At 41.8% G+C, this 1,085,255-nt stretch overlaps 16 protein-coding genes, 2 long non-coding RNA genes and 3 pseudogenes across 55 annotated transcripts; 8 read left to right on the top strand and 13 right to left on the bottom strand.

Moving 5' to 3' along the window:
• Positions 1–971: 971 nt before the first annotated feature.
• On the bottom strand, positions 972–87,109 carry EHD4 (EH domain containing 4). The gene is made up of 6 exons (XM_069596097.1): positions 86,789–87,109; positions 64,114–64,290; positions 54,191–54,288; positions 20,417–20,829; positions 11,773–11,937; positions 972–4,871 (listed from the first exon to the last, which is right to left on the bottom strand). The coding sequence occupies exons 1-6, from the start codon at positions 87,019–87,021 to the stop codon at positions 4,335–4,337; spliced, it is 1,623 nt and encodes a 540-aa protein (XP_069452198.1). The 5' UTR covers positions 87,022–87,109; the 3' UTR covers positions 972–4,334.
• Positions 87,110–91,731: 4,622 nt separating this feature from the next.
• Positions 91,732–174,066, bottom strand: PLA2G4E (phospholipase A2 group IVE). Of its 2 annotated transcripts, XM_069596082.2 has the most exons (20): positions 173,570–174,066; positions 130,127–130,199; positions 123,863–123,999; positions 121,761–121,892; positions 120,415–120,455; positions 115,294–115,336; positions 114,719–114,779; positions 113,677–113,837; positions 112,839–112,922; positions 112,448–112,485; positions 110,249–110,384; positions 108,834–108,970; positions 106,072–106,294; positions 103,404–103,518; positions 102,744–102,881; positions 101,239–101,346; positions 100,492–100,695; positions 99,000–99,166; positions 97,700–97,883; positions 91,732–97,286 (listed from the first exon to the last, which is right to left on the bottom strand). In XM_069596082.2, the coding sequence occupies exons 1-20, from the start codon at positions 173,879–173,881 to the stop codon at positions 97,069–97,071; spliced, it is 2,712 nt and encodes a 903-aa protein (XP_069452183.1). In that variant the 5' UTR covers positions 173,882–174,066; the 3' UTR covers positions 91,732–97,068. The 2 variants fall into 2 exon arrangements, with proteins under 2 accessions (XP_069452183.1, XP_069452184.1); XM_069596083.2 differs by lacking the exon at positions 91,732–97,286 and having other exon boundaries at positions 97,821–97,883; positions 99,000–99,078.
• A 16,757-nt stretch (positions 174,067–190,823) lies between these two features.
• Positions 190,824–213,870, bottom strand: PLA2G4D (phospholipase A2 group IVD). Its single transcript, XM_069597513.1, has 20 exons — positions 213,774–213,870; positions 212,855–212,956; positions 212,523–212,659; positions 211,406–211,537; positions 210,714–210,754; positions 210,284–210,326; positions 208,934–208,988; positions 208,469–208,599; positions 207,435–207,545; positions 207,268–207,305; positions 206,960–207,095; positions 206,491–206,627; positions 204,666–204,888; positions 196,851–196,968; positions 196,394–196,531; positions 196,054–196,161; positions 195,731–195,922; positions 195,293–195,459; positions 194,396–194,582; positions 190,824–192,841 (listed from the first exon to the last, which is right to left on the bottom strand). Exons 1-20 carry the CDS (start codon positions 213,868–213,870, stop codon positions 192,615–192,617), a joined length of 2,520 nt encoding a protein of 839 aa, XP_069453614.1. The 3' UTR covers positions 190,824–192,614.
• A 27,178-nt stretch (positions 213,871–241,048) lies between these two features.
• On the bottom strand, positions 241,049–255,468 carry PLA2G4F (phospholipase A2 group IVF). Its single transcript, XM_069596113.1, has 20 exons — positions 255,349–255,468; positions 254,293–254,365; positions 253,559–253,695; positions 253,341–253,469; positions 252,885–252,925; positions 252,627–252,669; positions 252,097–252,163; positions 249,709–249,875; positions 249,509–249,613; positions 249,281–249,318; positions 248,956–249,091; positions 247,213–247,349; positions 246,766–246,988; positions 245,931–246,045; positions 245,568–245,705; positions 245,369–245,476; positions 244,203–244,397; positions 243,765–243,931; positions 243,059–243,245; positions 241,049–242,765 (listed from the first exon to the last, which is right to left on the bottom strand). Exons 1-20 carry the CDS (start codon positions 255,457–255,459, stop codon positions 242,545–242,547), a joined length of 2,538 nt encoding a protein of 845 aa, XP_069452214.1. The 5' UTR covers positions 255,460–255,468; the 3' UTR covers positions 241,049–242,544.
• A 4,724-nt stretch (positions 255,469–260,192) lies between these two features.
• Positions 260,193–306,581, bottom strand: VPS39 (VPS39 subunit of HOPS complex). Of its 4 annotated transcripts, none has more exons than XR_011258190.1 (25): positions 306,344–306,581; positions 298,668–298,733; positions 290,159–290,223; positions 289,825–289,867; positions 288,298–288,392; positions 287,251–287,349; positions 286,713–286,805; positions 284,133–284,316; positions 278,946–279,066; positions 278,709–278,829; positions 274,103–274,232; positions 272,698–272,840; positions 270,083–270,226; positions 269,484–269,625; positions 268,724–268,810; positions 268,321–268,394; positions 267,901–267,999; positions 267,181–267,298; positions 266,539–266,667; positions 265,828–265,930; positions 265,571–265,616; positions 264,072–264,221; positions 263,654–263,905; positions 263,427–263,518; positions 260,193–262,216 (listed from the first exon to the last, which is right to left on the bottom strand). XR_011258190.1 is itself a non-coding variant. In XM_069596084.1 (25 exons), the coding sequence occupies exons 1-25, from the start codon at positions 306,414–306,416 to the stop codon at positions 262,138–262,140; spliced, it is 2,631 nt and encodes an 876-aa protein (XP_069452185.1). In that variant the 5' UTR covers positions 306,417–306,581; the 3' UTR covers positions 260,193–262,137. The 4 variants fall into 4 exon arrangements, 1 of the variants encoding a protein (XP_069452185.1); XR_011258191.1 differs by having other exon boundaries at positions 263,771–263,905; positions 264,072–264,225; XR_011258192.1 differs by having other exon boundaries at positions 264,072–264,225.
• A 1,683-nt stretch (positions 306,582–308,264) lies between these two features.
• On the bottom strand, positions 308,265–349,743 carry TMEM87A (transmembrane protein 87A). 4 transcript variants are annotated; one of them, XM_069596095.1, is made up of 20 exons: positions 348,495–349,743; positions 347,146–347,206; positions 344,566–344,651; positions 342,295–342,408; positions 339,908–339,961; positions 339,779–339,823; positions 336,266–336,383; positions 332,596–332,657; positions 331,647–331,830; positions 329,898–329,997; positions 325,805–325,898; positions 324,267–324,335; positions 322,412–322,520; positions 321,440–321,498; positions 320,611–320,714; positions 314,757–314,830; positions 314,269–314,330; positions 312,143–312,198; positions 311,614–311,644; positions 308,265–309,522 (listed from the first exon to the last, which is right to left on the bottom strand). In XM_069596095.1, the coding sequence occupies exons 1-20, from the start codon at positions 348,639–348,641 to the stop codon at positions 309,481–309,483; spliced, it is 1,671 nt and encodes a 556-aa protein (XP_069452196.1). In that variant the 5' UTR covers positions 348,642–349,743; the 3' UTR covers positions 308,265–309,480. The 4 variants fall into 4 exon arrangements, with proteins under 4 accessions (XP_069452196.1, XP_069452197.1, XP_069452194.1 ...); XM_069596096.1 differs by having other exon boundaries at positions 322,412–322,516; positions 324,263–324,335; XM_069596093.1 differs by lacking the exon at positions 324,267–324,335 and adding an exon at positions 324,961–325,032.
• On the top strand, positions 348,784–430,518 carry GANC (glucosidase alpha, neutral C). Of its 9 annotated transcripts, none has more exons than XM_069596073.1 (27): positions 348,827–349,052; positions 349,671–349,979; positions 350,291–350,419; positions 351,251–351,313; positions 353,546–353,654; positions 363,910–364,037; positions 368,503–368,685; positions 374,776–374,824; positions 376,855–376,921; positions 378,374–378,470; positions 379,763–379,943; positions 380,170–380,323; positions 383,857–384,092; positions 387,186–387,312; positions 388,191–388,270; positions 390,475–390,618; positions 392,074–392,170; positions 396,906–397,007; positions 398,132–398,375; positions 403,895–403,959; positions 405,946–406,022; positions 408,571–408,645; positions 412,186–412,299; positions 413,522–413,634; positions 418,796–418,899; positions 419,507–419,601; positions 428,908–430,518. In XM_069596073.1, exons 3-27 carry the CDS (start codon positions 350,379–350,381, stop codon positions 429,229–429,231), a joined length of 3,069 nt encoding a protein of 1,022 aa, XP_069452174.1. In that variant the 5' UTR covers positions 348,827–349,052; positions 349,671–349,979; positions 350,291–350,378; the 3' UTR covers positions 429,232–430,518. The 9 variants fall into 9 exon arrangements, with proteins under 9 accessions (XP_069452176.1, XP_069452178.1, XP_069452179.1 ...); XM_069596074.1 differs by having other exon boundaries at positions 374,779–374,824; XM_069596075.1 differs by lacking the exon at positions 350,291–350,419 and having other exon boundaries at positions 348,784–349,052.
• On the top strand, positions 430,059–486,061 carry CAPN3 (calpain 3). 3 transcript variants are annotated; one of them, XM_069596111.1, is made up of 24 exons: positions 430,215–430,837; positions 457,883–457,952; positions 459,703–459,821; positions 461,271–461,404; positions 462,099–462,267; positions 463,523–463,669; positions 465,620–465,703; positions 466,606–466,691; positions 468,926–469,003; positions 472,764–472,924; positions 474,299–474,468; positions 474,761–474,772; positions 475,421–475,629; positions 476,394–476,430; positions 478,664–478,681; positions 481,907–482,020; positions 482,987–483,064; positions 483,434–483,491; positions 483,587–483,651; positions 484,117–484,185; positions 484,291–484,369; positions 484,576–484,692; positions 485,009–485,067; positions 485,403–486,061. In XM_069596111.1, the coding sequence occupies exons 1-24, from the start codon at positions 430,529–430,531 to the stop codon at positions 485,427–485,429; spliced, it is 2,469 nt and encodes an 822-aa protein (XP_069452212.1). In that variant the 5' UTR covers positions 430,215–430,528; the 3' UTR covers positions 485,430–486,061. The 3 variants fall into 3 exon arrangements, with proteins under 3 accessions (XP_069452213.1, XP_069452212.1, XP_069452211.1); XM_069596112.1 differs by lacking the exons at positions 463,523–463,669; positions 478,664–478,681; positions 481,907–482,020 and having other exon boundaries at positions 430,059–430,837; XM_069596110.1 differs by lacking the exons at positions 430,215–430,837; positions 457,883–457,952; positions 459,703–459,821; ... (7 more) ...; positions 474,299–474,468; positions 474,761–474,772 and having other exon boundaries at positions 474,778–475,629; positions 478,664–478,695.
• Positions 486,062–487,978: 1,917 nt separating this feature from the next.
• ZNF106 (zinc finger protein 106) lies at positions 487,979–545,024 on the bottom strand. Of its 3 annotated transcripts, XM_069596067.1 has the most exons (22): positions 544,781–545,024; positions 526,867–526,952; positions 523,179–523,240; positions 517,104–517,301; positions 511,677–513,857; positions 509,997–510,627; positions 508,750–508,819; positions 507,220–507,374; positions 507,076–507,136; positions 506,257–506,595; positions 504,115–504,895; positions 503,716–503,771; positions 502,466–502,611; positions 500,297–500,431; positions 497,978–498,094; positions 495,554–495,745; positions 495,048–495,110; positions 494,246–494,365; positions 493,651–493,722; positions 492,779–492,850; positions 490,859–491,005; positions 487,979–490,419 (listed from the first exon to the last, which is right to left on the bottom strand). In XM_069596067.1, exons 2-22 carry the CDS (start codon positions 526,918–526,920, stop codon positions 490,363–490,365), a joined length of 5,709 nt encoding a protein of 1,902 aa, XP_069452168.1. In that variant the 5' UTR covers positions 526,921–526,952; positions 544,781–545,024; the 3' UTR covers positions 487,979–490,362. The 3 variants fall into 3 exon arrangements, with proteins under 3 accessions (XP_069452168.1, XP_069452169.1, XP_069452170.1); XM_069596068.1 differs by lacking the exons at positions 511,677–513,857; positions 517,104–517,301 and having other exon boundaries at positions 544,781–545,020; XM_069596069.1 differs by lacking the exons at positions 511,677–513,857; positions 517,104–517,301; positions 523,179–523,240; positions 526,867–526,952; positions 544,781–545,024 and adding an exon at positions 517,360–517,690.
• Positions 545,025–548,070: 3,046 nt separating this feature from the next.
• Positions 548,071–588,468, top strand: SNAP23 (synaptosome associated protein 23). Of its 4 annotated transcripts, XM_069596106.1 has the most exons (10): positions 548,223–548,302; positions 565,828–565,893; positions 572,682–572,785; positions 573,350–573,391; positions 573,793–573,841; positions 574,553–574,670; positions 578,781–578,813; positions 584,412–584,570; positions 585,566–585,710; positions 587,053–588,468. In XM_069596106.1, the coding sequence occupies exons 3-10, from the start codon at positions 572,729–572,731 to the stop codon at positions 587,116–587,118; spliced, it is 669 nt and encodes a 222-aa protein (XP_069452207.1). In that variant the 5' UTR covers positions 548,223–548,302; positions 565,828–565,893; positions 572,682–572,728; the 3' UTR covers positions 587,119–588,468. The 4 variants fall into 4 exon arrangements, with proteins under 4 accessions (XP_069452208.1, XP_069452210.1, XP_069452206.1 ...); XM_069596109.1 differs by lacking the exon at positions 578,781–578,813 and having other exon boundaries at positions 548,150–548,302; XM_069596105.1 differs by lacking the exon at positions 565,828–565,893 and having other exon boundaries at positions 548,150–548,302.
• Positions 588,469–590,756: 2,288 nt separating this feature from the next.
• On the bottom strand, positions 590,757–596,999 carry LRRC57 (leucine rich repeat containing 57). 4 transcript variants are annotated; one of them, XM_069596101.1, is made up of 6 exons: positions 596,631–596,999; positions 596,430–596,535; positions 596,186–596,324; positions 595,250–595,518; positions 592,863–593,048; positions 590,757–592,408 (listed from the first exon to the last, which is right to left on the bottom strand). In XM_069596101.1, exons 2-6 carry the CDS (start codon positions 596,511–596,513, stop codon positions 592,367–592,369), a joined length of 720 nt encoding a protein of 239 aa, XP_069452202.1. In that variant the 5' UTR covers positions 596,514–596,535; positions 596,631–596,999; the 3' UTR covers positions 590,757–592,366. The 4 variants fall into 4 exon arrangements, with proteins under 4 accessions (XP_069452202.1, XP_069452203.1, XP_069452201.1 ...); XM_069596102.1 differs by having other exon boundaries at positions 596,782–596,885; XM_069596100.1 differs by having other exon boundaries at positions 596,775–596,877.
• Positions 596,466–609,112, top strand: HAUS2 (HAUS augmin like complex subunit 2). The gene is made up of 6 exons (XM_069596104.1): positions 596,466–597,036; positions 602,031–602,123; positions 602,452–602,521; positions 603,588–603,720; positions 605,411–605,519; positions 607,079–609,112. The coding sequence occupies exons 1-6, from the start codon at positions 596,944–596,946 to the stop codon at positions 607,283–607,285; spliced, it is 705 nt and encodes a 234-aa protein (XP_069452205.1). The 5' UTR covers positions 596,466–596,943; the 3' UTR covers positions 607,286–609,112.
• Positions 609,113–610,209: 1,097 nt separating this feature from the next.
• On the bottom strand, positions 610,210–623,331 carry LOC138443538 (uncharacterized). 2 transcript variants are annotated; one of them, XR_011258194.1, is made up of 4 exons: positions 622,728–623,325; positions 622,036–622,159; positions 611,876–611,982; positions 610,210–611,464 (listed from the first exon to the last, which is right to left on the bottom strand). It is a non-coding gene; the product is annotated as an uncharacterized lncRNA (long non-coding RNA). The 2 variants fall into 2 exon arrangements; XR_011258195.1 differs by having other exon boundaries at positions 610,444–611,464; positions 623,274–623,331.
• Positions 623,332–623,483: 152 nt separating this feature from the next.
• STARD9 (StAR related lipid transfer domain containing 9) lies at positions 623,484–737,894 on the top strand. Of its 11 annotated transcripts, none has more exons than XR_011258187.1 (35): positions 623,484–623,672; positions 628,841–628,910; positions 630,746–630,862; positions 677,369–677,485; positions 678,700–678,732; positions 678,822–678,883; positions 680,445–680,557; positions 687,074–687,143; positions 689,017–689,089; positions 693,235–693,302; positions 694,438–694,535; positions 694,940–695,149; positions 695,328–695,425; positions 696,373–696,450; positions 698,413–698,484; positions 701,352–701,531; positions 704,556–704,594; positions 705,114–705,165; positions 705,510–705,647; positions 706,353–706,435; positions 706,558–706,661; positions 711,735–711,931; positions 712,402–712,849; positions 714,945–715,204; positions 715,712–724,964; positions 725,126–725,302; positions 725,761–725,897; positions 726,239–726,376; positions 734,307–734,424; positions 734,558–734,679; positions 734,880–734,944; positions 735,115–735,317; positions 735,449–735,546; positions 735,760–735,918; positions 736,375–737,894. XR_011258187.1 is itself a non-coding variant. In XM_069596059.1 (35 exons), exons 1-35 carry the CDS (start codon positions 623,626–623,628, stop codon positions 736,474–736,476), a joined length of 13,446 nt encoding a protein of 4,481 aa, XP_069452160.1. In that variant the 5' UTR covers positions 623,484–623,625; the 3' UTR covers positions 736,477–737,894. The 11 variants fall into 11 exon arrangements, 8 of the variants coding, with proteins under 8 accessions (XP_069452160.1, XP_069452161.1, XP_069452164.1 ...); XR_011258188.1 differs by having other exon boundaries at positions 735,449–735,528; XR_011258186.1 differs by having other exon boundaries at positions 725,714–725,897; positions 726,239–727,399; positions 735,449–735,528; positions 736,375–736,994.
• LOC138444015 (importin subunit alpha-1 pseudogene) lies at positions 640,370–666,711 on the top strand (annotated as a pseudogene).
• Positions 737,895–739,683: 1,789 nt separating the features above from the next.
• On the bottom strand, positions 739,684–752,411 carry CDAN1 (codanin 1). Of its 2 annotated transcripts, none has more exons than XR_011258189.1 (28): positions 752,285–752,411; positions 751,563–752,050; positions 751,146–751,349; positions 750,780–750,949; positions 750,550–750,663; positions 750,389–750,467; positions 749,849–749,969; positions 749,561–749,670; positions 749,007–749,096; positions 748,012–748,087; positions 747,340–747,545; positions 746,917–747,037; positions 746,643–746,789; positions 746,378–746,544; positions 745,901–745,988; positions 745,566–745,655; positions 745,323–745,377; positions 744,978–745,111; positions 744,791–744,894; positions 744,372–744,530; positions 743,961–744,024; positions 743,715–743,793; positions 743,430–743,531; positions 742,109–742,216; positions 741,917–741,980; positions 741,575–741,756; positions 741,215–741,322; positions 739,684–740,482 (listed from the first exon to the last, which is right to left on the bottom strand). XR_011258189.1 is itself a non-coding variant. In XM_069596072.1 (28 exons), the coding sequence occupies exons 1-28, from the start codon at positions 752,372–752,374 to the stop codon at positions 740,357–740,359; spliced, it is 3,693 nt and encodes a 1,230-aa protein (XP_069452173.1). In that variant the 5' UTR covers positions 752,375–752,409; the 3' UTR covers positions 739,684–740,356. The 2 variants fall into 2 exon arrangements, 1 of the variants encoding a protein (XP_069452173.1); XM_069596072.1 differs by having other exon boundaries at positions 743,383–743,531; positions 752,285–752,409.
• A 6,803-nt stretch (positions 752,412–759,214) lies between these two features.
• On the bottom strand, positions 759,215–882,564 carry TTBK2 (tau tubulin kinase 2). The gene is made up of 15 exons (XM_069596071.1): positions 882,151–882,564; positions 849,032–849,167; positions 840,446–840,593; positions 815,234–815,307; positions 809,162–809,302; positions 807,350–807,454; positions 803,814–803,879; positions 800,167–800,259; positions 799,501–799,626; positions 784,258–784,415; positions 779,565–779,781; positions 776,917–777,128; positions 774,572–775,160; positions 763,050–764,323; positions 759,215–760,514 (listed from the first exon to the last, which is right to left on the bottom strand). The coding sequence occupies exons 2-15, from the start codon at positions 849,098–849,100 to the stop codon at positions 760,052–760,054; spliced, it is 3,735 nt and encodes a 1,244-aa protein (XP_069452172.1). The 5' UTR covers positions 849,101–849,167; positions 882,151–882,564; the 3' UTR covers positions 759,215–760,051.
• LOC138443535 (large ribosomal subunit protein eL27-like) lies at positions 846,580–846,994 on the top strand (annotated as a pseudogene).
• A 13,947-nt stretch (positions 882,565–896,511) lies between the features above and the next one.
• Positions 896,512–1,063,137, bottom strand: UBR1 (ubiquitin protein ligase E3 component n-recognin 1). The gene is made up of 47 exons (XM_069596070.1): positions 1,062,220–1,063,137; positions 1,038,648–1,038,904; positions 1,036,430–1,036,508; positions 1,023,455–1,023,565; positions 1,019,443–1,019,573; positions 1,016,640–1,016,778; positions 1,015,600–1,015,662; positions 1,015,239–1,015,362; positions 1,014,849–1,014,956; positions 1,014,118–1,014,206; positions 996,978–997,076; positions 995,952–996,109; positions 990,591–990,690; positions 989,939–990,067; positions 986,831–987,011; positions 981,561–981,622; positions 981,179–981,289; positions 980,172–980,237; positions 979,785–979,886; positions 977,816–977,879; positions 975,043–975,167; positions 972,461–972,513; positions 971,290–971,392; positions 970,149–970,197; positions 969,610–969,764; positions 967,749–967,848; positions 965,953–966,062; positions 962,915–963,001; positions 961,875–962,056; positions 957,933–958,138; positions 956,453–956,546; positions 955,537–955,686; positions 952,356–952,453; positions 949,682–949,775; positions 948,532–948,680; positions 946,009–946,064; positions 944,618–944,714; positions 939,482–939,549; positions 938,358–938,508; positions 932,157–932,244; positions 930,591–930,724; positions 929,090–929,198; positions 925,665–925,721; positions 923,785–923,862; positions 903,430–903,600; positions 900,751–900,852; positions 896,512–898,883 (listed from the first exon to the last, which is right to left on the bottom strand). Exons 1-47 carry the CDS (start codon positions 1,062,298–1,062,300, stop codon positions 898,742–898,744), a joined length of 5,262 nt encoding a protein of 1,753 aa, XP_069452171.1. The 5' UTR covers positions 1,062,301–1,063,137; the 3' UTR covers positions 896,512–898,741.
• Positions 963,575–964,007, bottom strand: LOC138444016 (large ribosomal subunit protein eL32-like; annotated as a pseudogene).
• On the top strand, positions 1,061,856–1,064,043 carry LOC138443537 (uncharacterized). Its single transcript, XR_011258193.1, has 2 exons — positions 1,061,856–1,062,044; positions 1,062,285–1,064,043. It is a non-coding gene; the product is annotated as an uncharacterized lncRNA (long non-coding RNA).
• Positions 1,064,044–1,085,255: the final 21,212 nt, after the last annotated feature.

Below are 1,085,255 nucleotides of genomic sequence, written 5' to 3' on the forward strand. Positions count from 1 at the left end.
AAGTCTGGCAGGAGGAGGACTTTAGGTGAAGTTTGATCCAGCAGCTCAAATGATGCCACCAGAGATTTGGATTTCCTTTGCCTTTCTCAATGCCCCCTTCATCTTCATGCTCCATGGGGTAGTTGCTGCCAGCCTAAATCCTCCAGCACCACTGGGCTCTTCTCTCAAAGCTATTTATGTTGTTGTACCAATAGGCTCACTTCTTTGAACTGCACGGTTCAGAAGAGAGAGAACATCTTCCTGAGAGTTGGAATAGAAGTCTGAGGGACCTCTCATAATCACATGTCAATTTCTGAACCATTTCTGTGACCAGGTGGATGAAATACTCTAATTGGCTCAGTCAACCAGGATCCATCCTGGAAAGAAGTAGGATCTATCTCCCCAAACTTCACTGTTCAGTTTGACGGTGGGGAAGTAGAGTGGCCTGCAAAAGGAAATCCAGTCTGGATCACTAAAAGGGTAGGTGGAAGCCAGTGTGAAAGCTGCAGAAGTCTACTATGGGTGCTCGGCACCTGCTAGGCATGGCAAGAGGCAGGAGCAGTGCCAGCCAGCCAGGGGTTGTACCCTAGCACTACGGCACCCTCAGGTGCCCGGCCAGCCTCAGTGCTAGAGAAGCCATCTCCTGAGTGCTCAGTGATGCCCCGTCCCCAGCCTCAGAAGAGTCTCCTCGACGGTCCCTTCCAGTCTTGGCTTCCAGTCACTCTTGGTCGGTGCATAAACCCCCTTCAGTGCCTGCTTCCAGACTTGGCCTCTGCCCACATCAGATGGAGCTGCTTTCCTGCTGAAGAAGCCCCCATCTCCCACCTAGAGAACATGCAGGAAGAGACAAGGGTCACAGGGATGGTGTGCCAAGGGGCACGCCCATCCCTTAACTCCTCTGCTGTGTTTCAGAATGGTTCCAAGGGATGCCTGCTTTATTCCCAAGACAACTGGCACACAGTCACTGAAAAACCAGAGCCAATGGGGAAAAGTGACTTTTTTCAGAAGTTTATTGATAAGTAGACTGTCTTTTTTTGACATTTTGAAACAAGATTACAAAAAAAAAAAATAGAAGCATTGTGTATTAATAGCATTTTTTGGCTAATTAACATGTCGCCTGGTACACTCAAATTCGGCCCATGTTTATCTGGAAAAAAACTCAGTGGTTGTCTGTCCTAAGAAAGTTACTCTTCTGCCACATTCCATGGAGGAAATAAACAGTGCCTCTTTAAACGCTTTGCTTATCTCCAAGGCAATCTGTCCATGGCATTGCTCTGGGCATCAGGAAAGGGCAGAGCTGCAAAGTGGAAAGGTCCCGGTGGTGGCTGTTAAGCCATGACTCTGGTGGTTAAACCCCATCCTACCTGGTGGACTCCAGTACAAGACATTCCCAGTGTTTTACAGGGGCGGCTACTGAGACCCAGTGGACACAGTGAAGGGCCACGGTTGGAGCAGTCAGGCCAGGCTCTGCTGAGGCCTTTCCTGTGGGTCTGTAAGTGGGGTGGGGGTTGGAGGAGAGTGCAAGGCATTTGGCTTCTTCTCACATGCGGACCCACCTGGACACCAGTCCCATGATATGGAATAAGAATCCAACTCCTTAAGGCCCACCGCTCTATGGGAGGAGCCACAGCCCCCAATCCAGGTGTTACTGTTGCACGATGACAAGTGTTCCAGAGAAGCCAGTTCAGCCCCAGCAAAGCAAAAGCCAACTGAATGCACGGCCCTCCCCACGAAGAGTGGCCCCACCCCAGGCCATCCAAGCATGCAGTGAGGACGCAGGACGCCAAGCAGGCTGGACATCAGCATGTGGCCACAGAGCTGTACTCTGTGATCATGAGCTGTACACAAAACAGACTTGAGATTCTTAGGTTTTCTTCTGTGGAGTCATGGACAGCATGGAGAGTCTGAGAGTTCTAGAGTTCAGTTGCTTCCAACCCCCAGCCATCCATAAGTGCTCTAGGGAGGGCGTTCTTAGACAGCCAGGTGGTACTGGGAGGACAACACAGTCGGCCAAGGTGTCCAGATCCTGAGGGCTCTGTGCTACCAGCCCTGCTGCACACGGTCAGGGGGTAACAGGTGTTTTGGATCCAGACTCAAGGAACTCTGTGCAGGTCCTGAGGAGATAAGGGTCCTCACTTGGCTGCCATTCCTAATAGTTTCCAGTGTTTTTCTTTCCAATCAACTTTTCACGATGGGTGACTTCAGGTTTTAAAAGAAGATATTAACAAAAATGGACATGCAAATTCCTTTTTCTTCATTTTTTTTCTCAGCATTTAGCTGACAGATGATCTGCCAAGGTCATGGGGTGGTGGGGTGGGGATCACCCATGAGATGTTTCTATCCTCATAGCATCAGAAACCTCCTCTCCAGCTCCTCTAAAACAATATTCCTCTATGTCAGTATATAGACAAAATCTACATATACACACATTAATAAGTGTTAAAAATATATACTCACGGGACATATGTGTATATATTTATCTTTACATGACAGCTGAACATAGCAAGATCAATCTGAGTGGAAATCAGCTAACTCTGGCATCTCCAAACCTCTGGACAAATGAACTCTCTCTCCTTCTCTCTCAATCTTGTCCTTTGCTGGAATCAACTATGCTTACATGCCTGGGTGGTCCTCAGGTGTTTGCAGAACCATCCACTCAGATTACAGTACTGGAATTACAAATGTCTCTTTTCTATGTGTCTAATTAGTTTAAAAGTGCTCATTAAGACTAAATCCATGTTATGTATTTACTTCTCTTAAAGCTAAATTATTTAGAAAGTAAGCTAGGGAGCATGAGGGCTGGCAACTGGGTTAATGTTTCTCTAAAATAAATGTCTTTAAATCTGCAGTTCTGCCCTTGATAACATCAGGGGAGAAAAAAATGTGGTTTTGGGAAGGTGGGACTGTTTGGATTTCCTTCATTTTTGGTTCCAGGCTATGTGGCCATCACAATAGTGATGAAATACCATCTCTCTTTTACTGCATAAGTAATGGTGATGGAAAGCCACCTGCATCCCGCATCTGGAGCCCACATAGAGGCTGATCTCCATTGGTCACAGGCGTTTGGGTGAGTGGTCCAGAGAGATTCACACAGGGGCCCTGGGAGAGAGAACACTCAGGAGCTGATGTATAGCTAAGTGCCCAAACCCTGCCTCATGGGGCATCCGTGGTATGAACCACACAGATTCTGAAGAAAAGGCTTTATATGAGAGATTCCCTCTTGTTTCTGCATAAAGGCCTTTATCTTTTATACAGAAACTATATTTAAAAAACTGGACATGATAAAAATGCCCATTTTCTTGTTATAAAAATAGTTTCTAACACTAGTAGACCGACCTCTTCCACCTGATAGCCCGTGAGGGTGGGCAGGCCCCTCATTCCCTTTGCGTCCGCAGGGCCAGGACAGTGCATGCACCAAGCCATGTTTTTGCTGAATTTAAATCCTGCCATCAACCAAGAGCCTTGGAGACATGGGACCACGCTAACTGAGGACTGGGGAAAGCCACCTCTTTTCTTCCTCTAGTTTAAATGATAATCTTTGCTACAAACTATTGGACAGACAAGTAAAGCTCATCTTCAGATTTCAACGTGACTAGAATACTAGAAATCTCGCCAGTGGTTAGTAAAGGTTGTGAGTTCCAAATTCCTAACCAAATACAACTTTGCTGGGAAGGCTTTGGGTTTGGGGGAGCCCTGGGAAGGCCGGCCAGTGGATGCTGTGGGGGACACTCCCTGTGGCCTGGCTGCCTGTGCCGTGGGCCAGCAGAGGGACGGGAACATGCAGACAAGGTGTGTCCTCCCCTCTAAGCCGGAGCAGCCCTCTTCTCTTTGGTAGATAGTTTGGAGAGAACAGAAACCTCTGCTATTGTTTTTTTGTTGTTGTTTTTTTTTTCCACTCTAAATAAAGCAGGGAACAAAATAAATAAGCTGGTCTTTGCTGCCTCCCGTTGTTCTCTGAGGGAGAGCTGGGCTCATAACAACGAACAGTCCAGTGGAGCTTAGCAGTGCCCCTGGCTCACTCCCTGTGGTTCCTGGGATTCCATATCCGAGTTTCTCCAGGCTTCCAAGGACTTCCTGGAAGCCTTCCTGGAATCTCCCTTTGTTCTCAACCCTTCAAACTTCATATCCATCCCCTCTCCCCAATATTTTAATAGAAACTCAGGGAATTTTAAGGTAAAAGGACCTGATCTAGGGTCCAATGTCTGCTCTTCCCATTCTACAGATGGGGAAACTGAGGCACAGGGCAGGTAGTGAATCACCCAGGGTCACTCAGTGAGCTGGTGACAGGGTGGGCCTCAGGCCCAGGCTGCCCTGATTCCCGCCCCACACTGCCTTCCCTGTGTGTGGTCTGCCCCTTAGTCGGCCTTGGACAAGGACTTCCTGTGGGAGGGCGGCACGAGATGGGGGGGCAGGCTGCTGGGCAGCTCGTAGCCACTGAGCTTGATCTTTATGAGGTGCTTGGCCAGCGCGAACTCCTCCTCGTCCAGCATGCCATCACCGTCACAGTCGGCCAGCTTCCAGATCTTGCCTAGGACGCTGTTGGGCAGCTTGGAAGTCACCATCTCCTTCTTGGCGTTGATGCCTGATATCTTTCCGTTGATGGGTGACAGGGTGTAGAAGAGCTCGTCGTAGACGGGCTTGTCTTTGGCCACGACCCACTCCTCCTCATCGGCACCCTCCTTGGCGCCCTCCCCGTAGCCCTGGTTGAAGGGGCTCTCGGCCGTGCCGTCGAAGGCGCCACCCTGCACGAGCGGCGGGGGCATGCTCATCTCCTCCTGGCTAATGAGGTTCATCAGTGACGAGATCTTGTTGGTCAGCATGTTGTCCACGGCCTCAATCAGCTTGGGCTTCAGCGAGTGGAACTTGGTGAAGTCGTAGTTCTCAAGCTTTTCCTGGAAAAGGAGAAACCACAGACTTGGTTAAAGCCCTCCTGCAGGAAGCAAACAAGGAGAGGGGTGGCTGGAGGGGACAAATGATCCCTTAAACCCGGAAGCCCATACACGGGGCTGTCCAGAGCTCTCTCTTTGGTATCGTTCCCATATCTGAACTCACCAGGTGTGGCTTTTGGAACAAGAGGCAAGATACACGGGATGCAATGTTTTCCTGGAGTAGCTGACCGAGGTTAGTAACAGCATGAGGGACAGTGAACCCCTAGGACTTTGAGACAAAATCCCTTCACCTTGCCTTTTTTATTTTTAAGCACTCTGGAGATCTAGTAGTTTAGCTTTTAAAGAATTTTACGTACCTTACATACTTCAGCTGATCTTTACAACAATGCTGAGAGTTAGGAAGGGCAGGTATTAGTAAGCTACAGAGAGCACAAAGGGTGTACTGGCAGAGTCAAGACCAGAGCCCAGGCCTCCTGCCACTCGGCTAGCTTCTTAGTGCTGTAATGTGAAGCTGTGATAGAGCTGTCCGTAGAACCTATTTAAGTAAAAGTGATTACTGAAAGATTATGGTGACCAGTTAAAAAATAGTTTACAGTACAAATACGTAAAAGTTGAAACTGCTAAGAGAGAGAGGAGGAGGGATGACAGGTGTTAGTCACCTTTTAGTCATGTCCAGCGCTTTGCGACCCCATGGACTGTATAGCCTGCCAGGATCCTCTATCCATGAAATTCTCCAGGCACGAATATTGGAGTGGGTTTCCATTCCCTTCTCCAGGGGATCTTCCTGACCCAGGGATTGAACCTGGGTCTCCTGCATTGCAGGCAGGTTCTTTACCATCTGAGCCACCAGGGATGGGAAGGGCAAGTACAAATGCAGCCAACAGAGCTGAGAGGTATTAGTGGGATGAGGGTTAGTCTCAGCTCCATCTCCTGGGAGAGCTGGGTGGAGCAGATAGAGCACAGCGTCTGGAGATGGCCCTAGCGGACGTGGCAGTTACCTGGCCAGGATGGGAACCGACTATAGATGCCACAGAGGTTCTGTGGATGGCTTTGTAGAAATAGTCCTTCCTGCTTTGGTTCTCCTTGCTTACTCACCTTCCTTCCATCCATCCATCCATCCATTCATCCATCTAATTCAACATTTACTGACCATCTGTTACATGCCAGGCCCTGTTCAGGAATGTAAATATGAAAAGCCACAGGCTCTGCCTTCAGGGAACTCATATTTCAAAAAGGGCTTGACTTAGTTTACAGTGAAACAATGATAAGATAAAATAGAATAAAGTCATTAACAAAGGGAAAAGACAAGAAAGTGAAAGAGGGAAGGAACCATCACATCAGACAATGAAGGCTGTGAAAGGCTATGTTCCTCAGCTGCCCTGGCTGGGGCCCAGGGATCATACCCCTTTGCTGTCGGTGGGGAAAAACCACCTGGTTATCACAAGAGATAAATCCTCTCTGGTCCTGAACTGTGAGAGTCACTCAGGGGATTTTTAAAAGGGGCCTGAAAAATCTAGTGAAAATGTCTTCTACAGCAGTTCTGCCAAATAAATGCAAAGAATTCCAGACATGGTGGTTTTTATTTGGGCTCTATGTGAAGTATTTCTGTTTGGACAATCCCAGAGGGCCAGGGAGGGGCCATCCAGGGGTGTGGTTTTCTGGACGTGAGGCAGGGAGACTCCCGAGGGCAAGAGCTTTCACATACATACCCCTCGGACCTGACTGTTCTGGACAGAAGTCATGGGACAGGTAGTTAGAAAAAAAATGCAACTCTGTGTCACCATAAATACCACACTTTCATTGTAAATAACTGGGGAAAAACTAGTAAGCAAAAAATATCTTAAATCACTTATAATACCATCACCCAGCAATCACCTTTGCTAACATTTTGGGTGGGACACATTTATAGCCATTTTAATAAACACACATACACACACACTTTTTAGCTGAAATAAGACAAAACTATTTAACAACCTGCAGTTTAAAGAAATAATGTATCATAGCTTTTTATGATATCAATTTTACACAACCTTTTTAAAAATTTAAAATTTTATCTGATTTAATTTTTAAAACTGCCAACTATGGTTGACTTACAATATTGTGTTAGTGTCCAAAAAAGTGATTCAGTTTTATATATACATAACCTTTTTCAGATTCTTTTCCATTATAGGTTGTTATAAGATATTGAATGTAGCTCCCTGTGCTCTACAGCAAAAACTTGTTATTACTCAGCCACAAAAAAGAATGAAATATTGCTATTAGTGGCAACAAGGATGGACCTAGAAATTATCATACTAAATGAACTAAAAGAAATATAAATATCATATGATATCACTTATATGTGAAATCCAAAAAATAATACAAGTGAACTTATTTGCAAAACAGAAACACACTCAAGATATAGAAAACAAACTTATGGTTACTGAGGGGGAAGAGGGGAGAGGGATAAATTAGGAGAATGGGAATACCACCACTATATATAAAATAAACAACCTTATTCTTAATAGCAACATGGTAATGAACTGTATAGCTGGGTCCTTCCTCCTTTACCCTGCCCCACGTAGCTGGACATTTAGGTTGTTTTCAGTGGAGAATCAAAATTGGGGTCTCAAGGGTATGCTGGCAGGGCAGACATTCTGTGCTGTTATTCAAAAGTGGAGTCCTGAGCTTCAGATGGTGGAGAGGACAGAGCTGGCAGATCTCAGGAGAGGAGCTTCCAACACTCTTCTCAGCAGCACGCTCTGTGGCTGTCAGAGCAGGCTGGGCTGGGCCGACACCCGGCCAGCGGCCTGCACTCAGCTCAGAGCAGTGGGTCAGCACAGGTCTGGTTTCTAAGTTACCTTCCAGTTTTCATGTCCTCCATCCTCACTGACAGACCACAGTCACCTGCATGTCACCCTAACATCAGCAGCAAATGATGCTGCCAACACTTTGGGCTCCTGCTGCTGGCATCTCAGTTGGTCAGCCAAGGGGACTGAGAAGAGCAAGCAGGCAGCCTACACAAAAATCCCAGTGCTGCTGGGGTAGACAAGTCTGGATTCCCCTGAGTGCACGAACACCTACCCTGTTTCCTCATGAATGAGCCTGAGCTCTGGGCACACACAGAGCCTCTGTGTCTGGCCAAGCGGACGAACGAGGGTGGTGCCCGCCCAAACTTTCCACTCGCCTGCAGGGGACGTGGATTCAGACTGCAAATCTCTGGAAAACATGCCAGGGGAAATAGCCACATATTTGCAGAGGTGGACAGGAAGCAGCAGCAGCAGCCATTCCCGCCCTGGAGGGCACACAGGAAGTAAGTTCTATGCTCATGTGTGCGGTACCCGCCTGCTCAGTCCTGACCAGGGGTGGGGTGGGGTCCAAGTTAAACCACGCCATCCCTGCCCTCCCCAGGGTAGCTCCAAGACTTGTTATTGGGATGAACATACACTGGGGAATTTATAAAGATTTACCCATCAACAACTGTATCCATCCAAGCCACCAAGCCTGGGATCCTGGAACTCCCTCCCAAGAGACAAAGATCAGTCCCAGCCCAGCCTTCGCTAGGCTCTCGCCTGCCCACCCACTTCCAGCATGTACCAGAAGCATTCTGGAAACCCCTGGGAGGGTTGGGGTGGATAGCGATGGCTCTGCTGCCCTCTGCTGTTGAAATGCCGCCAACTCATCAGCTGTGGGGGCCCAGTTCTCCAAGGAGTGGGACACAACCCGGCAGCTAAACAGCATCAGCTGTGAGGCCCTGTTCTCCAAGGATAACTGTGCCACCCATCACGGTGGCCTTGCCACTGGTCCCTTCATTTTGCAGCATGGGTGGACATGCTGGTGCAGCAAATCAGATCCCCTCCCCAGGCAGGCAGTGCACTGCGGGTCACTGGCCTCCCCCGCCAGCGGGCAAAAGCCTGCAAAATACAACTGGCTCTTGGCTTCGGAGAAGAATTACCCTGTCTAGCTTGGTCCATGAGAGCACAGGAAGAGCAGAGACTTAGAGCTGGCCCCGCTGAGCTCTCTGTGAGATCCTGGGATGTGCCAGAACCATAATCATCTCCAACCTTCTGCCCCTGCACTGTCCCATACACGGGAAGGCTCACTGTCTGTGACTGGAAAGATAGATGCTCAGAGGCCCTGACCCACACCCAGACCCTCAGAGCTTCCTGGCTGACAGCAAACTAGCTTGTGTAGTAAGCATGCCCTTGGGGCTTCAGGCCTGCCTTGTTCCTTGGGGATTCCCTGAAGGACTGGGGTGATGTGATCAAGGCCTGGCTGGCTTCCCAACGAAGAATCCTTGGCCACCTTCCAGGAGTTTGCTCCAGAAACCACTGGTCTATAAGCCCTGTGAGCGTCACGTCTAGATTAGGGTCTGAGAAACTCACTACCCTAGAGCCTGCTACAATATAAACAAACATACACTAACTTATGAACTCACTCAACACATATTCACTGAGTGCCTGCGACACCCCAGAAGCTGGGGATATAGCCAAGAAAAGGACATGGGTCACTGGCTTCATGGAGTAACAGCCTTCTATGGGAGGCACTAAATAAGACACTGAATAAATTAATTATACCAAAGCTCAATGACACGTATATTGTATCAAGGAGCATACTGCCCAACAAAGGGCTTTGCTGCCAAAATGTCACTGCCAGTCACAGCCACAGCAGCACAGACTGTAACCCAGACTGGACCTCTGTAGGGGGGACAAGGATTTTTATTTTTTTGCTGTTTACTCACTGGTTTATTCCAAGGGCCTAGAAGAGTGATTGGCCACAGTAGACTTAGTTACTTAGATGAATGAATAAAAGAACACAGGTGACGGGGCACCCAGGTGTCCAGTGATGGTGCTAAAGCGCCTGGGGTGGAGCCTGACCACAGCGCAGGGAAGGTTCAGGTCCTTCCTGTATCACCCAGCTACATGGGCTGTGGCTGAGGTGAGGGACTGCCCCTGGTGACCAGCTCAGAGAGGCCTGGGGGCCCTCTGACTGGCCAGCCCCAGGCGAGCATGCTCAGGAGCAGCTCTGGTCATAGAGTTCACTTGCTCTGTACAGAGGTTCCCCGGGGACAGGCAGGGGGGCCTGTCAGGAAGACTTCAGGTCTCGGGAGCAGCGCTTTGTGGGTGGGGCATCGCAGGAGCCTCAGGAGACGGCGAAACACGGATGCCCCATTAGGCCATTGTGCGCACAGTATATTTACCCACAGCTACTGTTTTAGTCAAGAAACTGATTTCCCTTCCAAAATATCTGAAGGATTCAAGGGCACAGTTGTCCTTCAGTTTGGTCATGGGGTGCAGGGCATAACCCAGTTAAAGCAGAACCTACTCAGGAAGAGGCCCCAGGCACCCTCAAATTAGCCATCTTGTGACGAGAAAAAAAAAAAAATCCAATCCATCGTCTCAGTACAGGAGTATCAATTTCACTTAAAAAAATATATACATTTCTATATATTTTTTAAGCTGACTAAACCATTTTTGACCAGATCTTATCTACCAGATGCATTCACCTTGATCCCAGGTATTGCAATAGTAAGTGTAACCCACTCCAAATTTAGCATGTACTTTATATAGAGAGAGTTAACATTAACAAAGCCCTCAGGATTGACGCTGCCCCTCCTGAGGCCTGATCTTGCCTCCACTACTGATTCTTCCTCCTCCCATCCTTCCTCCTCCCTGCAGGCTGGCCCGAGGCTCACAGGCCCAGAGTCTCCAGGGTACGGCCAGTGTGCTGTAAGCTCTCTTTGGCTCAGGTAGTGTTCTTTGAAATTCAGAGCCAAAATCTGAAAACCAGGGGACTTTCCGTGAAAATCCAGATCTCCAGCTTCTCATGAACCATCCAGGTCTGCACTCTCATAGAGCAGTGACCACCGGGAGGACAGGGCCTCCCCACTGAGGAGGGAGTAGGTATTCCCCAGTCTGTTCCTGCCGTGGGCCCCACAGTTCTCATCACACTTGCAGAACTCTCTTCCTCTCAGTAGAGACATATTCCTCAGAACCCACATTTCTACCAAATGTGAGAAAATAAGAGGTGGATGGCCCGGTTTCCTTTCGCTTGGCCAGCCTGCCTCACTTGTTCCAGTTACTACTGGCTGGTGGCTGCAGGAATCTGAACTGTGTTGCCTGCTTTCCAGAAAGGACTGTGACCTCCAGTGCAGATGGGTCATTGTACTGGACAAGGAGATGGTCTGGCTCTCTGAGGAGCCAGATGGGGCAGTCTCACTGGCCTCCCTCCTCGCAGGTGGGGAGGATAAGGTCAGTGTTGAAACCAGAGGTTGCCTAACACCACTGCCAGAAGGTGGACATGTTGGTCAGGCCAGGGTGGTAGTATCTGCTTGGAGTCATCTGGGTCTGCCCAGACACAATGCAGTGACTCTGAAATTAGGACAAAGGCTGCCTGAAGCTGACCTTTCAGGGAAACCTTCAGTGAGCCCAGCTCGCTGTCCCCAGTGGACTCCAGCCACAGCCACAGCCCACCATGGCTTCTCACCGGGCTCCTGACCCTGCAGTGGCAATACTGCCCAAGCACATAACCGCGTGGGGCAGTGCTGGGGAGGGCCGGTTTGAGAAGGCCCCCTGAAACTGACCTCCAAGGTCACTCTCAGCGGCTCTGGGATTCTAATAAAACAGGTATCACCTCAGTGTTAAAACAACCTTGAACACAGCCTAAGGAAACTATTCAGAGGATTTTTTCAGGCAAGCTTAATTTACTTCTTGAAATGTTTCCCCTTTTTGTTTAAATGTTTCAGGAGGCAGGCAATTTCCGCTTTATTCACAGGGACCTATAATCATGGATTACTAGGAAAACAAAAACACTGCGTTCTCCTCCATTCTAAACCATGAAACCCGCATGTGTACCCAGCAGCCAGCGGGACCAGGTGGCAGTGCCCCTCCAACCCCACTGGTGGTGCTGTGATGGGCCTCCATACCTGCATGGCCTTGACCTTGGGGAAGTCCCCTGCAGAGATGTGGTATTCTCGCTGCAGCTGAATGTAGATTTCTGGCAACCTGCTGATAAGTTCTCTCTTCTTGTTCTCTTTTCCAAACATACTTGGCATCTCCTTCTTCAGGAAGCTGATGATGTAGGCATGTACCTGAAGGGGTATATGTCAGTGAGGACGTGCCATTTAGAAGAGATGCAAACAAGATGGCAGCTTCATGCACCGTAACACGTAACAGGCACCCCAAGGGCCATGGTCCTTGGGACCGGAGGAGGGTGAGGACCTGGTGGAAAGGGATGCGGGTGCTGGGTGGGAAAGAGCCTGGTTCTGGCGAGTAACCTAAGAAGACCCAAGAGAAAGGTCCACCAGGGCTGGTATACAGGAGCACCAGGAAATGATGCTGAGGCTGATGGGCATGGAAATCTGTGAACAGTGAGATGAGGCCTCGCATTAACTTCCCTTTAGACAGTTTAGATCTCAAGACCAGTGAGGTCATTTCTGCACAAGACCAGCTGCCTAAGACCAGGCCGGAAAACAGAAGTGCCCTGTGGGAGAGGGAGACCTGGTACACGAGGGGGGAGCCCCAGAAACCTTGGTCACTTAGGGTTAGCTGGCCTGGCACTGTTACCCGAGAAGTGGTGAATTCCGATAGGAGGGCTCTGCTTGGCCCGTGTCACCTCCTTCCCTAAAATCTCCACCCTTCTACTGATTTCCAAATTTAGGATGTTAAGAAACGCTCATAACAAAGGTTCTCTTTGTATATCTAGAATTCTACAGAGTAATTTAGAAGCCAAGAAAATAAATAAGAAAAGATGAGAAGGCAGTGATTACAGAAAGAAAATGACTATGTAGCTATGGAAAATTCTATTAAAGAAAACAGATGCCTACTATAATCTTGTGGAAGAATGGAAATTGGATAGAGTGGGTAAGCAGATACATTCCATGGCTCAGTTGAGGGCCTCTGTGTATGGATATACACCAGGCACAGCCAAACACATTTTGCTAAGATTTGAACACTAAAGTAAGTGCACAGTGCAAATGCTGACATGCTTGGACCAGACAATGCTAACTTCTCCTCCTGTATGAAGGTCACTTTAACATAAGCACACCCTGTGCTGCCTGGCTATTTCTGCAAGTATGACTGGGACAGATGGTTGGATAGCATCACTGACTCAATGGACATGAAGCTGAACAAACGCTGGGAGACAGTGGAAGACAGGGAAGCCTGATGTGCTGTAGTCCATGGGGTCATAAAGAGTTGGACACAACTTAGCAACTGAACAACAACAGCAACCATAGATTGGGAGAGATGCTTTTAAACCTTCCTGTCACTGGTAAACTTACTTTTCAAATTAAAACAACTTAAAATATTTGCACAGTTCTTCAAGATAACTAGAGAAATCCAAGGTTTGGGAATCCTTTTATTTAGAATGATGGGCTTTAACTGCATTCCTGAAGATATGATGAATAAGTATTAAAACTTGTAAGACAAGTAATTTCCTTGGCTGGATTAGTTACCTGGCTTGGTTTGGATGGGGTCGGGGAGGGCCATGTGTAGCTCCAAAGGACTCGGAGGGGTTGCCACATTCCACTGGGAAGAATGAACTGTCACCAGCTGTCCTTGCATTATTTCCTTGGCCTTGGCCCTCCTGGAACCTCTGGACCTGTGGACCCCTCTCTCCACCTGCCCTGCTTTGGAGGTTCCTCCCAGCTGAAGGAGCAAGTACCCCCACCGGCTTAGCCTCCTATCCACAAGGGTATCTTTCCAAGACCCCTTCCCAGAGCCCACATCTGGGGTAGCTGCCAGGGCCCTGTCCAGGGAAGGCCGACTCTCCACCCAGTCTGTGGGAATGGCACCTTGTTCTTGAACACCGCCTGATCCCCAGGGGCCTGTGTGCCCTGGGCTGGGCTGCAGGCGATATGCCCACAGCTCTCCCCGCCCCCCCACCTGCTCCCTATCCCTGCCCTCGCGGTGCTCACTGCTGATGACTAGGCTGCTGGATAATGGGCCACCCTTGGACGCCAGGCCTCAGGGCCCGCCTCCTCCCACCTGTCTGGCATTACCTGAGTCGTGACCCGCAGGTGACCTGCTCGTGCTACACGCTGCTGTCAGCCTCAACCTCCACTTCCAGGAAGCTCTACTGGCCTGATCTGGGGAAGGTTCCTGTTGTCCTGCCTCTGCATGGTCGCCCCCTCCTGCCTTTCCCTGGGCATCCTAAGACAATAACCCGGGGTCAGACTCGATGCATGGGCCCTGCCTTTAAGAAGATCATCATGTTACGAGGTAAATTACAGTCCTTAGAATCACAGAGTATTAAATCTAGAAGGGGTTCCTTTAAAATGATTGAATTCCTGGTTCCAGGGAATTCATATGACCCAAGGTCACACAGCTAGTTAGGAGATGCCAAGCTGGCACTAGCATTCACCTGCCTCATTCTGTACTTTACAGAATCAACTTTTGTTAATTACTTTTTGTGGGTGTGAATGAAAAATTGTACTGATGCTGCTGAAATCTGGAATTCACACCGAACTGTGTCCAATGGAACAACTTTGAGGTTTGGCTTCTGATTGTTTCTAACTCACAGGGAAGCTTTGGAAAGATCACGTACTCTTCTCTTCCCAGACTCAAAGAAATGGATGCATTATGGCACATGATGTGAGTAAAAACTGCAGTCTTCTAGGAGGACTGAGTCTTGTGAGTTTCTAAGAGCCCATCATAAACAAGCAGCAGTCAGGGTGGCTGAAATCCTCACTCAACTTGAAAAGCTCCCTCCTGCCCTAATGCGTCCAAAGGTGTGTCCCCAGATAACGGAGGGCCAAGGGCCAGACCTGGCGAGGGTCCTCAGAAGGAGGTAGAGACAGTCTGACTCTTTGTTGTTTATAATCAGAGAAAATTAATCAAGAGGAAGAGGAATAGGATAAAGCAGAGGTGGGCAGGATGGGACCTCGTTTTGGGAGTCTGGGTCAGGCCCTGCTATGGCTGCCCACTCGCTCACTGGACAACTCTGGGTGAGCTGTCCCCTCCCTGGCATCAGCTCGCTCACCCACAAACTGGAGCTGACAACCCTTACCTCACAGGTTTGTGGTTATGAGAATCAAGAGAGGGCACGTATTTGAAAGCACTTTGTCCACTAGAGAGAGGAGTAAAAATGTTAATTGACCAATGACCAGACACTTGTAGCTGGAGGGGTAGTAACACCAGAGGCAGCTTATGGCTGATTAGTCCTTACTGAACAATGAATAAACTCTCCACATTTAAATAGTAACATGATTAATCTGGGTTCCAAGTTCTTCATTCACAAGCAAATGGCACTGAGCCCTGTTGAACTTCTGAATGTTTCTATCTTGTCCAGTTCACTCTTTCCCTTGTATAAAACTGGAAAAGTCCCTACTCATAACCAAAGGTATGCCAAATGGCTTAAAATGTCAGGTTTTTTTTTTTTTCCCCTGGGCTAATAATGAGCAGAGAAAGATGGATTAAATGAACATGGATTTATAGTTCACATCTATACTCTGCCACAATCTCATGAACTATGTTCAGTGACAAGTGTTTATATATCCAATGCTGAGAAGCATGTACACAGAGAGATATTGGCTATATCTACCGTGGGCTTGGAGGGCAATCGCAGCAGTGAGTGTGGGAAGCTTGCAACACGCATGGACAGTAGGAATGGAAAGGCCTATGGAATCTGGATACTGGCGAGTGACGTGGAGCCAGTCAGGGTGGGAAACATGGTTCTGCATGGAAAACTTCAGGGTTGCCCAGGTTTAATATGACCTGATAGAGATCTGCACCTTTGCAAGCCCAGCTGGAAACCTGCATAGAACAGGGGATCAGCACATTTTAAAAGTGGATTTATTATGACATAAAAACTTCAGTTCATAACCTGAAGACCCAGACGGTGAACCCGTGAGGTAGTAAGTGTGAGGCTTCAAGATGCAGCTGATTGGCTCCCACTTGGGTTCCTTATTCTGTCGAAATCAAAGCCGGGACCAATAGCGGATGTGATTCTGAAGAGCCTTAAAGGGGATGCGAGGGGCCCACCCAGTCATCCGAGTCAGCCTTCAAAGAGATAGCACCCCCGTGTATGCGGACTCAAGCTACTGACACACCCGCTTTGCAGCCTGAGGCTGCTGACTGGGCTACTTTTAAACACTGCCTGGAAGACTAAGCATCAAAGGGACAGCTACCAGCCCTTGTAGAATGATTCTTACATAACTTAGCTTGGGTCCATGTGGTGAATTTCCAAATGTCTAATTTCTCCCCCAGAAGGAATGGGCGGTACAGACAGACTGGAAAGCTCGTTCCTCCAAGCCACATATGATGAAGAGGAGAACACACTTTGAAGACGAAACTAAATTACACAGAACTATACTAAATGCCCCAAACCACTGACCTCTCCTTTCCTTTCTCACTTTTAGTTTGTTCCTTCCTCAAATGTTGACTCATTTTTTAACTGAACAAAGATCTCCAAGTGGGTGGGAACCTTTCCTATTCATGAGCAGTGTATTTATAAAAGGTGGGGTCCTAGAGTAAACTTGCCTTGCTTTTTACCTTTGTGCATTTATCCCACAAACTACTATGATTTAGAGTTTGAGTCTTATTTCATTCAAAGAATTTTTTTTACGTTGACCAATTTTTTCAAGTCTTTATTGAATTTGTTATGATATTGCTTCTCTTTTATGCTTTGGTTTTTGGTTGCCAGGCATGTGGGATCTTACCTCCCCAGCCAGGGATCAAATCTGCACCCCCTCCATTGGAAGGCAGTCTAACTACTGGATCACCAGGAAAGCCCCTGAATTTTAACTTGGCTATTTTAATGATACTGAATAAAAGTAAACTCTTATTTTCTAAACCTTTGGTGGGGGCTTTCCCCAAACAGATTACTCTAAAAAACCATGAAATGAAACTTGACTGGCATCTGAGATTACGAACAGTCTTCAAAGAAAGATGTCTACTGATATCATAAGATATATACTCTTTGAGGCTAACCAAAAAACTCACTCTAAAGATTTCCTGTTCCTTTAAATAAAGGACTGGGATAAAAAATGTAAGTAGAAAAAGTAGAGAAATCATTAAGTTTCAAGAGATCTTTAGTAAGAGTGCCATTTTTCATATTATGGGAAATGTCATAGTTATGATACTTTGATTACTGCAGAACTCAGCAGGACATTAACAATGCCATTTCTGGCTTTTATTTCTGGATGGGCCACAGATTCTACCTAATTATGGTGGTCTATAAATAGACACACTCCACCCACCAACTCAGAGCTTCCCTGGTGGCTCAGTGGTAAAGAATCTGCCTGTAATGCAGGAGAGGCAGGTTCAATCCCTGAGAAGATCCCCTGGAGAAGGAAATGGCAACCCACTCCAGTATTCTTGCCTTGGAAACCCCACGGACAGAGGAGACTGGCAGGCTACAGTCCATGGGGTCACAAAAGAGTCAGATACAACTTAGCAACTAAACAACATACCTACGCAGATCTGACACCTGCCAGGTGATATCTGGAATCTTATCCTTTGTATACTTTCAAAATCACAGCTCGACAAACTTCTAAACTTTGTAGGGTTTATGTGGATGGAGAATATTACAGAATAATCAGAATGACAGATTAATGCAGAAAGCAAGGGCATAGTAAAGACCAACAGATGCTGTCCACGCTGCATTTCAGGTGAATGCTTTCCAGACCAGGGGGTCAGGCCCTGGTTTGAATCTATAACTTCAGGCTGGGAAGTTTTGGGTAAGTAAGGTCCCTTTCTGAGCTTCATTTCCCTTGTATGAGAAATGAATGTCCAACTTTGCGTACTGTGGGCAGGATCAGATAAAATAACATATGCAATGCAAATCGTGGGGCTTCTAGAACATTATAGACCCTTAGTCAAGGTTGGCCTGCCAAAGGAAAACTGGATCAGGAGAAAGAAAGATGAATATATCAAAACCCAAGAGCATTTTTATGAAACAGGAACACTTCAAAGAGCAAAGCTCAGGTGACCCCTTGTCCATTTCAGCAACAAGTTCACAAATGGAACATAAAACTGCGGACGGTGTAGGAAGTGGATGGCACTGGTTAGTGGTCAAGGCTATTGTGCTGAGTTCAGCTTCTTCTCTGCCTGAGACTGTTTCCTGCCCCCCTGCCAGCCTTGTGCCGCCCCAGGAACACACTGGCACAGCTCAGGCTGGAAACATCCGTACTTCAAACATTTTCCTTTATGAAAAGGAACAAGCCAGATACTATTCTTAGGGAGAAGAAAAAAATGAAGACCAGCTTTTTTCCTAGAAGTAAGCTCAGCAATTTGACTGCCCCCTGCCCCACCCCCCGCCTCTACACAAGGGCTTTCATTATTCCCGTGTCAGTACACACAGCAGCATTCTGTGCCTCTAAACCCAGGCCACGCCAGCCCCTTCACAGGGCCCAAGGTGCCAGGATGGCAGCAAAATCCCATGCTCCTGGCACCCCCAGTGAGCCTTTTGCCTTTTACTTATTTATATGATCAAACATAGCTGCATCTTGAGTTACCAGGCCCTCAGTGATGCCTCGTAAATTTAAAAAAAAATTCCATGGATATTAAAAAATAGTTAAAAGATCTTGAAATCTGCAAAGGCTATGACGTCATTTACCAGCCTTGGTTATACAATCATTTTGGGTATTACGTACCCTGAAGGTGAATTTCAGTTATATCAGCCAGAGAAGAGAAAGACCACATACCAGGGGTCACTAACTCGGCAAAAACAGACTTCCTGCCACTGAGCCAGGGAGGGAAACCATCTCAGGAGAGCTGCAAATTAGTGGATTTACAAGCCTTGCAGAACTGGAACAAAAGTGGCTGTTCCGGGAAGGAAGCAGCCTGTACAAGAAGAAAAGATAAAGAGCTATGACTCAGGAGCACAGGTGACTGCAGATCAGCGGAACCACACGGGTGGAGGGTGTGAAAAAGCCTTAGGGGGAGCAAGAGGAAAGAGCAGATCCAGGGATGATGGGCGGGGTAGCAGCCAGGGGGGTGTCAGGTCGCAGCCAGGAGGGATGCTGCCCTGAGCACACGGGCATGCAGGCAGTGAGGAGGGGCTGGATAGCTGGTCACCTGCACGTCGGTCACCCTCAGTGGAGCCCTCCCTGCTCCCTGCCCCAGCCAGGTCCCTTCTCAGAGCACAGTGTCTACACCTGGGCACTCACAGCTCACCATTCTCAAGAGGGGAGTTTGGCGCCCCCTCCTTCACCTGACTAGGCTGCCCAGCCCTGGCGTAGGGTGCTGTTGACTGAAGTAGGCAAAGTAATGGTCGACTCTAGACGGCTGGCCTGTGGGCCCCCAGGCCAGAGCAGAAGCCACTCGTGGTGCAGCAAGAGGAAGTAGGGAGATGCAGGTTCTCTGCCATCAGAAGCTGAAGGAAAAATGAGGCCTCCTGACCAGGCATCTGGAGAGGCAGGCCCGGGACTGCTTCTAGCAGAAGGGACAAGGTCAAAGCAGAAGGCTAGACTGGAAGCCAGGAGGGCTGTCTTTAGTCCTTTGTCACTAAAGACCTCTGGTTCCCAAACTCAACTGATCATCAGAATCACTCGGGGAGCTTTACACACACACAGACAGACAGACAACACACACAGACAGACAGACAACACAGACAGACAGACAGACAACACACACAGACAGACAGACAACACAGACAGACAGACAGACACACAGACACACACACACACACTCTCTCTCTCTCTCTCTCTCTCCCTCTTTCTCTCTCTCTCTCTCTCTCTCTACCCCCAATCAGAGGCTCTGGGGCAGGGCTTGGGAACTTACATTGCTTAAAGCTCCTGGACGCTTCTGATGATCACTGGGACTAGATAAACTCTGGAGGCACTTGTGGTGTTAGAGGACTATCATTTTATGAAATGTATACATAGCTTTTAAAGAACTTTTTTTTTTCCTGTACTTTTTCTTAGAGGAGTCACATGTTCCCCTCTCTTCAGAGGCACAGCAAAATAGACTATGCTGTTAACACGAGGGTGGTTAGATCACTGCCCACCACCTGGAGGCACAGACTCCTGGGGCTGCTAAAAGGCTCAGCCGTGAGGCTGGAGAGTGGGAACCACAGCCCAGAATGGGGATATGGTGTACCCCTTCCCGAAATGGCATAGTTGGTGGGCTGGGCTGAGCCAACCTCCTGTGGCCTCTCTGTGCCCTCGTGTGACACAGGGCTCCACGCCTTAGGCACAGGGTGATGAGTGCTGGTCCCTCGGCACCCCACTGGTCCCACCACCACCACCTCTCTCTGGTTCGGTGGGTTATCTTCCTGCCATCCTAACATAGCAGCAGCATCCAGGTGGTAAGTGCATGCATTTCCCCAAGTCCCGGGTGCTACGTCAAGCACTCTGCAAGCCAGGTCACACAACCCTCCCAAGCACCCTGTGCTCTTACTAGTTCCATTTTATAGGTTGAGTCAGGCTTGGAAAGGAGTCATTTGCCCAAGATCACAGAGGTAGGAGCCAGAATCTAAAGAAGATACTGATGGTCAGGCTTGCTTCATAACCCTTCCATGTCCTGTTCCCTGAGGCTCCTGGGGTAGAACCTCCGCCTATTTTCCCTTACAGAGGTGCATGTGGGAAGAGTCCCTGCCCAGGCTGCTGCTGGGGGTCTCCAGCTTACCTTGGCCAGCCGCGCTCGCTTGATGAGGTCGTTGAGTTTGCGCACTGCCGCCTTCTGGGGAAGGCTCTGGATGTCTCTGAACAGGTCCTGGGCCTCGGCCTCGAAGAGCCGTCGGTTGTCAGTGTTCTGCAGGGGCTGCGTCCAGAAGGAGCCGATGTAGACGCGTAGCACCTCAGGCGTGTTGATGACCTTGCCCAGGGACCACATGAGGGCTCCATAGACTCGCATCAGCTGTTGCGTGTCCACTTGGTCGGCCTTGTTCAGCACGACACGGATCTTGTCATCCTGGCCCCGGAAAGCCTTGATGGCCTCTGAGAACTCGTCTGAGATGTCCAGTTTGTGTGCATCGAAGAGCAGGATAATCCTGTCCACCCGCTCAGCGAACCACTGAAGGACCTGGCAGAAGTCATACCCTGTAGGGAGGGAAGGGGCAGGTCAGTGCGGATGACTGCTGCAGGGAATGTGCTGGCAGGGGGCTCAGAACCACGTGGGTCTCCGGCAGCTGCCAGGGAGAGTGCCCGGTCTTCAAGCTGGAGGAAGGGGAGGACTCATGATATGAAAACTGTTTCAAATGGGGCCCTCTGGGCTGGATGCATAGAGTTAACACTGGGGATGCTGGGAGTCCTTTCGTGGGCAGTACCAGGGGATACTGTGGTCACTCTGACTAGGCAATGCTTGCTTCCATATCTGTAATTTCTTTTAGCCCCCAGGAGTCTCTTGTTTCACCTAGTACAGTCTTTCAGTTTAATGGCAAAATTGAGTAATGGCCCTGAAAAAATACAGGCCATGGTTCAAAAGCTCTCAATTTCTACCAAAGTCTCACTTTTCTGAAAGTAGCAGAGCTGGAGAAGGAAGAAACCTAGTGGCCACTCGAAGTCTTGTGGAGTGTACAGGAAGTACCACAGAAGGGAAATTTCCATCTATCTAAATTTTTAAGAGTGTTGAGATCAGAGGTTGACCTGGCCCAAACCGTGACCTGTATTTATCATTTGGACTATTTATATCTTAAGCCTGTTGTAAATATTTTTAAAATTGTGTTTCACAGCCATTCCATGAAATGGTCTCTTGCCAATTTCTTTCTAAAAATGACCAGACCCATGACAATTCTGTTTATTTTACTTTGGCTGTGTACCAACACACTCCAAACCACGCACCCAAATCAACACTCCTCTCGGCTTGTGGTCAAGGCTTTTGAGCATTTCTCAGGGAGGCAAGTCCCATGAGAAGCAAACAGAAGGGGCCAGTCTCCCGGGCTTATTTTTATTCTCAAGGCTGATTAGCTCTAGAATCAAGCCTCAAAGCAGTGCAGTCAGAACCCAAAAGGGATATTTCCTGACCCTACTTTTCATGCTCTTGCCTCTATATTTAGATCTGGAAAATTTCCAAACACATATAACAGTCTAGAGAATAATGTGATGAATGTTGACGTGCCCACCTTGTACCTTTAAGAAATTTTCACTTGACCTTCTTTGCTTCAAATATTTAAAAAAAATTGAAGTGTAGTTTATTTAAATAAAATACCACATAGCAGCGAGGATGAACTAGATTTTCACTTGTCAACACAGGCAAATCTCACACACACAAAAATCAGTTTCAAAAGCACATGTATAGCATGATAACATTCACTTACATTGGTAAAAAACAAAGCACCACTCAGTAACCTATGGATATGTACTGCAGCTCGAATACAAACAGGTTACATGGGTTTGCGGATGCTGGTTGATTCTGGGGATGGAGGAAGCGAGGCATCTAAAGTAGATGAGTGCCTAAAGGAGAATGAGCTATTAGAAATGAAGGGGGTCCATGAACTAAAGTTTCCACGAATTGAAGAACAGGTGTAAGAGGAATAACTGGGCAAGCAAACTGGATTCAGATACATTTAAACAGGGACTTCCCTGGTAGTCCAGTGGTTGGGAATCCGCCTTCTAATGCAAGGGAGGGGGGTTTGATCCCTGGTCGGGGAACTAAGATCCTATACACCACAGGGCAATTAAGCCCAGGGGCCACAACTAGAGAACCTCACGGGCTGCAACTACGGAGCCCACGCACCACAGCCAGAGAAAGCCCATGTGCCACAATGAAGACCCAGCACGGCCAAAACTTGAAAAATAAAAAGATACATTTAAGTAAGGAGAACATTCACGAAAGTGCTGAAGCCCCCATGACCCCCTCCCCAAGCCCTGTCCTCAACCTCCTCCCCAGAGGAAACCACAGACCCTGGATGCAGGGCTTTATGTCACTGCGCATGTGCGTGTACGCTGCCAGCTCAGGCCTTTCACTTCTCTTTCTGTCTCAATGAGGGACTCCCTGATTCCTTGGGTGGGGGAAAGGAGACCAAAGGCAGTTTCCAGAATGTGGGCTAGAGTTTTTCATTGCTGTCAGCAGCCAGTTTAGATCAGAGGAAAGGCAAAGACCTATGGAACAGGTCATAGCGTAGGATATGAAGATTCTGAGTTAACATTTCACTTGGTTCTGTCCCTGTGAGGCCAGAGCAAACCTCCTAAGGTAATGTGGGTTCTGTCATTTGAGACTGACCTGTGCACCAGAAAGCCTAGATCCTGGGTAGGAGATGCTCAGCGGATGAAAGATGGTGCTGATCCCTGGGGGCCGGGATGATGTTTTGAAGCCACCCACTGAAGGCCCTGTGTGTGGATTTACTTTTCCAATAGGGAGGATGGACTTGTCTCTCTGACCCAATGCCTCTCTCATTTGGTAACTGAAGGTTCATAAACAGATTGAAGAAAAGGTTGTGTCCGGCATGCACACTGGGGGAGGATACCAGTTGTACTTTGCTGATTGCTCTTCCTGTTGGATGGGGGTTAGCATGGGTTCCTTGGGGACCACAGACGCTGAAGGTGTGGTGGACAGTCTCTTGTGCCACTCGTTAGCAGGCTGGGGTACAGATAGGTGATTTAGAATCAGACAATCATCTCCTGGGCTTCCCAGGTGGTCTAGTGATAAAGAACCCGCTTGCCAATGCAGGAGATGCAAGAGACACGGGCTCAATCCCTGGGTAGAGAAGATCCCCTGGAGGAGGGCACGGCAACCCACTCCAGTATTCTTGCCTGGAGAATCCCCATGGACAGAGGAGCCTGGTGGGCTACAGTCTATGGGGTCGCAAAGAGTTGGACACGAGTAAGGTGAAATAGGAAAAGGAGTACGTCAAGGCTGTATATTGTCACCTTGCTTATTTAACTTCTATGCAGAGTACATCATGAGAAATGCTGGACTGGAAGAAGCACAAGCTGGAATCAAGATTGCCGGGAGAAATATCAATAACCTCAGATATGCAGATGACACCACCCTTATGGCAGAAAGTGAAGAGGAACTAAAAAGCCTCTTGATGAAAGTGAAAGAGGAGAGTGAAAAAGTTGGCTTAAAGCTCAACATTCAGAAAACGAAGATCATGGCATCTGGTCCCATCACTTCATGGGAAATAGATGGGGAAACAGTGTCAGACTTTATTTTTTTGGGCTCCAAAATCACTGCAGATGATGACTGCAGCCATGAAATTAAAAGACGCTTACTCCTTGGAAGAAAATTATGACCAACCTAGATAGAATATTGAAAAGCAGAGACATTACTTTGCCAACAAATGTCCATCTAGTCAAGGCTATGGCTTTTCCAGTGGTCATGTATGGATGTGAGAGTTGGACTGTGAAGAAAGCTGAGTGCTGAAGAATTGATGCTTTTGAACTGTGGTGTTGGGGAAGACTCTTGAGAGTCCCTTGGACTGCAAGGAGATCCAACCAGTCCATTCTGAAGGAGGACAGCCCTGGGATTTCTTTGGGGGGAATGATGCTGAAGCTGAAACTGCAGTACTTTGGCCACCTCATGCGAAGAGTTGACTCATTGGAAAAGACTCTGATGCTGGGAGGGATTAGGGGCAGGAGGAGAAGGGGACGACAGAGGATGAGATGGCTGGATGGCATCACTGACTCGGACGTGAGTCTGAGTGAACTCCGGGAGCTGGTGATGGACAGGGAGGCCTGGCGTGCTGCACTTCATGGGGTTGCAAAGAGTTGGACACGACTGAGCGACTGAACTGACTGAACTGAAGGTGACTTAGCATGCATGCAATTCTCTCCTACCAGAGGATGGTGTTGAATCTTAAGGGAATGATGCAAAGACACAGGGAAAATGAGAATTTATTTATGGCAGAGATGGCTGAATTTAGATGGTGATAGTGGCTTCCTAACCTAGTTTTTGAGCCCAGCTCTCTAGTCTTCCTATCCATTCTGTGAACAGCCTGATTTTCTGAAAACTCCTTTTCTGAAACTCCTTTTTCAGCTTCTTTGGTTTGCTACCAAGGACCATGATTGGTAAATAATCTATCCCCACATTTGAATATTTCCAAACTATGGATGCTTTTACAACCAGTGCCAAAAGCAACTTGCCACTCCAATAGCTGTCACCTCCTCTGTATGTGAGCACCATGTAAATTCAGCCATGCAGACATGTCTCTCTTCCTCCATGGGCCACCTGGGTTGACTGGTTGGCCTCTACGGTAACATGTGTGTTTCAACTTTAATTTGGGTTCCTAAAAGTTATTTTAAAAAACACTTCGTTCCAATACCTCAGTGAAATAAAAAGTTACTGGGAACAGAGCTGCCAGATCTAAGTGTGCTAAAGTGAAGCCAGTACTCACCTCGGGAGGAAGAGCTGTATGTCTGTACTCTTTTGTTTTAAAGTCATGATGAAAGCTTGGTAAGGATTAAGCAGTATGGGTAGGTAGAAGTGCTTTGTTTGCCAGTAAGAGGTGTAAAAGAATGGCTTGTCACATGTTAGGCAACACAATCAAAGGTGAAAAAAAAATCACTAAGTGTCTCAGAAGAAAGCAAAGAACTGTCAAAGCTGGGAGAGGTTGGTCTGCTCAATTTTTGCCTCACATGCACTTGTTGTAATCATTATTTTACCATTTTTAAGTGTACAGTTCAGTGGCATTAAGCTCATTCATATTATTGTGAACCATCACAACCATCCCTCTCCAGAACTCTTTTTTCACCTTCCCAAACTTCAACCGTGCCCACTAAACAATAACTGTTGATCCCTTCCTCTGTCTTCTGGCCTCCCAGAGCCCTTTGCTTGTTCTCCTATCAAATGACTTTACACAGTGGATTATAACCCAATGGATGTACAGGGTTCTCTCATTAGATAATAAATTCTTTAACCATAGGGACCACATCTTCCTCACAGTGGCACAAGTCAGTGATTATCAAAAGTGTGGGCGTTGGACTCAGGCTGCCTGGGATTCTAATCCTACCTCTGTCACTCACTAATTTTGTGACCCGGGGCATGCTGCTTTATCTCTCTGTGTCTCATTTTCTCATCTGTAAAATAGGGCTAATAATGGTATCCATATACTTCACAGGGCTGTGGAGTATATGGGTGAAGCATTTAGAATCATCTTGTTAGCTAAGTTCTCTAAAATGTTATGACCTGGTTATTTGAAAAATCCTTGCCTCCAATTCCCAGTGCCTGGTGGGGGCAAAATAAAGATTTGCTGAAAGATGCCTGGCTGGGGTGAAGTACAGCCTGCAGCCATGGAGAAAATAAAATTTCCCTAATTAAACTGGGTAAAGCTGACAATGCAGTGATGCTTGAGCCATGTGAGAGAATCAGTGCTCAGAAGATAGCTGATAGAATATACTGACTGAGCAGAGACTGCTCGTATTTTATGAATAGAGCCAGTGGCCTTTCTTCCCTTGCTTGTGAAACAGAGGGAGTTCTACCAGTTGGTCCTAAAGACCCCACGTGCAAATATTCACTTCTGTCAATCCAACTCTTTGCAGCCCTATGGACTGGAGCAGGTTGCCATCCATTCCTCCAGGGGATCTTCCCAACCCAGGGGCTGAACCTGTGTCCTCTTATGTCTCCTCCACTGGCAGGTGGGTTTTTACCACTAGTGCTACATGAGAAGCCCCTCAAAGACCCTGGGTTACTCCGATCGCAGGATCCTCCTTGGCTTAGCAAAGTCCTGTGCACACCTGTGCTGGCCAGGACAGCTCAGGGCAAACCTTGGTGCCCAGCAGGGGAGAGCAATGAACTCCCCCAGAGGTTCTGTCACAGAGGGCCGTCAGGGGCCTGTCACCCCTACAGTGAGCCACGCTATGCTAAGCAGGTCAGTGACGTTACCCCTTAAAACAACATTGAATACCAGTGGCCCTCAGACTGAACGTGCCCTCAGCTGCTGTTTTGTTTGGCCTACAGGGTGTCCTTATGTTCTGAGCTCACTGCCTTTGGTCTGGACAGCACTGTCCACCTGGTGCCTACTTCTGAGTGGAAACACTACAGCTCAGACTCTGCCTTAGAGACCCATCTGTGCCCTCCAGCCCTCCTGGGCTCCTGAGGGGCACTCCTAGCTGCCATCCCCCCTCCCCAAAGAACTGCATGGTGTTACTTCCCAGGGGCCTCCCACCTGGGCTGGGAATGTCTGAGGGCGGGGGCCTCCCTATCCGGCTTCTCCAGCCCAGAAGGGTGCTTGCCAACACAGCCCTCAGGAGTGCTTCCTGATGGACTCAATGTACTCTGCGGGAAAACGTTCAACACTCCCTTTTTATTTTCGGCCACGCCGCATGGCTTGTAGGATCTTAGTTCCCTGACCAGGGATCAAACCTAGGCCCTGTGCAGTCAAAGTGCAGAATCCTAACCACTGGATTGCCAGGGAGTTCCCCTAAACTTCCCTGCCTTAAACAAGTTCTTAAACATGTCTCTCTGGAAATCAAAAGTACACTAAACATCCTGGAGTTTAATAAGACACTTCAAACACAAAAATTTTTTTAATGGATTAATTAATAATTATCAAGTTCCTAGGATGTGCTTGGAATTGCTGCTGAGGGACATGCTGCCATAAAACCGAGGCTGCTAGCTTTACCCAGAATAGCCCCAAACTGGAAATAATCCACATGTCCTTTGGTGGGTGAATGGCTAAATTGCGGTGCGTCTATCAGTGGAATACTACTCAGCAATAAATGGGTGGGGCTACTGACGCATGCAACACACAGGTGAAGCTCAGAAACACGCCAAGCGGGAGAAGCCAGGCATTAGAGAACACATAACTGTACAATTCCATTTGCACTAAATTCTAGAACAGACAAAGCTCAGCTCCAGTGACAGAGAGCAGATGAGGGGTTGCCTGGGACTGAAGACGGGACTGGGACTGACCACAAAGTGCCAAAATCCAAGAAGGAACTTCTCAGGGTGATGTACAGTTTCTGTTTCTAGAAGATGGTGGTGGTTACGCAAGAAACATGAGTACAGGAGTGAATCTGCAAATTCATCAAAACTCAGCACGCTGTACAACTAGAGCGAGTGCGCTGTAATGTACTGTACTCCAGTGTTCTTGCCTGGAGAGCCCCAAGGAGGGGGATGCCTGGTGGGCTGCCGTCTCTGGGGTCACACAGAGTCGGACACGACTAAAGCAACTTAGCAGCAGTAGTACTTCAATAAAACTGACTTAAAAAGTAAAAATAAGAAAGAAAAAGAAAGGATGGACAGAAGGCTGGAAAGAAGAAAGAAAAGGAGAAAGAGAGGGAGAAGGGAAAAAAGGAAAAAAATCCAAGGTTGATGAACTTGTTTGAAGATATACATCTCAACACACTGCTGAGTGGACCAGGAAGTTGAAATCTGTTCAAGGGAACTATGTCACGAATCTGGCCATGTATGGAGTTGGATTTAGCAATAGTTCCAACAGTCTTAAGCACAAAAGTTCTGGCTTGTTCACTGAAACTTTGAGAGTCGTGAATTTCACAGTGTCTTGCCTCATGGCCAAAGTGCTTAAAGTCTTTCATCGAGACAGACCAGGGACGAGAATGCTCTGAGTTTATGAGATTCAGTTCCAGCTGCACAGAATGCAATAAGGCCCAGGGCACACAGATCTGGGCGTGTGAGTGCATACCCCCAAGTGAGCATGCCTGTAGGTGTAGGGTATATACATGCACATGTATGAGTGTGTGTGGAGAGCATAAAATTCAATAGAACAATAGAACTGTCTTCATGGTACTCAATATATTTTAAATATGTTATCAGTCCTCCCCAGGTGGTGCAAGTTAGAAAAGAATTGCCTGCCAATGAAGGAGGTGCAAGAGACGGGGGTTTGATCCCTGGGTCAGGAGGAGCCCCTTGAGGATGAAATGGCAACCCACTCCAGTATTCTTGCCTGATAAATTCCATGCACAGAGGATCCTAGAGGGCTATAGGCTATGGGGACTATAGAGTTGCAAGAGTCAGACATGACTGAGCACGTCCACAGATGTAGAAACCGAGGCTTAATGATTTAAGACACCTGGCCAAGGTTACACAGCTAGCAGGTAGTGGAACCTGAACTAAAACCAGGCCCCTAGAGGAGATGTGCGATGACAGACATTTCAATTCTGTAAGATGTTCCAGTGGAACTTATAATAGTCTGGAACAAAACAGAGGTGTAATCAGTTCAATTGTTTAAAAGTACAGCTTCTCTTTTTGCAAAAGGACCCCACAGCTATATGGCTTTTGGAGCTGGGAAAGAGACTTTGTCCTGTGGAAGATCCCAGCTTGGCATTCCTGGTTCCACATTCTGGGAACAAGGAGGAGGCAGGAAGGAAGGGGCCCTTTCCACCCAATCAGGGGGCTTCCGTCACAGCCCTGTGGAGACCACAGTCTCCGTCCTTGCTGAAAAGCCTCACCAGGAAATGGCATCTGAGGTCAGGACAGTGGCCCCAGGCTCAGGTAAACACAGGGAGGGGACCCCAAGGAAGCAAATTTGACTGACTATTTTTAATAGCACAACAGAAAAAAGTGTTTCAGTTACTTCCCAAAGCCAAGTTTCCTATTACGTGAGTTTTAATCAAGATGGGTGTCAATGAAAGAATGCAAGATAATGGTTCTCTCTGCCCTTGCTGCTAGTGCCATTCTTGGGGTGGACAAGGCTCCCCGACCAGCAGGCCAAGCCCAGGACTCTGCCCAGAACTTCCCTTCTGCCTGGAGTGCCTTCCCTCTCTCCCATCTCCAACCACCCACACCCCCAGGAGGCCTCCCCCACCCAAGCAGAGCAGCACGTGCCCGCCTCCCGAGAGGGTCTGTTCTCTGCCACAGCCTGGGCTCTAGATGAGACTGTCATCACGTCTGGAGTCCAAAAGCCCACTGCAGCACACCTGACACTACCTGAATCTGTTCCCCTGTGATCTGTTCTTCCAGCACCAGTGACTTTTCTTGTAGAGCACTTACTCTCTATGATGATATATTTGGTGATTATGTGACAGAAACGCCAAAGGGAAACTTCACCCCTCATCTGTTCACCACTGTATACCCAGGATCCACCACTGAACAGAGCAGGTGCTCAGGAAATCTAAATCTAGTTTGTGTTAAGTTGCTTCAGTTGGATCTCACTCTTTGGGACCCCATGGACTGTGGCCCACCAGGGTCCTCTGTCCATGGGGTTCTCTAGACAAGAATACTGGAGTGGGTCACCATGCCCTTCTCCAGGGGATCCATTTATTTCCCCCCCAAATTAAAAACAAAACTACTGTATGATCCTGCAATCCTACTCCTGGGTATCTATCCAAAAGAATTTTAAACTGGGATCTTAAAGAGATGTTAGCACGCTCATGTTACTGCAGCATAATCCACAGTAGCTGAGATGAGGAAACAGCCTAAAAGCCCATTGGCAGATGAATGAAGAAAGCAAATGCGGTGTATATATACACTGGAATAACGCGTGACAAGGGTGAGCCCTGAGAACATTATACCAAGTGAGACAGGCCAGTCACAGAAGGACAAATACTGCATTATTTCCCTTATATGAGGTGTCTAAAACAGACTTGGAATCATAGCTTGGACTGCTGACAGCCAGGGGCTGGGGTGAGGGGAAACTGCTAAGCAAAGGGCAAAAACCTTCAAAAGTGAAAGCTGCTCAGTCGTGTCCGACTCTATGTAACCCCATGGACATATACAGTCCATGGAATTCTCCAGGCCAGAATACTGTAGCCTTTCCCTTCTCCAGAGGATCTTCCCAACCTAGGGATCAAACCCAGGTCTCCTGCACTGCAGGCGGATTCTTTGCCAGCTGAGCCACAAGGAAAGATGAGTACGTTCTAGAGAACTGCTCTACAACCCTGTCTGTAGTTAACAATACTGTACTCCTAAAAATTTAAGAGGGTAGATCACATGGTTAGTGTTCTTACCACAATAAAATAAATTTGGTTTAATGAAGCGAATTGCTTTAAATATGAAGCATAACAATTTTTAGCAAGTCCAAGGGTTTAGTTGCTTAAATAGTGCTGTGAGTGTCTTAAAAAAGGGCTGTTACTAATTATAGGGAGTACAAATCATCTCAAAATAAACATCAGTTGTCTAAGGGGTCACTCAAGCATTAAATGTATATTTTCAAAAATAGTCACTTCGGTTAACAATAACAGCTACTTCAATTAAACATGTGCAAGGAGTCTTTGTATTGTTTCCAGGATGAGTTTACTTTGCAACTGGAAAAGGCTGTTTCTGAAAATGTTGCTGGGGCTGGATGCAGAGTGACTGCTATAAATAAAGAATTGCAATAAATATTTACTGAGCTCTCTCAACATTCCTGCACTGTCAGGAGAGCTTCACATGAAGATCATCCCCTGTAATCCTCACAACCACCCCGTGAAGCGTGTACTATTATTATCCCCCTTTTATAGGAGCTTCTCTGGTAGCTCACGTGGTAAAGAATCTGCCTACAATGCAGGAGACCATGGTTTGATTCTTGGGTTGGGAAGATCCCCGGAGTAGGGAATGGCAACCCACTGCAGTATTCTTACCTGAAAAATCCCATGGACAGAGGAGCCTGGCAGGCTATAGTCCATGGGGTCACAAAGACTCGGACACGACTGAGTGACCAACATGTTCACGTTTACAGGTGAGGATATAGAGAGTCAGAGAGGTTAAACAACTTACCCGGGGTCATACAGCTATTTCCCAGGGGTGCCAGAATTCAAACCCAGGGATGCCGATCCCAAAGCCTGCAATTTTACCCACTGCACCGTGCATACACCAGGATGGTGGGATTACAGGTGACTTTTATTTTCTTCTTTTTGGTCTTCTAAAAAGTAGTTTTTAAGGGTTTTGTGATGAAAATATATTTTTGTAATAAGAAAAAAATAAGCATGGACAAAATCACTGGTCCATGTATGACTGGGCTAGCAATATCATTTAGGAGGGCGTTCCCTTCCTTCTGCACTGGTGTTTACAAAATTAAGGTCTGGATTTCTAGCACTTTCTAGCATATCACCATCTCAGGAAACGCAGGGAGTGAAGTGATGCCTTTGTAAATACACAACTCACTGTGAGCAGAGGCCGCCTTGCTTCACTGGGGTGAAGCAGCGGGGAACACACTGGGGTGGGGTGAGTAGAGACACTGCTGCTGCTGCCCTCCCCGCCTCGCTTCTCTTCTCTAGAGGGCTTCCCCCTCCTCCCAGCTGACCAGACACACAGGCTGGGTGGGGTGGGGGTGAAGGGGTGGGGGGCGTCCAGGCTCCTGCTGGGTATTGGGGGGAGCTGATATTAAACCCCTCCCTGGATCCAACAAGCCTCTCCGAGAAGACGAACTGCAGCACCTACACCTGCATGCTTGTGCTGTGCTGTCGTGTCCAACTCTCTGCAGCCCCATGGACTGCAGCCCGCCAGGCTCCTCTGTCCACGGGATTCTCCAGGCAAGAATACTGGAGTGGATAGCCATTCCCTGCTCCAGGGGAACTTCCCAACCCAGGGGCTGAACCCGAGGCTCCTGCGTCTTCTGCACTGGCAGGCGGGTTCTTTACCACCGAGCCATCAGTGGAGCCCCTACATCTGCATACAGCAGTCACCTTTTTGAGGAGGTGTATCCCCTTCAGTTTTCAGACGTTAATGGTCACCTCTTGGAGAATGTAACTGGCTACAAGAACAGCCCCACAGTTACAGAGTTCTCCACCGCCCTGTGCCTGGTCTGGCCACTAAACACACCACTATTTAAATTAAACCAAGGACCGAGCATGTCCTGGGATAAGCTTGGTGGTGTTTATCCCCCAGCTCCTCTCCCCACTCCTCTCCCTTTGGGATTTAATCCAATACCTTGTGAATTTATTTTTTGTGCCTGTTTCCTCCTAAAATAAACAAGCTAGCCCCACAGCCTGTCTCTCCTTCCTATGGGGATGTTGTAAAGATAACGACGAGGCAGACAGTGCTGTATGACCCTAAAGACCCCAGACATCACGGAATCACAGCACACGGGCGGACAGGAAACAAAGAAATGCTCCACTTGAACAGATAGCTCAACGAACGAGGCTTCTCCTGGTCACGTGGCCAAGTCAAAGGGAAAATTGGGTTTCATATTTCACTTTCCATTCCAGGTGAAAAATTAGGTTAAGAAGCAGATCTGAGCCCTAGGAAAAGACAGCAGTAGTACATGCCGTTGGAGGCTCTTTGCTGGAGAGAGATCTTGGTGAAAATCTGTTAAGAAAAATCTACGCATCTTGGAGCTTGGTTCAGCTGCTTCAGTGCCTGCTCTCACTTTCTACATCTATCAGAGGGCTTATATGATCAATATAGATTCCTTCACATCGTAAAGATATATATGATGGTTCTGAACATTAAGCTTTTCTGAAACAAGAAGTCAGATTCTCAGGAAAATCAATTTAGTGCCTGTATAGAAGGCAGCATCAAGTTCTAGTATCAGCATTAGAATGTAAAACCATCTGGATGGTTACAGGAATATTCGGTGACTAACTCTAGGGCATAAGATGAACAAGTAACATGTTTCATGTTATTATGTTCATTTCACTGGACTCATGTGCTGTGGCATTTTGGGGCTGAATTGAAGGTCCTTGCATGTTTCCATAGGGGCAGTTAATTGCCCTTCAAGAGTAATTTCCTTGTCATTTAATTCCAAACACCTCTATGCTGAAATAAATTAACAGAAGAAAAGTCACAGAATTTGAGACTTTCAAGGATACTGAAGAAGTCATCAGATTCAACCTTCTAATACTATAATTAATAGAGTTCAGGAACTGAGTGTCATCCACGTGGAAGTCGTCCCGTCCTCATTCTCAAGTGGGCTTTGTGTACCTCAGGTGAGAGGGTCTCGTACAATATGTCTATAAATCAGGCAGAGGCAGTTTGTACTTGTATTGGGTTTTCTTGAGGCAAAATGCCAATGGTACACAGGCTCCACCCAAGGATGATGAGGCCAAATACTTACAAGATGTCCACCTTGACAATGCATCTTGTCATTTTGTGGTTCAGAAGGACAAAGAGACAATGTTTCTTCACGTCATAATTTTCCACAGAGAGATGTTAAACCCGGAGGGTGACAACTTTGGATCAACAAATGACTTGCAAAGTGACCTCCGCCCTCAACCCCTGCCCTGCCCTGTTCCGTTTAAACATTCCCAGCGTTGAATGAGTGTTCTGTGAACATTTGGATGACAGCCAGTCATGAAGATCAGCTCCAGCAACTAAGCTATCAGATAACCCACTCTGAAAGCCAAACCATTATTCGGAGATAGTTATTTCTGGATTTATGTCACAGATAGAAAGACAGATCAAGCCAGTGGGAACCGTGTGAATCCATATTAGCAGTAGTGTTAGTCGCTCAGTCGTGTCTGACTCTCTGTGACCCCATGGACTGCAGCCCGCCAGGCTCCTCTGTCCGTGGAATTCTCCAGGCAAGAATACTGGAGTGGGCTGCCTTTTCCTTATCCAAGGGATTTTCCCAGCCCAGGGATCTAACCTGGGTCTCCTACACTGCAGGCAGATTCTTTACCATCTGAGCCACCAGGAAGATACACTTATTTTATTAAATCAGAGTTTATGTATTTAATAGTTACCAACAGTATTTCAAAATGGCCAAATATTTCCAGAAAGGAACTTCTTTGAGAAGATTTGTAAACATAAAATATGCCATCTACCTAGCAGACAATGCAAAGATAAGAACAAAAATTGGTATTGCCCTAAATTGGGGAGGATGTGTGGAAGTAGGCACTTTTGTAATTGTTGGCCAGAATATGAACAGGCACACCTTCTAGAGAGGCATTTGGGCATCAGTTAACACAGTAAAAAGAACACAGTTCCTTTTGATTCAGCAATGCCACTGCTAAGAGTGTATCTTACAGTTCCATGATTGCACAGACTGCATATACTTGCACTGTATATGCAAAGCTGTCTGTATTCTGTGGCACTGTCTGTAACACTGAAAGATTAGAAACAGCCCCAATGCCATCAATCCAAAGGACACCAGCTATTAATTCTGGCATAGCTCTATGATGGAATATGAAGGACATAGCTCTAAGGTTCCAACATGGATGTGTTCCAAGATTCACCAAGTGGAAAACTCTTAATGTGGAGCAGTGAGCAGAGGACCCTCCCACTCAGTGGAAGAGGCTGTAGCTCCTCTCTCTAGGAAAGGACCTGGGGATGTGGCTGTGATAGATGTTCTTCACCATGTAACTTTTTGTATCTTGACTTTTTCATCCCAACACGTACACGCATCCACACAGAATGGTGGTACTTCTGAAGAGTGCTTCAGAAAGGTGACATATGGAATAAATGGTCTGACTTGCGCTTTCAATCATGATTTGGATTCAAACAGGATGGTTTTGAGAAAGAGACAAAAAAGAATCCAGGTGAACTGGCAGTTTCCACAGGAAACTGTATCATGGCACATGTGGGAAATATCCCCAGATACCAGGAAGGGGATTATGGCAAAAAGAATTGGAAGAGTGGCAAGAGCAGGGGCCCTCACCACGAGAGAACACCCCTTCCGGTCACTCTCTGCAGCAGGTTCCCCAACATCATGCACGTCTGCATTCTCCTTGTACTCCTTCCATAGCTCTCCTGTCAAGTCCAAATATTTCCTTTACCCTTCCTCTCCTTTTTCAGGTCCCTGGAAGCGCAAGGTACTTGTCTGCCTAAGTCCCAGGACTCAGCCACCACCCAGCTGACCAGGGATCCTGGTGGGTCTTTTGGGGACCACTCCAGTTCCATGAAATGAACAAGACCACCAGTTCTTCAACACCACTCTATGTCAAACGGCTTGTACATGTTATTTCACTTTATCTTCAAACAACTGGAGTGGGGGGTTTCTTCACTTTATATTAAGTATAAACTGAGGCTCAGAGGGCCCCACAGTGAGGTGGGGTGCTGGGATGTGAGCCCAAGTCAGTCTCATCCAGAGCCCACAGCAATGGAAAACAAAGACTCCCTGAAAGCACCACTATTTTCAGTGTGTTTCCACTACACGCTTCAGAGCTAATGCCTATGGAGCACTTGGGTATTTGCACGATTATTCAGTTCTAACCCTGTGAGGAAAAGCACTTCTTCTCCCATTTTATAGAGCAGGAAACTAAGTCTCACAAAGACAGAATAACTTGCCCAGGTCACCCAGATGGTCAGTGCCAGAGCCAGGGAAATGGAAAAAGTTCCTGGCCAGTGTTTACTGCTTTTCCGCTCAGAATCCTGCATTTACAATCTATCTCTCCTACTCTCCAGCCCCCATAGGGACACAGTGACAGGGGAGAGACCTTTTGCACATATAACATTAGGGATGAAGCCTGTATAACAAGAATGTCCCCATTATAGCAGTGATGTTACTGAATATTTGAAAATACAAATGACAGTCTTTAAAAAATCTGTTTTTTTCTAGATAGGCAGATGACACCACCCTAATGGCAGAAACTGAAAATCAGCTAAAGAGCCTCTTGATGAAGATGAAAGAGGGGAGTGAAAAAGCTGACTTAAAACTCAACATTCAAAAAACTAAGATCATGGCATCTGACCCCATCACTTCATGGCAAATAAATGGGGAAAAAATGGCAACAGTGAGAGACTTTATTTTCTTGGGCTCCAAAATCACTGTAGACAGTAACTGCAGCCATGAAATTAAAAGATGCTTGCTCCTTGGAAGAAAACCTATGACAAACCTAGCTAGCATATTAAAAAGCAGAGACATCACTTTGCTGACAAAAGTCTGTCTAGTCAAAGCTATGGTTTTTCCAGTAGTCATGTACAGATGCTGAGAGTTGGACCATAAAGAAGGCTGAGTGCTGAAGAATTGATGCTTTTGAACTGTTGGAGAAGACTCTTGAGAGTCCCTTGGATAGCAAGGAGATCAAACCAGTCAGTCATAGAGGAAATCAATGCTGAATGTTCACTGGAAGGACTGATGCTAAAGCTGCAGCTCCAATACTTTGGCCACCTGATGTGAAGAGCTGACTCACTGGAAAAGATCCTGATGCTGGGAAAGATTGAGGGCAGGAGGAGATGGGGGTGACAGAGGATGAAATGGTTGATGGCATCATTGATTCAACAGACATGAGTTTGAGCAAACTCTGGGAGACGGTGAAGGACAGGGAAGCCTGGTGTGCTGCAGTCTGTGGGGTAGCAAAGAGTCAGACATGACTGAGTGACTGAACAACAACAAATTTTTCTCGGAGGTTCCTAAAGATCTTAACTTCCACAGAAGTCTAGAATAGTTTGGGGGTGCTCCTACGTGGAGTAAAGGAATAGGCAGAGGACAGCAGCGTTAGGCCAAGAGTCCCTATCAGATGCTCATGAGCCCAGAGTCACCCAGTTACCTGGTGATCATTGTGAAGTGAAGCTGCCTCTGCTCCCTGTCTAAGTCCTCACCTGGGAGGGTGCTGGTTGGTCACAGAGCCTGGCCCAGTGCTATGCCGCCTCTTACCCACCTAGAGGCCGCCCCGCACCATTTACATCCTCTGCCCTGTTCTTTCACACTGGCAACAGATGTGGAACAGAGCTCAGGTCCATGTTGGTAGGTTTTCCAAGGTTGTGACTATTCACTTGGTTTGGGGGTGGCAAAGCACATAGGAGGGGCTTCCCGGGTGGCTCAGTGGTACAGAGTCTGCCTTCAAGGCAGTAGACTCACGGATTTGATCCTTGGGTCAGGAGGATTCCCTGGAGAAGGAAATGGCAACTCACTCCAATATTCTTGCCTGGGATATCCCATGGACAGAGGAGCCTGGCGGGCTACAGTCCAAGGGGTTGCAGTCAGACATGACTAATTGATCAGCAAAGCATATAGGAGGGGGCAGGCTCAGTGATATCCCAGATTCCTCAAAATGGGGACCTCCTATACCAGAAGGCCTGAACATGCAGGTTTTTGGGGTCCCACATCAGATGCCCCCAATTGTAGTTGAGGCTGGGAAATAGTCTTTTAACCAGTTCCCTGGAGCCTGAGAATCACAGCTCTAGGCTTCAGTGCATCATTTACAGGGCAGAAGGGGAGCAGAGGACAGAGGGCACCTGGGAACGGGTATGACAGAAGACACGAAAGGGCCAGCCTGGCATCGAGAGAAGAGAAAACCAACCAAACAAAGCCACAGAAACTGAGTGGCAGAGCCAGGCTGGACGGCGAGCACCGCTGGCTGGTCACAGATTCTTCTGGGCACTCAAGAGAAGGCTGAGAAAGTTCTTCTCAAAATAAAATCTACATGCTTCCCTAAGGCCAGCAGCTTCTACCAGCAGGCACTGCTTATCGCCTCCAGGCCCCTCCCTAGCCTCCAGCCTTCCCCGACCTGCCGGCTCCGTTTGGCCTTTGCCTGCAATGCCCTTTTCCCAACTCTCTGCCGGGCTAGTCCTTCCATTCTGTAGGCCTGAGCCAAAAGGCTCCCTCCTCAGACCTCCCTTCACCTCCCATCTAAAGTAGGACCACCGCTGTGGGACTCTGCGATTGTTTCCTTCAAGTCTTCATGTCACCTCCATTTGCTCCGCATTTTATCTGCCATCCATCTACGCCAACCCCCCTCTACCCTCTATGCTTCAGGAAGCAGCGGCAGGTTCTACCTTGGTGCTGATAAGACTAAGTCACCTGACACGTGGTATGTGGGGACACGGTGGAGCAAGAGGACCTAGCAGAGCATGGTGCAGGGCAGACATTCCACATAAGGAAGCCTCTTCCCCTTCCCACTGTCCCTTGGATGAGAACGCAGGGCAGTGTGTACTATATTTCCTAACGGCCATGATCAAAAACCACTAAAGGGAAAAAACCCAGGAGATTTGCTGTGTGCAGGGGAAAGTGCGAATTATATGGAAACATACTCAACGTGGTAACCTCCCCCAGTGCTGTCTTCTCACTGTGTGTGAGACAGACAGACAGACAGACTGGCAGGGATGTTTCCCAATTTCTGTTATTGCCCTCTATTGTTAACAGCCCATCTGAGGGTTGACTGGGCTTGGCTGGGTGGGTCTCGATTGGGGTTTGTCATGAGGTGAAAGTCAGACGGCACCTGGGGCTGAAGATCAGAAGGCTCAGCTGGGCTGGTCGTTCATGACGGCTTTGCTCCCAACTCAGCTGGGCCAGTTGGAGGCAGTCTGAGACTCTTGGCCACCCCATGTGACAAGTTTGGGCTTCCCATACAGTCTGGTGGTCTCAAGGCAGTTGGATTTCTTAGGTAGTGGTTAGCTTCTCCAGAACACACAAGCCAAGAGCTCTAGGTGGGAACTTCAGGGCTTCTTATGACTCGGGAGGTCATAAAGCATCACTTCCACTGAATTCTACTAATCACAAAGTGAGCCAGAGGCCATTCCAGATTCAAGGGCATGAATACTGGAAGGCATGGGTGTGAAGGCATTGGTTGGCAGCGGTGGGAGCAAAAGGCATCTTTTGAGGCCAGTTACCACATTTGCTGTAAAACTGTGGTCTTAACCTCTGTGTGCCTCAGTCTTCTCTCTTATGGAAGGGGATAACAGTTCCTATCTCACAGAACTTCTGTGAGGAGCAAATGAGTTAAAAAATATGGAAAACACTTAACAATGCACCATGTGTCAGCTATTATCACTACTCAGAAGAGTAAGGAGGAAATCTTTTCTCTGATTAATCTCTGTGTCCCAAGGTCTATGAAATATTTTATGATCATGGGTTGCTCTCTGTGTGAAGAGAAGTACACAATCTCTACTGAAAAAAAAAAAGTTGTTTTTCATTTAAACATCTAGGTAGGTTTAAAGTTTGGATAGAAGTAACCCTTTCTCATGATCAAGTATGCATTTAAAATATCGACAAAAAGTAAAAATATCTTGCCAGGCTTGGTGAATGCCATTATGAATCACGGTGATGACGTGCTCACTTTAGGGGCAGAGGCAGCCACATGCGTAGTGTGGAATTTCCCGTGGCACCGGCGGAAACGGAGCCCTGAATGTGTTTGTCAGCAAACTTCCCCAAAACAAAAAGAAATCAGGATTTCCTGCTGGAGGCCCAAGAAGCAAGTGATGTCCAGGACCTCACAACCCAACCTCAGACTGGCCTCAGCTCTGGCCAGAAAACAGGATCTGCCAACAAATCATTAGCGGTCAGCCCCAGGCCCTGGGGATGCATACTTTTCAATTGTTGTCAAGTTCCAACAAAGCTCAGAGACAAGTCATTGAGCTCAAGCTCTAAATATGAAAATGGCTTCATGATCTGAGCCTGTGGGCATACATTCTACTCTACAGAATTCTCTTTCATGTCATCCTCTACCACATACCCTTCAGTGTTCCCATTCAGCCTCTGGGATAAACCCAGTCACCAGACAGACACACTCCACCATATGCACAGCTCACGTTACTTTAAAGGGCCCTGAGCTCAGACATCTTCCATTCTTACAACCTCTTCCCGCTGTCCGGAAGGGAATAACAATAGTAAGGGCAGACAGGTTATCTGTCCATAGACTGTGTACCAGACAGGTACTGTGGTAAGAGTGCCACACCACCTCACCTTATCCTCACCTCATCCTGAAAGGCCCTGATTTTGCTGGCTGGTGAACTCACCTGGAGGCCACATGATTAAGAAGAGCTACTTCGTAAGGTCAGACATACGGATCAAGGAAATAGAATTGAGAGTCCAGAAATAAACCTCCACATTTATAGCCAACAGATTTTCAATAAGGATGCCAAGACAATTCAATGGGGGAAAGTATTGTCTTTCCAACAAATGGTGCCAGGACAACTAGATATGTACATGCAAGAAAATCAAGCTTGATCCCAACCTCACACCATATACAAAAGTTAACTTAAAATGGAACAGTGACTTATTGTAAGTGCTAAAATTATAAACCTCTTAGAAAAATACAGGAGTAAGTTTTCATGAGTTTGGGTTAGGGCAAAAGCACAAGCAGTAAAAATTTACGTAGGTAAATCAGACTTCATTAGCATTACAAACTTGAATTTCTCAGACTATACCATAAACAAAGTGAAAAGCCAATCCAGAAAATGAGACAAAGTGTTTGCAAATCATACGTTTGACTAGTACATAGGCTATACAGTAGTGTTAGTCACTCAGTGGTGTCCAACTCTGCGACCCCATGGACTATAGCCTGCCAGGCTCCTCTGTCCATGGAATTCTCCAGGCAAGAATACTGGAGTGGGTTGCCATTCCCTCCTCCAGGGCATCTTTCCTACCCAGGGATCGAACCTGGGTCTCCCACATTGCAGGCAGATTCTTTACCACTGTGCCACCTAAAACTGAGCAATTAAAAGACAAATAATCCAGTTAAAAAATGGGCAATGGCTCTGTACATACATTTCTCCAGAGAAGATACAGAAGTGGCTAACAAAGTACATGAAAAGATGCTCAACATAATTAACCATTAGAGAAATGCAAATTGAAACACAGTGAAATACCACTTCATACCTACAAGGAGGGCTCTAAGCAAAACGATAATGTTGATAAGGATGTGGAGAAATTGGAACCTTCATACACTACTGGTGGAAACAGAAAATGACTCAGTCACTTTGGAAAACATTCTGGCAGTTTTTCAAAACATTAACTACTGAGTTACCATATGATTAGGCGATTCTGCTTCTAGGTTTATACCCAAGAGAATGAGGGTGCTCGGGGCTGGTGTACTGGGATGACCCAAAGGGATGGGATGGGGAGGCAGGTGGGTTCAGGATGGGGAACACATGTACACCTGTGGCAGATTCATGCCAATGTATGGCAAACCAATACAATATTGTAAAGTAATTAGCCTCCAACTAAAATAAATAAATTTATATTAAAAAAAGATATAAGAACATAAAAAAAAGAATGTATGTTTTCACAAACACTGATACATGAATGATCATAGCAGCATTTTTAAAAATAGCCCCAAATGTGGGAAAAAACCCAAATGTCCATCAACTCCTGAATGATAAACTGTGGTACAGCCATACAGTGGAACACTGTTTAACCATAAAAAGGAATGAGGCACTGTTCAACACAGATGAACCTTGAAAACATTATGCTATGTGAACAAAGCCAGACACAAAGGCCATATGCTGTATGATTCCATTTATATGAAACGTTCAGAGGATGCAGATCCGGAGACAGAAAGTAGACTAGTGGTTACCAGGGTCTCGGGGAGAAAAATGGACAATGATTGCTAACAAAGTCAAGGTTTCTTTTTGGGATGATGAAAATGTCCTAGAATTCACTGTAGTGATAGTTGTACAACTCAGTAAATGTACCACACACACAGACACATAAAACCCACTGAACTGTTTAAAGAGAGAGAATGCAAAACTTTTTTTAAATGGGGAAGAGCCTTTTCCCTTCGCAGCTTCGCTGACAGCTACTTCCCATTCTTGATCAGAATTCCTGTAATGCACAGGAATGTACACAAGCTTGTACACAAGTCCATTTATTGCAGCCAAGTGTGAGTACACGGACTGGAGCCTGTGCCTCATTCATTTTGAATCTTGGCACCCAGGACAGTGCTTGGCACTCAGTAGGAATCAATATAAATGTGTGTTGAATGAATAGTCTGTGTGTACTGTGTGTGAACTCAGTTGGTCAGTTGTGTCTGATTCTTTGTGACTGTAGCCCACCAGGCTCCTCTGTCCACGGCATTTTCCAGGCAAGAATACTGGAGTGGGTTGCTATTTCCTTCTCCAGGGGATCATCCCTGACCCAGGAATAGAACCCATGTCTCTTGCATCTCCTGTACTGGCAGGCAGATTCTTCATCATTGCACCATCAGATCTCTAGCATGCCCCTTATATTATTCATTCGTTTTTATACCATCACTTCTAAAATAAAGGAGTGCCAAAAAGATCACACATACAGTATCTGTTCATTATTTAAAAATTCTTTTTCCACTAAATTTTTTTTTAAACCAGATGATCAATTAATGTTGTCCCTTTTCTACTTTCAGAGAGATATGATTTCAAATTTTAAAAGCTAATTATCAATAAAATGATTGAGATACATGGGGAAAAGGTAGAAACAATAAAAAATGGTACATTCAGTCCCTGAACAAACTCTGCATTTCAAATAACTTGACAAAAATTACCCCTACTGTGAGACAAAAGACTTTAAGAGGCAAGAAACCAATATCAACCAACAGAAAAGGCTGATTAAATGCAGCCTTTGAAAACTTTTCAGCCTTCAACGACAATACATTGAGATGATGAAAGTAATAATAACAGCTAGCATTTATTATAGAGAAGGCAATGGCACCCCCACTCCAGTAATCTTGCCTGGAAAATCCCATGGGTGGAGGAGCCTGGTGGGCTGCAGTCCATGGGGTCGTTAAGAGTCAGACACGACTGAGCGTCTTCACTTTCACTTTTCGCTTTCATGCATTGGAGAAGGACATGGCAACCCACTCCAGTGTTCTTGCCTAGGAATCCCAGGGATGGCGGAGCCTGGTGGGCTGCCGTCTATGGGGTCGCACAGAGTCGGACACGACTGAAGTAACTTAGCAGCAGCAGCATTTATTAAGGAGAAGGCAATGGCACCCCACTCCAGTACTCTTGCCTGGAAAATTCCATGGACGGAGGAGCCTGGTAGGCTGCAGTCCATGGGGTCGCGAAGGGTCGACACGACTGAGCAACTTCCCTTTCACTTTCATGCATTGGAGAAGGCAATGGCAACCCGCTCCAGTGTTCTGGCCTGGAGAATCCTAGTGACGGGAGCCTGATGGGCTGCCATCTATGGGGTTGCACAGAGTTGGACACGATTGAAGTGACTTAGCAGCAGCAGCATTTATTAAGCACTTACTATGTACTAGGCTGGGTATTATTTTTTGCTTTCTAGGTTTTAACTCAGTTACACCAGCATAGCACAATAGTAGGTACTATTATTACCCTCATTTCCCAGAGTGACTCACAACTTTCCCATGGCTGCATGGCTGGTAAATGGCTGAGCTAAACTGGAACCCAGAAGTCTCCTGCCCATGCGCTTCCTGCTAAAGGACACGGGGCAGCCTACAGGGACTTCAATCCTTTGAGTGGACCTAGGAAAGCAATTTGTTTGATTCTGGGTTTACAGACTGAGTAATGTAGGTTATAAACAAAGCTTCAGGAAAAAACATGAATATGCAGGAATTGAAATACATGTGTGAGTATCTGATGCTTGAAAGTCTAGTTTTTTCCTGTTTTATATCTCCTTTATACAACAGGTGGAAAACACCTGAATGGACAATACGGTCAGCCAAAACCTGCGAAACCTTGACCTGCCCCACTGTGCAAGGCTGGCACCTTCTGAACTTTCAGCCACTGGGCCTCCCAACCTTCTGAGACTGTAGCCCTCCCACCTCATCCCATTCCATTGAGCTCAATGCCTTATCTGTTTCCTTCCGGGCCTCACCGCTATTTATAATGACTTTGTTTACCTGCTGTTCTTGTCTTACTCTCCCATCAGAATGTAAATTCCATAAGAGCAGACACCATGACCATCTTCAGTGGGGTTTTTGTTTGCCAGTAGTTTGTTGAACGAATAATAACTGTCTATGTAGGTGACACCTTTCTTTTAGAACAATTCAGGAACATCAACGACCGGCTGGATGACCACACTAGGCTGAAGCAACTCCAGGACAGGGGTGGTACCTGGTACCTTGTTCCTCTTTATGCTCCCAGTTCCCAGCTCAGTACCAGGCACAGAGGAGCTCATTGCATCTTGACTGAACTTGTTCATTAATGAAACACTGTCAATGTAGAGGGTGGTCTCTCTTTGGAGTACCTCAAGGCTCCACCTTGAGTCCTAACCACTCAACTTCTGGATGCAAGGGTGAAGGTATAAGAGCATGCTGATGAAGCCTGCGGATGCCCTAAAGCTGGGAGGAGCCCAGGGAACAGGGAGAGGAGCTAACAGAGTTTGAATAGTCATAAAGCCAAACCCCAGAAACACAACAAAAAAATCAAGAAACCCTATACCAGGGTGGGAGGAGAGGGAATTAGATAAAGGCAGTGAAAAGGTGAAAACTTCCAGTCAGTTCAGTCGCTCAGTCGTGTCTAATTCTTTGCGACCCCATGGACTCCAGCACGCCAGGCCTCCCTGTCCATCACCAACTCCTGGAGTCTACTCAGACTCATGTCCATTGAGTTGGTGATGTCATCCAACCATTTCATCCTCTGTCATCCCCTTCTCCCCCCACCTTCAATCTTTCCCAGTGTCAGGGTCTTTTCAAGTGAGTCTGTTCTTCGCATCAGGTGGCTAAAGGAGTTTTAGCTTCAGCATCAGTCCTTCCAATGAATATTCAGGACTGATTTCCTTTAGGATGGACTGGTTGGATCTCCTTGCAGTCCAAGGGACTCTCAAGAGTCTTCTCCAACACCACAGTTCAAAAGCATCAATTCTGCACTCAGGTTTCTTTATAGTCCAATTCTCACATCCATACATGACTACTGGAAAAACTTCCAAGTGTAAGATAAATAACTACTAGGGAGGGATTAATGTACAACACAGTAGAGATAATTAACTTTGCTATATGCTATAAATGAAAGTTAAGAGTTATCACAGGAAAAAAATTTTCTATTTCTTTAATGTATCTATATAAGATGATGCATGCTCAATAAATCTATCGTGGTAAGCACTTCATAACATATGTAAGTAAAATCATTATGTGGTACTCTTCAAGCTTATATAATGACATATGCCAATTCTATCTCAACAAAACTGGGGTAAAAAAAAAAATCTTGTAAGAACTACAGGACGGGAAGGTGGGGACACAAGCTGCACCTATAATGATGGTCACATGGCCAGTGAGCTCAGGTGGCCACGTCTGAGATGCTGGGACGGTCCTGAGCTGTGTCCGTATTGTGTGGCGAATAGAACAAAGGAGAAGGGTACTCCCTTGCCTCCCCCTTTACTGAATTATTATTTCTTCTGTTATTTATAACATTATACAAGTAAGGCCTGAACTTCTTCTCCTAGGGGGTATTTGGCAGGCATTAGCAGGCCCCCTCAGAAACTCCCCATGAAGTTCGGCCTCGGGTTGTGCAGTCTACTTGAAGGACAGGCTGCACCTGCTGCCTCTGTCCCACCCTGGGAGCCGCTGGCCTCTTCGGCCTCCAGCTCTCAGCTCTCCAGGTGCTTCTTAGAAGGACCTTTGCTCGGGCAGACCTGGCTAACATCTGGCTCCAGGTCTCGTCGCTCTTTTAAGGGAAAAGACTCATTCCTCTGTGTACGGGTGTGTTTTCTGCTCTCATGCTCCCTGTTCCCAAAGCAGAGAGAGCAGAAGTCATTCTTATCAGGACATCTCCAAATGTTCTCTCTTCTGTTTTGGGCAGCCTTCAGAATCTGGTCTTTTGTCTTTCAAGTCCAAAAAATGTGTCAAGTAGGTGTGTTTGCACTTCCCTGATCACAGTTTGTTTTCATCATCACTATTTTTTTAGCACCTTTAATAATTACCAGTTGGATTTCCATGCCCTGTTTCACATTCTGTCAATTCTTTTGTGCTATTATGTTTGGGTACCTCTGCTGTGTTGGCAGCCTGCTCACGTGTACCCGTTAGTATTCAGAGGCCCTTTTTTAATTCTTGAAGGCTTTCCTTACTATACTGCCAAAATCAGGAAGACATAGGATGTCTATATGTAAATATTAAGACATTAATCAACGATTGTGAAGCTAATGTTGTTCCCTGTTATGTTATTTGAAGTGTGGTTAGATCTCTTCTGTTTCATGCATCATCACTGTTGATTGCTTTTACTAGCAGGACATTTTCCGCCCTTCTAATTTTCACTGTCTTCTGAGTTCTATTCATTGACTTATAAAGAGAAAGGCTTGTAGAGAGAAGATTAAACATTAGAAGAAGAGGCACTCGGACTTTCATTTGACAAGCCACTGGTTCTACGTCCTAGGTCCGACCGGATAGTAGATCTGTTTTCTGCTAGAAAATTCAGATCCAGAGTTTTTTTCTTTTTCTAGAGTTATTTACATTTTTTATAAAGGGAAAATTGTACTATTTTTGTTATCAAAGTCAAAATCTGTTGAAGGCTATACAAAACCTCACACTCTCAGAAACCACAATTACTTGCTATTGACATAGCACCTTCCAAATACTTAGGTGTAAATAGATGAACAAGCATACCAGCTGCCACTTTAGAATTTTCCCAGTCTTCTCCTCATCAGACAGGGACATCATGATTAGAGCCAGAACCCAGAGGTCTGTACCATACAGTTGGGAACACATTTGTGTCCACGCTGGGTCCAAAAATAAATCCTAGATGATTTTTAGGTTTGGCACGACATAGGCAGTACTTTAGGAAGCAAACAGTTCAGGAGCTAGAATAGCAAGAGATTGGGAATGAAAATAAGGATATGTGGATAAATGCTCTTTTCTCATCACATAGAATCAAAAATCTGGATGCCATCTTCAGGGCAATGGATATTCTCAGGAGTGAACCTGGTCAGATTTCACCCACCTGCTTCAAGTAAAGAACTTAGAAAAATTAAGAATTTTAGAAAAACTGTAGAAATTTTAGGTAGCTTTTATTTCTGTAGAATAAAATTATTATTAGATACACATCAGAATATTTTTAAAATTTATTTTTTTATTGAAGGATAATTGCTTTACAGAATTTTATTGTTTTCTGTCAACCTCAACATGAATCAGCCATACGTATACATTTATCCCCTCCATTCTGAAACTCCCTCCCATCTCCCGCCCCATCCCACCCTGCTAGATGGGGCACAGAGCACATGTTGCAGTTTCCTGAGTCACACAGCAAATTCCCGTTGGCTATCTATTTTACTTATGGTAGTGTAAGTTTCCATGTTACTCTTTCCATACATTTCACCCTCTCCTCCCCTTCCCATGTCTGTAAGTCTATTTTCTATGTCTGTTTCTCCATTCAGTTCAGTTCAGTCACTTAAGTCATGTCTGACTCTCTGCGACCCCATGGACTGTAGCACGCCAGGCCTCCCTGTCCATCACCAACTCCCAGAGTTTATCAAACTCATGTCCATTGAGTTGGCAATGCCATCCCACCATCTGATCTTCTGTTGTCCCCTTCTCATCCTGCCCTCAATCTTTGCCCGCATCAGGGTCTTTTCAAATGAGTCAGTTCTTCACATTAGGTGGCCAAAATATTGGACTGATTTCCTTTAGGATGGACTACTTGGATCTCTCCATTGCTGTCCTGTAAATAAATTCTTCAGTACCATTTTTCTAGATTCCACATATATACACTAGAATACGATATTTATCTTTCTCTTTCTGACTCACTTCACTCTGTATAATAGGCTCTAGGTTCATCCATCTCATCAGAACTGACTCAAATGCGTTCCTTTTTATGACTGACTAATAGTCCACTGTATATATGTACCACAACTTCTTTATCCATTCATCTGTTGATGGACATCTAGGTTGCTTCCATGTTCTAGCTATTGTAAATAGTACTGAAATGAACAATGGGATACATGTGTCTTTTTCAGTTTTGCTTTCCTCAGGGTATATACCTAGGAGTGGGATTGCTGGATAATATGGCGGTTTAATTCCTAGTTTTTTAAGGAATCTCCATACTGTCTACCGTGGTTGTATCAATTTACATTCCTACCAAGAGTGCAAGAACATTCCCTTTTCTCCACACCCTCTCCAGCATTTATTATTTGTAGAGTTTTTGATGAGGGCCATTCTGACCAGTGTGAGGTGATATCTCCTGTAGTTTTGATTTGCATTTCTCTGATAATGAGTGATGTTGAGCATCTTTTTATGTGTTTGTTAGCCATCTGTATGTCTTCTTTGGAGAAATGTCTGTTTAGGTCTTTTCCCCACTTTTTGATTGGGTTGTTTTTCTGGTATTGAGTTGTGTGAGCTGCTTGTATATTTTGGAAATTAATCCTTTGTCAGTTGTTTCATTTGCTATTATTTTCTCCCATTCTGAGAGTTGTCATTTCACCTTGCTTATAGTTTCCTTTGCTGTGCAAAAGCTTTTAAGTTTAATCAGGTCTCACTTGTTTACTTTTGTTTTTATTTCCATTACTCTAGGAGGTGGGTCATGGAGGATCTTGCTTTGATTTATATCATAGAGTTTTTCTCTAAGAGTTTTATAGTTTCTGGTCTTACATTTAGGTCTTTAATCCATTTTGAGTTTATCTTTGTGTATGGTGTCAGGAAGTGTTCTGATTTCATTCTTTTACATGTAGCTGTCCAGTTTTCCCAGCACCATTTATTGAAGAGGCTGTCTTTGCCCCATTGTATATTCTTGCCTCCTTTGTAAAAAATAAGATACCCATAGGTGCATGGGTTTATTTCTGGGCTTTTTATCTTGTTCCATTGGTCTATATTTCTGTTTTTGTGCCAGTACCACACTGTCTTGATGACTGTAGCTTTGTAGTATAATCTGAAGTCAGGAAGGTTGATTCCTTCATCTCCATTCTTCTTTCTCAGGACTGCTTTGGCTATTTGGGGTCTTTTGTGTTTCCATATGAATTGTGAATTTTTTTGTTCTAGTTTTGTGAAAAATGCTGTTGGTAATTTGATAGGGATCGCAGTGAATCTGTAGATTGCATTTGGTAGTATAGTCATTTTCACAATATTGATTCTTCCTACCCAGGAACATGGAATATCTCTCCATCTGCTTATGTCATCTTTGATTTCTTCCATTAGTGTCTTATAATTTTCTGTGTACAGTTCTTTTGTCTACTTAGGTAAGTTTATTCCTAGATATTTAATTCTTTTTGTTGCAATGGTGAATGGGATTGATTCCTTAATTTCTCTTCCTGATTTTTCATTGTTAGTATATAGAAATGCAAGTGATTTCTGTGTATTGCTTTTGTATCCTACAACTTTGCCAAATTCACTGATTAGCTCTAGTAATTTTCTGATACTGTCTTTAGGGTTTTCTACGTACAGTATCATGTCATCTCCAGTGAGAGTTTTACTTCTTTTCCGATCTGGATTCCTTTTATTTCTTTTTCTTCTCTGATTGCTGTATCTAGGACTTTAAGAACTATGTTGAATAATAGTGCTGAAAGTGGACACCCTTGTCTTGTTCCTGATCTTAGGGGGAATGCTTTCAGTTCTTCACCATTGACAATAATGTTTGCTGTAGGCTCATCATATATGGCCTTTACTATGTTGAGGTAGGTTCCTTCTATGCCAATTTTTTGAAGAGTTTTAATCATAAATGGGTGCTGAATTTTGTCAAAGGCTTTTTCTGCATCTATTGAAATGACTGGAGAAGGCAATGGCAACCCACCCCAGTACTCTTGCCTGGAAAATTCTATGGATGGAGGAGCCTGGTAGGCTGCAGTCCATGGGGTCGCTAGGAGTCAGACACAACTGAGTGACTTCACTTTCATGCATTGGAGAAGGAAATGGCAACCCACTCCAGTGTTCTTGCCTGGAGAATCCCAGGGACAGAGGAGCCTGGTGGGCTGCTGTCTCTGGGGTCACACAGAGTTGGACATGACTGAAGTGACTTAGCAGCAGTAGCAGCAGCAGCATTGAGATGATCATATGGTTTTTAATCTTTCAATTTGTTAATATAGTGTATCACATTGATTGCAGAGTATTTTAATTCCTGCTTGATGAGAATTCTCTATGTCAGCCAAGAAAGCTACAAGTTAGTATCTAAGGTCACCCCTTTTTTTCCTTAAGATTTTCTGTTAACTATAATCAAGCTGAGAAACATCACAATTGTAAGTAATATGTTAAAAATTGCTCCCAAATCAATGACTCTAATGGGTTTTATTTATAGAGCTACCAAGGCAGAGATCTAGATATTTATTTCCCCCAACACAGATCTTGCATTCTTGTTTTACTCTGGGTCATACAGCAGGACCTGACTTCTGGGGTCCATGTTAATATTCTGCTGATGAGAAAATGCTGTGCTAGGACACATTCCAATTGGTAAAGATCACTTCTAGCATAAGAGTGAGTTTGCCATGTTTTGCCTCAAACCAAACACCCCAAAATATGAATCATCATGCAGCAGTGTCAACTGTTTTCCTGGTCACCTCTGACTCTGGCCAAGAGAAGAGCAATGGGAATAAAATGCCATGTCCTCCAGGGAATCACACTTGCTCTCTCTACTCGACAGAGTAGAAAGGATGTAGGCTTATGATGGCACAAGAGAGAAGAATGAACAAGGAAGAAGGGAGCCACAGGGGAGGGGAGGCACATGACTAAACCCCAGGTTCAGGACTCCTTCCTGGAAATATACTCCCACTGGGCCATCTGGTTCCCAGAACTCTGGGTACCTGGGCAATGCCCTGGGGGTACCCGAGGACCATCAATGATGATGAGGTCAGCTCCCTAGCTTAGGTCACTCCTTCCCTGCTTGACCACCAGCAAAGCAACACTATGTTCCACTGCCCCACCAACCATCTGCCTCATTCCATGCTGATGGGAGAATTCTGAGTGTGATGTAGTCAGTAGGTCTTCGTGGGGGTGCTCTGCCTTCTCCCCATGCTCATCACCTCCTGCAGCTGCATGGGCTGCCCAGCATGTGCCCATCTGGGGCTGCACAGCCTGCAGGCTAGAGGGTGGATGGGGTCCACACAGCAGTGTCAGCCTGCAGCCACTGCTTGAAGCATGCACACCCCCAGCCTGTTCTCCAAAAGTGGTGCCTTAATAGCTTTTGCTTTGTCCACTCCCCAGCTGTCAAGCCTGGTCGCCCACCTGCCCAGCCACTGGGGAAGGAATTCTTACATACTCTGTTAGGCTGAGCATCCCCAGAGAAGTGAGGGTGAGTGGTTCCCTGGGCTGGGCTCCCGTCTGTGCATGACCGTATGCAGGTTTAGCTTAGCAAATCCTCACTGAAGAACACCGTGCAGACACACAGCAAGGGTTCAACCTCTGGTGGCTGTTCTCATACTGCTGTTATGAATATACCCTTTGAGGATATACATGTGTAAGAGGGACCTGCTTGATGAGACTCTGCCTGCCAAAGGTTAATCCATCAACCACACCAAGGGACAGGGAGGAGGCGCGACAGCCACCCCTTTCTCTTTCATAGATGAAACATCCGTCAGGGAGGCAAAGTCCCATTAGTAAGGTCAATGGTGGATGTTTCAAATGTTCTGCGGGGTCACAGTTTGTCTCTGATGCTCATCCAATGTTGACATCGAGGACTGGCAAAGGTGGGGTTATGATTTACGAGCTGGCGGGACGACAGCAGCAGATAGGAACATGTGCGAGAATGCAGCACTATTTGCAATAATTAAAGCTGAAGCAGCTTTAAAACAGCACACATTCTTTGGGGTAAACATGTTGAAACTGTCAACTAGGTGACCCCAACCAGCAACGATGCCACAGCATGGTATGGTACCAGCTGCTGTTTGTCAGGGTGGCAGGGACTGGCCGACTGGCTGGAACCATATGTGCTATTTCTGGGCATAGGATGTGAGTAAGGGCTTGTCACAGTAAGTCAGACTAGGATATGAGTCAGTTATTATCAGTTATTATCAAGTGCTGAAAAGAACTGTCTTCAAGGCATCCTGGGTGTATCACATGCTAACTTTTCTAAAGGAGCTACAGGTTGAAAGACACTTAGAATCACTAAGCCAGGGAGAAACCCTGAAGAATATGGACAATTAACATTGGTCAGAGGCCTATCAATAACAAAGAATGGATGAGGCTGACGCTAAAATCCAGAGGTCCTAAAATTTAGGACCAACAACCAAAAATCAAGATGTATGGGATGTCCCTGATGGTCCAGTGATTAAGAATCCGCTTTCCAATGTATGGGATGTCCCTGATGGTCCAGTGATTAAGAATCCGCTTTCCAATGCAGGGACGTAGGTTTGATCCCTGGCAGGGAAACTAAGATCCCACAGGCTGTGGGGCAACTAAGCAAGAGCACCAGAGCCCACATGCTGTGGAGCCCATGCTCTACAACTAGAGAGGAGCCCACACCTTGCAATGACAAGTCCCACATGATGCAAATAAGGTATGATGCAGGCAAATAAATATTTTTTTAAAAAGTCAAGTTGTAGGAAATGTGCATGGTAATCACATTTCTGTTAAAACTGTATGTTTGTACATGCACAGAAAAAAGTCTCTAAGGAGCTGGAAAAAAAACATTAATAATGGTTATTTGTGGCCTTTTCTATACGTGCAATGTTCCTGGAGGCCTTGGGAAAGCCTAATGGCCCACCAAGTCCCTGAACACATGGATGAAGGCTCAGCAAGGCAGTCAGAGACTGCAAGATCAGCATTTCTCAAACGCCATGAGAAGGGAGGGCTGACAGACATGGGAAGCTCTTTCTTGGCCCCTGTCACAGGACCCTTGCTTTCTGGCTCCCGGTGTGTCCCAGGGCTGGTGTACTGTGCTTCTGCTCCAGGAACGCTGTGGGAGTGCACTGTCTGGCCACAATGCTGTGAGTCTGTTCAGGGGGCTGTGAAGAGTTACCAGTGAGGAGTGACAGCGGGAACTAACCTACTGTGGCTTCTCCCTCCCAGCAAAGCCTCCGGGAACTGCCCTTAGTTTCAGAGGCCAGGGCAAGGGGAACTGGACCTGCCTCTGGGACCACAGGAGTCTCTTCTAGTGCCCTCCCTGTCAGGAATTTCCTCTCTGTAGGTAAATGGTCTTCTGATCTGCTCCTGATAGCCCCTTCACCAGGGGGGTGGGGGAAATCACAGGCCCATCGGTTGAACCACAGTGCATGGGTCTGGAAATAGTATTGCTTAGCCTTGCACTGTGAAGGTTGAAGAAGCCCAGATGTCACTATTCTTTACAAGCGTTTTCTGTCTTTCACAGATTTCCTTTGAACACCTCATCGTCTCTCCTTTCCCATCAATGTACACGCCAAGTCACTTTAGTTGTGTCTGACTCTGTGTGACCCTATGGACTGTAGTGCACCAGGCTCCTCTGTCCACAGGATTCTCCAGGCAAGAATACTGGAGTAGGTTGCCATGCCCTCCTCCAGGGGATCTTTCCAACCCACAGATCGAACCCATGTCTCTTATGTCTCCTGCACTGGCAGGCAGGTTTACCACTAGCACCGCCTGGGAAGCCCAGAGCTTCCCTTAGGTAATTTCAATTCATCCTCTGGGTTCCAGCTCCAATGTCACCTCCTCTGGAGAGCCTTTCCCAACAACCCAAGGCCAGATATCCCCCTTATACCCTGACAGACAGTTCCCATCATAGAATGATGATCCCAGCTCTTGTTTTCTATTTATTTCTGTGATAAAATAAATAATATCCATCTTCCTCATTAGAAGACAAGATTCTCCAGGCCAGAAACTGCATCTGTTTTTTCCACATCCCCAGTGTGCATTACAGCATCTGGCACCAAATACATACTAATACCAATAAAACCTCCTTCAATGGAAGGCTGCTGCAGAGGCAACTGGGGTAGAATATGTGCCAGTATCCTGGGGAAGAAGAGCAGCAGGGAGGGCTCTCCCCCTTGTGGTGACTGGTTGGCCACCTTTATTTCTTGTCATATGTCCAAGTGAGTGGTCAGCAAGTGACAGGCCCCCTCTTAAAGTCTGAAGATTTATGTGAGGCAGGTACTAACAGCAGACGACAATATTTAAAGGAATTAAACAGGGGCAAAAATCCTCTGTTGACATCACAGAGAGACTCAGCCAGCCCTGGGGGCGGGGGTGGGGTGGGGGGACTTGGATGGGCGGGGAAGGCACTGACCTCGGCTGATGCGCTGTTTCTCTCCAGACAGGATGCCGGGGCTGTCGATTATGCTGATGCTCTTCAGGACCTCATTGGGCAGCTGGGAGCACATAAATCTGGAAGAAAGGGATCAAAGTTGGGATCAGAGCCTGTTCATTGCAGATTGCTCTCATCTCATAGCTCCTTGGCCTCTCCTGGCTACGGACATCTTTGGAGTCAGTGTGATGGCAAAGTCCCTCAGCCCCACCTGTCTCTCTTCTATGCTGCACTTCAGACAAGCGTCCTGGGCTTCTCCTCCCAGGGAATCCCATGCTTCCTTCAGGGGTACTGATGTACTGGGCTGGAGTATCCTGAGCCCTGTCCAGCCTGTGCCCATTCCCCAATGTGCCAGCAGAGATACAAGGGCCTGTTTTCACTGGTGCCCCAGGGACCATGCTATGGCTCCAGGATCAGGGTGTGGCAAGCTCCTATGGGCAACATCCCAAATCCTCCAGGTGCTTTGGTGTCCTAAGAGTAGACAAAAGGGCAGGTGTGAGCAGGGCCCTGGCCAAGCATCTCCAAGTTGTCTTCATTGTCCATCACCTCCCTGATACCAGTTCTTCCTTCTCATCCCAATCCCTCTGCCATGCTTCCAAGTCAGCTGCCCTGGTGTTGACCTTGGAAACAGAGTGAAGTGGCAGGAAAACCACAGCCTGAGGGTCAGCAGACCTGGGTTCAGGCCAATAACCTGCCTGGACCCTGGACAAGGGCTTCCCCAAGGAACTGGGCCTCAGTTTCATCATGTGTAAATGGAGACACTTGCCAGGGGCTGGAGAGGCTCTTAGCTTTGACACTGTGTAACTCCAGAGCACCAGAGGGACACGCTCTGTTACTTCTACCCCAGGAAACCCAGGAGGATCTCTGTTAGGAATTGTGTATGTTTTAAGCCAGAAACTGTGGAGTGTCTCTCCTTTTCCTGTATTGTAAATGGCTAACTTCAGTGTCTGTGTAGGCAGAAGGCTTGAAAATCCTCGGGGAAAACTCAATTCTTCCATTCAGTGGAACTGGTGGGATTACTCAGCATGTAAACATGCTGGGAATGCACAAGAGGGGGGCCTGCCCAGCCTCCCCAGCGCAAGTGTGGACAGCACAGCCCCCTCACAGCTCAGGGTCAGGAGCCCTGAGCATGAGATGGGATCACTGACACAGCAAGCGAACTTTTGCTGAAGGTGCTCAGGACAAGTTTCTCAGACATTCTTTTCCACTTTTTCAAGTCAGCCCAGGAAGATGTCAGAATGATGACTATGATCATTTTATAACTGGAAAAGTCGAAGCACGGTGCAGTTATGACATGAGAGGCCACGCCTCTAATGAGTGGCTGGCTGAGGGCTGCAGCCTAATATTTCGGACGTCAGTTGAGTTGAACTCAACCCCTAAAATAAAAACTTCATAACATTAAAAAAATAAGGGGTCAAGTTCACTTATGAGAAGCCCCTCATTTCTGATTTTCTCCTGTCCCTCCACTTTTATAAACCCTACTGTCCAACACCCAGACAGATCTGTGAGAGTAAAGTGCACCAGGATCACTAACTTCTCTGTAAGTTCACAGAGAAAAAAATGCCATATTTGTGTCTCTAGAACTCGGGTAGAAACATTCTGAGCATATCTGCGGTAGACCGAATTTCTTGCGGGTAATCTGGTCTCTTATCATAGTCCCAGCCTGTTTACCAGATGGCTTAAGATACCCGGTGATGCTGTGAACACTGCACATATGTAAAACTCTTTCGCATAAAGTACTTCTGTGAGAGGCTAACCTTTTTCCCAGACCATAAGCTCACACTAAATATCAATTTTTCCAAAACACAAAAGCCCTGGATTCTCGTGTGAAATTAACAGAGGGATTCAAAATTTATAAACCACCACTCCCTCTGTGCAGTGCAAAGAGACAAAGCTTCAGCAACTCCCATGCCTCCTGATGCAACAGCAGAGCCAAAATGTGTGATCCACAAAACACGACAGTCAGGTGTGGCGACATCACCACACAACGTATAAGAAAGCAGACCCGGGGCCAGGGATGATGACTGCAGATGAAAGGGGGTGGAAAGGAAGAGGAAGAGGAAGAGGAGGGTGCTTTCCAGGGGCATCCCAAACAGGGTGATGAGGGTTGAATGTGCAAAGCTGAACTTTGCACAGCCCTGCCCAGTATGCACTGAGGGGGCAGCTTGGGGAGGTAGGCAAAGGAGCACAGAGCACAAATTAGCTTCAAGACCCTCAGTGTGGGAGCATGGCCCACACTCTAAGGGTCAGAACCACACTCATGTTTTCTTAAATAGTTATCCTATAATCAGAAAAAACAAGCCCTAATGCAATGCTACTAGAGCAATCTGGTCTTAAAGGAAGGTGAAACGTGGGTTATTTATCAGGTATAATACAGTCAGCCTTGGGTCAGGCCTTTCCCACTGATATGTGTCTCCTGAAATGTTTCTAAGCACAGATTTGCTGTCCCGGGATGGATTTCCTTCTTCGGGATGGATTTCCTACTTCTTCGGGACTTGCCTTGCCTTGTACATTTCACGTGAAAAATGCAGACATGTGCCTGTTAAGCCCAGGAGCCTCACATAAGCTTTATCAAGTATGTCCCTCATCCAGGGCTGGTCTATTTTATTTTCTGATAAAAGGAGAGAAGGAAGGGATCAAACCTACACAGGACCCCCATTCCCTGTCACCCGTTCAACCAAGGAAGGCTGAGTGGTAGTAGAGACGGGGTGCGTAAAGGAATGGCCCAGCTCTAAAGTTTCAGGCCAGGGGCTAAGAGTCTGGCCACACAGTAAGACAGCACAGAAAGGGGATTCTGGTTCTTAAAAGCTGCCTCCAAACACTAACATTCCAATCCAGCGATCAACATTTTAAAAGAGCCAGGCAGTAGCTTAATGGCGATTCCATTTCCAGTGCAGCAATACCCAGTAGTCGCAGCAGTCATCAAATGGCACAAACATCACTGACCACTTACTGTGTGCCAGGCACTGTCCTGAGTACTTTCCATGAACTCACATTAACTCATTCAATCCTGGTCACAACCTCAGCAGTGGGGCTGTACATCTCCATTTTACAAAGGACAAGGCTAGGGTAAAAGGGGGCAAATGTGGCCACCCCAAAAATGTGTCTCACTGGCATGAAGAATAATTTGGACTAATTCTTTTTAAGCTCCCCACCCCAAACTCAGGAAGCATCTTTGACCTCCCTTCTAACTGCCTAGGGAAAGCAGACAGAGGATCTGTTCCAGGAAGGGAGCTGTCACCAGAGATAAATATAGTATCAACGAGGTGAGGCGATAGGAACCCTGCACAGTTTCATTTATTAAAACTCCTCACTGTGTCCCATTGTCTCTGCACAGGCCAGCAAACATTTGTTTACCAAACATTTGTTTTTCCAGTTCCATGTCAATTGCCTTCCTCTTCCCTTGAGATTCCAAACCACTGCCTCCAACATCCTCCTGTCTTTAACTGGAGATGGTATTTAGAAAGGGAAGGGCTTCAGCCATTTGGGGGAGTTACTCCATTTTCCTGGGTCTCTCTCATGTATGCACATAATTAAAGTTTTGTTTGAGTTTCTCCTGTTAACCTGTCTTAAGTCAACTTAATTCTTAGACCAGCCAGATGAACTTAGAAGGGTAGAAGAAAATTTCTTCCTCCCCAGCAGGGGCACAGAGGGGTCACATGCCATAACTTGCCAAGTCACATAGCTGGAAGCTGACAGAGCTAGGATGTAGACCTGGCAGTTAGGCTGCTATTGCCATTTCGTGCATTTGAGTCACCACTGTGTATCTTTTATCACGCAGAGGGCAACATCCTAGAACAGAGAAGCGATGTGCCACCGCCCTGGAACTCCACCAAAGAGGCCCCTTTTGTGGGACTTGCCCTCACTTTACTAGTGGAGGGTGCAGCAGTGACTGGGAGGCAGAAGACCCAGTTCTTAACCTCTTCTTTCTCACTCACCCTGTGACCTCAGTCAGGTCTGAGCAACTGTTGGCCTGAGGACTCCCAGGCAGTCCTTTAGGTTCACCTAAGTTTACCATGGAAGAGAGTATGACACTGTTCCTGCCCAGGCTCACTTTACTGATTAGGGGAAAATCAGAGAGATGAAATACTTCCTAAACTGTCACACTGAATAGCACCCAGTGTGCAAGAAGACTTTGACAACTAACCTGCAGAAATTACTATTATACAGTCCTACCACAAAGGCCTGATCTAAACTTCCACTGCCTGGGAGGAATTTCATTTCAGACCCAGACTGTGAAAAGCCTGTGGTTACCCCTTTGATCGAGTCTTATGGAATTACCACTTTTGCAAGTGAAAGATGGTTGAACATTGGCAATCCCATGCAGCTCAACCTCCACATGACCTTTTCTAAATCAGGTCTCCCTCTCCCAACCACCACAGGGGGAAAAACTGGTTTTCTGGGATGACAGGACCAGGGCTGTGTGGGCAGCTGCTGATAAAGAACAATGGCTTAATGACGCAGGAGCCATGGCAAATCCTGAAGATAAAGGCTAATAGGATGGGCTTCAGGGAGTTTATTAGGGAAAAGCACACCACCCAAAACAAAACAAAATAACCCCACCCCCCAAACCAGTTACTCTTTCAGCTTAAAAAAAACAACACAGTTTTGCCAGTGAATCAAGAGTGATTCTTGGCAAGAGCCTATTTTCCTTAATCTCTGCAGCTAAATTATCTGGTGGAGTCAGCATGTATCTGGACCAATGCTGTTTACTTGTATTAAGTCAGCTTTTTAAAAAAATTCCCAGCAGTACTAAGTGACTGTGCAATATTCAGTTCAGTTCAGTCGCTCAGTCATGTCCGACTCTTTGCGACCCCATGAATTGTAACACGCCAGCCCTCCTTGTCCATCACTCAGACTCACGTCCATCGAGTCCGTGATGCCATCCAGCCATCTCATCCTCTGTCGTCCCCTTCTCCTCCTGCCCCCAATCCCTCCCAGCATCAGAGTCTTTTCCAATGAGTCAACTCTTCGCATGAGGTGGCCAAAGTACTGGAGTTTCAGCTTTAGCATCAGTCCTTCCAAAGAACACCCAGGACTGGTCTCCTTTAGAATGGACTGGTTGGATCTCCTTGCAGTCCAAGGGACTCTCAGGAGTCTTCTCCAACACCACAGTTCAGAAGCATCAGTTCTTCAGCACTCAGCTTTCTTCACAGTCCAACTCTCACATCCATACATGCAATATTCATAGCCTTTAAAAAGTCCATTTAATGAAGTCTCACTTAATCACAAGCATAGAGGTAACAAACAGAATATAAGTACAAAAATACACATGTGTGTTCTATTATTGCTAAACCATTTTGCAAATTCAAGACAGTGGCTGTCTTTTGTGTTTTGATCACACCGTCACCCATATCAGGCCTGGCTAAAAAAACAGGAGCACTGGAAGTACTGTTCAGATTCCTTCAACTTAGAAGGAAGTTTCAAAATTTCAATCCCTAGGGCCAGTGATGAGTTATTTTAGAAAGAGAAACAGGAGAAGTAAATGAGATTAAGAACTTCTTCTGTGGAAGGTGACAGTTTAAAAGTACACTAGCTCCTAAACAGAAAATGATCCCTGTAGCTATCTGGATTAAAAAAAAAAAAAACAACCAAAGGTGAAAAGTAGAATTGAAGGAAAATAAAATAACTAATCCAAATGTGGGAAGGAAGGCCAGAGGCCAACCTGCCAACTCCTGCGCTTTCTCAACTAACCGAAATGTGCCAGTGTCTCCCGGGACTCGTGCCCTCAGTGTGCTGCTGGGGCGTCCCTCTCCTCTGTGATGTGGAACTACCCCAACAACAGACTCTGAAACCTAAAGAACCACGCTCCCTTGGAACAACTCCAAGACATGCTTGCCTGCGGAATTTTCTTCTAAAGTAAAGCAGAATGGTGAAGTCTCAGGATGTCTCACTAAGGTATTTTAGAATTCTCTGTTCTAGTTGCAGCTTCTCTTTATTGTTCAAGTATGTGTGCTTGTGCTCAGCTGCGTCCGACTCTTGGCGACCCCATGGCCTGTAGCCCACCGGGCTCCTCTGTGGGATTCTCCAGGCAAGAATACTAGAGTGGGTTGCCATCTCCTCTTCCAAGGGATCTTCCTGACCCAGGGACAGAACCCTCGACTCCTGCGTCTCCTGCATTGCAAGTGGACTCTTTACCACTGTACCACCTGGGAATCCATTCAAGTATGAAATTTCTATAATTCAAAACTGTCTTTGGGGGAATTTGTCTTCATTTCTCAGGAGTCCACTGAAAACTTTCCTAGAAACCACCATTAGAGATTGAGGCTCAGCTCCACTGGTTTGCTTAATGCTTCCAGGCTGGTACCATCTCACAAAGAATCAAACTCTTTTAAAGATGCCCCAAGGGGCAGATGCCCAAGCCCTGTAATGGGAGGGCCAGAATAATGAGACCTATCCTGTGGGGGTGGAGGAATCAGTGGTTGCTCAATGAAGTAGGGGGTGAAAGTTCTTCATAGCAGACAATCCATTCTATTTCCTGTGAAGTCTGGTTTTTGACCTAGTTCTCATAAAGTATGCTAAATAAAAATAAGTTTGCCTGCCTTTAGAGCTAAGCCTGCTGCTGTTCCCAAAGGGATGCTATAACTATGTATACAATCTGAGTACACCATACTAAGTGACTCTCTTCTTTGTGCCAGTCCTGGGAGAAATAGTAGCACTGTCATGTATACACACAACTTAATCAGGCTACCTACTCTTAAATACACTGTTAATTTCCAGGTGGTACATCCATGATAGCATGAATCTGTCATCCATGACAGTAAAGAATCTGCCTGCCAATGCAAGAGATGCAGGAGACTCGGGTTCGATCCCTGGTTCAGGAAGAGCCCCTGGAGGAAATGGCAATCCACTCCAATATTCTTGCTGGGACAATCCCATGAACAGAAGTGCCTGGTGGGTTACAGTCCAGAGCTGGACACAACTGAGTGGCTGAGCATACACACACATCCCTGACATGTGAGCCTCACGTATACATGGCAACCAGGAGGCTGGAAGGACAGAAACTCTTCTTTGCTGGTGTTTTGTGAGCTGCAGGGTGGTAGATAAAAGGGAACAGGGAACCTGAGTTCTAGCCCTGTCTCTGCCTTTTCTTGAGCAAGTCATTTTACTTCTTTACTCTCAGTTTTCTCATCTGTAAAATGGCCCTAGTATCATCCATTTTATTAGCCATGTAAAGAAGGTGTATGTGAAATTATTAATCAGTGATTTAGGTCCCTGAATATTCACTGGAAGGACTGATGCTGAAGCTCCAATACTTTGGCCACCTGATGCAAAGAACCAACTGACTGGAAAAGACCTCAGTACTGGGAAAGATTGAGGGCAGGAGGAGAAGGGGGCAACAAAGGATGAGATGGTTGGATAGCATCACCGACTCAATGGACATGAGTCTGAGCAAACTCTGAGCGATAGTGAAGGACAGGAAAGCCTGGTGTGTTGCAGTCCAGGGGGTCGCAAAGAGTCGGACACAACTTGGTGACTGAACAACAAATTTGGGACATAATTATTATAATCTTTATCATTGCTGGTGGGCTACATAAAGGACAGCCTTGAATGTTAGACAGAGAGAAGAGAGTGATTCTCAGATCAAAGTCCTCCCATTTGGCTGCTGAGCACAGTGGTCACTAGCAGGCCTCGGCCAGACGACCTGGGTTCCAATCCCCAGAACTGCCACTTATCAGTTGAGTAGCCCGGTGGAAGCTAAATGGGCCTCTGTCTCAATTCCTTCTCTTTACATTGGGGAAAACAGTCGCACCTATGTCACAGGGTTTTTGTGAGAATTTAGAGCTAATTCACCAGTAAAGTTTAGACAGATAGTAAATGCCATATAACTATTTGCTATTCCTTTTCTGTGTATTCCGAATTCAATTAACACTTGATGGGTGGATTATTTTCAGTAAATTTTAAATTCTGAGATAAAGGATCTTGCCATTCAGAATCTTTCCTGGAAGCTTCTTTTCCACACTCATCTGTTGTACGCTTGTGATTTGAGAAAAAAATAAATGTTAGGGAAGTAAGTCATCTGCCAAAATAAAGCCGACAGCCATTCTCCCTTGTTTTTCCCCTGGTGAACAGAGACTTTATAAAATGGGAATTTGAAAAAGGTGGCAGCTTATTTCTTTCTTAAGCCTTTGACAGGCAAAAAGAGAGTAAGACTAAGGACAGTAGTAATGGAAGCAAGGGACTCCAGGTAGACTTTCATGGAGAAGGATCCTGTGCCCTGCACTTGCCAGGGCCTCTGGAATCTTCCAGGGCCAGTTCTGGGACAGGAAGGCTGGCTGTTGCCTGCCTTGTGACCTCGGCCCCTGGGAGGCCCTGCTGGGGGAGCTTCTTGTCCCACTCTCCCACAGCTGTGGTCCACTCATCCCGAGAGACCCCTGGGGTTCACCCTCCAGGGCTCAAGCCCTACTTCTCCTACAAGGAGACACGGTGGTGCAAGCAAGGTTGCTCTGGAGTTGAGAAGCGTGCTTCTTCTAGAGGAGAAACTCTGAAGCTGGAAAAAGTCATCTGGACAGTGTCAGACGGACACTGGACCGTCAGACGGAATTTCTCTGTGACTCCAGCTACATCATCTGTATATTTCTATTCATCCTGCTGCGGAGTTCTCTTGCTGCCACTTGGACGCCTTCTTTGATTTGCTCTGGGAGCATAAATTAGCTCTTAGGGGAGAGTACCGATCCCTAGAGAGCTGAGTTTTCACAGAGGGCACCTGTGGAGGTTGCCTGGGCCGCTCTCGGCAGAGCTACTGCACAGCACTCCAGCACGTCCTTCATCTCATGGTCCTTGTGAACGGCACTCCCTGGAGTTGTGCAATCAGGCGCAACTCTCAGCCTCTGGGAGAACAGCTGTCAGCTGGGAGGATCTGTTCCTTTTTTGTTTTTTTTTAATCTAAAAAGCAGAAATGTAGTTTCAAGTCTTTCATCTGTCATCTCTACTTCCATGTCTCCCTAAAGGCGTTTGGAAGACCACTCCCTGGTTCTGAACCTCCCATAGCTCACTCCCTGCAACCAAAGAGACTCACGTGGTAGACTCATAAAAGAGGAAAACGGGGGAGTGAGGGGAACTCAAAGAAGAAAGAGAAACGGGTTTTTTAAAAAATAGGCTAGGAGTGACAAAAAGGAAGAAGGAGGGGGAGGTAGGAGCAGGGGGTGCCTCAAAGTGCAGAGCCGTGTCCAAGAGAACCCGCGGGCTTGTCCTCTGTCCTGGACCTCACTGCGTCTTGGGAACTCTGGAGAAAGGCAGTACAAATACAACTCTGCTGCAGTCCAGGCAGGGCCTCAGCTATCCTACGACCTCACCTCTGTGAAATAGCGACCATGCAACAGATGTAAAGTTTGGCTATCCTGCCTCTGTTTCTCCCGCCTGGCTCTAATGAATGAGGATGCAGCTCAAAGCACGGGACTGAGAAGCCAAAGGGACACCCAGCGAGATGCGGTGACTGGTCCTGGAATAACCAAGATTAAATCTGGGTGTCGGGAGAACTTCGGTGGCCCTCTGGGCTTAGTTCTCTGTGTAGGAGGTCCTGGCACACAATGCCTGAGAGTTAGCCATCCAGCCACCATGTAATGTGGCCATCACGAGGAGCTCACTACCTCACAAGGCAACCTGATCCTTTCCCATGAGGTTCAGATTATTAGAAATTTGTTCCTTATACTGTGTGGCCCTGTAATGTCCAATTCTGGGCCTTAGCTCTGTCCTCTGAAGCCACCTAGAGTAGGTATAAATGATCACTTCCTAAGAGAATCTCCCCAATATTTATATGTGATAAGCGTATTTTCTTATAACTTCTTTTTTTCAGAACACACATACTCTGTTTTTCTGGTTTTGAACTTTTACACATAATTGGCAAAGATTCAAAGAACAGCTTTAAACAATGGGTCCAGAGATGGCGGTCTGCTGGTCCTTACCGATTGAGGAAAGCATTTCCAAAGCGACTAAGCTTTCGAAAGGGCTTTTTGGGGTCCACGACTAAAGCATTCCCTGGGGTGTTCCCCTCGGTTTCCCCATACATCACAGCGATGAAGGAGTCGGTGGTAGGCTCTGGCCCGATCCTCATGCCTGGGAAGTCTTGTTCCAGTAAGTATCTGAGAGAGGGGGAAGAAAAAAGAAAATAAACTTAGCATGGTGTCACAAAGCAGGGGGCTAAAAAGCTTGCTGGGGCCACTAACTTGGAACATAATCATTTAAAAACCTGGAATATAACCCTCAAGGAAAAAGAGAATGATTGGCATTGTACTCTTTTGCAAATAACGAATTTTCCGTTTAAAATCTGCAAACCTACTTTCTCTCCAGTGTAAGGAGCCTAGTGAAAGAGGCAGACATGCTACAGACTTGCTGGGCTTCTCCAAGTGGACCTCAGCTCAGCACAGCAATTCCGGTCATGGTTTCATTGGCACAATAGCTACTACTCCAGAGAGGAGGACGCAGTCAGCGCCTAGGCACCCTGGAAGACCCTGCTCAGGTCCACCTCCTTTAGGGAAGTGTCCCTGTCCCTCAAGCATGTCGGATGCTGCACTTCTCTGTTCGTGGGTCTTGAAGGCAGGCCTATGTCTATGGCCAGATGTATTAATAGTAGTACATTCCCAGCACCCAGCACCATGCCTGTCCACAGAGGGCACCCAGTGCAGCGAATGAAATAAGGAACCACCTCCTTCCTGGTCCCTGGCAATCAATGTGGCCCCACATCCTTTCTTGAGCATTTTACAGCTCCCTGGAAATCCTGGAGGTGGTAATCATGGAAGACAAACTCTAAAGAATTCAGAATTCAATTCTTATCAACCCAGAGGCTGATAAGAGGAGGGCTCGGATTAGGTATCACCAGGGCCAGCCCTAGCACTCTATGCAAATTGGAAAAAGATGTCCCTTCCTTTAGGCAGACCCAGCCCTGCACCACAGCTCACAGCTTAGTGAGCAGAACTCTAAGCTGGATTTTACCCTCACATATCCCATTGCCCAGGCGCCCGCATGCAGTTAACCTGTATACAGCGGTCTTGGCAGGTGCCATTGAGGGGCCTCGTTCAGGGGCCGAGGAGACAAATTGCTGCGCTACAGCAGCAGTCTCCTACCTTTTTGGCACCAGGAAGCAATTTCGTGGAAGACAATTTTTCCATGGAAGGTGGTGGGGAGGGGGGATGGTTTGGGGATGATTCAAGTGCATTACATTTATTGTACATTTTATTTCTATTATTAGTACATTAGCTCCACCTCAGATCATGAGGCATTAGATATGGGAGGTTGGGGATCCCTGTGCTAGACTGACATGGCTGGGGTGGGGCAAGGGAGCCAGAGGTAGAGTGGTGGGGAAAGCGCTCTGTGGGAAATGGCTGTGTCCCAGCATGGTTCCTCACCACCCCCACAGGCATAACATTCAGCGGCAGCCACACAGAGCCCCCTCCCTTCCTCCCCACCAAGACTTCCCTTCCATGATGGAGGAACACACTTAGGTGTGTTTATCATATATGGAATGGCAGGGGCTGGGTGGGGGGTGAGGGGGGGACCACTCCCTCCTTCCTTTGCAACCAGGGAGAACATAAAGGAGGGAGGTTTTGGAATACTTTTTACTCATTATCAAGCAACAAATAGAAACACAACACCTTCAGAGGACACTTGGCAGGGACAGTGAATGGGGACCAGGGATGGGGACAGTGGAAGAGAATCCTTGCTTGAGGTGACAGAGCTGTGTCCCTACCCTGCCAGGGAGATGACCCTTCACCCTGGGAGGAGGCTTAAGGGCAGAAACCTGTACAACATTTTCCAGCTCTCCATTCCTACAGCCCACAGTCTACTTGGTCCTAAATCATTTCATTTCTAAAATGTCTTGACTGATCAAATTGAGGTCCAGAACCTATGATTTTATCCCCAGGGATAGAGGGAAAGAAGGGAACTACCAAACATCCAACATCATCCTGCCATTTTTCTAAGAATAAGAAATTAAGTCACTCTTTAGACTCATGTTTTCTTTGTAAACAAAACTGAAATTGTTTAGTATTCTCAGCAGGTGGTACTTGAAATGTTTCATTGATCAATTTTTTTTAACATCATTCAAAGCTTCAACATTTCTGTGAACTTGCGGAGCACCAGAATAGACACATCCTTTAAAGACATCCCATAAATTTAGAATAAACGCAAAAAAAAAAAAATCAGATAATAGCATCCAGCATTTATGAAGTACAGTCAACCCTTGAATAACATGGGTTTGAACTGCACAGGTCCACTTACACATTGCTTTTTTTCAGTAGTAAATACTATAGTACATGAATAAAGCGAGAATGAAGAGATGAGGTTCAAACCCAGCAGCACTGAAAGGAAAAATTTGAGCAGATCCTGAGGTGTGATGCACCGAAACAGGTTACCCATCCAGCCACACGCACGAGGCTGGAAAACTGTGACACTTCTTTTCTTTGGACACCTCAGAGGCATTCCTAAGCTACAAGTTTCAGGGGCTTTGTGGTGTTTTCTGCCATAGCAAGAATTCAAAGGAACAAGAGGCCACAGGAAGACTACAGAAAAGACTCTACCGCAGCCCCCTGCATGGGCATCCTGTGTGCTGGGCTGGGTTTTGTCCCCATTTCCACCTCGCTCTCCTTTTCCTGTGTTCTCAAAGAGAGCTGCCAGCTCTAGCAGTAACTGCTCCAAGACTCTCTAGCCAAGTCATCAACGAAAAACAAGACAGACATTTGGATTCCAAGCAGCTGATAGAAGGGGTGGCGGGGAAGACAGGCAGGGGACCTGACATCACTTTGTCCGTCTGCTGAGGGCCATGGTTCAGCCTCATCCAACTGGCTCCTGGCACCCTGCTCAGCCTATGTCAAGGAGTAGCTTTCATGCAAGGATATAGGTAGACAGCGTCTTTCTTTTTCCATTGCTGAGGTTTGACAATTTCTCTTTGACTTTATAGAAAAAATTGTCATTTGTGACACGGGGAAGAAAAACATCTTCAAAACAATAAAAAGTCCTTCAACATCCCCAAGCACCATCTTCTCAAAGATGGGCTTAAGAATAACTAAAAAATAAGCAAATAAACTAGAAAAGGCACATTATTCAATGACAGATACCCAAAATTCAAACCACAAACTCCATCTCCCCTGAGTACTCACCCATGCATTCTGTCTGGGTTTTGCCCGAAACACTTGGGCTTGGAATAGTGGAAAAGGCATTCATTATTTTAGTAATAACACCTCATGTTTGAGAGCTTGTTATGTACTAAAGTCTTTATATGAATGTAACCTATTTCACTGTAAGTTCTTTATGGGGTAGATACTATTTTTATGTCCACCCCCATTTCACAGATGAGAAAACAAAGGCTCAAATAGATTAAATAATTGATTAGAACCTAGGATTTCTTCTTGGTCCTATGAGAGCACTACCTGTCCTAAATCAGACTTGAGAGGCTAGCAGTATCCAACAGGCACATTTGTAGGAAAGGGTTCTGTGAATCATAACAAATATACAAATCTAAGACTTTTTAGTTGGTATTTAATCATTGAGTAAGTAAAAGCAACAAGGCACATATATTTGGGGTGTTTTATGAACATTATTATTGATATTATTTACTTGTTTATTTGGCTACATTGGGTCTGAGTTGCAGCACATAGGATCTAGTTCTCTGATCAGGGATTGAACCTGGGTCCCCTGAATTGGGAGCTTAGAGTCTTGGCCACTGGACCACCAAGGAAGTCCCATGAGCATTATATTTTCATTCTCAAGCCAAATTCTAGAGAAATGGCCTGTGTCATGCTAAACAAGATTTTAAAATATTTGTGCATACATTGGCATCTGTGCAGAGAGTTTTGAGGTTCAATTCATTGCTGTATCTGGGACATTTTTCAAAAGTGCATTTAACTCCAACAATTGTTTCTTTCAGTATTACTAAGGTTTTAAACCATATATGAAGTACAGCTTTTGAGTTCAGCAGAGAAAGTTTTATTTCCTGATTTTTAAATCCAGGTCTGTTAAGTTAAAATGCATAACGATTTTTAACATGTTGGAGGGTTTTACACAGTGTATTTTCTATTGATAATACCTGATCCACCATTTCACTAGGAGAGAGACTGAAAAGAAAAAGTTTGTCTTTCAACTCTGATTTGTCCTGAATCTGGAAATGATGCTTTTAAAGCAATTTCCTTTGTCTATCTTCATATTTAATACCAAGAAATGGAAATGGGAAAAGAATCAAACATTTACTATCATAAAACTCTTATTAAAATGGTAAAGAATATATAATTATTTCCTAGCAATGAGTTCTACCACCACCACTGCTTACAGATACCATCAAACAATGGATGAAATTATGTCATACAGTTTATAAGGCAATTTACACATAGGCTTTATCACTTCAGCCTCATTGTTGCTGGAGGAGGTATTTTTAACCCTAGCTTATAGAAGAATAAAACTGTGTTTATGACAAGCTAAGCAGCTTGCAGAGAACATTAATATAGGATGATCAATTCTTAACATGTTGATATATTTCCATCCCATAATTTTATGCAAGTATTATTTTTTCATTATAAAATTGAGATCAAAGCATTTAAACAACTTTGCATCTAGACTTTTCACCATGAGTTATTCCTCATGCCATTAAAAATTGGAAGAAAAAAATTTTTAATGGCTGCATACTATTCTGAAGTGAGTATGTATCAATTTAGTTTGCCATTTCCTTATAGTTGCATAATGAAACAACTTCCCATTTCTTGCTATTAGAAATAATGTTGATAGAAAACAAACTTACGGTTACCAAAAGGGAAAGGGTAGGGGGGAGGGTAAATTAGGAGCTTGGGATTAACAGATACATATTGCTATATATAAATACATAAACTACAAGTGCTATAGTATAGCACAGATAACTATAGTCAATGGCCTATAAAAACATATAATGGAAAAGAATCTTAAAAAGAATTTGCATGTGCACATGTGCGCTCACACACACACACACACACACACACACACACACACACAAGGTCTTCCCAGGAGGCTCAGTGGTAAAGAAACCTCCTGCCAATGCAAGAGATGCAGGTTTGATCCTTTGGTTGAGAAGACGCCCTAGAGAAGGAAATGGCAACCCACTTCAGTATTCTTGCCTGGAAATTTCCACGGACAGAGAAGCCTTGAGGGCTGCAGACTATGGGGTCACAAAGAGTCAGATGCAACTGAACATGTATACATACACATATATATATTGGAATCATTTTGCTATACACTAGAAAGTAACAAAACTGTAAATTAACTATACTTCAAATAAATAAAGCTGAGATAAATATCTCTGGGCAAATATCCACTTAAAAAATTTTTGTTGTTGTTCAGTTTCTAAGTCATGTCCAACTCTCTGCAACCTCATGGACTACAGCATGTTAGGCTTCCCAGTCCTTCACTACCTCCGGGAGTTTGCTCAAATTCAGGTCCATTGTATCAATGATGCCATCCAACTATCTCATCCTCTGTCGCCACCTTCTTCTCCTGCCCTCAATCTTTCCCAACATTAGGGTCTTTTCCAAAAACAATTTTAGCCTATTTATTTATTTTTATTGAAGTATAGCTGATTTATAACATTATATTAGTTTCATGTGTACAGCATAGTCATTTAGTATTTTTACATATTATACTGGGCTTCCCTGGTGGCTCAGAGGTTAAAGCATCTGCCTGCAATGCAGGAGACCTGGGTTTGATCCCTGGGTCAGGAAGATCCCCTGGAGAAGGAAATGGCAACCCACTCCAGTATTCTTGCCCAGAGAATTCCATGGATGGAGGAGCCTGGTGGGCTACAGTCCATGGGGTCGCAAAGAGTCAGACACAACTGAGCGACTTCACTTTCATACTTCATTAAGCTCAGTTCAGAGTCACTCAGTTGTGTCTGACTCTTTGCAACCCCATTGACTGCAGCACGCCAGGCTTCCCTGTCCATCACCAACTCTGAGAGCTTGCTCAAACTCATCGAGTTGGTGATACCATCCAACCATTTCATCCTCTGTAATCCACTTTTCCTCCTGCCTTCAATCTTTCCCAGCATCAGGGTTTTTTCCAGTGAGCCAGTTCTTCACATCAGGTGGCCAGAGTATTGGAGCTTCAGCTTCAGCATTAGCCCTTCCAACAAATATCCAGGACTAATTTCCTTCAGGATGGACTGGTTGGGTCTCCTTGCAGTCCAAGGGACTCTCAAGAGTCTTCTCCAACACCACAGTTCAAAAGCATCAATTCTTCAGCACTCAACTTTTTTTTATGGCACTTAATCCTTCAGGAAAGGTTATTACAAGATAACTTTAAATATTTAATTTTTTTTGAGTTACTGAAAAACTAAGCCAGGCCAGACTTACTTCCATTTTAAAACCCTATGTCTTCCTTAAGTCTGAAACCTAAGTTTTTGTTTCATTTTTGTCTTTCCCTTAATTAAAGCATTGACATATCATTACCAAGACTGCTTGTTCAGATGACATCATCCTTGTAACCAATCTACCTACTAAGAGTGTGGAGCAAGAAACTGGAATGGCCTGTTGGACCAAGAATCTGGAATTTGCTGGGTAAAGCCTTTCACAACTCTATTTTTCCAGCTGTGAGTGGAATTTGAATTCCTTGGGGTTGGGATGTGCTGAAGGCACGCTGATGTCTAGTCCATGCCATAATCTGGAGCTATTCCTCTCCACCTTCCATCCTGCTCTGGAAGGAGGGCGGAAGAAAGGGAAAGGAGAAAAAAGGGAAAGGAAGTCTACTGGAAGCAAACATGCTTCCATGAGGAGGGCCTGCATCTGCATCTACACACCTATCAAGGGGATAATAGCCAGCACATGCCGAGGAAAAGCAAGGCAAGCATCCAAACCAAAAACAGTCCTCACACCAAAAATATATTAAAACCCACACAAGTTATGCAGGGATACTCCCTCATATAAATAGCCCTCCAAGACTACAGAAGATAACTGTTTCTCCTAAACTCATGGAGTAAGAGAAATATAAGCACAATGAAGAGGCAGAGGAACCACTTCCAGTTAATACATTACTGACCAGAGGATCTTCCCAAAAACTAATGCCTGTGGCCAGTGATTTGTTATGTAAGTGAACGCTGAAACATCTCTGGTCAATGATGTTCGGGTAACAAAAGACATAGTAGAATGTCTCTGGTCAATAAGTTTTTAAAGACCAGGAGAACTCCCCTGTAGGAACACACAATAAAGCAGACTTCTTCAGTCTAATAAACACTGGGTTCAAAAAAGAAGTAACGAAAATACTGAAGGAATTAAGCTATCCTTAAATTTCTTAAGGAATTAAGAAATGACGATTGCCGTAAAAAGGACCTAGAAACTATAAGGAGATGACAAGAACAATTAGATAAGTAATTTTCTGAGACAAAAGCTGAGCTAAAGGCCCTGAACAGTGGAATGAATAATGCAGAAGATCAAATAAGTGATCTGGAAGATAGAATAACGGAAATTAATCAAAACAGCAGACAGAAAGCCAAATGGAAAAAAAAAATGAAAGCACTATAAGAGACCTATGGGATAACATAAAGTGGGCTATTCTGCACATAATAGGAATTTAGAAGGAGAAGAAAGAGAAAGGGGGATTGAAAATGTATTTGAAGAAATCATGGCTGAAAACTTCCCAAACCTAAAGAAGGAAACAGATGTCCAGCTACAGAAAGCACAGAGGTCCCAAATAAGACAAACCCAAACAGACCTAGGCTAAAACATATTATATTAACAATGGCAAAAATTAAAGATAGAGGATTCTAAAGGCAGCAAGAGAGAAAAAAAGGTTAATTACAAGGGAACCCCCATAAGGCTATCAGCTGATTTCTCTACAGAAACACTGCAGGCCAGAAAGTGGAAAAATATATTCAAAGTCTTGAAAGGGAAAAACCTGCAACCTAGAATACTCTACCCAGCAAGATTATAATTTAGAATAGGAGAAATAAAGAATTTCCCAGACAAGCAAAAACTAAAAGAATACAGCAATACTAAAACTGTCCTAAAAGAAATATTGGAAGGTCTTTAGAGAAGAAAAGCAGAAAGATACAGGAAGGGGGAAATCACAATTGGAAAGTAAATCACTTAAATTAGCCAGTATTCAGATCAAAAAGAAAAAAAAAAAACCTATTTGTAGAAGCAATGATAAACACAAGTAATAGCAAAAAGATAGACATGAAGATGTAAAAAAGGGGATCAACATCATAAAATGTGTGGGAGGAGAAAAAGAGAAAACAGATTTTCTTTTCAGAATGTGTTTGAGCTTATATGACTATCAATCTAAAACAAGCAGATAAAGGAAAGGGTTAATATACTTGATAAACAGGACAACCACAAATCAAAAATATAAAATAGATTCACAAAAATTAAAGAGAACAGAAGCATAAAAGGAAATCAAACCACAAAAAGAAAAAAAAAAGGAACAAAGAAGAAACAAAAATCAACTGGGAAACAATGTTTAAAAATGAGAATAAATACGTATGCATCAATAATTACCTTAAATGCCAATGAACCGAATGCTCCAATCAAAAGACACAGAATGGTAGACTAAATAAAAAAAACAAGGGCCTACAAATGCTGCCTACAAGAGACCCACCTTCGGACAAAGGACACACAGGTTTAAAGTGACAGGATGGAAAAAGATATTTCATGCAAACAGAAATGACAAGAAAGCAGGAGTTACAATACTATTATCAGACAAAATAGACTTTAAAGCTAAGACTATAAATAAAGATAAAGAAAGACTATATAATGATAACAGGATCAATACAAGAAGAGGATTTTACTCTTATTAACATATATGCACTTAATATAGGAGGACTCAAATATGTAAAACAAATACTAACAGACACAAAGGGAGAAATTGAGAAGAATACAATAATAGTAGACTTTAACACCCCACTCACATCAATGGACAGATCTTCTAGACAGAAAATCAATAAAGCAAGAGATTCTAAATGATACAGTAGAAGTTAGACTAAACATATTTTTAGGACATTATATCTCCCCACAAACACAATACACATTCTTTTCAAGTGCACATGGAACATTCTCTAGGACTGACCACATACTAAGGCACAAAACTAACCACAAATAATTAAGAGTACAGAAATTATTTCAAGCATCTTCTTTGACCACAACAACATGAACTAGAAACCAACCAAGGGAAAATAAGAAAAAAACAATTACATGGAGACTAAACAACATGCTACTAAGAAAACAAGGGGTCAACAAAGAAATCAAAAAGGAAATTAAAAAATATCTTGAGACAAATGACAAAACACAGCTACACAAAATCGATGGAATGCTGCAAAAGCAGTTCTTAGAGGGAAGTTCATAGCAATATAGGCTTTCTTCAAAAATCTCAATTAAACAACTTAACAAGAACCAGACAAAAAAGAACAAACAAAACCTAAAGTTAGCAGAAGGAGGAAATAATAAACAATGGGGAGGAAAAAATAAAATAGAAATTTAAAAAAGAACAGAAAAAAAAATCAATAAATCAAAAAGGGTAAACAAAATTGACAAGTCTCTGGCCAGACTCACCAAGAAGAGAGAGAGAACCCAAATAAAATAAAAAATGAAAAAGGAGAAATCTCAACCAATACCACAGAAATACAAAAAACATAAGAGAATATTATGAACAATTATATACCAACAAATTTGATAACCCAGAAGAAATGGACAATTTTATAGAAACATACAGCCCACCAAAACCCAATCAAGAAGAAACAGATAATTTAAATAGACCAAATAGACTCTAAAACAAACTCGCTACAAAAGTCCAAGACCAGACAGCTTCACAAGCGAGCTCTACCAAATAAAGAACTTACAGTGATTCTTCTCAAGCTCTTCCCAAACACTGAAGACTAGAGAACACTCACAAAGACATTCTATGTAGCCATAACACCCATAAAATCAGGCAAAGATACCACCAAAAAAGAAAATTACAGGCCAAGGTCTTTGATGAACATAGATGAAAAAATTCTCAACAAAATACTAGCAAACTGAATCCAACAATACCAACATGGTCCAACATGACCAAGTAGGATTGATCCCAAGTTCACAAGAATGGTTCAACATACACAAATCAATCAATGTAATACATCACATTATAAAAGTAAAAAACCACATGATCATCTCAATATAGGCAGAAAAAGCATTTGACAAATTGTTTTTCACAAATTCAACATCAATTCATGATAAAAACTCTCACCAAAGTGGGTAAAGAAGGACTACACCTCAACATAATAAAAGCCATTTATGATAAACTTACAACCAATATGATACTCAATGGTAATAAGCTAAGAACCTTTCCAATAAAATCTGGAACAAGACAAGTATGCCCACTTTCATGTCTATTCAACATAGTATTGGCAGTCCTAGCCACAGCAATCAGACAAGAAAAAGAAATAAAACGTATCCAAATTGGAAGAGAAGAGGTAAAATTGTCACTATATGCAGATGACATGATATTATATACAGAAAGTCCTAAGGACTCCACACAAAAATTACTGCTCTAATAAATGAATTCAGCAAAGTAGCAGGATAAAAGATTAGCATTCAGAAATTGATGCATTTCTTTACACTAACAATGACATATCAGAAAAGAAGTATGCATATATATATATATATATACACACATACACACACACACACACACCCCTAGGAATAAACCTGACTAAATAGGTGAAAGAATTATATGTTGAGAACTATAAAATATTAATACAAGAAATTAAAGAGGATTCAAAGAAATGGAAAGATAGTATCATGCTCTTAGAAGAATTAGCATTGTTAAAATGGCCATACTACCCAAAGCAATCTACAGATTTAATACAATCCATATCAAATTACCCATGAGATTTTTCATAGAACTAGAACAAATAATCCCCAAATGTATTTGTTGTTCTTGTTGTTTAGTTGCAAAGTTGTGTCTGACTCTTTTGTGACCCCACGGACCTGAGCCCACCAGGCTCCCCTGTCCATGGGATTTCCCAGGCAAGAATACTAGAGTGGGTTGCCATTTCTTTCTCCAGGGGACCTTCCTGACCCAGGGATTGAACCTGTGTCTCCTGCTTGGCAGGCAGATTCTTTACCACTGAGCCACCTGGGAAGCCCCCCATGGCACCATAAAAGGCCCAGACAATACTACAAAGCTACAGTAATCAAAACACTGTGGTTTGGTACAAAAACAGCCATATGGATCAATGGGACAGATCAGAGAGCACAAAAATAAACCCACACACCTACAGGCAATTAATCTTTCACAAAAGAGGTAAGAATATAAAACGGGGAAAAGTCTCTTCAGGAAGTGGTGCTGGGAAAGTTGGACAGATGCATGTAAATCAATGAAGCTGATTTTCAACATGCACAGAAATAAACTAAAAATGGCTTAAAGATCTAAACATAAGACATGATGTCATAGAACTCCTAGAAGTGAGTATAAGCAAACCAGTTTCTGACATAATTCAGACCAATGTTTTCTTAGGCAATAGAAATAATAACAAAAATAAACAAGTGGGACCTAATCAAACTTACGAGATTTGCAGAGCAAAGGAAACCATTAAAAACAAAAACAGACAAATGAACAAAAAATATGTAAAGACAACCTATGGAACGGGAAAAAATATTTGCAAATACTGTGACTGACAAGGGTTTAATCTCCAAAATATACAAACAGCTCATACAACTCAACAACGACAAAATACCCAACCGAATTAAAAACTAGATATTTCTCCTAAGAAAACAAACAAATGGCCAGTGGGCACATGAAAATATGCTCAACATCGCTAACCCTTAGAGAAAAGGAAATTAAAACCGCAACGAGGTACCACCTCACACCAGTTAAAATGTCCATCATTAAAAATAAATGCTGTCTACAAATAAATGCTGGAGGGAATATAAATACTATTAGTGGGATAGCTATGAAAAGAAGAGAAGAGAAAAGCAAAGGAGAAAAGGAAAGATATACCTTTTTGAATGTAGAGTTCAAAGTACAGCAAGGAGAGATAAGAAAGCCTTCCTCAGTGATCAGTGCAAAGAAATAGAGGAAAACAATAGAATGGGAAAGACTAGACATCTCTTCAAGAAAATTAGAGATACCAAGGGAACATTTCATGCAAAGATGGGTTTGATAAAGGACAGAAATGGTATGGACCTAACAGAAGCAGAAGATATTAAGAAGAGGTGGCAAAAATACACAGAAGACCTATACAAAAAAGATCTTTATGACCCAGATAACCATGATGGTGTGATCACTCACCTAGAGCCAGACATCCTGGAATGTGAAGTCAAGTGGGCCTTAGAAAGCATCACTACAAACAAAGCTAGTGGAGGTGATGGAATTCCAGTTGAGCTCTTTCAAATCCTGAAAGATGATGCTGTGAAAGTACTGCACTCAGTATGTCAGCAAATTTGGAAAACTCAGCAGTGGCTACAGGACTGGAAAAGGTCAGTTTTCATTCCAATCCTAAAGAAAGGCAATGCCAAAGAATGCTCAAACTATTGCACAATTGCACTCATCTCATAAGCTAGTATGAGATTCTCCAAGCCAGGCTTCAGCAATACGTGAACAGTGAACTTCCAGATGTTCAAACTGGTTTTAGAAAAGGCAGTGGAACCAGAGGTCAAATTGCCAACAACTGCTGGATCATCAAAAAAGCAAGAGAGTTCTAGAAACACATCTATTTCTGCTTTATTAACTATGCCAAAGCCTTTGACTGTGTGGATCACAATAAACTGTGGAAAATTCTGAAAGAGATGGGAATACCAGACCACCTGACCTGCCTCTTGAGAAATCTGTATGCAGGTCAGGAAGCAACAGTTAGAACTGGACATGGAACAACAGACTGGTTCCAAATAGGAAAAGGAGTACATCAAGGCTGTATATTGTCGCCCTGCTTATTTAACTTATATGCAGAGTACATCATGAGAAATGCTGGGCTGGATGAAGTACAAGCTGGAATCAAGATTGCAAAGAGTCTCTTGATGAAAGTGAAAGAGGAGAGTGAAAAAGTTGACTTAAAGCTCAATATTCAGAAAACGAAGATCATGGCATCTGGTCCCATCACTTCATGGCAAATAGATGGGGAAACAGCAGCTGACTTTATTTTTCTGGGCTCCAAAATCACTTCAGATGGTGACTGCAGCCATGAAATTAAAAGACGCTTACTCCTTGGCAGGAAAGTTATGACCAACCTAGACAGCATATTAAAAAGCAGAGACATTACTTTGCCAACAAAAGTCCATCTAGTCAAGGCTATGGTTTTTCCAGTAGTCATGTATGGATGTGAGAGTTGGACTATAAAGAAAGCTGAGGGTCGAAGAATTGATGCTTTTGAGAAGACTCTTGAGAGTCTTTTGGACTGCAAGGAGATCCAACCAGTCCATCCTAAGGGAGATCAGTCCTGGGTGTTCATTGGAAGGACTGATGTTGAAGATGAAAGTTCAATACTTTGGCCACCTGATGCGAACAGCTGACTCATCTGAAAAGACCCTGAGGCTGGGAAAGATTGAGGGCAGGAGGCGAAGGGGACGACAGAGGATGAGATGGTTGGATGGCATCACTGACTCAATGCACATGAGTTTGGGTAAACTCCAGGAGTTGGTGATGGCTAGGGAGGCCTGGCGTGCTACTGTTCATGGGGTCACAGAGTCGGACATGACTGAGCAACTGAACTGAAACTGAAGTTCATATAGCCACTTTGGAAAACAGTATGAAGGTTCCTCAGAAAACTAAAAATAGAATTATCATATGATCCAGCAATTCCAACCGTGGGCATATACCTGGACAAAACCATTAATTCAAAGAGATACACATATCCCTATGCTCATAGCAGTATTATCCATAATAGCCAAGATATGTTAACAACCTAAATGTCCATCGATAGATGAACGGAGGAGAGGATGTGGTCTGTATATAGAATGGAACACTACTCAGCCATAAAAATGAAATCATGCCATTTGCAGCAACATGGATGTAGCTAGAGATGGTCATATGAAGTCAAAGAAAGAAAAATACCATATGATATCATATGCGGAATCTAAAATACAACACACATGAATCTATGTACAAAACACAAACAGACTCACAGACATAGAGAAGAGACTTGTGGTTGCCAAGGGGGAAGGGGCTGGAGAAGGAATGGAGCGGGAGGCTGGGGTTAGCAGATGTAAGCTATTACACAGAAATGGATAGACAACAAGGTCCTACTGTATAGCACGAAGAACTATATTCAGTATCCTATGATAAACCATAATGGAAAGGAATATAAAAAGAATGTGTGTTATAACTGAATCACTTTGCTCTACAGCAGAAATTAACACAACACTGTAAACAAATTCTACTTCAATTAAAAAAGTGGGAAAAAATTAAAAACAATGTTCCAAGCTGTACAATAGAATATGATGCAGACATTAGCTATTTTTGAAGATGACTTAATAACACAAGAAACAGTTCATTATGTCATCTTAAGTGAAAAAGGCTGTTTATTAAATTGTATTTATTGCATAATCCCCAGTTTTGTAATCATGACTTCTATGTCTTCATCTATGTCATCTGTTAAAAATGTGAACAGAGTTTGGACCACATGCCATGGAAGGTCCACCACAGTGAGCCTCAGGCTTGACGGTTCCAGTGTCAAAGATTTCACCAACTGAACATTCATGTAGCAATAGTTCCCAAACATTTCTTGGGAGAGGCTGCCTAAAAATCACCATGAGAGGTAGTTTATAATAACAAAAACAGAATTTTCAGTCTGATCCACAGAGGTTCCACTTCACAAGGTCTGGGATGAGCCCCTGGAATCTGTTTCAGAAGGTCTCCTGGTGACTGTGACCCCCAGACAGATTCAGGAACCACAGCTTTCTAGTTCAGAATTCTCCAAGGTTTTGAAAACCGTGTTTTGAATGTCTTTTGGAAGTAAGCATCTACATGTCACTTCTAATCCTCAGGGACTGCTGCCCTTTGTCAGGTAGATGATGTAATCAGTGGACAAGAGGCCAACAGACAGCATCGCCCCAAGCAGGGACTGCTGCCACCAATGCCACACTCAACCTGTCCTGCACCACCCCCGTCCCTCAGAACCCTTGCTCCAAGTCCTGCCTCCTCCTGGGCTTCTGAACCACCAGCTGCTCCCCCTCCACACACCCCTTCTATCAACTTCTAACTCTGCAGGATCATGATCATCAACCAAACCTCCGGAATGCCTGTGACCAGGGCATGGTTCCTCGCCCTCAGTGCCCAGCTGCTGAGAATTTTCTATATTTGGTGCTTCACCTCCCACTCATTCTTCAACCCACTGTTACCTGGCTTCCGTCAGCACCACTTACTGACTCTTGCCAAGGTCACCCTGGCTTCTGACGGCTAATCCACTGGTTCTGCTTCCCCGAGGCAGCTGACACTGCTGACCACCCCCTCTCTTTCCCTGGCTTTTGTGGGGACTGCCTGCTGTTTCACCTGTCTAGCATCCATTTCCCCTTTTTGATAGCTGTACTCTGAGGAGCCACCTCTCCCCACCATCAGGCCATGAGGCTTAGGGGCTGACCACCCCACTCCAGACATGGATACTCATTCCCCCCAGCTTGAGGGACTGGCTCAAGGATGGGCAGATGGCCAAAGTCGACCCAATGAAACTCAAACTTGAGACTTCTTGCTCAAACTATGGGTGGAGGGGTTCTCTTCTTTCCCACTGGGGTTGCTGAGCTGGCAGAACGTGAGTCTGGAATTGGAGAGGGTCTGCCCACCCCATGAGCAAGTGCCTGAGAAGGAAGCCAATGTGAGAAGACAGCAGAGCTGAGAGACCAAGTCCTGATGGCACATGGGGTCCCAGGCTGGGTCTGAAGCCAGCACACTCTGGTCCAATCAGTTTCGTGAGAAAAAGTGTATCTTTTTACTTAAGGCTTTTTAAGTTGAGTTGCTGTCACTTGCAACCAAAAGAGTCCTAAGATGGCTCGGAACCACCATCCTTCCCTGGCATCACCTCCACCTCCATGGTGATATTTTCCCTAGCACCTCCACAAGGTCCCCTTCCTTTCATTCCAGACCCACATGTCCGACCCTTCTTGGACTCTACACCTGGGTGTCCACTTATGCACAGGCTTAAACCTAAACTCATAAGTATGCCCCATTCTTCCTCGCCTCAGTGGACAGCTCAATCACCCAACTGGTTAACAAAACTTGGGCCTCACCACGGATACTTTCTCACTTTCACTTCCCTATCCCCTTGTGGCTGCGAATTTTTGCTCATTCCGCTGGGTTCAGCTTCCAAGTTGTATCCCCGGATGCCTTTTCCAATCTCCAAACCTGCATGAAGGGTCCCTCCTATGCTCCCACCCCAGCCTGTGCTTTGTCACAGCTCTCGTCACCCAGAGCCCTGAGGGCTTGATCCTCTTCCATAGTCTGGGATAGCTGAGCCCATCCCTGACATCAATACTATTTGAGGAAAGGAATACTAGGCTGTGTAGGTATGAGCTTACATTGTATACTGTAAATACAGTCTATATAGTGAAAATTAAATACTTCAGTATTTCAGAAAGATCTGCAAAAGGCATGGTATTTGGCACACAAGACTATGATTTTTGGGGTCTAGCACTTGAATGAGGGTAAGAACCACCCAACTGGGCCCCCAGTGTTTCCCTAGAGGAATTTTTCTTTTTCAGTGGATGAACCAGCCTGCCTTCTATTGAGTAGCTTCACTTCTCTTTAACAGCTGAATCTAGAGCTTATCAAAGGAAGAGAGTAGAGCTTTGTCCTTAAAATCTATTTCTTCCCTTTTTTGAAAACCGAACACTTGCCTGCTTCCAACTTTCTGATACTTTTCATATTCTTCATTATTTCTTACAAATCACAGAACATAGTTTTCTTTGGGCACAACTGCAAGCTCTTCCTACAAGGACCTGCCATTCATCTATCCACCTGGGTATTTCCTGGGTCTTGCCTGTGGCAGGCCCGAGAGAGCTCCTCGTCTGGTTTGAGTTCCTCTCAAACAGGCCTGGGCTCCCTTCTACCATCTCTGGAGCACTTTCTTTGAGAGAAAAGGAGGAAGCAAAATAATAGCTGAGTAGTTCTGCTTTTTGTTAACGTTCCAACAAGAGTCCCAGGCTTCAGTCTATTGCTTCCTGATTCTTTTTCTTGTTCTGATCATACCTAAAAAGGCTTTTTTTTTTTTTCTGTCTGAGGGGGCATATTGTCTCGGCCCCCTCACTTCAGCTTCTTAATGCTTCGTATTATCCACCAACCTTGTTTTCATCCTTGTCCATGGAACCCCTCCTGCCTTTTCCCTATTAATGCTATATTTAATATTCAAAGTTTTAAAACATAACTGCTTATCAAGCGTTTTATAGGAAAACATCACACCGTGATTTTACTCACCTGAGCATTATGAAGAATGAACGTTTATACACTGACAAGGACACACAAAGAAAAAAACAAATATAAAAAAAAAAAAAAGAAAAAAACAAATAGGGATTGTAGTGGTGGCTATCGTACACTGCTTCTTCTCAGATCTACTCCTTAGTTCCTTTTGTCCTTGGTTTTCTTTTAGCTTATTTCCACTTTTTTGTGTTTTCTTTCAGGCATCCATTTTCATTTTAAATTACTGCACAGATGCAGAAATTACTTGATGGGCACTAACTGTAGAATTTATGGAAATTAAATCATAGGATGCTTAATACTGAAAGACTGAATTGTTTCATAATTTTATTGAGATATTCATATACCATAAAATTCACCCTTTTAAAGGGCACAATTCTGTGGTTTTTAGTGTCCTCACAAAGTTGTACAACTACCTACCTCTATCTAACTTCAGAACATTTTTATCACTCAAAAGGGAAACCCTGTACCCATTAGAAGTCACTTTCTATTCTTCTTGCAATGTGGATATCCCATTGTCCCACTATCACTTGTTGAAAGGTATATTTCCCCCCACTGAAGTGTCTTAAAACCCTTGTAAAAACAAATGTCTCAAGCATGTATTGGCTAATTTCTGAATTTTCAATTCTGTTCAACTGACCGATAGGTCTCTCCATGTGCTGGTGTCATGCTCTCCTGCTTACTGCAGCTTTGCGGTGAGTTTTGAAATCAGAAGTATAAGAAATTGATTATTGTTGTTTTTTCTCCCAAGATTCTTTCGGCTATTCTGGACCCCTCACAATTCCATGTGACTTGTTAGGATCAGCTTGTCAGTTTCGACAAAGAAGGCAGTTGGGATTTTGCTAGGGATTGCAGTGACTCTGAAGATCACTTGGAGTATTATTGCCATTCTAAAAATATTGTTGGGACTCCCCTAGTGGTCCAGTGGTTAAGAATCTGCCTGCCTATGCAGGGGACACAGGTTTGATTTCTGGCGCTGGAAGATTCCACATGGTGTGGGGCCACTAGGCCCATACACCACAAATACTGAAGCTCGTGAGCTCTAGAGCCCATGCTTCCAGACGAGAGGCCACTGCAGTGAGAAGCCCTCAAACCACAACGAGAGAAAGCCCTCGCACAATATCAAAGACCCAGCACAGCCAATAAATAAATAAGTAAAAAATAAAAACACTGTCATTCAACCCATGAACATGGAATGTCTTTCCTTTTTTTTTTTAGGTTTTCTTTAGTTTCTTTCAACAAAGTTTTACAGTTTTGCATTACTTCTGTTAAATTTATTCCTAAAGTATTTTATTTTTAAGGTACTATTATAAATGGAATTGTTTTCCTAATTTTCAGCTTGTTCATTGCTAGTGCATAGAAATATAACTGATCCTGTATATTAATCTTGTATCCTGACAACTTACTGCCCTTGTTTTAATAGTTCTTGAAGGCTTTTCCTAATCCTTAGGATTTTTCTACATACAAGATCATGTTCTCTGTGAATAGAGATGTTTTTACTTCTTTCCAATCTACATGCCTTCCATCCCTTTTTCTTGCCTTATTGTCTTATTCTCGACCCTTTAAAAACCTATAGTGACTTCCTTCTTTTTTCCTCATTAGAATAAATTTTTTTGAGAGAACAGGACAAGAGTATAGGAAGAAGAGAGAAAGTGGAGCTCTTAAAAATCAGAAGTTGCAATTGTGTGGCTTGAACTGATTTTTGGTGAACCTCACATCATGGCAATCCACTCCAGCACTCTTGCCTGGAAAATCCCATGGATGGAGGAGCCTGATAGGCTACAGTCCATGGGATCACAAAGAGTAGGACACGACTGAGCGACTTCACTTCACATCTCAGGGAAATGTCTTCCCTCATAGCATCTGGGCCCAGGGATTTTCTGGGGGAATCTCTGAAATCTGTTTTCCTCAGGTTTTGGACCCAAGTCTGCTGAGGGCAATATTCAGCTTTCATTGGCTGCTAAACAGTCTACCATGACTTGGCTACTTTTCCCATGACCATCTCTTCTCCTCCTCTGGCCAATTCTTTCTTGCTGCCCAGAGGCAGAGCAGCACCAGTTCCTCCCATTGCATCCTCAAGTCTTCTAAGAAATAAAACTGTCAGTGAGACAATAGACTGTTCTGCTTCTACCCCAAAAGGACTTTGACAAACATCTCCTGAAGTTCTGGGCCAGCTTTGTGACCCATGTGAGGAGAGTCCATCAAAACTCTATCTATCCTCTCCCTTGCATTTGGGCCCCTCATGGTCGTCTTCCATAGTGAGCATAGCTTCTTGACACTCAAGCTCTCCATCCACTCTATTTAGGAGAGTTTTGGTTTTTTTGGCCACTCTGCATGGCATGCAGGATCTTCGTTCCCTGACCAGAGATGGAACCCACGGCCCCTGCAGTGGAAGCGCACAGTCTTAACCACTGGACCACTAGGGAAGTTCCTAGGAGACCTTTTAATTACAGCACACACTTAAAACACCACCCTCTTGGTCAAAGTCCTGGCTCACCATGTTTCAATGGGGCTCTCAATTCTTCCCGGTTATGCGACCAAAGGAAGGAAGAGTAAGGTTTCGTCAAAGGTGGGATGTATATCAAAGGCTTTGCTGAGTGACTTCATAAGGAGAGAAGTTTCCCTCTATATTAGTGCAGGCTCTGTGTAACCAGTGACCTCTGGGGATGTGCAGGAAGCCAGGTGGATAAGAACCTCCGACTATGCAGACAGGTGCATCCTATAGCCAGTTATGAGCATCCAGTGCTTACCGGCTAGAAACAAAACACCCAGGCACTGACCAGCCTCAGAGAAAAGCAAGCCACAGATGCAGGCAGGTTCCAGGATGGTCAGCACCTGGGTCAACACTTCCAGCCCCCAGTACCAGTGTAGGACTCTAGACAGCAGCTACCCTTTTGTTTGAGTTTTTCCTTCCAGAAGCTGAATCTTTTCCTCCTAGTCCCACTCTCAAATCAAACTCAGGTCTCTGGTGCCTCACCAACCTTCTGGTATACCCTGAGTTTCTTCCGCCCTCACAGGTCCACTTTTGTGTTTGGTGCCTAACAACCAAGTCACTTAGGCCAGGGAAGGTCTCAAGAGCAAGTGACTTCCTGATAGGGTGACTCCTTTCTCACTGTAGCGTTGCACGTGGGGGCTCCAGAGCCTCCTGAGAAGTGGTTCAATTGGATGGAGTCATTGTTTGGTCGCTAAGTCGTGTCTGACTCTGTGACCCTATGGACTGTAACTTACCATGCTCCTCTGTCCACGGGATTTCCCAGGTAAGAATGCTGGAGTGACCCAGGGATTGAACCCGTGTCTTCGGCTTGGCAGGTGAGTTCTTTACCACTGAGCCACCTGGGAAGTCCTTGGATAGTCTCACCAAATTCCCAATCCTTCTTCAAACTATGCTTAGCTATTCCACAAAGTTCCCCCAAATGATGAGACAGAAAAACAGTAAGATGAAAAAAAGATGGATACATGTTTCCGTGAGTTTGTTTTCCTGTCTTAGATTTGCTTATTATCCAGGCTATGGGAGCAGAGAGAGGAACAAATAATATCCAGGTTGACACAGCATTAACAGTGGCTCCCTAATCACACAATCTCATGCCAAGGACAGGTGGGAGGAACTACTCAGGGTGCTCTGAACAGGCCATTACCAATGCTGAGACTATTTTAATTATAACAATGCTTACCTTCTTATCCTTTATCTGTATATTTCAAAAGGTCTACCTGCCACTCTTGTGCTACATAATGCTTTATAGGCCTATATACTTAAATTGGCTAGTATTACTGAGCCCTTAAGTGTATTTTATAACATCTTTCAAGGTATCAGTTTATGTAATATTTCTAGGTTCATTTTGAGTGTCTTAGGTGACATATTTAATACTATTTTCAGCTTACTAAAAAGCACCAAATAGAGCAATTTAGAAGTATTTTCTTCCGTCTTCCTTTACATTCAACTTACTTTCAAGAAGTATATTTCAATATAGTCTATTTGCTTTGCTGAATTAACTCATCGTGCAGCTGCAGCTTGGATTGAACATATTTTCTGTAGTGACAACTATATTTGTAGGAACTATAGGTCACTGGAACCCAGAAAAAGAGGCCGCTACTTAATAGAAATGGCATGTATCCAAATATAGATGCAGTTTTCTGAACACCTGTTGATCATCAATGATGAAAAAACTTAATTTCCAAAGCCCTTGCCCCAAACCTAAAATGATCACTTTGTTTCAATGAACACACAGTTTAACCCAGGAAAACAAGTCTCCTAACCAAAGAGAGTCTTAATATGCCAGCTGCTTTAAAAGTAAAATAGCCTCTTCAAAAAGCAATCTGTTACAATGTAAATTATTTCCCATTAAAAACCACTTCCGAGGGACCTATATCATTTGGATGTCAAGGCACCCACAGTAATTGTTTGCTTTTGGAGACATGGCAAGCATGACAAATATTTTCAGTTGTCAAGGGTGACGGAGAAGGGAATGACCCACCTAAGAAACGGAAACTAACCAGTAGTAATATGACACTCCCCCTGAGCTCCACTGGGCGCTGGCTGGTTCGGCGGCTACACACAGCTAACTTCCTATGGCAGGATAGAGAGGCTGTGCACGAGCTGAACGAAGGCGGCCTCTCTACTCGGTCTCCCTGAACACAGTGTTGGGGGCGGGATGCAGGGCCGCAATGGAAGGGGGCGTGGGCAATACCCTCTACTGTTGCCATTCTTTCATTCAGTAAATAGTTATACCCCGGGCACTGTGCTAGGGCTTAACTTTCCAACTTGACTCAATAATCCATTCTGACACCCCACACTTTTGTCCCCATTTCCAGCCCTTGGTCTCACTTGCTCGTCAAGAAGGTGCTTATTATAGCCTTGCTTTTCCTCCCATCCCGGGGCTCCCAGGCTGGGGTGACAAGATAAAGCCAGTCAGAGGAGTGCCTTTCCAAACGCAAGGAAGGAGGGCTCGTAGTAAGCAGAGACGGGGCGGGAGGGCGGTTCTGAGGACCCTCTCGGCCGCGTAGGGAGAGCCTGCCCTCACTTCGGCGGCGGGTCCCGGGGCAGGGCTTCAGACAGCGGGGAACCGCGCTCGGACGGGGAACCTGAGGCCGCGCCAATGCTGGAGAAAGCGGCAGAGAGGGGATTCCTCGAAGGAGAAGGGGGCGCTGCAGGAAGCCGGCAGGAGGCTGGTAACAACAGGCGCGCACGTGGGGAGGAGGACGTCTCCACCTAGGTGACGAGGACAGGTGTGCAGGCAGGAGGGCGGAGGGGGCGGGGAGGATTACCTGATGAAGGTGGTCTTGCCGGTGCTGTACTGGCCCACCAGCAGGATCATGGGCTTGTTCTCAAAGTCGGCGTCCTCCAGCGCCGGCGAGTGGAACTCGTGGAAGCGATACGCCTCCTCCAGCGGCAGCACCTTGCGCTGGTAGAGCGAGCGCAGGCCACCCGTCACGGTCTGCACCGGGTCCGCGCCCGTACCTCCGCGCCCGCCCGCCTGCCGCCCTAACCAGCTGAACATCTTGCCGCCGGCCCGCTCGTCTGTGCCCCGCGCTCACCCTCTCAGTGCCGGTCCCGGGCTCTGACCCCACTCCGGGCTCGACCCTCCCCAGCTGGCACTGAGCAGCCCCAACAGCCCTCGCCGCCGCCGGAGCTGGCCCCGCCTCGCGCCAGCTCAGCCAGTCTCCGGTCGCTACGTCACGGGCGTGTGTTCATTATTCAGAAGGATCTTTCAAGTGCTTTCTCATTGGACCGCTGCCGGCCCGAGTGGAGGCGCCAGCCAATGGAGACGAGTGTTTTAATGAATTATTGATGACCGAGTCTTTCTGGAGGACTGGGCGAGGAAGACGGTGTTTCTCTAACTTGCCAGCGCAGACCGGCAAACCGAGGGGCTGGGTGTGGTTGGTTGCCCGCGCCCCACCTCTAGCCAGGTGGCGTAGATTTCCGGGCAAATCTGAGCTGGCAAAGAAACACACACACTCACACAAGCTGGCAAAGAAACACACACGCGCGCCCGCGCGCCTCTGGAGGCTGCTTAGTTTCCTGGGACGTTTTTTCATCCCAGCCCTACGACGCTGGGGACAAAAGTTTAAAAAGTTAACAGGTGGGTTCTTTCTACCTACTGGCAGCTTATTATTACTCTGACTTTACCTGTGAGGAAACCCTGACTCAAGGACGTAACTGACCAAATTTGAAGTTGGGATAGTAGATTTCAATCTACTTGGGTAAATGTTTCTCCATGCTGCCTCCACAAACTTCTGGATCGAGTGAAGGCTTTTGCCCTTAGTTTTCTTTATGTGATTTTCTGTAAATTTGAAGGTAAGTTATCCTTATTATTACAACCTCATTGCCACATATTGCCATAAAAAGAGTTACTGTTAGCCTGTAGCAGTCTCTTTTTCAGGTGATAAGGATACATCGGTGGAGAAGACTAGTGTCCCTTGGACTGCAAGGAGATCAAACCAGTTAATCCCAAAGGAAATCAGTCCTGAGTATTCATTGGAAGGACTGATGCTGAAGCTCCAATGCTTTGGCCACCTGATGTGAAGAACTGCCTCATTGGAAAACAGCCTGATGCTGGGAAAGATTGAAGGGAGGAGGAGAAGGGGAGGACAGGATGAGATGGTTGGATGGCATCACCGACTCAGTGGACATGAGTTTGAGCAAGGTCGGGGAGCTGGATGGACAGGGAAGCCTGGCATGCTGCAGCCCATAGGGTTGCAAAGAGTCGGTAACGACTGAAGGACTGAAATGAACTGAACTGAACTGAAGGATACATCTAAACTGAGATAGGGAGAAATAATCAGCCATCACTTGTGGTGTCCTACGTTACAGTTTTAGAATGTCTCCATTGTTTCAGTGCATTTCTCAAGTGTGGTGCTGGTGGTGGTGGGGAAGGGGGTACCTGCATAAGAAAACTTGAGATGGTTGTTAAAATGCAGATGTCTGGTCATCACCCCTGTCCTCCTGAGTTAAAATATTGGAGAAGGATGAAGCTCAACAACTATTCCCAGCTGATGCTGATGTATTCTAATCTGGGGGAAATAGTATCACAACAGACTTCTCACATTTGATATTAATGCAGATTCTGATTCAGTGGATATGGGATGTTACCTAAGACTGTGTTTCTAACAAGCTCCCAGGTAGGTGTTGCCCAATGGTGCTTGTTCATGGATCATTATTTGAGTACCAGGGCTGTGGTGGAAAGAACAGGATTTGGCATAAAAAGACCTAGGTTTGAATTCTGACTGTATAAATTAATGGCTATATGATTGTAGGGGCTTCCCTACGATGGTAAAGAATTTGCCTGCCATGCCGGAGACCCAGGTTCAATCCCTGGTTCGGGATGATCCCCTGGAGAAGGAAATGGCAACCCATTTTAGTATTCTTGCCTGGAGAATCCCATGGGCAGAGGAGCCTGGTGAGCTACAGTTCATGAGATTGCAAAGAGTCAGACACGACTGAGTGACTAACACACTTATGTGATCTTAAATGCAATGAGTTGTCTCTTTGCCTCAGTTTTCTTGTTTGTAAAATGGGAACTTTTTTGGAATTGTGGATAAAATATTTAGAGGGAGCTATATGTGACTAAGAAAGTGATGAGAAATCCAAGAAAAAAAATCTAGTTAGATATCTGCCTCATCAAAATAAAACAAAGCTTGAAATGTAAAAATAAAAAAAAACCATAGATCTACTAGAACTACTACTACTTTAGAAGTTACTGAAGATTTGTAAAATTTTGGAAGGGAAAAGCCTTTCTAATCAAAACCAAAGATAGAAATTATGAAAAAAGGTTGATAGCTTTGTCAGCAAAAAACTAAAGGCTTCAATGTGGGTTTTTTTTAAATAAATAAAAACCACTTAAAAACATACTCTTGCCATATAATTCAGAATTTTCTCTCCTTGGTATTTACCCAAATGAGTTGAAAACTTATGTCCATATAAGAACTGCATGTAAATATTTACAGTTGGTTTATTCATAGTTGCCCAAACTTGGAAGCAACTAAGATATCCTTATCTAGGTGAATGGATAAATAAACTGTGGTACAGTTAGACAATAAAATATTATTCAGCTAAAAATAAATGAGCTACCAAGCCAAGAAAAGATGTAAAGGAAGCTTAAATCTATATTACTAAGTGAAAGAAGCCAGTGTAAAAAGGCTACATACTGTATCATTGAAACAGTATGACATTATGGAAAAAGGCAAAACTATGGAGACTATAAAAATATCAGTGGTTTCCAGGGGTTAGAGAGGAGGGGAGGATGAGTAGGAAGAGGTTAGAAGGTTTGTAGGGCAGTGGAACTATTCTGTATGATGATGTAATTGTGGATATATATCATTACACATTTGTCCAAACCCATAGAATCTATAACACCAAGAGTGAATCCTAATGTAAACTATGGATTTGGGGTGACAGTGATGTGTCGGTATAGGTTAGGTTCATCAATGGTAACATATGTACCACTCTGGTGCAGGATGTTGGTTGTGTGGGATGTCGATAGTGGGAAGGCTGTATTGCAGGGATAAAGGATACATGGGAACTCTCTTTACTTTATACTTCATTTTGCTGTGAATCTAAAACCACTCTAAAAAATTCTATTAAATGTAGTATATAAATAAAAAACCAAACAGGGACTTCCCTGGCGGTCCAGTGGTTAAGACTGCACCTTCCAACGCCTGGAGTGCAGTTCCGTCCCTGGTCAGAGAGCTAGGATCCCACATGCCTTGGGGCAAAAAAACCCCAAACAAACTTAAAAGAGAAGGAATATTGTAACAAAGTCAATAAGATTTTTGAAACAGTCCACATTTTAAAAAAAAATCCATAAGCCAAAGTAAAGGTCAAAAGACAAATAGGGCAAAATATTACAGACATATTATATCATATGTATTTAATTAAGGAATTAAAACTTTAAAAATCTATATGAAATTATTAAGAAAGAAAATACTCAATTAGACCAATGAGCAAAGGACATAGACAACTAGAAAAACTAATATAGTTGACCAGTAAACTAAATGATGCTGATCTCCATTAACAATCAGATACACAAATTTAAAATGAACAGGTAACATTTAAGAATTACAGACTTTTATTTTTCTAAGATGATGTCTAATGTTAGCCAGGTGTAGGAAGAGGTACCTTCTCATACACTGCTGGAGATGGGATAAATTGGCTCTTTTCTGGAGTCCATACTTACCAAAAATCTTGAAAATGCATATTCAAGACTTCTGCTTCTCAACGTAAAACTTAAGATGAAATGACTGAGAGCTTTCCTTCTGAGATCAGAAACGGCAAAGATGTATGCTTTTACCACTTCTATTTAACATGCTGTGCTGTGCCTGTGTTTAATCGCTCTGTCTTGTCTGACTCTGCAACACTATGGACTGCAGCCCTCCAGGCTCCTCTGTGCATGCGGCTTCTCCAGGCAAGAATACTGTAATGGATTCTCATGCCCTCTCCTCCAAGGGATCTTCCCAACCGAGGGATTGAACCCAAGTCTCCTGCATTGCAGGCAGATTCTTTACCAGCTGAGCTACCAGGGAAGCCCATTTAGCATCCTACTAAGATTCTAGTCAGTACAATAAGGCAAGTAAAAGAAAAGCTATCTAGATTGGATAGAAAAAAGTAAAACCATCTTTATTTGCAGAAAATATAACCATCTATGTAGAAAATTCTAAGGAATCTACCAAAAGAGCTGGGGCTTCCCTTGTGACTCAGCTAGTAAAGAATCCACCAGCAATGCAGGAGACCTGGGTTCAGTTCCTGGGTTGGGAAAATCCCCTGGAGAAGGGAAAGGATACCTACTCCAGTGTTCTGGCCTGGAGAATTCCACGGACTGTATAGTCCATGGGGTCACAAACAGTTGGACACAACAGAGACTTTCACACACTTACTTCACCAAAAAAGCTGGTAGAACTAATGAGTTTAGCAGGATTGCTAGGTATAAGACAAAACCCTCTATTTTTATACACTAGCAATGAATAATTGGACAGTGCAGTAAAAAATCAATATAATTTGCAATGCATTAAATATATCAAATACTTAGGGGTAAATCTGATTAAAATGTATAAGGTCTGTACACTGATAGCTACAGAGCATTTCTGGGAGAAATAAAGAAGGTCTAAATAAATGGAAATATATACTTGTGGGTATGTATATATGCTTGTGGATCAGAAGACTCAATATTGTTAAGATGTCAATTTTCTTCAAACTTATAAACCTATTCAGTGCAATCCTAGAATGTTTTTATTTTTGTTAATTGACAAGTTGATTCTAAATTCACATGTAAATACAAAGAATCTAAACTAGCCAGAACAACTTTGAAAAAGAAACAAAGTTAGAAGACTTACACTACCTAGCTTCAAAACTCATCGTAAAGATACAGAAATCAAGGCAGCATGATATTGGTATAAAGATAGACTAATATATCAAAAGAACAAATAGAGTCTAAAAACAGACCCACACATACTGGTTAATTGACTTTTGACACAGTGCAAATGCAATTCAATGGATAAGGAAAGTCTTTTCAGCTAATAATGCTAGTTGTACATCCATATGTGAAAAGATGAACTTTGATCTATACCTTCCACTATATGTAAAAGTGATCTCAAAATGATTAAAAATGTAGATGTAAAGAACGAAACAAAGCAGAAAAGCTTTGTGAACTTGCGTAGGGAAAGGTTTCTTAGATGATACTAAAAGCATGCTCCATAAAAGAAAAAAATTGATAAATTAGATGATCAAAATTACAAACTCCTGACCTTTGATAGATACTGTAAACAAAATGAAAAGAAATCAAGACTAGGAGACTATATTTTCAGATATCTGATAAAGGACTTGCATCCAAAACATAAAGGCTTCTTAAAGCTCAATATTAAGAAAACAGGGAGTTCCCTGGCAGTCCAGTGGTTAGGACTTGAGCGTTCACTGCCATGGCCTGGGTTCAATCCCTGGTTGGAGAACTAAGATCTCGCAATCTGTATGACATGGCCAAAAAAAAAAAAAAAAAGGGAATTAAAAAACAAACACACACACCAAGGTACCCTTATACACCTATTAGAATGTCTGAATCATACCAGTTGTTGGGAAGGATGTGGAGCAACTAGAACTCTCACGCACTGCCAGTGGAATGGAAGCTAGTAACAATCACTTTGGAAACAGTTCGGCAGTTTCTTAAAAAGTGAAGCATGCACCTACCACATGACCCAGCAGGGGAGGAGCAGAGGGAAGGATACAAAGGGCATGAGAAGGCTTGTTGGGGTGAAGGGTTTACTCATTACCTTGACTGTTGTGATGGTTCACAGTTGTACACCTCTGCCGAAACTCATCAAATTGTGTACTTTAATTATGCACAGTCTATGATATGTCAATTGTACCTTTCCTAATTGTTAGAAATGCTCACACTTCTCAGGAATTTTATCCTGAAGGAATAATGAATATAAAGCTTTATCTAAGGAATGTCTAACAGCATATCATTATAACAGTAAAAAGCTGTGACTAGTTGTTCTCCCATGAAAAGACTAGTTAAGCAGATGATGGATTCCTATGTAGTCTCTGAAAATCGTGTTATATGAGAAGAGTATTAAACACCTGAGAAAATGCTCAGAATATATTTTTAAGTGGAAAAAAGCAGATGACAGAAGTGAATCCATGCAATTGCTATGGAACACAGGATGGCAGTTCTTCCAATAAAGATAGAACTACCATAGTATCCCATCCTATTTCTGGGTATATATCCAAAAGAATTGAAGGTAGGGTTTCTAGGAGATATTTGCACATTCACGTTTATAGCAGTTCCACTCACAATAGTCAAGAGGTTAAAGCAACCTAAGTGTCGATTGATGGATGAATGGATAAACATTTAAACAAAATGTGTATATATACATACAATGAAATGTTATTCAGCTTTAAAAAAGGAAAGAAATCCTGTCACAAGCCACAATCTGGATGAAACCTGAAAACATTATGCGACATGATATATGCTCTGACCCCTTTATCCTTTCTGCTGCCTAGAATGTGGGTAGAGGTGCAACAGCCATATTGGAAACTACCATATGGAAGGAAAACTTGAGGAAGGCAGAAGCAACAGCTGAAAGGAGCCTGGGTCCCTGATTAGAAATAGAGATCTTTTAGATCTTTAGATCTTTAAGCCTCCTTAGATCTTTTCGGTTATGTAGCAAAAGCTATGCTAACTGATACAGAATTTGAATACATGAATCAAGAACTCAGGACATTACCTTGGCTAGAAATAAAGGTTTGAGAGTTTTCAAAATAGACGCAGTAGTAGAAATTCTGGGTGTGGATGAGATTGCTTTAAGGAGGGTACAGTGATAAGGGGGCAGAACTGAGGAGAGAGCCTCAAGTAATATCAGCACTTAAAGGAGAGAAAGGAGGGGATGCCAGGGAAGGGGTTTGAAATGGGAACAAGTCCAGGGCAGAAGGTGTCCAGCACATTAGGCCCCTCTCCTCGAGGGCTGGGTTGGCAGCCCCTGATGTGTGCCCCTTGTGTACACGGCTCACATGGAACTTCCTCTGCGCACTGCAAGCCCCTGTTTCCGTGTAGGCCTCCTGCGTAGGACCAGAGGGAAGCTCCTTGAAGTGCAGGGTCAATTGTTCATCCTTTTTATTGTCCCCCAGTGCCTACAGCAGTGACTGGCACGTTGTTGTGAAGGCAATAAATATTTGCAAGCGGAACTGAACTGAACTGCTGTTGGCAAGGAAGTCTCGGGAAGGGAGGGTTTCAGGAAGGAGGGAGTGGTCTGCAGGGCCAAATGTGGAGAACAATCGAGTAAGATAAGGCCTGTAAAGAGCCGGTGCCTTTTGGCTCAGTATATCTGGCAATTATCTGACGACATTGGTGACCTTGGGGAGAAGTGTTTTCATGGGGACATAGGGGCAGAAAACATCTGTGGGGCAGGGCGCCTGGGCTGCATGGCAGTGTGGAGTGATGGCTGCTCTTGGGAAGACTGGGGGAGAGAGGAGTTTTATTTAATTTTTCTATTAAATCGAGTTGCGACTACTAAGACCATGTGACTAGAGCCCGTGCTCCACAACAAGAGAAGCCACCACAGTGAGAAAAGCCGAGCACAGCAATGAAGACCCAGCGCACCCAAAAATAAAATAAAAATTTTAAAAAATTGTTATAGGTGGAGAGCAGGGAGCCTGAGGAGGGAGCCTCCTTGTCCTCCCCAGGACCCTATGCCCTCACCCCTCTCGGAACTGTCCTTATCCCTTGTGTGGTCCTTACTTATCTCCAGCTCCGTGACATCACCAGCATCGTTTTAGAAGCTAAGTCACTATTTAACTTCTCACATCTGTTGACAACATAAACAAATCATAAACTATGTTTTCACATTTTCCCCTGAACCCAAATCTAACTTTGGAAGCAGAAGCTGTTCACAGACTGCGGTGTATCAGGTAGGTGCTCGGCTGATGCCGGCTGCCCTTCTTTCCTCTCCATCAGTGCCTCATGAAAACCATCTGAGCTTCAAACAGCACATATCAGCAAGGGCTGGTTCTCCGCTGGCCACGGACACGGCTTCATAACAGCAGAGGGACACCCCACCACGAGAAAGGAGGGACCCCGGAAGGCAGGAAGGCCGGCATGGCTTTCTCATGCCTCTGGCAGCACATGTGCGAAGCCCAGGAAGGGATGAGGGCAGGAGTTATGCACAGATTGCAGCATCATAAATGAAAGCCAGTGAGTTGACTGCATTCACCCACATGGCCAGTTTATTCCAGGTTCAAATAATACAATGATTTTATAAACCTTGTTTTACATACTTTGATGAATCCAAGGCAGGGCTGCCTTCACCTTACAGTAAACACAGGTATTTTGATAAACACAGGTCTTCTGGCTCACTCTGATAATTTGAAGAGAATCTGTCTTGGCAGATGGAAAGAAAAGATGGCAGAGTAGAGGCAGCTGGCTGCTCTGATGGAGGAGACGGTGGGGTCCTAAGTCAGCATTTTCTGGAGGGGACCAGGTCCAGTTTATCAAGGGCTCAGGGGAGGTGATGGACTCATGCTTTCTGGCTTATGGGAGAGTACAGCTAAATTCACTCCTCGCAGACTTCAATATGCCTAAGTATCACCTGGAGGCAGGGAAGAAGAGGTGAAAAATCTTAAAATGTAGATTCTGAGTCAGTATGGCTGGGGTGTGGGCTGAGACTCTGCATTTCTAATCAGTTCCCCTTGAGTAGCAAGGATATCAATCAGAGGACGATTTTGGTAAACTTTTGGCACCTGTCACCACGCATCTCCTAACATCCAAAGGACTGCTTAGGGAGCACAGTGGCTGTGTCTTCCAGATGTGCTGGGCTTCATGAGGGCCACAAGCCTTTCTGGTCACATCTCCCATTGCCCCGGCTTCTCAGTGGCTCAGGTTACACATTTCTTCAGTTAAGTTCCTGGCCTGATTGGAGACCTGGATACTTTTGAGCTTCTGTGTCCCGGGGCTTTGCCAGTGATTCATCTGGAAACCAACTCCAAGGAGGAGAGTTTTCCTCAGGGTTAACCTGGTCCTTTCTGGGTTGATCCTTTCTAGTGTTGTTATCTCAGAGTGTCTCTTCAAGAGCTGGAACGCACTGGCCCTGGTGCTTACAGAATAAAGAAGAGGAATGCAGCTCAGAAATAAACGATCCCATCTGGGAACCAGACAGGAGGTGGTAAGAGGAAGGGGACATGCTCAGGGGCAGGCTGGTCAGCGAGTGGCGGCTGCACTCACCTGATGCTTGAGGCACCTGCCCAGACCTCGCTGAGCTGTATCCCAGATCCTTGTTCCATGGACCTGAGTTACAGACATGGGCTTTGCGTGGCATAACACCGGAGCTGGTTGCTCAGCAAGGCTGCCCAGTCCAGATCACAGGGTGACTCATCAGTCCTGGGGCTCTGAGTAGCTGCAGAGGGGTTGCTGAAACCCCATCAGTTTTTCGTGTTTGTTGCCAAACAGACCAGAATGTCTCTAGTGCTCTATCTAGATCTTCAAGCGTTACACTTCCCATTAATACGAGGCTTCATAAAAATAAGTCACAAAATACAATTGTCTATGAAAATCACAAGAATACAATTGCCTTCACTTAAAAAAAATTTTTTTTTTCCAGAGAACTCAGAATGCTTCTCAAGTCCTCTGGTGCATTCCCCAAGCAGAGTGGTGTAGTGAGGGGAGGGTTTTGAGTTCCTGCTGTGAGCTCGAGATTACTGGGGAACCAGCCTCTTATATAAAGTCAGGTCATGCTATTATTGGGGCTTCCCTGGTGGTGCAGAGGTTAGACTATGCTATTATTATCCATTCTTTAGGCGTATGTGGGTGCCTGTGGCTTTTGGAACCCCTTCCCTGCAGGGAAGGTTTTAAAAAATTCCAGTGGATATAAGGCCCCCATACATCCCTTTATTATGTTCCTTTATCTCTGTCTCTCTCAACTCTCCTTTCTAATGTTAATTCTTTTGATAGAAAGCCCAGGCCAGCCAGGCTAGACAGCAGAGCTGGCTGTGTGGCTGGTCAGCCCTGGTGGGTTCTACACCTTTGATGCTAGAAGCAGACACAGGATCGGTGAGGTGCCCTGGGACTTTAGAGGGGACACGGGCTCTTCTGGCGTTTCCTCTCTACTGCCAGTCGCAAGGCCTGAAGGAGCTTGTCCTTGTTATTCAGGATGTTATACTCGGAAAGCTTCACCAGCTTGTCGAAGGCGGCCTCAGTGTATGTCAGCTCCTTGGTGGCGTAGGGAGTTTTGGGACCGTAGATGTCAACCTGGCCCTGCTCCAGCTCCTCAGGGCTTCGTTCCACACCTGGAGGAGCAGAAGGGCTCACTGTAACCCGTTATGTGGGAACTTGTAACAGCTTGTTTCTGGCCCTCTCTGCGAGGCCCACCCCGGCACATTCGCAGGAATACAGGCACGTGTTGCACACTCGCACACGCACATGCACACACATCTCCCAGTCCCCCAGGGCAGGGACAGCTTGCGTATCTCAGGATCGCCATGGTACTAGCACATTCCAGGCTGTGAATGACTGAAAGAGCGGAACTGGACATCGCTGGGGCCTGGGGCCTGGGGGGTTGTCCTTTCTCGCCAAAGCCAAGGTTGGCTCAGACTGGAGCTAAGCCAAGCTCCATCTGTTAGTGCTCTTGGAAGACCGCACACATCTAAGAACTTGTGTCCAAGGTCGGGGGCGGGTGGGACCTGAGCTCACCGCAGCTTACCTGGGGCCTTGTAATTTTGGAAGGTGTCGCAGATGAGTGGGAAAAAGGTCACGATGGGGGTGTCGGGCTCCTGGGCGTTCTCCAGCAGGTAGCACTCCTTGAGGTTATCCTCCTCCTTTTGCAGCTCGTATTTGAGGAAGGGGATGTTCTGCACGGCGCAGTACTCGCAGGTTTGCTTCATGGGCTAGAACAGCACAGGAGGACCTCGTGTGAGTATCAGGAGGGGTGAGGGTGGACCAGAAACACAGAGTTCTTAGCTCCAGCTTCCTGATTTGCCTATCTGTGCTATTTTTAGGACAAAGCTGGGTCAGGATGAAGAGCCTGAGGCAGTAGGTTGGGGTGTGTCCAGCCACAGGCTCCTGCCCCAGGTAAAATGGGCAGAAGCCCGTTGATGATGCTTCACTCAAACCCAGACCTGGAGCTGTGGGTGCCCCCGGAGAGGGTGACAGCCGTGCCTGGCCAGGCTCCTGCAGGACATGCATGGGATTTGAAACTGACAAAGTGCCACAGGGCCAGAGAGAACTCAGAAAGGGCATCTTTGTAAACATGATGTAACAAGAACGGCAGAGTACCCCTTTCATTCTACTCCCTGTTCTGTGCTCACCAGCTGTACGATCTTAAGCAAGCCACTGGCCCTCTCTGTGTGTCACCTCCCTCTCCTATAACATGGGAAGAACAGCAGTTACCATCTACCTCCAAGAGCTGGCACAAGGATCAAGTAAGCTTTGTTTACAAACTTCAGTCATTATCACGGGTGTCATCCTTGTCGTCTGTCTTCATGCCCTTTCCCTGGCCCCAGGATAGGACTGTATTAAGACAGACCAAAAACCAGTGTCTTTCCCTTGAAAACCCAGAAATTTTCAAAAGGAAATAAATTTTTAAAAAGTTTCTGGTCCTAACTCTTTGGTGTAATTACATGGAGGCTCATACTCTGGGGTTGGAGGAATCGTGTGATCATTTTGAAACTAGGACATTACAAACTCCTCGGATGGTACAATACTTTAGAATTGACTGGGCTCTATTAAGGTATTTTTTAAAACTCTTTTTTTCTTTTTATAGCTGGAAGAATTTCCAAATATGGGAAATGCTTTAATGTAAGAATAAAATTGGAATTAGCTCGGGATATCTAGTAAACCTCGGTCCCATCACATGAGGGCCAGTGGGCTGCCCCCTGAGGTTTGGATGTCTAGCCTGCATCATAACCTCCACCTAACCCCCTGCATAGTGGCTTGAGCAACTCTGATGCTAAGTGTAGGAGCCTGTGGGGAGTGGGGTGGGAGCCTTTCTCTGCGGCACTCACCTTTGTCTGGGAGCCAGCACAGTAATTAAGGTGGATGATGAGGTCAGCTTTTCTCTCGGGCCTGAGGAGGGGCGCGTAGCTGGAGTTGACAAAGAATGCGGTGTCCAACAGGCACAAGTGTTTCACAGATCCTGTCAGCTGGTTTGGGAAGCCGTCCAGCACCGTGTCTGAAAGTCAGGCTTCCAGTTATCCTCACTCCTGACCTCCTGATCTCAGCCGGTGGTCAAAGGCACCTGGTGCCCTGCCCGGAGCTCCTCTACTTCAGCCTGGCCTCCCACCCTCCCCTCCACCAGGGTGCCCGGTGAGTCCCAGTGCTCCTGCTGGGTGGCCTGAGGAAGAACAGCCTTATCTATGGGGTTTTAGGAAAAAAAAAAAAGCTATGGTTTTTCCAGTAGTCATGTATGGATGTGAGAGTTGGACCATAAAGAAAGCTGAGCGCGGAAGAATTGATGCTTTTGAACTGTGGTGTTGGAGAAAACTCTTGAGAGGCCCTTGGACTGCAAGGATATCAAACCAGTCAATCCTAAAGGAAATCAACCCTGAATATTCATCAGAAAGACTGATGCTGAAGCTGAAGCTCCAATACTTTGGCCACCTGATGCGAAGAACTGACTCATTGGAAAAGACCCTGATGCTGGGAAAGACCGAAGGCAGGAGAAGGGGGTAACAGAGGATGAGATGGTTGAATGGCATCACCAATTAAATGGACATGAGTTTGAGCAGGCTCTGGGAGTTGGTGATGGACAAGAAAGCCTGGCATGCTGTAATCCATGGGGTTGCAAAGAGTTGGACATAACTGAGTGAACTGAACTGAACTGAAAGGGTTTAGCAAGTCTTTTATGGAATATGCACAGAAAGCCCACAAAGCCTCAGCCACAGAGCTTGTGGGGAGCAGGGGCTTAAGAGGATCCTATAAATGAGTGCAGACTGTGGACCAGGAGCCATCTGCCCTTCTTGCCCCAGATAGGACAAAAATGGCTGCAGGCTCAAGCAGCCATATGCAGACCATGGCCAAGTAAAATACCAAAGATAGTGGAACATCAACCTTAGAGCCTTGGCAGGGTGGGAGGGGGCCTGGAGTGGAAGCTGCCAGAACACAATTTAAGATCCAGCTCTGCACTCACCGTTAGGAGGATCTTTCACTGGGCCATCCCTGCCCAACTCTGGGGACCACACCCACATAAAATGGGCCCCCAGAACACAGCTGTAGAAAGTCAGAACCCACACACTCCCCACCTGTAAAATGGGGCCAATTTCTACCTGCTGGGGTTCTTATACAGATGCTATATAGAGATATAGCATAGATTCAGTTAATTAAATAGACCACTACTCCACCCACTGTTCAAAGCTTCACCAAATTCAGAATACACCATGGGGAGAGCCTGCCACTTGGCCAGATGAACATGGGCAGAAGTGTTTTCTCATCCTTTCTCCCTGGCAGCCTCTACACCCACTTCTCCTTCCTCCAAACAGAGGCAGCAGGTAGGGATACCTTTCCACATGGAGAACTGGCTGTTCTGGAGGTAGTCAGTGTGCAGCTGCAGCCCCAGCAGGAAATTGTGGAACTTGGAGACAAAGGCCCTGTGGGTGAGGATGTCGCGGAAAGTGTTGGACAGCCAGGATGCTGGTGTCACCACTGTGGTGTCCAGGACGTTGGCATCACATTTGGGGATTTCAGGCAGGAGTGGCTCGTCTTCTGCAGGTGGAGGGGGGTGGGATGGAGGTCACAGGGCTGGGGTCCCCAGGCTGCTCAGGTGAAGCACTGCCTGGGCGCCCCGCACCCAGAGGTCCACTGTAAGTGCAGTGCACACCTCTCTTGCCTGGTTCTCAAGGCTTTCGCATCAGAGCTAGGAGGACCCAGGGGAGAGACATGCAACAGGAGTAAGGTAGCGGAGAGGGAGCCAGGGTGATTGGTGAGGAGGCGTTTCCAAGAGGACAGAGTCCGGAAGGGCAGCCTTTAGCAGCATTCATACATCCCCACCCTCTTCAGCTTTCCCGGGTGCCGTGCAGCTCTGCCAAGCCTACTGGAGGGTGCATCCCCCTACCCCCCACCCCAGCCAGGCCAGAGCTGGCACAAGTGTGTCCATCTAGAGTCACCTGCCTCTCCAGGCAGGGAAGACTCTCTAGCCCTAGCTGCCTGATGATGAAACATGAGGCAGGTGGTCTGGTCCTCAGTTTGTGACCCACTTCCCCACCCCTATGTCTCCCAACCAAGAGAGGAGGCCAATAGGTCACCCACCAATATCATGCACTCTATCCCTTGTCCACTGGTGGAAAAACTCCTCCGAGGTGTGGGATAGGTTCCAGGCGTCAAGCAGGTTCAGGGAGAAGATGCTACTCCACAAACCTAGGGGCAGGACCAACCATGAGCAGCTCTGTCCAGGAACCTCCAGGCCCACCCAAACACTGGCCTTGATGACTCTCCAAGTCAGGATGCTCAGGGAGCGGGACAGGCTTTGACTTCCCTCTCCTTGTGGAGCAGCTCGACATAAATGACTCAGCTCTTTTCCACTCTCCTCTTGGAACTGGGAGAGGGCAGTTGGGGCTTCCCAGGTGGTCCAGTGGGTAAAGAATCCACCTGCCAATTCAGGAGGTATGGACTAGATCCCTGGGTTGGAAAGATCCCCTGGAGGAGGGCATAGCAACCCACTCCAGTATTCTTGCCTGGAGAATCCCCATGGACAGAGGAGCCTGGCGGGCTACAGTCCATGGGGTTGCAAAGAGTCAGCCACGACTGAACAACTGAACTGAACTGATAAGGTTAGTTTTACTCTTAAGCTCAATTTACAGATGAGAAAACTGAAGCTCAGGAAGGTTAGGTAAATTGGCCAACTTTGAGCAGCTAATAACAGAGTCCATGCCCCAGCGTCTTACCTACAGACCTCTGAGCCACATACCAGATAGCAAAGGTGTTCAGAGAAAGGAGAGGCTGCTGAGGGCTGTGGGCTTCAGGGCGGACTTCCCTTAAGAAACAGGGCTTAAGTGGGACTTTCCAAGAGGGCTGGATTTGGGGTAGATAGAAGGTAGAGGAAGGCAGACGACCAGCCTAAGTAAGGGTGTAACTGATTGTTGAGGCTGTAGAGAGGGGTCTGTTTTCTGCAGTCTCCCTTTGATGGGTATAGTTAGGGCTCTGAAGGGGATGACTCTCTGAGTGGATGTCACAGTCAGGCTCCTGCACTCAATGGGCCAGCCTTCTGGAGGACCTGGGAGCATAGTGAAACTGGGCCAGGCTTCCCTAGAGACTGTCTTCACCCTAATGTCCCCTCTGGCCTCTTAGATTCCAGGAGCAGAGTCAACCCCTGGAAATAGGCATGTTGCTGCCTGGAGCTGGAGATGGAGGAAAGGGGCAGAAGTTCCAGAAACTTCCATCTCAGCCTGCCACTCCCAGTCTGGTTCTGAACAGACACCAGGGAGACAACGGAGACAATGATATTGGGAGAGTCCCCTTTGGTCCCCAGTGACCCCGGGGACCCTGTTAGGTCCTTCTGGGCCCAAAGGGTCACAGGCAGATCAGGGCAGTCTGGGAGGCTAGCCTCAGGTTAGGTCAGGAGCCTCTCCTGGGATGAGGGATGCTGACAGATGCCAGGAGGGTCACATGCCCAAGGAAAAACCCACGCTAGCGCCTGCACCTGGAACAAGATCCTGGGGGGAACAGAGAGTGTTTCTTTGTCAGTCCTCTAATCAAGGCACGGCCTGTTCAGCATGGGGTGGGGTTCCCAGGGGCCTCCCCCAGCCAGGGGTCACCTAGCATGTAGCACATCCGCGACTCTGGGATTCTCTTCCTCAGCCTCCCCATGAAGAACTCGGAGCCGAAGAGCTCTGTGGGGATGAAGGCTCCATACTTCTGCATGCCCACCTCGTAGGGGGAGAACTCGAACCACTCTGCACACGAAGAAAGGCAGATGTCAGCCTCCCGCCGCCGAAACGGCCTCGCCCACCGTGCCTCAAGCCTGGGACCGGGAGGCCGCAGTCCTCTTGCAGGACACAAGGGGGCGCCCGTGGCCGGCTTCTGAGGGCCCACGAGACAGTTTGGCAACCTGTACAGGCTTATTTGCTCTTCAAAATGGGATAAACCAGGACCAAAAACGGACCCGGAAGTAGGGCAGGTCTCTAGAGTCCTTCCATCCGGCAGCTTAAGAAATATCTAGGATTCTTTCTCTTGACGACTTTTATTTCCTCTGTCCCATCAAAGCTCTGCTCAGGGAAACCCCAGGACTCTGCAACCCATCCCCTACATGCATCTGAGCAGAAGCAGGGAGTAGAGTGGACTTCTTCAGCTGTCAGCGCAGTATTTTGGTGCGGAGGTTGGCAAAGGTGCGGTGGAGAGGTGTGTGCTGGGGGTACTGAGTGCCTTTGCCTGCTGAGAAGGAACCCCTTCATAAAATTGCTAGTCACCAGTGTTACCTCTGAAATCCTGGTTGCTTACATCATCCTTGACATTGATGGTGAGGTAGATGGGCAGGGGGTTCTGGCCCTGGCACAAAGCAGCACGCTGATCTGACAGTTTGCATTCATTTCTCTGTGGGGAAAAATAATGGTTAAGGGGAAGAAGCAGACAAGCTGCCTGGAAGCAGTGCAAAATAGAGAACAGTCTGGACCTCTGGCAGCCCATTTCCTGGCTCCTGAGCCCACCAGGCTTCTGTGGAGGTCTCAGCTGACACCAGCCAAACCTGCTCTGAAAATGCACCCAGAAAATGCTCACTTCTCCTTGGGCTGTTCACCACCCCAGACACACAGACCTGGTGGGACTGGGTCTGCAGTTTAGGGCTGACCCTCAGAGTCCCAGGGTTCTCCTCATGTCTCAGGGACCACAGAATGAGAACGTAGGGGTAGAGGAGGCCGCCACTGCCCCCCGTCATCCTCATCATTTTCCACCTCACTCAAACTAGACCAGCTCCATTAAAAACAAGAAATCTGCTTTGCATGCTGGGATCTCAAATTTGTTTGAGAAGAAAAAAGACTTTTCCTTTTTAAAAACAAAAGGCTTGGAAACTGGGCATCAGATGGCAATCAAGTTCTAAGTCCCCAAAGCACAGTGCAGTCTAATCAGAGTGAGTGTCCTGCAGATCCTCCTAGACCATAGGCCACCCCCCAGGGTGAATCAGCCTGTGTAGACAAGGCCAGGCTCTAACCCCAGACCAAGCAACTGCCTGGTGGCTGACATCCATGGCTGTCCAAGTGTGTGAAGACCATGGAACCTGTATGGGATGGTACACACATGTGTGGGTCAAACAACTGTTGTTAAATCATTCAGATCCCATGGACTGCAGCATGCAAGGCTTCCCTGTCCTTCACTATCTCCCAGAGTTTGTTCAAACTCATGTCCATTGAGTCGGTAATGCCATCCAACCATCTCATCCTCTGTCACCCCTTTCTACTCCTGCCTTCAATTTTTCCTAGCATCGGGGTCTTTTCCAATGAGTCAGCTCTTTGCATCAAGTGGCCAAAGTATTGGAACTTCAGCTTCAGCCTCAGTCCTTCCAGTGAATATTCAGGGTTGATTGGAAGGACTGATGAAAGCCTCCTTTGAAAGACCAGCAGGATGCCTATCACAGCTGGGCCCAGAGATGCAGGTACCATGGAGCTGATCATCCTGGAAGAAGAAGACACTGCAGACCCAGGGAAGAGCCCAGCCCACACTCACTATCGAGGGGTCCTGAGGGAAAGAGGCCCCTGCCTTGGCCAGAGTGGAAGAGCAGAGGCCTCCTTCCTGCAGCCCTAGACTTGCTTTCCTGGAAACCTCGGCTCCCTTCCACACCAAACCCTGGATGATGCCCAGACTTCTAATGTCAAAGGCCTTGGCACATTCCTGCTCATCACATGGGACAGTAACCACTGTTAGAAATACTAGCTACCACTTAGTGACGAAATCCCCATTCAAGGAATAGCACAGAGCAGAGCCAGAATTCAAACCCTGTCCTGCTGGAAACCAAAAGCCAACACCCTCAGCCTCTGCCTGCCCTTTTCCATCATGGGGACAGAGTAGATGGTGGGTTATCAAAAAGGGCCAGGGATCCACTGAAAGCTGTGAGGGCCGCAGTCTGAATCCCCACTGCCTAGCATAGTTCCTGGCATGCAGGAGGTTCTTAATTTTGTTGAATGAATGAATGAGGGAATGAATGAATGTTGAAGATAAGATTTGGGCCATCCTTGGTTGCTCAAATTTTCTGTGTTTTATGGAAGAGAGGGTCTACTAGAAAATAATTTGCTGTCCCTCTTCCTTCTGGCAAGTTCTTATTTGAATTCAGAACTCTTCAGACACATTCGGGAATGGGGCAGACAGTCCTAGGCCTGGATAGAAATTAGGTGGGAAGCCCTATTTTGGCGTCAAGCAACAGCCAAAGTTGGTTCCTCCCTGGGTCCCATGCCGTCAGGTGTCTAGGTGTTAGCTGAGCTCACTGCAATGTCTGGGTCCACAGCATCCCACGGGCATCCCACTGCCCCCCCATGGCAGACATGGGTCTCACAGCAACCGGGGCCCAGTCCAAGTAGGTTCTCTTCATGAGCACACATTGCTCAGATCATCGGACAGCAAAGCCGGAAGGAACCTCCCTGAGCTCCTCCTCTGTGTGGTGGCCATGAGAAGGGGCCCAGGCCATGACAGGGGGGTCTTGAGTCAGGCCCACTCTGTCGGGGGCGGGTTGCCAGACTCCTCTGACAGCCAGCTTGGCTGGAGGACTCTCCAAGAGACCACACAGTGGACTAGGATGCTTCCACCCAGCCTTTCTTCCCTCTCTCTTCCACTTGGTGTCAGGCTTGTATCACAGTCTGACAGCTCCCTCCCCATTTTCTCTCACAGGTTCTCAGAGGAAAAGCTGCCTCTCTACAGGGATGCACCAAAGCCACCCCCAGGGGAGGGCCTCCGTCATATTTAAAAGGATGTGGGAAGACAATCCCACCGTCTGGCTCCATCAGGCGTTCTGAGGCCTCAAGCTTCTTGCAGCCCAAGGATGCACCCACACGCAGGTCTAACTCCCTCACGCTGTGACGTACCTCCCGATGCCCTCATGAAGGCAGAAGGCTGGGCATCAGCCCCGGGCAGGTTGGGCCCCAAGGGCAGCTGAGCACCTACCTCATCCCCCAGACAGGCCTCAATCAGCAGGCCCCAGAAGTCTGTGAAGGTGACCTTGTAGCCTTCCTGCCTGCGCTGCTGGAGCTCCTCCTGGAATTTGAGGAGCTGGTCGGGAAACAGGGCAGGCATCTTGTCCTTGACCACATGCCTCCGTGCCTCGAGGATGGCGCGCTCCAGGCTTTTGGAGGACCAGTCAGGGTCACGGTACAAGGTGGCCATGGTCCTGGAGAGAGAGGCGTGGCTGATAGAGCTGAGCCAGGCCTGGTCTGATGGGCCCTGGACTCTGGCAGGAAAGAAGGTGGGCAGGTCATGGGAAATGCTCTCCTGCCAGGAGAGGAGCCTGAAGGAAAGGGGATGAGGCCTGGCAGTGAAGGGGAGAACAGTCTTACTCAGCGTCACAACTGCTGCTATTTCTTGACTGTCTGTCATGTGCCAGGTGAAGTACATTGTTTAACAGTGAGGATTCTGGGCCCAGGTCTGCCCGAGTTCAAAACTAGACTCTGCCACTCACCAGCTGTGTGATCTGGGCAAGTCACCTACTTGCTCCTCACCTCAGTTTCCCCATCTGTGGACTGGGGAGAATGATGGTAATTGTACCTACCTCACAGCATTACTATGAAGATGACATGAATTAATATAAAATGGTGAGGACAGTATCTGGTCCGAAGTAAGTGGTGGGCCATACAGTGGTGGGGCCAACATTTGGCCCTGGGTTTGTGTTTGCTAAGTCGCTTCAGTCGTGTCTGACTCTTTGTGGCCTCATGAACTGTAGCCCACCAGGCTCCTCTGTCCATGGGATTCTCCAGGCAAGAATACTGGAGTGGGTTGCCAAGCCCTCCTCCAGGGGATCTTCCCAACCCAGGATCAAACCCGCGTCTCGTACATCTCCTGCATTGACAGACAAGTTCTTTACCACTAGCACAACTGACCCCAGGCTTGGCAGATTCCACGTTCTAGACTTTCTACTCTGTCACATTAATTTCTATAATTATGACACTAGCTAAAGATTCATTTCCCCTTTTTCTTCTTAACTTCCATGTGGGCAGTGAGGAGGAGGAGAGCAAAGATGGAGATCCCCAGCCCTGGGTCTTTGCCTCTGTCTGCCTTTGCTTGGCCCGGACACAGCTGTCTTCAGTCCAGGTCAGGACAGCACCCAGGGATCCCCCTCCCCACGGGGACTGGCCTACAGCTGCTCAACTGTCTGAGCCACGGCCTCTGCCTTGCAGGAGAGTTCTTCAACAAAAAAGCACCCTGCTCTCCATTAGTTTCACGCGGTTACTTTTATACTTTAAAAAAGCTTTCAAAGATGTTACAAAGGATTGATTTTGATTTTTAAAAAATCCTTCCCAGTGCTTTCCCAGGCCAGGAGACACCCTACCCCGACCCCAGCACGGCCTGGGTTCCTCCCGGTATCCTGCCTGATCCAGAGATAGGCCAGGAGGAGGCAGACACCCCTCTACCCCGATGCAAGCAGGTCTGTCTCCTTAGCCCACTTCCCATGGGCAGCAGTTTATCAGTGAGGATTGGGAATGTAGGCCCTGGACTCAACCTGGGTTGAAATCCCAGCTCAGCCACTCATTAGCTGAGTGACCTTGAGCCGATTCCTTCCTTTCTCCAGCTGTAAAATGAGCATAATGACAACATCTTCCTCATAGTCTTGTTAGGAAGAAATGAGAGGGTCCATGGGAAACAGTCTCCCCGGGACTTGGTGCGGAGGCAATGCCAGTAATTGTCAGCTATACTCTGTCCCCTCTGGGCTGAAGCCTCAGGGCCTCTGGTGTATCAGCAACCCTTGGCTTTCCTCACATCTGTCCACTCAAATGAAAGCTACCCAGAGTCCTCCAGGATGAGGGGCACAGGTTGGGGCCTGGAAGGTTCTGGGGCTTACTAGTTCCCACAGAATAGGACTCAGCTCTGGCTGAGAGGCTCTGGGCAGTCACGAGGCCTGGGTCATCCCAGAGCAGGGCTGCCTCATGACTTCGGTGGGCCCCTTCCACCATAAAAAATAGTAAAAAAAATTATCTTTTATGACTGTTGTGTAAAGACAAATATAGTAATATTATTTATTAAAACATTTTCTTCAACCTAGAAGTTCATTTTTCCTGATCTTAAAAGAAATTCAAACATTTCTGTGGGCCCCCCCACAGGCATCCATGAAGAAGCTGTCCTCACACTGGCCTCTCCTGCGGCAGAGCTGAGGGCTCACACTCCCCGCTCACCGGCAAGAGTGAGGAGCCGGGAGCCCAAGGCAGCCCACAGGGCAGAGGGGGCACACGGGGCGGGCTGGGCTGCTCTGTGGGCAGCCAGGGCAGCGGGGCCAGCTCCCCCCACCCCAGGAGACTTGGCACGGTCAGCCTGAGAGAGGACAGCTGCCTCTCCCCGGCAGGATGGGGTCGTGGCAGCAGTGGTTCACTCATGGTTGGCCACCGCACTCCTGGGCCCCTGCCGTAGTAAATGGAAGTCATGGCCAACACATGTCCTTTGTGTACCCAGTCCTGGGGGAGCTTCTTGCAACAATCCCACGAGGTCAGTGCTGTTACTATCCCCACTTTACAGCTACAGAAAATGAGACTTGGAGAAGTTAAGCTGTATGCCCAAGGCCACACAGCTATGAGTGATGACAGTTGTCATGAGTCACTCTATCTTGGGGCGGAGGAGCTTCACCAGAAACCCCCTCCTGGCCAACCTGTTGGAAACCCCCTCCTGGCCAACCTGTTGGCTGCTTGCTCTGGGCTTCACCAGACACTGGTCCCCGCTCTTACCAGGTGGCCCCAGACAGGCCGGTGATATAGCTGGCACAGTTCAGGATGTTCAGCTTCTGCAGTGCCAGCAGGTGGCCATACATGGCGGTCATAGATCTTGTTCCACCTCCAGTGGCCATAATGGCTATCAGCGGGACCTGGGGGCACATGGAGGCAGGCTGATGAGGTGAGGCTGGACAGGAGAAGACTTGGAGTGACAGGAGCTTAGAAAGAACAGTGGAGGAGGAAAAGCAGGCTACAGAGAGCAGGGGCGGGGGGAATTGAGCAACCTGAAAACTGCTTTTCACACAGTGTCAGGCCACTTGGTAGGTTTAGAGCTGGACCTTAACTCTCTACCCAATGGCTGGTGTCAGGCTTGGTAAATCAGAAAGTCACATAGGAGCTCTTAGCACTGTGAATCTAGCCCTCAGTTAAGAGGACGAACTGGGGCCAGAGGGCTGGGTGACTTGCTCAAAAATCCAACCAGTGTGATTCTTTAATGGCTGTAAATCAGTATCTGCTATAAGGGGATCTGATGTTAGAGCACCAAGGCCAGGCTCGGCACATGGTATGTGCTCAAAATAAACCGTATGTGTCGGAGCAGGAACAGATGGATTTTTGACATGGGAAGGAGCAAGGTTGTCACCTGTGGGCTTACATAGCTTTAAGATGCCCTTGGTATGTTTCCTTACAGATGGGAGAGGGAGGTGTGGGGTCTTTACCAAGACTTGCTTTGTTTTCATCTGAGTGGGGACTGTGAGAACTACTGTCAGCCGAAGCCCCGTCACAGCCTTCCTAAGCGACAAGGCCTCTGTCCGCACCGTGTTCAGCCTCAGAAGGGGGACTCTTGGAGGGCCGACTGCTGCTCAGGGGAGTGCGGGCCTCAGGCCCACACCAGGGAGATGACAGAGGGCACAGAGGCTCTGTCGTCTGCCCTGTGCACAGAAGCTGGCCCTGCACGTGGAAGCTGCTTGTCTTTAGTCCCGGACTGTGGTTCATTCTCTGTGTGTGTGTGCCTATGCACACACATTTGGGGGAAGAGAGAATTAAAGAATGAAGGGCCTACGGCTTACGGAGGCGGTGTGTGGCATGTGTGAGCTAGGGGAGCTCTCAAGCTTTCCCCGGCTGGGAAAAGGAGGCCATGTGGTCCCGTGTAGCTAGAACATCACTCATTGTCTCAGGATGTCAGTTCAGGGGAGGAGCTGCTGGGCTCCTTCCTTTCCTTCTCCTCTACCCTCCCTGCCCCTGTGAATACACAACTGAATCATATCCTACAGTGACGAAGCACAGCCCTCAGCTGGGAGCCTGGAACCTTGGCACTAAGGACCACGGGAAAGGCAGTGCCACCCTGGGGCACGGGAGGGACTGCAGGGCGCAGCTGGCAGGCACAGTTTGGAAGGACAGGTTTGACTTGGAGTGGACCTCTGCTCACCCACCTCATCTGCCCGCAGGTCTTCCTCCAGCTGCAGCACCTCCTTCAGCGCCTGGGCCACCACCACCCTCCGTTTCTGCAGGAACTCCAGTTCTGCCTGGCACAGGCTGAAGCCCAGCCGCACGTCCAACACCTGGGAACTATGGGGACAGAGGACCTTGGCTGAGCGGGCCTGTAGATTCCATCTTCATGGAGAAGACATGGCTTTAGGGTCAGGTGGACCTAGGCTTGAGACTTGGTTCTGCCAGGTGTCACCTCTGTGACCTTGGGCCTCTGCTTTCTCATCTGTAAAATGGGGCTAATCGTGCTTGACTCCCAACACTTAATGAGCCACCAAATGTAAAGCCCTCAAAGCCTTAGCTGGTGCACTGTGAGCAGGTACTTAACACTATTAGGTATTCATTGAACCCTATGCTTTCTCAATAAGTTCTGGAAAGTCCTGGAAGGCGTCCCCCAGGCACCTGCTAGAGCCTGAGGCCAGACATGGTGACAAGGGTCCCTGAGACCCTATTAGCCAATACCTCTGAATAAGGCAAGGGCTTCCCAGGTGGTCAGTGGTAAAGAACCTGCCAATGAAGGAAATCCAAGAGATGTGGGTTCAATCCCTGGATCGGGAAGATCCCCTGGAGGAGGAAATGGCCATCCACTCCAGTATTCTTGCCTGGAAAATCCCATGGACAGAGGAGCCTGGAGGACTGCAGTCCTCGGGGTTTCAAAGAGTCAGACATGACTGAGCACACACACTTCTGAATAAGGCTGTACCATAAGGGCTCTCCTGAGCTGGATAAACGAGGCCTTGTTCTCATGTTACTCATATTCCTTTCTGCTCCCAGAGTAAGACTCCTCCTTCACATTCTTGCTGTAATCCTGTCACCCCTACAGGTCTACAAGGCGGGTGGGGCAGAAGCATGTCCAACCCTTGTCCTCTTTTTATCATATCCCTGACCTGAGCAAGTCTAGGCTTATGGCCTAGCATCCAAGCCCCACCTGATCTGTCCAGCCTCACCTCCTGCTACTTTCTAGAAGGGTCCGTTGGCTCCCAGAGCCCAGGAGCAATATGGGTCCTGAGCCTCCTTCCTCTGCCCACCAACATCCCTTGCATCCTCCAAGGCCCTGCTCCCCAGGCAAATGAACCTCGACAATTTCTGACCCGAGTCTTAGTGACCTGCGTAATTAACAAGGTCATATCTCCTTGAAGGCAGAATCTGGGGACTGTCCCATCCATTCCCTCTGTGTCTAGTACAGGCCTGCAGACACAGCTGTCAGGAAATTTTCCCTTGGTCTCAACAAGGAATGAATAATCCAACAGCAATAATAATAACAACATTAGTTGATATTTTCAGTCTGTCCCACTTCTTAGATCACTGATTTCCTCACATGGGTTATCTCACTGGATCCTCAAAAGCAACCCAACCATGGACCATGCCCTTGGTATTGCTGTAATTCACAGATGAAAAAAAAATGAGACTTAGAGGGGCTTAATAACTTGACCGAGCACAAAATAGCTGTCAGACTGTAAATGGAAGCAACAGTCACTTGATCTTCAACAAGGGTGCCAAGACAGTTCAAGAGGGAAAGAATCATCTTGTCACCAAATGATGCTGGGACAATGGATATCCACATGCCAAGAGTCCAAGAGTGAAGTTGGACCCCTATTTCATAATATATACATATATATTCACATAAATACAAATTAACTCAAAATCAATCATAGACTCACATGTGAGAGCTAAGACTATAAAACTCTTAAAAGAAAACATGGGAATAAATCTTCATGACCTTGGATTAGGCAATGGTGTTTTAAATATGACACCAAAAGCACAAGTGACAAAGGAAAAATATACATACACTGAAATTCACCAAAACTGAAAATTTCTGTGCTTCAAAGAACACTATTAAGAATGTGAAAGACAATCTTCAGAATAGGAAAAAATATTTAGAAGTCATATATCTGACAAGGGGTTTGTATCTAGAATATACAAAGAAATTTTACAAGTCAACAATAAAAGGCAAATCACCCACTTTAAAATGGGCAAAAGATTTGAATAAATATTTCTCTGAAGAAGATGCACAAATGGCCTGTAAGCCTATGAAAAGATGCTCAACATCACTGGCCATCACTGAAATGCAAATCAAAACCACAAGATACCATATCCTTAAAGAGAAATGAGTCAGAGGGCCAGACAGAAAGAGGGTACTTTACCAGGGTGTAGACTTCATGTGTAATTCACAGTTCTCATTCTGGGAAGTGAAAGATGAAATGTTTGTCAGGGATGACAAGTTTAGAGCCAAGAGATCCCAACCAAAGAAGTGGAGACTCACCACACTGTCCACCCCGACCTGACTCCGGACACACGCGTGTGCGTGTGGGCACACACACATGTTCTCTTCTGGATGTGACCCTCCCCACCATCCTGGACTCAGCCACTGTCTTTGGCTCCACACCACAGCCCAGAAGCCTCCTACCCCACAAGACTCTCTACCCTACCAGGAATCCTCCTCCTCCACGGCCCCCCAGGCTCTCCCCATCTCCTTGTCACAGGAGCTCCAGGCTAAGCTGCTCAGGGGCCCCTTCCCAGACCCCAGACCCTCACCACAGGCAAGGTCACCGCCTGGCCGTCGGGGAGGCAATGGAGGGACTGGCACACAGGGCCCTTCTGGCCCGCACAGCAGCAAAGCTGGAAGGAGGGCAGGTGTGTGAGGGGGAGGGGCTCCTTCTGCTGCCCACCACTCCTAGTCCCCCACTCCCCCCACCTCTCCCAGTCCCCTACCCCCCCACCACCTCTCCCAGTCCCCTACCTCCCACCACCTCTCCCAGTCCCCTATAACCCCCCTCCCAGTCACCTACCCCCCACCACCTCTCCCAGTCCCCTATACCCCCCTCTCCCAGTCCCCTATACCCCCCACCTCTCCCAGTCACCTACCCCCCCCCACCTCTCCGAGTCCCCTATCCCCCCCACCTCTCCCAGTCCCCTACCCTCCCACCACCTCTCCCAGTCCCCTACCCCCCCACCACCTCTCCCAGTCCTCTATACCCCCCCACCACCTCTCCCAGTCCCTATCCCCCCCACCTCTCCCAGTCCCCTATACCCCCTCCTACTCTCCCAGTCCCCTATATGCCCCCACCACCTCTCCCAGTCCTCTACCCCCACCCCCCACCACCTCTCCCAGTCCCCTATACCCCCCACCTCTCCCAGTCCCCTATAACCCCCCACCACCTCTCCCAGTCCCCTACCCCCCCCCCACCTCTCCCAGTCCCCTATAACCCCCCACCACCTCTCCCAGTCCCCTATCCCCCCCCCACCTCTCCCAGTCCCCTATAACCCCCCACCACCTCTCCCAGTCCCCTACCCCCCCCACCTCTCCCAGTCCCCTATACCCCCAATCACCTCTCCCAGTCCCCTACCCCCAGCATACTTCGGCAGCCCCTACCTCACAGATCCACGGGCTCTTGGGCAACTCCACGTGCACCTCGGGCTGGAAGTATTTGGGGTATTGGAAGCAGGCAGGGTTTGAGCAGCAGGACTCCAGGCAGGGTGAGACGCGCTGGGTGTGCTCGAAGGACTCCGTCACTGTCACCAGGAGGTCCTTCTCTGGAAGAGAGGATGCGAGGGCTGAGACCCCCAGGAAGCCTCTTGCTTCCCACCTTCACATGGCCCACTAAAAGGCCTAGCTGGAGGTGCCCGGGATAGGGGTTTAGAATGACCAAGGCACTGGATAAAATGCCCCAGAGCCTTGTTCTGAAGGGCAGGGCAGGGCCCTGGAACTTGCACTTCAACAGGCTTGTGCATGACATCTGAGATGCTGAGTTCTCTGGACTAATCCTCCTTCTTCTCTGCAAGGTACCCCCAAATCACCCTCCCACTGCACTGGAAGCAGCCCCCTTTCTGCCAGTTTAGGGGTAGAGCCTCTTCCTTCCCCCTCCCTCCGCCTGTGGGGGCTCTGAGGCTCTCCTCTTTCCAGGCAGGGCTTGAGTGGGGGGATGGGATGGAGCGCTGAACTGGAGGGTCTCGTAGCTGTGGATCCGTTAGGTCCCTGTCAGCTATAAAATGCTAGAACTCTATGAACTGGAGTCTGATTAGAGGAAGCGGTGCATCTAGAGGGGCCCTACCTGCCTTGGGTGCTGACCACTGCGCTAGACCCAGGGAATCCCTGGTCTGACAGGCTGCAGCGCAGATCAGTATGGACAAATAGGCAGTGCTGTGCCCTTGATCCCGGCCCAGGGCGCTGGCCAGGCTGGGAAGCTCTGAGGGTCACCTGGGGGCCTGGAAGAGCAGCCTCCTTTTAGGGCAGTGAGAAGGACAGGGGTTCATGACCCCTGAGGGTAAGAAGATCCCGAGGACTCAGCCAAGCTTTGGGTTCCCCGTCGAGCCGCGGGCGACCATGGAGCGGCCACGCTGATGCTGACAGAGTCAGGAAACAGCACCGGCCTCCCTCCCACCCGCCAGCAGGCAGAAGCGGTCCCAGGGCTCACTTTTCCTCTTCTTTGGCCTCCTGGATTCTGCACAAACCTCCAGGCAGGACATTTGTCGAGACTGAAACAGAGGAAGGGGGGTCATTTTGAGCCCATGCTGCTTGGGATGCTCTACCAGGCCACACATTCCCAGAGACTGATCTTGCGGGGAGAGAGCTCCTTGAATCCTGAGGCTTTAGCTGCATCGAATTAAAATGGCTATACTAACAGCCTAATTATGGGAAACTTTTAACTTCTGAACTTCATGCTTTTAGGGATTGGAGTTGGGGAAAATTGGGATGAGACTGATTCTGGGAGGAGGCTGTAGACTAGTGGGTGCTTTTATTGAGGGGTTCCTAGGACATGGTTGTGGGAGATGGGGTGATGGCCCAGATATTTTCTCCCCAGGAGCAGGAGCCCAGCTGCTGCCCCCACCACGCCCTGGCTCCCTTTGTCTGGCTTCAGTTAGCCTGCCTCCTAGCGGGCTCTGGGGCAAGGGTCCAAGTTGGGCCTGGTTTTCCTTCCCACAGTTCTGTTCTCTGAGAGGAGCAGCCACAGGTGGCCCTAGAGCCACAGGAGACTGGAAGGACAGTTACCACCAGCACGCCGTTCGTGATGAGGTTCTCAGGTGGAGAGGGGCTGAAAAACAGAATGAGAACCCCTGGTCAGTCTTGTCATTCTTTTTTTTTTTTTTAACTTATTTTATTGAAGTATATCTGAGTCACAACATTGTGTTAATTTCCACTGTATAGCAAAGTAATTAAGTTATGCACACACATATGTACATAGTCTTTTTCATGTCAGTTCAGTTCAGTAGTTCAGTCATGTCCAATTCTTTGCCACCCCATGGACTGCAGCATGCCAGGCTTCCCTGTCCATCACCAACTCCTAGAGCTTGCTCAAACTCATGTCTATTGAGTCGGTGATGCCATCCAGCCATCTCATCCTGTCATCCCCTTCTCCTCCCACCTTCAATCTTTCATAGCATCAGGGTCTTTTCCAATAAGTCAGTTTTTCACAATAGGTGGCCAAAGGATTGGAGTTTCAGCTTCAGCATCAGTCAGTCCTTCCAGTGAATATTCAGGACTGATTTCTTTGAAGATTGACTGGTTGGATCTCTTTGCAGTCCAAGGGGACTCTCAAGAGTCTTCTCCAACAGCACAATTCAAAGGCATCAATTCTTTGGCACTCAGCTTTCTTCATAGTCCAACTCTCATATCCATACATGACCAATGGAAAAACCATAGCTCTGACTAGATGGACCTTTGTTGGCAAAGTAATGTCGCTGCTTTCTAATATGCTGTCTAGGTTGGTCATAGCTTTTCTTCCAAGAAGCAAGTGTCTTTTAATTTCATGGCTGCAGTCACCATCTGCAGTGATTTTGTAGCCCCCCAAAATAAAGTCTGTCACTGTTTCTACTGTTTCCCCATCTATTTGCAATAAAGTGATGGGACTGGATGCCATGATGTTAGTTTTCTGAATGTTGAGCTTTAAGCCAACTTTTTCACTCTCCTCTTTCACTTTCATCAAGAGGCTTTTTAGTTCCTCTTCACTTTCTGCCATAGGGAAGTATCATCTGCATATCTGAGGTTATTGATATTTCTCCCAGCAATCTTGATTCCAGCTTGTACTTCCTCCAGCTCAGCATTTCTCATGATGTACTCTGTGTATAAGTTAAATAAGCAGAGTGACAATATACAGCCTTGATGTACTCCTTTCCCAATTTGTTACCAGCCCCTTGTTCCATGTACGGTTCTAGCTGTTGCTTCCTGACCTGCATACAGACCTCTCAAGAGGCAGGTTAGGTGGTCTGGTATTCTCATCTCTTTCAGAATTTTCCACAGTTGATTGTGATCCACACAGTCAAAGGCTTTGGCATAGTCAATAAAACAGAAATAGATGTTTTTCTGGAACTCTCTTGTTTTCTTGATGATCCAACAGATGTTGGCAATTTGATCTCTGGTTCCTCTGCCTTTTCTAAATCCAGCTTGAACATCTGGAAGTTCTTGGTTTCTGTACTGTTGAAGCCTGGCTTCGAGATTTTGAGCAGTACTTTGCCAGTGTGTGGAATAACTACGATTGTGCGGTAGTCTGAGCATTCTTTGGCACTGCCTTTCTTTGGGATGGGAATGAAAACTGACCTTTCCCAGTACCGTGGTCACTGCCAAGGTTTCCAAATTTGCTGCCATACTGAGTGCAGCACTTTCACAGCATCATCTTTTAGGATTTAAAAAAGTTCAGCTGGAATTCTATCACCTCCACTAGCTTTGTTCGTAGCAATGCTTTCCAAGGCCCACTTGACTTCACATTCCAGGATGTCTGGGTCTAGGTAAGTGATCACACCATCGTGATTATCTGGGTCATGAAGATCTTTTCTGTACAATTCTTCTGTGTATTCTTGCCACCTCTTCTTAATATCTTCTGCTTCTGTTAGGTCCATACCATTTCTGTCCTTTATCCAGCCCATCTTTGCATGAAATGTTCCCTTGTTATCTCTAATTTTCTTAAAGAGATCTCTAGTCTTTCCCATTCTATTGTTTTCCTCTATTTCTTTGCATTGATCACTGAGGAAGGCTTTCTTATCTCTCCTTGCTATTCTTTGAAACTCCGCATTCAGATGGGTATATCTTTCCTTTTCTCCTTTGCCTTTTGCTTCTCTTTTCTCAGGTACTTGTAAGCTTCCTCAGACAACCATTTCGCTTTTTTGCATTTCTTTTTCTTAATTCCTGTCTCCTGTACAATGTCATGAACCTCCGTCCATAGTTCATCAGGCACTCTATCTATCAGATCTAGGCCCTTAAATCTATTTCTCACTTCCACTGTATAATCATAAGGGATTTGATTTAGGTCATACCTGAATGGTCTAGTGGTTTTCCGTACTTTTTTCAATTTAAGTCTGAATTTGGCAATAAGAAGTTCATGATCTGAGCCAGTCAGCTACCAGTCTTGTTTTTGTTGACTGTATACAGCTTCTCATCTTTGGCTGCAAAGAATATAATCAATCTGATTTCGGTGTTGACCATCTGGTGATGTCATTTAGAGTCATTTACTGTGTTGTTGGAAGAGGGTATTTACTATGACCAGTGCATTCTCTTGGCAAAACTCTGTTAGACTTTGCCCTGCTTCATTTTGTACTCCAACGCCAAACTTGCCTGTTACTCCAGTTATCTCTTGACTTGCTACTTTCGCATTTTAATCCCCCATGATGAAAAGGACATCTTTTTTGGGTGTTAGTTCTAGAAAGTCTTGTAGGTCTTCATAGACCTGTTCAATTTCAGCTTCTTCAGTGTTACTGGTTGGGACATAGACTTGGATTATCGTGATATTGAACAGCTTGCCTTGGAAACGAACAGAGATCATTCTATCGTTTTTGAGATTGCACCCAAGTACTGCATTTCAGACTCTTGTTGACTATGAGGTCTACTCCATTTCTTTTAAGTGATTTTTGCCCACAGTAGTAGATATAATAGTCATCTGAATTAAATTCTCCCATTCCAGTCCACTTTAGTTCACTGATTCCTAAAATGTTGATGTTCAGTCTTACCATCTCCTGTTTGACCACTTCCAATTTACCTTGATTCATGGACCTAACATTCCAGATTCCTATGCAATATTGTTCTTTACAGCATCGGACTTGACTTCTATCACCAGTCACATCCACAACTGGGTGTTGTTTTCGCTTTGGCTCCATCTCTTCATTCTTTCTGGAGTGATTTCTCATTCTTCTCCAGGAGCATAATAGGCACCTGCTGACCTGGGGAGTTCATCTTTCAGTGTCATATCTTTTTACCTTTTCATACTGTTTATGAGGTTCTCAAGGCAAGAATATTGAAGTATGTGCTATTCTTTTTCATATACGTTTCCATTATGGTTTATCATAGGATATTTAATTCCCTAAGCTATACAGTAGGACTTTGTTGATTATCCATTCTATACATACTAGTTTTCATCGACAAATCCCAAATTTCCAATCCAACCCTCCCCCACTCTCCCACCCACCCTTGGCAACCACAAGTCTGTTTTCTAAATCATATCATTCTTGACTGATTTCTCATAGAGGGGACAAAGAGCCTATATAGAGTCAATAAGGAGATAGCAGAACCTTCTTAGTGCTTGTGAAAAACACTGGCTTAAGAAGCTTTCGGAATTGACAAGGAGAAAACTGGCATACATTTAAAATAAAATATCTAGAAATAAAGATTTATAGGATAGAGCGAGTAGAAGAGTTTCCTTTTTTTCTTGCTTAAAGGATTACTGTTCCTTATAACCAACCAGATGCAACTGCATGGAGTTATAAGGATAAACAAGTTGCAAGAAAAGGCTGGAGGCCCACCGCCTAGAACAGATGTGAACAGTTCTGGTAGAAAAACGGACCCCTTCTCCCTTCTGTGCTTTAATGTATGCATTAACAAATAGTTCTGACCCAGCCAGAGAGGGGCCTTGTGAGTATGAAACTTCTGTGTGTTACAAACCTGAGAGAGCCTCTCTGGTTACAGTTAGTCTAGGGAAGTCCACAGCCTCCCTTGTCAACCTAAGCCCAAGAGGATTGTGTCTCCAGGTCAAGCCTTACTCTGACATAGTTCCTCCACTTTCTAATTCACCCAAGGAACACTTTTCCCCCTAAAAGTCCTGTCAAACCAAGAACCAAAGGAGAGAGCTCAGATTTTCTTTAATGTGAAACAAATGAAATTGATTTTAACTTGCCAAATTAAATTTTAATTTTAATTTAAGTTGATTTTAATGAGGCCCTTCAGTCCCAAGACCCCCCTACACATAGGATTCTCTGGTTGGAGCTTGACAAGCCTTCGGTTCTAGTTTCTGCCTCTCGTTGTTCCCCTGTTGCTGGGCTGATTGTAAGTCCAGGGGACTCAGTCCTGCCAAGGCTAAGAAGCCAGCCATCCAATCAATCACAAGGCACCCTGCTGTCCCTGGGCAGGCTTGTCCCCTCCAGGAAGGGGCCCTCCCTCACTGCCCCTTCCCTTCCTTCCTCTCTCTTCCTCCCCTTCTTCCCATACTTCCAACTCTGTGACCCAGGTCCATGTGAGTCCACAGCACAGTCATACCCCTAGGAGCCTGGATCTTTTTCTTAGTTGGAAATGATGAGAAATAATCCCACACCTTGGCCCCGAGCTTCCCCCTGACTTGGTTCCAGAGTTGGAGGTGGCTGCAGAGGGGCACGGCAGCCCACCTCAGTGTTCTTGCCTGGAGAATCCCAGGGACGGGGGAGCCTGGTGGGCTGCCGTCTATGGGGTTGCACAGAGTTGGACATGACTGAAGCGACTTAGCAGCAGAGAGGCACAGCCTCTGCTTCAGCCCCGGGTTTAGGGGGAGTTTGTTCTAACAGTTCTGGGTCCAAGAGGAAACACCTTAGTCCCGATGTCTTTCTTAGCCTGACCTCGGGAAAGTCCCATCCCCATGGTGGCAGGAAGTCTTCCCAGGAGCCACTCTTAGAAATGCTGGGGATCTGAGGCAGATGAATTGGCCAGAGTACTAGATCTTTAAAGTAGCACTGATGTCAGCAGACCTGGATGAGAAGGGGTGGAGCCCAGGCACCTACACTATTTAGGAATTCCCAAGTGATTCCGATGCATTTGAGGGGTGTCAGGGGTGGGAGTGGAAGAGGGGGTACTGCAGAAAGAAAGTGCAATGCCTGTGCGCAGAAGCTGCTTTGGAGTCTGGACCTTAGTGGAAGCCTGGGGGGGCTGGGTCCTACTCACCTCTCCTCCAGCAGGAACTCCACTTCCAGCTCCTCCATGCCCTGCAGGGGGAGGAAGAGACTACAGTTGTGAGCTGTGTCTCCACTTCTCTCCAGACCAGGATTCTTGCCACCCCAGGAGACCCTGCGGACATGTCCGTGTCCGTCCCACTTGGTGGTCCTGCTGTCTTAGCCTGGGGACAGCTGCTCTTGGCTCTTTTTGTCCTCCTTGTCTCTCTCTGTATCCAAGTCTTTTTATCAGGAACATCACTAACCATCCAGAGGAGATCAGGGTATGAAGTGGACCCTCAGCCCCAGCAGGTAAATCCCTTTGCCCCAGAACATGTGTCGTTCATCTTCTCCCTCCAGCTTCCATCGTTCTCCTGCCTTCCCAACAGGCTCACTGTTTGGAGCAAGGGAGAGCTGAGATGCTGCCCCCGGCAAGCCCAACTCTGAAGGCTAGGGGCCCGTGCTTTCATCTTCTGCTTTGCATCTCTTGCTGTATAACTTCAGGAAGTCATGACCTCATGGGACCTTAATTTCCTCCATGGAGCATGAGCCAGGTGAGCACAGGGATGCTCGTCCCCTGAGGTGTCCAAGTACCTGGAACAGTGCTTGCCCTGTGTGTGTGTTTGTGTGTGTGTTAGTCACTTAGTCATGTCCGACTATCTGTGACCCCAAGGACTGCAGCCCACCAGGCTCCCCTCTCCCATAGGGCACTCAAATGCTTGTTGGGTGAATCAATAACATCCTGGGCCTTTCCGGCAGATTTGCCCTCATTTGCCTTGTCTGTCCTCTGTCCCCTGGGGCCATCCCAGCAGCAGGGCTCTGAGTGAAGAAAGGGAACCAACATTTACTCCATCTCCATTTAGTACTCTGAACTGGGCTTGTTGTCCTTTTAGTTGCTCAGTCACGTCTGACCCTTTGTGATGCACTGTAGCCTACCAGGCTCCTCAGTCCATGGGATTTTTCAGACAAGAATACTGGAGTGGGTTGCCATTTCCTTCTCCAGGGGATCTTCCCAACCCAGGGATTGAACCTGTATGTCCTGCATTGACAGGTGGATTCTTTACCACTGAGCCACCTAGCCACTGAACAGTGCTAGGTGCCTTAATTATTTATTCCCGTTTAAGCCTCACAGTGACCCTGTATGGTAGATATTATTATCAGAGAAGACAAGGAAATAGAACTCAGGGGAATTAAATCTATAGGTTGCACAGCCAGCAGGCCAAAACGCTGGGATTTGCACAGCAGCACTATCTTCTCTCCACTTGGCTACAGAGAGAGGATGCTGTAAAACAGCATCTTAGGAATAACCAGCTTCCCCTCATGAGGCAGGAGGCTGAGGGCCAGGGCAGCCACACCCACCTCTGTGTTGAGCGGGAACTTCACGTGGGTTTTCTTTCGGAAGCAGAGCTTGGCGAGGTCATAGAGAACTGTCAAGAGATGGTCATCAGGTGTCACTGTGTCTTCATCACAGACGCTCAGCTCCAGAACATTCTAGGGGAAAAGGGGTGGGTGTGAGTCTGGTCACTGAGGCTGCATCCACCCATTCCCAGGATGAGGGGCCTGACCTCAGTCCTAGTGAGTAGGTGGGTCTGAGGGATGGGGGCGAGCATAGCTCAGGTGTGAAGGACATATGTGGGGACATGAATAAAGGGAAAAGTGAAAGTGTTAGTTGTGTCTGACTCTGCTACCCCATGGACTGTAGCCCACCAGGTTCTTCTATCCATGTGATTTCCCAGGCAAGAATACTGGAGTGGGTTTCCATTCCCTTCTCTAGGGGATCTTCCCGACCCAGGGACCGAACCCAGGTCTCCCGCATTGCAAGCAGATTCTTTACCATCTGAGCCACCAAGGAAGCCCTGGATTAAGGGAGAAAAGTGTCTATTCCCTCCTTTGCAACTCTCTGAGGCCTTCCTGCCCTTCTTCTCTAGTTCTCCTACTGGGGAATTTTGCTCTTTTATAAGCTTGGCAGGGGCCTGTGAAGTGTGAGGTATTTCATTTCACATAGGGGAAGGATGGAAGGACACAGCAAGCAAGACATTTGCCAAGATACAGCACGTATCCAGTGCTGGGACCCAGGAGCTGAAGACAGTTCCTTTGGTACAGAAAACACAGTTCAAGGGTGCCACTACATTTCATACTCCAGGTGGAGAGGTGTGGCAAAGATTACAGAGGCTTTGATTGGGTTGGGGTGAAGTGTTGGAGCTCTATCCTTTGGCTCATCAGCCCCTAAGTGAGGTTTCATGGATGGTCCCAAAGCAGCAGGTCAAGGGTGGAGCAGCTACCCTACCATCCAGCAGAACTCTGAGATGACTTAGGTGACTAAGATTAGCCTCTGAGGCTTCTTGTTCCAAGGATCCTGGGAGATGTAGGTTGGGGCTGGATTTGCCTCTTTGTTCCCTATCTAGTGGACCTGAGATGGTCCCGGGGCTTCCCAGTGAGTGGATCTGTTGACTTTGTAATTGCTAGATACCAGATGTGGGACTTCACTGGTGGTCCAATGGTTAAGACTTAGCGCTCCCAATGCAGGGGGCGTGAGTTCAATTCGTGGTCAGGGAGCTAAGATGCTACATGCCGCACGGTGTGGCCAAAAAAGAAACCAGGTATGTCCTAGAACCAACCCAGCAACCCCAGAGATCTACAGAAAAAAGAAACACAAATTCTGGTTTCAAGATGGCATAGCTCATACTGAAACTCCCCCTTTCTCACCAAAAATCTCATATATGATAGAAAAGACATTTTTAAAACAATAAATACAAAACTCTACTTGAAAACAAACGGATATGTCATGAACTGAAAAAGGAGATGCATTCCTAAAATGTGAAAGTGGTAAGCTAGATGGAGCTGTCAAGCCTCAGATGCCTCAGGACTGGCTCTGATGCCTTCATGATGAAGGTAAATTTATCTGAAGGGCACCCTGGGGCAGCTGTCATAACTCAGGATGTTCAGGACAGGATTCTCCCACAGGAGATATGAACTCCATGTAGAGTCAGTCACATATATCTGAAGAAGGCCTATGCCATGAATCAGCAACTCCACAAATGAAAGAGCACGCATCCAAGGAATTAGAAGTAAATTAGCCATCCGAAAAGGATTTACAGCCGTGAAAGCCCTCTGTTTGGGATTAGACTGGCCTCGGACCTCTAGAGTAGACTGGCTCTTCTCTCTGTATCCTTCCGGTCGGTGTATGTTCTGGAAACACACTCAATTTGGGGGCAGGAGACAGTTCCAGGGGCAATTTAGGGAAAAGGACAGAGAAGCAGGAAAGATGGTAGAAGGATAACTATGCCCAGAGGGACAAATATGAGACAGGCAGAAGAAAGGAGTGGGTGAGTGGGAGACATAGGACAAGAAGTGGGTAGAAAGAAGGACAAATAGGCATGAGAAGGACACGTGAACAAAGAGAAGGACAAGCAGGCCAGGAGGGAACAGACCTGCAGGCAGGTGCTGTCCCCATGTCTCACCTTCACTTGGCTCTGGATCTGGAAGCTGAAGGTTTCATTCCATTCTGGGTTTCGGCAGTTGGAGATGGTCCTAGTCCTCAGCCTCTTTTGACTGGCAGTGGGCAGCCAGAGGCTCACAAAGCAGTCTGTTAGGCTCACTGTCCGAGGAAGACAAGGGTGAGTGGGTGAGGAGCCAACCCAAGTCTGAAGAGGAGAGAGTGTGGAGGCAGAAGCCAGAGTGAGGCCTCGTCTCAGCTTCAGGTCCCCTCTTGACTCACGGCCCTGACTCTCCAGAGACCTTTGTCCCAGAACCCTGATAAGGTCATGGACTTCAGGCTGCAGGTTTCAGAGGGGACGCAGGCCCCCCTGCCTGGTCTTAAGAACGGAGATGGCCTCTGGCTCTTCTCAGAAGCATCCTGGCTCTTGCTGGTTTGGGACAAGGTATGGCTGTGACTATGTAGTTTTTTTAGCTTCCATGGTGGCTCAGACAGTAAAAAATCTGCTTGCAATGCAGGAGACGTGGGTTCAGTCTCTGGGTCAGGAGGATCCCCTGGAGAAAGAAATAGCTACCCACTCCAGTATTTTGCCTAGAGAATCCCATGGACAGAGGAGCCTGGCGGGCTATAGTCAATGTGGTCACAAAGAGTCAGACATGACTGAGCAAACAACATACACACACACGGCTGGGCAGTTTTCTCTCTGCCAGGGGACGATCCGAAGGACTAGCCACTCAGAGGTCAAGTTTATCTCTTGCTTTGACCCAGGGCACCAGGGAAGCCAAAGTAAGGCTCAGCTCTGGGCTGCAGAGAAGCAAGGATTAGAAGGGACACTGTTAGGGAGGAGGGATTCAGCCCCAAGGCCCAGTGGGGACAGCCTGGAGAAGAACAGGCTATTCACCAGGATCTAGGGACAGGGAATGCAAACCTCATGTCACTGAACATCTCAGATGTACCCATCTGGGCTCTTTGTATCTATACTGGTCTCCCCACATGGCCCAAGAAACCCTCATATCTAAGACCACATAATTTATTTTTCATTCAAAAGAACAACATGAATGTGATGATGCTGTGTGTGCTCAAAGGACAAAGCTGTGACCCCAACAGGCTCTCCTAAAGTTAAAGAAGGCCTCCTGGGTTTTCTCTTTGGAGCAGTGGCAGGCACAGGGATAGGAATAGGGTGAAAACCCAGTGTCCTGACACCATTCCACCTGAGAGGAGGGAGGAAGCGGTGCCACGATGGCGCTTGTCACTCCTCTGGCAATCTGCTGGGGGTAATTCCCAGGACATGCACCAAATACATGGAGAATGGGAAAAGTCAATACAGTTTCCAGGGTCAGAGAAGCTTCTTCTAGATGATAAAGCAGGGCAGGGATGGGAGTTCTGTACTGATAGGACTGATCCAAACTAGTTCCTAATTATAATTAATAATGTCTTGTGAGAATGGAACCAGAGGTGACCCCTCCCCACAAGACTGACTTAGTCCTGTATTGTTACTACACTGAGAACTTCCCCAGACTTAATAACCATGGCTTGCATCATGAGCATCCCTGGTTTCATTTCATCCCCTCTGTCTGGTTAATCTTTCAGGCTAATCTTTCACCATTCAATGAACTGGAATTCATGGCCTTCCGCCCATCAAACAGAGATGAGATAACACTGTCTTTAAATGTCATAATCATCATTAATCTAAACACAACAGAATCAAAAGAAAATGGTGACATCATCCTACCATTCCTTCCATGCCCAACCTGTTCCTCCTCACTATGAACTCAGGTGTCCTGACCAGACTCTCACACTGAGTTGATTTAACACCTTGGTGCCCTCCAGCCTGTCAACTTCTCCCTACTTGCGTGGCCACTGCCTTGGTGCAGGCCATCTTCATCTCTGCCATCTCTTCACCACTACGCCACTGGGAACCCTGTCTTCTGTCCTGCCCCACCCTCATCTTCTCTCTCTAGAGAAACCAAAGGGCTCTTTTCCCATCGGTCACTCCCCAGTTAAAGATCCTTCGGTGGCTCCCTGCCCACTCGTGCTGAGTCCCGCCCACTCATGCTGAGTCCCGCCCACTCATGCTGAGTCCCGCCCACTCATGCTGAGTCCCGCCCACTCATGCTGAGTCCCGCCCACTCAGCATGGCCACCCCTCCCACTTTCCCAGCCTCACATCATTCCTTCTCCCTATCATCCCAGCCCCGCCCTGTTCCCAACCACACACACACGCAGGCATTCACACATGCATGCACACACACACTGTTACATGTATGTAACAGCCAAACCCAGGGCCCTGTAGGTCTCAGAGGCCGTGTCATCTTGCCATGAACACCCTCCTCTTCCTCTTTCACACTACCCTTCTTCCACCCTTTCAGGTTGCAGAAGGGACCTCCCTCTGGAGGCCTTGCCTAAGCCCCCAAGTCTGGGCCAGGTGCCCCTCGTAGCCCAAAGCCTGCTGCTCTTCTCCTGAGGGAGCACTGCTGACAAGTTGGTGCATGTGGCTCCACCACCCCCTGAACCCTGGGAAGCCCAGGAGACCCAGTATTGGCACCGCTGGATATTTGTGACTAAACGAATGATAGAAAACCCCAACTTCCTGCTATTGGGATATATCAGTACCCCAGAAATTCTGGGCTGAGTTATCACAGATATAGACAGGTAAGTTGGCATGTCTAATGGCTGTGTTCAGAGGGAGACTCCCTGGGGACCTGCTCAGTCCTCCTGGGCCCTCCTTTGGCTTTTCCTGGACTCCAAGTCCCCTCCTCTTGGCCTGCCTCCTGTGCAGGGGGGGCCTGAAGGCAGGGACCCCACAACCCTACACCCACTTGCTTAGCACGATTTCACAGACCCTGGAAAGGCCCCTTTTCCTCTAAGATTCCTTTTCTATCATCAGTCAATGCCTAAAATTGTCCCGTTAAATCCACTGGGCTTTCCCTGGTGGCTCAGATGGTAAAAAATCTGCCTGCAACCCAGGAAACCCAGCTTTGATCCCTGGGTCGTGAAGATGCTCTGGAGAAGGAAATGGCAACCCACTCTGGTACTCTTGTCTAGAGAATCCCTTGGACAGAGGAGCCTGGTAGCTTATAGTCCATGGGGTTGCAGAGTTGGACTCGACTGAACGGCTAACAAACACAAATCCACTGAAGTCTCAGAATTTTTTACCTAAGGCTTAACTCTCCAATTAAGATTAAAAACAAAACTCCTGGAAGAGCCAACATTGGTCAGACACCTACACGTCAAGCATAAATTTTTTTTTCCAGTCCTTTTGCAGATAGCCATTCTGCCTGTCCTCCTAAGGTTGGGAAAGAGAGTGCAGCCCAAGAGAGGATAATCCTGGGGAGGGATGATGGTGGAGGGAGGCTGCCAAGCCCAGATGACAAGCTGTGGCATCATGAGCTGACTGTAAGGTAGTGACTGTTGTGTTGGCAATTAAGAGTGCTTAAGAAATGATGACCCAATTCTAAGAACTTTGGGGAATTTCCTAAGCACAGATTGGTTCTAATCCTTGTACCTCATGAAGTGAAAAAGGGCTTGGTCATAGGAATGACATATCTCTTTTTCTAGAATGTGGGTGGCCAAGATGACTTAACCATCTCTACTGATATCAAGAACATTATCTTCATCTCTACTGATATCAAGAACATTATCTTCCTTAGAGACACCCACCTCACAGCTCTTGGGGTGATGGTTTGAATTTTAATTTATTGTCCCAAGGGGAATAAAAACTCTGGACAGCTGCAAGATTTCCAGGCCAATTCTCTTGCAGCCCTGACCTAGCTCCTTGATGAGGGAGCCACCCCTGAATCTCATCCCTTTGGGGCTCCTAGAAATCTTAGAAACTCAGGCACCCCTTACAGGACTGAACCAGAGGGGAGATCATTTTTGATCTAAGCCAGGAGGAATGATTTAGGGCAAAGGTGACCCAGGACCTGCAAGATGTCAGCATAGTCTCAACCCAGGTGAGGCAGAAACAGAGCCCAGTCCGTGACAACTGTGGAACCAGATACAATGTGACCTGGGCTGACACCCCCAGACACCATGACTGCCCCCAACTCTGTTCCTCAGGGAAATGAGGAAAACACAGACATGTTCCAGAGGGGACCAGGTACCCTCGAAGGGCAGCCTGTGTGCCAGAGGCACGTGTGGGGAAGAGAGAATAGGTGGTGGGCCAGTCCTTAGCCTGTTTCTCTGGCTGCCTGCTCTCCACCTCACCTCCACCTCTGGGGCCCTCAGGTGACGGGTGTAGCAGGAAGTGCCCTGGCTGGTGGGAGGGTCTGACAGCACAGGTGCAGGACTACCCTAGAGTGTGAGGCCCGCAGGACACGCAGGGCGGGGACAGAGCCACCTCTAGAGGAGCCAAGGCAGGCGAGGCCACCACAGGCATGAGACAGCTGTGACCTGTCCCCGAGGGGGGTGGGGGAGGTGTCTGGTGACCCACCCTGGCGTGGAAATGAAGGCAAAAGAGGCAACCAGGCTCCGGATCCAGGGGACACTTCCAGGCTCCTCACATCACTTACTGGTGGCCTGGGAGGCCCCGAGAAGCCCAAGAAGTCCATGGCCCCCTGGCCGACCTGGGAACAGAGCCATGCTGGCTGCAACTGATGGCATGGGCTCTGGACGCTCACCGTCCTGGGGAAGGGGTCTCAATCCTGCCTGGTCCCTTTGTTCTCTCCTGGGATGTAGGGCCCTCCCTTCCCCACCTCCACACTCATCCTTGCGTTGGGGTGTTGCGGCGATAGCTTTGCAGCAGGCTGTCAGCCTCTTCCCCAGGGCTCCTGCTCCATCCGCACAGAAGCCCTCGAGGTCATGCAGTCCCTGCCTCAGGACTAGGGTGCCACCTAGATTCCCATCCATCCTCTGAATAGCCCAGGCTCCCTCTCCTGGCTTGTCCTTCCCACCCCTCAGCAGGCCAGACCTGGGATCAAACACTGATTCTGCTTTAGGCAGCTAATGCTCATGTGCAAATGGGTCCCACGGCACTGCCCTCAGGTTGGGGAGGACGAGTGCTGTCTGCCCCGGGCAGGCCCCCAGCAGGTGCTGGAGGCGGGGAATGCAGGAGGAGCCCTCCCCCCGATGGGGCTCCCAGACCTCTGGATGCTCATATCTTGTCCCCTCAGACCTCAGGCTCTCAAAGCAGCCTTCCTTCACTACTCCCAGTTTTCAGTGTCCTTTAAATCCCATGGTGACAAGATCAGAATGCCATCCTCCATTAAAGAGAGTGAGAGTGTTAGCTGCTCAGTCCTGTTCCACTTTTGCAGCCCCATGGACTGGTAGTCTGCCAGGCTCCTCTGTCCGTGGAATTTTACAGTCAAGAACACTGGAATGGGTAGCCATTCCCTTCTCGAGGGGATCTTCCTGACCCAGGGATCAAACCCAGGTCTCTTGCACTGCAGGCAGATTCTTTACCATCTGAGCCACCAGGGAAGCCCGCCATCCTCTATTACCATTCCATGATTGCTTTGCAGATAGACGCCTCCCCTTGCGTCAGGCTCTCCCAGCATAGTTGAATCCCAGGGTGAAGGCAATATAAGGAAGCTTCGGAGAACTTGGAGCCCTTGGGCCATTTCTGTGTGGTTGCCAGTAAGTGGGGACCCCCTCAGTCATGGGCCCTGACACAGAGCTTTGTCCTCCTTGAGGGCCAGACTTCCTCCCTGGATGGTGAGGAGGTGAGGGCAGCATAGGGAGGGGCTTCTGTCCTACCCACCCAGATGTCTTCATTTCTTCCTGAGACCAGAGACTTCCCTGGGCCCCCATGTCCTGGGAATGCAGCAGAGGCCGGGATGAAAGGGAAATTAAAGCAGCAAGAAGACCCGGAACAAAAAGCCCTGGTGAGTCAACCATATCCATGGGCTGAATGCAGAACTGGGGCCCCTGGCATGCACTCTCAGGCCCGTCTGGGATCCAGGTCCTGAGAAGAGCACTGGAGCTGACTGGCTTCATGGTCCCCAAAGGCCTCCCCTTCTCTTCCATCCCAACAGCCCCTAAACTCATGCCCAGGGTGAGGGAAGCTGCCTCCTGGAAGGGGTCCCAGGGAGGGGAGGGCGGTGAGGAGAGCGCAAGGTGGACAGCCAGGTGAGGACTGCAGGGGCTGCTTGTGCCAAGGCTGCAGCTACAGGGAGGGGCCTGGAAAATGATACAAACCTCAAAGTCTGAAATACAACTTGAATACAGAACACACCCAGACACACATATGCACACACACACAGAGTGACCCCTGACCATTTCCCCTCTAGACCTGTCTCCATCCTGGCCCCAGAAGTAGAGAGGAGGGAGGGAAGAAGGAGGGGGAGACTCACCCACGTCAGCCTGTCGGACGTTCTTCATGCGGATGACCCTCACTGTCAGCAGGTGGCATGGAGACAGCCCCTCCTGTGGATGGAGAGGACACTGGACTCACTCTTCACGCAGCAGTGGCAGGTGGCCTTGACAGAGAGAGCGGCTCAACCTGGACAGGCTCCCACTGCCCAGACTCCAGTGACCTGCCCCTGGGACCATCTGCAGTCTGGAGATTGCTTCTGGTCCCCAGGGGGTCCAAGGCTGTGGAGGTGAGGGGCTTTGTCCTCTATCCTCTCTGAGCCAACACACCCCAGAGGAAGGACAGTTTCATACCTCTTCTGCCCATGTCTTTCCTATTTGGATCTTGGAGTTGGAATCTCTTTTCCTGAGCATTTTACCCAGGCTTAGAGGAGTCTTTTTTTTTTTTTTAATTTGAGGATAATTACAATTTTGAGATGATTTTTGCCATATATCAACATGAACCACTCCTAGGTATACATAAGTCCCCTCCCTCTTAAACCTCCTTCTCCATCCCATCCCTCTGGGTTGTCACGAAGTACCGCCTTTGGGTTCCTTGTGTCATACAGCAAATTCCTACCGGCTATCTATTTTTATATATAGTAATGTATATGTTTCAATGCTACTCTCTCAAATCATCCCACTCTCTCCTTCCCTCACTGTGTCCAAAAGTCTGTCCTTTATGTCTGCGTTGCATGAGTCTTTTTACTATCCACTTCCAGCCTGTGCCCAAGGCAGGCACCATTGGATTCCTCCAACCCACCCAATGATGTTTATAGAGGCCTCTGAACTGGAACCCTTTACACTCTGAGTCATCTACTCCATGTTACAAGAGTCACCTTCTACCCTTTTGAGAAAATGCAATTCTTCTCTATTTAAAATAATATTAGAGTTTAGGGGAAACCATGAGAGTGTGAAGAAAAAAGAGTCCCCAAAATGCCAGTACTCAGAGAAGACCACTATGTATAAATCCTTTTATTATTTTCAACTCAGACTGTCCACAGATAGTTCATCTGGCTTGGCTATTGTCAGATAATATTTGTAATATAATTTACTGAACATTTACTCTAATAGGGGCAGGGTGGGCACAGCAGGAGACCTTGATCTTGGCCAGTGAGAGGTCCCGCTCAGTTGGCCTTGCAGGGGTCCTGGGGCAGAGTGCAGTGCAGGCTGATCATGGCCTTCTCCCCAGGGCCCTCCAGCCTCAGGCCAGTGGGTGATCTGGGGGCCGGGGACAGACTGAGGGCTGTGTCCCACAGAGCTCCAGAGCCCTCACCACAGCTTGTCCATTGGTTGGGCTCAGTCCTTGAAGCAGCAGCCAACCTCTCCCTGATCCCCACCTCCAAGCCCTAATGGTGGTAGCTCTCTCCATGGGTCACAGTCCAGGGGACCTGCCCTCATTTGGGTGTACTGAGGAGCCAGAGGCCCAACTGGGTCTTGGGTGCCTGGCTCCCTGAGTGATGTCACGTGGACAGTGTCTGGGGACCTGGCCCTGAGGGTGCCACCAGCTGAGATCTGCTTCCTCAGTTGAGCCTCGGCACTGTGGGAGGACCTAGACTGGATGCTGGACAAATGCTCCTGAGCAGGGTAACTGGCCTGCAGAGGGAGCTTCCACCTCTTAGCAGAGCCCGGACCTCAGAGGGGAAGAGATGAGCCTTGAGACCTTGCCCTTTCTCGTCAGAATGGAGGATAATATTTGTTTTTAACACCAAAAACATTTTGTACTGAGGTATAGCTAATAGGATAATATTTGGTTTGGTGGAGATTTACAGGAGCACTGTGACTTGACCATGACCTGACATCAAGAATGTATATACAATGGAATATTACTAGGCCATAAAAAGGAATGAAGTTGTGCCATCTGCAGAGATGTGGATGGACCTAGAAACTGTCATACAGAGTGAAGTTAAGTCAGAAAGAGAAAACAAATATCATATATTTATGCAAGTATATAGAATCTAGAAAAAATGGTACAGATATTTGCAAAGCAGAAATAGAGACACAGATGTAGAGAACAAATGTATGGACACCAAGGAGGGCAGGGGGGTGGGATGAATTTGGAAACTGGAGTTGACATATATACCCTACTGTGTTTAAAATAGAGAACTAATGAGAACCTATTGTATAGCACGGGGAACTCTACTCGGTGCTCTGTGGTGACCTAAATGGGAAGGAAATCCAGAAAAGAGGGGATGTATACGAACAGCTGATTCACTTTTCTGCACAGCAGAAACTAACACATTGAAACACAAGTAAACCCCAATTTAAAAAAAAGGATCTGACACTAAAATGTTTGCAACAACTAACCACTCTCCTTTCTCGTCTTTCCTAGAAAAGGGCTTTGCTGAAAGCTTTTGGGGAGTTCATGAGTTTTTAAGGCATGACCCATCTCCTTGCGTGGCCCTACAACAAACCTTTCTCTGTTCCAAACTCCAGCATTTTGGTTTTGCTTGGCCCCATATCAGGTGCACATTCGTGCATCAGGTACATAGATTTGCATTTGGTAACATTACTATTTTCCAGATACTTCTCTTATAGTTTCTAATTTCATAAAACCTTTATAATAAAAGTATTGCTGTCTTTTTAAAAATTAAATAATTGACATATAACATTGCATGAGTTTGAAGTATACAACATAATGATTTGATGATATATGTGTTTTGTATTGTCATATGGTTACCCTAAGAAGTTTAGTTATCCATCATCACATGTAATTAAAATTTTTTTCTTGTCATGAGAATTGTTATTTTGATGTCTGTCTTTCTAGGCTCTACTGGGGCTTAATTTGTTTCTTTGTTTCTTTTTATTTTTTAATTGAAGAATAATTGCTTTACAGAATTGTGTTGGTTTCTGCCAAATATCAACATGAATCAGCCATAGATATACATATGTCCCTGCCCTCTCTCTCTCTTTTTTTGATGTGGACCATTTTTAAAGACTTTTACTGAATTTGTTACAATATTATTTCTGTTTTATGTTTTGGTTTTTTTGACCAGGAGGCACGGGGCATTTTTGCTCCCTGACCAGGGACCGAACCTGCACCGCTTGCACTGGAAGGCAAAATCTTAATCACTGGACCACCAGGGAATTTCTTGGGCTTAATTCTAACCAAGAACAATAGGACAATGGCTGGGAAGGTTGTTGCTTGGTCCCTGAGATCCATATATAAGTCAGCTTTAGGGCTTTTTCCTCCTCTTTTCCCAACAGCTGCCTCAAAGTTGGAACAAAGCCATACTGTCACATACAGGTCTGAGGATTCTTTTTGTGAGAGTAACTCTGAAACACTGAATATTTTCATTATCAGTCACTTGCTCTAATGGGATTGCCTTTTGAGCCTTGTCACTTGGACCAAAGGCTGCGCATTGCACTTCTCTTCTGGTTCTGGAAATACAGCTGTGCCTTTGGGCAGACCCCCTCTGTATGTGATGTGGGCCACTGCTGTTTTATATTTTGGCTTTTTGGCTATGAGGCATGTGGGATCTGAGCTTCCCAACCAGAGACTGAACCCATGCCCCATGCATTGGAAGGTGAAGTCTCAACCCCTGGACCACCAGGGAAGTCCCCTAGCTCTAATTCTTAAGCCTGTGTTCATGACTACGATTCTATTGTCACTTTAAACTTGAAAGTGACCCTCGGCAAACATGAAGACAGATGTGGCTTGCCCCAGTCTTCTCTGAAAGTCTATTTTCCTGGCAGATTTTTTGTTTCACCCTGAATTATCCCAAAGCCCCCAAACAACCGCCACACTCTGGCAGTCCTCCTTTCAGTACTCCTCTGACACATTCCATCATTTCTCCCTTAATCAAACCACCAGAGCATGTCAGGACTGTAAGAGCTTTTAAGAGAAGTTCCCACTTTCTAGCAGCCACAGAGGGCTGCTTTGTGGTCTGGAGCCTCAGCTTACACCTTTAGCCCAGGAATTTTCAGGAGACACCCAGTTGCATAGTATTCTGCAAAGCACTCATCCACCTGCCAGCAGGGAGACAGAGCCTTGAGGGTGTGAGAGAGAGCCCAGAGGGGCCATGCTGGGAGTAAGGCAGCGGGAACACAGGACTCAGGTCTTGGGGCCAGATGATTCCAGGAATTAAGTCTATGAAAAATGACCTTCTGGGATTAAAGTGAGTGTACATATTTTGCTCCTGATATAATTAGCTCAATTGGAGTGATGCTGCTGCTGCTAAGTCGCTTCAGTCGTGTCTGACTCTGTGCGACCCCATAAGCAAAACTTCATGGTCCCAGCGCTAATGAACACACAATAGAAAGATGTACTAGATCAAAGGATAGTGTTTGTGACTATAGGAACTAGAAACTGGTGGGTTTAGGGAACCCAAGTGTATGGGGTGGCTTATGGGATCCGGGTAAGAACTTAGGGGCTTGGACAAGCTCGTCCCTCTGACAGGATTGCTAGCTGGGTATCAGAGTGAACGTTTAACAGCAGATATGGCCAGGCACCAGCTAGTCTGCAGCCCTGGATCAGGGGTGGGTGGTAATCCTCCAGTTCATGAGGGCACTGGATGGTCCAGGGACAAGGACCACAGAGCACTCAGGAGGCTGGAGCTCAAGGCAGGGACTATTTGGCAACCAGTGGCGAAGTGTATTTAGACACTTTAACAACCAGGACTGCTGTGTAGGGACGGGGGAGCTGGATGGCAGGTTTCTGGGAAGCCATGGCTCAGGCTGTAGGCACAACTGGCTCCAGGCTCCTCCCAGCCTTGGTCCTTGGGGTTGGTTTTGCCAGGACTCTATTTCCCCTGAAACCTCCTTAGGACAGGGGCATCTTACCAGCTCATGTGGAAAAAAGCTTGACTCTCAGGATTGATTATTTTGCAATCCAGTATTACCCCTTTCCAGCCCCTTACTTTATAGACAGGGCTCTGGTGGGGAGGTTGGGAACACAATTCATTACCCTCCTCTCATATGCCAGGCTCTGCTCTACCTGGGGGCACTGTATCTGTTCTCAACTAGCCTCCCTGCCCTAACGAGACTCTGAGGAAGGCACTACTATTCCTCTTTGCAGAGAAGAAGACCAAGGTTAAAGAGCTTGCATCTCAAAAGGGGTCACACAGCCCAGAAGGGGCAGGGCTGCAGGGTAGATATACTTGGCTGCAGGGCAGTGCCCATTCCATCCACTTGGAGGCTGGCCCTCACTGCGAATTAACCAACTCAGTTAATAGCTTGCTCTGGGTCATGCACTAGAGTAGTTAACAGCAGAGGCAGAAGCAAAACCCTCAGCTCCCACGTGGGGGCTATCCTAACACCCTAGAAAACTAGCTGTCACCACACATTAGAAGAATATTTAGTTACAGGTGGCTCCCAGGGTCTGGCTCCTGGTGGGAGTGGGAGCTGGAAGGAGGGTATGACAACCATATTTCAGAAGTAGTAAGGGTCAAGGCTACCCTAACCAATCAGCCCATGAGGTCTGGGTGCTGATGAGGGAAGACAGCTCCCTGGAAGCCTGTGGGAACTCCCCTCTGCAGGGTTTCTCAGGGCAGGGCTGGCTGGTGATGCCACCTCCTTGCTGGAGAGCTGGATGTATCCATCAGTTTCCTGCAATACTGTGTCAGAGCTCAGGACAGCCTGGCAGTAGCTTCCAGGAGACAAGGACCCTCCCTAAAAGGAGAGCATGCGGATGGGGACTCTGTGGGCCCCTAGAGTGCTTCCCTGCTAATTTGAGCAGCTCCCCAGACCACGTCCCTTTTTATCACTCAAACTAGGTGAGGGGTTTGGGCAAGAAGTCCCAGCTCTGAGTTATGGAGGCCCTAGGACCTGAGAGGGAAGAGTGCAGCTCTCAATTGCTTCATTCCTCACTTCATGGTAAGCTCTGTCCTTTCTGTGGAGCTTTCTCCTCACTCAAGCTCTTGGAGGCTCAATGAGACAAGGGAGACAGGAACACGTGTGGACCAGAGGCTCTTTCAGCGCCCCGGGGGCTGTACAGAAACAGCCCAGAAGGTGACATCTATCCTGGACCAGTCAGCGGGGCACTGGGCGCCACCCAGCCTGGAACTTCCCTCTTGGGATCCTTGGAGACTGAGCAGGGTCTCCACCTCCCATCCCAAGACAAAACACTTCCGGGGCATCGTTGATCTCATTCCATGATCTAGTGTGGGCTGGGGGAAGGTCAACAGGAAGACGTCACTGCTGACAGTGCTTGCCATGGCATGCCGGCAGCAAACTGGAAGACTGAGATGAGGCGGGAAAGCCCAGACAGAACTGGTCCAGAGCCCTGGCGGTTTGACCCATGAACCTGGGCTCTCCCTGGGAGCAGTTGTATGGACTCAGGGGTCTCAACCGCAAAACTAGGAGGAGCGCTTCGTGGCCAATGGGGACATGTCGGCACTGGCACTGGTCTTCACCTGACACCACACCACACACTCTCACAGCAGGCAGTTCGGCAGGTCCGCAGGGTGAAAGCCTGCTCGCTGCTAGGAGTGGCCAAATGTGGCCCGTCCCCGGCAGTGCTGAGCACTTCCTGGGTGCTGCTGGTCCCACAGTGGCCCTGAGCACTCCCATGCATCTTGTCAAGCTTGTGGGTATCTGAAGCTGGGCCACCCACCCAGAGGCCTGGCACCAACTGGGCCAGACTGTGTCTCCCAGTGCCAAGCAGGGGCTGCCCTAGCCAAGGTGCTCCATGACTCTGGAGTCTGCGGTGACCCCATCCCTCCCTGAGCGTGTCTCCTGCCCTCAGCTTCTGTCCCACCCACCCAGCCCTGTTCCCTCACCTCCAATGCACAGGTGGCCGCGGGCCTGTCCCCATCCTCTTGGCATGAGTCTGGCGGGTAGTGGGAGACCCACACAGGCATCTGCTTCTGGAGCATCATGTGGCTCTGTAGCTGGCTGGTGAGATGGGGAACTTATACTCTGACTCAGAGCTCCGCCCTCCAGAGGATTCTCGGCAGTGGCTGGATTGTTCTGGGAGGGGCTCAAATGGATAGCCAGGTAGAGTCCTGGACACAGGCCTCTCGTATCAAGGGACCCTCAGGGCTTCAGATCCTGAAAATGCAGGGACAGGCAGGGTCAGCAGTCTGCTGCCCCCAGGAGAACAATCAGGCTGTCCACTGGACCAGGAAGTGGCAGGAAGAGGCTGATGGACCCTCCTGACTCTAGGATTAGCCCAGCCATGATTGGGGGAAGTGGCAGGAAGAGGCTGATGGACCCTCCTGACTCTAGGATTAGCCCAGCCGTGATTGGGGGAAGCCCTGTCTCTGCAGCTTGTCAGGGTCCTGGCTCAGAGTTGCCCCTCTGGGGGATGTGTCCTCCCTCTGAACTCTACTTAGCCCAGTGGCTCAGCACCCCAGAAGCTGTGGGCAGGGGCCTCAGGAGAGGCAGAGACCGTGACCAGGACTCCAAAGTTAGAAGATGAGGGAAAGAAAGTAACTGCTCGAATCCTTGGTGATGAGGAGTCAAGGGCAAGTGCTCCCTGCCCTCCCTCACGGGAGGCCAACGGAGGGCGGGGCCCAGCCCCTGTCTGGGCTCAGGGCAGCTTCGAGGATGCTCCCACCCCACCCCGCTGATTCTTATCTCTGTCCTGGTGGTTGGCTTACTTGGGGGACCTATGAGGTGGCTTGATTGCTCGGCTACCCAGCTGGGTGCACTGGGAGTTTCCTGCCTGAGCTATTGCCTGGGGCCCTACAACCGGCTTTTCTGGCTCATGGATTAAAGTGATTGTATGAAACTCAGGGTGAATCTGAATGCAGGGCTGACTCGAATGCAGATATGGAACCTGGTTGGTGGTATCCGTGGAGCCTCCTCCTGTGCAGGAGGAAGACGTCCCCACCCTGCTCCTCTCTGCCTGCCAGGCCCTCAAGAGGGGGGATGGGGCCTTAGCTTAGACCTCTCTCAGCTTGCATCCTTTTCTGTTTTTGCCATCCCCCTCTGCCAAGGACACAAACTCAGCATCCACACCCCTTGGTGAAGTCTTGTTTTTTAGTCCTTAAGTCATGTCCAACTCTTTTGTGACCCTATGGACTGTTCCCTATCAGGTTCCTCTGCCCATGGGATTCTCCAGGCAAGAATACTGGAGTGGGTTGCCATGCCCTTCTCCAGGGATATCTTTCCTACCCAGGGATCGAACCTGCAGCTCCTGCATTGGCAGGTGGGTTCTTTACCACCGAGCCATCAGACAGGTCCTTGGTGGATTCTACTATATTGGATTTAGTTCACAACACTTACTGAGCACCTACTGCATACACACTACTAAGAGAGGAAATCCCAGGCTTGAAGCTGCTGACAGTCCAGCCAGGGAGTCCAATGCTTTCAACCCCTAAGAAGCTCAGAACACTGAGTCTGCTATGCTAACGGGGGTATCCTAGAAGGAGCAGTATAAACTCTTTCCATTTGTAAACATCTGTGGTTTACAGAGCTAATAAACTGTGGTTTAGAGAACACAGAAGTTGGAAAATGAGTGTCAGCTGGAAAGGGAAGGACTGGGTATGAGATGGCTTCATGGAGGAGATGGCACCTGTTGAGTCTCGGAGGATGGACAGGATTGCAATAGCTAATGATGGGTGAGAAAGGCATGCTGGGAGGAGGCACAGCGTGAGTAGGAGTAGGGAGGCCAGAAAGCAGGGTATGCTCAAGAATGCAAGTGGTCTGGTATCAGAGTAGTGAGCTGTGTGGGAGGAGGTAGAGGGGGTGAGTGGGATATGGAGGGTGGTGGGAGCTGGGCAGAGACAAGGGAGGCTCTGTGATGGAACAATCTGGAAAGATACATTAGGGTCCCATAGCTGTGACCTTTAAAATCTGTGCTTTAAGTTTGGATTTATTCTCCAGGCAATGGGGAGCCATTTTGAGCAGGAGAGTGACATGATCAGAGCTGAACTTTGGGAAAGCAATGCTGATTGATGTCATGGGCTAGCCAGCCCACAGCATTGCAGTGTCCTGAACTTGATAAGGTGAGGGTTGTGGTGAGGGAAGGGTGACCTTCCTCTTGACGAGCCCATGTGCTGCCCATTCCCTCCACCCCCTCCTTCACCATCAAACAGGTCCAGGGCAAGCCCCAGGCTCCTAAGCACTCCTCAATGTCCAGAACTTGAAGGAGCCTAGCCATAACCCCCCTTGCCCTCCCCTCACTCCATCCAGCCTAGGCAGTATATGCAAAATCTGGCTCTCCGATCCTTGTATTTCTTCATTTGTCCATTAACTCCTCAAGAGCAGGGCCTCACTTGGGTTGAGTGAGATAAAATTGAATAGGAGGCGAACAGGAGAGAGGGGGGACGTTTCTTCCTCTGCACTCTCTACACAGTCTCTGACCCAGGTGGGAGCTGTTAAAACAGCAAACAGAGTAGACCCGCCCTCCAGCATGTGCTGTCCAGCTCTGTGCTGATGGGGTGTGGTCGGGAAGGAAACAGTGAAGAATCTGTGATTTACTAAGGGGACAAGAGAGGGCTGAGTTAAGCAGGAAATCGACCATGTGGACTCTCAGTAGAGCAGGAGGGGACAGAGGACTGGGTGGGAATGGTGGGAGTGGGCTGGAAAGGCACGGTGCCGGGCACAAGGCAATGTCCACACTATGGGTGAAGGGTGCCTAACTACCTTCTCCAATCCAGGCTGTCTCTGAATGAATATAAAATTTAAGCTATGACAGTGTTCTTGGTACACTGCTGATGCTCCAGATCAATGCCCCTGTGCCCAGAGTTCCTTCTTGTGGAAAGTCTGAAGCCATCTCCGCACAAAGTGGAGGGGACTCAGTTTTTTTCTACCCACTGCCCTTTCTTCCCTGATGAGCAGAGAGCCTGAGATCTCCCCAGAGACCCCCAAGCTGCTCCTCCGAACCCTTACCTCTGTCTATATCTGGGGTTCTTGTTAATTGACTCTCATTGATTGAGGTGACCAGGATCTGTTTTCACCAGCAGCCTCTTAGCCTCAGGTAACCCAGCATTGAAAAGTACATTCCTCCCCAGTGGCTCAACTAACATCTCTCTCAGGAGAACCGGCAAGGATGAATTCTTCACCTTCCCTCTTTCAAGATACCTGGGAGCCTGTCCCTTCCCTCCCATCCCATCTGCAGCATCTGATTCTCAGCCTCCAGCCTCTCATGGGTTCCTCCCCCACACAGCTGGCTGACCAGTGACCTTTATAACCACCCCCCTCAACCTGTCATTTTAACAGGTTAACTTACTGCTTAACTCATCTAATGCTCTTGCATTCTTGTCAAAAATTCTGGATTCCAGCACTTTCCATAAGCCAAGTAGAGCCCAGAAACAACCCTATGTATGTATGAAATTTCATTATATGATGGAGGAAGTATTTTAAATCAGTGAGAAAAGGACAGACTGACTATTCATTATTAGAAAAGTTAGCTGACCATTTGGAATAAAATAAAGTTAGTTATAAACTTTATAACCACACAAAAATAAATTCCAGACAGATTAAATAGTCACACATTAAAACAACACTATAGAGGACTTAAAATAAAATATTAATATTAAAGAATGAGGAAGATGAAGATGATTTTTCTAAGCAAGGTATGAAAACTAGAAACCAATAGGGAAATGTGGTCAAATTTAAATAAAGAGAAATGTAAAACTGGGGTAAAGGAAAAGATGCCATAAGCACAGTTCTACCTCCAAAATGAATCCCAAATGTCTTCCTCTTAAGAAATATCTGTGGGTAACAAACTCACTTCTAAAAAATAATAGTCAAGAGGGGTCTCACCCTGCCTGATACTAAAACAAACTACGAAGTCACACTATCACAAGCAGTAGGTTGTTGGTGTAAGAATAGAACCAATGAAACAAAATAGAGGAGTCAGAGATAGACCCTGGTGTTTAAGGGAACTTAACATAGGAGAAAATTGGCACCACAAGTCAGCAGAAAAAGAGCAGTTTAAGAGATGACATGGTCATGAATGGCTCTGCTAAGTCACTTCAGTCGTGTCCGACTCTGTGCGACCCCATAGACGGCAGCCCATCAGGATCCCCCATCCCTGGGATTCTCCAGGCAAGAACACTGGAGTGGGTTGCCATTTCCTTCTCCAATGCATGAAAGTGAAAAGGGAAAGTGAAGTCGCTCAGTCGTGTCTGACTCTTAGCGACCCCATGGACGGCAGCCTCCCAGGCTCCTCCGTCCATGGGATTTTCCAGGCAAGAGTACTGGAGTGGGGTGCCATTGCCTTCTCCCATGAATGGCTCAGTGTGTAATATAAAACAAAACAGCATCACCACCCAGCCCCATATAAAAAGATGGGCTGTGAATAGGTATGTTCTTATAACATAAGAAATGGAAAACTATGAAGTTAGCAGAAGACAACATAGGAGAATCTATCTGTGGTCCTGGGATGAAGATTTCTTAAACATCATTTCGAATCCACAAACCACAAAAACATTTCTAAGTTGGATTACATAAGAAGTAAGGGTTTCTCTCAACTAAGAACACAGAAAAATAGTTAATAGATAGCTGATAGAATAACAGAAGATATTTTCAGTGCAGTTGCAAATCACAAAAGGATTCGTGTCTAGTATATACAAAGAATTCTTATATACTCCACAAGAAAAAGATGGCCATGCCAACACAAAAAGGGAGTCAGAAACTTTCCTGATGGTCCAGTAACTAAGACTCCATGCTCCCGGTACATGGGGCTAGGCTGAATCCCTGGTCAGGGAACTAGATCCCACATGCCCAACTAGGCCCCAGCATAGCCAACTAAATAAATAAATATATTTTTAAAAAGTGAACCAGATTTGAACCTGCACAGCCAACTAAATAAATAAATATACTTTTAAAAAGTGAACCAGATTTGAACTTGCAATTTATAGGAGGGGAAAACCCAGAAACCTAACAAGCATTTGAGGAGATGTTCAAAATCATTGGTAACCAGAGAAATTAAAACAACAATGAAATTTCACTGTAGCAATTATTCAACACTGAGAACGCTGAATAAAGATTGCCTTTCTTTGGAGAGAGAGGATGGGAAAGGATTTGTGGGCTCAGGGACGTAACAATCAAAAATACAAACTTGGGGGACTTCCCTGGTGGTTCAGTGGCTAAGACCCTGTGCTCCCAGTGTGGGGGGCCTGGGTTCAATCCCTGGTGGAGGAACTATATCCCACATACCCCAACTAAGACTTGGTATAGTCAAGTAAATAAATTTTTTTTAAAAAGACAAACTCAGGGCTCACAGGCACCAAGGGTGATAGTAGGCCGTGTCCTCAGCCCTCTGCACTCAGGTAAAATTTTTTTCCCTCCAGCTTTTCCCCAGAGTCACTATCACTGCTCTAGCCTGACTCATTTTCTCCCTCATCTCAACTACAGCTTCAGTCTAACTGGTCTTCCCGCTTGCACTTTTGCCTTGCTATAAGCCGTTCTCTGCAGAATCTCCCCAAAACATAAACTAGATTATTTGACAGCCCTGACTAGAACCCTCCCATAGCTTCTGGTGGCATAGAGAACTGGTTCCAAATAGGAAAAGGAGTACATCAAGGCTGTATATTGTCACCCTGCTTATTTAACTTATATGCAGAGTACATCATGAGAAACACTGGGCTGGAAGAAACACAAGCTGGAATCAAGATTGCCAGGAGAAATATCAATAACCTCAGATATGCAGATGACACCACCCTTATGGCAGAAAGTGAAGAGGAGCTAAAAAGCCTCTTGATGAAAGTGAAAGAGGAGAGTGAAAAAGTTGGCTTAAAGCTCAACATTCAGAAAACTAACATCATGGCATCTGGTCCCATCACTTCACAGGAAATAGATGGGGAAACAGTGGAAACAGTGTCAGACTTCATTTTTGGGGGCTCCAAAATCACTGCAGATGGTGACTGCAGCCATGAAATTAAAAGATGCTTACTCCTTGGAAGAAAAGCTATGACCAACCTAGATAGTATATTCAAAAGCAGAGACATTACTTCGCTGACTAAGGTCTGTCTAGTCAAGGCTATGGTTTTTCCTGTGGTCATATATGGATGTGAGAGTTGGACTGTGAAGAAGGCTGAGCGCTGAAGAATTGATGCTTTTGAACTGTGGTGTTGGAGAAGACTCTTGAGAGTCCCTTGGACTGCAAGGAGATCCAAACAGTCCATTCTGAAGGAGATCAACCCTGGGATTTCTTTGGAAGGAATGATGCTAAAGCTGAAGCTCCAGTAATTTGGCCACCTCATGCAAAGAGCTGACTCATTGGAAAAGACTCTGATGCTGGGAGGGATTGGGGGCAGGAGGAGAAGGGGATGACCGAGGATGAGATGGCTGGATGGCGTCATGGACTCGATGGAGGTGAGTCTGAGTGAACTCCGGGAGTTGGTGATGGACAGGGAGGCCTGGAGTGCTGCGATTCATGGGGTCACAAAGAGTCGGACATGACTGAGCGACTGAACTGAACTGAACTGATACAGACCTTTGTTGGCAAATTGATGTCTCTGCTTTTTAATATGCTGTCTATATTTGTCATAACTTTCCTTCCAAGGAGCAACTGTTTTTTAATTTCACAGCTGTCATCACTGTCCACAGTGATTTTGTACCCCAAGAGAATAAAATCTGTCACTGCTTCCACTTTTCCCCCTTCTATTTGCCATGAAGTGATGAGACCAGATACCATGATCTTAGTTTTTATCATATATTAAGCTTCTTTAAATATCGGGGTCTGTCTCATGGCCCTCTATGCCCTGAACATGCTAAATTCTTTCCCACCTCAGGGACTTTGCACTTGCCATTCCCTTGCCTGAAGTCCTTGACTTCCACACTGTGCATAGCTGGCTCTTTCTCCTCGGTCATGGCTCTGCTCAAATGTCCTTTTCTCCAGGAGCCCTGTCCTATCCACCCTTCATAACTCATGTGCCTTCACTTATCTACTTGCTTCTGTGTTGCTCTAGCTATTAATTAAGTTAAATTAAATCAAATTCAATAAAGCATATCTTGATTATCTTGTTCATCTATTCTTTTTGCCTCATTCCACCAGACCATTAACCTTTTCAGGGTAGGAACATTGCTTATCTTGTTCATCAGCTGGAAACACCGAATGCCCATCGGTTTCTTACTGGTGGCTAGTTATGGCAAGTTAACCACTGGACCATCACACAGATGTCGACAGGAACAAAGTGGTTACCATCTATTGAATGCTTACAAAGTGACAGGGACTACTTTCCATATCTTGTATTACCTGAGATGTAGACACTATTATAATCTCATTTTAAAGAACTGAGACATGGAGAAGATAAGCCAGTTGTTCAGACTCACCATGGTAAGTGACAGGTATTAATTGCTCAGTTGTGTCTGAGCCTTTGGACCCCATAGACTGTAGCCCAGGAGGCTCCTCTGTCCATGGAATTCACCAGGCAAGAATATTGGAGTGGGTAGCCATTCCCTTATCCAGGGGATCTTCCTGACAGAGGGATTGAACTCTGGTATCCCGCAATGCAGGCAGATTCTTTTCAGCCTGAGTCACCAGTGATGGGGCTGTGATGCAAATCAGTCTGTCCCAGAACTTCTGGCTTTAACCATCATACACTCAGCCTTTCAGGAGATGCTACTGGCCTTGAAAATTGAGATTCCCCATTGTTTGTAAAAGGCCTCTTTATGTCCTATGTTCATTGAGAAAGCTCAGTTTCCTAAAACAAACGTGTAATGAGTAACACAGACCTAGAGACAAATTTATGGTTACCAAACAGGGAGAGGGGGTGGAGAAGGGGTAAATTAAGAGTTTGGGGTTATCAGACACAAACTATTCTATATAAAACAGATAAACAACAAGGTCCTATTGTATAGCACAGGGCACTATACTCAATATACTATAACAGACCATGATGGAAAAGAATATGAAAAAGAATTATGTATAACTGAATCAGTGGGCTGTTCAGCAGAAGCTAACACAACATACAATGAGTAAATAAATTTTGGGCAACATAGTGGAAAGCAAATATTATATCCTTCAAGTAACGGGAGGTAAAAAAAATTATCAGCCATTGAAGTTAATACATTAAGATGTCTCAGAACTTCTGGCCAACAGATAAGACATGACTATTTCATGATGACAAGATATAAAATAAGGATAAATATGACAAGAAAATAGCTTCATTCTAACATGGGTACTAATTATGTTCCTAGTGTTGTCAACAGATCCTGCCCTTCTTTATTCTAATAAGAAGATGTTAAGGTCCAACTTAGTGCTTTGCATTCTCGAAGCACCTGTATCCATAGCTCAACGTTTGTCAGCCTTGTGACATTCCTGCTACTAAACCTTGTGTCTCTGGTTTCAACTGGATGATAGGTTTTATCTTCCTGTTCCTGACTCTCTCTCACACATAGTAAGACTGTCTAGAGCCTTCTGTACACTGAATTTGCTCTTTGTCAACTGTCACCTCTGTGAGGGTGACACCGTCATTGTCTCAAACTTGACTGAACATAGTTCAATTAGTTCATGGTCTAGACACTGAAGTTTCATAGACTTGGATTTGAACCACTGGTTCTGTCACATGTTAGCTGCATAAACTTGGATAAATTTATCCCTCTACACCTGAGTTTCTCCATCTGTAAAATGGGAAGCATAATAATTCCTACCTCTAGGGTGGCTATGAAGACTAGATGAACCAAATCTTAGCACACGGCTTGCTGTTACTTAGCAATGGAGTCAGTACAAGTGCTGTGATCCATCGGACAACAACCTCAGACACTAAGACGTCATCTGCCCAAGGAGCTCACAGCCTGCACTGGATGAGACAGGAAGGTCACACAAATGATCTCAGGATGACTGGGTCACATATGAGGAAAAATATGCTGCTCAGGGATCAGAGCCACCCAGGACTGGGAAAGTCAGAGGAGGCTGCCTGGAACAGGAAAAACTTGTACTTGTCTTTGAAAGAAAGAGAAGGATCCAGGAAAGAGCATTTCTCGGTCGGGTGAAACAGCATGAAGAAAGGTAGGAAGACTCAGAAAGGAAATTAAATAAGATCCCAGATGCCAAGTAGAAGAATCATGATGATTCTTTTGTTGGCAGTGGTGACTCATGAGCAGCAAATGTTTAAGAAAGAGAGCAAAGCCCACTCCTACAGGCAGAACAGGTGGCCATCAGCACTGTGTTTGGGTGAGCCAGAAGGCAGGTGTGCCTCCTTCATCAGCCCAGGGTGGCTGCTTGGGGCAAGCCGTGGCCTGCAAAAGGTCCCTGATAAAGAAGTACCACTCCCTCTTCACCAGCCAGGAGTGGCCATGGGTCTCATCCTACCCAAATGCCCTGCAGGCTGCCGGTGCCCCCAGTTCCAGGCAGACTCTGTCTCAGCTTCTCAAGCTGTCATTCTGGGCCTGAGAAGACAGTGCCAAGGAAAGGTAAACCTGCAGGTCATGGAAGGAAGAGAAATCCAGAGCAGGCCTGCGAGTGTCAGAGAAAGGCGATGGGAGGTGAGGTTACAGGCTCCATTCATTCTTCACCGTCTCTGGTCTCTTGGCCTGGCCACAGCAGATTCTTTACCATCTGCATTTAGGTCAGGCTAGGTCTACATAGGCAGACACTTCCTTCCTGTCGAGTCAGTTTACAGAGATGGAAGGGCCTTCTCTTCTGCTGGCCATGAGGCCAGATGTTGGCAGAGGCCAAGTAGGGCAGGAGTCCCTTGACTATGGAGCCCACATGGTGCCAGGTGTCAGAAGCAGGTGACTTTGCTAAATAGAGTTAGCTGCTGTGACATCGGTGGAGAACATTCGCTGGGCAGGCAGGAGGTGGCCCTAATTCTGGAGAAACCAATTCCAAACACAGGCTTCCTGTAAGTAAGGAACTCATTGTTGAGCCCCTCCTGGGAATCAGAGATTTACCAAAGAGTTTTTTTAAAAACGGATGAAAGTGAATATTTTAACCTGTGTGGTTTTGTTTTTTGTTTTTGTCATTGCGATCCCTACGGTCCTTTCTTCCCTCAAACGGGCCTTGGGCCTCTGCTGTCCTGAGGTAGGAGACTGTCTTCAAAATACAAAGAGAATCAGAAGTTAAATCTTGGTTTCTGAATTTCTCTAGGACTCAGCTTTCCTATAGATAAGAGACATGGAGAAATACATAGGCGGTCATTTCTGGTACTGTTTGCCCCCGCCTCCACCACCTGGCAGCTGGTATAGTGGTGAGAAAGTCTCAGGGGCTGAGCTGAGAGCACGTCTGATCTCTGGGAGATGCAGCCTCACAGATGTGTCCACCTGGAGAGTAGATGGAAGAGGCTGGAGAAGGTTCACGGAAACTCTGCAAGGCTGCCTGCGGGGGCCTGGAAGTTGTGAGAGCTGTGGGCCCTAACAGTGAGAACTGCTTGCCTGGGGTTGCTGGATCCTGAGCACCCAGCTCGGTGAACACCACGCGAGGGGGGCCTTTGTTGAGGGGCTCCCACTGGGCAGATGGGAGCAGGGAGCCGAGCTCCTGGCTCCTCCCACAGAAGGGTAGTTGTAACAAGAAGCCCTCACTTTTCTTGGTCCAAAGCCAGCTGGCCAAACATGCCCACCACCCTGCAGGTCTCCTGATGACCTAGTAGAAAGATTTTACTTTTGTTAAACTCACCATTTGGTGAGTTGACCTTTTTTTTTTTTTTTTTTAACTTTAGAAATAAACTCTATTGAGGTACAATTTAACCCAATAAAGTGTATTCATTTGATAGATTTTGACAAACACATACAAATGTATAACCACCACCACACTCAAATCAGAGATCACTTTCATTGCTCCCTGAAGCTGCCTCACAGTCTTTTGTGGTCAATGACTCCCCTTCCCTCTGGGCCTCAGGGAAACACTGATAGGCTCTTTGCTGCTATTGACTAGATGGGTCACTTCTGGAGCTTAATATAAGTGGAATCATAGTATTGTCTTTTGTTTGGCCAAAGTTTGAGATTTATCCATGCCATTGTATGAGTCCTGCCTTTTTCATTTCTATGTAGTATTCCATGGTAAAAATTAAATTTGTTTATTCATTTATCAGTTGAAGGACAAAGGTGTTTCCCATTTTCAGCAATTATGAATAAAGCTGCTCTAAACACAGGCACAGGTGTTTGTGTATATATGAGTCTTCATTTCTCTTGAGAAAATAACTATGACTGGAATGACTGGGTCTGATTGATTTCTACCTAGTGACCTAGAGGGAGCGTGATGTCACATCTGGGCTCATTTGACAATCCTAGCCTCCTGTCCTGGCACTTCTCCACTCTCCCTCCTTTCTCTCATTTTCTTCTCTTCCTTTCCCTTTCCCTTCTTTTCTTCTTTATTCGGTTGGCTTCCCTTTTGTTCCCCACCCAACTAAGATTGAGGGAGCCCACTGGGCAGATGGGAGCAGGGAGCCGAGCTCCTGGCTCCTCCCACAGAGGGGTAGTTGTAACTAGCAGCCCTCACTTTTCTTGGTCCAAAGCCAGCTGGCCAAACATGCCCACCCCCCTGCAGGTCTCCTGATGTCAGCTCCTCAGTCAGGGAACATGGCGGGGGGCAGCGGAGGGAACTCCCAGATTCCACAGGAAGAGGGCTAAGGGGGTCTTCCAGCATTTTCAGCCTGGGGCCGACCTGACAGGGCCAGGTTTTCCTGGCACTGTTGTTTTAAGAACTGTATCTGACGGTTCTTGTCTACCCCATTCACTGGTGCTGTGTCTTTAGACTGAATTTGGCTCCAGCCAGGTTCTAGCCCAGGAACAGAATTCCCCACTGATTCCATCTGGTTCAAGGCCCTGAGCCAAAGTCTTGCAGTCATTTCCTGAGAGCTCTTCCCCACTATCTCTCAGGACAGGGGAGATGCGGGCTGGGCAATCGGCACGAGAGGCCCTCACATCAAGTCATGGGTTTGACAGATACCAGCAGAGCCAAGGAATGTTTTGGCTCCCTTTGTTTCAAGGTCAGGGTCCATCGTGTTTGGGAAGACACCATGGTGTGGGGCAGAGCACTGCCCTGGAAGCCAGGAGTCGTGGGCTCCAGTTACAGCTCTGCTGTGCGATACGAAACAAATGGCTCCCTCTCTCTGGGCCTCACTTTCCTCTTCTGTAAAATGGGAGCTTGGACTAAGTCAGTCCAAAACCCCAGGAGTGGGGCCTGGCATCCGTATGCTTCCATCATCTCAGGTGAGTCTGAGACACGACAATGGTAAGACCACAGAACCAGGCAGCCTCAGGGCCCTTTCCTGTTTCTGACTTTTGCTGCCCACTGAGGCCACGCCTTGCTCGGACATCAGCTCAGTATAAGAATAAACAGGAGATTCACAGCGTCCTTCTGAGTACAATATGATGGACACCACACTGTTGAAGCAGTGTGTTGAGTGCTAGAAAGGAAGTACAGCCAAGTTAATGGTCAGGAAAGAGCAAAAATGACTAACGCAGGCTGATATTTGGTGAGAGGGATGGGAGACCCTGTGAGGAGGGCACTGGGGGTGGGGGCTGAAAACAGAGCTCGTATCCTGTCCTCAGCAGGATCCAGGGCTGCCAGCCCCTCTCCCCACCCCCACACCACACGTGTGAGAGTGTGTCTGTGTGTGTGTGTACTTGGAAGCGGGATGCACATGTGCTCTTTTTTGTCGGGGGAAGAAGGACCATGATCCCTCACTGGAGAAGGACGTCACTTTGTACCAAACTGGTTTAGCATCATGAGCCCCTGGGGCTCCTACAACAGGACCCTAAAGACTCATTTCCAACTGTCCCCACAAGCTTCAGCCCTGCTTGTCCTGCCTTTTTTTTTTTTTTTTTTAGTGATATTTGGTTGATCTTAAGGTAGAGATGAGAACTGGAGTTAGAGAATGTGCACCCAGGAAGTAGAGAGTGATGACCCGGCTGTTTGACACAGCATGACCTCTGGGAGGCTCACTCCTGCCTGGTTGCCTGCCTCCCTCCTACTGGCTGTGTCTGGTTGGCAGCAGGTGGGCTCCAGGGCCTGGGAAAGCCGAGCATCAGGAAGGAGGCACTGGGGCAGAGGGCATGCATGGTGGCGGGGTGGGTGGGGCCACCTTTGGGCTGACTCTGCAGTCCTGCTGCTGCAATCCAGACAGCCTGGGTGAGGCTTAGGGTGCAGGTGAGCCAAGCGCAGCTGGCAGATGGGGTCAGGAGCAGAGAGGGGCAGGAGCCTCAAACAATTCAGGAAAACTGGATTCTCCAGCTCCTTCCTGAGAGGACCTGGTGGGATAGGGAGGAAACTGGGCTCAGGCCCCGTGTCACGTGTGTAGGAGCATTGCAGCTATCTCCTGCGAGGTAGAAACGACACCGCCCTCCTCCCACTGTGCATGTGTCTTAGGGGTGAGGTGGGGTGAAAATGTGGAACCTGTCCGCTTTCTGGTGATGCAGAGCTTCATCACTACACCATGGGGGAGGACTCCGGATTCCAAGAGTGCAGAGCTGACCCTTATTGCCCCTGGCCTGGAGCTGTGAGCTCTTGTTTGCTTCAAACGATAACTGAAACTGAAGCCTCATTTGAGAGTGATCAACCAATGTGGTTGGCCCAAGACTGTAGATTTTCTGGGATAAGGCACTTTCAGTGCTGAAAGCAAAGTCCTGGACAAACTAGCATGACTGGCTACCCTATTTCTAACTACCCTTGGAAGTATTTTCTGAAGCAGAGTCATACCTGGTATGCCAGACATGGAGTTTATAATTACCTATATTTATAATTATTCCTAGGCTTTATAATTGAGGCAAAATAATTTGAATATTTTCTGACTTTATTATGGAGTATATGAACAAGATCTATACGGGACAATTCCAAGTTTTCAGGCTAATTCTGAGTTTAAGGCATGATTGAGTCTGTCTGTCATGGGACTCCAATACCATGCACATAATGACCTCCAGCATCCCTTTCCACTTCCACCAAAAAGAGAAAATCCTGTTCCTTCGGGATTTTATGAAACTGTCATTTGTGGGGAATCTACCTACCCTTTCAAATGTGGGCCCCTGACTAGTGTGGCCAGTTGGCATTCCCATCCCTTAGACTTGGTGATTTGTTAAGGACCTATTAGACCTCCTCTTCATTCTTATTTTTCTTTTTAGGATTATATGGGGGAAGAGAGTGTGAGAATAGAGAGTAAGGGGAGAGGGAGAGGGAGTGGGAACTTCTTTTCTCTGGATTATGAACTCTAAGGAAGATGTAACCTTCGAGGTACTTTTGGTCATCTTTGCCACCATATGGAAGGACTTAGCCTTAGAAATGAAGCTGACATGGAAAAAAGCAAAGCTGAGATGGGGAGATAAAGTTCTGAGGACAGAGTCTGGACCACTAGATTCAGCTGTGCCTGAAGCCTACTTGCTGCAAAGCCCACGAGCCATGACTTTCTAGTTACAGGAGACGATAAAGGCACTTTTCCCCCTCAAGTGTCTTTGAACTCACTTTAGTTACTCTGCCACTTTTGACTGAAAGAGCTCTAAGATGCCCGGCCACTATATCTGCAGGTCTCCACTTGGGGGTCTCCAGCAGGAAGAGGGGAGGATTAGTTGGGGTTATGTCCTCTTCCATCTCCTGAACCAAGTCCTTGATGCTTTTGTAAAAATGAAAGTGTTAGTTGCTCAGTCATGTTCGACTCTTTGCAACCCCATGGACTATAGCCTGCCAGGCTCCTCTGTCCATGGGATTCTCCAGGCAAGAATACTAGAGTGGGTTGCCACTCCCTTCTCTAGGAGGTCTGTTGCAGGAAGTGGGCTTTTGTCTAAAACTTGGAAATGAATTGTTTGAGGAGACACATATGCTGACAAAGCAAGAGATTTTTTTGGGAAGGGGAATGTTTTAAACTTTAAATGTAATGTCATATAAAGGATATGTATTCTGCAGTAAACATTTTTCTTTCATTTGGTATTATATTTATAACATTTGCCTACATTAATAGGTATATATCTGGCTCATTAATTTTCATAGCTGTAAACTATACCACAATTTATTTATCCATTTTTTGTGCCATGGACACTTAAGTTGCCTTTAAGTTTTTGCTCTTACCATATTTTATCAGTGTTTTTTTTTCCCATTTTGAAATATTTGAGTTATGGGATACTTATTAAAAATGATTATATGTAATACTGGATGATATTTTCCTTTAGTGAATGACGTGTCTTAGATTTAATGAAGAATGGTATTAAATAATACTACTGTGAGTTTTCTTGTACATGTTGTGTTTCTTTAATGTATATACCCCAAGAGTAAAAACTGCTGGCTTAAATTGGCTAGATATTGCCAAATTGTTTTCTAAAGTAATTTTTACTAATATCTCTTCCACTGCTATGTAAGAAAACTCCCACTGGGGGAATACCAAGGGGGCATCATCTAACTTTTTTACTTTTGCCAATCCAACATGCATGAAATTGTCTCTTATTCTGCGTTCTTAAAAATTTATTTTTTTATGACTGTGCTGGTTCTTTTCTGCTGAGCATGGGCTTTCTCTAGTTGTGGCAAGTGGGGGCTACTCTGTAGTTGGGGGGCACAGGCTTCTCGCTGCGGATGCCTCTCTCTCTCGCTGCGGAGGCCTCTCTCTCTCTCTCTCCCTCTCTCTCTCTCTCTCTCTCTCTCTCTCTCTCTCTCTCTCTCTCTCTCTCTCTCTCTCTCTCGCTGCGGAGGCCTGCAGGCTTCCGTAGTTGGGGCACACAGGCTTAGTTGCCTGGCGGCATGTGGGATCTTCCCAGACCAGGGATCAAACCTGCGTGCCTTGCATTGGCAGGTGGATTCTTAACTACTGGACCACCAAGGAAGTCCCTCTCATTGTAGTTTTAATATGCATTTCCCTGATTATTAGTAGTTTTGGGTATCTTTTCAAGATTGCTCATTTCTCTAATCCATATATTTGAGACTCTTCATCAACTCCCCACATTCAAGCCTCTGAAACCTCCTTTACCATAGACAAATCCAACTGCCTTCAATACTTATCAACGTATAGCAGTAGTTACCAAAAAAAAACTATAAAGCTATTTATACCCAAGTAATTTCCACGCTTGGGAACTTATCCTGAAGGAAAAACTGCTACATGCTTAAAAACATTAATTGCATCTAAATTTTTATGCTAAAGAATTGAAAATCACCCAAATGCTCAATACTAGTAATGCATATGTGCGTGCAAAGTCACTTCAGTCATGTCTAACTCTTTGCAACCCTATGGACTGTAGCCCACCAGCCTCATCTGTCCATGCGATTCTCCAGGCAAGAATACGGGAGTAGGTTGGTGCCCTCCTCCTGGGGGTCTTCCTGACCCAGGGATGGAAACTGAGCCTCCTGCAGCTCCTGCATTGCAGGCAGATTCTTTATTGCTGAGCGACCAGAAAGCCCCAATACCAGTAGATATAACATTAAACTATGGCATATTCCTATGACTGAATTCTATGCAATCATTAAAAGGAAAGCTATAAAGAGAATGTATCAGTATAAAAATATATATGGATATGTATACTTGAATTTAGGGTATAATAAAAAAGGCTTATAATGAAAATAAATATGCAAGTTATACATTTTCCTATAAAGACCATAACCACAAGGGAAAGCAAGATCATATTCACAATAGCAATGAAAAATAAAACAAACCTGGGGAAAATACACAAGAAATTTCCACGTGAAAAAGACGTCATTACAAATTAATAGGGAAAAGTGGGTTATTTCATATTATATTGGAGAAGTAACCATTTTATGAAAAAATAACCATTTTGCCACCTGGAGAAAAAAATAAGCTGATTCCTTACCTATCTCTTTATGTTAAAATAAATTGCAGATGCTAATATAATCTAGCCAGTTATTGTTTTTACATCATTAGTGAGGAAGTAAAACACAAGATGCAATGAAGGAAAACAAGTGGATAATTTTGACTATATACGTATTAAATTTCTCTATGTCAAAACAATCACAGATAATAATAAAAGACAAATTTGTAATAATATTTGCCAAATTTAGGAAGGGCTAAATTCCTGATAAAACTCTTTCAAATAGATACTAAAGTATAAACAAGTCAATAGAAAAATTGACAAAAGCTACAAAGAGGTAATTCATGGTGGGACTATTTATGTTGAGTGAGTGAAGTTGCTCAGTCGTGTCCGACTCTTTGCAACCCCATGGACTGTAGCCTACCAGGCTCCTCTGTCCATGGGATTTTCGAGGCAATAGTACTGGAGTGGATTGCCATGTTTATGTTAGTGGTTCCCCAATTTTGCTGAACATTGGAAACACCTGGAGATCCTTCAACAAATATTGATGCCTGGCTCTCAGATATTCTGATGTAATTCATATGGTATGTGACTTGGGCACTGGTATTTTTAGAAGCTCCTCTGATGATTTGAGCATTCAACAAAGTTTGGAAATCATTGGAATATGCAATAAGCCTGTAAAGGATTATCACTAATAATAAGAATATAAATTAAACAATGAAATGCCATTTTCATCTATCAGATTGGCAAGGATAAAAAGCTGGTAAGACTCAGTGTTGGGCAGGGGGTGGGAAAGAGTTAACAAGGTTTTGTTGTGAAGAGGTAAACTGGCACAGACTTTTTGGAGGGTAATTTGGTAATACCTGTGAACATGTAAAACTTGTAGGATTTTTGGCCAGGGATTGTGTTTTTAGAAATTAATTGTGCATAAACTCTTGCACAAATACCAAGAGATGTTCGATTTCACACTGTTCCTGTAACTGCTTTTTGTTGCTGTTGCTGCTTGTTTGTTTGGCTTAAAGAGGGCTATGCCTTAGTGTTACTGAAAGAGGAGGGGTCCAGCTGCTTGCTGCTCAAAAGCCAGTAGGCCAGGTTGGTGGAAAGTTTGCTTTATTTCAGATGCTGGCAGCTGGGAGGGGAGGGAGGACATCTGTCCAAAGGCCAACTCCCCCTCCTCCCCACCCCACACTGGCAACCAGTGGGGCAAGCACTGTTATAGACAGAGAGAAGGGGCTACATGCAGAAACAGCAGTCAGTTCTGGCAGTCATCTTCAAACTGGTCATCGGTGCTCTGACCAGCATCATCTTGGTTGTTTTAGATACACAAAATCACTGCAGATGGTGACTGCAGTCATGAAGTTAAAAGATGCTTACTCCTTGGAAGAAAAGCTATGACCAACCTAGAGGGCATATTCAAAAGCAGAGACATTACTTTGCCAACAAAAGTCCATCTAGTCAAGGCTATGGTTTTTCCAGTAGTCATGTATGGATGTGAGAGTTGGACTGTGAAGAAGGCTGAGCACTGAAGAATTGATGCTTTTGAACTGTGGTGTTGGAGAAGACTCTTGAGAGTCCCTTGGACTGCAAGGAGATCCAACCAGTCCATTCTGAAGGAGATCAGCCCTGGGATTTCTTTGGAGGGAATGATGCTGAAGCTGAAACTCCAGTACTTTGGCCAGCTCATGCAAAGAGTTGATTCACTTGAAAAGACTCTGATGCTGGGAGGGATTGAGGGCAGGAGGAGGAGCGGATGACAGAGGATGAGATGGCTGGATGGCATCACCAACTCGATGGACATGAGTCTGAGTGAACTCCAGGAGTTGGTGATGGACAGGGAGGCCTGGCGTGCTGTGATTCATGGGGTCGCAAAGAGTCGGACACAACTGAGCGACTGAACTGAACTGATGTTGTGGGTACCGTCTGGCCACCATGTAGTTAACTTCTTTACCCTGGTGCTTTAGTATCTATAAGACACATCACAGGATGTGGTTCAGAATGTTATCTACAGCCCTCGAGAAAGAGTGAAAGGTCCTTCACTACACTTAATGACTATATTATTATTGGTCTCCTTTGACTGTTTTCCTTTGTTTCTGCATTTCTCATTTCTCTGAGTAAATGTATTCTTTGACCAAAGGATTTCACAGACAAAAGGCATGCAGAGGACATGGTGGGGTAGAGGGGCAAGGACAATGGGGTCCTGCTCCATTTCATTAGGAATCACTGATGGACTGGGGTAGATATCATCCCCTCTCCTCACATATCATGGTATTTGGGTCTGGGATGTTGCTGACTGGTGCTAGATAGCACTCTCCATAGATTTATGTAGAAGTAGAGAAGCCTCTTGGGGGAGAAAAAGAAGTTGAGGCCTTGACTTCTTCCCAGTGGGGGATTCAAGTTATCAAAATGTATACAATGATGGGTACCCAATAGTTCCCAGAGACGGTATGGTGGTTGTACTCTGTGTTGTGAAATATTTATGATGAACTGAAGGATCCTTTGAGGTCAGATGGCCAGGAAGGACAACGGGACAGGGGCAAGGCACAAGAAGGATGAGGGAAAGTTGGACCAGTATCTTGGACTCGGTATGAGGAATTAGCTTATTGGAAACTAAGGCACAGGGCTAATGCTGAAACTCCTTTGTACTTATTCACCTTGCTACCATAGGTCTATTTGCAGGGAACTGGCTTCCTGTGTGGACTGAGCCTTATCACACCAAATGATACTTGGTAACCAAGGAATTTTGCTAGGGGAACTCTCCTCATTGATCCTGACAGGGCAGGTGCATCCCTTAACCTGGGCACATCAGCAGAGCTGCTTTTGTAGAGAAGTCTAGTCCCAACAGATGAATGATGGGGGAATGCTTTATGGACAAAGATAATAGTCTGGGAGTTCTCTGGACTAATTGGAGGGAAATCTTGGGGAAATACTGAATTCTCTGCCAACTTGGCAAGGAGGAGAATGGAACCATTGTAATTTGCATATTAACAACATATTTTCTGGGCAATATTCGTGGCATCAAAAATTGGAAATGGGCTTCCCTGGTGGCACAGTGGATGAGAGTCTGTCTGCCAATGCAAGGGATATGGGTTCAATCTTGGGTCCAGGCAGATCCCACATGCTGTGTGGGAACTAAGCCTGTGTGCCACAACTACTGAGCTTGTGCTCTAGAGTCTGGAAGCTGCAACTGCTGAAGCCCACGCACCTAGAGCCCCTGCTCCATAACAAGAGAAGCCCCTGCTTGCCACAAGTAGAGGAAGCCCATGCAGCAGTGAAGACCCAGCATAGCCAAAAATAAATAAATAAATCCTTTAAAAAAAAATTGGGATTTGGGACAGAGGAGAACAAGATGGCAGAGGAGTAGGTGGACATGGAGTACCTCTCTCTCCGCGGATACATCAGGAATACACCTTCAGACAGAAGTGCATGCAGAACACCAGCTGAGAGCGGACAGGAATACCTGACCAGCGGAAAAGAATATACAGACCCACAAAAAACTTGGTAGGATGAAGGAACTAGGGGGAAAGACAGGACTATACTAGGACTGGACCCACCCTACCCTCGGACCGGTCTGATCTCCACAGCGAGGCAATTGTCTGAGTCAGAGGAGAAACATTTAAGGCTGAGAGTGAAACAGCTGATCTGTGGCAGCCTAAACGGAATGAGAATCAGACAGTCTTTGCTGCAGCCATACATATGCCGGGCAGGAACATGGGTCTCCCGGAAGGTGCAGCAGCTGGGAGCTGGAGTTTAGGGATTGTGGAGAAATCCCAGTGTGAGGGCTACTGCTGACTGTGGAGAGACGGATGGAGGGGCTGTGAGGAAGGAGATCCTGGTGGGAAATGCCTGTGAAGAAAAGCCAGGCAGCCATGAAAGCAAGGTGATATTGCTGAGTCACGCGTAGGGGGTGGAGCCATCACCATAACCTCTCTCTCCCCACATGCCAGAATCAGCAGCTGATCAATAGAGCTGAACATCAAACGCCTGACGCACTGAACTACAGAGTAGGACCCCAGTCAGGGGGCCCTTCTATGTGCCTGACCCGCCGAACAACAGAGAAGGACCCCAGACAAGGGATCCCTCTAAGTGCCTGAATGGGCGGAGCTATGGAGAAAGAATGGCCAAAGAGGCCTTCTGATCGCCAGCTACAAGAGGCTTGAAAAAAGACTGATAGGGGCATAACTCCTGCCGTGGAGGCAGTTTGTGTCCCTGAACACTTGGTGCCACCAGGGTCCCCACAAGCCAAGCAGCTGTACCACCTTCACGCTCAGCTCTCACTGGGGGAAGAGCTGCCACAGGCCAACAAAAAAAAAGGTCTTGTGTTTCTGTGTGCAGGATCACTTTGGTCCTGTCTGACTCTTTGCAACCCTGTAGGCTGTGGCCTGCCAGGCTTCTCTGTCAGAGAGGGGGTTCTCCAGGCAAAAATACTGGAGCGTATTGGCCAATATTTGTTGCCATCTCCTTCTTGAGCACTATATTTCCTGCTGCCCTAGTTGCCACCCCCTGAGTACCCGGTGCTGCCAGAACCCCTGCAACCCAAGTGGCTGCACCACTTCCACACCTGGCCCTCACGGGGGCAAACCCAAGCCCTCCAGGGCAGCCTCAGGAGCTAAACCCCAGCAGATGACCCACATGTAGAGGTGGAAATGAAACCCAGGGGCGGTGTGGCTAAGGAAGAAGACCCAAAACCTTCCCACCAGCTGTACAAGCTGCAGATTAAATCCACACAATCAACTAGGCAGACTCTGTGTCTATGGAATATATAAAAGGCCATTGAGAGCTCCGACAAAAGAAAACACACTAGCTATGATAGTTGTGGACATTGGAGGCAAGAATACACAGGAGTAGGACCAGATTAGAATCTGAGCAGCCTCCACAGCAGTTCCAGAGATCAGCACAGTGTTGGAGGGCATCTTAGGGAGGTAAGGTGGACTGTGATTCCCAGTGTGGGAAAGGACTCTGACAGCAGAGACTCAAAAAAGACATTTATTATTCTTATTTTTTTACTTGTTCTGTAGGTTCTTTTGAATTTTTCTTTTCTTCCCCCCACCCCGACCCCTCGCCACCCCTGTTGTAGTTGATTTTATTGGCACTGAGAAATCCAATTAAGCTTTTGAGCTTTTTTTCCTTTTTCCTCAGTCACATTTTTTATTGTTGTCACAAAACTCTGCCTCTACATTGGACTTTTGCAATTCTGTGGAGTTTTCCTCTTTTTATTTCTTTTATCTTTTTAAAATTTTAAAACCTATTATTGTTTTTTCTACATTTATTCCTTTGTTTGCTTTTCCTACTGTTCTTTTCCCTTGTAGTTAATCTTTAACATATACAAATCTTCTTTATCTACCTCTATTTAACTTTGCACGTCTGTTCATCTTTTCTTTCTCTCCTTTCCTCAACATATTTGTTAGTTTTATCTTCATTGCTTTATTCCCCAGTTGGCAACTTGCTTTATTTTTGTTTTTCAGTTTGTGCTTTAATTAGTTCTGTTCTGGTAGACATAATTTTTGGTTTCCTTTATTCACCGGGTCAATCTAATTGTACTTAATTTGTGTTGGACTGTTTTGATTTTGCTTATGGGAGTATATATATGTGTGTACACTCAGTCACACTTTCTATTGTAGTTATAAACCTCTGCCTTTACACTGGGCTTTTGTAGTTCTGCGGAGTTTTCCTATTTTTCTTTCTTCTTCCATTTTTTTCTTTCCTCTTTTTTTATAATTTTAATTATTAATTTTTTTAACCTATCATATTTTTTCTACGTTTATTCCTTTGTTTGCCTTTCCTACTGTTCTTTTCCCCTTGCAGTTAATCTTTAATGTATATAAATCTTTTTCATCTAACTCTATTTAACTTTGCATATCTATTCTTTCTTTCTTTTCTTTCTTTCCTTTCCTCTCAACATATTTGTTAGTTTTGTTTTCATTGCTTTATTCCCCACTTGGCACCTTGCTTTAGTTTTGTTTTCCAGTTTGTGCTTAAGTTAGTTTTGTTCTTAACTGGTAAATACAATTTTTGATTTCCTTTGTTTGTTGGATCAATCTACTGTACTTTATTTTTGTTGGACTGTTTTCCCTTTCCTCATGGGTTTATAAATGTGTGTATATGCCATTATTTTAATTATTATTTGCCTGATTTTGTAACTGCCATTTATCTGAGATTCATCTTTGGTTTCTTGTTTTTGGACATTTGTTTTACTCTCCCTTAATGCTATAACAAACCACTTGTGGAAACTTTGTTCCTGACCAGAGATCAAACCCTGAGTCTTGAGCACTGACTCCAAGACCTTAGACTACCAGAGAACTAACCCTAGGGAGTATCAAATAATGAGAATGCACACAAAGGAAACCACTTGAATACAAGACCCAGCATCACCCAACCACCAAGCACCCTGTGCAGGACACCTCATCTAAACAACAAACAAAACAAAAATACAAACTCAATCATCAGCAGACAGGTGTACCACCTCACTCAGCCTTGTCCATCAGAGGAAAAACAAACAAACAAAAACTCACCGCAAATCTCACCCTATATGAAGCTCACACAAACCACTGGACCAACCTTAGGTGGGCAGAAACCAAAAGGAAGAAAAAATTCAACTTTCCTTGAAGCCTGGGAAAAGGAGACCTCAAACACAATAACTTTTTTAAAAGAATGAAAAGGCAGAGAAATACTGCACAAATGAAGGAACAAACTAGAAACACAGACGTCCAAATAAATGAAAAGGAAATAGGAAAATTATCTGAAAAATAATGATAGTAAAGATGATCAAAAACCTTGAAAGCAAAATGAAGAAAATGTAAGAATCAATTAACAAAGACCTAGAAGAATTAAATAATAAGCATACAAAGACAAACAACACAATTACTGAAATTAAAAATACTCTAGAAGGAATCAATAGCAGAATATCTGAAGTAGAAGAATGAATCAGTGAGCTGGGGGATAAAATGGTGGAAATAACTTCTGAAGAGCAGAACAAAGTAAAAAGAATGAAAAGAGCTGAGGACAGTCTCAAAGACCTCTGGGACCATATCAAACACACCAACATTTGAATTATAGGGGTCCCAGAAGCAGAAGAGAAAAGAAAGGATATGAGAAAATTTTGCAAGAGATTATAGTTGAAAATTTCCCAAACATGCAAAAGGAAATAGCCAATCAAGTCAAAGAAGCACAAAGAGTCCCAAAAAGGATAAACTCAAGGAGAAAGATGCCAAGACATATACTTATCAAACTAACAAAGACTAAACACAAAGAAAGAATATTAAAAAGCAGCAAGGGAGAAGCAATAAGTAACATGCAAGGGAAACCCCATACGCTTAACAGCTGATCTTTCAGTAGAAACTCTGCAGGCCAGAAGGGAATGGCAGGATATATTTAAAGTACTGAAAGGGAAAAATTTACAACCAAGATTACTGTACCCAGCAAGGATCTCATTCAAAATTGATGGAGAAATAAAAAGCTTTCAGACAAGCAAAAGTTAAGAGAATTCAATACCACCAAGCCAGCTTCACAACAAATGTTAAACAGACTTATATAGTCAAGAAATACAACATAAGAAAAAAGATCTATAAAATCAACCCCAAACAATTTGAAAATGGCAATAGGAATATATATATATATATATCAACAATTACTTTAAACGTAAATGGATTAAATGCTCCAACTAAAAGACACAGACTGGCTGAATCGGATACCAAAACAAGACCCATATATATGTTGTCTACAAGAAACCCACTTCAGACCTAAAGACACATATAGATTGAAAGAGGGAGGATGGAAAAATACATTCCATGCAAATGGGAAGCAAAAGAAAGCTGGAGCAGCAATTCTCATATCAGACAAAATAGACCTTAAAATAAAGAAGATTACAAGAAATAAGGAAGGACACTACATAGTGATCAAGGGATCAACCAAGAGGAAGACAAAACAATTGTAAATATCTATGCACCCAACACAGAAGCACCTCAATACATAAGGCAAACACTAACAGACATAAAAGGAAACTGACAGTAACGCAATAATAGCAGGAGACTTTAACTCTCCACTCTCACCAATGAACAGATCATCAAAACAGAAAATTAATAAGGAAACACAAGCCTTAAATGATACATTAGATGAGATGGATCTCATTGATATCTTTAGGACATTCCATCCAAATGCAGAAGAATACACCTTCTCAAGTGCACATGGAACATTCTCCAGGATAGACCACATCTTGGGTCACAAATCAAACCTCAGTTTAAGAAACTTGAAACTGTATCAAGCATCTTCTCCAACCACAATGCTATGAGACTAGATGTCAATTACAAGGGAAAAAACTGTAAGAAACTCAAACACATGGAGATAAAACAACACATTTCTAAACAACCAACAGGTTACTGAAGAAATCAAAAGGGAAATCAAAAAATTTCTAGAAACAAATGACAATGAAAACACGACAACTCAAAACCTATGGAATGCAACAAAAGCAGTTCTGAGAGGGAAGTTTATAGCAATGCAATCCTACCTCAAGAAACAAGAAAAACATCAGTTAGACAACCTAACTTTACACCTAAAGCAACTGGAAAAAAAAAAGAAGAAAAAACCCCAAAAATTAGTAGAAGGAAAGAATCATAAAGATCCAACAGAAATAAATGAAAAAGAAATAATAGAAACAATAGTAAAGATTAATAAAACTAAAAGCTGGTTCTTTGAGAGGATAAACAAAACTGACAAACCCTTAGTCCCTGACTCACCAATAAAAAAAGAAGAATCAAATCAACAAAGTTAGAAATGAAAAAGGAGAAGTTACAACAGACAAGGCAGAAATACAAAGGATTATAAGAGACTACTATAAACAACTATATGGCAATAAAATAGATAACCTGAAAGAAATGGACAGATTCTTAGAAAAGTTCAATCCTCCAAGACTGAACCAGGACGAAACAGAAATTATGAACAACCCAATTACAAGCACTGAAGTTGAAGCTGTGATCAAAAATTTCCCAAAAAACAAAAGCTTGGGACCAGATGGCTTCCCAGGAGAATTCTATCAAACATTTAGAGAAGAGCTAATGCTTATTCTTCTAAAACTCTTTCAAAAAATTGCAGAGGAAGGAACACTTCCAAACTCATTCTACGAGGCCACTATCACCCTGATACAAAAACCAGACAAAGACAACACACAAAAATAAAACTACAGGCCAATATCACTGATGAACATAGATGCAAAAATCCTCAACAAAATTTTAGCGAACAGAATTCAGCAACACATCAAAAAGCTCAGTTAAGTTCAGTTCAGTCGCTCAGTCATGTCCGACTCTTTGCAACCCCACGAAGAAGGCAGGGAGGCACACCAGGCCTCCCTATCTATCACCAACTCCTGGAGTTCACCCAAACCCATGTCCACTGAGTCAGTGATGCCATCCAAACATCTCATCCTCTGTCATCTTCTTCTCCTCCTGCTCTCAATCTTTCCCAGCATCAGGATCTTTTCAAATGAGTCAGCTCTTAACATCAGGTTGCCAAAGTATTGGAGTTTCAGCTTCAACATCAGTCCTTCCAATGAACACTCAGGACTAATCTCCTTTAGGATGGACTGGTTGGATCTCCTTGCAGTCCAAGGGACTCTCAAGAGTCTTCTCCAATACCATAGTTCAAAAGTATCAATTCTTTGGTGCTCAGCTTTCTTTATACTCCAACTCTCATATGCATACATGACTACTGGAAAAACCGTAGCCTTGATTAGACAGACCTTAGTCGGCAAAGTAATGTCTCTGCTTTTGAATATACTATCTAGGTTGATCATAACTTTCCTTCCAAGGAGTAAGCATCTTTTAATGTCATGGCTGCAATCACCATCTGCAGTGATTTTGGAGCCCAAAAAAATAAAGTCTGACACTGTTTCCCCATCTATTTCCCATGAAGTGATGGGACCGGATGCCATGATGTTAGTTTTCTGAATGTTGAGCTTTAAGCCAACTTTTTCACTCTCCTCTTTCATGTTCATCAAGAGGCTTTTTAGTTCCTCTTCACTTTCTGCCATAAGGGTGGTGTCATCTGCATATCTGAGGTTATTGAGATTTCTCCTGGCAATCTTGATTCCAGCTTGTGTTTCTTCCAGTCCAGCATTTCTCATAATGTACTCTGCATATAAGTTAAATAAGCAGGGTGACAATATACAGCCTTGATGTACTCCTTTTCCTATTTGGAACCAGTCTGTTGTTCCATGTCCAGTTCTAACTGTTGCTTCCTGACTTGCATACAGATTTCTCAAGAGGCAGGTTAGGTGGTCTGGTATTCCCATCTCTTTCAGAATTTTCCACAGTTTATTGTGATCCACACAATCAAAGGCTTCCTTTAAAAGATTCCTTTAAAAACTAGGAATAAAACCACCATATGACCCAGCAATCCCACTCCTAGTCATACACCCTAAGGAAACCAAAATTGAAGGAGACACATGTATCCCATTGTTCATTTCAGCACTATTTACAATAACTAGAACATGGAAGCAACCTAGATGTCCACTGGCAGATGAATGGATAAAGAAGCTGTGGTATACATATATATATATATATACATGATGGACTATTACTCAGCCATAAAAAGGAACACATTTGAGTCAGTTCTAATGAGGTGGATGAACATAGAAGCTGTTATACAGAGTGAAGTGAGTCAGAAAGAGAAAGATAAACACCATATTCTAACACATATATATGGAATCTAGAAAAATGGTACTGAAGAATTCATTTATAGGGCAACAAGTGGAGAAACAGACATAGAGAATAGACTTATGGACATGGGGAGAGGGGAGGAGAGGGTGAGATGTATGGAAAGAGTAACATGGAGACTTACATTACCATATGTAAAACAGATAGCCAACAGGAATTTGCCATATGGCTCAGGAAACTCAAACAGGGACTCTGTATCAGCCTAGAGGGGTGGGATGGGGGGGAGATGGGAGGGAGCTTCAAAAGGGAGGGGAGTTATATATACCTATGGCTGATTCATGTTGAGGTTTGACAGAAAACAGCAGAATTTCTGTAGAGCAATTATCTTTCAACAAAAAATAAATTAATTAAAAAAACTGGAAACAAACTAGATGATATGATGGTATATTATAGCCATTTTAAAAAATCTTTTTTTCTAATGGCAGAGGAAAATAATCACTAATTGCTGTTAGGTGGAAAGGATACAGTTTTAAATATGAGCTCAATTCTGCATGTACAAATATATGTCTATATAAATAAAACTGATTTCCATGTATATTTGTGTCTAGAAAGAAGACTGAAAGGAAATATGTTAAGGGTTTGAGAGCTTATCTCTGGATGATGATATTGGTTGGGAATGTTTGTTTTCTTGAGTAAACTTTTCAAATTTTCTCTTGTCTTTACTGAACATATATGTTTGTTTTAGTTGGAACTATTAAAATAGAAGATCACTACATGTTCAATAAATGGATTATTATTGTTATATGTTAAATAAATAGAATATTATATGATAAATAAATAAAGAGGGAAAATAAACAAAGAAAACTAACATTTCTTTTGTGCCTCCATGTGCCAGGCCATCATGCCAGATATTGATATTTACTACATCAATTCTGTAAAAAGTACATGGGCATATTCTCTCTTGCCCATGCTCTAGGGGAGCAGAAAGCCTTGAGAGAGGACAGGGTCAGACAGTCCACCGAGGGGAGAAAATCTTTCTTAGGTGCTGGGAGGCCCTTTCCTCCTCCCACGAGCAGCTGGCCCAGTGCTCACCATTTGGATCCTCTTCTTTGCCCATCTGAAACATCCACAAGGGGGGCCTGAAAGGGGGCAAAGTAATAGGTCATCTAATGTGCCCACTGAAGACGATTGCAGAGGCCAGGACACCAGGGCCTTGAAATGCTGACCGTGGAAGCTAGCTTTGGGAACAAGAAGTGCTATCAAGCACAGAGAAAGGTTAGACCCATGTTGTGTCACACCTGTTGGTAGAAATGGGGCCTTTGTAGGTGGATAGTCTTGACTTCAGTTAAGAAAGAACTTGGCCATTTGATGGGTAATAAGCTTCAGTAACCTCAGATATGCAGATGACAGCACACTTATGGCAGAAAACGAAGAGGAACTAAAAAGCCTCTTGATGAAAGTGAAAGTGGAGAGTGAAAAAGTTGGCTTAAAGCTCAACATTCAGAAAACTAACATCATGGCATCCGGTCCCATCACTTCATGGGAAATAGATGGGGAAACAGAGGAAACAGTGTCAGACTTTATTTTTTTGGGCTCCAAAATCACTGCAGATGGTGATTGCAGCCATGAAATTAAAAGACGCTTACTCCTTGGAAGAAAAGTTATGACCAACCTAGATAGCATATTCAAAAGGAGAGACATTACTTTGCCGACTAAGGTCCGTCTAGTCAAGGCTATGGTTTTTCCTGTGGTCATGTATGGATGTGAGAGTTGGACTGTGAAGAAGGCTGAGTGTCGAAGAATTGATGCTTTTGAACTGTGGTGTTGGGGAAGACTCTTGAGAGTCCCTTGGACTGCAAGGAGATCCAACCAGTCCATTCTGAAGGAGATCAGCCCTGGGATTTCTTTGGAAGGAATGATGCTAAAGCTGAAACTCCAGTACTTTGGCCACCTCATGCGAAGAGTTGACTCATTGGAAAAGACTCTAATCCTGGGAGGGATTGTGGGCAGGAGGAGAAGGGGATGACAGAGGATGAGATGGCTGGATGGCATCACTGACTCGACGGATGTGAGTCTGAGTGAATTCCAGGAGTTGGTGATGGACAGGGAGGCCTGGTGTGCTGCGATTCATGGGGTTGCAAAGAGTCGGACAAGACTGAGTGACTGAACTGAACTGAACTGAAGCTTCTATTGGGGTTTCTCAGGTATGTTAGCAGAAAACAGCCCAGTTGCCAGTGGGGGAGACATAAGAGACAAGGGTTCAATCTCTGGGTCAGGAAGATCCCCTGGAGGAGGGCATGGAAAGCTACTCCAGTATTCTTGCCTGGAGAATCCCATGGACAGAGGAGCCTGATGAGCTACAGTCCATAGAGTCCCAAAAAGTTGGACATGACTGAAGTGACTTAGCATGCACACACACAAGCTTCTATTGCTGGAGTTACGCAGCAGTTCCTGCCTGGCAGATTCCTCTCCTGGGCAGGAGGCCGCTCTAGAATCCAGATGATCTGTTTCAGCTTCAATACTCTGTTACTTTCCATCTGGTCATGCCCCTGATCCCAAGGACAGTTTGCTAATACCAACAGCTTCTTGAAGCACCTGTGGGATAGGCTTACTGCAGGCCTCTGTTGCTTAATATGTAAGTGACACCAATGGTAGGAAATCCACTGGGCAGGGAGGAGAGGACAGGGCAGGATTAACCTGGCCTGAGGGAGATATTTGGGAAAATGGGCTTTTGGGCCCCTAGAATGTATCCACTCTACCTTCTTATATTCAGCCTGGGACCTTACAGGGCAACTTTGACAGATACATGGAATGTTTTGTTCCATATGACTCTCATCTGCATGCTGACACAACTCACAAAGGGTAGGCGATTAAGGAGCACCTGCTGTATACAGACGATCAAACAACTTCCCACTCCAAACCAAAGAGGCCATCAACACAGTGCTTACAAACAACAACAAAATGTCACAGGCCAGTTGAGACAACACCCATACAGAAAAATATAGAGAAAGAAATAAGAGCTTTGGAGTCAGAGAGGCCTGCATTCCTAATTTGGCTGAGGCACTGACTAGCTAGGCAGCATTAAGCAATTACGGTATCTCTTACTTTATCTCTCTGAGACTTATTTTCCTAATATGCAAAATTGGGTTAATGGTTTCTATTTCACAAGATTAGTATAAAGATTAAAGAAAAAATATATAAGAGCATATATAATATAGAATGTGGGCTTTGCTGGTGGCTCAGATGGTAAAGAATCTGTGTGCACTAATGGATAAGAAAGCTGTGGTACATATACACAATGGAATATTACTCATCTATTAAAAAAGAACACATTTGAATCAGTTCTAATGAGGTGTTTGAAACTGGAGCCTATTATACAGAGTGAAGTAAGTCAGAAAGAAAAACACCAATACAGTATATTAACACGTATATTTGGAATATATAAAGATGGTAACAATGACCCTATACGTGAGACAGCAAAAGAGACATAAAGAACAGACTTTTGGACCCTCTGGGAGAGGGAGACAGTGGGATGATTTGAGAGAATAGCACTGAAACATGTTTATTACCATATGTGAAACAGATGACCAGTCCAAGTCCGATGCATGAAACAGGGCACTCAAAGCCGGTGCACTGGGACAACCCAGAGGGATGAGATGGGGAGGGAGGCGGGAGTGGGTTTGGGATGGGGGACACAAGTACAGCTGCGGCTGATTCATGTCTATGTATGGCAAAAACCACCACAATATTGTAAAATAATTAGGCTCCAATTAAAATAAATAAATAAATTTTTTAAAAAGAATCTGTCTGCAATGCAGGAGACCTGAGTTCGATCCCTGGGTTGGGAAGATCCCCTGGAGATGGGAATAGCTACCCGCCTCAGTACTCTTGTCTGGAGAATTCCATGGACAGAGGAGTCTGGAGCCTGGTCCTCATATGGACCCTCCAGTCCATAGGGTCACAAAGAGTCAGACATGACTGAAGTGACTGAGCAGTAGCACATAAATAAACACATATGTGAATATGTCACTGGCCCATAGAATCTGGCGTATAATAGACCTTAAGAAATCGTAGCTATTTCTGTTTCTATTATTTTTGCTATAGGACAAATAAATTGAGAACTAAGTGGCCGGCAAAGAATCTAAAGGCCAGTATGGGCTCGAGAAGTGAGGGAAAGCTTCATTCATTGATGACAGTGATCTTTGAGCACCTACTAAGTACCAGGCACAAGGTTATGGTTCTGGGTGTCCTTCACTTTTGGAGGTAGGAATGAGCTTGCCTCACACCATGTAGGCGACACAGCATAGGATGAGTCCATAGCCCCAGCCCACAGGGTGTGTGGCAGAAGTCAAGAAAGAGCTGGGGGTGGAGTCCGATTTCACCAAGTCTCTGGAGCCAGGCAGAGGTATCAGCCTTGATGCCAGAGATAATGGGAAACTTAATGGGTCCTGGAGCCCACAGCCAGACACTCGTCACTCAACGTTCCAGGTCTGCACCAGTGGCTGCAAAGACACTAACAAGCAGTCACAAAGTTTATGCTTCCTTCTGTTTACTGACAACCTACTCTGATAAAAGTATGGGATGTTTAAAGACAAAGTCTCTTGGCTTCCTTGGTTTCTTCCCACCTCTTTGGCTATTCTGCCTCAGTCTCCTTGACGGCTCTTCTGTTTCCACCAGGCAGCTAGGAAGTGAGGAGCAGAAGGCACGGTCTTCTGCCTCTTCCCTTTTGTCTCCTCCTCCCAGTTTTGGGAGACTCATCCAGCTTCATGGCTTGAAAATCTGTCTATATTCTGCTTCATGTAGTCAACCCAATTACCTCCCCGACCTATCACCCTAATTTCAGACTTGTATTTGCAACTGTACACACGACATCTCTGCTTGGATAAATGTATATAAAACACCTCAAATATAAAATGTCCAATACAGGGGATTTTCCTGGTGGTCCAGTGGTTGAGAATCTGCCTTCCAATGCAGGAAATGGGATTTGATTCCTGGTCAGGGAATTAAAATTCCAATATGACCTAGGGTAACTTAGCCCGTGTGTCCCAGCTAGACAAAGCTCGCATGCCACACAATGAAGAGACTTTGCGCCACAACGAAGACCAAGTGCAGCTGAAAAATTTTAAAAATAATAAAATTGCCAGCACAGAAACCCCCGGTCTCCTCCATCACAACACATTTGGGTTTGGGAAACCCTACCCTGGGGCTCACAGTACTTCCCTGTTATTAAGGCAAAAACCTAGGAAGCATCTTTGAGTTCACATTCCGGATCTGATCTGTCAGCAAGTCCTGGAAGTTCTACCTCCAGAAAAATCCAAAATCTGTCCGCTTGTATTTAAGCCGTGGCTGTTTCCTCCTGGACCATAGCAAGAACCTCCTCACTTGTCTCTTTGTTTCCTCTCAGGCAGTCCATTCCCCAGACCAGCCACAGTGATCGGTGTAAAACATAAAGTCTGTGCTCATATTGGAACCCTCTAGTGGCTCCCTCTGATGCTTCAGAACAACCCCAGCACTGCCACCTGCAGCACTGGCCAGCCTAAGTCTCTGACTCTTTCCTCTCTTCACCTGCTCTTTGCTCTCCAGACACACTGGTCTTCTCTTTGTTTCTACAAGAGACCAACATTTACCCACCTGAGGGCCTTTGCACTTAGAATTTGCTCTCTGTGTAACATTTTTCCATGAGTCTTCTCATTGTTCTTGGTTCAAATGTCACCATCCACATCATATCCCCTCCTTGCTGACAGTCACCCTCTAGCATGTTTTGTTCCAAAATCTTTGACATAGAAAGAGTCATGTATTTATCTATTGTAGGTCTCCCTCATTAGACTGTAAGTTTCGAGAGAACTGGATCCTGTCTGACCTGCTCTGTGCTCACTCTCCCTCTCCTAGAACAACACTGGCTGAACAGCGGGAACTTGGTAAATATTTGTTCAGTGAATGAATCCATGCTTCAGATGTGGCACCTGGTCTTCTTGAGATGGAAGATGTGTAACAAGCCACAGAAAGGGTTGCCTAAGAATAATAGTGCAGGAAACGGTAACCCTGAAAACAAATCTGATAAACTAATTTTCACTAGAGTATTGCTGGTTGACAATATGCTATCCAGTAATGCCAGCCTCTAAGGGGTTCTAGAAAGACAAAGGCATCATCTACAGGGTGGCCCTGGAAGGAAACCATTCAAAAACCAAAATGGAGAGCAGATGAGGAACTACTTGAAGATTGATGGGTTCTTGTGGTTCCCTTAAAATTTTCCATCTTGAGAATTCCTCTGTCACCAAATGTACACACATTCTCCCCAATCATATACGCCCCCCACCCACATTCCCCTCCGTAACATTACTCCTCCTTTTTAAAGCTGACTCTGGTTCTTCTTGTCTTGTTCCAATATTTTATTCAGGTCTTAGGGAAGAACCAACTGACAAGTTTCTGAGAAATCCCATGGAAATTTGCAAAAAATAAAGCACCTCTTACTTCTGACATTTCACCTTAAATCTTAACAAACTGTATAGTACAGACAAATAGTACAGACATACAATGGAATATTATTCTGCCACTAAGGTGACAATTATAAAGTTTAAGTACCAACCAAGAAAACATTCTTGGCTATAATTTTAGGCTAAGATCAGAACAAACAAACTGGGCTTAGATCTGCTGGGATTTACAGCAGGTTTTTCCTTTATGTTTCCAGACATTGTTTGAAGTTACTTTTATATACATAAAATGAAAATATTAAGATTAAGCATAGTGGGACTTCCCTGGTGGTTCAGTGGTTGGAAGTTAGCCAGCCAACATGGGGGAAACAGGTTTGATTCCTCTTTCAGGAAGATTCCACATGCTGCAAGGCAACTGAGCCTGCGAGCCACAACTACTGAGCCCGCATGCTCCAACTACAGAAGCCCCTGCACTAGAGCCTGTGCTCGGCAAAGAGAAGCCACCTCAACATGAAAGCCAGGCACCATAAGGAAAAGTAGCCCCCACTCACAGCAACTAGAGAAAGCCTGCACACAGCAACGAAGACCCAGTGCAGCCAAAAATAAAAATCTCTCTGTGGTTGCCTCTGTCCAGACCTGTGTCACTTCTGCTGTTTCCCCAAACAGCTGAAACAAGGCAAGGGACACAGCCTCATTCCTGAGTCATGTCCAGAGAGGGGGCGATGGGTGGAAGGGGAGAGGTCATTGGAAAGTCACAACAGCTACAACAGCGGTCAACATGGTTCCAGCTTCGTGTGCTCCAGAGACTCCACTGTCTATTCCTGACAGGGTCTTTCCCCAGAGGTGAAAACACTGGGAGGTGAAGGAGCTGGTCTGAGGTCCCAGGGATGGCAGCTGGCAGAGAAAGTTAGAGAAGCTGGTCTGATCTCACAGGCCCTGCTCTCAACCCCTCTAATGAGGACGGTGCTCTTCCACATACTGAGCACTTGTGTTTCAAGGGCTCTTGCAGCCTTTGCGGGGGTCACCTCTGAGTCAGGAGGCTCCTGATGCCAGGGCAGGGGGTTGGTCAGGGGCCAGAGGTCAGTCTCCTGACACCCCAGCAGGGCTGCAGCTGGTACCTTTCCCCCTGCAGCACATTAGCTGCAGGCCTGGCCTACTGGACCATAGGGACTTCTGGAAGGAGGCAGAGCAGGAAAGGAAGGGGAGGAAAGCCTGCCCCTCAGGGGGCAGGGCATAGCAGGAAGAGTGGGAAGGGGTGGGGCAGACAGGGGGAGGGGAACTCTTCACTTGTGACTCTGAGAAGCGTCGCTGGCAGGACCCTGGCACTTCCTTGGGGCAGTCAGCCTGGTCTGTGGATGGTCTTGGGGGACTGGTCATCCATCCAGCTGCCCTCAGGTATCTTGAGGGGGATGGACGCTGGGTTGACAGTGCAGCTGTGAAGTAGGACCTACTGGGGCCAGACAAGATGACCCCACCCACAGTGGAGGCCCAGATGGACTCACAGAGCCAGGGTCCAGACAGAGAGTGCAGTGGAAGCAGAGGAGTCCACAGGAGGTGAAGGGGCCATGGCCCAGTGCTTCTTGGGAGCAAGGCCCATACAGTGAAATAAGGCTGCCCCTCAGCCAAGCTTCCCCGGTACTGCTGCTGAGACCAGAGCAGCCAGAGGGGCACAAGAGCACTGCCCCCTCCCTGTTGTTGGGAGCCTGCAGGAAGCCCGGAGGAGAAGCTGGGGAGGCAGGTCTAGATCGTGGATCATTATCCAAAGCCACTGTTCAGTTTTTGCAGCCCACTCAGTTTACCAGGTAGGACTTAGTCATGATTTTCTCTTCACTGGCCCACAGGTGGGATCTGTAAGGAAGGTCAAATCAGTCCCAGACACCCAGAGGTGCGTGTGGTTACAGCTGTGACCCTGCCCTGCCACCAGGCCAGATGGCACAGGGTTAGAATCTATTATGTGCCAGGAGGTCTGCCAGACCCTTCACCTACCCTGACCAAACCCTTCCCAAACCCTCTTCTCAATATTATATCAATAGAAACACCCTCCATGTCCGCTCTCCCATCCACTAGCTGTGTGACTTTAACCCCTCTGTGAGGGGTTGGATACCATCACCGATTCAATGGACATGAACTTGGGTGAACTCCGGGAGATGGTGAGGGACAGGGAGGCCTGGCATGCTGCAGTCCATGGGGTCACAAAGAGTTGGACATAACCTAGCGACTGAACACCACCACCGACAACTCCTCTGAGCTTGTTTCTTCATCAACACTATTAATAATCCCTCCCACGCACACAGACTGAACGCAGGAAAAGGACAGCACTGTCAGGGTAACAGCTCTTAGGGTAACAGCTCTTAGGGGCTTCCCTGATGGCTCAGTTGGTAAAGAGCACGCCTGTAATGCAGGAGACCCCAGTTCGATTCCTGGGTGGGGAAGAACCGCTGGAGAAGGGATAGGCTACCCACTCCAATATTCTTGGGCTTCCCTTGTGGCTCAGCTGGTAAAGAATCTGCCTGCAATGCGGGAGACCTGGGTTCGATCCCTGGGTTGTGAAGATCCCCTGGAGAAGGGAAAGACTACCCACTCCAGTATTCTAGCCTGGCGAATTCCATGGACTGTATAGTCCACGGGGTCGCAAAGAGCCAGACACAGCTGAGCACTGTGTCACTTTTGGGGCACAGAAACAGATAAGGACAGGTAGGTGATGGGATGGGGTGGAAAGGACTCATCCTGGAAAGCAAAATGAATAAAAACACAACTTCTTAACTCTGCAGCGATGCAGGTGATCTTATTCAGAGTCAGGACAATGAGGGTAAAATTTAAGGGGCCAGGGACCCTCTCCCCAAGAATACAGACATACCTGAGAGCCATCAGGGGCCACGGGAAGTAGAGATGTGAGATGAGGAGTTTCCAGGACCTGTATCTGCTCTGACTCACAGACACTCCTTCCTGCCATGCTGCCTTCTTCATCCCACTGTAGGCTCTGAGGGACAAACACATCCGTTCCCAAGCCAGGATGGCCTTCCGAGGTCTGGAGAGTCATTCCAGCCATGTCTACCTCTCTGGGGCTCCGAACAGGCTGAGTGGTGCTGGAGCTAGTCCTTAATGGCAAATGGCGAATATCCTTGGGAAATTTCAAGGGAGTTTTGCACAAAAACACAAGCAACGTCATCCGATTTCTCCTGAAGCTACATGAGCCTGATGAATAATTAAGGAGATGAAGGCAGTCAGGGCTTAGCTAAGCGAGTCCCACATTTCTGTGAACACTTCACACAGTCTGGTGGAGAGAGTGTTCTTGTGCTGCACAGAAAGTCTACAGGAAGCTGCAATTACTTTCAACTGGAGCAGCTCTCCTTAGGGGAGGCCTGCATTGCAGAGCTGGAATCCAGGCTTGGAGATAGTGCCTCACTGCTCAGGGATATTTTTAGAAGTGTGACACTCAATATGTCCGTGGGGAGGAGAGAGGGAACCGGGGTGGGTGGAGGTGCTGAGGGTCAGGTAGACTCCCTGGCTCTTGGCTGACACCCCCATCTCTCTCTTTGGAGCCCTGAAAATGAATCCCCCACCTGCTGTTCAGCACTGAGGGAGGGGCCACAGGCCAGAAGGGAGTTTAATCATTTGCTCTGTGTCTCATTCTCAGGCCTTTCTTTGATGTGATAGCTGCTGTGTCTGGCAGCTTCAGGACAATGTGTCATAGCTCCACGGTAAAAACAAAAAGCAAACCCTCTTCATGTTTGTTTATAAGCATTTGAAAATATACATTCAAAACGTGCATTTTTCTATCTCTCGGCTCTGAGTGATCCCGCATCCTCTCTAGTTGGGGACACCCCATAATCCCCTTGCCCCCCTTTCAAGACTCTCTTTTCTGAGGCTGTGGTTTTTCAGTGGGGACTGCCTCTGGCCGCAACAGAAACCAAGCAGCAGCCAGACTTCCATTCTGACTGACCAGAGTCATGTATTTGGGACAGAGATGGAGGGGGGATACGTGTATAAAGTTGCAACCGAAAGTGGGGTCCAGCTGCTCACCACTCAAAAGCCAGTAAAGAGGCTGAATTGGTGGAAAGGAAAGCTTGCTTTATTTTGGATGCCAGCAACCCAGGGTATGGGGATGGTGGACACCTGTCCAGAGGCCGTCTCTCCCCCCATCCATGACAATCAGTGGGCAAGAGCTTTTACAGCCGGATGGAGGAGGCTTCATGTAGAAACACACAGTCAGCTCTGATAGTCATCTTGAAATTGGTCATCTGACCATTGCCATCTTGATTGTTTTAAGCAGAGTTAATCTTCAGTTCCAGGATCGGTTTGTTCCCATTTCTTGAGCCCAGATCTCAGAACTGTGGCAGCTTCTGTCATGGATACAATCCAGTCATCATGGAGTTAACTTCTTACACCTGGTGGTGGTTTCAGTATAAGACAGTTCATGGGACATGGCGCAGCATATTATCTGCAGCCCTCGAGAAGCAACTGAATGTCCTTGACTATGTTTGATGCTCAGCCACTTCAGTTGTGTCCAACTCTTTGTGACCCCATGTACCAGAGCCTGCCAGGCTCCTCTGTCCGTGGGATTTTCCCAGCAAGAACACTGGAGGGGGTTGCTATGCCTTCCTCCAGCAGATGCTTGATGACTTTATTATTTGGTCTTCGTTGACTGTTTTCCTTTGTTTCTGCATTTTCTCACTTCTCTGGTTAAACTTCTTCTTTGGCTAAAGTTTTTTCACAAACAAAATGCACGTGGGGGACACAGTGGTGGGCAAGGACCACAGGGTCCTGCTTCATTTCAAAGTGTCATTTTTCTGTTTGTGCTGAGACAGCAGAATTTGCAACCTCTACTCCCAGTTATGGCACTGAGCAGTAGGACTATTTTCAGCTGAAAGCAATTAAGAAGCAGCAGCAAGGAAACCTTTCTGCTCTCCCGCTATTTGCCTAAAAGCAGGACATACGTTTTCTCCCCTCTTCACCATGAAGAACAGAACATAATCAGCAAAGACCGTTCCAGGCCTGTATTAGCCCTGAGAAGCATCAGAGCTAGGTATCTCAGGTATGGAAAAGTAACAGGACACGACTTAGCAACTGAACAGTCAATAGGAAGCTAAGAGTTAGGTTCACCCAGTCTGTGAGTGCCTCAATTCCTCATCTTTAGTGATAAGAATGTTTCTTTCCTCCTGGTATAGCTTCCACATGGGAGTTTAATGTCCAGCTTTTAGGAAGAAAAAGAAAGGTCAGAGTACCCACGACTATTTAAGTGCCGTTAGCTCAAAATTATCAATATACAGAGCACCATATTTGAGGGCAAATCTGTTTTCCTTCAATAACTTCACTTTTGTGAATTCTTCTTTTGTGGCCAGTATTTCTTGACAAGTCTAATTTTTGCTAGGTCATTTCTTTTAATCCCCAAAGACATAATTCTTTAAAAGCTTACCATTGAAAATTTAGCTATTCCTGGTTTTATTTCTCACTGATTAGTCCTAGAAGTAATGCTCACTGGAAATTGGATGAAAGACTGATTTTTAAAGGTCTAATTATATATATTTTTTTCTGCCTAGCTCTACTGAGATAGAATTGACAAACAGCAGTGTATAAGTTTGAAGGTGCACTGGTTTTCTTTTTTACTGTAAGAAGCATCAATAAAAGGCACTTCCATGGTATGGCTAAAATGTCAAGGTGCCTCGTTAGGTTAAATAATCAGGTAGTTGTGCCACAACTATTGAACCTCTGCTCTAGAGCCCCTGAACTGCAACCACTGAAGCCTGCTCACCCTAGAGCCTGTGCTCTGCATGAGAGGCCACCACAATGGGAAGCTGTGCACCACACTTAGAGGGTAACCCCCACTCGCCGCAACTAGAGAAAAGCCCACGCAGCAAGGAAAACCCAGCACAGCCAAAACTAAATTTAAATATATCTATATTTTAAATTGTGTAGAATGTGGTAAGTCCTATAGGTTAAAAAAAAAAAAAAGTCACCTACAGTTTCCAGGGGCTGGTTCTTTAAGGAAGTTTTCCAACAAGAAACCCACCTACCTGCCCCCCCCTTACTGAGAAACAGAGGGAGAAAATCATGCAGACAAAGGGGCTGTCAAATAGGCCAGCAATACCAAGCCACTCCATACTAACTGTCCCATAGGTGTTAACAGTAAATTACATTTCAGGGACTTCCCTGGTGGTCCAGTGGCTAAGACACCACATTTCCAATGCAGAGGACCCAGGTTTGATCCCTGGTCAGGGAACTAGATCCCACATGCTCCAACTAAGAGTTCACAAGCAGCAGGTTAAACCTGGAGCAACCAAATAAATGAATGAATAAATAAATATTAAAAACTAAAGTACATTACATTCTAGAACTGGCTCCTGGCACAGTGAACTAGGAGAAAGCAATGGCACCCCACTCCAGTACTCTTGCCTGGAAAATTCCATGGGTGGAGGAGCCTGGTGGGCTGCAGTCCATAGGGTCGCGAAGAGTTGGAAGTGACTGAGTGACTTCACTTTCACGCATTGGAGAAGGAAATGGCAACCCACTCCAGTGTTCTTGCCTGGAGAATCCCAGGGGAGCCTGGTGGGCTGCTGTCTATGGGGTCGCACAGAGTCGGACACGACCGAAGCGACTTAGCAGCACGATGAACAATTAACTGTGTAGGGCAACATTGTGTCTTGAGGTTTTGGAAGCTAAGGGCTTAGTAAGTATTCCATGCACCTACAAGCCTTCAATTTTAGGAAATGAAGAAGAAAAAATTTACAAACGTAAACATGAGTCCAAATGTGTGTTTAAATAAATGGTGGTTCTGGTCTCATTGTTAGGAACACTATCTTTTCTCAAATATCTGTATCTACAGGAAAGGAAGACTTGACAGAGTAGAGCTGGGGAGAGTTATTTACTGGAAAAAATAACATTGTTCCATATTTATCTCAGGAACGGGGTCCAGTGGCGCCTGGCAAGCCCCCAGGGCACAGCGGTCGTCACCAGCCAGCTGTGGGCAGGCTCTTCTGAAGTCACTTTGGTTTCAGGTAACAAAAACCCACTTCATTTTGCTCCAAAGAAAGGGAGGTGGGCGTTATCAAAAGGAGCTGAATACAGGGAGGTAATAATCAGTTAGAATATCTCCTTACAGGCCTGGGGAGAAAGTATCAGGTGACATAGTGAGACACACAAAGGCCAGGGCTCTCCTGCAGCCTGGACCCCACTCTGGATGCAGCAAGCCCACCAAGGACCCAGCTTGAGCTTGTGAGGTGGGAAGGGGTTCCCCCAGCTCCAGGGCAAATTAGCGACAAGTTACTCAACCTTTCTAAGCCTTGGTTTCTTCATTTGTAAAATAGGGATAATGATGATGATGCTGACCTCGAATAAGTGTGAGATTTAACACCCAGCAAACAGCGGGCTGCAGTCAATGTTAGTTCCTTTCCTGCTCAATCCCCATAACAGAAAGTGTGGCTTCAAATACCCAGCTTAATATCAAGACTGATTTAAGCATAGATCTGTTGGGACTCCTAAAATGATCACAATATAACAACAATAACAATGATTTTTTTTTTTTTTACAGAAAAAAACTTTTTTTTTTTTTGGTCTTATTCCACGAAGGGGAGGATGAACATTTTCCTAATTTTTCCTTCAAATACTAGATTTAAGGGGCTGGGGGCCATGCCCTGGCAGTCTAGCCAGTTAAGACTCCATGCTTCCAATGCAGGGGGCACAGGTTCAACTCCTGGTCAGGGAACTACGACCAACATGCTGCATGGCACAGCCAGATAAATAAATACTTTTAAAGAAGGGTGCACATAGCATCCCCGCCCCCATCTCCATCCTCTCCACCCCCTCCCCTCAGGAATTCTTTATCACTGAGCAGGAAATGGGACAGGGCTCGGCTTGAGTTAAAATCTCCCTCATTCCAGGGGCCAGAATGCAGAAATAGGGAAGGGATGGTAGCTGACAGCCAGTGAGGGACTGAAGCTGCAGCGTAGAAACCCTTTCAGAATCTGCCACCCTGGCACATCAGGCCCTGGGGAAAGTGGCTGTGAGATGGTGCAGGCCTCGTGAGCTGAGAAACCCAGGGTGGGGCTGAGCTAGGAAAATGGCAGATAAGCCAAACCCACTTGCCCCAGGTGGGGGTGGTGCATAGAGCCTGTGGGTGTGTGCCCTGCAAAGCCATCTCACCTTCACTCTCCGAGAGAAGTGCAGGGGCAAACCAGGCCGCAGACCTGGTGGGGTCCCTTGTCAGCCTGGCCGGCTTGTCCAGTGGTGAGCAAAGAGGACAAACGCAGAGTAACTGGGGCTCCTGTCTTTCATCATCAATGCTTCCTGACAAGAGCAGGGCAGGGGCAGGTGCCAGCACTGCCTGCGCTTCAACAGGCACCCAAGTGGCACTGATATATATAAAATAAAGAACAAGGACCTACTGCAGAACACAGGAAACTATATTCAATATCTTGTAACAACCCTAATGGAAAAGAATCTGTGAGGAGAGAGAAATTAGGAGGTTGGGATTAACACATATACACTTCTGTGCGTAACAGATAACCAACAGGGACCTACTGTATGGCATAGTGAACTCTACTCAATATTTTGTAAAAACCTATAAGGGGAAAGAATTTGAAAAACTGTACGTATAACTGAGTCACTGTGCTGACCACCTGAAACTAACACAATATTGTGAATCAACCATATTTCAGTAAAAAAAGAAATAGCTGAAAATCTTGGCTGCAGGAAGGCTTCCCAGTTTCCTCTCCTCAGGATTTTAATGGCCTGGACCACCTCTCTGGACTAGTAAGCAATCCCTGGGTGTTTTGTGGCTATCACTGACAGGAGAAATCCAGAAAGGAAAAACATATTTCTAAGCTCAACTAGTTGGAGGCTCGAAGTCAATTAGATTGATAATTTAAAAGAAAATAATCTCAATCGGAACCCCCAGCTAGAGGTGTGATTACATATTGTTATCTTGGGGGCTAATCATCACACCTTGAGTAGACAAAGATCACATAAAACACCATGATCAGCTTGTGAGACTTCCGGACATCCGGGAGGTCCTCACCCCCTTCCAGGATGAGGTGGACTCACAGTGCTCACATTTGCTTCAGAAGAGGATTCTCTTCCTCTTCCTGTTGCTTACATCAGTAGGTGGCCCTCCAACCACTCAGTTGCTCAGCAAATTACTCAAGACTTTCAGATGTAGGTTTCAGGAGCAAGCTTAACCATCATCAGCAATCTGTTGCCTCATCTTGCTGGGAAAGATGAAGATCTTGGGAAGCTGAGAAAGAAGAGAACCTGGGCTTTAAAGCAGCAGGACTCTTTCTCGGTCCTGCTCCCATCCCCTCTTCCTCTGCTTCTCTTTGCCCGGAACCTCCATCTCTCCTAATGTAGACAGTCCCTCTCCACCTGCAGGGGATATAGTCATTAGCAGCCCAAGCTTCTCCAGCCCATCAAGAGTGTTTCCTCACCAGGCGCTTTTTTTTTTTTCCTGGCCGAGTGGCATGTGGGGTCTTAGTTCTCCAATCAGGGCTCAAACGCTCTCCCCCTGTAGTGGAAGTGCACTGGACAGCCAGGGACGCCCCTTTACCAGGCACCTTTATCCTAGGGAAGGGCTCTGACTGGCCTGTTTGAAGTCAGTTTCCACCCCTGGGCCACCCCCAGTGCCAAGGAGACAACATATTGTGATAAACCAGTACTGGTCACACCCTCTCACCTGAGTCCACCGGGCAGAGAAGAATGATGGGAAATTTCAGTTGCTGGAAACAAATTGAAGACTTTTACAGTCCACCCTGCAGATGCTGGTGTCCCCAGAATTTTAAAATCAACTCCCAATTGGACCTTAACTTACATTCAGAAAGTGCATGAATTGTAAGTGTGCAGTTCAATGAATTTTCACAATTGAACACACCCATAGAACGAATGCCTTGATCAGGAGCCAGAACACTGCCAGCACCCTAGAAATCTACCTATGCTTCCTTCCAATCACCACTCTCCTGACCACCCCCACCCTGAAAAGGTAAAACTGTCTTGATTTCTAATACAATTCATTTGATCAATTTGGGAACTCAATATAAATGCTGTCATTCATTATCATTCCTTTATGCCTAGTTTCTTATACTCAGTATTATGCTTATGAAATCGATCCACATTGCTGCATGTAGACACAAAGCGTTCATTTCATAGCTGTGTAGCATTCCATCACATGAATATACCAAAATTTGTTTATCCACCTTAGAGGCTTTACATAGGCATTTATATCTTTGAATTTTTCCCTGAATTGTCTTTCTTTGAATATGTGTAAACGTTGGCTACTAATTAATATTCAAGGTTGAACTTAAAAGCACATTTTGTGGAAAGGTTTATACAAAAATAAGGATGCCCTGTGCACTTCAGTTCAGTCGCTCAGTCGTGTCCAACTCTTTGTGACCCCATGAATCGCAGCACGCCAGGCCTCCCTGTCCATCACCAACTCCCGGAGTTCACTCAAACTCACGTCCATAGAGTCAGTGATGCCATCCAGCCATCTCATCCTCTGTCGTCCCCTTTTCCTCCGGCCCCCAATCCTTCCCAGCATCAGTCTTTTCCAATGGGGTCCACCTTTCCTCGCCTCTCTATGTCCTGGCAATAATCATTTGGCAACACCGTCCTCTGGTGGCGGCTTTCTGAACTGCAACCATGGCTCATAGACGTTAAATACTGAATAGGCTTTTCAAAGCATTACATAAAGTAACCAATGATCATTTGTGTAAATAAAAGGGTTCCATTTCCATCTCACAATCAGGATACAGGTCCATATTCAACATAATGAAAATTTAAAATATCAACTACCATTTCTCAAGTACCTTCTATGTGTCAGATAATATGTCAACCTCAACACATACAGTATTCTGTGTAATCCTTATAGTAAGGCTGTGAAGTGATTACTGTTGTCTCCTTTCTGCAGTGAGAGACCAGACTTCAGTTCAGTTCAGTTCAGTCACTCAGTCGTGTCCAACTCTTTGCGACCCCATGGATCGCAGCACGCCAGGCCTCCCTGTCCATCACCAACTCCCGGAGTTCACTCAGACTCACATCCATTGAGTCAGTGATGCCATCCAGCCATCTCATCCTCTGTCACCCCCTTCTCCTCCTGCCCTCAATCCCTCCCAGCATCAGAGTCTTTTCCAATGAGTCAACTCTTCGCATGAGGTGGCCAAAGTACTGGAGTTTCAGCTTTAGCATCATTCCTTCCAAAGAAATCCCAGGGTTGATCTCCTTCAGAATGGACTGGTTGGATCTCCTTGCAGTCCAAGGGACTCTCAAGAGTCTTCTCCAACACCACAGTTCAAAAGCATCGATTCTTTGGTGCTCAGCCTTCTTCACAGTCCAACTCTCACATCCATACATGACCACAGGAAAAACCATAGCCTTGACTAGACAGACCTTAGTCGGCAAAGTAATGTCTCTGCTTTTGAATATACTATCTAGGTTGGTCATAACTTATCTTCCAAGGAGTAAGCATCTTTTAATTTCATGGCTGCAATCACCATCTGCAGTGATTTTGGAGCCCAAAAAACTAAAGTCTGACACTGTTTCCACTGTTTCCCCATCTATTTCCCATGAAGTGATGGGACCAGATGCCATGATGTTAGTTTTCTGAATGTTGAGCTTTAAGCCAACTTTTTCACTCTCCTCTTTCACTTTCATCAAGAGGCTTTTTAGTTCCTCTTCACTTTCTGCCATAAGGGTGGTGTCATCTGCATATCTGAGCTTATTGATATTTCTCCTGGCAATCTTGATTCCAGCTTGTGCTTCTTCCAGCCCAGGATTTCTCATGATGTACTCTGCATAGAAGTTAAATAAGCAGGGTGACAATATACAGCCTTGACGCACTCCTTTTCCTGTTTGGAACCAGTCTGTTGTTCCATGTCCAGTTCTAACTGTTGCTTCCTGACCTGCATACAGATTTCTCAAGAGGCAGGTCAGGTGGTCTGGTTTAAGCAAGTTCAATAATCATCTCAAGGTATGCTTGCGGTGTGAGCCTCACTGTTCAGTATTCCACTCAAGGTCCACTCCACCAGACACCTTCCTGAGGAGGACTGGGGCTGGAGAAGAGCGTGGGCCCCTCCTGGGGCTCTCTGCTGGGAAGGCAGTGCCTCTAGCTCCTCTTCTCATGTCTCCCTCTCTGTCCAAGAGGAAGGGACATGCACTCCTGCTGCCCCTCACGCCCATGTTCCTGTAAGGGGACCCGTTGTTTTTTCGATCGGCAGAAGCCTGAGATGTTGACTGGGTCAAGCTGAACTCGAGGATGGCTTAATACTCCTAAAGGTTAAGAGTTCATGTGGGTGTTACTACATCATTCTGCACCTGTATAGCATCAGGTCAGCCTCTCTTCTGTCCTTGCTAACTGCTGCAGACGAGGTGTCAGGGAAGATGACAAGCCTTTCCTGGTTTGCTAGGGACTCTGCCTTTTCACACTGAAATTCCTGAGTCACAGGAACTATGTCAGTCCCCAAGTTGACTTCCCTTCTCAATCGTGGGCAGATTGGGCCCAAGTTGCACCACAGACACAGCTGTTCTAGATTCACTAAGAGAATGAGACATTCTTTAGGCTTCCTAGTTGGAGACACAGGAGCTAATCAGCAATCAGTAACCACCATTAGGGACTTCCCGGGTGGCTCAGTGGTAACGAATCCGCATTCAGTGCAGAAGATGCAGGCTTTGATCCCCAAGTTGGAAAGATCACCTGGAGAAGGAAATGGCAACCCACTCCAGTGTTCTTGCTGGGAAATCACATGGACAGAGGAGCCTGGCAGGCTCAGTCCTTGGGGTCACAAAAGAGTCTGACAACTTAGGGACTGAACAACAACAACATCAATCTGCAAAAACCCGGCAGTTTATCATTTTCTTTGCTGAATAGTATTTCACTGTTTGAATGTTCTATAATCAGTTTACCCATTCTCCTATTGATGCACATTTGGATTGAGCTTTTTGGTAACACAAACTGTGCTGCCACAAACAGTCTCATATGTGGTTCCTGATGTGCCTGTGTGCAAGTTACTCTCAGGTATACACTTGATCCTGAAAGTCTTTACTGATGGCCCAGTGGCTAAGTGCTGTTCCCTGGTCTGATTCTCATTCCACCTCAAAGTCCTGAGTTCAACACTCTCCACTAAACCCTCTTTCCCTGTGTATTGGTTAGGATTTACAAGTAAAAAAACCCAGAAGTCAAGTGAAAAGTGTGAAAGTGTTAGTCACTTAGTAATGTCCAATTCTTTGCAACCCTGCCAGGCTCCTCGGTCCATGGAATTCTCCAGGCAAGAATACTGGAGTGAGTTGCCGTTCCCTTCTCCAAGGGATCTTCCTGTCCCAGGGATCAAACATGGGTCTCCCACATTGCAAGCAGATTCTCTACCATCTGAGCCACCAGGGAAGTCAAGTGAGATTAAGCAAAAAAGTGGGTGCAGGGGGCAGGGTGCAGGAGAAATGTGTTGGAATGATGAATGACTGAGTGCTCTGACTGGGGGACTGATTTAAACTTGCATCACCTCTGCAGCCTAAGAATGTCTCCGTGTCCCTCATTGCTGAGCCAGTCTCTGAGGCCAGTGGATTCAGTGTTCTACTCTGATCGGTGAGGATGAGCTACAAGCCCAGCCCTGGAAGGGGGATGTTGTGTTAGAGCCCTAAGCTTGTGGGCTGAGAGTAAAGAAGGGAATTCCTTACCTGGACAAGGTATGTTCCATCCTTGGTGTCTGTTTCTTTATATGTGAGTGAGAGCGATGTGCTAAAGGTCCTGGCGATCTTGTCTAGCTCTGAACTCTGTGGGCTCTGGTTGCCTCGTCGTCCTCCTCCTTGGGCCTGAACTCTGTGGCGCTGAGTGGTCCTTCTCCAGTTTTCCAGAGCACTCCCTATGTAAACTCTTAGAAATGTCAAACATCGTTTCTGAACTCACCTCCACGGGCACATTCCTCTGACTGCATGATGTGACTTCTCAGAGACGGCTCACCGACCACAGGACGACTTCTCAAACTGATCCGCCACAAAGGCCGGAAGTCTTTCTAAAGCACCTTGTCTTTCTCGCCACCACTGTTCCTTCGGGGTGCATGGTCTTTCACGGACCTTCGTCTCCCACACCACTGAGTCCGAGCTGCCACACGATTTTGTCATTTCCTTTCTCTATGATGTCCCTCAGGCCACCTCTCTGCGTCCTGCTTTGCTCACTTTTTTTGGTTGTTGTTTTAATTTTTCGGCTGCGTCATGCAGCATGCGGGGCCTTAGCTCCCTGACCGGGGTTTGAACTTACACCCCCTGCATTGGAAGTGTGGAATCTTCACCACTGGACTGCCAGGAAAGTCCCTTGCTTTGCTCACTTTGATGAAGGCCACTGCCATGCTGTGACTTGCCCTGTGGACCAGCCTGGTGATGGGGACCTGGAGACAGCCTCAGGCCAACAGCCTATGGGGACCTGAGTCCTGCGAGCAGCCACTTGCATCAGCTTGGAGGTGATCCTTCCCCAGGGGAACTGGTCACAGTCCCAGCCACCACTCTGACTGCAGAGAACCAGCTACGTCATGCCTGGATTCCTGGCCCACAGAAACCAAAAGAGATGCAGGCAATTGCTGGCAGGACATGGAGGCAGCAGAGATTGTGATCTTGTGCCTGAACTTCAAGGAAATGAATCTAAGATTTCACCATCAGGGGTGACAGGGATGTTTCTTTCTTCTAATGGACACTGTGTTCCTCAGGGGTTCTTTCGAGAAACGAGAGAGACAGTGAATCCAAAATCTTCAGGGAAGGCTAGGAAGCCAGAGACTCAGAGAAGAGCTGCAGCGTGAGTCCAGAGGCCCTCTGCCCACAAAATTCCCTGTTGCTTAGGGAGGAGGGCAGTTCTTTGCTCTACTAAGGCCTTCAGGTCTTCTTTATTCCTAAAGGTAATCGACCCTGAATATTCATTGGAAGGACTGATGCTAAAGCTGAAGCTCCAATACTTTGGCCACCTGATGCGAGGAACTGACTCATTGGAAAAGACCCTGATGCTGGGAAAGACTGAAGGCAGGAGGAGAAGGGGACGACAGAGGATGAGATGGTTGGATGGCATCACCGACTCAGAGGAGATGAGTTTGAGTAAGCTCTGGGAGATGGTGAAGGACAGGGAATCCTGGCATGCTGCCGTCCATGGGGTCACAGAGAATCAGACACCCCTGAGGGACTGAACTGAACTGAAGGCCTTCAGCTGTGGATGGAACGTATTTAGATTATGGAGGGTAATCTTCTTTACTCCAAGTCCACCTGATTTCAGTGTTAGTCTCACTCTCAAAACACTTCATGGAATATATCCAGAATAGCGTTTGACCAAATTTCTGGGCCTTGTGGCCCAGACAAGTTGACACAAAATTAATCATTTCAGTTACCCTACTTCAGTTAAATAAATGCCCTTCTATTTCTAATTAAGGGATTTTCATAAATCCTGAGTTTGTGTTGAATTTTATCAAGAAATTTCTTTTATATTATTATTCTCAATTGATCTATACATTGTTAAATAAATTGTATAAGATTCCTAAAACTCTTCTTGCAGCATTGAGATAAATCCAACTTGATTGGGAAAAAGAAATGTTTCTCAGTTCACCCTTTTCTCACCATTTCCAACGTCACCCCTGTGCTAGACAGAAAGCAGAGTGCGATTTCATGGCTGAGACGGGTAATGAGACCTGGTACAGGGCCTTCCTGTCACCCGCTCCCACTGGGTCACTTCTGGGCCTAGCCCTGGAGGGCCCCACAGGCTGCAGGAAGAGCTTTGCACAATCCACACAGAGTCTACATGTGGGATCTGACAGCTGGTCAAGTCATAGTCCTTACCAAGATAGAGTGGGGCTGATGGGGTGTCTGGGTAGTCAAGGGGTCTGGAGTTATAGTTTCACCTCTCCCACCCTGACTAGCTGCTGGGGGAGGTGAAACAGACAAATACACCCACATGTACACTCTCCTGCACCAGGTAAGGTCTTGAGCCTCAGCCCAGTCCATTCTAAGGACAGTGGTACTTCTTGGCTTTCTCTGTGTTTGTTGAAAGCAACTTTAAAAAGATGCACAATGTGAGAGTTGTGAGTTAAGTTTTATCTGGGGCAAAATGAGTACGGTAGCCAGGGAGACAGCACCTCAGATAGCTCTGAGAGACTGCTTCAGAGAAGCTGTGGGGGAAGGTCACTATGAATGATTCTGGTGAAGGAGTGTGTGTGTGCTGTGCTAAGTCACTTCAATCGCATCAAACTCTTCAAGACACTATGGACTGCAGCCCGCCAGGTTCCTCTGTCCTTGGGTTTTTCCAGACAAGAATACTGAAGTGGGTTGCCATTTCATACTCCGGGGGATCTTCCCAACCCAGGGATCGAACCTGTGTCTGTTACACGGGCAGGTGGGTTCTTTACCACTAGAACCACCTGAAGGGGTAGTTTATGAAAGCAAGCATGTATCTTACAAAAGGCTTTCTGCTAGTCATGAGGAGCTGATGTCACCATGAAGGGATTTAGTGCTTTCCTAGCTATGAAGAAATACAAGGATTGGCATCAGGAAATCCATTCCTGAAAATATCTAGCCATCTAAAGGCTTGTTCCACCAGTTTCCCTGGAGCACAGAGTGCCTCATTCTCCACCCTGGACTCCCTCCAGGGCATGGTGAAGGTCAGTAACTGCAGCAGCACAGGATTCCACCTTCGCAGAGGCGGATGGCAGATGCCCTTCACTGTTGTTCAGTCGCTAAGTCATGTCTGACTCTTTTGCAACTCCATGGAATGCAGCACGCCAGGCTTCCCTGTCCTGCATTATCTCCTGGAGTTTGCTCAAACTCATGTATATTGGGTCAGTGATGCCATCCAAACATCTCATCCTCTGTCACCCCTTTCTCCTCCTGCCCTCAATCTTTCCCAGCATCAGGGTCTTTTCCAATGAATCAGCTCTTCGCATCAGGTGGCCAAAGTTTTGGAGCTTCAGCTTTAGCATCAGTCCTTCCAATGAATATTCAGAGCTGATTTCCTTTAGGATGGACTGGTTGGATCCCCTTGTTGCCCAAGGGAGTTTCAAGAGTCTTCTCCAGCACCACAATTCGAAAGCATCACTTCTTCAATGCTCAGTCTTCTTTATGGTCCAACTCTCACATTCGTACATGACTTTGGAAAAAGCACAGCTTTGACTACAGGGACCTTTGTTGGTAAAGTAATGTCTCTGTTTTTTAATACTCTATCTAGGTTTATTGTAGCTTTCCTTTCAAGAAGCCAGCATCTTTTAATTTCGTGACTGCAGTCACAGTCTGCAGTGATTTTGGAGCCCAAGAAAATAAAATCTGCCACTGTTTCCACTTTTTACCAATCCATTTGCCATGAAGTGATGGGACCAGATGCCATGATCTTAGTTTTTTGAATGTTGAGTTTTAAGCCAGCTTTTTCACTCTCCATCTTTCACCCTCATCAAGAAGCTCTTTAGTTCCTCTTTGCTTTCCGCCATCATCTGCATATCTGAGGTTGTTATTTCTCCCAGCAATCTTGATTCCATCCTGTGATTCACCCAGCCCAGAATTTTGCATGATGTACTCTTCGTAGCAGTTAAACAAGCTAGGTGACAACATACAGCCTTGACGTTCTCCTTTCCCAATTTTGAACCAGTCCGTTGTTCCATGTCTGGTTCTAACTGTTGCTTCTTGACCTGCATACAGGTTTCACAGGAGGGAAGTAAGGTCATCAGGTACTCCCATCTCTTTCAGAATTTTCCACAGTTTGTTGTGACCCACACAAAGACTTTAGCACAGTCAATAAAGCAGTAGATGTTTTCCTGGAATTCCCTTGCTTTTTCTATAATCCAACAGATATCAGTTCGATCTCTGGTACCTCTGCCTTTTCTAATCCAGTTTGTACATCTGGAAGTTCTTGGTTTGCGTACTGTTGAAGCCTAGCTTGAAGGATTTTGAGCATTACCTTGCTAGCATGTGAAATGAGCACAAATGCCCTTGCATGCATATGTGCTAAGTTGCTTCAGTCGTGTCTGACTCTGTGTGACTCTATGGACTGTAGCCTGTCAGGCTCCTTTGTCCTTGGGTTTCTCCAGGTGAAGACTAGAGCAGATTACTCTGCCCTCCTCCAGGGCATCTTCCCAACCAAGGGATTGAACCCACATCTCTTAGGTGGGTTCTTTACCGCTAGCGACACCTGGGAAACCCGCAAATGCCCTTGGCAAGTGCCAATTTGTAGTAGAGTGTCAACATTTTTTCTTTCTTTGTGTCCCTTCTCACTCTCCAGAGCATAGGTCCTGAATCAGCCAGACCGCAAGGTTGGGAACACAGTCCTCCAGACCGCCAGGCCTTCCGACCCTACTTGGAGAGGAGCTTATCCCACTATGTAGTCTCAGGGAGCAGCCCCACACGACTGCCCTTACTTTAGACACCAGTGGCAAATTCAGGGGTCCCCAGAGCCACCCTCACTTTAGACCAGCTGGCTACAAATTTGGGGGTGCCCAGGACCACCCTCAGGTTTGATCATTTGCTGAGACAACTCACATAACCCAGGAAAGCTCTACACTTTGTATGTTTATTTTCTATAGTAAAAGGATACACATTGAAACCAGCCAGAGAGAAAGACCAGGGCAGAGACTGAGGGGCTAAACAGGAACTTCCAAGTGTCCCCTCTTCATGGAGACACAAATAGCTTTAGCTCCTCCTGGGCACTGTGTAACAATATGCCCAGAGTACTCCCAGCCAGGGCACTTGAGGCTTTGGTGTCCAGTGTTTACTGGGGCTCCACCACTTACTGACCACATGGCTGACCTTTAGTCCCCAAGCCCTCCGGGAGCTTTAGCTTCACTTCCTCTGGAGGTGGGAACTCATATCAGCCTGTTCCAGAGACCTCATCACAAATCATACTTCAAGGTTGTCTAGTGGCTGAAGTGCCCAGACAAAGCCTCCCATCAGGCAGGCCACTCCAGGGGCCAAACCCTTCTTCTGTTGTTCAGTCACTCAGTCGTGTCCGACTCTTTGCAATCCCATGGACTGCAGCACGCCAGGCCTCCCTGTCCTTCACCATCTCCCAGAGTTTGCTCAAACTCATGTCCATTGGAGTTGGTGATGCCATCCAACCATCTCATTCTCTGTTGCCCCCTTCTTCTCCTGCCTTCAGTCTTTCCCAGCATCAGGGTCTTTTCCAAGGAGTCGGCTCTTCTTAGCAGGTAGCCAAAGTATTGGAGCTTCAGCTTCAGCATCAGTCCTTCCAATGAATATTCAGGGTTGATTTCCTTTAGGATTGATTTGTTTGATTTCCTTGCAGTCCAAGGGACTCTCAAAAGTCTTCTCTAGCACCAAAGTTTGAAAGCATTAATCCTTTGGTGCTCAGCCTTCTTTATGGCCCAACTCTCACATCCATTAGGCCAAGTTAAAATTTCACAATACAATAGAGCAAGTTCCAAAGTAAGTGCCTAAAGATGCAGGGTGGTGTGGCTATTAGGAGCCTGGCATTGATTTTTAAAGCCCAGAGTTTCAGCTCTGGCTTTGCCACTTCTGAGTTTAGTGATCTGAGCAAGTTGCTTAATTCTGGTTGATGCCCACCAACCAAAGACCCCCAGGAACGTCACTGTAATTGAACCCATTTGAGTTTATTGGTACTTGTCGCAACCAATGAGATCATACTCTATGGGGAACCGTGGAGTGTCTCGATAAGTGGGAAGTAGGAGGGCTTTATTGGAGGATTTGGGCTTGTGTGAGGTGATTTACAGTGTGAAATATTGATAAACAGAAACCTCAGAGTCAGGAGGCCAGACGAGGGAGCTCTCAGGCTTTCTCTCCAGTAATAGCAGAGCCCAACAGGAAGAAGAAAGACTCTTTCTTTCCTGGAAAAGACTTAGTCAATGAAAAGTCATGGACTATGTTTACTCAAGCCCTCCCAACTTCCTTTTCCTCTCTGTAAAAGCAGTCTCCTTCCCTTCCATTAAAATCTCAGCTATTTGCTTTACACAAATTGACAGGCTAATCCTAATATTCATATGGAAATTCAAGGGACCCTGAATAACCAGTACAATCTTGAAAAGGAAGAACAAAGTTACAGGACTCACAGAAGACTTGCTACAAAGCTACAGTAATCAAGGCAGTATGATATCAGCATAAAGATAGACAAACAGATCCATAAAATGAAATCAGAATCCAGAAATAAACCTTCACATTTGTAGCTAATTTATTTTCAACAAAGGTGTCAAGACAATACAATGGGAAAAGAACAGCGTTTTCAACAAATGGTTTGGAAGAATTGGATATCCACTGGATATGCAAAGGAATGGAAATTGAACTTCACACATATACAAATGTTAACTAAAAATGGATCAGAGACCTAAATGTAAGAGCAAAAACTATAAAACCATTAGAAGAAAACATAGGTGTAAATCTCCATGACCTTGGATTAGGCAATGGCTTTTTAAATATGACACCAAAAGCACAAGCAGTAAGAGAAAATAAACTGGAAATTACCAAAATCCAAAACTTCTGTGCTTCAGAGGATATCTTCAAGAAAGTGAAAAGACAACCCATGGACTAGGAGAAAAACCTTGCAAATCCTACATCAAATGAGAGAACACATAAAGAATTTTTCCAATTCAACAGAGACAAATAATCCAATTAAAATGGGAAAAAGATCCAAGTAGATATTTCTCTAAAGAAGATATACAAAAGGCCAAAAAGTACGTTAAAAAATTCTTAACGTTGACACTACAAAAATGCGTACAAGACACTACTTCACACTCACTAGGATAGTTATAATAATAAATAAAAGACAGACAATGACAAGATTTGGCAAAGGTGTAGAGGAAGCAGAATCCTCATACAATGCCGACAGGATTGCAAAATGGTGCAGCCGCTTTGGAAAATGGTCTGGCGCTTCCTCAAAAGATTAAACAGAAAATTACCGTAAGACCAAACTTCACTCCTAGGTATATATGCAGGAGAATCAAAAACACTGTCCACACAAAAAGACTGTACATGAATGTTCATAGCAGCATTATTTATAATAACCAAAAAAGCAGAAACAGGCCAAATGTCCCTCAACCCATGAATAGAGTGTGGTATTTCTACACAATGGAGTATTATACAACTGTAAAAGGGATGAAGTTCTGACATCTGCTACAACATGGACAAATCTTGAAAATATTTTGCTGAAAGCAAACAGACATGAGAGGCCACATATGTATGACTGTATGATTCATATTGTAGCATTCCATTTATATGAAGTGTTTAAGCAAATCTAAAAGAAACGGAAAACAGATTAGGGGTCGCCTAGGGCTACAGTAGGGGTGGTTTTAGGTTGACAGTTAAGAGGTAATGGGTTTCTTTGGGGTTAATGAAAATGTTCTTAAATTGATGGCAGTTTCTTAATATTGGGGTGGCCAAAATGTTTGTTTGGGGTTTTCCATAAGATGTTATAGGAAAATTTGAATGCACTTTTTGACCAGGCCAGTATATAGTAAAAGCCACTGGATGCGTACTTTAGACGGATGAGTTATATGGTGTGGGAATCATATCTCAGTAATGGTGCTTTGAAATAGTATACACTGAGGAGGAGAAGGAGGAACGAAGGCAGTAACAGAAGCCTGTCAGGATGGACTGTGATTCCTGATACCCAGAGCCACCCCTCAGGCGGGCCCATGCCCTGCCCATCCCCACTCCTGGTCTGGCACCTCCACCTTGCACTTCAAATCCGTGGTGTTCAGGCATGAGAAGGACTGCCTGTGAATGTCTGGTTGGACCAGCTGTTCCTCGCAGTGGCCTGGTGGGGAGTTTGCTTTCAGCTCCTCTCAAACCAGCTCTGAAGGTAAGGAGAGCTCTGGGTGGGATGCAGGCCTGAGAGAATCCGGGGACTTCAGCCCCACAAGGGCTGTGTGCACTGCAGGTGGGCTGAGCCCTCGGCCCCTGGAGGGGTCAGTGAGGCCCTCAAAACCCGGGGCCCCTGAGAAGTCTCAAGTCTGCACCCTCGGGGGCCTGGCCTCTGGGGCCCGGCGCTTCAGAACGGTCCTCAAGGCCTGCAGGATGGTGTCCTGGCTGCTCCGTACGTTGTAGTCACTGAGCTGCACCAGGCGGTCGAAGTCTTCCTCTTTGTAGGTCATGTTGAACATGGAATAGGGCGAGGTGACCCCAGTGAGATCTATCTGGCCAGCCGAGAGTTCTGCAGGGCCACGCTGGACACCTGCCCAGGGGTGGGAGGGGGTTAAGGACAGGGACCGGGGCCTCCACAGCTGGCAGGACTGTTCCTGGAGGCTGGGCACAGGGCTGAGCTGCTCCCCACTGAAGGGGCTCCATGCTTTCCTCCCAGCCCTGTGTCCTCTGCCCAGAACTCTGTGAGTGGCAGGATGCCATTTTGAGATATGAAGCGTGCCCTGCTTCCCACACTTCCTCCCAGCATTGCATGTCTTCCACCCCCTGATACCCACCTCAGCCTCAGGGATAAGGTGAAAGCAGCAGAAAAACAAAGTCCATTAGGTTAGTGAATGGTTTCTTAGAATTCATGATGGAAACAAACATCTGAAAACCAAAGGGTGTTTGCTTTGCAAGAAACAGTCTTTGCTGAGAAAGAAAGAGAATTCCAAGATATGGACTGAGCACATTAAGAGTAAAGCTGGAGCTTCCCTCCTGGCTCAGTGGAAAAGAATCTGCCTGCTAATGCAGTGGACATGGGTTCGATTCCTGGTCAGGGAAGATTCCACATGCTTTTGAGTAACTAAGCCCATGCACCACAACCACTGAAAGGCCCATGCTTCAGAACAAAAGACACCACTGCAATGAGAGGCCCAAGCACTGCAGCTAGAGAGTGGCAGCCCCTGTTGGCCACAGCCAGAGAAAAGCCTGTGCGGCATCAAAGACCCAGCACAGTCAAAAGTAGATAAAAACTATAAAAAACAAAATGAAAAGAGTAAAGCTGGGGGATTTCCTGGGCTTCCAGTGGCTAAGATTCCTTGCTCCTAATGCTGGGGGCATGGGTTTGATCCCTGGCCAGAGAACTAGATTCCACAACCCACAGCTAAGACCTGGCACAGCCAAATAAATAAAAAACATTTTTTAAAAAGAGTAAAGCTGGAAGCTTCAGAATTATGGCGGGAACTGTTAATAGAAAGCCAAAAACATGTACAAATGCAGAATTTGACTTTCACATCAAAAGGTCATAAAACTCTGACCATTTGGTGGGAGGCAAGGGTTGGAGGGAATGTGATTAGAGTTCAGATTTCAGGCACCCTGGAGTAGAGGCTCAGTTCCCTCAGAAAGGACCCCAGAAAGGGCTGCAGTAGAATGATAGAGAGGCCAGCTGTGATCCTAGACAGGCTTAGGGGAATCTAAGAGAGAAGGGACTGGGGTCTCTCTTTCCTAGCTGTCCAACCTGGGGGGCCATTAGAAAATCCTTCAACTGGTAGCAGTTGGGGAGGTGACAGTGTGGGGATTCCCACATTCTGCTCCCACCCCTCCCACCCGGCCCACAGACTAGGGAGCAGAGCCCAGGTATAGGGAGTGGCATCAGGGTAGCGGAGGCTAACTGAGCCTGGGGTCATGACAAAGGAAGCGCAGCCCAGTGACTCTGCAGGGATCTGGGCATGCGCCACAGGCCAGGGTTCTGCCATGTCCCACACTGGGTTGGACAAGCTTAAGACTCTCCTCCCTCTGCTGGCCACAGGGGCACAGGGGAGCCCAGGTCAGTGCCTGTGAGGAGCAGATTGCCAGGCTGTTAGTAAGCGGGGTGGGGCTGCCTCACCGGGGGCTGAGTGGTCCTTGAAGGAGGCATTGACCAGTGGGAAGTGCAGCAGGACAGGGGCGTCGGGGCAGGTGGGGTCTGAGAAGAGATGGCACTCCCGGGGCTGGCGTCGGTCCTCGGGGCTGGGCTCCACGCGGGGGAACGGCAGCCCCCGGGCCCGGAAGTCCAGCTCTGTCTGCTGCAGCACCTGGTGGGGCAGCGGGACCCAGAGACAGCACCGACTACTTCCAGGTCATCCTATGTCAGCACTCTAGAAACTGCTAGTACAGCTCCAGCCCAAACAGACTGCTTAGGGCAACCTGGTTTTGTCCTCCTCATGGCCCAGTCAAGCTAAGTGGTGCCTCAGAGGGAGGCGAAGGAGCCAGGCGGTCTGCAGTATTGTTTGGCTAGAATATTTAGGTGGGATACAGTCCGAGCACCCCCATCCCCATTTGGGATTGCTGTTCTGGCTTATTCACTCTCAGAGCCTCAAGTAAGCCTCTGTAAGACTTCTGTCTCTCAGCCCTACCCGCCCCTGTCCCCTCCTCCCTGCTCTTCCTGCCCCCTGCCCTTCCCCCCGCCGACCCCACCCCCACCCCCCGCTGCCTTCCGCAGAGTCCCGGGGAGGACCCAGGGGGATGGATGTGGACAGGCCAGGCTTTCCTCTCACCTCTGTCTAGCGCTTCCTATTGGGGGCGGGCATGATGAGCTTCCTCCCACCCCCACCCTCTGTCTACCATTCCTGGGAGCCCAGGGCCCCAAGCCCTTTCCCACCCTGGCAGGAGCCTGGGAGTCAGAGCCTGTCACCCCTCCCCTCTCCTTGGCAACATAGAGAGTCTGGGTCAGTGGCCCTCTGCTTTCCCCTGGAGTGTGGCCTGGCTGGGCAGAGGGTCTGGGGTCCCCATTAACCAGCAGTACCTCAAAGGGCGAGGATAGAGAGTAGTCGAAGGAGATTATGAGGTCCAGCCTGCGGCCTGGCCGGAACATGGCGGGACAGCTGGTGTTGATGAAGTAGCCGGCATCCACCAGGCAGAGCTGGGGCTCCTGCGGGGTCAGCTGGTTGGGAGAGGAGTCTGGCCGGCAGTCTGAGGGGGGAGGCAGCAATAGTCAGGAGCAGCCACTCCGACACAGACCAACCACTCCCCTGCTTCATCCTGCATTTGCCTCCACATCCCCTTCTTACCTCTGTGTCAGTCCCTGAACGCATGTCATCTGAGCCTTTGGCAAGACCTTTTCCAAGCCATGCCCCAGAAGTGGATGCTGGGACCCCCAAGAACCCTGGTAGCCCCAGCCATGGTCCATCTCCACCTGGGAGCCAAATCTTGTTACCTGGAGACACATGGCACTGGCCCTTACCTGCCCAGGTGGTGAAGTCTTTCTGGGCACAGTAGTCCTTATGCATCTGGAGGCCCCGGAGGAAGTTGGAGCTGTGCTGGTAGAGTGGTCGGCTCGTCAAGAAGCCTTTAAACGTCTGGGCCAGTGCTGTTCCGGGCTGCATCCACAAGGCCTCTGGCCATGAGGAGGTCCCCGAGGAGGCAGGGGGCACCTCTGAGCCCAGAGAAATAGATGTTGGTCCAGTGACAGGCTTAGAAATGCCTGGCCCTGCCTGATCCTGATTGTGCTCCCATCCCGACCCTGCAGCATCAGAAGGGGAAGCAGCCTCACTCCAGGCTCCTTACCCAGGTCCCTGATCTTGTCCCGGATGTGCTGCCTCCAGGTGTCACCTGAGCTGGTGAGGTCGTACCAGGCGTCCAGCAAGTTCAGGGAGAAAATGTTGCTCCAGATACCTGCAGGCCAAACCCCTAAGAGAGTCAGCCTCAGCACTCTGAACCCTCAGCAGTCCCCGCCCCTTGGGTATGGTTGGAGAAGGAGTGGGGAGCAGGCTGCCCCCACAAGGCCCTTCCCCACAACCCAATATCCGCCCTCACTAGGGGCTCTTCCCAGAACTGGGTACAGGGGTTACGATCAGACAGGCCTGGCCAAGGGACGTCCAGGGCCTTCAGAGTGACAACCCCTCACCTTCCAGAAAGCAGATCCGGGACTCAGGGAGCCTCTTCATCAGCCGCCCCATGAAGAACTCAGAGCCGAAGAGCTCAGGAGGGACAAAGGCTCCATACTTCAGGAACCCGACCTCGTAGGGGGAGAACTCGACCCACTCTGAGGGGGCAGGAGCAAGAGGCAGGAATGAGAGGACAGTGGGCTTGGGAGGAGGGGGAGATCTGACAAGGGCCAAAGACACAGCCCCCCAGCAGGCCTCAGCCTCCTGCCGGCCCGACTGACTCTTGCGCTGACCCCTCCCCCACTCAGCCTTTGTCTACATCCTCAGCCACCACAGCCCTTGCCCCATACAGAAAGCCCTGCCGCCTGGCCCATCAGCCCATCCGCACCACCGTCCTTCCAGGCGGTGGACCATCTGTGCATCATGAGCGTGTGTGCGTGTGTTGGAGGACGCAATGGACAGGACTGAGAACGGTACCCTTGAAGTCCAGGGTCTGCAGATTGTTCTCTTTGACACTGAGGCTCAAGTAGAGGGGCAGAGGGTTCTGGCCCCGCTCCAGCGCAGCTCTCTGTCCTGACAGCTTCTGATCCACCACCTGGGATGCAGGCATGAAGGCCAAAGTGAGGTTGGGAGCACCCTGGTGACAGGGTGGGGGTACAGGCTGAGGGGAAGAGCCTGGGGGTTTGGGTGACATGAGTGGGCACATGATGCAATTCCCACTCCTGCCCCTGTGTTTGAGCAGCCCCACATGCAGGGTTGCCATGTAGGGCCTTGCAGGTTGTGAGCTGCATATCTGCAGAGTGCCAATCACAGGGACCACAGTGTCAACAGTGACAGCCATCCCTGCATCCTATGGTGCCAGTGGCCCATCCTTATGAGTTAGAGGGTGGAGGGGCCATGGATCCTCTGTCTCTCTCTCTCACACACACACACCCACCCACCCACACACACAGAGCTTTCTGCAAAGGACTCAGGAATCCCCCTTCAGTGTGCATTGTTAGCTTTGCCAGGGGCTGTCCCTTCTAGGTAAACCTGGACCCAGTTCAACTTTTAGCCCCTCCCAAACACACCCCTGACATCCTCACCTCCCCTCATCTCCTCTGTCCCTGTTTTGCACAGTATAAGCTGTACCCCACTCCTTATCCTTGCCTTCTGCTTCTACTTTTCTCTCCAACAGAACTCTGGCAAGGATTGTGGCTTGCCTGTTGGGGAGGCCTCCAATGAGCCTCACTGAATTCTAGCGGAACAGAAGGGTCTCCTTCTATCCCAGACCGAGATGCAAATATGACTCATCTCAAGCCTCAGCAAGGGTATTGGTGGTGGCTGCCTGGAGCCCCACCTGGGGAAGGATCCTGCCACCACAAGCCCTGGGCTGTTTCTTATGGATTGGTACATGCACCACGAACACACCATCTCTCAGGCTCTCAGAGCTGTAGGGCTGAAGGTTGTCCTGAGCAGCTACACCTAAGAGGTTCCTGCCCCGCTGTATCTACCTCTATCATCAGATTTACCAGAATGTGTGAGACATACAGATTGCTGGGTCTCTTCTGAGAATCAGCAGAAGCCACTTAGGAATTTGGCTTTTGTAAACCTTCCCAGGTGATTCTGATGATCAGACAGGTGTGTATCTAGCCCAGTCCAGTCAACAAGGAGTCCTGCTCTTGCACTGATGACAAAGCCTCAGCACACCCCACATGCTTCCCTATCTTCACAGCCCTCTGACGGAAGCCCATGAGCTCTAGGGCTGCAGTTACTGAACCTGTGTACCCCAACTACTGAAGCCCGCACACCTGGAGCATGCGCTCTGCAACAAGAGAAGCCACTGCAATGAGAAGCCCGTGCACTGCAATGAAAAGAAGCCCCCCTCGCCACACCTGGAGAAAGCCTGCACAAAGCACTGAAGACCCAGCGCAGTCACAAATAAAAATAAATACAAATAAAATCATTAAAAAATTATTTTAAAAAGCACACAATCAAGGTGAGCTTTAAGAGACAAAGCATGATGACTAAGGAAAAAAAAATATTCGAAAAGCATTCATATTGGGACAAAATTTTTAAAACTGCACAGGTGCTCATTCAAAGGGATGCACTGTCATTCAATAATACCACAAGGATTTTTATTCTTGTGAGCAATAATAAAAAGACTAATTTGTAGGGAACAAGGTATAAGGAAGGTTGAGAAGTGTTTGCAAACGAGACTCTCAACCAGGGCTGAACATTCTTGCAAACGAGATGTTCTGCCCAGTGTAGGGAATAAGGTATAAGGAAGGTTGAGAAGTGCTTGCAAACGAGACTCTCAACCAAGGCTGAACATTCTTGCAAATGAGATGTTCAGCTAAGAATCCTGTTTGTTCCCGTGGGAAAAGAACATTTCTTGCACACAAGGATGTTTCTCTGATTCCTCAAAAGGAACAGACCCAGGGACAAAACGGATTCTAAGTAGATAAGGAAGTTCCCCAAAACAAAGTCTTAGCTGCAGTAAATAAGTTAAGGTAAAGGTTATCTCGCCCTGCGCCTGCACACTGTACAGTCGCTGAATCATAGTGCTTGGCAACTTGCCCTGTAGATTGTTGTGCAAGGGATATAAAATAAAGCAGCTGTAAGAAGCAAGTGTTAAAATATAAAGACTCAAACCACTCTGCAGTGTTGGTGTTTCATTCCATCACCAGCACTAATTACGTTTGTCTTTTAAAAAATTACTACAAACTACATAAAACCATGCATTAAGTCATTTCTGGAGGATCAAATGGTAATTAAATATGTCTTCTTAACAGCCTAGAATCAAACTTCACTTTCTAATACCTCAAAAAGTAAGCTGTTAAAACAAGCTTTCCCTACCTATAGTAATTAATTGTTGACACCAGGCAGAAAAGTCAGTTAATAAAACACTGTACCCTCAAAACCAAACATGAACTTAAACAGTAGAGCCAAAGAATACATAGGATATAGTAATAAAATAAAAATGTTTCAAGTAACTATGTTAATTTTATAAATTCCATGCCATTTCAACAAAAATCCCAACAATATAAATTATGAGACTGGGCTGGCTGATTCTATTATGTATGTAGAAAGGCAAGGCACCAAAAGTAGCCAAGATAATTCTGAGATCCAAGGTGGGGATAAATTTGCCCAATCAGAAAGTGAGATTTATCACAAAGATAGTTACTAAACCAGTGCAGGATTAGCACCGGGATCAAGACTGAGTCCCATTAGAATGGAATAATGTGCTCAGGAAAAGCCCCACAGATGTATGAGCTACTGTAGATTCATGCTGACACAGGACAGAAGTAGGATGTAGATCAGTGGGGATAATAAGTGATATTGGGGGAGTCTGCTATCCATGTGGAAAAAAAGAAAATTGAATTCCTACTCACATAATACCTGAAGATAAATTCTGGGTAGATTAAAGCCCTAACTGTGAAAAAGAAAGATGCAAAACTCATGTAAGAATATACAGAAAGATATTTCATAACTTTAGGGGAGGAAAAGATTTCTCAAGAAAGCTCTAAAAGTACAAACCATAAAGGAAAAGAATGATAAATTGGACTATATTGAAACTATGCATCAAAGTCTATTAGAACGGATAATGATTAATATCCTGGATTTATAAGGAATTCCTATAATATAATATTTAAAATAAAATATTATTGGAAGTGGTCAAACAAGAGATGGCAAGGGTGAACATCAACATTCTAGGAATCAGCGAACTAAAATGGACTGGAATGGGTGAATTTCACTCAGATGACCATTATATCTACTACTGCGGGCAGGAATCCCTCAGAAGAAATGGAGTAGCCATCATGGTCAACAAGAGTCCAAAATACAGTACTTGGATGCAATCTCAAAAATGACAGAATGATCTCTGTTAGTCTCCAAGGCAAACCATTCAATATCGCAGTTATCCAAGTCTATCCCCCAACCAGTAACGCTGAAGAAACAGAAGTTGAACAGTTTTATGAAGACCTACAAGACCTTTTAGAACTAACACCCCAAAAAGAAGTCCTTTTATTATAGGGGACTGGAATGCAAAAGTAGGAAGTCAAGAAACACCTGGCGTAACAGGTAAATTTGGCCTTGGAATGCGGAATGAAGCAGAGCAAAGACTAATAGCGTTTTGCCAAGAAAATGCACTGGTTATAGCAAACACCCTCTTCCAACAACACAAGAGAAGACTCTACACATGGACATCACCAGATGGTCAACACTGAAATCAGATTGATTATATATTCTTTGCAGCCAAAGATGGAGAAGCTCTATACAGTCAACAAAAACAAGACCAGGAGCTGACTGTGGCTCAGATCATGAACTCCTTATTACCAAATTCAGACTCAAATTGAAGAAAATAGGGAAAACCGCTAGACCATTCAGGTACGACCTAAATCAAATCCCTTATAATTATACAGTGGAAGTGAGAAATAGATTTAAGGGACTAGATCTGATAGATAGAGTGCCTGATGAACTATGGAATGAGGTTCGTGACATTGTACAGGAGATAGGAATCAAGACCATCCCCATGGAAAAGAAATGCAAAAAAGCAAAATGGCTGTCTGGGGAGGCCTTACAAATAACTGTGAAAAGAAGAGAGGCGAAAAGCAAAGGAGAAAAGGAAAGATATAAGCATCTGAATGCAGAGTTCAAAGAATAGCAAGAAGAGATAAGAAAGCCTTCTTCAGGGATCAATGCAAAGAAATGGAGGAAAACAACGGAATGGGAAAGACTGGAGATCTCTTCAAGAAAATTAGAGATACCAAGGGAACATTTCATGCAAAGATGGGCTCAATAAAGGACAGAAATGATATGGACCTAACAGAAGCAGAAGATATTAAGAAGAGGTGGCAAGAATACATGGAAGAACTGTACAAAAAAGATCTTCACGACCCAGATAATCATGATGATGTGATCACTAATCTAGAGCCAGACATCTTGGAATGTGAAGTCAAGTGGGCCTTAGAAAGCATCACTACGAACAATGCTAGTGGAGGTGATGGAATTTCAGTTGAGCTCTTTCAAATCCTGAAAGATGATGCTGTGAAAGTGCTGCACTCAATATGCCAGCAAATTTGGAAAACTCAGCAGTGGCCACAGGACTGGAAAAGGTCAGTTTTCATTCCAATCCCAAAGAAAGGGAATGCAAAAGAATGCTCAAACTACTGCACAATTGCACTCATCTCACATGCTAGTAAAGTAATGCTCAAAATTCTCCAAGCCAGGCTTCAGCAATACGTGAACCGTGAACTTCCAGATGTTCAAGCTGGTTTTAGAAAAGGCAGAGGAACCAGAGATCAAATTGCCAACATCCGCTGGATCATGGAAAAAGCAAGAGAGTTCCAGAAACACATCTATTTCTGCTTTATTGACTCTGTCAAAGCCTTTGACTGTGTGGATCACAATAAACTGTGGAAAATTCTGAAAGGGATGGGAATACCTGACCACCTAACCTGCCTCTTGAGAAACCTGTATGCAGGTCAGGAAGTAACAGTTAGAACCAGACATGGAACAACAGACTGGTTCCAAATAGGAAAAGGAGTACATCAAGGCTGTATATTGTCACCCTGCTTATTTAACTTATATGCAGAGTACGTCATGAGAAATACTGGACTGGAAGAAACACAAACTGGAATCAAGATTGCCGGGAGAAATATCAATAACCTTAGAGATGCAGATGACACCACCCTTATGGCAGAAAGTGAAGAGGAACTAAAAAGCCTCTTGATGAAAGTGAAAGAGGAGAGTGAAAAAACTAGCTTAAAGCTCAACATTCAGAAAACTAACATCATGGCATCTGGTCCCATCACTTCATGGGAAATAGATGGGGAAACAGTAGAAACAGTGTCAGACTTCATTTTTTTTGGGCTCCAAAATCACTGCAGATGGTGACTGCAGCCATGAAATTAAAAGACACTTACTCCTTGGAAGAAAAGTTATGACCAACCTAGATAGTATATTCAAAAGCAGAGACATTACTTTGCCGACTAAGGTCTGTCTAGTCAAGGCTATGGTTTTTCCTGTGGTCATGTATGGATGTGAGAGTTGGACTGTGAAGAAGGCTGAGCACCAAAGAATCGATGCATTTGAACTGTGGTGTTGGAGAAGACTCTTGAGAGTCCCTTGGACTGCAAGGAGATCCAACCAGTCCATTCTAAAGGAGATCAGCCCTGGGATTTCTTTGAAAGGAATGATGCTAAAGCTGAAACTCCAGTACTTTGGCCACCTCATGCGAAGAGTTGACTCATTGGAAAAGACTCTGATGCTGGGAGGGATTGGGGGCAGGAGGAGAAGGGGACGACAGAAGATGAGATAGCTGGATGGCATCACCGACTCGATGGATGTGAGTCTGAGTGAACTCCGGGAGATGGTGATGGACAGGGAGGCCTGGCGTGCTGCGATTCATGGGGTCGCAAAGAGTCGGACACGACTGAGCGACTGAACTGAACTGAATATTTAAAAGGTGCATTAAATAGAAAAGGATTTGAGTAGATAATCAATGCAAGAGCAAGCTCCAATGACAAATATACTTGAAAATGTTGCCTCATTAAAAATCAAAGAAATGGAAAGCTACAATAAAATATCCTTTCATGCCCATAAAATGGACAAACATTTAAAAGTGTGAGGATCACGTAGAGAAAAAGAAACTATAATACACTGGTAGTGAGAGTGTGAATTAACACAACCCTTTTGGAGAACAATTTGGCAATAGCTTAGGAAAGTTGAAGATACACTACCCAGTGGCCTAACACTTCCACTACTGGGTATGTATTTTCAAGGCTTAGAGAATTTTGAACACATGGGTACAAGGAGACTTGTATAAAACCATTGTGCAATTAATATTGCATTTTCCTTAAGGATGTATATATTTTAATAAAAGTATATGTAATAAAGGTAGATCTAAGAAAATACAAAGGTTTGTGAGATACATGTTATGTATAATATAAAGCATATAGGTTACAGGTATGTATGTGATAATAAATTCAGGATGGTGGTTAAATCTGGGGGTGGGAGGGAAATGGGGCTGGAGCGGGGTCCACAGGGAGCTTTGGCTTTTTCTGTAACATTTCATGTCTTAGGCTGATTAGCGAGATCCTGCATATTCCTTATATTATTCTTTATGGTTTATGTATTTTCTTAGGTCTGAAAATTATTGTAAAAAACACTTATTAGGATTTTATAATAAATATTTTTAACTAATAAAAAATAAGAATGGTTGGTAATTTCCAAATAGCATTTTGCTTGCCAACAAGAACAAAATTTAAAGAAAAAATTGAAAACAAATTCACTTTTTGGTCATTTACATGATAATCATTTTTGGTCAAATGCTTGATATCCAAAGATAAGAAAGGTAAGAATCTTTCCTCTGCTAATATATTTGATAGTACTTTTTTGTTACACATAGTAAAATACTTTTTGTGTTTAGTCACTTCAAAAGCTTTAAGAGAAACTATAAGGGGTAAAACAACAAAAAACAACTTCACAATTTTTTTGTGAATAAAGAAAAAAAAAGAATCCTGATTTTAATCATTGTATCAGTTAATGTAAGATCCAGAAGTTGACTTACTAAGCTTTTTTTTTTTTCTTTTTTTAAAGAAGCAAGGTATAAAAAATTTTTATATGCTCAGTTTTGTCTTACTGGTGTTAGGATCACAGTAAAGAAATAGATTTGCTGACACTTAATTCTCACGGCCTGGCATGCTACAATTCATGGGGTCACAAGGAGTCGGACACGACTGAGTGACTGAACTGAACTGAACTGAATGCTTACCCTATGCCAAGGCACCAACAGTGCTCAGAGCCACCCTGCGAGGTAAGTACTGTTCTCATTGTACATATGAGAAAACTGAGGCACAGAGAGGACAACTTGCCTCAGAACACATAGCTAGTAAGAGGCCCTAGAACTAGAATCCAGGAAATCTGGCCCCACAGTGAGTGCTTTTAACACTATCCTGAAGTGAAGAAGAACACATTTCATGTTACAGTATAAATAAACAGCTGTTCCAAAAATCTCACTGACTCAATCACAATGGTTAACTGACTTTGGCACTAACTGGTCTCGAGCTCTTGGGAGATCCAGAAATTTCTGTTTAATGGTAATTAATTGAAGACTAACCTGACTCAAAAAGTCAGCATTCCAGAGTTGGCAGACACTGAGGTACAGAGGTCTGGCTGTTCCCATATCCTTTAACAATGTACTGGCCTTTCTTTCCCAACAGGAAAGGCACATGGGCCTCAGCTAGCTGCAGGGCTGCCCCCACCCCACCAGTGCACACACCCTCCACCTCACATGCACAGGTGCCCTACCTGACCGTGCAGCATGAACTCCAGCACCAGACCCCACAGGTCCACAAAAGTCGTGATGTGGCCCTGCTCAGCCCGCTGCTCCAGCTCCCGGTGGTAGCTGGCCAGGCACTCAGGAGAGAAGGCCTCCAGCTTACTCTTGGCCAGGTGCTCCCGGACATGACTGATGGGTCCCTTGAGGTCCTTCTGTGACCACTCAGGGTCCCCATACAGATGGGCCATTGTCCTGAGAAAACAAAGGAATATTACAGTAGGAGACCAAGGCTCAGCATGGTTGCTGCAACTCCAATTTCCATTCTCTGACTTCTCCCAACATGTGGTTCCTGCCACCAAACCCTGCCTGTCTGGGAGCTATCTCAGGGTTTTCTCTCCTTGGTTGGCACTGTCCAATATAGAGTGTGAGCCACATATGTAATTTACATTTTCCTAGTGACTACATTTTTTAAAAGTAAAAAGAGACCTGAAAAAATTAATTTTAACAGTATATTTCATTTAATTCAGTATCTAAACATTATCATTACAGCATGTAATCAATATTTAAATTAATATAAATTTATATTTTTTTAACTGGTTTTCAAAACTCACTGCACATTTTATAACACATCTCAATTTGGACTAGCCACATTTCATGTGATCAGCAACCACATGTAGCTACTGTATTGTACAACACAGCTATAGGCCCTACTCCTTTCTTTATATGTCTGTCCTGAAGCCCTTTAAGACACTGCTTGTCAACAGCTGTCACCTAAACTCCTCTGAGGAGTTTACTCATCTTTTACTCCTTAAAATCACATTTCAATAAGACTCAAAGGAATGAATCTCCAACAGTGAGAAGTCTCACTTCATCATAGGCAGAGTGGGGTATCAGGAGGCAATGCTACCTTTAGGTAAAAGAACATCTTGTGACCTACATTTTATCCTCTATACTATAGAGTTGTGAGAGCTGGATGATAAAAAATGGCTGAGTGCTGAAGAATTGATGCCTTTGAAATGTGGTGCTTGAATAGACTCTTGAGAGTCCCTTGGACAGCAAGGAGATCAAACCAGTCAGTCCTAAAGGAAATCAACCCTGAATATTCATTGGAAGGACTGATGCTGAAGATGAAGTTCCAATACTCTGGCCACCTGATTCGAAGAGTTGACTCATTAGAAAAGACCCTGATGTTGGGAACGATTGAAGGCAGGAGGAGGAGGAGACGACAGAGGATGGGATGGTTGGATGGCATCACGGACTCAATGGACATGAGTCTGAGCAAACTCTGGGAAATGGTGAAGGACAGGGAGCCTGGCGTGCTGCAGTCCATGGGGTCCAAATAGTCGGACATGACTGACCCACTGAACAACAATAGGGACAATAAGGGAGACTACCACAGAGAGTGTTGTGAGGATAAAATGAAGTAACAACCAGTAAAGAAAAAAGAGCTACCAATGTGGAGTTCCTGATATGTGTCAGATACTTGGGCTGTCCCACTCTAATCCTATGGTGTTTGTGCTATTATTATCCCCATTTTGGATGTGAGTCAACTAAGAATCAGAGGAAATAAGTTGCTCAGAGTCACTTAGTCAGTAAGTAGTGTTGCAGAAACTCAAAGCCAGCTCTTTCCAGATCAGCCAACCTACGCCTATTCAGTAGCATGGAACGGATGTCCTCCCATGCCTTACTCATGGCAGGACCTCTGATTGTCTATTTCCTCCTTTTCGAGAAAGCCATTTGGCACCCATCAGCCCATACCACTTGGCTTCCCTGCAAAAGGGCCCCATTGATGTCCTCTTCATTTCCCCCTGGAGCCTGATCATCTCTGCTCTTCCAAGTCCCCAGGGCCCTCACCATGTAGAGCCTGAGATGCCACTGAAGTAGGTCACACAGTCCAGAAGGCCTAGCTTCTGCAGGGCCAACAGGTGGCCGTAGAGAGAGGTCATGGCCCGGGCACCTCCTCCTGTGGCCATGATGCCTACAACAGGGACCTGGGTTGTACACAGACACAGGTTGGCTTAACAAGAACAGGGGTGGAGTGGCCCCCTGCCCCCAGGGATGGGACCTAGTGGGCAGGGCCTAAAGGGTTCAGGATTAGAGCCAGCACCTGCTTCTTTCTCTCCAGCAAGTAATAGCTCTCAGCCCTGGACAGGTCCCCAAAGAGAATGTCCCCAAACAGAGCTTCCCCATGCCCAATATCTCTCCCCCACATGCCCATCCCCCAGTCTCTGTGACTCAAGTATCTGGAGAGGGCACAGCAGTCAGGAAGTCCCTTAGGGCCAGTACAAGGTGTCTGCACCCACGTCCCTCTACCCCCACAGACCTCATCTTCCTGCAGCTCTCCATCCAGCTGCAGGGCCTGCTTCAGGGCCTTGGCCACCACCTGCTTCCTCCTGCTCAGGAAGGCTCTTTCCTCCACACACAGATCGAAGCCCAGGTGTACAGCCAGCTCCTCAGGGCTGGGGTGGTATAGGAGTCAAGGGTCAGGGGGCACCTGCATAGCTCAGCCACTGGTTGGTGAAGCCCACAATGACTGCCGAATAAACTCCCTGCTCCCAAGACTATTCTTTATACCACTCTCCCCGACTCCTGTGACTACCCCGGTCTTCCATGTATATGAATGGCCCTTACCGGCTCTCAGCCTTGAGATGCAGCTTCACTCCTGAGGCCTGAAATCAGAGCAAGAGGCCCTACTCAGATTGTCCTAGACCCTGAGGGGAGTGTGGGTATCTCCTGGGGGATTTGGCTCCCCCATCTTTGTTCTTACTGACACTTCCCATCTAGCCGAGGCCACTTACGTTTGTAGCAGGCACGTCAATGGTCACCTCCTTCCCCATGGCCAAGGACCTCAGGGGCACAGTGAGGTGCCCAGCTGAGCTGCCTGAGTTCCAGCCACTGCTTATAGAGCTCTGGAAGAAAACTTTGTTCATTCATTCATTTACTCAACAAATCCTTACTGTGTATCTAGACAGTGATCCAGACAGATATAAGCCCCCCTCCGATAATAAAAAGATAATTACAATATTTATAATTATTGTAATTGTAATAATTACACAAATAACAGCTAACTGAATTATTTTGCTATATACCTGAAACTAGCACAATATTGTAAACCAACCATACTTCAATTATTATTCAATTAATAATAATTACAATAGCTTATCTTTTTTAGTATATCAATGGCTAAGAGTTATTTATTATTCTAACTGAATCATACGCACGAATCTACCAAGGAACAGGTAACAAACTTATGTTGCTAAGTATCGTAAAGGAAGTAAGCACTGTGCTGTGACAGAGAAACCAGAGGGCTGTGTGAAGTCCACTTAAGATGGGAGGATCAAGGAGGGCCTCCGGAGAGGTGCCATTTGAGCTGAGATCTAAAAGAGCAGGAGGAGGGGGAAGCAGACGAGGGAGAAGAGGAGTGGGCAGCCTTGAAAAGAGACACGGGGGGACAGGGAAAGCACTTGGGGTGCTGGAAAAGCAAGAAGAGACAAACATGGCTGGAGCATCATGAATGAGGGACACGTGGAAGAAAACGAGTCTGCAGAGGTGTGTAGGGGCCAGGTTATGCCAGGCCTGTGGACACAGACGTGGGATTTTATTCTAAGAGCATTGTCGGAGGAGCCGTTAAAGACTTTAAACAAAGATTGACCTGGCATAGCCCCCATGCCCAACCGAGGTCCTTGGCCATCCTCCTTGTGTGCCTAACTAGGGGAGGCTGATAAGGCCACAGGGGCCTGACCTTGTCAGGGGGATGGCCAGAAACAGGCCTGCAGCAGCTGGAGCTGGCCCAAGGCTGGGGTTGGCAGGTAGCTCCAGAGCCAAGACCTACCCTCAGGCACCCACTCAGCTCGGCCTCTTGGGCTGCCATGTAGTGGAAGCAGAAGGCAGAGGCTGTGCCCAGGGCAGATGTCTGCGTGTCCTCATACGAGCCCTTCAGCACCAGCTCCAGCTCATCCTGATCTAGGGAGAGAGAGGACAGACAAGCACAAGGAAACAAAAACCCAGAACCCCAGCTAGGATCCAGGAAACCAGCAGTACTGCCCCAGACATGGGGAGGCTGAGTGGCTGCACCATGGCAAGCAGCATTCTGGAAAGAGCTCTGCCCACAATCCCCATGGGACTCCCACCTCCTGTGACATGCCTTCCCCTAGTTCAGGGGGGACTCTAACGCCCAGAGGAGCTCCGTTGCCCTTGTGCTGTGTGTGCAACCTCCTGCTGTGCAGGTTCCCCAGCCACCCCCATCCACCCCCCACATTCCAGGCGGAGGCCAGACCTTGTCCTGAGCAGATCTCACCTGCAGCCACAGCCGTGCTGACGACATGGACATCCAGGCGTGACAGCTCTCGGGCCTGGGGCAGACCACATTGTGGACAGGGGACTCTGCAGGGGAAGCTGAGGTCCCCTCAACCTCACCCCCTGAGCCCCACTATCCCAAATCCACTGCATCCAGAACCAGAAGTGGAACCGGATGCAGAGACCTCTCACCCTACCTCTGGTCCCAGAGCAGCCAGGAAAGCCCCATCTCCACCGAGCCTCCTACATTTGCCAGACTTCTGACATCTCTGAAAGCCCCCCTAGCCCTCAGGCCCAGTTCTTTCTTCTCTTTCTCTGCAGACTCAACCTGGAGGAGGCATTCTATTATAACTGCTCCCAAATAGTATTATGCAACCTGCCAGTCTGCAGGATGATGGAGTGGGTCAGAGAAACAAAGCTTTAACATTTTAGCCCCTGAAACATCTCCTGACTGTCCTCCAGTTGACTGCCTTGCCAAGGGAGTCTGCTGCATTCTCTCTGTTACGCCTGCCAGCTGGAGCCCACAGCCCACTGGCCTCTCTTGTAGAACTGCTACGTTGACAGTGTGTCACTGGGCTCCATCACCTCAGATGAAGGACAGCTGCCTCAGGTGTGGCTCTTTACAGGGCATTTGAAAAAGTAATACCAGCCCATCAAACAGACACTCGCAGGACCCTGAGGGTGGGTGCCCACTTCAGTTCTGAACTCCAGTGGCCTGACTCACCACAGGCAGGGCCTGGCCTGGCTCCCAGGTCAGGGATGTATTGCCTGTTGGGAGCTTTGCTTTGAGTAGAAAGTTTCTAATCATCGCTCACCACCCATTCCTGTCCACTGCAGCTCTGTGAGTTTACGTGTTTTAGGAGAGCTGACTAGGACCCTCCACTGTCCTGGAGAGGAGCTGGTTGACCCCTGACTCTATTTCACGGCTCCCAGTTTGGAAGCACGCCACCCTGGAAAAGCCCTCTGAGGCTTGTTACCTGAATTTTCACAGCCTGAGTCCCTGGCCTGGCCTGCCAGTCTTCCTCGCCACCTTCAGGGCTAACTATGAACTCATTACACATGACTAAACACCATCAGCCTAAAATTCCCCGAAAGCTCCCTCAGAACTCCTCTCAGCAGAGCCTCGGCCTCCCCTCTCTCCAACTGCCCTTTAGGCCCCTCCGAGCCCTGCAGCCCCAGGTGACCACCTAGCAGGAAGGCCAGGCAGTCTTACTGCAAAGTCCTGTCCTCCCCTCCCCCCTCTGGCCACCCCCAACCCCTACCCTACACCTCTACCCTGGTGTCTGTTCTGGGGTCCCTCCCTCAGCCTCCTTGCTTCCTGTTCCCACACAGGTGTGGGGAAGGTGGTTACCACAAGCACATTGTTGGTGATGAGGTTTTCCGGGCGGTCTGACCTGGAAAAATCAAACCATCTGGAGTGCGGCCTTGCAAAGGCCAATGCTTCCTGCACTGACATTCCCCTCCCATCTCGGGCTGCACCCAGATGGGGCCTCCTTGAGTGACAAGGAGGGTTCTCTGCGTCCTGGATATGATTCTTCGGGGTGTGGGGAGATGCTTCTGAAGAGCAAAAGGCGGGGAGGGAGGAGGAGAGTGGGGCAGAGAAAATACCGCCTTCCTCATTTCATTTCTCTAATAAGGTCCCCCCACCCTGACTGGCAGGGTGGGAGATGAGGACCAGCACATCCAGACTGGAAAGACCAGTGGGAAGATCTGGATCAAGGGCATTATCCTCAGGAGAGCCTTGTCCTGAGACACTCCCTGGGCTGGGTGGTAGCACTCACATTTTCTCAATCAGGAACTCCACGTCCAGCTCCTCCGGTCCCTGGAATTAAAGATGAACCAGTTGCCAACATGATCACGTGTCTTTAGAGTTGGCACAGCTCCTTTTCGTGTGTCGTCTCATTTCAAGCTGCCTCTAAGGGAGGCATGGTGTTACAACAGCTCCCATTTAACAGATGAGGAAATCAAGTCTTAGGGAAAAATGGGCTACCTGCCCAGGCTACCCACAGCTGGCAAGGCTGAAGGGGAAGACAAGGGACACAAGCCTAAAGAGGCTTGAAGATGCCAAGGGTTCATTTCATCTTCCTCTCAAGGGGGACCAACCCCAGAACTCTGGCTTTGCCTGCTGGCTTTGCCTGCTGCAAAAAGAGCACAGACCATCACGCAGGCCTTGGGAGGGTCAGAGCAGTGAGCAGGAGTGATGAGCCCACACCTCCTGAAGAGCTGGGCACACCCAGCTGTGTTTGTGGCACATGAGGAAATTTTCACATCATCCCAAACCTTCCTTCCCTGTAGAAGATTAGAATCCTTGATTAAGTGATTCAGCTGATAATAGTCAAGTTAAGCCTCTCCTTTCCTATTAAAATGAGAAAATCTCTGGGAAGGGCCTGGCAGCATCTCAATAGACAGGAGAAACTACGCAAACTCCTCAGCCTGGAGCTGAGAGGTGGGGCCGGTAGGGACCCCCACCCACCTGGGCGCACAGGGAGAAGGTCTTCCGGAGCAACCTGCCAGGGAGGACTTCAGAGACATCATAGAGAACCTTGAACCAGGCGTCATCCTGCGTGACTGTGTCCTCATCATAGAGGGTCAGCTCCAGAATGTTCTAGGGACCCGAGAACAGCAGCTTAGCACAGTATTAACTCATAGTGTGGCTCACAACTGCTGAGCCCTTACTTGACACTGAGGGCAAGAAAAGATTATTATGCCTCCATGCTTTTTACTTCAAAATAAAAATAAAGGTAAAGCCTGAAAGTGGTTAAAGGAAATCAGCAAAGTTCTTAACTTACCCCTGTTAATTTTTGTTTTTATAAGAAATTAAATTCTTTCAAAGAGTTTCCCCCATCCCAGTTCCATGCCTGCTTTGCTGGTTCCCAAGGCAATGGCACCCCACTCCAGTACTCTTGCCTGGAAAATCCCATGGACGGGGGAGCCTGGTAGGCTGCAGTCCATGGGGTCGCTAAGAGTCGGACACGACTGAGTGACTTCACTTTCACTTTTCACTTTCACGCATTGGAGAGGGAAATGGCAACCCACTCCAGTGTTCTTGCCTGGAGAATCCCAGGGACAGGGGAGCCTGGTGGGCTGCCATCTATGGGGTTGCACAGAGTCAGACACAACTGAAGCAACTTAGCAGTAGCAGCAAGGCATGGTAGGTCCCAGGCACTTACTGGGAGTCTTCCATACGTGATCTCATTTAACCTCAAACAACCCAGTCAGGAGGGCTCTTATGCCTCCACTCCATAGACTGGCTTTGGGAGGACCATCACCTTGCTGTTCACATATCCTCTCGCATACAGTACATCCTGGCTGGAGCACACAGACACCCCATTCCCCAGGTCTCTGCCTAAGCCCCACAGAAAGGTGTAAAAGTGAAAGTGAAAGTGAAGCCGCTCAGTCGTGTCCGACTCTTTGCGACCCCATGGACTGTAGCCCACCAGGCTCCTCTGTCCATGGGATTTTCCGGGCAAGAGTACTGGAGAGGATTGCCATTTCCTTCTCCAACAGAAAGGTGTGCTCCACCCCAAAACATTTGTGTGTGTGGTACAACCTGTCCTCAGATGGGTGGCCAGGGATACTCTGACCTTCACCTTGACCTCCCCCTGGATCAGGAAAGTGAAGGTCTCGTTGCACACAGGATGACTGGAGTTGGTAACTGTTTTGGTCTTAAACTTCGTTCCAGGTGCGGTTGGCAGCTGTAGGATCACATAGGGGTCTGCCTCGCTCACTGCCAACATCAAGGTAGACATTGTGAGAGAGAATTCCTCACATCACTCTCCAGGAGCCTCACCAGGTTCCTCCCAAGATCCCTGCAGCCACTCTGGGCAGCCCAGCCCAGCCCAGCCCCTAGGCACTTGCCTGGGCCTTTCTCTTAGGACCCGGTCAACCCCACCTCCCTAGAGCCCAGTTCACAGTTACTCACACAGGTCAGCCCAGCCCAGGCCCCGTGCCTCCAGGACCTTCACGGTGAGCCGCCAGCAGGTAGAGGCCTCCCTCTGGAGAGAAACAGACCACCGAGTCCCTCCTGCTCAGGCACGAGCCCCACTGATCAGTACCTGAGATGCTTACTGATGCTGCCAGGCATTGCGGGGCCAAACAGCCTTTGCCTACCACTGCCCTTGGGGCTGTGGCTGTCAGAGAATGGCAGACCTCAAAGCGGGTAGAATTTGTGGGAACCCTTCCCTTCAGGGCAGGATTGAACAGTATACGGAAGAATGCAGGAAACAAAGGGCCAGGGGATGCCCACCTTACTAGACATGTCAGTTTGGGGTCAGCCACCCCCAGAGCTCCCAGGAGGGCAGCCCCTTGGTGAAGCATGTGACCCGGCTGCCCAGTGTCCCCCCAGCCCTCTGGAAAGGAAGTGGGCATGTGACTCCAGGAGGCTGAGCCCCAGGGGCCCAGTGCTCCCTCACGGCCTCAGGTACAAACCCTTTCTTGGGTGTGAATTGGGGAATTCCAGGAGCATCAGGCTGTTACCGTGTGCAGGGGGCAAAATGTATTAAGACGACGTATGTTAGTCGCTCAGTCGTGTCTGACTGTTTGTGACCCCGTGGACCTTAGCCCGCCAGGCTCCTCTGTTCATGAAATTCTCCAGACAAGAATACTGGAGTGGGTTGCCAGTTCCTGTTCCAGTTAAGATGATGGTGAGGCCATATCAGCCCACATACAAGCCCAATGAGATCAGAAAAGAAACTGAAAGGGCAGAAGCTCCGAGGGGCCAAGAAGATGAGCAGAAGTAGGTGGCAGGAAGAAAAGCAAAGGGCCGGTGGGGTGTGGCTGAGTCCTGCCCAGGGACAGGGCCCTTTCGGAGGGGTGGGGGGCGGGTATCCTCAAACCCCTACCGCTGAGGTCCTTGGCACTGCTGGCATCTAGGGGGCCACTGGGTTTCTGCTCTTCCCGAGGCCCCACTGGGTAGGTTTTCCTGGGCACCCTGCACATGTTTCTTATGATAAGACCCTGCCATCTGAGGCAGAGGTGACCCTGTGCTTGCAGGGTCAGGAGACATCGCTGTGATGAAACTAAAGCTCTTTCCTGTGCTGCCTCCTCCCGCCGCCAGTCCCTCTTCTGCGCATGTGATCCGAAAGTCTTGGCTCCTGCCGGGAGTCGTCTCTGCCCTGTGTGGGTGCTCCCAGCCCAGGGCTGGCTCAGTGTCCACGGGACAGGCTTTCCATGCCCCACAGAGAGGCTTAAAGGACAATTGGCCACAGCAAAGTCAATCAGGCTTGTGCCCCTGGGTCCTCAGTTCTCCCTGTCCTGTGGCTTCTGGCTGAATGTGTTTGTCACCCTAGTCAGCTCTCTGGCAGAATACACATGACCCTCCCAGCAAGGTAGACTGGTTTCTCCCTCCTTGGGGATTAGTGGCAGCAGTGACATCCACAGGCCATAAGCCAGAGGTTGTAATTGACAGGGATTTAGTGACTTTTTAGACACCTGGCTCCGCTTCCTCCGCACACCAATTCCATCACCATCCACTGCAGAGAAGGTGCAGGCTGAGACCTTGGTTCCTGTGAGGAGTTGTGCTCCAATGCCCACTCCATGCTGGGGAGAGGCAGAGGCAGCCCCAGGCCCCCCGATTCTCAGGGCCACAGCCTGTGGGCTGCTCTAAAGCCACTTGGGGCTACTAAGAAGCATCCCAATTGCTTGCTTTCCAGCCAGCCACCCTGCCCAATTTGGATGTTGCTGCCCATTTTCCCCTCTGGTCACTGAGAGCCTCTCAACCTCAGAAAGCCCACCATTCCCCAGAGGATCTCTTTTCTAGGGTGAAACTCCATTCTCTTCGCCTCTGAGTGTCACTAATACAGCATCTGGAGGATGGGCTGAAACAGTCACTACAGTGACTGGTCATTGCTAGGGTAGGAGAACAGAGTGATCAAGGCAGGTGTTCAGCTCGATTGTCTGAATCTAAACTGCTTACTTGCTGTGTGACCCAGGACGAGTCGCTAAACGTCCCGGTGCCTCTGTTTCCTCATTGTAGTAGGACTAATAACAGTATCAACCTGACACAGTGCTTTCAGGCTGAATGTGTTAATGCCTGTAGAATGCTTAGCAAAAAAGTAAGCAGTTTCTAGACAATTGTTATTACTATTAATATTTATTAAGTACTTGTTATGTTTATGTTTCTAGGTGCTATACTAAGCATACTACATATTCAAACTCAGTTTATTCTCCTGACAGTTTGTAAGATAGCTCTCTCATTTCACAGATGAGAGTACTGAGACTCAGCAAGGTTGACTTGCCCTAGGTCACAGAGATAGTAAGTGACATGGTGATTTTGTCACAAAGTTGTGTCTGAGTCTTGCGACCCCATGGACTGTAAGTAGCCTACCAGGCTCCTCTGTCCATGGGGTTCTCTAGGCAAGAATACTGGAGTGGGTTGCCATTTCCTTCTCCAGGGGACCTTCATGACCCAGGGCTTGAACCTGGGTCTCCTGCACTGCAGGCAGTTTCTTTACTGACCAAGCTACCAGGGAAGCCCCTGGTAAGCAAGTGACATAGTTAGGAGTCAAACCCAGGCCTTCAAGGCCAGAGCTCACAATCCGTAAGAAGGTTCTTAGGACTTTACATTTTTGTAAAACCATGCAGATTTCCCCCTCTGCCCTGTGGATATCTAAACATTAGAATTTCATAGATTTGTTTTAGACAAATAGGGTTATTGAGCCAACTAACACGTTAACTAATAGAAGTCTTTTCTCCCAAGTGTTCTGGGGCTTCACCTTCCCTGTTGAAAGACCCTCCCTCCTGGACTACTTTGTTCACTAAAGACTGACAATGGACCTTTCTGGAGGGTCTCCTGTAGGGCCGTGGCCCAGCTTCCTGTAACATCCTGGGAGTGCCTCCTTATTGAGAGTCCTAGACACCCTCTCTCCCCCTGCACCATGACCCCAGGGCCTCCTCCACGGCTCAGTGCTGGCCCTGATCAAGGGAGATTGAGGGGCGCTGGAGTTCCCAGACCAGGGTCCAGAGGACCTATGACAATGAGGTCTTCAGCTGGGAGAGACAAATGAGCAGGCTGCCTTTTCTCCCTGCCAGCAGCCAGTAACCTGCCTATGGGAGGCTGGAGAGACCGGGAGTGGGAGCTGCAGGCACAGGTTCCTTAACCTTCTGAAGCAGGCTGAGATGATGCTCCTGAACCATACAATTGGCCCATCCCAGAGCAAGTCCTGGATGCTCCGGCCTGCCCCACCAGCCACACTCCTGCTGCCAAGGCAGGCTCCAGTTTCCCCTTCCACCAGGTAAGAGGTGGGGTGGGGCAGCCGCTGAGGCTTGCCTGCCCCTGGAGCCAACTTGAAGGCCTTGGGGATTCAGCCAGTCCCAGGACCGTCAAATAAGACGCTTCCTAGGTGTGTTGGTAGAATCAGGCTCCCAAGGCCTCTGAGCCAGTTTTGCCCCCTGGGCTGTGCCCAGAGAATGCAAGGGTGGAAGAGAAGGATGTTCAGCCTTCTTCAGGGAGATGAGGAGGAAAAGGGGATGCTTCAGACACCTCCACTGCTGGGCCTGGGGCTCAGGGTCCTATTGGAGCCCAGCCCCTCCACCTTCCTGCTCCTGCAGCATGAGTCCCCCTTAGCCCACATTAGGGCATTTCCACTAATGTCTGCCTTGGGAAGGGTCCTCCAGATCTCAGGCTGACATGGGCTGGGATAGCAGGTGTCCTGCGATGAAAGGGTCCCCCTCTGTCTTTTCCAGGAGTCCCTGGTGCCTGGCCTGCTCCAAACAAATCTTCAGGAGCATCAGGCTAGAGCTGCTTACCTAGCTGTAACTCAGGCCTGGATCTCAGGGCCAAGCTCCAGAAGCCTGGCCAGCTCTTGAATGAGATAATGCCCCTGGACAGTGAGCTTGGCATCCTTCATGGCCACTTTCTGGGGCAGCAAGGGACACCTGAGGAGCTAGTCCTTCTGGCCTGGGTCTGTAGCAAAGATCGAGGAATCTGGGCTGAGGGAAAGCACCTAGTGGGGTGAGAGCAAGCAGTTTGTAGGCCTCTTTGGCCTTGTTGCAGCCTCATAGCTCTCGGGCCTGGCAAATAATTTGAGGGTAGGGATTTGAGTCAGCATATCTCGTGAGATGCACAGGTGGTTCCTGGGTTCTGGCCGGATCCAGGAAGCCCACTGCCTGCAGAAGTAGGCTGCGGACCTGGTGGGGTCTTCTGTGACACACAGCCAAGGTGTTCTCTGATGTGGTGTGTGAGCCTTCGGAGGAAGGAAGGGGTGGGGCTCTAAGGGGCTGCTGCCTGGTCCTTCATCCCACCCACCTATTATCCCTAAACACAGATTCCCTCACCTTCTGCCTTCCTCCTCCAGTCTCTGCCTAGGCAGAGATGCCAGGTCTGGGACCCAGCCCCTCCCCAGAGACCAGAATCAGCTTGGTTTCAGCTGTGTCAAACTCTTTAGATGCACCCTGGCTCCAAGCCCTGCCCTGAGTAATGCCAATAGGCTCGGTGGCATTATTACCTGGTGAGGATGGCCAGGTGGTCCCCTTGGTGTCAGTCTCTCCATGCTGACCCTTTGGCTCCACTCCAGGCCCAGCCAAGATGCCAGCTCCCTGGCTGGCTGGCAGCAACTGCTCCAGTGGGATGGGACTGACTGTGAACCTGCCAGCCTTGAGGAGCAATGATTCTATAGGGAGCCCGGGCCCCACCTCCAGGTCACTCCCTCAGCCCAGCGTCTTCTCCTCTTCCTCTGGAGGCTGAGTCAACTCTCTTCTCCAGAAACTTCTGGCAGGGCTCCTGAACCTGCAGGTGAAGCATCCCTTCCAGACCTGGGGTGTCAGGATACCAAAGAAAGGGCAGGCTAGCAGCCAGGAGCCTAGGAGTAACAAGAGGGCAGCCCCAGAGGCAGGCGCTGAGCAGACTCTGGCAACCTAGCTGCATGGGGCTCTGGACTCTGGTCCTTGACCTCTTACCCCTTCCATGCAGCTGGTTCTAGTGACAGTTCACTCCTCTAGGGGACTGTAAGTAGAAAAAATATGGGAGACCCCTGTAAATTAAATATTACTCAAAAAAGCAGGTTTGCTTAACCACAAAACCAAGCAGGCTTGCTTAGCAACGAAACCAGGAGGCAGAAGCACAAGGCAGGCCCCCAAACAATAAAACAATGGTGGAATGAGACCTACATCCTGCCCAGTGAGCTCAGTAAGTTAATGACCCCTGGGACATGCTTTCTGTTCTGCACGCATAAAAATAATAACTTGTGGACCTAGCTAGGAACAGGAAAGGGAGGGACAAGAAAACTCCCCTGCTCAACCTGGAGGAGCAGCTGATGATGAAAGCATGACATCTATTTAAGAATGAGGAATAAAATGGTGTTTCCTCCCTTCCCACTTTTCCTTTGAATGTGAAACTGTAGCCCACTAAGTTCTCCAGGGCATCATCTCTCATCTGCTTGCTTGTAAGCCTTGTAAGTGTCCTGTTCTAACATGTGCATGCTTGCTCAGTCACGTCTGACTCTTTGTGACCCCGTGGACTGTAGCCCACCAGGCTCCTCTGTCCATGGGAGTTCCCAGGCAAGAATGCTGGAGTGGGTCATCATTTCCTTCTCCAGGAGATGTTCCCGACCCAGGGATTGAAGCCGCGTCTCTTATGTCTCCTGCATTGGCAAGCAGATTCTTTAACCACTGAGCCACCTGGGAAGCCCCTCTTGTAATAAATTGTTCTTATCTATTCCTTTGTCTCTCACTGAATTCTTCTCTACTCTGAGACATAAAGGACTATGGTACTAGAGTTCTTGGGAGCCCCCTAAAGGGCACCAAATGGTTTCACCAGGAGTTTAGAGGAATTTTGGTTAAAATTCAATGACAAGATTTGTAGTGACCAATCAGAAAACTCTTAGATTATGAATATTACAGAAAAAAAGCTTTGTGAAGTACCTGTTAAACTATTCATTATATACATGCTGACTTAAAAAATAGGCACAACATGGGAATTTTGAGTTAAGTTTTATTGGGAGCAAAATGAGGACTAGAGTCCAGGAGACAGCATTCCAGACAGCTCTGAGAAATTGCTCTGAGGCGGCAAAGGGGGAGCTGGGACATACAGGAGTTTTGCAACAAAATGCAGGTGGCTAGGAACATCAAATGATTACTGTTAATTAAAGAAACCAGATATATCAAGTTAAATTTAGTGCTTTTCTATGTATGGGAAGATACAAGAGCCTGGGCTCACCAAAATCATCTTTTGATATGCACCTCAGCTATCTGGGGCCAGTATCCTGTTTTTTCACATCCTGAGTTTCCTCAGGGTTCACGATACAGAGGGGCTGCAGTCTTATGACTGCTAGGTGGCAGGTTTTCTTTTCTTCCTAAGTTCCTTCAGGACTCACCAGCTCACCATCCACGGTGGTTGCAATCCTTAATGACTGTGACATCCTTTTATAACGATATGGCAGGAAATATTGCATTTGTCGCATGACATGATGTGTTCTCCTGAAATATGAACTTAGTCCCTCCTAAAGGAGACCAGTCCTGGGTGTTCATGGGAAGGACTGATGTTGAAGCTGAAACTCCAATCCTTTGGCCACCTGATACGAAGAGCTGACTCATTTGAAAAGATCCTGATGCTGGGAAAGATTGAGGGCAGGAGGAGAAGGGGACGACAGAGGATGAGATGGTTGGATGGCATCACTGACTCAATGGACGTGAGTTTCGGTTGGCTCCGGGAGTTGGGGATGGACAGGGAGGCCTGGCATGCTGCAGTCCATGGGGTGACAAAGAGTTGGACATGACTGAGCTACTGAACTGAACTGACTGCGTCATTTTACTGTCAATTCATTATATAACTGAACAATAATGATGTGTTTTTTCAAGGCAAGTGAAACTGAATTAATGTTAACATACTGAAAGTAGATTGAAAATGTATTATTACAGAATCAGCCAGAAAAGAAAATTAATAATTGTTCCATGAAAAAGCAAAACATAATTTGAATGAGAAATAATTCTAGATTTGCAGGAACCAGGTATAAACTCTAATGAGAAAGTAAAGGTAAAATGTTGAAAACTACAAAGAACAACTTATTTATTCAAATTTGGTCACAGATGAAGCAATATACAACGTCACCAGCGGGTGACTGGCAGAGTTTAAGATTATACTCTCTAGACTGAAAGCCCTGCCTCTACCCCAGACTGGGCTCAGACCACCCTCGAGGGTCATTGGTGCCCTCCATGGGCAGGGCCAGTCCCACAGCAATCCCGAGACCACAGGAGTCCTGAGGAAGTACATCCCTCTGGAGAGTGAATTTGCATCTACCTGAGCTGATGCAGGCCTCATCTGGAACAACTTGTGGACATTTCAGAGGCAATAGGTTCTTGTGACCATTCATATGTGTTAGTAAAATCTACAAAAGTAAACTACATTAACTACAACTGTGAAGAACACTGTCTTCCCACTCTTTTATCTCCTCTGTCAGCATTGATGCAACAGTGGTATTTTTAGGATCTGACTAAGGAGAGTTTAGGTTAGAGACACGTACATACATTTCAGTTCAGTGGGACATAGCTATGTGGTTTCATGTATAGTGATGTTACTGTCAGCCATTCTGGTTTAGAAATAGTTGCCAAAATACTCCTACCACATACTGTACCAGCTTGTCTGGCATTGTGACACAGGTACAAGGCAGATATTGTTCTGCAATACAAGGAAAATAAGATGGAGGGAAAGAAACAAGGTCTGAAACATACAGACCAAAACTAGTCTGTGGAGAATTCATCCACTCAGAAATAGGAAGCCCTAAATGGGAGATATAGGTTTTGTTGAAACATGGTCAAAACAGAAGTTCTCTCCTGAAAGAGATGTTTTCAATCATGTATTAAATGCATTTTTCCCCTTTATTTGATGGGGGTTTCAGGAAACAGGCATTACCCTACTCCTGTACCATAAGTAGCTAGCACATCTACAATAGTTCAGATATGGGAGAAATTTGATAGAGGCTGTAGCAGATTTTATTTTTCTAAAGATGGCTGCGGCAATGTCTCCTGTCCTCACGGTCTTCTGGAACCTTATTTCTCCCTTATCAAGAGGTGAAGGCAGGACTTCTCTGGTGGTGCAGTGGTTAAGAATCCACCCTCAAAGGCAGGGGACACGGGTTCAATCCCTGGTCTGGGAAGATTCCACGTGCTGTGGAGCCACTGCTGAGCCCACCTGCCCATGCTCTATAACAAGAGAAGCCACCACAATGAGACATCCTTGCACCACAACCAGAGAAAGCCTGGGAAACCAGAGAAAGCAGCAAGGAAGAGCAAGCACAGTCAAAATAAAAAGAAAAGAAGTGGAGGCAGATTCCCCTTCTCCTGAATCTTTTGGGCTGGAGGCACTAACTAACACATTTTGAGGAACTTGACACTGCTTTATTCCGTGGTTAGATCATAAAAGACCATGCAGCTTCTCCTTGACAGCTGGCACGCTCCCGCTGAGAGCCACCAGGACAGATGTCTGAGTCTCCGAGCTTCTGTGCTGTGAGGAAGCTGGGGCATGTGGAGAATCCAGGTGTCCTTGTCCCCAGGTCCTCCCAGCCCAGGTCCAGGCATGGGGATGCATGAGCCTTCAGATGATTCCAGCTCAGCTATTAAGTCATCCCCAGCCTGTGCTCTTTCTGAATTTTTGACTCATGAAATCTATGAACCTAATAAAGTGGTTGCTGTGTTATGCCACTGAGTTTGGGATGGTCTGTTCCTTAGCTGTAGTAACTAAAGGAGAGCTTTTCTCAAATTTGCTAAAAATCCTCAAGTTTTACATGGCATTGTCAATGAGCTGTGAACCAGAAAGAAAGTGAATAATTAACTATTGCTATCAATAATTTAAAAACGGAATTTTGTTCTACCAGGCTAGGGGAAGATTACTTTCTATTTGCTCTAAAGAAAATGATTTTACAAAATTGTGGTTGAATAAAGAGGCTACCAAGGAGTATGAAACCAAACGATGAAGGAAAAGGTATAGAGGTTAATTAATGAAAACGTTATGTTGGCTTCCAAATTTTTGTGATGTTTTGGCATTTGTCAACCTTACAATTTGTATTTTTTAAATAACTTTACTTATTTATTCACTTTTGGCTGCACTGGGTCTTTGTTGCTGCCCAGGCTTTCTCTAGTTGTGGTGAGTGGGAGCTGCTCTCTAGTTGGAGTACATGAGCTTCTCATTCCAGTGGCTTCTCTTATTGCAGAGCACAAGCCCTAGGGTCCACGGGCTTCAGTAGTCGCGACACCTGGGCTCAGTAGCTGCAGCTCTGAGGCTACAGATGGCGGGCTCAATAGCTGTGATGCCCAGGACTTGTTGCTCCACGGCGTGCGGTGTCTTCCCAGATCAGGGATTGAACCCATGTCTCCTGCATTGGCGGGTTAAATTCTTTACCACTGAGCCACAGGGAAGCCCTACAATTTGTATTTTGTGTGCTCTTACTTTATCTAATTTTGTATCAACTTGTATAAACTTTAGGCTCCATAAAACATGGATCTAATCTGTGTGTCACATTGTTCAAAGCACTTCCTTTATATATCGTATTTATTGATTCCTCAAATCCTATGAGGCAGGCATTATTATTATTATCCTCACATTACACATGGGAAAACTGTGGCAGGAATTAGTGGAGGAACTGCCCCAGGTCAACCCAAGTATCTAGCCCAGAAATAGTGTTGTTAACCACCACCTGCAAAATGGTCCCAGTCCCTGGATCCAACCTTGCCTGAAGGAGTGAATGTAGTTCTGGGCTTCTCACTGGGTCTCATCCCTTCCCCATCTACCTCAACTCCAGGAAGGAAGGTTCAGTCCCTCCCCCTTCCTTTACCTTTTCCCAGAATAGCACTCAATGACAATGTCGCAGAGGAAAGCAAGTACCTGACAGGGTGGAGGAGGAGATAGAATTGATGCCCAGCTGACTCTCAGTCCGGGAAAAGCCCTGAAGCAGGTGGTGGGATAGGCAGCGAGATGTTGAGTAGGATAAGGATGACACACACTTCAGGGTTCAGCGCTGATTACCATACCAAGATCAAGACACAGGCAGGTCTGTGCTCTTGCTTCACAACTGCTTATTCACTCCGCTGGCAAGAGAGAAAGGACAATTTCCTGTCCATGACTGCTGAAGACCAAGCAGGAGAGGAGACCTGGCCCCTGTTTTCATTGCAGGATTATTGGAAAGGCTGAGCCTCTCTCCACTGAGGCAGTCCATTCATTCATCCAACAGATATTCACTGAGTGTCTTCCATGTCTCAGAGGGCCAGGTGAGGAAAACAGGCTTAATTGCCATCTGAGGAAGCTCTGTCCAGTACAATCTGCTTTCCTCTCCGTATCTCTCAGCCAACAGAGCACATGACTTATAACGCCGGATGTTACCCTGAAGTCCTGGAGTGCTAGAGTAGGTATCTAATCCAGGAAAGAGCCTCTGGAATTTCAAGATAAAGCGCCAATGTCATCATAAACACATATTTTCTGGCTAATGAATTTTGTCTAGGGGCAGTGGAGGCAGGCACATGAGTTTCAGGTAAGTTAAGAAACAGGAGCATGTCTCAAGAACTGTTGATGCACCTGGACCAACCTCCCTTCAGGAGACCTCTGCCTCCCCCAACCTGGCTTTCTCCAACTCTAGGGCTCTCCCTGGCCTCCACTCTGCCCTCTTGGTCCTTTTCTCTCTGATTCCTTTTGTTCATAAAACTTCTACACATTGGAGATGTGTATGAACATTTAAAATTTATTGTGTTTATAACTTTTATACTCTATCTCATCATTTTAAAAAAATTAAGCCTTTTATACAATTTCAAAACAGAAACCCCAACTAAACTGTTTTAAGCATGAATAAGACTTTTTAATGATTTTTATTTCTGTGGGTTAACTTATCTCAAAAAAAATCTTTCTTTAAACTCCAGTGGTGACCTCCTCCTTCACCACCAGATTTCACAGGAGAACCGGATTGGGACCCTGTGTCCAGAGTTTCAGGGATCCTGCTCTGTTGCCAGGAGTCTGTGTGAAATCTACACTTTTCTTTCCACACAGTATTGACTCATCTGAAATGTGAGTTTCCTATAAATGTATGTTTCTGTTTCCTATAAACACCCAACAACTCACACTCCCCTCCCCAGGAAAGGACCAGGAGGCAATGATCTGCCTTCTGGGGTTAGGAGGGGTATGGGTTTTACCTTTGTCAAACTGCCCCTTCCTGCAGCTGAGAAAGCAGCACCCAAGGCTCTCCCCGAAGAGCCAAGGAGACTTCCCTCCTTCTGGGCGCCACAGAAGGGCTACATGAGTGACTTGAGCTGGAGATGGGCACTGGGCGGCCAGGCCAGGCCCTCATCACACTCCTCAGCAACAGCTGGGGTAGATTTCTTATCTCAGGAAACAGGGATTAAAATACATATAAATGTGCTTCTACTGTTTGGATAATAAAGGCTGGAGAAAGTGTGGGCAAAAGGGAACTCTCCTACTCTGTTGGTGGCAATCTAGATTGGTGTAACCACTTTGGAGAATAATATGGAGGCTAAAAAACTAGAAAGAGTTACCATATGATCCAGCAACCCTACCCCTGGCATATATCCAGAGAAAAGCCTAATTTGAAAAGATAATGCACCCCAGTATTCCTTGTAGCTCTGTTTGTGATAGCTAAGACATGGAAGCAACCTAAATGTCCATCGACAGATTAATGAAGAAGATTTGGTACATATATATAATGGAATATTACTCGGCCATAATGACAGTTGCTCTTGGCTTATTCTCATTCCTGCAATCCTGCAGCCCTTAAGAATTTTTTTTATGAAACTTAGATCAAAACTCTAAATTGAAAAGATTCATGGCTCCAATGTTCATTTACAATTAGCCAAGACATGGAAGCAACCTAAGTGTCCATTGAGAGATGAATGGAGAAAGAAGGTATGATATATATACACAGTGAAATACTACTCCGGCATAAAAGAGAGTTAAATAATACCATTTGCAGTAACATGGGTGTAACTAGAGATTATCGGAGTAAGTGAAGTCAGACAAAGAAAAACAAATATAATTTGATATTACTTATACGAGGAATCTAAGAAAATAATACAAAGGAGTTTATTTACAAAATAGAAGCAGACTCACAGACTTAGGAAAAAACTCAAGGTTACCAAAGGGGAATGGTAGGAGGGAGGGATAAATCAGGAAGTTGGGATTAACATATATACACTTCTATTATAAAATAGATAACCAACAAGGAGCTACAGTATAGCACAAGGAACTCTTCTCAATACTTGGTAATAACCTATAGGGGAAAAGAATCTGAAAACTAATAGATACATGTATATGTAAAACTGAATCACTTTGCTGTATACCTGAAACTTACACAAAATTATAAATCAATGGTACTCCAATATAAAATTTTAAAAAACATTTTTTAAAGCATTTCCCAAAGGAACATGAGTTTACCCCAAACTGAACCTAGACTTAGTTTACAGTAGCTGGTGATTTTCATTTCCTCTAGCCCTTGGCAACCTTCCCCTTACACAACACTCCAGAGGCTTGAAGACTGGAAAATAAGATATGAGCTATAAGATGAAAAGAAATCTAAAAGGCATTCCTGGGGAAAGATTCACAGAAAAGACACTCCTTACTTGGAAACTTGGAACATGGGTTGGTATTTATGATTATTGCAACACCAATTTATGGTATTTTGTGCTATTTAAAAGTGGCACAAAAACACATTTATTGGTAAAGATGTTTTTTCAGAGGTCATCCAGCAGCTGTGCTCAGCATTTTGGGCTGTCTGCAACCCCTCCCCATTTCCCTGCCTACCTCCTCTCAGACCCTCTCACCACAGTCCCTCCTGAGTCCTCTTTAGGAGGCTCACTCAGATCAAAGGAAGCACCTATGAAGGAGCTGAGAATTCAGACCAGGCTCTCTCACATACATACCCAGACACACTCTTTCACATACACCATTTGTTAATAGCTTCCAGAACAAGGAGCCCATGTTTGAATGGGGTGGCAGCTGTACACTGGCCCAAGTTCAGAGAGCCAACTGTGGGTATTAGGGAGCAAACTGTGCACACCCACCAGCAGGCAGCCTTGCCAGCATGGATCCATCACCCCGCAGCCTTCAGCAGGCTGAGCAGAGAAAGGAGCTGAGCTGTGGGGAGGGACAGAAGAGGCTGAAGAGTGAGGAGGAAGAGGAGACAAAACGATGATGAATCAGAAAGTACTGCTACAGACATAATGTTGGATGAAAGAAGCCAGACACAGAAGAGTACTGTGCATGATTCCTGTGTGCATGCCAGGGTCTGGAAAACGAAAAGCTGGTTTATGGTGATGGAAGTTAACGTGTGGTTACCTTTGACTTGGTTATTTTCTGGAAGGGAAGCATAACAGACTTCAGAAGTCATGAAAATGTTCTATACCTAGATCCAGGTAGTAGTTACTCCAGATATACACTTATGTAGATATTCACCCAGTGGTACATCTATGATCATGCAACTTACTATATAAGTTATACTCAATTAAAAGTTTTTAAAAACAGCTAGGACTTGACAACTGGGGGTGAGGGCAGAGAGCTAAAAAGTACATTGATTGATAGTTCAAACCCCTACAAAAGCTGTGTTACCTCTAAGGATAAAAGTGATTGGTTTGAAGTTGGCAGAAGAATCCTAGTTCCACAGATAATCTGCTCAATCCCAGCAAAAGATTACAGATTTACTCTATAGAGACGAGAAAGATTACAGGACAACAGGCACATCTGGGGACAGGTAAATGGAGTGGGAGTCCATGTACTGAAATGTGAGTCACCAGTCCTAGACTTCTTTCCCTACTCCGCCCTAAGAATGCTGGCAGCCAGCCGTACAGCAGCCCCTGTCAGCAGCATTGCCACCACTACCAGGCAAGAGAACAAAGATTCCATTCCAGGGAAATGATCCAATAAAAGAGAAAAAAAACTACAAATGCTACAGATAAGGGCTGCACTATACACTCTACCTGATCAACCTGTAGTGAAGCTACCGCTCAACTAGGTCAGACTATACACATAAGGCTTCCAGAGCTCTCTTTATTGCTTCACTCCTACATGTGAACAAACAGCTAGGAATCACCAATATTTGAAGAAATTCTCCAACTTGTAACTAAAGATCACCAACTACAAGCCAAAGAAAGAGATTCAGAGGAAACAGGTAATGCAGATAGCAGGAAAAAAGTTTTTAAAAAACCTATTATTAATAAAGCTGATGCATCTATATAAGAAAAAATGGGATGCCAAAAAATGGAACACTCAGAAAATATAAAGAATTCCTGCCTGTTAAAAACTTGATGGCAGAAATAACTGAAGTTAACAAAACAATGAGTCAATAAAGTTGAAGAAATCCCATTAGATGCAAAACGAAGCTAATGAAAATGGCAACTATTAACTCTAAAGAAAACTAGAACTTGAGAATAAAAGAACTGTAATCATATACTATATAATCACAATAATGTAAATAATAAATATTGACTAAAAATTGTAACAATATTGGGAAATTGAGGGAAGGTAGGATGAAAGAACTGGGCCCTCATCTACCATTTATTTGTGGGTGCACAGTCATTCCCCACTCTTTGTGACCCCATGGACTGTAGCCCACTAGGCTCCTCTATCCATGGAATTTTCCAGGCAAGAATACTGGAGTGGGTTGCCATTTCCTTCTCCAGGGGATCTTCCTGGTCTTTCTTATGACCCAGGAAGTCATAAAAAAAAATCAAGAAATAATAGTATAAGCATGTTGCTTAGGAATATGGAGGTGAATACCTTAAGAAACAACTAAAAGAGTTCAAAGCAGTTGCCTGCTGAGTAGGTAGGAGTGGGGTAGGGAATTAATACTTTTTCATTATAAGTTCTTTAAAACTGTTGTTTTTTAAAACTAGGTACATTGATGACTTTGATCAAAATAAAAAAGTTATTTGAAAACATGGATACCTTGTCATTAATAATAAACCACTTAAAATACACATCACAGCTTACTGCCATCCCCAGTGCTTCAGGACCCACTGCTACGAACCACAGCTCAGAAGCAGTCATTCCTTTTAGATGTTCAGTTCCAGGAGAGGCCACATGGGCAGGAGATTTTTGTAGGTATAATAATATGTGGTTTTGAAACTTCCTGTCATCCAGGAGTATGCCCAACAGGTTTCTCAATAAAACAACACTATGCTGGGCCCACTTTCCCCCCAAAAGAAACTTTTACCTCTTGGATTTCTTATTTCAGTAAGTAGCCACAATGTCCACTGAGTTGTCCAATGAATTAATCAGGACTTTTTTTCAGTTGCTAGTATGAGAAACCATACTTAAACTCATTTAAGCAGGAGAGTAATTCATGGAGTCCCAGGAAGCCCATAGGAAGCCCTGGAAAAGGCTGGCTTCCAATTTGGCCTTCAACATTCATCATTGTGCAATTTGGACAAGATAGTTAACTCACTTATAAAACAGGGATAATAACAGTACTGTTTTGAATATGAAATGAGTAAACATTTTAAGTACTTTGCATACTACCTGGTGCACAGCTAAGGCACAGTAGATACTCACTATGACTATTTTAAGCTCTTATGCAGGAATCACAACAAACCTGGGGGACAAATAAAAATATTCATCCTGGACATATTGTAATGTAATTGCAGAACACCAAAAATAAAGAACCAAAAATAAAAGCCCTCAGGGAAGAGAGATCAGTCGTCTACAAAGGACTGGCAATTAGGGGCTTTCCTGGTGGCTCAACGGTAAAGAATCTGCCAGCCAGTGCAGGAGATCCCTGATGTGGGATGATCCCACATGCTGCAGAGCAACTAAGCCTGTGCGCCACAACTTACTGGGCCCGTACTCTAGAGCCTGGGACCTGCAACGACTGAGCCCACTCAGCACAGCTACCGAAGCCCGCAGGCTCTAGAGCCTATGCCCTGCAATAGGGGAGGCCACCACAGTGAGAAGCCTTGCACCGCAGCTGGAGAGTAGGCACCAGTCACCACAACTGGAGGAAAGTCCCAGCAGCAACAAAGACCCAGCACAGCCAGAAATGAAATAGATAAATGTTTAACTTTTAAAAATTGGCAATTAGGCAGAGCGGGCTTTTCAATAGCAGTAATAGAAGTCAGAAGAAAATAAAATATCTTCAAACTGCTGAGAGAAACAAACTGCCAAATGAGAATTTTAACTCTGCCAAACTATTATTTGAGACTCAGTATTAAATGAAGAACTTATCAGATCAAAAACAACTGAACCACCAGCAACAAAGCCCTTCTAAATATTTACTCCAGGAAGAAGGAAACAGAAAAAGGATGAAATGCAAGAAGCATTGATGAGAAAATCGGTCAGTAAACATATGATAAACAAAAATATTGACTATACAAATAATAATAATGATGATGACTAATGTAGGGAATAAAAAATAAACCACAGCATATTGACAAGTGAAATAGGAAGATGTGACTGGAAGTAAAACATTCTGAGGAGAATAAAGAAATTAACTTTAAACTTTGTGAATTTAAGTAAGCAGGTTGAAATTTGGGGGTACCTACGAAAAGAATTCTTGGCTCAGATGGTAAAGAATTCATCTGCAATGTGGGAGAGCTGAGTTCAATCCCCTGGGTTGGGAAGATCCCCTGGAGGAGAGCAGGCAACCCACTCCAGTATTCTTGTCTGGAGAATCCCCGTGAACAGAGGAGCCTGGTAGGCTGCAATCCATGGCATTGCAAGGAGTTGGACATGACTGAGCAACTAAGAACAGCATAGCACAAAATAATAGACATAGAGATGTCAATTCTTTCCAAAAATAATCTATACATTTAATGCCATTCCAAATGAAATCCCAGAAGAGGTTTCAATGAAATTTGACAAGCTGAATCTAAAATACATAGAGAAGGTAAAAAAACAATAACAGTCAAAATGATTCTAAAGAAGATCAGGAATGAGGTTTGCTATACCATAAATTAATTATAGCCAAGTGTTAGCGCAGGAGTAGACAAATACAAAGAATATGGAGCCCAGAAGCAGATCCGCACTGCTTTGGATAATATTTGGAAAATTATTAGGTGAGGAAAGTGGCAGTGTAGATCAGAGGGTAGAGAACTGTTCCCTAAATGGTGCTGGGGAAAACATAATTTAGACCTTATATTTAAAATTAAAGAGCTTGATATTTACAATATCAGAATAAAGAACATTTGTTAAACAAGAACAAAAAACACAAACCATAAAGGAAAACAATCATATACTCAATTATGCGTGTGTGCTAAGTTGCTTCAGTTGTGTCCGACTCTTTGGGTCCCTGAGGACTATAGCCCACCAGGCTCCTCTGTCCATAGGATTCTCCAGGCAAGAATACTGGAGTGGGTTGCTATGCTCTCCTCCAGCAGATCTTCCCAGCCCAGGGATCGAATCTGTATCTTTTATGTCTCCTCCATTGGCAGGTGGGTTCTTTGCTACTCACACCACCTGGGAAGCCCATATTCAATTATATTAAAATGAAATTAAAATACAAAACTTTTTAATAAAAGACACTTTCCAAAGTTGAAAACCAAGCCCTACACTGAGGGAAGGTATTTGCAACACATTTATCAAAAAAAAAGTATTAGAATCAAAAATATCTTCATGCATTTACAAATCAGTCACAAAACAATAAAGAACTGAATAGAAAAAATGTTCAAATTTATAATCAGGCAAACCAGGATAGCAAGAAACACACAAATAATATGTTCAACCTCACTAGTATTCAAGGAAATGCAAATTAAAATCACAGTAAGATATGATTTCATGCACATCAAATTTGTAAACACTCAAATATTCTACAAGATTTTTAAATGATGAAGCAAATTAAGCATTTTTCCTTCTCTTAGAAGTTCTCCAAAAGCAACATTGGAAAATAATAGTAGAAACACAAACTCCACCTTCGATGAAACTAAAAGATATTTGAATCCCAACCCACAAAATATGTGGAAAGACTGCCAAAAGCAGCAAAGATCAAGCCATAGAGGCAGGAAGAGGAGCAAGGATGCAGGCGATGCCTGAGCTCAGAAAGAGTTCAGAGTGTACATAACAGGGTGTGGAATACACCCTGAATTGCAAAGCCAAAATAAGGAATGGCGTGCGTGGACTTATGGCAGGAACTTCCCAGGAAGTGGTCTCGTTATGAGAAATATAGGAGGTAGTGCTGATTAATATCCCAGAGACAAGCCCTTTGAACATGAAGCTGAGTATTCCAACACATGAGATTGACTGAGAAATGGAACTTTTATATCTTTCCTAAGACATAAAGATGGTTCCTGCTGGGGTACTAGATACACAGGCCTCTCCTTAGCCTTGAGATGCACTTTCTGTAACAGTTTGCACCTGTATTAGGGTTCCCCAGGAAACAGAACTAATAGGTTGTATACATATAAAGAGAATTATTATAAGGAATTGGCTCATGCAATTATGGAGGCTGGCAAGTCCACGTTTGGAGAGTGGAGACCCAAGAGAGCCAGTGATGCTCGTGAAGTCTGAGGCAGCCATCTGGAGAATATCCTCTCACTTGTGGAAGCCAGTCTTTTTTGTTCTAGTCAGACCTTCAACCGATTGGATGAGGCCCACCCACACTGTGAAGGGTAGGACACCAATAGCATTCACTACAGTCCACATTCCGTACCGCTCAGATCCACTTGCTTCCCATATTCAATTCACTCTATTCAGGAACATCTTTTCCAGGATTCTGGTTGGACACAGTTTCTGGGGACACATACAAGAGAAGAAATAACAGAATGAACTACAGCTTGTGCTGCTACCACTAGCCCCAAACCTGTAACTGATACTGTCCCCTGCCCCCTACACCACCACCCCAGCCCCCGTCCTAGGTTCTCCTCCCCTTGAATCACCGCTTCCACTGGTCCAAGTGGCTCCCATGGTGGGGTGTCCCAGACCCTCATTTCGGAGAGATCTGGAGTTCAGGTTCCCATACTGTTAACAGACCATGGTTGCTCTATTTTCCCATCTTACAGTTGAAACTTTGTGTGAGAAAATCAAGGATCATCTGATGCCAAATATATTCCTCCCTGCTCTCATTTTAGAGCAGCTGCTCTAGCTGCTGATGATCAGAATCATCAGGATGGCAAGTAATTCCTTCCTTTGCCTGCTGGTCTACCAGCATAAGGAGCCCAAAGCGACAAAGCAGTAGCCGTGGTTTTATTGTGCCTCCAAACAGAAGCTCCCAGGCCTGGGAGGGCAGCCCAGGGAGTGGTGTGGCTGCGCCCAGCACAGATTGGGTTTAATCTCCAGCCCTTGGGAGGACAGAGTGTGGCGCCCAAACTCTTTGGTGGTCTCCTTCACCCTTAACCCCCACTGTATCAGGGAGAATGTGCAGTCTGCAGCATGGTGCTGTGACCTCATGGTACAAGCGCTCCAAGTCTTTACTGCCTTGGACACCAGCCTTGGGGCAGGGGGCAGGTGAGGGGAAAGGAGAGGAGGTTAGGAGCAGGTCACAGAAGCCCCCATGAGGCCTCCAGGTTGGGCAGAGTCTGGCTTTCATGTTTGGAACTGGAAATACCCAGAGGCTAGTCTCCACGTGAGAATCCAAGGGGTTCAATGCTGTTTATCTTCCTTTCCCAGGAATGAGAAAAAAGTCACCAGTTCTATGTTCTGTCATTATAATCGTGCACTGACACCCATTCTTAACCCATTTGCCCATCTCTTGCTTCATTACACTCCCTGGGTAACACTCAGTCCTAGTGGAATCCAACTCTTGGACCACTTGGCACCTGCACTCACTTTGTGGCCAGGAACCTCAGGTGGGTACTTGTGTTGCCCAGCCGGCCTCATCTATGTCCCTAGTCCATTTCCTCTGCCACTCCAATAACTCAGTCATCCTTTCTCCACTATCCATAAACCTCTAAAACCTCTTCCAGACTCTCAGCTGAGAACCTCAATTCCTATTTCACTGAGAAATAGAAGTAATTAGAAATAAATTTACAAGTTCTACCAGCAACTTACAACCACACCATGTCCCCAGCCTTCCCTTCTGCAGCTAGAAGCCAGTTGTCCCTCGCTGATCTAAGGCCAAACCACTGACTCGTCCACTAGGTCCCATCCTCTTTCCCCTATTCAAGGACATTGGTCTAAAATTTTTCTTTCTCCCTCCTGCATCCTCTACTCTTCCTCTCTTGGATCATACCCGTGAATGACTACACATGCAATAATTCTTCACTCTCCAAGAAAAACTCTTTTGCTCCCCCCATATCACATCCCTTCGGCTACTTACCCATTTCTCTGTTCTTCTACACTGCTTAGACCTCCAAGAGCTTCACCGACGCTGTATCCAATTTTTCTCCTCCAATTTCCTTGGACCAGTCGGGTTTCTCTCCCGCTGCTCTACCAAACTGCTCTTGTCTAGGCCCCCAGTCACCACCCATGGCCAGTCCTGTGATGAGTTCTCAGTCCTCACCTCACTTGCCCTCTCAACAGCATATGACACCGGTGATAGAGCTCTTCTTGAAATGCTTTTATCCCTGGCTTCCTGGACACCACACTAACCTGGTATTTCTCTTACCGCACCAGCCTGCTCCCTCTCAGTCACCCTTGCTGCTTCTTTCCACCTTCCTGACCTCTCAAAACCTGCATCAGTTCACACAGCCAACAGGTTCCAAAGGAGTCCTGGACACCCAGCCTGCTCTCCAGCTACTGTTTCTCCCCACCTCCCCCATTCCTGCAGCCTTGGGCTCTCCCAGCCTACAGTAGAGTACTTCTAGCTGCTAATGGGTGATGTTCTCTGTGGCAGCTGGAAACACCAGGACTTTATGCTAGTGCAGGCTTGGCAGCAGGTCCCTGGCCACACTGTCGCTAGCTAAAGGGGATCTTAGGTCTTGGACCCCCACGTTGCCTCTCATTCCTGGATTTCCTAGGGTCAGCCTGACCCCACAGCAAGCCTTCTCTGATGGGAAGCTGTTTGTCCAGACACAGCTCAGGACTATAATCCCGAAGCTGGGCCTAGTCTGGGAATGAGAGACCCCTATCTGTGTCCAGATAGGGACCCCGTCACATGCAGATACCCTCGGTAGCTGGCACATGGGACGTCAGGAGGGACCTGAGAAAGCAGACTACATGTAGTGTTTTGCTCAGAAGAAGGCACAGGTGAAGAAAGGGGGGTGATGAGAGAGGCATCTAGGCTAATGCCCATCAGGGGCTTTCTCTGGGCATGAAACTGCAGGTACACCTGGGAGCCACATGCCAGTCTTGCAAAAGCAAGGAAAGGGGCTTGTGTGAAGGCTCTGTCCTCAGTGTTAATTCCAGCAGGTAACGCAAGACTGTCATGGCTGAGGAAGGCCAGGTGTTCCCTTAAGCCTGTACTTCCCACCCCTTCACGTTACAATACTCCTTTACAGTGATGTCACTTGCCTGGCCCAGAAGGGTAAATTGACTGGTCTTCAGAGAGCTGAAGGAGGTGGCTAAGAGGGCTGCAAACTCCCCAGGCCCTGATAGCCACCTTGAGGACTGAGGAACTTGATGTCTCATTCAGGAATCCCAGAGAACAGCAGCCACTGGCTGAGACGCCCTGCCCTTGGCTACTGGCTGCCTCTGCTCTTCCCCTCCAACCCCTCCACCCTGGCTCCAGCTCCACTCCAAGCCAAGCTCTAGACAGAGAGACCTGCTCCCTGGGTGGTGGCAGAAGCAACCCCACAGGGATGGGGCCTTGAATCTGCCCAGCTCAGCAAGGCAAGGATCTGTGAGGACATCAGGGTTCCACCCTTGGGTGGCTTCCACGCTGAGGGCTTTTTCTTCACCTCTTGGATGTCAGCCAGCACCACCAGGAACTTCTGGTACAGCTGATAAAACAAAGAGAGAGCACGCGTGTGTGCATACAGGAACAACTGGACCTGGGAGGAGATGGACCACCTTCTCCCAGGCCAGGAAGGAAGAAGAACAGGAAGATTCATGGAGCAAAGACAAGGGATGAGTCCTGTCAAATGTCCCCAGGTGGCTAGATCCGCCCCACCAGCCTAGGGGAGGTTTGGGGCTGGGGACAGGTCACTCTGGTCAGCATCACCAGCCTACCCCCAGCCATGTGGCGACAGCAAGTCCAGGTCTGAACTAGGTTTCTCTGAATGTACCTGGCAGGGTATGGGGAGCAATGAGCACCAAGTCATTTAGGACCAACCAAAAGACCACTTATCTGCAGCTCAGAGTGATTCAGTTCAGTTCAGTCACTCAGTTGTGTCCGACTCTTTGCGACCCATGAACCACAGCACACCAGGCCTCCCTGTCCATCACCAACTCCTGGAGTCCACACAAACTCTTGTCCATTAAGTCGGTGATGCCATCCAGCCATCTCATACTCTGTCGTCCCCTTCTCCCTCTGCCCTCAAATCTTTCCCAGCATCAAGGTCTTTTCAAGAATCAGCTGTTCGCATTAGGTAGCCAAAGTATTGGAGTTTCAGCTTCAACATCAGTCCTTCCAATGAACACCGGGGACTGATCTCCTTTAGGATGGACTAGTTAGATCTTGCAGTCCAAGGGACTCTCAGGAGTCTTCTCCAACACCACACTTCAAAAGCATCAATTCTTCAGTGCTCAGCTTTCTTTATAGTCCAACTCTCACATCCATGCATGACCACTGGAAAAACCATAGTCTTGACTAGACAGACCTTTGTTGGCAAAGAAATGTCTCTGCTTTTTAATATGCTGTCTAGGTTGGTCTTAATTTCCTTCCAAGGAGTAAGCATCTTTTGATTTCATGGCTGCAGTCACCATCTGCAGTGATTTTGGAGCCCAAAAAAATAAAGTCTGACACTGTTTCCACTGTTTCCCTATCTATTTGCCATGAAGTGATGGGACCGGATGCCATGATCTTCGTTTTCTGAATGTTGAGCTTTAAGCCAACTTTTTCACTCTCCACTTTCACTTTCATCAAGAGGCTTTTTAGTTCTTCTTCACTTTCTGCCATAAGGGTGGTGTCATCTCCATATCTGAGGTTATCAATATTTCTCCCAGCAATCCTGATTCCAGCTTGTGCTTCTTCAAGCCCAGGGTTTCTCATGATGTACTCCGCATATAAGTTAAATAAGCAGGGTGACAATATACAGCCTTGACGTACTCCTTTTCCTATTTGGAACCAGTCTGTTGTTCCATGTCCAGTTCTAACTGTTGCTTCCTGACCTGCATACAGATTTCTCAAGAGGCAGGTCAGGTGGTCTGGTATTCCCATCTCTCTCAGAATTTTCCACACCTTATTGTGATCCACACAGTCAAAGGCTTTGGCATAGTCAATATAGGAGAAATAGATGTTTTTCTGGAACTCTCTTGCTTTTTCCATGATCCAGCGGATGTTTGCAATTTGATCTCTGGTTCCTCTGCCTTTTCTAAAACCAGCTTGAACATCTGGAAGTTCACGGTTCACATATTGCTGAAGCCTGGCTTGGGGAATTTTGAGCATTACTTTACTAGCATGTGAGATGAGTGCAATCGTGCGATAGTTTGAGCATTCTTTGGCATTGCCTTTCTTTGGGATTAGAATGAAAACTGACCTTTTCCAGTACTGTGGCCACTGCTGAGTTTTCCAAATTTGCTGACATATTGAGTGCAGCGCTTTCAAAGCATCATTTTTCAGAATTTGAAATAGCTCAACTGGAATTCCATCATCTCCACTAGATTTTTTCATAGTGATGCTTTCTAAGGCCCACTTGACTTCACATTCCAGGATGTCTGGCTCTAGGTGAGTGTGAGTGATCACACCATCATGATTATCTAGGTCATGAAGATCTTTTTTGTACATTTCTTCTGTATATTCTTGCCACCTCTCCTTAATATCTTCTGCTTCTGTTAGGTCCATACCATTTCTGTCCTTTATTGAGCCCATCTTTGCAAGAAATATTCCCTTGGTATCTCTAATTTTCTTGAAGAGATCTCTAGTCTTTCCCATTCTATTGTTTTCCTCTGTTTCTTTGCATTGATTGCTGAGGAAGGCTTTCTTATCTCTTCTTGCTATTGTTTGGAACTCTGCATTCAGATGCTTATATCTTTCCTTTTCTTCTTTGCTTTTTGCTTCTCTTCTTTTCACAGCTATTTGTAAGGCCTCCCCAGACAGCCATTTTGCTTTTTTGCATTTCTTTTTCTTGAGGATGGTCTTGATCCCCGTCTCCTGTACAATGTCATGAACCTCCGTCCATAGTTCATCCAGCACTCTATCAGATCTAGTCCCTTAAATCTATTTCTCACTTCCACTGTATAGTCATAAGGAATATGATTTAGGTTATACCTGAATGGTCTAGTGGTTTTCCCCACTTTCTTCAATTTAAGTCTGAATTTGGCAATAAGGTGTTCATGATCTTAGCCACAGTCTGCTCCTGGTCTTGTTTTTGCTTAGCACCTCTTAGAAAAGAGCAACCAGCCAGTGCTGAAAGCAGACAGCCTGCCAGCTGCTGTGCTCAGCATATCAACCACCTTGTCTCATTTCACCCTCATGGCTCCTTGTATGTGGCCCTTGAGAACCTTAGTGAGGCTGGCAGCTCTCAGACCAAGAGGTTCTTTATGTTTTGTGTGTCAGAGTTGACTGGTCCTATGGAAGTGAATGGACGTCACCTCAGATTGATGGTGCATTGGGGGACTAAAAAGTACCCTGGAGATCCAAAAAGAAACTCAGGTATTATTCATAGAATAGAACTTTATGCAACAATAATACTTAACTTTAAAATTTTTATTTATTTTTAATTGGAGGATAACTGCTTTACAATGTACTGGTTTCTGCCATACAGCAACGTGAATCAGCTTTAACTGTACACATGTCCCCCTCCTGAACCTCCCTCCCGTCTCCCCCCTCCCACCCCTCTAGGTTGTAACAGAGCACTGGCTCGCGCCCCCTGCGTCATGCGGCAAATTCCTACCGCCCGTCCGTTTTACACGTGGCAGTGTACATGTAAGTTTCAGTGCTGCTGTCTCGATTCGTCTCTCCCTTTCCTTCCCACACTGTGCCCACAAGTCTCTTCTCTATGTCAACATCTCCATTGCTTCCCTGCAAATAGAACATCTAACTTTTTATTATTTAGAATGTACAATTTTTGATTTAACCTAAGTTTTTTCTTAAAAAACAAATTCAGAAAATTTACTGGGTAACTGAAAATTGTTAATTTTTTAAAAAATCCTGGGGAGTGATCTCAGCCTGTCCTCTGTCTTACATCTTGAAACTGGAATTCTCCTTTGTAATATTTTACATGCCCCTTGCAACACCAAACCCATCAGATACAAACACAGGTTAATAAATTCATAACGTCTCTTCAAGGCTCTGCGGGTCAGTCTCTAGAACTGTGTCCTTTGCACCGCCTCCCTGAGTCCCACACTGCCACCCGAAGGCCACCATTGCCATTGCATGGCCAGTGACCCGACCAGGAGCCATCACCGCTGGGAGCTTGGGTATAACCCTCTTAGCGATGAAATGACAACCAAGAATTACCAAATATCTAACGAAGGCAAAGCCCATGAAGGGTAGGCAACAGAGAATCTGCCCCGAGGAAACTGTTCACATAACAATCAGAAAGTTTCCATCAAATGTGCATATTAACACCATCTGAGATAAGTGGTCAACCATTTCCAAGCAATGAAAACGGGTAGTTTCATAAGATCTTATTTGGGAATTTAAGCAGGGAAATGTGACAGTCAAAAGTTAAACCCATCCCCCAGAAGATGGATAGAGGAGCAGACTGCCCACAGGTGGAGAATGTATTTATGAACCAAAAAATCATGCAAGGAAAAGTTCTAGAATGCCACACAAATGAAAAAATTGAGTATGTAAAAGGAAGTTTAGGGATACAGAGGATCCATTCATACATTTCAGTATCCATTTAATAGGAATCCAGAGAGAATGAAGAGGAGTAGTGTTTTGATAAAATTGGTAGATAATTTCTTAGAGCTTCAAAAAGACATGAATCTCAAAATCAAAAGAGCTTACTCATTTTTTCAAGTTGTAACTTTGGAAAAATCATAGTGAAACTTTTGAAAATCAAAGACAAAGAGAAAACCCTAAAAGTTAGATAAAGATAAATTACCTACAATGGGATGAGAATGTATCTGACATTAGGCTGCCCAGCAGCAATACCCAACACAAGGAAAATAAAAATCTGAGTAAATGGAAGTCTGAACCAAGAATTCTTCCCTCCTCTAGACTGTTATGTCAGGGCAAGAAAAGCCAAGTCTAGACGTATCAGGACTCAGAAGATTTATATTCCACAGTTCCTCCACTATCAGTTCAGTTCAGTTCAGTTGCTCAGTAGTGTCCAACTCTTTGCAACCCCATGGACTGCAGCATGCCAGGCCTCTCTGTCCATCACCACTCCCGGAGTTTACCCAGACTCATGTCCACTGAGTTGGTGATGCCATCCAACCATCTCATCCTCTGTCATCCCCTTCTCTTCCCACCTTCAATCTTTCCCAGCATCAGAGTCTTTTCAAATGAGTCAGTTCTTTGCATCAGGTGGCCAAAGTATTGGAGTTTCAGCTTCAACATCAGTCCTTCCAATGAATATTCAGGGCTGATTTCCTTTAGGATGGACTGGTTGGATATCCTTGCAGTTCAAGAGACCCTCAAGAGTCTTCTCCAACACCACAGTTCAAAAGTATCAATTCTTCAGCACTCAGCTTTCTTTACAGTCCAACTCTCACATCCATACATGACCACTGGAAACACCATAACTTTGACTAGATGGACCTTTGTTGGCAAAGTAATGTCTCTGCTTTTTAATAAGTGGTCTAGGTTGGTCATAGCTTTTCTTCCAAGGAGTAAGCATCTTTCAATTTCATGGCTGCAGTCACCATCTGCAGTGATTTTGGAGCCCCCCAAAATAAAGTCTGTCACTGTTTCCACTGTTTCCCTATCTATTTGCCATGAAATGATGGGACCAGATGCCATGATCTTAGTTTTCTGAATGTTGAGCTTTAAGCCAACTTTTTACTCTCCTCTTTTACCTTCATCAAGAGGCTCTTTAGTTCTTGTTCACTTTCTGCCATAAGGGTGGTGTCATCTGCGTATCTGAGGTTATTGATATTTCTTCTCACAATCTTTATTCTAGCTTGTGCTTCATCCAGTCCAGCATTTCTCTTGATGTACTCTGCATATAAGTTAAATAAGCAGGGTGACAATATACAGCCTTGATGTACTCCTTTCTCAATTTGGAACCAGTCAGAACAAGACCCAGTTTCCCCCTTAGTCAGTCTCTCCCATTCAGAAGCTTCCATAAGCCTTTTATTCTTCTCCATCAGAAGGGCAGACAGACTGAAAACTGCACTCACAGAAAACTAACCAATCTGATCACATGGACCACAGCCTTGTCTAACTCAGTGAAACTATGAGCCATGCCATGTAGGGCCACCCGGGACAGACGGGTCATGGGGGAGAGATCTGACAAAACGTGGTCCACTGGAGAAGGGAGTGGCAAACCACTCCAGTATGCTTGCCTTGAGAACCCCACGAACAGTATGAAAAGGCAAAAAGATACGACACGAAAGATTAACTCCTCCACTATAGAACTATTCAATTTTGTACTCCGACAAAAAGAAAGATAAAGGAAGACAGGAGGTCAAAGGAGAAAGTCATTAAAGGTGTGCAAACACCAGCTAAGCAGATGGCCTATCTGAGGGGCAATGGGCCCTGCGGAGGAGGCAGGAGAGACCCAAGGAGCCCCACCCCACACCAGCAAAAAGCACTGGCCCTTTGGAGGCCCAGCTCCCTCAGCCCTCCTGGTTCCTATCCAGCTAGAGGCTCAGATCCCAGGCCAGGCTAGGGCCACCCACTGGGATCTAGACACCTTCCTCCCAGTTGGAAACCAGAATTACGGTCTTCTTCCCAGAGTCAGGACAGGTGAGGCTTTGTCACATAGATCCCCTGATTAAAAGAGGAATAGTGACTTGGGCCCTGGACAGCATGCCTACGTGTTGCATGTGTGATTGAGGGAGAGAGAGAAGGGGGAAGAGAGAGACAGATCTAGGCAGAGGCAACAGCCAAAGTGAGCAGCCCTGGCAGCAGGGGATTGTTGAATGAGCAGTGAGTACAGTAAGTCCCCAACGTACGAACAAGTTCCACTCCAAGAGCATGTTTCTAAGTCCAATTTGTATGTTAAATCCAACAGAGTTAGCCCAAGATATCCACCTAACACAATTGGCTGTATAATACTGTACTATAATAGGTTTATAATACTTTTCACACAAATAATGCATAATAAACAAACATAAAGAAAACCTTTTTAATCTTACAGTACAGTATCTTAAAAGGTACACGACAAAAGCTGGCATACAGGGGTGGGCATTGAGTGAACAGGCAAAAAGAGTTACTGCCTGGATGAAGAAAAGGAGGTGGGAGATAGTTGAGCAGAAGGATGGTCAGCACGAGGAGATGGAAGGCAAGCTGCAGTTTCACTAGGGCCTGATGCTGATGGAACACACATTCGTATCTTTGAAAGTTCATAACTTGAAAGTTCGTGTGTCAGGGACTTACTGTATAGCAGCTGGGCCATGGAAGGGCCCCAGGTGGCTCAGCGCTGGATGGGGCAGTGGGAGGAGAAAGAGGCCACAGAGGCCTGGCCAGGGGCAGAGGGCCTGAAGACCCCCACACCAGGCCCAGTCACTGTGGATCTCCTCTGCACAGACCGGAACTCTGCCGATGCTGGAGAGGCTTCGGATGTTTAGAGGGTTCCTTGTGGGTCAGAAGAAATGATAAGCAGAGGGAGAGGGAAGTAGATGGCCCAGATGGCAGGACACACCTGTGAAAAAGGTGGGAACCCAGGCTCTGAGTTCCCAGCTGGGTTCTCTACCCCTGCCCATCCCTGGCACCTGACAGGTGCTCACAGGCCAGAGCCACTGGGAAAACACACACACGCAGGTTCGTGTTTGCTCTGCCCCAATAAATGGATATGCCCTCTAGACATACTCATTTAACTTCTGGGAATGGTGAGACTATTTGCTCAAGGTAGCAGCTGTACACCTGATAAGAGGATGTGACCCAAGTTTAAAGAGCAAAGATGGGGAATTAGCATGGGTGACCTCCAACTGGAGCCCAGCCAGGAGGGGAGATCACCCCACAGCCTTCAGGAGGCTGAGCACAGAAGGGTGGGGAGCCATGAGGCAGGCAGAGGAGGCCAGAGGTGAAGAGGAATTAACAGGCAGGACCCTGGGGTGAGTGACCCAGATGGGCAACCGATGTGGTCCCCCTTTATTCTGGATGCCTTTAGCATCCAGATGCAGTGGGGCATGGAGGGATGGATGGTCAGGGCTGGGGCTGTTTGCAGGAAGTGTGGATTGGATGGACGCATCTTTGCTTCTGGTGTCAGTTTAGGGCAGTAACCTGCACTCGGCTCTCTCAGCACCCCTACCTTTGAGGGCCTGAAGACCTTTTCCCTCTGAAGTCCTTCTGTGTTTGGCATGGGCCCTGGGCTACGATGGTTTCCTGAGTCCCTCCACACACTCCAGTGTCAGATGAGAACTGTTCATGTCTGCCATACATCCCCTCCCCGACATACTACCTCCTCCCAGAAACACAGGGGAGAAGGGACCCTCAAAAGTCCAGGCTTCACCCTGGAGGAACATCCCCAGAGCCTGGGGACCTCAATGCAGGTTCCAAAGAGATGAGAAGCAGAAGCCCTGGAGGGTCCGCTGCTCCTCCCCCTACCAAGCCCTGGTCTGGAGCCCAGGGTCCCTCCTCTGTCCCAGTCCCCCAACTCCAGCCTGGGTCAGCCTCCAGTCCTGTCCCCAGTCTGTCGCCGGTCTAGAGCCAGCTGGAGGGCCTTCCGCACAGTCTCCACATTGTTCAGGACATTGTATCGACTCAGGGCCACCAGCTGCTCAAACTCTTGGGGCTCGTAGGTGAAGTTCATCATGCCATAGGGAGTGTCTGGCCCGTTGATGACAAAGTCCCCACCAGCCTTCTCCTCAGCCGTTTTTCGCTCCACACCTGTGATGGGACATGGAGAGAGGCCGGGCTAGGGTACTCTGTGACTAGGAGTTGCCAGTCCAAAAGCCCACCTCCCCAGGACATCCAGCTGGTTCCATGGGTTCTGCTTGGGCCCCCATCTCAGCTCTCTCACTCACTGGGAGGAGCCGGGCCAATGTGTATGCTGAGTCCAGGAAGCAGAGGCCAGCTCGGGGCCTCCAAGAGGAAGGCTTTCATACATTGTCCTGGGGACAGCAACCTCCTCACCAGCCCAGGGCTCTGTGTACCAGACCCAGACCCCAGGCTCCCCTCACCTGGGGCCAGGTGTGTGCGGAAGGTACGGTTGACCAGGGGGAAGTGCAGTATGATGGGTGAGCTTGGGTCCTCAGCCTTGGCAAACAGGTAGCACTCGTGGGGTTCCTTTATGTCCTCCGGGGACACCTCAATCCTAGGGAAGGAGATGCCTCGGTCCAGGCAGTACTTCTCTGTCATCTGTAAGACCTGAGTAGGGATGCTCACTTATGCACTTCTGACCCTACCTGAGGCCCCCCTGGACTCACACAGGCCCAGGCTTCAACGCCAGCTCTGCCCCCAACCAGCCAAGTGACTTCAGGCAACACAGACAGATCCCACCTCCAAAACCCCACACAGCTGGAGGGAGCCGCTGCCCGAGACTCCCTGGGGGGGCCCTGCTGGCTCTGTGGTTACCACTGTAACCAAGGGACAGCAGATCTAGACCCAGGCCCAGACAGGAGCAAGGAATCCATCAGAAACAGCATGGGCCAGAACAGTAGTCTCCTCTTCACCCGGATAAAGCCTCCTGAGGACTCTCTTTGGCCGCCTCTCCTGACTCTCACTCTCCCCCATCACCTTTCAGATGGGGAGACAAGAACTGCTAACAGTGTTCACAAAGGTGCTCACCCACAGCTCAGAACCCAAGCCCTCCATAAAGGGCGATCCCTCAATGCGCAGCCAGGATGCTGTAGCAAAGACCCATGCCCCACCCGCCCTGCACTTTACCTCAAAAGGCGCATCCAGGGAATAGTCGAAGGACAGAATGAGGTCCACAGCTCTTTGTGGCTGCAGGCTCAGCGGGAATGGGGAGTTGATGGCAAAGCCTCCGTCCACCAAGTATAGACAGTCCCTCATGGGAGTGAGCTGGTTGGGGAAGGCGTCTGGATGCAAATCTGCACAAAGACAAATGCTTGCGCTTTGCAGCACCCCTCTTCTCTTCACCCTCTCTATCGAGAGCTCTCCTCCTGTCTCTGACAGCCACAAGGTCTCCCATCTCAGCTCCCAGCCCTGCCTCCCAGCACAGTCATCACAGTCCTTCCCCTGCCAGCCCCCTGGGGCAGCTGGAGCTCCACACTAACCCCCATCATGGTCAAAAGGCAGAACTGGCCTCAGAGAGCCAGAGGCACAGGCAGTAGGTGGGACCCTGCCCAGAGCAGCACCCACCTTTCCAGGCCACAAACTCCCTGCCAGACGCATAGTCCTCGTGCAGGTAGAGGCCCCAGGTGAAGTTGGAGTTCTTGGCTGAGGTCAACCGGGAGGTGCATATGTCCAGCAAAGCCTGATACAAGGGTCCCTGAGGGGTGAAGAGCCTGGTTCTCAGCCGCCCTGGTTTGTGAAGCTGGAGGTCTTGGCAGTCATCTAGGTGGATGTGGGAGGGTGAAATACAGTGAGAAGTGGCGCCCTCCTTCGCCCAGTGGTCCTTGTGCTTCATAGAAGCCCGCTTCATCTCCCCATACCCCCTCCTCTTCTCCAACCCCAACTCCCACACCTCTGACCACTGCTTCCCAAACTTAAATGACTTTTTTTCCATGGTCCCCACATTTTGAAAGTTGCCTATGACATAGCATGTATTAAATACCACCTACCCTTGAAGCTGCATATGCAACTTCCAGTTAGAATTTCACCCTGCTGAGCAATTATCACATGTCATGCTGGCCACTGTGCTGGGCATGGATTAGCAGAGATGGACGGGCCCTGCCCTGGCAGTCCAGGGCTCACAGCATACCAGGGAAGAGTCACATAAAGAGGTCATAATGGTGACAATGCCCTGAGGTCAGGACCACATGGGATGCGCGTGCGGTTCTACGGGACCCTGGCAGTCAGACCCTTGATCAACCTGGGGGGACGGAGTGGAACAGAGATGCCTCCTGACAAAATGATGTCTGAGCTGAACTTTTAGAACAGGGCAACAGTTACCCAGGGAAGAAAGGTGGGAAAGGTATTCTACGTAGCAGGAAGCTCATGGGCCATTTAAGGAGTGGGCTGAAGGGGAACCCTGAGGTGGGTGAGCAGAGGATCAGCCAGCTGCCCAGTAGCCTCAAATTGATCTAACTGAAGCTCAAATGGAAACTTTTAAAGGCATAGGCTTATCACAGAGCACTCACAGCTCCCACTCCATTTTCTGACATGGGCCCCCCATCCTCCAGCCTCTTTATAGACCTCTGGGCATCCAGAGATCCTAAACCAGAAGATATCTTCTCAGTACTTCTCTGAACCAAATGGGACATCCAAGTCCTTCTCCCTCATTTCTTAGGCCTCTGCAGGGTACTGTTGCTGGAAAGAGGTATTGAGGGCTGGGGTGGGTTTGGTTGGGGGATCTCTGCTCTCACCTGTGATGTTCACACTGTCTTTGAGCCAGTCTAGGAAGCTGAGGCCCTGGCCAGAGGTCTTCAGGAAGATCTCATCCAGGCTGGCTGCAAAGGCGCTGCCCCACATACCTAGGGAGAAAGGCAAGGCCCCAGGCCCTTACAACCCCTCCACCCACTTCACAGAGCCTGCCCTGTCCTCAGCCCTCCCACCTAGACGTACCCTGCAGGTAGCAGATCCGGGACTCGGGCCGGAGCTGCAGCAGGCGCCCCATGAAGAAGTCTGAGCCAAAGAGCTCGGTGGGCACATATGCGCCATACTTGGGGAAGCCGACCTCATGGGGGGTGAACTCGCACCACTCTGGGAGCCAAAGTGAAGGGAATGTCACCAGGGGCTTCTGACTAGGAGCCCATGGTTCCCCACCACCCTTGTGCCTGAGCAGGAATCTTTGCCTTGTCCAGAGCAGGGTGCAGCAGGCCCACTGTGCTGCTCCAAGGCACCCACCTGTACACTGAGAACCCTGGCCTCTTGCACCCGCCCCCACCATTGCCTCTACCTGCTCCCTAGGTCCCCACACCCCGGCACCTGCAAAGTCCTCCCCACTGACGTTGCTGCGGACGTTGACGCTGGCGTAGATGGGGTAAGGGTTCTGGCCCTGGCTGACTGCCTCCTTCTGGTCAGACAGCTTGGCAGGATTTTCCTGGTCAAGAAAGAAGGGAGACCACTTGGCCTTTTGGGAGTTCCCTTCCCACAGCCCCATGCCACCCTGCGCAGTATGGTGTGCCTCCAAGACTAAGGGCTGTAAGATAGAGACAACTCTGGAAAGGACAAGCTTTGGGCTGCAGCAGAGCGGAGGCCACTGTGGGCTTTGTGCAGTTCCAGGGCCTTTGGGAACATCCTCCCCCTTCTTCCCATTCAAGAAAGCATATCAGAACCCAAGGGGTTCAAGCGACATTTTTAAAGGAACAACTGAAAATCCACTCTATTTTCTTTTAAAAAGTAAATCACTAGAAAACATGTATTCTTTTCTTAGAAACAAGATATCACTTTCACGACTAACAGCCACACAGCAGTGGGCCAGGACCCATAGGTCCCCAGGGTCCTAAGAACTTCACTCAGCTCTCATCTCATTTCCTAGTGTCTGTGGGGCCTGTAGTTCCAGGAGAAATCACCAGGTGATGTGCACCATGCCTGTTTGGCCAGTGGGCTGGAGTGGCATTCTTCCTCAACAGCAGGTTGGAATCATTTGGGACACTTTCAAAGCAGATCTGAATTAGGGCTTGACAACTCACCAACCAAAACCAGCATCTCTGGAAGTGGGGCCTAGGCACTAACTTTTTGGAAAGCTTTAGTGGAACCAAGCGCTGATGGGGTAAGGTGGACAGGAGCCACGTTTGTTTATTACCTACTCATCTCTTACCTCCTGGTACAAGAAATATTCAATAAGAAGGCCCCAGAGGTCAATGAGGGAAGTGCTGTGGCCACTGCTTTCCCGGATTCCCAGTTCCTGGGCGTAGTAATGCAGGCGCTCCGTGGACATTGCCCCCATCTTACTGCTGCACACCCGAGCCTGGGCACGCTCAATAGGGCCCTGCAAGGCCACCTGGGACCAGGCTGGGTCCTTGTAGAGTGTGGAGATGCACCTGGGTATGGAGGGAATTAGGGACAGGGAGGCAGAGCAAGGGGATAGAGAGATGCAGGTGTCTGTGAGTCACCCTCCTCCCCCATCCCTTGCACTGACCTGCACCACCCACTCAGAGGGCCCTATGGACTCTGTCCCTTTCTGCTCCTCCTCACCAGATCACCAGGTCACGCCCCTGCCCCTTCAGAGCTCTCCTTTATTTTGTCCTGCCCCTACCTCACTTACCAGGTGGACCCGGAGACCCCGCTCAGGTAGGTCACAGTATCCAAGAGGCCGAGCTCCTGTAGCCCAGCCAGGCTGCCATACAAAGACGACATGGCTCGGGTCCCACCTCCTGAACCCAGCACAGCCACCACCGGCACCTGGGCACAATGATAGTCGTGATTCCATCTATTCCCACTATTGCTCATCTGTTACTGCTTAAAATATTAGACACTGGTCTAAAAGTCTTGTGTTACCTCACCGAATCTTCAAAGCAACCCAATGGCATCCCCACTTTACAGATGAGGAAACTGAGGCTCAGGATGTTTAGATACTGTGTCCACAATCATACCAATAGTAAGTACTAGGCTATCAAACTGAGGCAGTAGAGCCTCAGAGATGGCTCTTAACATTATACCAGGAAAGTATGTACTTGGGAGGTATATTGGATTTGCTCAAAACAGCAAAATCAAGGTTTCTCAACCTTGGCACTGTTGGTGATTTTGGACCAGATCATTCTTTGTTGTAAGGAACTTATTCTCTGTGTTATAGGACGTTGAGCAACATTTCTGGCTGTTACCCAGCAGACGCCAGTAGCACGCCCCTCCCCTCCCCCAGTGGTGATGACAAATGTCCCCTAGATGGGTGGGACATGAAGTTACCCCCAGCTGAAAACAAGAACTGAAGTGACAAAGGCCAGCATGCAGCTTGGACCTGCCCCAGACACAAGAGGTGCCCAAATGTCTTTTTAGGATCAGAGGGGCCTGGTGGGATCAGACTAGAAACTTTTTGGCTCCTCAAATTTTCCAGGAAGGTCTGGTTCATTCCACCCCAGGCTTCTGGTTCCTTTCCCTGTTTTTCCTTTCTTCTCCTGTCTTGAAAGAAATGCTCTGGGGCCACATCCCAACAAGGTCACTGTGCCTTCAGAGGGCTGGAGGAGGCAGAGGGCCTATTGGCAGGCCTGTGCACTTTCTACCCTCTGCCCACAGAATGGAGGCCAGGTGCAGGGCAGGCATTACCAAACCAGAAGTCTAGGCTTGCTCAGCTTGTCAGCGCCGGGCACAGGAGGAAGCCACTGCTCGTTCCCGATTTTCCCCAGGTCTCCCCCTCAGCACTGCCTTTCCCCCTGCCTCCCAAACACAGGCTCCCATGGAGCCTCCACTTCCAAATCTCTTTGTCTGCTGTTATAGACTGCATCATGTCCTTGCCCTTGCAGCCTCCTGCAGAGATGGGCGGGAGGCCCAATAAGGAGGTGATATAGATTATGTGAGGTGCTAAGGGTACCTTCATCCCATAGGACTGGTGTCCTTGTAAGAAGAGGAAGAGAAAGAGACTCCCCTAAACCCTTGCACATGCGCAGAGGAAAGGCCATGTGAGGTCCCAGCCAGAAGGTGGCCGTCTACAGTCAGCAAGAGCAGCCTCATCAGATGCCAACCCTGATGGGTCCTTGATCTGGAACTTCCACCCTCCAGGCTAGATAATAAATGTCCATTTTTTGAGCCACCAGTCTGGGGTGTTCTGTTATAGCAGCTGGAGCAGACTAATAGAGCCCCCTCAGCTGAGGCTGCTCAGCCCCCATTATGTATGGGGTCCTGACTCTCCCGAGCATGCCCATCAGCTCAGGCAAACAGGCTGGCTGCCTTCCTCCAGTGGTCCTCACGCTTCCTCAACGCTTCCTGTCACCTCCTAGCCACACAGTCAGTCCTCTCAAGGAAGAAGTTGGAATTGGTCCCAGCCACTCTGGGGCCCAGCTCCTTCATTCCATACCTGGCTACTATCAGGAGCGTGGCTCAACCCCAAAGCTTGCTGAAAGGCCTTGGACACTAGCCGCTTCCTCTTCTCCAGAAACTCCTTCTCCCCATCACAGAGGTCGAAGCCAAGACGCAGGTCAAGGTCCCCAGAGCTGCCTCAGATGAGGTCGGGGGTGGGGTACTGGGTGACGGTTCAGTGGAGGAGAGCCTCCAGCAAACCCATTTTCACAGGAGCAGACAGATGCACACTCCAGGGAACCCCCCAGGAAGATCCCCCGGGAACCAGATACCCCCAACCCCCAGCTGCGCTGAGTCAGCAGAATAGCCCCCCATTGCCTCACCTCATCTCTGCCTTCACACTCATGGCCACCTCCTGGCCCTGGAAGAGACAACAGCCATCACCGGAGCACTGAGTGGGACTCACAGCACTGGTTGTTCTGGTAATTGTGCCTGGATGTGGACACTATGACTGAGCCCCAGGCTGGCTTTATCTTGACCTCCTCCCCCTGACCCTTTTTGGTGGTGACAGAGCAGGCAGGGATCCCTCAGGCACCTGGACAGGGCCTTACCTTCCCCAGGGCCACGACACACTGCTGCTCCTGGCCTAGGGCCAGAGATGAGAGCAGGATGCCAGGCTTGCTGGTCTGGGTCTCCTCCTTGACCCTCAGGTCGCCCTGCAGAGAAGAAAACACTCAGAGTGGAGGGAAAGGGGCCTCATCCAGACTGGACTGACTTTGTCATTTGCTCCTTCCCAGGCCACGTCACTCACCTGGACCATGAGCTTCTTTCCTAGGCCCACCTCCAGCCTGGAGCTGAGTACTGGATTCACGTGGAAGGTGAACATGGCTGGGACGCCCGTCTCCGTGGGAGGCTGCAAGGGCAAGAGCTGGGGCTTCTCGTAGGCTCCGGGCACTGCCAGCTGAATCTGCCTAGGACCTGAGAGCAGAGGGCCCAGGGGAGTGCCAGGCGAGGGGGTGAGGGTGGGGTGTGTGTGGCTCACGATGACGGCATCCCAGCAGCAACTCCCCTTTTCTTCCCCTTGGAAATGTCAGCTCGTCACCTTGCTCAGTCTCTGACACCGTGTCCCACAGACAAGGTATCACAAAAGATACTCAGGGTCCTATAACCTGTCCTGGTCAGAACTGGGGGCTGTTGCTGAGCGAAGAGCTCCTGCTCAGGGCTTATGGGGCTGATGATTTTGAGATTATTGTATTAAATATACAACATGAGTGCATGCTAAGTTACTTCAGTTGTGTCCGACTCTTTTGCAACCTCATGGACTATAGCCCACCAGACTCCTCTCTCCACGGAATTCTCCAGGAAAGAATACTGGAGTGGGTTGCCAATTCCTCCTCCGAGGAATCTTCCTGACCCAGGGATGGAGCCCAGGTCTCTTTGTGTCCTGCATCGGCAGATGAGTTCTTTCCAGTGCCACCTCGGAAGCCTGGTATAAAACGTATATTTTTTAAATATATATATGGGATCATATTATAACGCTGCTGCTAAGTCGCTTCAGTCGTATCTGACTCTGTGCGACCCCATAGACGACAGCCCACCAGGCTCTACCGTCCCTGGGATTCTCCAGGCAAGAATACTGGAGTGGGTTGCCATTGCCTTCTCCTCATATTATAATGATCCTATATTAATTATTACATTAATTACCAGTTTTCAACAGGTACTTTCCCCTCTGTTGCCCTATTCAAGCCCTATGCTGAGGGCCTTGGGGCAGGTTTGTGGCCAGAGAAAAAGCAAATAAGCTGCACATTGTTTCCGAAGCATAAGACCTTGTGAGAACAGAGAGGGTTTGCAGGGGAGGTAGAAGGAGGACGTGGTTTCATGGCACAAAGCAGACAGGATTGGGGAAGCAGAGGAGAGCTGGCCCTGCTTGGGTGAGGCCAGCCTGGGAGGAGGCAGGGAGAGGCCTGGGGGCCCAGGAGCAGCAGGGCCTGCCCTTGACTCTGCAGCTTTCTGGAGAGCAAGCAAGACCCCAGACATAAAGAGCTACAAATGACACCCATGAAGAGGGGACCAGACAGACCCACAAAAGAGCCCCAGATCCAAACACTCAGGAGCAGAGGTCCAGATGGAATCCCTTTCCCTATATGCCTTCTTTGGCACCAAATGAGGCCTGAGACTTGGCATGAGCAGGGCTGGAAGGAAATTTAAAAATAAGTGATATTTCTATTCACACCACAGCTTTCAGGCTGAGACTAATATGGACTATTCACAGAAAGAAACAATAAAAGCTGTGGTGGGGGTAGCAAACAGGTCCTGGGCCCGGGTCTGCTCCATCACTTATTGACTGTGTGACTTTAAGGAAGCTTCTTTGAGCCTCTGTCTCCTGAGTTAAAAGACAGGAATGACTGTATCTATTTTACAAGGTTGTTCTGAGGATTCAAAAATAAAACACTATAAAATGCTTAGCCTAGTGCCTGACTCATAGAAAGTGCCCATGTTACCTGGGCAGCACTTGGCCCAGAGGCCCAGACTCCCAGTGTGGGAGTGACCTCAGCTGCCACACAGCCTCCGCTCCACTCCCACACCTGGGCCCCCTCCTGAGTGCCTGCCTTCCGTGACAGACCGCAATGGCCCCAGTTCTTCACTTCTGGAGGGCTCACTTTTTGCCACGTGACCTCAATTCCTCCCACTAAAGAAGCCTCTGTATTCCTCGCCCTCCAACTTAGAGTCAGCCTTGTGCTTGTTTTGGCTAACAAAATGTTGGTGAGTGGCTGTGATGTAACCAAAGTCTCGAAAAGCTCTTGCTCATCTGGACTTGCTCTCTTGCACCTCTGCAGATGTCTTCAGGACATGCCCGGGCTTGTCCACTGGTCACAGAAGGTAGACGAGGGACATGGGAGCCGAGCCAGGTCACCCCACCAAGCCCAGCCTAGATCAGCCCTGCCCCAGCTGACCTCCAGATACGTCTGCCACTGGATTTTGTGGGTATTTTTTGTACATCAGTAGTTGAACTGATACAGCCACTGTGCTTGAATATTTCCAGAGATTCACGACTTTCAGAGGCAATCCATTTCATCCTTGGTCAGCTTTAAGCAATGAAAGATTAAGGATTTTCTGCCTAAGACCCATCTTCCTGAAACCAGCAGCCTCCAACCTCCAAGGAGAGAAGGCAAGACCCCAGGCCCCTGGCCAGACTCACCGTGCTCTAGATGTGGGGCTGTCCCATCACCCCTGAGGGTGCCCTGGATTCTCATACATGGCTGAGCCTGAGGAAAGCAGAGGGCTGTGGGAGCCAGAGCATCCATGGGGCCCTGAACAGGGCCTGAACCAGGAGAGAGGGAGAGAGGGCTCTCTGGGGAAAGGTTGAGCTGACATCCTTCCCAGGGCCTGTGCCTTATGAGCAGGGGTCTTCTGTCACAGCCCCTTCCCAGGACTCAGAGGCAGTGGCCCCTGGAAGGAAAGCGGGAGGAGAGGAGGGGCCCCGGCCAGTGGCTCCTTGGCAGTCTCAGAAGCCAGCGGCCTGAGTGAGCAGAGTGCTGTGCCCAGGAGGGAAGGCTGGCTTCTGGGCTATTCCCTCAGGTGGAGGCAAGGTGCCCTCTTGTCCCTGGAGATGCCTCCCCCACATGTCTCCCCTTGAGTGCCCTTCAGGCAAGTGGGCTCAGTTGCGGACTCCTCAAAGCACCTCCCCCCCAAGCCCTGAAGATCCCCCAACTGGTTTCCCCTACTCACCACCAGGACCCCATTAGTGATGACTTCAGGTGCGGGCACCTGGCTGCAAGGGACACATAAATCCCTCAAGATGGCTGTTATTATAATAATGTAACCAAAGCAGTTGAAGCACTTGGGGAACAGGGCAGGTTTGGGGGGTAGGGGTGGGTGTCAGGATCAGGACCTCCCCTCTCAGGCCAGGTCAGCTCAGGACCTAGTGATTGGGAGCTGGGAGGGTCTCAGCGTAAATGGGAGGGTATGGGCTCCACTGGAACTCACCTCTTCTCCAAAACAAATTCTACCTGCAGCTCGTGTGACTCCTACATGGAGGGAGCAAGGGAGCACCAGCTTTTCAAGTACTCCTAGAGTTTCAGGACCTTCCCCCTACCCCCGATCCTACTCAGCTCCAGGGACTAGAAGGGAGACCGCTGTCGTGGCTGCTTATGGGCCCAGGACGGGGTGGTGGCATCACCACCAGGAGCTCCTTCCATTCAAGGCTGTGGGCAGGTATGTTCTAGACACTGAGGATTAATGAATGACAGAGACACACAGAGTCTGTGCCCTCGAGGAGCCCATGTGCTGGCTTCACTCAGGGAAGGAGTGTTTGCACTCCTTCCAGGGTTGCAGGAGGGAGGAGGTTTGTCTTGGAGGCCTGGCCCATGCTGACCTGGAGACCCCTGTGCCCAGCGCCTCGTCTCCTCGGGCTGAGCCCACTGCCCAGGTGGGGTGGCTCACCTGCTGGCTGATGGGGAAGGTGTGTCTGTGTGGTAGGCCTGGCTTGAGGCTCCTCAGATCAAAAAGCAGCAGAGCGAGCTGGTCATTGTCCAGGATGTCCTTGTCATAGAGGGTGAGCTCCAGGACATTCTGGAGACAGTGTCGAAAGGGGGGACCTGAGACCAGGCAGAGGGCAAGCATCTGGGAGTAGACTTCCCCCTCCGCAGCCCAGCCCTCACCTTCACGGCACCATGGATCCGGTAGTGGAAGGTCTCGTTCCACTCGGGGTCACTGCAGTTGGCCACCACCCTGGTCCGGGCGGGGCTGGGGGATGCTGAGGGCAGCCACAGTTGCACATAGCAGTCAGCTTTGGACACTGTAGGTAGGATGGACAGGGGTCCTCAGCCTCTAGCTCATGGCTGGAAAGGTTGCCTGGAGGAAGCTGGGGCTGGGTAGGAAGGGCAGAGAGGGGAGGGGAGGCTGCCCATGGAGCAGGCTGGGGTGGGGAGAAGGCGAGAGACCATGTCTTCGACTTTGAGTCCATCTCCACCAGGGAGACTCCTCCCATTCAACAGGATGGAGGTTCTGTGGTGACCAGTTGAAGAGATTATGTGACAGCACAGCCCACTGGGTAATTTCCAGAAAGGGCCTGATCCAGAGAACGAGCTCCAAGCTCCTGCCCAGTGTGAGCCTTGCAATGGAAACCCCTAGAGAGCAGACAGTGACGTCTGGCAGCAGCGGGCCTCACACGCTCACCCAGGCTGGCACTGCTCCATGTGCCAAACTCAGCGAGGAGTCAGTGGTCTGCGTATTCCCCTCCCCTCCAGCTCCTGCCTGCCTGGCCCTTGGGCTCCCTCACCAGACAGACCTCCATCCACTAGACTCTAAATACACATGTGTACTTCTGAGCAGCCCCTATTGGGGAGGCCCCAGGGAGGGGAAGGGAGAAAGCGTGGCATTAGGGGTCACTCACGCAGGTCTGTGCCCTGGATATTTTTGGCCCTCAGCACCTTCACCTGGAGGTCATAGAAGGGGTGGGTCTCTCGCTGAAAGGACAGAAAGACTCAGTTCCAGGAAGCCAGCTGTGGGGCCCATCTTGGGTTTCCCTCATCCCATCACAGAGCATCAGGCAGCCTGGCCCAGGGTCACTGATGTCCCTGCGCCAGGAACCCAAGAGGCCCTAGCAGGTGAAGTACTGGGGGCTGAGCACATTGGTGATGAATGTGACCTTGAAATCAGTCGGGCCAGGATCAAATAGAAGCTGCACCTTGGAATAGCTAAATGACCTTGGGCAAGTCACTTCATTTCCCTGTGCTTTAGTTTCCCTGTCTCTAAAGTGAGTGTTAAGATGATAATCTCACAGGGTTATAATGAGTTTTAAATGAGAAGTCATACAAAGTGCCCAGCATAAGTGCTTAATCCATTAACTAATTATGTTTAGTAATTATGTTTATTGTGCACCACAGCGTGCAGCTCCCCTGACTATAGTACCGCTGCTATAGCTGAACAGCTGCAGTGAAACCTCGAGTAAGGTGTTTAGGAGATCATCAAAAGAGAAAACTGTTATGAGCTGCACCCGCCAGCTCCTGACAAAGGCTAAAAGATGGCCCAAGACAGGGTGGGCAGGTGAAGGGAAACCTAGAGTCATGTAGCGGGTCACTAAGGAGACTTGGGCAGCTTGGGCTCAGGAGAGCAGACTGCAGCCTCCCAGGAGTGAGACTGTCCCTCCAGACCCCAGCGAGCCCCTCACTCTCACCACCCCCTCAACCACCAGCCCCCCAACTCTACAGCCAGGCTGACCCAACCAGCTGCACATGTCACATCCCCTTGCCCTCCACTTCCTAACCAGGTGGGATTATTTTCAAGATTATTGTTTGGCCAGGTTCTCTAAGCTCTGCCAGGTAATCTGAAGCAAATTGGTCCTGGCCCAAATCCAAATACATTCCCGGGGTTGGCCCCAGTCCCCACAGCGGACTGGGCTCCCAGAACTTCTCCTGTCCACACCCCCAAGGAAGATCAGGTACTTTACCCGCCACTGCTTCCACTGAGGTCCCCTCTTCTCTCGCTTCTGTAGCTGCACCGCACCCAGGAGGGGCAGCCCCTTGCTTGTCAGCCACCTGGGCCAGAGCGCCCAGAGCATGGCCAGGCAGCCCAATTCCTGGCAGGAAATCCTGCCTGCACTCTGGCCACACTGGCTGCTGGCTCAGGTCTGACAGGTAGCTGGGGTGGGGAGGGTGGAGCTGGCCGTTCCACTGAGCACTCTCAACTGGGGCTGGAGGTGGGGTTTGACATGCTTCAGGAAGTGCCTGGAGCCCAGGTTCCTCTGTCAGGAGGGACTTCAGAGCCTTTCCAAGAGGATGCAGAACGGGCACTCTAGTTCCCAGTCCCAGCCCCTGGTTATCAGGGGGCTGCTTATGGAAAATAGACACTTGAGCCCTAGCCCCAGATGATTTGATTTAGTGGGTATGGATAGAACCCAAGTGTTTGTATTTCCAACAAGCCTTTGAGATGATGCCAACACAGGTGGTCCAGGGAAGAGCAGCCAGAAAGTGCTGCATTAGGGGCCTAGTCTCTCCCAAGCTACCAGAAAACTCTAAAACCAACACCTTTCAAGTCCCACCTTCCCCACAGCTCTTAAGCAGAAACTTAAGAAATCTCTGGTGTCGTGTTTCATCTGAACTCAAAGGTATTTCTAATCTCTCAAGGTCTCCCTCGCTTGTTCTTCAAACCCTGAGGAGCACTGCATTAAGCCCTGGTCCAAATGTGAAGAGGGCTCAACGTCATCCTGGAGAAATTCAGACTCCTGACTCCCTGTGGCTTCTGCCCAGGTGCCCTTCCTGAATCAGTGGAAATGCCTGGGTGGTCCAGGGACGGAAGTAGGCATATGGCCATGTGGTATGGATAAGCGCAGGCCAAAACCGGTCCGCTTGTCCTTAAGCTACTGGAGATAAAGGCTTCAGAGTCCCCTCTGACCATCGTGAGGCTGAGGCTGCAGATGGTGTGTGATGTCCCTCTTTCTGTGGACCACAACCACCAAGGTGTCCAAGATAGGCACTGTTTCTGGAAGAAAGGATCTCTAGGGCAGTGAGTTGTTGGGAGATACATTTTCCTCAACCAAGACCCAGTCATCTCCACTCTTTCCCGTGGCCCACCTTGGAGACTGAAAAAATGACATTCCAAATGAAGTGATTCAACTCCAAAATGAAACCCACAGGCAAGCACAGACCAGAAACTCCCTGAATGGCTGTTGGCCAGGTCCCAAAGGGGAGTGCCTGTTTCTGCTCAACTGGAGCATGAGGTCAAGAACCTATGCTGGGATCTCAGAAATGGTGTCCCACCCTCTTGGTGATCTGTACATAGCAGGGGAGACCGAAGGGGTCAAGGGGCATGGAGCTAGCTGGGGGCAGAGTCAGCCAGGCCTGGCATCCAGGGCCCCTGACATTGTTTTCTAGGCTGTACCACACCCTCTCCTGGAAGCCATCAGCCCCATGCCTCAAGAAAGTCAAACCTCCTAGTCCCAGATGTTTTTCATTTCCAGAGAGAACTCAGGGTGGCCAGAGATGGCTCTTGAGGACACAGAAAGAACAGACTGCTGTTTTGGAGCTGGCCGAAGTGGACCCACACTTCTCCACTTCTCAAACACCCCTCAGTCCCTTCATCCCACCAATTCCACACCCACCATGCATCTCCCAGTCATTCTCAGCTGCAGGAAGAGGCGCAAGGCCCTAACGTGAAGTGAAGGGGAAACAGTTTGGATCAGCTAGAGCTGCAGTGTCTACTGACACCTTGTGGTGAGATGTTCTCCATGCGTCCTGTCAATACAGCAGCTACACACTAGCTGAACTGGACAACACAGATCAAGACAGTGTTACACCGATTTTTTTTTCCTTAGTCACTAATTCGATTAGTCTTTTCAATTCTTTTTAAAATAATTTCTTTTAAGCTATAGTTTTTTTTTTAATTTAAAAAATTATTTATTGATGGCTGCACTGGGTCTTCACTGCTACTCTCTAGTGGTGTGAGGGCTTCTTGTTGTGACGCTCAGGCTTCAGTAGTTGCAGCGCGTGGGCTCAGCAGTTTTGGCACATGGGCTGTTTCATGCTCCACAGCATGTGGGATCTTCCTGGACCAGAGATCAAACCCATGTTCCCTGTATTGGCAGGCAGGTTTTTAACTAATGGACCACCAAGATCTTGATTTTTTTTTTCTTTATTTTACTTTACAATACTGTATTGGTTTTGCCATACATTGACATGAATCCACCACGGGTGTACATGCGTTCCCAAACATGAACCCCCCTTCCACCTCCCTCCCCACAACATCTCTCTGGGTCATCCCCATGCACCAGCCCCAAGCATGCTGTATCCTGCATCGGACATAGACTGGTGATTCGTTTCTTACATGATAGTATACATGTTTCAATGCCATTCTCCAAATCATCCCACCCTCTCCCTCTGAGTCCAAAAGTCCACTCTACACATCTGTGTCTCTTTTGCTGTCTTGCATACAGGGTCATCATTGCCATCTTTCTAAATTCCATACATATGTGTTAGTATACTGTATTGGTGTTTTTCTTTCTTACTTCACTCTGTATAATCGGCTCCAGTTTCATCCATCTCATTAGAACTGATTCAAATGTATTCTTTTTAATGGCTAATATTCCATTGTGTATATGTACCACAGCTTTCTTATCCATTCATCTGCTGATGGACATCTAGGTTGTTTCCATGTCCTGGCTATTATAAACAGTGCTGCGATGAACATTGGGGTACATGTGTCTCTTTCAATTCTGGTTTCCTCAGTGTGTTTGCCCAGCAGTGGGATTGCTGGGTCGTAGGGCAATTCTATTTGCAATTTTTTAATGAATCTCCACACTGTTCTCCATAGTGGCTGTACTAGTTTGCATTCCCACCAACAGTGTAGGAGGGTCCCCTTTTCTCCACACCCTCTCCAGCATTTATTGCTTGTAGACTTTTGGATTGCAGCCATTCTGACTGGTGTGAAGTGGTACCTCATTGTGGTTTTGATTTGCATTTCTCTAATAATGAGTGATGTTGAGCATCTTTTCATGTGTTTGTTAGCCATCCATATGTCTTCTTTGGAGAAATGTCTATTTAGTTCTTTGGCCCATTTTTTGATTGGGTCGTTTATTTTTCTGGAATTGAGCTGCATAAGTTGCTTATATATTTTTGAGATTAGTTGTTTGTCAGTTGCTTCATTTGCTATTATTTTCTCCCATTTAGAAGGCTGTCTTTTCACTTTGCTTATATTTTCCTTTGTTGTGCAGAAGCTTTTAATTAGATCCCATTTGTTTATTTTTGCTTTTATTTCCAGAATTCTGGGGGGTGGTTCATAGAGGATCCTGCTGTGATTTATGTCTGAGAGTGTTTTGCCTATGTTCTCCTCTAGGAGTTTTATAGTTTCTGGTCTTACATTTAGATCTTTAATCCATTTTGAGTTTATTTGTGTGTGTGGTGTTAGAAAGTGATCTAGTTTCATTCTTTTACAAGTGGTTGACCAGTTTTCCCAGCACCACTTGTTAAGAGATTGTCTTTACTCCATTGCATATTCTTGCCTCCTTTGTCAAAGATAAGGTGTCCATATGTGTGTGGATTTATCGCTGGGCTTTCTATTTTGTGCCATTGATCTATATTTCTGTCTTTGTGTCAGTACCATACTGTCTTGATGACTGTGGCTTTGTAGTAGAGCCTGAAGTCAGTCAAGTTGATTCCTCCAGTTCCATTCTTCTTTCTCAAGATTGCTTTGGCTATTCGAGGTTTTTCGTATTTCCATACAAATCTTGAAATTATTTGTTGTAGTTCTGTGAAAAATATCGCTGGTAGCTTGATAGAGATTGCATTGAATTTGTAGATTGCTTTGGGTAGTATGTAGGGAACAAGGTATAAGGAAGGTTGAGAAGTGCTTGCAAACGAGACTCTCAACCAGGGCTGCACATTCTTGCAAACGAGATGTTCAGCTAAGAATCCTGTTTGTTCCTGTGGGAAAAGAACATTTCTTGCACACAAGGATGTTTCTTTGATTCCTCAAAAGGAACAGACCCAGGGACAAAACAGATTCTAAGTTGATAAGGAAGTTCCCCAAAACAAAGTCTTAGCTGCAGTAAATAAGTCAAGGTAAAGGTTATCTCGCCCTGTGCCTGCGCACTGTATAGTCTCTGAATCATAGTGCTTGGCAACTTGCCCTGTAGGTTGTTGTGCAAGGGATATAAAATGAAGCAGCTGTAAGAAGGAAAGAGTTACAGTAAAAAGATTCAAACCACTCTGCAGTGTTGGTGTTTCATTCCGTCACCAGCAGTATACTCATTTTCACTATATTGATTCTTCCAATCCATGAACATGGTATATTTCTCCATCTATTAGTGTCCTCTTTGATTTCTTTCATCAGCGTTTTATAGTTTTCTATATATAGGTCTTTAGTTTCTTCAGGTAGATATATTCCTAAGTATTTTATTCTTTTCGTTGCAATGGTGAATGGAACTGTTTCCTTAATTTTTCTACTTTCTCATTATTAGTGTATAGGAATGCAAGGGATTTCTGTGTGTTGATTTTATATCCTACAACTTTACTATATTTATTGATTAGCTCTAGTAATTTTCTGGTGGAGTCTTTAGGGTTTTCTATGTAGAGGATCATGTCATCTGTAAACAGTGAGTTTTACTTCTTTTCCAATTTGGATTCCTTTTCTTTCTTTTTCTGCTCTGATTGCTGTGGCCAAAACTTCCAGAACTATGTTGAATAGTAGCGGTGAAAGTGGGCACCCTTGCAAGATCCTGATTTTTAAATTGGCATTTCATTGTTATTTTCATAAAATCCCACAGGTAAGGGGGAAAAAAGAAAAGAGACCCAGACAGGCTTGGTTTCTTACTTCATAATGTTTATTATGAGAGCTTTGCCAGTCCTCACCATAGTGTGTTCATCTCCAGCCTTCGCCACACCTCTGTGGAGGGCAGAGTGTCTAGGGCAGGAGAATGGAGTTCGGGAAAACTGGGTCGTTTATATATTCCAGCAGGGAAGGAAACACACACTTTTTATTCTATTGCTTCAAACATGTGTGCCACACAGGTGGTGGGAACAGGAGGCACACACATGGAGGCCAGGAAGGCAGGGTGTGTGGGCTGGGGCCAGTTTCAGTTGCTGCTCCAGAGGAAACTCAGCCTGGTGCTCAGAACTGGTGCAAATGGGGCCCAAGGCAGCCCTGCTTCTTAGCAGGAACATGGCCAGTGGGACGTGGATCTTGTGCAGTTCGGCCTCCCAAACCTGAGCAGGGTCCCCCATCTCCATGAACAATGTTGATGGCTCTTACTCTTGTCCCTTCAGACCCTCCATGGAGGGTGGGCCTGGGAGGAGCCTCTACACCACCAGCAAGTCAGGCTACAACACAGGCCCCAAACAGCACGATGCTGCGGTTTAAAAAGGATCTCGGCATGTCAAGGACAGGCCACCAGAGCAGTGTCAGCATGGGGCGCTGTCATCTACCCTCAAAGCTGTTGGACTCTGGGGTCACGGTGAGTCTATAGGCCCCCAGCAAGGACAGGATACAGGGTGTGCTCCCAGTGCTGGGGACTCTGCCTGTGGGCTCTGGGGCCTTATGGGAGGCGGGGTCTCCCCTGAACAAGGGCTCCCCCAAGTTTGGCGGTGAGTTTTCAGGAGCTCCTGCACTCCAGGAGCATTCTTGGCTCTCCCCGAGCCCTGCACAAGTACACCCAACATCGTCATTGTCAGTTTCTGATCAGATCGTTTCCTGTGTGCAGCAAGGATCCCCCTACTGTCCATGTCCCAGTGCAATCCTCCAACCCTTGCAAAACAAAGCTGGAGAACAATGGCCAGGCCAAAGTGGGTGGATGACATGGGCTGGAAAGAGAAAGGCGCCCAAAGTATGCAGCACTCTGCTCAGCAAGCCTAAACCAACCTGCACTGTGGGGGCTGGAGGATGAACCTGGAGCAGGAGCCTCTGCAGACATCTGCCAAGAGGTCACATATCCAGGGTAGCCCACCCTGAGTACTGTCACACTTGGCCCTGAGAGAGATGCTCTTCTAAGCTTCTGGGCATGGAATGTATAGTCCAGGGAGGTTCTATTTACAACACACGTGACAGTCAGTAACCAATGTATTCCTAGAAATCAGGAATTCCTCTTGCTTCTCATTTTACCTTGTTCAAAATTCCTGGTATCAGGAAAATGGGAGAGAAAGCCTGGGTGGAGCAGTGAGGGAGAGATAAAGGAAGAAAATAAATAGAAGGAGGAGACTGAAAAATCAAGAGCTGATTGGGGACACTGGTGAGGGGATCCAGGGTCAGCAACTACGAAGTGACCAGCATTACCTAGAGGGCGGACCCGTCCGGCCTCTGCAGTCAGAGGGACTCTGGGGCTTCCCTGCTCAGGGGACTCCAGGCAGCCAAGCTGAAGGCTCCTGTGAAGTCCTATGTGCATCCTAATACAAAAGTGAATAAACAACCCCCAGGAGGGTTACAGACACTTGACACAGTTTCCATATTTGGGTGACTGGATGCAAAGGCAGGATGGTGCCCTTCCTATCTCTTCCCGTCCAAGCAGGTATCCAATTGTCTGAAACTGCCTGCAACATATTGGTATAAAAGGTGTAACTAATTTCTTTTTCTATCAAAAATCTGGCAACGTCAGAACACAAGTCTGAATAATTCAGAAATGTTCCAGGGCTCAAGGTAGCCAGTGTCCAAATGGGGAGACACTGGTGGTGGCAGCAGTCCCGAGTCCCAAGGCCGGGTCTCTCCCCTCTGGGGTAGCCGAGCTGTCCGCTGCTCAGTCCTTGGCCTGCTGGGCTCAGGTGTCAGCAGCCGGGTTGACCTCTTTGGAGCAGAAGTAATGCACGACCACCCCATTGGGGTATCTTGCAAATGCGCTGCAGGGAAGGAAAATGACCTGGGAGTGAGGACTGCCTCTAAGAGAATACAAGTTCTTACCGGAAAACGCACCTTACCAGGAGCCACCCCAGAAGCTACCTACTCTAACCATAAAGAGCAGTGTGGCCACCATCTCGGTCACATATCCAAACAGAAGATGAGGTCCATGCCATTCAATTGCATGGGGAATTTTTTTTTTAATTTATTAAATTTAAAAAAATTACTGAAATATAGTTGATTTATAATGTACCCATCTCTGCTGTATAGCAAAGTGACTGAGCTATGCACATATACACCTTCTTCTTTTATATTCTTTTCCATTATGGTTTATGCCAGGAAACTGGATATAGCTCACTGTGCCATACACTATGACCTTGTTTATCCATTCTAAATTTAATAGTTTGCATTTACCAACCCTAAACTCCCAGTCCATCTCACTCCCTCCCCCACGGCCCTCTGGTAACCACAAGCCTGATCTCTATGTCTGTAGGTCTATTTCTGTCTTGTGGATAAGTTCATTTGTGCCAGATTTTAGATTCCACATTTAAGTGGTACTTGTCTTTCTTTGACTTACTCCACTTGGTATGATACTCTAGTAGCAGGGGATATTTCCTACTGTCATCAGTGTGCAATACATAGCCAAACAAGGCAATGCACCAGCCTGGCTCAGCAGCAGTTTACTGAGCGCTAACTGCCCATCAGTACAAATTTTGGGCTAACTCTAACAAAGGGCAGTGGGTCTTTCTGAAGGGAAGCATTCTTCCAGCCATAGAAGTAAAAGGACAAATCACTCTTCCTTGGAGGAAGGGGCACTAACTAGAGTATATGCCTTAAAACAGAATGATGCTGCTTCAGGATTTTACTCAGGTCATGAGGCAGCAGGCTGAAAGCCCTTTTTCTTCTTTCAGAGGTGTATCCTTAGACGATAAGGACCTCCTGCCCACATACAGCTCTCAAACACCCCGTGGTACATGTCAATGTTAAGCAGCCAGAGGGAAAGGGCTTTATGACCAAGAAATCAAGAGCCCCATGCTACACATTTCAGGCCTTTAATTCTCAAAGAACCCCACCCCACAGACACACCAGAAAAACATGGCCTGCCCTCTGGAGGCTCAAGCACTAAAAGCAGCCCAGATAGCTCTCAGCTGCTCTTTCCTCTTGGGTTAAGGGGCTGAAATCTACCCTGAGCAAGCTATGGGTGAGGCTCACCTGTTTCCAATCTTCTTCTTACACACCATGCACACCTTCTCCTCTGTGATGATGCACTTCACCTGCTGGTGTAGAATGCGCTCTTCCTGGACCTGGGAGCAGAGAGATTGGGGGGAGGTCCCACTGTCTGGCAGGCAGGACAGGAGGAAGGGCCGGCACTGTCTCACCTCCCAGCCCACAGGGGCTCCCTAACGGAAACACCCATAGCTACATGCCCAGCTGGTTACCGATCAGTTTGAGCCACAGAGTTAAAAAGCACCAAGCTCTGCCTCTGTCTCAGGGGACGTAGTAACGGCCTCACACTGAAAAGTACAAGCCTTCACTGGCATCTGGAAGGCTCATACCCTCAGGAACTCTGCATGGAGAAGGTTCTTGAGCACTTGGTTGAACCGTTTCTTCTGTGCATTCTCTTCTAAGACCTTTTCCAGAAAGATGCGTATGTCGTTAATCTGAGTGTTCGCGGGCAGCAGGTTGATGGCCTGGGGACGGGAAGACAGACGGGAACAGGGAGAGGTGGGACAAGAGCGAGACTGAGGAAACGCCTGACGTCGCGGAGCCCTCAAACCCCCGTCCTTCCTGCCAGCCCCTCCTGTGGTTTCATGATCCCCACATGCACCCTCCATCTCCGCGAGGAGACCTGCTGACCTTGGTGGTGTCCAGCTTGCTGTGGTGCAGCTCTAGGACCTGCAGGGCGGCCTGGAGGTTGGCTTGTGGCTCCAGCAGTTCCAGCTTGATTGGCCCCAGGCAGTGCATGCTGGGGGGCGACAGGTACATCCGGAGCAGGGACAGATACACCTGTCTCATACACAACAAGCCATGCCCGCGTCAGGCCGGCAGCAACCCTCCCCGAACCCTCAGCGTGACCACACCTAAAGGCAAGAGGGTTGGTCTGCAGGAACTTTAAAATGCAGCATTTTTCACCTTTTAATAAATTTTGTAAAGTCCGTTGACTGAAGATATCAAAAAAGACTGTGTGGGACTTCCTGGGTGGTCCAGTGGCTAAGACGCCACACTCCCAATGCAAAGGGCCCAAGTTTGATCCCTGGTCAGGGAACTAGATCACACATGCTTCAGCTAAGAGTTCATAAGCAACAACAAAAGATCCTGCATGCTGCAGCGAAGACCAAAGATCCCAAGTGCAGCAACTAAGACCCGGTGCAGTCAAGTAAATAGAAATAAAATATTAAAAAATTAAAGATCATGTTCTTTCTGAGAGAAAAAAAAATCAAATGCCTTGTATTGTTTAGCATTATACTATTAATAGTAAGAAGTAATAGAAGCCCAGGGCTTCCGTGGTGGCTCAGATGGTAAAGCGTCTGCCTGCCAGCTGGGAGACCTGGGTTCGATTCCTGGGTCAGGAAGATCCCCTGGAGAAGGAAATGGCAATCCACTCCAGCACTCTTGCCTGGAAAATCCCATGGACAGAGGAGCCTGACAGGCTCCATGGGGTCGCAAAGAGTTGGACACGACTGAGCAACTTCACTTCTTCTTCTTCATACTATTAACAAAATGATTCCAAGAGACCCCCCCCATTTCCTTTGGTGTTGAAGGCTGAGACCATGCCACATATAAGCCGATGAGCCCAAGATGAGACGCTGTATCTCCTATTGGACCCACACCAGTGTTTCTCAGCCTCTCACTCAACATTCTGGGCTGTGCTGTGCATCGATAAGCAGCAACTCTGGCCTCCACCTCCTAGATTCAAGTAGCAAACTCCACCCCGCCCCCCACCACTGCCACCAATGGCCATTAAAAATATCTCTACACATTGACAGATCCATATGGAATTTATGCAAAGCACACATGGGCACGTTGTAAGAACCATCAGATGTTCCTTCTCAACAGGCTGACCAGGAAATTTATTGCACAAGTTGAGACTGTTTTAAGAGTAAAGTGGCAGGGGCACTACAAATAATCACACGGATGACAACAGACTAAGCCAGAACCACCCCAAGCAAACCAAGACTGCAGGCACCTTGCCGCTCCCTCAGCACGTGTGCCCAAAATCAATCAGTGCCCTAACCCATGCCTTGTCTTATGTCAGCAATTCCTGCCAGTGTCGCCGGCGGCCCAAACCAGAGGGCGCCTGCTATGCTAAGAGGGGCAGTGCAATGCCTATGCGCGCCCTGGGGCTGACTACTTACATCTTTGTTGCCATCTTTGTTTTGGTCATAATGCTTGTGGCAGTACCTGGAAGGGAGAGAGTGATCAGCCAAGGTCACATGTACAGAGAGGGCATGGATGCTGCCTGAGTGAGCAGCCTAATGACAGTACAATCAGGGGCCAGCACACGAGGTGACCTCGCTTCAGCTGCAGGTGCGGGGACGGCTTTCTCAGCCTCTCATCTCTCTGCAGCGCCTCTTTTACACCCTTGGGAGGTGGCACGGCAGGGTCAACGTACTCTTCGGCCATCCTCGTGTCTTTCAGGATGTGGACGTAGATGAAGAGAGCTTGTTCATGTTTCCCCATGCGTCCCAGCAGAAGAGCACGTTCTTCCAAGAGGCCTGTGGGGGGAAAGAGTGTAAGAAACCATCACCATGACCAGGCAAGCCCAAGGCCAGGGGCTAAGCTATTAGAGGAATGAACAGGGATTTTTTTCAAGGAGAAAATTACTAAAATTTTTTAAAGGGAGGAGGAAGGGGACTATTTTAAGTGGTACTTTATCTCATCTTTTCCTGTGATCATTTATAAATGGGAGAACAATACTTGATGATCAGCTAAATGCATAATAAGCACCTACAATGTGCCAGGCCCTTCAGCTAAGGGAAGCAGACACCTCTGCTCTCATGGAACTTATACATCAGCCAGACATATGTCTTTTTCAGACAAATTATTCCAGATTACAGAAACTGCTAAACAAGGAACTTGGCCAAGAACATGTACTGAAGCAACAAACAGGTTTCAACCTGGCTAATTAGCATGCGGTTCACACCCAAAAGAGACTTCTCGTAATCATGGTTCAAAAGTGAGTCTTCAGAGAGGACAGAATAGGAGCACAGGCCTGAAACGCATGGTTTTTCCCAGCCCCAACTTTTGGGAGGGCTGGGGAACTGGTATAAGGGAAGGATCCATTTTTGCATTATCTTCTGTTAAAGTGGCTAAAGACACCCACCATCAAAAGGAAAATCACAGATGAGCCGGCCTGGGTCATAGTAGCTGGAAATTTCCAGGAACATAAGGAGCTTCCCTCGGTATTCTCCCAGCTCTCCTTCCTCCTCACCAGCAGGGACTGGAGCTTTACCTTTAAAAGAAACCATGCTCAACATGAAAGGATGCTGTTGGGCAGCAATGTGTGGTGTCATCAAGAAAAAATGAAGGGGCTGGGGTTCAATGATGTCACCACCATGATTAGAAAGGGCCTTTGTGATGCTTTCCAGTTGGCCTTCTCTTAGTTTATGGTCTCTGTATGGCCCCAAAACATCAGCTTGAGATTAGGAAAAAAAAAACCACCAAGCTGCTTAGAGAAGCACTCTGATAGACAAATCTGTTCCTTATCAGCACAGCTGTCACTCTGCAAACAGATCTACTCCCCCTCCTCCATAGGTGATGCCCAGGGAGGCTCAGAGATGCCCAGATCCAGACACCAGCCCCCAAGTCTCACCTGTGGGGTCACTTAGCTGCCTTGGTGCCTCCGAGGCTCTTCCTGCCCACCTGGGCCTGCAGAGAAAGTCTGCTTCTCTACCCCACCCATGGCCCCCTCAGGTCCCAGCTCACCTCTAAGGCCTGGGCCACCCTGCGTGCTGAGAACTGGTACCTGCAGGGAAGGACAGGAGATACTCCTTCATCAGACCTTGCACCTTCTCGCAGTACAACTGGATCAGGCAGTTGTGGAACTGAGAGCCAGTCTCCTCCCAAACGTGGATGATGTGTTCCTGGGGTGAGATACAGGTCTGCCTGGTACCCTCTGTGCTGTGGTATGGAGCGGCCCAGCCCATTCGCCCAGGCTCCCTCACATTTTTAAGGCCCTAAAGGTCCTATCCAGATTGTCCCCTAATTAAGATTACCATGGGATAGTTCTCCCACAACCCAGCAATATCAGGAATTAGCATCTCAATTTCCAATCTAACTAAGCTCCTTTATTAATTCTGTCTCATAATCATCCAAATCAGTCTGTGTAATTAAGGTTAAATATTTACATTTTGGTACTTAGGACTGATTTGGTCATCCTGTGGTCACAGTCAAGTCTGGCTGTACAAATGTGGCTCTGATATGGTTTTCTCCAACATTTTCTCTCCTTCTCTTTTATCTCTCTATACGTCACCTAGGTTTAGAAGGTAGCATCAAAAAGTGCCATCTCCAGCTTGGTCTACTGGGAGACCTCTTTCAGAGGAGACTAAAAGAACCCTCTTCTTTACAGTCCTTCCAATCCCCAAGGGACACAAACCCTAATCTGAACTGGCTAATCACTGTTTCTTGTAGTCACAGATCCTGGGTTTGACTGAAACTTTTTAGTTCAGATCAAAAAATATCTTACCAGATAAGGAATAGCCAGACCCTTAAAATTCTCCACTAAGAAGCCCAGCACTCGGTCTCGTGGCAGAGACTCCACCTCTGGGAGGTCCTCAGTAAATATCTGTTGGAATAAAACCTGAGTTCCAGCAGCAGAACCACCTGATGGCAATCCTTCCAAACACACATGCACACAAGCGTAGGGTCACATGGACAGACACTGAGGCGGGAAGGGCATCTGTGGCCAGTCGGTGTGGGGCAGACTAGGTCTCCTGGCGTCTGCACCAGGCTCTTTCTACTGCATTCCACTGCTGTCCCATGTGTCCCAGTCTTGGAAACACCAGAGAACTGCACAAACCCTTCCTAGCCCTCTACCCACAACTGTCTAAAATAAAACCAGAACCAACCGTGGTACCCAATAAACCCAAGGGATGCCGTGATCTACCTTCAGACCATCCTCTGGAAAGTCTCTCAGGACCCACACTGAGTAGGAAAAAATTAAATGCAGATTTTCTGTGCCTAGAGGGAAAAGGAAGACTTGTCAGCAGGTGAAGTCCACCCACTCTGCCCACAGGACCAGAAGGCAGGTGCCCAGGTTGCCCAGGATTTATCATCCAGAGAAGTTAGCTCTGTCCAGTCACTCAGAGATGCTTGGACCTACCAGACTGGCTACACACCAAGGGGCTGTTGTGGTTCCACCACTGGGGGGACTTTCACCCCCGGAGGAACCTGGCTGGGTGAACACAAGGAAGGGAGGGGACTGACCAGCCAGAATCAGGAAGGGAGAGAGGTCAGGTTCCCTTGAACACAATCCCCTCCCCCTTGCCCCTTCCACGAGCTGGACTCACCCAGATGTTGCAGGTACTGCACTGTCCGCTCATGGCCTTTCAGAGGGGAATTTGCTTTCTTGGACTGGTCCACCAGCACCTGCAGAGCTGGCCATGAAGCCCAAGAATAAGGTCATGAGCCCCTTCTAGAAGGCATATCTCCCTGGAGAGTCATCACAGTGCACGCAGCTTTCAGCAGGAAAGGTCTTTGCAGCAGGCCCCTTTGTCTTGTCACTAATGTTAAACCAGGCACCTATACGCTTACTCATCTCCAGCCCTCACCCACCTTTTAAATCTTGTGATCACAAAGTACTTTGCCTAACTTGTTTCTTTCAAAGAAGTAGAAATGAAGACTAAGTAAAAACAGATGACCAGATCTCCTCCCTAGCTTCCCCTTTAGTAATCCTGTGAACAAGATGGTAGCTAAAGAAAAATCACAAGAAGTCGACAAGCCCGCACACAGTGGGGGATGGGGGGACTCTGACTCCCTATCCTAATGAGTAACCGATTACATCCTTTTTTCCTTTTAAAAGCTTTCATGGCTGAGCTTTGAAAATCTTCACATGTGGTTTTTGGGGCACTCTGGGTCCACCATCTCCCCAGATTGCCAGCATTCTCATTAGAAGCAACTTTCCTTTGTAATATTTGCCTCTCTCTCGTGTACTGATTTTCAAGCAGTGAGCAGCTGGATGTGATTCGGTAACAACAAACACCTCAGGAGGCTTCCCCCAGACAAAACACAAGAGACCCTCTAATCACAGGTGAGCCCTGCCCCGGTCACCTTTCTCGTGGAGCCCCTTCTTCTCGTACAGGATGATCAGCTCGCTGTACTTGTGAGCCTTCTTCAGCACGTGCTCGCTCTCTTCGATGTGGCAGTGATTGTTCTCCAGACGCAGCAAGGGGGCCACCAGGGCCACGTTCGTCTGCAGGAGAGGCAGGACTTCAGCAGCAACTACTTCCTGGGGGGGCCCATCCTCCCTCAGCCCAGGCCTGCTTCAGGCTGAAACACCAGGCATGTTACACAAGCAAGAGAGAGCAAACAACCCTTTGCAGGACTGCAGGGAGGAGCTTTCACAGCATTTATGCTCTCTCACACAAGAGGGTGGGGGTGGGAAGGGGGGAGTGGGTAAAGAAGGGAAATTTTCTTTGGGGAACTGTCCCTATTCACCTTGTAGCACCAACCCCAGTCTTGGCAGAGAAGACCAGCCCACTCTAAGATTCTGGGTCAACATCTCATCTTAACCCCTCAATTCTAAGAAGCTCACAGATGTCAGGTCAAGAGTAGGTGGTTCCTAGGAATAAATACTTCACTCTTACTAGCGGCAGGGACCCCGGGCTAGGGAAAAGGATGGCAGGAAGCCGAGTGCTGGGAAAACTCACATGAAGGTAGCACTTGAGCAGGGTGGTGTCAATGATCTGCAGCAGCTTTTTCTTGGATTTGATGGTAGGAGTCCCTTCCATGAGAGGGGAGGTGCTAGACTGGTGATCAGAGTCATTCAGCTTCTTTACCAACTGGCTGCGTTTCTGCCAAGGGCAAAAATGCAGGGTCAAGGCCAGGCTTAAAACTTCCTTTATCATCTGAGCTACCAGGCAATTCCAAATACCTTCAAATCAGCTCACACCTATCCACCCTGATCCCACATTGGCATTTATCAGGGATCAAAAGTAAGATGTCTACCAAATCACCAGATATAGTAACAATGATCTACTGAGTATTTACTACACACCAGGTACTGTGTCATGCAGTTTATAGATTTATCCTATTTTAAGTCTAAAACAAATACAGGTATTATTAGCCCCATTTTATAAGTGAAGAACCCAAGGCACAGATGTTAGCTACCTCATTAGTAACAGAGGCTGACTTCAAATTAGGGTCAGATTCCAAAGGGCATGTTTTTTTTTTAATCAACTTTATTGATTAAAATAAACTTTATTGAGTTACATACAATAAAATGTACCCCTGAAAAGTATACTATCAGATGCACTTTGACAGATATATACATGCATGTAGCTGCCACCCCAATCAAGGAACAAAACGTTTCTACTACCCTTTAAAGTTCCCTTGTGCTCCTCCCAAAGAATCTCACCCACTCCCTATATAACTGATCTGATTTTTATCACTAATGATTACTCTTTCCCTATTTTAGAACTTCAAATGGGCTTTCCAGGTGGCTCAGTGGTAAAGAATCCACCTGTCAATGCAGGAGACACAGGTTTGATCCCTGGGTTGGGAAGATCCCCTGGAGGAGGGCCCACTCCAGTATTCTTGCCTGGAAAATTCCATGAGCAGAGGAACCTAGTGAGCTATAGTCCATGGGGTGACAAAGAGTCAGACTGACTTAGTGACTGAGAATGCATGCTTTCTAGAACTGCATATAAATGGAATCATTCAATTTGTACTATTTTGTATCTGGAATGCCCATGGTCTTATTTGTTCTACCATCTCTCTGGCGCAAGGCTGGGGTCAGTTACCTCCACACATTCCAAACTCAGTGGAGAAGGTCGGGGAAGACTGTGCTTGGGGTCCTAAAGCTAAGATATTGGAAATAGAGGGTCTTCTGTGATGCCACATGCTTGGGACACTTTCTGCCCCAGGAACCTTTTCCACTTGCCTCATGGACTGTGCAGAATGTAGACAGAGGCGAGCTGGCGTGCTCTTTGCAGGCTGCCAGCCAACCATGGAGCCCAATGTCAAGCAAGTGCCAAGACGACAGATGCCTGAGTGGACCTGTGGGACACCCACTGACCCAGAAGCAGGTGGTGGGTAGCTGGCTTACAATTTTCCTAGCAATACTTATGCCTCTCCAGGACACCTCTTACAAGTCTGCAGAACACTTATGGGAAAAAATTTTAATAAGTTCTCTGAGTCAGAAAGGATGACATGGTTAGACAGCATCACCAACTCAATGGACATGAATTTGAGCAAACTTCAGGAGATACTGAAGGACAGAGAAGCCTGGCATGCTGCAGTCCACACGGTTGCAAAGAGTAGGACATGACTTAGCAACTGAACAACTGACTCTGAATGGGTGCACAGGAAAAAAATAATAGCCTTAAGCATGGATATTTAGGGTTCAGAGACTTCAATGGAGATATTAGTTTTAGCGCTGATCTGAAAATTTCACTTATCTGCCTGTAATAGTAAACTGAAAATAATTTAAGTCTAAATACTCCCTCTAAAAAACATGTTATAGAAGAATACTTAATGACAGGGAAGGACTTTCCTAATATATTGCTAAATGCTTTAAAAGTAAGCTATAAAACAGTATATATCTTGATATCCATTTGCAATTTAAAAATCTGATAAATAAATAAAAATTATTCACAAGTACATATAAAACTCTGGAAGGACAACACTTAAAATGTTAGCTACTTTTTTCTGGGTGGTAGAGCAATAAACGATTTTTTATTTTTATTTTATACTTTTCTGTGTTTTCGAAGTTTTCTGCATAGAGTAGGTATTTTTTTCCCAAAAGTATAACTGTTCCCCAAGAGTTTCTTTAAAACGCTTATTCTTTTCTATCAATTAAACTTTTCTCTTTTTAGTTCCTATAAGAGCTTAGTGTGAATCTACCAGGAACTGAGTCTGCTTCCTGGTACCAGGATTTGGCAAAAAAGAGCTCTATTCTATTGTTATAACCCAACAGTCAATACAGGAGACCTAAGAGACACGGGTTCAATCCCTGGGTTGAAAAGATCTGTGGAGGAAGAAATGGCAACCCAGTCCAGTATTCTTGCCTGGAGTATTCCATGGACAGAGGAGCCTGGTGGGCTACAGTCCTTGGGGCTGCAAAGACTGAAGTGACTCAGCAAAATGTGCATTCTACAGTTAAGCAAGGAGGTGAAACAGAAAAAATGTGCCCCCCTCAGACTTCCACAGTGTTCACTTCTGGAACATCAGTGGCATTGCAGAAGCCTCCCCTTTCCCTGCCATAGAGAAGCAGGTACTGAGACTTCCAGGTGAACTCCTCCATATGCTGGGGGATCGCACCCACCTGTGTCAGGTAGTCAATCAGAGCCAAGTGAGCCTTCTCCAGCTCAGCCCCCGACAGCACGGGCAGTGGGTTAGGGTACTGCAGCTGCTTTCTGTAGTCTGTGGGCAGCAGGTCTGGGTACAGGCCCATCACATGGGTAGGATCTACACGGAAGGCGAACATGATTCCCAGACAGAAGCACAGCAATTTAAAGATAAACTAAAATGAGACTATCACTACAGCAAAGTAAGTTCCAGATTGACTTTATTTTAAAAAAATGACTCAAGTTCATAAAAACTCAAGCTATACACATATATTTTGAACACTAAAACATTATAATGATTGCATGACTCTATTCTAAGACATATATAGAATCAAAAATGAAAACTCATTAACTCACTGAAAGTAAAGAAGAAAAAGGAAAACCTGGTAAGACAGTGAAGTTAAAAAGATCACTAGACTTAAAAAATAAAAAGTGTGTGTGTGTGTATGTTTAAAGGAATATTAGTAAAACAAAAACACCAGGCAATAGGCTATGGAATACATTGGTCGCATATATGGCAGAAGATAATAGGTTGATTATATAAAATTAATTCACACAGATTGGTTTAAAAAAACATAGGATTTCATTTGATTAATGGGCAACGGACATGAATATCTGACAAGAAAATAATTCAAGTAAGGGGGAAAATCTAATCCTGCCAATCAGATTCCTTTGATCTTGAGAAACAGATTTAAGGATGATAAGCAGTATGGCACACACCAACATATACCCAACCTGACATGCTTCTTTTACGTAATGTTGATATTCCTCCACCATGAGGTGGGCTGTGTGCTCCCTTGCCCTAACTTGGAAAGCCCTTGTAAATCAACAGAACATGGGGAGAAGTGATCACCCTAAAAGGCACTAAGGCTAGGTCTCTTGGATCACCAACTCCAGGCAAAGCCAGTTACTCTGCATAAGGACATCCAAGCAACCCTCGAGAAGCCTGTGTGCTGCAACTAGAAGGAGCCTGCACACCACAACAAAGACCCCGCGTAGCCAAAAGCAAAACGCAACAACCTACGGCTGCATCCTTCTGAGCTCAGGCCAGTGACTAGTCTAGAACCGCAGCCAGTAATCTGATTACTAGGTGACAAAACACATGTCTGCTGTCTTCAATGACTTTCTGTTACCTTCCTCTAGTGGCAAGGGCAAAGCATCCTGGAAAACTGGAAGTCTGTGTGTGTGAATGAAACCAGAGTCATAAGATCAGGGCTGTAAATATACAGTCACATGGCTACCCACAGGATCCTGTTAAGTACAAGGATCAATCTAGATGATTGATCTTCCATTCTCGGAAGTCTGAGATCATTTCTCCCCATTTTTTCCAGCTTCCCCTCCCTCAGTGTAGTTCCTCATCCCGAGGCCATACCCGCTTGTTACCTGTGCCAAGTTTAGCAAAGACCTGCATGGACTCATCGAAACGCTTCTGGCAGAAGAGGTTGAAGGCATACAAGTTCTTGATGTGATGGATCTGTTGCTGCTTTTCACTGTCGGAATCATCTTTCATTTCCTGAAAAAAGAGTAGAATAGGTAGGCGTTCACTCACTCAACCAATATTTGTTTAGTATCTACCAGGTAGCAGATGATATGCTGGAAATTGTATATGCCAGAGGGTACAAAGCAGTCACGTGCCTCTGACCTCAAAGACTGCCCTTAGAGTCTAATCATAAGTAACCATGCAATTAAAACACAATAGGACTTCTATAAAATACCTGACCAGTACTCCTGAAAACCGTCAGGATCATGAAAAACAAGGGAAGACTAAGAAATTTCCACAGATCAGAGGACACTAAGAATGTGTGATACCTAAATACCTGCGATTTCTGGATTTGAACCTGGAACAGAAAAAGGGACAATTAATGGGAAAACTTAGTGAAATCTGAATAAAGTTTAGGGTTTAAAGAAAAAAAATCAAAACAAAGCAGAGTGAGTGATGATAGAACCACATGGGTGGGGTGTTCGGTCAGCCCAGTGTGAACAGTGGGTCTAGGAAGGTTCCCAGGAGGAATGTAAGCTGAGACACAAAGGATGAGCTGGAGCTGGCCAGGTGAGGTTGCCAGGTGCCAGATGGGGGAGGGGAGGGCATCTGAGGCCAAGAGGACAGCACGTGTGCAAGACCCTAAAATGACAGAGAGCATGGTGTGCTCAAGGGATGGAAGATGTTTAACATAGCTGGCATGACCGGGAAAGGTCCTGTTCACAGTATAAGCCAAATAGCTGTTTCTTCCTTTAGCCTTCCCCCTCCTATATCCTTCTTGGCCTCTTCTATCCTTCTTAGCCAATCTTTACCACCTTCACCTTCTTCCTTCAAAATGCCTCTCACGTTTTCCCTTCCTTTCTTTTCCTCTTCTGTTGCTGTCACCCTAATCCAAGCCATCAGCAGCACGTGGCTGTGCTTGGGCTAAGCTCTCCTGTTGGTGCTTTAAAGGCTCTCAAAGCCTGGCACAGGCTCCTTACCTAGGTTATTCCCACACATTCAAGCCACACCCTCCATGCCAGTCAGAATGGGCTCCAAGTGTCCTGGAAATACTCGTTTCCACACTTGTTTTCACTTCTAACTTCCCCAGGCTCTGTAACTCTCCCCGTTTCAAGCTCCTGGTCTGACCTATCTTTAAAGAGTCCAACCTTAGGATTCTTTTTCTGGCCTAAATGCAAAGTTCAGTATGTAACTGCCCTCTGAAAGTTTCATGTATATCCTCTGATTAATTAAAATGAAAGACAGGTTCCTCAAGAGCCAAGATGATATCAAGCAACCTTCTTTTGTCATAGAGCCAGAACACCGAGTAAGTACAGGCCTAGAGAAGAGAAGGGAAAGAAGGAAACCCACTTTCCTCTTCTCTGTTTCATCCAAAGATGAAACAGACAACCAGCAGCAGAAAGAACACCGAGAAGACATTCCTGTTAAGAAAAACGGATGCTAAAAAAGCCATGTGCTGCATAATACCCTTTTCATAAAGCTCAAAAACTAGACACATACTCAAACACACAAATATATGTAAAATACTATTAAAAAATGTAAGGGCATGATAAACACAAAGGTTCACTTAAGAAGACTTTCTTCTCTCTCCTTGCTATTCTCTGGAACTCTGCATTCTGTTGGGTATGTCTTTCCCTTTCTCTTTGCCTTTTGCTTCTCTTCTTTTCTCAGCTACTCGTAAGGCTTCCTGAGACAACCACTTTGCCTTCTTGCATTTCTTTTTCTTGGGAACGGTTTTGGTCACCACCTCCTGTACAATGTTACGAACCCCTATCCATAGTTCTTCAGGCACTCTGTCTACCAGATCTAGTCCCTTAAATCTATTCATCACCTCCACTGTATAATCATAAGGAACTTGATTTAGGTCATACCTAAATGGCCTAGTAGTTTTCCCTACTTTCTTCAATTTGAGCCTGAATTTTGCAATAAGGAGCTGATGATCTGAGCCACAGTCAGCCCCAGGTCTTGTTTTTGCTGACTGTATGGCGCTTCTCCATCTTTGGCTGCAAAGCATATAATCAATCTGATTTTGGTTATGGACCATCTGGTGATGTCCATGTGTAGAGTTGTCGCTTGTGTTGTTGAAAGAGGATGTTTCATATGACCATTTTGCATTCTCTTGGCAAAATTCTGTTAGCCTTTGCCCTGCTTCACTTTATACTCCAAGGCCAAACTGGTCTGTTACTCCAGGTATCTCTTGACTTCCTACCTTTGCATTCCAGTCCCCTATGATAAAAAGGACATCTTTTTTGATGTTAGTTCTAGCAGGTCTTATAGGTCTTCACAGAACCGTTCAATTTCATCTTCTTTGGCATTAGTGGTTGGGGCATAGACTTGGATTACTGTGATGTTGAATGGTTTGCTTTGGAAACGAACCAAGATCATTCTGTCATTTTGGGGACTGCAATCTAGTACCGTATTTTGGATTCTTTTGTTGACTATGAGGGCTACTCCATTCCTTCTAAGGGATTCTTGCCCACAGTAGTAGATATAATGGTCATCTGAATTAAATTCACCCATTCCCATTGTCGGACACAACTGAGTGACTAACATTCCTGTACATTTTACAGTTCACTGATTCCTAACTCTTGCCATCTCCTGTTTGACCACATCCAATTTACTTTGATTCACGGACCTAACATTCCAGGTTCCTATGCAATACTGTTCTTTATAGGACTGGACTTTACTTTCACCGTGAGATATAACCACAACTGGGCATCATTTCCGCTTTGGCTCAGTCTCTTCATTCTTTCTGGAGCAATTTCTCTGCTCTTCCTCAGTAGTATATTGGACATCTACTGACCTGGGGGGTTCATCTTTCAGTGTCAAACCTTTTTGCCTTTTCATACTGTTCATGGGGTTTGCAAGGCAAGAATACTGAAGCAGTCTGCCATTCCCTTCCTCCATTAACCATGTATGGATGTGAGAGTTGGACCATAAAGAAGGCTGAGCACCCAAGAACTGATGCTTTCGAACTGTGGTGCTGGAGAAGATTCTTGAGGGTTCCTTGGACAGCAAGGAGATCAGTCAATCCTAAAGGAAATCAACACTGAATATTCATTGGAAGGACTGGTGTTGAAGCTGAAGCTCCAATACGCCGGCCACCTGATGTGAAGAGCCAACTCACTGGAAAAGACCCTGATGCTGGGAAAGACTGAGGGCAGGAGGAGAAGGGGCAGACAGGATGAGATGGTTGGATGGCATCACTGACTCAATGGACATGAATTTGAGCCAACTCAGGGAGATGGTGAAGGACAGGGAAGTCTGGCGTGCTACAATTCATGAGGTCTCAAAGAGTCGGACATGACTTAGCAATAGAACATCAACAAAACACAAAAATTAGGATAATGGCTGTGTCTGGAGCCTAGGCAGAGGGATGGGATGGGGAGGGATGTACTGGTTATAGAAGTTATTTTCGGAGGGAGTTAGGTGGTGGGTTTACGGGTATTCATTATTTTAAAAATGAAAATAAAATAATTTAGGGCAATAAATGAGTGAGGAAAAAAACACTAAGATGCTAAAATTAAATGGTGCAAGAAAGAAACAATCTACGGGGTAGTAAATGTGTCTAACTAATTAAGACTGGATTTTTGTTTTCAGTCTAGAACTTATACACCCAAAATAAAAGTTCCTCTTCAAAAGTATCCACCACATACGATTATAATCATTTGTATTCCAAAATTTATGATCACTGTTTCCCTTTCAGAAATAATTTATAAGATACTCTAAAAACTGAGTTTTCCTACTATTACCTTCATAACAATTGCTTCTCTTAGTAAATTAGCACTGTCTGGTTTTAATGACTAAGTGAGGCTCGGGATGACTTTCAGTTGTCTCAAATAAATTCAAATCTACTCTTTTGAGATGACAATAACCACCACTAGGGATGTTTAAAAGAATAAGGCAAGACTTGAAAGTCAATCTTCAAGAAGCACGTTGGCAATAAGAGCATCACTGAAACAAGGGCACGGTCACTACTCAGCCAAGAGCGTGAGCAGCGTCCCATGTGAACATTCAAGCAGAGTGACAGTCTGAAGACCAGGGTCCTGCCGAAGGCAGCAACCTGAGGTGGGTTCAAAGTACCTAAAGAAGGCCGGCTTATCCAAGCCCAGGAGCCTACTTGTGAAAGAGACTCTGAGAGGCTCTGGAGCTGTTGCATTCAACCAAACTGTAACCTTGACAGTTACGATTGTTATTTTTGCTGTTCGTCTTTAATTTTTCAAGGCCATACCATATCTATTCAATTATTTTACTGTCCTATTAATTCTATGAAATACTATTAGTATAATTGGCATTCATTCTGCATTTGATAGAGACAGTGAGATTACTTAGAGTTACATAGATACTTTTATGGCAGGGTCTGATCCTGAATCCAAGCCCTTTGACTTTCAGCTCTGTGCTTATTCCGCCAGTCCAAGCAAAACATGAACATCTAAACCAAAATCACCTGCCTTGAAGAAGTGACGAGGAAGGCAAACTCACACCCAAATCTCAGAAACAAAGACTTACTGCGAGCTGCAAAGCCAATTCAAACTGCTTGTCCTGGAGAAGCTGTTGGATTTGGGTCGCCATGGGGACTGGAATGAGTCTCCAGACAAAGTGATTACTGGCCACATAGATAATGTTTGATCTGGAGACAGGGGTAAGAGGATTAGCAAGAGAGGGCCAGCTTTATGATGACCCAGATGACTTTAAAATTTTGGTTGGAACAAGATGGCAGCTAGAGTAAAGAAAGGAACTCCTTACCCGCCCGAGGTAATGAAACGGGGTCTTTGCAGTTCAATGCTCTGGACCAGAAGCCTCGGCTCAAATGTTCGGATTTCCACATATCGAGGCAACACTGCAATGATGTAGGGAGGCTGGTGCTCTGCGCGAGAGAGAACATGTTGAGTTGAGGTTCTCTCTAAGGCTTTAGGTTTATAGACGTTTCAGCTTCTCATTTCTAAGCTGCACTTGGATCTCCAAATGGTCCACTAGTCAAATACCAAGCCAGGATCCTATACTGTGATATACCAAAAAAAAAAAAAAAAATTGCTTGTCTCAGTGACACTAAGAGAAATCTCCTGCACAAAAAGGATGCATCTTAGCTTTGCTCAGAGTGACCGGCCTCCATTCCTACTGTTTCCCTGAGAGGACTGGGTGAAAGTCAGCGGCTCCTTTCTCATCAGTCACGAAGCCAGGCCAAACCAAGGCCAGCGGCAGCTCCCCTAACGAGTCAGTCGGAGAACAAGGTGACATAATTTCTTTCTTCCTCTTAGGAAAGGCAAGAGGAGGGCAACTCCTTTTTATTTTTTCCTGAAAATTATTCTAAAGAGAGAAATCCACGTTTCTGGTCTATGCTATCTCTGCTTGAGATCATCACATTGAAAAGATGCAAAATTCCACATGATGCTCAATGGTTCACAGAGAAGGCAGCTGGATGGCATTCTCAGTGTAACCATTTTCTTACAGGAGGTAATGAGTGTGTCAAATTCACAGGAACAGAAAGTAGTATGGTGCCAGGGCAGGGGGAGGGGAAATGGGTTGTTGTTTAATAGGTATAGAGTTTTACTTTCACAAGAGGAAAAGGTTTTGAAATCTGAATGACAATGTAAAGTAAAGTGAAGTCGCTCAGTGGTGTCCAGCTCTTTGCAACCCCATGGACTGTAGCCTACCAGGCTTCTCTGTCCATGGGATTTTCCAGGCAAGAGTACAGAGTGGGTTGCCATTTCCTTCTCCAGGGGATCTTCCCACCCCAGGGATTGAACCCAGGTCTTCCGCATCGCAAGCAGACGTTTACCGTCTGAGCCATCAGGGAAGCTCAGCACGACAATGTAAATATACATAATTCTACTGAACTGTGCACTTAAAAATGGTTATGGTGATAGATTTTATGCTATGTGCTTTTTTTAGCCACAATTAAAAATAATTTTAAATTAGTAAAAAAAAATGAACCTCTAGATGGCATAATTATTATATAAAAATTTAACTTCAAAGAATGTATCTATAAGAATAGTTTCTTGGTGTGATTAACTTGCTATAAATTTATTTGCTTGTCATTTACTTTCAGATAAAAGGCTTTTCATATTACACAAGCTATTCATACGCTAAATGAATGGTACAATAAAAGTTCAAAACCAGAAAGGAACTTAGAAATGAGGAAACTGGGGCCTTAGTAATTCCTTCATCAGTTGAAATGCTGCTGCTGCTAAGTTGCTTCAGTCATGTTCGACTCTGTGCGACCCCATAGATGGCAGCCCACCAGGCTCCCCCGTCCCTGGGATTCTCCAGGCAAGAACACTGGAGTGGGTTGCCATTTTCTTCTCCAATGCATGAAAGTGAAAAGTGAAAGTGAAGTCGCTCAGTCATGTCTGACGCTTTGCGACCCCATGGACTGCAGCCCACCAGGCTCCTCCGTCCATGGGAGTTTCCAGGCAAGAGTACTGGAGTGGTTAAAATGCTACTGTTGTTATTATGTTGATATCTTTCATCTCACCAAAAAAACAAAATTAAATAACATATTTTCCTTTTTTAATGATGGCCTCATTTTAAAAAGCTACTATAATTTTCAGCAATTATCCTTCAAATAAAAAATAAATAAAAATTTTTAAAAAGCTATTATAATTTTTTTCATGTTAATTTATATAACTATGTAAAACTTCTGTCCTTTTAAAATCTGGCCTACTTTAGAAGACAAAGGTCTGCTTTTCTGGTTGCCTGATGTCCTCTGCCAGCCTACAGAATTTGTTTTGTGAAGTTTGCTCAGCGTTGAAATGTTCTTTTGAGGAATTTGTGAAGGAGAAAGTGATCTTCCCGTCCTATTCCTCCGCCATCTTTCCCTCCCTCTCAAAATCTGGCCTACTTTAATAGGGTCTAATTTAACAAAAGAAGCAATCTACCATGGAAACCTTTTTGGCTGTCACATTTTATCATTCATTCAGAGATGGTCTGAATCTGAGTCATCAAACATGGCAGACTGGTTGGCATCCAGAAGGCATGTAATGAAGGGTAGACAACAACAGTGATTCTTCTAACAGCAAGCATCTACTAAGAGGCTAGGATGTTTCAGGCACTGCTCAGAGGGAACCAAGACATGAGTGCAGAGCTCACAGAACTCCCACACGAACGGAGGAGACAGACAACTCATTGCATCCAGTGGGACATGCAGCTCGCATGACAGAGAAACCCGAAGGGTTCCCGGGGGAAGTGACTAATTCCGTCTGCGGGTCAGAGAAGACCTCTGAGAGGAAGTGCCACTGAACAGGGGACTTGTCATACGAGCAGGATGCTGCTGGGCAAAGAAAGGAAAAGGCAACAACCAGACGAAAGCACAGGAATGGGGAGTCTTTTCCAAATGATTGGAACAATTGGGAAGGAAATCCAAAAAGCAGAGGATGTATGTATACATCTGTGATTTGAGTTGGGAAAGAATCTGCCTACAATGCAGGAGACCTGGGTTCGATTCCAGGGTTGGGAAGATCCCCTGGAGAAGGAAATGGGAACCCACTCCAGTACTCTCGCTTCTTGCCTGGAGAATCTCATGAACAGAGGAGCCTGGCAGGCTACAGTCCAGGGGGTCAAGAGTCGGCGACTATACCACCATCACGGCTGATTCACTTTACTGTGCAGCAGAAACTAACACGACACTGTACTGCAACTAAATGACAATAAAAATAAAAATTAATTAATAAGACAGTACAATAAAAAAGAATGACTGGAGCCTGGGTACAGTAGTGAAGAGGAGAGCAGAAATATAATCCAAGTTTAAAATGGACCCCATTCAGGATGAATGGAGAAATATATACATTAACATGTATACACTATCAGGTGTAAGATGGATGATAGCTGGTGAGAAGCTGCTGTGTAGCACAGGGAACCCAGTGTGGCACTCTGTGATGACCTGGAGGGAAGGGATGAGGGGAAGAGAGGGAGAGAACATATGTATAATTATGGCTGATTTGCCTTGTGTATGGCACAAATCAATACAAAAATTAAAAAGAAACAAAAAAACATGTACTCTATTCAGGAAGCTAAGTCTTCTTCCTGTTGAAGGGTATTCTCTCACCCTACCTAGGAAGAATATCCCCTCCCTGCTCATGTTAAGCCCCTAAACTTGTGAATATACATAACCTTTTTGTTGTTCGGTCACTAAGTCGTGTCTGACTCTTTGTGACTCCATGAACTATAGCATACCAAGCTTCCCTGTCCGTCACCTATCCCAGAGTTTGCTCTAACTCATATCAGTGATGCTATCCAACCATCTCATCCTCTGTCTTCCCCTTCTCTTCTTGCCCTTGATCTTTACTAGCATCAGGGTCTTTTCAAATGAGTTGGCTCTTTGCATCAGGTGGCCAAAGTGTTGAAGCTTCAGCATCAGTCCTTTCAGTGTGTCCCATACAATACTGACCTTTTGCTTTATCTTCCTTCTGGTCTGTTCATCTCTAGTCAGCACCAGAAAAACCAGACACTTTTATGAATTCTACCATTTAGAAATCTACTGGCCTCTTGGACCTGCGCGTGGACCCCTAACAACTTGCCCCCTCCTCATCCCTCCATAATCTACACCACCTGTTCAATCAGGTCAGTTTCTGGATGCCTGCTCACAAACTAGCATGTCTTCTGCATTTCTGCTCATTTTTTTCTGCTTAAAATGAAAGAAAATTTCCTTCAAGCTAGATCTTAAACTCCCTGCCCGGTCTAGTCCAATTTTAACAAAACTTCTTACTGACCAATTGAACAGTGAACTTCCCCTTTCTCAACTACCAAATCTCAACTCATCCAATTTAATACCTGAAGCAGGGTCTCATTTTGTCTCTTTTCCCAAGATGTAATTCTTGCCTCCCGAGCTAGGGCCCTTAAAGACAGCAGGCTGGTATGCCCCTCCACAGCAGTAACTAAAATATTTAATATCCACTCTCTCAACTAAAAATGAATTGCTGCGAGGGCGGTCATGGGCTTCTAGGCAATATCATTGCATAGAGCTGGGAGCCTGAGGCAGACGTAGGGGCAGAAACACCTAATGTGTGGGGCAGACATACTTTGAATACAATCTGTAGCCTCTAAGCTACAAAAACAAAAGCAGCAATAACCACCACATCAAAAACCTTTTAATGCTGTTATACATACCATAGGACTAAATAATTTCCAATAATGTACAAGCTTAGTCTATTTGGCAGGGGACAAAATAAAACCATTAAAAAAGAAGGCAGGGTTCCCTGGGGGCTCAGCGGTAAAGAATTTGCTTGCCAATGCAGGAGACGTGAGTTTAATCCCTGGTCCAGGAAGATCCGACATGCTGTGAAGCAAATACACCCATATGTCACAACTGCTGACCCTGTGCTCTAGAGCCTGGGAACCACAACTACTGAAGCCTCTGTACCTAGAGACCCTGCTCTGCCACAAGAGAAGCCATGGAAATGAGAAGTCCACGCACAACTAGAGAATAGCTCCTGCTTGCTGCAACTAGAGGAAAAAAAAAAACCTGCATAGCAGAGAAGCCCCAGCACAGCCAAAAATAAAAATAAATTAAAAAAAAATTTTTAATGAATGTAAAAGAAAAGGAAGTAAAAAATAAAAATAGCAGTAGACAATCTCTCCCTAAAATGTGCAATTCTGTTTACATTTTCCCCCCTTTAGTCAGAAGTTGGCAAAACCCAACTTCCTACAAAAGCCAAAATAGTCCCCCTTTTTGGCGGGGGGGCCGCACCGTGTATAGCATGTGGGATCTTAGCTCTCCGATCGGAGATCAAACCTGTGTCCCCTGCAGCAGAAGCATGGAAGTCCCCAGAATATCCCATTTTAAAGAACCCAGAAACACTTTTCTACTTACAAGAAGGGGAACTGAGAGCAAGTGACGCTAGAAACCAGTCTGCTAAAGCTCTGAGTGGAGCCCCAGTCTGCAAGAGTGGCATGGCCTCAGCCCAAAGTGGGAAACAGCAGCTATGCAGGTCTTACCCATGGCCACTGGGATGTCTGTCCAGTTCAGGGCACACTTCTGTGTGCAGATTCCCTCCTCATTGAGCACCACGGTGAGATCATCCTGACCCACAGCTACTTTTCCATCCGCCAGAGGTGCAACTAAGGGCTCCAGCTGTTTTCCTGTTGGGAAGAGCTCTTTGTTGGCCCCCTTTCCATCCACCTACAGGAAGACACAAGTGAGTCACCCAGCATTCTCCAGCCAGAGGCATGAACAGAGGGACAGCCTAGAAAAATTAAGTTAAAACCCCAAACCTACAGAGACCAATAATAGTCCTTATTTGGCATAAAGAAATATTATAGTCTGTTATGACAATTTTTGAACCAATTCTTTTTTTCTCTAACATGGAGACAAGCATCTAGCTCGGCAGCTAACAGTGTCAAGTGCTAAAGTAATTGGAACTCTCATACGATGCTGGTGAGAACACAAAATGGTATAGTAGCTTTGGCTGTTGGCTTCTTATAAAATTAAATATACACTTACCATGGGACCCGACAATCCCATTCCTAGCCATTTGCTCAGGAGAAATGAAAAACCCGTGTTTACATAAAAATCTGTGTGCAAATGTTTATAGTGGCTTTCTTTATAATGGCTAAAAATTGCAAACAACTTTGTCCTTCCATACAATGGAAGTCATAAGAATATACTGACCCACACACAACACAGATGGATGTCAACTTCATTATGCTAAGTGAAAGAAGCCAGGCTCAAAAGGCTACATACTGTATGATGCTATTTATAAGACATTCTGGAAGAGGCAAACTGTAAGAGAAGAATAGATCAGTGGTGACTAGAGGTGGGGGTGTGGGAGGAAAGCTGGCGTCAGAGAGAGAGCATGAGGGAATTTCTTGGGGTGATGGAACTGTTCTGAATCTTTTTTTGGCCTCAAGGTATGCAGGATCTTGGTCACTCCCTCGATCAGGGATTGAACCTGAACCCCCTGCAGTGGAAGCGTGAAGCCCTAACCACTGGGCCACCAGGGAAGTCCCCAGTTCTGAACCTTGATTGTGGTGGTAGTTACCCAACTCTAGGCATCTGCCAAAACTCAGAACCACATATCCAAGAGAATGTGACTGTATGTAAATAAAGGAAGTAGTTTTGAATGAACTGGTCCTAAAGCAAGACTCCTCACCCTCAAAACACTCCACTCTCAAGAAGGAGACAGGACACCTAAGGCAGTCAGAGGAATGAGAGCCCTTCTCCAACCGCGGCTCTGTTCCCCCAGCCCTCAGACTCCTCTCAGGAGCCTGTCTGCCCAGGTGCTACATAGTGAGTTACAAAGCAGTAACTCACCTGGCGGTGGCGGTTCACTCACTAAGTCCTGTCCGACTCTTGCAGCCCCGTGGACTGTAGCCTGACAGGCTCCTCTGTCCATGGGATTTCCCAGGCAAGAATACTGGAGTAGGTGGTCATTCCCCTCTCCAGGGGATCTTCCCAACACAGGGATGGAATCCACATATCCTGTATTGCAGGCAGATTCTTTACCATCTGAGCCACCAGAGAAGCCTAGTAACCACCTAGGAGCTTGCAGTTCTGATGCTGATAAAATGAGGCCAGCCCAAGAACATAAGTATGGAATGAATATATTCACTAGATAAACAATGAAGAGCAAACACAGCAGCAAGTAGGGAGGCAGGAGGTGGGGAGAACCTAGGATTGAATGCCAAGTCTAGATTACGAGAGGGGTACGAAGATAAGGAATTTATATTATTCTATAAAATGAATGGTACACCAACCTGGTCTACATACATATGCACACTAGAGGGGAAAAAAACAATGTTGTGGATATTTACCACTTAGGTTAAGAGAAAAAGCAAGTTATAAAACAATGTGTATAACATGATATTTTTTTGTAAATAGGGAAGATGCCCATTACTAAAAAGTTAACAGTGAGTGGGAGAATTATAGATGACTTGCACTTCCTTTATTCTTATCTATATTTTCTTATTTTCTATAATAAAAACAAAAGGCTTTTGAAATTTTAAAAAAATGAAAACAATTTTTACAACAAATATACTATAAGATTTGGGGAGGCAAGAAACTCAAAGTCTCAAAAATACTTAAGTTACTACTAAAATCAGGGCATTTCCTGGTGGTCTAGTTGTTAGGATTCAGTGCTTCCTCTGCCGTGGTTGTGGTTCAATCACTGGTTGGGGAACTGAGATCCTGCAAAGCAGGAAATGCAGCCAAAATTAAAAAAAAAAAAAAAATTAGTATATAATTCCTAACACTGAAGCCTCAAGATAGCAGCCCATGATAATGCTACTGGACAGAGCCAAGCAGTCCTAATTATCTAGATACAGCATGTGGATAATTCATTATGTAGAGAACTGAGAGTTGATGCTGTCTGGCTTAAGATACACAGACATCTTATTTGCAAAAGATGTTTAGAGCATGAAAAAGAACCAAACATACAAACACAAACCGTTACACCAAAACTCTACTTAACTCAGTCTCTCTACCTGCAGTTCAGAAGCATATAATCATTTCCCCCAGGGAAATTCTCAGTCAACTTCCCCAAAGTAAACTGATGATATTTGCAAAATGGTAACATTTACCCTTATTAGGTAGTAGTCTCTCTTGAAGCCCACACAGATAGAATTTTCGCACCATGCCATGGATTTGGGCACATCTGGTACACTAAAGTCCCCCTGGAGAAAAAGAGCAAATATTCAACTGGAAAGATGTTAAAGGGGTAAAAAAAAATAGGTGACCTTCCTGTTATTCTACTCCCATTCTGAAAAATCACCCTCACCCTCCTCTGAATACAATTCTATTAGCACAAGACCAGAAAAGCCCCCATAATAAAATACGAAACCCATGAAATGGACAAGGTGCATTCAAAAAAGGTGAAAACCCATTTTGATATAAATCAATCTGTAGAGATGTAGGGCTGTGCTTCCCTTGCCTCTGAAGGCCAGGAGACTCTGACAAATGTGCACGAGTATCTCTTAGGTATTCAGAGCAGAGCATTCATCTGGGGAGAACACTGGGTTCCTGGGCTTCAGAGGAACTGAACAGCCAATCTTTCAAGCTGTGGGTCAACTTAGCAGCAGCTCCAACCCAACCCGCAGACCAGGTAACCATGGACTTTACCTGCAACTCATGAAATTCCCTGTCTTTCCAGAAATAGAGCTGCAGCTTCTTTTTCACGGCCACACACATCCGCAACACCTCCTCCCCAGTCTCTCTGTGCTGGGAAGAGACACCCAGAGCAAATGAGGATGTGTACACTGATGACTCCAGTCAGAGATTTTCTACCTTGAAATGGCTACTCATCTGAATATTCCTGTCACACAAAGTCACGCTGCCAGAGAAGCTAAGCACAACGCACACCATTCTCTCAGGATGGACTCACACCCAATGTGCTGAGGAGCATGTCCTCTCCATGGGCTGCTAGTCTGAGACACTGGCCCCAGCAAACCTTACAGACAGAAGTAGTTTAGAGAAGAAAATCTACACAACTGCTTCCTCCTTTTTTCCTTAAATGTTTCTTGCTCATGGCTCTCAGTACCTGCAGGGGCAGGGATCAGCCTGTGTCAGTGACAGCAGGCCTGCTTTCAATCCTTTAAAGGAGATGGGGTGGGCGGGGCGGGGGATAGAAAATGCCTAAGCATAAAACAAACAATGCAGTGTCAATGTAGACCATAAGTGCTAATATGTGATCAAAGCTGAGTTAGAGGGGTGAGGCAGATTGTGAAGAAGCTAAGAATGAAGAGCTGGCAAAAATCAGGAGAAATGTCTTTTCTAAACTGCGAAAACTCCCTAATGACGAAGACTACAATGATACATTTAAAACATGAGTCAATTAATGTCACAGAGCTATGTTCATGTACTATCACAGTCCTGATTCCTCACTAATGGTTTGCCCATGGCAAGTGTTTTCGTTTTTGGCTAGCTGCCTCCTGAAATACAGCAGTCCGTTGCTAATTAGCACACAACCAGGGAATGCAAATATTCTAGCTTCAGGTCACATACTAAGGGGGAGGTTTCTCTAATACGATCCAAAATCAAGTAGTCTCTTTGGAGCCTCTGCTGAGTTTGGATATCAATATTACATTCTTCCCATCTACTGGGAGGGATGGTGAGGAAAGGCTGTATTGATCAAAGCACAAAGTCAAATTTTATCTTCCTTGCACTTACCTGGAGGTCACATGTGAACAATGATGCTCCCTTTGCCTTGGAAACCGTAGTGATTTGTTGAAATGTCAACAGGTCATGGACGTAAATATTATTTTCTGTTTGGTAGGAGATAAAAACACCACTATAAATTATCATCATTCCCTAGGAGAGAACTTCAAGACAAAAAAAAAAAAAAGAACTAAATGGCAAATGTTGGTTCAAGACATTATCTTCAGTTTCACTAACAATAACTTATTCTGGTCCATGAACCAGGGGAAAAAAAACAGGTAAGAGGTCACTTAGTCTTCTAAACTTGGATATTGTGTTTCTTTCACTTTGGGCTAGCTTGAGTAAAAGAACTCTTTAATTTCCAAACAGCACTCTTACACTTGGTCTTTCTCACATCTGGAAACTCCTGATGTAATATTTGTACAAGAAATTCCTTTTAAAACTACTCATGTTAGGATGCTCCAATAAGAGAAAGGAAACACCCTATGGATTCTGTAAAAACACATGGCGAGAATTTTTTTTCCTAGCAAAGCAAGCACAATAATTTCACTTGGGCCTTCTAGCTAGTTTTAGGTATTTTAAATGTTTCTCTCTTGACTAAGAAACTAAGTTTAAAAGGATTCTATTATTCTATTATTCTATTAAAGGATTCTACTATTCAGGCCCTGGGCTGAACAAACAGAGCATGAGGCAAGTTTCTTCTGCTTGTCAAGAAAAGGCCTTACTGGCCACCTCCCATCAAACTGTGGCTTTGCAAACAAGGCCTTGAATAGTCCGGCCCTGATCTCTCACCTGTTTCTAGCCACTCTCCACCATATACCTGAAGTTTGGCCACATCTCAGGGCCTTTGCTGAAGCTGTCTCCTCTGCCTTTAATGCTCTGCCAACCTGTCTTCCTGCTGAAAGTCTAATCACTCACTAGACACTGCTGTCCCTCCTGTTATTAAGACCCTGCACTTTTTATAAATTTTCATTGGAACTTGTGTGCCTGCATGCTCAGTTGCTTAGTCGTGTCCGACTCTTTGCAACCCTATGGACTGTAGCATGCCAGACTCCTCTGTCCATGGGATTCTCCAGGCAAGAATACTGGAGTGGGTTGCCATGCCCTCCTCCAGGGGATCTTCCCAACTCAGAGATCAAACCTAGGTATTCTGCATTGCAGGTAGATTCCTTCCACTAAGCCACTGGGGAAGCTCCATTGTAACTTATCACACTGTAATATGAGTACTTTCTGTCATTTTGGTCTTCAGAATCAGAACCTAAGTTTTAAAGATGGAAACCATGTCTCATTCAACTTGGTATCTCCAATGTCTACAGTAAGGCACAATATATCTTGAATGAATGAAATGACACTTCATGGAGAACAGAGTTCAAGATATGGGGGATGTACCTTTATTACCTGTGTACCCTGCTGTATCTGGTGAGGAATGTGTCAGTTTCACTGTTAAATAACAACTATCAAATTAACCATTAAAAGGTTAATCAGATCACAGTTTCTATTTCTTGATACATGAAATACAAATGCAACCCCTTTTCTTACCTAACAAGCTGACCAGAATCTTAAACTGGGAGACCACATGGATCTGGAAAAGAGCAAATCATTAGATCCAGTTAAACATTTCTGACAAGGTTCAGCAAATGTTCATTTTAACTAAAACTAAAAAGGGACTAAAAAGCCAACATCAATGGCAAGGATCTGACTTATATGCAACCACAATTTCTGCTCATGAAAGAGGATTTCAGGTATGTGATGGATGGACAGATATCCCTGCAGAAACAGGAGGACAGACAGCAGAGGATTCAAAGACGAGTCAATAATTTTACCAAAGTTCTAGCTTTGATTAGGTCTCTTAGATGTCAATGTCATGGCTTACCTGCTGAATCTTTTTGGAGAAGTTCTTATTGGATTTCTCTAATGTCACTTCAAACCTGTTGCAACCTATGGAAAAGAAACAAACACATTTCCAAACACAGGAATACTTATAAAAAGAACCATGACAAAAAAGTGCTGCTCCATACTGCTCTCCTACATGAATCATAAAAAAAAAAAAAAAAAAAAATTTCCTGAAAGAACAGAAGTTGGAGATCTAAAAGAGACAGCTGTCTTTACTGAGGATAGTAAGTTGCTTTCAGCTTCAATTTTAGAACAAAGGGTTTCATGCACCTCTTCCTGGCATTAGCAGAAAGGACCACACCATAGTTTACTGAAGCTGCAAGGTACTTATGAGGATTTTATCCCACATAATAGTACCTTGGCAAAGTATTTCATCAAAAGAGTATAAAAAGTAACAGTCAAATATGGGAGCCCAAGCAATGAATCCCAGCCCAAAGCGTTCTTAGATCTAACTAACTCCCAGCAGCTACTATATGTCCTGCATCACAGGACAGAGCAAACACCACCCCCGGAGCTAAAGCAACTTAATGCATCTACACTTACTGCCACTCTCGGGTGATGCTACACCTGCTGACACTGTTGCAAAAAAAGGGGGGAAAAAGTTATAGGCCTTAAAAACACATGAAGCCCATCTTGCTGGGGTGACCAAAGTATTTAGCATCAAAACCCACCAAAGGGTCAAAAAGAATAACTACCACAGCAATAATAGTAGCTATGATTAACTAAGCAACAACTAAGTGCCAGGCTCTGGATTTTTAAATTTATGTGTATTCTCTGTGACCTCATGACCACCCCCAAGAAGGAGGTATTATTATTCCAATTTCATCTCAGAGAGACCTGACAGGTCAAGCAGTTAGAGAGCAGCCGGAGAGAGACAGCCCAGAGGCAAACTCAGGGCTGACTTTCCATGGAGCCTGAGTAAAGCCTGCACCCTGCTACCTGCCTCCCAGCTAGAGGAGAGACTATGTACATTGCTGACCATGCAAGTCAAGTGGGTGGAGATTCTCTGAGCAGCCACAAAGGCCCACGCCACCAAAGCTGGTCTTACTTCCTCCACATGTCCCTAAGAAGAGGAGATGAAAACGGGGCCCTGAAGTTGTGGGCGATTCAGAAACCTACTCTGTATTATGTCATTACATTTCACAAGGGAAAAAAAAATCAGCCATTACTGCTTGATAAAGAGTTCTGTATTTGAAAAGGACATTATTACCTCTAACAATTTTCTTTCTAGGCAGAATTATCTAGGACAGAGATTCTCACACTTTTTGATCTCAGGACCCATTCATCTTAAAAATTACTGAGGATCAAACTTCTACATGGATTACAGCTATCAATGTTTACCATATCAGAAATTAAAACTGAGAAATTTTAAAAACATGTATTTTGGTGGGGAGGGTTGCTATCCTGCATCTTCGTGGATGCACAGGTTTTTCTCTAGTTGCGGTGAGTAGGGGCTATTCTCTAGTTGCGGCGTGCCGGCTTCTCATTGTGGTGGCTTCTCTTGCTGAGCACAGGCTCTAGGTAGGTGGGCTTCAGTACTCGCAATTTCCAGGCTCTAGAGCACAGGCTCAATAGTTGTGTTGCAAGGGCTTAGTTACTCCTCAGCATGTGGGATCTTCCCAGATCAGGGATTGAATCTGTGTCTCCCGCACTGACAGGCGGATTCTTTACCACTGAAACACCGAGGGAAGCCCCTTAAAAACATGCATTAACTGACTTATCACAGTAATAAGCTCACTACATGTTAGCATAAATAATATATTTTTATGAATAATAACTATTTTTCCAAATTTAAAAGAAAAGCATTGTTTTACACTTTTGTAAATCTCTTTAAGGTCTGGCAGGAGACCCCGGTTTAATTCCTGGGTTGGGAAGATTTGCTGGAGAAGGGATAGGCTACCCACTCCAGTATTCTTGGGCTTCCCTGGTGGCTCAGCTGGTAAAGAATCCACCTGCAATGTGGGAGACCTGGGTTCGATCCCTGGGTTGGGAAGACCCCCTGGAGAAGGGAAAGGCTACCCACTCCAGTATTCTGGCCTGGAGAATTCCATGGACTGTATAGTCCATGGAGTCGCAAAGAGTTGGACACGACTGAGTGACTTTCACTCCACTAACAGAAGATAGCTGGCTCTCACATTTGTTTCTGCATTTTATCTGTTTTGATACACTGTATGGTTGAGGTATATGACAAACATCTGTCCTCATGTGGACATGTAGTTGAAAAAGGAAGGAATAGCTTTTTAATAGCTTTTTCAGATAATTGCGGATCTTCGATGCGAGACCGAAACTTGACAAATGAAGATTCTTGCAATCTGGAATCTGAAACCTATTAACGAACTTTTCTGTTACAGTCCATCGGTGTATCTCACATTTTGAATGCCTCTTTTATTCGTGCTTTGTTTAGAAAATATTGGTTCACATAGTTATGCAGATTTTCCAAATGTTGACACATTTTGTTACAAGATTGAGAAAAAAAAATCATGCTCATTATCACCGCAGTCTCATCAGAAAAAGCTTTCAGTACTGAGAAACTGTCAAGTTCATGGGGTTGGATACAATTTTTCCACAATTCTGATTTTCCCCTGAAAGCCCTAACTTTATCATCAGTAACACTACTGCCAGTTGTTTTCTTTGAAGTGAGAGACTCTGTTCATTTTTGAGAAAACATCTACCGAACACCCAAATGCTCTGAAAAACCACAACCTATCTGTTAGTCATTCTCTCAAGCAGAAATGATGCTCCATTAAATAAATGGTCAGCTCAGCTCATTACTCCCAACAATGACATGAGAACATTTCCCTGAGATGGTCCCTGGGCTGCATACCTTGCACACAGCAGAAGTGCTTACGTGTACTTCCCATTATACCACAGAGATTACTGAAGAGGTGTTCTCAAAGGTCAAGATATAATAAAACAAATACTTTTTACTGCCCCACAAAGAACAAGTATGCTTAGTTGCTCAGTCATGTTCAACTCTTTGCAACCCCATGGACTGCAGCCTGCCAGGCTCCTCTGTCCATGGGGATTCTCTAAGCAAGAATACTGGAGTGGGTTGCCATGCCCTCCTGCGGGGGATCTTCCCAACCCAGGGATCAAACCCAGGTCTGCCACATTGCAGGCGGATTCTTAACCATCTGAGTCACCAGAGGTGAAACTGGCAAAAGAAAAAAACCACTGTGAGCATACATGGGGGAAAAATACAACTGCTAGGTCAGTGCAGTGCCAAAGTTTTTTTGACACACTGTCATGAACTTGTTTTAAGGGGCAGCAGTTTTACCTGCCACTATTTTTAGACCATCAGTGCAAATGTCGATAAATGTCGATGAAAACATGATAATGTTTTAGTGTTACAGTGTGAACTTAAGTTTTGACATTGTGGATCCTCTGAAAAGATTGTGAGAAACCTCCTGGGGTCTAGAAACTGTCAACTAAAAAAAAAAAGCACAATCTAAAAGTTGAGAATTATATTTTATTCTGTAGACTTCTGAGGACCTCAGGAAGAGCCAGGATATATAGGAGTTCAGACCAAAAGCAAAACAAAACCAGGTGGTCAAACATCAAAAGATAACTGCTATTTAAGAAAACCAGACTTCTCAAGTTTAGTGCTTTTCTATGTATGGGAAGATACAAGAGTCTTGACTCACTGAAATCATTCCTCTGATACACACCTTAACCGTTTAGGGCCAGTATACTGCTTTTCAGGCTCCCCAAGTGGTGCTAGCGGTAAGAACTCACCTGCTGATGCAGGAGACATAAGAGACGTGGGTTCAATCCCTGGGTTGGGAGGTTCCCCTGGAAGAGGGCATGGCAACCCACTCCAGTATTCTTGCCTGGAGAATCCCATGGACAGGGGAGCCTGGCAGGCTACAGTCCACGGGGTTGCAAAGAGTCAGGAACGACACAACTGAAGTGATTGAGCATGCAAACACATATACTGTTTTTGTCTCTTCAGAATCCCCCCAGGGTGCACAGTTTGAGGCTGCAGTGGCTGATGGCTTAAGGGTCACACATCCTTTGTTCACTGATATGACATGTAACATTTTTCTTCCACAAGATCAAACTTTGCAAACCACTGCTCTAGGGTGAAGCATCACTGAAGTAAACATAAAATTGTTAAGACTTTAGATGAGAAGTAATCTAAAGCCTCTGTTTATGATACCAGCAGACTGAAGTTTCTGAGTAGACTGAAGCCGAGAGATGTTTGTGAACTCACAGGAGGGGGGTGGCTCAGATCAGATTGGAGTCCAGGTCCCGTTCATCCCAGTCTTTCCAGGAAATCTTACTACCCACTCTGTCCCTTTCCTCAGAAAGAGTCAAGTCGAAAATGTATCAAGGTTTTGATAGGGAGAGAGTAAAGGGACAAACTAGGTAATTCAATAGTTAATCCAGTAGGGGATTATCAGTAAAGAAAAAAGTATGGGAGACCCCCATGTAAATTAAAGACCATGCAAGAAAGCAGGTTTGTTTAAGCACACGTGTGTTAAGCCGCCTCAGTCACATCCAACTCTTTGCAACCCCATGACTATAGCCTGCCAGGCTCCTCCGTCCAGCGGATTTTCCAGGCAAGAATACTGGAGTGAGTTGCAATGGCCTCCTCCAGGGGATCTTCCTGACCCAGGGACTGAACCATGGTCTCTTATGTCTCCTGCATCTGCAGGCAGGTTTTTTTTTTTTTTTTTTTACCACTAGCACCACCTGGGAACCATAAAATCACTCAAGAGAAACAGTGAGACATGCCTCCAAACAATAAAACAACGGTGCATGAGACACACATCTCGCCCAGTGAGCTCAATGAATGAATGATTCCCAGGTCACACTTCTCTGCACACAGTAGAAACAAAAATATGAGGAAAAAGTGACATTATATTGAAACCTCAGATAATTTGCCATTTTTAGCATATGTTACTGCCCATTTTGTTCACTTCTATCGTGCCATGAAAGTCCCAGTTTGACCCCGTAGGCAAGAAAACACCCCCACCTGGCGTGGAGGAAGAGCTGAAGTGTGAGATCTGCTCAATGAGGAAGAAGGCGGCTTTTTCCCCTCTCCCCACTGTTCCTTTGATTAGAAAACTGCAGCCCACTAAGTTCTCGAGGCATAGCACCCTCTTGCCCACCCGCTTGTAAGTCTCACAGGCATCCTATTCTAATAAATCACTTCCTATCTATCACCATGCTTCTCGCTGAATTCTTTCTGTGCTGAGACATAAAGGACCAGAACTCTCAAAACATGCTAACTAGTGGTTTCAGTTTGGAATATCTCAGATGTAGAAACGCAGCTAGTTCCATGGCTGATTCATAGAGGCCCAGGTCTATTTCTGGCTGATAAACAGAACAGAAGTGGCTTAGAACTGAACTGTTCTCTAAAGGTATACGGAGAAGTGAGGCTTCTAATTAGAGTTTTGATTTCCTAACTAAGATAAGTTAATATTGCTATCCCAGTGACCTGTGGGGAAACTGAGGAAAAGTAACTAACCTGTCAAGGGTTACATGATGAACTGGGAAAGGAACAATCACCAGCAGGGTTGCAAGTCAGATTAACATTAACATTACCAGTCTGAGCCTATACTATGTTGAAAAGTTTACTTTTAGAGTAGAGTTCAATTCCTCATCACTTATATAGAAATGATATATTAAACAAGTTACTTTATCAGAGTATTCAATATTTGATGGCACAAAGAAGTGATTATCTTTTGGGATAAGAATATTAGATTCTCTTATCTCCCTGCCTTGTACATCATCTGAGCCCACAGTAAAGGGTAAAAATAGAGTTGCTTAATGTTGAATAAAATCAAAGGCAGGTTTAATTTTTAAATTATAGACTGGGTTGATATCACAGAATACAAATATTCTGGCTTTGAAAAATTTAAAGCAAGGGCCAACAAAGTACTGTCTGGGGGTCAAACCCAGTCCTCCATGTTTCTATAAATAAAGCTTTGCTGGCACACAGCCACATCCATGCTCTTTTGATACAGTAGCAGAATAATCATGACAGAGCTTATGACCTGAAAAGCCCCAAATATTTACTATTTCCATAAGTAGATAAAATAGGGGCTCCCCAGAGAAAGAGAATCAGTCATGGTTTTCTTGACATAAAAGAAGCCATTTTTCTTCCCCTAAGCCATTCTGTAATCTAAACCTGACCACAGTGCTTGTCCCTGCCAGGTCTCAGCAATAATGATCTTAAGGGAACAAAAGAACAGACCTTTATCAGGCAAGAGAAGTCACAACAGCAAAGATAACAAAGCAGGTATCAAGACTCCCAGTTCTGTTTCAGTGGTAAAGATTAGCCTACTTTCTTGAGACTTTGCAGAATTTAACACCTGCAGCCCCCTCCAAAGGGATAATGATGTTGATCTTTTCAGACCCTCCTGACTTCACTCAACTAAAGCTTCAACACTCAACTACCCAAATCTCTTAATTTAAAAACTCCCAATTTTGCTGCTTGGGGACACCCTGCTTTGGGAAAGATCTCCAGTGTTCTCCTTAGTTGCAACAAGTAACAAATCCTTCCTTCTTCCACTCTCTTTCTTGCTTGTGTCTTTTTGCTCAACACCCACCAAGAGGTGAACCCTGTTTTGGGGTAACATTTAGTCCTTTTTTGGGGAACAAATTGGCAGACTATTGATTTAAAGTTAAAAAACTTTGAAATATAGTAAATCTCCTACATACATTCAAGTTGCGAACTTTCAAAGATGCAAACATGCGTTCCATCAACGTCAGGTTGTGTTGAAATTGCAGCCTGTGCCCTCCGATTGTGTTAGTTGGGTACCCAGGCTAACTTTGTTGGTCTTACAAACAAACAGGACTTACGAACGTGTTCTTGGAAGAGAATTCGTTCACGTGTAGGGGACTTTCTGTAAAGCCTATTTCGATCTTCTGGTTTCCTTTCCTACCCCACCACTGAACTTGACTAAGTACCATCCTCCTTCCCTATTACACCAGTGAAGGGAAGCAGAATATACCACCCTCACATATGCTCCTCTGACACAAAGATTATTTCGAGCTGAAGGTAACTGAGACACAGCAGATAACAAGAAAAGCTCTCTACCCTCCCCCATCTGCCAAAGAGCAAGACATAAATTTACAAAGGTACCTTCTCTCCCCTCTCTACCAAAGACAACATTTAATTAAGTCTAGACCCTTATCATCCCAGAGACTACACCAGAGCAATCTATATAACAAATTTATCTCCAGCTAGTTTCCCCATATATTTGCCTTCCCATAATCTGCCACTCTAGAAACTCAAGGTCCTCCTGCTTTGTCTTGGTGTTTCTCTGATTTACAGCTCCTCATCTAGTCAACCTAAGATGGGTTAAGAGTAAAAAAGAATTCTTTCCTCCCTTACACCTGGTAAGATGCTCTTTTTTCCCAATATGTTACCCTTGTTACAAGCTCCAAAGAGAATGCTCTATTTCCACTCTTACAGTAAGTTATTTACTATGGAAAGTTATATACCAGGTTGAAAGCCATGAAATTCTGTTTTTTCTAATATAGTCAAATAATGACAATTTTATATGGTTCAACCTACTCTGGCATTAACAGCTTATTCGTGTAGTATGTATCTCCAGGGTATAATATACAAACACATCAATTTTCTACAAAGAGAACAGAAATAGAATTAGGAAAAGGGAGTGAGGTACATTTTCCCCACTAGAGGGCACTCTAACAGAATAAACTTCAAATACTTTTAGAGGCTTCCCTGATAGCTCAGTTGGTAAAAGATTCCACCTTCCCTTGTGGCTCAGCTGGTAAAGAATCTACCTGGAATGTGGGAGACATGGGTTCGATCCCTGGGTTGAGAAGATCCCCTGGAGAAGGGAAAGGCTACCCATTCCAGTATTCTGGCCTGGAAAATTCCGTGGACTACATGTATAGTCCATGGGATCGCAAAGAGCTGGACACAACTGAGTGACTTTCATTTTCTACATTTTTACTGACAGAAATATTCGATTAAAGTTTTAGTTTTCCAAGTCCTTGCATCTGACCCCAACAATCTTGTGACATACGTTATAGAAGAGGAAGCTGACGCTGGAAAAGACCTACTCAGAGTCACATGTCAGAGAAGTAAAGCCTGACTCAAACCCAGGTCCTCTCTGCCCTAGCCCACCCTGCAGAAGTTTAACAGGATCTTTAAAATCAAGAGCTCCTAACTTTTCTTCCCCTTCTATCACACCATTTACACAAGAATTTTATTCCTGTGATATTTCTTATTTCTGGCCTGAGTCTCCAAGAAGCAAGAAGGGAAAACACATCTAGCCCCACCTCCCAGAAGGTGATATGGGAGCATAGTCTGAAAAAGAGAAAACCCTTGAGAGTCTCACAAGTTTCTCCCCACTCCCCATTCTTCCACTGTGCTACCACCAACCCCCACTCACCTTTTTAATGGTCCAGTAATCACTGATTTCACAGCTGTATACTAGTTGACTACCAATTTTTTTAACTTGAGTAGTAAGCCACTTTTTAGTTGGTTCTGAAAAGCTGCCACTTACCAACATCTTTCCGAATCCTGTAGAGAAGAAGATGACCTTGTTTTGTTCCAACAAGCAGCCATTCCTCTGAAAAAGAAAAGGACCATCAGCTTTAGTAAGACCCTGTTTCTTTAGTTGGGGCTTATAATCAGAAATCAAAGGGTTGAGAAAATGAGTTGGCTTTGATAATATGTGTTTTGCAAAACTAATAAATGTTTATAGTCAAGAAATGTTTGAGAATCAAATAATTGAAAGCAATATTTATTGAACTAGGTGAGACATACCAGAGAATGAAAAATGCCCCCAGCTTCATTGTTTCAAAATGAAACCAACTAAAAATATGACAGAAGTTTATAAAACCATAAAATGGGTAGCATAAACATAAGACTAGGTATTTTTCCATGTGCCATAGCACATGAAGCTTACAGGACTAACTATCTCAAAAGATGGTCTAACGGATAGTATCAAGTGTGACAAAGATGTGAAGAAACTAGAATGCTCATACATTGTTTGCAGGAAAATAAAATTGCAGGCCTATGAAAAAGAATCTCACAGTTTCATAAGAGACTAAACACAGAATTACTGTATGACCCAGCAATTCCAAAACCCATGGGTATACACATAATAGAAATGAAAACATATGTTCCCACAAAAAATTGTACATAAATGTTCACAGCAGTGTTATTCACAATAGCCAAAAGGTGGAAACAGCCTAAGCATCCACCAACGGATGGGTGGATAAACAAAATGTGCCACATCCATTGAATGGAATATTCCAGTCATTAAAAGAAACGAAGTGGTGACATAGGCTACAATGCGGATGGATCTGACAATATTATACTAAATGAAAGAAGCTAGACAGAAAGGGATACATATTGCATGCTTCTATTATATTACATGAAATGTCCAGGATAGGCAAATCGAGAGACAGTAAGATTAGTGGTGCCTAGAGCTGGTGGGCTTAAGGAGAATGGGGCTAGTGGGCTTGGGGAAAAAGAAATGGGATTTCTTTTCAGGGTTATGAAAATGTTTTGAAACTGACTGTGGTGATATTTTCACAACTCTGTGAATGTACTGACAACCACCAAACTGTACACTTTAAATGGGTGAGTTGTATGGCATATGAATTATATCTCAATAAAGTTCTTATTAAAAAAAAAAGATGGTTACTGGTTCTTAAATTTTTATGTGCATCAGAATTATTTGAGAATTTATTAAAATAGATAGGCCTTGCCCTCAGTTTCTGATTCAGTAGGTCTGGAAGTGGGCCTGGGAATGTGCATTTCTAATAAGTTCCCAGGCAATGCTTATGATGTTTGTCTAGGGGGAGCATTTTGGGAGACACTGGTCTTGGCTAAAAGTCAAAAGGTTCTGAAAGGACTTAAATAATTACCCTGATAGATTTATATTAAATAATTAAGCTAAATTAAGCATGTACAGATATTTCCTTTGCTTTCTGATGTTGTAACATAAAGGTCACTCATTTCCTTCATAAACTTCTAGGTCCTTTGTAAAAGAAAATATTGGATACTGGCATAGACAAACTTTACTGAGGATGCATTGTATTCCTGGAAATGCTAAGCACTTATCACATGCTATAACAACTATCGTTTGAAGTATGCCTTTTTCTTTTTTAAAAGAACGTTTGGCCTTACCACATGTGGGATCTTAGTTCCTACTGTCCCCTGCAGTAGAAGCACGGAGTCTTAACCACTGGACACCCAGGGAAATTCCAGTATGTCCTTAACTTAAATCTCTATTTTATAAATGAGGAAGCTGAGGCCTAGGGAATAAGTAACTTGTCCAGAGTCACACATTTAGTAAGACATGTGTAGCAGAGACAGGATCCCAACCCCAGTTTGTCTTACCCTTAGCAACATGCTGAAAGTGAAAGTTGCTCAGTTGTGTCCAACTCTTTGCGACCCCATGGACTGTCCATGGAATTTTCCAGGCCAGAATACTGGAGTGGGTAGCCTTTCCCTTCTCCTGGGGATCTTCCCAACCCAGGGATCAAACTCAGGTCTCCTACATTGCAGGCAGATTCTTTACCAGCTGAGCCACAAGGAAAGTCCAAGAACACTGGAGTGGGTAGCTATCCCTTCTCCAAGGGATCTTCCCTACCCAGGAATCAAACCAGGGTCTCCCGCATTGCAGGCGGATTTTTTACCAACTGACCTATCAGTGAAGCCCTGCTATGAAGCACATGTTATGATGCACGGGTTAAGGCATCTCATCTCAAAACAATGGGTGTTAGCCACAGGCTATCTGAAAGGTACGGTTATGTTTATAAAACAGGTCTGGAGCCACTCCAGGTCCTTAGTCTTCCAGAAAAAGATAATGACTCTGTCCTCTTTTAGGTTTTAAAGTAAAGGCAGGACACAGAAAGTAAGACAGTGTGCTCTCAATGACATAAGTGGAAACGAGAAATAACACTAGCTCCAGTGGAACACTGGTGATTTATGTCAGAGCAGAACATGGGGAAAAAAGAATGCCGTTCACAAGGCTTGCTTTGAAAAATACATCATGTTTAGAACTCTACTTATATTAATAGATATCACTGTACTGAGCAATTGATAATATTAAAGTTGATTTTCAGGAGACACCCACTAATATTTCAAATACAAATAAAACAAAATTTTTTAAAAATTCACTTACACATAAAAACCTACAGCAAAAAGGCCAACATAATGTTCACCATCTTCGCCATCCTCTCCACTGTGACCCCCAAACACCTGCCAGTTGCTGTTTTTCTTTACCTCTTTCAACAGGTTCATCAACTACCCAGGTCTGCAAGGCCTATCAACTTTACCTCTACAGGGTCCCTGGCAATGGCCCTCTCCCAGAGTCCCCGGGGACCCCTCGGCTACGCGTCCTTCCATGTTTGCCATCTGTTACCTTAAAGCACATCTCCAGTGCTGTCAGACTGGGGTTTAAAAAGTCCTCACGAAACTGGACTACCAAAATATGAAGCCAAACTCCTAAGCATGATTTTCAAGGGTGTGCTTTCCATTTGCATTGCAATGTTTATTTGCCAATAGACATTTCTATCAAATGTCTACTTTACTGGTGATAAAATGGAATCAAATAAATTTATTAAAAAATTAAAAAAACAATTTAATTGAGGGACTTCCTTGGTGGTCCAGTGGTTAAGAATCCGCTTTGCAAGGCAGAGGACAAGGGTTTGATCCCTGGATGAGGAACTAGGACACCACATGCCTTGGAGCCTGAGAGCTGCATCGGGAATCCCACATGCGGCAACTAAGACCCAATGCAGCCAAATAAAATAAACAAATATTAAAAGAAAAAGCTTCTTAAAAAATTTTTTAATTGAAACTTAATTTGACCCTTCTCAATTATTCCTCTGGAGATGCTGACGAAAATGCATTTATCATACATGCAACGTATTAAAACAGCTTTCTTTTAACTAGTAAAAGCACCACACACATATTCATTTCTAACACTCAAAGTCAAGGAAAACGACTGTATCATCCAGACATAACAACGGCATAGAGCTCTGACGAGGCCTGATTTGGTTACCGAAGTCAACGGCGGTTCAGGTGGCCAGAGAACCAGCCCACGGCCAGAGGACCAACCCAGGCTCAGGTGACCAGAGGACCAACCCATGCATGCTCTATGTCACCAGACAACATAGCCATGCGTGCAAAACATTGAACATGAAAAGCGTGCAGGGCAGGCAGAGCATGGGGTAGGTGGACAGTCTCTTCTGGGACTCAACACTGCACGTCAGAAAGTGGAACACACTACACAAACGGGCAACACAGGCAAAAACAAAGCAGAGTCAGCCCTAGAAAACTCCCAATGGCCTAATCCTGAGCCACAGGATCACAGACACGATTCCTCCTGGGAAGGAAGGCGGAGCCCTCTAGCTCACAGTTACCCTAGTGAAGCTCCATCCAACAGTGCAGCTCAGTCCAAATGCATGTGATAAACCCTCACTGCTGAACATGGCAGGGAGTACAGAGATGAACAGGGTAGTGCTCACTTCCCTTGTTTGAGTCACAGGGCAAAGAACAGTGTTTCTCAAAGCAGCAGCCCCTGATTCGCTGTGTCAGAATCACTTGGACTTATTAAAAATGCCCAGTCCTGAGCCCAGCTCCCAGAGATTCTGATGCAGTGATTCTGCAGAGGTGCCCTGAAATTTGCATTAAAAAATTTTTTCATTATATGAGAAATTTACCTAATTCCAAAGCTAAAACTATGAGAAGTCAGTCCATCCTGTCCACTTCACCTTGTTCTCTTCCTTCTGCTGTAAGTAACCATTTTAATCATTCTTATTTTTCCATTGTTTCTTTGGAAAACAAATAAAAATGATTCGGTATACACACATACAGACACACACACACATTTTTTTATAGGCTCTGAATATACATTAAAGTTTGAGAACCAAGCTCTAGAATCAGATATGATTTACTGGATTTACCTTGAAAAAACTACTTAAATTTTCAGGTTCTTCCTCTGAAAAAGGGAGTTGTTATTATTGCATAAATGCTTACTACATCTAAGTACTCAACAATGAAAGCCCTTACTATTAGTCAATTAAACAAATATTTAATAAGTATCCATTATGAGTCAGGAACTCCTCTAGGCACAGTAAATAAACCTATGTACAAAACACACTTGTTGCTCTGAAGGAACCTATACTCTAATATGGAATGACAGAGACAATAATAACATATAAAATAGCAGTAAGAGGCTTCTATGGTAAGAAGATAAGGCTGAGTAAAAGAGTAGCACATTGGTGGATGTGGCATTTTCTTCTATACACAATAGCTCAGTAAAGGCCTTGCTGATTTATGTGATATTTCAGCAAACAAAATGAGGAATGAGCTGTATATCTAGGACAAGAGACTGTCAAGCAGAGGAAACAGCAAGTGCAAAGGCCCTGAGATAGTTACATGCTTTGTGTGTTCATGGAACAAGAACGACCATGTAACTAGCAGCAGAGGTGCAAGGGCTAAGACCATAGGGAAAAACAAGGAACATAACTAGAGGCCTGATCATGACAGGTGTTGCCAGTCATGTAAAGGACTTTGGAACTTATTCCAGTTGTGATGTGAAGCTATGGAGGGTTTTGAGCAGAGGAGAGATGCAAATAGATGACATTTTCAAAGGATCTCTCTACCTCTATGTGGATAAAAGATGGCAAATGGCATAATAGCAAACCCAAGGTGATGAGTCAGAAGACTATTATAGTCATTCAGATGACAGAGACTGGTGCCTTCATCAACAGCAGTGAACAGCAGAGATGGAGGGAAGCGACTGGGTTGTAGAATTTTTCAGGAGGTGGAACAGATATTTGCTGATGGATTGGATGTGGTGTATAAGAGAATAAGAGATGTCAAGGATAATTCCAAGGCTTTGGGGTTTAGCCAAATGGGTAAACAGAAATGCCATTTCTGTTTGCAGAGATAATGGGATACAGGGGGATGGGCACGTTTGAAATCAGGAACTCTTTTGGCCATACAACCAGATATCCAAATGAAGATGCTGAAGAGGCAGCTGGATTCTACAACTCTGGAGTTTGGGGAGAAGTCCTCCTCCTCCTCATCACCATCAGTATCTTTCTCACTTCCATGTCCCAGAAGATGGGATTATGGTGGCTCTATGACATTATCCAGCTCAGATACTGTCTGGCCCTCCAGAAGCCTGGAGGTTCCTGGATGAACTAAGGTCACAATGTAGACAGAAGGGGTAAAACTAGAAACAGCAATATTTACTGCTGCTAAAGCCTGAAAATAAAGTAGTTTTGAGGCACAAGGCAGTAAATGGCCTCTCATAGCCCAATACCTAGCACAGCAATCTCGTAGGCAACAGGTGTTACTCCTGTTTTGCTGGAGTTTAGACAGGCCAAAAGCTACCTACCATTTCAAAAGCTGTTTCTGGAAAGCACAGGTACAGAAAATCTTTATGGTAACAAACTGCAGTTGGTGAAAGAACCTGAAATATGTGGACTACTAGTCCCACAGGGTATCAGGGTCAAGGACTCTGACAAGCTAAGTGGGGTGTGGCAAGCGGCTGCATCCATCATTTTCAGAAACATATGTCCGAGGCTGAGTGGATTAGCCTTCCCTCCATAATCACATATTAGGCAGCATAAGTCTCTGTTATCATTTATCTTGTATTGTAATCTGTTCACATTTCTTTGTCTGCCACTGTGTGTCCCAGGAGCACAGGCACTGTTTCTTACTCATCTTTGGGTTCCTGTTTCTAGCAGAGACTGGCCCATGCAGCCACTTAATACACACTTGACAAAGAAACAGGGGAGTGATCCCCTTTGTGCTGAGTGTCAGGTCTTTCATTTTTTCAATTTCTTTTTTTTTTTTTCCTCCCCTATTTATTTTACATTTTTACTGAGAGCATTTAATGACAGAAAAGTGCAAGTTTTCTTGAGATACCTGGAGGAAGTAGGATTCTCTCCTTAACCCTAGGACAGACTGCTGTGGAGGTGTGACTTTAAAAAGTCCCAGAGCTAAACAACCACACTGTTACTCTATAGCACAGGGGCCTATATTCAGTATCTTGTGACAACTACAATGGAAAAGAAGATGAAAAATAATGTATAATATATGTAAAACTGAATCATTTGCTATACAGCGGGAATTAACACAACAGTGTAAATCAACCATATTTCAACTAAATAAAACTTAAAAAAGAGGTCCTTGGCAGCTGGGGGAGGGTAGGGGGTGCACACATTAGAGAGATATGTAATGAAGGCACCTTACTGAAAAGGATGTGAAGAACTCTGACTGAGTGGCACTGTCCACGACAATGAACAGAATGCCAGCCACCACCAAGACTCCACCAGGCCCATCATGATACTCAGCTCAGTATAAGATCTGATTAAGGTTCTGAGCCACCTTGATTTCTAGGACCTGGACATTAACAGGAAAGACTGAAAGTACTTCTGTTTGGTCTTTGGTTATCAGACACACAAACACTCGTGGATAGGAGCATAATGTTCACAGGAGTCAAGGTTTATTTCTGAAATCATTTGTATTCTAGAACAGAGACACCTGATCTTGCTTTCTGTACTGGCCAATCCCAAGTGGATCATGCAATGTTTTATGGGTTAGGTTTCCTGAAAGCCTGAAATGACCCTCTTCTACTTATAGGAGTTAGGTAACTTGGGCATTTTGACTATGAGACAATCAACCACTTGGCTAGATTAAAAGTGGAGAGTAACAAGTTAGCTACAGTAATTAGAAGTAAGTGATGAGTGACGATTAAGGGGGAAAAGACATAGCTGCTAACTTGTTCAATGCATAACAAGCAAACAAAAAGCAAAACAGTGTTGTCTTTCACCTGGAAAACAACACAGTCTGGACATGTTCAAGCCCCTAGCCGTCTGAGAACTTCTGTGGAACTTTGTTACCCAAACTAAAGACTTATTGGGAACAGAAATGAGCCAAAACAGAGTAGTTAATAAGGAAAGTTCCACGCCCAACTCCCTACCGAGAGCAAGGGCAGGTGAACATCCCTAAAATGCCTGGATCCCCGGAAATCGCCCAAACAGCTCCACCGCCCTCGCTGTCAACAGAGCTCTGGCTCCCCTCATCCTAGGCCCCTCTTGGAGGACGCCCGACCAGAGTCCACACCGCCAGAGGCCGTCCACTTCCCTAGCCTCGTGAAAGGTCTCAGCCGCTCCCGCGCTGACCCCACCTGGCCCCTCGTCTCACCCCAGGCAGCCAGACAGTCGATCTGCAGAGGCAGCTTTTCTAGGATCGGCACTGGCTCGAAGGCGTCGTGCATGACGGCAGGCGCAGTCGCCGCCACAGCCTCAACCGGATTGTGCCGGGTCGGGTGTGGGGCCGGAATCAGGACCAGGGAAGAGTGGGGACCTCGGCTACTGGCCCTTGGGCAATAGAGCCATCAACAACACCGGACTTCCTGCAGAGTTAAGCCCGCCCCTTCCGCAGCTGAAGTTCCGCCCCTTCCGCCCCGGTTCCTAGCGCAATCTCCAGGGGTGATCTGGTACCTGGGTTCGTGTTTTTCGCTGAACCATCGTGGAGCCCGAGTGATCATGGGTTTAACAAGTGGAAAAGGGATCTTAATCTTTGAACTGTTTTGGGCATCAGAGCATGAAGAATTCAGGCTTTGGCGTTAGACTTGGGATGGAGACCTGTCATTTAGGAAATGAGCTCAGGAGCTGTGGCGTTTAAGAAACAATCTCTAGAAGCCTTAGTTCTGTATCTGCAAAGTGATGGTAGTGTTGTGTACCTAACCTTGTGAGCTGTTAGCAACAGCTGACATCCTAAGCACTCAATCAGTGGTAGTTTTAGTATTACCATTATAAACCCAACTAATTCGCAGTAACTTTCCCTTTTATTTTAGGGGCTTATCGAGGCCAGGGCTTCTCCAAGTATCGTCCCTAGGTCAGCATCACCTGGGAACTTGTTAGAAAGGCAGTCCCAGACTTCATCCAGCCCTGCTGATTCAAACACTGAAGGCGGGGAGGGGTGGGTGGTGGTCCAATTGTGTTTTACTAAGCCCCCAAGGTGAGTCCATGAACTTTTATTTAAAGTTTAACGAATGCAAGAATGATCTGTATCTGGCAGTTTACCTCCAAGAAAACAGCTAGTATACCATGAAGTGAAGCATTTGGTTTAAAGCAAAATGTAAAAGAAAAAAGGAGCGAGTCTGTGATATAACCATATTAAAAAACAAAAACAAAAAACCTACAGCCCTGGTCACTTTTAGTTTCTTCATCTGTAAATGAGGAATACTGTCCCATCTTTATCAAATACTGTTTCTGATAATCAAATGAAGTATTTTCAAGTAGTAAGAAACACAAAAATTGCTGAAGAAATCTTGGGGCTAATTTTCCCCATAGAAACTGAACACCTTGAAAATTTAGAATTACCAGCTCTTCTGCTAGAAGGCCTGCTACCTTGTAGTTCCAGTTCAAGACCAAAATAAACAATGTAGACTCTTAAGTTGGTTACAGGTCAATGTGATAATATAAATTCCTTCTGAACCTAGTCTAAGAACTGCTACATTACAGCCAATCACACTAACACATCCTGAGAAAACAGAATTAACAGGCTATAGAATTTGTGCTATACACCCCCGCTTGTAACAGTAGGTTTCTGGTAATTTCCAGGCAGTCTGGTGCTTAGGACTTGGCACTTTCACTGTTGGTGGGGGAACTAAGGTCCTGCAAGCCATGTGGTGTTTCAAAAAAAAAATAGGGGTTTTTGCCTACTTTCAAATTAATATCTAACCAGTCTCAAAAACATGACCAATTATCCTGCTGCATTATGACCACTATTCACTTGCTGAGTTTTGGTGTGGAAGAACAGAAGCACACAAAGTTAACACCAGCCCTTTGCAAATGGGTTAACCTGAGAATAGGCAGTTCGTATTGTTTCTTAAGAAATACTATCTAGGTGATGTTTGTTGTTGTCGTTGTTAATCACCATACCAAACAGCTAGAGAAATGTTATATAAATACTTTAGTGAAGACTGTAGTCATGTGGTCACTGATTTTAACAGAAAATAAGACAATACAGAATAAAATCCATGGAAGGAAAAGTCAATGAGAGTGTGGAGAAAGGGTCTTCAGAGAAAGTCTTGGGAAAAAAGTGACAAAAACATGAATTTTGTTAAAACTTTTTAATATTAAAAAGTGGCATGAACTTTCTATGTAGAACAAAAATCTTGGGAAGGCAAAATTGGACAAACTCATTCGAACAAATAATAGTGCTTCAAATGAATCCCATCACCTTGTGATGTTTCTTATAAACCATCCCTAAGCCAACACCAGATACAAGTACAATCCTAAAAAATGAGCAGCAGTCCAGGGCCTCCACATTATTTCATGCAGAAAAAACTGTTTACCAAAGAAGGACCTGTTTCCTTTATATTAGCTCCTGCTTCTGAAGCATTATAATCCCTTTAGCAGGGTGCTCACTCACATGCACTTATGATGGAGTGCCTTTCTGTATCTATGCAACACCCAGTGAAAGGCATGGAGGCAAACAAAGCACTGCCCAGGACTCCACACTGCTGCCCTTGAAGGCTTACAAAACAGTAGTTAAAAGTTCTGGAGTGTGCACCACATTGCCAGCAATGGGATGTGTCACCATAGCAGATGTCAAAAGAGTTAGGCTAATATTTCTCTCTAAAGTACATCTGAAATAGAAAAATCTTTAATATACACCATTTGTAAACAAAATTGCACTTGATTTTGCTTCTTCAAATGATCTAAAATCACACTGTAACAGTCTCTCTCTCCCTCTGTTGTTTGTTGTTGCTCTTTTAATCACTGATAGAACTGTGGCTCCTTAATGCAGGACTTTTTTTTTTTTTCCTCTAAACTACCTCTGCAAGATTTAACCTTGTCTTCCCAGGAAATGCAACGATAATTAACAATTTCACCCATCACCTATGTAATTCCCTAAATAAATAAAAATTACAGGCAGTTGCTCCTGGATATTACATATTATGGCGTGATGTCACAGTTCTTCAGAGGATGTTAAATTTTTTAGTTTGACAGATTAAACAATTTAAACATTATAGAAGGTTTAGGAACAACATACACAAGTTGCATAAACATCCATGTCAGGGTGTGGGAGGGAAAGGGGCACCAATGCTGCAAATAAAAAACTTGTAGATTCTTTTCATCCTATGAACTTGTTTTCAAGAGAATGTTCTCCTTGTTCCAACACCTCTCGCCAGCTCCAATGCACAAAGATCAAGGAACAGATCAAGATGTCATTGCCTCCTTTAATCCCATGGAGCAGTGCAGTGACTAACATAGAAGCTGATCTCTTTCCAGGTCCTAGCCATCCTCAGTTGCAAATCTTCCCATTCTTTACTCCATTTTGGACCTTTCAAAGTGCGTGATCATTCGTTCCTAGGGAGGAAAAAGTTATTTTAGGTATATTAATTTTAAATGGTCTACATTCCAAATATCTTTTACAAAAATGATCACAGGTTTTCTTAAGTACTTGCTTATGTTCACTGGTTATTTACAGCAATGCTTCCTAAGCATCTATGAAGATTTTGAAACATACAGATGTCCAGGTCCAAAGATTAACTGAGGCAAAATCTCTAGGGTTCTGGACACCATAAATCAACAAGCCATAAATCAAAAGGAACTGTGTATTTTAGAGTCACTTAAGCTTTAACAAAAATGTGTACCTCCTGTGATTCAGGAATTTAACTTAATGAAAGAGTCAAGGATATGGGCAAAGATTTAGCTTCTACCATCTCTACTACTGTAACAATACTTGAAAGAATTGTGTCCAAAAATATAAGACTGTATAGACAAACTACGGTATATCCTGATTAAAATTACATTTGATGAAGAAGTTCTAGACACCTGTTGCACAACAATGCACATATAAATTAACACTTTGCACTTGAGAAAGGTTAGAATGGTAGATTTTATGTGTTTTCCATTATAATTTTTTTAAATCATGTAAAGAATTACATTTGATTATAAAACAGTATTTATAATATGCTGTTTTAATTGAAAAAATTAATGTAATACTATTAAATTTCACAGTAACTATACAGGAATTTTACTTTAGAATATTCTTCCTTTTCCCCAAACTCTGACAGAACTGTAAATCCCTTTGCAATATGATCAATTACATCAGAAAATCTATCCTTTTCACATTTTTTTCTTAGAAATACCCCTCCCTGAAGCTTTCTGTTCTCCTGTTCCATTCTGGACTAACTGCTCTCCAAACCTGTTGCTCAGCTGTCACTGAGAATTTCTTACATCATCATCCTAGGAATTTATCCCTGCCTCTGTGTCAGATCCTTGATTTCCTGGATCCAAAGTCTTTCTCTTCATAGCTCCCTCATATTCATATATTTTATGAATAAACATCTACATAGTAATTTTACTTTAGAATACTTTCTAATTTTATTTTAGAATATATTTCCTGAGAAAGCACACATAGGATGTCAATTATTTTATCTTTTGCATGACTGAAAACATCTTTTTTTACCCCCAGTTGATAATTGAGTATAGAATTCTAGTTTGAAAATAATTTTTCTCAGAATTCAAATACATTGTTCTATTATCCTCTAGCTTCCACTGTTGTTGAAGAGTCTGATGTTGTTGAAGAGTCAGACTCTTCAACTCTAGTCCTTTATCTGTTTCTCTTGTAATTCATTTAAGCTCTTGAACCATTTTTTCATACAGGAAAATATAAAACCATGAAGTCTGCCACCAAAAGTACTACAATAAACACATATTCCCTGAACAGCACAGCTGGGTTTCACATCCTCGGCCCTCTCTCGTTGAAATATGGGTGTTGGAAAGAGGAAGCCAAAAGGGAAATCCTGAAGGCCAACCCATTATAAGCAGAAGGTGGCGCCCAAGAGAAAGAACTGAGAAAACAGCACAAAAAGCCAAGTGTTCTGTAAGCAGGCTTGTCTGGTAGAGTTCTCAGTTAATTCAATGCATAGAACAGCTAAGGAATCTGACACTGTGCTGTACTACACAGCCAGTGAGTGGGAAGTAAGGAAACCATTTTTTTAACAGTCAATCCAATATAGTAAGTCACAACTGGGCAAAGGCTTTTAAAAGACTTTCTGAAATCAAGATAACCTAAACATTCAGAACATGTCTAGAAGAGGTTTCCATGAACTCAGACTGCAAGTCTTATATAAGACTTCATGAGAAACCTTCTAGGTGAAGTGTATGGAACCATATTAAAAGAATAAAAATCAACATAAACATTTTGGTGTTGTTCAGTCTTGGAGTTGTGTCCAACTCTTTGTGACCCCATGGACTACAACAACATAAACATCAGAAGTATACTAATTATCCTTATTATCTGTAAGATAGTGACACAGATAGTACTGATAGTAGGTAAAAAAACCAGGCCATTACTGAGTCAAATAAATCAGTGTTCTTGAACAAAAGACTGATGACTGCCTATTAAGCCACCAGACACAAAGTTTATGTGTATATTATTTGATTACTAACCTCATCTGAATCCAGAAGGGCTGGAAGTGCTCTAAAGAGAGAAAAACAAACTGATAAATGTAAAATAAAGCCATAAATGGTTCATAAAGGATAGTGGAATAATGACTACAATTTAATGACATTTCAGGAAAAGACAAAAAAACCCACAAGAATCAGTTACTAAAATTGTATGGACTTTAATAGGACCAATGTTTAATTAACATTATAGACATCGAAAGGAACTCAAAAATTCCAAAAGGATTACCCCACTGATTTTAGGAAGACCTATAGCTACATCTTTCTGAGCAGAAATGTTATCTGAATGAATAATCTGGATTACTTTCATTTGTATTAATACATCATTCCTAGTTTTTAGTTTCTAACATCTTTTAATGTTTTTAATACTTTAAATTATTTCCAATAATTTAATCTTTTACTTTCAGAGTTAACTACAAGCATTCTCATTACTATGTTCTTCAGCTCAATTCATTTAAAATAATAAAATACTACTTTGAAAAAGTATTCTTGTGGTAATGATTCAAAAACTTACACATCTGTCACAGAAGAAGGAACATTTTCTTCTACCCACTTTAAATCATCTTCCTGCTGAGAACGCATAAATGCCAGATGTTACTAAAATGCACCAAAATATACATCTCAAGTAAGGATCTAAAGAGGTCTCAATTTAATCTTTTGTCACTCTAAATTAGTATATTCACATAACAGGGCTGAAAACATAGAAGTCAAATAATTTAATTTGAAAAAGTAAACTATATATATGAAATACAAAATGGTATCTTTTTTTTTTAATTTTTATTTTTCCTTTATTTTACTTTACAGTACTGTATTGGTTTTGCCATACATTGACATGAATCCACCACGGCTGTACATGGCTTCCCAAACATGAACCCCCCTCCCACCTCTCTCCCCATAACATCTCTCTGGGTCATTCCCGTGCACCAGCCCCAAGCATGCTGTATCCTGCATCGGACATAGACTGGCGATTCGTTTCTTACATGATAGTATACATGTTTCAATGCCATTCTCCCAAATCATCCCACCCTCTCCCTCTCCCTCTGAGTCCAAAAGTCCACTCTACACATCTGTGTCTTTTTTCCTGTCTTGCATACAGGGTCGTCATTGCCATCTTTCTAAATTCCATATATATGTTAGTATACTGTATTGGTGTTTTTCTTTCTGGCTTACTTCACTCTGTATAATCGGCTCCAGTTTCATCCATCTCATTAGAACTGATTCAAATGTATTCTTTTTAATATCCCTAAATCCTTTCAATAGTGTAATACCTAGAAGTTTTTACTTCATGTAAGCTTTGAGCCTTAAAAATAAATTCTAAAGCCCTTTTAAATGTAGAGTGAATGCACAGTTCTGAAGGAAAAAAAAGCTGACTGAAAAAATTTTGATCTTTTTTTCTATGAAAAAAAAAATCAAAGTATAGTTGATTTACAATGCTATGTAAATTTCTGCTATATGGCAAAGTGTTCAGTTATATAAATATATATATATATACTTTTTCATATTCTCTCCATTATGGTTTATCAGAGGATTTTTTAAAAAAGTTATATTGGAGTATAGTTTAATTTCAATGTTGTGTTAGTTTCAGATGTACAGCAAAGTGAATCAGTGATACATATACCCACTTGCTTTTAGATTCTTTTCCCTTATAGGCCACTGAAGACTAGTAAGTCAAGTTCCCTGTGCTGTACAGTAGGTCCTTGCTGTTTATCCATCCTATATATAATAGCTTGCATTTGCTAATCCCAAACTCCCAATCCTTCCCTTCCCCACCCCTCCCCCCGTCCAACCATAAGTCTGTTCTCTATGAGTCTTTTTCTGTTTCATAGATAGGTTCACTTGTATCATATTTTAGATTCCACATTTAAGTGACATAATATGTTATTTGTCCTTCCCTTTCTGACTTACTTAGTATGGTAATCTGTTCATCCATGTTGCTACAAACGCCATTATTTCATTCTTTTTTATGGCTGAGTAGTATTCAGTTGTGTGTATGTACCACACCATCTATAGTCATTCATCTGTTGATGAGTATTTAGGTTGTTTCTATGTCTTGGCTATTGTGAATAGTGCTGCTATAGACATGGCGGTGAGGGGGCGGGGAGTGCCTCTATCTTTCTGAATTATGTTTTGTCTGGAAACATGCCCAAGGATAAGATCCCTGGATCATATGGCAACTCTTTCAGGAGCCTCCATACTGTTCTCCATAGTGGCTGTACCAATTTACATTTTCAACAACAATGTAGGAGGGGTCACTTTTCTCCACACCCTTTCCAGCATTTATTTGCACACTTTTTTATGATGGCCATTCTGACCGGTATGAGGTAATATTTCATTGTAGTTCTGAAAAAATCTTCATCTTTACTATAAAAAAGACCACCTTAGGTTATTAATGAGGCTATGATTACATTGATGAAAAACCATTACACAGAAACATCAGTATGGTCTGGAACTTTTTTAGGACATAGCAGCAAACCATCTAGTTAAAGATTACTAGGTCCCAGATAGAATCCCTTGCTTTCTGTTTTTAAAAATGTTAATTATACAATAGGTTAAAAAGAAAAATCACTAAGACCTGTACATAACTGCTGAGGTCCACCAAGAGCTAGAGGACAGGGCAAAAAGAAAAGATATCATACTTACTGCTTTATTTACTTTACTATTTCCATTTGGTTCTTGTTTGGTACTTCTCATTTTCATCCCTTCTGTAGAAGGAAAAAAAAAAGTAGATACGGTTAACTATGTCAATGACCACACTGACAGCAAAAATAGATCAAGACCTTCATTTTAAGCTTACTGACACTAAATTATACTACAGGTAAGTTTCTTCAACTTTACATTTGTGCTGGAAAGTTCAAAGTAAAACTTTCAGCTCATCGATAGCAAGTAAACTGCACATTTAATGTGCCATTATTCACTGAACATGGTTTCATCTTAAGACTGATACCCTTACTTTTGCTTTCCTCTGACTTTACCACATACCCAACTGAAGAACAGCATGCTGTAAAAGAATAAATGTACTTATATCAAAGTCTCTTGATTTTGATACTCACAATGTTACACTTCATTTACTCTATTTCTAAAAACCAGAAAAGAATCAAGCACAAATAAAAGGTGAATTTTATCACTACCAAAGCTTTCTTTCAGCATAGGTTCCTTTTGTTCATCCTCTTCCTCTTCCTCAGACAATGGTGAAAAGGCAAACCTGACAGAACAAAGGTAGAACAGAATGAAAAAATCAGAAAAGGAAAAACACTATTCCATTATCTGGATTTTACAGGACTAATTATGGAAACCTCAATTACAGTCATTCATAATGTCAGTTTCATGAATGACACAACAGTTCCTTCCCTTCAGAAAGCTCTCAACTGCTGCTCTGAACAAGAGAGAAGCAGGATGGTATCATATTCATGAGTGCAGGCTCAGCCACAGACTACTTGTGACCTTAGACAAGTTCCCTATTCTTCTCTGTGCCCCAGGTTCCTCATCTGTAGATGGGGATAATAATAGAACATTACTGTAATAAAGCAGGGAAGTTATTTCAAATAAAGGGCTTAGAATAATACTTCACAGTAAGCACTCAATTAAATGTTCATTTAATATGTACCACACAAGGGTAAGCATGTAATTCAAAATTTCAGCCTTCAAATTGGTAGTTATGATTTGCAAAGTCTGATCGTGTTGTGTTCCAAGTAATTTAGCTCTCCTTTGCAACTTGCAAGAGGTTCAGCAAAGCTGCTACTGGACAGGTAATTCTCAGAATGCTCAGCTGTGAACTCATTCTGCACATTTCATTTTACTGTTGCTTATTATTTTTATTTTCTTGTTTTAAAGTCTCCCTTACATTCCTATAAGCTAGGAATAGTATAGGTGTTCAAGGGTAACTAACAAAAATTCACAATCCCAGCAACCCCAAGGCACTCACTAGTACTGAGTATATGCTGTGTGTCAGTGTGTTCTTAAAAGTTCACCTTGTACCCACAGAGAGATCTAGTCTTTGCCCCTGACTGATGGGAGGTGATCTTTATGTCCCTGGCATGTCCTGCCTGATACGAGTGTCACTGGTTACCCACTCTGGCTCTGGCCACAGGAAAGTCTAATAATGTGATTTGTGTTAAGCTCTCTGATGGTCAAGAATCCACCTGCAATGCAGGAGACCTGGGTTCGATCCCTGGGTTGGGAAGATACCCTAGAGGAGGGCATGGCAACCCACTCCAGTATTCTTGTCTGGAGAATCCCCACAAACAGAGGAGCCTGGTGGGCTATAGTCCATGGGGTTGCAAAGAGGCGGACACAACTGAGCGACTAAACACAGCACATACTCTGGGCACAAAATATCACTTCCAGTCTCCAGAGGAACTAGCAACTAAAGATTACAAGCCTGACCTCCAGGCCCTCCTTGGAGACTGAAGGTCACCCATACAGGCAGCAGGTAATCAAACTCCAATAGTGGCCCACAGGCTCGGGTGAGTTTCCCTCAGCTGGCAATACTCAGTATGTGCCGTCACTGTCATATGCAACCAGGAGGAAGGGACACCGGCTGTGACTCCATGGGGAGCAGACAATTGGGAGAGATGCATTTGGACCCCTCCTGGACTCTGTATTGTAAGTCTCTCCTCCAAGCTGTTTACCCCTTTGCTGTAATAAACTATAGCCATGAATGCAACGCTTTCAGTGAGTTCTGAGTCCTTTTAGTGAATTATCAAATCTGAACTGGTTCTGCAAACCCCTGAACTTGCAACTTTTGTCAAAAGTGAAGACAGTCTTATAGGGACCATTCCCTCAGATTTTGTAGCTTGGCTAACTCCATGTAGCCAGGAACATTTCTTGGTCTTTGTGGAATGTACTTCTGGTTTGAGGGGTGGGGGGATGGAAAGAGAAGGTAGATAGTTCACAATAAATAAAGTATATACATTTTAGAAGATAATAGGTGCACTGAAAGAAAAAATGGGGCAGAGGGGTATTGAAGGATATAAAAATAAATGCACGTAACTGAGCAGGACCCTCTACGATCTTCCTGGGATAATTCCTCCCCCCACTGCCCCCTCCTCCCTGGCTCCAAACCCTCTGCTGGCCTTTTGTTTGTAGAAAAACTTTAGCTTCCTTGGCCTTCCCCGAGTTCCAAAGAAAAAATTCAATCAGTGAAATGAGAAAATGCAGAAGCAAAGGAAAACAGTCAAGCAAGACAAAACAATAATATTTTAGCCATTTAACAAAGTCAAAGACACTTAACTTCCTCCTTACGGGGTCTAAGCCATATCCTTTGAGCTGTTTTTCAGATACTGAAACCCCCACCAGGTGGAACTATGTGCTGCCGAAAGTCGATAGATCCCAGACTGGTTGGAACCAGAAGGTTGATGGGTACCAACTCCTCATTACCTCACCTCTAACCAATCAGAAGAATGTTCATGTGCTGATCATGCAGCCATACCCATACTCCCTATCTTTAAAAACCTTTCTCTGCTCTGGAGTAGGAAATGGCAACCCATTCTAGTATTCTTAGCTAGAAAATCCCATAGACAGAGGAGCCTGGTGAGCTAAAAAAAAAAAAAAAAAAAAACCTTTATCTAAAAACCACTGGGGAGTTTGGGTCTTTTAAGCCTGGCTGCCCGGACTCGCTTGTGTTCTGCAATAAACACTGTACTTTGCTTCACCACAACCCAGGGTCAACAGATGGGCCTTATTGTGCACAGGCAAGCAAGCCCAAGTTTGGGTTGGTAAAATGTACAAGGGTATTTAAAACATTCTTATAGCTTATTCCTATATTTAATGTTCCTGTGCATAAAAGGTATTTATTTACAGTAATATTTACTACTACAGTAATACAGTAATATTTACTGTTTATTTACAGGCCATTATTTAGACTAAAGCTGGGTTTTTTTAAAAGTATCCGTAATTTTTATTTTTCTTTTATCAAGAATAGATTACAATGTTGTGTTAATTTCTTCTGTAAAGAAAAGTGATACAGTTATACATACATATACATTCTTTTTTATATCCTTTTCCATTATAGTTTATTACAGAATATAAAATACAGTACCTTGTGCTATACAATAGGACCTTGCTTATCCATTCTTTTTATAACAGTTTGCATCCACAGCAGGCCTTTAGAAGGACCTACTTACAATGATGCTCCATGGCTGATGTCCAGTAACTTGGTACTCAAACTGTTCCCTAGCTGGTTAAGGGTGGACCATTGCACCTAGGCTGTCTGTACAATGCAATCTATAATAAAATTTGCTTTGCTTCTGGGCTTTCAGAATTTTGGTACATACTAGGTACAGAGTGGGGCTTCCCAGGTGGCACTAGTGGCAAAGAAACCACCTGTCAAGGCAGGAGACATAAAAGACACAGGTTCGACTCATGGGTTGGAAAGATCTCCTGGAGGAGAGCATAACAACCCACTCCAGTATTCTTGCCTGGAGAATCTTATGGACAGAGGAGCCTGACAGGCTACAGTCCATAGGGTTGCACAGAGTTGGATATGACTGAAGAAACTTGGCAGGCAGGAAGGTACAAGGTGCTTATGTGGCCAGGGCCCGATAATAACCTGAGTGCTGAGTCTCTAATGGTATTCCATGGGCAGAAACATTACTGTATTTTTTGTGTTGGGAAAAGAAGCATGCACAATGTATAAATACTTCCTTAGAGGAGGAGAAGAACATCAGCAAACAAGGATTTTTCTATACTCTACCTGTATCTTTTTCTCTTGCTGATCTCACCATTTTGCTGTAATAAACTCTGCTCTGGGACTTCCCTAGTGGTCCAGTTGTTAAGAATACCCCTGCAAATGCAGGGAACATGGGTTCCAAACACTGTTCTGGGAGGATTCCACAAGCTGCAAGGCAACTAAGCCTGTGCTCCACAACTACTGAACTCACTAGAGCCCACGAGATGCAACTACTGAGCCTGCACACTCTAGAACCTGTGCTCTTCAACAAAAGAAGCCACCGCAATGAGAAGTCCATGCACCACAACTAGAGAAAGTCCTTGTGTAGCAGTGAAGACCCAGTGCAGCCAAAAATAAAGAACAATTAATCAATTTTTTAAAAAAAAGTACAACTGTACACTGAGTCTCATGAGTCCTTTTAAACATATGTGGCCTTGGGAACCCTGAAACACCCAAAGTGGAAATAGTCCAAATGCCTATCAACATGAAACAAGTTAATTAATTGTAGCACATCTGTACCATGTAATATATATAATGCCATCCATGAAAATAGATGGTTTAATTTAAACCAGTTGTCTTGTGTACTCCACAGTGCACTGCTGAGTGAGTAAAACAAGATTCCACATGTGAACAAGGAATATAATCTGGAAGACTACATCACATTAACACGGCAATTACAGGGAGTGTGCACAATATACTTTTAAAAAAGGAGAAAGGAAAAGAGGTAAAGCAAACATTTTTTTTAAAAGACTGAAGAAAGGGAAAATTCTTGTGTATGGATATAGCCAGCAAATGAGCAGAAGATCAATAGATCAATTTGTAGAGGAAGGTGGCAGCAAAAGCTGAGAAGCTGCCAGAAATGATAGAGCAGTGGCCCCGCGCAGTGCACTGGAAGACAAAGCTTCTAAGGTAGTGGCCTGCAGAGTCTGACCCAGAGTACGAGGAGGCAGTCGGCAGGAGGCCCTGGTCTCTGGGCAGCCTCATTAGGAAAGGCGGCAGAGCCACATGGAAGCTTAACACTTCCTGAGCACAGGTCCCTTTAGCTCAGTGCAGCCACGAATGCTAAGATAAACGTGCCAAGGGAGGATGAAAAGCAATTTCTGCTCCTGGCCAAGTCAGTCAAGAGGGCAGCACTGGCCACACTGATCCACCAGGTGCTGATGTCTACATATTTGGGGAATTGCTGGGGATGCCTAACATTAGAGAGCTGGTTAAGGGGAACTTTGCTTCCACACTGCAGCTGCTGATGGCGTTTCCTTGCAGGACATATGCTGACCACTGAGCTGAAGCTCAGAATCTTCCCCTACTCACTGAGGCTCAGAAGGATAAGTTTTGACACCTATCAATCATCAGCCTGGCTGCCAAAGGCAAGTATATCCTATATGCAATACTGTGGCAGCCTGCATCCTGCAGAACATGTGGCATCTGGAAGGCCCTGTTTGCAGACACGCTTCACCTTCCAGCACAACCAGAGGCTGAAGGCTGATATCCAGGCACCAGGACCTCATTATCCAAATATAACCACCTTATTCTGAATTCAAATAAATTGCTATGTTGACAATAAAGAGTATATATACATATATCAATATATAGCATGACACAGAAATAAATCTATGAGACGTCTAGCTATTAAAAAAAAATTAATGTAAAGCAGGGTCACGAGACCCTTGGTTATACCATCTCAACTTTTCCCTCTTTGGTGGTACAGTTGTATAATATAAACTCATAACTGTCTAAAGCACAAGAAGAGAAGAGAAAAACAAGGAAAACAAAGATATGGCTAATAACAAAATAAAGACAACTAACTCCTAAATAATTGAGATTTGCCTACAGTTAAATAAAGCAAATTCACATATCAATTTTTATTCCACAGTCACTTAAGTTCTCATTTTATCCTTTCTGTTGTTACAGTAAGCTGAGCTAACAACTATAGAAATTGTTCTTTTCTCCTGGAAAGTAGATAGGTGATACTCCCATTAAAATTGTCACAATCTATTTTCCTTTTATTTACCTGTACAAATATTAACAGAAGATGTCAGAACTGACAAGGACCATATCAATAGGTATCAATTTCTTCCCTCATTATACGAAGAGGAAACTAAAGGCTCAGAGAGATGAAGAGAGGCAGCATGTCGAAAATCACAACTCAAACTAATAGGAGAGCTAAGACATGAGCCTAATTTCCTAAATATGGACCCACAAAGTATCATTTCCATTATATGACACAGCCCTAACAGTGTCACTCACTGAACTACGCCTCATTGACAACACATCCATCTAGTGGTTATCAGCTTGAATAAGAAGTGTCCCCAAACCTTTGGTTATTCGCGGATGGTCGCCAGAGAACCATGATGACAAAGAGGATCATGGAGAATAACAACCGCCAGATGGCATCATCCACCCACAGCTCCCGCCAATCCTACCAAAAGGGGAGAAAAAATTTATATATTAATATATCATCTTAACCAGCTGTTTGCAAACCCTTTGCATAGAACAAGAACCATTGATTTATTCATTCAACTTATATTTACTAAGGGCCGGTTATGTGCTAATAAGCACTGTGCTATGTGCTTAGGATACAAAGTAAATGAACCTAATTTCTTTCCTTGAAGTGTTTACTAAAGAAAAGGCACTAAGCAGACAGAGTACCTACCTGTCAATGCTTCATTATAGCTGAGAATCTTTAGGGAAGGGTTTTAATATAAGGTCAGAGAAAATAATATCAGGTTGTTATTTTTTAATAATTTTTATTTCGATTTATTTAATTTTTGTAAATAGAGAAGAAAGAAATGTTACTGGCCATATTCTTTGTGCTCAGATCTTAAGGATATGGTTTTTACTCAGATAAGCATTATTCACACAAACTTAATGTTTAAGACTCTGGATTTCTTGTCTGAGAATCTTAAGTCAAGATTGGGTTATGACAGTCTCTGGTTATCATTTATAAAATTCTCTTGAACTACTGGTATATATCATATATGGTATATATAAAATACTCAGGAGGAGAGAAGCATTCTAACTCCCAGAATGAAGACCTAACCCTAATTTTTTTTAAAATGCAAACCTTACCACTGTCATCAACATAATTGTCTGTGTACAACAAACGGTACACTATACCTAAATGTATGTTGTTTGTTAACTCACCGACTGACAAGTTACTATCCTGAACTTCATGGTTGTCCAGATGATAAACACAATAGATGCTAAAAGGAAATAGAAAAAACAAACCTGGTCAATGTGAATGCTGGTTTACATCCCCCATTACAACCTTCAATTCTGGTGAAGTGGAATCTCACACATCCCTAACCCCCAAACATGATCACCACACTTTGTTATTTTAACATACTTATTCAATACAAAACTACTTAACTACTTGATATAAGGCCCACGATACGTACTCTTGTCAAACATTTCTGTACTTAAAAGAGTAGTTTTGTTTAGTATCTGACTACTTCAGTAACCCTGAGAACTGGAAAAGACAGTATTGAAAATATGGCTTTTCCCAGCATCAGTAATTTTTTTCCCTTCATATTGTAAATGTTAATTTTTTTGTTAGCCAGTCAAATGGAGGGAAAGGGTTGATAAAATGACTGTAAAACAAACACAACTGTTGGTTCCAGTCATAGGCCAGACCTCACTATACTGGTTACAAGAGCCAAAAGGCAAAAAATAAGCCTACTTTGGCTATGGTCTATCTAATAATGCCTATATTCTACGCATGCTTAGCAACAGACGTGGAAAGAATATAAAGGCAACATATCCTGGCCTAAAATTCTATACAAGGAAGTATTAATTAATGTCTTCTAAAATAAATATGAATGCTATATGGCACTGAAACTAACTTGCCTCAAGAAAAAAGAATGAACACAGGATAGAGACATACAGAACTATATAAGAAAGTAAATGCAATTATTCTTCATCTATTATGCTTAAACTAAGTGATTCTCAGTCTCTTCTGAACCACAGACCCCTTGGAGAATAACAAAAGCTAAAGACCCCTTTCCCAAGTAAAATGCACAAAACTTTTCTATGTAATTTTAAAGAGCCCACCTATGACCTCTCGGGTTAAGAATCTCTACTCTAAAAGGATCCCATTTAAACATCAGGACGACTTACCTGCCACTGCCAAGATAAGTGTGTTGGTGAAATGTCGATACAAAGAGAGTTTTACGATGTTCCTCCTAAGTTTTAGTAGCTTCATTGTTTGAGTCAGGCTAATAAATATGTGTTTGAAGGTCAAGGAAATCAACATTCAGAAAAAAACAATAAGCTAGTAAATTAATTCTTAAGTTTCTCTGAGGATCTTATCTTAATGATAAGAGGCCTTACAGCTTGCTTATTCTTAATCTCACAAACACTCCCAGGCCTCACCATGATTAATAAGAAAGTCTTCATTTTCAATGAGATACTGAAGAGAAAATAGAACCAGGATAAAATGAGAATGGAAAGAAGAGAAAAATTATTAAAAATTGAGAAATTAAGACAGGAAGCAGCTTTCTAGAGAAACAAAAATGAAAAAGAAAATGAAGACAAATGGAAGAAAATGAAAATAAGTAACAGGCAAGGGAATAGGAGTCACCATTATTTTCTCTCTTCCTCTAAGGTTAAGTATCTCTGTTCTCACTGTCCCAGCTAATCAGGCCTAGGGTCATAAATACTTATGCCTACAACCTTCTACAGTTCTACACTTAGATCCCTTGTGTAATAATAAGAAAACTACCATCCGCTGCTAGATTGATCCTGAATTAAAAGGATGGTACAATTACAATTGGCTGAGTATTCCAGGCAGTTAGCCTCTGAAAGTAATGACTCTCCATTTTTAGAACATTATCCCCAAGGAGAAGTTGCCACAGAAGACAGAAGGGGAACTGATGACTACTAAAGAGGATAGCTGCCCTCACGCCCAACTTTCAGAATGAGCAGACACAAAAATGAGTGAGCTGGAGCTTGGTTTGTGCTTTGACAAATATCTAGCTGGAACCTAAACACTGCACTATCTCACTGTTTGGTCTTGTCCCACTGTCCTCTTCATTCCTCCCAATATTTATAGAGGTTCACAAAGCACACTTGAAAGATACTGATGTAGGAAAGCTTAATCATTTGAACCAAAAACATTTTAATTTCAAAGATCTTTGATAAATGACAATCTACTCAAATTCATAAACTTATTATTTTGTTTACATTCAGCCTTTTATACCATTAGTTTATCATGACAATAATATTGCACAATTATACCTAGAAGCATATACATAAAAACCGAAAAAATAAAAAGGACAGAAATCCCAAAACTCAAATCCTTCATTCAACAGCCAAATCTCTAATAAATAGTATTTGATTTTAAGAAGCAGGAGAAAAAGAAATTTGTCTGTTGTGTGCTGGTTGACTTCACCTGTAAATGAATCAATATTTACTTCAAAGAGTAAAAGCCTTCAGACAATTCCAAGTCACCTTCTGAACAGGGGTTCAAAACATTTGACCTGTTAAGGACTTAAATCTGCTACACTCATACAGAATTTTAAGAGTCAAATAACCTTATGGAGTCTCAAAACCATATTTTAAGAAACAAAATTTAGTTTTCAAAGCATTTAATAATTCCTAGAGGCTGAAAGAAATGGCAGAGCAGCCAGTTACTCTAACACTAAGTGGGATGCACAAATAAGTCCAAAATCAAAGTTCATTTTTTAAAAAAGGAGGAGAGGTAGGTGTAAAAAGTAAATAAATAAAAGGAAAGCCAGAAGTTTGTATTTTGTGCTCAGACACAGTCACTAATTTCTGATGCAATTTGAAAAATTAAAAACAAACAAGAAAACTGCTTACCTCAAGCCTCAGGTTGTTAGACTGAAAATTCCCTAATCCCAGACTAAGGAGTAATCAACAAAACTGGTTTTTTAAAAAAAATCCTTTACAGAAAGATCATTTTCTCCAAAAGGAGAAAATGGATGGCCATCAAACTAGCCATTGAGAAGGATATCCACCAGCAAAGGGCAGTGTCTAGGAAAGCCAAGGGGATAAAGGCCAAGGAAGCAAGATCAGTCTGGGCCTGCAGACAAAGAAAAAGAGATGGTGAAAAAAGAGATGTCCAGAGAGGCATAGAGAAGAAATCAGCATGTGATTCTGCATTTATATAATCAGCTGGAGTGATTTTTGCATTTGAACTGAAAGAAAACAAAGTGGAGTAACTAACATGTGGCACCTACGCCATTCTTCCCTTCTGATAAACCATCATGCAGAATATACAGCTGCTAGCATTTCACACAACTTGTTGACTACAATCTCAACACAGTGAAATATGCTGCTAACTAATAAGGGACAATCACTATAGAGGTCTTAGCACATTAAGATCCACATTAAGAAGTGACTACACCAAAAACGTTATGACATTATACGCTCCCATCCCAACCTATCGTTTCCCATCATTTTGATTTTGGCTCTAAGTCAAAGACCCTTTTCACATTCAAAATTTTCTGCATCATTTATATACCAAGAATTATTGATTCCTAGAATTGTATACAATGTATTTTATGAAAAAAGATCATCTCAAAATAAGATGTAAGGCAAGTAAGTATCTGTCCCCAAAATTATGCTGCTTGCTTTCCTAAGTTTAAGATACTATTTATTTATTCAATCCTAATTACTCAATCACCAGGGCATTATTGAAAGGATATCCATAAAATAATACAGGCATCAATTGCTGAGAGGGCCAGGTTTACTATCAAAGTCAAGGGATAAGAAAAATACTACAGTAGTAGGAGAAAGAAAACGAAATTGACAGAGGGTTAAAGTTGCTGAAAGTCTAAGAAAATTACATACAGAGCACAGCGCAACTTGAAAACCAAATGTGCATCCATAAAGTGTTTCATTTAAGGGGCAATTTGTTGCAAAACTTACTGAGCTCAGTTTAACTGAGAGAAAAGTTTACAGCATTTACCATCTTTAATCTGACAATTTATAACAGAGAGTAATGAGCTAGGGAGGCCCACTTCTTCAAATTAAGCCAGCTCTAACATAAATTTCTGTATCATATATCTCAGTGCTTTGGTTTTCATCCCTGATAAAGGCATAATTATGTAATTCTCAATAATTATATAAAACATAATCAGTTCAATTTTAAGAAACCTCTGAAATTCAAGTCCTCGTTAAGCAAAGAGCACTGTCACTTTAAAACAAAAATTAGATTAACCAGAAAATGCGTGATTACAATGCTTGTCACTTATGCAAGAATGGAGCCCACTGCTCCATTGCTGCTTCCCATTAAGGAACTAGTAAATAAGCAGTAAATTTGGGGACAGGTGGGAAAGCATTCACTCCTCATCACACATTAAATTTATAAAGCTCTAAGAGATTAAAAAGAAAAATAAATTATACATACATTTGGAAACCAGAGCCCAAAGGTGACTTAGAGGAAAACAGTAAAGAAGCCCACAGACAATTCTAATTAACTTCAAGACAAAAACAAAATGATCACAAAATGGAGAATGACCACAAAAACTCAGATTGAGCAGTACTGACCCCAGTAACTCTGAGGACCCCTTCCATGCCAGAGAACAAAAGATAAAGGGCCCCTGCTACCACAACCTTGTGAAGAGTGACTCCAAGGCGAGGCCTAAAGAGGAAGAAAAGAGATAGCTGAGTACAAATGCAACAAACCCTAAGACAAGCTAAGTAACAGAAACTCATGTTGATTAACACAGGCTAACAACTTAACAGAGATAAGCCAGACATACTTGACCTACCTGAAAAAAAACTCAAATAGATGTATGGTTTTAAATCAAGACAGTAAACACTAGAACTTGAGATCCAGTCCCTTATTACTAAATTTTTCAAAACCTTTTTATTACAGAGAATCCCAAAATATATTCAATAGTATAATGAACCCCTATAAACCCATTATTCAGTCCCAAAAGCCATCAACCTACAACTAATCCTGCCTCATGCACATCTCATCCACTTTCCATCCCCCATATTATCCTGATACAAATCCTAGAAATCTTACCTTTTATATATATGTATTTGCATATACTTTAAACAGATATGGACTTTGAGAAAACATAACCACAATATCATTATCAAATCTAAAAATTTTAACAGTTCTTTAATAAAGTCAAAATCTTATTAAAACTCATTAAATAGCCTGTTATTATGCTCAAAATTCAACAAAATATGAAAAGTGCGAGTAGCTTCAGTGTTATCCGAGGAAAAATCTTAGACCCTTGAAATTCAAAATACCTTTTAATCGAAATATACATTTTAAGAAGACCCCAAGATGATTCATTAGAGCATTATAGTGTGAGATGCATTACCTTAAATCATGTCTACCTAAGCCTTACCAATGCCTATTCCTACATTTTGTTACATGATAGAAAAACTGCAAATGGACAGGAATTTATCTCCGCACTGTTATTATCTTAGAACCCAGAATGTTTCCTGGCCTACAGGAAGCAACCACACACATTAAATGAATAAATAAATTGCAAAAGTGAGAACCCCAATCCCATTTAAAGCAAAACTCTTAAATAAATGAATAAATTAAGGTCTCCCATTTCTTTAATTCCACTTAAAGCAAAACTCCTTGAAAATAACTGCCTATAAAGGAACGTTATGACCAACCTAGATAGCATATTAAAAAGCAGAGACATTACTTGGCCAACAAAGGTCTGTCTAGTCAAGGCTATGGTTTTTCCAGTGGTCATGTATGGATGTGAAAGTTGGACTGTGAAGAAAGCTGAGCGCCGAAGAATTGATGCTTTTGAACTGTGGTGTTGGAGAAGACTCTTGAGAGTCCCTTGGACTACAAGAAGATCCAACCAGTCCATTCTTAAGGAGATCAGTCCTGGGTGTTCTTTGGAAGGACTGATGCTGAAGCTGAAACTCCAATACTTTGGCCACTTCATGCGAAGAGTTGACTCATTGGAAGAGTCTCTGATGCTGGGAGGGATTGGGGTAGGAGGAGAAGGGGACGACAGAGGATGAGATGGCTGGATGGCATCACTGACTCGATGGACAGGAGTTTGGGTGAACTCTGGGAGTTGGTGCTGGACAGGGAGGCCTGGCGTGCTGCGATTCATGGGGTCGCAAAGAGTCGGACACGACTAGGCGACTGAACTGAACTGAACCGATACCTAATCCCTAATTCCTCTCCCCTATTTAACAGAATTCCTCCTATTTTCTCTTAAACTCACTCCAATCAAGCTTTTTGTTCTGCCCCTCATCAAAACCATTCTTATTTAAGGTCACTAATATCATTCATGTAGTTAAAGCCCATGTTCACATCTCAATCCTCTTACTTGACACAATTTACTCCCTTCTTGAAACAGTCTTCAGCTTTGTCTCCCACTTCACTGGTTACTTCTCAATTTCCTCTGCCCTAAAAAGACCCTGAAGCTGGGGAAGATTGAAAGCAGGAGGAGGAGAAGACGAAAGAGGATGAGATGGTTGGATGGCACCATTGACTCAATGGACGTGAGTCTGAGCAAACTCTGGGAGATGGTGAAGGACAAGAGAAGCCTGCTGTGCTGCAGTCCATGCAGTTGCAAAAAGCTGAACGTGACTGAGCAACTGAACTACAACAACTCTACTTCACTTCGTTGACTTCTAAATAATAATAGTTAAAGGGATCAATCCTTTGACCTCTTCTTTATATACACTCACTTCCTTGATGGTCACATCCTATCTCAAGGCTTTAAATAACATCATCTGACCTGTCTCTTGAGAAACCTGTATGCAGGTCAGGAAGCAACAGTTAGAACTGGAAATGGAACAACAGATTGGTTCCAAATAGGAAAAGGAGTACATCAAGGCTGTATATTGTCACCCTGCTTATTTAACTTCTATGTAGAGTACATCATGAGAAATGCTGGGCTGGAAGAACCACAAGCTGGAATCAAGATTGCCGGGAGAAATATCAATAACCTCAGATATGCAGATGACACCACCCTTATGGCAGAAAGTGAAGAGGAACTAAAAAGCCTCTCGATGAAAATGGAGGAGGAGAGTGAAAAAGTTGGCTTAAAGCTCAACATTCAGAAAACGAAGATCATGGCATCTGGTCCCATCACTTCATGGGAAACAGATGGGGAAACAGTGGAAATAGTGTCAGACTTAGTATTTTGGGGCTCCAAAATCACTGCCGATGGTGATTGCAGACATGAAATCAAAAGACGCTTACTCCTTGGAAGGAAAGTTATGACCGACCTAGATAGCATATTTAAAAGCAGAGACATTACTTGGCCAACAAAGGTCTGTCAAGGCTATGGTTTTTCCAGTGGTCATGTATGGATGTGAGAGTTGGACTATAAAGCAAGCTGACTGCCGAAGAATTGATGCTTTTGAACTGTGGTGTTCGAGGAGACTCTTGAGAGTCCCTTGGAATGCAAGAAGATCAAACCAATTAATCCTAAAGAAAATCAGTCCTGGGTGTTCACCGGAAGCAATGATGTTGAAGCTGAAACTCCAGTACTTTGGCCACCTCATGAGAAGAGTTGATTCATTGGAAAAGACCCTAATGCTGGGAAGGATTAGGGGCAGGAGGAGAAGGGGACGACAGAGGATGAGATGGCTGCATGGCATCACCGACTCGATGGACCTGAGTTTGAGTGAACTCTAGGAATTGGTGATGGACAGGGAGGCATGGCGTGCTGTGATTCATGGGGTTGCAAAGAGTTGGACATGACTGAGCTACTGAAGTGAACTGAACTGATGCCCTGATGACTGCCAAGTTTATTCTCTGCCCTAATTTCTTCCTCCTACTTTCCTCGTTCAGATATCTGAACTCTTAATCCTGGCTCTTCTTCAAATTATTACACCTAAAATCTTCCTGAACTCAGTTAATGTCACTTCCATCCTTCTACTTGCTTAGGTCAAAACATTAATCGTTGGCATCATCCCTGATTCGTTTCTTTCTTTCATATCATATATTTGCTCTATCAGCGAAATCCATTGTCTCCATCTTCAAAATATAAAAGAATGTGACCACATCTCAGCATCTCTTCCCCTGGGGGTGTATATAGTTCTTTCACTAACTTGGATTTTTTCTTAAATGTCACTAAGTGAAGCCTTCCTTGACCACCATAATTATAATTTCAAGTTCCCCCTCCTGGTTAGAACTCTCTATACCCTTTCCCTGCTTTATCTGCTCACTGACACATATCATTTTTCACTCACATATCTTTGTCTGTGCACCAGCCCCCCCATAAATGTAAACTTCAAGTCTTTTGTTTTTTTGCTGTATCCCTAGGACCTAGAACCACATCTAATATACAGAAGGCACACAAGAACGCTCTTCTTATTTAAAAAATCTGATTTGCAAGAATATTTTGGAAGAGTAAAGACATCAAGTTTACTCTAAAAGTTTGATGTTTCAATGTCATTTGCTACATTGCAGGTTTCCTGTAGATGCTCCTTGAATTCTAACCAGTGAAATCAAACCCTAACGTTTTTCCAACTTCTGCAAATCTCCAAAATTTCAGATGTTTTTGATTTCATAACTATCTCTTATATAAACTCTTTCAGAACCACCTTGGGAACCTGAAACACTGCTTCAGTTTAGTCAGCATTTTAATTTGCTCTTCCATATAGGAAGGCAATACTTAAGGGCAATACTTACTTGACTATGCCATATCCCAGACTGACTATGATGACCAGGGTTCGAGCCAGTGAGCGTTTAACTGCAGAAAGCAGCTCTGCAAGGATTAGGGCACCCTGGACTGTGAGAAAGAAAAAAACGGAAAAATAGTGCAGCGTGTAATCCAAGTTTGGGAAAAGGTGCAATTGCAGACCCAAAATGGAGATTTCTAACATTCTTCAAAACAAACACTGATATCAGTCCTACTTGAAAAGAATACCGATTCTGCCAATGTTTACAAGTAGAAGCTGATATTATTTAGGATCTTCCTCATGTGGATAGTAATCTGGGTGTGTCAATTTACTTTCCCCCTCCACCTCTCACTTCACTAAAACCTCAGAATACCTTACCTTATTTGAATAATTTACAGCATCTAAGGAGAATTTCTCCTATTTTAAAAAAACTGTGAAATATAGCACAGAAAAGCACAAAACACAAACACAGAATTTTCAACTCTTTTTTACATCTATTATTTTCAAGCCATTTCAAAGACTAGGGAAAGATCTAATTAGTATATCTTACAATAACAGTTACTAATAATTAAATGAAAAAATAATTATATGTATGGTCAGATGAGAGAACTGAAGCTATCAAAAAACACTTCAGTACAAAATAATTTCTATCATTATCTATTCACCTTACTAAACCACAAATACTCTTCTATTTTCATGATATTACTATATTTTACCAAATAGACTTCCCTGGTGGTTCAGACGGTAAAGCGTCTGTCTACAATGCGGGAGACCTGGGTTCGATCCCTGGGTTGGGAAGATTCGCTGGAGAAGGAAATGGCAATCCACTCCAGTGCTATTGCCTGGAAAATCCCATGGACAGAGGAGCCTGATAAGTTACAGTCCATGGGGTCACAAAGAGTCGAACACGACTGAGTGACTTTACTTTACTTTACTTACCAAATACACGCCCCACACCTCCTCAGTCGTGTCCGACTCTTTGTGATCCCGTAGACTCTAGCCTACCAGGCTCCCCTGTCCATGGGATTTTCCAGGCAATAGTACTGGAGTGGATTGCCATTTCCTTCTCCAGGGGATCTTCCCAACCCAGGGCTCGAACCCGGGTCTCCTGCGTTGTAGACCGACACTTTACCATCTGAGCCACCAGGGAAGTCAGCTCTAAGGTAGCTTTGAAATCAAGGTGTGTCTTACGATCAATGGCATCTTACAATTAAATTAGTAGTACTTTCTTTCTTATTTCTTAGATGCGTGTAATAATGGTACCTTAAAAATCAACAGCAACTAAGATTCAATGATGGTGAAAATATTCCCAAAATGGCCACTACTGCTGCAACTTTTGTGAGTATATTTCAAAAAAATTATTCTTAAATCTTCCCTGGTGGCTCACATGGTGAAGCGTCTGCCTACAATACAGGAGACCTAGGTCAGGAAGATCCTCTGGAGAAGGAAATGGCAACGTTCTCCAGTACTCTTGCCTGGAAAATCCCACAGACGGAGGAGCCTGGTAGGCTATAGTCCACAGGGTCACAAAGAGTTGGATACGACTGACGACTTCAGTACCATACCTTACTCTTAAATCACTGACACCACAAGTTAAGAGATTAAAAACAATGTCACAATCACAGTGATTCTGCTTAAGTTATCATAATCAAGTAACTAAAAAGCCACATCTACTTAATGACTGCTGACCGTGGGAAAATTATTCTTAAGTCTCACCTACCAATCACTCACAAATTGGCAAACATTTTTTGGTACATACCAGATTCTCCTTTGTATCGGATGTTTTGAAATTCTGCATAGAAGACAGCTTTCTCAAGCATTCCCAGAAAGATGACAGCACCAATCCAAAACTGAATTCTCAGGAGATCTCTCCAATAGCAAGCAGACCATGCCAGCCACAGAACACCAAACAGGACATATACAATACACATCACCATGAAAAACTGTCATCCAAGTGGGTAAAAGAGAAACAGGAGGGTCAGGGCCAAGAGCCAATTCAGAATCTATACATAGTCCTAACATATTATTAAAAATATACCTATTACACCTTCTATTTAAAAAATTATTCTTTATTTCTGTGAAGTTCAATACTGAGATGAAAAAATTGTCTCCTTTTGGACAGAGGGAGACTGCTTAAGGACCTGTCATCAAGAGTGACCACTCTTCTGTATTAAAAGGTTTTTTTCAGCTCACAATCAAAAATTATTTAAATGAAGACAACATGGAGAGGAAAAAAGGCAAGGCAGGGTTAGGATACAGCTGAAGGCTATGAAACACCACAGAGTGGGAAAACTATAAAAGTACAAGGAAAAAACAACAATCATGAACAAAAAGAAACCTGAAAATAGATTAAGGATGCTTTCCGACAGACACAGACTGAAAAGGAGAAAGCATCATCATTTAGTCGTACTAAGTGGGATCAGAAACTACAGAGTTTTAGGACTCCATTTCGGATTCAAGAGATGTCAAAAGTGAATCAGGTATTCTCCAACTCTAAAATTCTACAAGTCACTGACTTCTTCCTTTTATAAATGAGAAAATGAGGTATGGAGGGGTTCACTGACACTCTCAAGATCACAGTCTAGTAAGAAGTAAGTACAGAACTACACGCAGTATTTTCTGAACTGTTCAGGAACAAGTCTTCAATACTGCCTCAAAACAAGTTAAACACATTTAATGTTGAGGTTAAAGAATTTAAGTTCACTTACAATCATCAGTGGGTATTCTTCAAGCGTGAGGTATTCATAGGGACCCTTCACTTCAACAGTCACTGCCAAAACACAGTCCTCAGAATTAATGTAAAGGATGAAAAAATTAAACAGAAACATCATCTGATATTTGTTTGATGAAATTAATGAAAATTCCATTGGGTAATTTAGTTTTAACCATTTCAATCATGAAGTGTTCTGATGGACCATGCTCTGTCCTGCACAGGTCTCTGGCTCCATCACCATTTTTGGTACAGAAGTCCTCTGTTTCCATACTCACGTCCTTTAAAGACCAAGCTGAATGTATTTCGTCCATAAAGCCTGGTGAGCTGCCCAACTGGAGCTATTCCTCATCTGCTCTAAACTCCAAACATCCTTCACATATGCTTTTTCTTACATCACTAACATGCTTTGCAAACAGGGCTTCATTTCTTCATTCTGTCACCCTCTTCTCTCTCCTGACCTGTTATTTTCCTATTGCTTTATTTCTTTTTTTACCTACTTCAATTTTACTTAACTTTTCTACCATTAACATAACATTTTCAGAAAGTGCTTAATAGTAACAAAGTGTTTAATGAAGCAAAACAAATGACAGTAACAAGAATGTGAAAGACAGATCTGCCTTACTGAGGTAAACCTATGACTATTTTTAAATTGTAACTGATAAAAACTACTTGGATAAATTTTAGGTGTGATTAATAAAATAATAAAAATAAACTGCTTTATCTGAGAAGTGACATCTATCTCCACATACAGACTATGCAACAAATACTTCTTACTAATTTTTATCAAGCAAGAAGGACATACCACTATTAAAAGTAAGACCCAATACTTTTATGAAGAAAAGGAGCATCCCATATTAGCAATCACAAAAATTTCATAGCCAAATTATTTAGTAATCTAAACCTTCTTAATTTAATGAAAGAATAAATATAAATACTTCATAAATATCTATCACATTCTCTGTTTACACTAGAGCAGAAGTCAGCAAAATACAGCGCATGGACCAAATTTGGCCAACCATTCCAAAGTTTTATTGGAAAACAGTCACATCCACTTACTTACATACTGTCAATGGCTATATTTACACCACAGGGCAGAGCTGGGTAGTTGTAGCAGAGAGAACATTTACTATCTGGCACTCTAAAGCTAATCCCTGCCCTATGCTAAAATATAACACACATTTTCTGAGCACTTACCATGTGACACACATTTTAGAAAATATAGGAGATGGAAAGATGCATGTTTTCTGCCATCAAGTGGATTACCATCCCCAGGTGAGAGTGAGTTGGAAAGCAACAGAAAACTGTCCCCCGAACCAGCCCCAGAAGGATGTATATTTTCTATGACAAAGTAAAAAGCCATCCAGGCAGAGGACATTACATGATCAAAGAAAATGATCATGGTTGTGAAAATGCAGGATACATTTAAAGGACATGTAGTTCTGAGACTGCACATGGTACTATATAGTAACATTTTGATACAAGGCAGAAGAAGGTAAACTGGAATAATCTGTGAAGTTTTCTAAGTCTTGCTGCAGAATTGGACATTTGGTAACAGAAGATACCAAAGATTTTAATGAAGGGAAGAAAGAAGATAAAACTATCTTAAGAGAATTTTAGGGCTTCCACAAGGTGTAGTTAAGTTTTGAGTATCACCTTCTTAGTTTCAAATGACAGATGGATAAAGCAAAAGCAAAAAAAGAGAGAGGAAACAAAAAGGACATGAGCTTGAAAAGATAAACAGTTCCACATATCAAAACAGAATAAAAACGCAGAACAGTGCCTGAGACTGAACCCATGGTCAAGGTGGACTCTGGGTCCCAAAGCTGCAGTAATTGAGCATGCAGCTTCTACTAGATCACTGAAAATAGCAGGTGTTCAAGATAAAGGGGGAACAGAGCTATTTGATGAATGAAGAGGCTGAACTGGAGGGAGTAGGGTTTCTTCTCCATCCTTTTCAAAGAAAGAAGGTTCAAAGTAAACACTAGCAACTGTTCAATGAGGCTACTGCCCATTAGAAAGCCATGGGTCTGGAGGATATACATATGCCTTGGGTCCAAAAACTACCAGGTCACCTCTGGTTTGCCTAGATCTGCTATATTCCATATTATTATGGAGAATAAGACCCATCTCTGGTCTTGGGAATTAAACATTCAATACAAGAATCCATAAAACAAAAGTTTAAAATTAAGTCAAATGAAATAAAAATAAGAATAAAAATTAATGAAAAAGACAATGAAATAGGAAAATTAACAAAGTGGAAAAACTGGTTAATTGGGATAAAAATATAGTAAAACAAAATTCTAGAAAGATTTTGCAAGTTAAAAAGAGAAGGCATAGAAGCAATACTAAGAATTAAAAAAAATTTTTTTTGGTAAAAGAAATATCATTACTAACTTTATGCCAACAAATTTAAAATGTTGAATGAAATGGAAAATTTCTCAGGGGGAAGAAAAAAAGAAAAACCCCAATTCAAGGAAAAATAGAAAAACTAAAATATTTATTTCTATTAAAGAAAAAAAAAAATCACTTATTTAAAATCTTCATGGGGGAAAAAAAGAACATCAGGCCAAAATACTATCATAAGTGATTTCTATCAAACATTTAAGGAATGGATAATTCTATCCTTACCAAAACTGTTCAGTAGAATATAAAAACAGGGGACATTCTTTGATTCATTGCATGAGATTAGCAATAACCTGAACATCAAAACCCATAGAAGACACACAAGAAATGAAAATATTAGGCCAATTTTACTTTGAACATAGACAAAAAACTCTAAATAAAATTCTGGAAAATAGAATCCAGCTAAGTGTGTGTGTGTGTGTGTGTGTGTGTGTGTGTGTATCAAGGCCAAAAATGGCATCTCAGAAATTCAAGAACAGTTTAACACTAAAAAATCAGTTAATATAATGCATCACAATAACAGATTAAATGAGCAATCTATATGATCAATTTAATAAACTCAATTAAAACATTCCATAAAACTGAGTATTCATTCTTAAAAAAAACAATCTTGAAACAGAGAATATTTTGAAAAATCTATAGTAAATATCATACTCAATGGTGAAATGCGCCAGTACTGCCAATAAAGTCAAGGGTAAGATAAAGATGTCCACCATCATTGCTTCTATTCAATATTCTACTTAAAAAGGCAGGGGAGGGAAGAAAACTGCAAAGAAGGAAGAAACAAAAAAAAAAGAAACTATAGAAAACAAGACTAATTAATAAGTTATTGTAAAATTCCAGGTGATGATTCCCTGAACTGGGTGGCAAAAGTAGAAAGGAGAATAGTAAGAAAAACTGAGACATTAAAAAATAATACAAGTCAATTAATTTTAAAATGTCCAAGTCTTGACTTAGTAACTAAATTTTAACTAGTCTGTTGAGAACATGATACTAACTGAAAAAGTTTAAAGCAGGAGTATCAAATGAAGGGAAATGAAATCTAATATCTATAATACATAGTAATAAAATACAAGTGGAGTACCTAAGACTGTATCTTGTTCACAATGGATGCAGAAAAATGTTAAATTTCTCTCCCTCAATTTTTCTACTTGACAACATTCTTCATTTGTTCCCTCTTTAAAGCAATTTGACACTACCCACCATACAACACAACCAGACAGTAGTAATACCAATGATTTTTTTTTTTTAAATGTACTTACTGGTAAAAAGATTACTTCGTGAATTTTCTTTTGATGATTCCTTGGAGGATGATATGCCAACATGTACAATAAAAATGTATGGTGCATCTTGCCAAGTTTTCAATGGATCATGCATTACCTACAGTGGAAAGAAGACATCAAATCTTCCAATCTTAAGAGCTGGGGACACAGGTTAATTACAAAACATAAAATTTCATTCCCGAGTGTGCCTAGAAACATGGTTGATTCCTTCACTTTTACTCATTAACCCAGTAGGCAAAACAAACAGGCTTACAGTGCATATAATAAAGTAGATTAGATAATAAATTACTCACATACAACTTTTTTTAATGAGGGAAACCTCAGCTTATATCACGAAGTTGAGTCTCTGTTGTAGCTCAGCTGGTAAAGAATCTGCCTGCAATGTGGGAGACCTGGGTTCGATTCCTGGGTTGGGAAGATGCCTTGGGGAAGGTAAAGGCTACCCAGACCAGTATTCTGGCCTGGAGAATTCCATGGACTGTGTAGTCCTTGAGGTCACAAAGAGTTGGACACGACTGAACAACTTTCACTTCACTTCACTTTTAACCAAGTCATGAGAGGATGCCAGGTATTTTACAGAGATATCCCAAACAAACTAAAGAAATTTAGTTTAAATCACCTGGAAAAAACCACCAATGGTGACATCAGTAACTTATAAACACCAATTCCTGAATCTAATTCCCTTCATTCAATGCCCTTTTCAGGACCACCACAGTTTCTGCTAACAAGGTCTTACATTTATATAAAATATTTGATTTTAGCTAGGCTATATGAAAAGCCAAGAGTCACTGTCCCCCAAAGTCAAGGAAGTAAAATTAATAGCCACCATGCTTGTGGAACTGGTTATCTGTTCCAAGGCCAGTTAGTCTGTGCACAGCCTTAGCAAAAAGCCACCAAAGGATTTGTTGCTTTATATACCAGAGAGACTATGGACCTTCAGAAAAGCAAGACTATAACAAAAAGACAAGATAAACACAGAAAATGCTTGGCTGCTTCTTCCTCATGTCTGAAAGGAGGCACAACTACTTAGACTTGCAATTTATTATTTTCTGGTCTTAAAAGGAAAATTAAGATTTTTACTATTAAGTTATTGAAGAAAATGTTCACCAACACAGAATTATTCTGAAACCAGAAAAAAAGATCTAAAAACAAATACATCTACAAGAATATTCACTACAGCACTGTTTCCAACTGCAGGATAATGAAACATAAAACAGATAATCTAACAAATTGTAATATATTCTTATAATAAAACTCTATGCAGTCAATAAAATAACAATGCCATACAATATTTACTGAACTGGAAAGCTGTCCATCTTATATTGCTAAAATTTTTAAAAAGCTGCAATACAGTACATAAGGTTCTCATTTTTAATTAAATATAAATATGCAAGCAGACACAATACTAGAAGATAAATGTTTATAATCTATCAGTGTGTGGCAGTATTATAGAAAATTATTTTCTTCTTTTCACTGATGTGTATTTTCTAAATATCTGACAGTGAACAAGAAAAAGCACAATGGATGCTGTTTAAAAAAAAAACAAAAACAAAAACAATTCAATGAAGCTTGCCATGCCAAACTTATTTTTAGGTTAAAATTCTATACAACTATAATCAGGGTAGGGAGAGTGGGGGCAATTCCAGAATGGTAGAATAAAGACCCCTGAAAATACACTCACCAGTAAAAACAATAAGAATATGGGCAAAAATTATCAAAATCAACTGAAGACTTACAACTCATCTGAGATCTGTTTCCTCAAGAAAAGCACCTGAATTTCAGCAAGAAAAGCAAGCCGGTAGTGTTTCTGTTCACCGTAACTTCTTGACCTTTTTTCTAAGCTCCTCAAAACCAAAGTTCTCACAATTTTAACAGCTGTGAAAAACAGCAGTTTGGCAGCCAGTGGAAGAGTCTGGTGGTCCCCTAAAGCCCATTCACCAGAGCTGTCTGGTAGGTGATGAAAAGCTCCAATCTCTGGGTGTATCTTTTACATGATCTGATTTCAGAGCTCATTCAGTGGGAAGGACCCTGTACTCAGGGAGTTTTCAAAATACTCAGCAGCAACTGTAAAAGATCACAGCTACCTGAAGTGACATTACCAGGTAAGGCTATAAAGAGGCTGACTAAAAACTTAAAAGAAAAATTTAGAAATAAGATGTCCATGAAAGTGAAAATGAAGTTGCTCAGTCATGTCCGACTCTTTGCGACCCCGTGGACTGTGGCCTACCAGGCTCCTCCATCCATGGGATTCTCCAGGTAAGAATACTGGAGTGAGTTGCCATTTCCTTCCCCAGGGGATCTTCTCAACTCAAGTCTCCTGCATTGGAGGCAGACACTTTAACCTCTGAGCAACCAGGGAAGATGTCCATAGGGGTTTTGAAAAGCTTCAAGATATTCTTAGAAATCTAGAAGGCTCCAAGTACACTCAGGGCTGGGCACATATGTGCCAGACGGTGCACACGTACCCAATCAAGACCTCAGTAGGCCCTAATTACTCACCCCTGCTGATCTCAAGCCTCTATACAAGAAGAAAGTAAAAGTTAAGACAGAGTTTTAAATTGTGAAAGAAGCCAGACATAGGTCACAAATTGCGAGAGAGAGAACAGTGTTTGCCTAGAGCTGGGGGAAAAGAGGAATGAGGAGTAACCGCTAATGACTACAGGGTTACTTTTTGGGGTGTTGATGTTAAGAATTAAATAGTGATTGGTGGTCACATAACTAAAAACTTCTTAACTGTGCATTTTTAAAGGGTACATTTTGAGATATACTCTTCCAATTATATTCTATAACAAGATAATTTTAGATGGAGTTCTGGAGTTCAAGGTTCTTTCTTAAAAGTTTCTTACTATTCACAAATAATATTTATAGGGTGGTAATTATAAAGCAATATAGACTGATTGTAGCAAATATGGAAAATATAGAAAACACAAAGAAAATAAAAATCACTCACAATATCATCCAGAGATAACCATTATTAACATTTTGATATATAGCTTCCATTCTTAAGTTTCTTTTTAAATGTAAGCATAAGAATTTAAAGTAAACAAACAATTTAGAACGATGGTAACGATAATCCTGTATGCAAGACAGCGAAAGAGACACAGATGTATAGAACAGTCTTTTGGACTCTGTGGGAGAGGGTGAGGGTAGGATGATCTGGGAGAATGGCATTCAAACATGTATAATATCATATGTGAAACAAATTGCCAGTCCAGGTTCGATGCATGATACAGGGTGCTCAGGGCTGGTGCACTGAGATGGCCCAGAGGGATGTTATGGGGAGGGAGGCGGGAGGGAGGTTCAGAATGGGAAACACGTGTATGCCAATGGTGGATTCATGTTGATGTATGGCAAAACCAATACAATATTGTAAAGTAATTAGCCTCCAATTAAAATAAATAAATTTATATAAAAAATAAATACATAAATAAAGTAAAGAAACATAAGAACACTAAAATGTGTTCGATGCCCTAAATTCCCTACCACACTTACAGTTTTGTCTCCAGTAAAGGTAAGATTTGTTCCATTCTCCTTAGCCTGAAACAGGAAAAAAGAAAATTAGTAAATTAATTCAGAATTTCTACTTTACTTCCAGAAATACATAACAATAAAAACAATTACCTCCTGTCTTTCTCCTAAAAGAGGCAATCGATGCACAAAATCTCCAGAAAAGCTCTATGAAAGATAAATAAAACTAAAATTAAACGTATAATAGCAAAACAAAAGCACAGCTCAAAAACCCACAGAAACAGTTAAAGCAAAACACAGTATAAAAGTAAACAAAATAGTATGACATTAACAGACAAAATATTTCCAATTAACCACAAACAAGCGAATAAAACTTTGCTGGGAACTAAAAAATAACAGCAAACCAAACTGGCCACTCAGTTTTTCTATAAGATTATAGATACTGTCATTCTTGATAAAACCTTAGATGGAAGATACATAAATAGGATAAATGGATGTCATAGTTCCCCTCTGTTTCCAAGGGTGGGGAAACTGTGACTCAAAGCTATAAAGCTTTAGATACAGAAATGGGATCTGAACCTAAGACTCTCAACCCTAGGGTCCATTGCTTGTTCCATCACAACACACGCCATGCCTGTTTAAAACCTCCACTAATTACCTTTCTTTCCAGTTATCAGCAGAGGAAGCATTATCTTTCCTGAGTAATTAGGTCATGTTACATTAGACTGGAGGAAGAAACCTTATGAACAGGGATTTATGCCAAAATTCTGGAAAGCTTATAGAAGATATAAAGTAGTGAACCTTGGGAAACAGTATATAATAGGTAACTTTTCACAATCAAATCCAAGAAAGGCCAACCAATCCTCCTAGCCTAAAGGATAAATTTGGAAAACCAAAAGAAAACCCCCTACTCAACATCATATTGTGACTAGCTTTCTTTTTCTACCTTACTTCCACTGCTGCTGCTGCTAAGTAGCTTCAGTCGTGTCTGACTCTGTGCAGCCCCACAGACGGCAGCCCACCAGGCTCCCCCATCCCTGGGATTCTCCAGGCAAGAACACTGGAGTGGGTTGCCACTTCCTTCTTCAATGCGTGAAAGTGAAGTCACTCAGTCGTGTCCAACTCTTAGCGACTCCATGGACTGCAGCCTACCAGGCTCCTCCATCCATGAGATTTTCCAGGCAAGAGTACTGGAGCAGGTTCCCATTGCCTTCTCCCACTATTCTAAAGCTATTTTCTTTTTCCTTCAAGTCTGTAAAATCTATACTATGGCAAGAATGCAACCCAGGTATTGACAGTTTAAATTATCAATTACTTAATTTGCTCATCAATTATTAAGTAAAAGAGTTCTTATCAATAATCTTTATTTGCAGTAGCTAGAGAAAAAGCCTAACTTTCCATAACTCCTTTCTTCTTCAAGGCAAGCTGCTAAATAATTTGAAGCAGTATTTAAATGCAGTAAGAACAAAGCAAAGGCTATAGCTAAAATAACTATTCTCAAACCTATAAAATGTATAATTTTATCTATCAAAAAACTGGGGTCAGATCCTACTTCTAAGAAAAGAGAATTTTATAATAAACTCCATTTATATGATCACATACATGTAAGCATTAAAATATGCGACACTGGCAATTCCCTGGTGCTCCAATGATTAGGACTAAGTGGTTTCAAAAGCAGCAGTCAGGTTCAATCCCTGCTCAAGGAATTAAGATCCCACAATCACAAGGTAAGGTGAAAAAATAAAATAATAAATAGAATAAAATATACAGTATAATTCACCTCTTCCCCTTTATATGAAAAAGGTGTAAAATTCAATCCTTTGATTTCAGGTCTATAGTAGTAAAATCTAAAAATGCTGATTTTCTGAGGATATATCAACTAGATGAGATAACAAGAGAATTAAAAAAAAAGAAAGTTTCAAAAGTCCATCAATGGATGACTGGATAATGCAGTATAAATGTACAATGCAATATTATTCAGCCTTTAAAAAGAAATGAAATTCTGATAATTGCTATATGGATGAACCCTGAAAACATTTTAAGTTAAAAAAGCCAAAAAACAGTGTATGATTTTACTTCTCTGAGATATCTAGAACAATCAGATTCATGGAAAAAGAAAACTGAATAGCTATTACCAGGGAAGTGGGAGTAGGGGCTGGTGTTATTATTAACTGTTACAAAGTAACCACTTAAGATGATTAAAAAAAGTTCTGGAATTGGCTAGTGGTGACAGTTGTACAATAATGTGAATGTATTTATGTAACTGAAAGGCACACTTACAAATGGTTAAACTGGTAAATTTTATATTATGTATATTTTACTGCATTTTAAAGAAAGTGGGGCATTGCTTTTCACACACAAAGGAAAGCACATCCTCTCTTTGATGAGAATATTTAAGTAGCTGACTATGTACCAATCAGAACATACTTCTAACCTATTCCTGTCAGAAGAAAGAACTGAGGAGAAATGGACATCACCAAAAATACCAGTATCATATTTTGCACCTCTTCTATTTTCCTTGAACAACTATCAAATATTACCTGTGCTTTAAAGAGTTCACTGCAGTTCTGGAACAATTTTGATGATGTTTCATATTTCCCAGACAAGCCTTTTTTTTCCTTAAGGTTTTCTAAGTATGTATCCACTTCTTCCAACTGGAAAATAGATAAAATACCAAGTATTTAACTTAGTTTTTACATGAAATATTTAAAAGATAACAGATTGTCTTCGGTACAAATATAGTTTTGGATTCGCTATTTTTAAAATTAATATCAGATAAAGACTATATATTAGTATTCAAGAATCTAACAGTACTCAAGTACAGAATTCCAGTCTATGACTCAAGAAGGGTAGGTCCTCAGAAAATTCCAGGAAGATTTGGGAAACTGTCACAGTCCAGAGGGTTTTGTTATAAGAAAATATATTTACAAGAGTTCCTTGACTCAATTAACAGCAACACCAACAACAAAACTTGTGCTTATAAGTTAGATAAGCCAGAGTATAAAACTGCTGCAGCCATTCACAGCCCACTATTAATACTCTGAAAAAGTTCATTTCTGTGGCGTCATCAGTTCTGTGATTCTTCTCCCATACCAAGATCTCTAACCTCACCCTCTTTTCTCCTAAGCTGCAATTTCACACTTCCAACTATTCTGCTTACTATTTCCATAATTCTGTCTTGTGGCAATTCAAAATAATTTTTACATTCTTAACTCTACTACCCATGAGGACTGAATCTGCTAAGCTCTTGACCAGTTTTTATCACAAGCTTCAACTGTATGAAGTTTTTAACTATAAATTTAACTAGTGATCAATTGATTAGGAGAAAAGGATCAATGATATTTCAAACCATACTCTAGAAATACTTCTCTCTAAATTTTTCAATCCTTTCGGTCCTCATCATGGGGATTCCCAGGTGGTGCTAGTGGTAAAGAACGTGCCTGCCAATGCAGGAGATGCAGAAGACCCAGGTTTGATCCCTGGGTGGGAAGATCCCCTGGAGAAGGGAATGGCAAACCACTCCAATATTCCTGCCTGGGGAATTCCAAAGACAGAGCAATGTGGCTGGCTAAATTCATGGGGTCGCAAAGAGTCAGACATGACTAAACGACTAACACACACAGTCCTCATCATAGCAACCTTACCCAGTGTTCTACAACAAAAACAAAACAGTCACCAACAAAACCCTAATACTGGGTAGAAATTCAAAATGCTTAAGGTTTAAAAAACCAACTGGATGGTAGATATTTTTTAAAGACTAGTACTTTATTTTTCAAAAGAAACCTCAAGAATGTAGGGGAAATGTAAAAAATGAAATGATACAAATAGCTGGATGAAAACAGAGTGAAAAATCTATCCAGGAGCTGTATATCTTCAATGATCATGTACACTGTACTATAGCAATTCTGAAAGTGTGGTCCATGGACACTTCCATGCATCTAAGAGGGCAAAACTATTTTCATTGTTGTCATTTGATATTTGCCTTGTGCTGATAGTGCAAAAGTAATCATCCAATTACCTGAAAATTCTATTAAAACACCATTCCTTTTCCAACTACATATCTGTGCGAGGCCACATTTTGTGCATACACCACAACCAAAATAACACATCACAACAGACTGAGTGGAGAAGAGATAAGAATCTAGCTATCTTCTATTACACTAGACATTAAATAAGAAGTGAAGAAGTGAAGTCGCTCAGTCGTGTCCGACTCTGCGATCCCATGGACTACAGCCTACCACGTTCCTCCATCTATCGGATTTTCCAGGCAAGAATACTGGAGTGGGTTGCCATTTCCTTCTCCAGGAGATCTTCCCAACCCTGGGATTGAACCCAGGTCTCCCACATTGTAGGCAAACACTTTACCATCTAAGCCACCAGGGAAGTTCAGACATTAAATAAAGAGATCTGTAAAAATACAAAATAACACCACTGTACCCAGTTTTTGAAAATTAATTATTTTTCATTAAAAAATGTGCTTTTTATATTAACATGCAATGAGTCTATCACTGCTATTTTAAAATAAACTAATATATATTTATGCATTTTTGTTTTACTTTCTAATATAGTAACCCACATGAATAAAGGCTTTTTGAGTTATCTACAGCAATTTTTAGGAATGCAGCAAAGTTCTGAGACCAAAAGTTTGAGAACTGATAGTACAAGTACACCTGCAAATTGGAAAGTATAATTCCAGTTCTTCTCCTCCATAGCTACATGACACTCTCTCCACGACCAGGTGGATGATCTCTAAATAACCCAATGATCTCTAAATAAACTCAAAGAAAAGTCTGTAATTTTATGTTCCATACCTTGAAGTTGTAGATTTCATTGTAACAGTCAGCACTTTTCAGATACCACGTTATATTCAAAGATGCATCACAAGGTTCTCCATCAACTATAAAAGAAGAAATCTCTACGAATAAAAGATGATTTGATTGCCAAACAAAGTATGTTTCCTAAATTATTACCCCATATCCCATTTCCTGCTAAACCAGGATACTTAACGACCATCCTTTCTCCAAACAGAAGGTAATGAAGTAATAAATTTCAGTTGTCTATTATCATATAAATATTTACTAAGCAAAGCACTTAAGTACACAAAGATACATGGCACTGTGTTAGGCCAAAGAGGGGAACAGAAGGGAGCAAATTACTGAAGACTCTTAAAAAAGTCTTAAACAAGATTCTAGCTGAAGACTCAAGGAATAACAACACTGGAAATGTCACAAGACAATAATCGAAATAATTTCACTGAGGGAAAACTTCAAAGTGTAAACCTAGAGAGACCTTAAATGGATAAAAAGAACTATCAATAAAAAGCAAACCTGGCTGAGGAAGGCAAGAACTGCAAAAGCAAAGATAAAAGAATATTAGACCCTTTTTAAAATCCACCTTAAGAGACGCCTTAAGGAACCTCATGAAATCACATAAGTCTCATGTAACTTATTAAACATTATTTGGAGAACAATATCCTAATGAACCAAAGCGTAAGTCTGAAGACTTGGGAGTCTATTAGACGGTCAACCTGGGGGAAGTCAGTATTCCCTTTTATCTTTGTTCCAGCAGAAAATGAAGAAACATACTAACCATACCTACTTTGTGCAAACGTGACAAAGGTAAATACAACTACATCTAGGAACCTACTTTTGTTAAGAAGCACACCTAAAATTACTAACTTTTCCTTTTCTCTGTTTGAAGTGGTTTTCTCAAACTAATTTTTAAGTGGCACAGTTTTATAAGGCTTAACTAAAATACACAAAAAATTTGATGTGTTGAATGGAATTTATGGAAATGCTAAAAAGGATACTGCAATCTTGTTATGAACTACACAGAAGAATCAAGAGAAGGAATTAATTTAATAAAAACCAGTAAGAAAAATCCCCTAAAAAGGAGATTTGCAGGGAAATGTGCCTGCAGAAATACTACTAGTTATGTTAAAAGACATAGAATTTTAGAGGGACTATGCCACAAGGCTTGTGGGAATCTTAGTTTCCCAAGGGATTCAACCCTGGCCCTCGGCAATGAAAGCTCAGAGTCCTAAACACTAGACCACCAGGGAATTCCCAAGACATAGAACTTTAAATGAATGGCTTTAAGAGACAATGAAAATGGTCCTGCCAATTTCAAGGAAATCTATAGTATACCATAACCACAAAAGCATAAAATCAGAGACAAGATTAAGTATAAGAAAACACAGAAGTAATCAAGTGAAAGACAATTATAAGCCTCAACTCCTCTAAAAACAAAGAAACATCGACATTTCAAAATATGCAGCTTGGCTAAAAACCACTACAAAAACCACTAGAACAGAACACAGGTAAAAAGAAACCATACATAATAAAAGGACAGACTAGCATACAGGCTGTCAGGCTATTACAAAAGACAAAATACTGCTATCCCTAAAAGCTCTTCTTTTCTAGTAAGAAAACCTCACAAGAAAGACCAGCGTGTCACAGTAGATTTGATTTAAATTAAACTTAAGTCATTAGCCAAGAGATCATATTTTCATGAAAACAGTATATTCTTCACAGAAATTCTACCTGACTCCCCCATCCCACTAGACTGTAAGCTCACTAAAAGAAAAAGTCTTTTCTATCACTTCCTTTCTAAAACAGTGCCTGGCACATAATATGTGTTCAATAACTACTTACTAAATGATTAAAAGAATAAAATCATCCAACTATGACATAACTTTGCACTTTCACAAGGAGAAATATGCATAGGAACACACATGGACGATCTGGATTTTTAGTCCTGATCTTGAAATGGAGCTGCCCATGATCATGCATTCTCTAAAAATAAAGCCAGTTTCAGGAATAAAAGGAAGCTTTTCTATAATAAACAATGGGGTATTCTGGATTCAGATACAGTGGCTTTCCCACTGGACAGACTGGTTTTGTTCTACATAATCCCTATTTCCTGGTAATTATCGTTGAGCTTCCTCTTCCAAAGATTCAAGTGGTAAAATACTCCTTCTGCAAACAAAAGCTTTACTGAACATATTTGTGCAGACCCAACGGTCTGACAAACCTAGGTCATGTGTCCAATAAACTTCTAACAAGCACACAAAAGCAAAATCAGCAGTTACCTCTATGACTCAGAACAGATTAAAACCCATGCAGTTGACCAAAACAACTTATCTACTATATACTGCAAACACCAGAAAAACAAGAAAAGAAAATAAAGTTCACAGAAGTTAAATATTCTGAAGATTATTCAGTGAAGGACCTTAGTCACACTATATAAGTTTATACCTAGATAGTGCTGAACTATTAAATTTCAGAATTTATGTTGAGTGTCAATTATCAGAGGTAGAAAATAGGTAATTAAAAAGTTTAAAAGATCTTTCAAAAATTCGAATAAAAACTTCATGAAATGCAAAAACTCACATTTCAGGAAGATAGTGGTATTTTTGAAGAGGATCTTTCCAAAACTAAAATAATTTTTTGCCTGCAAAGATAAAGGAGAGATAATTAGCATAAGAATCACTTTAATTCCGAAGGCAGAATATAACTGATAAAAAACACAAATTTATAAAATGTTGAAGTTAGTTTTCTTCACACACACACACACACACAAGGCATCAATATCCTTCCGTTTAGTAAAATCCAGTCATAACAAAACTGCAGGATTTTGCTGCTTGGTGCAGAGGCATGATTTTTTTCCCCATAGGCCATGAAGCAAGGACTCTAGAAGGAAGGCTGCTAGAAATCCTAACCTAACTTCAATCTTTCTGGAAGGTATTTCTTAATCAGTTAATTCCCTTTACTCACTAATCACCATCCAGAATAACCCTTCAGTGCTTCAAATAAACTATTCTATGAGCAGACAGCCAGATTTAACTATCAACCATTTTACAAATAACATGTAAATACCTAAAACTGAGAGCCTGAAGATCTTCACAAAATGACCAAAAGCTGTAATTCATGCCATATCAAAAGCTCAAAAAAGATTTACGTATTATGACCAGTGAGCAGAGCAGAACAAAAAGGCCACTGTGGTTTTAATAAGACTAATGTTTTTTGGCATTTCCAACCAGTACCTGATCTGTCGGCTCACAGGACTACAGTTCTAACTCAAATGGGGTTTCGAAAGGGTGATAAAAGGCAGAAAGGATCAACCAATCTAGTCAATTGTCCTTAAGAAAGACTAACTTACCATAAGAAATTTCAGCATACTGTTTATTCCGTTTTGAACATTCTCATGTTAGAATACATCATTTTAAATGCCTGGGCTACCCAATTACATGGCAGAGCTTAGACTAACCATTTCAAAGTCCAAACGAAATCAACCAACTTCCTAAGTAGAACTATCCATTAACAAAAAACTGCAGAGGAAAAAAACAGAAAGATGTCTATTTACATATACCTCTCATCCAACCCGAGGTCACAAGATTCTGCAAAACTTCAGCTGAAAGAGAAACCATTCTCCACCTATACACCAAGTTTACACGTCTCCAGTCTGTCAATTAAAAGTTCTCTGACTCTGCTAATAAGAAGCCGATCCACAGCCACTCTCAGCTCCAGAAATGACCCTTACATTCCTGCTAATCTACCCACAGAAGCGCACGGCTTCCCGCTCCAGGGAGGTGAGTCCCCGTTAGGCAGCTACACCGACGCTACCGGCAATCCCACCCCTTTGGAAGCGGACTTTTGTGGAACCTTCATGGACCCCTTAGGCCGCCGTAGCCCCACCCCTCGTTCCTCCAGTCTCAGTTGCTCCTGAAGTGAACACTCACCGACGGTATCGGAATGTGCCACTTGGACCTCTCGGCAGCAGCGACAGGTGCCGGCCCTACACTGAAAAGCGACAGTGGGGCCGTTCGAGCGCCTAGGAGGAGAAGAAGAATGACAGGCACCACCTGCAGCCACGCAGCCACCGCCATCTTCACACCCGTGGAGTGCCTACCGAAAGCATTTCACCTTCTTCCGGTTCGTCCCGCCCTCTTCCGGCTCCGCTCTGGGGGCGGGATCATCCGGGTCCTCACTACCTCTGGGGGCTTGTTTGTTTTGCGACTCAGCGGCCCCGCCCTCAGGCCGTCGTAGCGGCTTAGTGTGCCGCTTTAGCCCCAGTGCGCATGTGTCGTCCTGTCATACCCTAGTCATCTTGGATTGTTAGGATGATCGCCAAAAGCTACCACTGAGTCTGTCGGCCCTTCTCTCTCCTAGCCCTTAAAGGGTTTGGGAACCAGGGAAGAACCCAGTGCGGCGTTTGGCTTTCTCCTCCTTCCTTTCGCCCCAGTCCTCGTCCCTTCTGAGTCGAAATCAGACGCTGGGGCCAGAAGTCTGGGAAAGCCGTAAGTCTGGCTGCTTATTTGGCGTGTAGCAGTACTCTTGCCTGGCAAATCCCATGGACGGAGGAGCCTGGTAGGCTGCAGTCCATGGGGTCGCTAGGAGTCGGACACGACTGAGCGACTTCACTTTTACTTTTCACTTTCATGCATTGGAGAAGGAAATGGCAACCCACTCCAGTGTTCTTGCCTGGAGAATCCCAGGGACTGGGGAGCCTGGTGGGCTGCCGTCTCTGGGGGTCGCACAGAGTCGGACACGACTGAAGCGACTTAGGAGCAGCAGCAGCAGTGAGTTCTTAGTTTTCCAGGAGTATTTAAGCAAACACTGGAGTTTGGCAGTAGTGGGGTATAATCGATTCCTAAAATAGATGGTGTAGTCGATAACCCCTTTTAAAAGCCCCTTCTAGTCCAGAAGAATGTGATGTAGCGTTTGGCAGGAAAACATCAACCTCCAACACCAACCGGCCGGCACTTCCTACTCAAAACTGAAAGCCAGGAGAGGGCAGGTCCGTTTTCAGTGTTTGCGTCGTGGCCCTCTCCGAGGTGGACGTGCAGAAGCCTCGCTACAATCCCGCAGGCCATCTCCGTTTCCCGGTTCTCACGCTCCTGATTTTCGTCCTCTAGGGCTCTTTGAGTACACGCCTCCTCCGCTGCAAAAACCTTTTTCGGTTCCTAAGGAAGGGAGCTCGTCATCAACCTCTCAAAACCAAGAAGAAAATTGCCAAATAAATCTCTGTAGAAACGCTAGCTGGAGTCTAGAAATCCCAGGAGAAAGTGACGATTTGTCACTCCTTAAGGAGCTGCAAGTCCCAGAAACTTGGTGGTGAGGCGCTGGTTATTTAGAAAGACTGACAGCCTAAAAGACCGCCTGAAACCTGCGACCCTGTGAAGTGACTGGGAAGCCATGGAATCAGCTGAGAAAGAGGAAATCAGGTAAAGGTCCAGTGGTCCAGCAGGAACTGACTCCAGGGTCTGCGGAGGCAGGGGATAGACAGTAGCTGAAAACAGCATTCTGGATTTGAAGACTTTATTGAGTGATTAATTGCACATCTTATTTGCGTGTTTTATGTTTGTGTACGTAATTTCTATCCTCAATTCCCCAGGGAATTAATTGATATAAATAGCCCCTTATGAAATATTTGCCAGATGGTTAACAAAACTGTGATCGGAACTCTTAATACATGAATTTCAAACATGCTGCTTTCCAAGTTCAGCTAAATACACCTCTTCCTATATCATTGCAGAGTTCGTTCTTCAAAACTGAAAAAGGATTGCAAATTTCTCTAATCTTTACACACTTGATTAAAAGAAACGGAGACAAAGATTGAGTCAATGAAGGATTTGATTACTTCTGTGATAAACCATGGCCAAGGGTATTGTCTAGGCTCATTTTCATATTTTGAAATTGGTGTTCAGTCATAGCTTTCTACACAATCATGGACATGCTTATTACAGATGTGTTCATTATGTGTCTCCATGAAAATCAATGTGGTTTTATTTCTTTACTTAGAGCTGGTAGTTGTTTTAATTGGTGTATGTTAAATACATATCCTGAAGTATATATACATCTTGATCATGTTCTCTTCCAGAAACAGCTTTTTTGGAAACTCAGTTTTAAAAAACATTGCCCCTAAATTGTCAGCATCATCTTAAAAAGCAAAGGATTTTCCTTCTTCATCTATTTATATGCTTATTCTAGCACCTTACGCATGCCTCTGTTATAGTGTTTGTCAGATTGACATATGATGTTTGTTAGGATCTCAAAGAAAGCTTGAAGACCGTCTTTCATATGTTCCTCACAGCCCAACACTAAGAAAGAATATTCTGAAAGTACTTTGTTGAATAAACAGGTGGGTGGGTTGTTTTTATTGGTTTGGTTTGAAGTTTTTTTGTTTTTACTTCTTCAAATTTTATTGTTTTAACCAAGCCTTCAGTCATTATTTTTAAAGAACCCTTTCTCATAAGTGACAGTGCTCTTTTTCTTTTGTTTTCAGAGAAATCCCAGAACTTCATGTTTTGTTGTCTACCTTGGGTGGTTTACTAAACAATATTACAAATACATTATCGTATTATGTTATGGCCTTGACACAATTTGGTATCACAGTGATTTATGTCCCATGTTTATATTATTGTTAGAGAAGGTACAAAAATTGGATTCACACACCCAGTGTAAAACAAATTTCTTAAAATGTCTTTTTATTTAGTGTTGAAGATGAAGCTGTGGATAAAAACATTTTCAAAGACTGCAGCAAGATTGCTTTCTACAGGTAAGGAGAGGAAGTATATGACCTAGGCAAAACAGTTCTGAAAATATTTCAAAATTTATGTTTATTAAATTTTTGAGAACTGATAGACTTTCTGAGGAAAGAGTCAATTAGGAAATTCAGTGATCCAAGGGTTTATTGACAGGAGACATTTTTACTACTTTAACTTATCATTGTATTATTTTATAATTAATATGTTACTATTAATTATAATTAATTATATTGTATAGCTATATATTATAATTAATATTACTATGTTAATAAATCCACTGTTTTATTTTTAAAATCAGTGTTTTTAAACTAATATTAAATTTTTGAATCTTTGAAGAACTAATACTTTTACATGGTTCAAAAATCAAATACTATGAAAAGAAACACATTGAAGAGTTACTTTCATTCCTGTCCCCTTTCACAATGCTCCACACCTTCCCTGTGAGTAACCAGGTTTATTCATTTCTTATTTCTCTTTCCAGTATTTGTTTTAGTGAATGCATATGTTCTTATATTACAACTGTTCTTACACCATATAGCTTTCTATCTATGCATGTATGATCAGTCACTCAGTTGTGTCTGACTCTTTGAGACCCCATGAACTGTACTGTAGCCCATAAACTGTAATATTGTTTAGTATTACCAGGCTTTTCTGTCTGTGGAATTTTCCAGGCAAGAATACTGGAATGGGTTGCCATTTCATACTCCAGGGGATCTTCCTGACCCAGGGATCGAACCTATGTCTCCTACCTCTTTTTTTCCCCTGCTTAATAATTTATTCTGAAGGGTTCTGCAAGAATACATGGAGGTTGTATTTTCACAGATGTATAGTATTCCACTGGGTAAATTATATTATAATTTATTCAGTCTCTTTCCTCTTGCTAGACTTTGGGTTGTTTTCAGTCTTTTGCTATAATGTCACTGCCACAGTGAAAAGCTATACATATATCAGGACTTCCCTGGTGGTCCAACGGTTAAGACTCTATGCTCCCAACGCAGGGGGCATGGATTCAATCCCTGCTCAGGTGATCTCACATGCCACATGGTATGGTGTGACCGAAAAAAAAAAGAAAGCTATGCGTATGTCATTTCCTCACATGCAGGTCTATTTATAGGATGAATTTCCAGAAGTGGGATTACTAGGTCAAAGAATACATGTATTTGAAATTTTAACTATTACGAGGTATCCCTCCATAGAGATTGTGTCATTTTGTACTCCCATCACCAGTATATGATTGCCTGTTTCCCCAGAGCCTCAACAAATATTTCTTTAAAATCTGTTCTTTTTTTTTTTTGAGTGTCTACCCCTATGTGGTCCTAAAACTGAAGTCACCAAACATTATATCATACAACTTTCCAATTTATTCACACTGCTCTAGAGGTAGAAAGATCATATCATTTTAGTTCTGAACAAGTACCTTAGAAGGAATTCTATAGTGAACTCCTGGTCACCTTGTCAAACCACTAGATTATATTGGATTTCCCAAGTTTCTATTAAAGTGTACATTTCATGGAAAGAGGGAGAGAAATCAACAAGCTAACAAATGTCACCTATGACAACTGCCCCTTGGGATTTCCCTGGTAGGCCAATGGTTAATACTTCATGTTCCCAAAGCAAGGAACACTGGTTCAGTCCCTGGCTGGGGAACTAAGATCCCCCCCAGAAAAAACCTGCCCCACCTTCTCAATAAAGGGGACAAAATACCATCCTTGAGCAGTGTTATGGTGAACAATTTTACTAGTACTCTTATTTTGTTAATTGTATTGCTGCTTCTGCTGCTAAGTCGCTTCAGTTGTGTCCGACTCTGTGCAACCCCATAGATGGCAGCCCACCAGGCTCCCCCGTCCCTGGGATTCTCTAGGCAAGAACACTGGAGTGGGTTGCCATTTCCTTCTGCAATGCATGAAAGTGAAAAGTGAAAGTGAAGTCACTCAGTCATGTCCGATTCCTAGCTACTCCATGGACTGTAGCCTACCAGGCCCCTCTGTCCATGGGATTTGCCAGGCAATAGTACTGGAGTGGGGTGCCATTGCCTTCTCCAGAGTTAATTGTATTAGCACTCATTAATTTTATTAGCTTTCTAAAGTACTTCTGTTAGTGCTTTATTGAAGTACTAATATACTGCCTGTGCCCAGTTCACTTATTATTGAAGTGAAATCTTAATAACTTCCACATGGTAATATAGTCTTTTGGAGGCTGAGTCACAAATCATTCTCAGGCATCTGTATACTTCCTATCTGCAGGCGTCAGAAACAGCTGCTCTCCAAGAAGTCTACCTATCGGGCATTATTGGACTCAGTCACAACAGGCAAAGACAGTGCCAGCTTTCAAATCATCAATGAACCAGCAAAGGTAAGAAAAAATATTTTCTACAGAGAATTCTTTGTTTCTATATTTATTTGGGTTGAATGAAGTGAATTTCTACAAAGCCTAGTTAAACTATGTTTGCTTCAAAAATAAACTTTGTGAGAGAAGTCATGCTATCTCTTTACTATCTACACAATGTTACTTTAAAAGTAATATGACTGTCAACATATAGATTGCCTTGTATCAGATGCTTTCTTAGATGTTTTACAAATATTATTTCCTTTTAATTAATCTTTAGAAAATATCTAAGAGGTACACTGCATTGCCCCCAATTTTTAGATAAGGAAATTGAAGTCTAAAAGACCACCTGCCCAGAGTCATAGCTAGTAACCAGAATTTTCACCTGTGACTGTAGACTCTGTCAAGTACCTGTGCTCTTTCTATCACTGTTAACACAGTTTATACTTAAGCAAGGTCCAGATTCAGTGAACGTCCAAACCTCATGTGAGTGAACAAGAGGAACGATGGTCTCTGCTGTTGAATAAGTCTCAAATGTTCCCCTACCGAAGCTGCTTCACTCACAGATCACCACAGTTCTTACATACTGAAACATTAGAACAGTGTCCTAAGTGCTTTTTCTCGCCTGTCGGATTTTCACACTACTTCCCGTGGGCCAGTCACAGAGGAAGTGCTGTGGGCTGAGCTCAGAAGTGTGGCTGAGCTCACAAATAGCTGATGCGTCCAACTTGACCCTCACTTCAGATCTTTTCCCATCTTCTAAAGGTGTCCGAAGCTAAAGCCTCCCAGACCAATCTGGTTTAATTGGTAATTCACTGAAGAACGTAGGTAAAGACATGCAGTCTCGGTGCCATGACAGCTTAGATAGGAACATCAGCTCACTAACAAATCCCAGATCTGTGGAGCATACTGAGAAGACATCCCCACTTTCACTGCAGCATTGTGAGCAAGCTCCCTGTGGTGCTGTGTCACGCGCTGTATAGCATTACACCAAGGAATCCCCTCAGAGAAGACAGAACCAAAACTGCCCCACAACATTAGAACATTCTCTGTAACATTTGTAAGGCCTTTAACTTACCCTTCCCTTGTAGCTCAGTTGGTAAATAATCTGCCTTCAGTACAGGAGACCTGGGTTCGATCCCTGGATTGGGAAGATCCCCTGGAGAAGGAAATGGCAACCCGCGCCAGTATCCTTGCCTGGAAAATCTCATGGACACAGGAACCTGGTGGGCTGCAGTCCATGGGGTCGCGAAGAGTCAGGCACGAATGAGCAACTAACACTTACTTACTTACACTTAACTTAGCCAGTGAAGTGAAGTGGAAGTGTTAGTCACTCAGTCGTGCCCAACTCTTTGTGACCCCATGGACTATAGCCTGCCAGACTCCTCTGTGCATGGGATTCTACAGGCAAGAATACTGGAGTGGGTTGCCATTCCCTTCTCCAGGGGATTTTCCTGACCCAGGAATTGAACCCAGGTCTCCTACATCGCAGGCGGATTCTTTGCTGTCTGAGCCGCCAGGGGCAGGAGGAGCAGTGGCACAGTGAGGAAGACTACTTTCCATAAGAAGTTATAGAGATTTTAGTCATTTCAAAGATGTAGAATCTTCTGACATAACTTTCTTGCCTGAATGCAAAACAGGGGCTAGAGTCATATCAGCAGTTCTGGGTTCTCTGTCACTACCCCCGTTCTCAACTTCCAGTTATGTAAGGATGCGTTTGTGGCAGCAGCACACTTTGTTCATTTCTCCTAACTACACTGATGGGATGGTTAGCCTTTCTTCAAAACCTAGAGCTGCTTCTTATACCACTCATCTCCTTCTAGAGGAATTTTCCTCCCACCCAACTTGGCATCTGTGAGACCTTTGAGTTCATAGCTCACTGTACCCTCAAAGTCATAGTTCCTTGACTACTGATCCAAGTCTCCCAAACTTGGCATCCTTTTGTAGCCAAGTTTGAAAGCTTTTCATGGGAAAATATGGGATAGCATTAATTTATTTCCTAGAGAACCAATCACTCTTTGCATGTGGTTTAATAGCCAGTACCCAGCCAGCATCCTGTATTCAGCATCAGCAGAAGTAGGTGGATCCAGGAAATCCAAGGAGTACACAAGAGACCCTCCAGGAGTCAGTAGCCCTAATATCAGCAGCCAGGTCGCTTCCTTTAGCATTTTTCCTGTCACTTGCTCTTTTTCCTACTTGTCTCTAATACGTCTGGCCCCAGAGAGCTGCAGCTGTCCTGTGGTCAAGGCAGGAATTCCTTTCCATTCTTGGGGAGGTTCAGTCTGCTGAGTGAGTGAGTGAAGTCACTCAGTCGTGTCCGACTCTTTGCGACCCCATGGACTGTAGCCTACCAGGCTTCTCCATCCATTGGATTTTCCAGGCAAGGGTACTGGAATGGGTTGCCATTTCCTTCTCCAGGAGATCTTCCTGACCCAGGGATTGAACCCGGGTCTCCCACATTGTAGGCAGACGCTTTTACCGTCTCAGCCACCAAGGAAGATTCTCAGTCTGCTGAGCACCTTAACAATCCACTGTCTAGATGACACATGCCGAGGCAGAGTACCTTAAGACACTCAGAATACCAATATGGGCCAAAGTGCAGCTTCTCAGTGCAGCTCCATACCAATGGAGTGAGTGGTGGACCCTCTCACACGGCTTCTTAGAAGACTATTGGTGAGTTTTTTTGTACACACCTCTCTTTGGATCCTGAACATGAGGGACAGTGCCGTTCAGGTCAGGTGCTAGAACCAGAGCCCACCAGATCTGTATGCCTTCAAAGAAAAAGAAGCCGTAATCCAGGGAGACCCACGGGAGCTTAGCACAAGACAGCACGTGACTCAGAAAGGAGCTGAGGAGTCAGACAAGCAAGGGCAAGTGATCTGGGATGTCAGCAGCACGGCTCCCAAGACCAAGAACTTTGAGGACCTTGTGGAACAAACTCGACGTTCAGTTATTGGAATTAACAGGGCTGTGCAGGAAATCCACATACTCTGATCTCAGGCAAATGCATGCACGTGTATGTTTGGGGAGATCACCCTCAAATTCTGAGCTGAACTTCATTTTAATGTATTTTTAATGTCCTCCTTGTCACTTAGAATTGAGATGACTAATAGAAACTTAAGGTTTTGTACCCTCTCTGTTTGTTAGAGACAACAGAGATTCATATAGTAATTCTTAAAGTTGCCTGAACCTTGTATCCTGCTCACTGCATAGTCAGGGAGCCACCACTAGTGGTTGTTTCTGGGATGAGATGGGTGTTTCATGGGAGATTTCAATAAGGATATGGTATGGGTATAGTCTGGAGGTTTTTTAAAAAGCTGCATACATCCACTTGTTCAAAATGATAACTTTTAATTTCAAGTTCAGAGAGACAGAGCCCCAAGTCTAGGAGGATCACATTCAGCTCACAACTGCAGTTTTCAGATTCCACTGATGAGGCAAACACAGCCCTCTTAGTGCCTGCCTACCCCATCCCATTAAAACTCTTAAAGCAATAGCTTTGTTGTCAATGTCTGTTGTTAATTTTTCTTCCCAATTCCCTTCCCCCAACCTGCCCTTTTATAAGCAACTAGGAGACAGAACCAAGGTTCATTTAACTTTTTTCAGCTGATACTGTCATAACACTGGGTGTCTCAACAGACATTTCTTTCTCACAGTTCTGGAGTCTGGGAAGCCCAAGATCAAGGTTCCACTCCTGGGTGCTGCCTCCTTTCTGTACAGTTGACCCTTGAACATATAGGGCTTGGTGGTGCTGACATCCCCATGCAGTGGAAAATCCAAGTATAATTTCACAGTTGGCCCTTAGTACACATAATTTTGCATCTGCAGGTTCAACCAACCAACGACCATGTGGTACTATAGTTTTGTTGTTGTTGGCTGCCCCACTCAGCATGTGGGCTCTGGGGTCTTAGTTACCTGACCAGGGATTGAACCTGCACCCCCTGCAGTGGTAGCATGAAGTTTTAACCACTGGACTGCCAGGGAAGTCCCTATAGTATTTATTATTGAAAAAAAAATCCATGTATATGCAGACTCACACAGTTCAAATCTCTGTTGCAGAGTCAACTGTATATTCACATGGTGGTGGTGGTTGTCATTCAGTTGCTTAATCATGTCTGACTCTTTGCACCTCCACGAACTGCAGCACGCCGAGCTTCCCTGTCCTTCTCTATCTCCCAGAGTTTGTTCAAACTCATGTCCATCACTATGCCATTCAACCATCTCATCCTCTGTCGCCTCCTCCTCCTGCCCTCAATCTTTCCCAGAATCAGGATCTTTTCCAATGAGTCAGCTCTTCCCATTAGGTGGCCAAAGTATTGGAGTTTCAGCTTCAATATCAGTCCTTCCAATGAATATTCAGGGATGATTTCCTTTAGGATTGGCTGGTTTGATCTCCTTGCCATCCAAGGGATTCTCACTTCAGCACCACAGTTAGAAAGCATCAATTCTTCGGCTCTCAGCCTTCTTTATGGTCCAACTCTCACATCCGTACATGACTACTGGAAAAGCCATAGCTTTGACTATACAGACCTTTGTCGGAAAAGTGATGTCTCTGCTTTTTCATATGCTGTCTAGGTTTGTCAAAGCTTTTCTTCTAAGGAGCAAGCATCTTTTAATTCCATGGCTGGTAGAAAGAGAGCTTATTCTCTCTCTTCCTATAAAGGCAGTAATCCCATCATGACTTCACCCTCGTGACCTCATCAAAACCTAGTCACCTCCCAAGGCTTCATCTCCAAATGCCATCACATTGAGGATTAAGGTTGGCTCAGAAGTTAAAGCGTCTGCCTCCAATGCAGGAGACCCGGGTTCGATCCCTGGGTTGGGAAGATTCCCTGGAGAAGGAAATGGCAACCCACTCCAGTATTCTTGCCTGGAGAATCCCATGGACGGAGAAGCCTAGTAGATTACAGTCCACGGGGTTGCAAAGGGTCGAACACGACTGAGCAACTTCACCTTATATGAATTGGAGGGCTGGATGAGGCAGGGGTGGGTTGGGAGAAGGGAGAAGATGACACAGTTCAGTCCTTAGCAAACATTAAGTTCCTGGGACACCATAATGTTTCAAAGCGAACTGAAGTGTCGCCTGTGTGTTGATGCTAAGTCAAGACACCTAGGTCTTTAAGAAAAGCTGGTTGCAGGTTCAAATGCCTAAGTTTTCACATAGGATCTTATTTCTTATGATATAATAATCAGATATTTGACAAAGAAGCTTCCAGAAGAAAACATTAAAGGTGTTATCAGTAAAGTGTTGACTGTTTTTTTAGAACTCCTTTTTCCCTACTATTATTGATTTTTTACTTTCAGTCAAAATTTGACCTGGATTGAGAAACAGAGAATATATACTCTTGTGACATCAGAGAAGGGAAATTTATGTTGTCTTCTGAAAGTGAAAGTGAAGTCACTCAGTTGTGTCTGACTCTGTGACCCGTGGACTATAGCCTACCAGGCTTCTCCATCCATGGGATTTTTCAGGCAAGAGTACTGGAGTGGGTTGTCTTCTGAGTATACCTAAAAAGCACTGCTGCTGCTGCTGCTGCTACTGCTAAGTCGCTTCAGTCGTGTTCGACTCTGTGCAACCCCATAGACAGCAGCCCACTAGGCTGCCCCATCCCTGGGATTCTCCAGACAAGAACACTGGAGTGGGTTGCCATTTCCTTCTCCAATGCATGAAAGTGAAAAGTGAAAGTGAAGTTGCTCAGTCGTGTCTGACTCTTAGCGACCTCATGGACTGCCGCCTACCAGGCTCCTCCATCCTTGGGATTTTCCAGGCAAGAGTACTGGAGTGGGTTGCCATTGCCTTCTCTGAAAAAGCACTGCTAGTGAGGCTATTTGGAACCGACCTATGTCTTTTACCTACTTTCTGTTGCTAATTTTTGCTCTTTTATGACATAAATGACCATTTGGCAAAATATTTGCTTTGTAGTCTATTTGCAAATTTTCACCAGAGACAACACTTCTAGCATCTTTTTCAAGAATGCAAGGAAATCTCTGAGCACCTCCATGAAATTACCCCTTGCATCTTCATCTAAGCCTCATGTAAATGAGACTTTGCCCAACCAGCCACCTCCTCAGCTGATGAGGAACAACTGCCACTTGTTATCCAGGATTATTTCTGCAGAAATGGCCAGGAACAGGCAAAATAGTTTAGAATCTATCTAAGCAATCAGAAACATACCTGGACAGGCTAATTGTCCTTGGAGACAGGCTAATATCCAGTTTAACTTGCCAGTGTTCTGCATAGACGATCAGTGCTTAGAATAAACCAACCAGGTGCCACTGAGGAAGGAGCAATAAGTCCCCTACAGCTATTTTAATGAACTCTTAAACCATTGTCTGAATCCTGGGAGGTCTTGACCAATAGCTGGGAAAGGTCCTTGCTCACTCTTCTAGGCCTTTACGTTAGCTTTCCTTACAGTGTAGTAGAGAGACCTAGTGCCAGAGGAAAAGCGAGATCTACCCATCAAGGAGAAGTTAATGAGGTCATAATTTCCCTTGTTAATACCCACCACCATTTAAATATGTGTTCTAGGGCTCTTCTGTTAACTCAGTCACAGTCTCTACTAGTACTGGGTGAAATTTTATTTTTTTAATTTAATATAATTGTGATAAATCTGCTGCTTGAATATACAAACAAGGGTGTTTTTACCAGTGATTTTTTTTATAATTTGTCTATTTTTTTTCTTCTAACCAAAGAAATAAAAACTAGACTTATGGATTGTAAACTACCAGGTTTTATTTTTATTGAGTATGGGAGAAATAAGATAGGAAATGGGAATTTATACTCTCCAGACTACAGAGGTGAGCCTCAGTGAAAAACCAAGTAGAGACTTGTAGTACTAAAATGAACTTCCAAAATGTATTCCTTTCTCTGATAATTTATTTCACTTTCTCTGGTAGGAGAGATTTACATATCTTAAATGTTTCTAAGGGAGCAAAACCCATGCTTTCTCACCTTATTTAAAATGTTTAAAAGTTTTATGTTTCTTATTTTCCATAAATCCATCTTGCTGCAATTTTTATTGCTCTTATCTATGTTCAATTCAGTTCAGTTCAGTCGCTCAGTCATGTACGACTCTGCGACCCCATGAATCACAGCACACCAGGCCTCCCTGTCCATCACCATCTCCTGGAGCTCACTCAAACTCACGTCCATCGAGTTCATGATGCCATCCAGCCATCTCATCCTCTGTCGTCCCCTTCTCCTCCTGCCCCCAATCCCTCCCAGCATCAGAGTCTTTTCCAATGAGTCAACTCTTCACATGAGGTGGCCAAAGTACTGGAGTTTCAGCTTTAGCATCATTCCTTCCTAAGAAATCCCAGGGCTGATCTCCTTCAGAATGGACTGGTTGGATCTCCTTGCAGTCCAAGGGACTCTCAAGAGTCTTCTCCAACACCACAGTTCAAAAGCATCAATTCTTCAGTGCTCAGCCTTCTTCACAGTCCAACTCTCACATCCATACATGACCACAGGAAAAACCATAGCCTTGACTAGAATCTAACTTCTGTAACAATGTATTTTTCATCATTTTAAATCATTAATAGAGATTCAATAATTTATTTGGATATTATTTTAAAATAAATGTCCAAACAAGTCTCTAGAGAGCAGGAATATTTAGAAATTCTCAATGTTTTAGATAGAAGGATATAACACTCATGTCCAGACTTTTTGATGGCCAAGTTTTGGTGGAAGAATTGGGCAATAACTGGCAGTTAAGAAGCCCAAGAAAGTGGTTTATGAACTGTCACCCACAGAGCCCTGAGGTTTCCGTGGAGGTGTCTCAGGACTCAATGCAGGGAGGAGAGGGGGCTCAAAGGTAGAAGCTCTGAGCTTCTTTCTGCTGTCTTCAACCCAAGTAGCTTTACTTATTGGACTTCTGAGAGTCCACTACTGTTAATTTTTTTAAGCCAGTAAACACAGATTTAAGGTCTAAGGAAATGAAGCTATGTTGATGATAATATGGAATATGTTGATAATAAGAGATAAGAATGAACCTGGATATTAACTTTGAAAAGAGTTACCTATTGGCAAAATTGGTTTGCTTAAGTTAAAATGAAAACAAAATGGGGCTTTGACACTGATATATGTGTTTGCTTGCATAAGATCATATGGGAAAAGCAGAGTTATTGCTACTTTTTCTCATATAATTAGGATTCTTTCCTAGGTTGTAGCCTCAAGAACAGAACATTCCAGAAGAGTCTCTGGTTTAAAACATAAATTTTAAAAGAAAGTTATTTTACTAAAAATTGGAGGATCTCTGCGTGCATAAACTGGATTCAATATTTGTTAATCACACATAGGCAGACAACCTGTGTGCCCTCTGCTTAGGATGTTCTTGCCCCATTTTTGCCTATCCAGAGTCCTGCTAATTCCTGAAGGCCCTGGTCAAGTCCTTCTTCCTCCAGAGAGAGGCCCGAGACCCCTCTCCTTACAGTCATCAATATTCCTGGCACAGCACTGTCCTTGTCCTGTCTCAGTTCAGTTGAGTCGCTCAGTCGTGTCCAACTCTTTGCGACCCCATGAATTGCAGCATGTCAGGCCTCCCTGTCCATCACCAACTCCCAGAGTTCACCCAAACTCAAGTCCATTGAGTCGGTGATGCCATCCAGCCATCTCATCCTCTGTCGTCCCCTTCTCCTCCTGCCTCCAATCCCTCCCAGCATCAGGGTCTTTTCCAATGAGTCAGCTCTTTGCATGAGGTGGCCAAAGTACTGGAGTTTCAGCTTTAGCATCATTCCTTCCAAAGAACACCCAGGACTGATCTCCTTTAGAATGGACTGGTTGGATCTCCTTGCAGTCCAAGGGACTCTCAAGCGTCTTCTCCAACACCAGAGTTCAAAAGCATCAATTCTTCAGCGCTCAGCTTTCTTCACAGTCCAACTCTCACATCCATACATGACCACTGAACTTATCATAAAATACTTTATAGTTACTACATACGTCTTCCATCTCCTCTAAATTGCACTCTCCCTGAGTTTAGCCATCCTTTTCACAGCAATCAGCACATTGCAATATTAGATTCCAAATAAATGTTAGCTGAATTAAATTTGAGAGACTAGTGGAAATATATGTCTAATTTGGGAAAGAATACATACTCTAATAGGATTTCAGTCTTACATTTGGACACATTTTCAAATCTTAGAATCCTGATGGCATACTTCAAGTAAATCAGATATGCAAAAGAACAGTAAGCATATAAGCAGTTTTACGTATGATTGGGGGTGGAAGAAAGGGGGAGGTATTGGTCAAAGTGTACAAACTTCCGACTATAATATGATGCATAACTTCTGGAGATTTAATGTACAGCCTAGTGATTGTAGCTAATAGTACTCTATTATATACTTGAAAGTTGCTAAGAGAGTGGATCTTAAATGTTTTCACCACAAAAAGGAAATGGTAATTATGTGACTTGATGCAGATGTTAGCTAATGCTATGGTGGTGATCAGTTTTGCAGTTTATAAGTAACAAATCAAGGAGTTGAACAACAAACTTATACATGTCAATTGTTTCTCAATAAAGCTGGGGAAAATAATTACTGATGACTACTGCATCATAACCCTATTTTATAATAAGAATGTCTCTAAAAGGACTCACAGCCTATTTACCGCTTATACTTGGTCACTCATCAGTGTCCTATCACTGCTTAAGTTCCCTGACTATTTCCTATACTCTCAAGAATCAAGGTTCCAGTAACATCATTTGAGGGATTTTATTTTGCTTTGTTTTTTGTTTTTGATGCTGATTTAATATTCTTCCAGCTTCCTATATCTTACTCGCATCACATCATACCTGTTCTGCATTACCTCACACCACCTACCCTTCTTAGCTTTTCATTTAACAGACATTATAGTAACAATACATGGGGCTTCCCAGGTGGCTCAGTGGTGAAGGATCCACCTGCCAATGCAGGAGATGAGAGTTTAATCCCTGGGTCAGGAAAATCCCCTGGAGGAGGGCATGGCAACCCATTCCAGTATTCTTCCCTGGGAAATCCCATGGACAGAAGAGTCTGGCGGACTACAGTCCATGGGGTGGCAAATAGTTGGACGTGACTGAACCGGCATGCACGCGCACAGCCCTAGAACACGTGGGAGGTGTTTGTTTCTACTATAGGTAGAGCCAGGCAAGTACATTTATAGACTAGAAAGCCTTTTCCTTCATGATTGCCATTGTTCACCAATTAGCTTGCCCTGTAATAATGTAAACATAGTTTTCTAATTATTGTAATTTGTAGAACTGACCTAGGTAAGCTGTTGGAACTAATCTCATGTATGTGTTTCCAGGTTCCACTCCTGGCTGAAGTTTTTGGCATAGAGGGAAATATTTTCAGACTTAAAATCAATGAAGAAATACCCTTGAAACCCAGGTATGAAGTTACTGATGTCCTCACAAGCAAGCTAACCACTGTAAGGTAAGCCAAGAAACATGCTACCTGGAATATACCCTCAATATGTTCTTCTGTCATACCTTGAGTAGCAGCTTTTGTATGAGTCTCATATTTTGTGTTTCAAAGATACGACCATTTGCAAAGTTAGTTTTCAGTTATTTGGGAATAAATTTATCCATTTTAACGTTATCCATTCTGTATTCTCTTCCTCTGCCATTTGACTCATCAGTACTTATTAATGAAGAGAAGCAGAGCTTCTGATCTCTTCTCTCCTCCCCACAAAGTAAAAAATTTGTCAGCCAGACTCTGGGAACAAGCAGGAAAGCTATTTAATTGACTCACTCAGATGAGCAGCAGGGCTCCAGGGATTGAAGGTACTAGCTGAACTCGCAATGCTTACAGTCATTTATACAGTTAGACTGGCTCACTTTTAATTAACAGCAGTCTCAGAAGTCTAACATGTAACTTCACTTAGAGTCAGAGATAAATTAATAATAAGTTTCTAGGTGGAAAAAAAGTCTTTGGGGATTAAAGGATTTTTCATGTACCTGCGGAATCTGCCTCAGTTCTTAGCACATTTTCCTGTGATATTTTAACTTGGTTCTGTCTGTGGGTTTGTTATTTTCTCTGTATCATTACTCTAAGGGAGTATGACATTATGCCAGATGCTTTAATTTTCACTACATCATTATCATAGTTTTATGTGGATTATTTTTCCATGAAAATCTAATAAGTAGCTAATAAATTATAAGGGTAAATTAATCCAGCTATGGTAAACTATCATAAACTTAAAATATATCACTGAGCCACTACTATATGCCAAGAACTTAGGAGACACATGAGCACCCATGGCTGATTCATGTAGATGAATGGCAAAAAGCACCACAATATTGTAAAGTAATTATCCTCCAATTAGAATAAATAAATTTTTAAAAAAAAGACTCTTCTCAAGGCTTTGCAGTTTAGCAAATGAGAGTGTGTGTGTATATGTGTGTTTCTTCTTAGTCACATTAGTTTTTACTCTCCTGGATGGTTCATTTTACTAGTAGATCTTTAACATTTTTATATCTGTGTTCATAAGTAAAACTGGTCTGTAGTTGTTTTTTTTTTTTCCTGTGGTATGTTTGCCCAGGTTTTGGAGTCAGGGTGATATTAGTTTTGCGTAGTAAATATGTTATATTAATTTTAGTTTTGCTTCTATTTCAACCTCTTTCTAGAGGGCTTTTGTCTACTGTAGTAACCAGAAAGCTAAAAACTGCATTTCTCCATTTCCCAGACTCACATGTAGCTAGTTTCTGGTGTATTTTAGGTTCCATCGAGTTATCTGATTTCAGAACCGAGTTTCCCATTTTGCTGGTATACATTGGCAGCTATAGAATGACTCTAGAGCCACTAGTTAGGGCAGTGGTTTCTTAATCTCTGGATTGCATCTAAGATGGCATGATCCTGGAGTCCAGCCATTGCCACACTGACTTCTGTTTACCCAACTTCCTGCTTCCAGCTGAGAGAGAAGTTCTGTTAGTCTACAGTTATGTGGTATTGTCCTAGGGGTCATTACTGGGCACTCAGCCAGGAACCAGCTACTTCAAAACTTCCATGATATTGTAAGCTCATAATTCCCCCATATTAAGTCATTTCCTTTCTGCTTAAAATGGCCAGAATTGTTTCCATTATCTACAGCTGAATCTTAATTGACATAATTGTTGGTATCAGAAATGAATATAAGTAACAGATCCTCAGGGATTGAAACATGAGCTTAATTGGCTGATCTAGTTGGATCTGAAGGTAGTGAGGTTTTCTGAAGGTAGTGAGGTTTTCATTAGACAATGCAACATTAGTGTTTGGGGCTGAATGCTTCCCTCCCCCCCATATGTTGATATGTTGAAACCCTAAGTCTTTATACCTCACAATGTGACTGTTCAGAGATAGGGCCTTTGAACAGGTAATTAAGTAACAGTAGGGTCATTAGGGTGGGCTCTGATCCAATGTGACTGATGTTCTATAAAGAGGAGATGATTAGGATACAGATAACACAGAAGGATGGCCTTGTGAAGACACAGCAAGAGGATAGCCCTCTGCAAGCCAAGAAGAAAGGCCTCAGAAGAAACCAAACCTGCTGACACTTTGATCTAGGACTTCCAGCCTACAGAATTGTGAGAAAATAAGTTTCTTGTGTTTAAGCCACCTAGTCTGCGGTAGCAGCTCTAGCAAACTAGTATAACTAGCAATAAACCACAGCATTCTCTGGCAAAGTCACTTAAATTACTACTTGTGGTCACCTGAAGTCGTGCCTATTGAAAGTGTGGCTCTGGCAGACCAATCGGCATAGCCCGATTATCATACGAAATTCAAAATGCTGAGGTGGCCCAGTTGTTACTAATTTCACTGAAGAACTTAAAGAAAACAGTAGTTTCAGGCTTTTAAATTCTTAGCTCAAGATATTGTCAGAAACCTAATAGGTTTCTATGACCATCTTACACCATCTCTTATAGAGTCCTTGTAACTATAGAGTCCTTATAGCTGAAAGTTAGATGCAAGGTTAGATTCTATGGTTTGCTGAATTGAAGTGTAAGTTGAATTCAGAGCTTTATCAGCTCTATGAATTTAGGGCATCGACTGTGAAAAGATAGGACTCCTCAAAATTGAATAGCAACATCTGGGAACATTTGGATAACTCTGAGTACCTAAACCTCAGAATTCCACTGAGCCTCCCAGTTCAGCTAAAGACTCACCCTCTCCTCTGATGAGGCTGGCATCACCTTGCTGAGACACTCCATGTTGACCTCACCTGAAATATACTATGCCAGGGGATTCCAGTGCTCCCTGTGCTTCTCTCCTACCCACTTTCACTGCCTCCAGATCCACTGTCAGAGTCAGACCCCAACATTCCCGGGGAGCCAATTACAGTCAAACCCAGGAGGTACCTAAAGAATTAGAAGATGTTATATTGGCAAAAACCTCTGAAATAGGCATGGCAATGGTTTCTAAAGGACTCCTAGACTGGAAAGAAGCAACATAATTTTAGGATCATGCTAAATTTACTGACATAAATTAGAGAATTCAGATTTGATATGCTATCTAGGACAGCTGAAAGAGCTTCTAATTATTTGCTTGACTGGCTAAGTATAATCTGTAGAGTCAGCTATGGACTCTGCTGAATGAAGCTGAGATACCAGAAATTCCTTGGCACGGTGTAGAAGAAATGATTCATAGACTTAGGGAAATAGAAATGTTGAAGTGGGTATGTCATATACAGCTACCTCATCTAGCCCCTAATTCTGTTCTCCAAAGAACCCAAAAAAAAACTGCCTTCACTGAGAAATATATTGGTGAGGGAACACTTGGAAAACATTATAGTGAGTGAATGTCTTTTCTGAGCTACAGACGATGGTGGAAACGGTACCATTAAAAGAGGCTCCCTGGTTTCCGTGGAGATGATGAGACTCTAAGTAGCAAAGTCAAAGTAGCAGCATTTAGTTGTTGGAGACAAGGAGAACATGTTTCCTTAACGTGCAGCAGGGTCTGTGTGGTACTCAGAATGGCTCAACCCTCAGGGCAGTGAACAATATGTCAAAGAGTCCATTAAACTGAAGTAGATGGGCTAAAGTCCTACTTGATAGACTAATCAAAAGAATTCTATTTAGATTTGATAAACAGTGAGACACAATCTCTCAATCAATGGAATTAGTTTCTAGAACCCAAGCATCTTTCTTGAGGAGAAGGCCTAGAATCCATGGAGGAAGATTTTGCAAGGATATAATAAGATTATAACCTGTCCCTTCTAATCCTCCCTAAAGAAGCCTGTGACCATTTACCAGGGTCACTAGAAAAAGAAATATCTAGACCTAGGGTTTTAAGTGCTGCCTCTGAGCTTACATAACTCCTGGGGGATCTAAAACATCCTAAAAGTCTACCTGTCAATTGGGGGCTGATGGAAGTAGGTGATAAAGAGATAAAAGTTTGACCTTTCCATCTCACTGTGGACTGAGTGGATAATAACCCAATCTGTGTTATTTCCTCAGTTTCTCTATGTATGGTTAGAATGAGAGAAGGAAAGGAAAAATGTTTAGTCTATGCATCAAACTTTTTTCCTAGACTGTCCAGACCAAGGTAATAATAATGGTGAGGATAGCCAACATTTACTGAGCACTTACTATGTGCCAGGCACTGTGTGATCTCATTTACGTGTGTGGTCTCATTGAATCCTCAAAAAGCTATGTTTGTTCTCGCTTTTATCATTTCCACTTCACAGATGAGGAAACCACGAACTGGAAAAGATTAACCTGTCCAAAGTTACACACCTAGTGTATGTTAGAGCTATGTTCAATCCAGCGTTTCTGACACCACAGCTCACACTCTGAATTACAGCTTTCCACTGCCTTGGCATGCTATGTCACATGAATATTGATTTACTGATTTGAACTGAGATTTTCACTGAGCCACATAAACTTAGAACAATTTATTTTTCTCTCCCTGCCTTGTTTTCCAGGCTGACTTCTTGCCCAGGGGATACAGGCAGTCTGGTGCTGGCAAGTGGGAAAGGAGATCTGAAGTGTCACGTCACGGCAAACCCATTCAAGGTCGACTTGGTATCTGAAGAAGAGGTTGTAATGAGCATAAACTCCCTGGGCCAATTGTACTTTGAGCAGCTGCAGATTCCTCCCAAGCAAAGGTATTTTTGCACGTTACTTAATACATACAGAACTTAAAATCTAATTGTGACTATATCTCCATAGAAAATTGGTTTGCTTTATTTGTTGGAATATTCTGAGAAATTTCATCTTGTCACCTGGACAGACTAATGCAGGCTTGATGACAAAAGTTATTCCCAGACATTTGCAAAGGTGATACTCTTAACATATCCTATATTTTTGACTGATGACTTTCTCTACCCTACCCCTTCTAAAAAAGGATCCTGTTAACTTGATAGATGTTAATGTGAACTAACAGAATTTCACTTTATCCCCGTTACAATAACATGAGTTACCTTAGACTTGAATAGTTGTCTAGGAATTTTCTGGAACCAACCACTTGATCAAAGCTGTTTGTGTGTGGGTCACGTGAGTTGGAAGATAGTTGTAGAAGGAGATTTTTCATCCATTTTTACCAATATTGTTTTTAAATCCTCCAGTCTGTAGTTCTATTTTTATTCAAATAATGAACATCTTACATGAATTTCAGAAAGCATTTAACACAGTGATTTTTTCCTGAGTCTCAGCTAATTTCTATTTTTAAAGTTTATTGTTAAAGTTTTTATTTTATCACAGAAATGTGTTCATTATAGGGTAAATAGAAAATATTGAAAAGAAGAAAAAATTAAAATACCCATAATCCTGCCACCCCTACTGTTAGTACCTTATGAATTTAATTCAGTTTACTTTTTCTTGACTGAAAACACCATCAGCATAACAAATCCCTGTGTGCCTGTTATTTATATTTTGTTATTTATTTATATTAAAAATATTAATTTTAAAAGCATTTTTCCTTTTAATAAACTCCTATTATTTTGTTTTAAGGGTGATTTCTAAGTTGGGCTTTTTAATAAAGCCCAGTAAAGTCTGCCTCACCATTTGTCCTTTGAGCTACCTAGTTTCATGTTTTAAAGTAATCAATGTTTCCAGTTTTCTATGTATCTTTCTAATTTATGCCTATTCAGTAAAGCTAATGTATTCTTTGTTTTTTCCTTTCCTGACACAAATGATACACATTATTCTGTACCTCCCTTTTTTTCTTTAGCAATGTGGCAGTTTCTTTTTTTTTTTTTCTTAATATTTATTTATTTATGGCTGTGTTGGGTCTCAGTTGCAGCATTCTGGCTTCTGTCTAGTTGTGCATGTAACACACGAGCTGCTCTGCAGCATATGGGATCTTAGTTTCCATACCAGGGATCGAACCCATATCCCCTGAATTGGGAGGTGGATTCTTAACCACTGGACCACCAGGGACATCCCAAGCAATGTGGCAGTTTCTAACTTCTTTAAAGCTGCTACACCATTTCTATTATATGGTTACACTATGATTCATTTAGTAAATCCCTACTGGTGGACTTTAAAACCATTTCTGATGTTGTTTTACAACTACTTCATGAATAACCTTGTATGTGTGTTATTTTGCATACATGCAAATATATCCATAGACCAGAGTCATAGAAGTATAATTTTTGATCAAATGGTTTGTACGTCTGTTGATAGATGTTTCCAAATTGCCTTCCATAGAGGTTGCGTACTAGTTTATATTTCTATCGTTTTAATTTATATTTGTGTTAGGAAAATCAGATTATCCACCTAGGGGAAAAAATATAAGTTAGGGCTTAACCTCAGACCATTTAGCAAAAATGAATTCCAGGACTTTCCTGGTGGTACAATGAATAAGAGTCCACCTGCCAATACAGGGGACACAGGTTTGATCCCTGGTCCAGGAAGATTCCACATGCCGTGGAGCAACTAAGCCCATACACCGCAACTACTGAACCCGTGCTCTAGAACCCATGAGCCACAGCTACTAAGCCGGTGAGCCATAACAACAGAAACCCATGCCCCTAGAGCCTGTGCTCCACAAGAGGAGAAGCCACCACAGTGAGAAGCTCACACACCACAGCAAAGAGCAGCCCCGGCTTGCTGCAGCTAGAGAAAGCCCAGGCACAGCAATGAAGATCAATTGCAGCCAAAAATTAAAAACAAATGATTTAAAAAATTAATTCCAGGTAAATAAAAATTAAACACACACACAAAAAAAATAAAAATAAGAGAAAGTATAGAATATTTTTAATTGTATTAGTGTGATAGAAACTGAAGAGCTGTAAGGAAAAAGATGGATTTGATTACTTAGAAATTTTAAACTTTATTATAGCCACAAAAACAAAATACAAACAACAACAAGAAAAAAACTTGAACAAAATGAAAAGGCAAGAATCTGTAATTTCCAGTTTGGCATGTGAGGAGCTCAGAAGTTGCCACAAACAAGAATGAAAAATCAAAAAATAAAATTACTCAAAATATAATATAGTCCTAAATGTAAAATCTAAGACCATAAAACTTCTAGACAAGAACATCAGAAAATCTTGATGACCTTGGATTAGGCAGAGGTCTTAGATATTACACCAAAAGCATGATCCACAAAAGAAGAAATATGGTAAAATGAACATAAACAAAAGTAAAGTGCCTGCACATTCAAAGACCATATGAAGAGATATGCAAAGATAAGTCATAGACTAAGAAAAAATATTTGTAAACATATATATGATCAAGAAGTTGTATGTATAATATAGAAAGAACTCTCAAAATTTAACATGAAAATAATAGATTTAAACAGATATTTCACCCAAGATGTACAAGTGACCGATAAGCACTTGAAAAATATGTCCAGTGCCATTAGGTTTTAGAGAATTGCAAATTAAACAACAGGGACATACTACCACACATCTATTAAAATGGCTAAAGTTTAACAGGACAACTGTATTGTTAGAAACATGACTGGAGAGCGAGAGGCTTTGATAGACATTGACTCTTGAGCAGAGGTATTTATTTGGTACTCTGTGACTTAGTGGAACCCTGCAGAAGGGAATTCCTGCCATTTAATTATTTATATTGCTTCTCCCTGGTGGCTCAGATGGTAAGGAATCTGCCTGTAATGCAGGAGATCCGGGTTCAGTCCCAGGGTCGGGAAGTTCCCCTGGACAAGGAAATGGCAATCCACTCCAGTATTCTTGCCTGGAGAATCCCATGGACAGAGGAGCCTGGCAAGGCTACAGTCCATGGGGTTGCAAAGAGTCGGACACAACTGAGCGATTAACACTATACTATATTGTTAATGTCAATTGACCAAATAAAATTATGTCCTTCATAGGCAGGAGCTGAGAAACTGATACTGGGCTTGGATATGTTAAAAAAGCAGTTTTTGTTTTTTTTTTTCTATAGACAGGATGAGCTGAAACCAGGGAACAGTGAGTTTACTAGACAGGAGGAACATGGCTATTTGAAGTAAAAAATTAATCTGCAGCATCATAATAAACAATTACTACTGATCTATATATTCACAACAAAATAATGTCACAACATTTAATGAACAGCACCTAAAAATAGACATAGATGGACAAAAGTTCCTTGATATAAATGGTAGCCTAGACTTAATATCCTGTGCATCCTTGGGAGTCATTATTGGAGACCAGATTGAAATTGGTCTCTGGCAGAATGTTGTCCCCTGTCTATTGAACTTTCATGCTGCAAGAAGAGGTAAAAGCCTTATTCTAAGTACAGACAAACTTTGTCCTTGGGTAATATCCTAAAGGGGAACCATAATTTACATGCAATCTAGTGATCTTCTGCTGTGAAACATGTTTAATTTGCCTTTTTCAATGTATTTGCCTGTCTTAGACACTTTGAACAAGGAAAGGAAAAATAAACAACCTCTGAACTCTGATCTTCCATTGCTTTTGTACATTCCGATTGTGAAATTGAGGGTAAGGATGTTCAAAAGCCCATGGGAAATTTATATGTCTTCAGAATATTGTGCCTGTTCTAATATGATGAGCTTTTAAAACACTTTTCTTAGAACAAGAATCAATTTTTGTAATTGTATAGATACTTAGCTAATTTTGAATGCTGCTGATGGCATAACTATGTTTTTAAATCCAAAAATATATTCTTGTATGCCACATTAAGATGCTCTTTCATATAATAAAGATTTTCTTTTTTACTAACTCATTTCAAAGAGAAAGAATTTTACTTGTAAGTAAGCTGTTTTTCACCTAAATATCACAAAACAATTCTTTTTTCCTCCAATAAAGGAGAGCATTATGAGCTTTTAAAAAAGAAAAAAAATAGAAGTAGTTTTATTAATTTCAGAAAGAGCTTACTTCAAAACAGGGGAAGTTATTAGGCATAAAGAATGTCATTCCATGATGATAAAGGGGTCAATTCCCTGAGAAAACAACAGTCCTTAATGTGTATGTACCTAACAACAGAGTATCAAATACTTAAGGCAAGAATATAGAACTGCAAAGAGAAATAGATGAATCCACTATTATACCTGGGCTTTCCTGGTGGCTCAGCTGGTAAAGAATCTGCCTGCAATGAGGGAGACCTGGGTTTGATCCCTGGGTTCAGAAGATCTCCTGGAGAAGTGAATGGCTACCCACTCCAGTATTCTGGCCTGGAGAATTCCGTGGACTGTATAGTCCATGGGGTCGCAAAGAGTCAGACATGATTGAGTGACTTTCACTCACTGTTATAATTAGAGACCTTAACACTCTTCTATCAGGAATGGACAGAGCCATCAGAGAGAAAATCGACAAGGACATGCTGGTGCTAAGTCACATCAGTCGTGTCTGTCCCTGTGCGACCCCATAGACGTCAGCCCACCAGGCTACCCCATCCCTGGGACCCAGGCAAGAACACTGGAGTGGGTTACCATTTCCTTCTCCAGTGCATGAAAGTGAAAAGTGAAAGTGAAGTCGCTCAGTCATGTCCGACTCTTCGCGACCCCATGGACTGCAGCCTACCAGGTTGCTCCATCCATGGGATTTTCCAGGCAAGAGTACTGGAGTGGGGTGCCATTACCTTCTCTGCAATAAGGACATATCTAATTCAAAAGCACCATCAATCAACTGGATATAATTGACATCTATAGTCTCCTTCATACAACAACAGTAGAATACACATTCTTCTTAAACTCACATGGAACATTCACCAAGACCATATTTTGTGTCATAAAACATACCTTAAGAAATTTAAACAAATAGAAATCATACTGTGTCAGCATGATTTGCATTAATTTAACGCAATTAAACTAGAATTCAACAACAGAAAGCTGGAAAATTCCAAAATACTTGAAGATTAAACAACATGCTTCTTAGTAACACAAAGAAGAAATCTAAAAAGAAAGAAGAATATTTCAAACTAAATGAAAATTAAAATACAACTTATCAAAATTTGTGGGATGCAGCAAAAGCAGTACTTAAAGTGAAATCTGTAGCATTGAATGCAAATATTAGAGAGACAGATGCGTTTGAAGAGAGGCACAGAGGAACTCCAAAGGAACAAGTACTTTCTGTTGTTTATGCTCACTAGTGGGTTCACAGTTATTCACTTTAGTGTTAGTCTTTAAACTCTGCACATACATTACATACCTTCTATATGCATGCTGCATTTTACACTAAAGAAAAGATTATTGTATAATGAGTATAAATAGATAATTTACAGAATTATAAATAACCATTTAATGTATAAAAAGGTAGTCTGCATCACTTATGGTATAAATTCAATTTGAAATGCATTATCTTTTCTAAAATTTTAGATTGGCAAAGAGTTAAAAAAAATTCATAAAATCCAGTATTGTTAAGAATGGGAAGAAATGAGCCCTCAAATAAAACTAATAGAAGTTATAATAAGTTGTCACAATCATCTGGGAAGATGATGCATCATCTTGCTCCATACTAGGGTAATACTGCATGAGAGGAACTGTGTTTTGTCTTGCTTATGTTAGTATTATGAGCGTGTATTACAATAAAAAACTGATTAATCTATTTTTAAGAGTTAACAAGAAAATTCAAATCTGTCTACATTTTTATAAGATATCAAGCTCTTGGTAATGTTCACCATTAATATTTAATTTTGTAAACTTATTTTTATAATGATGTTATTTTTAGTAAGTTAAAGGATATAACGTATGGGGGTCTCAAAAGTTCAAAATGAAAATCTTTTATCATTGAGCAAATAACCTGGGTCAGTCGTGCCATGAGTGAAACAACTTTTTTACATTACAGCAGAGCTACCAAGAAAAATGAGGAGGATGCATCCGTTGACACCACTCAGGTAATCTACAGAGAGCAATTTATCTTTTTAAAACCTTTTCCACTATTATCATCATTATACAAGTATAATGGGTCTGTTCTCCCCTTGTACAGATGGGTAGTTGGTCAATGCTCTACTGTATATAAATGGGACCTCCTGTAGGCCAGGCACTGTTCAAGGAGTTGGTGGTATATCATCAAACTAATCTAATTCCCTCATTATCATGGAGCTTACGTTCTTCTAAGCCACATTAACCTTTTTAGACTTTAAGAACAAAGAAAAACTGTGGAAAGGTCTTCAGCAGAGATGCATGGTCTGATATCTGTGTCTAAAAGATTATTTTGTCTTAATTCTGGAGATTGGATGTTCCGGAAACCTCTTACTCCAAAGCCACATGCATCTTCAAAGGGTCTCTGACAGTAGCTATGGTCATCAGGAAGGTGGAAAACATTTCCAGTTTAATAATACAAATGCTTCTTCCTCTTGAGAACTGACTGAAACTGACCCTTAAGAAAAACTAACATGGTTATTGTGCCTTCACATCTTTGCACTAATACATTAGACCAGCTTTGGGGAGACCTCTAATCAGACAGCTTAGGCAGTGGTTTTGAGTCAAACACCCCCTTACAAGAATCTGATGAAAGCTATGAACCATCTCTGTAGAAAAAAAATTTTTTTGTCATACTATTTCAGGGAGTTCACAAACTTTAAAACCTGTCTAGACCTCAGAATGATAATCCCTGCATCAAGAATTCAGGCGTAATTTTAAAGAACCAAACACACAACACACAGACTCACTTTACAGAGGCTTTCATTATAAAGAAATAACCTAGAAACAGGAAAATAGCTCATTTTTTAAAAAGAAATGTGCTTTTTATATACACACACAATTCTTTTAAAACTTTTCATTTTACCAGAGAAAAAGAGACTTCTGTAAAGCTAGGACATTCATCGCTCTAGGTCAGAAGATTGCAAACCTGAGCAATCACCATCCCAGTTGACCTCTCTACCCAGCATAGGAACACAATCAGTAGTCTGGCTAATTGGAGCTGGTGAGAGAAAGTGCTCATCTCAGCCAAAATCTTTGCTTAGAGTCTCTCAAAAGAGACCCAGGTTATTTGACTCTAAATATTTTGCTTTACCTATATAAAAACTACATTTTTCAAAGTACTTTCCCATTATTTTAGCTCTTGTAAAGATATTCATGTCAAATGGTGTGGCAGTTCCTAAACAATTAAACATAGAATTACAACATGATCCAGCAATTACATTTATGGATATATATCCAAAAGTAAAAATGGGACTCAAACAAATATTTGTATACCTATGTTCATAGCAGAATAGTATTCATAGTAGCCCAAAGGTAGAAACAATCCAGCAACCCAAGAGTCATTGACTGATGAACGCACACACAAAATGAGGTATGTACATACAAAATGAGGTATGTACACACAAAATGAGGTATGTACACACAGTGGAATATTATCCAGCCTTAAAAAGGAAGGCAATTCTGACACATGCTACAAAATGGATGAATCTTGAAGACATTATACTAAGTGAAATAAGCCAGTCACAAAAGGACAAATACAGTATGATTCTATTTATACAAGTTATCTAGAATTGTCAAATTCATAAAGACAGGAGCTAGAAAAGTGGTTGTCAGGAGCTGAGGGGAGGGGAGGTGGGGTGTTACTGTTAATGGTTGCAGTGCTTCAGTTTGGAAGGTTGTAAAAGTTCTGGAGACAGATTGTGATGTTGGTTGCACAATAATGTGAATGTACTTAACGCCACTTAAAAATGGTTAAAATGGTAAGTTTTAAGTTATATATATTTTACCACAATAAAAAATATATTCATGTTAGCTGTAGATCACAAGGATTATTAATGGCATTTATATAGAACACAGATCTAATTTAATATATTGATATCACAAATTGGTCTTTTAAAAGATGAACTCATTTCCTAATCAAATAAATGTGCTATTGTGGTAACCACATGTGTTACAATATATAGCCTTAGTTTGCTACCTTTTTTCTTTTTTGTACCAACAGGAAAATCAAGAGGAACTGGGCCTGTGGGAGGAGAAATTTGAAAATTTTGTGGATGTCAAAGTTAATGGTACAATTAAAATTGATGTAGTGTTCTTTCCAAACAGTTCTTTCCAAAACAGTTCTTTGCAAAATAGCCAAAAGTTTCTATCTAAAAGTCCCTTGAGCTTTGACACCTAAACACGTGACTTTTGTAAGGTGAACAGAAATCTCATATTTGGGACCACTATTCTTCAGTAATGCATTGCAATAGAGAAATAGTGAGTGTATGACTTGTGGGGAGTGTAAGAGAAGTATAGGCCTCATGAAGCTTCTGGTTTCATAGAGAGACCTAGGTCAGCATATTGCTTGCACTCTTCAGTGAATCAATTGCAAATTCTACATTCTGTTTTTGTGAGAGTCAAGTGATGAGAAACCCAGCTCATTAGGTCCAACATTTCAAGCCAGTGGTTCTCAACCTTTTCCAGGCCTCCCTACTGTTCACGTGAGTATCGAGTGACCCTCTATGACATTTCTCACTACGCTTAGTGATGAGGGGAGACTTAGGGAATGTAGGTGGCAGGGAGGGAATTTGTCTCTTTAGGAGATAACTTTTCAAATACTTGGGGCTTGTTTAGTTGGAAAAAATACTCACTTTTCTCCTTCTTCCTCCCTACCCTGTAGAATAACAGACCTTCTCTTAACTCCTTGAGAATCTCTGATCTAGCATCTATTTCTATAGCCTAGTATAATGATCAGGACTGACAGTGTAGCCCAAAGTTATAAATAGGGGAGCCCTAAGGCTCTCCTTTATGTAACATTATAATCCTTTCTGTATCTTATCTATAGCAACCCCTTTCCCTAAACTCCTCCAAATAAGGACCATTTGATGTCAAATACTTTTACCCAAGAGTAAATTTAAATCAATGTTCTCTCTCCTAGTTACTTTCATTTTTCCCATATCTCTAAAATAATTGTTAAATAAAGGACTTTATCTTTGGTTAAAGGAAATTTTTGTATCTACAGTTACAGGGAAGGGGGTGTATATTGAGGAGCTAGGGGAGGTACTCCTGGTGCCCTTGACCTCACAGTTCTTGTATGCAGTAAGAATGAACGACCAGGCAGAAGACACGCAGCCTTTCAGCTGGCAAGCTTTAAAAGTGCTCACTACCCTCTTCTTCCTAAAGCAAGCAACTATGCAATATAGTTCAGGAAAATGTAGGGGGAAAATCTAAAACTTTGTAATCATATTTTACAGATAGAAAAGAAATATACTGTAAATGTGGGAACACAGAGAACTGTAGCACACAGCTAAGAAAACATGACTAATAAGTGACCAGAACTTAGCCTTGTGCATTTTTTGTATCCCCACATCACCTGAATACAACAAAGTACAGAGAGTCAGCATATGTGATTGATCAGGGCGCGCTCAGGTCTCTTGATCCATAGTCTAGTCATCTTGCTAGTCCTGTAGTTAACTGAATCTCATTAATTGATTGTCCCATTGAGAAGCAAAAGTCAGTCACTCTCCTGGTCCCTGTAGGTCCTGCCTCCATTGGTTTGGATTTCTCTTTGCATGGTTTTGAGCATCTCTACGGAATCCCGCAACATGCTGACTCACACCAACTTAAAAACACAAGGTAAAGTGAAAAGAATTCTTACAGGAGGCCCTGGTTTCTGGACTGGAAAAGTCTGAAAATAAAGCATGTGCGATACCTGGGTCAGTGCTAATATGTGCCTGGCCTTTCCCTCTTTGATACTGCTTGTAGAGCTTTAAGAATTTCCCTTTAATGATCACTCAGAGCGATGGTTTTCAATTTTTATTTTGTTTTGCAGCAAAAATTAGACAATTATAAAAACTGTAATGCTGAACTTAAAAGTATAGAAGACATAAAAACATGGAACTGAGCAACTGAGCATGCACACACTCATGGTTGAAGTAGCAGGAAGACCTTCGTTACATCACCTTCCTGGGTTTTGCTTTTGTCTCTCAAGTCCTTTCTGGGGAACCCTGGGAAATATACAGTAACCTAGAAAAAGGCTTTTACTAAAAAAGGACAGTGATCCAGAGTGGAAAAGTGTGGCATCTCATATCACCTTGGATTCCCTTGGGGAGATTATTTCCAACTAACACCATTGACCAAAAAAATGCCAGAGGTATCAGACGAAGAAGAAGCAGAACTGAAGGAGTCTGGTCAAATTTGCCTGGTTCAGATGCTGTTTAGATGATAGGTAGACATGGTGACAAGTGAATCAGAAACTGTGTTGCTCTCACACCAACCTGAGCTCCGTGCTTCCTACCTCAATTCAGTTCCTAATCTTTCCTTACTCAGCACTGTGGAGGCACGTTAGGACACTATCGTTTTGTTTTAGTGACAGAGAAATACTCACCAAATCTGTCAATTTAGTTTTTACATGCTACTGTGGAAGATTCATAGGAAACGGTCCTCACCTCAGAAGAGATACTCAGAAAAGATATCTAAGATATGAGATACGCATGCCAATAGTAGCATGAAGAAATGCCAAAGGAATCAAAGGAGGAGGATCATATTCAGCCAGATTGAGTCAGGAAACCTTTAAAAAAGTGGTCAAGAGTTGAGCTTTGAAAGATGTAGAGGACCCAAGTCTTTGCAGGGGAAGTAAGTAAGTGTTAGTCACTCAGTCGTGCCCGAGTCTTTGCAACCCCATGAACTGCAGCCCAGCAGGCTCCTCTGTCCATGAGATTTTCCAGGCAAGAATACTGGAGTGGGTCGCCATTTCCTTTTCCAGGGGATCTTCCCAACCCAGGGATCAAAGCTGGGTCTCCTGCACTGCAGGCAGGTTCTTTACCAACTGAGCTATAAGGGAAGCTTTGCAGGGGAGAATGGAGCTATAATATTCACTAATAATAAATACATGATGGTCATTTGTAATCCTTCTTTGTATGTTTCAGTGATGGTGATGCTTACCGTCTTTATAACCTAGATGTCTATGGATATAAAATACATGACAAAATGGGCATTTATGGTTCAGTGCCTTATCTCCTGGCCCACAAACTGGGCAGAACTCTAGGCATTTTTTGGCTAAATGCCTCAGAAACACTAGTAGAGATCAAAACAGAACCTGCTGTAAAGGTGAGCTACGGATCATGACTGCATACCATACTTATAGAAGAGACAAAACTAGTGAAATGTAATCATAGTTCAGGGGTTTCTAGTGGCAGTCTTCTGCCACTAGAGTCTACAGTATAACTAGGGAAGGCTATTGGTGTGTACAAAGGAACAGAATATTACACACATAAGGGTGGGTCTTGTGGGTTAGAGGGACATTTTTCAGACTTTCATTCCATTCCTTTTTCAGTACACACTGACCCAGATGGGCCCAGTTGCTGCTAAACAAAAGGTCGGGTTTCGAACTGATGTGCACTGGATGTCAGAGAGTGGAATCATTGATGTTTTTCTGTTGACAGGACCTACTCCTTCTGACGTCTTCAAGCAGTATTCATACCTTACAGGTACTTGCATGTGGAAATGCCAGTTTCTTGTTCCATTGTATTTCCTCTAAACCGTGTAGAATCACTGTAAATGAACATTTGTTGCACATGATATAGCATTTATAAACAACTTACGCAAGCTTTTTAAGAAGCAAGCATTTATCCTTCTACTCTCATCACATTCAGCATCTCATCCCATTCCCTTTAACCAGTGGAATGGTTAAACATTCCACTGGGGCTGGTAATCTCCATTCTCTAGTCACTAATGTTCACCCATCTGCCTTTCTTGGAGCCTTAAAGGCTCCTGGACTTTCTTTACCTTTAACCCCTTTAATCCCTGGGCTTTCTCTACCTTTATCTCAGGTAACCAGTATCCCAATGTGAACTTTTATATGTTGTCTTCTCCATTAAAATATACCACTGGGATTAGCACTAAAGCATTTTTATCTTTAAAAGATATGTGAGATCATTTTGACTAATGCAGAAAAAGCATTTGACAAAATCTAACACTATTTCATGATAAAAACATTCAGAAGACTAGGAATAACAAGAAGCGTCCTCCACATAATAAAAGGCATTTATGGAAGATTCACAGCTATCCTCATACTCAATTCTGAAAGACTGCAAGGTTTCCCCTAAGATCAGAAACAAGATGAGGTTTCCCACTTTCACCACTGCTACTGAACATTGTAGTTGAAGTTCCAGCCAAAGAAATTAGGCAAGAAAAAGAAATAAAAACCATCCAACTTTGAAAGGAAAATATAAGATTATCTCTATTCACAGACAGTGTGATACTATATGATATAAAATCCCAAAGAATACACATACACACACACACACAATTAACCTACGTTGTACAGCACATGATCAACACACAAAATTGGTTGTGTTTCTACACACCAGGAATGAACAATCTAAAAATGAAATTGAGAAGACGATTCCATTTACAGTAACATCCAATAGAATAAAATACCCAGGAATAAACTTAACCAAGGAGGTAAAAGACTTGTATGCCAAAAACTACAAAAAAAAAACAAAACACAAAACCCTGAACTAAAGAAGGCCAAGATACATAAGAAGAAATTCCATGTTCGTGGATGGGAAGATTTAATATTATTAAGATGGCAATCCTACTAAAAGCAATCTATTTTTACTACAATCTCTGTCAAAATCCAATGTCATTTTTAAGTAATAGAAAAGATGATCTTCAAATTCATATGGAATTTCAAAGAGCCTGAGTAGCCCAAAAATCCTGAAATAAAATGTTGAAAGACTCACACTTTCTAATTTCAAAGCTTATTACAATGTTAAAGTAATCCAAACAGTGTAGTACTGGCATAAGGATAGACGTATAAGCCAATGGAATAAAATTGAGAGTCTAAAAATAAACCCATAGATCTTTGGCCTATTTATTTTCAATAAATGTTCAAGACCTTTCAATGGAGAAATAATTATGTCTTAACCACATGGTACTGGGACAACTGGATATCCACATGCGAAAGAATGAAGGTGGACCCTTATCTCATACCATATACAAAAAATTAACTCAAAATCGATTGATGGAATAAATATAAGAACTAAAATCGTAGAACTCTTATAAGAAAACAGGTCAATCATGACCTTGGATTTGGCAACAGATTCTTAGCTATGACACCAAAATCATGAGCAACAGAAGAAAAAAACAGATAAATTGGACCTTTTTTTTTCCCCAGCTGTGCCACTTGACATGTGGGGTCTTCGTTCTTCAACCAGGGATCTAACCCACACCCTCTGCAGTGAAAGTAGGGAGTCTCAACTACCAGACCACCAGGGAAGTTGCAAGTTGCACTTCTTTAAAACTAAAAACTTTTGTGAGTCAAAGAACATTATCAAGAAAGTGAAAAGCCAACCTATAGAATGGGAGAAAATATTTGCAAATCATATATATGATAAGGGTCTAGTATCCTGAATATATAAAGAACTCTTACAACTCAACAGCAAAAAGAAACAGTCTAATTCTAAGATGAACCAAGGGCTTAAATAGACATTTCTCAAAAGAAGATGTACAGATGGATTAACGAGTACCTGAAAAGAAGCGCAACAGCATTAGGTAAATTAAAACCACAATTAAATACTGCTTCAAAACCACTGGGATGGCTAAATCATAAAGAAAAGTGACAGAGAGAGAAAAAAATAGTAACTGTTGGTGAGGATGTGGAGAAATTAGAAACTCATACATTAGTGGTTGGAACATAATATGGTTCAGCTGCTGTGGAAACAGTTTGGCAGTTCCTCAAAAAGCTAAACATAGAATTACCATATGACCCAGCACGATGATTAATTTTGTGTGTCATGGTGCCCAGATATTTGGTTAAACACTAGTGTAGATGTCACTATGAAGTTATTTTTTCAGATGAGATTAATAATTAAATCAGTAAACTATGAGTAAAGCAGACTCATACTCTGTGATGTGAGTGGGTTTCATCCAATCAGTTGAAAACCTTGAGAAAAAAGGACTCTGGTGTCCCCCTAAAGAGGGGCTTCTCCGGTGACTCGGCAGTGGAAGAATTTGTCTGCAGTGCAAGAAACACAGGAGACACAGGTTCGATTCCTGAGTTGGGAAGCTACCCTGTAGGAGAAAATAGCAATGCACTCCAATATTCTTGCCTGGCGAGTCCCATGGATAGAGGAGCCTTGCAGGCTACAGTCCATGGGGTCACAAAGATGTGGGCGCAACCCAGCGACTGAGCACACACATCCCCTAAAGTAAAAGTAATCTGTCTCGAGACTGTCTTTTTTCTCAAGCTGCAACGTCAACCTGTCCTTGGGTCTCCAGGCTGGCCTACCTGCAGAATCCAAAACTACGAGCCCCTACAATCACATGAACCAGTTCCTTAAGATCAGTCAGTCATTTTCTTTCTCTGTATATGTATAAATACATATACACATATCCTTTTGATTCTGTTTCTCTACAGAACCCTACCTCACTCATCCAGCAGTTCTACTCCTAGATATATACTTGAACTGAATGGAAACTGAACAGATACTTGTATGCCAACAATCACTACAGCATTGTTTACCAGAGCCCAAAAGTGGAAACATGCCAAGTGCTCATCAGAAATGAATGGATAAACATGGTCTTCCCCAGTAGTACAGTGGATAAGAATTCACCTCCCAATGCAACAGACACGGATTCAGTCTCTGGTCCAGGAAGACTCCACATGCTGCAGAGCAACTAAAGCCTGCATGCCACAGCAACTGAAACCTATGCATCTAGAGTCTGTGCTCAGCAACAAGGGAAGCCACTGCAACGAGAAGCCCGTGCACTGCAACGAAGAGAAGCCTCCACTCACCACAACTAGAGAAAGTCCTGGTGCAGCAACGAAGACCCAGCACAGTCAAAAATAAGCTAATTAATTGTTAAAAAGGATGAATGCATAAACAAAATGCTTTCTTGTTGATGCCCTAAGTGTGAGACTCAGTGCTTAGACCTTGTAGATATTCAGGAAACACTTATCAAATGTACAATTAACATTGTGGTGGTACCTGGCTCAGTTGTCATCTCCCCCTTTTAGGCACACAAGCCATGCCCCCTCTCTTTGCTCTGGGGTACCATCAATGCCGCTGGAACTATGAAGATGAGCAGGATGTAAAGGCAGTGGATGCAGGATTTGATGAACATAACATTCCTTATGATGTCATGTGGCTGGACATAGAGCACACAGAGGGCAAGAGGTACTTCACCTGGGACAAGAAAAGATTCCCAAACCCCAAAAGGATGCAAGATCTGCTCAGGAGCAAAAAACGTAAGGTAAAATAAGCCAGTGGGCTTCCTAGGTGGCACAAGTGGTAAAGAATCTGCCTGCCAATGTAGGGGATGTAAGAGATGCAGGTTTGATCCCTGGGTTAGGAAGATCCCCTGGAGGAAGGCATGGCAATCCACTTCAGTATTCTTGCCTGGAGAATCCCATGGACAGAGGAGCCTAGCAGGCAACAGTCCATGGGGTCGCAAAAAACTGCACACAACTGATGTGACTTAGCATGCATGCATGCACAAGACAGCATTCTGAACCTTTTCATTGCAGAGCATTTAAAAATGTTCAAGTTGCCTTGGCACATTAGTGAACAAAGAACCATCTTGTAAAAAAAATGGCCGGAAAATAGTACTTTCAAGTGTAACTGTAATTGTGATCATAGAAAAGCTCTGGTGAAAAAGTGATAACGCTATCTACGGCTACCTTAGTGGGCCTAGGTTCCCATAAGGATGAAGGGGCCTACCATTCGGTTCCATTCATCGTGACCAGCGTGTACTAATGTGATGGGTGCACCTCATGCAAAATTTGATTTGATGTCAAGATTGATGATATCACACTGGCACCAAAAGGGTATGAACAGGTTAATTAGTCCCATAGTGAGGCATTTTAGGGGTGCAGAGCTGCTCCCAAGCTCCTCTGAAAATGGCCTAAGAGAGCTGGGAAAGGAGACAGGCTCAGGTTTTAAGGTGGTTACCTTAAAGTAAGTGTTGAACTGGGGTTGAGGGTTCCTGTGCATGCGCTAGGGCTTGTGTGGTTTGAACTTCTTGTTGGCCCCAAAGAAGGAAGCATCAGGGCTTTGTCAGTATGCACAGGTGTGGGCAGAAGGGTAAAGGGCCTGAAGATATGGTGGGGCTTGAAGCTCTTAACAGTTGGTCAGAAATGAAGTCAGATTCTTTAGTACACTATTTTTCCTGCATGCTTCCCTGATGGACTCAACCTGTTCATATGGCCAAGGAAGGAACTAAAATAGAAAACGAGGACGGGGAGACGGCACTGGAAAGTATATAATGCAGGTGTGGTGGTGGTGGTGGTCATGGCAACAATGAAAAGAGTGAAGGAGAAAAAAAAAGGGGGGGGGAAGAATCCCGTATGTATCTCATGAACGGATCCCTCAGTCCCTATCCATGAGATTCAAGTTGCCTTTTCAACCCATTCTGTTGATCCCCAGGCCTTTTACAGTGTTCTGAGGCAATGCTGTTAACTCTTAATATTCCAATTAATAAACATTTTTTGGTGTTTATTATTGAAGCAGCCCAAAAGCTTGGAGAAGGCGATAGCACCCTACTCCAGTACTCTTCCCTGGAAAATTCCATGGACAGAGGAGCCTGGTAGGCTGCAGTCCATGGGGTCGCTAAGAGTCGGACACGACTGAGTGACTTCACTTCCACTTTTCACTTTCATGCACTGGAGAAGGAAATGGCAACCCACTCCAGTGTTCTTGCCTGGAGAATCCCAGGGACGGGGGAGCCTGGTGGGCTGCCGTGTATGGGGTCGCATAGAGTCAGACACGACTGAAGCGACTTAGCAGCAGCAGCGGCAGCCCAAAAGCTAACTGACAGATGAATGGATAAAGGAAATGTGGTATATACATATGATACAAAATACCCAGTCTTTAAAAGGGAGGCCATTTGGATACATGCTACTACAAGGTGAATGAACCTTGAGGACGTTATGCTGAGTGAAATAAGCCCATCACAAAAAGACAAATACTATATGATTTCACTAATCTGTAATATCTAAAGGAGTCAAAATCCTAGAGACAGAAAGGGGAAGGGTGGCTGCCAAGGGCTAGAGAGGAGGCAATGGGAAGTTGTTTTTAATGGGTATAGAGTTTCAGTTTTACAAGATGGAAAGAGTTGTAGACATTGACTGTACAACATTGTGAAAGCACTGTTGAACTGCAAGGTCTCCTACGTCTCCTGCATTGCAGGTGGATTCCTTATCTGCACACTTAAAACTGGTTAAGATAGTGAATTTTATGTTATGTATATCTTACCACATTTTAATATTTTTAAAGCTTTTTAGCAATGGAGGATTAAACTTCAGTGTGTAGAGTAGATTTTAACACACATGAAGGATGATTATTAGAAGCTTATTCTAGCCAAATAGATGGTTTTGACGCCCTCAAGTAGGTGAAAGTGATGGTATTAAAAGGGCAAGGAGAGATGCTAAAGATGCTAAAGACATGGGGCTCTGATCATAGCTCTTTTCAAACCTCCTTTCTAAATGCTTCCCTGGTGGCTCAGATGGTAAAGAATCTGCCTGCAATGCAGGAAACCTGGATTTGATCCCTGGGTCAGGAAGATGCCCTGGAGAAGGGAATGACAACCATTCTGGTATTCTTGTCTGAAATATCCCATGGACAGAGGAGCCTGGTGGGCTACAGACCATGGGGTCGCAAAGAGTTGAACATGACTGAGCAATTAACACTTCACTCCTTCCTAAATATGGCTGTACCATTGGATTTGGGGTTTTTTTTTTTTTGTTTATTTTTAATAATTCTCTTTTCTTTAATGTTTGCTTTTGTGTTATCTTAGCCTCTTAGGTATCCAGGGAGCAGAGGCCTGCCTACTTAATCCTTATGTAAAGCACTCAGCACCACAAAGAGATAGAATCTTAATAAATATGATCATTAGAACATGTATTGGAGGGACAGAAATCACTGTGAAAAATAATAGACCTGGTTTTGATATCAATTTATATTCCCATGAGCACATGAAAGGTGATAGGGTTTTACTGGTGTCTGAAATATCTCAGTAATAGTAGTTGTTATGGGCTTCCCCGATGGCTCAGCAGATAAAGAATCCGCCTGAATGCAGGAGACACAGGTTCAATCCCCAGGTAGGGAAGATCCCCTGGAGAAGGGAACAGCAACCACTCCACTATTCTTGCCTGAAAATTCGCATGGACAGAGGAGCCTGGTGGGCTACAGTCTAATGGGTTGCAAAGAGTCAGACATGACTGAGTGACTAAGCACAACACAATTGTTTTGAGTAAAATGTGAACTCCAAAACTATGATGAAAACATATAAATGAACATATGACTTATGTGAAACTGATGAGATCTTTAAACTTTTATGTCCTGACAGCTTGTGGTCATTAGTGACCCCCACATCAAGGTTGATCCCAACTACTCAGTGTATGCTAAGGCCAAAGAACAGGGCTTTTTTGTGAGGAATCATGACGGAGGAGACTTTGAAGGTGTATGCTGGCCTGGTAAGATGTCATTTTTTTCACCTGATATCCACTGTTTAGCCCCAATTAATGAAGGCTGCATTAATTTCTTATAGATGTCACATGCTATATTTTAGGTGCCTTTCCTTAAAGGTATTATCATCTTTTATATCTTTCATCTAACACCTGGTATGGTGTTCTTTGTATACATTTAAAAGTCAGTGAATGATTGAAAAATAAATAAGCAAACCTCAGTAACATGCTGTTTCCCTTAGCAAATAAAAATTAAAAGCCAGAGAACTGGAACAGAAGAAGAGGAAAAGAGAAGAGTCCTGCATGTCTCTCCCTGCGCTTTTTTTCTTTTTTGCCTCAACAGCCCATAGGTTTGACTTTCCAGCCTTTCATGAGTGATCTCAGCTGCCCCTGACAACTCTGAAGCCTTCATTTCAGAAATCATTAATTTAAAGCCTTGGTAGAAACTCCTCACAGACAAAAGGGAAGTACCAGTCTATCATCTGATGGCACTCTATCATAAATTCACACACAATGGAGAAAGCCCATGCATTCCTCTTCTCCCTGTACCACTTACAAACACGTCTCTGCCCTCCTTAAGAACAAAGGGTTCACTCCAGGATATCTGCCATAATCCTTACTGGGGCTGTCTGAGGCCATCAGTGAATGATAGGGTCCATCCTGGTGCTTGTTCATTGGCATTCCCCTGCCCTCTGGGTCTGAGAGGACTAGTGATTGTCACTGGAGTTCAGCATTGCCTTCATCAGCTTCTCACCAGACTATGCCTCTGTATCGGCTATCTTTTGTGTTTGATGCAAGGCACTCATTCATTACCCAGCTTTCACATCTTGCATCTTACCATGAGGACCACTGTTCCTAACAGGCTGTCTACTCTTCTGCCTCTGCAGGTCTCTCCTCTTACCTGGACTTCACCAACCCCAAAGTCAGAGAGTGGTATTCTAGTCTCTTCGCTTTCTCTGTTTATCAGGTTTGTTTTTATTCCTTTGCTCTTTCCTAGTTACCTGGAAGGATGAAGTAAGGAAAGAAGTGACTAAATAGAAGTACTCTGCTTCACTGAGTAGTTCCTGATAAATAATACTTATATGAAGAGGCAGGGATGCCAACCACATATCAGATTTTGGCGGTGCCATATGAATGACATATGAAGAGAGGCACCATATGAATTACCAAATGCACAAAAGCTGTGATTTTGACTTTCATTATGATAGACTGTATGGTATATCAAATTACTTAATAATAGATATTTATTATATTTTCAAATTGTAGAAATTTTTACTTCATATGGTATTATTAAAAATGATAATGATATATGTGAAAGTAGCTTGCAGAGTATAACATGACATTAAAAGTAAGGTATAATAATAATTCTTAAAATCTTATAAAAATCACAGAGAAAACTGGAGAGGCCACATCTAGACAACTACATGGTGGTAGTGATAAGAATGATAACTAATATAAATTGAGTACATGCTATGTTCCAAGCACTATGCTAATCACTTTGTGTGCATTATACCATTTCATCTTCACAATAACTCTTTGATGTTGGAATTGTAATTAACTCTAATCCCACAGATAAGAAAATCAAGGCATGGACAAGTATAAAATCTGCTAAATTCACCCATCTAATAAGGGGTAAATCCAAGATTTTAACTTAGGTCGACTGTCTCCCAAGCCTGGCTCTTAACCACTAAACTCTAGTTTCTGAGCATCCTGTATTAGAAATAGGAGCTTCCCTGAGGTTAAGAATCTGCCTTGCAATGTAGGAGATGTGGGTTCTGTCCCTGGTTGTGAAACTAAGACCCACATGTTGTAAACTGTTACACCACAGCAAAAGATCTCACGTGAGGCAGTGCAGATCCTGTGTGCCACAACCAACCTGATGCAGCAAACTAAATAAGTAAATGTTTGTTTTTTTAAAAAAAGAAGAGAACTTAGAGCAGGGTTAAATAATAATCGGGCCAATCCAGTCATACACACTTGTTCCCCTGTTGTCTATGGCTGCTGGCATATAACTATACCTGGACTGGGTTATAGAAAAAAGAGGCCTTATGGCCTGCAAAGTTGAAAATATTTACTATCTGGCCCTTCCAGAAAAAGTTTGCCAGGTGCTGCCTTAGAGAGTGTTAAACAACAACAGTCAAAGCAGCTAAATACTTGGAACCTATACAGCCTTCATTGAAGTATACATGATTAGAAAGAATTTGAAGTAAAGAGTCAGAAAAAAACATGTAAGCCTCCTCCAGGCATTTGAAAGACTACCGTGTGGGGAAGGCAGCAGATGTATTTTCTGGTATCCCAGAAGACAGCCTGGTCCCTGTGAGAGAATGTTACATGGAACAAGACTTTCAGAAAACTTGGAATGAGCTGCCTGAGAGACTCCTGGTCATTGTAACTATTGAATCAAATGCTGAGAGACCAGGAATTTTTATAAAGGGACTCCAGCCTGGTAGGCTCCAGTCCATGCGGTTGCTAAGAGTCGGGCGCAACTGAGCAACTTCACTTTCACTTTTCACTTTCATGCATTGGAGAAGGAAATGGCAACCCACTCCATTCTCCAGGGACTATGGGGTCGCACAGAGTCGGACACAACTGAAGCGACTTAGCAGCAGCAGCAGCAGGAGCAGCACCGTGTTAACTGGATAACTCAACAGCCCCTTCCCACTCTAAGTCAAACAATTCTCTGTAGGATACACACTGTAGGTCCTGCTGACAAATGGTGTCTTAGCTGTCAAACCCTTCACAGTACTAGAGGGAAGGCAGAATCTCTTCACGGACCGTTCTAACTGCCCCTGGTAACAGTTGGAGCAGGTGAGGGATGATGGAGAACCTGATTGTGAACGTTCACAACCTGTCCTGTAGGGGTTCTCCGGGCGGTCTCAGAATGGACATATGGGTGACATGGGACTACAGCACATCGCTCTTTCATTCGTCAGCAAGAACTTATTGAGAACCCTCTGCCATTCAGGTTGTTCTAGGTATTTGGGATTTACCAGTGAATAAAACAGACAAAATTCCTTGCCCTGTGGAACTTTTATTCTAGCAGATGACAGAGCATACATAATAAACAGAATAAATAATAAGGTAAATGGAGTAGGAAAGAGGATTAGGGTCGGCTGTCATATTATCCTTATCACTGTAGGAGTTTTCTCATGATCAAGATTGACTTCCTAGGGATCTACTGACATCCTCTACGTATGGAACGACATGAATGAGCCCTCTGTCTTTAAAGGCCCGGAGCAAACCATGCAGAAGAATGCCATTCATCACGGCAACTGGGAGCACCGGGAACTTCACAACATCTATGGCTTTTATCAGGTAAGACCTGGATCCACAGGCCCTACGTTTGGGGCTGAAAGTCATTTGCTTTGTAACAACCATACTATACTGTTCATTTCTCCTTGTGTGTCTTTTCTGTCAACTGTAATAGGTCTTATCAGGTTGTAGCCAATATAAAACATTATTTCTCCCTTTGCGTCTTTTCCTTCTATAATGAACCTGATCAGCTGATTAACTTATAGATATTGTGGGATTAATGATAACATGGAAACATCTTCCTTGACAGGAGCCATTAGTAAGGAGCATTAGATAATCCCTCAAACCTTTTACTGAAGTAGGCTGTGCATAAATACATCAAAGACAAAACAAATTTTTAAAAATTTCACAAATGTCTAAATACAGCAAGTCTTATGTTCATACCAGGGAAGTAAGATTTAGAACACAGAGGCACAATTTCAGTATGTATACTTTCTAAATGTAGAAGGTCTTCCTTAAGTACTTAGCCCTCTCAATGGAAGGTGGTAGAATTGTCTTCCATTTGCCAGTCACATTCAAAAATCTTTGCAGTCACTTGCCCTAATTTTTATTTGTGGTTGGTTCTTTGTTATCTTCAGAATGTAACAGGGTTCCTGTGACCCTCCCACCAATTGCTGTTTTCCAGTGGGAGCTGCTGGCTACATATGGCATGGTTTCCAGAAAGTATCCGTTTACTTCTCTATGCAGGCTCTTGCTATATCTGTAAACTACTTTATGGTTGGAGAATTTTCTTATGTAGGCCAGAGCCAGGCACTTAACCTCTCTGAAGCTCAGTTTTTTCCATTAACAAAAACTATCTCAGAGGTTGTTGTGTAAGTTATAAGAAAAAAAATCTTATAAAAGTGCCTACAATAATAAGCACCAAATAAATTCTCTTTTATTATTTACCATTATTTCATTGCTATTTTTAAGTTTTTATTTATTTACTTTTTTGACTGTGCTGAGTCTTAGTTGCTGCTCAGGCTTTTCTCTAGTTGCGGCATGCAAGAGCTACTCTCTAGTTACAGTGTGCAGGCTTCTCGCTGAAGTTGCTTCTCTTGTTGTGGAACACGGGCTCTAGGGCACGTGAGCTCAGTGGCTGTGGCTCCCAGGCTCTAGAGTATAGGCTCAGTAGTTGTGGTGCACAGGCTTAGTTGCTCCGCAGCATGTGGGATCTTCCCAGACCAGAGGTTGAACTTGTATCTCCTGCATTGGCAGGTAGAGTCATTACCTCTGAGCCACCAGGGAAGCCCCTGTTTCATTGCTATTTTAATCAAAGAAATTGTTTCACTCTTTTAATAGGGAAATTTAGAGCAGTTTCATTATATTATGAAAATTATTTGGAAGATTTTTTAATATTTTCCATTTCATGTTCCCACCTATTATTTACTCTTTGCACATGAAATAGCTTATTGGGGATGTCTGCACAATGCCATAATTCAGTCGTCTATTTGAAATTTTTCTTCTTTGACATCATAGCAAATGGCCACTACAGAAGGACTGATCCAGCGATCTAAAGGAAAGGAGAGACCCTTTGTTCTTACACGTTCATTCTTTGCTGGATCACAGAAATATGGTAAGGACTGGCTCATATGATCATACTTAAAAACACAAGCTAGCAGCCTGTCTCTTTTGACCATATATGGTATATGGTGCAACTCTGTTGATACTTTCCTTTTCAGTAGATCACCCCTTAGATTGTAGAGAGTGATGCGCCCTGAAATATTTATTTTCTCCTGAGACAGAGTAAACCAATTTTAATAAAGTTTAGTTACTTGTTTCCCATGGAAGAACTTCCCTTGTGGCTCAGCTGGTAAAGAATCTGCCTGCAATCAGGGAGACCTGGGTTCGATCCTGGGGTTGGGAAGATCCTCTGGAGAAGGGAGAGACTACCCACTCCAGTATTCTGGTCTGGAGAATTCCATGGACTGTATAGTCCATGGGGTCACAAAGTCAGACATGACTGAGCAACTTTCACTTTCACTTTCATGGAAGCACTGGCCACTTAGTTGGGAGAATGTCTTTAGAGAATCTATTTCCTGGGATGGCCTGTCTCTTTGATTTATCAAGACCAGAGAAAATATACTTCTAACATTCCTTCAACCACCTGTTCCACTAAGCAGTGTGGTTTAAAATAGACCTAGCTTTTTTGCTGTGGTCAGTGTCATCTATAGCTGGATCCAGTGTACTGGCTAATGCAGATCTAGTTCAACCTAATCACCCCATGGCAGGAAGGCTATTTGACATCCCCTGGCCTTGCATAAATAACCTGAAGCTTAAGTCCCAGTTTGAGGAATCCAGCCTTTATTTTACCAGAGACATTATTAGGCCTCCTACTCCACCCCTGAAAACCAGCCCCAATGGTACTCTGGAAAGGGCCAAAACATTATCAGCAGGCAAAGATATACAGAGATGCTCATCACAGCATTAGTCCTTAAAATAAAAAGAAATAAAGAAAATCCAGATATCTAACAGTAAGGGAATAGTTATTAAGTAATGGTGTATTCGTATGATAGACTATCATAAGGATATTTAATATATGCCTTAATTGCATGGTAGATGAGGGAAGGAAAATCAGGATACCTAAATGTTTATATATTATCTTGATTTTGTTAAAAAAAAAAATATATATATATATATGTATAGGTATATGTAGGTAGTAATCTAAATGGGGCTTCCCAGATGGCGCTAGTGGTAAAGAACCCACCTCTCAGTTCAGGAGACCTAGGAGACTTGGGTTCGATCCCTAAGTTGGGAAGATCGCCTGGAGGAGGGCATGGCAACCCACTCCAGTATTCTTGCCTGGAGAATCCCATGGACAGAAAAGCCTGGTCAGCTCAAGTCCATGGGGTTGCAAAGAGTCTGACATGAAAGAGGCGACTTAGCAAGCACACATGCAGTAATCTAAATGAATATAATACCATGGTGATTATGAGTTATTTTAATTTTCTTCTTTTTTATCTCTATTTTCCAAATTCTCTATAAGTATCCTTTTTAATCACTAAAACAAGTAAGGTCTTTGAACGAAAACATTTCTAAGGAGAAGTTTAAAAAAGATATAACCGGAGGTAGTGGAGGGGTGGGCTGGGGGTTTCCGGTTAGTAGATGCAACTATTACATATAGAATGGATAAACAACATGATCCTGCTGTGTAGCACGGGGAACTATAGTCAATATCATGAGACAAACCATAATGAAAAGAATATGAAAAATGTATATATGTATAACTGGATCACTGCTGTGCAGCAGAAATTAGCACAAAATTGTAAATCAGTTCTGTTCAGTCACTTAGTCGTGTCCGACTCTTTGCAACCCCATGAATTGCAGCATTCCAGGCCTCCCTCTCCATCACCAACTCCCAGAGTTCACTCAGACTCACATCCATCGAGTCTGTGATGCCATCCAGCCATCTCATCCTCTGTCATCCCCTTCTCCTCCTGCCCCCAATCCCTCCCAGCATCAGAGTCTTTTCCAATGAGTCAACTCTTCACATGAGGTGGCCAAAGTACTGGAGTTTCAGCTTCAGCATCGTTCCTTCCAATGAACACCCAGGACTGATCTTTAGAATGGACTGGTTGGATCTCCTTGCAGTCCAAGGGACTCTCAAGAGTCTTCTCCAACACCACAGTTCAAAAGCATCAATTCTTCGGTGCTCAGCTTTCTTCACAGTCCAATTCTCACATCCATACATGACTACTGGAAAAACCATAGCCTTGACTAGACGGACCTTTGTTGGCAAAGTAATGTCTCTGCTTTTGAATATGCCATCTAGGTTGGTCATAACTTTCCTTCCAAGGAGTAAGTGTCTTTTAATTTCATGGCTGCAATCACCATCTGCAGTGATTTTGGAGCCCCCCAAAATAGTCTGATGCTGTTTCTACTTTTTCCCCATCTATTTCCCATGAAGTGATGGGACCAGATGCCATCATCTTCGTTTTCTGAATGTTGAGCTTTAGGCCAACTTTTTCACTCTCCTCTTTCACTTTCATCAAGAGGCTTTTTAGTTCCTCTTCACTTTCTGCCATAAGGGTGGTGTCATCTGCATATCTGAGGTTATTGATATTTCTCCCGGAAATCTTGATTCCAGCTTGTGCTTCTTCCAGCCCAGCGTTTCTCATGATGTACTCTGCATATAAGTTAAATAAGCAGGGTGACAATATACAGCCTTGATGTACTCCTTTTCCTATTTAGAACCAGTCTGTTGTTCCATGTCCAGTTCTAACTGTTGCATTCTGACCTGCATATAAGTTTCTCAAGAGGCAGGTCAGGTGGTCTGGTATTCCCATCTCTTTCAGAATTTTCCACAGTTTATTGTGTTCCACACAGTCAAAGGCTTTGGCATAGTTAATAAAGAAGAAATAGATGTTTTTCTAGAACTCTCTTGCTTTTTTGATGATCCAGCAGATGTTGGCAATTTGATCTCTGGTTCCTCTGCCTTTTCTAAAACCGGCTTGAACATCAGGGAGTTCACGGTTCACATATTGCTGAAGCCTGGCTTGGAGAATTTTGAGCATTACTTTACTAGTGTGTGAGATGAGTGTAACTGTGCGGTAGTTTGAGCATTTATTGGCATTGCCTTTCTTTGGGATTGGAATGAAAACTGACCTTTTCCAGTCTTGTATAATTGTAAATCAGCTATACTTTAAAAAATAACAGAAGATATGCATATAAGTAATTTTCTATCTCTTAAATATATTGGCCCATTGCCTAGTCTTTAATACTCTGTGTGAAGCTATTGACTTACCCCCAAAGCATACCAAGTGAGGCATTACAAAGAACACTGTTGTATCAAGTCCTGTGCTGAAACCAACAGCCAGAGAGAACTTCCAACTAAACAGCCATTTGAGACCTGAAAACATCTGCATATTTACATGAACTTTGTTACTTTATAAGAACGTTATGGGTTTTAAAGTCATTATGTAGATATATACATACCTCATTTGAAGTTCAGAAGGAATTATGAAGGTACTGTTTTAAAAGAAAAATCCCTTGAAAATATTTTCCTTTGCAGACCATAGGACAGCCTAAAATTTCTACAAAATATTAAAACAAAAATAGCCACCAAAACTATTTTAGTAAAAGAGAGACAAAATGTTTCAGGAGTAATATAGACTTAATAAAATAAGGTTATTTTCTTTTATGAATATCTTGAGTGTTATATATCTTTACAAGTTCTTACCAACTATTCAGTGCTCAAGAGCACTGGCTTTAGAGTCAGACTGCCTGAGCTGAAATCCTACCAGATCCACTTTTGCCATATTTCCATCTGCTGTAAAATAAAGTTAGTGTTTACCTGATAGAGTTGCTGTGATGATTAAATGGAATGATACAAGCAAAGTAGCATACCTCCTGGCTCAGTGAGGGCTCTGTAAATGTTAACCATTGATATTACTACTTTATTTTGTCTCCCTCATGTGGTTGTTTTTTTTTTTTTTTTCCTCATGTGGTCTTAAAACCTCTTACAGAGGATTTTGCAGAAAGCAGGGTGGCACATAGGCATATAGATCAATGAAACAGAATAGAGAATCCAGAAAGAGTCCAACACATATATGATCAAATATTTAGCAGCAAAGTTGCCAAGGCAATTTAATGGAGAAAGGAGTTTTTTCAATAAATAGTATTGAAACATGGGGTATCCATATGGGGGAGGGGGAAAGAATCTTAACCCTTACCTCACACCATACACACAAAATAACTCAAAATGGAATATAGACTTATACTATTAAAGTTAAAACAAACAAAAGGCTTCTAGAGAAAAAATGTAGAAAACCTTCGTGACTTTGAGATGGCAAAATTTCTTAGAACACAAAAAGCACAAAACATAAAAAATGATAAATTGGATTTCATCAAAATTTTAAAAAGATATTGTTAAGAAAATGAAAGTGAAAGTCACTCAGTCACATCCGATTCTTTGTGACCCCATGGACTATACAGTCCATGGAATTCTCCAGGCCAGAATACTAGAGTGGGTAGCCTTTCCCTTCTCCAGGGGAACTTCCCAACCCAGGGATCAAACCCAGGTCTCCTGCATTGCAGGTGGATTCTTTACCAGCTGAGCCACCAGGGAAGCCTATTGTTAAGAAAATGAAAGTCAAGTCACAGACTGAGAGAAGACATTTGCAATATACATATATATTTATCAAAGAACTTGTATCCAGACTATATGAAGAACTTTCATAATTAAATAATTACAAGAAAGAAATGTGTTCCTTTATATTAGTTTGTCTATTACAAATATGGAATCTAAATATGAAATTGAGTACACATGGATTTTTTTTTTTCTTCTAATACCTTCTTACTGATGACCAAAGGTGCTGTGTGGACAGGTGATAACACAGCAGAGTGGAGTTACCTGAAAATTTCTATCCCTATGTTGCTTACCCTCAGCGTGACTGGGATCTCTTTTTGTGGAGGTAAGGATAGCCCTCAGGGCTGAAGTGAGAGAAAAATCAAAGCGGTGGGAAGTGCGGGGGGTGGGGGGTGTTTTCATTAAAGCTGGTCAGAAATCCCTTCTTGTGAGTTGTTTTCAACAGAATAAATGTGGGAAAGAGAAAATGAGGAGAATGGAGTACAGACTAGAGAGGAGAATGAAGGGGATGCTTCAGCACTGCGAGCGTCTCGTCTGAACTGAGGACATGAAGTAAAGTCATCAGAAAGCGAGCCGCAGTATTCTTTTCCTCATTCTCTTACTGCTCTGTTCCCTCCTTAGACACTCTTGATAACTGAGGTTCTCGTCTTGAAATGCTCCTTTTCTATCTGAGAGTGAGAAAAATGGAGAGAACTACAAAGGATTTAGCAAATCAGAAATCAGCTATATAGAAATCCTGCGCCATTTTATATATATACACACACACTTGGAAAAGATAAAATTTAGTTAAAATAAGATTCTCTGATGGGTTGCCTTCCCCTAATCCTAGTAACTCCCTGCAGATGAGAGATCTCAGTATAGAGATGCTCAACCTGGCTACAGGTCCAGCTGCTCCTTGTTTTCTGTGGGACTGGAAGCACTTAATATCACATTTTGATAGATGTGTTTTTTAATAGTGCTAGTTCACATTGAACACAAAGAATTTGTATCCTGCTTAAGGGCTATGCCTGAAATTTTCTCCCTACACCTCTAATTCTGATTATGTCTCTCTCTTTGGTTCTTTCTATAGTTTTTATCTTGCTTCAAACAAAATCAATTGCCAACCACCACCACCGCCCCCCCCCCCATCACTAAATACAGACTTACTGAATCAGGCAGATATTATGCAGTGTCTGAGTTACCAGGGTTCAGGACAAACAGAAATGCTGATCTTGCAATAAAGCCTTTTGACAGGAAAAGAACATATTCAAAGAGCATATTGTCAGATCCCCAGAACAGCCTAAGGTTTTCAGTATGTGCTTCCTAATTTGAGGCCACAGTTTGATGCTGCCATTTTGAGTGCACACACATACCTTTGCTCTATTGGTCTGCAAGGCCTTTTCTTACCTGTGGGCATCATCTGTTAGACGCCCGGATATCTTACTCAGCTCTTCTTTACTGACAAATCAGCGGATGTAGGTGGCTTCATCGGGGATCCAGAGGCAGAGCTGCTAGTGCGGTGGTACCAGGCAGGAGCCTACCAGCCCTTCTTCCGTGGCCATGCCACCAGGAACACCAAGCGACGGGAACCCTGGCTCTTTGGGGAGGAGCACACCCGGCTCATCCGAGAAGCCATCAGAGAGCGCTACACCCTCCTGCCCTACTGGTATTCTCTGTTCTACTCTGCACACGTGGCTTCTCAACCTGTCATGAGGTAAACAGGCTTCACCACCACCCCAGTAACCAGTCTCTACCAGAAGATCCCCTCAGCCACTGGCAATGGAGTAATCACAGTGATTGCAAAAGAAAAGCCAGGAGTTCAACCAAGTGTCATTCAGGTTATTGAGCACCAACTGTGAGCAAGGTCAGGCAGTGGAGGTCACAGAAGATAAAAACTAGATCTCCTGCTATTTGGTGATTCAAGCATTAATATTTGGTTAGCGTTAGTTGCTCAGTCATGTCCAACTCTTTGTAACCTTTGAATAGTAGCCTCTGTCCATGGAATTTTCCAGGCAAGAATACTGGAGTGGGGTAGCCATTCCGTTCGCCAGGGGATCTTCCCGACCCAGGGATTGAACCTGGGTCTCCTGCACTGCAGGCAGATTCTTTACCATCCAAGCCACCAGGGAAGCCCATAATATTTAGTAGGGGATAGAAACAGAAGGAAGGAAGAGAAAGAAAAGATAAAGTGACTTTGTACTTCAGTTCATCTAGTATTTAACCTATGTAGGCAAACAAAACATGCCACCCCAAAATGTGTCTTTTTGGCTTGAGGATTCTTAGGAGCTGACTGTTTTTAAACATACAAAAGGCTCAGGAAGTCTTCTTAACCTCCTCCTTAAATGCCTACAAGAATTTACTTAAAGAGCTTGGTCCAGGAAGTACATTATCGCCAGAGATACCTACAAGGACTATGCACTAAGCATAATAGGGGGAAGCTGGGAACTAAGTCCTCTCTGTGTCCCATTGTCTTTGCATGGCCCAGCAAATGTTTGTTTATCAAACATTTGTTTTTCCATCTCCAAGTGAATATCTTGCCTCACTTTTGGTCTTTTATCCTTTTTTTTTTTTGGCTGCACCATGAGGCATGTGGGATCTTAGTTCCCAGATCAGGGACAGAACCCATGCTCCCTGCAGGGGAAGCACAGAGTCTTAACCACTGGACTGCCAGGGGAAGTTTCCTTCCTCCCCTTTGAAGTCCCAAAACTCACTCACTTCTCCTTCTCTCAGGTGTTACCTCAGCCTCAATTGCCTATCTTGTCTTTAGGCAGTATATTTTTATGGAGCTACTGTTTATACATCATTAAATTTGATTTTCTACTGTTAAACTCTGTCTTGTCAACTTAATTCTTAGACCAGTCAGAAAAACCTAGAAGGATAAAGGAAAGTAGGTTTTTCATCCCCCACACCCATTAGCCTTCTCTCATGAAGATCAACTTATTCTGCCAGTCTTAGCTCTCTATTACCCTTAGGGCTTTTCCTGGTGTATAAATTATATTCCTAGTCTATTTTGAAGGCAAGGTGTGAATGGGTTAGAGAACAGTACACACAGAGACACACATAGTACATCAAGACCTCTAGATCAGCAGTTCCTCAGCCTGACTCAGATCAGAATCACCTGGGGAGCTTTTTTTAAAATACAGATTCCCAGGCCAGACCTCCAAACCTATTATGAGTCCATTGGTTAAGTTGCAGAGATCTATGTTTGTTGGAAGTTTTCCTGGTGATTTTAGACATCAGCCAAGTTTACATGCTTTGTTACTATTTAATAACAAAGGAATCAGTTCAGTTCAGTTCAGTCGCTCAGTCGTGTCCGACTCTTTGCGACCCCATGAATCGCAGCACACCAGGCCTCCCTGTTCATCACCATCTCCCGGAGTTCACTCAGACTCACGTCCATCGAGTCCGTGATGCCATCCAGCCATCTCATCCTCGGTCATCCCCTTCTCCTCCTGCCCCCAACCCTCCCAGCATCAGAGTTTTTTCCAATCAGTCAACTCTTCTCATAAGGTGGCCAAACTATTCTAGTTTCAGCTTTAGCATCATTCCTTCCAAAGAAATACCAGGGTTGATCTCCTTCAGAATGGACTGGTTGAATCTCCTTGCAGTCCAAGAGTCAAAAGCATCAATTCTTCGGCATTCAGCCTTCTTCACAGTCCAACTCTCACATCCATACATGACCACAGGAAAACCCATAGCCTTGACTAGACGGACCTTAGTCGGCAAAGTAATGTCTCTGCTTTTGAATATGCTATCTAGGTTGGTCATAACTTTTCTTCCAAGGAGTAAGCGTCTTTTAATTTCATGGCTGCAGTCACCATCTGCAGTAATTCTGGAGCCAAAAAAAAATAAAGTCTGACACTGTTTCCACTGTTTCCCCATCTATTTGCCATGAAGTGATGGGACCAGATGCCATCATCTTCGTTTTCTGGATGTTGAGCTTTAGGCCAACTTTTTCACTCTCCTCTTTCACTTTTATCAAGAGGCTTTTTAGTTCCTCTTCACTTTCTGCCATAAGGGTGGTATCATCTGCATATCTGAGGTTATTGATATTTCTCCCGGAAATCTTGATTCCAGCTTGTGCTTCTTCCAGTCCAGCATTTCTCATGATGTACTCTGCATAGAAGTTAAATAAGCAGGGTGACAATATACAGCCTTGACGCACTCCTTTTCCTATTTGGAACCAGTCTGTTGTTCTATGTCCAGTTCTAACTGTTGCTTCCTGACCTGCATACAGATTTCTCAAGAGGCAGGTCAGGTGGTCTGGTATTCCCATCTCTTTCAGAATTTTCCACAGTTTATTGTGATCCACACAGTCAAAGGCTTTGGCATAGTCAATAAAGCAGAAATAGATGTTTTTCTAGAACTCTCTTGCTTTTTTGATGATCCAGCGGATGTTGGCAATTTGATCTCTGGTTCCTCTGCCTTTTCTAAAACCGGCTTGAACATCAGGGAGTTCACGGTTCACATATTGCTGAAGCCTGGCTTAGAGAATTTTGAGCATTACTTTACTAGCATGTGAGATGAGTGCAATTGTGCAGTAGTTTGAGCATTTATTGGCATTGCCTTTCTTTGGGATTGGAATGAAAACTGACCTTTTCCAGTCCTGTGGCCACTGCTGAGTTTTCCAAATTTGCTGGCATATTGAGTGCAGCACTTTCACAGCATCATCTTTCAGGATTTGAAATAGCTCAATTGGAATTCCATCCCCTCCACTAGCTTTGTTCGTAGTGATGCTTTCTAAGGCCCACTTGACTTCATGTTCCAGGATGTCTGGTTCTAGATGAGTGATCACATCATCATGACTATCTGGGTCATGAAGATCTTTTTTGTACAATTCTTCTGTGTATTCTTGCCACCTCTTCTTAATGTCTTCTGCTTCTGTTAGGTCCATACCATTTCTGTCCTTTATCGAGCCCATCTTTGCATGAAATGTTCCCTTGGTATCTCTAATTTTCTTGAAGAGATCTCTAGTCTTTCCCATTCTGTTGTTTTCCTCTATTTCTTTGCATTGATTGCTGAGGAAGGCTTTCTTATCTCTTCTTGCTCTTCTTTGGAACTCTGCATTTAGATGCCTATATCTTTCCTTTTCTCCTTTGCTTTTCACCTCTCTTCTCTTCACAGCTATTTGTAAGGCCTCCCCAGACAGCCAATTTGCTTTTTTGCATTTCTTTTCCATGGGGATTGTCTTGATCTCTGTCTCCTGTACGATGTCACGAACCTCAGTCCATAGTTCATCAGGCACTCTATCTATCAGATCTAGTCCCTTAAATCTATTTCTCACTTCCACTGTATAATCATAAGGGATTTGATTTAGGTCATACGTGAATGGTCTAGCGGTTTTCCCTACTTTCTTCAATTTAAGTCTGAATTTGGTAATAAGGAGTTCATGATCTGAGCCACAGTCAGCTCCCGGTCTTGTTTTTGTCGACTGTATAGAGCTTCTCCATCTTTGGCTGCATAGAATATAATCAATCTGATTTCGGTGTTGACAAAGGAATAGATCATTACAAAGGCTAGTGAATATAATGAAAATGTTTCTCTTATTAAAAAGTATCTTTCCCTCCTGAAATTGAAAGCAACATTAGAACCATGAAGTTAATATCCAGAGATATTGAAAGTTTTGTGATTTTAATAAGCCCAAGTGCCTCCTACTTAGTTGTGTACATCAGTAACAATAAAACAAAACCCAAACACCACAAAAGTTTCTGAAACCTCCAAAAATGTTGCCAACTTGAAAACAAGAAAAACCAATTCCTTTCACTTAGCTAATGATTAAGGATACATGAAAAGCAGTGACAGTTTAAAAATGGCACAGATTCTACATTATAAAATTCAGTTTTACCAACATTTAAGTTTGGTAGAAACCAACACAGTACAGAAAGTGAAGAACCAAAGAGCCTCTTGATGAAAGTGAAAGAGGAGAGTGAAAAAGTTGGCTTAAAGCTCAACATTCAGAAAACAAATATCATAGCATCTGGTCCCATCACTTCATGGGAAATAGATGGGGAAACAGTGGCTGACTTTATTTTTTTGGGCTCCAAAGTCACTGCAGATGGTGATTGCAGCCATGAAATTAAAAGACGCTTACTCCTTGGAAGGAAAGTTATGACCAACCTAGACAGCATATTACAAAGCAAAGACATTACTTTGCCAACAAAGGTCCATCTAGTCAAGGCTGTGGTTTTCCAGTGGTCATGTATGGATGTGAGAGTTGGACTATAAAGAAAGCAGAGCGCCAAAGAATTGATGCTTTTGAACTGTGGTGTTGGAGAAGACTCTTGAGAGTCCCTTGGACTGCAAGGATATCCAACCTGTCCATCCTAAAGGAAATCAATCCTGAGTGTTCATTGGAAGGACTGATGTTGGAACTCCGATACTTTGGCCACATGATGTGAAGAGCTGACTCATCTGAAAAGACCCTGATGCTGGGAAAGATTGAAGGCGGGAAGAGAAGGGGACGACAGAGGATGAGATGATTGGATGGCATCACTGACTCAATGGAGATGAGTTTAAGTAAACTCCAGGAGTTGATGATGGACAGGGAGGCCTAGCGTGCTGTGGTCCATGGGGTTGTGAAGACTCGGACACAACTGAGTGACTGAACTGAACTGAACATAATACAGTTAAGTAATTATCCTTCAATTAAATCAATTTTAAAAAAACATTTAGTTTGTTTTACACCAAAAACATTTGGACTCGGGCAAAGTTCTGATTATGCCTGTCATAGTAATTCAGTGCTCAACAATGAGAACAAGAAGTTTCGGGTACTAGAATTCTCAAGCTTTAATTGGACCATTTAAGCTAACAGACAGCTCTTTCACACAAGAGAAATATATAGTAATCATAACAAGGGGATCCCAGTTGGTGCTAGTGATAAAGAACCGACCTGCCAATGCAGGAGATGTAAGAGACTGGGTTCGATCCCTGGGTCTAGGAGATCCCCTGAGGAAGGGAATGCCACCCATCCAGTATTCTTGCCTGAGAAATCCCATGGACAGAGAAGCCTGATGGGCTATAGTCCATGGAGCTGCAAAGAGCTGAACAAGACTTAGCAGCTAATAACAACAACAACAATCATAACCAGGGCTCATAAAATCTTGACTCGTATGAAAAGAGTCTTGACTTTTTCAATTTCCTTTGTATAGTTATAAAACTGAAAATATGAGAGATTGAATTATTAAAAAAACCTGATGATGTTGAAGTAAGAAATTTCTTTTTTCTTTTCCCCAGGCCTCTGTGGGTAGAGTTCCCTAATGAATTAGAGACTTTTAGTGTGGAAGATGAATACATGCTGGGTGAGCATTTCTGGATTAATTTTACTTATGAGAAATACTATAATTATGTTTTTCTTATTATATTTTCTAGTATAGGAACACTAAAAAATCCCTAGTCTCAAGAAAGCCAAAAAGAAAAGAAATTTCATCACCAAGATTTTTCGTGTGTTGGTGGGATCCCAACTCTATTCTTTTGTCATGTAGTGCTTCTCATAACATGTTAACGTCATATAAACCCATCCCGTTTGTGAATGCCATTTGGAATTCTTGTTCAGGGTCTACCTCTAAGCCTTAAGACACCACCACAGGGAAGGGAAGTAGAAAAAAGTAAACCAGATAGTTATCTTTGTAAAGACCCAGAAGAGCTTATTTCATATGCAAAACAGGACTGGGGTTGTTAGCTTGTTTTTAGTTGGCCTCTTTAATAGGGGTTAATCAAATCTGGAGAAGGCAATGGCACCCCACTCCAGTACTCTTGCCTGGAAAATCCCATGGACGGAGGAGCCTGGTAGGTTGCAGTCTATGGGGTCGCTGAGAGTTGGACACGACTGAGTGACTTCACTTTCACTTTTCACTTTCATGCATTGGAGAAGGAAATGGCAACCCACTCCAGTGTTCATGCCTGGAGACTCCCAGGGACGGGGGAGCCTGGTGGGCTGCCGTCTATGGGGTCGCACAGAGTCGGACACAACTGAAGCGACTTAGCAGTAGCAGCAGCAATCAAATTTGGAACAGGGAAGTTTATCATTTGGGTAATGTGTTCAAGAGGCCAGGCTTGGCAGAGAGTTGCCCAAAAGGTGAATTCTGTTTCTAAAGAGTAGAACCCCCAAAATGTAAAAAACCTATCTCTTTAGGTCTCCACTCATCCTTAGATCTCAAGTTAAAAAGCTACTACTTCCATAGAGAAAATTTTCCTGACCAAAATTGCTTCCTAATATCTAATTCCACCTGCCTTAGTCAAAGTCAGTTCCTCTTAATACATAATTTTCATTCCATTTTGTACTTTTACCGGTTTACTATTTGTCTTAGCTCTAATTAATTTGTAATTACTTGTTTAATATCTGGTTTTGACTGTAAACTTGATGAGGGCAGGGACCATGTCTGTCTAATTTGAAGCTACATTCCTCAAGCCCAGCACAATCCTGAGCAGAATTCAATGAATATTTGTTGAATTAAATAGTGAATTTGTAATTGGATGAATTTTACATATGCTAGTACCAAGATCAAAACAAAATTAATAATCTAGATTTCCTTTAAGAGAATTATAATTTTCCTGATGATACCTGCCCAAGAAAGAGGGCCTGAATATCTATGCAGACCACACTTCTGGGTCACAGTTGTAGACTCACTACATTTAAAGTCACATATAGCAAACAATGAAGCACTTGGAGAAGTGAAATGGTGCTTTCATACTACAGCTGTGCACAAAGTGAGACTATGCTGGACTATGTCAGGGTCCCTCCCTTTAATCCTAATACACCAGAGGTGGATTAATGATACGCAATGATACAGTCACCTCTGCAATGATACAGTCACCTCCGATCACCTGTCCTCTTTCTAACTAACAATAGATCTCCCTGAGGAATCATTGGTTCAACTCACCAGGATCTCTGCCTTTAAGAAGTTCAGTTGTGTGGTCTTTGAAACCACAAAAGCACCCAATTAAGAGAGCAGCGTTGAAACATATACATTACCATATGTAAAATACATAGCCAGTGGAAGTTTGCTGTATGACACAGGAAGCTCAAATCCGGTGCTCTGTGACAACCTAGAGGGATGGGATGGGGTGGAAGGTAGGAGGTGGGAGAGAGGTTCTAAAAGGAAGGGACATATGTTTACCCAAGGTTGATACATGTTGATATGTGGCAGAGACCATAATAACGTAAAGCAATTACCCTCCAATTACAAATAAATAAATTTAAATTTTAAAAAATTTTTTAAAAAGAGAAGGGATGTTTTCAGACCTCTCTTAATGATATTCAACTTTATTTCTTCTCCACATTTCAGGAAGTGCTTTATTGGTTCATCCAGTCACAGAACCAAAGGCTTCTGTGGTTGATGTGTTTCTGCCAGGGTCAAGTGAGGTAACAGTAAACAACAAACATCTGCATACTTTACGTGTGTATGTCTTCCTTTCGAACTTGGTGGCTTAAGACGGCAAAAACTTATGCTCTCATAGTACTGGAGGCTTGAAGTCCAAAATCACGGCATGGGCGGAGTTGGTTCTTCCTGGAGGTTCTGAGGGAGAGTCTGTGCCACGCCACTCTACGCTCCCCGCTTCCCGAGGTTGCCTGCACTCTTGGCATTCCTTGGCTTGTGCCCGCCTCACTTCAGCCTATGCCTCCATCCTCACTGTGTGTGTCTGTGTCTCCTCTCCCATCTGTCTCTTACAAGACACTTGTGATGATATTTAGGGCCTATCTAAAGAATTCCAGATAATCTCCTTACCTTAAGATCCTCAATTTAGTCAAATCTGTTCCTGTAATATTCACTCCTTCCCAGGGATTAGGAAGCAAATACATCTTTTTGAAGGGCCACCATTCAGCCCACTATACCTGTCATCACTGATATGATGATACAGAAAGCCCATGAATGATGTTCTTTCTGCTTGGTTTCTCTAGGAATTTGTAGTTCTGCAGGTGGGGGCTCTTTACAAAGGTTCCCCTGCGAAGCAGAAACCTGAGAAAAGGGTTAAATATTATAACAGCTAAATGAAATGGCTTGCCAAGCATTTCTGCTAAGAGTTTCTTAAATTAATTCTAAGTGCAGGCTCCCATTAAGAGGAACCAGCTCCCTGTCTGACTTTGCCACAGTTTCTATTAATGACCTATTATCATTTCAGGCACACTGTTATGACTATGTAGCCTATTCTTTCAACACTCCTGTTTCCAGGAGTGTTCTGTGATTGTTTCTCTTGCTACATCTTCCCAAAGCCTGGGTAGGAGAGCCAAGCTGCTTCTTGCTGGTTAGCTAGTAAAGTACCACAATGGGCAGAGAGCTGTCTAATAGCCTGGCGGTCAACTTCCCGTGTTTCTGTACAGCACATTCCCTCTCCTGCAAGCCTTTTTCTTGGGGAGGCCTTCTCTGATGCCCTCTTTAAGATCACAGACCACTCCCACTGCCCCTGGTTCTGTCCTCATCTCCTGCATCCTTTATTTGTCTCTGTAGAACATGACGTCTTAAACATCCTAATATTTACTTTTCCCTGGAGAAGGAAATGGTAAAATATTTACTTTTATGTTTTATTATTTATCTCTCCCATTAGAATGTTAGCTTTTTGAAGGCCATGATTTTTATCTATTAATGGCCTCGAATTAATGGCCTATCTGTTAATGTATCCCTCGCATCTAGACAGTCATGTGGCACATAGTAGGCCATCTGTAAGTACTTTCTGGGTGAGGAGCTCAGTAACTAAGCTCTGGATCTAATCTACATGGTGTTTTGTACCAGTTGTACCCTTCTTAGGCCGGGAATCTTTGATTATGGTACCACACACCCTATGCCTCTCATTTCAATCAGACTGGAAATGGTTGATGGGTAATCCCAAATCTTGTTTGAATCCTTTTTTTTTTTTTAACCTATCATTCCCACCAACTTTTTATCTTGAGCTACTAGAATTCACCAAAGAAAGACATTACAAGGAAAGATAGCTAAAGGATTATCCCTTATAAACACAGACACAAAAATCCTTGACAATACATTAGGAAACTGAATCCAGCCAAAGATAATACTTCATGACAAGGTAGGACTAATCCAGTTGAATTGAGAGTTCACTGCAGCTGACAATTGTCAGGGCACAGCCCTCTCACAGTCATGGGAGGACAGTGACAGATTCAACATCCCAGCTTTATACAACCTCTGGTAATCCCAGGAGGTGAACTGTGGCTGCCAGAAATTATATTGGACTAGAAGAGAGAAAAAGGTTTTCTTTTCATCGTTAAGATAGTATCTTAAGGATTTATCCCATCAAATTACTTTGGCAGAAGTTTTTTGACACTTTAGCAAGTAAACCCCCTTGATGGGCATCTCAGATAAGTGTGAACCTCATCCCTGAATTGTACTCTGTTTTTAAAAAATGACACTGTATTAGCAATCCAAATTTCCATTTGTTTTTCTCTAAAGGCTGTTTCCCTGTCAGACGCTTCCTTTTCTCCTGCCTCATTTGTCATTTATTTGCTTGCTGTGTGCTTTTCTGTTTTGTTGTTTTCTCTCTTCTGTCATCTTTTTCACTATAAGATCATTATGTTTTTACAAGCCAATTGAACTATAAAATCCATGAGGGCAGGTTCTATGTCTTTCTGTTCACTCCTGTGTACCCAGCAATGCTGGGCACATGGTAGGTTGTTCAGTAAATAACTTTTGGATGGATGGATGGAAAAATGAATGGCCTTTTACTCAGCTTAATCCATCACAGTACTAGGTTAGTTAGTCCTTTGGGATTTTCTTAAAAGCATATGTTCTCTCTAACTTCTATTCAAGATTTTTAAAATTACACTTAAAATTTTTTTAATCATACTTATTTTGGCTTTCTGGTTATTTGATATCCAAATAAATGGATGTTTTATTAAATAATGAAATCATGCACAAAATGTGCTTATACACATTTTTTCACGAGGGTCTGTTTCTTTTCAGATTTGGTATGACTCTAAGACATTTGCTCACTGGAAAGGAGCGTGTACAGTAAAAATCCCAGTAACCCTGGATGCTGTAAGCTATTTTCAGACTGTTATTTTTACCTGCTGTGCTGGCTAGTTTACTCAGGCTGCCATGACAAAACTCCATAGACTGACTGGCTTCAACAATAGAAAGTTAATTTCTCACGGTTCTGGAGGCTGGAAGCCCCAGATCAAGGGGCCAACCACTTCAGGTCCTGGTGAGGGATTTCTTCCTGGCATGGAGACAGACACCTTCCTGATGCATCCTCTTATGGTAGAGGGAGTGTGTGCTCTTCTTGTGTCTCTTATGACACTAATCGTTTGGATCAGGGCCCCACTCCTATGACTTCATTTAATCCTAATTACCTCTTTTAAGGTCTCCAAATATAGTCACACAGGGGCTTGGGACTTCACTATGTGAAGTCATTCAGTTCATAACATGTGCCTTCATAGAAAGAACCAAGGACGTCAGTGTATAGTAACATATACACGTGGAGACTGAATGTAGATTAGTAGAGGGGCTCCCTGGTGGTTCAGACAGTAAAGAATCCGCCTGCAAATTGGGAGACCTGGGTCAATTCCTGGGTTGGGAAGATCCCCTGGAGGAGAGCATGGCAACCCACTCCAGTGTTCTTGCCTGGAGAATCCCCAAGGACAGAGGAGCCTGGCGGGCTACAGTCCATAGGGTCACAAAAAGTTGGACACAACTGAGCAACTAAGCATAGCATATAGCACAGAACTGAAGGCAGGGAGAGGGTTTGGGGAGCAATGGCGAGTGACCATTAATGGGTACAGGGTTTCTTTTGGAGGGTGATTTTTAATTGATTATGCTGATGGTTGTATGACTGAATATACTAAAAACTACTTAACTGTACACTGTAAATGGATGAATTGTATGACGTGAATTTTCACAGTTTGAAACACTGAAGACACAGTTCTTCCCCATTTATTTACCTTTGTATGTCTAAGAAAAATAATCACAGTGACAACAGGGAGTAAACACAGTGATCGCACAGATACCATACAGAATGGCCTTCTACAGCACCAAATCAGGAGACGTGAGTTTCTACTTGGACCTCTAGGCCCAAGGGGAGGCTACGAGTTATGATGTTAGACCCAGAGCAGCCCATCCAGGCTGCATTTCCTTTTGTTAAAATTAATTCATTTGTTATTTATTTGGGTGCAGCAGGTCTTAGTTGCAGCACTCGGGGTCTTCGTTGTGTCAAGCGGGATCTTTAGTTGCAGTGCACGGACTGTCTAGTTGTAGTGTGCAGACTTACTTGTCCTGTGAGATGTGGGATCTTAGTTCCCTGATCAGGGATGGAACCTGAGTCCCCTGTATTGCAAGGTGGATGTTTAACCACTGGACCACCAGGGAAGTCCCCCAGGCTGCATTTCTGAAGGGAAGTTTGCTCCTGCAACTGAATCACAGCCACTACCAGAGACCTGAAGTAGTGTGAAAATTTTTAAATAGATATATGTTATTTTTTAAAATTCTCAGCAGCAATATGAACTCCGTTATAGAGAAAATAGAGCTTCCCTGGTAGCTCACATGGTAAAGAATCCACCCAGGAGACCTGGGTTCAATTCCTGGGTCAGGAATGTCCCTTGGAGAAGGGAATGGCAACCCACTCCAGTATTCTTGCCTGGAAAATCCCATGAACTAAGTGGCCTGGCAGGCTATAGTCCGTGGGGTCAAAAGAGTCAGACGTGACTGAGCGACTAACACGTTCACGTTCACACAGAGAAAATGATTTCAGATGCCAATTTTCAGATCTAGAATAGACCTTAACATTCATCTACTTGAATCCCTCATGCTTACAGGTGAAGACAGGGAGGTTCAGAGAAGTTAAATTACTTGTCCAGGGTTTCAGCTAAATTGTGGTAGAACTGAGATAAGACCCCAGGTCAATTGGACTTCCACTCCAGGGCCCATCCATATTAACTTACTGCCTCATTCTTTGAAGGAAAATAAAAGAAGAAGAAATTGACTGATGCGGGTGGGGAAGTAAATGTGCTTTTACTTCTTGCTGCGAGTCAAGCAGACGGTGGACATCTTGCCTACTCCACCCTCACTGCTGACTTCATGTATACAGCAGTGCCCCTTATCCGAGGCTTCATGTTCCTCAGTTTCAGTTACCTTCAGTCAACTGCAGCCCCAAAGTATTAACTGTGGTCCAGAAACACTAAATGGAAAATTCCAGAAATAATTCATAAGTTTTAAACTGCATGCTACCCTGAGGAGCATGATGAAATCTTGTGTCATCCTGCTTCATCCTGCCCAGGACATGAATCATTCCCTCGGTCCAGCAGATCCAAGCTGTATATGCTACCCACCCATTAGTATAGGGGAAGGTATCATTATATAGGGTTCAGTACTCTCCTCAGTCTCAGGCATCCACTGGGGGTCTGGGAACGTATCCCCCGGGAAGGAAGGGGGTGCCTACTGTATTCTAGCTCTTCTCCCCACTTGCAGCTTACTCAGAGCAATGTACAAGACTTCACGTGATCCAGGGAGCTTCCTAAGAGAGGACTACACTGGGAGGCACGGAATCTACTGGGCTGTCCTTGCCGTGAGTGCTATTCCAGAAGACCCATGCCTACAGCTCTGTTGTCAGAGTCACATCAAGTGCCCTTGGCAGCTTCTAATAACAGAGATTTCACAGATTCACCATCAGAATTGAGCCAGTCATCCTCGTGATGCAGGGAAGCAGGGACCAAGAAGTGTATAGGCTAAAGTAGGGACAACAGTCGTCTATCCCAAACCACGAAACCACCATCATTTATAAACATATACACAGGTAAATCTGGGCCTGCTTGCATAGACATAAAAATCCCCTCTTTAGCAGGGTCCTAAAAATAAACTTGTTTGTTATATTGACAGAAAAATTAAAAATACAAAGCAGGAAAGGCTACCTATAGGATATTCAGAATAGATAAAATTTGATGGAGGGTGAGAAGTTTTCCCTAATAATTTTTTAAATGAACCATTTTTAATATTTGAACTCTTCCTTTTAATGCCAGGGCCTGTGGTAAGCTACAAGCTGGGAGAAAAGTAAGAATACAGTAGACCCCCTTCCCCATGAGGGATATGTTCCAAGACCCCAAATGGATGCCTGAACCCGAGGAGAGTACAGAACCCTATATAAAGATATTTTCCCCTATACTAATGAATTTGTGTTCACAAATGTATTTTGCTTTTGAGTCTACATTTATAAAGAATGTATAATGGGACTTTCCTGACAGTCCAGTGGTTAAGAATCCACCTGCCAGTTCAGGAGACATGGGTTCCATCCCTGCTCATGTCACAGCGTGACTAAGCCTATGCACCACAGCTATTGAACCCGCGCACTCTGGAGCCCGTGCTCCACAACAAGAGAAGCCACCGCAATGAGAAGTGTGCGCACCACAGCTAGAGAGTGGTCTGTGTTCAGTGCAACTAGAGAGAGCCCAAGCGCAGCAACAAAGACCCAGCACAGCCAAAGCTAACTAAATAAAAAAATGTTTAAAGAATGTATAATGAAATATTTTAAAAGCCTTCTTTCAGATTGCCTTATATGAATCCTCCTCTGAGAGTATTCTTCTATTATAGATACCAGTGTTTCAACGTGGTGGAAGTGTGGTACCAATAAAGACCACTATAGGGAGATCCACAGGCTTCATGACTGATTCCCCATATGGACTCCGAGTGGCTCTAAGCACTAAGGTACTTGGAAAGTATTACTTTTGCACCTCTTGTTTGTTATGACTCTGTCTCTTTACAGTGGTAGCTCTGAGTGTATAAGAGTGGTGAAGCCCATCTATGGGATAGGTGCTCCTGATGTTTGTCTAGAAATCAAATTTTGAGTCATTTCTGCATCATTGTCCAACTTATCTAACTTTCCTGGAATTGCTCTTCAGGGAACTCTGAGAACTAGAAATGATAGAAGTTTCCTCTAGGGTACTGTGACCCTTGGTGCTCTGCAGCTTGGCATTGATTACCACTGGACTGAAAGCTCACTGGGCCATAGGCAGCCTGCCAGTGTGGATTAGCCCTGTCAGTCTCCGGTAAAAGGGTCCTGTGTCTAGGCAACATTCCAGGGACGCAGCCCCACACACAACTTTCATTCTCATTGGATGGCTCAAACAACTACAGTCTCCTAGGGCAAGGTCTAGAAGGATCCAGAATTGATCTGTTCTTTTGAGGAGATCTTTTGAGCTGAATGAGGCCTATAGCAGATTCCTCTCCTAACCGTTTGCCAAAATATAGTGCCAAACACAAATCCTCACTCTTAAGCAAATGTTATAATTCACTTTCTTTTTCTTACATCTTTCTTTTCCATCCATTTCTTTTAAGCATGTCTTCTTGGGTCAAACTATGGGCCTTGGGCCTATGGGAGGGCTATGGAATAAATTACAAGAGACTTGATGTCCATAGCTCATGAAGCATTGTCAGTAACAGGGAACTGCCATATGGAGTGCTGTGACATTGTCTGACATGCAAAAGGGATCCTCCTACCAAAAGACAGTAGGAACTAGGCACCATTCTCCAAATGGAGGTTCTTCTAAAGATAGCTGATCTCATCCATTATATACTTTTTCCTTTTAACTTCAGTTTCACTGGGTGAATGTTTCTTGACCTGTTGTCACATTTTAGGGTAGTATTTTTGAAGTCACCTATGCCGCTGACCATACTTAACAGTTTAAATCTCTTTCAACAAAGCCTAACTCTCTGTGCCTCCTGTTGTGTGACTTCCTTATTCATATTATTTCACAAATGGGTATTGAGTGTTTATATATTTTATGATGACTTTGTACAGCTTTAATATTAAGCAATTGTTCAACATAATTTTTCACAGATTTTGTAATCAGTTATTTCCTTTAGGGAGGGACAGTCTTTTCCAAGAAAACTATTACATGAGCATACTCTCTGTGATTCCACTCTCCAGGGTTCTGCCATGGGTGAATTCTATCTTGATGATGGGCATTCTTTCCAGTACCTCCACCGGAAGCAATTCTTGCACAGGAAGTTTTCATTTTCCTCAGGTGTTTTGACCAACAGGTAATGGCAGCTAAAAGAGCCATGTGCTTTCATAAATAAATTATGCTATCCATTTGCTATCCTTAAATGCACACTGATATTTTAAGGTACTGTTTTTAAAAAGTAATGATGAAGGCCATTTGTATTTTTCTTCTTTTCTTCCAGATTCATTAATGTATGATTTAGAAATAAAATTTTAATATAAATATACAAGTAGAGTATACAAATACAATTGTAGTATATTTAAAGTGTATGGTGTAATGACTTGATATAGTATACATTGTGGAAGTATTCCCCTCATCAAGTTAATTAACATGTCCATCACCTCACATGTTTAACCTTTTTTTCTGCCTTTTGATGAGAACACAAGTTCTACTACTCTCTTAGCAAATTTCAATTATGCAATACAGGATTATCAACTGTATTTGCTGTGTTAGATATTTGATTCTCAAACCTTCTTCATCTTATAACTGAAAGTCTGTACTCTTCTACCAGCCTCTCCCTACTTCTCCCACCCCTCTCCTAGCAACCACCATTTTACTCTGTTTCTATGAGTTCAACTCTTTTTTCCTTTTTTTTTTTTTTGCATTCCATATATAAGTGATGCCATTCATCATTTTGTTGAATATTTCAGTCCACTTCTTGTACTGTTCAGGTCTGTGTTTGGTTAGGTACTTTTTAATATTTTCCATATGTATTGAAATTCTCATTTTGTTCATGCATTGCTCTTTGAACTTGGTGAGCATCCTATGACCGTTGGTTTGAACTATCTATCAGGTAAACAATTTATTTCATTAAGGTCAGTTTCTGTAGATTAATCATGTTCTCTTGTTAGGAACATATTCTCCTGTTTCATCTCCCTGGACTCCTGGTGTTGTTTCTCACATTAGATAAGACAGCCATGTCCTCCAGTCTTTACAGACTGGCCTCATGTAGGAGATGATCCTCATTGATCAGCCTGTCCTGAGCTCCTTATAGCTTCCAGACCTTTGTGATTATCCACACTGCCATGTTCGTTCTTAGTGACTGCCAGTAGTTAAGGATATGCTGAGACCCATCTGTATCCCAAAGGGGCATATTTTAGTCATCACCTAGATACAGGCTGATTAGAACCTTCAGGCAGTACCTGGGAAAGTATGCAGTTAGATCCTTTCCAGGAAGAACCTGGGAGATGGATATTTTTGCCTGCTCCCTCTGCACTGAGCCCTAGGGGGATAGCCACGCTGCCTATTAACAACTGCTTCTTTATTTGCTGTAATTAACTCTGTTGCCTCTTAGAGCAAGGTGATTTGAAGGCCTGTCTCTCCAGGTGGGAGCCTTGAAAGGATGGACACTGAAAGTGTGATCCAAACCTTTTACTTTTTCTGGAGAAGCTGCTGCTGCTAAGTCGCTTCAGTCGTGTCCGACTCTGTGCAGCCCCATAGACCCAGACTACTAGGCTCCCCCATCCCTGGGATTCTCCAGGCAAGAACACTGGAGTGGGTTGCCATTTCCTTCTCTGGAGAAGCTAGGAGTTGCAAATTCCTTCCCAACTTTATGGGACTATGCCAGAGGTGGCGCTTCCCTGGTAGCTCAGCGGTAAAGAATCCACCTGCAATGCAGGAGTCACAGCAGACACAGATTCATTCCCTGGGTTGAAAAGATTCCCTGGAGGAGGGCATGGAAACTCACTCCAGTTTTCTTGCCTGGAGAATCCCCATGGACAGAGGAGCCTGGAGACTACAGTCCATAGGGTCACAAAGAGTTAGATACAACTGAAGTGACTTAGCACACAAACATGCCAGGGGTGGGAGTTAAATGGAAAGTGTGTTTCAGCCTTTCCTGCTTGTTCTGATGTGGGTATTTTCTCAATCATCCAATGTGCAGGAGTCACTCAGCTAGTTTTCTGGTTTCTCTCAAAGAGAATTGTTCCATGTGTAGCTTTATATTCAGTGCATCTGTAGGAAAAGGAAAATTCAGGAGCCTCTTACATTGCCACTCTGGTCTGGAGCCCCCTGGGAGTATTTTTCAATCACTCTATGAACATCCCAGTCTATGCCCCAACCAGTTTCTTCAGCTGAAGAAACTGAAGTTGAACGGTGCTATGAAGACCTACAAGACCTTTTAGAACTAACACCCAAAAAAGATGTGCTTTTCATTATAGGGGGCTGGAATGCAAAAGTAGGAAGTCAAGAAACACCTGGAGTAATAGGCAAATTTGGCCTTGGCATACGGAATGAAGCAGGGCAAAGACTAATAGAGTTTTGCCAAGAGAATGCACTGGTCATAGCAAACACCCTCTTCGAACAACACAAGAGAAGACTCTACACATGGACATCACCAGATGGTCAACACTGAAATCAGATTGATTATATTCTTTGCAGCCTAAGATGGAGAAGCTCTATACAGTCAACAAAAACAAGACCAGGAGCTGACTGTGGCTCACATCATGAACTCCTTATTGCCAAATTCAGACTTAAATTGAAGAAAGTAGGGAAAACAGCTAGACCATTCAGGTATGACCTAAATCAAATCCCTTATGATTATACAGTGGAAGTGAGAAATAGATTTAAGGGACTAGATCTGATAGAGTGCCTGATGAACTATGGACTGAGGTTCGTGACATTGTACAGGAGACAGGGATTAAGACCATCCTCAAGAAAAAGAAATGCAAAAAAGCAAAATGGCTGTCTGGGGAGGCCTTACAAATAGCTGTGAAAGAAGAGAAGCGAAAAGCAAGGGAGAAAAGGAAAGATATAAGCATCTGAATGCAGAGTTCCAAAGAATAGCAAGAAGAAATAAGAAAGCCTTCCTTGGCGATCAATGCAAAGAAATAGAGGAAAACAACAGAATGGGAAAGACTAGAGATCTCTTCAAGAACATTAGAGATACCAAGGAAACATTTCATGTAAAGACGGGCTCGATAAAGGACAGAAATGGCATGGACCTAACAGAAGCAGAAGATATTAGAAGAGGTGGCAAGAATACACAGAAGAACTGTACAAAAAAGATCTTCATGACCCAGATAATCACAATGGTGTGATCACTCACCTAGAGCCAGACATCCAGGAATGTGAAGTCAAGTGAACCTTAGAAAGCATCACTAAGAACAAAGCTAGTGGAGATGATGGAATTCCAATTGAGCTATTTCAAATCCTGAAAGATGATGCTATGAAAGTGCTGCACTCAATATGCCAGCAAATTTGGAAAACTCAGCAGTGGCCACAGGACTGGAAAAGGTCAGTTTTCATTCCAATTCCAAAGAAAGGCAATGCCAAAGAATGCTCAAACTACTGCACAATTGCACTCATCTCACATGCTAGTAAAGTAATGCTCAAAATTCTCCAAGCCAGGCTTCAGCAGTAAGTGAACCGTGAACTTCCAGATGTTCAAGCTGGTTTTATAAAAGGCAGAGGAACCAGAGATCAAATTGCCAACATCCGCTGGATCATCAAAAAAGCAAGAGAGTTCCAGCAAAACAACTATTTCTCCTATATTGACTATGCCAAAGCCTTTGACTATGTGGATCACAATAAACTGTGGAAAATTCTGAAAGAGATGGGAATACCAGACCACCTGACCTGCTCTTGAGAAACTTATATGCAGGTCAGGAAGCAACAGTTAGAACCAGACATGGAACAACAGACTGGTTCCAAATAGGAAAAGGAGTACGTCAAAGCTGTATATTGTCACCCTGCTTATTTAACTTCTATGCAGAGTACATCATGAGAAACGCTGGGCTGGAAGAAGCACAAGCTGGAATCAAGATTTCCGGGAGAAATATCAATAACCTCAGATATGCAGATGATACCACCCTTATGGCAGAAAGTGAAGAGGAACTAAAAAGCCTCTTGATGAAAATGAAAGAGGAGAGTGAAAAAGTTGGCTTAAGCTCAACATTCAGAAAATGAAGATGATGGCATCTGGTCCCATCCTTCATGGGAAATAGATGGGGAAACAGTGGAAATAGTGTCAGACTTTATTTTTTTGGGCTCCAAAATCACTGCAGATGGTGACCGCAGCCATGAAATTAAAAGACGCTTACTCCTTGGAAGAAAAGTTATGACCAACCTAGATAGCATATTCAAAAGCAGAGACATTCCTTTGCTGACTAAGGTCCGTCTAGTCAAGGCTGTGGTTTTTCCAGTGGTCATTTATGGATGTGAGAGTTGGACTGTGAAGAAAGCTGAGTGCCGAAGAATTGATGCTTTTGAACTGTGGTGTTGGAGAAGACTCTTGAGAGTCCCTTGGACTGCAAGGAGATCCAACCAGTCCATCCTAAAGGAGATCAGTCCTGGGTGTTCATTGGAAAGACTGATGCTAAAGCTGAAACTCCAGTACTTTGGCCACCTCATGTGAAGAATAGACTCATTGGAAAAGACTGATGCTGGGAGGGATTGGGGGCAATAGGAGAAGGGGACAACAGAGGATGAGATGGCTGGGTGGCATCACCAACTCGATGGACATGAGTCTGAGTGAACTCTGGGAGTTGGTGATGGACAGGGAGGCCTGGCATGCTGCAACTCATGGGGTTGCAAAGAGTCAGACACGACTAAGCGACTGAATTGAACTGAACTGATGAACGTCCCTTCCTTATTGTCTTCATCTTCCTTTCCTTCCTTCTCTGAAAAATGAAAAAGAATTCAGTATAAATTCCTATTAATCCCATTTATTCATCTATTCAAACATTCATTAAGGATCTGATATCTTGCAATTTGATTGCAGCATCCAAGTCACATTTGGGACTTCAGTGTCCTTAAGTGATGTCCCTCCAAGTGGCTTGTTAGAGGAAGACTACTGGTTAGCTTGGGCTTCCCAGATGACTCAGTGCTAAACAATCTGCCTGCCATAACAGGAGACACAGGAGATGCGGGTTTGATCCCTGGGTCAGGAAAATCTCCTGAAGTAGGAAATGGCAACCTGTTTCTGTATTCTTGCCTGGAAAATTCCATGGACAGAGGAGCCTGGTGAGCTACGGTTCATGGAGTTGCAAAGAGTTGGACATGGCTGAGCACGTGTGCACTGGTTGGCTTATCTTTGCATATAGAGTCATCTTTTTCCATCTCTTCATCCTAGTAAATGTGACAGCTATATGTTTCATGCCTCCATAGGCATGAAAGATGGGAGGGGATGGTGATCCGGTAGCTAGTCCAAACCCCTGTTCCTCTCCTTTTCCTAATGTCATTTGTTGTATCTATTCCAGTTGTGCTGACGAGACCAGTCATTATTCCAGCAAGTGTGTGGTGGAGCAGATCTTGGTCCTAGGCCTCAAGAAGCAGCCATCTTCTGTGACTGCCCACTTAGCTGGTGAGGAAACAGGCCACTTGGTTCTATAAGCATAGAAGTATTTGCCATGAGGAGATGGTTAGTCTAAAGCAGATGTAATGTGCTTAGCCAAGTGGACTCTGCTTTTTCTGGCAAGAGTCAAATATACTAGTATCTAGAGGAGATGAGGCCATCCTGCTTTTCTCTTCATCAACTGTCTTTCTGCTCATTGTAAGCTGTTAATATTTTCCTGAGGGAAATCATTTGGGGGCTTGAAATAATACTGTAGCTTCTCTGAATATTTGTTTTAAACTGTAGGTATCTGAAGTCGTAGGGAATCCTACTGATATTTGTTGAGTTTCTTAAAGGACCTGGGACAGGATATATCTTTTTTTAACCTACTGAATTTGCTGGACAAGTCACTTTGCTCCTTACAGTTTCTTTTCATTCAGTCTTTTACTCAAAACACTGGAGTGCTTCATGTTTTAAAAATTCATGGATGTCCAGGAGTATAAGTGGTATTAATTTGGATTCTCCTATATGGAATATAAGATTTTATGATAGAGACAGAAACTTTTTAAATTCAAAGAAAAGACATTTCTTTTCTGGATAGTCAACGGACTTTCCCTTTTACTGTTTGGATCTCTAGATGGCACCGCTCGGCCTGTGGCTTTTACATACCATGCCACAACATCCACCCTGAACCTGGAGACGCTCTCGCTGAACGTTGGTGCTGACTGGAAGGTACACATCCAGTGACAGAGCAGTGCGCCTGGTGGCAAGAGCCAGGAGCAGCTGTGCCTCTCTGCCCTCCCTGGGGCCTTTTATGCAATTCGTGCCATGTGCTAATTGACTTCTCTGGCTTAAAGTCATCTTTCATTAGTCACAGTTTATTAGTGAACAGTAGATTTCAGATTTTTCAGATGTTACATTCTGAGATGTGCTGGGAATCATACTCTTGGCATCACACACCACTTCTAGATGCAAGTGGCCCAGAGACATTTATAGCATTCACAGCCCTCGCGTTGCTCCTTGGGCCATGGCCTGGGGTTTGTGCTGTGGCCCAGTGGGGAGCTTCTCTTTGAGCACAGCTGGGTGAGTTTGTTCCAAGTGACAAAGTGTTTGTGTGGCCCATTTGTGGAAGCTTGTCTCAGTCCATGTGGCCGAGCCACTCCAGCTCCAGCAGCTGAGCTGCTCAAGGTCTCTCTCGAAGTGGACAGTGGCCTCTGGTAACCGCCCCCCACCACAGACCTCTTTTACCCACTTAGACATGGGCAGGGAAACCCTTTTCTACTTTTCTACTTTCTATATGTACTGCAGCAACAAGGAGTTACTCTGCTTTACAGACTGAAAAGCTGGCTTAAAACTCAATGTTCAGAAAACTAAGATCATGGCATCTGGTCCCATCATTTCATGGCAAATAGATGGGAAAACAATGGAAACGGTCATAGACTTTATCTTCTTGGGCTCCAAAATCACTGCAGATGGTGACTGCAGCCATGCAATTAAAAGATGCTTGTTTCTTGAAAGAAAAGTTATGACCAATCTAGACAGCATATTAAAAAGTAAAGACATTACTTTGCCAACAAAGGTCTGTCTAGTCAAAGCTATCGTTTTTCCAGTAGTCATGTATGGATGACTTGGATCACAAATGGGGAGAGTTGGACCACAGAGAAAGCTGAGCACTGAAGAATTGATGCTTCTGAACTATGCTGTTGAAGACAACTCTTGAGAGTCCCTTGGACTGCAAGAAGATCAAACCAGTCAATCCTAAAGGAAATCAGTCCTGAATATCCATTGGAAGGACTGATGCTGAAGCTCCAATACTTTGGCCACCTAATGCGAAGAACTGATTCACTGAAAAAGACCCTGATGCTGGGAAACATTGAAGGCAGGAAGAGAAGGGGACATCAGAGGATGAGATGGTTGGATGGCATCACTCATGATGGACATGAGTGTGAGCAAGCTCCAGAAACTGGCGATGGACAGGGAAGCCTGGCGTGCTGCAGTCCATGGGGTCGCAAAGAGTCAGACACGACTGAGTAACTGAACTAAAGTGAGAGACTGAATCAAGAACACAAAGGGATCCTTTTACTTGTCATGTTTTTGGGGTCTCCAAAGTTCCAAATTAATCGCTTAAAATTCTAATCTGTTAATATTGGTTTTATTAAATTCTGTCTACTACCCAAAGATTATTTGTAACATGAGTAAACTATAATTTAAATTAATAACGTAAATACCCACCATCAAACTTCAGAACAAGAACATAGGACTAGACTGAGGGTGAGGTAAGTGAGACACTTGCCTGGGACCGAAAATATACGGGGATGCCCAAATTCACAGTAATCAAAATAAATAATACTTTAATGTAATATTTTAAAAATCAACACTAAAAGAAAAAGATCCATGATGAACAAATATCACAATTTTAAATAAGGATAGGATCAATATACCACATTTTACGTTTGACTCAGATCCCAGCACAGCTCGGCATGGGCTGGAGCACTACACCACAACAGCCCCTTGGGAGGTCCTTAGGGACTCCCTGCGGCCACAGCATCTGCTAGGGCAGCCTTGTATCCTCAGCCCTCCTCAACATACACACTTGCTTATCAGGCATCCTCCACTTAGTAACTTGCCAACCGCCACCCCAGTGCCTTCTGTTCCCTGGACCCAATATCTACTGCCTGCCCTCTATGTATGCAGATCCTACCATCTGTCCAGGCACAACTGAAATCCCACTTCCCCATGGAGCCTTTCTAACTCCCTACCACCCACAACTCCCCTTTACTACAGCAGTGACTTTACCCTTCTCTGACAGGCAGCCCCACTTCTACATAACATGCAGTCGGATGAACATTCTCTTGGATGGCCCCTCGGTGTTTCAGGTTCGTCTGTCTTGTTCCCCTATTAGATGGCATGTTCTCCAAGATCATGTTATATTTCTCTTATATCTGCCAGAGCACCATTATACTTGACTTTTAGTAATGATTGGCTGACTGATGGATTGATTAAAAATTGAGAATTGAATATACTTGTTTCTGCTTGACTTTTATGACATAGGACTCTTCCCTCCAGATATAGTAAATGTTGTACATTTTCCAGTGGACACATTTCATTGTTATCAGTTGAGCTTTGCACTATATGTAAGTACATATAGACATATGCAGATTCTTTGTTCGTATTTCTGCAAGTTTTACAATTAAAGAGAAAGGAAGAAATCTCCATTGGCTGAAGTTTTATTTCCCAACTTCAGATTTCCCTGCCAACCTAATTGGAAAAGGCCCTGATTCTGGGCAAAATTGAAGGCAGAAGGAGAAGGCGATGACAGAGGATGAGATGGTTGGATGGCGTCACTGACTCTATGGACATGAATTTGAGCAAGTTCCAGGAGTTGGTAATGGACAGGGAAGCCTAGTGTGCTGCAGTCCATGGGATAGTAAAGAGTTAGACACGACTGAGCGACTGAACTGAACTGAACCTGAAAGCTGAATATTCTTATCTAATATAAATGATGGTTTTTAATAGCATTTAATGGGAAATAGATGGGGAAACAGTGTCAGACTTTATTTTTTTAGGCTCCAAAATCACTGCAAATGATGACTGCAGCCATGAAATTAAAACACACTTACTCCTTGGAAGGAAAGTTATGACCAACCTAGACAGCATATTCAAAAGCAGAGACATTACTTTGCCAGCAAAGGTCCATCTAGTCAAGGCTATGGTTTTTCCAGTGGTCATTTATGGATGTGAAAGTTGGACTGTGAAGAAAGCTGAGTGCCGAAGAATTGATGCTTTTGAACTGTGGTGTTGGAGAAGACTCTTGAGAGCCCCTTGGACTGCAAGGAGATCCAACCAGTCCATTCTAAAGGAGATCAGTCCTAAGTGTTCATTGGAAGGACTGATGCTAAAGCTGAAACTCCAGTACTTTGGCCACCTCATGCGAAGAGCTGACTCATTGGAAAAGACTCTGATGCTGGGAGGGATTGGAGGCAGGAGGAGAAGGGGACGACAGAGGATGAGATGGCTGGATGGCATCACCGACTCAATGGACATGAGTTTAGGTGAACTCTGGGAGTTGGGATGGACAGGGAGGCCTGGTGTGCTGCAATTCATGGGGTCACAAAGAGTCAGACATGACTGAGCGACTGAACTGAACTGAAAGCTGAATAATTAAGACCTATCTTCAGATCAATATATATTGCATGTCTATTCATTTAAAATATTTTGGAAACAAGGAATGTAACAAGAACTGTAGAGTAAGTTAGTGAGGAACTTCTCTGTCTTGACCCAGAACAATACTGAAAGGTTTAACTAGACACATTGAATGGAGAAAAAATACAGCCTGGGTGTTCTCGAATGTTCTGTGGTCTTAATCGTTTGTCACGCTTTCCCCATCTCCTTTTCTGATGCTAAGGTCCAGAGAGCTTTGACCAACTTGTTGTGGCTAATTCTGGATATGCTTTCTCAGGAAACTGGATTTAACGTAATAAAGTAGAATCATTTCAGGAGTGATTCAAACAAAACTCTAAAGTGAGTGTGTAATATGTCTTTCCTTTAAGACTTAAATGCCCTGAAATGAGCTGGCAAATCAGCTTAAAAACAGAAACTGCTCAAAAGCAATATGGGCAAAGGTAATTCACAGAAGAAATTGAAACAGGCAAAATAAGTATAAAATATGCTCAGCCCTATTAATATTTAAAGAAATTCAACAAGGGGTGCCTGATTGGCCAAGATTAAGATGAAAATGTCTAGTACTGATATTGGCATAGGAGCTAGGCATTCTGATGCATCATTGGAAGAATTAGAATAAGTATAATCTTTCAGGATGGATCTGGCAATAGCATCAAAATTTTGAATTTACATACTTTAACCCAACAATTCCACTTCAGATAAATCAGATAAATTGCTCAGAGCTACTGATTGCAATGTGGTTTATACGGTTGAAAACCAGAAATAAACTGAATGTCCTTTAACAGGAGATTGGTTAAATATAACCCTTTCATACAGTGGAGTGTTACGCAACCATTAAAATAACAACCTATATATATCAACATAGAAGTATGTTTTGGATAAAATGTCTACTGAGTGACTTCCTTTAAGTAAATAATAAACCAACATTTGAGGTACCATCCTATACTGTGCACAATGAGAAGGACATAAAAAACAGGTCTCTCAGAACTGTTTCAGATTGAAGGAGGGAATAAAGAGACATGACACCAAATGTGTTCTCTCCTGGAACTATAAGGGACATTACTAGGACAGTTGGAAAAATTTGAATGGGATATTTTGATTACATGGTAATTTTCCTAATTTTGAGAATTGCACTATGATTATATGAAAAAATTTCCTTGTTTTAGGAAACACATAGCTCTAACTTACTCTAAAATGGCTCAGAATATAATTTATGTATGTATGAGGAAAACAGAGACAGAGAAAATCAGCAAAATGTGTTAAAAATGTTACAATTGAAGAATCTGGATGAACCATGTACAGGAACTTCTTATACTATATTTTCAACATGCCTGTAAGTTTTAAACTTTCAAAGCAAAATTTTAAAAACGTGCTGAGCCATATCTCCATAGTATGAAGTAGCTGTAAAAAGTTTGGTTTCTATTATTGTAAAGGGTTATAAGGTGTGGAATGTAAAATAGGATGAAATATGAGGTTAAGAATGAACTCCAAGGATTTCCCTGGTGGTCCAGTGGTGAAGAATCTGCCAGCCAGTGTGGGGGACACAGGTTCTATCCTTGGTCTGGGAAGATTCCACATGCCACAGGGCAACTAAGCCCGTGCACCACATCCACTGAGCCTAGAGCTTGTGCTCCTCAGCGAGAGAAGCCACCACAATGAGACGCCCTTGCGCTGCCACTAGAGAGTAACCCCTGCTCACTGCAGCTGGAGAAAGCCTGTGCACAGCAACGAAGACCCAGCACAGCCAAAAGTAAACAAAGAAGAAGGAACTGCAGACAACTACAGAGAACAGTATGGAGGTTCCTTAAAACACGAAAAATGGAATCACCATCAGATCCAGTAATCCAGCTTCTGAGCATGTATCCATAAAGGATGAAAACATAATTAGAAAACATACATGCACCCCAGTGCTCATAGCAGCACTGTTTACAATAGCCGAGACATGGAAGCAACCTGAGTGTCCATCAGCAGAGGAATGGATAAAGAAGATGTGGTACAGTTATACAGTGGAATATTACTCAGCCATAAAAAAGAAGTAAATAATGCCATTTGCAACAACATGGACAGACCTAGAGATTATCAAACTCTAAGGGAAGTAGCTCAGAAAGACAAGTATCATATGATATCATTTATATGTGGAATTTTAAAATATGAAACAAATTAGTTTATTTACAAAACAGAAGTAGGCCCATAGACTTAGAAAACAAACTGATAGTTACCAAAGGGAAAAGGGGGGTGAGGGGTAAATTAGGAGTATGAAATTAACAAATGCCCATTATTATATATGAAATAAACAACAAGCACCTACTGTATAGCACAGAGAACCATATTCCATATCTTGTTAAAAACCTGTAACAGGAAAGAATCTGAGAAAGAATATATATATATATATATACACACACACATATGTATGTATGTACGTGTATATATATATTTGTCTGAATCACCTTGTGTATACCCAAAACTAACACAACATTGTAATCAACTATTTACTTCAATTTAAAAAATTAAAAAGAATGAACTCTAGTACAAGAAAATGCGTTTATTTCTAATGCAGCAGACCTCTTCAGATCATCAGATGAGCTGTTCCTCACTTGAGAAATGCCAGCCAAGCCAAGTCCTCTACTTTAGGGAACACAAATACCACACTCAGAGCACCAGGCCAGGAGACCCTGACCACCACCCCCACCCCCCAACCCCCTGCCAATGCTGTGGCAGCACTCTCGGTGCTTTTATATGTGTCTCCCCACAGAGGTCTTGTCTGAGTGCAAGGGCTGACCAAGGAGCCGTACATCTGGTTAACTGAGATCGGCCTATCAGATATATAGGGAATAGCCACAGGGAATTCTGGAGTTTGGTCTGTGTGCAGAATTCTTCAGTTTTTCGCATCCCTTTTAGTATCAATGTATCATAATGATAGACAGCAGAAACACAGTCAAAACACTTAAACATGTGGAGTTTAATGGCTTTTAGCTCAAAATTGACCATCACACCTAAAAGCCTTCTCAGTAATGGAACTCCTATGGCAATATCAAGCATTCCACTCTGCTTTTAAGATTTCCATCTATCAAATCCTCTGAATGCCCAGCATAATTCCAGGGGTGGGAGGGAGGTGGCACTCTAGACTAAAATAACTTCTCAGCCTAGGGGATAGAAAGCCGTCAGCAACTCTCCTGGAAACATTACAGTCTTAACCATAGACAATGGAGGCCGTATAACTGGCATTCTAGCAGAAATAAAGGAGACATTGGCATCTGATATCAGATCTGCCTGTCTTATGACCAGTCTTGCTAAAGACTGCAGTGTCACAGCAAGGCCAGACAGAGTCAGACAGCTGCTTCTCGACAGTTGTTTTCAGCACGGCTGATGGTGTTAGATTCCACTCCCATCAGAGCTAGGAGAAGGAAAGCCCTGACTATTTATATACAGGAATCCAGAGGTCTTATGCCTAATGTGGTTATTGGAGTCTTAGTTTTGCATTTACTCTTTCACTGATTATCAGGAGACCCAGGATCTAGCTTGGTTCTGTAGCGAACAGGCAGGGTGATTTTGGCCATGTCATTTAATCTCTCTAGGCCTGGGTTTTCTCTTTTTTCAAGAAGAGAGATAATCTCTAAAATTCTGTGACTTTCCCATGACTTAATAAAAATATAGTAGATAGCACAAGTTTTCTCACCTCTACAATGGGGTTAATCAAACCTGCAGGGTTGTGTACCGACTCAAAGTATTCCGTGTGTATGAAAGGAAAAAAATAGTAACTTTGGAGAAACCTAGTAGATACCACCTTTGCCAAGTAATCAAAGTTGATATCACCGGTAATAAAACACATCAATATTAAGTACCCCCACATCTGATTTGATGAGAAGGGCATATAACCTCTGTGATATTCTTCCCCCAAAACCGTAACCTCAGTCTAATCACGTGAAAATCAGACAAACTCAAGTTAGGGACATTCTGCAACATACCTGATAAGTACACTTCAAAAGTGCCAAGTTCAGGAGAGATTGGAGGGATTGGAGGACACCAAGGAGATGTGACAATTAAATGCAGTGCAGATCAGATTCTGCAAAAGAAGAGGAAAAAAAAAACTACATAGTGGGAACACTGAGAAAAATCTAAGCATATCTTGTAGTTCAATTAGTAGTACCTTACCAACATTCATTTCTGAGTTTTGATCATTGTACCATGGTTATATAAGGTATAAACATTAAGGGAGGCTATTGAAGGGTATTTGGGAACTCTGTGCTGTCTTTGCAATCCTTTTGTATGTCTAAAATTAATTTAAAAGTTTTAAAAACTATGTGAAGTAGCCAGCTCACAGTAGGCATGTAATGAGTGGCAGGTGTTCCAATTATAAACGAATTCATTAATTCCAACAGTGTTGAGTTAAATGTTGGTGGGAGACAGTGATACACAATCATTAACTGCCTTGTTGGTGTAACAGGAGTCATTCCAGCCACAGATACTGCATAACTTAGGCTGAAACGTGTTATAAAAATTAGTCCTTCATTCTTTTTTTTTTCTTCATTCTTGAAGAGCCTTCCAGGAATTGAGATGTGCAGCTGTTTACATGCTCATTATCTGCCTTTGTTTGTGGGCTCAGATTGGATTTCTTACTGAGAGCATGAGTTTCTACAGCTGTGTAGATAAATAAACCTTGAGTCTGGACCTGCTCATCTGATAGGAGTTTTATCCACAACTATTGGTAAAGCAAACTGAACACCACCTTGCACTCTGTGCGTTTGATATTCCCATCCTGCTATGACAGGAGGCTGATCTCCATCACACACCTGTCTTCATTACCCACAGATGGAGCTGACTTAAACAGTTGAAGAAAGAAAGATCAGCTGTGTGTGGCCTGGAGACAGCTCCTCCCCCAGGGGCAAATCAGCCAAGATACTTTCATTGCATTGGCAAAGCAATAAGAAGCAGAAGAAATTTCTTCTCACACAGAGAAGTTTCATTCAACAGCTATGCAACATATGTTTATTAAGAGCCTTCTATAGGCTTAACCTGAGGGTGCAGTCAGTCTTTTTGGAGGCTCTTTTAGTGCAGGCAGGTAGGCACACCACACATCTAATTGGAGACTGTGACCACACGGTCCTGGGCACATGCACTCACTGTACACATGGAAGATGTTCAGTAGATGCTCATAAAGTGAAAGCTGCTTTGTACCAATGTCATTCAACCTGGTTTAACCCCAAAATAGTATTAACTTTGGTTCATCTCTAACAATTGTCGACTACAAACTGGCACTTGCCACGGACACTTGCCATCTACAAGGATTAAACCATGTGCTGTTGCAGCTGCTGACGTTCAACGCGCCATGAAAGGAGTTCAGGGTGGAGAGCAGAAATAAAGCGCTGTGCTCCAGTGGGGGAGGAGGGAAACTAGCAGAGCAGGTCTTCAGATAGCTAGATATTTTCAGGAGCCAATTTTATGAGCCCAATTCTCGTATCTCTTCATATCTAGAAAAGCACTAAAATCTTTCATGGTAACGCCTGTTCCTCATGACTAGCAAAAGCTTTATGAGTCTAGCATAAACCTTCTAGAAAAATATGTGCTTGATTGCATGTATTCCCCCTTCCAAAATCACATATATACTGACCCTCCCTGCCTCTTTGGAGCAGTGTCTCAGAGCTATCTGAGGTGCTGTCTCCCCAGCTGCAGTCCTCATTTTGCCCAAATAAAAACTTAACTTGCAACTCTCATGTTGTGCTTTTTTTTTAAGTTGACACAATAACAACATTTATTATGTGCTTAAGACAATCCTGGCACTATTTTAAATGTTTTATACAATTTGCTTAATTTTTACAACTCAATAACAGAATGACTACCATTATACCCATATTATAGGCAAGAAGACTGAGACATCAGATGAAAGGAGGAAGTAACCTACTTAATCATGGAGATGGGAATGACAGCCAACCCCAGTATTCTTCCCTGGAAAATCCCATGGACAGAGGAGCCTGGCGGGCTACAGTCCATAGGGTCACAGAGTCGGACACGACTGAGCGACTAACACACACACTCCCCCTACAGCTGCACAGGCTCAGCAAGGGAGCCACAAGCCTAGACTGTGAACCTAGACATCAGCTTCAGATGCTCCCTCCTCTGTTCTGCTCTGCAAGAGCAGCAGTAAAGACCCTTGGGCTTTTCCTTGGAGGGATGGGAGAATAAGCTTATGGTTCCTACAAGCTGCAACTCCAGACCTAGGGCTCTTCAAAACTGCAACCCTGGTGGATCATGACCCTGTAATTCTCCCTATTCCATCTGTCACTTCCCCACTTCTCTCATAGCCTCTAGCCTTGGGCTGATGAGGTGGTCACATGGGAACAGGCGGGACTGCAGTCTGGGACTAATTTCCACTCAGCCACACTTGGAAATCTCCTTACAGCCTGGGTAGCAGCTACCATGAGCAGAAGACAAGGTGGAGGCCAGGCAGGCAATTCCCCAGAGCCACTTGTGCCCAAAGCCACCTTTTTAGGTATCACATGCCAGGACTTGACAGCCAACCTGGCTCAGTATCCAATTCCAACTTCTGACTCAGATGCCTAATGTGGCACACCTGCATATGCTGTGTTCAGGTACACTTCTGTAGAGGATCTGGTCCCAGTGTTGATTTGGGGAGGTGGGGAGAGACAAGCGATGCCTAAGTCAAGAAGAGACAGGGATTTTCTCAGCTGAGAACTTTGATGAGTGGCATTTTCCACCCAGACGCTTTCACTGAACGCTGACATCAGAACATTCTAGAAGAGATGCCAAATCAAGTCGAATAAGGTTCTGATATCCTAGAATTTTTAAAAGTAAAAACCCATGTTCTCAAAAATGCCTAGAATATTCTCCTAGAATTCAGTATCTCACATCCCACTTGCTAGCTTTTCTCAGTGTTGTTCTCCATTAATCTGGTGGTCGATAGTTTGGTAGTCTGCTGATTCAATACTGTATCTGCCATTCTTTGCTAATTTTCAGTTTCAACTTTCTCACATATTCCCCTTTCATTTCCTGATAACGTCAGCACTTCATGGCAACACAGGGACACCACTGACCAGGTCCTTCTCTCTCTACCACCCAGTCTAGCTGCACCACTACCCTCTCTCTTGCTCTCATACTCATGATCTTTCTTCATGTCTATTTTTGGTCTTCCTGGCTCAAGCTTCTTTGGGCCACGGAAACACAACCCTCACTCTCTTTCTCTCCCTCTGGTATGTATGCTGCTGGTTGGAGCCCCCCAGGTAGAAACTGCTGCAGAAATCCTTTAGTGCTCCTTCCTCAGGAAAACTGATGGCTTCCGGACCACAGCTCAGTTTTTAAGCTGGATGACCTTCTGATGGGTTTTAAACTTCGAATTGGATGTGGACATTTTTCTTTCCGATGACAGAATCACTGGAACTTCCCCTTTGCAGTTGCTTCCTTTCCTTAAAGGTAGCTGAATCTTGCTGTCTTTAAAAACCTTTTCTTTCCAAATTTGCCTGCCATGCCGACTGTCATTAGCGCCTCTGTGGCCCCACGGACAGGGGCTGAGCCCAGGTCCCCAGGGCCCATCGCTCAGGCAGCCCAGGGCAAGGGCACTGAGGCAGGGGGTGGAAACCCAAGTGGCATCTACTCAGCCATCATCAGCCGCAATTTTCCCATTATTGGGGTGAAAGAGAAGACTTTCGAGCAGCTCCACAGGAAATGTCTGGAAAAGAAGGTTCTTTTTGTGGATCCTGAGTTCCCACCGGACGAGACCTCCCTGTTTTACAGCCAGAAGTTCCCCATCCAGTTCATCTGGAAGAGACCTCCGGTGAGTAGCTGACTGCTCGCTGCTTGGGTTTTTTTCCTCAAGGAAAACCTCCTACTCAGCACTTCTCCACAGCACAGCTCATGGGGGCACAGGGCACTGGGTGGAGGATCCTGGAACAGCTCCATGGGGCTCTGTCCTCAAGGGAGGAGGGCTCATTCTCACTCCTTGCTCTCTTTCTGAAAAAAATCTTGTTATTTTATGAAAGCAATTGGAACTCAATTTAATTCACCCTATAAAAAGGAAATATTCCTTTCCCAGAACAAATTCCAAACTGGAATAGCCAAACAACTTCCAAAATTCTGACCTGGAGAGGAGTCCAGATCTACTCTCTGTTGGGTGTCCTGCATCTTATTAGGATTGTTTTCACTCTCTCACTGGAGGGTGAAAATTGTGATGTTCATTTTAGTTTGCCAGTGGCCATGTGGTTCTGAAATACAGAGTCCTAAAAAGAGGAGAGTGGCAGCAAAGACTACTTTTTCAAGCACAAAATGTTAGGATTAGAAGGAGAAGCCCCAGCCATCATTTGTCCTAATCTCCTGAATGAGGAAATAAAGACACACCACAGCAAAGCCTATTCAAGACACGCATGACAGCCTGGATGAAAACCCTTTCTCTCTTAAGGGCTCTTCCAGCCTTTGGCTTCCATGTACAGTAATCTACCGGAAGGCAAGTTACATTTTCCAGGCTTCCTTCTCTGATCACACCTCTGACATGACCCTTTCTTTAATTCAATAAGTATTTTTGAACGTCTTCTAAGCCAGAAACCAGGCAAGCAACTGAGGAGTCAGCGTAAATAAGAAAAACAAAAATTCCTGCCCACCTTCAGCCAAGAGTCCTGAGGGCAAGACATGCTTTGAATAAGATGGATAAATTGCAGGAGACAACGCTCAGGGTGCTATGGGATCAGAAGGCAAGGAGAGTTAACCTCTGCCAGAGAGAGAGAGCCCCTCCTGAGGAACCCATGTTATCTGAGTGCTGTTTTTTAGCTTCATGGGGTTAAACTGGATAAGCCTCGCTGTGGTGTGTCTTTATTTCCTCATTCAGGAGGTGAGGACAAATGACGGCTGGGGCTTCTCCTTCTAATCCTAACATTTTGTGCTTGAAAAAGTAGTCTTCGCTGCCACTCTCCTCTTTCCAGGGCTCTGTATTTCAGAACCACATGGCCACGGCAAAGTGAAAAGAAGCACTGGGGCCCGGTGCTGTTCATGAGCCATGTGTCTGTTTTTAACCTGAGATGAAGTAGCCAGCAACCCTGTCTTCACACTGTGTTCCCCGAGGGCCCCACCCCGCACCTGCCGGTTCTGCGGCCAGGCCCATGACTGTCCTGAGGGCCCTCGGTTTAGAAGAGAGGATTGGAAAGAACTTCATTCCCCAAGCCAGTCACTGCCTTGCTGCCAGGGCACTGGGACACATCACATCCCTGCTGAAATACCTTCAACCACACCGCTCTCCCTGCCCCCGCCCGCAGGCCTTGAGATCAAACTCCCTACCTGGGGGATTGCCTCTCCTCCAGCCAGCCCGGCCTCCCTGTCCATCTCTCCTTCACCCTCTCCCCTGGACCCTGTCACACGCAGCTGCTCTGTTGTCCCAAGTCTTATATCTCTCAGCCTTTGCTCCTGCTGTCTGCCTGCCATGCCCTTGTTTTTATCTGCTTTGTTCTGCCTTACCCTCGCTGTGAAACCCTGCTCAGGTATCACTTCCTTCCAGCTTTCTCATGGCCATTCCCATCAGCTGAGAGGGGGGGAGCATTCTCATTCCTCTTGGGAGCCCCTCACTCAGCAAAGCACCTAGCCCGCAGGAGGCACTCAGCTGCTGGTGGTAAATGAAAGCCCACATCACAGAGTATTGACCTCTGAGAGGGGACAGTCCTGTGCTCCAACCTGATAGTTCCTGAAAGCCTTTTCTAACAGTTCTGCAGAGACAAAAACCCAAAAAACTTACAAATACTGCTTTTAGTGAAATTGTTGGTGGATTTTAGCCTTAAAACTTAGACCTACACATTAATAAACATGCTTTAAATGGGTCTGTTATGCTCTAGGCCCTAGATGGGTCCTGAAACAAACTGCCATTGTCAATGTGAAAGGAAGGCCATGAGAAGCCTTGTCCTAAATTGTGCTCCCACCACCACCACCCCCCCAAGTCCGGAACTTTGTACTGTCTCTAAAGGGCCAGATAGCAAAGCCCAATCTCTGTTAAAATGTCCCTATTTACTCTGAGGTTAAGTTTTGCCTCTTGGGTTCATTGGTATAAGCTAGAATACAGAATTAGAGATGGTCAGCCTTGGATTATCTTGGAGATGTGGTCCAGCTCCTTCACCTACAGGTGATGTGATTAAGATCCAGAAAGGGCATGTGACTTATCTACAGTCACACAGCAATGAGTTTGAGACTGAACTACTGCGTTGACTAGAACTTTCTGAAATGTAAAGCACTTCTTGGAGGCATAAGTTTTCATAAGATGTAGTGACCTTTGTCAGGCTCAGACAGTCTGAAAAGGGGACTATATCCTATGAGAGGCCCTTCCTGCTTTTACTATCAAAAGCGCAGTCAACACCAATCTGAATTTTTATTCACAATCAAGTATTGCTTATTACAATCAGGTGGTGATAATGATGATAAAGGGAGAATTCCTCATGACGAACTATGATTCTAGTTAAGATAAACGGCTGGACGTCAACCTTTTCCTCTTAAAAGAAGAGAGACGTAGGCCCCCACACCCTCCTGCAATCTCTCCTCACCCTCGCACCGGGCACAACCTCACTGTCTTTCCCCCTCTAATAGAGAGCATCACACATTGAGTCTCCAAACCAAACAATCTGATTCCTCTAAGCTTTACTTACAGCATCTATTTCTAGGATCAGAAAGCAACCAAACCTTACACCACTTCCCAATGGTTAAGCCAAATTTTCTTGATGACAAACCCCTGGACAGAGAAGATTGGCTCTAGAAAGTGCTTCTGGGGGACTGAAGACTCTTGCCCAGTATCACTGGGGACAGGTGTGGGGTGACACCCATGTTCCATTCCATGCGGTGGAGGCTGCGGTCACACAACATTCCTGGCCTCTCTCCTCTCTCCTTCCCTGAGGGTGGGGCGAGGGGGAGGGTGGGTTCGTAAAGAGAACATGACCTGTGAAGCCCAACACTTTCCTTTCTTTTTCCTCCTGGGAACAAGCTACCTGCTGTTCCTTGTGGCAAGTTCCCAAAGGCAGGTCCCTGAGGGGAGTCCTTAGCCTCCCTGAGACTCATACTGGCGAATAGTATGATCACAATTGACCCTAAGAACTCAACACAACGATAACTATTCTAAGTGCTTCCACATGTTAACTCATTTCATCTTCACAACAACCCTGAGAGGTGAGTGCTATTATTGTCCCCAGGCATTCTGGCTATAGAAACTTAACTCTTAGCAACAAAATCTATCTAATTGTGGGCTTTAGAAGCCAAGATCAGACTTATGAACAATATATGTAGCATTTTTGACTCCCACCTGCCTTACACATTTGTCTCATTTATCCATTGGTTCAAAACTCAGGCACAGAAGTGGGGTGTCATTTACTGGGTTCTCCATAAGCCACAAAAGGAACTGGGCAGTGTCTTAGGGGTTTGGGGCCCTGGAAGCAGCGGCCCCTTTGAACTTAGAGGTAGAATGGCAGAGTGGCTAATAGCCCAGTCCTGACCCGAGGTCAAATTCTGACCCTGATACATAACACTTGAGTAATCTTATCACTTACTCTTCTCTTTGCCTGTCCCAAATTTCCCCACCAGAAAAATGAGGAATAATCCTAATAAAAAGACCCATCTCACAACATTCTTGTGAAGGTTGAATTAATCCACACCAAAGACTTACAGCTGCCTGGGACGTGGGGGAGTGCCCATGAATTTAAAATGCTCCCAATATGACTAGATGTGCAGCCTCTAAAAAGGGCAATGTCAGAAATATCTTTCCAGTTTCATTTGTGTCTAGACCAAGATACTAGTCACAGTACTGTATTTGAGTACTTTGTGCCTGATCTAAATGAAGCGGTCTACCTACTGTGAGGATTTATGTGTGAACCATCCCCTGTGGGCAGGCAACTGCTTGTCCTTTTGGGCAATTCCAATCACCCCCCATCAAATACAAAAGTGTGTTTGATTGTGAAATGTGAGTGCATCATGGGAGTGTGAAGGTGACCACATAATGGGGGATCACAATGCCCTGGGGAACATGGGTGCTCACTCAGCAACTGGCTCGAACAACCTTGGGACTAAGGAGGCGAGCAAATGCTCCCATTTCCCCATCTGCTTTTGCCTCGTGCATTCCAGGTTATTTCTCCATACTCTCCTGAAATCACTGTTAAAATCAGGGACAACTTAGCCCCTTTTGCTTTTGGAGGGGAGAGGCATGAGGGGCCAGCTGCAAGACCTTGTGCATCTGGTGCCCTCCTTACCCTTGGGAATGTGGGATCCCCAAGTCATTCCACAGTGACCCAGAGGCCCATGAGGGAATTCTCCCTTGGGAAGCAGCATCTCCCTTCCTGGTGCCTCTGCCCTTCCCTCCGTAGGCAAGTTGACTCACATCCTCTTGTGGCACCAGGGTTCTGTGTGGTGCAGACCCTCCAGTCAGCTCAGCTCACTAAGCCCTCCAGCAACAGGGACTGGCAACATGTTCCTGAGCCTCCCTTGTCTCTGACCCTAGACAGAGTTTCCTTTCAGTAAATTCCATCTCATTCCAGCCCCACCCTAACCTGGATCCCAGAGAAGGAGGGGTCAACTCTATTTGGGAGCCAGGTTAAGTCAGACTTCAGGTTAAACTGCACTTGATGGATTCAGCCTCAGTGTCTCTTGGCTCTGCCAGGAGAGGTTATAGCCTATTTGGGCCTCCCATTCACAGCTGAGGTCAAAACAGCATCATTGAGATACTGCTATTGCTCTTCAGTTGCTCTTCAAGTCTGACTGAGACCCCATGGACTGAAGCCCACCAGGCTCCTCTATCCATGGGATTTCCCAGGCAAGGATATTGGAGTGGGTTGCCATTTCCTTTTCCAGGGCATCTCCCCAACCCAGAGATCAAATCTATGTCTCCTGCTTGGCAGGCAGATTCTTTACCGTCTGAGCCACCAGGGAACCCCTCATTGATATACAGCCACGTCTAATTTATCCCTTCAGCTCTTCCCCCAGGAAATCTGTTTTCCCTTCCTCCTCTGCCCTCTAAGCTCCTAGGGCTGACAGCTGGGACTCTGCATTTTCCCTGAGCCACTTTCTGCTCAGCTTTCTTTGTTTTCACTGGCTCTTGGGAGTTGGGGAAATTAACCATCTTTCCCTGATCTCCAGATCTAGTGCTCTGTAATTTGCTGGCAGTAGCTGGGCCTCTAGCCATAGGTTGCCCAATTACCTTTTCCTCTCAAGTCCTGTTCCCATGCCATCTATTCGGGGCCCGACCCTTTGCCAGTTCAGAGCTGGGTCTCAGCTTCACCCACCTGTCTCTAGTGTATGCCTTCCCTCTAAAAACCTGTTATTATTATTACAGCCCCATATCCAGTTGTGCTTTGCACTGTTATTCTAACCTGGCTCTCAGCCTTGCTCTTCTGCTTCCTTGGGTCAGCTAGTTCCCTCTGCCTAGACCTGAGGAAACCTCTTTCCCAGACAGACAGAAGTCCCTTGGTACTCTGAACAGACAACTTCGTTTCCTTATAGTTCCAAACTTGGAAATTTCTTGAATTACACTCTTTTTAAGGATAGAGTTTAGATAAGTTTTCCAAGCTGTAATTTATCATGAACTGTCTTTCACCAAGTCTAGAAGATTCTGATGCTGGTACTTTCTTGATCTTATCAGAGGGTATCCCTGGAAGGTCACAACCACCACCCAGCTGAATGCAATTGAAGGAAGTTTCTAATGTAAGATGAGTGACAATTTCAGGAATATTAAAATATGAGGGGTTAAAAAGTGCCTTTAGGATGGAGAAATAAGACAAATAAGACCCCTTTTCTCCTAAACTCAGAGTTCTGCCAACCCCTTCATACTCCTTTTTCCCAAACCATTTCTTTCTCCTGGGCTCCTATCAGCCTGAATCCAACTCCTGAAGCTGGACTTTGCTGCTGTCTATCTGACCTGGTCTCCTGCCCCTTCCCAAGTCCTCAGGCAGAACTAACTTCTCCCTGTCCCAAGCTGTTACACCAGACAAAATTTTAAAATAAAATAGGACTTCCCAGGTGGTCTAATGGGCTTCCCTGGTAGTTTAGCTGGTAAAGAATCCTACTGCAATGCGGGAGACATGGGTTTGATCCCTGGGCTGGGAAGATACCCTGGAGAAGGGAAAGGCTACCCACTCTAGTATTCTGGCCTAGAGAATTCCATGAAATGTGGTCCAGTAGTTAGGGATCCATGCTTCCAATGCAGGGGGCACGGGTTCAATCCCTGGTTGGGGAACTAAAATCCCACATGCTGCATGCCACAGTCAAAAACTAAACGAAAATAACTCATTACATTCTTCAGGTTAGGTCTTGTTACCACCACAAAATTATCTTTGATATTTTATACATGTTTATCCAAATGTGCTTTTATATGTGAATCCTCAGCATGGCCGAATCTTCAGCTTCTCTCTTCAAGAGGAAAACGCCCAAGGAAAATGTAGGAAGATTCTTGTAATCATAGGAAGGGGGCTGGAAATGGTTGTTTTCTGGGGGAGGAAAAAGAAAAAAAAAAATGCTGATTTAGTTACAAGAGAAAGGAGAGCTAGAACAGAAGCCAAGGTGGGGTGTGAGAAGCAACAAGGTAGGAGGCTTCACCTGCCAGGGTCAGCCCCCCCTTGACCTGAACCTCAAAGATCCCTTTATTGATAAGCTTGTGAAATGCTGGAGGCAAGTATGTAACTTTTCTTGGTAAAGGACGGAAGTTAGTGTTTAGATTTTCACAAGCTGGATTGGGCTAGCACACCCACAAATCAGAATGTGGAAAGCACAGGAATGGGGAAAGGAGAGAAGCATAAAGAAGCAAGTGGGGGCAAGGAGGGCCTGACCTCTCAGAGGCTGTGAAAGGGGGTTCAAGATCTCCAAGGAACCATGAAGCCTCAGCTCACACCTGGGAAGCATTCTACTTTTTTTAAAAAGCTGACACTTCTTTACCATTTTCATCCAAACTTCAGATTTAAATAATCACGGTAGAACTTTTAGAAGTGTATTGTATACCCCCAGAGCACCAGGAATATATAGTATATATTATACAGGAGTATAAAAACTGCTATAAAAAACTCATTATAAATCATAGAATTGAAAATGTTTGGAAACTACTGCTTTCCACCACTCCAGGTAGAGGGGCTCCTTTCCTGATGTTAAGGTTTTGAAGGCAAAACGAAGTCCCCATCTCCTTTCCTGCATTAACCTTTCACAGTCTGAAAGTTCATCCTTATTTCTAGCCAGAACTTTTCCGGCCACAATTTTAGCACATTATATACGCCTCTGACCCAGCAGACAGTGAAACAGAGTCATCTGATTTCCTCTATATTGTGATTCTCCCTATTTGTGAATAATGCCATCCTTCCTTCAGTTGCTTCAGATCAAATAGCCATAAAATTCCTCTGACTCTAAAGGAATGTGGTTTTTCCCTCCCTGGAGATGTCGATGCTGTGATCCATGAATAGTTGACCCTTAGAACTTCTTTGCCTTTTGGCTGAGATCGCAGACGGTAAAGCGTCTGTCTACAATGTGGGAGACGCAGGTTTGATTCTTGGGTTGGGAAGATTCATTGGAGAAGGAAATGGCAATCCACTCCAGTACTATTGCCTGGAAAATCCCATGGACAGAGGAGCCTGGTAGGCTACAGTCCATAGGGTCGCGAAGAGCCAGACACGACTGAGTGACTTCACGTTCACGTTAGAACTTCTTTATTTGTGAATTCACCTACTCACTGAAATTTATTTGTAACCCCTAAGTCAATATCCATAGGGCTCCTTCAGTCATTTGCTGACATGTATAGGGCAGTGAAAAATTTGCCTCCCTCCATACATGTTCCTAGCTGAAGTCAGACAAGGTGACCCTCTGCCTGCTGGTTTCAGCTCTCAGACTGTAAACAAGAGTCCTTCTCATAGTCTGTTTGGTGTTACATTTTGTCACATTTCTGTACTTTTTATTGATGATTTCTCTTTTAAAATGCCCCCCAACGTGCTGTGCTGAAGTACCATTTAGTGTTCTAAAGTGCAAGAAGGCTGTGATGTGCCTTAAGGAGAAAATACATGTATTAGATAAGCTTCATTCAGGCATGAGCTATGGTGCTGTCAGTTCAATGTTAATGAATTAATAACACATATTAAATAAGGTGTCTTTAAACAGAAATACACATAAAATAAGGTTGTATATTGATGGGTTGATGAAAATCTTGTGATCAGAGCCTCCCGGGAATCTCATACTGTATTTCCACCAGGTGTGATGGCTCAAAATATTCACTAACTGAACATTCACAGTGAATTTATAGAACGTAACTACCATGAATAATAATGAGAATCAACTCTCTTCCTATGTTCTCCCTGTTCCTGGGGATCACAGCTTGAAATAATACCCTATGAACAGTGTGATCAATAGGAAACACTGCAACACATTTTAATCCATTGCAGTCATTACTCTTTTTGATGTTAAAATTGTCCCATCTTCAGACAGTGTTGCCTGTTATCACTTGACATGACACCATTCATCTCCAACTGCTTCCTTGTTTTCTGGCCACAACAAAAATTCCCAGGCTCGTCTTGTACATTTCTTGCTCTAGAACCTGGAATGAATCATTTCTTTAAAGAGCCTGGTTCCTTTTAGTCTAAACTGGAGTTGAAGAAAAGGAGTGAAATGTAGAACACAGCTGACCGTTGACTTCCTAGGACCCAGGGCTTGCCCTTTACATCAGCACCCTGGATTTGGAAGCTTTCTGACAACCTGTGGGGACACTGGGCGTTTCTTGCTCTAATGACTGCTGCCATTGCCCATCACTGCTAAAATTAACACTCTACCCTTTGTGACTTCCCTGCCGGGAGGGTCACATGACCTGAGTTACTCAATTCTGAAAGGAAGAAATCCTAGTTTGGCACAAAATAAATTTACTCCATTCCAGTGTGAGAAGAGAAGGAAGATGCAGAGTCAGAGGGACGCTGAGGCTGTGTGCAGTGAGCACTCTGTCCCTGGGTCTAGGACCCAGTCACTGTGCAGCTGCTGCTCTCAGGATTAGCATCTTTCCAGTGAACCTGGCTGGGAGGAGGTCTTCTTGTAATCTGTTTTAGTGTCATCACCTGTCAGACAGTTTAGAAGCTGCATCACTGGACTAGCCACAAAGAGGAAGAATTGGGGACATGCTGCAGAGTGGTTAAGTCAGACGGATTTCAAAGCAAACAGACCTGGTCTGAACCCTGACTCTGCCCCTAGAAAGTTACATAAAGTTTCCAAGCTTTTAGTTTCTTTTCTATAGTGCAGATAGTGATACTCTTAATCAGATGGCTGTTCTGAGCCAGTATCCATAAAAGTCCAAGTAGGTGCTCAAGGTAAGCCAGCAATTAGTATCGGAATAGGCAGCAAAGGGAGTGCACATGCTTTCAAGTCAAAGAAACTGCATTCATATCCCAGCTCCGCCTCTTACCAGTGTGACCTCAGGCAAGTAAGGTACTAACCTTTCCCAGGGCTTGATTTCCTCACCTGTGAAAAGAAAATCACAGTTCCTACTTTCTTAGAGTTGTGGTAAGGATTAAATGAGATACTGTATATGACTTGCTTAGCATAATGAACCAAGAAGTACTGATGATGGTAATTGAAAGTCAAAATGAGGTACCCAATTGAGAGTCAGCCCTCTCTCTAAGCAGAAAATCAGTCATCACAGTGCCATCCTGGAGTGCAGATGGGGGCCATGAGTTTCAGTGAAAGTGACAATCCTATAAATAACTTTTAGGACTGCTTCCCATCATATCCCATAAGACAGCAGCTTTCCCCAGAAGTCATAACGCCAACAGGACTCTAGACATCATAGGAGGAATAAGCTGAAATAACTCAGCAGTATTATGCTGCAAATGGGAGGGACAGAGACAGAAATAGCCAAGAAATGTATGAGAAGGTACCTTTTGTTGATATGAACAAGGAAGAGAATCGTTCATAACTCATGTAGCTCTTGAGCATTTGTTATCTGTATTGTTTTTGTTTAGTTGCTCAGTCATGCCCAATTTTGGGGGACAACATGGACTGCAGCACACCAGGTTTCCCTGTCCAGCACCAATTCCTGGAGCTTGCTCAAACTCATGTCCATTGAGTCAGTGATGCCATCCAACCATCTGATCCTCTGTCGTCCCCTTCTCCTCCTGCCTTCAATCTTACCCAGCATCAGGGTCTTTTCTAAGGAGTCAGTTCTTCACATCAGGTAACCCAAGTATTGGAGCTTCAACTTCAGCATCAGTCCTTCCAATGACTATTCAGGGCTGATTTCCTTTAGGACTGACTGGTTTGACCTCCTTGCAGTCCAAGGGACTCTCAAGAGTCTTCTCCAACACTACATTTCAGAAGCATCAGTTTTTGGTGCTCAGCTTTCTTTATGGTCCAAGTCTCACATCCACACATGACTACTGGAAAAACCATAGCTTTGAATAGACAAACCTTTGTTAGCAAAGTAGTGTCTGCTTTTTAATATGCTGTCTAGGTTGGTCATAGCTTTTCTTCCAAGGAGCAAGGATCTTTTAATTTGAGGTTACATCCACTATGGACACCTTTGTCTGTAGTGATGCTTCTAAGGCCCACATGACTTTGCATTCCAGGATGTCTGGCTCTAGGCGAGTGATCACACCACCGTGGTTATCTGAGTCATGAAGATCTTTTTTGTATAGTTCTTCTGTGTATTCTTTCCACCTGTTCTTAATATCTTCTGCTTCTGTTAGGTCCATGCCATTTCTGTCCTTTATTGTGCCTATCTTTGCATGAAATGTTCCCTTGGTATCTCTAATTTTCTTGAAGAGATCTCTAGTCTTTCCCATCCTATCGTTTCCCTCTATTTCTTTGTATTGTTTACTGAAGAAGGCTTTTTTTCTCTCTCCCTGCTATTCTTTGAAACTTTGCATTCAGATGGTTATATCTCTCCTGTTCTCTTTTGCCTTTCACTTCTCTTTTCTTCTCAGCTATTTGTTCTCTCTTCTCAGAAGACCATTTTGCCTTTTGCATTTCTTTTCCTTTGGGATGGTTTTGATCACCACCTTCTGTACAATGTTAGGAACCTGCGTTCATAGTTCTTCAGACACTCTGTCTATCAGAGCTAATCCTATGCGTCTATTTGTCACTTCCACTGTATAATCCTAAGGGATTTGATTTATATCATACCTGAATGGTCTAGTTGTTTTCCCTGCTTTCTTCAATTTAAATCTGAATTTTGAAATTACCTAAATGGACAATATTTACCCAATTTTACTAAAGTAAATACTGATTTTTAATTTCTCTAAAATTTATAATGTTATTTTGGGAAGACAATGCGCAGAGCATAATGTGAGAAACTTAAACTTCATTCCCCCAAGTAGGAACTCTATTGATACTTTCTAAAGATAGTAAATAAAAAGTAATAGTACAAGCATATTATTTAAAAACACAGAGGTAAATACCAGAAAAAGTAGTTAAAAGAATTAAAACTGGCTGCCTCTGAGGTGAGGGATTTGCGGGTCAAGAGACTGCTCTTCCTCTAGATAACTTTTGTTTGATTTTTTAAAAACTTTATTCATTTGCACATATACCCCAATGTTCATCACAGCACTGTTTATAATAGCCAGGACATGGAAGCAACCTAGATGTCCATCAGCAGATGAATGGATAAGAAAGCTGTGGTACATATACACAATGGAGTATTACTCAGCCGTTAAAAAGAATTCATTTGAATCAGTTCTGATGAGATGGATGAAACTGGAGCCGATTATACAGAGTGAAGTAAGCCAGAAAGAAAAACACCAATACAGTATACTAATGCATATATATGGAATTTAGAAAGATGGTAATGATAACCCTGTATGCGAGAGAGCAAAAGAGACACAGATGTATAGAATAGTCTTTTGGATTCTGTGGGAGAGAGAGAGGGTGGGATAATTTGGGAGAATGGCATTGAAACATGTATAATATCATATAAGAAATGAATCGCCAGTCTAGGTTTGATGCAGGATACAGGATGCTTGGGGGTGCACTGGGATGACCCAGAGGCATGGTACAGGGAGGGAGGTGGGAGAGGGGTTCAGGATTGAGAACACGTGTACACTCGTGGCGGATTCATGTTAATGTATGGCAAAATCAATACAATATTGTAAAGTAATTAGCCTCCAATTAAATAAATTTAAATTTAAAAAACTTTATTCATGTATAAAACAAATAAAAATAAAATTATTTCTTAAAAAAAATACTGACCTCAAAAAGTATTTTGAGGAAATTCCCAGGCAGTTCAGGGTTAGGTCTTCAGGCTTCCACACTGCAGGAGGCACAGTTTTGATCCGTGGTCAGGGAATTAAGATTCCCACATGCTGCTGAGCATGGGCAAAAATAAAAAGTAATAACAATAAACTTAAAAAAATAATAAATTTTAAAAATTATTTTGAGCTATTATAGTATCCTGTAAAACTAGTGCCATAGTTTCAAACACTAGTGAACATAGAATCTCCGTGACCCCTTCCAAGAGGATCTGAATCCTTAGGTCTGGGGTAAGCCCTGGGAATCTGCATTTTTAACTGGCATCCCAGGTGATTCTGATGTAGGTAGTCCAAAGACCACACACTGAGAAACACGTAGTAGACGAAGATGATGAGCCTGCACAAATGGACAGGGAGATGCATCCTCCTGATGGGCAGGCTGCTAGAATGGAGTTTCTACCCGGGCCAGCTCCTTGTACTCACACTCGAACTGCCCATTTGAGCATGATGAAATTTGGAAAAAGCTGAGATTTCTTGTGAATATAATTCTGATACACATTAATCCTCCTTCTGGGTCCACCACATTCTCTGCCTCAAAGGTCTTGAACTCAGAACAGAGTGTGTCAGTTCACAGCCACTGGAACCCACTTTCAGAGGGACTTTCATTCGAGGTCAAGCTACCTACCTTCTAGGTTCCTCTCATAGATTAGAGTCCTGAAATGGTCAGTCAAGGTCTTTGGGGGGATGGGGCAGGGACATCAGGAGAATGAAGGCTTCATTAACCTCATACAATGGCCCGGAGCAGATTCCTCCTATGCATTCAGCAGCCTGTATAGGATTAGTGTATACAGCATGTTTCGAAGGCCCCATGCTATATCCCATTGGCCGCCAGTGTTAAAGGCCTGAATGCCTTTTGCTGAGGCAGAGTAAGCCTCTCTGTAACTATATTTTCTCTTTTTAAAGAAAGAATCCCAGCAAGGCTGATGGAGGTGGCCTGAAGGTCTGTAGGCCTTGTGGCCTGTCCTGGGGCTGTCCCTGGCTCTCTTGCTCCCCTTGCCGGCTCCCTGTCTGACTGGCATGGTGTTGCCCCTTGACCGTGGGCTCAGGGGCCTCCAGCCAAAGCTGCTGACTCTGACCACAGCCTTTCTCTGGGCTGTGTTCATTTGCATTGCGCTGCTGAGGGTGGAGGAGCTATATAGGCTCCGGCCCATTCACGGGAGGATTAGGCCTGGACCGAGGGCGCAGCAGGAAAGAGGCCACAGCAAAGGCCCAGCTCCACTCCCTGAGTGGTCACCATGCCCTACCTGCTGCCAGGATTCTTCTGTGACCGTGTGATCCGTGAGAGGGACAGGAGAAACGGAGAGGGCACTGCCACACAGCCCATCAAGTATGAGGGGCAGGATTTTGTTGTTCTCAGACAACGGTGCCTGGCTCAGAAGTGCCTCTTTGAAGACTGTGTGTTCCCAGCAGGCATCCAATCCCTGGGCTCCCATGAGCTGAGCCAGAAAACCAAGATGAAGGCCATCACGTGGAAAAGGCCAAAGGTAGGGATAGGAGGGACAGGGTAGCTGTCCTGGTAAGGACAGCTCCTGGGGACAGGAGACCAAGTGGTCCAGAGCCTGAGACCAAAGATCCTGGATCTGACCAAGTGGCTTATTAATGTACTCCTGCTCCTAAATACTTTCATGCTTCCTCCTGAAACTGGAGCTGTTGTTTTCTGTTCCTGAACTAAAGACTATTTAATACTTTATAAATGCCTGAGACTGTAAATATTTTTGAGAGAGCTAATGCACTGACTTAACGTCATAGTAAAACAGTAAGGAATCATTGTCATATCTCTTCTTGAGAGCAGGTGTTCTTGGGTGGGAAAGTGGAGTGGTGAACAGAATTAGGGCTCACAGTTACAAAAGCAGTTCCATGGAAGGTGGTGAAAAGTTATGGAATAGGAGGCTGCAGGAGGCTGGAGACTTGTCTTCTTAACTGTTTGCCTAAGGCTGGTTCATTAGTGATATGTCACTTCTGTTTAAATAAAAAGGTCCGTGCTGACCTGCCACACTCCTTACCGGGAAAAGCAGTTTGCTCTGCTGCTGCTGCTGCTAAGTTGCTTCAGTCGTGTCCAACTCTGTGCAACCCCATAGACAGCAGCCCACCAGGCTCCCCCGTCCCTGGGATTCTCCAGGCAAGAACACTGGAGTGGGTAGCCATTTCCTTCTCCAATGCAGGAAAGTGAAAAGTGAAAGTGAAGTCGCTCAGTCATGTCCGACTCTTCACTACCCTATGGACTGCAGCCTACCAGGCTCCTCTGTCCATGGGATTTTCCAGGCAAGAGTACTGGAGTGGGGCGCCACTGCCTTCTCTGCAGTTTGCTCAAGGATGCCTTACAGCCCAGCAACTGAAGAGCCTGTTTGTTTCCATTGTATTCAGCTACTCTGTGCTTCTCGAACTGTGGTCTTTGGACTACCTGCATCAGAATCACCTGGGATGCCAGTTTAAAATGCAGAGTCCTAGGGCTCATCCCAGGCGTATCTGTATTTCTGTATTTAACTGACTGTATTCATAATAAGTGAAACATGAGTTCATGGTGACTCATACCAAAATATTTCTCTTTGTGTGTGTATGACTTTTATATACTAACTTTTTATCCTTCAACTGTGCTATATTTCCTTATTAGTTTCAGAAATGTGTTTTTCTTTTTGTTATTTGTTCAGGATTTTCTCCATAGACAATTACATCATCTGTGAATGAGGAGTTTATTTCTTCCTTTCCAATCTTTATAAATTTCCTTCTCTTGTTTTATTGTATTAGCTAGGATTTTCAATATGATGTTGAGTAAGAGTGGTAAGAGGACTATGGCTGATTCATATTTGGCAGAAAACAAAATTCTGTAAAGCAACTATCCTTGAATCAAAAAAATAATTTTTTTTAAAAAGAAACAAAAAGAGTGGTAAGAGGAGAGTCTTGTCCCTAATCTGAAGGAGAAAGCATCTCATTTCTCAACATTAAATATGATGATAATTGTAGGTCTCTAAAAAAAAGTACATTTTCTTTACCAACTTGAGGACATTGCCCTCTGTTCCTGAGTTTTTATCATGAATGGGTATTGAATTTTGTCAAATGGTTTTTGTGTATCAATTGATATGATCATTGATTTTTCTTCTTAGCCTGTTGTGATGATTGATTTTCAAATGTTGAAAATCTTGCATACCTGGAATAAATCCCACTTATCTGTAGTGTATAATTTCATTTATAATTTGTCATTTTTGAGTTACTAATTTTTTTGAGGATTTGGTTTTATTTTCATAAGAGATATTGATTGGTCTGTAGTTTTACTTTGCAATGTCATTTTCTGATTTGAGTATTAGGGTAATATTGGCCTCATAGAACGAGTTATGAAGTGCTCTCTCTGCTTCTATTTTTCTGGGGGGTATTATAGAGAATTGGTGTCATTTCTTCCTTGAATGTTTGATAGAATTCACCAAGAAAATTATCTGGATCTGGCGCTTTCTTTTTTGGAGGGTTATTAATCATTGAACAAAACTTTTTAACAGGTATAGCCATATTCAGATAATCTATTTGTCCTTGCGCATGTTTTGGTAGTTTGTGTCTTCCATGAAATTAGTATGTTTTATCTAAGTTACCAGTTCCTGTGGTCATAGAGTTATCTGTAGTATTCCTTTATTATCCTTTTAATGTCCATGGGATCAGTAGTAGTGACCTGTTCATTTTTGATGTTGGTAATTTGTGTCTTCCCTTTTTTTCCCTTGGTTAGCATGGCTAGAGGTTTATTAATATTATTGACCTTTTCAAGAACCAGTTTTTAGCTCTATTGATTCTTTCTATTGTTTTGCTATTTTCAGTTTCATTGATTCTGCTCTTATTATTTCTTTTTTTTCTACTTGCTTTGTGCTTAAATTTTTTCCTTTCTCTAGTGTTCTAAGGTAAAATATTGGTATTGATATCAGATCTTTCTTCTTTTCTAATATATACATTTAATATTGTAGCTTTCCCTCTGAGCCCTGGTTTCACTGCATTCCACAAATTTTGATGTTATATTTTTATTTAGTTCAAAATAATTTGTAACTTCTCCTGGAACTTCTTCTTTGACTTGTGTGTTATTTAGAAGTGTGTCATTTAATTTCCAAATAATTTGGGGTTTTTCAGTTATTTTATTATTGTGTTCTATTTTCATTCCACTGTCATCTGAAAACGTACTTTGTATGTTTCATATTCTTTGAAATTTGTCAAAGTGTGTTTTATAACCCAGAATGTGGTCTTAGTGACTCTTCCATGTGATATTGAGAGCAGAAATGTGTATTCTCCTTGCGACCTCATAGACTGTAGCCCACCAGGCTCCCCCGTCCATGGAATTCTCCAGCAGGCTCCCCTGTCCATGGAATTCTCCCCTGTCTATGGAATTCTCCAGAATAGCTACTGGAGTGGGTAGCTATTCTCTTCTCTAGGAGATCTTCCTGACACAGGATTGAGCCTGGGTCTCCTGTATGGCAGGCTGGTTCTTTACCATCTGAGCCACTGGGGAAGTCCATATATTCAGTCTGCTGCTGCTGCTGCTGCTAAGTCACTTCAGTTGCGTTCAACTCTGTGCGACCCCATAGACAGCAGCCCCCCAGGCTCCCCCATCCCTGGGATTCTCCAGGCAAGAGTACTGGAGTGGGGTGCCATTGCCTTCTCCGATATATGCAATCTAGTACCTTATAATAGAAAATACCCAATTTCTCCCTTCCTTCCCTCGAGACATTACTATCACGGATTTCACTTACCATATGCTATAAGTACTCCACATGTTGTTGTTTGAATTACTTTAAATAAAGTTATTTTTAGATTAAGAATAAGAAAAATAAAAGCTATATTTTACCTTCATTTATGCCTTCTCTGCAGAGACGGCAACAGCACTCCACTCCAGTACTCTTGCCTGGAAAATCCCATGGACAGAGGAGCCTGGTAGGCTGCAGTCCATGGGGTTGCAAAGAGTCAGACATGACTGAGCGACTTCACTTTCACGTTTCACTTTCATGCATTGGAGAAGGAAATGGCAACCCACTCCAGTGTTCTTGCCTGGAGAATCCCAGGGACGGTGGAGCCTGGTGAGCTGCCATCTATGGGGTCGCACAGAGTCGGACACGACTGAAGCGACTTAGCAGCAGCAGCAGCATGCCTTCTCTGATGCTTTTCCTTTTTTTATATAGGTCCAGGTTTCTGTTCTAAATAATTTTCCTTCTCCTGAAGGAGCTTTTTTAACCTTCCTTGCAAGGCAAGTCTTCTGGAAATGAATTCCCTATGGTTTTGTCTGAAAAGCCTTTATTTCTCCTTCAGTTTTTAAAAAATTCACTTATTTTGGGCTGCATCAGGTTTAATGGAATCTTTGTTGTGGTGCACAGGTTTCCCTCTAGCTATGGAACACAGGTTTAGTTTCCCCGTGGAATGTGATCTTAGTTTCACAGCCAAGTATCAAACCCACATCCCCTGCACTGTAAGGCAAATTTTTAACCGCTGGACCACCAGGGAAGTCCCTGTCCTTCAGTTTTGAAAGATTAATGCTCTGCATATAGAATGCTAGGTGGATGGTTTTTTCTATCAATTTAAATATTTCAATCCGATCTTTCTTGCTTGCATGGTTTCTGAAGACAAGTCTGCTATAATTCTTGCCTCTTTTCCTCTAGAGTATTTCCCCACTCTTGGCTTCTTTCAAGATCTTTTCTTTATCTTTGGTTATCTGCAGTTTGAATATGATATGCCTAAGTGTAGTTATGTTTTATCTTGCCAGTATTTATGTTGCTTGATGTTCCTTGAGCTTCCTGGATTTGTGATTTGGTTGTCTGTCATTAATTTTGGAAAGTTCTTGGACATTATTACTTCAAATATTTCTTCTGCTCTGCTCTTTTTTCCCTCCAGTATTCCAATTATGCATATGTTGCACATTTTGAATGTCTCACCATTCTTGGATATCCTTCTCTGTTTTTTGTTATTGTTATATTCTTCTCTTTGCATTTCACTTTAGGAAATTCCTATTGTCTTATCTTCAATCTCGCTGATTTTTTTCTTTGTCTTTGTCTAATTTACTGATGGATCCATCAAATATATGTTGTAATATTATTTATTTCTATTGTTTCCTTTTGAATCTTTCTTGATTTCCATCGCTTTGCTTATATTACCAACCTTTTCTTGAATGCTATCTACTTCTTCCATTAGACCTTTTGACACACTAGTCATAATTACTTTAAATCCCCTACTTGGTAATTCCAACATCTATGTCATATCTGAATCTAGTTCTGATGTTTGCTTTACCTTTTCAGACTGCTTTTACCTGCCTGTTGACATCTCTTGTAGTTTTTGGCTGAAAGCAGATGTTGTTTTGGGTAATAAGAACTGAGATAAATAATCCTTTGGCATGAGGTGGATTTTTTTTGGCTGCACCATAGCGGTGTGCAGAAATTCCCTGGCCAGGGATCAAACCCATCCTCCGAGCATTGGGAATGCAGTCTTAATCACTGGACCACTGGAAAAGCCCTGGCATGAGGATTTATGTTAGGCTGGCTAGAAACTGGTTGTGCTATGGTTGTTTCTTATAGCTGTAGATGTCAGATGCTTCAGATTCCTTTAATATCCTTGGTTTGTTTCCTCTCTTGACTTTGGGCTTTCCTAAGTACGTATCAGAGCTTACATCTTGCAGCTCTTTCAGCTGTAAGCCACTGTTATTTCACTGGAGCCCTGTTGATGTGGTAATACAGTGGGGGAGGGGAAGTGTTCTATAATCTAATGATTTAAGCTCTGCCTTTTAATGGGCCTGTCTCTCTGGGCTGTGATCTTCACACGTTTTTCCACTGGTATAGCTTTTTTCCCTTCTTTGGTGAGAAAGACTAGAGGGATCTAGAGTGGGAGTAATATACTTCCCCCAACATAGGTAAGACAGGAAAAGCCTTTTCCCCAGTAGGAGGATCTTTCTTGAATTTTCACAAGAAATTAGTGGAATTTTTGGAGGTAGAAACCATGAAAGTATGGGGGAGGCGGGTTCTTCTAAAGACTGTGGCCTCCAGAAGTTTCTCACTCTGTGCTAGTCCTCACTCAGCTTCCAGAAATTCATCAAGGTTACCATTTCAGTGTTTCTCCCAGTTTGTTGCTGAGGCAGCTTCTGCCTCAGATAAACAGATCTTGGCTATAACTCTCTGGTTTCACTTGCATCTTTATTTCAATATAGTTGACCTGTAACCTCAATTCTCTGATGGGTCCAAGCAAAGTCACTGGTTTTCAGGTGTTGGCATTTTCCTGTGGTAAGGAAGGGAGGGATGACTTCCAAGCTCTTTACATGTTGGAGCTGAAACCAGAAGTCTCCTATTAGCCCACCCTTTTAAATGTATGTTTTTATTTTTCTTATAATGCACATTATATGTTAGGATAATACACACAGATAATTTAAAACTAATAAAAATACTTTTGTAGAGTTGTGTGTTCAGAACATTTTAATGATGGAAAGAAAGTGAAAGTGTTAGTCGCTCAGTTGTGTCTGACTCTTTGCAACCCCATGGACCGTAGCCCGCCAGGCTCTTCTGTCCACAAGATTCTCCAGGCAAGAATACTGGAGTGAGTAGCCATGCCCTTCTCCAGGGGATCTACCTAACCCAGGGATCCAACCTGGGTCTCCTGCATTGCAGGCAGATTCTTTACCATCCAAGCCACCAGGAAAGTGCTCTTATGATGGAGGTATACAATAAAAAATGTTTGGAGACAGTGTGCAAACCACAGTACTCAAAAATGGAGGAAATGGTTACCTGCTGCTAATTGCTGTGGCTCCATCACTGACAGATCCAGTCTCATGCCAAATTATAGCCAAAGGAGTGACCAGAAGCCTTAGGTCCCCAAGCTAAAGTGACAGAGCCAGCATGATTTACCCTTTGTTTATATTAACCAACAAAAACAGGTCTCAGACACTCCAGAAAAGTAGGCAGTGAGGAGGGTATCTAGGCAAATCTAGCTAGTCTATGAATTAATCCTCAACAAGCTTGCTAACTGACCCTCACCAAACAGACATCTCTCATGAGGACACACAGTTGAGGGTCTCTAGGCTGGGGGTTTCCCAGAGGGCAGGCAGGGATGATTTCCTCTTTTTATTATATCCTTCAATCTCCCAGCCCTGTATATACTCAGAAGTCCAATTAGTGTCTGGTGAATTTAGCTGAGGTAGTATTGAAGGTAAATGTAGCATATTGGGGAATCTCTACCATTGCAAAAAATGTAACTCCATTCAAATACCTGAAGCAGACGGGAGAGAAAGCAGTGCAGCTGCTTCTGCCTTTCCAAGTTGTCAGCCCTGGAATTGGTGGCAGATGGGTGGACAAGGCTTCTGAACCTGTAGACCCAAGGAGAGAAAGCTACCCCTGTGACAGCTAAAAAATGTAGCCACAATTCCATTATTTGAGTCACTCTATAATATATTCCCTTATAAGAGGGGCAGGACACTCAGTAGTCAAGTGTCTCAGTTGGCAAGTAACAGAGGCCCAACTCTAACTTAAACCAAAAATGTTCTGTAACTGAATTTTCAAAGGTGATGATTGGGTTTAGACACACTGAATCCAGGCCTCAAACCACATCAAGACACACTTCCTAATATTATCTGTCTGTCTGTTTATCACCTCTGCCCTCTCCACCCACTCCTCCATCTGCTTCTTCTGAGTTGTCGTTACTCTCAAGCAGGTTACCTTCACAAAGGGGCAGAAATGGCCACAAGCAGCTTCAGGCTGACATTCTCCCGCTTAGTAACTCCTGGAGGAGAATGTGTTTCTTTCTCAATAGTTACAACGAAAGACTTGGCCCATATCTCTTGGCCTAGACTTGGTCATCTGCCCATTCCTGGTGGTCATCCAACCGCCTTCACTCTAGTTGCCCTAACAGCTGTGTGGAGCTGGGGGAAGGGGGAAGCCCACCAGTACAAGTGCTGACAATAGGGTTGCTCTCCAGCTGAAAACTGAGGAATAATATCAGGAGAAGGGGGAACATATTGCAAGGATGCAAAATACTGGGGAGACAAAAATAACATGTTCACTATACCTTAATTGCTTTGCTTTTTAAGAGGAAAGAGTCTTATTAGAAATAATGAGAGTTTTCTATTTTATTAGGGAAAAATGGTTTTTAAAGACCACATTCTGGTAGTTGATGTTCTCTTTACTACATTTTTACTGCTTCTAGTTTTTACGTTTTGTTTTGTTTTAGTGCTGGGAGATAGAAAATTTTTTTAGAGAGACAGAAATGAATCATGAGTTATACTTAAATATCCAACTCAACTTTAACATTGCTGGGTTTTTCCTGAAGTTATTCACTTTTCTAATTTTACATATTTTCTTTTTAAGTGAAATCTCTCTTTGAAGCTTACTTGCTTTTGGCTGTGCTGGGTCTCCGTTGCTATGAGGGCCTTTCTCTACTTGCGGCAAGCAGAGGCTACTCCCTAGTTGTGCACGGGCTTCTCATTGCAGCAGCTTCTCTTGTTGTGGAACACTGGCTCCAGAGCGAGGGTTCAATAGTTGTGTCTCAAGGTCTTAGTTACACTGAGAACATGTGGGATCTTCCCAGACCAGGGTTCAAACCCATGTCTCCTGCATTGGCAGGTGGATTCTTTACCACTGAGCCAGCAGGGAGGCCCCCTGCATATTCTCTTTTACACTAAAAATATCCTAGTTCCTAATGACATTGATGTACATTATTTACTTTATCCTACATGTGAATGTTTTGAAGTAGTAACAATATTATTTTTATTTATTATGGTTCACATTTCATTATGGTTTGGGGTTTGACCTTAATATGTAAGGTTTAGCCTTTGATTATATGGATCACAAAAAAACTGTGGAACATTCTTAAAGACATGAGATACCAGAACACCTTACCTCCCTCCTGAGAAATCTTTGTGCAGGTCAAAAAGCAACAGTTAGAACTGGACATGGAACAATGGACTGGTTCCAAATTGGAAAAGGAGTACATCAAGGCAATATATTGTCACCCTGCTTATTCAACTTATATGCAGAGTATATTATACAAAATGCCAGGCTGGATGAAGCACAAGCTGGAATCAAGATTGCTGGAAGAAATATCAATAACCTCAGATATACAGATGATACCACCCTTATGGCAGAAAGCAAAGAGGAACTAAAGAGCCACTTGATGAAGGTAAAGGAGAAGAGTGAAAAAACTGGCTTAAAACTCAAGATTCAAAAACCTAAGGTCATAGCATCTGGTCTGATCACTTTATGGCAAATAGATGGGGAAACAATGGAAACAGTGACAGAAGTTATTTTCTTGGGCTCCAAAATCACTGCAGATGGTGACTGCAGCCATACAATTAAGAGATGCTTGCTTCTTGGGAGAAAAACTATGACCAACCTAGACAGCATATTAAAAAGCAGAGTCATTACTTTGCTGACAAAGGTCCATCTAGTCAAAGCTATGATTTTTCCAGTAGTCATGTATGGATGTGGGAGTTGGACTATAAAGAAAGCTGAGCACCAAAGAATTGATGCTTTTGAACTGTGGTGTTGGAGAAGACTCTTGAGAGTCCCTTGGGCTGCAAGGAGATCCAACCTGTCCACCCTAAAGGAAATCAGTCCTGAATATTCATTGGAAGGACTGATGCTGAAACTCCGATACTTTGGCCACCTGATGCAAAGAGCTGACTCATTTGAAAAGACTCCGATGCTGGGAAAGATTGAAGGCAGGAGGAGGGAACAACAGAGGATGAGATGGTTGGATGGCATCACTGACTCAATGGACGAGTTTGAGCAAGCTCTGGGAGTTGGTGATGGACAGGGAAGCCCAGTGTGCTGCAGTCCATGGGATCACAAAGTTCAGTTCAGTTCAATCATTCAGTTGTGTCCAACTCTTGGCGACCCCATGGACTGCAGCATGCTGGGCCTCCCTGTCCATCACTGGCTCCTGGAGTTTACTCAAACTCATGTCCATTGAGTCGGTGATGCCATCCAACCATCTCATCCTCTGTCGTCCCCTTCTCCTACTGCCCTCAATCTTTCCCAGCATCAGGGTCTTTTCAAAAGAGTCAGCTCTTTGCATGAGGTGGCCAAAGTATTGGAGTTTCAGCTTCAGCATCAGTCCTTCCAATGAATACTCAGGACTGATTTCCATTAGGATGGACTGGTTGGATCTCCTTGCAGTCCAAGGGACTCTCAAGAGTCTTCTCCAACACCACAGTTCAAAAGCATCAATTCTTCTGCCCTCAGCTTTCTTTATAGTCCAACTCTCACATCCATACATGACTACTGGAAAAATCATAGCTTTGACTAGATGGACTTTTGTCAGCAAAGTAATGACTCTGCTTTTTAATATGCTGTCTAGGTTGGTCATAGCTTTCTTCCAAGGAGCAAGTATCTTTTAATTTCATGGCTGTAGTCACCACCTGCAGTGATTTTGGAGTCCAAGAAAATAACTTCTGTCACTGTTTCCATTGTTTCCCCATCTATTTGCTATGAAGTGATGGGACCAGATGAGAAAAGGCAATGGAGAAGGCAATGGCACCCCACTCCAGTACTCTTGCCTGGAAAATCCCATGGATGGAGGAGCCTGGTAGGCTGCAGTCCATGGGGTCGCTAGGAGTCGGACATGACTGAGCGACTTCACTTTCACTTTTCACTTTCATGCACTGGAGAAGGAAATGGCAACCCAGTCCAATGTTCTTGCCTGGAGAATCGCAGGGACGGCGGAGCCTGGTGGGCTGCCATCTATGGGGTCGCATAGAGTCAGACACGACTGAAGTGACTTAGCAGCAGCAGCAGCAGATGGGAGCAGATGCCATGATCTTAGTTTTCTGAATGTTGAGTTTTAAGCCAACTTTTTCACTCTCCTCTTTCACTTTCACCAAGAGGCTCTTTAGTTCTTTGTATTCTGCCATAAGGGTGGTGTCATCTGCATATCTGAGATTATTGATATTTCTCCCAGCAATCTTGATTCCAGTTTGTGCTTCATCCAACCTAGCATTTCTCATGATGTACTTTGCATATAAGTTAAAAAGCAGGGTGACAATATACAGGTTTGATGTACTCCTTTCCCAATTTGGAACTCCTTATTGCCAAATTCAGACTTGAAAAAAGTAGGGAAAACCACTATACCATTCAGGTATGACCTAAATCAAATCTCTTACGATTATAGAGTGGAAGTGAGAAATAGATTCAAGGGATTAGATCTGATAGACAGAGTGCCTGAAGAACTATGGATGGAGGTTCGTGACATTGTACAGGAGGCAGGGATCAAGACCATCTCCAAGAAAAGAAATGCAAAAAGGCACAATGGTTGCCTGAGGAGGCCTTACAAACAGCTGTGAAAAGAAGAGAAGCAAAAGGCAAACAAGAAAAGGAAAGATATACCCATTTGAATGCAGAGTTCCAAAGAATAGCGAGAGAAGAAAGCCTTCCTCAGCGATCAATGCAGAGGAATAGAGGAAAACAATAGAATGGGGAAGACTAGACATCTCTTCCAGAAAATTAGAAATACCAAGGAACATTTCATGCAAATATGGGCACAATAAAGGACAGAAATGGTATGGACCTAACAGAAGCAGAAGATGCTAAGAAGAGGTGGCAAGAATACACAGAACATACAAAAAAGATCTTTACATCCCGGATAATCACAATGGTGTGATCACTCACCTAGAGCCAGACATCCTGGAATGCAAAGTCAAGTGGGCCTTAGGAAGCATCACTATGAACAAAGCTAGTGGAGGTGATGGAATTCCAGTTGAGCTATTTCAAATCTTAAAAGATGATGCTGTGAAAGTGCTGCACTCAATATGCCAGCAAATTTGGAAAATTCAGCACTGGCCACAGGACTGGAAAAGGTCAGTTTTCATTCCGTTCCCAAAGAAAGGCAGTGCCAAAGAATGCTCAAACTACCACACAATTGCACTCATCTCACATGCTAGTAAAGTAATGCTCAAAATTCTCCAAGCCAGGCTTTAACAGTACCTGAACCGTGAACTTCTAGATGTTCAAGCTGGATTTAGAAAAGGCAGAGGAACCAAAGATCAAATTGTCAGCATCTGTTGGATCATTGAAAAAGCAAGAGAATTCCAGAAAAACATCTGCTTTATTGACTATGCCAAAGCCTTTGACTGTGTGGATCACAAAAAACTGTGATCACAAAGCGTTGGACACAACTGAGTGACTAAACTGAACTGAACTTAGGATATATCCCCAAAGGAATAAACAGCCAACATTTTACATTGCAAGTCACTTGAAAGAATTCATTTTATGTATGTGATCATGCCATCAATTTGATAAGCAGTTAGGTTCCTTTTCTTCAATTTGCTTTTAGCTTTTACAGATTGCTTTTTTTCCCCACTAAAATTAGTATACCAGTTTATTACTGTTTTATGTATTAACCATTCTGTTTGGTGTGTAGTAGTATCACATTGTAGTGTTTCCTGTATGATTAATGATGTTGAGCATTTTCCCATGTATTTTTTGCCATTTGTATGAGGCTCCTATGGCTGCTATAATATATTACCATAAACTTGGTAGCTTAAAATAAGAATTTTATTCTTTCACAGTTACAGATTGCTTTTTAAAATTGCATTTTCTTCAATTTGGTTTTAATTCTATAAAATGTACATTGTTCCTAAGTCAAAATTATTTTAAAACAGATATATTCAGAGTTTTACTTCCATCCCTATATTCGCCACTTAATCCTTTCCTCCCCTATAGGTAACCTTTTAAAAAATTATTATTTGGGGTTTGCCCTTCCATTGATAAGAGCTTCAAGGGGGTGGTGTGTGTGCTGTGATCTATGCACGAGTTTCCATCTAGTAGGTGAGATAGATCCTTGAGCTCAGGGAGATTCATTCACTGAGCTCACTCACCCGGATTGTTGTATTAGGGAAGACAGAAAAACAGAGAGGGCTATATCACCAAGATAGCAAGGCTTCTTGAAGCGGTGAAGGACAAAGTTAAAACCAAAACACAGAATCTATAATTATTTCAAAAGTTAAAATACAAAGCATGACACATCCAAACAAACACAAGAGCACCCCCTGTTGGCCTCTGTTGGGATGCATATAACTGGTAGTGCCTGGATTTGAAAACTGCTCGGACCAGGGTGTCACGTTGGGTTAGCTTTATTAAAGAAGCATACCTGCCAACAGACTGGGAGGCCTTCGAGGCTCATGTCAAATTTATTCTTGGCTCTCCCCAGCTCTCAAGTCCTGTGGCCCTTGGGACACATGCTGATACTAAATATCTATGTTACCACATCTTGGGGAAAAAGATCCTTACTTTCCCTCCTGCACCTCTTTTCCTGGCTTAGAAAACAAACAAACAAGAGCTGTGTTTTGTACTGTCCCTTGGTCAAAGCTGAGACAATAGTGACACTGTCCTAACTCTCAAGGTGCTCCCTTACTCAGACAGTATATCACTGTGAGGGATCAATGTGGGACAGTGAGAAAAGGAGCCACGCACCTGGCTTCTCCTGCCTGCTAGCTGTGTGTCCTTGGGCAAATTCTTAACCTCTCTGAGTCTTGGTGTTCTCATCTGAAAAATAAGAATGATAGTATCCAGTTTATGGGCGTTTCTGAGGTTTAAGTGAGTGGTGTGTGTAAAACTCCTGATATGGGATGCCAGTACTGCATATGAACCTCAGTAAATAATAGCTACTATTATTATTTCCTTTTTGCTTCACAGGAAATTTGTGAGAATCCCCGATTTATCATTGGTGGAGCCAATAGAACTGACATCTGCCAAGGAGATCTAGGTAGGAAAGTTCCTCTGGTCCTATTTAGCCAAACAATCAAGGTGTGATTAAGAGGTATGATCCTTTTATAGTAAGTAAAGGGACAGTGATCTGGTTTTGCTTGTAATGAATTTGGGGGAGGTAGTTTTGATAACATTATTTAAACTCATTCAGCTCTGTGTTGGTGATTACTTCATTTAATTTCTGTCCCTCCTACCTTTCTCACCAGCTCTTTACCTTGTGTCACAACAGGAGGTCGCCTCCTCTCCAGAGTCTCCAGGACACTCACACACCCCACTCAGCAAGACAAAAGCCCTGTTTCTAGCAGGACCCACCTTCCTTAAAGGGCTTCCCTGGTGACTCAGTGGTTAAGAATTAGCCTGCTAATGCAGGAGACAGGAGTTTGATCCCTGGGTCAGAAAGACTCCCTGGAGAAGGAAATCCCTTCTCCAGGAGTCCCCACAGTGGAGCAGTGGGGTCCCCACTCCAGTGTTCTTGCCTGGTAAAATCCCATGGACAGAGGAGCCTGGCAGGCTAAGTCCATGGGGTCACAAGGAGTCAGACATGACTTAGAGACTAAACAACAACAACCTTTCTTAGAAAGCAGCTCTGAAATTGTGTGCCGTGCATGTCCCTTGGGCATGCAGAATCGATATGCTCACAAAAAGTGCTTTCATAACTCGAACTCTTGTTTAAACTGCCCCAGAATAGCTCCGTTTTAAACAAGCTTTTCAACAAAGGCAACGCCTGCCATGTGGATGAGCATCCAATTTTGTCTGGTTAATTAGCTTGGCTGCTTCCTTTATTTCAGCCTCTTATTTGGAAGGTATTGTCTTTAGTGTGAACTGCAGAAAAGTGCTGTGAAGTAACGTTGGAGGAAACAAATATCAACAGACACAATTTAGAACTTGAGGGAAAAGGGGTAGTCAAGGCCAAATTGCTCAAGGCCAAATGAAAGGAATTTAGCTAATTTGGTCCTGGAAGGAGAGGCTGAAGAGGGTTTGAATATCTGACTTCCTGCACTTGAAGGAAGGCTGCCTGCAGAGCCCTGGCCAGCTAATAACCTGGGCCTTCCAACCGACATGCTGTTTCAGAAAGGCTGGCTGCTTGGGAGGTGGGAAGTGGGGAGGGTGGTAGTGGTGGTGGGAGGAGGCCTGTGGAGGCTCTCAGCCTCCCCTCTGCAGACTCAGAAATGCCTTGACATCTCACACAGCACAACAAAGGCCTTGCATAACCTAGCCTGTGTTCTGTTAGTGTTCCTGGCCTGCCACTTGGGCATTCACACACACACATGTACACACTAACAGGGCAAAGTGCCACCTCCAAATACTAACCAGCTTTCCTTACAGTACTAATGGGATGGTCTGATGGCTCTCAGATGCTCAGATCCTGCAGTCACATTGCAAAGGTGCAGGGCAGGCAGCTTCCTTACAGGTGTTAGAAAGAATGACCCAATTATGACCCCCACTGCTCAGTTTCCACTGAGGTCCAGATAGAGATCTGAGCTTATACTGCAGACAGAGGAATTGCCTATAGCCTTCAGGAAAGCAGTCACGAGGGAGTAAGTTACCCTGTTGATGGCATAGTCCAGGGACTGCGGTCACACTCCTTTCCTTGGCTGATACCTCCGTAAGGTCAGATCTGGAAGCAGGACAGTGAGAGTCAAGTGTACGCCCTTCTCCAGAAAGCAGAGCAGCTGATGGGGATGGGGTCTCCTTCTTCCCTGGAGGTGTGGGCCCTCCTGTGACCTGTGCCACGTGTTTGCCTGCAGGGGACTGCTGGTTTCTTGCAGCCATCGCTTGCCTGACCTTGAACGAGCGTCTGCTTTTCCGGGTCATACCCCATGATCAGAGTTTCACCGAAAACTACGCGGGGATTTTTCACTTCCAGGTGAGGTCAAGGGACTGTAGTTAAGAGGGCCAGTGGGCCGTCCACCTACCAAGTATCCTGGGCTTGACTTCCCAGTGGCTCCAGGAAAGATTCCCACCCACCCAGCCAGCTATGGCTGTGGGCAGTGACCCCCTTCAGGCCTCAAGCCTGTGAGGAAGTAGTTGTTTATTTCTTCCTACCCTCAAACCCCTACACCTTCCGTTAGGCCCCAGAAATGTTAGAGGATATCCTGTTTGCTGGCCTGTTGGTCTATTTTTACCCTTCCAGCTGTCAGGCTTCTGTGTGATAACCAGAAGCCCTTCTCAAGTAAATCCCTAAGACACTGGCACTGGGAATCCAGAGGGCCCTTGAGGCTGCAAAATAAATGCCAACACAAGTCTATACCCCCACTATCATTCACCCCTTCCGGGCTCTGGAAGAAAAGTCTGGTTAATCTGGGGACCAGGCTTCTGGCTTGGCCCAGCAGAGTCTTTTGGTTTCAGAATAAGTTCAGACACTGGAAACTTTCTGGATTCAAATTGTCCTAGCAAAGAGCCAAACCTCATGCTGACCCAGAACTGAAATGAGGTTCTTATGTGGGCACCTGCATCTATGGGTGTTCTGAGGCTTCTGAACAGCACTGAAGGCTCCCAATGTCCTGGACTGACCCAGATCATCAGTTGATCTTGTATCCCAGGATGGAAGGCCTCAGAAAGGGTCTTCTCTGCAGGTTTAGGATCAGACTCCTGCTGCTATCCCAATGTGGACAGGGCCGCGGGGTCCCGAGTCTTGTTTTTTCCCTATGCCATCAAGCTGCTCACTCCCCTTGGGTATTTAAAAGGTCTGAAACCAAAAGGATCAGAAACACAAAGACCACACAGATTTTTGCCTTCTTGTTCATAGGAGAGTAAATGTCATTAGAAGGAAATTAAACTACTTTTGGCTTTCTTGGGTTAAAACCAATTTGTTCAAGAAAGAACATCATCTAGAATTGGGATTACTGGACAGTGTTCCTGGTTTAACCAGAGTATATTCTGGGTCACCTTCCATTTCCATGTCAATCCTTCTTCTTCAACAACAATTCCTACCTTATTTGTCATCAAGAAGTACATAAATTATACGTCACCTTCTCCTAGACCAGTGCTTCTCAGCCCTGACTGCATATGAGGATCAGCTGAGATAACTAAAAGTACTGATACCTAGGCTGTCCCCAGACCTACAGAGCAGAAGGAAAATCTCAAGCCCTCAGATACACATGGAGTACCTACCATCCCCTGTACTGAGCTGGACTGTGTGGAAGAAGCATAATGGTTTGTAACATACTTCCTGCCCTCAAAGAGGTCACAGTCTGCTTAAAGAAAGATTCACCCTCTCTAAACCCAGAATAGTGTGAACAAGAGGAATGTGGGGTAGGGACGCATTTCCTGCTGGTAATCTGAGGATGGCACTGTGCTTGATGCTTCTGTGCAGTTCTGGCGCTATGGAGACTGGGTGGACGTGGTTATTGATGACTGCCTGCCAACTTACAACAATCAACTGGTTTTCACCAAATCCAACCATCGCAATGAGTTCTGGAGTGCTCTGCTGGAGAAGGCTTATGCTAAGTAAGACGGGGATAAGAAATCTCTAGTTTCCATAGTGAGCTCTTTAATCCTCCCTTCTTGGTGGCACTACAGATCCTGGATCCCAGTATTATTTCTCTGGAACTCAAATCCCAGAGCCTTGGTTGGCTCAAACTCATGAGCTCACTATATATACATATTTGTATGTATGTATATATATATAACTTTTTATTTTGTATTGGGGTATAGCTGATTAACAATGTTGTGATAGTTTCAGGTGAACAGTGAAGGGACTCAGCCATATGTATACATGTATCCATTCCCCCCAAACTCCCCTCCCATCCAGGCCGCTGCGTAACACTGGAGCTCAGAATATATGAATAAAAGCCATGTTGCCTCTCAGAAGTTCCACTCCAGCTACTAATGGCTTTAATGGAGCCCTACTTCAGATTTCGAGTATAGTGGAAAGAGAACTATCAGGAAGTGGGAATAGCAGGTTCCAGTCCCAGTGTTTCTCCTCTCTGTGGCCTCAGCTGGTCACACAGCCTCTGGGGCTCAGTCTCTCCATTGTGAAGAAAGGGAATCATAGTATCTGTTCAAAAGCTTACAGAGTTGTTGGAGAATTTGGATAAGGCAGCATCACAGGACCCAAGAGTAAAGTCCTGGAGCCAGGGGTACTAGGGTCATGTTTCCTGGAACCCTGTGACCCCAGACTAGTCTTCATCCTATCTCTCAGGCTCCATGGTTCGTATGAAGCCCTGAAAGGCGGGAACACTACAGAGGCCATGGAGGACTTCACGGGAGGAGTGACAGAGTTTTTTGAAATCAAGGATGCTCCCAGAGACATGTACAAGATCATGAAGAAAGCCATCGAGAGGGGTTCCCTCATGGGCTGCTCCATTGATGTAAGTCTGGGGTGTGGGGTGCAGGACAGGGTGCTGCCAGCTACTGGGAAGACTTACCCAGTGAACAGCAGCACAGGGCTTTCCTCTGGGATGGGGTGAACTTTCTGTTTTAGGAAGCAGAAAAGTAGCTCTCAACTTTGAAAACTGGGAATTTCTCAAGGGAGAAGTTTCTGGAGGTTTTCAATAAAGATCCTAGAATTTAGGTGGAAATAGGCCTCCAGGGTTTCTCTTACCTTAAGATGGTAGGTGTTGCAGGAGGGCAGACACACTGAAACCATAATCACAGAAAACTAGTCAATCTAATCACACTAGGACTACAGCCTTGTCTAACTCACTGAAACTAAGCCATGCCCTGTGGGGCCATCCAAGACGGGCGGGCATGGTGGAGAGGTCTGACACAATGTGGTCCACTGGAGAAGGGAATGGCAAACCACTTCAGTATTCTTGCCTTGAGAACCCCGTGAACTATATGAAAAGACAAAATGATAGGATACTGAAAGAGGAACTCCCCAGGTCAGTAGGTACCCAATATGCTACTGGAGCACTGACTCGATGGACGTGAGTCTGAGTGAACTCTAGGAGTTGGTGATGGACAGGGAGGCCTGGTGTGCTGCGATTCATGGGGTTGCAAAGAGTCAGACATGACTGAGCGACTGAACTGAACTGAACTGAACTGGCCTCCAGGGCTGGTGTTTCTCAGTTCCAGCATGCCCCTAGTAAGCTGGCCACACACTGGGCTATGGACCTGAACCTACCAGTTCCCTAAGAAAGCCTCCCAGTCACTGAACTTTGATCATATCTCGCACGTGGGACACAGGCTTTGTGTTGTAATCTGGGAGAAGCTCAGCCTGCAGTCCACCTCTCAACAAAGTGGTATGAACTGAGACCAGAGCCAAGGGTAAGGGGATGGCAGACTGGCCAGGAGATGCACCTTCCCTGGGGGTTAGTCAGTGTATTCTAACAGTCTTGGTTATCTCTCTTTGTGAGGAAGGGGCCCAAGCTGAATTCCTGTTCCCTCCTCTCCTAGTATACCCAGTAGATGGGAAAGCTTGGGAAGATGAAGCACCCATGGACAAACGTTTTCTTTCTGCATCACTGTTCTCCATCTTTTCTCCATTCATGCTCTACTTATCTCTCCTCTGTTTCTTTGTCTATCCCCTCCCTTCTTTCTCTCTCCTTCCCTTTCTATCACCCTCCTTTGTTTACTCTCTCTCCCTCTCCTGGACTGTCCCCTGCCCTCCCTGTTGGGCCTCAGGATGGCACAAACATGACCTATGGAACCTCTCCTTCTGGGCTGAAAATGGGGGAGTTGATTGAACGGATGGTGAGGAATATGGATAACTCGCGGCTCAGGGACTCAGACCTCATCCCTGAGGGATGCTCAGATGACAGACCAACTCGGGTGTGTACTCCTCCCACCTGTATGGCCCGGTGTGTTGTGTGGTGTCAGACCTTCCTCAGCAGCCGGCACCGCCCACGTGGGCTCCTCCTGGGGCCTTCCAGGGGTCTGGGTTGGAATCTCTTGCTTGCTCCAAGGCTCCTGAGGAATGGAGGGGGAAGACAGCTTTTGGAGGGAATCTCTGGTGGGGGAGGGGATGGGGTTCCTTCATACTCCATGGTCAAGGCAGTTTCTCTGATATTGAATTAACAGGCATAAATATTTATGAGAGAGATTTCATTTATTTGTAAAGTGTTTCTCTCCTTCTAGTTCATTCATTTATGTATTTGACACTTATTTACTGAGCTCCTACTAGGCTCTCTTCTAACAAAGAAAATTCTCTCCCATTTGTTTAGAATTCTAAGGAACGAGCAGTCTCCACACACTCCCCCTACCCCCTGCCCAGAGCTTATATTCTAGTAGTTTTGGAAGTAATACATACTATACAGTAAATCAGAGGAAAAATGAACCTATTTTTTCCCTATCTGAGGATAATAACATTTGGCATATGTCCTACTAGGATTTTTCTGTGCATACACCTAATCTAAATTTTTATTTTAAAAATGCAGTCATACTGTATGTACCTCTTTGCAGCAAGCTACTTTTTCAGCTAGCTTTATATACCTAATGTGTCAACAAGAATCACATTCTTAGTGTGTCTTCTATAACATTTTTTGTGGCTGTTCAATAGTCCAACATTGTAGTTGGACTCCAAATAAATTGTAGTTTTTTTACCCCATAACTTATTATTGGGAATTTAAATACTTTCTTTTTCTGTTTTGGCTGTAGTTTTTAAATGTTACAGCTAACATCCTATTAGATACATCTTTGTGTCCATCCAGGACACTTTTCTTTGGACAGATGGCCAGTAGTGGAATAGCTGGGAATGCATATGTAATGCCACAGAGTCACTTCAAGTGGTTTCCCTGGTCCAAAACTGAGAGATTTATGAACCTCCTGCCCCCCTCCCTTTCTATTCACATGGTCTGGGTCCTCTAAAGACTGAAATCTGGAAGAGTTTGAGATGCCCAAAGCCTTGGCTCCTCATATACCCCTCACTTTGAAAAGGGCTCCAGGCTACCTCTTAAAGCTGTCATGTCACTAGGCAGAGTGAAGCCACAGAGATCCATCTAGGGCTCACTGGGTTTTGGCCCTCCTACCCTTCTGCCAAGGATCTCTTGTGGCTGCAAATCTCAGATGGAAGAGACTTCCCTGCTCCTTGAGGCTCAGTCATGTCTGAGCAGGACTCTCCTCTGGCTGCCTTGGAATTCTCTGCCTGGGTGCAGGAACTTTTAATTTCTTTCTTTTTTAAAATTTTTGGCCACATCACATGGCACGTGGGATCTTCGTTCCCCAATCAAGGATCAAACCCGCACTCCCTGCATTGCAGGTATGGAGTCCTAACCACTGGACCACTAAGGAAGTCTACTTTTAATTTCTTGAATATGTTCTAGGGTGGGTGGAGAAGGTGAGGGGATATAAAGATAAAAGGTTAGACCTCCATGTTTCATCTAACCCCTCTTCTCAATCCCTTTCTCTTCCAGGAATAGTCAACCCTGGGTGGGCTCAGGGAAGGGGAGCCTGACCCAAAGCAGCCTCTATCCACCCCCACTTCTTCCTTTGAAAGACCCAAGAGATCCAGAAAGGAGGGCCAGGCACGCTCACACTCACCTCGCGGCCCCAGCCTCCACATTGTTCTCCAAGCTGGTCAAGGGACCAGCTTGACGGAAACACCTTGTCTGGGCTGCATATTCTTGGCTCTCTTAAAGGGCTAGTGAGGGTCTTCTCATGGCTAGGAGGCATGCTTCCAGGGCATGGAGGAGTGCTTGTCTTCACTGAACCCAGGATGTGAACCACTGTGAACTTTGTCTCAGGAAACAAGCCCTGACAGGCTGTCTGGTTTTCACTCCACAGACGATTGTTCCAGTTCAGTATGAGACAAGAATGGCCTGTGGGCTGGTCAAAGGCCATGCCTACTCAGTCACTGGGCTGGAGGAGGTGAGCCTGGCGGGGTATGAAGGGTTAGGACTTGAGGGGCTACTTGGGGGAACCTCCTGAAGTCAGGACTTGGCTTTCTGTGCCCTTTCGCATCTGCAGAATTTGCCTCCCATCAGGTACTCAGGCTGAGTGCCTGGGGTTAGAGGAGACTACTGGGACTTGTAGGTGGATCTTGCCACAAGACAGTGCTCAGTTTATGTTTATTTTTAGTGCTAAAGATAGCAATTGCCCCAACATTTCCAAAGAACAAATAGAAATCACTTTGGTTTTATGAAATTAATTTCATGGGCTCTTGTGTTTCTTGTTTTTCATGGTCAGTAATGATGTTTTGCTCCCACTGACACATCTGGCCTTAACTGGGTCACAGCAGAGACAGGGAGTTTGTCAGGCCCCTTGTGCACAGTGGGCAGTTGTGCCCTGGTCATAGGGATGGGCAGAGAGGGGCAGTTGTCCACAGCAGCCCATGCTGCAGACAGGAGGAAGGGGCCCCTTTTTCTGATTGATCTACTTACAGGGGACATTTTCTGTCATTCTTCAGCCAGCAGGGACGTTTTTTTTCTATTAATAATTCACGAAGAGACACCTAACTGCCAGCAGAGCCCTACATTGTATGCCTTGCCTCCTCCACCCACTCCACCCAAATTTCTAAATGGCCAGTTGTTCACTGTGAAAATCACTTCTTAGAAGATGGCAAGGTGATGGTCAAGCCTAACTCCTGTGAGCTCGTGCTAAGGTTCTGCCATTTCACAGCAAACTTGTGATTAGTCTCCTTGACCAAGCAGGACAGCTCCCTGTATGGGATCCTCTCCCCACTCCCACCCCAACCCTCAGGGCAAGACAGAAGACCCCTCACCCCCTTCAGAAAGGTTCCAGAGCAAGAGAGCTTTTCCTCTTTGCCCAAGGCCCTGTACAAGGGTGAGAAAGTGAAGCTGGTGCGGCTGCGGAACCCCTGGGGCCAGGTGGAGTGGAATGGCTCCTGGAGTGACAGGTGGGTGAGGGGACCCCATGAGTAGGGGACAACAGGACCTGGGACAAGATTGGGTTGGGGACCAAACCATAACAGTACTTACAAATGCTTGGTCTAAAATCACCCTTAAAACCAATGATCCATAGAGGAGAAAAGGGGGTGTGGCTCTAGGGAAGGACTGGGAACAGAAGGGGTGTAGCTCCAGGGTAGTGCTGGGAGCAGAGCTTCGGGAACCTGGGACCCCAAGAGCTTGCTGATGGCCATTGAGGGGAAAGGAAAGATCCTAGAGAGCATGGGCCATGTCCAGGCAGGAGGGGAGTCTGGATGCAGTGGTCTGACTGGACAAGTAATTTTCTTTCTCGTAATTATCTATAAAATGGGGAAAATGTTAGCACCTACCTGGTGGGCTGTTATGAGGAGAAAATGTGATGGTGTTGCAGAGAGCTTAGCCAGTGCTAAGATTTCCTCTCCCTCACTGGCCCTAGGAAGAGACGAATAGGTCCTTTGAAAGAACTGTACTACTTATTACTGGGAGCAAGTGACTGGAAGCAGCTAAAACAGCACACAGAGGGAGGAAGCTATTGTGAAGGCTCCAGAACCTTCACAAAGCTTTTTTTGTTCCACCCCAGTCGCTGGGTCCTGACTGCCTCTCTGCAGGGAGAGTGGGCCCTGGAGCTCCTTTATTCCCAAGGGGGCAGAGCAGGACTCCTTAGCTGAGAAGGACCTCAACCAGGCTGTGTGTACCCTCAGCCCCTGTGCTAATTTTAACATACCTCTCATCTCAGGGCACCATAATTACTGGCTTGTTTGGACATTCATTCACTTAGCAAGTATGTGTTGAGCACTTACTGAATCCCAGGCACAATCCGAAGCACTGGAGGTATGCTGTGAATAGGCAACTTTGCTGGGTAGACCAATAAGTTGCTGATCCTGGTCTCCTCACTGTTCCCTTCCTTTATCCGTGTGACAAATCCCAGACACCTCATTGTGCAGTATGTGTTAGGCCCCATGCTTCTGTCTGGGGACTTAGAAATTAACACAGAGATTCAGACCCTGCCCTATAGGCCTTAAGGTCTAGTGGGAAGGACAGAAAAACACTAATCATTGAGATAAATGCTATAGTTAGGGTCACAAAGCAGGAGCCCTTCTCATAGTATGAGGGGACAGGAAGGTAGCAAAAGGTTGCCTGGAGGGATGGCATTTGAACTGGGTTCTCTGTTCTGGAAGGGTCCCTGGTGCCCCATAAGTCTACCAGCCCACTGGTCCCAGTCACCCACAGGGACCCTCGCTATGTTCTCCAGTCTCAGATCTTGGGGTCCACTTTCTGCCAACTCCTCCACTTCAGGGACTGCTTACAAGTGGAACTCAGCTTCAGTCACTCAAGGAGAGTTCCCTCCCCGACCCACTGCGTCCCTCAGGAATCTCCATGTCCCCTTCAGTATTCCTTGATTCCAAGCACTTCTTCAATCCCTAACCTCTCCAGAGACAATCCAGTTTAGCTTCATTCTTCTCACAAAGGTACTTTAGTTCCTCCTTCTTTGGGAGAGAGTGTGTAAAACTGCCCAGCCTTTAAAAAATACAAAACTGGGATGTTTCGTGGGGTGGCAGGAGGAAGGAGAAGTTGACCTGTTTAGTCTTTCTCTCAGTAAATCAGACAGTTACTTATTAGATGACAGGCCTGTTCTAAAAGTTTTACATGCAATATTTCATCTCTTGCTCATCACAGCACTGCGAGTAGGTGACACAATCATTTCCCTTTTGCAGTCGAGAAAACAGAAACTGCGATAGGTGAAGTGACTTGCCCAGGGTTACAGCTAGTACTGGTATAATTAAATTGAAATCCCAAGTTACCTGTTTCCAGGGCCCAAATCCTAACTTGAAAGGGTGAGGAATGGTTAAAGTTTTAATCAGAGAAAAGTCTGCTGCTGCTGATGCTAAGTCGCTTCAGTCGTGTCCGACTCTGTGTGACCCCATAGACGGCAGACCACCAGGCTCCCCTGTCCCTGGGATTCTCCAGGCAAGAACACTGGAGAAAAGTCAGGCCCTCAAAAACCATTTTAAAAGATTGGTCTTAATCCTGAGGATGGTGGGAAGCGATTATGGGGTATCAGGTCAGATTTGCATTTTGGTGGTTCACACTGGCTGCAGTTGGGAGAGAAGCTATTTTGTTCATATTTCTCTGACACCTCCTGGCCCAGCTCATATCGGGCCTTCCCTTTCTTTTCCCTTTCATCACACCTCCATCATCCCTCCAGCTGGAAGGACTGGAGCTATGTGGACAAGGACGAGAAGGCCCGTTTGCAGCACCAGGTCACTGAGGATGGAGAGTTCTGGTGAGTCCAGGATCCAAGAAGACACTGAAGGGTAAGGGATGGGGTGGGCACTGAAGTCTCAAACCTCCAACCCCAGAAAGTGACCATCAGATTCCAGCCCTTGGGATATCTGAGCCCTATTCTCCAAATCCAGCCAGAGACCTGGCAAGACTGAGGGTTTTGAGAGCAGTCTGAAAGTTATGGTGATGACCGGGCCCCAGACCAAGCCAGTGCGCTATAGCTCCCGCGGTGTTGTAACACTCCACCATACACACTGCTCCAGCCACTTGCTCCTGGCCTTGGTGGAGCTGTTTTCTGAGTGGAGGAAGCCCTCGTTACTCAACTCACTCGATGCCACTCTCATCATCACTCTGATCATTTCTCCTGAGCCTTCAAGTCTCAGATTAAAGGGAACTTTCTTCTGGACCCACTTGTTTTCCTCAAGATTGGGATTAATTTGTGATACTCATCACCTTTATTTTTTTAATTAATTAATTTTACTTTACAATATTGTATTGGTTTTGCCATACATTGACTTGAATACACCATGGGTCTACATGTGTTCCCCATCCTGAACCCCCCTCACACTTCCCTCCCCATCCCTTCCTTCTGGGTCATCCCAGTGCACCAGCCTCGAGCACCCTGTATTATGCATTGAACCTGGACTGGCAATTCATTTCACATATGATAATTTACATGTTTCAATGACATTCTCCCATATCATCCTGCCCCCACCCTCTCCCACAGAGTCCAAAAGACTGTTCAATACATCTGTGTCTCTTTTGCTATCTTGCATACAGGGTTATTGTTACCATCTTTCTAAATTCCATATATATGCATCAGTATACTGTATTGGTGTTTTTCTTTCTGGCTTACTTCACTCTGTATAATCGGCTCCAGTTTCATCCACCTCATTAGAACTGATTCAAATGTATTCTTTTCAATGGCTGAGTAATACTCCATTGTGTATATGTACCACAGCTTTCTTATCCATTCATCTGCTGATGGACATCTAGGTTGCTTCCATGTCCTGGCTATTATAAACAGTGCTGTGATGAACATTGGGGTACACGTATCTCTTTCAATTCTGGTTTCCTCAGTGTGTATGCCCAGCAGTGGGATTGATGGGTCATATGGAAGTTCTATTTCCAGTTTTTTAAGGAATCTCCACACTGTTCTCCATAGTGGCTGTACTAGTTTGCATTCCCACCAACAGTGTAAGAGGGTTCCCTTTTCTCCACACTCTCTCCAGCATTTATTGCTTGTAGATTTTTGGATTGCAGCCATTCTGACTGGTGTGAAATGGTGCCTCATTGTGGTTTTGATTTGCATTTCTCTGATAATAAGTGTTGAGCAACTTTTCATGTGTTTGTTAGCCATCTGTATGTCTTCTATAGAAAACTATAAAACACTGGTGAAAGAAATCAAAGAGGGTACAAATAGAAGGGAAAATATACTGTGTTCATGGATTGGAAGAATCAATATAGTGAAAATGAGTATACTACCCAAAGCAATCTATAGATTCAATGCAATCCCTATCAAGCTACCAACAGTATTTTTCAGAGAACTAGAACAAATAATTTCACAATGTGTATGGAAATACAGAAAACCTCAAATAGCCAAAGCAATCTTGAGAAAGAAGAATGGAACTGGAGGAATCGACCTGCCTGACTTCAGTCCCTACTACAAAGCCACAGTCATCAAGACAGTATGGTACTGGCACAAAGATAGAAATATAGATCAATGGAACAAAATAGAAAGCCCAGAGATAAATCCACGCAGCTGTGGACACCTTTGACAAAGGAGGCAAGAATATACAATGGAGAAAAGACAATCTCTTTAACAAGTGGTGCTGGGAAAACTGGTCAACCGCTTGTAACAGAATGAAACTAGAACACTTTCTAACACCGCACACAAAAATAAACTCAAAATGGATTAAAGATCTGAATGTAAGACCAGAAACTATAAAACTCCTAGAGGAAAACATAGGCAAAACACTCTCTGACATAAACCACAGCAGGATTCTCTACGACCCACCTGCCAGAATATTGGAAATAAAAGCAAAAATAAACAAATGGGACCTAATTAAAATTAAAAGCTTCTGCACAACAAAGGAAGCTATAAACAAGGTGAAAAGACAGCCTTCTGAATGGGAGAAAATAATAGCAAATGAAGCAACTGACAATCAACTAATCTCAAAAATATACAAGCAACTCCTGCAGCTCAATTCCAGAAAAATAAACGACCCAATCAAAAAATGGGCCAAAGAACTAAATAGACATTTCTCCAAAGAAGACATACAGATGGCTAACAAACACATGAAAAGATGCTCAACATCACTCATTATCAGAGAAATGCAAATCAAGACCACAGTGAGAGGTACCATTTCATGCCAGTCAGAATGGCTGCTATCCAAAAGTCTACAAGCAATAAATGCTGGAGAGAGTGTGGAGAAAAGGGAACCCTCTTACACTGTTGGTGGGAATGCAAACTAGTACAGCCACTATGGAGAACAGTGTGGAGATTCCTTAAAAAACTGGAAATAAAACTGCCTTATGACCCAGCAATCCCACTGCTGGGCATACACACCAAGGAAACCAGAATTGAAAGAGACACGTGTACCCCAATGTTCATCACAGCGCTGTTTATAATAGCCAGGACATGGAAGCAACCTAGATGTCCATCAGCAGATGAATGGATAAGAAAGCTGTGGTACATATACACAATGGAGTATTACTCAGCCATTGAAAAGAATACATCTGAATCAATTCTAATGAGGTGGATGAAACTGGAGCCGATTATACAGAGTGAAGTAAGCCAGAAAGAAAAACATCAATACAGTATACTAACACATATATATGGAATTTAGAAAGATGGTAATGATAACCCTGTATGCGAGACACCAAAAGAGACACAGATGTATAAAACAGACTTTCGGACTCTGTGGGAGAGAGAGAGGGTGGGATGATTTGGGAAAGTGGCATTGAAACATGTATAATATCATGTAAGAAACAAATCACCAGTCTAACTTCGATGCAGGATACAGGATGCTTGGGGCTGGTGCACTGGGGTGACCCAGAGAGATGGTATGGGGAGGGAGGTGGGAGGGGGCTTCAGGATTGGAAACTCATGTACACCCGTGGTGGATTCATGTTGATGTATGGCAAAACCAATACAGCATTGTAAAGTAAAATAAAGTAAAAAAAAATAAAATGTGGTCCAAAGAACTAAACAGACATTTCTCCAAAGAAGACATACAGATGGCTAACAAACACATGAAAAGATGCTCAACATCACTCATCACCTTTAAAATTGCTTGCTTTATTGTCTGTGCTTCCCCAACTACCTGTGCCTGGTAGTACTTGGGCCCAGTGGAGAGGCACACAGGACCACTGTGGAGAACTGAATTGCTGCCAAGCTCTTCCAGCAAGAATGCATGAGTTTGAGTTGTTAATGCAAGAGATACATCAGAACTGACAGTGTTGGGACTTCCCTGGCAGTCCAGTGCTTAGGACTCTGTACTTCTGCTGCAGAGGACATAGGTTCGATCCCTGGTCAGGAACTATCTGAAAGCCACATGGCAAGGCCAAATTTTAAAAAATAAATAAATAAAAATTTTAAAAAAGAACTGACACAATGTTGACCCTAAGAAAGGAAGGACAAGGTCCTCTCTAGGACCATGACAAAGCTGCTCTGGACTATTTCATTGTGCTGTGTTAGCCCTGCGTTCTTACCTTTCCCAGCCTCCCAAATAGTTCTCTTTCTTCTTCCAACCTCTCAGGATGTCCTACGATGATTTTATCTACCATTTCACAAAGCTGGAGATCTGCAACCTCACAGCTGATGCCCTGGAGTCCGACAAGCTTCAGACGTGGACAGTGTCCGTGAACGAGGGCCGCTGGGTGAGGGGCTGCTCTGCCGGAGGCTGCCGCAACTTCCCAGGTGGGAGATGCTCTGGATGGGGGAAGGGTCCAAGCAGAACAGGTTCCAGGCAGAATAATATTAACTAGTATCTGCTGAGTCTTTACTAACTTCCAGACATACAATGTCTTATTAAACTGTCCCCATTTTACTAAAAGGTGACTTCCCTGGTGGCTCTGTGGTAAAGAATCTGCCTGCCAGTGCAGGAATTGCAGGTTTGATCCCTGGGTCAGGAAGATCCCCTTGAGAAGGAAATGGCAACCCACTCCAGTATTCTTACCTGGGAAAATTCGGACAGAGGAGCCTGGTGGGCTATAGTCCATGACGTCACAAAGAGTCAGACAGGACAGTGACCAAACAACAATAACAACATTACTGAGAAGGAAATCTCCAGTCTGAGTAGCTTACATTAAGGAGCTGGTAACAACTTTTAGGCAGGTTATTATGTCAGAACTGGACTGTGTTCATTATGCTGAGGATTGAACTGGAGAACTGAGTTAGCAGCAGCTGCAAGAGTTTAAGCCAGAGATGATGAAAGTGAAGACCAAGTCAGGAGCAGCAGAGCTGGGGGAAGGGGCAGGTTGAGGGAAGGAAATATTGGGTGATCTGGAGAAGGAAGAATGACTTCAAGATTCTCTCATTGGGAGCCTGAGTAGATGATGTCAATAACATAACATGAAACACACAGGAGAAAAAAAATGTTTTTTTTGTTTGTTTGTTTTTGACGGAGTTGGTTGTGGGCTTCTGCAGAGGAGTTTACTTTGGGACATGGGAAGTCTGAGGCACGTGTAGAATATCCTGGTGAAGATGCATGAAAGAGAACTGGATGCACAGATAAAAATGGCACTTGGCTCTATGATAGGGGCTCAATATGTATTTGTGGAAGAAAAGAAGGATGGAAAGAAGAGAGGAAGGAAAAGAGGGAAGGAAGAAAGAAGGGATGATGGGAAGGAGTCAAAAGAGAGATTGAAGCTGGGATCTACAGCTCAGGAGTCAAGAGCATGTAGGGAGCAGTTAGAAAGTAGGAGTGGATAAGACAGCCTAGGTAGATGAGAGAAGAGGCCCAGGACCAAATCCCAGAGACTAGTAACACTGAAGGAGCAGGTGAGAAAAGTGAAGCCATCAGCAAAGACAGAGAATGAAAATTCACAGAGGAAGGAGGAGCCACATAGCCAATCAGCGCAGCTCCATCTGTATAAAGGTATAAAGGCTACCCGCCCCCACCAACACACACACCAAATTAAACAAATGCCTGGATCTTTCTTATTTTTCATACATATTTGAGTATGTAGATGAGGAGGCTAGAGATGAATAGGTTCCCTCCGTCTCATCTCCTGTCCTTTCCTTTCTCTGAGAGGCAGATCTGAAAGTGCAATTCCTTTTGGGGGGGCACAGACACTTTCTGGACCAACCCACAGTACCGTCTGAAGCTCCTAGAGGAGGACGACGACCCCGATGATTCCGAGGTGATCTGTAGTTTCCTCGTGGCTCTGATGCAGAAGAACCGGAGGAAGGACCGGAAGCTGGGGGCTAACCTCTTCACCATCGGTTTCGCCATCTACGAGGTGTGCCGTCCCTGACGAGCTTCAGACCACCTCTTCAGGGAAGAGGCTTTCAGAGGGCTTCCTGAGGGGTTCCCCAGCTTCCCCAACATCCAGTGCCCCCCAAAACTCCTGATATCTGGCCCACTTGTGTCAGAACGGGGATGGGGCTGGGGCTGTCCCGGTAGGTACATGGGGCATTGGAGCCCCTCATTCACTCTATGATTGCTAGCATGCCCTTTGGCAAGTTTCCATCCCCATTAAGACCTGAAATCCACAAAAATCTGAGCACCTTCCTTTTCTGTTTCTCCCCCAGGTTCCCAAAGAGGTATAGAAGTGGAGCAGCCAGCAGTGTGTGCAGCGTTACCAGGGTCCTGTGTCTGCCTGAGGCACATGAGGACACCTCCCTTGGGGTTTGGGGGCAGGACTGTGATAGGAGAGGGCCTGGCCCACCTTACCTAACTCCAGAGCAGGTCCTCGGGCATGGCCTCCTGACCCCCACCCCCAAAACGTGCCCTTCCCCTTGCCCACCAGAGACCATCACACGCTTACATGCCATCTCACACTCACACACAGAATCACACAGACACATTGTGAGGCTGATCGCCTTCTTTGGGGGTGGAGAAATCACCTCCCTCAGACCCCGCCCACAACCTCCCCTGCTTCCTTGGGGTCTTTCCCCAGTCCAGAGGTGTTCTGGAGCTGAGCAGCAGCAATTCTGGTAAGTGACCCTGAGTGTGGGATGCCAGACTTGGCCTTCACTTCTGGATCACAGCAGAAAAGGAAGAGGATATGGGGTAGGGAGCTGCAGGGATGTTGAGCTATTGGAGGCCTTGGGCATCAGAAGCTGGTAGGTTGTGACTATGAAATGAGTGACCAGGGAGTTGGGAAGGAGGACCCCCTGGAGGAGGACTGTGAGGAGGACCGGGTGTCCCTCCCGAGGCGCTGAGGCACCTTGGGCTCTTCCCTCCCTCAGATGCATGGCAACAAGCAGCACCTGCAGAAGGACTTCTTCCTGTACAACGCCTCCAAGGCTAGGAGCAGAACCTATATCAACATGCGCGAGGTGTCTGAGCGCTTCCGCCTGCCTCCCAGCGAGTACGTCATTGTGCCCTCCACTTACGAGCCCCACCAGGAGGGCGAGTTCATCCTCCGGGTCTTCTCAGAAAAGAGGAACCTCTCTGAGTGAGTCCCAGCCTGGCTTTCCCCGCCTGTCCCTAAGAGCCCACGTCACCCATCCCAGAGACTAGAGGTGTGAAACAGCCAGACAGGTCTCCTCCAGGAGTCCTGTTGACCAGGACCTCTTTCCCTATTCCTGAGCCACTGGGAGCATCTCCCCTACATCCATCCACCCACCCATTCAACCCGCAGAGCGCTACTGAGCACCTGCTATGTCCCCGGCACTCTTCTAGGCACTGAGGACAGAGCGATGAATTAAACAGAGAGAAATCCCCGCCTTCGTGGAATTTAACATTCTAGCATGAGATGACAATGTAATAGGAAAAAGTATAGAGAGTATATTAGATTTACGTAAGTGATAAGGGGAAAAAATAAAGTGGGAAGAGGGATAGGAGCAGTTAGGGGGGTGACTGAACTTTTATGTATGGTGACCAGGGAAGCCAGCAAGGGCACATCCTGCCCTCTTTGTCACTGGAGATGAGTTCATAGGCCCTTGCCACTTTGACCTCTGTCCCTAAACAAAACATAAGGTCCATGAATAGGTAGCTGGGTCATACATCTGGGGAAACCTAGACAAAGCCAAAAAGAAGCCCTGTGTCTGCATTTGGCTTCAGGGAATGGCACCTGTGGTAGGGAATGTCAGTCCCTGAGGTTCTCTTGAGGTCAGTCCAGACTTGGCTCTGAGAAGCCAGGTGGCCTGAGCAAAAGCCCTCTGCTTCCTTCTTGCACTTGGTGACACTGAGACCCCCTCATGTTTGTGTTCCTCACAGGGAAGTTGAGAATACAATCTCCGTGGATCGGCCAGTGGTGAGTGGTTTGGCTCTCACATGTGAAAAGGGCCAGGGAACAGGCGGGTGATGGAGGGGTAGCCGTGGGACACGGGAGTCTGGGGTGTGCAGAGCCATTACTCTGCATTACTGCAACTTCCGTGTGGCATGGCCTGAAGTCATGGGGCCACTTGTGTCCCGGTGGCATTTAGTCAGTCTAGGGGCTGGAAGGACAGAGAGTCCTAGAAGGAAAAGCAGTTTGAACAAAGAGGGAGGGACCAAGGCCACAGGAAGGGGTGACAACAGCTGCAGCCAGCACTGGATTTATGTTAGAATCTCACACAGAAAAAAAGCAGCACTACACCAGCTCTGGAGTCTGTGTCAAAACCCAGGTGCTCCACCTGCCAGCTCGGTGACAAGTTATGTAACCCTTCTAACTCAGTTTCCTACTCTGTAAAATAGGGGTGATATTAACAATACATGCTGCTCAGGGCTTTTGTGAGGTTTGAATCGATGAGATCATGTACATGAAGGGTCTGGAATAGCACAGGCCCTTAAATGGCGATTGTTCATATGTTTTACATCTTCAAGGTACTTCTCACATGGGTCATCTCTCTGATCCTTGAAAGATTTCTGACATGTAATAAGGTTATTATCCCTAGTTTTCAAGTAAGGAAGCAGAGGCTCAGTGGGTTAAGTGGGTTAAGCAGAAGTTAAGTGGTTTCTTTGAGTTCACAGAGCTTGTAAGTGGCAAGGCTGGAACTCACAACCAGATTCTCTGAGTGGAGTCAGGTTCTCTCCCCCACCCCATACTGAGGCCTGTCCCTGGGGGTAGGAGGCCCAGGGTTAGAAGCACAGTGCTGGTGTCTGCTGAAGTCTCCATGTAGAGGAGTTTTATGACTGCCTTGGACTTTGGGTTTTGGTGAATAAATAGTCCCTTGTGCTCTGTGGGTGTGTCCTGGGCCAATAAGAGGAAGCATAAATACCCCCACTGAATTGTCTTCTGGGTAGTGATGCTCATGGTTCTAATCCCGACCCTGTGCTAGTGGCAGATCCCCAAGGGCCTTTTGAATTATCACAGATGTTGGTTTTAGTATTAAGTGCTGCTGCTGCCGCTGCTAAGTCACTTCGGTCATGTCCGACTCTGTGTGATCCCATAGATGGCAGCCCACCAGGCTCCCCTGTCCCTGGGATTCTCCAGGCAAGAACACTGGAGTGGGTTGCCATTTCCTTCCCCAATGCATGAAAGTGAAAAGTGAAAGTGAAGTCTCTCAGTCGTATCCGACTCTTAGCGACCCCAGGGACTGCAGCCTACCAGGGTCCTCCATCCATGGCATTTTCCAGGCAAGAGTACTGGAGTGGGCTGCCATTGCCTTCTCCTAGTATTAAGTGCATTTGGTGCTATTCTTATCTTTTGGATGTCGGTAATCAGTGTAGCGTATTTATCAGGTGCAGCAAACTCAAAAGCTTACCTGAATTCGTATGTCACCTAACGGAGCAGAGCAGGCACGTGTGACGGTTTTGGTGTCCCTGTGTGGGTACAGTTGCCTGTGGTCCTCTTGGTTTCAGACAGCTGGAGTGATGGTGACTGTGGCAATCCGGGGATGTAGAGCTGCTGCTTTCAGCTCCTCAGATTGCTGTCACAGGGGGTCACAGATCCGTGCAGGCTGCCAGTGAAAGTGAAAGTGTTAGTCACTCAGTCGTGTCTGACTGTGTGCAACTCCATAGACTGTAGCCCACCAGGCTCCTCTGTCCATGGAATTCTCTAGGCAAGAATACTGGAGTGAGTCACCATTTCCTTCCTCAGGGGATCTTCCCGATCCAGGGATCAAACCTGAGTATCCTGCATCGCAGGTGGACTCTATCGTCTGAGCCACCAGAGAAGCCCTGACCTTCTAATTTTAACGAAAAACCAAAAACTATAAATCAAATAAAATTCATTTTCAGGCCAGTTTAGGTGAGCCAACTTTTGGGGTGATTTAGTAACCAACTTCATTAAAAAATACAAAACATCTGCCAGAAGCTCCCCTTCCTTGGCCACGACCAATGGCAGAATGGACTATAAAAGCAAAGCCTTATCAGCTGCCAGTGTCTGGGCCTGGAAAATTCTCTTCTCCCTATACCCTCCAGGCCCGTTTGGCTCCACATGACCCAGATTTCTGAACCTCACCCGACACTGAGGACCAGGTTCACAGGGAAGCCAAAAGCCACTGGGTTTTCTGGGAACTTGCTTTTCACTTATCTTGCATTTATTATTTTCTTTTCTTGTGCAGAAAAAGAAAAAACCCAAGGTGGGTGTAACAGGGTGAGTGGGCAGACAGCACGCAGTGTGAGTGTGTAAGAGTGAGCATGTGTGTACTGGGCCTGCCTCCTCTCCCCAGCCCTCCACCTCCTTCCCTGAGCTCCTCTGGCAGCTAAGGGTACAGAGCATTGATAGCTTACACTTGCCGAGTGGAGGCTATGAGCCAGCCACTCTTGTAGGTGCTTTCTGTGGATTCTCTGCATCCTCACAATAACTCTATGAGATTGGTACACACAGACCTCAGAGATATTATGTGTTCAGTTCCAGAACACTGCAAAAAAGCGAGTATCAGAATAAACCAAGTCACAGGAAGTTTTTGGTTTTCCAGTGCATATGATAGTTATGTCTGCACTATACTGTAGTCTATTAAGTGTGCAGTAGCATTAATACTAAAAAAAGTACGTACCTTAATTAAAAAGACTTTATTGCTACAAAATGCTGATCATCATCTGAGCCTTCAGCAAGTTGTAGTAGTAACATCAAAGAATACTGACTGCAGATCACCATAAGATAGTAATGAAAAAGTGAAGTATCGTAAGAATTGCCAAAATGTGACACAGAGACACAAAGCGCACAATGCTGTTCAGAAAATGGCACCGATTAGACTTAAGATGGAATTGCCACAAACCTTCAGTTTGTAAAAAATGCAGTATCTGCGAAGCATGATAAAGCAAGGGACGCCTCTACTATGATTACCTTCATTTTCAGAGGAAGGAAAGGTACAGACAGATTGACCAACATGCCCAAGACCACACAGCCAGTGGCAGAGTCACCCTGGAACCAGGAGGTCTGGCTCCGTAGTCTGTGCTCTGAACCACCACACTGTATCGCCCACTTAGAAGAGAAAGGGAGGATGGCCAACCAGTGAAAATGGGCCTGACATGGGGGTCCTGCAAAAACCCCCAGGAGAACCTCTTCTTTCTCAGAAGTGGGTGTGACTAAGCTAAGCTCAGACTTGATTCTTGCAGGAATGGCAATGGGCCCTGGTCCTCAGGAAGCAATTACAGAGTTGTGTGAGGATTTCCATGGCAGGGGGGAGGGCCTTGTCTTCCGACACCAGTGCCTGCTCTGCAGGCAGGACAGCTCCTTCTTCCTCCTGTTTTCCCTGCCTGCTCCCCACTCCTTTTTCCTTAGCCTTCTGGGGAAGGGGGTGGCAGAGGACACCCAGAGGGGCTGTCACTGCCAGGGCTCTCATTCCAGGTGAAGCCAGTTGCCAACTCCCTCCTAGATAGTGACCTCTCTCTCTGATGGACTCTGCTTGCTGTGCATGTCCAGACAGGAAAGGGGAGAGGGGAAGAGAAGCTTCACATGCACGGCCCCAGAGGAGCTGCTCAACTTGACTGGTTTCAGGGGGAAAGATGAGGAGAGCTACCTGGGGAGCTTGCCCTCCTGGGTGTCCTGGTTAAGACCACTCTGCTGCAGGGACATCATCACTAAAGCTAACCATGCATGCTAAGAGCATCTCAGGGGCCTCAGAGGAAAGCTTTCATGTGTAATTTTGGAACTCGAGATTACAATCAACCTCATCCTTGCTCCTTTCACCTGATAACTTCCCCTGTGGTCTCCAGGGCAGTAATGCCTACAATAATGTTACCCCTTTTACAACTTTGGTTTGACCACCCAGAGTGCCATCCAGAAATGACTGACCTTTGGGCATCCTCACACCAATGGAGCAATAGCCATAGGCCATCAGACAAGGTTTGGTGTTAGTGTTCATGACAGCATCTGGAAGGATCCATCATAGGGATCCTCCAAGCTAGTACAGACCAGAGCTGACATTCACCAAGCACCAACTGCATATTAAGGCAGGTAAAATATACATTGTATTCAGTTACAACAGTGTCTACAAGGTAGGTGCTATCAGGATCCCTCTTTTATAGATGAGGATAAAGATTCAGAAGTCCTTGTCTGAGGACACACTGCTAATGAGTGGGGAAACTTGAACTGGAAGCCATATTTGCTCTGAACCCATGTTTCTTGCCCTCAGCTCTCTGGTGCCGGGCCTTTACACTCCATGGCCTGTGTGGCCCAGACCCACACTTGGGCCCCAAGTTGTGTGCCTGGTAGGGGCGCCCCATGGCCACACTTCCCCCCTCAGACTGCTAGCCACACTTGCTCTGAGATTCCCTACAGGTATCAGTCACTTGAACAAGACCTCTTGCTTGGAAAGCAGAGCAAGCCAAGGTATTTGGGGCCTGCTGGGAGCCAAAGCTGGGGAAGCTCTCTCCATGGTCTGTCCATTCGTGCTGCCCTAGAGGAACAATATGGAAAGGCAAACGGGAACTCAAGAGTGCTCAGGAACTCTTATGCACTGAGAGACTTTGACTGTCCCCTTGTTCTCTGCACTGCTGACAGGGGCCTTGTCTTCCTCCTCTGGCTTTCTCTATGGGATGTATACCCCAGCCAGTGCCGCCACAGCATGGCAGCCGCTCTCCACCCTTCACACTCTCCTCACTTGCATGAGCATGTCTGACAAATACCCCTTATATTTGGGCATCATCTTAAACGTTTTTCCAGTACATTTATTCATTCAGTATCTTGTGTGATCCCCATAAGAGCCCCATGAAAAGGGCAAAGCAGGTTTTATCATCCCCATTAATGGACGAGTAAACTCAAGCCAGAGGATATTTTTCATATGTGAGGGGCATGGCTGGGACTCCAGTCAAGTATTCTGACCCCACTCAGTGAGCATATAGATAGTCAGTTCTTTTCTCAATGTGTCCTCTGCCAAGTCCTAGAGGTTCCTTGGAGAAACCTCAGTAGCTGCCATGGTGATGTGGGGGTGTCAAGGGAAAAGAGCTCTGCCCTCTTCATTAAGCAGAGAAGCTCTGTTTTTAGAGCTTCTGGGGAAATTTAATTTGAACAAGGTTTCCATTTGAAAAAAAAAAATCTACGAAATACTTGAAAATCACTGCACTATACCATGCTGCTTTTAGGATTCTTAGCATTTTCACATGTACTAACTACCATGTTTAATCCTCATAACTCTACAAGGAGATAAGAAACTTAGGTCCAGAGAGATTGAGCATCTTTCCTCAAGTCACACAGCTTGTTAGTGGCAGAGATGGAGCTTGAACAGAGGTTCAAGAAGTCCCAGCTCTGCTCTTTACTCCTCACTAAACAAAGCTGCTCCAAGAGAGAGGTTGCTTCATGTGCCCACTCAGCCAGTAATCCTTGTTTCCTTCCTGCCCCCTCACTCCCCTTTTCTCTCCAGCCCATCATCTTTGTTTCAGACAGAGCAAACAGCAACAAGGAGCTGGGTGTGGACCAGGAATCAGAGGAGGGCAAAGACAACACAAGCCCTGATAAGCAAGCGAAATCCCCACAGGTTTCTGAGCATGTGCATGAGTGGGGTGGCCTGCACACAACCAAGGCCTGTGCTCTTGGAGTGCATGGGGGTTGGAGGAGCCATAGGGGTGGGGTGTCCCTTTAACATCTAGAGGTTTAATTTTGTCCCACTGATATTTTCCCTCATCAAATTCGAAAATTTGGGGGTGCTGCTTGGATGAATGTCTTGGGATTAGCTGCCACACCAAGCTGGTCCTGGGAAGGACAGGCTGAGCTTCCCTGCTGGAGCCCATCCAGCCAGGATGATGAGAGAAGAGGGATGCAAAGCCTGTGACAGACACTGGGACAGAACAGCTCGTTTCCTGGTGTCATTAACAACAGGGAAGATAAAGAACAGTAGTGGGAGCGGGGTGACACCAGAAGTGGAGCCCTCCAGAGCTCAAGGGACAGTGTTAGATTGGAGTGAGGACGGGGTCATATAAAGTATACAGGAGGCAAAGTATACTAACAGGCAAGATTCCGGATAAACCCATGGACATCTCTGTCCTGTGGTGCCCATGCAACGGCATGGGGAGGGGAGGAGGGTCCTCTGAGGAATTGGCCTTGATGACAGAAACAGCTGGAGGTATCAGATTGGTCTGGTCTGCTTCATTCTGCTGGGGCTGGTTTGGTTGGGATGGTCAGGCTGTAAAAGGAGGAGAGGGCTCTAATTGGTGCGGATGGGGGAAGAGGACCAAGGGGGCTGTCTACATGTCTGTACAGCTGAAATACCTCCTCTGGCTAGGCTAGGGAGGTACAGAGTGAAGGGTTGTTGGGGCCCAGATGATTCTCACTCCAGATCAGTAGGTTCAACCAAGAAAGAAGAGCACTGACTCTGTACCCAGCTCCTGCTGCCACCTATGGCTGGTTTAGTCACCCTGGCTCCTTCAGCCCAGAAGGAACTTTCCTCTTGGGTTTGTCCATCTCCCTGGTCCCTGCCAACCAGTTTTCCTTTGTGCCTCCACAGCTAGAGCCTGGCAACACTGACCAGGAAAGTGAGGAACAGCGGCAATTCCGGAATATTTTCAGGCAGATAGCAGGCGATGTGAGTACCTCCAACTCTGACTCACTCAGACACTCCTCTCCTTGATGAATTGCTCAATTTGCCAGTTATTTCATTATTGTTCAGTGGAGGTCATTTGGGTTTTCGGTGGAAACGGGGTATATGAGTGTAGCACAGAAATCCACAAGTGAAGTCCTTTGAGTTCTAGACCGACACACCCACTGGGTGGGCCCACTGCTTTCTAGACAGCTGAAGGTACAGTGTCTTCCTCAGAAAAGCCCCAGCTTCCCCGACAGAACAGCCCTGTCATGGACTATACAAGCATGGACGGCCAGGATTTGATTTGCAAAGCCTATGCTCCATCAGCTGCTGCACTCTTGAACCATGACTCTCTTCCCCTTTCCTCCTCAGGACATGGAGATCTGTGCAGATGAGCTCAAGAATGTCCTTAACAGAGTTGTGAACAAACGTGAGCAGCTTAATTCTGCAGGGGCAGGTGGGCAGTCGGGTAGTGTGTGTCCAGCTATCTGAAGGCAGCTCCTCACTCTTCTCCATACCTCTCAGATAAGGACCTGAAGACACAAGGCTTCACGCTGGAGTCCTGCCGTAGCATGATCGCTCTCATGGATGTATCCTTCCTGCCACCCTTTCCCAGCCATGTCAGCAGCCCCTATGTAGTCTCCTGGGACTAGGGCAACAATGAGGGGGACCCAGTCGAGCAGAGGGGCCCAAATTCATGCTCAAGGAAAGATTTAAGGAGGCCCTGTGCTAAACTTCCTGGCTGCTGGTCTTAAAGGAGCTGTTGGAGGAAGCACAGTTGGGAGAACACTGGCCCCTGCTCTCAACCTCAGGCCTGGGATTCTGAGGCCCTACCCTTTAGTGGTCTTTAGAAAAAGGTTCCCTGGGTTCTAGAGCAGGCACTGATTCTGACTAGGGAAGCATGGAGGGGGGTGTTAAACACTAGGTCAGGGCAAGGGTGGATATCCTGGGCAAAGCCCTTCTGTAGAGGACGTCCCTTGCACAGCCCCCACAGAAGGTCTGCTCCCAAGCCAGATTTTGCTATGTGCCCTGTAGCCCTGACCTCCTTCCTCCAGACAGATGGCTCTGGGAGACTGAACCTGCAAGAGTTTCATCACCTCTGGAAGAAGATTAAGACGTGGCAGGTGGGAGGAGAGAACAAGGGTGGAAGTAAAGTGAAAGTGAAGTAAGGAAGGGACTAATTCAGAGGATGAGTGTGTGACCTCTGTCCTCAAATTTTCTATTGCCAGAAAATTTTCAAACACTACGACACAGACCAATCCGGCACCATAAATAGCTACGAGATGCGCAATGCAGTCAATGATGCAGGTATGGGGTGGCCAGGATGCGGATAGGAGGTGGTAGGAGCGGGGATGAGAGGGGAGGACTGGGCCACTGGGGCCTACCAAAGGGATGAGAAAGGGCTTCTTGTTCTCCTCTTCTAGGCCATAGCATGACCAGGAGGTTCTAAGGAGAAAGCAAGCAGGCCTGAGGACTCAACCCTATCTCATCCTCTCCTGTGCTCTCCCCCACAGGCTTCCACCTCAACAACCAGCTCTACGATATCATTACCATGCGCTATGCAGACAAGTACATGAACATCGACTTCGACAGTTTCATCTGCTGCTTTGTCAGGCTGGAGGGCATGTTCAGTAAGTGGACAGCTACCCTTCTGCTCTCTTGTGCCCTTCCTGCTCCCTCTCCTGTAGTGGAGGGAATCTCCACTAACTGACCTTACTATATGACCCTGGACAAATCCCAATCTACTGTTCAGGCTGAACAAAGGTGAAGGCCCTTTTTAGGCTCAGAATGGGATGGCAAGGGGCAGTTATTGGTGATACTTTGGCCTATTTTGGTGCTGAAGGGCATCACCAGGCACATGGTCCTCTTAAGAAAAAAGGTGGAGTGGCGGGGGATTGGGGGGGAGCACCTGTAACTGGCCTCTGGTCTGTGCATTCTTCCGAGCAGGGGCTTTCAATGCATTTGACAAGGATGGGGACGGTATCATCAAACTCAACGTTCTCGAGGTAAAGCCTAAAAGAAACAGTACACTCCCCCTGCACTTTAAAATCTGAGGTGGAGGGATGGGATGGGATGGGATGGGAACATAAAGGGAACCTCAGAGCTCAGCAGGATGTGGTCATGGGGAATGCATACTGGGGGAAGGCTCTAAGGAAGCCTGTTATGGCTTTATGCTGGAAAATCTGTACTTTCTAGGGGAGATCTGTGGGAAGGATGCTTCTCAGGAAATCTTCCCAGTGTCTGGCATGCTGAGACTGGCCTTTTCTTCTACCCTTTAGATCTCTAGGGCTTGGCTCTTTTTGTCTCACGTGCATTCTGATCTTGGGCCTTCCTCTTGCAGTGGCTGCAGCTTACCATGTATGCCTGAACCAAGCTGGCCACATCCAAGGCATGGAGGATCACTCAGGATTTCAATTTCACCAACAGAGCTAAAGTCACTTACCTCAAAGGACACAGTTGCTGCATCCCCAGGAAGCCTCCAGGCACCTCATCAGTCTAGTTCCTCCTCTACTTACTTCCCGCCTAGCCTTAGGGCATCTGTCCATTTGTCAGGCCCAGCCTGACCCTTCAGTTAAGGAATGGGGAAGGGAGAGCTGTGTTGTCCCTGGGCCACATGGAGCCAAGTGCCTGTCTGCTTCGGCTATCCACAGGCCAGTGAGAGCTTTGCTTGGAGTCTGATGGCCTCAGCTCTGAAGACAGGTACTCTCCTTAGATGCTCGCAGCTGTCTGCAGAAGCATTTGCCAATGGCACTCAGTACTTCCTGGTGCTAGACCCCTCCCCCCCGCATCCACCCCCCTCCCCTTCATCTCTGTGTTCTCCCACCCATGGGACAGCAACCCAATGAGCACTTGGTTCTGCCTGATTGTTTCAGGACAGGGCTGCTCTGGAGTAAACTAGTTCAGTGAAAAGAGGTTTGGACATTTTGGGTTATCTGACTCATAAGTTAGGTTGCATTCTGAAAAAAGTTCATCTAAATAAAGGCATATGTTTTGCTGGTTTGATTGTGTTTTGTTTTCTCACACTGAGAGCTACAGCAAGACTGAGTAGCTCCAATCTCACCCATTGGATATAGAGCTATAGTTTCAGAATACAGCAATGGAAAATATACACACACACACACAAATCCCAAACCCCACTTTAACCATGCCTTTTTGCTATTTCTTGAGCACAGGAATCACTCAAATACTTTCCAAGATACACCAGGAAAGGAATAGGTGTTGGTGTCTAGATCAAGACAAAATGGGTCACCTATTAACTGGAGGGGCAAGTTAGCTGACTGTAATGACGCAGAGCTCCTCTACTAACACTGACCTACTGTATGACCTTGGACAAACCCTTAAATGAAGGTGTTTGCCGTGCTTATCTGGACCATGATCTATAACCATCTTGCATTTTCCACCCAATTTCCTTCTTGATCTCTATATCAACATGGAAAAGGGTCGGCCGTAAATATGTAGATAAGGTAACAAAAATAAACAATTAGTAAAAGTACTTTATTTTCCTCTTATATTTGCTTTATATGTTGCTTTACAAAGTTAGGAAGTTCACAGCTTTATACCAAAATGTAAGAAGGCTAAGCTATTTGCTTATAAACATTTTGTAGTCAAATGTCATCTGATTTCAGTCTTCTAACCCATATTCAATTAAAAAAAAAATCAAGACACCAAGGGCACTGGCGCAGCTCAAGGGCATGTACTTCTCTGAAACAGGAGAAAAGATCCTCAACAGCCTTTCCTCCTTGCTTCCTTCTCCCCTAATTCAACTGGGCTACTACTGTGAATTCAGAGGAAATCTGGGAAATGTTAGTCATCATGTGACCCAGCAAGGCCACATAGTTGGGGGTTGGAAGTGAGGTTAACGGTTACTGTCTGATAAGTAGTAGGTTTGGTTTAATCAAGATTTCACATCTACTGATGTAGGGAACTCAGTATAACCCAAACCACCTATACCACAGCTTGTTTCTGACCATCAGACAGCATCTCTGAAATTCTCATGGATCCTGAGGATTTGCTGGGATAAAATCACTGTTGTAACAATGTGGCAGGCTGTAACAATGTGGCAGGCATGGCCTTAACAGTTTTTAGGAGCTCTCCTTTTGGTAACAGTTACAAAATTTATAAGTCAGCCTATATAAACTGCAAACCAGAGGGGACGTGCTATTTAAATCCCACTTCACAATATAGTTTAACCTCCCCTCAAATGGAACTCTTCCATAAAATATACCATTACCATTCCGCTAAGTGTTATACACCTACTCCCACCAAATCATCCACATTCCTAGTCACTAAAGTTGTCCACTGTATAATCTACCAAAAAGAGAAAAACAAAAAACCCTTTGTTAGGCAAATAATCACTTAAATAGCAATAATGTTGCCTACAAATTATAGGTAGTTCAGAAGCTAAACACTCAACTTTTGAGGCAGGAAAAAAAAATTCTCCATGAAAGCAGGAGTGTAGTAACAATGACGTTCTCTCAAATTCGAGTAACATCAGGTCAAGAAAACCCTTTGTTTGCATTGTGTCTAACTGCTTTATACGGAATAGAGTAGCATGCCAAATTTTTGAACCTGATTAAAAATTTCATGATAAAACTTGAAGTCACTGATATTCCATCAGAACAAACTGCCATTAAAACACTAGCATATATACACAAAAGGACTTATGCTATGGTTTTCTTGGCTTCTGCTGTCAGAAGTAAACACAAGTAATTAAAAATAACATTTGATTCCTTAGAAGAAATGAGCTGTGTTTTGTCACATCACGTAACAATTTCCTTCCTCCACTAAGTGTGAAATATCAGAGCCAACACAAATCCCTGAACCACTGCCCTAATCTGAGAGGGAAGAGAAGGCCAGAATCAGCCAAGACATTATAGAAGACTTCAAAAAAAGACTTCTGCATAACTTTGAAGACACTTAAAAGTAATAACACACAACCATAAGCAGCCAAGATGCTTATGGTGCCTTTATTTCTAAACAGATGGCTACAACAGTGCATTTAGGGCAATACACTAACCTGGTGTTAAGTGAGTTTTACACATTCTTGCAACAAAGACATTATTGCTACGGCTTCAAAGAAAATTCCTGTGAAATGGGGAGAAGTATTATTAAGTATAGGTGCCCACATGCATACAACACGTACAAGAAACATCCATAACTGCACACATAAAGGCAGATAGACTGTGCATGATTCTATCAAAGTTAAGCTCAAATCAGTTTTTACTGATTCTATCAATCTGTTCATACCTACAACAGTTCCCCACGACTGCCCAACACCTCACATATCCCTTTCCTGCTGTACAAAGGCTCCACCACTCTCATCTTTTCAGACATGTCCTCAGGCAGAACAAAAGGGCACCTATGTAACAGAGCATGCAAGACTTTCTCAGCACACTGCTCAGCCAATGTGGGAATGTGGGTTCACTACAGTCCAAAGGAAAATGCCAGGTTTAGCAATAAATCTAAATGTACTTTCCTAGGAATCACCATTCCCAAACCCACAGAACAGCTTGGGTTCTCTGGTCACATGTACAGGAAATGGGGTAAGAGAAGGGAATGCTTGTTCTCAGACAGAAACAGCACACATCAACTTTATACAACAAGATCTTCTCTGCTCTCTCAAATATCATGCAAATCTCAGTAATGTGGTCAACACAAGAGTCCTGCCTTCATAAGGACAGAAGTAAATAATTCATGGGGCCATTCATTATCTAGATGTATCTCCCAGCTTAGTTCTTTTTTTTTTTTTGATCCAGTAAGAACCACCACAGGCTTTCCTGGAAAAAAAAGAACAGCTACTTAGTCTTATACTCAATTCCAGGGGTTCTGGATACCCTCATGAAACCTATCCCTGAACCCCAGGTGAAGTTCCCCTACCCTAGAGTCTGAGTGAAGACATGGGAGAAGTGTGTACACTAGGGTGGGTGGAGATAAACCTGGCTGCTCTCCTCTAGTAAAGAGTGGGCATCACATCTGGAGCTCAGTATGTGGCACTTGGCTCCCCTCTCCTCTCCTCCCTCTCTCTGTAGAATCTTTTAGAGTTTTGACGATCACAGAAACAAAAAGCTAAAGTAACACCTCTATGGCTTCACTGAAGAGTCCAGAGAGAATTTAAAAACAAAGCAGTGACAAGGCGGCTTTGTTCATTTGGCTGCTCTTGAAGGACAGGGAGGGTCTTTTCCCTTCACCCCACTCCACCCTTCCTTCTCAGCTTAGTGGGGGAGGTGAAGGCAATACACTGGTCTTTAAGAAGTTTGCTTGAGGCCTTAAATACTATATTCAGATGCTTTATCCTGATTCCCCCTATTTGTGTACTGCGGGTGGGTGAAAAGTACCTCATGAGCCCAGAGGAACTATATGATGGCTGCTGTCAGTCTAGGCACAACCAGAGAATGGGAGAGGGGTTGGCAATGAAGCAAACTAAAAGGTTTCAAACCTGCCCGCTTGGAGAGTCAGAACCTGGAAAGACAAAGGCACACCTCCAGTTTGAACAGCCTGCCAATACTTGTTAGACCCAGGTCTAACAGGGGGATCTCCAAGTACCTTGAACCAAGTCCTTGAACCGAGGACTTTTATCAAAATCTGCAGAGGTTCAATAGGAATTATTGTCTGCAAAGATTTGTCATTATGTGATCTGTTGCCTGAGCTCCTAAAATATAATCAGCAGAGCAGCTACTCCAGCTGTTAAAAATCTACTGTGTGTCCCCTTAGTATTTAAAGCCAGCTCTGTCCATCTAAGACGAGAATATTGAAACACATTGTACATAATTGTTAAGAAAGGAAAATAGTTGCTTCCAATTAAAATACCCAGTGGTTAGAATTAACTGATTGCAATAATTGAGGAGAAATTAAGACTGATCCTAAAAACCTAACATTTGAACAAATTTGTACTTAAACACGTGACTATTGGTGTAAACCATCATAAGAACAGAAACTAAATATCACAAACTGAAATCAATAAAATACATGTGTGATTTGGGTCAAACTGGGTAACCAATTAAGATCTGTGTCTTTAATAAACATCTGGAGAACACCAGTAGCATTAATTACTATATGCCATGCTGTCCCAGAAGAGTATGGTTCCTTAAAAATCTGTTTAAATCTGACAAACCTCCAGCAAAAACTTAGAAGTGTAACCTGTCATCCCATAGAGCTGCCCAGACTTATGCTAGTAGTAAGCCTGGCTAGTAACCACTTTCTCCTTCCCTGATTCACTGGGGAAAGGAGGACATTGGCCTGTGTAAGGGGCTGATGTGAGATTAGTTCAACTAAAGTCTTCCCAACATGGGAGGCAAAAAACTTCATGAATCAATTTTGCTGTCATCCTCAGCATGGTGTTCAATGTGTCCTGCAGCATCCTAGAAATAAAGGGAAAAGGACCCATGAGAAATAGGTTGGTAGTAGGTCAAAAGAAAGTCAAAGCCACGGAGAGCTTCCCAGGTCTAATCTGTGATCCATGAAAGGCAGTTAAGACCCATCACTCTTAATTCACATGGAACTGTGCACTTGAGTTCTTAACACAAGAATGCTATAATAAACCTCTAGGTTCAGTTACTGGATTGGAACAAGTGAAAACATTCTCTTTAGGCTCTTTCTCAAAAACTACCTAATTCTTCACTTGAAACCTCATTAAGCTATCTCTCAAATCTATGAATAATATTAATAATAAAAAGAAAAATCCTAACACTCTCCCTGTTTACTGCAAGTCTGAACATTCTAATAAGGCAAAAAAGGTTTCCTGAACCCTGCTCTGAGCAGTCAATGACCCTGGGTTGACCTCAAATCCCACTGATATACCTGTTTGGATCCTTTCTTAGCAGTAAAAAAAGCATCACAGTTCTTCCAGCGACATTTCAGAGTTTGAAAGTTTGGATTTGTATGGTCAGTCAGCAAATGTTGTTTTAAATGATCTACAACACCAAATATCAGAGAGCAGCCATGCCACTGGAGAGAGAATTGAAAGAGTTAAGTTATAAAGAATACGGGAAACATGCAATGAGAACATTCTTCATTGTAGCCTATGAGTAAGCCCCTATTCTTTAATTTATCCTTGGCTGGCAAATTCAGCAAAGCCAGAGGCAACCAAATTAATCATGAATTTATTCAGAAACTTTGAAAAGCCTGGGAAGTCTTTTGACAGTTCAGTATTCTGAAAAGGCAAAGCACTAATGTAGCCATTACGTCTTTAAATAATGAAGCTGTTAGCAAATACAGGCAAATTAAATAAAATTCAATTCAAACTATACTTATTCTTTTTTTAAAAATTTATTTTTAATGGAAGGATAGTTGCTTTACAATATTATGTTGGTTTCTGCCATACATCGATATCAATCAGCCATAGGTATACTCCTCCTGAACCTCCCTCCCACCTCCCACTCCATCCCACCCGTCTAGGTTGTTATAGAGCGTGGTAAACCATAATAATTCTTTATCTTGCCATCATAAAAAGAGTTTCTCAGTCCATTTATTTAAAAAGACAAAGAGCTTTCCTGTAATACTTGAGTAATTTTTAACAATTCTAAGAATTGTTGGCTTATAAACTTGAAAACACAAATGTATGATAAAGAAAACTACATTTGTGGAAATACTGGCAGAAAACTGCCAAGGAAGTCTGTCTTTACTTACAATTTTTATCACTTGAATCACAGTCTTGTGATCTTTCTGTTTTTTTTTACTGTATTATAAATGTGGCTGTATTTCAATTGTTAGTCAGAAAGCATAAAGACTCTTTCGTTTTGGCTTTCTTTCCTTATAGGCTTTTAAGAAATGATTCTAACATGTTCATTTCTAAAAAGTAATGAAATTTTGAATTTTCCCTCTGTAAACACTATTTCATACCCCCAGCTTTAATACCAGAAGGTATTTTCCTCATTTCTCTAGATAAGTCTATTTTGGATACTGCTTTGGATTAAGTATGTTTTGGATTAAAACATTAAGTATGTTTTGGATACGTTATACTAGATTTTGCCTGTCTTCACTGAGAACACTAAAAATCAAAGATAGTGATGTATAAAAAGCTGAAAAGAATTAGGCCAGAGACAAATCTAAACTCAAATTTTAAAATGTGAGCATCCAGTTCATCAATGCTGAAAAGGGGATTAGGGTTTAGGGGAAAAAAATTCAGTGCCAGCTACTTTTCTCTGGTCAGTACTATTAGAACTGATGAATTAAATTAAGGTTTATAAGAAACAGTGAGAAAGTTTTGAGGTTTAATCACCATCCTCCACTCTAAAATAAAAACCATGAAATTTAGACTAGTGAACTGAGGTTTAGAACTTCAAGAGGGCAAATTTTTATTTGTCTATTTCTCAAAAACCAATGAACAAACCAAACTACTAATACATGGAAATGCCTGAGGAATGGGTAAAATGTTGTAGGCAGGTTATGAAAATAAGCACTTCCACTTTTCTTTCACACACTTCTGTACTATTGATGTTTTTGTAGGCATGTATTAATATAGTAATAAAGCAAAATAATAAACACAAAGGAAATAACCTCTGAATGGACACTTAAACATAGTTCGTATCTAACCTTAAGATTGAACTTTCACTATAGAATTATAGAAGCATTTTATGTACTTAAAAAAAAATAAGCTTATTTGTCCTATGGTGGAAGACTCAATGTGAAAATGTTAAACCAATGATAATGAAGATCTATAAATTGGCCTGGGGTTGGGCAACATCTAAGTCTGGTGACAAGAACAGTTTCAGTCCTTACCCAGCAGCGGTAATTCTGCATCAGATTTAGCCTCACAGCCTGAATACTGCCATCATAACAGCCAGTATAAATCTAGAGAAAAATGTTCATCATTATCAGACTAAAACAACACACAATAAAACTACTATGAACATCCTCAAAATAAGAGTCAAAAGCTGGTAGCACTACAACAGGAAACTATAAACCTAAACCCAAACCAGCCCCAGAGTACCATAATAGGAAAGTATCTTATACATCTTCCAGTCTGGATACTTGGAAGCTATGCTCCTTAGAAAGCCATTCTTGGGACTGTCATTGAGAGCAGAAGTGGTAGGGCTCAGAGGCACTGCTTATACTTTAACTGGTGTAGCCCTGGCTTCTGCTGGGCATTACATATCAGGCTTCTGAATTTCACTGGGACAAAGGCTCTACAGCTTAAAGTTAGAAAAATATCCATTCTGGTTCAACTCAAAATTTAAAAATAAAATCAAAGATGAGTAGGGTTACATGAGTTAGCTTCTACTTTTAGGTCTGCTATGCCACAATGACCAAATCTCCTGACTCTATTCCAATGTATTGTCCAGATCATAATGTCTCTGAAAAAAACACCACTCACCTGTTTTTTTGGCAACATCTTAAATTTACCTTCTATTTAATGGTGGTATTGTATTTTTTTATTGTAACTATTTTAGTTCTTAATAAAAATGGAATATTCAAGAGCACTACTGGGTTACTTCTCAATATTATAATACCAAGAAATAGAAAACATTCAATAATGAGGCATATCAAAACAGATGTCATTTTTGGAAGTGACAGTAACATTACTAAGAGTCTGTAGAATTTTTAGTAAACACATTCAAAAGCGAACATGTGACATGGCAAATTAAACTCACCATACTTTTATGGATGGTCATACACATAATCATGTCTTTGTGTCCTCCATAAACCTGCAATCGATCATGCGACTTAAGTGGAGGCAGGGAGGAGGGGAAAAAAAGAAAGAGAATCAAGGTTATTTATACCTTGTGTTTAATAAGCATAGTCCCTGAAGGCTTTTGCAAGTTTAAAACTGTACCTCAGGTATCAAGCTGAAGCACCAGTCACTCGTTAACAGAAGCATAATAGAATAGCAATCTTTTTAATAAGTCCTCCTCCTCAAGGGAAGAGCTGGTAATTGCGGGGAAAAACTCCCCACCAATTTCTGTGTAGTGTCAAAGTCTCAAACCTGAAATTGTACACAGAGAACCACACAGATTTGACAGGCTACAGCTGCCCTCCAGAAACTATAAATTTTGACACCTGTGAACCTGACCAGGTATCTCAGGGCAGTATTTCTGAAAGTGCTGTCCAAGGACCAAACTACTTCATAACTCTGAGTTCCACCCCAGCCTTTCCATATTTAAAAAAACAAAACAAAAAAACCCACACCAAATCCAAACAGACCATCTCTCCAAATCATTCAAACAAAATAGTGAATCTAAATTCTACCTGTAACTCATAGACACGAACAAATTTATCCAAGCAAGCAGTCACCATCACTTTCCCTAGGATATTCACCACAGTCACGGCATGATTGTGACCTTTATAGATCCGGACAAGCTCACCAGTCTGCACCAGAAGAGAGACAAGAGTCACTAGACTGATTTCTAAGAGTCTTGACTTTTGAGATTTATAACTCTGTAATTCTAAAAGAGGTAATGATGAGACTACTTGTACACACATGTAGCTGTACTAATTTTAGACAGGTGAAGTATTCTCACAAGCATTTGTTACTTATATAAAATATATGCACTGTATCCTGATGAAGAGAACCCAGTGTTACAGAGAGATAAGGGTCACAGCTCTGTGAGTATGTATTTTATAGTGTTTGAAGTATATTCACTTTTATCATTCCATTGGATCTGGACAAAAAGTTCCTGAGGCTGAATAACCTCAGAAGTTCAGACTAGGAACTAAACTTCAAAAGTGGCCTCTATGACCCAAGCAGAGTCTCACGGCTGTTTCTATTTGTGCTATTTTAAACAATATATCATATCTACTTTCTTAGAGCCTCAGATGCTCAATATGTCTCACATTTAAATGAGACATTCAAACTAAACCTGATGTAAACTTATGAGTCTGTCCCCCACGAAGAATTTTGATTTCTACAGTGCTTAACAGTATCCAAGAGCTTATGGACAAGGATTATTATTAAGTCTTTCCACTAGAAAGGAGGCTTAATTTAAATTGCAAGAGGAATCCCTTCAAGCTTTATCCACCATTTTATTAAAGATATACCAACAAGGCTTACATGAATGTTGTGAGCATGGACTGACTGATCACTGGAGCCACTGAATACAAGGTCATTCACCACCTTAAAGAAAAAAAATTCAGTGAGATTCAGTATAAAGTTCTGAGGTTTCCTTTAACTTGTAATACACATTGGCAAACTCTACTTTCTACCCTGTTTTGAGATGAGCATGAATGAGGTATAAAATACGCTTCTCAGACAAATTTTTTGAACTGAAATTTATGTGCTGCCACTAAGTACTCTGATAAACTGACAACATATTATTGGTTTTGTTGCTTCTTTGGAATGATTACAAAGTAGAACAGCATTTGAGTATATCTACATTCTATAATTAGATATTTGTCTCTCAATTAATATGCTAAAAATCAGTACATCCTGTGGTGATTGCAGGCCTAAGGAAAAGGACCGTAACCTCCTGTATTCTAAATAAGGCGTCAGAAAACATGGGAAATTTCATTTGAACTCTTCTGTTTGCACCAGACAATGAACTCCTGTTTCATACTTGCCTTCATGCAGAGGATGGTTTTGCTGTGGCCCTCCAGAGTTCTAAGGAGCAATCCATTCCGTGCATCGCGTACGCTAATGGTACAGTCGTAAGAACCCACAACCAGCAACTTTCGGGCACCTTCCTGAGCTGTGGCAAGACAGCTGACAGCCCGAGGGCCATGGCATTCAAAGATTTCAAGTCGTTTGTTGTTCTGAAAAATAAGCCACCATTATATGAAGTAAAAACCACTTAGTTGGAAAAACTCAGCATCAACTAATCCAAATCACTACCCTGATATAAACTCTAAATTCTAACACCTATCTGTAAGTTTTTATATCCACTGTGTATCCCTAACTCCCCAACCTCTGCCATTCCCATTCCAACACTCTCTGTATTCATGACACCTTCTTCCTCCATTCTAGTGGGGACAGTCTTACATTATAAACTCATTTCTATCTTTGACCCATGCTATCCTGATCACAATTAGAATCTGGTTCTCTTTATGTCCTCTCTCACTTCCCTTAAGTCAGTGACATGAAAGAGAAACCTTTTTTCCATATTTGAATACATTTTCCATGCCAAAGACCCAATAAGTCTGATTTTTGTCATCCAAAATGTATGTACTCTGTTTGTCATGGTTGCTTCCAAAATTCTCTTTGAGAACTACTTTCTTAGACAACCAGTTTCTCATTCATCAACTTTTATGTTATTCTGACCTTTTTCTGACCTCTGGTTCTGTTTTTCTCTCATAACATTAAGTTAAACTATAGGAGCCTTTATGTCAGGCAGCACGGCATGGTCACATCCTGAATGTGGATGTGGATAAACATTCCTTTACTTCAGATTTTAGACTTGCTTTCCTTACTCCCAAACCAATCTTGTTCATAGTTTCCTACTTTCCCCAAACTCTAAAAAGGTATTTTAGGTGCAAGTATAAGACAAAACTCCCCGAGACTAGGCAAGAGCAGCAGCTGGAAACCTCTATCTCAGCCATCTTAAAATGCTGGGGAGATAGATGAAAGGCATTCAGGGCCCAAAGGTAGACAGGCCAAGGTCAACAGCCCTGGCTTTTTGATGAGCCCCATCATCAAAGCACTGCATTCCATGAGTGTGGGCAAAACAGAATAAAGGCCCAGCCCTAACAAGGATTCAAAATTCACACCTCTGTAAAAACTCTCAAATCTCTGTCTCAAAGTCCACTTTGCTGGGGCTTTTCAACGATTTAAAGACCGTTTCAAAAAAACAAAAATAAAGATCATTCCCGTTTGAATTTGTCATCATTTTGCCCCAAAAGTCTGGCTCCTAACGTCATTTACCTTTGATTACATTAATCTCGCAAAATAGAACTGGGTAATTATCACGTTTTAGCCTTTAAAACATTTAAAATCTATCTTGTCTTCTGCGACCTATTCATATCAAGTGAACCAAATAATGTGATATTTGATTATATATGGGCTAGTTTCTTCTAACTTGATTCTAAGCTTTTTAAAGGCAGAAACCATAGCATATTTTATTGCATTTCTTGTACGTAGTTCCAGATAGCTGGTAGGAGAGACGGTAAGTACTAACTAAACATATGATATTCTAATTAGGTACAATACAGCAAACTTCTAATACACTGTTAAAAGATGACCAGATGGCCTTGGGATAGAATGCCACAACTAATTAGTAACCAAACCTGTAACTTCTACCTCTGATTACATTTTTTATGCATTCTCTTCACTTTAGTCTACATGTCAGCTGCTGTAACAAAGCCTCCTAAATGGTCTCCAAGCTTCAACTACTATCAGTATTTTCCAATCTGTTCAACACCAAAGTGACTTTTTCTAAAATACCAACTGGATCATGTCTCTCATGCTTTAAAGCTTACAAGTTCAACTACATTAACAAAGCACACAGAGCCATCAAGAATTGGCCTGTGTTCGTTTCCTAAGCCTTATCCTGAGACCTACCACATAACAGTACTCAATAAAGGCTTGCTCAACAAATAGATTCATATTTGGGTCAGGAAAGAATGAGGCCCAAGGGCATGAAGGCAAACCTTGACTTAGTTCAGCTTACAGAACAGGCTACTTTCATGTTACCCTAAATCAGTTCTAAACAACATCACTGTCATACTCAAAGGAATTTAAGCTCACTTTTCATGGTGTCATTCTTAAAATGAGACAAACTAGTTTAACCCATGACTCATTATTTGGCCCCAAATCATTAGGCTTGATTTAATTTAGTAGAGTTACACTTTGGACCTGGCACACTTGGGCCTGAGCAGACAGAATGCATCTTGTTTCACTTACAACAGAAGGTACGTTTTTGAGCAGTAATTTTGCTGCTTTCTCTTACACACACAAAAACAGGAAAATGGCCTTGTCTTCGTATTTTCTTCCCTCACACACACCACTTCTAAGTGGCATGGGAGTTCAGCCTTCTCTCCCCTACCACTAACCTTTATGTTGAAGGTGACCACAGTGCCATTAGCCAGTCCTGCATAGAGAATTCGCCACCTACTGTGGAGGCAGAGAACCCGGTCTTCCAGCTGTAATTGCTCCACACACTCTCGAGTCTGATAAAAACACACAACACCTGATCAGTAGAGGTTAAAAGCAAATAAGGTATGAAAACAATCCTCTGTGAAACAAGAGTGTGAAATTATTTCTTATGAGGAAGAAAATGTTGCCTCCTCCATTTTGTAGAAAAGTATCTTAGACTGTTTTCTGCTTTGAAATTTGTGGCCAAAGAACCTCAAGCTGTAGGTAACATAGTAAACAAATGTAACTTCTAATAATGTTACCTATGTTTCTAACTTGGAATGTAGAAATTCTTCAAAAGGCACTATGAACTGGGTTTTAGCCTCTTAAATGAAGTAGCCAAAAAGCTGCACTTGTCTAAAAAGGAAAATAAAGATTATAGTTGTATTATCTGATAATTGCATTAATCAAGCACTATGTGCTTTCCTGCTACTGATTCTCTATTTCAACAGTTCCCAAATGCCTCCTATAAACCAGTATCAGGTTAGCTGGTTTATAATTACCCAAAAAGTTTTCAAAATATATAGAACACCAAGCTTCATCCCTAAACCCTGAGATTCTAACTCAGTAGGCCCTGGAATATGTTTTTTAAAAATTTTCCTTCATAATTCTGATGCATATACAGGTTATACAAACACAGTTTGCGCTGATGTTCATAAAATGATTTCCATGAATTCCCAGAACTGTGTTTTATCAATAAAATCTAATTACCTAGAATAGGGCCAATTACATAGTAAGTACTCAAGATTGAATGCTGTTGAATGATACTAAGTGACTAAAATAATAAAAAAAGAACTGTTAATGTGGATTTGTCTATTTCTCCCTGTAATCCCATCAATATTTTCTTTACATATTTTGATGCTCTGTTATTCTCTGATAAGATAGATCACTATTCTATCTTGAATGTCTTCTATATTGACCCTTTTATCATTAATAAAAAGCTACCCTTGTTTCAGTAGTATTCTGTCTTAAAGTCTATTTGCCTGATAGTAATATAACTACTCTAGCTCTTTTTGTTACTATTTGCAAAAAAAGGTACATTTCCCCCCCCAATCTTTTATTTCAGCCTACCTGTGTCTTTGAATTTAAAAGTGTCTTGTAGACAGCATAGATTTTGATGTTTGTTCTTTATCTAGTCAATCTCCTTTTCAATTTGAGTGTTAATTCACATTTAATATGATTATTAAATATGTTTAGATTCAGACTCCAATTTGCTTTCTATTTGTCTCATTTTTATTTGTTTCCCCATTTCTGCCTTGTTTTGTATTAAACAGTTTTTTTAGTATGCCATTTTAATTCTCCTCTATTAAATTTTTAAGCTATCTTTCTTTGCATTATTCTTTTAGTGACTGCTTTAGGGCAGCCGTTCTCAGAGTGCGACCCCTAGACCAGGAGCATCAGTATCACATGTTTGAAAAATAAATTCTTGGGCTCTATCCCAACCCTACTGAATCAGAAACTCTGGGAAAGGGATCTAGTAACATGTGTTTTAACAAGCTCTCTAGGTCCATCTGATGCACACTGAAGTTTTGAATCAGCCTTCTAGAGATTACTTCTTTAAACTGTAACAATCTAGTTCAAGTTAATATTGACTTATCCTCAATAAAATATAGGAACCTTGTACCAGCATAGTTCTAGCCTCTCCCTTTCTTGTGTTCGTTATCTCACATATACCATCTATATACATTAAAAACCTAATTATGTGGTATTATAAATTTTGTCTTAAATAATTAAGTCCTTTAAAGTAAAGAATTATGTATTTTTTTCCTGCTCACTTATTTTTATATTTTAAATATTATGCAACTGTGTATATATATGTATATTTTAATGCAAACAATTTTCTGTCATTTCTTATAATTCATTTAGAAAATTCTTTCTCAGAGGAGAGATCTATTTCTAAGTCTTTAAGTTTAAAAACTTCTTTTAACATTTCTTTTTCTACCTAGTATTAATTTTGGCATATGACATGAAAATAAAAATCAAGAGCAATATTTGTTGGAAAGATCAAAAGAGGTATATTATTAACAGTAGCAAGTGAAAAGATATGCAGAGAGAGACAGAAAACATGGTTTAGACCTAAGCCTCATTTCTACCAAAGGTTATAAGTGTACTGAAACAGATTTAAAACCAAGAAGATGAACAGAATGAAGCATCTGTCTCAGTGTCTCCACTCTACACAGTAAATATAGTCAAAGTGCTTCAGTATCATCACTTTTGATTTCTCTGGACCCACTTACCTTAACATTATAGCAGCGAATGGTATGATCACTGGAACCAGTGTAAAGGGCAGCATTCTTCCCAGAGGTCTGAGTAACCAGGAGGCAGTTCACTTTGGAGGTATGGCCCTCAAAGACACCAATGCACTTTCGACTCTGAAGTCAAGCACAGTTTAGATAATTACTTGTGGATATAGATGGATAAGATAATGTATTTCCTTAAAAAAAAAAAAAGCTAAAACATACAGTTCATGTTTGTGTCCCCAGAGTCTAGAATAGTACCTAGTATACGGTATCAAAAGGTGTTCAGTAAGTACCTGTTCACTGAATGCCCAGTGAACAGAGGTACCCGCAACTTATATGTTAACTGAGCCATACCAAAAATTGCTTAGGGCAATTTGCTATAAGATAGATCAGAATTTTAATTAATGTTAGGCCAAGTCACTCTAGCATATGGACTAAAGTGCAAGCAAATTCAAACTATAGCTAATTACCCAGATAAGTTGCTGCATTTGATTAGTACGTAGAGAAAGCTTCACAATATTCAAAGACATGCCATCACAGGTCCTAGTGTCCCAGGGGCGGTTTCATAATGGAACACCCTGTTATCTCTGTGCACATACTGTTATATATATTTGCAATGCACATACATACCTATACCAGTCTTACAATTTAGAGTTAGAGCCAATTGCCCAAATCTTACATTCATACCTCCTGGTACCATTGCTTTCTTCCTTCAGTCATCTCTGTTGCCCTTCATACATTATTAGGCTAAAGGACCCTATATACCTATTGCCTACAGTAAACACATTTTCTCAGTCCATCGTCTAATCTTTTGACTTTCAAAGACTTCATCAATTTCATATACTTTCACTGTATTTGTTCAGACAACGTAGTGTTCCTAAAGTTTCTTGGCTATCATTATTGATAAACAGAATTAGTTTGACATATGTTTTCCTAGTACTCAAGTATGGACATGAGAGGTAGACCATAAAGAAAGATGAGTACTGAAGAACTGATGCTTTTGAACTGTGGTTTTGGAGAACTCTTGAGAGTCCCTTGGACAGCAAGGAGATCCAATCAATCCATCCTAAAGGAAATCAGTCCTGAATATTCATTAGAAGGACTGATGCTGAAGCTGAAACTCCAATCCTTTGGCTGCCTGAAGCAAAGAACTGACTCATTTGAAAAGCCACTGATGCAGGGAAAGATTGAAGGCAGGAGGAGAAGGGGACAACAGAGGATGAGATGGTTGGATGGCATCACCAACTCGATGGACATGAGTTTGAGCAAGCTCCAGGAGTTGGTGACGGACAGGGAAGCCTGGCGTGCTGCAGTCCATGGGGTCGCAAAGAACTGGACACAACTGAGTGACTGAACTGAACTGATACCCTGTGTGTGCTCAGTTGTGCCCAGCTCTTTTGCAACCCCATGGACGGTAGCCCACCAGGCTCCTCTGTCCAAAGAATTTTCCAGGCAAGAATATTGGAGTGGGTTGTCATTTCCTACTCCAGGAGATCTTCCCGACCCAGGGATCAAATCTATGTCTCTTGTATCTCTTGCATTGGTAGGCGAATTCTTTACCACATGCCACCAGGGAAGCACAAATGACTTAAAACTCAAAAGTCCACTATAAGAAAATTAAGAGTTATGAGCATAAGATTAAGTGTGGGGTAATGAAAGACTGCTGCTCTTATTAATAACTTGCACAATTCATCAACTCTCAGGGAAAATACCTCCTCTGACACTTTCCCAATGTTCATTCTATCCCTTCTCTATTATGTAGCAACTAGGTGACAGATCTCAGCATCCACTCCAGGGCTGGGACCTGACTGTCTCTAGCCTATTGTTATAATTTCATCTCCTTTTGCCAAGTGACTATTTAGGGAGGAAAGCACAGGACCCTTTTTTGGCGGTGGGGGGGAAAAGAAACTCTTGTGCCTATTGACATCTGTGAGCAGGAGGACCTGCTTTAGGAAGAGCTGATACCAGAGAAAATAGAAAGGAGAGAAAGAAAGAATTTAAGTCTTTGGTGACCCCACTGACTCACTAGATCAACTGTATCTAAAGTTAGTCTAAAGCCTACTCCATCTCTGGAAAGCAAACAGACGTGTGTTTAAAAGAGAGCAAGTTGGGAGTTTCTAAAACCTGTAAAGAAGCAAAAACATTCAAACTGATGTATCAACTTACCACTAGATTATAAGCTCGGACAGTTTTATCTGCTGAACAGGTATACAGTAAATTCCCAAATATCTGAATTGCATTCACTGCAGCTTGGTGCCCCTCAAAGCTCCCTTCTGTGGGCTCATCGTCATCTCCTGGCTCTGAAGATATTTCTAGAAAACAATGTTTCAGAAATGTGTCGGCTTGTATCTCAAAAAATACTAAGAAATTTAAAACATTATGAAAAAGTGGTCCCTGGATTCTCCTAAAAACCTGGTTTGCCTAGCAAAACACCACATTCTCATTACTGACCTTCATTATGAAGATTTCATATTAAGAAAAGGTAGGGAAGGCCTTTCTCTTAGGGAAAAAATACTTACATAGTGAGTCTTTGAATGATACCCTTTAAAGCACTAAATATCTTTCCACATCCAGTCTCCTCTGCTGCCAGTTATTTTATTAAGGCATTATTTTTAAAGTAATTCCTTCTCAAAACAAAGTCCCCCACCCCTCACGCCAACAAAACCTTAATACAGTTGTCCCCTGGTAACCAAGGGGGATTGGTTTCAGGATTCCTCCACCCAACATGTACCAAAATCCACAGATGCTCAAGTCGCTTATATAAAATGGCACAGTATTTACATATAGCCTATACACATCCTCCTGTTTACAGCAGACTCTTGAACAACATGCTTTGAAATGTGCAGGTCCACTTACACACAATTTTTTTTTTTTTTTAAAAGCCCATTACACGATCTGTGATTAGTTGAATCCATAGATGCAGAACTGAAGACACAGAGGCCAACTATTCTAATTAGCTGAACACACGAGAGATCCAGATTAGAGATGTGAGTAAGAAACTGAAATACCAGGATTTGAGGATTCAGGGATACCAGTAACTGCTGGTCAAAGCATTCCATCCTCTTGGTAATAAGCCCAGTCCCCATTCCCTATTCTATAAGCATATTTAAGTAGATTTAAAGCCTGGCTTTAATACTTACAAAGCTTTTTTCCTGTGATCAATTTATCAATTCACTCATTTTTAAAAAAAATATGTAAGATTTATTTATTTACTTATGTATTCCAGAGTGTATGGACTCTATAGTGATTAATAGCTGTGGCTCATGGGCTTAGTTGCCCCAAGATGTGTGGGATCCAAGTCCCCAGACCAGAGATCCAACCCGTATCCCCTGTATTGGAAGGCCGACTCTCAACCACTGGCCCACCAGGGAAGTCCCTCCTGTAATTCATTTAATTAAAGCTGAACAACCAAATACCTGAAGAGTTCTTTGATCCTTTTATGGAGGAGATCACAGTCTGAGTTTCTGCCACACTACAAAATAATAGCAAAAGTCTTCTTAGCATCTGTGTGAACAGGACAGGTAGGAAAACTTGTATTTTCCTGACTCAAAAAATTATTCTAAACAATGGAAAAAATAGCAATGATACAAGATCAGTTTCTTCATGTGAAATTTTATATGAAAGGAAAAAACAATAAATATTTACAACACAAGTGAGAAAGCAGAAACTCTCCATTGCTAAGGAGATATCCATATCATCCCTACTGATTTTCTATAAATGTGACTCTAAAAAATTCTGATTTGGAACAAAAAGTTCCGTTTTCTAACGAAAGAATAGTGAAAGCTGCTCTGATAGGACCAACACAGTATCCTTACCTTACAGGGATGCCATCTTTATTGCGAGTGCCAATCTCACTGGTAGAGCTAACTTCATCACAACCAGAGCGAGAAGTTTCTAATGAATTTTGCTCTGTGGAGTTCCAAATATCCTTTTTAGATGGGCTATCTGGTTTCTCTTCTCCAGATTCAGAAGAATCAATGGCTACCACTTCTAACTGAGGATTAGGAAGTTCTAGGACTTCAATAGACGAGTCACTATCTGGTTCATCTCTGACACTTTCTTGTTCTGGGCCAGTTCTGCTATCTTCCCAGGTGGAGGTTGTCACTTTCCCCCCTTTAGCAGACTTTCCAGTTTTTACTTTCCTTACAGGTTTAGAAGTAAATACATCCTGTTCAGTGTCACTGTTCTCAGGAACATGAGCAGCCCGCAGAGTTTTCTTCTTCCTAAGTTTCTTCTTTTTCTTGTTCCCCCTAGCTTCAGCTGATGTCAGAGTGGACTCTGCCTGTTGTTCTGGCTGGTCAGCTGGAGAGTGGGGCTCTTTTTCTAAAGGGGTTTCTGAAGCAAAGGATAATCTTGGAAAAGAACTGGTACAGGCTTCAGACCCACTGTTGCCTTTGTTTGGCTCTTCACTTTCTTTATCTATGCTAGGAAGACCAGCTGATTGGGAAGAGGGACTGTTCCCTCTGTTTCTGGTAATTCCTTGCTCCACAGAAAACTTCAGTTCTTGGCTAGGCTCATGGAATCTCTCTGTTAGCTCTGATAAGGACAATGCTGCAGTGGTAACTGGATAAACTGGACAATTGTCACTGATCTCTCCTGAATTGAGAAGGAAAAAAAAAGTTATTCCATTGTCTTTGTGCCTGCTATGTGTAGTCATAAACTACAATTATCACTGACTGAATTTCTATCAAATATGACACTTTGATGATATGTTAACAACTTTAACAGTCATGGTTTAGTTATCTCACTCCTCAGCTTCCCATAACCTACATGTATTTCTAGCACAGTATGTATACATTTTGCCTTGCATTAATCTCAAATAATGTACACGTCTTATATCCTAGAAAAGCTCCTTTTATGGGCAGAGATTGTTTCTACTGATCTTTTCTCTTTCTTGTTTGAAACAATGAATGTGAATTACTTTTGCAGTCAGAAAAGGAAATCTAATAAAAGCTATTTTTGAAAAAAGTGTCACCACATTAAAAAACATACTAAATATTATCCATATAAAAGAAACAAAATTCAATATGAAAGATAACATATATTTGATGTACATATCAATGGTTAGTGATGCAACAGACAGCAAAATTTAGAATGATTCTTCAGACTTTTTGTTCAAAAAAAAACCCAAGAATACCACACAATATCAATTTGTTTCTTAATTTTCAATATAGCACCATTGTAGTTATACAAACTTCAGATAAGATTTTAAGCAACTTAGAAGTTATTCTCAAACGGTGACCAGATAAGCATTATTTTATAAAGACAGTAAAATCCCTGGCTATTTGTCAAAACCCCCAAGTTCCTGTTAGATGATCCCAACCCCAGAGCCCCCTGCCTTTCATCATGGCCGCCAGCTCTTTTCAGGTCTGTATTAACCTTAGTGTTTACTTGAAATGATAAAAACAGTTAAGTAGTGAGAAATCCAGAAGAGGAATATTATCTAGAAAACTGACTGAACAACTTCAATGCCATTTATCTCATGAAAAATAGACAATTCTGCGCCAGTCCTAATAAATGGAACCTGTTACATGCTAATCCAAAGTCAATTTAGCAATCCTGTATTAGAGAAAGTTAGGAAGAGTTACCAATATTTAAATAATCCTCCTAAATAAGAAGACTTAAAGAAAAACTATAGTAACTTTAAAAAGATATATTTATTTATTTATTCATTTATTCGGCTGTGTGGGGTCTTAGTTGCGGCACACAGGATCTTCTATCTTCATTGCGGCATGCAAGATTCTTTTAGTTGCGGATGCAGAATCTTTACTTGTAGCATGTGAGATCTAGTTCCTGAGGCCCCCTGTATGGGAGTGTGAAGTCTTAGCCACTGGATCACCAGGGAAGTCCTGTGATAACTTTAGATTTAATGGACAAGAATGACGTCACATCACTAATATAAAATTGCCCTAGACCCACTACAGGGTTGCCCTTAACACAGAGAAAAGTTTACATACTATTAGCTTGCAGTAATTCCTTGGACACACTGCAAGCAGAGCCTTGTGATATGGCATTCACAGTCTCTTCTTGTTCAGGAGACATGGGTTCTTGTTTAATATGAACTGATGAGTCGGGAGCAGGAACACTGCCATGAGCTTGGAAAGAAGATGTGATTGCTTGGAGAGGGGTTCCAGTGGATGATGGAGACACGTGGGAAGATAGAGGTTCCAGGAAATTCGGGAAAAAAGCACTAGGCAGAAGTGTGCCATCAGTAGATGTTTGAGATCTAACATTCTTCTGTTCTTGTGTAAGGCTAGAGGGAACCTGGTCTGGATGTTCAGAAGGTTCATATGTTTCTAGAACGGGAAACGTACACACATACAAATGTAAAAATGTTATCTGAAAAGCCACTCATTACTGAGCCAACTTGTATTTTTAAACATTACAAGAGAATTTTTAAAGATGCTCATAATTCTTTAAAATAGATTATTATGTAAGCTATATGTACAACCAATGAGGATACAGACAAGCAGGCATTAATATTCTAATTTTTCAGATTTTAACTGACTTCTCCAAAGTAATATTGATACTAATAGAAGAGCCAAATTGGTACCCCAGTCTTGGGATGCCTAACCCAAGACTCTTTCTATAACATTATTTCTATTGCTAAGCATTTTGGGGACATACAATCTTACAGGCCTTTCTACAGAAGCATGAAATCAAGGAGACATGAGAATAATCATATTAACTTTTTCATAACTACTTTAATTCCCCTCTAGAGAAAATAAAAAAGTAACAAGTTACAGACAGTCTAGTCCATCAAATTCTCTGAATACCTTGTAATCCCTGTAGAATCTGTATTCTATGGGTCCTCAGGGCACTCATTTCCATAGTTATCTAAAAATAAAGTATTTTGTTAAGCATTTTAAAATTCAACTTTAAGATGATCCTTTTTCATTAACCATTCCATCTGCTGTTACCTGCTGCTTCAGCATAAGTAGCCTTTGAACTTCAACATAAGCTGTCTGAAGTGCTGCCCGAGCTTGCAGAAGATTGTTATCCATGCACTGCAACGATTTGCTTAGTTCTTCTTCTCGTAAAGAAATACTCAGCAGCTGGTCAACCTGAGAACGTTCTGTCAAAAGAAACCATAAGGCTTAGTTTAATATTGGAGACTCCTCTTTAATAATCCAGGGAACTGCATCAATTATCTAGGATAGGCCTTTATTTTCTCCCCACTAGGTCACTGGAAGGAGACTCATCAAATTTTTTACAAATCACATAGTCAAGTCATGCTATCAGAGCTAGAGACCAAGCATCATGGTTTCAAGTATACCACCACATGGTACCATCTTACCAAATCACCATCTTCCACAGTGATGCTTCCAAGCAAAACCTCTGGGGAAATGAACTCCTGTAGGTTTCACTTTCCATCTTCCTTTATCTACTACCCTCTTCAATCAAGGCTTTGGCTTAGATTGGGCCCCAAACCTAAACTGTTTGCACTCTCTTCTGGATTCCTATTTTTCTAGTCTGTTAGTTAATTTAAAATAGTTCTCTTTAATATAAAATTAAAACCTTGATATATTAAGGTTCTTTAATATAAAATAACTTTAATATAAAATTTTAAAATACAAATATTTATATTTAATATAAAATAATATATATTTTCCTGAAGAAAATACAGCGTTGAAATAAAATGTCCTACTACATGTATTTGTTTGTCATCTTTGTATCTGTCTCTTTCCCATGCAATATGCCAAGACCGCTCCCCTAAATTCCAGACCCACATATCTAACTACCAACCGGATACTTCTACTAAGGTGTCTCTAAAGTCCTTTAACTCAAGGGATCCAAAAGGGAACTCCTATCTTCTTCTACCCTCAACCTGTAACTCTCATAAAGTTTTCTATCTCTATAAATAAAACCATCAACTGCTCCAGCTAGAAACTGGTATCATCTTTGACTCCTACCTTATCACATCCAGCCACCCAAAGTTCATCCAGCCACTTCCTGCACTAGATCTTATACTGAAATGGTATGAGAATCAGTGAAAGGCAAGAGTCATAGAAGCCTATCAGTCAGGGAGCCCCACAAATAACTTCTTGCCTTAATTCACATGAGAAAAGCAACCACGATTCCTCAGAAAGTGAGTGAAATGGCTATAAATGACCAAGAGGGATTAAAAACTTCTACTAAATGTCTTGTTTCTCTTCACTCCACTGAAAAGGCCCAGTGAGACTTTCTGGTTTTATACTGAACTCAATTTGTCCATGATATATATTAATTTCAGCTTTCTGGTTTAGGTGGTATCACATATTTCTTCTATAGCTCCAATTGGATATAGTAGAAAATCGAACTTTTTCTATGCCCTTAAGCAAGGCAACAAAAATATCATAAATTAATAAATGGGTGTTCTCTGTTTGATAAGCTACACTTGTATATCAAGTTGTAAAAGGCTGAAGTGATACAAGAACAGTTTCTTTTTGCCAGAATATTCTATACTATACCTTTCTTTCCTTTAATTTTCCTTCTTTTATTTTTTCTCTCAAGACTTGGCAGTTCAGGAGAAGATCCATCCTAAGGAGATTAAAAAAAAAAAAAAGAAGAATATTAAATATGCAATGGCCATTATCCAGCAGGGGGAAAAAGAATCAATTCTAAGTCAGTCATACATTATTATTCATGATTGCTACCATCAGGATAGTTAGGAGTTTCATATATATAATATGAGCTCAAATATTAGTTGACTGAATGTATCTGACCAAAAAAAAAAAAGAAATACAACCAAGGTTAAGTACCTACCTAGCATCCTAAAGGTAGTAAAGCCTAAGGGCTTGGGCAAAGCACTTCACCCTGGTAAAAGCTAGTAAAATATCTGATTTCATAGTTTCTACTTTAGAATTCAGCAAGAAAATCTTTACAACAAAAAGTTTAACAGTCTGTGAGATAAGACCCAAGACATCAGCTATGCCATAAGACAATCTCTCATCCAATACTATCTGCTACAACATCTAGTTCAACAGGGCAAAGATGGAATTTAAACCCAGGTCTACAACCCGAGCCTTTAACTAGTTTGTTATATTCTCTCAATATTAAAGGAAACAGTCCATTTTCTGAGTGTCAGATTCAAGTCTATACTACTATCAGCAACTCTTTCTTTTCAGAAAGGGTTCCTGAAAGGGTTAAGCAATATTAGCCATCAGAGGTGCCAAAAGAGAAGTGTCAGTGAAGTAATGGATTCTAAAAAGACCAGGCTAGGCAACTTAAGTATAAAAGACAAAGTAAGAGAGACTAAGACTATGCTCATATAGATACACTCTCATAGTATTAAAACTACCCTATTAAGCCTAATAGTTCTGGGTCCAACAAACATACATGCCCTACAAATACAACACTAGAGTACCTTTCTTCAATAGCAGTACAGAATGCATCATGAAAACAGATAAAGTTACAGCTGAAGATGTGGCTCATTCCTTGGTCAGGTGATTCAAAGAATCATTGGCTTAGAGACTAGTTTTAGAGATGACTTCATATTTTCCCAGTACTGTACATTCATATTCAATTACAGCTAACTTAGTAGAGCTACTCAGTGAGAGAAGCCAGTAAGACAAAAATACAAAGAGCCTCAGAAATCTTCTATTCCAGAGTAGGGCAAAACACACGCCCAAGTACCCAAGAAAAACATTACGTTTTTCTTATCATAGCCAAGTCACTACATGAAATGTTCTACAAAACATACAGGAGTCATACTCACTCCAGTGGCTCTTCGTTTCTTTCTAACATTCTGGCCATCATTCTGTTCAGCACCAGAGGTACAGCTGCTGTCTGTGGCTGCATCTGCCAAACTGGAGTTTGCAAGGGCTGAGGATGCATTTGATGATAAAGAGTTTCCTTCTCCATTACTTTCCTGGGCATTATGATTCTCTGATAGTGTAGAACTCTCCTGGCTGTGCAGCTCTTTTGTCAAATCCATCAAAGGTATTGTAAGGTCAGGAGATAATTGCGTGCTATGTCGCCTTCGAGTAGCAACATTTTCAGTTCTTTCATCTGTTCTTAGGGAGGCAGCCAGAGGTGTCACTTCCTGCTTAAGGCTCATGGTTGGTTTTTGACTCTGTGAAGATCTGAATGAATTACTAGGTGAAAAAATCTGCTGGGGCTCATTTTCTTTGCCTGTGCCTTCCTCACTGAAGAAGCTATACACAGACGGAGCCCTGTCTATGATCACACTGCTCTCTGAAAGGCTTCGCTTCCTTGCCAACCCAGGGGATGAAGAAATGGAAACACCTTCCCACTGGAATCCTTCTAGATCAGACAGATCAGGCTCACCATCCAGATCCAAGACCTCTTGCTCATTTTGAACCAGAGGCACCATTTCTATGCCAAACCTCAAGAAAGAAAGGAAAAGAAAAAAAAAAATTCATAAATCAGACACAGCTGGGAGAGCGGGCACCACTTAATGTGCCAAACTCTACTAGGCACAGAGATTGCAAATGTAAATGGACAGCTTCTGCCCTCAAGGAGCTTATAGTCTAGTAATTCTAAACATAAAGTAAGTTAACTCTATTATAAGTATTGTAATGTAACAAGTAGTAAATTAGATATTTGTATATAGCTATATACAAAGGGAAGGAATAAAAACTGAAGGTTTTATTTAATATGGAGCTCTAAGTCAACAGTAAGTATGTAATTTTTAATAGCAAACAAACAAAAAAAGTGTTCATCAAGCATTTACAAGCAACAGACACCATGCTAAGAACTTCATAATTTCAATGATACTCACAAGTTATGGGAAAAGAAGGGACAATAAATATGTTATTTCAGCAAGGATGGAAATTTAAGCCTGGAGGGCTATATAATTAAAACACAGCAGGATGATTTGCAAGTAGCAAACCTATGTTGAACACTGCTTTCCCATTCAGAAAAGTTTAGTGCCTTAACGTAAGGTGAACAGCCAAACTATTATTACACAAGTACTCAGGAGAATGTATTTTGTGATCACAAATACAATGTCCACAGCAGATACAGAAAGATAACCATCTATACGTTCTAAGGAAAAGGTAATGAGAAGTTATATCTAAAAGTTGCATCACTCATTGAGATCTACAGTTAAATACAGGGCTACAGATAGACATCTTTGTAATGCTGTCACTTTATGGTTTCTATCACCAAAGTGATGGATTTCTAATGGTATTTTCCCCACTTCATTTCTCAGAAGTAGGTGTGTTTCTTTGTAACCTGAATTCCCTGCTAGGAAACACTTTATTCCACTTGTTATAGAGTAGCAGTCACTCTTGGATATTTAAACCAGACATCTACAACAGATATTTTTTTTGCAAACATTTAATTAAACTCAACAAGTAGAATTTGACTACAGCCAAAGGGTAAGTTTAAAAGAAAAAAAAAAAAGAAATGGATACTGAAAAGAGGCACACACCTGGGTAAGCCTTTGCCTAGCTCTTGCTTTTTCTTGGTTACTTGCTGAATGACCTGTTCCCAGTTGACATTTCTTCGAGATGCATTTAGAATCTGTCGAAGGGTTGGCTTGAGTCCAGATTCCTTCTCTGTCTCACTCTTTCGATGACCACTGATATTGCGGATGCGGCGAGCACTATTGAGGTTTGGCTCAGGAAGGTGTGCTCCAGTTTTGCTCTTCAAGCTAATGTGCCGGGTTAGATCTCTCTGGAGTGAGGCAGGAAAGCCAAGCTTGCTTAGTTCAGGCAGGAGGGGGCCTGAGGGTTGACCTATATCACTTTTTTGAAGCTCGGCATCCAAGCTAGTACTCTCAAAGCCTTCAGTTTCATAAGATTCATGAGATTTAACAGGGTCATCAACCTGTGCATCTTCTAGAGAGGTTTTCAAACCTAGCAGTAAACCAGACTGTGGGCTGGCTACAGATGTCATTTGTAACTCAGTTTCTTTTTGGTGAACTGCTGAGTTACACGGGGAAGTGGATGGTTTTCTAGATGTTTCCAGGTTTTGGTCATCCCCCCTTTTCTCATCAGCAGCAGGAGTACTGCAGGATAAAACTTCTGTAGTTGTAGAACCCAGGGTTTCAATTTTTGTCCCATGCTTTTCTGTGTCATATATCTCTCCATCACTTTCATCTTCTAATGCCTGTACTTGAAATTCAATCTTCAAAGATCCTTTTTCAGACTCTTCTACATTTCTACTTGCTTTTGCATAATTCCTGGTCCTTTTAGAAGCGCTAAGTGGATTTTGCAATGTCTCATGACACTGCAGCACATCTTTGGCTTTCTGTAATGTATCACTTAAATTTTCATCAGAATCCCTTTGAGTTCTAAGTGAACTTTTATTATTTCCTTTTAAAACATGAGGACCTGAACTTCGCATTCTGGATATGCAAGAACTCTGATTATCTTCCACAGTGTGTTTAGCCAAAGGATTTGAGTGTTCCCCAGAGAAAAAAGAATTAATTTTGGTGTTTTTTGAGGGATTCTTTGAATCTTGCTTTTGAGGAACTGATTTACTGTCTGGAGTTGGAAGGAGTGGGGATTTTAATGATGCCCTCTTATTTAAATTAGGCTCTTGTTCAGGTTTTTCCGTAATGGGGCATTCTCTCACCACCTCATAGGAAGCAGTGCAGTCAGATGAGGTTTTGTGTTTAAGAGAGCCAATCTGTTTTTCTTTTCCTGTTTTCGGTTTTTGAGAATTATTTGTTTTATCATTTGGGGGCTCTTTTATTCCCATGGTTATCAAGCTATAATCAAAGAGAGGCTTATCTACCATTTCTGACTTGTTACCAGTGACTTCTTTCATTCCTGATTGTAAATCCAGAGTCTTCTGTGAAGGGTAAGGAGTCCAGCGACGGAGCTTTTCCCTTGCTACACTGCCACTCTTCCCACCAATTTTGGAAGTGAAGGTGTCTGTTTGTTTAGTGGTTTGGCTTTCTAGCTGCTCAAAATTGAAGTCAAGCAAGCCTTCTGAATGAAACTTACCACTTGCAAATCCTTCAGAAGGACTTCTGTATGTGGCAACTGCACCAACTTTGTCATTCTCTTGCCACTGCCACTTATACCTGTCTTGATTGTATTTGTTTGAGTTAGATTTCGTATTCCATAGCATATTCATGTCTTCCATTTGACAGTTAGAATTTCTGTTTCTGCCCGGTTGAAATTTGTCTCCGGGGCCACTGTAATTCCAACTGTTGGTACCACATGCACTGGATTTCCAATTTCCGTTACTGCTGTTCGTATGCCAACTGGAAAAGCCACCTGTTCCTTCAGAATGCCAACTGGAATTCCTTCCTGTACCATTATGATTCCAATCTACTGTCCCACTATTTGAATGCCAACCACCTCCAGAATTACTATGGTTGTGAAACCAAGGTGAGGAACCTCCTGCACCACCCTTATGCCACCCAGAACATCCTCTTGATCCACCATTATTTCTTGAAGAATGTGTGAAGCTGTTTTTCCTACTGTTACTATAGCCATCTTTCTCCCACTTCCTGTCCCACTGAGGAGGTCCACGATGATGCCATGCTGGCTGGCTGTAGCTCTCTCTGTCTTGGTAAGGGATTCGGTCTTCTCGTCTCCATTGGGGTCGCCTGTCATCAGAGTTTATTTCTTGGCTGCTATTGGAAGGTTTATCTTGTCTAGAAGAAAAACAGTCTTTTATTAGTGATTTAAAGGAGTTCTCAGAATTCCTTTAAAGGCATAACCCACCAAACATGCCCTCTGCCTTCTTCCTCTGTCACTTAGAATATGTAACTTAAGAGTATGTAATAGTCTTATTTTTATTTCAAATAGTGATTGTTTTCATATCTTTACATGATATAAACATATTTCACAATTTATTGATTTAAAATTAATATATTTATCAACCCCAAAATATTAAAAACTTGACACATTTATACTATCTTTCCTCTCCTGCTCTTTTTCTTAGCATATTTGAGGATTGTGTTCCTATCACCCGATTATTTTTATATTACACAACTTTTAGAAAAGAGGAGCAAGTACACTTTGTAGCTATGGTTAATTATCATAGTTAACACAATTTAAATCCAGCTGATCTTAATACCATGATTTCTTCAATAGTTGGTTCTTTCTGAAAACCCAGTTTCTTAACCTATTTTAAATGGTAAGATTTTACTCTGCATAATAGCTTTCATTAATAAACACTTTATCAAGTACACATTCAATGACTATTAGTAGTGAAAGAACACTTTTATGCATAGTTCCTGTTTCTGAAGGGCTTATAACCTAGCTGAGGAAATAAGTAAGGTCACAAACAGGAATAAAATAGTACATAACAAGCAAGTAGCATCCACGATAAATGCCATTAGGAGTTTCATGAGCCAGAGGTTTTTAAAAGAAGCTACAGCTGTTTCAACTATTCATGCTAGACAAGAAGCCCACAGAAATGTGAATAAATTTAAGCAAACATAATGGGAATCTGCATAAAACCATTTTCCTTCAAAAAGTACCTATGTTTTCCCTAACTCACATGTGCTTCACATGTGGTAAGGTGCTCAAAAAACTGAATAATATTAACTAAAACTACTGAATAACTACTAATCATAAGGCATTTATTGCTAAACACTACAAAGATTACCTCATTTAATTTTCACAACTCTGCAGCAAGCATTATTATTTCTACTTTTTAGATATGGAAACTGAGGATTGAGAGGTTAAATAACTTGCCTAGAGTAAGATACCTAGTTAGTGTTATGGCAGAAATTTGAACTTTGGCAGTCTAACTCTAGAGCCCATGTTCAAACTGAAGTATAGTTGATTTATAATGTTATTTTCTACTATAAAGCAAAATGACTCAGTTATATATGTATACATACATATATATATTCTTTTTCATATTTTTTTCCATTATGGTTTAACACAGGAGACTGCATAGTTTCCTATGCTTTAGAGTAGGACCTTGTTTTTTATCTGTTCTATATGTAATAGTTTGTATCTGCTAATCCCAAACTCCCAATCCATCTCTCCCTATCCCCCTCCCCACTGGCAACCACAAGTCTATTTTGAGCCTATACTCTTGACCACTAGACCTTGATAGAATGAGAATCTCAAAAACTGAAGTTTGATAGAATGAAAATCTCCAAGTTTCTGCAAGTGGGTTCCAACCTCTGAATCTGAACCTGACATAAATTTTAAACTCAGTACTGACTTTAATAGCTTTTAATGTCTCTAAGATTTTGGATACAAATTGGAATTTTTCTGTTTTTCACCTTTAGGATAAAAGCTAATTCACCTTAAAGTTCAAACATCCACTTACATTATGGATTACAACTACTGCTAAACAGGAGATCCTAAGTCCCCAAGTGTTCCTATAGACACTTGGAAGATTTTTATACCACCATTAACCAATTTGCTTTTTTACTTTCTAAGCTGAATGCAACTTCTGACATTCAAGGAGATCACTGCCTAGTTCTACTAATATCATCCAGAAATGAGAATTTGGCAATAAGTCAGTCACAAAGTAAAATTCCTAGATTATCATGAATTGGCTAGGTCAGGGGGACAATAGCATGTAGCTAAACCCACAGCTCAAAAAGAATAATCTAAATTAAAAACCTCATGAAGGAAAAAAGAAAAAACCTCATGAAGACGTAAGTAGATGACTTTATAAATATGTCACCAAAGAGGCTTATTAAAATAATCAAAGACTAGTAACTGCAATATGAATGTCTAATTTACTGAGAAGCTTTTACTCTCTGACTTAATGTTAAATCATTTACACAGATAAGCTAATAATGGCACAAGAATGTTAGAACAAAAATAGAAGTTAGTCTTCTAGAGGCTCCAACATCCTAAAACAAGAGTAAACTGCAGCTATATAAAAGTAGTGAGAATGTCATTTGAAGGATAACAACTAAACAATTTAAGAATCATGCTGCTATGGACATTTTAAAACTAAGAAAGTCCCTTTCAAAGACCTGTTCAAAAAGGTTTTAGCATATAGAATAGCAACTACTACTTTTTAATATTCAAACTGCATTCTAACTGAAAATGAAATACAGATCAGGTATAACTAGTATTCAAAAAGGATCTTTAAAATTTTTAGAATCTGAAATGCTTTTTATCATGTTCTAGAACTTAAATCACCTCACTTCATAACTGGTTCTATATCTTTTACTCATATCTGAAATTTTCTGCTTCATTAAACTTTTCAGATCACTAATCAGTAAGGTTCAAAATACAAAAGGCTAATACCTAAATTATAGCTGTAGGTATGAAACTATCTAGTACAAGCTATAAAACTTATATTGTTGAAGTGATTCTGACACTGTCCAATATACAGCATAAATTTATTCAAGAAATACTTACTGAAGAAATTAATAATAAAAGGATAAATCAAACTTAGTAGAAGCACCTTCACATGGTGCTTCACAAAACAATTCACAAAACAATTTTTTCCTAAGGAATGAAATAAGAAATGCTATATAATATATTCAAATGAAACTTATTTACTAATATCTTTCCACTAGAAAAATTCATGAACATGAATTTATTGGTACCCCCTCCCCAAACTGGAACTAATACAAACAATTCTAAACATAGTTATCAGCATGGTAAAAATTCCAGATATGTAACAGCTATGGCTAGTTTTTAGATAGGGTCAATACTGAGGCTTGTTTTTTTTTTAAGGAGTTAATACAGTAGTTCAAGCAAGCATTCCATTGCCTTTTAAGATTAAGATGGCAACTTCAAGGTAAACTTTAAGGTAAAATCTGTGGCACAACACTGCAAATCAATTAAAAATTAAATTAAATTTTAAAAAAGATAAATCTGAATGCTCCAGGATGAAAAGAATGGAAATGGAAAATGTATTCTCTCCTACACTGTTTCACATAGGCTTTAAAAAATATCAAATTATTACTCACCGACTTTGTTCTTTCCTTTGTTTTATTAACTGAATGAGTTCCTTGTCAAAATAATCTTCCTCTTCTTCTTCCTTTCCATCATCTTCTCTTTCCTGGGCATCAACATTATCTTTGTGCAACTGGCCAGAAATGTGCTTTGCATATGCAGAAAGACCCACTTCTGTAACCCCGCACACTCGGCACTCATGACTACTGTCCCTAGGGAAAGAGGGAGATGAGGGACATTCAATGCTCCCCACCGGCATGGCACACTCACCAGATCTGTTATAGTTTCCTCTGAAAGACACTGCACACTTTGGCACAGTGAAAAATTAGTACTAATCAATCTCAATGCTCCTTTCATCACTTGTAATAAGTTTGTTCATAAGTTACTTTTGAAATGAATTAAAGATTCTTTTCCAGCAATCAAGAGGCAATACACTTCAGAATAATATAGTTTAGGAGAAATCTTCTTGAATTGCTGTACTTAAAACCTTGCCAGAGGAAACGTGGTGAAAGGGGAGGCAGGGAAGGGGGCTCAGAGCAAACAGAAGTTGCTCTGGAGCACACCCATGATGCCAACTGCACTCAGAAATCCTAGTGACAGCGCTCACATTTAATCTCTGGCTCAAAACCTTTCTCCCAGTGAAAAGTAAGGGGTGGGGAAAAGAGCAGGAGGCAGAGCCAATCACAGCCTAGTAACTAAATCGGAACAGCTGGAGCTCTGCCTGGAATGTGAAGATTCCGGACTCCAGGACAAATGATAGTAGTCTCAGCAAACTTTTTTTGGTCTCAATGATACATGTGATCTACATTCTGCTTCAGAAGGGTTTATTTTAAAGGGAATGGAAAGCATTTCAGTTGTAGGAAGTTAACAGCTGTGCTAGGCAAATGGTTTTTCTCAGGTTTCAGAAAAGAACACCATTTAGAGAGACGTAAAATCAGGTTCTCAGTTAAGAAAGATAATTGAGCAGGGTTTTTCTTCTTTTACTTTACATACTTTATAATGTATCTCATATGTGGCCAGTTTAAGAAGCCAAAGTCTTGAATAAATGACCAGAGCTGTAGTAGATGAATAATTTAACTGCATTTTTCGCTTCTTGAGTCCCTCAATCAGCCCAGCTATCCATGCAGTCACTATGATAAACATCAGAACACCATGGGTACATGTGTAATGAATAGACAGTAATGTCTACTCAATAATCCAAATTGGCTTATCTCTGTATCATTTGTCTTGGGTTAATACTAGTGATATTTTTGCACTTCCTATGCCATTCTATAAAAATACACAAACACATACACAAAAAGACGTGCTGTCTTTAATAAGATAGACATAGACACACACATGACTCTGCTTCATCTTTCCCCTCATATCCATCCATACATGGGCAGAATTCACTTCAGCTAACCAGAAGAGACCCTCAAAATAAAGCCCCTCATTTACTAGACGATGGTTTCTGTTACTGATCATCTGAATATTCATTTAAAAAAAAAAGAAAAAACAACTTATCGAGCAACTACTAAATTCCAGGCAACAAACTAAGTATATAGTTAATGGTGACAAATTATAAACAAACAATGCCAAATACGTTACAACAAACAAACAAAAAAAACACTGTTTTTTCACTCTGTACCTATCATGAAAAACACCTCAGAAAAATGGAGAAAATTCGTAAGCTTCCATTTTATTTTTTTGACTTTGTAACTTAAATGCTCTGGATGTAAAATAGTCTAGAACGCTAACATTCATTTTAATGAGTTCTGACCAGATTCCTCAAGTTACCCTGAATATCTATATACTAATTCCTTCTAATTCTTCAGGAACTTAAACATACTATTTTCAGAGAGTTTTCCACTGTACTTACTACAATTATATACTTTAAAAAAAGAAAAATAATCCTCAACTTTCTTCAGTTTACCACAGTCATCTCTCAAGCAACTAAAATTATGGTAGTTCATGAATGTTAACTTGTAACAGAAAGCAAGCCTTTTCTCACAGCAACAAAGAATGAACTTTAAAATGAATATATAAATAGAAATCTATCCCCAAAGGGCAGTATCAGAATAAACAGAAGACTGTAACAAATTTAGAATACATAATTTCCCCTATAATAACAACTCAGATCAACTCAATTTTCTGGTTAGAAAATCTTTTGGGCTTTAATCTCTCTACAACTGCAATAGGTTTTCAGTCCACTTTTCCACCTAAAAATTTATACAATGCTAAACTGTATATTGCAGTACCAGGGACTTCATTCTAAAAGGTATTCTTAAACAAAACCCCTGATTTTCCCCCCTTACTTCTAAAATGCAGAGTTTAAAAAAAAGAAAATGCAGAGGGTCTTTTTTTGGGGGGGGTCGGCCAGTGTGGGGAGCTGTGCCTCACAGCTTGCAAGAGCTTAGCTCCCTGACCAGGGATGGAACCTGTGCTCCCTAGAGTGGAAGCCCTGGGTCCTAACCACTGCACTGCCCAAGAATTCCCTCAGAGAATTTTTCATATGTCCAAACCATCAAAATCCTTCTTCAAAAGAGATAATTGGAAGACCACACTGACTTTTTAACATATTAAGGAATGCAGACAGTAATTAACTCTTAAAAATAAATATCCATAACCACAGACCTAATTTGCAATTTCCAAAGCACAATTATATGTTAGATATGCATCAAATACTTAAACACAGATATTTAAAACATTTTTGCTTTCATTGCCAGAAAGTGTATTAACCATAATTCTGAAGCTACTTGATAGAAAAATACCTCAAGATCCTACCCAGATGGGTACAGCAGTAAGAGCAAGATAAAGTTAACACTAAAAATGGTTTATCAGAACACAGAAATCTCTAACATTTTTCTTACAAATGAAATCAAGTTTCTGGGGATTTTTTCCTTTTTTAAGATAAACTTTACAAGAAACTTCATAAAGAGAAAAGAAAGAATTTACATTTATACAGGGAAAGAATAGGACAGATTGACCACATCTTGTGAAAATTCCAATGTGTCTATATCTGAGGTTAAGCATATTAATTACAATATGTATTCATGCTTCCAAATAGGGTGTTTGGGAAACCACATGTTCTTTAAAGTTAATAGCAAATTAAATAACATTTTAACAATGCTATTTTCTAATTCTTTATCAATAAACAGTTAAAATACTACTTCATATAATATATAAAGTAATCGTTGGGAAAAAACTACTGCTGTACTTCCTGACTGCTGCTACTGCTAAGTCGCTTCAATCGTGTCCGACTCTGTGCGACCCCATAGACAGAAGCACACCAGGCTCCCCTGTCCCTGGGATTCTCCAGGCAAGGACACTGGAGTGGGTTGCCACTTCCTTCGCCAATGTATCAAAGTAAAAAGTGAAAGTGAAGTCACTCAGTCATGTCCGACTCTTAGTGACCCCATGGACTGCAGCCTACCAGGCTCCTCTGTCCATGGGATTTTCCAGGCAAGAGTACTAGAGTGGGGTGCCATTGCTTTCTCCGTACTTCCTGACTAATAAAGGCAATAATTTTCCTCAGAGTGTTTAACAGAGGGCCCAAATTAGCTACATCCTGTTACCACACAATTTCCTCTCATATGTGAAAGGTAAAGCCTTCAGATATTCTATCCATAAGCTCCTCTTTATTAAGCTTGCTCTATCTATACCACAACAGCTGGTTGATAAATTAAGGTTTGTGCCCTTTTAATAGTATCTATCTGTAGAAACTACTTACAGGCCATATATCTGAACAAGTACATTAGGAAAAAACAGGGAAATGTTCCAGATGTCTCCAATTATGAACCAAATAAGGTACTCACTTCTCAGCAAGCCAGCATTCAAAATACAAATAATATGCTCTTTACATCTCTGTGTGTGGCTCTTTACATTTTCGTGTACGGCTCAGCTGGTAAAGAATCCGCCTGCAATCCAGGAGACCTAGGTTTGATCCCTGGTTTGGGAAGATCCCCTGGAGAAGAGAAAGACTACCCACTCCAGTATTCTGACCTGGAGAATTCTGTGGACTGTATAGTCCATGGGGTCACAAAGAGTCAGACACGATTGAGCAACTTTTACTTTACATTCTTAGCCAGATCACAACCAAAAATTAAGTGATACTTAACATCAGAAAGCCAATTTTTAAACATGAAATCCAGAGGAAATAATCACAAACTGAGGACAGAAAGAAAAAAGATGACTGATTACTATTTGTCCCTTTTGTACAAAATAGTGATGACTATTCGTCATGATAATAAATGTTCCAAGTCAGTAAATGATGTTTGAGATTTTGTTGTTTTTTTATAGCTTTGCCAGCTGTTTTTCCTGGCTACCTCCTTGCCTTCTCCCTTGTAATTTGTTACTGGCCAGAAAACCATACCAAACATGTTTCCAAACCTGAAACCACTGTATCTAAAATATGAGTAAATTAAGTACCAAAGTGTCCTCCTCTAAATGAATTTGGGTGCTAATGCTGACGTTAATATTGTCAGTTCAGAGGCTTCAAATGCTAATTTCTTTAATATTTGACTATGCTCCAAATAACTGTAAACAGTAGACAAAATCTCCATGGCACAACTAAATTGACAAGTGGGGGGAGAGGGGAACAAGTTACAGAACAATATGTATATGGCATGTAGTTCAGTTCTGCTAATAAGACAAAACAAAATCAAAACATATGTACAAGAGTGTGAACATATGGATATAAATCTGTCTACACGCAGAAGAGAGGTTTGGATAGGGTATATACTACACTGTTGACTTTCCTCTAAGATTGGAGTAGGAGGATGGGGAGATGATTCTGTATTGACTATGAACATGAATCTTAAGCTATCAAAAAGTTTTAAATGTTTTAATTAGCTGATTGGTGATTTTTGAATAAAACAAGGCATTCCTCTTAGAAAAAAATGGGCTTCTCTCCTAACAACTAGACTTACTGGCCTCATTTGTTTTGTTTCATTTCATAACACAATTCAGTCACTGAGTAGCCTAGAAAAAAGTGAATTTCTGAAGGAAGTCTATAGGAAATGGGATCAAATAATTAAGACAACCCACAAAAAGGTAATCAAAGGTTGACTGCATTTCATAGGTTCCTATGATAATGAGTTAAAGATCATATATGTTCAAGATATTATAAGGGTTCTCCACACTAAATTTGAGTGAACTTTTTTTTTTTTTTGGTAGGTAAGGAGCAGGTTTGTTTAGAGGGAAACATACTCCACAGACAGAGTGTGGCCATCTCAGAGGGCAAGAAGCCTGAACACTCTTCTACACTGCTGTGAAGACCTCAACTTCACACAGTAAGGGACTGAGACCACAGAAAAATTCCTCTTACATGCTAAACAGATGCTGAAAGTTCAGTAACATATTAATTTGCCGATACAACCTAAAACTGTATTACTTAAAATACAGATAATTCCAAATGACCTAGGTTGGCATCCTGATCAGTCTGTAACCATTATTTGTGGACTAAGGTATAATTCATATTTCTGTTTTCCAAAGTTCCTCTGTTCCATACTGTCTCCAAAGTTTAAATTCACATACAATTCAAAACATCAAAAAAAGGAAACTTAGTTGGGAAAAAAGACATGGAATATATATACATGCTACCTTTAATGTCTTAATTTCCTTAAACATCTCAAGTTTTAATTCACAAAACAGCATTCTTAAATACAGGTTTATACATAGATTTTATTTATACTAGTGAGATTCAGTGCTATTTAGCAGACTTTGGACTTCTCAGACTATTCCAACAACCAGTAAAGGTTTATGGCATGTGATAATTTGCAAGCTGCTTAGGCAATAATATGAAATGTCCTGGTTGCAAAGCTGGTGTGCAGGAATGAGAAAGCTTACTAATGACAGAACTAGCTCATCCCCATCCACCTCTGCCAAATCTATTTGCCGAAGTTCCTATGAATTCTACACATTTGAGATGTACCACAGTTTATCCTTTTTGAATGGAAAAAAAAAAAAAGCTATTGTACCTGTTGTTAATTCCAAAAGATGGTTCAAGTCCATAAGACAATATTCATTTTTGAAGCATTACTATAAAATAAGCGAATAGGCCCTCAGATTCCCCCATATCCACAAGTTTATGGAAGACAAAGGTTCCATACCTGCCCTTCAGGTTCTCAAGTTCCCTGTGATGCAACATGCTCCGCATGTGTTCATCCATCTCCTTCAAAATTAAAGAAAAGCAGATTAAAGGAGAAAAACTTTCTCTGTCTTATTCAATCAACAATCAGGGCTCAAGCTCCTTGTGTTAACGTGGTGTTTGTGGTTTCTATTCACAATTCAATACTGAAAACAGTTCCTTATTAAGTAACTCTTTAGCCTGTTTTTGACATATTTTATTTTTAAATAAAGCAATAATTTTAAAAGACCTATTTAAGTGGCTTTCCAAAAAGGTTAGAAAGATTATTGTATTTAGGAGGCAAAAGACTAAATAATAAACAAATAGGTAAAATTCTAGCCCTTACAAAGTATTTACTTAAGTTTCTTAAAAAACAACAACAAAAATGCCTGAAATCACATAACTTCTCAACTACGTGGCTACTTTTCTTCATACTCTTTCCCCACTCAACAGACAGTTTCTCAAGAGTATGGTACAACTTTTATCCATGTCTTGGCCAGGGCCTGACATACACTTATTAATATCTGCTGAATGAACAGATGGATACATCAATTCTAGACAGAAGTTACAGACATCAGGGAATTTTCCTATGGTAGATCAAGATTTTAAAAATGCCTTGAACACAGCAGTTCTATCATGGCTTCATTTTCACTACCCACTCCCTTGCCTACAACAACTGATGTGTTTGGTTCCAATGAAAAGTTTGAGAATGTACTAGATTCCTCCCCCCATCCCCATCCCACTGGGACGGAAACAAAATCTATGGCAAGAGTTTCTATTTAAATGTGCAAGTGTGACACACACACTCACACACCTCAAAAAACTCAAAAGTTGTAAACGTCGGTCTCTCTGTCACACTAAGTATATATATAGCCAGTATGTCATCATTAGAGAATGGCTGTTTACAAATATAAAACTGGCTCAGATGATAAAGAATCCTCCTGCAGTGTTCAAGACCTGGGTTTGATCCCTAGGTCACAACATTAGGATACTCAGGGATGTAACATACAGTAACCCTAGATTCTTTTCTCCTCCTGAGTGTATTTGGAGCAGTCATATGTGTGTAGGTGCTAAATCTGACTCTTTTGCGACCCCATGGACTGTAGCCAACCAGGCTCCTCTGTCTGGGATTTTCCAGGTAGAATACTGGAGTGGGTTGCCATTTCTTCCTCCAGGGGATCTTCCCAACCCAGGGATTGAACCTGAGTCTCCGGCATTGGCAGGCGTCTTCTTATCACTGAGCCACCTGGAGCAACCACGGTAATACTATAACAGTTTGAGAAACTAGAGGAAAGTACATCAACATAAGTTGTTTTTAGTCTATCTGAGTTTATCCCTTTCAGTTAACCCATTAATTTCTTAGACCGTATCTTAACATTTAAATCATGCCATTCCCTTGCTTAAAAAAAAAACTACTGTTGGCTTTCCCTAAGGCAGGAGTAGATTTAACTACTCAGCTCTTATTTATTATGATCCATGGAAAAATATGAAGAGACAAAACATGTTTTAATCCAGAGTAGAAGAAATGCCAAAAAACTTAAAATAGAAAAGTTGTGAGATATAACAAGACAGGCCACAGACTCCACAGAAGTCTGACACCTCTGAGTAGCTCCCTATCCATCTCACATCTTCTCATCTTCCCTTCTCCCTCTAATCTAAAAGTAGGCATCAGTCAGTCAGTTCAGTCACTCGGTCGTGTCCGACTCTTTGCGACCCCATGAACCGTAGCACGCCAGGCCTCCCTGGCCATCACCAACTGCTGGAGTCCACCAAAACCCATGTCCATTGAGTCGGTGATGCCATCCAACCATCTTATTCTCTGTTGTTCCCTTCTCCTCCTACCCTCAATCTTTCCCAGCATCAGGGGCTTTTCAAATGAGTCAGCTCTTCGTATCAGGTGGCCAAAGTATTGGATGGAGTTGCAGCTTCAACATCAGTCCCTCCAATGAACACCCAGGACTGATCTCCTTTAGGATGGACTGCTTGGATCTCCTTGCAGTCCAAGGGACTCTCAGGAGTCTTCTCCAACACCACAGTTCAGAAGCATCAATTCTTCAGCGCTCAGCTTTCTTTATAGCCCAACTCTCACATCCATACATGACCGCTGGAAAAACCATAGCCTTGACTAGATGGACCTCTGTTGACAAATGTTTCTGCTTTCTAATATGCTGTCCAGGTTGGTCATAACTTTCCTTCCAAGGAGTAAGCGTCTTTTAATTTCATGGCTGCAATCACCATCTGCAGTGGTTTTGGAGCCCAGAAAAATAAAGTCAGCCAGTTTCCAGTGTTTCCCCATCTATTTGCCATGAAGTGAAAGTAGGCATAAAAAAGTTTTATTCATTGAAAATTTGAGTAAACCTGGTCTAAATTTTTAAAATTAGAACAGCAGTTCTTTTACATTTGTAAAGGCAGCAAGTATATTACTAAACATGATTTTAAAATTTCAGCTGATTTTCCCAACACTAATTGAAATTCTAAAAAAAAAGAAAAAAATTCTTCACCCAGCCTACTAAATGGATCACAATCAAACTCCTCAGTGGGGCAATCAATATTATCAACTATCTTCACTTGACTTACAAATTAAATTGTGGTACTATTATTTCCAGGATGAAACTGTTCTAGTCAGATAAGCCTTTTTACCTATTCCTAGATGGCACCCCACTCCAGTACTCTTGCCTGGAAAATCCCATGGACGGAGGAGCCTGGTGGGCTGCAGTCTGTGGGGTCGCCAAGAGTTGGACACGACTGAGCGACTTGACTTTAACTTTTCACTTTCATGCATTGGAGAAGGAAATGGCAACCCACTCCAGTGTTCTTGCCTGGAGAATCCCAGGGACGGGGGAGCCTGGTGGGCTTCCATCTATGGGGTTGCACAGAGTCGGACGCGACTGAAGCGACTTAGCAGCAGCAGAACTGTTATACTCCCTTCTACCGCTGAATCTTTGTATTTTTCTTCCACCTAAAATGCCTCTTCTCCATTTCTTGTAAGCCATTTCACTCCCAAACATCTTTCAAGGATCACTCAGACTTGCCTGGCTAACCTCACTCATGGTAACTTTCCTAGTTCTCTGTATATCCAATGGCAATCAAGAACATCTTAAAAGCACAGAGGGAAAGTTCCTCAGTATTTAAGCTAGATGAATTCTTAGAAAGCAAATATAAGAGGCAGGGGGTGGCAGGGGGTGGTGGGTGGCAAAATATGAGACAAATTGCAGATAATTTCCTTAAAGCACAGGTAAATTCTTTTAGTTTTTAAAACAGTGTTTTTCTTTGAGCAACATCCCCACCTTGTGGATGTCTGAGGATATAGTTAGAACCACTGCTGCTATGCTGTGACAGGCTACAAATCAATGCCATTCCCTTAGCTAATCAGAAAGCTGTTACAATCTCAGCCTGAATTTTAATGTATTTTCTCTATAACTGGTTACTAGATGAATTTCTCTTTATCATACTGTTAAGTATCTTCAAATTCCACGTACAGGTTTAATAATATAGTTACTGTCTTCATAAGGCAGTAATGAGAAAGAAACCAGTGGAATAAGACTAAGGTTTAGGAAAGAAGCATAAATGAGATGTTGTTAAAAGCTTTTACCCATCTATACATTCCACATGGTGTCTCTGAAAAAATGGTCAGTCATAAAAGCCTCAGATTCTCTCTCTTCTATTATTACCTTTTTTGAGCTGTACACAATGTGGCACAATATGCATTTTCGTTCTCGTACCATATTGACCAGATCTGAAGCACTCAACGTCACACCTGTAATGAGGAAGTAACATTTAGTAACATTTTCTTCCCAGATGTCCTGAGTTTCATCTTAACATAGCCCAAAATACAAGTCCTGCATCTCCCTAACCTCCACCCTGCTCCTACCCCAGTCTACCCATCTTGGTAAATGAAAATTCCAATTTTGCAGGACCCTAGGGCAAAAACTTTGGGAGCCATCCTTAATCCCACCCACCTTCTCATCCCATATTCACCCTCATCAGCAAATCCTGCCGGTCCCACCTTGAAGCACATCCAAAATCTAGCTACTCCTCACAGCTCAGCACATTCATCCTCCCATGGCACCAGTCTACTGACCTGACTCCCTGTTTCCACTCTTGTCTATACTCTCATGAAAGTGAAAGTGAAGTTGCTCAGTCATGTAGCCCACCAAGCTCCCCCATCCATGGGATTCTCCAGGCAAGAATACTGGAGTGAGTTGCCATTTCCTTCTCCAGGGGATCTTCCCGACCCAGGGATCAAACCCAGGTCTCCAACATTGCAGACAGACGCTTTAACCTCTGCGCCACCAGGGAAGCCCTTTCTCATGATCCATCCTCAAACCAGGAATCAAAGATTCTCAGAATGGAATTCTTTTAAAATTTAACTTAGATCACTTAGAGCTTCCCTGGTAGCTCAGCTGGTAAAGAAACTGCCTGCAATGCAGGAGACCCCTGTTCAGCTCCTGGGTTGGGAAGTTCCCCTGGAGAAAGGACAGGGTACCCACTCCAGTGTTCTTGGGCTCCCCTGGGGGCTCAGATGGTAAAGTATCTGCCTGCAATGCGGGAGACCTGGGTTTCATCCCTGGATTGGGAAGATTCCCTGGAGGACAGCATGGATGACCTGACTCCCTATTTTCCCTATCCTCACAATGATCTATTCTCAAATCAGCAACCAAAGATTCTCAGTTCAGTTCAGTCGCTCACTCGTGTCTGACTCTTTGTGACCCCATGGACTGCAGACCAGGCCTCCCTGTCCATCATCAACTCCCAGAGTTTGCTCAAACTCATGTCCATCGAGTTGGTGATGCCATCCAACCATCTCATCCTCTGTCCTCCCCTTCGCCTCCTGCCTTCAATCCTTCCCAGCATCAGGGGCTTTTCCAATGAGTCAGTTCTTTGCATTATGTGGCCAAAGGATTGGAGTTTCAGCTTTAGGATCAGACCTTCCAATGAACAGTCAGGACTCATTTTCTTTAGGATTAACTGGTTTGATCTCCTTGCAGTCCAAGGGACTCTCAGGAGTCTTCTCCAACACCACAATTCAAAAGCATCAATTCTTCGGTGCTCAGCTTTCTTAATGGTCCAACTCTCACATCCATACATGACTACTGGAAAAACCATAGCTTTGACTAGATGGACCTTTGTAGGCAAAGTAATGTTTCTGCTTTTTAACATACTGTCTAGGTTGGTCATAGCTTTTCTTCCAAGGAGCAAGCATCTTTTAATTTCATGGCTGCAGTCACCATCTGCAGTGATTTTGGAGCCCCCCCAAAATAAAGTCTATGTTATTTATAAAGAAACTGTTTCCAGTGTTTCCCCATCTATTTGCCACGAAGTTATGTGGAACTCTTTTAAAATCTGAGTCAGGTCATTTAACTCCTCTGCTCAGAATCTTCCAGCAGATGTCCATCTCACTTACAGAAAATACAAAGTCCTTTGTCACGGGATACAAAATCCGTTTCTCTCTCATGCTCTGACTCCATATCCTATCACTCTCCCTATAGTGCTCCATTCAAGTTACACTGCCCTCCTTCCTTCTGTTACTTGATCACACTAGGGATTTTCCCACCTGTTGCTTTCTATATGTCCTGTTTCCTCTGCTTGGAATAGTCTTCTTCAGATATACTTATGGTTCTCATGGATCACTCCCTCACAGTTGCCTTGTCGGGGAGGCCTTCCCTGTCCTCCTATAGAATTGTACTTCCTGCCCCCCATTTCTTCTATCCCCCTAACAACCTTCTTAATTTTTTACTTTTTAGTAGTTCAGTTGGAGAAGGCAATGGCAACCTACTCCACGACTCTTGCCTGGAAAATCCCACAGATGGAGGAGCCTGGTAGGCTGCAGTCCATGGGGTCACGAAGAGTCGGCCACGACTGAAGTGACTTCATTTTGACTTTTCACTTTCCTGCATTGGAGAAGGAAATGGCAACCCACTCCAGTGTTCTTGCCTGGAGAATCCCAGGGACAGAGGAGCCTGATGGGCTGCCGTCTATGGGGTCGCACAGAGTCGGACACAACTGAAGTGACTTAGCAGCAGCAGCAGCAGCAGTAGTACAATGGTAGACAGCTTCCAAAGATGGCCACAACATTATTCCCCACCCCATGTTCTCTTTTGCGATGTGACTTTGTCACCACTGCCCATCAAAAGGTAGAGTCCCTCTCTGTGACCTGTTTTGACCAATAAAATACAATGGAAGTGACAATGCAATTTCTGAGGTCAGGCCTTAAAAAATCTGCAGCTTTGGCCTTTGCACACTGGGAACACTTCCTCTTAGAACCCAGACACATGGAGAGGCCGAAAGGGAAAAAACTGAGGGCACAGCTGAGCACCCAAACAACAATCAGCGCCATTTGACAGTCATATTGGGCTCTCCAGGTCCAGCTGCCAATGAGGTATCCCAAGTGAGACCAGTTAAAGAACCAGGCAAATGAGCCCTTTTCAACCCAAAGAATTTTAAGAGTCAATAAAATAACTGTTTTAAGAATTTCACAACAGCTTGTTAAACAGCAAGAAATATCTGAAACAAGCATCTTTTACTACCTAACATAGTATATATTGTATTTCTCTGTATCCCCAATTATAAATTCCACAAGAACAAAGGCTGTATACTTAATTCACTAATACAGGTCTAACACTGAAAAGTGTCTGGCATACTGTTGGCATTCTGTAAGTATTTACTGAATTGTTCCAAATAGGATTATCCTGGGTATTAAATATGAGTCAGAGATAACTGGATAAATACTGAGGTTTGGATTAAGACCAGAAGGGTCTCTACAACCCTCCAGCACTACCATACTTTCTTCCTGCATCTCTGCAAGGATGCCCTACCTGAGAATTTAATTCCACTCCCTATGCAAACTTATTTTTCTCTCCACACATACAATACCAGACTCTATTTAATAGAGTTATTTGCATCCTCATCTGGGCTTTAAGTTCCTTATGGGACTTAAAACTGTGAGGTAATGAAGTTATGCTGCTGCTGCTGCTAAGTCGGTTTAGACATGTCTGACTCTGTGAGACCCCATAGATGGCAGCCCACCAGGCTCTGCCATCCCTGGGATTCTCCAGGCAAGAACACTGGAGTGGGTTGCCATTTCCTTCTCCAATGCATGAAAGTGAAAAAGTGAAAATGAAGTCACTCAGTCGTGTCCAACTCTTCGAGACCCCATGGACTGCAGCCTACCAGGCTCTTCCATCCATGGGATTTTCGAGGCAAGAGTACTGGAGTGGGGTGCCACGGCCTTCTCCAAATGAAGTTATAAACTACCCTAATTTAATTTGTAACGCCCTAGACAATATAGTGAAAGAACCAATGAAAAAGAAGGCTAAAAAAATAAGAAAAAGAAGCCTAAAGGTCCTTTACTTCTCTTGACACACATTTCAGTTCAGTTCAGTTCAGTCGGGTCCAACTCTTTATGACCCCGTGAATCGCAGCACGCCAGGCCTCCCTGTCCATCACCAACTCCTGCAGTTCACTCAGACTTGAGTCCATCGAGTCAGTAGTTTCCTTCTATTGAAACCCACTCCATACCACTACTGAATGTCTGAAATAATTATACTCAGTAACAAAGTATCAAAACAAAAATGTAGGACAAAATTGTGAACATTTGAGAAAGCTGAATGTCAGTTAGCTACTAAAACAAAGAAATATACCATCATGGATAGATATAGTACTATTTATGCCTTCAATATTACTAATTTATCCTAAATCTCAAATTAACACAAACCACTCTAGTGCTAAGTGTCAAAGCATAATTCAGTTCAGTTCAGTTGCTCAATCGTGTCCGACTTTTTGTGACCCCATGAATTGCAGCACGCCAGGCCTCCCTGTCCATCACCATCTCCTGGAGTTCACTCAAATTCACATCCATTGAGTCGATGATGCCATCCAGCCATCTCATCCTCTGTCATCCCCTTCTCCTCCTGCCCCCAATCCCTCCCAGCATCAGAGTCTTTTCCAATGAGTCAACTCTTCACATGAGGTGGCCAAAGTACTGGAGTTTCAGCTTTAGAATCATTCTTTCCAAAGAACACCCATGACTGATCTCTTCAGAATGGACTGGTTGGATCTCCTTGCAGTCCAAGGGACTCTCAAGAGTCTTCTCCAACACCACAGTTCAGAAGCATCAATTCTTGGGCGCTTAGCTTTCTTCACAGTCCAACTCTCACATCCATACAAGACCACAGGAAAAACCATAGCCTTGACTAGATGGACCTTTGTTGGCAAAGTAATGCCTCTGCTTTTGAATATGCTATCTAGGTTGGTTATAACTTTTCTTCCAAGGAGTAAGCATCTTTTAATTTCATGGCTGCAATCACCATCTGCAGTGATTTTGGAGCCCAAAAAAATAAAGTCTGATGCTGTTTCCACTGTTTCTCCATCTATTTCCCATGAAGTGATGGGACCAGATGCCATGATCTTTGTTTTCTCAATGTTGAGCATTAAGCCAACTTTTTCACTCTCCTCTTTCATTTTCATCAAGAGGCTTTGAAGTTCCTCTTCACTTTCTGCCATAAGCGTGGTGTCATCTGCATATCTGGGGTTATTGATATTTCTCCCGGCAATCTTGATTCCAGCTTGTGCTTCTTCCAGCCCAGCGTTTCTCATGATGTACTCCGCATAGAAGTTAAATAAGCAGGGTGACAATATACAGCCTTGACGTACTCCTCTTCCTATCTGGAACCAGTCTGTTGTTCCATGTCCAGTTCTAACTGTTGCTTCCTGACCTGCATATAGGTTTCTCAAGAGCATAATTATTCTTCTAATTCTGTCTTAACATTTACTTTAACTTTAATTAGTATTTACAAGTACTATTTTGTTATTTCGTTCAGCAAGCATTGTTCTAGGAGTTGCATAAACAGTGATAAAGACGATATAGCCAGAAATGTTTTTAATAGTGCTTCAAATTATTACCCATTAAAGCAAAACAGAAACTTGGAAGCAATAAAATCAAGGAAAAAGTGAGATTTTCTGGCACAAGCAGCAGTTCATTTTCCTTTTCAAGAGCTTTACGTTTCTAACTTGCATAGATTAAGTTTCATTTTTGTAAAAGTTTCAACTTTCATAAAGAAGCAAAAAGTGTAAACTGCTAACAATGCATTTAATTATTAAGAAGGACCTCGTATTTGAAAACACTGAGTTGATGTGCTGCTGCTGCTGCTAAGTTGCTTCAGTCGTGTCCGACTCTGTGTGACCCCATAGACGGCAGCCCACCAGGCTCCCCCATCCCTGGGATTCTCCAGGCAAGAACACTGGAGTGGGTTGCCATTTCCTTCTCCAATGCAGGAAAGTGAAAAGTCAAAGTGAAGTCACTCAGTCGTGGCCAACTCTTCGCGACCCCATGGACTGCAGCCTACCAGGCTCCTCCGTCCATGGGATTTTCTAGGCGAGAGTCCTGGAGTGGGCTGCCATTGCCTTCTCCAGAGTTGATATGATTCCAGCTAAAAAGACAAAAGCGTTTTAACTTGCACATCCCTAAACTGGGTAAAAATATAATTTCCATTACAGTTTCTAAAATACTGAAATTAACTCACAGTCTTCCATTTGGGAATCACTGCAGAGAAGGCAATGGTACCCCACTCCAGTACTCTTGCCTGGAGAATCCCAGGGACGGGGGAGCCTGGTAGGCTGCAGTCCATGGGGTCGCGAAGAGTCGGACACAACTGAGCGACTTCACTTTCTCTTTTCACTTTCCTGCATTGGAGAAGGAAATGGCAACCCACTCCAGTGTTCTTGCCTGGAGAATCCCAGGGATGGCGGAGCCTGGTGGGCGGCCATCTATGGGGTCGCACAAAGTCGGACACAACTGAAGCGACTTAGCAGCAGCAGCAGCAGCAGCAGCTCTCTTTAAAGGGCTTAACAAGGATTAGAAGTCAAGGAAATAGAAACTATCCAACTCTGCAATCTCAAAATGCTTGAGAGGTTACATCATATAGGTCAAGTAAGTGTGAATAAACAACTGCTGTCCTCACTTGGACCACCTTATATTTCTGCCATATCACTTAAATATACTTATTATATAATCTTTCAAATTTTCTCCAATGAATTATGAGAATTACCTGCAAATTTCTTAGTCATAAGTCTAAAAAAAAAATCCTATAGTAAGTACCTTTTCTCAATATCTTGATTACTATCCTAATACAATTATCATTCCCATAGGCAAAAACAGATTCTTTCCTTTCAGTTTCTCATATTTAGTCAACAAATCCTGACAGATTTCAATTTTTAAATTTTTGTTATATACTCTTCAATGTGATAAACCTGCATGAACTTATTTCTCCCTTCCCCCAACTGCTATACTCACTAACATTTCCTGCCCTAACTCCTGCTCCCAATATATGAACTAGTTTTAAATCCAAGCAGTTCATTAGAATCACCTACATAGCTTATAAATAAAAAGAAATACAGCTGTTAAGGCAGAGCAGAACTATTATTGCATTAGTCTCCAGACATTCCATTCTGCACTTCACCATGCTCTCCCCATCCTTCTACTAGTCACTCAGAAGTGACTTAAACTGGTCAGTAAGTCAGCCTTTAAGTAATCACTATCTTCATGTAAGAAACAAATCACCAGTCCAGGTTCGATACAGAATCCTTGGGGTGGGTGCACTGGGATGACCCAGAGGGATAGTATGGGGAGGGAGGTGGTAGGGGAGTTCAGGATGGGGAACACGTGTACACCTGTGGTGGATTCATGTTGATGTGTGGCAGAACCAATACAATATTGTAAAGTAATTAGCCTCCAATTGAAATAAATAAATTTTTAAAAAAAAGTGTTGCCTGTATGTAAAAAGTTATTGGTTTTTGTATATTGTTCTAATAAAGGCTAGCTACCTTGCTAAACTCTCAAAAAAAAAAAAAGTAATCACTATCTCATAACACTGTAGTCCATCTCAAACATCAGTATCAGATTATTCCTCTAAATATTTATGAAACTCAAGGCTGGAAAACAGCCTTTAGTGTCAAAGAACTTTATCTGATATATTTTCACATTATCCCATTTAACTGTCAAACAACCTGCTACGTAAGTAATAACAGGTTGTTCGATGGTGGGTATGTCTGATCTCCCTGACCTTACCATGAGGAAGGAATCTGACAAGAAAGGTCTGGAAGTATTTTGGGGCACAGGAACCTATAACCACAACTTTCAAAAGCTGTCCTATTTACTAGGTCTGAGTTCTGGCTGGCTCTTGTTTCCCAAGGTAAGTGACTGGTGATTTCCTGAATCCAGTATATTTGATGGAGCATAAGCTCATAAGCATTTACTTACTAGCATTCTTATATTATCTGCCCTAACACAACACTCAGCAGGAATATATATATACCAACCACTCTTTATTAGAAAACACAGGGTTAAAACAAAAACAGGAAGTTAAGGCTGTGACCCAGGAAAAGTGATTCAAAGTCAAGCATCCAATTAATGAAGTTGTTCAGATTGCCCATCACCAGGCAAGAAAATGGACAGGGCAGACCACAATCTGATTCTTTATCTTGGAATCAGAACTATGATCAGATTCCAATACTTGTCAATTCTGGAACTTGGAAGCATTATGTCCTAGAAGGAAAAATAACCGAGAAAGAAAAGGGGGAAACATCAACTCTAACAAAGTAATAAAAATGCTATCTAAAGTTACCATCACGTAACAGAGTAGGTCATAAGATAACTTATACAAACACTGTTTTAAAAGTTTAACTGGGTGGCTTGTTGCATTTATTTAATAGTTTTAAAAGTTTTCTTTCCAGCCTACTTGGGCTTCCCAGGTGGTACATTGGTAAAGAATCCACCTGCCAACACAGGCAACATGGGTTTGACCCCCAGGTGGGGAAGATCCCCTGGAGGAGGAAATGGCAACCACTCCAGTATTCTTGCCTGGAAAATTCCATGGACACAGGAGGTTGATGGGCTATAGTCCATGGGATTACAAAGAGTTGGACACGACTGAGCGACTAACATTTTAACAGTTTACATTCCTGTATTCATCATTTATATATATCTCAAAGCAACCCCAAAGATCCACATAGCAATTTAAAGTTCTATAACATAAATTATAATCACTGCAAGCTGAAGGAGCCCTGATAATTGTTTACCATTCTTCTCAAAAAGCTTTGTTGTTCTCCATGCATCTTACTGCTAACGGTTCATTCAATAATTTTCATCTACTTTATACAAGTATGATTATAACAGCAATTCTTTTCATAATTCTTCTTACAAAATCTTTTAAGTTAATGGGTGATGATACCACAATATTGGTGTAATGTGTAATGTACTAAAGCATTTACTTTAGTAGTTTTAATTGATGCTAATAGCTTTCTAAATGCCTTTGTCTTGTATTTTAAAAAACCATTAAGTCTCTAAAAAGGTTACCATATATTTTAGTGTATTTTAAGAAGGCTTCCCTGGTGGCTCAGAGGTTAAAGTGTCTGCCTGCAATGTGGGACACCCAGGTTTGATCCCTGGGTTGGGAAGATCCCCTGGAGAAGGAAATGGCAACCCACTCCAGTATTCTTGCCTGGAGAAACCCATGGACGGAGGAGCCTGGAGGGCTACAGTCCATGGGGTCACAAAGAGTCGGACAGGACTGAGTGACTTCACTTTCAAAGTCGTGGTTTAAAGGGTTTCCCAAGTGGTGCTAGTTGTGAAGAATCCACCTGCCAATGTAGGAGATGTAAGAGGTGCAGGATTGATTCCTGGGTTAGGAAGATTCCCTGGAGAAGGGAATGGCTACCCACCCTAGTTTTCTTGCCTAGAGAATCCCAGGGACAGAGAAGCCTGATGGGCTCTAGTCCAAAGGATCGCACAGTCGGATACCACTGAAGCGACTTAGCGGGAACGCACAAAGTAGCAGTATCTGCAAAGTAAGTTTACTAAAAGTTCACATGCATTCTGGAATGAGGCAATGACATATCCAAAATCTCAGCAATATAGTAAAAAAAAATATGTTTAGACAGAATTAGCTCCTGTTCAAAAGTACAGTATTCCAAGAGCTTGAAAAATTTCCCAGGCTCAAACTTAGCTTAAAAGTATCAGCCTAAAAAGAATACCTGTATAATATATCCTCCTCAGTGGTCTGACTGGTTCCAAATAGGAAAAGGAGTACATCAAGGCTGTATATTGTCACCCTCCTTATTTAATTTATATGCAGAGTACATCATGAGAAACGCTGGGCTGGAAGAAGCACAAGCTGGAGTCAAGATTGCCAGGAGAAATATCAATAACCCCAGATATGCAGATGACACCACCCTTATGGCAGAAAGTGAAGAGGAACTAAAAAGCCTCTTGATGAAAGTGAGGGAGGAAAGCGAAGAAGTTGGCTTAAAGCTCAACATTCAGAAAACAAAGATCATGGCATCTGGTCTCATCACTTCATGGGAAATAGATGGAGAAACAGTGGAAACAGCATCAGACTTTATTTTTTTGGGCTCCAAAATCACTGCAGATGGTGATTGCAGCCATGAAATTAAAAGATGCTTACTCCTTGGAAGAAACATTATGACCAACCTAGACAGCATATTCAAAAGCAGAGGCATTACTTTGCCAACAAAGGTCCGTCTAGTCAAGGCTATGGTTTTTCCTGTGGTCTTGTATGGATGTGAGAGTTGGACTGTGAAGAAAGCTAAGCGCCCAAGAATTGATGCTTTTGAACTGTGGTATTGGAGAAGACTCTTGAGAGTCCCTTGGACTGCAAGGAGATCCAACCAGTCCATTCTAAAGGAGATCAGTCGTGGGTGTTCTTTGGAAGGAATGATACTAAAGCTGAAACTCCAATAGTCTGGCCCCCTCATGCGAAAAGTTGGCTCACTGGAAAAGACTCTGATGCTGGGAGGGATTGGGGGCAGGAGGAAAAGGGGATGACAGAGGATGAGATGGCTGGATGGCATCACTAACTCGATGGATGTGAGTCCTAGTGAACTCCGGGAGCTGGTGATGGACAGGGAGGCCTGGTGTGCTGCAATTCATGGGGTCGCAAAGAGTCGGACACGACTGAGCAACTGAACTGAACTGAAGTGGTCTCAGCATCAAACTGTTGCCAAAAGCTTGGCCTCTGTACACCAGTGCCAAATCAAACCCTGGAGACAAGAGTTTGGGGTGAAGCTGAAAAGGATAGCTTTACTGCTTTGCCAAGCAAAGGCACACCCTGGCATTTGGCTCAACTTGATGAGGGTTTTCATAACAGTGGCTCAAAGGTGGGGTCTCTGACAAGACTAGGGTGTGAATGCCCTTAATCTCATCTCAGGTGGTCTCAGTCTCCTAATCCTGATGAGCTTCTCTGGTCCTTTTAATCTTGCCTCAGGTGGTTTCTTGGCTGCTTCTTCCTTGACTAGCAAGTGTTTGAATCTGCCCTTTAGAACTCTAGGAAGATCACAGAAACTAGTCTTTACTGCAAGAAATGGAGGACAGAAAGGCCTCTGTGCCTGGGAGCCCCACAAGGCCCTGCTAAGTTTCAAAACTACTTGAGAAAAAAAATAAATACTTGAGAGTGAATCCTATACTTTTCCTAATTCCTTACACCCACAGCAAAAGTAATCTCTTTAAAATGCAAACCTGATCATAATAGTCCCTTGATTTTTGTCCCCATATTGTATTTTGGAAAATTTCAAAGGCAGAAATGTTAAAAGAATTGTATAGTGAATATCCTACATTCAGTTTATCGTATATCCATGTTGTTGTTCAGCTGCTAGGTCGTGTCCAACTCTTTGCAACCTCATGGACTGGAGAACACCAGGTTTCCCTGTCCTTCACTATCTCCCAGAGTTTGTTCAAACTCCACTCCACTGAGTTGGTGATGCCATCCAACCATCTCATCTTCTGTCGCCCCCTTCTCCTTTTACCTTCAATCTTTCCCAGAATCAGGGTCTTTTTCAACGAGTTGGCTGTTTGTATCAGGTGGCCACAATATTGAAGCTTCAGCATCAGTCTTTCCAATGAATATTCAGGACTGATTTCCTTTAGGATTGACTGGTTTGATTTCCTTGCAGTCTAAGGGACTCTCAAGAGTCTTCTCCAACACCACACTTCAAAAGCATCAATTCTTTGGCCCTCAGCCTTCTTTATGGTCCAACTCACATGCACACATGACTACTGGAGCAACCATGGCTTTGACTACAGAGACCTTTGTTGGGAAAGTAATGTCTCTGCTTTTTAATATGCTGTCTGGCATCTGTCATAACTTTCCTTCCAAGGAGCAAACATCTTTTAATTTCATGGCTGCAATCACCATCCGCAGTGATTTTGGAGCATCTGAAAATAAAATCTGTCACTGGTGTCCATATATCCACCACACAGATTCTATGGTTACCATTTTACTGCACTTGCTTTATCGGCATCTATCCACCTATCTTTGAACACTTTATCATGAGGTATTATGATGTTAACATTTTTCCTGAACTTTGGGGGTCTATGTTCATAAGACAACTGTTGTTAATTTTCTTTTAAATCTGCAACATCTTTATCGAGTTTCAGCCTCATGAGTGTTTCTCTTTTGTCTATTTTCTGAAAGTTTATAAAAGATTGATGTTATTTCTTCTTTAAATACTTGATAACATTCACCAGTGAAATCACTGTGGGAATCTTATTTTTTTAAAGTAATTCCATTTAATATAAACTAATTTAGATTTTATTTCAACTTGTGACAGTTTTAGCACATTGATACTTTCAAGAAACTGTCCATTTTTAGCTCAAATTTGTTCAAATAAAGTTGTTTGTAATATCCCCTTATTATCCTACAGGATCTGTAGTGATGCCTTTCATTCCTGATACTAGATATCTGTCATGTGCTTTTCAGTATCAGTGTACCAAGGGGTTCATGAATATTGTTGATTTTTTTCAATGAACCAACTTCTTGCTTTGTAATTCTATTGGTTGTTTTTCTATTTCATTATTTCTTCTATTGTCTTTATCTCCTTCCTTCTATCTACTTTGAGTTCAGCTTCTTGCTTCCTAAGGTAGAACTTTAGCTCCTTCATTACCTTTAAACTTTACTAAAGCAGGTGTTTAAGTTATAAGCTTCCGTCTAAGAACGGCATTACCTCTATCCTACGAAACATTTTTTAGCACTTTTAAATAAACTATTTATTTTAGGATAGCTTTAGATCTACAGAAATACTTTATTTCCATACTTTATTTCCTTTCTTTTCCCCTAGTATCCTTTTTTTTTCTCCAGAATTTCACCGAGTATAACTTTTTTTTTTAACTGGACTTATACAAGTACTTTCTTCAAATTTTTTCACATAATAACTGGTTAGCTATACATTCTTTCATTCTTTTAATGGTCTTGACACGAGAGATTATAACAGGCATCCTTGTCAACCAGGATACGACATACATTTAATCATCATGTCTCCTTAGGCTCCTGGCTATGACAGTTATCCCACAAATTTAGGTGTTAAATTTTCATCATCTAGTTCAAAATATTCATTGATTTCTCTTATGATTTATTCCTAGATTCATTGATTTAGAAGTTTCACTGAACTTCCAAATATTTGCAGAATTTTGTTTTTTGTTTGACATCTTGATTTCTACATATTTTAACCCCGTTAGGATCAAAGAACGTATTTTGTAGTATTTCGACCCTTTTAAATATATTAAGACTTGATGTGCAGGAAGCACCTGGTCTATATCTACCGCTGGGGGAAAAAGTGTATTCTGTAGTTATCAGGTAGAAATCATCTGTAACGATTTTCTGCTTGTTCATAAATGTCTATCAATTGCTGAGAGAAGTGTTAAAATTACTGTGATTGTCGTCTCTTCCTTTAACTGTATCCATTTTTGCCTGTTATATTTTGAAGCTTTGATATTAGATGCATACATACTTATGTCTGTCTTCCTGATGAACTGATCCTTTTATTATTATGAAATAACCCTCTTAATTCTGGCAATACACTTTATCTTGAAATCTACTTTATCTGATATGAAAACAGCCACTCCAGCTTTCTTATGTTTACTGTTGGAAAGACCTATCTTTTGGCATTTAGCCAATCTGTCTTTATGCACTGAAATCAGTGTTTATTCCACTGAAGTAAACAACGTTATTCATATGGGTGGATTAGGACTAACATATTTTTAACCTCCTGTTTTTTTGTTTGGCTATACCTGTTTCCATCTTCTTATGCATTATTCACTTCAATTTTTCTACTAGCTTTTTAGTAACACTTCTTTGCAATATTTTTTCCCATAGGGTTGCTCTAGGATATAGAGTATATATCCTTTTCATTTTTACCCTGAACCACTTTACGTAATATGTAGAAACCTTGTAACAATACATGTTCATTTACCCTTACTTTCCATTCTGTGATCTATGGTATATGTTTTATATCCATAACACATGATGAACTCCACAAGATGATTTTAAGTCATAGATAGTATTAAGATATTAAAAGGAAAAAATAGTTTATATTTATCCAGATTTTTTTTTTACCATTTCTGATGCTCTTCATTCCCTGTACAAAGAATCAAGTTTCCATCTGGTATCATTTCCCTTCAGCCTGAAGAACTTCTTTTAGCAATTCTTGTAATGCAGATTTTCTAGAAACAAATTCCCTTGGTTTTATCTGACAATATTTTTATCTTGTTCTCACTTTTGAAGGCTATTCTACTTACTCTGGAATTATGGATTGTCAGATTTTTCTTTCAGCATTTTAAACATCCTCTATTCACTCTGCTCCATTTTAATTTTCTATGCTTCAGTTTCCATATTTATAGAATAAAAATAATATCAGTACCAATGTCAGAGGGCTGCTATGAGGAGTCCTCTATAAATTAGAAAATCCATATTGTTTTATACAAAGCAGGTACTAAGTCTTTGCTATATTTAGTTACTAGTATAATTAACTGCTTAATGAATGCCTCTTCCAATAGAGTGCAAGCTCCATGACAGCAAGCAGGAATGTCTGTCTGGTTCACCATTTTATCCCCATTACCTGGCACATCATCTGGTATAGAATAGGTATTTAATATCTGTCGAATGAACAAGCAGAAATCAGCAAAGATATTTGGACTAGATACATAATAAACACTGGAGTATAACCTTCAAGAGTACTGCAGAAATCAGCAATGATATTTCGACTAGAAACATAATAAAAACTGGAGTATAACCTTCAAGAGTATTACTGTTTTAGGTTATACTACTAAGATAGTTCTTTACATGAATGTCAGAATTTACCCTGATGACATATACACATGTAGAATATCCCTACTGGGATACTCAAGAAACTATTAAGTCACTGCCTCTGGGAAAAGGAACTGAGGACCTGGGGGTCAAGGATTTACTTTTCACTATAAGCCCTTTTGTACTTTCCTCCCTATACACAAATTCAACCAACCACGATGGTACAATACTGTAGTATTTTTTTTTAAAACTCTGCACATAAGTGGACCCACGCAGTTCAAACTCAGGTTGTTAAACAGTTAACTGTATTCTCATTTTTTAAATAAAAACATTTTTTAACTCATAATATCAAGAAGTTTGACTTTTACATATTTTGAACTTTCAGAGTGGTTCTAATCTGGTTATCACACCACATAGATCAATTCCAATTTACTGATACTCCAAAAAGTGTAATTTCATTAGATACTGATTACCCGTCTAAGAAGATACAAGGGGACAAATAGTATAACTATCAAGAGTAATAACAATTTTACATTCATATACTAGTTTATAGTTTACAAAATATGGTGGTAAACTGCATGACCTTGGAATTAAACAAAAATACCTAATACGTTTATCACCTTGAGTAAATTTTGATTTCTCCAAACTTCAATTCTTTGAGAACAATGCCATCTAGTTATCAGAGCTTCAGTCTTAAAAAAAAAAAAAAAAAAGACAATTTCTTGCAGTGACTTTTGTCTTTTTAAAGGTAATTATTTGTGTTTCGAATAGTTAACACTATAGTTTTAAAGTTATAAAGGTACAAAAGGGATTACAGCTGGTTTTAAGGGGGTGAAATGCAGTTTTATAAAGAAGGACCCAGACTTAACTACCATAACCCACTAAGCAATCTCAGCATCACTACTGGGGGGGAAACTAGAGTACCCAGTCTGATCTTTGACATAGTCCCCAAGTGTTTACCTAAACAAATCAAGTATTACCTCTACCTTCAACTTTATAGTAACATGTTAAATGATAGAAGAAAGCTGAGCACCAAAGAATTGATGCTTTTGAACTGCAGTGTTGGAGAAGACTCTTGAGAGTCCCTTGGACTGCAAGGAGATCCAACCAGTCCATTCTAAAGGAGATCAGTCGTGGGTGTTCTTTGGAAGGACTGATGCTGAAGCTGAAACTCCAGTACTTTGGCCACCTCATGCGAAAAGTTGGCTCACTGGAAAAGACCCTGATGGTGTGAGGGATTGGGGGCAGGAGTAGGGGACGACAGAGGATGAGATGGGTGGATGGCATCACTGACTCGATGGACATGAGTTTGGGTAAACTCCGGGAATTGGTGATAGACAGGGAGGCCTGGTGTGCTGCAATTCATGGGGTCGCAAAGAATCGGACACGACTGAGCGACTGAACTGAACTGAAGAATCAAACAGAGATCTGGATAACTGTATTACTCTCTTTGAGTCATGAAGAAAAAAGAGAAAAAAAGTAACTTCTAGATTTAAAAAGACTTCAAGAGATGTAACAGTCAAACTCAATGCATAGATGAATCAAAAACTGTAAGAACAAGAAAATGGGATAATTTGTGGAAATTTTAAAAAAGGATCGCGTATAACATAAACTGTTGTTCAGTGTGATTATTATACAGGGCTACATAGAAAAAATTTTCTTTTCATTAGAGACTCATATTAAAGTATTTAGGGTGAAATATCAGGAATAAAAATAACAAATACAGCAAACTATTAAGGAATTTTTAAACCTGAGTGATCAATTTACAGGGGGTTCAAAATAGTATCTTCCCTACTTTTCTGGATGCTTAAAAGTCTTCACAATAAAAAAATAAAACAAAACAGCTTACAGAGAAAACTATTGTTCTCCCACTCCTGTTTCCTAGCCACCTCCACTTCATCAGTTTCTTATATATTCTAACAGATATTCTATGCATATCAGTTCAGTTCAGTGGCTCAGTCATGTCCGACTCTTTGCGACCCCATGAATCCCGGCACGCCAAGCTTCCGTGTCCATCAGCAACTCTCTCGGAGTTCACTCAGACTCACGTCCATCGAGTCAGTGATGCCATCCAGCCATCTCATCCTCTGTCCTCCCCTTCTCCTCCTGCTCCCAACCCCTCCCAGCATCAAAGTCTTTTCCAATGAGTCAACTCTTCACATGAGGTGGCCAAAGTACTGGAGTTTCAGCTTTAGCATCATTCCTTCCAAAGATATATACCTACAATAATCACCATTCACAGTTCTCCCTTTTTAAATATCTTCCTTTTAATCAAAGCAATTGGTTTTGAACTAACCTGATCAGACTCTACACCTCCTAACTCCTTCCAAGCCACTTTAAAACCATCTAGTATCTTTAATTAAGGCTATCATTTTCTAGACTAAATAGTTAACTCTAGAAACTGTAACTGCAGTATAGCTGCTTCTCAACGGAAGTGCTTAACAATATCTAACTTGATGTAACATGGCGAAAATTACCTTTCCATCCTATTTGAATTCACCACTTCCCTAGCTAAGTTAGGCAAATTACCATCAAACTTTCAGTGACGTCACCTGAAATGTGCGCCAAAAAAAATAACTTCCATTATAATAATTCATTATTTTTTGTGACAGACCTGAGTGTATCTGGCACATGTGTAGCAGGTGCTAGATAAATGCTAACTGAACCTAATTATTATCTTTTATTGTTTCACTAACTTGAGACCAGGGCTCAAAACAAATTTTAAGATTTTCCAAGGGGCTTAGAATAGTATTAGGCTCTTAGTAAGTGTTCAAAAGTTATTTTGCCTTGAGTAAATCTGATATAAAACATTATGGTGGATAAACACATTTGCTAGATTAAGAGAACTTTCCTTAACTACCATGCAGTTCCAAATTGTTAAAAGCCACGGAAATAAACTTCCAACAAGACGGCTTAATCTGATTCTCAAAGATGATTAAATTGAGCAGACTGAAGGGGGAGTGGTGTGCAAAGCATTTCCTCTCCATAATTATGCACTGAGATTCGGACTAAATGTTAAATTGACATATAGTAAGCTCTTCTTAATTAGTAGCTATTAAGACGCATCCCACCAGGAGAGAAGTCCGAAGGAGGAAAAAGAACAGAAGCTGTCTGTCACAAGAGGTTGAAAGGTGTCCGCGGCCTGAGGCCCGCAGGCCTTTAAGGGGTACCTGGGTCTATGGGCTCCCTGCTGCCCTAGGGGGAGAAAGTCAGCGACCTCCTCGAAAGGTCAAGCCTCTGGAGCCACGTTTCCCGCCGGAGCTGGGAGGAGGGCCGGAACGCCCCCGCGAGACACTGTATCCCGAGGCCAGAAGCACCGCCTGCCCGTAATCCCGCGCGACCCCTTCAAGAACGACCCGCAGCCCCCGCGCCGCAGCCCTCAGGCGCAGAGACTGGCCGCTTCCTGCACCCCCACAGCCTCCTTACAGTGGCAGACCACCAGGTCCCTGGGGTTCCGATACGCCTCGGCGCCGCCCGGCCCTTTGATACTCACACTCACAGCCGACCCCTCTTACTCCATCAGGCCGCCGAGGCGCCGGCGAGGGAGCCCATTGACGCCCCAGCCACCCCCCCTCAGCTTTGGGTCCGGCGACCCGCTCCGGACCCGGTCCCCACCGGGAACCTCCACCGCCGCCGCCGCCACCAGAGCGCAGGCGCACAACGCTTCCGTCGCGCTCACTTCCCCCCACCCCCTCCGCCGCGGTCCGCCTTTCTCAACAACCTAGCTTTATTTGAACACACGAGAGTGAACAACGGACACAGAGGAACGAGACTTTACTTCAAAAGAATGGAAGATCACAAGGCAGCCCAGCTGGCAGACTTATCCCGCTGCACCGGACTCTGCTGTAACGCTGTAACCAGCCTCCCTCCTTTCTTTTCCATTCTTTTTGCCTTTTTTTAGGCTTCCCTCTTACTCCTACTCTCTTCCTAAGTCCCCACCGTTCCCCTAAGCAGTGGCAACTGTTGTGGCTAAATTTCCAATCACTCTTTCCTTGTAAAATTTACTGAAGCTTATTGACAGGTGCAAGAGCTTCAGAACAGACAGTCCCGAGTTCAAATCTTGACTTGCTGCTGCTGCTGCTAAGTCGCTTCAGTCGTGTCCGACTCTGTGTGACCCCATAGACGGCAGCCCACCAGGCTCCCCTGTCCCTGGGATTCTCCAGGCAAGAACGCTGGAGTGGGTTGCCATTTCCTTCTCCAGTGCATGAAAAGTGAAAGTGAAGTCGCTCAGCCGCGTCCGACTTTTAGCGACCTCATGGACTGCAGCCCACCAGGCTCCTCGGTCCATGGGATTTTCCAGGCAAGAGTACTGGAGTGGGGTGCCATTGCCTTCAGTTCAGTTCAGTTCAGTCGCTCAGTCGTGTCCGACTCTTTGCGACCCCATGAATTGCAGCACGTCAGGCCTCCCTGTCCAGCACCAACTCCCCGAGTTCACTCAAACTAATGTCCTCGAGTCGGTGAAGCCATCCAGCCATCTCATCCTCTGTTGTCCCCTTCTCCTCCTGCCCCCAATCCCTCCCAGCATCAGAGTCTTTTCCAAGGAGTCAACTCTTCTAATGAGGTGGCCAAAGTACTGGAGTTTCAGCTTCAGCATCATTCCTTCCAAAGAACACCCAGGACTGATCTCCTTCAGAATGGACTGGTTGGATCTCCTTGCAGTCTAAGGGACTCTCAAGAGTCTTCTCCAACACCACACTTCAAAAGCATCAATTCTTTGGCGCTCAGCCTTCTTTACAGTCCAACTCTCACATCCATACATGAATACTGGAAAAACTATAGCCTTGACTAGACGGACCTTAGTCGGCAAAGTAATGTCTCTGCTTTTGAATATGCCATCTAGGTTGGTCATAACTTTCCTTCCAAGGAGTAAGCGTCTTAATTTCATGGCTGCAATCACCATCTGCAGTGATTTTGGAGCCCAAAAAAATAAAGTCTGACACTGTTTCCACTGTTTCTCCATCTATTTCCCATGAAGTGATGGGACCAGATGCCATGATCTTTGTTTTCTCAATGTTGAGCTCTAAGCCAACTTCTTCACTCTCCTCCCTCACTTTCATCAAGAGGCTTTTTAGTTCCTCCTCACTTTCTGCCATAAAAGTGGTGTCATCTGCATATCTGAGGTTATTGATATTTCTCCCGGCAATCTTGATTCCAGCTTATGTTTCTTCCAGTCCAGCGTTTCTCATGATGTACTCCGCATAGAAGTTAAATAAGCAGGGTGACAATATACAGCCTTGACATACTCCTTTTCCTATTTGGAACCAGTCTGTTGTTCCATGTCCAGTTCTAACTGTTGCTTCCTGGCCTGCATACAGATTTCTCAAGAGGCAGGTTAGGTGGTCTGGTATTTCCATCTAACTCCTCTCTATCAGTAGATGACTTTGTCTCCTACTTCACAGAGAAAATAAGAGGCCAACAGATGAGAACTTCTTTAACTTCCTGTTACTAAACATACAGATTTACAAATACTTCCTGTCATTAAAATTGAGGAGATATCTTCTCTATTTTGATTCCAAGACCTTTCCTTCCATCAGTACTTTGGACTGCCTCTACTCCTACCCACTCAAGATCTACTGACTAGTGCTTCTCTTTAAAACTATTTATTTTCTCAGTTGTATCTTACCTAGCATGCTTAAGTTTTTCCTGTCTTAATTTTAATAGCAACCAAAAAAGCAGAAACAAAAAACTTGAACACTTGTCCTCTTTCCCATTCCCTTCAAGACCATACTTTCCAAAAGCATTCTATAATGTGTCCTCATTTCTGCATCTCCTCTCTCCAAACTACTGCAATCTATCTTTAACTCTTGTCATTTCATCACATAGCTAAGATCACCAATGACCTCTGTGGTGGTATTTCTCAGATTTCATCTTCCTTGACTCCTTAGGAATAGACAACTCCTTTGAAACTTTTTATTTCCAGCACTGTGCTGTATTCTCAGGGGAGCCTGGAGCAATTTCCTGATCTACTTTTAAACCTTTCAATATTCTCAGTGATCATGGTAAACTGTAGGCTCACTTTCAAAAGTACAAGATTTTCCAAGACTTGGCCATTGCCAACTTTTAAGAACTCATTTCCCGCTTCACTGGAAGATATACGAGGAGCTTAGATGAACTACAAGGAAACTTCCAGAAGGCACTATGGTCTTCTTGGACTCTCCGATGCCCGCAGTCTGGAGACCTCTATTCCCCCCCCCCCCAACCCCTACTTCCCACCCCCCCCGCCCCCATCCCTACTTCCCATCCCCCCCACCCCGCCCCCGTACCTCCGGTGCAACTCCTACTTATCCTTCATGACTTCAAAACTCACTTCCTCCGGGAACCCTTTCAGATACCCTAAGAATAAAGCTCTTAGTCCCTTGTGCGCCAGTGGCGCCTCGGATGTTCTGTATGCCAAGCACTATATTCTGTCCACTATAATGTGTTTCCCACTTCCCTGGTGGCTCAGACGGTAAAGCGTCTGTCTACAATGCGGGAGACCCAGGTTCGATCCCTGGTTTGGGATCCACTCCAGTACCATTGCCTGGAAAATCCCATGGACAGAGGAGCCTGGTAGGCTACAGTCCATGGGGTCGCAAACAGTCGGACACGACTGAGCGACTTCATTCATTCATTCATTCATAATATGTTTACAAATCTATCTCCCAGTCTAGACAGAGGTCAGGGAAGGCATTCTATTCGCCGCCTTTTCCTCAGCATTCATCCCGCACAAGGCCAGGCACATGGGTTGCCCTCAGTGAAAGTTTGTTGCCTGAACACTGCCCACCTTTGGGCGGTACTCGAATTATCCGGTAAACGGGTGAGTCCCAGGGCTCTCCGCCTGCGTGGCAAGGAGATTTAAAGCCCTCGCACGGTGATTGGCTCCAGCTACAGGGGTGTGTCCGGGCTCGCCGCGCCGGGGAAGTGCGCAGGCGCGCAGTGCTGGCGAGCGCAGGCGCAAGAAGGTCGCAGCTGGGAGTCCGGCCTGCGGGTGTCCAGAGCTGTAGCGGCCGGAGAGTAGTGGCTGGAACTCTGCTTGGTGAGTCTCCAGGAGTGGGGAAGAGTGAGCTGGCCGGGGAGAAGATTGGGATCATAATCTCAAGGAGAAAGAGTGTATCGTGACGGTTGAGAAGTTGGTGAGGTCGGGCTTAAGGGGAGGAGGTGGCGCTCTGACCGGGACTTGGCAGGTCCGGCCCTGATCGAGGACGCTAGACGCCGGGAGACTTATCAAGCGGCCAGAGGAGGAAGGGTGGAGGGTGGTGGTTCTCTGGACTCTTCCTAGAAACCTAGCAGAGGTAAACTCCCACTCTCTAACTTCCCGCCCTCACGGTGTTGCTGCGGTCGGGATTAATAGACTGTATGGTGGCCGCAGTGATCAGAGAAACTCTGAACTAGTTGTTTGAAGGAGGGTACTGCGGTTCATAGCATTGGAGAGTCCATTCTGTCCAGGGAAGTCCAGTTTTAAAACGCGGCTTTACGGAAGACACACGAAGGAAAGGGTCGGTAAAGGATCGAATTCCACAGGGTAAGCGGGGCGGGGGAAAGTCCCGGAAAGTGTTTCACATGGGACTTTTTCTCATCGTTAGTGACCACAATGCAAGGAAAGGCAGATGGGAGTTAGAGGAAACCGAAATTCGTCAAAGTTGGGAAAAGAAGATGAGAAAGGAGTATTAACTTACATCTCTCGGGGAAGGGTGGGAGCAATAGGGAGAGGAGAGTATGGAAATTGGCAGCTTCTGACAGTGATCCCTCAGCAGTGTGAAAATACTGTAGCGTCTTTGTAGCAGATCGGAGAAGGCAATGGCACCGCACTCCAGTACTCTTGCCTGGAAAATCCCATGGGCGGAGGAGCCTGGTAGGCTACAGTCCATGGGGTCGCTAAGAGTTGGATACGACTGAGTGACTTCACTTAAACTTTTCACTTTCATGCACTGGAGAAGGAAATGGCAACCCACTCCAGCGTTCTTGCCTGGAGAATCCCAGGGACAGGGGAGCCTGGTGGGCTGCCGTCTATGGGGTCACACAGAGTCGGACACGACTGAAGTGACTTAGCAGCAGCAGCAGCAGCAGCAGATACTTTAAGAATTGAGAGTGATATTACTCTATCTGCCGTGGTGCCCTTAAGATCGGTTTTCAGATGTCCCAGTGAGATACTGCAAGTATGGCTAGATAGAAATGGTTCTTCCACTTTCTTGTCTTGCATGGAAATTCTTGAGGCATCATTAGCAAGAATACTTTGGCATCTCATCTTGAAACATTTCATAGCAAAATTTTTAAATATTACTGTTTCCGCTGCCAGCAAAGTTGATGCCAAGGCATGCAGTGATCACCTGTCATTCATTCCTTTGGCAAGAGGTAATGAGAAAAAACACATTCATGTAAATAATTAGGAGAAAAACCTTTTATATGACTCTGCTCCTTTGACAGGTCATGTGAAAGTAAATAAAATGATCATATAATTTAACCTACAACTTAAATGTTTATCAGTGTTGCTGGAGTTCTTTTTTTAGATGCTTATGGTATGTGAATATGCACTAGAAAATTGCTTTTGTCTTAGTTCCAGAGAAGGAATGATTTATTTGTGCCATTATTTTTTTTAACAATATTACACTCTTTCCTATAAACAGTAAAATTTCTGTATGCATCTTAGTGTTTGTCTCGTTTACTCTAAATCAACTTTAGTAACAAGCTCACTGAACTACAGGTCACACCTTTTCTAATCATTGGGAACAATACCTTGAGCCAAGAAGAAAGCAAACAAATAGGCCCTGTTGCTCATGGGACACTTATGGTACTTCACTTGCTTTGAACCATTTGTTTTTTGTTGTTATAGTCGTTAAGTCATGTTGAACTCTTTGCGACCCCATGGATTGTAACCTGCCAGGTTCCCCTGTCCATAGAATTTCCCAGGCAAAAATACTAGAGTGGTTGCCATTTTCTTCTCCAGGGGATCTTCCCAGGCTAGGGATCGAACTCACATCTCTTTTGTTTGCAGGCAGATTGTTTACCACTGAGCCACCAGGGAAGCCCGTGAACTATAACAAAATCATTTCTTTTCAGCTTTAGTGTATTTTTAAAAAAATGTTTTTTAGTTGAAGGATAATTGCTTTTTACAAAATTTTGTGTTTTTCTGTCATTCATCAACAAGAATTAGCCATAGGTACACCCATATCCCCTGCCTCCCGAACCTCCCATCTCCCCCTTGGCAAAATTGTTTCTTGTTCTTGCTCTGCACTTTGGAAAATGCAGCTTTGGGCCTAATCTACTCATTTTTAAAATAAAGTGGAAATTGAACTACCTAAACTCTAATGTTGATGGACTCCAAAATTCTCTCAGCCTTGTGATGGCATTCATTATTGTGACACAATTCTAACAAACTTATCTGGTGAAACCAGATAAAAGTAGAATAGCAAAAGGGAAAAAGAGGATTTTGCTCTTTGACGTTTTTGTGAAATCAGCTGAATTAAGGTACTTTGTTTCCCTCCTGTGGTTCCTATGTCTTAAACATTCTGAAATCTGTTTTTTTAACTCTTTGTACTTTGCATTCTATATATGTTAGCATTTATAATATATGACATTGCTTGCATCCAAGAGTGCTGAACCTTTTATTCCAGTGCTGTATTTTGTTTTCAGGTCTGTAGATTGACAGGAAAATAAATGACGGGGACTGGTCTTTTCTTTGTCTTGGGAGTGGTGGTGGTAGGGGCTTGGAACAGATGGATTCAGTGCCTCTAACAATTGGAGGAAGTGGATTGTGGAGCCAGGAAACAGCATCTACTGTTCTTTTGTAATATTGGTGGGGGTGGAGATGGGATTCCATTTTACTCATTTAAGTTCACTGACATTTTGGTTTTAATTTCAGTTTAGATTGAATTACTACTAAAATATTTAAGTCACTATTCACTATATTTTTCTGAAATTCCTTCATCTTCTTGATTTTTGTGAGTTCTTGTATATAAAACTTGTTTAAAATTTATTTTAACAATGTTTTGACAGTTGAGATTACCGTTAGACTGCCTCTTGATGCTTTTGGCTGCAAAGAATATAATCAGTCTGATTTCGGTGTTGACCATCTGGTGATGTCCATGTATGGTCTTCTCTTGTGTTGGAGAGGGTGTTTGCTATGACCAGTGTGTTCTCTTGGCAGAACCCTATTAGCCTTTGCCTTGCTTCATTCTGTACTCCAAGGCCAAATTTGCCTGTTACTCCAGGTGTTTCTTGACTTCCTACTTTTGCATTCCATTCCCCTATAATGAAAAGGACATCTTTTGGGGGTGTTAGTTCTGGACGGTCCCAACACTTCATGGCAAATAGATGGGGAAACAGTGGAAACAGTGGCTGACTTTATTTTTGGGGGCTCCAAAATCACTGCAGATGGTGATTGCAGCCATGAAATTAAGACGCTTACTCCTTGGAAGGAAAGTTATGACCAACCTAGACAGCATATTAAAAAACAGACATTACTTTGTCAACAAAGGTCCATCTAGTCAAGGCAATGGTTTTTCCAGTGGTCATGTATGGATGTGAGAGTTGGACTGTGAAGAAAGCTGAGCGCCCCAAAATTGATGCTTTTGAACTGTGGTGTTGGAGAAGACTCTTGAGAGTTCCTTGGACTGCAAGGAGATCCAGCCAGTCTATCCTAAAGGAGATCAGTCCTGGGTGTTCATTAGAGGGACTGAAGTTGAAGCTGAAACTCCAGTACTTTGGGCACCTGATGCGAAGAGTTGACTAATTTATAAAGATCCTGATGCTGGGAAAGATTGAGGGCAGAAGGAGAAGGGGACAACAGAGGATGAGATGGTTGGATGGCATCACTGACTCAATGGACATGGGTTTGGGTAGACTCTGGGAGTTGGTGATGGACAGGGAGGCCTGGCATGCTGAGGTTCATGGGGTCGCAAAGAGTCGGACACGACTGAGTGACTGAACTGAACTTGATGCTTTTAAAATAAAATTCAGGGACTTCCCTGGTGGTCCAGTGGCTGATACTCCATGTTTTCAATGCAGGGGGCCCATGTTTGATCCCTGATCAGGGAACAAGATCCCACATGCTGCAACTGAGTTTGAATGCTGCAACTGAAAGACCCTGCATGCCACAACGAAGACCCAGAGCAGCCAAATAAATATTTTTAAAAGAAATAGAAATGTTTTTAAAAGAAAAAGAAAATCCAAATTTCTTGGTATAGTAGATAAGCCCTTCACAAACTATGTCCTGTCTGCCTGTTAAAGCCACCTTCACTACTCTGTACACATGCACACGCATACATACACGTTTTATTCCTGCATGTCTGTATTGTGGCACTTTTTTTTTTTTTTTTTGACCATGCTATGCAGCTTGTGGAATTTTAGTTCCCTGACCAGGGATTGAACCCAGGCCCTGGCAGTGAAAGCACCGAGTCCTTACTACTGGACTGCCAGGGAATTCCCTGTGGCACTTCTTTAATAGTCTAAGATCACAACTTTTGTTTTAGAGTTGATTGTGCTTTAATTCCCAGATCACAATCCTGAGATGTTTCATAATTACTATGAAAAATTATTATACTTTTACTGAGCACTACATTCTAGCAAGGTTTTAAATTCTTCGTGTAAGTTAACTTAGTCCTTACCACAGGACTTGAAGTATCAGTGAGAAAACAAGCACAGAGAAGTTGAGTAAGCCATAGTCACCATTTGAAACCATTGTGCCTCCAAATACTGGGTACTTAATCACTATACTGTATTGCTTTTTGTGTAAACAAGAATGCCATTCAGTCTGCTGTGGGGGAGTATTCCTTTCTGGGGATTTGAATGCTTATGTTTTCTACCTGTGGCATCTGACTCTTCATATCAGAATATTTGAGAAGCTTACCCAAAAGCATCTAAGTGAACCTTGGAATCAGGGCCAAAGTACTTGGATGGCCTAGGTGAATATTTCACTCAAGCAGGATAAAGCCTTGCCAGTCATCCCCTCCTCACACTTGGTATTTCCCTGGCAGATACCATAGATATGTCTGCCAGAGTGTGTCTTTCTGTTCCCCAGGAGTGAATGCTGCATTCTTGAGCCTCCTTATCTTTCTTATAAATCATCCCGTTTCTGTTCTCACAGCCTTTCTTTTAGACATAGTCAGTGTAATTAATTACAGTCACATCTAGATCTTCCTTCCCAGGATTATATCCTGGTTACTTAGAGTATAATTGTGGGAATCCCAAGGTTGAGCAAGACTTGAAAACTTGGTGTTGGACATCAAGCAGTTAAGTTATAATAGATGTTTCTGTAAAACTGAAGTGTAATTTTGATCATTTTGATTAGTTGTTTTAGTGGTACTTTCTCCGTCAGCAGTATTATTTCTGTCTTGAATCATGTGCTTCAGTGGTCTTTGAAACCAAGATATTTAATAGATATGATTCAGAGGTGTACTTCTTATATTTGCGTAGTGGTTTTTTTTGGTGGTGGGGAGTGGGGAGGGCTTGGTATAAGAATACAGTTGCTCCTGTAGGAGGAAGTAGAAAGGAGACTTGAGAGAGGAAGTGAAAGTAGGAACCTAACACTAAATAAGACTCTCGTCTCATCTAAGTGCTCTCAGGAAGAATTAAATTTCCTAATCAGAGCATGGATTCTTTTTATCTTACTCTAGAATGTTTAGAGTATTTTGGAATACCATGTGCCTATTACATACATTCCAATGTACACACTGGAATACCATGTGAGTATACATGTGAACATTTTTTCTTATTTTCTTCCTTCCTTGTGTGTCAGCACTTCTAATGTTCCATGTTAAAAAAAGGAATTTAAGAATGAAATCTAAAGAAAAACTAAATTCTTTTATGCAGTAAGTGATGGTTCATATCCGAACTTCTGCTTCATTCTCTATAATCCTTTTTTCCTATTTTTTCTATTTATCCTCCATTTTTCATCTTTAGGAGTCTTCAAAAAAAAAAGAGCTGCTTAAGTGTATTGTGTGTGTGTGTGTGTGTGTGTGCATGCTCCATCATGTCCAACTCTTTTGCAACCCATGGACTGCAGCCCACCAGACTCCTCTGTCCATGGAATTCTCCAAGCAAGAATGCTGGAGTGGGTTGCCAGTTCCTCTTCCAGGGGATCTTGCCCACCCAGGGATCGAACCCACGTCTCCTGCATCTCCTGCATCTGCAGGAGGATTCTTTATCACTGTGCCACCTAGGAAGCCTGTATTGTGCATATACTTGTACTTTGTTAGGTGCCATCCCAGACACCTAATAATTCATGACATGAGATACCACATGTGAGGTAGGGATGATTGGCAAGGCTTCCAACAGCCTGAATGAAATATTCACCACAGCCATCGAAGTATTGTGGCTGTGATGCTAAGTTTGCCTGGAAGCTTTCTGATTAGCTTCTCAGACATTCTGATACCAGGAGTCAGATGCCATGGAGGATGTAACAAATAACATGAGTGAAAATGGGTAGTTCATTAATAATCGTTATTTCATGAGTCTTTACTCTGTGCTAAGCATGTTATGTAGCTTAACTATTAATAACTTTATTTCTGAAACAACCCTCTTGGTAGAACTGTTATCCTAATGAATGAGGAAGCTGAGACTTGAATAGGTTAAATAAATTGCTTGGGTACCAGAGCTAGAATGAATTCAGGGTCTATCTGACATCAGAGTCTGTGTTACGAACCACTACATTATGCTCATTCAACACAGTGTTTTAAAGTGTCTCACGTTATCTGGAAGTAGCAGGTTTAGTCACTGGAGAATTATAGCTGAAACTATATTCAACCCAACTAGGACTTGACAACATTTCAGATGGTCTTCGCCTCAGTCTAGGAAGGCTATAATCCTATAGAGAGGTAGAATTTATGTGCATAAAACAATTAGAAAACTGAAGTGAAATGGAAAACTGTATATATTTGGAGGCAATAGAGAAGAATGCTTTATTTTCCATATCCTAACTAAAGTTTAGCATGAAATACACATTTGCAAAAGAAACAAAGGTAATTTTCTTAACATCAGATATGTTCCTTTACTTGACAACAGATGCTTGAAAAATGCTTGTGGTATGTATTGAGAGAGACATGTTCTAGGACCAGGGTTCCTTTCTGCTGTGCTTTCAGACTAGGTAGGCTGCTGACTCCTCCTTGCTCTCCATCTTGCTCTCAAAGAGTTTTCAGTTCTCTTGGTGAGGTCACCATAGCTACATGGTACTTTTTACCCATTCCCTCTGACAGCCCTGGCCTACAGTTTCCCTCTTCAGTTGGACTCTGTTCCCTCTTGCCATTTTATGACCACACTCCTCTGCCTTTTCTTTCTCAGCTGCCATCAAGTCAATTCCCAAAAGTATACCCCCACCCCTGCCACTTCTCCAGTAAGGATTGTGTAGTATATTGAGAGCCTAAGAATTATACTTTATTCTCATAGCATAAAAAAGTTAGACTAGGTGATCTCTGAGGTTTATTTCCCTTTAGAGATAGTTCTCTCAGATGAGAATTAAAAAGAAATTTTATTCACACATAATTGGTTAATTAAGCAGAAAATTTCTGTAGGCTTATATTTTCCAGTTGGTGTTCCGTGGAACTGTGGATTCTTTGGGATTAATAAAAAGCATTATTGGAAGGAAAGGTTTTATGGTCATCTATGTGTGAGTGGGAGTGAGAAATAGATTTAAGGGACTAGATCTGATAGAGTGCCTGATGAGTTATGGATGGAGGTTCGTGACATTGTACAGGAGACAGGGATCAAGACCATCCCCAAGAAAAAGAAATGCAAAAAAGCAAAATCGCTGTCTGAGGAGGCCTTACAAATAGCTGTCAAAAGAAGAGAAGCGAAAAGCAAAGGAGAAAAGGAAAGATATACCCATTTGAATGCAGAGTTCCAAAGAACAGCAAGGAGAGATAAGAAAGCCTTCCTTAGCGATCAATGCAAAGAAATAGAGGAAAACAATAGAATGGGAAAGACTAGAGATCTCTTCAAGAAAATTAGAGATACCAAGGCAACATTTCATGCAAAGATGGGCTCAATAAAGGACAGAAATGGTAGGGACCTAACAGAAGCAGAAGATATTAAGAAGAGGTGACAAGAATACACAGAAGAACTGTACAAAAAAGATCTTCAAGACCCAGATAATCAAGAAGGTGTGATCACTCACACTCACCTAGAGCCAGACATCCTGGAATGTGAAGTCAGGTGGGCCTTAGCAAGCATCACTATGAACAAAGCTAGTGGAGGTGATAGAATTCCAGTTGAGCTATTTCAAACCCTAAAAGATGATGCTGTGAAAGTGCTGCACTCAATATGCCAGCAAATTTGGAAAACTCAGCAGTGGACACAGGACTGGAAAAGGTCAGTCTTCGTTCCAATCCCAAAGAAAGGCAATGCCAAAGAATGCTCAAACTACCGCACAATTGCACTCATCTCATACACTAGTAAAGTAATGCTCAAAATTCTCCAAGCCAGGCTTCAGCAATATATGAACAATGATGTTCAAGCTGGTTTTAGAAAAGGCAGAGGAACCAGACATCAAATTGCCAGCATTTTCTGGATCATTGAAAAAGCAAGAGTGTTCTAGAAAAACATCTACTTCTGCTTTATTGACTATGCCAAAGCCTTTGACTGTGTGGATCACAAGAAACTGTGGAAAATTCTGAAAGAGATGGGAATACCAGACCACCTGACCTGCCTCTTGAGAAATCTGTATGCAGGTCAGGAAGCAACAGTTAGGAAAGGAGTACATCAAGGCTGTATATTGTCACCCTGCTTATTTAACTTCTATGCAGAGTACATCATGAGAAACGCTGGACTGGAAGAAACAAGCTGGAATCAAGATTGCTGGGAGAAATATCAGTAACCTCAGATATGCAGATGACACCACCCTTATGGCAGAAAGTGAAGAGGAACTAAAAAGCCTCTTGATGAAAGTGAAAGAGGAGAGTGAAAAAGTTGGCTTAAAGCTCAACATTCAGAAAACGAAGATCATGGTATTCAGTCCCATCATTTCATGGCAAATAGACGGGGAAGCAGTGGAAACAGTGTCAGACTTAATTTTTTTTGGCTCCAAAATCACTGCAGATGGTGATGGCAGCCATGAAATTAAAAGACGCTTACTCCTTGGAAGGAAAGTTATGACCAGCCTAGACAGCATATTAAAAAGCAGAGACATTACTTTGCCAACAAAGGTCTGTCTGGTCAAGGCTATGGTTTTTCTGGTAGTCGTGTATGGATGTGAGAGTTGAACTATAAAGAAAGCTGAGTGGCAAAGAATTGATGCTTTTGAACTGTGGTATTGGAGAAGACTCTTGAGAGTCCCTTGGACTGCAAGGATATCCAACCAGTCCATCCTAAAGGAGATCAGTCCTGGGTGTTCATTGGAGGGACTGATGTTGAAACTGAAACTCCAGTACTTTGGCCACCTGATACGAAGAGCTGACTAATTTGAAAAGACCCTGATGCTGGGAAAGATTGAGGGCAGGAGGAGAAGGGCACGACAGAGGATGAGATGGTTGGATGGCAACACCAACACAGTGGACGTGGGTCTGAGTGATCTCCGGGAGTTGGTGATGGACAGGGAGGCCTGGCATGCTGCGATTCATGGGGTTGCAAAGAGTCGGACACAACTGAGTGACTGAACTGAACTGAATGTGTGAGTGGGACAAAGTTGAACAGATTTCTTCACTGCTTAAGACTTGATTTCCAGTCAAGAATTTAATGAGCCAGCCAGTCTATAATGTGAGGATAAACATGAACACTGGGAGGAGTTGGGAAGATATAAGAGTTAAATATCTTCATCGTAGAAAGTCAGTGGGTGATACCCAAAATTGACAAATATCAAGAAACAACACCATAAGCACGATTTAGAGATTGGGAGTTAAATACTAAAACAACTAATACTGTTGAAAATTTTTCTCTGGAGTCCTGGGAGCAGGAATTGGTTTGGAGGAAGAGGGAGGTCAGGGGAACTGCTATTTATTACTGCAGTAGAGCTATTTGATATCTCAAACCGTGTGTATATACTTCATTAAAATTAAACATGGAAGAATATTACTTCTTCAAAATAATTTTTAATAGCTGAATGACATTCCATCATGTAGTTATACCATACTTTTTCAATGAGATCTCTTATCATTGGTTATATAGACCTCTTTGAATTTTTTAACATTATAAATAATATTGGCACTAAGGTATTTTTGTCTTTATCTGTGATTTTCTTCTAAATTGATAAAAATGAGAAAAGGCCAGAGAAGAGGGATATTTTAATTTTTCTTGTATATATTTCATTATCTTTTGAGAGTTTTGATTTTCTTAATCAACATTTTATCTTCTTAAATAGTGTTCAAGTTAAACTTTAATTGTATAGGAGTAAGAATTGAAATGGCCAGATAATCTGGATGCAGAATCCATCACTGCTTCCACTTTTCTGCCTTGTATTTTCCATGAAGTGATGAGAGGAGATGTCATGATCCTGGCTTTTTTTTTTTTTTCCAAACTCCACAACTATGTATTAAACTATATGTTAGGCTCTTGACTCTTATCCACATGGTCTGGCTTATCAAATAGATGAGTTCTATTGAGCGCCCCCTCTTGGAAGCCTGTGGTACGTACATCCTGAATTCCACAACGGGCTTCTGGAACTGGGTTTTTAGAGATGAGTGTGTTTGTGTGCTTAATTGCTCAGCCATGTCCGACACTTGCGACCCCATAGGCTGTAGCCTGCCAGGCTCTTCTGTCCATGGGATTTTCCAGGCCAAGAATATTGGAGTGGGTTGCCATTTCCTTCTCCTGATCTTGGCTTTTTAATGTTGAGTTTTAAGCCAGCTTTTTGACTCTCCTCTTCCACTTTCATCTAGAGTCTCTTTAGTTCCTTTTCACTTTCTGCCAGTAGAGTGGTTCATCTGCATATCTGAGGTTGTTGATATTAAACTATACGTATTTTTAATGTAGCATTAAGACTTATTGATAGAAATAATAGTGTTTAACCTTTTGTAATGACCATTTTAAGTCTTTCCAGAAAATCAGCGTTTTAAAATATACTAGCATGTAAATACGGAGAAGGCAATGGCACCCCGCTCCAGTACTCTTGCCTGGAAAATCCCATGGGCGGAGGAGCCTGGTGGGCTGCAGTCCATGGGGTAGCTAAGAGTCGGACACGACTGAGCGACTTCCCTTTCACTTTTCACTTTCCTGCACTGGAGAAGGAAATGGCAACCCACTCCAGTGTTCTTGCCTGGAGAATCCCAGGGACAGGGGAGCCTGGTGGGCTTCTGTCTATGGGGTCGCACAGAGTCGGACACGACTGAGGAGCCTTAGCAGCAGCAGCAGCATGTAAATAATGCATTGGTTGTTGTCTTATTTAGGTTTCGCTTCCTATTGCACAGTTATTAATAATAGCCAGGAATACCAGTTTTAAAGTAATTTTCTCTCATTACAAGAAGTAAAACTTGAAGTTTTTTTCCTTTTAAAAATACAGAAATACAAGTTTTCAGAATTTTAAGAAATTGGAAGGAAGAAGTTAATGAAGAAGGCTATAAGATGTATTCTTAACATGGTTGTTCTGTCATTTTCCAACCATTTTTCTTACTGGAAAAGAAAGGTGATCCATTTAATGTAAAATATACTTTTTATTTCAGTGGTGCCTACTCTCTAGCTGCTGTCATATATTATTTTAACTACATCTCTAACTTAGATTTTACACTGTGGCAGAGACTAGTTTGTTTAGTATAGGAAAAGCTACAAAATTAATGTTTTCCTTCCTGTCTTCCTTTTAATTCCTACTCAAACTTTTTTCTTTCATTAGTCTATTCTTTCTCATGGTCTTTCTCTACTCTTAAGACTTTCTCAGTTTTTTTTTTAAATTTGAGATATTATTCATATAAGTTAAAATTCACCATTTTAAAGTATACCATTTAGTGGCTTTTAGCATATTCGTATGACTGGAGCCATCACCACTAATTCCAGAACATTTCCATTACCCCCAAACAGCCCCATACCTGTTGATAGTCGGTCCCACCTCTCCCTACCCTGGCAACAGCCAATCTACTTTCTGCCTTTATGGATTTATCTATTTTAGACATTTTATATAAATGGCATTATACAATATATGGGGCCTTTTGTATCTGGCTTTGTTCAGTAAGAATTAGGCTTTTGAGGCTCATACATGTTATAGCCTTTTTATATAGTTCACAGAGTTCTCATGGCAAGTATGCTGGAGTGGTTTGCCATTCCCTCCTCCAGTGGATCACATTTTCTCAGAACTCTACACTATGACCCATCAGTCTTGAGTGGCCCTGTACAAGTATGGCTCCTAGCTTCATTGAGCTCCTTTGCCATGACAAGGCAGTGATGTGGAAACTTTGAAAGAGATGGGAATACCAGACCATCTTAACCTGTGTCCTGAGAAACCTGTATGCGAGTCAAGAACAACAGTTAGAACCTTGTATGGAACAACTGACTGGTTTAAGATCGAGAAAGGAGTACGACAAGTCTGTTTATTGTCATCCTGTTGATTTAACTTATACTCAGAACACGTAATGCAAAATGCTGGACTGGATGAATTACAAACTGGAATCAATCAAGATTGCTGGGAGAAATATCAACAACCTCAGATATGTGGATGATACCACTTTAATGGCAGAAAGTGAAGAGGAACTAAAGAGCCTCTTGATGAGGGTGAAAGAAGAGAGTGAAAAAGCCAGTTAAAACTCAGTATTAAAAAAACTAAGATCATGGCATCCAGTCCCATCACTTCATGTCAGGTGGAAGAGGAAAAGATGGAAGCAGTGACAGGTTTCCTCTTCTTGAGCTTTGAAATCACTGCAGATGGTGACTGCAGTCACGAAATTAGAAGATGATTGCTTCTTGGCAGGAAGCTATAACAAACCTAGACAGTGACAAAAGCAGTGACATCACTTTTGCTGACAAAGGTCCATATAGTCAAAGCTGTGGTCTTTCCAGGAGTCATGTATGGATGTGAGAGCTGGGCTATAAAAGAAGGCAGAACGCTGAAGAATTGATGCTTTTGAACTGTGGTGCTGGAGAAGACTCTTCAGCACCCATGGACTGAAGACTCCCATGGGCTGCAAGGAGATACTTTGGCCACCTGATGCAAAGAGCTGACTCGTTGGAAAAGACCCTAATGCTGGGAAAGATTGAAAACAGAAGGAGAAGAGGGTGACAGGGGATGAAATGGTTGGATGTCATCACTGATTCAATGGACATGAACTTGGGCAAGCTCTAGAAGATGGTGGGGAACAAGGAAGCTTGGCATGCTGTAGTCCATAGGATCACAAAGAGTCAGACGCTACTTGGCAACTGAACAATGACAACATGTTATAGCATGTAACGTTCCTTTCTATGGCTGAATGATACTCCATTGTATGGACATTTGAGTTTTTCCCTGCCTTTTTTTAAAAAATGGAAGTATGTGTGTAGTTGCTAAGTCGTGTCCAACTCTTTGTGACCCTTTATAGCCTGCCATGCTCCCCTGTCCATGGAATTCTTCAGGCAAGAATACTGGAGTGGGTTGCCATTTCCTCCTCCAGGAATTGAAGTATACTTGATTTATAATATTTGCATTAGTTTTGGGTGTACAGCATAGTGATTCAGTTATTTCTTTTTTAGATTATATCCCACTATAGGTTATTGCAAGATTATAACTATAATTCCCTATGCTATACAGTAAATCCTGGTTCTTTTATCTAGTTCATGTATAGTAGTTTGTACCTGTTAATCCCTTACTCCTAATTGTCCCTCCCCCCTCCCTCCCCTTTGGTAACCATAAGTTTGTTTTCTGTGTCTGTGAGTCTGTTTCTATTTTGTATATAAATTCATTTGTATAATTTTTTAGATTCCACATATAAGCAATATCATATAGTATTTGTCTTGCTCACTTTGTCATTTCATTAAGCATGATCTCTAGGTCCACCCATGTTGCTGCAAATAGCAATATTTCATTCTTTTTTATTGCTGAGTAATATTGCATGATATATGTACATACCACATCTTCTTGAAGTATTCATCTGTTAGTGGACACTTGGGTTGTTTCCATGTCTTGGCTATTGTAAATAATGCTGCTGTGAAATTGGGGTGCATATATCTTTTTGAATTAGTTTTCAATTTTTCCAGATACATACCTAGGAACTGGGATTGCTGGATCATATGGTAGCATTATTTTTTTCAGGACCCTGCAGACTGTTTTCCATGGTGGCTGCACCAATTTACTTTCCCACCAACAGTGTAGGGAGGGTTCCCTTTTCTCCACACTTTTCTCTCACATTTATTATTTATAAACTTTTTGATGATGGCCATTCTGACTGGTGTGAGGTGACACCTCATTGTGATTTTGATTTACATTTCTCTAATAATTAGGGATATTGTTTTGGCCACACCCTGCAGCATGTGGGAACTTGGTTCCCCAAACAGAGGTTGAACCCAGGCCCTTGGCAGTGAGAGCACAGAGTCCTAACCACTGGACCACCAGGGGAATTCCCTTTTGATATGATTTTAAATGGAAATTTTTTTATTGCTTTCTCTTTCTGATATTTCATTATTAGTGTAAAGAAATGCAACAGATCTCTCTACTAATCTTCTATCCTGCTGCCTTCCTGAATTCATTTATTAGTTCCGGTACATAACTAGTTTTGTGTAGACTTAAGTTTTCTCTTGGAGAAGGAAATGGCAACCCACTCCAGTTTCTTGCTTAGAAAATTCCATGAACAGAGGATCCTGGCAGGTCACAGCCCATGGGGTTGCAGAGTTGGTCATGACAGCACACACAAGGAGTAAGGGTTCTCTGTATAGATATCCGTCATTGTTCAGCTGCTAAGTCGTGTCCAAATCTTTGTGACCCCATGGACTGTGGCACGCCAGCCTTCTCTATCTTCTGGAGCTTGCTCAAACTCATGTCCACTGAGTCGGTGATGCCATCCAACCATCTCATCCTCTGTCACACCGTCTCCTCCTGGCCTCAGTCTTTCCCAACATCAGGGTCTTTTCCAGTGAGTCAGCTCTTTGCATCATGTGGCCAAATTATTGAGTCTTTAACATTAGTCCTTCCAATGAATATTCAAGGTTGATTTCCTTTAGGATTGACTGGTTTGATCTCCTTGCTGTACAGAGGACTCTCAAGTCTTCTCCAGCCCCACAGTTTGAAAGCACCAATTCTTTGTCACTCATATCATCTGGCAGTAGTGATAGTTTTATCTTTTCCCTTCTTTGAGGGCAAGTTTGGTATTGCTGAATCCTTTTAATTTTTGCTTGTCTGAGAAATTCTTTAACTCTCCTTTCTACATGATAATCTTACTAGGTAGAGTATTCTAGGTTGCAGATTTTTCCCTTTCAGCACTTTGAAATATATCATGCCACTCCCTTTTGGCCTGCAGAGTTTCTGCAGAGAAATCAACTGATAGCCTTATGGGACTTTCCTTATAACTGATACTTTGTTTTTTTCTTTCTCCTTTAAAATTCTCTTTTACTTTTGCCATTTTAATTATGATATATCTTGGTGTGGGTCTGTTTGGATTCATCTTGTTTGAAACCCTGTGCTTCTGTTCCTGAATGTCTGTTTCCTTTGGGAAGATTTTAGCCATAACTTCTTTAAACATTTTTGGTCTACTTCTCTCTTCCTTTTGAATCCTCTGTTATTTCATAGGTTGGCACATTTTTCTATTTTCCATAGATCTTGTATGTTGCTTTCTTTTTTTCTTGTCATTTGCCTTTTTGTTGCTCTTACTGGATGATTTCCATTATTTTATCTTCCAGATCACTTGTTTGTTTTTGTGTCCTTTAGTCAGCTATTCATTGCTTCTAGATTGCTTATATCTCAGCAGTTGAATTATCTATTTTGACTGGTTCATCTTTATATTTTCTAGATCTTTGTAGCAGTGACCTGTGTTTCCGTTGATTGGTTGTTGTTCGTTGTTGTTGTTGTGTAGTTGCAAGTCATGTCCAACTCTTGTGCAACCCCATGGACTGTATCCTGCCAGGCTCCTCTGTCTATGCGATTTCCCAAGCAAGAATGCTGGAGTGGGTTGACATTTCCTTCTCCAGGGGATCTTCCAGATGATCTGTGAGCCTCCTAAACCCTATATTTCTACTGATAATCTTTCTTAATTCATTAGCATTTTTATTGCTGCCTATTGAACTCAGGATCTGAAGTTACTTAGCAGCAGCAGCAGCAGCCACCATGCAAGACTCTTCACCCTGACTGCTGGCAAGCCAGTACACGTCCATTCCTCTGAGTAGAGTCTAGGCTTCTCCAGCTCTTCATTCTGTTCTGTTGGTTCTCTCTGCAGCCAGTAGAGCTTGTCTCCTTTGTGCACAGGTCTGAGATACCCACATTGTTTCTTGACCCTCCCATTTCCCATGGCGAGAGTCTGCCCCTGCAGACCTTCTCTCTCTTCTGGATCCTTCCCAGGATGTAGATTCCAACCTGATGCCTTTTTCCATCCTTCCCTGTTAAATGGAGATCTCTCTTGTAGCTTTCGTTGCATAGGGATTTCCAGCAATTTTCCTTGAGAATTGTAGATGTATTTTGGGGTGGGGGGAGGTGAGCTCAGTGTCCTCCTACTCTGACGTCTTTATCCCCCTCTTGTTTTTTTCCCTACTTTTTGGCTATTATGAATGATGATGCTTTGAACATTGCTGTACCAGTTTTTGTGTGGCCACAAAATTTCTTTCTAACATATATAGGAATAAAATTGCTGTATCATACGGTAATTCTGTGTTCAACTTTTTGTCTTGGGTCGTTAAGTGCTGGCTATGATTTTCCTCCATTAGGTACCAGAATTGTAACAGGGTAGAATATCATCCATTAGTACTTATTTGTATATTAAAAAGCAAAACTTTTATTTGAAACAGTGATTTTCAACCCTAGCTACACATTGGAATCACCTGGGGAACTTTAAAACCTACTATACCTGGCTCCCACCCCCCAGAGATTCTGATTTAATTCACGTGAGCAGCAGCTTTGGTCTCCAAATTTATAAAGGCCCATTAGATGATTATAATGTGTAGCCAATGCTGGAAAACATTGCTCTAAAATGTACTCTAAGGCTGAAGTTAGGTTTGGCAACTTGAAAAGCAGATGGCAGGTATTGCAGGAAAGAAAGTGGGGCATGAGAGGATTTTCACATCCCAGGTCTTAGGCAAGTTCCTAGATGGCCACCTATTGTGGGGGTTCTTGACCTCACACTGGAAAGAATTCAAGGGCAAGCCATGGTAAAGTGAAAAAAGGTTTATTCAGGGAAATACACACTCCGTAGACAGAATGTGGGCCATCCATATACAGAATGAGAGGCCCCTGGGCACAGGGGAGTTGTCAGTTTTTATAGAGGTTTGCAGTTTTATAGGCTGAGTGGGAGGATTATTCCAACTCTTTTAGAAAAGGGTTGGGAATTTCCAGGAATTGGGTCACCATCTACTTTTTGGCCATTATGGCCAGCCTTGGAACTGTTATGGTGCCTATGGGTGTGTCATTTAATTTGCAGATGTATTGATATTGTAGGAGTGTATACTGAGGCTCAAGGCCTAGAAGTTAGTTATCCACCATCTTGAACCTGGTTGGTTCTCACCAGGTCTTCAATGTCTTCAATGGCTATCATTCTTTTAAAGGTTGTGCCCTGGCCCTTTCCTGTCTCACAGGGATTTCATGTATATACTGGTTGCTCCTTGAACAAGGTGAGTTTAAACTGGGTGTGTACGGTTATACTTAGATTTTTTTTTTTCCCCAGTGACTACCTACTACAGTACTAACCTAGTCCCTGCCTTGTTAAAGGGTCAACTGTACTTTTCTTCGGGCAAAGATTCTTCGTGGCTACAGAGTTGATTGACTTAATAATATGGCTCTCTATTCTCCATGTAATATGCTTAATAGTAATTGAAAACACATGCTCTGAAGCAGTCTTGCCTAGGTTTCATCCTTGCTCTACTGTGTGACCTTGCAAAAGTTGCTTAACCTCACTGTTCCTTAGTTTGTACATATGTAAAATGTGGGATTAAATAGTGTTTGCTGTGGTCTTAATGTTTGTGTGTCCTCCCCTCCAAAATTTGTATGTTTAAAATCCAAATAGCAGGATGTCATGGTGTTAGTAGATAGGGCATTTGGTTGGTGCTTAAACTATGAGAGCGGAACTCTCATTAGTAGGATTAGTGTCTTATAAAAATGACTCCCAGTTGCTAACTCCTCCCACCATGTGAGGATGCTCCAGCTTTAAATCATAAAGAGGGTCCTACAAGAACTTGTAAAATACCCAGTCTGGTATTTTGTTATTGCAGCCTTAATAGACTAAGTGTTGTAAGGATTAAATGAATGTGTGTATGTGTATTTATATATATTTTTGTTTCTAGAATAATGTATGTATAATGCTTTACCCACTATCTAGACTTTCAAAATGATGAATAAAGATTATTAAAAAGTTAGCTGTCATTTACAAGTTTTTTTGTATATTTAAAATTTTTTTCCTAATAAAAAGTTAAGAAAGTAACATAATGACCCTCCATGTATTATTCACCCAGCTTCAGTGATCATGGCCATTCTTACATCTTCTATAAATTCCCACTCATCTCCTTACTTTCAAATTATTTTAAGGAAAATCCTGCAGACATTTATTTAAATAGCTTCTTTCTTTAATTTATTTGGCTGTGTCAGGTCTTAATTGCAGCACCCAGACTTCTCTAATTATGGCCGAGGGCTCCAGAGTGCTTGGACTCAGTAGCTGCTCCGTGGCATGTGGGGTTTTAGTTCCCCAAACAGGGATCAAACCCATGTCTCCTACATTGCAAGGTGGAATCTTAACCGCTGGAGCACCAGGGAAGTCCCTGGATCATTTTCTTTAATCTTTACCAAAAAAGCCTTACATCTGTTCGATAGGTCTGATAGATCTGTTACCTATCTTATAAATGCCGAAACTGAGCTTTAGTGGGGACAGGTAGCTTGCCCAAGGTCACACAGCAAATATATTTTGGGATCAGAAATTGGCTGCTGGAGCTCCTGCTACTCACCACTATGCTAACATGCTCTGAACGGAAGTTTCTACTTGTAAATACATTGGTTACCATGAAAGTTTAATCAAAATATGCCAAAGAGAATTGCAAATTTTATCAAACTGTTAAGAGTACAGTAATGACTGTATAACTCATAGAGAAATTTACATTGTGATTAACTTTAAGAGAAGGAATAAAGTAGGAAACTAACTTGGTAGAATATCTTAATGCAAACTCCTTGCTTTCTGGTATAAACTGAGTTAATACCTTATAAAATCATTCTTATATTGGTCTTGTCAGGAATCGATTTAAGGTGCTATTTCTTCATTACTTCCTGTCTCTCCATTTTTATCAATGAAGACCTAGATCTCCTGTTAAGTTCTAAGTCCTTTGTTCTTTGTATTCCTTCTTCCCAGTAGTAGTATTTTCTTTTTCTAAATTAGTATAGATATTTTTTAGGTTCAAAATTATTATAAAACAGCCGAAAACCATGATTACTCTGGTCTTTCTAGTTCTTCCTTCCGTTTAACCATCGTTGAGTCTGGAAGATTTCATGGTATTACTATAGAAAGTATCTGAAATTTTGAAATGAGTCATCAGGTAGAGTGCTTAGCTTATTTTCTTATATTCAACAGTTCTCATATCTTATTAAGGGACCGTGCATTCAGCAGTAAGACCGTTTACTAGACCATGAACTAACCTTGATTTCAGAGTTGATTCGGCCTTGAATAATCAGTCTGGTCTTTATTGACTCAGTCACCTTAGGCAAATTATGTAAACTCAGCCTTAGTTTCCCTACCTATAAAATAGTATAACAGAGATAATATGAATATGAACATATATGAATAACTTAGATGAGTATAGACACATAGTACATGATCTGTGGGCATTTCTTCCCTCTCCCCCAAGGTTTTATAATAGAAAAGAAGTTAAGAAAGGTAAATTAGGAGTATACTAGTAAACCCGAATGAACCATAATAAGGAAAATAGGGTGTAAAAGCACCATGAAAAAGCTTACATTTTCATATCAAAGGCACACAAACAGCGTAAGATCCCAGGAGCATTGGGAAAACGACACAGATATTTAACCTATTAGCTTATACCTAAGAAAAGTAAGTTTAATGGGATCTTTGTGTCAAGTGGTGTTTCATTTTCCTTCCCTTCCCTCTTCTCTAATTCTCCTTAACCTTCTGGATAGCCTTTCCTGATTCCATGAGGAAAACTTCTGGAGATAATAAATATGAGTAAAGCTGTATAGCGCATTCTAGCTCACACCCTGCCTGACACTTCTGAGCAGTTTAGTAAAGGCTAAAAAAGCCTGGGGAGCATTATTCTTTGTCTCTCTTGGGCCTTCCCCTTAACAATTCTGCTTTGTCTCTCTCACTCCCGTTTACTATAAATCATGTGCTCAACACCCTCAAAACTCCAGAGTAGAGCAGTCTTAGGCAGCTCTGTCCTGATACCAGCATGCCAAACATGTGAGAACTTCACAGAAGTCTGTTTCTTGTCTTGTGTGTCATCTGCTCAGGGAGGAACCAAAGAGTACTAGGCAGCACTTTGAGTTCAGTTAAAGGGTGTGTCCTACAAGATGACACCATTGCTGTGCCAGCAGTGACTCTTCGCATCTGCTTCCCAGCTATGTTTGCCTTTTTTTTTTTCAATCTGCCTTTTTGATAATTAAAGGCAAGACAATGGAATCTTCAAATTTGACAGAGGTCAGTTTTGCATTCAAGCCTCTGTTTGAACCTACATGGAGTTTTGCTCATATTTACTAGGAGAGTAACAAATACTGACTTGTAATTAGCAAGAGTCACCTCTAGGAGTGGAATTAAAAATTACGCAATTGGAGAGATCTGAGCTTCCTTACTCCCCAAATATTTTTCTACCCATAGGATACTACATGGGAAAATCTCATAGGGATATCATTTCCAGGTACTAATTGATTAGTGTGTACTGTTTTTCTTATCACTTTCTGCATTGTGGGGCATTTAGGAGTTTTATATGACAGGGACAGATAATTTTGGAGCATCCTGCCTAGGAAGGACAGGCTATAAAGGTAGCTTGTAGGGGCTCTAGGAAGTAATGGGGAAGCACGAGGCTGCCTGGGAAGGCAGATGGGGGTATTCTAGAAAGGAAAAATGTACAAAAAAGATGAGAGGGTACAAAGCAGCTTCCTTTGAAATTGTGTGTAACATGAACATATGTGATTAAGGCTAAAGTTTCATGAACAGTGAGCAAAGTAATAAAGCATGTGGTTCTGTTTATACTTATATCTAATGAATGATCAGTTCTTAATTTAAGAAACACCTTTATATCTTTCTTTAAATTTTGTATTTATTTTAATTTTTTGGCTGTGCTGGGACACTGTTGCTTGCAGACTTTTCTCTAGTTGTGACAAGCGGGGGGTTGCTCGCTAGGTTGCCATGTGTGGTATGTGGACTTTTCATTGCAGTAATTTCTCCTGTTGCAGAACACAGGCTCTAGGGATCAGGGGCTTTAGTAGTGGCGGCTCCTGGGCTCTAGAGCACAGGCTCGAAAGCTGTGACGCATAGGCTTAGTTGCTTCTTGGCATGTGGGATCTTCATGGATCAGGGATCTAACCCATGTCTCCTGCATTAGCAGGCAGATTGTTTACCACTGAGCCATCTGGGAAGCCCCTATGTCTTGATTCTGTATCTTAGTATATGAACCTTTTGCTAGAGCCACAAGTCGTACTGTGGCACATAAGATGTGAGGTTAAATTTGCAACTGTGGCGGTTTAATAATTTTAATAGCAATAATTTTATGAGCATTAATGTCTTTAATCAAGGCTCAAAATCTAAATTAAATCCTGAAATGGTTAGAAAGGACAGTAGAATTATAAACAAAACTCTAAATGCAATGCCTTCCTGTCCTGGGAATGGGATATTATCACTTTTTTTAAGATGGTTCTAATAAAAGTTTTGGTTAGCTATGGATGTGACTAAAAAGATCAATATGTGACCAGCAGGCTATTCTAGATCATACGCATGTTATGGCAGTTTTTGATTTGTGGTTCTGTTGTTTATTTGAAGGCTTTATGCTACTATTATATGTTGCTTTGTTTCTAAGATCCACTTAAACATTTTTGAGAGTACATCTTGTTTTTCTACTTATTTGTTCATTCAGCACACATTTACTGGAGTACCAACTGTCAGATCCTGTTAGGTGTTAGAGGTACAAAGACATAACAAAGTCCTTTCCAAGAGTTCAGTATAATATATTCGCAGTTAACAAGCCTCTCTGCTCGTCAATGAGTGTACTGCGCGGCAGGATTTCTCAACCTCAGTGCTTTGACATTTGGGGCCAGACAATTCTTTGTTGTAGGAGGTTTGTGCCAAGGAGCATTATAGGATGTTTAGCAAGCATCCTTGACTTCTACCAACTAGATTCCAGTAACACTGCTCCTCCCTACCCCCCAACTCTTGACAATCAAAAAATTCTCCAGATATTGCCAGATGTCCCCTGATGATAAATCCAGAATGTGAACCACACTTTTATGTGTCGTTGACAAAAGGCTTTTATATAATTGGTTTTCAACATTTCACTACAAAGCTATCAAAAGTAATAAAAAGAACACAACCTAGATAAGTCACACAGTGCTTATTATTACAGGTGAGGACTCAAAGAGGAATACTATACACAGTGTATCCCTGCTAATAATTAGAAGGCAGGACTCTTGGAATCTTCACCTATTAAAAGTTTTATGTTTCAATTTGGATGTCTATGAGATCACTTCCTGAGTTACTATGAGTTACTAAGTTAAGTTACTAAGTCTTAGGGACTTCACTAGAATAACAAACCATATAGTAATTGGAAAGGGAGAGTCTACTATTAATAAAAACTAGTTATTTTCTGAGCTCTTTGTATCAGCATTATCATTTTCTTGTTAATAATGAAAGTATTTCATTTTCTCTGATGAAAAGCTGGAAGACCGGCACGTGGTCTTTAGAACGGTCCTTGTGTTCTGTAGGCATATGACTTTGAATATTATTACTTTACTAACGGAATACTACCTGGCTTGGACTTCTTCACCTTATTGCTTTTCCATATTCAAACAATGTACAAAGAACATTCTACAACCAGGAATCTATTTTAATAGCTTCTTTTTTTTTTTTTCTGTTCTTGGCTTTTATTTTTTGTATTTGTCATAAAATATAATTGATTAACAATATTAGTTCCAGGTATACAGCATAGTGAGTCAGTACTTTTACAGATTGTACTCAATGGAAAGTTGTTACAAGATAATGGTTATAATTCCCTGTGCTATACAGTATATCCATATTATTATTATTTTTTAATTGATTTTTTTAATTTAAATTTTATTTTTTACTTTACTATATTGGTTTTGCCATACATTGACATGAATCCACCACGGGTGTACATGAGTTCCCAACCCTAAACCCCCCTCCCACCACCCTCCCCCTGTCATCTCTCTGGGTCATCCCAGTGCACCAGCCCCAAGCATCCTGTATCCTGTATCGAACCTAGACTAGCAATTTGTTTCTTACATGATAGTATACATGTTTCAATGCCATTCTCCCAAATCATCCCACCCTCTCCCTCTCCCACAGAGTCCAAAAGTCTGTTCTTTACATCTGTGTCTCTTTTGCTGTCTGGCATATAGGGTTATCATTACCATCTTTCTAAATTCCATATATGTGTATTAGTATACTGTATTGGTGTTTTTCTTTCTGGCTTACTTCACTCTGTATAATCGGCTCCAGTTTCATCCACCTCATTAGAACTGATTCAAATGTGTTCTTTTCAATGGCTGAGTAATACTCCATTGTGTATATGTACCACAGCTTTCTTATCCATTCATCTGCTGATTGACATCTAGGTTGCTTCCATGTCCTGGCTATTATAAACAGTGCTGCAATGAACATTGGGGTACACGTGTCTCTTTCAGTTCTGGTTTCCTCAGTGTCTATGCCCAGCAGTGGGATTGCTGGGTCATAGGGCAGTTCTATTTGTAGTTTTTTAAGGAATCTCCACACTGTTCTCCATAGTGGCTGTACTAGTTTGCATTCCCACCAACAGTGTAAGAGGGTTGGTTCCCTTTTCTCCACACCTTCTCCAGCATTTATTGCTTGTGGACTTTTGGATCGCAGCCATTCTGACTGGTGTGAAATGGTACCTCTCATTGTGGTCTTGATTTGCATTTCTCTGATATTTAATAGCTTCTTGAAGCTTGTGTTTTAATAATGCCTTCCTTCTCAAAGTAGAGGGACCACTTTCCTATTAGAAATAATGCTTCCCTGAAAGTCCTGAAACCTGAATTTTAGATTCAGCTCTAGTACTAGCTAACATTTGTTTACCATCTCTCAGTCTTAATTTCTTCACCTGTAAGATGTAGATAGATAGATAAAGTTAGGTTTATTTTATCGTGTTTTCTAGATAAGTATCCTAAATTCCACATTCTTTGCTCAAATAAGCTTGTTTTTGTGTTCTTATTCTTACAGAATATCCACATTTCAGTTTCTGCACCTATCAAGAATTTTAATTGACCATGGATAATCTGTCAGCAGAAGAAATTCAGCTGAGGGCTAACCAGGTTACTGATGAGGTAAAAGTTTTACTTGGAATAGGTCATTAATTCTCTTTCAATTTTCACAGTGGAAGCATGAGAGGACCTTCTTAGAAGACCATTTCGGCCTCTCCCTAGTCTGTTTATATCAAAGAATGCATTTGCCCTTGAGTGCCATTACTGCTAGTTTCTTATTTTGTCAGCTCATCAAAAAACTAAATAAGTGCAAACAATCTGTATGATTTTTTTTAAATAGTCATTACTGAATAGTAACTTAGAACAAAGATAGATATGAAGAATTCTGTTTGTTTAATTTTAACAAAATTTTCTAATATCTGTGTGATATCCCTGGATTTCTGCTACATTACATTTTTATAAATCCCATTAACTATACTCTTTCAAATTTTCTCTTAAGCATCTGGTAGAAATAAAATAATGAAAATTAAATTAGTAAACTTTATTTTTTGTTTTAAAGAAGGGAGGAATGGATGTGCTAGCAATCTTTAAAAATAAAGTAGCATCATGAATATGGCCTGTGATCAGATTTGGAGGGCGGGGGTGTGCTACATATTTTAGAATGCTAAAACTCTTTTTTTCTCCTAGTCTCTGGAAAGTACAAGGAGAATCCTGGGTTTAGCCATTGAGGTAAGAAAGTGTTTAATCATTAAGTTAAGTATAGAAACTATATAGAAGGAATTCTGATAACACAGACTGGAATTAATATTGTATCAATAAGCTTTATTATTTGAAATCGGCAATTGTTGAAATTGTCAAACCATGCACTAATGGGCCTTTTTGGCTTTTCTAATTGATAGTATTGGAATATAACAGGGAAAACAATTCACCATGAGTTTGTGACTTAATTATTTGGCCGGGGTGGGGGGGTTAATATGTTAAGGTGTGTTGGTTTGGGGAGGTTAGTTTTTTTCTAATCCTCTGAGAACTTAAGTTTCTAATGTTTCTTCCTTGCTGTTTTTCAGACCTTGTACTTTTGTTTCTGTTGGTTTGGTTTGGTTGTGCTATCAGCTTTTTTCCCCTTCTTTTAGTCGCAGGATGCAGGAATCAAGACTATCACTATGCTGGATGAACAAGGGGGTGAGTTGCAGTCATTGGCAGGAACTCTTGATTTGATTTAGAATGCCAGAAAGCCTTTTCAAATCAGCCACAGTTAAAATTAATTAAGCCTTTGGGAGTACCTTTCCTTTGTAAGATAAGAGTGATATTTTGCTTCTTTTCTTCTGATTTAATTTATATCATGTTTTGATGCCTATTTGGGGTGAGAGTCACAATATCCCATTGTCCACCAAGTATTTATTTATTAGGTAGCAGGGCTTATTGTGTGCACTGGTCATTTGTGTCCTGGACATTATGATATTCTTTCATAATTTTCAGAAATCAAGTTACATCCTTGTGGAATTAGAAACTTTGCATTTGATTTGGCCCTGAGCAATCTGATCTAGTTTTTATTCATCTTAGGACAGTCTTTAGGTTTTGAGCCTATTCAGTAATAGAAATGCTAGGAATCTGGTCTAGTGAGGCCTACGCCAATCCTCACATGCTCCTGTTATACACATTTCTTTAGAACAAATCTTTCCACATTCAGAGGCCAGATACCCTAGGATCAGTATGTGAAAGAGTTTTAAATTCTGGACAGCATATAGTACCATCTGGCCCTGATATAGTCACTGTGATGAATTGTTTGTGGATTCGAGGTTAAAGTTTGCTCTTCCGTTATACTAATAATAGCACTTTCTGATTGGCAACATGAATGTAACATAAAATTTAACTTCCACAACTTATTCTTAGAACAACTAAAACGCATAGAAGAAGGCATGGACCAAATAAACAAAGACATGAGAGAAGCAGAGAAGACTTTAACAGAACTCAACAAGTGCTGTGGCCTTTGTGTATGCCCATGTAGTAGGTGAGTTGATAAATCAAAATCTTTTTCAAATAAATTTAAAATGAGAGTATCACCTTCAGAACCCCCCTCTCATCCCCCAGGAAGTGTTCCAGGGCCTAAATAAAGAACTTGGTTAGATCAACTTAATCTCTTTCTCCTTCAGGCATATCAAACTTTTTATGTAAATAGGCACACTCACTGAAAATCATCACTTAAATTTGATCAATCTTTCAATCAAGTCCCAATTACATTTTAAATAATACATGAAAAGGTTGGGAAATATCCATCTGGATAATACATAGCAGGATGAAATTAGTGTGTTTTTCCTTTCAAATAAGGAGAATTAATAAAACATATATTCTGTGGTAGGCACATGAGGGATGGCCAAGGAAATAAAGGACTTGGATCTTGGCATCAAAGGACTTAGCATGTGGTTGGATAAATGAGACAGAATAGCAGAAAGTAGAAGCTATAGAAATCTGGTGCTAGATCTATGATATCAGTGGAGGCCAAGGGTACAGAACTACTAAAAGTTAGTTTGGAGTTCATCTTATAGGAGAGAGTGGACTTGAGTTGGGCTCTGAATGATTAGAAAGATCTGGATGGGCCTGGCAAAAGTGGGAAGACATTTCCTGTGGAAGATTTAATGTAAATAAAGACTACAGAGGAGCCTGACTCAACTGTACTACATGATTCACATTGAGAAGAAGTGAAAAATAAGACATAAGTAGGCAGTAAAGGAACTTGAATGCCAGCCTAGGGGGTTGATTGATTGGAGTGGAGGATATAACTGCACACGAGGAGACCAGTTAGGAACGTTTTGTAAACTAGGCCTGTGAGCTGTAACCTTATCATTAAGATTAGAGAGAAAAGTATAAGTCGGATTCTCTTTAAATCAACTAAAAGAAAGAAAGTCAAGTCAAGTCTCTCAGTCATATCCAACTCTTTATGGCCCCATGGACTGTAGCCTACCAAGTTCCTCTGTCCATGGAATTTTCCAGGCAAGAGTACTGGAGTGGGTGGGATCGAACCTGGGTCTCCTGCATTGCAGGCAGACCTTTACCAGCTGAGCCACCAGGGAAGCCAACTGATTATGTGTCAAATGTGAAGAAAGAAACATCAAAGAAGGCTGAGGATTTGAAGCCTCTAGTAAACTAGGAAATGAGAAGTCTTCAAATATTTGTGTATAGTGTATGAGATAATACTTGACAAAAAAAGAATTCATTCATTTTAGTGACTTTATTATTAATATTTCAATTCTCTCTTTAATCTTGAATAAAACAACCTCCATGTGTTGACAAATAATATGTGTATTCAGACAAAGATGAGAAGTCATCCCTCAACTTTGAACTTCACCTTTGGCCAAAATGACATTGTCTGGAGATTAAATGACTATCTGTTCTGCTAAGCATATTCAGTTTTAAAAGAGCTTTGTAACTATCCAGTTGTCTCAGCCACTGTGATAAAGCAAGACCAAGATACAAAGGTTTACAGACTCAGCATTTTTTACTCCTCTAAAGGAATTAGGAATGGAGGAGCTTTTGTTTTGTCATACTTTCAGTTAAGTGTTTCCATGTGACAATATTCTCTGTACTATTTCTACCTGAGCAAATATAGTTAAATTATTTATTGGTCAGCTTTAGTGTTTGGGCATAAGAAACTAAGAAAGACAAGTCTGTTGACCTGTTTAGACCTTGGTTGACTCTCCAAAAGGGTATATTTTAATAGCAATCACCTATAAATCAGAGTTTAATATATTAAGCAAACAAGTTAGAAACACACAGACTTTTTGATCTAAACTCTTAACTATGGTTTTCACACTCACTTATGCTTTTCTCCTATGTTCTGTGTATGCTCTTGGAAGAGTTCAGGGGGAAAAAATAGTACATGAACTTCCTTGAGATAGGTATTAAGAGAAAAGCAAAGAAGAAGAAGTTCCCTCTAGAACCTAGAGCAAATTATTTCTGAATAAATCCTGAGATGGTCTGATATCATAGAAAGTGGGAAATGGAGCTATAGAAGTATTATTTTTATTTTTCTTTGTGTACCCAGCCAAACATGGGCAGGATTTTCTTGGACAGTAGGTAGAGTATGTTCTTAAAGCAGTCCATTCTCAGCCTCTAACATCAGCAGAGCCCTTTCCTAATGGGTCAGGAGAAGAAAGCTCTTCATAACATATGGAATCAACAGGCTTCTATAACAGAACAGTTGTTCCTTGAAGAGAAGAGAGTAGAATTTCAATTTAAAGACTGATTTTAATTGCCTTCCTTTCACCCATTTCTCCTTTATACTGTTGACACCTTGCCCTCTATGGTATCTCTTTCACTCTTGCCAGGGGCATGATCTTTCTAAGCTTATCTGCTAATCTGTATTTCAGTTAGACTTATCATATAAATAGCCATAACATGAGCTTCTCAAGGCAGAGACAGGATCTTAGTTTTCTGTATAAAGCTAGTACTAATTGTGGTACTAGTTATAACAGTTCAGGTCCATAATCTCTTATCTGCCATTTAGAAATCTAAAAATTTCTGAAAGCCAAAGGTTTGTTTTTAATTAGGCTACAAGATGTAACCTGAACTGAAGCTGTTTAATAATCTATCCCACTTAATGTAATGTTAATCTCTTTCACTGCAGAAATATTGATATATGTGATTATGTGGTACTGCTCAAGATGTCTCTCATCCAGAGGTTTGGATGAGATTTGTGATCCTATATATTAATTTAGGTTCTTACTGTCCTGAACACTTGAAATGTAATCCTCACAGTAACCTTAATATGAGATAGTTTCTCTTATTATCACCATTTTACATATGGGGAAACAGAGGCACCAGAATGCTACACTAGCAAGTGGAAGAGCTGAGATTCAAAACCAGGCGGAGCCCTAGTTTTTAACTGTATGATGCTACATTGCTTGACTGGCAAGAAAAGAATGAAGCTTTTTGTTGCTACTATTGTTAGATGTATTGCTATCTAGAAAATGTCTTCAGTAGATTTGTTCTTTGAGATTTCTTTTGTTCACTGGTATTCATTGAAGCCATGTCAACAGATCTTTTTCTAATAAAACGTGGAAATAGCTTCCCTTAACAGAACCTTGTATTATAAGAGAAGGAAATTTTAATTTTAGCTCATTCTTTTTAAAGGACTACTAGAATTTAAAAACAGACTACCAGGATTAAACTTTAAAACTGTGAATAAATGCCATTCTTTTAGCTTGCTGCTATTTGAATCCTAAAAGCAAAAAGCACAGATCCTTATTAAAAATGTTATGTGTTTGTCAATAACTTGTTTTTTTGTTTTGGCCTCACCTTGTGGCTTGCAGAATCTTAGTTCCCTGAGCAGGGATTGAACTGTGGTTTCTAGCAGTGAAAGTGCTGAGTCTCCTGGACCACTGGGAAATTCCCTTTGTCAGTAACTGATAAGTCAAAATCCTAACTAACAAGAGTTTAAAAAGAGGCAGGTTTAAAATGGGACTTCCCTGGTGGCTCAGACGGTAAAGCATCTGTCTACAATGCGGTAGACCTGGGTTCGATCCCTGGGTTGGGAAGATCCGCTGGAGAAGGAAATGGCAATCCACTCCAGTGCTATTGCCTGGAAAATCCCATGGACAGAGGAGCCTGATAGGTTACAGTCCATGGGGTCACAAAGAGTCGAAAACGACAGAGCGACTTTACTTTCACTTTTCACTTTCTCAGAATTGTAAACTGCCTAATGTCCTAGTTTAACCATTGTCAGACAAAGTAGTCTTTTGTCTTAACTTGCCTCTTTGCATTCTGTGCTTATATTGCCAAACATAATGGCACATAGTTTCAAGACAGGTTGGTATTTCTGGGCAACCTTACTAGAGAAGTTGAAAGTTGGTACTACAGGTTTTATACTATTGAATCTTAAGTCATATTATGGTATAAAGATTCAGCTCTGATTTATTAAAATAAATATTGAATTACTGTATTTTAGTCAACGTATGAATGACTCCTTCATCCTACTCACTGGAGATACAAAATGTTGAATATTTTGCCTTCTTTTCATGTTAATTCTCATAATTTTAGGGCAGAATATCATTATTCAGACATTCTTAGGAATAATGAAGTATACATTGGTTTAAATAGTTTTCTTGTTTTTCTTTTTATCTAGATTCTCAGATGTTGGTTGTTTCTATGAAATCAGGCAGGAATTTAAATGCATTATGTTTTGAAAACTCTAAACCTGCTTCTGTTCTGTTTGAATGGCATTCACTACTTCCTGTATTTCATTCTCTCACTTAATCTCTTCCTTTCTAATCTGCTTACTAAAAATGAAGATTTAACATCAGAAGCTGAGCTCAGTAACTCATCAAAGGGAACTGTAAGATGCAGTCTTGTGGCGCAGTTTGGGCTGTTAACCTGCTGTCTAAAGGTGATGCTTCAGATGACTTTTCTGTGCATGTGCATGGATTTTGTGAATGGTGGAGACTCTAAAAGCTGTGCAGTGCTGTGTAATGTAAAGTGAATTTGTTCTTGATGAGTGCGGTTTGCCAGAAGATTGGATTGACAAGATCTTAATTTATAATAACATCCTTTGACTAATGGTTCTGATACCAAGTTTTTGCTAAAAAAAAAATTTAAGATTATAAAACTAAAAACACCCCTAAAATTTCCTAAGAAGTTTTAAATAAGTTGATCTTTTTAGAGAATTGCTGCATTCTAGTTCTGATCAAAGGTAAGGGGATTCAGTCTAAATACATGGACTTTGATTTCAGCTTCGTATCTTGTGTTAGGTTTTCCTATTTTCTGGCTCCAGAATCAAGATTTCCTCAGTTAAAGTATTGCTTCTAATGATTTTGGATTCCCCATGATTTAGGTCACTACCAAATTGGGAATTAATTGACAAAGTAAGTCATCTTAAATACCATTTGGAACAAGGGGGGTATAAATTTAAAATGTTACCATATCTAGTATCTCCTTTTAAAAAATAAAGGTATGCCTTCTTTATATGTTATCACCTGTTCCATGATGCCTTTTATGTCATATGTTAGCTTGCTCTGGTTTCATATTGAATTAATGCAGAGCTAACCAATCTTAACTTTTTATGGAAGTTAACCCTCTAGTTAGCCTACTGCTTACTGTAATATTTGACTCCTTAATTTTGGATCTTTATGGTAACTTTGAAGACCATAGTTAAATGTTAGAAAATTGTTTGATTTCTACCCTTTGTTTCTTGCTCTTCTTTTTCTTTTTTCTTGTAATCTGATCACTCCCCACACATGCACACCCTTGTAATCATTACAATTGGTATTTTAAAAAAATATTTATTTATTTGGCTGCATCAGGTCTTAGTTGCAGCACATGGGGTCTTTGTTGAGTCATGTGAGATCTTTCATTGTGGCACATGGAGTCTCTACCTGTGTCTTGCAGGCTCCATGGGCTTCAGTAGTTGGCATGTGGGATTCCATGTCCTCTGCATTGCCAATCAGATTCTTAACCACTGGACCACCAGGGAAGTCCCACAACTGATATTTGTTTGATCCCTTTTCTCTTTGGTATGAAAGAATTATAGCTAATATTGCACTTTCTTTTTGCTGTTTTTGTTAGTACTAATGTTGACAATCAAAGCTCAAAAAAGAAATTATTAAAGTTATTGCGTTCAGATTTATAGCATCTTCCTAAATTAGGGACTATTTCAAATTCTTATTTTAATCATGCCCTTTTTGAATGTGATATTTATCTGAAAAAAATGTGGTACTTAAAGATTATTAATTGGGCTTCCCTGGTAGCTCAGACAGTAAAGAATCTGCTTGCAATGCAGGAGACCTAGGTTTGATTCCTGGGTCAGGAAGATCCCCTGAAAAGGGAAATGGCAACCCACTCCAGTATTCTTAGAGAATTCTGGAGAATTCCATGGACAGAGGAGCCTGACAGGCTACAGTCCATGAGGTTGCAAAGAATCAGACATAACTGAGTGAGTAACACAACAAAGATTATTAAAGTCTTCAAAACTGATAGTCGAGGTAAATCTAACTTTCTAGATGGGAGTTCTTACTTACATTAAAATCTACCACAAATTTGCTTAAGCATTTTATTATGAAATCTAATTTTTTTCCCGGAGGGGCTGTTAATTTTGTTATGCAGAAGAGTTTTGTTGCAAATCAGAACAATTTCTTTCTTACTGTAGACCAGAAACAACCCTGGCCCCATTATCTTTTTATATAGCTATATTCCAGTTACTTTCAGCTGGTTGTAGATCTCAAAGCTCAGGAATAGTAATGGGTGAGAAGAATAAACATGCCAGTTGGTAATTTGTGCACTTAAAGCAATGAACTTTTAAACTAAGGATCAGATTGAGGTTGAAATGAAAGAACAAAAATATGTCTAAAATATATACATATATTTTTCTAATGCTTACAGAATAATTTTACATCAATTATCAATAGCTCTGTGAATTAATAAATATTGTTATTAGTTTTATATATAAGAAAAAGATGCTCAGAGATGGAAGTTTGCATGAGACTCTATAGCTACTGAATGACAGGTCTGGGATTAGAATTCAAGTCAGTTCAGTTCAGTTCAGTTGCTCAGTCGTGTCCAGCTCTTTGTGACCCCATTAATTGCAGCACGCCAGGCCTCCCTGTCCATCACCAACTCCCGGAGTTCACCCAAACTCAAGTCCATCGAGTTGGTGATGCCATCCAGCCATCTCATCCTCTGTCATCCCCTTCTCCTCCTGCCCCCAATCCCTCCCAGCATCAGAGTCTTTTCTAGTGAGTCAACTGTTCGCATGAGGTGGCCAAAGTATTGGAGTTTCAGCTTTAGCATCAGTCCTTCCAAAGAACACCCAGGACTGATCTCCTTTAGGATGGACTGGTTGGATCTCCTTGCAGTCCAAGGGACTCTCAAGAGTCTTCTCCAACACCACAGTTCAGAAGCATCAGTTCTTCGGCACTCAGCTTTCTTCACAGTCCAACTCTCACATCCATACATGACCACTGGAAAAACCATAGCCTTGACTAGACAGACCTTTGTTGGCAAAGTAATGTCTCTGCTTTTGAATATGCTATCTAGGTTGGTCATAACTTTCCTTCCAAGGAGCAAGCGTCTTTTAATTTCATGGCTGCAGTCACCATCTGTGGTGATTTTGGAGGCCCCCCCGCCAAATAAAATCTGACTGTTTCCGCTGTTTCCCCATCTATTTCCCATGAAGTGATGGGACCAGATGCCATGATCTTAGTTGTCTGAATGTTGAGCTTAAGCCAACTTTTTCACTCTCCTCTTTCACTTTCATCAAGAGGCTTTTTAGTTCCTCCAATTTACTATAAATCTTGTGGCTTAGAAAAATCCTTGTGTATACATTTGCTTCCTCCAGATTAATTCCTCAGTGTCCCAGTACATAGAAATACTAAGGTAGACTACCAGAGTAATTTAAAATATTCCTTCTGCAACAGATTGGAAGTCTCTTAGTGTTTCTCTTCCCTGGTTGGGCAGCTAAGTGACCTATTGAATTTAAATAAATCCATAGTGACAATAGAAGATTCCTTGGCTCCACCCCATACAAACTGAAATAGAATCTTCAGAATGTAGCCTATTTACCTGTGTTTTCAAAATCATCCAGTTCACTTTGGTGCTCAGTCAAGTTTGGGAAATAGTACCTTTTAAGGCACTTAAGACCTTTTGAAGGAAGGCAAATTAATTAAATCATTATTGTTTTTATTAGATACACAGCTGCCTGACAGTGCCCTCAAAAACAGGTATCTTTTAGGGTTTTACAAATCAGTGGGAGAAACTCCATGGTAACAGCATGTGGCAGGATCTTAAGCAAGCCTTATTACCTGGAATACAGGTGCTGAAAAGGGATGATGATATGCCATCAACAACATATAAAGATCACTGCTTTGTAAACATACAGAACATGTCATAAATGCTTAAAGAAAGCAGTATAGCTTTTTTTCCCAATCCATTTGAAAATAAATATGAAAATTCAGTTGAAGTCAGCTTTTTGCACCTTTTCCCTTTGATATTTGAAGAATATCTTCAAAGATCCAGTCCTCTTAAGAAGGAAGAGTTTGATAACCAGTCTGATTTTGTTTTAAATTATGCTTTTATTGAACCTTTCATAATATTATATTAAAACAATCTGTTTGTACTTTATGCCCCTTATATCTAATTGAAAGAAGAACTCTCAGAAGTTGAAGGAATTTCAAATATCATTTTTTTTAAGGTTGAGGAGGTTGGAACTCATGCATATCTTTTGTTAGACCAAGAGCCCACAAATCCTGTCCCAGTCCAGTGCTTATGTGCTAAGACTCTCCGAAGCACAGTGTCTTATTCTTTAGTGACAGTTTGAATTCCAGCCCTCATTATTTAACCTGTTTTACAATATGATATCCTAGTAAGAGTCCCATTTATATTATTTCTATTAATGTTTCTGGTTAACTTTCTGATAAACCTATATCCTGTTTATTTTGCTTAGTTACTATTACACTGCTTTAGAATTTTGCCTGAGAATTTAGATAACATGTATCTTGTTAACAAAGAATACATGTAAATGGGTTTTATACTGAACAGAAATTATATATAAATATTCATTTAAATAATTTGTATCCCCCCCTTGTTCCAGGAAGGATTTAACATGGCTTATTACTAACCAAATAGATTGATTAATTAAACATACAGTACCCTTTCTTTAGCACTAATGATTAAGGTCTAAGATCCAGTTCTTGGTTTGCCAAAAATGAATTCTCACATGATCCTATTAAGGAAGGACCCACTACTTTCCTAAAATCTTTCTGTTTTTGCAATTTCAAAACTTCCTCATTAATGTATCATGGAATAAATCAGAAACCAACATATCCATATACTGCTTTTTGTTTATAGAAAAGAAGAATCTAAAATTGTGTGAGTGGAAACTTTACATAGCCAAATAATCAGTAAAAAAAGTTTTGTGTTTTTTGTAATAGCCACTTAAAAGTCATTTTACCGGGTTCCTTTTCTTGCCATTTATACCAATTTAAGTAGCAAATTCCATGGTAAAATTCTGACTTTGGCTAATTTTTGGTTATATCAGTTAATCTAAAGCATATACTTTTACTTTTAAGAGGTTTGGATCTAGGATCAATTTTTATTAAGGTGGATAAGTAAACGCTTAAATGAAAAAGCCCTAAACCAAAGGAGACAACTGTGACTGGTAACAGTGTGGCCAAGTTACTCATTCATTATCTGTTCAATTTGGAAATAATTCGTGCCTTTCTTCATGATGTTTGTTAAGAAAACTTTTTTTTTTTTAAGAATTTAATGTTAACAATTCTAAATTTAAAAAATGGGTCAGGTGGAACTATTACAGTCTAAGTAAGTGGGCAGCTGAGGTCTAAGTACTGCCCATTCTCTCTCTTTCATCCCTCATCAACCTCTGAGATGCTTCTAAGAAACCCTTAAGGCATCCCAGAACATCTTTCCTAATTTATTTCTAGTGTCCTTTAACCTTTTTTCTGGAGAGTGTCAGAGGCTAGGGGAACCTGAAGAATCAAATAATTACATTTTGCTACTTAATAACTCCTCAGTGAAGAGTTGGTAAAAGTATTTTAACCTTCAAAAATTTATTTTTAATGTTGGTGGGCTTACACAGTTCATCTTTTTTCTCCCCTAGATTGTGATGGAGCATGGTATAGATAATCTAGATCTAGCTGCATGTAACTTTTATGCTAAGGGTGCTACGACATCCCCAAGGTAACAAGCACTTATGATGATATTTCTCCCTCTCCTTTTTCGTATCTCTACACTCCTGACTCTTACATAGGACAAAGAACTTTGAGTCTAGTAAAGCCTATAAAGCAACATGGGGTGATGGTGGAGACAACTCTCCTAGCAATATAGTATCTAAGCAGCCAGGCCGAGTGACAAATGGTCAGCCTCAACAAGCGACTGCAGGAGCAGCCAGCGGGGGATACATTAAACGGTATGCTAGCTCTTCCCAATATTTTTACCCTTTTCCTGAAGGAATGTCTCTCTCTGGAGGTTGGGTGTATTTATCTATGAACTGTAACTTATCAGTTAGAAATAGCATTTATTCTTTTTTGGAGGGGGGGTGATAGTTGGTTTTTTCATGGTCTTTTTTTTTTTGGCTGCAAAGCATGTGGGGTCTTAGTTCCCCAACCAGGGATTGAACCTGGGCCCCCTGCAGTGGAATCTCTGAGCTCTAACCACTGGACCATCAGGGAATTCCCTTATTCCATTTTAAAATTTGCCTTCTGACAAAATGGTGACTGGGATTATTGACCTTAAATGATGGATTAACTTTTCTTTATAAAGTACTTTACAAATTATTCAGGTAGTCATGTTTTATTTCTGTAAATAAGATGTGATTAAAATGTATCATTTAGAGTAGGAGTTGGCCAGATCCCTGTAAGGATATCCCTGTAAAGGGTCAGATAGTAAATATTTCAGGTTTTCCAAGCCATAGAGTCTGAGTCATAACTACTCAATTCTGTTGTAGGATAAAATCAGGTAATGGGCCACATTTGACTTTGAGCCAGAATTTTACAACCCTATTTTTAGAGCAGTGGTTCTTTAGACTTAAGTGTGTAACAGAATCATCTGGGAGGTTTAGTGAAACAGACTGCTGGGGTCCCTTCGGGAGATCTGGAGTAGTCTAAGAATTGGCATATTTTCATATCTAACAAGTTCCCAGGTTATGCTGGGAATTACACTTTGAAAAACCTCTATTCTTAAGTCATTTCTTCATCTTCTGTTAAATGGCTTTAAGACATTGTTATCTCTTGGATCAGCCTTTCCATTTTCACTATAGAATGTTTCCCAAGAATGGTAACCTGCATCTGTTTGGGTCTAACAGGTTGCTGCTGTCAATTTGTTTATTTTTACAAAAACTAAATCCAGACTCAGTCCATGTATAATTCACCCAAAAGTACTGAATTAAGTGTCTTTTTGTAATAGTATAACAAATGATGCCAGGGAAGATGAAATGGAAGAGAACCTGACTCAAGTGGGCAGTATCCTAGGAAACCTAAAAAACATGGCTCTGGACATGGGCAATGAGATTGAAGCTCAAAACCGACAAATAGATCGCATCACAGAAAAGGTAAGAGCTTCTTACTGCCACAGGAAAATGGCAGTATGTACAGTGCCTTTGTGCCAAACGACATCGAGTACAGTGTTCAGTAATAGACATCTGTGCTATGTACTCTCAGGGAGAACAACAAGGATAAGATTCTGTCCCCACCGGCCTTACAGTTTTGATGAATTTCTAACATGTTGAAAAACAACAGTCAGGTCCTCCTGTCTCTTACTTAGTTGGTTCATTTTATTTTCTGTTAAAATTTTTATTTTGCCTGAGCTAAGTAGTTCTGTTGAACTACTAAGCAACTAAAATAACTTTATTGTTGGTTCATTTTGAAACCAAGACCTTGGGATCAACTGGTTTTATTTAAAATTCATGAAAATTAAATTTATTAAGAATAATAAAATTTCACCCATGAAACTCACAATCTCTTCTAACTTCTCTGTGAGCTGTCAGGGTGTTTTGTTTGCTGTCTTTCCCCTGAATGAGCGAGTTAGCTTTTGGAATTTTATTGTGTTAGCTAATAACAAATTAGTAAATTCCCGAATCCTCATCTCATGAGTCAGTAGGTAATCAGTTCTGCGGAATGGTTCTTGTAGGGTGGACACACAAAAACAAGAGAGAGTCCTGTGAACAGCAAAAAAAGTGTGGTTGCTATTTTTTACTCCATATGAGCTAAAAGATGCTGAAATTAAACCATGTTCAGTGTTTGGTAGTGTCACAACTTCTTGTTACTTCATTAAAATCTCAGTATACTTTAAAGACTGGGGTTTCTCTGTGGAATAATTTATGATGGATTTCACTCAGGCAAAGAGTGGTTCATCAGATATTTTCAATGCTGTTACGTGGGTGTAGGCTACATATTACCCATCGTTTTCATTTACAGATTGATGTGGATGGCAGTACATTTGTTCCAGAGATCTTGGGGTATATTATTTCAGTCTCTGGGTTAGATCTAGGGTAACGCCAGATGAGATTTCTATGGTTTGGCTCAGGGGACTCCCACAGGATCCAGACCTATAGCAGAGAAGAGTATTCTTATATTTTCATTGCATCTAAATGCAATTGACTGTAAGATGCATCTTAGTTTCAGACACGTTAAACTGTGAAGAAAGATGTTACAGAACTCACGAAATATTAACACGTTCTTCTGTTATATCTTTGTCGTGTTTATACACCCACGTTTTTTCAGATGCATTTGATATTCTGTCACTTCTTGCCCAAAATGAGTTTTGTAATGTGACTTTGACTATTTCCTGAATTTTCTCAGTATGTCAGTTACTCTCAGTATATGAAATTTAATGCTTATTAGAGCAACTTAACCTTGTCAAATAATACTGGTATCTTTTTCTTTTTTTTCTAGGCTGATACCAACAAAGATCGTATTGACAATGCCAATGCCAGAGCAAAGAAACTCATTGACAGCTAAAGCTACTGCTGTACTTCTTTATCATTTATTTACTTCCTTAGCTCCTCCTTCAAAGTCATCACCTTTCAAGAGTTTGAAATTTTGGTTCCACACTCTTCTAATCAGGAGGTGTGGAAGAAGATCTAGGAGTAACAGTCCCCAATTTAAAAAAAAATTTTCTCATTTTCCCTTGAGGGTATTCTTAGTCTTCCTTCTAGCATTTTCTTTTTCAGTCCATACAGTTAGGTTGATTTTCATACATCGTTTATAGTTTTATTTTTCATCCTCTCTGTTTACTTTAGCAGGTTCTTCTGCTTTCAAAATTTGGAAGCATTGCCAAAGACAGCCACGTGAAAGGAAGCTGGAGGCAGTAGGGGCAAGCACAGGAGGGGAGGCAAGAGATAAGAGGTTGTTACCTCAGTAAAACCTACAGACCCTAAAGCCAAAAGTGGCATAACCACAGTGAATATCTAGTAGGGTTTAATTTTTATTTTAAGTTGCAGTTATTGCCAGTTTAGGCCAGTGTTTGGTTTTGGAGCCCGGGTACACAATGTTTTTGTTATGCATCACAACTTTGCAACCTCTGCTCCAAAAAAGAACAGAATGAGCTTTTTTAAAGTAAGCTTAATTTCTGAACTCTTGGTGATTCACCTTTGTACATAGATTCTACGATCCATTTCATATTGCACATATAGGAACACATGGTATAAATGAGTAGCTTTATTTTCATATTATTAATAGTATCATGGTCCCATTACAGGCCTATTAACCTCATAAATTTGTCATTAGTCTTTGAGGAAAAAATGTGTAAATATGAATGTATAACATGAGAATTTCTCTCTACAGCAGGGCTTAAAATTTTTTGGAAAAGTTTGACAAAGTGTATCACATGAATTCAGATTTACCTCAATGCCACAAATTATGTTTAGATAGGAAAAAAAACTTATTTTGATCTCAGGTAGAAAACAGTTAGATTGCTTTGAGTTTTATGTAGTTTTAAACTTTTTTTAAACTAGAATTTATTCTGTTTAAATAATTTAGAAGATTATGCCTTTCGTTTACTTATTGATGATTGCACTATCATTCTCTTGTACTCAACTTCCAGAATCACATTTGTTTATGTGTTATAAGAATCTTACTGGTATTTGTCACTTTTATTTAAAAACTAGCTTCTGCACACTTCAAGGCTATTAATGTCGATTGGTTTGACAAATAACTACTGTTTGATCCTTACAATTAAATTTTGTAACTAATGGAATTGTTTTTTCAAATAGGTAATATGCTTCTGTGACTGCTTTGGGGGGATGGGAAGCCGTAATTTTGTCAGCTTTAATTTGACAAACTGAATAAAGCAAAGGTCCATAAATCAAATGGCACTGCCACAAAGAGCTGACTTTAGCACCCTTCCCACACTTACTGGCAATATAGGACTTCCGCATCTGTGATTTGTCTTGAGGTTCATTTTAATCATTACTAGTCTTTTATTCATTTGATCTTAAATATACAAGCGACTGAAAGTGTTGTGGGTGAATACCACAGCCTACTTCTTGGAGGAGATAGTTAACATGGGAAACTTTCAAAGGCTGAAAGGAAAATATTTAAAGCAAGATTTTAATTAGGCCTTCAGAAATGCCACATGCTGAAAAGAATAGTTTGGCAAGTGGTAGTAAATGTGTAAAGTAAGAAGGTATAAAACACTGTAGGCTGTTCTTTACATAAATGCCCTTCCTAAAAGCATTAAAAAATTTTTTTTTAATGCTATTACAGCCAAAGGAAATTGTTCTGAAGATACCAATATGCTGTTCCAACAGTATATAATTGGTTAGAAGTGTAAGCTAAGGCTCCAGATTGCCTGAATTTATGCTGTAGCTCTGCCACTTGCTGGCTGAGTGACTGTAAAACCATTTCTGTGCCTCCATCTCCTTGTATATAAGGAGGGATTAATGATTTCTACCTCAGAGCATTGCTGGGAAGACTCAGTGTGTAATGCATGTAAAGCACTTAGAGCATTGCCCAACAAATGTAGGAGCTTATTTCATTAGACTGCTGATAGCTGCTGTTCTGTCTAGAGTGGAGCTCTTTTTGGGTCAAGGACCTCTTTGTGAATTTGATGAAAGATAACACAGCCTGTCTCTCCAGAGGAATAGACACACAAGCATACACATGTGAATCAGGAATAAATGGGTCTTGAAAGCCTATCTGTGGATCCAAGATGACATACATTTCCAAAGCTTCTGCTACTGAGAAGAAAGGAATGAGAACCTAGAAATCAGGCTCATAATACACTAGGAATAGAAGCTGTTGACCTGACGTTTTCTCCTGTAATAGTCTGGAAACTTGTTTCTATTACTTTTGAAAGGTAGTAACTGAGATGGTTAGCACAAGCTCTGGAGTCTGACCATCTGGGTTCAAGTTTTGGTTCATTTACTAGTTTTGTGACCTTGAGCATAAGACTGACCCATAATGAAGGAGTTAAACGGTATCCTCCAGTGAACTTAATTTTTTGTTTAATGGTTAGCCTCCTCTTCAGGTTTCTAGTCTTCTAATGACAGTGATCTTTATCCCCTATAGTTGTGCCGGTTTTTTTCCTTCCTTCACACTTTTAATTCACTCTTCATTACCACATTTCAACTCTTTGTATGTATTATGAATCTCCCTATAATTTTAACTTCAGCTTCCCAGACATCTGCTACTCAACTGCACTCAGAATTATTTTCATTAAATGCTATTCTTTAGCATTTAAAGGGAATAACCTCTTACTAAAATTCTAAGTTATTTCAATTACATTTCTAATCATATTTATAGTTCTCAGACTGATAATCAGGTTCCTTATTCTCTATTCATTTGTTTTTCATTCTAACATAGTTTGCTCCAAGCCTTCTGTTTCTGTTTTACACTTGAAATAAAAAGTACCAGTCATTGAGTGCTTACTCTGTCAATAGACACTATGCTAAATGCTTTTATGTATCTTTTCACCAAGTCCTTATAACACACTTGAGAGGTAGGAGGTATTTCCCATATTACAAATAAGAGTAAATTGCTCAAATTCATAAAGCATGTAAATGATGGACTTTGGATTCAAAGCAGGATCTTTCTGACTCTGAGGCTCATGTTCTTACTCAATATACTACACTGACTTCTAACTGAGCTCTAAAAGAACTTGGGTGACTTAGAACTGTTGGCCACTAGAATCCCAGCCTCCAGACCATAAGTCAGCCTACTTTATTAACTTATATTTAAGTCTAAATACTTGTGTACTATATCTTTGGGCATATTACCTTTAGTCCTTGCCCTCAAGTAGCCCAATCTAGCAAGAGACAGATGAATATAGAATCTGAGAAGTGCTACCATGACAGATGGAGCGGTTAATTCGGCTTAGACTTCTAAGGAGGGGGCTTAGACTTCTAAGGAGGGGGCTTAGACTTCTAAGGAGGAGGCTTAGACATAGAGAAGGAACATGTTAGTAAGAGAGGGCATTCCTGACTGAGCAAACAAGTAAAGACAAAGGAGAGAGACACTGCACTGTGGGTTTAATGAGAATAACCTGGGAAGACTGGGCAGGCAAATGAGAGCGAAGAGAGAATATCTGGCTGGGTCCAGGTAGTGAAAGCAGTCACAAGAGGACCCCATTAATAATTAAATGTTTGGAGACATTTAAGTTGTTTAATTTATAAGTTCTGATTTATTAGATAAGTACTGATAAAATATTTAGAGAAATGTTCAGTAGATCAGTAAGATTAAGCGTTAAAGTTTATTAAAAAAATTAATGATGATAAACGGGCACCCCCATCCCTCCCCTAGTTGAGAAACAGAATGACATGGGGAAAAGAGAACCCCTAGACCAGATTTAAGGTCACAGAGACTTTCCTCATATAAACACTAGGTTCTTGTGATCTCATGACTTAATGGTTAAACTAGGTTTGTAAAATGAGAACTAACTATACATGGTAAATAACAGCCCCTTGGCTAAGACAAAACTTCAGAAAACAGTGGAAGCTTTCTAAATGTTCATGTCAATAGCAGTCTGACATTATTTACTTTTATACCTTTAGTTTCTCTAAATAAGCATGGTTCCAGTACCACAAAAATATTTATCAGTCACATGAAAGCATTTCAGTACTCTTGCAACCTGAACAAGAAGATGAAATATTTCTCCCTAATCAGTTTCCTTTTTTGCTTTTAATTTTTGGCTGCATTGTGTGGCATGTGGGTTCCTAGTTCCCTGCCCAGTATCAAACCCATGCTTCCTGCAGTGGAAGCACGGAATCTTTAACCATTGGACTCCCAGGAAAGTCCCATTAATTAGTTATTTTCAAAAGGCCATTTACAGGTTAAAGTTCCCCTGTCTTCTCCCTTTAAAGGATTAACCTTTCTTCCAGCCATAGTTATTTAAAAAATCTTTATTTAGTATATTCTCTTCTTCAGAGAATAAATTTGATAAACATAAGTTGTAAAATATTGTAGCAGTAGTTTTTTGATAGGTAATTTGATTATTAATAGTTATAAATACAAAAAGATTACCAGAAATAAGACATTATTTCTCATAAAACTTCAGGAAAAACTTGATTATTAAAACCCTTGTATCTTACAAGTTTTGCATATACAGTTTCAGCTCTTCTCAATAAGGCACCTGCAATAGTTAAAAAAAAAAATTGCTACTGCAGCCTTGCGGAACACCTCTTAGTGTTGTGTTGTTTCTCTGGCAAAGTACATTGTTAATCAAGAGTCATATATTTACAAACATCCTAAATTCTAAGAATAAATATTTGGAGGGACTGGAATAAAATCATAAATCCTCAGATTAACCATAGTGGCCTCTCATGAATTACCTGAATTTCATAAAAACATGAAGTGTTAACACAGAGGTGGAATGGCAACTGATTTTATGAAAGCTCACACATTGAAACACATGAAATTTCAAGCTGTTGTGTGGAGCTATTCTGGTACCAGGCAGCATCCCCTCACTGTATACATAGCAACTAGCTACTGGGTTTCTTAAAGCCAAAGTAGTGATGGTTTTGAAAATCAATCAATTGTCCTTTGCCCTATCCATGACTCAAAATGGAGGATGCTTCCTGTCTCTTGATTCCTTTTAGCTTATTTAAGATGAGCCCTGGAAAGGAAAACAATCACTGCGTGAAATGTGGCCTCCTGGAGTATCATCTTCTTACAGCAGATACCCTTGACGACAACAGGAGCCTTTCAGTCAGCCAGATTGCAACAGGTTCCAAGTCAGTGTACTCTGTAGTTCCCATGCTCCTGGAGGACATCATGCAAATTTCTTCTTGGTAGCTGTGAACCTCTCCATGTACTAAAAATCATGAAAGAATTATGCATTACTATGCCTGAGACGGTAATTATTGGTTATTTAGGATTTTTTTTTTAATGGTTATTTAGGACTTGATGATTCTTTTTTCTTTAGGTTTTTATAGTTCTTCATTTCCTACAAAATCTACTTATTTTAGATGGAGATTTAAAGCACATGGTTTTATGGAGTTTTTTCCTCCTTATATCCTAGTAGGAAACCTATCAAAAGGTAAAGATGCTTTACAATAAGCTGTTTAGAGAAGAAAAAAAAAATCACCTTGGAACAATACCATTTGGCTGATTCTCAGAACCCACCTCCATATTGGGAACAAATCCTACTGACATAAACAAGATTATACTGTACATACATCCTGCATCTGTAAACATTTATGTGGGTTACTTCACCTTTCTATTCTCTGGAACAGGAACTAGAAATGCAGAAGTACAATAATACATACCTTATCATAGCCTTCCAGTTCTCGAAGTTTCTTAATTTCAAAAAGGTTGCCTTCCACAGCAAGCAGACAGATCTGCGAATCACTGAGGATGCTCTGTGGAAGCATACTGAGCTCAAGACAGTTCTCCTCCAGACGAAGAACTTTAAGACGAGGACAAGAAGATATCTTCACTGAGATCTGAGATATCTATTGAACAACAGTTTTTTAAAAAGGATAATAAGAAAAAGTACAAGCACTATAGTGATTATTTTTTACTAAATTAAAAATCTTTACTTGACTATTTGTCCTAGTTCTTTCTTTTACCACCCCCATTTTCTCACTACCCACTCATTCCAGAAGCCTCTTGTGTTACCCAGCTTCTGTTACTACTCCTCCAGTTTTTTTTTGGGAAAAACTTTTGAAGGTCACCAGTGGCTTTTTTTTTTGGAGAAGGAAATGGCAGCCCATTCCTGTATTCTTGCCTGGAAAATCCCATAGACAGAGAAGCCTGGTGGGCCCCAGTCCATGGGGTCACAAAGAGTTGGACATGACTTAGTGACTAACACAACACACAAGTGGTTTTTTGGAAACAAAACTGATAATAAAAGCACTGTTCATTATAGAAAATTTGAGAATCACGAGTTTAAAGAAAACAGCTACCTATAATCCATCACTGTAAACATTTTGGTAAATTTACTGCCAATCTTTTATGTGTACATAGATGCCAACCACTTTTCTGCCAAAGTCAAGGATTCACTGACCTCATTCCCTGTTGCAGTTGACTGTGCTGTCTATCCTTTCCTTGAAACTCCCTCTTATACATACTAAGTGCTGTGGGGTTTGGTTTTTTTTTTCCTATTTTTTGAATTATTCCGGATTTTTGGCTTCCCTTCTTGTTTCTATGGGCATTTTCCAAGCAGCAGTCCCTAGTACTTAATATTTGATTTTTCTAAACTTTATCCTAGGAAAGCCTGTTCATCCTTAAAGCTATCCCTTCTGTTAAACTATGTATCAACATTCATTTCTGCTCACCTGTATTTCCTTTCCTGTGTCTCTGATTTTCAATAAAATAACTTCGGATGCTTCACCATCGTGCCCATTCCCAAGAGCACCACTCTTCTTTTAACTCTTGAGTGCAATACCAAGCAGTTATCCTTGACTTACTCACCTCTTCTGCCCTTTAAATGTGCCAAGTCACCTAGTTATAGTTACTTAGCCCAGTAATCATCTCAGACCTCCACTGGGACCTAGTTAAAACTCAAATTCTCAGGCCCTACCCCAGAACTACAAAATCAGAAACAATGAGTATGGGGGCCCCATGATCTCTTAACTAGCTGTCCAGGTTATTCTAATGCACACTAAAACCTGAGAACCATTGATTTAACGGAGCATAGGAATGTAGAGCAGGTGTTCAACTTGCTTAGCCAATTTTTTCTCCAAATATTCAGAATGTTTTCCCTAAAAGCTCAAGAACATAAAATAACTACTTTAAGGAAAAGATAAGACCAGGCCCCTCAAAGACTGAATATCATCCTAAAGGTCAATACAATCTAGAATAGTTTTGAAGAATAAAACTTAACTGCAATCTTTGGAATGTCCTACATCTCTATGCTGTCCAATACAGTAGCCACTAGTCACATATGGTTACTGAGCTATTGAAATATGGCTAGTGCAGCTGAAGAAATGAATTTTTTTTAAGTTTAAATGAATTTTAATGGCTATGTAGCTACTGGCTACTGCAATGGACTATGCAGATTTAGAAGCACAGACTAGAAAACCAAAGACGACCTGGTCTCACCGTGATTATTTCATCATTTGTGCTTTATTTCTAGATCAGATATTGTTTCTCCAGTCAGATACATGTTAACCAAAGAGCTTCTGAAGTTAAACAACTTTCAAATACTACAATTAAAGCTATCCAACAAAGAAATGAGTGATCTACAGAAATCTATCACTGATGGTTTTTCAGCAAAAGCAGGATACACTTGACATGCCAAAGAAAAATGAATGACCCCTGATGTCCAACTCTGAGAACTTAGGAGTTTAAGCCTCTTTTCTACTCTATCTTCCTGACATAGTTCCTAGATAGTTCCCTGACATAGTTGCTAGATAATCAGAGGTATTTGAGGACTACCTGAAGAACTCGTTTCCTGAGACAGGTTTCAGTTTGGATATTACCTCCCATTATCTATCTCACCCTCCAAAGAACACCTACACAACAAACACATCCAGTGTCTCAACTAACTGCATGGTATGTTGGGCTTTGAAATTAGTCCAGTCCATAGAATGTATCTCTCTTCTAACCTCTGATACCCCCTCCATGAATATAGTGTAGAGAACAATTGGTTATTCAGGAGACTGCAAACCAACATAACACACTGTAGAAAAAAAATTGTTAAGCTCTAGACCTGGTTCTGGTTGAGGTTGAGTTCAATGACTTGCAGCTCCCCGACTATATCAGGTATGCTCCGAATCTGGTTCTTGGAGAGATCCACTACATCCAGGTGCCGTAGGCTACACAGCTGCGATGGCAGAGCTCTCAGCTGGTTCCCAGAGAGGCTCAGGGTCTTAAGGGCAGATAGTTGCCCAAAAGTAGATGGCAGCTCTCTCAATTGATTGTTGTTTAGGCTTAGTGTCTCCAGTTTCTTCAGATTGCATAACTCGTCAGGAAGAGCAGCTAGCAAAGAAAAATGTAAAACCTGAATCTGATACAGCTGAAAAACACCTTTGATGAAGTTTTAAAAAAAAACTATATGGCAGTCTGTTATGCCTCTTGTTAAATATACATAGGCTTTTCACATGTTGCCCCATTTTTAAGTATTGCATCTTTACCAACATAGTCTGCAGAAGGTGAGGGTGCCATCAAAATGCAGGAAAACATTATGTTTATAATGGGCTCCTTTTGTGAAGAAGCCACTGCACAATCCCACAGCAGTTTTGTGGGATTGGAAGGCCCTCTCCTTCCCATACCATCTGTCTTTCCAAATTAGCAGCAAAATTAACTGTTTACAGTACACGCCAAAGGTAGTCCCTTTCAAGTCCAAATTAACTTCCTATCAATCATTACCCCACCAGAGGAGGCTTATAGGTGTAATTCTAAGAGACAGAACGCCTCGAGGATTCTGCCATTCTCCAGCCTCTGTAGTTCCCTGAAGCTTGTAAGAAACCCCCCCCCCAAAAACAAACAAAAAACCCCACCTTTTTTTGTTGTTGTTAGATTCTGATACATTTACTTGAATACCAGTTTAATAACATTATAATTATACTCCAAATTCTATTCCAAGAGAAAAACCACCCTTCTTAAAGCCGATCACTAGCAAAACTCCCAGGAGCAAAGGCCATACTTAATTTGTTATTGTTCAAGGAGAGGCTCTTCAGCAGAGTAAACTTCCCTATGATCACAGGCGGCAGATTCTCGATCTTGTTGTTGGACAAGTCGATGGTCCTGAGATTGCTTGTCAGCTTCTGCAACTCTGAGGGGAACTGAAGAAAGAGATTCTCAGAGCAGAGAAGCGCTTATCTATTAACCTCACCGCCCGCGATCCCTCTCCCTTTACACTCCTTGGTCGGATCCCTCCCAGGTCTCACCTCGGTCAACCCACGGTCCTTAAGTTGAAAGACACCAGTCTTCTGCGCGGTTTCCACATGAGCGCGGAGGGCACTATTTCCCATCCTAACTCCAAGGCTCAGGTCCCTGCGGGAAGGAAGCGCAGCTGTTACCACTAGGTTCTAGCCGGCACCCAGCTACCGCGTCGGCCTCCCGGCTGCGTCTCAATCCCCAGCTGTCACCTCCTGCCGATCCCGGGATCTTGGAGGCCAGCTTAAGAGTGGCAAGAAAGAAAGAGAAGAACGCCAGGCCCTGTCGATTTTGCAGCTGATCCGAGGCGAGACGCTGCTAGGAGTTGAGGGAAGATCAGGGATCCCCGAACTCGCCTCGTACCGCTCAGCTCACGGCAGGTTCGGCAGGGGAAGACCCGGGATCGGCGCTCACTGGGATGCGCTGCCCAGGCTTCCGCACGGGCGGAAACGCCCTGTGACGTCATCGAGGCGCGCGGTGCGTTCCACTCACTCTGCGCGCCACCCGGGAAGGTGGCTCACAGCCATGGCCGCGGCGAACCCCTGGGACCCGGCTACCGCGCCAAACGCTGCTGGGCTACTGCTGGGCCATCTCATTACATCGGAGTTGGTTACTGAGGTGCGTGGCGACGATGGCGTCATTAAGGAGGTGTACCCGGTGGCGACAGAAGCTGGCTGTGAGGTGGTGGTGCCGGAGTGGGTGTTGAGAGTGCTGGCTGGAGGCCGATAGGGCTACTTGCTGGCAGAAGTGACTGGGCCGCAGTGGGTTATGCAAAAGTGGGGCTCTGAGTAGATGGTGTTTCAAGTGTCCGGCAGGCGAGATATCTCAGGTCAGTTCGTGGGCGATAATAAAAACTACTGTTTACCCGCCTTTTTTTCAATCCAGTGATAACCGCCTCTAGATTGTATGGATGGCGGGGTTGGGAAATAATGGGTAGATAGTTAAAACGGACGTTCCCAAAAGATGCTCATTGTGTAAAATATTGAAGTCTTACGAAGCGCTGGGTCCGGGAGGGCGCGAAGGGAAGCACGCATCTTTACAAGCTAGGGAGTCGCGGGGCTGGGGGGTGGGGAGGGGGTTATTGGCGAGAAAGATCCCGAAAGGCCTGGATATGAATGGCAAAACATAACCACAGCACTCCCCAATTCTCATCTTCCTCACTTCTCTCCTGTGTTTTCTTCCTACCAACTTGTCTAGGGCTCTGGGAGATAGTGAAGGACAGGGAAGCCTGTCATGCTGCAGTTCTTGGGGTCACAGAGTCAGACAATTTGTATAGTACAGTTCTGTAACAAAGTAATTTGATAAATTCATACTATAAGACATTTGGGATTTGTCAGTCTAGAATGTATTGGTAGAAGATAAACCAAGGGAATAAGTCTCTGGTGAGTTAGGCTGCTGATTGCTTTGGGGAGGATCTACCTTGTGTCCTTCAAGTAAGGCTAATTAGACATACTTGTTTTGCCTACAGGTAAACTGCTAATCCATAGCTCCTTAAAACCATCTTATAATCTTACTACATAGCTAGATCCAATGAGGAAACTTCTCAGATTTGTAGCATGATTCTACTTTAAGTAAACTGTACATATAAAAACCTATTTTTATTATAAGGATTTATCATTCTTTCAGAATGATGTATTATATGATCACTTTAAACAGTCTATCCATTAAGTACACATCATCCCATGTGTGTTAAAAATTAAGAGTAATGCTTAAAACTGTGTGATATGATATGATACAACACTTCTAGAAAATATAGCTTATTGAAGCTTTGTTCTGTTTTGATCTGTCCATTGGAGAATGGTTTAGTGAAAGAAAGGTAGGGTTAATTGTCTATAGGATAATACGGGATACTGCTTTGGCTTATGCCCTGTTGTTGTTCTTATTCTGTGACCCCAGGAACTGCAGCCTGCCAGTCTTCCCTGTTCTTCACCATCTCCCAGAGTTTGCTCAAATTCATGTCCATTGAATTGGTGATGCTATCTAACCATCTCATCCTCTTCTTTGTCTGCCTTCAGCCTTTCCCAGCATCAGGGTCTTTTCCAGTGAGTCGGCTCTTTGCCTCAGGTGGCCAAAGTATTGGAGCTTCAGCTCAGCATCAGTCCTTCCAATGAGTATTTAGGATTGATTTCCTTTAGGATTGACTGGTTTGATCTCCTTGCAGTCCAAAGGACTCTCAGGAGTCTTCTCTAGCACCGTAATTCAAAAGCATGGATTCTTTGGTGCTCAGCCAGCTCTAACATCCATACATGACTCCTGGAAAAACCATAACTTTGACTATATGGACCTTTGTCGGCAAAGTGATGTCTCTGCTTTTTCATACTCTGTCTAGGTTTGTTGTAGCTTTCCTTCCAAGGAGCTTCATGGCTACAGTCACCGTCCACACTGATTTTGGAGCCCAAGAAAATCTGTCACTGTTTCCAATTTTTCCCCATTTGCCATGAAGTGATGGGACTGGATGCCATGATCTTAGTTTTTTGAGTGTTGAGTTTTAAGCCAGTTTTTTCAGTGTCCTCTTCCACCCTCATCAAGAGGCTCTTTGATTCCTCTTCACTTTCTGCCATTAGAGTGGTATCTGCACATCTGAGGTTGTTGATATTTCTCTTAGTGGCTTTGTGAAAGTGTTAATCACTCAGTTGTGTCCCACTCTTTCATGGACTGCAACACCATGGACTGTAACCCTCGAGGCTCCTTTGTCCATGGCAATCTCCAGGCAAGAACACTGGAGTGGGTAGCCTTTCCCTTCTCCAGAGGATCTTCGTGACTCAGGGATCAAACCCAGTCTCCCACATTGCAGGCAGATTCTTTACTATCAGCCACCACAGATGTAAGAAGTCCTTACATCCTAGATATTCCTTACATCCTAGATATTCTGGCAAACTTTTGAGTCACAGTGCCTTGATCTGAGCTCCCTCTACTGGCAATACATGAGATAAGGATCCGGACCTAAAAAAACCCCTCAGAATCTATTTTCTAATAGAAAGGAAGAGTACTACACATGCATACACACATAGTCTATTTTCTGTGTACTGCTCTCTTCCGCACTTTGCTACCATTTTAGAGCGTCTCTGTTAATGCTGCCTCCCTTTTAATGTCCCTAGCTAGAATTCAGTATGAAGAAGAAAGGACAGAGAAAAAAAGAAAGGATGCTCACAGATACAAGCATAAACAGATATGTAGATATAGATACCACAGTGTTATCAGGATTTTTACGTGAATGTCTAGACATGAATGTCCTGGATTTCAACTTCTTGTACCTAGCAGCAGAGTAAACAGAAATACCCTAAACAGATGCCCAGTGGCATGTAAAGTTCATATAATATATAACGGTAGTTGTCAATAGTAAAGACTTTCGAATTTTCCAATCCCTGCTTTTTTTTTTTAAGGTGTTCCCTAAGTCACAGTCCTCAAAACAGAATTTCCATTTACTAGAGGAATTTGACTGTTCTTTCTCTCCTCTCTCCTTTTCTTGAAGATTCTTGTTTTCCCTCTGGTTTCTCTTGCATGTTTTTGGATAAGCTCCATTACCCTGTTGTTGAACCCAAGAGTTTACTAGTTTGCAAACATGCAACCAAGATTAGTGTACAAACATGGAAGGATGAAGAGGTACCAGAGAAGGAGGAAGTTACATTGAGAAATAGGAGATGTTTTACTTTAATTTACCTTCTTACCTTTAATTTACTTCTGAGAGCAGAAAGAGTCAGGCCAATATAATGGAAATGCAAATTGAACGTATTCTCATTTCAGCCCTGTTACACATTGGCAGTATAAAGTTGAACTAATACTTAACCTCCCCAGTCCTCAGGTTTGCCATCAGTAAAATATCCTGTGTTGTCTACCTCGGTGAATGACATAACTATCTGTCCAATCACCTGAAGCCGAATCCTTGGGAGTCATTACTGACTTGACTTTATTCCTCATTCCCTGTATCAACTAGGACTTGTAAATTCCATCTTCTTAGGAACTAATATCTCTCCCTCCCTTTCCTTTTTAACTGCTACTGACCTAATCCAGTCTTATCTTCTCACTGGGTATGCTGTGGCAGCCACTTGTCTAAATATCCAACCTCCAGTCCAGCTCTACTAATTTTTTGTCTGTTTGATATTGTTGGCTCATTACCAGAGTAGGTTGGGGTTTTTACCCCACAATGTTGTGAAACTATTTTCAAACTTTTCTTTATTATCCCCAATGGAATCCCTATACTCATTAAGCAGACACTTCCCACTCCTTCCTCCCCCATCTCCATTAATTTTATTTTCCATACTATCTCCATTTACATTTCTAAAATAGGTATTATATATGATTATGTCACTTCATCAGAAAACTTTAAATTGCCCTCATTTTCTGCCTTATGATTGCTTATTATAGCTATCAAGATCTCCCATGATTATGTAGGAAACTATGTTTCCAAATTGATCTTTCCCTTTTCACATATATGTTAGTATTAACTCACAGTTACTGAGTATTTGTAATGTCTAGAATACCTTTTCCTTACCATCCATCATGAGCTTGTTAAGGGCAGAGAGCTTGTTTCATTCATCTTTGAATCTTCCATTGTCTAACTCAATGTTTATAAAATTGATTATCATTATTCAGCCAACTTTTGCCATGAAGAGCCATAGAGTAAGTACTTGAGGCTTTTAGGTCCATAGGGTCAACTAAGCTATTTTAGTATGAGAACAACATGAGATAAGTAAATGAATGAACAAAGTTGAGTTTCAGCGAAACTTTATTTCTGGACCCTAAAATTTGAATTTCATTTAATTTCCATGTGTCACAAAATATTTTTCTTTTGATTTTTTTCTCCAACAATTAAGAAACATGAAAACCATTCTTAACCCTTAAGCTACACAAAAACAGGCAATGGGCTGTATTTAATTCATAGGCGGTAGCTTCCCAGCCCCTGGTCTATATGGTATCTGAAGTTCTTTCCTGTGCCAACATTCTAGAAAAGAAAAAGAGAATAGAAAAAACTATGGATGAAGCCAAGGGATGAAAAAGAGAATGTTCTTATTCTATGGTAACCTGCAATTTTAAAAAGTGATATAACAGACTGAAAGGATATAAAGGAAGTGGGGCAAGGGGGTAGGCTTTTTACAAGAATAATTATGCCTGGACAAAACTATTCCTTTATCTGAGAGAGGAAGAATATGGAAAGAGACAATATGAATGACTTGTAGCCAACAGAGGTCATTTAATGAATCAGATGAATGATTCTGTGGCCCAGAGTGTTTTATTTTAGCCCCTAATCAGCAAGGCCTAGTAGACTAGGTCTTGGTCATTTGTGTAGAAGTGGTTCTCTAGCAAACTCAGCCTTAGAATTCTCTGGTAAACTATCAGTAGTGCCAATCTGGTGTGCATGATGCTTTAGGAAATAATACAAAGTGATTTTCTTTGTTTTTATTATTTTTTAAATATTTGGGTAAAGGATTTCTGATGGTGGAGGTTTTAAAAACAGGAAATACACATTGCTATTATCCTAATCTGTACTTCATTTTTCAGGGGGAGTGTTGGACATATCCTCATATTTTAGATATGTGCGCATGCTATTCCAGTGCATACAGAAACTTTTTCTGACATACTACTACTTACTTTGTCTGTTCACTTACCAATAGGAAATGTTAAATATATCTAAGAAATCAACTTCTTGCTTTGTGAACTTCTCCAGACTACAGCAGATCACAGATATTCAAGCTGAAATCTACCAGGTAAATTTTGCTGGAGTTTCTACTTTCCACTTCTACTAAAGGAAAGCATCTTAATTGATTCCAACAATTTCCTTGCAAGTAGAATGGTATCTAGCACATAGCTGCGTAGGCTTTTCTTTGCAGTAGTTAATAACAATAGTAATCATAGTAGTAATGAGTAGTAGCAATAGCAGCAACAGGGCTTAAACACCAAAATGAAAAGCTTCCATAACAAGTCATCTTCCTGCTCCCTTTAAATATTGCTGAGTTAAAGATTGTCCTTTTTTTAAAATCAAAGTTTAAGCTTTTACTTCAGGTAAGCTAAGTGGTATTTTTGTTTCTAATGTAGAAAAACCTGGAAATTGAACTCCTAAGCCTAGAAAAAGATGCAGCAGATGTTGTCCATCCTTCCTTTTTGGGTAAGTGATTTAATTAAATGAGTAATCATTCGAATGTCAACTTTTTCTTAAGATTACTTTAAATAAGCACTAGGCTACAAGGTTATGATAATTTTTCCAGGTATTATGCCAAAGCTAACAAAGTCAGCTTTTCTGTGGGCTTAGCTATTGCAAATAGCATAAAAAGTGGCTGAGGTAGGAGCTCCTCAGGGTCAGTAGAGCTTAAAAGACAAAGGCTGAAGAATCTTACAGATGAAAGTATCCTAAAGAGACATGATAGCTAAAGCAAAGGGTAACCATGGATTGAATATTTGATTAGAAAAAAAATTTTTTGGTATAAATCACATTATTATTATGCTATTTGGTGATGTTTAAATATAGGCTGCATTAAATATTGGTAGTATTGTACCAATGTTAAATTATCTGAATTTAATAGTAGTGATTTGATTCTCTTATATAACTACACTTGTTGTTACATTAGAGAATGTTCCTGTTTGGGAAAATACATGCTAAAGTTTTAGAAGTAAAAGGTCATGACATCTGCAACTTACTCTCAAATTGGTTATGAAAAATATATGTATGTGAGTGTAAAGAAAGAGAAAAAATGTAGCCAAATGTTGGTTCGTGAGTCTAGGTGAAATGTATATGGGAATTCAGTCAGTGAACTTTTCTTGAAACTCTTCTGTAAGTTTGAGATTTTTTTTAAATAATAATTTAAGAGTCAGTTGATAGCCATTAACTGAATTCTCGGGAAAATACTGACATAAAAGTAGCTGATAGGACGAATGTTTACTTTTTAGTGTTCATATAGAATATTAGAGGCAAAGACTTTATGTGAAAAATATGGCTATGGCTATAAAAAGTAGGAATAGAATTGGAAAACACTAAGAATTTAGCACTAGATTGGGTAGTCAACAGGAAGAGTAAGAGAAAATATTAACAGTTGAAAATGAAACTAGTGTTGGGTATTAAAGATAGCAAAGGGGAGATATTTAGGAGAGAAGTGGTGGGATTGATTTTTGATGTTGATAGTGATTTCAAAACTTGTCCTGTTGCTAACTATAAATTCTGATTCTGGTTTGTGTAGCTCAGAAGTGTCATAGTCTGCAAAGCATGAATAATCATTTGGAAGCAGTGCTAAAAGAAAAGCGGTCCCTCAGGCAAAGACTGTTGAAACCCATGTGCCAAGGAAACTTGCCTGTTGAAGCTGTTTATCACAGGTTAGACTACAAAGTAGACATTAACAGTTACATGTTTCCTGCCGCTGCTGCTGCTGCTAAGTCGCTTCAGTCGTGTCCGACTCTGTGCGACCCCATAGACGGCAGCCCACCAGGCTCCACAGTCCCTAGGATTCTCCAGGCAAGAACACTGGAGTGGGTTGCCATTTCCTTCTCCAGTGCATGAAAGTGAAAAGTGAAAGTGAAGTCGCTCAGTCGTGTCCAACTCTTGGCGACCTCATGTACTGCAGCCCACCAGGTTCCTCTGTCCATGGGATTTTCCAGGCAAGAGTACTGGAATGGGGTGCCATTGCCTTCTCCCCGTGTTTCCTGAGGGTAGTTTTTGTTTAGACTAGTAATTATTTCATAGCATAATTCATTGAATAGTATATAAGTGATTATATCTATTATTAATGCTGATACATTAAACCAGAAAGAAAACCCTTTACTTTAAAGAATTATAGCAATGGTGAAGACAAAGGCATTTCTTTTGCCAGTGTCTTGGAAATTATAATCACTTTAATGAAAGAAATTAGATTCATAACATAGTAAGGTAGATAAAATCATTTTTATTGTGTATAGACAGTTTTCTGTGATGTAAATTTATTATTATGTTAATATCTCTCTATAAAAATTCTGTTGGGGGAGTTTAAGCAGGGACAGATGAACACAGGGTCAACTAAAAGGAGGAAAATTACAATTCTGATCTTACCTGTGCTGACTGTAGGCCTCAAAGCCTTGGGCAAATGACTTAAGTTTTTACCTTAGCTTCCCATTCCATAGAAGGGGCATGCTCTCTTTTTCTCAAAGGAGTATGGGAAGTATCAAATTGAAGGTGTAGGTTATTAATAATAAATAATAATAAAGTTAAAAAGCAGGCATCTGGTGATCTGATTGCTTTCTCCAACCAGTGTCTTACTAACTGACCCTGAGCTGATCAGTTTCCTTTAAAAAAAAAAAAATTATTTATTTGGCTATGACAGGTCTTAGTTACAGCATACAGGATCTTTAATTGTGGCATGCAGGATCTAGTTCCCTGACTAGGGATGGAACCCAGGCCCCCTGCATTGGGGAGTGCAGAGTCTTAACTGCTGGACCACCAGGGAACAGTATTTCCTCTTAAGTGTCAAATCTTTTACCTTACAGTCAAATAATAGATACACAAATCCCATGCTTGTGAACATATTCAGTACAGTAAAATATCATTAATATATATACTATACATTATAAATATCAGAAGAACTAAGTAATAATTTGAAGGCATTTTGCAAATACAAAGATTTAAAGTAGTTTCATGTGTAGGCTATTTCAGTGAAGCACATTTATCCTTGTTGTCTTCACCGTTCACCAGGAATATGTGGATTGAAAAGGAATGAGGTTTTACCTAGAGAAATTTTTTTACTTATGTGAGAAAGTGATTAACATTCATGTTTGTGTAACATTAGACACGATTAGTGTTGTCTCTGTCTGTTTTTCTGTTTGGATGACAAGCTAATTCCTGTTTAAAATGAAAGAGAAGAACCTTTTTTATCATTGACATTTCCATGAATGCAGAAAGGTTATTTAATGACTCATTGGGTAGATTGTAATTCTCTTATTTCATATTAAAAGTTCTAATTAAAGGGAAAAAAGAAAACACAAAATATCTGAAGTGGAAAAAAAATAGTTGACTTTTTTTTTCTCCTTCCTTCAGATACATGGTGCATTTGCTGGAACTGGCAGTAACTTTCATTGAGCGATTAGAAGATCATCTTGAAACAATTAGAAATATCCCTCATTTAGATGCAGATCTAAAGAAAATGGTGAGTATTACCAATAGCTTTAGGTACTTCATCTCCTTTCACCTTGCTTATAACTATCATTGGTTATTTTATACTAGAATCTCAAATGTGTGATCTCCCTGTTTAACTTTTTGATGGCTAATATTATCAGTGAATTATTTTTTTAATCAGGATGCCTTTTTTAAAATTTATAAGTCATTTTACATTGTTTAATTCTAATATTTAATAAATCTGTTATCTTCATTGTGCAAGGAACTATGCTATATATATCATGAGAGAGAAACAGATATGACCAGTACCTTCCTTCAGATTCTCAAGGTTTGGTGAGAGAAAATATAAGATACTTTTTACTTTATAGTATTATTTGCACAGTGAGTACAGCAGAGAATGATAAAGAAGATGCTATCTACTAAGCACAGAAAAAGGGGTAATTACTTTCATTTTAAGAAGATTGGGACTAGAATAGCAAGTAGGAATATTTCAGTAAAGTTTTAAATAGGAGTTAGAAGCAAGCTGCATCTTGAAGAATCAGTGAAAAAAGCAGTTTGAGACAAGACATGAAAATTAGAGAGCATAGGTATTTGAGGAAAGAATGGTACTCCAGTTGATTTTTAAGGGCATTGAGAGGGAGATTGGCACAGGGTTAGTTCATGGAATATTTTGAAAATCAGACTAAGAAGTTTAGACTTTGAGTATTGAGGAACTGTTGGATGGTTTTTTCATTTGTTTTTAGAGTAGTGCACAGAGGGTTGATTTACTTAATCAGAAATGTAGTTAAATCATGGAGAAAATAACGGTAGAGTAGACTGAGCCTTGTCACTCCCAGGTATGAGCATAGCATCAGTATCACCTGGAACCTTGTTAGAAATGCAGAACTCCTTCACCTTAGACCTTCAGAATCTGAATCTATAGTTTAACAAGTTCCTCAGGTGATTTCTGTACACATTAAAATTTGATGAGCTGTGGGTTAGAGGACTATGCAGAGGAACCAAAGGCAAGAAACTTGGAGAATAAATACAGTTGTTCAGATGAAAGATTTAAAGCATCTGAATACAAAGGATTGTGCTGATTATTTTAGATTCTGGAGGTCAAGCTTCTATCACGAGGCTACTATTTGGACAAGTGACACATCCAAGGAATGAAGTTTCTAGCCTTGGGGCCTTGAGGATGAGTAGTATCAAGAGATTAAAGAAACCAATAAGTTTGTTTTCTGACATGTCTTATACAGAGAGTAAATGTTTAGTCATGGTTTGTTGAACTGTAGTTAAATGGAGTTTGAGATACTGAATATGCATCTAGATGGAGATTTCCAGAAAACTGAAATGTAGGACTGAACTTTAAGAAGGTTAGTTTGACAGTATAGACTGAGTGTCATCTGCATGAAGGTGATTAGTAAAGAGAAAGGAGAGTTGAACTCACAAAGAAAAAGAATGTGTAGGAGATTTAAGGAGCCTTTGTATTAAGAGGCTGGAAAAGATAAGTTGTTAACTTTTGGTGTCATAATTCTTATGATACAGTAATGATGTATTAATGAGAGACATGGTTTCTCTCCTGTTTTCCCCTTCTTTCATCTGTTACAGAGCACAGCTTTAGCGAAGATGGATATTTTGGTGACTGAGACAGAAGAACTGGCAGAGAATGTACTCAAGTGGCGAGAACAACAAAAGGAAGTTTCCTCTTATATCCCCAAAATATTAGCTGAAAAAAATTCTCTTCATAAACATGTTATAGTGCCTCCTTTACCTGTTACTTCTAAAGTTAATGTTCAAACTATTAATGCCAAGTAATTATCAACTGTTTATTTTTATTTAATTATATGTAATTGTGTGAAGCCCATTTCTAGGCAATTATAACACAGGTATTTATAGACTTTGCCACTAGTCAAACTGAAAGAGCCCTCTTTATATTGAAATACTAAGATTCCAAGTTCATTAAGACAAAACTGAATTTTCTTTTGTTTTCCATGTATTTTTGTTCCAGTTTTCAGTAAAGCTCAAATGTAAGTATGGCAGTTTATTAACATGAGTGCATTAACCATATCTTAGGTAGCAGACTTTATTATGTTTTTTAAAAATGCATGTTTTTGAATTAGAAGAGTCTAGAATCTCAAAGTATGTTGATTATTCCTGTGGGATTGTCACTAAGTGTGCAGAAGAATAACAGCAGATCAGACTTCGATCCTTTGAAAGGCCTGCTTGAAAAGTTGGACCTTGGCTGGCATCTGGAAACTTAGATTCCAAGAGGCTTCCCTCCACTCTTGTCAGTTAGAGTTGCTTTCTGTGACTAAGGTGTTTGTACAGTGTGGTTTGTGCTAACACATGCTTTCTTCCTGGGAATCTAGAATTTGGATATATGCTAGGCAGGATGTACCTATGTGAATAGCCCACAATAACAACCCTGGCACAGCTTGTTTGTTTTGTATTGATTTGGCCCTGCTGTGTGGCTTGTGGGATCTCAGTTCTCCAAGCAGGTATTGAACCCGGGCTGTTGGCAGTGAAAGCATGGAGTCCTAACCACTGAGCTGGAGTTCCCTGGCGCGGCATCTTTTGCTTCTGTTTGTTTGTTTGTTTTTGGCACTGCATCTTTAATGAGGTTTTATGGTAGACAACCTTTCACACATGTCACAATTCGGTTGCTGGAGGAATTAAGCACATCCTGTGGGACTCTACTGGCAAAGGACTCTGGAAGTTTGTGCCTGCTTTCCCCCCAGACTTTGCCCTGTACACCTTTCGCTTTGCTCTTCTGCTTTGAATGCTTTTGCTGGAATAAATCATAGCTATGAGTACAGTGATGTGCTGAGTCCTATGAGTCCTCCAAGCATCTCATCAAACCAGGGTGGCAAGGAGAGAGGTTATGGGGACCCGACATATGAAGCAGTTCCAGAGGGTATTCACTGGCAGCCTTAGAAACAGGCCAAAAAGCAAAGTAGAGCAAAGAAAAGAAAAAGGCACATTATGGTAAAACTTTGAGAGGTTTTACCTCACAAATTGCTCAGATATTTTACATATCAGAGTTTATTATGCATACAAAAGAGACTGGTATACTAAGTCTTAGGATGTATTTATTTGTATCAGGAGTAAAACTACTCTTGGCTTCTTTTCAGACTTAGGGTTCTCTTTTGCTTTAAATGTATGCTTCAGTATTTTTATGCTGTTGCATTCTCTATCACCGGAATTCACTCATCCTTGTATTCAGCACACTCTTAAAGACAAGAAGACCTCAACATAGTGGATGAGTTAAGTAGTTGTCCATAAGGAAACAGTATCATTACCCAAAACTATCCTGCTAAAACAACATGTTTTGAAGCCTGTTTTGCTGACCTTTGCAACTGGGGTATAGAAGAGTTGTCATAATGTCTTGAATATTGCTGAACATTGCCTAGACACTTTAAGCAAAACTTTTAGTTGCATTTCATTAGAAATCCGTTCAAGCCCATTCTTGGTTTCAAACATCTTACTAGGCATTTTCTTCATGTAATTTCATATATGTATATATGAGGATATATATTTTTTATGTCACAGTTATTGATAAATATGATTTAAGTATTATTTTTGTTTTTTTTTTGTCTTTTATGTCTTTTTCAAAATAAATAAACCTTTAGTTTCTAACTAAAACTTTGTGGTCCTTGTCTGAATTCTGTATTGAAAGGACAGATACTTTATTTAGCATACACAGTTAAAAGTATAAGGATACAGGTTATCTGATTCACAAAAGCTTCAGGTAAGTTGAGACTGAGGTCTACTAAAGAGAAAAACTAATTTAGTACTATGCTGAAGTCAATAAGTGTGGATCAGTTGTTCTTTTCCCCCAGCTTCTAGACACGTAGATACTATCAATGTTGTTTAGTCACTAAGTTGGGTCTGACTCTTGGGAGCCCTATGGACTGTAGCCCACCAGGCTCCTCTGTCCACGGGATTTCCCAGGCAAGAATACTGGAGTGGGTTGCCATTTCCTTCTCCGGGGGATTTTCCCAACCCATGGCTTTTGCGTCTTCTGAATTGACAGACAGATTCTTTACCAGGGGAAGCCCCATGCGTGAGTGCTCAGTTGCTTCATTAGTGTCTAACTCTTTGTGGCCCTGTGAAGTGTAACCCACCAGGCTCCTCAGTCCATGGGATTCTCCAGACAAGAATACTGGAGTGGGTTGCCATGCCCTCCAGGGCATCTTCGCAACCAAGGGATTGCATTGAGTCTTCTGTGTCTCCTGCATTGCAGGCAAATTCTTTACCGTTAAGCCACTGGTGAAGCCCAAGGGAAGCCCCAGATACTCTCAATAAAACCATCCAAACAAAAATAGTTCTGAATGTTTTTCTACTTACACTAGATGTGTGAGAGTTGTGAATTCACTTCCAACACAAGAATAATGCTACTTTATGGAGACCATTCTGAAGAAATTTGCGTTGCTGCCTGATTTTTCTGGCACTTTTCTTATTTTACCCCTTGCTCTGATTTGTGATTCTGCCAACCTGACCCCTGTTATCCTCTCAACGTTCCATATAGTTAGGAAAATAGTCTGAGGAACAGGAAAACCCAAAGGGTTTCCTGACATGCAAAATAGAGAGTTGAGATATTAATAAAATTAATCAATGTATTATGGAATTTCCTAAGGTAATCCCTGTAAAACATGAATTTATATGAGATTTATTCTGCAATTTGTGGAATCTACTCATTAAGTTTATCTTAGAAATTAGTATAATTCAAGATAAGCAGATGACGTTCTAGAGTTCTTTTTATTTTGCCTTTTCTTTTTCCTTTCTCACCATTTCCAAGTTAATTTCCTCTTCTTTTGGGAAAACCACATAAATGTTTGTAGGAAAAGATTTACATTAGGACATGGTAAGAGCAGGAGTCTAGGAATTTATGAACTGTTCTAGGAGATGATGGACCTCCAAGGTTGCACTACCCAAATTTAGGATACCAAAACAGGACTCAAATATCTTACTTGAGACTTTGAATCACTTTAATGTAGAAGGCTAGTAAAAGGGAAAAGTCATTCACTTCCTGAAGGCTGTGGTAAGATTACATTTTCAAGGAGACCCTACACAGACAATATGCTTCCTTGTCAAAAATTAATTTACCTCAAGATGGCAACATTTTTGATCAGTAGATACTAATAGTACTTTCTGTAACTTATATTTTCTTTTCTGAGTCTAAGCTTTTGTGGGGTGTAAAAATTTACCTTGGTCAATAAAGATTTACTTGAAAAACTGCAGGATGGAAGGCTTTCTGCAGAAAACCTGATGATAGGTGGGACTCACTGAACAGTGTATCAGTAATCTGCGTTGCCTTTTCTCTCCAAGCTCATCTTACACTCTTTTCATCTCCAACTCCAGATTCAGAGACTTAGAGACAGGGCTTGTCTTTAGCTACTGCATTACAGAGAGTAATAGCAAAGGCAAATTAGATCTGGTTTTAGATCCAAGTTCCACCGTTTAGTAGCTGTGTATTCTTTCTAACTTATTTAGTATCAGTCTCATTTTCCTCATCTCTGAAATGAGATAACAGTACCTACTTCATGGATTCTTGGGAAGAGTAAACAAGATAATGCGTAAAAACCAATCAGTCCCTGCTGCTAAGTCACTTCAGTCGTGTCAGACTCTGTGTGACCCCATAGACAGCAGCCCACCAGGCTCCCCTGTCCCTGGGATTCTCCAGGCAAGAACACTGAAATGGGCTGCCATTTCCTTCTCCAATGCATGAAAGTGAAAAGTGAAAGTGAAGTCGCTCAGTTGTGTCTGACCCTCAGCGACCCCATGGACTGCAGCCTTCCAGGCTCCTCCGTCCATGGGATTTTCTAGGCAAGAGTACTAGAGTGGGGTGACATTGCCTTCTCCGAATCAGTCGCTAGTACATAATAATTGAAAGTCATTGCTGTTATTAGATATAACCAAAACAAAGATGATTTTGATAACCCTTTCTAAGCTATTCCTTTTATTTCTTCAGGCAGAATGTTCCAAAAGTATGAACTGGATATGATGGAACTTAGTTAAGGAAACCATTCTGGATTCTCTGAAATTTTACTTTATAAATCACAGTGAGGTCACTTTAAGAAGTCCTGAGGGAGAAAGCTAGCTTGGTTAAATCACAGAACAGTGTAACTTCAATTCTAACAAAGGAAATTCAGATCAAAACTTCTGAGGTGCTTTTTTCTCACCTATCTAATTGGCATAAATTTGAAAGTTTGTCGAGATACCCTGCTAATGAGGCTGTGGAAAAACAGAAATGCTCAGTATTACTGATGGAAACACAAAAATCATTCATATAGCTCCTACGGAGGAGAAAAAGTGTTATTCACTCAGTTGTGTCCAACTCTTTGCAACCCCATTGCCTGTAGCCTGCCAGGTTCTCTGTCCATGGAATTCTCTAGGTAAGAATACTGCAGTGGGTTGCCATGCCCTTCTCCATGGGATCTTCCTGACCCAGGGATTGAATGTGGGTCTCCTGCATCGTAGGCAGATTCTTTACCTTCTGAGCCAGGGAAGTCCTACAGAAGAAAATGGGAATATTTAGCTTAAGTGCATAAGCATTTTCTTTTGGACTCAGCAATTCTACTTTTAGGAACCTACTGCAAAGACGTATTGGCGAAAATAAGAAAAGGTGTATGCATACGGCTATTTACACCAGGAATACTTCTAGTACCAAAAGACTGGAAGCAATCAAATTTGCTCTTAGTAAGAAATGATAATATATAAACTATGGACATCCACGATGCAGACGTAGAAAGGAATGAGGTATATCTCTCTATACTGACAGCAAGTGATACACAGGATATACTGTAAAGTATAAAACAAAGTCAGAATCAGGAATTCCCTGGCAGCCCAGTGGTTAAGACTCAGTGCATTTATCGTTGTGGCCTGGGTTCAATCCCTGGTTGGGGAACTAAGATTCCAAAAGCTATGCAGGGCAGCCAAAAAGCCAAAACAAAGAAACAAAACCATAGTCAGAGTAGTATGTATGTTGCTGCTTATGTAAGAAAGGGGGAGGATAAAAATATATTGTATATATAGTATATACATAAACTAAAAAGCATAGAAATGAAATTTTCTTCCTAGTCCTTCAGGTGCAAAAGTAGGTTATTTGAGATATTTCTTATTTCTTAAAGTAGGCATTTTTCGCTATGAACTTCCCTCTTACAGCTGTTTTGTTGTATTTCAGAAGTTTTGTTATGTTTATTATGTTTGTTGCTTTTGTCTTACATTTTTTACATTGCTTTCTTTGTTATTTTTCTGACCTATTATTCAGTAGCATTTGTTTAATCACATATTTGTGAATTTTCCAGTTTTCTTCTTATAATTGCTTTTTAGTTTCATACCATTGTGGTCAGAAAAGATGTCTGATATGGTTTAAATCCTCTTAAATTTATCTTATTTCATGGCCTTACATAAACTAATATGTAAATTATATGTTACAAAAATTTATAAAAGTATTGCAATTTAACTTTTTTTAATTAAAAAATAAAGACATAAAAGGAACCAGAAGTCCTTGAAGAAAAGGCCTATATCACACTTGGAACATGTTCAAGATGCACCTGAAACTTCCTGTCATGTCAGAAATAAAGGAAGCTAGCAGAGGCTACAGGAGCTGAGTAAAAAGTCAATGAGCCTCTTCAATAAATGGTGCTGGGAAAATTGGACAGTTACATGTAAAAGAATGAAATTAGAACACTTGCTAACACCATACACAAAGATAAACTCAAAATGGATTAGAAAACTAAATGTAAGACCAGAAACTATAAAACTCTTAGAGGAAAACATAGGCAGAACACTCGATGACATAAATCAAAGCAAGATCCTCTATGACTCAGCTCCTAGAGTAATGAAAATAAAAACAAAAGTAAACAAGCGGGACCCGATTAAACTTAAAAGCTTTTGCACAGCAAAGGAAACTATAAGCAAAGTGAAAAAACAACCCTCAGAAGGGAGAAAATAATAGCAAATGAAACAATTGACAAAGGATTAATTTCCAAAATATACAAGCAGCTCATACAACTTAATACCAGAAAAACAAACAATGCAATCAAAAAGTAGCAAAAAGACCTAAACAGACATTTCTCCAAAGAAGACATATAGATGGCTAACAAACACATGAAAAGATGCTCAACGTCACTCATTATTAGAGAAACGCAAATCAAGACTACAATGAGATATCACCTCACACTGGTCAGAATGGCCCACCTTAAAAAAATAAATAAATGCTGGTGAAGGTGTGGAGAAAAGGGAACACTCTTGCACTGTTGGTGGGAATGTAAATTGATACAGCCACTATGGAAGATGGTATGGAGATTCCTTAAAAAACTAGGAATAAAACCACCATGAGACCCAGCAATCCCACTCCTAGGCATATACCCTGAGGAAACCAAATTGAAAGAGACACATGCATCCCATTGTTCACTGCAGCACTATTTACAATAGCTAGAACATGGAAGCAAACTAGATGTCCATTGACAGATGAATGGATAAAGTTGTGGTGCTTATACACAATGGAATATTACTAAACCATAAAAAGGAACACATTTGAGTCAGTTCTAATGAGGTGGATGAACCTAGAGCCTATTATATAGAGTGAAGTGAGTCAGAAAGAGAAAGATAAATATCGTATTCTAATGCATATATGTGGAATCTAGAAAAATGGTACTGAAGAATTTATTTACAGGACAGCAATGGACAACAGACAGACAACGAACAGAGAACAGACATATGGATATGGGGAGAGGGGAGAAGAGGGTGAGATGTATGGAAAGAGTAACATGGAAACTTACATTTCCATATGTAAAATGGATAGCCAACAGGAATTTGCTGTTGGCTCAAGAAACTCAAATAGGGGCTCTGTATCAACCTAGAGGAGTGGGATGAGGAGGGAGATTGGAGGGAGTTTCAATAGAGATGGGATATATGTATAACAGTGCAAAGAAATAGAGGAAAATAATAGAATGGGAAAGACTAGAGATCTCTTCAAGAAAATTAGAGATACCAAGGGAACATTTCATGCAAAGATGGGCTCAATAAAGGACAGAAAATGTATGGACTTAACAGAAGTAGAAGATATTAAGAAGAGGTGGCAAGAATACATAGAAGAACTATACAAAAAAGATCTTCATGACCCAGATAATCACGATGTTGTGATCACTCACCTAGAGCCAGACATCCTGGAATGTGAAGTCAGGTGGGCCTAAGGAAGCATCACCACGAACAAAACTAGTGGAGGGGATGGAATTCCAGTTGAGCTGTTTCAAATCCTGAAAGATGATGCTGTGAAAGTGCTGGACTCAATATGCTAGCAAATTTGGAAAACTCAGCAGTGGCCACAGGACTGGAAAAGGTCATTTTCCAATGACTTTCATTTTCCAATGTAAAGGTCATTTTCATTCCAATCCCAAAGAAAGGCAATGCCAAAGAATGCTCAAACTACTGCACAATTGCACTCATTTCACACACTAGCAAAGGAATGCTCAAAATTCTCCAAACCAGGCTTCAGCAATATGTGAACCGTGATGTTCAAGCTGGTTTTAGAAAAGGCAGAGGAACCAGACATCAAATTGCCGACATCTGCTGGATCATGGAAAAAGCAAGAGTGTTCCAGAAAAACATCTATTTCTGCTTTATTGACTATGCCAAAGCCTTCGACTGTGTGGATCACAATAAACTGTGGAAAATTCTGAAAGAGATGGGAATACCAGACCACCTGACCTGCCTCTTGAGAAATCTGTATGCAGGTCAGGAAGTAACAGTTAGAACTGGACACTGAACAACAGATTGGTTCCAAATAGGAAAAGGAGTACGTCAAGGCTGTATATTGTCACCCTACTTATTTAACTTATATGCAAAGTACATCATGAGAAACACTGGGCTGGGTGAAGCACAGGCTGGAATCAAGATTGCTGGGAGAAATATCAATAACCTCAGATATGCAGATGATACCACCCTCATGGTAGAAAGTGAAGAACGAAAGAGCCTCTTAATGAAAGTGAAAGAGGAGAGTGAAAAAGTTGGCTTAAAGCTCAACATTCAGAAAACGAAGATCATGGCATCTCGTTCCATTACTTCATGGCAAATAGATGGGGAAACAGTGGAAAAAGTGTCAGACTTTATCTTTTGGGACTCCAAAATCACTGTAGATGGTGACTATAGCCATGAAATTAAAAGATGCTTACTCCTTGGAAGGAAAATTATAACCAACCTAGACAGCATATTAAAAATCAGAGACATTACTTTGCCAACAAAGGTCTGTCTAGTCAAGGCTATGGTTTTTCCAGCGGTCATGTATGGATGTGAGAGTTGGACTGTGAAGAAAGCTGAGCGCTGAAGAATTGATGCTTTTGAACTGTGGTGTTGGAGAAGACTTTTGAGAGTCCCTTGGATTGCAAGGAGATCCAAGCAGTCCATACTAAAGAGGATCAGTCCTGGTTGTTCACTGGAAGGACTGATGTTAAAGCTGAAACTCCAATACTTTGGCCACCTGATGCGAAGAGCTGACTCATTTGAAAAGACCCTGATGCTGGGAAAGATTGAGGGCAGGCAGAGAACGGGATGACAGAGGATAAGATGGTTGGATGGCATCACCGTCTCAATGGACATGAGTTTGGGTAGACTCTGGGAGTTGGTGATGGACAGGGAGGCCTGGCGAGCTGCAGTCCATGGGGCTGCAAAGAGTCGGACACTACTGAGCGACTAAACTGAAACTGAACTGAATATGTATACCTATGGCTGATTCATGTTGAGGTTTGACAGAAAACAGCAAAATTCTGTAAAGCAGTTATCCTTCAATAAAAAATAAATTAATTAAAGAAGAAGTCAGTGAGGTTCCCACTGGCCAAAGTTGGGGTGATTTTGGCTCCCAAGAATAGTAACTGTAGTAGACTGAAGCAAACCAAATAAGTTTAAACTCATGACTTTATAATATTGTTATAAACAACAACAACAGCTTACTAACCACCTTTGGAAAGTGCTAATGAACCAATTTACTTTGAAAACTAGTAAATAAAACAAAATTTAGTATTTGTCCTGCCTTTACTATGTGACCTGTCCTTCAGCTGATGAGGGAAAATTGCTTTGAAGTATTTAAATTCCTAAATGAAAAGTGATAAAACTGAGTTGCAACCTCGTAATACTATGATTTATAATAAGAAATATATTTGGTCCTTGTCTCACTTTTTGGCACAGAGCTCCTAAAATCCTTGGGATTTCCTAAGTGCTGAACCTGGCAAAGGTGTTGCTTGATAATGTTAATAAGGTGACTTTTTTACCTCACTGAGTAATGAGGCCTGGTTGCCAGGTGAAGCAACCATATGATTAGAAAACCGTCACTTTTAGTCCCTCCCCAACCCATGGGAAGGCGGGGCTGGAAGTTTAAACAATCACCAATGGCCAATGATGTAATCATTCATACCTATGTAATAAGGCCTTCGTAAAACCCCCAAAGGATGATGTTCAGAGAGCTTCTAGGCTGAGGAACCAGAACACTTCTGTGTGCCATGTGCAGAGTCCTAACTCCACAAGGACAAAAGCTCTCTTGCTTGGGACCTCACCTTCTGTATCTCTTCAACTAGCTGTCAGTTTATATCCTTTAATAGCCTTGTAACAAGTTAGTAATCTAGTGACCAAACAGGTTTCCTGAGTTCTGTGAGCTGCTAGCAAATAAATCAATCCCAAGGAAGGGGTTTAGGAACCTTTGTTTTTATAGCCAGTAAGGCCAGAAGTGGAGAAGGCAATGGCACCCCACTCCAGTACTCTTGCCTGGAAAATCCCATGGACGGAGGAGCCTGGTGGGCTGTAATCCATGGGATTGTGAAGAGTTGGACACGACTGAGCGACTTCACTTTCACTTTTCACTTTCATGCATTGGAGAAGGAAATGGCAACCCACTCCAGTGTTCTTGCCTGGAGAATCCCAGAGATGGGGGAGCCTGATGGGCTGCCATCTATGGGGTCGCACAGAGTCGGACACGACTGAAGCGACTTAGCAGCAGCAGCAAGGCCAGAAGTATAAGTAGCAATCCGGACTTTCAACTGGGTCTGAAGTCTGCTCTAGCAAATTAGCCATACCCAGGGAGTGGGTCGTCAGAATCTCTAGTTTGTAGCTGGTGGGTCAGAAGAAAAGGTAACACCATGGACTTGTGATTGAGGTCAGAAGTGGAGGGCAATCTTGAGGGACTGAACTCAGCTGTGGAATCTGATGCTATGTCTGAGTAGAACTCAATCAAAGGATACCCAGCTGGTATTAGAAAACTGCTTGGTGGTGAGGGGACCGCCCCCAGTTGTTGGAAACTGGGTCCAGAACCTTTAAGCTCTTAATGAAATGATGATTTAATTAATTCAGAGGATGCTCATTAGTGGCTGCAAATAGCACAAAAAGAAAGACAGGTGCCAATTGATTTGATCAAGGCTCTAGATTGAACTACCAAACCAGAAAAAATACAGAGGATAGAAAAACAATTAAATATCTCCATAGTGATCAATCTGTTAAATTAGTCTGTGGGAAATTTACAGAAAAAGCTGCCTGGTTTCTTAAACAAATACATGCTAAAGTGGAAAAGGAGGGGGGAAAGGAAGCTACTGAATAAAAGATTAAAAGACATATCAACCAATATTTGGATCCTCATTCAAACAAAGAGATGGTTAAAAAACTTATAATCACGTATTTGATGGTGTTAAGAAACTAACGTCTTTGGTTGTGATAACTGTATTATGTCTATGTTAAAAAGGTAGACTTCATCGTTCAAAGGCACATATTGAAATACTTATGAGCAATATAACTAAAAATATAGAATACTGTTATGACAACTTCTCCAACTTGAGGATAGAAATTTATATGCACATAAGATACACACACACACACACACACACACACACCTGGCTAAGACTCCATGCTTTCACCCTAGTCAGGGAACACAATATGTGTTTAAATATATATATATATATATAAATAAATATATACATATATATATACAAAAATGCATATGTATTTGGCTGCAACATTCAGCTTGCAGGATCTTAGTTCCCTGACCAGAGTGAAAGCACAGAGTCCTAGCCACTGAACTGCCAGGGAATTGCCAAGATGGAAAGATATTAATATAGCGATAGTTCCCGCATCCCAGCTTTACTGAGATATAATTAACATATAACATTGTGGAAGTTTAAATTATATAACATGATTATTTCATACATGTATATATTGTGAAACATTAATATTGGTTAATATATCCTTCATCTCACATAATTACATTTTTTTTTGGTGGTAGTGGTGGTGAGAATATTAAAGATTTATTCCAGGGTGGGAGGGAGGTCCACGGGGGAGAGGATATACGTACACATATAGCTAATAAGCGAAAGGCAAAGGAAAAAAGGAAAGATATACCCATCTGAATCCAGAGTTCCAAAGAATAGCAAGAAGAGATAAGAAAGCCTTTCTAAGTGAACAATGCAAAGAAATAGAGGAAAACAATAGAATGGGAAAGACTATAGATCTCTTCAAGAATATTAGAGATACCAAGGGAACATTTCATGCAAAGATGGGCACAATAAAGGACAGAAATGGTATGGACCTAACAGAAGCAGAAGAGATTAAGAAGAGGTGGCAAGAAAACACAGAAGAAGTACACAAAAAAGATCTTCATGACCCAGATAACCATGATGGTGTGATCACTCACCTAGAGCCAGACATCTTGGAGGGCGAAGTCAAGTGGGCCTTAGGGAGCACTACTATGAAAAAAGCTAATGGAGGTGACAGAATTCCAGCTGAGCTATTTCAAATCCTAAAAGATGATGCTGTCAAAGTGCTACACTCATTATGCCAGCAAATCCAGAAGACTCAGAGGTGGCCACAGGACTGGAAAAGGTCAGTTTTCATTTCAATCCCAAAAAAGGGCAATGCCAAACAATGTTCAAACTACCGCACAATTGCACTCATTTCACATGCTAGCAAAGTAATGCTCAAAATTCTCCAAGCCAGGCTTCAACAGTACATGAACCGAGGACTTCCAGATGTTCAAGCTGGATTTAGAAAAGGCAGAGGAACCAGAGATCAAACTGCCAACATCCTCTGGATCATAGAAAAAGCAAAAGAATTCCATAAAAACATCTACTTCTGCTCCATTGACTATGCTAAAGCCTTTGACTGTGGATCACAACTGTGGAAAATTCTTAAGGAGATGGGAATACCAAGCCACCTGACCTGCCTCCTGAGAAACCTGTATGTATGCAGGTCAAGAAGCAATAATTAGAACCAGACATGGAACAATGGACTGGTTCAGAATTGGGAAAGGAGTACATCAAGGCTGTATATTTTCACCCTGCTTATATATTTTCACCTTTACTTTATACGCAGAGTATATCACACAAAATGCTGGACTGGATGAAGCACAAGCTGGAATCAAGATTGTCAGGAGAAATATCAATAACCTCAGATATGCAGATGACACCACCCCTATGGCAGAAGTCGAAGAGGAACTAAAGAGCCTCTCAATGAAGGTGAAAGAGGAGAGAGTAAAAGCTGGCTTAAAACTCAACATTCAAAAAATCATGGCATCCGGTCCCATCACTTCATGGCAAACAGATGGGGAAACAATGGAAAGAGTGGAGGACTTTACTTTCTTGGGCTCCAAAATCACTGCAGATGGTGACCACAGCCATGAAATTAAAAGATGCTTGCTCCTTGGAAGAAAAGCTATGACAAACCTAGACAGCATATTAAAAAGCAGAGACATTACTTTGCCGACAAATCTCCATATAGTCAGAGCTATGGTTTTACCAGTAGTCACGTATGGATTTGAGAATTGGACAATAAAAAATGCTGAGCGCCAAAGAATTGATGCTTTTGAACTGTGGTGTTGGAGAAGACACTTGAGAATCCCTTGGACTGCAAGGGGTCAAACCAGTCAGTCCTAAAGGAAATCAATCCTGAATATTCTTTAGAAGGACTGATGCTGTAACTAAAATACTTTGGCTGCCTGATGGGAAGAGCTGACTCATTGGAAAAGACCCTGATGCTGGAAAAGATTGAAGGCAGGAGGAGTAGGGGATGACAGAGGATGAGATGGTTGGATGGCATCACTGACTCAATGGACAAGAGTTTGAGCAAGCTCTGGGAGATGGTGAAGGACAGGGAAGCCTGGCGTGTTGTAGTCCATTGGGTTGCAAAGAGTTTGACACAACTGAGTGACTGAACAACAACAACAACAACTAATTCACTTTGTTGTACAGCAGAAACTAAGACAACATTGTAAAGCAACTATGCTCCAATTAACAGAGGAAAAGATCAATGGATATACTACCCACAAAGCAAACTAGGAGCTAAAAAAAATGTATTCTCTTGGCAAATTCAACTTTCAACATTATTAAATAAAATCATCCTGCTATACATTAGATCCCCAGAAATTATAGCTGGGTGTTTGTACCCTTTGACCAACATATCCTCATTCTCCCTATCTACTCTGTTTCTATGAGTTTGGTTTTTTTAGATTCTCTATACAAGCGAGATCATACAGGATTTTTCTGCCTGAATTATTTAACTCAGTACAATGCTCATCTATGTTGTCATAGATGGCAGGATTTTCTTTTTTGATAATGGATGAGTAATATCTCACTATATATATATACATATATATATATGTATATATATATCAGATGTTCTGTATCCATTCACTCTTCAGTGGACAATTAGGTTGTTGCCACATCTTGGCAAATCATAAATAATGCTGCAATGAACATGAGAATACAGATATATTTTTGAAACAGTGATTTCATTTCCTTTGAATATATACCCAGAAGAGGGATTGCTGGATCATAGGTAGCTCTATTTTTAGTGTTTTGAGGAACTTTCATACTGTTTTCCCTTATACAGCCATTTTTTCCACTGCAAAGCACAGTGAGTAGAGAAGTCATTCAGAAGACTAGGTTTCCAGGTGAATTTGAATTGTAAATCAGCTGTCCCAATACTCCAGGGATGAGTCCATTCAAACAGATGAGAGAGGAGGCTGGATAGGTAAACCACTATTGGAACATGCCTGACATATAAAGGCATCACCATGACTCTACTACTGCCACTGCAGGACTAAAATAGCCTCCAACTGGTCCCTCTTGGGCTTCTATCCTTTCCCTTTCCTGAAAATAGTCTCAAAACAGTAGCCAGAGTAAACCTTTAAAAATATAGATCACATAATTTTACTTAATTTTTTAATTTTTAAAATTTTACTGGAGTATAGTTGATTTACAAGGTTGGGTTAATTTCTGCTGTATAGCAAAGTGAATCAGTTATACATATACCTACATCTTTTTTAGATTCTTTCCCATATAGGTCATTATATTGAGTAGAGTTCCCTGTGCAATACAGTGGGTCTTTATGAGTTATCTATTTTATATATAGTAGTGTGGATATGCCAATCCCAATATCTAATTTATCCCTCCCTCCCTGCCCCCATAACCATAAATTGGTTTTCTACATCTGTAACTCTATTTCTGTTTTAAAACTAAGTTCATTTGTACCATTTTTTAAGATTCCACATAAAAGTAATATCATATGTTATTTGTTTTTGTCTGACTTACTTCACTCAGTATGACAATCTCTTGGTCCATCCATGTTGCAGAAAATGGCGTTATTTCATTCTTTTTTATGGTTGAGAATAATTTTACTTTGTCCTTAACATTGTCCAGTAGCTTTCCAGCTCACCTAGAATAAAATCCAAAGGCGTTACCATGGCCTCATGCTACCTCTATGATTCTCTCCCTCTGTCACTCCATGCTATCCCCACTGGCTTTCCTACTGTTCCTCTAACATTCCAAGTTTTTACCAAGTTCAGGGTCTGTTCCCTGTGTCTGAAACTGCCCTTCCACAGAACAGCATCACTCTTCTTTTACAACCTTCAGATTTTTCTCAAGTGTCACATTCTCAAGGCCTTCCCTGGCCATATTATTTACAGTTTCAACACCCTCCTTACTCACTTCCTACCCCCCCTTCTGCTTTATTTTCACTTCTTAGCTAATCTGATATACATTTTACTTGTTTTACTTATTATTAGTTTCTTTCACCAAGTTGCATGAGGTCAGAGGTTTGCCTGTTTTCTTCACTGCTATGACCTTAATCGTAATACATGACTACTTAGGAAACACTTGTTAAATACATAAACTAATACCTGCAAGTGCTCCTCCCTCCAACACGTGTACAGTTCCTGAAATCCTATATAAAGTAGCACCTTTCTCCCTACATACACACAGAGACCATTACTGCATTTCCTTACCGTGCTTTTCCCAAAAAGTTTCATTTAGCACCATTCGACATATTATATATTCACGTATTTACTCTCTCTTCCCTTCCCTGTGGATTCTAATTTCCATGAAGGTTAGGACTGTATCCTCAGGGCCTTAGAACAGCACTTGACTCCGAGCAGGTACTCAGTAGTTACTTCTTGGATGAATTAATGAACCATTTCTGTCCGATACTATTCCCTACAAGATCACAAACTCTGCCAGGGTGCCGCTGAGCTTCCAGCACAATCTAAGAGAAGCTCGCCAGTGAGAACTCTAAATCCCGAATCCAGAGCCTTTTAAAGGAAAGACAATGTCCCTTGAAGGGAACAGCAAAAACATTGGTGTTCCCCTAATATTTAACCACAGGATTGACAGATCAGGCGAACGCAGAGAATAAAGGATTTAGTACATTACTAAACGTACTAAACGAAGACTGTAAACTGTCTAGTGTTAACGAATTTACTAGACTTTGTAGTGCTTCGGACACTGGAAAAACAAAAGCTAGTTTCTCTCAAGCGGGAGCCAGCCTTACCCACCCAGGATCTACACCACCCCGACCGCGAGGCTCAGGATTGGTCCAGGCTCCTCAGGCCTGACTGGGCTTCCTGCCAGCTTGTGGGAGAGGCAGTCCCGTGAGGCGCGTGGGCGGAGCGAGGCGGGGCGGCCCGGGCGTCCTCCCGCCCACCCAGCTCAGGATTGGCCGAGGCTCTGCAGGCACCTCCCCAGCCAGGCGTCGGCCCGCATATGGGCGGGGTCGTCCTGCGAGGCGCGTGGGGCAGGCGGGGCCGGACCCAGGTTGGGGCTGGGCTGGGGCTTGTCTTGACTTGGGGCTGGGTCCGGGGATGCTGCAGCTGGGCAGACCTGCGGGGTCTGAGCCGTGGCCGACGGATGGCCAACGTGCGGGTGGCGGTGAGGGTCCGGCCCCTCAGCAAGAGGTGAGTCTGGGCGGGAGGGGGCGCCTGAGGCGTCAAGTGAGCTGAAAGGAAGGCGGGATCCCCGCCTCTCCCTTCAGTGAGTCTGGCGCGGAGAAATCAGACACAAAGTGGCCCAAGGGGCCAGCGTCCGGAAACCGTAAAGGCCTGGCCGGGACAAGGCCTGGCTTGGGTTGGGTTTTCGATTAGTGCCCTGGCGGGGAGCTCTTAGTGGAAAGCCTCGGGATGGGCTGTCCTGTCCGTGTCCCCGGAGTCACTGTGTCCCGGCAGGAGTTTTGAGGGACCGCCCGCGGCTCAAGTTTTGATGCACAGTTTGAGCCTTTCTCTCTGGATACGCTGAGAAGGGTTGGGAAGTGTCTCTAAGTGGGGAGAGGGGTCGGCGGTGTACTGTCTCTTCTTGGTGGCTCTGGAGTACCTGTAATGACTGAGGGAGAATCGTGAGTTTCTGCTTGCACATGGGTTTCTCTGTGAAGAAGTGGAGGAAAGCAGGTTGTAAGGCATAAGAGGGAAATTGAGGCTCAGAGAGATCGTGGTTTCATTCTGTGGGCGACTTCAAAAGTGTGAAGTATGACCCGGAGGGATGTTGTGGGGAGGGAGGTGGGAGGGGGGTTCGTGTTTGGGATCGCCTGTACACCGGTGGTGGATTCATGTCAATGTATGGCAAAACCAATACAGTATTATAAAGTAAAATAAAGTAAAAATAAAAAGTTAAAAAAAAAAGTGTGAAGTAGGGGGAAGTCATTCTAAGCCCTTCCCTCAGCGTAGCCAGTTCCCGTTTTTTGTTTTTGTTTTTTTTTCATGCGGGAATCTGATCCTACACTCCTCAGCTGTTGAGGCATCCAGGGTCCATAATTTCTTTCCCTTCTTACTGATTTTTCCACTCGCATGTTTGGAAAGTCAGGGCAGGCTTCACAGAAGGCTTGGTGTTTGAACGCAAACGCTTTTGGAAGAGTTAGTTTGCTGACAGGTGGAGGAGAAGGTGTAGAGAGCATTCTGTGAGAACACAGAGCGAAGGACTTAGGCTCTTAGGAAACAGAAAAGTTTTGGGCTTTTGAGGAGAGGCTGTGTGAAGGGAGGTGAGTGGTAGGGGATAAACCTGGCAGAATGTGGTTTGGGACCTGAAGGCACAATATTGAAACTATTTGGGAGGTTTAAAAATCTCCAGGACACAAGATGGCTTGAAACTTGGACAGAGCAGTCAGAAAAAGACGTTGTCTCTCAGAACAAAATTCGGTTCTAGCAGGAGCAGGGCTTCCCTGGCGGCTCATTTGGTAAAGAATCTGCGTGCAGTGTGGGAGACTGGGGTTCGATCCTTGGGTTGGGAAGATCCCTTGAGGAGGGCATGGCAACTCACTCCAGTATTCTTGCCTTGAGAATCCCATGGACAGAGGAGCCTGGTGGGCTATGGTCCATGGGGTCACGAAGAGTTGGACAGAGGTCACTGAGCGATTAAGCACAGCACACAGCACAGCAGAGTCTGTGCTTGTCCTGAATGGAGGTGATTGGCTTGAAAAGTCATACAGTTGACTGAATAATGAGAGCAGTGTGATAAGGGAAAGGGACAAAAAAAGTAGGAAAAGACAGAAGTGGTGCAATGGGAACTTCACTGGTGGTCCAGTGGCTAAGACCTTGCATTCCTAACGCAAGGGGTTTGATTTCAATCCCTGGTCTGGAACTAGATCCCACATGCTACAATGAAGAGTTGGCAAGAGTTTGGCAGCCACAGTAGAGAATAACATGTCAAACAAAAGTGAAGGGAAAATAAGGGCACAAAAGCTTATTAATTTTTAACTAAATTTTATTTTTTATTATTTTGGCTGTCCTGGGTCTTCACTATTGTGTGTGGGCTTTCTCTAGTTGCAGCCAGTGGGTTTCTCATGGAGGTGGTTTATTATGTTTTGGAACATGGGCTCTAGAGCGCAGGTTCAGTAGTTGTGGTGTACAGGCTTAGTTCCTCCGCGGCCTGTTGAATCTTCCTGGACCAGGAATCGAACCTGCATTGCCTGCATTGGCAGGTGAGTTCTCAACCACCGACCACCAGGGAAGTCTGAAAAGCTTATTAACTTTTAGCTCAGGTTAAGAGCCTTGGGCAGCAAGGGGTAGAAGGGCAAGACTGCAGTTACCCAGATAGGAGAAGATTATAGCCTGCTGAAGATTCGGGAGCCAGGATGAATAAACCTAGCATGACCCCAGCTAAGAAGTCCAAACTATTCCCCTCTTCTCACCACACTGTATTCCAGGGTTTGTTAATTTCCACCACCTTCGCTGAGGCTCATCTCAACATAGGCTATTTACTGATTATGTGATTTGTCCCAGCCTTCAAAAAAGTAATCAGCACAGATTCGGTTAACAAAGTCATTGGATCTTATGTGGTACTTGGAAATAAATCTTAGAGTTCAAGCTTCCTTTTTTATTTTTCCAGATGAGAAAATGGTCTTGTTAAAGATCTAAAAGTAGGTAGAGCCAAGATTCCATTCACCAGACCAAGCTGCTCCTTCCTGAGATTACAGAAAAATTGTGCTTCTTTCTCAAATGCCTGTTTGCTCAGTAGGACTAGTAGAGACCATCAATAAAATGATAATATAGAGAATGGTTTTAGTGCGCTCCCTTTTACCGCACAGTTGTTTCCCATAATCAGAAAATCTGTGTCTCACTGTAAGAGGCTGCTGCTTGTTTGTCCCAAATCATTCATCATTGACAGAACATATTGGCCAATACTGTAGGCTCCAGAACACTTTCCACTGCCCTTTCAAAAAGGTAATTATCATGAACTATATTCCCTTTATGTGCTCTTCTTTTCACATCTGTGAAATAGTATAAATACTTCAATGGTTTTTTTATGAAGATTAAATGAAAGGATACATTAAAAATACTTAGAACAGAGCCTGGATGCTTTTAAGTGTCTGATAAAGTGCTAGTTATATAATTTTTAGCAGCTATTTTTATTCCTCCTTGTTCTTAGCTGTCTTTTTAAATTTTATAAATGAGTAGATAACAAGTGGAAATGGCTTGGCTATTTTCTAAGATAGTGATTTTCAAATTCTAGGATACATACAGTTCACCTGGGGAGCTTGTTATAATACAACTTGTTAAGAGGAATTCAAATTAACTAGCTCCACCACCTCCTGTAATTCTAATGAGTGAAGCCTGTGGACCACACTTTGAAAAACTGTCCTAGGAGTCAGTGTGTAACTGAGGATTTATTCCTATGCAAAACCTTTAATCCTAAGGAATGAATACCTATTGGTAGAATTCAGGCCCCAGAGGCAAGTGGTGGTAGCCACAGCAGACTTCTTTGAACTCTGTGCAGTCAGCTGCCCTGTTGAGGTTGGTGTTCTTTATTTCTCTTCTGCTCAACTTTAATTTGTCTTCATTTTGTTTTAGAATATATTGGAACCACTAGGTTACCAATGGCTGTGGGCCAGGCAGGGAAGGGGTGGTATCTCACCAACTATAGTGTCATATCCTTTTGTCAAGAGGTCAAGTTCAAGACCCTTTTTTATTTTGGCTGCTTTATGCTAGAGTCCTAGGTGAATCCTTAAGAAAGGGCTCACTTAAAAAAATTAGATTAAATAGATTTGTAAAAGTTTTTCCCCTTACTTTGTTGCTCAATTTTCTTATAGCCTGTATATTTTATAGTGGATAAAGAGAAAATAAAACCTATTTTTAAATGCAGAAGGGAAAAAAAATGGTCTTAACACCAAACTGAAAGATTTTCTTTAGGAGAGCTAGGGGCAGGGGATGCAGTTTTATAATCCTGGGGGACAAAGTATATCCGTACTGCCTTAAGTTCTGTCTAGTATGAAATATGAAAGAAAGAGCATCAGAGCCTTGAGGAAATTTAAGTAACAGGAATGCCATCACCTGTGAGAAGGAAATTTTTTTCTAGTACTTTATTCCAAATGCACTGACTAGTTTACAAAAATAATCTTAACCTAAAGACCCCTGTCTCACTGTGTATCCCTTGCCATCCCCTCCCCCCAAGTCCTCAAGGCCACATCCTGGCAACCCTGAGGGAAGATAAAAATGACACTGAACATATTTTCTCAACTTTCAGGTCCCAGGCCAGGAATAATTTAATTGATAGTTTTCACTGTAGTAGAAAGTACCAGTGAGTTAACTCCCATCTGTTAATATTCTGGCCTTGAGCACTTTATTTTAAAATATATATTTATTTGGTTGTGTCAGGTCTTAAGTGAGGCACATGGGCTCAGTAGTTTCCCCACGGCACGTGGAATCTTCCCAGACCAGGGGTGGAACCCACATCCCCCTGCACTGGAAGGCAGATTCCTAACCTCTGGACCACCAGGAAGTCTCTGACCTTAAGCACTTTAGCTAAAGCTCTATGTTGTGAGAAAAGATTTCATATCCAGATTGGAGTGTATTCCATTCATTTTGGGCTTCAGGTTTATGAATCATTTGGATTAAGCCCCTTAAAGTGAATTTAGGGTTCGTTAGTTGATAGAAGTGTTACTACATAACTACAATTTAGGAAGATCCTTAAGGATCTTGGCTGTTATTCTGGCTTAAGAAGATAATATAAGGAAAGGATTTAGGAGATATGTTCTCAGGTCTCAACAGAAAGGACTCTGAAACCTTTTTCATTATTTTATAATGAAATAAAATATTTCATATTATTTATATATGCTCAAAATATCAGAGGAAATGGGAAATGATGCCATGCTGTGTGCTGAGCTGAGGATACTCTCAGGGTTTCCCAAGCCTGATTTCTGAGGCATATGGCTTTGTGGTTAGACAGATCTGGATTTAAATTCTGGCCCTGCCACTGCTAGCTGTGTGACCTTGGACAAATTACATAATTTTTCTCACCCTTAGTCTTCCATTTATTAAAAAAAGAAAGATCTGTCAGGAAGCTATGTCAGGAGGATGTGTTAAGAGGATAGCATAGGATGAAGAATAGCATATACTATACTTAATACAATGCTTAGCACATAGAGGGTACCCAGTAACAGTGACTCTTCACTGTTCCCAAGCCGAGTTCTAACAATCCAGAGAAACTCGCCAGCTCAGGGACTGCTTCAGACACCCCAGTTGTGGAGACAGCAGTAGGGAAACATTTTGTCCCAATAGTGCTGGTCTCAGCTGCTCTTTTCCTGATTAATTTTAAAAAGCAATATTTCCTCTCATCTGGGTTTGTGTCTTGCTTCTAGGGAGATCAAAGAAGGGGGAAAAATTATTGTGGAAGTTAATGGCAAAGTGGCAAAAATCAGGAATTTAAAGGTAAGCCTAAAATTGTTTTCCTTTTTCTTTCCCCTAAAGAACTAGTATTAATTATAGTGACTTCTGGGGTGAAGGTGTATCTGTGAATGCATTTAGAGAGGGAGAGTGGAGGAGGAAAGGGCATATAAGGGAAATTGTGGGAAGAGCTTTGACCAACCACAAAGCTAATATAAAAATATAACAGGGAAGAAGTTCCAGGGATGTAGTTACTGCAACCCAAGTTCTACCAAATGGGGTACAGCTATTTTGGAAACTGGTTAGTAGTAGATATTTTGAAAGTAAACACATGGCCAGCTTAAATCATGTTTGGGGACAATTTGTGCGTGTGTTTAACTTATCTGACCTCCTATTAGACATTGGCTCAATCTTCTTATTGAATATCATTTCATTGAGAAGCATTAACAGGGGTTTTAGTATGCATCTGCTAATACAGAACTCATTTTTAGCCACAGTGAGGCCAAGTAAAGACTTTAGATCCCAGAAGAGAGTCAGGCATTAGCCCAAGTCTTGCTGTAAATACTCTTCCATAGATCTGACTGATCTTTGAGTTACAACTAGACAGACACTGGCAACTTCCTTCCCCACCCTTACTACTTCCTCTGGCTTATTTCCTCCATCCCATTCTTTTCTTTTCCCAGGCCAGGGGAAGTGGAAGGGATTCTTTCTTTCTGAGCCTTGAGTAGTGGAGGACAGGGAAGCCAGCCACGTAAATGCCGCTGCAGTTAGCTTGCAGGTGGTACTTGACATTCCTGAGAGCTGAGGAAGCTGCCTTGCAGGAGGAGGGTTTTCTGGACCCCAGTCCCCCCAGCCACATCCACTCTTGTGTTCCTCCTGTGATGTGATCCATTTCCTTTTTTTTTTTTTTTTTTAGTTTTTTATTTTTTAAATTTTAAAATCTTTAATTCTTACATGCATTCCCAAACATGAACCCCCCCCCATTTCCTTTTATCAGTAGCTCTCTGCTGAGAGAGAAACCTGCCAGACTTTCAACAGGAGCTCCCTGGGGACAAAAGACCTTTCACTCTCTCCTGTCTCTTATTTATATCTCTGTTGCCTAATCACTTCAGCTGCTTTGTTCTGAGAGCTTATATTTTTGGTTCTTAAGAATAAATCTTGGCCAAGATCACACTCTAATCTGCCCCCTGCTCACCTCGCTGGCCAGCTATCCTCTTTTCTGAGTCCAGTTATCCACTCAGAATCTCTTCGTCATTCTGTCAGCCTCATTCTACTGTAGGTTTTAGAACCCAGTTCAAGGGATTGTTTCTCCCTGTCCAGAATCTAAATATTAAGTAGTAAGATAGGCATTTCTGTGAATAATGCCACTCTCCCCAGTACCTGGAGGTCGGTACAATTTCCAAGCTGCTCTCTTCTACCCCAAGCAGTTGGATTGGGCCCAGCTCTTCTGTCCAACATGCCTTCTGGGGTTGGATACCCCAGGGACCTCTGTGAGAGCTCTAGGTTGACAGAGCCTGTCAGGCCCAGGGACTGAATTACTCATGCACGACTGGTATATTCTATAGAAATACTCAGAGAAGAAATGATAGTAAGAAGAGGCCCAGGGAAGGAGAGGTTTTTTTCTCCCAAGCGGTCTTACGCCTCACAGGTCTGGTTTATATATAGATATGTGATAATATGATAGACATTTAATTCTGTTGCTTCATTGTACCTAACAAGATGAAGACAAAGGTTACTTTTTTCCCCCTTTTCAGGTAGATATAATAAAGGTTCTCATGGTTAGTCCAGGTATCTCTATCTACAAGCAGAGGAATCAAGTGCCTCTGATTTGATTCTGATATTACAGTAGAGAAGATACTAGATCTTGTGTTTAATTTTAGGTGGACGGTCGACCTAATGGCTTTGGCGACTCCCGGGAGAAGATTGTGGCGTTTGGCTTTGATTACTGCTACTGGTCAGTCAACCCAGAGGATCCCCAGTATGCCTCTCAGGATGTGGTAATGTCATTTTCCTTCACTTTCCCCAGGTCTTTATAACTGGATAACTATTGGGAAATTAATGTGGAATCTGGACCCTGGCTATTTCTTACTTATGGTAGGTTGGTCAGAAACTAATGATGTTTTGGTTTGGGAAGTATTGTCTGCAGCAGATCTGCTGAGGACTGAGAAGATGAGCCAAGCCTTTGCTGGCTAACACTGTTGGTCATCCTTCCTGCTGCTTAGCTTTCCCACAGATTTCCAAGGTCTGGTCAAGGAGGTCTATGTAGGACTTCTGTTTCTGTGAAGCAGCAGCATTGTCCTGGTTGGAGCACTGTCAGAGGTCATGCATTTGGTCCCTGTGATGGCCAGCAAGCCTTGCCTGATTCACTTCTGTGACCACAGACAGTAGCTCTTATCCTAGCAGCTGCCAGGGTCCTTTCTCAAATTAGAAAAATATCTTTGGCTTTTCATATGTCCTTTCTTAAATGAGAAAGAGAATACTAGAGGAATATGTTCTTAGAAAAAAGTATTGAAAATGGATATATTTGGGGAGGGGCCCTAGACAACCATTGCCTATCAGTCTATATGCCTTTGAATAAAAAGCCAAAGTGTGTTTTCTGCTAAGTATTTCAGTCCTTTGTGAAACTTTCCCTAATTATGCTAAAGAAACCATTTTATCAAGTTTGAGTGATTTAGAGGACAGCATAGGCATACCTCATTTTATGACATTTGGTTTTATTGTACCTAATAGATACTGCATTATTTTCAAACTGACTATTTGTGGCAACTCTGCATGAGTAAGTCTGTCTGTGCCATTTTTCATAGCATTTATTACTTTGTGTCTCTGTGTGACATTTTGGTAATTCTCATAATATTTAATTTTTAAATTATTATTCCATTTTTGTGGTTATCTCTGGTTATGTCGCCACTATGACTCACTGAAGGCTCAGATGATGGTTAATATTTTTTAGTCTTAAAGAATTTTCTAATTAAGATTTGTTCATTGTTTATAAACATACTGCTATTGCACTTAGTAGACGGCAGTATGTGTAAATATATCTTTGGTATGCACTGCTGAGTCGCTTCAGTTTTGTCCAACTCTGTGTGACCCCAAAGACAGCAGCCCACCAGGCTCCCCCATCCCTGGGATTCTCCAGGCAAGAACACTGGAGTGGGTTGCCATTTCCTTCTCCAATGCATGAAAGTGGAAAGTGAAAAGTGAAATTGAAGTCGCTCAGTCGTGTCCGACTCATCGCGACCCCACAGACTGCAGCCTACCAGGCTCCTCCATCCATAGGATTTTCCAGGCAAGAGTACTGGAGTGGGGTGCCATCGCCTTCTCCATTGGTATGCACTATGAAACCAAAAAATTCATGTGACTGCCTTTGTTGCAATTATTCACTTTATTGTGCTGGTCTGGAGCCAGACCTGTAACATCTCCAAGGTCTATGGGTACTGATTTTTCTGCTAGTGCAGACTTCTGAAGGTGATTGGATAGTTCTAAACCATGGAAGTATAATTCCCCATCCTTCCCTTTTGAGGGGACCATGTGGAAACAAGATCCTAGACTACTGTGGGATTTGTTATTTTCGTTGGTCCCTTCTGTTGTAATATGAGCACCTCACTTTTGTAGTCACAATTTATTTGCCATAAATGCTTAGCAGGTGCTGCAGCTGCTGCTGCTGCTAAGTCACTTCAGTTGTGTCCGACTCTGTGCGACCCCATAGATGGCAGCCCACCAAACTCCCCCGTCCCTGGGATTCTCCAGGCAAGAACACTGTAGTGGGTTGCCATTTCCTTCTCCAGTGCATGAAAGTGAAAAGTGAAAGTGAAGTCGCTCAGTTGTGTCCAACTCTTAGCAACTCCATGGACTACGGCCTACCAGGCTCCTTCGTCCATGGGATTTTCCAGGTAAGAACACTGGAGTGGGGTGCCATTGCCTTCTCCAATGCATGAAAGTGAAAAGTGAAAGTGAAGTTGCTTAGTAGGTGCAGTGTAGGTATTACCTGGCTCCGACAAAGCCTTCTCTGCCCTTTGAAGGATGAGGGCTTTTGCAGATCCAGGCTTGTCTTGTGGCCCTGGACTTTTATCCCAATACTCGAGCATGTATGAGGTAACTGGTTTACTAGTGTTCATATTGTTCCACTGAGAACATCCAAGAAGAGCCAGGAAAGGAACTGACTCTTAAATAAGAGGATGGTACTCCTAAAGCAGTTCACAGTTGTGACTGTATCTGTGGCATCGAAGACAGTGGTCTCTAGAAGAAAATGTGAGCATTCCAATGGCTCCTTCCGTTCTTCTTGGCCATGGCATACCTAGGACTGTTCTGTACGTAAGAAACATTAACTATTTTGTGTAACATTTGATGGATAATCTGGGAAGTATATGTAAACAAAAAAATCACCATTTAGTATACAGTGTATAGGTATAATTTTGTTTTGAGGCTCATATTTTGTATTTATGTAGCTTAAGTGTATAAAAATTATCTAGTGGAAACCCAGAAGCCCATAGAGGAGGATAATTCATAAATGTGATTCTTCTTCTGTTGCCTGATTTGAAATTCAGTGGAAAGATCAAATGGGATTTGGACAGGAAGCCTGTGCAGAGAGATAAAACCAGTGCCTCCTGAAATTTATTCTGGCTTGTTTACTAAAAGTCTAAGGAATTCATTGGGTAGTATATGAGAGGGAAGGAAAGGAATCTCTGTCACAGGCTGGAGAAGGGCCAGAGTTTCCAGAATGTTGTCAACACTCAGATCCACCTGATTTGTTTGGAGGGACTCATCACTGACAGAAATTGGAGCCCAGACTTTTAACCTTAATCAGTATGACTCTGAGGTCACCAGGGTTAGGAAAGGCAGATTGTTATAAAATAGGACTTCGCATAGGAAAGAGTTTATGTGTCATCTGGTTCTTCCCCTCCCAAAATACAGCAATCCTTTCTACTGTCTTTCTGATCATATTTTGGGGGGTGGGGGTGGCAAGAGACCAGTCTTATTGAAGTATAATTTTGATATAAGCCACCATTTAGTGTAGAATGTACAGTTCTATGAGTTTTGACAAGCACATATAGTTGTGCCCCCAATCCCTCCCAGCATCAGAGTCTTTTCCAATGAATCAACTCTTCACATGAGGTGGCCAAAGTACTGGAGTTTCAGCTTTAGCATCATTCCTTCCAAAGAAATCCCAGAGCTAATCTCCTTCAGAATGGACTGGTTGGATCTCCTTGCAGTCCAAGGGACTCTCAAGAGTCTTCTCCAACACCACAGTTCAAAAGCATCAATTCTTCGGTGCTCAGCCTTCTTCACAGTCCAACTCTCACATCCATACATGACCACAGGAAAAACCATAGCCTTGACTAGACGGACCTTAGTCGGCAAAGTAATGTCTCTGCTTTTGAATATACTATCTAGGTTGGTCATAACTTTTCTTCCAAGGAGTAAGTGTCTTTTAATTTCATGGCTGCAGTCACCATCTGCAGTGATTTTGGAGCCAAAAAACATAAAGTCTGACACTGTTTCCCCATCTATTTCCCATGAAGTGATGGGACCAGATGCCATGATCTTCGTTTTCTGAATGTTGAGCTTTAAGCCAACTTTTTCTTTTCTTTTTTTTTAAGCCAACTTTTTCACTCTCCGCTTTCACTTTCATCAAGAGGCTTTTTAGTTCCTCTTCACTTTCTGCCATAAGGGTGGTGGTGTCATCTGCATGTCTGAAGTTATTGATATTTCTCCTGGCAATCTTGATTCCAGCTTGTGCTTCTTCCAGTCCAGCATTTCTTATGATGTACTCTGCATAGAAGTTAAATAAGTAGGGTGACAATATACAGCCTTGACGTACTCCTTTTCCTATTTGGAACCAGTCTGTTGTTCCATGTCCAGTTCTAACTGTTGCTTCCTGACCTGCATATAGGTTCCTTAAGAGGCAGGTCAGGTGCTCTGGTATTCCCATCTCTTTCAGAATTTTCCAGGTTTGTTGTGATCCACACAGTCAAAGGCTTTGGCATAGTCAATAAAGCAGAAATAGATGTTTTTCTGGAACTCTTTTGCTTTTTCCATGATCTAGCAGATGTTGGCAATTGGATCTCTGGTTCCTCTGCCTTTTCTAAAACCAGCTTGAACATCAGGAAGTTCACAGTTCACGTATTGCTGAAGCCTGGCTTGGAGAATTTTGAGCATTACTTTACTAGCATGTGAGATGAGTGCAATTGTGCGGTAGTTTGAGCATTCTTTTGTATTGCCTTTCTTTGGGGGTTGCAATGAAAACTGACCTTTTCCAGTCCTGTGGCCACTGCTGAGTTTTCCAAATTTGCTGGCATATTGAGTGCAGCACTTTCACAGCATCATCTTTCAGGATTTGAAACAGCTCAACTGGAATTCCATCACCTCCACTAGCTTTCACATTCCAGGATGTCTGGCTCTAGATGAATGATCACACCATCGTGATTATCTGGGTCATGAAGATTTTTTTTGTGCAGTTCTTCTGTATTCTTGCAACCTCTTCTTAATATCTTCTGCTTCTGTTGGGTCCATACCATTTCTGTCCTTTATTGAGCCCATCTTTGCATGAAATATTCCCTTGATATCTCTAATTTTCTTGAAGAGATCTCTAGTCTTTCCCATTCTGTTGTTTTCCTCTATTTCTTTGCATTGATCGTTGAAGAAGGCTTTCTTATCTCTTCTTGCTATTCTCTGGAACTCTGCATTCAGATGCTTATATCTTTCCTTTTTTCCTTTGCTTTTTGCTTCTCTTCTTTTCATAGCTATTTGTAAGGCCTCCCCGGACAGCCATTTTGCTTTTTTGCATTTCTTTTCCATGAGGATGGTCTTGATCCCTGTCTCCTGTACAATGTCACGAACCTCATTCCATAGTTCATCAGGCACTCTATCTATCAGATCTAGGCCCTTAAATCTATTTCTAATTTCCACTGTATAATCATAAGGGATTTGATTTAGGTCATACCTAAATGGTCTAGCGGTTTTCCCTACTTTCTTCAATTTGAGTCTGATTCTGGTAATAAGGAGTTCATGATGTGAGCCACAGTCAGCTCCTGGTCTTGTTTTTGTTGACTGTATAGAGCTTCTCTATCTTTGGCTGCAAAGAATATAATCAATCTGATTTCAGTGTTGACCATCTGGTGATATCCACGTGTAGAGTCTTCTCTTGTGTTGTTGGAAGAGTGTGTTTGCTATGACCAGTGCATTTTCTTGGCAAAACTCTATTAGTCTTTGCCCTGCTTCATTCCGTATTCCAAGGCCAAATTTGTCTGTTACTCCAGGTGTTTCTTGACTGCCTACTTTTGCATTCCAGTCCCCTATAATGAAAAGGACATCTTTTTTGGGTGTTAGTTCTAAAAGGTCTTGTAGGTCTTCATAGAACCGTTCAACTTCAGTTTCTTCAGTGTTACTGGTTGGGGCATAGACTTGGATAACTGTGATATTGAATGGTTTGCCTTGGAAACGAACAGAGATCATTCTCTTGTTTTTGAGATTGCATCCAAGTACTGCATTTCGGACTCTTTTGTTGACCATAATGGCTACTCCATTTCTTCTGAGGGATTCCTGCCCGCAGGAATCTATGTCACATAGATCAGGTGTCAACAAATATGAGCCTGTAGAGAGCAAGTCAACTAGAAGTTCTGCTGAGAGGCAGCTTCCTTGTTAATAATCTATAGACCCTAAATGTTTAACATTTCATTTGACTCTTTCCCCAAAATCTATCAAACATGTGTTTTAACTCCGTTTTATAGATAAGGAAACTGAGGCATGAAAGGTTACAAGCCTTGCCTAAGTCACTTAGCCAGTAAATAAGTAGTGAAGCAAGGATTCAAACCCAAGATAGTCCGGCTCTAAATTGTGTGTCGTGTCCACCAAGCCTCACTGACTCTCAACATTAGACAATTCTCAGTTAGTCTACTAGTGACCTGGTCCTCTTTCTGTGTATTATCTGTTTCCACCCTTTCAGTAACTTGAAATGGAGAAGATTTTATCCTCTTTCAGTAGTTGGGGAAATTTAGGCTTAAAGAGATTACATGATCTGCCCAAAGTCACACAACAAGAAAAGGAGTCTTGGATTTGAACACAGGATCATCTGAATGCAAAGTTCATATTCTTTTATAAAAATACAAAAAGAGGTATATAGTAAAAGGAAGAGAAGGAAAATTGAGGAGAGAGGATGATGGGAAAGAGAGAGAAAAGGTTATGGTGAATGGGGATTGGCAGGAGATTATACTATCTGATTTGACATCAGAATTGTGGGGTAATGGACATCAGCATTCCATTTTTTTTTTCAACTTGAAAGCAATCATTGTTTGTTAACTGACTAGATTGCAAAAATAATTATGGTGGATACCTTAGTTCATCCTTCTAATAAGCCTGTTGATCTAGTCTTCCCTGTTGCCAGCATCTCCACCTTCTACAAAATGGGTGGTCTTTTTCTTCATTCCTCCTCATGGAGAAGACAATTTAAAGGGTCACAGGAAGCTGCTTGCTTCTTTGAAACATTTTCCAACATACAGATGTCATGAATCATATCCTCCATGCAGATAATGCCATGTTTCCCAAAAGATTGAGCAATCAATGTGTTATCAGGGCAGTTCACTTCTTGTTGATTTTGCCATAACCTTACTTATAGATGAATTCATTTGCAGACTTCAGATTTGGGTACCCCCATTCAATGTATTGGAGAAGGACATGGCAATCCACTCCAGTATTCTTGCCTGGAGAATTCCATGGACAGAGTAACCTGGCGGGCTACAGTCCACAGGGTCACAAAGAGTTAGGCACTATGAGTGACTGAGCACTCTTGAAGTTAGAACTGGATTTGAATTCAGGCACAGCCACTTATTAGCTGGCTTTTTTCAAACAGATAACTTAACCTCTCTGAGTCTTAGTTTTCTAGCTGGAGTTACTGTGAGGAGGAAAAAAATAATGATGTGAAGTACTCAGTCTTGGGCTTGGCAACTAGAAGTTGAGTAAATGAGGTCATGAGTGTTGTGGCTTGGGTTGTGATTATCACTATCACAGCACAAGAGAAGCAAGGCTCATGCTTCTTTCTAAGAGCTGAACTAGATTTGAAAATCTCTTCTTTGAATTTGTTGTGCTCACTTCTGGGACCAGCATGCTCCACTGGAAAATTAACTTCCCTCCATTCCTCCTGGTCAGGAACATCTGTTGGAGCGGGAGTCCTCTGCTCAAGCATATTGTGTTTGGGTGATTATGTGTTTGTAAAAATTTCCATGAAGAGCATTAGCTCAGCCTTACTCACCAAGGACTGTGAGTGGCTGTCAAAACAAGTGCAGACTGAGTCAACAGAAAGCCAGTCAGGAACAAAAAACCACCCAGCCCTTGTGGGACGTAATTGCTTCTATACTCCTGGGAATCTTTATTTTAAAGTGCTTTTGTTGTTCGGCTAAAACACAATGCCTAAAATGCCTGTAGCTTTTCCACATGAAAAATTGTGTGAGTGAGCAGGGATTTCCTCCCCACAACTACCAAATTCAAAACTGAAATTCTAGTAGCACTGTGATTGTGTTTGTTGTTGTTTACATGTCCACAATATGCTGAACATCACACAACACACAAAGACCATCCATTGCTTACCCTCAAAGAGTCCTGGCAGGGGCCAGGGTGGAGGGCAGAGTGTGTGTATGTTGACGTGCATGCATGCATGTATGTGTTATAGGTTCTTCGGTGAACATATTCTCTAGTCCTGGACTCCAGTTTAAGGACGTTAGGAACCTGGAAAGGCTTCAGAGAAAAACCCCACACACCCCAAAATGATAAAGGGCTGGCTGCAGGAACCAAGAGGAAAGCTACTGTCAGTGTAGTGCACGCCATGTGTGTGATTATTTAATGAAAGAACATTGCTCTGGAGCCAGGAAAGACAGGTGACAATAGTGCTTTGCAAGTATGGAGCATGATGATTTTAAGCTTATGCAGAATTAGAACAAGCTGGTCTTCATTGCCATTAGGAGAAAATGGAAGAGAATTCCCTGGCCAACCAGTGGTTTGTACTCTGCGCTTTCACTGCCGAGGGCACAGGTTGAATCCCTGGTCAGGCAACTGAGTTTCCGCAAGCTGTGCAGCACAGCCAAAAAAAAAAAAAAAGGAAAAAATAGAGAAATTTGAATTAGGACATGAAGATTACCTTTTGCAGAGTTTTTGAATCCAGCTAAATAGTTTTGACTTTAGAATTTCAGAATTTTGTTGTTAGAAGAAACGCTAGAGACCGTCATGACACACGTTTGAATGATAAAGGCATAGAGAGACAAAAATAGCAATTATAGGGTGTTTTTTCTTTTTGGCTAGTCCAGAATTACGCTTGATGTTGCATGGGAATGTCTGTTGCTTATTCTAGTGACAGGGTCGTGAACTGCAACACAGAGTTTCCTGCAGGGCAGGAAGTGTGCTGCTTAACAGAATCCCAAGGAAAGATCTTGTTCTTGAGACTGGGCCTCTCCCTGGCTCTTTACTCCATCAAGATGAGGACATAGCATTGTAGCCATCTAGTAGTATGTGGGGGCATTGAACGCCTATTATTTTAAGTTCTCTAATGTGACATGCTTTTTTGTACAGTTCTTCTGTGTATTCTTGCCACCTTTTCTTAATTTCTTCTGCTTCTGTTAGCTCCTTGCCAGTTTTGTCCTTTATTGTGCCTATCCTTGCATGAAATGTTCCTTTGGTATGTCCAATTTTCTTAGAGAGCTCTAGTCTTTCCCATTCTGTTGTTTTCCTCTATTTCTTTGCATTGTTCACTTAAGAAGGCTTTCTTAGCTCTCCTTGCTATTCTCTTGGGTATATCTTTCCCTTTCGCCTTTGCCTTTCACTTCTTTTCTCAGCTATTTGTAAGGCCTCCTCAGACAACCACTTTGCCTTCTTACATTTCTTTTTCTTGGGGATGGTTTTGGTCACCACCTCCTGGACAATGTTACAAACCTCCATTCATAGTTTTTCGCGCACTCTGTCTACCAGGTCTAGTCCCTTGAATCTATTCATCACCGCCACTGTATAATTATAAAGGATTTAATTTAGATCATACCTGAATGGCCTAGTGATTTTCCCTAATTTCTTCAATTTGAGCAGTTCCACAAACTATGGAATATTCTGGATGAAACGGAAATACCACACCACGTTACTTGCCTCCTGAGAAACCTGTATGCAGAACAAGAAGCAACAGTTAGAACTGGGTGTGGAACAACGGACTGGTTCATAATTGGGAAAGGAGTACCTCAAAGCTGTATATTGTCACCCTGCTAATTTAACTTATATGCAGAGTATATCATGTGAAATGCTAGGCTGAATGAATCACAGGCTGGAATCAAGATTGCTGGAAGAAATGTCAACAACTTCACATATGCAGATGATACCACGTTAATGGCAGAAAGCAGAGAGGAACTAAAGAGCCTCTTGATGAAGGTGAAAGAGGAGAGTGAAAAAGCTGGCTTAAAATTCAGCATTCAAAAAACTAAGATCATGGCACCCAGTCCTATCACTTGATGCAAATAGATGGGGAAAATGTGGAAACAATGACAGATTTTATTTTCTTGGGCTCCGAAATCAACGTGGACGGTAACTGCAGCCACAAAATTAAGATGCTTGCTCCTTGGAAGAATAGCTATGACAAACCTAGACAGCATATTAAAAAGCAGAGACATCACTTTGCCACAAAGATCTGTAAAGTCAAAGCTATGGTTTTTCCAGTGGTCATGTATGGATGTGAGAGTTGGGCCATAAAGAAGGCTCAGTACCAAGGAACGGATGCTTTCAAACTGTGGTGCTGCAGAAAACTCCTGAGAGTCCCTTGGACAGCAAGGAGATCAAAACAGTCAATTCTAAAGGAAATCAACCCTTTAACTGGAAGGGCTGAAGTTGAAGCTCCAGTGTTTTGGCCACCTGATGGGAAGAGCTGACTCGTTGGAAGAAACTCTGATGCTGGGAAATATTGAGGGCAAGAAGAGAAGGGGACAACAGAGGATGAGATGGTTGGATGGCATCACTGACTCAATGGACATAAGTTTGAGCGAACTCAGAGAGATAGTGAAGGACAGGGAAGCCTTGCATGCTGCAGTTCATGGGGTGGCAAAGAGTCAGACATGACTTAGCAACTGAACAACGACAACAACGTTGTGACCAGGCTGGGGCTACTTACTGCTTCCACAGAAATAACATTTCTGTCTGGGGACTGCAGCCCATTATAAGATGATGATTGGTCTATGACCTCCTGCCTCAGAAAGTAAGTAGGGTGAGGTAGAGAGGAGTATGACCCTCACTTTTGTTGTATCTGCTGTACTTGGAATGTGAATGAAGGCTTTGGAGAAGAGGAAAGAAGGTGGAAGAGTTACTGAAACTGAAGAGGGACCTTGGAGGAGCAGGAGAAGGGGAAAACATGAAGAAGAAACTAAGGTGAGAAGGAATTTGAGAGTTTACAGAGGGGTTAGGATTATATCATTTTTTATAGTAGATATCATTTCCAATTTAGGTATAGGAACAGGCTCAGATAGGTTGAGTAGCTTGCTTGAAGGTCACACAATCAAGTAATGGAGCCAGGATTCAAACCTTTGACTGTGATTCCGAAGTCCAAGCTCTCAAAGCCTGCACTATTTATACATGGTTCTCTTTGTTTCTATATTTCCAGTGTTGCACGTCTTAAATGATCAATCAGTGGTTAGTGGATTGATAATTTCATTTATGGTTCAGTGGATGAGAGACAAGCAGGACTCTGCCTTCCTCAATCTTATGGCCTATTTTGAGAAGGCCTTACAGTTTGCCTAAGCTAGAGAGCCACAGACATCTATGAATTTCTCTGTGCATCCCTTTCCCTAATGCATATATGTGCTAGGGCAGCTGGGGAGCGTGTGGGCGTTAAAGGATTTTCTCATGAATATTTGCAGAGCTGTGTACATTCCATCACTAGTGCTAATTCTTCCCAACCAAGATGGAGACAGAAGTAGAAGGGAGAGAATTTTATAAGAAAAAGCCTTTTTGTGCAATAATTGGATGGGGCTCTTCAGGCCTGAGTGGGGGAAGGGAGATTACCATGAGTGTTTCATTTCAGCACATTCCCTCTGCCAACAGCACAGCTGCTTGGCTCCATAAGCATGTCCATGGGCTGGATTTTAAAGGAATAAGGTCATTCTTTTGGCTTCATCTGAACTCATTTTTTTTCCCTCTCTAGAAACTTGGTTGTCAGTCTTTGTAGTTTTAGACTTACAAAAAAAAATGTGAAGAACTGAGATCCTTGACACTTAATGCTTGCTGTTGGTGCTGGATGCCTGTACAAAAATGAACAGCAGAAATGAGAGAAATCTTATAAGATGCAAAAGCTTGTTTGGATTTTTTTTTCCTCCTCTGTGAGCCAAGGGTAACAAGGAATTTCTGGTACTATCTGGAGTCCTTGAGATTTAGCCTGGGGAGAGAGGTTGTGTATAGGAGTGGCATGCTCAAAGCTTGATAATCAGCTGGAAACTTGGGGCAGCCAAAGCATAAATACAGACAGAGGTCCTGAGATATGTCCTTGCTGTTCCTGCAGTGCTGAGAAGTTGCCCTAGACTCCACTTCCTTTACACTTGAATTTGTCCTGGATTTAAAAGGATTGTCAGTTAATTGCTTGAAGATGAGAGGCATGATGATGGAGATGATCACTTTGAGGATCTTTGGAAAAACCAATTTGCAAAATCACCGGAACAAGAGGATGTAAAATGAAGAACAGCCCTTTGAACAAAAGGTCTGTGTGTCCACCACAGTGGACATGTGTTCACAGGCAGACTGATAACAGTAAGCTTCTCCAGTGGGAGCCACCTGGTCTGCATGGCCAGGTGCTGAATTCTCTCCCATATATTTGCACAGTGAGCCTGTGTCTGGTCCCCTCTCAGCACCTTTCAGTGGTCCTCTGTTTGTGGGGAGCCAGTCCAGCAGACCAACAAAAGGCCCCTTCTAAGTGCAGTGTTCCGAAAAGGGTTCAGAAACTGTTGGGAAAGAAATGGGACTGGTCTCTCTCTAGTTCTTTGCTCAGCAGAAAGCAGACAGCTGCATAAAATGTGTTAGTAGATTAATTAGTTTATTAAAATATTTTGCTATAAAGGTAATCAAGCTAACTGGAAAATGTTCAAACAGTCCAGAAGGGTATAATATAGAAACTGAAACCCCTTCCCCTTTCATACTTCCCTACTGGTCTCATTCTTCAGAGGTAACCACTTATCTTAAAAAAAAAAAAGTACTAACGGGCTTACACTGTATATTTTATTTTCAACTGGCTTTACTTTATCACCTTATCTTGGCCCTAATTTATTGGCAATACCTATTGTTCTACCTCATTGTTTTAATGCTATATAGAATTCCATCATACAAAGGTATTGTTTATTTTTCTAGTGATGTACGGTTTGAATATATTATGATATGTAATTATAATCCCATAATTATGGATTCCTGCTATTATATAATATGTATTATATTATGTGTCTGCTGTTTCTGTAATACTAGATTTAGCATCTTTAATTTCTAGTAGTGTATCTGCTTGTTTGGAGAGTTCAGTTCAGTTCAGTTGCTCAGTCATGTCCGACTCTTTGCGACCCCATGAATCGCAGCACGCCAGGCCTCCCTGTCCATCACCATCTCCTGGAGTTCACTCAGACTCACGTCCATCGAGTCCGTGATGCCATCCAGCCATCTCATCCTCGGTCGTCCCCTTCTCCTCCTGCCCCCAATCCCTCCCAGCATCAGAGTCTTTTCCAATGAGTCAACTCTTTGCATGAGGTGGCCAAAGTACTGGAGCTTAAGCTCTAGCATCATTGGAGAGTAGTATATTTTAAATTTCAATATATTTTTGTCTAATTTCCTTCCCAAAAGATTATACCAATTTACATGCTTAACAGTAGTGTATTAGAATACTTCACCACATTCCTTGTCAATACTAGGTGTTATCAAACTCTTTAATCTTTGCCTGTCTTATTTGAAATGGTATCCTATTTTTAGCTTTTCTTTTTGATATATTTGATAAGCATCTCTGTATGTTTCTGGGCCATTTGTATACTTTCTTCCCTGTGAATTATGTGTTTATGTATTTTTCCCCATTTTTCTACTGTACTGTTCATTTTTCTCTTATTTTTAAGAGCAGTTAGAATATTAAAGAAAATGTTCCATGCCATAGATGTTGCAATTGTTTTCCCTGTTTACTTTTGTTTTGATTTTGTAATTTTTCCCCTGTGTGTGTGTTTAAATGTAGTCAAATTTATTGACCTTTCTCTGTGGCTTTCTGGTATATTAAGCTTAGAAGGGCCTGCCATTCTGAAGTTATGAAAGTATTTGCTATTTTTTTTTTCTGGTACACTAATGAATTTATCTTCTTAATTTAAATATTTGATCCATTTGAATTTTTTTGGTGAAGGAAATGAGGTGGGGCTTGAACATCCATCCTTTCTCCGCTAATGTTAGGGGAAACACACTGACTGAAGCTGCCCATCCTGGCCAAGCACCATAGTAACCATTTGGATGAGGTATTTTATGACAGGAGGTTCCTTACTAGGAACATGGAACTAATAAGCCACCACCAATAGGAATAGTTCTGGAAAGGTCAAAAGAAGATGCCACCTGTCTTACCACCTCCCAGAATCCTTCTCACTGGCATCCATCTTGGCTGAGCAATGTATGTGCCACCAGGAAGGACACTGAGTCAAAATGATTGGCCAGAAACAACCTGGAAACTAATCCCATCACCATAATACCTGAGACTGCAAGCCACATGGCAGAGCAGTCCTCCTGGGTTCCCCCACCCTCCTGCTCTCTGCCCAGGCACCCCTTCACAATAAAGTCTCTTGTTTTGTCAGCACGTGTGTCTCCTTGGACAATTCATTTTTGAGTATTAGGAAAAAAACCCCTTTTGGGCCCTGGAAGGGGTCCCCCTTCCTGCAACAACATGAAAAAGCCATTTTTATCATTTGCTTAATTCCTATGTATACCTAGAGTCTCTTTTAAAATTATTTTATTTCATTGATCTATTTGTACTTTAATATTGTGCCAGAACTAAATATAGTGTTTCAGAAGTTTCTTTTCCAAGATCTGAAGTTAGGGGTGGTCATTATTGTGTCTTGGCTCTAATTAGTCTGTGGTTTACACATATTTACGTAAGCTCAGCTTCCAGCAAAAACAACCTTTTTAGAATCCTGAGCAGGGGCTTCCCAGGTGGTGGTGGTGCTGCTGCTGCTAAGCACTTCAGTCGTGTCCGACTCTGTGCGACCCCATAGATGGCAGCCCACCAGGCTCTGCCATCCCTGGGATTCTCAAGGCAAGAACACTGGAGTGGGTCAGGTGATGCTAGTGGTACAGAATCTGCCTGCTAATGCAGGAGATTTTAGAGAGTGAGGTTCTATCCCTGAGTCGGGAAGATCCCTGGAGGAGGTCATAGCAACCCACTCCAGTATTCTTGCCTGGAGAATCCCATGGACAGAGGAGCCTGGCAGGTGAAAGCCGATAGAGTCTCATAGAGCTGGACAGGACTGAAGCAACTTAGCATAGACACATGCAGAATCCTGTCCAGGTGTGGGGATGAAGGAAAATAATGTGTTTATATCTTTGTTTTGTTTTCTTTACCTTTTAACCCTGTTCGCTTACCTCTCCATTAAATCGACATTAAGTTTGATGTCTTATTTGTGAAAGTTCACTAAGATCCTATAATATGTGATTATTTCACCTTCTTTATTCATTCATTCAACCTACACATACTGAAAGATATGCCAAGAATTGTGCAAGGCATTGGAAATAATAAGAGTTGGACATTGTACTTACCCATGAAAAACTTAGTTCTTGAAGGAGACAGATACATAGTTAATTACCTTACAGTGTGGTAAATAATATACTGTAGTAAATATTTTATTAAACATTTGAAAAATCTTGAAGAGAGGTTAGCCTTTTTTCATTGGGAGTGGGGGTGTTGTCAGCAAATCTAGTCCACAGGGTGATTTTTCTTTTCAGTATTAAATAGTATTTAAACCTGTAGTTCTTTTCCAAAGGCGAGAAGGGCCTTAAGACTTGAAGCTGGTGGTTCACATACATGGATTTAACTATACACTTTTGGTGAGTTTCCAAAAAGATCAGTGGCTTCTCAAAAGCATCACATGAGTGATGCTTTACTTGATTCACCCCCTTCTGGTTTCATTCTAGATACCACTTAGTCTTATAAAATAGGTTTATGAATCATTTGATTGAGCCTAGCTGTATAGAATATTAACTTGATTTCTGATCATTATGAGGGAGCTGGGTTCAGTAAAAACCTCTCTTCTCTCTGCAGAAAAGGCAGAGTGGATGGTTTCTCAGTTTTCAAGTGTGAGGCAGAGGAGTATGAGCTATTTATAGATTCACCTCCCCCCACAGATGAACACAATAGAAGCCCGAAATCAAATGGTGACCAGATGTGCCCGGGCATCTCCCAGTCTGTATTTAGAAACTGGAAAAGGCAGAGCTGCTAGGAAGTTGGTCTCAGGGCAGAATTGGTTGGACTCACTCATAAGATGATTGTATACAAACAGCCCCTTGCATCGGGTCCGTAGGAGCAGAAGGGTAAAAGAAGTGTGTGCGCAAACTCATTTTTCTTGCTTCTTTTCCTGGCAGTGGGAGATTATTCCTTTGTTAATCATTTCATTGCTCAACTCTTTCCTCTGTAGTTGGGTGGTTAGACAAAGTGGAAAAGCTTTCTGGGGATATGTACTGAGTTGATGTGGGGTAAGAGCCAGTGTGGCTTCTGTGCTGTTGGTAGAGATAGTGGTTCTGCTCAGATGAGAAGAGATCTGACCGAAATGGAAACCCTCAGTTGCTTTTTCTTTTTCTCTTTACTATTCCTTCCTTATTAAACTAACCCCATCTTGCTTGTGGTGGTGGTATGGTTTAAAGCACAAACATGTAGTGGTTTCTGGCTGGTATTGCTTTTCCTTTCCTTCCCACATTAAAGATTTTTGAGAAAATAGAAGCAGCTTCCTCCTTTAATAAGCATCTGGCACCATTTGCATGGAGTTTAGAGACTCGATTTCAGGGTTTGGAAAAGTAATGTTTAATTTTGGAGAATGTTCTCATGAACGACTCCTATAAGTGGCAAGAAAGAAAAAAAATACCACGTTTTGAGAACCTGCTGTATTCCAAGTACTGAACTGAGTGCCTAGTTCCTCTCATTCACTCTTAAACAGCAACCCCATAAAGTGCGTTATTACCATCTCTGTTCTACAGATGTGAAAAACAGGGCTCAAAGAGGTTAGGGAAAGTTCTTTAGGTCCACACTACTAAGAGGTGGAGTCCAGATTGAAACCCACATCTGGTGCCTGCAAAGCCCTTGCTCTTTCCACTACCCCTGCCACCAGTTGTGTGTGCTAACTTCTCCTGACTATGCGCTTGTCTCTGATATTTGAAGTATGATATGAATTAGCTGACAATTAGAAGAATTTGAATTGTTAAACTTTGCATTTATCATAAGAAAGGATCCAGGAACCATAATGAGGAACACGTGGTTTCAAGCCTCCCTGTTGATGCTTCTCTCTGAGATACGGAGAACACCATCTATTTTAAATTTTGTGTCTGAAGCAAGTGCTGTCTACAGGTGGAGTCAGGGTGTTTTCTACTGAACCCCTCAAATAAGTTTAGTTGACCCAGTCACTTTCTGAGATGCAAGAAATAGCTCCTACTTTATAGCAAATGGATGCTTTGTTTTACCTATTCTGACCCAAGATGTTCTTATTGTTTAGTCATTAAGTCACGTCCATCTCTTTGTGACCCCATGGACTGCAGCAGACCAGGCTTCCTTGTCCTTCACTATCCCGAAGTTTGCTCAAACTCACATCCATTGAATTGGTGATGTCATCCAACCATCTCATCCCCTGTTGCCCCCTTCTTCTCCTGCCCTCATCCAAGCATCACGGTCTTTTCCAATGAGTTGACCCTCTGCATCAGGTGGCCAAAGTCTTGGAGCTTCAGCTTCCAATTAATATTCAGGGTTGATTTCTAAAGATTGACTGGTTTGATCTCCTTGCTGTCCAAGGGATTCTGAAGAGTCTTCTCCAGCACCACAATTTGAAAGCATCAATTCTTTGGCACTCAGCCTTCTTTATGGTCCGACTCTCATATCCATACATGACTACTGCAATAACCATAGCTTTGACTATACAGACCTTTGTCAGCAATGTGAAATCTCTGCTTTTATTACACTGTCTAGACTTGTCTAACTTTCTAAGAAGCAAGTGTCCATTAATTTCATTACTGCAGTCACCATCAGCAGTGATTTTGGACCCAAGAAAAAAAATCTGTCAGTTTCCACTTTGGGAAAAAGTGGCCATCTATTTGCCATAAAGTGATGGGACTTGATGCCATGATCTTATTTTTTTGAGTGCTGAGTTTTAAGGTAACTTTTTCACTCTCCTGTTTCACTTTCAGCAAGAGGCTCTTTAGTTCCCATTCACTTTCTACCATTAGAGTGGTATTATCTGCATATCTGAGGTTGTTGGCATTTCTCTTGGCAGTTTTGATTCCAGTTTATGATTCATCCAACCTGGCATTTCGCATGATGTACTCTGCATATAAGTTAAATAAGCAAGGTGACAATATACAGCCTTGATGTACTCCTTTCCCAATTTTGAACCAGTCTGTTGTTCCACATCCAATTCTAACTGTTGCTTCTTGATCTGCATACAGGTTTCTCAGGAGGCAGGTGAGGTGGTCTGGTATTTCCATCTCTTGAAGAATTTTTCACAGTTATGATCCACACAGTCAAAGGCTTCCATGTAGTCAATGAAGTAGATGTTTTCCTGGGATTCCCTTGCTTTTTCTATGATCCAACAGATGCTGGCAATTTGATGTCTGGTTCCTTTGCCTTTTCTAAACCCAGCTTGAACATCTAAAAGTTCTCAGTTCACGTACTGTTGAAGCTTAGCTTGGAGAATTTTGAGCATTACTTTGCTAGCATGTGAAATGAGTGCAATTGTGCGATAGTTTGAACATTGTTTGGTATTGCCCTTCTTTGGGATTGGAATGAAAATGACCTTTTCCAGTCCTGCGGCCATTGATGAGTTTTCTAAATTTGCTGACATACTGAGTGCAGCACTTTAACAGCATCATCTTTTAGGATTTGAAATAGCTTAGCTGGAATTCCATCATCTCCACCGGTTTTGTTTGTAGTGATGCTTCCTAAGGCCTACTTGACTTCACACTCCAGGATGTTTGGCTCTAGGTGAGTGACCACACTCTTGTGGTTGTTCAGGTCATTAAGACCTTTTTTTGTATAGTTCTTCTGTGTATTCTTGCCACCTCTTCTTAATCTCTTCTGCTTCTGTTAGGTTCTTGCCATTTCTGTTCTTTATTGTGCCCATCTCTGCATGAGATTTTCCCTTGGTATCTCCTATTTTCTTATGAGATTTCTAGCCTTTCCGATTCTATTGTTTTCCTCTATTTCTTTGCAGTGTTAGATTAAGAAGGCTTTCTGATCTCTCCTTGCTATCTCTGGAACTCTGCATTCAGATGGGTATATCTTTCCCTTTTTCCTTTTCCTTTCACTTCTCTTCTTTCCTCAGGTATTTGTAAGGCCTCCTCAAACAACCATTTTGCCTTTTTGCATTTCTTTTTCTTTGGGATGGTTTTGGTCACCACTTCCTGTACAGTGTTATGAACCTCCATCCATAGTTCTTTAGGCACTCTGTCTACCAGATCTAATCTCTTGAATTTGTTCATCACTTCCACTGTATGATCATAAGCAGATTTGATTTAGGTTATACCTGAATGGCCTAGTGGTTTTCCTTACTTTCTTCAATTTAGCCTGAATTTTGCAATAAGGAGCTCATGAGCCACAGTCAGCTCCTGGTCTTAGTTTTGCTGGCTGTATAGAGGTTTTCCATCTTCGGCTGGAAAGAATATAATCAATCTGATTTTGGTATTGACCATCTGGTGATGTACATGTGTAGAGTCGTCTGTGTTGTTGAAAGAGGGTATTTGCTATGATCAATGTTTTCTCTTGACAAAATTCTGTTAGCCTTTGCCCTGATTCATTTTGTACTCCAAGGCCAAACTTGCCTGTTACTCCAGGTATCTCTTCACTTCCTACTTTTGCATTCCAGTCCACTATGATGAAAAGGACATCATTTTTAGTGTTGGTTCTAGAAGGTCTTGTAGGTCTTTATGTATCCATTGAATTTAAGCTTCTTTGGCATTAATGGTTGGGGCATAGACTTAGATTACTGTGATGTTGAATGGTTTGCCTTGGAAATGAACCGAGATCATTCTGTTCTTTTTGAGATTGTGCCCAAGTACTGCATTTTAGACTCTTTTGTTGACTGTGAGGGCTACTCCATTTCTTCTAAGGGATTCTTGCCCACAGTAGTAGATATAATAGTCATCTGAATTAAATTCACCCATTTCCGTACATTTTAGTTCACTGATTCCTAAAATGTCGATGTTCACTCTTGCCATTTCCTGATTGACCATGTCTAATTTACCTTGATTCCTGAACCTAACATTCCAGGTTCCTATGCAATATTATTCTTTATAGCATTGGACTTTACTTTCACCACCAGACACATCCACAGTTGAGTGTTGTTTCCACTTTGGCTCAGCCTCTTCATTCCTTCTGGAGCTACTTCTCCACTCTTCCCCAGTAGCCAGGTTTTGAAGTGGACTTTACAAGTGGTGAAATATGCCCGTGAAGGAACCTGGGATCTGTGTACTAACCCTGCCAGCCGGTTGCTTCTTTCCTTCCTGGTACAATTCAGTATGACCTGGTACCTCTTTTTCTTTTTTGGCTGTACCACGTGGCATGCAGGATCTTAGGTCACTGACCAGGGATTGAACCCGTGCCACCCCCAATGGATGTGGGGAGTCTTAACTACTGGATCACCAGGGAAGTCAGCCTTTTTTTTAAAATTATTTTTGCCTTTTCATACTGTTCTTGGGGTTCTCAAGGCAAGAATACTGAAGTGGTTTGCCATTCCCATCTTCAGTGGACCACATTTTGTCAGAACTTTCCACCATGAACTGTCTGTCTTGGGTGGCCCTACATGGCATGGCTTATAGTTTCATTGAGTTAGACAGGGCTGTGGTCCATGTGATTAGATTGGTTAGTTTTCTGTGATTGTGGTTTTCAGTCTGTCTGTCCTCTGATGGAGAATGACAGCATCAGACCTTGCTTTCATCACCAGTCACATCCACAACTGGGTGTTGATGAAAGTGAAAGAGGAGAGTGAAAAAGTTGGCTTAAAGCTTAACATTCAGAAAACAAAGATTATGGCATCCGGCCCCATTACTTCATGGCAAATAGATGGAGAAACAGTGGAAACAGTAGCAGACTTTAGTTTTTTGGGCTCCAAAATCACTGCAGGTGGTGACTGCAGCCATGAAATTAAAAGATGCTTACTACTTGGGAGAAAAGTTATGACCAACTTAGACAGCATATTAAAAAGCAGAGACATTACTTTTCCAATAAAGGTCTATCTAGTCAAGGCTGTGGTTTTTCCAGTAGTCAACTATGGATGTGAGAGTTGGACTATAAAGAAAGCTGAGCGCTGAAGAATTGATGCTTTTGAACTGTGGTGTTGGAGAAGACTCTTGAGAGTCCCTTGGACTGCAAAGGAGATCTAACCAGTCCATCCTAAAGGAGATCAGTCCTGAATATTCATTGGAAGGACTGATGCTGAAGCTAAAACTCCAATACTTTGGTACGTGATGTGAAGAACTGACTCATTTGTAAAGACCCTGATGCTGGGAAAGATTGAAGGCAGGAGGAGAAGGGGATGACAGAGGATGAGATGGTTGGATGGCATCACCAACTCAAAGGGCATGAGTTTGAATAAACTCTGGGAGTTGGTGATGGACAGGGTGTGCTGCAGTTCATGGGGTCGCAAAGAGTCAGACACAACTGAGAGACTGAACTGAACTGAATTATTTTCGGCTATGCTGGGTCTTCATTGCTGCACAAGCTTTTCTCTAGTTGTGGTGAGTGGAGGCTACTCTTTGTTGCAGTGCACTGGCTTCTCATTACAGTGGCTTCTCTTGTTGTGGATCGTGGGCTCTAGGGTATGTGGGCTTCAGTAGTTGTGCTGCACTGGCTCTAGGCTCAATAGTTGTGGTGCGTGGGCTTAGTTGCTCCGTGACATGTGGGATCTTCCTGGACCATGCACTGAACCCATGTCACCTGCATTGGCAGGTGGAGTCTTGACCACTGAGCCACCAAGGAAGCCCTTGGTACCTCTTTTTCTAAGTAGGTCCTTCCTCATCTGTGAAATACCCTGGGGTGTCCAGTTTCATGTTGGGGAGGGAAAGATGAAAGCAGGACCTCCAGTTTGAATCCAGAAGAATCTTAATATATGTTTTTGAATGAGATGAAATCCTATATTGTTTTCTAGTTCTATCCTAAATTCTACCCGCTTTAATTTCCAAATATTTATTTTTCAATGAAGATGAACCTCATCTGCTCAGTATCTTCCACATAGCATTTATATACCAGAGAGAATGAGTCTCTCAGGCATTCATCAGCTTGTTAGGGCTTTTAGAGGTGTATCAACTATGCTTCTTTGAAAATCAGCCCCAAGTTTCTGAGTGACTATCCAGGTTTGTGTCAGTGCATCTCTGGGTCGTCACCAACAAATGGCTTTTGAGCTAAATGCTCAACACTGTCAGGTCTCTGATCATCTAGTTTTTTTTTTTTTTTTGTCTTTTGCATGCACTTTAATAAGTGCCTGTGACAACACCAAGAAGCACCTTTGTTCCAGGGCTGTTGGCTAAGGCTGGAGTCACACTTTATTTGGTTGAGGTGACTTGAGATAAAGATCTGAGGTGCAAGAAGTGCCACAAGATGAGTGTGGTTTGAGGTCTCATGATTCTAACATGCAGCTCTGTCTTCTGCAAACTAGGGCAGTCTTCAGGGTTGGAGGAAGGTAGTGTGGCTCGAGGGGGGGAAGCTGCCTGCCGGTGGGATACAGGAGGCAGATGCTGTTAAGATCAACATGAAATTAATCTCTTTAACCAGACCTTGGATTGCTGAGAATGATACAGGCTTCAGATGGGCTGCTGAGCCCAACTGTGAAACTGAAACCATGTTGGGGGTTCAGCTCATTTGCTTCTCCAGCATTAAGATTGGTCTCTAGAGACCCATTCAGACTAAACAGTATTAAAAACAGGAAATTTGCTCCTAGCAGCATAGTTGCAGGAAAACTTTTTCCACTTGGGCAAGAATGAAAGTTAAAAACAGAAACTCCATCCTCCAGGCTTGTTTTCTTCTTATATAAAAGTAATGTTTGTAATTCCCAACAACTTGAAGCAGCTTGGCCCTACTTGACTGCCTGTCAGGCTACTGCCTGAGGGGATTCATTACAGAAGATGGTAAAGAGCCCTTGTGAACACATTAAAAAATGTGGAGGCAGTGCTCTGTGGAGGACGCTGACTTGGTGATGTTTATCTTCACCTAAGATCACGTATGCAGAATTAACGCAGGAAGCACTTAGGGGAGACCTAGAGAACAGCTATTGTTTAATTTGATTCAGCACCCATTCGTGGTGTATATTCTGGATTGGGTCCACAGGTTATGTATTCATTTATTCAGTCATTGTTAACTGAGCACGTACTGTGTGGTGTGCATAGGTGCCTCAGACATGTGATGTGCTTTTTAACCCTTTTGTACTGTGGGACCTGCTTGGGTTTGCTCCTGACAGTCAGCCTAGGGCAGCCCTGAATCAAAGGGTTCAACTCCTGGGACTGCTGCTCTTCTGCATAATTTGCTGCTGAGATTGATGGGGGTGGACAGGGGGACATTTTGGAAGAAGAGAGTGAGGACAAAGAGGAAAGTAAAACCTTGAGAGGAGGGCTTCCCTATCGGCTCAGTGGTACAGAATCTGCCTGCCAACGCAGGAGACTCGGGTTCGATCATGGCGCCAGGAAGATCCATCATGCCGTAGAGCGACTCGGCCCCTGCAGCACAACTATTGAGCCTGTCCTTTAGAGCCTGGGAGCCGTGATTACTGAAACGTGCACACCCAGCCCTACAGCCAGAAAAAGGCCCGCACAGTAAACAAAGACCCAGCATAGACAAAAATAAATAAATTTATAAATTATATGTATATATTTTAAAAAGCTAGAGAAGAAATGCTATTCTTTTCTTCTTCTCCCACTGTGTTGTTACTCTGCCTAAGTAGTCCAGTGGGGAGAGAGTGGACTGAAGGCCTCAGTGAACGTGAGTTACCCTACCCTCTGTTCACCATGCTTGACCAACGTGTCATGAACAAGGTTCTGCAGTAGAAGAAACTGTAGTGAAAAGATTCTTTACAGCTGTGTGTCATTATTTTTTGCTGGTAAGAAAAACAGAACTGCTTTTTAAAACTTTAAAGTGGAATATGTGCACAGAAAAGTGCACTTATTAGAAGTGAACAGCTCAAATTTTCTATCCGCTTGAACTTTTACAGACTGAGCGTATCTACATAACCTGCATGCAGATCAAGAAATAGAGCATTACCAGCATCTCGAAAGTCCCACTTGTGCTCTGTTAAAATACACTATAAAGCTCTTTCCTGGGGCTTTTTTCCAGTGTATGCTCTGCAATGTTGAGAGGAGAAATAATGTCCCTACCTAGCCTGCTAATCTCTGAATTTAAGAGGACAGGCAGGCCAAACACAGCCTTTCCTGGCTTTCTCCTCAACCTTCCTTTCTTTTTCTGACTTGCAGCTGTTAGTATCCTATTAACCTTCTCTTATATTCAGCCCCTGGTTTCTGGCTATAGAGATGTGTTTTGATGTGTTCCCTTGATCTCTTTTTTCTTTGGCTATCCCATGAGTCATGTAGGATCCTAGTTCCCCAACCAGGAATATCAAACCCATGCCCCCTGCACTGGAAGCTCAGAGTCTTAACCACTGAACTTCCAGGGAATTCCCCATTTTAGTTTGTCTTTGTGTTTTACATTTATAAAATATACTGAAAGTGAACAGGTGCATTTCTTTATTAAAAAAAATGTTACAGAGGACATCTTCAAAACAGAGTAGATTAGCAGGGCTTTAGTATGTGTGCTGCTTTAGTATCCTCCTCAGCTTTGGTACTCTTCAGGCTGAGTGTATGCCCGATTTAACTGTTGTATGTAGGATTATATTACAGCCCAGCATTATGAGTTATTATCCACATGCAAGCGGAGCAGTTGGCAAGCCTTCTGGGAAGCTGTGCCTTTGCTTGGGGTAGCGTCACGCTTGATCACATGGCCCCCATAGAAATGGAAGGTGTATATATAAAGGAGAGCCCATAAGAAGAAAGGTCATAGAGTTAGAATTTTGTAAACTGGACAGACTTTATGATGACTTTTTAAGATGACTTTAAAAAGTCATCCATCATGCATTTGTGGTTTTGATTAAGACTGGGCTGTAGTGCCACAGAGTCTGGGTTGGAACCCCATCTCTGACATTGCTAGCTGTGTGACAGGGCAGCTTTCTGGACTGCTCTCTGATTTAGTTGTTTCATCTGTAAAATGATGATAATAGTATCAACTTCATGGATTATTGTGAGGGGTAAATTGTTAATGTATCTAAAGTGCTTTGAATATCACCTGGTACATTTCAATAGTGAATAAATGTTGTTCTTGTTACTTTAACATCTGTCATGACACTAGATTGGCAACTGTCTGAACCTCTTCTTTTTTTAAAATCTAAATGCCAGTCAGGATGGGATTGAGGTAGAATATGTTTCCACTACAGAAGTTTACTTCACAGCCAACTTCATTTGCACATGGTGACAAGATGAGGACATACATCCACAGCATGGGAAAGAACAATAATGTTTTTTAAGGCTTAATCTTCATTTCCTATAAATTCTTTCTATAGTAAGGTAGAACCATTGTAAACTTCTCATCAGTTTCACTCTGCAGGGGTGGCTGAAGTTTTCCTTCTCAAAAAAAGTGAAGTTTCCATATCAGCAAGATTGGTATTACCTGGGAACTTATTGGGCTCTACCTCAGACCTACTGAATCAAAATTCTAGGGGTGGCATCCATCAAACTTTTAAAATAGCTGTTCCCTTCTCCATGGGATCTTCCCAACCCAGGGATCGAACCCAGGTCTCCCGCATTGCAGGCAGATTCTTTACTAGATGAGCCACAAGGGAACCCCAAGAATACTGGAGTGGGTAGCCTATCCCTTCTCCCATGGATCTTCCCAACCCAGGAATTGAATCGGGGTCTCCTGCATTGCAGGCGGATTCAGAGTATAGAGTTTACTGAGTCAAGAATCGAACCTGTCAATCTTAAGGGAAATCAACCCTTGAATACTCGTTGGAAGGACTGATGCTGAGGTTGAAACGCCAGTAGTTTGGTCATCTGATGTGAACAGCTGACTCATTGGAAAAGTCCCTGATGCTGGAAAAGATTGAGGGCAGAAGGAAAGGAGAGCGTCAGAGGATGAGATAGGTGGATGGCATCCCTGATGCAGTGGACATCAACTTGGGCAAACTTCAGGAGATGGTGAGGGACAGAGAGGCCTGGTGTGTTGAAGTCCATAGGGTTGCAAAGAGTCAGACATGACTGATTGACTGAACAGCAACAACAGCAATCAAAAATGTCCTGAGTTTCTCTGCATCCATCAGTCACTGGTAAAAATTGCTTTTTGAAGAACATCTGGCTCTTAAAAGGAACTCTTGAGGGCAGTCCTCCAAAAAAAGAGACAAAAAGATACAGATACTAACTTTTGGAAGTTAAAGCACACCCATTGTCTGGTACACATGAAAATAGTAAAGAAATCCAAATGTATTGATATATAGATGTAGAACATTAACAGCACCTCCTATACCATCAAAGCTGGTCAGAAGAGTGTGGTAGGAAACTAAGGAATTCTGAAATACATCCTGATACCAGAGTGGGCCATAGGAAAACCACTCTGTGTGTCCTGTCCCTAAGACTTCCTGGGAGAGCCCTGTGCCTACCCTCATGTGTCTTCTAGGTAGGTCTGTGGTCTATAAACAGTCTCCTGTATCTTCTACATCTACCAGTGTGGGCATTAAGAATTGATATTCATAAAGATGACTTCAAGTCCTGCCATTGCCAAATCCTTAGACATTAAGAAAGAATATACTGAATAATTTGAAATTTTTAATGTACATGAAGTTGACAGTGATTTCTGGTTAACTAAAATATCAGAAATATGTTTTTATTAAGAAAATCTCATTTTGTGATCATTTAGCCAAAAGTGGTTTGGAACTTCCCTGGTGGTCCAGTGGCTCAGACTCCATGCTCCCAATGCAGGGGTCTTGGGTTCGATCCCTGGTAAGGGAACTGGATCTTACATGCTACAGCTAAGACCCTGCACAGCCAAATAAATAAATTGAATAAATAAAAGTGGCTTAACCATTGCTATGTGATGATCATTCATGCTGTTCACTGAATATTCAAGGCTGTTTATCTCCTGTTGTGTGATACAATTTCACTTTCTGGTCCCATTGTGTGTGGTGGTGGGGGGTGGGGGTGGGGTGGGAGGTTGCATATGATGAGCTCTGTGAGTATATTTAAGAAGAAATTATGTCTGAGCCTTCAGTTGCTGATCTATGACCTTGCAAAGCCCTTTTTCCTTCTGGCATCAAGATCAGTAACACTGGAGATAGATAGTTCTGTCAGAGAAGCTACAACCACCAAGACTCCCTACTGACCCACAAGTAGCATGAGCCAGAAATAAGCTTTTGTTGTTTTCAGCTACTATGCTTTAGGGATCTGCTGCTGCTGCTGCTGCTGCTGCTAAGTCGCTTCAGTCGTGTCCGACTCTGTGCGACCTCATAGACAGCAGTCCATCAGGCTCCCCCGTCCCTAGGATTCTCCAGGCAAGAACACTGGAGTGGGTTGCCATTTCCTTCTCCAGTGCATGAAAGTGAAAAGTGAAAGTGAAGTCGCTCAGTCGTGTCTGACTCTTAGCAACCCCATGGACTGCAGCCCACCAGGCGCCTCCATCCATGGAATTTTCCAGGCAAGAGTACTGAGGTGGGGTGCCGTTGCCTTCTCCCTTAGGGATTTGCTGCAGTAACCTAACTTTGTCCTGACTGCTAACTCTTCAGTGTTGAGCTTGTTGAGTAACTTTAACTTTAGTTGTGCATACACGCATGCATGCGTGCATGCTTCAGTTGTGTCCGACTCTGTGCGACTCTATGGACTGCAGCCCGCCAGGCTCCTCTGTTCATGGAATTCTCCAGGCAAGAATACTGGAGTGGATTGCCATTTCCTCCTCTAGGAGATCTTCCTGACTCAGGGATCAAACCCAACCCCTAGGATGTCTCAAATGCATTAGCAGGCAGGTTCTTTACCACTAACACCACCTGGGAAGCCCAACTTTGGTAGAGTATTAGGTATTTTAAGAAAATGGATCAAGGTGATTTGTTCATGTACTTTCATTTATTTTCAATGATAAATGATCTTAATGTGTTTCAAAGTGGTGTTGTTCACTGGCTCAGTCATATCCGACTCTTTGCATGCCCATGGACTGCAGCACACCAGCTTTCCTGTCCTTCACCATCTCCTGGAGCTTGCTCAAACTCCTGTCCATTGAATCGGTGATGCCATCCAACCATCTTGGTGTCTTCCCCTTCTCCTCCTGCCTTCAGTCTTTCCCAGCATCAAGGTCTTTTCTAATGAGTTGGCTCTTTGCCTTAGGTGGCCAAAGAATTGGAGCTTCAGTATCAGTCCTTACAGTGGATATCCAAGACTGATTCCCTTTATGATTGACTGGTTTGGTTTCTTGCAGTTCAAGGGACTCTCAGGAGTCTTCTCCAACACCGCAGTTCAAAAGCATCAATGCTTTGGTGCTCAGTCTTTATGGTTCATCTCTCACATCCATACACGACTATGGGAAAAACCATAGCTTTGACTATATAGACTTTTGTTGGTAAAGTGATGTCTCTGCTTTTTAATACACTGTCTAACAGTCATCAAGACAGTATAGTACTAGCACAAAGACAGAAATATAGATCAAGGAAACAAAATAGAAAGCCCAGAGATAAATCCACACACATATGGACACCTTATCTTTGACAAAGGAGGCAAGAATATACAATGGAGAAAAGACAATCTCTTTAACAAGTGGTGCTGGGAAAACTGGTCAACCACTTGTAAAAGAATGAAACTAGAACACTTTCTAACACCAGACACAAAAATAAACTCAAAATGGATTAAAGATCTAAACGTAAGACCAGAAACTATAAAACTCCTAGAGGAGAACATAGGCAAAACACTCTCTGACATAAACCACAGCAGGATCCTCTATGATCCGCCTCCCAGAATATTGGAAATAAAAGCAAAAATAAACAAATGGGATCTAATTAAAATTCAAAGCTTCTGCACAACAAAGGAAACTATAAGCAAGGTGAAAAGACAGCCTTCTGAATGGGAGAAAATAATAGCAAATGAAGCGAATGACAAAGAATTAATCTGAAAAATATACAAGCAACTTCTACAGCTCAATTCCAGAAAAAAACGACCCAATCAAAAAATGGGCCAAAGAACTAAACAGACATTTCTCCAGAGAAGACATACAGATGGCTAACAAACACATGAAAAGATGCTCAACATCACTCACGATCAGAGAAATGCAAATCAAAACCACACTGAGGTACCATTTCATGCCAGTCAGAATGGCTGCTATCCAAAAGTCTACAAGCAATAAATGCTGGAGAGGGTGTGGAGAAAAGGGAACCTTCTTACACTGTTGGTGGGAATGCAAACTAGTACAGCCACTATGGAGAACAGTGTGGAGATTCCTTAAAATACTGGAAATAGAACTGCCTTCTGACCCAGCAATCCCACTGCTGGGCATACACACTGAGGAAACCAGAATTGAGAGAGACATGTGTACCCCAATGTTCATTGCAGCACTGTTTATAATAGCCAGGACATGGAAGCAACCTAGATGTCCATCAGCAGACGAATGGATAAGAAAACTGTGGTACGTATATACAGTGGAGTATTCAGTTCAGTTCAGTCACTCAGTCGCGTGCGACTCTTTGCGACCCCATGAATCACAGCACACCAGGCCTCCCTGTCCATCACCAACTCCCCGAGTTCACTCAGACTCATGTCCATTGAGTCAGTGATGCGATCCAGCCATCTCATCCTCTGTCATCCCCTTCTCCTCCTGCCCCCAATCCCTCCCAGCATCAGAGTCTTTTCCAATGAGTCAGCTCTTCGCATGAGGTGGCCAAAGTACTGGAGTTACTCAGCCATTAAAAAGAATACATTTGAATCAGTTCTAATGAGGTGGATGAAACTGGAGCCTGTTATACAGAGTGAAGCAAGCCAGAAAGAAAAACACCAATACAGTATACTTACATATATATATGGAATTTAGAAAGATGGTAACGATAACCCTGTATGCAAGAGAGCAAAAGAGACACGGATGTATAGAACAGTCTTTTGGGCTCTGTGGGAGAGGGCAAGGGTGGGATGTTATCATATGTGAAATGAATCGCCAGTCCAGGTTCGATGCATGATACAGAATGCTTGGGGCTGGTTCACTGGGATGACCCAGAGGGACGGGATGAGGAGGGAGTTGGGAGGGGATTTCAGGATGGGGAACACATGTACACCCATGGCAGATTCATGTTAATGTATGGCAAAACCAATACAATATTGTAAAGTAATTGGCCTCCAATTAAAATAAATTTATATTAAAAAAAGATTTAAAAAAATACACTGTCTAGGTTTGTCATAGCTTTTCTTCCAAGGAGCAAGTATCTTTTAATTTCATAACTGCAGTCACCATCTGGAGTCATTTTGGAGCCCAAGAAAATAAAGTCTGCCACTGTTTCCATTCTTTCCCCATTTATTTGCTATGAAGTGATGGGCTCGGATGCCATGATCTTAGTTTTTTGAATGTTGAGTTTTAAGCCAGCTTTTCCACTCTCCTTTTTCACTTTCATCAACAGGCTTTTTAGTTCCTCTTCACTTTCTGCCATGAGGTTGGTGTCATCTGCATATCTGAGGTTATTGATATTCTCTGGGCAATCCTGATTCCAGCTTGTGCTTTATCCAGCCCAGCATTTTGCATGATGTTGCATATAAGTTAAATAAGCAGAGTGAAAATATATAGCCTTTACATACTCCTTTCCTAATTTTAAATCAGTCTGTTGTTCCACTTCCGGTTCTAACTGTTGCTTCTTGATCTGAGTACAGGTTTCTCAGGAGGCAGGTCAGGTGTTCTGGTATTCTTATCTCTTCAAGAGTTTTTCACAGTTTGTTGTAATTTACATAGTCAAAGAGTTTAGCATAGTCAATGAAGCAGATGTAGATATTCTTCTTGAATTCTCTTGCTTTTTCTATGATCCAGTAGATGTTGGCAATTTGAGCTCTGGTTCCTCTGCCTTTTCTAAATCCAGCTTGAACATCTGGAAGTTCTTGGTTCATGTACTGTTGATGCGTGGCTTGGAGAATTTTGAGCATTACTTTGCTAGCATGAGAAATGAGTGCAGTTGTGTGGTAGTTTGAACATTGTTTGGCATTGCCCTTCTTTGGGATTGGAATGATAACTGACCTTTTCCAGTCCTGTGGCCACCGATGAGTCTTCCAGATTTGCTGGCATGTTGAGTGCAGCATTTTCACAGCATCATCTTCAAGGAATTGAAATAGCTCAGCTGGAATTCCATCACCTCTGCTAGCTTTGTTTGTAGTGATGCTTCTTAAAGTCCATCTGACTTTGCACTCCAGGATGTCTGGCTCTAGATGAGTGATCACACATCGTAGTTATCTGGGTCATGAAGATCTTTTTAAAATAGTTCTTCTGTATATTCTTGCCCCCTCTTCTTAATATCTTCTGCTTCTGTTAGGTCCTTTATTTCTGTCCTTTATTGTGCCCATCTTTGCATGAAATGTTCCCTTGGTATTTCTGATTTTCTTGAAGAAATCTCTAGTCTTTCCCATTCTTTTGTTTTCATCTGTTTCTTTGCATTGTTCAATTAAGAAGGCTTTCTGATCTCTCCTTGCTATTCTTTGGAACTTTTCATTCAGATGGATATCTTTCCTTTTCTCCTTTACCTTCCACTTCTCTTCTCAGCTATTTATTGGTAAGGCCTCCTGAGACAACCATTTTGCCTTTTTGCATTTCTTTTTCTTTGGGATGGTTTTAATCACTGCCTCCTGTACAGTGTTATGAACCTCCATCCATAGTTCTTCAGGCACTCTGTCTATTTGATCTAATCCCTTGAATCTATTTGTCACTTCCACTGTATAATCATAAGGGATTTGATTTAGATCATATTTGAATGGCCTAGAGTTTTTCCCTGCTTTCTTCAGTTTAGCCTGATTTTTGCAATAAGGAACTCATGATCTGAGCCATAGTCAGCTCCCAGTCTTATTTTTGCTGACTGTATAGAGCTTCTCCATCTTCAGCTGGAAAGAATATAATCAACTTGATTTTGGTATTGACCATTTGGTGATGTCCATGTGTAGAGTCGTCTCTTGTGTTGTTGGAAGAGGGTATTTGCTGTGACCAGTGCTTTCTATTGGCAAAACTCTGTTAGTCTTTGCCTTGCTTTATTTTGTACTCCAAGGCCAAACTTGCTTGTTACTCCAGGTGTTAAAAGTGTTAGAAGGCCTCTCATGTATGCAGGACTCTCTTTAGTTTTTCTTTGACTCCTTTTTCTCTTGGAACCCTCAAACCCACTTATATTTTTGAAGAAGTTGGTTCTAAAAAGGACTTTTGCCCTATAGCTCTGGATGGCAAACTCTTAATATGTCCTGCGGACTCCATCTGGCCACTACCCGATTTAGTAAAGTTTTCTTGGAGCATAGCCATGCCATTTGTTTGTGTAGTATTTGTGGATGCTTTTGTACTACAAAGAGCTGAACAGTTGTGACAGAGACCATATGGCCCATAAAGCCTAATATATTTGCTGTATGGCTCATAATAGGAAAATTTTGCCAGCTCCTATGTCATAAATCCTGATTACTAGGAATAGAAAGATTCTCAGATGATTTGCCTGAATTGTTGCAGATACCTAGCTCTTGGACATTCTGTCTGATGGAATGAAGCTCTGCTCCTGGATATGCTGTTGTTGTTTAGTCATTAAGTTGTGTCAGTCTTTGCAACCCCATGGATCTGCAACATCCCTTTATTTTATCCATACCTTGAAGGCAATGAAACAGCATATCCCATTTGGATTCTGCCTGTGAAGATGCAAAGATGCCCTCATACCTAATAATCTGACCACCTTCTTTGTCTTTGTTCAGACCAGCTGCTGGGCAAGCTGCTAACAAGTCCACTTGCCATGTGACTGCTGCTCAGAGATCCTGCTTTGTTCCTGTTGGTGATGACAGTTAAACCTGACATTGTGATAGGGCTTTTTCAAGCTGCCTGGGAGAGAGGTGATCAGGTTGTCTCACATGATGGGTCACGAATGCGAGGCTATGTGAGGAAATCAGGAAACTAGAAACTGTCTGCTGTATCCACCGTCACACAGCCAGGCCACACAACAATGGTACATTATTCATCACTGCTCAGAATCCAGCAGTAACTGTAGGAGGCCAACAGCAGCTCTCTGTCTACCATTCAGAGCTCCCCAAGAGAGTTCATCTTTAACCAATTTGGCATACCCTTATTAACATTCTTTTTTTTTCAGGGTTTTTTTTTTTTTTAATGGTGCTATCAGTTTATTTTATTTTTGGCTGAGATGTGCAGCATGTGGGATCTTAGCTCCCTGACCAGGGATTGAACTCAAGCCCCCTGCAGTGGAAGCCCTTAAAGTGTGGAGTCTTAGCTACTGGATCCCAGGAAGTCTCCCTTATTATTAACAGCATCCTTATTTGGGGTCATCTAAAGGTTGACAAGGGCTTCCCTGGTGGCTCAGTGGTAAAGAATCTGCTTGCCAATGCAGGAGACATGGGTTCAATCCCTAGGTCAGTAAGACTCCTTGGAGGAGGAAGTGGCAACCCACTCCAGTATTCTTGCCTGGAAAATCCCATGGACAGAGGGTTACAGTCCATGGAGTCTCAAAGAGTCAGACACAACTTAGCAGCTAGATGACAATGCTTGACAGTCTCTCTTTTGCCTGTACTTACTTTGCTTGGGGCTCAGTCAGATGGGCGTAGAAAAAGGGTTAAATGACAAAAGACATGGTAGATTATGATCAAGGAATCCTTGTGATCATCTTTTTAAAAGCGGCGGTGGGAATAGCAAGAGTCTTTGATTCTGTTCCCGTAAGTCCACCTTTCATCTTTTCTCACATGAACTTCTCTAAGGAATCTCTCTTTGCAGGGAGGAGGAAAGCGGTAGTGTTGGATAGCCATCTATTTGTCCTGTGAATTCCTTGCTTATGTCCAGAAAGTATGAAGGGCGCATATGGGACCTACCAGGTCTCATGTGCCACTTGGATAGTTGTCTATGGGAACATTCCTTAGCAAAAAACACTGTTAGAAATAGACTAGTCTTGTATAAACAAAGATATGTGTTTTGGTGATCTCAAAGTTCAGTTTCTTGATTCCTTCAGGAACTAGGAACTTAAACTAAAAATATGAATTTATGTTTCTCTCTGTATATCTGAGTACTTGCTGCTGTGTTCAATTGTATTTCTTTAAAATTTTATTTATTTGTTTGGCTATGCTGGGTCTTAGTTGCTGCACTTGAGAGCTTTGATCTTTGTTGCAGCATGTGGAATCTAGTTCCCTGACCAGAGATCGAACCTGGGCCTCTTGCATAGGGAGCATAGAGTCTTAGCCACTGGACCACCAGGGAAGTCCCCAACTCTTTTTTTCTTTACTTTTTTCTCTTTGCATAAAAAAGAAGCCCTAGATAAGTAGACAGGGATTTCTGTTATCTTTTTAAAATATAATTTTATGTATTTATTTTTGGCTGTGCTGGGTCTTTGTTGCTGCACATGGGTTTTCTCTAGTTGCTGTGAGTGGGGGTTACTCTTTAGTTGTAGTGCTCAGGCTTCTCATTGCGGTGGCTTCTTTTGTTGTGGAGCACAGGCTCTAGGGCATGCGGGCTTCAGTAGTTGCAACTCCCAGGCTCTAGAGCACAGGGCTAACAGTTGTGGTGCACGGGTTTAGTAGCTCCATGGCATGTGGAATCTTCCTGGATCAGGGATTGACCCATGTTTCCTGCATTGGCAGGCAGGTTCTTCACCACTGACCCACCAGGGAAGCCCTGTTTTTATCTTTTGAATAAGGTGATAAAAGTTGCATTCAGTAGAGAGGGTATATTTTAGGGTCTGATACTAGAGGGACCCTAGACTTTCCTCTAAACCCTCATCTCCATTCTAGATGAAAGGTGGTGAAGTATGTGATTAAAAGTATGGCTTGTTTTCCAGTTTCACAGATTACTGGCTGTGATCCTGGGCTAGTCCTTATCTCTCTGTGCTTTACTTATCTGTAAAAGGGGGTAATGATACCTACCTCAGAGTTGTTGTGAGGACTAAATGAGTAAGTAAATATAAAATACTTAGAACTGTGCTTTTGTTGTTGTTTTGTTGCCAAGTCATGCCCAACTCTGTTTCGACCCCATGGACTAAAGCCCACCAAGTTCCTCTGCCCATAGGATTTCCCAAGCAAGAATACTGTAGTTTCCATTTCCTTCTCCAGGAGATATTCCAAACCCAGGGACTGAACCCATGTCTCCTGCATTAACAGGTGGATTCTTTACCATTGAGCTATTAGGGAAGCCCAGAACAGTGCTTAGCAGATAATAAATGCTGCTGCTGCTTCTAAGTTGCTTCAGTCGTGTCCGACTCTGTGCGACCCCGTAGACGGCAGCCCACCAGGCTCCCCTGTCCCTGGGATTCTCCAGGCAAGAATACTGGAGTGGGGTGCCATTGCCTTCTCCGATAATAAATGCTACATAAATATTATTATTATTAACTTCTTGATACCTGATCACAATCTTATCCAGCACACAATAAGTTCTCCAATACCTTTTCTATTCACAATAATATGTCCCTCTGTCCTCTCTGGTAGCATGTGCATTTTAATAGAGGCATTGTGAAGTTACAGCTAACTCAGATGAATTACTATACTGGAGAGAATTTCTAGTATTCTACAGGGCGGTGGGGAAAATAATTTGGGGGCACATTGTGATAAGAGGTTGAAGAATCGGGGGCAATCACGTGCTTAGAGAGTATCTAGAAAGGTAGAAAATTGAATATGTCTCATCTTCCTTCCATTTCTATCCCCAAACTTTCTAAATTCAAGCAGTCATAGGGTCTGCACAGCCTTCTGTGGAAATCTAAGCTGGCTCTGTAGCTTCCTCCCTATGTCTTATAACCACGTTCAGCAACAAGAATGCTAGCTGACCACTGATTGCCCTAATGGATTCAAGGGCACAGTAGTACAGAAATGATGCAGTGCTGAGTACTGGATAATGTGGAACCAAGGAGAGCTAAGCTAAGAAGGACAACCCAGTACTGAAAAGGAGAAATGTAAGGTTGCTTCCTGATGCTGCTCCTTCTCCACTGCCACAAAACTGAAATGACCAGGGCACTGTAAATCGGTCTGTTGTTGATACTGTCAAAGACACCGGTAGCAACAATTTGGAAAGGCAACTTAAAGCTACTCAAGCCGCTGGGAAACTGCCTTCTAGGAAAAGCAACCTCCAGTAGGCAACATAATCTGGACTGGTTTGATTCCAAAGTTTTTGTCCTTCTTGGGCAGAACTGACTGTAGTCCTGTTCAGTTTGAAACTACTTGAGTGTTCACCAGCATTGCTTCCAGAATGTCAGAACAGACTGGGGCTGCGGTAGATAGAGGTGCTGCCCCAGCATTCATTTCTCTACTGGCATCTCCCTATAATTAAATCAGTGAACAAGCTGTATGGGCTCTTGGAAACATTGCAGGTGATGGTTTTGTTTTCCAAGACCTGGTTATCAAGTGTGGTGCCATCAGTCTGCTGCTGGGTCTTCTTGCAGTTCCTAATGTATCATCTTGAATATGCACCTTAGTAGTAACAAGAACCCTGAATCCTTGCTAGATGCTACTGAGTAAATTATTTTTTAAGTAATTAATTAATTTTTGGCTGTGCTGGGTCTTCATTGGTGTGCATGGACTTTCTCTAATTACAGCAAGTGGGGAATACTCTCTAGTTTCGGTGCACAAGCTTCTCATTGTAGTGACTTCTTTTGTGGCAGAGCATGAGCTGTAGGTACCTGGGCTTCAGTAGTTGCAGCACACAGGTTCAATAGTTGTGGCTTGCAGGCTCCAGAGCATGCGCTCAGTAGTTGTAGCGCACAAGCTTAATTGCCCTGACGCATGTGGGATCTTCCCAGGCCAAGGATCAAACCTGTGTCCCCCGAATTGGCAGGCAGTTTCTTATCCACTGGACTGTCAGGGAAGTCTGCAAATTATACTTTTCTTCATCTCCTGTATCATGATGTCCAAAAGTACTAGCAAATGCACAGACAATGTCAGATATTAAAGCTGGCCACCAGCACCAGATTCAGTGAGTTGTGAATCATGGTTTAGTCCCATTCTTCACTGGTGTTCTAAGGCAGACTTTAAGATGCAAAAAGAAGCTGTGTGGACTGTGAACAACCAAAGAAGTGGTGGAACAGTTGAACAGGTTGTGTAACATCATTCATTGTGGCATAATAGAATTGTTGATGAACCTTTTAACTGTGAAACATACCAAAATTACCCTAGTTATTCTGGATGCCCTTTCAAGTATCTTGGGTTGCTGAGAAATTAGGTGAAACTGAGAAACTTAGTGTAATTGAAGAATGCAGAGGTTTGGATAAAACTGAGGCTCTATAAAACCATGAAAATGAGTCAGTACCCAAAGCTTCATTAAACTTGATTGAGAGATACTTCTGTATGGAGGAACAAGAATATCAAAATGTTGGGCCAGAAACTACCTCTGAGGCTATAGTTCAGGATGGCATTCTGAGACCATTATCTTTCAGACTATACAACTGAAACGTAAATTTGTTATATCAAACATGTACTATGTTTGGTATAAGTTTGCTTTCTGTTTCTCTACTGAGAATTCTTTACATGTGGTTTGCTATTTAGCACTTTTTACAAGGAGACTATACTTGAACAGTTCCAAACTGTACATATTGTATGAAGCTTCTCTCGGTGGGTTTATTTCTGTGTGGAATTTCATATTTTGCAGTATCCTGTAAAGAAAGATTATTTCATCCTTTATTTTAAAAAAAAAGCAGCAGCTGCTGTTGTGGGTTAGCAGGCAGTCAGGGCTTACATGGTTCAGGGGAGGCCTCAAGCTTTGCGGCAGTTCTAATAGAAGAAGTTGGACTTTATCTTTTGTAGTGCCTGTATGTAAGGGATGGAATGCATGGATTGTCAGGGGATCTTGGTGCAAGGTGAAGGAAAAGTTGTCATTGGTCAGTCACAGTTCTTGCTATTTACCCAAAGGAGTTTAACACTACATCCACACAGAAATCTGTGCTCAAAATGTTTATAGCACCTTTATTCATAGTTGCCAAAATTTGCAAGGAGCCAAAGTGTCCTTCAATAGGTGAATGTGTAAACTGTGGCACCTCCAAATGATGGGATAGTCAGCCTTAACAAGAAATGAGAGGGCTTCCCTGGTGGCTCAGTGGTAAAAAAAATCCCCCTGCCAGTGCAGGAGACACAGGTTCAATCCCTGATCTGGGAAGATCCCACGTTCCATGAAGCAACTAAGCTTGTGTGCCACAATTACTGAGCCTGTGCTCTACAGCCCAGGAGACACAACTACTGAGCCCAAGTGCCCCAGCTGCTGAAGCCTGCACATCCCAGAGCTTGTGCTCCACAACAAGAGAAACCAATTAGAAGCCCGTGCATTGCAACTACAGAGCCGCCCCTGCTCACTGCAGCTAAAGTCCACCCAGCAATGAAGATCTAGCACAGCCATAAATAAGTAAACGAATAATTTTTAAAAAAATAAAAAATGAGATATCAAGTCATGAAAAGACATGAAAGAACCTTAAATGCATATTACTAAGTAAAATAACCTCAGATATGCAGATGGCACCACCCTAATGGCAAAAAGTGAAGAGAAACTAAAGAGCCTCTTGCTGAAGGTGAAAGAGGAGAGTGAAGAAGCTGGCCTAAAACTCAACATTCAAAAAACTATGATCATGGCATCTGGTTCCATCACTTTATGACAAATAGATGGGGAAGAAATGGAAACAGTGACAGATTTATTTTCTTGGTCTCCAAAATCACTGCTGATGGTGACTGCAGCCATGAAATTAAAATATACTTGCTCCTTGGAAGAAAAGCTATGACAAACCTAGACAGCATGTTAAAAAGCAGAGACATCACTTTGCTGACAAAGGTGTGTATAATCAAAGCTATGGTTTTTCCAGTAGTCATATATGTATGTGAAAGTTGAACTGTAAAGAAGGCTGAGCACTGAAGAATTGATGCATTCAAACTGGTGGTGCTGGAGAAGACTCTTGAGAGTCCCCTGGACAGCCAGGAGATCAAACCAGTCAATCTGAAAGGAAATCAACCTTGAATATTTATTGGAAGGACTGATGCTGAAGCTCCAATACTTTGACCGCTGATGCAAAGAGCTGACTCATTGGAAAAGACCTGATACTGGGAAAGATTGTAGGTAGGATGAGATGAAAAAGGATGAGATGGTTGGATGGCATCACTGATTCAGTGAATATGAATTTGGGCAAACTCTGGGAGATGAAGGACAAGGAAGCCAGGTGTGCTGCAGTCCATGGTGTTGCAGAGTCAGACATGACTGAGCAACTGAACAGCAACAAAGTGAAAGAAGCCAATCTGAAAAGGCTGTATATTATATAATTGCAACTATATGACACTCTGGAAAAGTATGGAGACAATAAAAAGGTCAGTAGTTTCCAGTTCATGGGAGGGAGGGAGGGATGAATAGGTAAAGTACAGGGGATTTTTTTTAGGGCAGTGAAATTATTCTTTATGATACTGTAGTGGTGGTTACATATTGTTATGTATTTGTAAAAATTCATAGAACTGTACAAAACAAAAAGTGAACCCTAATGTGAACTTTGGACTTTATTTAATAATACTATAGCAGTATTGGCTCATCAGTTACAACAAATGTATCATAGTAATGCAAGATGTTAATAATATGGGAGACTGAGGAGCGAGAGGAAAGAGGGCTGAAGGGGTGCATGAGAACTTTGTAATTTCCACTCAACTTTTCTCTTAACCTAAAACTACTCAAAAAATTGCCTTTTAACTTAGAAAAAGGTGAATAGATTAGGGAGAAAAATATTTGCAATGCATATGGCAGATTAAGGACTGCTGTTTATAATATACTAAGAAGTCTTTCATATTGAAAAGAAAAACAATCCAGTAGAAGAATGGGCAAAGGACATGAATAGACCCTTCTTGGGGAGAGCAAATTTAAATGCTCCTGCCAAAGAATGATGACTTCAAACTCACTATTATTATAGAAACATTAAGATATGAATTTGTATTGTTCAAATGAAGAGCAGTTAAAAAGATTCCTGGTGGGAATATGAAGAAAAGGATTCTCTTATTAATTTTGTCAATAGAAATGTAAGTTATTATAGTCTTTTGGGAAAATAGTCTTAATATTTATGAAAATAAGAAATATTTTAATCCTTTGACCCAGCAGCCCCATTCCTGAAACAGTCTATAAAAATAAAAACATCAGTATATAAACATATATCTTCAAAGATATTTATTGAACCATTATGAGTAGGGATAAAATAATAAAAACAAGTGATTGCCCATTTATAGGAGAGTGATTGACTCAATTTTGGCACATTTACACCATGGAATATATTGCAAATTGTGTTGACTGAGAAAAACAGTGTATAATGACATCCCATTTTTTAAAAAGAAGTAAAAAACCCCCATAAATGTGTAAGTGCGTGTGCATTTATGATTATGACCGTGGAAAGTATGAACAATTATGCCAGTTGCTAACATGTTACCCACAGGTGGGAGGTTTATGTATGAGAGAGGAAGGGAGGAAGGGGAAAGACAGGTGGAAAATAAAAAGAAATGAAATATAGCCCAGTTATTTTACATTGTGTTTGTGTAACTGTGGCTGTGCATGTGCATGAAAAAAAGTTATATCTATGGGAAATAACCTATATGTTCATGCTATGTTATGTGATAAAAAGGAAGCTGCAGGTTGACATACAGTATTTGTGTATATTTCAATGAAAACAAAAAATGAAGAAGTGTATATCCTAAGATATGTTGATAAAGATATGGAAGCACATACCTGTTGGTTATATCCTTTCTTTCCTCAGTACTTGAAGGGGACTTGTTGGGTACTTAAAATGAGTAGGGTTAGAGGCGAGGTAGGGGTGGAAGTTTAGTTTTTTCTTCATGCATTATTTTTTTTTTCATTTGGTACAAAAAGTCAGTGTACTTTGTAATTTGAAAGACAGCAAAGAAAAAAAATGTCTCTCTTTAAGGCTTCCAATTCTGGTCATTTAATAATGGCAATGTGGGTGAAATTTGGGAATGAAATAATTCTCTTCATGTGCAAATTAAAAGGTTAATGGGACAAAAAGACTGCAAAAGTGATTAACAAATGGCAGAAGTATTCAGGTTTTATTGTTTTTGGCCAAAGGTTAAAACAAAATTTTACTGAGACTTCTATTTAATAGAAATACTGAAAAGGAGAGTTGGTAAAATTTCTCCCAGTGTGAAGCAGAACAACAGGAAATAAAGAAACCTTGAAGAACAGTTCTAAATTAAAGGGTAATAGCTTAGTGTTCTCAGATAAAATTTGCGTTTCCTGATAATTGTGGTGACAGTTATTTTGCTAGTGGCAAATATCACAGTGGTTAAAGGCAACAGTTTTATTTAGAGGTACTTAACTACCCATGGAACTTCAATTTTCCCATGTGATAGAGAATTTTGATAATAGTAACTGTTGTCATAGATGTATTGTGAAGATTAAATGGATTAAAATTTTAAGGTGCTAAGAAGAAGAGAGCCTAACACAATAATTGCTTTGTGTTACTACTGTATGAATCTAAAGCTCTAGTTTTGAATAAAACACTTTTTTCATAAAACTGAAGTATGGTTGATTTTTAATGTTGTGTTAATTACTGCTGTATAGCAAAGTGATTCAGTTGTATATATAATATTCTTTCCATTGTGGTTTATTATAGAATACTGAATATAGTTCTCTGTGCTATATAGTAGGACCTTATTGTTTATCCATTCTATATATAAAAGCTTGCATCTGCTAACCTTTTGCATCTATTAAGTTGCAAAGCCTGTGTTCTTAACCATTAAACCTTACGTGTAGCTGTTTGGAGGAAAGCAAATCATTCTAAGTCCTTTCCCCAACTGCAGGCCCCATTAAGTTATATATTTTACGTGAATGCTCTCCAAGTAATAGGCCCCAAACCTTACTTTTCTAACCCACAAGTTTGGAGAGAGGATGTATCAGTAGATCTGCAAACAGTATCAGCTGTACCTCACCGTCTCTGTGTGATGAGAAGTACAACTCTGGGTTATTTGAGGTTTTCCTAAGTAACAGCATTAGTGAAAACATGTGTTTGAATAGTTTCCAGAGTTGTCTAGAATTATTTTCCAGTTTAAAGATGCCTGCTAACAGAGCTAGTTTTTAGATTCTTTTAACTAATTTTTTTTCTCCTCTTTGAAATGACCCTCTTACTTCTCACTCATCAACAATTTCTGTTACCTGTATTTGAAATCAATATTATTTAATCATGTTGAACCCTTTTTCATCCTAAATTGAAGTCACAGTTTTTTTTTTGTTAGGAGTCACCTTGGGGCTCAGAGAACATAGTATATAATAAAGAACTACAGAACTCAGTTCAGTTCAGTCGCTCAGTCGTGTCCGACTCTTTGCGACCCCATGAATCGCAGCACGCCAGGCCTCCCCGTCCATCACCAACTCCTGGAGTTCACTCAGACTCACGTCCAACGAGTCGGTGATGCCATCCAGCCATCTCATCCTCTGTCGTCCCCTTCTCCTCCTGCCCCCAATCCCTCCCAGCATCAGAGTCTTTTCCAATGAGTCAGCTCTTTGCATGAGGTGGCCAAAGTACTGGAGTTTCAGCTTTAGCATCATTCCTTCCAAAGAAACCCCAGGGCTGATCTCCTTTAGAATGGACTGGTTGGATCTCCTTGCAGTCCAAGGGACTCTCAAGAGTCTTCTCCAACACCACAGTTCAAACACATCAATTCTTCGGTGCTCAGCTTTCTTCACAGTCCAACTCTCATATCCATACATGACTACTGGAAAAACCATAGTCTTGACTAGACAGACCTTTGTTGGCAAAGTAATGTCTCTGCTTTTGAATATGCTCTCTAAGTTGGTCATAACTTTTCTTCCAAGGATTAATCATCTTTTAATTTCATGGCTGCAATCACCATCTGCAGTGATCTTGGAGCCCCCCAAAATAAAGTCTGACACTGTTTCCACTGTTTCCTCATCTATTTGCCATGAAGTGATGCCATGATCTTCGTGTTCTGAATGTTGAGCTTTAAGCCAACTTTTTCTCTCTCCTCTTTCACTTTCATCAAGAGGCTTTTTAGTTCCTCTTTACTTTCTGCCATAAGGGTGGTGTCATCTACATATCTGAGGTTATTGATATTTCTCCTGGCAGTCTTGAATTCCAGCTTGTACTTCTTCCAGTCCAGCGTTTCTCATGATGTACTCTGCATAGACGTTAAATAAGCAGGGTGACAATATACAGCCTTGATGTACTCCTTTTCCTATTTGGAACCAGTCTGTTGTTCCATGTCCAGTTCTAACTGTTGCTTCCTGACCTGCATATAGGTTTCTTAAGAGACCAGTCAGGTGGTCTGGTATTCCCATCTCTTTCAGAATTTTCCACAGTTTATTGTGATCCACACAGTCAAAGGCTTTGGCATAGTCAATAAAGCAGAAATAGATGTTTTTCTGGAACTCTCTTATTTTTTCGATGATCCAACGGATGTTGGCAATTTGATCTCTGATTCCTCTACCTTTTCTAAAACTACCAAAAAAAAAGCAAACAACAACAACAAAAATCTAACAGTGAAAATTTTCTTTAGGAAAATACAGAGCAACCTTTAGTTTTGGACCTTAAATAGTCATCGTGAAATCAGAGACATAAATCCAGAGACTTAGTTGATTCTAACCGGTTTTAGGAAGGATATGTCTGATAAATGTTGTTGTTATTCCTTGAGATTTATCTTGTGGATCTTTTTTGAAAATAGAGTTTATTTGTTAAAGCAATTTTAGGTTTACAGAAAAATTGAGCACAGAAATTCCGTATACCTCCTTCCGCCCACCAGGTGGCGCTAGTGGCAAAGCACCTGCCTGCCAATGCAGGAAACACGAGAGACGCAGGTTCAATCCCTGCGTCAGGAAGATCCCCTGGAGGCGGCGTGGCAACCCACTCCAGTATTCCTGCCTGGAGAATTCCATGGACAGAGGAGTCTGGCGGGCTACAGTCCATGGGGTCACAAAGACTCAGACACGACTAATCGACTAACACTTTCACTTTTCATACACAATTATAGTATCATATGTAGAGGAGTTTCACTGCCTTAAAAATCCTCTGCATCCCACCTATCATCTGTCCCTCCCTGGACTCCTGGCAACTACTGATTTTTTCTTTAACTGTCTCTATAGTTTTACCTTTTCCAGCATGTCATGTAGCTGGACTCATACAGTGTGTAGCCTTTTCAGATTGGCTTCTTTCACTTAGGTGCATTTAAGGTGCCTTCATGTTTTTTCATGCCTTAATAGTCCATTTCTTTTTAGTACTGAATAATATCCCATGTTCTGGACTTACCACAGTTTAGACATTCACCTATTGAAGGACAGCTTGATTACTTCCACGTTTTGACAGTTTTGAAGAAAGCTTCTATAAATATCTGTGTGCATGTTTTTGTGTGTATATGTTTTCAGCCTCTTTGGGTAAATACCAGGGAGTGCGATTGCCTCACTGTATGGTAAGAGTAATATGTTTAGTCTTGTTTAAGGAAAAAAAAAAACTGGTGTAACGTCTTCCAAGGTGGCTGTACCATTCTGCATTCCCATCATCAATGAATGAGAGTTCCTGTTGCTTCATCTCCTTGTAAGCATTTGGTGTTGTCAGTGTGTTAGATATTGGCCATTCGTATAGGTGTATGGTGGTGTCTCCTTGTTTTCATTTGCAATGGTAATGACATGATACTGAACACCAAAAATTCTGGTTCTATGATTCAGTTGCCCCTGTGAAATACGTTTCGGCTTGAGCTTCAGGTATTGTGAGTTCCAATTCAGCAGCATCCAGTGGTCTGTCCCCAATCTAGTGAATGCTTAAAAAGACTGGAAGTTCTGTGTCACATGAAATTAATTTGTCTATCAAATGTGTTCTTGTACTTATATTCCAGAAAAAAAAGTTACATTGCCTGTCTTTCCTCCTGAACTGAATCTTCTGGATCATTAGGTTCTAATCCTCTAAATAAGATTGCCCTTTGGTGATTTATTTAGCCTTTGAACTGTTTTTGATATTCATATTGAGCTGTTCCCATATGCTTCATTATAATAACCACGGTGAGAGTGAACCACGATGTCATCTGGTTCTGTTGTGCTCTGTTTAAGAATTTATGATGAGCTAAGCCTCACGGTTCGTAAAGAATGGACTCTTAACAGTTTCCCCCAATTCCATGTTTGGAGCCTACCAGTTTTGCTTGTTCACACCTTTTACTGTTGAGTGGAAATGGCATCTTCAAAACTTTTTCATAAAACCTCCAGGTGATTATTTGAATTTGGATGAAGACATGGGCAAAGTAGCATTCTCCTGTCTTCTTTCACAATCCACTGAGCTCATTCTGCCCTGCTGTGTGAGCGGTGAGAAATAAATAACACTAGATGTGGCCTTGCTCTGTCTGCACCTCTGTTCCCACTTTCTGCTAGAGCACTGGAAAGAAAGGTTGAGTTTTGTGAACGTTTCCAACTAGTAAATGGATGGCTGCCAACTCAGATGTTCTGATCAAGAGAAATGATTCCTCTGTCTTCAGTCCCTGAGAATTTAACCCAGACAGATGTCAGGAGGCAGAGAATTCTGCCCAATTTTCAGCTTTGCAAATATAGAACTGAATGCATGGAGAATACAGAGCTGGGAGGGAGACTGGGAAAGGTGGTGGGAATGGTATAGTGTCTAGATCTTTCACCTCTACTTGGGTTATTATGGCCCTATGCCTGGATATTAGAAGCACTAAAAAACAAAATGCAAATAGTTCACTGATCAAGAAGCATGACTGCAGCTGCTGAAACAGAATAGTGTAGTGTAATCTTAGGTCAGCAACTCCTATCTTCTTGCTCATGGTCCCTAGTTACATGTATTATCTCACTTGATCTTCACAACAAACCTGTGATATAGACACAAAATATCCAATTTACCAGGAAAAAAAAGTTTAAAGTTTAAATTGTTCAAGATCACACAGCTATTATTAACCATAAGAACCATGTTCCGGTTTGGAACTGTATCAGGAGATTCATAGAATTTAAGGGAAAGTAGAAAAATGGGCTGCAAACCATGGGGCCTTAAGTTGCAGGGAGGCCAGGTAAAGCCATAGCACAGAACAGTCTAGTTTGAGTACTGTGCTTGGTACTTCAGATGCAGTACTGTTGGACTCACGATGCCAGCAAGGAGACTTGATTAACTCTTTCTTTGCTTTTGGGTCATTCTTTGAAATTTTAAGTTTTGCGAGCCTCATTTCACATGTTCACATTCTATCCTCCAGGAGATGGAGAGAATTATCTGGCCTATTTGACTTCTGTTGGGAGGGTTGGGCCCTGCTTCCCATGAAAACTGAAACAGTTTCCTCCCAGATCAGAAGAGTATTCGGATGCTGAGCAGCAGCAGTGCAAAGGGTAAATGCCCATCATACCAGCTGTGTATGCAGATGTCAGGTGGCATTCTACTGAGGACTGGTTCAACGGAAAGTTATGCCTTCCCCATAAGCAAGGCTGTTTTGTCCTGAGCCTGGGGTCTGCCTGACAGTCCAATAGGACTTTCAGGCACTACATAAAGTATAGGGGTTTTCCTGGGAGAGCCTCTAGTTGTTTCTGATTCACTAAAACTACAGAGATGAGTGAGAGCAGAAGCAGTCAGCTGTTAGGATCAGTCTGAAGAGGTAGCATGTAGAAAAGGGTCCCACAGGGAAAACCCTCCCTAATTTCTGGGCTTAACTGACCCTCATTGTAGTGTCTTGAGACCCTGAATTTGTGTGATATGTTCCTGGGCAAAATTTCATTGTACTTTTACCTGATTAACCATATTAAAGGGTTTTTTTTTTTTTTTTTGTAATGGGAAGGAAAAAGAATTCATGTACATGGTTTTCCTTCACTAATTTGCTTGCATGTCTTTGCCCTTCTCCTGGACTCTTTTCCCCTAAAGATTAGGGACCATATTAGTTTTGCATCTTAAATATCTAGCCTTGTGCCCAGCATACAATAAGCACTTTTAAAAATAATTGACTTACTGAACAAATGACTTTTCCTTAACAGTCTTTTTTTTTGAAACTGAATTGATCCTCATAAAACAGTGGGGAATTTATAGTCATGGGTGTTGAAACATTTCATAATATAAAAGGCTGCTTTGGAAGGTAGGACCAGAGTGACATGCACTCTGTTTTTACTGTTACAGGTGTTCCAGGACTTGGGGACTGAAGTACTGTCTGGAGCTGCCAAAGGCTACAACATATGCCTTTTTGCCTATGGGCAGACAGGCTCTGGGAAGACGTACACCATGCTGGGCACCCCTGTGAGTGTTGAGATGTGATGTCTTCTTAAAGCCACATCAAACCTGAATGTTGCATTGTCCTTGCCACTGAAAGAGGATGTGAGTTTCATAGTCAGTTGGCTTCAGTCAGATTTAAAGGGTTCTGTTTTCTGTTAAGAATACGTTTCTTAGCAACTTAATTGACAGGTAAACTTTGAATAATTAGGTCCTCTTTATTACACCCTGAAGAACCTTAGAATTTTACAACTCTCTTTGATGAAACAGACCTTGTCAGTCCTTCTGAATTTCTCATATTTCTCAGATCATTTCAAGTTCATCACTTGTAGGTTTTTAACGCCTCTGGTGTAGACAAGTCCCAGACTGCCTTAAGTGCTGGCTAAGGCCATGTGAATATGGGGCTGTGTGTGTGTTAAATCTGAGTGTTAGAAAGAAGTGGGAGAACCAACCACTGGGATGGGAACTTTCAAAAGTGTGTAGGATTTATGAGAGCCTTCTTTTATCATGGAAAATTAGAAGGATAGAGTTCCTTCAGAATACTTCTTTGTTTTAGGCTTAGAAGAACCCTGGTGAGATGAATTGGTGGGGCAGGTGATAAATAACACCACTGAAGGACATTTTTCTAGGATATTATTCCTCCTTAAAGATTGTCCCTGATGCCATGGGCCCAGATCATTGCTTAACTAATCTTCAGTGTGATGTCTTGAGACCTTAAAGGTTCATGTTTGGTGTGATTTCATATATTTTAAATTAAAAGAAGAAAAGACTCAGTAATCCAGGGGTATAAAGCCATTAACTGGAGTACAAGTTAGCACTGAATCCAATATGTAAGAAATAAGCCACTTCTCTCTAAATGTGTGTTTTGAACATGCATGTACTCTGGTTCTCCTGTGTATGGGGGGTTAGGAGATAGGGTTCTTGGAGGCAACACTGTGGTAAAGTAGGCTTATCCCACTTTACCATAAGAAGGATGTCACCTCTTCGGCATAAAAGCAGGTACCTGGGTTTGTTAGCTTCTCCTCTCTTCCTTCTTATGGTGGTGATATGCCCTTCATCTGATACTTTCCACCTGTTTGTTTCTGAGATCACTGGCAAATAGAGTCTTCCACATACCCTTGGGGATACTGCCTGAAGTGAAGAGGCAAGAGCGAGAACACTATCCTTGCTGAGCGTGGGTCTTGGGTGTTGGGGGAGAGCATCAGCATGAGTGGACAGTAATGCTTTCTTCTCTTCTCCAGGCCTCTGTTGGGCTGACACCACGGATATGTGAGGTATAGACTCTCTCTTGACTGGATCCTCTCAAAGTAGGTCTTCCTTGTACATCCCCTTCAGTGAAACTACAACCCTTTGGTTTATGCAGGGTCTCTTCATCAGGAAGGAAAATTGTGCCCCACTGCCTGCCTCCTGTAGTATAAAAGTAAGGTAAGAACCTGCTGGGCTCTGCAGCCTGAAGTGCTTCTGTGTCCACTCCAGAGCTGTCCTCTCTGCTTCCAGAGTTACCCAGAGGAATGGGGAAAGGTCACAGCAGAAATACCGTACAGCGCTTGTCACATGAATGTGCCGGCGTGTTGTAGGAAACTTAGTTTCTACCCTCAGGCTTAACACGTTAGTGTCTCCTGTGGACCCACTTCCGTTGGCTGGCTGGTTTCCCTTCCTTCATTTTCTGTTCAGTTTCATACTAGCTTCTGGAATTTCTCTTCCAGCCCCTTCCTGGGTTGTTCTCCAGGTTAGTAGTTCCCAAGCTCTTGTGTGGTGGGTGTGGGCGCATGCATAGTCAGATCCGACTCTGTGACCCCATGGACTATAGCCTGCCAGGCTCCTCTGTCCATGAAATTGTCCAGGCAAGAATACTGGAAACTCTAGTACCCAGACTAGTGCTGGCTACCTCCAGTGTGACGTTACCAATTGCCATTCATTTTCTGTATTATTTTTTTTTTTGGTGTTTAATGTCCTTGTTTAAAAACATGAGACATAATTCACATATCATAAAATTCACACTTTTAAAGTATATAGTTCAGTGACTTTTTTTTTAGTATTTAACCATCATCACTATTTAATTCCATAACATTTTCATTGCTATAAAAAAAATAAATGTCCTTTTTAAAAATTAAATGGTTGTGAACATTATTTTTACATTTTTAAATGTGTAAAGTAAAATTTTGCAGTATATATTAAGTGTTTTATTGTCCATGAAATCTGAGAACCACTATTCTAAGAGCTATCTGGGGGTTCCTATGTTTGAATTTGAAATGATTAAGAAGGGAAAATTTATAAGGAGTGTATGCAGAGAGCAGCTTTGAGCTGGAGCCTTTTTTCTGATTGCTGGCTCCACAGGCAAGTATCCATGGTCCAGTGAGGAAAACCTTTCTGTGAGAAGTGTGCTTTCTTATTTAACAAAATATTTACTGATTTTAATTAAGAATTGTAGCTGTTTTATTATTTTAAAAAGTATAAAATGCCAGTAGATACCAATAAGACATAGCATGTCTTAAACAGAATCCCAGTGTATAAGATAGGTAAAAGGAGAATTGTGCAACTTGAATCAGAAGTGGGAAGCAGAACCCTTCTCAGTTAGCTTCCCTTATTGCTCAGCAGTGGTCCTTGAGATGGCTTCTATGAGTAATAGAGCTCAAAGATCAAATTTGCAAACCACTTCAAGAAACATGCTTGTAAGACTGTATGCACCAGGGAACTGATAAAGGCACAGGCTGATGGCAGCCTAAACCCATCCTCAGATAGCCTCTTGAAAGCTAAACTTGAATCAGCACTCATAATGTAAACCTGAGACCCGGGTAATGGCAGCCAGCGCTAAAAACCCTGTGTACCCATGTAGAAGAGACTCAAGGGGGAAGCCTGAAGTGACCAACGTCTCAAGAGGATCAGAGATACTCTGAACAAGAACTAGGACCTTCTGATTCTTGGCTTAGTGTTTTCCCACGTCTTTTCAAAATCTAATTTTATGCCTTTTTCTCTGTGTCTCTAGCTTCCTGGAAATCTATAATGAACGGGTGCGGGATCTGCTAAAGCAGTCTGATCAAAAAAAGACCTATAATCTGCGGGTCAGGGAGCACCCAGAGATGGGGCCCTATGTACAAGGTGAGCCACTATGGTCTTGGAAGTCAGAGACCAAACCAAAACCTGGGAAGCTCTCCTGATGGTCACTGATTCATTCAACAGACTTGTAGTGAATACTTATTGTGTGCCAGCTACTGGTATGAGATGCCCAGTAGGTACCAATAAATAGAAAAGACAGGCAAGCTGACACTGTTGTGGGGCATAATGTCAGCCAACAAGCACTAATCACAGTTGTGATAAAGGCTAATAAAAAAATAGATACAGTGATGAAAAAGAGCATCTTCGTGGGGTGGTCAGGAAAAGCTTCCTTGAGGAGGGTGGTAACATTTTAAGCTGGACCCGGAGGGGCACAAGAGCCAGTCATGTGAAAAATAGCATGGCAAGGGGAAGAGTGTTTCAGGTGAAGGGAATGGCATGGGCCAGAGCCCTGCGTGAAGGGGTTGGCTTGGTGATTTCAAGGAGCTGGTGTGTCTAGAGCATGGTGAGCGAGAGGTAAGTGGCATGGAATAGTGTTGGGTCTGTGGTGCCGGGTCCAGTGGGCCTGGGACGGATTCCTAGGTCAGCCAGACTGTTTTTGGGGTACTTCCTGTTCCAGAGATGGTGAGAGTCAAGGTCGTGGGGAGATACCAGACATGGAGCAGGGTCTACACTGCTTTCTCATCAGATATTGGTATTTGATGTTTGCTTCCATCTGTCTTCTTCCATTAGACTAGGTCTTGCTGTTGGGTGCTTTTGTCAGGGAAGCTTTCACTCTTTCGGGCCACTCTTAATAAACAACATGAATTTTATGTTCCTCTTTTCTCCACAATATGCTATTAATATCCCCACAGGCAGAGGGACAGGAAAGATCAAGAGCTGGTCTCTTCTCTGATTAGAGCATGGTCAATGGATGACTCAGTAGGTGTGCCAGTCACAAATTCTGCTGCTTGAGTCTTTCCCCAAATGTTTCATCCTAATTGGTAGCTGGAAACAGTGGTTAAAAAATACCACTTACTTTGCCGGGAACCAGTTGGAGTTTCCTCTGTAAACTTCTGTGTATACACATTTCTCTGCAAAGCAATACTTGGAAGGCAGACCAGGAGTGGTTGTAGTAGTGCCACAGTTTCTCATTTTTTTTGTTTATTTTTATCTTAATGTGTTTTTATGTGTAAATGTGGGAGTAGATAGTAACTAGAGGAGACCTCAGATGTAGTTCTAATGTCTTCACTGCACAGAAGATGATATGAAGTCTGGAAGAAGTTAAGGGACGTTCCCAAAGTTCCACAGCTACGTGGGGCAGGGTTGCAACTGGGAACCTTGTCTAGGACTGGAAGAGAAGAATGGGACAGAATCCTGTACATGGATCATAGGAAACCTACGAACATAGGTTCCTGATTGGCATAGTACCTGAAACCCTGAGAATTCATGCAAGGTGGTACAACTTGGATCATACACCCAAGGTCGGTGACAGGATCAGGACTTAAATCTAATGGCTGTTTGGATGAAGTGAATGCTGTTGGCTCTTTGTCCATGGAGTGAACCCTTGTGGGGAGGGAGGAGGCTTGGTGCTTGGTAGGAAATATTTCTAAACAAGCAAAAAGTCTCTTAGGTCCTTTGGATTACATGTTTCTTGAAGGCAGTATGAACTTTTTCGATCATTACAAATATAGATGGACATTTCTCTTATTTCTTAGTGAAGGAGCCATGAGCTCAAATAGTATAGAACCAGCCTTGGAAAACAAGACCCTGAATAGTCACACTTAACAATGTTATTTCCATTACTACCCTCTGATGGCATTATAGCAAAGTTTTTATTTTTTTTAATGTTTGCTTTCTTTATTCATTTGTTTTCATTGTCTGCCTGTCTGTCTGTATTTCTCCATCTTTGGGCTCATACATTCTGTGAACATGATTCCAATGCCGAAAGTGATTTATGCTTTGAAACCAATCTATAGGAATTTATTAAGTACCTGCTAGATGCCTATTCTATTCAGGGTGCCATGGGAAATATGAAAATACAAGAACTTTTAATTTTAATGTAAAGAATTTGTAGTTCTAGTTCAGAACCATAAGCTGGAACTTGATAGCTGCCTAAATCCAAGGAAAGATAAGGAGTAACCTCTTATTTTTCATTAAAAAGTCCATTAATTAGATGACAGGTTAAGTTGAAATCTGAAATGTACAGAGCCCTGTCCAAAGGATACATAAGAGCCCAGTGGTTACTGGGTCTAAAGGGATAATAAGTGAGGCAAAGACAATATCATATTTTTGCTTTGGCCTTTATCTTAATATACAGAGATGGGTACAAAGCAGGAGGTTGTTGGAAATGAGTAGTTGGGACTCTGAAAAAAATTGTTTGTATTTTCTTTGTATTCAGTCTGCACATAACAGGAGTATTCTTGTTTTTGTTTTTTTAATTCTTACACCTTTTTATTCCTTGTCTTTCTACACCAACTAGAACCCTATTAAAATGGTAACAATATTTAGTTTTGTCCCCAGGGTAAAACTTCAACATTTTACTATGATGTTTGCAATAGCATGCATGTGTCCTCAGTCATTTCTAACTCTTTGCAACCCCATGGGCTGTAGCCCACCAGGCTCCTCTATCCATGGGATTTCCCAGGCAGGAATATTGTAGTGGGTTGCCATTTCCTTCTCCAGAGGATCTTCCTGACCCAGGGATTGAACCTGTGTTCTGTTGCATCTCCTGCATTGGCAGGCAGATTCTTTACCACTGTGCCACTTGGGAAGGCCATTTTCAATACCATGTGTTGTTAATAGATACTCTTATCATACACTTCTCAGACTGTCTAGGGGGAAGGACCAGTTTTTGTGTTTTTTTTTTTTTTTAAATTCCTATCCATGGCAAACCAATACTTTGATAAAATGAAGGTGAATTACTAGAAAAGTAAAAGACATATTAATTATAAGCCCAATTCTTCTTTATTTGATTTAAAAGATATACAATCTGTCATATTGTTGTAAAGGTTTCAAACGCTTTCAATTTCTGTACCTATCTCATCACATGTCAATAACAGTTTGAGAGCTGACTCCAGTCTCTGCAGCCACTTTGAGAAGCATTACCTTAGCAGGTTAAGGGAATTCTCCCTTTACCTTATTTTCTAAAAGTTTTTATTTTTTAATTTTGAAGCAAACTTTTGAAAAAGTTGCTAGCATAAAGAACTTTTTTACTTGAACCATATGAGAGTAAATTGCCAACCTAATGACCCATATACCCTGATTATTTTAGGGTATTTTTATTTCAAACAAGAAGTACTCCTGTGTAGTAACAACAAGAAATCCACATCAGGAAATTAACTTTGATGCATTACTACCATCTGATCCTTAACACCCATTTGCATTTCACAAATTGTCCCAGTGATTGTCCCTTTGAATCCAGAGTTGCCTTTGGTTAGTGTCTCTCTCTAGTGTTCTCCAGCTGGAAAGGTTCCTTGGTCTCACTTGACTTCATGAACTTGACACCATTAAGTGGTGCATAATTTTGATATGTCCATTATTCATTGTTTTTAATTTCCTCAGCTAAGGTCATATCTGCCAGGCCTCTTTACTCTGAAATTGCTGTTTTCCTTTTGTAGTCAATAAATATTTATTGGTTGTAGAACTGTAAAGTTGTGTGTGTCTTATCCTCATCTAACTTTCAGTTCATTTATTAACTTATTTATGTTGGCATAGACTCATGTTTCCTATTGTATTAAATGAGCCACCTTCTGTTACTATTATTTTTTATTTTGATGCTCCAATTATCCCAGATTTAGCCAATGGAATCCCCTTCAAGTGTGTTCATTTGACTTTTTGTCATATCACCATCATTCTTTGAGCACTTCCTTGCTTTCTGACAGGAGGTATTCCAGGCTCATCTACTTTCCCTGCCTCAGTCTTTGAACCAGCCATTTCTCCTAGGATCCCTGGTTCTTTTTTTTTTTTTTGGAAGTATAGTTGATTTGCAATATTGTGTTAATTTCTGCTATACAGATAGGCATTACTTCTAGCATTATTCTAACATTGCTTTTATCCCACTCTTTCCTGTGGCATTCCAGTTACAGGTTTATTAGACCTATTCCTTATATATTTTATGATTCTTACCCTTTCTTCTATATTTTGCATCTTTTGGCTCTCTATGCTTTATTTTGGTTATATGATTTTGACATATGTTTCACCTGTATCTAACCTGCTGTTAGTTAAACTTACACATTGAGTTCTTATTTTCACTTATAGTAATTTTCACTTCCTAAATCTACATTTGATCTTTTTGTTATAGTTTCCAGTTTTCTCTGAAATTTTATAATCTTGTTTTTAGTCCCTTAAAATAGTAAGCAGAGTTACTTTAAAGTTACTATAATTCCAGGATCTGGATCTGTTTTAGGTCTCTTTAGATAGTCTGTGTAATTTTTGCTGATTTTCACATATGTTGTCAGATCTACTTATGTGCTGGTGTGTTACAGTTTTGTGCCAGACAATATTTGCTAAATTGCTTGTGGAAATAATTGAGAGGCCAGAACAATAATATTTCCTGGCGGAGAAGACTCATGTTTACCTGTGCCAGGTTCCTGCACAAACATGCTAGGAATCTAGAATCAACTCAGTACAGGTGAAGTACTAAGAATGTCCAAAGTTGAGCTGAAGTCCCTTCAGAAAATATTTACTTCTAATTCAAACTTATTCCTGTGTTTTAGCCCTTTGAGTTTCCAACTCAGAGAGGTGGGGTGCCACAGGGCCCACCTGGGCCCTGGACTGTAGTCTGTGACTCTCTGTATCTGTGAGGTTGTCAAGAGAACTGCTGTCAGCCACTTCTCAAGATATGGGAAATGCTCTCAGAGGGATAATGTCTGCAAATGCTGGCCTGATGTCTCTGGGCTTCCATCCTTCCCCAATATATGGCCTGAAAAAATGTCACTATCTGGTCATCCCTCTGTGCCCTCACATTGATGTCATTTATATTCTGTCCAACTGTTTCTAACAGTCTTTGGCAGAAGTGTTGGTTTATATTATCTAATTTGCCATTACTGAAAATGGAAGGTCTCTATCTTTGATTAAATTTTTAAAATTCTTTTTCTTATAGAGAATTTTGAACATTTTGAACAAAAATAGACTAGTGTAATGAACCCCATGTTCACAATAACCCATAACCCAATGAAGTGAAGTGAAATCGCTCAGTCGTGTCTGACTCTTCGCGACCCCATGAACAGTAGCCTGCACCAGGCTCCTCTGTCCATGGGATTTTCTAGGCAAGAGTACTGGAGTGGGTTGCCATTTCTGCCTTATCTACATTCCTGTCCACAGTCTATATTATTTTGAGGCAAATTCCAGATATCAATTCATGTATAAATATTTTAATATGTAGCCCTAAGAGATAAGAAAAATTTTTGAAAGAAATTGCACTCACAAAATTATTATCACATCTAAATAATAGTAATAATTCCTTAAGATAAAAAAATCCAGTCAGTGTTCAAGTTAACTATGTTAAATTTTAGTGTAATTGTATTCAGCTATGAGCCTGTGAAGATACTTTGGTTCCTGAATCTCTAATAAAGAGATCCTCCAGCACAGTTGTGAAGGCCTTTTTTGACTTGGTGGGTAACCAGCCATAAAGATTTACTTCTGTGCCCTTAAGTGCCTCCTTACCTTTTATCTAAAGCTGCCCATTCTCCAGTGGCTAAATTCAAGTCTCGCTTCTTCCATGGAGCTTCCCTGACTTTTCCTCTGACTTCCTCAGCATTTATTATCTTACTCCTCCCGTGGCACTTGGCCACGTTATCTTGTATGATTTCTCATGACTGTAAACTGTGGGAGGATAAGGACACGTGTACTGTGTTTTGTATGTCAAATTGAGTCCACCATTTTGTGGGGCATTTAGGCCCTATCTACCTCAGAAATTTGATGAGGGCCAAATGAAGTAATTCATGAGAACTTTTCTTATAACTTAAATATAGCACAATTCTAAGGATTTTTTTAAACTTTTAATTTTGTATTGGGGTATAGCTGATAACCCACAATGTTGTGATAGTTTCAGGTGAGTAGCGAAGAGACTCAGCCATACATGTATCCATTCTCCCCCAAACTCCCCTCCCATCCACATAACACTGAGCAGAGTTCCATGTGCTATACAGTAGGCCCATGTTGGTTATCCATTTTAAGTATAGCTATGAGTACATGTCCCTTCCAAACTCCCTAACTTTCCCTTTCCCTCATCCTTCCCTCTGGCAACCATAGGTTCATTCCCAAAGTCCATGAGTCTGTTTGTAAGGAATTATTATTATTCTTTTTGTTGTTAGCATAACCACTATATGAATTCTAGACTATAATCTCTGGGAGCATAGAGACTGATGTTTCCAGAGAGACTGTCACAGTGCCTGACAGGAAGCTTCCAGTAAATATTTGTTGATTTAATCCATTATCTGAATGAATTAAGTTGTTCCTCAATTCTTGTCTGCCAACTAATATGAAATAGGATAATAAATTTAATTACCTGCAAGAAAAGGTTAAACTTTGCCAAAAAATTTTATTTAATCTCTCTTTTCCTCCTCACAAATCTGATAGGTTTATCGCAACACGTAGTTACCAACTATAAGCAAGTAATTCAACTCTTGGAGGAGGGAATAGCAAACAGGTAACAGGTTTGTTTGTCCCTGTCATTCTTTCAGTCTCATTCTTCTTTCCTGTGTTCTCACTGCCCTTTTACAGTATAGATTCTCTGCCGCTCCCCACATTCACAATCAGGAGGCCTTTGTCAGAACGAAAATGTACCCAGGGGAGGGGGACATGGCTTAGTGCTCTTCTCACTGGTGGTGAAGCTGGAGTTTGTCCTGGATATAGTAATATTAGGTAGTAAGCCCAGAGAATTACCCTATGTTTTATCTTATAATACACAATTTCTGCTGTTTTTATCAAAGAAATGATTCTTGCCTGCATTGTCCTCTCCTTGATAGAGATGATATAGTACAATATAGTTAAAAATTTTTCAGAAAACCATTTTTTCTTCCAGAAAAGTTTTGCTATTGAGTTTTGTTATTGAGTCACTAAGTCGTGTCCAACTGTTTTGCAGCCCCATGTCTCCTCTGTCCATGGGATTTCTCAGGCAAGAATACTGGAGTGGGTTGCCATTTCCTTCTCCAGAGGATATTCCCGACCCATGTCTCTTGCATGTCCTGCATTGGCAGGTGGATTCTTTACCACTGTGCCATCTGGGAAGCTTGTAAAGTTTACTCAAAAAGACTTTAGAATCAGCTATGAAATACTAGGTGCTGTAGATGCTCCTAAAAGCTATTGTAAATTATGATAATACTCTATATTTTTAGTTACTATGGAATACCCACAATGTTATTAATATATGCCCCCAAATAGCCTTTTTCACCTGAAAAAAAATACTGAGGAAATTGGAGTCTTCTATGTCCCCTGTTAATAACATGTCTGAGTTAATTGAACATAAAGGAAAAGATTTAAATTTAAACTTCTGTTCCTTGGTTTTCATAGAACTATCCTGGAAGCGCTTACTTCCTATCTTCAGGGTACCCTGAGTTCCTTGATTGTTAAGTGTCAGGCTTCACCTTGTCCTTTTTAGTCCTTCAATTGACCAGCCTCTAGATTTTAACTCTTCAGTTCAGCAACTTCTCTGAGAACAGAAGTCAATGAGTTGGTCTTAAACTGAAGCCATATTGACTGACTTAGATTTAGATAAAGAGAGGACTCTTCAGACTTTAAAGGTCAGCATTGAAGTGAATCTCTCAGGGAGACTGTGCATTGTTCACCTGGCTTAAGCGTGATGTTCATGTAATTCAAGATCTCAGTTTTAAAGCCCTTTCTGGCACCATGAGATTAATATTCTTTTTTTTTTTTTTTGTGGGGAATTTCTCACTCTATCCTTTATTCTTGTGTCTTACCTGCTGCTGTCTTTTGTTTTTGTTTTTTTTTTTAATTTAATTTTATTTATTTATTTATTTTAGTTTTTTATTTTTTACATTTTAAAATCTTTAATTCTTACAATAACATAACATATGTTATGTTACAATTCCCCATAACATCTTTCTGGGTCATCCCCATGCACCAGCCCCAAGCATGCTGCATCCTGTAATATTCTTAATAATGACTTACTTTCACTGTCTTTGAGTCTTCTTTTCCAACAAGTTCTCCATATCTACTTGTCTAATTTAAATGGGTCTGTTTTAGGGATATTCTTCCAGGTTGATGACTCTCTAGTATCACACCTTTCCATTCTGATTTTTAACTTCTATTGCTTAAAATAAGTTCTAATTGTGGTTTAGTATGAAGTTATACTCACTGTTGTTCTCAGATATCAGTACCTGGAACACTGCTTCTGCTCTCTTGGGACCATTCTCCTAACTATAAAAGACTAAATACTGGTGTTTTGTGATCCTCACTTGTGAACCTCAGCACTAACATTTTTTCTTGTGTTCCCCATGGATCCTTAAGGATCCACCATGCATAAGCAATCTTGTCCTAATTTTCTTCCCTTGTGTACACAGAATCACAGCAGCAACCCATGTTCATGAAGCCAGCAGCAGATCCCATGCCATCTTCACTATCTACTATACACAGGTTGGTTACCACTTAAATGTTTGCTGAGATTTCTTCCTTTCATTGTTCCTTTTGACTAATTTTCCATCTTCCTGTTTTTCTTTCTTTCTACCCTTCCCTTTATAGGTCCTCTGATATGACCTAATATTATAAGTAGGACCTACACACAATCTACTAAGCTGCTCACCCAGAAGGGGTAGAGGCATTTCATAAAGACTAACCCAGTATCTTTGACTTACATTTCATATCCATATGATCAGTCTGGGCATTTAAAATAAAAAGCAAGATTGGAATGAAAATATACATTAAAATTAAAAAGTAGAAGATTCACTTTTATTATGATGGAGTGAGGAGGTTAACAAATCCTACCCCCCCAAAGCAACAATAAACCTAGACAAAATTGTCAAAATAAGTATTTCAGAATAGATCAAAGCCATATAAACGGAGAAGCATATATTCAAGAGAGCTACTGAATTTCTGGTAAGAGTACAAATGCATGGCATGTTCCCTTGGGCTGCTCCCATCCCCACCCACACCCCAATCTCTGTCAGTGAGGAAGTTCAGTCAGAGAAGGGCAGATGGTGGAAGCCAGCAGCTCAGTTGTTGCCACTGCTTGAGGGGTTCACTTGATTGGGAGCATTGTCAGTTAAAGTGGGTGATCTTGGTGGCAAGCTAACAAGGGGATCAGTGGCTCCATTAACCTGAGATTGTAGATCTGCTTCAGGCAAGAAGTGAACTGGAAAATTATCTGGAGGTTTAACTGGGAATTCTGGGAGATGATATGGCCATAGGGAGCTTGATAAGATCTTCACATATCCTGCGTTGAATGGAAGCTGTACACATATGCATCAGAGACTATGTGCCCATACAGCCCTGACTGACAGAATCTGCATGTATGTGCAGAAGAGACACAAGAGGGCCCTGTTGGCTAGTGATTGCTGGAGTAAACTTAAAATGGCCAGAATTTTTAGTGAATTTTCCAGCTCACACATAGATCCATCAGCAGAGAATAAAAGTCCTATTGGCTCAAGGTGTTTAATTGCAATTTCTGACCAGTCTTTGGCTGAACATTAAGGTATGCAGACACAGGTGGCCCCCTAGAATCCAAGCCTAAAATTAAAAACAACTAAAGGAAAAAAGCTGAATAGAGACCTCTTTGGCTGCATGTTGTAGAGGAGTCAGATATTAGAGCTTTAGTCCAGGCAGGTTACCAGACAGACAAAGCAACAATCACTATCACCTTCAAGAGGAAAAAGATCAGAATCCAGGGTTGTTATGTTGTTATCTAAAATGTCTGGTATTCAACCAAAAATTAAGACATGTAAAAACAAATAAGAAAATGCAGCCTACACCTAAGGAAAATAAAAGTCACTAGAAACTGCCTCAAGTACTCCACTTGTTGGATTTAGCATACAAAGACTTCCAGGTAGCTAATATAATATGTCCAAAGAGCTGAAGGAAACCATGTTGTAAAGAATTAAAGGAAAACATGATGATATGACTCAAGGGAATTTCAATAAAATGATATGTTATTTTAAAGGGGGCAATTCTGGAAATGTATAATAACAGAAATGAAAAATTCACTAATGGGACTCAAGAGTCAATTTGAAATGTCAGAAGAATTAATGAAGTTGAAGATAAAACAATAGAAATCATCCAGTTTGAAGAAGAGTAATTGAAGAAAAATGAACAGAGCTGCACAGACCTGTCGGATATCAGGTGTGTCAGCATAAGTGTAATGGGAATCCTAGAAAGAAAGAGAAAATAGGCATAAGAAAAATTTAAAAATAATGATGGCCAAAACCAATCACCAAACGTGTTGAAAATCATTAATGTATATTTTATTAAAAAGTTAACCAAGCTGGATCATATACACTAATGTGAAACCTAAAACATTCAACTTGTATAATAGAAAAATAACATGGGCGAACCTTGTGACCTTGGACTAGGCAAAGATATTTTTAGAAATGGCACTATAAATATAAACTGAACAAAAGAACAAATTGAAATTTGGAATGGGTCAAAATTTAAAAATTCTGATCTTCAAAAGACAGTATTAAGTAAATGAAAAGCCACAGATAGGGAGAATTTATTTGTAAAATGTATGTCAAATAAAAGGCTTGTATCCAGAATAGATCCAAAACTCTCTAAACTCAGTAACAGTAAAACAACTCAAAAAGGTGGGCAGAAATTTTGAACTGATACTTCAGAAAATATACAGATGACAAGCAGTTGAAAAGATGCAGACATCATTAATTATTAGAGGAATGCAAGTTAACATCAAATAGCTATCACTGCCCACCTTTTAAAATGGCTGAAATTAAAAAGAATGATTATACTAAATACTGGCAAGATGTGTAGGAATTGGAGTTCTCATACATTATTGTACTGGTGGGAATGTCAAATGGTACAACAACTTTGAAAAAGAATTAGTTTCTGAAAAAATTAAACACATACCTACCATATGATTCAGCCATTGCACTCCTATGTATTTTCTCAAGAGAAAAGAAATCATATGTCCATAGACAGACTTATACACAAATATTCACGGCAGCTTTGTTAGTAATTGTTCAAAACTGGAAACCCAAATGTTCATTAAGAGGTGAATGGATGAACAAACCATGGTATATTCATACAGCTGATACTATTAATACTCAACCATTAAATTGAGCTGTTTGACATGTACTTCAATATGAATAAATCTATAAATAATTATGCACAATGAAAGAAGCCAGACATTGTATGATTCTGTTTGTGTGAAATATCCTCAGAAGACAGATTTATAGGTAGAAAATTGAGTGTTGGTCTGGGGCTGGAGATGACAATGGAGATTGATTGCAAACAGACTTGAGGGAATTTGGGAAGTTACTGGAAATGTTTTAAAACTGGATTTTGGTGATGGATGCACAACATTAAAATAAAACAACAAAAATCCCATATTAAAAAAAAAAAAAGCCAGCGTGGTTTTGCTCTTGAGGACTGGATGCCCCTGCTTAAAACACAGAGAGAATCCTGCCCAGCAGATTAATAATGTGCTGTGACTTAGGCTGTGTTCTGCTGCTGCTGCTAAGTCACTTCATTCGTGTTTGACTTAGTGCGACCCCATAGATGGCAGCCCACCAGGCTCCTCTGTCCCTGGGATTCTCCAGGGAAGAATACTGCAGTGGGTTGCCATTCCCTTCTCTAAGGGATCTTCCCAACCCAGGGATCAAACCCAGGTCTCCTGCATTGCAGGCAGACTCTTTACTGTCTGAGCCATCAGGGAAGCCCATGACAGGTGAACAAGAAGCAAACCAATCAGGCCCCCCTGCCCACCACACCGCCACCTGCTGTGGATCTCTACTGATGAGTTAGAGCCTCCCAGAGCAGAGTTGAGCATTTACCTGGTAAACTGTGCTCAGGAAACTTTGTGGCGGGTGGGGAGGAGGTTGCCTACCTACTCTATGGAAGTTTTGCTCATATTTTTAATGAAGGAAGAACCCAGGGCTTACTGATTGTACCTGTCAAATATTGAGAGCTCATCTGGTTCAGAGGATGTTAGAATACAGATTTCTTGAGTGAATTGGCTAAAAATCCAACACAATGGAGTATTACTCAGCCATTAAAAGAATACATTTGAATCAGTTCTAATGAGATGGATGAAACTGGAGCCGATTATACAGAGTGAAGTAAGCCAGAAAGAAAAACACCAATACAGTATACTAACACATATATCTGGAATTTAGAAAGATGGTAATGATGACCCTGTATGCGAGAGAGCAAAAGAGACACAGATGTGTAGAGCAGACTTTTGGACTCTGAGGGAGAGGGAGAGGGTGGGATGATTTGGAAGAATGGCATTGAAACATGTATACTATCATGTAAGAAACGAAGTGCCAGTCTGTGTTCGATGCAGGATACAGGATGCTTGGGGCTGGTGCACGGGGATGACCCAGAGAGATGTTATGGGGAGGGAGGTGGGAGGAGGGGTTCATGTTTGGGAACGCATGTACACCCTTGGTGGATTCATGTCAGTGTATGGCAAAACCAATACAGTATTGTAAAGTAAAATAAAGTAAAAATAAAAATTAAAAAAACAAATATCATCTTGGTTAGGAAGGTGTCTGTGGGGAAAACAACAATACGTTGTTCCAAATGACACTGTTTAAATCTATTTCATCCCTCAGGCATTCCTGGAGAACAACCTCCCCTCTGAAATCGCTAGCAAGATCAACCTTGTGGACCTAGCAGGCAGGTAATTAGGATCTCAAAACCAGGTGGAATTATTTCCTTGACAATGACCCCGTTCTTGCCCATTTTACAAGGAATAAACTTTTCCCCACCTTTTACACATTTCAATCATCCTGAGAAAATTACAAAAGAAAGAAATTGAATGCTAGGTTAAAAAATTACAGTTTTCTAGGGCTGAGAAGTTCTGTGTTAGGGGCTCTCAATCTTAGCTGCCCATTGAAGTCACCTGGACCTTTCAGAGGTCCCAGTGCCTAGGCTGCACCTCAGATGAAATAAATGTGAGACTGTTAGTGGAGTCAAGGGGAGTGAGGCTGTGTGTAGCCAAGATTGAAAACTGGTGCTTGAAGTACAGGTGACTGAACACACTTTTTCCCTTTAACCTCGTATTGATTTTATGCAGCTCTACACATCGCTTCAGAAAAAAGAAAAGCTTTAAAAAACATTGCGGTATTGGGGATAAGATACTGCCTTTTTAAAAAGTATTAGATGAAAGCATGAATTTTGCTTATTTACATATCTAGAAAGAAGAAAATTTCAGGAATAATGTAGTCAGAAAAAAGTGAACATGAAATAAGGCAAATTTTCTTATTTTAAGACTATTAAATAATTAATATGGTACAGTGCTCCCTTAAAAGCTTAAGTGCTTTCTGAAAGAAACTGTATCAGCCAACTGGAAGTGTGAATTTTTAATATTTCCCATTTACTTGAATAAGGAATTTGAAACTGTTAATGACCCAGATACCATAAAGCCATTAATATGTGAAATTAAAACAGTAAAGAAAAGGGGAATGGTATATAACAGAAAGCTATATTGGTATCATTACAGTAAATGAGTATTACTTTTGGCTCAAAGTTCTCTGACAGCCAAATGTAATGAATTATTTGATTTTTATTGCCTGAGATATAGAAGGATGACAGTTCATGACATGACGGTAACATTATTTCTGGAACTTATTATGTGGCTATATTATATATATAATTTATATTATATGGATATATTATATTATATGGACATGTTATATTTATTATATGGATCTTTTACATGAAGAGCAACACAATGGATAGTGTTTTTCAACAGTGTTAAAAAGATAGTGTCTTCTTGTTTGCTTCTGTTTCTGTTTTCATCGACTGTGTTTTAGTGAAAGAGCAGATCCCAGTTACTGTAAGGACCGGATTGCTGAAGGAGCCAATATCAACAAGTCTCTTGTGACTCTGGGGATCGTCATCTCCACCTTAGGTATTTTGCCAGTAACCTGGAGGACCAGAGTGGGAGGGAGACTTTGGAAAACAATTCACATGTTTTCATTTTGTCAAAATAGGGTACGTACTTAAAAGGTTCTCTTTGATAAAGTTTACCTTCTGGTTTGGGGCATGAAAAATTGATATTTATAGTTTTCAATTACGGCATTACCATCATCCTACCACTCTCATTCCAAAAAGAGAGACTGAGAAATTACGTGTCTTAAATATTCCATTGCTTGAGTCTAGGGTCTAATTCAGGGCTCACATTTAAAGCCTCCTGACATAGACAGAAAGGGATTAGGGAGTATGATGTCTGTGTTCTCCAGCCATTGGTTTGTTTTATTGCATTTGTTTCATAATTCCTTTTTTTATCTTCCACTTTTATTATTGTCTTTTAAGCCCAGAACTCTCAGGTATTCAACAACTGCCAGAGCCTCAACAGTGCAGCACGCGATGGTGGTGACAGCGGGCTCCCTAGCTCTCCTTCCGGGACCAGCAGTGGAGTGGGACCCTCCCGGAGGCAGTCATATATCCCCTACCGGGACTCAGTGTTGACCTGGCTGCTGAAGGACAGCCTCGGAGGCAACTCCAGAACCATCATGGTTGCCAGTGAGTGGGCTGTGGAGTTGGTTCTGTGTTAGGACTGGTGCTCTGCCTCAGAGAAAGGGCCATGGCTGCCCATTTCATCAAAGGTCTTATTCAGCCTGGATGATAGCAGCAAGGCCAGTGATCATGGGCTGGGTGGGAAGGGCTCAGTGTGTGTTTTAACTTTCTGCTTCTACCCCAGCCATTTCTCCTGCACACACTAGCTACAGTGAGACCATGAGTACACTGAGATATGCATCCAATGCCAAAAACATCATCAACAAACCGAGGGTAAATGAGGTGAGACCTCCCTCTGAAGTCCTGATTTCCTACAGCTCACAAGTTTTCACCAAGTTCTCCTGTTTTCCTCTCATTTATTTCTTTCTCCTTATACTCACCCCAGTGGCCAGACTTGTTCTCCAAGTGATGAAGAAGCAAAATTCTTTCTTTTCTCATATCCCGACTGGCTTCATCCAGTTGCCTTTTAAAATAATTTATTTTAGGTGTTTCCCTATGGCCATTGATCTTAAGATCCCTGGTACACTATTGCCACTAGAGGAAAGATCGCTTAGGAGTGTTTGTGTTTACTGCCTTTATTCTGAGTTCATGTTGCTTTGTGCCTTTTTTCATATGCAAATTGCAGTGACATCTCTGTTTTGGGCTAAAAGTGGCATATGAAGAATTTTTTAGCCTTTAAAGCTGAATTAACGATGAGAATATTCTAAAAGTTCCTCATTTGCTTTGCAGTTTTGGTAAAAAATTCCAGGGCAGGGATTACAAATGAGTGGCCCATGTATAGCTCATCTATGGACTGTTTTAAAGGGCAATGTATCAATAATTAGGTGCTAAATTTAGTCACACATAATACTGGAAGATTAGCAGCTAATACTGGAAGATTAGCATACTCTGACGTTCGTATTACCTGCCTAATGTCCTGCTTTAAGGCAATGATTCTGAAACTTCAGTCTGTATCAGAATCACTTGGACGGTTTGTCAAACCAGCCGGGAAGACTTTATGATTTAGTAGGTGTTGGGGCATTGTAGGGAATGGGAGTCCACAGGTTTTGTATTTCTCACTAGCTCTTAGGTGAAGTTCCTAATGGTCCTGGGACCACACTTTGAAAAGACTGCCCTAGAAATTACTCTAAAGAAATGATCTGCTTCTTCAGGCTCATTGCGAGTAGCACCTCATAGCCATTTGGGCCTTCATATCAGTCATTGGTGACCGAGTTCTCTCTGTGTTTCAGGATGCAAATGTGAAGTTGATCAGAGAACTCAGGGAGGAGATTGGGAGACTGAAAGCCATGCTGCTGAGCTTTGAGCTGGTATGTGGGCATCAGGAGTTGTCTGTCCTCAGGAGACCCTTCTCTTCTGCAGAGGATCTGAGCCCTGCTGCATTCTGTATTCTCAATCAGGTGATGCTTGAAGAGCAGAGTGGGAGCAGAGACAGGACAGGAGTTATGATTACCTGTGTAGTTTCAGAAGGGATGGACACCCTTTTACTCTATTATCTTTGCTGTCCAGAGGGCATCAGCCTGCATGACCCTTGTTCTGTATGTGGGCAGATAAGGGGTATGAGAAAAAATTACCAGAAAAATTTACCAGAAAAAATTACCTCGAATTCTCCTTCTTTGTACCACTCTGAGCCCAATACTTAGCCTTCTGATTTGGTTCTGATTTTAACAATAAGGCCTTTCCTTTATCTGTACCTTTCCTTCCTAAGAGTAAGGGTGGGGCCCATGAAGCACATCTCTCTCTTTGTTTTTTTTTTTTTGTTTTTTTGTTTTTTTTTTTTGCATTTATATATATTTTTTAATTTTAAAATCTTTAATTCTTACATGCATTCCCAAACATGAACCCCCCTCCCACCTCCCTCCCCATAACATCTTTCTGGGTCATCCCCATGCACCAGCCCCAAGCATGCTGCATCCTGCATCAGACATAGACTGGCGATTCAATTCACATGATAGTATACATGTTAGAATGGCATTCTCCCAAATCATCCCACCCTCTCCCTCTCCCTCTGAGTCCAAAAGTCCGTTATACACATCTGTGTCTCTTTCCCTGTCTTGCATACAGGGTCGTCATTGCCATCTTCCTAAATCCCATATATATGTGTTAGTATACTGTATTGGTGTTTTTCTTTCTGGCTTACTTCACTCTGTATAATCGGCTCCAGTTTCATCCATCTCAACAGAACTGATTCAAATGAATTCTTTTTAACGGCTGAGTAATACTCCATTGTGTATATGTACCACAGCTTTCTTATCCATTCATCTGCTGGTGGACATCTAGGTTGTTTCCATGTCCTGGCTATTATAAACAGTGCTGCGATGAACATTGGGGTACATGTGTCTCTTTCAATTCTGGTTTCCTCGGTGTGTATGCCCAGAAGTGGGATTGCTGGGTCATAAGGTAGTTCTATTTGCAATTTTTTAAGGAATCTCCACACTGTTCTCCATAGTGGCTGTACTAGTTTGCATTCCCACCAACAGTGTAGGAGGGTTCCCTTTTCTCCACACCCTCTCCAGCATTTATTGCTTGCAGATTTTTGGATCACAGACATTCTCACTGGTGTGAAGTGGTACCTCATTGTGGTTTTGATTTGCATTTCTCTAATAATGAGTGATGTTGAGCATCTTTTCATGTGTTTGTTAGCCATCCGTATGTCTTCTTTGGAGAAATGTCTATTTAGTTCTTTGGCCCATTTTTTGATTGGGTCGTTTATTTTTCTGGAGTTGAGCTGCATAAGTTGCTTGTATATTTTTGAGATTAGTTGTTTGTCAGTTGCTTCATTTGCTATTATTTTCTCCCATTCAGAAGGCTGTCTTTTCACCTTGCTTATATTTTCCTTTGTTGTGCAGAAGCTTTTAATTTTAATTAGATCCCATTTGTTTATTTTTGCTTTTATTTCCAGAATTCTGGGAGGTGGATCATAGAGGATCCTGCTGAGATTTATGTCTGAGAGTGTTTTGCCTATGTTCTCCTCTAGGAGTTTTATAGTTTCTGATCTTACATTTAGATCTTTAATCCATTTTGAGTTTATTTTTGTGTGCGGTGTTAGAAAGTGATCTAGTTTCATTCTTTTACAAGTGGTTGACCAGTTTTCCCAGCACCACTTGTTAAAGAGATTGTCTTTACTCCATTGTATATTCTTGCCTCCTTTGTCAAAGATAAGGTGTCCATATGTGTGTGGGTTTATCTCTGGGCTTTCTATTTTGTTCCATTGATCTATATGTCTGTCTTTGTGCCAGTACCATACTGTCCACATCTCTCTCTTTGAACAGAGAAACTTCCATTCATTGAATGAGGGAAAGGATGAAAACCTGAAGGAGCTGATTCTCCAAAATGAATTGAAGGTGGGTATGTTGGGGCGCTCTGTTGTGCTTCGCTTCACCTTGGGAACAGTTCTGACCTCCCTCCATCATTCGTGGGCCAGGACTGCTCCCTTATCAGGACAGAGAGATTCTATATGGAGAAAACTTTTATCTCCATTGAGCCTTGAGTTCGGGGATGTTTGTCTTACGCCTGCTGATTGGCTTTCTGACTCTCCTTTCTTCTCTCAGGGGATCATGATAACTCCTTTCAGACAGTACAGTAGCCTAGAAAAAAATTATTTTCCAGTAAATAAGTAAATCAACTAAATGACAGGTATTCACTGAGCACCAAATAGGTGTTCAGCGTGATGCTGCAGGAGACACAGAGAAGTCCCTGCCCTCAGGTGGCTTGCAGTCTAGTTGGAAGCACATTTAGAGAATGATTCAATGCTGAACGTACGTGAGTTAGATGGAAAGAGCTTCAGAAAGAAGAAATCATGGTGGCTTGGAACTTTCATTGACAGCTTCAGTGCTGGAGTAGGAAGGCAGAGAATTTGAACTAGACTTTGGAGGATGGATACGGTCTGTTCGATAAGGAGATGGGCTGAGGTGTCAGGATAAGGGAGGGATGACAGAGGCAAAGCCACAGAAGTGAGAGAAGAGCTGGTGTGAGAGCATGTGGACACGTGCAGTGTGAGGACCTTGGAGCCAGCCAGGATACGTGCTCCTGGTAGAGGCACTGAGGGGAGGAGAGGGCTGGTTTAGGAGTTGTGTACTTGACATAAGCAGGTTACTCACAGCTTCTTGAACCAAGCTGGTGACATGATAAAGGAGTATATAGGGCGAATTAATATGACAGTTGCATGTAGGATGGATTGAGGCCTGGAAACAGACCAACAAGGAAAGAGACTGTTTTTGTGACCCTATGAGGGTGATTATATTTGGGGAGATTGAATCAAGTGGTAATTCCTGGAGACATTTAAAAGGAAGAAGTGGTAGGCATTATTTGGTGACAGGTTGGATTTAGGTCTTGTAAATGAATGTCCCCATTTCTAGTGTTCCACTGCATCATCCTTGTATATTATTACAGTATCCTGGCTATGTCAGTATTTTGTTACTCAAACGAAACTTTAAGACTACTTCCGATATTCAGAAGTTTCTCAAAAATTCTGTTTAGCTATATATTCTGATTTTTGCTTCATTCCAGGCTCATTAGCATTTTTACATTATACAGGCTGGCATACTGGACTTGAACCTGCCACTTGCTGGCCTTAGAACTTTAGGCAGGTAGGAGTGGGTGATAAAGGTCTCCAGAGGGGAGGTGTCCTCTGTAGCACCTTCAGGGGAGTGTGCCCTGCCACCCACCTCTGCCAGCCCTTTTTAGGTATCCTGTAGTTTTCAAACTTCAACTTAATGATTATAACATTAAAAAGAATGTTTCAGAAATTCCCTGGCAGTCCAGCGGTTAGGACTGCACTTCTGCTCCAGGAAGCATGGGTTCAGTCTCTGGTGGCGGAACTAAGATCCTGTAAACTGTGTGGCATGGCCAAAAAAAGGAAAAGAATATTTCTAGGATCATAAAATACTTGTACCTAAACTTGTCATGATTTCTTTTTTCTTAATTAAAAAAAAATTAAGTTTTCTTCTTTATGAGATTAGGGGTTAGCTGAATCTAGTTCCTTTTCTGGTCTTCCTCAGTTCTTCACTCCCAAAGGAAGTTTCTTGCCTTGACATCAATTTCCACCACAAGAAGGAAAAAGGACACTTTAATGGCACCCCACTCCAGTACTCTTGCCTGGAAAATCCCATGGACAGAGGAGCCTGGTAGGCTGCAGTCCATGGGGTCGCTGAGGATCGGACACGACTGAGCGACTTCACTTTCACTTTTCACTTTCCTGCATTGGAGAAGGAAATGGCAACCCACTCCAGTGTTCTTGCCTGGAGAATCCCAGGGACGGGGGAGCCTGGTGGGCTGCATAGAGTCTATGGGGTCACACAGAGTCGGACACGACTGAAGCGACTTAGCAGCAGCAGCAGCATTCAACATTGTTCCTTCACATTTCCCCAGTGGGCTTAGCTTAAGGCCTCTAAGCCTTAGTATATTTATTTTTTAAATTCTGTTCCTAAAAAAGAAAAGAAAAGAAAATTCTGTCCCTGATCCATAGTAAGCCCTCAGTGTTTTATTGTTACTGCTGTTGTTACTTTACTATTGCGCGGTCTTTCAGACCAGTTTTATAGCCTTCATTCTCCCTGGAGAGACCACTCTTGGTGCTTTGTGGGTCTCTGAGGGGTGCGCAAACTTATATTAGAACTCAAGGGTATACCTCTGGAAGTGTTAGGTCACAAGAGGACTCCCAGTGTAGATCACACAGGATGGTCATGCAAAGAAGGAAATTTAAACAAGATGTCTGACTCACATCCCAGCTAATTTTTTTGATATTTATTTGGATGCATTGGGTCTTAGTTTCAGCACATAGGATCTTTGATCTTTAGCATGCTGGATTTTTTAGTTGTGGCATATAGGATCTAGTTCCCTGAGCAGGGATCAAACCCAGGTCCTCTGCATTGGGAGCACAGAGGCTTAGCCACTGGACTACCAGGGAAGTCCCCCAACTAATTTTCAAACATAGCATTTATGGTGCTCTTTTCCCCCCTAAAAACAATACATGCTCATTGCAGAAAACGTTAAAAATAACATTTATTGAGTTTCTATTTATAAAATTAATAGTAACTATTGAGTAAAACTTAGAAAACACAGAGAGCTTACAGAGGAGGTGCAAGGGCCTGTGTGGGGCCTTGAGTAGTCCCTGGGGAGGAAAGTGAGGACGTGATGCCCGGAAATGGGCCAGGATGGCACTGGACACTGCTCCTCGTGCTGAGTGTCCAAGACCACCCCTCTGTCTCCACAGACAGACCAGCTGTCTAAAGACTGGGCCCGGAAGTGGAACGAGTGGCAGGCTCTCATGGAACATTACAGAGTGGACATCAACAAGAGGCAGGCTGGGCTGGTCATTGACTCCAGCCTGCCACACCTGATGGCCTTGGAGGACGACGTGCTCAGCACAGGTGTTGTGCTCTACCACCTCAAGGTGAGCAGGCGGGTGCACCCCCCCTCCTTGAGCTGCAGGCCCCAGAGGTGCAGGAGGGAAAGGCCAGTGGCAGCCGAGGCGGCAGAACTGCCCTCAGGAAGCCAGGTCTGCCCACCAGCTGTGATCTGTTTCATTTTTGTATGAATAGAGCAGAAGACTAGAAATCAGAATTTGTTTTTCAGCTGTTACTACTGTCACTCTTGTTTTTGCTTTCTGTGCCTCAGTTTCCTCATTTAAAATAAGAAAGATGCTGCTTATATTCCTTTTCTGGCTTCCTAAAGCATAGGAATGCACTCCTAGAGGTGAAATCCCAACCTCATAATTCCACCAGCACTCTTGAGCGCTCCCCGCAGATACAGCCAGCTCACAGAGGGCTTTCAGGGGCTAAAGGGATCAAAGGATAAGAAACAGTTCCCTTCTAGTACTTTCCCACTTCAGTCAACCCCCCTTCTCCATTACTAGGTTTGCCTGGGAAAGAAGAGAGGAGAGAGGAAGTTGATTTAGGAAGTTTATAAAAAGCATGCAGAACTCTGGAGAGCTGGTGGGCTAAGGGTGACCAGGGTGCGACATGCAAGCATCCAGAGGAAATAGAATGACGTGAAGCCCTTCTGTAAAGACCTGGCTCCCGTCGTTCTTTGTCACCTGGAGGCCGCCTTACTTCTAAATAAAGCATTTTGAGAGTTAGTGACACATGGTAGGTAGAGTCTTATATCCTGTCCTCATCAAAAGCGTTTGTCCTATTGTAGAAGGACAGTCCCCATGGATGGGCTAAACATACGTTGAAGTGAACGTGTTAGTCACTCAGCTGTGTCCGACTCTTTGCAACCCCATGGACTGTAGCCCACTAAGCTTCTCTGTCCATGGGATTCTCCAGGCAAGAATGCTGGAGTAGGAAGCCATTCCCTACTTCCCAACCCAGGGATCAAACCCGTGTCTCCTGCGTTGCAGGCAGATTCTTTACCATCTGAGCCACCAGGGAAACATATTGTATGTGGCCAAGAGTCCTATGCTCACTGGAAATCCAATCTGCATTTTCATAATTGTCCCCAGCATGTTAAACCGACATTTAAAAGGAGCAGAGTTTATGGGGATATGTGATGCTGCCTTCATCCCTGGAGAAATTAGGTTGCTGTTGCTGCAGTGCCTGTGGTGGGGAGACCTCAACAAGACTCATGCACTTATTAGCAAGTCTGTGTTCTGAGGCTGAGCCCTTGGGGAAGTTGTCAGAGACTGAGCCTCCCAGACAGAAAGTTAAAGTAGCTTCTTTTTTGACACAGCATAAATCATCTCAGTGAAAATGCTCCAGGCAGAAACGGCTGAGACTTTAATAACAAATCTAAACACCAAAGGCAATCGATCGTTCCGTTAGTCAGAGCCATAGGGAAAGATTGGAGGTCAGGAGAGACCAGATGGAATAAAACGCTTAGTGTTTGAGTAGAGCTGATGTGATGCATTGACTGGATGTGGAGTGAGCAGATGAAGGCAGACATCATGTGACAGAGTTAGGGTAGCAGCAGAGGGCTGAAGGATGAGGGCAGATGGAGCTGGAGGCAGGAGATGGACGATCCTGGGTCACTGGCGCCCTTGCCGAGTCAGTGCGCTGAGGGTCGCTCCCTCCCTCACACACTGGTAGTGAACCTAGGCATGAGGCCCCAGTCTGCTTTTGCTGGGGAGGCTCATCTAGGTTGCAGTGTGTGGGCTCCTCTAGTTGCAACGTGCAGGCTTAGTTGCCCTGAGGCATGTGGGATCTTTGTTCAGAGACCATGAATCGAACTCACATCCCCTGCTTTGGAAGGAGGATTTATAACCACTGGATCACCAGGGAAGTCTCTCAGTCTGCTTCTAATCCTGGCATTTCTATGGGTTTTTACCTATTTCCTTCCTTTTTGCTTGTTTACATCCTGGGTTGGGTAGTAGTATAACAGTAGTCATTCTAGATTCTCTGTTTTTATTTGCTAACTTGGTTCCAAACCCAGACCTAGTCCCTAACAATGGCCTGGGAGCTGTTTGCCTGAGTCACCTTGGGAGGCAGCTTGGGTGGGGAGTGAGCAGTGAAAGGGTGGGAGGAGCACAGGTTATTGATATCCTGGACTTCACCCTCATAACTGCCTTTGTTTTGCTGTTCCTCCCAAGAAAGAGGCATAAAGCAGCAGGTGCTGGCTCAGCCCACATTAAGTGAGATGCCAGCACGTTTTGGGTGGTTTCTGCTCTGCAGATCCAGAGGCTGGGATGTGCTGTGGCCTTTATCCCTTTGGGAGGAACGTGCCACATCATTAGGGCTGACCCTGACCCCTTGAGAGTAGTCTTGACCCCTCTCCCTCCATTCTGGCTGGTGGAGTCTAGAGCCCGGCATCCATTGGCTCATGCAATCCTCAGTGGCTGAGCAGGAAAGCCTGGGTTCTGGAGAGTCGTGGATTTTGGGAGGGAGCCAGATCCTCATTTATTACTTCCAGGAGTCTTTCTTCACAAGTGATTTTGGGAGAGCTGCAGGGCCCTCCCTTCTGGCTGTTGACAGTGAAGCCTAGCATAGAACTTTCTAGTCACTTAACAAGCATTGGTCACCAGGCAGGTGGTTTGGTGAGGTTGGAATAGCATGGGCACGGGACCAGGAGAGAAATGAATCCTAGCCAGAGTTGTCCTGTGTCGTCTGTGGGCCCCCAGGGCCGCTTATTTCCTATCAGCTTCAGATTCCTCCTCTATGCAGAGGATCATACTACTACATTCTAGGTGTTAAAGTATTAAATGAGAAATGTCTGTAAAGCATTCGGCGCAGTGCCCCGTACATAGGGGATAGTTAGTAAATGATAAACACAGCTCTAGACTCAGCTCTAGACTCGCATCCCCGTTGCCACATCACTGCCTTCCTCAAACAGAGCTGTGCTCTTAAACTGTGTTGGTATGGTCTCTACTAACCCAGTGATTCACTGATACTAACTCCAGTTTCTACCTCCTCTCTTATACTCTCTTTCAGTCTTTTTTAATTCTAGATGTGTTTTCCTCCTTTTTGTGCTTTATTCTTCTTAGAATCTGGTGTCTGTTAAACTTCATCTGCGGATTAAGAAGGTAAAAATCCTGTGCTTCCATACATCGTCATAGAAAGCATGTCTCTTTGAGACTGACTTGGACCAAACTTGGGCCACACTAACCTTAGTCCCTGGGAGAAAGCCGTACTCATGTGCCCACTTCCTCAGGCTAGAGAAGCTCTGACTGCCTAACTCGAGGCTACAGGACAGAAAGGAGCTGGCCAGTGCTAGCTGCTGCTGCTGTTAAGTCACTTTAGTCGTGTCCAACTCTGTGCGAGCCCATAGACGGCAGCCCACCAGGCTCCCCCGTCCCTGGGATTCACTTTGCAAAAAGCTGTCCTGTACTGTTTTGCCCACACCTTCCCAGGGGCATCCTGGGCTGCATAGTGAGTGGGCAGAGCAGTCAGAGTAGCCTGGACCAAAGCTGAGAAGTGGTGTGGAAAGGAGGCTGGGGAGGGCATGGGGAGACAGCGTCAGTGCTCAAACAGGTGGACTCTCCTTTGGGGCAGGGCTGCATCCCTTTTTATTCTCCTTAAAATGGCTTTGTTTTTCCGTTTAGGAGGGGACGACAAAAATAGGAAGGATTGACTCGGAGCAGGAACAGGACATCGGTGAGTGACAGTGTATGGGTCTGATGCTCTGTGTAGGTGTTCATGCCTGACGGGTTTTCTTTCCGAGGAAGCTGAGGGTTCTGAGAGGAAGGAATCTTGGAGTTCTGAAGGGCTGCTCCTCTTTTGCTGCCAGGCTGTGGGTCTTGGACATGAGAGGAGGAGACACACACACCGTGGGGCCATCTGGGTCTGGGTGGTTTCAGGTGGTGGCTCTTCCTCTTCTGTCATGATGTGAGATCTTCCAGAAGTGGATTCTGATCTCATCAAAAGAAAGGCGGAGATGTTTCCTGGGCTATGCCTCCACCCGAGTGACCGCCCCCCCCCACTGCCCCCACTGTCTATAGTCCTGCAGGGTCAGTGGATCGAGAGAGACCACTGCACTATCACCAGCGCCTGTGGGGTCGTCATTCTACGTCCTGCCCGCGGGGCCCGCTGCACAGTCAACGGCCGAGAGGTCACCTCCTCTTGCCGTCTCACCCAAGGTAGGACTACCCGTAGCCCAGTTTATGCCAGCATGAGTGGTGGACCAGCTCTGTTCTCAGTCAGATCCAGAGGGCTCAGTGAAGCAGGCTTTAAGAATGGTACCACCAGCCTCTGCACCCAGGGATCTGAAGATTTCCTAATATGGTCCTTTTCCTGTAAATAGAGACCCCAAGTCCAGGACCCCCGAGCAGAGAATGACTCTCTGAAATTAGTACCTGTGTTTGTTAGCTGTACGTCCTTGGGAAGGTCCCTGAGCCTCAAATTCCTCATTTAGAAAATGGGGATAATAATAGAATCATTGTGAGGATTGAATGAGCTAATCTGTGTAATGTTCTTAACAGTGTTCTTTTCACTCAGAAAACACTCATAATGATGATTAATGCTATTATTACTACTACTATTAATCTATTCAGAGTCTGTGTTCTTTGTGGGTGAACTTGGGTACCCCTTCTTGCATGGAGTATTCCCTGACTGCTCCACCTGGAGCTCCACTTGCTTTCCCCTGGAATACCAGGGCTTCTCCTGTTCATCTCATTAGTTCAATGCATATGCTATATGATATCCAGGGAGTGCAGATCTTACTGACTCAGCTAAATGATCACCTTACTGAGGGTGGGACTTTGTTCCCCAGAACAGTGCCCTGCACATTACTGTACTCAGAACATGAGCTGGGGCTTGATTTTAGTTTGGTGTCTATGCCACAGGAGCAGTCATAACCCTGGGGAAAGCACAGAAGTTCCGGTTCAACCACCCTGCAGAGGCCGCCGTCCTTCGGCAGAGGAGGCAGGTGAGCACATGGCGTTCTCCACGTGGCTGTTGACCTCCCTGCTTCGCCTTTCTGGTGGGGGAGCCGAGCTACGTCTGTATCTGTTGGGATAGGGGTGAGGAGGCTTCCTTCCTTATCCACAGGTCGGAGAGGCTCTTGGTGGCAGTGGCTCTCTGGAGTGGCTGGACTTGGGTGGAGATGTCGCTGCCTCCCAGATGTGTCTCTGCCCTTTGCTTTGGAAGGAAAGGTGAGAGAGAGTTGCTCGTTCTACTGTGGAGCCTATTGGTTTTGCTTTTAATTCATTACAACATGGAGCAGGGAAGAATTGAGTGTAGCAGCCAAGTTGGGAATGAAGCCTGGCCTGAACCACCTTGGGTGAGTGGTCTGAGGATGGTGAGCTAGCCGCTCAGCCAGTGGGTGGCCGGCCAGTGGTCATGGTCCTCATTCCCTTCCCCTTGGATGTCGCACTTCCTTCATCACTGAGAGAGGTGTGTACTAATATCACTTGATGTCTCCTGTGGCCACCTTCTCTGTCCACAAGATTTACATGTGGTGTAACTGTGGATATCTGTTGCTGCTTTCAGACCTGCCTCCCATGGATCCCATTGAATTCTGGCCTGCCTGTGTGTGAGCTCACATATGTGTCAGTTAACTTCCAGGACCAGCTTCCTCTGAGTTTTTTAAGTTATTGTAGGATTGAGAAGCCTCTTTCCCTCGTAAGCAAGGGTTCAGGAACTCTAGGAACAACATGAAACTATCTTGGGCTCTTGCCCTCATCTGCCTGCTTTGCCTGCCTTGAGACTGTGGAGTATGGAGTCAGTTTTCTATGTGATTCGTAGCAACTGCTTTTCTTCTTCACAGTCGTCCTTTGTCCACTTCAGTGAAGGAGCTGCCTCCCAGATCGAGATGCCCTGTGGGTTGGATACTGGGAGCAGTGGTATCCTTCCGTTCTGAAAGCCACCAGTGTCTTGTACCTTGAGGACTTCCTGTAGCAAATGTCAGCAGGGAACCTAGTGTCTGTGAGGCCCTGGTGCGGGGGGGTTGTCCCACACCGTGAACTCAGGGTGCCTGTGAGGGTTCTGACAGCCCCCCGGGCTCCTGTTGCTCTCTCCTCAGGCCAGGAGTGGTGATGGAAGCTGAGGAGAGTCTTGGGTCAGACCTTGATGGCCAGATGAGGGTGAGGACAGGAGTGCCCTGAGCCCAGGAGCACGAGCAGCAGGCAGGCGCTCCTGGGAGGGCTGCTGAGGCCTGGAGGACAGTGATCCCGGCCTCAGGGAGGATGGCCAGTGTAGGGCAACTGGGGGCCCTGAGGAGTGGCACAGAGTGGAGCGCATCAAGACCAAGGTGAGCTCAGGGCTGAAGCCAGGGCTCTTGTTTTGTCAGAATGACCTCCCTTTTTGTAGTGAAGTCATGAAAGGGGGCCTTATCATAGGTAAGTTCTGTTGGGAAGACACACTGAGGCTGTGTTTCCCCCAGAGTCCAGAGGTTTACAGGAAATGGCTCTGCAACTTACTATTTTTTTAATTAAAATTATTTATTTATTTAGGCTGTGCTGGGTCTTCATTGCCACGTGGGCTTTTCTCTAGTGGTGAGTGGGGGCTACTCTCTAGCTGAGGTGCTTGGGCTTCTCCTTGTGGTGGCTTCTCTTGTTGGGGATCACGGGCTGTAGGGTGCGTGGGCTTCAGTAGCTGCAGCGTGCAGGCTCAGAAGTTGCAGCTCCCAGGCTGTAAAGCACAGGCTCAGTAGTTGTGGTGATGGGCTGAGTTGTTCTGCATCTTTCGGGATCTTCCAAGTCAGTGATAGAAATCTCCTGCATTGACTTCTATACCACGGAGCCACCAGGGGAGCCCTGGCTTTGCAACTTAAAGAGCCACAGATACTTGAGGAGATATTGGCATTGGGTAAAGTAGCCTTACCTCCTGGCTCTACAACAGAAAGCTATGTGATCTTAGGCAAGCTAAGTCTCTGAGCCTGTTTGCTCACCTCTAAGTAAGGGTGCTACCATCTCTGTCCCAGGGGTCCTTGTGATACAGGCTGAAGGAGCGGGTGCACATGGAATGCTCTGCCCAGTGCCCGTCACCCCACAGCCCTGCTGCCCTGGAAGGTGGCCTCCCTTTTGTTTTCCTGTCCTCGTATCTTGCCCTAGCAGACCCATTCACCCCAGAAAAACACTGGTCTTCTGTCTTTTTGAAGTCTTCTCAGGCTCTCTACCCCCATGGGCATGGACGTGACCTTTCAGCAGCACCAAGAATGACCCCTTTCATTAGAGGACAGAGGGCGACTAGAGAAGCAGGCCTCTCCCCTTTGCTGCCTCCGATCTTTAGCTCCAGCCCTGGGAGCCTTTGGGCTGGGTGGTCCTACCCAGTTGCCATCACCCGCAGGCATGCACCAGCAGTGGGTGGGGTGGGCTCAAGCCTGTGATCTGCTAGACGGGCTGGAGAGACCGTGAGCATGAGGGGCCCAGCGCATTGTCAGCAGGGCTCCCCATCTGGGCGTGTGTCTCCATGAGGGTCTCTCATTTGCTCTTGGGTGGTGTAGGCTCCGACGCCTCCTTGTGTCCCAGGTTTCCTTTCCGTCCCCTCTCTCTGATGGGGTGCTTCTCTGCTGGGAGCCTGAAAAGCTAGCGCTGACTCTAGAGCAAGGGAGGTTGGCCCGTTGGCAGTTATCTGGACCTGAGACCAGTTTGTCCTTGAAAACTCTTTGTCATCTGTGTTCTTAGCATTGTCCCATTTGGAATTGGGGAACCTAGCCTTAAGTGCCTAGAACCCAGGGACGCTGTTGCTGCTGCCACTGTCACTGTCTCCTCTGCAAGTGGGTGCCTCTGCGTTTCTGCTGCAGAAGCCTCCAGAGCTGAGCAGCCAGGGGGCCTGATGGAGTCCTGGCAGTCGCTGGAGGTGCTAGGGTTCCCCAGGGTGAAGGGTACCATCTGACAGGGACAGAGGTCCTCAACTGCAGGTAACTGAAGACTGGTTCTTGGTCATCTACCCAGCATGGAGCATTAGGCCAGCATGTTCTTTTTCACTTGCTTTCTGGGAACTTGACAACGTGCTCAGCACAGGAGCCGTTTTTAGTCTGATGGTGTGTGACTCAGGCGAACGTGCAGGGTCTGTGGGGATTCTTCCAGACTGCCTCTCCTTGCAGGCCTGCTGCCACTGTTGGGTCTGCAGAAGCTGATGGCTAGCTGCAGCTTTCCCCGGGGGAGGATAAAGGAGCTGTCTTCTAGGGAGAATCTGATTGTACTGGGTTGGAGAAAAAGTTTGTTCAGGTTTCCATAACAGCTTGCGAAAAGCCCAAATAAACTTTTTGGTCAACCCAATAAATCTGAGAGTCAGGAAGGAAACTGAGTACTCTCCGGGAATTCAGAATAAATGTCTCCTCCCTGTCTCTTGTAATTGATGGTCTGGATCTTTGTTGGGTATGTCTTAAGACCCTCTGATGGGTTCAGGTTTGTAATTCATCCATGTCCGGGCTCAGATACAATTTGGAGCTGTGATGCAGGTATGATACATACAAGTCTATGTGTAAAATGTTTTTCATCAACTGTTATTTCTGTTTGTGTGGTGCTCACTGGCTTTTTATTCCATTTGCTAGCCTCTGCCATACGTGTTTTCTGTACACTCCACTGTGTGTGTTTGGCCTTTTGATCCCAGCAGCAGCACCCGTCTTCCCCAGAGCACCTGGTGCAGGTCCCTGGACCCACTGCAGTTTGAGCCCCACACAGCCTCCTTTCCACAGAGGAGCCTGCCACTGTGTCCATTCCCACCCACGCCCCTGTGCTTGTATTCACTCTCCCACCCATCCATCCTTCACTGTCCTCCTCAGGTTACAGTAAGACATCTTAATTTCTTCTAAGTCAAAAGCAGCTGGATTGTGTTTTATGCTTTGCTGCAGCTATTCAGCTCTGCCAGCAAGGCACAGAAACCCCCTAGACAATACATAGACCTCAGGTGTGGTTGGGTTCCAGTAACTGAATCACAAGAACAGGCTGTGGACCATGTGGCCCACAGGCTGTAGTTTTTGGACCTCTGCTTTCATTCTTCTCTACAAGGTGGTAAATCTCCTAAGTGGAGTGGACTCCTCAGAGCGCATTGCTCAGCCAGTTTGCCATCCGCTTCTGGTGTAAAGTCACTGAGTGAGTTTCCAAGCCTGAGAGCCATGGGCTCCTGGGGCTGGAATGAGGGCCGAGGGTAGGCTAAGCACAGCCAGATCCAGCTTATGTGTCAGCTTCCAGCAAACACTGAACCTTCCTGGATGCTTCCCCTCTCACCTCAGAGCAGAGCCCCATGCATTTGGCTCTTTTAGAAACCTTAATGACAGGAATGGAGAGGCCCTGAAGAAACAGCATGGGAGGCCCATGCATAGAAGGCATGTGAGACCAAGGGAGAAGTTAGCATGAGGGGAGAAGCTGTCAGTCTTCGGAGGAAGGCTCTGACTCGTCAATGGTCCTGCAGGAACCTGGTGGCAGAGTAAAGCATGACTGAGTCTAGAATTTTCTTTTTCTTCTTTTGGTAGAGGTGCTGGGGAATGAACTTGAGTCCTTGTACAAGCCAATAGAACCTTTGAAAATTTTGTATTATTGGAAAATTCAGCTGTACTACAAATGATTGACTCATGGCTAAATCATGTTTTATTTATATCCCCAACATGTTCCCAATGCCTCCCCACTGGATCTAAACACATCCTGGACAGTTTCACCAGTAAACACATCAGCAGGTGTCTCTGAGAGGTGAGGCTGAGCCTAAAGGTCTTGAACCCTCTTGCAGGGCTCGCTCCCCGAGACCAGCCCTCCCCCGGGGCCCCTGGGGCACATGCAGGTCGGTGTGTGTCTGAGTTCCCTCTCCTCCCACTACTAGATTGAGAGGTGCAGTCGTGGGCTCTGAACGTGGATGAGAAGTTCCGTTCCCACCATGTTCCCAGAACTTCTGCTCTACTCTCATTATGCCACATTTTCAGCAGATACCTTTTTATTCTCTTCTCTCTCTCTTTTTTTTAATGACAGGGTTTCTTTATTTAGCTAAAAATTAAATAATAAAAAAAAAAACCCAACCGCTATACTTTGCTGTTTTCCTTAACCAAAATGAACCTGTGTTTCTGCTGAGCCCACAGCCTAGGAATCTGCTAGCCTCAGGACTGCTCTCCCCTCCCGCACTGTGACATCACCAGCTGCCTGTGACACCGTGCCGGTGTGTCCCAAGCTGTCAGGAGTCCGGAGCCCTCTGCACCCTGTCCAAGGCAGGGTTCCCTGGGAGGGGCTGAGGCCACTGTGGTTTGTACTGAGCTGTGTTTGCGTTTCCCCCGGGTGACCCGGCCCCTGTGACAGGAGAGCGCTGGGAGAGCAGAGTAACAAGGACCACTGGCCACTGAGGGCTGGAGAGACGCCCTGTGGGACCCAGATTCCGCAGCAGCAGCAGCAGCACCTCGTGGGGGATGTGAGGCAGCAGATCCTAGTGGGACAGATTAGAGCCAAACAGGAAGCGGAGCCGAAACAGCTGCACACCGGCCTGCGGGTTGAAGACGGTAGGAGCCTGCTTGCCATTCCCATCTCTCTGTGCCCCCCCGCCTTCTGTATTCTTTCCTTTGTTTTCTTTGTGATATGATGGAATCTATGGTATTAGGGGTTCTCTCCCCTCTTTTAGAGACCAGGGGCTCTTACAAGGGGCTAAAAGCAAGAGTAAGGAAACAGCCTCATTTTGGCCCCTCATCGGGGTGATGGTTCTCCTGCCTGCTCCTTCATGTGCACACATTTGTCCAGGCTCTGCTGCTGGCCCGTGTGTGTGCCTGTTGCCCTGCTGAGGCCAGGGGCTACATCTCCTTGCCGTGTGGTCAGGGGGGCCGTCACTCTTGCCCCAGAAGGCCCTGTGGCCCTCATCCCGCCCTGTCAACCTGGCCAGCTCTTCACTCTGCGCAGGTACAGCTGTGGCCAGAGGTGCCTGAGTCCAGGGAGGGAGGGAGGGCTGACCTTCTCTTGGGGTGTTTTTGGTTTGCAGACCAGCTCAGAGGAGAGACCTGGCTGGCCAACCTGCGGCAGCAGCCACAGCAAGACCACGCAGCAGAGAAAGAACTTGAGGCTGCAGTGCCTTCTCATTCGTGGTGCCAGACAGACCCCAAGACTCAGCCATACCCGCAGGTCCGAAGCCAGAGCAACGTGGTGCACCCGCAGTTCCTGCGGAGACACGAGTGGAACATCTGGCAGAGAAGAGCCTCATTCAAGCTGGAGAGGGTCATCAAGAAGCAGAGGCTGCTGGAGGCCCACAGGGGACCGGAGCAGCTCAGGGCACTGTGCTGGCTCCAGGATGACCGCCTCCGGAGGACCCCCTTCCCAGCCCTCTGCCCCGGTGCCCTGATCCCAGGGCCTCATCGTAGAAGCAGGTTGACAAGCTGCAGTTCTCTGCGCCTCCGAAGGCCCTGCAGCAGGCACTCAGCCCAGCTGCGCAGGTATAGCCCACGGAGGCCGCCTGAAGGCACTGGCTGAGGTTGACAGCGCCTTCCCAGGGCCTCAGTTTCTTCCATCTGTGAAACGGAAAGATGTGTCTGCTCTTCTCTTGCTCATCGCTTTCTCTCTCTTCTGACCACTCTCCTTTCTCTATAGTTGGACTCTTCTAAGACTGCCCCTGCCACACTTTGAGCGGCAGCTCTTGCTTCTTTGGTGACATCTCCTGAGGGAGAATCTCAGCCTCGTCTTCCCTGTGCTCCAGACCATGGCTGTCCACGTATGCCTCCTTGTGTAGCTGCTGCCCCAACCGCAGTCTGTTCCCGCACCATTCCCCCTTCCCCTCCCACCCACCCAGCAGCTCTAGTCAGCAGCTCAGCCCCCACCATATTGAGCATGCGGAGCACTGTCTCTCTGACTTCTGGTTCAGTTTGGGCTCCTCCTTTTTTTCTCCTTCACTCCTCATGTTCAGTCAAGGCGAGGATATGCTGTCTCCCCGACTGCTTGGAACAGAGGGCTGTGTCCACCTCTTCATATGCTCTGGGCCTAGCACAGGGCCTCGCCCGTAGTAGGTGCAGTTAATGTAAGTGTTATGTTTGCTCACCGATCACTCATAGTCTTCAGACAGTGTGAAACATTTCCAACACACAAGGTGGGAAGAATCATGTACCTGTCACCCAGAGCAGGTGTCACGATTTGCTTTGTCTCCCCTCCTTCATTTTGCTGATGAAGTATTTTAGAACAACTCCTATACAGCATGTCATTCCGGTCCTACAGCAAATATATACAGTTCTGAAAAATAAGGGCTTTCCTTGTAACCATATTGTCATCACACCCAACAAAATTAAAATAATAAGTATAATAAAAAACCTAGGCCATATTCAAATTTCTCTAGTTGCCTCAAAATATATATTTATAGTTAAGATCCAATAGGATATACACACTGCATGTGGTCATTATATCCTTCAAGTTTCTTTTAATCATCCTTTTTGGCTTCTTAATAATTTGTTCATATCATTAATTTGTTAAAGTGGGTCAGTTCTATGCGATGTGCTTCCTTATATAAGACTTGTTTGTTTGGGTCCTTGTAGAGCCGTTTCAGTTATTCTTCAGTTCCTCATGTTGGAAGATTTCCCTAAAGGTGGGATTCGATTCAGATTCCGTCCAACCTTTTTATAAGTAAAGAAAATGAGGAACACAGTGTACCCGGGGCTGCTTTAAGAGCCAGGGCTCTAGTCTGCAGTTGTCTTGTGTGCCTGTAGAGCTTTCCTCTGACCCTAAAGGCCATGAAATGAAGTGACAGTTGCTCAGTTGTATCTGACTCTTTGCAACCCCATGGACTATACAGTCCATGGAATTCTCCGGGCCAGAATATTGGAGTGGGTAGCCATTCCCTTCTCCAGGGGATCTTCCCAACCCAGGGATCGAACCCAGGTCTCTCATATTGCTTGCAGATTCTTTACCAGCTGAGCCACAAGGGAAGCCCAAGAATACTGAAATGGCTAGCCATACTGGAGTCGGTAGCCGTTCCCTTCTCTGGTGGATCTTCCCAACTCAGGAATCGAACCGGGGTCCCCTGCATTGCAGGCAGATTCTTTACCAACTGAGCTATCAGGGAAGCTCATAAGACCTTAGGGACCTAGTTTTAATGATTTTATTTATTTATTTTTGCCTGTGCTGGGTCTTCACTGTTGCATGTGCTTTTCTCTAGTTGCAGCAAGCAGGGGCTCCTCTCTGGTTGTAGTGCATGGGCTTCTTGTCGTGGCGGCGTCTCTTCTTGTGGAGCATGGGCTCTAGGGCATACAGGCTTTAGGAGATATGGCATGTGGGCTCAGTGGTTGTGGCTCTCAGGCTCTAGAGCACACCCTCAGTGGTGGCTCAGGGGCTTAGTTGCTCCACACCATGTAGGATCTTCCTGGACCAGGGATTGAACCTGTGTCTCCTACATTGGCAGGCAGATTCTTTACCACTGAACCACCAAGGAAGCCCTGGCCTAGATTTAAATCTGTTTCAGAGCAAACTGAGGAGGACTTTATATTCCCTTTGTCAGGAGGAAGTAGGGACCTCTGTCTTCTGAGATGGCTTTCCTTGTCTCCACAGTGTTTTCGTGAATCGGGATCCCTCCACCACGTTACCACCTATGCCTGACCCTACTGAGCAATTATCAGAAGAGTATCTGCCCCTGGCTGCTTCTTACCCCCCAAGGATAGGGCATCTCATCCAGCATGCCCTCCGTTCCTCAGGCGAGGGGCAGTTTGGCACAGCCAGGAAGGCCCTGGCCTGGAAGGGAGCCTCACACCTGGGCACGTGCCTCACCGAGAGCTCCGAGTCGGCCAGTGTCCAGGAAGTGGAGAGAATGGGTAAGCAGCCCCGTCAGATGGTGGCCCAGAGTTTAGTATCTCTGGGCCAGTCAGCTCACAAGTGAAAGCCATGGGGTAAGCTGAAGGTCCTTACCCCTTCCACTCAGACCAGGAGGGCTAAGGCCATGCGCCAGCAGGGTGGTGAACAAAAGGGAACCTTGGGCCCACGAGGTTGTTGAGGGAGCCAGTTGCAGTTCCTCACATCTTCATGGATCCAAGTAGACATTTGGGCATGGGAAGGCAGCCAAGACTTTCTGGGCAGGATTCATACCACTGTCTCCAAGCGAGGCATCAAAAAGACAGCAGAGGGTCCTGGCAGCTAGGGTTGAAAAGTCCTCTTGCTTGTCTCATGGCAGCCTTTTGAAGAGGCAGCACAGAGTGGGGGACCCAGACACCGTGGCCTCACACACTCCAGCCCCATAGTGGCTCTTGCAAGAGAAAAAGGTGATGTATCTGACACAAATAGTGGTTACTCAGTTGGTTCTCTCTTCTGTGTCTGTGCCCAAGCCCTGCCAGCGCCGCTGGAGCTGGAGGAGACCCAGCGGAAGGAGCGGGACCTCCCAGAGCCAGACAACTCTGAAAGTGACGACAGCCAAATATCTGAGGACTCACTGGCCGAGAAGGGGCCCAGAAACCCACGGGACAGCCCAGGACACAGTTACCTCACCAGCGGCTGTGGCCACAGCCAGGCCAGAGCACGAGCCTCTGGGAGGGGCTTCACCACATCCTCAGGCAGTCGACCATTCACCTTGGCTCACAGGAGTGTTTCCCTAGACAGCCTGATCGATGCTGAAGAAGAACCAGGGGACCATTGGCAAGGAAAGCCTTTCTTTGGTTCAACTGATGAGATGCCCACGGAGACTTTCTGGCGCCTGCAGAGCCCCATTCTGCCTGCAGGGGGCCAGGAGGCAGTATGCAGGCTTGGTTCCATCAGTCACAGAAGAGCCCCAAGGCTAGATGCCATCTTGCCAGTGAGCAGTTCATTTTACCTGGAACCCCAGCCGCAGCAGCCCTGTGAGCAGCCTGAGGTGGCGGTGGCGGGAAGTCCCACAGAACCGGCCACCATGCTCCAAGATGTGCAGCCCTCCAGAGGGAGCCCTCTGGTGTCCATGGATTCCTGGTTCTCCTGTGAGTCCAAGATCAATCCCAGCAGCCCCCAACATTCTTTATGTCCAAGTCCCGACATCCAGGAGGTTCAGTGCTGCGGTTGGGAAAGGCCTGGATACTGGCTCAATACAGAAGAACTCAAGTCACCAGGTACAGAAACCATCTTGCCTTTCAGCTCCACACTGCCTCCGGCCAGCACTGAGCTGCCTTGCAGCATTAGAAGTGTGTATACAGGCCCTGTTTCTGGGTCTGTGTCCCTCTGCGACCCTTGCAGCCTTCTTCACCCAGGAGCTGAGGGTACCTTTCAAGCCAGTGGGGTCCCTGACACGGCCCAGCAAGGCGTCTCTGAAGCATCCAACTCTAGTGTGTCCAGCTTGTTGGCTGCCTCTGCCAGCTCATTTACTTATGTTGGCAGCGCCTGTGAGAGAGACTGGGCTGCTCTCCAGCAAAAGTACCTCCTTGAACTGTCTCATCCTGTTTTGGAGGCCACGGGAGCCCCCAGGCCAGTTTCCCCCTCCCTTAAGGAAAACTCTGATTTTCCCATTCAAGCTTCCGGCAGGGGAGGAGATACTATATTACCAGTTGGTCCTGGGGCATCTAGCAGCCCAGATTTCAACAATGTTCCAACCCATCTGTCCAAAATTAGGCGTTTGAGAGCAGAGAAAGAACAGGACAGTCTGAATGTCAAGGTAGAAGGTACTTCAGATTTCTTTACAACTAGTGAGAAAGAGGCAAGTCATAGTGGAACTTACTCAGCAGATGTAGAATCGTTGACTTCTGGACCTACAAATGCACAGGTCTCTGCAGCAGAAAACAAGATGGCGTACCCTGTGACGGCAGTGCAGGGAGTCAAAAAGAGCAGCTTGGAGGAGTCCTCTCAGAGCAGCAAGAAACCTGGACTCATGACGTCCTCTGATGAGTGTTTCATCCTGAAGAAACCTTGTCACCATATTGTCACCATAGCCACCAAAGACCCCCATTGCCCCCGAGGCGGGGCTCCTTTGAAGAAGAAGAGAGCAGGCCCAGAGAGGCAATTAGGTCAGAACAGCCACCGCCCCCCGCAGGAAGAGAAGACAGACTCCCAGGAGAGCTCCATGGAAGCGGGTGGAAGACACAGCAGGCCTTCCTGCCCCTTTCCATCTGGTCCAGAGCTATACCTTCACTCTGCTCCCTGGAATCCACTTCCATCTTCCCTGCAGCCACCTCCCTTGGAAACATTCTATGTGACCAAAAGCCGAGATGCCCTGACAGAAACTGCCTTGGAAATTCCAGCTTGCAGAGAAGCAAGGGTGCCCTCCCCACCCCTCAGGGAAGCCTGGGGCTTTGGACATGAGCACCAGGTCCTCCAAAGTGTGTATGTGGAGAATAAGTTGCCAGTACAATTACAAAACCAGAATTCCAAGATTGTATCATCTCAGCAGGTCGCAGCCGAGAGGCCAGTTGATTTGAACACCAAGGAAGTTTGTAGAGAAGAAGGAAAATGCTTTGGAAAGGTTAAAGAAACAAGCCATAATTCGGTTTATTTTTTTGTCACTCAGAATGGACATTTTTTCCCATCTACCAGCATAAAAGTATGTAAATTTGAAAATCAAGTTGGAATTTTAAATAGACACAGTCTTACGACGCTCGGGCAGGGAGCAAAGGCTCCTGTACAGTCCCACTGCAGTGTCTCCTCAAACAGTTCTGGGTCGGGGAAGCCTCTGCTTGCGAGTGAATCTGAGACGGGTGAGGAAGAAGGGCAGGGGCAGAACACAGTCCTCACACAGGCCCAGGCCTTTGACGCAAAGAGACACTTTCCTTCCAGGGTTAGGTCTGATTTCACCTGTAAAACCATCTATTTAGCCCCTGACAAGGACAAGCCACAGGGTGCCGCTCTTCCTTTAAAGTCTAGATCAGTGCGTTGTAAGGTAAGCAGCCCAGAGACCCTGGCCCTGGGTGAGAGTCCAGCCCATAAGGAGGAATGGAGAAACGAAACTGGCCTTCTTGGAAAAGCACCCCATTACAGAGATGGCTCAGAAGAGTTTAAGCTTTCACAGACTGAGTCCACATATGAACAATTCCAGTCAGTTACATGCTGTCAGGAAAGAAACCTCAGCAAATGCAAAGTCCCTGGAAAAGTGCTTAAAGCAAATCCCAAAGAACCACCTGGAAAGACATGGGGTGAAAGAGTTAATAATGCCGATGAGATGGCTAGGCTAATTAGGAGTGTGATGCAGCTGGAGAATGGCATCTCAGAAATTGAATCCAAACAGGGTAAGCAGCTGCACGCTTCCCACCCACCAGGAGTCAGCAAGGAATTCATCTTCCAGTACCAGCAGGACCAGGAGACGGCTGACAGCGTGCTGAGGACAGGCAGCTTTGGAAACCACCCACCCTTCAAGGATCAGCTGGCTTCTCCCAAACGGACAGACGATGTTATCTGTAGGGCTGATGAAGCTGGGGAAGTGGAGGTGAATGGTAGCGCTGATCCCTGGGGACCTGGCAGCAGATTTGTGAGAGGGCACACCTACCTAGCTGTGCTAGACACACCTGCCAAGGACTCTGGTGGTTATTTAGGGGTGTGCACAGTTTGCAGAGAATGCACCAATGCCTCTGCTCACCCGAGGATGAAAGCGTCAGCCGGAGCTCTGCCATTGCAGCCCAGGCCCAAGGGGGCTTCTGAGGAGGGCAAGGTGGTGAGTGCAGTGTGCCTCAGACGCCAGCCCCGCAGCTTGGGAAGTCTGGAGGAGCTGGAGACTGGGGACGGTGTTCAAGAAAGCCATCCTGCTAAGTGCATCCATAAGCAAGAGGAGCCCGCAGTTCGAGGCAGAGTGGAAGAAATGGCTGCTCAAAGAGGGAGCCTAGAGGAGAGAAACACAGTCTCGGCCACTCAGAGACTCCCTGGCCTGTGCCACCATTGTGTGCACACATCATTCAGCCACAAGACCGGCCTGTTACCAAGCCAGCCGGACTCCTGTATGGCTCCTCACCAAGACCTGAGTCATACCTTGCCCTTGAATTCAACAAGGCTGCCAAGAAGCGATCTCTCTGCACCTAATACTCTAGGCATTTCTTCTGTTGACTGTGTGTTGGATCCTATCATGCTGGAAATGCCCACCAGTCCCTTGGCAGCTGGAGTGGAGCAGCAGGACCAGATTGGGGCGTCTGGACGCCATAGCCTGCAGGGAGGCAGCAGACAGTGCTCCTCTGTGGCGCACTCTGCCCGGCCTGGGTCTGTGCCATCCGTGGCCATGGGACCTCATGGTCAATCCAGTGCACCAGGGAGCATTCCCCTGGGTGCAGAGGGCAAGAGGTCAGCAAGCACTGGTCCCCAAGACCAGGGAGGGCACCTTAGAAGCAGCTCGATGGGCCCAGGTAGCAGGGTAGGTTCTCCTTCCAGAGCCAAGGCAGCTGAACCAAGAGGACCAGACCGAGCCGGTGCCCTGAATGGGGCCTTTAGCCTGCTTGAGAGGAGGGTTGGCAGCCCCTTGGAAGAAGCAGACAACCAAGGCAGAGAGGTAAGGCAGGAGGCCGAGGACCTCAGTCCTGCTGGTGGGGCTTTCTCAGCGCCTATGTCCCCACCAGTGGTACCTCAGTCGGAGCCCTCTGCTCAGCCACCCACAAGCCTGGCTATTTTGGAGGAGACAGGACAGGCAAAGACTCAGGGGAAGCAGCTTTACGACGTGGTGGCTGGGGCCGCAGTCCTGCCTTCCAGCAAGACTTTATTAGAACCTGAATGTTCTTCAAGGGCCCCCGGCAGGCTGCAGTGTCCTCAAATGGGCCAGTCAGTGGCCAACAGAACCCCAAATGAGGCTGAAGCACGGAATCACATGGCATCTCTCTCCATTGAACCAGGACACCTATCAGTTGACAAGAGGACAACTGTCCTTCAGGCCATACCCCCCTCTGCAGACAGGTTCCACTCTCTGCCCAGCACTGACACTGACATGGGGCCGCAGTGTCCCTCACGGACTTGCTCCCACACCGACCCTGCTCCAGGTGGGAGCCATGGCACCGGAAAGCCGGAGCGTTTCCTGGGAGCAGGTGAGCAATCTGTGTGTCACACAAGCTCTTCTGAAATCACAGAGAACAGCAAAGAAGCAACCGGAGCGTCTCCCTCTGCTGATGCTCTGGGCTCAGATGGTCTTCCTTCTTCAGCAGCCTCCAGGGAGGAGGACAGGAGGGTGATGACAGGTGAAGTAGTGGCTGCCTCACTTTCTCAGGCCCCTTTTGAGGATTCTGGACAGATCGCACAGGGGAGAGAGGTGTTGGCTGCGGCCGAGGGCATGCTCCCCGGCCATCAGGAGAGCAGCCCAGCCCACCAAGAACCTGGGACTCTGGACTGCACATGGGGAGGAGGTTCAGATAACTTCCAAGCCGTTGCACAGAGAGGAAGAACAACCTGTTTTGAAAGTCACCTTGTGATCTCTGTTGTTCAGAACTCAACCAGCCTCTCAGAGCCTAACCAAGACCAGGGCCAATGCCTCGAGGCTTCCACCAGCTTAGAAGAAGGGAGAGCGAGCCCCAAACGGGGTACTCTCCTGCCTGGAGCCCTGAGGGGGTTTGGACCGGAAGCTCCCTCACAGCCACGTGTGAAGCAGGAAGGGAGTGTTGGCTTTGGGCCGGCGGAAGCCTGCAGGGCCAGCATGGAAAGTCCCAGGCCAGCTCTGTTGCCAGATCAGAGCCCCAGGGGAGTCAGAGAGGAGGCCCTGAGCAGATGCCCACGGGAAGACTCGGGTTTTGGTGTCTCCTCATGGAGCCCTGGTGGCAGCAAGACCCTTGGCCTATCCCGGGGCCAGGAAGAGAGTAGATCTGGTCCTTGCTGGCAGCCGTGCAGCCCTCAACCTGTTGTTTGGGGTGCCCATTCCTCCCCTCCCTCCACCTCACTATGTTACAGAGATGATGACCTGGGCAGGGGGGCTTCCACGGCCCCTCTACACCCTTACCACCCTTCCAGGGTCCCCTCCAGGCCCTGGGGAATGGAGAGAAGAGAGGGCCTTGGCGGGGAATCTGGCGTGCTGTTGGCTCATGGCCTTGAGCCCAAAGGCATTAATGTAGAGCTGGGGCCAGCAGACAGCAGCACCCCGGAGGCCTCTGCCACTGGGGTCCTGCCTCTGACTGGGGGCTGCAGCTCCCCTTCTGGCCCCGACATGAAGACGAGCCCCCTCAGCCACTCGCTCACTGATGGGAGCTCCAGGTCAGTAGGGGATCCTGAGAAGAAGGCTGCCGAGAAGAAAGTCCGAGCCGAGCTTGAGGCTATCCCTTTCCCCGAGGGCAAGTGCTCTGAGACACCCGGGAGGGTGCAGGACAGCTCTGGGGGGGGCCAGGGTGTGAAGGGCTCTCAACCCAAGCCAGCAGCAGCAGAGGGACCACACACCCTGAATTTAAGTGACCGGTGTGTTGAGAGTGAGCTGCCGGAGGGACTACAACAGGGATGTTTGGGAAATGACATCAGATGCCTTTCAGAAGAGCCGCAACTTCCCCCAGGGTCCAGGGATCATGGTGGCTTGCATCCCCAAGCCAAACTCATAACAGAGTTAAAGTATATCTCCAGATCCCAGGTTGACAGTCTATGGGAGGAGGAAGAGCAACAGCGAGACCAGGCTACAGGTGGCCGTGAAGACCCTGCGGGGGTCAGGAGTCCCCCACATGCTGATGAAGGTGGCTCGGACAGCTGTCAGACTAGAGGTCCAGACAGAGAGGGCAGGACGGTGGCCAGGTCCCCTGTGTCCAAGACAATCTTGCCCAGCTTCGGTGACTCAGCCACTGTCTCCTTAGGCCAACGCAGAGCACACTGGCCAGCAGCTCAGGGCCCCGGGCAGCCCCCTTCTGGCAGGGAGCAGCCGGCGCCCCACCACCGGGCTTCACGTCCTATAATTGCAGTCTTCTCTGGTCGCAGACACTCCAGACCACAGTTCTCTGTGGTTAGCTCTTCCCGGTCTCTTCAGGAGCTGAACCTGAGCGTGGAGCCTCCTTCCCCAACAGAGGAGGATATCGCGGAGCCCAACCGATTGTGGACCTCACACCCCAGGGGCACTTCCTCAGGAAAATTGAGAACGTCTCTGAACGCTGAGGGCTGTGATCAGGAAGGCTTCTCTGACTTGGACAGTATTGCTGCTGATCTCAGGCCCCTGCCACCCGCACCCCCACCTTACTCAGCGACTTCAGGTTTCTTGAGAATGCCAACCCCCAATCTCACATCTGTCCACCCATCTGGTGCTCTGGAACAGGCCCAGTCAGGAAAGCCAGAGAGACAGGGTGGCCAAGCCAGGCCAGAGGAGCGGCACTCCACGGATGTGGGCGGAGGAGCCCTGCTCTTGTGCCCCAGTGACGTCAACCCCTGCTTCCTTCCCTGGCATCCCAAGGGGCCTGCACGCCCTGGCTGGAGGCAGCATGTGTTTGGCAGTGCAGTCAGTGTCTCCCGCCGCCCCACATCGCAGGGCCCAGCACCACCAAACGTGGCCCAGAGCAGCATGGATAGCCGCCTAGAGGACCAGAGCTCCTTGTTCCACTCCCACCTCAGCACCTTGGCCAGCGCCCAGAGCCTGTTGAACAAACGCAGCAGCGGTGGAAATGCCCGAGGTTCGCGTGAGGCTTGGGAAGTATGGGGTTCCTTGCCTGCCCTGAGGAACCCCGACATCCTGATCAGCTCTGAAGAAGCAGCCCCCTTGAAGGGTCCTGATGAGAGAGCCCAGTTCCGGGGTACCCCTGGTGAAGTGGGTTCTCTGAGGAGGGAGCCCCCTTGGGCTGAGGGAAGCGCTGCAGGTCCAGTGGATGAGATTATGTGGCTGTATCCGCCCGAGGTGGGTGGTCCCATAGCTCAGTCCAGGATGGACACCTTGGAGCAAGGCACACAGACCCTGGGCTGTGGGTCCCACTGGAGCTATTCTGACTTCTCCTCTGCCCAGTCAGATCTGGCCTCTTGGGCCAGCATGCACAACCTGTCTCTGCACCTCTCACAACTCCTGCACAGCACCTCAGAGCTGTTGGGGAGTCTCTCCCAGCCAAGTGTGGCCGAAAAGGAGTGGAATGCCAAGAGGGACACCCCTCATGAGGTGCCCCAGACCCAGATGATGGACGGCTCTACTCAGACCACTGTGGATGAGGGCATCCAGACTGACCTGGCCTCACCACCTCTCCACCTCCAGGCCCCAGAGGCTGACCCTCAGAAGGTCAATGTGATCCTTGAAGGGCTGGGCTCAGATCTTGCTAGCATGTCTCAAGGAAAGGGACGTGTTCCTGGGACACTTCAGAAGAGAGAGGCAGAGGAGACAGTGTGGAAAACAGCAGGGCCCCTAGATCTTCAGGGGGAAGACACTCTTTGCAGGCCCCAGAGCGCCCCTGTACCCTCGTTCCACTTCAACTTTCAGAAAGGCCCCTTTGAGCAGAACCTGCCTTCTCTGAGCCCCCAGGCTTCTCCAGATGCCCTCCTGCCTCCCAGCTCCCAGCCAGAGGAACCCACCTGCCTGGCTGTTGGCAGACCCTGCCTCAGCGCATTTTCCTCCCCAGGGCCCTGCACCCAGGCTGCGGAGTCTGTTGGGGAACTCAGGGTGCAGAAGGAGCAGGGGTCGGCCAGCACCTTACTGGTGGACAGGGCCTCCTCCCCGATCCTCACACTTAGTGCCAGCACCCCAGGGTCAGGGATCCCCCTAAGCGCCTTGTCTCTTTCATCTCCCTCAGCTCTTTCCCTTGACAGCCGCCAGAAACTCATGTCCAGCCCAAGCCTTCCCCTTCCTGCCCCCCGGCCTCCAGTGGGTAATTTTTCTCAAACCACTGATGAGGCAGATGGCTCTCGGAGAGCAGGGGCTCCATGTGGAGAAGGCAGAAGTTCCTTAGAAGAGGGCGACTGCAGGCCCTTCCTTGGGGTGAGCTCCCAAGGCAGCCCACAGCAGAGCACAAAGCTCCAGGTCTGTTTTGTGCAGCAGCCCCTGCAGCAGTGTCTGCCCAGGGCCACCGCCGGGGTGCAGAGCAGACTGTCGCCCCCTCTACTGGGTAACAGGAGCCAGAGGCTGGCTGACAGCTTTCTGCCTGAGGATGTGGCCTCAGTAGAGTGTGGCCCACTGAGCAGAAGGGGGCCAGGTGGATGGCAGAGCAGGGCGGAGAAAAGGGGTGAGCACTCAGCATCTCCCGTGGAGCTGCGGCCAGCTCTGGACGTTCCCTCTTCGTGGGGGGGCCTCCAGCGCCACAGCCCCTGCCCTTTCTCTGAGTTGATTGATACCCCAGGGCTCCAGGGTTGCGTCTTGGGCCCGCCTGTGGCCTGCCAGCCTGGGGGGCTGCTGCCCCCTGGTTCCCAGATGCACACGGCTCCTGAGCCCCAACATCATGGTCTGAGGGACCTCCCCGTGCATAACAAATTTAGTGACTTGTGTGGGCCTCAGAATAACTCTCCTGGAGGGCCAGGTACCATGGATTCCCTGGGGACCAGATGTGATTGTAGCTCTGGAGAGCAGTCCCAGAGGCTCCCACAAGCCCCTGAGGACCAGAGCCGGGCACCTGAGTGGCCCCAGAAGGAGCAGATCCCCCTGAAAGTTGGGGCCCAGAACGTCTCCCTCAGCACAGAACTCACAGAAGCAAAACTGCACCATGGCTTCGGGGAGGCAGACGCCCTGCTGCAGGTGCTGCAGAGCGGCACGGGGGAGGCGCTCACTGCTGAGGAGGAGGAGCTATACGCCCGGTAAGGACCGGGTCCTGGGTGGGAGGCCAGAGAAGGCTAACAGCCGGCTGTTCCCCTCTCCCTGGCTCAGCTCTGGGATTTTCTGGGGGTCAGAGATAGATCTTAAGATGGAGAAGGGGCTTCAGGGTCAGCGTCAATGACTCAGTCACGTTCTGTCTCAGGCCAAAACACCCAGCAGAGACCCTCCAGAGGGAGCGGTCTGAGGAACTTCAGAACTCCCGCCGGACACGAAGCCTCAGCCCCAAGAAACAACTGACCTTTGCCCGGGACTTTGACCTCCCCAGCCGGCGCCGAGAATACCTGCAGCAGCTGAGGAAGGACATTGTGGAGACCACCCGGTAGGTGGACCCACTGCCCTGCGGGGAGCCTCCTCGGTGTGGGGCGAGAGCATGTGGGGAGCGGGGCCTGGACTCTAGTGTCCTGGACACTGGAGGCCACAGCTTTCTATGCCAGGAGTGACCAGGAGTGGGTCCTATGTGCCTGTGGACAGTGGTAGGCAGCTGTGGGGAGAGAGGCAAAAGGAAAAAAGAGGGTGGGAGGGAGCTGTGGAGGGGGTGGAGTGGTTAGAGGGACCATGATGTGCTATGTAAGGCTGCAGGCCTGAGCCTCGGATGTTTATAAAACCAAATTTGAAGACCCTGTGGGCAAAGAGAGGATGGGTCTTTCAAGAAGGCGGTGTTGAGCGGGCCTGGGCCATCGCCCACTGACCACGTTAGAAGGCATCTCTCCACCCCTCTGGTTTTCCCCAGGAGCTCAGGGTCAGCATCAAGGTCTTCTCACCCACCCTCTGACATAGAGCTGATGCTACAAGAATACCAGCGGGCCCGTGAGGAGGCCAAAGTGGAGATTGCCCGGGCCCGGGACCGACTGAGGGAGCGGACTGAACAGGAAAAGCTGAGAATTCGCCAGCAGATCATCTCCCAGCTGCTGCAGGTGGGGAGTGAGGCAAGCCTCTGATTTCTGGGTGGGCTTGGGCCTGGGGCAGACCTCAGACTGGATCAGCCATCACCATGCTGCCTCTGAGTCTTAGAACATAGCTTCTGGAGGAAGGTGTCGGGTCCTGGTGCCTGTTCAGAGCTGCTTCGCTCTGTTTACATGTCATCCTCAGCTCTGGTCCCCGGGCGAGGGACTGGGAGGAGGCAGCTTGGAAACATAGTTGGGAGTGGGACGGGGGCGGCTTGAGGGTGTGAGGCTAAGGCAGGAGGCACTGGGAGGTGATGGGAGTGTGCCAATGATGCACCCGAAGCTGGCTGATGCTGACCTGTCCTTCCCAGGAGGAGGAAAAACTACACACCTTGGCCACCTCTGGCTCCCAGTGCACCAGCTCCAACGGAAGCCTCTCATCTGGTGTCACCTCTGGCTATAACAGCAGCCCAGCCTTGCCAAGCCAGCTCCAGTCCCCAGACAGTGTGGTGAGCAGGCAAATGCGAGGCATGAACCGGGGGCCAGGACCGGTGATACTTAGGAAGTTTTGTCTCCTAGAGGCCGCTCACTGCTGACATGAACCCTCATGAGCAATGGCCTTTGTTCTTCCCTGTGGTTTTGTCTCCCTTCCCTGTTCATTCATTCATTTATTCAATAGGTATTTATTTTGTGGGCACTATTTTAGTCACTGGGCAAAATTGTTCTTGTCCTTAAACAGATTATTAGAGGGAAGTAGCTTGTTTTATGATTAATTATGTTGTAGAAAGTTCCATGAAGAAGGGGTGCAAAGACAATATGAAACAGAAACCTGACTTAGTCTGAAGGATCAGCAAAGATGCTCTGAAGAGACTGTGTTTAAACTGAGACTGGAAAGCTGAGAAGTAGTTAACTCAGTAGAAGTTGGTGTCTGGAATACTTGGGGGGCAGAAGAGCTTTCCAGATGGAAGACTCAGCAAATGAGTCTTTAAGGGAAGAATTTTATGGGGAACTACAACCTAGATAGCATATTCAAAAGCAGAGACATTACTTTGCCGACTAAGGTCTGTCTAGTCAAGGCTATGGTTTTTCCAATGGTCATGTATGGATGTGAGAGTTGGACTGTGAAGAAGGCTGAGTGCCGAAGAATTGATGCTCTTGAACTGTGGTGTTGGAGAAGACTCTTGAGAGTCCCTTGGACTGCAAGGAGATCCAACCAGTCCATTCTGAAGGAGATCAGCCCTGGGATTTCTTTGGAAGGAATGATGCTAAAGCTGAAACTCCAGTGCTTTGGACACCTCATGCGAAGAGTTGACTCACTGGAAAAGACTTGATGCTGGGAGAGATTGGGGGCAGGAGGAGAAGGGGACGACCCGGGATGAGATGGCTGGATCGCATCACTGACTCGATGGATGTGAGCCTGAGTGAACTCCGGGAGTTGGTGATGGACAGGGAGGCCTGGCGTGCTGCGATTCATGGGGTCGCAAAGAGTCAGACACGACTGAGCTACTGAACTGAACTGAATTCACAAGAAGGTTAGTGTGGCTGGAATGTAAAGAGTGAGATGGAAGAATCACACAAGAAAAGACTAGAAAAGGCAAGGTCATGTAGACTCTATTGAAAATTCTGGCTGCTTTCTAATCCATATGATTATGCTATTTCCCGAAGCTGCTGATGAATTTTTTTAGTGGGGAGAATGACAAACGTGCCAGAGAAGAGGCAAGAACAGCCCTGGTAGACCCACTCATGACTGTGACAGACAAAGCTGAGAGATGACAGTTGCTTGGTTCAGGGCACTGTCCAAGTGGAGTAGTGCATATGTTAACTAGAGAATCCACAGGCACCAGGGTGGATTGGAAGTTGGAGCCAGGGAGTGGGAGGAGTCAGAACCACACACACTTTGGGCTCAAAGGGCTCGTGATGTCCAAGTGACGAGGAGCCTTGGGAGGGACAGGTTTAGAGGGGAAGATCACCATCTAGTTTTGTATTGACTGTGTTGACTTGTGAGAAATGCAGGGGAGTAGTTGAAAATCAGGCAGCTGGGATCCCGATCTGGAGCTCAGAGGTGAAATCTGGCTGGGGATATAAAATCTGAAAGCAAAACTTTTATGCCTTTTATAGGCAAAACTTCACATAGTAAAAAAAAAAGTACTCAAATAGTAACAAAGGTGCAGAACGCCAAGTGCATCTTTCAGTCTCCTTTCTGCCTCCCCAGGAGCGTTCGTCCATCCCAGTTTGCTGTATATTTCCAGAGATATCCTGTGCATCTGTTAGGATATGTATATCTTTAAAAAATATGTCTTTTTGTAAAGTTCATGAATGGAAGCATACTGTACCCATTTTCTCTGCGCTTTTTCCTTAAAAATATTTTTAAGATATTTTTTCATATCAGTAAATCTGGTGCTTTTTTAAACAGCTGAATAGTGCCTTTCTCTTTTATTGCATGTTGTTTTGTTTCTGTTTTGTAAATAAGTTCATTTGTACTATCTTTTTAGATTCCACATATAAGTGATACCATACGATATTTGTCTCTTCTCTGACTTCACTTAGTATGGTGATCTCTAGGTCCATCCATGTTGCTGCAAATGGCTCCATTTCCTTCTTTTTTATGGCTGAGGAATATTCCATTGTATATATGAACCACATCTTCTTTGTCCATTCATGAGTTGTTGGACATTTAGGTTGCTTCTATGTCTTGGTTATTGTAAACAGTGCTGCAGTGAACACTGGGGTGTGTGTATGTTTTTGAATTATGATTTTCTCCAGATATATGCCCAGGAGTAGAATTGCTAGATCATATGATAATTCTATGTTTAGCTTTTTAAAGAATCTCCAACTGTTCTCCATAGTGATTGTACCAATTTATATTCCCATCAACAGGGAGGGTTCCCTTTTCTCCACACTCTCTCCAGCATTTAGTGGTTTATACACTTTTTGATGATGGCCATTCTGATTGGTGTGAGGTGATATCACATTGTAGTTTCAGTTGATTCAATAATTAGTGATGTTGAGCATCTTTCCATGTGTTTCTGACCATCTGTTTATCTTCTTTGGAGAAATGTCTGTTTAGGTCTTCTGCCCATTTTTTGATTTTTTTTTTTATATTGATCTGCATGGGCTGTTTATATATTTTGGAGATTAATCCCAGGTCACTTTGTTTACAAATATTTTCTCCCATTCTGTAGGTTGTCTTTACATTTTGTTTATGGTTTCCTTTGCTGTACCAAAGATTTTTAAGTTTAATTAGTTATTTGTTTATTTTTATTTTCATTACTCTAGGAGGTGTATTCAAAAAGATATTGCTGTCATTTATGTCAGAGTATTCTGCCTATGTTTTCCTCTAAGAGTTTTATAGTATCTAGCCTTAAATTTAGGTCTTTAACCCATTTTTACTTATTTTTGTGTATGGTGTTAGAGAGTGTTCTAATTACATTCTTTTACCTGTAGCTGTCCAGTTTTCCCAGCACCAGTTATTGAAGAATTTATTTTTTCTCTAGTTTATACTCTTGCCTCCTTTGTCATAGATTCATTGACCATAAGTGTGTGGGCTTTCTATCTGGTCCCATGGATCTATAAATCTTTGTGCTAGTACCATACAGTTTGATTACTGTAGCTTTAGTATAATTTGAAGTCAGGGAGTCTGATTCCTCCTGCTCCATTTTTCCTTTTCAGGATTGTTTTGGCTATTCAGGGTCTTTTGTGTTTCCATACAAATTTTAAAATTTCTTGTTCTAGTTCTGTAAAAAATGCCATTGATAATTTGATAGGGATTGTACTCAATCTGTAGATTGCCTTAGTTAGTATGGTCATTTTGACAGTACTGATTCTTCCAATCGAATAACATGGTATATCTTTTCATCTGTTTGTATCTTCTTCAGTTTCTTTCATCAGCACCTTATAGTTTTCAGAGTATAGGTCTTTTGCCTCCTTAAGTAGGTATATTCCTAGCTATTTTTTTTCTTTTTGCTGTGATAGTAAATGGAACTGTTTCCTTAATTTTTGTTTCTGTTTTCCATTGTTAGTGTGTAGAAATGCAAGAGATTTGTGCATTTTAATTTTATATCCTGCAACCTTACCAAATTCATTTAGCTGTAGTAGCTTTCTGGTAGCAACTTTTAGTATTTTCTATGTATAGTAAGTATCATGTCATCTTCAAACAGTGACAGTTTTACTTCTTTCCCAATTTTTCTTTTACTTCTTTTTCAATTTTTCCAACTCCTTTTATTTCTTTTCCTTCTCTGATTGCCATTGCTAGGGCTTCTAAAATTATGTTAAATAAAAGTGGTAAGAGGGCACATCCTTATCTTGTTCCTGGTCTTAGAGGAAATGCTTTCAACTTTTCATCATTGAATATGATGTTAGCTGTAGGTTTATCCTATATGGTCTTTATTATGTTATGATAGGTTCCCTCTATGTCCACTTTCTGGAGAGGTGGTTTTTTTTTTTTTTTTTTTTTTTAAATCACAAATGGGTGTTGAATTTTGTCAAAAGCTTTTTCTGTACCTGTTGAGATGATCATATGGTTTGTATTCTTCAAGTGATTAATGTGGTGTATCACACTGATTGTTTCTGGATATTGAAAAATCTTTGCATCCCTGGGATAAATTCTACTTGATCATGGTGTATGATCCTTTAATGATCCTATTGTTAGATTAGTTTTGCTAGTATTTGTTGAGGATTTTTGCATCTGTGTTTATCAGTGTTACTGGCTTGTAATTTTCTTTTTTTGTGATGTCTTTGGTTTTGTTTATCAGGGTGATGGTGGCCTCATAGAATGAGGTTGGGAGTGTTCCTTCCTCTGAAAAAATAGCTTAGAATGATAGATGTTAAGTTTTATCTAGATGTTTGATAGAGTTTGCCTGTGAAGCCATCTGCTCCTGGACTTTTGTTTGTTGGGAGTTTTTAAGTCACAGTTTCAATTTCAGTACTTGTGATTGGTCTGGCTCATATTTTCTGTTTCTTCCTAGTTCAGTCTTGGAAGATTGTTCCATTCTAAGAATTTGTCTATATTATTGGCATATAGTTGCTTGTAGTAGTCTCTTATGATCCTTTCTATTTCTGTAATTATAACTTCTTTTTCATTTCTAACTTTATTGATTTTTTTTCTTGTTTGGCTAAAGGTTTGTCATTTTTGTTTCCCTTTTTCAAAGAACCAGCATTTAGTTTCACTGATCTTTTCTATTGTTTTCTTTATTTCTGCTCTGATCTTTGTGATTTCTTTCCTTCTACTAACTTTAGGTTTTGTTTGTTGTTCTTTCTCTAGTTGCTTTAGGTGTAAGATAAGGTTGTTGAGATTTTTCATTTCCTAAGGTGAGATTTTATTGCTATAAACTTCCCTCTTAGAACTGCTTTTTCTGCATCCCAAAGGTTTTGGATCATTTTCACTTGTCTCTAGGTATTTTTTTATTTCCTCTTTAATTTCATCAGGAATTCATTGGTCACTGAATAACATTGTTTAGCCTCTATGTGTTTGTGTTTTTTACAGTTTATTTTTTTCTTGTAGTTGATTTCTAATCTCAGTATTATGGTCAAAAAAGATGCTTGATATGATTTCAGTTTTCTTAAACTTGCAAAGGTTTGCTTTGTGGCCCTGGAGCAGGTTCTATGTACATTTGAGAAGAATGTGTATTCTGCTGCCTTTGGATGAAATGGTCTATAAATTAAGTTCATCTGGTCTTATATGTCAGTCTTTTATTGATGATTATTCAGCAGTTGTGATTCTGGTGTTTTCAGAGAGGAGGTAAGGTTAAGTCCTTCTGCTCCACCATTTTGTCTTCTCCCCATAACGATTGTTGAATAGAGTAAAATTTAAATTCTCCCTCCTACCACCAGCGTATCCCTGTGCTGCTCTATTATGTAATTTCAAATCACAAACACCACCCTCCCCAAATCACATGTTCACCAACTCTGAAGCTCTGTAGTATATTCCTTCTTGTTTGTTTTTTACATGAAAGTTAAATTAGCTTGTTTAGCTCAATTATAAAAACTTCTTAGTATTTTAAATGGGACCATATTAGATTTATAAATCAACTTATAGAGAAATCACATCTTATCCTGTGTAATTTCCTAACAAGAATATAGAAGGTTCAGTCCTTTGTATGATTTAAAACTTTCCCTTCATGTGTCTCTAAAATTACATATCAGATTTCTTCTTGCTTTATCTTTTTTATTTCTGTTATAAATAGGTTTTCTCTTCCTGTATGTCTTCTGTCTGGTTGTTTTCTTGTGTTTATGAAAGTTAAGTTGAATGCTGTGTATTAATTTTGTGCCCATACGGTTTTTTGACTGATTCTCTAGATCCACATTTATACAGTAGTCACTAACACAGGTAGCTTAATTTAATTATGTTAAAATTTCAGTTAACTTACACTAGCCACATTTCACATGGTCAGTAAACATACGTGGTTAGTGCTTACCATATTGTGAAGCCGTGCCCTTGATTTTTTTTTTAAGATATACAGCCACATCCTCTGCAAATAGTGATCATTTGTCCATTTTTTTTCTAATTTTTGAACCACTATTTTCTTCTTTCCTAATTGAATGAACCTAATGTCCCAGCATAAATAAAATAATAGTGATGACAGTAAACATCCTCATCTCTTATTTCAGGCTTTAGTGGGAATGCTTCAGCAATTTCCTTCATTTAAGTTGAATGCTAACATTTGAGCTGAAACAGATGTATTTTGCAATACTAAGGAGGCATTTATGTATTACTATTTTAGAGAGTATTTTTATCCAGAAGGTTATTTCAGACTCTCTAGAGATGAGTGTTTAATTGACCTGGGGGCTAATAATTAATTCATACATTCTTATAATACTTTATGTACTTAGGATATCTTCTTTTAATGTACATTCAGAGTCTGTTTGCTAATATTGTATTCAGGATTTTGTGTCAGTATTTATGAATTTTTTTCCTGTAGTTTTTGTTTTTACAATATATTTCAGATTTTGGTATCAATGTTATACTTTTCATAGAAAAAAAAAGGTTGAAATTTTCTTTTTCAATGTTTAGGAATAGTTACAAAGGTAATGGAAATGTTTAATCCTATTGAATTGTCAGCTTAAAGTAATATGATGCCAGGTCTTGGGGACATAGGAACCTTATAAAGTCTTATGACCCAGCAGTGCTTGCAGAGATTATGAGGGAACATGTATGAAATTATTTCCTAAAGCCTTATTTGAAGTGATAATGAGTTGGAACCCAGTAGCGATGGACGTGAGTCTGAGTGAACTCCGGGAGTTGGTGATGGACAGGGAGGCCTGGCGTGCTGCGATTCATGGGGTCGCAAAGAGTCAGACATGTCTGAGCGACTGAACTGAACTGAGAGAATGCATCAGTGAGAGAATGGATATACAAGATGTGGTCAGTGCACATTTGTAATACTATGTAAAAGTCAGTCAGTTCAGTTGCTCAGTCATGTCTTAACTCTTGGCTGACCCCATGGACTGCAGCACGCCAGGCTTCCCTGTCCATCACCAACTCCCAGAGCTTACTTAAACTCATGTCCATTGAATCAGTAATATCATCCAACCATCTCATCCTCTGTTGTCCCCTTCTCCTCCCACCTTCAACCTTTCCCAGCATCAGGGTGAAGATGGAGACAGAGTACCTCTGTTTACGTCTTCTTGTGTGTAAAGCAGCACAAAGTTAGAACTGATGATAGAGGTAGGATGGTAAGTGCCTGTTAGATCCAGCAGAAGTCGAGGGTCGTGTCATTGAGGAGCTGCTTGCAGTAAAGGTGGGGTCTGGCTCGAAATTTTCTGATGATGGTAAAGATTGAAGGCAGGAGGAGAAAGAAGACGACAGAGGATGAGATGGTTGGATGGCATCACCGACTCAATGGACATGAGTTTGAACAAACTCTGGGAGATGGTGAAGGACAGGGAAGCAAGGTGTGCTGCAGTCCATGGGGCTGCAAAGAGTAAGACACAATTTAGTGACTGGACTGGAACTGGTTCCACATTACAACCTTGGGCTTAGCCATTGGACGTGGGGCTGGGGCCAAAAGTCAAGATTTTCACAGCCCATCACTTTCCCTCCCCATCCCACCTCCCAGTTGGGCTTTGTTTGCTGCTCACACTAAACACAGCTCCAGCCATGGCCTCATTCCAGTTCCTTCAGTGGGCAGAGGGTCCCCCCACCCAATGACCCCTGGTACCTCTCAGGCCCCAGTTTATACTGATCCCTGTTGGAACTCTTTTACAATAAACCTTGAACTTGTGACTTGAAGGGCAAGGAAACCCTCCAGGGACTGGTTTCTATTGCTCTTGCCTTCTTGGGGGCATCCAGCTTCCTGTAATCCCAGTGGGGATGACCTTTTCACTGGAGCCTTTATGTTGAAGACTGTGCAGTTCAGAGGCAGAGATGATTCTGCACTGGCTTTCTGGTGCTCTGTTCTCTCTCTCCCTTGGCTCTGGTCCTGAGCATCTTCTCTTCTGCAGGGTGACACAAACTTGCCTGATTCCAGAGACTCCTGGATAGGGGAAGTGCGGGGCCGCTCTTCAGTGAGGAACAATCAGCTGAATCTGGCCAGCTCTGCCTGGAAATGCTTAGCCTACAGTGAGTGGTGGGGCAGGTACCTGCCTTGTGGGGGGGCTTCAGGGCTGAGATCTGCTAGATCCTGGGGGCTCGTTGTCCCTCAGGTGTTGCCCCAAGGCCCTGATGCTCAGGAGCCTCCACCTATTCATTGTAGGCCGCAGAGCCGCCTTGGGCAGTTGCTGCTGTTCCCCGTCCAGCCTGTCCAGCCTAGGGACCTCCTTCTCCTCCTCATACAAGGATTTGGCCAAGCACATCGTGGACCTCTGTATGGCTGATGTGAGGTTTCCGGCAGCAGACTCTGCTTGGTGGGGAGGGAGGAGGGAGAGGGGAGGAACAGGGCAGACGAGGGCTTCTTTAGCAGCTCTCTCTCTTTACAAAAGGGGCAGTTCAGGAAACGCTGGCTTGAGGGACTCATCCAAGGGCCTGCTTTGTACCAACTGTGCCTACTAATCTGGGTGTCGTCACTGTGTCCCCAGGTAATGGCTGCTTGCTCAGATAACCTGAACAACCTCTTCAGCTGCCGGGCAGCAGCCGGCTGGAAGTAAGTTGCTTTGCACAGTGTCTTATTGTTGCAGCCCCGCCGGCCTTGTCTCCTCCTCTGCCATCTCCACCCTGGCTTCCTTGAGTCCCTCACCTGAGCTCTTCTTTTGTGACCCTAGAGCCCAGTTTTTACCCCATCCTCTCCTTCCCCACCCTTGGTGTTCCCCCCAGCCATCAGGGCGAGGAGCAGGAGGTGCAGCTGTACTACAAGATGTTCTCTTCTACCCGGCATGGCTTCCTGGGGGCTGGCGTGGTGTCCCAGCCACTGTCTCATGTGTGGGCAGCTGTGAGTGACCCCACCTTGTGGCCTCTGTACCATAAGCCCATCCAGACAGCGAGGCTGCACCAGCGGGTGACCAACAGCATCAACCTGGGTGAGCCCAGGGAACAGAGGCAGCTCTCTTGGGAGGCTGGGTACTCAGGCTTGGTCTAGTGGGGTGTCAGGCTGTAGAATGATGGGGTGTCACAGGGCACCTTCTAACTTTCTGCATCCCTGCCCCTCCAGTGTATCTGGTGTGCAATACCACCGTGTGTGCACTGAAGCAGCCACGGGATTTCTGTTGTGTCTGCGTGGAAGCCAGAGAGGTGCCTGCCTTGCTGGTGGTAAAGATGTGGGAGGAACTTGGGCTGGTGTGTTGTGAAAAGCAATCTCTTTTGTGGGCATCCCGTCCTATGCAGGGGGGAGGAGGGCAAATTGGACATGGTGTGTGTGTGGGGAGGGCCCTGAAGGTTGCATTCCAGGGTACTGCCTGCACTGGAGCCTGTCCCTGGTGGAGCCACATTACATAGGCTGAACTCACACTGCTGTGTTTCCAGGGGCAACTGTCTGTCATGGCAGCTCAGTCTGTGTATGATGCATCCATGCCGAGACCCAGCAGGGAGATGGTCCGAGGGGAGATCCTGCCCAGCGCCTGGATCCTGCAGCCCCTCACTGTGGAAGGGAAGGAGATCACCAGAGTCATCTACTTAGCCCAGGTGATCCACCTCCTGCAGCTGGTCTCACAGCATGCCTTGATTTGACCCCAGCCTCATGGGAGCTTACTGTAAAGCTGTTCAACATCCTTTAGGACCCAGGACCTGTGGCCTGAAGCTGGAGATTTTAGGGTTTCTTGGGTCACAAATCAGTGGCGAATCAGAGGAAGGAATGAGGCACAGCTGACCAACCTTCTTGAAAGCTATTTTCAGAGTCTGGTGGCCTTCATCCTCTGGCTGTTCCCAGGGTCCTCAGGAGATAGATGAGTTGTTATGAGGCAGAGCAGCAGCCTCCCCCTAACTTGGCATTGGAAAGTGAAGCTTTTGTCTAGATCGGAACAGCAGTGTACAGGACTGTGCACAGTTCAGTTCAGAGTTTGTCCCATCACTGCAGCTACTTATGGCCAAAGCATGCCCCAGTGTGCATCTTTAACTCTTCCCTCTCTGGGTTTATTTCAGGTAGAACTTGGTGCTCCAGGATTCCCCCCTCAACTTCTAAGCTCCTTCATCAAACAGCAGCCACTGGTTATAGCCAGACTTGCTTCCTTCCTTGGTAGTTAGCATCTCACAGTCAAGATGGCACTCCAGGATGCCCCAGAGATGTTGGGGCAGTTCTTGTTACTCTCTGTATCCTGATGCAAGGAGAGCCAAGGCTACCTGCTGTGGCCGACTGAGCAGACGGCATTCCGCCCCGAAGTTCCAGTGAAACCTGGTCGGCACTTGGTCACAGCTGGCATCTCTGCAGAGCAAGGGCGCTTGAGTTTCTGGCTCTGGCCGTCCAGCGTGAATGAAGCTCAACTCACCTTTTTGGATTTCTCACCTTTTTTCCTGTCTCTGGGACCCTATGGCATATAGGCTACTTAAGGATCAGGACTGGGTACAGCCAGTAGAGCTGGGAAATGGCAATGCTCTGACATGGTGCTTACTGAGTTTGGTGCAGCCCTTGGGCTGGTGGAGAAGCAAGCTGCTGTCGGCCAGCACTCAGAATCTGCCTCCAGCATTCAGCTCCACTGTGGGATGGAGTGTTAGGAAATACCAAAACAGAAAATGGTTTAAAAAAACATCTACACAAACCAGAACAATGATGTAGAACTGTTTCTCCTCCTTGAATCTTTACAAATTGCTTTATTATTAATTTTTGCCTTGCCCCCACCCCCTTCCTTTCCCTCACAAGAGAGGACGTTCGTTTGGGTCTTGGCCCGTTAGAGGAGTACTGACCAGTGCTGTGTTATGGAGCCGCCACTCCAGAGCTCAGCAAAATGAGAAAAACCACTGTAGAAGTTGGCTGGATAGATTTGGGGTCAGAGTGGGGCCCCAGACCCTTGAGGAAGACTGGGGATGGGGCTTGGGCATCTCTCATTTCAGAGATGAAAAACTGTCTTTTGAAGACGGATGATAATGGATTTCCTGGAGGAGGTAAGTGATTTGTTAGGAGGAAGCTCAGTTCCATTCCTTACCTCACTCAAAGGCTTGGTTCCAGCCCTCAGGCTCTTGAGCATTCCACACACTGCTGTAGCCCCTTCTGTTCTAGGGTGGGATGGAGACTGGGTTCAGTTTTCTGACTGAACCTGAGCTTTTATTCTGTATGGTTACTTGAAAGTGGTAGGGGTGGGAGAGGTTCTTGGCTTCAGTTCTGGTGACCAGAATCTTTGGTAGAAGAGGGTGACCATATGGGGATTGAGATGATGTGGTAAAAAGGTAAATTTCTGCATAGTCCAGCAGAGATTTATTTTTCTGAAAGTATTTGCAGGATTTTTTTCCCCTCTTACCTCAAATTAAGTTATTTATACATTATTGAAGGTTTTTTTTTAATTGCTTTTAAACTTATTTTTCTGGTTAATATTTTGGTAACATTTGATATATTTAACAGCCTATTTATGTACTCCCATATCTTTTCATATGATTAAGACCACTGATTGAAAAGTTCAGAACACTTGCAAATTAAAAGTCCAGTGTGTACATTTATTCAGTGAAGACTACCCTGGGATAGCCTAAGTGTGTCATTTGAGCTCAGAATTCAGCGTCGATTATGATGGCAGTAACTGTTCATGGCCCAGTTTCAAGCTATATAGTTTATACATAAATAGTTTCCTATGAGCTCAGCACTGCTTTGCATATAAAGAGCAACCAGATTAGTTTCCCAGCTATTGCCAGCTGTAGTCCAGGTATGAACAAGAGGGACGATTCCAGAACAGTCACTGGCACACCCAGTGGTAACCACAGAGCCCTGGAAGGCTCTTTAGCAGGTATGTACCACTGGAGCTTCTGAGACAGAGCCAGTGGGAATCTGAACATGTGGGCAGGCAGCCCCGAGGAGACCATATCCCCTGAACTAGAGAAGCCACAGCCAAGCATGTGAGTCAGCAAATCCAAGAACATTAGCTGATGCTGGTGTTAAGATGTCTGGTTCTCAGACATCATTGTGCATTAGAATCATGGAAAGGATTTGTGACACCCCAGGCTGGCCCCCACTCAAGTTTCTGATTTAAAGGCCTGGAGAGGCCTACATATTTATATTTCTAGGAAGTCTCAGGTGATTGTGAGGCTGCTGGTCTGGAGACCACGCTTTGAAAACCACTGTTTTAGATAACTAGTAGAAAGCAGGCATATGGAAAAGAATCTAAATACCAATGAGTTCACTAGTTCATTAGCTGCCTGTCTCTAATTCCTTTCTTATTGCCTACCTAAAGTAAGCCTTTAAGGTTCACACAGACCAGCATTGTTTCCTGAATTGGGCCTGTTGCTGTTAGCTGAGTAGCCTTTAACTCAGCATCTTCCAGTGCTCCAGGCTTTTCCTCCCTGCTTGCTTGTCTATCTCACCTCATACGGAGCTGAGTGTCTGAAGTAGCTGCTTACCTTGGGACTCAGCTTCCTGGAGCAGTGCTTTCGTTGAGCCATACCTGATGGGTGCAGAAAGATAAGACATTTCTTAAAACTTTTTTGGTTCCCAAGTATTCAGAACTTTCAGAATTTCCTATAGTATGTTAGATTCAAAGGACAGATGAAGAAAAAAGGTTCAGATGCAAAAACTTATGGACTCGGAAGAGCTGAGGGGAAGGGCGGGTCACAGCCTGACTAGGCAGAAGTGTGACTAGAGTGGTATGGGAGACAGTCCCATTTTTACCCTTCTGTGCTGACAGGACCTACTGTAATGGCACACAGCAGACCTCTTTAGGCCCAGAGCCTCTTACCTAGGTAGCTTCCTTGGGTTGGAGACCTCTTTGACAGCTGAGAACTTTTCCTAAGAAATACATACACATGCACAGATTTTGTGTCACTTCAAGAGGGTTCACTGAGTACCCTTCTTTCCCTGGCAGAGACTGAATCTCTCTGCACACACTGCCAAAGTAGAAAAACCATGAATTTTACAGGAATGAATTTAATGCACGTTATCAAAGTAGTGCTTTCTTAGAATCAGTGCACCATTTATAGACATTTAGAATGCTTCCATTCTGAGTCAACTCAAACATCCCCAACTCCCACCGCCCCACAAAAACAAGCATCCTAAGGGCTGGTGAGTAGAAATTTCACACATCTTAAACCTTTAAAGGGAGCTGCACAGAAGTCAATACTGTTGGCAATGAATTAATAAGGGCCCCAGGCTCTCTGGCTTGCAGGTCTCACATACGGGAACATTTAGTGTCTGCTGAGTGGCCAAGCTACTAGGACAGCTCTACCCTGTCAATACCCACCTCCAAGCCCACCTGAGACTTCGCAGCCTTCTACAGGGACAAATAAGGTGAAAATAACTAGACAAGAAGCCCTTAGTAAAGAAAACAGTTTATTTTAAGAAGCTCTAGTGTTCTGCCCGTGCTTGGCCCCTGGATGGAGCTAGAGTCAAAAGTTACTACCTGCACGGGACTGAAGGCAGGCAGGGTGCAAGGTGAAAGGCAGGTTTCTGTCGGGCGAGCCCCACATCTATTGTACATTTTTAAGGAGATGGCAGTCCAGCTCCTGGTGGTAAGAAAATGTAGACTCCCAAGATTCATGTTTAACTTTACTCACAAGTTAAGTAGAAGTCAGTTGCCTTTGTCATGATTTTCCAAACCACAAAGCTTTAAGAGATACTGGGGTAGCAGCAAGTGGGGCTCGAATCTTGTGTCAACAAGTCCCCATGGGTCATTTCACTTAGTATCCAAGTAATAAAGCCAACTCTTCTTCTCCGGGACTGGAGTCTCTAGGTTTTTCCACCATAATCCTGAATCCAGTGACCCCTCCTTCTTCCTCTTGGACTTGGGATGGTGAGCCGTCCGTGGGATGCCAGGCAGCCACACTCTTGCTTCATACGTGAGCAGGAAACCTGACGACAGACTGAGCTACTTCCACAGCAGCACGGGTCACAGTGGGCACTTGGGATGGCTCTGGGGCCTCCTCCTGAGGCACAGTCAGGCTGGGTTCCAGCGCTCTGGTGAGATGCCTAAAGTAGGGACACTTTCCAGCCCTAGCTCTGGGCCAGCACAGTTCCCCTGTTTGGCTGTACCAGTTCACAAGCTCTTAGCTGGTGTTCTGGCACATGGGGCTCAGCTAAAAACAGGTTGAACAGTGTTGCTAATTCTTCAGAGAAATCCTGGAATAAGCAGAAAGGTGACTGAAAAAGCAGGCACATAATTCTAAATTAATCAATCCCAAATATGAAGCCCTAGCTAAGCAGTGAGTAGACAACCTAGGTATTTTATTTTTTCCCAACTGCCTTCTACATGGAAATGGACTTGTCCTGTTAGTACTCTAGGATGCTCAAGTCCAACAGGGCGAGCCTCTATTGGGAGGCTCAGAACCACTAATGAGTACTTCATATGCACATTATTTCATCTTGAAAAACCCCATAAGGTCTAAGTTATTCCCATTTTATGTAGAAACTACTTTGCCCTAAATCACATTAAGGACTGACTAAGCCTATAGTCCAGGTTATCCTGATTATAAACACCCACAGTTGGGAATTCCCTAGCAATCCAGTGGTTAGGACTCCACAGTTTCACTGGATTGAACCCTGACCCTGCAAGACAAGCAGTGTGGACAGAAACAACCCCACCATCAGAGGGGTTTGCCAGAGCTATGCCATGCTTTCTATCTGCCATCTTCCCTTCCTCCATGGACACAGTCATTCATATAACAGCTACTTAAATGTGAAGGAGGTGCCCTAGAGCAGCCATTTCATTTCAGGGTGGTCCTCAAGACATCACAATATTCGCTGAGCTTCGGAAGATTCTCAGGATGCCAGGCCCTATCACCTGCCCCCCTTTCAGGATAAAAGGGACATGACACCTATTCTCTCTCCAGATAGAATATGAAGACTTCTTACCCCTGGCCACTGGGTCTCATGGAGGCTGCCCAGGCAAGCCTCTATCTCCATCCGTCTCATTAGACCTTTCTCTACCAGCTCCCGGAGCAAGAAGAGCAGCAGGTCCCACTGCAATACACATGGAGAAAGAGCTCAGGGGGCTAAGAGGACTGCACAGCAAGCCTGATACAGAGGACAGAGCTGCTGAGGAGGGGAGATGAGACTGAGGAGTCTCTCTCAGTGTACAGGAGAAAATGAGCACAGCCTCAGAAAAGGGGACTTAAAGCAGCTAATAACATTAAGGGCAGTGGGTGTAAAAGATGACTGCAGAGCCTTCTAAGGAGGCTGCCCGCCAGCCCCCATCCACCTTCTCTGGCTCACCTCCCTCGGCCGAGTGTCTGCCAGAAGCGCCACGTTTCTTGGCCTCAGCAGCAGCTGCAGTGGAACTGGCACCTGAAAGTCATCCTTCCACAGGGAGAGCAGCATGAGCAGGAGCCTTCGAGCCTGCCCCCTCTCCAGCTGGTGCTGTGCCGGAGGCCCCAGGATGGGAATTTGATCTGCAACTGTGGAAAGAGAAAAGCCAAGCTTTAAGAAGTGGAGGCAGGGTCATGTGTCCCTGGGAGGAAGAAGAGCAGAAAAAAGCTGTTTTCTAATCTTGCTTGTACCCAACCCAGAGAACTGGGGGATCTGGCAACAGAGGGCTGTGATAAAAAGGAGCCATACCAAGGAGGGACGCTAACTCCACAGAGCACTTTGCCAGATGCTGCTCAGCCGGTGGGCACAGGAACTGGGGGGGAAAAACAGGAGACCCTGGACATTAGCACCATAATTCAAGCAGCAGCCCTGGGCCAGTGCAGCTCTGATTACCAGGCACCAGACAAGGATACGGAAGAAGGGCATCATGCCATGTCTCACCTGGCGGCACCGCAGCATCTGGCCCAGCTGGCCTAGGAGCTGCTCCAGATACTCAGGGGCAACTCCCTCCTCAGGGTCCCGGGGCCCCACAGCCAAGGAGAGCACGTCCTGCAGAGAGGAAGGGTGGACGCAGAGTAAGGCTTCAGGCCAGGCCAGGGCCAAGGAGGCCACAGAGAATGTGGCTTGGGATGGGGATCAGCCAGTGGAGAGAGGCAGAAAGGAAGACAGGGCTCTAGGGTGAAGTGATGGGCCAAGGTGCCCTTAGACTTGGGACTTGGGTAGGGCAGGGCAGGACAGCACAGCCGGGAGAAGCAACCAAGTGGACAGAGGGAACAGATGGAATAGGTAAGCCAAGGGGCAGTGTGCTGCCAGAGAGCTCGAGATGCCGTACCAAGCCAGTTCTGAAAGCATTTATGTCCTATCACGTACATGCGGTATTTTCTGTCCCTCATGATTCTCCATTCATTTTCTCAGGAGAGTCGAGGCCTCAGGACAGAAATCATCTGTGTATTGAAAACCAGTAGCTAACGGCTGCTGAGAGTTTCCTTCTCCGTCTTATATACTCTAGAACTTGAGTCAGTCCTCTTTTGTCCCTAGTTTCAATCTTTATTACAACACTACTACCCCAGATCTGGGCCAGTTACTAGTTTAGGTCCCTGCCCCAGCCACTCCAATTCTGCGGCAGAGCATGAAAACAGCTCCAGACAATTTGTAAATGAATGAAAGTGGCCATGTGCCAATAAAATTTTATTTACAAAAACAAGCAGCAGGTTGGATTTGGCCCACGAATTGTTCACTGATTCCTGTTCTAGACAGTATAAATTCTTTTTATCAAATTAAGAGCACTGATAGATTATTCTTACTGCCTGTAACCAAACAAGCATCATCTCCCACATAGGAGAGTGTTTCTGAAATACTGTCCCAATACTGGGATGACTGTTCCTTAGAACTTTCCTACTGCACTAGACAGCCATTCCCTACTCCACTCCCGATATCATCTATGTACCATGTACTCAATCAACAATTTTCACATCTACCCTCTTCCCTTTTACCCTTTTGGGTGATTCAAGTACAAAAGTCAGAGAAAAGCAATTACTAAAACCATTCAATTCCATTTAGCCCTGCCTAACTCCATTCAGTTAACAAAATGGAAACTAGCTGGACAACACAGAAAGCTGCTACACAAATACTGGAGCTGAGGAAGAAAGAAGGGCAACTAGGAAAAGAGCAGGGAGCAGGAGGAGGGGAGCCGAAGGGAGTAGGGAGCTGTGTACTTTTATCTCGGAGATGAGGTGGGAGGGGAGGGGAGCATGGTGCTCACAGGCACGGGAGCAGCCCCTCCGCTCCCCCCGGGCAGCTGGCTCAGGACCCTGGGCGCGAAGCGTGCGACTCACGGCCGCTTTCACCTCCCTTCTGATCAGTGCTGCAAGTCAGAGGGAGGACAGAGAAGAGTCACCAAAGCAGCCCTGCATAGGCTCACCATGCCAACCCCTGCCCTTCCCTGTTGCCAACTGGCCCTGAGTCCTGTCTTCCCCCAAGTGGCCTCCAACTTCCTGCCAGTCCACTCGAAAAACTTGGTCAGTTACTCCCCTTCCCTGGACCTTACCTGTGATGTTGGCTGACAACCATGCACAGGCTTTCTCTGTTGCAAGGCTCACAGCAATGTTCTCTGCACTGCTTAGAACCTGTGACACAGAAGTAGTTTTGAGTCAGGGGCAAGTTAGGACAGTGGTGAATGCCCAAGTCCAAGACTGGCCCGCCCACCACCTCATGTGCATGTTGACACACACAGCCCCACAGCACTGCTCTCCCACCAGCCCAGCCCACCACCCCAGGACTACTTCCTACGTACGGCTGCCGGAGTCTCCTCAGGAAGCAGTGCCCTCACGGCACCTGGGCTCTTCTTTTGGCAGAACCTGAAAGGAGACAGAGGTCAGTGATGTCTTGAGACATCAGCTGGGTCCCTGAGTGCACCAACTCCCTGAGCTGGGAGAGCTCTGCCACAGGGGAGGGCATGCTCAGCTCTCTGGCCCAGATGCCAGGAGATTGGACACCCAACCACATGCCTTTCCAATTCGACTCTAAACTTGGGTCCTTAAACCTCTAAAAACCAAGATAAGAGCCTACAGAGCAGGCAAAAATAGAATGACAAAAGCAGGGTGGGAGAAGACATGGAATAAACAATATAAGAAAAAAAAGGACAGGAAAGGAAAGGCTAAGAGAAGAGTGGAGATGAGAGGATCCCAACAGACTGGCATCTTACTCCCGCCCCTGGGTCAGCGCCTGGGCCCCGTGAGGGCACAGCTGGGAACACAAGATCTCCAACAGCTGGGCTGGATCGCCTCCTTCCTGTCCCTGGGTCACCAGCTGCTCTTGAAGAAGCGACTCTGCCTGGCGCACCAGCTCTGCCACCAGCGTGGCCCTGCAGCAGGAACAGCAAGATTTTGAGGTAGTTGGAAAGGCTGAATTGGAAAGGGGCTGCAAATTCAAGCAAACCAGGTCAGAACTAACTTGAAAGAATGTTAGCCATTTCAGCCTTCCCCATCCCACTGGGCCCCTGTCCCCACCCCTCAGCTGACTTTCCTCAGTTTGGCAACAAGGTGTTAAAAGGGGGAAAAGGATAAGGAAATGAGCCTGGGACCTGCAACACCTTCATTCCCAACCCCCTCAACTCAGACTCACTTGATATGCTTGACACAGTTAGAGCCAATTCTCTCTGCCACGAACTCCACGGTCCTGCGCAGGGAGGGCGGCTGGTTGTGGAAAAAGGCTTGGGCCAGCTGTGCCTGTGGGGAGGAGGGAGCAGTGCAGGGAAGGGCTCCCTTTCCCTTACCCATGAGGTGGCCCTTGCTTCCACCCTGCCCCTTACCTGCAGCCCCTGTGTGGTCTGGGGAGGCTGGGCTCCCAGGCCCGTGGTGGTGGTGGGGGTGATTTTCCTGACGAGGCCCCCACTCCTTCCACTGCTGCCTGACACCCATGAAGCGAGCAGTTTGCGGAGCTCTCCTGCATCAGAGAAGCCCAAGTGCTTAGTTCCAGAACTGTCCCACCCTCCCAAGCATCCAGACTAAGCATTTGTGGAATAGACAGAACGAGGCATCAGGGAGCGCCTAAGCACAAAACAAAGTACGAGGGTGCTGGGCCCATGGGATGCATTTTGGGTACTCATGAAGGGGCAGGCCAAGGACCAAGGACCCTTGGGGAAGAGTATCCTCACCAATATAAGGGCAGCAAGTGTAGAGCAGCTGCTGGTCCACCACAGGCATGCTGTCCTGGGGGAGACAACAGGTCAGTTTGGGGAAGGGAAGCTTTCCTTCCTCCCAGAAATGGGGCGGTCGGGTTAGAGAATTACGTGAGACTTCAGCCTCTATTCTGGCTTGTGTTTCTGGGCCCACTGACAGGCAGGCTACCTCCTTTACTCTTGTGGTTCCCATGGCTCTGGCTGGACCCCAATACTTACCAAGCCATGCTCTGAGGCTACTGTGTCCACCTCAAAGACATCCAACTGACCCTCTTCCAGAAAGAATAGGTCCTCAGGGACTGTGGGAATCTGGCAAAAGATTAGGGGAGTGCCAGCCAGCACTTTAGGGATTCATCACACCTCCAACTTCATGGTTCCAGGGTTTAGACAACCAGGTTCAAAGCCACCTTCCTCTATGGCAACCCCATCTTTCCTCCTCTGAGCCTTTAGCGTCTGGTCCCGCTCTCTGTCAGAGTCCTACACTTTCCCTTTGCCCATTTCCAGCCACAGAAGTCATACCGCCTTTCCCCAACCTGGACCCTCATTCCACCAACCTGGAAAAGCCAGCCTAGGACAGCAAGCAGCAACAGCTTGTTCAGGAAACACATCTCCCCTTCACTTTCCTTTGATAAGACCAAGCTCCTAAAAGGTAAATGAGGGTGTGAGTGGAATCTGTGCAATGAGAGAAATGGAATGGAGTTAAAAAAAAAAAAAAAGCTATCACTGGGAAGGTGATTCTCAAAAGGAGACCTAAAAGGGACTGCTGTTGTGTAGGCAGCCATGTCTCATCACCTCTCCCAGACCTGTACTCACTCTTAGCTCGGCCACAGTAGGAACAGAAAAGGGCCAAAGTGCAAATAACTGCCCACTGTCTGTCCTTGTGGATCAAGGCCTGGCCTTTCCCCTGAGGGTCAGCTACAGCTATGGAAGCACACAGGAAGCACAAGCTGCTTGGCCCTCTTCAAAAAGCAGCAGTCTCAACAACATTCTCCCTGCACCCTTTTCTCAAGCCTTGCCCTCTCTTGACTCACCGATGCAGGTGCAGCAGGAGAGTGAAGATGCTGCGGTAATAGTCCAGCATGGGGACAATGTGGTCAGCAAGAGAAAGGAACTCCACCAGCCAGGGCACTGTGAGCACTGCTCGGCGTGCCCGCAGCCCCTGCTGCAGCAGAGCTCGCACGTCCAGGACTGGGGGCACCTGGGAGGGCCAGGGTCAGTCAGGGGCTGGGGAAAGCCTTCTAACGCCATTGCCATGCGGCTCTTTCCAGCTCCCTCCTTACCAGCGCCCCCATTCACCTGGCTCCTCAGGGACAGAATGGAGTCCTGGAGCTCACGGGTCGGGGGTGGTTCAGGCCCACGGTATGGCAGGAAAGCGACAAAGCCCAAGAATTTGGCCAGAAGCCTTAGGCTGAGCAGCACCACAGCAAACTGCCTCCGTTCACCCTGCAGGCCATCAAGAAGTAAGAGGTCCTAAGCATTAGGCTTCTAGAACAAAACCACATCTGTTACAGACTTCTTGAAAATATCCTTTCCCCTCTAAAGCAAAGCCTCCTTTCTTCTGCTTTCTAACCTGCCAGTCCACGTCTGACTCCCCATCCTCATCACTAGGCTCAGGCTGAGGAAGGGCGAGGCTGTTGAGTTCTCGGATCTTCAAACTCAGACTATCCATGAGATGCTGATTAAACTGGAAGCTATGAAGGGAAGGGGGAAAAAAGGTACTGGAAGAGGTGCAGGAAGGATAATAGAGGTGGTGTTCCAGACAGAAAGGCTCAGTAGGGCAGACACAGGAGGTCAAGGAACAAGGAGTTTACCTTCATAGGTGAGAGAGTGAGAAGGGAAATGGAAGCAGGAAGTGTGGGTTAGAAGGAGGCTGGGCATCCCCCAGTCCCACCCGCTGACATTCCAGGCCAAGAAGAGCAAACTCTTGCCCTTCTGGGAACACAAACCTCTTCGGGCCTCTTCCCCCACTCTCGGCAAGACAGGGGGCCTTTACCTGCTGGCGCTCAAGATGAAGTCCCTGAAGAAGCCCTGACAGCCTGGGAAGGTAGGCGGTGGGCAGGGGCCCCCACTGCTCTGAGGGGCCACAAGCCGTTCCTGTAGGCGCCGCAACCGCCCCAGCTTGTCAGCTCCAAGCATATTTAACACATCCGGAGCCTCACCCAAGACAGTGCCCCCAGCACCACCAGGACTCTGACACATCTGGGGCAGGGGGAGGAGGAGAGAAATTGATAAACCAGTGAGTTTTTCTGGAAAGAAGGGGTGAAGAAAATGAGGAGGAAGCAGTGAACAATACGGGATGCCCACCCTATATTGTGTGCCATAGATATATTTTTTGAGGTCTGTGTTATATTCTTATTTTTACAGGTGAAGAAACTGAAATTTTAAGATTCAACATCTGCAGAGGGTCACGAGGATTTGAAACCAGACCTAACCTTGCACTCTTTCTACCACACCACAAAGCAAGGGCAAGAAAGCAGGGAGCGACTGAAGGAGGGCCAGGAGAGCTGGGTGTGTGAGGGGGCCCACAGAGGAAGAGCAGAACTCTTGTTTACTCTTCAGCCAAGGACCTGCCTGTTCTCCTGTCCTGTCCCAAACTGCCAGCCATTCCTTGGCACCTATAATACATACTGTCCACCGGAGACAGATCTCCTGCTGGAGCAATTACCTGGAGAAGTTGTTTCTGGAAAAGTCGAACAAAATGGCTGTGGCTGCAGGCCGCAGAGAGTTGACCCATCATGGCTCTGAGGAATAAGAGGCAGGGATGGAGTGTTATGGGAGGAAGAGGGGGAGAAAGATCTGAGAGAACAAGCCAATCCTTGAGACTTTCAGCCCTCTACCAGGGGCTTGAGCAGCCTTCTACCAGAGCTGGCTGGCACAAGGATATGGGAAAAGGTAAAGGATACTTTCCTTAGCACCAAGATCCCTCAAGGCTAGAGAGACACTTACTGAAACTGTCAGTCGCTCAGTCGTGTCCGACTCTTTGCCACCCCATGAGCTGTAGCCTGCCAGGCTCCTCTGTCCATTGGGATCTCCCAGGCAAGAATACTGGAATGGGTTGCCATTTCCTTCTCCAGGGGATCTTCCTGACCCCGAGACAGAATCTGGGTCTCCTGCATTGCAGGCAGGTTCTTTACCATCTGAGCCCCCAGGGAAGCCCTTAACCTTACACTTAACCAAACATGAAATGAGACCACCCTTCTCCTCTTCAGTCTACACTGACTGCCAGTAAGCTTCATGACCAATGTGGATGGGAGATCACCAGACAAGAGGATATTCTTTCTGTATCCTAGTTATCCAGCTACACAAAGTTATCTTGTATTGTCAGATTAGATGATGGAGAAAATAGAGGTTGGAAAGGGTCTAAGCCAGTGACAGGCAAAAACTCACGCAACCTGGAATAAGAGTGTTCCACTTTATCAATCATTTGCAATCACAGAGCAAGTATAAATGATTTCTGAGTAGAAGGAGTTGGAGAAATAAATCCCTTTTGAGTAGAGGCAGAGGTGGCAGTAACTAAGAGATTAAGGAAGACAGAAAACAGCTTTGTGCTGGAAGGAGTTCGGGGTGGGGAGAGAAGCCTTTCTCTAATCAGTTACCCAAACACCACTAAGTTGCTCACTGCTGGAAGCAGGAAAAAGTGATCAGTGTATGAGCACATACCTGATCCTGCTGCCCAAGCCCTTCTCAAAATCCCAGCCAGGCTCCTCATGGCGATCTTCCCACTCTCGAAGTACCTCGTAAAACACATCCCTGGCAGACACATAAGATGTCTGATCAACTGAAGCACAGTTGGCTTAACTCATTCTCAGGAGTGCCTTCTCTAGCTCAGAACTGTAGACAGGACCATTCACAGCTCCATTGCTTATCCTCTCCAAGGTTCTCTATGTGATAATCCCACAGACCCGACAGCAGTACACCACATGCTTCACTTGCTTCTGTGGGCAGTTAAGGCTAATCTGGCACTCTCATCTGAGAACCCTGTGGCCAAAGTCATTACACCTGCGAGAAAGCTGCTACTGTCAGAGGTGCGAGTCCATGGGTGTGAAAGAGAATGAGGCTAAGTGGCCCTTAAGATGTTTGCTAGGAAGGGCCTGGTGGTGCTAAACTGCACCCGTTAGTGCCAAACATCTAGTTTCTATGAAAACAACATAGGCTGCCTATCCCGGAGAAAATGCTGCTTCATTCCCTCCCCCAGAGTCCCCTTTTCTTATCACCTCTGTTTTTTGAAAGTATGAAAGGCTCGGTCACTGGAGAAGTTAGCACGATTGTCAGTTTCTGGCTGAAAGGAGACAGCCTGAGCAGAAGGTGGCATCGCCAGAGAGACCTAAAACAGTGACATTAGGGACTGAAAGCAGAGTTCACGCTCAGAAAACTTCATTCCCATATTCTAGTCCAGAGTTTTAGGCCACATGACACTACAGTGGTGTGAGCTGGGCCGCCTGGATTATGAGACTGGGAAGGGTCAGATCCAGGCTAGAAGATGTCTAAGATGGGGTCACTACCTTGGCGACACTGCCCTCATAGGCAGCTCGGAGGCGACCTTGCAGAGCCGGTGAGAAACACAGTAATCGCTCATTCTCAGCCAACAGCTTCAATGTCCCTTTGTCCAGGTGGGAGAGAACGCTGTACAGGGATAAGAGCACACATGACTGAGAATGGGACAGATTGCAAATAGGCAGCTGGCATCTGCACAGCACACACTGTGTTACCTGGAGCACAGAGCAGGTACATAAAAAAAAGAAAAGTCATGCGCCAAGGATTAAAGACGATAAAGGGAAAGGAAACGAGACCCTATGGAGCAGCTAATGATAGCAAAGCAGAAACAGTAAATAAACCCAAAGGTCAGCTACCAAAACTACTGGGGGCAGTTTGATTCTTTCAAGGGCTAAATTCATAGCTTTGACACGAAACTGAAGGCTTACATGTAGGAAAAGGCCTAGGGTCACTACATCTGTGTCAAGCACAAGCATGCCCCGGAAGTAGCCAGAGAATCAAGTGAATAATGTGAATAAGGTTCAAATGCCTCAGCGGGGGAAACTTACTGAAATTGATGTTCCAAAACCTGCACTGCAAAGAAGACACAATCATGGACACTCTGGAACAGAGGGCTTTCCAGGGAATCTAGAAGGACAATACCAAGCTGTTGGTTAAAAACAATTTCATTTCCAGACATCATTTCTCAAAAAGAGGCTTGTTCACCAACCTACAGCTCCCGGAGTTGGTTCAAGGTCACTGTCTTTGGCAGCCACCATCCTCCGGGCAGTAAGGAGCTGAAGGACGAAGAAAAGCTCCAAGAAGAGGTTTGGTACCAGGTTCTCTGGTTAAAAAGGAAACTCCAGGGTATTGAACGCCAGTCAAAACAAAGGCTCAGTGCAATTCTTTTACCCTGTAGTTCTACAAGTGTCTTCATTCCAGGGCTCTGTTCTCACTCACCTGCAATGCATGAAGAGTAGACAAGGGCAACCAGCTCCAGACGGTGGCGGGAAGATACTCTGGCAGGGTCAGCGGGTTCAGCTGTGAGGTGTCCTGTCCGGCTGGGGTGAGGAGATCCTGGTTCTAGGGTGGGACAGGCAGGAGTAGGTGACTGCTGCAGCTGCTTAGAGCTACCAGGGAAAGAGAAACGTCATGAGCAGTCAGCATGGCTTCCCCTCCACAGCCACACTCAGGTTCCTTAGAGACATGTCCACAGCCCAGGAAACAGACCCAGGGTTCCCAGGAGACAAATTAATCACAGGGAAAAGCCCTGCAAATCCCACCCCCCAAAGGAAGCTGACATCCCCAGGAGCAGCAAAGCCATACCGCTCCTTCCTGAGCATCTCCCGCTCCTCTTGCAGACTTCTGCAACCTGAGGGAAGCCCATGGCCCCAAGGGCTAGTGTCTAGGACTGAGGGTTGGGAACTGGGAACACAGCTGATTGGGGGTGAGGTGAAGCAAGTCTTGGGCTTGGAAAGTGATCGCTCTTCGCTCACTGGAGTTGGGTTGATCCTGCGGGAAGGCTTGGTCCTGTTGAAGAGCAGCCATAGGTTTTCCTAATTCCCATCTTCAAGCATCTCCCCCTCCACCATAACATCTAGCACCCCTTGCAAAATGCCCCTCACCACGTAGATATTTCACCCCCTACTTTCTTGTTATTACCACGCTCTACTACAGAGCACCCAGCCTTAATTTTTTAACTCCCCTAGCAGAGCCATATTTTAGATGAGGGCTAATTCTCACCCTGCAGAGCCGGGGGGAACGGAGCCCACGGGAGGGAACTCCTCCAGGTTGCTGAGGTTTGGCGGATCAGAGCGCGAGAGGCTGGGGCTGCTGGGGCTGCCAGAGCTCCTGGGCCTCCGGCCCCCGGCCCAGGGCAGGCACTCCCCGCTGACCCCCTCCTCCAGGCCCCCGGGGCCGCGGCCTCGCTCGCGGGCCGGCCCCGGGCCCCGCCTCCTGCCCCCACGGCGGGCCGAAGGGGCGTCAGCAGCGGTGGCGCTCGAAGCCTCGATCGGAGGGAAGAGCTGGTTGCGCGCTCCGCGGCCGCCCCGCGGCGGGCCCCCGGATCTCCCTGGCAAGCCTGTCGAGGAGCCCGGGGCCTTGGCGGGGGTTGGGGGGCCCTGCGGGAGGACGCGGCTGCTCTGTTCCCTCAGGAAGTTCAGCAGGAATGGCACGAATTCCTTCCGCAGTGGCCGAAGTGAGCTCAGCGCGGCCGCCTCCCTGGGGTCATCCTGAGGGAGAAGCGGCGAGGGGAGAGAGAGTCAGTCAGCTGCCAGCCCGGGGCCGCGAGCAGCCGGGGCCGCAGAGCGTGCTGAGGGTGGCGGGCGGCCGGGGCAGCGGCCCCTAGTTGGAGCGCACTCGGCCCCGGCTGACAGCCAGGCACTCTAGAGGAATGGGACGGGAGGAGCGGTATCTCCCGCGGGAAGCAGCTTCAGGCCAGGCTGGGGGCGTGTCGGCGCTGTTACCTCCGAACTCTGGGCGCTGCGCGCGATCCACCGCACAGCGACTGCGACCGACAGCTCCTCTCGCAGCAGCGACTCCAAAACGGCCGCCATCCCGGTCAGGGCGCTCTAAGGCGACTGCGCAGGCGCCGGCGCGCCACGGGCGCCCTGGGAAGGGCGGGGCCGGCGCCGCCGGGCGACCGTTGGGCCGCGGGGCGGAGGGGGCAGGTCCAGGGGCGGGGCCGGGGCCGCCGCCGCCGCCGCCGGCGGGGCTTCCCCGCACTGAGGCTCGACTTGGGCCTTGGCTCAAGGCCTTGGCTGGGTCCGTGGTTCCTGACAAGAGGCCCGGTGGCCCGCCAAGAGCAGCGTACTGCTGTCGGTGAAGCGAGGCCCCGGCTGCCCTGGCCCGAGGGTGACCTGCCGGGACTCGGGGACGCGGCGGGGAAGACCAAGGGTCCGGGAGAGCGGCCGGACCGTAAAGGTGAACTATTCTTCGGAGAAGATGCCTACGTCTTCTACGATAAGCACATTCTTTTCTTTCAAGTTTTCTAGATTCAATCGTCACTACCCTAAAGAAGTTACGATAAAGTTTGCTAAACTTCATTTTGACCTTGCCTTTCTCAAAAGCTGAGTTTTCAATCCCCTGCCCACTCGTTTTCCAGCAAGATCGATCATTAAGACTTTAAGACGGAGGGGCTTTTTAGGATCCTCAGCCCACAACCCTTAAAAGTGCCCCAGGCCACCCTGCACACAGAATCGCCGTCTTTATTACCCCTTATACGTTACACAAGGTTAATAGTTCAGCTACTTTGCAGTTAATAGGCATACACATGATTAGTTTCTGGTAGCTTGTTATTTCTTAATTTTTCTTATTTCAAAAAATACAAGAATCACCTCTTTGGATGTTGCTGCTCACTGGGAACTCAAGAAAGGGACACCGAGCTGAGAAAAACAAACGGCACTAACATTCCAGGCCAAACCAAATCAGGAAGGGTGAAGCAGTGCCCGCGTGAAAGCCTCCTGAGAGGTCCCTTGGTTCAAAGGACAAGGAAAAAGAAGGATGCTGCAAAGCAGAAATCACTCCAGTGATACAGGGACGTTTCCTGCAGAGAAGGGAAAAATACCTCCAAGCAGCGATACAATGATGGGTTGAAACAGAGCTTTTAACACTTTCAATTTTATTACATGGGGAACCCTCTCCTCACATCTGTGAACCGTGGTTGTTGTCTGCAGAGGAAAATGAATACCTAGTTTCTCTTCCAGCGCTGCTTTTTCTAGGTCACTTCTGGATGTGGCACTGCATTTATAGAACACTTTCTGCTCCCTGTTGATCTTGTGACCTCCGGTGCATTCAATAACCATTAAATTAGAAAAATATTTCCCACTTCTGAAATCCAAACCATCACACAAATAGAACTAGAGTTTGCATGCGGAATGAATATTTTATTACTAGATTATAAAAATAAAATACAAAATAATTTTAAAACAGAACTTAAAACACTGTACAAAGCTTTAATATGATACAAATGGGAAAATTAAATAAATAATTACACTTTTATGTACAGATGGCCTATACAAAAGCACTCATGTTTCTGCCAATACTCTATGTCCTTGGTTGCCTGAGCAAAAATGCATAAAGAGGGCTGCTTGGAGGGGAAAGAGATACAATACAATACCTTTGGAGGTATTTCAAAGAGCAGTTTCTCATCACTGATTTCATGAAGAGAAGAAAGGGAGAAAACTATGGAACTGTTAAATTACTCTTAACTTGTCTTGCTCGATGAGTGAATTCTTCTGGTTTGTGGTTCCATCTGATTTAAAAGATGCCAATAGTTAGAAACTTTCAAGATTTACATATAATTGAAAATTAGGTGCTTCTCAACTCTTTTTTCCTAAAAGCTGTAAACTTGTAAGTAAATGACCTAATGACATCAGCACTTGGTTATTTCAGGAAAGGAGTCAGGAGGGGAACCAGGAACTGCAGGGGAAGTGAGGAAGCGCAAGCCTGTGTCATTGGTTCTTTTCTTTCCTCAGTTCACAAGTTCACGCAATCCAATTTCAGAGCCCCAGCGGTACAGGTTATATTTCCTTTAGCTTCCTCTATTTGTATTTCTGAATTAGTGAACTAATTTATCTAACTGGTGAATAGTTTAGAAAGAAAAAAATCCCAAGGGTTTTCCCTTCCCTGTGTTGATCCCTAAAATATACTCTGGTAGGTTTGTTTATCCCTTGTGGATGAGAAGAACACCCAGGGATGGTGAAGTGCCGTACAGGAATTTTTAAGGATTTGAACTGTATATTTTAAGGGGTGGGGGGAGGAATATATGGCAGGGGTAGTCTATATAAAAATTAGGTTTACCCAGTGTTTTTAACTTTGTGAGTGAACACTTATGTACACAACATGAAACAATTAAACTACTGAAAAGAAAGAGAAAATTTCCTATCATTAGTGTGTAAAATTATGTCAGCAAGTTCTATAGTCACATGGGCTCAAAGGTCTGCCTCATGGAATCCTATTCTCTTGGTCAAGGAAACCAGAATCCCTGGCCCAGAGCATCTGAGATATACACTGTGCCCATCTATCACTTAGAGGCAAATCCTGTTAAAGTTTCACAGGGCAATGAAGAAAAATACCTCACTTCCTTTACATGTCTCCTTAAGACCAAGAATCCAGCAAAATCTATGGAAATAATCATCAAATCATTACTGAGTAAAGGTTTTTACTTGGCTCTTTAGTGTTTTAAGATTGTGTATCAGGTCAAGGTGACTTTGATCTTGTCACATACTCTGATTTTCGGATCTGCTAAGGGAAGTAATTAAAAATCAAGATTATGTTAGTTTTAAAATTTGGAACAGATAACCACAACTGAACTAGAAAATATACTGATGGGTCAAGAATATAATATAATCATTTCAAGAATTTGAGGTGTGTAGCATCCAGATTTCCCTTTAAATCAATAGGGGGGTCCTTGTCCCATTTGCTGGAGTTACCTAAGAACTATAGGAATTCCCCATTTATTGCCTGCAGTTCTCTGTAGCAGTGCTGGCAACAGATTCTGCAGTCTCCTGAGTCTAACTGGCTTAAATTTCTCATGATTCCAGAGAGACAGCCAAACTCCGGAGAATATCCAATATGTTTCCACACTACTCCCACATCTTTGAATTCTATACCAGAGTTCTACTGGATGAAGTGGGACGTCCTAACAACCACCTGGGGTTTCCCATGAACTACTCTTTCTGTATGGTCTGTGGATTAGAACTGCCTCTTGTTCCCATCTCTAAGTTAAGGTCTAAATATGCACCTGTGATTTCTGAACTTGGGTAAATACTGACATGTGAGGACTACCACAGTGGTTACATGCCTTAATCCTGAATACTTTGTTAGAACACAGATGATGTTCTGCAAACAACTGTCTATAGTACCAAACTCAAGAAAATTAAACAACACAGTTGTCATCAACCATTCTATCTCCTCAGTGATACAGGTGCTGAAATATCTCTCCTTTAGGCAAGGTCCCGACACATGTGTGGCAAATACACATAAACAGAAATGGGCAGATTTTAAAACAGTGAATGCATATAACTTAATTCCAAAACATATAAAGATGACAAAAGAAATAGTTCCCTAACATATGTCACGCTTTGATATCAAGGAATGAAAAAGTTTTAAAATGTGAAAATTTTGACCTTCAAGGCTAAATCTAGACTTATCTACAATAAATGTGTTTTCAAGTAGCCAAGGTAAGATGCATTTTTCCCTTAAGTCACTAAATTCTGAATTCTGGATCCTTTTTCTCCTATCACCAATTCTAATGTTAGATGAAGAATGTAGTTCCTAGAACAAAGAATCCTCTGCTCTTGAGGGAAGAAGCATCTGTTTTTAATTCAAAGCTATTGGATATATAAAAACTAGTTATGGTTTTAACTATCTGTGTCTGGGTTTATAAAACATGCACCAACATTTTTCCTTGTCAATTAAATATAACCATAGAACCATTCACATAAAAATCTGTGGCCTGGAAGGAATCTCTGATGGTTACAGAAGAACCTCAAGTTCCTGTAGTGGCTAAGAGTGATACAGAGAGAGATACTGCACCCTAGTCCACTGGATTAGTAAGCAGCTGAGATTTGTTTAGTGTTTCAAAGCAAACAATACAGAGTGGATAATGGCAACAGTGGGTCTCAATTACCATTTTGCTAGTTATTTAGGACTTGATTAACTTGCACCTTAAAAAAAAAGTTTCACTTCACAACATGCAACTTAAAAACAGAATGTAACTATGCTGCTGTCAGCAAGGCCAGCCTGCACACCATAGTTGAGAGCAACAGTGTCTATTTAAGACTCACCATTCAAGCATGTTTATAATCTGTGCTTTACAGTTAAATTTGATATGACCCAATTTTCACTCTTTGTTCACTATACATTAAAGTTAAATGCCTTTAAGCTGTGCAAAAGACTGCTGTGTGGAATTTTAATATTTCAAACAATCTATACACCCTGGAGATTTGGCAGCATAATTTAGGAGTAAGCTACCTAAATAGACTGAGCTATGGCTAATTTCATCTTCTGCTCCACCCAAGTAATTCCAGAGACTGGACAAGGGAGGGTAAGGGCAAGTGTGACAAGGTAACTAACCATTTTGTTGTGATAGGAGAATCTAGGAGGCACTTGGTTTTCAAAAGGTAATTTTAACTTCTTCCCGATACTACTATTAATATAGTTTGGCTTGACTTTAAAGGATAGCCAAGTCCCTCATTTTAGAATAACCAAACTGGTTCAGAATTACTTGGGTGACCTATGTCACTGAAATGTGAAATATGCCACCACTAAAACAAATAATAAATTTAACAAGAACAATAACAACAAAACCCAATTCATTTTCTGTATCATACAGAAATAAAAACAAAAACAAAAACCCTTGTGCCAAAAGTGCTTTGCTCAGGGCTGCCAACTTCTCTTTTTAGCCCAAGACATCTAAAACCATAGAGGTTTTTTTTTTTTTTTAAAAAGCAAAGTAAATCACTATACAAGACAGTCTTTTTAAGTGGATATATTGATACATGAGATATAATTAGTCTTTTTTGAAAGTGTCTGAGCATAAATATCTTTGGTTAACTCTCTTTCTATGTGCAAAATAAAACATTCTTACATAGCAAAGTTTTCTCTCTCTGGATCTTGAGTTTGTCAGTGCCATTTAGGAAAAGGGGCAACACAGTGGAAAAGTTGGGAGAAAAACGGAAGGACTCAAGAAAGAGAGAAAACATTCAGCTGCCATGTTGTCATTACTATCAGGTTTAACTTCTAGCAGAGAAGTGCCCGTAAGAAATAAAAGTAGCACACTTCATACAGTTTGCAGCCTCATCAGTTTTTCGAATAGTTACCACAAGCACATTTCTGATTAGAGGGGTCAGGATTTAAAGCTGGCTACTTTTAGCACAATTTTGCTAATACAACAGGAAAAACAAGATAATTTCTTAATTACAGATTACTTCTTACCTCCACGCCGCCCCTGACAAAGTGAGATGAAAAGAGGAAAGCAGAATGGTAATTTTTTAAGAGATTTTAAAAAAATCTATTTATAGTAGACCCATGATTATCAACCCAGTTTATCCACTCTTAACCATAGGAGAGAATTATGTGATTAACATGACAAACCTCTCAATCAGCATTACAAGCTGTCCTAGTACTTTTCCCCCTATTAAAATTTTTTAAAAATGAAAATTAAATAACCTATCTTGGCCTGTAAAAGACTGCCAACCTTTGCACTACATACAAGGAAGGCAAAAAGAATCTGAAGTGTCACATGCCAAGAACAGATTTTCAGAGATGAAGACAGGCAAGGCCCAAGTGTACACGAGGCACACAGTAAAAAGCAATCTCACCACCTGTGACCTTGAAATTACAAATGGAGAATGAGAAAGAAGGAGTTTATATAAGCATAAGTTTCTCTATATATTTATAAATATTTATATAATTTACCATGAAGACATGCAAGCAGTGTTTTAGCAACTATTATACAATATAATACAGAAGGATTGGTCTTCCAATGTTACAGTTGCTTTAGTTAAACAGCAAATATGTCTTATCTACTGCATTCCTCTGTAGTCTTGAAACTGGAGAGAAATTTAGATTCCACATTATGCTACATTTCTTATGGGAGACCATATATGCCTCAATAGTGTTTTTGAGTTTTTTGTTTGTTTTTTTCAAAAAGCTCGACACAGATAAAGAGAACAAGAAAAGTTCAGTCAGTGCAGCTTCAGGGCAGCTTTGATGCAGCATTAGAATATGTTCACTTGGTGAGGAAATATCTTTCTTTTTCTGTTTTCCAATTCAACCATATTAGGTTTGGCAGCAAACACAAGGTCAAAGCGAAAACACAGATGTTTGCTAGAAGGCAGATTTCAACAGCAAGCAGACCAATTTACCTGACCTTAATGAGGTCTTTACAACACAAAAACTACAAAGTATAAAAGAGCTCATTTAAAAAATCTAGTCTAACGTAACTTTGATTGATTCCTCTTAGCAAAGAGTGAGATCTGAACAAATATGATCCTCCTTACGGCTTTATAAATTAAGTGTAAATCAGGTCAAGAAGCCCAAATATTCAAACTAAAACACAGGAGAAGCAGGTAATAAAACCTTAAAAGCTAAATCCTGACCCTAAATTTATTTCCTCAGGTACTCATTCCTTATTGGCTAAACATATAAAATACAAAGTTTGATAATTTTAAGCCTCATAGTACCTAATTTCTTCCTATGTTTCTTTCTAAAGCTCTGAAAGCATAAAGTCACATTCCACAGTGATGTCCTTTCCTGGTACTGTCTTGGAGACTGACAGTAGAAAGAGCTGGTACCTAGAATGTGTAAGGAAGCAAGGTCTGCTACTCTGGTCAGTGTTCCTTCCACAAGGAGGAAACAACAGAGGGAAGAGGGTTCTTCTATCTTGAAGAGTATTACTCTACACTCTGTCCCTCTCCCTAAAGCACTAAAGCCTGCAAAGTAGTTCTATTTAGACTTCTCCTTCCTTTACCTAAGTTTCACCAGATATTTTTCACAATAAAAATATACTAAGAACTGTTGCTCCAAAGATAAATATTAGGAGATTAAAAATAATTGGATTTTAAATTCTTAGCATGTGCTGCTAAAAGCATATTAGAATGTGTTAAAATAAGAGAGACTGGATCAGGTGCAAACACTAACTTTAAAAAATGTGAAATCCAAGGAGGGTACTAGGAATGACTCAAAGTAAAGGTGTGAACTCTCAATACATTAGATAAACACACCAGCCCAACGTATCCAAGCACTGGCTCCCCAGCACACACTTCCCACATACTCTTAATATTGGACTTAAAATTTGACTCTCCAAGGTTGGGAAGCTTGGAAAGAAAATACTAGAAGTTTCACTTTTGCTATATAATCTTTGAGTAGAGCCTTAAAAAAAAGCAGGCCATACCCCTTAAAATCCCAGTCTACCACCTACCTTCAACATTTTTGTTTGGAAGGAATCTAAAAACTGAGAGCTCATTTAACCAGTTCCACCTCCTTCAATTTCGCTGGATGGCCCCTTCCTATGCAAAGACATTGATTCCTGATCTGCTTGCTGCTTGCCTTAGGTAATTTCTTATCATATATTTATATCTTCTTATAAATAATTTATCATGTTACTTTCTTTTGTGAGAAAAGATCAACACTGATTTTTTTCTTTTTTAAACAGACAGTACAGGGACACACATGCATCAAATTTAGGAGGAAGATCGCACACCTTTCAGAGAGACGCGGCCCAGCTCCTATCTGCTGAGTTTACTGGCTGACTTACTCTTCCCTGGCGGGGCTTTAGCGCTGGCTGAGTGGTGGTGGAAGCTGCCGGATCCTTTCAGGCCATTCTTGCTGGGTTTGCAATGCTCCTGTTGGCAGGACCTCCTGGAGGAGGAAGATCCCGAGTGGCTGGGAGGTGACTTGCTTCTCCCCAGATGTGGGGATGAACTCCTCTGGTCATGGTGGGGCCGTCCAGCCCGAGATGGTGAGGAACTGGATGTGCGAGGCAAGGAAGAGCTTCGAGGAGAGGCACTGGGGCTCCTGCGAGGGACAACTGGACTCTTGGGTGGTGTTTTTGGATTGTGAGGGGTTCCTGGACTCTTACACTGCGTAGTGCTCCGGGGTTTCTGAGATCCATTTTGAAGAATTTGGGCCAGGCGGGAGAAAAGGTCTGAGTCAGAATTGCTACTCCCTAGGACTTTGTATCTGCGGAGCCTTAAAAGAACAGAGAATAATTAGTTTCATTTTAATTCACTTCAGTTGAGACTAGAAAGTCAGTGTCCCCAGTCATAATATGTATGTGTGTGTGTGTTCGTCGCTCAGTCGTGTCCGACTCTGTGACCCCATGGACTGTAGCCCACCAGGCTCCTTTGTCCATGGGATTCTCCAGGCAAGAATACTGGAGTGGGTTGCCATTTCCTTCTCCAATATGTAATATGTGTGATGTGAGTCCAAATCAGGAAACAGAGGATGCAGAGTTACTCTTCCATGTATCAGTTGTATAAACCCTGGGCAAGTTACTTAACCTCTCCCAGCTTTGAATGTGAATATTATCTCACAGGGTTACTGAGCAGTCAAGTGCTATAAAGTACTTAACTGGATGTCTGCCATCCAGAAACACTACATGTTGTTGGTCCCCTTCCTCTTAGAGCACATTAGCTCTTCCCATTTCAGGATTTACTTAATGAAATGTCTCTAGCATGTTAGCACATGAGAGAGAGTAAACTATTTTGTTTAAGGCTTCTAGGACAGGAATTCTACATGCATTTATGCAAACATTAAACTCTACAATATGTCTTCAACACCAACTATACTCACCAATACCAGGAACTGCAGATAAAAATATATTTTAACTTCTTTAATAATTTCCAAAAGAAAAGAATAGTCACTGGTTTCTCTGGGCCTCAGTTTCTGCACCTCACAATAGCTCAGTTTCTGCCCCTCACAACAGCCTGTGATTCAGGAGAGCTGGGTTTGGGGACTGATTGCCTCTCTTACTGGCAACCAAGCTTGGGCCCAAAATTCCAAATATAGAAAATATTCATATGAATAGCATGTCTCCTCTGCCCTAAATGTCTTTCTGTCTTGGCCTATCTAAAATCCATTCAGTCTAAGAATTTAAACCTCAAACTGCTGACATGCCACTCCTTACAGAAGGAACCAGAAGAAAAACTTCTAAGTAGTATAGGCACCTCAGGATGCAGGGGACATACATAGCCACATCACCATCATGGGTCAGAACAAGTTACTTTTTTTTCCCTCTAAATTTTCTCTCCTCTTTCTTCCCCATCATCTACCTATACTGACAAATGACAGGAATTCATTCTGGTTAAGCCTAACTTCATGGATCTTATAGTAAAACTAGAAGAATGGAGTAAGACAATGCCTCTGTGCCAGGACCTGTGTGGGAAAGCTGAGTTCTCACTGAATTCCCCGAGTTTCAGGCTGGTCAGCTGTGTAGTATCTGACACAATGCCACATGTTTGGCTTTGTTATCAAGTTACCAAGTTCGTTCTTCTAAGGGACATGCAAAGTTCTAAATAGTAGATGGTAATTAAGATTTGGACTTGAGCTGCAATCCAAAGCAGCTCAAGCCATAGATACACTATCTCTATTAAGCATAGACGCCAAGCAAAAGAGAAGTGGGCGATGTGTGAATACTGTTCATGGAATCATCTTTTTAAAATGTCTCAGCTAAATGACTGCTGCTTATTCATCACCGTTTTTCCTGTTGAAGTTTAGTCCCATGGTCATTTCAAGTCCAATGTTTACCTTCGAACCTGAAAGAAACCCTAAGGCAAGTCAAAACTGAACTTTAGTAAGAATAACAACTTCTGCTGAGTAATGATACAGATAGAACCTCACTTTAATATACTTCAGAAATCTTTGTAACAGATGGAGGCCTATTGTGTTATCTAAAACAGGCTATAATTTTCATGTAAATTTATTTTGATGTTCACTTTGCTTTTGTTAAAAGACTATCCTTTCACTTTCTTCTCCAAGGGTTTAGACCATTCTACTTTGTGAAAAGTGAGTAATGGCTCCAAGGAAAGCACTCTTAATTGGTTTATTACTTCCCAATTATTTTCCCCTCTTCAAAATAAAATCACTCCCTGGTCAACTACAAATAAGAATATTTCAATAAACAAGCATACCATACAGTAAACATTAAGGCAATATCTTTATTATGTATGGTTGTATATATCATCAGATGTAGGGAAACTCCCTATAGGATTTTTTAAATTTAATTCATTATCATCAGATAAATATATCAGATAAATATAACTGTTACCAGGATCCATTCGTCAAATTATAGACAAGTATTCTTCCCTAGAACTTGACATCATAATGACATCTGTTATAACGGGATTCTGATTAGACAAAACTAGAAAATTACCAACTATCTCGTTAAAATGGACTGGGGAAGAGAACCTTTGTCGCATGCTATAAGCACTAAACAAAGTTCTTGACATATGCTACCAGATTTCCTCCTCCCCAAACAATTAAGCAAATGTTTTACCCATCTTTCAGATAAGGAAATTTGGGTTCATACTACTAGAAAGTGGGAGAGCTAAGAATTAACTGGGATCAAATTGAACACTTCAGCTACACTGTGCTGTACGGCTTGGGAAAGACAGGGAAGGAAGTAGATGATCAGAAGCAGGCAATGAAGAGATGAAACCTCTGACATAATCAAGCAGACACAGAAATCATGCTGCACACTTAACAAAGGCGAGGACACAGCATTACCTGGCTTCTACTCCAGGCCTCACAGGTGGTTTTCCGGGTGGTGGCCGAGGCAAGAACTGAGATGGAGCTGAGCTATTGACTTGATCTGTGTTGACCCATGAAACTGGTCTTGGAATTTTGCTCTTTCTGGACTGGGAGATGATGGGTGCCAGAAAGCTGTCTTCAGCTGACCTGCTCAGGTGTGAGTCTGCAGCCAGTCTTGAAAAGGGGGTGAAGACTTCCTCCTCGGAAAAGGGAGCAGGAACAGCGGTTAATCTCTCCTCTAGCAGTTTATCAGAGGCACTTGAGAGGTCCCCAAGGAGAGACCTGAGTTGCCTTTTCTCCACCAGGAGCTTGACGAGGTCTGGCTGGCAAGCTTTCTTTTGGAGGAGCTTTTCTTTTGCAGAGACTGGAGAGGATGAGTCAAAAGTTGAGTCTATCTCTTGTGCTAGAACAGGGATTCGGCTGTGTCTAGTTACAAAGGATGACCTAACCACATCCTTCCGGGATGGGGGACAGTGTTCACTCTCTGAAACAGGATCAAATAGCTCTCCATTTCTAGGGGCTATTTTCTCTCTCTTACCCTCTTGGTGCAAAAAAGTAGAGAGGTCTCCAGAATGATTGGGCAAGTCTTCACGCTTGATGTCATCCTCCTTAGATATCTTACTTTTTTGCATTGCTGCCACCTGGCCTATCTGCTCTTCAACATATGGGTCAATAACTCGTGGAGATACTTCTGAAGGTTCAACTGTCAGAAGTGTCATTATCTCCTGATTTCTGTCTTGATTTGGCACCACACTAAAAGTCTGTGTCTTTGTCACATCAAGAGGTTCAGTAGTAGCTGAGTGATCCCTTTCCATTGTTACCAAGTCTCCTGGGAGAGGGGAGATCTCAATATAATGCTGCCTTTTACTTAATTTCTCCTCTTCATTATCTGACCCTACAACAATGCTTTTCTCTTCCAATTCCCGAGGGAGGTCCTCAAATTCTCTCATAGCCAGTCTGTTATGGTCAGGAAGGTCTTTTGGTCCCAGGTCTTGGGATCTGTCATACTCTCTAATATTGGGTAACATGTCATGACCAATATGATCTATCTGAAGCCCCAAGTCTGTTCTGCTTCCTCCACTAGGAGGTTCGCCCTCTATCACAACCAAGCCAGAGAAGTTCTCCCTTGGAGAGTAAAGTTCCACAGTAGGCTCAATGGTATGAGGGTCTTTCTTTTCTGGCTGCTGACCATAATGAAAACTTCCTGAAGTCGACTGTGTAGATGCCACAGAAGGTCTTGGAATTGTAATCTGGAGAGAGAGGAGAAAAAAAGCTAAATGCAATCATGTGGAATTATAAATGATCCATGAGTTGAGACCTGAGAGCTCAAATTCTAATTTTTTCTAAGAGGAACACAGATCCCAACTGGATTTGCCCAACTCATGCTTCAAGTGAATAATTCTGAATACAAATGCATGGTACTCATGTTCCCTTGCTCGGGAACTGTACAGGGTAGCCTTCCTCTAAGCTCATCTCTGCCCTTTCTTCAGCCTGCTCCGTGCTCTGAAGAGTGACTTCTATTGCCTGCACTGTCCAGGCTCCCTTGTCTTCTGATTTCTGGTTGTGTTTTGCCCAATGGGCAGCACCAACAGAGGATCAGAGAATTGGAGGCGAGAAAGATCTGGATGTTACTTCTCCTGGCTTCCTCCTGAGGGACTGCAGCTTTGGTGGTACATTCTAACACTCCTGGCCACAGCTTCTTTTACGGGGGACCCTCTCCTATAGATATGACTCTTTCCAGGTTCTGCTAACTGCCCTCTTCCTTCTCTTTCAGGACTCAGAAAATTGAATGGCTCCTTCTATTTCTGTTCCCGTTGGCTCTCTCAAACTCTACCCACACATCTGTAAAAAGGTCCTTTCATTAAATTTTCTCCAAGTCCCTTTGAGTGTCCCAGCTATTTTCTGCCAGAATCCAGATACAGGATCCTAAGGAAAAATTATTAGGAAATTATTTTAAGTTGAAAAACTCTAAATTCACATGCATTTATTGTACCCATAAATTCTGCCAATCAATATTACTGATATTTTCCTATAAGCAAACATGAAGATGTTACCAATGTTTTGTATCTTATTTAATTTTTCTAAAGGTCAAGTTTATGATAAAATGAAATTCTACCATCCTTCTACAGAGGTCATTTCAGTTCTATATGAATAAGTTTCAATATTTAGTAAGAATATCCTTTCTTAAGGACACCTACATCTTCACATTTATTAAAATGTGTAAGGAGGCAGAAAATGTCAACTACATAAACTGGTAAGAAAAAAGCCTTTTTGAGAAAGTAATTCAGATCATTTAATGAAGCCCATTAAGCTCTAATAATACTATGGAAATTGGTCTGAAATCAAAGTGAAATGAATTTGGAGCTGAATGAACGGGAGATTTCACTTAGACCCCACCTCTAGTCCAGTGACACTTAAGAAATCCATTTGGCTGGAGTCAGATAAGTTGTTTAGATCTGTTTCTCTTTGTGTCAGGAATACTGTCAGGTTTAAGAACGTGCAAAGCTTGCCCTAAGCCCAGCCCAGGGAGAAAACACCTTACTAATGTCCTGGAATAGCTCCTAAATGGAAACAGTGTCCTGCTAGGCTCTGTCAGGTTAATTCAAGACAGGCTGAGTTCAGACATGACCTCCCGATAAGCCCACACCTGCAATGAGATTGGGAAAGAGGCAGCAAGTGCTATTGCTGCTGTCGCCCTTCAGGAGGTCACCTTACACCTGCACCTCTCTTTCATTATACTAAAGGCAGATGGCAAATTTCTAATACTTTTTAAAATGATTTTGAAACTAAAATTTATAGTTATTTACTCTTAAAAATTCTCAAAATTCTCCAAGCCAGGCTTCAGCACTACGTGAACTGTGAACTTCCTGATGTTCAAGCTGGTTTTAGAAAAGGCAGAGGAACCAGAGATCAAACTGCCAACATCCGCTGGATCATCAAAAAAGCAAGAGAGTTCCAGAAAAACATCTATTTCTGCTTTATTGACTATGCCAAAGCCTTTGACTGTGTGGATCACAATCAACTGTGGAAAATTCTGGAAGAGATGGGAATACCAGACCACCTGACCTGCCTCTTGAGAAATCTGTATGCAGGTCAGGAAGCAACAGTTAGAACTGGACATGAAACAACAGACTGGTTCCAAATAGGAAACGGAGTACGTCAAGGCTGTATATTGTCACCCTGCTTGTTTAACTTACATGCAGAGTACATCATGAGAAACACTGGACTGGAAGAAACACAAGCTGGAATCAAGATTGCCGGGAGAAATTATCAATAACCTCAGATATGCAGATGACACCACCCTTATGGCAGAAAGTGAAGAAGAACTAAAAAGCCTCTTAATGAAAGTGAAAGAGGAGAGTGAAAAAGTTGGCTTAAAGCTCAACATTCAGAAAACAAAGATCATGGCATCCGGTCCCATCACTTCATGGGAAATAGATGGGGAAACAGTGGAAACAGTGTCAGACTTTATTTTTGGGGGCTCCAAAATTACTGCAGATGGTGACTATAGCCATGAAATTAAAAGATGCTTACTCCTTGGAAGAAAAGTTATGACCAACCTAGATAGCATATTCAAAAGCAGAGATATTACTTGGCTGACTAAGGTCCATCTAGTCAAGGATATGGTTTTTCCTGTGGTCATGTATGGATGTGAGAGTTGGACTGTGAAGAAGGCTGAGTGCCGAAGAATTGATGCTTTTGAACGTGGTATTGGAGAAGACTCTTGAGAGTCCCTTGGACTGCAAGGAGATCCAACCAATCCATCCTGAAGGACATCAGCCCTGGGATTTCTTTGGAAGGAATGATGCTAAAGCTGAAACTCCAGTACTTTGGCCACCTCATGCAAAGAGTTGACTCAGTGGAAAAGACTCTGATGCTGGGAGGGATTGGGGGCAGGAGGAGAAGGGGACGACCGAGGATGAGATGGCTGGATGGCATCACTGACTCGATGGACTTGAGTCTGAGTGAACTCCGGGAGTTGGTGATGGACAGCAAGGTCTGGCGTGCTGCGATTCATGGGGTCGCAAAGAGTCGACACGACTGAGTGAATGAACTGAACTGACCTCTTAAAAATTACTTTTTAAGACCTGAGAGTGATGGTGATAAGAAAAGCAGATATGAAATGGTACTAAATACCAAATAACTAGGGAGATGACTATGTTTACATTCAAAATAAACCAAGTCTTTTCATTATTATATGTAATTTCAAGTACATTAGCCAAAATGAAATCAGTATTATTTACAAAAGTAACTCTCCATTGGTCTTCTAGGATTCAAGTTAGGAAATCAATGTACTTTTGAGCTTAATTCATCTGAATTCAGGATACATATGTATATATATGTATGGTGTGACAAAAGAGGTGATAATCTTGTATACAGAAAAGATATATGAACCACCAGACAGAAGAATTAATTTTCTTGAAAAGATTCTGAGCAATTATGATAAACTGCATAAATTACTGTCATATAATATTTATATTGCACTTTAATTTATAAAATATTCCTAAAATCATTTTTACTGATTCCATTTCATACCTGCTTGGTATTTTAATTGAGTACTTCTACTAACACAAATTTCACAAATGAAGAAAAATACAGTAAAAAAAATAAGGCAGGGACAGGATTCTAGGATTTTGAAAGTCCTTCTTTCAAAGGGAAAGCCTACTGACTTGTACTACACACTCTTAAATGAAGTCTTGGAAACTGAGTCTGAAAAATAAAACAAAAAAAAATCTACAAAACATTAAGAGGAGCAAAACCAAAGATCAATAGCTGCAGGCAGAAATAAAGAAAGCTAATTCTAAGTATAGATGAAAACAGCTTCCTTAACATTAGACTATAAAGAGACAAAAGCAATTCCTATACTCAGGACATTCCACAAATAGGCTAAATTAATGATCTGCCAGTAAGCTATATGTATCTTTTAAAGGTTTAATTCTCTAATTCACAAACATTTCATTAAGGCATGAATTCAAACATTTCCTTTCTTCTGTTCTCTAATTATATCAGTACACCTTTCTACAAAACTAGAAAATGACCTCAGTCTTTTCCATTTATTTCATATTTTCTTATTTTTATTAATGCCTAGTCCTGAGTGTGACTAATATCACTCTCACTACTTTTTAGTTCAGATAAAGTAGCCTCATTATTTTACAGTTACCCAATGTTTAGAACTGGCCACACAGCAAGAGACAAACTGCAAATCAACTATTTGCACTTTAACTTACAAATTATCCTTTTCCTTTCCTCTCATTCAAGGATAGTAATGCTACTAAAATAATAAAAACTGTGGTAAATTCAACATCCATACCAAACTGTCTCTCTTCCAAATGAAAGCAATTGTGGTATATACGAAATATCTATATTTCATTTTGTTTTCCTAACAAATAATTTAGAAGAGACAGAGGTCGTAATTTATGGGTTCCTACTACAAGAATAACTGTAGAATAACAAATTCCAGGTCTATTAAAGAAATTAAATTTTAACCATTCAAATTTCTTTGGGCTATTCAAATTTCACTGTAGACTTCTTTTGTTTAAAGCATCTTTATATATAATACTTTATATAAGTGCCAAAAACTATGAGTAAAAGTTTTTTTAGAAGTCCCAGAAAAGACAGATTGAAATAAGTATTTCTTGGCTGGCCTATAATTATGTATCGCACACATGGCTACAGGATTTAATAGTTTTCAAGCCCCTTCATACAGTATCTATATCTTTCAGGATAGAGCCCAACCCTCCCCAACTTTCACGCCCTATAGGTTTCTATCGTGGCATCTATCATACTTAAATAGTGACAAGACTCACTGGGCTTTGGATTCTTGACCCCGAGTGCTGTACCAGACACATAGCAGATGCTCAGTGAAGGTTAACATATGAGTCAATCAACACTGGATGCCTGGGTTCCTTCCATGAAGCCTCTCCTAAGTGACAGTCCAATCTTTCATTTGAACAATTCACAAATGGGCTTTTTTTACTCCCCAAATTGGTCCACCCAGTCTTTAGTCTTTTCCGACTGTTCATAGATTAAATTACACTATCATATATATATATGTGTGTGTGTGTGTATATATATATACACATATAATATAGTTATATACATATAATACACATAATGTATCATGTGTGTATATATATATGTGTGTATAAATAATTCTAGAGATGTAAACTCATAGAAACAGAACTTTTCTATACTTATAATGACCCACATTTCCAGATCAAAAATAGAAATCCATGGTCAGACAGAGGACATTACTCCCTAGTTAATGCACAAGCATTCAACTCCCACAAACTCCATTTCAAGTCGTGTCTGACTCTGCAGCCCCATGGACTGTAGCCCACCAGGCTCCTCTGTCCATGGGATTCTCCAGGTAAGAATACTGGAGTGGGTTGCCATGTCCTCCTCCAGGGGATCTTCTCGACCCAGGGACTGAACCTGCATCTCTTATTTCTCCTGCATTGGCAGGCAGGTTCTTTACCACTAGAGCCACCTGGTAAGCAATCAACCAGGTGGCAATCAATCCAAAAAGTTTTTACCTTTCAATACTATTAAAGTCTACATCTGTCAACATATTACATGGCTCATTCACTTTTCAGTGGAAACTTTGAGTAACTCTGTGAGCTTTAATATAGTCACTCTAGGTGTACAAGGGCTCCAAATATTCAGTGGACACTGGAAAAGTCACATGAAGCTACTATTTCAGGTAAGCTGCACGACCGAACTGTCTCTCACATCTTCATTGAGATTTTCACAATTCACAATGCAAGCGCTCATATTTGACTGAACTAATTGCAAAGCCTCCTCACCAGTTGCTGCCCCAGCCATTCTCTCTACATGGCTCGCAAAGACCATGTTACTCCCCTCCCTCAAACCTGGCAGTTTCTTGTCCTGCAGCCCATATACCTCAGCAGGGCAGGCCAACGTCCTTTATCACCTTACTTGTGCAGCTCATCTTCAGCTTCCTTCCTTTGCCCTACCATTCTGGCTTACTTATTTAAATATTCTGAATTTTGGTGTTTCAAGTCTCTGTGCCTTTGTACACTCTGCAATCTTTGCTTGACACCCCTGCATCTCCTTCCAGCAAATGTATCCTTCAAAGCTCTCTTGTTTTTGAAAGTAATGTATCTTCACCATGGTAAAGACCCTGATGCTCGGAAAGACTGAGGGCAAGAGGAGAACGGGGAAACAGAGGATGAGATGCTTGGATGGTATCACTGACTCAGTGGACAAGAGTCTGAACAAACTCTGGGAGACACTCAGGGAAGCCTGGTGTGCTGCAGTCCATAGGGTCGCAAACAGTCAGACGTGACGTAGTGACTAAACAACAATGGTAAATAAAATCAGAAAATAAGACATAATTAAAAACACCCAACACTGCATGCTCCTATCCTAGGCAGATTTATTTATATCCTCATTTGTGTACACAGCTCCACCACAATCATCTCATGTGGTTTAAGGTAACTGTTAAGATTCAGGTCTTCACTGTCAACCTAACAGGGTGGTACCAATTGTTTATCCCTAAGGTATAGCATAAAATCTGGAACTTAGCAGACACTTAATAAACTGAAGGACTGAAAAGAACAGAATTAAGGCAATGTAATCAATTGCTGACCTGAATCTCCTAGTACTGGAATTAGTAATTCCTTTAACACAGTCAGAGTAATCCTCTTAGTAGATGCTGACAGACAGATTACAAAAAAATTATGTGACTCTTCTTGTCCTGCTCCCTTCTTGTGCATTATTTTATACCCCAACCCCTGCTTTCTTCTTCTCAACATCTGAGAAAAAAGTCAGTGAGTAAAGTTCTTCAGTATATTACAGTCCCCTGATATGAGGAAAGGTTGGTCTGTGTGACTAATAGAATATGGCAGAAATGATGATCGCCCTTATAAAAGACAGTGTGGCTTCTACCTTGGTGGAGGATGTTCTCTCTACCACCAAGCCTCCCCCATCCCTGTTTCTTTCTCTCCTCACTCACTGGAAAAGCCAGCTGCCATGTTAAGTATGGAAAGCCTGAGTGGTGAAGAACTGAAGCCTCTGGCCAACACTCAGTGAGGAACTGAGGCCTGCGAACAACTATGTGAATGGCCTTGGAAGAGGATCTGCCCAGCCCAGTCAAACCATATGATGGTTTTCCTGGCTAAGAGCTTGGTAGCAACCTCATGAGAAACCCTGAGCCAGGCCTAACAGCCTAAGCCACTCCTGTACTCCCAACCCTCAAAAAAGGTGTGAAATAACAACTATTGTTTAAACAGTATTCCTGCCTGGAAAATCCCACAGACAGAAGAACTTGGAGTGCTACAGTCCATGGGGCTGCAAAGGGTCAGACACACTGAGCTAAATTTGGGGTACTTTGTTACATAGAAATAGGTAACATATAGGTGGTGTTATTATTCTCCAGTCACATTTATACTGTTTGCAAAGTAAAATGAAGCATGTCTTTCTAAAGGACTGTCTAGAACCAAGAGATCATGTGGTGCAATCCACCATGATATTCTGTAAGGAATAACTCTTCCATTTCCATATGAAGACCCAAGTCCAAGCTCTCCCTACCAACAGTGATCAGCCAAAACTGCGTGAAACTGGTCGCCTTCTTTCCTAGACTCACTGCCATTCTGGCCCGGTAGTCAGACCTTTTTCAGAGCAGTTATTTCAGTCTCCTTCTCTACACTTGTCATTCATGCCAGCTTAATTTTGCCTCTCCATTTGCTAATCAAAACATAGTATCTTTCCTATAAACCAAAGCTTAGTCTTATTTTGCTCCCTGTAAATCCAGGTTGTTCAGCATCTTTTTAGAAATGATTAGTAGTGTGTTCAACTTCACAATCATTTACCCTGATGGGGAAAAAATCTAATTTCCAAAAACAACCCCACACCAATTTCTTTTCAATCTAGCAAATTTATCCATCTTTCAAAATATATTATCTAAAAATTTTATAGATGCTATGTGATGACTAGTGGTTTCATGTGTATGGATAAAGAAAGCCCTAAACAAAATTCATAAATCTGTGCTAAGAAACAGAATTAAAGAGAGCTGAAGTTGTCATCAGTTAATTTAATATGCTAGCTATATTTATAATACAGATAAACTCTGCCTTGCCTATTTTCATAGTTCTTACATATTTTAAGATACCAGGACATTTTCCTTTCACATTATCATAACAAACAAGCAAGCTTGAATGAAAAAGATATAAACTGTTTCCCATCAGGATATGTCATAATTTAAAATATTCAGATAGAATGGGAAAGTATGTTTTATCATACTATCTAAGCTAGAGCAATATAAACAAAGCTACAAAAGATCTAGAGAGACTAACTGGTAGTACTCCCTATTTAATATGTCTGCAGTTAAGTTAGGGAAGTAATACTATATCTGCTTGCAAAAGTAAACTCTGAATGTAGGCCGCAAGAAAAGAACCAAAATATATTTTTATCCCAAGCTCCCCAAAATGAAGGAAATGATAAGTTCAGCACCTTAGACATAAGTGTATAATTGATGCAGCTTGTATTTAAGAGACCTTCAGTTAAGAAAAAGATTTTTATTTAAAGATATCTGTAAATGAGATCAAATGCATACTATCAAATATAATATACAAGTCTTTCAAAAGCTTGATAGAGAAAACATTGCAGATAGTGTTAAGAGAATCATGAGAACAATTTTAATGGACAGAACAGTATTGATGGGAGAGAGTAAAAAACACCAGGTGGAAGGGCGCCAAGGCAAGCCTTTATGAAGGGAAGCACAGCACAATGCTGTTGGAAAAACACTTGAGCAAGTGAGTATAAAAGGGTCAAAGAAGAAACTGAATCTGACAAGGTGGAAAGAGGGAATGAATGGAAAGAGGCAGCAAGGAGGGCTGTGGAAAAAGAAATTCAGAGAAGAGAGTATCCACCTCTAGCCAACAGGTACCTTTGTACAATTGGAAAAGGATGCCCCTCAAAGAGGAAACAGCCCTAAACAAAGAGCACAGTTCAGCCTGCAAAGTTTGGGCCAGATTTCAGCCCCAACCTGTTCCCTTGGCTAGGCCATTTTATGCAGTTAATGACTTGTAAAGAAGGAAAGACTGACTAACTCTGATGAAGAAAGAGACAAGCATTTATTTCTCTATTTTGAAGTGCAGGTAAATTCCTACAGAGCTGTACACAAAATCAAATTTTGTTGCCTTTTCTTAGTATCTTACACCTGCATGTGTAGTTCTGTTCTAACCAAAAACATTTCAGCTTGGGGAACAATGCTGTTACAGGTGAGTGGGAAGAGATGGTTGCTAGATGATTGTGGCATTTAAGGAAACCTGGTACTCCACCCATCTAGGCAGATACACCTGCTCCGGCCTGAGATTTGCATACAGTTCCTTACTGCCTCTGGATCTAGCTTTTGTGGGTCTCACGTAGTCAGAGGGCACCAATGCTTACTGATAAGAACAGGGTAACAGGTATCCCCATCTAAATGCCCAGACAGTGCAAAGAGTCGAGTTTCCTCAAAATGTTCCTTTGAAGGCCTGTATCAGAATTATCTTCAACTGCTTGTTAAAATGCAGATTCCTGGGTTCTCACTCTCCCAGACCTCCTGAAGCAGAAGCTGTGGAAGTGAGGCTGGGACTCTATTTTGTGAACAATGGACATTACAGGTGGAGAACTACTATCAAAATAAAAATTAAATGTGGAAAAAAGGTTGGAAAACGACTGTTTAAAAGGAGTGTAAAATATGAAGAATTTCTGGGTGAATGTTATGTAGAAGAAACAAAAGATGATACCTAGTAACAGTGTACATTATAAAGTATAAACCATGAATGGTTAAACATATGCCACCTTCATATAAAATATAAAAATTTATAGAATTACAAATTTTAAAAAATCATTATTATATATACACACATAGACACTTCTAGGGGTCTAATTTTGTTATTCTGAAATTAGGTTATAATGAATTTCACATATTAGGTTGCTTATCCTGTCAGAAAACACTTGAGAAATTTCACATTGAGAGATTAACTACACAACTTAGCCCAGACATCATTCCCTTACAGTGAAAGTGAAAGCTGCTCAGTTGTGTCCCACACTTTGAGACCCCATGGACTATACAGTTCATGGAATTCTCTAGGCCAGAATACTAGCGTGGGTAGCCTTTCCCTTCTCCGGGGGTGGGGGCGGGGGGTGGCGGTCTTCCCAACACAGGGATCGAACCCAGGTCTCCCGCATTGCAGGCAGATTCTTTACCAGCTGAGCCACAAATATGGAAGCCACAAGTTGGAAGCCCAATAATACTGGAGTGGATAGCCTATCCCTTCTCCAGTGGATCTTCCTGACTCAGGAATTGAACTGGGGTCTCCTGCATTGCAGGCAGATTCTTTACCAACTGAGCTAGCTATCAGGGAAGCCCCATTCCCTTACACCCATGTGCCAAACTCAGGCCTCCACTGAGAAATCTTAGTTGATAAGTCCTTTATTAATAGCACCTTGAGCGGATGACAGAGAAATGACAGGAGCAAACAACTTACCGCTGTAAGGGGTCCTTCTGCTTGCGCCTCCATTGGACTTGTGGGTGTCGCTGTAATAAACTGACTAGCAGCTCCAGCCTGGAGTTCTAGCCTGTCTATATATTGCTCTGAAGCAGCAGTGGCAGGGCACTCCCCAGAAAGCACAAACACCACACCTGAGGTTTCCTTCTTTAAACGATCATTTTCTGCCCAAGGACCCAACTGGAACTTGTCATCTTGAGGTGACTCCTCTAAGACTTGGAGGACTTCGGGCTCCTCATCAGAAGGGCTTCCAGTTGTTTTAGGGCCTAAAGCCTCGTTTGTCCTAAAGTCTTGAAGGTCCTGTTCCTTGTCCACAATCACCCATTCTTTGGAATCAACCTCCTGCTTGCAGGAGCTCAGGTTAACGGCTACAAATCCATTGCTGCCACCACCGTCTGCCTGCTCAGGAGTGTTGGCAGAGGCAGGCTTGGAAGCATCCGGAAGATATTCTTCATCATAGTGCCAGATGTGGTCTGCACGGGACACAGCTGGAACACAAGGCTTATGAAGCAGAGCAGGGAGAGTTGATTCTTTTCCTGCACTGGGCTCTTTCTGCATTTTCTCCAAGCTTAAGAAAATGAGTACAAGTTACTTACTTGTCCTAGAGAAAATACTTACTATATAACCTATATGCTCTATACAGAACTAATATTTACCAAGAGATGAGAGAAAACAATATGGATAAAGCATTAGGAACATTTCACAAGTTAATATTGCTCTTCCCCACCTATCATAATCCTGTTTTGAAAGACAGAGCCCATGGGAGGAAGATGACTCTCCTGTTGCCAGGCAGGAGAAAATCTTAACCAGGTTAACTAGGGTGACTCGTGCGATCCATTTCATCTTTGCTTTGCCAAGACAATCACACTGCCCTCTTCTCTCTGCTCTGAGAGACTGAGCGAAAACTTACCAGGGGCTTTTGCCTCAGCAGAGGCCCTACAAAAAGGAAATGAGGACGCCAATATACATCAGGAAAATATTTTCTGAACTTGTTTTGTCTTCAGAGAGGTATATAAATGTACATTAGTTCAAATAAACTCCTCCAAAGACAGGGCTAGGCAATAATGAGACGGGTGGTATTTGGTTGCACTGGCTTCTGAGAACCACTCTCATGTGCAGGGAAGCAGTTGAAGCAATACCCTGTTCCTCTCCTTTGTAATAAGGTGCTTCACTTCCTTCCACTGTTCCCAACTCATTCCAGGTTTTGCCTTGAGTTCATTTTCTCAGAGTACTTCTGTTCTCAACTCTGTCTTGTCTCTCAGCTCTTCCCTCAGCACAGACCCTCTTTTAGTTCCATTCTTTTGTCAGACTAATTCTTTCCCAAACTAAGCTTTTATCCCTATCACACTTTTATTTTTTATTCTCAATCTCATGCACAACTGAAAATGTTTAAACACCGCCTCAGCACATCCTTTTGATCGCATCACCGTACACACAAGCTTACATCACATAGCTGTGAGAATGAATGAGTACCATGTGAAGAATACACAGCTATGAAGTACTGCTTAAATGGAAGCTAGACTGGACTAGTCCAGGAGTGGTTGAACTGTCTTCAGACACCATAACTACTTAGTCAAATACATGGCACTTCTAACCTCATATTTCATTACTGATAGTAGTCAGCAGGGATATATATTGAAGGATGTTACTATTACTAAAGCCACTGAAGTCTTAATATTGCTAAAGCCTTCTATAATTCAAAAATATATCTGAAGTTCTTTTCAAAGTTTTGTTTCAGTTTTTTTTTTTAATCACAGAGGGAGATAATGGGCCTTATAACCATGAACTACAAACAGTGGTTACCTATGTATATACCTCTCTGAAGTTCCATCTTTCCTTTTGTCTAGGTAGAACGATAAACAATCACATCTCTTCTTCCTATAGCATTTATTCATAGAAGGCTTTCATTGACTTGAACTGCCTATCACTTGTATATATATTACTTTTTCCCCTGCTTCATGTACTCTTCCACCTTCTTGCCTATTGCCATCTTTCCTAGGCCCTCTCTAACTTATACTCCTCCATTCCAATAAGAGAGATCACCTTCCAAACAAAGCCACTTCAAAATGTTCATTTAATTCCTACCTAGTCTCAGGAAGTTATCAGCTCCCATGGCCAAAGGCTCTACGTTACAGGACTGGGAACAATATTAGAAAGTCACATTAAGAATGAGAATGTTAACTAAAAAACATGGATGACGATGGCACCTTTACAAAATGAGCATTACAAAAATGCAAGAACTCCTTATTTGAAAAATTTTACATAATAGAAATTAATAATAATAGTATTTTAGTTGCTTTGAAAAAAGAAAAACTATTTTATACCAGGTCTCAAGAAACTTGTCAGTATCTGGCTTTGGTTCCAATGCCAGGCGTTTCTCCAGCTCAAAACTGTGGATAGAACGTAACTTTCGCACCAATGGAACATCTCTGTCTGGCTGAGTAATCTCTGAGCGGACACGAATTGGGGAACCAAGGCTTGGAGCATTCAGAATACCATTTGCTTGACCATGGCTGTTTTCCTCTTCAGTAGCAGCCTAGGCAAAACATTAAGGAAAACCATGAAAAACATGCTAGTCACTATACATGGTAGGAATCATTGAAGTCTTTCAATAGAAGCAAGTGTTTGAGATGTATTTTTCAGAAGATTAGGGTATTTTGGCTAGTTTAATTCATTACTATTAGACTATTAACCCTTTATTAAATAAGTTTTCTAAATTTATTCTCAGATTCAGTATTTTAGTGTTTTATATTTTGGTGAAATAATGTCATTTGTAGCAACGTGGATGGACCTAAAGATTATTATACTAAGTGAAGCAAGTTAGATAGAGAAGACAGATGCTGTCTGATAACACTTTTATGTGAAATCTAAAATATGATGCACATAAACTTATCTATGAAACAGAAAGACTCACATGGAGAACAGACTCATGGTTGCCAGGGGGAGGGGGTGGGGGAACGGGTGGAGTGGTAAGCTGAGGTTAGTGGATGCAAACTATTATGTATGGAATGGATAAACAACAAGGCCCTACCGCATGGCACAGAGAACTATATTCAGTATCCTGTGATAAACCACAATGGCAAAGGATGTTTTAAAAATAATACATATATATATATGCATGCATAACTGAATCACTTTGCTGTAGAGCAGAAATTAACACAACAGTATAAATCAATTACACTTTAATTTTTAAAAAGTTAAAAAAAATACCATGAGTTAAAAAAAGAAAAAAAAAGAACAGTTTGTTCCCAGGAATTTCCTGGTGGTCCTATGGCTAGGACTCAGAGCTTTCACTGCCTTGGGTCAAGGTTCAATCCAAGATTGGGCAACTAAAATTTCCGTAAGCCATACAGACAAAAAGAAAAAGAGCAGTTTGCTTCTGGTACTATAAAGACAGACAGAGGTGACACTACAAAAATCTGACACCAACTTCCTGACTACTTTTCACTACTTATTCCTGATTACTACTAGTCCAGAATGGAGAAGGCAATGGCACCCCACTCCAGTACTCTTGCCTGGAAAATCCCATGGATGGAGGAGCCTGATGGGCTACAGTCCACAGGGTCGCAAAGAGTCGGACACGACTGAGCGACTTAACTTTCACTTTCACTAGTCCAGAAAGTTCTTACTAACAGCCAGACACACAGGGAGCACATCACATCAACACAGAGAACATTTCTGCAAATAACTCTCATATTCTGTTAATTTTAAAAAATTATATAGTTTGAAAAATACCAGAGAAGGCAATGGCACCCCACTCCAGTACTCTTGCCTGGAAAACCCCATGGACGGACGAGCCTGGTAGGCTGCAGTCCATGGGGTCGTGAAGAGTCAGACACAACTGAAATGACCTAGCAGCAGCAGTTTGAAAATATAGTACGTATTGTCCAAAGATAGGCCAAGCTCCTTAGAAGTGATCACTAAGTTTCTTTTCAGGATATATTTCCCATTCACAAAGAATAACTAGCCAACTTTCTATCAATCTTGTTACCAGATATCAGCCAGGAGTCTCATTTTACACCTGTAAATGTTAACCTCCTTTCCAACTAAATCATAAAAAGAGGATGTACCAAAAACTAACTTATTTGTAATTCACTGTCCCTCCATCCCATTTATCTTCATTTTACTGTCCATGAAAATAGAAATGACCGGAAACAGTAAAATTGAAGAGAAATTTAAAGACAATCTACCCCAAGATAGTATACTAAAAATCATTTAATGCAGATATCTGTATCTCTCCTCATACTTACAAGTGGAAAGTGAAAAAGTTAAAGTGAAGTAGCTCAGTCGTGTCTGACTCTTTGCAACCCCATGGACTGTAGCCTACCAGGCTCCTCAGTCCAGAGGGTTTTCCAGGCATGAATACTGGAGTGGGTTGCCATTTCCTTCTCCAGTGGATCTTCCTGATCCAGGGATCGAACCCGGGTCTCCCACATTGTAGGCAGACGCTTTACTGTCTGAGCTACCAGGGAAGTTCACCTGCTTCCAGCTCTAATGAAGAAAAAACCATGTTACTTATTCAAAATGCACTTTGTCAGTTCATTACCAACTTGATGCTTTCCACTTCCAATCCTCATTTCCTCTCCTTAAGGAAGTTTGAGACAGTTTTCAGAATGAACACTTAGACGTCCATTGGTCTTCACTATGGAAGAGGGCCAGAGTCTTGCCATTTTATTTGGAAAGACCACTAAATTCTGTTCTACAGATGTATCTTCTTTTAGACTCTGCCTCTGGTAATTTTTTTAAAACTACCTTCATCTTCCACAAAATATAAGATGAAGATTTTTTAATGTCAACACCTGAATGCTATATAGGGCAAAACTAACAAAAAAATACTGTAATCATTAATATATAAATAACTAGCAACAGAGTGTTCTACTTATTCAAAATTGAGAATCATGATATTCTGCTAAACCAATAGGAGAAAAATAAGACAGAGATAGATATCATTTCCTATGCAAGAAATACACACCTTACAAATCCCAAGCTTTATCTTATTCCTGTTGGTATCCATCTCTTCCCAGACATCCTTCTCCTGGGGACGAGGGTGTCCCAGAGACCCAGGCAATTTATCTGGTGACACACCAACAGGGATGCCATTTTCTCCATCACTAAGCTGTTCATCTGGAAACACCTCATCTGTATTTTCTCGAAGCATGTCTCCTGGGATGGGAGTGGCGTTGGCAATTCTGAAAGTAATAAATGAAAAAAAGAAAGAAAAAATGGCAGAAGGTTAAAAACACCAGAATCAAAAATTACTATGGGACTATCCTACATTTTGTTTCTAGATTTAAATGATGAAGTCTATACATAATAAAGAAAGTAGAACAAAACAAAAACCTCAGAAACTTAGGGCATGCCAGTTCTATAAAATAAACGGCATTTTGATCAACGGAACTTTCAAGCTGATTTAAAAACACAAATTCTTACACAATAACTCTCTAAGTTAGCAATCACTTTAAAAGCATTTACTTTCTATTGACTCTGTGAATTTTAATATATTCTATTCTTAACCTATTTTTCTTAGAGAATAACAAAAACTATAAACAGAAAAATATTATGTTATGATTCTTGCCTTCAAGGGGAAACAAGAAATTTTCTAACTATACAGTTTATATGGTTCTGTATGAACTGACCAGGAACAAAATAGAAAAAATTAACTGGCGTTTGTCCATATGTTCTTTCAAAGTAATTTCATGTCCTATTTACATAATTGGTCATCACTCCCCAAGACTTCTGGCCCATGAAGGGCTTTTCTAGTTCTGTTATAACTCACTAATATTAATATTTAATATTAACTTAATATTGCTGACTGAACATAACATTTAGCACAGAGCAAAACCTTTTCTTAGAGGGATGTGCAATGTCTAAAAGTAGAAAAAAAATGCCTTCAGCAGATTATACTGACACACACAATTATTGTGAGTGGGAAAATAGATGTCTTCTCAGTGAACCACTCTAAAGGCCCAGGTGTTATAAATATGTCATGCTGTGAGAATAAGAAAGATACATGTGACAGGAGCACATGGCCTGTGTTTGCAGGCAAGGTATAAATTATAGAAGCAGATTAGGGGTAAACATTAAAAAGATATTTGGAAGAACTGGATAGATGTCAAGACAAGCAATGAGACTGAACATCCTTTTCATGCCCTTTCCCATAATATAAGGTAGGAGTCAGCAAATTAGGGCCTATGAGCCAAATGTGTTCATCTGTTTGTGTAATACTATGTGTGGCACACAGGCCTGCTCATTTGTTGACATACTGGCTATACTACTTTAGCACTACAGAGGCAGTGGTGGTGGTGGCAGACAGCAGAGCTCACAGATATTCATCTGGCCCTTAGTTAACAGGTAAGGCTTGATGACTCCTGATCTAAAGCATTCTCTTAGCTTCCCTGGTGGCTCAGACAGTAAAGCATCTGTCTACAATGCGGGAGACCCGGGTTCGATCCCTGGGTCGGGAAGATCCCCTGGAGAAGGAAATGGCAATCCACTCCAGTACTATTGCCTGGAAAATCCCATGGACAGAGGAGCCTGGTAGGCTACAGCCCATGGGGCCGCAAAGAGTCGGACACGACTGAGCAACTTCACTTCACTTCACTTCTATCTTCTACACTTTCTCCCTCTACGAACAGCTAAGAGTTGTGGGACATAAATTACCGTTTTTTTCTCTTTAACACTGATTCTCTAGGGTTTTTCAGGCATTCGACCATATCATTTGCAAAGAGAGAAAACTCAGAGGTGATTGAACTTTTTTTTCAAAGAGCCAGATAGTAAACAGTAGGCTTACGGGTCTAATACTTTGCAGGCAAGATGGATACTAAAATGAGTAGACAATGAAAAGTAAGTATATTCAAATAGCCTCAAAGTATCCTGAGTAGTAAAACACAAAGGGAAAAACAGCAACTTTATGGTAAAAAAACTTAACACCACCTTAACCAGATTACCAACATTAATATCATCAGTAATAAGACATCTTGACATTACGTATCTCCTTATTCAATGCTATCAAGTTTCCCCTTATCTTGGCTTTAAATGTATCCCACAGATTCTGATACATACTGTTTTAGTTATCAATATTTTTCCTATAATTTCAGTTTCCATTTCCCCTTTTACCCTAGAGTAGTTTGATAGAAGGTTTTTACGTTTCCAGGTAGAAGGGCCTTTGACACTATTTTGTTAGTAAATAATATTTGTTTCTATTACAGTGTGATCAGATAAGGTAACACTTCTACTTTGTGGAACTACCTCTGTTTGGTGACCTGATAACTGATCAATTTTTATGAATATACCAGGGGCACCTGAGTGGATGGTACTATCTCTATTATCAGGGTATAGGAGTTGAAAAATATGCCTAAAGTCTACCTGTGTTGTCGTCTTCTAGTTCTTATTCTTCATTCAGCTGAATTTAACCTTGAACTCAATTGTGAACACAGACTGAACTGTATTACAATCTCCAGTTACTAGCATGTTTCTTTGTATCTTTGAATATCTGTTATTTGTAGCTTTTGAAAGATTACTGCTATGATTCTGGCGACTAAATATTAATAAATACTATGTCCCATTTGTGACTTGTGACACTTAGCCTTAAAAGTACCCCTCCATCTCTGTAACTTTTAATGTTTTGTGCGGTTTTTTACTTGAATGCTACATTGTTTGATATCAGGATTGCTATTTTCTATTTCCATTTTCCTGATTTATTTTTGTCTATCCCTTTCTAGTCAAGGCTATGGTTTCTCCTGTGGTCATGTATGGATGTGACAGTTGGACTGTGAAGAAGGCTGAGTGCCGAAGAATTGATGCTTTTGAACTGTGGTGTTGGAGAAGACTCTTGAGAGTCCCTTGGACTGCAAGGAGATCCAACCAGTCCATTCTGAAGGAGATCAGCCCTGGGATTTCTTTGGAAGGAATGATGCTAAAGCTGAAGCTCCAGTACTTTGGCCACCTCATGCAAAGAGTTGACTCCTTGGAAAAGACTCTGATGCTGGGAGGGATTGGGGACAGGAGGAGAAGGGGACGACAGAGGATGAGATGGCTGGTTGGCATCACTGACTCGATGGACGTGAGACTGAGTGAACTCCAGGAGATGGTGATGGACAGGGAGGCCTGGAGTGCTGCGATTCATGGGGTCGCAAAGAGTTGGACACGACTGAGTGACTGAACTGAACTGAACTGAACTGATCCCTTTCTGAAACGTGTTTTTCTTAGTGTATCTCTTGTATATAGCAATGTAAACGGAACTAAAAATCTTTTTCTTTTAATAGATGTGCCCATGCATATTTATCTAGATGACTGCTAAGTTTGGTTTTAATCCTGTTATAGTATTTTATAATTATGTGTATTTTGCTATATTCGCTATAAGATAGGCACTCTCTGTATTTTAAAACTTTAAAAATTATATATTTTAGAAGGTTTACGTTTTTGTTTTAATGGTCACCTTTGGACGTTTACCTTTTAAATGCTCTTAGTCCCATTTTCTTGTTTAATCTTTTGCTATTTAGTTTCTTACTTGTAAAGTAAAGTGGCTGCAACAGAGTGATGGATTCAAAAACCAGACAAGCATGAGAAACATCTGATGTGTATGAACTGTTCCACATGCCTAGACATTCTGATTTAGTTGGTCTACTCTGAGTCCTACAAATAGGTATTTTAAACAAACATCTACGGTGGTTCTATTGTAGCTAGTCAGGGTCTCACATTTAAGAACTCTTAGACTAACTATCTGGGCTTCCCTGGTGGCTCAGACGGTAAAGAATTTGCCTGCAATGTAGGAGACCGGGTTCAATTCCTGGGTCAGGAAGATCCCCTGGAGGAGGGCATGGCAACCCACTCTAGTATTCTTGCCTGGAGAATTTCCATGAACAGAAGAGCCTGGCAGCTACAGTGCAAGGGGTCACAAAGAGTTGGACACAATTGAGCAACTAACACACAGACTAATAAGGGATATCATCTCGAGTTCTATGGGTCCATGTAAGCTTTTCTAAGTCAATAAGCTCTAGTATCTCATCTCAATATAAAAGGAAAGCAATGGATTAGTGATAGAGAATCCCAATTAGGTCACTGTATGGTTTTTCCCTATTTGCTCTTTCTTTTAAATCAGTTTAAAGCAATTAGAGAACAGGTTTTAAAAAAAAGGGGAGATCAGAAAGAGAGACAACTTCCCCCAAATAAAAAATAACAAAAGCAATTATATGAATGCATATGTAGAGAAAAAGACATTAAATAACAAAAAAAATACTAACCTCTTTCTAATACACTCTGAAAATTAATCACTTTCATAAGAGGAATAGCTACATGTTTTGTTCCCACTAAACTTAAGCAGAAGATAGTTAGAAATAACTGTGGCTGTTGTTTCCAAGATCTCATATATTCTTTAGTAGTAAATGCAACAAATGCCCCTTTGCATTTTGAAGAAAACCTTCTGTACATTAACAAGCAACACAAGCTCTAAGCTGCCATTTCACGGTATAACCTGTAAGTACTTTCTAAGAAAAGTAAATGTGAACAAAGTCATGTATAAGAGCAATGTTAATTCCAGGAAACCCAAAGGCATCCCTATATCTTCCCATTTGGTTATCTGAGGCAACCTGGATAAAATAAAAGACATTTCTGCTAATAGAATGCGTCTAGGAAAGACACTGCTGAACCACCTGTTTGGGACATACCCAATTGCCGCAGGGGTCAACCGGGTGTGCAGCTGAGGAGTCGCGGAAGTAGTGGTTGTGGTGAGGGAGCCATCAGTTCCAGTCTTCTCCCAGTCAAAAGGGTCACTTTCAATTACTCCAAAGGCCTTGATGCTGTTGTCAAACACGGATGTAAGAAGCTAAATCACAAAAGGAAAAAACTGGAGTAAGCCAACAGTAAACACAGTCACTTTATTCTATAAGAGAAAGTACCCCAGACTCTTAAATTAGTTTGGTAGTATCACTTTTTTAAAAAGCCTGATGATACAAATAGGGGAATTTGAGTAAGGACTACATAAGGATGATGATGTTCAATTAGCATTGATTTTTCTCAGTTGAGATACTGATTTTTAGTTATGAAGGATAATGTATTTTATGTAGGAAGATAAACAATGAAGCATCATACTACTTTGTGATGATGTGGCAAAGGGAAATATGTATTATATGCGTATGTGTGCATTCAGTTTCAATCATCTAAGCGATCAATTTTTTGGGGGGGAGAACATTTTTATATGCTTCAACTTAAGTGACCAAGGTTAACAGTTGGTATATCTAGGTTAAGAGGTATATAAAACTTCACTGTGCTTTCTTAGAATGTTTATGCTGGTTTGAAAAATTCTTAAACTATGTGTATGTGCACACAAACTATCAAAAAGAAAATCTGGTATTACTTTATATTGTACATTCTTTTACTTTTTGTCTTTAAATTCCAAAGGTCTGGTGTAATATTGAGAAAAATTGCATAAAGATCTTCCTTTACTGTTTGACAGTATGCAACACTTTCAATTTTATAGTTAAAACTGGATTAAGCTCTCATCATTTCTCTTACTGTTAGTATCCTACCCTCATAGATTCACCTTGCACATTGCCTGCCCCAGACCTGAAATCAGTACTTCTTCACTGGAGGATTTTTACAAAGGTCTGTTTCAGGCTTCAAAAATATTGCTCTGACTAAGAAGTGGAGAACAGATGCCATAAATAAGGAGGGGGATGAGGGTGCCAGGATCAGATGACCAGTTAGGAGGCTACTGTCAACTGAACCTGAGTGGGAACAGTGGAGGTGATAAGAAGTGGTAGGATTAGGACCTAGTATGTAGAGCCAACAGAACTTACTGCTAGAGTAGATGAAAGCTGTGAAAGTAAAGAAAGAATAAAGAAAATTTTATATTTCTGACCTGAGCTACTGGATAAATGGTGGTACCATTTAATGAGATGGAAAGTAGTGAATCTGAGGATTGGGATGTTTAAAGTTTTATGGAGTTTAGGGAGGAATAGGGAATACAGATACAAATTTGAGAGTCATCAGTGTATTGATATTACTACTGCTGCTGCTGCTAAGTCACTTCAGTTGTGTCCAACTCTGTGTGACCCCAGAGACAGCAGCCCACCAGGCTCCCTGGTCCCTGAGATTCTCCAGGCAAGAACACTGGAGTGGGTTGCCATTTCCTTCTCCAGTGCATGAAAGTGAAAGATGAAAGTGAAGTCGCTCAGTCGTGTCCGACTCTTAGCGACCCCATGGACTGCAGCCTACCAGGCTCCTCTGTCCATAGGATTTTCTAGGCAAGTACTGGAGCGGGGTGCCATTGCCTTCTAGGTATTACTTAAAACCATAGACTAGATGATACGATCTAAGTAGAGCAGGCTGCAAGGGCTAAGGCCAAGGGCACTGCAACACTTAGATGGAAAGATGAGGTGGACTCAGCAAATGAAACCAAGGAGTAGCCAGTGAGGCAAGAAATGGGTATGTGGTGTTGGCCAAGTGAAGACACCACCTCAACAAGGAGACAGTCAAACGCTATCAATTATAAACTTAACAGTTATTTCTGCTTATTTAATTGATTTCACCCAGACTGTAGGCTCCAAGAAGCTGGTACATGGCTCATCTTGTTCATTGCCGTATGAACATAATGCCTTCTATCAAAGAGTGTCATATTGTGATTTGTATGAAATATATATCTGGCCATTTAGAAGACCAAAAATATATTTCTCATATATATTTGGTCTCTGTCCACAGTTCCTGACTCACAGCTCCCCAAACTCTTGAAATTTTTTTAGAGATAAGAGCAATGGGAGCACTTTTTGTTATAGTATTTGATCTCTGTCCTCAGTTCCTGAAATCACTTTAGAGCCATAAAGGGGAAATGGGTGTCTTCTTATTCATAGCAAGCTCCTTTCTACCACAACTGGGTTTATGTTACTAAGGTGACTTTTGGAAAGCACCAAAAGATGGAGGCTGCTCATCAGAGGAATCAACCATATGATTAAAGGGTTGGAACTTTTTGTCCCACACTTGTGTCCTCCAGGGGAAGGAAGGGCTGGAGGTTGAATAAATTACCAAGGGTCAGGGAACTCTGCTCAATAGTACATAACAATCTAACGGGAGAAATAATTTCAAAAAGAATAGATACAAGTACATGTATTTCTGAATCGCTGCTGTACAACACATTGTTGATCAAACTATACTCCAAAATAAACTAAAAAGTTAAAAAACAAAAACAAAAAACTTTAAAAAATGACCAATGGTCAATGATTTAATCAATCATACCTTTGTAATGAAGCCTCCAGAAAAACCCAAAGTATGGGGTTCAGAGACCTTCTGGGTTGGTTAATACGTGGAGGTGCTGGGAGAATGGTGCCCTTAGAGAGGGCAGGAAAGCTCCACACCCTTTCCTCATAACTTGTTATATGCAGCTCTTCTATCTGGCTGCTTAAGTTATATCCTTTGTAATGAAATGGTAATCTAGCGGAAAACTGGTTTCTCACAACCTGTGAGCCACTCCAGCAAGTTAATCAAACTCAAGGAGGGAGTCATGGGACCCTCATAACTTACAGCCATTCAAGTCAGAAATACATGTGACAGCTAGGACTTGCAATTAAGTCTCTGAAGTGGAGGGCAGCCTCATGGAAACAAGTCATTAACCTGTGGAAACTGATACTACTTTTCTCTGGGTAGATGGTGTCAGAACTGAGTTGAATTTTAGGAATTCAGCTGGTGTCAGAGAATTGCTTGATGGTATGGAGGATAAAAACCATGTTGGAATTGTGGGTGAAGATCCCTTAAACAGTATCTAAAAACTGTTGAAGAATAAGCGGTTATTTATAATAATATTTACTATAAGATTCACTTGATCTTTTTGTCTAAGTCTCAAAGAAAAAAATAATAAATGCAGAAAAGAAAACTAAAAGCTAAAATGACTTGGGAAAGGCCTAGTTATAAAACCTGGGAATTTTTACTTTGGCCCTGTTTTTCTTGGCATAAACTATGTTACAGCTCAGACTTTTCACAAATTGTCAGAGGTAGAGACTTCAGAAAACAAAGGATGAAAGGGAAATGGACTGAAACCCTACACATATATAAGAACTGAAGAGGCAGACTTTGGACCCCTTTCCTAACTCTGGAACCTGATATTCTCATAGGTCCCATAGAGTGAGACGCTTCTTTCCTGAAAAGCGGAGTCGCTGGTCGCGGGGTCAGCATCTGCCTTGCTGCCTGAGTACTCAGCCTGCTACTGCTCAGTGTTGTGCTGGTATTGGGTGGTGACAGGGACAGCTCTAAACAGTTTTTATTGCCAGATGTCCTTTTATCATTGAATTCCTTACATTTATCATAGTATTGAATGTTTTAGAAATGTAGCATTTACACCACTGGGCCTCAAATAAGAAAGAGCTCGTTACTATGATGATGATACTGGAAACCTGCAGGAAGGATGCAGGGCACAGAACAAAGGAAATAGAAGGAGAGCTAAAAGCACTGAAGCACTGAAGGCACCCTACTGAGAACAAATGGTCAGATGATTAGAGCTCTGCAGACACCTTAAAGAGCAAAACATTTCAAATGCAGCAGAATACTTTTCTAATTCAGGACTGTGGTTGCTCCAAATCCTAAACTTCAACAGATTGGGATGGGATAAACAGGACAGGTCAAGGACTTTTTCCAATCAGAACAGGAGCTCATTGTGCTCCTGTTTCCTTTTTCTCAAACTGAAAAGGAAGCCAAGCAAAATCTGAAGAAACCTTCCAGGTGATTCTGACACTTCCCTCTAGGAAGGCATGATCTGTATCTCTCCATTGAGAATTACTGGAATCTAGTATACATCTGATTCCTTTACTTCTTTTATTTAATAATATATTCTTAGAAAATACAAACATCTACAGAGTCCTGGTTTCTCAAATTAGGGTACTGTATACCCTCAGGGGATGCAACCACATACCAGAGAGTTTAAAAGTCATTTGATAACTGTGGCACAGTTTCCTAGAGAATTTTACTCAGAGGTAAGACACTTAATACATTTTATAATACAATGAACACAAGGAAGTTAGAAAGCAATATTCATAGGAATCTTTAGGATAAATCAAGAGAATGCAGAGAAGTTGTGGACTCATGGCTGACATTTTAAGACTGGTCCCAGACCTCTTGAGAACATGCTCATACTTTGCTGCAATAGGAGAAATTGGTGAAATAGTGTGAGAAACTCTAGAAGTATTAACATCATTAGGAAGGTGACTCTTCCTTGAATGGAAGTAGGGACAGGAGGGAGGTTGGGGGAAGGAGACTGGTGTGGGGGATGTGGAGAAAAGAAGAGGGAGGGCCTGAGCAAGGTCTAGACAGACAACAGTGCAGAGTTACTTTTTATGTGGTTACCGTTGTTGATTATTTGTGTCAACTGTCTATCCAGCTGCACTTACAGATAAGAGGTAGTTGTTTTTCTTAATCCTAATTCTAATGGGATATACAATAAAATGTTTTTTCTAAAGCAAATTATTCAAGATACAAAGTACATAAAAATAAAGTACATTGGGCAATTAGATTCTGAATAATTTTGATTTTCTACTTTTCTGTAATTTCCAAACTTCTTTTATGACATGTACTGCTTTCAATAACAAGAAAAAAATTAACAGAAATGCATTATCTAAAATAAGTTAATTGTATATATAAGCAGGTGTAGTCCACAAAAATGCATGGTAAAGCTCCTGCCACATGGAATACCCTTATTCTTCTCAGTAATCAGTCATCTGACAAAGACATAGTGCCTGAGGGAAGCATTCCGTCCCCTCTTCTTATCCTTAGCACAAATGCAATCAACAGCTTTATCATATTTACCTCCATATGAAACCCTAGTTTGCCCTTTCAAAGAAAATGCAGATAAAGTCCAATTATTGTAAAAACAAGAACTATTTGCAATGTGATACTGGGGACTGAGAAGTCTGATTCCTGAATTCTCAGTTAATAAATGGTAAATTAATGGACCAATAAAGCACTTAACCAGTAGAGCACAATGGCAATGCTGTCTTGGCTGTTTCAAAGATAGATTATTTACAGCAAAAGAAACTGCCTTACTTCAGTGATAAGCAGATGCAATAGAGGAAAAGAAAGGTTCTACATTTCTCTCTTTCAGGAATTTTTTAGCAGCACTGGTAGAAGGAAAAAAAAAAACAAACTGCAACCTTTGGAGAAAAGAACCAAAAAAAGAAGAGAGATCAAATAAAGAGAATGAGTTGAAGAAGCTGCAGAGTTTTAGGCTGTTTTCACCACTTATAAGATACTAGAACAACTCAGGAGTAACCCCTGGTTGGCTGCCCCAGGGCAGCTGAGCCAGCATGAGGCAGCCTCAGCCACTGTGCTGCCTGTTACCAAGGTCATTTTTCAGGTGCTCATCAGCCCACGAGGTAAACTGGCAATGTCTAAGCTTTAAGGTGTCTCCTAAAAAGCCCAGTGAAAAAGATAAGCAACATTTCCTTTTCTCCTTAACAGGACAAAGCAGCATAAAAGAAATAGAAGTTCTCTTATTAATATTAATAACACAGAAGTAATGCTGAGTAGAATAGAAGAATGAAAAGTAAGATAATTGTAAGTAAATGCAGTGTCCCTGAGGGACATGTAAAACCTCTTCAGGTTAACATGATGCTTTACAATTCATAAAACAGTCTCACAATTATCTCATTTATATCCTAACAACACTGTGGGATAGGAATTTTCACCATTTCACAGGTGAAAAAGAAAACAGGCTTAGAAAAGCCATACAAATGGTGTGTAGCAAAGCTCCAACTGAAATAGATCTTATAAACTCAGTGTCATTTCCACCATGTAAGAGTTATAGCTGGTCAGCAGGTGTTGGGCTGTACCCTGCAAACCTGCAAACCCTGTAGCTGCCATACTTCAAGACTGAAGAAAGATCCAAGAGACACTGACAGAGACATCACTGGTTTACTGGATAGGATATCTTACACATCCGCAGCAAAATGGTCCTGGAGCAACACTTCGCAGTGCAGCAGGCAGACCACAGCAGCAATCGTCACCCCTAGGGGATGAAGGAGGCTACCACTTGCAGGGGAAATTGACATCAGATTGGTTCAGCAGTTACCAGGGAAACCAGCAACTGGGGCAAATCCCTCAGAGCCCTCAGATTTACAACCATCACAAGGGCTGATGCTTCTCTTTCATAAACAAGGAGGCAGAATCATTCTTGGCTAAGGACTAGAACAATCACTAGCTGGGGCAGGGGGCAAGGATGTTCCTGTGAGAAGGGTATAGGTGGGAAGCAGGAACTGGTTGAACAGGGGATGTGCAGAGAGCAAGTGAAGAGCCATGTTAACTGGTGTGACCATATAACAGGCAAGGCAAAAACAGCATAAAATTGCAATTATCCTTGAAAGCTTCTTAAGATGTCCACAAAGTACAGGACAGTAGTTGTACTCAATGCAAAATAGCTCGTTTTCCCCTCAGCATTGGGAAAGACTTCTATTTCTTCAGATGAATGTGAATGAAGCTACCTACGTTTAGGGGCTATACTGTACCCCCAAACTACTATTCTTTTAAACATAAGAATCACACTCAGTACAGCCTGATTGCTGTTAATGAGTTGACAGTGAGGCAAGAGCAAATTCACAAGGGCACTACACCCTCACCGTCACCACAGAGCATGGCTGGCTGAGCCAAAGCACAAGAGAATCACGGACACGATGAAACTGCTCCATCTCCTGAATGCGCAGCTGAAGTTACGTGAGTCTAGTAAACATGGGTATTCTGTGACTCTACTGTACTCTATAGTTATAGCAAATACCCATTCATTGGCTCAGACAGACACTGAATGCCTAAGATGCTGGGTGCTAGGAATGCAAGAATGAACAAAGCAGTCTTGTCTCCAGAGTGTCTGCATTTAACAGAAGCAATAATCAGATTAAGCAGAGTTTGTTCAATTTGGCAAACTTTCATTAAATGACTGTCACTGTACTAATTTCTTGAGAAAACTGAGCTAAATGTGCAAGGTCCTGGCTCTAATGGAGTTTATTTAGAAAGGTGACACAACAAAATACTGTTCTCAGAGTTTAGTGTAAGAAACCATTCCTGTCTGAAAGGAATGTCTGCTGCATCTGAGTCAGGCCTTCAACTTCATAAGACAAGCAAGCAGCATTAAAAAACACAGGCATTCCAGGCAGGACAAGCTGGAAGAAGGGCTAGGAGTCCCATCTGACTGCACTGAGGGGTCCAATAGAGCTGATACACATTAAGTACAACTAAGAATGAAGGAGATAATTAGAAGAGGGAAAGCAAGAATTCACCCACTTCTCTCTACCTCCACTGCTTACACCCAGGTCAAGACCATCATGGGTCCCTTGCCTCCTGCCCAGGAAGGCGCTACCTCCCAGCCTCTCTTACAATTAGAACTGAGCCAATGTGATGTAGTTCTGGTAACAGGGTACCAGCCAAAGTGTTCACATCACTTCCAGGTCTGTTCTTAAACCCCCAAACCGTTATCTATACTTGCTCTTCCCTTTCCTGATGACTGTAAAGGCCATGGATTAAAGATAGCAGAGTTAAAATATGGGTGGAGCCTGGCTGTTCAAGGTACCACTAGAGTTGCCCAAGAGAGAGGCCCAACTAACTACACTGTTTTGTGAGCAAAGACAAAAAACAAACAAACAAACAAACCTGTGGTGTTAAAACACTGATTTTTAAAATATTTCTTTCCAAGGTACAGCTCAGTCTGTCTCAATACCTTCCTAAGTAGTCTCTAATTCTCTGCCTCATTTGAACGCACACAACTACAAAAGCAATCCTCTTCAAACACAAACTGGATCACCATGTTCCTGTTTATTAGACTTCCAGGGCTTCCTGTTGCACCAGAATAAACTGAAATGCCTAACAAGATTGGCAAGGCCCTGTATCACCTGGCTTCTGCCCTCCTTTGCAATCTCATCTCAAGATACTCTCTCCCCTCATTTACCACATTCTATATGCACATGTTCTTCTTCTTGCTTATAACCTTCTTCCTCCTGTTTTTGTTCTCCATGTGGCCATTATAGTCCCATTTTTTAGAGCTCAGCTTACGTGGGCAGTTTAAGAGAGAACGAGAGAGAAACCTTCCAACACCTTATTTTATGGGACGTTCCCCCTTGTTAATCTCTAGATCAGCCTCCTGTTTGCTTCAAAAGCAGCCCATCTGTACCTTCTGAAAAATGTTACTATTGTTATTAGAGTCAGGGGAGCCTAAAACACCTCTAAGTCCCGCAAAGCAAAAGGCAAGCCTGCTAAACTTTGATGGAAGCACTGTATAAATAGCCCTGTTTCTAAACCTGGAAATTATATTAAGATTAAGGACACTTGGATAGCTTCCTCTCTCATGTCTTTTGATGTTAGCAATACTCTGGCAATGTATGAAATGGCTCATCTACACATTTTAGTTTCAGGCTCACCAATGATGTGTATATTTATGGGTTTCATTAGTCTTCTCAATTTGCTCATTGATGTGGAGGAATTCAAGATAGATAAAATTGCCCCAGGCAACCCTCAGAAATAGCTCTCTTTCTCAAAACACTTTAAAAGGATTTATTTAAATCATAAGATGGCAACAGCAAGATTGAATATTTTTATCACTATCTACATTTCTGAAAAAGTTCACCTAGCACGTTTTAAAAAAAACTTAAAATTTGAAATATAAATTCACAGGAAATCATAAAAACAGTCAAAATAGTACCCTTTACCCAGTTTGCCTGATGGTAATATCTTAAATAACTAGAGTACAATGTCTAAAACAGGAGAATAACATTGTTGCAATCCAGAGAGTTTATCAAATTTCACCACTTTTAGGTATACTTGTGTGAAGAGCTGACTCATTTGAAAAGCCCCTCATGATGGGAAAGATTGAGGGGAGGAGAAGAAGGGGATGACAGAGGATGAGACAGTTAAATGGCATCACCACTCAATGGACATGGGTTTGGGTGAACTCCGGGAGTTGGTGATGGACAGGGAGGCACGGCATGCTGTGGTTCATGGGGTCGCAGAGTCAGACACAACTGAGCGACTGAACTGAACTAAACTGTGTGATTTTATGGTTCTATACAATTTTATCAGCAGAGGAGATTCTTGGCCTAGCATTTGTCTCTTATAGTTGCTATACTTTCGAAAGCTAATAAAAACAATCCACAGGTTCTGTATCTCAGGATTTAACCAACCAAATTAAAAATATTAAAAAATCCAGAAAGTTCCCAGAAGCAAAACTTAAATTTACCAGCAACTAGTTTCAAGCATTTATATTGCACTGGAATGGGTGAATTTAACTCAGATGACCATTATATCTACTACTGTGGGCAAGAATTCCTTAGAAGAAATGGATTAGCCATCATGGTCAACAAAAGAGTCTGAAATGGAGTACTTGGATGCAGTCTCAAAAATGACAGAATGATCTCTGTTCGTTTCCAAGGCAAACTGTTCAATGTCACAGTAATCCAAGTCTATGCCCCAACCAGTAACGCTGAAGAAGCTGAATTTGAATGGTTCTATGAAGACCTACAAGACCTTTTAGAACTAACACCCAAAGAAGATGTCCTTTTCATTATAGGGGACTGGAATGCAAAAGTAGGAAGTCAAGAAAACACCTGGGGCAACAGGCAAATTTGGCCTTGGAATGCGGAATGAAGCAGGGCAAAGGCTAATAGAGTTTTGCCAAGAGAATGCACTGGTCATAGCCAACACCCTCTTCCAACAACAAAAGAGAAGACTCTACACATGGTCATGACCAGATGGTCAACACTAGAATCAGACTGATTATATTCTTTGCAGCCAAAGATGGAGAAGCTCTATACTATCAGCAAAAACAAGACCAGGAGCTGACTATGGCTCAGATCATGAACTCCTTATTGCCAAATTCAGACTTAAATTGAAGAAAGTAAGGAAACCACTAGACCATTCAGGTATGACCTAAATCAAATCCCTTATGATTATACAGTGGAAGTGAGAAATAGATTTAAGGGACTAGATCTGATAGATAAGAGTGCTTGATGAACTATGGATGGAGGTTCCTGACATTGCATAGGAGACAGGGATCCCCATAGAAAAGAAACATTAAAAAGCAAAATGGCTGTCTGGGGAGGCCTTACAAATAGCTGTGAAAAGAGAAGCGAAAAGCAAAGGAGAAAAGGAAAGATATAAGCATCTGAATGCAGAGTTCCAAAGAACAGCAAGGAGAGATAAGAAAGCCTTCTTCAGCGATCAATGCAAAGAAATAGAGGAAAACAACAGAATAGGAAAGACTAGAGATCTCGTCAAGAAAATTACAAGAGAACATTTCATGAAAAGGTGGGCTAGATAAAGGACAGAAATGGTATGGACCTAACAGAAGCAGAAGATATTAAGAAGAGGTGACAAGAACACACAGAAGAACTGTACAAAAAAGATCTTCATGACCCAGATAACCACGATAGTGTGATCACTCACCTAGAGCCAGACTTCCTGGAATGCGAAGTCAAGTGGGCCTTAGAAAGCATCACTACGAACAAAGCTAGTGGAGGTGATGGAATTCCAGTTGAGCTATTTCAAATCCTGAAAGATGATGCTGTGAAAGTGCTGCACTCAATATGCCAGCAAATTTGGAAAACTCAGCAGTGGCCACAGGACTGGAAAAGGTCAGTTTTCATCCCAATCCCAAAGAAAGGCAATGCCAAAGAATGCTCAAACTACCACACAATTGCACTCATCTCACACGCTAGTAAAGGAATGCTCAAAATTCTCCAAGCCAGGCTTCAGCAATACGTGAACCGTGAACTTCCAGATGTTCAAGCTGGTTTTAGAAAAGGAAGAGGAACCAGAGATCAAATTGCCAACATCCACTGGATCATGGAAAAAGCAAGAGAGTTCCAGAAAAACATCTATTTCTGCTTTATTGACTATGCCAAAGCCTTTGACTGTGTGGATCACAGTAAACTGTGGAAAATTCTGAAAGAGATGGGAATACCAGACCACCTGACCTGCCTCTTGAGAAACCTATATGCAGGTCAGGAAGCAACAGTTAGAACTGGACATGGAACAACAGACTGGTTCCAAATAGGAAAAGGAGTACATCAAGGCTGTATATTGTCACCTGCTTATTTAACTTATGTGCAGAGTACATCATGAGAAATGCTGGGCTGGAAGAAGCACAAGCTGGAATCAAGATTGCCAGGAGAAATATCAATAACAGATATGCAGATAACACCACCCTTAGGGCAGAAAGTGAAAAGGAACTAAAAAGCCTCTTGATGAAAGTGAAAGAGGAGAGTGAAAAAGCTGGCTTAAAGCTCAACATTCAGAAAATGAAGATCATGGCATCCGGTCCTATCACTTCATGGGAAATAGATGGGGAAAGAGTGGAAACAGTGTCAGACTTTATTTTGGGGGGCTCCAAAATCACTGCAGACGGTGACTGCAGTCATGAAATTAAAAGATGCTTACTCCTTGGAAGAAAAGTTATGACCAACCTAGACAGCATATTCAAAAGCAGAGCTATTACTTTGCCGACTAAGGTCTGTCTAGTCAAGACTATGGTTTTTCCAGTAGTCATGTATGGATGTGAGAGTTGGACTGTGAAGAAGGCTGAGCGCCGAAGAATTGATGCTCTTGAACTGTGGTGTTGGAGAAGACTCTTGAGAGTCCCTTGGACTGAAAGGAGACCCAACCAATCCATTCTGAAAGAGATCAGCCCTGGGATTTCTTTGGAAGGAATGATGCTAAAGCTGAAACTCCAGTACTTTGGCCACCTCATGCAAAGAGTTGACTCATTGGAAAAGACTCTGATGCTGGGAGGGATTGGGGGCAGGAGGAGAAGGGGACGACCCGGGATGAGATGGCTGGATGGCATCACTGACTCGATGGATGTGAGTCTGAGTGAACCCCGGGAGTTGATGATGGACAGGGAGGCCTGGCGTGCTGCGATTCATGGGGTCGCAAAGAGTTGGACACGACTGAGAGACTGAACTGAACTGAGGTTTTGCAAGCAATCTAGAGATGAGTTAAAGTATATGTCAGGGATGTGCGAAAGTTATACACAAGTATTATGCTGTTTTATATGAGGGAGTTGAGGACCAGTAATCCCCAGGGGCCTGGAACCAATCCCCTGCAGATATCAAGGGTTGACTGTACTCATAATAAGATACATTTGCTTTAATTTGACTACAATTTTAACATCTTCACCTTCAGTTTAACAGACAGAAAACAGGATAGGAGATTATTAGGCAAAGTACAATTCAATTTTCTTAACATTTGTTGAAAATTTAGGTGCCAGGCACAGTGTCAGGATAGTGTGGGATAATAAAAACAAAGTAAGACACAGCTGTACCTCCAGGATATAAAAGCCAGTAGGGACGGACTAAATATAAATTTGGATGTAATTTCCCCAAACACCATAGTGCTTTCTAAAAGTGAATGTCAGCCTTTATTCAAACTGAGACGTGCATAAAATTCCCAGTAGACAGCATCAACTCTCGGTATGCCCATGCTACAAGGGCGAGCACTAGCAGGTTACTGGTAGGGTGCTGACAACGTGCAACTTGTTAAGATAATAATGTTCTCTGGCAAGAAACTACGATTTTTTAAGAATTCACAAACCACAGACATTCACAGTAAAAGTGGCTTTGGAAAACAACATCATTTAACACCTTGATTATGAAATATATTCCCTTTGGTCCTATGTCAGAACATATAAAGTTGGAGACATACTGTTTATCTGACCTCTGATACAGCTAGGGAAGCAGTCACACTAAGTACTGGTATGGTTTTGGATTGCTGCTAGAGAAAGTTTGTTGCTGTTCTTAACTATACTGGTTGTTCAGTAAGGAATTTAAAATTTTGAAAGAACAGTAATTAAACTCGAATTTAGGAATGAATTCCAAATTATAAAATTAACCATTGGACAGTATTAATTCACAAGAACATTCGGATTCAAAGTAGAGCAATTTTTATGAAAATGAAGACCGTAGCAGGGTATTGTGAGGAAAGCAGGATACAGAAACTGCAAAGGTCAGATCTTTCTGGAACCTGACATCACACTGATACTAGTCATCAGAGCATCTTTTAGTCCCCGACATCTTTTTCCCAATTATCCTTCTCCCATCTACTGCCCTCTGCTCCTACTCACTGCTTACGGAAGATCAAAGAGCAAAGAAGAATCAGAAAATGTTATGAAAATGTTATGCCTGCTCTCTCTCTTCTAAAATAGGGAAATTACTATACTTTCTGTTGTTATCAGGTGACAGAATAACAGTGAAGCCTCTAAAAGAATGTCCAAATGAAACACCAGAGCACAATATTTTGTTAATTCAAGTTGTAGGTGTAAGTTTCAAACTTTAGCTGGTGAACATTATAGTCTTCTTTGGAATGTAGGCATAACTAAGCAGAGAATGTAATTAAAAACTTTTCTTGCTGTGTAATTAATACATTAAACTTTGTCAATAAAAAAATTATTACCACCCAAGATGAGAAAGTTGGAACAATTCCTAGCTCCTCCTGATTCTAGTCTTACAAGTAAAACTTCATTATTTCATTGCAAGTAATGTGAACTCTACACATTTAAAAAAATCCAGATATAAAATATAAATATGAGAACATATTCCAAAGCGACTCATATACAATGTAATTTTGCCATTTGTTAGCCTATATGTTATAACCCAAATAGCCACATAGAAAAGAACAACACAGGCTCACCTACTTAAGATCTCTAAGGACTCAAGGCTGTATGTTGCTTCTCTGCTTTATGTTCTACTTATGTATTATACCAAAACTGCATTTTTCACAAAGAAATATTCATTATATGCAAATAAGTTCACTGTGCAGTAGACAGTCTTTTAGTCTTCGACACTGACAACACTTTAGAATATGAACCCTCCACTAGGGCTTCCCTGGTATCTCAGCGGTAAACAATCCACCTGCTGACGCAGGAGACATGGGTTCAATCCCTGGTCGGGGAAGATACCACATGCTGCCGTGCAACGAAGCCCATACACCACAACTATTAAGCCTGTGATCTAGAGCCTGTGAACTTCAACTTTTGAGCCCACGTGCTGCAACTACTGAAGCTCGTGAGCCCTAGAGCCAGTGCTCTGGAACAAGAGAAACCACTGCAACGAGAAGCCTGGGCACAGCACCTAGAGAGTAGCCCCTGCTCACCACAATAAGAGAAAGCCCATGCAGCAACAAAGACTCAGCACAGCCAAAAATAAATAATTTTTTAAAACTTTCATTAACAGGCAGTAAAGCCCAAGTGTTGTCCTTTGTAGATAAAACTTATACACTGACATTATTATTATTAATCAATGTGTGCCTTGAATTTATGTTTTCAGTAGTAGTGATTATCTTGCATTAAGCTCTGACCAAGTTTCCCTTGAGAGCAACAGAATCTTCTGAAATTTAGCTGGTTGGGGTTTGATATGCAATTTATGGTAAGCCTAGTCACCCTTAACAGGCCTCACTAACTGATGCTCTTAGGAAATGTTTCGCCGACCACAGACAAAATGGAGCCAGTAATTTTTACTGACTACTGTCCCACAGCATGTTAACACATGACATGTAACTCTCAAGCCCTCAACAGATACATTCCTGAGCTGGACATTTCCTTCTGGTCAACAAATTAGATACTGGATTTCCATAATCTGAACTATCAGCAATTCAAAACTACCAAAAGAATCACAGCAGGAGCAGTTAGAATGCTACACGATTAACAAATCTAAAACTCTTAATGACATATGTTCATCCAGAAGGGAGAAAACACACACATGTGCGGACATGGATAATGTCATCATCAGTTAATTTAATGACATTTCTCATGACGTATTAAAACAGTATTATTTTTTTTAAAAAGTATTATTCTAGGAACCACTTATACTCATTTACAACACCCTCAATGGTACAATGCTTGGTAAGAATAAATACTAAAAGAGAGAGAAGAATTAATCTACAGAACTCACAAAGATGATTACCTGGTAGTCTGGTTTTGTAAAATAATCCAAAGAGGAAATGTGCTCCAGAAAGATGCTGAATTCTGGAGGGAGATGTTTTAACATAAGCCTGTGGTCATACCTTTCCTTAATAGAGCCCACTTGTTCCTGGGAAGTAAAGAGAAAAGGAACCAAAGTCAATTTCTCTTGGAAGCTACATATTAAGAGCTTCTCAGTAACAGTCTCAAGGGTATGTAAAATTGAACAATATAATGTGACAATTAAAAATTAAAAGCCTAATTGACATTTCTTTTCTTGGCAACCATCAGTGTTTTCTCTGTTTTGTAGATATTCATTTGTGTCATATTTTAGATTCTACACTGTAAGCGATATCACATGGTTATGTGTCTTTTTCTAACTTACTTCACTTAAAAGACCTAATTGACTTTAAAAAAGAGAACTAGTGAAAATAAAGCTAAGATAGCTTGAAATCTAATCACAAATGATAGCTGTACTTAAATTAGCATTTTCATAGAAAAAGTTATAATATCAGCTCACAGAAAGAAAAATATACATATTAGGATATAGTGAAAGGGTTGGAAAATGTTAACTCTTATACATAAGTATACTTTCAACAAAAAATGCCTACCCAGGAGAAATTTTTACTCCTTCCCCTACCAAAACTGACGCTTCTATTTTGAAAATTACCTTGTCCTTTATTTTTCTCCAAGGGAGCTGACCAACCACAAATTCCACCAACATGTAGAACAAGGACCAAAGGTCATCATGTCTTCCCATTTCCTTCATAAGCAAAAGAGAATTCAGTCACATTACATTACTGCTCCTGTGAGTACATTACATTGTTTAAGGCCTAATCATTGAGTTTTCATTTTCCCATAAAACTATCTGGCAGGTATATCTATGTATCCGTTATAGCTATAAAGCAATCTACATGGTAGAACAGATTTACTGAAAAACTTTCGATATAAAGAACACCCCAAAACCCAGAAATACTGGAAATAATGTATTTAAGAACCCATTAATTAATAAATGAGTTAATTAATTAGTAAAGGAAGGTGGCTGCCAAGGAATTCAGAGAAGGGGGAAAGGGGAGTCAGTGCTAAGTGGGTACAGAGTTTCAATGTTGCAAAATGAAAAAGCTGTAGAAATCTGGTGCAAAATAATGTGGATATACTTAACACTACTTAATTGTATATATCAAAATGTTTAAGGTGGCAAATTGAATGTTATGTGTTCTTTACTACAATATATAAAAAAGATGAAGTAGCAGCAAAGAAAATCTTTAGAACCAAAATGAAAAGAAAGCTGGAAACATGAAAAGCAACCTAAGACTGAAGCTTTGGTTTTGGCTGTTTGGAGGCATCTGTCATAGGTTTATCAACCAGGGTTTTATCAGTCATGTAGGGGACAGGTGTAAAAACATTAAGCCTACACAAGACAGGAGTTGTAACTGAGACACTGCCCCACCTCTACCCCCACCATATACCTAGGACCCTCAAAGGGCTATCTTTAATGCAATATTTGGTATGTACGTTATTGCTACAATAATTTTATGCCTGGTAAAATTTGACCACTATCAAAGAGATAGTGTTATTTTAAAACAAAAACAAACAAACAAAAAATAACATCCTGAGAATCTGTTACCATGGGCCTACCCCTCAGTCAGCTTTGGGGTTTAAATTTATATTGTCTATGTGGTACAGGAAACGAAGTCCAGAAATGGTGTTTTCTGGGTAATCCTATTCTGCAGTAATGACAGATGCAAATGAAAATCCTCTCAAGGTAAAAAAGTACCCTTAAATTTAGGCCTCTTTAAAGTCTTATAGATAAAACCCCACCAGATCATTATTTAAAATAGCCCAGGTTCCTCTGTCCACAGGATTCTCCAGGCAAGAATACTGGAGTGGGTTGCCATTTTCTTCTCCAGGGGATCTTTCTGACTCAGGGATCAAACCCACATCTCCTGCATTGGTAGGCAAATTCTTTGCCACTGAGTGACCAGGGAAGCCCTTAGGAAGCATTACAAATCTCAAAAAGAATAAATATAAAGAAATCCACACCAAAGCAGATTTGAAAATTTCTACAGGACACCGAAGACAAAGAAAAGATACCAAAAGTAGTCAAGAAAAAAAAAGACGATTAAATGCAAGTTTCCCTGGTGGCTCAGACGGTAAAAGCATCTGCTTAAAACGTGGAAGACCCAGGTTCTATCCCTGGGTGGGGAAGATCTCCTGGAGAAGGAAATGGCAACCCACTCCAGTACTCTTGCCTGGAAAATTCCATGGATGGAGGAGCCTCAGAGGCTACAGTCCATGGGGTCCCAAAGAGTTGGACACAACTGAGTGATTTCACTTTCACTTTTCACTTTCAGCAAGAATGGACAAAGATCTCAGTAAGAACCACAGAACCAGAAGTAAAATAATTTCTTCAAAGTATTGTGATAAATGGGCTTCCCAGGTGGTGCAGTGGTAAAGAATCCTCCTGCCAAAGCAGGAGACATGGGTTTGATCCCTGGGTCAGGAAGATCCCCTGGAGTAGGAAATGACAACCCACTTCAGTAATAGTGCCTAGAAAATTCCATGTATAGAGGAACCTAGTGGGCTACAATCCGTGGGGTTGGAAAGAGTCAGCCATGATTGAGTGACGGAGCGCACATACATTGTGATAAAACAAGTATTAACAAAAATGCAGGAAAACAATGAGATGAAGTAAACAGCATTCAAGTATTTTGAAAAGTCCTTGTATTGTTTGGAAATTATTCATGTTAAAAGTTTCAGATTCTCTAAATAAACCTGCTTTCACTTAAAAGAAAACAAAAAACAAACAAAAATGGTTAAGATTTAGGTACCCCCAAAATAGAAACGCAGTGCATTAAGTTTAAAAATTATCAAATCAAGGTCACAGAGCATGGAAGAAAGAAGTATATTAGAATTACCTGGGAATTATTTTTAAACTAGACAACAATCTCTCAAGGTTCTGCTAGTTGTATTCCTCTGCCACCATATACATTGATGATCAGTATTGTGAAGCTGAGCTAACGTATAAAGCATTCTATTCCTCAGATGTGTTGGGACCAGAAAAGAAGGGTAAGAACCACTGCAATATGTGATCAAATTTCCCTATCAACATTAAATAAGTAGGTTAACAGAACAGCTGATAGATCACTCTATGCTGGAAAGGCTTTTAGAAGAAATCTGTACTCTTCAAATTTAAAAAAAAAAACACATAATCTCTTTCTAGTAGTTATTTTGGAAATGCTTATATTATGATCCCTGAACATGTTTATGCTTATCTCAAAATGAATGTCATATTTCAAAGATTCCAATGTGAACATATTCTTTTACAGAATTAGAAAGTATAGTACTCCTAAAATTTTGCAAGAATCTATCTAGAGAATGAATACTTTCTTTTCAAGATAGAATAATTAACTAAATACCACAAAATAAAGCACACTGAATCAAATCAAATGAGTTACAAATGCTTAGCAGAGTATTTCACACAGACAAAAAAATACTTTAACTATTTTCAATTTATAATCACATCCTAAGAAACCAAGTTAACTGAAGCATTGTGTGTAAAACCACAGCATTCTCGTCCTATTACATTTAGCATCAGTCAAGTTTTAATCAAAGCAGTTTTGGCTGTACAAGAATAAGGTAACAAAAATCAAGAGATTTCTCTTTATCAAGGAATCACATGTTAAATTTCCCAACTCTGTCCAAACAAGTTCAAGGATTGAGAATCCATAAAGTACTCACCTTTCCTACTCATAACTAAAGTTCAGGGTAAGGAAAAAAAGTATTAAGAGCAAAACAAAAGGATAAAAGTAAGAAAAAAAAGAGAGGTTTTTAAAATTTAACCCAAAAAGAGATGAACAATTCACTAAAGATGAAAGAAAAATTTAAGCTTCTATATTTTAAATCTTCATAAAAACAAATGTTTGATGGAGAGAGGATATAATAGATTAGACGTATCTTACGGATAAAATGATGACCTACATTTCATTACGTATTGATAATATGAATTCCCAAATAAATTCTTGAAATAGAACACAGATGTCTTATTTATGCAAAATTCTTTAATAAATGTATTAATACTTACTTATATCTAATTAAGGACATAAGAGTCCCCATAGATGTGTATATAATTAGCTATTAGATTTTCTGCCAAATTCAATTTTATTTTCTCTGTAGCTGTACACATCTATTATATATCCACTATACACCTTACCATGCATTAGTATTACTAACACCTCTGCACTCTAATGTAAAGAAGTCAATCTGATTCGAGCATCAGCATGCTCATACAGCTATGACTCGAGTTCAGACACCTACCCTGTTCCGATGAGCATTGACTGATGCATAACGAACTGTCCCTCGAAAGCCTGCCACAGCTCGAGGCTACAAAACCAAGCAAAGGGTAATAAATGAGCTTTAAATAGCATAAGATTCAGCACAGGTGAGCTCATGAAGTAGAAGGGAGAAACATGTATTATACTCAAGAAAACATGACTTAAATTTCTAACTTTTTTTAATAACTGAAATTATAATAATTAGAGGAGAATATCTCTAAATCATACGTTTAAAATATAACAGCTATTAATGAGTCCTATTTTAATTATCAATGAATCTCATTTTTTATACCTACATTTATACCTAAATAAAGTAGGATTTATGATAAATAAACTCTATCCATGAGAAAACATAAATGCTTTCATGTACCCAGAATCATGCCAAGCATCACAGTATATACATTAATATTCAGACTCTGGTTACAAATAAGTACATTAAAAACATGAGGTCTAAGCAAACTAAGATACCAACCTCTTTGTCTTGGCTATATCACTCAAACTCAATTCAGAGACAGTGGCAACTTGAACCTCTCCCTGTACGTGTAATTCACGTATTTATAAACTCAAGTTATTGCACACTTATTATGTGCCAGGTACTGGGAATAAAGTCTACATAATATGTGAATCCCAGTCCCAGAGAGCTCAACTTGGAATAAAGTCTAAATTCTAGTTATTTGGCCTATAACACCTTCCATGATTCTGGCACTTGCCTCATGCCAAAATGGATTTACTTGAGGTTTCCCCTCCGATCAAGTTTGTTTCTAGCGCAAGAATTTGTACTTGTTATTCTCTCTAGCTGGAACACCATCTCTCTACACACCTCCAATGGCAGGCTCTTCTATCCCAAATTCAGCCCTCTGCTTGAATGTCACCTCCTCAGAGAAATATTCTTTAATCATCATAATTTAAAATAATATCTGCCCTTGCAATGCCACTCTGTTCTTTTACTCTGCTTTATTTTTTTTCACAAAACATCTTTTGCTACCTAAAATTGATTTTATTCATATTTTTACTTATTTGGTTTTTCCCTGCTTCTTTCAATGGAATATAAACCCTGTGATGGCAAAGTCTTTGTTTTGCCCACTTTACAGACACAGAAACAAGTTCCAAAAAGTAAACTTATTTGAGGACACAGAATTAGTAGGTGATAAAACCAGGCATCAACCAAGGTCTTCTGACTTGAAATCATACACTCTATTTCATGCTAAATCACTTCAGTCGTGTCCAACTCTGTGCAACTCTATGGACTGTAGCCCACCAGGCTCCTCTGCCCATGGGATTCTCCAGGCAAGAATGCTGGAGTGGGCTGCCATTTCGTTCTCCATGTTTCTACTTTACTGTTTCACAAATATCAAGTCAGTGCCTTTAAGATTCATGGATGATGCTATAGCTCAACAGGAAAACTGCCGTCCTTTAAAATGATCATGGCCAATAATTTTCATTAGTAGAATTTTTTGCTCTCTTTTTCAGTAATGTCAAATTATCCTCAATTAACATGTACTAATGTGGTAGTCTGAAGAGATTACAATGAATGTTATTTTAAGAGTCTTCAGTTATCAGAGTCGTCTCAGCCATATGCTACACAGATAAACATTCTATGTGTTCTTCCTCCATTTGTTCATTTCTGCAACCTGTGTTTAATCTGTTCATATTAATTATCTACTTATTTCTTCTTTCATCAACTTATCTTTTCTCCTTCAGTTATTCCTTTTTAGTTTCAAGACTTAACTATTTTTAAAATGTTCTTTGTATTTAATGTCAAGTCTCAGGAATCAAAAATTTCTGCAATCTATTTAAGCTCCCTTTTTTCCCTTAGCTGCCATTCACTGACAATCACAGTCAGTAGATCGCAATATTTTCCTAAGACATCATGACTAACAGGAATATCTAATATTCTCAATTTGGTTGATGTAACTCTGAGGTTGGAGATTTCTCCTTCTAGAAGGAAAACAATTAAGAGTCCTTTGTTCTGACTCTGACCTTACTTTTGCCATGGAAAGGTTGAGACAGAGGTAAAGAGATCAGCTGCCTAGGGAGATTTTGATGTGATCCCTCCAAGAAATAATACCAGGTCAAAGAAATTCAGCCACCTTAAATGATGCAGAAAAAACAATTCAACCTAACTGGGGAAAGCAGCTATAAATGCAGGTAACTGTAATTGAAAGTAGATTATAATAAACACCATTAGCAAAGTACAATGAGCTATGAAAGTCTAGGAGTGGTAAGAATTAGTTTTACTTGGTGAGAAGAAAGGAGAAGTCCTGTGGAGGAAGGATGTCTTAAGAATAAGGCAACACGTAACCGAGCCTTAAAATAGATGATCTCCAGAAACTGCCTCAATTGATGGTAATTTGGCAATAGCTATTTCAGATGGTAAAGATCTGCCTGCAACACAGGAGACCTGGGTTCAAGCCCAGGTCAGGAAGATCCCCTGGAGAAGGAAATGGCAACCCACTCCAGTATTCTTGCCTGGAGAATTCCATGGACAAAGGAGCCTGGCAGGCTACCATCCATGAGATTGCCAAGAGTGGGACACGACTGAGTGACTTTCACTATTAACCATCAAAGTTGCAAATGCATACGTTCTCTTTGACCCAGCAATTACACTTCTGGAGATTTGTCTTACAGATATGCACTTTGCAGCTGCTCTATATTCTGACACGGAAAGATCTCCTGACACACTGTAAAGTGAAAGAAAAAGGGAAGTGTACATTATGCTACCTTTTGAATCAAAAGGAAAAAATAAGAGTACACATTTGTACTTATTGTACACACATTATGAACTTCAGAAAGAATATGTTAAGGAACTAAATGTTAAGGAACTAAACATTAAGAACAGAGGAGCCTGGCAGGCTATGGTACGTAGGGTCGCAAAGAGTCAGACACAACTGAAGCAACTAAGCAGAAGCAGCATGCAAGCATTATCTTAAAATGCCCAGTTTCCAACAACAACAAAAAGTTACAAGACATGCAAAGAAACAAGAAAGTGTGACCCATATATGTAAAAAAAAAAAAGTAGGCAACAAAACCCACTTATGAGAATGACTAGATGCTGGACATAAAAGGATTTCAAAGTGGGTGTTATAAATATGTTCACAGAACTAAAGGAAAGCTTGATTAAAGAAAGGAAAGTATAACGGCAATGCCATATCAAACAGAAATTTTAATAAAGAGAAATTTTAAAACAGAACTAAATGTAAATTTTGGGTATGACAAACACAGTAACTGAAACAAAAGTAGTATATGATGTAGAAAGAAGCTCAGACGGCAAAAAAGACCCTTGATCCTAAAGGGGTAATGTGTGTTCTTACAAGATACACTCTAACTCTGTGCATGTTTTTAAAAGCTGTAACACTCAATAATAAAATTAATGAATACTATCTGTAACGTAATCATAAACTCTATACGATACTTCTTGGATGATATCCATTCTGATACACAATCGGCATTTCTTTAAAAAGAGTGATACTATAATAAGCTAATCCTCAAATATTTAATAATAGTATGAAAAAATCTTACTGGTCTGACGTCACCACAGGAATTGGTAAACTGCCGAGCCAGGCCAAAATCAAGCATATAACATTTCCGACACGTACTAGGAAAGCGACCCATGGCAAAGTTTGACTAGAAAATAAAGAATGAAAACATACCTATTATTATTATACTTAGTCCTTATATCTTATCCTTCCTGTATTTTAATTCTTCTATTTAAACTCTATATAATACACATCCCACATATACTGCTCTGGTCAATGTTTATTGGATATTAACACATTATTTTGCTGCAGGTTCTATTAATGCCTAAGATCAGGTGAACTTGAGCAAAAAATTTGTGTGACTATTATAAAGTTACATAAAATACAACACTGATTTAATTGGAGTCAGTACTCTAATAAGTTTCTTGAAATTCTAGTCTAAGTCACTACTTAAACAAACACCCAACCCTTATTTTTTTAAATGGGAAGAACTAGAAGTGAACAAAATAGAATATATAGTCCAGAAATTGAAATGAATTTCCTATAAGCATCATGAAGCTGAATTTCACTAAGTGCAAAAATGAAAATACAATTCAAGGAAACATAACAGACTTAAGGACAATATATTTTCCATCCTTCCCTTAACAAAGATAAATGTAGCATTAAATGACCACAGGTTTGCAAAAATGGGTATATTAAGTAAAAGAATGTATAAAAGCAAAAGTCTAATTGTTATAGAATTGTTAGCTTTTATTTTAAAATACTGTTCTACTTAGGGAGCTTTCTAATCATATTGGAAACTCTTCAATTACTATGCTTCTCAAATAATGACATTTAACTTGACATGGAAATAAAAGCAGGAAAAATCTACATTACATTAAGTCTGACTCAACTATGTTAACTTTAGCTGTCATTTTCACGTAAACTGTTTAATTTCTGAAATCATGTAGCAACAGATGGGTATAATTTTCAACTGCAACAAGCAACACAATAAATTTATAGTAAATACAGCATATCAGAAATGGGTCATTTCCCCTGTGAGTAACACAAAAACCAAGGAGAAAATAAAAGCATATTTAACAGTTACAGAAATTGCAATTTCTAGGAAAACAGAATAGAAAAAAAATACTATATTGGCATGGTAGCACTCAAGAGAAAAAGCAAGCTCTTTTATAATTGATGGTTTCTTTCAAGTATAATTTGTCACTTGAGAAATAGTTCAAAGAACACAATGCCAACATCTAAAAACAACATGAATCTGTATTTTTAACCAATATCAGAAAAAAGAAATCTGAAGAATGACTATCAATTTAGGTGTAAAGCTAAGTAAGTATCAGTGTTAACACATAAGTCAAACATTAGTAATTTTTAATTCGGCTGCTGAGCAACTTTCATTGTATGAGAAAAGCTCTTGATTATAAGTTATAGTATATAATTATCATTTTAAAAAAATTAAAAGGCAAGTTACAATACATTTCAAGTTTACATCTCTGCCACAGAAACTGAAACATTATCTTGTATTTAACATAGAAACCTACATTTGTAATTTAATGTGTCCCATCATAACACTGGGCTTCCCAGGTGGCGCAGTGGTAAAGAACCTGCCTGCCAATGCAGGAGACACAAGAGATGTGTGTTTGATCCCTGGGTTGGGAAGATCCTCTGGAATAGGAAATGGCAACCTGCTCCAATGTTCTTTCCTGGAAGATTTCATGGACAGAGGAGTCTGGTAGGCTACAATCCACAGAGTTGCAAAGAGTCTGACACTATTGAGTGAGTGAGCACACACACACATGGTAAGACCAAGAGCACCAAGCAAACTCATTCTGAGCTCTGGCAGGAAAAGGCCCCCTACCGGTTTGATGTCTCGGTGCAAGAATCCCACAGAATGGATGCTCTCAATAGACTCCAGAATCTGTCTACCCAAGCGAAGAGTAGTGCTAATGGTGAACGTGCCCCGGGACTGGCTACGGCGTAGATCTGCCAGATTCCGACCCTGTGGAAACCAAATAAACGCTTTCAAGTGTGCTACTGAAAGCATGGGAGAAGAGCAGAGAATTATTCGTTTACCATTAAAAGATGTTTTGACTGAAATAGCAAGGATTTTATCTGAATCATTATCCTCTCACTCGAGAAGAATTCTCTTAAGATAATGTATGAACATTTCAGACAAATTTAAGAATAACCAAAGTTTTTTAAGTTGTTTCCTTTTAAAAAAAATTTTTTTTAAAATGAAGGACTCTTTAAATTCAATAGTACTTCACAGTTTGCAAGTTTCACACACATGATTTCATATAATGCCATAAAAACACTTCAAAAATCTCCTATCCCTATATTGCCCCATCTCCTGCTTCCCTCTCCCCACTGTGAACCTGCTTCTTTTTTGTTTTCCTCACTAGTTTGTTATAATTTTTAGGTTTCACATAAAAGTTATATCATATAGTATTTGTCTTTATCTTTTCCGTGTCTATAACATATTATGTTCCTGAGTCGTCATGTTTCCCTTTGTCACTGATGTCATAACAAAATGTAGTCTTGATTACATAAAAAAGATAAACATACACAGGGCAGTAATTCCTCATTACTGCCTAACATATATTCCTATACAAACTACTTAACTTTTCTATGTCACAGCTTCCTTATAAAATGGGGACAATAATACTTACCTTATACTGTTTTATAAGGCTTAAACAAGATCCATGTAGTGTCTGGCACACAGTAGGTACTCAATAAGTGCTAATTACTAGTATAAATAAAAAGGTATGAAACACTCAATCACAGCAGTAGATAAAAACAAGGGATTTATCCAGTCTGTGCCAGATATATTACATTCATGACGGTATTTAGTCCTTAGCACCCTAAACAGAAGTTGTTACACCAATTTTTCAGATGAGGATATTAAGGCTCAGAGAGTTTAAATAATGTCAACCTGTTAAGATAAAGCTGTTCTTCAAATCTAAGTCTGTTTAACTGGAAAGTGTTCTTTTTCCATTTTACAGTACTGATCTACCCAGAAGACTCCTTATTGAGTAGGTAACAAATTAGCATTCTGATTGAGAGCAGGCTATGATGTTGTAGTTCCACCTGTAGCATTTATATGAAGAATTTATATTCATAGTAATATGGAATTAATATTATTAAATAAAAAAGGAAACTCATTTCTCCCTAAATAATGCTGTAAATTTAACATGATCCAGTAACTATATAAGAGGATTTTATTATTAAAAGTTTTAAACATACTCAAAAGGAAAGAAAGTAATATAATGAACTCTCACATACCTATCCATCACTCAGAATTAATAATTATCAATTATTGGCCAATCTTTTTTCATCTGTTATCCACCCCTCCTCTCCCCATATGTTACATACAATGTCTCCTTTCCTACACACATATACTGGATAACTCTCATGTAAATTTTAACCATAATTTCATCTACATATATTAGGCAAAGAAATGAAAATATATAATAAAATCAAAGAAATTATATGCCAGTTCTATCACAAAAAATTTGAAACTGAAAATATCAATATGAGCCATGATATATTTTTTCTTTTAAAAAAATTTATATACCCTGAACCTATCCACTTGAAAAGAATTTGAAACAATGACCAACCCAATTGCAGGGACCCACAGCATCTAGATTCTGGTCTCTAAATACCATTTCTCATTAGGAGGAATCAGAAAGTAAACTGCGTAAAGTCGCTCAGTTGTGTCCGACTCTGTGAGACCCCATGGACTGTAGCCTGCCAGGCTCCTTTGCCCGTGAAATTTTCCAGGCAATGATAGTGGAGTGGGTTGCCATTTCCTCCTCCAGGGTCAGAAAGTAAGGATGTTATCAAAGCTCCCTACTGGGAGCCAATTCATTTTTCTGAAAACTTGAAATTAAAGAATCAAATATTAGTCTGCCTTTCTGTGTGAAATGTACCTAAGGATAACCTAATAATTGATGGAATGCTTTTATAAGAATTCCAGTAATAAAGAGGAATTGTAAAACTGTAACTGTACATTTGCAACCCCACTGAAGTAAAGAATTTTGGCAGTGATTACTAACAGGTTGATAAAACCTAAGAGAAAAATCAGTGGCTCAGACGGTAAAGAATCTGCCTACAATGTGGCAGACCTGGGTTAGATCCCTGAGTTGGAATGATCCCCTGGAAGAGGGCATGACAATCCACTCCAGCATGGCAACCCACTCCAGTATTCTTGCCTGGAGAATTCCTATGGACTGAGGAGCCTGGGGGGCTATAGTCCATGGGGTCACAAAGAGTTGGACATGACTGAGTGACTCAGCACACACATGAGAAAAATTATGGGAACTTTAAAATGGATGGAGAGGCTGATAGCCTCAGAATCTCACTGATTCCATCTTAACACAACTAAAAGAGACAAGCAGACACACTGTCTGCTGATATAATATAAATAGGAAGCACACAACCCATCTCTGAAGTATTCTAGCAAAATAAAACTGGAATCTGATCTAATCACAAATTTATAGACAATACAGGGGAAAGAAGGATATGTTAAGTATTACCACATGGAGACAATTAGCAAAATCCAGAGCATGGAAACTTCTGCATAACAATTTTTAAAATCAATGACAATACAAACAACAACAACAACAAAAACTTAAGGAAAAAAATGAGAGGGAACTTTTAAAAAGAGGCTTAAGAGGGACTTTCCTGGTAGTCCAGTGGCTAAGACTCCAAGCTCCCAAAGCAGGGGGCCCAGGTTCAATCCCTAGTCTCCCTGGTTAGGGAACTAGATTGCACGTGCCACAACTAAGATCCTGCATAAAAATTCCTCATGCCACAATGATGATCAAAGCATCCACAACTAAGACCTGGCACAGCCAAATAAATAAATATTAAAAAAAATAAAAATAGGGGCTTGCCTGGTGGTCTCATGGTTAAGAATCCACCTGCAATTTCAGGGGACACAGGTTTGATCCCTAGTCTGGGAAAATTACACATGCTGCAGATCAACTAAGCCAGTGTGCCACAACTACTGAGCCCACATGCTGCAACTACTGGCGCTCACACTCCTAGAGCCCATGCTCAGCAACAAGAGAAGCTATTGCCAGGAGAAGCCTGTGCACAGCAAGGAAGAGTAGCCCTGGCTTGCTGCAATTAGAAAAACCCTGCCTGCGGTAACAAAGACCCAGCATGGCCAAAAATAAATACATACATACATACATAAATCTTTTAAAATTTTTGTTTAAAAAAATAAGAGGCTTAAGATGTACATATCCACCAAATACAATGTATAAACCCTGTCTGGAACCAGGTTCAAGTAAAACAAATATAAAAATAAGTGAGAGACACAACCAAGAAAATGCAAAGACTGACTTGAAAAGATATTATTGTGTATTATGGTTACTAGTGGAAAAAAAAGAATTCTTGACTATATACTGATATATTTATGATAAAATATGACTTCAATTTGCTTTGAAATCATCTGAGGAAGGAGAAGAAAGGTAGAATACAACTCTAGTTTCATTTATATTTAATTTTTTCCACAATAATAAAAAGCTTAAAAATATATGGCAGCCCTGATGTTAGGCAATCTAGATCTATATCTATTCTGGTTACAGGATTCAAAACATTTTTTGCCCTTTCCTAGGTGATATGCTTGGGAGAAGGCAGTGGCACCCCACTCCAGTACTCTTGCCTGGAAAATCCCATGGGCGGAGGAGCCTGGTGGGCTGCAGTCCATGGGGTTGCTAAGAGTCGGACACGACTGAGCGACTTCACTTTCACTTTTCACTTTCATGCACTGGAGAAGGAAATGGCAACCCACTCCAGTGTTCTTGCCTGGAGAATCCCAGGGACAGGGGAGCCTGGTGGGCTGCTGTCTATGGGGTCGCATAGAGTTGGACATGACTGAAGCGACTTAGCAGCAGCAGCAGGTGATATGCTTATCACAAAATACCATCCTTTGGCTATACTAAGGATGATCACATAAAGCCTCAATGGTGACAGGATAGCAAATGAGACCTGGCCACAGTCTTCCTAGTAGATATGAGAAAATAAACGTGTATGATTGCTTGAATCCTATTAGATTTCAGACCCATTTTCATGGTAAATAGCTAGAATTTCTATAGGAGAAATAGGATTATTCCTTAAAAATTTAAAGGCAGATACTATTTAACTGAATCACCAGGAGGCAAAAGACTAAAGTGAGCTTAAGAACAATGAGGGTTTTTAGAAGAAATCAGAAATGTCCGTGAGAAACTGGGTCTGAGCATATAAATTTTATCAAAATATATGGGGAAACCCTAGCAGTCAACTTTAATATGTCAAACAAGAGAAAGAACCCTCAAACAGTTATACCAGCTTTAGTCTTATGTCAAATCAAGTCAAACTTGTAGAGGTGGAAGGTTAATGGTGGGGTTTTTAATGATGGGGGAAAAAACCCCAAAACAGCATGCAAGTCAAAACAAAGCATTCTTAGATAAGTCCACAGAAGCTTGCCAAAGGTCAAAGGAGCCATCACTGCTTGATATACACCATCCTCCTTAGTTTTCCATACATGCAGCTTTCTCATTTCCAGAAGTGAGATTAAGGTGAATGTAAATCAAATAAAAAAGACTATATGCTAGGACTGAGAGAGACTCTGCAGACTTAAAAAGCATCTCCACATCCTCCAGTCAGTAGTAACCTATACACAAAAATAAAGAGTTTTCTCTTATTGTGCCAAGAATATTGGCCCAAGGCCTCCACTGAATAAGTCCTAACACCCATCAAGTTAGTCAGTCCCAGGAAAACCTCAAGCCTCCTTGAGCTAAAGTCTCTTCATTTGCAAAATGGGGGTAAAACCTGCCCTATCCTCTTCAGGGGAAATGACAAGGATCAAGTAAGATGCATAATAAATCCAGAAGAAAAAAACACTATAAAATAGCATACAAAAGTTATATTATTACAGGCCAAAATGAGAGACAGCAAGGTCCATATTAATGACCTAAAAAGATACAGGGATTCTGCTTCAAGTAAAAAAACTATGCTGGCTCGAGTAGTGAATCACATGACTCTGAGACATCAAGACAATAGTCTGCAGGAAATTAATGTCTATAGATGTAAATCACATGTTGAAGGATAGCTGAGGGAAACAAGAGAAGCCCTAACAAGAAGAGGAAGAATTTAGGTGAGGATCTATGTCTCTGAAATCACTACTAAGTAGTTAAGCTGAAAAAATAAACAAACAAAAGAACCAAATGCCTAAAACAAACTTTGCTAAAGATGAAGGGAAACCCTGAGAACTCTTAAGTTCTCTTAAGTTAGGCAGCAAAGTGAACCATGGCTTTTAAACTTTGATGGTGAGTACTGCGTGTGCGTATGTGTGTGCACGCGCGTGTGTTCATTCAGGGGCAGGGGCAGAGGCAGTGTCAGTGTCAGAGAGAATGGGCTGATTTCCCTCTCTTTGCTGCAGTCATTACTTCAATGCTCCCTTTCTGAATTTCTGTCATCTGCTACCCAACCCAACTCCACTCTCCATCTCAAGGACAGAACACAGCTATGTTAATAGTAAAGAGAAAGAACAACGGCATTTCTCTCCATCTCATTTTAAAATTTTCAAACACTCAAGGTTGACATTTGTGAAAATGGGAACCTAAAGTCCTTAACATAATAAATGGTGGAGAAGGAAGGGACAGGAACACTCATTATATCTGGTAATCCATGTGGGGATAAAAAATTTGGCAATGATGACAATCAACGAAGATGTGCATCAGAGAAAATAGTTGATAAAGACAACCCTTCCATCTTTGGAAAAATCCATTATCACCAGGTCTGTTTAAATATATACCATCCGTAGAGTATAAAACATTCTGCAATGATACCAAGAATGTTGTTAATTTTATTCACATCTACTGTAATTAGGTACTCTGATCAAAACTGGTCAATTTTAAGACACATTTTCAAAGTAACCTACCTGCAACTGCATGACCACGTAGTTGAATCGATCATTCCTCCCACAACCAATAAATCTACAAACATGGTCTTTCCCTGGATAAAAAGAAAGAAAGATACAAGACAGTAGAAAAGGTTATACTATAGTTTCTCTTCTTAAAAATTAATAATTTATTTTTCTGTATAGTATTTTAATGATTGAATATAAAAACCTCTTAAGAATCTTAACGATAGGAAATTAGTATTATGTAAAATTTCTACCCACCTCTCTTCATATCCTACACTGCTCTTTATATAGTAAAGTAAGTGTTTACTAAATGAATAAACGAATGAGGGGACTAGTAAATGATAATTTATTTAGGAAGGAAACAATTAAGAGGTCATTTCAAATCAACTTGCTCATACATGATACATATAAAAGAAAGAAGAGCTATAAACAAGAACTGTGTTAGGAATATATATCCTGGATTTTAGATATGGCCTGCCATTCACCATTATAGACTCAGTGAATCACTTCATCTTTCTGGGCTCCATTGATATGGATTTGCTTAGCGGTTTTCAACCCGAGTTTCACATGCGAAATCCAAGGAGGTGCTAGTGGCTGGGGTCCAGAGCAAAGCAGAGGTGGAGCAGAGAGAGACTAGGCTTCTGCATCTGATTCAGCAATAGCAAACAAGGGTCCTAAGAGAGGATCAGGTCTGGTGGCTTCCAGGACCAGAAGAGGGAATCTGGCTGGAGAACAGTGAATGAAGGGAGGGATGGGATAACAGAATGAGATAATACTGGAGAAATAGGCAGGTACCAGATCCCGGAGGATCCTGGACTCCATAATAGGGAATGTGAACCACATATAGGTCAGTGTTTTCTAACCCTAGCTGCTTATTAGAATTATCTGGGGAACTTTTTGAAAATTCCTAAACTTTTTTACTGAATCAGAATCTATGGGGGAAAGATACAGGATATGAGCTTTCAAAAGTTCTCTGATCCAAAAGCAGACAGGCCATGGACGTTTTTGAAACACCCATGTATTTGAAAACTACTGCTGAGTAGTGTGAGAAGCATCTAAAAGATTTTAACATAAAGAAAAACACTTAAAACATTCCATTTTAGAACATCGCCATGGTAGCAATGAGGAAGACAGACTATAGAGAGGTCAATTATGGAGGCAGAATGGTCATTCTGGGGACAGTTACAATATCCCAAGAGAGAACAGGGCTTGAACCTTTTTTTAATCTAATGTATTACAGTAGATATAGAAAAAAGAAACAGGATAAATCTGAGAGATGCTAAAGATATAGTTACTGACTAGAAATGGGCACAATTAAATGGGCACAATTCTCTTGTTTTGTACTGAAACAAGAGAATAGAGTAAGTTGTATAGATTTTAAGGGATATCAGAATGTTGAATTTGAAGACAACCAGGTGAATTCAGCAGACAACTGTAATTTCAAGCCTGAGACAAAAAACTGAGCTCCAGAAATTTACTTGGGAATGACTGGTTCATAGAAGGCAGATGGAACTACAAACATAAATGGAAGATTTCCAAGTTGAAAGAATAAAGAATGAGAAGACAAGAAACCTAAGAACAGAATTCTAGAAAATGAACCATCTGAAAAGCATGAATAGAAATAAAACAGCCCGTGAAGGAAACAGAGTAATAGCCTGAATCGTAGGAGAAAACTATGAGAGATAAAGGTCACAGAATTCAAAGGTAGAAGTGGCCAGAGGCTGAGAAGTGCTCAGTAATATAAACAATTAGGAAGTTACTGGTGAGTGGAAGGGGCAGAAGCCAGTCCATAATGGGTTAAAGAATAAATGGAACATGAGACAATGAGGGCAATCTTTGAAGAAGCGTCCCAAAAAGTGAGGAAGTCACAGACCAAGAGCCAGAAGGACAGACTTTAATAGACAGATGAGAAATATATCCCAACATTCAAAAAGAATTAGTCCACTAATTTAAAATATAAACACAATCCAGGTTTAATTTAGTTGATGAGTCCACACTTCTGTTTTGCATCTGGGTTATCACATTGTTCTCTCATTCTCTGTGCTTCTGTTGAAAGGGGTCATAACAAGCAAGAAAAAGTACAATTGGAACAATAATTCACAATGTGTACAATGTATGTATATCACTTTACATATGTTTGCAAAACTAAGTCATCTAATAAACTGTAGTAAGAGTGAAAGGATAAAATGACTGTCAGCTGGCAACTTACTCTTTTCTAGCTTCAAAGAAAGAATCGTTTTAAAGTATTTCTTACTATTCACTCCTCAAGACTCCAACTTCTTATTAAGATAACAATTAAATGCAGTATCTCTATTACAAAGGCATTTAAGTAATCTAATAACAAAAGGTCATACTAAATTTAACTCCTTTTGGAATGCTCTTTCTAAAATAAGTAATACAAAATACTATTTATCTCTTGATATTAAAACCACCCTATTTTTAAAAAGATAAAAATCAAATAAACTAGACCTTTATTGGGTAACCAAAATACAAAGTCAGTAGCAAATTTCCTAGGATTCCCCAGTACATCTTCACTGCATTAGGTAAGAGCATAATGAATTCTTATCTCATACTTTATAACATAGTGTACCCACTGCTCTTATATTTTAGATATATGCAATCAATGAAACTACTTATTAAAGTTAGTTCATTAAATATGTACCAATTTTTGGAAGCATGGAGAAACTAGAATTTAATTGAAACAGTAACTCTTCACCACCACTTATAGCAGTTCTTCAAATAACATTATAATAACTAGTACAAACTGAAGTATCATTCCATGACTACAGGGGCCCTATCTATGTTGTTCTGTTAGTACCCCACAGTACCTGGCAAAGAGTGAAACACCTGATATTTGTGAATGAACAAACTAATGGAAATAATAACTATAATGACAATAATATTAATAAAAATAAAGCATGCATAATATGAAGTATACTGTGCTAGGCATTATATTAAGTGTTTTATATGTACCTAATCCTCACAACTTAAAAGGCATAAGTATTATTATTTTCTCTATTTTTCCAATTTGAAAATGGAGGCTTGGTGAGGTTAACTACCGTGTCTAAGACCCCATAGCTGGAAGACGATGAAGCAGTTTGGTCCCAGAGTTTTTGTTCTTATCCATTATGCCAGGAATAACTGAAACAGATTTTAAGGTCAAGTAACACCTGGTAAATAAATATTAAAACTAAGCAGTAAATAAAGATTGTAACAAAATATGGGTTTCCCTCATAGCTCAGTCAGTAAAGAATCTGCCTGCAAAGCAGGAGATCTGGGTTTGATTCCTGGGTTGGGAAGATCCCCTGGAGAAGGAAATGGAAATTCACTCCAGCATTCTTGCCTGGAAAATCCCATGGACAAAGTAGCCTGGCGGGCTACAGTCCATGGGGTCGCATGAGTCAGACCGACCTAGCGACTAAACCACCACCACGATAAAATACAGACAAGGAGATCCACTATGTGCCAAGTACTAAAGCAAGCACTAGGAATACAAGATAAATTAAATACGATCCATGCCCTCAAGGAATTCACAGCCTGGATATATAAACAAAAAATTACAATATGTATTAGTATGATGAGCTCTGCATTATAGACAAATTGCTGTGGATACACAGAAGATGTGAAAATTTTATGAGGCTATTCTAGAACTAAATCATTAGATTTTAAATAATTAATAAAGTTAACAGACTAGAGGGCTAGATAAGAGGCTGAGGTGGGGGGCATGCTGAGATAAGAAAAGCACACTAAAGTCTTGTATGCCACATAAAGGAATTTAGATCTGACACATAATGGGTGGCAGCTGGCGGTGGGGAGAGGTAGTTCAAATGTTTTCAAGCATGAGAGCTACATAATTTGGCCTGTGTTTTGGAAAAGTAATGCTATTCATCATTAGATGCTGATTTATGGAAGAGCTGAAGGCAGAGAGATCAATTAGGAGGTTACCACAACAGATGAGGTAAAAGATAAGGTAGGTTCAAATTAAAGCACTGAGTGAGAATTTAAAGAGGAAGGATTTCCAATTAAGCTTTAAGAAACAGAATAGACAGATTATACAAGAGAAGAAAGTCAATGAAGCCTTTTAAGTTAAGTGGACAAAGTAAACTGTATTAATATAAACCAAGACAAAAGTATGAGAGAGGATAATGATTTCTGGTTGGGGATTTTGCACTGATTTATCTATAGAACATGGAAGTTGTGTTAGAAATTTAGGAGTAGAGTTTAACAGAGGTCAGCCATGTAAGGCCTCCCAGTGGCTCAGTGGTAGAGAATCTGCCTGCCAATGCAAGCAGACACAGGTTTGATCTCTGGGTTGGGAAGGTTCCCTGGAGAAAGAAATGGCTACCCACTCCAGTATTCTTGCCTGGAGAATCCCATGGACAGAGGCACCAGGTGGGCTGCAGTCCATAGGGTCGCAAAGAGTCCGACACAACTGAGCACAGACACACATCTATGCAAAGTAATAGACCTATGTGTTGTCAGTGTGGCAGGAGTTGACTGCCCAGAGAAGATGGACAGTTTGAGAGAGGGACACCAGCACGTCAGGGAAAGAAGAAGGAACTAGTGGAGAAGGCTGAGAAGGAAATCTGTTCAGATTTTCCATTTCTTCATGAGTCAGTTTCAACAGTGCAGGTTTTTCTAGGGATTTGTCCATTTCATGTAAATAATTTGTTGTCATGTAGTCCATAGTATTCCCTTATTATAATTCTTTTAAAATTCCTGTAATGTCTGTAGAAATGTCCCCTCTTCCACTCCTGATTTTAGTAATTTCAGTGTTTTTGCTTTTTTTCCTCCCTTTGTCTGTCTAGCAAAGGCTTGTCAATTTGTTCATTTTTTAAATAAAAGAACTAATTTCTGACTTTGTGGAATCTCCCCCATTGTTTTTCTGGTCTCTCTTTTATTAAATTCCACTGTAATCTTTCTTATTTCCTTCCTTCTGCTTGCTTAAGGTTTAATTTGCTCTTTTTCTAGTGTCATAAGGTAGAAGGTTAGGCTGTTTACTGAAAATCTTTCTGGTTTCATGATGTAAGTGTTCACTGCTATAAATTTCTTTCTAAGTACTATTCAAGATGTACCTCATAACTTTAGGTATCTTGTGATGATGAAGTTTTAACTAAGCAATTGGTAGAACCAGTTTTGAATCTCAGAAGGTAGAGTCATTAATGCCATATATTATGCAGGACAACCTACTATTTTTCTTTGAAGGAGACACAATACTGCTGGAAAGAAAAAAAGCATTAAGTCAAATTTCAACTCTGCCACTTAATAATTATGGGACTTTGATCAAATCTTGGTTTCCTCAACAGAGCTACTGAAAAAAGTTAAATGAGATAATATATTTATAAAGCATTTTCTTGATTAACTATTCAGTGTTCATTCCTCCCTGCTAACAGCACCCAAATTTCCCTTTGGAAATGATCTTCCTCTGTCTCAATGGATTTGATTTACTCAGGCAAGGTGGGACATTAATTGCTCTAAGCCAAACAGAATAATCTAGAAATTGAGATCAAGTTCAGCTGGTAAAGAATCCACCTGCAATGTGGGAGACCTAGGTTCAATCCCTGGGTTGGGAAGATCCTCTGGAGAAGGGAACGGCTCCCATTTCAGTATTTTAGCCTGGAGAATTCCATGCACTGTGTAGTCCACGGGGTCACAAAGAGTCGGACATGACTGAGCAACTTGCACTTTCACTTCACTTGATGATGGAAAGAAAACTAGATATTCAAGACTGAAGACAATCAATGCATGATATTACTCTAATAAGTATAATTATTTCTGGGATGTTATAATCAGAGCAAAACTCAATACCTTCATATAATTACAAGACGAGATATTACATTTCAAAATAGGCCCCTTCCAGTTGCTATGGGCAATCGTCTCTCAACCGTGAAAGAAACCAACATGAGGATAAAGTTCACAATATGGAAGAGAAAACTGCAGGGAAAAAGAGTGTCAGATGGACAGTCATATGCAAAGGAATGAAAAGCAGACTCAATCTTATACCATATACAAAAATCAACTATCCATCAAAGTGGATTAAATACTTGACCATAAGACTTGAAACCACAAAACTCATAGAACAGATCACAAGGGGTAAGTTGCTTGACATCAGCCTTGGAGATGACTTTTTTGGACTTGACAACAAGGGCAAAGATGGCAAATGCAAAAATAAACAAGTGGGATTACATTAAATCAAAATGTTTCTGCACAGCAAAGGAAACCACTAAAATATAACTACATCATATATCACCTCTGAATCTTTCAGCTTGGCATGGAAGAAAACTGAATGTGCTCAAGACTGCTTGATTAAATATTAACTTTTTCACCTGCCAGGTAGTTATTTAATCTCTACAAGCCACATGAAGAGTAACAACAGCACTTATGTCAAAGAGTTATTGCACAAGTGGAATCAACTAAATAAGGTATTTCTAATACTTAATATACTGCCTGGTACAGAATAAATACTCAATATATGCTCCCTATTACTATCACTAAAGCTTAGTAATTTTGACCACTAATTTTGGAAGGAGATATATATAAACTCAAATCTTGGCTCTACTGACCAGGCTCACCTAGCATGTGCCTCTCTCTGATACCATCTATTCTGTCATATCTGACTGTACTTCAGTGGACCAGGCCAAGCATGTCCTCTAATGTCACTGCCCACACACTAGTCATTAGATAATCTCCCTAAAATAACTGTTTTTATCATCTGCCTACTCAAGAAACCATAAACAATAATGCCTGAAGAGATTAGATTAAAATGGTGAGCCTGGATTTCAAGATTCATTCTACGTTACTTACCAAACCTCATTTCCTTCAGTTTAACATACATTATACACTCTGATGAAGTTTGTTTCTTTTTTTATTCTCCCTCACAAATGTTCTACCTTATTTTTTGTTCACATTATTTCTCTCAATCTCATCTCCTCAAATTAAATGCAACTCTTAAAATCTAAATATCCCTGTAGGAGGTAGTATCAGCAAATTAATAACTCAGGATCAGATTTTCAGATATTTAGAAAGTCAGTCACCTAGCCAGGCACTGAGGGGGAAAAAAATAAACAAGAAAATTAAAATAAGAGTGCCCTAGAGATAAACACATAGAGTCTGGTGCACAGATGGAACTAGAGGAAGAAGAGAAGTCAGCAAGTCAGCACTGATCACTAGGAACCATAGCTTGTTGACCACAAGAAAATACAGGATGGAAATACATTAACAAACCAATTTTAACTTTCTGCTTATGTGTCTCCTCTGCTAAAACACAAAAGGAAGTCTGAACATAGAAGCCAGATCTTTACTAGCCACTGAAAACATCACCACTAAGGCTTTCTCTTAATCTTCTCGCTCTTGACTACTCTAACCCTACAGGGAACGCTTGTGGTCTGTCACCAAGCCCTGTGCAAAAGAGAAACAATCAGTGATATCTCCAGCCAAAAAAGACCATAAGTAAACTTAATTTAGACAGGTAATATCTAAAGATATTATAGGCAAGGTAGGACCTCACTAGTTAAACACAAATTTTAACTGTGATATAGAAAGGATTTCTATTTATCTAAGGGAAGTAGTAACTTAACTCTATACTTTTTGTTCTTAAAGGAAGAGATATGCTATATGCTTAATGAAATGCACATAACCTAAAGAATATTTTTGTTCTTATGATTTCAGATGATCATCTACTACTTTTGGTTTCAATTCAAGAGCTTAAAACTTCAGCAGGTGGTGGTGTGGTGGTCTACACCTTAATGTTAATTTTTTTTTTTTTTTGAGTTACTAGATTTCTTTGGAGTCCTAACGTATTTTAGAAATTTAAAAACTGAACAGATCACAAATGGTGCAGTGGATTAACAATAAAAATAATCTGAAATCTTAAAGGGTAGATGGCATCCAGTTCACTACATCAGATTGTACTTTTCTCCCTACTTCTCAATAAAATTTTTTTTTAATTTTTTAATTGGAGAAAAATTGCTTTACAATGCTGTGTTGGTTTCTACTGTACAACAACACAAATCAGTTATAATTATACATATATCATCTCGCTTTTGAGTGCCCCTACCTTCCCCCCATCCCAGCCCTCTAGGTCATCACAGAGCACCAGGCTGGGCTCCCTGTGAATCCTAGTGTTAAATATTAATATCATGCAAAAAGTAAGTAATTTTAAATGACTTGCTACTACAGGAAAGTAAATCTATCAAAAGGGGCATCAATCATTTTTCTTTTTAAATAAAAAAGCCATTTAGTAATAAAGTGAAAAGCTGAGCTAAAAGTATTCCTAACCCACTAAATGGGGATGCTCTGGAATTCACAGAACAAATTCCAGGTCAGTTACAAATTAGCAAATAAGGGGATTCTGCAACGCTGGACAATTAGACTCCTAAGAGTACAACAAAATTACCTTCCTTATCCATCTATCATTTACTCCTCATATTTACCCACTCCTCACCAAAAACAAACCAAATCGACCCTAATAATAACTCATGAAATATCCACACCAATGGGAGATAGAAAAATACATGATATAGGTCCTATCCTCAAAGAATTTACAATCTTATTGAAAGCAATAAATGTAAGACCAATATGGGCAGTACAAGATCAAATTATAGCTTATAAAAACAAAGAATAAGCATTACAGAGAAAGCAAGAAATTAGATGAGAATGCATCACAGAGCATGAAGCTTGGCTGAGTTAACTTGACAGTGATACAAAAAGACAGGAGGGTGTCTTCTAAGCCAGGTCCCACAGAAAAATAACTGAGACAAGAAGTCTAAGGAATAAAGCTCCTACCAGCGTTCATGAGGATGCCCATCTAATAACCCTTAGGTTCTCGGTAGCTCATCAGGAGCCAAAGGCAAAAGAAGTTTCTAGACTCTTCAGTTCAGATAGTCGTCACAGGGAATTTCATCATTTAAACAAGACTATCCTACCACAATGGCCAACTTAAAACTAGCAGGCTTTTATGGTTCTAATGGAAAAAAAAAATGAGCATGATTTCTTCATCCTATTTTTTAAATGTACTAAAGTAAAAGAAAAATATATAAACAAACATATGTTTTAAAAAGGAGAGAAAAGATAAAGAATTAGGAGACCACTACCCCAGGTGGCTCAGTGGTAAAGAATCCACCTGCCAGTGCAGGAGATGTGGGTTCAACCCCTGGGTTGAAAAGATGCCTAGGAGAAGGAAAGAGCAACTCACTCCAGTATTCTTGCCACGAGAACCCCATGAACAGTATGAAACTGCAAAAAGATATGACACCAGAAGATGGGCCACCCAGCTTGGAAGGTGTCTGATATGCTACTGGAGAAGAGCAGAGAGCAATTACTAACAGCTTCAAAAAGAATGAAGCAGCTGGGCCAAAGCAGAAATGAAACTCAGTTGCAGACATGTCTAGTGGTGAAACTAAAGTCCAATGCTGTAAAGAGTAACACTGCATAGGAACCTTTAATGTTAGGTCCATGAATCAAGGAAAACTGGATGTAGTCAAGCAGGAGATGGCAAGAATGAACATCGACATCTTGGGAATCAGTGAACTAAGATGGACGGGAATGGGTGAATCTAATTCAGATAACCATTACATCTACTGTGGGTAAGAATCCCTTAGAAGAAATGGAGTAGGCCTCATAGCCAACAAAGAGTCTGAAATGCAGCAGTTGGCCTTGGAGAACAAAATGATGCAGGGCAAAAATGGTTTTGTCAAGAGAACACATTGGTCATAGCAAACAATCTTTTCCAACGGCACAAGAGATGACTCTACACATGGACGTCACAGATGGTCAATATCCAAATCAGACTGATTCTATTCTTTGCAGCCGAAAATGGAGCAGCTCTACAGAGTCAGCAAAAATAAGACCTGGGGCTGACTGTGGCTTAGATCATGAACTCCTTATTGCAAAATCCAGGCTTAAATTGAAGAAAGTAGGAAAACCAATAAGCCATTCAGTATGACCTGAATCAAATCCCTTATGATTATACAGTGGAGGTGATAAATAGATTCAAGGGATCAGATCTGTTAGACAAAGTATCTGAAGAACTATGGACAGAGGTTCATAACACTATACAGGAGGCAGTGACCAAAACCATCTCAAAGAAAAAGAAATTCAAGAAGGCAAAGTGGGTTGTCAGAGGAGACTTTGCAAATAGCTGAGGAAAGAAAGAAGAGAAGCAAAAAGCAAGGAAGATATACAATTGAATGCAGAGTTCCAGAGAAGAGCAAGGAGAAATAAGAGGGACTTCTGAACAGTGTGAAGAAATAGAGGAAAACAACAGAATGGGAAAGACAATAGATCTCTTCAAGAAAACTAGAGTTATCAAGGGAACATTTCATGCAAGGATGGACATGATAAAGGACAGAAATGGTAAGGACCTAACAGAGGCAGAAGACATTAACAAGACATGCCAAGAATACACAGAAGAACTATACAAAAAAGGTCTTAATGACTTGGATAACCATGATGATGTGGTCACTCACCTAGAGTCAGACATCCTGGAGTGTGAAGTCAAGCGGGCCTTAGGAAGCATTACTACAAGCTAGTGGAGGTGATAGAATTCCAGCTGAGCTATTTCAAATCTTACAAGATGATGCTGTTAAAGTGCTGCACTCAATATGTCAGCAAATATGAAAAACTCAACAGTGGCCACAGGATAGGAAAAGGTCAGTTTTCATTCCAATCCCAAAGAAGGGTAGTGCCAAAGAATGTTCAAATTAATGGATAATAGCACTCATTTCTCATGCTAGTAAGAGACTATGCTTAAAATCCTTCAAGCTAGGCTTCAAAAGTATGTGAACCGAGAACTTTCAGATGTACAAGCTGGGCTTAGAAAAGGCAGAAGAACCAGAGATCAAATTGCCAACAATCACTGGATCATAGAGAAAGGAAGGGAATTCCAGAAAAACATCTACTTCATTGACTACTTGAAAGCCTTTTACTGTGTGGATCACAACAAATTGTGGAAAATTCTTAAAAAGATGGGAATACCAGACCACCATACCTGTCTCCTGAGAAAGCCGTATACAGGCCAAGAAGCAACAGTTAGAACCAAACGTGGAACAGACTGCTTCAAAACTGGAAAGGAATAGGACAAAACTGTATATTGTCACCCTGTTTATTTAACTTATATGCAGAGTACATCATGCAAAATGCTGGGCTGGATGAATCACAAGCTGGAATCAAGACTGCTGGGAGAAATATCAACAACCTCAGTTATGCAGATGATACCATTCTAACTACAGAAAGTGAACAGGAATTAAAGAGCCTCTTAAGGGTTAAAGAGGAGAGTGAAAAAGCTGGCTTAAAACTCAACATTCAGAAAACTAAGATCATGGCATCAAGTCCCATCACTTAATGGCAAATAGATGGGAAGAAGTGGAAGCAGAGACAGATTTCATTTTGGGGGGCTCCAAAATCCCTGCAGACAGTGACTACAAGATACTTGCTCCTTGGAAAGAAAGTGTGAAAGTGAAAGTCGTTCAGTCGTGTCCAACTGTTTGCCATCCCGTGGAGTGGTCCATGGAATTCTCTAGGCCAGAATACTGGAGTGGGTAGCTTTTCCCTTCTCCAGGGGATCTTCCCAACCCAGGGATTGAACCCAGGTTTCCTGCATTACAGGCAGATTCTTTACCAGTTGAGCCACAGGGAAGCCCAAGAATACCAGAGTTGGTAGCCTATCCCTTCTCCAGCAGATCTTCCTGACCCAGGAACTGAAAAAGGGTCTCCTGCATTGCAGGCAGATTCTTTACCAACTGAGCTATCAGCAAAAGACGCTTGCTCCTTGGAAGGAAAGCTATGACAAACCTTGACAACATATTAAAAAGCAGAGACATCACTTTGCCAATTAAGGTCTATATAGTCAAAGCTATGGTTTTTCCAGTAGTCATGTATGGATGTGAGAGTTGGACCATAAAGAAGGCTGAGCATCAAAGACTTCATGCTTTTGAACTGTGGTGCTGGAGAAGATCTTAAGAGTTCCTTGGACAGCAAGGAGATGAAAACCAGTTAATCCTAAAGGAAATCAACCCTGAACATTCACTGGAAGGATCGATGATGAAGCTCTAATACTTTGGTCACCTCATGAGAAGAGCCCACTCATGGGAAAAGCTCCTGATGCTGGGAAAGACTGAAGGCAAAAGGAGAAAAGGGTGGCAGAGGATGAGATGTTTAAATAGCATAACCAACTCAATGGACATGAGTTTGAGCAAACTCAGGGAGATAGTGAAGGACAGGGAAGCCTGGCATGCTGCAGTCCATGGGGTCACAAAGAGTCAGATGTGACTTTGCAACTGAAGAAAAACAAAACGGCTAATGATTCTAAGCATCTTTTGCTGAGCTGATTTTCCACTCTATATCCTCTCCCAAAGCCTATTGGATTTTTAATTGGATTATTTTCTTATTGTTGAGTTTTGAAGTTTTTAAATATTCAGAATATAAGTCCTTTGCAGATATGTGATTTGCAAGTATTTTCTCATGGTCTACAGTCTGTCTTTTCATTCTCTTAATAGTGTCTTCACAAGCAAATTACTTAATTTGATTCAGTCCAATTCATCAGCTTCTTCTTTTCAATCATGATTTTGGTGTCATGTGAAAGAACTTCTTGCCTATAGCCAGCTCACAAAGATTTTCTGTGTTCGCTTCTAAAAACTGTATAGGTTTATATTTCACATTTGGATGTGTGGTGCTTTTCAAGTTCATTTATGTATAATGTGTGTAGTTTAGGTCAAGGTTCACTGTTTTGGTATTTGGATGTCCCACTGCTCTAACACCATTTATCAAAAGTGCTATTATTTTTCCACTTTGCAACTTTGTTAAACATTATTGGCCACATTTCTGTGAGTCTACTGCTGGAATCTATTCTAGTTGGGTGATCTGTATGTCTATTCCTTCACCACAGTCTTGACTGTGGTAACTTTGTACCAAATTTTAAAATCATGTAGCTTGATTTTTCCAACATTTTTCTTTTTTTAAATTGTTTTAGATATTCTAGGTCCTCTGCCTTTCTATAAAAATTCTAAAATCGGTTTCTCTATCATGACAACCAGTGTTGTTGTTATTGTTATTGCTTCAAATCTATAAATCAACTTGAGGAAAATTGATGTCTTAAGTACAGCGAATTCTCCAATTCATGAATACAACATGTCTTTCTATTTATTTAAATTCTCTTTTTAAAAAATAAATTAGGAGGGGACATATGTATACCTATAGCTGATTCATGTTGATGTTTGGCAGAAACCAACACAATACTATAAAGCAATTATCCTCAATTAAAAATAAATAAATTTTTAAAATAAATAAAAATTAAAGAAGTTTTAAAAATAAGGATTTTACATTTTCACCATAAAGCTCTCATACATATTTTGCTATATTGATACCTAAGTATTTCATTTTGGGAGAGCTACTATAAATGGATTTTTAAATATTCCATTTTAAATTATTTATTGCTAGTACACAGAAATATGATTTTTTGTGTGCGAGCTGACCTTCAACCACTTATTAAACTCATGTATTCCAGTTAATTTTTTCTGGATTCCTTGGGATTTTATAAATATATAATCATGCTATCTGCATAAATAGAGAGAGTTTTATCTCCTCCTTTCTAATCAGTATGTCATTATTTCTTCAAATATTTTTGCCATACCAGAACCATTATCTGCACATTCTGGGTCTCTGACAACACAAATGTTATAAGAGTTTCAAGATTTCTGAGGTGCTTATTTATTTTTTTCTCTGTTCTTCAAATTGGATCATTTCTATTTATTTAACTTCACTGACTTATTATGTCATGTCCTCTCTGCTATTCAGCCCGTTCAGTGAGCTTTTCATTTCCATTATTATATTTCTCAGTTCTAAAATTTCCATTTAGTTCTTCTTTACATCTTCTATTTCTTTGCTGAGACTTTCTATCTTCCCACTCATTCCCAGAATATGGTCATAATATCTGATTTTAAGTTTTTTTGAGATAATTTTAACATCTGTGATCCTGGCACTGGTATCTCTTTTCTGCCTTTTCCCAAGTGAGTGCAGATTTCACAGGTTCTTTTTAAGCTGAGTAATCCAAGATTGTATTCTGGACATTTTGAATATAATCTTATGAGAATCTGGCTCCCATTTAAGTCCCACCAAGAGTGCTGGTGTTTGTATTTTAGCCAGTAATTGACCCAGCTGGGTTCACACTTCAAGTTCTGACCATCCTTCTGTAGCCTGCATTTCCAATATCAGTTTAGTGTGCAAAGCCTTTGACGTCATACTGAGTGTGTTCCATAACTGTCCCACGCAGTGTCCAGTTTGGGGCTTGGGAGTGGTCTATCCCATAATTTGGTCCTCAATGTGCTGTTCAGGATCACACTCAAGCACGCACAGCTTGGAAGTCAGCTCAGCAGTCTGTAAGCAATTTTAAGTGGTCACTTTCCCAAGCTTCTCATTCACCTGCAATTCTCTGGATTCCTGGGGTTTCCCTTTTTCAGCCTTCCTGCAGAAAGCTGGGGCTTCATTAGCCCCATTCTTCCATATACTTCCCATAACCATGCCCACATCAGGGCCAAGCAACAGAAGAGCAAAGGGAAACGAAAGCAGTGGGACTTGCCCCACTCTCTTGAGACCACAGCTCCTCCAATCTGAGAGGCAGGTTCCTATCCTTCTGAGATTCAGGCTCCTGCCTGCCCCACTGATGCCACTGCCCAGGGTTGCTGGAGGCCTGGGGTGCAAGAGAATGAAGAAAAAGGGGGGAAAAAAAGAAAGAGAAGAATGTGGGATTGCCACATTCTGAGTATTAGGAGACGTCTTTCCTCTTCCTTGGGTCAAAACTAATGGGATTCTCCTGGTGCTTTTTCTGTCCATGTTAATAATGCTCACGTCCAAGTTTCAGGATACATTAAGTTCAGGCTGGGGCATACTGGAAGAAAAAAAATGGTAAACTCACCGACGGTTCAGTAGTACTTTGAATTCTGGTCTTCTTCCCCAATCTGCCTCCTACTATTTATTTTTCAGAGTCCTCAAATAGCCACTCCAAGCATTCTGTCCAGGTCTTACAGCTGCATTCAGTGGGAAAGACAGGGTGAAGTGTGCTTACTCCATCTTATCTGGAACCAGAACCTGGACTACTGCTTCTCATAACAAACTTTGTAGAACTGATTGACTCAACTACTTGTTAAATTTGATCATAAGAAATTAAAATTTTAAAATAAATAAATCCTGTAATAATCTTACTGAGGAAAAGGGGACAAGCAACTTAACAGGATCACATTATTTTAAGCATATATACTTTTGGCTATTCAATTATTAGGAAAAAAGTGAACTTCTTAATTATACTTTGCTTTACTTCTCTAAATCTTATTTTACCTGTGGATTTTTGTGATTACTAGGACTGTTATAAAATTTTTAAAAGAAGGGAAGAAAAAGATTTATTGAAAGTATGACTCAGAGGAAGCCAAGTGCACTTGAGAAGCTATAAAGTGTTAAAGAAATTGAAAAATAGTTCAGGATGACCAACACTAAGTGTAAGACCAACAGTTTCAAGAAAACAGTATAGAAAAGCAGGCAGATATCAATTCAAGGTTTTGTATGCCATGTTAAAGTATACTTAGGAATATATCTACCTAAAGAAACTAAAGACCTATATATAGAAAACTATAAAACACTGATGAAAGAAATCAAAGAGGACACTAATAGATGGAGAAATATACCATGTTCATGGATCGGAAGAATTAATATAGTGAAAATGAGTATACTACCCAAAGCAATTTACAAATTCAATGCAATCCCTGTCAAGCTACCAGCCACATTTTTTGCAGAACTAGAACAAATAATTTCAAGATTTGTATGGAAATACAAAAAACCTCGAATAGCCAAAGCAATCTTGAAAAAGAAGAATGAAACGGGAGGAATCAACTTGCCTGACTTCAGGCTCTACTACAAAGCCACAGTCATCAAGACAGTATGGTACTGGCACAAAGACAGACATATAGATCAATGGAACAAAATAGAAAGCCCAGAAATAAATCCACACACATATGGACACCTTATCTTTGACAAAGGAGGCAAGAATATACAATGGAGTAAAGACAATCTCTTTAACAAGTGGTGCTGGGAAAACTGGTCAACCACTTGTAAAAGAATGAAACTAGATCACTTTCTAACACCGTACACAAAAATAAACTCAAAATGGATTAAAGATCTAAATGTAAGATCAGAAACTATAAAACTCCTAGAGGAGAATATAGGCAAAACACTCTCAGAAATAAATCACAGCAGGATCCTCTATGATCCACCTCCCAGAATTCTGGAAATAAAAGCAAAAATAAACAAATGGGATCTAATTAAAGTTAAAAGCTTCTGCACAACAAAGGAAACTATAAGCAAGGTGAAAAGACAGCCTTCTGAATGGGAGAAAATAATAGCAAATGAAGCAACTGACAAACAACTAATCTCAAAAATATACAAGCAACTTATGCAGCTCAACTCCAGAAAAATAAACGACCCAATCAAAAAATGGGCCAAAGAACTAAATAGACATTTCTCCAAAGAAGACATACGGATGGCTAACAAACACATGAAAAGATGCTCAACATCACTCATTATTAGAGAAATGCAAATCAAAACCACAATGAGGTACCACTTCACACCAGTCAGAATGGCTGCGATCCAAAAATCTGCAAGCAATAAATGCTGGAGAGGGTGTGGAGAAAAGGGAACCCTCCTACACTGTTGGTGGGAATGCAAACTAGTACAGCCACTATGGAGAACAGTGTGGAGATTCCTTAAAAAATTGCAAATAGAACTACCTTATGACCCAGCAATCCCACTGCTGGGCATACACACCGAGGAAACCAGAATTGAAAGAGACACATGTACCCCAATGTTCATCGCAGCACTGTTTATAATAGCCAGGACATGGAAACAACCTAGATGTCCATCAGCAGATGAATGGATAAGAAAGCGGTGGTACATATACACAATGGAGTATTACTCAGCCGTTAAAAAGAATTCATTTGAATCAGTTCTGATGAGATGGATGAAACTGGAGCCAATTATACAGAGTGAAGTAAGCCAGAAAGAAAAACACCAATACAGTATACTAACACATATATATGGAATTTAGGAAGATGGCAATGACGACCCTGTATGCAAGACAGGAATAAAGACACAGATGTGTATAACGAACTTTTGGACTCAGAGGGAGAGGGAGAGGGTGGGATGATTTGGGAGAATGGGAATTCTAACATGTATACTATCATGTAAGAACTGAATCGCCAGTCCATGTCTGACGCAGGATACAGCATGCTTGGGGCTGGTGCATGGGGATGACCCAGAGAGATGTTGTGGGGAGGGAGGCGGGAGGGGGGGTCATGTTTGGGAACGCATGTAAGAATTAAAGATTTTAAAATTAAAAAAATAAATAAATAAAAAATAAAATTAAAAAAAAAAAAACTAAAAAAAAAAATAATAATAATTCCAATACACAAACATAGCCATTCCCAATGGCTCAATGACTTCTTGAGTTCTATACAACTGCAGACTTTCTTTGTGCATATAAAGCACATATAAAGATGTATATTTCTATATATTATATTATCTTTCAAGGAAATTAATTTCTGCTCCTTTAAATAATCTAGACCTACTCTATTTCTTAAACCCGAATAGAGTAAATGAATAAACAAATACTTAAAATGCCAGATGAAGCTAAATCTTCCAAGTTGGGATATACTTAAATGGACAGGTTGAACAGCTGAAGTTCTCAATGACCTCCTAACACCCCTCGATAGGAAAGATAAACCTTAACTAGGGCAAACAAAAGTTACTTTAAGGGGAAAAAATTACTAGGTAAAATGAACGAAATGGCAGATGAAAGGTTTTTAAGAGATTAAAAGATGTAATGAGGGGTAACTTGTTATCTCTAATCTTTAGGTCCCAGAGTCTGACTACTATGCTCTCTCACAAAAGAAGTTATTTGAGATCTTCTAACATACCCATATCTGATGGCACAGAAGAAGGGAAGCAAAAAGCCAATTTGACTGCAGAGTTCCAAAGAACAGCAAGGAGAGATAAGAAAGCCTTCCTCAGCCATCAATGCAAAGAAATAGAGGAAAACAACACAATGGGAAAGACTAGAGATCTTGTCAAGAAAACTAGAAATACCAAGGGAATATTTTATGCAAAGATGGGCTCAATAAAGGACAGAAATGGTAGGGACCTACAGAAGCAGAAGATATTAAGAAGAGGTGGCAAGAATACGCACAAGAACTGTACAAAAAAGATCTTCACGACCCAGGTAATCACGATGGTGTGATCACTCACCTAGAGCCAGACTTCCTGGAATGGCAAGTCAAGTGGGCCTTAGGAAGCATCACTACGAGCAAAACTAGTGGAGGGGATGGAATTCCAGTTGAGCTATTTCAAATCCTAAAAGATGATGCTGTCAAAGTGCTGCAATCAATATGTCAGCAAATTTGGAAAACTTGGCAGTGGCCACAGGACCGAAAAAGGTCAGTTTTCATTCCAATCCCAAAGAAAGGCAATGCCAAAGAATGCTCAAACTACCGCACAATTGCACTCATCTCACACGCTAGTAAAGGAATGCTCAAAATTCTCCAAGCCAGGCTGCAGCAATACATGAACCGTGAACTTCCAGATGTTCAAGCTGGTTTTAGAAAGGGCAGAGGAACCAGAGATCAAATTGCCAACATCCACTGGATCATGGAAAAAGCAAAAGAGTTCCAGAAAAACATTCTATTTCTGCTTTATTGACTATGCCAAAGCCTTTGACTGGGTGGATCACAAGAAACTGTGGAAAATTCTGAAAGAGATGGGAATACCAGATCACCTGACCTGCCTCTTGAGAAATCTGTATGCAGGTCAGGAAGCAACAGTTAGAACTGGACACGGAACAATAGACTGGTTCCAAATAGGAAAAGGAGTATGTCAAAGCTGTACATTGTCACCCTGCTTATTTAACTTATATGCAGAGTACATCATGAGAAACACTGGGCTGGATGAAGCACAAGCTGGCATCAAGATTGCCGGGAGAAATCTCAATAACCTCAGATACGCAGATGACACCACCCTTATGGCAGAAAGTGAATAAGAACCAAAGAGCCTCTTGATGAAAGTGAAACAGGCGAGTGAAAAAGTTGGCTGAAAGCTCAACATTCAGAAAACTAAGATCATGGCATCCGGTCCCATCATTTCATGGCAAACAGACGGGGAAACAGTGGCTGACTTTATTTTTCTGGGCTCCAAAATCACTGCAGATGGTGACAGCAGCCATGAAATTAAAAGACACTTACACTTGGAAGGAAAGTTATGACCAACCTAGACAGCATATTCAAAAGCAGAGACGTTACTTTGCCAACAAAGGTCCGTCTAGTCAGGGCTATGGTTTTTCCAGTAGTCATGTATGGATGTGAGAGTTGGACTATAAAGAAAGCTTAGCGCCGAAGAATTGATGCATTTGAACTGTGGTGTTGGAGAAGATTCTTGAGAGTCCCTTGGACTGCAAGGAGATCCAACCAGTCCATCCCTAGGAGATCAGTCCTGGGTGTTCATTGGAAGGACTGATGTTGAAGCTGAAACTCCAATACTTTTGCCACTTCATGCAAAGAGCTGACTCACTGGAAAAGACCCTGATGTTGGGAAAGATTGAGGGCAGGAGGAGAAGGGGACGACAGAGGATGAGATGGTTGGATGGCATCACCAACTCAACGGACATGGGTTTGGGTGGACTCCGGGAGTTGATGATGGATAGGGAGGCCTGGCATGCTACAGTTCATGGTGTTGCAAACAGGCAGACACGACTGAGCGATTGAACTGAACTGAACTGATGGAACAGAAACTCAGTAGGGCAAGCAAATTTCGAATAACTTTCACAGACATTCTATACTGAACAGAGCAGGGGGTCTAATCCAGAAATCACATATTTCTTATATTCTTATACTGGGGGAAGAAAGGAGTCACATTTTACAGCAGTAGCTACAGACTTCAAGCAGGGAAGGCAGAAGAGGCAGAGCTGATCTTCTGTAGTAGTAACCTTTCATCTCAACTTCCAGCTTGTGCTCTGCAGTCTCCAAAGCAAAAATAAAATCCAGGACCAATATTCCAGGGTTTAAAAAAAAGTTCCTACAAGTCAAAACAAAAATCACAATCTCTTTTTGGGCTGTAAGAAAAAACAGTTTTTCCCTGCATTTACATGGGGCAAGAAAAATTCCTAGTTCAACTGAGAAAAAAAATTACTTGGTTATAACAGTGGTATTTACTTTACTTGATATCAATAGGATCTTTACTTGCTTTTAGAGGATCTAGAGGAGAAAAATGTTTAAACATTTAAAGAGGCTTTAAATTAACTACTTTCTCATCCAAGGTAATATATAAAGAGAAAAACCTCAGTTTTACTTGATTTAGTGCTCTGAAAAGGCACAAGAGATAAGATGATATTGATCATTTACAGCATGAAGAGCTAAAATGGGATAGAAAGGCTGAACAAATTTCTAGTTTTAAGTTCAACAAACTTCATTAGATTGAACACATCATAGTGGTAAGACACATAAGGATTAGTGATGTGTGCGTGCGTGTGTGTGTGTAGAAGGAAATGGAAGTACAACAAACTTCATTAGATTGAACACATCGTAGAGGGAAGATACGTAAGGATCAGCGGGGGGTGTGTGTGTGTATAGAAGGAAATGGAAGTATAACAAACTTTATAAAACACATCATGGAGGGAAGACACAAGGATTACTGGTGTGTGTGTGTGTGTGTGTGTGTGTGTGTGTGTGTGTGTAGAAGGAAATGGCAATCCACTCCAATATTCTTGCTTGGGAAATCCCATGGACAAAGAAGCCTGGCAGGCTACAGTCCATGGGGTCACAAGAGTCAGAGATGACTTGTTTCAACTGGAAGCAAGTAAACAAAATATAAATTTCTCAAGATCCTAGGAAGACTTCCTTCAATGAAAAGATCTGAGGATAAATTTTAGTCATTTTATAATATTCTGAATTTCCATATCACACCACCTATATGCAAAAATTAAAAAAAAAAAACTTCAAAACTAAATATAAACCATTTTCTGAAAGATCCAAGTGACTGTCTCTTGTAACAATGAAGAACTATACATCTATATAACATGGTTTTGAGAATCTAAACCTTAGTCACCCAAAGATGACTTTACCAACTAGTATTTATAACACTCTTTAACAAATTATTCCAGAATCTTAATAATTTTCTTACCAAAAAAATAATTTATTAAAATGATAACCAGAAATAGAAGAGTTAATGCTATCCTATTCTCCCACAACTCCATTTACAAATGTACAGTAACACAAAATACAAAGCTACTTTCTACTATCATTCTGCTACTAAGCATAGTATGTCAAGTTTAAATGTACAAAATACATTTTGCCTAAAATAAACAATGTAAACAAATTGAAAACTGCATATAAGAATAAACTAGGCAATATCTAGTAATATTAAAACCCACTGAAAGAAGTGTGTTGGTCCAATAGCAATTGGTGTCCTAGTCCCCACACTATGATCTCAATTTTTTCCCAATATAAAGGTTTCTTGGAGAAAAAGGTTCCTGATTCCAACTCTGGTGCAGGGAAAGTTCAAGGAAAGCCTGGAACATGTACTGTGCCAGTAAGCTAGTGATATAAAAGAACACTAAAGTAACATCAGGAGGACAAGCAGCCAATTTAAAAGGGCTTCCACCAGTCAAAAGAAGTGGAAATTTTAGCGTAAAAAGAATAACAACTGCAATGGATTGAAAGAAAACATAGAAAAATCCATGATCTCATAGCGATACTCAAAACAGAAAAACAGCTCACTAGTCACATAAGGGCACTTGTTATTTTGAAAATTGGTAAATAAACAGGAAAAAAAATCAGGTCTTTATCCTGCCCTTCTTGTAGTAACTATCATTTCAGGAGAAACAAATGGCTGATGAAATAAAATTCTACTCTGTAGAATAATTCCAATTCAGAAATTTGGAAGGAATAAAAGAATCAGAAATATTTTACAACCACTATGGAAACAATGGATGAAGACAATGTACTCCATCAGCAACAATAACAATATGGATTTCTTCGAGCCACTAGGTCTAACTACAAGTTCACAAGAAACGTGGAGGATAGAGGAACATGTTAACACTACAAGGATGCAATCAGCCAAATCCAGATGTGGACTGCTCTAGCAAACTAAGAACTTCAGTTCTCAACAAACAGCAATGCCAAAATTAAAAAAAAAAAAGAGGAGGGGGGAACATAAATTAAGAGATACTTAAGAGAGATGTCAACTAAATGCAAAGTGCTTACCGTGCACGTGAATCTTTATTTGAATAGCTCAATGTAAAAAGAGTATTTTTAAGACAATAGGGGAAATTAAATACTGGCTGCTAGATTTTATATGGTATTGAGAAATAATTTTCTTAGGTGTTTAAGACTACAGTGTTTATGTCATTAATAAAGGAATTCCCTAATGTAAATTATGGACTTTAGTTAACAATAATGTATCAATACTGTTTCACCAACTGTAACAAACATACTACACTAATGCAAGATGTTAATAACAGAGGAAACTGTAGATGGGGATTCTGAACTTCCACTCAGTTTTTCCTATAAACCTGAAGCAGTTCTAAAAAAGTAAAGTCTACTAATTAGAGAAAAAAAAAGAAAAACTGGAACATGAGCTTCTTCTCCAATCCATTTTTAAAACTGGTCACCTGCAGAGTTGCCACAGTGTTATTATTTCACTTTTTCAATAATATGGATTCTCCCAAATTTTCCTAATGTTTAACATAAACTACCTCTAATATATTCTCATATCATTCTTTTTTTTTTTTTTCGTAGGGAATAAGTGACTAAGACTTTCTATGTTCCAATAAATATAAATTAATGCACTCACAAAACCATTAATCATCAACAAAGTTCTTACAAAGCAGTGTCTGGCAAATTTTTATTATTTCCAGCAAAATGCTAAGGCCTTCACACTTTAGGGCCAATGAGAAAGCAATATGGTAGTAATGAGAATTATGCATGAGCTGAGGAAATCTAGAATTGTGAAGTACAGGAAAAGACAGAGAAAAAGGAGAATGGAAGGAATTCAGGAAAAGAAATAATGAGAATTTTGAAAAGGGGGACTGATTTATTAAAAGGAACAAAACTTAGGGTCAGGCTAAATTCATCACAAAGTATCATTTTATGTTAAAAAGAAATAAATCCTATACCAGTTATCAAAAACTGAACAACAATTTTAAACCAACCAGTCCTATAAAGGGCTAACCTCTGGTTATATACCTTTTCCTTACGCATATAGCCTCCTTTTTATTGGGGTCACTGAGTAAGAAAATCATTATGACAACAGACAGGCAGGAACAAGAAGTTCAGCTTCATTAAAAGGTTCTCAAAGGGTCTAGATTCCGAAGCACCTTCAACAAAAAGAAGTTATGAGGCTTAAGTATCCAGAAGGCATGGTTAGAAAGCCAAGAAAAGAAAGCCAAGGGCTGTTCATTGAAATACAGACCAAAAGATTAAAAAAAAACTATTTTATTTTGGAAAGAGAAAAGTTCTGAGGAACTAAAAACAGGTAAGAAAAACATTTTAGGTAATAGTATAAAAGATGAAATTAGAAGGAAAGGAGAGACTCAGCATCCAAGGATCTCCAATTCACCCATTAAAAGGTACTAAACTGTTCTTTAAGCTTTATTGCATAGAATCCTGAGTAAACCATGGCCAAAATAGGCAGGAGAACTTACTGAAAGGGCTATAAAGCTGTATTCTGCCTCATCTGGAAGCATTTCCTTGGGACCAAGTAGGAGAAAGACAGGTGAAGCAGCACTGTCCAAGCCAAGCTGATACTAACATACTTGCTGATATTAACATAATATGGACTTGGCCGAGAGTAAAACAGATCACTTGGGATCTGTGCAAGCCAGGAAGAGATAGCTCTAGCTCCACCTGTTTGTTCGTATCACTGAGATGCAAACAGCTCAAAATAAACATGGAAGAGCAGAAAAGGTGAGGAAAAGAGAGCACCATCCTTTTCTCTATTCTTCCTTCTCTAATCATCTATTTTTTCAAGTAGTTACAATGGGTGCTGATCTATCCACTGTCTTCCTGACTTCCCATGTTTTGGGAAAGCTAAGTTTGGCCTAGAAACAACTATTAAACAGATCTATAACTGTATTAGCATCATACTCTAAAAAAAAAATGAGTCAATTAGTAGAGAAACTTGGGACAATGAGAAAGCTTAAGGCAAAGGGCAGTGATTAAAACAATAGATGCTGCCAGAATACATAATACACATTTCATTAACTTAACAGAAACTAATTTACTAAAATTCCAAACATCAGTGATTCACAAAGATAGCATATTCACCCTGGAGAATACACAGCTGTGAATCTGAGGGTCCTAAGCTACATAGCATTTTGTCCTTGTTATTTCTACCAATTAGTTATTTCTACCAATTACAGCAACTTCCTTTGCTCTGTATGTTAATACTAAATTCCTTTAGACACTAATGAATGTCCCATAGCAATATCAACCCTCTAGAGTTTAATAAGATCATTCAGTGTGCTAATCACACCTCTATTTAATTTTGATCCAGAAAAAATATTTAAATATCCGTAATATCAGATTATGTCATAAACTGAAAATACAAAGATGAATCAAACTGGCCACGTATTAAGGGTTTTACATCACTAGAATGATGTTAGAAAAAAAGTTACTTATCCTTGTGGTAAAATAATAGAGACTCAAGCAGTAACATGGACCTCAAAAATGATGGCCAGGGCCAGAAAGGAGTTATTTGATGAAATTGAAGCTAATGAAATCAACATGCAACAAATATTATTATTTTTTATCCACCCTTCAGTGTGATTTGAAGGCAGCTTTCTTAATGTGATTAAATCATGTTTAACATCCAAAAACACAAGAAGAAACAACTCAGAGGTGTTTATGTTTATTTTTTAAAAAGGTAAATTTTACCATAACAAACATTATGCAAACACTTACTAATGCAGAATGTTTCAGGTAATTCACTCCCTCTTATCCTTACTCACCATGAAAAGAAATTCCCAAAATCTAACTATTCTAAGCAACCAGTATGTCTACAATTACTAGCTAGCAATAAAATGTCCAAGAGAAAAATGTTCAGCATGGTTACACTTAGTTGACACCAGAATATTCAACTGATAAAGAATGTAACTTGATGTTCAAAGACAATAAATTGTTTGGTATATCATACAAAGCAGCTTACCTTGTAGTTTTTTCAATACAGCAACCTCCATTTTCAGAACTTGCTTTGGTTGTTGAGCTGATTCCACCTTCAGTGCAACATTTTCCCTGGTGAGCATGTCCAAGGCATCGTAAATTTCTCCAAAGCCCCCACCCCCAATCTTCCTCAACTGCATGGAAAATTAAATAGGAACACACACACACACACACACAATTAATAGAAGATTCAAATTAGAAGTTGATTCATCTCTGATATTTACAAAATAATATATAATTGACTATCCCTATTTTATGCTAAAAGATCTCAATATTGTTAACTGAGTATATGCCAAGAATGAATACTTAGAAATAATGTCAAAATTTTTTCCCACAGATTTGTCCACAAGAAGTACTGAATTTATTTCAGCCACAAACAATTTTAAAATTAGGTCTACAGCCAGCATCAGAAACATCATAAAAGACACAGTTATCTGAAGCTTCACTTCCCACATATAACTCTCAACGACCAGATCTGTTCTAATTCTAAGGCAATCATTTGAAGATGTTTTAAATCCTTAACATTTTTTACCAACTGAAATCTCCTCTGGAACCAGACTGAAATGTGTCTGCGAGGAGGCTGGAGGAGGGACAGGCCACCAGAGCCCAGTTCTCTCAGCACCATTTACCTTCCTCTCAGAGGCACTGAATAGCTACACAGAAGACAGCCCTGAAGAGAGGTCCTAGAAAATGGGCCGGCAGCTTGGGGTTAAGGGAACTAGGGACCCCAAGGCATTAAAGAAGTCATTTGGAGGTGGCCCCTCGAATGCTCAAGCTTGCTAGTTGCCACATGGGTAAGAAATAAAAACCATCTAGTTAACTCCTAATCCATAAGACTGTGATAAAAATAAATGATTGTTTTGAGCCTCTAAATTTTGATGCAGTTTGTTACTAGATTGGTCAAAAACTTCACTTGGGTTTTCCATAAGCTGTAACAGAAAAATCCAAATGAATCTTCTGGCCAACTCAATGAATAACAGATAATCAAAACACCATCCTTAACAATGAGCCTGTAATTTTTTTTTTTTTACTAAGAGGCCACTATGTCACTCAAATTTGGCAGACATGCTCCACATGTATATTGGCTCTCGTTGTCAGGACAGAGCAACTATGCCAGGCATAGCTGCATTTGTCACCTTTTGATATGTCTAATGGAGAACGGCCAACCTTTACCACAGCACTTAACACAAAGCTCTCACCAAAGCACACACGTGCCTGACTTAAAGATGACCAACTGCTGGAATCTCCCTGCACCAGCCACGATGATGACAAGGTTCTTTCCTGTTTACTCAAGAAAAATTTCAAAGTCTAATTTGCCTAATAAGTAAAACACCGTACCATAAAAACAAAATTTTTATTTCTAGAAGAATAATCTTCTTCTTGCAATCTGTTGACAGACTATGGAAACAATTGAATAGCTTGGCTAAACTTGCCAGTGGAACAAAACTTTGGTTAACAGAAGACCAGGTAGCAATAAAACATATTTAAATATATCTAAAAGAAAAATAGCTTCTTTACTGGAAGAAAGAGAGCAGATTCCAAGTCCAGGGCAAGGAAGCCATCAAAAGACTATAAGAATCATGTTAAAAAGACTCAGGAGACAACTTGAAGGAAATCCTTTTAGCCAAATGAGACAATTTGAACATCAATAGCAATGATAACTACAACAGACTGAAACACATGAAATATGCTTAAATCCATGAATTCTTAATTATAATTTTTTAAATTCCATTAGTCACTTTGAGAAGATGCTCACTTCAGGGTTTCCCTTGTGGCTCAGAGGTTAGAGCATCTGCGTGCAATGCGGGAAACCTGGGTTTGATCCCTGGATGGGGAAGATCCCCTGGAGAAGGAAATGGCACCCAACTCCAGTATTCTTGCCTGGAGAATCCCATGGATGGAGGAGCCTGGTGGGCTACAGTCCACGGGGTCGCAAAGAGTCGGACACCACAGCAACTTCACTTTCACTTTCAGTTCAGTTCAGTCACTCAGTCATGTCCAACTCTTTGTGACCCCCTGGACTACAACACGCCAGGCCTCCTTGTCCATCACCAACTCCCAGAGTTTACTCAAACTCACGTCCATTGAGTCAGTGATGCCATCCAACCATCTTTTCCTCTGTCGTCCCCTTCTCCTCCCGCCCTCAATCCTTCCCAGCATCAGGGTCTTATCAAATGAGTCAGTTCTTCACATCAGGTGCCCAAAGTATTGGAGTTTCAGGTTCAGCATCAGTCCTTCCAATGAATATTCAGGACTGATTTCCTTTCGGACGGACTGGTTGGATCTCCTTACAGTCCAAGGAACTCTCAAGAGTCTTCTCCAACACCACAGTTCAAAAGCATCACTTCTTTGGGGCTCAGCTTTCTTTATAGTTCAACTCTCACATCCATACAAGACTACTGGAAAAACCATAGCTTTTGACTAGACGGACCTTTGTCAGCAAAGTCATGTCTCTGCTTTTCAATACATTGTCTAGGTTTGTCATAGGTTTTTTTCCAAGGAGCAAACGTCTTTTAATTTCACGTATGAAGTCACCATCTGCAGTAATTTTGGAGTCCAGAAAAATAAAGTCTTTCACTTTTTCCATTGTTTCCCCATCTATTTGCCATGAAGTGATGGGACCAGATGCCATGATCTTAGTTTTCTGAATGTTGAGTTTTAAGCCAACTTTTTCACTCTCCTCTTTCACTTTCATCAAGAGGCTCTTCGCTATCTACCATAAGGGTAGTGTCATCTGCGTATCTGAAGTTATTGATACTTCTCCCGGCAATCATGATTCCAGCTTTGCTTCTTCCAGCTCAGCATTTCTCATGATGTACTATGCATGTAAGTTAAATAAGCAGGGCGACAATACACAGCCTTGACATACTCCTTTTCCTTTTCCTATTGGAACCAGTCTGTTGTTCCATGCCCAGTTCTAACTGTTGCTTCTTGACCTGCATACAGATTTCTCAGGAGGCAGGTCAGGTGGTCTGGTATTCCCATCTCTTTCAGAATTTTCCAGTTTGTTGTGATCCACACAGTCAAAGGCTTTGGCATAGTCAATAAAGCAGTAGATGTTTTTCTGAAACTCTCTTGTTTTTTTCATGATCCGATGGATGTTGGCAACTTGATCTCTGGTTCCTCCCTTTTCTAAATCCAGCTTGACCATCTGGAAGTTCATGGTTCACATACTGCTGCAGCCTGGCTTGGAGAATTTTGAGTATTACTTTACTAGCATGTGCGATAAGTGCAACTGTGCAGCAGTTTGAGCATTCTTTGGCATTGCCTTTCTTTGGGATTGGAATGAAAGCTGACCTTTTGGCCACTGCTGAGTTTTCCAAATTTGCTGGCATATTGAGTGCAGCACTTTCACAGCATCATCCTTTAGGATTTCAAATAGCTCAACTGGAATTCCATCCCCTCCACTAGCTTTGTTCGTAGTGATGCTTCGTAAGGCCCACTTGACTTCCCATTCCAGGATGTCTGGCTGTAGGCTGGTGATCACACCATCGTGATTATCTGGGTCATGAAGATCTTTTTTGTACAGTTCTTATGTGTATTCTTGCCACCTCTTCTTAATATCTTCTGCTTCTGTTAGGTCTATACTATTTCTGTCCTTTACTGAGCCCATCTTTGCATGAAATATTCCCTTGGTATCTATAATTTTCTTGAAGACATCTCTTGTCTTTCCCATTCTATTGTTTTCCTCTATTTCTTTGCATTGATCACTGAGGAAGGCTTTCTTATCTCTCCTTGCTATTCTTTGGAACTCTGCATTCAAATGGGTGTATCTTTCCTTTTCTCCCACGCCTTTCGCTTTTCTTTTCATAGCTGTTTGCAAGGCCTCCTCAGACAACCATTTTGCCTTTTTGCATTTCTTTTCCTTGGTGATGGTCTTGATCAGTGCCTCCTGTACAATATCACCAACCTCCATCCATAGTTCTTCAAGTACTCTATCTATCAGATCTAATCCCTTTAATCAACTTGTCACTTCAAATGTCATAAGGGATTTGATTTAGGTCATACCTAAATGGTTTGGCGGTTTTCCTTATTTTCTTCAATTTAAGTCTGAATTTGGCAATAAGGAGTCATGATCTGAGCCACAGTCAGCTCCCAGTCTTCTTTTTGCTGACTATATAGAGCTTCTCTCTCTTTGGCTGCAAAGAATATAATCAATCTGTTTTCAGTGTTGACCATCTGATGATGTCTATGTATAGAGTCTTCTCTTGTGTTGTTGGAAGATGGTGTTTGCTATGACCAGTGCATTCTCTTGGCAAAACTCTGTTAGCTTTTGCCCTGCTTCATTCTGTACTCCAAGCCCAAATTTGCCCATTACTTCAGTTACTTCTTGACTTCCTACTGTTGCACTCCAGTCCCCTATAATGAAAAGGACATCCTTTTTGGGTGTTAGTTTTAGGAGGTCTTGTAGGTCTTCATAGAACTGTTCAAATTCATCTTTCTCAGCATTACTGGTCAGGGCATAGACTTGGATTACTGTGACACTGAATGGTTTTCCTTGGAAATGAACAGAGATCATTCTGCTGTTTTTGAGATTGCATCCAAAAGACTGGACTCTTTTGCTAACTATGATGGCTACTCCATTCTTCCCCCAGTAGTAGATATAATGGTCATCTGAGTTAAATTCACCCATTCCAGTCCATTTTAGTTCACTGATTCCTAAAATGTCGATGTTCACTCTTGCCATCTCCTGTTTGACCGCTTCCAATTTGCCTTGATTCATGGACCTAACATTCCAGGTTCCTATACAATATTACTCTTTACAGCATCGGAGTTTACTTCCATCACCAGTCACAACCACAACTGAGTGTTGTTTTTGCTTTGGCTCTGTCTCTTCATTCTTTTTGGACTTATTTCTCTACTGATCTCCGGTAGCATATTGGGCACCTACCAACCTAGGGAATTCATCTTTCAGTGTCCTATCTTTTTGCCTTTTCATACTGTTCTTGGGGTTCTCAAAGAAAGAATACTGAAGTGGTTTGCCATTCCCTTCTCCAGTGAACAGTGTTTTGTCAGAACTCTCCACCATGACCCGTCCATATGGGTGGCCCTACACGGTATGGCTCATAGTTTCACTGAATTAGACAAGGCTGTGGTTGATGTGATCAGACTGGTTAGTTTTCTGTGACCTCCTCAGGAGACATCCAAACACAGTTATGCCTCAGTCTCTGTGGGGCCTCTGGGTCCTGGTACACACAAGGTATGTTTGCACCCTCTAAGCATCTCTGGCGGGTATGGGGTTTGATTCTCATTAGCATCAGAAGATGCTAGGGAACCAATTTATTACTTTGAAAAGTGGTAAATTTAAAAAAGAATCAAGCATTTATCCTGCATTCCTAGTCAAACTGTATCTCAGGGTCATCAAATAGTTAATGATGCAAAATTTCTCTTCATAGATGTACTTCAACTAATGAATGAAGGAATGACAGAATATCACCAATCTGCCATCCCTTTGAATTAACAGACCTAGACAATGATGATCAGTAGTGTTAACAAAATGATGGGCAATAAGACATTATGTGCCTCCCATCCAAAGTTAACAGTACCCTTTATGGGCGGTGGGGGGGAAGCCCCTACCTCAATAAACAAACCTGAAGTCAGATCTAATCAAGCCTCTCTATATAACCAACAGTTTACATAAAATACACAAGACAGAGAATCATATTAACACCATGTGGAAACAATAGAAAAAACCCAAACTATGGAAAATTCTACAGGCAAATAACCTAGTTTCTTCAAAAAATAAACTGCAAGAAAAAAAGAAAGATAAAAAGGAACTTAGAAATTAAAGGAAACTTAAGTATATCAAACAACTGAAATATCCAGACTTCACCTGGATGTGATTCAACTGTTAAAAAAACTTTACAAAACAATTAGGAAAATGTGAAAGTTGGAAGGATATCTAATGATATTAATGACACTGCTTTCCTGAATGTGATGATTCCATTTTATGTGCATAGAGAAAAGTAAGGTAAAAGATTTCCTTCAAAATATTTTGGGAGAGATCTGTTTTTAATGTTTAAAAACAACTAGGAAGTGAGATCATGCTTCCTGGGGTGAAAGGTTAGCAGAAGTGCCCTTTCTTGCTTTCTGCTGTAGTCCCGAGTAGTAGCTGCCTAAATGGGCAAGTTTATGAAACCTGGGAAGGTAGTGCTGGTCCTGGCCTGTCGCTACTCTGGACGCAAAGCGGTCGTCGTGAAGAATATTGATGATGGCACCTCAGACTGACCCTACAGTCATGCTCTGGTGGCTGGAATTGATCGCTATCCCTGCAAAGTGAGAGCTTCCATGGGCAAGAAGAAAATCACCAAGAGGTCAAAGATCAAGTCTTTTGTGAAAGTTTATAATTATAGTCACCTCATTATGACAAGGTACTCTCCGAATATCCCCTTGGACAAAACTGTTGTCAACAAGGATGTCTTCAGAGATCCGCTCTCAAACGCAGGGCTCCATGAGAGGCAAAGGTCAAATTTGAGGAGAGACACAAACAACACTGGCAAGAACAAATGGTTCTTCCAGAAGCTGCGGTTTTAGGTCTGTCCCAGTTACTAAAAATATTTTAAAAAAAACCCAAAACTGGACTCTATGATGATCTTTTACTTTTATCTAGTTTGTCTCAGTTTTTCTATTTCATATTCAGTGCTCCCATTTCATTTGGTATGTTTTCCCATTTCTCCATCACTCCGTTTTTTTTGATGTTCTTTCTCAAGCAAAGTATAGTAGAAAAGCTTTTGTATATACATATATAAATCTATATAGAGTATGTATAATACATATATTTTAGAAGACTTATGAATTTTTGCCTACCTAAAAAATTCATGACATTTTGATTCCATTTGTCTGACTCAGTATGATAGAATGCTAGATTTCTAATTTATATTCACTCAAAATTTTGATATAGTTCCATATATTTTGGCATCTAGTATTACTGCTAGAAGTCTAGAAAGTTTATTATCTTAGTGTTAAAAAAATGTGAATGAGGCTTGAAACTTCTAATCTAATTCTGAGAATATTAAGAAATATTATGCTGTTAAAAAAACACAGGAAGTTAACAAGTGATACAGTATTATTAACTAAAGTACAGATTTTGTTCAAATCTTCACAAAATTTTATGCTCGTGTCCATTATTTGTTTTCATACCTTATTTAAGACTCCACATTATATTTAACTGCATTTAGCAGCTTCAGCTGCATGCAACAGATTCTGGTAAATTGTTTTTTCATTTTTATTCTATTACAAATATTTCTAATTTTCCATGTTATGGGTTCTTAGATATACCCCTCATTTAAAAATGGATATTTAATTTTCAAATACATGGGATTTTTAAAAGTATCTTTGATATTAATTTCTCATTGAAATGCTTTCTTCTCTGCAATCACCTTCTATGTTTTTCAGTCTTCTAACTTTATTGAGGCTTTCAAAGGCTAAGTTAAAGTGCTCTCTTGGTAAATGTCACACTGTACTTGAAAATATGTGGGTTATTTTCAAATATCTCTTGATAGTGATCACTGAAATAAAAGAACAGATTCTGTATGATTTCTATACCTTTAAGACCATGAAATTTCTGCACCTGATCTTATGTCTCTGGCTATGTTCCAGTGTTTCCTAGTTTACAGTCAATGGGAACTTCAACAGAATTTGTATCCAACTGTTGTGTGAAAACTGTATAAATCTTAATTGTGTCGAATTGGTTTATAGTGTTTTTAAGGTATACTATATTCTACTTCTCTGTACAGTCATCCTATTAATTTCTGAGCGTTTGATATTGAAACTCCAACTAAGAATCTTAATTTATCTACTTAAAACAAATGACTGTAATATATACTGGGACCATATGTAACTTTGCTCTGTATTTTCCACATCTCCTGTAAATGTGTTATCATATTTTCATAATTAAAAAATAAGAAAGAACAATTTAAAAATATTTTAGGAGAGAGGTTAAAGAGATGAAGCAAAACTGACTATCAATCTATAACTGTTTAAGCTGAGGCATGGGTACCTGGAGGTTCTTTATAACAGTCATGCTATTTTAACATACACTTAACAATCTTCCTTAATAAAATGTTAAAAAATAAAAAGGGCATTACACTGAAGTTTTTTCAATTGTTCTTTCCCTAAGTATACTTTTATTTACCTTACTCAATAGTAGCTATTAGAGGTTAGGAAAATTTATTACTATAAGGAGCAAGATGCTGGGAGGGATTGGGGGCAGGAGGAGAAGGGGACAACAGAGGATGAGATGGCTGGATGGCATCACTGACTCGATGGACATGAATCTGAGTGCACTCCAGGAGTTGGTGATGGACAGGGAGGCCTGGTGTGCTGTGATTCATGGGGTCGCAAAGAGTCGGACACGACTAAGCGACTGAACTGAACTGAACTGAACTGAAGGAGCAAGAAGGACAATTAGGGTATAAACAAAACCTAATCACAGGAAAAGAAACAAAAGTAACTGCTTTAGGCATATAAGCAATATATGTATTATTTCCTAATGAAATGTTACTTTTATCAAGATACCAAAGCCTCCTCCTTCCCCCTACCCCACCCATCTCTTTTCCTGATGTATACTTACTACTTTCCATCTTTCTTTGACCAGGATTCCAACACTGAGGATATCCGGCTGCTCTCCTCCTCCACTCATTGCAATTCACTGATGTGGTAGAATGGCTACACAGGCATCCGGCTCCCAAGGGTGGTTTCCATTTAACCTGAAACAAAAGAAACAGGAGCAGCATATCAGGACTAACTAATTAACACAAACATTCCAGCACCCAGAAGTACTACTAATTCTATATATTAATTCAGTTGCTTGGCTGGAAAGGGGGAAATCCCAAATCTCACTTCTAAAATCTGTTTAGTGCATATAAAAAAGTGCTTACCTTTCCATTACAGAGCCCAGTGAAATAACCAAACATTAAAGAGGCATTATATTGAAAGTGAAGTCACTCAGTCCTGTCAGACTCTGTTGGTACAAAAGTAATTCTAATTTCAGACCATGAATTTTAAATCATTATATCTAGGTTCAAACACATTTTTCTTAATCAAAATAGGATCCATTACAATCAACACATTTTTGTCAATGGGAAAAAGGTTGGTTTATTCCTGTAGTGTAAAAATCTGTGCTTCAGGAATCAACAAACTCTTGGAAAGCATTTTCTGCCTCCTACTGGCTGTGGAAGCATTTTCCCTGTAAAAAGCTGTCGAGAACTTTGAAGAAGCTGAAGTCCGCTGCCACTGGTGAGAGGTCAGGTGAAGATGGCGGATAAGGCAAGCCTTCGTAGCCCAATTTGTTCAGCTTTTGGAGCGCTGATTGTGCGACGTGCAGTCGGGCATCATCGTGGAGAAGAACGGGGCCCATTCTGTTGACCAATACTGGCTGTAGGTGTTGCAGTTTTCGGTGCATCTCCTCAGTTTGTTGAACATACTTCTCAGATATAATGGCTTCGCTGGAATTCAGAAAGCTGTAGTGGATCAGAAACAAGCAGCAGACACCAAACAATGACCATGACCTTTCTGTGGTGCAAGTTTGGCTTTGGGAAGTGCTTTGGAGTTTCTTGGACCAACCACCAAGCTGGCTGTAGTATAAAATCCACTATTCATCACACGTCACAATTCAATTGAAAAACAGTTCATGTTGTTGTGTAGAATAAAAGAACAGAGACACTGTAAAATGACAATTTTTTTGATTTGCAGTCAGCTCATGAACATGAGACACCCACTCATTGAGCTCTTTCACCATTCCAATTTGCTTCAAATGCCAAATGACCATAGAATGGTCAAATGCTGAGTACTTCAGCAACTTCTTGCTTAATTTTAAGAGGATCAGTTCTGATGATGGCTCTCAATTTATTGACGTCAACTTCCGATGGCCAGCCACTATGTCCTCATCTTCAAGGCTCTCGTCTCCTTTGCAAAATTTCTTGAACCACCACTGTACAGTCATTAGCAGTTGCTAGGTCAAATGTGTTGTTGATGTTGTGAGCTGTCTACCCTGCTCTATGACTTATTTTGAACACAAATTAAAAAAGAGCTCAAATTCACATTTTGTCTAACATCATTTATAGAGTCTAAAATAAATATAAAGTAAACACCAAATAATAAATCATTTAACTCTCTTAAATTGAAGAAAGTGGGGAAAACCACTAAACCATTCAGGAATGACCTAAATCAAATCCCTTATGATTATACAGTGGAAGTGAGAAATAGATTTAAGGGACTAGATCCGATTGACAGAGTGCCTGATGAACTATGGACAGAGGTTCATGACATTGTACAGGAGACAGGGATCAAGACCATCCTCAGGAAAAAGAAATGCAAAAAAGCAAAATGGCTGTCTGAGGAGGCCTTACAAATAGCTGTGGAAAGAAGAGAAGTGAAAAGCAAAGGAGAAAAGGAAAGATATTCCCATTTGAATGAAGAGTTTCAAAGAATAGCAAGAAGAGATAAGAAAGCCTTTCTCAGCCATCAATGCAAAGAAATAGAGGAAAAGATCAGAATGGGAAAGACTAGAGATCTCTTTAAGAAAATTAGAGATATCAAGGGAACATTTCATGCAAAGACAGGCACAATAAAGGACAGAAATGGTATGGACCTAACAGAAGCAGAAGATATTAAGAAGAGGTGACAAGAATACACATAAGAACTGTACAAAAAAGATCTTCACGACCCAGATAATCACTCATGGTCACTAGATGGTGTGATCACTCATCTAGAGCCAGACATCCTGGAATGTGAAGTCAAGTGGGCCTTAGGAAGCATCACTACGAACAAAGCTAATGGAGGGGATGGAATCCCAGTTGAGCTATTTCAAATTCTAAAAGATGATGCTGTGAAAGTACTGCACTCAATATGCCAGCAAATTTGGAAAACTCAGCAGTGGCCACAGGACTGGAAAAGGTCAGTTTTCATTCCGATCTCAAAGAAATGTAATGCCAAAGAATGCTCCAACTACTGCACAATTGCACTCATCTTACAATTGCAGTAAAGGAATGCTAAAAATTATCCAAGCCAGGCTGCAGCAATATGTGAACCGTGAACTTCCAGATGTTCAAGCTGGTTTTAGAAAAGGCAGAGGAACCAGAGATCAAATTGCCAACATCCATTGGATCATGGAAAATGCAATGGAGTTCCAGAAAAACATCTATTTCTGCTTTATTGACTATGCCAAAGCCTTTGACTATATGGATCACAAGAAACTGTGGAAAATTCTGAAAGAGATGGGAATACCAGACCACCTGACCTGCCTCTTGAAAAATCTGTATACAGGTCAGGAAGCAACAGTTAGAACTAGACATGGAACAACAGACTGGTTCCAAATAGGAAAAGGAGTACGTCAAGGCTGTATATTGTCACCCTGCTTATCTAACTTATATGCAGAGTATATCATGAGAAACACTGGGCTGGATGAAGCACAAGCTGGAATCAAGATTTCCGGGAGAAATATCAATAACCTCAGATACGCAGATGACACCACCCTTATGGCAGAAAGTGAAGAGGAACTAAAGAGTCACTTGATGAAAGTGAAAGAGGAGAGTGAAAAAGTTGGCTTAAGCTCGATTCAGAAAAGTAAGATCCTGGCATCTGGTCCCATCACTTCATGGGAAATAGATGGGGAAACAGTGGCTGACTTTTATTTTTCAGGGCTCCAAAATCACTGCAGATGGTGACTGTAGCCATGAAATTAAAAGACACTTACTCCTTGGAAGAAAAGTTATGACCAACGTAGATAGCACATTCAAAAGCAGAGACATTACTTTGCCAACAAAGGTCCGTCTAGTCAAGGCTATGGTTTTTCCAGTCGTCATGTATAGCTGTGAGAGTTGGGACTATAAAGAAAGCTGAGTGCCAAAGAATTGATGCTTTTGAACTGTGGTGTTGGAGAAGATTCTTGAGAGTCCCTTGGACTGCAAGGAGATCCAACCAGTCCATCCTAAAAGAGATCAGTCCTGGGTGTTTACTGGAAGGTATGATGTTGAACCTGAAACTCCAATACTTTGGCCACATGATGCGAAGAGCTGATTCATTTGAAAAGACCTTGATGCTGGGAAAGATTGAGGGCAGGAGGAGAAGGGGATGACAGAGGATGAGATGGTTGGATGGCATCACCGACTCAAAGGACATGAGTTTGGGTGGGCTCTGGGATTTGGTGTTGGACAGGGAGGGCTGGCGTGCTGCAGCTCATGGAGGCACTAAGAGTTGGACAGGACTGAACTACTGAACTGAACTGAATAAATCATTAGCAAAAAGCATAATGTAAGAAATGCACATTAAAATGACGTACAGCATAATTACATTTAAGAAGGCATCTCAAAATCAAACAACAAAGATCAACAATGCAAAACCGCAATTACTTTTGCACCATGCTAATACTGTTGAGAGTCCCTTAGACAGCAAGGAGATCCAATCAGCCAATTCTACAGGAAATTAATCCTGAATATTCATTGGAAGGACTGATGTTGAATCTGAAGCTCCAATACTCTGGCCATCTGATGTGAAGAGCTGACTCACTGGAAAAGACCCTGAAAGATTGAGGGTGGGAGAAGAAGCGGATGACAAAGATGAGATGGTTGGATGGCATCACTGACTTGATGGACATGAGTTTGAGTAAGTCCTGGCAGTTGGTAATGGACAGGGAAGCCTGGAGTGCTGCAGCCCATGGGGTTGCAAAGAGTCAGACATGACTGAGTGACTGAACTGAATATTACTACACAAATATAACTTACAATAACTGAGATTGCTAGACTATAGGGCAAGCATGGTGTTAATGGCAGTTGACTCAGACTACTACCCTTAGTCCAACCTTTTACTAAGAAAAAAATGCCTAATTTACAACAGCTTACAGTTTAATAAGTTGCAAGATAGATCTTAACATCACCAGAGCTAATAAAATTTTAATATTAATAATGCACTTAAAATGCATAGGAAATAAACATGAGCCACAGAAAAGGGCTGTTTATTAAACCCAATGCCAAAATACAGTCTAGTAAAACTACTGAATTTCAATTGGGAAAAAAAATTCACTGGACACAGGTGCAGAAAGTCCAAATTACACATAAGGGGGAAAAATCAGGCTGAGAACAGACATCAGCACAAACAGCTTATTACATATTTAAGTATCCAAGGAAATGTGAGCCAAGCATGGTCTACCCTGCCAAAGTAAACTTCAAGGCTAAGGGAAGCAGTTATGAACACAGAGAACCCAAATAATATTGTTCCTAAGAAATGCCGCTAGGAATCAACTACATAACAAGTATCAGACAGATTACGGTAGAAGATTTGACATAAGCATTGACCTGAGAAGACCTAAAATCAATGATAACCCAGTAGCAATAAGAACCCCTGCCTTCAGAGTGTGAACTCTAAACATCATATCCCACTGAAAGAAATCAGGGCTCCTTGGAAAAATGGCTTATTCTAGGTCTGGCACAGGAAATTATGCACAATCAACCTGGTGCATCTCATCAAATAAGAAAGCAAAAATGTTAACACCACCAGTATTAGCAAATCAAAAGGAAAACAGAGACAAGGGAAGGAATTCTCATTTGTCAAAGAGGAAACAATTTGAGCATATACAAGAATACAATGATTGTAAAACATCAAAAATATAAATATAAATATATATATACATACACCCATGAGTTCACAATGACACTCAAAAAAGAAAAAAGAATATTAGAGGTCGATTTTCAAGATTGTGTGGGCACAACTCGTTATTCTAATAATTGGCAAATAAACAGAATAAAACATTTATCCTGCCTTTCTAGTATGAACAGTATTTTGGGGAGGCAAAAAGATGATGAGGGTGACTTTTCCTTAGAGAACAGTCACAGCTAATAAATGCGAGAGAACGTATAGATTTAGAAAATAACCATTTTCCAATTCCTGGTTACATAATGAATCTAGACAATGACCATCAATGGCTGCTAAAGCCATAATGTAAAAAGTGGATGGAGAACTTTAATATGGAAGGATCAAGTTGAACTCACTGGTCAACCTTAACATCATTAAAAGCCAGGACAATGAAACAAGAAGTGCTTTCTGACAGATGCAACAAAATTTTCTCAGTATCACCTATGAAGTCTCTTGCCTTGAAACAAACAAACAAACAAACAAAAAACCCTTAAATCTAGTCAAACTTTTAGATTTGATTATAAGTTTACAAAAATAAGGGTGATCGAGGTACATGTTAAATGACAACATGAAGATACAATGAGCTAAATCCATGATGACGGAGATCCTAAAGAACAAAATGGCCCATATAAATGACATAATGACCCAAAACAAATGGCATGGAAAATAATAAAGCTTTACACTGCACACTATAAGAAATTAGATATATATATCAACCTAAAGCAGCAACTAGCAATTTGACCACCTCATGCGAAGAGTTGACTCAATGGAAAAGACCTTGATGCTGGGGGGATTGGGGGCAGGAGGAGAAGGGGACGACAGAGGATGAGATGGCTGGATGGCATCACTGACTCGATGGACATGAGTTTGAGTGAACTCCGGGAGTTGGTGATGGACAGGGAGGCCTGGTGTGCTGTGATTCATGGGGTCGCAAACAGTCGGACACAACTGAGCGACTTAACTGAGCTGAACTGAAGCATGTACTGAGTAAGCAACAATTGGTAATTTTGTAGGGTGTAATAATAGTAGTGTAGTTATGTTTATAAAGTCTTTCTCTGTAAGAGATACATAAACTACCAGTGCAAAAAGTGATAAAAGGTCTTGAAAGTGAAAAAGTCCGACTCTTTGAGACCCCATGGACTGTAGTCCAATAGGCTCCTCTGTGTCCATGGAATTCTCCAGGCAAGAATACCTGAGTGGGTACCAATTTCCCTTCTCCAGGGGATCTTCTCAAGCCAGGGATCAAACCTGAGTCTCCTGCATGGCATGCAGATTCTTTACCATCTGAGCCACGAGGGAAACAAAGTGATAAAAGCTCTTAGATTTGCCTTAAAACACTCTAAGGGGAAAGGAGTTGTACAGGGGACAGAGGATCAAATGACATAAAAATAACAGCATTTTCATAAACTTTGTATGATGGGTACATGTAAATCCATTATACTATTTCTCAGTATATCTGCCATATTATATATTAAAAGTAAAAAACAAAAGATGCACAGATTAAAAAGATCTAGAATTCATTTTAACAAATGGAGCTGAGACAAGTACATACTCACGTGCAAGAAGAATGAATTTGTACCCCTACCTAACATCATACATAAAAGTTAACTCAAAATGGATCAAAGACCTAAATATACATGCTAACACTATAAAACTCTTGGAAGAAAACACTGGCAGAAGTCTTCACTGGCCTTGGATTAAGCAATGATTTCTGAGATATGACACCTAAAGCACAACAAACTGAAGAAAATAGATAAATTGGAATCCATCAAAATTTTTTAAATTTTATACGCCAAAAGACAACCTATGAAATTGTGGGAAATAACTGCAAACTATGTATCTAATATGTGGCTAGTACCCAGAATATATAAAGAATAATTCAACAAAATGAAAGTCAATAATTCAATTTAAAAACAGGCAAAAGGCCTGAATAAATATCTCTCCAAAAATATACACAAATAGCCAAAAAGCACATGAAAAAAAAAATGCTCAAAATCTATAATCATTACAAAACTACAAATCAAAACCACATGAAAAACTGCCTCATACCCACTACAATGGCTACCATTAAAGTAAAGTATCAAGTGGTGACAAGGATGTGGAGAAACTGGAACACTTGCACACTGTGAGTGAGGATATAAAATGATGCAGCCACTATGAAAAATAGTTTGGGAGTTGTTAAAAAATTAAGCAGTCAATTCCCATATGATTTAGCAATTCCACTTCAGGGTATATACCCCCAAAATTGAAAGCAAGGACTCAGACAAATATATTTGTGCACTCAAGCCCATAGCAGCATTATTCACAATAGCCATAAGGTGGAAGCAGCCCACACATCCATCTACGGATGTATGGATAAAGAAAATGTGTAGTATACATACAATCTGAAGGGGATCAGCCCTGGGATTTCTTTGGAAGGAATGATGCTAAAGCTGAAACTCCAGTACTTTGGCCACCTCATGTGAAGAGTTGACTCATTGGAAAAGACTCTGATGCCGGGAGGGATTGGGGGCAGGAGAAGGGGACGACAGAGGATGAGATGGCTGGATGGCATCACTGACCCGATGGACATGAGTCTGAGTGAACTCCAGGAGTTGGTGATGGACAGGGAGGCCTGGCGCACTGCGATTCATGGGGTCGCAAAGAGTCGGACACGACTGAGCGACTGAACTGAACCGAACTGATAACATACAATGTAATACTATTCAGTCTTAAAAAAAGAAATCCTATCACATACTGCAACATGGCTGAGTGATAAAGCCAGTCACCAAACGACAAATACTTTTATAATTCCATTTATATGAGATATCCAGAGTAGTCAAACTCATGAAAATAGAAGAATGGTGGTTACTAGGGGCAAGTGGAGAGAGGGGGGAAAGGGGTACTGTTGTTACATAGGTATAGAATTTTAGCTTTGAAAAAAAAAAAAAGAATTTTAGCTTTGCAAGATAAAGAACTTTTAGAAATCTATTTTGAAACACTAATAAATACACTTAACACAACCGAGGGTATACTTAAAAATGATGAGGATGGTAAATTTTGTTGTGTGTTCCTTATCACAGTAAAAAAAAAAACAACACAAAACTATGGGCCCGCTAGAGGAGAATCCGGTAATATTCAGCATAATAAGATAATTTACATTTAAACTCCAATCTAGCAGGGCTTCCCAGGTGGTGCTAGTGGTAAAGAACCCACCTACCAATGCAGGAGACATAAGTGATGCAGGTTTGATCCCTGGGTCGGGAAGATCCCCTGGAGGAGAGCATGGCAACCCACTCCAGTATTCTTGCCTGGAGAATCCCATAGACAGGGTAGCCTAGTGGGCTACAGTCCATGGAGTAGCAAAGAATCGCACACGACTGAAGCGATTTAGCATGCACTCCAGCAATTCCACTTCAGGGAACTTATTTCCAAGGTCCAATGGTGAAAATATGTGAAATGAATTCTTCATAAGCCTTTTCACTATAACATTATTTGCAATTACAAAAGCCCAGGGGAAAACTAACAGTCCATATTGGTTGAATATAAAATGGTTCACTCAGGTAACGGAGTACTAGCCCAGGAATAACAGATATACTGACACAGAGTGACTTTCAGGATAAATTGTTAAGTGAAAAAAAAATAAGATGCAGTGATGTGTTTACAGTATACTACCTTTTATGTAAAAAAGAAGGGTAAATGTTAAGTATATTAACATATTTGCTTTCATTTTTTTTTAAAGGAAGGAAAAGCCAAAAAGTGATACAAATGATAGCAGAGATCAGTAAATTTTTTTCAGTAAAGGGACAAATAATAAATATTTCAGTTTTTACAAGCCATATAATCTCTGTCATAGCTACTCAGCTTGGCCGTTTTAGCACAAAAGAAGACATAGACAATACATAAACAAAACACTATGTGTTCCAACAAAAATTCATTTACAAAAAGAGACAGGTGGTTAAACGTGGCCTGCAGGTCACTGTTTGCCAACCTTTCCCAGAAGGAGAAAATATGATAGAGAGGATACAGATATAAGTTAAGACTTCTAAGAATGTACTTTGTGATACAGTTTAGATTCTGGAATGAAAATCGTTGTTTTACATATGAGAAAAAAATTCCTATACTCCAAATTCAACAAAGTACCATAGCAACAAGTACTCTGGCCACTTGATACAAAGAGCCAACTCAGCGAAAAGACCCTGATGCTGGGAAAGACTGAGGGCTGGAGGAGAAGAGGGCATCAGAGGGTGAAATGGTTGGCTAGCATTACTGACCCAACGGACATGAGTCTGAGTAAATTCCAGGAGATAGTGAAGGACAGGGAAGCCTGGAGTGCTGCAGTCCGTGGGGTTGTAAAGAGTCGGACTCGACTTAGCAACTGAACAAGAGCAAAAAGTAATCATCAGAACCTGCTTTAAACTCATCCCAGTCTTATCAATGACAGCTTCAAACTAGTAACCACACTTCAGAAGGTCAACTAACTTACCACATTTCATAACCACATTTATCAAAAGTTCAACCACTTCCTAAACAGTCCCACTTCACCAATCCCTGAACTCTAAGTTTCACAGATCTCCTCTGAATGAGAGCAATAAATATAGCATTTTGTTCAGACACTGAGTGGTGACTTCTTTGTTCAAGACAAAAGATAAATCAAGAGAAAAAAATACTAAAAATGAAAGGAGTACAATCTCTAAAAATTAAAAATAAACCAAGAACCCTCTGCATATCAAGTATGTGGCATTATCACACAGAAAATTCAAGGGGCTTTATTTTGATTGCATAATTCCTAATCAGATATATCTTAAGTAAAAAAAGAATTATAAAGAAATCTTAAAACTACATTTAGTAGTTCTGCTGTTAGAAATTATATCAATTCTGTTATTTAAAACGTATTATAGAGCTTCCCTAGTAGCTTAGTTGGTAAAGAATCTGCCTGCAATGCAGGAGACCCAGGTTTGACCCCTGGGTCAGGAAGATCCCCTGGAGAAAGAAATGGCAGCCCACTCAAGTACTCCTGCCTGGAGAATTCCATGGACAGAGGAGCCTGGCAGGCCACAGTCCATGGGATCACAGAGTCAGATGCAACCGTGTGACTTTCACTTTTCATAGGTATATTGCAAGGCAGAAAAAAAAAATCTACAATAATGGCTAAAATAACCTCTCAAAGGTTTCATGAAAGACATAAAACAATAGACTGAAGAACTTTAATTAAACAGGATAGGCACAAAATAATCCATTTCCAAACACATCAAAACCAAACTGCTGAAAGTTAAACACAAAGAAAAACTATTTCCCTAATAATCCAGTGGTTAAGAATCCATCTTCCAGTACAGAGAACCTGGATTTGATCCCTGGGTGGGGAACTAATATTCCACATACCACAGGGCAACTAAGCCTGCACACCACAACTACTCAGCCTGTGCAACTCAACTAAGGCCGTGCAACTGCAACTACTGAGGCCATGTGCCACAGCCACAGAATCCGTGTGCTGCAGCAAAAGATTCTGACTGGCAAGTAAGACTCCACGTGACCATAAACAAACAGTTTTTTTAAAAACAGCCAAAGAAAAATGACATATTACTTACTGGGAACAGTAATTCAATTGACTGTGACTTTCTCATAATAAAACATGGAGGTCAACAAGAAACAGAAAAACATTTTTTAAGTACTTAAAGTAAAAAAGCACTGTCAACCAGAATTCTATGCCCAGAGAAAATATCCTTCAGGGATAAGGACACTCTTAGATAAATGAAAATTAAGGTTATGTATTGTCAGCAGAGCTGCTGTGAAAGGATCACCAAAGAAATTTCTTCAGAGAAAAAAAATATATGACAGAGGGGAACTTGGACTAACAGGAATGAATGAAGAAAAACAGAAATCTAGGTAAATACAATAGACTAATCTCCTCTTAATTTAAAAAACCATGCTTGAAAACTAAGAGCTAAAATTCTAACACTATCTAAAACAATTTTCAATGTATACAGATATAACTAACAAGATAATGCTAGTGGAAGTGATGGAATTCCAGTTGAGCTATTTCAAATCCTAAAAGATGATGCTGCGAAAGTGTTGCACTCAATATGCCAGCAAATTTGGAAAACTCAGCAGTGGCCATAGGACTGGAAAAGGTCAGTTTTCACTCCAATCCCAAAGAAAGGTAATCCCCCCAAATGCTCAAACTACTGCACAATTGCACTCATCTCACACGCTAGTAAGGTAATACTCAAAATTCTCCAAGCCAGGCTTCAACAACATGTGAACCATGAACTTCCAGATATTCAAGCTGGTTTTAGAAAAGGCAGAGGAACCAGAGATCAAATTGCCAACATCCGCTGGATCATGGAAAAAGCAAGAGAGTTCCAGAAAAACATCTATTTCTGCTTTATTGACTATGCCAAAGCCTTTGACTGTGTGGATCACAATAAACTGTGGAAAATTCTGAAAGAGATGGGAATACCAGACCACCTGACCTGCCTCTTGAGAAATCTGTATGCAGGTCAGGAAGCAACAGTTAGAACTGGACATGGAACAACAGACTGGTTCCAAATAGGAAAAAGAGTATGTCAAGGCTGTATATTGTCACCCTGCTTATTTAACTTATATGCAGAGTACATGATGTGCTTGGGCTGGATGAAGCACAAGCTGGAATCAAGACTGCTGGGAGAAATATCAATAACCTCAGATATGCAGATGCCACCACCCTTGTGGCAGAAAGTGAATAAGAACTAAAGAGACTCATAATGAAAGTGAAAGAGGAGAGTGAAAAGTTGACTTAAGCTCAAGATTCAGAAAACTAAGATCATCGCATCTGGTCCCATCATTTCATGGCAAATATATGGGGAAACAGTGGAAACAGTGGCTGACTTTATTTTGGGGGGGCTCCAAAATCACTGCAGATGGTGACTGCAGCCAAGAAATTAAAAGTGCTTACTCTTTTGAAGGAAAGTTATGACCAACCTAGAGAGCATATTAAAAAGCAGAGACATTACTTTGCCAACAAAGGTCCGTCTAGTCAAGGCTATGGTTTTTCCAATAGTCATGTATGGATGTGAGAGTTGGGACTATAAAGAAAGCTGAGTGCTGAAGAATTGATGCTTTTGAACTGTGGTGTTGGAGAAGATTCTTGAGAGTCCCTTGGACTGCAAGGAGATCCAACCAGTCCATCCTAAAGGAGATCAATCCTGGGTGTTCACTGGAAGGACTGATGTTGAAGCTGAAACTCCAATACTTTGGCCACCTGATGTGAAGAGCTGACTCATTTGAGAAGACCCTGATGTTGGGAAAGATTGAAGGCAGGAGAAGAAGGGGATGACAGAGGATGAATCACTAGATGGCATCACCGACTCAATGGACATGAGATTGGGTAGGCTCCGGGAGTTGGTGATGGACAGGGAGGCGTGGCGTGCTGCAGTCCACAGGCTCACAAAGAGTCGGACATGACTGAGCGACTGAACTGAACTGAACGAGACAATCACAATGAAAAGACAGAATAGTAAAGAGACCTATATGACAGTGATTAGGCTTCTGTACTCTACTTGAAGTGGTGATATAATAATTCTAGTAGATTGTGGAAATTAAGTAGGTATATTGAAACCCTAGAAGAACCATTAAAAAAGATATAACAAAAAGTAAAAGAGATGAAATATACAGTGGAAAACCAAAACATGTTAGGATAATTCAAAAAAAGCTAAGAAAGGAGAAACAGGAGAACAAAAACAGAGACCACAAACATAAGACAAAAATAATAAAATGCTTAGGGCTAAACTCAAATATACCTGTAATTACCTTAAATAGAAATGGCCTAAACACACAACTGAAAAGACAGAGATTATGAAGATGAGTATGATTTCTACAAGAAACTCACTTCAAAAATAACAGAAAACTTAGGCTAAAAGCAAACATATGCTCATTTTTGCTCCAGTTCTCTTTACCCTCTAAACAGTTCAGTCTTGACACATTAGCATGCCATCAGCAAAATTTTGGTGACATTTTTGTAGCCTGGCAGAATAGATTAACTTACAGCTATTTCACTTCAAAATATATTGAACATGACTTCATATTAAGGCAGCAGTAGCTACAACATGGTAATACATCACTAACTTTAACCACATAAAAATGTAATGTACCAGTTTCCAGAATTTCCAGTATGGGACCTCCTGTTCAAATATAATTTAATGTAACAAAATAGAATTTAGAAGTAAGGCTGTCTATTTGATATTCAACTGTTTACTACATCTTTAAAATTCTTCTCTGTCAGTCTATATTGGTTTTTAAATTATTATATTTCAATTTCTTTGAGAACTTTTGAGTTTCATGAGTTTTGCTTTTATTATATAAGTATCATTATAAAGTTATTTATGAATTTAAAAGGCAAAAGAATGGGGAAAGATATACCACACATAAAGCTGGAGAACCTATACAAATCTTCCTTGATTTATGATAGATGGGGTATCCCATCATTAAGTTGAAAATACTGTAAGTCAAAATGCATTTAAAACACCTAATGTACCAAACATTGAAGCTTAGCCGAACCTACCTTAAAAGTACTTAGAACACTTAAATTAGCCTACAATCAAGCAAAATAATCTAAAAAGTCTATTTTGTAATGAAATGTTGAATATCTCATGTAATTTGCTGAATGCATTATTGGAAGTGAAAAACAGAATGGCTCTATAGGAACAGAATGGCTGTAAATGTGTTCATCATGATTGGTTTCTACTCAATCCATATCACTTTCATACCAGCGTAAAGTTGAAAAATTGCAAATTGAACCATTAAGTCAGAACTGTTTATATTACTATCAGACAATGTAGACTTCAGAGCAAAGAAAATCCCCAGAGATAAAGAGGGACATCACATAACCACAGAAGGCCAGTTTACAAAGAAACTATAAATGTGCATGCATCTAAAAACAGCATCAAAATACATGAATCACATGAGCAAGGTGAAGAAACAGACAAACTCATAATTAGAGACTTCATCACTCCTGCCTCAAAAGAAATAAAACAGATAAAAAACCAGCAAGATATGTGAAGAGAACTGAACAACACTACTATGGTATAATAAAAACATATTGGGTCTTTATATTTGGTCTATAAACCTTTATTTCCAGCTCCTTCACAGAGCTTGGCATTTACTAAATGACAAGAATGCCTGTTATGCTAATGAGGGGACTCCTGAAGGGACTCTTAGATCAATTCAGATTAGGGTTGGTCATCAGGTAGACCAAACACGTGATTAGAGGCTTTAAACGTTTGGCCCAATCTCTAATCTCCAACCTCTAGGGAGAGTGGGCCTGGAGATGTGAACTCAATTACATGGACAATGATTTCATTTCTCATGTCTGTCTAATGAAATCTTGATATTAAAAACACTGAGAAACAAGCCTCAGGGAGATTCCTGGTTGGTGAACATATTGATGTACCGAGAGGGTGGTGTACCCTGATTCCACAAGGACAGACGTTCTTGTGCTTAGAATCCTTACAAACTGGCCCTATGTACCTGTTCATCTGGTTGTTCATTTTTATTCTTTATAATATAATGGTAATACTAAGTATAGGGGCTTCCCCAACAGCTCCAGCAGGTAAAGAATCTGCCTGTAATGCAGGAGACACAGGGGACTTGGGTTTGATCCCTGGGTCGGGAAGGTCCTCTAGAGGATGGCAACCTACTCCAATATTCTACCTGGCGGGCTACAGTCCATGGGGTCACAAAGAGTTGGACATGACTGAGCACATGGCACAATCCTAAGTATAGAACTTTTAAGAGTTCTTTGAGTTGTTCTAGAAAATTACTGAACCTGTAAGATACACCAAATTCACTGCCAGCCAGGCAAAGTATGAATGGCTTGAGGATACTCAGGACTAGAAGATATACTTCAAGCTAGAGTCTGAAGTGGGGGCAGTCTTGTGGAACTGAGCCCCTTAGCCTGTATGATGTCATTAACTCCAAGCAGTTAGTGTCAGAATTGAATTGCATTTTAAGACATTCATTTGATGAAAGAGAACTGAATCAGAAAGTAACCATCAACCAACTGAAACTAATGTACATTTATATAACACTCCAACAAAATCAGAATACACATTCTTTCCAAGTGCACATGGAACCAAGACAGATGTGTCATATCCTAGGTCACAAAATAAACCTCAACAAAGTTAAATAAAATCACATACAGAATATTAATGAAATTAAGCTAAAAATCAATGGCAGCAAGATAATAGAAAACTCTTACAAACATTTGGAAATTAAACAAAAATACCAAAGCTGGGTGATTGATTGTGGTAAGTAAAATTTTATAGGAATAATGCCATGCCCATTCATTTCTGTGTTGCCTACGGCTGTTTTTGTACTACTAGAGCAGATTTAAGTAACTACAACTGAGTATAGACTCAGGTCTTATCATATTTACTACTTGGACTTTTTAAAAAAAAAGTTTGACAAAGACTATTCTAAATAATCCACAGATTAAAGAAAAAGTCTTTAGGTAAATTAGAAAATATTTTACTTGAATAAAAATTAAAACACAACAAAATTTGGTGGGATGTAGCTAAAGCCCTGGTTGGAGGGAAAATTAAAACATTAAAAACTTGTATAACAGGACTTATCATTATAGACTCTACAAACATTAAAAAGTATAAAAGATCAATACTGCACACATAACCTGGACAACAATGGACCAATTTCTCAAAAACTGCAAACCTAACAATTCACCCAAGACGAAAGGAAAAGTCTGAATTGTCCTGTTAAAAAAACTGAACCCATAATTCAAAACCTTCCCACAAAAGAATACAGAGATTTTTCCACTGCCAAATTCTATCAAATGTTAAAAAAAAAAAGATCTATACAATCTCTTCCAGAAATAGAAGGGTAAGAAATATATCCCAATTCATTTTATGAAGACAGCATTAGCCTGATATGAAAACAGTCATAAAGCTGGAGAAGAAAATAGTAATGCCTAGTGTGGAAACTATAAAAATGATTAAAAAAAAAACAAACAATAAAAGACAATGCAAGAAAAACCAATCTTCCCCATGAACATCTATCAGTTCAGTTCAGTTACTCGTGTTCGACTCTTTGCGACCCCATGAACCACAGCATGCCAGGCCTCCCTGTCCATATACATAGACACAAAAATTCTCAATAAAATATTAGTAAATTAAATCCAGAAATACATAATAAGCATTACACTTCAGCGACATGGTTTACTCTGGGGAAGTAAGATTTGTTTAATATTCAAAAATCAATTCATAAAATTAATTAGATTAACAGTCTAAAACAGAAAACAACATAATTATTATTTAATGCAGGAGAAGCATCTGACAAAATTCAAGTCACATGATATAAACTCTTAGTAAACTACGAGTAGAATGGAATTTTCTCAACCTGAAAAAGGACATTAAAAAAAAGCTGCTCAAATTGATCAATATATTTAACAATATTCCAACTGAAATTCAAGGAAAAGCCATTACATAGACATGCTGATTCTAAAATTTATGTGGAAAGGTAGATCAGTCCTGGGTGTTCTTTGGAAGGAATGATGCTAAAGCTGAAACTCCAGTACTTTGGCCACCTCATGCGAAGAGTTGACTCACTGGAAAAGACTCTGATGCTGGGAGGAATTGGGGGCAGGAGGAGAAGGGGGCGACAGAGGATGAGATGGCTGGATGGCATCACTGACTCGAGGGACATGGGTTTGGGTGAACTCCGGGAGTTGGTGATGGACAGGGAGGCCTGGTGTGCTGCAATCCATGGGGTCGCAAAGAGTCGGACACGACTGAGCAACTGAACTGAACTGAAAGGAACTAAAATATCTAAAATAGTTTTGAAAAACAGTAATAAAGTTGGAGGAATCACAGCACATGAATTTAAGACTTAATACTATATAGTTACAATAATCAAGCCAGTGTGCTATCAGCAAAGGGACAGTCATATCACAAATAAATGAAATACAATAGAGTGCAAAAACAGATGTACACAAATAGTTCAATTAAATTTTCAGCTTTTTAAAAATGCAAGTATAATCCACATACTGTATTTTAAAGTATACAATTCAGTGGTTTGTAGTATATTCACAAAGTTGTGTATTCATCACCACTATCCAATTCCAGAACATTTTCACCAACCCCAAAAGAAACTTCATAATTATTAGCTGTCACTCTACTCATTCCTTTCCCTGGTCCCTGGCAACCGCTAATCTATCTTCTGTCTCTATAGCTTTGCCTATTCTAAGCCAAGTGATATTTGACAAAGACGGAAAGGCCACTCGACACAGATAAGACAGAATTTCCAACAAAGTGTTGGAACAGTTGTAAGCTGTATGGAAAAAACCTCAATCTGAAACCTCAAACCTTACATATAAAACTTAACTCAAAATGTATCACAGATCTAAATGTAAAATACAAAACATTTAAAAATAAACTTTGTGCAAAAGGTTTTGGACATGATATCTAAATCACATTTCATAAAAGAAAAAAAACCTGATAAATTGAACTTTACTAAAACTGAAAACTTATACTCTGTGAAAGACATTGTTAAGAAAATGAAAAGACAAGCTACATACTGGAAGAAAATGTGTGCAAATCATAATATCCAACCACGGGCTTGTATCCAAACACATACAGAACACTTAAAATACAACTGTAAGAAAACAAATGACCCAATTTAAAATGAAGCAAAAAATAGACACTTCACCAAAGAGGTTATATTGACTGGAAATAAATACATGATAAGATGTTTGACATCACTGGCCAGTCTCCAAAAGTTACATACTGTATGATTATATTTATATGACAATTTCAAAAAAATAAAAGTAGATTGACAAAGAACAGATCAGTGGTTGCCAAGAGTTAGAGGTAGGATGAAGGTATGATTATAAAAGAATATTATGAGTGGAATATTACTCAGCCATTGAAAAGAATGAAATAATGCCTTTGCTGCAACATGGATAGACTTAAAGACTGTCATACTGAGTGAAGTCAGAGAGAAGGTTAAATATCATATGACATCCCTTATATGTGGCCATCTAAAAAATGACACGAAGTTACTTACAGAACAGAAACAGACTCACAAACTTAGAGAATTAATTTATGGTTGCTGGGGGAAGGCAGAGTTAAGGTGTTTGGGATGGACATGTACACACTGCTATATTTAAAATGCATAAAACCAACAAGGACCTACTGTATAGTACATGGAACTCTGCTCAATGTTATGTGGCAGCCTGGATGGGAAGGGAGCTGTGACCTATGGACTGTAGCCCTCCAGGCTCCTCTGTCCATGGAATTCTCAAGGCAAGAATAATGGAGCGGGTTGTCATTTCCTACTTGAAGGGATCTTCCTAATCCAGGAATTAAACCCTCATCTCTGACCTCTCCTGCACTGGCAGGTAGATTCTTCACCACTGTGCCACCTGGGAAGCCCCCAGTATCCTGGGTGGAGTCCTTCAAGAGACTGGTATAAAGCTAAAAAATATACCTGTTCCAACTAGAAATTGAACCCTAAGGGAAAAGCCCAGAATCCTATAAGCTATCAAGGTATATAGTATACCTTGGTATACTTTAGAAGCAGTATAGTATGGCTTCTAAAATGGCTCATAATAATCCCTATCTCATACTATTGCCCCTTCCCCTTGAGTGTAGATGAATCCAGTGACCTGCCTGTAATGAATAGAATGCAGCACAAATGACAGGATGCTCTTCCCATCTAGATGTCACCAAGTGACATCTACCTTGCTTATTATCTCTCTATAGCTCTTCCTACTTGCTCTGATGAGGAAAGCTGTCATGGTGCCTCAAGGAAAGACCCATATACTAGGACAACCTCTGCTAACATATGATTCCATTTATAAAGGGTACCTGAGCCCTCAGTCCAACCACCCACAAGGAATGGAATCATGCCAACTACTGGAGTAAGCTTGGAAATAGAACCTTCCCCAGTCTCACTCCAGTACTCTTGCCTGGAAAATCCCATGGATGGAGGAGCCTGGTAGGCTGCAGTCCATGGGGTCGCGAAGAGTCGGACAGGACTAAGCGACTTCACTTTCACTTTTCACTTTCATGTATTGGAGAAGGAAATGGCAACCCACTCCAGTATTCTTGCCTGGAGAATCCCAGGGACAGGGGAGCCTAGTGGGCTGCCGTCTATGGGGTCGCACAGAGTCGGACACGACTGAAGCAACTTAGCAGCGGCAGCAGCAGTTGAGCCTTGAGATGACTAAAGCCTACCTTAATAGTAGTAGCCTGTGGTTGATCTTGAAACAGAATAGTCAGCTGAGTAACACACAAAACCCTTACCCACAGACATTCTGAAATAATAAATGTTGCTGTTTTAAAACACTAAGTTTGAGGTAATTTGTTATGCAGCCATAGATAACTAATGCTATCTACGTATATCAATGTATATGTATATCAATGTATATCAATGTTATAAGACAATAGTTTCTCAAAGTTGTACACAACCCACAGGTTCTTTTTGATTCCATATCACAGATTATATCTGAGAAAATTAATGTAATTTGGCTGCAGCATCGATGCTGTCAAATAATTGTGGTTCATTTTTTAAGTAACACTAATAGACTTAAAATAATCTGGGTGAGGGAAAATGAGATACTGCAAGAGAGAAATGAAATAATTCCTTCTTGGCAATACTCTCAAAGACTTAAAATAACAAGTAAATAGCATGCTAATGAATTCAGACAATGATGCTAAATCTGGAGGTGTTGCCAAAACAGAACCAAAGATGATCAAAATATGAACAGAACATACTAAGTGGAGATGCAACTTGTAAAAGACCATGTGGTGAAAAATTATTTGAAACATTTGCTTGGTAGAAGAAGATTAAGAAGAAAAATAGCCAACAAATTAATAAGTAAATATTGACAATCCCCTAGATTACAAACTCTGTGATGATGAAGATCATATTATAGTCACTAAATCCTCTGCCATAATCAAAGATTATGAAGTTTGCAGTTAATCAATAGATATTTGGTAAAGTAATTTAGTTAACCAGCTGAAAAAGAGACATTAAACTGCATGTAATTAAAAAAGTCACACAGGCTCACATATAGAGTTACAACAGATGAGAGGAAAAATGAGAACTAAAAGGAGAATGGAAATCAGAAGGATAGGACACATAGGCAGGTGGATGAAAAGTGTACAAGAATTCTAAAACCATAAACCGGATCAAACCACACTTAATGACCAGAAGTCCCTACAAGAGTATTATCTGAGAAATTAACATAACACTGCAGTTATTGTCTTTTAGCTTCAGTGAGTGCTAAATCGCTTCAATCCTGTCCAACTCTTTGTGCCCCTATGGACTGCAGCCTGCTAGGCTCCCTTGTCCAAGGATTAAAAGTCATAATATATGGTATATGTAAAAGTGCTTATTCATCCCAGTGCCTGCTACACTGACTATACCCAATAAATGGTAACATTACTTATTATTATATATCATTTTGCATGCTTCTTAACCAACAGAAGAAGAAATAATCACAATCACAAACATAATGCTGTCCAAAACAGTCCCTGAATTGCTTGAATGTTGATGAAAGGAAATAATCATGGAAGACTAGAATTTAAACCTAGTATGCAACTACTACTTATCAAATTGATATGAAAATGTTTTTTTCAGCAAGAGAAATTATTACTCTACAACTATGATTCAAATTAAATTATAGCATTTGATTTGTTATAATTTTGCTCTTAGAGTTAACAAAAATTGGTTGACTAAAAAGGAAATAAAACTATTTCTAGGATGGAAAAAGTATATATTCATTCCCAAATGTGTTTTGACTTGAAGCAAATTTTGAGTACGCACCTACTTAAAAAAAGAAAGCATTGTCATAGTGAATATAAAAAAAGAACTTACTTAAATATAAAAAGTAAAGACTCATACACTGCTAGTAGAAATGTACTTTGGAAAATGGTTCTTTATTACAAAGTAAAGCTGGAAATATGCACAAACTATGACCCAGCAACACTTTTCCTATGTATACATCCTAAAAACACTCTTTTCTCACATGTACCAGGAACTGTGTACAAGAATTTTCAATCACATTGTCCATAAATACCAAAACCTGGAAACAACCCAAATGTCTAGCAAGAGAAGAATGGATAAATTATACTCATACAGTAAAAAATTGTAGTAGCTTCCTACTGCTGACATAACAAATCACCATAAACTCAGCAGCAAAACAACACAAATTTACAGTCTTACAGTTTTGGAGATCAGAAGTCCAGACTTCCCCTGGGGCTAAAATCAAGGGGTCAGCAAGGCTATGCTCCTTCTAGAGTATCTAGAGGAGATTCCTTTTCCTTGCCCTTTCCAACTTCAGGAAGTTGTCTTCATTCTTAGGTTCATGGCCTCATCCACCATCTTCAAAACTAGAGTGGTTTGGTCAGCATCTTCAAAACTCTCTGACCCGTGCTTCCATCATCACATCTCTTTATTTCCCTCTGACAAAATATATATGCCTTTTTGTAGGCCCCTTGTGAGTACACTAAGCCCAAGCGGATAATGAAGAATAATCTTCCCATCTCAGAGCTTTAATTTAATGATACCTATAAAGTTCATTCCACCTATAAGGTAACATATTCAGAAGTTTCAGGGATTAGGAAGTGAATATCTTTCGAATAATACCATTATTGGAAGAATATACTAAAATGAAGAAGCTACTGCTACTCTAAACTACATGAAAAAACTCAAGTGTTGTTTGTTGTTTAGTTGCTAAGGTGTAACAGACTCTTTTGCGACCCTGTGGACTGTAGTCCACCAGAATCCTCTGTCCATGGGATTCTCCAGGCAAGAACACTGGAGTGGGTTGCCATTTCCTTCTCCAGGGGATCTTTCTGACCCAGGGATCAAACCGATGTCTTCTACATTGGCAGGCAGATTCTCTACCCTGAGCCACTAGGTAAGACAATAGATATTGAAAAAAATCAAGCAATACAAAAGTATACATACAATGTAAGTCCTTCCACATAAAGTTCAAAAATAAGCAAAACTAAACTATGATAAATAGGGGTGCAAATATAGGTAGTAAGTCTATAAAGAATAAAACAAGAAAATGATTTTTCATAAAAAGTGTAAGAATGAATTCCTTTGGAGTGAGAAAAGGGCTTCCCTGGTAGCTCAGTCGGTAAAGAATCTGCCTGCAGTGCAGGAGACACATGTTTGATCCCTGGATCGGGAAGATTCACTAGAGAAGGAAATAGCAAACCACTCCAGTATTCTTGCCTGGAAAATCCCATGGACAGAGGAGCCTGGCAGGCTATAGTCCATGAGATCAAGAGTTGGACACGACAGTGACTAAACCACCACAAGAAAAGGGGGATGAGATAAAGAAAGGGCTTCTAATATACTGGCAATGTTCTATTTCTTGCCCACTTGGCTTTCCTCTTTAAATTGTACACACACGTTTTACATACCCTATGATTAGGGCTTCCCCGGGGGCTCAAACAGTAAAGAGTCTGCCTGCAATGCTGGAGACCTGGGTTCAATCCCTGGGTCCGGACATCCCCTGCAGAAGGAAATGGCAACCACTCTGGTATTCCTGCCTGGAAAATTCTATAGAAGGAGGAGCCTGGCGGGCTACAGTCCATGGGGTGGGAAGGAGTCGGACACGACTGAGTAACTAATGACTCTTAAAAAGAATAGTAACAAATAACAGTAATATAAACCAGAGAAGGGAGAGCCAGACACAATCTAGATTAGGCAACAATCACCTAGCAGTGGGACAGCAAGAGACTGCCCCATCTGTATACTGGTGACAAGTCAGGTAACCTGTGAGTTGGGCATGAGGCTGAAATCCAGGTTCAGAGTAAAGAACAGGCTTACAAGCAACTGCAAAATCATGTGTCTTCTAAGACACTTTACAAAGTCTTCCTACAAAACTATAAATTTCTTGAGGTCAAGAGCAGAATTCGTCTCATCTTTGTATTCTCAGTACCTAGTATAATACCTACCACAGAATAATCATTGAATAAATAATGAATGGAAGAATGAATGAAATGTCTTTTACCACCTAGACAGTTGAATGAAAAGAAGTAGTCCTCAAGTAAATAAGTGAGAGTGGACTTTTGAATTTAATGTATGTGCCAAGTTGCTTCAGTCGTGTCCAACTCTGTGTGACTCCATGGGCTGTAACCTGCCAGGCTCCTCTGTCCATGGGTATACTGGCAAGAACACTGGTGGGGGTTGCCATTCCCTCCTCCAAGGAATCTTCCTGACCCAGGAATTGAACCTGCATCTCTTATGTCTCCTGCATTAGCAGGTGGATTCTTTACCACTAGCGTCACCTGGGAAGCCCAATTTAACATACTGTCATTCAATAATTCTTACAAACACATAGAAGAGTACAAAAGAAGTATAAATGCATAGTTTTGCCCTCAATGAGATTACAATCAAAGGAAGAAGTTAAACAATTGTTTCCAAATTATTTTTTGAAGTAGAACACATAATATAAAACCAGAAATTAATAGTATTAATAATTTTCTGGATTAAAAAGGCAAAATATATGTTAATCAAAATCAAACTGCAAGGGCCGACACATATGATAAGCTGGAACTAGGGAGATTGACATGGGCTAAGATAATCATACTAGGTTTCTTAGAGGAGCTAAATAGAATTTATAGTGGGTTGGTGATTGCAAAATAGCCCCAAATTCTCCCATTACTGTATACACATGCCTTAACAATGTGACCTTGCTCCATCTGCCATTGAAAGGTAGAGTTTCTTCACCATTCTGGAAACTAGGGTTGGCCCTATGACTTGCTTTGGTCAATGGGACATCAACAAATACGACCCAGAAGGTTGAAAAGCACTTATGCACTAGACTTCCCCCTCTTTGTCTGGTTTTGGGACCAAGATAATGAAGAAACCCAAGCTAGGTGATTGCTTCACACAGACGAGAGCAAATGAGCCCAAACAAGACCAAAAGAACCATTCAGCTGAACCCAGTCAAACTGGCAACCCACAGGATAGTTTATGAATTATTATTTTGGACCCTGAGCTTTGGGGTGGTTTGTTTAATGACAAAAACTAAGTGAGGTGTAAGCAAAGGAGCAGAAAAGAAAAGGAGCAAAGCATACAAGTACAGGAGAAAACGAATGCATACATGAGCCTAAATGGAAAAGAGCTCTGATCACAGTGAGAGAACACATAAACCTGAAAGTAAACTGAGTTCAGATGGTAAAACTCAGGCTAGGAAGAGATCGGACTTCATTCAACTTAAACAGAGAAGCAAGAGCCATCGAGGACTTCAGAGCAGGGGAGGATATAACGCAAGAGCAAAGGATGTCCAGTTTCAACTACTATTACCTAGACAGGCTGAGCAAAAAATTCTCCTACATTTGCAGGAAGCTAAACAGATAACAGCATGGTTCTATAACTGCCATATACAGCTTATGTAAGATTCTGTTCTTTAATAGAAAAACAGGAAAATTATTTTTACCTACAATTTTGATTTCAATGAGAACAGTCCTAGAATTAATCATCAGAAGAGCTTATGACGTGTCTAAAGAGTAAGGAAAATATTTCTGAAACTATGTTTGGGCATAACGATAATATAGATTTCTAATGACAGCATAACTTTGAAATATGATTCCTCTTTGTTTGAGATTTCATATACCCCCCAGACCACTTTAGCTTCTGACCACCACAGTTAACAGGGACCAGATTTAGCCTCCCATCTTAAATGGGAAAAATAGACAAAATAAATGAAACAAAGGATTTTAGACACTAGGCAATAGGCAGCACAGAATAAGGATCCACAAAAGAAAATAAGTGAGGTCATCCTTGAGATTGCCCCTAGCTTATCGCCTGAGTTTTCAGGCTGCAGCATAGGAATGAGGAACCCAAATGGAACTAAGCAGTCTCACTGAGTTGAAGAGACAGAATTAAGAGTTTTGAGAAGGCCAAGGCAAGGCAGAACACTGAAGAGAGCTGCACAAAGATATGCCTCTTGATATCTAGAGGCAATTCCTCTTGAAACTTTGGCTGAGTACTTATGAATGCATATGTGTAACAAAGCAAAGAACAACTAGAAAGGCGCAGGCAGAGCAATCCCTAATGATCACACAGGTCTGTGAATAGTTTGTATAGTCACAGAGTGGAAAAAAAATTTTTTTTTAATCTTTAAAAACATCCAGGGCCATGAATGCATCTAACTATTTTCAAATAACTGTATCCCAGAACAAATTCCCATACATTTACAAAAATTAAAAAATAAATTCAGCACACAACAGTGTAAAATCATAATGTCTGGCATCCAAAGAGAAATTACCAGGGATACAAACAAGGAGAAATAACAATCAATAAAAACAGACTCAGAAATGGTGCAGATGATAAAATGGTGGACAAGAACTTTAAAACAGCTAATACAAATATATTCAAGAAAATAGAGAAAAGCATTAAGCATGAGGAGAGAAATGGGGAGTTTTTTTTAAAGTGAACTTATAGACATGAGAAGTATACATCTGAGATTTTTTAAAAATATACTGGCGGATAGGATTAATACCAGTTTAACCACTGTGAAAGAAAGGATTAGTGAAGCTGAAGATAAAGAAAAATGAAACATCCAAAATTAAATATACATAGAAAAAGACAGAAACTAAACAGGGCATCAATGTACAAAAGGATAACATCAAAAAGCCTTACATACATATAACTGGAATCCCTCAAAGAGAGAATAGTGAGGTTGTTTATACTTTTATTTTGGTGTCAGTTATTGTAGAGAATCCCATGGATGGAGGAGCCTCGTAGGCTATAGTCCATGGGGTCGCGAAGAGTTGGACACAACTGAGGGACTTCACTTTCACTTTTCACTTTCATGCTTTGGAGAAGGAAATGGCAACCCACCCCAGTATTCTTGCCTGGAGAATCCCAGGGACAGAGGAGACTGTTGGGCTGCCATCTATGGGGTCGCACAGAGTCAGACACTACTGATGCGACTTAGCAGCAGCAGCAGCATTGTAGCCATGTTATCGTATATGAAGTTTCTCTCCACTTTCAGTAAATATTTTAATTTCTGGATACATTTATTGGGCCCAAAGAGATTACAAGCTAAAAAAAAAAAAAAACCTGAAGAAAAAAATGTCTGAAATTTTTCCAAATTTGAGGGAAACTATCAACACACTAAACAAATCTTATTATTACAGTTAAAAACCTAACACTTTCAAGATAAAACTAAAGTGTAGACACAAATATACAAAGACTACACACGAGCTAAGCTTTTCAAAGTATCTAATAATACTAACATAAACAACAGAAGTTAATGTCAAGAATAGGATAAACCCCATGAGATTTTTTTTAACGCTGTAGGTTTTAGTAAAAGCCTCTCTAAAGGGTTGGTAAATAGAAATGAAGATGAATAACCCTATTTGCTAATAGCAAAAGAGAAAGAAAATTTGGTCACCATTCACACTTCAACTGTTCCTTCTAAACTTCCACAAGAGATAAATTATACTTCCAGCAATATGGACTCTCCCTGGGCTCATACATTCAAGAAAGCAAAATATCTATTAAAAGTAAAGAGACTTTACAAGTCAGTTATGGTTACAATTACCTACAACAGAATAAAAGTGTAAACAACCCAGTTCTCTTCTCCCTGGCTACTGATACTAACAACACATGAACAAATTCTTGCCTTATAGGAAGTAGAGTGTAACTTACATAACCAGATTGTAAGGAAAACACTCAACAAGACCATTCCTTGGGTAAAATCTACTGTAACCAGACCAACCAAACAATGCATTGTCTATGATCCTCCCACTAGGGAAAAAAAAAATCAATAAAGAACCTTTTCTGTAGTGATCTCCATTACAATTAAATTTAAAGTATACTAACTTCTTTTTAAAAATAGCAAAAAAACCCACAATAACCTTTTCTGTAGTGATCTTCATTATAATTAAAGTATATTAACTTTTTAAAAATAGCAAAACTATATATGTATATATATGTGTGTATGTGTGTGTGTACTGAGGCAGAGAGGTTAATCTAAGGTCCTATGACATGTTCTCACAGAGATTAGAAAGGATTCAGATCTCATCTTGATGCAAAATTAACAGTTTCATTTGTTTAGTAAGCACTGAAGTTTGTGGCTATACTAACCTTATTTTATAAACTAAAAATTAGGAGCCAGCATATGATAAGGGATATTTTTTCTGATTTACAAATGAATTTATATATTTTAAAACTTACAAAGATATTCAAACTATATCCTAGTTACTTGTACATTTAATAACTCAGCTATAAGCTTCTTGACTCTGGTTACAGAGAGACTCTATCTACCTGTAAGACCTCTTTCTTGTAACCATACACACTCTCCTACTGAAAAGTGCCTACTCCTAACTTCTGATGTGCAAAGAGTGTGAAACATAACATAGGAATTCTGTCAGTACTTAAGCAATCGAGACCTGGGAAAACCAAAAGCTGAAACCCACACTGGAGGGAGAGGGTGGCCTCTTCAGGGCAAAAGTTTTCAAAGTGTTCTGGTGTCCGGAAAGGATTGGTCCAAAGCTGTTTCAGAAGTTGTATGAACATTTAATTTGTATTAAATATCTTCATTTTTAAAACATTTATTTTAAATCATTTAACTGCTCATAGGTATAAAATATCCACTAACCTCTGCAACTGGTAGACTATGCAGAATAAACTGTGGTTGATAAAACAGAAGACTTTCCTGAGCTACTTCCCAGACTGTAGGTCTGTCAGTTAATACGTTTATGTGGCAGTCTACATTCTCCCTTCACGATTCTTGGAACACTTGTAATTCCCTGTTCTACGATTGTCTCTTCCAACTGTACTGCAAATTCTAAAAGTGAGATAATTTCGGTTTTATTCCGTGATAAATCTCTAACCCCTACCACAGAAACATAGGAGATATTTAACAAGTATTTAAATATTGCTGAGAGAAATATCAATAACCTCAGATATGCAGATGACACCGCCCTAATGGCAGAAAGTGAAGAAGCAGTAAAGAGCCTCTTGATGAAAGAGAAAGAGGAGAGTGAAAAAGCTGTCTTAAAACTCAACATTCAGAAAACTAAGATCATGGCATCCAGTCCCATCATTTCATGACAAATAGATGGGGAAACAATGGAAACAGTGAAAGACTTAACTTTCTTGGGCTCCAAAATCACTGCAGGTAGTAATTGCAACCATGACATTAAAAGACACTTGCTTCTTGGAAGAAAACCTATGACAAACCTAGACAGCGTATTAAAAAGCAGAGACATGACTTTGCTGACAAAGGTCCACCTAGTCAAAGCTATGGTTTTTCCAGTAGTCATGTATGGATGTGAGAGTTGGACCATAAAGAAAGCTGAGCACCGAAGAATTGATGCTTTTGAGACTGTGGTGTTGGAGAGGACTCTTGAGAGTCCCTTGGACTGCAAGGAGATCCAATCAGTTCATCCTAAAGGAAATCAGTACTGAATATTCACTGGAAGGACTGATGCTGAAGCTGAAACTCCAATACTTTGGCCACCTGATGCAAAGAACTGACTCATTGGAAAAGACTCTGATGCTGGGAAAGATTGAAGGTGGGAGGAGAAGGGGACAACAGAGGGCAAGATGGTTGGATGGCATCACTGACTCGATGGACATGACTTTGAGTGAGCTCCTGGAGCTGGTGATGGACAGGAAAGCCTAGCATGCTGCAGTCCATGGTGGTGCAAAGAGTTGGACACAAGTTGAGTGACTGAACTGAACTGGAGAGATACTGAAGATCAGAGAGGCTAAATTAAGGTGGTAGCAGTAGAAATGAAAGGGAGAGGGTTTGTGCAGGTTGAATCGGGGAAAAAAAAAAATTAATGAGATTTTTGAAACTGGGTGATTGAATAAATAGTGCCACCTTCATCTATATAATTAAAGAAGTTAAAACAGAGCTGACTTCGGTCTTGGACGGGTTGAATATTTTAAGTGCTACACAAGTCCAGCAGAAATGAAGTCCTAATCTAGCTTACTATTTACCATACAATGTAGCTTCCAGATGATGTTTTCAAATCAAATTTCATGAGAAGCAAGGCTCATATTTTTCTCTTTATTCACTTCCCCCTCTATTTTCCTCCTCTCATCTCTGCATTAGCCATTGAAAAATACTGATAAAACTTTTTCTGAGAAATTTTAGAAAATGAGGTACCTAGCAGATCAAGGAAAAAAGTTGCGGGCAGGGCTTTCCAAAATTAATCCATAACACACAACACACATGGAAAACTAAATATTAGACCAATATTAGCAAAATACAGTATTTAGATGATCACATGGCTCAAATAAGATCAGAGAAACAATGCAAAATCATTTTTTTAAAAAGGCAATTATATGGAACTTCAGAAAGATAAAAAAATTAAAGTTTAAAAATGATGATAAAAGCATTTCAGTAAAAACAGATATAATGGCAAATAAGTTTTCTAACACAAACATTAAAAAATACTGATTTTTATTTTCAATAGATACAAATTCTCTAAAATAAATATCTAACATATACATGTATATATGTATTATATATAATAATGATTCTTAAACATGGTTAGGTTAAATCTTGACGGCTTAACAAAGGGAGCTACAAAGCTATTACCTCCCATTTGTCAGAAGACACTAAAACAACAACAACAAAAATAGAAGACACTACAACAACCCAGTACTTCTTTTTTCTTTTTTAACTTTTACTGGCGTATAGTTAGATTCCATCCTGGGATCGGGAAGAGCCCCGGGAGAAGGAAATGTCAACCCACTCCAGTATTCTTGCCTGGGAAATTCCATGAACGAAGAAGCCTGGCAAGCTATAGTCCTTGCAGTTGCGAAGAGTCGGACACAACTGAGCGACTAAACAACAACATAGCTGATTTGCAATGTTGCCCTAATTTCAGGTGTACAGCAAAGTGACTCAATTATACATATATCCACTTTTTAGAATCTTTTCCCATGTAGGAAATTACAGACTATTGAGGTTCTTTTCAAAGAACACTTAATTTTTTACCTTGGGAAGATCTACTCTAACTGAAGTGAAATTCAATAGCTTAATACAATAAAAAGCAGCTACCAACATTCCAAACACCAAGGATCTTATATACAAATGTTAAAGAAAAAAAAATCACAGAAAAAATCCAAATGCTAACAAAACTTGACAAGTATTATGACTCAATTAATACTAAGAACACATAAAATATTAACCACACAGACAAGACTCATTATGCTTAACTTAGTCATATACCATAAATGAAAATATACCAAGAAGTCTGCTTAAAAATCACTTGTTTAAAAGAAATTTTCTGAAAAAACTGACATTGATATTATGTAAAAAAATATAATTTCAATCTATATTTTAAACTTACAACCAAGGATCACAAGATATTGAGGAAACTTGTGAGCGGTTATATGTGTTGTAAATATGCTCAAAATTCAGCTCTAAAATCCCAAACTTTTTTCCTGAAAGGCTCTTTTATCAAATATGGAAATATATTTAACCTAAAAGTGCTGAGTATTTACAGCACAAAAGCTATAAAAGAAAAAAAAAGTATTTTCAACCCAAAGATTCTATTCACTGAAGCCTGTGGGGGAAAATCTACCACCATCAGAACTATTATTTACAATATACTGAATAATAACAACAACAACAAAATGACAATGAAGTAAAACAGTATAAACATTTAATTTCATATTTTAAAACCTATAAATATTAAAAATGTCCTGCCATATTAAATACTAACCAAATAAACTGATATAGTTCCAGCTATATTTTGAATGTTTCTCAAAAACCTCAAAAATAGTAAAGAAAGAAACACATGACTCTAGTAATTTTGAGTAACATGCACTCAAACTGTAAAGAATGCCACATATCTATAAAAGAATTTTTCTATTAGAGTTTTTTTTTTAATGGGAAAGGAAGCAAGCTATACTGTCCATTAGTTCTCAAATGCTTTTTCATTTGCTAATCAATTCATCTGTCACTAGTTCAGTAATGCTCAAACATTTTCTCTTGTTTTACACTATTTTTTGTTTTCTCAGACAACAAACATTTATCATGAGGATTAGGAATCTGAGAGTATCTCAGTTGGGTGATTCCAGCTCACAGTATGTCCTGAATTGCAAGCAAATTATCATTACTTTAGGATACAAAACTTATATAAAGAATTGCCTGCTCCCCCCATCACCACCAAAGTTAAATTCCGTGTCATAGCATACTCAGCTCTGTAATATTTACAATGAGAAAACCACAATCTAGCACTGTCACATTTTTTTAAATGTAAAATACCCTCAAAAGTTTTTTGTATTATACTCGCTTCACTAAAGCAAATGAGCCTTAAACTCATGAAGATTTCCTGAGGCATTAAAATAATAAGTATTCAAAAGGAAGTCAAAAAAAGACACAAAAATCTGAAGTCATATAAAGTACAATAAAGAATTTCCTATTTATGTATCAACTATAGTATAAGATACACTATTCTTAGCCTCCTGCTGTTGCTGCTAAGTAGCTTCAGTCGTATCCGACTGTGCGACTCTGTGCAACCCCACAGATGGCAGTCCACCAGGCTCCCTGTCCCTGGGATTCTCCAGGCAAGAACACTGGAGTGGGTTGCCATTTCCTTCTCCTACTGAAGATCAGATTTATTTCAACTTAATATTACAAATTAATGATGCTAGGGACTTCAATTTCTTTTATGTGTCTAAAACAAAAAAAAGAAAAATCATTTGGCAACATAAAGGAAAAGTTACTACAAAAACTTTCTTTTATAACCATGCTTCAAACATCCCTTTTAGTACAGACAAAATGTATCACCTGGAAAACATAAGCTTCTAAATTAGACCCTCCTTTCAGTATGTTTTCAACTTCAAAAGAGCACAAAACATCATCCAAGTCCACACACTTGTTATCTGAAAAAATTTTTGAGTTGAGATGAATTTTTCAAGATTAGTCATATAAGTAATATTTGTCATGATTACTGCTTTATTAAAAAAAAACCAGCATTCAGCTTTAAAATAAATTGCCCATCATCCTTTCCCTGACAAATGAACGTTACTCTATTCCATTCAGCCAAAAGAAAACAGCAAATACATCTTTGCAGTCTAGCTTAGCAAATCAGTATTTAGAAATCAATGCAACTGTTATTAATGGATCAGAACCAAACACTGTAACAAAATACACTGAGTGGATCCTCCGTGTGTGTGCAGGTGCACATTCATAATATCATGATCCTCACATATGTGTTAAAAACTCAATTTTTATTTAATACCAAAGCATCTTTACATAATACATGGGTTATTATAAAATTGCCCTCTTTAATGTTCAAAAAAAGAACAATTTCCAAAGTGCAGGATGAGAAGAGTAATACCGGATTGCTGCCACCTATCAACTTTAATTCAAAGCAAAGTACAACTCAATGTCATTTATACCTCTAAGGCAACCACGACTGAAATAAGTTCACTGTGGATAAAGTATCCTGGCATCCCACTGGATTATTTACTTCTGATTTGATAGTAAGTATGTGTGGAGTCTTTTGTCCCTCCCGCAACATTCCAGGGTGTCAACACCATCTTAGTCAAAGGAAATGAGGAGCAAATCCCTCAGGTCTACCTCGCACCCTAAGTATCAGAAAGTCACGGTTTCCACGGTCGTTACTACACAACAAACAGATTCTATAGTCCCGTGCCCTCTTCTATTAGATCTGGGAAAGCGAGGTGGGAAAGAAGTGTTTAGTATATCCTGAGAATCCTCTGTGTTCAGTCCTGGTACCCGAAGCAGCATGAATACAAGTGGTATGTGGGTCACCCACAGAGAGAGAGACAGAACGAAGCTTTGTGACCCTCCCAGGTTCAGTGAAGACACCAAAAGCCTCTGGGGATACGGGGCACAACCCTCCGGGGAAACCGGGGAGAAGCAGACGGTCTCCGAGTTGGAGTGATTGAGTCTGGCACAAGCCCAGGGCGTGGGTAGCGACCGAGGAGTCTCCGGTACCCCTCCCCTCTACACCAGGGTCCGTCACTGGGAGAGGGGTGCGGCCGGAGGAAGGGGTCAGGACCGAGAGAGGGCGGGGGGCGGGGCTCCCCCAGCGGCTTCCTGCGGGGGTCGCGGGGGGTGTGTCCTACCTGGGCCGTGGCGGTCTCAGGGATTTCGGAAGGAGGGCTCGGGTCCAGCTCAGGGCCGGGACCGGCAGCGGTCAACCCTCAGCAGACGGGACGGCCGCCGCCTGCCCATCCCCCACCGCCAAGTGCGGCGGGACCGGAGCGCGGCTTCGAGGGCCGGCCGGCTGGGTAGTCCCCTCGGGTACCGTCCGCGTTTACTGGCGGCGGCGGCGGCTGCTGCTGTTACTGCGGCTGCTGCACGCCCCCAGCCGCTGTGCTTGTGCCAGCCTCTGCTCCTCCTCCTGCCCCCGCCGCCGCCGCCTGGTCCCCACCGCTCCCATCGCCGCTGCGGCGACTACTGCAGCGCCCGCTGACCCGACCCGACGTTATTCTCCCCCTTCGCAACCCAGCACAGCCTAGCCCACCTGCCCTGCCAGTGCGCACGCCCACCTCTCCGCCACAGGTGCTGATTGGAGAGCGCGTCCCAAGCCCGCCAAGTCGGTTGGCTGGTCCCATTGCCTATCACGAAAGGGGCGGAGAGTCAGGCAAAGAGCGTCTCCGCCCCCCACCGGAGAATTGCCGCTATCTTCAGGTTTGCCTGAGAGGGCGAGTTACCGGGAAAGGAGCATCACAATGGCAGCGCGCGTGCGCGCGGGAATTCTGGTCCTTGTAGTTCCAGCCGCAGCCGCAACTGCCCTCTTGTCCCGAGCAGCGAAGTAGGGCTTCTGAGACTGGTGTTTGGCGCATAGTGGCGTCGTCCTAACTCACCAGTTATCTTGGTTATAGAGACACAGTTATGACGCCAGGATTGGTCTTTTCGGAGGAAGATCGGAAATGCTTTGTCACGATACGAATTTACACACACCGAGGTGTTCGGTCGTGAAGGGCCCCGAATCTTGAGGCCCTGCCTTGCCACCTCCTCAGAACCCTCGCTGCCAGGATCTGGCAAACTGGCTCTGTCCCCAGAACAGCCTAACATGAAGCTATTCACCGGTGTGTACTGGGAACAGGCCTGAAAGTGTAAGGAAGAAAGGAGACCAAGACCGCCAGAAAGGAGTCAGCCTGGAGCCCGGCGTATCCTTACGGTTTTCAAGAACAAGATTTCGCTCCCTTTTTGGGAAACACCCCCAGTGAAGGGTTCAATGAGCAGCCCCCGTGAGGTGTCCAGTATGGGCTTCTGGGCGACACTGCGGGAGTCCCACTAAGACTTTAAAAGAAAAGCGAGAAGGGCGGAGCAACGAGGCTGTGTGGGTTAATTTGTCTTTGGTGTATCAAGCTCTTTGGTAAAGAGGAAACCTTATGATAAAACCCCTCTGCCATCCTTACCCACCAACTTACCGAAGAAAAAGCTCAAAGAGGTTAACAGCTTTCCTAGAGCTACAAAACTAATTAGTGGAAGAACCAAACTCCAGTCTGGTAAACTCCCGTGTCCGGTGCTGTAATAATCACAGTGATTCCCAGGAGCCTGAAATCCCATGGATTGAAAAGATTGTGATGAATTCTTAGCTTCATTTTACTCTAAATCTTTTTATTTCCTCGTGACCTTATGATTAAAGTTGATTAAGAATATATAATGATTAAATATGAATCCTATATTCAGTCTCATAACTATTATTGAATCTGTTTCTTGTTCAGGAAATGCCACAGCCTCTTGACATTCTTTGAAAAACAGCAGGCACTTCTGTCATGTCTAGATCCTTGGATAAAAAGCAGGACAAAATATACATTAAAGGCAATTGATGATGCAGCTCTCTTCTATTCAAACTTTAAGAAGTTGCCAAATTGTTTTCTTTCCACTGATTGAAACTACAAGTTGCTTTTTCTGTTACTTTGTCTCACAGAATATAGTTCACTTCAGGGTATTGTCAGGGCAAGTAATTTGAATTGGAAAGGATCAGTGTTTCTGTAAATGATTTTCTTTAATTTTAAAGATGTTTATAGGGGAAAACAAAGTCCAGATTCATTGAAATTATGGATAGCAGGATTTCAAATAGCTATTCTCCATTTGAAGAGAATATTTTTCACTCACTTAGCAAATATAGTGTGCCCTCTTCAAGCTACCCAGATATAATCTCTGCTATCATAGATAAGGGTTTTAGTGAATTTATTCTTAGAACTATTGTTTATTTTGAACGAGTTAGTAGATACAGCTGGGTTCTCCAAATGCTGGAATGATTATTCTTCTGATTGTTATCTTATGACCAACTCTCATTTGCAAATCCATGAAGGATAAGAGAAATAGAAAAGTCTGTGAGAAAGCAGTCCAGCAGCTGTATCTAAAGAGTTGAAGAGGAAAAAAAAAAAAAAAAGTGCAGTGCAAAGGGAAGTGCTATATGATAAATTTCTTGAGAATAAGACAACTGTATATTTCAGAGTGGAGCTTCCCAGGTGTTGCAGTGGTAAAGAATCAACCTGCCAATGCAGGAGACACAAGAGATGTGGGTTCAATCTCTGGGTCTGGAAGATCCCCTGGAGTAGGAATGGCAACCTGCTCCAGTATTCTTGCTTGGAGAATTCCATGGACTGAGGAGCCCGGCGGGCTACAGTCCAAGGTGTTGCAAGGAGCCAGACTCAACTGAGCACCAACACCATATAGCAGACTAGGAAGTATAACAATGAATATTATTATACTGAGAGTATATATTATAGTGAGAGTTAATGCCACAGATATAGGAATTCCCAAGGAAAACAGCTTCCCAGGCCTCTTTTTTTTTCCCCCTCTGGTCTTTTCCATTTGAGAATTATTGGTATGTTCCAAGAGATATTTGTTCAGTTACGATAAATGGCAAGGTAATATATTATTCAAGAGCTGGTACAAGAACTCAAGAATCTCCTTTTGAGATACATGTATCTCATATATATACTACAAAGTAAATAAATGCAGCCAGCCTCTAAGGTGGCCCCCAGTGATCACTGCCTCCTGGTATCTTTACCTTTGTATAGTCTCTCCCATACTGAACTGGGCTGCCTCATGTAACCAATAGGGTTTTTCAGAAATTGTGTAAATTCCAGGTCTAGGTCATAAAATACTTTGCAGCTTCCACTTTTTTTTTTTTGCCACTTTATTTTTTTTTATTGAAGGATTTTTGCTTTATAGAATTTTATGGTTTCTGTCATACATCAATAAGAATTAGCCATAGGGGACCCATGTCCCCTCTCACCTGAACTTCCCTTCCCTCTCCTGCCCCATCCCACTCTTCTAGATTGTCACAAAGCCCTGAGGCATATGGCAAGTTCCCATTGGCTATCTATTTTACACATGGTATTGTAAGTTTCCTTGTTACCCTCTCCATGCATCTCACCCTCTCCTTCCCTCCTCTCCCCTGGGGTCCATATGTCTGTGCTCTTTGTCTGTTTTCCCATTACTGCCCTGAAGATAAATTCATCAGTACCATCTTTCTATATTCCATATATATGCATCAGTATATGGTATTTATATTTCTCTTTCTGACTGTCTTTGCAGCTTCCACTTTATGCTCTCTTGGATCATTCACTTAAGAGGAAAGCCAGTGCTATAATATGAGGACTCTAAAGCAGCCACTTGGAGCAGCTCGCTATCTGGCAAGAAACTCAGGCATTATACCAATAATCAGCACCAATTTGCCAACCATCTTAGTGAACTGTTCTTGGAAACAGATCCTCCAGACCCAGCCAAGCCTTCAGATGACGGCAGGCTTAGCTGGCATTTTGATTACCACCCTGTGAGATACTTCAGCCAGAACCACTCAACTAAGCCACACCCAAAATCCAGACCCACAGAAAGGATGTGATACAATAAATGTTTGCTGTTGTTTTAAGCACTAAGTTTTGGGGGCAATTCATCATGCAGGTGGGTTCTTTATTACGAATGCCACCTGGGAAGCCCAACTAATATAGTAAGACCGACAAAAATATGGCAAAGAAGAACGACTCAAATCTAGAGATGTGTGCTCTGGATAACTGAGCCTGAAACAATGAGACTCTGATTCTAGGATGAGCCTTAGAATGCATTCTAGGATAATGAGCAAAGTTCAGATTTATACTGAATTCCCCACAGAACATAAAATCTCTTTCAACACAGCTTCTTTTCTCCTGAACAGAATAAATAATTACTTTATTCTTTCCCTTCATTTGTGGCTTCCTCTACCCATATTTAAATATCCACTGATTTACTACTTTTTAAGCTTCCTCTAAATCTAAACAGGAGATAAGTCTAGTTATTTACATTGTACAATACCACAGTGAACCAGTGTGCAATTCAAGGAAAAGAGACCACATAGCTTTTGCTTTCCCACTCTCTTCTAAAACAAATCTCATATTGTATGCATGCATGCATGCTTAGTCACTTAATTGTGTCCCACTCTTTGTAACCCCGTGGACAGAGGTACACTAGGCTCCTCTGTCCATGGTATCTTCAGGCAAGAATACAGGGGTGGGTTGCCATTCTCTTCTCCAAGGGATCTTCCTGACCCAGGGATCGAGCCCTGGTCTCCTGCATTGCAAGCGGATTCTTTATGTCTGAGCCATCAGGGAAGCCCCTCATGTTGTATACCTGAAACTAATAATATATGAATTATGTCTCGATTTTTTTAAATCTCAGAATTGTATACTTTAAATGAGTAGATTGTATGGCATGTGAATTACAATCATCTCTTGGGATTCCTGGAGAAATGGTTCCAGACCACCACCCCTCCTGTAGGGGATCCCTCCTGTAGATCCTCCTTACAGATATCCAAATCCAAGGACAGATACTCAAGTCCTTTATATAAAATGGCATAGTAGGAACTAACAGTAGGAACTAACAGTGGCATAGTAGGAACTAACAGTAGGAATTAACAGTATTGTAGATAAATTATACTTCAAACAAAATCATAGAGATCAATTTGTGGTTACCAGAAGCAAGATGGTGGGGAGGGGAAAATGAAGGCAGTTGAAAAATACAAACTTCCATTTATAAGTTAAATAAGTTCTAGAGATGCAATGTACACATGATAAATATAATTCACACAGCTTAAAAAAAATTTTTTTTTGCTTTCTTGTCTTTTAGGCTGTGCATTATATATGAAAGTCATTAAGGGGGTAAATCCTAAGAGTTCTCATCACAAAGAAAATAATTTTTTTCTATTTTATATCTATATGAGATGATGGGTGTTCATTAAACTTGTGATAATCCTTTCATGGTATAAATAAGCCAAATCATTATGCTGTGCACCTTAAACTTGTAAAGTGCTGTGTGTCAATTATATTTCAATAAAACTGGAAGAAGAAAAGCAAATAGCGTAGTACTTGCATATAACCTATGCACACCCTCCCATATACTTTAAACCATCTCTAGATTACTTATAATACCTAACAATATAAATACAGTTGTATGGCATGCACAAAATTCAAATTTTGCTTTTGGAACTTTCTGAAATTTTCAGTCCATGGTTGGTTGAATCCATATATGCAGCACCCAAGGATATAGAGGCTCAAGGCACTGACAGTGGATCTCAATAAAGCTGTTTTTAAAAACTCTCCACGGTCTTTTGAAATGTGAAGCTAGTAGTGGACTGGTGCTCAAGCATTTCCACAAACCAGCAAACAATCCTGTTTTCTAAATTTGTCGTCAATCTAACCAGTTACTATTTGAATGTTACTTAATCCACTAACTAAAAAATTTTAAAGCCAATCAATGCCAACTGCTCTGCTATGCACTGGAAAAACACATATGAATAAACAGTCTTTGTCCTTAAGAGTTTCAAAGTGCATTAGCAAATATGCAAATCCTATTACAATGCACCATAATAACTATTAGAGGTATATTATGTAGGCTACAAAGATGCTCTAGAATAAGGGTCAGTAAACTATAGGCAGCAGGCCAAATTTGGGAGGGTCCTCTGAGAGCTTGACCTCTTTAAGCCAATTTCAGCAGCATGCTCATTTTGACAGAAATGCATTCACATTAAATACACTTCTTGAAGTGTTTGCATTTTTGAAAACTTCATCCTTTATTTTGCTGTGAGGGGTTATTTCTAATTAAAGAAATTTCAAAGAAAAAGGAACCAGTAAGAAAAAAATGGCAGGGGAGGGAGGATAGGTAGGCAAAGTAATCTCAGTTTTGGATATATTAGTCTACTGTCTTTTAACCTGTTGGTGTTTGGTGTTCGGTGATCATTAAAATAGACCATAATATTAGGGAAGACTGACACTCATTGATTGAAATTAGTAAAGTTAGAAAAGAAACTAAAAGTTAATTTGCAATTACAAAAGTAATTCTAATCATAGTTATTTCTTGATCGACTTCCTATTTATGCCTAACTTTTATGGAATACAACAAATCACTAAATGTTAAAACCTAACTTTTTACAAACTGTGTTCTACTAGAACAGTAAATTCTCTACATATTTGCTCAGTCTTTTAGGATTTCTTTTTGTTTCAAGGTCATCAATTAACAAAGCATCATTCAGTTCAGTTGCTCAGTCATGTCTGACTCTTTGCGACCCCATGAATCACAGCACACCAGGCCTCTCTGAACTCCCGGGGTTCACTCAAACTCATGTCCATCGAGTCGGTGATGCCATCCAGCCATCTCATCCTCGGTCATCCCCTTTTCCTCCTGCCCCTAATCCCTCGCAGCATCAGAGTCTTTTCCAATGAGTCAACTCTTTGCATGAGGTGGCCAAAGTATTGGAGTTTCAGCTTTAGCATCATTCCTTCCAATGAACACCCAGGACTGGTTGGATCTCCTTGCAGTCCAAGGGACTCTCAAGAGTCTTCTCCAACACCACAGTTCAAAAGCATCAATTCTTCGGCGCTCAGCTTTCTTCACAGCCCAACTCTCACATCCGTACATGACCACAGGAAAAACCATAGCCTTGGCTAGATGGGCCTTTGTTGGCAAAGTAATGTCTGTGCTTTTTACTATGCTATCTAGGTTGGTCATAACTTTCCTTCCAAGGAGTAAGCATTTTTTAATTTCATGGCTGCAGACATCATCTGCAGTGATTTTGCAGCCCCCCAAAATAAAGCCTGACACTGTTTCCACTGTTTCCCCATCTGTTTCTCATGAAGTGATGGGACCAGATGCCATGATCTTTGTTTTCTGAATGTTGAGCTTTAAGCCAACTTTTTCACTCTCCTGTTTCACTTTCATCAAGAGGCTTTTTACTGGATACTCACAATTTTCAAATGAGAAAGTGGTGAGGTGATGTGATTCCTGATCTGTGTCTGCAACAGTCTGGAAAAATGAGTGATTTTCAATCTCGTTCAGTGATTAGCAGCTCCAAAACCTGAATGGTTTTCTGTGATTTTAAAGTAGAATAACTGACTGGCAATGCTAATAGCGCACCCTGGTGGCCATAGTATTCCACTGCTAGCTGTATTGAAATAGAACAGGCTCTTCGATTTTGTCTTATTAATCAAAGCTGACTATCCAGTGGATAGGGATTTATATAATTTTTAGAAATCAGATGATGATAAATATGATCTTTAAAAATATCTTTCTGGTGGTGTTACTTGGATATTGAATGTTCTACAAAATACATCTGCAGATGACAAGTGAAATTTCCAGAAATTTAGTAGGTAGTACATCAAGGTAAAAGCTGACTTAAAACACATTAAAAAACTAAGGTCATGGCATCTGGTCCCATCACTTCATGGCAAATAGAAGGGGAAAAAGTGGAAGCAGACACAGATTTTACTTTCCTGGGTTCCAAAATCACTGCAGATGTTGACTGCAACCATGAAATTAAAAGACACTTGCTCCTTGGAAGCAAAGGTATGACAAATTCAGACAGCATATTAAAACACAGAGTCAACACTTTGCTGACAAAGGTCCATCTAGTCAAAGCTGTAGGCATGTATGGATGTGAGAGTTGGACCATAGAGAAGGCTGAGCACTGAAGAACTGATGCTTCTGAATTGTGGTGAAGAAGACTGAGAATCTGTTTAAGTGCAAGATCAAACGGGTCAATCCTAAGGAAATCAGTCCTGAATATTCATTGGAAGGATTGATGCTGAAGCTGAAGCTCCGACACTTTGGCCACCTGATGGGAAGAGCTGACTGATGGAAAAGACCCTGATTCTGGGAAAGATCGAAGGCGAAAGGAGAGAGGGCAACAGAAGGTGAGATTGCTGGATAGCATCACCAACTTGACAGACATGAATTTGAGCGAACTCTGGGAGATGAGTGAAGGACAGGGGAGCCTGGTACGTTATAGTCCACAGGGTCGCAAAGAGTCAGACACGACATAGTGATTGAACAATGACAACAGGAGATAATTTACTTTTTTCAGTTCATCTATATTGTTTATCGAGGACCACATCGACGATTACAATTTAGCTAACTAGTTCCAGAAGCTGCCACAGACAACTTGTGACCTCCCCTGACTGAGGCTTGTCCATATGAAAATAAATTCCAGTAACTGATTTTTCATTCATTGAATTGCATTATTTTCATATTTTACACTGAGCCTGATAGGTTCATTTGTTTCAAGTCATTTTTGTTAACAGTGTGATGATATTTATTATAAAGTTCTTTTTAGTGTCTTCTGGAGATGAATTTCCCCTAAAGGAAATGTCTGTCCTCAAAATGACTTGAAATATGTGTTGATTAGCTTATTAAAATCACAGTTGATTGTGCTAAATGGAGATAGACATATTTTATCTTTTAAAAACCAATTCCTCTCCATTCCAGTTGCCACTCTCCTTCTTAGGCCATCACTTCTTATCTCATTACTTCAGCTGAGGCTTCTAGCTGGTCTTCTTTCCAGTCTCGCAGTGTCTTTTGTTTCTTCCACAGGGTAGCCAGAGAGCTCTTGCTAACTGCAAATCCGATCACATTATTCTTCATCTATGAAAACAATATTAGTGATTTCCTCACTGCCCTGAGTATCACTTACAAAGCTTTTTTATGATCAATTTTCACTCTTGGTATTAAGTAACCACACTCTATTCTCCCATCCATTTAGTAAAGGAAGAAATAAGGTATAGATACTGGAAGAGAAAAGAAAAAATGTTTATTACCAGTAAATATCAAATACCTCTAATGGAAAATATTAAAATTTATGATATTAAAAGTGATACAAATGAACTTATTTATAAAACACATGGAACACACTGAATATCAGAAACTGTGTTTCTACCAAGAAGAATACTTAGAATTCAGGAATCAAGCAGTCACTCCAACTCACATCTTAAATGACTCCCTAGAGAATTCTGTGCTTTCTGTCCTTGCAATTCTGGGCTCTTCACAGTTAGATGTCTTGGTCCCCCAAAGTGGTTCACTCTTGCCAGGGGACACAGCAAGGGTCCTTCTAAACTATAAACTATGGCTTGTGGTCTTTTGGACTGCATGCAACTAGCAAGCGAGTAAAGGAGTTGCCATTTTGGCAGGGGCAATTGACCTGGATGAGCAGAAGGTAGGGCGGCTCTTGGATTAAGGAAGGAACATGTGTGGAATTTAGATGATCTACTTGGACACTTCTGGGTACTCCCTTGCCCAGTTGTGACTGAATGAATGGCTTAGTGCAACAACTTAAACCTTTTTTGCTCCCAAATCTGTCTCAGTATCTGCTTACTGTAGGACCCAACCAACACACTGATTATGTTGTTTAGGTCTACCATATTCTTCTTAATTCTTTGTCCACTTTATCTAGGATCGTGAGATGTTTGTTAAAGTCTCCTTTATTAATGTGTCTACTCATCCTTTTATATCCTGTAGATTTGCTTTAGGAAAGTTGCTGCTCTACTACAAGATATCCTCAGCCTGTACAGTTCCTACATGCAAGATTTTCCAGTTACCATGTTTTTATTAAAATTAGTCAACAAAACAGTTCAAATTTCACTTATGATGGTATATAACTGAGTAATTTCATAAAGTGCAAATTACATGGCCAGCTCTTCAATCCACAAATCATTAAATAACAGATGTGTGTCATGATCAGTGACCAATTCTGTAACTTCTTTCAGAATTTGCTGGTGATTGGACATTACAAATCTGTTGTTCAGCTCAGTGATGGAGGGCAAAGCATATAGTTGTGTTGTCTCCCTGTCTCCCAGTAATAAATCTATGTGACATTTTACAAACATGGACAACCAAAACAGGGAATGGCCAACAAAGATAAAAAATGCAGCAAAGAGACTCAAGTGATAATGCTGGAAGTGAAATTCGAGTCAAATCTAGATGTTTTATAAGTTATACTGGAGTTATAGGAATAGTAATTAACTATGGAATTTGAGAGACTACTGCTATTTGAGAGACTCGGTGTCAGAAGCTAGTGAAGGCAAACTTCAAAATATATATTTTATATATATATATATATATATATATATATATATATATATGGTTATGATGAATGTTCTGGAAGGAACACCAAAAATCTTCACACTAAAGGAACTCTTGGAAGTATTTCACAGTTTTGGAACACAAAAGGGTAAAACTCTGGAAGCTGATCCAAAGTTAGAAAGGTGACAATTTGCCAATGCCTAGAAAAGATGCTCACTTTGTATCATCATAAGTTATACAAAGAGAAGGCAGGCATGCTTGTTATTTTCTTGTAACTTTTAGAAAAAAAACACTTTAATTTTCAATGTTTCTAATGTTATAAATTATATTGTACTACATAAATATTATTTTTACTATTTTCATTTCCCAATTCTTTTACAACTGACAGTAAGAGTTTGTTTTGACCAAAAATTTTTAAGGCCATAGAACAATTGTACCTTTCCCATTGATTACTAAGATTGCTTTCTATGGTTTCAGCTTACATGACCATATATGCAGTAATTCATTACTGTACAAAGTGAGGACTGCCTGTATTTGGTCCCAATTCGCCACATCCTCACCAACACATTATCTGTCTTTAAAAGACAGCCATTCTGGTGGGTATGTAGCAATACTTCAGTGTGATTTTGATTTGCGTTTCCCTAATGACTTGGTGGAATGTCACGAACCTAGATCTGATAGATAGAGTGCCTAATTAACTATGGAATGAGGTTCGTGACATTGTACCAAGATGGAGAAGCTCTATACAGTCAACAAAAACAAGACCAGGAGCTGACTGTGGCTCAGATCAAGAACTCCTTATTACCAAATTCAGACTCAAATTGAAGAAAGTAGGGAAAAACGCTAGACCATTCAGGTATGACTTAAATCAACTTCCTTATGATTATACAGTGGAAGTGAGAAATAGATTCAAGGGCCTAGATCTGATAGATAGAGTGCCTGATGAACTATGGAATGAGGTTCGTGACACTGTACAGGAGACAGGGATCAAGACCATCCCCATGGAAAAGAAATGCAAAAAAGCAAAATGGCTGTCTGAGGAGGCCTTACAAATAGCTGTGAAGAGAGGTGAAAAACAAAGGAGAAAAGGAAAGATATAAGCATCTGAATGCAGAGTTCCAGAGAATAGCAAGAAGAGATAAGAAAGCCTTCTTCAGAGATCAATGCAAAGAAATAGAGGAAAACAACAGAATGGGTAAGACTAGAGATCTCTTCAAGAAAATTAGAGATATCAAGGGAACATTTCATGCAAAGATGGGCTCAATAAAGGACAGAAATGGTATGGACCTAACAGAAGCAGAAGATATTAAGAAGAGGTGGCAAGAGTACACAGAAGAACTGTACAAAAAAGATCTTCACGACCCAGATAATCATGATGATGTGATCACTCATCTAGAGCCAGACATCCTGGAATGTGAAGTCAAGTGGGCCTTGGAAAGCATCGCTACGAACAAAGCTAGTGGAGGTGATGGAATTCCAGTTGAGCTATTTCAAATCCTGAAAGATGATGCTGTGAAAGAGCTGCACTCAATATGCCAACAAATTTGGAAAACTCAGCAGTAGCCACAGGACTGGAAAAGGTCAGTTTTCATTCCAATCCCAAAGAAAGGCAATGCCAAAGAATGCTCAAACTACTGCATAATTGCACTCATCTCACATGCTAGTAAAGGAATGCTCAAAATTCTCCAAGCCAGGCTTCAGCAATATGTGAACCGTGAACTTCCTGATGTTCAAGCTGGTTTTAGAAAAGGCAGAGGAACCAGAGATCAAATTGCCAACATCCGCTGGATCATCAAAAAAGCAAGAGAGTTCCAGAAAAACATCTATTTCTGCTTTATTGACTATGCCAAAACCTTTGACTGTGTGGATCACAATCAACTGTGGAAAATTCTGAAAGAGATGGGAATACCAGACCACCTGACCTGCCTCTTGAGAAATCTGTATGCAGGTCAGGAAGCAGCAGTTAGAACTGGACATGGAACAACAGACTGGTTCCAAATAGGAAAAGGAGTACGTCAAGGCTGTATATTGTCACCTTGCTTATTTAACTTCTATGCAGAATGCATCATGAGAAACGCTGGACTGGAAGAAACACAAGCTGGAATCCAGACTGCCGGAAGAAATATCAATAAGCTCAAATATGCAGATGACACCACCCTTATGGCAGAAAGTGAAGAAGAACTAAAAAGCCTCTTAATGAAAGTGAAACAGGAGAGTGAAAAAGTTGGCCTAAAGCTCAACATTCAGAAAACGAAGATCATGGCATCTGGTCCCATCACTTCATGGGAAATAGATGGGGAAACAGTGGAAACAGTGTCAGAGTTTATTTTTTTGGGCTCCAAAATCACTGCAGATGGTGATTGCAGCCATGAAATTAAAAGACGCTTACTCCTTGGAAGAAAAGTTATGACCAACCTAGATGGCATATTCAAAAGCAGAGACATTACTTTGCTGACTAAGGTCCGTCTAGTCAAGGCTATGATTTTTGCTGTGGTCATGTGTGGATGTGAGAGTTGGACTGTGAAGAAGGCTGAGCGCCGAAGAATTGATGCTTTTGAACTGTGGTGTTGGAAAAGACTCTTGAGAGTCCCTTGGACTGCAAGGAGATCCAACCAGTCCATTCTGAAGGAGATCAGCCCTGGGATTTCTTTGGAAGGAATGATACTAAAGCTGAAACTCCAGTACTTTGGCCACCTCATGTGAAGAGTTGACTCATTGGAAAAGACTGTGATGCTGGGAGGGATTGGGGGGAGGAGGAAAAGGGGACGACAGAGGATGAGATGGCTGGATGGCATCACCGACTCGATGGACGTGAGTCTGAGTGAACTTCGGGAGTTGGTGATGAACTGGGAGGCCTGGCGTGCTGAGATTCATGGTGTCACAGAGTCGGACATGACTGAGCGACTGAACTGAATGACTTGGTGATGGACAGGGAGGCTTGGCGTGCTGCGGTTCATGGGGTCACAAAGAGTTGGACACGACTGAGTGACTGAACTGAATTGACTAATGCACCTTTTTTCATGAACTTATTGGCAATTTACATCTTCTTTGGGGAGAAAAATCTATTCAAATTTCTTGCCCATTTTAAAATTAGGTTCATCTCTTTAATGTTCATCTGACTCTGTTAGCTCATCCAATTTTTTAAAAAATAGGTGAGCTTTGTGTTAGTGACTCGGAGGCAGTCAGCTGCTTCAGAATGAAGCTGAACATCTCTTTCCCTGCCACTGGCTGCCAGAAACTCATTGAAATGGATGATGAATGAAAACTTCATACCTCTTATGAGAAGCATGTCACCACAGAAGTTGCTGCTGACACTCTGGGTGAAGAATGGAAGGGTTATACATGGGCTGAATCAGTGGTGGGAATGACAACAGGGTTTCTCCATGAAGCAGGGTGTCTTGACCCATGGCTGGGTCCACCTGCTACTGGGTTAGGGACACTCCTATTACAGACCAAGGAGGACTAGAGAAAGCCAGAACAAATCTGTAGGAAGTTGCATTGTGGAAGCCAGTCTGAGTGTTCTCAATCTGGTCATCGTGAAAAAAAGGACGAGGATATTCCCGGACTCACTGATGTTACTGTGCCTCACTGCCTGGGGCCAAAGAAGCTAGTGGAATCTGCAAGCTTTTCAGTCTCTCCAAAGAAGATGATATCTGCTATGTGCTGAGAAAGCCCCTAAACAAAGAAGGTAAAATAATTTACTGATAGAGTATATGGTCAAAAAGTTTGGAGACAATTACACAAAATGCCTATGTGTTTTTAAGAGTTTGTCGGGGCTGACAAATATTAACTTTTAACTAGAGCTCCATTCTAGGTGTGGTTTTTTATACTTCAAACCCAAATCCCCAAACATGAGAAGTCCCTTTCTTTCTTTTTAAATATACACATATAAGATATTTTATTTCAAAAAGCACAGAACATTATACAAGTTTTAAATTTACATTTTTCAATAAAAGATATCAATATATGCATTATTTGTATAACTTCATCATGGATGGAATTTGAATCAGTGGTATAAACATGTTGCAGTCACTAAATATAGATGATCATCACAGTGAACCAAATGCATAGTTGTTACGAAATGACAAATGACCACTAAAGGGTGAACTCACAGCCCATATACCAACATAATAAATTAATTACACAGATATATGTTCTTCTTCACTGCATCATTAAAATTCCTTCCAGCCCCTCACCAAACATTAGGAAAACACAGTCTTGGAGCCAATCTGTTGAACCAGTTCCTCCACATAATACACTATAGAAAATAAAGTGACTTTTTGCTCATTTTTAGAGCAAACTTCATAAGCTTTTAAATTGTTTACAATGATGAAGGCAAACAACGAGGATATTTGAACATAATTAGAAATCCTGTGGGCTGGGGGCAGCATTGAGAACACAAGTTCATCGGCAGTGCAGAAATCTGAGTCAACCTCAGGAAAGGGAACTCAACAGGAAATGGATTCTTTGGCAGTAAAGATCTGACTGGCCACTGCAGGATAGTCCCTCTGGCAGCTTGAGAGCCTAACTCTAGGATTTATGAAATGGATAGGAAAAGGCTAGAAATGAAAAAGCAGTTTATCTTTGCTAAACTGGGGCCAACTGATTAGGGAAGAATCTTCTGTTTCCCAGGCAAATGGCTCAAACCTTTCCAGACAATCCATCCAACAAATTATATAATAAAGGGAAATGTAATCATTTCGTCATACTGGTAAATTTGACAAACTGAATACTGAAATTTCTAATCCTCATCCATCACTAGTTATAGACTGTTCACTAGAGTTGTATCTATTAATACTTCCTGATATTTTCTGAATGATAATTATTCAAGTAGAAAATCATGATTGTGATTCTGATACTTGTTCATGCCAATCCCTTATTGAAAAATTCACCTTCTTATGTTACATAAAGATACCAAAAAACCTAACCCCAAATGTGTATCATCAATTTGCAAATATATTTTTATTTGCTTGCTTTTGCTGAGCAAAAAGAAGGTAGGAAAACATTTAAACACATATGACCGTGGTCACCAAAGGCAAAATAAGATAGTCTCTGAATGCATTTTTCCAACTTCTAACTTTATCCCAGAGACAACAGAAGTTAAAATATAAGATCTCAATTTCTCTTCTGCCTTCTGTTTTATATTCCAAGTTCTTGATATAAAAAGTTAAAGCCAAGAAGTCTATGCACAGATTCAGGAGAGCTCTGTTATTTATAAACAAGATGGCTCAACCACAGCATGTTATATATAACAGGACACAGACCACTGATCACATGGCTTTTTTGGTTGGTTGTATGCATCATCTACCCAGAGCTTATGAGAAGTTTGCACAAAGATAACAAATGAAGGATCTGTCTTACAAAGACATTAGAAGGTTACAGAACAGGCTTAAATCTGATTGTTCTAATTTACATCCAATGCTCCACTCATTGGGGGAATTTTTTTACTCTCATTCTATAGATAGTTTAAACAGAACTGCAACAGGTTTCTGAATTAAATACAGTGGTGCCACAATCAAGAGATAAGCGAATTCATTTTAGAAACTTGCCTTTGTAAAATGGAAACTATAATTTCAAAACCCAAGAAAGCTAATCTTCACCATCAGAGGTGAGGACTGCAGGCTTTGTCACATCAGGGATAAATTATGAATACATTATCCTAACTCTTCTTGAGGTCTACAGAAATTTGACCTCAAGGAAAAAAAGCTTTTCCATACCAGCAGAAATTTGCCATAGAAATGGAAACTCCATACAGAAATCTAATTTCTGGCTGAAACAGTAAGTGCAACATGGGGGGCTTTTCCTTAAGAGAGACATATTAATAAAATGTTTACTTTTAAGAAAATTTTCTCAACTGAAGTATACCACATGGTTTCTGAATTCCTCTTTAGCTGCAAGGAAGACTATCACAGATCATTAAAATCTTGTCAGTGATCCATTAGCTAAACCAAATTTGGGGGGGCGGGAAACACCAAATTGTAGAAGAGTTAAACAATATATAAGAATGCTCGCCAACTGCTTGATGTGACTTCACTTTTCAGATGGATGGAGTGAAATGGGACAGATGATACAGGAAAATGAGTTTTCTGGAACTATTAGCAGAATCAGACACTTGGGGTAAAGAAGCAATTCTTTAGTGTTCTGGAACATAAAACAGATTAATCTATGGTTTTTTTTTCCCCCTTTTAAGCATATGTTTGCTAATTGAAAGAAATACTCCATTAAGGAATATTTTATTGATGTATGTGAATCTGGACATGGAGCAAAAGACCCTCCAACCCTTCCCCAGCCTTCAGCAAGGTCTCCATAATTTTGAATCAGTCTTCATTCCTGTCTTCATTCGTGATTGTTCCCAGGTGGAGCTGGAGCTCACAGTAACTGCCAGTTGAATCCAAATAACATCTGATTAGTTTCCTGGCTCCTGGCAATCTCTTCAATGATGCAGTGCTGTTGCCACACCAAATGGAGCTTCCGATACCGCTCATGAGATAAATGAAGGGGGTTGCCCCTCCTTTAGGAGAAAATAACAAAACATGTAAGTTTGAATCAAGCAATGTCATATCTTTATTGTTTAAATTATACTGAATGTTTGAGATACTCTTGGAGCTGGGTGGAATCACCAGGACAAGGTTTTAAAAAGTATATTTTCCCTTCAACAGTGATCACTATGACCTGGATCAGTCACTTGGCTAATGAAGCAGACACCTACTCCTTGATTCAGAAAAGTAGGTCAAATATACCAGGTGACTCAGTGGTAAAGAATCTGCCTGCAATGCAGGAGATGCAGGACACTCAGGTTTGATCCCTGGGTCAGGAAGATCCCCTGGAATAGAAAATGGAAACCCAGTCCAGTATTCTTGCCTGGAGAATCCCATGGACAGAAGAGCCTGGTAGGCTACAGTCCATGGGGTCACAAACAGTTGGACATGACTGAGCATGTATGCATTGTGCTATGCTAGGAAAGACCAAATACATTTGGGTTTACCTGGTGGCTTATATGGTAAAGAATCTGCCTGCAATGCAGAAGACCTGGGTTGGGTCCCTGAGTTGGGGATATTCCCTGGAGAAGGGAATGGCTACCCGCTCCAGTATTCATGCCTAGAAAATTCCAGGGACAGAGGAGCCTGGCGGGCTACAGTTCACTGGGTCACAAAGAGTTGGACACTACTGAGTGACTAATACTTTCACATACCGTGGGCATTATGGGACCTCATTTAAGTCACCAGAAAGGTTTATAACTTGACGCAGTTCTACTCAATTTTGAGTTGCTAGCCTAAGTGGGTCTTTAATGGCTTTTTGGCCTCATTCACACAGTTTGTAACACTGTATAACAACTAATCCAAAATGACTGAAGTTTGGCTATTGCCAATGAAGGAAAACTGTGAGATTCTCAGCCTTGAGGTACTCACATGTCTCATCTGGTTGAGTAGTTTCATATCACCTAACTAATTTAAAAATTCTGCTTCTTCACACCTTCCTGGAACAACTCAGACCTATCTTCAATCATTAACTACTTTCACCACCCAGCATTTTTCTTTCTGAATCCAAAGACCTTCTCTATACAGGTTAAAAGCTGTTACAATAAAAACAATTTCCTGTATGAACAAAGAAATTCCAAACCTCATTTAAAAAGCCAATTCATATTGAGTAATACACTTCAAAAGAACAAACTTCCAGTTAAACAAAGAGAGACAGTTTATGGTAAGGGGATCTAACCTTTATCTACTTTTTTTTTTTCTCATACCCATGGGTGGTACTCCAGTTGTTAACATCAGTGAAGGATATAGAAAATTCCAGGATTCTAAGTATTTTTGCTAATGCTTGGGAACAAAGGAGGCTGACATAGCTGGCTAATAAAAAGTTTCAAGTATTGAACTATGAATATCCATTTTAAACCAAGCTCCTTCACTGGACACCATGGATTTTCTTTCTTTTATATATCAACATCAATTAAACCTTTTAGGTAATTCTAAAGAAAGGCTGATTAAAAATAATAGAGAATTCAAATTTTAGGATGACTTGGGTCTAAAAATTTTGGAGAAGTTATTACCCTCAATTTGTTTTCTGTGTTTTTTTTTGGGCCTCCACATGGCATACAGGATCTTAGTTCCCTGAGCAGGGATCAAACCTGTGTCCCCTGTAGTGGAAGTGGGGAGTCTTAGCCACTGGACCACCAGGGAAGACCCTACCCTCAAATTTTGGAGAAGCACAAAGTTGTTGAAAATTATTTGTTACATTTAGGATAGCATGATATTTAACATTTTCAACTTATTGCTATTTAAAATCTCTCTCAATATGTAACACTAGCTTTTGTGTTTAAAGACCTGCTACCATCCATGTACAATAACGTGAGTAAAATTAAAAAAAAAAAAACTTACTTCAGGCCAGGATCTGTTTCTCCATATTCATCTAAATAAGGGGCTGGATAGGCACAGCCTCTGGCTTTACCTTCAACCAGGACCACTCTACACTCTCTGATTCTGAAGGACAAAACAAATGACAGGAATATTAGGAAAGGCATGTATGCAAATAACTGGCATTGCATCAGTTAATCTAGAGAAAAGAAATGGCCACAGGTGTCTTGTTAGGAATTCAGTATAAAGATAACATAAACATAGACAAGTAGACTAAGTTGTGTTTGTCTAAATAAAAGAAAATGAACACTGCTATTTTTGTTGATACTATGGGAAAGGATCCATGGATTTAGGGAAATGGGGTCAGCCAGTAGTACTGACTAAATATACTGAAGAGAGGAAGAAGGGTATCCTGTTTGAACCATAGGTACCCTGGAAAATAGTGGCTAGGGTTGTTTCTGCCCTCTTTCCTGATCTATGACCTGGAGGTGGGAGAGGGAACTTAACCAAACAACAGAACCACATCTCCTAGTCTGATAACCCTGGGCCAGAAAGAAGGTCACCTATGGAAGTGTCATGCCTTTTCTGGTTAGAGCCAGCCTCTAAGAGTACACATTATAAAGAACCACTGCAATCTTGAAGATACCTGGGACTCTTAGAGCAGAGAAATGGAAAAATAAAAATAATGTTTGTGTAGGGGAATGCCAAAGAATGCTCAAACTACTGCACAATTGCACTCATCTCACACGCTAGGAAAGTAATGCTCAAAATTCTCTAAGCCTGGCTTCAGCAATACTTGAACCGTGAACTTCCTGATGTTCAAGCTGGTTTTAGAAAAGGCAGAGGAACCAGAGATCAAATTGTCAACATCCACCGGTTCATCGAAAAGGCAAGAGAGGTCCAGAAAAACATCTATTTCTGCTTTATTGACTATACCAAAGCCTTTGACTGTGTGGATCACAATAAACTGTGGAAAATTCTGAAAGAGATGGGAATACCAGACCACCTGACCTGCCTCTTGAGAAATCTGTATGCAGGTCAGGAAGCAGCAGTTAGAACTGGACATGGAACAACAGACTGGTTCCAAATAGGAAAAGGAGTACGTCAAGGCTGTATATTGTCACTCTGCTTATTTAACTTCTATGCAGAATACATCATGAAAAACGCTGGACTGGAAGAAACACAAGCTGGAATCCAGACTGCCGGGAGAAATATCAAGAACCTCAGATATGCAAATGACACCACCCTTATGGCAGAAAGTGAAGAGAAACTAAAAAGCCTCTTGATCAAAGTGAAAGAGGAGAGTGAAAAAGTTGGTTTAAAGCTCAACATTCAGAAAACGAAGATCATGGCATCTGGTCCCATCACTTCATGGGAAATAGATGGGGAAACAGTGGAAAGTGTCAGACTTTATTTTTTGGGGCTCCAAAATCACTGCAGATGGTGACTGCAGCCATGAAATTAAAAGACACTTACTCCTTGGAAGAAAAGTTATGACCAATGTAGATAGCATATTCAAAAGCAGAGACATTACTTTGCCAACTAAGATCCATCTAGTCAAGGCTATGGTTTTTCCAGTAGTCATGTATGGATGTGAGAGTTGGACTATAACGAAGGCTGAGTGCCAAAGAATTGATGCTTTTGAACTGTGGTGTTGGAGAAGACTCTTGAGAGTCCCTTGGACTGCAAGGAGAGCCAACCAGTCCATTCTGAAGGAGATCAACCCTGGGATTTCTTTGGAAGGAATGATGCTAAAGCTGAAACTCCAGTACTCTGGCCACCTCATGTGAAGAGTTGACTCACTGGAAAAAGACTTTGATGCTGGTAGGGATTGGGGGCAGGAGAAGCAGGGGATGACAGAGGATGAGATGGCTGGATGGCATCACTGCCTCGATGGGACGCGAGTCTGAGTGAACTCCGGGAGTTGGTGATGGACAGGGAGGCCTGGCGTGCTGCAATTCATGGGGTTACAAAGAGTCGGACATGACTGAGTGACTGAACTGAAGTTCTCTAGAGAGATGATAAAATAAACAGTTGGAATAGGTAGTAGGTGACTTGCTGTAGATTTCCTAAAAGAAAATAGATGTTTGAACTTGGCTTCCATGCACTTATTCCCCTTGTTCCAACAGATGCTGAGAAGCAGTGATTATATATTCCCCAGTGTGCGAGATGTTTGGGTTTATGTAAACAGAAACTATATTACATGGAGAGAATGGAGAGAAAAAGCACATGCCACAGACTTTGAATTCTCTCTCTCTCTCAGGAACTTGCACTCTTCTTTCATAGATATGAGAGATTACTCGTCTGTTCTCAGTCATTTGCTAATACACCCGGGCAAATGGTTGATTGACAGAAGAAAGTGAAGAAAATTAAAACGTTCAAAGAACAATAAAAGTAACAATTTACATGTCCTTTGAAAATTTAAGTTTTAAGACTCTGAACTCTTTCATTCTACCTGAGTTTTACACAATAGCAGAATAATCAATATAAAGTTTCATATTTAAGGTTTTCCACAAATAATAAAAATGTGAATAGATTCCTATTTTTTAACTACTAATTTTTAAAACTATTTCAATTGCATGTGAATAACAAGTCTGTGCTCTAACTTCTGACAGATCATATCCTATCAACATACTGTCCTGCCATAATGGCCTCTAGACTGGACTCAAATTCCCTAAGTTCATTATGAAGCATCCTACTTACTTTAAGAAAATGCAGACTCCAGCACCACAGTGAAGTGCATGAAAAATGCAAGCTCCCACCTCTTCCCCATTCACGACTTCTTGGCAGCAAATGTTCTGAGAACACAGTATGGCTCCGCAGAAAAGACAGAGGACAGGGTGCTTTCGCTCATCATCTGCAGACCGTGGGCACCTCAAAAGGGAAGAAAGCATTTAATATGATGGAGAAACAATAAAAGCAAGATAATCAGTTAGCAACGGATATATAATATTTAGCAGTGTTTCAGATGTATTAGCAGTGTTTTCAGCACTCGCAGCTTTGCAGTGAAGCAAGCTCTAAAAGACAAGGAAACATTTAATTAGATGATTCTTCTTTAATATTTCTCCTTAAGACAACAAAAAGTCTTCTGATTAATCCATAGTAAGAAATTTTTACTTTTGAATATGCAGGGTTCTGGTGATTTCCCATAGAGTCTGGCAATTAAATATGCCTTGAGATTGAGATGCATTTAGAGAATTGAGTCTTCATTTGACACAACTGATTTATAGCCAATTTCCCCCCTCTGGATTGTGTCAAGTTTGTGTCCCTAATGTTGTGGCAGTTGTTTTAACCACAATTTTTAGTAAGGGTTTGAACACATTTCCTCCACTTCTTTGGAGTATTAAGATCTTTAGGCTTGAAAAGGGGAGACCCAGTCTTTGAGTTGAGGCACCTTCCAACCCAGAAACACAGTCAAGTCTTTGGAAGGAAAAAGTAACAAAGTTGACTTGCTTGAACTAAGTAAGTAGTACTATGAGATTTGGCCGTTTAACACAGTGATATGCCAAATGTTTGCTATAAATGACCCCTAAGGGGTCTATCACTCTATATTAAAGTGATAATTGCTATCTCTGAAAGGGAGAGTTTTATATTCCTATCTGCTATATAATGGATATAAAGCAAACATCAATTTGCACAGCAAGAAATAAATGCAACCCCAGGAGAGATCTAGTGATGCCCACAGTTGGGTTAGAATAAAGAGCACCAACACAAATTTTTATTAGGGTATTAACAATTTATTCTCTGAAGTCCAGTGTCTTAGGCAAGATACGAAAACCACCATTGTCTACACAGGAGCAGCGGGACTCTGTGCACAGGTATCCCATTCCTGTCTCCTACAGATGTGGGGATTAGTTTAACTTCCAGTATGTTGCTCTTTTTGGATAAAGCCAGCATTTTCTTTCACATTTAGCATAGAATGGCTGAACTCCATCCTATAGAGGAAAATGGGGATGATGCCTAAAACAGTCACTGAGCAGCCACACTTCTACCTAGAAATGATTCAGTTTTAATGAAAACTGGTAGTAAAAATAAAACTGGAAGAGAGCATAATATTTATTTTCATTTTTACTTGAAACCAATAATATCTAATATCACCCAGGAGAATCTTCACTTGGATTAATGATTAACATTCTTCTCAGATCTGCCTAAGAGCCAACTGCATGACACTCTTGAATGAAGCCAACATTTATTCACTGGACCTCTGTGGTACCAATGCAGCCCTAAGATTAGGACAATCACTGAATTTAGATCTGGGTGCAATCTTTGAAATCATCCAGCTAATTTTTCAAGGGCTAAGAGGTAAGTGATACAACCACTTCTTTAGTTGGCTGACTTTAATCTGCATGAGACAAGCAGCAAGGAAGCTGATATTGAAGTAAATTCTAACTGGGAATAGAGGCTGAGCAATGGGCTGCCCAAGCTCCTGCTGGGCCAGTTATATCCCCTGGCTGTGTGGCTCAAAGCAATGGTTATAACTAAGTAAGACAATTTCATTAGTCATCCTGTAGGGCTGTGATTCTCAGAGCAGGCCAAAGAATGGCTCTTCAAGCCCTTAAGATGACCTTAAAATGCAACCTCTCCCTTTGGTTCCTTCAAGTGACAGCAAGTTACTTAACATATAACTAAAGACTACTAATAAGTCACCTTACAGATAGAGGCAGTTACCTGGAATTACTAATTGGTATCCTTAAATTTGAGAGTTATTTATATTTAGTGAGAGACCTAACTAGGTTTACTAAGAAGTTTAGTTGTTGCACAATGCTTGGGAATATTACAAAACACCCAACTGAGCTCTGGAATTTCTGCAATTTGGGGAAAGGACGCTTTGTTAATGGTACATTATCAACTGAGTCTTGAACAGGCTTTGATTTTCAGGCTACTGAGATTCTTGCCTTTTAATTATAAGTTACTGCTAGTTTCATGTTTGATTTGCTATGGGTGTTGTGTGTAATGCCACTGGAGCATCAAGGATACATAACTGCAACAACAGTAACTTTGGCTCATTATTTTCAGGATGTGCACCATGATTGCATTATGAAATATTCAGACACCAATGGCTAAAGTAGATATGAATTTGATTTCTCCATTCAGTGACATTTCACTGGTGGTGTGCTGTTCTTCATCTTATGCTAGTCAAACAACTTGCATCATATTAAAGATGGTAACAGCAAAATGAAAATTACTGTTAACTTTATAGAACATAATTTTATCATATAGAAATATGGGTTTAAGCTCATGTTGTTCTCTTATAGAAGTAACTAACAGGTAATTCACATATGGTATTAGCAATGACTATAATGTAACTTGTTTATACTGCTTCTCACTAGTCTTTATCAAACAGTATTTTTTGATTTGGAAGTGATCAGTGAAATGGAAGAAAAAGATTAAAAAAAGTTTGAGAAACACTGCTTTAGAATAGTGTTTAATCTGATTGAGGTAGGAGGAACATGGTGCCAAGAAAGGAGTGTACTCCTCTTCCCAGTACCCAGGGTTAAATCTGAATCACAGGGTTATCTGTTTTACTGTTATAATTACTGCTATATAATAGTGAGCTTCCATGTAAGATTGTGTTTGGAAAAAAAAAAGTTCTTCAGTGTTATTTCAGTGCATGAGTATGGTCACCACAGTGTATTACATGGAAAACAGTGTCTAAAAACACATGTATAAAAGATATTTCCAAGAGTGTTACTTGCTTGCAAAGCTGAGAACAGTGTGGTTCCTCTACCACACTGGTTTAATAACTGTCTGAAGCAATTATTTTGGGAACTGAGTCTGGACAAACACTTGCAGTGTCCAAAGGAGTGCCTGACAGAAAAGAGGCTGGTAACTTTCAGTGAATTTTGGCATTTTAGATAGAGATTACCATCCTTATTCCCAAGCTCCACAGTAGGTAGCTATGGGGGTGGCTGCCCTCAATTATGGTGCAGTGTGTTGCTGCCAAGGTGGACAAGAAGGACCTTGTCCTCAAAAAATTAGGGTTGTAAGCCTAATTTTGCCTGGCAGTTCACTGAGGGGCTGGCCCAGGGACTAGCCATTGTTTCAACTCCCATGGGCTGAAGCAGCTTTCTTGGTGATGATGATAGTAGAGAGGATTTAAAGAGGCAAAACAGTCTATATTTTTCATTCTCTTTTTTTTTCCTTACTGGATCCAGGCGTTTAAGGAAATCTCTGTCAGTTACTGGCTGACCACAGAGATAATGGAACAGAGATTCTAGTTCCAGAACACACAACAATGAGTAGAGTCTTTGCAAAAAAGGCTTGGAAAAGACTAAAACAAATATAACTATAGCCTTTATCAAGCAACAATGGCAGTTCCTAGGATGGGTGGGGGTCTCTAATTTCCAGAGTTATTACATCACAATACTCAAAATGTCCCATTCTCAACAAAACTTACAAAGAAATGAAAAAGTATGGACCACTCATAGGAAAAAAAAGAGATTGACAAAAATTATCCCTAAGGAAGCCCAACACACTAAAAACAAAGATTTTAACTCTCTTAAATATGCTCTTTGAAAGAAACCATTGATTAAAAAAAAGAAAAAACTAAGGAAATTAGGAAAATATATGAAAGAATAGGGAATATCAGTAAAAAGAAATTATAAAAAGGAAACAAATGGAAAAGTACAATAGCAGAAATTAAAAGCTTCCAAAGAGGTTGAATAGCATATAGAAGCATGCAGAAGAAAGAGTAAATTTTCAGTTCAGTTCAGTCACTCAGTCATGTCCAACTCTTTGCGACCCCATGAAGTGCAACATGCCAGGCCTCCCTGTCCATCGCCAACTCGCGGAATTTACTCAAACTCATGTCCATTGAGTTGGCGATGCCATCCAACCACCTCATCCTCTGCTGTCCCCTTCTCCTCCCACCTTCAATCTTTCCCAACATCAGGGACTTTTCCAATAAGTCAGTTCTTTGCATCAGGTGGCCAAAGTACTGCAGTTTCAGCTTCAACATCAGTCCTTCCAATGAATATTCAGGACTGATTTCCTTTAGGATGGACTAGTTGGATCTCCTTGCAGTCCAAGTGACTTTCAAGAGTCTTCTCCAACACCACAGTTCAAAAGCATCAATTCTTCGGTGCTCAGCTTTCTTTATAGTTCAACTCTCACATCTATACATGACCACTGGAAAAACCATAGCTTCGACTAGATGGACCTTTGTTGGCAAAGTAATGTCTCTGCTTTCGAATATGCTGTCTAGGATGTTCATAACTTTACTTCCAAGGAGCAAGCGTCTTTTAATTTCGTGGCTGCAGTCACCACCTGCAGATTTTGCAGCCCCCCAAAATAAAGTCTGTCACTGTTTCCACTGTTTACCCATCTATTTGCCATGAAGTAATGGGACCAGAGGCCATGATCTTAGTTTTCTGAATGCTGAGCTTTAAGCCAACTTTTCCACTCTCCTCTTTCACTTTTATCAAGAGGCTCCTTAGTTCTTCTTCACTTTCTGCCATAAGGGTGGTGTCATCTGCATATCTGAGGTTATTGGTATTTCTCCTGACAATCTTGATTCCAGCTTATGCTTCATCCAGTCCAGCATTTCACATGATGTACTCTGCACATAAGTTAAATAAGCAGGGTGACAATATAGCTTTGATAGAGTCCTTTTCCCGTTTAGTACCAGTCTATTGTTCCATGTCCAGTTCTAACTGTTGCTTCCTGACCTGCATACAGATTTCTCAAGAGGCAGGTCAGGTGGTCTGGTATTCCCATCTCTTTCAGAATTTTCCACAGTTTATTGTGATCCACAGTCAAAGGCTTTGGCATAGTCAATAGAGCAGAAATAGATGTTTTTCTGGAACTCTCTTCTTTTTTCCATGATCCAGCAGATGTTGGCAATTTGATCTCTGGTTCCTCTGCCTTTTCTAAAACCAGCTTGAACATCTGGAAGTTTACAGTTCACGTATTGCTGAAGCCTGGCTTGGAGAATTTTGAGCATTCCTTTACTAACGTGTGAGATGAGTGCAATTGTGTAGTAGTTTGAGCATTCTTAGGCATTGCCTTTCTTTGGGATTGGGATGAAAACTGACCTTTTCCAGTCCTGTGGCTACTGCTGAGTTTTCCAAATTTGCTGGCATATTGAATGCAGCACTTTCACAGCTCATCTTTTAGGATTTGAAATAGCTCAACTGGAATTTCATCACCTCCACTAGCTTTGTTTGTAGTGATGCTTTCTAAGGCCCGCTTGACTTCCCATTCCAGGATGTCTGGCTGTAGGCTGGTGATCACACCATCGTGATTATCTTGGTCGTGAAGGTCTTTTTTGTACACTTCTTCTGTGTATTGTTGCCACTTCTTAATATCTGCTGCTTCTGTTAGGTCCATACCATTCTGGCCTTTAATAGTGCCCATCTTTGCATGAAATATTCCCTTTGTTATCTCTGATTTTCTTGAGGAGATCTCTAGTCTTTCCCATTCTATTGTTTTCCTCTATTTCTTTGCATTGATTGCTGAGGAAGGCTTTCTCTCCTTGCTATTCTTTGGAACTCTGCATTCAAATGGGAATATATTTCCTTTTCTCCTTTGCCTTTCACTTCTCTTTTTTACACAGGTATTTGTAAGGCCTCCTCAGACAACCATTTTGCCTTTTTGCATTTTTGTTGCTTGGGGATGGTCTTGATCCCTGCCTCCTGTACATGTCATGAACCTCCATCCATAGTTCATCAGGCACTCTGTATATCAGATCTAATCCCTTGAATCTATTTGTCACTTCCACTGTATAACTGTAAGGGATTTGATTTAGGTCATACCTGAATAGTCTAGTGGCTTTCCATACATTCTTCAATTTAAGTCTGAATTTGATAATAAGGAGTTCATGATCTGAGCCACAGTCAGCTCCTGGTCTTGTTTTTGTTGACTGTATAGAGCTTCTCCATTTTTGGCTGCAATGAATATAATCAGTCTGATTTCAGTATTGACCATCAGGTGATGTCCATGTGTAGAGTCTTCTCTTGTGTTGTTGGAAGAGGGTGTTTGCTATGACCAGTGCATTCTCCTGGCAAAACTCTATTAGCCTCTTCCCTGCTTCATTCTGTACTCCAAGGCCAAACTTGCCCATTACTGCAGGTGTTTCTTGACTTCCTACTTTTGCATTCTAGTCCCCTATCATGAAAGGACTTCTTTTTGGGGTGTTAGTTCTAGAAGGTCTTGTAGGTCTTCATAGAACCGTTTCAACTTCAGCTTCTTCAGCACTACTGGTCGGGGCATAGACTTGGATTACTGTGATACTGAATGGTTTGCCTTGGAAACAAACAGAGATCATTCTGTCATTCTTGAGATTGCATCCAAGTACTATGTTTTGGACTCTTTTGTTGACTATGATGGCTACTCCATTTTTTTCTAAGGGATTCTTCCCCACAGTAATAGATATAATGGTTATCTGAGTTAAATTCACCCATTCCAGTCCATTTTATTTCACTGATTCTTCAAATGTCGATGTTGATTCTTGCCATCTCCTGTTTGACTACCTCCAATTTGCCTTGATTCATGGCCCTAACATTCCATGTTCCTATCCAATTCCAGGTTCCTCTGTAGGTTCCTAGTGAATTTTAAGGCAGGGCAATTGAAATTATGGAGTCAGAGGAGCAGACCAATAAAAAAGGATGAAGAAAAAGGAACAGAGCCTAAGGCATTAATGGAACACCATCAAGCATACCAATATACACATGCATTACAGAAGTCCAAGATAAATAGACACGAAAGAAAATTTGAAGAAATACTAATAATGGCTAACAACTTCCCAAACTGGTTGAAATATATGAGTCTACACATCCAAAAATCAAACTGAATTATAAGCAGGATAAATTCAGAGATCCACACTTAGGCACGTTATAACCAAACTGTTAAAAGCCAGGACAAAGAGAGAAGTTTGAAAGCAGCTAAAGAGAAGCAACTTATCCCATACAAGAGATTCTCAATAAAATAAACTGCTGGTTTCTCATCAGAAACCATGGAGGCTAGAAAATAGTATGATGATACATTTAATGTGCTCAAACTAAAAAAACTATCAACCAAGAATCTGATATTGGGCAAAAACAGTCTTTCAAAAATAAGGAAGAGAGGTGGTCCTAAGATGGTGGAGGAATAGGATGGGGAGACCACTTTCTCCTCCACAAATTCATCAAAAGAGCATTTGAACGCTGAGTAAATTCCACAAAACAACTTCTGAGTGCTGGCAGAAGACATCAGGCACCCAGAAAAGCAGCCCATTGTCTTCAAAAGGAGGTAGGAAAAAATATAAAAGATAAAAAGAAAGACAAAGAGGTAGGGACAGAGATCCATCCGGGTAAGGCAGTCTTAAGAAAGAGGTTTCCAAACACCAGGAAACATTCTCACTGGTGAGTCTGTGGCGAGCCTCGGAACCTCAGAGGGCAACATAACTGGGAGGAAAAATAAATAAATAATCAAACCCCACAGATTATGTGCCCAAAGGTAACTACCAGTAGAGAAGCAGTGCAGATGCCCGCATTGGCCACTAGCAAGCGGGGGCTGGGAAGGGAGGTGGCGACTGCATTGCTTAGAGTAAGCACGGCGGGGGGCGGGGGGGGGGGCGGGGGAGGGGGAGCATGAATGCCCTGAGGGCAATCTGAGGGACCTAAATTGAGATAGAAAACCAGACTGTGGGATAGCTATCCCATGAAAAGCCCTAACCTAAGACACGGCCAGGCCTGCTCACAGAACAAAGGACTGAGCAGAGCTAGCTGGCTGTGGACCCATCCATCCCCCACCGGAGACAGGCAAGCGAGGGCAGCCAGAGGGGGAAAGGGGTAATCGTGGCCATAAAAAGGCATCATCTACCAAACTGCAAGTAGGCTTTGTTGCTAACCAAGACTTCTTGGGATTCTGGACGGTCAACATCCACTGGGAGGGTCGCAGCCAGAGATCAGCTCCCAGAAGAGACACACAGCACACCTGAGAAGGTGCACCGGTTGTACACCCAGAAAACCGAGCAGCAGGGACGGGGGAGGAGATAAGTCGCAGTGACCACGCTCGCCACCTGGTCACCTGAACTGCTCGGACCTGGGAAGGGCACAAAACACAGGCCCAACCGAGTCTGCACCTTGTGGAGTACCTGAGTATCTGAACCTGAGCGGTTTAGACCTGGAAAGTGCATACAACCCAGGGCCGGCCTCAGTTCCCAGCAGACCAACCTAAGCAGTGTAGACAGGGAAAGCACACACACCATGAGCAGGGGCAAACCCAGTGTGGCCGAGATACTGTGAGCACACACCAGAGCACACGCCAGTGTTATTTGTTAGCAGTGTTCCTCCCTCCCCACAGCACGACTGAACAAGTGAGCCTAAAAAAGTGTCCACCACCGCCCCCTTGTGTCAGGGCGGAAATTAGACACTGACGAGACCAGCAAACAGAAGCAGCTAAAACAAACAGGGAACTGCCTTGGAAGTAACAGGTGCAATAGATTAAAACCCTGTAGTTAGCACTAACTACATAGGAAGGGGCCTATAGATCTTGAGAATTATAAGCTGGATCAAGGAACTATCTGAAAATGAACTAACCCCATACTGTCCACAACAACACCAAAGTCCTAGATATATTTTTACCATTATCATTCTTTAAATTAAAAAAAAAAAACTTAAAAAAATTTAAAGTCCTCTATTACTTCTTTAATTTTCATTTTTATCACCTATTGCTGCTGCTGCTGCTAAGACACTTCAGTTGTGTCCGACTCTGTGCGACCCCATAGATGGCAGCCCACCAGGCTCCCCTGTCCCTGGGATTTTCCAGGCAAGAGTACAGGAGTGGGATGCCATTGCTTTCTCCATTATAACCTACTATTACTTTGCAAAAAAAAAAAAAAAAGACCCTATTTTTTAAAGCAAACTTCATATATATATATTTTATAATTTTTGTGACTTTGTTTTTTTCTTTAATATTTTTGAGAATCCAACCTCTACTCTAGAGTTTTAATCTTTGCTTTCTGGTATTTGTTATCAATTTTGTACCTTTAAGAACCTAATCTTCAGCACCCATTTTTACTTGGGAGCGAGATCACTGGCTTGACTGCTCTCTCCCTCTTTGGACTCTCCTTTTTCTCCACCAGGTTGCCTCTATCTCCTCCCTCCCTCTTCTCTTCTCTACCCAACTCTGTGAATCTCTTTGTGTGTTTTGGACGGTGGAGAATACTTAGGGAACTGATTACTGGCTGGATCTGTCTCTCTCTTTTTGATTCCCCACTTCATCCCCTCTGTCTCCTTCCTCCCTCTTCTCTTCTCTGTATAACTCCGTGAACATCTCTGAGTGGTCCAGACTCAGAGCACATAAGGAGCACATAGCGAGCACATAAGGAGCACATAGCGAGCACATAAGGAAGTGATTACTGGCTAGCTTGCTCTCTCCTCTTTGATGCCCCCTCTTCTCCTCCTGGTCACCTCTATCTCCCTCCTCCCTCTTCTCTTCTCCATGTAACTCTGTGAACCTCTCTGGGTGTCCCTCACTGTGGAGAAACTTTTCATCTTTAACCTAGATGTTTTATCATTGGTGCTGTATAGATGGAGAAGTCTTGAGGCTACTGTAAGAATAAGACTGAAAACCAGAGGCAGGAGGCTTAAGTCCAAGTCCTGAGAACACCAGAGAACTCCTGATTCCAGGGAACATTAATCGACAGGAGCTCATCAAACACCTCCATACCTACACTGAAACCAAGCACCACCCAAGGGCCAACAAGTTCCAGAGCAAGATATACCATGCAAATTCTCCAGAAACACAGGAATATAGCCCTAAGCTTCAATATGCAGGCTGCCCAAAGTCACACAAAACCCACTGACATCTCATAACTCATTACTGGACACTTCATTGCACTCCAGAGAGAAGAAATCCAGCTCCATCCACCAGAACACTAACACAAGCTTCCCTAACCAGGAAACCTTGACAAGCCACCTGTCCAACCCCATCCACAGCGAGGAAACTCCACAATAAAGAGAACTCCACAAACTGCCAGAATACAGAAAGGCCACCCCAAACACAGCAATATAAACAAGACGAAGAGGCAGAGAAATACCCAGCAGGTAAAGGAACAGGATAAATGCCCACCAAACCAAACAAAAGAGGAAGAGATAGGGAATCTACCTGATAAAGAATTCCGAATAATGATAGTGAAAATGATCTAAAATCTTGAAAACAAAATGGAGTTACAGATAAATAGCCTGGAGACAAGGATTGAGAAGATGCAAGAAAGGTTTAACAAGGAACTAGAAGAAATAAAAAAGAGTCAATATACAATGAATAATGCAATAAATGAGATCAAAAACACTCTGGAGGGAACTAACAGAATAACAGAGGCAGAAGATACGATAAGTGAGGTAGAAAATAGAATGGTAGAAATAAATGAAGCGGAGAGGAAAAAAGAAAAACAAATTAAAAGAAATGAGGACAATCTCAGAGACCCCCTGGGACAATGTTAAACGTCCCAACATTTGAATCACAGGAGTCCCAGAAGAAGATGACAAAAAGAAAGACCATGAGAAAATACTTGAGTAGATAACAGTTGAAAACTTCCCTAAAATGGGGAAGGAAATAATCACCCAAGTCCAAGAAACCCAGAGTCCCAAACAGGATAAACCCAAGGTGAAACACTCCAAGACACATATTAATCAAATTAACAAAGATCAAACACAAAGAACAAATATTAAAAGCAGCAAGGGAAAAACAACAAATAACACACAAGGGGATTCCCATAAGGATAACAGCTGATCTTTCAATAGAAACTCCAAACTCTAGGCCAGGAGGGAATGGTAGGACATACTTAAAGTGATGAAAGAAAATGACCTACAGCCCAGATTACTATAACCAGCAAGGATCTCATTCAAATATGAAGGAGAAATCAAAAGTTTTACAGACAAGCAAAAGCTGAGAGAATTCAGCACCACCAAACCAGCTCTCCAACAAATGCTAAAGGATCTTCTCTAGACAGGAAACACAGAAAGGGTGTATAAACTCGAACCCAAAACAATAAAGTAAATGGCAACAGGATCATACTTATCAATAATTACCTTAAATGTAAATGATTTGAATGCGCCAACCAAAAGACAAAGACTGGCTGAATGGATACAAAAACAAGACCCCTATATATGCTGTCTACAAGAGACCCACCTAGAAACAAGGGACATATACAGACTGAAGGTGAAGGGCTGGAAAAAGATATTCCATGCAAATAGAGACCAAAAGAAAGCAGGAGTAGCAATACTCATATCAGATAAAATAGACTTTAAAACAAAGGCTGTGAAAAGAGACAAAGAAGGACACTACATAATGATCAAAGGATCAATCCAAGAAGAAGATATAACAATTATAAATATAAATGCACCCAACATAGGAGCACTGCAAAATGTAAGACAAATGCTAACAAGTATGAAAGGGGAAATTAACAGTAACACAATAATAGTGGGAGACTTTAATACCCCACTCATACCTATGGATAGATCAACTAAACAGAAAATTAACAAGGAAACACAAACTTTAAATGATACAACAGACTAGTTAGACCTAATTGATATCTATAGGACATTTCACTCCAAAACAATGAATTTCACCTTTTTCTCAAGCACACACGGAACCTTCACCAGGATAGATCACATCCTGGGACATAAATCTAGCCTTGGTAAATTCAAAAAGATTGAAATCATGCCAAGCATCTTCTCTGACCACAATGCAGTAAGATTAGATCTCAATTACAGGAGAAAAACTATTAAAAATTCCAATATATGGAGGCTGAACAACACGCTGCTGAATAACGAACAAATCACAGAAGAAATCAAAAAATAAATCAAAATATGCATAGAAACAAATGAAAATGAAAACACAACCACCCAAAACTGTGGGACACTATAAAAGCAGTGCTAAGAGGAAGGTTCATAGCAATACAGGCAAACCTCAAGAAACAAGGAAAAAGTCAAATAAATAACCGAACTCTATACCTAAAGCAACTAGAAAAGGAAGAAATGAAGAACCCCAGGGTTAGTTGAGTTCAGTTCAGTTGCTCAGTTGTGTCCGACTCTTTGCAACCCTGTGAATCACAGCACGCCAGGCCTCCCTGTCCATCACCAACTCCCAGAGTTCACTTAGACTCATGTCCACAGAGTCAGTGATGCCATCCAGACATCTCATCCTCTGTCGTTCCCTTCTCCTCCTGTCCCTAATCCCTCCCAGCATCAGAGTCTTTTCCAATGAGTCAACTTCGCATGAGGTGGCCAAAGTACAGGAGTTTCAGCTTTAGCATCATTCCTTACAAAGAAATCCCAGGGTTGATCTCCTTCAGAATGGACTGGTTGGATCTCCTTGCAAGGTTAGTAGAAGGAAAGAAATCTTAAAAATTAGGGCAGAAATAAATGCAAAAGAAACAAACCATAGCAAAAATCAACAAAGCCAAAAGCTGGTTCTTTGAGAGGATAAATAAAATTGACAAAACCATTAGCCAGACTCATCAAGAAACAAAGGGAGAAAAATTAAATCAATAAAATTAGAAATGAAAATGGAGAGATCACAACAGACAACACGGAAATAAAAAGGATCATAAGGGACTACTATCAGCAATTATATGCCAATAAAATGGACAACTTGGAAGAAATGGACAAATTCTTAGAAAAGAAGAACTTTCCAAAACTGAACCAGGAAGAAATAGAAAATCTTAACAGACCCATCACAAGCATGGAAATTGAAACTGTAATCAGATATCTTCCAGCAAACAAAAGCCCAGGACCAGATGGCTTCACAGCTGAATTCTACCAAAAATTTAGAGAAGAGCTAACACCTATCCAACTCAAACTCTTCCAGAAAATTGCAGAGGAAAGTAAACTTCCAAACTCATTCTATGAGGCCACCATCACCCTAATACCAAAACCTGACAAAGATGCCACACAAAAAAGAAAACTACAGGCCAATATCACTGATGAACATAGATGCAAAAATCCTTAACAAAATTCTAGCAATCAGAATCTAACAACACATCAAAAAGATCATACATCTTGACCAAGTGGGCTTTATCCCAGGGATGCAAGGATTCTTCAATATCCGCAAATCAATTAACGTTATACACCACATTAACAAACTGAAAAATAAAAGCCATATGATTATATCAATAGATGCAGAGAAAGCCTTTGACAAAATTCAACATCCATTTGTGATAAAAACTCTCCAGAAAGCAGGAATAGAAGGAACATACCTCAAAATAATAAAAGCTATATATGACAAACCCACAGCAAGTATTATCCTCAATGGTGAAAATTTGAAGGCATTTCCCTTAAAGTCAGGAATAAGACAAGGGTGCCCACTCTCACCACTACTATTCAACATAGTTTTGGAAGTTTTGGCCACAGCAATCAGAGCAGAAAAAGAAATAAAAGGAATCCAAATTGGAAAAGAAGAGGTAAAACTCACTGTTTGCAGATGACATGATCCTCTACATGGAAAACCCTAAAGACTCTACCAGGAAATTGCTAGAGCTAATCAATGAATATAGTAAAGTTGCAGGATATAAAATCAACACACAGAAATCCCTCGCATTCCTATACACTAATAATGAGAAAAGAGAAGGAGAAATTAAGAAACAATTCCATTCACCATTGCAATGAAAAGCATAAAATACTTGGGAATATATCTACCTAAAGAAACAAAAGACCTACATACAGAAAACTATAAAACACTGGTGAAAGAAATCAAAGAGGACACTAATAGATGGAGAAATATACCGTGTTCGTGAATTGCAAGAATCAATATAGTGAAAATGAGTATGCTACCCAAAGCTATCTATAGATTCAGTGCAATCCCTATCAAGCTACCAACGGTATTTTTCACAGAGCTTGAACAAATAATTTCACAATTTGTGTGGAAATACAAAAAACCCTGAATAGCCAAAGTAGTCTTGAGAAAGAAGAATGGAGCTGGAGGAATCAACCTGTCTGACTTCAGGCTACACTACAAAGCCATAGTCATCAAGACAGTACGGTACTGGCACAAAGACAGAAATATAGATCAATGGAACAAAATAGAAAGCCAGAGATAAATCCACGCACCTGTGGACATCTTATCTTTGACAAAGGAGGCAAGAATATGCAATGGAGAAAAGACAATTTCTTTAACAAGTGGTGCTGGGAAAACTGGTCAACCACTTGTAAAAGAATGAAACTAGAATACTTTCTAACACCAGACACAAAAATAAACTCAAAATGGATTAAAGATCTAAATGCAAGACCAGAAACTATAAAACTAGAGGAGAACATAAGCAAAACACTCTCCAACATATATCACAGCAGGATCCTCTATGACCCACCTCCCAGAATATTGGAAATAAAAGCAAAAATAAACAAATGGGACCTAATTAAAATTCAAAGCTTCTGCACAACAAAGGAAACTATAAGCAAGGTGAAAAGACAGCCTTCAGAATGGGAGAAAATAATAGCAAATGAAGCAACTAATATCAACTAAGCAACAAACAACTAATATCAAAAATATACAAGCAACGCCTACAGCTCAATTCCAGAAAAATAAACGACCCAATCAAAAAATGGGCCAAAGAACTAAACAGACTTTTCCCCAAAGAAGACATACAGATGGCTAACAAACACATGAAAAGATGCTCAACATCACTCATTATCAGAAAAATGCAAATCAAAACCACATTGAGCTACCATTTCACACCAGTCAGAATGGCTGTTATCCAAAAGTCTACAAGCAATAAATGCTGGAGAGAGTGTGGAGAAAAGGGAACACTCTTACACTGCTGGTGGGAAAGCAAACTAGTACAGCCACTATGGAGAACATTGTGGAGATTCCTTAAAAAACTGGAAATAGAACTGCCATACGACCCAGCAATCCTACTGCTGGGCACACACCGAGGAAACCAGAACTGAAAGAGACACATGTACTCCAAAGTTCATCGCAGCACTGTTTACAATAGCCAGGACATGGAAGCAACCTAGATGCCCATCAGCAGATGAATGGATAAGAAAGCTGTGGTACATATACACAATGGAGTATTACTCAGCCATTAAAAAGAATACATTTGAATCAGTTCTAATGAGGTGGATGAAACTGCAGCCTATTATACAGAGTGAGCCAGAAAGTAAGTAAGCCAGAAAGGAAAACACCAATACAGTATACTAACACATATATATGGAATTTAGGAAGATGGCAATGACGACCCTGTATGCAAGACAGGGAAAGAGACACAGATGTGTATAACGGACTTTTGGACTCAGAGGGAGAGGGAGAGGGTGGGATGATTTGGGAGAATGACATTCTAACATGTATACTATCATGTAAGAATTGAATTGCCAGTCTATGTCTGACGCAGGATGCAGCATGCTTGGGGCTGGTGCATGGGGATGACCCAGAGAGATGTTATGGGGAGGGATGTGGGAGGGGGGTTCATGTTTGGGAACGCATGTAAGAATTAAAGATTTTAAAATTTAAAAAATAAAAAACTAAAAAAAAAAAAAAGACAGCAAAAGAGACACAGATGTATAGAATAGTCTTTTGGACTCTGTGGGAGAGGGCAAGGGTGGGTGATTTGGGAAAATGGCATTGAAATGTATATTATCATATGTGAAACGAATTGCCAGTCCAGGTTCGATGCATGATACAGGATGCTCAGGGCTGGTGCACTGAGATGACCCAGAGGGATGGGGGTTCAGAATGGGAACACATGTACATTCGTGGCGGATTCATGTCAATGTATGGCAAAACCAATACAATATTGTAAAGTAATTAGCCTCCAATTAAATAAGTTTATATTAAAAAAATAAAAATAAGGAAGAAATTAAGACATTTCCACACTAGTTCACTGTTAGCAGGTCTGTCCTACAGGAAATTCTAGAGTTCTTCATGGTGAAGCAAAAGAACACAAAAGGTAACTTGAAGGTAAAAAACAGATAACTGGTAAAGGTAAAAAAAGCTATCATAAAAGCTAACATTATTGTAATTTTTGATATAAAACTTCTTTTTGTTGCCTGTATCATTTAAAAGGCAAATACATAAAACAATCATTAGAAATCTATGTTAACAGGCACACAGTGTATAACAATGTTAAGTCTGATTTCAACAATATGAAGAGGGGAGAAATTATCAGGAAGAAAGAGATTTTTCTATACCCTAGAAAAATTAAAATATATGTCCAACCAGAAACTTGCATATGAATGTTTATAGTAGCATTGTTCATAACAGTCTAAAGAGGGAAAAAACCTAAATGCTCATCAATGGATGGATTAATAAATTTTGGTATACACATACAATGGATTATTTAGCCAAGAAAGAAATGAAATACTGATACATCCTACAACTTGGATGAACCTTAAAGGGATGTTCATTGAAAAAGTCCAGACACAAAAGGTCACAGACTGCATGATTCCTCTTATATAATGTATCCAGAATAGGCAAATCCATGGAGATAGAAAGCAGATTATCAGTTATTAGGGAACTGGGAAAGAATGGGATGGGGAATGATTACTTAGTGGATGCAAGGTTTTTCTCTGGTGTGCTAAAAATGTTTGGAAACTACAGAGAAATAGTTACTGCACAGTATTAGTAATACACTAAATGCACGGGCGCAGGAGGGCCGAGAGGAGCTACTCCATGATCAAGGTGAGGAGGGGCGGTGGTCAAGGTAAGGAGCAGTGGCTGCGCTTTGCTGGAGCAGCCATGAGGAGATACTCCACACCCAAGGTAAGAGAAACCCAAGTAAGACAGTAGGTGTTGCAAGAGGGCATCAGAGGGCAGACACACTGAAACCATACTCACAGAAAACTAGTCAATCTAATCACATGGACCACAGCCTTGTCTAACTCAATGAAACTAAGCCATGCCCTGAGGGGCCACCCAAGATGGGCGGGTCATGGTGGAAAGGTCTGACACAATGTGGTCCACTGGAGAAGGGAATGGCAAACCACTTCAGTATTCTTGCCTTGAGAACCCCATGAACAGTATGAAAAGGCGAAATGATAGGATACTGAAAGAGGAACTTCCCAGGTCGGTAGGTGCTCGATATGCTACTGGAGATCAGTGGAGAAATAACTCCAGAAAGAATGAAGGGATGGAGCCAAAGCAAAAACAGTACCCAGTTATGGATGTGACTGGTGACAGAAGCAAGGTCCAATGCTGTAAAGAGCAATATTGCATAGGAACCTGGAACGTTAGGTCCATGAATCAAGGCAAATTGGAAGTGGTCAAACAAGAGATGGCAAGAATGAATGTCAACATTCTAGGAATCAGCGAACTAAAATGGACTGGAATGGGTGAATTTAACTCAGATGACCATTATATCTACTACTGTGGGCAGGAATCCCTTAGAAGAAATGGATTAGCCATCATGGTTAACAAAAGAGTCCAAAATGCAGTACTTGGATGCAATCTAAAAAATGACAGAATAATCTCTGTTTGTTTCCAAGGCAAACCATTCAATATCACAGTAATCCAAGTCTATGCCCCAACCAGTAACGCTGAAGAAGCTGAAGTTGAAACGGTTCTACGAAGACCTTTTAGAACTAACACCCAAAAAAGATGTCCTTTTCATTATAGGGGACTGGAATGCAAAAGTAGGAAGTCAAGAAACACCTTGGGTAACAGGCAAATTTGGCCTTGGAATACGGAATGAAGCAGGGCAAAGGCTAATAGAGTTTTGCCAGGAGAACGCACTGGTCATAGCAAACACCCTCTTCGAACAGCACAAGAGAAGACGCTACACATGGACATCACCAGATGGCCAACACTGAAATCAGATTGATTATATTATTTGCAGCCAAAGATGGAGAAGCTCTATACAGTCAGCAAAAACAATACCGGGAACTGACTGTGGCTCAGATCATGAACTCCTTATTGCCAAATTCAGACTTAAATTGAAGAAAGTGGGGAAAACCACTAGACCATTCAGGTATGACCTAAATCAAATCCTTTATGATTATATAGTGGAAGTGAGAAATAGATTTAAGGGACGAGATCTGATAGACAGAGTGCCTGATGAACTATGTATGGAGGTTCATGACATTGTACAGGAGACAGGGATCAAAGACCATCCCCATGGAAAAGAAATGCAAAAAAGCAAAATGGCTGTCTGAGGAGGCCTTACAAATAGCTGTGAAAAGAAGAGAGGCGAAAAGCAAAGGAGAAAAGGAAAGATATAAGCATCTGAATGCAGAGTTCCAAAGAATAGCAAGGAGAGATAAGAAAGCCTTCTTCAGCAATCAATGCAAAGAAATAGAGGAAAACAACAGAATGGGAAAGACTAGAGATCTCTTCAAGAAAATTAGAGAACCCAAGGGAACATTTCATGCAAAAATGGGCTCGATAAATGACAGAAATGGTATAGACCTAACAGAAGCAGAAGATATTAAGAAGAGGTGGCAAGAATACACAGAAGAACTGTACAAAAAAGATGTTCATGACCCAGATAATCCCAATGATGCGATCACTCACCTAGAGCCAGACATCCTGGAATGGAAAGTCAAGTGGGCCTTAGAAAGCATTACTACAAACAAAACTAGTGGAGGGGATGGAATTCCAGTTGAGCTATTTCAAATTCTAAAAGATGATGCTGTGAAAGTGCTGCACTCAATATGGCAGCAAATTTGGAAACTCAGCAGTGGCCACAGGAGTGGAAAAGGTCAGTTTTCACTCCAATCTCAAAGAAAGCCAATGCCTAAGAATGTTCAAACTACCGCACAATTGCACTCATCTCACATGCTAGTAAAGAAATGCTCAAAATTCTCCAAGCAGGGCTTTAGCAATACGCGAACCATGAACTTCCAGAGGTTCAGGCTGGTTTTAGAAAAGGCAGAGGAACCAGAGATCAAATTGCCAACATCTGCTGGATCATCAAAAAAGCAAGACAGTTCCAGAAAAACATCTATTTCTGCTTTATTGAATATACCAAAGCCTTTGACTGTGTGGATCACAATCAACTGTGGAAAATTCTGAAAGAGATGGGAATACCAGACCACCTGACCTGCCTCTTGAGAAATCTGTATGCAGGTCAGGAAGCAACAGTTAGAACTGGACATGGAACAACAGACTGGTTCCAAATAGGAAAAGGAGTATGTCAAGGCTGTATATTGTTACCCTGCTTATTTAACTTCTATGCAGAATACATCATGAGAAACGCTGGGCTGGAAGAAACACAAGCTGGAATCCAGACTGCTGGGAGAAATATCAATAATCTCAGATATGCAGATGTCACCACCCTTATGGCAGAAAGTGAAGAAGAACTAAAAAGCCTCTTGATCAAAGTGAAAGAGGAGAGTGAAAAAGTTGGCCTAAAGCTCAACATTCAGAAAACGAAGATCATGGCATCTGGTGCCATCACTTCATGGGAAAGATGGGGAAACAGTGGAAACAGTGTTAGACATTATTTTTTTGGGCTCCAAAATCACTGCAGATGGTGACTGCAGCCATGAAATTAAAAGACGCTTACTCCTTGGAAGAAAAGTTATGACCAACCTAGATAGCATATTGAAAAGCAGAGACATTACTTTGCCAACCAAGGTCTGTCTAGTTAAGGCTATGGTTTTTCCAGTGGTCATGTTTGGATGTGAGAGTTAGACTGTGAAGAAAGCTAAGCACCGAAGAATTGATGCTTTTGAACTATGGTGTTGGAGAAGACTCTTCAGAGTCCCTTGGACTGCAAGGAGATCCAACCAGTCCATTCGAAAGGAGATCAGTCCTGGGTGTTCTTTGGAAGGACTGATGCTAAAGCTGAAACTTCAGTACTTTAGCCACCTCATGCGAAGAACTGACTCATTGGAAAAGACTCTGATGCTGGGAGGGATTGGGGGCAGGAGGAGAAGGGGACAACAGAGGATGAGATGGCTGGATGGCATCACCGACTCGATGGACGTGAGTCTGAGTGAACTCCGGGAGTTGGTGATGGACAGGGAGGCCTGGCATGCTGCAATTCATGGGATCGCAATGAGTTGGACATAACTGAGCGACTGAACTGAAATGCCAATGAAGTATACAAAATTGTATGTTATGTGACTTCTTCATCAATTAAAATTTGCTAGTGGTGGTATTTACCAAATGCAAGCTCAAGGAAAAACAAAAATTTCTTCTTACCTGAAATGAGAAGCTTGATTTAGGAGGCAGCTATAGTCATCAGGAAGCTCTATCAAACTATTTCTTTTTCTAGGGTACCTAGAAATATAATGTAAATGGCAGTGAGGAAATAAGCCTAGGTCAAAAACAGACCAAGTAATAGAAGGATGAATGTTTTAAAAATAATGAGAGAAAAATTCCCTGGTGGTCCTGCTTCCACTGCAGGAGGCACAGGTTCAATCCCTGGTTAGGGCACTAAGATCCTGCCACATGGCACAGCTAAAAACAAAACAAAAAACTTAGGGATTCATTTTTGCAATCTGTAGTAATTTCCACTGTTGACTAGATTTATCCAAACTTTTCGGTCTTGAATTCCAGATCTTTCATCAGCAGGTTTCCTTTCCAAATCCAACTCCTACAATTTCCTAAGACTAAATTGTTCTATTATTTCTATACTGTCTAGGAAGTAATATAAAGTAGTAGTTAAGAACACAATCTTTGAAATCAAACAGGCCCAGTTACAAATCCTAGATTCTGACACTCGACAAGCCATTGAACCTAATCCTGTATTTGCTGGTCTGTAAACTGAGAATAAATATATTATGCTCCCTCAGTCATAAGGTAGACTATCAATTTAGTAACACATTTTGTTAGGGGGTGGGGTGAGGAGAGAAACATTAAATACTCATGCTGATTGAAAAAATGTTAAATATGAATAACAGTATCAAGGAACCTCAAAGGGCTGTTGAGAACTCAATTAGATATTGAAGCATAACATAATATACTTAGTACCTAATTCATGTTTGCAAGTATTATTTTTCATTCTCACCATACTAACACAACAAAAGCCTTGCATGTATGCCCTGGGAAAGGTCATTTGAATAATAGGAAATTATTATTTCATATAAAGGTCATCTGAAATAATACAAATATGAAATTCTCTCCTTAGACCTCAATCAATTCAAATTCTGTAATTCCTTCTGTGTGCAGCAAAAATTATCTCCTCTAAAGCTAAACTTTTATCATTAAGAATATTTACTCTTTAACTTTCTATTTGTATTAACAGCATATTCCATATATTATTACACTTTATCTTATCTCTTGAATTTATGAATATAACTAAGACTATAAACTACCTATGACCAAAACCTGTATGTGTTATATATCTTTTAACTCTCCAGGAGTAATGTTAATTTAGTACCATGCTGGGGAAACAGCAGATGTCTAACAGACGCATAATGACTTTTGTGAGACTAGCAGTTCTAAAATATGTACTCATCTTTTAAACCCTTCTTGGTGATGTGAATACTACTGCCTCTGAGCACAGGAAGTGGAGCTATAATCTCTAAATCGCTAAAATTGGGTTATACATATGAGAGGATATGTTAGCATAGGTTTCAGGGAGAGGGTAATATTTAAATTGGTCCTTGAGGGAGAGATGGATTTTGATTAAGCCAAAACTTAAAGGAGATAGGGGGGCTGAAGAAAACTTTTGTTGAGTAGTCTCCAAGCATATAGAAAGGAGGAGATGGGGAAGAGGGAATAGTTTTACTTATATTTTCATTCTCAAAAGGAAAAAAAAGTGATTTACATGAATACTGTCACTACCCTCTCATTATAATAAGTAGTAGCTCCAAGAAACCATCTCTTCCTTTGCCCTTTAACAGGTATGCATTAGCTTAAGAAATAGGAGTTGGTGGTGCCAAACAATTTAAGGGGGAAAGGACAGTCACTCCAAGAAAAAAATCAATTGTAGGAAGAATCGAATTTTCAGCAAGACATAACAGAAATGTAAGAAATAGTATGCTGAGTGAGAATGGAAACAGACTAGAAAGCATACTCATCAGCTAACTACTTTTGGAAACACAACTTGTAGGGAAGGACTGAGAAGTAAAACCAACCTGACTACAGTGCTTTTTTGCTTCAAACAGTATAGTAAGGCAGGATCTGTACACCACCTGTATGGGAAGCAGAGAGAAAAGCAAATGGGTCATCACAACCTTAGTGCAATATTCATCGAGCCACCCTCACTAGACCTCTCGGCCCCTTCTTTCCATGTGCTGTCTGCTAGACTTCTTTTACCTTGCATCTTGCCTCTTCTTTCTTCTCCTTTTCTTTTCTCCCCTTTTTAAATGTCTTCCTATTTATCCTCCCCCAAATCTTCTATTATTTTCTTTTTAAAAAAGGGTTTATCTATTACTAGAAAAACATAATACCAGAAATTGGAAATAAAGGTGACAGAAAGGCTGAGAAGCCAACCAGGAGACAAAAAAGCAAGGCAACAAGAAGATCAGCCAATATCAGGAAGCTACTATCCTTGCCAGGCTGGAGGAACAAAACAGTATTTTTGGAATGGTATTGTTGGAGCTAAGGGTCAGTGGTGTATCAGATGAACCAGGACCAAAACCACCTGCACTGGCTATGCACTATAGTATCCACCTGTATGAGTTATCCTATAATAGGAGGTCCTGGTAAGGAATGTAGAACTAACAAGCTACCACCAAACAGAATTCAGGAAAATCAAAAGGAGATGCCAGTCCATACATCCCACCAACCTACCAGAATCCTTGCTGGAATCCATCTTGGCTGAGCGATGGAGGTGTCACCAGGAAGGACCCTGAGTCAGAGTGATAGGCCAGAGACACCCCATAAACTAACTCAATTACCATAAAACCTGAGACATGGCAGAGCAGTTCTCCTGAGTTCTCTTACCCTGCTGCTCTCCACCTGGGCGCCCCATCCCAATAAAGTCTCTTGCTCTGGCAGCACATGTGTCTCCTCGGACAATTCACTTCTGAGTATTAGACAAGAGCCCACTCTTGGGCCCTGGATGGGGTCCCCCTTTCCTGCAGCAGGTGGATGCTGGAACTACAGTAGACTTGTCGGGTGGGAACTAGAGCCAGAGAAGAGCTATAGCCACTGTCAGGGATGCCCCAAAAGGCAAAGAGAGGTGACCTAAACACAGGTTTCTCCCTTCCTCCTGGCTTCCAATATCCTGCCAGTGCCTCCCATGGGCTGAAGCCAACTGACAAAGGAGACTGGGAAATATGGCCTAGAGAGGTCAGTTCATCATCCTTCAGAGCAGATGATGAGGAAAGGCTTCGAGGCAAGCAGAGCCAGGAATGGTACAGACTTTGCATTTCAAACTTTGAATTTTTAACATTAAACTAGAATGGCAAGCTAAAACTCCAACAATATAAAAATAAAATTAGTATAACCTACTGTGATTGTACTCGACACAGAGCACGGTACTGATTTTTTTGGATCCATCTGATTCATTTTTATCACACTGGAAATCAAAATACCTCATGAGAAATGAGGAAACACGGAAAAGCACCCAAAAGAAGAGATGAGAACACACAGAAAGGTGGCCAGAGATGGGCAGACATTCACACAAATCCTGACTTGAGCATCAGGGAACAAGACACCAATTAAAGAAAAAGGAGAAAAGAAAAGGGGAGAAAACTGAAAAGACTAAAGGAAATCATCAGTGTGATACTGTGACTGATAATGTTAAAAAAAGAGATGAGAAGCCACAAATGGAATTACTTGGGCTAAATCTATGTCTATCAAACCAAGACTGAACACAAGTATGAGGGCTGGTAGCTAGGAGAACTCACCACATTTGGAGAGTTTCCAGGTTGGTGAACACGTGTCAATTTGGGGACAGTGGTGTGCTCAGGGAGTGTGGAAGTTCTGCTCCCTTTTCCCCATACCTTACCCTGTGTATCTCTTCTATCTGGCTGGCCCCGAGTTATATCCTTTTATAAAAAACTGATGCCCTAGTAGGGAAAACGTTTCTCTGAGTTCTCTGAGCTGCTCTACAAATTAATCACGCTATATAACCTTTTGGCCAGCACAAGAGACAGCCTGGATTTGTGATAGCCTGGTTCTTTCTGAAGTATGTGATGTTGTCATGTTTTCAGGACTGAGCACTCAGCCTGTGGGATCTGACACTATCTCCAGGTAGATACTGAGCTGAATTGTAGGACACCCAGCTAATGCAGAATTACTTGTTGGATGTGTGGGAAAAACACCCTCCCCAAGTGTCAGAAATAGATGTCAGGATCTTTAATGGGGGAAATAGAGTAACACGATGAGAACTGACTATTAAAACCATGGTGTATGTCAATTATATCTCAAAAAAAAAAGATGGAAAATGGTGGTAGCAAAGATAGGGTTAGGAAACTAGAGCTTTGAAGGGTAGAGAGTAAGCAAGCAGAAGGGTCAATTAAGTGTGGGGGTAGAAAGAAATCTTTAATAAAAGAAAAGCACACTTCCCCATGGGAAATTTAAATGGATACATTTTTGAGTTACCAAATGACTTTTTAAAAAATTAATATTTTTTAATTGAAGGATAATTGCTTTATGGAATTTTGTTGTTTTCTGTCAAACCTCAACATGAACCAGCCATAGGTATACATATATCCCCTCCCTTTTGAACCTCCCTCCCATCTCCCTCCCCAACCCACCCCTCTAGGTTGATAGAGTCCCTGATTCAGTTTCCTGAGACATACAGCAAATTCCCACTGGCTATCTATTTTACACATGGTAATGTAAGTTTCCACATTACTCTTTCCATACATCTCACCCTCTCCTCCCCTCTCCCCATGTCCATAAGTCTACTCTCTCTGTCTCTATTTCTCCACTGCTGCCCTGTAAATAGATTCTTCAGTACTATTTTTCTAGATTCTGTATATATGTGTTAGAATATGATATTTATCTTTCTCTTTCTGACTTACTTCACTCTGTATAATAGGTTCTAGGTTCATCCACTTCATTAGAACTGACTCAAAGGTGTTCCTTTTTAGGGCTGAGTAATATTACACTGTGACTTTTATTTCCTCCTCAGTCACCTTTCTAAGATACGTGCTGCCATATGAGATACACTGCTACTGTTGCCCTACTCTGGGTTCTTCTGATGCTTGACTGTGACTGTATGGCTGCTGACAGCATGACTTATCCTCACTTCATCACCACCTCCAGCCCATTTAAACTGGGATGAGACAGCAGCTGTGGGGAACTTAAGCACAACGATTGGCAGTCATGGTGGAACAAGTAGAAATCCTGGTGGCCCATTAGTGAAGTCACTCAGTCGTGTCCGACTCTTTGTGACCCCATGGACACAATGACCCCTACCAGGCTCCTTTGTCCATGAGATTTTCCAGGCAAGGGTACTGGAGTGGGTGTGTGAATTATGAATCTTGTGTATTTTTGCCACCACCTTCAATCAATGGTAATCAATCTAAAAGCTTAGCAAGTATTTTAAATTTAAAATTTCCAAACTGTATAATAATCCAATAATGATATTTTATCCCCACAGTACCTCTGGAGGAGGGGCCTCACAGTATCCCAGTATTTCTGGAAAAGCAGGAACAAATTTGTGGGTAAAGATAAATAGCTACAGAGTGCATTGTACTCTCCTTCTGCAGCATCTACAAGAAAACAAAAATATATTTAATAAGTACATTATTCTTACCTGGTCATCCTGTGTCTAGAGTTTCTTCATTATTTATGCTCATTTCTATACTCTGCCTATACAAAGTATACTTTGTACTCTGTAAAACTGTGGGTGACAAATAGGACACAGTGATCCTTTTAAATCTGATTTGAGTCAGTGTCCTGATCAAACTTCTCCAATGTCAAACCACCTCCAAAATACAAAGTACAAAAGTGCTTATCGTGGCAAAAGGCCCTACCTGATCTGATTTCATCTGTTACCTGCCTCCCCCTGTTCATTAGGCTTCAGTCACTCATCTCTACTATTGTTTGATGACATCAAGCAAACGCTTTGCATTTACTGTTCCTTCTGCTTACAATACTCTTCCTTCAACTCTCTATCCAATTCAACACCATGTCCTTTTCTGATCTCTCTGCTCAGTCTCCTCACAAAGAAGTCTTCCATGACTCTGCCCCAGCATTCTCTATTCTCATGACCTGCTATATTTCTCTTTGTAGCAATTACCACCATTTGACATTATACTATATGTATTTATCTGTTGGTTTATATTCCATCTCCTCTCAACAAAAGAAAGGACTTTATCTTATCCATTGCCATATGACAGCACCAACAAAGTAACAAATTATTTTTTAAAGAATGAAAACACAGATCTGTGCTGACAACCACTTGGAAAGAAAGCAGTATCCTATTTGTACAGAATCAGAATAAACAAACCTACATCTAATGAGCCCTACTGAACAGAGTTCAAGATAAAGAACCCTGTTAAGGCTGACCTGAGAAAAGAACAAAAGAAAGCATCTCAGAGGAAATTTGATGACTCTTCCAAAATCATACAAACCTTCTGATTTTTACCCAAACAAAGCCACAAGGAAACCTTCTCTACCTTGATGTAGATTTAAGGCAAGTAAAGAAGAAAGGAAATTATTCTGTTACTCAAATACCCAGGGCCTCGGTTAACACAACAGGCCTTTCCCAGGAGCATTTTATTTATTTCATAATAGTTACAGTCAAGTGTTCAAACTTCAAGAAACAGAGTATATTATAAAGCCAAACAGTTCTCTTTCTTTAAGGCCAATCAATCTTTGTAATTTCTTGTCTGTCCTATACTGCATGAAGGCATTTTATAAGCTCAAATACAAAAGTTATACATCGATAGGAGCCATGAATAGGTTTTGTAGATTATGAGGCTAATCTGGTGTCTGAGCTCACCTTTTACCCACACCGGGGCAGGGGCACACATGTTTGGAATGAACACTGATGAAAGCGTGAGGAATAAAGAAGTTGTTTTGCCTGTTCTCACCCTTGAGGTTGAAGGTAACAAAAAAGTTTCTTATTTACCAATCTGTGATTTCATTTTCCTACTTACTGGTAAACAGTTCTTCAGGTGGAGTTACTCCAAGTAAATAGTGGAAAAACAATGCAGCACAGCGAAGATACGGGATGATGCCATTCTTCAAGGAGACCCATAAATACCAGCCAGGAATACCACACCCAATGCAGCTGAGAGGCAACAATTCCAAATGGAACAGAATACAAATCAGATGAACACCCAGATTGTAAATACATCCCCTTTCAAAAACACATCTCAGCATTAAATAATGTTTTATGCATTAACATTTAAACATTAAAACAAAATATTTAACTAGCTATAGCTTCAGTCTTTAAATCTCCTAACAGTTTCTTAAAGCAAACCACAAATCTTGCATATTTTATGAGGTAGATTCTTAAGGCAAAGAACAACTTTTTTCTTTTTCCTAACCCTTGTAATGAAATGTGGTGCAAATGCATTTATCAGTAACTAAGCAAAGCAGCTAAATTAGCTTAAAAAATTTAATATTTTCCTGACTTCTATATTAAAACTGGTGATTTTCAGGGCAGTGAAACTAATAATCTATATGATACTTTAATCTTATAACACAAAGCGAACCTTAATGTAGACTATGGACTACATAGTTAATAACAATGTATCAATTCTGGTTCATCACCTTAACAAAGGTACCACACAAATGAAAGATGTAATGGAGAAACTGGTGGTGGGAGGGAGGAAATGGAAACTCTTGGTTACTTTGCATTCTCTAAACCTAAAACAGCTCTAAAAAATAAAGTCTATTAACATAACAATGAATACACATATGCTGCTGCTGCTGCTAAGTCGCTTCAGTCGTGTCTGACTCTGTGCGACCCCAGAGACAGCAGCCCACCAGGCTCCCCCGTCCCTGGGATTTTCCAGGCAAGAACACTGGAGCAGGTTGCCATTTCCTTCTCCAATGCATGAAAGTGAAGAGTGAAAGTGAAGTTGCTTAGTCGTGTCTGACTCCCAGCGCCCCCATGGACTGCAGCCTACCAGGCTCCTGCGTCCATGGGATTTTCCAGGCAAGAGTACTGGAGTGGCGTGTCATCGCCTTCTCCAAAATACACATATATTCAGTACTTACACTGAAAAAAAGTTGACTGATGAAGACGAAAACAAAGAGGGAAACTTGGCAGCAGATGATGCTCAGCAGAGCACTCTATTGCACTTTTGGTTTTAACCTCTGTGTTATCAATATATTTCACATATTACTCACAACAGCCTTAAAAAAAACTTCTCAGTAGGTAAGTGTATTAACTGTATGAACTGCTTTAAAAGGACAACTTATTTTCAACTTTTTACATTTATTTAAAGTTTAACTGCTGCATCTTGTTAAAATTCTATCATCTTTTGCCTATATTCCTGTAACAGTTTATAAGAATAAAGATGTGTCAAAACTTGTTTTCAGTCTCGGAAACAAATGAACGGGTAATTTTTATTTGTTGTTATTCCAAAAACCTTTAACTGATTTTTAAAAACTGGAATTAAAAAGGTTCAAGAGATACTGTCAAACAACTGAACAAAGATGTGGAATTATAAAAACAATACTGAAATAGACTGGACTAATGGGCTGTTACTCACCCACTTGTATACTGAGAAATTTCTGCCAAGAAAGAAGATGCAGAACGAGCCTCTTCACTCTCTTCCTGTATCTGTGCAAGGGGGACGCCTGAAAAAGAAATTCTGAAAGATAAATCTATGAATTTACTATTCAATTTATTAGTGAAATCTCAATTTCAGAATTCCCTGGTGGTCCAGTGGTTAAAACTCCATCTACCCATGCAGGGGACACGGGTTCGATCCCTGGTGCAGGAAGATCCCAAATGCCGTGGGGCAACTAGGCCCGTGCACCACAACTACTGAAGCCCAAGCACCTAGAGGTCATGATCCACAAGAGAAGTCACCACAATGAGAAGCCCATGCACCACAACTAGAGAGTAGCCCTCCACTCACTGCAATTAGACAAAGTTTGTGCACAGCAATGAAGACCTAGCGCAGTCCAAAATGAATAAAAATAAATAAATAAGGAGTTCAGTATTTGTATATGATTTTTCGATTTGAGGTAAATTTTATAATGCAATAAAATACATAAATATTAAATGCACCATTTGATGAAGTTTGACAAATGCACACACACATGTTAACAATATCTTTTAAAATTAATAAACTATTTTTTAAAAGCAGTTTTAGGTTCACAGTAAAACTGAGTGGAAAGCACAGATTTCCCATCTACCTACTGTTCCCAAACACCTACAGTCTCCCCAATTATTAGCACCACTGGTATATTTGTTACAGCCTACAATGATACATCATTATCACTCAAAGTCCCTAGCTTACATTAGAGATAACTCTTGCTATTGTACATTCTATGGTGGTGGTTTAGTCTCTAAGTCGTGTCCGACTCTTGCGACCCCCATGGACTGTAACCCTCCAGGCTCCTGTGTCCAAGGGACTCTCCAGGCAAGAATACTGGAGTGGATTGCCATTTCCATTTCCAGAGGATTTTTCCCACCCAGGAATCGAACCCCAGTCTCCCATTGCAGGCAGATTCTTTAACGACTGAGCTACGAGAGAATCCCTGTTCATTCTATGGGTTTTGACAAATGTATAATAAGTTGTACCCACTATTATTGTATCCAGCAGAATAGTTTCATTACCCTGAAAGCCTTCTGCACACAACCTATTCACCTTTCTCTCCCCTAACCCTTGCCAATCCCCACTTGTCATTTTACTATCTCACAGTTTTGCATTTTCCATAATGTCATATAGTTGGAATCATACAATATGTAGCCTTTTCAAATATGCTTCTTTCACTTAGTTGTATACACTTAAGAGTCCTTAAGTTGTATACACTTAAGATTCCAGCCATAGGACTGGAAAAGGTCAGTTTTCATTCCAATCCTAAAGAAAGGCAATGCCAAAGAATGCTCAAACTACTGCACAATTGCACTCATCTTACACGCTAGTAAAGGAATGCTCAAAATTCTGCAAGCCAGGCTTCAGCAGTACGTGAACCGTGAACTTCCAGATATTCAAGCTGGTTTTAGAAAAGGCAGAGGAACCAGAGATCAAATTGCCAACATCTGCTGGATCATCAGAAAAGCAACAGAATTCCAGAAAAACATCTATTTCTGCTTTATTGACTATGCCAAAACCTTTGACTGTGTGGATCACAATCAACTGTGGAAAATTCTGAAAGAGATGGGAATACCAGACCACCTGACCTGCCTCTTGAGAAATCTGTATGCAGGTCAGGAAGCAACAGTTAGAACTGGACATGGAACAACAGACTGGTTCCAAATAGGAAAAGGAGTATGTCAAGGCTGTATATTGTTACCCTGCTTATTTAACTTCTATGCAGAATACATCATGGGAAACGCTGGGCTGGAAGAAACACAAGCTGGAATCAAGATTGCTGGGAGAAATCTCAATAACCTCAGATATGCAGATGGCACCACCCTTATGGCAGAAAGTGAAGAAGAACTAAAAAGCCTCTTGATCAAAGTAAAAGAGGAGAGTGAAAAAGTTGGCTTAAAGCTCAACATTCAGACAACTAAGATCATGGCATCTGGTCTCATCACTTCATGGGAAATAGATGGGGAAACAGTGGAAACAGTGTCAGACTTTATTTTTCTGGGCTCCAAAATCACTGCAGATGGTGACTGCAGCCATGAAATTAAAAGACGCTTACTCCTTGGAAGGAAAGTTATGACCAACCTAGACAGCATATTCAAAAGCAGAGTTATTACTTTGCCAACAAAGGTCTGTCTAGTCAAGGCTATGGTTTTTCCAGTAGTCATGTATGGATGTGAGAGTTGGACTGTGAAGAAAGCTGAGCGCTGAAGAATTGATGCTTTTGAACTGTGGTGTTGGAGAAGACTCTTGAGTCCCTTGGACTGCAAGGAGTTCCAACCAGTCCATCCTAAAGGAGATCAGTCCTGGGTGTTCATTGGAAGGACTGATGGTAAAGCTGAAACTCCAATACTTTGGCCACCTCGTGCAGAGTTGACTCATTGGAAAAGACTCTGATGCTGGGAGGGATTGGGGGCAGGAGGAGAAGGGGATGACGGAGGATGAGATGGCTGGATGGCATCACCAACTCGATGGACATGAGTTTGAGTGAACTCCAGGAGTTAGTGATGAACAGGGAGGACTGGCGTGCTGCAATTCATGGGGTGGCAAAGAGTCAGACACGACTGAGCAACTGAACTGAACCGAACTGAAGATTCCTCCATGTCCTTTCATTGCTTAATAGCTCATTTCTTTTTAGGACTGAAGAATATTCCATTGTTTGGATGTACCACAGTTTATTTATCCATTCACAAGGACATATGGGTTGCTTCCAAGTTTTGGCAATTATGAATAAAGCTTCTATACAGACCTGTGTGCAGGTTTAGTATGGACATAAGTTTTCAGTTCATTTGGGTAGGTATCAAGGAGTGTGACTGCTGGACTGCATGGTAGGAGTATGACAGTTCTGTAAGAAACTGCCAAATGGTATCTCAAAGTGGCATTGATTTTCTTCCTGCCAGCAAAGAATGAGCGTTCCTGTTGTTCCACATCCTTGCTAATATGAAAACACTGTCAGTGTTTTGGATTTTTCCCATTCTAATGAATGTATACTGGTATCTCGCTGTTGTTTTAATTTGTAATTCTCTAATGACACAGAAAACGAAGATCATGGTATTTGGTCCCATCACTTCATGGGAAATAGATGGGGAAACAGTGGAAACAGTGTCAGACTTTATTTTTTGGGCTCCAAAATCACTGCAGATGGTGACTGCAGCCATGAAATTAAAAGACGCTTAATCCTTGGAAGAAAAGTTATGACCAACCTAGACAGCATATTCAAAAGCAAAGACATTACTTTGCCGACTAAGGTCCGTCTAGTCAAGGCTATGGTTTTTCCAGTGGTCATGTATGGATGTGAGAGTTGGACTGTGAAGAAGGCTGAGCACCAAAGAATTGATGCTTTTGAACTGTGGTGTTGGAGAAGACTCTTGAGAGTCCCTTGGATTGCAAGGAGATCCAGCCAGTCTATTCTGAAGATCAGTCCTGGGTGTTCATTGGAAGGAATGATGCTAAAGCTGAAACTGCAGTACTTGGGCCACCTCATGTGAAGAGTTGACTCATTGGAAAAGACTCTGATGCTGGGAGGGATTGGGGGCAGAAGGATCAGGGGACGACAGAGGATGAGATGGCTGGATGGCATCTCTGACTTGATGGATGTGAGTCTGAGTGAACTCCGGGAGTTGGTGATGGACAGGGAGGTCTGGTGAGCTGCAATTCATGGGGTCACAGAGTTGGACACGACTGAACAACTGAACTGAACTGAACGGAACGACACCTGGAACTGAACGGAACGACACCTGATACTGAACATCTTTCCATATATTTGCCATTGGGATATCTTCAGTGGCAAGGTGTCTGCTCAGGTTTTTTGTCCATTTTCAATGAGGCTGTTTGTTTTCTTACCACTGAATCTTAGTCCTTCGTATATTCTGGATAACAGTTCTTTACCACATGCATCTTTTGCAAATATGTTTAACCAGTTTGTGGCTTATTTTCTAATTCTCTTGATAATAATCTTTTGCAAAGCAAAAGTTCTGAATTGTAAGAAGTCCAGCTTGTCAATTATTTCTTTCATGGATTGTACCTTTGATGTTGTACCTAAAAAGTCATTGTATCCTCAAAATCACCTAGATTTTCTCCTATGTTATCTCCTAAGTTTTATAGTTTTGTATTTTACATGTAGGTCTAAAATCAATTTTTAGTTAATTTTTGGGAAATGTGTAAGATCTGTGTCTGTGTCTTACATGTGGGTATTTGGTTGTTCTAGCACCATTTGTTGAAAAGACTGTCTTTCCTCCATTTGTCTTCATTCCTTTGTCAAGGATCAGTTGATTATATTTATGTAGGTGTATTTTGGGCTCTGTTTTGTTCCACTGATTCATTTATCTGTTCTTTCAGTAATACTACACTGTCTTCATTCCTACAGCTTTCTATCAAATCTTAAAGTCAGGTAGTATCAGTCCTCTGTCTTTGTTCTTCTCCTTTAAGACTGACTTGGCTATTCTGAGTCTTCTGCCTCGCCAAATAAACTTATAATTAGTTTGCTGATAATCAAAGAACAACTGGCAGGGATTCTGACTGGGAGATTATTTGGTTTATATTTAATTTTTCCGAATTTACTTTTGTGTGTCTTCCTTCTCATACTGAAAATTCAGTTCCCAATGGCATTAACACAATTACTTACTTGATTTAAAAATTACCTAAGATAATTTCAAAATAATAATATTAGTACCACTGATACTACTAATTGAGTTCAAATTAAGATTTTTTTTTTTAGTTCCTCCATTATCAGAATATATCCTACTAGGAAAGTACAGTTCAAATACTGTTTTTTAAAGTCACTAAGCAATTATTTTCTCATTCATTTGTTATTTTCAACTGTCAAAAAATTATTTTTGCCATTCAGATTTGTTTTTGTTAAGTATAATTAGAGTTCTAACATCAACTACATTAAAAAAAAATTCACAAGAGTCTTTGCATAAATTCTCGTACTCTTTACTTTGTAACAGAGGTAACTATTTTTTGTTTTCCATTTATACTTCTGTCATTTCATTTATTTAAAAAGAGCAAATATGAATATATATAAACATATATATGCATAAATACACATAAAATATTTTATACAAAGGTATTATACTATAACTTCTGCTCTGTACCCTACTTTTTTTCACTTAATATTCTAGAGGTCACTTCTTTTATTCATTCCATTTTATAGCTGCACATCATTCTAATATAAGGGTACACCATAGGTTATTCAACCAATCACCCAGTTTTTTGTTATTCCAAATAATGCTACAATGAATAATCTTATGCTTATATTCTTTCATATTTCTGCCAGTAGAGCTTCGGGGTAGATTCTTAGAAGTGGGACTGGTGGGTCAAAAGGTAGATGTGTATTTAATTTTGCTAGATACTATTCTAAGATCACTTTAATTATCTGTCCTCTAAATTATTTGAACTTTCATTAGCTATTATTGACCACTGATACTCAAAACTCAATTCTGCTTTCTATTAAGAGCAGAATCTAAAAGGACAACTATACCACAATTCCATGATGTTGTATTACCCATGTATCTTCAAACAAGGATATATATATTTTTTCTTCCAAAAAATATTCACTGAGTTCTTATTGGGTGTAACAAAAGTTGCTAAACATTTGAAGTTTATGAAGGAAGATTCTGAAATTTGAATGTTCCCTATTTAAGAAGCTTACAGTAGGGATGCAGGAGCAAGGAGAAGCAGGGAAAGGAGTGGAAGAGCAGTATGATATAACTATAAAACAAGACACCAAGTGATAAATGCTATAAAATGAACCAAGTACTATCATTCCAGCTGGAGGAATCGACAATGTTTTATAGACAGGCTTATCAAAAGGCTCAGAGTATTTAGGCAGGGACAACCATTGGAGAGACTAATCTCCAACCTTGACCTTGAGGAATTGAAATTAAAAAAAAGAGAGAGCGGGAAAAGCAGATCCAAATGGCTTCCCTGTGTACCTAGAGAATAGCTGCAATGGAGAGAATCAAGTGGTTTAGCTAATTATTCCTGTCACAGTTCTACCTTTCCCTTTAAACAGCATTCGTAAAGAAACAAATGAACGATCACTCAATAAGAGACATAATACAGAATGGTTAACCACAAGCACAATTAATTTTCCCAGTAAATCACAGGCAAATGTTATTTCCATTTAAGAACTGATGGGAGCTTTACCTGTGTCTATGGTAAGAAGTATCTGAAGCATGTGTGCCATGGTGATCAAATGGAAGAGATAAAGGTGGTTATAGGAAGAGCTAACTGGTGACGGCTGCAGATCAACAGCATCATCCCAGTACAAGGACGGGAATGCTAACACAGTACCCACCTATGAGAGAAAATCGACATCAACATGGGTAGCAAAAGGACCAACACAAGTTACTCTCATAACTAAATGTAAAGAATATAGGATCCTGTACCATGTGTGTTTTTAAATAACCACGATATTTTTCCTAATTATTCAACAGGATATTTTAGAATATCATATACCATAAACAGAGTCTAAAAGCCATCATCAAACAGATTTATCCCTTTGCTGAGTCTACTTATTCTAGTTCTAGGTAATGGTCTCAACCCTGTGGTTTTAGGGGATTCAACATTACAACCATTTGGGGAGCTCTTAAAATAACATTGATACACAGGCCCCACCCTAGTCCAACCAAATCATAATATCAGGGGTAAGGTCCAGTTACCAGCATTCAAGATTTCCATGAGAGATTTCAAAAGACAGGGGTGACAACCACAGGGTAGAGGATACTGGCTAACCTTGCATCCACAAAGTCTATGATCCTAACCTTACTATGGCTCTCTAGAAAACTTGTCTTGAAGGAATGAAATCGTCACAGAGATGGAAAAACTGTACAAGAAATTCACAAAACAGTTGTCACTAACCATAGGTGTTTGGGGGAACACCTAGATGCGCCTATGGCCTGGTCCATATCACGAATAATTAACAATTTTAAGACAGCTCACACCATTATTCACTGCTTATAATGTAAACAAGTTGAGAAAAAGGGGAAGGGGGAAAACATATTATTAGAAAAAGTCTGCCTGTATAGACACTAACTAAATTTAATCAACTAGACTACAATCTATTATAATGTAAAGGGTAAATATGGTTTCATTTTTAAAGTGATTTTGATGCTCTCAATCAAATCTGTATCTATTTGTAAAGGGAATGGAAAAAAGAGACTAAACTTTCAATGTCAGTACTTATAATCTTGAACAAAGAGCATAAATTTGAATGAGGAAAACACTTATAAACTTGAGTTACTTAAAAAGAAAATTTACTGAACACTTACCAAAACATGAAATAGATCTATCGATAGAAGGCAAGGTGTAGCTTCTGATTGCAGGTTAGGAAGAACAACTAAAAAACAAACAAAAAAACCTTAATGTAATTCAGCCAGTAATACAGCAATGCAGTTAAGTGTAACACAACATACTAGCCTCTAAAACAAAAATTTAACAGGGTTATAATACAGAGACTGATAAACTGGTCCATCACACCTTTAAGATACGGGAACCATAATTAAAGATACATAAACTGAGAAAAGGCTCTAAAAAGCTCTGGATGCAATTTAATGGTTGAAAGATAAGATATAGGAGGAAAGGGTAAATAAGCTAGGATGACTGAAATAAGAAATTGTTCAATAAGTATTAAACTTGCTGAATGAAAAAGAATTACTTTTAAACAATGTTCTCTACCACTTCCTACCTCCAACTACACATTTCTAAATGCTCTGTGATACACGAAATACATGAACAAGTTTGGGGTTGGGGAGCAGGGAGAGCACACAAATCGGTGTAAGTGAAGAGGATGGAGACAATCCCCCTGAACAAAACTAGACAACTGATGAGTGGAAGGAAACGCAGATAGCTCAAAAACTTTGTGTTTCTGATTTTGATCAGTCTCTAAATTCAGAAGTCAGCAAAGAGTGACAAGGAAGTGAAATTAAGAATTCAAAACAATAAGTGTTTATATATACATAACCACAAGAATTATATTTAAATAAAGCTATCATTTGGTTAAAACTAAGGAGAGAAGATTCTTTACAGACTAGGTCAATTTCTTAACCCCAAATCCAAGATTCTAAACAAAAAGCATAAAAGTTAAGAGCATGGGCTTTGGAGTCAGACAGAAATGGGGTCCAGTACTTCCTATGACTATCTGTCACAGGCAAGGTATTTGACTTCTCTAAGCCTCCAGTGTATACAGGATTGTTGGAAGGTTTGTTAACCTGTGCATTCAAAGTACTTAACCTGAGTGCTGCATACAGTAACCACTATAAACACTATTAATACTGGCTTTATAAAATAAACTAAAGTGAATACAGGGCTCTGCCATTAACTAGCTATGTGTTCTTTTTCAGTAATATTTTCAATACGTTAGTTAACATGTTCATGGCACAACCAACACTACCTACCTTATTTTTTTCTCAGTGTTAAAGTATTTTGCTTCCAGGACATTTTAATAACTCCTAATTCCTTGCCCTGATTTTATTAACTTTTCAGTCAATAGAATACTCAGTCATCAAATTTTGCTCACAGGCAGTTGTGAAACTTTTTTGTTCCCAGATGCTTACTATATCTATTTTAAAAATCCTATGAAATCAAGTTCATTTTTGACATGCATATTTTCCTCCATTGGTAAAATCGTTCATTTATGCTAAATTAAATATCTCAGGGAAACTTAAGTGATATAGTTTACTGGTTTTATGACCTTGGTCAAGTCACAGAAGTTCTCTGTGCCTCAGCTTCTTCATCTCTAAATTGGGGAAATGATAATTTCGTTGAAGAATGGTGGTTAGAAGACATAATTATATAAAAAGATCCTTGTACAATGTTCAGGCATCATTACACAATGCCTGGCACATACATGGCAATGAACATTGTATGTCCTATTATTACTGGAGAATCAACATGTTAAAACTATATTCATCATCTTTCACATAAAACAGTCTCTACTGTGGACTTCCCTATTTCTTTCCATAGTCTAGTTATTTCTTTTAATTCAAAACCTTGTTTCTACCCATCCCAATTGCCTCCCTAATTTATGCTACTATGTGTGTGTGTTAAGTCGCTTCAGTTGTGCCTGACTCTCTGCGACCCTTTGGACTGTAGCCTGTCAGTTTCCTCTGTCCCTGGGATTCTCAAGGGAAGAATACTGGAGTGGGTTGCCATGCCCTCCTCCAGTATGCTACTATATACAGATACATATGTTACTTCTAATTTTTCCTTTTCCCAGCCCAGTCTATACAATATCTAGCCTTAGAATAATATTGTTCAAAATGTTTCAAAAATTCCCAATAACCTAAAGTTCAAACTTCTCACTGGGGCATTTAAGACCTATTTATGAAAACAACTTCATGCTTCTCTATCTATAGGTGCCACTATTCCTATCAAACCTGTCTATTTGAACATACCACATGGTTTCCTACATCCTCAATCTCTGTTAAAATTGTGCTCCCGGCTTGGAATGCTATCTCTGTTTCTCTCAATGTATCTTTATATACCCTGTTAGAGCAAAAAACAGCAGAGCCCCCAGATTGGTCTCTTTCTGTCTCAATTCATAAAGCACATATTTGTACAATACATCTACCATTTGTCTATTTTATAGTGTGAGTTTTCACAGAGGTTCTGCTTCTTTAATTCAATCATAAGTATTACAATGGCAGGGACCATATCTTGTACCTCTACACAGAGTTAACAGTCCTAACACTTTGCAAATAAAGATGTTCTCACTAATAAATTTTCACATGACAAACTTTTACATAAAGGCACAAAGATATATTACAGAGCAAAAGAACATCAAGTTTATTAGTTACTGTCAATTAGACATTATGCAATATTATTTCAGTTTCTGCCATCTGTGATGATGTTAGTCTCCTTGCTTGGTATTTGTTTTGAGGTGTTTAAAACATTGAGATGGTTAGACAGCATTCCCCAACTCAACAGACGTGAATTTGAGCATCCTCTGGGAGACAGTGAAGGCATGTGGAAACCTGGCATGTTGCAGTCTATGGGGTCGCAAATTGTTGGACATGATTTAGTGATTGAACAACAATCAACAGTTACAAATCCCATAATCTGTGATGAATGTAAAAGCAAGAAGACTATTTGGAAGTGTTGGTAAAACAAGGTTTCCAAATTATAACTGAAATGAAAAGAGATAACAAAAATTTTTAAAAAGCAAAACCAAAATACTACTATACAAACAGCATAAACTGTTAACAACAGGAAAAGGTCCTAAGAACTAGAAGCATGTGTAATATGTGCAAAATTCTGGGCCTGTACAACTGATCGGTAAGAAAAAACAGTAAATGAAAAAAGGAAAAAAAAAAATTAAGTGTGTAGTTAGGGAACAGCATTAATGTTAGATTACTACTAGCATGAGGTTAATTCAGGAGATAGCTGGAAATTAACTTGAAAATATAAAAGGTTAGCACAGTGGAAATTCTAATGAAACTTAGGTGACAGCTTTGAATGGAGCCATGGAACCCCCATGTCATTAGAATAACTGAAAGCTGCCCAGGAAAAGTTCCCTAAGAAGTTTGTGAGATTCAACAAGGAGGAAGGTGACCTGTTTCAAGGCAGACTTTCAGGGTAGAATAGTTGGTCAATTTGGGGAAACAAAGCCTGTTTTCTAGCTAGAAAACTATGCATTCTTTTAAACCTTAAAAAGAGAGAATGGCTCTCTTATTTGGTAGAAACATACTGAGGAATTGAATTGTAAGCTTAAACCTCTTTACCTGTGACATATGTAATTTATGAACAAAAGATGTAACGAGGGTTTTTAAAGCTTGACCTATTTTAAATGCAAAGGAGCTGCTGTGGTGCAAATACCTAAATGGAAATGCAGATAATCAAAATGAAAGTCAAATCATTCTACTATGCATAACCTCTAATTTTTCTTTTTATTTTTACAGTGAGACCATCACATGAGCTTAGCTAATTTCTAGCTTATCAGAATCTAAAAAGAAAAAAAAAACAAAACCCAACTCAGCTGTTATAGCCTGTCTCTCAAAGAAAAAGGCATACATGGAACCACAGTCTAGGATTACCATAATTAACACTTCTATCATTTTTACATGACTTTGATACACACCAGAAAAATGACATTTTAAAATGATCTATCCACATTACTGCTCCCTTTTCTAGCCAGACTGACATCAGTTCAGTTCAGTTCAATCGCTCAGTCGTGTCTGACTCTGCGACCCCATGAATTGCAGCACGCCAGGACTCCCTCTCCATCACCAACTCCCGGAGTTCACGCAGATTAATGTCCATTGAGTTGGTGATGCCATCCAGCCATCTCATCCTCTGTCGTCCTCTTCTCCTCCTGCCCCCAATCCCTCCCAGCATCAGAGTCTTTTCCAATGAGCCAGCTCTTTGCATGAGGTAGCCGAAGTACTGGAGTTTCAGCTTTAGCATCATTCCTTCCAATGAACACCCAGGACTGATCTCCTTTAGGATGGACTGGTTGGATCTCCTTGCAGTCCAAGGGACTCTCAAGAGTCTTCTCAACACCCCAGTTCAAAAGCATCAATTCTTCGGTGCTCAGCTTTCTTCACAGTCCAACTCTCACATCCATACATGACCACTGGAAAAACCATTGCCTTGACTAGACGGACCTTGGTTGGCAAAGTAATGTCTCTGCTTTTCAATATGCTATCTAGGTTGGTCATAACTTTCCTTCCAAGGAGTAAGCGTCTTTTAATTTCATGGCTGCAATCACCATCTGCAGTGATTTTGGAGCCCAAAAAAATAAAGTCTGACACTGTTTCCCCATCTATTTCCCATGAAGCGATGGGACCAGATGCCATGATCTTCATTTTCTGAATGTTGAGCTTTAAGCCAACTTTTTCACTCTCCTTTTTCACTTTCATCAAGAGGCTTTTTAGTTCCTCTTCACTTTCTGCCATAAGGGTGGTGTCATCTGCATATCTGAGCTTATTGATATTTCTCCCGGCAATCTTGATTCCAGCTTGTGTTTCTTCCAGTCCAGCGTTTCTCATCATGTACTCTGCATAGAACTTAAATAAGCAGGGTGACAATATACAGCCTTGACGTACTCCTTTTCCTATTTGGAACCAGTCTGTTGTTCCATGTTCAGTTCTAACTGTTGCTTCCTGACCTGCATACAGGTTTCTCAAGAGACTAGTAATCAATACTAAGGATATCAGTGATTGTGGATGTTGGTGTGAAGAGCCCTTGGGTGGGTATAAGGGATACAAGTTGACAACATTTGGAAAACACTTGGTTTTAAAAATAAGATTGTAGGTATTAGAGGGCAACCATGTATTTTGTTTTTTTCTTTTGTAAGGTTGTGGTAATGAGTGTCTGACATTAGTGTAATGTGTTGTTGTTTCCTAATACACTGCCAGAAATGCAATGGGAAAAGACATGCAAATAATGTAATTCAGAAAAGACTCTACCTGATAGAAGACGAATCAGATGTTTCTGTATCAGGACTTGAGAACAGGTAATCCTTTGTGCAATGGCAAACTGCATTAATGCTTTCAGACCATTATGCTAGATTGTAAGAGAAGGGAAGATAAAAAGATAAGTGAAGATGAAAGACCTAAGACATTCACTGTATAAACCAATCCTACTCTGTAAGAACTAGTGTAGACTTACTATATACTTTACATTACTGCAAAGTTAGTTATGATATTTTTAATACTTCTAAGAAGTTTTATAATCTCACTGAATTCTGTAATAGATTTTCCCATGACAAAGAAGTATTAAAGATACAATCATCTCAATCTCATTTAAGGAGTCATTTTCCCCAGAGTCATTCTCTTAAATGTCTGGCCTACATCATTCTATTCAGGCCTGTGCAAATACATGTCTTTGTAGAAATTCTAAAATGATGGCAGAAAATCACTGAATTCAGGGAACAAATCTGCTTCCCGGATGGAAGGATGGGAACTCTAGGGAAGCACGTTGTGGACTCCAAATCCCCTGGGCCAGCTGTCAGAAAATAAGAGGAAAATGGCTAGGTGAGTGGTCTAGGGAATCCTCAGTTGCCCAGTTTGTTTTCAAAGTAGGCTACTGAGCATACTTCTTAAGTATTGTTTGCAGGGTCCCCAAAGTTCAATGGCACTCCACTCCAGTACTCTTGCCTGGAAAATCTCATGGACGCAGGAGCCTGGTAGGCTGCAGCCCATGGGGTCGCTAAGAGTCAGACACGACTGAGCGACTTCACTTTCACTTTTCACTTTCATGCATTGGAGAAGGAAATGGCAACCCACTCCAGTGTTCTTGCCTGGAAAATCCCAGGGACGGGGGAGCCTGGTGGGCTGCCGTCTATGGGGTCGCACAGAGTCGGACACGACTGAAGTGACTTAGCAGCAGTAGCAGCAAAGTTATAAGGCTTAGGCCTGAGGCAGGAGTATAGTTACATAGAATCAGAATCTGCCCATGAAGGAGTTATGGCTTAGTTTTATTCTGGAGTTCAGTATGAAGATTTATTTGGAGTTAAGCCAGCATTAATACTTGATGTTACATGATGATGCAAAATTAGTGAGAAGGAAAATATAGGAGACATTAGGGTTCTGATTTGGAAATAAATGGAGAGGGGGATAAAAAGTAACCAAGCATCACCAGAAATCTGTGAATTACATTTAACCACCAAGACTGAATAAACTCTCCAAAGTGCATAATTGTTGGCCTTTCCATCTCCTGAGTTTGAAGTAGCTTTAAAAAAACCAAAACAGAATTCTGCTTTTACAGAAAAAGAAGTGAATAAAGATTTTTTTAAATGGTAAATGTACTGAGGACTCCCTAAAAAAATACACCACGTATACCCTGTTGGACTACATACCTGTCTATTTTGAAGTGCTCCAAACAAAGGTTTTCCTTCATCTCCCAACAGGTTTTCTCAAAGAGCAAGAATAAGAAAAGTAATAAATTTTGAATACTGCTACAACTGTATACTTGGTTTCTAGCTATCAGATGTTCCTTAATTCTATTTTTGACCAAACAGAAAAGTGCGTTGTACTTTTCCCCTTCAAAATTTCATGTTTAAGTCTATGCCAAGATTTCCACATTTTTGAGTGAGAGGATACTACAGAGGCAATGTAGATCATGGACAAATTGCTTTTATAAATAATAAAACCCGTGGAGCAATCTATAAAGAACACCTGGGAAAAACAAAGCATTCTGCTTTACTTAGCCTCCTTTTAACATCTCTTCTATGCAAAAAGAAAAAACAATTTCAATTGAAGTATAGTTGACTTACAATATTAGTTTCAGGTTTATAGTAATTGGATGCTTTTACAGATTATACTCCATACAAAGTTATTATAAAATATTGACTATATTCCTATGCTTTATATTACTTCCTTGTAACTTTAAATATACTTCCTTGTAAGTATTATATTACTTCCTTATAATAATGTTATATCTAGTAGTCTTTACCTCTTAATCTCCTTCACCTATTTTGCTCCTACCCTTACCGCTCTCCCCTCTGGTAACCACTAGTTTGTCCTTTGTGAGTCTGTTTCACTATATTGGTTTATTTGTTTCATATTTTAGATAGCACATATAAATGAAAACATACAGTATTTGTCTTTCTCTGCAAAAACCCCCCTAATTTTAAAAGTATAGCTGCAACCTATTTTGTTAAAAAAATACATAAAACAAATGTAAGTAGCTTTATTGTTAAGTACTATTAAAAAAGAATTAGAGTTATAGGATAGAACAAGGTGAAGTTGAAAATACAAAAAACCCATGAGCTCAGAAATATATTTTGCCTTGTTGGCTAGGGTATATTACTGAATCACTTATTTTCACTCATCTTTGGCAGCAAACACATCTATGAGGCTGGAAAGCTTATTTCCTATTATCCTTTTCCATTTTTGAATGGACAGTAATAAAAGACCCTCTGTCTTGATTAGAGGGTCTTGAATAGACCCTCTAATAGACCCTCAACTATTTTTCTTAACTATGCCAACACATCCTGCATATGCCTCTCCACACCCATAGGGAGTGAGATAAGTTAGCTGTTTATGTGCTAGGAATAAAGCACAGCCTTATATCCACTGGATGGAAAAAGCCCTATAGCAAAAGCAATATAACACTCTATTAATCAAATAATTTCCAATTACTTTGTTACAGAAACACATATGAAGAATCAATCCTATTCTCCAATGAACTCCTCATCCATTCTATGACAAAACTGTCACTTCTAAAAATGTTCAAGGCCTAAGTAAAAATCTCCAATTCCTAATGCTTGTGTTCCCCAAATAGTCAAGTGTAAAGGTACCTTTACTGGCAATCTGCAGATAATTAATAGATCATGACTCCAAAAGAATGCTTAATATTTCATATCAAATTGTTCAGATTCTATTTAAACCTCATTTTCCCCTTTTCTCCTTTTACTTAATGACAGTAAATATAAACTTGTGTATTTATTTTTTACCCACAATTGAAGTCTGACAGGTTTGGAAATGACTCCTAAAATCTGTTCACAGAGACTAATGCTGGCATGCAGAAAGGGTCTGTGAAAGAAGTAGCTTTGTGCTACTTACTTCAAATCATGAGACAGGGTCATTTTACAAAACTTTACTTAAATGAGGAAAATGTGGTAGAACCATTAAAAACAACTTCCAAAAATACTGGAAAATAGGTCTGAAACTGGCTTAAAGACAATATGAAAGAATTACAATTCTTAAATGTTTTTCATGTAGTACTCTTATCTTCTGACTGTCATAAGCAAATATATTATTTTAAAAATCTGAGTGATTCTTCACTGCTTCATTTCCCCTAGCTTTAATGAGACCTAAGACCATGTAAATGTAAGGTGTATAACCTGTTGATTTGATACACTTTTCTCTAAGAAGCTTTCACCACGGCAGAGAATCTAACAGTAGGCTTCCCTTCAGATTTGGGAGGTTTCTTGCTGTTAATCTTTCTCCTGACCACCTCAGTCTTCCTTTCTCTCTCCTGGTAATTTTTTAGGTAGTTTGGTTTACCTTTCTTTTTCCTCTCAAAGTGTAAAAGAAATAAAAATCACTGGATATTTCTGGGCTGATTCTCCTTCCTTTGCTTTTTCTCGTATCTTTCATTGTTATATTGCCACCTTTTAAATACAGCTTGCTTCACGCTGTTCAAGTATATTTAGTTTTCTGTTACGTATGCCCATTTTTGTAGTTAAAAGAGATCAAAACAAAATATCCTATAACTAAATGGCATCATGCCACCTAATCTACCGATATACCAAGCGTCCTTAAACAAGTCAAAGTATTCCAGACCATTAGGGTAGGAGAAAAGGAACAATATTTGATCAGCCAATGTTAATTCTGTTTCTATAAAAGCTCCAAACCAGTTTTCTTATAGGCTTTACCAATTGCCTGGATAGTAAAAGCACATGTGCTCCAGGTCATCATGGGGATTCGAGGATCTGTTTCATCAGGAGGCACTTTCAATCCAATTCTAAAAATTGTTGTGGCAAAGAGAAGGACCATTTCCTTGATGCTATTAGAATAATTTAACCTAAAAATAAAACAAGAAAAATTTAAATAAGGATTTAGTAAAGGGGCTACCTACTGAGAAGTCCACTTAGATACTGAAGCAAGAATTTAACTTCTTTTGAAGGTTTATTCATTAAGAAAAAAATGGTGAAAGCAGAACTGTAGCTCCTATGGGTAGAAAAATGTATCTGACAAAATGGTAATGACCTAGATAATTTCTTGTAAAAGATGCAGTAAATGATCACAGCAGAAAGGGTCGAGGTCCAAATTAAGAACAGGTTAGAGACAGGATTAAAAATCAGAGGAAACATATCTGACATAAATTTCAGTATATGAAAAGGGACCAAGAAGTACTTTTGTGCTGATAGGGGTGTATGTGTGTCTGTGTTTATATATAATAATTCATATATTAGCAATGATAATTCCTGATTTCGTGAACTTCTATTTGTAACAAGTAACAAGTATTTTCAGTAGTGATGGGATATACAATGTAAATAAGGATCACAACTAGAAAAATGAACCTGAGATATTATTCATTAAATAATAGTATCTGGTTTGGATACATTGTATTTTTCACAGTGTCTTCACATCAATATCTTCTCAATAACTGTATGAGGTAAATTAGGAGACCACTGTCTCAATCTTACAAACAAGAAAAGGAATTGCAGTGGGGGTGGAGTGACCTGAAACTTTTTAGAAGTCACAGGGCAAGTCAGATGCGACTTTAACTTAAGTCTCTTAAATTCTGCTCTTCCTATAGGTGGAAATATATAAAGATAGCATTTTTGTTGGTTAAAAATAGTTAATTATAGTCATGGTTTGTCTTAACACATATTAAATACATATTACTCTATCTCAAATCACTTAATATCAGCACAAATAAAACTCTAGGGAGATGGCAACAAGATAAAAATGGGATTAACAAAACACTTTCACAAATAAAGCAAGAAGGAAGGAAGGAAGAATTGTTCTTCACTATTATTTTCACAACCATTTACAAACTTCTCTTGTTTAGATACTTACGAAGACTGAACTCCGTAACTCAAAATTGAATGGAACTCAAGAGTAGAATCACCCATTCCTTGATCAAACAGGACTGGAATTGTTGGGTTTTCTCCTTACAAATTAAAAGGAAAAAGAAAAAAAATCATGGGAGTTTAGTGTGACACATACTTTTTAAAGCTTTTGTAAATTACATACAATCACTTTAGAAAATTTGGATAATGCTAATAAGCAATAAATAATCATTCAAAATATTTCCACCCAGATAATCAGACAGCATGAGGGTGATATTTTTCTATTCTCCATATAAATGTTACACATGTAGATTTTTGTTTCTTAAAAGGATAATTCTAGCACCATTGTGTATCTTGATTTTTCATTAAAAGACCATATATATCTTCCACATCAGTGACTGTCCCTCTTTATTTCTATTTTTAGTGAATGCATAGTACTCTGTTAGTAAGGCAGCATACTTTAGTGAATAAGAGCACAGATCAGGAGACAAGTTGCCTGGGTCTGAATCCCAGCTCTGCTAGTGACTATTACTAAGACCTTGGGTGAATACTAAGCCTAAACAAAATGAAGTCTGTCATTCCCACAAGTGCAATGAGTTAGTTTTCTTCTGGTGGTTCTTGAGATTCTTCATCTTTGGTTTCCAGAAGTTTGGGTATGACCTATCTAGGTATGCTTTTAATTTTATCTGTTGGAGGTTCACTGAGCTTAAATTTATAAATCTAAGTCTTTCACCAATTTGTAAAGTTTCCAGCTATAAATCCTTCAAATATTTTTTCAGTATCATCATTTTTCTTTTCAGGACTTCAATGACACAAAACATTGGGTTAAAGGGAACAAAAGAAGGCTCCCTATGTCCCTAAGGCTACGTGTTTTTCTCCATCACTTTGCTGTCAATTCTTCATTGCATAATTTCCCTTATCTAATTTCAAATTCACTGATTCTTATCTCACCACCTCCCATTCTACTACTGAGCCCGTTCAGTTAAAAATTTTTTTTCATATAGTATTCTTTCAATTCTGTTATCTCCGTTTGGTCCTTTTTCTACATATATATGTTTTTTTCCCCCTCTGCCGAGAACCTCTGTCTTTCCATTCACTTCCATGAGTGTTCATCTTTAATTCATGTTTCATCATTATAAACCTGCTTTAAACTTTTTGTCTGAAAAGTTCAACATTTAAACATCTCAGGATTGGAACTTGGTTGATTGTTTCTTCCTTGAGAGTTGGTCAGATCCTCCTGGTTCTCTGTACCTTGAGTAATTTTGGATTCAGTTCAGTTCAGTTCAGCCTCTCAGTCGTGTCCAACTCTTTGCGACCCCACGGAATATAGCATGCCAGGCTTCCCTGTCCATCACCAGCTCCAGGAGCCTGCTCAAACTCATGTCCATCAAGGTGGTGATGCCATCCAACCATCTCATCCTCTGCTGTCCCCTTCTTCTTCTGCCTTCAATCTTTCCCAGCATCAGGGTCTTGGATATTTTGAATATCCATTAAAAAAAAAGGCTTGCATTAAAATTCTCTGGAAAAATGTACCTTTTTTGTTGTTGTTCTAGTAGGCAACCAACCCAATTAGGTTCCATAAGTTTTGTTTCACTCTGTGAGTGGTGGTTCCAATGTTAGTTTTCAGAGCCTTTGTTAAGCTGTTTGGGTCTGCCAGTACATGTACTACTCAGAACTTAGATTGGGACTTGAGTGGTGGTTTAATGTAGTTTCAGTCTCAAAGCTGTTTCTTTGGGCCTGTTCTGTACCTGTGTAGGCTGGAGGTGAGCTCTGGACCTGTGTTGGTCTCAAAAGGAGGAGATTCCTTTTCATAGTGCTCTCCTCTCTGGGATTTCCCCCTATTCTCTCTAGCTGCAAGGGGCCCTGTTTCCCATTTCCTTTAGTCAAAATGATCAATTTCTTTCAGCTTTATAGTCCCCTGTGCTGTCATGCAGATTCACATGACTAGAGTTAACCTTGGGATGGAGCTGTGAGGCAAAGAAATGGCTAAGACTCCACACTTCCAATGCAGGGGGCACAGGTTTGATCTCTGGTCAAGAAACTAGGATCCCACATGCTGAGTAGTATGGCCAAAAAAATAAATTAAAATAAAATGAAACAAAAACACCTAACTGGGAATTAAAAAAAGAAAAGAGGATTCACCCTGCAGTTTTTGGAACACAGTGGTCCCATTTCTCCCAGTTCTTTTGGCAAGTAAGACTGATTTTCTGTTGGGATTTTAGATGTCTATGTGGCCACCACGGCAGTGCAGTTCCATGACTGGAGATGGCCTTGGGAAAGAGCCAAAACAGAAAAAAACAAAACAAAAACACATGCAACAGGAATTCCCTGTACACTCTCCAGCTTCTGAGGAGCTTTTTCTCAAGTTCTCTGGCTAGAAAGATGGCATCTCGTCTGGGTTTTTTACTGTTCATGTCTACTGCATAGTTCTGTGTCTCAGGCTATGCCAGGGTCAGAACTGGGGAATAAAGGAGGAACAAAAACCCCCAGGAAACTCACTGCTTATACTAAACAGTCCTCAGCTTTGTACTTCCTCCCCTTGGCCTAAGGAAATCTCTATTTTCTAATATTTAATGAATCTGTATTTGCAAACCGTATTTTAGAGCAAAAAGTACTTAAAAAAAAAAAGATTCTGACACTTAAATCTCACGCAGCTAAATATAAAATAATTTTAAGCAAACCTTTAGCATGTTTCATATTATAACCTGTTATTCTGGCCAGAACAGTCTGTATCCATCGTTCCAGGGTCAAAACTTGAGCAAGAGGTTCTGTATTCTCACTGAAAATTGATATTTGAAAGTTATTAAAGCCATTGGCACAGGTCAAACTGAAAAGCTGAATTTGTAGGGTCTTTCTGTGGATAAATAATTGTATGAAAAAGTAAAACTCCTCCAGATTAGCTTCCTAGGTCATAGAAACACACGTGTCTAAAAATGCAGTTTTGGGAGGGAGAAGAAATTTTAAAGTACAAAGAATAAGATAACACCCTTATACCCATTTCCTGGAAGCAACAGAAAAATGTCAGTAAGTGAAATCACCCTTTCAGCTGCTCAAGTCAAAAACTAGGTGTCATCACTGATGTATATGATTCCCTCAAACCCCACATTCTAATCTATCAGCTAGTCTTAGGTTTTACTTGCTAAATATATCCCCAATTGATCACTTCTTTCTATCTCCTTCATGATTACCCTAATCCAAGTTACGTTATTCCTCACCTGGACTGCTTCAGTAGGCTGTTCTTCCTGCTTCCACGATGGTGTTTCTTTATTATCTATGTATTCATCAAACAACAGCCAGGACGATTTTAAAAATGTAAATCATATCATATCACTTCCCTATCCAAAACATTCCAATGGTTTTCCATTACACATAAAACACAGTTCTAATTTCCAATCTTGGCTCATAAGACCTTTTAGGATCTGGTTCTTTGCTTGCTGCATCCCAAGCATACTGCCTTCTTACTGTGCCTTGAACTTGCTGCCTTCTTGCTATGTCTCCATCATGCTGATATGTTCCTACTTCAGGGTCTTTGCTCTCAGTGTTGCCTGTGCTTAGAATTCTCTTCTTTCAGAGAACAGAACTGGTGTCTCTCTCAGAGAATAGAACCGGTGACATAGAACAAGTGTTACTATCTCAGAGAGGAGCTCCCTGCTGACTTGGTCTATAAAGAACCTCATGCACTGGTCTGTCCTCTGGCTCTTTATGATTCTAGTTTAGTCTTTCACACTATTTCTCAGTACTCAATACTCCATATTTATATGTTTATCGTTGGTCTCTCTTCTCTGTAATACAAATTCCATTGCACAGGAGCTTGATCCAAACTAACAACAAAGGCAGACCAGAAATGGAGTTATTAAAAAGAACTATAAAGTAGAAATTTGTTTACTTAAAGGATAGTTTTAAGTGAAGTCAAAATATACAACGAACTGTGCCAAAATTCTTATCTCTGGGCACAAATTTGACCTAAGAATTTTTTCAGTTTTCAGAAATGAAAGTATACTCGGATTTGTTATAATCAATTTTCTTTAAAAATGCTAGCTTATTAGCTTTGATAAGGTTTTTTATATGCCCTTAACTTCAGTATCTTGGTGGTGGTTTAGTTGCTAAGTCATGTCCAACTCTTGTGATCCCATGGACTATAGCCTGCCAGGCTCCTCTGTCCATGGGATTCAGGTTATACTCACAAGGACTTTCTAACAAAAGAGGCAAATATATTCCTACTATACAGGTAAGTTCAAATGCCTAATAAAAATGTTATGTATAATTATTTTTTTTTCAGATCCTAAGTAACAAAATTGTTACTACAGATTTAAATTGTTACTACAAGTGTCCCAGGGCTTGAAGAGACCTACCTATAAGGATCAGTCTAACTTTAGAAAGGACTGCCCTGAGACATCCTATTCTTAAAGATACAAGGAAAGAAAGTGCTGAATATTCTTTAGAGAATAATTTACATATTAATAATTCTTACTTGGGAAACCACTGTGTAAAATAGGCTTGCACAGGCTAACAAGAAGTTGTGACTTTATTTTACTATGATTTATTTTTGTTTATGGTTGTGGTTATTGCTGCTGTTTAGTCACTAAGTCATGTCCAACTCCCCATGGACTGTAGCCCACCAGACTCCTTTGTCCATGGGACTCTGTAGGCAAGAATACTGGAGTGGGTTGCCATTTCCTTCTCCAGGAGATGTTTCTGACCCAGGGATTGGACCCAGGTCTCCTGCATTGACAGGTGAGTTCTTTACCACTAGCCAACCTGTGTGTAGTTAGGTGAGGCTTTAGAGTCAGGTCTAGGTTCAAATCTTTGGTCTGTCTTGGGACAAGTAAAAACCACTCACAGTCTCCAATTCCTCATTTTTAAATGGGAATAACAATACCTACTTCATTAGACTATATTAAGAATAAAAAAAAACATATAGCATAGAATGCTTACATGTTAGTCAACAAATAAAAGATAAATCTTTCTGATGACACCTTCTTCCTAAAAGATGACATTCTATGTCCTAGTACACTAAGTAGAAGACAATTCAAAATTATGTTTTCTAATGACATGGAATAGTAGAGACAGAGCAACTACTTACTGGACCTGACTTCCAATCCTACCACCTTTTGTTGGGGAAACCACGTTAAGTGTTTTATCAATAAAATAATTTTCTTGAGAAAAACTAATATCTATCACTACAAATTCACTGAGTTAAAAAAAACTAATAGCAACAATAATAAATATTAATAGTACTGTTATCATCATGTAGAATCATGAGAATTTTGAAATAAACAATTAAGTGTTCTACCTGTCATAAAAAACTAATAGATATTTGCTGTTAAATTCCATTCACAGATGGTCAGAATACAAAAGTTTAAAAACTTGTTCTGAAAACTAAAGAACTATTCATAGATGAACATATTGTTTTCATTTACATTTATAGTTAACATTTTGTCCATATCTCTACAACTACAGCATTTGGATCTTTAGAAAATAGAATAAAAATAATAATACAAAGATCTGAAGAGTAACCAAACCCCAAATAGCAACTCTAATGCTGGCAAAGTACTCTAAGAAAGGAATAGATATTCTTTGCAACTTTTTTCCTTCTGTGACAGCTAAGATAGAGAAGCAAAGTTCTATTGCTTTAATCGCTCTTAAAAGAAAGATGCAATAAACATTCCAGTTCTTTTAGAAATCAAAAATTGGGGCTTTTATCATATTTTAAAAGTTGAATCCAAGTAATAAAATTGATTTAGTATATTACTTTAAATTGCAAAGAAAAAAGAAAGAAAAACTCATAATCTAATCAAAACAGTTACAATGAAAAAGATTAAAGACAACTTAAAATTAACCAAAACATTAATTTAAATATACCTGCTTATCTTTTGATGTTGCAAAGGAATAATGGGGATCACAGTATTGCACAGAGACTTGCATAGAGGGCAAAGATACTCTCCACTCTCCAAGTCGAAAAGATCAACATGTATGCGCTGCTGAGAGCTCAGCTGTACAGCTTCAAAATACCTGCAAAATTCCAAGACACAGGTCCATTTGAAACTACACATGTATCTTTGCTCTAATCCAAGTGAAAACATGTGGAATTTTTGCCCAAATAAACATCTTTAGAATCTACATGCAAAAATACACAAATTACAGAAGAAATAGCATGCCCATTCTTTTGGGAGTAAACTGGAGGACACATCAGGGCAGAAACAAATTTAAAATAGTTTTACTGAATTATATTGATAAACCTGTCTCTTGCCTCAACAGCATGGGGATATACAATACAGACACTATGTCCCTCTGTTTCCAATGACCAAGCAAACTAGTAAGTGCAATTATAGGAAAATCATGTATTTTAATCTGATGCCAAAAAGGTAAACCTGATATAAAATATTTCCCAAGAAAAATACTTCTGTATTTTTATCTCTTCCAGACATATAACTAGAATTTCATGTCCTATTCTATCTCAGAGATATTTTTCACTGTATGTTTTGAGGGGAATCAGATTTTTATAAAGATAACTACTTTTTATCCAAATAATGGTAAAGAAAGACTAATTCCTTTGGGAAAGAAAGTACAGTGAAAAATTTAAGTTGATAATATTTATACACTAATTTCAAAGGGTGATACTATAATGAGTATCATGCAAACAAAATTAATAATTAAAACTGCTTCAATTACTCAAATAAGAAGAAAAGAAGACATGAGAAAACATGCCTTTTTGTGGCCTTTAGAGAACTTCAATATTCCTAGCTTCTTTCAAGAAAATGTCAGAAGGACAACTTACTTCTGCCAGCACACTGCATGCATTACGTGACCACAGCTCCCTGTGTAAGTTCCATATGCCAAGTCTGCATCCATGAAAAGTGGGTCCATGGTTTCTGATACAAAAAGACAAAATATAAGGTATATATTCATCTGTTCCACAATGATAAAAAGAAACCAAACAAAAAAGAGGTTATCACTTCTAACATTCTAACCATAAACTTTCTTAAGAATGTTCGAGAATATCAGGGTAGTAGGATACATATTCATAATAGTTAAGTAAAAAGAGGAAAACATAAAGCTAGACTTCAGGTATGATTAGTGTGGATTAACGACAACTACTATTCATAATGTACATTTTTATCTTAACAATAAGTTTCAAGTTGCATTATTTTGGTTTCATTAGATTTCAAGTTGCATTATCTTGGTTGTTGAAGTGATATTCTATGATTCAAGTACAATTTCTTCATCTGTAAAAGAAGCAAATATTGATACCTAGATCATAGTGCTGTTGTGAGGAGTGAGTGAATACACAGAAAGCACTTAATCAGTGAGTATTAATCAGTGGCACACAGTGAGTATTCATTAAATGTTAGCCTTTTTTCACAACTGTGGTATAAATATGGTAATACAGTAAAATGTTTGCTTCCTTGTATTTTCCAATGGCTTCATAATAATAAAAGATCCTTTTAATTTAAAGAAAACATTAGCCTTTTTTATCATTTTTATTATTTCAAAGGTATTTAAAAATTAAAGCAGATAACTCCTAATGTGATGTAAGAGTTATTTAATACAGCACATTACCTAATTAGTACTCCAGCCAAGAAAATGTTTAACAAGATCCTAATCACATGGCAACAATCAGACAAATCCTCAATGTAAAACACTGTACAGGACAACTAACTAGTTTGCATTCTTCAAAAAACTTATTATCACCAAAAAAAAAAAAAGGAAAGGCAAGTGATTTCTAGATTAAAACAGACATAACAAAAGCAACATATGAAACATGTCTGAATCCTAAATGAAAAAAAAAGTCTAGCTATACATACAAAAGACTTTCTGAGGACAGTTGGGGGAAATTTGAATATGGATTTTATATTAAAAGATATTCCCAAATTATTAATTTTCTTAAATGTTATACCCAGTATGGTAGACAAAAAATATTAGATAGATTAGTTTTAGAAAATGCATGTGGAAACATTTAGGGATGAAATGCCATGAATTCCTACTTTCAATGGTTCAGCAAAACCAAATGGAGATGGAAGGATTAGACAGACAGACAGAATGAGCAATGTGGCCCTATGCTAACCAAAAATTTAAAAAATAGACAAAGGAGCCAACTTGGTATGTAAAAACTTAAGAATTTTACAAATGGGTAAATTGTGATCTGACCAAATAAGGCTAAATACAACCTCACTCCCAAACTTCTTTCAGACAGTAATTTTTCAAATTACACAGGAAAGAAAAGAAATGGTCAAAAAGACATTTTAATAAATACATACCCCCTGAGAGTTCTATGGGTTTTCCCCTGTGCTGGGTTAAGGCGGTGGATTTCTGGACACAGGCTGATAATACCATGGCATTATTTTCTATTTTCACCTCTTGTTCTTCTTGGCAGAGGATGCATGTCAGCACCTCCTTTTCAGTAATTGATGGACCCCGTTTAGGACCCAAAGCAATTTTAGAGTAGTCATTGACTGCTGGGGTGCTACCAAGAGAAACGACCAGAAATGAGGACACATGTTTTGGTCACCTGTCTTTATATTCTGGTAGATTTTAAGTAACTGTAGGGCAAGAACTTTAAGAACAAAAATAATAAAATAAAAATTATACTTAGAAATATTAGCTTAAAATCCACCCCTCCCCCATTTTTCTGACTTTCATCAGTTAATTTGCTTACTAGAAAATACATTCTGTGTTGCAAAGTGCAAAAAAAAAAAAAATGCAGATCACACAGTAGAACATACATTATACTTAACTGATATTAAAAAAGTAATGCATGCTTATTAAGAAATTTTGGAAAGTCTAGAAAAGTATAAAGAAGAAAACAAAAAGCATTATACCCTCACAACCTAGAAATAACCACTTGTATATTTCCTTCCAGTCTGCTTTCCAGTTACAATATTTTTTACATAATTAAGATCACATTATATAGAGTCTGTGTCCTGCTTTATTTACTTATATCTTAGTTGTTTTTTCATATCATAAAAATTGCTTCAGAAACATTATTTCTAAATGGCTGTACAGCACCCTCACTCTATGTGCCATAACAGTTTTATTCTTTCCCACTTATTAGGCATTTAAGTTTCTATTCTACTTTGGTAGCTATTAAAATTAAAAACATACATCTTAATGATTTAGCAATTCATAAGATGCACTCAGTGTGTACAATAATAATAATAAAATAAGCAAGAGCAAATATTTACAAAGCACGAATTATAATGAGGCATTGTTTCAAATACTTTAAAAGTTATGCTACTTCATTGAATCCTTCCAACAATTCTATACGGTAGGTACTGTTATTATCTCTGTTTTTCAGATGAAGAAACTGAAGCCTAGAGATGGCTTACTTAATGATTCATCTAGGAAGTAACTGGGCTAGGATTTAACCTAGATGATCTGATTTCACAGGCCATGCTGCATAATACTGCCTATCTATCTGCACAAGAAGCTCCCTGAAATATTATGTATCATCGAACAAACTGGAAATAAATGAAATGGTCATCAATGTAAGTGAAATTATGTAATACAGAATACTATGCAGTTTTTAAAAAGTGGGTCTCATCTAGGTGTGGTCCTACATTCTAGGAGGCATCCAGCAACATGTGGGTAAAGTTAACCTTTTGGTTACTGAAGGCCTAGGGTACACTAATAGACGTTAAAGGATGAAGGGCCAGAGATGCTAAACGTGCTGCAATTTATGAAAAGAACTGCTGCCCAAATGCCACTGAGCTCGTTTTATATGTGTGAACATACATATATAGATTTCTAAGACATAATATTAAATTAAAATGGGAAACTGAAGAATGATATGTACATAATGCCATTTATGCAAATAAAACAAAAGGCTGAATGACACATTCCATGGCTACATATATTTGTATGTAACAGCACAGTGAAAATTCTTATAAGATAACCAGAGTATCTCTGAAGGAGGGCAGAAAGGAGTGCAGGATTTCATTCAGTACTCAAGAAAATATATTTGTTATCCTGGGATAGGAAAAGCCTGCTTAAACAAGATATAAACAGTTAAAACTCTAAAAAACCAACAAATCTCTCTTCATTAACACTGAAAATTTGCTATAGCTAAAATTTCATAATTAATTTTAAATAAACAGGGAAAAATATGGGAAACACGGAACAAATTTTAATATCTATAATTTTAAAGGACTTCTAGAAATCAGTAAGACAAAAGTAAAGTACCCAAAATAGATGGGCAAAGGATACTTGGAAGACAAAATGTAACAGGCTAGTGAATAATCGTAAGAAAAGATGCTCAACCTAGTACTAACTAATCAGGGAATTTCAGAATAGCACAAATTTATAATCTTGATTATATCAAATATTTTCAAGTGCTGATAATTTTAAGTATTGGTGAGAATGAAAGAAATAGGAACTCCTCATACACTGCTGGGAGTAGACAACTGGTGAAACTACTTTGGAGGGCAATATGGTAGTATCTATTAAAATTTTAAATACTTATAACCCAGTCCTTTCATTTAATAGATTCCACCCTAGAGAAGAACTTGTAGAATTGCAAAAGGGGACAAATAAAAATGTTCTGACACATTGTAATATGGGAAAATTGGGAAATAAGAGGAAAAACACCTTGTGTCCAAAATCTGATAAATAATGGATATCTATAATATGGAATACTATGCAGCAGTTGTGAAGAATGACGCAGAATTACACTCTAGATCTATCAGTGTTGACATAAAAAGATTTAAAAGACAGAGTGAAAAAGCAAGCTGCAGACAAAGTATGATAAAATTTTAAAAAGCCACTAAAACACACAAAACAAGATTCATTATTATTCACATACACGTGCTTACTAATGTGTAGAAAGACACCTAGAACAACAGTTATTTATAACAATGGCTATAGGTGAAGGACCAGGAATGTAGAGGATGGTTAAAGGGAACTTACTGTGTTACTGTGAATTGTTCTCAATGAGAACACATATATTATGTGTACAATCAATCAGGCAATAAAAAGATTCTTAAAGCATTAGGGCCACTAATTAATTCTGAGTACATTTCTGCTTAAACCTCTCATTTAAATAAATATACAATAGTCTCTTGTTCATTATTTTATAAATATTATATTGTTAATATGTAATATTGAGGGGGCTGGGACTTTTACTTGCTTTAAATTTTGTATTAGTTTTTAGTTTTACTACTGTTGTCATCCCAGGATAGTTTACCATCATATATGCATATTTTAATCTTTAAAATATTGAGTCAATAATCTTTGTGATTCTTTGCCAGGGTGCTCAGCTTCAGGATTACAGATGTATTATGTATAGCATAATGTTCCTGTTATTGTAAAAGTACAATTTCCTAAAAGTATCCACAACTTGAAGGTATTTTCAATATTTTAAATTAGAATGCTTTCAAAGTACCATTATTTTGCCTCCTCCCTTTTCTTACTGTATATAAGTAACAGCCCACAAAGCACTGCTCTCAGAAAGTTAATTCATTTCCCTAAGAGCACACCATTGTCATACAGTCAGAAAACGAGGTTTACTAATTCTCATTCCAATGTGCTTTCCAGGTGGTGCAATGGTAAAGAATCCGCCTGTCAATGCAGACGATACAAGAGACGTGGGTTCCATTCCTTGGTCGGGAAGATCCACTGGAGGAGGAAATGGCAACCCAGTCCAGTATTCTTGCCTGGAGAATCCCATGGACAGAGGAGCCTGGCAGGCTACAGTCCACGGGGTTGTAAAGAGTCAGATGCAGCTGAGCACACACATGCACACATATTCCAATGTGCTCTCCATGACTATAACTCTAAGCACTGTCTTCTTTTTTAGAAAAAAGGAAAAATTAACATGGTGAAGAGCTGTTTTTGTTTTTTCCCATTCTATAGTAACAGCAGTCATTTTTATTGGAACTCATATAAAAATAAGGTGGAATATATGAACTAGAAAATGCACCTAAAAAAGCCCTCGTATACAAGATAACAGGAGCTGATCTTTGCTATTTCCATCTTCATATCTTTTTGTGTGTAAAGGTTCCTGACAAACTTTACTGAATACTTTAACTGTGTATCAACATAAAATTACATCCACTAAGAGGTTTCACTGTGTCTTTGCTAGCTTAAAGTAGTGTAATTGCGCTTACTTTAAAATATATTTTGAAAAGACATTATTTAAAAGTGAATATGTAATTTTTCCTCCAAGAAAAAGTGAACTGCTAATTTTTGGTTTTGCTTTGTTTTACCTCTCTTCTTCCATAATGGAGTCTTCTTTCCCAGACATCTCTGATGTACTGTCATACATGAGTTTGTGAGTTTCAATGAAGTTTTTCTGTAAGGCAGACATCTGAGCCATGATCTTCTGGCGATGCAGCCTAGCAGCTTCAGCTTTTCTTTTTCGTTCTGCTTTTTCTTTATCATGAGTAATCTGAGTATTAAGAGATCACAAAAATTAGGTAAAATCCATTGTTGAAATTTACATATACTGTTCACTTAGGAAAAATTTCCTATAGTAAACCTAGATTCAATCTGATGTCTTAAAATCAACATACAGGCTTCATCACATCCTACAACTAACTGCTCTTTTGTTTACTTCAATAATTTAACTCATTAAAAAAAATTTTAACTTAAAAGGCCAAGTACCTTAAATATCTAACAAACTGCCTTTCATATTCAATACAGGTATATTAAAAAACAAAGTTAAATAGTAATTCTGAATCACCTGTCAACCATTTAACGACTGACATTTAATCAATTTAAAATCAACTTGGTGATGTCTAAGTGTTACTCCTAGACCCACTGCTAAGAATGAGAATTTTAACAACATTACTGAGATATATTGGCGTCTTTTTACTTATTTTAACTTAAGACCAGTGTTTTTCTTTTAGAAAAGATAGTTAATAACCACAAGTAAAAATATTTCAACAATTTTAAGACTGGAATCCTCAAAACCTGATTCATTATACTATGGAAAAATTCATAACCTAAATATTGCTGCATTTTATTGAATCTAAGACACACCATAATCCTGTGTTCCACTACAAATGCTGCTGATTAGATAATAAGAAGGCATGGATGTAAGACATTCCAACTTCTGATATTAAAATACTTCAAAAATTAATAAAATATGGTATTTTTCAACAGAGCTCCACTGAAAAGCAATTTCCTCTGCTCTTCCTATATACCTTTCAATAAATAGGTTCCTTGTAACTAACAGAAGCAGCTCCCTCATGCCAGTGAGGTTCAAAGACAGAGATGAATATTTCCGTCATTATAATGTTATTACCTCATCATTCTTAATAGAATCTGATCCTGATGTAGTTGCTACAATTAAACAAGATTTTTCTCTTAATCGCTTCACGGTGTCAAACATCTGTGAAAAACAGATAAAATGTTAAAAAAAAAAGTTTGGTTAAAGTTTGGTTAAACTGAGCAGAACAGAAAAATTCACTCATCTGATTTTGTCACATTTCCAAATGTCTCTGACTTAAGCTGTTTATGCACATACTCACACACACACATGCATACACACATACATATAAATACATAATAAGTAGCAATTCAGCTAAGAAGTTTGAAGATAGCAAAAATCAGCAGAATCAGTCTGCAGGATAAGCATACCTCTATTTTCTAGGGAAATTTTTTTTTTTTAATTTCAAGTAACATTGCTAGTGCAAAGACATAAAGACAAAGATATAATATGGAAAGTGAAATCTTTTCTTCTTGATGCCAGTCCTTCTCGCCCAAATCAACTAAATTTAAAGATATTAGCATTTCTTTGCAGGAAGAAAAATTAGAATATATATTTCTTTATATATAGTCTCATAAAAACTGATCCTACTATTATATGTTGTTTTCTACTTTCCATTTTCACTGACTCATTTATCTTTAGGGGTGTTTGCAAGTAGCTTATACAGATCTATCTTGCTCTTTTCATGTCTGAGTTTTACGGTTTTATTGACACAACATGCACATGTGTTGTGCACTCGTCTTCACTGCACAGCCTGGCACAGGGATTGGTGACTCAGGTGGCCGGCTGGGCTGTTCTCTCCACAACTGCTTTGCACTTATTGGAGGAGACAGATTTGTTTGTACAATGAGATTTGGTGTACAGTAAGATTTGTTGCGTACCAGTGGCACCTCAAGCTCCTCAATGTTATGGACCAGGAACTTTCAGAAGCCACTGGGTAGCAAGTGCTTTGTTTCCCTGTTGCTCCCAACATTATCTGGCCCTTGAGTCTTCTGGCATCCCACTGTCAATGCCTCTGGTTTTCTCCAGTTACATTTAATTTTGACATATTGGCCAGACTGGTGCCAGATGAACTTCTTGGCCCTCAGGTCCTCTTTCTGACAATCTTGGGCTTTATGAGAGTGGCCATGAGGCCAAGTAGGAGATGGCTACCTCCACAGTCAGTGCCCAGGCAGAGATATCTCATTCTTTTTATTAATAAATATTAAGATTTCAGAGATAAGACAGCATGTCCATAAAACTTACAGTATTTATATTTTGAAAGAGCCTCAGTTTCATGAGGGAAAACCTCCCACAAGGAACTTACAACAAAACTTTATATTAGCCATTTGAATAAAATAGCCAATGTTTATAAGGTCAGACATTTGTGCTTTTCATATAGTTTGGCAATGAACTTTGGTATGTAATAGAAAAATTAATATAAAAAATAGAAAAAATAAATAGAAAAATAAACTTTCAGGGCCAGATCTCTAATTTATAATACCATTTACATAGGATATAAATATTGGACTAAATGATAGTTCAGTTCACTTTTAATTGAGATTATCATTGGCTTATAACATTCTATAAGTTTCATGTTCATAATGTTGTATTTCTACATCTCTGAACACTACAGCATGCTCACATCAAAAGCTTAGTTTCCATCCATTATGATACAGTTTGACTCCCTTTGCCCATGTCACTCTCCCCTTACTCCCTTCCTTCTGGTAATCACTACTCTGTTCTCTGTACATATGTGACTGGTTTTGGTTTGATCTATTCATTTATTTATTTAATTTCATCAAATTTAATATTCCACATATGAATGAAATTATAAAATAGTTATTTACTTCACCTCTTTTGTTTTTGTTTTATATTTTAAAATGATCATATTGGTAAGTTTAAGAAAAATACTAAATTATCATGAAATCTACTTCAAGAAAAATCTTGGTAATAACATTATCTTAGAGTTACATATCAAATTACATCACACTTATTTAAGAAGTATTTCTGATTAAGTAATCAAAAGGACAGACTGCTTGAATTACAAAGCAGTCAAAGATCTCCAATTGATATAAATGTGGCAAAAACCACTATATATTCTAATTATCAAAATAATATCTAGCTGATAACATAAAAATATTTTAATAAATACAGTGAGCACAAACTTCATAACCTTGGTTTCATGTTTCCATTTGGAGGGTTTTCCATTAAAGTAACATTCCTGACCTCTCTAAGCCTCATCAACTTCTCCCCAAAGGTACTGCCATCCACTCGACAGTTCAAGCTCCAAATTAAGTCATCTTTGATTTCTCTCATTCCTCCTATCAAATCTATCAGCAAGTTCTATAGCTCCTTCTGTCACATTATACCTCAATCAGTCCAGCTTCTTGCCATCTGCCCCCTAGACTATGTCATGGCTCATTTCTCACCAGGTTTACTGCAGTCATCTTTTAAAGGTGTTCCTGTTTTTATTCCTGTCCCTACAATCCATTTACCCTTGACCTCTAAGATCCTATATGACATGGCCCCTGGCAACGCCTCCGACTTTGCTGCCTACCTTTCTCTACCTCCCCCATTATGTTCCTAGTCACCGTAGCCTTCTCTTTGGTCACCTCGGGCTTTTGCATTGCTTTCTCCTCAATCTGGAGTACCTTCCCAGATTACTCTAAGACTGGCTCCCTGTCCTGCAGTGCCAAGTTACTACCTAAAGCCAGCCTTTCTGATTACCCGTATAGTTACCCCCACTCATCTACTGAATGATCCCGATATTTCTTGCTTATTGTCTGTACCTCAATGTATACTCCATAACAAGCACCTTATCTGTCTTTTTCAGAGCCTAGAAATGAGCATGGCACATAGCAGGTTTACTATACATATTTACTAACTAATAAAATAAATTTTCATTTATTAAAAAGACCCCTCCACTAAAACATAGGGAAATTAGTATTACTAACATGAAAAATTACAGGTGACCATGAAGATCAGTAATAAATAATTTTACAATTAGCAAATACTATGATTTAATCTTAGAGGCATGCAGAGGATTCTTAAATATTTAAACCAAGATATGATTCATTTAGTTTTAGGTTTACCTGGAGTATCCACATAATCATGTCCTTCTGCCCTTCTAACTGTGGAATCCCCTTGAGTTTTTCCAAAAGCATTTGTATATTCTGAGCATTCATGGCTGAACTTCCCAATCCTTTTTTAAAACACAAAAATTCTACATCATAAACATATACTTCATAATTACATATAAATTTTAATTTATAGTTAATGTTATTCAAATTGATAAAGTTTGGACTCAATCCCTTAACTACATTAATTTTTCGATGGAAGAATCTACAATCACAGAAAGTACCAAATACTAAATTAAATAACTTGAAAAACTGGAATTACTTTAGTTCTCTCTTGTATATTTTCTACTGGGTCTGCAAAGTGAAAACTACCCTTAGTGATCTGTCTCTTGCCTTTCCTCTACTTTGCTCACTGTCTGGTAAAAATACTTACTGAGAACCAAAGCTCCCAAAAATATGGAAGTGACAGCTGTCATACCCATAAACTGAATAGGTTTAGGCTGTATGCAAGAATCTAAAAAAAAAAAGTGTTTAAATAGAAAATGAGATGCTTTTCTCTTATTGATTTTCTAAATCAAATGTTCCTAGAATGTGCTCTGAAAAAACTGTCTTAATGACGTAGCATTTAATAAAAATCTAATCTAAACCTATCCTGTTCTTCCAGGTTGAAAACAATGCAAAACACATTATCATTCACTCAGACTTCCGCAATCATTTTAAATTCAGAAACATCAAAACGTTCACAGATGGGTACTGTGAATATTATGGTTGATATAGCAGCATATATTTGATAATACTGTGACAAGGAATGAAAGTAAGAAACCTTCAATGTACGCAGCCCCCACAAAAGGGGGATGAGATGGTGCAGTAAAAGGATTGTTGTGAGGATTAAAAAACATGATTTGCACTACTGAAAATTTTAAAGACTAAAGATGCTAGGAAAAGATTACAGCAATTTCAGAGTTTTTTGTCTTAAGGACTAACTAAACTTTATCAGAAACCCTCTTGCACTGTTGGTGGGAATGTAAATTGATAGAGCCACTATGGAGAACAGTGAAAACTAGGAATAAAACTACCATATGATCCAATAACCCCACCACTGGGCATATACCCTGAGAAAACCATAACTGAAAAAGACACATGCATCCTAATGTTCACAGTAGCACTATTTACAGTGGGACACGTAAGCACCAGATGTTCATTGACAGATGAATGGATAAGGAAGATGTGGTGCATATATAAAATGGAATATTACTCAGCCACAAAAAAGAACACATCTGAGTCAGTTCTAGTGAGGTGGATGAACCTAGAGCCTATTATATAGAATGAAGTAAGTCAGAAAGAGAAAAACAAAGACCATATATTAATATATATATATGGAATCTACAAAAATGGTATTGACGAGTCTATTTTCAGGGAAGGAACGGAGATGCACACAGAGAACAGACGTGTGGCCACAGTGGGGAAAGGAGAGAGTGAGGCAAATGAAGAAAGTAGCACAGACATATGTACATCACCATGTGTAATACAGAAAGCTGGTGAGAAGCTGCCCAACCAGCACTCTGGGATGATCTAGAGCAGTGGGATGGGAGGAGGGGAGAGAAACTAAAGAGGGAGGTGATATATGTATAATTATGGCTAATTTGCATTGCTATAGGGCAGAAACCAATACAACTTTGTAAAGCAATTTTCCTCCAATTAAAAAATAGATTAAAAAAATAAATAAGAGGGAAAAGAACTCCATTAGAATTCAGCTTTCTATTACAAATTGGCAATTAGCTGAAACTGCTGAAAATGATACTAAAACATACTTGAGGCCTTATGGTAAAAGTCAAACATCACTTCTTCTTCAGGACATTTTTGAAGCTGTTGCTTTTCTTCTAGTAAGCCCAATGCTAGAATGTGAAATGCCTGAAAGAGGAAAATAGGACAAGATCTTTAAAATTGTGCTTCTTCAGGTAAGTGTATTTTAAATAGAGGTATAAAAGTAAGCAATCTGATAGGTAAAAAATGTGCAAAGTTTATGAACAAGCAGTTCACAGAGAAAGAAATGATATACACACATATGAAAAATGTTCAACCTTGGGAGTTCCCTGGCGGCCTAGTGGTTAAGATTCTAGGCTTCCAATGCCTTGGCCTGGGTTAAATCCCTGGTCAGGGAAGTTCCTGCAAGCTGCATGGCACAGTAAAAAAAACAAACAAACAAAAAACATTCAACCTCACTTAAAGAAATGTAAGTGAAACAAACAAGATCATCTATTTTTCACCTATTAAAATGGCAAATTTTAGAGCTTATTATATTACAGGAGTGACAAAAGTGTTAGGAAGCAGGCATTTCTCATCATGCTGATAATGGGAAAGTAAACCAGTATGTTTTTGGAAGCCAATTAGACAGTATCTATCAGTATAATGTAAATGTATAGACCCAGAACTAGGAATCAGTGAGATAGATTCACTTACTTAAGTATACAAAGGTATTTGTACAACATTCATTTTAGTGTTCTTTATTATGTGTGTGTGTGCCCTCATGAGTAGGATTCTGTTGTTTAGTTGCTAAGTCATCTCCAGCTCTTTGGAAACCCCATGGACTGTAGCCTGCCAGGCTCCTCTGCCAGTGGAATCTTCTCAGCAAGAATATTAGAGTGGGTTGCCATTTCCTCCTCCAGGGACTAAAGCTACATCTCCTGCACTGGCAGGCAGATTCTTTACCACTGACACCTGGGAAGTGTTCTTTGTTATGGGTGGTGGTGGTTTAGTCACTAAATCGTGTCTGACTCTTGTGACCCATGGACTGTAGCCCGCCAGACTCCTCTGTCCATGGGATTCTCCAGGCAAGAACACTAGAGTGGGCTGCCATTTCCTTCTCCAGTTCTTTGTTATACAAAGACCTAAAAACAACCTAGAAGCCTATTAACAGGAGATAGTTAAATGCATCATAGAGGTCCATAATGGAATATGCAGCTACTGAGCATGTGTTAGGCCTATATGCACTAATGTGGAATGACTTCCAAAAGACACAAACCTTTCAGATAGGGTGCTAGGAGGCAGACAGAAAAATTTTAATTTTTGATTTCAAATATGTCTCTATGGGTTCAAAGTTTTACTGCATTTATTTACCACTGTTATTGAAAAAATGTGAGACACACATAGAGTATGACATCATTTATAGCCTCTAGATCAGTAACAGTCAAGGAAATTCAGTCAGGCAGGTGCTAAACAAATATCCAATAACAGCTACCAAAGGTGACATTATTAAGTAACTTATCTATAACAGTATGGAGAAAAAAATAGTTGCTTCCATTTAATGAGCTAAGTCTCAAACAACTCTATGAAACAGTACACGTGAAATAAAAAATATAGGAAACTAACTGTGATATGATAATGACATGCTAATTTATTATTAGCAGGAATAGGCCTTTTCCATTTCTCCTCTGCTTTTTTTTTTAATGTAAATTATTCCCAAGAGTAAGGATCCTAAAAGCCTGAGACTGTGTCACAAGGAAATCTCCAAGACATCTGAGCTGTTCTCAATGGCTTTTAGGTCTCAGGTGCTCTAGCTGTGGTTCTAACTGAAGGTCAGAAAGGTAGACTAGGGATCTTCTCCAGGCCCTCAAGACCTCTATGAAGTAGAGAAAGTATCTGAAAGAGAAAAAATATTTTCAGTATACATACCATCTGGAGCATTCCTTCAGTCCACAAGTTAGAATCTGGATCTACTGCCCGCTCAAATATGGTCCTGAGAATGTACATCATGATATCACAATTGAGAAGGTTAACTGCTTTGCTGAAAGCAGGGCAGAATTCAGGAGGTGGTGGTGGTGGTAATGCTAAGGTGGGTAGGAGATCAATGTCAGAAGAGATAAACAGTTACTATTTTATTTGGGTTATCAGATGTTAAATTTCAAATATCAGTATCATATACTACATGCAAAACAGCATAGGATCTTTGTTATCTTTAAAGCACTGAAAACATCCATACTACGGGAAATATGAGTCACTATGTAAGTCCCCCAAAATAAACTTCGTTTGTTAAAATTTAAAATTCTATCACCACTGATGTATGCTATGTCTTAATGTGTCAACAAGAAACAAAGGGTTCTTTGCATTCCATTAGTTGCTCACTTAAAAAAACAACAAAAGCAAAACACTATATGCTTTGCTGCTACAAAATCAGAATACAAAGTCAGTCAACTTAGAATCTCACTTTTTACCTTCATCTTTGTTTTCCTGTTTTCTCCTTTTCTTCTGCATATGTTCAGCCTAAATATATTAAAAAAAAAAGGCCTATCTTAAAATATAACACCTGACAAGCATGAAACAAATGGAGTACTCTGAAGGAGGCAGGAAACCTACCAAAATACTTTATATACTGAAATATGTATTCAAATGCTACCTTATTCCAGAAACAAAATCATCGTCCTAGGGAAGGTCACTGCAAAATAGATGGTAATAATCCTCATCATTAATTTAGTTCCCCATTTCTTTCAGTCAACAATATTTACCAAGTGTCTATTACATACAGGGCATTGTACTAAAAACTGGAACTTATTCATTTTATAACAACAAAGCCAGACATCAAACTTAACTGAATGATCTAACTTAACATCACTCATCACTTTAACTAAGTGATCTAACTTAACACCATCCTTAATAGGACAAACAGACATTATGCATCTACTGATGAGATACAATATGTCACCTATGTAGTATTCTTGCTCCAAAATGCTTAATTTGAATCTACTCATGGGAATAAAATTAGACATATCCAGAGTGGCTCAGATGGTAAAGCGTCTGTCTACAGTGCGGGAGACCTGGGTTCGATCCCTGGGTCGGGAAGATCTGCTGGAGAAGGAAATGGCAATCCACTCCAGTACTATTGCCTGGAAAACTCCATGGACAGAGGAGCCTGGTAGGCTACAGTCCATGGGGTCGCAAAGAGTCGGACATGACTGAGCGACTTCACTTCACTTCAGAATATTGGATATTCTAAAAAACTACTAGCCTATACTAGTTGACATTAACAGAAATGTGAATGTTATGAAAAACAAAAAAAGGCAAAAAGAGTATTCCCAATTAAAGGAGATTATAGAAACATGACAGCAAATGAAGTGCATGATCTTTGATTGAATCCTCTTACCCCAACATAATTATAAAGAATATTTCTGGTATAATCAGAAAAATTTGAACAGTGACTACATACTAGATAATATCATTGATTCAATTTTAATTTACTGGGTAAGATAATGCCCTCTAGTAATGAAAACCAGTATGAAACTACAGAAAAACCAGGGAATTGTCTATGGAGCTGGAAAGCCTTTCAGTTTATTTACTGAAAAGAGTAACTTTTCATACCTTGCTATGCTGTGTTTTGGAGTAATGATAAAAGTACATATTAAAGTCTTTCAGTGATTCATCCTTCAGTTCATAAACTCCATGGCCTGATACACCTGGTTTCCTAAAAAGACAGATTATACAGAGGTGAACTGCACTGCCCTTGAAGTATAGAGTAACATAAAGTAAGAATCTAAAAATTACTCTTAAAATCAAGAGAAAGAAAACAATCATATCTCATTCAGCTTGCTTAAACTGACTGACAAATTTCATTTCATGAAAATAAACTAACAAATTTAACACTATAAGCTCAAAGTCCTGGTAATAGTTGTGTCTCATAATTATGAAATTTAAACAAATATGAAAAAGTTTGATCTGATCCCATGCCCTACTTAAATTCCTAAGACTTTGTTTTTAGCCTCTGAAACCTAACATTGCTTATTCAACTAAAACCTGCATTGTCTAAGGCAAAATCTAAAATAGTAGTTAAGATATCATGTCCTTAGGAAATTGTAAATGCAAATAAAATAGTGACTACTCTATAGAGAACTATAAGGAAAAATACTAAAGCCAAAAGGCGTATACTGCACATTAAACAGCTTTTGCTCTCTATCAAAGTAAGTGAAATATCTTACTGAATATATTAGAGCATTAAAAAGCTATATTCTATTTTTAAAGGTATTTGACACTAGCAATTTATCTATGAATTCATGACAATAACAAGTAGAAATTCACTACTAGTATCAATTATTTTAATTTCAAGAATTAACCTTTTAAAATCTTATTTCCATTTTACACATCTCAAAGAATCAAACGATTGCAAAATATTTTAATCCTAGCAGAGAAAAATTTTAAATTAGTATACAAAATGAAAACTTAATAGAATAAATGAAGTCATGGCTTAAAATTGATGGGAGACTATCAGAAAGGTTTGTTTAGTTATTAAGTCACCTAACATAAAAAGTGGATATTTCTCATTGATTTGCCAAAAAATACTCACTTCTTCAGCATACAGGTACTAAGTGCCTATAGTGTACCCCTAGATCTCACCCTTTCTGTCTATACTTGAATTTTGTTTTTAGGAGTTCAGGAAAGAACTTCAGAACTTCTACAATAATTCAAATTACAAAGACAAAGACAAAGACAAAGACTGACGTACCTTTCAGAATAAGCATAAATATTAAGTACTTACTTAAATGTGGCCACTTTGTTTATGACACTCTCTAAGCCAGTTTCATTATTTTCCTGTTGAAACAATATTTTTGTCATTTTTACCTTCACATAATGACTTTGTTTTCTTTTACTGTGAACCAAAATACCCTTTCAAAGCATTTCTGAGTATTTTAAAAATAATTCAAAATAAGATCAATTTCCAATATTTAAAAATTAGGTCTAAAACCTATTAGTGTTGAGGGATGGGTTTCTTAGCAGAGGTAAGACGCCTGTATAAATTGCTTAAAGAAGAAATTTAATCTAAATTTGTCCTCATATATGTATACACATACAACAAATAATTCAAAGAAACTGTTATTTTTTAAATCTAGTATGTTATTCACCCACATCATTTAAGCAAACGTCCATGTTGAACTAATCCTTAAAACCAAGGTAACAAAATAAATAGGATCTATAGTAAAACACATATATAGATGTCCAAATATATTCTGGCTTCTGCAATTATAATTTTTTTTTAATTGGCTTGAATTTTTCCTTTAACAAAAAATTTTTCTTTTTCTTTTTGGTCAAGCTACATCCCACGTGGGATCTTAGTTCCTCAACCAGGAATTGAACCCACGTCCCCTCCAGTGGAAAGGCAGAGTCCTAAACATTGGACTACCAGGAAGTCCCAACAAGGAATCTTTTTTTTTTTTTAAATGAAGTCATTTAAAATCAGGATAAGGACTTAGTCAATATACTAAAGCAAGCTCATAGGTTCCTATAGTCCTGCAAAAATTAAGAAATTTAGCCTCCTTTTAAAAAGTACTTGAAAGCAGTGAAAAGTAAGGGTATACATTAAAGCTTGCTATTTTTTTGCAAAATATGGTACGTACTCTTTTGGTATTTATTTATTTTTTGTATGTATTTATTTAAATATGATATGTATTTTTTTTTTTTTTTGTATCCCAAATCACTGCACATGGTGACTGCAGCCATGAAATTAAAAGACGCTTGTTCCTTGGAAGAAAAGTTATGACCAACCTAGATAGCATATTCAAACGCAGAGACATTACTTTGCCAACAAGGGTCCATCTAGTAAAAGCTATGGTTTTTCCAGCAGTCATGTATGGATGTGAGAATTGGACTATAAAGAAAGCTGAGCACCGAAGAACTGATGCTTTTGAACTGTGGTATTGGAGAAGACTCTTGAGAGTCCCTTGGACTGCAAGGAGATCCAACCAGTCTATCCTAAAGGAAATCAGTCCTGGATATTCATTGGAAGGACTGATGTTGAAGTTGAAACTCCAATACTTTGGTACCTGATGCGAAGAGTTGACTCATTGGAAAAGACCCTGATGCTGGGAAAGACTGAAGGCAGGAGAAAGGGACAACAGAGGATGAGATGGTTGGATGGCATCACTGACTCAATGAACATGAGTTTGGGTAAGCTCCGGGAGTTGGTGATGGACAGGGAGGCCTGGCATGCTGCAGTCCATGGGGTCCCAAAGAGTTGGACACGACTGAGTGACTGAACTGATGGTATGTGAAATTGTTTTTAGGTGGCACAGTTATATATCCTTAAAGTTTTGAACAGTTATTCATTCATCTTAACATGTATTAAGAAAAAATTAATCTAGAATGTCAAACCTACTATTTCATTGTATTGTTGCTTAGGAAGATGCTAAGGAAAAATGTAAGTTAATTTTTAAATGTATTAGTAATTTCTAAAATTGGTAGACAGATGTGCAGAAATTATGAAGGTGACATGGTTAAAGTCTGAGAATCAGTTAACAGTGAAACTAGAAAAGCACTATGGATATTTAAGAAGAAAAATGACCAAGAGTCAAGGCTTATTTCTATTCTACTTCTCTGGAAAGCCTTGATAGTAAAGGTAAGTTTAACCTCTTATAAGAATCATTGTTCTAATGCATAATTTAAAAATATGTGTTAAAAAATATGACTCATAATCTTTAGGATTACTGCCTAAATGTCAACAATACTGAATGTAAATATCACCTGGGACGGCTATGAGAATGCACCCTGCAGACCTCTAGTTAGAGGAACAGAGACACTAATGCAGGCTCACTCAGGGAGGCATGGGAAGGCACCAAACCTTGATTAGACTACCCAGCAGTCCAGGACATTCCTACCTTCTTTCCTTCTTTCTTCATCTGGGATCAGACTTGCACTACAGTTTGATGGCTCCCCCAGCCTTTCCCAGCTCCCTCATCAATCCTCTCACAGTCACTATTCCTACTAAAACCTTAAATGTTTTGTCTTGACATCTGCTTCTCAGAAGACCCAGACTAACACACCACCCAAATAGTTTCAGTATTTCACAAAGTTCTTTTTCTCTGGAGAAAATTTTCGTTAAAGTAAAAAAATTAAAGAGTTTATTGCTCTACGGTGTTTTCTAAATAGCCAGACTATCTTTAAAATGTTTCCTAAAGCCCCAAAGCCCAGAATTAAGGTTTATACCACTAAAAAATTAATGGTGAGAGTTTTATACCTGAAAATCAAAACAGATTTTCCTAAAACTTCAAGAGCTTCCAATTAGAGAAAAAGAAAAACTATCCCATCTTGATGCGAATGGAGTTAAAAAAACAAAACTGGACTTACATTCTCAGGTAAATTTTTGGCAATGGCACTGTGTGGCATGGGTTCAATACAAAGCAAGTGAATAATTTCTCTCATTGTGACCTCTTCTTTGGTCACATTTCCCACTCCAGGTACGTAACGCTCTCCTAATACAAAAATGAAAAGAAAAAGTAAGAGTTAATTGCTTTCCATGTAAATCAAGAACACTGCATTAAATCAAATCTATGAGAGAGTGACCAGAAATTATTTGAACATGTTTCTAAACCTGAACAACACTCTATATGCTGAAAGAGGAAGAAAAATACAGAGATCTAAGTAACACAGGGCTTATCTTAACTTAAATACACACACTCAAATATTATAAATAAAGCCCCTCAATTAAATAAGCATGTATTATTAATCAAAAAAACAAAAAAGAGGGTAGAGGCCATCATGGGACAACATGAAATTAAAAGATGCTTACTCCTTGGAAGAAAAGCTATAACAAACCCAGAGAGCATATTAAAGAGCAAAGATATCAATTTGCCAACAAATATCTGTATAGTCAAAGCTATGGATGTGAGAGATGGACCATAAAGAAGGCTGAGCACTGAAGAATTGATGCTTTCTAACTGTGGTGTTGGAGAAGACTCTTGAGAGTCCCTAGGACAGCAAGGAGATCCAACCAGTCAATCCTAAAGGAAATCAACCTTGAATATTCATTGGAAGGCCTGAGGCTGAAGCTGAAGCTCCAATACTTTGGCCACCTGATACAAAGAACTCACTCATTGGAAAAGACTCTAATGCTGGGAAGTACTGAAGGCAGGAGGAGAAGGGGATGACAGAGGACAAGATGGTTGGATGGCATCACTGACTCAATGGACATGAGTTTGAGCAAGCTCCAAGAGATGGTGAAGGACAGCGAAGTTGGCTTGCTGCAGTCCATGGGGTCACAAAGAGTCAGACACAACTAAGCAACTGAACAACAGCAACAAAGAATCCTGAAACAACAGCTTTTCTTTCAAGGTCTTCCTCAAGTTTGTCTCTGCTTGTTATTTATGGAAGAACAAAGTGAAAACTAAAAGACAAAATACTTAAAAATGTCTCTATAGGCTAAATGACAAAACAGTAATGTGTGTCAGGAATGGATGCTATTGCCAGCATGCCCACATGATCAGATTTCTATTTTTTATCTCAATAAACTGCCAGATGGAGAGAGAAAATAGCTAATTTTAACTATGGGAATGTTACTGGTGTCAGCAGCATTTAATTCCCAATGCCTCAAGAAGGCTTGATATATTTGATCTTATGTCACAGTATTCAATAGTACTTATTGAAAATCAATGTGTACAAAGTCTTGTGATATCTATAAGAGGGTAATTAGAGTACAAGGACAGGAATTTTTTTTTTTTGGTCTAAGAGATCTGAATTCTACAAATCAGCAAAACAATGACATTTTGTTAATTTAATTCACTCACAACAGATTCATTACTATTTAAATACATTGTAATTTTCATTTTTTCACCATAACAGTACCCTCTGTAAGTTTCATGCTAGAAAGAATCTTAGAGATCACATAGATTACTTTTACACTTTACAAATCAAGAATTTGAGCCCCTGAAAATGTAAATGGCACGCTCTTGGTAGTTTATAGCAAGGTCAAGACTAGATCTTATGATTCCTAATCAAATCTTTTACACTTATTGATGTTTTCTCTGTAATATTATCAGAGATTTTACACATACATACATTTTTTAAAAAATGATGGCTCTTAAAAGTAATAAACTTAGAAATGTAGCAAGTATTAACTAAAAATAAAATGACATAGAAGGAAATATCCAATGAATTTAGGTAAACAAAATAACAGCAATATAATAGCAATAGTAAAATAGTGAAAATATAAAATACCAAAACCTATTGACAATTCTAATATATGGTATTAATATGCAGTAGCAGAAATTCTTCATAGTATTCCAAGAACAAACACAAAAATTCCCAAGTTTTTGTAATCTAATAAAGTATATCATCAACTTAAAAATATTTCGCACATTTTTAACTTGTCCATTTTTTCCAGAAGTTTTCCTACAGAATACTCTGGAATTATTTCAGAAGAGTTGGTGCCTGGAAGATTTACATCTCACGTGGCAATGAAGGTTTACCACACTTTCTGCTGAGACAAGCAGCTAGTCCAGCAACTAGCTCCTGACAAACAGCAAGTAAAATATACCCATGTTTTCAGATTTGGCTAAAACAACAAGTAAAATATACCCATGTTTTCAGATATGGTTAATGGCTAGAATCCTTACCAGGAACTATTAATACAAAGCAGTGTCTCCTACAGTAAAGTAAGAAACAAGAGCCAGAATAAGAACTTTTATACAGCTGGTAAAATCAAGAGACTATAATATATAATATATAAAAGCAGAAATAAGGCCAATATGGGCACAAAGTAATTTAATAGAACTGGATGAAAATACATCTTACTTAGATGCATGTTACATTGAAAATTTACATATATATATAAAATTTTTAGCACCTAGCATATACTTATTTTACATCTATGTTTCTAACTAGGATAATTATTTTCCAGACCTCTACACACAAGTCCAAACAATTAACAAATCAGATATTGGAAAGTGAAGATGTAATAGCTGTGCTTTTCTAAAGGTGAATTTCTAAACATATCAATCACATTAGTCACATCAATCTCTAATATTCTCTGCTATATCTGGAGAACAAAGTAAGTTAGAGTTCTTACTAATGTTCTCTCTATAAAGTAACTCATGCTCTGTTTCAAAACATATTTTACTCTTACCCACAATATAGATGAGGACTTGAAGCATTTCTTCTATTAAGGTATTATACTGCTTAACCAAATCCTGTAGAATTATAAAAGAAAAAATTAGTTACATAAGAACCAAAAGCCACCATAAAACACACATTTTTTTCAGGATCAGACTGACAGTCCAGCCAATCCAGTATTTTCTTTCAGTATTTTCAACAGAGAATTATGAGATGAATAATTCCCTTTTGTTGACTTCAAATTCTATAAGGTCACAATACTCGGCATCTAATAAGAACTCAATGCTGCTGCTGCTGCTGCTGCTAAGCTGCTTCAGTTGTGTCGAAATCTGTGGGACCCCATAGACGGCAGCCCACCAGGCTCTGCTGTCCCTGGGATTTTCCAGGCAAGAACACTGGAGTGGGCTGCCACTGCCTTCTCCAATGCATGAAAGTGAAAAAGTGAAAGTGAAGTCGCTCATTCGACTCTGACTCTTAGCGACCCCATGGACTACAGCCTACCAGGCTCCTCCATGCATGGGATTTTCCAGGCAAGAGTACTGAAGTGGGTTGCCATTGCCTTCTCCGAAGAACTCAATAACAATTGCTAAATATTATTACTGTTTTTATTATCCTTATTACCCATCAAGCCTTCAGTCAGAAAAAGAATTCTAACCTTTAACTTTCCCTGTACTATGGCTTCCTTCTTATCAGGGTTGGTGGGACAGAGGCTACAAATATGTAACCAACAGCTATGGTGAGTGCACCCCCTCCAAAACACCTGTTACTTAAATACTATAGTAAATTAGAAACTCATTTTCACTGAGTATAAAAACATGACTAAAAATTAGCTTTGTATTTTTTATCCTATTCTTTGGGCCTTTGTAAGTGACTTCTAATTTGAAGAATAAAATAATGCAATTCATAAATTACAAAGCCTACTTTATAAACTGGTAGGAAATATTAAAACAATGAAGAGGTGATAAAACTCCAAAGACAAACTATAAACTGAAAAAAGGCAATAAATACAAATAAAGAATATCTGTACTAAATAAGGAACTTTTATAGAAACAGGAAAAAGGTGAAGGACAGAAACAGATAATTCACTACCAAAAAGGGAAAAAAACAAAGTCAATAATCATGAAAATAAAGTCAACCTCACTGATAACTAAAAAACTGCAAATGAAAATTAAACACCATCTTTCATATATTAGATCAACAAAATACCAGTGCCATTTACAGATGTATATACTGCTAGAGAGAGTCAGTTTGACAATATCTATTCAAGAAACAGAAGAAAGGTTATGCTGCATTCTCCAGCAAATCTACTCCTAAGAATTTATTTTAACAAAATAAGTAGGCAAGCATTTAAACCTTGAGGTGCAGAGATGTTTATAAGAGCAAAAAAAATCAAAAAACCCCTTCAGCAATAGGAGACTAAAGTATAATGCAATCATAAAGTGCAATATTACACAGCCATTAAAAATTATGTTAAAAAAGATGATGCAGTTATATACTTCTTTAATGCCAAGAAAAAAAACCTATCACAGTATTTCACTAAGCACAGGAAGCAAATTGCAAAATAGCACATATGAAAGACTCAATTTTTCCTTTAAAAACAAACGACACCAAAACTTTAAAAGTGATCATTCCTAAGAGGCAGTTTCATGTGATTTTCTTCTCCTTTTTGTTAATCTATATACAGTCATCACTCAGTATCCTCAGGGGATTACTCCAGGACCCTTGCAGATACCAAAATCCACAGATGTTTAAGTCCCTTATATATACTGACTAGTAGGTCGGGATTCTGCATCCATGTACATTGTAATTCTTATAGAGTGAAAAGAATATATGTGTGTACATGCAGAAGTAGATGTATGTTTTATGTATGTGTGTGGTGTTTGGAGATATACATATATAAATAAATAATCTTATATATGATTAAAATAGTTAACAATAAAATTTTCTTTGGATTAATTTACATATCAGTTTCTATCACTTACCTGGTCTTTTATGGATATGGTCTTGTTAAAAGCATCAGCAAGTTCATACCTGTGAAGTACCAGTAATAAGAACTTGTTGGGATCCATTAGAGATGCACCAATCTGTGAAAGAAATCAAGTCCCATAGTTCTATGTATTAAATGGAGAAACATTTTGTCTCTAGTAGTAGGGCTATGAGAATAAGGTAAATCTGCAGAAGATAATGTAGCAGTCCCTTCTGCTTCTATGATTCTATATTCATCTCAACAGTGAGAAATACTTAAGTAAATAAAAGTATAATACAATAATAAGTTATAAAAAGGTTATTACATTATAATATCTTCTCCTACTACAAGGAATATAGGAAGGAAGGTTATGACACATATCAGAACAAATTTAAATAGGTACCTGAAGCATAATGATATCTTTATCATACATTTCTTCTCTGCATTTAACATCTTGGTAATAAAACACCTATAAAATAGAAGGTAGAACAGAAGCTAAAAGAATCATTTTATTTCAAACAAAATTCTCAGTAAAACCTATTTAAATTTTTACTAAACTAGAAACCCCAAGAACTACTTTGTAGCAGAGAAAAAAGAAGCTGTAAATTTATGAATCATTTTAAGGGATTTGGGAGGATGATGTGAGAAAATATGGCATGAAAATACTTCAGAGTTTAAAATGCTCTATACTAGTTATTATTCTCAACATGTGTAACAAAATAATTGACTCCCCCACCAAGTTCAATTGCGAGAATTTCCTCTGTAGCTTAACGGTAAAGAATCTGCTTGCAATGCAGGAGACCCAGGTTCGATCCCTGGGTTGGGAAGATCCCCTGGAGGAGGAAATGGCAACCCACTCCAGCATTCTTGCCTGGGAAATTCCATGGACAGAGTCTGGCGGGCTATAGCCCATGGAGTCACAGAGTCGGACATAACTGAGCAGAGAAAAGCATACTAAGTTTAAAACACCCACTTCAATAAAAGTAAACCAAATTCCTACAATCAATCAATGCCATTTTTCTCCCAAGCAGTATCTTTACAATTCATTTCCCCATCTTTCAGGAAAAGCACTTCTCCTTATTTACTCTAAAACAGAGGGAAAAATTGTAAGACGCCATTCAATTAAGACTGGTGGTAAGAAGTTTACAGTTCCCAAGTAAGGTAATCTTCAGACAAGATATATATTAGTGGGAAAGATTCTGGTGGTACTACCAGCTTTCACCTGACCTATCTGCTTAACAGGATTAAGGAAAATGTCCACATGGTCACTAGAACTTCCTTGAGTTTACAAAAGAGCTAGAAAACAAAAATACTGAGCAGAATCCAGGGATACAAAGTAAAATATTTATTAATAAAGGAAAAAGCAAGCAGAAAATGAACACACAATATGAATACTACACCTTGCCATACCTGGCTAATGAGAGAGAGCCCATTTCTTCGCCACATCTCAGCAACAACTTGGGCAACCAATACCAGACAACGCAAAGGATATTCAACCAGTACCTCTACTTGAAAATCCTCCTGAAACAGAGTGAGATCAATTTCAATATTTCTCAGAGGTTTGGATGCTATGGCACTATACATCGCTCCATATTCTCATCTGTAAAATGGAAGGGCTTGAACTAGAGGACTCCAAGTCACCATGATTCAGGTTTCAATGTTCTATGACACAGACATAAAATTATTAACTGGGAATTATTCAGGTAGAGTTCAAAATATCTTTTTCTTCCGACTCTACCAAGAGGTATTTAGAAATAGAATATAAGCAAGTCAGAATTTAATAGTCACTTACAAAAGGCACAAATTCATGCAGTCTTGAAACAGCACCCAGCCTGCTCAAACGCACATGAAGACCTAAAAGTTAAAAAATGAAAAAGATGAGAAAGCAATAAACCCAGTTGATTTGTTTCCCAGTTAATTCATCAAGTTTGAAAACTTGTGAAATTTAAATATACATTAACTGAGCTTAGATATGATGCCTCAGAATGCAAAGTTTTGATTTCTAATAATGAAACACAGTATTACTAACATATTTAAGATCCTACACTGTATTATTTTTATATATATAAATACTATGCTTCTTCCTAAGAAATGATTTTCCTCACAAACCAAGTACCAGAAGAAATAAAAACTGTATAGCACAGGGAATTGTATTAAATATCCTGTGATACAGCTGAATTCTACCAAAAATCTCGAGAAGAGCTAACACCTATCCTACTCAAACTCTTCCAGAAAATTGCACAGGAAGGTAAACTTCCAAACTCATTCTATGAGGCCACCATCACCCTAATACCAAAACCTGACAAAGATGTCACAAAAAAAGAAAACTACAGGCCAATATCACTGATGAACATAGATGCAAAAATCCTCAACAAAATTCTAGCAATCAGAATCCAACAACACATTAAAAAGATCATACACCATGACCAAGTGGGCTTTATCCCAGGGATGCAAGGATTCTTCAATATCCGCAAATCAATCAATGTAATTCACCACATTAACAAATTGAAAAATAAAAACCATATGATTATCTCAATAGATGCAGAGAAGGCCTTTGACAAAATTCAACATCCATTTATGATAAAAACTCTCCAGAAAGCAGGAATAGAAGGAACATACCTCAACATAATAAAAGCTATCTATGACAAACCCACAGCAAACATTATCCTCAATGGTGAAAAATTGAAAGCATTTCCCCTAAAGTCAGGAACAAGACAAGGGTGTCCACTTTCACCGCTACTATTCAACATAGTTCTGGAAGTTTTGGCCACAGCAATCAGAGCAGAAAAAGAAATAAAAGGAATCCAAATTGGAAAAGAAGAAGTAAAACTCTCACTGTTTGCAGATGACATGATCCTCTACATGGAAAACCCTAAAGACTCCACCAGAAAATTACTAGAGCTCATCAATGAATATAGTAAAGTTGCAGGATATAAAATCAACACACAGAAATCCCTTGCATTCCTATACATGAATAATGAGAAAGTAGAAAAAGAAATTAAGGAAACAATTCCATTCACCATTGCAACAAAAAGAATAAAATACTTAGGAATATATCTACCTAAAGAAACTAAAGACCTATATATAGAAAACTATAAAACACTGATGAAAGAAATCAAAGAGGACACTAATAGATGGAGAAATATACCATGTTCCTGGATCGGCAGAATCAATATAGTGAAAATGAGTATACTACCCAAAGCAATTTACAAATTCAATGCAATCCCTATCAAGCTACCAGCCACATTTTTCACAGAACTAGAACAAATAATTTCAAGATTTGTATGGAAATACAAAACACCTCGAATTGCCAAAGCAATCTTGAGAAAGAAGAATGGAACTGGAGGAATCAACTTGCCTGACTTCAGGCTCTACTACAAAGCCACAGTCATCAAGACAGTATGGTACTGGCACAAAGACAGACATATAGATCAATGGAACAAAATAGAAAGCCCAGAGATAAATCCACACACATATGGACACCTTATCTTTGACAAAGGAGGCAAGAATATACAATGGAGTAAAGACAATCTCTTTAACAAGTGGTGCTGGGAAAACTGGTCAACCACTTGTAAAAGAATGAAACTAGATCACTTTGTAACACCGCACACAAAAATAAACTCAAAATGGATTAAAGATCTAAATGTAAGATCAGAAACTATAAAACTCCTAGAGGAGAACATAGGCCAAACACCCTCTGACATAAATCACAGCAGGATCCTCTATGATCCACCTCCCAGAATTCTGGAAATAAAAGCAAAAATAAACAAATGGGATCTAATTAAAATTAAAAGCTTCTGCACAACAAAGGAAAATATAAGCAAGGTGAAAAGACAGCCTTCTGAATGGGAGAAAATAATAGCAAATGAAGCAACTGACAAACAACTAATCTCAAAAATATACAAGCAACTTATGCAGCTCAACTCCAGAAAAATAAACGACCCAATCAAAAAATGGGCCAAAGAACTAAATAGACATTTCTCTAAAGAAGACATACGGATGGCTAACAAACACATGAAAAGATGCTCAACATCACTCATTATTAGAGAAATGCAAATCAAAACCACAATGAGGTACCACTTCACACCAGTCAGAATGGCTGCGATCCAAAAATCTGCAAGCAATAAATACTGGAGAGGGTGTGGAGAAAAGGGAACCCTTCTACACTGTTGGTGGGAATGCAAACTAGTACAGCCACTATGGAGAACAGTGTGGAGATTCCTTAAAAAATTGCAAATAGAACTGCCTTATGACCCAGCAATCCCACTTCTGGGCATACACACCGAGGAAACCAGAATTGAAAGAGACACATGTACCCCAATGTTCATCGCAGCACTGTTTATAATAGCCAGGACATGGAAACAACCTAGATGTCCATCAGCAGATGAATGGATAAGAAAGCTGTGGTACATATACACAATGGAGTATTACTCAGCCGTTAAAAAGAATTCATTTGAATCAGTTCTGATGAGATGGATGAAACTGGAGCCGATTATACAGAGTGAAGTAAGCCAGAAAGAAAAACACCAATACAGTATACTAACACATATATATGGAATTTAGGAAGATGGCAATGACGACCCTGTATGCAAGACAGGGAAGGAGACACAGATGTGTATAACGGACTTTTGGACTCAGAGGGAGAGGGAGGGGGTGGGATGATTTGGGAGAATGACATTCTAACATGTGTACTATCATGTGGATTGAATCGCCAGTCTATGTCTGACGCAGGATGCAGCATGCTTGGGGCTGGTGCATGGGGATGACCCAGAAAGTTGTTATGGGGAGGGAGGTGGGAGGGGGGTTCATGTTTGGGAATGCATGTAAGAATTAAAGATTTTAAAATTTAAAAAATAAAAAACTAAAAATTAAAAAAAAAAAGATTCAAAAAAAAATATAAATAAATAAATAAATGTCCTGTGATAAACCATTATGAAAAAAGAATATGTGTGTGTATATATATATAACTTAGTCATTTTATTGTCCAACAGAAATTAAACACAGCATTGTAAATCAACTATACCTCAATAAAACAAAAAGAAATAATAACTAATCTATGTATTTCTTTTTGTAAAAATAGAAGTGACATAAAATCACATGTCAATTATACCACACACAAAAATTACCTAAAAATGATATCAGCCATCTGAACACAGATGCTAAATCTATAAAACTCTTAGAAAATAACATCGGAAAAAGACTTTGCAACACTGGATTTGACAGCAATTTCTTGGATAGGATATCAAAAACATAGCAAATCAAAGGAAAAATAAATTAGACTATACCAAATTAAAAACTTTTGTGCATCAAAGGACACGAACAACAGAGTGAAAAGGCAACCCGCAGAATGGAAGAAAATATCAGGAAATCATATACCTCATAAGTAGTTAATATCCAGAATATACAAAGAATTCCAATAACTCAACAATAAAATCTGATTAAAAAACAGACAATGGACTTGATCAGACATTTCTCCAAAGAAGAAATACATATGGCTAGAAAGCACAGGAAACAATGCTCAATATCACTAATCTTTAAGAAAATGCAAATCAAAACCACAGGAGATGCCAGTTCACACTCATTAGGATGGTTATTTAAAAGAAAAAATAACAAATGTTGATGAGGATGTAAAGAAACTGGAATCCTTGTGCACTGTTGTTGGGAATGTAAAATGGCGCAGCTGCCATCAAAAACAGTATGGTGGCTCCTCAAAAAATTACAAACTAGAATTATGTTATGATCCGGCAATACCACTCTACGGGTGTATAACTCCAGAACTGAAAACAAGGATTCAAATGTATATTTGGAGACTTGTGTTCATGGCAACATTATTCAACAACAGTCAAAAGTTGTAAGCAATCTAAGCATCTACTGGAAGATGAATAGATAAACAGAATGTGGTATGCATACTACAGAATATTGTGCTGTGCTTAGTTGTTCAGTCATGTTCGACTCTTTGAGATGCCATGGACTGTAGCCGCCAGGCTCCTCTGTCCATGGGGATTCTGCAGGCAAGAATATTGGAGTGGGTTGCCATGTCCTCCTCCAGGGGATCTTCCCGACCCAGGGATTGAACCCAGGTCTCCTGCATTGCAGGCGCATTCTTTACCAGTTGAGCCACAGGGAAGCCCAAGAATACTGGAGTGGGTAGCTTATCCCTTCTCCAGGGGAGCTTCCTGACCCAGGAACTGGGGTCTCCTGCATTGCAAGTGGATTCTTTACCAGTTGAGCTACCAGGGAAGCCCACTATGGAATATTATCCAGCCTTAAAGGTGAAGGAAATCTTACACACATCACAACATGGATGAACTTTGAGAACATTATGCTAAGTGAAATAAGCCAGTTATAAAAGGATACAAGTATGATTTCACTTATATGAGATACCTATAGTCAAGTCATAGAGACAGAAAATCTCTGTAGTGAACAAGGAATGAGAAGCTATGTTGAATGGGTACAAAATTTCAGATTGGGAAGATGAAAAAATTTTGGATGTGGATGGTGGTGATGGTTGCACAACAATGTGAATATACTTAACACCACTGAACTATATACTTAAGCATGATTAAAATGGTAAATTTTATGTATACTTTACCACAGAAATATAAATACAAACACTTCTACAAAGGTGTTAAAAGAAAAAAAAAACCTGACAGGGCCAATTTACATGGAAAAGCAAATCAAAGGATGATTGAAGAAAATCTATGATTTCTTTCTTTCAGTGGTGAAAGGAATAGTGACAGAGTCAACACACTGGTGCAATCAGACAGAGAAGAGGGTGAAAAAACTGCAACAAGATTTTCCTATATGCTTGGATAGGCAATAAGTTACCAAGTTGGTCCTAAAGTATATACTATGAGGATCCATGAGCTGACCCAGATAACAAAAGATCCAGGTAAACAAACACCCTGACATGTCTGGTCACAGCTCTTTGAAGGACAGAGACAGTTCTTAACTGTAGTATCTGACCTACGTATGTGCTCACAAAAGCAGTACTGATTCTAATATGACTATCTACAGAAAACAAAGCTAATACAAACACGCAAGAACCAAATAAACACTCACCAGCAAGAGTCCTAGACAGTGGCAGATGTATGCTTACAAGATCTTCAGATACTTTGTAGGACTTAGTTTCCAAAGTATGACCACACAATTGTATTACTGTTTTGCTACTAGATTTGAAACCTGTACTGCACCTCATCACAGCTTTGTGACATTCTTTATAAGCCACTAGTAAGAGTTCTTCCTAAAAGGAAAGTAAGAATGCAAATAAACTGATAAGTTACCTACTTTATTATTAATATATCATTCAATAAAAATTTACTATTAAATAAATACAAGCACAAAATTGTTCTATGTGTTATTAGAGCTACCTCAACAGGATCTGCAAACCTGTAGGAAACATTAAGACAGTCAGACAGATACAGATACACAATCAAAGTAAAAAATTGTAAGCCATGTAAGTGGTATAAACTAATAACTCTAATAGGGCAAAAAAAGAAAAAAAATCACAAACAATTGGGAACACACATTTGTAAACATAGCTTTTGAGTGGGGTCTGAAAGAATACGCAGCTTAAGCATGGGGAGAAGATGGAGAGATGGTAGCAATGTAAGCAGAGATACAGAAAAAACAAACAGAAATAAGGGGAAGTACAACTCCTGTTCAGGGAGTGGAAAAGAATAAAATCTGGATAAATCAGAGGCTTATGGATAGAATTAATGAGCCAGTAAACTGGAAACACGCCTTGGCACAGCCATGTGAATCTGAATAGACTTGAAGAGTATCTGATGTGTAATAATGTAGTCAACTTATTGTTTCAAGAAGAATTAGTGGGTGTCACTGAAGATGATGGATTGGAGGGGGCAATGTTAGGAGACAAGGAAACCAACAGAAAGTTTCACTACTAAGTTAAGTGTAAGGTGATAAGGGACTCAACAAGGGTGGGGCCAGTCATGGCAAAAAAGAATAAACTTACAGGAAATACGTTAGGATTATAAAACAAATTTAGAAGGAGGAAGACTCAAATCTGGGTGAGTATGGGAAGGAGATGAGTCAAAGGTCACTTTTTAAGAGCATTTCTCACATGGATTTTATTTTTACAAAAGAATTCTATAGTTAAATTTTGGGACTAGTCCTCTTAGAAATGATTGATTAACCCATTGATTTATCAAAAGGTTTGAGAAGTTCAGTGGTTTAAAAAAATGTTTGATTTTGTTCACCCTAACATTTTTCAATCTTCCCTGAACACAAAACATTTTTTTCCCTCAAAGGTCTGTTAACATCTAATACACAGAACACAGTAGCTCTCAGATTTCCTGTATGGATGAATGCATGAATCATGGTGTCATGAACAGAACAAGAAAGTCAAGAAGAGAAAATGCAAGCTGGAAATAGAATGAAATGATGACAAATCAATTTACTAATATTGAGTTTGGAATAGAAATTAGGATCTAAGCAGTCATGTGCAACATACAAACACAAGTGATACTATAGCTTGGGAAAGTTATCTTATGAAGTTTTAACTGAGGTGGGAGAAATAAAAGATCTGTAAGAAAGAGAAGAAAATATTGGGGAATGTCTCGTTTCCTAGGCAGAAAGAACTGAGGGGGAAAAGGCAATCACTGATTGAAATGGGTCATCAATAATAGAAATATCAGGATAAGAAGGCTTGTGAAAATCAGAGGGAAAGAGAATTTCAAAATGATTAAGATTCTCAAAAGAACACAATGCTACAGGTATTTAAGGAAGAGGGAAAAGACCTGAATTTGGTTACTAAATAGATCCTTTGAAATTTTTTCAAGACACAGTTCCTATTAATTCCTAAGGACAGAAGCCTGGCTCTAAAGCAGTTTTAGAAGCTAAAGAGTGGTAATAGCATATGTAGATGACTTCAGATGATAGTAAATGTAGACATCTGCAGGTGAAAAGATGAACACTACACACTGACCTCATCTCCAATGATTAACCATGCCCTCCACAAAGGTGAGGAGAGCCAAAAAACATGTGCTGTGACAGACAACTGGACAATATTTCCTGTCCTTACTGTTCTATACAGCTACTGCGTTCGATTGAAGTCTATTGTGTCTGTGAATGTAGCTGCCACTCTGAACCTGTGACCAACTGCTGGTGGTGCAACAGAAAAGGAAAAAAGGAAGACCGAAAACAGTTTATGAAGTAGCAGTGACAAGGGGTCTTTTAGTCTCATTGTTTTTAAGGACAGTCCTGGTGTTTGAGGCAGATGAATGAAAGAGTGGGAAATACCAGAGGAAGGAAACTCCAGGAAGAAGTAACATAGATTGAGACCAAGGGCCTAGGTAGAGACAACACTTCAAGAAAGAAAGAGGTAAAAAGAAAGAGACCAATAGTGAAGATATATGCAGAAACTCAGTGAATAGACTATAGTGAGTGGTACAGAAAAACTGGAGAAGATGAAAAAATTTGAGATAATGTTAATTTTCTTAGAGCAGAAATAAATGAGGTCATCTTCTCAAAAGGGAATCTGATTAGGATTATGTGTTTAAAGAGGGTTATGGTCTACCAGAGAGATGGTATGGGGAGGGAGGTGGGAGGGGGGTTCAGGATTGGGAACACGTGTACACCCATGGCGGATTCATGTTGATGTATGGCAAAACCAATACAGTATTGTAAAGTAAAAAAAAAAAAACCAGTATGATAGCATAAAAAAAAAAGTTTCCAGCATGAGGAAAAAAATAAATAAATAAAGAGGGTTATGGTCTAAAATTATTGCTTACGGAAAAACATTAGTTCTATATTTTAAGAGTAATATTTTTAGTGGTTGAATGCACACAACAAGACTCTTGATTGAATAAATAGCCACCCACTTCCACTGTTGGATTATTTAAAGGTCTAATCCTAATTTTCATATTATTAATATTCATGTCCAAGGAAATAAATTTAATTAACTTATTAATTGATTAGTGTGTGTTGTAATTTTTAAATTCCACTCTTCCCAACAGTAAATGGAATGCCATGGAGCACATTTTCTAAGTGTAAAAAACTACAAATTTAATAAGATGATTCAAATATATAAGAAAATATCAGAAGTAATAAAACTTTACATCAAAGAAGTTGCAACATAAAACTGTGCTATTAATATTAACCATTAGAACACTTAAAAAGGCACTGATCCTCCTAACAAGCTTTACTTACATCACAAGCACACCATTCTTGGAACATTAGTAAAATATTCTTCAACTGCATCTGTATAGCAATGGCAGCCTCCCAGTCAGGATCTACTTCTATGTGTTGCCCAACTTGCCTTCTGATTTCTTCCATTCCCTACAAGAAAAGAGTAATTAACATACATACATGGGCCCTCTTTCTTTGCTCCTCCATTGGCAAAATATAAAATTATCAAGGTTCATACTCATGTATGCTTAAGTATTTTTTTTAAAACATGGCTATCTAAGTCAGAATGCATGGATTCAAACTCTTACTCTTGTCACTCTCTAGCTGTATGATCCTGGTCAAATTATTTCTAAGCTATGATTCCCTTGTATGTAAAATGGGGATAATAATAGTAACTACCTCATAAGATTGCTATGAGGCTCAAAAGAAATAATGCGTGAAGATATTTACAACAGTTATCACATACTATACATTAATAAACATTAATAGTAACACTAGCGGTTAACTAAGGTCTATGAAAGCAGGATCAGTGAGGCAGTGTTTAAATTTTACTTTTACTTTACTACAATTATTCTTTCTCAAAACCGTAATTTGCTCAAAACAAAACATGAAAAATTGGGATTAAATTTTTTAAATAAATTTATCTTACTGATGTACAGAAGAACTATCATACCTGCATACAGGTAAGAATCTTCAAAAAAGATCGAAAGCCTTCAAGGAACTGCATTCTTAATCTTTCTGTCCATACTGTGGGCTTGCTGATCAGGATATATCTAATATTTCAAGAGACAAAGAAACATTTCACTTTCCTATTTTGAGATAATTTTAAGGTTCTCAGGGCTATACACAATGTTGATTCATCAAAATTATGTATTCTAATTTCTTACAATTCTAGGCAGCACTAGAATTATGCCAGCAAAATGTGAATGCTCTGCCAAAGGCAGATGTCAAGGCTAAAGCCTGACTTCTCCACTCAAAAATTAGGCTGATTAAGTGAACCTAGAAGGAAACTAGCTGGTCACAGATGGATAATCACAATACAAATTTTCTAGAAGCATTCATATCCTTTACCCAAAGGACCAGATGAAATCCCCTCAGTCTCAAAATACATGTTAAAACTACCTGTGCAGGATGTCTGTTGTCTGTGCAAACTGTTTCAGTATATTCTGTAAGTTAACAACTAATCTTATTCATTAAAATGACACGCTTTTACCCCTGAAGCATGTAGTCATAAGAATTACAGAAAAATTGCAACGCATATAGTAGTTTGGCCTGAGGGTTCAATACCTTTATTGCTGCTGCTCAGTATGACTAGAGATTTGTAATTTGGTGTGAATATCTGGTACTGGTTACCAGAGCCATTCAGTCCTGTTATCTGATTTCAGTACCATAGATAAACTACTGCTGGTGGGTCAGGAAATTTATAAAAGACTTCCTACCTCCAGGCATTCTTTGCCCTGATCCAGAAGAAGGATATAAACACCTCTGTCATCCTGGCTTACATATCAGAATATATTTGTTTCAAAAGATAAACAGACCCAATGTAGCCTACAATTTATAAGAACAATACTTCTTTAGGCTGCAAAGAAAATGACTGGTTTCACATCCAATGGGAACAAGGTTTACCATGAAATAACTTCTCAGGAAGGAATAATTAATAATTGATGAAATGATTTTGCACTCAGTCAACCCAAATCAATTCCTATTACACAAAGGTATCAGAAACAGAAACACAGATGAGATACCCAACCCTTGAGGTTCACAGTGTAGAGGGAAAAAACAGATATGTATGCTGGACACTGTAATCCAAAATTAAGCTCCCCAAAAAATGACACAAAGGAAGTAATGCAGAACATAAAAGACAAGGCAAAAAGATGGAGGAAAAATTAAGTTTTATTTGTAAAGATAATAAGGATTACAGCTTAATTTTTCCCTTTCTTTAAATATTCATTAATATGTCCAAAGTTAAAATACAATCATCTGGACTTTATCAAAGAAATAACTTTAAAGTATGTTAATTACATTCTAAACTTTTCCTTTAAAGTAAAAGTAAAAAAAGACTAAAGTTTAAATTCTATCACAATGAATAAATGGCATCAAAGATTGGCTGTTTTCTAGAGCACAGTTCAGTTCAGTTGCTCAGTCGTGTCCGACTCTTTGCGACCCCATGAATCGCAACATGCCAGGCCTCCCTGTCCATCACCAACTCCCGGAGTCCACTCAGACTCATGTCCATCGAGTCAGTGATGCCATCCAGCCATCTCATCCTCTGTCGACCCCTTCTCCTCCTGCCCCCAATCTCTCCCAGCATCAGAGTCTTTTCCAATAAGTCAACTCTTCACATGAGGTGGCCAAAGTACTGGAGTTTCAGCTTTAGCATCATTCCTTCCAAAGAAATCCCAGGGCTGATCTCCTTCAGAATGGACTGGTTGGATCTCCTTGCAGTCCAAGGGACTCTCAAGAGTCTTCTCCAACACCACAGTTCAAAAGCATCAATTCTTCAGCACTCAGCCTTCTTCACAGTCCAGCTCTCACATCCATACATGACCACTGGAAAATCCATAGCCTTGACTAGACGGATCTTGGTTGGCAAAGTAATGTCTCTGCTTTTGAATATGCTATCTAGGTTGGTCATAACTTTTCTTCTAAGGAGTAAGCGTCTTTTAATTTCATGGCTGTAGTCACCATCTGCAGTGATTTTGGAGCCCCCCAAAATAAAGTCTGACACTGTTTCCAATGTTTCCCCATCTATTTCCCATGAAGTAATGGGATCAGATGCCATGATCTTCGTTTTCTGAATGTTGAGCTTTAAGCCAACTTTTTCACTCTCCACTTTCACTTTCATCAAGAGGCTTTTTAGTTCCTCTTCACTTTCTGCCATAAGGGTGGTGTCATCTGCATATCTGAGGTTATTGAGATTTCTCCTGGCAATCCTGATTCTAGCTTGTGCTTCTTCCAGGCCAGCATTTCTCATGATGTACTCTGCATAGAAGCTAAATAAGCAGGGTGACAATATACTGCCTTGACATACTCCTTTTCCTATTTGGAACAAGTCGGTTGTTCCATATCCAGTTCTAACTGCTGCTTCCTGACCTGCATACAGATTTCTCAAGAGGCAGGTCAGGTGATCTGGTATTCCCATCTCTTTCAGAATTTTCCACAGTTTATTGTGATCCACACAGTCAAAGGCTTTGGCATAGTCAATAAAGCAGAAATAGATGTTTTTCTGGAACTCTTCTTGCTTTTTCCATGATCCAGCGAATCATCTCTCTGGTTCTTCTGTGTTTTCAAAAACCAGCTTGAACATCTGGAAGTTCACGGTTTCACTTATTGCTGAAGCCTGACTTGGAGAATTTTGAGCATTACTTTACTAGTGTGTGAGATGAGTGCAATTGTGTGGTAGTTTGAGCATTCTTTGGCATTGCCTTTCTTTGGGATTGGAATGAAAACTGACCTTTTCCAGTCCTGTGGCCACTGCTGAGTTTTCCAAATGTGCTGGCATATTGAGTGCAACACTTTCACAGCATCATCTTTCAGGATTTGAAATAGCTCAACTGGAATTCCATCACCTCCACTAGCTTTGTTCGTACTGATGCTTTCTAAGGTCCACCTGACTTCCCATTCCAGAATGTCTGGCTCTAGGTGAGTGATCACACCATCGTGATATACAGTGCTCCTCAAAAGGTTGGTTCACACACCAGAAGTATCAGCATCAAGTAAATCTTTAGAAATGCAGAATCTTGGGTTCTAGTCAGATCTACTCAGTCTGTGTTTTAACAAGCTCCCACAATGATCTGCAGTCATATTAATATTTGAGAAGCACTAGAGATCTAGAGACAAGAATTTATGTTTCTAGTGACTTCACATAATTTATGCCTGACTCCTGTAGGAGACCTAGGAAGTAAAGAAGATGCAAGAGACAGGAAGAAAAGAAAGAGTAAAGAAGAAAAGAAACAACTAAAAGGCATTAAAAGTATTTGTGGCTATTTCTGATTTAGAAGGGTTTCAAGAAGTAGTGAATGAATAAGGCTATGGGGAAATAATAAGAATGACTACAAAATTTCTACAATGAGAGACTGAGAAGTGGGGATCAATAATTACTTGTAAAATGAAGGGCATATCTGATTGGTGTTTTAGGCCAGGTTTCAGAGAAGGCTTTACTGCTGTTTATGTAGTCTGTGAGGCTACTTGATGTAGTGAAAGGAACATGAGCATTACAGACAAATAGTGCTAGGGTCAAATCCTGCCACTTACTAGCTTTATGACCTTACGCAATTAATTATAATCTACAAATAAAGATTATATCACCTGCCTTATGAGAACATTGCAAGAATAAAATGAAGTAAAATAAGTAAAGCTCCTCAACACACAATGGTTACTAATAACACAGGACCCTTGTGAGAGGGAATTAAATAAGTCCTCAAAAGACATTAATTTTCCCTTCTCCTTGTCATTAGAGATATGTCTATTTATATAAGGATGTAGAAAAGAAGTTGTGAGCATTAGAAGAGTGGGAAAACTTTAAAATTACCTTCCCAACCAAGGACCCTAAAGGTTTACCACAGGGGTAGGCCTCCCAGGTGGTACAACGGTGAAAGAATCCCACCTGCTAATGCAGGAGACAAGGAGATGCAGCCTGGAGGAGGAAATGGCAACCCACTCCAGTATTCTAGCCTGGAGAACTCCATGGACAGGGAAGCCTGGCAGGCTATAGTCTATGGGGTCGCAAAGAGTTGAAGTAACTCTAAATTATTTACTACAGAGAATAATTATAGTCAGAGATCCACAAAATAAAATAAAATATGGTAAAATAATGAGTGATTATGCACTACTTCTCTGGATAGAAAAATAACTCTGTTATAAGAATACTTCAGAGTAATGAGAACTACAGTAAAGAGATTTTTCCTACACAGCAGACCAAAGGAATGACAAATAGAGTAATTTAACACTAAGCATTAAGTACTGCTATTTGGAGTTTTTTGTATATTTTTTGTTTGTTTTGTGTGATATAAATTATGCATAATTTGCAAATCACACTAGCTAAATGGTAATTCACTACTGAACTCATTGCCATCTCAACTTGTACTGAAGATATGATAACATAATAATTTAAGGAACTTTAAAGAATGAATGTTATAATCATGTTTAGAAACTGAGGAATTGGAAAAGGTCTGGAAGCATTTTTCTCAGTATTACCAAGGATCCAATGAATAGTTTCAGAAATTTTGTCAAATGTATTTTTCTAATTAAACTATTTCTAGGTTGGTTTGGAAACTTGTTTGTATCCCTTTATACCTTACATGGTCACTAGAGGAAATGGAAAAAATTAGAGTGATTTTATTCCCCAAGGGACAAGAATAAATAATCATATATATCTCAGAGCTCTTTTTTTAAACAGCAAAGTAAATGAAACATATTTTGTCAATATATTCTCAAAATAATTTTTTGAAGTTTATGATTTATTGAATCCTTTATATAGCATAATCCTTACAGTAGTCACCATCTATTTTAAAAAAATAGAAATTTATTTCCTTTTAGGTTCAATGATCCCAAATATGATCTATCATGTGATTTCAACTTCAGTTTAAAAGGAAACTCTATTCTCTTCAGAGAGAATGTCTTAAGAAACCTTGGATGAACATATATAACTTGATCATACCTAGGAAAAAGGGAATTAAAAATATTCACATCAACAAGATCCTTTGAAACTAACCACAAAGAGACTATGCAAGAGGGGCAGAAGCAAAATGCATGAGTGGAAGTGAGTGGAAGACATGGTGACTACAATGGAGATTCATTTAATGATCCCCAAAGACCCTACATCCTATGAGAGGCCCTTCCTCAGTACCTTCTTTATTGACCTGATTTTAACTCTATAAGAAGCCTTCACTTAAGAGATTTACTGACATGACAGTCACAGTTCTTTGTACTCGTCATCACTAGATAACCAAAAAGATCAGATGTTTATTTATAGGATAGAATAAATCCAACTGTGTTTAATAGGTACCCTCACCTTTTGCCTTGAACAACTTACTTTAGATCACAAATTACTGCATATACTCTTCCCAATTTGTCTTGGCTATAACCCTGGAAGTTGAATTTATTGTTCCTATCCAAATACTCAGGCAAAACTTCCAGGAGAGTTTCAGTAATGACAGAGATAACATTCTGCTCTTCAATAAGATGTCGAGCCTGTAGAATATGTCAAGAATATTGTCATTAGTATAAACTCATTATAGTATGGATTTTATCTATTCATTTGGTTGGTAAGTCATTTTGAATAAATGTTTGCTGAGCATCAAACACAGTCCGTATTCTCACAGAATAGCAATTCTGAGAAATTATTTTCTAAAAGTTCTCTACTTCTCAGGAACTGGAAAAAACCTGTCTGAACACCCCAAGCCCATCACACATGTTACTGACATGAATGTTTACCACTATTAATTATACAGTGAGCGAAGTAGAACAAACACATATACTTCAGGCTTCTATCACATACATTATGTATTCTGACATTTCCCCCTCACTCACAATTCAATTTCTCTTTCATATCCTTTTCTCTGGGCTTTGAAAAGAGAAAGTAGAAACCAAACTGTCCATAAGAAACAGCAATGGTAATAGTACAAAAAGGAAGCAGAATCCTTCACTCTCCTCCCAAGCCTTGCAGCACCATCTCCTGCAAATGCCTGACAGTCATACTCTCCCCCAGTTTTGCTGTATCTTAGGCTCTCCTCTCACTCCCAACAACAATAAGAGTAAAGGTATTAATAAGGCACTGCTCCTAAGTTACTCTAGACACCAAGAAACCAGCTCTGGCGTTCCCCTGCAGAGATGAGGACTTTCAAACCAACTCAGAGCCACCACTCCCACTCCATGAGTTACCTAGACCTTGGGAACCATTAAAGTATTCACATACTGATACCACTGAAGAATTATTCAATTTTCCAAGTGGAATAGAACACAGTGACTCAGAAATTGTTTTAATTCAACATTAAATAAAATTCTTTAAAAACAAAACAAATGTTACTTATAAAGATTGTCAAGACTAATTAATACATACCAAAGTAGGAACAGTAAACATCTGAACTGAGAGTGCAGTTATAGAGATACTTCTGTCATGATCATCACTGATATAGTCTTTCTGGAGCTGCTTGTAATACTGAAAGATACAACAATAAGTAGAGAAGCAATTATAAATGACTACTGAAAACTTTTAAAATCCCAATTTTAACAGCTGCTATATTTGTTTCTATGTATAAGATGGCAAGTATTGTAATACCTATTTACTAAAGGGAGATAGTACAGTCAACAAAAATTTACTAAAACAGCAAGTAACAAAAGATTGAATAAGAATTCAGCTATCCAATCTAGTATAGTAAGAAATAATGATTTTTAAAAAACAAAACACACATACATACACACAGAGGTAAAAATCACAGAGCACTGCAAAGGTGCAATGTATCCTTTGCAAACAGAATCTGGGGCAATCTTTAGCAGATTTTCTTCCCAATGAAATACAGCAGGGACTATATTAAATGTATTTAAAAACTGATATGACCCAGAAAATCAATCATCAGATTCAATCCAGCCTTAAACAGAATGGATGCTGGCTATGCATAACTTCTTATCCATACTAATGCATACCAGATGAAAATCAACCCTGATATCTTGCGAGAACAAAAAAAATAATACATCCAGTCATGCCTCAAGCAGCTATTATATGTAAGCACAGTATTAGATCCTTAACCTACATATTTTATTCCATCCATTAGAATTCACACGAAGTTTAATAGGTAATCCTAAGGAGGGTAAACTGCTGTTGTATAAAGAAAAAATTCATTTCAGATCACATACATGGTCCTTTATTCTACCTCTAAAGAGTTTTTGAAGAATAGAGTTGATAATTTGAGTTGTCATCACCTTTCAAGAAACCAAATATCTTAGCTGCTTTTATCAATCTAATTATAAAATCCAGGAAGTGCAAGTATCTTATCCCACAGTATCATTTACCTGTGATAACCATTATTTCACATTCTGCTTCCAATTCCATTCTGATTCTACCTCTGACCTAAGTTTTGCAGAATTTTGTGCAACTCAAAATCAGAATAAACTAACAAGTATTTCTTGCATACCTCTGTATAAGACAAAGTAGAAGATTTAAAGAAGTACATGTTCTAACTAATTTAACTTGAGAGACACACAAGAAAATACAACAATGTAAGGGATATACAATAGATCAACAAAACAATATTAAAAAGCTATAGAAGCAGTCCTAAGAAGGCGGAGGAATAGGAGAACTAGGACACTTTTCCTCCCACAAATTCATCAAAAGATCATTTGAATGCTGAGCAGCTTCCACAAAACAATTTCTGAACACTGGCGGAAGACACCAAGTACCCAGAAAGGCAGCTCATTCTCCTTGCAAGAAGGTAGGACAAAACATAAAAGACAAAGGGAGACGCAAAACAGTTAGGGACAGAGACTGGTCCTGGGGAGGGAGTTGTGACTGAGGAAAAGTTTCCAAACAGTAGGAAACCCTCTCTCAGGTGGGTCTGTGTGTAGTTTCGCAATTTCAGTGGGCAACATAACCAGGAGAAAAAAAGAAAAAAAAAAACAAACACAAAACCCACAGAATACTCAGCTAAACACAACTGCCAGTGGAAAAGTAGCCCAAACGCTTGCGTTTGCCACCAGCCAGCAGGGGCTGGACAGGGAGGGGTAGGCTGCATAATCGGTGCATAGGGTAAGGACTGGGCCTGAATGCCCTGAGGACAATCTGAGGGAGCTAAAGTGAGAGAGCAACCCAAAGTGTGGGATAGCCAGAGAGGGGGAAAAAAGAAAAAGAGAACTTTCCCGCAAAAGGCTTTAAAGCACAGCCTGTGTTGCTCACAGAACAAAGGACTGAGACAATACCAAAGGAGAGCTAGCCGGCTGTGTACAGCCCTCTGCTCTCTCCCCTCTGTTGGAGGCAGAGAAGCAGGTGAGTGACAGCCAGAGTTGGAAGGCAAGTGGCTGCTCCAATCTTGGTCCCAGAGATGGCATCCTCCACTAAACTGTGAGCAGGCTTCCAGTTGCTAACCATGTCTTCCTGGGATCCTGGATGGTTGACATCTGCCAGGAGGGTCGCAGCCTGAGATCAGCTCACCAGAAGAGACATGCAGGGTACCTGGGAAACCACGTGGCTGGGACTAGGGAGGTGATTAAGATGCATGGCCCACCTGGGACAGTGCATCTGCCAAACACCTGGTGGCCTGAGCTGCTCAGGCCTGGGAAGGGTACAAAATGCATGCCCAACCGAGTCTGTGCCCTGCGGAGTACCTGAGAACCTGAGCAGCTGAGACCTGGGAAGTGCACAAACTGCAGGGCCTGCTTTGGACAGTGCCCCTGCAGAGCACCCTGGAGCCTGAGCAGTGTGGACTCAGGAAGCACATGCTGCCGTGAGCTGGGGCAAACTCAGTGTGGTCCATACACTGCGAGCACTCCCCTCACACACCAGCAATATTTGCTTGCAGTGTCCCTCCCTCCCCACAACAAAACTGAACAAGCAGGCCTAAATAAGTGACCACCTTCGGCCCCTTGTGTCAGGGCAGAAATTAGACACTGAAGAGACTTGCAAACAGAGGAAGCCAAAATAAAGAAGAGGGAACAGCTCTGGAAGTAACAGGCGCAACAGATTAAACCCCTGTAGTTAACATTGACTAAGCACTGGAGGGGCCTATAGACCTTGAGAACAAGTACAAGCTGGAACAAGGAACTATCTGAAACTAAACCGACCCCACACTGCCCACAACAGCTTCAGAGAAATTCCTAGATATATTTTTACTATTATCACTTTTCCATTTTTTTAAACTTTAACCTCTTTATTACTCCTTTAATTTTCATTTTTATAACCTATTATTATGTTGCAGAAAAAAAGACCCTATTTTTAAAGCAAATTTCACATATATATATTTTATAATTTTTGTGACTGATTTTGTTTTGTATTTTCAATATTGTTTTTTTTGAAAGTCTAACCTCTACTCTAGATTTTTAATCTCTGCTTTTTAGTATTTGTTATCAATTTTGTACCTTTAAGAATCTAATCTTCAGTATTCATTTTCACTCAGGGGTGTGATTACTGGCTTGATTGCTCTCTCCCCTTTTGAATCTCCCTTTCTTCCCCCAGGTCATCTCTATCTCCTCCCTCCCCCTTCTCTTCTTGACTTAACTCTGTGAATCTCTCGGGGTGTTCTGGGCTGTGGAGAACACTTAGGGAACTGATTACTGGCTAGACTGGTCTCTCCCCTTTTGACTGCCCCTCTTCTCCTCCTGGTCACCTCTATCTCCCTCCTCCCTCTTCTCTTCTCTATGTAACTCTGTGAATCTCTCTGGGTGTCCGCTGCTGTGGAGAATTGCTTCACCATTAACCTAGGTATTTTCTCATCTGTACTGTATGGATGGAGAAGTCTTGAGGCTACTGTAAGAGAAGGGCAGAAAGCCAGAGGCAGGTGGCTTAGCTCTAAAACTTGAGAACATCAGAGAACTCCTGATTCCAGGGAATATTAATAGACAAGAGCTCACTCAAAAGCCTCCATACCTACACTGAAACCAAGCTCCACCCAAGGGACAAGTTCCAGGGCAAGACATACTATGCTAATTCTCCAGCAAAGCAGGAGCACAACCCTGAACATTAAAAGACAAGCTGTCCAAAGTCATGTCAAACTCATAGACACCTCCAAACTCACTACTGGACACTTCACTGCACTCCAGAGAGAAGAGATACAGCTCCATCCGCCAGAACACACATGCAAGCTCCCTTAACCAGGAAACCTTGACAAGCCACTAGTCCAATCCCACCCACAGGAAGCAGGCTCCACAATAAAGAGGAAACACAAACTTCCAGCCTACAGAAAGGGCACCCCAAACACAGCAATAGAAACAAAATGAAAAGACAGAAATATTCAGCAGGTAGGGGAACATAAATGCTCACTAAACCAAACAAAAGAGGAGGAGATATGGAGTCTACCTGAAAAAGAATTCAGAATAATGATAATACAGCTGATCCAAAATCTTGAAAACAAAATGGAGTTACAGATAAATAGACTAGAGACAAGGATTGAGAAGATGCAAGAAATGTTTAACAAGGACCTATAAGAAATAAAGAGTCAATCAGTAATGAATAATGCAATAAATGAGATCAAAAACACTCTGGAGGGAACCAACAGTAGAATAACTGAGGCAGAAGATAGGATAAGTAAGGTGGAAGACAGAATGGTGGAAATAAATGAAGCAGAGAGGAAAAAAGAGAAAAGAATAGAAAGAAATGGGGACAACCTCAGAGACCTCTGGGACAATGTTAAACACCCCAACATTCGAATAACAGGTGTCCCAGAAGAACAAGACAAAAAGTCAAGGCATGAGAAAATACCTGAGGAGATAATAGTTGAAAACTTCCCTAAAATGGGGAAGAAAATAGACACTCAAGTCCAAGAAACGAAGAGAGTTGCAAACAGGATAAACCCAAGGAAAAACACCCCAAGACACATATTAATCAAACTAATGAAGAGCAAATATCAAAAGCAGCAAGGGAAAAGCAATAAATAACACACAAAGGGATCCCCATAAGGATAACAGCTGATCCTTCAACAGAAACTCTTCAGGCCAGAAGGGAAAGGCAGGACATACTTACAGTGCTGAAAGAGAAAAACCTACAAGCCAGATTACTATAACCAGCAAGGATCTCATTCAAATATGAAGGAGAAATCAAAAGCTTTACAGACAAGCAAAAGCTGGGAGAATTTACACCACCAAACCAGCTCATCAACAAATGCTATAGGATCTTCTCTAGAGAGGAAACACAGAAAAGGTTTATAAACTCAAACCCAAAACAACAAAGTAAATGGCAACGGGATCATAGCTATCAATAATTATCTTAAATGTAAATGGGTTGAAAAGACAGACTGGCTGGATGGATACAAAAATAAGACCCCTATATATGCTGTCTACAAGAGACCCACGTCAAGCCAAGGGACACATACAGACTGAAAGTGAAGAGCTGGCAAAAGATATTTCATGCAAATGTAGACCAAAAGAAAGCAGGAATAACAATACTCATATCAGATAAAATAGACTTCGAAATAAAGACTGTGAAAAGGGACAAAGAAGGACTTTACATAATGATCAAAGGATCAATCCAAGAAGATATAATAATTATAAATATAAATGCACCAAACATAGGAGCACCTCAATACATAAGGCAAACGCTAACAAGTATGAAGGAGGAAATTAACAGTCACACAATAATAGTGAGAGACTTTAATACCCTACTCACACCTATGGATAGCTCAACCAAACAGAAAATTAGTGAGGAAACACAAACTTTTAATGATACAATGAACTGGTTAGACCTAATTGATATCTATAGGACATTTACCCCAAAACAATGACGTTCACCATTTTCTCAAGTGCACATAGAACATTCTGCAGGACAGAACACATCCTGGGCCATAAATCTAGCCTTGGTAAATTCAAGAAAATTGAAATCATTTCAAGCATCTTTTCTAATCACAATGCAGTAAGATTAGATTTCAACTACAGGGAAAAAGCTATTAAAGTACAACATATGGAGGCTAAACAACATGCTTCTGAATCACGGAAGAAAAAGGAAATCAAAATATGCATTGAAATGAATGAAAATGAAAACACAACAACCTAAAACCTATGAGATTCAGTAAAAGCAGTGCTGAGTGGAAGGTTCATAGCAACACAAGCTAACCTCCAGAAAACAAGATAAAAAATAAATAAATAATGTAACTTTACACCTAAAGCAACTAGGAAAAGAAGAAACGAAGAACCCCAGGGTTAGTAGAAGGAAAGAAATCATAAAAATTAGAGCAGAAATAAATGAAAAAGAAACAATAGAGACTACAGTAAAAAAACAAAACTAAAAGCTGGTTCTTTGAGATGATAAATAAAATAAAATAGACAAACCATTACCTAACTCAAGAAAAAAAAGGGAGATGAATCAAATCAACAAAATTAGAAATGAAAATGAAGAAATCACAACAGACAACACAGAAATACAAAGGATCATAAGAGACTACTATCAGCAACTATATGCCAATAAAATGGAATACTTGGAAGAAACAGATGAATTCTTAGAAAAGTATAACCTTCCAAAACTGAACCAGGAAGAAACAGAAAATCTTAACAGATTTATCACAAGCATTGAAATCGAAACTGTAATAAAAAATCTTCCAACAAACAAAAGTCCAGGACCAGATGGCTTCACAGCTGAATTCTACCAAAAATTTAGAGAAGAGCTAACACCTATCCTACTCAAACTCTTTCAGAAAATTGCAGCGGAAAGGTAAATTTCCAAACGCATTCTATGAGGCCACCATCACCCTAATACCAAAACCAAAGATGCCACAAAAAAAGAAAACTATACGCCAATCTCATGATAAACATAGATGCAAACATTCTCAACAAAATTCTAGCAAACAGAATCCAACAACCTATTAAAAAGATCATACATCATGACCAAGTGGGCTTTATCCCAAGGATGCAAGGATTCTTCAATATCTGCAAATCAATCAATGTCATATGACACATGAACAAATTGAAAGATAAAAACCATATGATTATCTCAACAGATGCAGAGAAAGCCTTTGACAAAATCAAACACCCATTTATGATAAAAACTCTCCAGAAAGCAGGCACAGAAGGCATATACCTCAACATAATAAAAGCCATGTATGATAAACCCACAGCAAACATTACCCTTAATGGTGAAAAACTGAAAGCATTTCCCCTAAAATCAGGAACAAGACAAGGGTGCCCACTCTCACCTCTACTATTCAATATAGTTTTGGAAGTTTTAGCCACAGCAATCAGAGCAGAAAAAGAAATAAAAGGAACCCAAACTGGAAAAGAAGAAGTAAAACTCTCACTGTTTGTAGATGGCATGATCCTCTACATAGAAAACTCTAAAGACACCACCAGAAAATTACTAGAGCTAATAAATGAATATAGTAAAGTTGCAGGATATAAAATTAATACACAGAAATCGGAGAGAATCAAAGATGGCGGAGGAATAGGACGGGAAGACCACTTTCTCCCTCACAAATTCCTCAAAAGAACATTTCAACGCCGAGCAAACTCCACAAAACAACTTCTGTAGGCTGGCAGAGGACATCAGGCAACCAGAAAAGCAGACCATTGTCTTCAAAAACAGGTAGGAAAAAATATAAAAGACGAAAAAGGAGACAAAGGAGGTGGGGAGGGAGCTCCGACCCAGGAAGGGAAGCCCGACCCAGGAAGGGAAGCCCGTCCCAGGAAGGGAATTTTAAGAGACGTTTCCAAACACCAGGAAACACTTTCCCTGCCGAGTCTGTGGCGAGCCTTGGAAACACAGAGGGCAACATAACAGGAAGGGAAAAATAAATAAATAATTAAAACCAACAGATTACAAGCCCAACAGTAACTCCCCCAGTGGAAAAGCAGCACAGACGCCTGCATCTGCCACAAGCAAGTGGGGGCAGGGCAGGGAAGCACAGGAGGCACGGGCTGCAGTGCTTTGTAAGAATCATGCAGGAACGCCCCACGCGCAACCAGAACGATCTAACTTGGGCTAGCAAACCAGACTGTGGGATAGCTACCATGCGAAAAGCTCGAACATAAAACACCGCCAGGACCGAGCACAGAACAAAGGACGGAACGGAATAAGCCGGCTGCAGACCATCCCCCGCCGGGGACAGGCAGCCAGAGCCTTGAAGGCTGGAAAGGAGCAATTGCAGACCCGGAGAGACTTTACTTACCTAACTGCAAGCAGGCTTCTTTGCTAAGACTTCTGGGGGTGCTGGACAGTCACCATCTGTCAAGGGGCACCAGCGGTCCACCCAGAAAACTGAGCAGCAGAGGCAGAAAAGGTGACAAGTCGCAGCGATCGCGCTCGCCAAACTCCTGAGCTACTCGGACCTGCGAAGGGCACAAAACGCAGTCCCAACCGCATCTGTGCCTCTGAGGGCTACCTGAGCGCCGAACCTGAGCGGCTTAGACCGGGGAAGTGCACACAGCCTAGGGCTGGCCTCAGACGGTTCCCGGCTGAGCATCGTAGAGCCGGAGCGGTTTGTGCGCCGCGAGAAGGGACAGGTCAAGCGGGGCTGAAACACTGTGTGCACACGACAGTGCTATTTGTTTGCAGCATCCCCCCTCCCCACAGCGCAACTGAACTAGTGAGTCTAAAAAACCAGCAAACAGAAGTTAAACAGAGGGAACCACCTTGGAAGTGACCCCACACTGCCCACAACATGAGAGAAGGGCCAGAAATATTTTTACTATTTTTAAAATCATTCCTTTTTTTTTTTCTAACTTTTTTTTTAATTGTTAAGTCTTTTATTTTGCTTCTAATTTTTATTTCTATAACCTACTATTACTATTTAAAAAAAAAGAAAAAGACCCTTTTTTTTTTTAAGGCAAACACCATATATAGTCTTTGGGTGGTTGTTGGTGTTTTTTTTTTTTTTTTTTTTTAATAATTCTTGCTTTTTTTTAAAATTTACTCTTTTTTTTTCCTTTCTTTCTTCCTTTTTACTTCTGCTTCTTTTCTTTAATATTGTATTTTTGAAAATCCAACCTCTACTCTAGATTTTTAATCTTTGCTCTTTGGTTTTTGTTGTCAATTTTGTACATTTAAAAACCCAAACTTCACTACCCAAGTTTACCTGAGAGCGAGATTAGTGGCTTGACCACTCTCTCCTCCTTTGGACTCTCCTTTTTCTCCACCAGGTGGCCTCTGTCTCTTTTCTCCCCCATCTCCTCTCTATCCAACTCTGTGAATCTCTGTGTGCTCCAGACAGTGGAGAACACCTAAGGAACTGGTTACTGGCAGGATTTGTCTCTCTCCTTCTCATTCTCTCTCTTATCCTCCTGGTCACCTCTGTCTACTTCCTCCCTCTCCTCTTCCCTGTATAACTCTGTAAATACCTCAGGGCGGTCCAGACTATAGAGCGCACATAAGGAAGTGACTACTGGCTAGCTTGCTCGCTCCTCTTTTGATCTCACCGCATCTCATTCCAGTCACCTCTAACTACCCCCTCCCTCTTCTCTTCTCCTTGTAACTCAGTGAACCTCTCTGAGTGTCCCTCAATGTGGAGAAACTTTTCATCTTTAACCTAGATGTTTTATCATCAGTGCTGTATAGATGGAGAAGTCTAGAGGCTACTGTAAAAATAAAACTGAAAACCAGAAGCAGGAGGCTTAAATCCAAAGCCTGAAAACATTAGAGAACTCTTGAATTCAGGGAACATTAAGCAATAGGAGCTCATCAAATGCCTCCATACCTACACTGAAACCAAGCTCCACCCAAGGGCCAACAAGTTCCAGAACAAGACATACCACGCAAATTCTCCAGCAACACAGGAACACTCCCCTGAGCTTCAATACACAGGCAGCTCAAAGTTATTCCAAAACCTTTGATGTCTCATAACCCATTACGGGTCACTCCACTGCACTCCAGAGAGCAGAAATCCAGCTCCACCCACCAGAACTCCAACACAAGCCTTCCTAACCAGGAAACCTTGACAAGCCACTGATAGAACCCCACCCACAATGAGGAAGCTCCATAATAAAGAGAACTCCACAAATTACCAGCATATAAAAAGGCTACCCCAAACGCAGCAATATAACCAAGATGAAGAGACAGAGGAATACTCAGCAGGTAAAGGAACAGGAGAGTTGACCACCAAACCAAACAAAAGAGGAGGAGGTAGCGAATCTACCTGAGAAAGAATTCCAAATATTGATAGTGAAAATGATCCAAAATCTTGAAATCAAAATGGAATCACAGATAAATAGCCTAGAGACAAGGATTGAGAAGATGCAAGAAAGGTTTAACAAGGACCTAGAAGAAATAAAAAAGAGTCAAAATATAATGAATAACGCAATAAACGAGATCAGAAACACTCTGGAGGCAACAAATAGTAGAATAACGGAGGCAGAAGATAGGATTAGTGAAATAGAAGATAGAATGGTAGAAATAAATAAATCAGAGAGGAAACAAGAAAAACGAATTAAAAGAAATGAGGACAATCTCAGAGACCTCCAGGACAATATGAATTGCTCCAACATTTGAATTATAGGAGTCCCAGAAGAAGAAGACAAAAAGAAAGACCATGAGAAAATCCTCGAGGAGATAATAGTTGAAAACTTCCCTAAAATGGGGAAGGAAATAATCACCCAAGTCCAAGAAACACAGAGAGTTCCAAATAGGATAAACCCAAGGCGAAACACCCCAAGACACATATTAATCAAATTAACAAAGATCAAACACAAAGAACAAATATTAAAAGCAGCAAGGGAAAAACAACAAATAACACACAAGGGGATTCCCATAAGGATAACAGCTGATCTTTCAATAGAAACTCTTCAGGCCAGGAGGGAATGGCAAGACATACTTAAAGTGATGAAAGACAATAACCTACAGCCCAGATTACTGTACCCAGCAAGGATCTCATTCAAATACGAAGGAGAAATCAAAAGCTTTACAGACAAGCAAAAGCTGAGAGAATTCAGCACCACCAAACCAGCTCTCCAACAAATTCTAAAGGATATTCCCTAGACAGGAAACACGAAAAGGGTGTATAAACCCGAACCCAAAACAATAAAGAAAATGGTAACGGGATCATACTTATCAATAATTACCTTAAACGTAAATGGGTTGAACGCCCCAACCAAAAGACAAAGACTGGCCGAATGGATACAAAAACAAGACCCCTCTATATGCTGCTTACAAGAGACCCACCTCAAAACAAGGGACACATACAGACTGAAAGTGAAGGGCTGGAAAAAGATATACCATGCAAATAGAGACCAAAAGAAAGCAGGAGTGGCAATACTCATATCCAATAAAATAGACTTTAAAACAAAGGCTGTGAAAAGAGACAAAGAAGGCCACTACATAATGATCAAAGGATCAATCCAAGAAGAAGACATAACAATTATAAATATATATGCACCCAATATAGGAGCACCACAATATGTAAGACAAATGCTAACAAGTATGAAAGGGGAAATCAACAATAACACAATAATAGTGGGAGACTTTAATACCCCACTCACACCTATGGACAGATCAACTAAACAGAAAATTAACAAAGAAACACAAACTTTAAATGATACATTAGATCAGTTAGACCTAATTGATATCTATAGGACATTTCACCCCAAAACAATGAATTTCACCTTTTTTTCAAGTGATCATGGAACCTTCTCCAGGATAGATCACATCCTGGGTCATAAATCTAAACTTGATAAATTCAAAAACATCGAAATCATTCCAAGCATCTTTTCTGACCATAATGCAGTAAGATTAGATCTCAATTACAGCAGAAAAACTATTAAAAATTCCAACATATGGAGGTTGAACAACACACTTCTGAATAACCAACAAATCACAGAAGAAATCAAAAAAGAAATCAAAATATGCATAGAAACTAATGAAAATGAAAACACAACAACCCAAAACCTGTGGGACACTATAAAAGCAGTGCTAAGAGGAAAGTTCATAGCAATACAGGCATACCTCAAGAAACAAGAAAAAAGTCAAATAAATAACCTAACTCTACAAATAAAGCAACTAGAAAAGGAAGAGTTGGAGAACCCCAGAATTAGTAGAAGGAAAGAAATCTTAAAAATTAGGGCAGAAATAAATGCAAAAGAAACCAAAGAGACCATAGCAAAATTAACAAAGCCAAAAGCTGGTTCTTTGAAAGGATATAAATAAAATTGACAAACCATTAGCCAGACTCATCAAGAAGCAAAGACAGAAAAATCAAATCAATAAAATTAGAAATGAAAATGGAGAGATCACGACAGACAACACAGAAATACAAAGGATCATAAGAGACTACTATCAGCAGTTGTATGCCAATAAAATGGACAACGTGGAAGAAATGGACAAATTCTTAGAAAAGTACAACTTTCCAAAACTGAACCAGGAAGAAATAGAAAATCTTAACAGACCCATCACAAGCACGGAAATTGAAACTGTAATCAGAAATCTTCCAGCAAACAAAAGCCCAGGTCCAGACGGCTTCACAGCTGAATTCTACCAAAAATCTCGAGAAGAGCTAACACCTATCCTACTCAAACTCTTCCAGAAAATTGCACAGGAAGGTAACCTTCCAAACTCATTCTATGAGGCCACCATCACCCTAATACCAAAACCTGACAAAGATGCCACAAAAAAAGGAAACTACAGGCCAATATCACTGATGAACATAGATGCAAAAATCCTCAACAAAATTCTAGCAATCAGAATCCAACAACACATTAAAAAGATCATACACCATGACCAAGTGGGCTTTATCCCAGGGATGCAAGGATTCTTCAATATCCGCAAATCAAGCAATGTAATTCACCACATTAACAAATTGAAAAATAAAAGCCATATGATTATCTCAATAGATGCAGAGAAGGCCTTTGACAAAATTCAACATCCATTTATGATAAAAACTCTCCAGAAAGCAGGAATAGAAGGAACAGACCTCAACATAATAAAAGCTATATATGACAAACCCACAGCAAACATTATCCTCAATGGTGAAAAATTGAAAGCATTTCCCCTAAAGACAGGAACAAGACAAGGGTGTCCACTTTCACCGCTTGTATTCAACAGTTCTGGAAGTTTTGGCCACAGCAATCAGAGCAGAAAAAGAAATAAAAGGAATCCAAATTGGAAAAGAAGAAGTAACACTTTCACTGTTTGCAGATGACATGATCCTCTACATGAAAAACCCTACAGACTCCACCAGAAAATTACTAGAGCTCATCAATGAATATAGTAAATTTGCAGGATATAAAATTAACACACAGAAATCCCTTGCATTCCTATACACTAATAATGAGAAAGTAGAAAAAGAAATTAAGGAAACAATTCCATTCACCATTGCAATGAAAAGAATAAAATACTTAGGAATATATCTACCTAAAGCAACTAAAGACCTATATATAGAAAACTATAAAACACTGATGAAAGAAATCAAAGAGGACACTAATAGATGGAGAAATATACCATGTTCATGGATCAGAAGAATCAGTATAGTGAAAATGAGTATACTACCCAAAGCAAGTTACAAATCAATGCAATCCCTATCAAGCTACCAGCCATATTTTTCACAGAACTAGAACAAATAATTTCAAAATTTGTATGAAAATACAAAAAACCTCGAATAGCCAAAGCAATCTTGAGAAAGAAGAATGGAACTGGAGGAATCAACTTGCCTGACTTCAGGCTCTACTACAAAGCCACAGTCATCAAGACAGTATGGTACTGGCACAAAGACAGACATATAGATCAATGGAACAAAATAGAAAGCCCAGAGATAAATCCACACACATAGGACACCTTATCTTTGACAAAGGAGGCAAGAATATACAATGGAGTAAAGACAATCTCTTTAACAAGTGGTGCTGGGAAAACTGGTCAACCACTTGTAAAAGAATGAAACTAGATCACTTTGTAACACCGCACACAAAAATAAACTCAAAATGGATTAAAGATCTAAATGTAAGACCAGAAACTATAAAACTCCTAGAGGAGAATGTAGGCAAAACACTCTCAGACATAAATCACAGCAGGATCCTCTATGACCCACCTCCCAGAATTCTGGAAATAAAAGCAAAAATAAACAAATGGGATCTAATTAAAATTAAAAGCTTCTGCACAACAAAGGAAAATATAAGCAAGGTGAAAAGACAGCCTTCTGAATGGGAGAAAATAATAGCAAATGAAGCAACTGACAAACAACTAATCTCAAAAATATACAAGCAACTTATGCAGCTCAACTCCAGAAAAATAAACGACCCAATCAAAAAATGGGCCAAAGAACTAAATAGACATTTCTCCAAAGAAGACATACGGATGGCTAACAAACACATGAAAAGATGCTCAACATCACTCATTATTAGAGAAATGCAAATCAAAACCACAATGAGGTACCACTTCACACCAGTCAGAATGGCGGCGATCCAAAAATCTGTAAGCAATAAATGCTGGAGAGGGTGTGGAGAAAAGGGAACCCTCCTACACTGTTGGTGGGAATGCAAACTAGTACAGCCACTATGGAGAACAGTGTGGAGATTCCTTAAAAAATTGCAAAGAGAACTGCCTTATGACCCAGCAATCCCACTTCTGGGCATACACACCGAGGAAACCAGAATTGAAAGAGACACATGTACCCCAATGTTCATCGCAGCACTGTTTATAATAGCCAGGACATGGAAACAACCTAGATGTCCATCAGCAGATGAATGGATAAGAAAGCGGTGGTACATATACACAATGGAGTATTACTCAGCTGTTAAAAAGAATTCATTTGAATCAGTTCTGATGAGTTGGATGAAACTGGAGCCGATTATACAGAGTGAAGTAAGCCAGAAAGAAAAACACCAATACAGTATACTAACACATACATATGGAATTTAGAAAGATGGCAATGACGATCCTGTATGCAAGACAGCAAAAAAGACACAGATGTGTATAACGGACTTTTGGACTCAGAGGGAGAGGAAGAGGGTGGGATGAAATGGGAGAATGGCATTGTAACAGGTATACTATCATGTAAGAATCTAATCGCCAGTCTATGTCCGACGCAGGATACAGCATGCTTGGGGCTGGTGCATGGTGATGACCCAGAGAGATGTTATGGGGAGGGAGGTGGGAGGGGGGTTCATGTTTGGGAACGCCTGTACACCTGTGGTGGATTCATGTCAATGTATGGCAAAACCAATTAAAAAAAAATAATAACAAATAAAATAAAATTAATACACAGAAATCCCTTGCATTCCTATATACTAACAATGAGAAAAGAGAAAGAGAAATTAAGAAAACAATCCCATTCAACATAGCAAAAAAAAAAAAGAATAAAATACTTAGGAATAAATCTACCTAAAGAAACAAAAGACCTATATATAGAAAACTATAAAACACTGATGAAAGAAATCAAAGATGACACAAATAGATGGAGAAATATACCATGTTCATGGATCGGAAGAATCAATATAGTGAAAATGACTATACTACCTAGAGCAATCTACAGATTCAATGCAATCCCGATCAAGCTACCAACAGTATTTTTCAGAGAACTAAAACAAATAATTCCACAATTTGTATGGAAATACAAAAAGCCTTTAATACCAAAGCAATCTTGAGAAAGCAGAATAGAAGTGGAGGAATCAACCTGCCTGACTTCAGACTATACTACAAAGCTATAGTCATCAAGAAGACAGTATTGGTATTGGCACAAAGACAGAAATACAGATCATTGGAACAAAATAGAAAGCCCAGAGATAAATCCATGCACCTCTGGACACCTTGTCTTTGACAAAGGAGGCAAAAAAATACAATGGAGAAAAGACAATCTCTTTAACAAGTGGTGCTGGAAAAACTGCTCAACCACCTGTGAAAGAATGAAACTAGAACACTTTGTAACACCATACACAAAAATAAACTCAAAATGGATTAAGGCTCTAAATGTAAGACCAGAAACTATAAAACTCATAGAGGAAAACATAGGAAAAACACTATCTGATATAAATCACAGCAAAATCCTCTATGACTCACCTCCCAGAGAAATGGAAACAAAAGCAAAAACAAACAAATGGGACCTAATTACAATTAAATGCTTTTTTGCACAACAAAGGAAACTATAAGCAAGGTGAAAAGACAGCCTTCTGAATGGGAGAAAATAATAGAAATGAAGCAACTAATAAAGAATTATCTCAAAAATATACAAGCATCTGAATTCCAGAAAAATAAACGACCCTATCAAAAAATGGGCCAAAGAACTAAACAGACATTTCTCCAAAGAAGACATACAGATGGCTAACAAACACATGAAAAGATGCTCAACATCACTCATGATCACAGAAATGCAAATAAAAATCACAATGAAGTACCATCTCTCGCTGGTCAGAATGGCTGCTATCAAAAGAGTCTACAAACAATAAATGCTGGAGAGGGTGTGGAGAAAAGGGAACACTCTTACACTGTTGGTAGGAATGCAAACTAGTACAGCCACTATGGAGGACATTGTGGAGATTCCTTAAAAAACTGGAAGTAGAACTGCCATACGATCCAGCAATTCCACTGCTGGGCATACACACTGAGGAAACCAGAATTGAAAGAGACACGTGTACTCCAATGTTCACTGCAGCACTGTTAACAATAGCTAGGACATGGAGGCAACCTAGATGTCCATTGGCAGATGAATGGATAAGAAAGTTGTGGTACATATACACAATGGAATATTACTCAGCTATTAAAAAGAACACATTTGAATCAGTTCTAATGATATGGATGAAACTGGAGTCTATTATCCAGAGTGAAGTCAGAAAGAAAAAGACCAATGCAGTATATTAACATATATATATGGAATTTAGAAAGACAGTAATGATGACCCTATACATGAGACAACAAAAGATATAGAGATGTAAAGCACAGACTTTTGGACTCTGTGGGAGAAGGCGAGCGTGGGATAATTTGAGAGACTAGCACTGAAACATGTATGTTACCATACATGAAACAGATGACCAGTCTAAGTTTGATGCATGAAACAGGGCACTCAAAGCCGGTGCACTGGGACAACCCAGAGGGATGGGATGAGGAGGGAAGTGGGAGGGGGCTTCGGGATGGGGGACACATGTACACCTGTGACTGATTCATGTCAATGTATGGCAAAAACCACTATAATACTGTAAAGCAAATCCTCCAATTAAAATAAATTTTTTTAAAAAGCTATAAATTTGTATATTCTAGCCTCAGATAGTTAAGTATAACTCTTACCCATCAAATTTCTGCCTCCTTTTAGCATGTATATATATCTGTTCCTTTTCCCTGCTCTTCTTTCAACTAGTCACTGCTCTTGTTACAATTTTAACTAACAGACAGATGATTAGAAAAGATAAATGTACTCATAATTGTGACATCTTCCTATTGCTTTGTCCAAGCAAATTCCAGGTCATTTTCCAACTATCTATCTCCTCTTAGACTACTGTTTCCATACTACCAAATGTGAAGTTAAATGATGAACTTTTTTAAAAACAAATAAGCTGTAAAATTAAATTCCTGCTCTGTAATTATCCCCTTTGTTTCCATTATTTCACTTACAAAATGGTTTTCTATTTTCATTTGTTGACATCTATTTATAAAGAGCAATTACCTTCACAAATTCCATAGCAAAGAATTTCTTGTACTCCATCTCCATAAAAAAACTGCTGAAGATCAACTCGTGAAGGATCTTACGGGCACCTATAAATCATTTTGGGGAGAAGTGGGAGGAGCATTGCCAAGGCAAAGAAAACATTTTAGCTATTAGTAGTGGCAGAACACTATAAAAATATTTCACATGCTAATAAGACTTCAAGGACTCAAATATTAGTGGCACTTATTACGCTAATATTTAAGAGCTAGAATTTAAAATACATACATATAATGCCTTTTCCCTTATTTTCTGTACCCCTCTCACTGTTGTAACTTACTTCATCCTACTTTGCCCAACCTTTCTCCATTTCTTTTCATTCTGTCTCATTAAAAGCTACCCTACGTTCCTTCCCTTCTCCATCCCCTTTAGCCTTTCTCTAACTTTTTACTTTTGGGTCTTCGTTTAGATTTTAAAAATGAAAATTAACATGGCTTTTACAATGGCATTACTACATGAATACATACATATTCTTTTTTACTGGTTCTGACTAAATGAAAAGGCACTACAATTAAAAGGCAATCTCCCTGGGTTTTATCACAGACGAATACATATTGACTGGTTAATCTCACCCTGAAAATATAATATCTTATCAAGGTAACTTATTTAATAAATAAAAGAGATCACAACTCCACTATAGCTATAATATTCCTTTGCTTCAAAGCAAGAAGCATAAGTAAAGATCTACCTACCTTTATAAAGCTTTGCATCCCAAAGCATTAACCTGCTTATGAGACAGGGATTCTCAGAGCCAGGTTCTTCTCTAAGGCAAGCTTGGCAAAAGATCTGTCTGAAGTCACCTGCAAACAAAAGAAGTTACATAGTTTTTATTCTTAAAGTATTTCTCCCAAAAATACATTTCCTATAAGAACGTATGAAAAAACTAACAGTAAATCCTCTCATACTTGATGTCAAGAATAATTCTGTCAACATCAAAGAATCAAGAGCCAACAAAACATTATTCATAGCATTTAAAACAAACAACAACCATTTTACTTTATACTCAACAACATTTTAAAATCTGTGGCTATTTAAAAAGACAATATTTTATGAAAAATAAGACAAACAGGCTATATGCTTACTTGAGTAGCTCATAATTTTATTCATCCAGGACCCCAGACGCAAAGCAAATTTCTGATGAGCCATAACCTCAGAGTGTAATACTTCTACATGAAGTGGATGTTGAGAGACATTTTCTGAATGACTCTACAAATGAAAGGAATATTAGAAACAAACTAGTTTTTAAATTTTTGTTTTAAAAATTATCTATTCCTCAAAAAAAAACAAATCATATAACTGTTACATTTTCAAATCTCCAGGTCTAAATGCTCCAAACTTATGTTTACTTAGGATGTCAAACCACTTCAACAATGTAACTGTTTTACTTGGGCTCTTGTACATTCCTCTTAACATTTTCCTTTTGACGCTAATTCAGAAAATTACCTTTATATCTTCCTTTGCTTCCTGGCAAGCAGCAAAAGCACCTGCTTTAACAGCCCGACGGCCCTAATTATAGACAAACAAGAAATTAAGTAGTAGATTGACAATCCCAATCAATAAGTAATATAAAACCCAAAGACCCAACAAGCTCTTAATTATTAATCATTTTTGACCACCTAAAAATCCTAAGATTGATAACACCTATAAGATAAACAGAAATGTTTAGCATTAGCTACCTTCATGCAGCTTCAGAACTTTCAATGCCAGTAGTAGAGAATTTCTATACTTTAGAGTCTCAGATTTCTTGCTTCACAAGAATGTCATTATTTACTTGTTGTACTCTATTAGATAACAATAAATTAGGTTTAATAAACTACTATTATTAATACATGCCTTAGATACTTTTTGTGAGTGAAACTGAAATTCTTTAACATGTGTTACATAGCACACATGCAGTCCACTAGTGGGTTAGAGGTGTGGCCTAACGGATACTTAATTCTCAAGTCCTAGAATCACAGCACCAGTAACTAGGGTCGTGATGCTTCTTCCACTGTCTTCCATTCCTCTTGAGGGTAGGGATTAGGTTAATATTTCTTCTGCCTATCTGAAGAACACATTTTGCTTTGGATGGGTGTTAAATAAAAGCTGAGCCATGTTATCAACATTATTCTATAAATAGTTTTAATAAATACTGTTAAGCTCACCAACTTTTCAGGATTCATGTATTTAGTCATTTATTCAATAATTTACAGAAACAGAACTAAGGTTGAGCTGACATTCTTAACTGCTCTTTGCCAAATATATTCAGTAACTTTCTGTTTAGACTGAAAAAGGAAAATAATAGTCATCTAAAACTGTAATATACACACACAGAAAAACCAAGTTTCAACCAATTTACTTGGGCTATAAGGAATAAATGAAGAGCATGGTTGTACCTAACATACTATTAAAGCACTTGGCAAGGGCTACAGAGCTACTTGGCAACACCCAATTTCCAGGAAGCTGATGAAGACAGTATAATAATTCAAATGAAACTCACAAACCTCTTTGTCTATGGCGGTGGTGTGCAACTGGGCCTCTGCAAGCTCACAGTCAAGAGCTCTTTGTAGACTGTATATAACATGGTCATATGAATGGTGTTCATCATTGAAAAGGACACAGTAGTATCTATCATTTTTCTCCCTGTTTAAAACAAAAAGATATATATTCAGATACTGTAACAAATAAGCAAAGGAAAACATGAAGACCAGGCTAAAATAAAAAATGCCCTGTGATGGGTAGCACCATGTAGTTTCCTATGTATGAGAAAAGTGAAAGTGAAGTCATGTTGGACTCTTTGCTACCCCATGGATTGCAATCTAAGAGGCTCCTCCATCCATGGGATTTTCCAGGCAAGAATACTAGAGTGGGCTGCTATTTCCTTCTCCAAAGTACCACTCTAATACTAGTATAGGAGACGATTTTAAGTGGTACAGTGACATAAAACTTTAAAACTCTGATAAAAGTATCAATTTTTTCACGTTTATCCCCGAATTTTTCTTACTTCCAGAAGTAAAATGTTATTCTCATTAAAGGGCAGTATGTCTTTAATACTATTCATAACTCTTGCTAATCTCCCACTCTAACAAAGGGAGACAAGCCTCAGGCTCAGAACTTTCAGGCAGGGAATGACAAATAGTCAAGATTTCACTAACATTTAGTTTTTATTTATTTTTGTTTCTACCTTCTATTTATTTTAAGTAATACTGGTTTTATAGTACATTTAAGGTTTTTTTTTAAGGTATATAGATTTTAAGTGCCAGCACTACCATTTGACTGTGAAACTTCAGACAAATCACTTAAGCATTTAATCTTGCTGAGATGACGGTATCTTTTACATCTGTAAGAAGAGATGTATAATATCTCCATTTGAGTGTGAGGACCTTATAAAATACGTGAAAATGGTTGTGGGCTACAGTTACACAAATGTCAGAAATTACTACCAGTTTTAAACACTTTATAATAATCTTCTACTAAATAGTCAATTGATCCTCATAACTCTAAGAGGAAGCTTTTCTCAAGCCTCTTGTAGCTTAGGAAATAAGAGACTCAAAAAGACTTCTCTTTTGTCCCAAAGCTAAGAAACAAAGAGAATTAGAAATCAGATCTGTGAATCTGAAATACAGTGCTGTCTACATACATGAGCACATTCAAGCAACCCACCCTTTTTAGACAGGCAGACCACTCGAATTATGCTTACCAACACAAAATTTCTTAAAGCATTTAACTGACGCTATCGATGTATTTGACATTAAAACTTTTTTGGACATAATTCTGATGACCCTTATTTTTCCAAGCAGTTTATGGTCCCGTAAAAGTCAAAATGATACATTTAATGTCTTTTTTAAAAAATTTATTTATTTTAATTGGAGGCTAATTACTTTACAATATTGTATTGGTTTTGCCATACATCAACATGAATCTACCACGGGTGTACACATGTTCCCAATCCTGAACCCCCTTCCCACCTCCCTCCTCATACCATCCCTCTGGGTCATCCCAGTGCACCAGCCCCAAGCATCCTGTATCCTGCATCGAACCTGGACTGGTGATTCATTTCTTATATGATATTATACAGTTTCAATGCCATTCTCCGAAATCATCCTACCCTCTCCCTCTCCCACAGAGTCTAAAAGACTGTTCTATACATCTGTGTCTTTTTTGCTGTCTCGCATACAGGGTTATCATTACCATCGTTCTAAATTCCATATACATGTGTTAGTATACTGTATTGGTGTTTTTCTTTCTGGCTTACTTCACTCTGTATAATAGGCTCCAGTTTCATCCACCTCATAAGAGCTGATTCAAATGTATTCTTTTTAATGGCTGAGTAATACTCCATTGTGTAGATACACCACAGCTTTCTTATCCATTCATCTGCTGATGGACATCTAGGTTGTTTCCATGTCCTGGCTATTATAAACAGTGCTGCAATGAACATTGCTGTACATGCATCTCTTTCAATTCTGGTTCCCTCGGTGTGTATGCCCAGAAGTGGGATTGCTGGGTCATAAGGCAGTTCTATCATTTAATGTCTTTAAAAATTGAAATTCTTAAGTCTTTCTCCTAAAATAATACAAATAAACTTAGTAGACTCAAAAAACTATATTTAGATTTGTGAAACTCCTAATATTACACAGGTAGAAAAATTCCCACAAGGCCCAAGCTGTATTACATATCAGGTCTTGAATTCTCTTTCGCCTTTTGTAAATTAAGAACCAATATTGCTGTCACTAAAAGACTTAAGGTTGTTAGAAATTGCTGGGTTTTAGCTAAAAACAAAAACAAAAAACCTCTTAAATTCCTGTACGTGAAATAATCCCAGATCCCAAAGCACAGGACAAAGGGTTATCTCCTTATTCTGACCATCAAAATTTTTGATCAAGAAAAGTACTAAAGATCTGGACTAAAGGGAAACACTGTTCTGAAGTCCCCACCTTAGTTCACGAACCTCTCAGGGAACCTGGAAGTTGGTTGAGGCCAGTATCAAACTGGGCAATTTACTTCCTTGCTGGGATGAATGGCTGCTAAGTCCTTGTAAATCATTTATAACAATACCCCAAAAATGTTTTTTCTTAAAAATCAGAAGCTCCTGATTAAGCCCCTCTTTTGCCTTAACTTCTGTATGATGTCTTAGCAGAGCATCTCATATAAATGGACATTTTGGAAAAATTCTCTATATAAAATTTTCACAATGATAGTTATAAGTTAAAGCAGTAGATGAAAACAGAAGACATTTTTCAAATACTCATTCTGCAATATAAATAACCATCATGAAAACTTCCCCCTTTAAAAAAAATCCCCCACCTTTTCTGGAGTTCAGGAGGCAGTTCTTTTTCTTCTTCCCATATAGTCATTTCTACAATGTATTTTATCACCGAAGGGAATATTTTCCTGGCTTGGGCAATTACCTCTTCATTCAACGGACAGCGTAAGTTCTGCAAGAAAAGTATAGAAAAACATATTCTCAATGTTGTATATAAGTAAGTGGATGAGAATGATAATGTTATTAATTTATAAGAACAATATTAATGAGTTCATTTACACCATCCTCCAGAATGAATTTAACTTCAGCCCAAGAGGTTGCTGATCACATTGTTTAGCTGAATTCCTTGTGGCCAAGTTGGTGCTACAGATGACAGAAAGGAAAGGAGGCAAAATCATGGAAGCCTCCCTTATGACGCTCTTTCTTATGAATGTTCTCTGCCTGAGTAAACTAATCATATCAGAGAACAACGAGTTATGGGGTTTGGTTTTTCCCTACAGTTTACAAAAACATTTCTCATTTAATTTATTCCAACCAATCCGTACATCCACTCTGTTAAGGCAGAAAATTTATGGCATTTAAGAGATAAAGATTCCGTCTAAGGACTTCCTGGGTAGTCCAATGGTTAAGGATCTGCCTGCCAACGCAGGGGACATGGGTTTGATCCCTAGTATGGGAAGATTCCACATGTCCTGAGGCAACTAAACCCATGTGCCACAACTATGGAACCCTATGTCCTCTAGAGCCCACACACAGCAACAAGAGAAGCCACCGCGAGAATCCTGTGCACTGCAGCTAGAGAGTTGTCCCTGCTTGCCACAACTAGAGAACACCTGCTTGTAGCAACAAAGACCCAGCACAGTCAAATATAAATAAATATTTAAAAAATATATATTTCTGAAAAATCCCATTCAACATCAGAGCATCTAAACAGATATAAAAAGCAAGACTAACATCCGAGTTTTTTTACTTTCATGGAAAAAAAATGTTCATTTCATTAAAGAATACCACTTCCTTAATAGGTTTGTTCAAACCAATTAGCTAAAAAAAAAAAAAAGCATTTAACTGCTCTGCATCATAAACCATTAGTGAAATGCAAGTCAAAACCATAGTGAGATGCCTCTTCATACCTGCTAAGGTGACCATTATCAAAAAGGCAGATAACAAGTGTTGGCCAGAATGTGGAGAAACCTGAATCCTATACACTGCTGATGGAAATGTAAGATGGTACAATTTGGAAAAGTCTGAGAGAAGCTCAAAATGTTAAGTATAGTGACCTTATGATCCACCAGTTCCACTCTGAGATATCTACCCAAGAAAAATGAAAACATATATACACACAAAAAACTTGTACACAAATGCTCATAGCAGCATTACTTATAATAGCCAAAAAGTGGAAACAACCTAGATTTCCATAGACTGATGAATGGATAAATAAAATGATGCATTATCCATACAAAGGAATATTATTTGGCCAAAAAAGTAAACTACATGCTAAAAAAGTACTAAAGTATACTCTTTAAATGGGTGAGTTTTTTAACATAGTATGCAAATTACAACTCATTACATTGTTTAAACAAAGCAGTAAGTAGGAAAACAAATATAGTAGCTCTTTAATAAGACACACACACATACACACACACATAAAAATCCAACAGAAATTCAGTAGAAGGCTTTAATATTCAATTTTTTAACCTACCTGCTATACACCATACTAATGAACTGTATTTTATTCTGTGGTGACCAAAACATTAATCTACACATTTACTCTTCTGCACCTATTCTTCCTCACTCCCCAATGCTTTATTATTTTCATTTCTACCATCTCTTCAATATGTCACCTTTTCTCTGGAGATTTTACTCAGAAGCTTTTGCTAGAAAGAGAGAAAAAGAGTGCCAAAGGTACTAAGAGCAACATTAATCCACTATGTTCCTATTTCTTATCTTCTTTAGCTTTAGAAATATTTCCTTTCAATTCTTAATCAAAGTAGTCTGAAATGAAAAGTTAGAAGAATCTACTTACTACTTCCATACTATATCAGAAGCTAAGTTCTTCAGAAGAGTTCTGGTAAGTAGAGAAAAAATAACTCATTTATAGCTTAGAAAATAAGAAGCTCCATTAGAGGAAACAACAGAGTGATAATCAAAGTTGATTTTTAAAAACCCTTAATAATAAACCCAGAAATGTACTACAGAACTAGAAAGAAATTTCCCTTAAACATACTTTTAGAGATAATGCCAAATGCTGGACTATAGGCTGATTGGTATTGACCAGGTCTAATTACCCTTGGTAAATCCCTATTATGGCTGGCACAATGCCACACACCTGGCAGAGTACAGATTTCACATTTACCAAGGCAGAGACAAAACAAAGGTGAAGCACAGAGGACTCTTGGGGGGCAACTGACTAGTTATATGCTAGCTCTAAGTATGCTCTCACATTCAGCTCATGAATCTGTTCCTGAGTATACAGATTTGCTGACATAACAAGCCTGAATGATCTATTTCTTTTTGAATCTAATTATAAATCCAAAGAAATCCAAGAAGACCAGGTTAGTTCAGGACTCAGTTCAGTGTTCTGAGGCCATATGGCTCGGGCAAACCACAAACAGACTGGAACCCCATGAGGTAGGAAGAAGGAGGCTAGTTTTGTAAACTTGATGAGCACTTAGGTTGCTTCAGTATCTTGGCTACTGTAAATAATGCTGCATAAACATAAGGGTGCATGTATCTTTTCAAATTAAATAAACTTTGTGCTTCTTTTTTCTTAATTTTATCTTTGGATTGTTCATTACTAATGTATAAAATACAAGTAATTTTTGTATCTCATATCCTGCAACTGTGCTGAACCTGTTTATTAGTTCTAACAATGTTTTAATGGATTCCTTCAGATTTTCTATACAGACAATCACATCATCTGCAAACAGAGTTTTACTTCTTCCTTTCCAATTTGGGTGCTTTTTATTTTTATTTATTTATTTATTCTTTTTTGGGGGCTGCTTTTTATTTCTTTTTTTTTTTGTCTAACTGCCACAGCTGGAATGTCCATTATACTAATAAATGGATACTCACTGTGGCAAAGCAGAATATGCCTTACTCTCCATCTTAGGGGGAAAGTATCCAAAAGTATCCTAAAATTGAGTTTTAGGTTCTTTTGACACAAATCCATCCTCACCAGCCTACTTCACCTATTCCCTAACTCATATCTGGAATCAGGTATTTTTACAACAAGCCCTGGTTTCTTTTAGTGGAAAATGGTACTTAAGAGATCAAAATATAGACCCTATAGGAATATTCAGTGTTATAGAGTTATCAGGAACAGTTTAAAGAATACAAAAACTATTTATTCCTTAGGTTTTAAAAAGGATTCTTCTGTGAAACTATTTGAGCATGGTATTTTTTAGGAAGTACTTTCTTGTAACAACTTTTAAAATTTCTTCAATGGTTATTAACTGTTAAAGTTTTTTCTGTTTTTGAATAAATTATGACTATACTGTTGGATAAAAGAATCTATTTTCAATTGTCTTTGCACAGAGTCACTTTTATAATCCTCCTGTATCTGTGGTTCTATGGTCATTTTCCCATTCTTTTTAATTGTCGCTATCTGGGCTTACTCATAGTTTTTTTCTTGATTAGGAGGCATAGTGGATAATATGTTAGTTGATTTTTTTTCCTTTAAGAATAGCAATTACAGAATCTATGTGTCAGTTCTACTGTTTTCTAATTCAATATTCATAATAACTACTTCCATTCACTCTTTTAGGATAATATATTGTTTATTCTTACTTATCAAATTGACTGCTTAACAAACAAGCATTCTGAGTTCATCTTTTCAGTGTAAATTCATTTCTTTAGAGAAATATGGAATCAAACTTTTATCAATTTATCAAATCTTTAAATCCTCTAGAATCAAATACAACTCCTTACATTTAAATATTAGAACATAAAATCAGGATTCTCGATGGACTTCAGCTTAACCCATACAAATAACATTTATTTCTATTTAATTTCATCAAGCTTAAAATAGCAATTAAAAAATAGTAATATTCTTACCTCTTTTGTGGTACCTGCTCTTCCAGGTTCATGACTTATACAAAAAGGACCAGTTTTCCATGCTTCTGTGTCCCCACAGTCACAAAATCCTCCTCCAGTAGAAGTATGCATCTGACAAATGAAAAATGTGTGTCTTAATTTCAAAACATTTACAAAGCAAAGAAGAATGATAAAGAGAACTCAAATAATACCTGTTTCCTGCTATTTCAACCTTGATTGCCTTAAATGTTATAGATAAATATCTAAAAATATTTTGATAACAAAAAAATTCTCAATACTCAATCACAACAAAAATGGACCTTCAAAATTGATACATTTTGGAAACATACTCAGTTTTTAAACAGTTTTTAAAACAGATTGTGTCATGTGCAAAAAAAGAAAAGAAAAAGAAAAAAATCTATATGACACCCAGAATGCTTGAGTAGATTTTATGATTAAACAGATTTTAAATCATTACAATGATACTAGCATAAGTACTTAAGAAATGTATATTTTTATCTATATTAATATCCTTCAGCAACTAAAACTTATTACAACATTTTTTTCTTTGAGGGTTCCTGTAAAAAAAAATTATCTAAAACATAGTAGCTTAGATAGAGAAGGATGACAATGACCTGAATTTGATCTTCCCCAATCTCCCCTCTCCAAGTCATACAACTAACAAGGAGAACAAATAAAGCCACATATGACCCATATCTGCAGGATTACTGGGAGTCAAAAAAACAAATACCACAACCTTCAAATGACTTCTTTTATCAGAGTTTCTGTTGCCTATCACTTCAAGCATGTGGATACAGACAATAGGAGAGGGAAGCTAAAGAGACTCCATTAAAGAGAACAGAGGGGTATAAAGGACTTAAATCAAGCACAGACAAAATCACATCCCAGAAGAGAAAGCTCAATGTTAAGGAACAAATACCGAACACAGATTGGGGCTTGGTGGTTCACAGGGAAAGAGACTGAAAGTAGCAGGACCAGAATGGCCACCCTCGAGAAGCATTCCTTTTGGAGGAAAATCAAATACATTTAAAAAGGGGGTAACCCCTTATAGAATGTGACAGTAAATAAAAGAAAGAAGAAAGCAAGCTTAAGAATCCTATAGAAACAAGAGAGGAACAAGACATGCCAAACCCTCCCCTCACTTCACCACCATCATCAATATCATCTATAAAATAAATTACACAGAAGAGGGTAAAACTGACAGAAGAGAGCACTTGTGACATTATTCATGAAATGAAGTAGAAAAAAGTACACCATATCCATATGACACTGTTGCAAAAAAAAAAAAGCCCCAAAATGTAAATAAGAGCCAAAACTCAATTATGAAGCTGGAAGAAAATATAATGCTCTAAACTGAATTACCCATCCTCGAACAAGCATTAAAAACCCCTAATCAGATTAAGACATCTTTAACCACAAACACAAAAATTAAAAACAGAAACGGACAAAAAAGAAGAAATAAATGAGACCTGAATGAACTCAGGGGAAAAAACAGAAGAAAATGATATATCAGAAGTAAATAGCATTGAAACAAAGCAGGGAAATAAGAGAATGAAAGTAAGATGAAGCAAAGAAATACAGGGTCAGAGGAAAAATGGTTGAAATAGAAGATAGGCCTAAGAAAGGTAGATGAGCTTAACTGGAGTCACCAAAGAAAAATCAAAACAATGGAACAGGGATAACAATCTAAGAAAACTTCCTGAAAACAAATGGCCTTAATCTACACAGCGAAAGGGCCATGAGTGACTGAGAAAAAAGTACGATCAACTCCAGAATATAACCTCCTAAAACTATTAGACTTTAAAGATAAAAGTCCTGAGGTCTGGGGCAAAAAGAAGAAATAACATAATCACAAGAAAATTAGACTGGCACCAGACTTCTCAATAACAATACATGAAACAAGACAACAGCAGAGCAGCATTTCAAGGAAAGAAACAGTAAACCAAGGGTATTATCTACAGCTAAGCTATAAAAATACAATTTTAAACATGTCAGAACTAAAGGAACACTGTATACACATGACCTTCCAGAGGTCACCATATCCATATGACACTGCTCATGTCTGAGCAGTGATCAGCAAACTTTCTGTATAAAGGAATAGACAGTAAATATTTTAGGCTTTGCAGGCCATGGAATCTCTTTTGAATTACTCAGTTCTACTTTTGCAGTGAAGCAGCAGCCACAGACAATAAATAAATGAATAAACATAGCTATGTTCCAATGAGAATTCATAGGCACTAAAATTTTAAATTTCATATAATTTTCATTTATCATGAAATATTATTGAGAGTCCCTTAGACTGCAAGGAGATCAAACCAGTCAATCCTAAAGGAAATCAGTCCTGAATACTCATTGGAAGGACTGATGCTGAAGCTGAAACTCCAATACTTTGGCCACCTGATGTGAAGAACTGACTCACTGGAAAAGACCCTGACGCTGGGAAAGATTAAAGGCAGGAGGAGGGGACGACAGAGGATGAGACGGTTGGATGGCATCACCAACTTGATGGACATGAGCTTGAGAAAGCTCCAGGAGTTGGCGATGGAAAGGGAAGCCTGGCGTGCCGCAGTCTATGGGGTCGCAAAGAGTCGGACACAACTGAGCGACTGAACTGAGAACTGATTATTCTTCTTATTCTTTTTCACAATATAAAAACCAGCTTAGGGGCTTCCTTGGCAGTCCAGAGTTAAGACTCTGCACTTTCACTTCAGGGGGCATGGATCAATCCTTGGTTAGGGAACTGAGATCCCACGCGGCTTGTGGTGTGGCCAAAAGAAAAAAAAAAGAATAAAAACCAAACTTAGCTTGCAGACCATATACAAAAATAGATGGTGAACTGCATTGGACCCACAAACTGTAATTTGCTGAACCCTAGAGGATCAGCCTCAGCTGACCAAGCAGTGACTGGGGAAACTTCAGAGAAAGGATAGTTGGTAAATATTTTATGTATGTAATTGTATGTAGTGCTAAGAACAAATCAAAGGGCTTCCCCATTGCCTAAGTGGGAAAGAATCCTCCTGCAATGCATGAGACATGGGTTCAATCCCTGGGTCAGGAAGATCCCCTGGAGAGGGAATGGCAACTCACTCCAGTATTCTTGCCTGGAAAATCCCATGGACAGAGGAACTTGGAAGGCTACAGTCCATGGGGTTGAAAAAGAGCTGGACATGACTTAGCGACTGAAAAACAACTAAGAACGAATCAACCATGTTGATGTTTGGGAGAAATCAACACAATACTGTTAAGCAATTATCTTTCAATTATAAATAAATAAATTTTTTGAAAAAGGACAAACCAAAGGTGTTGAAAGATACATGGATAGAAGAATGTAAACTTTATACAACCTCACAATCAGAAAGACAACTAAAACAATGGGAAAAGGGAAAGAGAAAGCATTAGATTATCAGCTACTGAGTAGGTAATAGGAAGACAGCAAAGACACCATTAAAACTGACAAACTAGACAATAAAAAGTTAAGTAAGGGAGTAAAAAGGAACTAAAGGCACTATAAAAATTATTACTACAAATGTTGCTACTAGAACAAAGGTAACAAAAGAAATTAGAATATACAAATCAATTTTATATACTGAGGAATGCTAAACTCATACATAATTACTAAAAATATAGTTTCAAATCAAAGTAAATGTATAAACTTTATTATAGGGAATGCCATGGAAGCAAGACATAAACTACAGAAGCATTAAAAAAAATTCTGGCAAATATAACTACATATAAATTAAAATGTCATTAAGGCAAATGACAGCATAAATCAAGTTTAAAAGACAGAATATAGATTTCATACACTTAATTTATGATCCAGCAATATCATTCTGAGGTTACCAAGAGCAATGAAAACAAATGCCCATACATAGACTTGTATTTGAATGTTCATGGTAGCTTTATTTAAAAGCTAGAAATAAGTCAAGTATTCATCAAATGATGAACAGGTACTATATTGTGGCATTTCCACCAAATGGCATACTACCAGGCAATAAAAAGTAACAAATTGCTGATACATGAGAGGCGCTCAAAGGCATTACACTAAGTGAAAATAAACAGACAGCAAACACTACACAGAATATGATTTCACTTATACGACATTCTGAAAGGCCAAAACTATAGGGACAGAAAACAGATCAGTGAATGCCAGGACCTAGGGGTATGTGAGCAAGAGGATTGCCTGCAAAACGGCACTAGAGAACTTCCGGAAATGATATATCTTTATTATTGTGGGGGTTTGTTGTTGTTCAGTCACTAAGTCGTGTCCAACTCTGCAACTCCATGGACTGCGTGAGCATGCCAGACTTCCCTGTCTTTCACTATCTCCCAGAGTTCACCCAAGTTGATGTCCGTTGAATCAGTGATGCCCTCCAACCATCTCATCCTCTGTTGCCCCCTTCTTCTCCTGCCCTCAGTCTTTTCCAGCATCAGGGTCTTTTCTAATGGGTCGGTTCTTTGTATCAAGTGGCCAAAGTATTGGAGCTTCAGCATCACTCCTTCCAACAAATATTCAGGGTTGGATTCTTTTAGGATTGGCTGGTTTGACCTTCCTGCTGTCCAAGGGACTCTCAAGAGTCTTTTTCAGCACCACAGTTCAAAAGCATCAATTCATCAGCACTCAGCCTTCTTCACAGTCCAACTCTCACATCCATACATGACTACTGGAAAAACCATAGCTTTCACTATATGGACTGGACCTTTCTCAGCAAAGTGATGTCTCTGCTTTTTTAATACACTGTCTAGGTTTGTCATAGCTTTTCTTCCAAGGAGCCAAGCGTCTTTTAATTTCATGGCTACAGTCACAGTCCACAGTGACTTTGGAGCCCAAGAACATAAAATCTGACAGTTTCTACTTTTTTCCCATCTATTTGCCATGAAGTGATGGGACCAGATGCCATGATTCTTAGTTTTTTGAATGCTAAGCTTTAAGCCAGTTTTTTCACTCTTCTCTTTCACCCTCATCAAGAGGCTCTTTAGTTCCTTTTCACTTTCTGCCATTTAGAGTGGTATCATCTGCACAGCTGAGGTTACTGATATTTCTCCCTGCAATTTGATTCCAGTTTGTGATTTATTCAGCCCTTCATTTTGCATGACATACTCTACATATATTAAATAAGCTGGGTGACAATATACAGCCTTGACATACTCCTTTCCCAATTTTGAACCAATCAATTGTTCCATGTCCGGTTCTAACTGTTGCTTCTTGAGCTCTATACAGGTTTCTCAGGAGGCAGGTAAGGTAGTCTGGTATTCCCATCTCTTTAAGAATTTTCCAGTTTGTTGTAATCTACGCAGTCAAAGGTTTTAGCGTAGTCAATGAAGCAGATGTTTTTCTGTTATTCCCTTGCTTTTTCTGTGATCCAACAGATGTTGGCAATTTGATCTGTCTGTCCATTGCCTTTTCTAAATCCAGATTGTACATCTGTAAATTATAGGTTCACGTACTGTTGAAGCCTAGATTGAAGGATTTTGAGCATTACCTTGCTAGCATGTGAAATGAGTGCAATTATGCAGTAGTTTGAACATTCTTTGGCATTGGCCTTCTTTGGGATTGTGATGAAAACTGACCTTTTCTAGTCCTGTGGCCACTGCTGAGTTTTCCAAATTTGCTGACATACTGAGTGCTGAACTTTAATAGCATTGTAGGCTTTCCTGGTTGCTCAGATGGTAAAGAATCTGCCTGTGGTGCAGGAGACCTGGTTTCGATCCCTGGATTGGGAAGATCCTCTGGGGAAGGAAGTGGCTACCCACTCCAGTTTTCTTTCCTGGAGAATTCCATGGACAGAGGAGCCTGGCAGGCTACAATCCATGGGGTCACAAAGAGTCGGACACAATGGAGCAACTAACACTTTCACACTGTGGTGGTTACCGAACTGTATGTATCTATGAAAACTCATGGAACTGTATACTTAGAAAGGTAGATTTTATTGTATATCAATTATATCTTTAAAAATCTAACTTAAAATGAAAAATTATTAAAGACAATCATATTAAGATAATATCTGTTAAGTATATAACATAGCAGTAAGAAAAAAGCAACAGAAAAATAAGTAAAGGACAGAAATAGGCATTACACAGAAGAAATTAAACATATAATTAAAAGATGAAAAGATGTTTGTAATACTAGTAATAGAAGTGCAAATTAAAATAATCAGATAATTTGACTACTAATGGATTGGCAAAAAGTAAAAAGACTGATTAAATAAACTTGGGGACAGATATAGAGAAAGACCATTCTCATAGCTTTTTAATGTGACTGTAAACTGACATAGCAATTCAGAAAAAATCTGGAAAAATCTATCAAAATTTATGCACACAAAAGCCAGAAAACACTTCTAAGAATCTAGTCTCAAGCACTCTTGAATATATACATTGGTGTATAACAAAGGTATATGTATATGTTGCATTATTGGTTGATTCCTGTAAAACTGGAAGCAATGTAATTATCTAGGGAAAAAGGGATGGTTTAAGTATATAATGACATACTCCCACAAAGGAATACATGTAGCAGTTAAGCAAGGCAAGAGTTATTGTATGGATCTGATTCACAATGTGCCTTTAAATTTTATTCATTGGGGAATCTTTCCTCTCTGTTCCAAGAAATTTTGGGCATACACATGACCCTTAGATAATAAAAGTTCTCATGGTCATGACAGTCTCTGTCCAGGCATTAGAATGCCCAGTTCTAAATACAGATCAAATTGTCAAGCTTTCTTTTTTAAAAAAAATATAAATTTATTTATTTTAATTGGAGGCTAATTACTTTACAATATTGTATTGGTTTTGCCATACATCAACATGAATCCACCACGGGTGTACACGTGTTCCCCATCCTGAACCCCCCTCCCACATCCTTCCCCATACCATCCATCTGGGTCATCCCAGTGTACCATCCCCGAGCATCCTGTATCATGCATCGAACCTAGACAGGCGATTTGTTTCACATATGATATTATACATGTTTCAATGTTATTCTCCCAAATCATCCCACCCTCGCCCTCTCCCACAGAGTCCAAAAGACTGTTCTATACATCTGGGTCTCTTTTGATGTCTCTTATACAGGGTTATCGTTACCATCTTTCTAAATTCCATATTTATGCATTAGTATACTGTATTGGTGTTTTTCTTTCTGGCTTACTTCACTCTGTATAATAGGCTTCAGTATTTTTTTTTTAAAGTATAAACGGTGAAAAATTGGTAAATTAGATTTCATGAGAATTTAAAATTTGGGGAATGTATCTACACAATAGAATGCTATTCAGCAAAAAAGTGTGTGAGCTACTAGCAATTAAATAACAGGTAATGGCAACCCACTCCAGTATTCTTGCCTGGAGAATTCCATGGACAGAGGAGCTTGGTGGGCTACAGTCCACGGGTCGCAAAGAGTCTGACACAACTGAGCAACTTCACTTCACAGTAATATGAGTGAATCATAAAAACAATACACTCAGTGATAAAAGCCAGACACAAAAGCATATGTACTATATGATTTCATTACATAAAGTTCTAGAAAAGGGAATACCAAACTACAGTGACAGGAACCAGATCAGTGATTGCTTGGAGGCTACAATGTTCATCATAGCACTATTCATAATCACCCCAAAACAGAAACAACCCAAATGTCCATCAGCTGATGCATGCATAAATAAAATGTGGTATAGCCATACAGTGGCATATTATTTGAAAATAAAAAGGAATAAACACAGATACATGCTACAACCTGGATAATCACTGAAACATCATGCTAAGTGAAAGTGAAACATCATGCTAAGCCAATTACATAGGACCACATGTTGTATGACGCCATTTACATGAATTGTCCAGAAAAGGCAAATCTGTAGTGACAGAAAGTAGATTAATGGTTGTCTCAGGCTGCAGGAAGAGTTGGGTTTGTAAAAAGGGTTACGAGGTTTCTTTTGTGGGTGATAAAAATGTTCCAAAATTTATTATAGTGATGATTGTGCTACTCTGTGAATCTACTAAAAAAACACTGAATTGTACTTTTTAAATGTGAATTATACTTTTTAAATGTGAATTGTCTCTCAATAAAGATGTGGATTATCTCTAAAAAAAAAAGAGTTATTATATGTAACAACACAGAACTATCTCCATGATACATTAAATTAAAAACAAGTTGCAGGGAATTCCCTGTTCGCCTAGTGGTTAGGATTCTGGGCTTTCACTGCCATGGCCTGGGTTCAGTCCTTGATCAGGGAACTGAGATCCTGCAAGCTGCAGAATGTGGCAAAAAAAAAAGTTGCAAAACAGAGTACATAGTAGGATCCCATTTATACACACACACACACACACACACACACACACACCTCCTAAACATATATATGTTTATAAATACTTAAATAAAGATCTGTAGGGATGTGTACTAAATCGTGTTTAGTTTAACAAAGAAAGTATGATGGGACAGAAAGGCAACAATAATATTTGTATTCTTCTGTATTATTTGAATTTTGAAAAAATAAGTTTTATTGCATTGCCTAAGTAAATAATTTTTTTAATGCTGTTGCATTTCGAAGACAATATATAAATTCTCATTACGTAGAACTGATCTTAAGATAGACCCTGATTGTTACTTCTGTAATTAAATCTTAGATATCAGGCCTGCCTATGATCCTAATACTTCCTATGATCTGCCCTTTTGATCCTAACACTTGATTTCAACAAATGTATGTTGAAGGACTTCCATGGTGGTCCAGTGGTCAAGACTCTGAGCTTCTAGTGCAGGGGGTACAGGTCAGACAACTAAGATCCCACATGCTGCATGGAGTGGCCAAAAAAGAAAAAAATAGTAATAATCTTTAATAGTGGGTGTTTTTATTTTGAGGATAAAAACACAAAGTTTACTGAAAAATTTTTTTAAAGAATGTGCTTCAGTATATTCTGTTTTTCATATTTACCTTTTTGTATGTATCTAAGAATGTTTACGTGCTACTCTCTAAACAAATTCCAATTATAGAATAACAGTGTTATCAACTACAGTCATCATGTTAAATACCTTAGATTCTCAGACCTTATTTATCTTACTGTGTTTTTTAAATTAATTTATTTTTAGTTATGCTGGGTCTTTGTTGCTGCACTTAGGCTTTCTATGTGGTAATAAGCGGGGACTACTCTCCAGTTGGAGAAGGCAATGGCACCCCACTCCAGTACTCTTGCCTGGAAAATCCCATGGATGGAGGAGCCTGGTGGGCTGCAGTCCATGGGGTCGCACAGAGTTGGCCACGACTGAGTGACTTCACTTTCACTTTTCACTTTCATGCACTGGAGAAGGAAATGGCGACCCACTCCAGTGTTCTTGCCTGGGGAACCCCAGGGACAGTAGAGCCTGGTGGGCTGCCGTCTATGGGGTCTCACAGAGTCAGACCCGACTGTAGTGACTCAGCAGCAGCAGCTCTCCAGTTGCGCAGCATGGGCTTTCTCATTGCAGCTGCTTGTTGCTGCGGAGCACAAGCTCTAAGTGCACGGGCTCAGTAGTTGCAGCACATGGGCTCAGTAGCTGCAGTGTGGAGGCTTATTTGCACCACAGCATATGGAATCTTCCTGGACCAGGGATCAAAACCACATTACCTGTGTTGGCAGCCAGATTCTTATCTACTGTACCACCAGGAAAGTTCCTTTACTGTAGTTTTTATTTTTAAGGGATAAACTACTGAAAAGCTGGATATCACAAAGAAGGCACACATTACACACAGTAGATCAAGCTCAAATTTTTATCTCTGTTCTCAAAAAGTTTGTGTTTGTTTTTATGCTTCTACTTTATTTTCAATTCTCATCTTAGATTCTGCAAGATCATAGCAAAAAGTCTTTGGTGTGGGAGAGCAATTTTACACAAAAGAGATAGATCAAAAACTCAATATGGGATTCTTTGATATTAAATTAAAATTTATATGAATACATGAACACATTTTGGGGGGGCTTCCCTGGTAGGTCAGATAGTAGAGTCTGTCTGCAGTGCTGGAGACCAGGGTTTGATCTCTGGGTTGGGAAGATCCCCTAGAGAAGGAAATGACAACCCACTCCAGTATTCTTGCCTGGAAAATCTCATGGATGGAGGAGCCTGGCAAGCTATAGTCCATGGGGTTGCCAAGCAAGAGTCGGACATGACTGAGCAACTTCACTTTCTTTTTTTTCAACTATTTTTGTGCCTGCAGGTTAGATACTATCAAGCAAACTGCCATGTCTGATCCACAATCCTTTAAAATTTTTAACCCAAAGACAAATAGGAAAATTCAGTAAATTTTAACTTTCCAGATTTTCTCAGAAAGAGTTATAAAACACAGTTGGATAATCTATTTACCCCAAATGAATTACCTATGTATGTTGTGAGGTAGCAATGAAAGACTATGATCTTCTATGGTGATAACACACTCAATGCAGAAGCCTTCCCTCTTCACAGTGTGTGAAGAGTGTGAATAAGGGATGGAGAGTCACCTTTCATTATTTCATCAACTACTGGTGTTTTCACAGTATTTTAAATGCCTGATTTCAATTTTACAACTATACCAATATTTATTCTGAAAGGTAATCACATGTTCCAAGTAGCAGAACTTCCAACACGTTCTCTAGGAATAATTTGCAGTTCTTTTTTTGTGGGGGCAGGGGGAGGTATGGGGTGCACTTCATGGCTTGTAGGATCTCAGGTCCCCAACCAGGGATTGAACCCAGGTCACGGCAGTGAAAGGGCTGAATCCTAACCAGTAGACCACCAAGGAACTTCCTAATTCACAGTTCTGAACCATACTTCAGAAAAAAATTTGCAGCAGTCCAGGATTTATTCCTACTCCATCACAGGTAATACTGCATAGATCTCTACAGGAACTTTAAATTCTTCTGCTGTGAACTTTAAGACTGCTATGAAAGATGTACTTTGGGGAACACTGAGTACTCCATAAGGAAGCCATTAGCGTGATTTGAAATGAATCTTCAACATGGCCGAGCAGGTCTGGACAGAGACCCCAAACCATCTCTGTGAAACAGCCCCACTCCCTCCACAGTACTGGGGACAGCAAAAGTTGTTCTGCACTATTCTGTGCCTAAAGGTTTTTCTTGGTGCTTTCTTTACACAGTATCAGATCTTGGGTCTGCATCCCCATCATTACCCTCTTCTTCCCCTTCTCTGCAGCAAAACATATTCCTTCTTATTTCTTCTAATCTTTTTTTTTAATGGCTTCATTTTTTTCTTTTATTGTGTTTTATTTAAAAAGAATATACACAATATGTAGGTGAGTTACAAAGCAGAATAATGAAGTGAACACCACTGATTCAGCATTTAACCCAGGAAAATATTAATACTGTTGCCAAGTTCCCTGTGTGATCCTCCATTTGACATAGAGGTTATTATTACCTGAATTGTATTTGTTAGTCATTCCCCTGCTTTTCTTTAAAAATTTCACTACATCTAGCAGGTATTTCAGAGAGATTCTATCACTTATTCCCCGACCAAAAGTCTTCTGTTCTTTACACACACTTTTGAAGGATAGTATATTTTAAAGCTTATAATTTTTTATTAGTTACACAATAGTCCATCCTCCTAATAACACAAAGATTCCTGAGTAAGCTGTACATGCATCTTCTATAAGAAGAGCTTTGCAAATACCTAAAGATGATAAACTTAAGGATGTTTCACAAAAGAGTGCTTCGTGGTGCAATGTGGACTGTAAGCTTTCAATACTGAAAGATAGCTTAGTGAAGAGGTTCCTAAATTTAATAGACAAGTTTTACCAGTCAGCAGAAAAAATCAGAAAAGGAAGGAATGTGATGAGCTCTTCCACAGAGGTACATGTATGCAATTTAAAGACCTGCTTTTTAGCCTGAGATTATCCTACTTCCTTGGAATTAAATTTTCCTTTTCTTCATAAAACTATAGGAGATGGTAAGAATTTTTTGGTTGCTGTTCATGCGCTCTTTTTAAAGTTAAAATTGAACTTATTTAGCCAAATAAAAATTTGAAAACCCTGTGTCTTACCCAAAGTCTTCTGAAATTGTACTGGCCCACAGAATCCCAAAGCTTGGCAACCTCACTATGACCACAATATAATACTATTCTATACCTACCAGATTGGCTAAAACTTAAAAAGTTGGCAACATCAAATCTTGCAAGAATGTGGAGCCATAGGGACTCCCATATACTGCTGAAGAACTTACAAACTGGTATAACCACTTTGGAAAACAGTCTGACATTATCCACTATGACTTAAGATATACTCTAGAACTCAGCAATTTTATTCCAGATATATACCCTGGACAAACTCCTGTACATGGGTACCAAAATACACAAATAAGAATATTCACAGAAAAATTGTTTTATACAGTAATAGTCCAAAATTGGAAACAATTTAATATCCATATACAGTACAATGAATAAAAACAATGCGGGTTATCAAACACTACAAGGTAAATGGACAAAACATATACATATATAAATATGCACACACACACACACACATACATACACATAATGCTGAGTGAAAGCTACTCAACAAGAGAAACGTACAGAATGACTCCATCTATACAGAATTCAAAAACAGATGGAACTATTCAATATGATTTGAGTGATAAGCTAAAAGGAAAATGAAGGAAACTGTTATCACAAAACACAGACGAGAGGTTATATCATAAAGTGGGAGAGAAGGATGGTGATCCAGAAGGAGGCCCCTGAGAGCTGGCAATGTCTCATTTCTTGATCTAAGGGGTGGTTAGAAAAGTGAACACTTTATAGTTATTGTTTAAGCTGTTAATATGCTTTCTACAATCTTTTGTATAAAAGTGATGTACTTAAAAAAAAAATTGTAAGGGGCTGTCTCTTGAGGTAGCAGATGCTCCATCACATATGTTTAAGCAGAGCTAAAGGTTCACATATCAGATGTGTTACAGCAGAAACTCAAGTACTCATCAGGAATTTGGATTAGCTGACCATCAGTCTCCTGCCAATGAAGAAATTTTATGCATTTATTTCCATACCTTATAACGATGATTTTTATGAACACTATTCTGGAAGCAGTCCATACAGAGTACACATGTTGGATCAATTGCACAGTCCCTGCAAAAGATTAAAAATCAGGTGCCAAAATTTAGATGATTCCCATTGATACTCAAAGTATAACAATGATATAATGTGAATCAATTTCCTATATGATACACAAACTATTTATGAAAATGCTTTAAAAATTGAATTCCAAATAATGTTGGCCTCTTTCTGGCCATATTTGAATGTATATGGTTGGATGTTTGGTTTTGTTTCCTAAATTATCCTCATTACTTTGACCTTTCACCTGGTTTCAAACTACTACTATTAAATTCCACTTCAAAATTAGTTTTCTGGTGCATGATTTGGCAGCACGTACGCCAAAATTAGTTTTCTGAAAAACTCATCAGTTTTTCTTCACTTTCTGCATCATCTTATCCTATTACAGTTACAAATGTATTTTACAGGCACTGATTGTTCACTGGTAAATGAGGCTTGGTTAAAGACAAAATTCCTTAGAATGTAAGCAACATAAGGGAAAGGATTTTAATTTATTTTGTATAATATGTCCCAAGCATGTAGAGCAGTGCCTGGCACATGTTAAATATTCAATGAATATTTATTGAATAAATTAAATTAAATTTAAATTTAAATTAAATTCTTAATATTTTCCTTAATAAAAACTTTTAAAATGTAAAATTTTATTTAATACTTTCAGGGAAACATTGACAATAATATAAACAAGTGCAAAGTGCAAAATTAATTTTTAGAATATTTATTTAGAAAATTTGAAGCGATGGAATTGCACAATGTTAAAACTGAACTTTTAAATGTTAATAAGTAAAGACTGACTAATAGCAGTTTCTAAAATATATATGTTCTACTAACCTACTCACAGCAGGATTTCCAAATCTCAGCAGTACTGACATTTTAAACTGAATAATTATTTGCTGGTGATACAGGAGACTGTCCTGTGTACCACAGGATGGTTAAGCAGCAACCCGGCCTCTATCCACTAGATGTTAGTACCATTCCCCTAGTTGTGACAATTAAAAATGCCTCTGGGACCCTTTTGGAGAAATGAGGTCTACAAATGTCTTCTACTATGCTTTAGTTGAAACTGACCGGGCTTCCACTAAAGTACTTAACAAGATAAATGAAACTGCTATATAGCAAAATGGTATACAAAATACAAAAGGTGAATTTTCCCCAAGAAAAAAAGAGAATAAAGAAATGTAGTATGTTCTAAACAACTGCTGTGTGTGCTTAGTCACTCAGTTGTGTCTGACTCTTTGTGACCCCATGGACTGCTAGGCTCCCTGTCCATGGGGATTCGCCAGGCAAGAATATTGGAGGGGGTTGTCATGCCATATTCCAGGGGATCTTCCCAACCCAGGGATCGACCCCAGGTCTCCCACATTGCAGGTGATTCTTTACCAGCTGAACACAAATCAGTCAAATCTAGAATTACAGTGAAGCAAAAAGTAATTCTCTGTATTTATAAAATCTAAAGAGTCACATTCCTAACCTAAACAACTTCTAATAAAAGAAAAAAAAAACAACCCCTAAAAGTGCAATTAAGATCTAAAAGTTAAAAAGTTTCAGGCAAGAGTAGAGAATAAAAAAGTTCTCTGTGTTACCATGCTGCTTAAGTCCTTTCCCAAAAGGCAAAAAACCTAAAGCCATTTCCAGTTTCCCTACCACTGACCTCTTCTATCCAATTAAGTTACAAATGCTCCAACAGGTTCTTTGATACCAAATGTCACTTGGTGGCAAAAAAACAACTTGAAATGACAAGGGACTACAGACTTTATTTATATCACTTGCTGTGAACAGTCATAGGTTTCTTATAGAAATGCTGTGTTTGATTGTAGGATCCTGCCCTAACTCTACTGGGGAAGTATTCAGAATTCTGAAATACATGTGGCACCAAGAGTTTCAGATAAGGGTGTATGGACTACATTATAAACAAGGCAAAAATCAATCACTTATATACTTTCAGAGAACAAGAAGAAAAATGAGAGAATTGTGTAAGTCATATATTCAAAAGTAAGCTGTACTAGCAAAAACAAACATAAATAAATGCATAATAATAGGAAGTTAATTAAGAAGAATTAAATACAACTAGCAATACACCAAGAAAGGTATATCATAAAATAGGCACAGAATATCAAGGTGTAATTACAACCAATCCTGTACATTTCTAAATCTTACCTACAAGAATATGTTGTCTCTCCACTTTTGAAAACCTTCCCACAAAGTTGAAACGCTCCACTGTGCTTCAGTTTCTCTAAGCAAATATCCGGATCTTCTCCAAATAAGTACCATTCCAGTGGAGTGAATATTGACCTCTGTATGCTCTCCTCCTGCTTTTCCAAATCTGGGTCCATTTCAGCAAAATAAATTTCAGGCACCACTTGTGCCAAATAGTTCAAGAAAGTAGTATAAAAATCAATCTGCTGATCCCACCACTGAAAAACAAAACAAAACAAAAATTAAACTTTCTTACAAGTTCCTTCTTAAAGATCTAGGAGCACAAGTAATGGCACAGATAATGGCATAATTCTGTAGTTTCAGAGAAAGTGATTTACAGTATACTCTTATTTTACCCTTCACCAATACAAAAGGCAAGAATACTGGAGTGGATTGCCATTTCCTTCTCCAGAGGATCTTCCTGACCCAGGGATTGAAACCCGGGTCTCCTGCGTTGAAGGCCGACGCTTTAACCTCTGAGCCACCAGGGAAGCCCAATACAAAAGGAGCTTTAGTGCTGGAAAAGACTCTTGAGAGTCCCCTGGACAGCAAGGAGATCAAACCAGTCAATCCTAAAGGAAATCAACCCTGAATATTCATTAGAAAGACTGATGCTGAGGCTTTGATACTCTGGCCACCTGATGTGAAGAGCCGACTCATTGGAAAAGACCCTGATGCTGGGAAAGATTGATGGCAGAATAAGAAGGGGGCTACAGAGGATGAAATGGTTGGATGGCATCATCTATTCAATGGACATAAGACTGAGCAAACTCCAGAAGACAGTGAGGGACAGGGAAGCCTGGCATGCTGCAGTCCATGGGGTTGCAAAGAGATGGACAGGACTGAGCGACTGAACAGTAGCAAATACAAAAGGAATGTAGGTGATTTTTTTTTTTTTAAAGGACTTAGAAATAAGTGGTCGTTCACATATAGAAAAAAGAAGTGCAACTATAGCAGATGAGAATTACTCTTCCCTGCTGACGTGGCCAACTCCTGGTGTGTGAAGGTGATTCCATTATCAGTCAGAGGCTGCAGTGATAAAGTATTCCTCATACCAGTAGTTTAATTAAATTTTATTTTTTTCTTCCAGTTTTATTGAGATATAATTGACATACAGCACTTAATGAGTTTAAGGTGTACAACATAATTATCTGACTTACATACATCATGAAATGATTACCATAAGAGTTTTAGTGAATATCCATCATCTCACACAGATATAAAATTAAATGAATGGGGAAAAAATGATTTTTTCCTTGTGATGAGAACTCTAAGGATTTACTATTAATTTAATTATTTAAAGGAACCATAGCATTTAATGAGATGAAAATGAATGAGTGTCAGAGTTTTAGAACGCAAAAAGCACTCACCATAAAACAAAAAGAAAAGATAAATGAACACCAGCAAAAACAAACAAACAACCTTCTGCTCTTCAAAAGAAAGTTACAGGTGGCTTTTTGCCATGCTTATTTGCACAGGAAAACATGCTCAACATCATTAAATCATTAGAGAAATGCAAATTAAAGTGGCAGTGAGATATCCCTATAAAACCTATCAGAGTGTAGGTAAAAAAATAAAATAAAAATTTGGCAATACCAAGTATCAACACAAATGTAGAAAACTTGGAAAGGAAAGGGACTCAAAATGTTATGCACACACTTTACAAAAGAGTTCAGCAGTTTCTCACACAGTTAAATATATACTTACCATATGACCCAGCAATCAAACTCCTAGTTATCTAATCAAGAAATAAAAACTTACATTCACAAAACACTTATACTTGAAAGTTAGAGCAGCTTTATTCATAATTGCCCCAAACTAGAAATGACTCATTTGTCCTTCAACTGGCAAATTATGAACAGTTTGTACATCCAAAGCACAGAATATTCAGCATACTCCTTTATTGCTCAGCAATAAAAGGACTGAATTATCAACACATGCAACATCAAAAGAAGTCAAACTCAAAAAGATTATGTACTACTGCCTCTTAGTAGTTGGGACCTTGTTCATATTGACAGCATATATGTGAACTGAGCAAAGCACATCTCTGGACCAAATTCCTGACTCCCATTATAAGTGGTTTTAACAGATACTATATGTAGATTCCAATAACGCCACCTTTGTCTTCAATCAAGCAAGAGAGCTTTCTAAGTACCCAGAAACGCCCTGTTAAAAGACATTCATGGATTACTCATTGGCAATTTGGCCTTAAATGTGAGGCAATTACCTCAAACCACCCAGCCAGCCCAACATTTTTAATGCCATTAAGTAACAGCAGTCTTTAAATAGAGGCAGGAAAGATAGAACTCTCTACTCTCAAACCAACATTGGCAATCGAGTTGCAGTTAATGGACATGACCAGATGGTCAACACCAAAATCAAACTGACTATAGTCTTTGCAGCCAAAGATGGAGAACCTCTATAAAGTCAGCAAAAACAAGACCGGGAGCTGACTGTGGCTCAGATCATGAACTCCTTATTGCCAAATTCAGACTTAAATTGAAGAAAGTAGGGAAAACCACTAGACCATTCAGGTATGACCTAAATCAAATCCCTTATGATTATACAGTGGAGTGACAAACAGATTCGAGGGATCAGATATGATAGACAGAGTACCTGAAGAACTATGGATGGAGGTTCGTGACACTGTACAGGAGGCAGTGATCAAGACCATCCCCAAGAAAAAGAAATGCAAAAAGCAAAATGGTTGTCTGATGAGGCCTTACAAATGGCTATGAAAAGAAGAGAAGCAAAAGGCAAAGGAGAAACGGAAAAGATAAACCCATTTGAATGCATAGTTTCAAAGAATAGCAAGGAGAGATAAGAAAGCCTTCCTCAGTGATCAATGCAAAGAAATAGAGGAAAACAATGGAATGGGAAAGACTACAGACCTCCTCAAGAAAATTAGAGATACCAAGGGAACATTTCATGCAAAGATGGGCACAATAAAGGACAGAAATGGTATGGATCTAACAGAAGCAGAAGAAGAGGTGGCAAAAATACACAGGAGAACTGTACAAAAAAGATCTTCACGACCCAGATAATCACTCATCTAGAGCCAGACATCCAGGAATGTGAAGTCAAGTGGGCCACTATGAACAAAGCTAGTGGAAGTGATGGAATTCCAGCTGACCTATTTCAAATCCTAAAAGATAATGCTGTGAAAGTGCTGCACTTAATATACCAGCAAATTTGGAAAACTCAGCACTGGCCACAGGACTGGAAAAGGTCAGTTTTTTCATTCCAATCCTAAAGAAAGGCAATGCCAAAGAATGCTCAAACTACTGCACAATTGTACTCATCACACATGTCAGCAAGTAATGCTGAAAATTCTCCAAGCCAGGCTTCAACAGTACGTGAACCGTGAACGTCCAGATGTTCAAGCTGGATTTAGAAAAGGCAGAGGAACCAGAGATCAATTTGCGAACATCCACTGGTTCATCGAAAAAGCAAGAGAGGTCCAGAAAGACATCTACTTCTGCTTTACTGACTATGCCAAAGCCTTTGACTGTGTAAATCACAACAAACTGTGGAAAATTCTGAAAGAGATGGGAATACCAGACCACCTGACCTGCCTCCTGAGAAATCTGTATGCAGGTCAAGAATCAACAGTTAGAACGGGACATGGAACAACAGACTGGTTCCAAATTGGGAACAGGGTACGTCAAGGCTGTATATTGTGACCCTGCTTATTTAACTTCTATGCAGAGTACATCATGAGAAATGCTAGACTAGATGAAGCACAAGCTGGAATAAAGGGAGAAATATCAATAACCTCAGATATGCAGATGACACCACCCTTATGGCAGAAAGTGAGGAGGAACTAAAGAGCCTCTTGATGAAGGTGAAAGAGAGTGAAAAAGTTGGCTTAAAACCCAACATTCAGAAAACTAAGATCATGGCATCCGGTCCCATCACTTCATGGCAAATAGATGGGGAAACAGTGGACACGACACAATGGCAGACTATTTTTTTGGGCTCCAAAATCACTGCCGATGGTGACTACAGCCATGAAATTAAAAGATGCTTGCTCCTTGGAAGGAAAGTTATGACCAACCTAGGCAGTATATTAAAAAGCAGAGACATTACTTTACCAAAAAAGGTCCGTCTAGTCAAAGCTATGGTTTTTCCAGTAGTCATGTACGGATGTGAGAGTTGAACTATAAAGAAAGCTGAGCACTGAAGAATTGATGCTTTTGAACTGTGATGTTGGAGAAGACTCTTGAGAGTCTCTTGGATAGCAAGATCCAACCAGGCCATGCTAAAGGAAATCAATCCTGAATATTCACTGGAAGGACTGATGCTGAAGCTGAAACTCCAATACTTTGGCCACCTGATGCGAAGAACTGACACATCTGAATAAGACCCTTATGCTGGGAAAGACTGAAGGTGGGAGGAGAAAGGAACGACAGAGGATGAGATGGTTGGATGGCATCACTGACTCAATGGACCTGAGTCTGAATAGACTCCAGGAGTTGGTGATGGACAGGGAGCCCTGGTGTGCTGCAGTCCATGGAGTCGCAAAGAGTTGGACACGACTGAGTGACTGAACTGAACTGAATTAAATTAATTCTGTTCATTTGAAATGGGTTGGCTTTCTGGTTTTATTAGTATTTCATGTTTGTTTTATATTTACATAAGAACCATATAAGGCATTTATACTAGCTTCATATTTGCTGATAAAGGTCTGTATAGTCTAAGCTGTGGTTTTTCCAGTAGTCTTGTATGAATGTAAGAGCTGGACCATAAGGAAGGATGGGTACCAAAGAAATGATGCTTGCAAACTGTGGTGTTGGAGAAGACTCTTGAAGAGTCCTTTGGACAGCAAGATCAAACCAGTCAATCTTAAAGGAAATCAACCCTGAATAGTTATTGAAAGGACTGATGTTGAAGGTGAAGCGCCAACACTTTGGTGAAGAGCCGGCTCACTGGAAAAGACTCTGATGCTGGGAAAGATTGAAGGCAAAAGGAGAAGAGGGTGGCAGAGAATGATATGGCTGGATAGCATCACTGATTCAACGGACATGACCTTGGACAAACTTTGGGAGATAGTAAGGGACAGGGAGGCCTGGAGTGCTGCAGTCAAAGGGGTTGCCAAGAACTGGACATGACTTAGAAAGACTAAACAACAACAATATTCTAAATTAAAAAAAAAATTTAAGGCTATGTACTATATAATTCCATTTATATAACATTCCAGAAAAGGCAAAACTACCAGAGATAGAGGATAGCACAGTGGTTGCAAGAGGCTGACAACAAAGTAGCAGCAACATAAATTTTGAGGGCAGTGGAACAGTTCTGTAGCATCGGTATTATGGTGATGATTACACAACTGTTGGCAACTCTCAAAACTCACAGAACTGTACAATAAAAAGTTATTTATGGAAATTTTCATAGTGAATAAAAAATAATATGGTTTGAAAGATGAAAAGGAGAACCACAGATTGAGACAAATATCTGCAATAATACACTAAATAATTCTCTCCCAAAGATCAAGGATGAGGCAAAGATATCTGTTCTCTTCTATTTACTACAGTACTAGAGGTCATAGCTAGTGAAATAAAACAAGAAAAATAAATAAAAGGCATGGTGACTGGAAAGCAAGAAATAAAACTGTCTCTAGTCACATACAATATGATTACTCTTCACAAAGAAATTCTGAGAAATCAATTAAAAATCACACACAAGTTTCCCTGGTGGCTCAGTGGTAAAGAATCCGCCTGCCAGTGCAGGAGACATGGGTTTGATCCCCAATCTGGGAAGATCCCACATGGCGCGGAGCAACTGAGCCCATGCCCTAGAGCCGAGGAACCACAGAAGCCGCCACCACAATGAGACACTGGCACACCACAACTAGAGGGTAGCACCCTCTCCCCACAACTAGAGAAAAGCCCGTGTGGCAACAAATATCCAGCACAGCCAAAAACAAAATAATACATAAACTATTAAAACAGACACACACACAGACTTCCATGGTGGTACAGAGATTAAGAATCTACCTGCCAGTGGAGGGGACACAGGTTTGAGGGAAGATTCCACATGCTGTGGGGCAACTAAGCCTGTGCACCCAAATACTGAGCCCATGCTCCACAACAAGAGAAGCCACCACAATGAGAAGCCCACAAACTGCAAAGAGAGTAGCCCCCGTGGCCGCAACTAGAGAGAGCCTGTGCACAGCAACAAAGACCCAGTGTAGCAAAAACAACAAAAAAAAAAAAAACAAAAAAAAACAAGTAAGAATACTAAGTGAACTAAGCAAGCTCATTAGATGTAAGATCAATACATAAAAATCAACTATATTTCTATATACTAGCAACAAATAACTGGAAAATGAAATTTTAAAAAATAGCATTTACAGTAGCATCAAAAAATACTTGGCAATTAGTTCACATTGAACACTACAAAACATTATTGAGAGAAATTTATAAAATATCTTAAAAAATGAAGAGTTGCATCATGTTCATTGTTTATAGGATTCAATATTTTTAAAAGGTTTATACATCCTAACTGAGCTACAAATTCTACACAATCCAAGCAAGCTTTCTTGTAAAAATTAACAAGCTAATTCTAAAACTAATATGGAGGGAATTCCCTCGCAGTCCAGTGGTTAGAACTTGGCACTTTCACTATCATGATCCAGGTTCAATCCCTTGTTGAGGAACTAAAATCCTACAAGCTGTGCATGGTAGCCAAAAAAAAGAGGAAATGTAAAGGACTTGGAGACTTAACAGTACCTGATTTTAGGACCTACTATAAAGGTATACTAATAGTATGAAATTAGCACTGGTGTATATATACATTTATCAATGGAACTAAGACAGTTTAAAAATGAATCCACATACGTATGTAAAGTGAAGGCAAAAGTTGCTCAGTCGTGTCTGACTCTTTGCAACCCCATAGTCCATGGAATTCTCCAGGCCAGAATACTAGAGTGGGTAGCCTTTCCCTTCTCCAGGGGATATTCCCAACCCAGGGATCAAACCCAGGTCTCCCACGTTGCAGGCAGATTCTTTATCAGCTGAGCCACAAGGGAAGCCCAAGAATACTGGAGTGCAGTGTCAATTCATTTTTTAAAAAAGGAAACAACGTAGTTCAAAAAAGACAGCCATTTTCAAAAATTGGTGCAGGAGAAATTAGATATCCTAATGGAAAAAAATTAACTTCAACCCATACTTCATACCATACACAAAAATTAATTTGAAATGGATCACAGATTTAAATGTAATAACTAAAACTGTAGAATTACTTGACAAACACATAGAAGAAAACACTTTGACATCCTCTGGGAGGGCAAAGATTTCTTGAACAGGGCACAAAAACAGCTAACCATGAAAAAAAATGGATAAAACAGAATTAATCTAAATTAAAACTTTCTGTTCCTCAAAATAAACATGAGTAACTGATATCCAGTTCTGCTACTCACTGTGCATTTTTCAAATTTTCATACAATCAAACTGTGAAAGATAAATTTTAGAACAGATATATATTAAAATGAACATGTCCCTACTTCTTAAATTGAGCTATTGCTTCTATGAAATTACACAGAAATAGGAGGCAACTATGAGGTATATTTATCATATACTAACCCAATTTGCCAACAGAGGATAGAGCACCCACCCACAGCTATCTACATAGCTAAAGTCCTGGCCCTCTTAGCACAGGAATACCCTGATCCCAAGAAGTAAGACTGGCTGTTCAGGCCATTGGGTAGTGTTCAGTTCAGTTCGGTCACTCAGTCATGTCCGACTCTTTGCGACCCCATGAATCACAGCACACCAGGCCTCCCTGTCCATCACCAACTCCCAGAGTTCACTCAGACTCATGTCCATCGAGTCAGTGATGCCATCCAGCCATCTCATCCTCTGTCATCCCCTTCTCCTCCTGCCCCCAATCCCTCCCAGCATCAGAGTCTTTTCCAATGAGTCAACTTTTCACATGAGGTGGCCAAAGTACTGGAGTTTCAGCTTTAGCATCATTCCTTCCAAAGAAATCCCAGGGCTGATCTCCTTCAGAATGGACTGGCTGGATCTCCTTGCAGTCCAAGGGACTCTCAAGAGTCTTCTCCAACACCACAGTTCAAAAGCATCAATTCTTCGGCGTTCAGCCTTCTTCACAGTCCAACTCTCACATCCATACACGACCACAGGAAAAATCATAGCCTTGACTAGATGGACCTTAGTCGGCAAAGTAATGTCTCTGCTTTTCAATATACTATCTAGGTTGGTCATAACTTTCCTTCCAAGGAGTAAGCGTCTTTTAATTTCATGGCTGCAGTCACCATCTGCAGTGATTTTGGAGCCCCCAAAAATAAACTCTGACACTGTTTCCACTGTTTCCTCATCTATTTCCCATGAAGTGATAGGACCGGATGCCATGATCTTCGTTTTCTGAATGTTGAGCTTTAAGCCAACTTTTTCACTCTCCACTTTCACTTTCATCAAGAGGCTTTTTAGTTCCTCTTCACTTTCTGCCTGAAGCAAAAACCATCAAGGGAAATGAAAGAATCCTAGAAAAAATAATAGGGGTGGAAAACTAGGACTCTTCAGTCTTTAAAAATAAAGGCTAGATAACGTTTATAAAATCATTAAGAGTTCTGACAAGGTGAACACATACTTGTTCACTATATCTTAAGAATAAATAAGGTGGGAGGGGGGTTCATGTTTGGGAACGCATGTAAGAATTAAAGATTTTAAAATTTAAAAAAATTAAAAACTAAAAAAAAAAAAAAGAACAAATAATAGGTGCCCGTTTGAAGTGTTAAAAACCAGTTTTCAGGACAAAGAAAAGGAATCAGAAATCTATTCAACTATGATAAACTCATAAAACTTGTCTAAGGAGTTTTATAAGCTGACATACAATTAGAATTAATCATTAACAGGGGAAAGGCATAAATCGAGAGACTGCAACTGACATATGCACAGTACTATATACATAAAATAGGTAACAAATAAGAACCTCCTGTAATAGCACAAGGAACTCTACTCAATACTCTGTAATGCCTATATGGGAAAAGAATCTAAAGAAAGAGTGGATATATGTGCTTGTGTGTGTGTGTGTGTGTGTATATACACATAAAACTGATTCACTTTGTGTACACCTGAAACTAACGCATTATAAATCAACTAGACTCCAATAAAAAAAATTTTTTTAAAGAATTTACATAAAATTCCATCATAAGTAACTAAGTTACATATATTTGATTATATATAAGGCTGAGTTTGCTCTCCTGAAGCTCAATATGCCTCCATAAGTTCAACTCTATAAAACTTTATATAAAACATATTATATTAAAATTAGGTATTATTGTAGAAATTAAATTAGCCTGTCCTCTCAGAAGGACAATTTTAATAATTATTAAAATTTTTAATTTATATAAACTTTGACTGAGAAATTCCCACTTCGAGGAATCTGTTCCTCACAGATAAACTCAAATATGTAAAAAGAAATATATACAAGTATTTTATTTGCAGGATTATTATAATAATAAAAGGCTAGAAACAACTTAAATGTCCCATAACAAAAGCTGAATAAATCATGGCACATAAATTCAATGCAGTCATTGTATAAAAGAGAGGGGGCACAGGTTTAAATGTACTAATATAAGACATTCTTCAAGCTATATGGTTAAATAAAAAGCAAACAATACAAAACAGTGAATACTGATATATCTCCTCTTCACGTCTTTCAACGCGAAGAGAGGAGATATATCAGTATATGCTTACGTAAGAGTAGACAATCTTTGAAAGGGTTCAAAATACACTGTTAACAGCAGAAATAGGCCTCTATTTTTCACTGTATAAACATTTTTACTATTTCTTTTTTTTTACCATATGTATTATCTATCAAAAATCATTTTAAAGTTTTTTCAATCTATACATTTCATATACAAAGTTATTCATAACAGGAAAAAAAATCTGAATGTCCATCAATAAGGGAATAGTTTAAAGAAATGGTGGAATTTATCATTTAATCAGACCTACTTAACTGTAAATATATATATATATATATTCCATTGTGTCCACTATACCACTTGTAACTGTGAAAAAACAAAGTCCACCTAAATGTTTATCATTAAAGGGTACATCCACAGTATTATATGCAGTCAGAAGGTCATAAAATACTGTAGACTGAAAAAAGCAAATTTAAAATAATATAACTTCATTTTTGTAAAAGCAAAAACAAACCTCTAGATGATATTTATACATTTCTACACATTTGAGTTTCCTAATTCAACATGTACATCAATGTAGAGATATACATATATATCTGTATAGATACATGTATCATTATGTTTCCTAAACACAGAATGTCTAGCAAGAGAAACATCAAATAGTTAGCAGTGGTTATATGGGAAAAAGAACTGAGGGAAAGGTCTCAGAATTTTCACTTTTTACTGTAAATGATGTTACACTGTTTGACCTTGTTTGATAAGTGTCAATAATGCAATCAAGAGGGGGGGAAAAAAACTCTAAAAAAAACACAGGAGATACATCTATTAAAATGATGCCAAAAAGTCTCAAAGTGTCTCCCTTTAAGATACTTATTAAGAACAAAGGGAAAAGGTAGTAACTATAGAGAAACCTTGCAGATACCAACTTAACCAAGTGATTAAGATAAATATCACTAGTAATAAGAAATACTGATATCAAGAATCCCTTAATATGATATACTGAGAAGGATATGGTACCATTTTTGTTATTCTTGCCAAAAACATATACCCTCCTTCCAAATGTAAGAGAATGTCCTACCCAAACTGGGAACATTGTGCAAAGTAACTGCTCAATATTCTTGAGCAGTCTTGCTGAGGTCATTAAAAATAAGGAAAAATCAAGACACTGTTAAAAACTGAAAGGAGACTATGGAGAAACTGAGACACCGTTACATACTGGATGAAACAAACAGGTGGGAGGTAAGATGGGAACCTTGACAGGCTCCTGAAACAGAAGAAGGACATTAGTAGGAAAACTGGTAAAATTTGAATAAGGACTGTTGTTTAGTTCATAGAAATATTAACTTCCTAACCCTAATAACTGTACTACTTTATGTGAGATGCTAACATTAGGGGATGCAGGGGTTAGGGATATAATGGAACTGCCTGTGCTATTTTTGTAAGTTTTCTTAAAAGTCTAAAATGAGTTCAAAATAAGTTTGAAAAAGGGAGATGATATTGAAGATGTCTATTTCTACCTAGTGGAAAGGCAGTAAAGATATACAGTACATTAAAGTAGGTTACAAAGAAGCATGTATAAAATCTCATTTGGTTATATACTATATATATTAACATGGGGAAAATTTAGCAGGAATATATACCAAAATGTTAACAGTAGTGAGTAGTGGGATTTTAGCCTATTTTCATGGAATTTGTAAGTTTGCTTACCTAATAACAATAATATCTTTATGGCGATTCCATATTTTGGGAGCAATTTTTTAATTATAAAATTTAAAATATTTTACTAAAACCTTAAAAAAAAAAAAACCAACCGTACCTTCCAATATTCTAACTTTAATATTTATAGGGTACTCACAAACAAACAACTCACGTTTGCATACCTGACAATAACTGTAACTAGAAGATTTAACATTCTATGTTGTACCTGAAATTCTTTTCTTCAAAGAGCATTAAAAAAAAAAAATTCTCTATATATTCAGTACTATACACCAAAACCCCTTTTCTGTCCTATCTAATTATGGAAGGCACAGAACTAGTTTCTAATCTAGTTTCCAAGAATGTTTTTAAGAACATGAGAAACTTGAGAATCACCCAAAACCTCAGGGATCTATTCTGGTTCAATTCCTTCATTTAAAACCGAGTTATAAGGAAAAAGTAAACTGGCTTGTCCAAGACTGAATACTAATTATCAGGGTCAGGAGCAGAACTTAGGTATCCTGACTCTCAAGAGTTCAGTGCTCATTCCACTTAATCAAATATAAATATATAACTCATTTAAGTTTACCCATAAGACTTGATCAATTTCACTTTAATAGTAAAACAAAAAAAAAGCTTTGCCTTCTTTTTTAAATCTCCCTCTAAATAAAGCCTCTTTAGCTAACAAATGCCTAATATTCATGGGTGCCACTAAATGTTCTTAAATTTTATCTCTGTCATTACACATCTCAGTCTGAGGAACTAACACTGTAAAATGCTATCTTTATAGAATTTTGGATTTGATTTGGATAGAATCTCTAGGTGTTGATGCCTTCAACACCTTCTTCACTGACTCTACCACTAGCTCTCTACCCTTCTACCTCACCTCTTCCTTAAAGTCCATTTAGCTCTAAACTCACCTCCATGAATACTTCACTAACCAACCTAAGGAAATTTCTCTCTCCCATAAGTCCAATACTAAAGGAGGTACACATTCAGAATCTACATCTTTGCTAGATAACATTTTGTTTTTGTTTTTGTTTGCTAAGTCATGTCAGTCATGTCCAACTCTGTGCGACTCCATAGATGGCAGCCCACTAAGCTCCCCCGTCCCTGGGATTCTCCAGGCAAGAACACTGGAGTGGGTTGCCATTTCCCTCTCCAATGCATGAAAGTGAAAAGGGAAAGTGAAGTCGCTCAGTCGTGTCCGACTCAGTGACTCCATGGACTGCAGCCTACCAGGCTCCTCCGTCCATGGGATTTTCCAGGCAAGAGTACTGGAGTGCGTTGCCATTGCCTTCTCCGGCTAGATAACATTGCTGCTCCTGCTGCTACTAAGTCGCTTCAGTCGTGTCTGACTCTGTGTGACCCCACAGACGGCAGCCCAGCAGGCTCCCCCGTCCCTGGGATTCTCCAGGCAAGAACACTGGAGTGGGTTGCCATTTCCCTCTCCAATGCATGAAAGTGAAAAGTGAAAGTGAAGTCGCTCAGTCGTGTCCGACTCAGTGACTCCATGGACTGCAGCCTACCAGGCTCCTCCGTCCATGGGATTTTCCAGGCAAGAGTACTGGAGTGCGTTGCCATTGCCTTCTCCGGCTAGATAACATTGCTGCTCCTGCTGCTACTAAGTCGCTTCAGTCGTGTCTGACTCTGTGTGACCCCACAGACGGCAGCCCACCAGGCTCCCCTGTCCCTGGGATTCTCCAGGCAAGAATACTGGAGTGGGTAGTTACCTTTAAATGTGGACATCAAGCCCCTTCAACCAGACTGTTAGCTCTTTGAGGGAAGGTACTTTCCTTCCAAATCCTTGTATCCCCACAAGCCTATCTCAAGTACAAGTTCTCAGTCATTGCTGAAAGTTACGGACTTCTTGCTAGAGAGAACAAAGCAAATAACATTAAACCTTCCAAAACTGTTTACAAAATTCTTAAAGAAGACAAAGTACAATTATACTGTTTCACAAAAAATTCTCTCCTAGATGACTGCCACGACTATGAAAATCTTTTTTCAGATAAGGTTTCTTTCTTTTTTTTTCCTCAATAAGAAAAACTATTCAGGGTGTACTTTCCTGAGTGACATGTTCAGGAATTACTGGTGACTGGAGTAGGTTTGATTTTGTTCTTTGGTTGGTTGCTTTTAGCATTTTCTCCAATTTGAGACATGATTAAGAATTTTACATTTTCATATTCAGGGGAAAAAACTTTTTTTTTCAATATTTAGATAAGGGAAGACTTTCCTAATCGGCTGTTCTGTGAAAACAAGTTCTCACACGCTTAAATTCTCAAACATTCCAAATATTTTCCTTGTCCCCAAGGAGATTAAAGATATTCTTTCAACTCTGACCCAGGGACTGGGATGCCTATTTGGGAACATCAGTCTGAAAACGGAACTTACTATAAGTATACTAGTTCCCTTTTGTTCAAATCACAACTTACGCTTCCTGAGATAACTGATGGACATCAACAGTCTTCAGAAGGCCTGTAATTCTAATTCCCTTGATTTAAAGGCATAACAAAATCTGGAGCTTGCAGAATTGTTCATAGCAAGTACTGGATTTGTAACTGGAACACCTCTAGGAACCAAGAAAATTTTTGGTTACACTAAAATTTTTTGTAATACTATCTGAAAGATTTGTGAAGTTTAAAAACAAGCAAACAACAAAAACCCTAGTTCACTCACTTATCCCAAAGGGAAATTGTCTGTATCTGATAATCAGCTCCCTAAGCCTGTCTGAAGACTTTCTCTCAGCCAGCTTCCACTCTCTTACAGCCCAAATTAAACAAAAATTTACCTTCCTATAACTTTTAAGTTATGCTGCCTGAAATAATCCAATACAAATTACTCTGCTCTTTCACCCAACAACCTATCAAATAAATGAAGATAATAAATAAAAACTCCCATTAATCTCTTTATTCCAGGGCTAAAAACAGGAATGTAGAAACTAAAGAAAACTTGCTCATTCCTAGAAATGAAATTTAGCCATCCATAAAGACATGGTATCCAGACCACATTCCATGTTGATTACTCTTTCACAGAACATGTAAAATATGCTTCTGTATTTCCCTTATCCTGGACACTAAGCTGCTTAAAGAGGTTTTTTTTTTTTTTTTTTTGCTTGCTTTGTTTTCTGAGTCATATCATGTTATGACTTAGTGAGTCTGCAAAAAACCTAAAACCCTCAAACCAGTCACATACAAGAGATTTAGTCCTACACACAAATACCCAGTCCTAGACATAAGGCTTTATTTTCATGGCAATTAAATCTCACCTTGTTAGTTTTAATATAAAATCTAGCCTAAGGAGATTGTGTATGCGTGTGTGTCCTATAATATTATCATATCTGTTAAGCCTTATATTGTTTGTACATATGGTATGTCTACTATGTCTTCAAGGCATGGATAAAATTGTTGTTTTGTTGTTGTTGTTTAGTTGCTAAGTCATGTTCAATTCTTTTGTGAGCCCATGGACTGTAGCCCACCAGGCTTCTCTGTCCATGGGATTTCCCAGACAAGAATACTGGAGTGGGTTGCCATTTCCTTTTCCAGAGGATCTTCCTGATCCAGGGATCAAACCCAGGTCTCCTGCATTGGCAGGAGGATTCTTTACCACTAAGCCATTAGCCAGAATCAAATGTACAGTAAGTATGATAAATAAGGCCCCTCTCTCTTCTTCCCTGTTGAAATAATTTACATATATGCATGCTGTCAGAATTCAGTCTTTGAAAGCATTCCATCCCTCCTAAGCCATTCTCTTCCCTTTTTTCTCTGACCATAGGTTCATGCTCCAATTTTCAAAGCTCTCCTTAAAGTCTCTGGATGAGTGAAATCTGGTTTTCTACACTATGGGGTACAGATCTCATATTCTCTTTCCACTGTGTTGAATTTATGTTTAAATAAACGAAAATTCTTTCTCAGAGTATGTGTATATAAAAACATACATGGATAAATTAACAGATTTTTCCTCCTGTGTCTAAAGTCATTTCTTGTCCAACCATACCAAAGGTTCAAAGGATTTGTAAAAGGCAGTTCATAAAGACACAGTAAGTGTTTATAGCTCTACTCCTCCAAACAAGTCAGAGACTTCATTCTGAAGAACAGATTAAGTAAATTATTTGAAGGAGAATTATATTTAAGTGATGAACAGCAGACTCCATTCTGGACAGGGTCTGTCATTCCTGAACAGCAAGCAGGCACTTAGAGAAGCACAATAACTCTTCTGAGGTCTTTCAGTAGCATTTATTCAGTACACTGTATTTCCACAAGCACTGAGCTTACTACAGAGTGTAACAACAATTAAAAAAAAAAAAAAGGACTGTACCAAATGCTTTTAAATAACAGACTCACCAAATAACTATTGGTTCTTCAATAGGAGGTATGTTAATCACATTATCTTGGAAGAACACGTAGGAAGGAGATCACAGGAATCATTTGGGACTAAAGAGGCCTTAATAGTCTGTTTTAAGCCATCTGAGTTAAAAGCTTAGAGAAAATTGTTTCACAGAGCCCAACATATGATTAACGCTTTCAAAGAAATCTAAGGTAACCCTCAAAGCCAGCACACATAAAGGATGGACAGATACTACATTGGTTTATTCTGTGTCACTGATTTATATACACATCTAGCCAGACAGACTCTCTATGCACTGCTGAGAATAAAAACCTCTTTATTTGCAGGACAATGTCTGTTATTAAACATAAGCAGTCACTCTCAAGCACCAGTTCATCTATAGTAAGTTACTAGAGGGACTGAAGCTGTCACTCTTGACTTGTAGTTTTAGAATTTCATTTATGACTCTACAGAATTTGGTACTGAAAATCAGAATTTTCCCTAGCTGTCTACAACAGAAATTAGGAGATGTTTATGGAAAAAAAGCAACAGGCACTAGGCCCTGCTATGATCTGGTGGGAAAGGGCTTAAGTCTGGACTCAATAGACTTTCGTTTTCATCTTTGTCTTCTTACTCTAAGTTTGCTCTTACTACAGAAAGCTGTGCTCCGGCCTAAAACAATATATACAAATGTCTAAGGAAAAATGTCTCCACACTGAAAATGGTATATAACTTCTCACTCCTTCTCTCAACATTTTAGAGTCAACTATCAACAAAAGACTATGTTATCTTTTAAAGATCCCCTACACACATGAGAGTGTAGATAACTTTTCTTTGATTTTTCATAATGATTACTGCACAAACATAACAATAATAAACTTGGAGAAAAAAAAAATCAAACAAACCCAAATCTCCCCATTTGGGCACAAAATAACTTCAGCAGCAATAGAAATGTCCTTCATTCTAACGTGGTGGTAGTCACACAAGTATATACATTTGTCAAAACTCATCAATCAAACACTTCAAATGGAAAATTCCCTGGTAGTCCAGTGGTTAGGACTTCATGCTTTCACTGCCAACCGCCTGGGTTCAATCTCTGGTTGGGGAACTAAGGCCAAACAAAAAAGACCTAAAATGGATGCATTTTATGTACATAAATCATACCTCCATAATGTTGATAGTTTTTAAATCCTTCCTCAATTTTAAACTTTTAAGCCTCATTATCTCTTAACCTCTTCAACTCCTATTACCTTTTCTTCCACTTATGTCTTTTCACTCTTTCACTCATTCATTCATTAAAATTCACACACTCAATAAAAAATCTGAAGCACTGTGCTAGGTATCGGAGATACAGACGTGAACAAGAAACATTTCATGTCCTTAAGGAGTTTACTGTCTAGAAAGACAGACAGACAGTAAACAGGAATGTTGTGTATAGCCCAAGACACGCTACATACAAAAGGAGTATGCAAGGAATGCACAGTGGTGCATCAAACCTGGCTCTCCCACCACAAAAAACCTGGTGTGCCTCCAAATGTTTCTCAAACTCCCAAATTCCCCTTTATGACCATAATCTGCAGTCCTTCCACTTATGTCAATTCCATAACCTTTACCACCTCAAATCTTACCAATTCCCCCAGAACTCCTGTTTTGGCTTTCCTTACCTCCCATTCATCCCAGACGCCAAGGTTAGCCACTATCCTAATATGTCCCTCATTCACCTCTCATCCTCCACCCGTAATCTCCCCCCCCAACCACTACAATCTTGCTAAACAAATCACTTATGTGGATTCTCTTTTATTCATTGCTGCTGCTGCTAAGTCGCTTCAGTCGTGTCCGACTCTGTGAGACCCCATAGACAGCAGCCCACCAAGTTCCCCTGTCCCTGGGATTCTCCAGGCAAGAACACTGGAGTGGGTTGCCATTTCCTTCTCCAATGCATGAAAGTGAAAAGTGAAAGTGAAGTCGCTTTATTCATTATGAGTATATAAATGTCTGCTTTATCAAGCATATACCAGAACAGATCAGTGAACAAATCAGACATCCTGGTACAAGAAACAGACTTTTTTGTTTGTTTGTTTTTTTCAGAAATAGACATTTAAACAATAAAGACAATACAGTAATTACAGATCATAATAAGTACAGTGAAGGAAATAAACAGAGTGCTTTGACAGAGAATTGTAAGAGGAACCCATCTTTAGACAAGTATCAAGAAAAGGCAGAGGAAAAATACTACAAAGAACAGCAAGCAAGGTACAGCCCTTGAAGTAAGACAAGAGATTGGACTTATTTTAGAAACTAGGATAGCTAAAAGTGGATGAAGAAAGTAACAGAGATGAGGGGAGATGAACGGACTGGATCAGGCAGGATCCGGAAGAACTTGTAATGAGTTTAGATTTTATTCCAAGTAGACAGGAAACCAAGGATTTAGGCAGGAGATTGACATGATCTGATTTAGTCTTTAAAAGATTACTCTGATTGCTCTGTGGAGGATGGACTGGAAGAGGGCAAAAACAGAAGCTAAGAGACCACTGCAGTTGCCCAGGCAACAGATGGTGGCTAGGACTAGAGAGGTAGAGTGGGGAAAGATGGTCTGCCTTCATGAGCTATCAGGGACGTGTCACCTACTGAGACAGGGATAACAAAACTTAATCTGCCTCCCCTCGTTGCCCTCCCCAAACCTGGTCTTTCCTCACAGTATATGACAAAGACATGGCCATGAATGCTTAAGTCAAAAACTGGGGATCCAGATGTCATGTTTCTTCCCTTCTCTGTCTTGCCTAATCCATAAACAAATCTTTCTACTTCTAGCATACTTCCAAAACCTCTCTCCAATCCACCCACTTCTCTTCATCTCCAGTGACACTGCTCTAGCACAAGCCACCATCAGCTATGGCTTGGTTACTGTAGTTGCTTCCTAATTGCTCCTCCATTTGAAACACTTTTCAGACATCCAAGTGGATATATCAGGAAGGCAGCTGGATCTGTGATTGTGCTGCTCAGAAGTGAGATGACCCAGAGATATAAATTTGGGAACTGAATGAATACAGATGGTATTTAAAGCCACAGAACTGAATGAAATCACATGGACAGAGGATGAACACAGGGAAAAGAACAGAGTTTAGTACTGTATCAGGAGGCATCCTTTGAGATGGACTTAATAAAAAAAAAAATCCAGTTAATGAAGACAGAAGGCAGACGTTCTGTCAGACCACTCCACATACTACACATTCCCAACCGCTGTCAGTCTTCACTTCCTAGACCCAGTAAAGCACCTTCTCTCAGAAACTACTGCCTATGACACTGCACTACTCTCATCTCCTACCTGCTTGGCTGCATCCTTTCTACGTCCTTCTCCACCGACTATCCCTGAAATTTAATCATTCCTGTCTCCCTCCTCTTCTCCCTCGCTTCCTCCCTCTCTCTTCAACTGTCTGTCTCTGTGTATCTAGACATACACACACACACACACACCCTCCTTCTCAAAGATCTTATCCATCCCCACAACCTCAACTGTCAACTCTACACTGAGAATTTCCAAATTTTTCTGGCTAAGCCTTAACTTTAAGTGTGGCCCACAGACCAGGACTACATTCAAAGGGCATTCTTGGGAAAATGAAAATTCTCAGACTCCAACCCAGACCTATAGAATCAAGTCCCCTAATGATTCTTAAGCAATGGCTAACCTAATAAACATCCAATAATTCATAGCCATTATTTCTAATATTCTAACACTGAGGCCTTACAAATAGCTGTGGTAAGAAGAGAAACGAAAAGCAAAGGAGAAAAGGAAAGATATACCCATTTGAATGCAGAGTTCCAAAGAATAGCAAGGAGAGATAAGAAAGCCTCCCTCAGCAATCAATGCAAAGAAATAAAGGAAAATAATAGAATGGGAAAGACTAGAGATCTCCTCAAGAAAACTAGAGATACCAAGGGAACATTTCATGCAAAGACAGGCTCAATAAAGGACAGAAATGGTATGGACCTAACAGAAGCAGAAGATATTAAGAAGAGGTGGCAAGAATACACAGAAGAACTGTACAAAAAAGATCTTCACGATCCAGATAATCACGATGGAGTGCTCACTCACCGAGAGCCAGACATCCTGGAATGGCAAGTCAAGTGGGCCTCAGGAAGCATCACTACAAACAAATCTAGTGGAGGTGATGGAATTCCAGCTGACCTATTTCAAATCCTAAAAGATGATGCTGTGAAAAGTGCTGCACTCAATATGCCAGCAAATTTGGAAAACTCAGCAGTGGCCACAGGACTGGAAAAGGTCAGTTTTCATTCCGATCCCAAAGAAAGGCAATGCCAAAGAATGCTCAAACTACTGCACAATTGCACTCATCTCACATGCTAGCAAAGTAATGCTCAAAATTCTCCAAGCCAGGCTTCAGCAATACGTGAACCGTGAACTTCCAGATGTTCAAGCTGGTTTTCGAAAAGGCAGAGGAACCAGAGATCAAATTGCCAACATCCACTGGATCATTGAAAAAGCAAGAGAGTTCCAGAAAAACATCTATTTCTGCTTTATTGATTATGCCAAAGCCTTTGTCTGTGTGAATCACAACAAACTGTGGAAAATTCTGAAAGAGATGGGAATACCAGATCACCTGACCTGTCTCTTGAGAAATCTGTATGCAGGCCAGGAAGCAGCAGTTAGAACTGGACATGGAACAGCAGACTGGTCCCAAATTGGGAAAGGAGTACGTCAAGGCTGTATGTTGTCACCCTGCTTATTTAACTTATATGCAGAGTATATCATGAGAAACACTGGGCTGGAGGAAGCACTAGCTGGAATCAAGATTGCTGGGAGAAATATCAATAGCCTCAGATATGCAGATGACACCACCGTTATGGCAGAGAGTGAAGAGGAAATAAAGACCCTCTTGATGAAAGTGAAAGAGGAGAGTGAAAAAGTTGGCTTAAAGCTCAACATTCAGAAAAGTAAGATCACGGCATCTGGTCCCATCACTTCATGGCAAATAGATGGAGAAACAGTAGCTGACTTTATTTTTTGGGGCTCCAAAATCACTGCAGATGGTGACTGCAGCCATGAAACTAAAAGATGCTTATTCCTTGGAAGGAAAGTTATGACCAACCTAGACAGTATATTAAAAAACAGAGACATTACTTTGCCCACAAAGGTCCATCTAATCAAGCCTATGGTTTTTCCAGTAGTTATGTATGGGTATGAGAATTGGACTGTAAAGAAAGCTGAGTGCTGAAGAATTGATGCTTTTGAACTGTGGTGTTGGAGAAGACTCTTGAGAGTCCCTTGCACTGCAAGGAGATCCAACCAGCCTATCCTAAAGGAGATCAGTCTTGGGTGTTCACTGCAAGGACTGATGTTGAAGCTCAAACTCCAATACTTTGGTCACCTAATGTGAAGAGCTGACTCATTTGAAAAGACCCTGATGCTGGGAAAGATTGAGGGCAGGAGGAGAAGGGGATGACAGAGGATGAGATGGTTGGATGGCATCACCGACTCAATGGACATGAGTTTGGGTAAACTCCGGGAGTTGGTGATGGACAGGGAGGCCTGGCGGGCTACAGTCCATGGGGTTGGAGAGTCGGATATGACTGAGCTATTGAACTGAACTGAACATTCTAATTGCATGTTATGTGACATCAGAAATTTGAGAAACTTCATGCCTGTTGATAGCAATATGACAAAAAAAAAAACTTTCTAAGAAGGAAGTTTGATATAAGAAAAACAGACATAATAATACACAGGGACAGGACTCTAATGGAATTGGTACGATTTCTTAAACCTTTGTAACTGTCACATATTTACTATTTTTGTTTTCCCCTGCCTCCCAATGGCGATTTAAATTCAAATTATTTAAATGTTAAAGAATCTCTGTGCCTGCTTTGCTTAATGAAAAAGAATAAGTAAACTGGAAAGCTTGTATCTTACTCCACAGTCAGGATAAAATTGAAGATGGAATTTTTTAAAAGAACAGGAAAGTAGGAAGATGTCTGGCATCCTAAAGTAGGTGGACAGATCCAAGCCAAAAAAGTAATCCAGAAGCTAACCAGTCACAGGTCTTCATTCACTGTCTCTTGTACTAAAATTTGAGCACTTACTAGTGTCTCTGCTGCTGCTAAGTTGCTTCAGTCCTGTCCGACTCTGTGTGACCCCATAGACGGCAGCCCACCAGGCTCCCCCATCCCTGGGATTCTCTAGGCAAGAATACTGGAGTGGGTTGCCATTTCCTTCTCCAATGCATGAAAGTGAAAAGTGAAAGTGAAATCGCTCAGTCGTGTCTGACTCTTAGCGACCCCATGAACTGCAGCTCACCAGGCTCCCCCATCCATGGGATTTTCCAGGCAAGAGTACTGGAGTGGGGTGCCACTGCCTTTTCCAGTCATCTACCTACTATCTTACAAAACTTAAAGTCTTCCCCAAAGAAATTTAATGTATCTTGAAGAGTTTGCAACATAATTCCAGCTGGACTCCTGTACCATTATCTACTGTTCTAAGTAAATCCAGTCTAGACTGATGAGGTTTAATGCATCACCTGCAAGGAATTAACATCTCAAAGCTTTAAATAAACGCTTGTCATCTTTAGCAACACAAAACTACAGTAACACTTCTGACCACAGCACAGGTTCTCCACTCCTTCGAAGATGTAAAATGCACAGGTTTACATTATGATCAGATGTTTCAGCTGCTTCTAAAGTTTCCCTATCTTCTTACTTCTTATCACCCCAAGCATATGCCTCCTCCTTTAATAGGGTGAAATGAGGTTGAACTGCTACTTAGGTTAGAGGATGGTTGCACTGCCCTAGCTGATAGCCAAACCCTTATTCCAACTTCTTCCCCACCTGATTTTTATCTTCCAGCCAGTCTCTTCAGTCCCTGAAGTGGACTCTTATTTCTGGAGCTCACTCTGTTCTCTCATAAAACAAAACTCAAGTGTCTGCAGGGGTAAAATACTTTAAAAAGTGCTTTTATTAAAACTGCAAACCAAAGAAACATCAGAAAGAAGAGCACATCCCACTTTTCTACATGCACTAATAAAGGCCAATCAATAAAACAACATCAAGCGGTGACCAATATTTGAGTATTTTCTATGTTATTTCCCCACTAGGTGCCTGGGGACATCCAGAACATTCCCAAGTGTTGCCCCCTACCTCTTATCCTCCTTAGTCAGCTTTCTCCCGGTAGTCAGACTATTGACTCAAATTTACTATCTCTGCCTTCTCATCCTCCCCACCCCCAAATATAAGGGAAAAGTGTAGATGCCGATATTAATTAATGGTATCGCTCTGACCTGAAATGTCTGAACATCTCTTTTTCACCTTAAAAAACAACGGCAGAAGACGGGTTTCTCCACTGAGGACTGGGCCTGGGTTCTAAAGATACTACAACGATGTGCTACCCACCGTATCTTGACATGAGTTGACAGTGGCAGCATTCCCTGCCACTATCAGGCCCCACCCAGGCAGCTATGCAATACAACACTAGGTGCAGCGTCCTGGACTCCTATCGTCTGGAGGGGTTAACACTGCGTCTATCGGAAAATGGCTCGTCCCCATACCAGATCATCTAATAACATTACTATTTCTTTCCCCGTCAGGAGAGACATGCTTGAACTTGTCAAGGCTAACAAATTACGAAGTCATTATATTCCAGAGACCTGGCCGGCAGGAAGGTGAGTGATGACTAACTTTTTATTCTGTGGCTTCCATCCAGATCAATCCATACGACTCCCCATTCCCGTAGCTACCATAACGGGTGAAGCCCCACAGCCTCGTGAGCGCGGTAGGAAGGGACTGGGGCGGGGGTGGGGGGGAGGTTACAAAAGGAACTGGCCTTCAGGGACTTACAGACGCCAGTTGCTGAGGGGTCTGCGGCAACTCCGTGCTGACTTCCATCCTCTCTGTGTCCCCAGCCTCCTCGTCCGCCATCTTGAGGGAAACTGACGCCCGCAGTTCCAGACCCCTAGCCAAAGGCGAGCGGAAACCTGTGGCCGGTCTCAGAAACAAGGGGCGACACTTTTACGACGGCCCCTGAAGTTGGGTTTGACGCAGAATCAAAGAGCGACTTCCGGTCCGCTTCCCGGAAGCAGGCGTCACGGCTTGTGCGGCTGGATGCTTCTCCTGTTTTTTTAGTTACTGGGCTTGTTGGCTGAGTGAATGAGTGTACTGCTGGTTTCGATGGTGGGAACTGTTGCACCTACGAGGTAAAAAGCAGATTCAACGTCCATTATGAAAGAAAAAAAAAAAACACTAGAAGCTAAGTGAGAACCCGCCATGGGTCTCTTTCTAGGCGGTTTGTTGTGGGTGTGTTTTGCTTCCCGAAGTACGTGCACTGGTTCTCCAGAGCCCACAAAAATGGGAAAAAAAAAAAAACCAACTAAAAAGTTAAGCTCTCTTTAGGAATGTAACCTGTGGGCACTTCCACATGCGCGCAAGAAAGCTTGTACCCCAGCAGTTCTTGGGAGAGATGGAAGAAATAAAACTTGGAAACGTAGTCATTCATCGGTAGAGGAAAGATGAAATAAACGTGGTATGTCCGCATTATGGAACATCCCGTAGCTCTTGAAAAGAACAGAGTAGCTCTATGTGATACAGTAAAGATAAATGGGAGGGGAAAGCAATCAAGTTGCCGCAAACCATGTTTTGGCGCTTAGCTACATTTTGTTGCTGCTGCTGCTAAGTCGCTTCAGTCGTGTCCGACTCTGTGCGACCCCATAGACGGCAGCCCACTAGGCTCCCCCGCCCCGGGATTCTCCAGGCAAGAACGCTGGAATGGGCTGCCACTTCCTTCTCCAATGCGTGAAAGTGAGAAGTGAAAGTGAAATCGCTCAGTCGTGTCCTGACTCGTAGCGACCCCATGGACTGCAGCCTACCAGGCTCCTCAGTCCATGGGATTTTCCAGGCAAGAGTACTGGAGTGGGTTGCCATTGCTTTCTAAGTAGCTATATTTTAAATGCGAAAGAAACTGTTGGAAGGGAACAGAGCAAACTATCAACGATTCTGAGAAACAGGAGAGTCTTCTGTAGTGTACTAAATTGTTGACAAATTAAGTAATTTTAAAATGTATTTTTTAACAAAAGGAAAAAATAAAGCTCCTAACGCTCTGGAAAGAATGAATAGTAGTTAACTGTTTGGGAAAAGATTAAATTAGATCTTTATCTCAAATAGTATATAAAAGTAAAGAATTGAGGTGTTAACTGCTTTAAGAAAGTAAGAAGTAAATACATTTTATAGTATTGGGATGGAGAAGGCTTTTTAAAGCATGACAGAAAAGCCAGAAAATATACAATATAGAAAATATTACAAGGCAGAAAATAGAGACAATATAAAAAGACTGGGTGCATGCATGCCTGCTAAGTGGCTTCAGTCATGTCCTACTCTGTGCGACCCCATGGACAGCAGCCCACCAGGCTCCTCTGTCCACAGGATTCTCTAGGCAAGAATACTGGAGTGGGTTGCCATTTCCCTCTCGGATTTAATCGCTGTCACGTCTAACTCTTTGGAACCCCATGGACCATAGCCCACTAGGGCCTTCTGTCCATGGGGTTTCCCAGGCAAGAATGCCATTTCCTTCTCCAAAAAGACTGGGTGGGTAATTTCAAAAAAGATAGGCAATTTCATCAAAATTAAAAATTTACACATAAAAATAAATTTTAAAAGTGAAAAAAAAAAGGGGGGGGGGTAGAAATTCCTACACACTCAGACCAAAGGATACAATCCCAAGAAGGCTTCTAATTTTGAAATTGGACAACATACATAAATACTCATCAATTTTTATAAATATATGAAAAAACCTAACTAGTAAGTTGCTGCTGCTGCTAAGTCATTTCAGTCGTGTCTGACTCTGTGCAACCCCATAGACGGCAGCCCATCAGGCTCCCCCATCCCTGGGATTCTCCAGGCAAAAACACTGGAGTGGGTTGCCATTTCCTGCTCCAATGCATGAAAGTGAAAGTGAAGTCACTCGGTCGTGTCCAACTCTTAGCGACCCCATGGACTGCAGCCCACCAGGCTCCTCCATCCATGGGATTTTCCAGGCAACAGTATTGGAGTGGGATGCCAGTGCCTTCTCCAGTCATTACTGGCAATGGAGAAAAATTACAAACAACTTGGATGCCCTCAATAAAGGATACTGGCTAAACTATGGTCACACATACAATGTAATACACTGCAGCGTTTAAAGGTACTATAGAATGTTGGTTCTTAAAGTGTGGTCCACAGACCCCATGAGGGTTCCTAAGACTGGGAAAGTTTGTGAGGTAAAAACTTTTTGTGGTAATGGTGAAGAAGTTATGTGCTTTTTTTTAGAAAAACATGTTTGTATTTGTAATTACTGTTGCAGAAGCAATGGTGGGTGAAACTGTTGGCCACAGCACAAAATAAAGGCAGTGATACCAACAGCAACTAGTCACCGAAGTCACTAGTTATTTCCTCATCACCTTTCTTTCTTTTGCTTAAAAAGGATGGGGGTGGGGAGGGTGAGGAGCCTGTTTCCCTTAACAATGTTCTTGATGCAACAGTAAAAATTACTAATTTTATTAAATCTCAATCTAATAGTCTTCTAATATTCTGTATAATGAACAGGGAAGTATACCTAAAGCTTTTCTGCTATATCCAAAGTGTTGTGATTGACTTGAAGAAAAGCACTTCTGTGATAGAGTTGCTAGCTGAACCAGCCACCTTTATCATGGAACACTATATTTATTTAAAACAGCTGACAGATAATCTACAGTTATTCAGACTTAGGTATTTGGCAGGCATTTTCTCAGATATGAAAAATAAGCCTTTCTCTTCAAGGAAGATATTTTTTGTCTGCAATAAAATTCTAGCTTTCAAGTGAATGTTTTGTGGAGAACTTGTGTCTGCTGCTGTGAATTTGACAAAGTCTTAGTGAATTTGGTGGGATATTAAAACAATATTGTGTAGTACTGTATAATGAAAAGTATTGACATTTGGAAGATCCATATAAGTCAATGAACCAATATTTTCTAAATGACAAATAACAGGATGTTATGAAATCCAGCATGGGTAAAAGATCTGTTCAAATTGCTAAAGAGACTAGTAGAATTCAATGTTATGGAGTATAAAAATTTCCATTAAATTAATCTTTAAGATTTTGCTGTTGGACCAGTTCTGGTGTAGCTTCAAAGAGTAATATCCACAGTTATTTGAAAACACACTCCTTTTTCCAACTATGTATTTGTTTGAGGCCAGAGTGTCTTCATATCTTTGAACTAAAACAACATATTACAGTAGATTGAAGAAACAGATATGAGAACCCAGTTGTCTTCTATTAAAAAGATTTGCAAAAATGTAAAACATGGCCACACTTTTTGTTTGTTTTGGAAAACCTGTTTTTCATTTACAAATGTTATTTATTTTAACATAGATTGGCAGTTTATTTTAAACAAATTGTTATTTGTAAATTTTACTCAGTTTTAGTTTCTAATACAGTAGATGTCAACAGATCAACATAAATAGAAAAATTTTGAGTTACCTAAATTTTAAGAGTATAAAAAGATCTTGAGTCCACAATTTGAGAGCCACTGTCAGAGAGGCATTCTTATTGACTTGGGATGATATCGGCCCAACATATTGTTGTGTGGAAAAACCAAGTTGCTAAAACAGTATGATTCTATCTTGGTAAGACAAAGGCACCTAGATATTTAATGAATGCTAATCACCAAAGTATTAATCTCAGTTACCCTGAGTTGAGAATTGTGGAAATTTTATTTTTCAACTTTGTGTATTTTCTTATTTTTCTTGCAATAAATATTTATTATTTGTTTAAAATTTAAATATACCTTTTTTTAAGTTAAAAAAATTACTGAATACCCAGCTAGCTAACTAGATAGTAGATATAGACACCCAATCTATCCAGATCACAGATCTCCCTTGCTAATGTCTTTCCTGATCTAGCCCATTGTGTTGGGGTCTTTGCCTCCTCTTGGAGGAACTAGTAGCTCTACAGCTCTAATTTGTTAGTTCCTTAAGTGCAGGAACCAAGCCATATACATAGAAACGTCAACTACTATGTTAAAGATTTTGATGTATGTTAAAGTTTAACTCTCAGGACGTCCTTGGTGGTCCAGTGGCTAAGACTTTGTGCACCCAAAGCCAAGGGCCAGGGTTCGATCCCTTGTCAGGGAACTAGATCCCACACGCCACAAATAAGTTTGCATACCGCAACTAAGGATCCTGTATGCCACAACTAAGACCCAATGCAGCCAAATAAATACATAAATAAATATTTGAAAATTATATACAAACTCTCAAAAGAATCCTATGATGTTGTTCAAACCTGAAATAGTAAGTAACAAAATGTAGATTCAAAACCTAGGTCTGGGGGCTTCCCTGGTGGTACAGTGGGTAAGACTCAGCCTGCCAATGCAGGGGACACAGGTTCAATCCTTGGTCCAGGAAGATTTCACATACTGAGAAGCAGCTAAGCTCATGAGCCACATCTGAAGCCTGTACACCTAGAGCCTGTGCTCCACAACGAGAAGCCACTGCAAAGAGAAGCCCGCGTACTGCAATGAAGAGTAGCCCTGCTCTCCACAACTAGAGAAAGCCCTTGCAAAGCAATGAAGATCCAGCACAGCCAAAAAAGAAAACAAAGAGCCAAAACCTAGATCTGACTGGCTTCAAAAATTGTGCCTTTGAGCACGTCAGTCTCCTACCTTCTATTTAAGAAAGAGACAAGAAGAAGGAAAGACAGAAAGAGGGCAGAACAAAGAAATTTAAGTCTCTTTTACCACTTTATATGTTAGAAATGTCTTCATTAGGTATCTGGCACACATTTAACATCCTAGTGCATTTATATTAGACATTTTACAGGGCATATTAAATCGCAAGTTATATAAACAGATTTATCATTGCTTTTTCTGATCTAGACAAAGGTGTGGTTTGGCCTAGTTCTGAATAGGATTATGAATTTATTTGATTCTTATATAGAGGCATACTTCTTTTTTAAATTAATGCCAGTTCACAGTAACTTTTGTGAATAAATAAGCTACACAATCATTTTTCAGGTCCCATTTTACTGTTTGAAGTGTTAGCAACAATGGATACTTTCTGGATTCTCCGGGATGACATAGTTGGGACAGCCATGCTCAGAATGGTTTTCCTTAGACTTCTCATTTATTGGTTGTACTAGAGGTTTTCAACCCTGGTTACACATTCAGTTCAGTTCAGTCACTCAGTCTTGTCCTACTCTTTGCAACCCCATGGACTCTTGGAGCGTACTCAAACTCATGTCCATTGAGTCAGTGATGCCATCCAACCATCTCATCCTCTATTGTCCCCTTGTCCTCCTGCCTTCAATCTTGCCCAGCATCAGAGTCTTTTCCAGTGAGTCAGAATTGATTACACATTAGGATCTTCCTAATGCCAGGCTTCATTCTAGTGATTTTGATTTAATTAGGGGTGAGACTGGAGTGTTCATTTTTTAAAACCTCTCTCAAGTGATCTTAAGGAGCAATCAGGAACCCTTAGGTGATTCCATTATATATGTATGCATTTTTTAAACTTTAGACATTTTGTATTGGGGTATAGTCGATTAACAACGCTGTGGTAGTTGTTTCAGGTGAATAACAAAAGGACTCAGCCATGTATACACACGTATCCATTCTCTCCCAAACCCCACCTCCCATCCAGGCTGGCACAACATTGAGCAGAGTTCCATGTGCTATACAATAAGTTGGTTATGCATAAAATATAGCAGTGTGTACGTGACCTTCCCAAAGTCCCTAACTATCCCTTTCCCCATAAGTTCGTTTTATGAGTCTGAGAGTCTATTTTGTAAGTTCATTTGTATCATTCTTTTTTTTTTTTAGATTCCAGTTACAAGGGATGTCATATGATATTTCTCCTTCTCTGTATGACTTACTTCATTCATTATGACACTCTCTAGGTCCATCTGTTGGAGAAGGCAATGGCACCCCCTCCAGTACTCTTGCCTGGAAAACCCCATGGATGGAGGAGCCTGGTGGGCTGCAGTCTATGGGGTCTCGAAGAGTCAGACACCACTGAGTGACTTCACTTTCACTTTTCACTTTCCTGCATTGGAGAAGGAAATGGCAACCCACTCCAGTATTTTTGCCTGGAGAATCCCAGGGACGGAGGAGCCTGGCGGGCTGCCATCTCTGGGGTTGCACAGAGTCGGACACACCTGAAGCGACTTAGCAGCAGCAGCAGCAGCAGCAGCAGATCCATCCATGTGGCTGCAAATGGCATTATTTCATTCTTTTTAATGGCTGAGTAATATTCCATTGTATATATGTACCACATCTTCTTTACCCATTCTTCTGTTCCCTTCCAGCTCAGAGGTAAAGAATCCTCCAGCAATGCAGGGTGATTCTGTTTTAATGACCTCATTCTCTGGGACATTTTCTTATATAGGATGATAGTAGCACCTGCATAATTCTTCCTGCCGGTACAAACCCTTGCTATTCCTCAGTGAGATTAGGGAAGAGCAGCCTTCCTAGTTGGTCTCCTTACTTCCTCTTTGCTCAAATTCATATTCTTAAATATAAATCTGATCATGTGACTTACCTCAGTGTATTAGGCAACTGCTCTGTAGGCTAAAGCCTAACACTTAAGCATGACATTCAAAGTCCGTCTCAAACTGGCTTGAAATGACTTTTGCTAGTCTTGCTTCCCTGGCACCACTCATCTTAAACTATCTGCACTGTGTTTCCCACACACTATCCAGTCTCATGCTTTCTGTGGTTTTGCAGAGGTTAGTTCCTTGGCCTAGAGTGCCCACCTCCTTCACCACAATTCTTGCTATAAAGAGATTTTGGTTAATTCTTTAGGGATCAGCTTATATAAGACTCCATCTGAGACGTTTTCTGATTCAGTCATTCTCCAGCAGACATAATTCCCCCTCTGTGTTTTCATTGCACTTTAAATGGCTCTGCTGTAGCACTTACCGTGTGACAGTTATTTAGATGCCGGTTGACCCTGCTAGACTGTGAGATTCTTGAGAACAGGAATTCTCTCTCAGCTTTGTATTCATTAGCACACAGTGGCTGCCTGCCATATCGTGGATGGTCAAAACTTATGGAAAAATCTCAGAAAAGATGAAAATACTACATGATGCAAATTACTGTGATTTATAAATTGTTCTTAAAATATAGTCTTAAAAATCAACCCATATCCATTGACAGATGAATGGATAAAGAAGTTGTGGTACATATACACAACGGGATATTACTCAGCCATGAAAAGGAATGCATTTAAGTCAGTTCTGATGAGACTGATGAACTTAAAGCCTATTATACAGAGTGAAGTAAGTCAGAAAGAGAAAGATAAATATCATTTACTAATGCATATATATGGAATCTAGAAAAATGGTACTTAAGAATTTATTTGCAGGACAGCAGTGGAGAAACAGAGAATAGACTTACAGACGTGGGGAGGGGAAGAGAGGGTGAGATGTATGGAGAGGGTAACATGGAAACTTACATTACCATATGTAAAATAGATAGCCAATGGGAATTTGCTGTATGTCTCAGGAAACTCAAACAGAGCCTCTGTATCAACCTAGAGGGGTGGGAGGGAGGTTCAAAAGGGAGGGGATATATGTATACCTATGGCTGATTCATGTTGAGGTTTGACAGAAAAAAACAAAATTCTCTAAAGCAATTATCCTTCAATTAAAAAATCAACTCATAAAACATGCAGTGGTCCACAATAATTTCCAAATCCAGCTTAGAAACTAGCACTTACTATATTTATTTAATCATTAAAGGCTTCTTTCTAGGAATCTTAGAGTTTTCAGCCTGAGACCTTCTTAAAATGCAAGTTATCTTTGAGAAAGATGATTTCCTATCAGTTTACCTTTTGGTAGGGCTCAGTTTAACAGATGCCTGAAATTCAGCTTCTATGAATTGTACATGGCGTTAGAGGTTGGGTTTCAAAAGACACTGACTCTGAAGCAGAGATTAGTATAGAGGTTTATTAGGGAGATCAACACCTGTATCTTTTCTGTTAGAGATAACAATGGGTTATTAGATTTGTCTAGTCAATAAAAAGTGACAGAGCTGACTTCAACACAGATTTCTCTGAGTTTCTTAGCTACAAGACTGTATTGCCTGAAAAGTGTGACTTCAGCCTGAAACCAACAGGTACTCCTGGAGAAGAGATTGTGACAAATGAAAGGCGATAGTGGAAAATAACTCTGTGAATAAAGTAATAAAAGAAAGGACAGTGACTTAAAAGACCTGGGTAGATGGGGTGAATCGTGTGGATAAAAAACCAGGGAGACCCAAAAAAGGCTGCACAGGATTTAAATGAATGTGTTATCTTTACTGAGAATTTTCTGAAACTGCTTTATTGTTTCAGTAAGGCTACAACTGAAGATAGAGGATGAAAAAGATGAGAACACAATACTGTTTCTTTAGGGGGGAGAAAAAAGAAGAAAGGAAGAATTGAGTGAAAGAAGTGGAGGTGAGGCATGAAGAAAGCAAGGACTTGTGACCTGCGTTGAAGGCAAATGGAGTTGGATTACAGAAGAGTCTAGTGACCTTCTGGGCACAAGGCAAAATGAGCAGACAAGAAGGTCAAGTGAGCAGATGAGTGAAAGGAAAAGGGGGATGAAAGAAAATTAGTGGAGATAGAGAAGATAAGCTCTTAACAAACTCATAAAGACATAAAGTAGGATAGTGGCTATTAGTGGCTCAGGGGTAGGGAGGGAAGAAGGAGGAATTAATGTTTAATGGCTACACATTTTCAGGTTGAAATGCTGAAGAGTTCTGAAGAAGGAAGGAGGTGATGGTTGCACAACAAAGTGAATGTATTCAATGCCACTGAATTGTACACTTAAACATTGTTCAGGTGTGAGCTCAGTCAATCAGTCATGTCCTACTCTTTGTGTCCCCATAGTCTGTAGCCTGCCAGGCTCCTCTGCCCATGGAATTTTCTAGGCAGAAATACTGGAGTGGGGTGCCACTTCAGGGGATCTTCCTCCAGGGAATCTTCCCAACCCAGGGATCGAACCTGTGTCACTTGTGTCTCCTGCATTGGCAGGCATATTCTTTATCACTAGCACTACCCTGGAAAGCCCTTAAATATTGTTAAGGTGTGTAAAACAAGGAATGTTACCAACCATTCCAGTTTGACAAGGATTAAGTTGCAATCCACTGCAGTTTCCAACCCTGAAGGGAATTTAAAATGGAGAAAAATAGGAAGCATTCTGTGCTTTGGATATAAGGACACCTAGATAGTTAAGATGCATATCTAAGGAAAGCTTTCAATGACCCCAGATTCTTGCATCTTCCCACATGTAGAAAAGCACTAAAATCACTCCCTTGAAATATCTGTTCTTTGAGATTAGCAGTGATCTTTATATGTCTGACTACATGCTTTTTACAGCAAAACATTCATATATATACTGACTACTTCCTTGCTTCTTCACAGAAGTTTCTTAGAGCTGTCTGAGATGCTGTCTCCTGGGCTATGGTTCTCAGTAATGTCTGTGAATAAAACTGAAACTTACTGCTCTTAGGTTGTTTGAGTTTTTCAGTCAGCAGATATATAATGTGTTCAGGCGTCCTGGGTTCGATCCCAGGGTGGGGAAGATCCCATAGAAAAGAGAATGGCTCCCCACTCTAGTATTTTTGCCTGGGAAATTCCGTGGACAGAGGAGCCTGGTGGGCTATAGTCCATGGGGTCACAAAGAGTTGGACATGACTGAGCAGTTAACATGTATTTTATCACATTTTTATAAAAAAAAATCTTTATAAACACAAACCTCTTGATTATACTACTTTAACTCTCTATGGAAATTGAAACCATGCCCCACAGTGACAGGAATAGAATAATGTAGTTATACAGATAGTTATAGAAGTCCCAGTAGGGGTCTATAGGTAGAGAGGAAAACCTAGGGAACTTTGGGAGACCACTGTAAGTTAATGAGAGCTCAAGAAAGTTATTGGAACATTGTGGAGTGAAGCAGGCTTGACTAACTGTAAATCCATAAATAAAAGCATGAGAGAGATCTCAGGTCATTAGGTGAAAGAAAAAAATGTTACAACCCTTTTACTGATTTGAATCTGCATGATGATAGTCCTAGTTTGACTTCATAGGGTCAGACACTCTCATGCTCAATATGAAGGAGGAGCTAGTGATGTAAACCTGATGTCTATCTGAAGAATGAGGAAGAAGGCAGTCTTTCCCCCTACCCTACTTTCCTTTGGTTATAAAACTGTAGCGCTTGCCTGGAAAATCCCATGGGCAGAGGAGCCTGGTAGGCTACAGTCCATGTGGTTACAAAGAGTTGGACAGGGCTGAGCGAGTTCACTTTCACTTTCACTGGATAGAGCCCCTTGCCTGCCCACTTGAATCTCTTACAAGCTTCGTATATTAATAAATCTACTTGCAATCTCTTTGCCTCTTGCTAAAGTCCTTCTGCACTGAGAATCAAAGAACCTGAGTCTCAGTAAGTCCAGACACGAGGTGAGTGATTTTAATTAAAAGCCCATGGGTTCAAGTCCCAGTCTGGGTTTAGACTGGGTTTGAGTCCCAGTCAGAGATGCACAGTTTCAATAGAGTTAACAGAAGTGGATAACTAATAAAAATTGTTGAGCTTGTCTTATGGAACAGTGGATGGGGTAAGAGTTTGTTGAAACTGCTCTGCTTGTAAATGGCCTTCATTGATTAAAGTCACTTTCTTTCTTGTTAATTGCACACTCTCCTAGCTTCACACAGCCCAGTTGTTTCACAGGAATTTGGAATTACCTCTTGCCCAGTGCAAGCTAGCCCTGGACTGGTTAGGTCCATTGGCCTTTAAAACTCAGGGTGGGCAAGTGTCCGATAAATAGCCTCTTGATATCAGAGGGCTGGAAAACTCCACCTTCCACTCATGCAAAGCAGTTCCATTTTCAATATGCAGAAACATGTAACCCAGATGCAGCTGCACAGAATGAATATTACCTCACCTTTCCTCCTACCTCCAACCACCTTTCCTCATGCTTAAGACCACCCTGCTAATCCCATAGTATCACCCCTCCTTCCACCCCCACCTTTGTGAGGCAGATCTGAGACTTGTTCTCCCATTTCCTCACTTGGCTGCCTTGTGAACAAACTCTTTCTTAGTCATAAACCTCAGAGTCTCAGTGTTTGGTTTACTGTGTGTCAAGCAAATGGATCTCACTGAGTAATAAGATGACTTCAAAGAACAATGACTTAATACAATTTCATATTTTAAAATAAGGTTAGTTTAAGAAATAGTGATCTGATGATAATTTTTACAACTCATGTTTATGAGTCACATAGTTCAACATGAGTATTGTTGACAATGTATATTGTATTGTCAAATACCCAAGTGATAAATTTTCCCTTGACTTTAGTTCTAGGAAATTTTGTTTTCATGGTGAATTGCTGCTTGCTAATTTATGAGATTACAAGAAATCTAGCTTTCTCCTTTGGCTATCAGGAACTGAGAACCAACTTTTATACTAATTTGTAGCGATTAGCTGGTCAAATCAGTATGTCTCTGGAGAATCATTTATCATCATTAAATAAATAAATTCCTGTTTCTTCTTAAAATTAACTTCACTTGTTAAAATTAATTAATTTTTAAAGAATGAAGCAAAGATGAAGACTTTTAATGATAAAAGGTACACTTCACAGAGAAGATAGACATCCTAAGCAATTAGACACCTAACAACAAAGAAGCAAAGCTACATAAGGCAAAAATCAGAAGAAATGTAAGGGAAAAGAAAAAAATATATAATCATAGTGAGACTCATTAACATTTCTCTGAGAATATTTTATCAAGTGCAGAAAAAATAAGAATAGGAGCATCTTGAGTGATATCATTAATAATTTAAATATAGATTTCTACTTATATGAATCATATTCAACACAAATATATTTAAAATTTTGTATCTTATATGTTGTTATTAGATGTCCCTAGGACATTTAGAAAAACTGGTAAAAAGATAAACATTACTAAATTTTGAAAAGTAGAATTCTTTTTTGTGTGTGTGATTCAGTTACATATACACATATATTTGAAATTATTTTCCATTATAGGTTATTACAAGATATTGACTATAGTTCCCACTGTTATACAGTAAACCTCTGTTGTTTGTTGCATATCAATTTTTTTAAAATTAGAAATCTAGCATTCTGTTCATACTGAGTCAAACAAGTAAAATAAAAATGTCATAAATTTTTGAGTTAGGCAAAAATTCTTAAGTTTTCTAAAATATATATACTATACATATTATATATGTGTATACAAAAGCTTTTCTACTATGATTGATAAAGGCTTGAGAAAGAACATCAAATAGAAAAAGAAATGGAGAAATTGGAACACATAAACTAAGTGAAATGGGAGCACTGAATATGAAATAGAAAAAGTGAAACAAACTAGATAAAAGTAAAAGATTCTCATATAGTCCAGTTGTTTTTAAACATGGCTGTTCATTAGAAACATATCTGGAGCTCTGGGAAAAAAACAAAAGCAATACCTGGGCATTAGTATTTTTCAAAAAATTCCAAGATAATTCTTATATGCATCTGGATTTTAAAAAGTGAGTACAGGTTTTTCTATTAAATGGTAGTTTTGGTGATAATAGAATTCTCTTATTTTTCTGTTGACCAATCATGATACAATGGTATTAAGTGAGTAATAGTTACATAATCACAATAGTAAAATATGTTTATGAGTTTTCACAATCAACAGACAAAAAATAAAAGATAATTACAATTGCAAGCATAATGGGAACATGATTAACCTAACAATATAAAATAATCACATACAATTTGGAGGGGTCAAGCAGAGTGATGTGGTAAGTGTCAGTGCATATGTGCACATGTTCAGTCTAAGTCAGTCTATGTCTTTTGGTGGGTGCATTTAATCTATTTACATTTAAGATAATGTCAATATGTATAATCCTAGTGAAAGTGTTAGTCACTCAGTCGTATCCAACTGCGACCACATAGTCTGTCCATGGAAATTCTCTAGGCAAGCATACTGGAGTGGGTTGCCATTCCCTTCTCCAGATTGTCTTCCCCAGCCAGTGACTGAACCTGGGTCCCCATTGCAGGCAGATTCTGTACCATCTGAGCTACCAGGAAAGCCCCCTGGTAACAATTTTATTACTGTTTTCTGAATTGTTTTGGGTTTATTTTCTGTAGTTTGGTCTTTTCGTTCTCGTTTCCTGTGTAGAGAAGTTCCTTTAGCATTTGTTGTAAAGCTGGTTTGGTAGTGCTGGGTTCTCTTAACTTTTGCTTGTCTGGAAAGCTTTTGATTTCTCCATCAAATATGAAGGAGAATCTTGCTGGGTAGAGTATTCTTGCTTGTAGTTTCTTCTCTTTCATCACTTTAAATATATCATGCCATTCTCTTCTTGCTTGTAGAGTTTCTGTTGAGAAATCAGCTGGTAGCCTGATGGGAGTTTCCTTGTATGTTTTTTGTCATTTTTCCCTTATTGCTTTTAATATTTTATCTCTGTCTTTAATTTTTTATCAGTTTGATTTCTATGTTTCTCGGTGTGTCCCTCCTTGGGTTTGTCCTGCCTGGGACTCTCTGTGCTTCCTGGACTTGGTCAACTATTTCCTTCCCCGTGTTAGGGAAGTTTTCAGCTATTATCTCTTCAGATATTTTCTCAGGTCCTTTCTCTCTTCTCCTTCTGGGGCCCCTATAATGTGAATGTTTGTGTGTTTAATGTTGTCCCAGAGGTCTCTTAGGCTGTCTTCATTTTTTTCATTCTTTTTTCTATTTTCTGCTCTGCAGCAGTGATTTCCACCATTCTGTCCTCCAGGTAATTTATTCTTTTTTCTGCCTCAGTTATTCTGCTGTTGATTCCTTCTAGTGTATTATTCATCTCTGTTTGTTTGTTCTTTACTTCTTCTAGGTCTTTGGTAAACATTTCTTGCATCTTCTCAATCTTTGCCTCCATTCTTTTTCCAAGACCCTGAATCATCTTCACTATCCTTATTCTGAATTCTTTTTCTGGAATGTTGCATATTTCCACCTCATTTAGTTGTTCTTCTGGGGTTTTATCTTGTCCCTTCATCTGGGACATAACTTTCTGCTTTTTCATGCTGATTAACTTTCTGTACTATGGCTTCCATTTTAGTTGCTGTGGGACTGTGTTTCTTTTTGCTTCTTCTGTCTGTCCTCTGATGGAGGAGGCTAAGAGGTTTGTAAGCTTCCTGATGGGAGGGACTGGTGGTGAAAAAAACTGGGTCTTGCTCTGGTGGAGTTATTTCTCCACTCATCTCCAGTAGCATATTGGGCACCTACTGACCTGGGGAGTTCCTCTTTCAGTATCCTATCATTTTGCCTTTTCATACTGTTCATGCTGTTCATGGGGTTCTCAAAGCAAGAATACTGAAGTGGTTTGCCATTCCCTTCTCCAGTGGACCTGTGACTGGTGCTAGAAGCAAGGTCCAATGCTGTAAAGAGCAATATTGCATAGGAACCTGGAATGTCAGGTCCATGAATCAAGGCAAATTGAAAGTGGTCAAACAAGACATGGCAAGAGTGAACGTCAACATTCTAGGAATCAGCGAACTAAAATGGACTGGAATGGGTGAATTTAACTCAGATGACCATTATATCTACTACTGCGGGCAGGAATCCCTCAGAAGAAATGGAGTAGCCATCATGGTCAACGAAAGAGTCTGAAATGCAGTACTTGGATGCAATCTCAAAAATGATAGAATGATCTCTGTTCGTCTCCAAGGCAAACCATTCAATATCATGGTAATCTAAGTCTATGCCCCAACCAGTAATGCTGAAGAAGCTGAAGTTGAACGGTTCTATGGAGACCTACAAGACCTTTTAGAACTAACACCCAAAAAAGATGTCCTTTTCATTATTAGGGGACTGGAATGCAAAAGTAGGAAGTCAAGAAACACCTAGAGTAACAGGAAAATTTGGCCTTGGAATGTGGAATGAAGCAGGGCAAAGAGTTTTGCCAAGAAAATGCACTGGATAGCAAACACCCTCTTCGAACAGCACAAGAGAAGACTCTACACATGGACATCACCAGATGGTCAACACCGAAATCAGATTGATTATATTCTTTGCAGCCAAAGATGGAGAAGCTCTATCTATGCAGTCAACAAAAACAAGACCAGGAGCTGACTGTGGCTCAAATCATGAACTCCTTATTGCCAAATTCAGACTTAAATTGAAGAAAGTAGGGAAAACCGCTAGACCATTCAGGTATGACCTAAATCAAATCCCTTATGATTATACAGTGGAAGTGAGAAATAGATTTAAGGGCCTAGATCTGATAGATGGAGTGCCTGATGAACTATGGAATGAGGTTCATGACATTGTACAGGAGACAGGGATCAAGACCATCCCCATGGAAAAGAAATGCAAAAAAGCAAAATGGCTGTCTGGGGAGGCCTTACAAATAGCTGTGAAAAGAAGAGAAGTGAAAAGCAAAGAAGAAAAGGAAAGATATAAGCATCTGAATGCAGAGTTTCAGAGAATAGCAAAAAGATAAGAAAGCCTTCTTCAGCGATCAATGCAAAAAAATTAGAGGAAAACAACAGAATGGGAAAGACTACAGATCTCTTCAAGAAAATTAGAGATACCAAGGGAACATTTTATGCAAAGATGGGCTCGATAAAGGACAGAAATGGTAGGAACCTAACAGAACCAGAAGATATTAAGAAGAGGTGGCAAGAATACACAGAAGAACTGTATAAAAAAGATCTTCATGACCTGGATAATCATGATGGTGTGGTCACTCATCTAGAGCCAGACATCCTGGAATGTGAAGTCAAGTGGGGCTTAGAAAGCATCACTACGAACAAAGCTAGTGGAGGGGATGGAATTCCAGTTGAGCTATTTCAAATCCTGGAAGGTGATGCTGTGAAAGTGCTGCACTCAATATGCCAGCAAATTTGGAAAACTCAGCAGTGGCCACAGGACTGGAAAAGGTCAGTTTTCATTCCAATCCCAAAGAAAGGCAATGCCAAAGAATGCTCAAACTACCACACAATTGCACTCATCTCACATGCTAGTAAAGTAATGCTCAAGATTTTCCAAGCCAGGCTTCAGCAATATGTGAACCGTGAACTTCCTGATGTTCAAGTTGGTTTTAGAAAAGGCAGAAGAACCAGAGATCAAATTGCCAACATCCGCTGGATCATGGAAAAAGCAAGAGAGTTCCAGAAAAACATCTATTTCTGCTTTATTGACTATGCCAAAGCCTTTGACTGTGTGGATCACAATCAACTGTGGAAAATTCTGAAAGAGATGGGAATACCAGATCACCTGACCTGCCTCTTGAGAAATCTGTATGCAGGTCAGGAAGCAACAGTTAGAACTGGACATGGAACAACAAACTTGTTCCAAATAGGAAAAGGAGTACGTCAAGGCTGTATGTTGTCACCCTGCTTATTTAACTTTTATGCAGAGTACAGCATGAGAAATGCTGGACTGGAAGAAACACAAGCTGGAATCAGGATTGCCAGGAGAAATATCAATAACCTCAGATATGCAGATGACACCACCCTTATGGCAGAAAGTGAAGAGGAACTAAAAAGCCTCTTGATGAAAGTGAAAGTGGAGAGTGAAAAAGTTGGCTTAAAGCTCAACATTCAGAAAATGAAGATCATGGCATCCAGTCCCATTACTTCATGGGAAATAGATGGGTAAACAGTGGAAACAGTGTCAGACTTTATTTATCTGGGCTCCAAAATCACTGCAGATGGTGACTGCAGCCATGAAATTAAAAGACGTTTACTCCTTGGAAGGAAAGTTATGACCAATCTAGGTAGCATATTAAAAAGCAGAGACGTTACTTTGCCAACAAAGGTTCGTCTAGTCAAGGCTATGGTTTTTCCAGTAGTCATGTATGGATGTGAGAGCTGGACTGTGAAGAAGGCTGAGCACCGAAGAATTGATGCTTTTGAACTGTGGTGTTGGAGAAGCCTGTTGAGAGTCCCTTGGACTGCAAGGAGATCCAACCAGTCCATTCTGAAGGAGATCAGTCCTGGGTGTTCATTGGAAGGAATGATGCTAAAGCTGAAATTCCAGTACTTTGGCCACCTCATGAGAAGAGTTGACTCATTGGAAAAACTTTGATATTTAGAGAGATTGGGGGCAGGAGAAGAAGGGAGTGACAGAGGATGAGATGGCTGGATGGCATCACTGACTCGGTGGATGTGAATCTGAGTGAACTCCGGGAGTTGGTGATGAACAGGGAGGCCTGGCATGCTGCAATTCATGGGGTCGCAAAGAGTCGGACACGACTGAGCGACTGAACTAAACTGAACTGCTCTGGTTGGCAGGGCCTGGCTCAGTAAAGCTTTAATCCGATTATCTCTGGATTTATTTAATCCAGAGGTTGCACTGCACTCCTTCCCTGGTAGTTTTTTTGGCCTGAGGTGACCCAGCCCCCATGGTCAGCAAGGTTGAGTTATGCCAAGGGGGAGCCTTCCCAGAATGCTGCTGCCAGTGCCCTTGTCCCTGCGGTGAACCCCTGCTGACCAACACCTCCACAGGAGACCCTCTAACACTAGCAGGTAGTTTTGGTTCAGTCTCCTGTGGAGTCACTGCCCCTTTCCTGAGTTTTAGTGGGTATAAGGTTTTGTTTGTGCCCTCCAAGATTGAATTCTCTCTTTCCTCCAGTCCCTTGGAAGTCTTGTAATCAAATCCCACTGGCCTTCAAGGTCAAATTCCCTGGGGATTCCTAGTCCCTTTGTTGGATCCCAGGCTGGGAAGCCTGACATTGGTTTCAGAACCTTCATAACAGTGGGAGAACTTCTCTGGTATTATTGTTATCCAGTTTGTAGGTCACCCACTTGGTGGGTATGGGATTTGATTTTATTGTTGTTGTGCCCCTCCTAACATCTTGTTTCAGCTTCTTTGTCTTTCTAGATGGGGTAGCTTTTTTTGGTAGGTTCCAGTGTCCTCCTCTTGATGGTAGTTCAACAGTTTGTGATTTTGATGCCCTTGCAGGAGGATATGAGTGCACATCCTTCTGCTCCACCATCTCCTACTGAACAAATTTCGTATTCCCTGATGCACAGTGAGGCCAAGTTAATCGAAATATTAGGACTCGGAGCAGAGAAAGGATTATTGCAGGGTCAAGCAAGGAGAATGGGTGACTCATGCTCAAATCCCCTGAACTCCCTGTTGGTTTGGGGGGAAGAGTTCTTATAGGCAAAATTTGGGATGAGGGCTGTAGGATGTGTGGGTTCCTTCTGATTGGTTGGTGGTGAAGTATCAGGGCACTATTCCAGGAATCTTGAGCTCCCATCTGAATTTACCATCCTCCACCTGGGTGGGAGCCTTAGTTCCTGCAGAGGAACTCAAAGGTATTGTTATGTATATGTTTCTTCATGAGGAACCACGACCTTGGAACTCGGTGGAAGTCAAGGAGGGCGAATGGAGTCTGTTTCCTAAAACCAGAAACAGACACAGAATGCTTTTGTATCCCAGAGAGCCCCATAAGGTCCTGCTCTGTTTCACTTTAAACACCTTGAGTGAAGCAGCTTCACTCAGTGTAATTCAGTACCTGAAATTCAAACTTCTGGCCTTTGTAACTTTAAACCATGTTTCTCTGTCCAAAATGTCTGTTTTTATCCATCATATAACTTGTTGTATTCCATTTCTCGAAAATGATTTTCATATCTTTGAGGTCTGGTTGTTGTTGCAACCCTATGGACTGTAAAACCTCTCCAAATGCTTTTTTAAATATGCTATATTGCCTGTATTTTAAACCAGATTATCAGAATCATGTTTTCCAAATTTGCTTTAAAGATGTCCATCTAGATGTTTTTCAGTAGAGCAGTGTTGAGTGTGTGGATGCTTAGTCACGTCTGACTCTTTGCAACCCCATGAACTGTACCCCACCAGGCTCCTCTGTGCATGAGGTTTTCCAGGCAAAGAATATTGGAGTGGGTTGCCATTTCCTACTCCAGGAGATATTCCCTACCTAGGGATCAAACCCATGTCTCCTGTCTCCTGCATTGGCAGGCACATTTTTACCACTGCACCACTTGGGAATCCCCTAAATTCTGTTAAAAGTCGCACAGTCTATGATATTCTGTTATAGCAGCTTGAATGGACTAAGACGTCCATGTTGTGTATGTGTGTGCTCAGCTGTGTTCGACTCTTTGAGACCCCATGGACTGTAGCCTGCTAGGCTTCTCTGTCAGTGGGATTCTCCAAGCGAGAATAATGGAGTGGGTTACTGTTTCCTTCTCCAGGGGATCTTCCTGACACAGGGATTAAACCTGCATCTCCTCTGTCTCCTGCATTGCAGGTTGATTCTTTACCACTGAGTGCAGTGTTAGACAAAACAAAAATTTTATTCATATATGTCTCTATACATACAGTATAGCCCTAGCTTTTTTTCATCACTAAAGTTCCAAATTTTAGCACTAACTTTTAACTGTCTTCATTAGCTGTATTCTTCCTTCAAATGTCCAACTGAAACTGTGCAACTCAGATTGGGACTTGAACCCACGTTCTTATGACTGAGATCACACACCTGGTCTTAGGACTTAAAGAAGCTCAGGCTTCTTGATGTCTCATGGCAGAAATAATTCAGTGAGAGACACAGGAATAGGTAGAAATTGCTAGGCAGTCATTGTAGGACTCTGAGACCTCATTCTTGTTTTCAATAAACATCTTGCTCCATTAACCTAAAGCTATACCCTATGTCCTGAATTCCTGGAATGTGTCCTTGGTCTGCTAAATTATCAGCACTCAGATCCAGGGAAGGGCAGTAATAGGAAAAGGTGTACGTCAAGGCTGTATATTGTCACCCTGCTTATTTAACTTCTATGCAGAGTACATCATGAGAAACACTAGACTGGAAGAAACACAAACTGGAATCAAGATTGCTGGGAGAAATATCAATAACCTCAGATATGCAGATGACACCACCCTTATGGCAGAAAGTGAAGAGGAACTAAAAAGCCTCTTGATGAAAGTGAAAGTGGAGAGTGAAAAAGTTGGCTTAAAGCTCAACATTCAGAAAACTAAGATCATGGCATCTGGTCCCATCACTTCATGGGAAATAGATGGGTAAACAGTGGAAACAGTGTCAGACTTTATTTTTGGGGGCTCCAAAATCACCGCAGGTGGTGACTGCAGCCATGAAATTAAAAGACGCTTACTCCTTGGAAGAAAAGTTATGACCAACCTAGATAGCATATTCAAAAGCAGGGACATTACTTTGCTGACTAAGGTCTGTCTAGTCAAGGCTATGGTTTTTCCTGTGGTCATGTATGGATGTGAGAGTTGGACTGTGAAGAAGGCTGAACGCCGAAGAATTGATGCTTTTGAACTGTGGTGTTGGAGAAGACTCTTGAGAGTCCCTTGGACTGCAAGGAGATCCAACCAGTCCATTCTGAAGGAGATCAACCCTGGGATTTCTTTGGAAGGAATGATGCTAAAGCTGAAACTCCAGTACTTCGGCTACCTCATGTGAAGAGTTGACTTATTGGAAAAGACTCTGATGCTGGGAGGGATTGGGGGCAGGAGGAGAAAGGGACAACCGAGGATGAGATGGCTGGATGGCATCACTGACTTGATGGACATGAGTCTGAGTGAACTCCGGGAGATGGTGATGAACAGGGAGGCCTGGCATGTTGCGATTCATGGGGTCGCAAAGAGTCGGACACGACTGAGCGACTGAACTGAACTGAATTAACTTCCCATATACCTGAGGGAAAAACAACTAGTGATCATTAATGTTTAGCCCATACATCTGGTCCATTGTAAAGTGGCTGAAAGTGAAAGTGAAAGTCACTCAGTCATGTCTGACTCTGCGACTGCACCGAGTATGTAGTTCATGGAATTCTCCGGGCCAGAATACTGGAGTGGGTAGCCTTTCCCTTCTCCAAGGGATCTTTCCAACCCAGGGATCAAACCCAGGTCTCCTGCATTGCAGGTGGATTCTTTACCAGCTGAGTTACAAGAGAAGTCCAAGAATATTGGAGTGGGCAGCCTATCCTTTCTCCAGCAGATCTTCCTAACCCAGGAATCAAACCAGGGGTCTCCTGCATTGCAGGCGGATTCTTTACCAATTGAGTTATCAGGGAAGCCCGTAAAATGGCTAGGGGGCATGAAAAAGAGAGGCAACTTAATACTAGGAGCAGGAGAAGCCATAAAGATGTTAAGCTAAACATTGTGACCTTTAAACTGATTGGTTAAAATTGATGTATTTTAAGCACAAAAAAGAGCCAACCAAAAATGTACAGATTAATACTGGTAAGGATATTAATCTGGGAGGCCAGGCCTCCCTGTCCATTACCAACTCCCAGAGTTTACTCAAACTCATGTCCGTTGAGTCAGTGATGCCATCCAATCATATCATCCTCTATCGTCCCCTTCTCCTCATGCCTTCAATCTTTCCTAGCATTAGGGTCTTTTCCATTGAGTCAGTTCTTCACATCAAGTGGCCAAAGTATTGGAGTTTCAGCTTCAGCATCAGTCTTTCCAATGAATATTCAGGACTAATTTCCTTCAGGATAGACTGGCTGGATCTCCTTGCCATCCAAGGGATTCTCAAGAGTCTTCTCCAACACCACAGTTCAAAAGCATCAATTCTTCAGTGCTCAGCTTTATTTATAGTCCAGTTCTCATGAAAAGACCCTGATGCTGGGAAAGATTGAAGATGGGAGGAGATGGTTGGATGGCGTCACTGACTCGATGGACATGAGTCTGAGTGAACTCCGGGAGTTGGTGATGGACAGGGAGGCCTGGTGTGCTGTGGTCCATGGGGTCGCAAAGAGCTGGACATGACTGAGCAACTGAACTGGACTGAACTGAACTCTCACATGCATACATGCCTACTGGAAAAACCATAGCTTTGACTAGATGGACCTTTGTTGGCAAAGTAATGTCTCTGCTTTTTAATATGCTGTCTAGGTTGGTCATAACTTTTCTTCCAAGGAGCAAGCGTCTTTTAATTTCATGGCTGCAGTCACCATCTGCAGTGATTTTGGAGCTCCCCAAAATAAAGTCTGTCACTGTTTCCACTATTTCCCCATCTATTTCCCATGAACTGATGGGACCAGATGCCATGATCTTAGTTTTCTGAACATTGAGCTTTAAGCCAACTTTTTCACTCTTCTCTTTCACTTTCATCAAGAGGCTCTTTAGTTCTTCACTTTCTGCCATAAAGGTGGTGTCATCTGCATATCTGAAGTTATTGTTATTTCTCCCGGCAATCTTGAGTCCAGCTTGTGGTTCATTCAGTCCAGCATTTCTCATGATGTACTCTGCGTCATTAGTCATGATGTACTCTGCATTAAATAAGCAGGGTGACAATATACAGCTTTGATGTATTCTTTTCCCAATTTGGAACTAGCCTATTGTTCCATGTCCAGTTGTAACAGTTGCTTCTTGTCCTGCATACAGATTTCTCAGGAGGCAGGTCAGGTGGTTTGGTATTCCCATCTCTTTGAGAATTTCCCACAGTTTGTTGTGATCCACACAGTCAAAGGCTTTGGCGTAATCAATAAAGCAGAAATGGATGTTTTTCTGTAACTCTCTTGCTTTTCCAATGATCCAATGGATGTTGGCAATTTTATCTCTAGTTCCTCTGCCTTTTGAAAATCCAGTTTGAGCATTTGGAAGTTCATGGTTCAAGTACTATTGAAGCTTGGCTTGGAGAATTTTGAGCATTACTTTGCTGACATATGAGATGAGTGCAATTGTGCAGTAGTTTGAGCATTCTTTGGCATTGCCTTTCTTTGGGATTGGACTGAAAATGAATTTTTCCAGTCCTGTGGCCACTGCTGAGTTTTCCACATTTGCTGGCATATTGAGTGCAGCCTTTTAACAGCATCTTTTAGTATCTCCTTGGACCTAGTTGTTTCTAATCAGTTTATGTCATGTCTTGGGGCTACGTCAATACTTGTAAAGGTTGTTCCTATCCACTTCC

The sequence above is a fragment of the Ovis canadensis genome, chromosome 7 (genome assembly GCF_042477335.2).
Source record: "Ovis canadensis isolate MfBH-ARS-UI-01 breed Bighorn chromosome 7, ARS-UI_OviCan_v2, whole genome shotgun sequence".
In the NCBI taxonomy this organism is placed as follows: Eukaryota; Metazoa; Chordata; class Mammalia; order Artiodactyla; family Bovidae; genus Ovis; species Ovis canadensis.

Coding starts and splice junctions, on each gene's coding strand:
- HAUS2 (XM_069596104.1), top strand. CDS start 596,944: ATGGCCGCGGCGAACCCCTGGGACCCGGCTACCGCGCCAAACGCTGCT. Junction 597,037..602,030: donor CATCGGAGTTGGTTACTGAG/GTGCGTGGCGAC, acceptor ACTTACCAATAG/GAAATGTTAAATATATCTAA. Junction 603,721..605,410: donor GTTGAAGCTGTTTATCACAG/GTTAGACTACAA, acceptor TCCTTCCTTCAG/ATACATGGTGCATTTGCTGG.
- UBR1 (XM_069596070.1), bottom strand. CDS start 1,062,300: ATGGCGGACGAGGAGGCTGGGGACACAGAGAGGATGGAAGTCAGCACG. Junction 990,068..990,590: donor AGATTCTTACCTGTATGCAG/GTATGATAGTTC, acceptor CTTTTCTTGTAG/GGAATGGAAGAAATCAGAAG. Junction 930,725..932,156: donor ATTTCTCAGTATACAAGTGG/GTGAGTAACAGC, acceptor GTTGCCTCTCAG/CTGCATTGGGTGTGGTATTC.
- PLA2G4E (XM_069596082.2), bottom strand. CDS start 173,881: ATGACGTTGCTTGTGTTTTTGTGCAAAACTCCCTTGAAATTTCCCAAG. Junction 121,893..123,862: donor AGATCCAGAGCCAAGTGAAG/GTGAGACATGGG, acceptor CTTTTCCCCTAG/AATGTTCTGGAGCTGAGCGT. Junction 112,486..112,838: donor AGGCGGTGACCTTGCCTGTG/GTGAGGGTCTGG, acceptor TTCACTTCCCAG/AATGAGAACTGTGAATTACA.
- CAPN3 (XM_069596111.1), top strand. CDS start 430,529: ATGCCGACTGTCATTAGCGCCTCTGTGGCCCCACGGACAGGGGCTGAG. Junction 430,838..457,882: donor TCATCTGGAAGAGACCTCCG/GTGAGTAGCTGA, acceptor TTTGCTTCACAG/GAAATTTGTGAGAATCCCCG. Junction 465,704..466,605: donor CAGTCACTGGGCTGGAGGAG/GTGAGCCTGGCG, acceptor TCTTTGCCCAAG/GCCCTGTACAAGGGTGAGAA.
- EHD4 (XM_069596097.1), bottom strand. CDS start 87,021: ATGTTCAGCTGGTTAGGGCGGCAGGCGGGCGGGCGCGGAGGTACGGGC. Junction 54,289..64,113: donor GGAAATGCTTTCCTCAATCG/GTAAGGACCAGC, acceptor CCTTTCTTCCAG/ATTTATGTGCTCCCAGCTGC. Junction 20,830..54,190: donor GAAACAGCGCATCAGCCGAG/GTCAGTGCCTTC, acceptor CCCTCCCTACAG/GGTATGACTTCTGCCAGGTC.
- TTBK2 (XM_069596071.1), bottom strand. CDS start 849,100: ATGAGTGGAGGAGGAGAGCAGCCGGATATCCTCAGTGTTGGAATCCTG. Junction 807,455..809,161: donor TGCACCGAGACATCAAACCG/GTAGGGGGCCTT, acceptor TTTATTTTCTAG/TCAAACTTTGCCATGGGTCG. Junction 777,129..779,564: donor TAAAGCTTGGGATTTGTAAG/GTGTGTATTTCT, acceptor TGTTTTGCCTAG/GCTGCTACTGAAGAGGAAAA.
- TMEM87A (XM_069596093.1), bottom strand. CDS start 348,641: ATGGCGGTGGCTGCGTGGCTGCAGGTGGTGCCTGTCATTCTTCTTCTC. Junction 339,824..339,907: donor TTTTAGGAGAAAGACAGGAG/GTAATTGTTTTT, acceptor TTCCTGTTTCAG/GCTAAGGAGAATGGAACAAA. Junction 332,658..336,265: donor ACGAAGTAATCTTTTTACCA/GTAAGTACATTT, acceptor GTGTTTTGGCAG/TGACTGTTGAAGTGAAGGGT.
- CDAN1 (XM_069596072.1), bottom strand. CDS start 752,374: ATGGCGGCCGTTTTGGAGTCGCTGCTGCGAGAGGAGCTGTCGGTCGCA. Junction 749,097..749,560: donor CATACTTTCAAAAAACAGAG/GTGATAAGAAAA, acceptor TGTGTCTGCCAG/GGATGTGTTTTACGAGGTAC. Junction 741,323..741,574: donor CAGACACTCGGCCGAGGGAG/GTGAGCCAGAGA, acceptor TGTGTATTGCAG/TGGGACCTGCTGCTCTTCTT.
- PLA2G4F (XM_069596113.1), bottom strand. CDS start 255,459: ATGCTCTGGGCGCTCTGGCCCAGGTGGCTGACAAGCAAGGGGCTGCCC. Junction 253,470..253,558: donor GGATCCATGGTGCCGTGAAG/GTGAGGGCTGGG, acceptor CACTGTCTCCAG/AATGTCCTGGAGCTCACCCT. Junction 249,319..249,508: donor GTGTCGTGGCCCTGGGGAAG/GTAAGGCCCTGT, acceptor TGTCTCTTCCAG/GGCCAGGAGGTGGCCATGAG.
- ZNF106 (XM_069596067.1), bottom strand. CDS start 526,920: ATGGTACGAGAACGAAAATGCATATTGTGCCACATTGTGTACAGCTCA. Junction 517,302..523,178: donor CTTGAGAACCTGAAGGGCAG/GTATGGAACCTT, acceptor CTCTTTCCCTAG/GGACAGTAGTCATGAGTGCC. Junction 502,612..503,715: donor AGGATCAAAGAACTCTTCAG/GTATTTGGTTGT, acceptor ATTGTTTTCTAG/AAATATCTTCAGAGCCAGGA.
- PLA2G4D (XM_069597513.1), bottom strand. CDS start 213,870: ATGTGCAGGGTGCCCAGGAAAACCTACCCAGTGGGGCCTCGGGAAGAG. Junction 196,532..196,850: donor GCAGACCCTGGACTTCAAGG/GTACCGTTCTCA, acceptor CTGCCCCCTCAG/AGTGGGTCGAGTTCTCCCCC. Junction 195,460..195,730: donor AGACTTCACCACCTGGGCAG/GTAAGGGCCAGT, acceptor CTCCCCCCTCAG/ACTGCCGGCCAGACTCCTCT.
- STARD9 (XM_069596059.1), top strand. CDS start 623,626: ATGGCCAACGTGCGGGTGGCGGTGAGGGTCCGGCCCCTCAGCAAGAG. Junction 694,536..694,939: donor GATCGTCATCTCCACCTTAG/GTATTTTGCCAG, acceptor TTGTCTTTTAAG/CCCAGAACTCTCAGGTATTC. Junction 734,945..735,114: donor CGGGCAGCAGCCGGCTGGAA/GTAAGTTGCTTT, acceptor TGTTCCCCCCAG/CCATCAGGGCGAGGAGCAGG.
- SNAP23 (XM_069596105.1), top strand. CDS start 572,729: ATGGATAATCTGTCAGCAGAAGAAATTCAGCTGAGGGCTAACCAGGTT. Junction 572,786..573,349: donor CTAACCAGGTTACTGATGAG/GTAAAAGTTTTA, acceptor TTTTTCTCCTAG/TCTCTGGAAAGTACAAGGAG. Junction 573,392..573,792: donor TCCTGGGTTTAGCCATTGAG/GTAAGAAAGTGT, acceptor CCCTTCTTTTAG/TCGCAGGATGCAGGAATCAA.
- GANC (XM_069596073.1), top strand. CDS start 350,379: ATGAAGGATTTGATTACTTCTGTGATAAACCATGGCCAAGG. Junction 403,960..405,945: donor GGAAGATGAATACATGCTGG/GTGAGCATTTCT, acceptor TCCACATTTCAG/GAAGTGCTTTATTGGTTCAT. Junction 406,023..408,570: donor TTCTGCCAGGGTCAAGTGAG/GTAACAGTAAAC, acceptor GTTTCTTTTCAG/ATTTGGTATGACTCTAAGAC.
- VPS39 (XM_069596084.1), bottom strand. CDS start 306,416: ATGCACGACGCCTTCGAGCCAGTGCCGATCCTAGAAAAGCTGCCTCTG. Junction 284,317..286,712: donor GAGACTACTACCTAATAAGG/GTAAATGTTACC, acceptor GTCTTCCTGTAG/GTGGATGGAAAGGGGGCCAA. Junction 267,299..267,900: donor GTCTGGCTATTCCTTATCTG/GTAAGATATTTT, acceptor ATCTCACCCCAG/GAACACATCATCCACGTTTG.
- LRRC57 (XM_069596101.1), bottom strand. CDS start 596,513: ATGGGAAATAGTGCCCTCCGCGCTCATGTGGAAACCGCGCAGAAGACT. Junction 596,325..596,429: donor AGGACCGTGGGTTGACCGAG/GTGAGACCTGGG, acceptor CTCTTTCTTCAG/TTCCCCTCAGAGTTGCAGAA. Junction 595,519..596,185: donor CTTGAACAATAACAAATTAA/GTATGGCCTTTG, acceptor TTTCTTTGCTAG/CTGCTCTTCCTGACGAGTTA.